Source organism: Heterodontus francisci, chromosome 14 (assembly GCF_036365525.1).
Source record: "Heterodontus francisci isolate sHetFra1 chromosome 14, sHetFra1.hap1, whole genome shotgun sequence".
NCBI classification, from domain to species: Eukaryota; Metazoa; Chordata; class Chondrichthyes; order Heterodontiformes; family Heterodontidae; genus Heterodontus; species Heterodontus francisci.
Window position 1 is genome coordinate 26,915,330 of NC_090384.1, and position 1,003,159 is coordinate 27,918,488.

Below are 1,003,159 nucleotides of genomic sequence, written 5' to 3' on the forward strand. Positions count from 1 at the left end.
ACCCAGCAACAGTGAAGGAACGGCGATATAGTTCCAAGTCAGGATGGTGTGTGGCTTGGAGGGGAACTTGCAGATGGTGGTGTTCCCATGCATTCACTGCCCTTGTACTTCTAGGTGGAGGAGGTCGCAAGTTTGGAAGGGGCTGTTCAAGGAGGTGTGGTGAGTTGCTGAAGTACATCTTGTATATGGTACACACTGCTGTCACTGTGTGTTAGTGGTGAAGGAAGTGAATGTTGAAGGTGATGGATGGGGTGCCAATCTAGCGAGCTGCTTTGTGCTGGATGGTGTCGAGCTTCTTGAGTGTTGTCAGAGCTGCACCCATCCAGGCAGGTGGAGGCAAGGCACACTCCTTACTTATGCCTTGTAGATGGTGGACAGGCTTTGGGGAGTCAGCAGGTGTGTTTCTCACCTCAGGATTCCCAGTCTCTGACCTGTTCTTTTAACCACAGTAATTATATGGCTGGTCCAGTTCAGTTTCTAGCCAATGGTAACCCCCAGGATGTTGATGGTGGGGGCTCAGCAATGGTGTCTGATGCAACATAAATGAGATGCGTGGAGTCCAATTTTGCTGAAGATCTCAAACAGGTTTATTAACAGCTAAACAAGTATATACAGTACAGAGCAAGCTATTTACAGAACCTTCCTCCAGGTTTAACTGTTGCAGAGTGACTCTGTCTTTGAGTCACATGACTACATCCTGGTACTTAGCTCATTAGCATACTGAGATCTTAAAGGGACATCTCTCTTAAGGTGATCACGCAACAGAGTCAGGAGATGAGTTACTTGCCGCAGAATTCCCTGTCTCTGACCTGCTTTTGCAGCCACAGTATTTATGTGGCTGGTCCAGTTAAGTTGCTCGCCTATGATAACCCCCAGGATGTTGATGGTGGGGGCTCAGCAATAGTAATGCTGTTGAATGTCGAGTGAAGATGGTTAGATTCTCTCTTGTTGAAGTTGGTCATTGCCTGGCACTTGTATGGCATGCAGTGAGTGGTTAGGATCTGGAATGCACTGCCTGAGGGTGTGATGGAGGCAGGTTCAATCGAGGCCTTCAGTAGGGAATGGATTATTATCTGAAAAGGAAGAATGTGCAGGGCTACGGGGAGAAGGCGGGGGAGTGGCACTAGGTGAATTTCTCCTTGAGCGAGAGAGCACAGACAGAATGGGCTAAATGGCCTCCTTCTGTGCAGTAACCATTCGATGATTCTATGAATGTTACTTGCCACTTATTAGTCATTGTCATCTCACCTGCATATCTCCTGTGCTCCACTCACTATCGTTTTTAACTTCAAGTCAGAATTAAATTTCACTCCGTATTGCTGGAAAATGGAAATTTGTAATTTCCTAAAGGTGGATGAGGAGGGGAATGGGGGCAAAGAGTGGAAGACTCTCGGGTGCCCCAGGACGGGAATTATTCCCAACCAGATTTTACCCCCATCAGAAACTCCATAATCTCACTCCCCCTGCAAAACTGACCCTTCTGAGTGTGTCAGTAATCTTTAAGAGAACTGGTGGGACCTATAACAGCAGAAGCTTCTGCTCACAGATCACACACGAGGTCACTTGGGTATCAGTATTCACAGAAAAATAAACTACTATTACAGCCCATGAGCCTAAAGCACTGATAATAATCCTGGAATCAAAGGTAATTTAACTTTTAAGGCACTATATTCAGGGATGTATGTTGTTTGTTGAGTTCATCTGTTTGTTTAGTTTTTGCACAGTTTGGTAAGTGGGCATGGGTGTGTAAGTGCTGTGTACTGACTGGAATATCTCTCCCGGACAGTCGGAGCTCCCTCACTCTCTGCTGGTTAACTGGTGCTACAAGTGTTTTTGGCTGCTGTGTGACTGAACTAGCAGAGGGAGGGTGTGCCTGATTGTGAGTGAGAGTTCTCAGTTTAATGACTGTAGTCTCACGTCACTCTCTCTGTTCCCTCCTCCCCCTCCCCCTTTAACATATTCAAACAGAATAAAACCAAGTTAAAAAAAAAACTCAACTCTCCAGGGGACAGAGGAGAGGAGCTGCCGATTGAAGAAATTACTCACACTTCAACTGCTCAGCCAGGAGAGAGGAGGAGAAGCTGCTGACAGTTAGCTACACGAGGGAAGCATGTTCCACAGGCTGTTTATTGGAGCTCTGGGATCAATACTGGTGTGCGTTCAAGGTAGGTGGCTGACTATAAATAAAAACCTTTACCTTTCTTCCAGAATATGTAGTAAGTAAAGGTGATGACTGGAAAAGTCAATGCTGTGAAGTTAACAGTGGTACCATGGTTAATGATGGGCAGACTTCAATTGACGGCACTGGACTTACTTCCAGTATGAACACTTTCTCAATTACTAATGAACTTATTGTTTAGCTGGTCATTTCCCTGCTTGTTTTACACATTCTGAAAACTGATTACTAGGGATCTATTTGTGAAGCCCTCACAGACACTGGTACTTAGAGACTGGCTGGTAATTAATCTGACAACTGCCAAGACCAATAAAACTGAATGTTTGATCTTTAGTATTTTCATGTAAGAGAATAGGGAGTAAACATCAAAGGAGAATGTGGTGATTTAAAGGATGTTCTTTGTAACAGAAAGTTCATTAACTGCACTGTGATAAATGTTTGAGAAATCTTTACCATAGAATCTGTAGAAAATTTGGCAAATTCTCAACGAAAGACTAGGATGCAATCCTGGCTTGATAGAGAGGGAAATAGCAGCCCCCAACCCGCAAACTGTATCATGGCGTGGTAGGACCTAATATGCACCCCCTCCCCCCATTGTACCATGGAATGGTAGGACTGACTCACCTCCTCCCCCCCCCCACCCCACCCCTACACAACTGTGCCATGGAGTGGGAGGACTGACTCACCCATCCCGCCCCTCCTCCACCCCCACCACTGTACCATGGAGTGCTAGGACTGAATCCCAACCCACTGGATAATGGAATGGCAGGACCTAATCCCCACCCATCCCCCCCGCCCCCCCCAAGTCTACCATGAAGTGTGTTACGACTGAGATGGGAGGAGTGCACTGTTTATTCCAGTCCCACTTCTCCACAGGTCACAACATATATTTTAAATTTTTCCACTTACTGATACAATCAATCATATACTCTATTTTTCCCAGAATAGAACACACTAACCAGGTTTCTTTAATGAACAACAAAATTATCAGTTTATTATAGGACAAGTCTTAACTAGTAATGAAGTAAAGTATAAACACAAAGATTGAAATTTTTAAAGTTCCTTTTTTACCTTAGCCCCTCACTCTCACAAAAAGCATTTGGGCATTACTTTTTAATTTTTGAAGAAAACAGCAGATGAGATATGTTGTTCCAAAACTGGCAGACAGTCTAGCCTCCGAGTACACATAGACAGGTCACAAGGATATTTTGGAACAGTTCTTTTCAGGCAGTGTTAAGAATTATTTTTAGCAAAGTTTTCTTCAAAGACAGGAGACGAGATGAATTGACACAGTGGACTTCTCAGGGTCTTTTAGAGGTGCTGGAAAGCAAGCTGGGTTGTGGTCTTTTTTCCTTTCTTCACTTCTTCTTCAGGCTAACTTTATCAACCGCTCCCTCCAGAAGGTAAAACATACTCTGACTCTACAACCGAAAGCTTGCCTGTTTTTCTGCTCTCTCAGGTGCACTCTGTTGCTGCCGGGCTTGTCCAATCAAGGGGCACTACTGACTTCTCTGTCCACATTTTCCCCTGTTACCAGGGTTCCTGTTTAACTTGAGTCATGTGACAACCAGTAAACATTGTTGCCGAATTAGTTCTTTCACTGTCCTCTTGAAAAATAACTGGTCCAACATTTATTCAGTTTGATTATGAATTCCTCAAAAAATATTTTAACTAAAAAAACAGAAGCACCTTCAAACAAGTGGTAGAACTGAATCCCCCTCCCACTGTACCATAGAGTGGTAGGACTGAATTCCACCCCCTGCCCCCCACACTGTACCATAGAGTGGTAGGACTGAATTCACCTCCCCCCCCCCCCACTGTACCATAGAGTAGTAGGACTGAATTCCAAACCCCCCACACTGTACCATAGAGTGGTAGGAGTGAATGCTCCCCCCCCCAAACACTATACCATGGATTGGTAAGACTGACTCACCACCCCCACTGTACCATAGAGTAGTCGGACTGAATTCCACCACCCCCCCACACTGTACCAGAGAGTGGAATGACTGAATTCCACCCCCCACCCCAACCACTGTATCATAGAGTGGGAGGACTGAATTCACCCCCCCCCCCCCCCCCCACTGTATCATAGAATGGTAGGACTGAATTCCACCCCCCCCCCCACACTGTACCATAGAGTGGTAGGACTGAATTCACCCCCCCCCCCCGACTGTATTATAGAATGGTAGGACTGAATTCCACCACCCCCCCACACTGTACCATAGAGTGGTAAGACTGAATTCACCCCCCCCCCCCACTGTATCGTAGAGTGGTAGGACTGAATTCCACCCCCCCCCCCCAAACACTGTACCATGGATTGGTAAGACTGACTCACCACCCCCACTGCATCATAGAGTGGTAGGACTGTATTCCCCCCCCCACTGTATCATCGAGTGGTAGGACTGAATTCACCCCCCCCCCCCGCCCCCACTGTACCATAGAGTGGTAGGACTGAATTCCACCCCCCCCCGCCCCCACTGTACCATAGAGTGGTAGGACTGAATTTTACCCCCCCCCCCCCACTGTACCATAGAGTGGTAGGACTGAATTCACCTCCCCCCCCCCCCAACTGTACCATAGAGTGGTAGGAGTGAATGCTCCCCCCCCCAAACACTGTACCATGGATTGGTAAGACTGATTCACCACCCCCACTGTTCCATAGAGTGGTAGGACTGAATTCCACCCCCCACCCCCGCCGCCCCCTCCCGCCCCCTGCACACTGTACCATAGAGTGGTAGGACTGAATTCACCCCCCCGCCCCCACTGTATCATAGAATGGTAGGACTGAATTCCACCACCCCCCCACACTGTACCATAGAGTGGTAAGACTGAATTCACCCCCCCCCCACTGTATCGTAGAGTGGTAGGACTGAATTCACCCCCCCCCCCCACTGTATCATAGAGTGGTATGACTGAATTCACCCCCCCCCCCACCCCGCACACTGTACCATAGAGTGGTAGGACTGAATTCACCCCCCCCCCCACACTGTATCATAGAGTGGTAGGACTGAATCCCCCCCTCCCGACTGTACCATAGAGTGGTAGGACTGAATTCCCCCCCCCCACTGTATCATCGAGTGGTAGGACTGAACTCCCCCACCCCCCACTGTACCATAGAGTGGTAGGACTGAATTCACCCCCCGCCCCCTCCAACTGTACAATAGAGTGGTAGGACTGAATTCACCTCCCCCCCCCCCCCCCCACTGTACCATAGAGTGGTAGGACTGAATTCCACCCCCCCCCCCCGCTCTCCCCCCCCCCTCCCCCCGCACACTGTACCATAGAGTGGTATGACTGAATTCCACCCCCCCCCCCGCACACTGTACCATAGAGTGCTCGGACTGAATTCCACCCCCCCACCACTGTATCATAGAGTGGTAGGACTGAATTTTACCCCCCCCACCCCCTGCACACTGTACCATAGAGTGGTAGGACTGAATTCACCTCCCCCCTCCCCCCCACTGTATCATAGAGTGGTAGGACTGAATTCCACCGCTCCCCCCCCACCCCCCCCCCCCCGCACACTGTACCATAGAGTGGTAGGACTGAATTCACCCCCCCCCCCCACTGTATCATAGAATGGTAGGACTGAATTCCACCACCCCCCCACACTGTACCATCGAGTGGTAGGACTGAATTCACCCCCCCCCCCCCCCCCCACTGTATCATAGAATGGTAGGACTGAATTCCACCCCCCCCCCCCCACACTGTACCATCGAGTGGTAGGACTGAATTCACCCCCCCCCCCCCCCACTGTATCATAGAATGGTAGGACTGAATTCACCACCCCCCCCCCCCCCCACACTGTACCATCGAGTGGTAGGACTGAATTCACCCCCCCCCCCACTGTATCATAGAATGGTAGGACTGAATTCCACCACCCCCCCACACTGTACCATAGAGTGGTAGGACTGAATTCCGCCACCCCCCCACACTGTACCATAGAGTGGTAGGACTGAATTCACCCCCCCCCCCCCACTGTATCATAGAATGGTAGGACTGAATTCCACCACCCCCCCACACTGTACCATAGAGTGGTAGGACTGAATTCACCCCCCCCCCCCCACTGTATCATAGAATGGTAGGACTGAATTCCACCACCCCCCACACTGTACCATAGAGTGGTAGGACTGAATTCCACCACCCCCCACACATTACCATAGAGTGGTAGGACTGAATTCACCCCCCCCCCCACTGTATCATAGAATGGTAGGACTGAATTCCACCCCCCCCCACACTGTACCATAGAGTGGTAGGACTGAATTCCACCACCCCCCCACACTGTACCATAGAGTGGTAGGACTGAATTCACCCCCCCCCCACTGTATCATAGAATGGTAGGACTGAATTCCACCACCCCCCCACACTGTACCATAGAGTGGTAGGACTGAATTCCACCACCCCCCCACACTGCATCATCGAGTGGTAGGACTGAACTCCCCCACCCCCCACTGTACCATAGAGTGGTAGGACTGAATTCCCCCCCCACTGAACCATGGAGTGATAGGACTGAATTCCTCCCCCCCCCACCCCCACCACCAACTGTCCCATCGAGTGGTAGGACTGAATTCCACCCCCCCCCCCCCCACTGTACTATAGTGGTAGGACTGAATCCTCCCCCCCACTGTGCCATAGAGTGGTAGGACTGAATCCCCCCTACTACTGCACCCTGGAGTGGTAGGACTGGATTCCCCCCTCCCCCCCCCCCACTGTACCATAGAGTGGTAGGTCTGAATCTCCCCCTCCCACTTTACTATAGAGTGGTAGGACTGAAGCCCCCCTCCTACTGTACCATGGGGTCTTAGGACTGAATCCCCCCTCCTATTGCACCATGGAGTGGTAGGGTTGAATCCCCCCCTCCCCTGTATTATAGAGTGGTAGGACTGAATCCCACCCCCTCCCACTGTACCATGGGGTCTTAGGACTGAATTCCCCCTCCTATTGTACCATGGAGTGGTAGGACTTATCTTCCTGGAGCGGAGTGGACCTGTGGGGAGGACGCCGAGTGAGAGAAGAGGATAAATTGATCCCTAGGACGAGGGCCAGTCACTTACCTTCTGGGAGTGGAGCAGAGCAGAGCGGACCTGTGGGGAGAACGCCGAGCGAGAGAAGAGGATAAATTGAGCCCGAGGATCGAAGCCCAGTCACTTACCTCCTGGGAGTGGAGCGGAGCGGAAAACAGTCCAGGCATGCTGGAGTTTGAAAAAAGATTGTCAACAATGACATTACAGGAAAGCTGCAAGGTGATTGGTTGGTGAGTAACAGCTGTCAGTGCCTGGAGATACCTTAAACAAATCAGGGGTAAGTTATTTTTTTAAACCTACCATATAAGTGATAAGGTTAGTACTGCTAAAGTGTGCTTTTTTAAAATTAGTGTAATTTATTAAGGAGTTAAGATTGTAGTGGGTAGTGTTTGGAGTAGAACAAGGCCCCTAGAGTAATTAATGCTTTTTAATTAAAGGCAGCAACTAAGTAATCTAAAGGTAAGTCATGGCAGGAGAGCTCACACCCGTGATATGCTCCTCCTACGTTTCAGGGACGCTTCCAGTCTCCCTGACGACCATGTGTGCAGGAAGTGTATCTATCTGCAGCTACTGGCTAGTTACATTACGGAGCTGGAGCTGCGGGTGGATTTACTGTGGAGCATCCGCGGTGCTGAGGACATCTTGGCTAGCACGTTTAGCCAGGTAGGCACACCGCAGGTAATGGCTGCACAGGCAGGAAAGGGATGGGTAGTAGTAGGAGTAGAAGGCATAGGCAGATAGTGCAGGAGTCCCCTATGGCCATCTCCCTCTCGAACAGATATACCGCTTTAGATATTGTTGGGGGGGATGGCCTCCCAGGAGAAAGCAGCAATAGCCAAGTTCGTGGCACCACGGATGTCTCTGCTGCACAGTAGGGGCGGAAAAGACTGGGAGAGCCATAGTGATAGGAGATTCAAGTGTAAGGGGAACAGACAGGCGTTTCTGTGGCTGAAAACGAGACTCCAAGATGGTATGTTGCCTCCCTGGTGCGAGGGTCAAGGATGTTTCTGAGCGGCTACAGGACATTCTGAAGGGAGAGGGTGAACAGCCAGTGGTCGTGGTACGTGTCGGTACCAACGACATAGGTGGAAAAAGGGATGAGGTCCTGCAAGATGAATTTAAGGAGTCAGGAGCTAAATTTAAAAAGCAGGACCTCAAAGGTAGTAATCTCAGGATTACTTCCTGTGCCAAGTGTTAGTGAGTATAGGAACAGGAGAATAGACCAGGTGAATGCGTGGCTGGAGAAATGGTGCAGGAGGAAGGGATTTAGATTCCTGGGACATTGGGACCAGTTCTGGGGAAGGTGGGACCTGTACAAGCGGGTGGGTTACACCCAGGCAGGACCAGACCCGATGCCCTCGCAGGGGTGTTTGCTAATGCTGTTGGGGAGGATCTAAACTAGAATGGCAGAGATATTACTAGGATGCAAACCTGAGCAGGGAGACTGAGGAGGAGAAAACAAAGATAGAAACGAAAGACAGGAAACAAAAAGGCTAAAGTGGAAGGGATAGAAATCGAGGGCAAGAAACAAATAGGGCCATATTGCGAAATAATGCTAAGATGACGAAGAATGTTAAAAAGACATGCCTAAAGGCATTATGTCAAGGTGCGGAGTATTCGCAATAAGGTAGGTGAATTAACCACGCAAATAGATGTAAATGGATATGATATAGTTGCGATTACGGAGACATGGCTGCAGGGTGACCAAGGATGGGTACTGAACATCCAGGGGTATTCAATATTTAGGCAAAAATGGAAAGGAGGTGGAGTAGCGTTGTTAGTAAAAGAGGAAATCAATACAATAGTGAGGAAGGATATTAGCTCAGAGAATCCTGATGTGAAATCTGTATGGGTGGAGCTAAGAAATACCAGGGGGCAGAAAACATTGGTGGTGATGCAGAGGATGGCATTGAACAGGAAATTAGAAACTCATGCAATAAGGGTGCAACTGTAATCATGGATATAGATTGGGCAAACCAAAATAGCAATAATACTGTAGAGGAGGAATTCCTGGAGTGCGTACGTGATGGTTTTTTTGGGCCAATACGTTGAAGAACCAACTAGAGAACAGGCCATCCTAGACTGGGTATTGTGTAATGAATGAGAAAGGATTAGTTAACAATCTTGTTGTGCGGGGTCCCTTGGGGAAGAGCGACCATAAAATGATGGAATTCTTCATTAAGATGTAGAGTGAAAGAGTTGATTCCGAGACGAGGGTTCTGAATCTAAATAAAGGAAACTATGAAGGTATGAGGCACAAGTTGGCTATGATAGATTGGGAAACATTACTTAAAGGGTTGACAGTGGATAGGCAATGGCTAGCATTTAAACAGCGCATGGATGAATTACAATAACTGTTCATTCCTGTCTGGTGCAAGAATAAAACAGGAAGGGTGGCTCAACTGTGGTTTACAAAAGAAATTAGGAATAGTATTCGATCCAAGGAGGAGAAATATAAAATGGCCAGAACAAGCGGCAAACTTGAGGATTGGGAGCAGTTTAGAATTCAGCAAAGGAGGACAAAGGGATTGATTAAGAAGGGGAAAATAGAATATGAGAGTAAGCTTGCAGAGAATATAAAAACTGACTGTAAAAGCTTATATAGATATGTGAAGAGAAAAAAGATTAATGAAGACAAATGTGGGTCCCTTACAGTCAGAAAAGGGGGAATTTATAATGGGAACAAAGAAATGGCAGACCAATTAAATACATACTTTGGTTCTGTCTTCACAAAGGAGGACACAAATGACCTCCCAGAAATCTTGGGGAACATAGAGTCTAGTGAGAAGGAGGAACTGTATGAAATAAGTATTAGTAGGGAAATGGTGTTTGGGGAATTGATGGGATTGAAGGCCAATAAATACCCAGGGCCTGATAATCTACATCCCAGAGTCCGTAAGGAAGTGGCCCTAGAAATAGTAGATGCATTGCTGGTCATTTTTCAAAATTCTACAGATTCTGGAACAGTTCCAATGGATTGGAGGGTAGCTAATGTAACCCCACTATTTAAAAAAGGAGCTAGAGAGAAAACAAGGAATTATAGACTGGTTAGCCTGACATCAGCAGTGGGGAAAATGCTAGAGTCCATTATAAAAGATGTAATAGTAGAGCACTTTGAAAACAATTACAGGATCGGAAAAAACAGTATGGATTTACGAAAGGGAAATCATGCTTGACATGGGCGGCGCAGTGGTTAGCACCGCAGCCTCGCAGCTCCAGCGACCCGGGTTCAATTCTGGGTACTGCCTGTGTGGAGTTTGCAAGTTCTCCCTGTGTCTGCGTGGGTTTTCTCCGGGTGCTCCGGTTTCCTCCCACCACCAAAAGACTTGCAGGTTGATAGGTAAATTGGCCATTATAAATTGCCCCTAGTATAGGTAGGTGGTAGGAAAATATAGGGACAGGTGGGGATGTGGTAGGAATATGGGATTAGTGTAGGATTAGTATAAATGGGTGGTTGATGGTCGGCACAGACTCGGTGGGCCGAAGGGCCTGTTTCAGTGCTGTATCTCTAAATAAAAAATAAATTTACTGGAATTTTTTGAGGATGTAACTGTTAGAATAGATAAGGGAGAACCAGTGGATGTGGTGTATTTGGACTTTCAGAAGGCTTTTGATAAGGTCCCACATAAGAGATTAGTGTGCAAAATGAAAACACATGGGATTGGGGGTAAGGTACTGACATGGATAGAAAACTGGTTGGCAGACAGGAAACAAAGAGTAGGATTAAACAGGTCTTTTTCCGAGTGGCAGGGAGTGACTAGTGGGGTACCACAGGGATCAGTGCTAGGACCCCAGCTTTTCACAATATATATTAATGATGTAGATGAGGGAATTAAATGTAATATATCCAAGTTTGCAGATGACACAAAGCTGGGTGGGAGTGTGAGCTGTGAGAAGGATGCAGAAAATCTCCAGTGTGATTTGGACAGGTTGAGTGAGTGGGCAAATACATGGCAAATGCAGTATAATGTGGATAAATGTGAGATTATCCACTTTGGTGGCAAAAACAGAAAGGCAGATTATTATCTGAACGGCGATAGATTGGGAAAGGGGCGGTGCAGCGAGACCTGTGTGTCCTTGTGCACCAGTCACTGAAAGTAAGCATGCAGATGCAGCAGGCAGTTAAGACAGTCACACCCCTTAGATTAACTACCTTGAATACGGCCAGTGGTCAGGGACAGGAGGGTGTGACTATGAGTGAGGCAGGTAGAGGGATCCAGGAAATAGTGTTGCAGGAGCCTCAGCCCTTGTCCTTGTCCAACAGGTTCGAGATTCTTGCTCCCTGTGTGGACGAGAGCAGGGACTGTAGGGAGGATGAGTAAACTGACCACAGCACCATGGTACAGGGAGCCATTCAAGTGGGGTAGAAAAGAGAAATGTAGTTGTAATCAGGGATAGTATAGTTAGGGGCATAGACACTGTTCTTTGTGGACAGGATCGAGAGTCCCGAAGGCTGTGTTGCCTACCTGATGGCAGGGTTCAGGATATCTCATCTGGGCTGCAGAGGAACTTGGAGTGGGAGGGGAAAGATCCAGTTGTCGTGGTCCACGTAGGCAGCAATGATATAGGTAGAACGAGGATAGAGGTTCTGCTGAGGGAATATGAGCAGCTAGGGGCTAAATTAAAAAGCAGAACCAAAAAGGTAATAATCTCTGGATTACTACCTGAGCCACGAACTAATTGGCACAGGGTCAATAAGATTAAAGGGGTAAATGCGTGGTTCAAAGATTGGTGTGGGAGAAATGGGTTCGAATTCATGGGACATTGACACCAGTACTGGGGAAGAAGGGAGCTGTTCCGATGGGACGGGCTCCAACTGAATCATGCTGGGACCAGAGTCCTGGTGAATTGCATAACTAGGGTTGTAGATAGGGCTTTAAACTAAATAGTGGGGATGGGGGGAGGGAAAGGTTCAGTTACATGAAAAATTAAGTCAAAGTTAAAGGAGAAGGTAGGAGTGCAGGTTTGTGATGAGGCAGATTGTTACCAGAAAATAAAAGGAAGGGACAGAACGTGTGAACATCATATTGTACCAAAGAATCATACAAGAGTAAGGAAATTTGATAATAGAACAAAATTAAAGGCTTTGTATCTGAATGCATGAAGCATTTGGAATAAAATAAATGAGTTAACAGCGCAAATCGAGACGAATGGGTCTGATTTAGTGGCAATTACTGAAATGTGGTTGCAGGGAAACCAGGTTTGGGAATTGAATATCCAAGGGTACTCAGTATTTCAGAAGGATAGGCAGGAAGGAAAGGGAAGTGGTGTAGCTTTGTTAGTAAAGGAAGAGATCAGTGCGCTAGTGAGAAATGATATCGGGACTGGAGATCAAGACGTAGAATCAGTCTGGATAGAAATAAGAAATAGTAAGGGAAAGAAGTCCCTGTTGGGAGTAATCTATAGGCCCCCAAATAGTAGTTTCGTAGTGGGGCGCAGTATAAACCAGGAAATACTGGGGGCTTGTAAGAAAGGTACGGCAATAATCATGGGTGATTTTAATGTGCATATAGACTAGATTAATCAAATTGGCAAGGGTAGCCTTGAGGGAGAGTTCATTGAATGTATTAGAGATTGTTTTTTGGAGCAATATGTTGTGGAACCAACCAGGGAGCAGGCTATTCTAGATATGGTATTGTGTAATGAGGTGGGATTAATTAATGATCTCATAGTTAAGGATCCTCCAGGGAAGAGTGATCATAGCATGCTAGAATTTCAAATTCAGTTTGAGGGCGAGACACTGGAGTCCCACACTAGAGTTCTGGAGTCAAACAAAGGTAGTTACACAGGCATGAGGACTGATTTGGCCCTAGTAGACGGGGCAGGAAGTCTAAATGGTAGGACAGTTGATGAGCAGTGGCAGATGTTTAAGGAGATATTCAAATCCTCCCAACTAAAATATATTCCAGAGAGGAAGTAAAATTGTAAGAGGGGGAAAAACAATGATGACTAAGCAAGGAAGTTAAGGATAACACAAAGACAAAAACTAAGGCATCCCATATTGCAAAGGCCAGTGGCAGGCTGAAAGATTGGGAAACTTTTAAAGATCAACAAAGGGTTACCAAAAAAGTCATAAAAAGAGCAAAGGTAAATTATGAAAGAAAACTAGCGCAAAATATAAAAATGGATAGCAAAAGCTTCTATAAGTATATAAAAGGGAAGAGAGTAGCTAAAGTGAATGTTGGTCCCTTGGAGGATGTGACTGGGGAGTTAATGGAGGGCAACACAGAACTGGCGGAGACAGTAAATCAGTATTTTGCCTCAGTTTGCACCGTGGAGGACACTAGTACCATCCCAATAGTAACAAGTAATGCAGAGGTTATAGAAAGGGAGGAACTTGGAACAATCATCATTACGAAGGAAAAAGTACTGAGAAAACTATTGGGATTGAAGGCAGACAAGTCCCCAGAGCCTGATGGCCTACATCCTAGGGTCTTAAAGGAAGTGGCAGTGGAGATAGTGAATCCATTGGTTATAATATTCCAAAATTCTCTGGATGCAGGGAAGGTTCCAGTTGATTGGAAAAAAGCTAATATAATGCCCTTATTCAAAAAGGAAGGTAGGCAGAAAGAAGGAAACTATAGACCAGATAGTTTAACATCTGTCATTGGGAAATTGTTAGAATCCATTAGTAAGGAAGTAATAACAGGACATTTAGAAAGTCAAAATGCAATCCACCAGAGTCAGCATGGTTTTATGAAGGGTAAATCGTGTTTGACTAATTTGCTAGAGTTCTTCGAAGATGTAACAAGCAAAGTGGATAATGGGGATCCTGTAGATGTAGTATATCTGGACTTCCAGAAGGCAGTTGATAAGGTGCCGTACAAAAGGTTAATACACAAGGTAAGATCACATGGGGTTAGGGGCAATTTATTAGCTTGGATAGAGGATTGGCTAACCAACAGAAAACAGAGAGTCGGGATAAATGGGTTTTTTTCTGGTTGGCAAGATATAACTAGTGGGGTGCCACAGGGTTCGGTCCTCGGGCTCCAACTATTTACAATCTATATTAATGACTTGGATGCATAGAAAAAAAATAGGAGCAGGAGTAGGCCATTCGGCCCTTTGAGCCTGCTCCGCCATTCATTTATGATCATGGCATGATCATGCAGGGATAGAAGGTACTATAGCCAAATTTGCTTATGACACTAAAATAGGTGGGATAGTAAGTTGCAATAAAGAAAAAAGAAATTTACAAATGGATATGGATAGGTTAGATGAATTGGCCAAAATTTGGCAGAAGGAATTTAACATGGATGAGTGTAAGGTTATCCATTTTTGGTTGGAAGAATAGAAACATAGAAACATAGAAAATAGGAGCAGGAGTAGGCCATTCGGCCCTTCGAGCCTGCTCCGCCATTCATTATGATCATGTCTGATCATCCAACTCAGTAACTTGTTCCCGCTTTCGCCCCATACCCTTTGATCCCTTTAGACCCAAGAGCTATATCTAACTCCTTCTTGAAAACATACAATGATTTGGCCTCAAATGCTTTCTGTTGTAGCAAATTCCACAGGCTCACCTCTCTCTGGGTGAAGAAATTTCTCCTCATCTCAGTCCTGAAAGGTTTACCCTGTATCCTAAGACTATGGCCCCTGGTTCTGGGATCCCCCACCATCGGAACATCCTTCCTGCATCTGCCCTGTCAAATCCTGTTAGAATGTTATAGGTTTCTACGAGAGCCCCCCTCACTCTTCTGAACTCCAGCAAATATAATCCTAACTGACTCAATCTCTCCTCATACGTCAGTCCCGCCATCCCAGGAATCAGTCTGGTAAACCTTTGCTGCACTCCCTCTAAAGCAAGAACATCCTTCCTCAGATAAGGAGACCAAAACTGCACACAGTATTCCAGGTGTGGCCTCACCAAGGCCCTGTATAATTGCAATAAGACATCCCTGCTCCTGTATTCGAATCCTCTCGCCATGAAGGCCAACATACCATTTGCATTTTTTACCGCCTCTTTCGCCTGCATGCTTACTTTCAGCGACTGGTACAGGAGAACACCCAGGTCTCGCTGCATTTTCCCCTCTCTCAGTTTATAGCTGTTCTGATAATCTGCCTTTCTGTTTTTGCTACCAAAGTGGATAACCTCACATTTATCCACATTATACTGCATCTGCCATGCAGTTGCCCACTCACTCAACTTGTCCAAATCACCCTGAAGCCTCTCTGCATTCTCCTCATAACTCACCCTCGCACCCAGTTTTGTGTCATCTGCAAATTTGGAGATATTACATTTAGTTCCCTCATCTACTTTTATACTCTATTCCTATATATATCTAATTAATATATATTGTGAATAGCTGGGCTCCTAGCACTGATCCCTGCGGTACCCCACTAGTCACTGCCTGCCATTCGGAAAAAGACCCTACTCTTTGTTTCCTGTCTGCCAACCAATTTTCTATCCATTGCAATACACTACTCCCAATCCCATGCGCTTTAATTTTCCATGCTAATCTCTTATGTGGGACTTTGTCGAAAGCCTTCTGAAAGTCCAAATAAACCACATCCACTGGTTCTGCCTCATCAACTCTACTAGTTACATCCTCGAAGAATTCTAGTACATTTGTCAAGCATGATTTTCCTTTCGTAAATCCGTGCTAACTCTGCCTGATTCTACCACTGTTCTCCAAGTGCTCTGCTATAAAGGCAAATTATTATCTAAATGGAGAGAAACTTCAGAGTGCTGCGGTGCAGAGGCATCTGGGTGTCCTCATGCATGAATCACAGAAACCTAGTATGCAGGTACAGCAGGTAATAAGGAAGGCAAATAGAATTTTGGCATTTATTGCTAAAGGAATAGAGTATAAAAGTAGGGAAGTGTTGCTGCAACTGTACAAGGCATTAGTGAGACCACACCTGGTGTATTGCGTACAGTTTTGGTCCCATGCTTGAGGAGGGATATAGTTGCATTGGAGGCAGTTCAGAGGAAGTTCACTAGATTGATTCCAGAGATGAGGAGTTTGTCTTATGTGAAAGATTGAACAGTTTAGGCCTTTACTCTCTAGAGTTTAGAGAATGGGAGGAGATCTAATTGAGTTCTATAAGATGATTCAGGGGATTGACAAAGTAGATGTAGAGAGGATGTTTTCTCTTGTGGGGCAATCTAGAATGAGAGGTCATAGTTTTAGGATAAGTGGGGGTAGCAGATTTAAAACAGAGATGAGGAGAAATTACTTCTCGCAAAGGGTGGTGAGTCTGTGGAATTCACTATCCCAGAGTACAATGGATGACGGGACATTGAGTAAATTTAAGGAGGAGATAGACAGATTTTTAATTAGTAATGGGTTGAAGGGTTATGGAGAACGGGCAGGAAAGTGGAGTTGAGGCCAAGATGGGATCATCCATGATCGTACTGAATGGCGGAGCAGGCTCGAGGGGCTGAATTGCCTCCTCCTGCTCCTAATTCTTATGTTCTTAAGAAGGCAATCAAGCAGGCTACTACGTCCTGGATGATGTCGAGCTTCTTGAGTGTTGTTGGAGCTGCACCCATCCAGGCAAGTATAGAGTATTCCATCAGACTCCTGACTTGGGCCTTATAGTTGGTGGGCAGGCTTTGGGGAGTCAGGTGTTACTTGCTGCAGAATTCCTAGCCTTTGACCTGCTCTTGTAGTCACAGTATTTATGTGGCTGCTCCAGTTCAGTTTTTGGTCAATGGTAACCCCCCCAGGATGTTGATAGTGCAAAATAGTGGTTGCTTGCCAAGCGCGAATGAGCTAACAGGACTACATAACGAGGTTTTTACTACACATTGTGAGGAGATGACGTCTCAGATTAACATGAGATTTTTGCACTTATTGATGATGAGTCCACTGATTAGGAAGTCAATTATGTGCTGCATGTTTTGATTGATTTTATGTTTGGTAAAGCCAAAGATGTGCAGTCAGGAAAGCTCACAACAGTGCTCACAGACTGCGTCCACTTAGAAGCTACTAATTACACCACAGTTTCCCAAGCAATAATCAAAACCATTTCAAAATACAGTGCATATTTTAACAAAGTGTCTGCTTTCATTAGTGACAATACTGAAAGCATTTGATACTGCAGATTTTATGGGCCTTGACAACATTCTAGCAATGAAGACATGTGCTCCAGAACTAGCCGTGCCCCTACCCAAGCTGTTCCAGTACAGCTACAACACTAGCATCTACCTGACAACGTGGAAAATTGCCCAGGTATGTCCTGTGCATAAAAAGGAGGACAAATCCAAACTGGCCAATTACCGCTCCATCAGTCTACTCTCAATCGTCAGTAAAGTGATAGAAGGTGTTGTTGACAGTGTTATCAAGTGGCACTTGCTTAGCAGTAACATGCTCAGTAACACTCAGTTTGGGTTCTGCCAAGACCACTCAGCTCCTGACCTTATTACAGCTTTGGTTCAAACATGGACAAAAGAGCTGAGTTCCAGAGGTGAGGTGAGAATGACTGCCCTTGACATCAAAGCAGCATTTGACTAAGAATGGCATCAAGGATCCCTTGCAAAACTGGAGTCAATGGGAATCAGGGGGAAAGCTCTCTGCTGGTTAGAGTCATACCTAGTTCAAAGGAAGGTGGTTGTGGTAGTTGGAGGTCAATCATCTCAGCTCCAGGACATCACTGCAGGAATTCCTCAGGGTAGTGTCCTAGGCCCAACCATCTTCAGCTGCTTCATCAATGACCTTCCTTCAATCATAAGGTCAGAAGTGGGGAAGTTCGCTGATGATTGCACAACGTTCAGCACCATTTGCGACTCCTCAGATACAGAAGCAGTCTGTGTAGAAATGCAGCAAGACCCGGACAATATCTAGGCTTGGGCTGATAAGTGGCAAGCAACATTCATGCCATACAGGTGCCAGGCAATGACCATCTCCAACAAGAGAGAATCTAACCATCTCCTCTTGACATTCATTGACATTACGATCACTGAATCCCCACGATCAACATCCTGGGGGTTACCATTAAATATAAACTGAACTGGAGTAGCCATATAAATACCATGGCTACAAGAGCAGGTCAGAGGCTAGGAATCCTGTGGCAAGTAACTCACCTCCTGACTCCCCAAAGCCTGTCCACCATCTACAAGGCACAAGTCAGGAGTGTGATGGAATACTCTCCACTTGCCTGGATGGGTGCAGCTCCAACAACAATCAAGAAGCTCGACACCATCCAGGACAAAACAGCCCACTTGATTGGCACCCCATTCACAAACATTCACTCCCTTCACCACTGATGCACAGTGGCAGCAGTCTGTACCATCTACAAGATGCACTGCAGCAACGCACCAAGGCTCCTTCGACAGCACCTTCCAAACCCGTGACCTCTACCAACTAGAAGGACAAGGGCAGCAGTTGCAAGGGAACACCACTACATGCATGTCCCCCTCCAAGCCACACACCATCCTGACTTGGAACTATATCACTGCTCCTTCACTGTCACTGGGTCAAAATCCTGGAACTCCCTTCCTAACAGCACTGTGGGTGTGCCTGCCTCACATGGACTGCAGCGGTTCAAGAAGGCAGCTCACCACCACCTTCTCAAGGGCAATTAGGGATGGGCAATAAATGCTGGCCTGGCCAGCAATGCCCAAATCCCATGAATGAATAAAAAAAAACTTGTTACACGACAAAATCTTTCAAATCTGTGCTCCAAGTGTAATGTCTAATGCCATCCATATTACATGTAATGCACATATTTCTTGTCAGTGAATTGTGCAAAAGAGAGTTTGGTAAAGTTGACAATCTGGTCAGCTACATTAAAAAGATATTCTAACACTGCCCTAGCCACAAGCTTTGATTCAGTTACACATTGCAAAGGTGGCTGAAATGGCTGAAATTGGGGAACGAAACATCCCCCTCCCTCTGAAGCCAGTAATTACACATTTGAGTTCTTGCTTTTGGGCAATACAATATCATGCACCTTACCTGAAATACTACTCAGACTTCATCACAGAAGAGTTCACACTGACACGGAAAACACAGGTTTTAACAGACATTGTAACCCTTTTAAACAATGCTCAGCTTTATGAGGAGGTTCAGTTTGTTGCCAAGAGTACTACACGACTGATGGATTTAACCACTTGAATCTTGACATGTCACAATCCATAAAGCTTACAATAAATTAATGGATGCACTGTTCTGGGCTAAAGCACAGTTAAATGAACAACACTCTGATGATGCTGAATTAAATGCCTGTGCGCAACAGATGTTTTCTTGCATGGCAAAGCAGGTCAAACAAATTACTGGTACGGGGAAGAGTCAAGCAGTGAAGAAAAAGTGTCTCAGAGGTTTCAACAACATTCCGTGGCATTCCTGAAAGCTGTGTGCATCTTTGACCCTGCACAAATACATCTCTTAATGGTGGATTTAAACTTTCGAACAGATTTAAACTTTCGACAAGAACTGCAGGCTGAAGATTCCTGCTTATAAAAGCATTGCAAAAGAAGCAGACTGTACTTTACCTGTGCTGCAGTTTTGGAATTCTGTGGAATGCAGAATCCCCCACCTTGCAAGGCTAGCACGGTGCTGTCTGACAATTCCAACAAACTTTGTGGATGCGGAGAGAGCTGTGTCTAAACATGCAGGTGTTCACAGTACAGAGACAGGGAATGAAAAAAGAGACAGTTGCAGGTTGCTCCATGCTCACATTCAACCACTGACTTCAATGAGTGAAGAATGTGATCTATTTATCGGCAGCTTTTTACAATAGTTTTTGAGTATACAATTAATGCCATTTGAAACCAGATACCTCTCGTCTATTTTTTGTTTTAAGTAAATCATTTTCATGGTTTTTGTGAAATTCATGATTCTTAAAATGCTGTGACCATGCAATTTGTTAAATTTGACCATGAATTTTGTCGGGCCCTAATGATCAGGGAATTACTGGACAGTACAATTGAGAACCAGGCTGAATATAGAAGGTTCAGATGGGAGGTGAAAAATCAAATAAGAGAAACAAAGAAAGAGTATGAGAAGAGACTCCCAGCTAACATAAAACGGAAGCTGAAAGTCTTCTGTAGGCACATAAATAGTAAAAGGGCAGTAAAAGATGGAGTGCGGCCAATTCGGGACATAAAAGGGAATTTACGCATGACAGGCAGAGGACATGGCTGAGGTACTAAATGAGTAATTTGCATCTATTTTGACCAAGGAAGAAGATGTTGCCCAAATCTGGGTGAAACAGGAGGTCGTTGAGACACTGGATAGGCTAAAAATTGATAAAAGGGAGATATTAGATAGGCTGGCTGTACTTAAAGTTGATGAGTCACTAGGACCGAATGAGATGCACTCAAGGGTACCTCGGGAAGTAAGGGCGGAAATTGCAGAGGCACTGGCCATAATCTTCCAATCCTCCTTAGGTACAAATGTGGTGACAGAGGATTGGAGAATTGCAAGAGAAATTGCAAGAGAATTGCCTTGTTCAAAAAGGGTGTAAAGACAAGCCGAACAACTACAGGCCAGTCAGTTTAACCACAGTGGTGGGAAAGCTTTTAGAAACGATAATTTGGGACAAAGTTAATAGTCACTTGGACAAATGTGGATTAGTTAAGAAAAATCAGCATCAGTTTGTTAAGAGCAAATCATGTTAAACTCATTTGATTGAGTTCTTTGATCAGGTAGCAAAGAGGGTTATGAGGGTAATGCAGTTGATGTGTTGTACATAGACTTCCAAAAGACATTTGATAAAGTGCCACATTACAGGCTTGTCAGCAAAGTTAGAGCCCATGGAATAAGTGGGACAGCAGCAGCATGCATACAAAATTGGCTGAGTGATGGGAAACAGAGAGCAGTTGTGAATGGTTGTTTTTCATACTGGAGGAAGGGGTTGGTGTTAGGACCGTTGTTTTCCTGATATATATGAATGAACTAGACTTGGGTGTACAGGGCACAATTTCATAATTGCAGATGACACAAAAATTAGAAGTATTGTTAACTGTGAGGAGAATAGTGATAAACTTCAAGAGGATATAGACTGGCTGGTGGAATCGGCGGACTAGTGACAGCGGAAATTTAATGCAGAAAAGTGTGAGGTGATTGGCAGTATTTTGGAAGGAAGAACAAGAAGAGGCATCATAAATTAAAGGGTACAATTCTAAAGGGGGTGCAGGAGCAGAGAGACCTGGGAGTATATGTGTGCAAATCATTGAAGGTTGCAAGGCAGGTTGAGAAAGTGGTGAATAAAGCATATGGGATCCTGGGCATTATAAATAGGGACATAGAGTGCAAAAACATGAAATTTATGATAGACCTGTAAAAAATACTGGTTCTGCCTCAACTGGAATACTGTGTCCAGTTTTTGGCACCACACTTTTGGAAGGACGTCAAGGCATTAGAGATGGTGCAGAAAAGAATCACGACAAAGGTTCCAGGGATGAGGAACGTCAGTTTCATGGATAAGTTGGAGAAGTAGGGGCTGCTCTCCTTGGAGAAGAGACGATTAAGAGGAGATATGATAGAGGTGTTCAAAATCATGTGGGGTCTGGATAGAGAAGATAGAGAGATACTGTTCCCATTGACCAATGGATCCAAAACCAGAGAACACTGATTTAAGGTGATTGACAAAAGATACAACAGCGACATGAGGGAAATCCTTTTTTCACAGTAAGTGGATATATCGGGAATGAACTGCCTGAGAGATTGGTGGAGGTAGAATCAATCGAGGCTTTCCAAAGGGAACGGGATAATTATCTGAAGAGAAAAAATTTGCAGGTTGCAGTGAAAAGGCAGGGCAATGGTGTGAGGTGGGTTGCTCTTGCAAGGAAACAACATAGACATGATGTGCTCAATGGGCACCATGTGTGATGCAACCATTCTATGATTCAGTGAACCAAGTCACTTTCAGCCTATTGGTGAAGGAACTACTGCCCCCAGTCATAATAAGTCTTGTGATGGACAGGGAATTATTGCCTCCAGTCACAGTTGGCCGATTGATGAAATGGAATTACTGCATCCATTTGATGTTAATCTATTGTTCAGGAAATTAATGTTCCCAGTCACTGTCAGTCTCGTGATGATCAGAGAATTACTGTCCCCAGTCAGTGTTCGTCCATTGATGATCAAAGAAGTACTGTCCGCAGTCACTGTCAGACTATTCATCCTGGAATTACTGTCCCCAGTCACTGTCAGTCTATTGATGATCAGAGAATTACTGTCCCCAGTCACTGTCAGTCCAGTGATGATCAGACAATTACTGTCTCCAGTCACTGTCAGTCTGTTGATCAGGGAATTATGGTCCCCAGTCACTGTCAGTCCATTGATGATCATGGAATTACTGTCCCCAGTCACTGTCAGTCTATTGATGATCAGAGAATTGTTGCCACCAGTCACTGTCAGTCTATTGATGATCAGAGAATTACTGTCCCCAGTCACTGTCAGTCTGTTGATGATCAGGGAATTATGGTCCCCAGTCACTGTCAGTCCATTGATGATCATGGAATTAATGTCCCCAGTCACTGTCAGTCTATTGATGATCAGGGAATTACTGTCCCCAGTCACTGTCAGTCTATTGATGATCAGGGAATTACTGTCCCCAGTCACTGTCAGTCTATTGATGATCAGGGAATTACTGTCTCCAGTCACTGTCAGTCTATTGATGATCAGGGAATTAATGCCCCCAGTGACTGTCAGTCTATTGATGATCAGAGAATTAATGCCCCCAGTGACTGTCAGTCTATTGATGATCAGAGAATTACTGTCCCCAGTCACTGTCAGTCTATTGATGATCAGGGAATTACTGTCCCCAGTCACTGTCAGTCTATTGATGATCAGGGAATTACTGTCTCCAGTCACTGTCAGTCTATTGATGATCAGGGAATTAATGCCCCCAGTGACTGTCAGTCTATTGATGATCAGAGAATTAATGCCCCCAGTGACTGTCAGTCTATTGATGATCAGAGATATACTGTCCCCAGTCACTGTCAGTCTATTGATGATCAGAGAATTGTTGCCAAAAGTCACTGTCAGTCTATTGATGATCAGGGAATTACTGTCTCCAGTCACTGTCAGTCTATTGATGATCAGGGAATTACTGTCTCCAGTCACTGTCAGTCTATTGATGATCAGAGAATTACTGTCCCCAGTCACTGTCAGTCTATTGATGATCAGGGGATTACTGTCCCCAGTCACTGTCGGTCTATTGATGATCAGAGAATTACTGTCCCCAGTCACTGTCAGTCTATTGATGATCAGAGAATTACTGCAACCAGTCACTGTCAGTCTATTGATGATCAGAGAATTACTGTCCCCAGTCACTGTCAGTCTATTGATGATCAGAGAATTACTGCAACCTGTCACTGTCAGTCTATTGATGATCAGAGAATTACTGCAACCAGTCACTGTCAGTCTATTGATGATCAGAGAATTACTGTCCCCAGTCACTGTCAGTCTATTGATGATCAGAGCATTACTGTCCCCAGTCACTGTCAGTCTATTGATGATCAGTGAATTACAGTCCCCAGTCACTGTCAGTCTATTGATGATCAGAGAATTACTGTCCCCAGTCACTGTCAGTCTATTGATGATCAGAGAATTACTGTCCCCAGTCACTGTCAGTCTATTGATGATCAGAGAATTACTGTCCCCAGTCACTGTCAGTCAACTGATGATCAGAGCATTACTGTCCCCAGTCACTGTCAGTCTATTGATGATCAGAGAATTACTGTCCCCAGTCACTGTCAGTCTATTGATGATCAGAGAATTACTGTCCCCTGTCACTGTCAGTCTATTGATGATCAGAGAATTACTGCAACCAGTCACTGTCAGTCGATTGATGATCAGGGAATTACTGCAACCAGTCACTGTCAGTCTATTGATGATCAGAGAATTACTGTCCCCAGTCACTGTCAGTCTATTGATGATCAGAGAATTACTGTCCCCAGTCACTGTCAGTCTGTTGATGATCAGAGAATTACTGTCCCCAGTCACTGTCAGTCTATTGATGATCAGAGAATTACTGCAACCTGTCACTGTCAGTCTATTGATGATCAGAGAATTATTGTCCCCAGTCACTGTCAGTCTATTGATGATCAGAGAATTACTGCAACCAGTCACTGTCAGTCGATTGATGATCAGGGAATTACTGCAACCAGTCACTGTCAGTCTATTGATGATCAGAGAATTACTGCAACCTGTCACTGTCAGTCTATTGATGATCAGGGAATTACTGCAACCAGTCACTGTCAGTCGATTGATGATCAGGGAATTACTGCAACCAGTCACTGTCAGTCTATTGATGATCAGAGAATTACTGTCCCCAGACACTGTCAGTCTATTGATGATCAGAGAATTACTGCAACCTGTCACTGTCAGTCTATTGATGATCAGAGAATTACTGCAACCAGTCACTGTCAGTCGATTGATGATCAGGGAATTACTGCAACCAGTCACTGTCAGTCTATTGATGATCAGAGAATTACTGTCCCCAGTCACTGTCAGTCTATTGATGATCAGAGAATTACTGTCCCCAGTCACTGTCAGTCTATTGATGATCAGAGAATTACTGCAACCTGTCACTGTCAGTCTATTGATGATCAGAGAATTACTGCAACCAGTCACTGTCAGTCTATTGATCATCAGAGAATTACTGCAACCAGTCACTGTCAGTCTATTGATGATCAGAGAATTACTGTCCCCAGTCACTGTCAGTCTATTGATGATCAGAGAATTACTGTCTCCAGTCACTGTCAGTCTATTGATGATCAGGGAATTACTGCAACCAGTCACTGTCGGTCGATTGATGATCAGGGAATTACTGCAACCAGTCACTGTCAGTCTATTGATGATCAGAGAATTACTGTCCCCAGTCACTGTCAGTCTATTGATGATCAGGGAATTACTGCAACCAGTCACTGTCAGTCGATTGATGATCAGGGAATTACTGTCCCCAGTCACTGTCAGTCTATTGATGATCAGAGAATTACTGTCCCCAGTCACTGTCAGTCTATTGATGATCAGGGAATTACTGCAACCAGTCACTGTCAGTCTATTGATGATCTGAGAATTACTGTCCCCAGTCACTGTCAGTCTATTGATGATCAGAGAATTACTGCAACCAGTCACTGTCAGTCTATTGATGATCTGAGAATTACTGTCCCCAGTCACTGTCAGTCTATTGATGATCAGAGAATTACTGTCCCCAGTCACTGTCAGTCTATTGATGATCAGAGAATTACTGCAACCTGTCACTGTCAGTCTATTGATGATCAGAGAATTACTGCAACCAGTCACTGTCAGTCTATTGATGATCAGAGAATTACTGTCCCCAGTCACTGTCAGTCTATTGATGATCAGAGAATTACTGCAACCAGTCACTGTCAGTCTATTGATGATCTGAGAATTACTGTCCCCAGTCACTGTCAGTCTATTGATGATCAGAGAATTTCTGTCTCCAGTCACTGTCAGTCTATTGATGATCAGAGAATTACTGTCTCCAGTCACTGTCAGTCTATTGATGATCAGGGAATTACTGCAACCAGTCACTGTCAGTCTATTGATGATCAGAGAATTACTGTCCCCAGTCACTGTCAGTCTATTGATGATCAGAGAATTACTGCAACCAGTCACTGTCAGTCTATTGATGATCTGAGAATTACTGTCCCCAGTCACTGTCAGTCTATTGATGATCAGAGAATTACTGTCCCCAGTCACTGTCAGTCTATTGATGATCAGAGAATTACTGCAACCTGTCACTGTCAGTCTATTGATGATCAGAGAATTACTGCAACCAGTCACTGTCAGTCTATTGATGATCAGAGAATTACTGACCCCAGTCACTGTCAGTCTATTGATGATCAGAGAATTACTGTCCCCAGTCACTGTCAGTCTTTTGATGATCAGAGAATTACTGTCCCCAGTCACTGTCAGTCTATTGATGATCAGAGAATTACTGCAACCAGTCACTGTCAGTCTACTGATGATCAGAGAATTACTGTCCCCAGTCACTGTCAGTCTATTGATGATCAGAGAATTACTGTCTCCAGTCACTGTCAGTCTATTGATGATCAGGGAATTACTGCAACCAGTCACTGTCAGTCTATTGATGATCAGAGAAATACTGTCCCCAGTCACTGTCAGTCTATTGATGATCAGAGAATTACTGCAACCTGTCACTTTAAGTCTATTGATGATCAGAGAATTATTGTCTCCAGTCACTGTAAGTCTATTGATGATCAGAGAATTACTGTCTCCAGTCACTGTCAGTCTATTGATGATCAGAGAATTACTGTCCCCAGTCACGATCAGTCTATTGATGATCAGAGAATTACTGTCCCCTGTCACTGTCAGTCTATTGATGATCAGAGAATTACTGTCTCCAGTCACTGTCAGTCTATTGATGATCAGAGAATTACTGTCCCCAGTCACGATCAGTCTATTGATGATCAGAGAATTACTGTCCCCTGTCACTGTCAGTCTATTGATGATCAGAGAATTACTGTCCCCAGTCACTATCAGTCTGTTGATGATCAGAGGATTAATGTCTCCAGTCACTGTCAGTCTATTGATGATCTGAGAATTACTGTCTCCAGTCACTGTCAGTCTATTGATGATCATAGAATTACTGCCCCCAGTCACTGTCACTCTATTGATGATCAGAGAATGACAGTCCCCAGTCACTATCAGTCTATTGATGATCAGAGAATTACTGTCCCCAGTCACTATCAGTCTATTGATGATAGAATTACTGTCTCCAGTCACTGTCAGTCTATTGATGATCATAGAATTACTGACCCCAGTCACTGTCACTCCATTGATGATCAGAGAATTACTGTCCCGAGTCACTGTCAGTCTATTGATGATCAGAGAATTACTGACCCCAGTCACTGTCACTCCATTGATGATCAGAGAATTACTGTCCCCAGTCACTATCAGTCTATTGATGATCAGAGAATTACTGTCCCCAGTCACTATCAGTCTATTGATGATCAGAGAATTACTGTCTCCAGTCACTGTCAGTCTATTGATGATCAGAGAATTACTGTCCGCAGTCACTGTCAGTCTATTGATGATCAGAGAATTAATGTCTCCAGTCACTGTCAGTCTATTGATGATCAGAGAATTACTGTCCCCAGTCACTGTCAGTCTATTGATGATCAGAGAATTACTGTCTCCAGTCACTGTCACTCTATTGATGATCAGAGAATTACTGTCCCCAGTCACTATCAGTCTATTGATGATCAGAGATTTACTGTCCCCAGTCACTGTCAGTCTATTGATGATCAGAGAATTACTGTCCCCAGTCACTGTCAGTCTATTGATGATCAGAGAATTACTGTCCCCAGTCATTATCAGTCTATTGATGATCAGAGAATTACTGTCCCCAGTCACTATCAGTCTATTGATGATCAGAGAATTACTGTCTCCAGTCACTGTCAGTCTATTGATGATCAGAGAATTACTGTCCCCAGTCACTGTCAGTCTATTGATGATCAGAGAATTACTGTCCCCAGTCACTATCAGTCTATTGATGATCAGAGAATTAATGTCTCCAGTCACTGTCAGTCTATTGATGATCCGAGAATTACTGTCCCCAGTCACTTTTAGTCTATTGATGATCAGAGAATTACTGTCCCCAGTCAATGTCAGTCTATTGATGATCAGAGAATTACTGTCCCCAGTCACTGTCACTCTATTGATGATCAGAGAATTACAGTCCCCAGTCACTATCAGTCTATTGATGATCAGAGATTTACTGTCCCCAGTCACTGTCAGTCTATTGATGATCAGAGAATTACTGTCCCCAGTCACTGTCAGTCTATTGATGATCAGAGAATTACTGTCCCCAGTCATTATCAGTCTATTGATGATCAGAGAATTACTGTCCCCAGTCACTATCAGTCTATTGATGATCTGAGAATTACTGTCTCCAGTCACTGTCAGTCTATTGATGATCAGAGAATTACTGTCCCCAGTCACTGTCAGTCTATTGATGATCAGAGAATTACTGTCCCCAGTCACTATCAGTCTATTGATGATCAGAGAATTACTGTCCCCAGTCACTGTCAGTCTATTGATGATCAGAGAATTACTGTCCCCAGTCACTGTCAGTCTATTGATGATCAGAGAATTACTGTCCCCAGTCATTATCAGTCTATTGATGATCAGAGAATTACTGTCCCCAGTCACTATCAGTCTATTGATGATCAGAGAATTACTGTCTCCAGTCACTGTCAGTCTATTGATGATCCGAGAATTACTGTCCCCAGTCACTTTTAGTCTATTGATGATCAGAGAATTACTGTCCCCAGTCAATGTCAGTCTATTGATGATCAGAGAATTACTGTCCCCAGTCACTGTCACTCTATTGATGATCAGAGAATTACAGTCCCCAGTCACCATCAGTCTATTGATGATCAGAGAATTACTGTCCCCAGTCACTATCTGTCTATTGATGATCAGAGAATTACTGTCCCCATTCACTATCAGTCTATTGATGATCAGAGAATTACTGTCTCCAGTCACTGTCAGTCTATTGATGATCAGAGAATTACTGTCCCCAGTCACTACCAGTCTATTGATGATCAGAGAATTACTGTCCCCAGTCACTATCAGTCTATTGATGATCTGAGAATTACTGTCTCCAGTCACTGTCAGTCTATTGATGATCAGAGAATTACTGTCCCCAGTCACTATCAATCTATTGATGATCAGAGAATTACTTTCTCCAGTCACTGTCTGTCTATTGATGATCAGAGAATTACTGTCCCCAGCCACTATCAGTCTATTGATGATCAGAGAATTACTGTTTCCAGTCACTATCAGTCTATTGATGATCAGAGAATTACTGTCCCCAGTCACTGTCACTCTATTGATGATCAGAGAATTACTGTCCCCAGTCAGTGTCGGTCTCTTGATGATCATAGAATTACTGTCCCCAGTCACTATCAGTCTATTGATGATCAGAGAATTACTGTCTCCAGTCACTGTCAGTCTATTGATGATCAGAGAATTACTGCAACCTGTCACTGTCAGTCTATTGATGATCAGAGAATTACTGTCCCCAGTCACTGTCAGTCTATTGATGATCAGAGAATTACTGCAACCAGTCACTGTCAGTCGATTGATGATCAGGGAATTACTGCAACCAGTCACTGTCAGTCTATTGATGATCAGAGAATTACTGTCCCCAGTCACTGTCAGTCTATTGATGATCAGAGAATTACTGTCCCCAGTCACTGTCAGTCTATTGATGATCAGAGAATTACTGCAACCTGTCACTGTCAGTCTATTGATGATCAGAGAATTACTGCAACCAGTCACTGTCAGTCTATTGATCATCAGAGAATTACTGCAACCAGTCACTGTCAGTCTATTGATGATCAGAGAATTACTGTCCCCAGTTACTGTCAGTCTATTGATGATCAGAGAATTACTGTCTCCAGTCACTGTCAGTCTATTGATGATCAGAGAATTACTGCAACCAGTCACTGTCAGTCTATTGATGATCAGAGAATTACTGTCCCCAGTCACTGTCAGTCTATTGATGATCAGGGAATTACTGCAACCAGTCACTGTCAGTCGATTGATGATCAGGGAATTACTGTCCCCAGTCACTGTCAGTCTATTGATGATCAGAGAATTACTGTCCCCAGTCACTGTCAGTCTATTGATGATCAGAGAATTACTGCAACCTGTCACTGTCAGTCTATTGATGATCAGGGAATTACTGCAACCAGTCACTGTCAGTCTATTGATGATCAGAGAATTACTGTCCCCAGTCACTGTCAGTCTATTGATGATCAGAGAATTACTGCAACCAGTCACTGTCAGTCTATTGATGATCTGAGAATTACTGTCCCCAGTCACTGTCAGTCTATTGATGATCAGAGAATTACTGTCCCCAGTCACTGTCAGTCTATTGATGATCAGAGAATTACTGCAACCTGTCACTGTCAGTCTATTGATGATCAGGGAATTACTGCAACCAGTCACTGTCAGTCTATTGATGATCAGAGAATTACTGTCCCCAGTCACTGTCAGTCTATTGATGATCAGAGAATTACTGCAACCAGTCACTGTCAGTCTATTGATGATCTGAGAATTACTGTCCCCAGTCACTGTCAGTCTATTGATGATCAGAGAATTACTGTCCCCAGTCACTGTCAGTCTATTGATGATCAGAGAATTACTGCAACCTGTCACTGTCAGTCTATTGATGATCAGAGAATTACTGACCCCAGTCACTGTCAGTCTATTGATGATCAGAGAATTACTGTCCCCAGTCACTGTCAGTCTATTGATGATCAGAGAATTACTGTCCCCAGTCACTGTCAGTCTATTGATGATCAGGGAATTACTGCAACCAGTCACTGTCAGTCTATTGATGATCAGAGAAATACTGTCCCCAGTCACTGTCAGTCTATTGATGATCAGAGAATTACTGCAACCTGTCACTTTAAGTCTATTGATGATCAGAGAATTACTGTCTGCAGTCACTGTAAGTCTATTGATGATCAGAGAATTACTGTCTCCAGTCACTGTCAGTCTATTATGGTCGGAAAATTACTGCAACCAGTCACTGTCAGTCTGTTGATGATCTGAGAATTACTGCAACCTGTCACTGTCAGTCTATTGATGATCAGAGAATTACTGCAACCTGTCACTGTCAGTCTATTGATGATCAGAGAATTACTGTCCCCAGTCACTGTCAGTCTATTGATGATCAGAGAATTACTGCAACCTGTCACTGTCAGTCTATTGATGATCAGAGAATTACTGACCCCAGTCACTGTCAGTCTATTGATGATCAGAGAATTACTGTCCCCAGTCACTGTCAGTCTATTGATGATCAGAGATTTACTGTCCCCTGTCACTGTCAGTCTATTGATGATCAGAGAATTACTGTCCCCAGTCACTATCAGTCTATTGATGATCAGAGGATTAATGTCTCCAGTCACTGTCAGTCTATTGATGATCTGAGAATTACTGTCCCGAGTCACTGTCAGTCTATTGATGATCAGAGAATTACTGCCCCCAGTCACTGTCACTCTATTGATGATCAGAGAATGACAATCCCCAGTCACTATCAGTCTATTGATGATCAGAGAATTACTGTCCCCAGTCACTATCAGTCTATTGATGATCAGAGAATTACTGTCTCCAGTCACTGTCAGTCTATTGATGATCATAGAATTACTGACCCCAGTCACTGTCACTCTATTGATGATCAGAGAATTACTGTCCCCAGTCACTATCAGTCTATTGATGATCAGAGATTTACTGTCCCCAGTCACTGTCAGTCTATTGATGATCAGAGAATTACTGTCCCCAGTCACTGTCAGTCTATTGATGATCAGAGAATTACTGTCCCCAGTCACTGTCAGTCTATTGATGATCAGAGAATTACTGTCCCCAGTCACTGTCAGTCTATTGATGATCAGAGAATTACTGTCCCCAGTCACTGTCAGTCTATTGATGATCAGAGAATTACTTCCCCCAGTCACTGTCACTCTATTGATGATCAGAGAATTACAGTCCCCAGTCACTATCAGTCTATTGATGATCAGAGAATTACTGTCCCCAGTCACTGTCACTCTATTGATGATCAGAGAATTACTGTCCCCAGTCACAATCAGTCTATTGATGATCAGAGAATTACTGCCTCCAGTCTCTCAGTCTATTGATGATCAGAGAATTACTGTCCCCAGTCATTATCAGTCTATTGATGATCAGAGAATTACTGTCCCCAGTCACTATCAGTCTATTGATGATCAGAGAATTACTGTCTCCAGTCACTGTCAGTCTATTGATGATCAGAGAATTACTGTCCCCAGTCACTGTCAGTCTATTGATGATCAGAGAATTACTGTCCCCAGTCACTATCAGTCTATTGATGATCAGAGAATTACTGTCTCCAGTCACTGTCAGTCTATTGATGATCAGAGAATTACTGTCCCCAGTCACTGTCAGTCTATTGATGATCAGAGAATTACTGTCCCCAGTCACTATCAGTCTATTGATGATCAGAGAATTAATGTCTCCAGTCACTGTCAGTCTATTGATGATCAGAGAATTACTGTCCCCCGTCACTGTCAGTCTATTGATGATCAGAGAATTACTGTCCCCAGTCACTTTTAGTCTATTGATGATCAGAGAATTACTGTCCCCAGTCACTGTCAGTCTATTGATGATCAGAGAATTACTGCCCCCAGTCACTGTCACTCTATTGATGATCAGAGAATTACTGTCCCCAGTCACTATCAGTCTATTGATGATCAGAGAATTACTGTCCCCAGTCACTATCAGTCTATTGATGATCAGAGAATTACTGTCTCCAGTCACTGTCAGTCTATTGATGATCTGAGAATTACTGTCCCCATTCACTACCAGTCTATTGATGATCAGAGAATTACTGTCCCCAGTCACTATCAGTTTATTGATGATCAGAGAATTAATGTCTCCAGTCACTGACAGTCTATTGTTGATCAGAGAATTACTGTCCCCAGTCACTATCAGTCTATTGATGATCAGAGAATTACTGTCCCCAGTCACTATCAGTCTATTGATGATCAGAGAATTACTGTCCCCAGTCACTATCAGTCTATTGATGATCAGAGAATTACTGTCTCCAGTCACTGTCAGTCTATTGATGATCTGAGAATTACTGTCCCCAGTCACTACCAGTCTATTGATGATCAGAGAATTACTGTCCCCAGTCACTATCAGTCTATTGATGATCAGAGAATTAATGTCTCCAGTCACTGACAGTCTATTGTTGATCAGAGAATTACTGTCCCCCTTCACTGTCAGTCTATTGATGATCATTGAATTACTGTCCCCAGTCACTGTCAGTCTATTGATCATCAGAGAATTACTGTCCCCAGTCACTGTCAGTCAATTGATGATCAGAGATTTACTGTCTCCAGTCACTGTCAGTCTATTGATGATCAGAGAATTACTGTCTCCAGTCACTGTCAGTCTATTCAAGATCAGAGAATTACTGTCCCCAGTCACTGTCAGTCTATTGATCATCAGAGAATTACTGTCCCCAGTCACTGTCAGTCAATTGATGATCAGAGATTTACTGTCTCCAGTCACTGTCAGTCTATTGATGATCAGAGAATTACTGTCTCCAGTCACTATCAGTCTATTGATGATCAGAGAATTACTGTCCCCAGTCACTGTCAGTCTATTGATGATCAGAGAATTACTGTCCCCAGTCACTATCAGTCTATTGATGATCAGATAATTAATGTCTCCAGTCACTGTCAGTCTATTGATGATCAGAGAATTACTGTCTCCAGTCACTGTCAGTCTATTACGATCGGAAAATTACTGCAACCTGTCACTGTCAGTCTGTTGATGAGCAGAGAATTACTGTCTCCAGTCACTGTCAGTCTATTGATGATCAGAGAATTACTGTCCCCAGTCACTATCAGTCAACTGATGATCAGAGAATTACTGTCCCCAGTCACTATCGTCTATTGATGATCAGAGGATTAATGTCTCCAGTCACTGTCAGTCTATTGATGATCTGAGAATTACTGTCTCCAGTCACTGTCAGTCTATTACGATCGGAAAATTACTGCAACCTGTCACTGTCAGTCTGTTGATGAGCAGAGAATTACTATTCCCAGTCACTGTCAGTGTATTGATGATCAGAGAATTATTGTCCCCAGTCACGATCAGTCTATTGATGATCAGAGGATTAATGTCTCCAGTCACTGTCAGTCTATTGATGATCTGAGAATTACTGTCTCCAGTCACTGTCAGTCTATTACGATCGGAAAATTACTGCAACCTGTCACTGTCAGTCTGTTGATGAGCAGAGAATTACTGTCTGCAGTCACTGTCAGTCTATTGATGATCAGAGAATTACAGTCCCCAGTCACTATCAGTCAATTGATGATCAGAGAATTACTATTCCCAGTCACTGTCAGTCTATTGATGATCTGAGAATTACTGTCTCCAGTCACTGTCAGTCGATGACGATCGGAAAATTACTGCAACCTGTCACTGTCAGTCTGTTGATGAGCAGAGAATTACTGTCTGCAGTCACTGTCAGTCTATTGATGATCAGAGAATTACAGTCCCCAGTCACTATCAGTCAATTGATGATCAGAGAATTACTATTCCCAGTCACTGTCAGTCTATTGATGATCTGAGAATTACTGTCTCCAGTCACTGTCAGTCGATGACGATCGGAAAATTACTGCAACCTGTCACTGTCAGTCTGTTGATGAGCAGAGAATTACTGTCTCCAGTCACCGTAAGTCTATTGATGATCAGAGAATTACTGTCTCCAGTCACTGTCAGTCTATTACGATCGGAAAATTACTGCAACCTGTCACTGTCAGTCTGTTGATGAGCAGAGAATTACTGTCTCCAGTCACTGTCAGTGTATTGATGATCAGAGAATTATTGTCCCCAGTCACGATCAGTCTATTGATGATCAGAGAATTACTGTCCCCTGTCACTGTCAGTCTATTGATGATCAGAGAATTACTGTCCCCAGTCACTGTCAGTCTATTGATGATCAGAGAATTACTGTCCCCAGTCACTGTCAGTCTATTGATGATCAGAGAATTACTGTCCCCAGTCACTATCAGTCTATTGATGATCAGAGGATTAATGTCTCCAGTCACTGTCAGTCTATTGATGATCTGAGAATTACTGTCACCATGCAGTGTCGGTCTATTGATGATCAGAGAATTACTGTCCCCAGTCACTGTCACTCTATTGATGATCAGAGAATTACAGTCCCCAGTCACTATCAGTCTATTGATGATCAGAGAATTACTGTCCCCAGTCACTATCAGTCTATTGATGATCAGAGAATTATTGTCCCCAGTCACTGTCACTCTATTGATGATCAGAGAATTACAGTCCCCAGTCACTATCAGTCTATTGATGATCAGAGAATTACTGTCCCCAGTCACTATCAGTCTATTGATGATCAGAGAATTACTGTCCCCAGTCACTGTCACTCTATTGATGATCAGAGAATTACAGTCCCCAGTCACTATCAGTCTATTGATGATCAGAGAATTACTGTCCCCAGTCACTATCAGTCTATTGATGATCAGAGAATTACTGTCCCCAGTCACTATCAGTCTATTGATGATCAGAGAATTACTGTCTCCAGTCACTGTCAGTCTATTGATGATCAGAGAATTACTGTCCCCAGTCACTACCAGTCTATTGATGATCAGAGAATTACTGTCCCCAGTCACTATCAGTCTATTGATGATCTGAGAATTACTGTCTCCAGTCACTGTCAGTCTATTGATGATCAGAGAATTACTGTCCCCAGTCACTGTCAGTCTATTGATGATCAGAGAATTGCTGTCCCCAGTCACTGTCAGTCTATTGATGATCAGAGAATTACAGTCCCCAGTCACTATCAATCTATTGATGATCAGAGAATTACTTTCTCCAGTCACTGTCAGTCTATTGATGATCAGAGAATTACTGTCCCCAGCCACTATCAGTCTATTGATGATCAGAGAATTACTTTCTCCAGTCACTGTCAGTCTATTGATGATCAGAGAATTACTGTCCCCAGTCACTGTCAGTCTATTGATGATCAGAGAATTACTTTCTCCAGTCACTGTCAGTCTATTGATGATCAGAGAATTACAGTCCCCAGTCACTATCAATCTATTGATGATCAGAGAATTACTTTCTCCAGTCACTGTCAGTCTATTGATGATCAGAGAATTACTGTCCCCATTCACTGTCAGTCTATTGATGATCAGAGAATTACTTTCTCCAGTCACTGTCAGTCTATTGATGATCAGAGAATTACAGTCCCCAGTCACTATCAATCTATTGATGATCAGAGAATTACTTTCTCCAGTCACTATCAGTCTATTGATGATCAGAGAAATACTGCCCCCAGTCACTGTCACTCTACTGATGATCAGAGAATTACAGTCCCCAGTCACTATCAATCTATTGATGATCAGAGAATTACTTTCTCCAGTCACTGTCAGTCTATTGATGATCAGAGAATTACTGTTTCCAGTCACTGTCACTCTATTGATGATCAGAGAATTACTGTCCCCAGCCACTATCAGTCTATTGATGATCAGAGAATTACTGTTTCCAGTCACTGTCACTCTATTGATGATCAGAGAATTACTGTCCCCAGTCACTGTCAGTCTATTGATGATCAGAGAATTAGTGTCCCTAGTCACTATCAGTCTATTGATGATCAGAGAATTACTGTCCCCAGTCACTATCAGTCTATTGATGATCAGAGATTTACTGTCCCCAGTCACTGTCAGTCTATTGATGATCAGAGAATTACTGTCCCCAGTCACTGTCAGTCTATTGATGATCAGAGAATTACTGTCCCTAGTCACTATCAGTCTATTGATGATCAGAGAATTACTGTCCCTAGTCACTATCAGTCTATTGATGATCAGAGAATTACTGTCCCCAGTCACTATCAGTCTATTGATGATCAGAGATTTACTGTCCCCAGTCACTGTCAGTCTATTGATGATCAGAGAATTACTTTCTCCAGTCACTGTCAGTCTATTGATGATCAGAGAATTACTGTCTCCAGTCACTGTCAGTCTATTCATGATCAGAGAATTATTGTCCCCAGTCACTGTCAGTCTATTGATGATCAGAGATTTACTGTCCCCAGTCACTGTCAGTCTATCGATGATCAGAGAATTACTGTCCCCAGTCACTGTCAGTCTATTGATGATCAGAGATTTACTGTCCCCAGTCACTATCAGTCTATTGATGATCAGAGAATTACTGTCCCCAGTCACTATCAGTCTATTGATGATCAGAGAATTACTGTCCCCAGTCACTATCAGTCTATTGATGATCAGAGATTTAGTGTCCCCAGTCACTGTCAGTCTATTGATGATCAGAGAATGACTGTCCCTAGTCACTGTCAGTCTATTGATGATCAGAGAATTACTGCCCCCAGTCACTGTCACTCTATTGATGATCAGAGAATTACTGCCCCCAGTCACTGTCAGTCTATTGATGATCAGAGAATTACTGCCCCCAGTCACTGTCACTCTATTGATGATCAGAGAATTACTGCCCCCAGTCACTGTCACTCTATTGATGATCAGAGAATTACAGTCCCCAGTCACTATCAGTCTATTGATGATCAGAGAATTACTGCCCCCAGTCACTATCAGTCTATTGATGATCAGAGAATTACTGTCCCCAGTCACTATCAGTCTATTGATGATCAGAGAATTACTGTCCCCAGTCACTGTCAGTCTATTGATGATCAGAGAATTACTGTCCCCAGTCACTGTCACTCTATTGATGATCAGAGAATTACTGCCCCCAGTCACTGTCACTCTATTGATGATCAGAGAATTACTGCCCCCAGTCACTGTCACTCTATTGATGATCAGAGAATTACAGTCCCCAGTCACTATCAGTCTATTGATGATCAGAGAATTACTGTCCCCAGTCACTGTCAGTCTATTGTTGATCAGAGAATTACTGCCCCCAGTCACTGTCACTCTATTGATGATCAGAGAATTACAGTCCCCAGTCACTATCAGTCTATTGATGATCAGAGAATTACTGTCCCCAGTCACTGTCAATCTATTGATGATCAGAGAATTACTGTCCCCAGTCACAATCAGTCTATTGATGATCAGAGAATTACTGTCCCCAGTCACTATCAGTCTATTGATGATCAGAGAATTACTGTCCCCAGTCACTGTCAGTCTATTGATGATCAGAGAATTACTGTCTCCAGTCACTGTCAGTCTATTGATGATCAGAGAATTACTGTCCCCAGTCACGATCAGTCTATTGATGATCAGAGAATTACTGTCCCCTGTCACTGTCAGTCTATTGATGATCAGAGAATTACTGTCCCCAGTCACTATCAGTCGATTGATGATCAGAGGATTAATGTCTCCAGTCACTGTCAGTCTATTGATGATCTGAGAATTACTATTCCCAGTCACTGTCAGTGTATTGATGATCAGAGAATTACTGTCCCCAGTCACGATCAGTCTATTGATGATCAGAGAATTACTGTCCCCTGTCACTGTCAGTCTATTGATGATCAGAGAATTACTGTCCCCAGTCACTATCAGTCGATTGATGATCAGAGGATTAATGTCTCCAGTCACTGTCAGTCTATTGATGATCTGAGAATTACTGTCACCATGCAGTGTCGGTCTATTGATGATCAGAGAATTACTGTCCCCAGTAACTGTCAGTCTATTGATGATCAGAGAATTACTGCCCCCAGTCACTGTCACTCTATTGATGATCAGAGAATTACAGTCCAAAGTCACTATCAGTCTATTGATGATCAGAGAATTACTGTCCCCAGTCACTATCAGTCTATTGATGATCAGAGAATTACTGCCCCCAGTCACTGTCACTCGATTGATGATCAGAGAATTACAGTCCCCAGTCACTGTCAGTCTATTGATGATCAGAGAATTACAGTCCCCAGTCACTATCTGTCTATTGATGATCAGAGAATTACTGTCTCCAGTCACTGTCAATCTATTGATGATCAGAGAATTACTGTCCCCAGTCACTATCAGTCTATTGATGATCAGAGAATTACTGTTCCCAGTCACCGTCAGTCTATTGATGATCAGAGAATTACTGTCCCCAGTCACTATCCGTCTATTGATGATCAGAGAATTACTGTCCCCAGTCACTGTCAGTCTATTGATGATCAGAGAATTACAGTCCCCAGTCACTATCAGTCTATTGATGATCAGAGAATTAATGTCTCCAGTCACTGTCAGTCTATTGATGATCTGAGAATTACTGTCCCTAGTCACTATCAGTCTATTGATGATCAGAGAATTACTGTCTCCAGTCACTGTCAGTCTATTGATGATCAGAGAATTACTGTCCCCAGTCACTGTCAGTCTATTAATGATCAGAGAATTACTGTCCCCAGTCACTATCAGTCTATTGATGATCAGAGAATTAATGTCTCCAGTCACTGTCAGTCTATTGATGATCTGAGAATTACTGTCCCCAGTCACTGTCAGTCTATTGATGATCAGAGAATTACTGTCCCCAGTCACTGTCAGTCTATTGATGATCAGAGAATTACTGTCCCCAGTCACTGTCAGTCTATTGATGATCAGAGAATTACTGTCCCCAGTGACTATCAGTCTATTGATGATCAGAGAATTACAGCCCCCAGTCACTGTCACTCGATTGATGATCAGAGAATTACAGTCCCCAGTCACTGTCAGTCTATTGATGATCAGAGAATTACAGTCCCCAGTCACTATCTGTCTATTGATGATCAGAGAATTACTGTCTCCAGTCACTGTCAATCTATTGATGATCAGAGAATTACTGTCCCCAGTCACTATCAGTCTATTGATGATCAGAGAATTACTGTCCCCAGTCACTATCAGTCTATTGATGATCAGAGAATTACAGTCCCCAGTCACTGTCACTCTATTGATGATCAGAGAATTACTGTCCCCAGTCAATGTCAGTCTATTGATGATCAGAGAATTACTGTCCCCAGTCACTGTCAGTCTATTGATGATCAGAGAATTACTGTCCCCAGTCACTATCAGTCTATTGATGATCAGAGAATTACTGTCCCCAGTCACTATCAGTCTATTGATGATCAGAGAATTACAGTCCCCAGTCACTATCAGTCTATTGATGATCAGAGAATTACTGTCCCCAGTCAATGTCAGTCTATTGATGATCAGAGAATTACTGTCCCCAGTCACTGTCAGTCTATTGATGATCAGAGAATTACTGTCCCCAGTCACTATCAGTCTATTGATGATCAGAGAATTAATGTCTCCAGTCACTGTCAGTCTATTGATGATCTGAGAATTACTGTCCCCAGTCACTATCAGTCTACTGATGATCAGAGGATTAATGTCTCCAGTCACTGTCAGTCTATTGATGGTCTGAGAATTACTGTCTCCAGTCACTGTCAGTCTATTGACGATCAGAGAATTACTGTCCCCAGTCACTGTCAGTCTATTGATGATGAGAGAATTACTGTCTCCAGTCACTGTCAGTCTATTGATGATCAGAGAATTACTGTCCCCAGTCACTGTCAATCTATTGATGATCAGAGAATTACTGTCCCCAGTCACTACCAGTCTATTGATGATCAGAGAATTACTGTCCCCAGTCACTATCAGTCTATTGATGATCAGAGAATTACTGTCTCCAGTCACTGTCAGTCTATTGATGATCAGAGAATTACTGTCCCCAGTCACTGTCAGTCTATTGATGATCAGAGAATTGCTGTCCCCAGTCACTATCAGTCTATTGATGATCAGAGAATTAATGTCTCCAGTCACTGTCAGTCTATTGTTGATCTGAGAATTACTGTCCCCCGTCACTGTCAGTCTATTGATGATCTGAGAATTACTTTGCCCAGTCACTATCAGTCTATTGATGATCAGAGAATTACTGTCCCCAGTCACTGTCAGTCTATTGATGATCAGAGAATTACTGTCCCCAGTCACTGTCAGTCTATTGATGATCAGAGAATTACTGTGCCCAGTCACTATCAGTCTATTGATGATCGGAGAATTAATGTCCCCAGTCACTGTCAATCTATTGATGATCAGAGAAATACAGTCCCCAGTCACTGTCAGTCTATTGATGATCAGAGAATTACTTTCTCCAGTCACTGTCAGTCTATTGATGATCAGAGAATTACTGTCCCCAGTCACTGTCAGTCTATTGATGATCAGAGAATTACTGTCCTCATTCACTGTCAGTCTATTGATGATCAGAGAATTACTGTCCCCAGTCAGTGTCAGTCTGTTGATGATCAGAGAATTAATGTCCCCAGTCATTGTCAATCTATTGATGATCAGAGAAATACAGTCCCCAGTCTCTGTCAGTCTATTGATGATCAGAGAATTACTGTCTCCAGTCACTGTCAGTCTATTACGATCGGAAAATTACTGCAACCTGTCACTGTCAGTCTGTTGATGATCAGAGAATTACTGTCTCCAGTCACTGTCAGTCTATTGATGATCAGAGAATTACTGTCCCCATTCACTCTCAGTCTATTGATGATCAGAGGATTACTGTCCCCAGTCAGTGTTAGTCCGTTGATGATCAGAGAATTAATGTCCCCAGTCACTGTCAGTCTATTGATGATCAGAGAATTACTGTCCCTAGTCACTATCAGTCTATTGATGATCAGAGAATTACTGTCCCCAGTCACTATCAGTCTATTGATGATCAGAGATTTACTGTCCCCAGTCACTGTCAGTCTATTGATGATCAGAGAATTACTGTCCCCAGTCACTGTCAGTCTATTGATGATCAGAGAATTACAGTCCCCAGTCACTATCAATCTATTGATGATCAGAGAATTACTTTCTCCAGTCACTGTCAGTCTATTGATGATCAGAGAATTACTGTCTCCAGTCACTGTCAGTCTATTCATGATCAGAGAATTATTGTCCCCTGTCACTGTCAGTCTATTGATGATCAGAGATTTACTGTCCCCAGTCACTGTCAGTCTATTGATGATCAGAGAATTAGTGTCCCCAGTCACTATCAGTCTATTGATGATCAGAGAATTACTGTCCCCAGTCACTATCAGTCTATTGATGATCAGAGAATTACTGCCCCCAGTCACTGTCACTCTATTGATGATCAGAGAATTACTGCCCCCAGTCACTGTCAGTCTATTGATGATCAGAGAATTACTGCCCCCAGTCACTGTCACTCTATTGATGATCAGAGAATTACTGCCCCCAGTCACTGTCACTCTATTGATGATCAGAGAATTACAGTCCCCAGTCACTATCAGTCTATTGATGATCAGAGAATTACTGTCCCCAGTCACTGTCAATCTATTGATGATCAGAGAATTACTGTCCCCAGTCACAATCAGTCTATTGATGATCAGAGAATTACTGTCCCCAGTCACTATCAGTCTATTGATGATCAGAGAATTACTGTCCCCAGTCACTGTCAGTCTATTGATGATCAGAGAATTACTGTCCCCAGTCACGATCAGTCTATTGATGATCAGAGAATTACTGTCCCCTGTCACTGTCAGTCTATTGATGATCAGAGAATTACTGTCCCCAGTCACTATCAGTCGAATGATGATCAGAGGATTAATGTCTCCAGTCACTGTCAGTCTATTGATGATCTGAGAATTACTATTCCCAGTCACTGTCAGTGTATTGATGATCAGAGAATTACTGTCCCCAGTCACGATCAGTCTATTGATGATCAGAGAATTACTGTCCCCTGTCACTGTCAGTCTATTGATGATCAGAGAATTACTGTCCCCAGTCACTATCAGTCGATTGATGATCAGAGGATTAATGTCTCCAGTCACTGTCAGTCTATTGATGATCTGAGAATTACTGTCACCATGCAGTGTCGGTCTATTGATGATCAGAGAATTACTGTCCCCAGTCACTGTCAGTCTATTGATGATCAGAGAATTACTGCCCCCAGTCACTGTCACTCTATTGATGATCAGAGAATTACAGTCCAAAGTCACTATCAGTCTATTGATGATCAGAGAATTACTGTCCCCAGTCACTATCAGTCTATTGATGATCAGAGAATTACTGCCCCCAGTCACTGTCACTCGATTGATGATCAGAGAATTACAGTCCCCAGTCACTGTCAGTCTATTGATGATCAGAGAATTACAGTCCCCAGTCACTATCTGTCTATTGATGATCAGAGAATTACTGTCTCCAGTCACTGTCAATCTATTGATGATCAGAGAATTACTGTCCCCAGTCACTATCAGTCTATTGATGATCAGAGAATTACTGTCCCCAGTCACCGTCAGTCTATTGATGATCAGAGAATTACTGTCCCCAGTCACTATCAGTCTATTGATGATCAGAGAATTACAGTCCCCAGTCACTGTCACTCTATTGATGATCAGAGAATTACTGTCCCCAGTCACTATCCGTCTATTGATGATCAGAGAATTACTGTCCCCAGTCACTGTCAGTCTATTGATGATCAGAGAATTACAGTCCCCAGTCACTGTCAGTCTATTGATGATCAGAGAATTACTGTCCCCAGTCACTATCAGTCTATTGATGATCAGAGAATTAATGTCTCCAGTCACTGTCAGTCTATTGATGATCTGAGAATTACTGTCCCCAGTCACTGTCAGTCTATTGATGATCAGAGAATTACTGTCCCCAGTCACTGTCAGTCTATTGATGATCAGAGAATTACTGTCCCCAGTCACTGTCAGTCTATTGATGATCAGAGAATTACTGTCCCCAGTGACTATCAGTCTATTGATGATCAGAGAATTACTGCCCCCAGTCACTGTCACTCGATTGATGATCAGAGAATTACAGTCCCCAGTCACTGTCAGTCTATTGATGATCAGAGAATTACAGTCCCCAGTCATTATCTGTCTATTGATGATCAGAGAATTACTGTCTCCAGTCACTGTCAATCTATTGATGATCAGAGAATTACTGTCCCCAGTCACTATCAGTCTATTGATGATCAGAGAATTACTGTCCCCAGTCACTATCAGTCTATTGATGATCAGAGAATTACAGTCCCCAGTCACTGTCACTCTATTGATGATCAGAGAATTACTGTCCCCAGTCAATGTCAGTCTATTGATGATCAGAGAATTACTGTCCCCAGTCACTGTCAGTCTATTGATGATCAGAGAATTACTGTCCCCAGTCACTATCAGTCTATTGATGATCAGAGAATTACTGTCCCCAGTCACTATCAGTCTATTGATGATCAGAGAATTACAGTCCCCAGTCACTATCAGTCTATTGATGATCAGAGAATTACTGTCCCCAGTCAATGTCAGTCTATTGATGATCAGAGAATTACTGTCCCCAGTCACTGTCAGTCTATTGATGATCAGAGAATTACTGTCCCCAGTCACTATCAGTCTATTGATGATCAGAGAATTAATGTCTCCAGTCACTGTCAGTCTATTGATGATCTGAGAATTACTGTCCCCAGTCACTATCAGTCTATTGATGATCAGAGGATTAATTTCTCCAGTCACTGTCAGTCTATTGATGATCTGAGAATTACTGTCTCCAGTCACTGTCAGTCTATTGACGATCAGAGAATTACTGTCCCCAGTCACTGTCAGTCTATTGATGATGAGAGAATTACTGTCTCCAGTCACTGTCAGTCTATTGATGATCAGAGAATTACTGTCCCCAGTCACTGTCAATCTATTGATGATCAGAGAATTACTGTCCCCAGTCACTACCAGTCTATTGATGATCAGAGAATTACTGTCCCCAGTCACTATCAGTCTATTGATGATCAGAGAATTACTGTCTCCAGTCACTGTCAGTCTATTGATGATCAGAGAATTACTGTCCCCAGTCACTGTCAGTCTATTGATGATCAGAGAATTGCTGTCCCCAGTCACTATCAGTCTATTGATGATCAGAGAATTAATGTCTCCAGTCACTGTCAGTCTATTGTTGATCTGAGAATTACTGTCCCCCGTCACTGTCAGTCTATTGATGATCAGAGATTTACTGTGCCCAGTCACTATCAGTCTATTGATGATCAGAGAATTACTGTCCCCAGTCACTGTCAGTCTATTGATGATCAGAGAATTACTGTCCCCAGTCACTGTCAGTCTATTGATGATCAGAGAATTACTGTGCCCAGTCACTATCAGTCTATTGATGATCGGAGAATTAATGTCCCCAGTCACTGTCAATCTATTGATGATCAGAGAAATACAGTCCCCAGTCACTGTCAGTCTATTGATGATCAGAGAATTACTTTCTCCAGTCACTGTCAGTCTATTGATGATCAGAGAATTACTGTCCCCAGTCACTGTCAGTCTATTGATGATCAGAGAATTACTGTCCCCATTCACTGTCAGTCTATTGATGATCAGAGAATTACTGTCCCCAGTCAGTGTCAGTCTGTTGATGATCAGAGAATTAATGTCCCCAGTCACTGTCAATCTATTGATGATCAGAGAAATACAGTCCCCAGTCTCTGTCAGTCTATTGATGATCAGAGAATTACTGTCTCCAGTCACTGTCAGTCTATTACGATCGGAAAATTACTGCAACCTGTCACTGTCAGTCTGTTGATGATCAGAGAATTACTGTCTCCAGTCACTGTCAGTCTATTGATGATCAGAGAATTACTGTCCCCATTCACTCTCAGTCTATTGATGATCAGAGGATTACTGTCCCCAGTCAGTGTTAGTCTGTTGATGATCAGAGAATTAATGTCCCCAGTCACTGTCAGTCAATTGATGATCAGAGAATTACTCTCTCCAGTCACTGTCAGTCTATTGATGATCAGAGAATTACTGTCCCCAGTCACTGTCAGTCTATTGATGATCAGAGAATTACTGTCCCCATTCACTGTCAGTCTATTGATGATCAGAGAATTACTGTCCCCAGTCAGTGTCAGTCTGTTGATGATCAGAGAATTAATGTCCCCAGTCACTGTCAGTCTATTGATGATCAGAGAATTACTCTCTCCTGTCACTGTCAGTCTATTGATGATCAGAGAATTACTGTCCCCAGTCACTGTCAGTCTATTGATGATGAGAGAATTACTGTCTCCAGTCACTGTCAGTCTATTGATGATCAGAGAATTACTGTCCCCAGTCACTGTCAATCTATTGATGATCAGAGAAATACAGTCCCCAGTCACTGTCAGTCTATTACGATCGGAAAATTACTGCAACCTGTCACTGTCAGTCTGTTGATGATCCGAGAATTAATGTCTCCAGTCACTGTCAGTCTATTGATGATCAGAGTATTACTGTCTCCAGTCACTGTAAGTCTATTGATGATCAGAGAATTACTGTCTCCAGTCACTGTCAGTGTATTGATGATCAGAGAATTACTGTCCCCAGTCACGATCAGTCTATTAATGATCAGAGAATTACTGTCCCCTGTCACTGTCAGTCTATTGATGATCAGAGAATTACTGTCCCCAGTCACTATCAGTCTATTGATGATCAGAGGATTAATGTCTCCAGTCACTGTCAGTCTATTGATGATCTGAGAATTACTGTCACCATGCAGTGTCGGTCTATTGACGATCAGAGAATTAATGTCCCCAGTCACTATCAGTCTATTGATGATCAGAGAATTACTGTCTCCAGTCACTGTCAGTCTATTGATGATCAGAGAATTACTGTCCCCAGTCACTGTCAGTCTATTGATGATCAGAGAATTGCTGTCCCCAGTCACTATCAGTCTATTGATGAACAGAGAATTAATGTCTCCAGTCACTGTCAGTCTATTGTTGATCTGAGAATTACTGTCCCCAGTCACTGTCAGTCTATTGATGATCAGAGAATTACTGTGCCCAGTCACTATCAGTCTATTGATGATCAGAGAATTACTGTCCCCAGTCACTGTCAGTCTATTGATGATCAGAGAATTACTGTCCCCAGTCACTATCAATCTAGTGATGATCAGAGAATTACTTTCTCCAGTCACTGTCAGTCTATTGATGATCAGAGAATTACTGTCCCCAGTCACTGTCAGTCTATTGATGATCAGAGAATTACTGTCCCCACTCACTGTCAGCCTATTGATGATCAGAGAATTACTGTCGCCAGTCAGTGTCAGTCTGTTGATGATCAGAGAATTAATGTCCCCAGTCACTGTCAATCTATTGATGATCAGAGAAATACAGTCCCCAGTCACTGTCAGTCTATTGATGATCAGAGAATTACTGTCTCCAGTCACTGTCAATCTATTGATGATCAGAGAAATACAGTCCCCAGTCACTATCAGTCTATTGATGATCAGAGAATTACTGTCCCCAGTCACTATCAGTCTCTTGATGATCAGAGAATTAATGTCCCCAGTCACTGTCAATCTATTGATGATCAGAGAAATACAGTCCCCAGTCACTGTCAGTCTATTGATGATCAGAGAATTACTGTCCCCATTCACTGTCAGTCTATTGATGATCAGAGAATTACTGTCCCCAGTCACTATCAGTCTCTTGATGATCAGAGAATTACTTTCTCCAGTCACTGTCAGTCTATTGTTGATCTGAGAATTACTGTCCCCAGTCACTGTCAGTCTATTGATGATCAGAGAATTACTGTCCCCATTCACTGTCAGTCTATTGATGATCAGAGAATTACTGTCCCCAGTCAGTGTCAGTCTGTTGATGATCAGAGAATTAATGTCCCCAGTCACTGTCAGTCTATTGATGATCAGAGAATTACTCTCTCCTGTCACTGTCAGTCTATTGATGATCAGAGAATTACTGTCCCCAGTCACTGTCAGTCTATTGATGATGAGAGAATTACTGTCTCCAGTCACTGTCAGTCTATTGATGATCAGAGAATTACTGTCCCCAGTCACTGTCAATCTATTGATGATCAGAGAAATACAGTCCCCAGTCACTGTCAGTCTATTACGATCGGAAAATTACTGCAACCTGTCACTGTCGGTCTGTTGATGATCCGAGAATTAATGTCTCCAGTCACTGTCAGTCTATTGATGATCAGAGTATTACTGTCTCCAGTCACTGTAAGTCTATTGATGATCAGAGAATTACTGTCTCCAGTCACTGTCAGTGTATTGATGATCAGAGAATTACTGTCCCCAGTCACGATCAGTCTATTAATGATCAGAGAATTACTGTCCCCTGTCACTGTCAGTCTATTGATGATCAGAGAATTACTGTCCCCAGTCACTATCAGTCTATTGATGATCAGAGGATTAATGTCTCCAGTCACTGTCAGTCTATTGATGATCTGAGAATTACTGTCACCATGCAGTGTCGGTCTATTGACGATCAGAGAATTAATGTCCCCAGTCACTATCAGTCTATTGATGATCAGAGAATTACTGTCTCCAGTCACTGTCAGTCTATTGATGATCAGAGAATTACTGTCCCCAGTCACTGTCAGTCTATTGATGATCAGAGAATTGCTGTCCCCAGTCACTATCAGTCTATTGATGATCAGAGAATTAATGTCTCCAGTCACTGTCAGTCTATTGTTGATCTGAGAATTACTGTCCCCAGTCACTGTCAGTCTATTGATGATCAGAGAATTACTGTGCCCAGTCACTATCAGTCTATTGATGATCAGAGAATTACTGTCCCCAGTCACTGTCAGTCTATTGATGATCAGAGAATTACTGTCCCCAGTCACTATCAATCTAGTGATGATCAGAGAATTACTTTCTCCAGTCACTGTCAGTCTATTGATGATCAGAGAATTACTGTCCCCAGTCACTGTCAGTCTATTGATGATCAGAGAATTACTGTCCCCATTCACTGTCAGCCTATTGATGATCAGAGAATTACTGTCGCCAGTCAGTGTCAGTCTGTTGATGATCAGAGAATTAATGTCCCCAGTCACTGTCAATCTATTGATGATCAGAGAAATACAGTCCCCAGTCACTGTCAGTCTATTGATGATCAGAGAATTACTGTCTCCAGTCACTGTCAATCTATTGATGATCAGAGAAATACAGTCCCCAGTCACTATCAGTCTATTGATGATCAGAGAATTACTGTCCCCAGTCACTATCAGTCTCTTGATGATCAGAGAATTAATGTCCCCAGTCACTGTCAATCTATTGATGATCAGAGAAATACAGTCCCCAGTCACTGTCAGTCTATTGATGATCAGAGAATTACTGTCCCCATTCACTGTCAGTCTATTGATGATCAGAGAATTACTGTCCCCAGTCACTATCAGTCTCTTGATGATCAGAGAATTACTTTCTCCAGTCACTGTCAGTCTATTGTTGATCTGAGAATTACTGTCCCCAGTCACTGTCAGTCTATTGATGATCAGAGAATTACTGTCCCCATTCACTGTCAGTCTATTGATGATCAGAGAATTACTGTCCCCAGTCAGTGTCAGTCTGTTGATGATCAGAGAATTAATGTCCCCAGTCACTGTCAGTCTATTGATGATCAGAGAATTACTCTCTCCTGTCACTGTCAGTCTATTGATGATCAGAGAATTACTGTCCCCAGTCACTGTCAGTCTATTGATGATGAGAGAATTACTGTCTCCAGTCACTGTCAGTCTATTGATGATCAGAGAATTACTGTCCCCAGTCACTGTCAATCTATTGATGATCAGAGAAATACAGTCCCCAGTCACTGTCAGTCTATTACGATCGGAAAATTACTGCAACCTGTCACTGTCAGTCTGTTGATGATCCGAGAATTAATGTCTCCAGTCACTGTCAGTCTATTGATGATCAGAGTATTACTGTCTCCAGTCACTGTAAGTCTATTGATGATCAGAGAATTACTGTCTCCAGTCACTGTCAGTGTATTGATGATCAGAGAATTACTGTCCCCAGTCACGATCAGTCTATTAATGATCAGAGAATTACTGTCCCCTGTCACTGTCAGTCTATTGATGATCAGAGAATTACTGTCCCCAGTCACTATCAGTCTATTGATGATCAGAGGATTAATGTCTCCAGTCACTGTCAGTCTATTGATGATCTGAGAATTACTGTCACCATGCAGTGTCGGTCTATTGATGATCAGAGAATTAATGTCCCCAGTCACTATCAGTCTATTGATGATCAGAGAATTACTGTCTCCAGTCACTGTCAGTCTATTGATGATCAGAGAATTACTGTCCCCAGTCACTGTCAGTCTATTGATGATCAGAGAATTGCTGTCCCCAGTCACTATCAGTCTATTGATGATCAGAGAATTAATGTCTCCAGTCACTGTCAGTCTATTGTTGATCTGAGAATTACTGTCCCCAGTCACTGTCAGTCTATTGATGATCAGAGAATTACTGTGCCCAGTCACTATCAGTCTATTGATGATCAGAGAATTACTGTCCCCAGTCACTGTCAGTCTATTGATGATCAGAGAATTACTGTCCCCAGTCACTATCAATCTAGTGATGATCAGAGAATTACTTTCTCCAGTCACTGTCAGTCTATTGATGATCAGAGAATTACTGTCCCCAGTCACTGTCAGTCGATTGATGATCAGAGAATTACTGTCCCCATTCACTGTCAGTCTATTGATGATCAGAGAATTACTGTCGCCAGTCAGTGTCAGTCTGTTGATGATCAGAGAATTAATGTCCCCAGTCACTGTCAATCTATTGATGATCAGAGAAATACAGTCCCCAGTCACTGTCAGTCTATTGATGATCAGAGAATTACTGTCTCCAGTCACTGTCAATCTATTGATGATCAGAGAAATACAGTCCCCAGTCACTATCAGTCTATTGATGATCAGAGAATTACTGTCCCCAGTCACTATCAGTCTCTTGATGATCAGAGAATTAATGTCCCCAGTCACTGTCAATCTATTGATGATCAGAGAAATACAGTCCCCAGTCACTGTCAGTCTATTGATGATCAGAGAATTACTGTCCCCATTCACTGTCAGTCTATTGATGATCAGAGAATTACTGTCCCCAGTCACTATCAGTCTCTTGATGATCAGAGAATTACTTTCTCCAGTCACTGTCAGTCTATTGTTGATCTGAGAATTACTGTCCCCAGTCACTGTCAGTCTATTGATGATCAGAGAATTACTGTGCCCAGTCACTATCATTCTATTGATGATCAGAGAATTACTGTCCCCAGTCACTGTCAGTCTATTGATGATCAGAGAATTACTGTCCCCAGTCACTGTCAGTCTATTGATGATCAGAGAATTACTGTGCCCAGTCACTATCAGTCTATTGATGATCAGAGAATTACTGTCCCCAGTCACTGTCAATCTATTGATGATCAGAGAAATACATTTCCCTGTCACTGTCAGTCTATTGATGATCAGAGAATTACTTTCTCCAGTCACTGTCAGTCTATTGATGATCAGAGAATTACTGTCCCCAGTCATTGTCAGTCTATTGATGATCAGAGAATTAATGTCCCCATTCACTGTCAGTCTATTGATGATCAGAGAATTACTGTCCCCAGTCAGTGTCAGTCTGTTGATGATCAGAGAATTAATGTCCCCAGTCACTGTCAATCTATTGATGATCAGAGAAATACAGTCCCCAGTCTCTGTCAGTCTATTGATGATCAGAGAATTACTGTCTCCAGTCACTGTCAGTCTATTACGATCGGAAAATTACTGCAACCTGTCACTGTCAGTCTGTTGATGATCAGAGAATTACTGTCTCCAGTCACTGTCAGTCTATTGATGATCAGAGAATTACTGTCCCCATTCACTGTCAGTCTATTGATGATCAGAGAAATACAGTCCCCAGTCACTGTCAGTCTATTGATGATCAGAGAATTACTGTCTCCAGTCACTGTCAATCTATTGATGATCAGAGAATTACTGTCCCCAGTCACTATCAGTCTATTGATGATCAGAGAATTACTGTCCCCAGTCACTGTCAATCTATTGATGATCAGAGAATTACTGTCCCCAGTCACTATCAGTCTATTGATGATCAGAGAATTACTGTCCCCAGTCACTGTCAGTCTATTGATGATCAGAGAAATACAGTCCCCAGTCACTGTCAGTCTATTGATGATCAGAGAAATACAGTCCCCTGTCACTGACAGTCTATTGATGATCAGAGAATTACTGTCTCCAGTCACTGTCAATCTATTGATGATCAGAGAATTACTGTCCCCAGTCACTATCAGTCTATTGATGATCAGAGAATTACTGTCCCCAGTCACTGTCAGTCTATTGATGATCAGAGAAATACAGTCCCCAGTCACTGTCAGTCTATTGATGATCAGAGAATTACTGTCTCCAGTCACTGTCAATCTATTGATGATCAGAGAATTACTGTCCCCAGTCACTATCAGTCTATTGATGATCAGAGAATTACTGTCCCCAGTCACTATCAGTCTCTTGATGATCAGAGAATTAATGTCCCCAGTCACTGTCAGTCTATTGATGATCAGAGAATTACTGTCTCCAGTCACTGTCAATCTATTGATGATCAGAGAAATACAGTCCCCAGTCACTATCAGTCTATTGATGATCAGAGAATTACTGTCCCCAGTCACTATCAGTCTCTTGATGATCAGAGAATTAATGTCCCCAGTCACTATCAGTCTATTGATGATCAGAGAATTACTGTCCCCAGTCACTATCAGTCTCTTGATGATCAGAGAATTACTTTCCCCAGTCACTGTCAGTCTATTGATGATCAGAGAATTACTGTCTCCAGTCACTGTCAATCTATTGATGATCAGAGAAATACAGTCCCCAGTCACTATCAGTCTATTACGATCGGAAAATTAGTGCAACCTGTCACTGTCAGTCTCTTGATGATCAGAGAATTACTGTCTCCAGTCACTGTCAGTCTATTGATGATCAGAGAATTACTGTCCCCAGTCACTGTCAGTCTATTGATGATCAGAGAATTACTGTCCCCATTCACTCTCAGTCTATTGATGATCAGAGAATTACTGTCCCCAGTCACTGTCAGTCTATTGATGATCAGAGATTTACTCTCACCAGTCACTGTCAGTCTATTGATGATCAGAGAATTACTGTCCCCAGTCACTGTCAGTCTATTGATGATCATAGAATTACTCTCTCCAGTCACTGTCAGTCTATTGATGATCAGAGAATTACTGTCCCCAGTCACTGTCAGTCTATTGATGATCAGAGAATTACTGTCCCCATTCACTGTCAGTCTATTGATGATCAGAGAATTACTGTCCCCAGTCAGTGTCAGCCTGTTGATGATCAGAGAATTACTGTCCCCAGTCACTGTCAGTCTATTGATGATCAGAGAATTACTGTCCCCAGTCACTGTCAGTCTATTGATGATCAGAGAATTACTGTCTCCAGTCACTGTCAGTCTATTGATGATCAGAGAATTACTGTCCCCAGTCACTGTCAGTCTATTGATGATCAGAGAATTACTGTCCCCATTCACTCTCAGTCTATTGATGATCAGAGAATTACTGTCCCCAGTCACTGTCAGTCTATTGATGATCAGAGAATTACTGTCCCCAGTCACTGTCAGTCTATTGATGATCAGAGAATTACTGTCTCCAGTCACTGTCAGTCTATTGATGATCAGAGAATTACTGTCCCCAGTCACTGTCAATCTATTGATGATCAGAGAAATACAGTCCCCAGTCACTGTCAGTCTATTGATGATCAGAGAATTACTGTCTCCAGTCACTGTCAGTCTATTACGATCGGAAAATTACTGCAACCTGTCACTGTCAGTCTGTTGATGATCAGAGAATTAATGTCTCCAGTCACTGTCAGTCTATTGATGATCAGAGTATTACTGTCTCCAGTCACTGTAAGTCTATTGATGATCAGAGAATTACTGTCTCCAGTCACTGTCAGTGTATTGATGATCAGAGAATTACTGTCCCCAGTCACGATCAGTCTATTGATGATCAGAGGATTAATGTCTCCAGTCACTGTCAGTCTATTGATGATCTGAAACTTACTGTCACCATGCAGTGTCGGTCTATTGATGATCAGAGAATTACTGTCCCCAGTCACTGTCAGTCTATTGATGATCAGAGAATTACTGTCGCCAGTCACTGTCACTCTATTGATGATCAGAGAATTACAGTCCCCAGTCACTATCAGTCTATTGATGATCAGAGAATTACTGTCCCCAGTCACTATCAGTCTATTGATGATCTGAGAATTACTGTCCCCAGTCACTATCAGTCTATTGATGATCAGAGAATTACTGTCTCCAGTCACTGTCAGTCTATTGATGATCAGAGAATTACTGTCCCCAGTCACTACCAGTCTATTGATGATCAGAGAATTACTGTCCCCAGTCACTCTCAGTCTATTGATGATCTGAGAATTACTGTCTCCAGTCACTGTCAGTCTATTGATGATCAGAGAATTACTGTCCCCGGTCACTATCAATCTATTGATGATCAGAGAATTACTTTCTCCAGTGACTGTCAGTCTATTGATGATCAGAGAATTACTGTCCGCAGTCACTGTCAGTCTATTGATGATCAGAGAATTCCTGTCCCCAGTCACTGTAAGTCTATTGATGATCAGAGAATTACTGTCCCCAGTCAGTGTCAGTCTATTGATGATCAGAGAATTAATGTCTCCAGTCAGTGTCAGTCTATTGATGATCTGAGAATTACTGTCCCCAGTCACTGTCAGTCTATTGATGATCTGAGAATTAATGTCTCCAGTCAGTGTCAGTCTATTGATGATCAGAGAAATACAGTCCCCAGTCACTATCAGTCTATTGATGATCAGAGAATTACTGTCCCCAGTCACTATCAGTCTCTTGATGATCAGAGAATTACTGTCCCCAGTCACTATCAGTCTATTGATGATCAGAGAATTACTGTCCCCAGTCACTATCAGTCTCTTGATGATCAGAGAATTACTTTCCCCAGTCACTGTCAGTCTATTGATGATCAGAGAATTACTGTCTCCAGTCACTGTCAATCTATTGATGATCAGAGAAATACAGTCCCCAGTCACTATCAGTCTATTACGATCGGAAAATTAGTGCAACCTGTCACTGTCAGTCTGTTGATGATCAGAGAATTACTGTCTCCAGTCACTGTCAGTCTATTGATGATCAGAGAATTACTGTCCCCAGTCACTGTCAGTCTATTGATGATCAGAGAATTACTGTCCCCATTCACTCTCAGTCTATTGATGATCAGAGAATTACTGTCCCCAGTCACTGTCAGTCTATTGATGATCAGAGATTTACTCTCACCATTCACTGTCAGTCTATTGATGATCAGAGAATTACTGTCCCCAGTCACTGTCAGTCTATTGATGATCATAGAATTACTCTCTCCAGTCACTGTCAGTCTATTGATGATCAGAGAATTACTGTCCCCAGTCACTGTCAGTCTATTGATGATCAGAGAATTACTGTCCCCATTCACTGTCAGTCTATTGATGATCAGAGAATTACTGTCCCCAGTCAGTGTCAGCCTGTTGATGATCAGAGAATTACTGTCCCCAGTCACTGTCAGTCTATTGATGATCAGAGAATTACTGTCCCCAGTCACTGTCAGTCTATTGATGATCAGAGAATTACTGTCTCCAGTCACTGTCAGTCTATTGATGATCAGAGAATTACTGTCCCCAGTCACTGTCAGTCTATTGATGATCAGAGAATTACTGTCCCCATTCACTCTCAGTCTATTGATGATCAGAGAATTAGTGTCCCCAGTCACTGTCAGTCTATTGATGATCAGAGAATTACTCTCACCAGTCACTGTCAGTCTATTGATGATCAGAGAATTACTGTCCCCAGTCACTGTCAGTCTATTGATGATCAGAGAATTACTGTCCCCATTCACTGTCAGTCTATTGATGATCAGAGAATTACTGTCCCCAGTCAGTGTCAGTCTGTTGATGATCAGAGAATTACTGTCCCCAGTCACTGTCAGTCTATTGATGATCAGAGAATTACTGTCCCCAGTCACTGTCAGTCTATTGATGATCAGAGAATTACTGTCTCCAGTCACTGTCAGTCTATTGATGATCAGAGAATTACTGTCCCCAGTCACTGTCAATCTATTGATGATCAGAGAAATACAGTCCCCAGTCACTGTCAGTCTATTGATGATCAGAGAATTACTGTCTCCAGTCACTGTCAGTCTATTACGATCGGAAAATTACTGCAACCTGTCACTGTCAGTCTGTTGATGATCAGAGAATTAATGTCTCCAGTCACTGTCAGTCTATTGATGATCAGAGTATTACTGTCTCCAGTCACTGTAAGTCTATTGATGATCAGAGAATTACTGTCTCCAGTCACTGTCAGTGTATTGATGATCAGAGAATTACTGTCCCCAGTCACGATCAGTCTATTGATGATCAGAGGATTAATGTCTCCAGTCACTGTCAGTCTATTGATGATCTGAAACTTACTGTCACCATGCAGTGTCGGTCTATTGATGATCAGAGAATTACTGTCCCCAGTCACTGTCAGTCTATTGATGATCAGAGAATTACTGTCGCCAGTCACTGTCACTCTATTGATGATCAGAGAATTACAGTCCCCAGTCACTATCAGTCTATTGATGATCAGAGAATTACTGTCCCCAGTCACTATCAGTCTATTGATGATCAGAGAATTACTGTCCCCAGTCACTATCAGTCTATTGATGATCAGAGAATTACTGTCTCCAGTCACTGTCAGTCTATTGATGATCAGAGAATTACTGTCCCCAGTCACTACCAGTCTATTGATGATCAGAGAATTACTGTCCCCAGTCACTCTCAGTCTATTGATGATCTGAGAATTACTGTCTCCAGTCACTGTCAGTCTATTGATGATCAGAGAATTACTGTCCCCGGTCACTATCAATCTATTGATGATCAGAGAATTACTTTCTCCAGTGACTGTCAGTCTATTGATGATCAGAGAATTACTGTCCCCAGTCACTGTCAGTCTATTGATGATCAGAGAATTCCTGTCCCCAGTCACTGTAAGTCTATTGATGATCAGAGAATTACTGTCCCCAGTCAGTGTTAGTCTATTGATGATCAGAGAATTACTGTCCCCAGTCACTGTCAGTCTATTGATGATCTGAGAATTAATGTCTCCAGTCAGTGTCAGTCTATTGATGATCAGAGAATTAATGTCTCCAGTCAGTGTCAGTCTATTGATGATCTGAGAATTACTGTCCCCAGTCACTGTCAGTCTATTGATGATCTGAGAATTACTGTCTCCAGTCACTGTCAGTCTATTGATGATCAGAGAATTACTGTCCCCAGTCACTGTCAGTCTATTGATGATCTGAGAATTACTGTCTCCAGTCACTGTCAGTCTATTGATGATCAGAGAATTACTGTCCCTAGTGACTATCAGTCTATTGATGATCAGAGAATTACTGCCCCCAGTCACTGTCACTCGATTGATGATCAGAGAATTACAGTCCCCAGTCACTGTCAGTCTATTGATGATCAGAGAATTACAGTCCCCAGTCACTATCTGTCTATTGATGATCAGAGAATTACTGTCTCCAGTCACTGTCAATCTATTGATGATCAGAGAATTACTGTCCCCAGTCACTATCAGTCTATTGATGATCAGAGAATTACAGTCCCCAGTCACCGTCAGTCTATTGATGATCAGAGAATTACTGTCCCCAGTCACTATCAGTCTATTGATGATCAGAGAATTACAGTCCCCAGTCACTGTCACTCTATTGATGATCAGAGAATTACTGTCCCCAGTCACTATCAGTCTATTGATGATCAGAGAATTACTGTCCCAAGTCACTGTCAGTCTACTGATGATCAGAGAATTACAGTCCCCAGTCACGATCAGTCTATTGATGATCAGAGAATTACTGTCCCCAGTCACTATCAGTCTATTGATGATCAGAGAATTACTGTCTCCAGTCACTGTCAGTCTATTGATGATCAGAGAATTACTGTCCCCAGTCACTGTCAGTCTATTAATGATCAGAGAACTACTGTCCCCAGTCACTATCAGTCTATTGATGATCAGAGAATTAATGTCTCCAGTCACTGTCAGTCTATTGATGATCTGAGAATTACTGTCCCCAGTCACTGTCAGTCTATTGATGATCAGAGAATTACTGTCCCCAGTCACTGTCAGTCTATTGATGATCAGAGAATTACTGTCCCCAGTCACTGTCAGTCTATTGATGATCAGAGAATTACTGTCCCCAGTGACTATCAGTCTCTTGATGATCAGAGAATTACTGCCCCCAGTCACTGTCACTCGATTGATGATCAGAGAATTACAGTCCCCAGTCACCGTCAGTCTATTGATGATCAGAGAATTACAGTCCCCAGTCACTATCTGTCCATTGATGATCAGAGAATTACTGTCTCCAGTCACTGTCAATCTATTGATGATCAGAGAATTACTGTCCCCAGTCACTACCAGTCTATTGATGATCAGAGAATTACTGTCCCCAGTCACTATCAGTCTATTGATGATCTGAGAATTACTGTCTCCAGTCACTGTCAGTCTATTGATGATCAGAGAATTACTGTCCCCAGTCACTATCAATCTATTGATGATCAGAGAATTACTTTCTCCAGTGACTGTCAGTCTATTGATGATCAGAGAATTACTGTCCCCAGTCACTGTCAGTCTATTGATGATCAGAGAATTACTGCCCCCAGTGACTGTCACTCTATTGATGATCAGAGAATTACAGTCCAAAGTCACTATCAGTCTATTGCTGATCAGAGAATTACTGTCCCCAGTCACTGTCAGTCTATTGATGATCAGAGAATTACTGTCCCCAGTCACTATCAGTATATTGAAGATCAGAGAATTAATGTCTCCAGTCAGTGTCAGTCTATTGATGATCTGAGAATTACTGTCCCCAGTCACTGTCAGTCTATTGATGATCTGAGAATTACTGTCTCCAGTCACTGTCAGTCTATTGATGATCAGAGAATTACTGTCCCTAGTCACTGTCAGTCTATTGATGATCAGAGAATTACTGTTCCCAGTCACTGTCAGTCTATTGATGATCAGAGAATTACTGTCCCCAGTCACTATCAGTCTATTGATGATCAGAGAAATAATGTCTCCAGTCACTGTCTGTCTATTGATGATCAGAGAATTAATGTCCCCAGTCACTGTCAGTCTATTGATGATCAGAGAATTACTGTCCCCAGTCACTGTCAGTCTATTGATGATCAGAGAATTACTGTCCCCAGTCAGTGTCAGTCTACTGATGATCAGAGAATTAATGTCCCCAGTCACTGTCAGTCTATTGATGATCAGAGAATTACTGTCTCCAGTCACTGTCAGTCTATTGATGATCAGAGAATTACTGTCCCTAGTCACTGTCAGTCTATTGATGATCAGAGAATTACTGTTCCCAGTCACTGTCAGTCTATTGATGATCAGAGAATTACTGTCCCCAGTCACTATCAGTCTATTGATGATCAGAGAAATAATGTCTCCAGTCACTGTCTGTCTATTGATGATCAGAGAATTAATGTCCCCAGTCACTGTCCGTCTATTGATGATCAGAGAATTACTGTCCCCAGTGACTATCAGTCTATTGATGATCAGAGAATTACTGCCCTCAGTCACTGTCACTCGATTGATGATCAGAGACTTACAGTCCCCAGTCACTGTCAGTCTATTGATGATCAGAGAATTACAGTCCACAGTCACTATCTGTCTATTGATGATCAGAAAATTACTGTCTTCAGTCACTGTCAATCTCTTGATGATCAGAGAATTACTGTCCCCAGTCACTATCAGTCTATTGATGATCAGAGAATTACAGTCCCCAGTCACCGTCAGTCTATTGATGATCAGAGAATTACTGTCCCCAGTCACTATCAGTCTATTGATGATCAGAGAATTACAGTCCCCAGTCTCTGTCACTCTATTGATGATCAGAGAATTACTGTCCCCAGTCACTATCAGTCTATTGATGATCAGAGAATTACTGTCCCAAGTCACTGTCAGTCTATTGATGATCAGAGAATTACAGTCCCCAGTCACGATCAGTCTATTGATGATCAGAGAATTAATGTCTCCAGTCACTGTCAGTCTATTGATGATCTGAGAATTACTGTCCCCAGTCACTATCAGTCTATTGATGATCAGAGAATTACTGTCTCCAGTCACTGTCAGTCTATTGATGATCAGAGAATTACTGTCCCCAGTCACTGTCAGTCTATTAATGATCAGAGAATTACTGTCCCCAGTCACTATCAGTCTATTGATGATCAGAGAATTAATGTCTCCAGTCACTGTCAGTCTATTGATAATCTGAGAATTACTGTCCCCAGTCACTGTCAGTCTATTAATGATCAGAGAATTACTGTCCCCAGTCACTGTCAGTCTACTGATGATCAGAGAATTACTGTCCCCAGTCACTGTCTGTCTATTGATGATCAGAGAATTGCTGTCCCCAGTGACTATCAGTCTATTGATGATCAGAGAATTACTGCCCCCAGTCACTGTCACTCGATTGATGATCAGAGAATTACAGTCCCCAGTCACCGTCAGTCTATTGATGATCAGAGAATTACAGTCCCCAGTCACTATCTGTCTATTGATGATCAGAGAATTACTGTCTCCAGTCACTGTCAATCTATTGATGATCAGAGAATTACTGTCCCCAGTCACTATCAGTCTATTGATGATCAGAGAATTACAGTCCCCAGTCACCGTCAGTCTATTGATGATCAGAGAATTACTGTCCCCAGTCACTATCAGTCTATTGATGATCAGAGAATTACAGTCCCCAGTCACTGTCACTCTATTGATGATCAGAGAATTACTGTCCCCAGTCACTATCAGTCTTTTGATGATCAGAGAATTACTGTCCCCATTCAATGTCAGTCTATTGATGATCAGAGAATTACAGTCCCCAGTCACTATCAGTCTATTGATGATCAGAGAATTAATGTCTCCAGTCACTGTCAGTCTATTGATGATCTGAGAATTACTGTCCCCAGTCACTATCAGTCTATTGATGATCAGAGAATTACTGTCTCCAGTCACTGTCAGTCTATTGATGATCAGAGAATTACTGTCCCCAGTCACTGTCAGTCTATTAATGATCAGAGAAGTACTGTCCCCAGTCACTATCAGTCTATTGATGATCAGAGAATTACTGTCCCCAGTCACTGTCAGTCTATTGATGATCAGAGAATTACTGTCCCCAGTCACTATCAGTCTATTGATGATCAGAGAATTAATGTCTCCAAACACTGTCAGTCTATTGATGATCTGAGAATTACTGTCCCCAGTCACTGTCAGTCTATTGATGATCAGAGAATTAATGTCCCTAGTCACTATCAATCTATTGAGGATCAGAGAATTACTTTCTCCAGTCACTGTCAGTCTATTGATGATCAGAGAACTACTGTCCCCAGTCACTGTCAGTCGATTGATGATCAGAGAATTACTGTCCCCAGTCACTGTCAGTCTATTGATGATCAGAGAATTACTGTCCCCAGTCACTGTCAGTCTATTAATGATCAGAGAATAACTGTCCCCAGTCACTGTCAGTCTATTGATGATCAGAGAATTACTGTCCCCAGTCACTACCAGTCTATTGATGATCAGAGAATTACTGTCCCCAGTCACTCTCAGTCTATTGATGATCTGAGAATTACTGTCTCCAGTCACTGTCAGTCTATTGATGATCAGAGAATTACTGTCCCCAGTCACTATCAATCTATTGATGATCAGAGAATTACTTTCTCCAGTGACTGTCAGTCTATTGATGATCAGAGAATTACTGTCCCCAGTCACTGTCAGTCTATTGATGATCAGAGAATTCCTGTCCCCAGTCACTGTAAGTCTATTGATGATCAGAGAATTACTGTCCCCAGTCAGTGTCAGTCTATTGATGATCAGAGAATTAATGTCTCCAGTCAGTGTCAGTCTATTGATGATCTGAGAATTACTGTCCCCAGTCACTGTCAGTCTATGGATGATCTGAGAATTAATGTCTCCAGTCAGTGTCAGTCTATTGATGATCAGAGAATTAATGTCTCCAGTCAGTGTCTGTCTATTGATGATCTGAGAATTACTGTCCCCAGTCACTGTCAGTCTATTGATGATCTGAGAATTACTGTCCCTAGTGACTATCAGTCTATTGATGATCAGAGAATTACTGCCCCCAGTCACTGTCAGTCTATTGATGATCAGAGAATTACTGTCCCCAGTCACTGTCAGTCTATTGATGATCAGAGAATTACTGTCCCCAGAGACTATCAGTCTATTGATGATCAGAGAATTACTGTCTCCAGTCACTGTCAGTCTATTGATGATCAGAGAATTACTGTCCCCAGTCAGTCTATTGATGATCTGAGAATTACTGTCTCCAGTCACTGTCAGTCTATTGATGATCAGAGAATTACTGTCCCTAGTGACTATCAGTCTATTGATGATCAGAGAATTACTGCCCCCAGTCACTGTCAGTCTATTGATGATCAGAGAATTACTGTCCCCAGTCACTGTCAGTCTATTGATGATCAGAGAATTACTGTCCCCAGTGACTATCAGTCTATTGATGATCAGAGAATTATTGCCCCCAGTCACTGTCACTCGATTGATCATCAGAGAATTACAGTCCCCAGTCACCGTCAGTCTATTGATGATCAGAGAATTACAGTCCCCAGTCACTATCTGTCTATTGATGATCAGAGAATTACTGTCTCCAGTCACTGTCAATCTATTGATGATCAGAGAATTACTGTCCCCAGTCACTACCAGTCTATTGATGATCAGAGAATTACTGTCCCCAGTCACTATCAGTCTATTGATGATCTGAGAATTACTGTCTCCAGTCACTGTCAGTCTATTGATGATCAGAGAATTACTGTCCCCAGTCACTATCAATCTATTGATGATCAGAGAATTACTTTCTCCAGTGACTGTCAGTCTATTGATGATCAGAGAATTACTGTCCCCAGTCACTGTCAGTCTATTGATGATCAGAGAATTACTGCCCCCAGTGACTGTCACTCTATTGATGATCAGAGAATTACAGTCCAAAGTCACTATCAGTCTATTGATGATCAGAGAATTACTGTCCCCAGTCACTGTCAGTCTATTGATGATCAGAGAATTACTGTCTCCAGTCACTGTCAGTCTATTGATGATCAGAGAATTACTGTCCCCAGTCACTATCAGTATATTGATGATCAGAGAATTAATGTCTCCAGTCAGTGTCAGTCTATTGATGATCTGAGAATTACTGTCCCCAGTCACTGTCAGTCTATTGATGATCTGAGAATTACTGTCTCCAGTCACTGTCAGTCTATTGATGATCAGAGAATTACTGTCCCTAGTCACTGTCAGTCTATTGATGATCAGAGAATTACTGTTCCCAGTCACTGTCAGTCTATTGATGATCAGAGAATTACTGTCCCCAGTCACTATCAGTCTATTGATGATCAGAGAAATAATGTCTCCAGTCACTGTCTGTCTATTGATGATCAGAGAATTAATGTCCCCAGTCACTGTCAGTCTATTGATGATCAGAGAATTACTGTCCCCAGTCACTGTCAGTCTATTGATGATCAGAGAATTACTGTCCCCAGTCAGTGTCAGTCTATTGATGATCAGAGAATTAATGTCCCCAGTCACTGTCACTCTATTGATGATCAGAGAATTACTGTCTCCAGTCACTGTCAGTCTATTGATGATCAGAGAATTACTGTCCCTAGTCACTGTCAGTCTATTGATGATCAGAGAATTACTGTTCCCAGTCACTGTCAGTCTATTGATGATCAGAGAATTACTGTCCCCAGTCACTATCAGTCTATTGATGATCAGAGAATTACTGCCCTCAGTCACTGTCACTCGATTGATGATCAGAGACTTACAGTCCCCAGTCACTGTCAGTCTATTGATGATCAGAGAATTACAGTCCACAGTCACTATCTGTCTATTGATGATCAGAAAATTACTGTCTTCAGTCACTGTCAATCTATTGATGATCAGAGAATTACTGTCCCCAGTCACTATCAGTCTATTGATGATCAGAGAATTACAGCCCCCAGTCACCGTCAGTCTATTGATGATCAGAGAATTACTGTCCCCAGTCACTATCAGTCTATTGATGATCAGAGAATTACAGTCCCCAGTCACTGTCACTCTATTGATGATCAGAGAATTACTGTCCCCAGTCACTATCAGTCTATTGATGATCAGAGAATTACTGTCCCAAGTCACTGTCAGTCTATTGATGATCAGAGAATTACAGTCCCCAGTCACGATCAGTCTATTGATGATCAGAGAATTAATGTCTCCAGTCACTGTCAGTCTATTGATGATCTGAGAATTACTGTCCCCAGTCACTATCAGTCTATTGATGATCAGAGAATTACTGTCTCCCGTCACTGTCAGTCTATTGATGATCAGAGAATTACTGTCCCCAGTCACTGTCAGTCTATTAATGATCAGAGAATTACTGTCCCCAGTCACTATCAGTCTATTGATGATCAGAGAATTAATGTCTCCAGTCACTGTCAGTCTATTGATAATCTGAGAATTACTGTCCCCAGTCACTGTCAGTCTATTAATGATCAGAGAATTACTGTCCCCAGTCACTGTCAGTCTACTGATGATCAGAGAATTACTGTCCCCAGTCACTGTCAGTCTATTGATGATCAGAGAATTACTGTCCCCAGTGACTATCAGTCTATTGATGATCAGAGAATTACTGCCCCCAGTCACTGTCACTTGATTGATGATCAGAGAATTACAGTCCCCAGTCACCGTCAGTCTATTGATGATCAGAGAATTACAGTCCCCAGTCACTATCTGTCTATTGATGATCAGAGAATTACTGTCTCCAGTCACTGTCAATCTATTGATGATCAGAGAATTACTGTCCCCAGTCACTATCAGTCTATTGATGATCAGAGAATTACAGTCCCCAGTCACCGTCAGTCTATTGATGATCAGAGAATTACTGTCCCCAATCACTATCAGTCTATTGATGATCAGAGAATTACAGTCCCCAGTCACTGTCACTCTATTGATGATCAGAGAATTACTGTCCCCAGTCACTATCAGTCTTTTGATGATCAGAGAATTACTGTCCCCAGTCAATGTCAGTCTATTGATGATCAGAGAATTACAGTCCCCAGTCACTATCAGTCTATTGATGATCAGAGAATTAATGTCTCCAGTCACTGTCAGTCTATTGATGATCAGAGAATTACTGTCTCCAGTCACTGTCAGTCTATTGATGATCAGAGAATTACTGTCCCCAGTCACTGTCAGTCTATTGATGATCTGAGAATTACTGTCTCCAGTCACTGTCAGTCTATTGATGATCTGAGAATTACTGTCTCCAGTCACTGTCAGTCTATTGATGATCTGAGAATTACTGTCCCCAGTCACTGTCAGTCTATTGATGATCTGAGAATTACTGTCTCCAGTCACTGTCAGTCTATTGATGATCAGAGAATTACTGTCTCCAGTCACTGTCAGTCTATTGATGATCAGAGAATTACTGTCCCCAGTCACTGTCAGTCTATTAATGATCAGAGAAGTACTGTCCCCAGTCACTATCAGTCTATTGATGATCAGAGAATTACTGTCCCCAGTCACTGTCAGTCTATTGATGATCAGAGAATTACTGTCCCCAGTCACTATCAGTCTATTGATGATCAGAGAATTAATGTCTCCAAACACTGTCAGTCTATTGATGATCTGAGAATTACTGTCCCCAGTCACTGTCAGTCTATTGATGATCAGAGAATTAATGTCTCCAGTCACTGTCAGTCTATTGATGATCTGAGAATTACTGTCCCCAGTTACTGTCAGTCTATTGATGATCAGAGAATTACTGTCCCCAGTCACTGTCAGTCTATTGATGATCAGAGAATTACTGTCCCCAGTCACTATCAGTCTATTGATGATCAGAGAATTAATGTCTCCAAACACTGTCAGTCTATTGATGATCTGAGAATTACTGTCCCCAGTCACTGTCAGTCTATTGATGATCAGAGAATTAATGTCCCTAGTCACTATCAATCTATTGATGATCAGAGAATTACTGCCCCCAGTCACTGTCACTCTATTGATGATCAGAGAATTACTGTCCCCAGTCACTACCAGTCTATTGATGATCTGAGAATTACTGTCCCCAGTCACTATCAGTCTATTGATGATCAGAGAATTACTGTCTCCAGTCACTGTCAGTCTATTGATGATCAGAGAATTACTGTCCCCAGTCACTGTCAGTCTATTGATGATCAGAGAATTACTGTCCCCAGTCACTGTCAGTCTATTGATGATCAGAGAATTACTGTGCCCAGTCACTATCAGTCTATTGATGATCAGAGAATTACTTTCTCCATTCTCTGTCAGTCTATTGATGATCAGAGAATTACTGTCCCCAGTCACTGTCAGTCTATTGATGATCAGAGAATTACTGTCCCCAGTCACTGTCAGTCTATTGATGATCAGAGAATTACTGTCTCCAGTCACTGTCAGTCTATTGATGATCAGAGATTACTGTCCCCAGTCACTGTCAATCTATTGATGATCAGAGAAATACAGTCCCCAGTCACTGTCAGTCTATTGATGATCAGAGAATTACTGTCTCCAGTCACTGTCAGTCTATTACGATCGGAAAATTACTGCAACCTGTCACTGTCAGTCTGTTGATGATCAGAGAATTACTGTCTCCAGTCACTGTCAGTGTATTGATGATCATAGAATTACTGCCACAGTCACGATCAGTCTATTGATGATCAGAGAATTACTGTCCCCTGTCACTGTCAGTCTATTGATGATCAGAGAATTACTGTCCCCAGTCACTATCAGTCTATTGATGATCAGAGGCTTAATGTCTCCAGTCACTGTCAGTCTATTGATGATCAGAGAATTACTGTCCCCAGTCACTATCAGTCTATTGATGATCAGAGAATTACTGTCTCCAGTCACTGTCAGTCTATTGATGATCAGAGAATTACTGTCCCCAGTCACTGTCAGTCTATTGATGATCAGAGAATTACTGTCTCCAGTCACTATCAGTCTATTGATGATCAGAGAATTAATGTCTCCAGTCACTGTCAGTCTATTGATGATCTGAGAATTACAGTCCCCAGTCACTGTCAGTCTATTTATGATCAGAGAATTACTGTCCCCAGTCTGTGTCAGTCTATTAATGATCAGAGAATTACTGTCTCCAGTCACTGTCAGTCTATTGATGATCAGAGAATTACGGTCCCCAGTCACTGTCAGTCTATTGATGATCAGAGAATTACTGTCCCCAGTCACTATCAGTCTATTGATGATCAGAGAATTACTGTCCCCAGTCACTATCAGTCTATTGTTGATCAGAGAATTACTGTCCCCAGTCACTGTCAGTCTGTTGATGATCAGAGAATTACTGACCCCAGTCACTGTCACTCTATTGATGATCAGAGAATTACAGTCCCCAGTCACAATCAGTCTATTGCTGATCAGAGAATTACTGTCCCCAGTCACTATCAGTCTATTGATGATCAGAGAATTACTGTCTCCAGTCACTGTCAATCTATTGATGATCAGAGAATTACTGTCCCCAGTCACTATCAGTCTATTGATGATCAGAGAATTACAGTCCCCAGTCACCGTCAGTCTATTGATGATCAGAGAATTACTGTCCCCAATCACTATCAGTCTATTGATGATCAGAGAATTACAGTCCCCAGTCACTGTCACTCTATTGATGATCAGAGAATTACTGTCCCCAGTCACTCTCAGTCTATTAATGATCAGAGAATTAATGTCCCCAGTCACTATCAGTCTATTGATGATCAGAGAATTACTGTCCCCAGTCACTCTCAGTCTATTAATGATCAGAGAATTAATGTCCCCAGTCACTATCAGTCTATTGATGATCAGAGAATTACTGTCCCCAGTCACTGTCAGTGTATTGATGATCAGAGAATTACTGCCCCAGTCACGATCAGTCTATTGATGATCAGAGAATTACTGTCCCCTGTCACTATCAGTCTATTGATGATCAGAGAATTACAGTCCCCAGTCACCGTCAGTCTATTGATGATCAGAGAATTACTGTCCCCAGTCACTATCAGTCTATTGATGATCAGAGAATTACAGTCCCCAGTCACTGTCACTCTATTGATGATCAGAGAATTACTGTCCCCAGTCACTATCAGTCTATTGATGATCAGAGAATTACTGTCCCAAGTCACTGTCAGTCTATTGATGATCAGAGAATTACAGTCCCCAGTCACGATCAGTCTATTGATGATCAGAAAATTAATGTCTCCAGTCACTGTCAGTCTATTGATGGTCTGAGAATTACTGTCCCCAGTCACTATCAGTCTATTGATGATCAGAGAATTAATGTCTCCAGTCACTGTCAGTCTATTGATGATCTGAGAATTACAGTCCCCAGTCACTGTCAGTCTATTTATGATCAGAGAATTACTGTCCCCAGTCTGTGTCAGTCTATTAATGATCAGAGAATTACTGTCTCCAGTCACTGTCAGTCTATTGATGATCAGAGAATTACGGTCCCCAGTCACTGTCAGTCTATTGATGATCAGAGAATTACTGTCCCCAGTCACTATCAGTCTATTGATGATCAGAGAATTACTGTCCCCAGTCACTATCAGTCTATTGTTGATCAGAGAATTACTGTCCCCAGTCACTGTCAGTCTGTTGATGATCAGAGAATTACTGACCCCAGTCACTGTCACTCTATTGATGATCAGAGAATTACAGTCCCCAGTCACAATCAGTCTATTGCTGATCAGAGAATTACTGTCCCCAGTCACTATCAGTCTATTGATGATCAGAGAATTACTGTCTCCAGTCACTGTCAATCTATTGATGATCAGAGAATTACTGTCCCCAGTCACTATCAGTCTATTGATGATCAGAGAATTACAGTCCCCAGTCACCGTCAGTCTATTGATGATCAGAGAATTACTGTCCCCAATCACTATCAGTCTATTGATGATCAGAGAATTACAGTCCCCAGTCACTGTCACTCTATTGATGATCAGAGAATTACTGTCCCCAGTCACTCTCAGTCTATTAATGATCAGAGAATTAATGTCCCCAGTCACTATCAGTCTATTGATGATCAGAGAATTACTGTCCCCAGTCACTCTCAGTCTATTAATGATCAGAGAATTAATGTCCCCAGTCACTATCAGTCTATTGATGATCAGAGAATTACTGTCCCCAGTCACTGTCAGTGTATTGATGATCAGAGAATTACTGCCCCAGTCACGATCAGTCTATTGATGATCAGAGAATTACTGTCCCCTGTCACTATCAGTCTATTGATGATCAGAGAATTACAGTCCCCAGTCACCGTCAGTCTATTGATGATCAGAGAATTACTGTCCCCAGTCACTATCAGTCTATTGATGATCAGAGAATTACAGTCCCCAGTCACTGTCACTCTATTGATGATCAGAGAATTACTGTCCCCAGTCACTATCAGTCTATTGATGATCAGAGAATTACTGTCCCAAGTCACTGTCAGTCTATTGATGATCAGAGAATTACAGTCCCCAGTCACGATCAGTCTATTGATGATCAGAGAATTAATGTCTCCAGTCACTGTCAGTCTATTGATGATCTGAGAATTACTGTCCCCAGTCACTATCAGTCTATTGATGATCAGAGAATTACTGTCTCCCGTCACTGTCAGTCTATTGATGATCAGAGAATTACTGTCCCCAGTCACTGTCAGTCTATTAATGATCAGAGAATTACTGTCCCCAGTCACTATCAGTCTATTGATGATCAGAGAATTAATGTCTCCAGTCACTGTCAGTCTATTGATAATCTGAGAATTACTGTCCCCAGTCACTGTCAGTCTATTAATGATCAGAGAATTACTGTCCCCAGTCACTGTCAGTCTACTGATGATCAGAGAATTACTGTCCCCAGTCACTGTCAGTCTATTGATGATCAGAGAATTACTGTCCCCAGTGACTATCAGTCTATTGATGATCAGAGAATTACTGCCCCCAGTCACTGTCACTCGATTGATGATCAGAGAATTACAGTCCCCAGTCACTGTCAGTCTATTGATGATCAGAGAATTACAGTCCCCAGTCACTATCTGTCTATTGATGATCAGAAAATTACTGTCTCCAGTCACTGTCAATCTATTGATGATCAGAGAATTACTGTCCCCAGTCACTATCAGTCTATTGATGATCAGAGAATTACAGTCCCCAGTCACCGTCAGTCTATTGATGATCAGAGAATTACTGTCCCCAATCACTATCAGTCTATTGATGATCAGAGAATTACAGTCCCCAGTCACTGTCACTCTATTGATGATCAGAGAATTACTGTCCCCAGTCACTATCAGTCTTTTGATGATCAGAGAATTACTGTCCCCAGTCAATGTCAGTCTATTGATGATCAGAGAATTACAGTCCCCAGTCACTATCAGTCTATTGATGATCAGAGAATTAATGTCTCCAGTCACTGTCAGTCTATTGATGATCAGAGAATTACTGTCTCCAGTCACTGTCAGTCTATTGATGATCAGAGAATTACTGTCCCCAGTCACTGTCAGTCTATTGATGATCTGAGAATTACTGTCTCCAGTCACTGTCAGTCTATTGATGATCTGAGAATTACTGTCTCCAGTCACTGTCAGTCTATTGATGATCTGAGAATTACTGTCCCCAGTCACTGTCAGTCTATTGATGATCTGAGAATTACTGTCTCCAGTCACTGTCAGTCTATTGATGATCAGAGAATTACTGTCTCCAGTCACTGTCAGTCTATTGATGATCAGAGAATTACTGTCCCCAGTCACTGTCAGTCTATTAATGATCAGAGAAGTACTGTCCCCAGTCACTATCAGTCTATTGATGATCAGAGAATTACTGTCCCCAGTCACTGTCAGTCTATTGATGATCAGAGAATTACTGTCCCCAGTCACTATCAGTCTATTGATGATCAGAGAATTAATGTCTCCAAACACTGTCAGTCTATTGATGATCTGAGAATTACTGTCCCCAGTCACTGTCAGTCTATTGATGATCAGAGAATTAATGTCTCCAGTCACTGTCAGTCTATTGATGATCTGAGAATTACTGTCCCCAGTTACTGTCAGTCTATTGATGATCAGAGAATTACTGTCCCCAGTCACTGTCAGTCTATTGATGATCAGAGAATTACTGTCCCCAGTCACTATCAGTCTATTGATGATCAGAGAATTAATGTCTCCAAACACTGTCAGTCTATTGATGATCTGAGAATTACTGTCCCCAGTCACTGTCAGTCTATTGATGATCAGAGAATTAATGTCCCTAGTCACTATCAATCTATTGATGATCAGAGAATTACTTTCTCCAGTCACTGTCAGTCTATTGATGATCAGAGAACTACTGTCCCCAGTCACTGTCAGTCGATTGATGATCAGAGAATTACTGTCCCCAGTCACTGTCAGTCTATTGATGATCAGAGAATTACTGTCCCCAGTCACTGTCAGTCTATTAATGATCAGAGAATAACTGTCCCCAGTCACTGTCAGTCTATTGATGATCAGAGAATTACTGTCCCCAGTCACTCTCAGTCTATTAATGATCAGAGAATTAATGTCCCCAGTCACTATCAGTCTATTGATGATCAGAGAATTACTGTCCCCAGTCACTCTCAGTCTATTAATGATCAGAGAATTAATGTCCCCAGTCACTATCAGTCTATTGATGATCAGAGAATTACTGCCCCCAGTCACTGTCACTCTATTGATGATCAGAGAATTACTGTCCCCAGTCACTACCAGTCTATTGATGATCTGAGAATTACTGTCCCCAGTCACTATCAGTCTATTGATGATCAGAGAATTACTGTCTCCAGTCACTGTCAGTCTATTGATGATCAGAGAATTACTGTCCCCAGTCACTGTCAGTCTATTGATGATCAGAGAATTACTGTCCCCAGTCACTGTCAGTCTATTGATGATCAGAGAATTACTGTGCCCAGTCACTATCAGTCTATTGATGATCAGAGAATTACTTTCTCCATTCTCTGTCAGTCTATTGATGATCAGAGAATTACTGTCCCCAGTCACTGTCAGTCTATTGATGATCAGAGAATTACTGTCCCCAGTCACTGTCAGTCTATTGATGATCAGAGAATTACTGTCTCCAGTCACTGTCAGTCTATTGATGATCAGAGATTACTGTCCCCAGTCACTGTCAATCTATTGATGATCACAGAAATACAGTCCCCAGTCACTGTCAGTCTATTGATGATCAGAGAATTACTGTCTCCAGTCACTGTCAGTCTATTACGATCGGAAAATTACTGCAACCTGTCACTGTCAGTCTGTTGATGATCAGAGAATTACTGTCTCCAGTCACTGTCAGTGTATTGATGATCATAGAATTACTGCCCCAGTCACGATCAGTCTATTGATGATCTGAGAATTACTGTCCCCTGTCACTGTCAGTCTATTGATGATCAGAGAATTACTGTCCCCAGTCACTATCAGTCTATTGATGATCAGAGAATTACTGTCTCCAGTCACTGTCAGTCTATTGATGATCAGAGAATTACTGTCCCCAGTCACTATCAGTCTATTGATGATCAGAGAATTACTGTCTCCAGTCACTGTCAGTCTATTGATGATCAGAGAATTACTGTCCCCAGTCACTGTCAGTCTATTGATGATCAGAGAATTACTGTCTCCAGTCACTATCAGTCTATTGATGATCAGAGAATTAATGTCTCCAGTCACTGTCAGTCTATTGATGATCTGAGAATTACAGTCCCCAGTCACTGTCAGTCTATTTATGATCAGAGAATTACTGTCCCCAGTCTGTGTCAGTCTATTAATGATCAGAGAATTACTGTCTCCAGTCACTGTCAGTCTATTGATGATCAGAGAATTACTGTCCCCAGTCACTGTCAGTCTATTGATGATCAGAGAATTACTGTCCCCAGTCACTATCAGTCTATTGATGATCAGAGAATTACTGTCCCCAGTCACTATCAGTCTATTGTTGATCAGAGAATTACTGTCCCCAGTCACTGTCAGTCTGTTGATGATCAGAGAATTACTGACCCCAGTCACTGTCACTCTATTGATGATCAGAGAATTACAGTCCCCAGTCACAATCAGTCTATTGCTGATCAGAGAATTACTGTCCCCAGTCACTATCAGTCTATTGATGATCAGAGAATTACTGTCTCCAGTCACTGTCAGTCTATTGATGATCAGAGAATTACTGTCCCCAGTCACTACCAGATTATTGATGATCAGAGAATTACTGTCCCCAGTCACTATCAGTCTATTGATGATCAGAGAATTACAGTCCCCAGTCACTGTCAGTCTATTGATGATCAGAGAATTGCTGTCCCCAGTCACTATCAGTCTATTGATGATCAGATAATTAATGTCTCCAGTCACTGTCAGTCTATTGTTGATCTGAGAATTACTGTCCCCAGTCACATACAGTCTATTGATGATCAGAGAATTACTGTCCCCAGTCACTATCAGTCTATTGATGATCAGAGAATTAATGTCTCCAGTCACTGTCAGTCTATTGATGATCAGAGAATTACTGTCTCCAGTCACTGTCAGTCTATTGTTGATCTGAGAATTACTGTCCCCAGTCACATACAGTCTATTGATGATCAGAGAATTACTGTCCCCAGTCACTATCAGTCTATTGATGATCAGAGAATTACTGTCCCCAGTCACTGTCAGTCTATTGATGATCAGAGAATTACTGTCCCCAGTCACTATCAGTCTATTGATGATCAGAGAATTACTGTCCCCAGTCACTATCAGTCTATTGATGATCAGAGAATTACTGTCCCCAGTCACTATCAGTCTATTGATGATCAGAGAATTACTGTCTCCAGTCACTGTCAGTCTATTGATGATCAGAGAATTACTGTCCCCAGTCATTGTCAGTCTATTGACGATCAGAGAATTACTGTCCCCAGTCACTATCAGTCTATTGATGATCAGAGAATTACTGTCTCCAGTGACTATCAGTCTATTGATGATCAGAGAATTACTGTCCCCAGTCATTGTCAGTGTATTGATGATCAGAGAATTACTGCCCCAGTCACGATCAGTCTATTGATGATCAGAGAATTACTGTCCGCTGTCACTGTCAGTCTATTGATGATCAGAGAATTACTGTCCCCTGTCACTGTCAGTCCATTGATGATCAGAGAATTACTGTCCCCAGTCACTATCAGTCTATTGATGATCAGAGGCTTAATGTCTCCAGTCACTGTCAGTCTATTGATGATCAGAGAATTACTGTCCCCAGTCACTATCAGTCTATTGATGATCAGAGAATTACTGTCTCCAGTCACTGTCAGTCTATTGATGATCAGAGAATTACTGTCCCCAGTCACTGTCAGTGTATTGATGATCAGAGAATTACTGCCCCAGTCACGATCAGTCTATTGATGATCAGAGAATTACTGTCCCCTGTCACTGTCAGTCTATTGATGATCAGAGAATTACTGTCTCCAGTCACTGTCAGTCTATTGTTGATCTGAGAATTACTGTCCCCAGTCACATACAGTCTATTGATGATCAGAGAATTACTGTCCCCAGTCACTATCAGTCTATTGATGATCAGAGAATTACTGTCTCCAGTCACTGTCAGTCTATTGATGATCTGAGAATTACTGTCCCCAGTCACTGTCATTCTATTGATGATCAGAGAATTACTGTCCCCAGTCACTATCAGTCTATTGATGATCAGAGAATTACTGTCTCCAGTCACTGTCAGTCTATTGATGATCAGAGAATTACTGTCCCCAGTCACTGTCAGTCTATTGACGATCAGAGAATTACTGTCCCCAGTCACTATCAGTCTATTGATGATCAGAGAATTAATGTCTCCAGTCACTGTCAGTCTATTGATGATCTGAGAATTACAGTCCCCAGTCACTGTCAGTCTATTGATGATCAGAGAATTACTGTCTCCAGTCACTGTCAGTCTATTGATGATCAGAGAATAACTGTCCCCAGTCACTGTCAATCTATTGATGATCAGAGAAATAGAGTCCCCAGTCACTGTCAGTCTATTGATGATCAGAGAATTACTGTCTCCAGTCACTGTCAGTCTATTACGATCGGAAAATTACTGCAACCTGTCACTGTCAGTCTGTTGATGATCAGAGAATTACTGTCTCCAGTCACTGTCAGTCTATTGATGATCAGAGAATTAATGTCCCCAGTCACTATCGTCTATTGATGATCAGAGAATTACTATTCCCAGTCACTGTCAGTGTATTGATGATCAGAGAATTACTGCCCCAGTCACGATCAGTCTATTGATGATCAGAGAATTACTGTCCCCTGTCACTGTCAGTCTATTGATGATCAGAGAATTACTGTCCCCAGTCACTATCAGTCTATTGATGATCAGAGAATTACTGTCTCCAGTCACTGTCAGTCTATTGATGATCAGAGAATTACTGTCCCCTGTCACTGTCAGTCTATTGATGATCAGAGAATTACTGTCCCCAGTCACTATCAGTCTATTGATGATCAGAGAATTACTGTCTCCCGTCACTGTCAGTGTATTGATGATCAGAGAATTACTGCCCCAGTCACGATCAGTCTATTGATGATCAGAGAATTACTGTCCCCCGTCACTGTCAGTCTATTGATGATCAGAGAATTACTGTCCCCAGTCACTATCAGTCTATTGATGATCAGAGAATTACTGTCTCCAGTCACTGTCAGTCTATTGATGATCAGAGAATTACTGTCCCCAGTCACTGTCAGTCTATTGATGATCAGAGAATTACTGTCCCCAGTCACTATCAGTCTATTGATGATCAGAGAATTACAGTCCCCAGTCACTGTCACTCTATTGATGATCAGAGAATTACTGTCCCCATTCACTATCAGTCTATTGATGATCAGAGAATTACTGTCCCCAGTCACTGTCAGTCTGTTGATGATCAGAGAATTACTGACCCCAGTCACTGTCACTCTCTTGATGATCAGAGAATTACAGTCCCCAGTCACTATCAGTCTATTGATGATCAGAGAATTACTGTCCCCAGTCACTATCAGTCTATTGATGATCAGAGAATTACTGTCTCCAGTCACTGTCAGTCTATTGATGATCAGAGAATTACTGTCCCCAGTCACTATCAGTCTATTGATGATCAGAGAATTACTGTCCCCAGTCACTATCAGTCTATTGATGATCAGAGAATTACTGTCTCCAGACACTGTCAGTCTATTGATGATCAGAGAATTACTGTCCCCACTCACTGTCAGTCTATTGATGATCAGAGAATTGCTGTCCCCAGTCACTATCAGTCTATTGATGATCAGAGAATTAATGTCTCCAGTCACTGTCAGTCTATTGTTGATCTGAGAATTACTGTCCCCAGTCACTATCAGTCTATTGATGATCAGAGAATTAATGTCTCCAGTCACTGTCAGTCTATTGATGATCTGAGAATTACTGTCCCCAGTCACTGTCAGTCTATTGATGATCAGAGAATTACTGTCCCCAGTCACTATCAGTCTATTGATGATCAGAGAATTACTTTCTCCAGTCACTGTCAGTCTATTGATGATCAGAGAATTACTGTCCCCAGTCACTGTCAGTCTATTGATGATCAGAGAATTACTGTCCCCAGTCACTATCAGTCTATTGATGATCAGAGAATTAATGTCTCCAGTCACTGTCAGTCTATTGATGACCTGAGAATTACTGTCCCCAGTCACTGTCAGTCTATTGATGATCAGAGAATTACTGTCCCCAGTCACTATCAGTCTATTGATGATCAGAGAATTAATGTCTCCAGTCACTGTCAGTCTATTGATGATCTGAGAATTACTGTCCCCAGTCACTGTTAGTCTATTGATGATCAGAGAATTACTGTCCCCAGTCACTATCAGTCTATTGATGATCAGAGAATTACTGTCTCCAGTCACTGTCAGTCTATTGATGATCAGAGAATTACTGTCCCCAGTCACTGTCAGTCTATTGATGATCAGAGAATTACTGTCCCCAGTCACTATCAGTCTATTGATGATCAGAGAATTAATGTCTCCAGTCACTGTCAGTCTATTGATGATCTGAGAATTACAGTCCCCAGTCACTGTCAGTCTATTGATGATCAGAGAATTACTGTCCCCAGTCACTGTCAGTCTATTGATGATCAGAGAATTACTGTCCCCAGTCAGTGTCAGTCTATTAATGATCAGAGAATTACTGTCTCCAGTCACTGTCAGTCTATTGATGATCAGAGAATTACTGTCCCCAGTCACTGTCAGTCTATTGATGATCAGAGAATTACTGTCCCCAGTCACTATCAGTCTATTGATGATCAGAGAATTACAGTCCCCAGTCACTGTCACTCTATTGATGATCAGAGAATTACTGATCCCCAGTCACTATCAGTCTATTGATGATCAGAGAATTACTGTCCCCAGTCACTGTCAGTCTGTTGATGATCAGAGAATTACTGTCTCCAGACACTGTCAGTCTATTGATGATCAGAGAATTACTGTCCCCAGTCACTGTCAGTCTATTGATGATCAGAGAATTGCTGTCCCCAGTCACTATCAGTCAATTGATGATCAGAGAATTAATGTCTCCAGTCACTGTCAGTCTATTGATGATCAGAGAATTACTGTCCCCCTTCACTGTCAGTCTATTGATGATCAGAGAATTACTGTCCCCAGTCACTGTCAGTCTATTGATCATCAGAGAATTACTGTCCCCAGTCACTGTCAGTCAACTGATGATCAGAGAATTACTGTCTCCAGTCACTGTCAGTCTATTGCTGATCAGAGAATTACTGTCTCCAGTCACTGTCAGTCTATTGATGATCAGAGAATTACTGTCCCCAGTCACTGTCAGTCTATTGATGATCAGAGAATTACTGTCCCCAGTCACTATCAGTCTATTGATGATCAGAGAATTAATGTCTCCAGTCACTGTCAGTCTATTGTTGATCAGAGAATTACTGTCCCCCTTCACTGTCAGTCTATTGATGATCAGAGAATTACTGTCCCCAGTCACTGTCAGTCTATTGATCATCAGAGAATTACTGTCCCCAGTCACTGTCAGTCAATTGATGATCAGAGAATTACTGTCTCCAGTCACTGTCAGTCTATTGATGATCAGAGAATTACTGTCTCCAGTCACTGTCAGTCTATTGATGATCAGAGAATTACTGTCCCCAGTCACTGTCAGTCTATTGATGATCAGAGAATTACTGTCCCCAGTCACTGTCAGTCCATCGATGATGAGAGAATTACTGTCTCCAGTCACTGTCAGTCTATTGATGATCAGGGAATTACTGTCCCCAGTCACTGTCAGTCTACTGATGATCAGAGAATTAGTGTCCCCAGTCACTGTCAGTCTATTGATGATCAGAGAATTACTTTCTCCATTCACTGTCAGTCTATTGATGATCAGAGAATTACTGTCCCCAGTCACTATCAGTCTATTGATGATCAGAGAATTACATTCTCCAGTCACTGTCAGTCTATTGATGATCAGAGAATTACTTTCTCCAGTCACTGTTAGTCTATTGATGATCAGAGAGTTACTGTCCCCAGTCACTGTCAGTCTATTGATGATCAGAGAATTACTGTCCCCATTCACTATCAGTCTATTGATGATCAGAGAATTATTGTCCCCATTCACTGTCAGTCTATTGATGATCAGAGAATTACTGTCTCCAGTCACTGTCAGTCTATTGATGATCAGAGAATTACTGTCACCAGTCACTGTCAGTCTATTGATGATCAGAGAATTACTGTCCCCAGTCACTATCAGTCTATTGATGATCAGAGAATTAATGTCTCCAGTCACTGTCAGTCTATTGATGATCTGAGAATTACAGTCCCCAGTCACTGTCAGTCTATTGATGATAAGAGAATTACTGCCCCCAGTCCCTGTCAGTCTATTAATGATCAGAGAATTACTGTCTCCAGTCACTGTCAGTCTATTGATGATCAGAGAATTACTGTCCCCAGTCACTGTCAGTCTATTGATGATCAGAGAATTACTGTCCCCAGTCACTATCAGTCTATTGATGATCAGAGAATTACAGTCCCCAGTCACTGTCACTCTATTGATGATCAGAGAATTACTGTCCCCAGTCACTATCAGTCTATTGATGATCAGAGAATTACTGTCCCCAGTCACTGTCAGTCTGTTGATGATCAGAGAATTACTGTCTCCAGTCACTGTCAGTCTATTGATGATCAGAGAATTACTGTCCCCAGTCACTGTCAGTCTATTGATGATCAGAGAATTGCTGTCCCCAGTCACGATCAGTCTATTGATGATCAGAGAATTAATGTCTCCAGTCACTGTCAGTCTATTGTTGATCTGAGAATTACTGTCCCCAGTCACTGTCAGTCTATTGATGATCAGAGAATTACTGTCCCCAGTCACTATCAGTCTATTGATGATCAGAGAATTAATGTCTCCAGTCACTGTCAGTCTATTGTTGATCTGAGAATTACTGTCCCCAGTCACTGTCAGTCTATTGATGATCAGAGAATTACTGTCCCCAGTCACTATCAGTCTATTGATGATCAGAGAATTAATGTCTCCAGTCACTGTCAGTCTATTGTTGATCTGAGAATTACTGTCCCCAGTCACTATCAGTCTATTGATGATCAGAGAATTAATGTCTCCAGTCACTGTCAGTCTATTGTTGATCTGAGAATTACTGTCCCCAGTCACTATCAGTCTATTGATTATGAGAGAATTAATGTCTCCAGTCACTGTCAGTCTATTGTTGATCTGAGAATTACTGTCCCCAGTCACAGTCAGTCTATTGATGATCTGAGAATTACTGTCCCCAGTCACTATCAGTCTATTGATGATCAGAGAATTAATGTCTCCAGTCACTGTCAGTCTATTGTTGATCTGAGAATTACTGTCCCCAGTCACTGTCAGTCTATTGATGATCAGAGAATTACTGTCCCCAGTCACTATCAGTCTATTGATGATCAGAGAATTACTGTCACCAGTCACTGTCATTCTATTGATGATCAGAGAATTACTGTCCCCAGTCACTATCAGTCTATTGATGATCAGAGAATTAATGTCTCCAGTCACTGTCAGTCTATTGATGATCTGAGAATTACAGTCCCCAGTCACTGTCAGTCTATTGATGATCAGAGAATTACTGTCCCCAGTCAGTGTCAGTCTATTAATGATCAGAGAATTACTGTCTCCAGTCACTGTCAGTCTATTGATGATCAGAGAATTACTGTCCCCAGTCACTGTCAGTCTATTGATGATCAGAGAATTACTGTCCCCAGTCACTATCAGTCTATTGATGATCAGAGAATTACAGTCCCCAGTCACTGTCACTCTATTGATGATCAGAGAATTACTGTCCCCAGTCACTATCAGTCTATTGATGATCAGAGAATTACTGTCCCCAGTCACTGTCAGCCTGTTGATGATCAGAGAATTACTGTCTCCAGTCACTGTCAGTCTATTGATGATCAGAGAATTACTGTCCCCAGTCACTGTCAGTCTATTGATGATCAGAGAATTGCTGTCCCCAGTCACTATCAGTCTATTGATGATCAGAGAATTAATGTCTCAAGTCACTGTCAGTCTATTGTTGATCTGAGAATTACTGTCCCCAGTCACTGTCAGTCTATTGATGATCAGAGAATTACTGTCCCCAGTCACTATCAGTCTATTGATGATCAGAGAATTAATGTCTCCAGTCACTGTCAGTCTATTGATGATCTGAGAATTACTGTCCCCAGTCACTGTCAGTCTATTGATGATCAGAGAATTACTGTCCCCAGTCACTATCAATCTATTGATGATCAGAGAATTACTTTCTCCAGTCACTGTCAGTCTATTGATGATCAGAGAATTACTGTCCCCAGTCACTGTCAGTCTATTGATGATCAGAGAATTACTGTCCCCAGTCACTATCAGTCTATTGATGATCAGAGAATAAATGTCTCCAGTCGCTGTCAGTCTATTGTTGATCAGAGAATTACTGTCCCCCTTCACTGTCAGTCTATTGATGATCAGAGAATTACTGTCCCCAGTCACTGTCAGTCTATTGATCATCAGAGAATTACTGTCCCCAGTCACTGTCAGTCAACTGATGATCAGAGAATTACTGTCTCCAGTCACTGTCAGTCTATTGATGATCAGAGAATTACTGTCCCCAGTCACTGTCAGTCTATTGATGATCAGAGAATTACTGTCCCCAGTCACTATCAGTCTTTTGATGATCAGAGAATTAATGTCTCCAGTCACTGTCAGTCTATTGTTGATCAGAGAATGACTGTACCCCTTCACTGTCAGTCTATTGATGATCAGAGAATTACTGTCCCCAGTCACTGTCAGTCTATTGATGATCAGAGAATTACTGTCCCCAGTCACTATCAGTCTATTGATGATCAGAGAATTACTGTCTCCAGTCACTGTCAGTCTATTGATGATCAGAGAATTACTGTCCCCAGTCACTACCAGATTATTGATGATCAGAGAATTACTGTCCCCAGTCACTATTAGTCTATTGATGATCAGAGAATTACTGTCTCCAGTCACTGTCAGTCTATTGATGATCAGAGAATTACTGTCCCCAGTCACTGTCAGTCTATTGATGATCAGAGAATTGCTGTCCCCAGTCACTATCAGTCTATTGATGATCAGAGAATTAATGTCTCCAGTCACTGTCAGTCTATTGTTGATCTGAAAATTACTGTCCCCAGTCACATTCAGTCTATTGATGATCAGAGAATTACTGTCCCCAGTCACTATCAGTCTATTGATGATCAGAGAATTAATGTCTCCAGTCACTGTCAGTCTATTGATGATCAGAGAATTGCTGTCCCCAGTCACTATCAGTCTATTGATGATCAGAGAATTAATGTCTCCAGTCACTGTCAGTCTATTGTTGATCTGAAAATTACTGTCCCCAGTCACATTCAGTCTATTGATGATCAGAGAATTACTGTTCCCAGTCACTATCAGTCTATTGATGATCAGAGAATTAATGTCTCCAGTCACTGTCAGTCTATTGATGATCTGAGAATTACTGTCCCCAGTCACTTTCAGTCTATTGATGATCAGAGAATTACTGTCTCCAGTCACTGTCAGTCTATTGATGATCAGAGAATTACTGTCCCCAGTCACTATCAGTCTATTGATGATCAGAGAATTAATGTCTCCAGTCACTGTCAGTCTATTGATGATCTGAGAATTACAGTCCCCAGTCACTGTCAGTCTATTGATGATCAGAGAATTACTGTCTCCAGTCACTGTCAGTCTATTGATGATCAGAGAATAACTGTCCCCAGTCACTGTCAATCTATTGATGATCAGAGAAATAGAGTCCCCAGTCACTGTCAGTCTATTGATGATCAGAGAATTACTGTCTCCAGTCACTGTCAGTCTATTACGATCGGAAAATTACTGCAACCTGTCACTGTCAGTCTGTTGATGATCAGAGAATTACTGTCTCCAGTCACTGTCAGTCTATTGATGATCAGAGAATTAATGTCCCCAGTCACTATCGTCTATTGATGATCAGAGAATTACTATTCCCAGTCACTGTCAGTGTATTGATGATCAGAGAATTACTGCCCCAGTCACGATCAGTCTATTGATGATCAGAGAATTACTGTCCCCTGTCACTGTCAGTCTATTGATGATCAGAGAATTACTGTCCCCAGTCACTATCAGTCTATTGATGATCAGAGGCTTAATGTCTCCAGTCACTGTCAGTCTATTGATGATCAGAGAATTACTGTCCCCAGTCACTATCAGTCTATTGATGATCAGTGAATTACTGTCTCCAGTCACTGTCAGTCTATTGATGATCAGAGAATTACTGTCCCCAGTCACTGTCAGTCTATTGATGATCAGAGAATTACTGTCCCCAGTCACTATCAATCTATTGATGATCAGAGAATTACTGTCCCCTGTCACTGTCAGTCTATTGATGATCAGAGAATTACTGTCCCCAGTCACTATCAGTCTATTGATGATCAGAGGCTTAATGTCTCCAGTCACTGTCAGTCTATTGATGATCAGAGAATTACTGTCCCCAGTCACTATCAGTCTATTGATGATCAGTGAATTACTGTCTCCAGTCACTGTCAGTCTATTGATGATCAGAGAATTACTGTCCCCAGTCACTGTCAGTCTATTGATGATCAGAGAATTACTGTCCCCAGTCACTATCAATCTATTGATGATCAGAGAATTACTGTCCCCAGTCACTATCAGTCTATTGATGATCAGAGAATTACTGTCTCCAGTCACTGTCAGTCTATTGTTGATCTGAGAATTACAGTCCCCAGTCACTATCAGTCTATTGATGATCAGAGAATTAATGTCTCCAGTCACTGTCAGTCTATTGATGATCTGAGAATTACAGTCCCCAGTCACTGTCAGTCTATTGATGATCAGAGAATTACTGTCCCCAGTCACTGTCAGTCTATTGATGATCAGAGAATTACTGTCCCCAGTCAGTATCAGTCTATTAATGATCAGAGAATTACTGTCCCCAGTCACTGTCAGTCTATAGATGATCAGAGAATTACAGTCCCCAGTCACTATCAGTCTATTGATGATCAGAGAATTAATGTCTCCAGTCACTGTCAGTCTATTGATGATCTGAGAATTACAGTCCCCAGTCACTGTCAGTCTATTGATGATCAGAGAATTACTGTCCCCAGTCACTGTCAGTCTATTGATGATCAGAGAATTACTGTCCCCAGTCACTATCAGTCTATTGATGATCAGAGAATTACAGTCCCCAGTCACTGTCACTCTATTGATGATCAGAGAATTACTGTCCCCAGTCACTATCAGTCTATTGATCATCAGAGAATTACTGTCCCCAGTCACTGTCAGTCAACTGATGATCAGAGAATTACTGTCTCCAGTCACTGTCAGTCTATTGATGATCAGAGAATTACTGTCCCCAGTCACTGTCAGTCTATTGATGATCAGAGAATTACTGTCCCCAGTCACTATCAGTCTATTGATGATCAGAGAATTAATGTCTCCAGTCACTGTCAGTCTATTGTTGATCAGAGAATGACTGTACCCCTTCACTGTCAGTCTATTGATGATCAGAGAATTACTGTCCCCAGTCACTGTCAGTCTATTGATGATCAGAGAATTACTGTCCCCAGTCACTATCAGTCTATTGATGATCAGAGAATTACTGTCTCCAGTCACTGTCAGTCTATTGATGATCAGAGAATTACTGTCCCCAGTCACTACCAGATTATTGATGATCAGAGAATTACTGTCCCCAGTCACTATTAGTCTATTGATGATCAGAGAATTACTGTCTCCAGTCACTGTCAGTCTATTGATGATCAGAGAATTACTGTCCCCAGTCACTGTCAGTCTATTGATGATCAGAGAATTGCTGTCCCCAGTCACTATCAGTCTATTGATGATCAGAGAATTAATGTCTCCAGTCACTGTCAGTCTATTGTTGATCTGAAAATTACTGTCCCCAGTCACATTCAGTCTATTGATGATCAGAGAATTACTGTCCCCAGTCACTATCAGTCTATTGATGATCAGAGAATTAATGTCTCCAGTCACTGTCAGTCTATTGATGATCAGAGAATTGCTGTCCCCAGTCACTATCAGTCTATTGATGATCAGAGAATTAATGTCTCCAGTCACTGTCAGTCTATTGTTGATCTGAAAATTACTGTCCCCAGTCACATTCAGTCTATTGATGATCAGAGAATTACTGTTCCCAGTCACTATCAGTCTATTGATGATCAGAGAATTAATGTCTCCAGTCACTGTCAGTCTATTGATGATCTGAGAATTACTGTCCCCAGTCACTATCAGTCTATTGATGATCAGAGAATTACTGTCTCCAGTCACTGTCAGTCTATTGATGATCAGAGAATTACTGTCCCCAGTCACTATCAGTCTATTGATGATCAGAGAATTAATGTCTCCAGTCACTGTCAGTCTATTGATGATCTGAGAATTACAGTCCCCAGTCACTGTCAGTCTATTGATGATCAGAGAATTACTGTCTCCAGTCACTGTCAGTCTATTGATGATCAGAGAATAACTGTCCCCAGTCACTGTCAATCTATTGATGATCAGAGAAATAGAGTCCCCAGTCACTGTCAGTCTATTGATGATCAGAGAATTACTGTCTCCAGTCACTGTCAGTCTATTACGATCGGAAAATTACTGCAACCTGTCACTGTCAGTCTGTTGATGATCAGAGAATTACTGTCTCCAGTCACTGTCAGTCTATTGATGATCAGAGAATTAATGTCCCCAGTCACTATCGTCTATTGATGATCAGAGAATTACTATTCCCAGTCACTGTCAGTGTATTGATGATCAGAGAATTACTGCCCCAGTCACGATCAGTCTATTGATGATCAGAGAATTACTGTCCCCTGTCACTGTCAGTCTATTGATGATCAGAGAATTACTGTCCCCAGTCACTATCAGTCTATTGATGATCAGAGGCTTAATGTCTCCAGTCACTGTCAGTCTATTGATGATCAGAGAATTACTGTCCCCAGTCACTATCAGTCTATTGATGATCAGTGAATTACTGTCTCCAGTCACTGTCAGTCTATTGATGATCAGAGAATTACTGTCCCCAGTCACTGTCAGTCTATTGATGATCAGAGAATTACTGTCCCCAGTCACTATCAATCTATTGATGATCAGAGAATTACTGTCCCCTGTCACTGTCAGTCTATTGATGATCAGAGAATTACTGTCCCCAGTCACTATCAGTCTATTGATGATCAGAGGCTTAATGTCTCCAGTCACTGTCAGTCTATTGATGATCAGAGAATTACTGTCCCCAGTCACTATCAGTCTATTGATGATCAGTGAATTACTGTCTCCAGTCACTGTCAGTCTATTGATGATCAGAGAATTACTGTCCCCAGTCACTGTCAGTCTATTGATGATCAGAGAATTACTGTCCCCAGTCACTATCAATCTATTGATGATCAGAGAATTACTGTCCCCAGTCACTATCAGTCTATTGATGATCAGAGAATTACTGTCTCCAGTCACTGTCAGTCTATTGTTGATCTGAGAATTACAGTCCCCAGTCACTATCAGTCTATTGATGATCAGAGAATTAATGTCTCCAGTCACTGTCAGTCTATTGATGATCTGAGAATTACAGTCCCCAGTCACTGTCAGTCTATTGATGATCAGAGAATTACTGTCCCCAGTCACTGTCAGTCTATTGATGATCAGAGAATTACTGTCCCCAGTCAGTATCAGTCTATTAATGATCAGAGAATTACTGTCCCCAGTCACTGTCAGTCTATAGATGATCAGAGAATTACAGTCCCCAGTCACTATCAGTCTATTGATGATCAGAGAATTAATGTCTCCAGTCACTGTCAGTCTATTGATGATCTGAGAATTACAGTCCCCAGTCACTGTCAGTCTATTGATGATCAGAGAATTACTGTCCCCAGTCACTGTCAGTCTATTGATGATCAGAGAATTACTGTCCCCAGTCACTATCAGTCTATTGATGATCAGAGTATTACAGTCCCCAGTCACTGTCACTCTATTGATGATCAGAGAATTACTGTCCCCAGTCACTATCAGTCTATTGATGATCAGAGAATTACTGTCCCCAGTCACTGTCAGTCTATTGATGATCAGAGAATTACTGTCCCCAGTCACTGTCAGTCTATTGATGATCAGAGAATTACTGTCCCCAGTCACTGTCACTCTATTGATGATCAGAGAATTACAGTCCCCAGTCACTGTCAGTCTATTGATGATCAGAGAATTACTGTCCCCAGTCACTATCAGTCCATTGATGATCAGAGAATTACTGTCTCCAGTCACTGTCAGTCTATTGATGATCAGAGAATTACTGTCCCCAGTCACTACCAGACTATTGATGATCAGAGAATTACTGTCCCCAGTCACTATCAGTCTATTGATGATCAGAGAATTACTGTCTCCAGACAGTGTCAGTCTATTGATGATCAGAGAATTACTGTCCCCAGTCACTGTCAGTCTATTGATGATCAGAGAATTGCTGTCCCCAGTCACTATCAGTCTATTGATGATCAGAGAATTAATGTCTCCAGTCACTGTCAGTCTATTGTTGATCTGAGAATTACTGTCCCCAGTCACTGTCAGTCTATTGATGATCAGAGAATTACTGTCCCCAGTCACTATCAGTCTATTGATGATCAGAGAATTAATGTCTCCAGTCACTGTAAGTCTATTGATGATCTGAGAATTACTGTCCCCAGTCACTATCAGTCTATTGATGATCAGAGAATTACTGTCCCCAGTCACTATCAGTCTATTGATGATCAGAGAATTACTGTCCCCAGTCACTATCAGTCTATTGATGATCAGAGAATTACTGTCCCCAGTCACTATCAGTCTATTAATGATCAGAGAATTACTGTCCCCAGTCACTGTCAGTCTATTGATGATCAGAGAATTACTGTCCCCAGTCACTATCAGTCTATTGATGATCAGAGAATTACTGTCCCCAGTCACTATCAGTCTATTGATGATCAGAGAATTACTGTCCCCAGTCACTGTCACTCTATTGATGATCAGAGAATTACTGTCCCCAGTCACTATCAGTCTATTGATGATCAGAGAATTAATGTCTCCAGTCACTGTCAGTCTATTGCTGATCAGAGAATTACTGTCCCCAGTCACGATCAGTCTATTGATGATCAGAGAATTACTGTCCCCAGTCACTGTCAGTCTGTTGATGATCAGAGAATTACTGACCCCAGTCACTGTCACTCTATTGATGATCAGAGAATTACAGTCCCCAGTCACTATCAGTCTATTGATGATCAGAGAATTACTGTCCCCAGTCACTATCAGTCTATTGATGATCAGAGAATTACTGTCTCCAGTCACTGTCAGTCTATTGATGATCAGAGAATTACTGTCCCCAGTCACTACCAGACTATTGATGATCAGAGAATTACTGTCCCCAGTCACTATCAGTCTATTGATGATCAGAGAATTACTGTCTCCAGACACTGTCAGTCTATTGATGATCAGAGAATTACTGTCCCCAGTCACTGTCAGTCTATTGATGATCAGAGAATTGCTGTCCCCAGTCACTATCAGTCTATTGATGATCAGAGAATTAATGTCTCCAGTCACTGTCAGTCTATTGTTGATCTGAGAATTACTGTCCCCAGTCACTATCAGTCTATTGATGATCAGAGAATTAATGTCTCCAGTCACTGTCAGTCTATTGATGATCTGAGAATTACTGTACCCAGTCACTGTCAGTCTATTGATGATCAGAGAATTACTGTCCCCAGTCACTATCAGTCTATTGATGATCAGAGAATTACTGTCTCCAGTCACTGTCAGTCTATTGATGATCAGAGAATTACTGTCCCCAGTCAGTGTCAGTCTATTAATGATCAGAGAATTACTGTCTCCAGTCACTGTCAGTCTATTGATGATCAGAGAATTACTGTCCCCAGTCACTACCAGACTATTGATGATCAGAGAATTACTGTCCCCAGTCACTATCAGTCTATTGATGATCAGAGAATTACTGTCTCCAGACACTGTCAGTCTATTGATGATCAGAGAATTACTGTCCCCAGTCACTGTCAGTCTATTGATGATCAGAGAATTTCTGTCCCCAGTCACTATCAGTCTATTGATGATCAGAGAATTAATGTCTCCAGTCACTGTCAGTCTATTGTTGATCTGAGAATTACTGTCCCCAGTCACTATCAGTCTATTGATGATCAGAGAATTAATGTCTCCAGTCACTGTCAGTCTATTGATGATCTGAGAATTACTGTACCCAGTCACTGTCAGTCTATTGATGATCAGAGAATTACTGTCCCCAGTCACTATCAGTCTATTGATGATCAGAGAATTACTGTCTTCAGTCACTGTCAGTCTATTGATGATCAGAGAATTACTGTCCCCAGTCAGTGTCAGTCTATTAATGATCAGAGAATTACTGTCTCCAGTCACTGTCAGTCTATTGATGATCAGATAATTACTGTCCCCAGTCACTGTCAGTCTATTGATGATCAGAGAATTACTGTCCCCAGTCACTATCAGTCTATTGATGATCAGAGAATTACAGTCCCCAGTCACTGTCACTCTATTGATGATCTGAGAATTACTGTCCCCAGTCACTATCAGTCTATTGATGATCAGAGAATTACTGTCCCCAGTCACTGTCAGTCTGTTGATGATCAGAGAATTACTGTCTCCAGTCACTGTCAGTCTATTGATGATCAGAGAATTACTGTCCCCAGTCACTGTCAGTCTATTGATGATCAGAGAATTGCTGTCCCCAGTCACTATCAGTCTATTGATGATCAGAGAATTACTGTCTCCAGTCACTGTCAGTCTATTGTTGATCTGAGAATTACTGTCCCCAGTCACTGTCAGTCTATTGATGATCAGAGAATTACTGTCCCCAGTCACTATCAGTCTATTGATGATCAGAGAATTAATGTCTCCAGTCACTGTCAGTCTATTGATGATCAGAGAATTACTGTCCCCAGTCACTGTCAGTCTATTGATGATCAGAGAATTACTGTCCCCAGTCACTATCAATCTATTGATGATCAGAGAATTACTTTCTCCAGTCACTGTCAGTCTATTGATGATCAGAGAATTAATGTCTCCAGTCACTGTCAGTCTATTGTTGATCAGAGAATTACTGTCCCCCTTCACTGTCAGTCTATTGATGATCAGAGAATTACTGTCCCCAGTCACTGTCAGTCTATTGATCATCAGAGAATTACTGTCCCCAGTCACTGTCAGTCAACTGATGATCAGAGAATTACTGTCTCCAGTCACTGTCAGTCTATTGCTGATCAGAGAATTACTGTCCCCAGTCACTATCAGTCTATTGATGATCAGAGAATTAATGTCTCCAGTCACTGTAAGTCTATTGATGATCTGAGAATTACTGTCCCCAGTCACTATCAGTCTATTGATGATCAGAGAATTACTGTCCCCAGTCACTATCAGTCTATTGATGATCAGAGAATTACTGTCCCCAGTCAGTATCAGTCTATTAATGATCAGAGAATTACTGTCCCCAGTCACTGTCAGTCTATTGATGATCAGAGAATTACTTTCCCCAGTCACTATCAGTCTATTGATGATCAGAGAATTACTGTCCCCAGTCACTATTAGTCTATTGATGATCAGAGAATTACTGTCCCCAGTCACTGTCACTCTATTGATGATCAGAGAATTACTGTCCCCAGTCACTATCAGTCTATTGATGATCAGAGAATTAATGTCTCCAGTCACTGTCAGTCTATTGCTGATCAGAGAATTACTGTCCCCAGTCACGATCAGTCTATTGATGATCAGAGAATTACTGTCCCCAGTCACTGTCAGTCTGTTGATGATCAGAGAATTACTGACCCCAGTCACTGTCACTCTATTGATGATCAGAGAATTACAGTCCCCAGTCACTATCAGTCTATTGATTATCAGAGAATTACTGTCCCCAGTCACTATCAGTCTATTGATGATCAGAGAATTACTGTCTCCAGTCACTGTCAGTCTATTGATGATCAGAGAATTACTGTCCCCAGTCACTACCAGACTATTGATGATCAGAGAATTACTGTCCCCAGTCACTATCAGTCTATTGATGATCAGAGAATTACTGTCTCCAGACACTGTCAGTCTATTGATGATCAGAGAATTACTGTCCCCAGTCACTGTCAGTCTATTGATGATCAGAGAATTGCTGTCCCCAGTCACTATCAGTCTATTGATGATCAGAGAATTACTGTCTCCAGTCACTGTCAGTCTATTGTTGATCTGAGAATTACTGTCCCCAGTCACTATCAGTCTATTGATGATCAGAGAATTAATGTCTCCAGTCACTGTCAGTCTATTGATGATCTGAGAATTACTGTACCCAGTCACTGTCAGTCTATTGATGATCAGAGAATTACTGTCCCCAGTCACTATCAGTCTATTGATGATCAGAGAATTACTGTCTCCAGTCACTGTCAGTCTATTGATGATCAGAGAATTACTGTCCCCAGTCAGTGTCAGTCTATTAATGATCAGAGAATTACTGTCTCCAGTCACTGTCAGTCTATTGATGATCAGAGAATTACTGTCCCCTGTCACTACCAGACTATTGATGATCAGAGAATTACTGTCCCCAGTCACTATCAGTCTATTGATGATCAGAGAATTACTGTCTCCAGACACTGTCAGTCTATTGATGATCAGAGAATTACTGTCCCCAGTCACTGTCAGTCTATTGATGATCAGAGAATTTCTGTCCCCAGTCACTATCAGTCTATTGATGATCAGAGAATTAATGTCTCCAGTCACTGTCAGTCTATTGTTGATCTGAGAATTACTGTCCCCAGTCACTATCAGTCTATTGATGATCAGAGAATTAATGTCTCCAGTCACTGTCAGTCTATTGATGATCTGAGAATTACTGTACCCAGTCACTGTCAGTCTATTGATGATCAGAGAATTACTGTCCCCAGTCACTATCAGTCTATTGATGATCAGAGAATTACTGTCTTCAGTCACTGTCAGTCTATTGATGATCAGAGAATTACTGTCCCCAGTCAGTGTCAGTCTATTAATGATCAGAGAATTACTGTCTCCAGTCACTGTCAGTCTATTGATGATCAGATAATTACTGTCCCCAGTCACTGTCAGTCTATTGATGATCAGAGAATTACTGTCCCCAGTCACTATCAGTCTATTGATGATCAGAGAATTACAGTCCCCAGTCACTGTCACTCTATTGATGATCAGAGAATTACTGTCCCCAGTCACTATCAGTCTATTGATGATCAGAGAATTACTGTCCCCAGTCACTGTCAGTCTGTTGATGATCAGAGAATTACTGTCTCCAGTCACTGTCAGTCTATTGATGATCAGAGAATTACTGTCCCCAGTCACTGTCAGTCTATTGATGATCAGAGAATTGCTGTCCCCAGTCACTATCAGTCTATTGATGATCAGAGAATTAATGTCTCCAGTCACTGTCAGTCTATTGTTGATCTGAGAATTACTGTCCCCAGTCACTGTCAGTCTATTGATGATCAGAGAATTACTGTCCCCAGTCACTATCAGTCTATTGATGATCAGAGAATTAATGTCTCCAGTCACTGTCAGTCTATTGATGATCAGAGAATTACTGTCCCCAGTCACTGTCAGTCTATTGATGATCAGAGAATTACTGTCCCCAGTCACTATCAATCTATTGATGATCAGAGAATTACTTTCTCCAGTCACTGTCAGTCTATTGATGATCAGAGAATTAATGTCTCCAGTCACTGTCAGTCTATTGTTGATCAGAGAATTACTGTCCCCCTTCACTGTCAGTCTATTGATGATCAGAGAATTACTGTCCCCAGTCACTGTCAGTCTATTGATCATCAGAGAATTACTGTCCCCAGTCACTGTCAGTCAACTGATGATCAGAGAATTACTGTCTCCAGTCACTGTCAGTCTATTGCTGATCAGAGAATTACTGTCTCCAGTCACTGTCAGTCTATTGATGATCAGAGAATTACTGTCCACAGTCACTGTCAGTCTATTGATGATCAGAGAATTACTGTCCCCAGTCACTATCAGTCTATTGATGATCAGAGAATTAATGTCTCCAGTCACTGTCAGTCTATTGTTGATCAGAGAATTACTGTCCCCCTTCACTGTCAGTCTATTGATGATCAGAGAATTACTGTCCCCAGTCACTGTCAGTCTATTGATCATCAGAGAATTACTGTCCCCAGTCACTGTCAGTCAATTGATGATCAGAGAATTACTGTCTCCAGTCACTGTCAGTCTATTGATGATCAGAGAATTACTGTCTCCAGTCACTGTCAGTCTATTGATGATCAGAGAATTACTGTCCCCAGTCACTGTCAGTCTATAGATGATGAGAGAATTACTGTCTCCAGTCACTGTCAGTCTATTGGTGATCAGAGAATTACTGTCCCCAGTCACTGTCAGTCTACTGATGATCAGAGAATTAGTGTCCCCAGTCACTGTCAGTCTATTGATGATCAGAGAATTACTGTCCCCAGTCACTGTCAGTCTATTGATGATCAGAGAATTACATTCTCCAGTCACTGTCAGTCTATTGATGATCAGAGAATTACTTTCTCCAGTCACTGTTAGTCTATTGATGATCAGAGAGTTACTGTCCCCAGTCACTGTCAGTCTATTGATGATCATAGAATTACTGTCCCCATTCACTATCAGTCTATTGATGATCAGAGAATTATTGTCCCCAGTCACTGTCAGTCTATTGATGATCTGAGAATTACTGTCTCCAGTCACTGTCAGTCTATTGATGATCAGAGAATTACTGTCCCCAGTCACTGTCAGTCTTATGATGATCAGAGAATTACTGTCTCCAGTCACTGTCAGTCTATTGCTGATCAGAGAATTACTGTCTCCAGTCACTGTCAGTCTATTGATGATCAGAGAATTACTGTCCCCAGTCACTGTCAGTCTATTGATGATCAGAGAATTATTGTCCCCAGTCACTATCAGTCTATTGATGATCAGAGAATTAATGTCTCCAGTCACTGTCAGTCTATTGTTGATCAGCGAATTACTGTCCCCCTTCACTGTCAGTCTATTGATGATCAGAGAATTACTGTCCCCAGTCACTGTCAGTCTTATGATGATCAGAGAATTACTGTCTCCAGTCACTGTCAGTCTATTGATCATCAGAGAATTACTGTCCCCAGTCACTGTCAGTCAATTGATGATCAGAGAATTACTGTCTCCAGTCACTGTCAGTCTATTGATGATCAGAGAATTACTGTCTCCAGTCACTGTCAGTCTATTGATGATCAGAGAATTACTGTCCCCAGTCACTACCAGTCTATTGATGATCAGAGAATTGCTGTCCCCAGTCACTATCAGTCTATTGATGTCCAGAGAATTACTGTCTCCAGTCACTGTCAGTCTATTGATGATCAGAGAATTACTGTCCCCAATCACTGTCAGTCTATTGATGATCAGAGAATTATTGTCCCCAGTCACTATCAGTCTATTGATGATCAGAGAATTGATGTCTCCAGTCACTGTCAGTCTATTGATGATCTGAGAATTACTGTCCCCAGTCACTGTGAGTCTATTGATGATCAGAGAATTACTGTCCCCAGTCACTATCAATCTATTGATGATCAGAGAATTACTGTCCCCAGTCAGTGTCAGTCTGTTGATGATCAGAGAATTACTGTCCCCAGTCAGTGTCAGTCTGTTGATGATCAGAGAATTAATGTCCCCAGTCACTGTCAGTCTATTGATGATCAGAGAATTACTGTCTCCAGTCACTGTCAGTCTATTGATGATCAGAGAATTACTGTCCCCAGTCACTGTCAGTCTGTTGATGATCAGAGAAATACAGTCCCCAGTCACTGTCAGTCTATTGATGATCAGAGAATTACTGTCTCCAGTCACTGTCAGTCTATTTCGATCGGAAAATTACTGCAACCTGTCACTGTCAGTCTGTTGATGATCAGAGAATTACTGTCTCCAGTCACTGTCAGTCTATTGATGATCAGAGAATTACTGTCGCCAGTCACTATCAGTCTATTGATGATCAGAGAATTACTGTCCCCAGTCACTATTGTCTCTTGATGATCAGAGAATTACTATTCCCAGTCACTGTCAGTGTATTGATGATCAGAGAATTACTGTCCCCAGTCACGATCAGTCTATTGATGATCAGAGAATTACTGTCCCCTGTCACTGTCAGTCTATTGATGTTCAGAGAATTACTGTCCCCAGTCACTATCAGTCTATTGATGATCAGAGGCTTAATGTCTCCAGTCACTGTCAGTCTATTGATGATCAGAGAATTACTGTCCCCAGTCACTATCTGTCTATTGATGATCAGAGAATTACTGTCTCCAGTCACTGTCAGTCTATTGATGATCAGAGAATTACTGTCCCCAGTCACTGTCAGTCTATTGATGATCAGAGAATTACTGTCCCCAGTCACGATCAGTCTATTGATGATCAGAGAATTAATGTCCCCAGTCACTGTCAGTCTATTGGTGATCTGTGAATTACAGTCCCCAGTCACTGTCAGTCTACTGATGATCAGAGAATTACTGTCCCCAGTCACTGTCAGTCTATTGATGATCAGAGAATTACTGTCCCCAGTCAGTGTCAGTCTATTAATGATCAGAGAATTACTGTCCCCAGTCACTGTCAGTCTATTGATGATCAGAGAATTACTGTCTCCAGTCACTGTCAGTCTATTGATGATCAGAGAATTACTGTCCCCAGTCACTGTCAGTCTATTGATGATCAGAGAATTACTGTCCCCGGTCACTATCTGTCTATTGATGATCAGAGAATTACAGTCCCCAATCAGTGTCACTCTATTGATGATCAGAGAATTACTGTCCCCAGTCACTGTCAGTCTATTGATGATCAGAGAATTACAGTCCCCAGTCACTGTCAGTCTATTGATGATCAGAGAATTACTGTCCCCAGTCACTATCGTCTATTGATGATCAGAGAATTACTATTCTCAGTCACTGTCAGTGTATTGATGATCAGAGAATTACTGTCCCCAGTCACGATCAGTCTATTGATGATCAGAGAATTACTGTCCCCTGTCACTGTCAGTCTATTGATGTTCAGAGAATTACTGTCCCCAGTCACTATCAGTCTATTGATGATCAGAGAATTACTGTCCCCAGTCACTGTCAGTCTATTGATGATCAGAGAATTACTGTCCCCAGTCAGTGTCAGTCTATTAATGATCAGAGAATTACTGTCCCCAGTCACTGTCAGTCTATTGATGATCAGAGAATTACTGTCTCCAGTCACTGTCAGTCTATTGATGATCAGAGAATTACTGTCCCCAGTCACTCTCAGTCTATTGATGATCAGAGAATTACTGTCCCCGGTCACTATCAGTCTATTGATGATCAGAGAATTACTGTCCCCAGTCACTATCAGTCTATTGATGATCAGAGAATTACTGTCCCCAGTCACTGTCAGTCTGTTGATGATCAGAGAATTACTGCCCCCAGTCACTGTCACTCTATTGATGATCAGAGAATTACAGTCCCCAGTCACTATCAGTCTATTGATGATCAGAGAATTAGTGTCTCCAGTCACTGTCAGTCTATTGATGATCTGAGAATTACTGTCCCCAGTCACTGTCAGTCTATTGATGATCAGAGAATTACTGTCCCCAGTCACTATCAGTCTATTGATGATCAGAGAATTACTGTCTCCAGTCACTGTCAGTCTATTGATGATCAGAGAATTACTGTCCCCAGTCAGTGTCAGTCTATTGATGATCAGAGAATTACTGTCCCCAGTCACTATCAGTCTATTGATGATCAGAGAATTAATGTCTCCAGTCACTGTCAGTCTATTGATGATCTGAGAATTACAGTCCCCAGTCACTGTCAGTCTATTGATGATCAGAGAATTACTGTCCCCAGTCACTGTCAATCTATTGATGATCAGAGAAATACAGTCCCCAGTCACTGTCAGTCTATTGATGATCAGAGAATTACTGTCTCCAGTCACTGTCAGTCTATTACGATCGGAAAATTACTGCAACCTGTCACTGTCAGTCTGTTGATGATCAGAGAATTACTGTCTCCAGTCACTGTCAGTCTATTGATGATCAGAGAATTACTGTCCCCAGTCACTATCGTCTATTGATGATCAGAGAATTACTATTCCCAGTCACTGTCAGTGTATTGATGATCAGAGAATTACAGCCCCATTCACGATCAGTCTATTGATGATCAGAGAATTACCGTCCCCTGTCACTGTCAGTCTATTGATGATCAGAGAATTACTGTCCCCAGTCACTATCAGTCTATTGATGATCAGAGAATTACTGTCTCCAGTCACTGTCAGTCTATTGATGATCAGAGAATTACAGTCCCCAGTCACTGTCAGTCTATTGATGATCAGAGAATTAATGTCTCCAGTCACTGTCAGTCTATTGATGATCTGAGAATTACAGTCCCCAGTCACTGTCAGTCTATTGATGATCAGAGAATTACTGTCCCCAGTCACTATCAGTCTATTGATGTCCAGAGAATTAATGTCTCCAGTCACTGTCAGTCTATTGATGATCAGAGAATTACAGTCCCCAGTCACTGTCAGTCTATTGATGATCAGAGAATTACTGTCCCCAGTCACTGTCAGTCTATTGATGATCAGAGAATTACTGTCCCCAGTCAGTGTCAGTCTATTAATGATCAGAGAATTACTGTCTCCAGTCACTGTCAGTCTATTGATGATCAGAGAATTACTGACCCCAGTCACTGTCACTCTATTGATAATCAGAGAATTACAGTCCCCAGTCACTATCAGTCTATTGATGATCAGAGAATTACTGTCCCCAGTCACTATCATTCTATTGATGATCAGGGAATTACTGTCTCCAGTCACTGTCAGTCTATTGATGATCAGAGAATTACTGTCCCCAGTCACTACCAGACTATTGATGATCAGAGAATTACTGTCCCCAGTCACTATCAGTCTATTGATGATCAGAGTATTACTGTCTCCAGTCACTGTCAGTCTATTGATGATCAGAGAATTGCTGTCCCCAGTCACTATCAGTCTATTGATGATCAGAGAATTAATGTCTCCAGTCACTGTCAGTCTATTGTTGATCTGAGAATTACTGTCCCCAGTCACTGTCAGTCTATTGATGATCAGAGAATTACTGTCCCCAGTCACTATCAGTCTATTGATGATCAGAGAATTAATGTCTCCAGTCACTGTCAGTCTATTGATGATCTGAGAATTACTGTCCCCAGTCACTGTCATTCTATTGATGATCAGAGAATTACTGTCCCCAGTCACTATCAGTCTATTGATGATCAGAGAATTACTGTCTCCAGTCACTGTCAGTCTATTGATGATCAGAGAATTACTGTCCCCAGTCACTGTCAGTCTATTGATAATCAGAGAATTACTGTCCACAGTCAGTATCAGTCTATTGATGATCAGAGAATTAATGTCTCCAGTCACTGTCAGTCTATTGATGATCTGAGAATTACAGTCCCCAGTCACTGTCAGTCTATTGATGATCAGAGAATTACTGTCCCCAGTCACTGTCAGTCTATTGATGATCAGAGAATTACTGCCCCCAGTCACTGTCACTCTATTGATGATCAGAGAATTACAGTCCCCAGTCACTATCAGTCTATTGATGATCAGAGAATTACTGTCCCCAGTCACTATCAGTCTATTGATGATCAGAGAATTACTGTCTCCAGTCACTGTCAGTCTATTGATGATCAGAGAATTACTGTCCCCAGTCACTACCAGTCTATTGATGATCAGAGAATTACTGTCCCCAGTCACTATCAGTCTATTGATGATCAGAGAATTACTGTCTCCAGTCACTGTCAGTCTATTGATGATCAGAGAATTACTGTCCCCAGTCACTATCAGTCTATTGATGATCAGAGAATTGCTGTCCCCAGTCACTATCAGTCTATTGATGTCCAGAGAATTAATGTCTCCAGTCACTGTCAGTCTATTGTTGATCTGAGAATTACTGTCCCCAGTCACTGTCAGTCTATTGATGATCAGAGAATTACTGTCCCCAGTCACTATCAGTCTATTGATGATCAGAGAATTGATGTTCCAGTCAGTGTCAGTCTGTTGATGATCAGAGAATTAATGTCCCCAGTCACTGTCAGTCTATTGATGATCAGAGAATTACTGTCTCCAGTCACTGTCAGTCTATTGATGATCAGAGAATTACTGTCCCCAGTCACTGTCAGTCTATTGATGATCAGAGAAATAAAGTCCCCAGTCACTGTCAGTCTATTGATGATCAGAGAATTACTGTCTCCAGTCACTGGCAGTCTATTGATGATCAGAGAATTACTGTCGCCAGTCACTATCAGTCTATTGATGATCAGAGAATTACTGTCCCCAGTCACTGTCAGTCTATTGATGATCAGAGAATTACTGTCGCCAGTCACTATCAGTCTATTGATGATCAGAGAATTACTGTCCCCAGTCACTATCGTCTATTGATGATCAGAGAATTACTATTCCCAGTCACTGTCAGTGTATTGATGATCAGAGAATTACTGTCCCCAGTCACGATCAGTCTATTGATGATCAGAGAATTACTGTCCCCTGTCACTGTCAGTCTATTGATGATCAGAGAATTGCTGTCCCCAGTCACTATCAGTCTATTGATGATCAGAGGCTTAATGTCTCCAGTCACTGTCAGTCTATTGATGATCAGAGAATTACTGTCCCCAGTCACTGTCAGTCTATTGATGATCAGAGAATTACTGTCCCCAGTCACTGTCAGTCTATTGATGATCAGAGAATTACTGTCCCCAGTCACTGTCAGTCTATTGATGATCAGAGAATTAATGTCCCCAGTCACTGTCAGTCTATTGATGATCTGAGAATTACTGTCCCCAGTCACTGTCAGTCTATTGATGATCAGAGAATTAATGTCCCCAGTCACTGTCAGTCTATTGATGATCAGAGAATTACTGTCCCCAGTCAGTGTCAGTCTATTAATGATCAGAGAATTACTGTCCCCAGTCACTGTCAGTCTATTGATGATCAGAGAATTACTGTCTCCAGTCACTGTCAGTCTATTGATGATCAGAGAATTACTGTCCCCAGTCACTGTCAGTCTATTGATGATCAGAGAATTACTGTCCCCGGTCACTATCAGTCTATTGATGATCAGAGAATTACAGTCCCCAGTCACTGTCACTCTATTGATGATCAGAGAATTACTGTCCCCAGTCACTATCAGTCTATTGATGATCAGAGAATTACTGTCCCCAGTCACTGTCAGTCTGTTGATGATCAGAGAATTACTGCCCCCAGTCACTGTCACTCTATTGATGATCAGAGAATTACAGTCCCCCGTCACTATCAGTCTATTGATGATCAGAGAATTAATGTCTCCAGTCACTGTCAGTCTTTTGATGATCTGAGAATTACTGTCCCCAGTCACTGTCAGTCTATTGATGATCAGAGAATTACTGTCTCCAGTCACTGTCAGTCTATTGATGATCAGAGAATTACTGTCCCCAGTCACTATCAGTCTATTGATGATCAGAGAATTACTGTCTCCAGTCACTGTCAGTCTATTGATGATCAGAGAATTACAGTCCCCAGTCACTATCAGTCTATTGATGATCAGAGAATTACTGTCCCCAGTCACTATCAGTCTATTGATGATCAGAGAATTACTGTCTCCAGTCACTGTCAGTCTATTGATGATCAGAGAATTACTGTCCCCAGTCACTACCAGTCTATTGATGATCAGAGAATTACTGTCCCCAGTCACTGTCAGTCTATTGATGATCAGAGAATTACTGTCTCCAGTCACTGTCAGTCTATTGATGATCAGAGAATTACTGTCCCCAGTCACTGTCAGTCTATTGATGATCAGAGAATTGCTGTCCCCAGTCACTATCAGTCTATTGATGTCCAGAGAATTAATGTCTCCAGTCACTGTCAGTCTATTGTTGATCTGAGAATTACTGTCCCCAGTCACTGTCAGTCTATTGATGATCAGAGAATTACTGTCCCCAGTCACTATCAGTCTATTGATGATCAGAGAATTGATGTTCCAGTCAGTGTCAGTCTGTTGATGATCAGAGAATTAATGTCCCCAGTCACTGTCAGTCTATTGATGATCAGAGAATTACTGTCTCCAGTCACTGTCAGTCTATTGATGATCAGAGAATTACTGTCCCCAGTCACTGTCAGTCTATTGATGATCAGAGAAATAAAGTCCCCAGTCACTGTCAGTCTATTGATGATCAGAGAATTACTGTCTCCAGTCACTGGCAGTCTATTGATGATCAGAGAATTACTGTCGCCAGTCACTATCAGTCTATTGATGATCAGAGAATTACTGTCCCCAGTCACTGTCAGTCTATTGATGATCAGAGAATTACTGTCGCCAGTCACTATCAGTCTATTGATGATCAGAGAATTACTGTCCCCAGTCACTATCGTCTATTGATGATCAGAGAATTACTATTCCCAGTCACTGTCAGTGTATTGATGATCAGAGAATTACTGTCCCCAGTCACGATCAGTCTATTGATGATCAGAGAATTACTGTCCCCTGTCACTGTCAGTCTATTGATGATCAGAGAATTGCTGTCCCCAGTCACTATCAGTCTATTGATGATCAGAGGCTTAATGTCTCCAGTCACTGTCAGTCTATTGATGATCAGAGAATTACTGTCCCCAGTCACTGTCAGTCTATTGATGATCAGAGAATTACTGTCCCCAGTCACTGTCAGTCTATTGATGATCAGAGAATTACTGTCCCCAGTCACTGTCAGTCTATTGATGATCAGAGAATTAATGTCCCCAGTCACTGTCAGTCTATTGATGATCTGAGAATTACAGTCCCCAGTCACTGTCAGTCTATTGATGATCAGAGAATTAATGTCCCCAGTCACTGTCAGTCTATTGATGATCAGAGAATTACTGTCCCCAGTCAGTGTCAGTCGATTAATGATCAGAGAATTACTGTCCCCAGTCACTGTCAGTCTATTGATGATCAGAGAATTACTGTCTCCAGTCACTGTCAGTCTATTGATGATCAGAGAATTACTGTCCCCAGTCACTGTCAGTCTATTGATGATCAGAGAATTACTGTCCCCGGTCACTATCAGTCTATTGATGATCAGAGAATTACAGTCCCCAGTCACTGTCACTCTATTGATGATCAGAGAATTACTGTCCCCAGTCACTATCAGTCTATTGATGATCAGAGAATTACTGTCCCCAGTCACTGTCAGTCTGTTGATGATCAGAGAATTACTGCCCCCAGTCACTGTCACTCTATTGATGATCAGAGAATTACAGTCCCCCGTCACTATCAGTCTATTGATGATCAGAGAATTAATGTCTCATGTCACTGTCAGTCTTTTGATGATCTGAGAATTACTGTCCCCAGTCACTGTCAGTCTATTGATGATCAGAGAATTACTGTCTCCAGTCACTGTCAGTCTATTGATGATCAGAGAATTACTGTCCCCAGTCACTATCAGTCTATTGATGATCAGAGAATTACTGTCTCCAGTCACTGTCAGTCTATTGATGATCAGAGAATTACTGTCCCCAGTCACTGTCAGTCTATTGATGATCAGAGAATTACTGTCCCCAGTCACTATCAGTCTATTGATGATCAGAGAATTAATGTCTCCAGTCACTGTCAGTCTATTGATGATCTGAGAATTACAGTCCCCAGTCACTGTCAGTCTATTGATGATCAGAGAATTACTGTCTCCAGTCACTGTCAGTCTATTGATGATCAGAGAATTACTGTCCCCAGTCACTGTCAATCTATTGATGATCAGAGAAATACAGTCCCCAGTCACTGTCAGTCTATTGATGATCAGAGAATTACTGTCTCCAGTCACTGTCAGTCTATTACGATCGGAAAATTACTGCAACCTGTTACTGTCAGTCTGTTGATGATCAGAGAATTACTGTCTCCAGTCACTGTCAGTCTATTGATGATCAGAGAATTACTGTCCCCAGTCACTATCGTCTATTGATGATCAGAGAATTACTATTCCCAGTCACTGTCAGTGTATTGATGATCAGAGAATTACTGCCCCAGTCACGATCAGTCTATTGATGATCAGAGAATTACTGTCCCCAGTCACTATCAGTCTATTGATGATCAGAGGCTTAATGTCTCCAGTCACTGTCAGTCTATTGATGATCAGAGAATTACTGTCCCCAGTCACTGTCAGTCTATTGATGATCAGAGAATTACTGTCCCCAGTCACTATCAGTCTATTGATGATCAGAGAATTACAGTCCCCAGTCACTGTCACTCTATTGATGATCAGAGAATTACTGTCCCCAGTCACTGTCAGTCTATTGATGATCAGAGAATTACTGTCCCCAGTCACTGTCAGTCTGTTGATGATCAGAGAATTACTGCCCCCAGTCACTGTCAGTCTATTGATGATCAGAGAATTACTGTCCCCAGTCACTGTCAGTCTGTTGATGATCAGAGAATTACTGACCCCAGTCACTGTCAGTCTGTTGATGATCAGAGAATTACTGCCCCCAGTCACTGTCAGTCTATTGATGATCAGAGAATTACTGTCCCCAGTCACTGTCAGTCTGTTGATGATCAGAGAATTACTGACCCCAGTCACTGTCACTCTATTGATGATCAGAGAATTACAGTCCCCAGTCACTATCAGTCTATTGATGATCAGAGAATTACTGTCCCCTGTCACTATCATTCTATTGATGTTCAGAGAATTACTGTCTCCAGTCACTGTCAGTCTATTGATGATCAGAGAATTACTGTCCCAAGTCACTACCAGACTATTGATGATCAGAGAATTACTGTCCCCAGTCACTATCAGTCTATTGATGATCAGAGAATTACTGTCTCCAGTCCCTGTCAGTCTATTGATGATCAGAGAATTACTGTCCCCAGTCACTGTCAGTCTATTGATGATCACAGAATTGCTGTCCCCAGTCACTATCAGTCTATTGATGATCAGAGAATTAATGTCTCCAGTCACTGTCAGTCTATTGTTGATCTGAGAATTACTGTCCCCAGTCACTGTCAGTCTACTGATGATCAGAGAATTACTGTCCCCAGTCACTATCAGTCTATTGATGATCAGAGAATTACTGTCTCCTGTCACTGTCAGTCTATTGATGATCAGAGAATTACTGTCCCCAGTCACTGTCAGTCTATTGATAATCAGAGAATTACTGTCCACAGTCACTATCAGTCTATTGATGATCAGAGAATTAATGTCTCCAGTCACTGTCAGTCTATTGATGATCAGAGAATTACTGTCCCCAGTCACTGTCAGTCTATTGATGATCTGAGAATTACAGTCCCCAGTCACTGTCAGTCTATTGATGATCAGAGAATTACTGTCCCCAGTCACTGTCAGTCTATTGATGATCAGAGAATTACTGTCCCCAGTCAGTGTCAGTCTATTAATGATCAGAGAATTACTGTCTCCAGTCACTGTCACTCTATTGATGATCAGAGAATTACAGTCCCCAGTCACTATCAGTCTATTGATGATCAGAGAATTACTGTCCCCAGTCACTATCAGTCTATTGATGATCAGAGAATTACTGTCTCCAGTCACTGTCAGTCTATTGATGATCAGAGAATTACTGTCCCCAGTCACTACCAGACTATTGATGATCAGAGAATTACTGTCCCCAGTCACTATCAGTCTATTGATGATCAGAGAATTACTGTCTCCAGTCTCTGTCAGTCTATTGATGATCATAGAATTGCTGTCCCCAGTCACTATCAGTCTATTGATGATCAGAGAATTAATGTCCCCAGTCACTATCAATCTATTGATGATCAGAGAATTACTTTCTCCAGTCACTGTCAGTCTATTGATGATCAGAGAATTACTGTTTCCAGTCACTGTCAGTCTATTAATGATCAGAGAATTACTGTCCCCAGTCACTATCAGTCTATTGATGATCAGAGAATTAATGTCTCCAGTCACTGTCAGTCTATTGATGATCTGAGAATTACTGTCCCCAGTCACTGTCAGTCTATTGATGATCTGAGAATTACTGTCCCCAGTCACTGTCAGTCTATTGATGATCAGAGAATTACTGTCCCCAGTCACTATCAATCTATTGATGATCAGAGAATTACTTTCTCCAGTCACTGTCAGTCTATTGATGATCAGAGAATTACTGTTTCCAGTCACTGTCACTCTATTGATGATCAGAGAATTACTGTCCCCAGTCACTGTCAGTCTATTGATGAACAGAGAATTACTGTCCCCAGTCACTACCAGTCTATTGATGATCAGAGAATTACTGTCCCCAGTCACTATCAGTCTATTGATGATCAGAGAATTACTGTTTCCAGTCACTGTCACTCTATTGATGATCAGAGAATTACTGTCCACAGTCACTGTCAGTCTATTGATGATCAGAGAATTACTGTCCCCAGTCATTGTCGGTCTCTTGATGATCAGAGAATTACTGTCCCCAGTCACTATCAGTCTATTGCTGATCAGAGAATTACTGTCTCCAGTCACTGTCAGTCTATTGATGATCAGAGAATTACTGTCCCCAGTCACTGTCAGTCTATTGATGATCAGAGAATTACTGTCCCCAGTCACTATCAGTCTATTGATGATCAGAGAATTAATGTCACCAGTCACTGTCAGTCTATTGTTGATCAGAGAATTACTGTCCCCCTTCACTGTCAGTCTATTGATGATCAGAGAATTACTGTCCCCAGTCACTGTCAGTCTATTGATCATCAGAGAATTACTGTCCCCAGTCACTGTCAGTCAACTGATGATCAGAGAATTACTGTCTCCAGTCACTGTCAGTCTATTGCTGATCAGAGAATTAAAGTCTCCAGTCACTGTCAGTCTATTGATGATCAGAGAATTACTGTCCCCAGTCACTGTCAGTCTATTGATGATCAGAGAATTACTGTCCCCAGTCACTATCAGTCTATTGATGATCAGAGAATTAATGTCTCCAGTCACTGTCAGTCTATTGTTGATCAGAGAATTACTGTCCCCCTTCACTGTCAGTCCATTGATGATCAGAGAATTACTGTCCCCAGTCACTGTCAGTCTATTGATCATCAGAGAATTACTGTCCCCAGTCACTGTCAGTCAATTGATGATCAGAGAATTACTGTCCCCAGTCAATGTCAGTCTATTGATGATCAGAGAATTACTGTCTCCAGTCACTGTCAGTCTATTGATGATCAGAGAATTACTGTCTCCAGTCACTGTCAGTCTATTGATGATCAGAGAATTACTGTCCCCAGTCACTGTCAGTCTATTGATGATCAGAGAATTACTGTCCCCAGTCACTGTCAGTCTATCGATGATGAGAGAATCACTGTCTCCAGTCACTGTCAGTCTATTGATGATCAGAGAATTACTGTCCCCAGTCACTGTCAGTCTATCGATGATGAGAGAATCACTGTCTCCAGTCACTGTCAGTCTATTGATGATCAGAGAATTACTGTCCCCAGTCACTGTCAGTCTACTGATGATCAGAGAATTAGTGTCCCCAGTCACTGTCAGTCTATTGATGATCAGAGAATTACTTTCTCCATTCACTGTCAGTCTATTAATGATCAGAGAATTACTGTCCCCAGTCACTGTCAGTCTATCGATGATCAGAGAATTACATTCTCCAGTCACTGTCAGTCTATTGATGATCAGAGAATTACTTTCTCCAGTCACTGTTATTCTATTGATGATCAGAGAATTACTGTCCCCAGTCACTGTCAGTCTATTGATGATCAGAGAATTATTGTCCCCAGTCACTGTCAGTCTATTGATGATCAGAGAATTATTGTCCCCAGTCACTGTCAGTCTATTGATGATCTGAGAATTACTGTCTCCAGTCACTGTCAGTCTATTGATGATCAGAGAATTACTGTCCCCAGTCACTGTCAGTCTTATGATGATCAGAGAATTAGTGTCTCCAGTCACTGTCAGTCTATTGATGATCAGAGAATTACTGTCCCCAGTCACTGTCAGTCTATTGGTGATCAGAAAATTACTGCAACCAGTCACGTTCAGTCTATTGATGATCAGAGAATTACTGTCTCCAGTCACTGTCATTCGATTGATGATCAGAGAATTACTGCAACCAGTCACTGTCAGTCTATTGATTATCAGAGAATTACTGTCCCCAGTCAGAGTCAGTCTATTGATGATCAGAGAATTACTGTCCCCAGTCACTGTCAGTCTATTGGTGATCAGAAAATTACTGCAACCAGTCACTGTCAGTCTATTGATGATCAGAGAATTACTGTCTCCAGTCACTGTCATTCGATTGATGATCAGAGAATTACTGCAACCAGTCACTGTCAGTCTATTGATTATCAGAGAATTACTGTCCCCAGTCAGAGTCAGTCTATTGATGATCAGAGAATTACTGTCTCCAGTCACTGTCAGTCTATTGATGATCAGAGAATTACTGCAACCATTCACTGTCAGTCTATTGATGATCAGAGAATTAATGTCTCCAGTCACAGTCAGTCTATTGATGATCAGAGAATTACTGTCCCCAGTCACTGTCAGTCTATTGGTGATCAGAAAATTACTGCAACCAGTCACTGTCAGTCTATTGATGATCAGAGAATTACTGTCTCCAGTCACTGTCATTCGATTGATGATCAGAGAATTACTGCAACCAGTCACTGTCAGTCTATTGATTATCAGAGAATTACTGTCCCCAGTCAGAGTCAGTCTATTGATGATCAGAGAATTACTGCAACCATTCACTGTCAGTCTATTGATGATCAGAGAATTACTGCAACCATTCACTGTCAGTCTATTGATGATCAGAGAATTACTGTCCCCTGTCACTATCAGTCTATTGATGATCAGAGAATTACTGTCTCCAGTCACTGTCAGTCTATTGATGATCAGCGAATTACTGTCCCCAGTCACTGTCAGTCTATTGATGATCAGAGAATTAATGTCTCCAGTCACTGTCAGTCTATTGATGATCAGAGAATTACTGCAACCAGTCACTGTCAGTCTATTGATTATCAGAGAATTACTGTCCCCAGTCAGAGTCAGTCTATTGATGATCAGAGAATTACTGTCTCCAGTCACTGTCAGTCTATTGATGATCAGAGAATTACTGCAACCATTCACTGTCAGTCTATTGATGATCAGAGAATTACTGTCCCCAGTCACTATCAGTCTATTGATGATCAGAGAATTACATTCCCCAGTCACTGTCACTCTATTGATGATCAGAGAATTACTGTCCCCAGTCACTATCAGTCTATTGATGATCAGAGAATTACTGTCCCCATTCACTGTCAGTCTGTTGATGATCAGAGAATTACTGTCCCCAGTCACTGTCAGTCTATTAATGATCAGAGAATTACTGTCTCCAGTCACTGTCAGTCTATTGATGATCAGAGAATTGCTGTCCCCAGTCACTATCAGTCTATTGATGATCAGAGAATTAATGTCTCCAATCACTGTCAGTCTATTGTTGATCTGAGAATTACTGTCCCCAGTCACTGTCAGTCTATTGATGATCAGAGAATTACTGTCCCCAGTCACTATCAGTCAATTGATGATCAGAGAATTAATGTCTCCAGTCACTGTCAGTCTATTGATGATCTGAGAATTACTGTCCCCAGTCACTGTCAGTCTAGTGATGATCAGAGAATTACTGTCCCCAGTCACTATCAGTCTATTGATGATCAGAGAATTACTGTCTCCAGTCACTGTCAGTCTATTGATGATCAGAGAATTACTGTCCCCAGTCACTGTCAGTCTATTGATGATCAGAGAATTACTGTCCCCAGTCACTATCAGTCTATTGATGATCAGAGAATTAATGTCTCCAGTCACTGTCAGTCTATTGATGATCTGAGAATTACTGTCCCCAGTCACTGTCAGTCTATTGATGATCAGAGAATTACTGTCCCCAGTCAGTGTCAGTCTATTAATGATCAGAGAATTACTGTCTCCAGTCACTGTCAGTCTATTGATGATCAGAGAATTACTGTCCCCAGTCACTGTCAGTCTATTGATGATCAGAGAATTACTGTCCCCAGTCACTATCAGTCTATTGATGATCAGAGAATTACAGTCCCCAGTCACTGTCACTCTATTGATGATCAGAGAATTACTGTCCCCAGTCACTATCAGTCTATTGATGATCAGAGAATTACTGTCCCCAGTCACTGTCAGTCTGTTGATGATCAGAGAATTACTGACCCCAGTCACTGTCACTCTATTGATGATCAGAGAATTACAGTCCCCAGTCACTATCAGTCTATTGATGATCAGAGAATTACTGTCCCCAGTCACTGTCAGTCTATTGATGATCAGAGAATTACTGTCCCCAGTCAGTGTCAGTCTATTGATGATCAGAGAATTACTGTCCCCAGTCACTGTCAGTCTATTGATGATCAGAGAATTACTGTCCCCAGTCACTATCAGTCTATTGATGATCAGAGAATTACAGTCCCCAGTCACTGTCACTCTATTGATGATCAGAGAATTACTGTCCCCAGTCACTATCAGTCTATTGATGATCAGAGAATTACTGTCCCCAGTCACTGTCAGTCTGTTGATGATCAGAGAATTACTGACCCCAGTCACTGTCACTCTATTGATGATCAGAGAATTACAGTCCCCAGTCACTATCAGTCTATTGATGATCAGAGAATTACTGTCCCCAGTCACTGTCAGTCTGTTGATGATCAGAGAATTACTGACCCCAGTCACTGTCACTCTATTGATGATCAGAGAATTACAGTCCCCAGTCACTATAAGTCTATTGATGATCAGAGAATTACTGTCCCCAGTCACTATCAGTCTATTGATGATCAGAGAATTACTGTCTCCAGTCACTGTCAGTCTATTGATGATCAGAGAATTACTGTCCCCAGTCACTGTCAGTCTATTGATGATCAGAGAATTGCTGTCCCCAGTCACTATCAGTCTATTGATGATCAGAGAATTAATGTCTCCAGTCACTGTCAGTCTATTGATGATCAGAGAATTACTGCAACCAGTCACTGTCAGTCTATTGATTATCAGAGAATTACTGTCCCCAGTCAGAGTCAGTCTATTGATGATCAGAGAATTACTGTCTCCAGTCACTGTCAGTCTATTGATGATCAGAGAATTACTGCAACCATTCACTGTCAGTCTATTGATGATCAGAGAATTACTGTCCCCAGTCACTATCAGTCTATTGATGATCAGAGAATTACAGTCCCCAGTCACTGTCACTCTATTGATGATCAGAGAATTACTGTCCCCAGTCACTATCAGTCTATTGATGATCAGAGAATTACTGTCCCCATTCACTGTCAGTCTGTTGATGATCAGAGAATTACTGTCCCCAGTCACTGTCAGTCTATTGATGATCAGAGAATTACAGTCCCCAGTCACTATCACTCTATTGATGATCAGAGATTTACTGTCCCCAGTCACTATCAGTCTATTGATGATCAGAGAATTACTGTCTCCAGTCACTGTCAGTCTATTGATGATCAGAGAATTACTGTCCCCAGTCACTACCAGACTATTGATGATCAGAGAATTACTGTCCCCAGTCAGTGTCAGTCTATTAATGATCAGAGAATTACTGTCTCCAGTCACTGTCAGTCTATTGATGATCAGAGAATTGCTGTCCCCAGTCACTATCAGTCTATTGATGATCAGAGAATTAATGTCTCCAATCACTGTCAGTCTATTGTTGATCTGAGAATTACTGTCCCCAGTCACTGTCAGTCTATTGATGATCAGAGAATTACTGTCCCCAGTCACTATCAGTCTAGTGATGATCAGAGAATTACTGTCCCCAGTCACTATCAGTCTATTGATGATCAGAGAATTACTGTCTCCAGTCACTGTCAGTCTATTGATGATCAGAGAATTACTGTCCCCAGTCACTGTCAGTCTATTGATGATCAGAGAATTACTGTCCCCGGTCACTATCAGTCTATTGATGATCAGAGAATTAATGTCTCCAGTCACTGTCAGTCTATTGATGATCTGAGAATTACTGTCCCCAGTCACTGTCAGTCTATTGATGATCAGAGAATTACTGTCCCCAGTCAGTGTCAGTCTATTAATGATCAGAGAATTACTGTCTCCAGTCAGTGTCAGTCTATTGATGATCAGAGAATTACTGTCCCCAGTCACTGTCAGTCTATTGATGATCAGAGAATTACTGTCCCCAGTCACTATCAGTCTATTGATGATCAGAGAATTACAGTCCCCAGTCACTGTCACTCTATTGATGATCAGAGAATTACTGTCCCCAGTCACTATCAGTCTATTGATGATCAGAGAATTACTGTCCCCAGTCACTGTCAGTCTGTTGATGATCAGAGAATTACTGACCCCAGTCACTGTCACTCTATTGATGATCAGAGAATTACAGTCCCCAGTCACTATCAGTCTATTGATGATCAGAGAATTACTGTCCCCAGTCACTGTCAGTCTGTTGATGATCAGAGAATTACTGACCCCAGTCACTGTCACTCTATTGATGATCAGAGAATTACAGTCCCCAGTCACTATAAGTCTATTGATGATCAGAGAATTACTGTCCCCAGTCACTATCAGTCTATTGATGATCAGAGAATTACTGTCTCCAGTCACTGTCAGTCTATTGATGATCAGAGAATTACTGTCCCCAGTCACTGTCAGTCTATTGATGATCAGAGAATTGCTGTCCCCAGTCACTATCAGTCTATTGATGATCAGAGAATTAATGTCTCCAGTCACTGTCAGTCTATTGATGATCAGAGAATTACTGCAACCAGTCACTGTCAGTCTATTGATTATCAGAGAATTACTGTCCCCAGTCAGAGTCAGTCTATTGATGATCAGAGAATTACTGTCTCCAGTCACTGTCAGTCTATTGATGATCAGAGAATTACTGCAACCATTCACTGTCAGTCTATTGATGATCAGAGAATTACTGTCCCCAGTCACTATCAGTCTATTGATGATCAGAGAATTACAGTCCCCAGTCACTGTCACTCTATTGATGATCAGAGAATTACTGTCCCCAGTCACTATCAGTCTATTGATGATCAGAGAATTACTGTCCCCATTCACTGTCAGTCTGTTGATGATCAGAGAATTACTGTCCCCAGTCACTGTCAGTCTATTGATGATCAGAGAATTACAGTCCCCAGTCACTATCACTCTATTGATGATCAGAGATTTACTGTCCCCAGTCACTATCAGTCTATTGATGATCAGAGAATTACTGTCTCCAGTCACTGTCAGTCTATTGATGATCAGAGAATTACTGTCCCCAGTCACTACCAGACTATTGATGATCAGAGAATTACTGTCCCCAGTCAGTGTCAGTCTATTAATGATCAGAGAATTACTGTCTCCAGTCACTGTCAGTCTATTGATGATCAGAGAATTGCTGTCCCCAGTCACTATCAGTCTATTGATGATCAGAGAATTAATGTCTCCAATCACTGTCAGTCTATTGTTGATCTGAGAATTACTGTCCCCAGTCACTGTCAGTCTATTGATGATCAGAGAATTACTGTCCCCAGTCACTATCAGTCAATTGATGATCAGAGAATTAATGTCTCCAGTCACTGTCAGTCTATTGATGATCTGAGAATTACTGTCCCCAGTCACTGTCAGTCTAGTGATGATCAGAGAATTACTGTCCCCAGTCACTATCAGTCTATTGATGATCAGAGAATTACTGTCTCCAGTCACTGTCAGTCTATTGATGATCAGAGAATTACTGTCCCCAGTCACTGTCAGTCTATTGATGATCAGAGAATTACTGTCCCCAGTCACTATCAGTCTATTGATGATCAGAGAATTAATGTCTCCAGTCACTGTCAGTCTATTGATGATCTGAGAATTACTGTCCCCAGTCACTGTCAGTCTATTGATGATCAGAGAATTACTGTCCCCAGTCAGTGTCAGTCTATTAATGATCAGAGAATTACTGTCTCCAGTCACTGTCAGTCTATTGATGATCAGAGAATTACTGTCCCCAGTCACTGTCAGTCTATTGATGATCATAGAATTACTGTCCCCAGTCACTATCAGTCTATTGATGATCAGAGAATTACAGTCCCCAGTCACTGTCACTCTATTGATGATCAGAGAATTACTGTCCCCAGTCACTATCAGTCTATTGATGATCAGAGAATTACTGTCCCCAGTCACTGTCAGTCTGTTGATGATCAGAGAATTACTGACCCCAGTCACTGTCACTCTATTGATGATCAGAGAATTACAGTCCCCAGTCACTATCAGTCTATTGATGATCAGAGAATTACTGTCCCCAGTCACTGTCAGTCTGTTGATGATCAGAGAATTACTGACCCCAGTCACTGTCACTCTATTGATGATCAGAGAATTACAGTCCCCAGTCACTATAAGTCTATTGATGATCAGAGAATTACTGTCCCCAGTCACTATCAGTCTATTGATGATCAGAGAATTACTGTCTCCAGTCACTGTCAGTCTATTGATGATCAGAGAATTACTGTCCCCAGTCACTGTCAGTCTATTGATGATCAGAGAATTGCTGTCCCCAGTCACTATCAGTCTATTGATGATCAGAGAATTAATGTCTCCAGTCACTGTCAGTCTATTGTTGATCTGAGAATTACTGTCCCCAGTCACTGTCAGTCTATTGATGATCAGAGAATTACTGTCCCCAGTCACTATCAGTCTATTGATGATCAGAGAATTAATGTCTCCAGTCACTGTCAGTCTATTGATGATCTGAGAATTACTGTCCCCAGTCACTGTCAGTCTATTGATGATCAGAGAATTACTGTCCCCAGTCACTATCAATCTATTGATGATCAGAGAATTACTTTCTCCAGTCACTGTCAGTCTATTGATTATCAGAGAATTACTGTTTCCAGTCACTGTCACTCTATTGATGAACAGAGAATTACTGTCCCCAGTCACTACCAGTCTATTGATGATCAGAGAATTACTGTCCCCAGTCACTGTCAGTCTATTGATGATCAGAGAATTACTGTTTCCAGTCAGTGTCGGTCTCTTGATGATCAGAGAATTACTGTCCCCAGTCACTATCAGTCTATTGCTGATCAGAGAATTACTGTCTCCAGTCACTGTCAGTCTATTGATGATCAGAGAATTACTGTCCCCAGTCACTGTCAGTCTATTGATGATCAGAGAATTACTGTCCCCAGTCACTATCAGTCTATTGATGATCAGAGAATTAATGTCTCCAGTCACGGTCAGTCTATTGTTGATCAGAGAATTACTGTCCCCCTTCACTGTCAGTCTATAGATGATCAGAGAATTACTGTCTCCAGTCACTGTCAGTCTATTGATGATCAGAGAATTACTGTCCCCAGTCACTGTCAGTATATTGATGATCAGAGAATTACTGTCCCCAGTCACTATCAGTCTATTGATGATCAGAGAATTAATGTCTCCAGTCACTGTCAGTCTATTGTTGATCAGAGAATTACTGTCCCCAGTCACTGTCACTCTATTGATGATCTGAGAATTACTGTCCCCAGTCACTATCAGTCTATTGATGATCAGAGAATTACTGTCCCCAGTCACTGTCACTCGAATGATGATCAGAGAATTACAGTCCCCAGTCACTATCAGTCTATTGATGATTAGAGAATTACTGTCCCCAGTCACTATCAGTCTATTGATGATCAGAGAATTACTGTCTCCAGTCACTGTCAGTCTATTGATGATCAGAGAATTACTGTCCCCAGTCACTACCAGTCTATTGATGATCAGAGAATTACTGTCTCCAGTCACTGTCAGTCTATTGTTGATCTGAGAATTACTGTCCCCAGTCACTGTCAGTCTATTGATGATCAGAGAATTACTGTCCCCAGTCACTGTCAGTCTATTGATGATCTGAGAATTACTGTCCCCAGTCACTGTCAGTCTATTGATGATCTGAGAATTACTGTCCCCAGTCACTGTCAGTCTATTGATGATCAGAGAATTACTGTCCCCAGTCACTATCAATCTATTGATGATCAGAGAATTACTTTCTCCAGTCACTGTCAGTCTATTGATGATCAGAGAATTACTGTTTCCAGTCACTGTCACTCGATTGATGATCAGAGAATTACTGTCCCCAGTCACTGTCAGTCTATTGATGAACAGAGAATTACTGTCCCCAGTCACTAACAGTCTATTGATGATCAGTGAATTACTGTCCCCAGTCACTATCAGTCTATTGATGATCAGAGAATTACTGTTTCCAGTCACTGTCACTCTATTGATGATCAGAGAATTACTGTCCCCAGTCACTGTCAGTCTATTGATGATCAGAGAATTACTGTCCCCAGTCAGTGTCGGTCTCTTGATGATCAGAGAATTACTGTCTCCAGTCACTGTCAGTCTATTGATGATCAGAGAATTACTGTCCCCAGTCACTATCAATCTATTGATGATCAGAGAATTACTGTCCCCAGTCACTGTCACTCTATTGATGATCAGAGAATTACTGTCCCCAGTCACTGTCAGTCTATTGATGATCAGAGAATTACTGTCCCCAGTCACGGTCACTCTATTGATGATCAGAGAATTACTGTCCCCAGTCACTATCAGTCTATTGATGATCAGAGAATTACTGTCCCCAGTCACTGTCAGTCTATTGATGATCAGAGAATTACTGTCCCCAGTCACTATCAATCTATTGATGATCAGAGAATTACTGTCCCCAGTCACTATCAGTCTATTGATGATCAGAGAATTACTGTCCCCAGTCACTATCAATCTATTGATGATCAGAGAATTACTGTCCCCAGTCACTGTCACTCTATTGATGATCAGAGAATTACTGTCCCCAGTCACTATCAGTCTATTGATGATCAGAGAATTACTGTCCCCAGTCACTGTCAGTCTAATGATGATCAGAGAATTACAGTCCCCAGTCACTATCAGTCTATTGATGATCAGAGAATTACTGTCCCCAGTCACTATCAGTCTATTGATGATCAGAGAATTACTGTCTCCAGTCACTGTCAGTCTATTGATGATCAGAGAATTACTGTCCCCAGTCACTACCAGTCTATTGATGATCAGAGAATTACTGTCCCCAGTCACTATCAGTCTATTGATGATCAGAGAATTAATGTCTCCAGTCACTGTCAGTCTATTGATGAACAGAGAATTACTGTACCCAGTCACTGTCAGTCTATTGATGATCAGAGAATTGCTGTCCCCAGTCACTATCAGTCTATTGATGATCAGAGAATTAATGTCTCCAGTCACTGTCAGTCTATTTTTGATTTGAGAATTACTGTCCCCAGTCACTATCAGTCTATTGATGATCAGAGAATTACTGTCCCCAGTCACTATCAGTCTATTGATGATCAGAGAATTACTGTCTCCAGTCACTGTCAGTCTATTGATGATCAGAGAATTACTGTCTCCAGTCACTGTCAGTCTATTGATGATCAGAGAATTACTGTCCCCAGTCACTGTCACTCTATTGATGATCAGAGAATTACTGTCCCCAGTCACTATCAGTCTATTGATGATCAGAGAATTAATGTCTCCAGTCACTGTCAGTCTATTGATGATCTGAGAATTACTGTCCCCAGTCACTGTCAGTCTATTGATGATCAGAAAATTACTGCCCCCAGTCACTGTCACTCTAATGATGATCAGAGAATTACAGTCCCCAGTCACTATCAGTCTATTGATGATCAGAGAATTACTGTCCCCAGTCACTGTCAGTCTATTGATGATCAGAGAATTACTGTCCCCAGTCACTATCAGTCTATTGATGATCAGAGAATTACTGTCCCCAGTCACTATCAGTCTATTGATGATCTGAGAATTACTGTCCCCAGTCACTGTCAGTCTATTGATGATCAGAGAATTACTGTCCCCAGTCACTGTCTGTCTATTGATGATCAGAGAATTACTGTCCCCAGTCACTGTCAGTCTATTGATGATCAGAGAATTACTGTCCCCAGTCACTGTCTGTCTATTGATGATCAGAGAATTACTGTCCCCAGTCACTACCAGTCTATTGATGATCAGAGAATTACTGTCCCCAGTCACTATCAGTCTATTGATGATCAGAGAATTACTGTCTCCAGTCACTGTCAGTCTATTGATGAACAGAGAATTACTGTACCCAGTCACTGTCAGTCTATTGATGATCAGAGAATTGCTGTCCCCAGTCACTATCAGTCTATTGATGATCAGAGAATTAATGTCTCCAGTCACTGTCAGTCTATTGTTGATTTGAGAATTACTGTCCCCAGTCACTATCAGTCTATTGATGATCAGAGAATTACTGTCCCCAGTCACTATCAGTCTATTGATGATCAGAGAATTACTGTCTCCAGTCACTGTCAGTCTATTGATGATCAGAGAATTACTGTCTCCAGTCACTGTCAGTCTATTGATGATCAGAGAATTACTGTCTCCAGTCACTGTCAGTCTATTGATGATCAGAGAATTACTGTCCCCAGTCACTATCAGTCTCTTGATGATCAGAGAATTAATGTCTCCAGTCACTGTCAGTCTACTGATGATCTGAGAATTACTGTCCCCAGTCACTGTCAGTCTATTGATGATCAGAGAATTACTGTCCCCAGTCACTATCAATCTATTGATGATCAGAGAATTACTGTCCCCAGTCACTGTCAGTCTATTGATGATCAGAGAATTACTGTCCCCAGTCACTGTCAGTCTATTGATGATCAGAGAATTACTGTCTCCAGTCACTGTCAGTCTATTGATGATCAGAGAATTACTGTCCCCAGTCACTGTCAGACTATTGATGATCAGAGAAGATTAGATTTTAGATTAGATTAGATTAGAGATACAGCACTGAAACAGGCCCTTCGGCCCACCGAGTCTGTGCCGAACATCAACCACACATTTGTACTAATCCTACACTAATCCCATATTCCTACCAAACATCCCCACCTATCCCTATATTTCCCTACCACCTACCTATACTAGTGACAATTTATAATGGCCAATTTACCTATCAACCTGCAAGTCTTTTGGCTTGTGGGAGGAAACCGGAGCACCCGGAGAAAACCCACGCAGACACAGGGAGAACTTGCAAACTCCACACAGGCAGTACCCGGAATCGAACTCGGGTCGCTGGAGCTGTGAGGCTGCGGTGCTAACCACTGCGCCACTGTGCCGCCCAGAAATACAGTCCCCAGTCACTGTCAGTCTATTGATGATCAGAGAATTACTGTCTCCAGTCACTGTCAGTCTATTACGATCGGAAAATTACTGCAACCTGTCACTGTCAGTCTGTTGATGATCAGAGAATTACTGTCTCCAGTCACTGTCAGTCTATTGATGATCAGAGAATTACTGTCGCCAGTCACTATCAGTCTATTGATGATCAGAGAATTACTGTCCCCAGTCACTATCGTCTATTGATGATCAGAGAATTACTATTCCCAGTCACTGTCAGTCTATTGATGATCAGAGAATTACTGTCCCCAGTCACTATCAGTCTATTGATGATCAGAGGCTTAATGTCTCCAGTCACTATCAGTCTATTGATGATCAGAGAATTAATGTCTCCAGTCATTGTCAGTCTATTGATGATCTGAGAATTACTGTCCCCAGTCACTGTCAGTCTATTGATGATCAGAGAATTACTGTCCCCAGTCACTTTCAATCTATTGATGATCAGAGAATTACTTTCTCCAGTCACTGTCAGACTATTGATGATCAGAGAATTACTGTCTCCAGTCACTGTCAGTCCATTGATGATCAGAGAATTACTGTCCCCAGTCACTGTCAGACTATTGATGATCAGAGAATTACTGTCCCCATTCACTGTCAGTCTATTGATGATCAGAGAATTACTGTCCCCAGTTAGTGTCAGTCTGTTGATGATCAGAGAATTACTGTCCCCAGTCACTATCAGTCTATTGATGATCAGAGAATTACTGTCCCCAGTCACTGTCAGTCTATTGATGATCAGAGAATTACTGCCCCCAGTCACTGTCACTCTATTGATGATCAGAGAATTGCTGTCCCCAGTCACTATCAGTCTATTGATGTCCAGAGAATTAATGTCTCCAGTCACTGTCAGTCTATTGTTGATCTGAGAATTACTGTCCCCAGTCACTGTCAGTCTATTGATGATCAGAGAATTACTGTCCCCAGTCACTATCAGTCTATTGATGATCAGAGAATTGATGTCTCCAGTCACTGTCAGTCTATTGATGATCTGAGAATTACTGTCCCCAGTCACTGTCAGTCTATTGATGATCAGAGAATTACTGTCCCCAGTCACTATCAATCTATTGATGATCAGAGAATTACTGTCCCCAGTCAGTGTCAGTCTGTTGATGATCAGAGAATTAATGTCCCCAGTCACTGTCAGTCTATTGATGATCAGAGAATTACTGTCTCCAGTCACTCTCAGTCTATTGATGATCAGAGAATTACTGTCCCCAGTCACTGTCAGTCTATTGATGATCAGAGAATTACTGTCTCCAGTCACTGTCAGTCTATTGATGATCAGAGAATTACTGTCCCCAGTCACTGTCAGTCTATTGATGATCAGAGAAATACAGTCCCCAGTCACTGTCAGTCTATTGATGATCAGAGAATTACTGTCTCCAGTCACTATCAGTCTATTTCGATCAGAAAATTACTGCAACCTGACACTGTCAGTCTGTTGATGATCAGAGAATTACTGTCTCCAGTCACTGTCAGTCTATTGATGATCAGAGAATTACTGTCGCCAGTCACTATCAGTCTATTGATGATCAGAGAATTACTGTCCCCAGTCACTATCGTCTATTGATGATCAGAGAATTACTATTCCCAGTCACTATCAGTCTATTGATGATCAGAGGCTTAATGTCTCCAGTCACTGTCAGTCTATTGATGATCAGAGAATTACTGTCCCCAGTCACTATCAGTCTATTGATGATCAGAGAATTACTGTCTCCAGTCACTGTCAGTCTATTGATGATCAGAGAATTACTGTCCCCAGTCAATGTCAGTCTATTGATGATCAGAGAATTACTGTCCCCAGTCACTGTCAGTCTATTGATGATCAGAGAATTACTGTCCCCAGTCACTGTCAGTCTATTGATGATCAGAGAATTACTGTCCCCAGTCAGTGTCAGTCTATTAATGATCAGAGAATTACTGTCCCCAGTCACTGTCAGTCTATTGATGATCAGAGAATTACTGTCTCCAGTCACTGTCAGTCTATTGATGATCAGAGAATTACTGTCCCCGGTCACTATCAGTCTATTGATGATCAGAGAATTACAGTCCCCAGTCACTGTCACTCTATTGATGATCAGAGAATTACTGTCCCCAGTCACTATCAGTGTATTGATGATCAGAGAATTACTGTCCCCAGTCACTGTCAGTCTGTTGATGATCAGAGAATTACTGTCTCCAGTCACTGTCACTCTATTGATGATCAGAGAATTACAGTCCCCAGTCACTATCAGTCTATTGATGATCAGAGAATTACTGTCCCCAGTCACTATCAGTCTATTGATGATCAGAGAATTACTGTCTCCAGTCACTGTCAGTCTATTGATGATCAGAGAATTACTGTCCCCAGTCACGACCAGCCTATTGATGATCAGAGAATTACTGTCCCCAGTCACTATCAGTCTATTGATGATCAGAGAATTACTGTCTCCAGTCACTGTCAGTCTATTGATGAACAGAGAATTACTGTCCCCAGTCACTGTCAGTCTATTGATGATCAGAGAATTGCTGTCCCCAGTCACTATCAGTCTATTGACGATCAGAGAATTAATGTCTCCAGTCTCTGTCAGTCTATTGTTGATCTGAGAATTACTGTCCACAGTCACTGTCAGTCTATTGATGATCAGAGAATTACTGTCCCCAGTCACTATCAGTCTATTGATGATCAGAGAATTAATGTCTCCAGTCACTGTCAGTCGATTGATGATCTGAGAATTACTGTCCCCAGTCACTGTCAGTCTATTGATGATCAGAGAATTACTGTTTCCAGTCACGACCAGTCTATTGATGATCAGAGAATTACTGTCCCCAGTCACTGTCAGTCTATTGATGATCAGAGAATTACTGTCCCCAGTCACTATCAATCTATTGATGATCAGAGAATTACTTTCTCCAGTCACTGTCAGTCTATTGATGATCAGAGAATTACTGTTTCCAGTCACTGTCAGTCTATAGATGATCAGAGAATTACTGTCCCCAGTCACTGTCAGTCTATTGATGATCAGAGAATTACTGTCCCCAGTTAGTGTCAGTCTGTTGATGATCAGAGAATTACTGTCCCTAGTCACTATCAATCTATTGATGATCAGAGAATTACTGTCCCCAGTCACTATCAGTCTATTGATGATCAGAGAATTAATGTCTCCAGTCACTGTCAGTCTATTGTTGATTTGAGAATTACTGTCCCCAGTCACTATCAGTCTATTGATGATCAGAGAATTACTGTCCCCAGTCACTATCAGTCTATTGATGATCAGAGAATTACTGTCTCCAGTCACTGTCAGTCTATTGATGATCAGAGAATTACTGTCCCCAGTCACTACCAGTCTATTGATGATCAGAGAATTACTGTCCCCAGTCACTATCAGTCTATTGATGATCAGAGAATTACTGTCTCCAGTCACTGTCAGTCTATTGATGATCAGAGAATTACTGTCCCCAGTCACTGTCAGTCTATTGATGATCAGAGAATTGCTGCCCCAGTCACTATCAGTCTTTTGATGTCCAGAGAATTAATGTCTCCAGTCACTGTCAGTCTATTGTTGATCTGAGAATTACTGTCCCCAGTTACTGTCAGTCTATTGATGATCAGAGAATTACTGTCCCCAGTCACTATCAGTCTATTGATGATCAGAGAATTAATGTCTCCAGTCACTGTCAGTCTACTGATGATCTGAGAATTACTGTCCCCAGTCACTGTCAGTCTATTGATGATCAGAGAATTACTGTCCCCAGTCACTATCAATCTATTGATGATCAGAGAATTACTGTCCCCAGTCAGTGTCAGTCTGTTGATGATCAGAGAATTAATGTCCCCAGTCACTGTCAGTCTATTGATGATCAGAGAATTACTGTCCCCAGTCACTATCAGTCTATTGATGATCAGAGAATTAATGTCTCCAGTCACTGTCAGTCTATTGTTGATTTGAGAATTACTGTCCCCAGTCACTATCAGTCTATTGATGATCAGAGAATTACTGTCCCCAGTCACTATCAGTCTATTGATGATCAGAGAATTACTGTCTCCAGTCACTGTCAGTCTATTGATGATCAGAGAATTACTGTCCCCAGTCACTACCAGTCTATTGATGATCAGAGAATTACTGTCCCCAGTCACTATCAGTCTATTGATGATCAGAGAATTACTGTCTCCAGTCACTGTCAGTCTATTGATGATCAGAGAATTACTGTCTCCAGTCACTGTCAGTCTATTGATGATCAGAGAATTACTGTCCCCAGTCACTACCAGTCTATTGATGATCAGAGAATTACTGTCCCCAGTCACTGTCAGTCTATTGATGATCAGAGAATTACTGTCCCCAGTCACTGTCAGTCTATTGATGATCAGAGAATTACTGTCCCCAGTCAGTGTCAGTCTATTAATGATCAGAGAATTACTGTCCCCAGTCACTGTCAGTCTATTGATGATCAGAGAATTACTGTCTCCAGTCACTGTCAGTCTATTGATGATCAGAGAATTACTGTCCCCGGTCACTATCAGTCTATTGATGATCAGAGAATTACAGTCCCCAGTCACTGTCAATCTATTGATGATCAGAGAATTACTGTCCCCAGTCACTATCAGTGTATTGATGATCAGAGAATTACTGTCCCCAGTCACTGTCAGTCTGTTGATGATCAGAGAATTACTGTCTCCAGTCACTGTCAGTCTATTGATGATCAGAGAATTACAGTCCCCAGTCACTGTCACTCTATTGATGATCAGAGAATTACTGTCCCCAGTCACTATCAGTGTATTGATGATCAGAGAATTACTGTCCCCAGTCACTGTCAGTCTGTTGATGATCAGAGAATTACTGTCTCCAGTCACTGTCACTCTATTGATGATCAGAGAATTACAGTCCCCAGTCACTATCAGTCTATTGATGATCAGAGAATTACTGTCCCCAGTCACTATCAGTCTATTGATGATCAGAGAATTACTGTCTCCAGTCACTGTCAGTCTATTGATGATCAGAGAATTACTGTCCCCAGTCACGACCAGCCTATTGATGATCAGAGAATTACTGTCCCCAGTCACTATCAGTCTATTGATGATCAGAGAATTACTGTCTCCAGTCACTGTCAGTCTATTGATGAACAGAGAATTACTGTCCCCAGTCACTGTCAGTCTATTGATGATCAGAGAATTGCTGTCCCCAGTCACTATCAGTCTATTGACGATCAGAGAATTAATGTCTCCAGTCTCTGTCAGTCTATTGTTGATCTGAGAATTACTGTCCACAGTCACTGTCAGTCTATTGATGATCAGAGAATTACTGTCCCCAGTCACTATCAGTCTATTGATGATCAGAGAATTAATGTCTCCAGTCACTGTCAGTCGATTGATGATCTGAGAATTACTGTCCCCAGTCACTGTCAGTCTATTGATGATCAGAGAATTACTGTTTCCAGTCACGACCAGTCTATTGATGATCAGAGAATTACTGTCCCCAGTCACTGTCAGTCTATTGATGATCAGAGAATTACTGTCCCCAGTCACTATCAATCTATTGATGATCAGAGAATTACTTTCTCCAGTCACTGTCAGTCTATTGATGATCAGAGAATTACTGTTTCCAGTCACTGTCAGTCTATAGATGATCAGAGAATTACTGTCCCCAGTCACTGTCAGTCTATTGATGATCAGAGAATTACTGTCCCCAGTTAGTGTCAGTCTGTTGATGATCAGAGAATTACTGTCCCTAGTCACTATCAGTCTATTGATGATCAGAGAATTACTGTCCCCAGTCACTATCAGTCTATTGATGATCAGAGAATTAATGTCTCCAGTCACTGTCAGTCTATTGTTGATTTGAGAATTACTGTCCCCAGTCACTATCAGTCTATTGATGATCAGAGAATTACTGTCCCCAGTCACTATCAGTCTATTGATGATCAGAGAATTACTGTCTCCAGTCACTGTCAGTCTATTGATGATCAGAGAATTACTGTCCCCAGTCACTACCAGTCTATTGATGATCAGAGAATTACTGTCCCCAGTCACTATCAGTCTATTGATGATCAGAGAATTACTGTCTCCAGTCACTGTCAGTCTATTGATGATCAGAGAATTACTGTCCCCAGTCACTGTCAGTCTATTGATGATCAGAGAATTGCTGCCCCAGTCACTATCAGTCTTTTGATGTCCAGAGAATTAATGTCTCCAGTCACTGTCAGTCTATTGTTGATCTGAGAATTACTGTCCCCAGTTACTGTCAGTCTATTGATGATCAGAGAATTACTGTCCCCAGTCACTATCAGTCTATTGATGATCAGAGAATTAATGTCTCCAGTCACTGTCAGTCTACTGATGATCTGAGAATTACTGTCCCCAGTCACTGTCAGTCTATTGATGATCAGAGAATTACTGTCCCCAGTCACTATCAATCTATTGATGATCAGAGAATTACTGTCCCCAGTCAGTGTCAGTCTGTTGATGATCAGAGAATTAATGTCCCCAGTCACTGTCAGTCTATTGATGATCAGAGAATTACTGTCCCCAGTCACTATCAGTCTATTGATGATCAGAGAATTAATGTCTCCAGTCACTGTCAGTCTATTGTTGATTTGAGAATTACTGTCCCCAGTCACTATCAGTCTATTGATGATCAGAGAATTACTGTCCCCAGTCACTATCAGTCTATTGATGATCAGAGAATTACTGTCTCCAGTCACTGTCAGTCTATTGATGATCAGAGAATTACTGTCCCCAGTCACTACCAGTCTATTGATGATCAGAGAATTACTGTCCCCAGTCACTATCAGTGTATTGATGATCAGAGAATTACTGTCTCCAGTCACTGTCAGTCTATTGATGATCAGAGAATTACTGTCTCCAGTCACTGTCAGTCTATTGATGATCAGAGAATTACTGTCCCCAGTCACTACCAGTCTATTGAGGATCAGAGAATTACTGTCCCCAGTCACTGTCAGTCTATTGATGATCAGAGAATTACTGTCCCCAGTCACTGTCAGTCTATTGATGATCAGAGAATTACTGTCCCCAGTCAGTGTCAGTCTATTAATGATCAGAGAATTACTGTCCCCAGTCACTGTCAGTCTATTGATGATCAGAGAATTACTGTCTCCAGTCACTGTCAGTCTATTGATGATCAGAGAATTACTGTCCCCGGTCACTATCAGTCTATTGATGATCAGAGAATTACAGTCCCCAGTCACTGTCAATCTATTGATGATCAGAGAATTACTGTCCCCAGTCACTATCAGTGTATTGATGATCAGAGAATTACTGTCCCCAGTCACTGTCAGTCTGTTGATGATCAGAGAATTACTGTCTCCAGTCACTGTCACTCTATTGATGATCAGAGAATTACAGTCCCCAGTCACTATCAGTCTATTGATGATCAGAGAATTACTGTCCCCAGTCACTATCAGTCTATTGATGATCAGAGAATTACTGTCTCCAGTCACTGTCAGTCTATTGATGATCAGAGAATTACTGTCCCCAGTCACGACCAGCCTATTGATGATCAGAGAATTACTGTCCCCAGTCACTATCAGTCTATTGATGATCAGAGAATTACTGTCTCCAGTCACTGTCAGTCTATTGATGAACAGAGAATTACTGTCCCCAGTCACTGTCAGTCTATTGATGATCAGAGAATTGCTGTCCCCAGTCACTATCAGTCTATTGACGATCAGAGAATTAATGTCTCCAGTCTCTGCCAGTCTATTGTTGATCTGAGAATTACTGTCCACAGTCACTGTCAGTCTATTGATGATCAGAGAATTACTGTCCCCAGTCACTATCAGTCTATTGATGATCAGAGAATTAATGTCTCCAGTCACTGTCAGTCGATTGATGATCTGAGAATTACTGTCCCCAGTCACTGTCAGTCTATTGATGATCAGAGAATTACTGTTTCCAGTCACGACCAGTCTATTGATGATCAGAGAATTACTGTCCCCAGTCACTGTCAGTCTATTGATGATCAGAGAATTACTGTCCCCAGTCACTATCAATCTATTGATGATCAGAGAATTACTTTCTCCAGTCACTGTCAGTCTATTGATGATCAGAGAATTACTGTTTCCAGTCACTGTCAGTCTATAGATGATCAGAGAATTACTGTCCCCAGTCACTGTCAGTCTATTGATGATCAGAGAATTACTGTCCCCAGTTAGTGTCAGTCTGTTGATGATCAGAGAATTACTGTCCCTAGTCACTATCAGTCTATTGATGATCAGAGAATTACTGTCCCCAGTCACTATCAGTCTATTGATGATCAGAGAATTAATGTCTCCAGTCACTGTCAGTCTATTGTTGATTTGAGAATTACTGTCCCCAGTCACTATCAGTCTATTGATGATCAGAGAATTACTGTCCCCAGTCACTATCAGTCTATTGATGATCAGAGAATTACTGTCTCCAGTCACTGTCAGTCTATTGATGATCAGAGAATTACTGTCCCCAGTCACTACCAGTCTATTGATGATCAGAGAATTACTGTCCCCAGTCACTATCAGTCTATTGATGATCAGAGAATTACTGTCTCCAGTCACTGTCAGTCTATTGATGATCAGAGAATTACTGTCCCCAGTCACTGTCAGTCTATTGATGATCAGAGAATTGCTGCCCCAGTCACTATCAGTCTTTTGATGTCCAGAGAATTAATGTCTCCAGTCACTGTCAGTCTATTGTTGATCTGAGAATTACTGTCCCCAGTTACTGTCAGTCTATTGATGATCAGAGAATTACTGTCCCCAGTCACTATCAGTCTATTGATGATCAGAGAATTAATGTCTCCAGTCACTGTCAGTCTACTGATGATCTGAGAATTACTGTCCCCAGTCACTGTCAGTCTATTGATGATCAGAGAATTACTGTCCCCAGTCACTATCAATCTATTGATGATCAGAGAATTACTGTCCCCAGTCAGTGTCAGTCTGTTGATGATCAGAGAATTAATGTCCCCAGTCACTGTCAGTCTATTGATGATCAGAGAATTACTGTCCCCAGTCACTATCAGTCTATTGATGATCAGAGAATTAATGTCTCCAGTCACTGTCAGTCTATTGTTGATTTGAGAATTACTGTCCCCAGTCACTATCAGTCTATTGATGATCAGAGAATTACTGTCCCCAGTCACTATCAGTCTATTGATGATCAGAGAATTACTGTCTCCAGTCACTGTCAGTCTATTGATGATCAGAGAATTACTGTCCCCAGTCACTACCAGTCTATTGATGATCAGAGAATTACTGTCCCCAGTCACTATCAGTCTATTGATGATCAGAGAATTACTGTCTCCAGTCACTGTCAGTCTATTGATGATCAGAGAATTACTGTCCCCAGTCACTGTCAGTCTATTGATGATCAGAGAATTGCTGCCCCAGTCACTATCAGTCTTTTGATGTCCAGAGAATTAATGTCTCCAGTCACTGTCAGTCTATTGTTGATCTGAGAATTACTGTCCCCAGTTACTGTCAGTCTATTGATGATCAGAGAATTACTGTCCCCAGTCACTATCAGTCTATTGATGATCAGAGAATTAATGTCTCCAGTCACTGTCAGTCTACTGATGATCTGAGAATTACTGTCCCCAGTCACTGTCAGTCTATTGATGATCAGAGAATTACTGTCCCCAGTCACTATCAATCTATTGATGATCAGAGAATTACTGTCCCCAGTCAGTGTCAGTCTGTTGATGATCAGAGAATTAATGTCCCCAGTCACTGTCAGTCTATTGATGATCAGAGAATTACTGTCCCCAGTCACTGTCAGTCTATTGATGATCAGAGAATTACTGTCTCCAGTCACTGTCAGTCTATTGATGATCAGAGAATTACTGTCCCCAGTCACTGTCAGACTATTGATGATCAGAGAAATACAGTCCCCAGTCACTGTCAGTCTATTGATGATCAGAGAATTACTGTCTCCAGTCACTGTCAGTCTATTACGATCGGAAAATTACTGCAACCTGTCACTGTCAGTCTGTTGATGATCAGAGAATTACTGTCTCCAGTCACTGTCAGTCTATTGATGATCAGAGAATTACTGTCGCCAGTCACTATCAGTCTATTGATGATCAGAGAATTACTGTCCCCAGTCACTATCGTCTATTGATGATCAGAGAATTAATGTCCCCAGTCACGATCAGTCTATTGATGATCATAGAATTACTGTCCCCAGTCACTATCAGTCTATTGATGATCAGAGGCTTAATGTCTCCAGTCACTGTCAGTCTATTGATGATCTGAGAATTACTGTCCCCAGTCACTGTCAGTCTATTGATGATCAGAGAATTAATGTCTCCAGTCACTATCAATCTATTGATGATCAGAGAATTACTTTCTCCAGTCACTGTCAGTCTATTGATGATCAGAGAATTACTGTCCCCAGTCACTGTCAGTCTATTGATGATCAGAGAATTACTGTCCCCAGTCACTGTCAGTCTATTGATGATCAGAGAATTACTGTCCCCATTCACTGTCAGTCTATTGATGATCAGAGAATTACTGTCCCCAGTTAGTGTCAGTCTGTTGATGATCAGAGAATTACTGTCCCCAGTCACTATCAGTCTATTGATAATCAGAGAATTACTGTCCCCAGTCACTGTCAGTCTATTGATGATCAGAGAATTACTGCCCCCAGTCACTGTCACTCTATTGATGATCAGAGAATTACAGTCCCCAGTCACTATCAGTCTATTGATGATCAGAGAATTACTGTCCCCAGTCACTATCAGTCTATTGATGATCAGAGAATTACTGTCTCCAGTCACTGTCAGTCTATTGATGATCAGAGAATTACTGTCCCCAGTCACTACCAGTCTATTGATGATCAGAGAATTACTGTCCCCAGTCACTATCAGTCTATTGATGATCAGAGAATTACTGTCTCCAATCACTGTCAGTCTATTGATGATCAGAGAATTACTGTCCCCAGTCACTGTCAGTCTATTGATGATCAGAGAATTGCTGTCCCCAGTCACTATCAGTCTATTGATGTCCAGTGAATTAATGTCTCCAGTCACTGTCAGTCTATTGTTGATCTGAGAATTACTGTCCCCAGTCACTGTCAGTCTATTGATGATCAGAGAATTACTGTCCCCAGTCACTATCAGTCTATTGATGATCAGAGAATTGATGTCTCCAGTCACTGTCAGTCTATTGATGATCAGAGAATTACTGTCCCCAGTCACTATCAATCTATTGATGATCAGAGAATTACTGTCCCCAGTCAGTGTCAGTCTGTTGATGATCAGAGAATTAATGTCCCCAGTCACTGTCAGTCTATTGATGATCAGAGAATTACTGTCTCCAGTCACTCTCAGTCTATTGATGATCAGAGAATTACTGTCCCCAGTCACTGTCAGTCTATTGATGATCAGAGAATTACTGTCTCCAGTCACTGTCAGTCTATTTCGATCGGAAAATTACTGCAACCTGTCACTGTCAGTCTGTTGATGATCAGAGAATTACTGTCTCCAGTCACTGTCAGTCTATTGATGATCAGAGAATTACTGTCGCCAGTCACTATCAGTCTATTGATGATCAGAGAATTACTGTCCCCAGTCACGATCAGTCTATTGATGATCAGAGAATTACTGTCTCCAGTCACTGTGAGTCTATTGATGATCAGAGAATTACTGTCCCCAGTCACTATCAGTCTATTGATGATCAGAGAATTACTGTCTCCAGTCACTGTCAGTCTATTGATGATCAGAGAATTACTGTCCCCAGTCACTGTCAGTCTATTGATGATCAGAGAATTACTGTCCCCAGTCACGATCAGTCTATTGATGATCAGAGAATTACTGTCTCCAGTCACTGTCAGTCTATTGATGATCAGAGAATTACTGTCCCCAGTCACTGTCAGTCCATTGATGATCTGAGAATTACAGTCCCCAGTCACTGTCAGTCTATTGATGATCAGAGAATTACTGTCCCCAGTCACTGTCAGTCTATTGATGATCAGAGAATTACTGTCCCCAGTCAGTGTCAGTCTATTAATGATCAGAGAATTACTGTCCCCCTTCACTGTCAGTCTATTGATGATCAGAGAATTACTGTCTCCAGTCACTGTCAGTCTATTGATGATCAGAGAATTACTGTCCCCGGTCACGATCAGTCTATTGATGATCAGAGAATTACAGTCCCCAGTCACTGTCACTCTATTGATGATCAGAGAATTACTGTCCCCAGTCACTATCAGTCTATTGATGATCAGAGAATTACTGTCCCCAGTCACTGTCAGTCTGTTGATGATCAGAGAATTACTGCCCCCAGTCACTGTCGCTCTATTGATGATCAGAGAATTACAGTCCCCAGTCACTATCAGTCTATTGATGATCAGAGAATTACTGTCCCCAGTCACTATCAGTCTATTGATGATCAGAGAATTACTGTCTCCAGTCACTGTCAGTCTATTGATGATCAGAGAATTACTGTCTCCAGTCACTGTCAGTCTATTGATGATCAGAGAATTATTGTCCCCAGTCACTGTCAGTCTATTGATGATCAGAGAATTACTGTCCCCAGTCACGATCAGTCTATTGATGATCAGAGAATTAATGTCTCCAGTCACTGTCAGTCTATTGATGATCTGAGAATTACAGTCCCCAGTCACTGTCAGTCTATTGATGATCAGAGAATTACTGTCCCCAGTCACTGTCAGTCTATTGATGATCAGAGAATTACTGTCCCCAGTCAGTGTCAGTCTATTAATGATCAGAGAATTACTGTCCCCCTTCACTGTCAGTCTATTGATGATCAGAGAATTACTGTCTCCAGTCACTGTCAGTCTATTGATGATCAGAGAATTACTGTCCCCGGTCACGATCAGTCTATTGATGATCAGAGAATTACAGTCCCCAGTCACTGTCACTCTATTGATGATCAGAGAATTACTGTCCCCAGTCTCTGTCAGTCTATTGATGATCAGAGAATTACTGTCCCCAGTCACTGTCAGTCTGTTGATGATCAGAGAATTACTGCCCCCAGTCACTGTCGCTCTATTGATGATCAGAGAATTACAGTCCCCAGTCACTATCAGTCTATTGATGATCAGAGAATTACTGTCCCCAGTCACTATCAGTCTATTGATGATCAGAGAATTACTGTCTCCAGTCACTGTCAGTCTATTGATGATCAGAGAATTACTGTCCCCAGTCACGACCAGCCTATTGATGATCAGAGAATTACTGTCCCCAGTCACTATCAGTCTATTGATAATCAGAGAATTACTGTCCCCAGTCACTGTCAGTCTATTGATGAACATAGAATTACTGTCCCCAGTCACTGTCAGTCTATTGATGATCAGAGAATTACTGTCCCCAGTCACTATCAGTCTATTGACGAACAGAGAATTAATGTCTCCAGTCTCTGTCAGTCTATTGTTGATCTGAGAATTACTGTCCCCAGTCACTGTCAGTCTATTGATGATCAGAGAATTACTGTCCCCAGTCACTATCAGTCTACTGATGATCAGAGAATTAATGTCTCCAGTCATTGTCAGTCTATTGATGATCTGAGAATTACTGTCCCCAGTCACTGTCAGTCTTTTGATGATCAGAGAATTACTGTCCCCAGTCACTATCAATCTATTGATGATCAGAGAATTACTTTCTCCAGTCACTGTCAGTCTATTGATGATCAGAGAATTACTGTTTCCAGTCACTGTCACTCTATTGATGATCAGAGAATTACTGTCCCCAGTCACTGTCAGTCTATTGATGAACAGAGAATTACTGTCCCCAGTCACTACCAGTCTATTGATGATCAGAGAATTACTGTCCCCAGTCACTATCAGTCTATTGATGATCAGAGAATTACTGTCTCCAGTCACTGTCAGTCTATTGATGATCAGAGAATTACTGTCTCCAGTCACTGTCAGTCTATTGATGATCAGAGAATTACTGTCCCCAGTCACTGTCAGTCTATTGATGATCAGAGAATTACTGTTCCAGTCACTGTCAGTCTATTGATGATCAGAGAATTACTGTCCCCAGTCACTGTCAGTCTTTCGATGATGAGAGAATTACTGTCTCCAGTCACTGTCAGTCTATTGATGATCAGAGAATTACTGTCCCCAGTCCCTGTCAGTCTACTGATGATCAGAGAATTAGTGTCCCCAGTCACTGTCAGTCTATTGATGATCAGAGAATTACTTTCTCCAGTCACTGTCAGTCTATTGATGATCAGAGAATTACTGTCCCCAGTCACTGTCAGTCTATTGATGATCAGAGAATTACTTTCTCCAGTCACTGTCAGTCTATTGATGATCAGAGAATTACATTCTCCAGTCACTGTCAGTCTATTGATGGTCAGAGAATTACTTTCTCCAGTCACTGTCAGTCTATTGATGATCAGAGAATTACTGTCCCCAGTCACCGTCAGTCTTCCGATGATCAGAGAATTACTGTCTCCAGTCACTGTCAGTCTATTGATGATCAGAGAATTACTGCCCCCAGTCACTGTCAGTCTATTGGTGATCAGAAAATTACTGCAACCAGTCACGTTCAGTCTATTGATGATCAGAGAATTACTGTCTCCAGTCACTGTCATTCGATTGATGATCAGAGAATTACTGCAACCAGTCACTGTCAGTCCATTGATTATCAGAGAATTACTGTCCCCAGTCAGAGTCAGTCTATTGATGATCAGAGAATTACTGTCTCCAGTCACTGTCAGTCTATTGATGATCAGAGAATTACTGTCTCCAGTCACAGTCATTCGATTGATGATCAGAGAATTACTGCAACCAGTCACTGTCAGTCTACTGATGATCAGAGAATTACTGTCTCCAGTCACAGTCAGTCTATTGATGATCAGAGAATTACTGTCTGCAGTCACTGTCAGTCTATTGGTGATCAGAGAATTACTGTCCCAGTCACTGTCAGTCTATTGATGATCATAGAATTACTGCTCCCTTTCACTGTCATTCGATTGATGATCAGCATTACTGTCCCCACTCATGGTCGTTCTATTGATGATCAGAGAATTACTGTCTCCAGTCACTGTCAGTCTATTGATGATCAGAGAATTACTGTCCCAGTCACTGTCAGTCTATTGATGATCAGAGAATTACTGTCTCCAGTCACTGTCAGTCTATTGATGATCAGGCAATTACTGCTTCCAGTCACTATCAGTCTATTGCTGATCAGAGAATTACTGTCTCCTGTCACTGTCAGTCTACAGATGATCTGGGAATTACTGTTTCCTGTCACTGTCAGTCTATTGATGATCAGAGAATTAATGTCTACAGTCACTGTCAGTCTATTGATGATCAGAGAATTACTGTCTCCAGTCACTGTTAGTCTATTGATGATCAGAGAATTACTGTCCCCATTCACTGTCAGTCTATTGATGATCAGAGAATTACTGTCCCCAGTCACTGTCAGTCTATTGATGATCAGAGAATTACTGTCCCCAGTCACTGTCACTCTATTGATGATCAGAGAATTACTGTCCCCAGTCACTATCAGTCTATTGATGATCAGAGAATTACTGTCCCCAGTCACTGTCAGTCTATTGATGATCAGAGAATTACTGTCCCCAGTCACTATCAATCTATTGATGATCAGAGAATTACTGTCCCCAGTCACTATCAGTCTATTGATGATCAGAGAATTACTGTCCCCAGTCACTATCAATCTATTGATGATCAGAGAATTACTGTCCCCAGTCACTGTCACTCTATTGATGATCAGAGAATTACTGTCCCCAGTCACTATCAGTCTATTGATGATCAGAGAATTACTGTCCCCAGTCACTGTCAGTCTAATGATGATCAGAGAATTACAGTCCCCAGTCACTATCAGTCTATTGATGATCAGAGAATTACTGTCCCCAGTCACTATCAGTCTATTGATGATCAGAGAATTACTGTCTCCAGTCACTGTCAGTCTATTGATGATCAGAGAATTACTGTCCCCAGTCACTACCAGTCTATTGATGATCAGAGAATTACTGTCCCCAGTCACTATCAGTCTATTGATGATCAGAGAATTAATGTCTCCAGTCACTGTCAGTCTATTGATGAACAGAGAATTACTGTACCCAGTCACTGTCAGTCTATTGATGATCAGAGAATTGCTGTCCCCAGTCACTATCAGTCTATTGATGATCAGAGAATTAATGTCTCCAGTCACTGTCAGTCTATTTTTGATTTGAGAATTACTGTCCCCAGTCACTATCAGTCTATTGATGATCAGAGAATTACTGTCCCCAGTCACTATCAGTCTATTGATGATCAGAGAATTACTGTCTCCAGTCACTGTCAGTCTATTGATGATCAGAGAATTACTGTCTCCAGTCACTGTCAGTCTATTGATGATCAGAGAATTACTGTCCCCAGTCACTGTCACTCTATTGATGATCAGAGAATTACTGTCCCCAGTCACTATCAGTCTATTGATGATCAGAGAATTAATGTCTCCAGTCACTGTCAGTCTATTGATGATCAGAGAATTACTGTCCCCAGTCACTGTCAGTCTATTGATGATCAGAAAATTACTGCCCCCAGTCACTGTCACTCTAATGATGATCAGAGAATTACAGTCCCCAGTCACTATCAGTCTATTGATGATCAGAGAATTACTGTCCCCAGTCACTGTCAGTCTATTGATGATCAGAGAATTACTGTCCCCAGTCACTATCAGTCTATTGATGATCAGAGAATTACTGTCCCCAGTCACTATCAGTCTATTGATGATCTGAGAATTACTGTCCCCAGTCACTGTCAGTCTATTGATGATCAGAGAATTACTGTCCCCAGTCACTGTCTGTCTATTGATGATCAGAGAATTACTGTCTCCAGTCACTGTCAGTCTATTGATGATCAGAGAATTACTGTCCCCAGTCACTACCAGTCTATTGATGATCAGAGAATTACTGTCCCCAGTCACTATCAGTCTATTGATGATCAGAGAATTACTTTCTCCAGTCACTGTCAGTCTATTGATGAACAGAGAATTAATGTCTCCAGTCACTGTCAGTCTATTGTTGATTTGAGAATTACTGTCCCCAGTCACTATCAGTCTATTGATGATCAGAGAATTACTGTCCCCAGTCACTATCAGTCTATTGATGATCAGAGAATTACTGTCTCCAGTCACTGTCAGTCTATTGATGATCAGAGAATTACTGTCTCCAGTCACTGTCAGTCTATTGATGATCAGAGAATTACTGTCTCCAGTCACTGTCAGTCTATTGATGATCAGAGAATTACTGTCCCCAGTCACTATCAGTCTATTGATGATCAGAGAATTAATGTCTCCAGTCACTGTCAGTCTACTGATGATCTGAGAATTACTGTCCCCAGTCACTGTCAGTCTATTGATGATCAGAGAATTACTGTCCCCAGTCACTATCAATCTATTGATGATCAGAGAATTACTGTCCCCAGTCACTATCAATCTATTGATGATCAGAGAATTACTGTCCCCAGTCACTGTCAGTCTATTGATGATCAGAGAATTACTGTCCCCAGTCACTGTCAGTCTATTGATGATCAGAGAATTACTGTCTCCAGTCACTGTCAGTCTATTGATGATCAGAGAATTACTGTCCCCAGTCACTGTCAGACTATTGATGATCAGAGAAGATTAGATTTTAGATTAGATTAGATTAGAGATACAGCACTGAAACAGGCCCTTCGGCCCACCGAGTCTGTGCCGAACATCAACCACCCATTTGTACTAATCCTACACTAATCCCATATTCCTACCAAACATCCCCACCTATCCCTATATTTCCCTACCACCTACCTATACTAGTGACAATTTATAATGGCCAATTTACCTATCAACCTGCAAGTCTTTTGGCTTGTGGGAGGAAACCGGAGCACCCGGAGAAAACCCACGCAGACACAGGGAGAACTTGCAAACTCCACACAGGCAGTACCCGGAATCGAACTCGGGTCGCTGGAGCTGTGAGGCTGCGGTGCTAACCACTGCGCCACTGTGCCGCCCAGAAATACAGTCCCCAGTCACTGTCAGTCTATTGATGATCAGAGAATTACTGTCTCCAGTCACTGTCAGTCTATTACGATCGGAAAATTACTGCAACCTGTCACTGTCAGTCTGTTGATGATCAGAGAATTACTGTCTCCAGTCACTGTCAGTCTATTGATGATCAGAGAATTACTGTCGCCAGTCACTATCAGTCTATTGATGATCAGAGAATTACTGTCCCCAGTCACTATCGTCTATTGATGATCAGAGAATTACTATTCCCAGTCACTATCAGTCTATTGATGATCAGAGGCTTAATGTCTCCAGTCACTATCAGTCTATTGATGATCTGAGAATTACTGTCCCCAGTCACTGTCAGTCTATTGATGATCAGAGAATTAATGTCTCCAGTCATTGTCAGTCTATTGATGATCTGAGAATTACTGTCCCCAGTCACTGTCAGTCTATTGATGATCAGAGAATTAATGTCTCCAGTCATTGTCGGTCTATTGATGATCTGAGAATTACTGTCCCCAGTCACTGTCAGTCTATTGATGATCAGAGAATTAATGTCTCCAGTCATTGTCAGTCTATTGATGATCTGAGAATTACTGTCTCCAGTCACTGTCAGTCTATTACGATCGGAAAATTACTGCAACCTGTCACTGTCAGTCTGTTGATGATCAGAGAATTACTGTCTCCAGTCACTGTCAGTCTGTTGATGATCAGAGAATTACTGTCTCCAGTCACTGTCAGTCTATTGATGATCAGAGAATTACTGTCCCCAGTCACTGTCAGTCTATTGATGATCAGAGGCTTAATGTCTCCAGTCACTATCAGTCTATTGATGATCAGAGAATTAATGTCTCCAGTCATTGTCAGTCTATTGATGATCTGAGAATTACTGTCCCCAGTCACTGTCAGTCTATTGATGATCAGAGAATTACTGTCCCCAGTCACTGTCAGTCTATTGATGATCAGAGAATTAATGTCTCCAGTCACTGTCAGTCTATTGATGATCAGAGAATTACTGTCTCCAGTCTCTGTCAGTCTGTTGATGATCAGAGAATTACTGTCTCCAGTCACTGTCAGTCTGTTGATGATCAGAGAATTACTGTCTCCAGTCACTGTCAGTCTATTGATGATCAGAGAATTACTGTCCCCAGTCACTGTCAGTCTATTGATGATCAGAGAATTACTTCCCCCAGTCACTGTCACTCTATTGATGATCAGAGAATTACTGTCTCCAGTCTCTGTCAGTCTGTTGATGATCAGAGAATTACTGTCTCCAGTCACTGTCAGTCTGTTGATGATCAGAGAATTACTTTCTCCAGTCACTGTCAGTCTATTGATGATCAGAGAATTACATTCTCCAGTCACTGTCAGTCTATTGATGGTCAGAGAATTACTTTCTCCAGTCACTGTCAGTCTATTGATGATCAGAGAATTACTGTCCCCAGTCACCGTCAGTCTTCCGATGATCAGAGAATTACTGTCTCCAGTCACTGTCAGTCTATTGATGATCAGAGAATTACTGCCCCCAGTCACTGTCAGTCTATTGGTGATCAGAAAATTACTGCAACCAGTCACGTTCAGTCTATTGATGATCAGAGAATTACTGTCTCCAGTCACTGTCATTCGATTGATGATCAGAGAATTACTGCAACCAGTCACTGTCAGTCCATTGATTATCAGAGAATTACTGTCCCCAGTCAGAGTCAGTCTATTGATGATCAGAGAATTACTGTCTCCAGTCACTGTCAGTCTATTGATGATCAGAGAATTACTGTCTCCAGTCACAGTCATTCGATTGATGATCAGAGAATTACTGCAACCAGTCACTGTCAGTCTACTGATGATCAGAGAATTACTGTCTCCAGTCACAGTCAGTCTATTGATGATCAGAGAATTACTGTCTGCAGTCACTGTCAGTCTATTGGTGATCAGAGAATTACTGTCCCAGTCACTGTCAGTCTATTGATGATCATAGAATTACTGCTCCCTTTCACTGTCATTCGATTGATGATCAGCATTACTGTCCCCACTCATGGTCGTTCTATTGATGATCAGAGAATTACTGTCTCCAGTCACTGTCAGTCTATTGATGATCAGAGAATTACTGTCCCAGTCACTGTCAGTCTATTGATGATCAGAGAATTACTGTCTCCAGTCACTGTCAGTCTATTGATGATCAGGCAATTACTGCTTCCAGTCACTATCAGTCTATTGCTGATCAGAGAATTACTGTCTCCTGTCACTGTCAGTCTACAGATGATCTGGGAATTACTGTTTCCTGTCACTGTCAGTCTATTGATGATCAGAGAATTAATGTCTACAGTCACTGTCAGTCTATTGATGATCAGAGAATTACTGTCTCCAGTCACTGTTAGTCTATTGATGATCAGAGAATTACTGTCCCCATTCACTGTCAGTCTATTGATGATCAGAGAATTACTGTCCCCAGTCACTGTCAGTCTATTGATGATCAGAGAATTACTGTCCCCAGTCACTGTCACTCTATTGATGATCAGAGAATTACTGTCCCCAGTCACTATCAGTCTATTGATGATCAGAGAATTACTGTCCCCAGTCACTGTCAGTCTATTGATGATCAGAGAATTACTGTCCCCAGTCACTATCAATCTATTGATGATCAGAGAATTACTGTCCCCAGTCACTATCAGTCTATTGATGATCAGAGAATTACTGTCCCCAGTCACTATCAATCTATTGATGATCAGAGAATTACTGTCCCCAGTCACTGTCACTCTATTGATGATCAGAGAATTACTGTCCCCAGTCACTATCAGTCTATTGATGATCAGAGAATTACTGTCCCCAGTCACTGTCAGTCTAATGATGATCAGAGAATTACAGTCCCCAGTCACTATCAGTCTATTGATGATCAGAGAATTACTGTCCCCAGTCACTATCAGTCTATTGATGATCAGAGAATTACTGTCTCCAGTCACTGTCAGTCTATTGATGATCAGAGAATTACTGTCCCCAGTCACTACCAGTCTATTGATGATCAGAGAATTACTGTCCCCAGTCACTATCAGTCTATTGATGATCAGAGAATTAATGTCTCCAGTCACTGTCAGTCTATTGATGAACAGAGAATTACTGTACCCAGTCACTGTCAGTCTATTGATGATCAGAGAATTGCTGTCCCCAGTCACTATCAGTCTATTGATGATCAGAGAATTAATGTCTCCAGTCACTGTCAGTCTATTTTTGATTTGAGAATTACTGTCCCCAGTCACTATCAGTCTATTGATGATCAGAGAATTACTGTCCCCAGTCACTATCAGTCTATTGATGATCAGAGAATTACTGTCTCCAGTCACTGTCAGTCTATTGATGATCAGAGAATTACTGTCTCCAGTCACTGTCAGTCTATTGATGATCAGAGAATTACTGTCCCCAGTCACTGTCACTCTATTGATGATCAGAGAATTACTGTCCCCAGTCACTATCAGTCTATTGATGATCAGAGAATTAATGTCTCCAGTCACTGTCAGTCTATTGATGATCAGAGAATTACTGTCCCCAGTCACTGTCAGTCTATTGATGATCAGAAAATTACTGCCCCCAGTCACTGTCACTCTAATGATGATCAGAGAATTACAGTCCCCAGTCACTATCAGTCTATTGATGATCAGAGAATTACTGTCCCCAGTCACTGTCAGTCTATTGATGATCAGAGAATTACTGTCCCCAGTCACTATCAGTCTATTGATGATCAGAGAATTACTGTCCCCAGTCACTATCAGTCTATTGATGATCTGAGAATTACTGTCCCCAGTCACTGTCAGTCTATTGATGATCAGAGAATTACTGTCCCCAGTCACTGTCTGTCTATTGATGATCAGAGAATTACTGTCTCCAGTCACTGTCAGTCTATTGATGATCAGAGAATTACTGTCCCCAGTCACTACCAGTCTATTGATGATCAGAGAATTACTGTCCCCAGTCACTATCAGTCTATTGATGATCAGAGAATTACTTTCTCCAGTCACTGTCAGTCTATTGATGAACAGAGAATTAATGTCTCCAGTCACTGTCAGTCTATTGTTGATTTGAGAATTACTGTCCCCAGTCACTATCAGTCTATTGATGATCAGAGAATTACTGTCCCCAGTCACTATCAGTCTATTGATGATCAGAGAATTACTGTCTCCAGTCACTGTCAGTCTATTGATGATCAGAGAATTACTGTCTCCAGTCACTGTCAGTCTATTGATGATCAGAGAATTACTGTCTCCAGTCACTGTCAGTCTATTGATGATCAGAGAATTACTGTCCCCAGTCACTATCAGTCTATTGATGATCAGAGAATTAATGTCTCCAGTCACTGTCAGTCTACTGATGATCTGAGAATTACTGTCCCCAGTCACTGTCAGTCTATTGATGATCAGAGAATTACTGTCCCCAGTCACTATCAATCTATTGATGATCAGAGAATTACTGTCCCCAGTCACTATCAATCTATTGATGATCAGAGAATTACTGTCCCCAGTCACTGTCAGTCTATTGATGATCAGAGAATTACTGTCCCCAGTCACTGTCAGTCTATTGATGATCAGAGAATTACTGTCTCCAGTCACTGTCAGTCTATTGATGATCAGAGAATTACTGTCCCCAGTCACTGTCAGACTATTGATGATCAGAGAAGATTAGATTTTAGATTAGATTAGATTAGAGATACAGCACTGAAACAGGCCCTTCGGCCCACCGAGTCTGTGCCGAACATCAACCACCCATTTGTACTAATCCTACACTAATCCCATATTCCTACCAAACATCCCCACCTATCCCTATATTTCCCTACCACCTACCTATACTAGTGACAATTTATAATGGCCAATTTACCTATCAACCTGCAAGTCTTTTGGCTTGTGGGAGGAAACCGGAGCACCCGGAGAAAACCCACGCAGACACAGGGAGAACTTGCAAACTCCACACAGGCAGTACCCGGAATCGAACTCGGGTCGCTGGAGCTGTGAGGCTGCGGTGCTAACCACTGCGCCACTGTGCCGCCCAGAAATACAGTCCCCAGTTACTGTCAGTCTATTGATGATCAGAGAATTACTGTCTCCAGTCACTGTCAGTCTATTACGATCGGAAAATTACTGCAACCTGTCACTGTCAGTCTGTTGATGATCAGAGAATTACTGTCTCCAGTCACTGTCAGTCTATTGATGATCAGAGAATTACTGTCGCCAGTCACTATCAGTCTATTGATGATCAGAGAATTACTGTCCCCAGTCACTATCGTCTATTGATGATCAGAGAATTACTATTCCCAGTCACTATCAGTCTATTGATGATCAGAGGCTTAATGTCTCCAGTCACTATCAGTCTATTGATGATCTGAGAATTACTGTCCCCAGTCACTGTCAGTCTATTGATGATCAGAGAATTAATGTCTCCAGTCATTGTCAGTCTATTGATCTGAGAATTACTGTCCCCAGTCACTGTCAGTCTATTGATGATCAGAGAATTAATGTCTCCAGTCATTGTCGGTCTATTGATGATCTGAGAATTACTGTCCCCAGTCACTGTCAGTCTATTGATGATCAGAGAATTAATGTCTCCAGTCATTGTCAGTCTATTGATGATCTGAGAATTACTGTCTCCAGTCACTGTCAGTCTATTACGATCGGAAAATTACTGCAACCTGTCACTGTCAGTCTGTTGATGATCAGAGAATTACTGTCTCCAGTCACTGTCAGTCTGTTGATGATCAGAGAATTACTGTCTCCAGTCACTGTCAGTCTATTGATGATCAGAGAATTACTGTCCCCAGTCACTGTCAGTCTATTGATGATCAGAGGCTTAATGTCTCCAGTCACTATCAGTCTATTGATGATCAGAGAATTAATGTCTCCAGTCATTGTCAGTCTATTGATGATCTGAGAATTACTGTCCCCAGTCACTGTCAGTCTATTGATGATCAGAGAATTACTGTCCCCAGTCACTGTCAGTCTATTGATGATCAGAGAATTAATGTCTCCAGTCACTGTCAGTCTATTGATGATCAGAGAATTACTGTCTCCAGTCTCTGTCAGTCTGTTGATGATCAGAGAATTACTGTCTCCAGTCACTGTCAGTCTGTTGATGATCAGAGAATTACTGTCTCCAGTCACTGTCAGTCTATTGATGATCAGAGAATTACTGTCCCCAGTCACTGTCAGTCTATTGATGATCAGAGAATTACTTCCCCCAGTCACTGTCACTCTATTGATGATCAGAGAATTACTGTCTCCAGTCTCTGTCAGTCTGTTGATGATCAGAGAATTACTGTCTCCAGTCACTGTCAGTCTGTTGATGATCAGAGAATTACTGTCTCCAGTCACTGTCAGTCTATTGATGATCAGAGAATTACTGTCCCCAGTCACTGTCAGTCTATTGATGATCAGAGAATTACTTCCCCCAGTCACTGTCAGTCTATTGATGATCAGAGAATTACTTCCCCCAGTCACTGTCAGTCTATTGATGATCAGAGGCTTAATGTCTCCAGTCACTATCAGTCTATTGATGATCAGAGAATTAATGTCTCCAGTCATTGTCAGTCTATTGATGATCTGAGAATTACTGTCCCCAGTCACTGTCAGTCTATTGATGATCAGAGAATTACTGTCCCCAGTCACTGTCAGTCTATTGATGATCAGAGAATTACTGTCCCCAGTCACTGTCAGTCTATTGATGATCAGAGGCTTAATGTCTCCAGTCACTGTCAGTCTATTGATGATCAGAGAATTACTGTCTCCAGTCTCTGTCAGTCTGTTGATGATCAGAGAATTACTGTCTCCAGTCACTGTCAGTCTGTTGATGATCAGAGAATTACTGTCTCCAGTCACTGTCAGTCTATTGATGATCAGAGAATTACTGTCCCCAGTCACTGTCAGTCTATTGATGATCAGAGAATTACTGTCCCCAGTCACTTTCAATCTATTGATGATCAGAGAATTACTTTCTCCAGTCACTGTCAGACTATTGATGATCAGAGAATTACTGTCCCCAGTCACTGTCAGTCTATTGATGATCAGAGAATTACTGTCCCCAGTCACTGTCACTCTATTGATGATCAGAGAATTACTGTCTCCAGTCACTGTCAGTCCATTGATGATCAGAGAATTACTGTCCCCATTCACTGTCAGTCTATTGATGATCAGAGAATTACTGTCCCCAGTTAGTGTCAGTCTGTTGATGATCAGAGAATTACTGTCCCCAGTCACTATCAGTCTATTGATGATCAGAGAATTACTGTCCCCAGTCACTGTCAGTCTATTGATGATCAGAGAATTACTGCCCCCAGTCACTGTCACTCTATTGATGATCAGAGAATTGCTGTCCCCAGTCACTATCAGTCTATTGATGTCCAGAGAATTAATGTCTCCAGTCACTGTCAGTCTATTGTTGATCTGAGAATTACTGTCCCCAGTCACTGTCAGTCTATTGATGATCAGAGAATTACTGTCCCCAGTCACTATCAGTCTATTGATGATCAGAGAATTGATGTCTCCAGTCACTGTCAGTCTATTGATGATCTGAGAATTACTGTCCCCAGTCACTGTCAGTCTATTGATGATCAGAGAATTACTGTCCCCAGTCACTATCAATCTATTGATGATCAGAGAATTACTGTCCCCAGTCAGTGTCAGTCTATTTCGATCGGAAAATTACTGCAACCTGTCACTGTCAGTCTGTTGATGATCAGAGAATTACTGTCTCCAGTCACTGTCAGTCTATTGATGATCAGAGAATTACTGTCGCCAGTCACTATCAGTCTATTGATGATCAGAGAATTACTGTCCCCAGTCACTATCGTCTATTGATGATCAGAGAATTACTATTCCCAGTCACTGTCAGTGTATTGATGATCAGAGAATTACTGTCCCCAGTCACTATCAGTCTATTGATGATCAGAGAATTACTGTCCCCTGTCACTGTTAGTCTATTGATGATCAGAGAATTACTGTCCCCAGTCACTATCAGTCTATTGATGATCAGAGGCTTAATGTCTTCAGTCACTGTCAGTCTATTGATGATCAGAGAATTACTGTCCCCAGTCACTATCAGTCTATTGATGATCAGAGAATTACTGTCTCCAGTCACTGTCAGTCTATTGATGATCAGAGAATTACTGTCCCCAGTCACTGTCAGTCTATTGATGATCAGAGAATTACTGTCCCCAGTCACTGTCAGTCTATTGATGATCAGAGAATTACTGTCCCCAGTCACTGTCAGTCTATTGATGATCAGAGAATTACTGTCCCCAGTCAGTGTCAGTCTATTAATGATCAGAGAATTACTGTCCCCAGTCACTGTCAGTCTATTGATGATCAGAGAATTACTGTCTCCAGTCACTGTCAGTCTATTGATGATCAGAGAATTACTGTCCCCGGTCACTATCAGTCTATTGATGATCAGAGAATTACAGTCCCCAGTCACTGTCACTCTATTGATGATCAGAGAATTACTGTCCCCAGTCACTATCAGTCTATTGATGATCAGAGAATTACTGTCCCCAGTCACTGTCAGTCTGTTGATGATCAGAGAATTACTGTCCCCAGTCACTGTCACTCTATTGATGATCAGAGAATTACAGTCCCCAGTCACTATCAGTCTATTGATGATCAGAGGATTACTGTCCCCAGTCACTATCAGTCTATTGATGATCAGAGAATTACTGTCTCCAGTCACTGTCAGTCTATTGATGATCAGAGAATTACTGTCCCCAGTCACGACCAGCCTATTGATGATCAGAGAATTACTGTCCCCAGTCACTATCAGTCTATTGATGATCAGAGAATTACTGTCTCCAGTCACTGTCAGTCTATTGATGAACAGAGAATTACTGTCCCCAGTCACTGTCAGTCTATTGATGATCAGAGAATTACTGTCCACAGTCACTGTCAGTCTATTGATGATCAGAGAATTACTGTCCCCAGTCACTATCAGTCTATTGATGATCAGAGAATTAATGTCTCCAGTCACTGTCAGTCTATTGATGATCTGAGAATTACTGTCCCCAGTCACTGTCAGTCTATTGATGATCAGAGAATTACTGTTTCCAGTCACGACCAGTCTATTGATGATCAGAGAATTACTGTCCCCAGTCACTGTCAGTCTATTGATGATCAGAGAATTACTGTCCCCAGTCACTATCAATCTATTGATGATCAGAGAATTACTTTCTCCAGTCACTGTCAGTCTATTGATGATCAGAGAATTACTGTTTCCAGTCACTGTCAGTCTATAGATGATCAGAGAATTACTGTCCCCAGTCACTGTCAGTCTATTGATGATCAGAGAATTACTGTCCCCAGTTAGTGTCAGTCTGTTGATGATCAGAGAATTACTGTCTCCAGTCACTATCAGTCTATTGATGATCAGAGAATTACTGTCCCCAGTCACTATCAGTCTATTGATGATCAGAGAATTAATGTCTCCAGTCACTGTCAGTCTATTGTTGATTTGAGAATTACTGTCCCCAGTCACTATCAGTCTATTGATGATCAGAGAATTACTGTCCCCAGTCACTATCAGTCTATTGATGATCAGAGAATTACTGTCTCCAGTCACTGTCAGTCTATTGATGATCAGAGAATTACTGTCCCCAGTCACTACCAGTCTATTGATGATCAGAGAATTACTGTCCCCAGTCACTATCAGTCTATTGATGATCAGAGAATTACTGTCTCCAGTCACTGTCAGTCTATTGATGATCAGAGAATTACTGTCCCCAGTCACTGTCAGTCTATTGATGATCAGAGAATTGCTGTCCCCAGTCACTATCAGTCTATTGATGTCCAGAGAATTAATGTCTCCAGTCACTGTCAGTCTATTGTTGATCTGAGAATTACTGTCCCCAGTTACTGTCAGTCTATTGATGATCAGAGAATTACTGTCCCCAGTCACTATCAGTCTATTGATGATCAGAGAATTAATGTCTCCAGTCACTGTCAGTCTACTGATGATCTGAGAATTACTGTCCCCAGTCACTGTCAGTCTATTGATGATCAGAGAATTACTGTCCCCAGTCACTATCAATCTATTGATGATCAGAGAATTACTGTCCCCAGTCAGTGTCAGTCTGTTGATGATCAGAGAATTAATGTCCCCAGTCACTGTCAGTCTATTGATGATCAGAGAATTACTGTCCCCAGTCACTGTCAGTCTATTGATGATCAGAGAATTACTGTCTCCAGTCACTGTCAGTCTATTGATGATCAGAGAATTACTGTCCCCAGTCACTGTCAGACTATTGATGATCAGAGAAATACAGTCCCCAGTCACTGTCAGTCTATTGATGATCAGAGAATTACTGTCTCCAGTCACTGTCAGTCTATTACGATCGGAAAATTACTGCAACCTGTCACTGTCAGTCTGTTGATGATCAGAGAATTACTGTCTCCAGTCACTGTCAGTCTATTGATGATCAGAGAATTACTGTCGCCAGTCACTATCAGTCTATTGATGATCAGAGAATTACTGTCCCCAGTCACGATCAGTCTATTGATGATCAGAGAATTACTGTCCCCAGTCACTATCAGTCTTTTGATGATCAGAGGCTTAATGTCTCCAGTCACTATCAGTCTATTGATGATCAGAGAATTAATGTCTCCAGTCACTGTCAGTCTATTGATGATCTGAGAATTACTGTCCCCAGTCACTGTCAGTCTATTGATGATCAGAGAATTACTGTCCCCAGTCAATATCAATCTATTGATGATCAGAGAATTACTTTCTCCAGTCACTGTCAGTCTATTGATGATCAGAGAATTACTGTCCCCAGTCACTGTCAGTCTATTGATGATCAGAGAATTACTGTCCCCAGTCACTGTCAGTCTATTGATGATCAGAGAATTACTGTCCCCATTCACTGTCAGTCTATTGATGATCAGAGAATTACTGTCCCCAGTTAGTGTCAGTCTGTTGATGATCAGAGAATTACTGTCCCCAGTCACTATCAGTCTATTGATAATCAGAGAATTACTGTCCCCAGTCACTGTCAGTCTCTTGATGATCAGAGAATTACTGCCCCCAGTCACTGTCACTCTATTGATGATCAGAGAATTACAGTCCCCAGTCACTATCAGTCTATTGATGATCAGAGAATTACTGTCCCCAGTCACTATCAGTCTATTGATGATCAGAGAATTACTGTCTCCAGTCACTGTCAGTCTATTGATGATCAGAGAATTACTGTCCCCAGTCACTACCAGTCTATTGATGATCAGAGAATTACTGTCCCCAGTCACTATCAGTCTATTGATGATCAGAGAATTACTGTCTCCAGTCACTGTCAGTCTATTGATGATCAGAGAATTACTGTCCCCAGTCACTGTCAGTCTATTGATGATCAGAGAATTGCTGTCCCCAGTCACTATCAGTCTATTGATGTCCAGAGAATTAATGTCTCCAGTCACTGTCAGTCTATTGTTGATCTGAGAATTACTGTCCCCAGTCACTGTCAGTCTATTGATGATCAGAGAATTACTGTCCCCAGTCACTATCAGTCTATTGATGATCAGAGAATTGATGTCTCCAGTCACTGTCAGTCTATTGATGATCAGAGAATTACTGTCCCCAGTCACTATCAATCTATTGATGATCAGAGAATTACTGTCCCCAGTCAGTGTCAGTCTGTTGATGATCAGAGAATTAATGTCCCCAGTCACTGTCAGTCTATTGATGATCAGAGAATTACTGTCTCCAGTCACTCTCAGTCTATTGATGATCAGAGAATTACTGTCCCCAGTCACTGTCAGTCTATTGATGATCAGAGAATTACTGTCTCCAGTCACTGTCAGTCTATTTCGATCGGAAAATTACTGCAACCTGTCACTGTCAGTCTGTTGATGATCAGAGAATTACTGTCTCCAGTCACTGTCAGTCTATTGATGATCAGAGAATTACTGTCGCCAGTCACTATCAGTCTATTGATGATCAGAGAATTACTGTCCCCAGTCACTATCGTCTATTGATGATCAGAGAATTACTATTCCCAGTCACTGTCAGTGTATTGATGATCAGAGAATTACTGTCCCCAGTCACGATCATTCTATTGATGATCAGAGAATTACTGTCCCCTGTCACTGTTAGTCTATTGATGATCAGAGAATTACTGTCCCCAGTCACTATCAGTCTATTGATGATCAGAGGCTTAATGTCTCCAGTCACTGTCAGTCTATTGATGATCAGAGAATTACTGTCCCCAGTCACTGTCAGTCTATTGATGATCAGAGAATTACTGTTTCCAGTCACGACCAGTCTATTGATGATCAGAGAATTACTGTCCCCAGTCACTGTCAGTCTATTGATGATCAGAGAATTACTGTCCCCAGTCACTATCAATCTATTGATGATCAGAGAATTACTTTCTCCAGTCACTGTCAGTCTATTGATGATCAGAGAATTACTGTTTCCAGTCACTGTCAGTCTATAGATGATCAGAGAATTACTGTCCCCAGTCACTGTCAGTCTATTGATGATCAGAGAATTACTGTCCCCAGTTAGTGTCAGTCTGTTGATGATCAGAGAATTACTGTCTCCAGTCACTATCAGTCTATTGATGATCAGAGAATTACTGTCCCCAGTCACTATCAGTCTATTGATGATCAGAGAATTAATGTCTCCAGTCACTGTCAGTCTATTGTTGATTTGAGAATTACTGTCCCCAGTCACTATCAGTCTATTGATGATCAGAGAATTACTGTCCCCAGTCACTATCAGTCTATTGATGATCAGAGAATTACTGTCTCCAGTCACTGTCAGTCTATTGATGATCAGAGAATTACTGTCCCCAGTCACTGTCAGTCTATTGATGATCAGAGAATTACTGTCCCCAGTCACTATCAGTCTATTGATGATCAGAGAATTACTGTCTCCAGTCACTGTCAGTCTATTGATGATCAGAGAATTACTGTCCCCAGTCACTGTCAGTCTATTGATGATCAGAGAATTGCTGTCCCCAGTCACTATCAGTCTATTGATGTCCAGAGAATTAATGTCTCCAGTCACTGTCAGTCTATTGTTGATCTGAGAATTACTGTCCCCAGTTACTGTCAGTCTATTGATGATCAGAGAATTACTGTCCCCAGTCACTATCAGTCTATTGATGATCAGAGAATTAATGTCTCCAGTCACTGTCAGTCTACTGATGATCTGAGAATTACTGTCCCCAGTCACTGTCAGTCTATTGATGATCAGAGAATTACTGTCCCCAGTCACTATCAATCTATTGATGATCAGAGAATTACTGTCCCCAGTCAGTGTCAGTCTGTTGATGATCAGAGAATTAATGTCCCCAGTCACTGTCAGTCTATTGATGATCAGAGAATTACTGTCCCCAGTCACTGTCAGTCTATTGATGATCAGAGAATTACTGTCTCCAGTCACTGTCAGTCTATTGATGATCAGAGAATTACTGTCCCCAGTCACTGTCAGACTATTGATGATCAGAGAAATACAGTCCCCAGTCACTGTCAGTCTATTGATGATCAGAGAATTACTGTCTCCAGTCACTGTCAGTCTATTACGATCGGAAAATTACTGCAACCTGTCACTGTCAGTCTGTTGATGATCAGAGAATTACTGTCTCCAGTCACTGTCAGTCTATTGATGATCAGAGAATTACTGTCGCCAGTCACTATCAGTCTATTGATGATCAGAGAATTACTGTCCCCAGTCACTATCGTCTATTGATGATCAGAGAATTAATGTCCCCAGTCACGATCAGTCTATTGATGATCAGAGAATTACTGTCCCCAGTCACTATCAGTCTTTTGATGATCAGAGGCTTAATGTCTCCAGTCACTATCAGTCTATTGATGATCAGAGAATTAATGTCTCCAGTCACTGTCAGTCTATTGATGATCTGAGAATTACTGTCCCCAGTCACTGTCAGTCTATTGATGATCAGAGAATTACTGTCCCCAGTCACTATCAATCTATTGATGATCAGAGAATTACTTTCTCCAGTCACTGTCAGTCTATTGATGATCAGAGAATTACTGTCCCCAGTCACTGTCAGTCTATTGATGATCAGAGAATTACTGTCCCCAGTCACTGTCAGTCTATTGATGATCAGAGAATTACTGTCCCCATTCACTGTCAGTCTATTGATGATCAGAGAATTACTGTCCCCAGTTAGTGTCAGTCTGTTGATGATCAGAGAATTACTGTCCCCAGTCACTATCAGTCTATTGATAATCAGAGAATTACTGTCCCCAGTCACTGTCAGTCTATTGATGATCAGAGAATTACTGCCCCCAGTCACTGTCACTCTATTGATGATCAGAGAATTACAGTCCCCAGTCACTATCAGTCTATTGATGATCAGAGAATTACTGTCCCCAGTCACTATCAGTCTATTGATGATCAGAGAATTACTGTCTCCAGTCACTGTCAGTCTATTGATGATCAGAGAATTACTGTCCCCAGTCACTACCAGTCTATTGATGATCAGAGAATTACTGTCCCCAGTCACTATCAGTCTATTGATGATCAGAGAATTACTGTCTCCAGTCACTGTCAGTCTATTGATGATCAGAGAATTACTGTCCCCAGTCACTGTCAGTCTATTGATGATCAGAGAATTGCTGTCCCCAGTCACTATCAGTCTATTGATGTCCAGAGAATTAATGTCTCCAGTCACTGTCAGTCTATTGTTGATCTGAGAATTACTGTCCCCAGTCACTGTCAGTCTATTGATGATCAGAGAATTACTGTCCCCAGTCACTATCAGTCTATTGATGATCAGAGAATTGATGTCTCCAGTCACTGTCAGTCTATTGATGATCAGAGAATTACTGTCCCCAGTCACTATCAATCTATTGATGATCAGAGAATTACTGTCCCCAGTCAGTGTCAGTCTGTTGATGATCAGAGAATTAATGTCCCCAGTCACTCTCAGTCTATTGATGATCAGAGAATTACTGTCCCCAGTCACTGTCAGTCTATTGATGATCAGAGAATTACTGTCTCCAGTCACTGTCAGTCTATTTCGATCGGAAAATTACTGCAACCTGTCACTGTCAGTCTGTTGATGATCAGAGAATTACTGTCTCCAGTCACTGTCAGTCTATTGATGATCAGAGAATTACTGTCGCCAGTCACTATCAGTCTATTGATGATCAGAGAATTACTGTCCCCAGTCACTATCGTCTATTGATGATCAGAGAATTACTATTCCCAGTCACTGTCAGTGTATTGATGATCAGAGAATTACTGTCCCCAGTCACGATCAGTCTATTGATGATCAGAGAATTACTGTCCCCTGTCACTGTTAGTCTATTGATGATCAGAGAATTACTGTCCCCAGTCACTATCAGTCTATTGATGATCAGAGGCTTAATGTCTCCAGTCACTGTCAGTCTATTGATGATCAGAGAATTACTGTCCCCAGTCACTATCAGTCTATTGATGATCAGAGAATTACTGTCTCCAGTCACTGTCAGTCTATTGATGATCAGAGAATTACTGTCCCCAGTCACTGTCAGTCTATTGATGATCAGAGAATTACTGTCCCCAGTCACTATCAGTCTTTTGATGATCAGAGGCTTAATGTCTCCAGTCACTATCAGTCTATTGATGATCAGAGAATTAATGTCTCCAGTCACTGTCAGTCTATTGATGATCTGAGAATTACTGTCCCCAGTCACTGTCAGTCTATTGATGATCAGAGAATTACTGTCCCCAGTCACTATCAATCTATTGATGATCAGAGAATTACTTTCTCCAGTCACTGTCAGTCTATTGATGATCAGAGAATTACTGTCCCCAGTCACTGTCAGTCTATTGATGATCAGAGAATTACTGTCCCCAGTCACTGTCAGTCTATTGATGATCAGAGAATTACTGTCCCCATTCACTGTCAGTCTATTGATGATCAGAGAATTACTGTCCCCAGTTAGTGTCAGTCTGTTGATGATCAGAGAATTACTGTCCCCAGTTACTGTCAGTCTATTGATAATCAGAGAATTACTGTCCCCAGTCACTATCAGTCTATTGATGATCAGAGAATTAATGTCTCCAGTCACTGTCAGTCTACTGATGATCTGAGAATTACTGTCCCCAGTCACTGTCAGTCTATTGATGATCAGAGAATTACTGTCCCCAGTCACTATCAATCTATTGATGATCAGAGAATTACTGTCCCCAGTCAGTGTCAGTCTGTTGATGATCAGAGAATTAATGTCCCCAGTCACTGTCAGTCTATTGATGATCAGAGAATTACTGTCCCCAGTCACTGTCAGTCTATTGATGATCAGAGAATTACTGTCTCCAGTCACTGTCAGTCTATTGATGATCAGAGAATTACTGTCCCCAGTCACTGTCAGACTATTGATGATCAGAGAAATACAGTCCCCAGTCACTGTCAGTCTATTGATGATCAGAGAATTACTGTCTCCAGTCACTGTCAGTCTATTACGATCGGAAAATTACTGCAACCTGTCACTGTCAGTCTGTTGATGATCAGAGAATTACTGTCTCCAGTCACTGTCAGTCTATTGATGATCAGAGAATTACTGTCGCCAGTCACTATCAGTCTATTGATGATCAGAGAATTACTGTCCCCAGTCACGATCAGTCTATTGATGATCAGAGAATTACTGTCCCCAGTCACTATCAGTCTTTTGATGATCAGAGGCTTAATGTCTCCAGTCACTATCAGTCTATTGATGATCAGAGAATTAATGTCTCCAGTCACTGTCAGTCTATTGATGATCTGAGAATTACTGTCCCCAGTCACTGTCAGTCTATTGATGATCAGAGAATTACTGTCCCCAGTCACTATCAATCTATTGATGATCAGAGAATTACTTTCTCCAGTCACTGTCAGTCTATTGATGATCAGAGAATTACTGTCCCCAGTCACTGTCAGTCTATTGATGATCAGAGAATTACTGTCCCCAGTCACTGTCAGTCTATTGATGATCAGAGAATTACTGTCCCCATTCACTGTCAGTCTATTGATGATCAGAGAATTACTGTCCCCAGTTAGTGTCAGTCTGTTGATGATCAGAGAATTACTGTCCCCAGTCACTATCAGTCTATTGATAATCAGAGAATTACTGTCCCCAGTCACTGTCAGTCTCTTGATGATCAGAGAATTACTGCCCCCAGTCACTGTCACTCTATTGATGATCAGAGAATTACAGTCCCCAGTCACTATCAGTCTATTGATGATCAGAGAATTACTGTCCCCAGTCACTATCAGTCTATTGATGATCAGAGAATTACTGTCTCCAGTCACTGTCAGTCTATTGATGATCAGAGAATTACTGTCCCCAGTCACTACCAGTCTATTGATGATCAGAGAATTACTGTCCCCAGTCACTATCAGTCTATTGATGATCAGAGAATTACTGTCTCCAGTCACTGTCAGTCTATTGATGATCAGAGAATTACTGTCCCCAGTCACTGTCAGTCTATTGATGATCAGAGAATTGCTGTCCCCAGTCACTATCAGTCTATTGATGTCCAGAGAATTAATGTCTCCAGTCACTGTCAGTCTATTGTTGATCTGAGAATTACTGTCCCCAGTCACTGTCAGTCTATTGATGATCAGAGAATTACTGTCCCCAGTCACTATCAGTCTATTGATGATCAGAGAATTGATGTCTCCAGTCACTGTCAGTCTATTGATGATCAGAGAATTACTGTCCCCAGTCACTATCAATCTATTGATGATCAGAGAATTACTGTCCCCAGTCAGTGTCAGTCTGTTGATGATCAGAGAATTAATGTCCCCAGTCACTGTCAGTCTATTGATGATCAGAGAATTACTGTCTCCAGTCACTCTCAGTCTATTGATGATCAGAGAATTACTGTCCCCAGTCACTGTCAGTCTATTGATGATCAGAGAATTACTGTCTCCAGTCACTGTCAGTCTATTTCGATCGGAAAATTACTGCAACCTGTCACTGTCAGTCTGTTGATGATCAGAGAATTACTGTCTCCAGTCACTGTCAGTCTATTGATGATCAGAGAATTACTGTCGCCAGTCACTATCAGTCTATTGATGATCAGAGAATTACTGTCCCCAGTCACTATCGTCTATTGATGATCAGAGAATTACTATTCCCAGTCACTGTCAGTGTATTGATGATCAGAGAATTACTGTCCCCAGTCACGATCATTCTATTGATGATCAGAGAATTACTGTCCCCTGTCACTGTTAGTCTATTGATGATCAGAGAATTACTGTCCCCAGTCACTATCAGTCTATTGATGATCAGAGGCTTAATGTCTCCAGTCACTGTCAGTCTATTGATGATCAGAGAATTACTGTCCCCAGTCACTGTCAGTCTATTGATGATCAGAGAATTACTGTTTCCAGTCACGACCAGTCTATTGATGATCAGAGAATTACTGTCCCCAGTCACTGTCAGTCTATTGATGATCAGAGAATTACTGTCCCCAGTCACTATCAATCTATTGATGATCAGAGAATTACTTTCTCCAGTCACTGTCAGTCTATTGATGATCAGAGAATTACTGTTTCCAGTCACTGTCAGTCTATAGATGATCAGAGAATTACTGTCCCCAGTCACTGTCAGTCTATTGATGATCAGAGAATTACTGTCCCCAGTTAGTGTCAGTCTGTTGATGATCAGAGAATTACTGTCTCCAGTCACTATCAGTCTATTGATGATCAGAGAATTACTGTCCCCAGTCACTATCAGTCTATTGATGATCAGAGAATTAATGTCTCCAGTCACTGTCAGTCTATTGTTGATTTGAGAATTACTGTCCCCAGTCACTATCAGTCTATTGATGATCAGAGAATTACTGTCCCCAGTCACTATCAGTCTATTGATGATCAGAGAATTACTGTCTCCAGTCACTGTCAGTCTATTGATGATCAGAGAATTACTGTCCCCAGTCACTGTCAGTCTATTGATGATCAGAGAATTACTGTCCCCAGTCACTATCAGTCTATTGATGATCAGAGAATTACTGTCTCCAGTCACTGTCAGTCTATTGATGATCAGAGAATTACTGTCCCCAGTCACTGTCAGTCTATTGATGATCAGAGAATTGCTGTCCCCAGTCACTATCAGTCTATTGATGTCCAGAGAATTAATGTCTCCAGTCACTGTCAGTCTATTGTTGATCTGAGAATTACTGTCCCCAGTTACTGTCAGTCTATTGATGATCAGAGAATTACTGTCCCCAGTCACTATCAGTCTATTGATGATCAGAGAATTAATGTCTCCAGTCACTGTCAGTCTACTGATGATCTGAGAATTACTGTCCCCAGTCACTGTCAGTCTATTGATGATCAGAGAATTACTGTCCCCAGTCACTATCAATCTATTGATGATCAGAGAATTACTGTCCCCAGTCAGTGTCAGTCTGTTGATGATCAGAGAATTAATGTCCCCAGTCACTGTCAGTCTATTGATGATCAGAGAATTACTGTCCCCAGTCACTGTCAGTCTATTGATGATCAGAGAATTACTGTCTCCAGTCACTGTCAGTCTATTGATGATCAGAGAATTACTGTCCCCAGTCACTGTCAGACTATTGATGATCAGAGAAATACAGTCCCCAGTCACTGTCAGTCTATTGATGATCAGAGAATTACTGTCTCCAGTCACTGTCAGTCTATTACGATCGGAAAATTACTGCAACCTGTCACTGTCAGTCTGTTGATGATCAGAGAATTACTGTCTCCAGTCACTGTCAGTCTATTGATGATCAGAGAATTACTGTCGCCAGTCACTATCAGTCTATTGATGATCAGAGAATTACTGTCCCCAGTCACTATCGTCTATTGATGATCAGAGAATTAATGTCCCCAGTCACGATCAGTCTATTGATGATCAGAGAATTACTGTCCCCAGTCACTATCAGTCTTTTGATGATCAGAGGCTTAATGTCTCCAGTCACTATCAGTCTATTGATGATCAGAGAATTAATGTCTCCAGTCACTGTCAGTCTATTGATGATCTGAGAATTACTGTCCCCAGTCACTGTCAGTCTATTGATGATCAGAGAATTACTGTCCCCAGTCACTATCAATCTATTGATGATCAGAGAATTACTTTCTCCAGTCACTGTCAGTCTATTGATGATCAGAGAATTACTGTCCCCAGTCACTGTCAGTCTATTGATGATCAGAGAATTACTGTCCCCAGTCACTGTCAGTCTATTGATGATCAGAGAATTACTGTCCCCATTCACTGTCAGTCTATTGATGATCAGAGAATTACTGTCCCCAGTTAGTGTCAGTCTGTTGATGATCAGAGAATTACTGTCCCCAGTCACTATCAGTCTATTGATAATCAGAGAATTACTGTCCCCAGTCACTGTCAGTCTATTGATGATCAGAGAATTACTGCCCCCAGTCACTGTCACTCTATTGATGATCAGAGAATTACAGTCCCCAGTCACTATCAGTCTATTGATGATCAGAGAATTACTGTCCCCAGTCACTATCAGTCTATTGATGATCAGAGAATTACTGTCTCCAGTCACTGTCAGTCTATTGATGATCAGAGAATTACTGTCCCCAGTCACTACCAGTCTATTGATGATCAGAGAATTACTGTCCCCAGTCACTATCAGTCTATTGATGATCAGAGAATTACTGTCTCCAGTCACTGTCAGTCTATTGATGATCAGAGAATTACTGTCCCCAGTCACTGTCAGTCTATTGATGATCAGAGAATTGCTGTCCCCAGTCACTATCAGTCTATTGATGTCCAGAGAATTAATGTCTCCAGTCACTGTCAGTCTATTGTTGATCTGAGAATTACTGTCCCCAGTCACTGTCAGTCTATTGATGATCAGAGAATTACTGTCCCCAGTCACTATCAGTCTATTGATGATCAGAGAATTGATGTCTCCAGTCACTGTCAGTCTATTGATGATCAGAGAATTACTGTCGCCAGTCACTATCAGTCTATTGATGATCAGAGAATTACTGTCCCCAGTCACTATCGTCTATTGATGATCAGAGAATTACTATTCCCAGTCACTGTCAGTGTATTGATGATCAGAGAATTACTGTCCCCAGTCACGATCAGTCTATTGATGATCAGAGAATTACTGTCCCCTGTCACTGTTAGTCTATTGATGATCAGAGAATTACTGTCCCCAGTCACTATCAGTCTATTGATGATCAGAGGCTTAATGTCTCCAGTCACTGTCAGTCTATTGATGATCAGAGAATTACTGTCCCCAGTCACTATCAGTCTATTGATGATCAGAGAATTACTGTCTCCAATCACTGTCAGTCTATTGATGATCAGAGAATTACTGTCCCCAGTCACTGTCAGTCTATTGATGATCAGAGAATTACTGTCCCCAGTCACGATCAGTCTATTGATGATCAGAGAATTAATGTCTCCAGTCACTGTCAGTCTATTGATGATCTGAGAATTACAGTCCCCAGTCACTGTCAGTCTATTGATGATCAGAGAATTACTGTCCCCAGTCACTGTCAGTCTATTGATGATCAGAGAATTACTGTCCCCAGTCAGTGTCAGTCTATTAATGATCAGAGAATTACTGTCCCCCTTCACTGTCAGTCTATTGATGATCAGAGAATTACTGTCTCCAGTCACTGTCAGTCTATTGATGATCAGAGAATTACTGTCCCCGGTCACGATCAGTCTATTGATGATCAGAGAATTACAGTCCCCAGTCACTGTCACTCTATTGATGATCAGAGAATTACTGTCCCCAGTCACTATCAGTCTATTGATGATCAGAGAATTACTGTCCCCAGTCACTGTCAGTCTGTTGATGATCAGAGAATTACTGCCCCCAGTCACTGTCACTCTATTGATGATCAGAGAATTACAGTCCCCAGTCACTATCAGTCTATTGATGATCAGAGAATTACTGTCCCCAGTCACTATCAGTCTATTGATGAACAGAGAATTACTGTCCCCAGTCACTGTCAGTCTATTGATGATCAGAGAATTACTGTCCCCAGTCACTATCAGTCTATTGACGAACAGAGAATTAATGTCTCCAGTCTCTGTCAGTCTATTGTTGATCTGAGAATTACTGTCCCCAGTCACTGTCAGTCTATTGATGATCAGAGAATTACTGTCCCCAGTCACTATCAGTCTATTGATGATCAGAGAATTAATGTCTCCAGTCACTGTCAGTCTATTGATGATCTGAGAATTACTGTCCCCAGTCACTGTCAGTCTATTGATGATCAGAGAATTACTGTCCCCAGTCACTATCAATCTATTGATGATCAGAGAATTACTTTCTCCAGTCACTGTCAGTCTATTGATGATCAGAGAATTACTGTTTCCAGTCACTGTCACTCTATTGATGATCAGAGAATTACTGTCCCCAGTCACTGTCAGTCTATTGATGAACAGAGAATTACTGTCCCCAGTCACTACCAGTCTATTGATGATCAGAGAATTACTGTCCCCAGTCACTATCAGTCTATTGATGATCAGAGAATTACTGTTTCCAGTCAATGTCACTCTATGGATGATCAGAGAATTACTGTCCCCAGTCACTGTCACTCTATTGATGATCAGAGAATTACTGTCCCCACTCACTATCAGTCTATTGATGATCAGAGAATTAATGTCTCCAGTCACTGTCAGTCTATTGTTGATCAGAGAATTACTGTCCTCCTTCACTGTCAGTCTATTGATGATCAGAGAATTACTGTCCCCAGTCACTGTCAGTCTATTGATGATCAGAGAATTACTGTCTCCAGTCACTGTCAGTCTATTGATGATCAGAGAATTACTGTCTCCAGTCACTGTCAGTCTATTGATGATCAGAGAATTACTGTCCCCGGTCACTGTCAGTCTATTGATGATCAGAGAATTACTGTTCCAGTCACTGTCAGTCTATTGATGATCAGAGAATTACTGTCCCCAGTCACTGTCAGTCTTTCGATGATGAGAGAATTACTGTCTCCAGTCACTGTCAGTCTATTGATGATCAGAGAATTACTGTCCCCAGTCCCTGTCAGTCTACTGATGATCAGAGAATTAGTGTCCCCAGTCACTGTCAGTCTATTGATGATCAGAGAATTACTTTCTCCAGTCACTGTCAGTCTATTGATGATCAGATAATTACTGTCCCCAGTCACTGTCAGTCTATTGATGATCAGAGAATTACTTTCTCCAGTCACTGTCAGTCTATTGATGATCAGAGAATTACATTCTCCAGTCACTGTCAGTCTATTGATGGTCAGAGAATTACTTTCTCCAGTCACTGTCAGTCTATTGATGATCAGAGAATTACTGTCCCCAGTCACCGTCAGTCTTCCGATGATCAGAGAATTACTGTCTCCAGTCACTGTCAGTCTATTGATGATCAGAGAATTACTGTCCCCAGTCACTGTCAGTCTATTGGTGATCAGAAAATTACTGCAACCAGTCACGTTCAGTCTATTGATGATCAGAGAATTACTGTCTCCAGTCACTGTCATTCGATTGATGATCAGAGAATTACTGCAACCAGTCACTGTCAGTCCATTGATTATCAGAGAATAACTGTCCCCAGTCAGAGTCAGTCTATTGATGATCAGAGAATTACTGTCTCCAGTCACTGTCAGTCTATTGATGATCAGAGAATTACTGTCTCCAGTCACAGTCATTCGATTGATGATCAGAGAATTACTGCAACCAGTCACTGTCAGTCTACTGATGATCAGAGAATTACTGTCTCCAGTCACAGTCAGTCTATTGATGATCAGAGAATTACTGTCTGCAGTCACTGTCAGTCTATTGGTGATCAGAGAATTACTGTCCCAGTCACTGTCAGTCTATTGATGATCATAGAATTACTGCTCCCTTTCACTGTCATTCGATTGATGATCAGCATTACTGTCCCCACTCATGGTCGTTCTATTGATGATCAGAGAATTACTGTCTCCAGTCACTGTCAGTCTATTGATGATCAGAGAATTACTGTCCCAGTCACTGTCAGTCTATTGATGATCAGAGAATTACTGTCTCCAGTCACTGTCAGTCTATTGATGATCAGGCAATTACTGCTTCCAGTCACTATCAGTCTATTGCTGATCAGAGAATTACTGTCTCCTGTCACTGTCAGTCTACAGATGATCTGGGAATTACTGTTTCCTGTCACTGTCAGTCTATTGATGATCAGAGAATTAATGTCTACAGTCACTGTCAGTCTATTGATGATCAGAGAATTACTGTCTCCAGTCACTGTTAGTCTATTGATGATCAGAGAATTACTGTCCCCATTCACTGTCAGTCTATTGATGATCAGAAAATTACTGTCCCAGTCACTGTCAGTCTATTGATGATCAGAAAATTACTGTCCCAGTCACTATCAGTCTATTGATATGCAGAGAATTACTGCTCCAGGTCTCTATCAGTCTGTTGATCATGGAATTACTGTCCCCAGTCACTGTCAGTCTGCTGATGATCATGGAATTACTGTCCCCAGTCACTGTCAGTCTATTGATGATCAGAGAATTACTGCCCCCAGTCACTGTAAGTCTATTGATGATCAGAGAATTACAGTCCCCAGTCACTAAAAGTCTATTGATGATCAGTGAATTACTGTCCCCAGTCACGATCACTCTATTGATGATGAGAGAATTACTGTCCCCAGTCACTGTCACTCTATTGATGATCAGAGATTTACTGTCTCCAGTCACTGTCTTTCGATTGATGATCAGAGAGTTACTGCAACCAGTCACTGTCAGTCTATTGATGATCAGAGAATTACTGTCTCCAGTCACTGTCAATCTATTGATGATCAGAGAATTACTGTCCCCAGTCACTGTCTGTCTATTGATGATCAGGGAATTAATGTCTCCAGTCACTGTCAGTCTATTGATGATCAGAGAATTACTGTCTCCAGTCACTGTCATTCGATTGATGATCAGAGAATTACTGCAACCAGTCACTGTCAGTCTATGGATGATCAGAGAATTACAGTCTCCAGTCACAGTCAGTCTATTGATGATCAGAGAATTACTGTCTCCAGTCACTGTCAGTCTATTGATGATCAGAGAATTACTGTCTCCAGTCACTGTCATTCGATTGATGATCAGAGAATTACTGCAACCAGTCACTGTCAGTGTATGGATGATCAGAGAATTACTGTCTCCAGTCACAGTCAGTCTATTGATGATCAGGGAATTACTGTCTCCAGTCACTGTCAGTCTATTGATGATCAGAGAATTACTGTCTCCAGTCACTGTCATTCGATTGATGATCAGAGAATTACTGCAACCAGTCACTGTCAGTCTATGGATGATCAGAGAATTACTGTCTCCAGTCACAGTCCGTCTATTGATGATCAGGGAATTACTGTCTCCAGTCACTGTCAGTCTATTGATGATCTGAGAATTACTGTCTCCAGTCACTGTTATTCGATTGATGATCAGAGAATTACTGCAACCAGTCACTGTCAGTCAATTGATGATATGTGAATTACTGTCTCCAGTCACTGTCAGTCTATTGATGATATGTGAATCACTGTCTCCAGTCACTGTCAGTCTATTGATGATCAGAGAATTACTGTCTCCAGTCACTGTCAGTCTATTGATGATATGTGAATTACTGTCTCCAGTCACTGTCAGTCTATTCATGATCAGAGAATTACTGTCTCCAGTCACTGTCAGTCTATTGATGATCAGAGAATTACTGTCTCCAGTCACTGTTAGTCAATTGATGATCAGAAAATTACTGTCCCCAGTCACTGTCAGTCTATTGAAGATCTGAAAATTACTGTCCCAGTCACTGTCAGTCTATTGATGATCAGAGAATTACTGCTCCCCGTCACTGTCAGTCTATTGATGATCAGCATTATTGTCCCCAGTCTCTGTCAGTCGATTGATATTCAGCGAATTACTGTCCCCAGTCACTGTCAGTCTGCTGATGATCAGGGAATTACGGTCCCCAGTCACTGTCAGTCTATTGATGATCATAGAATTACTGTCCCCCGTCACTGTCAGTCTATTGATGATCAGAGAATTACTGTCCCCCGTCACTGTAACTCTATCGATGATCAGAGAATTACTGTCTCCCGTCACTGTCAGTCTATTGATGATCAGAGAATTACTGTCCCCAGTCACGATCAGTCTATTGATGATCAGAGCATTACTGTCTCCAGTCACTGTCAGTCTATTGATGATCAGAGAAATACTGCAACCAGTCAATGTCAGTCTATTGATGATCAGAGAATTACTGTCCCCAGTCACAGTCAGTCTATTGATGATCAGAGAATTACTGTCTCCAGTCACTGTCAGTCTATTGATGATCAGAGAATTACTGCAACCTGTCACTGTCAGTCAACTGATGATCAGGGAATTACGGTCCCCAGTCACTGTCAGTCAAATGATGATCAGAGAATTACTGTCGCTAGTCACTGTCAGTCTATTGATGATCAGAGAATTACTGTCTCCAGTCACTGTCAGTCAAATGATGATCAGAGAATTACTGTCTCCAGTCACTGTCAGTCTATTGATGATCAGAGAATTACAGTCCCCAGTCACTGTCAGTCTATTGATGATCAGAGAATTACAGTCTCCAGTCACTGTTATTCGATTGATGATCAGAGAATTACTGCAACCAGTCACTGTCAGTCTATGGATGATCAGAGAATTACTGTCTCCAGTCACAGTCAGTCTATTGATGATCAGGGAATTACTGTCTCCAGTCACTGTCTGTCTATTGATGATCAGAGAATTACTGTCTCCAGTCACTGTTATTCGATTGATGATCAGAGAATTACTGCAACCAGTCACTGTAAGTCTATTGATGATATGTGAATTACTGTCTCCAGTCACTGTCAGTCTATTGATGATATGTGAATCACTGTCTCCAGTCACTGTCAGTCTATTGATGATCAGAGAATTACTGTCTCCAGTCACTGTCAGTCTATTGATGCTCAGAGAATTACTGCAACCAGTCACTGTAAGTCTATTGATGATATGTGAATTACTGTCTCCAGTCACTGTCAGTCTATTGATGATATGTGAATCACTTTCTCCAGTCACTGTCAGTCTATTGATGATCAGAGAATTACTGTCTCCAGTCACTGTCAGTCTATTGATGATATGTGAATTACTGTCTCCAGTCACTGTCAGTCTATTCATGATCAGAGAATTACTGTCTCCAGTCACTGTCAGTCTGTTGATGATATGTGAATTACTGTCTCCAGTCACTGTCAGTCTATTGATGATCAGAGAATTAATGTCCCCAGTCACTGTCAGTCTATTGATGATCAGAGAATTACTGTCTCCAGTCACTCTCAGTCTATTGATGATCAGAGAATTACTGTCCCCAGTCACTGTCAGTCTATTGATGATCAGAGAATTACTGTCTCCAGTCACTGTCAGTCTATTGATGATCAGAGAATTACTGTCCCCAGTCACTATCAGTCTATTGATAATCAGAGAATTACTGTCTCCAGTCACTGTCAGTCTATTGATGATCAGAGAATTACTGTCCCCAGTCACTGTCAGTCTATTGATGATCAGAGAATTACTCTTCCCAGTCACGATCAGTCTATTGATGATCAGAGAATTACTGTCCCCAGTCACTGTCAGTCTATTGATGATCAGAGAATTACTGTCCCCAGTCACGACCAGCCTATTGATGATCAGAGAATTACTGTCCCCAGTCACTATCAGTCTATTGATAATAAGAGAATTACTGTCTCCAGTCACTGTCAGTCTATTGATGATCAGAGAATTACTGTCCCCAGTCACTATCAGTCTATTGACGATCAGAGAATTAATGTCTCCAGTCTCTGTCAGTCTATTGTTGATCTGAGAATTACTGTCCCCAGTCACTGTCAGTCTATTGATGATCAGAGAATTACTGTCCCCAGTCACTATCAGTCTATTGATGATCAGAGAATTAATGTCTCCAGTCACTGTCAGTCTATTGATGATCTGAGAATTACTGTCCCCAGTCACTGTCAGTCTATTGATGATCAGAGAATTACTGTCCCCAGTCACTATCAATCTATTGATGATCAGAGAATTACTTTCTCCAGTCACTGTCAGTCTATTGATGATCAGAGAATTACTGTTTCCAGTCACTGTCACTCTATTGATGATCAGAGTATTACTGTCCCCAGTCACTACCAGTCTATTGATGATCAGAGAATTACTGTCCCCAGTCACTATCAGTCTATTGATGATCAGAGAATTACTGTTTCCAGTCAATGTCACTCTATGGATGATCAGAGAATTACTGTCCCCAGTCACTGTCAGTCTATTGATGAACAGAGAATTACTGTCCCCAGTCACTACCAGTCTATTGATGATCAGAGAATTACTGTCCCCAGTCACTATCAGTCTATTGATGATCAGAGAATTACTGTTTCCAGTCAATGTCACTCTATGGATGATCAGAGAATTACTGTCCCCAGTCACTGTCACTCTATTGATGATCAGAGAATTACTGTCCCCACTCACTATCAGTCTATTGATGATCAGAGAATTAATGTCTCCAGTCACTGTCAGTCTATTGTTGATCAGAGAATTACTGTCCCCCTTCACTGTCAGTCTATTGATGATCAGAGAATTACTGTCCCCAGTCACTGTCAGTCTATTGATGATCAGAGAATTACTGTCTCCAGTCACTGTCATCTATTGATGATCAGAGAATTACTGTCTCCAGTCACTGTCAGTCTATTGATGATCAGAGAATTACTGTCCCCAGTCACTGTCAGTCTATTGATGATCAGAGAATTACTGTTCCAGTCACTGTCAGTCTATTGATGATCAGAGAATTACTGTCCCCAGTCACTGTCAGTCTTTCGATGATGAGAGAATTACTGTCTCCAGTCACTGTCAGTCTATTGATGATCAGAGAATTACTGTCCCCAGTCACTGTCAGTCTACTGATGATAAGAGAATTACTTTCTCCAGTCACTGTCAGTCTATTGATGATCAGAGAATTACTGTCCCCAGTCACTGTCAGTTTATTGATGATCAGAGAATTACATTCTCCAGTCACTGTCAGTCTACTGATGGTCAGAGAATTACTTTCTCCAGTCACTGTCAGTCTATTGATGATCAGAGAATTACTGTCCCCAGTCACTATCAGTCTATTGATGATCAGAGAATTACTGTCTGCAGTCACTGTCAGTCTATTGATGATCAGAGAATTACTGTCCCCAGTCACCGTCAGTCTTCTGATGATCAGAGAATGACTGTCTCCAGTCACTGTCAGTCTATTGATGATCAGAGAATTACTGTCCCCAGTCACTGTCAGTCTATTGGTGATCAGAAAATTACTGCAACCAGTCACGTTCAGTCTATTGATGATCAGAGAATTACTGTCTCCTGTCACTGTCATTCGATTGATGATCAGAGAATTACTGCAACCAGTCACTGTCAGTCTATTGATTATCAGAGAATTACTGTCCCCAGTCAGAGTCAGTCTATTGATGATCAGAGAATTACTGTCTCCAGTCACTGTCAGTCTATTGATGATCAGAGAATTACTGTCTCCAGTCACAGTCATTCGATTGATGATCAGAGAATTACTGCAACCAGTCACTGTCAGTCTACTGATGATCAGAGAATTACTGTCTCCAGTCACAGTCAGTCTATTGATGATCAGAGAATTACTGTCTGCAGTCACTGTCAGTCTATTGGTGATCAGAGAATTACTGTCCCAGTCACTGTCAGTCTATTGATGATCATAGAATTACTGCTCCCTTTCACTGTCATTCGATTGATGATCAGAGAATTACTGTCCCCAGTCACTGTCAGTCTTTTGATGATCAGAAAATTACTGTCCCAGTCACTGTCAGTCTATTGATGATCAGAAAATTACTGTCCCAGTCACTATCAGTCTATTGATATGCAGAGAATTACTGCTCCAGGTCTCTATCAGTCTGTTGATCATGGAATTACTGTCCCCAGTCACTGTCAGTCTGCTGATGATCATGGAATTACTGTCCCCAGTCACTGTCAGTCTATTGATGATCAGAGAATTACTGCCCCCAGTCACTGTAAGTCTATTGATGATCAGAGAATTACTGTCCCCAGTCACTATCACTCTATTGATGATGAGAGAATTACTGTCCCCAGTCACTGTCACTCTATTGATGATCAGAGATTTACTGTCTCCAGTCACTGTCTTTCGATAGATGATCAGAGAATTACTGTCCCCAGTCACTGTCACTCTATTGATGATCAGAGAATTACTGTCTCCAGTCACTGTCAATCTATTGATGATCAGAGAATTACTGTCCCCAGTCACTGTCTGTCTATTGATGATCAGGGAATTACTGTCTCCAGTCACTGTCAGTCTATTGATGATCAGAGAATTACTGTCTCCAGTCACTGTCATTCGATTGATGATCAGAGAATTACTGCAACCAGTCACTGTCAGTCTATGGATGATCAGAGAATTACAGTCTCCAGTCACAGTCAGTCTATTGATGATCAGAGAATTACTGTCTCCAGTCACTGTCATTCGATTGATGATCAGAGAATTACTGCAACCAGTCACTGTCAGTCTATGGATGATCAGAGAATTACTGTCTCCAGTCACAGTCAGTCTATTGATGATCAGGGAATTACTGTCTCCAGTCACTGTCAGTCTATTGATGATCAGAGAATTACTGTCTCCAGTCACTGTCATTCGATTGATGATCAGAGAATTACTGCAACCAGTCACTGTCAGTCTATGGATGATCAGAGAATTACTGTCTCCAGTCACAGTCAGTCTATTGATGATCAGGGAATTACTGTCTCCAGTCACTGTCAGTCTATTGATGATCTGAGAATTACTGTCTCCAGTCACTGTTATTCGATTGATGATCAGAGAATTACTGCAACCAGTCACTGTCAGTCTATTGATGATATGTGAATTACTGTCTCCAGTCACTGTCAGTCTATTGATGATATGTGAATCACTGTCTCCAGTCACTGTCAGTCTATTGATGATCAGAGAATTACTGTCTCCAGTCACTGTCAGTCTATTGATGATATGTGAATTACTGTCTCCAGTCACTGTCAGTCTATTGATGATCAGAGAATTACTGTCCCAGTCACTGTCAGTCTATTGATGATCAGAGAATTACTGTCTCCAGTCACTGTTAGTCAATTGATGATCAGAAAATTACTGTCCCCAGTCACTGTCAGTCTATTGAAGATCTGAAAATTACTGTCCCAGTCACTGTCAGTCTATTGATGATCAGAGAATTACTGCTCCCCGTCACTGTCAGTCTATTGATGATCAGCATTATTGTCCCCAGTCTCTGTCAGTCGATTGATATTCAGCGAATTACTTTCCCCAGTCACTGTCAGTCTGCTGATGATCAGGGAATTACGGTCCCCAGTCACTGTCAGTCTATTGATGATCATAGAATTACTGTCCCACGTCACTGTCAGTCTATTGATGATCAGAGAATTACTGTCCCCCGTCACTGTCAGTCTATTGATGATCAGAGAATTACTGTCTCCAGTCACTGTCAGTCTATTGATGATCAGAGAAATACTGCAACCTGTCACTGTCAGTCAACTGATGATCAGGGAATTACGGTCCCCAGTCACTGTCAGTCTATTGATGATCAGAGCATTACTGTCTCCAGTCACTGTCAGTCTATTGATGATCAGAGAAATACTGCAACCAGTCAATGTCAGTCTATTGATGATCAGAGAATTACTGTCCCCAGTCACAGTCAGTCTATTGATGATCAGAGAATTACTGTCTCCAGTCACTGTCAGTCTATTGATGATCAGAGAATTACTGCAACCTGTCACTGTTAGTCAACTGATGATCAGGGAATTACGGTCCCCAGTCACTGTCAGTCAAATGATGATCAGAGAATTACTGTCGCCAGTCACTGTCAGTCTATTGATGATCAGAGAATTACTGTCTCCAGTCACTGTCAGTCAAATGATGATCAGAGAATTACTGTCTCCAGTCACTGTCAGTCTATTGATGATCAGAGAATTACAGTCCCCAGTCACGATCAGTCTATTGATGATCAGAGCGTTACTGTCTCCAGTCACTGTCAGTCTATTGATGATCAGAGAATTACTGTCTCCAGTCACTGTTATTCGATTGATGATCAGAGAATTACTGCAACCACTCACTGTCATTCTATGGATGATCAGAGAATTACTGTCTCCAGTCACAGTCAGTCTATTGATGATCAGGGAATTACTGTCTCCAGTCACTGTCAGTCTATTGATGATCAGCGAATTACTGTCTCCAGTCACTGTTATTCGATTGATGATCAGAGAATTACTGCAACCAGTCACTAAGTCTATTGATGATATGTGAATTACTGTCTCCAGTCACTGTCAGTCTATTGATGATATGTGAATCACTGTCTCCAGTCACTGTCAGTCTATTGATGATCAGAGAATTACTGTCTCCAGTCACTGTCAGTCTATTGATGATATGTGAATTACTGTCTCCAGTCACTGTCAGTCTATTCATGATCAGAGAATTACTGTCTCCAGTCACTGTCAGTCTATTGATGATCAGAGATTTACTGTCCCAGTCACTGTCAGTCTATTGATGATCAGAGAATTACTGTCTCCAGTCACTGTTAGTCTATTGATGATCTGAAAATTACTGTCCCCAGTCACTGTCAGTCTATTGATGATCAGAGAATTACTGCTCCCCGTCACTGTCAGTTTATTGATGATCAGCATTATTGTCCCCAGTCTCTGTCAGTCTATTGATATTCAGAGAATTACTGTCCCCAGTCACTGTCAGTCTGCTGATGATCAGGGAATTACGGTCCCCAGTCACTGTCAGTCTATTGATGATCATAGAATTACTGTCCCCCGTCACTGTCAGTCTATTGATGATCAGAGAATTAGTGTCCCCAGTCACTGTCACTCTATCGATGATCAGAGAATTACTGTCCCCCGTCACTGTCAGTCTATTGATGATCAGAGGATTACTGTCCCCAGTCACGATCAGTCAATTGATGATCAGAGCATTACTGTCTCCAGTCACTGTCAGTCTATTGATTATCAGAGAATTACTGCAACCAGTCAATGTCAGTCTATTGATGATCAGGGAATTACTGTCCCCAGTCACAGTCAGTCTATTGATGATCAGAGAATTACTGCAACCTGTCACTGTCAGTCAACTGATGATCAGGGAATTACGGTCCCCAGTCACTGTCAGTCAAATGATGATCAGAGAATTACTGTCGCCAGTCACTGTCAGTCTATTGATGATCAGAGAATTACTGTCCCCAGTCACGATCAGTCTATTGATGATCAGAGCGTTACTGTCTCCAGTCACTGTCAGTCTATTGATGATCAGAGAATTACTGTCCCCCGTCACTGTCACTCTATTGATGATCAGAGAATTACTGTCCCCCGTCACTGTCAGTCTATTGATGATCAGAGAATTTCTGTCCCCAGTCACTGTCAGTCTATTGATGATCAGAGAATTACTGTCCCCAGTCACGATCAGTCTATTGATGATCAGAGCATTACTGTCTCCAGTCACTGTCAGTCTATTGATGATCAGAGAATTACTGTCTCCAGTCACTGTCAGTCAAATGATGATCAGAGAATTACTGTCTCCAGTCACTGTCAGTCTATTGATGATGAGAGAATTACTGTCCCCAGTCACAGTCAGTCTATTGATGATCAGAGAATTACTGTCTCCAGTCACAGTCAGTCTTTTGATGATCAGAGAATTACTGCAACCAGTCACTGTCAGTCAACTGATGATAAGGGAATTTCTGTCCCCAGTCACTGTCAGTCTATTGATGATCAGAGAATTACTGTCCCCAGTCACGATCAGTCTATTGATGATCAGAGCATTACTGTCTCCAGTCACTGTCAGTCTATTGATGATCAGAGAATTACTGTCTCCAGTCACTGTCAGTCAAATGATGATCAGAGAATTACTGTCTCCAGTCACTGTCAGTCTATTGATTACCAGAGAATTACTGTCCCCAGTCACTGTCAGTCTATTGATGATCAGAGAATTACTGTCCCCCGTCACTGTCAGTCTATTGATGATCAGAGAATTACTGTCCCCCGTCACTGTCACTCTATCGATGATCAGAGAATTACTGTCCCCCGTCACTGTCAGTCTATTGATGATCAGAGAATTACTGTCCCCAGTCACTGTCAGTCTATTGATGATCAGAGAATTACTGTCCCCAGTCACGATCAGTCTATTGATGATCAGAGAATTACTGTCCCCAGTCACTGTCAGTCTATTGATGATCAGAGAATTACTGTCCCCAGTCACGATCAGTCTATTGATGATCAGAGCATTACTGTCTCCAGTCACTGTCAGTCTATTGATGATCAGAGAATTACTGCAACCAGTCACTGTCAGTCTATGGATGATCAGAGAATTACTGTCTCCAGTCACAGTCAGTCTATTGATGATCAGGGAATTACTGTCTCCAGTCACTGTCAGTCTATTGATGATCAGAGAATTACTGTCTCCAGTCACTGTCATTCGATTGATGATCAGAGAATTACTGCAACCAGTCACTGTCAGTCTATGGATGATCAGAGAATTACTGTCTCCAGTCACAGTCAGTCTATTGATGATCAGGGAATTACTGTCTCCAGTCACTGTCAGTCTATTGATGATCTGAGAATTACTGTCTCCAGTCACTGTTATTCGATTGATGATCAGAGCATTACTGTCTCCAGTCACTGTCAGTCTATTGATGATCAGAGAATTACTGCAACCAGTCAATGTCAGTCTATTGATGATCAGAGAATTACTGTCCCCAGTCACAGTCAGTCTATTGATGATCAGAGAATTACTGTCTCCAGTCACTGTCAGTCAACTGATGATCAGGGAATTACGGTCCCCAGTCACTGTCAGTCAAATGATGATCAGAGAATTACTGTCGCCAGTCACTGTCAGTCTATTGATGATCAGAGAATTACTGTCTCCAGTCACTGTCAGTCAAATGATGATCAGAGAATTACTGTCTCCAGTCACTGTCAGTCTATTGATAATCAGAGAATTACTGCCCCCAGTCACTGTCGGTCTATTGATGTTCAGAAAATTAGTGTCCCAGTCACTGTCAGTCTATTGATGATCAACATTATTGTCCCCAGTCTCTGTCAGTCTATTGATATTCAGAGAATTACTGTCCCCAGTCACTGTCAGTCTGCTGATGATCAGGGAATTACGCTCCCCAGTCACTGTCATTCCATTGATGATCAGAGAATTACTGTCGCCAGTCACTGTCAGTCTATTGATGATCAGAGAATTACTGTCCCCAGTCACGATCAGTCTATTGATGATCAGAGCGTTACTGTCTCCAGTCACTGTCAGTCTATTGGTGATCAGAGAATTACTGTCCCCCGTCACTGTCACTCTATTGATGATCAGAGAATTACTGTCCCCCGTCACTGTCAGTCTATTGATGATCAGAGAATTTCTGTCCCCAGTCACTGTCAGTCTATTGATGATCAGAGAATTACTGTCCCCAGTCACGATCAGTCTATTGATGATCAGAGCATTACTGTCTCCAGTCACTGTCAGTCTATTGATGATCAGAGAATTACTGTCTCCAGTCACTGTCAGTCAAATGATGATCAGAGAATTACTGTCTCCAGTCACTGTCAGTCTATTGATGATGAGAGAATTACTGTCCCCAGTCACAGTCAGTCTATTGATGATCAGAGAATTACTGTCTCCAGTCACAGTCAGTCTTTTGATGATCAGAGAATTACTGCAACCAGTCACTGTCAGTCAACTGATGATAATGGAATTTCTGTCCCCAGTCACTGTCAGTCTATTGATGGTCAGAGAATTACTGTCCCCAGTCACGATCAGTCTATTGATGATCAGAGCATTACTGTCTCCAGTCACTGTCAGTCTATTGATGATCAGAGAATTACTGTCTCCAGTCACTGTCAGTCAAATGATGATCAGAGAATTACTGTCTCCAGTCACTGTCAGTCTATTGATTATCAGAGAATTACTGTCCCCAGTCACTGTCAGTCTATTGATGATCAGAGAATTACTGTCCCCCGTCACTGTCAGTCTATTAATGATCAGAGAATTACTGTCCCCCGTCACTGTCACTCTATCGATGATCAGAGAATTACTGTCCCCCGTCACTGTCAGTCTATTGATGATCAGAGAATTACTGTCCCCAGTCACTGTCAGTCTATTGATGATCAGAGAATTACTGTCCCCAGTCACGATCAGTCTATTGATGATCAGAGCATTACTGTCTCCAGTCACTGTCAGTCTATTGATGATCAGAGAATTACTGCAACCAGTCAATGTCAGTCTATTGATGATCAGAGAATTACTGTCCCCAGTCACAGTCAGTCTATTGATGATCAGAGAATTACTGTCTCCAGTCACTGTCAGTCAACTGATGATCAGGGAATTACGGTCCCCAGTCACTGTCAGTCAAATGATGATCAGAGAATTACTGTCGCCAGTCACTGTCAGTCTATTGATGATCAGAGAATTACTGTCTCCAGTCACTGTCAGTCAAATGATGATCAGAGAATTACTGTCTCCAGTCACTGTCAGTCTATTGATAATCAACATTATTGTCCCCAGTCTCTGTCAGTCTATTGATATTCAGAGAATTACTGTCCTCAGTCACTGTCAGTCTGCTGATGATCAGGGAATTACGCTCCCCAGTCACTGTCATTCCATTGATGATCAGAGAATTACTGTCCCCAGTCACTGTCAGTCTAATGATGATCAGAGAATTACTGTCCCCAGTCACTGTCAGTCTGCTGATGATCAGGGAATTACTGTCCCCAGTCACTGTCATTCCATTGATGATCAGAGAATTACTGTCCCCAGTCACTGTCAGTCTAATGATGATCAGAGAATTACTGTCCCCAGTCACTGTCAGTCTGCTGATGATCAGGGAATTACTGTCCCCAGTCACTGTCATTCCATTGATGATCAGAGAATTACTGTCCCCAGTCACTGTCAGTCTATTGATGATCAGAGAATTACTGTCCCCAGTCACTGTCAGTCTGCTGATGATCAGGGAATTACGGTCCCCAGTCACTGTCAGTCTGCTGATGATCAGGGAATTAAGGTCCCCAGACACTGTCAGTCCATTGATGATCAGAGAATTACAGTCCCCAGTCACTGTCAGTCTGCTGATGATCAGGGAATTACGCTCCCCAGTCACTGTCATTCCATTGATGATCAGAGAATTACTGTCCCCAGTCACTGTCAGTCTATTGATGATCAGAGAATTACTGTCCCCAGTCACTGTCAGTCTGCTGATGATCATGGAATTACGGTCCCCAGTCACTGTCAGTCTAATGATGATCAGAGAATTACTGTCCCCAGTCACTGTCAGTCTATTGATGATCAGAGAATTACTGTCCCCAGTCACTGTCATTCCATTGATGATCAGAGAATTACTGTTCCCAGTCACTGTCAGTCTATTGATGATCAGAAAATTACTGTCCCCAGTCACTGTCAGTCTGCTGATGATCAGGGAATTACGGTCCCCAGTCACTGTCAGTCTGCTGATGATCAGGGAATTACGGTCCCCAGACACTGTCAGTCCATTGATGATCAGAGAATTACTGTCTCCAGTCACTGTCAGTCTATTGATGTTCAGAGCAATACTGTCCCCTTTCAATGTCAGTCTATTGATGATCAGAGAATTACTGTCCCCCGTCACGATCAGTCTATTGATGATCAGAGAATTACTGTCCCCAGTCACTGTCAGTCTATTGATGATCAGAGAATTACTGTATCCAGTCACTATCAGTCCATTGATGATCAGAGAATTACTCTCCCCCGTCACTGTCAGTCTATTGATGATCAGAGAATTACTGTCCCCCGTCACTGTCAGTCTATTGATGATCAGAGAATTACTGTCCCCAGTCACTGTCAGTCAAATGATGATCAGAGAATTACTGTCTCCAGTCACTGTCAGTCTATTGATAATCAGAGAATTACTGCCCCCAGTCACTGTCGGTCTATTGATGTTCAGAAAATTAGTGTCCCAGTCACTGTCAGTCTATTGATGATCAACATTATTGTCCCCAGTCTCTGTCAGTCTATTGATATTCAGAGAATTACTGTCCCCAGTCACTGTCAGTCTGCTGATGATCAGGGAATTACGCTCCCCAGTCACTGTCATTCCATTGATGATCAGAGAATTACTGTCCCCAGTCACTGTCAGTCTGCTGATGATCAGGGAATTACTGTCCCCAGTCACTGTCATTCCATTGATGATCAGAGAATTACTGTCCCCAGTCACTGTCAGTCTATTGATATTCAGAGAATTACTGTCCCCAGTCACTGTCAGTCTGCTGATGATCAGGGAATTACGCTCCCCAGTCACTGTCATTCCATTGATGATCAGAGAATTACTGTCCCCAGTCACTGTCAGTCTGCTGATGATCAGGGAATTACTGTCCCCAGTCACTGTCATTCCATTGATGATCAGAGAATTACTGTCCCCAGTCACTGTCAGTCTATTGATGATCAGAGAATTACTGTCCCCAGTCACTGTCAGTCTGCTGATGATCAGGGAATTACTGCCCCCAGTCACTGTCAGTCTATTGATGATCAGAGAATTACTGTCCCCAGTCACTGTCAGTCTATTGATGATCAGAGAATTACTGTCCCCAGTCACTGTCAGTCTGCTGATGATCAGGGAATTACGGTCCCCAGTCACTGTCAGTCTGCTGATGATCAGGGAATTACGGTCCCCAGACACTGTCAGTCCATTGATGATCAGAGAATTACAGTCCCCAGTCACTGTCAGTCTGCTGATGATCAGGGAATTACGCTCCCCAGTCACTGTCATTCCATTGATGATCAGAGAATTACTGTCCCCAGTCACTGTCAGTCTATTGATGATCAGAGAATTACTGTCCCCAGTCACTGTCAGTCTGCTGATGATCAGGGAATTACGCTCCCCAGTCACTGTCAGTCTAATGATGATCAGAGAATTACTGTCCCCAGTCACTGTCAGTCTATTGATGATCAGAGAATTACTGTCCCCAGTCACTGTCATTCCATTGATGATCAGAGAATTACTGTCCCCAGTCACTGTCAGTCTATTGATGATCAGAAAATTACTGTCCCCAGTCACTGTCAGTCTGCTGATGATCAGGGAATTACGGTCCCCAGTCACTGTCAGTCTGCTGATGATCAGGGAATTACGGTCCCCAGACACTGTCAGTCCATTGATGATCAGAGAATTACTGTCTCCAGTCACTGTCAGTCTATTGATGTTCAGAGCAATACTGTCCCCTTTCAATGTCAGTCTATTGATGATCAGAGAATTACTGTCCCCCGTCACGATCAGTCTATTGATGATCAGAGAATTACTGTATCCAGTCACTATCAGTCCATTGATGATCAGAGAATTACTCTCCCCCGTCACTGTCAGTCTATTGATGATCAGAGAATTACTGTCCCCCGTCACTGTCAGTCTATTGATGATCAGAGAATTACTGTCCCCAGTCACTGTCAGTCTATTGATGATCAGAGAATTACTGTCCCCCGTCACTGTCAGTCTATTGATGATCAGACAATTACTGTCCCCCATCACAGTCACTCTATTGATGATCAGAGAATTACTGTCCCCCGTCACTTTCAGTCTATTGATGATCAGAGAATTACTGTCCCCAGTCACTGTCAGTCTATTGATGATCAGAGAATTACTGTCCCCAGTCACGATCAGTCTATTGATGATCAGAGCGTTACTGTCTCCAGTCACTGTCAGTCTATTGATGATCAGAGAATTACTGTCCCCTGTCACTGTCACTCTATTGATGATCTGAGAATTACTGTCCCCCGTCACTGTCAGTCTATTGATGATCAGAGAATTTCTGTCCCCAGTCACTGTCAGTCCATTGATGATCAGAGAATTACTGTCCCCAGTCACGATCAGTCTATTGATGATCAGAGAATTACTGCAACCAGTCACTGTCAGTCAACTGATGATAATGGAATTACTGTCTCCAGTGACTGTCAGTCTATTGATAATCAGAGAATTACTGTCCCCAGACACAGTCAGTCTATTGATGGTCAGAGAATTACTGTCTCCAGTCACTGTCAGTCTATTGATGATCAGAGAATTACTGCAACCAGTCACTGTCAGTCAACTGATGATAAGGGAATTACTGTCTCCAGTGACAGTCAGTCTATTGATGATCAGAGAATTACTGTCCCCCGTCACAGTCACTCTATTGAGGATCAGAGAATTACTGTCCCCCGTCACTTTCAGTCTATTGATGATCAGAGAATTACTGTCCCCAGTCACTGTCAGTCTATTGATGATCAGAGAATTACTGTCCCCAGTCACGATCAGTCTATTGATGATCAGAGCGTTACTGTCTCCAGTCACTGTCAGTTTATTGATGATCAGAGAATTACTGTCCCCTGTCACTGTCACTCTATTGATGATCTGAGAATTACTGTCCCCCGTCACTGTCAGTCTATTGATGATCAGAGAATTTCTGTCCCCAGTCACTGTCAGTCCATTGATGATCAGAGAATTACTGTCTCCAGTCACTGTCAGTCTATTGATGATCAGAGAATTACTGCAACCAGTCACTGTCAGTCAACTGATGATAAGGGAATTACTGTCTCCAGTGACTGTCAGTCTATTGATTATCAGAGAATTACTGTCCCCAGTCACTGTGAGTCTATTGATGATCAGAGAATTACTGTCCCCCGTCACTGTCAGTCTATTGATGATCAGAGAATTACTGTCCCCCGTCACTGTCAGTCTATTGATGATCAGAAAATTACTGTCCCAGTCACTGTCAGTCTATTGATGATCAGAAAATTACTGTCCCAGTCACTATCAGTCTATTGATATGCAGAGAATTACTGCTCCAGGTCTCTATCAGTCTGTTGATCATGGAATTACTGTCCCCAGTCACTGTCAGTCTGCTGATGATCAGAGAATTACTGCCCCCAGTCACTGTAAGTCTATTGATGATCAGAGAATTACAGTCCCCAGTCACTAAAAGTCTATTGATGATCAGTGAATTACTGTCCCCAGTCACTATCACTCTATTGATGATGAGAGAATTACTGTCCCCAGTCACTGTCACTCTATTGATGATCAGAGATTTACTGTCTCCAGTCACTGTCTTTCGATAGATGATCAGAGAATTACTGTCCCCAGTCACTGTCAGTCTATTGATGATCAGAGAATTACTGCCCCCAGTCACTGTAAGTCTATTGATGATCAGAGAATTACAGTCCCCAGTCACTAAAAGTCTATTGATGATCAGTGAATTACTGTCCCCAGTCACTATCACTCTATTGATGATGAGAGAATTACTGTCCCCAGTCACTGTCACTCTATTGATGATCAGAGATTTACTGTCTCCAGTCACTGTCTTTCGATAGATGATCAGAGAATTACTGTCTCCAGTCACTGTCAGTCTATTGATGATCAGAGAATTACTGTCCCCAGTCACTGTCACTCTATTGATGATCAGAGAATTACTGTCTCCAGTCACTGTCAATCTATTGATGATCAGAGAATTACTGTCCCCAGTCACTGTCTGTCTATTGATGATCAGGGAATTACTGTCTCCAGTCACTGTCAGTCTATTGATGATCAGAGAATTACTGTCTCCAGTCACTGTCAGTCTATAGATGATCAGAGAATTACTGTCTCCAGTCACTGTCATTCGATTGATGATCAGAGAATTACTGCAACCAGTCACTGTCAGTCTATGGATGATCAGAGAATTACTGTCTCCAGTCACAGTCAGTCTATTGATGATCAGGGAATTACTGTCTCCAGTCACTGTCAGTCTATTGATGATCAGAGAATTACTGTCTCCAGTCACTGTCATTCGATTGATGATCAGAGAATTACTGCAACCAGTCACTGTCAGTCTATGGATGATCAGAGAATTACTGTCTCCAGTCACAGTCAGTCTATTGATGATCAGGGAATTACTGTCTCCAGTCACTGTCAGTCTATTGATGATCTGAGAATTACTGTCTCCAGTCACTGTTATTCGATTGATGATCAGAGAATTACTGCAACCAGTCACTGTCAGTCTATTGATGATATGTGAATTACTGTCTCCAGTCACTGTCAGTCTATTGATGATATGTGAATCACTGTCTCCAGTCACTGTCAGTCTATTGATGATCAGAGAATTACTGTCTCCAGTCACTGTCAGTCTATTGATGATATGTGAATTACTGTCTCCAGTCACTGTCAGTCTATTCATGATCAGAGAATTACTGTCTCCAGTCACTGTCAGTCTATTGATGATCAGAGAATTACTGTCCCAGTCACTGTCAGTCTGCTGATGATCAGAGAATTACTGTCTCCAGTCACTGTTAGTCAATTGATGATCAGAAAATTACTGTCCCCAGTCACTGTCAGTCTATTGAAGATCTGAAAATTACTGTCCCAGTCACTGTCAGTCTATTGATGATCAGAGAATTACTGCTCCCCGTCACTGTCAGTCTATTGATGATCAGCATTATTGTCCCCAGTCTCTGTCAGTCGATTGATATTCAGCGAATTACTTTCCCCAGTCACTGTCAGTCTGCTGATGATCAGGGAATTACGGTCCCCAGTCATTGTCAGTCTATTGATGATCATAGAATTACTGTCCCCCGTCACTGTCAGTCTATTGATGATCAGAGAATTACTGTCCCCCGTCACTGTAACTCTATCGATGATCAGAGAATTACTGTCTCCCGTCACTGTCAGTCTATTGATGATCAGAGAATTACTGTCCCCAGTCACGATCAGTCTATTGATGATCAGAGCATTACTGTCTCCAGTCACTGTCAGTCTATTGATGATCAGAGAAATACTGCAACCAGTCAATGTCAGTCTATTGATGATCAGAGAATTACTGTCCCCAGTCACAGTCAGTCTATTGATGATCAGAGAATTACTGTCTCCAGTCACTGTCAGTCTATTGATGATCAGAGAATTACTGCAACCTGTCACTGTCAGTCTATTGATGATCAGAGAATTACTGCAACCTGTCACTGTCAGTCAACTGATGATCAGGGAATTACGGTCCCCAGTCACTGTCAGTCAAATGATGATCAGAGAATTACTGTCGCCAGTCACTGTCAGTCTATTGATGATCAGAGAATTACTGTCTCCAGTCACTGTCAGTCAAATGATGATCAGAGAATTACTGTCTCCAGTCACTGTCAGTCTATTGATGATCAGAGAATTACAGTCTCCAGTCACGATCAGTCTATTGATGATCAGAGCGTTACTGTCTCCAGTCACTGTCACTCTATTGATGATCAGAGAATTACTGTCTCCAGTCACTGTTATTCGATTGATGATCAGAGAATTACTGCAACCAGTCACTGTCAGTCTATGGATGATCAGAGAATTACTGTCTCCAGTCACAGTCAGTCTATTGATGATCAGGGAATTACTGTCTCCAGTCACTGTCAGTCTATTGATGATCAGAGAATTACTGTCTCCAGTCACTGTTATTCGATTGATGATCAGAGAATTACTGCAACGAGTCACTGTAAGTCTATTGATGATATGTGAATTACTGTCTCCAGTCACTGTCAGTCTATTGATGATATGTGAATCACTGTCTCCAGTCACTGTCAGTCTATTGATGATCAGAGAATTACTGTCTCCAGTCACTGTCAGTCTATTGATGCTCAGAGAATTACTGCAACCAGTCACTGTAAGTCTATTGATGATATGTGAATTACTGTCTCCAGTCACTGTCAGTCTATTGATGATATGTGAATCACTGTCTCCAGTCACTGTCAGTCTATTGATGATCAGAGAATTACTGTCTCCAGTCACTGTCAGTCTATTGATGATATGTGAATTACTGTCTCCAGTCACTGTCAGTCTATTCATGATCAGAGAATTACGGTCTCCAGTCACTGTCAGTCTATTGATGATCAGAGAATTACTGTCCCAGTCACTGTCAGTCTATTGATGATCAGAGAATTACTGTCTCCAGTCACTGTCAGTCTATTGATGATCAGAGAATGACAATCCCCAGTCACTATCAGTCTATTCATGATCAGAGAATTACTGTCTCCAGTCACTGTCAGTCTATTGATGATCAGAGAATTACTGTCTCCAGTCACTGTTAGTCTATTGATGATCAGAGAATTAATGTCTCCAGTCACTGTCAGTCTATTGATGATCAGAGAATTACTGTCCCAGTCACTGTCAGTCTATTGATGATCAGAAAATTACTGTCCCCAGTCACTGTCAGTCTATTGATGATCAGAGAATTACTGCTCCCCGTCACTGTCAGTCTATTGATGATCAGCATTATTGTCCCCAGTCTCTGTCAGTCTATTGATATTCAGAGAATTACTGTCCCCAGTCACTGTCAGTCTGCTGATGATCAGGGAATTACGGTCCCCAGTCACTGTCAGTCTATTGATGATCATAGAATTACTGTCCCCCGTCACTGTCAGTCTATTGATGATCAGAGAATTACTGTCCCCCGTCACTGTCACTCTAACGATGATCAGAGAATTACTGTCCCCCGTCACTGTCAGTCTATTGATGATCAGAGAATTACTGTCCCCAGTCACGATCAGTCTATTGATGATCAGAGCATTACTGTCTCCAGTCACTGTCAGTATATTGATGATCAGGGAATTACTGTCCCCAGTCACAGTCAGTCTATTGATGATCAGAGAATTACTGCAACCAGTCAATGTCAGTCTATTGATGATCAGGGAATTACTGTCCCCAGTCACAGTCAGTCTATTGATGATCAGAGAATTACTGTCTCCAGTCACTGTCAGTCTATTGATGATCAGAGAATTACTGCAACCTGTCACTGTCAGTCAACTGATGATCAGGGAAATACGGTCCCCAGTCACTGTCAGTCAAATGATGATCAGAGAATTACTGTCGCCAGTCACTGTCAGTCTATTGATGATCAGAGAATTACTGTCCCCAGTCACGATCAGTCTATTGATGATCAGAGCGTTACTGTCTCCAGTCACTGTCAGTCTATTGATGATCAGAGAATTACTGTCCCCCGTCACTGTCACTCTTTTGATGATCAGAGAATTACTGTCCCCCGTCACTGTCAGTCTATTGATGATCAGAGAATTTCTGACCCCAGTCACTGTCAGTCTATTGATGATCAGAGCATTACTGTCTCCAGTCACTGTCAGTCTATTGATGATCAGAGAATTACTGTCTCCAGTCACTGTCAGTCAAATGATGATCAGAGAATTACTGTCTCCAGTCACTGTCAGTCTATTGATGATCAGAGAATTACTGTCCCCAGTCACGATCAGTCTATTGATGATCAGAGCATTACTGTCTCCAGTCACTGTCAGTCTATTGATGATCAGAGAATTACTGTCCCCAGTCACTGTCAGTCTATTGATGATCAGAGAATTACTGCCCCCGTCACTGTCACTCTATCGATGATCAGAGAATTACTGTCCCCAGTCACGATCAGTCTATTGATGATCAGAGCATTACTGTCTCCAGTCACTGTCAGTCTATTGATGATCAGAGAATTACTGCAACCAGTCAATGTCAGTCTATTGATGATCAGAGAATTACTGTCCCCAGTCACAGTCAGTCTATTGATGATCAGAGAATTACTGTCTCCAGTCACTGTCAGTCAACTGATGATCAGGGAATTACGGTCCCCAGTCACTGTCAGTCAAATGATGATCAGAGAATTACTGTCGCCAGTCACTGTCAGTCTATTGATGATCAGAGAATTACTGTCTCCAGTCACTGTCAGTCAAATGATGATCAGAGAATTACTGTCTCCAGTCACTGTCAGTCTATTGATAATCAGAGAATTACTGCCCCCAGTCACTGTCGGTCTATTGATGTTCAGAAAATTACTGTCCCAGTCACTGTCAGTCTATTGATGATCAACATTATTGTCCCCAGTCTCTGTCAGTCTATTGATATTCAGAGAATTACTGTCCCCAGTCACTGTCAGTCTGCTGATGATCAGGGAATTACGCTCCCCAGTCACTGTCATTCCATTGATGATCAGAGAATTACTGTCCCCAGTCACTGTCAGTCTATTGATGATCAGAGAATTACTGTCCCCAGTCACTGTCAGTCTGCTGATGATCAGGGAATTACGGTCCCCAGTCACTGTCAGTCTAATGATGATCAGAAAATTACTGTCCCCAGTCACTGTCAGTCTATTGATGATCAGAGAATTACTGTCTCCAGTCACTGTCAGTCTATTGATGTTCAGAGCAATACTGTCCCCTTTCAATGTCAGTCTATTGATGATCAGAGAATTACTGTCCCCCGTCACGATCAGTCTATTGATGATCAGAGAATTACTGTCCGCAGTCACGATCAGTCTATTGATGATCAGAGCATTACTGTCCCCTTTCAATGTCAGTCTATTGATGATCAGAGAATTACTGTCCCCCGTCACTGTCAGTCTATTGATGATCAGAGAATTACTGTCCCCAGTCACTGTCAGTCTATTGATGATCAGAGAATTACTGTCCCCCGTCACTGTCAGTCTATTGATGATCAGACAATTACTGTCCCCCATCACAGTCACTCTATTGATGATCAGAGAATTACTGTCCCCCGTCACTTTCAGTCTATTGATGATCAGAGAATTACTGTCCCCAGTCACTGTCAGTCTATTGATGATCAGAGAATTACTGTCCCCAGTCACGATCAGTCTATTGATGATCAGAGCGTTACTGTCTCCATCACTGTCAGTCTATTGATGATCAGAGAATTACTGTCCCCTGTCACTGTCACTCTATTGATGATCTGAGAATTACTGTCCCCCGTCACTGTCAGTCTATTGATGATCAGAGAATTTCTGTCCCCAGTCACTGTCAGTCCATTGATGATCAGAGAATTACTGTCCCCAGTCACGATCAGTCTATTGATGATCAGAGAATTACAGTCCCCAGTCACTATCAGTCTATTGATGATCAGAGAATTACTGTCTCCAGTCACTGTCAGTCTATTGATGATCAGAGAATTACTGCAACCAGTCACTGTCAGTCAACTGATGATAAGGGAATTACTGTCTCCAGTGACTGTCAGTCTATTGATTATCAGAGAATTACTGTCCCCCGTCACTGTCAGTTTATTGATGATCAGAGAATTACTGTCCCCCGTCACTGTCACTCTATTGATGATCAGAGAATTACTGTCCCCCGTCACTGTCAGTCTATTGATGATCAGAGAATTACTGTCCAGTCACTGTCAGTCTATTGATGATCAGAGAATTACTGTCCCCAGTCACGATCAGTCTATTGATGATCAGAGAATTACTGTCTCCAGTCACTGTCAGTCTATTGATGATCAGAGAATTACTGCAACCAGTCAATGTCAGTCTATTGATGATCAGAGAATTACTGTCCCCAGTCACAGTCAGTCTCTTGATGATCAGAGAATTACTGTCTCCAGTCACTGTCATTCTATTGATGATCAGAGAATTACTGCAACCTGTCACTGTCAGTCAACTGATGATAAGGGAATTACTGTCTCCAGTGACTGTCAGTCTATTGATTATCAGAGAATTACTGTCCCCAGTCACAGTCAGTCTATTGATGATCAGAGAATTACTGTCTCCAGTCACTGTCAGTCTATTTATTTTCAGAGAATTACTGTCTCCAGTCACTGTCAGTCTATTGATGATCAGGGAATTACTGTCTCCGGTCACTGTCAGTCTATTGATTATCAGAGAATTACTGTCTCCAGTCACTGTCAGTCTATTGATGATCGGAGAATTACTGCCCCCAGTCACTGTCAGTCTACTGATGATGAGAGAATTACTGTCCCCAGTCACTGTCAGTCTATTGATGATATGAGAATTACTGTCCCCACTCACTGCCAGTCTATTGATGATCGGAGAATTACTGCCCCATTCACTGCCAGTCTATTGATGATCGGAGAATTACTGCCCCCAGTCACTGCCAGTCTATTGATGATCAAAGAATTACTGCCCCCAGTCACTGTCAGTCTTTTGATGATCAGAGAATTACTGTCTCCAGTCACTGTCAGTCTATTGATGATCATAGAATTACTGTCCCCAGTCACTGTTAGTCTATTGATGATCAGAGAATTACTGTTCCAGTCACTGTCAGTCTATTGATGATGAGAGAATTACTGCCCCCACTAACTGTCTGTCTATTTATCAGGTAATTCCTGCCCCCAGTCACTGTCAGTCTCATTATCTGGTAATTACTGCCCCCAGTCACTGTCAGTCTCATTATCTGGTAATTACTGCCCCCAGTCACTGTCAGTCTCATTATCAGGCAATTACTTCCCCCAGTCACTGTCAGTCTATTTTTCAGGTAATTACTGCCCCCAGTCACTGTCAGTCTATTTTTCAGGTAATTACTGCCCCCAGTCACTGTCAGTCTCATTATCAGGTAATAACTGCCCCCAGTCACTGTCAGTCTCATTATCTGGTAATTACTGCCCCCAGTCACTGTCAGTCTATTTTTCAGGTAATTACTGCCCCCAGTCACTGTCAATCTCATTATCAGGTAATTACTGCCCCCAGTCACTGTCAGTCTATTTATCAGGTAATTATTGCCCCCAGTCACTGTCAGTCTATTTATCAGGTAATTACTCCCCCCAGTCACTGTCAGTCTATTTATCAGGTAACTACTGCCCCCAGTCACTGTTAGTCTATTTATCAGGAAATTACCGCCCCCAGTCACTGTCAGTCTATTTAGCAGCTAATTACCGCCCCCAGTCACTGTCAGTCTCATTATCAGGTAATTACTGCCCCCAGTCACTGTCAGTCTATTTATCAGGTAATTATTGCCCCCAGTCACTGTCAGTCTATTTATCAGGTAATTACCGCCCCCAGTCACTGTCAATCTCATTATCAGGTAATTACTGTCCCCAGTCACTGTTAGTCTATTGATGATCAGAGAATTACTGTTCCAGTCACTGTCAGTCTATTGATGATGAGAGAATTACTGCCCCCACTAACTGTCTGTCTATTTATCAGGTAATTCCTGCCCCCAGTCACTGTCAGTCTCATTATCTGGTAATTACTGCCCCCAGTCACTGTCAGTCTCATTATCTGGTAATTACTGCCCCCAGTCACTGTCAGTCTATTTATCAGGTAATTACTGCCCCCAGTCACTGTCAATCTCATTATCAGGTAATTACTGCCCCCAGTCACTGTCAGTCTATTTATCAGGTAATTACTCCCCCCAGTCACTGTCAGTCTATTTATCAGGTAATTATTGCCCCCAGTCACTGTCAGTCTATTTATCAGGTAATTACTGCCCCCAGTCACTGTTAGTCTATTTATCAGGAAATTACCGCCCCCAGTCACTGTCAGTCTATTTAGCAGGTAATTACTGCCCCCAGTCACTGTCAATCTCATTATCAGGTAATTACTGCCCCCAGTCACTGTCAGTCTATTTATCAGGTAATTACTCCCCCCAGTCACTGTCAGTCTATTTATCAGGTAATTATTGCCCCCAGTCACTGTCAGTCTATTTATCAGGTAATTACTCCCCCCAGTCACTGTCAGTCTATTTAGCAGCTAATTACCGCCCCCAGTCACTGTCAGTCTATTTATCAGGTAACTACTGCCCCCAGTCACTGTTAGTCTATTTATCAGGAAATTACCGCCCCCAGTCACTGTCAGTCTATTTAGCAGCTAATTACCGCCCCCAGTCACTGTCAGTCTATTTATCAGGTAATTACTGCCCCCAGTCACTGTCAGTCTATTTATCAGGTAATTATTGCCCCCAGTCACTGTCAGTCTATTTAGCAGCTAATTACCGCCCCCAGTCACTGTCAGTCTATTTATCAGGTAATTACTGCCCCCAGTCACTGTCAATCTCATTATCAGGTAATTACTGCCCCCAGTCACTGTCAGTCTATTTATCAGGTAATTACTCCCCCCAGTCACTGTCAGTCTATTTATCAGGTAATTATTGCCCCCAGTCACTGTCAGTCTATTTATCAGGTAATTACTCCCCCCAGTCACTGTCAGTCTATTTAGCAGCTAATTACCGCCCCCAGTCACTGTCAGTCTATTTATCAGGTAACTACTGCCCCCAGTCACTGTTAGTCTATTTATCAGGAAATTACCGCCCCCAGTCACTGTCAGTCTATTTAGCAGCTAATTACCGCCCCCAGTCACTGTCAGTCTATTTATCAGGTAATTACTGCCCCCAGTCACTGTCAGTCTATTTATCAGGTAATTATTGCCCCCAGTCACTGTCAGTCTATTTAGCAGCTAATTACCGCCCCCAGTCACTGTCAGTCTAATTATCAGGTAATTACTGCCCCCAGTCACTGTTAGTCTATTTATCAGGTAATTACTGCCCCCAGTCACTGTTAGTCTATTTATCAGGAAATTACCGCCCCCAGTCACTGTCAGTCTATTTAGCAGCTAATTACCGCCCCCAGTCACTGTCAGTCTAATTATCAGGTAATTACTGCCCCCAGTCACTGTCAGTCTATTTAGCAGCTAATTACCGCCCCCAGTCACTGTCAGTCTATTTAGCAGCTAATTACCGCCCCCAGTCACTGTCAGTCTATTTATCAGGTAATTACTGCCCCCAGTCACTGTCAGTCTATTTATCAGGTAATTATTGCCCCCAGTCACTGTCAGTCTATTTATCAGGTAATTACCGCCCCCAGTCACTGTTAGTCTATTTAGCAGCTAATTACCGCCCCCAGTCACTGTCAGTCTAATTATCAGGTAATTACTGCCCCCAGTCACTGTCAGTCTATTTAGCAGCTAATTACCGCCCCCAGTCACTGTCAGTCTAATTATCAGGTAATTACTGCCCCCAGTCACTGTCAGTCCATTTTTATCAGGTAATCACTGCCCCCAGTCACTGTCAGTCTCATTATCCAGTACTAAATTCCCCCAGTCACTGCCAGTCTCATTTTCAGGTACTTACTGCCCGCAGTCACTGTCAGTCTCATTGTCCAGTAATAACTTCCCCCAGTCACTGTCAGTCTCATTTTCAGGTAATCACTGCCCCCAGTCACTGTCAGTCTATTTATCTGGTCATTACTGCCCCCAGTCACTGTCAGTCTATCTATCAGCTAATTACTGCCCCCAGTCACTGTCAGTCTATTTATCAGGTAATTATTGCCCCCAGTCACAGTCAGTCTCATCATCAGGTAATAACTTTGCCAGTCACTGTCAGTCTATTTACAGGTAATTACTTCCCCCAGTCACTGTCAGTCTCATCATCAGGTAATAACTTTGCCAGTCACTGTCAGTCTCATCATCAGGTAATAACTTTGCCAGTCACTGTCAGTCTATTTATCAGGTAATTACTGCCCCCAGTCACTGTCAGTCTATTTATCAGGTAATTACTGCCCCCAGTCACTGTCAGCCTATTCATCAGGTAATTACTGTTCCCAGTAACTGTCAGTCTATCTATCAGCTAATTACTGCCCCCTGTCAGTGTCAGTCTCATTATCAGTTAATAACTTCGCCAGTCACCGTCAGTCGATTTATCAGGTAATCACTGCCCCCAGTCACTGTCAGTCTATTTATCAGGTAATTACTGCCCCCAGTCATCGTCAGTCTATTTATCAGGTTGTCACTGCCCCCAGTCACTGTCAGTCTATTTATCAGGTAATTACTGCCACCAGTCACTGTCAGTCTATCTATCTGATGATTACTGCCCCCAGTCACTGTCAGACTATTTATCAGGTAATTACTGCCCCCAGTCACTGTCAGTCTATTTATCAGGTAATTACTGCCCCCAGTCATCGTCAGTCTATTTATCAGGTTGTCACTGCCCCCAGTCACTGTCAGTCTATTTATCAGGTAATTACTGCCCCCAGTCATCGTCAGTCTATTTATCAGGTTGTCACTGCCCCCAGTCACTGTCAGTCTATTTATCAGGTAATTACTGCCACCAGTCACTGTCAGTCTATCTATCTGATGATTACTGCCCCCAGTCACTGTCAGACTATTTATCAGGTAATTACTGCCCCCAGTCACTGTCAGTCTGTTTCTCAGGTAATTACTGCCCCCAGTCACTGTCAGACTATTTAGCAGGTAATTACTGCCCCCAACACTCTCAGTCTATTTAGCTGGTAATTACTGCCCCCAGTCAGTGTCACTCTCATTGTCATGTAATAACTTTGCCAGTCACTGTCAGTCTATTTATCAGGTAATTACTGCCCCCAGTCACTGTCAGTCTCATCATCAGGTAATAACTTTGCCAGTCACTGTCAGTCTCATCATCAGGTAATAACTTTGCCAGTCACTGTCAGTCTATTTATCAGGTAATTACTGCCCCCAGTCACTGTCAGTCTATTTATCAGGTAATTACTGCCCCCAGTCACTGTCAGTCTATTCATCAGGTAATTACTGTTCCCAGTAACTGTCAGTCTAACTATCAGCTAATTACTGCCCCCAATCACTGTCAGTCTCATTCATCAGGTAATTACTGCCCCCAGTCACTGTCAGTCTATCTATCAGCTAATTACTGCCCCCTGTCAGTGTCAGTCTCATTATCAGTTAATAACTTCGCCAGTCACCGTCAGTCGATTTATCAGGTAATCACTGCCCCCAGTAACTGTCAGTCTCATTATCAAGTAATTACTGCCCCCAGTCACTGTCAGTCTATTTATCAGGTAATTACTGCCCCCAATCACTGTCAGTCTATCTATCATCTAATTACTGCCACCAGTCACTGTCAATCTCATTATCAGGTAACTCCTGCCCCCAGTCACTGTCAGTCTCATTATCAGGTAATAACTTCCCCCAGTCACTGTCAGTCTATTTATCAGGTAATTACTGCCCCCAGTCATCGTCAGTCTATTTATCAGGTAATTACTGCCCCCAGTCATCGTCAGTCTATTTATCAGGTTGTCACTGCCCCCAGTCACTGTCAGTCTATTTATCAGGTAATTACTGCCACCAGTCACTGTCAGTCTATCTATCTGATGATTACTGCCCCCAGTCACTGTCAGTCTGTTTCTCAGGTAATTACTGCCCCCAGTCATCGTCAGTCTATTTATCAGGTTGTCACTGCCCCCAGTCACTGTCAGTCTATTTATCAGGTAATTACTGCCCCCAGTCATCGTCAGTCTATTTATCAGGTTGTCACTGCCCCCAGTCACTGTCAGTCTATTTATCAGGTAATTACTGCCACCAGTCACTGTCAGTCTATCTATCTGATGATTACTGCCCCCAGTCACTGTCAGTCTGTTTCTCAGGTAATTACTGCCCCCAGTCATCGTCAGTCTATTTATCAGGTTGTCACTGCCCCCAGTCACTGTCAGTCTATTTATCAGGTAATTACTGCCCCCAGTCACTGTCAGTCTATTTATCAGGTAATTACTGCCCCCAGTCATCGTCAGTCTATTTATCAGGTTGTCACTGCCCCCAGTCACTGTCAGTCTATTTATCAGGTAATTACTGCCACCAGTCACTGTCAGTCTATCTATCTGATGATTACTGCCCCCAGTCACTGTCAGTCTGTTTCTCAGGTAATTACTGCCCCCAGTCATCGTCAGTCTATTTATCAGGTTGTCACTGCCCCCAGTCACTGTCAGTCTATTTATCAGGTAATTACTGCCCCCAGTCATCGTCAGTCTATTTATCAGGTTGTCACTGCCCCCAGTCACTGTCAGTCTATTTATCAGGTAATTACTGCCACCAGTCACTGTCAGTCTATCTATCTGATGATTACTGCCCCCAGTCACTGTCAGACTATTTATCAGGTAATTACTGCCCCCAGTCACTGTCAGTCTGTTTCTCAGGTAATTACTGCCCCCAACACTCTCAGTCTATTTAGCTGGTAATTTCTGCCCCCAGTCAGTGTCACTCTCATTGTCATGTAATAACTTTGCCAGTCACTGTCAGTCTATTTTTCAGGTAATTACTGCCCCCAGTCACTGTCAGTCTATTTATCAGGTAATAACTGCCCCCAGTCACTGTCAGTCTCATTGTCAGTTTATTCCTGCCCCCAGTCACCGTCAGTCTCATTATCAGATAATTCCTGACCCCAGTCACTTTCATTTTATTTATCAGCTAATTCCCACCCCAGTCACTGTCAGTCTATTTTTCAGGTAATTACTGCCCCCAGTCACTGTCAGTCTATTTATCAGGTAATAACTGCCCGCAGTCACTGTCAGTCTCATTGTCAGGTAATAACTTCCCCCTGTCGCTGTCAGTCTATTTATCAGGTCGTCACTGCCCCCAGTCCATGTCAGTCTCATTTTCAGGTAATTACTGCCCCCAGTCACTGTCAGTCTGATTATCAGGTAATAACATCCCCCAGTCACTGTCAGTCTATTTATCAGGTAATAACTGCCCGCAGTCACTGTCAGTCTCATTGTCAGGTAATAACTTCCCCCTGTCGCTGTCAGTCTATTTATCAGGTCGTCACTGCCCCCAGTCAATGTCAGTCTCATTTTCAGGTAATTACTGCCCCCAGTCACTGTCAGTCTATCTATCTGGTAATTACTGCCCCCAGTCACTGTCAGTCTCATTATCAGGTAATTACTGCCCCCAGCCACTGTCAGTCTGATTTTCAGGTAATCACTGCCCCCAGTCACTGTCAGTCTCATCATCAGGTAATAACTTTGTAAGTGACTGTCAGTCTCATTTTCAGGTAATTACTGCCCCAGTCACTGTCAGTCTCATTTTCAGGTAATTACTGCCCCCAGTCACTGTCAGTCTATTTATCAGGTAATTACTGCCCCCAGTCACTGTCAGTCTATTTATCAGGTAATTACTGCCCCCAGTCACTGTCAGTCTCATTATCAGGTAATTACTGCCCCCAGCCACTGTCAGTCTGATTTTCAGGTAATCACTGCCCCCAGTCACTGTCAGTCTCATCATCAGGTAATAACTTTGTAAGTGACTGTCAGTCTCATTTTCAGGTAATTACTGCCCCAGTCACTGTCAGTCTCATTTTCAGGTAATTACTGCCCCCAGTCACTGTCAGTCTATTTATCAGGTAATTACTGCCCCCAGTCTCTGTCAATCTATTCATCAGGTAATTACTGCCCCCAGTCACTGTCAGTCTATCTATCTGGTAATTACTGCCCCCAGTCACTGTCAGTCTCATGATCCAGTACTAAGTTCCCCCAGTCACTGTCAGTCTCATTTTCAGGTAATTACTGCCCCCAGTCACTGTCAGTCTATTTATCAGGTAATTACTGCCCCCAGTCTCTGTCAATCTATTCATCAGGTAATTACTGCCCCCAGTCACTGTTAGTCTATTTATCAGGTAATTACTGCCCCCAGTCACTGTCAGTCTATTTATCAGGTAATTACTGCCCCCAGTCACTGTCAGTCCATCTATCTGGTAATTACTGCCCCCAGTCACTGTCAGTCTCATTATCCAGTACTAAATTCCCCCAGTCACTGTCAGTTTTATTTTTCAGGTAATTACTGCCCTCAGTCACTGTCAGTATATTTTTCTGGTAATAACTTTGCCAGTCACTGTCAGTCTATTTATCAGGTAATTACTCCCCCCAGTCACTGTCAGTCTATTTATCAGGTAATTATTGCCCCCAGTCACTGTCAGTCTATTTATCAGGTAATTACTCCCCCCAGTCACTGTCAGTCTATTTATCAGGTAATTACTTCCGCCAGTCACTGTCAGTCTCATCATCAGGTAATAACTTTGCCAGTCACTGTCAGTCTATCTATCAGGTAATTACTCCCCCCAGTCACTGTCAGTCTATTTATCAGGTAATTACTGCCCCCAGTCACTGTCAGTCTATTCATCAGGTAATTACTGTCCCCAGTCACTGTCAGTCTATCTATCAGCTAATTACTGCCCCCAATCACTGTCAGTCTATCTATCAACTAATTACTGCACCCAGTCACTGTCAGTCTATCTATCAGCTAATTACTGCACCCAGTCACTGTCAGTCTATTTATCAGGTAATTACTGCCCCCAGTCACTGTCAGTCTGTCTATCAACTAATTACTGCACTCAGTCACTGTCAGTCTATCTATCAGCTAATTACTGCCCCCAGTCACTGTCAGTCTCATTATCAGTTAATAACTTCGCCAGTCACCGTCAGTCGATTTATCAGGTAATTACTGCCCCCTGTCAGTGTCAGTCTCATTATCAGTTAATAACTTCGCCAGTCACCGTCAGTCGATTTATCAGGTAATCACTGCCCCCAGTAACTGTCAGTCTCATTATCAAGTAATTACTGCCCCCAGTCACTGTCAGTCTATTTATCAGGTAATTACTGCCCCCAATCACTGTCAGTCTATCTATCAACTAATTACTGCCCCCAGTCACTGTCAGTCTATCTATCAGCTAATTACTGCACCCAGTCACTGTCAGTCTATCTATCATCTAATTACTGCCCCCAGTCACTGTCAGTCTATCTATCAGCTAATTACTGCACCCAGTCACTGTCAGTCTATCTATCATCTAATTACTGCCACCAGTCACTGTCAATCTCATTATCAGGTAATTCCTGCCCCCAGTCACTGTCAGTCTCATTATCAGGTAATAACTTCCCCCAGTCACTGTCAGTCTATCTATCTGATGATTACTGCCCCCAGTCACTGTCAGTCTGTTTCTCAGGTAATTACTGCCCCCAACACTCTCAGTCTATTTAGCTGGTAATTTCTGCCCCCAGTCAGTGTCACTCTCATTGTCATGTAATAACTTTGCCAGTCACTGTCAGTCTATTTATCAGGTAATTCCTGCCCCCAGTCACTGTCAGTCTCATTATCGTGTAATTACTGCCCCCAGTCACTGTCAGTCTGATTATCAGGTAATAACATCCCCCAGTCACTGTCAGTCTATTTATCAAGTAATAACTGCCCGCAGTCACTGTCAGTCTCATTTTCAGGTAATTACTGCCCCCAGTCACTGTCAGTCTCATTATCAGGTAATTACTGCCCCCAGTCACTGTCAGTCTATCTATCAGGTAATTACTGCCCCCAGTCACTGTCAGTCTCATTATCAGGTAATTACTGCCCCCAGTCACTGTCAGTCTATCTATCAGGTAATTACTGCCCCCAGTCACTGTCAGTCTCATTATCAGGTAATTACTGCCCCCAGTCACTGTCGGTCTATTTATCAGGTAATTACTGCCCCCAGTCACTGTCAGTCTCATTATCAGGTAATTACTGCCCCCAGTCACTGTCGGTCTATTTATCAGGTAATTACTGCCCCCAGTCACTGTCAGTCTATCTATCAGGTAATTACTGCCCCCAGTCACTGTCAGTCTCATTATCAGGTAATTACTGCCCCCAGTCACTGTCGGTCTATTTATCAGGTAATTACTGCCCCCAGTCACTGTCAGTCTCATTATCAGGTAATAACTTCGCCAGTTACTGTCAGTCTATTGATCTGGGAATTACTGCCCCCAGTCACTGTCAGTCTCATTATCAGGTAATTACTGCCCCCAGTCACTGTCAGTCTCATTATCAGGTAATTACTGCCCCCAGCCACAGTCAGTCTGATTTTCAGGTAATCACTGCCCCCAGTCACTGTCAGTCTCATCATCAGGTAATAACTTTGCAAGTGACTGTCAGTCTGATTTTCAGGTAATTACTGCCCCAGTCACAGTCAGTCTCATTATCAGGTAATTACTGCCCCTAGTCACTGTCAGTCTATCTATCTGCTATTTACTGCCCCCAGTCACTGTCAGTCTCATTATCAGGTAATTACTGCCCCCAGCCACTGTCAGTCTGATTTTCAGGTAATCACTGCCCTCAGTCACTGTCAGTCTCATCATCAGGTAATAACTTTGTAAGTGACTGTCAGTCTCATTTTCAGGTAATTACTGCCCCAGTCACTGTCAGTCTCATTTTCAGGTAATTACTGCCCCCAGTCACTGTCAGTCTATTTATCAGGTAATTACTGCCCCCAGTCTCTGTCAATCTATTCATCAGGTAATTACTGCCCCCAGTCACTGTTAGTCTATTTATCAGGTAATTACTGCCCCCAGTCACTGTCAGTCTATTTATCAGGTAATTACTGCCCCCATCCACTGTCAGTCTATCTATCTGGTAATTACTGCCCCCAGTCACTGTCAGTCTCATGATCCAGTACTAAGTTCCCCCAGTCACTGTCAGTCTCATTATCAGGTAATTACTGCCCCTAGTCACTGTCAGTCTATCTATCTGCTATTTACTGCCCCCAGTCACTGTCAGTCTCATTATCATGTAATAACTTTGCCAGTCACTGTCAGTCTATTTTTCAGGTAATTACTGCCCCCAGTCACTGTCAGTCTATTTATCAGGTAATAACTGCCCCCAGTCACTGTCAGTCTCATTGTCAGTTTATTCCTGCCCCCAGTCACCGTCAGTCTCATTATCAGATAATTCCTGACCCCAGTCACTTTCATTTTATTTATCAGCTAATTCCCACCCCAGTCACTGTCAGTCTATTTTTCAGGTAATTACTGCCCCCAGTCACTGTCAGTCTATTTATCAGGTAATAACTGCCCGCAGTCACTGTCAGTCTCATTGTCAGGTAATAACTTCCCCCTGTCGCTGTCAGTCTATTTATCAGGTCGTCACTGCCCCCAGTCAATGTCAGTCTCATTTTCAGGTAATTACTGCCCCCAGTCACTGTCAGTCTGATTATCAGGTAATAACATCCCCCAGTCACTGTCAGTCTATTTATCAGGTAATAACTGCCCGCAGTCACTGTCAGTCTCATTGTCAGGTAATAACTTCCCCCTGTCGCTGTCAGTCTATTTATCAGGTCGTCACTGCCCCCAGTCAATGTCAGTCTCATTTTCAGGTAATTACTGCCCCCAGTCACTGTCAGTCTATCTATCTGGTAATTACTGCCCCCAGTCACTGTCAGTCTCATTATCAGGTAATTACTGCCCCCAGCCACTGTCAGTCTGATTTTCAGGTAATCACTGCCCCCAGTCACTGTCAGTCTCATCATCAGGTAATAACTTTGTAAGTGACTGTCAGTCTCATTTTCAGGTAATTACTGCCCCAGTCACTGTCAGTCTCATTTTCAGGTAATTACTGCCCCCAGTCACTGTCAGTCTATTTATCAGGTAATTACTGCCCCCAGTCACTGTCAGTCTATTTATCAGGTAATTACTGCCCCCAGTCACTGTCAGTCTCATTATCAGGTAATTACTGCCCCCAGCCACTGTCAGTCTGATTTTCAGGTAATCACTGCCCCCAGTCACTGTCAGTCTCATCATCAGGTAATAACTTTGTAAGTGACTGTCAGTCTCATTTTCAGGTAATTACTGCCCCAGTCACTGTCAGTCTCATTTTCAGGTAATTACTGCCCCCAGTCACTGTCAGTCTATTTATCAGGTAATTACTGCCCCCAGTCTCTGTCAATCTATTCATCAGGTAATTACTGCCCCCAGTCACTGTCAGTCTATCTATCTGGTAATTACTGCCCCCAGTCACTGTCAGTCTCATGATCCAGTACTAAGTTCCCCCAGTCACTGTCAGTCTCATTTTCAGGTAATTACTGCCCCCAGTCACTGTCAGTCTATTTATCAGGTAATTACTGCCCCCAGTCTCTGTCAATCTATTCATCAGGTAATTACTGCCCCCAGTCACTGTTAGTCTATTTATCAGGTAATTACTGCCCCCAGTCACTGTCAGTCTATTTATCAGGTAATTACTGCCCCCAGTCACTGTCAGTCTATCTATCTGGTAATTACTGCCCCCAGTCACTGTCAGTCTCATGATCCAGTACTAAGTTCCCCCAGTCACTGTCAGTCTCATTTTCAGGGAATTACTGCCCCCAGTCACTGTCAGTTTATTTATCTGGTAATTACTGCCCCCAGTTACTGTCAGTCTATTTAGCAGCTAATTACCGCCCCCAGTCACTGTCAGTCCATTTATCAGGTAATCACTGCCCCCAGTCACTGTCAGTCCATCTATCTGGTAATTACTGCCCCCAGTCACTGTCAGTCTCATTATCCAGTACTAAATTCCCCCAGTCACTGTCAGTTTTATTTTTCAGGTAATTACTGCCCTCAGTCACTGTCAGTATATTTTTCTGGTAATAACTTTGCCAGTCACTGTCAGTCTATTTATCAGGTAATTACTCCCCCCAGTCACTGTCAGTCTATTTATCAGGTAATTATTGCCCCCAGTCACTGTCAGTCTATTTATCAGGTAATTACTCCCCCCAGTCACTGTCAGTCTATTTATCAGGTAATTACTTCCGCCAGTCACTGTCAGTCTCATCATCAGGTAATAACTTTGCCAGTCACTGTCAGTCTATCTATCAGGTAATTACTCCCCCCAGTCACTGTCAGTCTATTTATCAGGTAATTACTGCCCCCAGTCACTGTCAGTCTATTCATCAGGTAATTACTGTCCCCAGTCACTGTCAGTCTATCTATCAGCTAATTACTGCCCCCAATCACTGTCAGTCTATCTATCAACTAATTACTGCACCCAGTCACTGTCAGTCTATCTATCAGCTAATTACTGCACCCAGTCACTGTCAGTCTATTTATCAGGTAATTACTGCCCCCAGTCACTGTCAGTCTGTCTATCAACTAATTACTGCACCCAGTCACTGTCAGTCTATCTATCAGCTAATTACTGCCCCCAGTCACTGTCAGTCTCATTATCAGTTAATAACTTCGCCAGTCACCGTCAGTCGATTTATCAGGTAATTACTGCCCCCTGTCAGTGTCAGTCTCATTATCAGTTAATAACTTCGCCAGTCACCGTCAGTCGATTTATCAGGTAATCACTGCCCCCAGTAACTGTCAGTCTCATTATCAAGTAATTACTGCCCCCAGTCACTGTCAGTCTATTTATCAGGTAATTACTGCCCCCAATCACTGTCAGTCTATCTATCAACTAATTACTGCCCCCAGTCACTGTCAGTCTATCTATCAGCTAATTACTGCACCCAGTCACTGTCAGTCTATCTATCATCTAATTACTGCCCCCAGTCACTGTCAGTCTATCTATCAGCTAATTACTGCACCCAGTCACTGTCAGTCTATCTATCATCTAATTACTGCCACCAGTCACTGTCAATCTCATTATCAGGTAATTCCTGCCCCCAGTCACTGTCAGTCTCATTATCAGGTAATAACTTCCCCCAGTCACTGTCAGTCTATCTATCTGATGATTACTGCCCCCAGTCACTGTCAGTCTGTTTCTCAGGTAATTACTGCCCCCAACACTCTCAGTCTATTTAGCTGGTAATTTCTGCCCCCAGTCAGTGTCACTCTCATTGTCATGTAATAACTTTGCCAGTCACTGTCAGTCTATTTATCAGGTAATTCCTGCCCCCAGTCACTGTCAGTCTCATTATCGTGTAATTACTGCCCCCAGTCACTGTCAGTCTGATTATCAGGTAATAACATCCCCCAGTCACTGTCAGTCTATTTATCAAGTAATAACTGCCCGCAGTCACTGTCAGTCTCATTGTCAGGTAATAACTTCCCCCTGTCGCTGTCAGTCTATTTATCAGGTCGTCACTGCCCCCAGTCACTGTCAGTCTCATTATCGTGTAATTACTGCCCCCAGTCACTGTCAGTCTGATTATCAGGTAATAACATCCCCCAGTCACTGTCAGTCTATTTATCAAGTAATAACTGCCCGCAGTCACTGTCAGTCTCATTTTCAGGTAATTACTGCCCCCAGTCACTGTCAGTCTCATTATCAGGTAATTACTGCCCCCAGTCACTGTCAGTCTATCTATCAGGTAATTACTGCCCCCAGTCACTGTCAGTCTCATTATCAGGTAATTACTGCCCCCAGTCACTGTCAGTCTATCTATCAGGTAATTACTGCCCCCAGTCACTGTCAGTCTCATTATCAGGTAATTACTGCCCCCAGTCACTGTCGGTCTATTTATCAGGTAATTACTGCCCCCAGTCACTGTCAGTCTCATTATCAGGTAATTACTGCCCCCAGTCACTGTCGGTCTATTTATCAGGTAATTACTGCCCCCAGTCACTGTCAGTCTATCTATCAGGTAATTACTGCCCCCAGTCACTGTCAGTCTCATTATCAGGTAATTACTGCCCCCAGTCACTGTCGGTCTATTTATCAGGTAATTACTGCCCCCAGTCACTGTCAGTCTCATTATCAGGTAATAACTTCGCCAGTTACTGTCAGTCTATCGATCTGGGAATTACTGCCCCCAGTCACTGTCAGTCTCATTATCAGGTAATTACTGCCCCCAGTCACTGTCAGTCTCATTATCAGGTAATTACTGCCCCCAGCCACTGTCAGTCTGATTTTCAGGTAATCACTGCCCCCAGTCACTGTCAGTCTCATCATCAGGTAATAACTTTGCAAGTGACTGTCAGTCTGATTTTCAGGTAATTACTGCCCCAGTCACAGTCAGTCTCATTATCAGGTAATTACTGCCCCTAGTCACTGTCAGTCTATCTATCTGCTATTTACTGCCCCCAGTCACTGTCAGTCTCATTATCAGGTAATTACTGCCCCCAGCCACTGTCAGTCTGATTTTCAGGTAATCACTGCCCTCAGTCACTGTCAGTCTCATCATCAGGTAATAACTTTGTAAGTGACTGTCAGTCTCATTTTCAGGTAATTACTGCCCCAGTCACTGTCAGTCTCATTTTCAGGTAATTACTGCCCCCAGTCACTGTCAGTCTATTTATCAGGTAATTACTGCCCCCAGTCTCTGTCAATCTATTCATCAGGTAATTACTGCCCCCAGTCACTGTTAGTCTATTTATCAGGTAATTACTGCCCCCAGTCACTGTCAGTCTATTTATCAGGTAATTACTGCCCCCATCCACTGTCAGTCTATCTATCTGGTAATTACTGCCCCCAGTCACTGTCAGTCTCATGATCCAGTACTAAGTTCCCCCAGTCACTGTCAGTCTCATTATCAGGTAATTACTGCCCCTAGTCACTGTCAGTCTATCTATCTGCTATTTACTGCCCCCAGTCACTGTCAGTCTCATTATCAGGTAATTACTGCCCCCAGCCACTGTCAGTCTGATTTTCAGGTAATCACTGCCCCCAGTCACTGTCAGTCTCATCATCAGGTAATAACTTTGTAAGTGACTGTCAGTCTCATTTTCAGGTAATTACTGCCCCAGTCACTGTCAGTCTCATTTTCAGGTAATTACTGCCCCCAGTCACTGTCAGTCTATTTATCAGGTAATTACTGCCCCCAGTCTCTGTCAATCTATTCATCAGGTAATTACTGCCCCCAGTCTCTGTCAATCTATTCATCAGGTAATTACTGCCCCCAGTCACTGTCAGTCTATTTATCAGGTAATTACTGCCCCCAGTCACTGTCAATCTATTCATCAGGTAATTACTGCCCCCAGTCTCTGTCAATCTATTCATCAGGTAATTACTGCCCCCAGTCACTGTCAGTCTATTTATCAGGTAATTACTGCCCCCAGTCACTGTCAGTCTATCTATCTGGTAATTACTGCCCCCAGTCACTGTCAGTCTCATGATCCAGTACTAAGTTCCCCCAGTCACTGTCAGTCTCATTTTCAGGGAATTACTGCCCCCAGTTAATGTCAGTATATTTATCTGGTAATTACTGCCCGCCGTCACTGTCAGTCTCATTGTCCAGTAATTACTTCCCCCATCACTGTCAGTCTCATTTTCAGGTAATCACTGCCCCCAGTCACTGTCAGTTTATTTATCTGGTAATTACTGCCCCCAGTTACTGTCAGTCTATTTAGCAGCTAATTACCGCCCCCAGTCACTGTCAGTCTATTTATCAGGTAATTACTCCCCCCAGTCACTGTCAGTCCATTTATCAGGTAATCACTGCCCCCAGTCACTGTCAGTCCATCTATCTGGTAATTACTGCCCCCAGTCACTGTCAGTCTCATTATCCAGTACTAAAGTCCCCCAGTCACTGTCAGTTTTATTTTTCAGGTAATTACTGCCCTCAGTCACTGTCAGTATATTTATCTGGTAATAACTTTGCCAGTCACTGTCAGTCTATTTATCAGGTAATTACTCCCCCCAGTCACTGTCAGTCTATTTATCAGGTAATTATTGCCCCCAGTCACTGTCAGTCTATTTATCAGGTAATTACTCCCCCCAGTCACTGTCAGTCTATTTATCAGGTAATTACTTCCGCCAGTCACTGTCAGTCTCATCATCAGGTAATAACTTTGCCAGTCACTGTCAGTCTATCTATCAGGTAAATACTCCCCCCAGTCACTGTCAGTCTATTTATCAGGTAATTACTGCCCCCAGTCACTGTCAGTCTATTCATCAGGTAATTACTGTCCCCAGTCACTGTCAGTCTATCTATCAGCTAATTACTGCCCCCAATGACTGTCAGTCTCATTCATCAGGTAATTACTGCCCCCTGTCAGTGTCAGTCTCATTATCAGTTAATAACTTCGCCAGTCACCGCCAGTCGATTTATCAGGTAATTACTGCCCCCAGTAACTGACAGTCTATTCAGCAGGTAATTACTGCCCCCAACACTCTCAGTCTATTTAGCAGGTAATTTCTGCCCCCAGTCACTGTCAGTCTATTTATCAGGTAATTACTGCCCCCAGTCACTTTCAGTCTCATTATCAGGTAATAACTTCCCCCAGTCACTGTCAGTCCATTTGTCAGGTAATTACTGCCCCCAGTCATCGTCAGTCTATTTATCAGGTTGTCACTGCCCCCAGTCACTGTCAGTCTCATTATCGTGTAATTACTGCCCCCAGTCACTTTCAGTCTCATTATCAGGTAATAACTTCCCCCAGTCACTGTCAGTCTATTTATTAGGTAATTACTGCCCCCAGTCAGTGTCACTCTCATTGTCATGTAATAACTTTGCCAGTCACTGTCAGTCTATTTATCAGGTAATTACTGCCCCCAGTCACTGTCAGTCTCATTGTCAGGTTATTCCTGCCCCCAGTCACTGTCAGTCTCATTATCAGGTAATTACTGCCCACAGTCACTGTCAGTCTTTTTATCAGTTAATTCCTAAGCCAGTCACTGTCAGTCTCATTATCATGTAATTACTGCCCCCAGTCACTTTCAGTCTCATTATCAGGTAATAACTTCCCCCAGTCACTGTCAGTCTATTTATTAGGTAATTACTGCCCCCAGTCAGTGTCACTCTCATTGTCATGTAATAACTTTGCCAGTCACTGTCAGTCTATTTATCAGGTAATTACTGCCCCCAGTCACTGTCAGTCTCATTGTCAGGTTATTCCTGCCCCCAGTCACTGTCAGTCTCATTATCAGGTAATTACTGCCCACAGTCACTGTCAGTCTTTTTATCAGTTAATTCCTAAGCCAGTCACTGTCAGTCTCATTATCATGTAATTACTGCCCCCAGTCACTGTCAGTCTCATTATCGTGGAATTACTGCCCCAGTCACTTTCATTCTATTTATCAGCTAATTCCCACCCCAGTCACTGTCAGTCTCATTATCGTGGAATTACTGCCCCAGTCACTGTCAGTCTATTTATCAGGTAATTACTGCCCCCAGTCACTGTCAGTCTATCTATCTGGTAATTACTGCCCCCAGTCACTGTCAGTCTATCTATCTGGTAATTACTGCCCCCAGTCACTGTCAGTCTATTTATCAGGTAATTACGGCCCCCAGTCAGTGTCAGTCTCATTATCAGATAATAACTTCCCCCAGTCACTGTCAGTCTATTTGTCAGGTAATTTCTGCCCCCAGTCAGTGTCAGTCTCATTATCAGGTGATAACTTTCCCCAGTCACTGTCAGTCTCTTTAGCAGGTAATTACTGCCCCTGGTCACTGTCAGTCTCATTATCAGGTAATTCCTGCGCCCAATCACTGTCAGTCTCATTATCATGTAATTCCTGCGCCCAATCACTGTTAGTCTCATTATCATGTAATTCCTGCGCCCAATCACTGTCAGTCTCATTATCATGTAATTACTGCCCCTCAGTCACTGTCAGTCTATTTATCAGGTAATTCCTACCCCAGTCACTGTCAGTCTCATTGTCAGGTAATAACTTCCTCCAGTCACTGTCATTCTATTTATCAGGTAATTACTGCCCCTAGTCACTGTCAGTGTATTTATCACGTAATCACTTCCCCCAGTTACTGCCAGTCTATTTATCAGCTAATTACAGCCCCCAGTCATCGTCAGTCTATTCATCAGGTAATTACTGCCCCCAGTCACTGTCAGTCTCATTATCGTGGAATTACTGCCCCCAGTCACTTTCAGTCTCATTATCAGGTAATAACTTCCCCCAGTCACTGTCAGTCTATTTATTAGGTAATTACTGCCCCCAGTCAGTGTCACTCTCATTGTCATGTAATAACTTTGCCTGTCACTGTCAGTCTATTTATCAGGTAATTACTGCCCCCAGTCACTGTCAGTCTCATTGTCAGGTTATTCCTGCCCCCAGTCACTGTCAGTCTCATTATCAGGTAATTACTGCCCACAGTCACTGTCAGTCTTTTTATCAGTTAATTCCTAAGCCAGTCACTGTCAGTCTCATTATCATGTAATTACTGCCCCCAGTCACTGTCAGTCTATCTATCTGATGATTACTGCCCCCAGTCACTGTCAGTCTGTTTCTCAGGTAATTACTGCCCCCAACACTCTCAGTCTATTTAGCTGGTAATTTCTGCCCCCAGTCAGTGTCACTCTCATTGTCATGTAATAACTTTGCCAGTCACTGTCAGTCTATTTATCAGGTAATTACTGCCCCCAGTCACTGTCAGTCTATTTATCAGGTAATAACATCCCCCAGTCACTGTCAGTCTATTTATCAAGTAATAACTGCCCGCAGTCACTGTCAGTCTCATTGTCAGGTAATAACTTCCCCCTGTCGCTGTCAGTCTATTTATCAGGTCGTCACTGCCCCCAGTCACTGTCAGTCTCATTATCAGGTAACTCCTGCCCCCAGTCACTGTCAGTCTCATTATCGTGGAATTACTGCCCCAGTCACTGTCAGTCTGATTATCAGGTAATAACATCCCCCAGTCACTGTCAGTCTATTTATCAAGTAATAACTGCCCGCAGTCACTGTCAGTCTCATTTTCAGGTAATTACTGCCCCCAGTCACTGTCGGTCTATTTATCAGGTAATTACTGCCCCCAGTCACTGTCAGTCTCATTATCAGGTAATAACTTCGCCAGTTACTGTCAGTCTCATTATCAGGTAATTACTGCCCCCAGCCACTGTCAGTCTGATTTTCAGGTAATCACTGCCCCCAGTCACTGTCAGTCTCATCATCAGGTAATAACTTTGCAAGTGACTGTCAGTCTGATTTTCAGGTAATTACTGCCCCAGTCACTGTCAGTCTCATTATCAGGTAATTACTGCCCCTAGTCACTGTCAGTCTATCTATCTGCTATTTACTGCCCCCAGTCACTGTCAGTCTCATTATCAGGTAATTACTGCCCCCAGCCACTGTCAGTCTGATTTTCAGGTAATCACTGCCCTCAGTCACTGTCAGTCTCATCATCAGGTAATAACTTTGTAAGTGACTGTCAGTCTCATTTTCAGGTAATTACTGCCCCAGTCACTGTCAGTCTCATTTTCAGGTAATTACTGCCCCCAGTCACTGTCAGTCTATTTATCAGGTAATTACTGCCCCCAGTCTCTGTCAATCTATTCATCAGGTAATTACTGCCCCCAGTCACTGTTAGTCTATTTATCAGGTAATTACTGCCCCCAGTCACTGTCAGTCTATTTATCAGGTAATTACTGCCCCCATCCACTGTCAGTCTATCTATCTGGTAATTACTGCCCCCAGTCACTGTCAGTCTCATGATCCAGTACTAAGTTCCCCCAGTCACTGTCAGTCTCATTATCAGGTAATTACTGCCCCTAGTCACTGTCAGTCTATCTATCTGCTATTTACTGCCCCCAGTCACTGTCAGTCTCATTATCAGGTAATTACTGCCCCCAGCCACTGTCAGTCTGATTTTCAGGTAATCACTGCCCCCAGTCACTGTCAGTCTCATCATCAGGTAATAACTTTGTAAGTGACTGTCAGTCTCATTTTCAGGTAATTACTGCCCCAGTCACTGTCAGTCTCATTTTCAGGTAATTACTGCCCCCAGTCACTGTCAGTCTATTTATCAGGTAATTACTGCCCCCAGTCTCTGTCAATCTATTCATCAGGTAATTACTGCCCCCAGTCACTGTCAGTCTATTTATCAGGTAATTACTGCCCCCAGTCACTGTCAGTCTATCTATCTGGTAATTACTGCCCCCAGTCACTGTCAGTCTCATGATCCAGTACTAAGTTCCCCCAGTCACTGTCAGTCTCATTTTCAGGGAATTACTGCCCCCAGTTAATGTCAGTATATTTATCTGGTAATTACTGCCCGCAGTCACTGTCAGTCTCATTGTCCAGTAATTACTTCCCCCATCACTGTCAGTCTCATTTTCAGGTAATCACTGCCCCCAGTCACTGTCAGTTTATTTATCTGGTAATTACTGCCCCCAGTTACTGTCAGTCTATTTAGCAGCTAATTACCGCCCCCAGTCACTGTCAGTCCATTTATCAGGTAATCACTGCCCCCAGTCACTGTCAGTCCATCTATCTGGTAATTACTGCCCCCAGTCACTGTCAGTCTCATTATCCAGTACTAAAGTCCCCCAGTCACTGTCAGTTTTATTTTTCAGGTAATTACTGCCCTCAGTCACTGTCAGTATATTTATCTGGTAATAACTTTGCCAGTCACTGTCAGTCTATTTATCAGGTAATTACTCCCCCCAGTCACTGTCAGTCTATTTATCAGGTAATTATTGCCCCCAGTCACTGTCAGTCTATTTATCAGGTAATTACTCCCCCCAGTCACTGTCAGTCTATTTATCAGGTAATTACTTCCGCCAGTCACTGTCAGTCTCATCATCAGGTAATAACTTTGCCAGTCACTGTCAGTCTATCTATCAGGTAAATACTCCCCCCAGTCACTGTCAGTCTATTTATCAGGTAATTACTGCCCCCAGTCACTGTCAGTCTATTCATCAGGTAATTACTGTCCCCAGTCACTGTCAGTCTATCTATCAGCTAATTACTGCCCCCAATGACTGTCAGTCTCATTCATCAGGTAATTACTGCCCCCTGTCAGTGTCAGTCTCATTATCAGTTAATAACTTCGCCAGTCACCGCCAGTCGATTTATCAGGTAATTACTGCCCCCAGTAACTGACAGTCTATTCAGCAGGTAATTACTGCCCCCAACACTCTCAGTCTATTTAGCAGGTAATTTCTGCCCCCAGTCACTGTCAGTCTATTTATCAGGTAATTACTGCCCCCAGTCACTGTCAGTCTATTTTTCAGGTAATTACTGCCCCCAGTCACTTTCAGTCTCATTATCAGGTAATTCCTGCCCCCAGTCACTGTCAGTCTCATTATCGTGTAATTACTGCCCCCAGTCACTTTCAGTCTCATTATCAGGTAATAACTTCCCCCAGTCACTGTCAGTCTATTTATTAGGTAATTACTGCCCCCAGTCAGTGTCACTCTCATTGTCATGTAATAACTTTGCCTGTCACTGTCAGTCTATTTATCAGGTAATTACTGCCCCCAGTCACTGTCAGTCTCATTGTCAGGTTATTCCTGCCCCCAGTCACTGTCAGTCTCATTATCAGGTAATTACTGCCCACAGTCACTGTCAGTCTTTTTATCAGTTAATTCCTAAGCCAGTCACTGTCAGTCTCATTATCATGTAATTACTGCCCCCAGTCACTGTCAGTCTCATTATCAGGTAATTCCTGCCCCCAGTCACTTTCATTCTATTTATCAGCTAATTCCCACCCCAGTCACTGTCAGTCTCATTATCGTGGAATTACTGCCCCCAGTCACTGTCAGTCTATTTATCAGGTAATTACTGCCCCCAGTCACTGTCAGTCTATTTATCAGGTAATTACTGCCCCCAGTCACTGTCAGTCTATCTATCAGGTAATTACTGCCCCCAGTCACTGTCAGTCTATTTATCAGGTAATTACTGCCCCCAGTCAGTGTCAGTCTATCTATCTGGTAATTACTGCCCCCAGTCACTGTCAGTCTCATGATCCAGTACTAAGTTCCCCCAGTCACTGTCAGTCTCATTTTCAGGGAATTACTGCCCCCAGTTAATGTCAGTATATTTATCTGGTAATTACTGCCCGCAGTCACTGTCAGTCTCATTGTCCAGTAATTACTTCCCCCATCACTGTCAGTCTCATTTTCAGGTAATCACTGCCCCCAGTCACTGTCAGTTTATTTATCTGGTAATTACTGCCCCCAGTTACTGTCAGTCTATTTAGCAGCTAATTACCGCCCCCAGTCACTGTCAGTCCATTTATCAGGTAATCACTGCCCCCAGTCACTGTCAGTCCATCTATCTGGTAATTACTGCCCCCAGTCACTGTCAGTCTCATTATCCAGTACTAAAGTCCCCCAGTCACTGTCAGTTTTATTTTTCAGGTAATTACTGCCCTCAGTCACTGTCAGTATATTTATCTGGTAATAACTTTGCCAGTCACTGTCAGTCTATTTATCAGGTAATTACTCCCCCCAGTCACTGTCAGTCTATTTATCAGGTAATTATTGCCCCCAGTCACTGTCAGTCTATTTATCAGGTAATTACTCCCCCCAGTCACTGTCAGTCTATTTATCAGGTAATTACTTCCGCCAGTCACTGTCAGTCTCATCATCAGGTAATAACTTTGCCAGTCACTGTCAGTCTATCTATCAGGTAAATACTCCCCCCAGTCACTGTCAGTCTATTTATCAGGTAATTACTGCCCCCAGTCACTGTCAGTCTATTCATCAGGTAATTACTGTCCCCAGTCACTGTCAGTCTATCTATCAGCTAATTACTGCCCCCAATGACTGTCAGTCTCATTCATCAGGTAATTACTGCCCCCTGTCAGTGTCAGTCTCATTATCAGTTAATAACTTCGCCAGTCACCGCCAGTCGATTTATCAGGTAATTACTGCCCCCAGTAACTGACAGTCTATTCAGCAGGTAATTACTGCCCCCAACACTCTCAGTCTATTTAGCAGGTAATTTCTGCCCCCAGTCACTGTCAGTCTATTTATCAGGTAATTACTGCCCCCAGTCACTGTCAGTCTATTTTTCAGGTAATTACTGCCCCCAGTCACTTTCAGTCTCATTATCAGGTAATTCCTGCCCCCAGTCACTGTCAGTCTCATTATCGTGTAATTACTGCCCCCAGTCACTTTCAGTCTCATTATCAGGTAATAACTTCCCCCAGTCACTGTCAGTCTATTTATTAGGTAATTACTGCCCCCAGTCAGTGTCACTCTCATTGTCATGTAATAACTTTGCCTGTCACTGTCAGTCTATTTATCAGGTAATTACTGCCCCCAGTCACTGTCAGTCTCATTGTCAGGTTATTCCTGCCCCCAGTCACTGTCAGTCTCATTATCAGGTAATTACTGCCCACAGTCACTGTCAGTCTTTTTATCAGTTAATTCCTAAGCCAGTCACTGTCAGTCTCATTATCATGTAATTACTGCCCCCAGTCACTGTCAGTCTCATTATCAGGTAATTCCTGCCCCCAGTCACTTTCATTCTATTTATCAGCTAATTCCCACCCCAGTCACTGTCAGTCTCATTATCGTGGAATTACTGCCCCCAGTCACTGTCAGTCTATTTATCAGGTAATTACTGCCCCCAGTCACTGTCAGTCTATTTATCAGGTAATTACTGCCCCCAGTCACTGTCAGTCTATCTATCAGGTAATTACTGCCCCCAGTCACTGTCAGTCTATTTATCAGGTAATTACTGCCCCCAGTCAGTGTCAGTCTATTTATCTGGTAATTACTGCCCCCAGTCACTGTCAGTCTATTTATCAGGTAATTACTGCCCCCAGTCACTGTCAGTCTATCTATCTGGTAATTACTGCCCCCAGTCACTGTCAGTCTATCTATCTGGTAATTACTGCCCCCAGTCACTGTCAGTCTATCTATCTGGTAATTACTGCCCCCAGTCACTGTCAGTCTATCTATCTGGTAATTACTGCCCCCAGTCACTGTCAGTCTATTTATCAGGTAATTACGGCCCCCAGTCAGTGTCAGTCTCATTATCAGATAATAACTTCCCCCAGTCACTGTCAGTCTATTTGTCAGGTAATTTCTGCCCCCAGTCAGTGTCAGTCTCATTATCAGGTGATAACTTTCCCCAGTCACTGTCAGTCTCTTTAGCAGGTAATTACTGCCCCTGGTCACTGTCAGTCTCATTATCAGGTAATTCCTGCGCCCAATCACTGTCAGTCTCATTATCATGTAATTCCTGCGCCCAATCACTGTTAGTCTCATTATCATGTAATTCCTGCGCCCAATCACTGTCAGTCTCATTATCATGTAATTACTGTCCCCAGTCACTGTCAGTCTATTTTTCAGGTAATTACTGCCCCCAGTCACTTTCAGTCTCATTATCAGGTGATAACTTCCCCCAGTCACTGTCAGTCTATTTGTCAGGTAATTACTGCCCCCAGTCATCGTCAGTCTATTTATCAGGTTGTCACTGCCCCCAGTCACTGTCAGTCTCATTATCGTGTAATTACTGCCCCCAGTCACTTTCAGTCTCATTATCAGGTAATAACTTCCCCCAGTCACTGTCAGTCTATTTAGCTGGTAATTACTGCCCCCAGTCAGTGTCACTCTCATTGTCATGTAATAACTTTGCCAGTCACTGTCAGTCTATTTATCAGGTAATTACTGCCCCCAGTCACTGTCAGTCTATCTATCTGGTAATTACTGCCCCCAGTCACTGTCAGTCTATCTATCTGGTAATTACTGCCCCCAGTCACTGTCAGTCTATTTATCAGGTAATTACGGCCCCCAGTCAGTGTCAGTCTCATTATCAGATAATAACTTCCCCCAGTCACTGTCAGTCTCATTATCATGTAATTACTGCCCCCAGTCAGTGTCAGTCTCATTATCAGGTAATTCCTGCCCCCAGTCACTGTCAGTCTCATTATCGTGGAATTACTGCCCCCAGTCACTGTCAGTCTATTTCTCAGGTAATTACTGCCCCCAGTCACTGTCAGTCTATCTATCTGGTAATTACTGCCCCCAGTCAGTGTCAGTCTCATTATCAGGTAATTCCTGCGCCCAATCACTGTCAGTCTCATTATCATGTAATTCCTGCGCCCAATCACTGTCAGTCTCATTATCATGTAATTACTGCCCCCAGTCACTGTCAGTCTATTTATCAGGTAATTCCTACCCCAGTCACTGTCAGTCTCATTGTCAGGTAATAACTTCCTCCAGTCACTGTCATTCTATTTATCAGGTAATTACTGCCCCTAGTCACTGTCAGTGTATTTATCACGTAATCACTTCCCCCAGTTACTGCCAGTCTATTTATCAGCTAATTACAGCCCCCAGTCATCGTCAGTCTATTCATCAGGTAATCACTGCCCCCAGTCACTGTCAGTCTATTTATCTGGTCATTACTGCTCCCAGTCTCTGTCAGTCTGTTGATGAACGTAGAATTACTGCTCCCAGTCGCTGTCAGTCTATTGTTGATCCAAGAATAACTCCCCCCATTCACTATCATTCTATTAATGATCACAGAATTACGGCTTCCAGTCATTGTAAGTCGTTTAATCCCGAATTACTATTCCCAATTACTGTCTTTCCATTGGTGATCAGGGGATTCCCTTTCCCTGTCACTCTCAGTCTATTGATGTGCAGAGAATTACTGTCCTCAGTCACTGTCAATCTATTGATGACCTGAGAATTAATGATCCCAGTCACTGTCAGTCTATTTATCCGGTAATTACTGCCCCCCGTCACTGTCAGTCTATTGTTGATCAGGGGATTACTGTCCCCGGTCACTGTCAGTCTATTGATGTTCAGAGAACTACTATCCCTAGTCACTGTCAGTCGTTCGATGCTCAGAGAATCATTGTCCCCAATTACAGTCAGACAACTGATGATCATGAAATTACTGTTCCCTGTCACTGCCAACCTATTTATCAGGCAATTACTGCCCCAAGTCACTGTTCGTCTCTGGTCGAGAATTAACTAACTTGCACTTTGTAACTAGCTGAGACCCCGAAATACAAATAAAGGTAATATTTTTACTTATTCAAACCCTTCAAAACCTCACGCCACACTTATATCTTACATAGTCCTTTTTGATGGTGAAATACTTTTTGGTAACAAGTCACAAACTCCTCCCAGTTGCAATAGGTTGGATCATCCAGACTTATTAAATGTCAATATTTTCTTCACCGGCTTCTCTGAGCATTTCCAAGATGGACATCTGTGAATAATGTGATTTCCAGTGATCCTGTGGGTCCTTTATCCCTCTGCAAGCTTTAACTCTTAAAACAGGTTCATGTTTTCACCACCTTTTGCCGTATATCTTCAGATAACAGGCGTTTTCTCTCTCTCTCTCTCTCTGTCCAGCTGTCACCGCTGGGTGTCTTCACTTTCAGCTTGCATTGAGGATGTACTCTGATGGGTTCCCTTCCTGCAGCCTGTTTGCCTTCAAAATGTCTGTTAAATCTATCTGGACTCAGAATTCAATAGCTTATTGTTCAGCTCCAAAATGCAGAGACCAGAAATCTGGGTTCACAAAGCCACTCATGCCTTCCCATTGCCCCCAGGTATTCACACCTGCCCGATCCATTTGCAGTTCCCCAGTTACTGACTCTTTGTTTTACAATTCAAAGGTCTGGGAGGGCAAAACCCATTGTTCTTCAGGTGTTAGTGACAGTAGTCTCAGATTTTCAGAAGGCAGTCTTTAATCAGTGTTCTCTGTTGTCCTTGTAAACTTTCGCAGAGTGGAGGTGAGGTCACCTGACCTTCCAGACTCCATCTTGAACTTGTAAAAATCACAATTTTTAAGAGATATTCCTGTAACAAAGTCCAGCGTTCAGAATACCTTTCCCCTAAAAATAGAAACGTCATTACCGTAGAAATGATTTTTCTTACAACATAATCACATATAACATTGCAAACATTTTTATTATTATCATTTTACACTTTACACAACAAAGGTGACAACGATATTTTATATTTGTGTGATGTTTGCCTCCATTACATCTCTCATTTAATTCTGGACAGAACATCGGCAATTACATTGCTCTTTCCTGCGACGTGTACAATCTTTAAGGTAAACGGTTGTAACATTAGGCTCCATCAAAAGAATCTGGCGTTCTTGGATTTGAATCTTTCTAGAAACCTCATTGGATTATGATTGGTGTAACTGTTATTTTCCCTTTGCCGTTATTGACGTATACTTCCAAATTTTGAAACGCCTACACAAGGCCTAAAGCCTCCTTCTCAATGGTGGAATACTTCTTCTGGTGCTCATTCAGGTTTCTACAAAAATAACTGGTCATTCGATTCCGTTATTATCATCCTGCATAATACTGTTCCCACTTCTACCTCACTGGCATCAATCACCACTTTAAAAAGGCTTGCCAAAATCTGGTGCCGCTAGAATGGGTTCATTTATTAAACTGGCCTTTAACTTTTCAAATGCCACTTGACAGGATTCTCTCCATTGGATCTTCATGCCCCTTTTTTAGTAGAATTGTCAGTGGAGTTACTACTGTACTGAAGTTGGAACGGATTTCCGGTAGAACCCACACATCCCTAGGAAATGTAATATTTCCCTTTTTGTCTTGGGGACTGGAAAGTTGATTATCGCCTGAACCTCAGATTCCATAGTCAACACTTGACCTTGACCCACTACATGCCCTAAGTAGGTGGCCTTAGCCTTAGTAAACTTGCACTTTGCCAAGTTTACTACCAAATTAGCTGTCTCTAACCTGTCAGAGTCTTTGAATATTTAACATGGTCTTCCCAGTATACCAAAAGATTATCAAGGTACATAATGCAACAGTTCAGTTCAGCAATCATCTGATTGGTCAAACTCTGAAATGTGGCCAGTGATTTTTCATACCAAACGGCTTGACCTTTAAAAACTTCTGGTTTTGGTACTAGCACTGCTGGTGAACTGCAGCTACTTCGACTAGGTTCAATTATATTATTCTTTAGCATGTACTGAACCTCTTCTCTAACCTAAGCCAATTTATTAGGATTGAGTCAATAAGGGTTTAATATAGTTGTTCCCACATCAACCAGATAGTCAGACAAGTTCGACCTGGCTTGTCTGACATATGGCTTTAAACTCTTTTAACAGTTCAGCAATTAAGAAAGATAGTGCAGAATTGTATCTAGGTTTTCTAACACTTCTGTGTTTTCCAGTTTCACAGCAGGGGGCTCAATCTGAGAATGTTCAGTCTCTGCCCCTTCCTGCAATTCCTTAAAAGTAACACTATCCTTAACCTCCTCTTCTGTCACTTAACATGCATTTACTGGCTGACAAGGTGCACAGTCATGGTATCTTTTCAACATATTCACATGACACAGCCTTTGATTTTTTTTCCATCTGTCTGGGGTACTAAACAAATAGTTCACTTCACTAAGTTTCCTCTTAATGAAGTAAGGTCCACTGAACTGAGCTTTCAATGGTTCCCAGGAAAGGGCAACAAAACTAACATCTTGTCTCCAGGCTGAAAACTGCATGCCTTAGCTGTTCTATGCACTAGGGTTTTCATCACTGTTGAGAAATCTTGAGATATTTTCTGGCGATCTCACATGCTTTTGTGAGTTTCTCTTGAAATTCTGATACATAATCTAAGAGAGTAGTTACCTCTTCCGGTGCTAAAATCTCTCAATAAATTTAAGAGTACCCCTAACCTCATGCCCATGGATCAATTCAAATGGACTGAAACCAGTGGACTCATTTGGTGTGACCCTGGTGGCAAAGAATAAAAATTATAGCTCCTTGTCCCAATCATGACAATACTCAAAACAATAAGCCTTTCTTTTTAAGCTTTGATAATAGCTTTCCAAAGCAACTTGTGGCTGCAAATGATAAGTGGACAATTTGATCTGTTTCACTCCCAAATTAGTCATGATCTCTTCAAATACTCCTGAGATTAAATTTGATCCCTGGTCCAACTGAATTTCTTTTGGCAATCCATATTTAGTGAAAAACTGAATTAACTCCTCAATTACAATTCTCGCTGTGATCTTTTTCAAAGGTATTGCCTACGAACATACGAATTAGGAGCAGGAGTAGGCCACTCGGCCCTTCGTGCCTGCTCCGCCATTCAATAAGTTCATGGCTGAACTGATTACTTCACATTTCCACCTACCCCCGATAACCTTACACCCCCTTACTTATCAAGAACTCTGGAAACCTAGTGGAGAAATCCATGATGGTTAGGAGAAACTTGTGACCTGACTTAGTTGTGGATAAAGGTCCGATACAATCCACAAGAACCCTATTAAACAGTTTGTCAAAAGCAGTTATCGGTATCAATGGGGACTGGCTTAATCAAAGGCTGTGGCTTCCCAGCTACCTGGCATGTATAGCAAGTTCTGCAAAATTCAACCACATCGTTATGCAACCCTGGCCAATAAAAATGCTGACTCATTCTGGCTTGAGTCTTTTGAATACCCACATGACCTGCCACTAGGATCTCATGGGCAATTCTCAAAATCTCACTACGGTGCTTCAGGGGAACAACAACCTGATGAACTATAGCCCAATGCTTATCAGATAGCCTCTGGGGAGGTCTCCAATTTATCATTAGAATGTCATTCTTAATATAATAGCACTCAGGGACCTTTCAGCATCTGCCTCAGAGCACACCATTTGAGATAAACATCTCAAATCAGAGTCTGCCGGTTGTGCCTTAATGAAAGATGATCTGCTAAACAATTCAACATTGCTAGTCTTGGAGCCCTTTTCACCAACATCGTCATCCAAATCCTTGAAAAAGTCTCAGCCAACCAAGCACCTGAATTGTCCTCCACAACAACTGAATCTTTCTCATCTTGTTTAAACTTATGAGCTTGGGATCTCGTCACTACACAATCTGGGAATATTCCAGAAAATCCCTCCTGCAAAACTTCAATTTTAGCAACTTCAACTGGCTTTTCCAAAACTACTGGAGATGCCAATACCTTATCCCCAGCTAAATCATTCCCGAGCAACAAATCGACCTCTTCGATATGCAAATCCGGGATGATTTCACTGTTAATGGATCGGTGACTAAATCACATTGCAAATCAATCTTATGCATTGGAACAGATAAATGATCCCCCTCCATGCCCCACACCATGGCCTTTGCATTCATAGCACTATTTGGGGAAAGATCTACATCCTGATTGAGTGGTCTCTGTATCTCTAAGCAGCACAATCGGCTTGCCTGCTTCATCTGACAAATATGGGGACACAGTATCCCTGAGCACAAAGCTTTTATATCCTTTGGGACCTGACTTAAAATTCCTTATCCAGCATTGCCAAAGCCACTGGCTTGTCAACAGCCCCACCTACTGGGGCATCCTTTTCAGGACAGGCTTTTGGTAAACCCTCTAGAGCTATGGGTTTTCCCCTCAATTTCCAGCATTCTGCCTTTATATGCCCTCTTTTATTCCAGAAATAGCATGTTGGTCCTTCTGACTTAACCCTAGTCTCCTGATTATTTTTTTTACCACCCTGAGAGGTCCTGTATCCTTTCTCTCACTAAAATCTAATCTCTTCTTATTATCTATTCTTCTATCCTTCCAACTCCTTTGAAAATTCCAAAACTCGGGCCTGTAACTACTGCTTTTGTGGGTCAATCCATAGTCATCTGCCATTTCAGTGGCATTCCTTATTTTACCAACTTTATGTTGTTCTGGGTGGGACCTTATCCCTGAAGGGATGCTATTTTTAAATTCCTCCATTAGGATTACTTTTCCAAGGTTTTCAAAATCTTGTTCAATCTTCAGGGACCAGTAACAATGATCAAATATAATTTCCTTCTCTAGCAAATTCTATAAATGTCTGGCTCTGCTTCTTGAATTCCTGAAATTTTGCTTGTAAGCCTCTAGTACCAACTCATAAGCATTAAGAACTGTGGACTGTTCCTCTGAAAGTGTTGAGTATACCTATAAATTTTTTCCCACTAGCACACTTTGCAAAAAAATTGTCTAACTTTCCTTCAGTCATTGCCACTTAGTAGCAATTTTTTCAAAGGACACAAAGTACACTTCAACTTCTTCCTCACTGAATTTAGGCAATAAGTGAATAATATTCCTTGCCAAATCAAAACCACGAGTTGAATTGGCTTCATCCTCAAGCCTTCCTGTCATTCCCTGTTCGTGTAATCTGCATTTTTCTCAATCCAGTGCAAATTTCCTGGTTTCTCTTTCTTTTTGTAACTCTTTCATTTTTTTCCCTTTTGAGTTCAGGTTTTCTCATCTCAAATTGTAATTGTCTTTTTCCCTTTCCTTTTCTTTCCCTTCAAATTCAAGCTTTCTCAGTTCAAGTTGTAATTGTCTGTTCCTTTCTCTTCTCTTTTCTGTTCCCTTTCTTTTTCAAGTTCCAGTTGCCTCATTTGTGACTGAATTCTAGCTAACTCAATCTGAGCGCTACCAGGATTACCCTTTTCTTCCTCGAGGTTAAAACGCTGAGACAACACTTCAATAATTTCTGTCTTTTTGGCTTTTGAATTTAAACTAACCCCTACTTGCTCTGCTACAGCCTTTAACGCACTGTTAACTGCAATAAATCATTGAGAGTCAAATTGTCCCTTTCCACAAAGGCTTGAGCATCAAGGTAGACATGGTGACTTTTCCTTATGTGTATAACAAAAGTAATTGTGAAATCTTGCCAGTGTAAAACTCTGAAAAATTCCAGTGAACCCATTTTACAGCCTCTGAATTTGTATCCCAGCCCCCAATTTGTAACAACCTCAGAGAGATCATTAAGATGAAAATACAAGGTATGAACCCCTGGATCAATTTAATGAATTACCCAATAAGATTTCATGTTTTAAGACTTTTATTATAGAAACTAAACTAAAAGAAGTCCCCAATTAACTAAATAGTACTGCGTAAGTAGCTGAGACCCCAAGTTACAAATAAAGGTATTTTCTTTACTTATTCAAACACTTGAAAACTTCACACCATACTGATATCTTACACAATCCTTTTTGATGATGAAATACTTCGTGGTTACAAGTTACAAACTCCTCCCAGTTGCAATAGATTGGATCTCCCAGACTTTTAAAAAATCAATATTCTCTTCACTCACTTCTCTGAGCCTTTCCGACCTGGACATCCATGAATTATGTGATTTCCGGTGATCCTGTGGGTCCTTTACTTTTCCACAAGCGTGGACCATCAAAATAGATTCATGTCTTCACAACTTTTCGCTGTATATCGTCAGAGAGCAGGCGTCCTCTCTCTCTCACTCTGTCCAGCTGCCACTGCTGGGTCTTTGCTTACAACTTGCATTGAAGTCGCACTCTGATGGGTTCCCTTCTTACAGCCTGTTTGCCTTCAGAAAGTCTGTTAAATTTATCTGGTCTCGGAAGTCAATAGCTTATTGTTCTGCTCCAAAATGCAGAGACTGGAAGTCAGGGTTCACAAAGCCATTCAGGTCTATCCATTTTCCCCAGGTGTTCACACCTGCCCGTTCTATTTGCATTTTCCCAATTACTGACTCCTTGTTTTACAATTCAAAAGTCTGGGAGAGCAAAACCCGTTGTTTTTCAGGTGTTTGTGGCTGTAGTCTTTGTTTTTCAGAAGACAGTCTTTGATCAGTGTTCTCTGTTGTTCTGGTAACCTTTCACAGAGTGGAGGCGAGGTCAACTGACCTCCCAGACTCTAACTTGAACTTTTAAAAAAATCACAAATTTTAAGGCACAGCCATGTTATAAGGTCCAGAGTTCATAAACCGTCAGTTTATTGATTATCAGGGAATTACTGTCCCCAGTGACTATCAGTATATTGAGGATGAGGGAAATCGCTGCCCCAGTTACTGTCAGTCTATTGATTGGGAATTACTGCCCCCAGTTAGTGTCAGTCTATTGATCGAGAATTACTGCTCCCAGTTAGTGTCAGTTTGGTGTTGATCAGGGAATAACTGCCCCAGTCACTGTCAGTCTATTGATCAGGGAATTAGTGCCACAAGTTAGTATCAGGTTATTCAGTATCATGGAATTACACTCCCCTCGTCTTCCAGTGCAGTTGCTAACTGTTTCCTCTTGGTATAGATTAGTGCATTCTGTTTAACTCCACATTTCTCACTGAACCAGTCCTCAGTCAATATTGTTCCAAATCATTTTCTCATGTACTCCCATAATTTCTGTGAACTTTTCCTCATTTTACAGAGTGTACAATATCTCCAAAGAGGTAATGGCGGAGCTGAGCTTGAGGGCGAGATCAGGTGGGCTTGTATGAGATTAGGGTGAGGGTGGGTGGGGTGCAGGGTGTGGTACATGGCAGTGCTGGTGTGGAGTGTGGGGGTGGTCATAGAGTTTTGGGGTGGGATGGAGTGGCATAGGGATCTTTGTCTGAGGTAAGAATCTGGGGTGGGGTGTGGCTGCTGTGATGGTGGGGTTCGGGGGCTGGGCTGGGGCAGGGTAGTGGGTGGGGCTGGGCTGGGTGGTGTTAGAAGGCTGGGGCTGGGGTGCGAGTACTGGCCTGGTTTAGGGCTGGGGCTAGGGAGTTGGGTTGGGCTGTTTCAAGACAGAGAACGTTCCACCAGGCCTAGCAGGGCTAAGTGAAGTGCCTCCTGCTCCTGTGGCCCACCTCAGCTGGAGGTTTCACACCCACCTTGGAGGCCTCTTGCTTTTCCTGAGCTGATGGGAAAGGCTAAGCATTGGTTTGAAATACAATTGGGGCCATTTTGACTGAATAAGACTTCGAGTTTGATAAAGCATTGAGGCTGCTTCAGCCCCTCAGAAACTGGTGGCAGGCAGTGGGGTCACTGCTGGAACTGGGCAATAAAGCAGTCGCCTCTCAAATAAATCCCATTCCTGCCGGGCTGGGAGTGGTGCAATCAAACCCTGGCATTCCACTCACATCGTGTTCTCTGAGAGCTGAATAATAATAATAGCCGGAAATACTCTGCACAGAGAACAGGCGCGGCCCGTGCTGAGCTGACCTAATGCTGAAACCTCAGCCTCTTGCTGTGTTTTGGAGTTCAGCGCCGTGGGTCACTGAGGGTGGAAGAGATCAGGTGGTGGCAAAAAGCCAGTCTCCCACCAAAAGGCTAAAGGAAACTCTGTTTAAACATTGATACCACTTTCCTAATCCTTTGATTGGGTGGGATGGGGGTGGGAAGGATTATCTTTGATTCCAGTCAGTAATTGACTGGGCCATTGATTGTATGGAGTTGTTTTACTCACTAGCTAGTTAGCATTCCCTTGATAGTAAGGGTTAGGTCATGGTCCATCAGCTGTAATAGGGAGGGTTAGGTTTAAGATCCCATTTGCTCCGTTAATGAGGATTGGGTTCAAGGTTCATTTGTTTTAAAGGTGAATGTTAGGTTCATCCATTACATCTTAGTAGTAAGGATAGGTTCAGGTCCATTAGCTCTAGCAGCGAGGTGTGGGTTCAAGATCCATTCACTCCGATAGTGACAGTGGGGGTCAGGGTCCATTAGCTGTAATAGTGAAGGTTAAGCTAAAGGTCTATTAGCTCTCATAGTGAATGGTTGAGTTCCAAGTCCATTGAGTCTAATAGTGGATGGTTGAGTTCAGGGGCCTATTGGAGAGTTGGGGTCAGGTCCCCATTAGCTCCAATAATGCAGTGTTGAATTCTGGCAGTGTCTAGACACATACTTGAAGAACAGCTATTTGGCTGTAGAAGAGGGTGTCTGCACAACTACCTCCCACTAGTAATCAGCACAAAGAAGTGATGCTCTTTATGAGGCTGCTGGTGCAATTTCCAAGGTGTGAATGGTTTACCTGTAATTAATATGAAACAACATAACACTGGACAGTGAGCAGAAATAGGCTATTCCACCATATTGAAGTCAGTCCTTGCCAGTCCCCATCCATGCAGATGCCAATACTAGTGAGCAATGAGGAGTGGGAACTCTGTGTCCACTTTTCCCCTCCCCTAACTTGTATGGCGTTGCATGTGAGGAGGAGTCCCTTTGTACCTTTGTCAGCCACACATCCATGACAGAATGGGTGTAGACAAGGACCACTGGTCTCCCACTGCTATGCAACCCTTACATATACCTCCAAGGAGCTGGTAGTGCATATCAGCAGGCACACCCTGGGACCTCACCTCAGCTGGCGTGCTAGACTAAGTGAGGGGAACAGCAGTTTCACAAGATTCGGTATAAGGGGCGTTACCTTTTTCAAGGGCACAAAGCCTGGACTGGCAGCTGAGGCAGAAGAACTCACTATTCAGAGTCAATAGCTCAGAAGGTGCAACAGCAAAATGTGTGACACGTCTAGGGCAAAGTCATGAAGCTTAATGACAAATGGCCTTGGAAGAGTCAGGATACTCACCAAGTATTTACCCATAGTTAGTCATAGAATCTAGTTTAAGCAGTGATGTAGGCAAACCCGGGCCCCCTGTGGCGCTGTCTATTGTAAATAGGAACAGGGAAGAAGAGGACTTGCTAGGAAGTAGGAATGAGCAGATGAATGACGAGGGCAGCCCAAACTCAGAAGAATGGCTACCATCTGATGATGCTACTTTCAAACCCAGACAAGAACTCTTGAAAATCGGAACATGGAATGTCAGGACATTCGACCAGAGTGGTAAAATATACAACTGCATGAAAGATGTTAAGACTCAACATCGACATTTTAGGATTGGCAGAAGTTAGATGGACAGGATCTGGGAAAATAGACAAAGGAAAGTAGCTGATGATCTTCTCAGGTGGCAGAGAACATAAGAATGGAGTTGGAATAGTGATGACAAAGAAGGTAGCAAGAACCATGCAAGGATATTGACTAATATCAGAGAGAGTGATTATGGCAAAATTTAAAGGGAAGCCAATGAACATTAAATGTTTACAACTGTATGGGCTCACGCAGGATGAAGAAGTGGAAGTATTCTATGAGGAGGTGCAAAAAGCATTGAAGTATGTAAAGAGTGGAGACATCTTGATAGTCATGGGCGATTTGAATGCAAAGGTTGGCAAAGGGAGGCATGGAAATGTGGTAGGAGCTTATGGACTAGGAACGAAGAACAGCAGAGGTGAACGCCTGATACAGTTCTGTGAGGAAAACTACTTGGTCATATTGAATACACTCTTCAAACAACACCCAAGAAGACTGTACACCTGGAACAGTCCAGGAGATTTTTACAGAAATCCAATAGATTTTCTGATGATCAATGACAGATACAAGAAAAGCATCAAAAATGTCTTCACTTACCCAGGTGCAGACATCAATTCAGATCACTGCCTGCATGTAATGAAGATGAAGATCAGGCTGAAAATCCCAAAAAGGAATCCCATGAAAGATCAAGTCAACTTAGACAGACTGAGAGAGGAAGATGTGATGAAGATGTATGCTGCGCGGTTACTATCAAGTATGAAGCTTTACTTCAGGAAGAGACAGTGCAAGATCTTATTGAGGAGGAAACAACAGAAAAGCATTGGGAAAGGTTGAAACAGAGCATTAAATTCACAGTAACTGAGACGGTCCCTAAAAAAAAGAGGAAGAAACATCAAGAGTGGATGACTGATCAAATACTAGATATGATGGCGAAAAGGAGACAGAATAAGAACAATAAAGAAAAATATGGCAAAATAGAAAGACAGATAGGAGAGCTGGAGAAAAGGCACAATATAAGAGCATTGCATGAGAAAGTTAAAACACTGACAGACAATAAACGCCACAAATAGTGGCTGTATAAGGACCAAAGAAGGTAAACTTCTCTTTGAAAAAGCAAGGGTAGAGAAATGATGGAAAGAGTACATCAGTGAGCTGTATGACGATGAAGACAGAAGTGAATTGGTACCATCAGAGGGAAGAGAAGGACCAGTGATAATAGAGGTAGATATCAGTGCAGTGATCAAAAAGATGAAAGCAAAGAAAGCATCTGGAAGCGATAGAATGCCTAAAAGCCCTGAATGATGTTAACATTGGGAAACTGTCAGACCTCTGCAACAAAATTTACAGAGCAGGATTCATATCTGTGGATGTTATGCAGTCAGCGTTTATTAAGCTCCCAAAGAAACCAAAAGCCTAGAATGATCAGAGCACAGGAGAATAAGCCTCATGAGCCATGTGATAGAAATTATTTTGGAAAGAGATTATAGAAGCAGAGATAGATGACAGTCAGTCAGGACTCAGATCAAAGAAAGGAACAAGAGAGGGATTCTTTAACTTGAGAGTAATGATTGAAAGATATCTGAAAGTACAAGAACCAAAATAGACTATGAGAAGGCATTTGATAGAGTGTCCCATCAAAAAAGAATGGAGTGCTTAAACAAATTAGAAATTGACAGAGATGATAAAAGGATAATTCAGAATCTATATTGGAATCAACAGCAGTGATTAGACTTGATAGTGGCTTGTTAGACAGTTTCCCAATCAAAAGAGGAATGCATCAGGGATGTGTTATGTCCCCAAAACTGTTCAATCTGTATACTGAAGCTATCTTCAGAGACATAGAATATCTACCAGGTTGCAATATTGGTGGGTTGAACATTAGCAGCTTGAGATATGCAGATGACATTGCGCTGATTGCAGTCAGAAATGGTACTACAGGAAATTGAGAACAAAGTGGATGCAAGAAGTGTGTAATATGGATGAAGAATGAATGTGAAGAAAACAAAGACAATGGTGATGAGCAGGGACCTAACCCCGGAAGTGAAAACTGAAGTAAATGGACAAGTTCTGGAATAAGTGAAAAGGTTTACATATCTTGGGCAGATTATCACAGATGATGGGAGATCCAATTGTGAGATCCGAAGGAGAATTGAGATAGCCAAAACCAGCTTGTCAGAATGACAAAGAAACTGACCTAAATCTTAGGAAAAGAATGCTGAGGTGCAACATTTTGTCATCTATGTTATATGCTTCGGAGACATGGACAACCAACAGAGACTATTGATAAGCAGAATGCATTTGAGACAACGACATATTGGAGATGTTCTGCATATCCTACACAGACAGAAAGACTAATGAGGAAATGCTGGAAACAGTTGGAGAAAAGAGAAAATCAGTGCATAACATCAAAGAGAAAGATACAATACTTTGGTCAGATCATTAAAGCAGAAGGGAGTCAGACAATTATTGGAAGGAAAGATCAACGGAAAACGTAGGAGAGGGAAGCAGAGAAGAAAATGGATGACAAATATAATGGACTGGATGCAGTTGGCCTATGCAGCATGTGTAAGGACAGCACAGGACAGACAGAGGTGGAGATCCATGGCAATCAACCTTCTAGGAAGAAGATGACACCAACGAACCAATGAATGAACAAACTTGCAGTATCAATTTCATTCCCTTGTACAACAAAGAGACCAAACTTGGGCCCTTTCTGTCTGTAAGGCTCCCTATCACAACCAGATGATGCATCTTTGACTAATCATCGGCTAACAGACCTAATAGACCCTTGATCCAAACATCCAATATCAGGACTAATGGACTCTTGATCCAAACATCCACTTTCAGACCTAATAGGCCCTTGATCCAACCATCCACATTCAGAGCTAATGGATCTTTGACCAACCATCTATTTTCAGAGCTAATAGATCCTGAATCCAGACAGACATTATTCGAGCTAATGGACCTTTGACCCAACCATTCACTATTGGATCTAATGGACCTTGGACCAAAGCATCAACTATCGGAGCTAATGGATGTTTGACCAAAGCAGTCACTATTGGGGTTAATGAACTACTGACCAAACTACTCACTTTCAGAGCTAATGGACCTTGACCCAATCATTCACTTTTGGATCTAATGGACCTTTGACCCAACCATCCAAGATCAGAGCTAATGCACTGATGACCCAAACATTCACTCAGGGCTAATGGACCTTTGACCTAACCATTTACTATTGGAGCTAATGGACCTTTGACCCAATCATTCACTATTGGAGCTAATGGACCTTTGACCCAACCATTCACTATTGGAGCTAATGGACCTTTGACCTAACCATTCACAATCAGATCTAATGGATCTTTGACCCAACCATTCACTATCAGATCTAATGGACCCTTAATCCAACCATTCACTATCACAGCTAATGGACCTATGACCAACCATCGACTATTGGAGCTAATGGACCTTTGATTGAACCATCCACTGTTGGAGCCAATGGATTCTTGACCCAATGTTCATGTCAGGGCTGTTAGGCTCCTGAATCGAATACTCTTTGAGTTATCGGAGCTACAATTTTTGGGCTGCATTTGTAGGAGCATTTTTAAACTTCTTGGCACTTTCTTTTTGTAAATATGCACATTGCAAGTTCACAGTAATGGGCTAAGTGAAAATATAACAAAGGATGGGCCATTATCTAACAGCGTATCATGATCCCAAATCTCCAGACAGGGCAGTTCATGCAGTTTTATGTAAATTCTTAATTAATCTGCATAAAATTGATCACTGTCTTTAGGCCGATGTTAATCTGTGGCACAGTGAAAACACTAGTCAGGAATTTACACATCTCTTTGTTTTTAGACCCAATGATTAGAGACCAAATGATGATACTCCTTTAAACATTTCTGTTACTGTATTCGAAGGAAAACATATTGGTCCTGAATACCCACGATGTCACTTTATCACTGTATTCTAGGCCCTAGGCTCAGACCTAGGAATGCATTGTTGGAGATGCTGAGGAAATACTGTCGTTGCCTAATAGGGTAGAGACTTGACAGAAGGGATCTCCGTCCCTTTATCTATCTGACTACACCTTCTGCCCCACCACCCCCCACCTTTGGTATGTTATTTAGACAAATTGAGAACTGGCGCAATATTGAGGGGCATGGTGTCATATTTTGTTTATATTGTTGGGATCAGGTGTGGAAGTCCAGGATCTTAGTGGGAGGTGATGTGCATGGATTGCAGAATGCTCCATAATGGATGGCTCTGTAGCTGAATTACTTTATGTTAATGGAATTGAAATGAGTTATCAAAGCAAAGTGGTGCTGCATTAGGTAGAAATGAATGGGAGACCAGAATAGCGAGTCAACCTTCCTGTTCAGGTAATGTTGAAATCAAGATAGGAGGGGTGTTCGAGTACCTCACTGTCAGCTCAGCCTTCTGATGAGAGGACAGCATTTTAATTTTTGCATTGTTGTCATTGTTGTAATTTAGGAAATGCAGGAGCCAATTTGCACACAGCAAGGTCCCAGAAAGAGTAATGTGATAATGAACAGATAATCTGCACTGTTGCATTGGTTGAAGGATAAATATTGGACAGGGAGAACCCTACTCCTCACCTTCGAATAGTGCAATAGGATCTTTTATGAGAGAGCAGACAGAGCCTTGGTTTAATGCCTCATCCACCTTTGACAGTGCAGCACTCCCTTAATACTGCACGGGAGTGTCAGCCTGGATTGTGTGCTGACTCAACGCAAGCATGCTACCACTGAGCTACAGCTAGTAGATTGAGCAGAAGATGCATCTACCTCTACCCTGCCACCGGGTTGGAATTTTTGAGGCAAGTTAGATGGGGCTGAAAGCCCAGCAGATCCAGTGCCATTGCAAATTTTAACCACTGTTTGTCACCATACCTGAATTCCACCTTCCCAAGCCGTCTGGAATTTCTGGGCTGATACTCGTGCCCATGGTTGTGAGTGTTAGCTGAAGACAGATTCTGTAATTAGGAATATTGTGGTCGACACTATTTTCCAGCCTGAATTAGTAACGTTTTTCCAGCCGAACTGCAGGACTACTTCTCTACATTCTCCAGCACAAACGGTTTGTTTTTTCAAAATTTATTGAAGATAAGCTGTAGAACAAATTTCAAACAATTGATTGAGGTAATGTTTCTTTTGAATGTTTTTTTTTTCCAGAGGGGCTCTGTTTGGGTGAGTGAAGGAGAGAAACAAACCCATATCAAGCGGGTAATTTAAACCTAACCTGCCTGACAGGATCGGATCGGGTATCCATTTGATACCCTGTCCAATTTTACTCTCCAATGAAAGCAAGAAGGACTTGCATTTCTATAGCATCTTTCAGAACCTCAGGATGTTTCAAAGGGCTTCCCAGCCAGTGAAATACTTATTGAGTCCAATCACTGTTGTGATGTAATAAACACGGCAGTCAATTTTTGTGCACAGAAATGTGATAGGGACCAGGCAATCTGTTTTATTTTCGTGATGTTAGTTGATAAATAAATATTGACCAGGACATTGGGGAGAACTTCCCTGCTCCACTTTGAATAGTGTCATGGGATCTTTTTATGTCCAACTGAGAGGGCAGACAGGGCCTCAGTTTCAGAAGGACAGCAATGCAGCACTCCCTCAGTACTGCACTGGAGGGTCAGTCTGGATTCTATGCTCGAGTCTTTGGAGTGGGTCTTGAACCCAAAACCTTCCAACGCAGAAGTGAGAATGTTACCCACTGAACCATGGCTGACACAGTGGAGAGTAAAATCAGGCAAGGTGTATGTCCTGAACACACCCTGTTCTGTTGCCAGTGGGTTAGGTTAAGATGATCCTCCAAATGTGACAGTGCTGATTATACAACAGTGAACTGTATTTTATTGTCAGATTTTGACCTATCTATTAGTGGGAAAGTCAGATTGTCTCTCTCTGCAGTGTAGTCCAGACACCTTCACGATTTGCTGGCTATCTGAGATGCCTATTAGAACAGCTGAAGTCAAAGCAGAACTTCCTCCCCAATAATACAACTCAACTCCAAATCATAATCGTCATCTGACTGGGCAATGTGTCCTAACAATGTGTCCTTTAAATTCATTTTGTTTTCAATAGTTATGTCAAAATTAAGTTAAACAGCAACTGACCAGAAATGGAAACATCAGCAGACAGTAACATTATCAAAACATGTTCCTTATCTTCGGATGATTTTTCAAACATGCCCTCAGTATATTTAATATTTAATTTTTAAGCGGAGATGTTCAGCTCAGAAAGCTGACAAGAAGGGCTAGTAACAGTGACAGCTCATTTCCTCGGTAAACTTCAGGAAACATTGTACCATATGAAAGAAACATTTATAATTTTAAAAAATTCATTTCTGGGTTGTGCACAAGGCAAGGCCTACATTTATTGCCTATCCATAATTGCTGTTAAGAAGGTGGTTTTGAGCTGCTTTCTACAACCACGACAGTCCATGTGGTGTCAGTATACGCACATTACTGTTAAGGAGGCAACTCCAGGATTTTGACCCTGCAACAGTGAAGGAATGCTGATATAGTTCCAAGTCAATATAGTATGTGGCTTGGAGGGGAACTTGCAGGTGATGGTGTCCACATACATCTGCTGCCCTTGCCCTTCTAGGTAGTAGAGGTCGCGGGTTTTGGAGGTGCTATTGGGGAAGCCTTGGCGAGTTGCTGCAGTGCTTTTTGTAGATGATATAGACTGCAGCCACATTGCGCCAATGGTGGAGGGAGTGAGTGTTTAAAGTGCTGGATGGGGTGCTGATTGAACAAGCTGCTTTGCCTTGGATGGTGTTGAGCTTCTGGGTGTTGTTGCAGCTGCACTCATTCAGGCTAGTGGGGAGTATTCCATCACACTCCTCACTTCTGCCTTGTAGATGGTGTGCAGGCTTTGGGGAGACAGGAGGTGAGTTACTCGCTGCAGGATAGCTAGCTTCTGACCTGCTCTTGTAGCCATAGTATTTATATGGCTGGTCCATTTCAGTTTCTGATCAATGGTAACTCCCAGGATGTTGATGGTGGAGGAGTCAGTGATAGTAATGCCATTGAACTTCAAGGAGGGTGTTTAGATTTTCTTTTGTTAGGGATGGTCACTGCTTTGCACTCGTATTATGCACATGCTACTTGTCACTTATCAACCCAAGCCTGGTGTTGTCCAGGTCTTGCTGCATGTGGGCATGGACGGCTTCAGTATTTGAGGAGTTATGAATGGGACTGAGCACTGTGTATTCATCAGCGAATATGCCCATTTCTGGCTTTATGATGAAAAGAAGGTCATTGATAAAGCAGCTGAAGGTAGTTGGAGCTGGGGCATTGTCCCGAGGAACTCCTGCAGTGATGTCCTGGGACTGAGATGATTGACCTCTAACAACCACAACCATCTTCCTTTGTGCTAGGTATGTCTCCAACCAGTGGAGAGTTTTACCCCAATTACAATTGACTCCAGTTTTGGTAGGGTTCCTTGATGCCACACTCAGTCAAATGCTGCCTTGACATCTAAGGCAGTCACTCTCACCCCATGAGTTCAGCTCTTTTGTCCATGTCTGGAGCAAGGCTGTAATGAGATCAGGAGATGAATGGCCCTGGCAGAACATAAACTGAGCATCGGTGAGCAGGTTATTGGTAAGTGCCACTTGATAGTAATGGTGACAACAACTTCCATCATTTTATTGATGATTGAGAATAGACCGATGGGGTGGTAATTGTCCAGGTTGGATTTGTCCTGCTTTTTGTTGACTGGACATACCTGGGCAATTTTCCACTTTGTCGGAGAGATGCCAGTGTTGTAACTGTACTGGAACAACTTGGCTGGGGGTGCAACTAGTTCTGGAGCACAAGTCTTCAGTACTACAGCCGGGATGTTGTCAGGGCCCATAGCCTTTGTTGTACCCAGATTATACGGGAAAGAAGCAATGAAATGGTTATAGTAAGGGAGAGACAATTGCCTTTTACCCCTGAGTACTATTACTGTGGATGTATCAGTATAAAATAACATAGCTGTATAACTTCAAACAGTATAAACAGGTGTAGCAGCCTGAACGTCAAGTTCCTTTTGGCCTGTATGGGTCAGTTGTCTGTGATAACACTGGGTGTGGGTATGAAATGAGATTGAACAGAAGTAGTAAGACTGTGGAGGTTCCATTTTGTGTTCCCAGATGTGAAGACAGAGTGCAGGCACCATGGAGTCTTTCAGAAGGCGGCAGGTGGGCGCTACCAACTGGACTTCCAGGCTGCAAAAGATCTGTGCCAGTCCCTTGGAACCACCCTAGCAACACTGGGACAATTGAAGAGGGCCCAAACAGCAGGCTACGAAACCTGCAGGTAAAGAGAGTGAAAGCCTTACAAAGTGGAAGAAGGATGATCTTTATTACAGGACAGCAGACTGGAATAGATAGTCCACCCCCTGATGGCAGAGAAAGGCACCGTTATCAACTAGATATCTTTTCATAAAAAAGCAGGGTTCATCAGACTGAGCCAATGATTCATGACTCAGGTTGTCAACTCTGATAGGTTTCTTCGCATGACCCACATTTTCCAAAGCAGTGTAACAGGCTTTTGGCCTGCAGGAGCTCAACTGTGTACAAGTCAGGAGATAGTGCACAAACCCCATGCAGAAGGGATAATCAGCAGAATATTCTTGAGGTTGTTTTTTCTATCCCTCGTGAGCTTGCCTGCTCTGGGTTTCTCCAGTTGTAAGAAGTCTCAGTGCCCCTCTCACTGCTGATTATCTCATCCAATCAAAAAAATACTAACTACCTTTTGACAGGACCCTTTTATTACAGTAAAATCTTTTTAAAGAGGGATCTCCCCCTTCTATCAAGATCCCTTTTAAAGTGGATATACCCCACCATCAGGATCCCTTTTTAAAGAGAATCATCCCACCATCAGGATCCCTTTAAAAAGGAAGTTACCCTTTATAATGATGGGCGTTCCACCATGCCCATTGTATTAAGAAGCAGTCTCCCCATCAAAACCCTTTGAGGTCACTTCTGTCAGTGTATGGGAAGCAATATTTTCTGGGACCCCTTACTCTTGTTACAAGCACACTGGAGTGGGATAAAAGAAAAGAGTGTAGAAGTATAGAGAGAGACTATGGGCTGGATTTTACCTTAGGTGGACAGGAATTCGTCACCGACGTAAAGGTCAGTGGCGAACCTGCTTTCGCCTTGTCCGGCGATCCGTCCCACATTTTACGGGTCCCCGGGCTTTAATTGTCCCGAGGCAGGACTTCCACACACCTGAGGGAGGAAGTCCCACCTCAGTGTGCTGCTGGCCAATTAACGGGCCGGCAGTTCTCATTCCCAGCAGCGCCACCGGGAGCGGTGGCCACTGGTGGGACTGCAGCCCAGTTGATGCCATGGAGCAAGGAGAGAAGGTAAGTTGGGCATGCCTCATCAGTGAGATCGGTCATGCCCTGGTGAGGCTAGAGTGGTCGTTTGGGGGGGAGGGGGCGTCTTGGGTTCCGTGGATGAGTTGGGAGGTGGGGGCGGCCCTCAATTGGGCACTCTGTGCCCGACTGCCATGACCCCCCCACGCCTGCGCACGGAAAGTTCGGCAGCTATCGCTGGGCAGACTTTCACGTCCCCAGAATGCCCACTTGCCATGGGTAAAATACCATTAAGTGGCCACTTAAGGGCCTTGATTGGCCTCGGGTGGGCGGGCCGTTTTTCCACCCCTCCCCCTCCACCGACCGCTGTAAAGTTGATTGGAGGCAGGAGCGGGGCAGGTAGGCCTCCCGGAGCCTCCCGCTCAATTTTCTGCCACCTCCATCCTCCCCCACGCCACGATCCAACCCACTGGGCAGCATAAAATTGAGCCCAGAGAGAGAGAGAAAGTTTTCAGGCTGGTTCTGAGTGACAGCAGATGATTCCACAGGTGTACCCTCTCAGAACAAGGTTAAAACTGCCCTAAATGCATTCAGTTATATTCACTAGGCTGGGAGACTCACCACATGTGGGAAAGCTCATTTTCCCTTAGACTCTCAACCAACAGATGGAGAAGACTTTGATCACATCCATTTAGGTTCCGCTAATCTGAATGCTGAGACCTGCTGCCCTTATTGATGCTCTACTCTTTGATCTGCTTTGCATTGCTCCACAGATACGGGTGGATTCAGGGTGGTTTGATTGCCATCCCTCGAGTGCTTGCTCACCCTGTTTGTGGAAAAAACTTTCAAGGGGTCCTCACCATTCAAAAGCTGCTGACCAAAAAGTACGATGTGTTCTGTTTCAATGTGACAGGTATGTAACATTTCCTTCTAAAATGATGGATAAAATGCTCCGGGTGGGCAATTCCCTCATTATAAAGAGATCTGATGGGAATCTTCCTTGTTATAAAGAGCTGATGGAGACTCCCTAGTTATAAAGGGATCTGATGGGGACACTCCCTCTTGAAGAAGATTTCTAATGGAAACCCTGGTTATTAAGATATTTGATGGGAGTGTGCAGTTATTATCAAATACTTTTAATTGATTGATTTTTCTAACATTCAGAATATGAAAATTGTGGCTCTGAGATTTCATCAATGCAGAATCCTGCTGAGCAAAGGACAACCAGAATTAGCAACCTTCCCACCACCACAGGGAAAAGCACAAAGAGAAGTTTACAGACTATTACAGGTACCTCTGGAGTTCACTGTTCTCTCTCAGCTATTCCTGGATTCTCTGTATCGGTAACTGCATCTATTTTTACAGGAGATCCTTCTACACTGAAAACATCTCAGGAGATAACTGGAAATTTGCTTTTGATTGCACAATTGGCTGTGCTTTCCTAAAACATCTAAATCATGGAACATAATTTCTCAGTGAGTTGCAAAACTAAATTGTACAGGAGGGCAGTCACCATGGACTCACATTGATCTGCAGTGTGTGAAACAGTAATGGTCATTACAGACTCACATTGATCTGCTGTGTGTGATACAGTAGTAGTCATTACAGACTCACATTGATCTGTATGTGAAACAATAATGGTCATTACAGACTCGCATTGATCTGCATGTGAAACAGTAATGGTCATTGTTAGTGGGAATGAATCTAGAAGAATCACTCGACACTCAGGTCTGCTCCAATGTCAAACAGTTTATTTAGTTACGCCAGTGGGGGAGCAGGTCACTGGGCTGTCCAGATGCCTCTCCACTGAACAAAGGAACATCATCCATACTTATACATTTTCAAACATTTACTCAGCCCATCCCGGCCGGACATGGTCCAATCACAACGATTATCGATTATATACATTGATTATTAGAGCCAATAGAAGCGGTTACTAGGCATAGAGGGGCTGCATGACCGGCCCATACACAGATAGGGGATTACTCATGATGTTTTCACCTCATTACAGGCTAGCACCTTTGTCAGCATTCCACAAGGGTGTCTGCTTTTCATTTTAATTAGCCTTTTGTTTGAGATTGGATTACTCAGCTCCTGTGGAATGTGGTCAAGTTAACTGAGCCCCATGGTGCTTTGCAACCTCCTCACTGTTCACTAATATTATATGTTACTGGTTACTCAAATAATATTTAAACATTATGATATTTACGGCAGGTGCCTCTGCGCTTGGGAATACCCTACAACAGTCATTACAGACTCACATTGATCTGTATGTGAAACAATAATGGTCATTGCAAACTCGCATTGATCTGCGTGTGAAACAGTAATGGTCATTGCAAACTCGCATTGATCTGTGCGTGAAACAATAATCGTCATTACAGACTCGCATTGATCTGCGTGTGAAACAGTAATGGTCATTGCAAACTCGCATTGATCTGCTGTGTGTGATGAGCATTATTGGTCATTACAGACTCACGTGATCTTGCTGTATGAGTAATGGTCATAATTATTGTCCAATTTCTCCATGGCCTGATGCCTGCATTTCTTTGTAATCTCCTCCAGCCCCACAAACCTTTTAAGATATCTGCACTGCTCTAATTCTGGTCTCCTTGAGCATCCCCAATTTTAATTGCTCCACCATTGGTGGTCGTGCCTTTAGCTGCCAAGACACCAAGCTCTGCAATTCCCTCCCTAAAGCTCTCCACCTCACTAGCTCTTTTTCCTCCTTTAAGATGCGCCTTAAAATCCACCTCTTTGACCAAGCTTTTGGCCATCTGCCCTATTACCTCCTTAGGGTGTTCCGTATCAAAGTTTGTTTTATAACACTCCTGTAAAGTGCCTTGAGATGTTTTACTACTTTAAATGTCCGATATAAATGGTTACTCAGGGCTAGAAATTCAGCAAGTGGAGCAAAACTCCCATCCTCTCATGCCCAAAGCTATTGATCCCATCCCAATTGGTGGTGATGGGAGCCATTTACATGCTCAAGGTGGAGCACAAGGGCATTTCGTCAGTAGCCAGCCTTGTAAGCCAGAACAGCCCACAGCTACTCCGCCAAGTTCCCTGTAGAATAACCAGCAGTGCGTTAGTATGAAAAGAAAGTACCTCTGAAGCGATATATGAAGAAACTATCATTAATCTTACTGCAAATGTTTCGAAAGGATGGAGAATGTGAATCCTGAAAGGAGCAGAGTGGCCTTCAATGGATGAATCATGTTCACAGGCTATATTACTGACTGTAGATACAGTGAATGATATGGACATGAACCACAAGGAGCAGAAAGATCCCAGGTTTGATCCCAGGTCTGTGCTGCATTAGCTGATCTCAGCCCAGTATTTCTGTGGGCCTTGATGCCCCCAATGAGGCCAAGATCCACCAGGGTTCCCATTCCTGGTAATTATCCAGTCAGTGCCACCCCATTCCCCTCTCCCTCTGCTGGGGACTGGGTGGGGTGGGGTGGGTGGTGGCGGAGTTGTTTGGGGATCAGGCCCAGCCACTCTGCTCTCCACATACCTTGCTAACTAGGTGTCAGGCAGCAGCTGAGAACCTGGGTATGGGACAGCATTTTCAGGAGATGAGGGAAGAACAGGGTGCAGGGCAAAACAATTAATAGCCAGTAATAAAAGCAAGAAATGCTGGAAATACTCAAGCAGGTCTGGCAGCATCTGTGGAGAGAGAAGCAGAGTTAACGTTTCAGGCCAGTGACCCTTCATCAGATTCAAGTAAATAGCCAGTAACCTGCTGTCAGGGAAGATGGAACAGGCTAGGAATCTTTTCTCTGAAAAAGGGAAAATCTGATAGCTATCTCTCAAATTATGCTGGACATCATTAGAGTGAATGTGACAAAACAGATTTCACTTGTGGGCCAAATTCCATTTACCTTCCTAATTATTTGCTGCACCTGCATGCTAACCTTTTGTGTTTCATGCACAAGAACACCCAGATCCCTCTGTACTGCAGTATTTTGTAGTCTTTCTCCATCTAAATAATAGTCTGCCTTTTTATTCTTCCTACTAAAGTGGATGACCTCACACTTTCCCACATTGAACACCATCTGCCAAGTTTTTGCCCACTCACTTAACCTATCTCTATCCCTTTGCAGATTTCTTGTGTCCTCATCACAACATGCCTTCCCACCTATTTTTGTATCATCAGCAAATTTGGATACTCTACACTCTTTCCCTTCCTCTAAGTCATTAATATAGATAGTAAATAGTTGAGGCCCCAGGACTGATCCTTGTGGCAGTCCACTAGTTACAGCTTTCCAACTTGAAAAAGACCCATTGGTCCTGACTCTCTGCCTTCTGTGTGTTAGCCAGTCCTCAATCCATGCTGGGTCAATTAGAAGTTTCCAAGACAGATGTTGATAAATTGGGTAACATATATGTTATGCATGGAGCACAGGTGGCCTAAAGAAGTTGAGGTGCACATCAACCATGCTTTAACTGGATGAGACAGTGGCAAAGTGGCAATGTAACTGGGCTAGTAATCCAGAGGCCAAGGCTAATGCCATGGGGACACTGGTTCAAATTCCAGCACGGTAGCTGGTGGAATTCAATTTCAATTAATTAATAAAATTCTGGAATTGAAAGCCAGTCTCAGTAATGGTGAAACTATCATCAATTGCTGTAAAAACCCATCTGGTTCACTAATTTCATTTTAGGGAAGGAAATCTGCCATCCTTACCTGGTCTGGCCTACATGTGACTCCAGATCCACAGCAATGTGGTTGGCACTTACCTGCCCACTGAAATGGCCTACCAAGCCATTCAGTTCAAGGGCAATTAGGGATGGACAACAAATGCTAGCCTTGCCAGTGACATGAAAGAAAAAAAAGAAATTGAATGGTGGAATGGGGTACTCCTGCTCCTGTCAGGTGGATGTGAGCAATGCACTGTGAAGTGGAAATTAAATATTGCTTTTTTTAAATACATGTAGAACCTCGACTGGTCACACCAGCAAATAGCCATGACATTGTTAGTAGTGAGACGATGGCAGCAGAAAGTCAATCACCAATCCTCACATCAGAGCCTCATGAGTCTTCAACCCGCAGTTCATTGCAGTCGGACATCCAGTCAATTCCATCACCCTCGGCAGCTGTTGTATACAGGGGATTGGGATTTCCTGAAGACCAGCCAACAAGACCGGTATCCACTGCCACTCCAGGCTTCACTTTACCCACAAAGCCAGGATACGATGCAGACCGCCTGAATAAAACAACATCGACAAGTTTGAAAAAGAATATCAGTGTGGCAATGAATGGTTCTGGGTCTGTTGGTGACATGGAGCTATACACTGAGTCAATTAGAGGAATGTCATTAAACACAGATAGCCAAGATACAGAAACCAAACTGGAGTACCACTCAGGTACAGATTTAACTAGTGTGGGCAGCATTGCTCACCCTTCCCCTTCTGCAGTGTTTTCAGGCAATGCCATAGAAATTAATGCAACAATAGGCAGCACCAAGGACAACGCAAACAGATTGGACTATCAGCCCATCCTGGAAAGTTCATCAACGTTGCAAATAAATACGAAAAATGAACATGAGAGCATGTCTGGTGCAACCTCCACACGGGATTCTGAAACCACACAAAAGCCCACAATGTTTGAAATGCGTACAGGTGGGACATCCTCAAACCCAATGACTCCAAATCCAACTGACCTACCTAAGGAAAATGCCACGAGCATTGGAATGTTTAGTTCAAAACTCCTCCCAGATCAAAGAGCAGTCAGCATGCCGAATAGAAAAGAAACCTTCTCTATCTCGCCATCTCCAACTGACCTAACAGTGGAAAGTGGGAATATTCCAGAAACACTGAGCTCAGAATCTGCCAAAGTTCACTTGGATCTAATGTCGGTCACAGTATTAGATACAAAATGGATACCTTCTAGTTCACCATCTCCTGACACAAGTAGCCTACTTGTGGAAAGTGGGAGTACTCCTGAAATATTGAGCTCGGAATCTGCCAAAGTTCACTTGGATCTAATGTCGGTCACAGTATTAGATACAAAATGGATACCTTCTAGTTCACCATCTCCTGACACAAGTAGCCTACTTGTGGAAAGTGGGAGTACTCCTGAAATATTGAGCTCGGAGCCTACGGAAGCTTTTTCAGGCTACAGCACAGTCTTGGGTAATAATAAAGGGCCCTCCATCTGGTCATCTCCAGATCCACGTGTACTGTTTGTAGAAAGTGGGAGTACCCCTGAAATACTGAAGGCGGAGTCATTGGTTTCTGTTGCAGGATTGTCCCCAGACTTTACGGTAACGACTGAAGTTTCAGGCATATCTACCAACCAACAAACTGCCCCGGGTTCAAGAGGAAAGAGCGATCTTCCAGTCAGATCAACTCTGCAGGGTGTTGAGGTTAAACAGACCCTATCTGAAAGGTTCTCTGGCTACTTATCTACTACTGCCATGCCTTATCCAACCACACCCGATCGACTGACCTCTCCATTGCATCATTCACCTGATGTATCCTCAGTGGTCTTCCCAATAAATGATAATAACATGCAAGAAATAAATCCCACCACCGCTTTCTCCAAACAGACCATGGTTCAATCAAAGTTAAGCATTCCTGGACTGGCAGACACCACAAGAATCTACTCCACTCCAGACTTTAGATTGACTGCTTCATCTCGTGCAACGACCAATCGGGTCACTCAAACATCATCATTTACAGTAGGCACACAACAGAAAGGTACGATCGAGTTACAGCATTGTTTTGTATGTTGTTCTGTACTGTCTGTTCATCATTCTCTCTCTATTACTATGTTAGTCTGATATCTTGACATTTCCATTGACACAGTCTTTGTTCTCATTGTAGAATTAACCATCTCACATGTTACAGTCCTGATCTCAGTATACCTCACTATGTAATTGCACTTTTATAATTAAGCCTCTAATTGATTCATCCTGAAACTGTCTATTGCTGTACTGCCCTTCAATGCCCATATGTCCTTCTGGTCCAGAAACTGATACTCTCTTCCCTTTCTAGGCCGATGAGCCTTACATCAGTGGTAGGGAAATTATTAGAGAAGATTCTTCGGGACAGGATTTACTCCCATTTGGAAACAAATGGGCTTATTAGCGAGAGGCAGCATGGTTTTGTGTAAGGGAGGTCATGTCTCACTAATTTGATTGAGTTTTTTGAGGAAGTGATAAAGATGATTGATGAAGGAAGGGCAGTGGATGTTATCTATATAGACTTCAGTAAAGCCTTTGACAAGGTCCCTCATGGCAGACTGATACAAAAGGTGGAGTCACATGGGATCAGAGGGGAGCTGGCAAGATGGATACAGAACTGGCTCGGTCATAGAAGACAGAGGGTAGCAGTGGAAGGGTGCTTTTCTGAATGGAGGGATGTGACTAGTGGTGTTCTGCAGTGATCAGTGCTGGGACCTTTGCTGTTTGTAGTATATATAAATGATTTGGAGGAAAATGTAGCTGGTCTGATTAGTAAGTTTGAGGACGACACAAAAGTTGGTGGAGTTGCGGACAGTGATGAGGATTGTCAGAGGATACAGCAGGATATAGATCGGTTGGAGACTTGGGCGGAGAAATGGCAGATGGAATTTAATTCGGACAAATGTGAGGTAATGCATTTTGGAAGGTCTAGTACAGGTGGGAAGTATACAGTAAATGGCAGAACCCTTAGGAGTATTGACAGGCAGAGCGATCTGGGCGTACAGGTCCAAAGGTCACTGAAAGTGGCAACGCAGGTGGATAAGGTAGTCAAGAAGGCATACGGCATGCTTGCCTTCATCGGTTGGGGCATAGAGTATAAAAATAGGCAAGTCTTGCTGCAGCTGTACAGAACTTTAGTTAGGCCACACTTAGAATATTGCGTGCAATTCTGGTCGCCACACTACCAGAAGGACGTGGAGGCTTTGGAGAGGGTACAGAAGAGGTTTACCAGGATGTTGCCTGGTCTGGAGGGCATTAGCTATGAGGAGAGATTGGATAAACTCGGATTGTTTTCACTGGAACGACGGAGGTGGAGGGGCGACACGATAGAGGTTTACAAAGTTATGAGCGGCATGGACAGAGTGGATAGTCAGAAGCTTTTTCCCAGGGTGGAAGAGTCAGTTACCAGGGGACATAGGTTTAAGGTGAGAGGGGCAAAGTTTAGAGGGGATGTGCGAGGCAAGTTCTTTACACAGAGGGTGGTGAGTGCCTGGAACCTGTTGCCGGGTGAGGTGGTAGAAGCGTTAGGGTTAGGGTTAAGACGTTTAAGAGGCATCTTGACAAATACATGAATAGGATGGGAATAGAGGGTTACGGACCCCGGAAGTGCAGAATGTTTTAGTTTAGGCAGGCATCAAGATCGGCGCAGGCTTGGAGGGCCGAATGGCCTGTTCCTGTGCTGTACTGTTCTTTGTTCTTTGTTCTTCCACTTGGTTACTACTGGCACTCGCCTCCTTCATTTCTCCCTTATAGGAACATAGGGACAGGAGTAGGCCATTCAGCCCCTTGAATCTGTGCTGCCATTCAGTTAGACCATGAATGATCTGCATCTTAACTCTATTACCTGCCTTGGTTCAATCACCCTTAATGTCCTTGTCTAACAAAAAAAATCAATTGATCATCTTAAACACCTCAACTGGATCACCCCTTAATCTTCTAGATCAGGATTGTCCAACATACAGCCCGCAGGCCAGGATCCAACCCGCCAAACATTTCCATCTGGCCCACGTATGTAAACTGTTTTAAGGGCCGTCCCTCATCCTCACCTGGAGTCTGTGACTGGAGATGAGAAATTTCCCTTTGTCAGACCGGCATTTAAACTACTGTGCTGTCAGTTTCACAGCTGATAGCTGCTGACATTGGGAACAGCGGGTTCTGACGTTTTTTTAAAAGGCCCTTCGGAAAACCCCGAGAAAGTAAGTCAATAAATTAGTCTTCTCATTTAAAGCTTCTTCACAAAAATGCACATTTGTTATTTTTATTCGTAAGATAAATTTTTAATGCCTTTATCTTTCAAAATTTGCTCACCGGTCCCTGCGCCGAGCAAAAGTCGTAATACGGCCCTCTGTCTGAAAAGGTTGGACAACCCTGTTCTATACAAGCCAAGTCTATGCAACCTGGCCTCATAATTTAACCCTTTTAGGCCCAGTAACATTCTGTTGAATCTGCTCCACACTCCCTTCAAGGCCATTATCCTTCCTGAGGTGTGGTGCCCAGAACTGAAGGCATTATAAATGCAAAGCTCTGGTTGGCAAGCCAAAGCTGTTCTTTATACAGGCCTGTCGAGGAAACAAAATTGACGCAGGTGTTGAGACAGACAGTATTGCAGAGGAAAAAAGTACTCACCTGAAAAAGATACCTATAGAGGCTGACTTCCTGTATGCTTACTCTACAACACCTGGCTATTACTCGGCGAAATACAGGCAATGGTTCGTGGTTTATTCAGTCATTATGCCATGTACTGGATAGGTATGGCAAGGAACTTGAGATCATTCAGTTGCTTACCAGAGTCAACCACAAAGTGGCACTAGACTATGAATCCAACACAAATCTAGTCAGCATCAATGAAAAGAAGCAAATATCTTGCATTATTTCTATGCTCCGTGCCGATATTACATAATTTCCATCCCTTTTGTTTTCCATCTCACCTTGAGGTAAAGACTAGTTTTTCTGTACCTGCCCAATACCTTTTAGTGATTTCTGTATTTGGACTCCTAAATCGCGTTACTCTTCTACAGTTCCTGGCTTCTTGCCATTTGGAATCACTCTGATCCACCTTTCTTAGGTCCAAAAACGACAACTCACACTTCCCCACATAGATTTCAACTGCAACGGTTTTGTCCACTCAGTTAATCTATAGATATCCCATTGCAACTTTCTGCTCCGATCTACACTATTTACTATGCTACGTAACTTAGTATCATCAGCAAACGTAGATATATGGCTCTCTATTCCTTCATTCAAGCCATTTATCAATATAGGAAAAAGCAGTTTAGATCATTGGGCAACACCACTCATCACAATCCTGTCAATTTGAGTACAAACCATTATCCCTACACTCTGTCTCCTACTTCCTAACTAATTATTCCCTATCCAAACCAATAGCTTACCTTCAATTCCATATACTCATTTTTGTTAACAGTCTCTTATGTGGAACCTTGTTGAATGTCTTCTGGAAGTCCAAATAAGTAATATCCATAGACACACCCTTATCTACCATCTTAGTTACCTCCTCAAAAAATTCAACTAGATTTGTTGGTTATGACTTAATCCTTTACAAATCCATGCTTGTTCTCTCTGATCAATTCATATTTGTTCAAATGCTCAATCGCTCTGTCCCAACTAACAGATTCTAGTAACTTCCCCACAACTGACGTTAGACTAATAGGCCTCTAATTTCCTAGTTTATCTCTCCTACCTCTACCTGCCTTAAGTAATGGAGTGACATTGGCAATTTTCCAATCTAAGTGGGCAATTCCTAAGTTGAGTGTGCATTGGAAGATCAAGACTAATGCATCAATAATTTTCTCACCTACTTCTTTTAATATCCTGGGGTGGAAACCATCAGCTCCTGGAGATTTGTCAATTTTCCACCATTCTCTCCATCACCATTTTTCTTTTACATATGTTGAATCTAGTTAGTTCCTCCCCTTGATTTATTTTCAGTTCCCTTGTATGTCCGGTACTTCATCCCCATTCTGAACTGTGAAAACTGATACAATGTAATTATGTAGTAATTCCTCCATTTCCTGATTTCCAAATGCAATATCACCTGTGTCTGTCATTACTCTTAGCCACCCTCTTGGAATCATAGATTGGTTACAGCACAGAAGGAGACCATTTGGACCATTGAGTCTGTGTTGGCTCCCTGCAATTTAGCTAGTTCCACTCCCCTACCCTTTCCCCATAGCCCTGCAACTTTTTTCCTTCAGCAGTTTATCCGCCTCGACTTGAATCTGCCTCAACCACGCTCTCAGGCAGTGCATTCCAAATCCTAACCATTTGTTGCATAAAAAGGTTTTTCCTCATGCTGCCTTTGGTTTTTTTGCCAATCACTTTAAATCTCTGCCCTCTGGTTCTCTATCCTTCTGCCAATGGAAACAGTTTCTCTCTATCTACTCTATCTAGACCCCTCATGATTTTGAACACTTCTATCAAATCTCCTCTCAACTTTCTCTTCTCTAAGGAGAACAGCCCCAGCTTCTCCAATCTATCTTTCATGTAAAATATTTGTGAAAACCTTTAGTGCTTGTGTTTGATATCCTTTGCAATTCTTTTCTTGTATTCCCTTTTTCTTTGTATTCCTTTGCTTCTTTTTATATATCGCTCTCCCAGGGATCGCTACTGTTCTTTGCATTTGTATAAGTTTTTTCTTTAATTTTATATTATCTCCCACTTCCCTTGTTGACCAAGGTTATTTAATTATACAGGGAGAGCTTTTGTCCTTGGGGGTATGTGGCACATGTGAGCAAGAGAAGGCTATTTAGCCCTTCCAGCCTATTTCACCATTAAATGAGATCATGGCTGATCTGTAACTGAACTATACACCCGCCATTGCCCCATATCCCTTCATAGCTTTTGATCAAAATCTATCAATATCAGACTTAAAATTTACAATTGATTGAGCATCAATTGCCATTTGTGGAAGAGAGTTCCAAGCTTCTACCACCCTTTGCATGTAGAAATGTTTCTAATTTCACCCTTGAAGGGCTGGCCCTAATTTTTAAACTAGGCTCCATAGACACCCCAACCAGTTTCTTTCTATCTACCCTATCTGTTCCCCTTAATATCTTGAAAATTTCAAATCAAATCAGTCTTAACTTTCTCAGTTCCAGGGAATATAACCTTAGTTTGTGCAATCACAGCTCATAATTTAACCCTTGAAGTCCAGGTATCATTCTGACAAATCTATGCTGCCTCCTTCCGAGCCCACTATATCTTTCCTAAGGTGCGCTGCCCAGAACTGTTCACAGTACTCCAGGTGTGATCAATCCTGGGCTTTGCATAGCTGAAGCATAACTTCTACCTCCTTGTATTCTAATTCTTTAGATATAGAGGCCAGCATTCCAGGAGCCTTTTTGATTATTTTCTGTACTGTTCATGACATTTTATTGATTTATGCACATGGACCCCCAAGTTTCTTTGAACCTGCACTGTTTTTCACCATTTGGAAAGTACCCTGTTCAATCCTCTTTAGGTCCAAAGAAGATGGCCCCACATTTGCCGACAATAAAATCCACTTGCCAGTTTTTCCATGCACTTAATCCATCGATAGCTCTGTAATTTTATGCTTCTATTTACACGGCTTACAATGCTGCCTATCTTTGTGTTATTGAATATGTGGTTTTCTATTTCATCATCTAAGTCATTAATAAGTACAGTGAATAGTTGAGGCTCCAGCATAGATCCTTGCGGTACACCACTAGTCACATCCTGCCAGTTAGAGCACCTGTCCATTGTCGCTACTCTCTCTCTCTTGCTAATTTCCTAACCAGGCTTTCAATTCCATGAACTTCAACTTTAACTAATAGTCTCTCATGAGGGATTTTATCAAATGCCTTCCTGAAGTCCATATAAATAATCTCCATAGACATTCCCTGACCACTACTTTACTCATCTCTTAAAAAGAAATTCAATTGCTTTCATCAGACATGATCTATCTTTTACAAATCCATGCTGGCTCTTTGATCAACTCAAAATTTTCAAGGTTTTCAGTCACTTATCCTTAATTATAGATTGTAGTTATTTCCTGACAACAGATGTTAGGCTAATTAGTCAAAATTCACTCTTTCTCCTTCTTTAAAGAGTAGAGTGACATGTGTAACTTTCCAATCTAAAGGAATGGTTCCTGAACCGAGAGAATTTTGAAAGATTATAGTTAGGGTGTCTGTAATGTTCCCAATTACTTTCTTTGAAACCTTGGGATGGAAGCCTTGGGGATTTGACCCTCTTTAGTGCCATTATTTTCTTTATTACTGTGATTTTGCTTTAGTTATTTTCAGTGCGTTCCCTTCCTTGAATCAATGATTGCTTTCTTGAGATATTCAGCATGTGCTCCAATGAAAGGTCATTGACCTGAAATGTTAACTCTGTTTTTTTCTCCACAGATTCTGCCAGATTTGCTGAGTATTTCCACCATTTTCTGTTTTTATTACTGTGAACAGTCTTTGTCTCATCACATTGAAATCACCCTTACCAAAATCTAGAGTTTTGGTTGCTGTTTTGCATTGCTCCCTTACAAACTCTACATTGAACTCGATGATATTATTATCACTATTAGATAGCTGTTCATGCACCATTAGGCTGTTAACTAATCTGGCCCATTGCTGAATCGAATATGGCATGGCCCCTTGTTTCCAAGACATATTGCTGCAGACAACTAATTCTGAACATGCTCTAGAAATTTACTAGCTTTCAGACATGAGCTAGTCTATATGAAAGTTAAAATCCCCTTTAAACCACTCTGCCTTTACTGCATGCCTGGTTAATCTTCACATTTATACAAGCTACCACTTCAAGGCTACTACCAGGGGACCGATACACAACTCCCACTACAGTCTTAAATCCTTTTCTCTTTCTTAATTCTGCAGATAAAGTCTCCTCTGCCTACTTACCTCTCATTGAATCATTGAAGTGATTTCATTCTTAATCACTGAGGCTACTGCTTCCCTTTACCATTTCCCCTCTCTTTCCTGTAAACCTGATAACCTGTTATATTTAGTTTCCAGTTTAGCTATGTCTCTGTAATGGCTATCATGTCATACCCTCTAAGTTGAATGCGCTCCTGCAATTCATTCAATTTGATTCTTATACTCTGTGTGTTTGTATAAAGAATGTTTATTTGGGCCACACACTCTAACTTGTCATGCTTCTTATTTCTCTCTCCTGGTTTAATCATTTTACATCATTTAGTTTTCCCTATACCTGTAATGCCTGACACACAATTCCTGACCATTACTCTACTCTCTTCCCTTTCATTTGTTTTTGAAGTATTATTACTACTTTTTCCACTTGAAGCCTTCCCCTCATTTGTGAGTTTAAAGTCCTTGTGGCCACCCTATTTATCCTTTCCACGAGTATCCTGGTCCCAGCCCAGTTCAAGTGGAGCCTGGCCCAATGGCACAGATCCTCCCGGTCTCAGTCCTTCTCCCAGTGTCCATGAACTGGAATCCCTCTTTCCCACACCACTCCTTCAGCCGTGTGTTCACCTCCCTAATCTGCTTATCCATACAGCAATTTGCATGTGGCTTCAGTGATAATCCAGAGATTATAGCCCTTGAGGTCCTGTTCTTTCATTCATTTTCTAGTTCCTGGTACTCTCCAAATGGACCTCTTTCCTATTTTCCCTATGTTGTTGTCCCAACATGGATCACAATGACCAGATCCTCCACCTCCCTCACCCTTTCAAGCTGGTTGGAGATGTTCCTCATCTTGGCACCAGGTAGGCAACAGACCGTGTGAGACCCTCAATCCTGCTTACAAAAGGTGCTAACTGTTGCCCTGACTTTTGAATCACCTATAACTACCACATGCATCTCCTCCTCCTCCTCCCCACCTTTGGGCAGCCTCCTGTTTCTAGGTGCTATTGTCTGCATTCTAGCTGTCTGTCCGACAGTCTTTATCCTTGTCCTGACAGATAGAAATACATTATAACTGTGAGGATAGATTCAGTTTCTGCAGATCCTCCTTCTCTAACTCATATATGCTCCTTTTACTCTGTACTGGTCGCACCAACCCGTTCTGAACCTGCAACTCTCTGAGGTGTGACTAAGGTCTGGAGCAAACTGTCCAAATATTTCCCTTCTATGTTGGAGTGCCTGCAACTCACACTCCATCTCAATGACTCTGTGAGATTCGAGACAGAGACATCAACTGCACATGTCATGACAGTCTTGCTGACAACAAACTCCCACTTACTGCTGTCCAGACACATAGCCTGCTCTGCCATATCTTAGTCTAAATTATTTATATTTGTTATATCTAGCTTTTAGTTTGTAAGTTTTTATTTTCCTTTTTCTACACACAAACTTTCACCAGGCAATCAAACACTGTGCAAAATTTTAAATACCTACTGCCTCAAGCGAGCACGAACAATTACAAGTATTGAGGGCAAAAAGCAACACCTCCTGCCCACTCTGCTCTGAATTCCCACTCTCACCAAATTCCTAACATGTGTACGCTGTTTACGATGCATTCCCTTCGCATCCACTCTGCGCCTGCAAATACTCTTTACTTTGATGCAGCTTTTCCAGCCACATCCAAAGTTGTACAAAATAACTATTTGAACAGTTACCACTGCTCATCCATACTGACACTCTCCTTCCTCTTTCACTTTTGTTTAATACTGACCCTCTCGGCCCTCCCTTCACTCTTGGTGAATACTGACACCCTCCTTTCCCACTTAATTCTTGGTTAATACTGACATTCTCCTCCCTCCCTTCACTCTTGTTTAATACTGACCCTCTCCTCCCTCTCTTCACTCTTGTTTAATATTGTCCCTCTCCTCCCTCCCTTCACTCTCGGTTAATACTGATCCTCTCCTCCCTCCCTTCACTCTCGGTTAATAGTGACCCTCTCCTCCCTCCCTTCACTCTTGGTTAATACTGACCATCTCCTCCTTCCCTTCATCTCGGTTAATACTGACCCCCTCATCCATCCCTTCACTCTTATTTAATACTGACCCTCTCCTCCCTCCCTTCACTCTTGGTTAATACTGACACCCTCCTTTCCCACTTAATTCTTGGTTAATACTGACATTCTCCTCCCTCCCTTCACTCTTGTTTAATACTGACCCTCTCCTCCCTCCCTTCACTCTCGGTTAATAGTGACCCTCTCCTCGCTCCCTTCACTCTTGGTTAATACTGACCATCTCCTCCATCTCTTCATTCTCGGTTAATACTGACCCCCTCATCCATCCCTTCACTCTTATTTAATACTGACCCTCTCCTCCCTCCCTTCACTCTTGGTTAATACTGACCATCTCCTCCATCTCTTCACTCTTGGTTAATACTGACCCTCTCCTCCCTCCCTTCATTCTTGGTTAATACTGACCCTCTCATCCATCCCTTCTCTCTCGGTTAATACTGACAATCTCCTCCCTCCCTTCACTCTCGGTTAATACTGACTCTCTCATCCATCCCTTCACTCTCGGTTAATACTGACCCTCTCATCCATCCCTTCACTCTTATTTAATACTGACCCTCTCCTCCCTCCCTTCACTCTCGGTTAATACTGACCCCCTCATCCATCCCTTCACTCTTATTTAATACTGACCCTCTCCTCCCTCCCTTCACTCTTGGTTAATACTGACCATCTCCTCCATCTCTTCACTCTTGGTTAATACTGACCCTCTCCTCCCTCCCTTCATTCTTGGTTAATACTGACCCCCTCATCCATCCCTTCACTCTTTTTTAATACTGACCCTCTCCTCGCTCCCTTCACTCTTGGTTAATACTGACCATCTCCTCCATCTCTTCACTCTTGGTTAATACTGACCCTCTGCTCCCTCCCTTCATTCTTGGTTAATACTGACCCTCTCATCCATCCCTTCTCTCTCGGTTAATACTGACCATCTCCTCCCTCCCTTCACTCTCGGTTAATACTGACCCTCTCATCCATCCCTTCACGGTTAATACTGACCATCTCCTCCTTCCCTTCATTCTCAGTTAATACTGACCCTCTCCTCCCTCCCTTCACTCTTGGTTAATACTGACCATCTCCTCCTTCCCTTCATTCTCGGTTAATACTGACCCCCTCATCCATCCCTTCACTCTTATTTAATACTGACCCTCTCCTCCCTCCCTTCACTCTTGGTTAATACTGACACCCTCCTTTCCCACTTAATTCTTGGTTAATACTGACATTCTCCTCCCTCCCTTCACTCTTGTTTAATACTGACCCTCTCCTCCCTCTCTTCACTCTTGTTTAATATTGTCCCTCTCCTCCCTCCCTTCACTCTCGGTTAATACTGATCCTCTCCTCCCTCCCTTCACTCTCGGTTAATAGTGACCCTCTCCTCCCTCCCTTCACTCTTGGTTAATACTGACCATCTCCTCCTTCCCTTCATTCTCGGTTAATACTGACCCCCTCATCCATCCCTTCACTCTTATTTAATACTGACCCTCTCCTCCCTCCCTTCACTCTTGGTTAATACTGACACCCTGCTTTCCCACTTAATTCTTGGTTAATACTGACATTCTCCTCCCTCCCTTCACTCTTGTTTAATACTGACCCTCTCCTCCCTCCCTTCACTCTCGGTTAATAGTGACCCTCTCCTCGCTCCCTTTACTCTTGGTTAATACTGACCATCTCCTCCATCTCTTCATTCTTGGTTAATACTGACCCTCTCATCCATCCCTTCACTCTCGGTTAATACTGACTCTCTCATCCATCCCTTCACTCTCGGTTAATACTGACCCTCTCCTCCTTCCCTTCATTCTCGGTTAATACTGACCCCCTCATCCATCCCTTCACTCTTTTTTAATACTGACCCTCTCCTCGCTCCCTTCACTCTTGGTTAATACTGACCATCTCCTCCATCTCTTCACTCTTGGTTAATACTAACCCTCTGCTCCCTCCCTTCATTCTTGGTTAATACTGACTTTCTCATCCATCCCTTCTCTCTCGGTTAATACTGACCATCTCCTCCCTCCCTTCACTCTCGGTTAATACTGACCCTCTCATCCATCCCTTCACGGTTAATACTGACCATCTCCTCCTTCCCTTCATTCTCAGTTAATACTGACCCTCTCCTCCCTCCCTTCACTCTTGGTTAATACTGAACCTCTCCTCCCTCCCTTCACTCTTGGTTAATACTGACCCTCTCCTCCCTCCCTTCACAGTTAATACTGACCATCTCCTCCTTCCCTTCATTCTCAGTTAATACTGACCCTCTCCTCCCTCCCTTCACGGTTAATACTGACCCTCTCCTCCTTCCCTTCATTCTCAGTTAATACTGACCCTCTCCTCCATCCCTTCACTCTTGGTTAATACTGACCCTCTCCTCCCTCCCTTCACTCTTGGTTAATACTGACCCTCTCCTCCCTCCCTTCACTCTTGGTTAATACTGACTCTCTCCTCCCTCCCTTCCACTCTTGGTTAATACTGACCATCTCCTCCTTCCCTTCATTCTCAGTTAATACTGACCCTCTCCTCCCTCCCTTCACTCTTGGTTAATACTGACCCTCTCCTCCCTCCCTTTACTCTTGGTTAATACTGACCCTCTCCTCCCTCCCTTCACGGTTAATACTGACCATCTCCTCCTTCCCTTCATTCTCGGTTAATACTAACCCTTGCCTCCATCCCTTCACTCTTGGTTAATACTGGACCTCTCCTCCATCCCTTCACTCTTGGTTAATACTGGACCTCTCCTCCCTCCCTTCACTCTTGGTTAATACTGACCCCCTCATCCATCCCTTCACTCTTATTTAATACTGACACTCTCCTCCCTCCCTTCACTCTTGGTTAATACTGACCATCTCCTCCATCTCTTCACTCTTGGTTAATACTGACCCTCTCCTCCCTCCCTTCATTCTTGGTTAATACTGGACCTCTCCTCCCTCCCTTCACTCTTGGTTAATACTGACCCCCTCATCCATCCCTTCACTCTTATTTAATACTGACACTCTCCTCCCTCCCTTCACTCTTGGTTAATACTGACCATCTCCTCCATCTCTTCACTCTTGGTTAATACTGACCCTCTCCTCCCTCCCTTCATTCTTGGTTAATACTGGACCTCTCCTCCCTCCCTTCACTCTTGGTTAATACTGACCCCCTCATCCATCCCTTCACTCTTATTTAATACTGACACTCTCCTCCCTCCCTTCACTCTTGGTTAATACTGACCATCTCCTCCATCTCTTCACTCTTGGTTAATACTGACCCTCTCCTCCCTCCCTTCATTCTTGGTTAATACCGACCCTCTGCTCCCTCCCTTCATTCTTGGTTAATACTGACCCTCTCATCCATCCCTTCACTCTCAGATAATACTGACCCTCTCATCCATCCCTTCTCTCTCGGTTAATTCTGACCATCTCCTCCCTCCCTTCACTCTCGGTTAATACTGACCATCTCCTCCCTCCCTTCACTCTCGGTTAATACTGACCCTCTCATCCATCCCTTCACTCTTGGTTAATACTGACCCTCTCCTCCCTCCCTTCACGGTTAATACTGACCATCGCCTCCCTCCCTTCCTTCTCAGTTAATACTGACCCTCTCCTCCCTCCCTTCACGGTTAATACTGACCCTCTCCTCCTTCCCTTCATTCTCAGTTAATACTGACCCTCTCCTCCCTCCCTTCACTCTTGGTTAATACTGACCCTCTCCTCCCTCCCTTCACTCTTGGTTAATACTGACTCTCTCCTCCCTCCCTTCACGGTTAATACTGACCATCTCCTCCTTCCCTTCATTCTCAGTTAATACTGACCCTCTCCTCCCTCCCTTCACTATTGGTTAATACTGGACCTCTCCTCCCTCCCTTCACTCTTGGTTAATACTGGACCTCTCCTCCATCACTTCACTATTGGTTAATACTGGACCTCTCCTCCCTCCTTTCACTCTTGGTTAATACTGACCCTCTCCTCCCTCCCTTCATTCTTGGTTAATACTGACCCTCTCATCCATCCCTTCACTCTCGGTTAATACTGACCCTCTCATCCATCCCTTCTCTCTCGGTTAATACTGACCATCTCCTCCCTCCCTTCACTCTCGGTTAATACTGACACTCTCATCCATCCCTTCACTCTTGGTTAATACTGACCCTCTCCTCCCTCCCTTCACGGTTAATACTGACCATCTCCTCCCTCCCTTCATTCTCAGTTAATACTGACCCTCTCCTCCCTCCCTTCACGGTTAATACTGACACTCTCCTCCTTCCCTTCATTTTCAGTTAATACTGACCCTCTCCTCCCTCCCTTCACTCTTGGTTAATACTGACCCTCTCCTCCCTCCCTTCACTCTTGGTTAATACTGACTCTCTCCTCCCTCCCTTCACTCTTGGTTAATACTGACCATCTCCTCCTTCCCTTCATTCTCGGTTAATACTGACCCCCTCATCCATCCCTTCACTCTTATTTAATACTGACCCTCTCCTCCCTCCCTTCACTCTTGGTTAATACTGACACCCTCCTTTCCCACTTAATTCTTGGTTAATACTGACATTCTCCTCCCTCCCTTCACTTTTGTTTAATACTGACCCTCTCCTCCCTCCCTTCACTCTCGGTTAATACTGACACCCTCCTTTCCCACTTAATTCTTGGTTAATACTGACATTCTCCTCCCTCCCTTCACTCTTGTTTAATACTGACCCTCTCCTCCCTCTCTTCACTCTTGTTTAATATTGTCCCTCTCCTCCCTCCCTTCACTCTCGGTTAATACTGATCCTCTCCTCCCTCCCTTCACTCTCGGTTAATAGTGACCCTCTCCTCCCTCCCTTCACTCTTGGTTAATACTGACCATCTCCTCCTTCCCTTCATTCTCGGTTAATACTGACCCCCTCATCCATCCCTTCACTCTTATTTAATACTGACCCTCTCCTCCCTCCCTTCACTCTTGGTTAATACTGACACCCTGCTTTCCCACTTAATTCTTGGTTAATACTGACATTCTCCTCCCTCCCTTCACTCTTGTTTAATACTGACCCTCTCCTCCCTCCCTTCACTCTCGGTTAATAGTGACCCTCTCCTCGCTCCCTTTACTCTTGGTTAATACTGACCATCTCCTCCATCTCTTCATTCTTGGTTAATACTGACCCTCTCATCCATCCCTTCACTCTCGGTTAATACTGACTCTCTCATCCATCCCTTCACTCTCGGTTAATACTGACCCTCTCCTCCTTCCCTTCATTCTCGGTTAATACTGACCCCCTCATCCATCCCTTCACTCTTTTTTAATACTGACCCTCTCCTCGCTCCCTTCACTCTTGGTTAATACTGACCATCTCCTCCATCTCTTCACTCTTGGTTAATACTAACCCTCTGCTCCCTCCCTTCATTCTTGGTTAATACTGACTTTCTCATCCATCCCTTCTCTCTCGGTTAATACTGACCATCTCCTCCCTCCCTTCACTCTCGGTTAATACTGACCCTCTCATCCATCCCTTCACGGTTAATACTGACCATCTCCTCCTTCCCTTCATTCTCAGTTAATACTGACCCTCTCCTCCCTCCCTTCACTCTTGGTTAATACTGAACCTCTCCTCCCTCCCTTCACTCTTGGTTAATACTGACCCTCTCCTCCCTCCCTTCACAGTTAATACTGACCATCTCCTCCTTCCCTTCATTCTCAGTTAATACTGACCCTCTCCTCCCTCCCTTCACGGTTAATACTGACCCTCTCCTCCTTCCCTTCATTCTCAGTTAATACTGACCCTCTCCTCCATCCCTTCACTCTTGGTTAATACTGACCCTCTCCTCCCTCCCTTCACTCTTGGTTAATACTGACCCTCTCCTCCCTCCCTTCACTCTTGGTTAATACTGACTCTCTCCTCCCTCCCTTCCACTCTTGGTTAATACTGACCATCTCCTCCTTCCCTTCATTCTCAGTTAATACTGACCCTCTCCTCCCTCCCTTCACTCTTGGTTAATACTGACCCTCTCCTCCCTCCCTTTACTCTTGGTTAATACTGACCCTCTCCTCCCTCCCTTCACGGTTAATACTGACCATCTCCTCCTTCCCTTCATTCTCGGTTAATACTAACCCTTGCCTCCATCCCTTCACTCTTGGTTAATACTGGACCTCTCCTCCATCCCTTCACTCTTGGTTAATACTGGACCTCTCCTCCCTCCCTTCACTCTTGGTTAATACTGACCCCCTCATCCATCCCTTCACTCTTATTTAATACTGACACTCTCCTCCCTCCCTTCACTCTTGGTTAATACTGACCATCTCCTCCATCTCTTCACTCTTGGTTAATACTGACCCTCTCCTCCCTCCCTTCATTCTTGGTTAATACTGGACCTCTCCTCCCTCCCTTCACTCTTGGTTAATACTGACCCCCTCATCCATCCCTTCACTCTTATTTAATACTGACACTCTCCTCCCTCCCTTCACTCTTGGTTAATACTGACCATCTCCTCCATCTCTTCACTCTTGGTTAATACTGACCCTCTCCTCCCTCCCTTCATTCTTGGTTAATACTGGACCTCTCCTCCCTCCCTTCACTCTTGGTTAATACTGACCCCCTCATCCATCCCTTCACTCTTATTTAATACTGACACTCTCCTCCCTCCCTTCACTCTTGGTTAATACTGACCATCTCCTCCATCTCTTCACTCTTGGTTAATACTGACCCTCTCCTCCCTCCCTTCATTCTTGGTTAATACTGACTTTCTCATCCATCCCTTCTCTCTCGGTTAATACTGACCATCTCCTCCCTCCCTTCACTCTCGGTTAATACTGACCCTCTCATCCATCCCTTCACGGTTAATACTGACCATCTCCTCCTTCCCTTCATTCTCAGTTAATACTGACCCTCTCCTCCCTCCCTTCACTCTTGGTTAATACTGAACCTCTCCTCCCTCCCTTCACTCTTGGTTAATACTGACCCTCTCCTCCCTCCCTTCACAGTTAATACTGACCATCTCCTCCTTCCCTTCATTCTCAGTTAATACTGACCCTCTCCTCCCTCCCTTCACGGTTAATACTGACCCTCTCCTCCTTCCCTTCATTCTCAGTTAATACTGACCCTCTCCTCCATCCCTTCACTCTTGGTTAATACTGACCCTCTCCTCCCTCCCTTCACTCTTGGTTAATACTGACCCTCTCCTCCCTCCCTTCACTCTTGGTTAATACTGACTCTCTCCTCCCTCCCTTCCACTCTTGGTTAATACTGACCATCTCCTCCTTCCCTTCATTCTCAGTTAATACTGACCCTCTCCTCCCTCCCTTCACTCTTGGTTAATACTGACCCTCTCCTCCCTCCCTTTACTCTTGGTTAATACTGACCCTCTCCTCCCTCCCTTCACGGTTAATACTGACCATCTCCTCCTTCCCTTCATTCTCGGTTAATACTAACCCTTGCCTCCATCCCTTCACTCTTGGTTAATACTGGACCTCTCCTCCATCCCTTCACTCTTGGTTAATACTGGACCTCTCCTCCCTCCCTTCACTCTTGGTTAATACTGACCCCCTCATCCATCCCTTCACTCTTATTTAATACTGACACTCTCCTCCCTCCCTTCACTCTTGGTTAATACTGACCATCTCCTCCATCTCTTCACTCTTGGTTAATACTGACCCTCTCCTCCCTCCCTTCATTCTTGGTTAATACTGGACCTCTCCTCCCTCCCTTCACTCTTGGTTAATACTGACCCCCTCATCCATCCCTTCACTCTTATTTAATACTGACACTCTCCTCCCTCCCTTCACTCTTGGTTAATACTGACCATCTCCTCCATCTCTTCACTCTTGGTTAATACTGACCCTCTCCTCCCTCCCTTCATTCTTGGTTAATACTGGACCTCTCCTCCCTCCCTTCACTCTTGGTTAATACTGACCCCCTCATCCATCCCTTCACTCTTATTTAATACTGACACTCTCCTCCCTCCCTTCACTCTTGGTTAATACTGACCATCTCCTCCATCTCTTCACTCTTGGTTAATACTGACCCTCTCCTCCCTCCCTTCATTCTTGGTTAATACCGACCCTCTGCTCCCTCCCTTCATTCTTGGTTAATACTGACCCTCTCATCCATCCCTTCACTCTCAGATAATACTGACCCTCTCATCCATCCCTTCTCTCTCGGTTAATACTGACCATCTCCTCCCTCCCTTCACTCTCAGTTAATACTGACCATCTCCTCCCTCCCTTCACTCTCGGTTAATACTGACCCTCTCATCCATCCCTTCACTCTTGGTTAATACTGACCCTCTCCTCCCTCCCTTCACGGTTAATACTGACCATCGCCTCCCTCCCTTCCTTCTCAGTTAATACTGACCCTCTCCTCCCTCCCTTCACGGTTAATACTGACCCTCTCCTCCTTCCCTTCATTCTCAGTTAATACTGACCCTCTCCTCCCTCCCTTCACTCTTGGTTAATACTGACCCTCTCCTCCCTCCCTTCACTCTTGGTTAATACTGACTCTCTCCTCCCTCCCTTCACGGTTAATACTGACCATCTCCTCCTTCCCTTCATTCTCAGTTAATACTGACCCTCTCCTCCCTCCCTTCACTATTGGTTAATACTGGACCTCTCCTCCCTCCCTTCACTCTTGGTTAATACTGGACCTCTCCTCCATCACTTCACTATTGGTTAATACTGGACCTCTCCTCCCTCCTTTCACTCTTGGTTAATACTGACCCTCTCCTCCCTCCCTTCATTCTTGGTTAATACTGACCCTCTCATCCATCCCTTCACTCTCGGTTAATACTGACCCTCTCATCCATCCCTTCTCTCTCGGTTAATACTGACCATCTCCTCCCTCCCTTCACTCTCGGTTAATACTGACACTCTCATCCATCCCTTCACTCTTGGTTAATACTGCCCCTCTCCTCCCTCCCTTCACGGTTAATACTGACCATCTCCTCCCTCCCTTCATTCTCAGTTAATACTGACCCTCTCCTCCCTCCCTTCACGGTTAATACTGACACTCTCCTCCTTCCCTTCATTTTCAGTTAATACTGACCCTCTCCTCCCTCCCTTCACTCTTGGTTAATACTGACCCTCTCCTCCCTCCCTTCACTCTTGGTTAATACTGACTCTCTCCTCCCTCCCTTCACGGTTAATACTGACCATCTGCTCCTTCCCTTCATTCTCAGTTAATACTGACCCTCTCCTCCCTCCCTTCACTCTCGGTTAATAGTGACCCTCTCCTCGCTCCCTTCACTCTTGGTTAATACTGACCATCTCCTCCATCTCTTCATTCTTGGTTAATACTGACCCTCTCATCCATCCCTTCACTCTCGGTTAATACTGACTCTCTCATCCATCCCTTCACTCTCGGTTAATACTGACCCTCTCCTCCTTCCCTTCATTCTCAGTTAATACTGACCCCCTCATCCATCCCTTCACTCTTTTTTAATACTGTCCCTCTCCTCGCTCCCTTCACTCTTGGTTAATACTGACCATCTCCTCCATCTCTTCACTCTTGGTTAATACTAACCCTCTGCTCCCTCCCTTCATTCTTGGTTAATACTGACTTTCTCATCCATCCCTTCTCTCTCGGTTAATACTGACCATCTCCTCCCTCCCTTCACTCTCGGTTAATACTGACCCTCTCATCCATCCCTTCACGGTTAATACTGACCATCTCCTCCTTCCCTTCATTCTCAGTTAATACTGACCCTCTCCTCCCTCCCTTCACTCTTGGTTAATACTGAACCTCTCCTCCCTCCCTTCACTCTTGGTTAATACTGACCCTCTCCTCCCTCCCTTCACAGTTAATACTGACCATCTCCTCCTTCCCTTCATTCTCAGTTAATACTGACCCTCTCCTCCCTCCCTTCACGGTTAATACTGACCCTCTCCTCCTTCCCTTCATTCTCAGTTAATACTGACCCTCTCCTCCATCCCTTCACTCTTGGTTAATACTGACCCTCTCCTCCCTCCCTTCACTCTTGGTTAATACTGACCCTCTCCTCCCTCCCTTCACTCTTGGTTAATACTGACTCTCTCCTCCCTCCCTTCCACTCTTGGTTAATACTGACCATCTCCTCCTTCCCTTCATTCTCAGTTAATACTGACCCTCTCCTCCCTCCCTTCACTCTTGGTTAATACTGACCCTCTCCTCCCTCCCTTTACTCTTGGTTAATACTGACCCTCTCCTCCCTCCCTTCACGGTTAATACTGACCATCTCCTCCTTCCCTTCATTCTCGGTTAATACTAACCCTTGCCTCCATCCCTTCACTCTTGGTTAATACTGGACCTCTCCTCCATCCCTTCACTCTTGGTTAATACTGGACCTCTCCTCCCTCCCTTCACTCTTGGTTAATACTGACCCCCTCATCCATCCCTTCACTCTTATTTAATACTGACACTCTCCTCCCTCCCTTCACTCTTGGTTAATACTGACCATCTCCTCCATCTCTTCACTCTTGGTTAATACTGACCCTCTCCTCCCTCCCTTCATTCTTGGTTAATACCGACCCTCTGCTCCCTCCCTTCATTCTTGGTTAATACTGACCCTCTCATCCATCCCTTCACTCTCGGATAATACTGACCATCTCCTCCATCTCTTCACTCTTGGTTAATACTGACCCTCTCCTCCATCCCTTCACTCTTGGTTAATACTGGACCTCTCCTCCCTCCCTTCACTCTTGGTTAATACTGACCCCCTCATCCATCCCTTCACTCTTATTTAATACTGACACTCTCCTCCCTCCCTTCACTCTTGGTTAATACTGACCATCTACTCCATCTCTTCACTCTTGGTTAATACTGACCCTCTCCTCCCTCCCTTCATTCTTGGTTAATACCGACCCTCTCCTCCCTCCCTTCATTCTTGGTTAATACCGACCCTCTCATCCATCCCTTCACTCTCAGATAATACTGACCCTCTCATCCATCCCTTCTCTCTCGGTTAATACTGACCATCTCCTCCCTCCCTTCACTCTCGGTTAATACTGACCCTCTCATCCATCCCTTCACTCTTGGTTAATACTGACCCTCTCCTCCCTCCCTTCACGGTTAATACTGACCATCGCCTCCCTCCCTTCCTTCTCAGTTAATACTGACCCTCTCCTCCCTCCCTTCACGGTTAATACTGACCCTCTCCTCCTTCCCTTCATTCTCAGTTAATACTGACCCTCTCCTCCCTCCCTTCACTCTTGGTTAATACTGACCCTCTCCTCCCTCCCTTCACAGTTAATACTGACCATCTCCTCCTTCCCTTCATTCTCGGTTAATACTAACCCTTCCTCCATCCCTTCACTCTTGGTTAATACAGACCCTCTCCTCCCTCCCTTCACTCTTGGTTAATACTGGACCTCTCCTCCCTCCCTTCACTCTCGGTTAATACTGGACCTCTCCTCCATCCCTTCACTATTGGTTAATACTGGACCTCTCCTCCCTCCTTTCACTCTTGGTTAATACTGACCCTCTCCTCCCTCCCTTCACTCTTGGTTAATACTGACACCCTCCTTTCCCACTTAATTCTTGGTTAATACTGACATTCTCCTCCCTCCCTTCACTCTTGTTTAATACTGACCCTCTCCTCCCTCCCTTCACTCTCGGTTAATAGTGACCCTCTCCTCGCTCCCTTCACTCTTGGTTAATAATGACCATCTCCTCCATCTCTTCATTCTCGGTTAATACTGACCCCCTCATCCATCCCTTCACTCTTATTTAATACTGACCCTCTCCTCCCTCCCTTCACTCTTGGTTAATACTGACCCTCTCCTCCCTCCCTTCATTCTTGGTTAATACTGACCCTCTCATCCATCCCTTCTCTCTCGGTTAATACTGACCATCTCCTCCCTCCCTTCACTCTCGGTTAATACTGACTCTCTCATCCATCTCTTCACTCTCGGTTAATACTGACCCTCTCCTCCCTCCCTTCACTCTTGGTTAATACTGACCATCTCCTCCTTCCCTTCATTCTCGGTTAATACTGACCCCCTCATCCATCCCTTCACTCTTTTTTAATACTGTCCCTCTCCTCGCTCCCTTCACTCTTGGTTAATACTGACCATCTCCTCCATCTCTTCACTCTTGGTTAATAGTGACCCTCTCCTCCCTCCCTTCATTCTTGGTTAATACTGACCCTCTCATCCATCCCTTCTCTCTCGGTTAATACTGACCATCTCCTCCCTCCCTTCACTCTCGGTTAATACTGACCCTCTCATCCATCCCTTCACGGTTAATACTGACCATCTCCTCCTTCCCTTCATTCTCAGTTAATACTGACCCTCTCCTCCCTCCCTTCACTCTTGGTTAATACTGAACCTCTCCTCCCTCCCTTCACTCTTGGTTAATACTGACCATCTCCTCCTTCCCTTCATTCTCGGTTAATACTGACCCCCTCCTCCCTCCCTTCACTCTTGGTTAATACTGACACCCTCCTTTCCCACTTAATTCTTGGTTAATACTGACATTCTCCTCCCTCCCTTCACTTTTGTTTAATACTGACCCTCTCCTCCCTCCCTTCACTCTCGGTGAATACTGACACCCTCCTTTCCCACTTAATTCTTGGTTAATACTGACATTCTCCTCCCTCCCTTCACTCTTGTTTAATACTGACCCTCTCCTCCCTCTCTTCACTCTTGTTTAATATTGTCCCTCTCCTCCCTCCCTTCACTCTCGGTTAATAGTGACCCTCTCCTCCCTCCCTTCACTCTTGGTTAATACTGACCATCTCCTCCTTCCCTTCATTCTCGGTTAATACTGACCCCCTCATCCATCCCTTCACTCTTATTTAATACTGACCCTCTCCTCCCTCCCTTCACTCTTGGTTAATACTGACACCCTCCTTTCCCACTTAATTCTTGGTTAATACTGACATTCTCCTCCCTCCCTTCACTCTTGTTTAATACTGACCCTCTCCTCCCTCCCTTCACTCTCGGTTAATAGTGATCCTCTCCTCGCTCCCTTCACTCTTGGTTAATACTGACCATCTCCTCCATCTCTTCATTCTCGGTTAATACTGACCCCCTCATCCATCCCTTCACTCTTATTTAATACTGACCCTCTCCTCCCTCCCTTCACTCTTGGTTAATACTGACCATCTCCTCCATCTCTTCACTCTTGGTTAATACTGAGCCTCTCCTCCCTCCCTTCATTCTTGGTTAATACTGACCCTCTCATCCCTCCCTTCACTCTCGGTTAATACTGACTCTCTCATCCATCCCTTCACTCTCGGTTAATACTGACCCTCTCCTCCTTCCCTTCATTCTCGGTTAATACTGACCCCCTCATCCATCCCTTCACTCTTTTTTAATACTGACCCTCTCCTCGCTCCCTTCACTCTTGGTTAATACTGACCATCTCCTCCATCTCTTCACTCTTGGTTAATACTGACCCTCTCCTCCCTCCCTTCATTCTTGGTTAATACTGACCCTCTGCTCCCTCCCTTCATTCTTGGTTAATACTGACCCTCTCATCCATCCCTTCTCTCTCGGTTAATACTGACCATCTCCTCCCTCCCTTCACTCTCGGTTAATACTGACCCTCTGATCCATCCCTTCACGGTTAATACTGACCATCTCCTCCTTCCCTTCATTCTCAGTTAATACTGACCCTCTCCTCCCTCCCTTCACGGTTAATACTGACCCTCTCCTCCTTCCCTTCATTCTCAGTGAATACTGACCCTCTCCTCCATCCCTTCACTCTTGGTTAATACTGACCCTCTCCTCCCTCCCTTCACTCTTGGTTAATAGTGACCCTCTCCTCCCTCCCTTCACTCTTGGTTAATACTGGACCTCTCCTCCCTCCCTTCACTCTTGGTTAATACTGACCCCCTCATCCATCCTTTCACTCTTATTTAATACTGACACTCTCCTCCCTCCCTTCACTCTTGGTTAATACTGACCATCTCCTCCATCTCTTTACTCTTGGTTAATACTGACCCTCTGCTCCCTCCCTTCATTCTTGGTTAATACTGACCCTCTCATCCATCCCTTCACTCTCAGATAATACTGACCCTCTCCTCCCTCCCTTCACTCTCGGTTAATACTGACCATCTCCTCCCTCCCTTCACTCTCGGTTAATACTGACCCTCTCATCCATCCCTTCACTCTTGGTTAATACTGACCCTCTCCTCCCTCCCTTCACGGTTAATACTGACCATCGCCTCCCTCCCTTCCTTCTCAGTTAATACTGACCCTCTCCTCCCTCCCTTCACGGTTAATACTGACCCTCTCCTCCTTCCCTTCATTCTCAGTTAATACTGACCCTCTCCTCCCTCCCTTCACTCTTGGTTAATACTGACCCTCTCCTCCCTCCCTTCACTCTTGGTTAATACTGACTCTCTCCTCCCTCCCTTCACGGTTAATACTGACCATCTCCTCCTTCCCTTCATTCTCAGTTAATACTGACCCTCTCCTCCCTCCCTTCACTCTTGGTTAATACTGACCCTCTCCTCCCTCCCTTCACTCTTGGTTAATACTGACCCTCTCCTCCCTCCCTTCACGGTTAATACTGACCATCTCCTCCTTCCCTTCATTCTCGGTTAATACTAACCCTTGCCTCCATCCCTTCACTCTTGGTTAATACAGACCCTCTCCTCCCTCCCTTCACTCTTGGTTAATACTGAACCTCTCCTCCCTCCCTTCACTCTTGGTTAATACTGACCATCTCCTCCTTCCCTTCATTCTCGGTTAATACTGACCCCCTCCTCCCTCCCTTCACTCTTGGTTAATACTGACACCCTCCTTTCCCACTTAATTCTTGGTTAATACTGACATTCTCCTCCCTCCCTTCACTTTTGTTTAATACTGACCCTCTCCTCCCTCCCTTCACTCTCGGTGAATACTGACACCCTCCTTTCCCACTTAATTCTTGGTTAATACTGACATTCTCCTCCCTCCCTTCACTCTTGTTTAATACTGACCCTCTCCTCCCTCTCTTCACTCTTGTTTAATATTGTCCCTCTCCTCCCTCCCTTCACTCTCGGTTAATAGTGACCCTCTCCTCCCTCCCTTCACTCTTGGTTAATACTGACCATCTCCTCCTTCCCTTCATTCTCGGTTAATACTGACCCCCTCATCCATCCCTTCACTCTTATTTAATACTGACCCTCTCCTCCCTCCCTTCACTCTTGGTTAATACTGACACCCTCCTTTCCCACTTAATTCTTGGTTAATACTGACATTCTCCTCCCTCCCTTCACTCTTGTTTAATACTGACCCTCTCCTCCCTCCCTTCACTCTCGGTTAATAGTGATCCTCTCCTCGCTCCCTTCACTCTTGGTTAATACTGACCATCTCCTCCATCTCTTCATTCTCGGTTAATACTGACCCCCTCATCCATCCCTTCACTCTTATTTAATACTGACCCTCTCCTCCCTCCCTTCACTCTTGGTTAATACTGACCATCTCCTCCATCTCTTCACTCTTGGTTAATACTGAGCCTCTCCTCCCTCCCTTCATTCTTGGTTAATACTGACCCTCTCATCCCTCCCTTCACTCTCGGTTAATACTGACTCTCTCATCCATCCCTTCACTCTCGGTTAATACTGACCCTCTCCTCCTTCCCTTCATTCTCGGTTAATACTGACCCCCTCATCCATCCCTTCACTCTTTTTTAATACTGACCCTCTCCTCGCTCCCTTCACTCTTGGTTAATACTGACCATCTCCTCCATCTCTTCACTCTTGGTTAATACTGACCCTCTCCTCCCTCCCTTCATTCTTGGTTAATACTGACCCTCTGCTCCCTCCCTTCATTCTTGGTTAATACTGACCCTCTCATCCATCCCTTCTCTCTCGGTTAATACTGACCATCTCCTCCCTCCCTTCACTCTCGGTTAATACTGACCCTCTGATCCATCCCTTCACGGTTAATACTGACCATCTCCTCCTTCCCTTCATTCTCAGTTAATACTGACCCTCTCCTCCCTCCCTTCACGGTTAATACTGACCCTCTCCTCCTTCCCTTCATTCTCAGTGAATACTGACCCTCTCCTCCATCCCTTCACTCTTGGTTAATACTGACCCTCTCCTCCCTCCCTTCACTCTTGGTTAATAGTGACCCTCTCCTCCCTCCCTTCACTCTTGGTTAATACTGGACCTCTCCTCCCTCCCTTCACTCTTGGTTAATACTGACCCCCTCATCCATCCTTTCACTCTTATTTAATACTGACACTCTCCTCCCTCCCTTCACTCTTGGTTAATACTGACCATCTCCTCCATCTCTTTACTCTTGGTTAATACTGACCCTCTGCTCCCTCCCTTCATTCTTGGTTAATACTGACCCTCTCATCCATCCCTTCACTCTCAGATAATACTGACCCTCTCCTCCCTCCCTTCACTCTCGGTTAATACTGACCATCTCCTCCCTCCCTTCACTCTCGGTTAATACTGACCCTCTCATCCATCCCTTCACTCTTGGTTAATACTGACCCTCTCCTCCCTCCCTTCACGGTTAATACTGACCATCGCCTCCCTCCCTTCCTTCTCAGTTAATACTGACCCTCTCCTCCCTCCCTTCACGGTTAATACTGACCCTCTCCTCCTTCCCTTCATTCTCAGTTAATACTGACCCTCTCCTCCCTCCCTTCACTCTTGGTTAATACTGACCCTCTCCTCCCTCCCTTCACTCTTGGTTAATACTGACTCTCTCCTCCCTCCCTTCACGGTTAATACTGACCATCTCCTCCTTCCCTTCATTCTCAGTTAATACTGACCCTCTCCTCCCTCCCTTCACTCTTGGTTAATACTGACCCTCTCCTCCCTCCCTTCACTCTTGGTTAATACTGACCCTCTCCTCCCTCCCTTCACGGTTAATACTGACCATCTCCTCCTTCCCTTCATTCTCGGTTAATACTAACCCTTGCCTCCATCCCTTCACTCTTGGTTAATACAGACCCTCTCCTCCCTCCCTTCACTCTTGGTTAATACTGGACCTCTCCTCCCTCCCTTCACTCTTGGTTAATACTGGACCTCTCCTCCCTCCTTTCACTCTTGGTTAATACTGACCCTCTCCTCCCTCCCTTCATTCTTGGTTAATACTGACCCTCTCATCCATCCCTTCACGGTTAATACTGACCATCTCCTCCTTCCCTTCATTCTCAGTTAATACTGACCCTCTCCTCCCTCCCTTCACTCTTGGTTAATACTGACCCTCTCCTCCCTCCCTTCACAGTTAATACTGACCATCTCCTCCTTCCCTTCATTCTCAGTTAATACTGACCCTCTCCTCCCTCCCTTCACGGTTAATACTGACCCTCTCCTCCTTCCCTTCATTCTCAGTTAATACTGACCCTCTCCTCCATCCCTTCACTCTTGGTTAATACTGACCCTCTCCTCCCTCCCTTCACTCTTGGTTAATATTGACCCTCTCCTCCCTCCCTTCACTCTTGGTTAATACTGACTCTCTCCTCCCTCCCTTCCACTCTTGGTTAATACTGACCATCTTCTCCTTCCCTTCATTCTCAGTTAATACTGACCCTCTCCTCCCTCCCTTCACTCTTGGTTAATACTGACCCTCTCCTCCCTCCCTTCACTCTTGGTTAATACTGACTCTCTCCTCCCTCCCTTCCACTCTTGGTTAATACTGACCATCTTCTCCTTCCCTTCATTCTCAGTTAATACTGACCCTCTCCTCCCTCACTTCACTCTTGGTTAATACTGACCCTCTCCTCCCTCCCTTCACTCTTGGTTAATACTGACCCTCTCCTCCCTCCCTTCACGGTTAATACTGACCATCTCCTCCTTCCGTTCATTCTCGGTTAATACTAACCCTTGCCTCCATCCCTTCACTCTTGGTTAATACTGGACCTCTCCTCCATCCCTTCACTCTTGGTTAATACTGGACCTCTCCTCCCTCCCTTCACTCTTGGTTAATACTGACCATCTCCTCCATCTCTTCACTCTTGGTTAAAACTGACCCTCTGCTCCCTCCCTTCATTCTTGGTTAATACTGACCCTCTCATCCATCCCTTCACTCTCGGTTAATACTGACCATCTCCTCCCTCCCTTCACTCTCGGTTAATACTGACCATCTCCTCCCTCACTTCACTCTCGGTTAATACTGACCCTCTCATCCATCCCTTCACTCTTGGTTAATACTGACCCTCTCCTCCCTCCCTTCACGGTTAATACTGACCATTGCCTCCCTCCCTTCCTTCTCAGTTAATACTGACCCTCTCCTCCCTCCCTTCACGGTTAATACTGACCCTCTCCTCCTTCCCTTCATTCTCAGTTAATACTGACCCTCTCCTCCCTCCCTTCACTCTTGGTTAATACTGACCCTCTCCTCCCTCCCTTCACTCTTGGTTAATACTGACTCTCTCCTCCCTCCCTTCACGGTTAATACTGACCATCTCCTCCTTCCCTTCATTCTCAGTTAATACTGACCCTCTCCTCCCTCCCTTCACTCTTGGTTAATACTGACCCTCTCCTCCCTCCCTTCACTCTTGGTTAATACTGACCCTCTCCTCCCTCCCTTCACGGTTAATACTGACCATCTCCTCCTTCCCTTCATTCTCGGTTAATACTAACCCTTGCCTCCATCCCTTCACTCTTGGTTAATACAGACCCTCTCCTCCCTCCCTTCACTCTTGGTTAATACTGGACCTCTCCTCCCTCCCTTCACTCTTGGTTAATACTGGACCTCTCCTCCATCACTTCACTATTGGTTAATACTGGACCTCTCCTCCCTCCTTTCACTCTTGGTTAATACTGACCCTCTCCTCCCTCCCTTCATTCTTGGTTAATACTGACCCTCTCATCCATCCCTTCACTCTCGGTTAATACTGACCCTCTCATCCATCCCTTCTCTCTCGGTTAATACTGACCCTCTCATCCATCCCTTCACTCTTGGTTAATACTGACCCTCTCCTCCCTCCCTTCACGGTTAATACTGACCATCTCCTCCCTCCCTTCATTCTCAGTTAATACTGACCCTCTCCTCCCTCCCTTCACGGTTAATACTGACCCTCTCCTCCTTCCCTTCATTTTCAGTGAATACTGACCCTCTCCTCCCTCCCCTCACTCTTGGTTAATACTGACCCTCTCCTCCCTCCCTTCACTCTTGGTTAATACTGACTCTCTCCTCCCTCCCTTCACGGTTAATACTGACCATCTGCTCCTTCCCTTCATTCTCAGTTAATACTGACCCTCTCCTCCCTCCCTTCACTCTTGGTTAATACTGACCCTCTCCTCCCTCCCTTCACTCTTGGTTAATACTGACCCTCTCCTCCCTCCCTTCACAGTTAATACTGACCATCTCCTCCTTCCCTTCATTCTCGGTTAATACTAACCCTTCCTCCATCCCTTCACTCTTGGTTAATACAGACCCTCTCCTCCCTCCCTTCACTCTTGGTTAATACTGGACCTCTCCTCCCTCCCTTCACTCTCGGTTAATACTGGACCTCTCCTCCATCCCTTCACTATTGGTTAATACTGGACCTCTCCTCCCTCCTTTCACTCTTGGTTAATACTGACCCTCTCCTCCCTCCCTTCACTCTTGGTTAATTCTGACCCTCTCCTCCCTCCCTTCACTCTTGGTTAATACTGACCCTCTCCTCCCTCCCTTCACCCTTGGTTAATGCTGGACCTCTCCTCCCTCCCTTCACTCTTGGTTAATACTGACCCTCTCCTCCCTCCCTTCACTCTTGGTTAATACTGACACTCTCCTCCCTCCCTTCACGGTTAATACTGACCATCTCCTCCTTCCCTTCATTCTCGGTTAATACTGGACCTCTCCTCTCTCCTTTCACTCTTGGTTAATACTGACCCTCTCCTCCCTCCCTTCACTTGGTTAATACTGACCCTCTCCTCCCTCCCTTCACTTGGTTAATACTGACCCTCTCATCCATCCCTTCACTCTCGGTTAATACTGACCCTCCTCCCTCCCTTCACTCTCTGTTAATACTGAACCTCTCCTCCATCCCTTCACTCTCGTTTAATACTGACCCTCTCATCCATCCCTTCACTCTCGGTAAATCCTGACCATCTCATCCCTCCCTTCAGTCTTGGTTAATACTGACCCTCGCCTACCTCCCTTCACTCTTGGTTAATACTGGACCTCTCCTCCCTCCTTTCACTCTTGGTTAATACTGACCCTCTCCTCCCTCCCTTCACTATTGGTTAATACTGACCCTCTCATCCATCCCTTCACTCTCGGTTAATACTGACCCTCCTCCCTCCCTTCACTCTCTGTTAATACTGACCATCTCATCCCTCCCTTCACTCTTGGTTAATACTGACCCTCTCATCCATCCCTTCACTCTCGGTTAATACTGACCCTCCTCCCTCCCTTCACTCTCTGTTAATACTGACCATCTCATCCCTCCCTTCACTCTCGGTAAGTACTGACCATCTCATCCCTCCCTTCACTCTCGGTAAGTACTGACCATCTCCTCCATCCCTTCACTCTCGGTTAATACTGGCCCTCTCATCCCTCCCTTCACTCTTGGTTAATACTGACCCTCTCCTCCCTCCCTTCACTCTCGGTAAATACTGACCATCTCATCCCTCCCTTCACTCTTGGTTAATACTGACCCTCTCCTCCCTCCCTTCACTATTGGTTAATACTGACCCTCTCCCCCATCCCTTCACTCTTGGTTAATACTGACCCTCTCCTCCCTCTCTTCACTCTTGGTTAATACTGACCCTCTCCTCCCTCCCTTCACTCTTGGTTAATACTGACCCTCTCCTCCCTCCCTTCACCCTTGGTTAATACTGGACCTCTCCTCCCTCCTTTCACTCTTGGTTAATACTGACCCTCTCCTCCCTCCCTTCACTTGGTTAATACTGACCCTCTCCTCCCTCCCTTCACCCTTGGTTAATACTGGACCTCTCCTCCCTCCTTTCACTCTTGGTTAATACTGACCCTCTCCTCCCTCCTTTCACTCTTGGTTAATACTGACCATCTCCTCCCTCCTTTCACTATTGGTTAATACTGACCCTCTCATCCATCCCTTCACTCTTGGTTAATACTGGCCCTCTCCTCCCTCCCTTCACTTGGTTAATACTGACCCTCTCCCCCCTCCCTTCACTATTGGTTAATACTGACCCTCTCATCCATACCTTCACTCTCGGTTAATACTGACCCTCCTCCCTCCCTTCACTCTCTGTTAATACTGACCCTCTCCTCCCTCCCTTCACGGTTAATACTGACCATCGCCTCCCTCCCTTCCTTCTCAGTTAATACTGACCCTCTCCTCCCTCCCTTCACGGTTAATACTGACCCTCTCCTCCTTCCCTTCATTCTCAGTTAATACTGACCCTCTCCTCCCTCCCTTCACTCTTGGTTAATACTGACCCTCTCCTCCCTCCCTTCACTCTTGGTTAATACTGACTCTCTCCTCCCTCCCTTCACGGTTAATACTGACCATCTCCTCCTTCCCTTCATTCTCAGTTAATACTGACCCTCTCCTCCCTCCCTTCACTCTTGGTTAATACTGACCCTCTCCTCCCTCCCTTCACTCTTGGTTAATACTGACCCTCTCCTCCCTCCCTTCACGGTTAATACTGACCATCTCCTCCTTCCCTTCATTCTCGGTTAATACTAACCCTTGCCTCCATCCCTTCACTCTTGGTTAATACAGACCCTCTCCTCCCTCCCTTCACTCTTGGTTAATACTGGACCTCTCCTCCCTCCCTTCACTCTTGGTTAATACTGGACCTCTCCTCCATCACTTCACTATTGGTTAATACTGGACCTCTCCTCCCTCCTTTCACTCTTGGTTAATACTGACCCTCTCCTCCCTCCCTTCATTCTTGGTTAATACTGACCCTCTCATCCATCCCTTCACGGTTAATACTGACCATGTCCTCCTTCCCTTCATTCTCAGTTAATACTGACCCTCTCCTCCCTCCCTTCACTCTTGGTTAATACTGACCCTCTCCTCCCTCCCTTCACAGTTAATACTGACCATCTCCTCCTTCCCTTCATTCTCAGTTAATACTGACCCTCTCCTCCCTCCCTTCACGGTTAATACTGACCCTCTCCTCCTTCCCTTCATTCTCAGTTAATACTGACCCTCTCCTCCATCCCTTCACTCTTGGTTAATACTGACCCTCTCCTCCCTCCCTTCACTCTTGGTTAATACTGACCCTCTCCTCCCTCCCTTCACTCTTGGTTAATACTGACTCTCTCCTCCCTCCCTTCCACTCATGGTTAATACTGACCCTCTCCTCCTTCCCTTCATTCTCAGTTAATACTGACCCTCTCCTCCCTCCCTTCACTCTTGGTTAATACTGACCCTCTCCTCCCTCCCTTCACTCTTGGTTAATACTGACCCTCTCCTCCCTCCCTTCACGGTTAATACTGACCATCTCCTCCTTCCGTTCATTCTCGGTTAATACTAACCCTTGCCTCCATCCCTTCACTCTTGGTTAATACTGGACCTCTCCTCCATCCCTTCACTCTTGGTTAATACTGGACCTCTCCTCCCTCCCTTCACTCTTGGTTAATACTGACCATCTCCTCCATCTCTTCACTCTTGGTTAAAACTGACCCTCTCCTCCCTCCCTTCATTCTTGGTTAATACCGACCCTCTGCTCCCTCCCTTCATTCTTGGTTAATACTGACCCTCTCATCCATCCCTTCTCTCTCGGTTAATACTGACCATCTCCTCCCTCCCTTCACTCTCGGTTAATACTGACCCTCTCATCCATCCCTTCACTCTTGGTTAATACTGACCCTCTCCTCCCTCCCTTCACGGTTAATACTGACCATCGCCTCCCTCCCTTCCTTCTCAGTTAATACTGACTCTCTCCTCCCTCCCTTCACGGTTAATACTGACCATCTCCTCCTTCCCTTCATTCTCAGTTAATACTGACCCTCTCCTCCCTCCCTTCACTCTTGGTTAATACTGACCCTCTCCTCCCTCCCTTCACTCTTGGTTAATACTGACCCTCTCCTCCCTCCCTTCACGGTTAATACTGACCATCTCCTCCTTCCCTTCATTCTCGGTTAATACTAACCCTTGCCTCCATCCCTTCACTCTTGGTTAATACAGACCCTCTCCTCCCTCCCTTCACTCTTGGTTAATACTGGACCTCTCCTCCCTCCCTTCACTCTTGGTTAATACTGGACCTCTCCTCCATCACTTCACTATTGGTTAATACTGGACCTCTCCTCCCTCCTTTCACTCTTGGTTAATACTGACCCTCTCCTCCCTCCCTTCATTCTTGGTTAATACTGACCCTCTCATCCATCCCTTCACTCTCGGTTAATACTGACCCTCTCATCCATCCCTTCTCTCTCGGTTAATACTGACCATCTCCTCCCTCCCTTCACTCTCGGTTAATACTGACCCTCTCATCCATCCCTTCACTCTTGGTTAATACTGACCCTCTCCTCCCTCCCTTCACGGTTAATACTGACCATCTCCTCCCTCCCTTCATTCTCAGTTAATACTGACCCTCTCCTCCCTCCCTTCACGGTTAATACTGACCCTCTCCTCCTTCCCTTCATTTTCAGTGAATACTGACCCTCTCCTCCCTCCCCTCACTCTTGGTTAATACTGACCCTCTCCTCCCTCCCTTCACTCTTGGTTAATACTGACTCTCTCCTCCCTCCCTTCACGGTTAATACTGACCATCTGCTCCTTCCCTTCATTCTCAGTTAATACTGACCCTCTCCTCCCTCCCTTCACTCTTGGTTAATACTGACCCTCTCCTCCCTCCCTTCACTCTTGGTTAATACTGACCCTCTCCTCCCTCCCTTCACAGTTAATACTGACCATCTCCTCCTTCCCTTCATTCTCGGTTAATACTAACCCTTCCTCCATCCCTTCACTCTTGGTTAATACAGACCCTCTCCTCCCTCCCTTCACTCTTGGTTAATACTGGACCTCTCCTCCCTCCCTTCACTCTCGGTTAATACTGGACCTCTCCTCCATCCCTTCACTATTGGTTAATACTGGACCTCTCCTCCCTCCTTTCACTCTTGGTTAATACTGACCCTCTCCTCCCTCCCTTCACTCTTGGTTAATTCTGACCCTCTCCTCCCTCCCTTCACTCTTGGTTAATACTGACCCTCTCCTCCCTCCCTTCACCCTTGGTTAATGCTGGACCTCTCCTCCCTCCCTTCACTCTTGGTTAATACTGGACCTCTCCTCCCTCCCTTCACTCTCGGTTAATACTGGACCTCTCCTCCATCCCTTCACTATTGGTTAATACTGGACCTCTCCTCCCTCCTTTCACTCTTGGTTAATACTGACCCTCTCCTCCCTCCCTTCACTCTTGGTTAACTCTGACCCTCTCCTCCCTCCCTTCACTCTTGGTTAATACTGACCCTCTCCTCCCTCCCTTCACCCTTGGTTAATGCTGGACCTCTCCTCCCTCCCTTCACTCTTGGTTAATACTGACCCTCTCCTCCCTCCCTTCACTCTTGGTTAATACTGACACTCTCCTCCCTCCCTTCACGGTTAATACTGACCATCTCCTCCTTCCCTTCATTCTCGGTTAATACTGGACCTCTCCTCCCTCCTTTCACTCTTGGTTAATACTGACCCTCTCCTCCCTCCCTTCACTTGGTTAATACTGACCCTCTCCTCCCTCCCTTCACTATTGGTTAATACTGACCCTCTCATCCATCCCTTCACTCTCGGTTAATACTGACCCTCCTCCCTCCCTTCACTCTCTGTTAATACTGAACCTCTCCTCCATCCCTTCACTCTCGTTTAATACTGACCCTCTCATCCATCCCTTCACTCTCGGTAAATACTGACCATCTCATCCCTCCCTTCAGTCTTGGTTAATACTGACCCTCGCCTACCTCCCTTCACTCTTGGTTAATACTGGACCTCTCCTCCCTCCTTTCACTCTTGGTTAATACTGACCCTCTCCTCCCTCCCTTCACTATTGGTTAATACTGACCCTCTCCTCCCTCCCTTCACTATTGGTTAATACTGACCCTCTCCTCCCTCCCTTCACTCTTGTTTAATACTGACCCTCTCCTCCCTCCCTTCACTTGGTTAATACTGACCCTCTCCTCCCTCCCTTCACTCTTGGTTAATACTGGACCTCTCCTCCCTCCTTTCACTATTGGTTAATACTGACCCTCTCCTCCCTCCCTTCACTCTTGGTTAATACTGACCCTCTCCTCCCTCCCTTCACTCTTGGTTAATACTGACCCTTTCCTCCCTCCCTTCACTATTGGTTAATGCTGACCCTCTCATCCATCCCTTCACTCTCGGTTAATACTGACCCTCCTCCCTCCCTTCACTCTCTGTTAATACTGAACCTCTCCTCCATCCCTTCACTCTCGGTAAGTACTGACCATCTCATCCCTCCCTTCACTCTTGGTTAATACTGACCCTCTCCTCCATCCCTTCACTCTCGGTTAATACTGGCCCTCTCATCCCTCCCTTCACTCTTGGTTAATACTGACCCTCTCCTCCATCCCTTCACTCTCGGTAAGTACTGACCATCTCATCCCTCCCTTCACTCTTGGTTAATACTGACCCTCTGCTCCATCCCTTCACTCTCGGTAAGTACTGACCATCTCATCCCTCCCTTCACTCTTGTTTAATATTGTCCCTCTCCTCCCTCTCTTCACTCTTGGTTAATACTGACCCTCTCCTCCCTCCCTTCACTCTCGGTAAGTACTGACCATCTCCTCCCTCCCTTCACTCTTGGTTAATACTGACCCTCTCCTCCCTCCCTTCACTCTCGGTAAGTACTGACCATCTCATCCCTCCCTTCACTCTTGGTTAATACTGACCCTCTCATCCATCCCTTCACTCTCGGTTAATACTGACCCTCCTCCCTCCCTTCACTCTCGGTTAATACTGACCCTCTCCTCCCTCCCTTCACTCTCGGTAAGTACTGACCATCTCATCCCTCCCTTCACTCTTGGTTAATACTGACCCTCTCCTCCATCCCTTCACTCTCGGTTAATACTGGCCCTCTCATCCCTCCCTTCACTCTTGGTTAATACTGACCCTCTCCTCCCTCCCTTCACTATTGGTTAATACTGACCCTCTCCTCCATCCCTTCACTCTCGGTTAATACTGACCCTCTCCTCCCTCCCTTCACTCTCGGTAAATACTGACCATCTCATCCATCCCTTCACTCTTGGTTAATACTGACCATCTCCTCCCTCCCTTCACTCTCGGTAAGTACTGACCCTCCTCCCTCCCTTCACTCTCGGTTAATACTGGCCCTCTCCTCCCTCCCTTCACTTGGTTAATACTGACCCTCTCCCCCCTCCCTTCACTATTGGTTAATACTGACCCTCTCATCCATACCTTCACTCTCGGTTAATACTGACCCTCCTCCCTCCCTTCACTCTCTGTTAATACTGACCCTCTCCTCCCTCCCTTCACGGTTAATACTGACCATCTCCTCCCTCCCTTCATTCTCAGTTAATACTGACCCTCTCCTCCCTCCCTTCACGGTTAATACTGACCCTCTCCTCCTTCCCTTCATTCTCAGTTAATACTGACCCTCTCCTCCCTCCCTTCACTCTTGGTTAATACTGACCCTCTCCTCCCTCCCTTCACTCTTGGTTAATACTGACTCTCTCCTCCCTCCCTTCACGGTTAATACTGACCATCTCCTCCTTCCCTTCATTCTCAGTTAATACTGACCCTCTCCTCCCTCCCTTCACTCTTGGTTAATACTGACCCTCTCCTCCCTCCCTTCACTCTTGGTTAATACTGACTCTCTCCTCCCTCCCTTCACGGTTAATACTGACCATCTCCTCCTTCCCTTCATTCTCAGTTAATACTGACCCTCTCCTCCCTCCTTTCACTCTTGGTTAATACTGACCCTCTCCTCCCTCCCTTCACTCTTGGTTAATTCTGACCCTCTCCTCCCTCCCTTCACTCTTGGTTAATACTGACCCTCTCCTCCCTCCTTTCACTATTGGTTAATACTGACCCTTTCATCCATCTCTTCACTCTTGGTTAATACTGGCCCTCTCCTCCCTCCCTTCACTTGGTTAATACTGACCCTCTCCTCCCTCCCTTGACTATTGGTTAATACTGACCCTCTCATCCATCCCTTCACTCTCGGTTAATACTGACCCTCCTCCCTCCCTTCACTCTCTGTTAATACTGACCATCTCATCCATCCCTTCACTCTCGGTTAATACTGACTCTCTCCTCCCTCCCTTCACTCTCGGTAAATACTGACCATCTCATCCATCCCTTCACTCTTGGTTAATACTAACCCTCTCCTCCAGCCCTTCACTCTCGGTTAATACTAACCCTCTCCTCTCTCCCTTCACTCTTGGTTAATACTGACCCTCTCCTCCAGCCCTTCACTCTCGGTTAATACTAACCCTCTCCTCTCTCCCTTCACTCTTGGTTAATACTGACCCTCTCCTCCAGCCCTTCACTCTCGGTTAATACTAACCCTCTCCTCTCTCCCTTCACTCTTGGTTAATACTGACCATCTCATCCATCCCTTCACTCTTGGTTAATACTAACCCTCTCCTCTCTCCCTTCACTCTTGGTTAATACTGACCCTCTCCTCCAGCCCTTCACTCTCGGTTAATTCTGACCCTCTCCTCCCTACCTTCATTCTCGGTTAATACTGACTCTCTCCTCCCTCCCTTCACGGTTAATACTGGCCCTCTCATCCCTCCCTTCACTCTTGGTTAATACTGACCCTCTCCTCCAGCCCTTCACTCTTGGTTAATACTGACCCTCTCCTCCCTCCCTTCATTCTCGGTTAATTCTGACCCTCTCCTCCCTACCTTCATTCTCGGTTAATACTGACCCTCTCATCCATCCCTTCACTCTCGGTTAATACTGACCCTCTCCTCCATCCCTTCACTCTCGGTTAATACTGCCCCTCTCTTCCCTCCCTTCACTCTCGGTTAATACTGACCCTCTCCTCCATTCCTTCACTATTGGGTAATACTGACCCTCTCCTCCATCCTTTCACTATTGGTTAATACTGACCCTCTCCTCCATCCCTTCACTATTGGGTAATACTGACCCTCTCTCCACTCCTATCACTCTCAGTTAATACTGACCCTCTCCTCCATCCCTACACTCTCGGTTAATACCGACCCTCTCCTCCATCATTTCACTATTGGTTAATACTGACCCTCCTCCCTCCCTTCACTCTTGGTTAATACTGCCCCTCTCTTCCCTCCCTTCACTCTCAGTTAATACCGACCCTCTCCTCCATCCCTTCACTCTCAGTTAATACTGACCTTCTCCTCCATCCCTTCACTCTCGGTTAATACTGACCCTCTCTCCACTCCTATCACTCTCAGTTAATACTGACCCTCTCCTCCATCCCTACACTCTCGGTTAATACCGACCCTCTCCTCCATCATTTCACTATTGGTTAATACTGACCCTCCTCCCTCCCTTCACTCTTGGTTAATACTGCCCCTCTCTTCCCTCCCTTCACTCTCAGTTAATACCGACCCTCTCCTCCATCCCTTCACTCTCAGTTAATACTGACCTTCTCCTCCATCCCTTCACTCTCGGTTAATACTGACCCTCTCTCCACTCCTATCACTCTCAGTTAATACTGACATTCTTTCCACGCGACTTCACTCCCAGTTAACAGTGACACTCTCCTCCTATTGTTTCCGTGATACCTTGGATTTCCCAATCATTCAGTTCAGTACCACCATGGGTGGAGCTCAGGAGAGGCCCTTGGATGGAGCGGCCTGGCTCACTTTGATTTTTGTTTGGAAGCAGGCATGCAGGCTACACCCTAATTTGCTGAGTTTGTGCATCGAATACAGATATTTGGGATATATGTGACGTTGTGGCAAATAGCCTCGCTACCCGCCTTTGCTAAAACTGTTCTGTAGCCTGCAGGCAGCCATGCAATGAGCAGCCATGCTGATCTTCTCTCTGTCCATCTGCAGTGAAGCACATATTGGCTTTAGTGGAATGTTTCCAATCTGCCTGAGCAACTCCTTGAATTTAGTCATGTTTGTACTCGCTGTTAGAACTCAGCCATGCTTTGCTGACCTTTGGGCTGCCAAATGAAACACTTCACAGTAGCAGGAGAAGCAGTGAGGAGGCAGGAGGCCTGTCCCATTCCCATCAAGTGCAGCATTGAGAGTTGTCATGGAGACACAGGCCCACACTGGCCTGCACTCCTGGCTGAAACAGGACTGTGTAGAAGGGCAGAGAAATAAGATTGAAAAAAAAGCTGATCCAAATTCAAAAATATAAATGGATTTAAAACTAAAGGGGAAGTAAAGTCCAGGTATGTACTTTGTATTTAAGAAAGAAATGCTGATGAAATATTATGCATGAGATTTTATATAATGCTAAATTTATAAATGCCAAAGGAGGCCTGTGAGTTTAGGCTCTTTCCTTACTGCTTCACGACATCGCTAATTCCCGTTGGGTGTAGCATGATTGGTTGCATTAGAGATTGGGTATGCTACCTTTGCATAAAAAGTGTGCCCTAAATCTTGCCTTTCATTTAAACCTGGAATTTACTGGTCTTTATTTCTATTGCCTCAAGCTAAACCAACCAACACCAAAACATCAGATCTTGTTATCCTGGATAATGAGCCCAGTCGAAAATCACGGCCATCAACAGATGTGGGAGAGAAGACTCTTGAAGCCAGCTTGGGTAGGACACCATATTCTTCTTAAACTCTCCTCACTTCTACTAGTTTTCAAATGTCTGGCCATTCTTTAGACCTTTTAAGTTGCTGAATTTTCTTGAGGGTGAGATCGGACCCCGAGACTGTTGTCTGCCTTATGTTGGATACTCTGCTGAGCATAGAATGAGAGTGACAACACTGTAGGAGGTGACAACAGACATTAACTTCAAATTAGCTCATGTTAAGGGGTTTATGTCTGTGCACAGTCTACTCAGTGGTTTTTTTTGTGCTAGTAGATTCGAATTATCCACTAATTTAAATTGAGCAACATAAATATCACAGCAAAGTAGGGATTTGATTCAATAAATGATCAGATAATTTGAACTAAGTGACTTTGGACTAAGAGTAGTCTGTATTTTAATGAATTATCCTACCAACAATCTCATACCTCACACTTTGTTATCATTTATTATTTCAAATGTAAGACAAAAAATGATTTCTGTGTGCATTCGGTGACTGAGGAATGGAATACTTTTCTACAATTGGGACTCAGTGTTTGGCATCAAGCTTTCCTGAACTGGATACCACATGAGTTATAAACAAGCAAAGCTTTGCCCAACTGCTTTTCCTTAGAAGAACACTTTATTGTAGCAGCTTAGCTTGTCTATCTCCCGTCCCAACTGCCCAGCTGACCCCTCTCACAAATAGGACCTAGTCTGACGGAGACTCCATTCATATGGTACCATTGCAGATGGTGGAGGGAGGAAGCCTTATATCTCATCATCCTAGGTTACTGATCCAAACTATGTCCCACAGATTACTTTGCCTCACTGGAAAGACTGAACCATCAACTCATCAGTGTGGGCTGGGTTTGAACCCAGGCATCAGAATTAAATGGGCAGCATGCTGACATGTTGTCATTCAATCCCTAAAGTGAAAGGACTCACTTGCACTCTGGAATGACCCATACTATATATTATAACTACAATACAATGCTAATGGGGTTCAGCACACACATTTGTGCATAAGAAGCACCTTGTGTAACACTTGTATAATGCTTCTGTATCTAGCTTGATATTTAAAAGGCTTACATCCATCATGCAAAAAAACAACCAATCAAAAAGAGAGTTCTGCACTTAATCCACTCTCTCTGAGCACCAGAAGGCTGACAGCAGCACCCCTTGTTACAACAGATGCTGATTTTTGTATCTGTTTTTCTGCCAGCTATGATGGCTCCTCCTTCAGTTTATACCTTTCATCTTTTGTTTCTTCTTTTGACCTTTTGGCTGCTCCTATTTATTTTGCTTCTCGTGCCATCTATCGTGCCAACTCCCCCATTCTCCCTCTATAGTTTATTTCTTGCCATCACCTTAACCATTTATTTATTTCCAGCCTGTCCCCACTGTCCAGGCCCATGGATCCTAATCCATTCACCTCTGTCGTCCATTTTGAAAGCCTCCTCCTTTCAAAAACCTCTTACCCATTGAGACCTCGGCCTCTTGCATCCTATCCTGCAGCCAAGTCCCACTCTTGTCCTCACTGGCATCCACTGGCTCTCTGTGCCTCATGATGGCTATTCCGGGATTGTTTGGGAGTTTTCAGGAATTAAATATTAATCTCCTAGATACTGCTGTGGGTAACCCTGGAGAAAGATCACAATAGTGTCAAAAAATTGTTTTTTTTCTCATTTTCTTCGAACGCTTTTCATTTTAGTTCTAAAATTATTGGAGAAAGGGGAGAAATGGCTGCTTAACCAATTGGGGTGTTTGGAGGCAGGAGATCGCCTGATGAAATCTCCCGATCTCCCTCACCACACTGCACTGTGCTCCTGCTCTACAACCCTGCTGTCCCCAGTTTCACCTTCTGAATCTGGGTGACTGAAACATCCCTAGACCCCAGCCCACCCTACCGCAGTCTATCTAGGTTATCCAGCAGGGGCAGTCGCTGGGTGACGGGGATCTCAGAAGGGGGCAGTCACTGGGGTGATGGGGATCCCAGCAGACAGCAGTCATTGGGGTGATGGGGATCCCAGCAGGGGGCAGTAACTGGGTGATGGAAATCCCAGCAAGGGGCATTGACTGAGTGATGGGAATCCCGGCAGGTGGCATTGATTGGATGGGAATTCCAGCAGGCAGCACTGATTGGGTGATGGGGATCTCAGAAGGGACCAATGACTGCGTGATGGGAATCCCAGTAGGTGGCATTGACTGAGCGCTGCTTATCCCAGCAAGGAGCAGTCACTAGGTGATAGGACTCCCAGTAGGCGGCATTGACTGGACGATGCTTATCCCAGCAGGGAACAGTCAATAGGTGATGGGAATCCCAGCAGGTGGCATTGACTGGCTGATAGGAATCCCAGCAGGGGGCATTGACTGGGTGATGGGAATCCCAGCAGGGGGCATTGACTGGATGTTGGGTATCAGAGCAGGGGACATTTACTGGGTTATGGGAGTCTCAGCAGACAGAGGTCATGGGGGTAATGGGGACCCCAGCAGGGGGCAATCACTGGATGATGGGAATCACAGCAGGCAGCAGTCTTTGGGTTGATAAAAACAATAAAATGCTGGAAATACTCAGCAGGTCTGGCAGCATCTGTGGAGAGAGAAGGAGCATTAATGTCTCAAGTCAGTGACCTTGCATCAGAGCTCTCTACACAGATGCTGAGTATTTCCAGCATTTTTTTGTTTTAATTTCAGAGTTCCAGCATCTGTAGTATTTTGCTTTTATTTTAGCAGTCTTTGGGTGACGGGAATCCCAGCAGAGGGTATTCACTGGATGATGGGAATCCCACCAGGTGGCAGTCACTAGTTGATGGGAATCCCAGCAGGGGCTTTGACTGGGTGATAGGGATCCCAGCAAGAGGCATTGACTGGGTGATTGGGATCCCAGCAGGGAGCAGTCACTAGGTGATGGGAATCCCAGCAGGGACCAGTGACTGGGTGATGAGGAGCCAGCAGGAAGCAGTCACTGGGACGTTTATCGAAGATCTTCTAACTCAGAGACAAGATGCTACCACTGAGCCACAGATGGTACCTTGAGTGGTAAATCCACCCTGATATTTCCATGAATTGTTGCTGGTTCAAATGTTTGACATGTTCTAAATGATGGGTTTTCTGAGGTGTGATTTTCAGGTAGTGATTTTCTGTTTTTCAGACTGGCTGATTGTAGTAGCAATAGTCGTTTCACTTCTCATCATTGTGATTGGAGGATTGGTGATCATTTACAGCAAAAGGTAGGTAGGCCCCAATTCCCATCAAAATCAACCACTCGGGCAGCCCTCCCTCCATTTATTTGGTTCCATCCAGATAAACAACTTTGCTATTGTGCTAAGACTTCTCTGGGTTTGTGGTGATCTCTAAGCACCTGAGCAGGGATTCCTGCTTAGGTTTGCTCTTGGCAATCTGGACTTGTTTCTTTGCATTTTTCACATTTGCCTTTGTCCCGTTTTAAATTTCAGTCTCCACTCATGGGCCAGGTACTTGAATTTTGATGTAGACATTTCAACCTGTCCAAATATCCTATGTGTTAGGATTATGGAGCAGCCAGGGTCTGTCCAGCAAGGCAGCAGCAGAGGCACAGTGTCCACTTACATTGGTACACACAGCCTCGGACTTTGGGGGTTGGGAGGTGTGGTGTATTCGGGAAGAAGAGATGGAGACAAGGACTCACAGATTCCTTGTCAATCTAATAGATGAAAATGCTGAACTGTCTGATGAAGTTCTGTGGTGAGTGCTGGCTGGCTCAATTCTAAATGGCTATTTGAATATTGTGAACTTGGATTGACCCATCAGCTGCAAAGCAATGTCTCATAAACTAGGCTCGATGGCCTAAAAGACCCTGTCAAACACTTCCCCCTCCTGCTGCTCCAACAAGGGCAGGTAACACTGAGATCCACACACAGGCACTGCCTGCAAGGCAGGTCACTGGAAAGAAGGGGCCAATGATCCCATGCTCTTATAACTCTCCCTGATCCTATTGGAGAAAATGTGGCAAGTTCTGTGGTTCAATCTAGATAAACAACTTTGTCATTGTGCTAAGACTTCTCTGGGTTCATGGTGATTGCTAAGCACCTGAGCAGGGATTCCTGCTTAGGTTAAGTCTTGGCAATCTGGACTTGTTTCTTTGCATTTTTCATATTTGTCTTTGTCCCTACTTAAATTTCAGTCTTTACTCGTGGGCCAAGTACTTGAATTTCGATGTAGACATTTCAACCTGGCCAAATATCCTGTGTATTCGGATTGTGGAGTGTGCCTGTATTGTATTTTGATTGTGATCAATGTCTGTTTGTTTCCCTCCTGGCCCATATCTTTTGTATTTGGATTGTGATCTGTGCCTGTATTGTTCCCCTCTGCCCCCTGCCACCCACAACAGTTCCTGTGGATGTGGATTGTGGTGCATGCTTGCACTCTTCCCCCTCACCTTCTGCCAACACATCCGTCCATTTTATTGTGATAGTTATCAACTTTGTTCATCACATAGGAGATTTAGTTGTCGATGCTGGTACTGATTTTTTGATGGATTCATCCTTGAACTGCACACTTTTACCTCAGTCTTGCCTTACGCATCCACTGGAATACTCTTTCAAAAGCTGTGTGACCTGGCTTGGGCACTCTGCAATTCCTGGGCGCTCTGTGGTGCCTGGGAGCTCTGCAATGTCTGGGCGCTCTGCGATGCCTGGGCGCTCTGCGATGCCTGGGCGCTCTGCAATGTCTGGGCGCTCTGCGATGCCTGGGCGCTCTGCAATGTCTGGGAGCTCTGCAATGTCTGGGCGCTCTGCAAAGTCTGGGCGCTCTGCGATGCCTGGGCGCTCTGCGATGCCTGGGAGCTCTGCAATGTCTGGGCGCTCTGCGATGCCTGGGCGCTCTGCAATGTCTGGGTGCTCTGCGATGCCTGGGAGCGCTGCAGTGCCTGGGAGCTCTGCAATGCCTGGGCGCTCTGCGATGCCTGGGAGCTCTGCGATGCCTGGGAGCACTGCGATGCCTGGGAGCAATGTCTGGGAGCTCTCTGATGCCTGGGAGCTCTCTGATGCCTGGGAGCACTGTGATGCCTAGGTGCTCTGTGATGTCTGGGCGCTTGTGATGTCTGGGCGCTCTGCAATGCCTGGGCACTCTGCAATGCCTGGGCACTCTGTGGTGTCTGGGCACTCTGCAATGCTTGGGCAGCATGCAATGTCTGGGCGCTCACTGATGACTGGGAGCACTGTGATGCCTAGGTGCTCTCAGATGCCTGGACGCTCTTTGATGCCTGGGCACTCCATGGTGCCTGGGGACCCTGTAATGCCTGGGTGCTGGCTGATGCCTGGGCGCACTGTGATGCCAGGGCGCTCTGTATGGCCTGGACGCTCTATGATGCCTGGCTATTCTGCAATTCCGAGACGCTCTGCGAAGTGTGGGCGCTCTGTGATGCCAGGATGCTCTGTGACAATGGATGCTCTGTGATACCTGGGTGCTCTGTGATACCTGGGTGCTCTGTGATGCCTGGATGCTCTGTGATACCTCGGCGCTCTGTGATACCTGGATGCTCTGTGATACCTGAGTGCTCTGTGATGCCTGGATGCTCTGTGATACCTGGGTGCTCTGTGATACCTGGGTGCTCTGTGAGACCTGGGTGCTCTGTGAGACCTGGATGCTCTGTGATACCTGGGTGCTCTGTGATACCTGGATGCTCTGTGATGCCTGGATGCTCTGTGATGCCTGGATGCTCTGTGATACCTGGGTGCTCTGTGATGCCTGGATGCTCTGTGATACCTGGATGCTCTGTGATACCTGGATGCTCTGTGATACCTGGGTGCTCCCTGTGATGCCTGGATGCTCTGCGAAGTGTGGGCGCTCTGTGATGCCAGGATGCTCTGTGATACCTGGATGCTCTGTGATAGCTGGGTGCTCTGTGATGCCTGGATGCTCTGTGATACCTGGGTGCTCTGTGATGCCTGGATGCTCTGTGATACCTGGGTGCTCTGTGATACCTGGGTGCTCTGTGATGCCTGGGTGCTCTGTGATACCTGGATGCTCTGTGATACCTGGATGCTCTGTGATACCTGAGTGCTCTGTGATGACTGGATGCTTTGTGATACCTGGGACCTCTGTGATATCTGGATGCTCTGTGATGCCTGAATGCTCTCTGATGCCTGGATGCTCTGTGATACCTGGGTGATCTCTGATGCCTGGATGCTCTGTGATACCTGGATGCTCTGTGATACCTGGGTGCTCTGTGATGCCAGGATGCTCTGTGATACCTGGGTGCTCTGTGATACCTGGGTGCTCTGTGATACCTGGATGCTCTCTGATGCCCGGATGCTCTGTGATACCTGGATGCTCTGTGATACCTGGGTGCTCTGTGATGCCAGGATGCTCTGTGATACCTGGGTGCTCTGTGATACCTGGGTGCTCTGTGATGCCTGGATGCTCTGTGATGCCTGGGTGCTCTGTGATACCTGGGAGCTCTGTGATGCCAGGATGCTCTGTGATACCTGGATGCTCTGTGATACCTGGGCGCTCTGTGATTCCTGGGTGCTCTGTGAAACATGGGTTCTCTGTGATACCTGGGTGCTCTGTGATACCTGGGTGCACTGTGATACCTGGGAGCTCTGTGATATCTGGATGCTCTGTGATGCCTGGATGCCCTGTGATTCCTGGGTGCTCTGTGAAACATGGGTTCTCTGTGATACCTGGGTGCTCTGTGATACCTGGGTGCTCTGTGATACCTGGGTGCACTGTGATACCTGGGAGCTCTGTGATATCTGGATGCTCTGTGATGCCTGGATGCCCTGTGATACCTGGGTGCTCTGTAATGCCTGGGTGCTCTGTGATACCTGGGTGCTCTGTGATACCTGGGTGCTCTGTGATGCCAGGATGCTCTGTGATGCCTGGGTGCACTGTGATACCTGGGAGCTCTGTGATATCTGGATGCTCTGTGATGCCTGGATGCCCTGTGATACCTGGGTGCTCTGTAATGCCTGGGTGCTCTGTGATGCCTGGATGCTCTGTGATACCTGAATGCTCTGATACCTGGGTGCTCTGTGATGCCTGGATGCTCTGTGATACCTGGATGCTCTGTGATGCCTGGATGCTCTGTGATACCTGGGTGCTCTGTGATGCCCGGATGCTCTGTGTACCTGGATGCTCTGTGAAGCCTGGGTGCTCTGTGATACCTGGATGCTCTGTGATACCTGGATGCTCTGTGATACCTGGATGCTCTGTGATACCTGGGTGCTCTGTGATACCTGGGTGCTCTGTGATGCCTGGGTGCTCTGTGATGCCTGGATGCTCTGTGTACCTGGATGCTCCGTGAAGCCTGGGTGCTCTGTGATACCTGGGTGCTCTGTGATGCCTGGATGCTCTGTGATACCTGGATGCTCTGTGATGCCTGGATGCTCTGTGATACCTGGATGCTCAGTGATACCTGGGGGCTCTGTGATGCCATGATGCTCTGTGATACCTGGGTGCTCTTTGATACCTGGGTGCTCTGTGATGCCATGATGCTCTGTGATGCCTGGATGTTCTGTGATACCTGGATGCTCTGTGATACCTGGGTGCTCTGTGATACCTGGATGCTCTGTGATACCTGGGTGCTCTGTGATACCTGGGTGCTCTGTGATGCCTGGGTGCTCTGTGATACCTGGATGCTCTGTGATACCTGGGTGCTCTGTGATACCTGGGCGCTCTGTGATACCAGGGCGCTCTGTGATATCTGGATGCTCTGTGATGCCTGGGTGCTCTGTGATGCCTGGGCGCTCTGTGATACCTGGGCGCTCTGTGATGCCTGGGTGCTCTGTGATACCTGGTGCTCTGTGATGCCTGGATGCTCTGTGATACCTGGGTGCACTGTGATGCCAGGATGCTCTGTGATAACTGGGTGCTCTGTGATGCCAGGATGCTCTCTGATACCTGGGTGCTCTGTGATGCCTGGATGCTCTGTGACACCTGGGTGCTCTGTGATACCTGGGTGCTCTGTGATACCTGGATGCTCTGTGATACCTGGGTGCTCTGTGATGCCTGGATGCTCTGCGAAGTGTGGGCGCTCTGTGATGCCAGGATGCTCTGTGATACCTGGGTGTTCTGTGATACCTGGATGCTCTGTGATACCTGGGGGCTCTGTGATGCCTGGATGCTCTGTGATGCCTGGATGCTTTGTGATACCTGGGTGCTCTGTGATACCTGGATGCTCTGTGATACCTGGGTGCTCTGTGATATCTGGGTGCTCTGTGATACCTGGATGCTCTGTGATACCTGGATGCTCTGTGATACCTGGGTGCTCTGTGATACCTGGGTGCTCTGTGATGCCTGGATGCTCTGTGATACCTGGATGCTCTGTGATACCTGGGTGCTCTGTGATGCCAGGATGCTCTGTGATACCTGGATGCTCTGTGATACCTGGGTGCTCTGTGATACCTGGGTGCTCTGTGATGCCTGGATGCTCTGTGATACCTGGGTGCTCTGTGATACCTGGGTGCTCTGTGATACCTGGGAGCTCTGTGATGCCTGGATGCTCTGTGATACCTGGATGCTCTGTGATACCTGGGTGCTCTGTGATGCCTGGGTGCTCTGTGATGCCTGGATGCTCTGTGTACCTGGATGCTCCGTGAAGCCTGGGTGCTCTGTGATACCTGGGTGCTCTGTGATGCCATGATGCTCTGTGATACCTGGGTGCTCTTTGATACCTGGGTGCTCTGTGATGCCATGATGCTCTGTGATGCCTGGATGTTCTGTGATACCTGGATGCTCTGTGATACCTGGGTGCTCTGTGATACCTGGATGCTCTGTGATACCTGGGTGCTCTGTGATACCTGGATGCTCTGTGATACCTGGGTGCTCTGTGATACCTGGGTGCTCTGTGATGCCTGGGTGCTCTGTGATACCTGGATGCTCTGTGATACCTGGGTGCTCTGTGATACCTGGGCGCTCTGTGATACCAGGGCGCTCTGTGATATCTGGATGCTCTGTGATGCCTGGGTGCTCTGTGATGCCTGGATGCTCTGTGATACCTGGATGCTCAGTGATACCTGGGGGCTCTGTGATGCCATGATGCTCTGTGATACCTGGGTGCTCTTTGATACCTGGGTGCTCTGTGATGCCATGATGCTCTGTGATGCCTGGATGTTCTGTGATACCTGGATGCTCTGTGATACCTGGGTGCTCTGTGATACCTGGATGCTCTGTGATACCTGGGTGCTCTGTGATACCTGGGTGCTCTGTGATACCTGGATGCTCTGTGATACCTGGGTGCTCTGTGATGCCTGGGTGCTCTGTGATACCTGGATGCTCTGTGATACCTGGGTGCTCTGTGATACCTGGGCGCTCTGTGATACCAGGGCGCTCTGTGATATCTGGATGCTCTGTGATGCCTGGGTGCTCTGTGATGCCTGGGCGCTCTGTGATACCTGGGCGCTCTGTGATGCCTGGGTGCTCTGTGATACCTGGTGCTCTGTGATGCCTGGATGCTCTGTGATACCTGGGTGCACTGTGATGCCAGGATGCTCTGTGATGCCAGGATGCTCTGTGATAACTGGGTGCTCTGTGATGCCTGGATGCTCTGTGACACCTGGGTGCTCTGTGATACCTGGGTGCTCTGTGATACCTGGATGCTCTGTGACACCTGGGTGCTCTGTGATACCTGGGTGCTCTGTGATACCTGGATGCTCTGTGATACCTGGGTGCTCTGTGATGCCTGGATGCTCTGCGAAGTGTGGGCGCTCTGTGATGCCAGGATGCTCTGTGATACCTGGGTGTTCTGTGATACCTGGATGCTCTGTGATACCTGGGGGCTCTGTGATGCCTGGATGCTCTGTGATGCCTGGATGCTTTGTGATACCTGGGTGCTCTGTGATACCTGGATGCTCTGTGATACCTGGGTGCTCTGTGATATCTGGGTGCTCTGTGATACCTGGATGCTCTGTGATACCTGGATGCTCTGTGATACCTGGGTGCTCTGTGATACCTGGGTGCTCTGTGATGCCTGGATGCTCTGTGATACCTGGATGCTCTGTGATACCTGGGTGCTCTGTGATGCCTGGATGCTCTGTGATACCTGGGTGCTCTGTGATGCCAGGATGCTCTGTGATACCTGGATGCTCTGTGATACCTGGGTGCTCTGTGATACCTGGGTGCTCTGTGATGCCTGGATGCTCTGTGATACCTGGGTGCTCTGTGATACCTGGGTGCTCTGTGATACCTGGGTGCTCTGTGATACCTGGGAGCTCCGTGATGCCTGGATGCTCTGTGATACCTGGATGCTCTGTGATGCCAGGATGCTCTGTGATACCTGGATGCTCTGTGATACCTGGGTGCTCTGTGATGCCAGGATGCTCTGTGATACCTGGATGCTCTGTGATGCCAGGATGCTCTGTGATACCTGGATGCTCTGTGATACCTGGATGCTCTGTGATAGCTGGGTGCTCTGTGATACCTGGGTGCTCTGTGATCCCTGGATGCTCTGTGATGCCTGGATGCTCTGTGATGCCTGGATGCTCTGTGATACCTGGGTGCTCTGTGATCCTGGGTGCTCTGTGATACCTGGATGCTCTGTGATACCTGGATGCTCTGTGATACCTGGGTGCTCTGTGATACCTGGGTGCCCTGTGATGTATGGATGCTCTGTGATACCTGGGTGCTCTGTGATACCTGGATGCTCTGTGATACCTGGGTGCTCTGTGATACCTGAATGCTCTGTGATGCCTGGATGCTCTGTGATACCTGGGTGCTCTGTGATACCTGGGTGCTCTGTGATACCTGGGTTCTCTGTGATACCTGTGTGCTCTGTGATGCCTGGATGCTCTGTGATACCTGGATGCTCTGTGATGCCTGGGTGCTGTGTGATACCTGGGTGCACTGTGATGCCAGGATGCTCTGTGATACCTGGGTGCTCTTTGATACCTGGGTGCTCTGTGATGCCTGGATGCTCTGTGATACCTGGATGCTCTGTGATGCCTGGGTGCTGTGTGATACCTGGGTGCACTGTGATGCCAGGATGCTCTGTGATGCCAGGATGCTCTGTGATACCTGGGTGCTCTGTAATACCTGGGTGCTCTGTGATGCCTGGGTGCTCTGTGATGCCTGGATGCACTGTGATGCCAGGATGCTCTGTGATACCTGGGTGCTCTTTGATACCTGGGTGCTCTGTGATGCCTGGATGCTCTGTGATACCTGGATGCTCTGTGATGCCTGGGTGCTGTGTGATACCTGGGTGCACTGTGATGCCAGGATGCTCTGTGATGCCAGGATGCTCTGTGATACCTGGGTGCTCTGTAATACCTGGGTGCTCTGTGATGCCTGGGTGCTCTGTGATGCCTGGATGCTCTGTGATGCCTGGATGCTCTGTGATACCTGGGTTCTCTGTGGTACCTGGGTGATCTGTGATACCTGGATGCTCTGTGATGCCAGGATGCTCTGTGATACCTGGGTGCTCTGTGATACCCGGGTGCTCTGTGATACCCGGGTGCTCTGTGATACCCGGGTGCTCTGTGATACCTGGGTGCTCTGTGATGCCTGGATGCTCTGTGATACCTGGGTGCTCTGTGATACCTGGGAGCTCTGTGATGCCAGGATGCTCTGTGATACCTGGATGCTCTGTGATACCTGGGTGCTCTGTGATGCCTGGATGCTCTGCGAAGTGTGGGCGCTCTGTGATGCCTGGCTGCTCTGTGATGCCCGGGAGCTCTCTGATTCCTTGGTACTGTGTGATACCTGGGTGCTCTGTGAAGCCAGGATGCTCTGCAATGCTTGGGCAGTCTGCGATGGCTGGGTGGTCTGTGATGCCTGGCTGCTCTGCGATCCTCGGGAGCTCTGCGATGCCTGGGCACTCTGTGATGCCTGGATGCTCTGTGATATCTGGATGCTCTGTGATACCTGGATGCTCTGTGATACCTGGATGCTCTGTGATACCTGGGTGCTCTGTGATACCTGGTTGCTCTGTGATGCCTGGATGCTCTGTGATACCTGGGTGCTCTGTGATACCTGGGTGCTCTGTGATACTTGGATGCTCTGTGATGCATGGATGCTCTGTGATGCCTGGATGCTCTGTGATACCTGGTTGCTCTGTGATACCTGGATGCTCTGTGATACCTGGATGCTCTGTGATACCTGGGTGCTCTGTGATACCTGGGTGCTCTGTGATACTTGGATGCTCTGTGATGCATGGATGCTCTGTGATGCCTGGATGCTCTGTGATACCTGGTTGCTCTGTGATACCTGGTTGCTCTGTGATGCCTGGATGCTCTGTGATACCTGGGTGCTCTGTGATACCTGGATGCTCTGTGATGCCTGGATGCTCTGTGATACCTGGACGCTCTGTGATGCCTGGATGCTCTGTGATACCTGGGTGCTCTGTGATACCTGGGTGCTCTGTGATGCCAGGATGCTCTGTGATACCTGGGTGCTCTGTGATACCTGGGTGCTCTGTGATACCCGGGTGCTCTGTGATACCCGGGTGCTCTGTGATACCCGGGTGCTCTGTGATGCCTGGATGCTCTGTGATACCTGGACGCTCTGTGATGCCTGACTGCTCTGTGATGCCCGGGAGCTCTCTGATTCCTTGGTACTGTGTGATACCTGGGTGCTCTGTGAAGCCAGGATGCTCTGCAATGCTTGGGCAGTCTGCGATGGCTGGGTGGTCTGTGATGCCTGGCTGCTCTGCGATCCTAGGGAGCTCTGCGATGCCTGGGCACTCTGTGATGCCTGGATGCTCTGTGATACCTGGATGCTCTGTGATACCTGGATGCTCTGTGATACCTGGGTGCTCTGTGATACCTGGGTGCTCTGTGATACCTGGATGCTCTGTGATGCCTGGATGCTCTGTGATGCCTGGGTGCTCTGTGATACCTGGGTGCTCTGTGATACCTGGGTGCTCTGTGATACCTGGGTGCTCTGTGATACCTGGATGCTCTGTGATGCCTGGATGCTCTGTGATACCTGGTTGCTCTGTGATGCCTGGATGCTCTGTGATACCTGGGTGCTCTGTGATACCTGGGTGCTCTGTGATACCTGGGTGCTCTGTGATGCCTGGGTGCTCTGTGATGCCTGGATGCTCTGTGATACCTGGATGCTCTGTGATACCTGGGTGCTCTGTGATGCCCTTATGCTCTGTGATACCTGGTTGCTCTGTGATACCTGGTTGCTCTGTGATACCTGGTTGCTCTGTGATACCTGGACGCTCTGTGATACCTGGATGCACTGTGATACCTGGATGCTCTGTGATACCTGGATGCTCTGTGATACCTGGATGCTCTGTGATATCTGGGTGCTCTGTGGTAGCTGGAGGCTCTGTGATACCTGGATGCTCTGTTATACCTGGATGCTCTCTGATATCTGGGTGCTCTGTGATGCCTGGATGCTCTGTGATAACTGGATGCTCTGTGTTACCTGGGTGCTCTGTGATACCTGGATGCTCTGTGATACCTGGGTGCTCTGTGATACCTGGGTGCTCTGTGATACATGGGTGCTCTGTGATGCCTGGGAGCTCTGTGATACCTGGGTGCTCTGCGATACCTGGGTGCTCTGCGATGCCTGGGAGCTCTGTGATACCTGGGTGCTCTGTGATGCCTGGATGCTCTGTGATACCTGGGAGCTCTGTGATACCTGGGTGCACTGTGATGCCTGGATGCTCTGTGATGATAGGCTGCTCTGTGATACCTGCATGCTCTGTGATACCTGGATGCTCTGTGATACCTGCATGCTCTGTGATACCTGGATGCTCTGTGATACCTGGACGCTCTGTGATACCTGGACGCTCTATAATACCTGGATGCTCTGTGATACCTGGACGCTCTGTGATGCCTGGCTGCTCTGTGATGCCCGGGAGCTCTCTGATTCCTTGGTGCTGTGTGATACCTGGGTGCTCTGTGAAGCCAGGATGCTCTGCAATGCTTGGGCAGTCTGCGATGGCTGGGTGGTCTGTGATGCCTGGCTGCTCTGCGATCCTAAGGAGCTCTGCGATGCCTGGGCACTCTGTGATGCCTGGATGCTCTGTGATACCTGGATGCGCTGTGATACCTGGATGCTCTGTGATACCTGGGTGCTCTGTGATGCCTGGATGCTCTGTGATACCTGGGTGCTCTGTGATACCTGGATGCTCTGTGATACCTGGGTGCTCTGTGATACCTGGATGCTCTGTGATACCTGGATGCTCTGTGATACCTGGGTGCTCTGTGATGCCTGGATGCTCTGTGATACCTGGGTGCTCTGTGATACCTGGATGCTCTGTGATGCCTGGATGCTCTGTGATGCCTGGATGCTCTGTGATGCCTGGGTGCTCTGTGATACCTGGGTGCTCTGTGATACATGGGTGCTCTGTGATACCTGGATGCTCTGTGATGCCTGGAAGCTCTGTGATACCTGGATGCTCTGTGATACCTGGATGCTCTGTGATACCTGGATGCTCTGTGATGCCTGGGTGCCCTGTGACGCCTGGATGCTCTGTGACGCCTGGATGCTCTGTGACGCCTGGATGCTCTGTGACACCTGGGTGCTCTGTGACACCTGGGTGCTCTGTGACACCTGGACGCTCTGTGACACCTGGGTGCTCTGTGACACCTGGGTGCTCTGTGATACCTGGATGCTCTGTGATACCTGGGTGCTCTGTGATACCTGGGTGCTCTGTAATGCCTGGATTCTCTGTGATACCTGGATGCTCTGTGATACCTGGGTGCTCTGTGATACCTGGGTGCTCTGTGATACCTGGGCACTCTGCGATGCCTGGGAGCTCTGCGCTGCCTGGGAGCTCTGCGCTGCCTGGGGACCCTGTGATGCCTGGGCACTCTGCGATGCCTGGTAGCTCTGCGATGCCTGGGGACCCTGTGATGCCGGGGCACTCTGTGATGACTGGGCGTTCTGTGATGCCGGGGTACTCTGTGATGCCGGGGTGCTCTGTGATGCCGGGGTACTCTGTGATGCCAGGGTGCTCTGTGATGCCGGTGTACTCTGTGATGCCAGGGTACTCTGTGATGCCAGGGTACTCTGATGCCATGGTACTCTGTGATGCCGGGGTGCTTTGTGATGCCTGGATGCTCTGCAATACCAGGATGCTCTGCAATACCAGGATGCTCTGCGATGCCAGGATGCTCAGTGATGCCGGGGTACTCTGTGATGCCGGGGTACTCTGATGCCAGGGTACTCTGTGATGCCAGGATGCTCTGCAATACCAGGATGTTCTGTGATGCCAGGGTGCTCTGCAATACCAGGGTGCTCTGTGATACCTGGGAGCTCTGTGATTTCTTGGCGCTCTGTGATACCTGGGTGCTCTGTGATACCTGGGAGCTCTGTGATTTCTTGGCGCTCTGCAATGTCTGGGTGTCCTGTGATGCCTGGGTGCTCTGTGTGACCTGGGCACTCTGTGATGTCTGGGAACTCTGTGATTTCTGGGCGCTCTGCGAAGCCTGGGCACAATGCAATGCCTGGGCACAGTGCAATGCCTGGGCACTGTTCAATGTCTCGGCACCCTGCTTGGGCACTCTGTGATGCCTGGGAGATGTGTGAGGGCTGGGCTCTGTCTGATGCCTGGACGCTCTGTGATACCTGGATGCTCTGTGATACGTGGATGCTCTGTGATACGTGGACACTCAGTGATATGTGGATGCTCTGTGATACGTGGACACTCTGTGATACGTGGACGCTCTGTGACACGTGGATGCTCTGTGATGCCTAGATGCTCTGTGATGCTTGGACACTCTGTGATGCTTGGACGCTCTGTGATACGTGGATGCTCTGTGATGCCTAGATGCTCTGTGATGCTTGGACACTCTGTGATACGTGGATGCTCTGTGATACGTGGACACTCTGTGATACCTGGATGCTCTGTGATACCTGGATGCTCTGTGAGGCCTGGGAGCTCTGTGATACCTGGATGCTCTATGAGGCCTGGATGCTCTGTGATGCCTGGGGGCGCTGTCATACCTGGGTGCTCAGTGATGCCAGTGTGCTCTGTATGGCCTGGATGCTCTTTTTTTTTTCGAGATACAGCACTGATTCAGGCCCTTCGGCCCACCGAGTCTGTGCCGACCAACAACCACCCATTTATGCTAACCCTACAGTAATCCCATATTACCTACCACCTACCTGCACTAGGGGCAATTTACAATGTCCAATTTACCTATCACTTGCAAGTCTTTGGCTGTGAGAGGAAACCGGAGCACCCGGCGAAAACCCACGCAGTCACAGGGAGAATTTGCAAACTCCGCAGAGACAGTACCCAGAATCGAACCCGGGTCCCTGGAGCTGTGAGGCTGCGGTGCTAACCACTGCGCCACTGTGCCGTCCAGTAATGTGTGGCCAGGGTACTCTGTGATGTCTGGGAGCTCTGTGATGTCTGAGAGCTCTGTGTAGCCTGGGCGTTCTGTAATAACTGGGCACTCTCTTTGGCCTGGGCTCTCTGTGTTGCTCAGAAACTCTGCGATGCCTGTGTGGCCCGGGCACTCTGCGATGCCTGGGCGTTCTGTGTGGCCCGGGCACTCTGCGATGCCTGGACGTTCTGTGTGGCCCGGGCACTCTGCGATGCCTGGACGTTCTGTGTGGCCCGGGTACTCTGCGATGCCTGGACATTCTGTGTGGCCCGGGCACTCTGCGATGCCTGGATGTTCTGTGTGGCCCGGGTACTCTGCGATGCCTGGACGTTCTGTGTGGCCCGGGCACTCTGCGATGCCTGGGAGCTGCAATGCCTGGGAGCTGTGATGCCTGGATGCTCTGTGTGGCCCGGGCACTCTGCGATGCCTGGGAGCTGCGATGCCTGGGAGCTGCGACGCTTGGACGCTATGTGTGCCCTGGGCACTCTATCCCTGTTGTTGTTGACTAATCCTTGTTCACTATTGACTTGTCTCATATTCTGATTATTTCTACTTGTATCGTAATTGACTTGTTTGTTATCATAAATGCATGGTTAAAATGTCTTACTGAACTGCAGTAATTCTACACTTTTATTGTCAGATTGTGTGGAAGGAAGAAAAGCCTAACGATAACCGGTCCAGGAGAGGATAATGCAGCCATCGTGGAGAATGGGAATGGGAGAGACTTGGTGGAAGAACGTGGCCTGAAAGTCGACATAAAAAGTTCAGACGAATGGATCCAGCTGATGAATAAAGATAATGTGGAGGTTGTGTCTGAATCAGCAGAAGCTGCCAGGTTAATGAGTGGGGATGAATCAGGAGAACCAGCCAATAGAGAGATGAAGGTGGCCACCGAGGAGGAAAAGGACAAGAGTTAGGTGGAGAAGGACGTAGTGGTGAGGCTCTGCTCCCCTTGTCTCCGCACTCTTTATATGTCACTGACTCAAAGCAAGCCTACTAAATGCATCTGTCAGCACTTTGATAAGCTCTGTGTAACATCCTCCAAAGTTCTTCAAAGACTAGTGTCTAGAATGCCTGCTCAAAACACTATTGAATCTTCGTAAGGAGACGCCATTTCCCCCTCCCATCGAAACATGTCACTCTTGTGTTGAACCATGTCACTCTTGTGTCAGACCATTACACCCTCATATCCAACCATTTCATCTTTGTTTAGAACTATATTGAACATGTCACTCTCGTGTGAGACTGTTTCGCTCCCTGTTGACTGTGTTGCTCTCATGTTGGACTGCGTCGCTCTGGTGTCATTCTCATCACTCCGTGTTGGACTGTGCCACTCCTATGTCCAATCATTTTCCTCTCCTGTTTGACAATTTTCCTCTTGGGCTGGACCATTTTGTTCTCGTGTCGAACCGTGATGCTCTCATGTCGGGTTGTGTCACTCGCCTGTCGGATTATGTCACTTACATGTCAGTCCATGTTGCTTTTGTGCCAGCCCATGTCATTCTCAAGTCAGGCTGTTTCACTCTGGTGTTGGACCCTGCTGCTGGTGCCTTGATATGATGTTTTAATGTGACGTGCTTCCCCTTTTCCATCAGCTATTTGTTTCCCCTTGTTTTATTCGTTACACTCTGACAGAGGGGCTGAGTAGACAACAGCTTGTTAAACCAGCTGCAGGGAACAATGCGAAAGGCATGTGGCCATTAGCCTGCCCTTGAATTGTTCACTTCCTCCTTCAGATGGCAGAATGAGATGCTCTGAGCTGTGAGCGACAGGAGATGTGCTCGTACCATGGAGGGGAGGGTACGGGTCATGGCAGATTTCGCCATCTAGGAATGGCCATGAAGAGAACCAGTAACTTAAAAGTAGACTTCAATCAGAGCCCCACATGGGAATCAGTCCTCACAACACTTGACTCAGAGCTGGACTCTCTGCTTTTGACTGCTGCCATCTCACTACATCCCATCCATGTATACAGCAGTACTATCTCTTTCTGAAATGATGCTTGATAAGAGCAATAAAACAGACAGTTTTAATAGGGACATGATGGTACAGAGAGTTACAAAATTGCCCATTCACCTTAAGGCTTGAAACAAGACTTCTCTATATTGTCTGCAAAGACACAGTGAAATGAGTCCACTAAACTTTACTCCAGTTTGGCTGTAAAGTCACAGCACCGTAGCCTCCATGTTCTGGAACAAATTAATAATCTCCTCAGTAAGACTGCGAGGTCAGCAGTCTGGAACTGAACAAAGCAGGGAGCCCTGCTCTATAGACAGCCTAATGGAATGACGGAATGGTGTACAGAAATTTTTATTCAGAACTTGATCCGTGCTATACCAAAACGGAGAGTGTTTGATGGCTAGTACAGAAGAGACTTTACTCTGGATCTAAAATTTCCTTCATCTGACTCATAATTCTGATGTTGGTGGTTAAAATGGTAAAGTATTCCCTTCCCACAGCTGATCGGTAAAGTGTTCCATTCTCATCTTATTGAGGAACACAAAATCTATCGATAAATGTAATAAAATAGTAAAAGAATGTGTGTGAGAAGGAATTATATGTTAATAGTGGTTTAAGTACTTTTAGTTTTAATAATTGCATGTAATGTTGTGTAATGCCAGTCTAGGTGGTGATGTCTTGGAACTCTGTGGGCTACACTTTCAGCGGAATGTGGGAAATGACCATTTAATCCCATTGCCTCAGTATTGCGCACGCCAGGAGGGTGTGGCTCATGCTCTTTGCTGCTTCCTTGAGTTACAGGGGCTAGTATAGCCAGTCTGCAGGCTGTCTTTAGCCATGATTAAACCTGTTCCTTGGGCGACTGAGAGGCATAATTCAAGCAGGATGGCCTAGGTGATGTCAGCACTCACAGCCTGCTGGCCTTCCCATCCCCTCCCCAACTCCTGGCCATTCCAACATTCCCTTCCCCCACTTCCAGTCTTCCCATTCTCCCTCTCTCCCAACTGCCAGCCATCCCATGCTTCCTCTTCCAAACTGTTTGGTGTCGTTTTGTCATTTTGCATGTGATGGGCAGTTTGACGTTATTTAACAAAAGCAAAATACTGCGGATGCTGGAAATCTGAAATAAAAACAGAAAATGCTGAAAATACTCAGTAGGTCTGGCAGTATCTGTGGAGAGAGAGATAGAATTCACATTTCAGGTCTGTGACCTTTCATTAGAATGGTCTGATGAAAGGTCACAGGCCTGAAACATAACTCTTAGTTTTTCTCTTTCCACAGTTGACTTTATTGAATTCTGGTCATTCTGGTGAATCTCTGGAATGCGGGACATCATATTCCAGAGATCTACTTGCCCTGTGAGCGCTAATTACAAGCAGTGATATGATGAAAGAGGTTGCAAGATTATTGAAATGACTGGTAGAAGAGTATTGCAATAAGTTACTTTTTCTAGAGAGATGCCCACCCATTCACTGCATTATACATATTATTCAGCTCATCCCAGTCACAGGGAATCATTTTTTGAATGGCATATTTACTCAGGATCAATTCATGCTCTGTACAGTATTTGATACATAGAAATAGTTGGATAACAGAAAGCAATTCCCGCCCCACCCCTCCATCCTCTGCCACCCATTGGGGCATTTCATTCGCTCCTTTCTGCTGGAAGACTGAGGCCTTACGAGTAATTTCCTTATGCCATCTCTGGTCTTGGGAGATATTTGGACACATCGCAGAGGGGATGGTAGGTACTTGTCCTTTAGTCACTGAGCAGCCACTTGCACATGTGTGTGTGTGTGAGAGAAACAACTGAATGCTTGTATCTTTCATTTGTGTGCCTTCGCAACCCATACAAAACAAAGTACGGAGAGTTAGTTCACCAGTTTAAATGTGTGTGCTGACCCTTAACGACTTTGTGCCAACCTCCTCTCTCGCCAGTTTAACAAAGACGCAGAGCCAGTTAAAAGAAAAGTAAATAGGTTAGCACTATGCTAAAACACTGGAGAGGGGAGTCTGGTGCCGATGTGTTGTGCATTCGCATGATAATTGGCAACAGTCATTGCCAGGCGTTAGTTACTAAAACTACTACTCTTATTTAGTACTGGGTAAGTTGCGAGTTAATGTAAAGTTTGCGGTCACAAGATACAAAGATATTTATTTCGGGTTGCTGTGTATTATAAGTGGATGCTGTAAAGAACATTGATATGTCTCTGCATTTTGTGGCTATTAACATGTATTTCAAGCTCCAATGGAGTGAATAGTGTTCAGTATTTATATTAAAAACACATTATAAAAACTTGCTGCTTTTTTTTCTTAGTGAGGCTTGTGGAATTCATAGCCATAATGTGTGTGTGTCTGTCACTGAGTCTCTGTATGTGTGTTTGCCAGTGTGTGTGTTTCTGTCTGTGTGTATCTCTGTTTGTGTGTGCATCTGTGTGCGTCGTATGTGGCTGTGCATTTCTGTATGCATGTCTGTGTGTCTCTGTCTGTGTGTCCATGTATGTCTCTATGTGTCTCTGTGTTTCTGCCTATGTCCATCTGCATGTGACTGTGTGTAATTGACCCTAATATTAACTGGAATATCAGATCAAATGGTTAGATGCAGAGCAGTGGGAAGAGGCTATTATGGAGCATGAAGGCTGGCATAGACCATTTGGGCTGAATGGCTTGTTTCAGTGCTGTAGACTTGATGTAATTCACTTGAATGAATGAGATCTGATGAAGATCAATCCAAATAAACAATGTTGAAGAAAGTAGAATTTGAGAATTCTGGCCGTAATTTTACGCTCTTCCAGGACCAGGCTGGGAGCTGGCAGGGGGCACAAAATCGAGTGGGAGGTGGGGCGGGGGGGGGGGGGGGGGGGGATGTGGTTGGGGGGTGCTGTTCCCATTGTTTACTCTGCCATTTTACCATCAGCGGGGGAGGTGGCAAACTGCCTGCCTGCCCCAGGCCTATTGAGGCTCTTAAGTGGCCAATTAATCGCCGTTTAAGGACATCCTCCTGCTGCCGTGGCCGGGCACTTCATCAGTTGAGGAGGCTGCCTGGTAATACCAGGTGGCCTACTTGTGGGCACGGGCAGGGGAGGGCACTCCTGATCGGGGTACCCTGTACCTACAGAGGGCACCCCCAAGCAGCACAAGCCTTCCCTGCTGGAGCACCTCCCCCCACCTTCCTGATTGACCCGGGGACCAGCTGATTGTCCTCAGCAAGGCCTGAAACCCCACTTACCTTTTTTCGGGGCCAGCATCCCTCTTGTTCCATGTAATATCTGGGTTACAATATTCTTTGTACCGAATAAAGATGGTAGTCTATGTGTCAAGGTGGCTGGAGTTTATTTACAAATGTCTATCATCTACAGCTGCCACTACAAGACAGCTCACACTAGGCTCTGCACTATCTGTAACACCATATCCTCTAATGATGCTTACAGTTCATTTACATATCTACCGAGCAACAACCTTCATCTCATGTTGCATGCAGACCCAGCAGTGGCCACCGCTCCCGGTGGTGCTACTGGGACTGAAGAACTGCCGGCCTGCTGATTGACTGGCAGCTCTTGGAGGCAGGACTTCCTATCTCAAGGGCCTGGACCACATAAAATTGCTGTGTGACTTCCAGGCCTGGCAGAGACAGGCTCACCTGTGACATTTAAGACGGTGGAGCGGGGCCTCCACTGCCATGTAAATTTCCAGCCTTTGTATCTGAGAAGAATCAGAAGTTATTAATAGACTGTTAATGATGACCTTCGCCTTCCCTGCAGATATGGAAGGCGTCTACTTGCATGCTAGGTCAGACGGCAAGCTTTACAATCTATCAAGGCTGAAAGCGAAGATAAAAACACATCACGTCCTGATCAGAGAACTCCTCTGTGCTGATGATGCTGTGCTAGTCGCTCACATGGAAACCCAGCTACAAAGACTCATGGACTGTCTCTCCCCTGCCTGTAACTTGTTCTCCTTGACAATAAACGTCAAGAAAACTGTGGTCATGGGACAAGGTGTTGCATCTCCGCCCCGATCACACTAAATAACACCCCACTGGAAGTGGTTAGCAAATTCTGCTACTTGGGTCCATGGTGACAGACAATCTGTCCCTTGATGCAGAACTCAATATATGCATAGGGAAAGCAGCTTCCAACTTTGGCCAACTTGTAAAAGGCACATGGATAACATTGAACTGGCCCTTAGGACCAAGCTGCTGGTTTATAAGACCTGTGTTCTCAGCACCTTGCTGTATGGCTGTGAAACATGGGTGACTTACATCTACCAGGAAAAGAAGCTCAATAATTTCCATCTTCACTATCTGTGGCGCATTATGGGTACATCCTGGCAGGACAAAATCACAAATGTTGCAGTCCTCTCTAAGACAGAAGTGTGTTGGCACTGATCAAACAGGTGGCTTCAGTGGGTCGGACACATCCGCAGGATGGAAGATGGTTGCATACCCAAGGACCGTATGTATGGTGAGGTAACCGGGGCCAGATGACCAGTGGGGCACCCAAAGCTCCGCTCGCAAGCATGTGAAAGCCCTAAATGTCGACTATTGCACCTGGGAGTCTCTAGCTGGCAAAAGAGAGAAATGTGGACTGTGGACTAGTGTGCACTACCACAATAACCAGTTGCTACAGCAGCTTGGTAACAGGTGCCAAAGTCAAAAACAACAACTCACAGTGTCACCTGGCAGCTTCACGTGCAGCACTTGTGGCAGAAGCTGCCTCTTAAGGATTGACCTTCACAGCCATCAGCAAAGGTGCACCAAGAGAAGACACCCCACCTGAATGGATTGTTTGCTGCATGTCCATCATCTTTCGTAGGTGGAAGGATGCCAACCAACCTTGAGGTGTTGATTGAGGGATAAATGTTAACCCAGATATGCTCTGCTCTTTTCAAAATAATTCCATGAAATCTTTCACATCCACCCAACAAGGTAGACAGAGCCTCAGCTTAATATCTCATCAGTGCAACACTCTCAGTACTGATTTGATTTTGATGTATTGATTTAGAGATACAGCACTGAAACAGGCCCTTCGGCCCACCGAGTCTGTGCCGACCATTAACCACCCATTTATACTAATCCTACACTAATCCCATATTCCTACCACATCCTCACCTGTCCCTACATTCCCCTACCACCTACCTATACTAGGGGCAATTTATAATGGCCAATTTACCTATCAACCTGCAAGACTTTTGGCTGTGGGAGGAAACTGGAGCACCCGGAGGAAACCCACGCAGACACAGGGAGAACTTGCAAACTCCACACAGGCAGTACCCAGAATTGAACCCGGGTCGCTGGAGTTGTGAGGCTGCGGTGCTAACCACTGCGCCACTGTGTCAGCCTACATTATGAACTTAGGTCTCTGGAGTGGGGCATGAGTACGCAACCTTCTGACTCAGAGGTGAGAGTGCTACTACTAAGCTATAACTGATAGTTTCTGCTCCTTCATTCTTAATGATCTCAGCTCAGTCTGCTACTCTGTTGTCCTTAAGGCTTGCCCCAGCAGTTGCACAGTGGCGCAGTGGTTAGCACCGCAGCCTCACAGCTCCAGCAACCCGGGTTCAGTTCTGGGTACTGCCTGTGCGGAGTTTGCAAGTTCTCCCTGTGACCACATGGGTTTCCTCTGGGTGCTCTGGTTTCCTCTCAGCCAAAGACTTGCAAGTTGATAGGTAAATTGGCCATTGTAAATTGCCTCTAGTGTAGATAGGTGGTAGGAGAATGGTGGGGATGTGGTAGGGAATATGGGATTAATGTAGAATTAGTATAAATGGGTGGTTGTTGGTTGGCACAGAGTCAGTGAGCCGAAGGGCCTGTTTCAGTGCGGTATCTCTAAATAAATAAATAAAATATATAAATGCAAGTGTGAACGATGTAGGAAGGGGCCTCTGCTGTGAGATATGAGTGTGAACAAACAGAACAAGACCCTAATGCCAAAGAATTGAGTGTGAAAATGATAGGAAAGCACAGCTCACTTGGAGAAATGAGCAATAGAGAATGGGAAACCCAGCTCTATCGCCAACCCCTCCTTCCTGTGATGAAGTGGCTGTTTCCTCAGAAACACATTGCAAAGTGCAGCTGGAGAAGTCATAACATCGAAAGAACAAATAATGAAGTGCATGCTCGGAACTGAGGTACCAATAAACATTTATTAGATTTTTGTGTAAATTTATTTAACACCAAGAATACAGCACAGAGTGAAATAATCCAATGTATCACTTTCCTTCAACATACAAAGGCTGCAAGTTTGTACATGAAAATTCCAACAGCAATTCCACAAAGTACAACAATATATAAAAGATCAGAAAATCTTCCATATAAAATAGTGAAGATAAGATGTTTACCTGCATGTGGGACTTGACAGAGGAAGTCAGCTATAACCATGCATGTAACTCACAATCCCATTCATTGCATGCCATTGTTCCATGCTGGCCAATTCTGTAGGCAGGAATTGGATTGTAAATCCATCTGACCATCAGAGTCAGTCAACACTGAGACACAGCAGCCACAGCAAATTGGAGACCACTAAGTGGTAATGGGGAAACTTGGAGAGGGGAGACAAAGGGAGGATGAGAGACAAAGGGATGGGCGGTGAGAAGGTGTATCAACAGGAAGAAATTCTGAGATTGTGTGGGGTTCTCCTCATGTAATATTGGAATTTTACTGCAACCCATGTGGAGATGATGCAAATTAAGTTACGGCAGGAGATTTTTACTGGATGTTGTCTCTCAGAAAGTGAATTATCCTACTGTTTGTCTTTACTGAATTTACCCTTCAGAGGGTGGATTACCTGACCCTGTTTTATTTTTACTGTATTTACCCCTGAGAGGGCATTCACTGTAACACTGATTATTACCATATTTACCCCTCAGAAAGTGCATTACTCTCACTCTGATTTTGACATAGTTACCCTTGGATTAGGGAAATAAATCTAACCCTGATGTTTCTGCTCAGCCTGAACAGTGTGTGTGGACACACACTCATCTTCACATCAGTGATGCTCTCTGTGTGATTGGTTCCTTGTACTTTTAGTTCGTGGAAAGGTTCCCACTGAATTCGATGGGTTGTGCTCCAGGTAGGAGCGGAACTGCAATGGCATCCATTACTGCTTTACTGTATATCACAGCAATCCAATATAGGCGCAAGTAACATTAAGGAGTAACATCCAAGGGTACAAACCAAGATTAGCTATCCGAAACAAAGGCATTGAAAGGCTTGCTGGTGTGATCCCAGGCATTGTGACTTACCCACTGGTGAACTGCAGATATTAAAAAGCTGTCAGTTCTTTTAACGGAATGAGGTACATGTTACACTCAGGGCTGACTTCCTCTGTGAGCACCATGTTGGCTGTTTAAGGTATTACCATGTCACTTATATGCACAAAACACAAATGGTTACGTACCGACTGTAAAGTTACGAATCGCCTGGCAGTCCCACATAACCAGGCTGGCTGCACACAAACACACGTCAGCATTTGGGTTTGATTTACAAATGAAACAGCAAGTATTTACACTGCAAGAGGTGCCTCGGAAGAATGTGACAATCACAAGGAAAAGATGATCCAGCCTCCCCCCACCCCTACCAACTTCTTCCAAAAGACATACCTGAATCATGGGCAGCTTACTTCTTACATGAGACAACAAAAAGAAAATTCATCAGGACAGTCGCTGCATGTCACGGTTTATCCTCTACCCCTTTCCTATCCGTTCACTCACACTGTGTTTACACAGTGGCTACTGGTCAGAGCTGGGTTCTAGCGAGACAGGAGCCTGTTTACTCAGCAGCTACTGGTCAGAGCTGGGTTCTAGCGAGACAGGAGCCTGTTTACTCAGCAGCTACTGGTCTGATCTGGGTTCTGGTGAGGCTGGACACTGTTTACTCTGCAGCTACTGGTCTAATCTGGGCTCTAGAGAAACAGGACCCTGTTTACACTGCTGGGAGGGAGGTTACTGTGATGCATGACCATCTCCCTGTGCTGCTTAACTAATTTGCTTGAGTTTTTTAATGAGGTAACAGAGAGGGTCGATGAAGGTAATGCAGTTTATGTGGTGCACGCGGACTTCTAAAAGGCATTTGATAAAGTGTCACATAACAGGCTTGTGAGCAAAGTTACAGCCCATGGAATAAAAGGGACAGCAACATTGATACAAAGTTGACTGAGTGACAGAAAACAGAGAATAATGGTGAACGGCTGTTTTTCGGATTGGAGGAAGATTTATAGTGGGGCTCCCCAGGGGGCGGTGTTGGACCCCAGCTTTTCGTGATATATTTTATTGATCTAGACTTGGGTGTGCAGGGCACAATTTCAAAATCTGCAGATGACACAAAACATGGAAGTATTGTGAACTGTGAGGAGGATAGTGATAGACTTCAAGAGGACATAGACGGGCTGGTGGAATGGGTGGACAAGTGGCAGATGAAATTTAATGCAAAGAAGTGTGAAGTGATTCATTTTGGTAGGAAAAACAAGGAGAGGCAATATAAAATAAAGGAGACAATTCTAAAGGGGATACAGGAGCAGAGGGACCTGGGGGTATATGTGCCCAAATCATTGAAGATTGCAGTAATATCAAAGCAAAATACTGCTGATGCTGGAAATCTGAAATAAAACAAGAAATGCTGGAAATACTCAGCAGGTCTGGCAGCATCTGTGGAGAGAGAAACAGAGTTAACATTTCAGGTCATTGACCCATCTTCAGAACTGGCAAATATTAGAAATGTGAAAGGTGATAAGCAAGTAAAGCGGGGGTGGGGCAAGAGATAACAAAGGAGGTGTGGATAGGACAAGGTCACAGAATAGCTGACCAGAAGGTTGTGGAGCAACCTTCTAATGTACTAATGGAGCATTAGTACAGATAGGGTGTTAATGGACTGAATATTGAACAGTCGCAAGTACAAACATGAAAAAAAACACAGTGGGTAAGCAAACTGAACAAACTAAGAAGAAATAAAATAAAACAGACACAAAAAAAAATATGAAAAGGAAAAATAAAAAAATAACTAAAAATTAAAGTAAAATGGGAGGCCCGTCACGCTCTGAAATTATTGAACTCAATCTTCAGTCCGGCAGGCTGTAGCGTGCCTAATCGATAAATGAGATGCTGTTCCTCGAGCTTGCGTTGATGTTCACTGGAACACTGCAGCAATCCCAGGACAGAGATGTGAGCATGAGAGCAGGGGGGAGTTTTGAAATGGCAAGAAACCGGAAGCTCAGGGTCCTGCTTGCGGACTGAGCCGAGGTGTTCCGCAAAGCGGTCACCCAGTCTGCGTCTGGTCTCCCCAATGTACAGGAGACCACATTGTGAGCAGCGAATACAGTATACTACATTGAAAGAAGTACAAGTAAATCGCTGCTTCACCTTGTTTGAGGCCTGGGATAGTGAGGAGAGAGGAGGTAAATGGGCAGGTATTACACCTCCTGCGATTGCAGAGGAAGATGCCATGGGAAGGGGACAAGGTGGTGGGGTAATGGAGGAGTGGACCAGGGTGTCACGGAGGGAACGAACCCTTCGGAATGCTGACAGGGGAAGGGAGGGGAAGATGCGTCTGATAGTGGGTAATAATTATTATTAATGAAGATTGCAGGGCAGGTTGAGAAAGTGGTTAATAAAGCATATGGGATTCTGGGCTTTATAAATAGGGGCACAGAGTACAAAAGCAATACAAAACCTATATAAAACACTGGTTCGGCCTCAACTCGAGTATAGTGTCCAGTTCTGAGCTCCACACTTTAGGAAGGAGATAAAGGCATTACAGAGGGTGCAGAATAGTTTCACGAGAATGGTTCCAGGGATGAGGTACTTCAGTTACGTGGATAGGTTAGAGAAGCTGGGGCTGTTCTCCTTGAGAAGAGAAGATTAAGAGGAGATTTGATGGAAGTCTGGATGAGGGGTCTGGACAGAGTAGATAGGGAGAAACTATTCCTGTTGGCGGAAGCAAAGAGGTGATTGGCAAAAGAAGCAATGGTGACATGAGGAAAACTTTTTTAAGCAGTGAGTGGTTAGGATCTGGAATGCACTGCCTGAGAGTGTGGTGGAGGCAGATTCAATTGAGGCCTTCAAAAGAGAATTGGATAATTATCTGAACAGAAAAATTTGCAGGGCTACCGGGAAAAGGCAGGGGAGTGGGACTAGGTGAGTTGCTCTTGCAGAGAACTGGCATGGACACAACGGATCAAATGGCCTCCTTCTGGACTGTAACCATTCCAGGATTCTATGATAAATGTTAACCTTTCCAGTGCGTGGGTTGTCTAGGGTTGCAAAACCCTCCAGGATTATGCTGGAGTGTTCAGAGTTTGAAGACGAAAGCTCCAGGAAGTGACCTGGGATAAAAACCATAGGGACATTAAAAAAAGTGTTTACTTTTCTCTTTTGAGAGCTCTAATTTATTACTCACCAAAATTTGGAGAAGATAAGGTGGGTGAGGGGGGAGAGGGTGAATAAGTAGTTTGATCAATAAGCAGGGGTCATCCAGTCAGGCAACAAAGAGCCTGTTTGCTTTCTAACAGGTGCGGTAGGGCAGAACACCCAAGGGTGAATGAGTGGTGAGTTTGTGTGGTTGCAGGCAGGGTGGTGGGTGGTTCTGTGATAAAGCCTCCAGCAATATGTCCAACCAGAGTAGGCGGCTCTAGTGCTGTGGAACCATTTAAATGAACTTCAGCTGACTTGGGGATCCTGAGGTCTCCATCCTCCCCAAGCAAGTTTACATCCAGTCTGACACCACACTAACATTGTATTCCATGCAGTGTCTAACCAATACAGTGTAGGACTCCCCCAGTGAATCCGCACTAGGACTCCCCAGAGTCAGGTGAGGCTGAGACATCAGATTTATACAATGACTTTAGTGATTGCTGCACTGTAGCATAATCTAAAGTTGTCATATAAATGCCCCTTTTGCAAAGGGGATGGGATACTGCAGTCCAGCTACAAAATAGGACAGTGTCTCTCCACTAAGCACTTAAAGAAGGGTGGTTGAAGACAGAGAGACTTGTAGAACCTCCTTAAAGTGACACTGAGTCACAGCTCCAGCTCCTACAAGTATCAGAGCCTGGGATCCCTGCAGCAGAGAGGTCCTGTCACTGGAAACCAGCAGAAATCAACAAGGGGCTGTGATGCAAGGAAATGTGTTTACAGAGCACCCTCTGAAGCAACGTACAACAGCAATGTTTCTCCATGCCATCACATTGCATCAAGGACACTGATGGTGCCTTAAAGCATTACAAGTCCAACTTATTTTAAACAAGCATAGACATGTACCTCGGCCCCCACCAGTACTGTAGATACAGACTGTACATCGGCACCTACAAATTCATTGCCACATAGCACCGAGGCATCTCTCTGAGCTTTATTACTATTTCAGAGAGGACAAAGGAACACCCACACCTTTAGAACCAGTAGCAACGATTCTCAGCGCCTCATTTGTTTGGCAAATAAATTAGGGAATGATACGTTCTACTCACCTCGAAGAACACTGAAGCCAAGGTCGCCATGGAAACTGAGCTTGCACTGTCCTGCTGTCCAGGTGCTTTGCTGCAGATTTGATTCTGTTGGTGGAAACTCTCCGATCTGTTGTTAACGAGGGAAAAGCCAGGCCTGCAAACTAAGGGGTGAGCCATGCGCAGTTTAAACTGTGAAGTGGGAAGGATTGGCAGCTCGGGGGTTGAGGTTATCATGTTCACATGACAGGGGCCAGATCAGTATTCTAATCATTTGCAGCAAAGCTTTTGCAAACTTGTATCTCTTTTTTAAAAGGCAGTGAGATATCAGTGGGGTGTGGGGGTATATCTGTAAGGTCTGTGCCTCAGACTGGAAGGTTTCCAGAGTGCTACACGCCCCATCTTTACAGGAAGGTTTAGTTTAGTTTTAGAGATACAGCACTGAAACAGGCCCTTCGGCCCACCGAGTCTGTGCCGACCATCAACCACCCATTTATACTAATCCTACAATAATCCCATATTCCTACCACATCCCCACCTGTTCCTATATTTCCCTACCACCTACCTATACTAGGGGCAATTTATAATGGCCAATTTACCTACCAACATGCAAGTCTTTTGGCTTGTGGGAGGAAACCGGAGCACCCGGAGAAAACCCACGCAGACACAGGGAGAACTTGCAAACTCCACACAGGCAGTACCCAGAATTGAACCCGGGTCGCTGGAGCTGTGAGGCTGCGGTGCTAACCACTGTGCCACTGTGCCGCCCTGTCTGCTAGGTTGATATTCTCCCACCTGCCCCGAACATATTAACTTATATCAACTTATTCCTGGCCAGGCTGCACCAATCACCTACCCAAGCCAACAACATTCTTCATTGCTCAAGCCCAGCTGGTGGGTGGCGCCAGCCTATTCAACCATGGGGTGAGCCGCAGCTGAGTCTCACACAAACTGCCCACACGGACAGCACTCTTCAGTCGCTGGATCGAGAGGGGGAGTGAAAATAACCCCGATGTGAGCTGTTGGCCCTTTCTTCCTCCGTCCTCTTGAGTTCCAGCTAGCAGTCATTCAAATCACTTCACAACCTCCACAGTCAGCTCCTCTCATCTCCCCGGTGCACTGCATTTCTCAGTCAATTATCAGTTTTTAATCGCACACAAAAAATCTACAGCCAAAAAGTTTAGCTATCAAAAGATATATAAGGTTCTTTTAGGGGCTTGGAAAGCTGTTGTTAAGAGGTTACATTAGTGTATAAAAATTATGTCAAAACGGAAGAACAATTAACACCCATTGTTGCCCGATTGTTTCAAAGTAGTATATGCACTAAGTATCATGCAAAGTTTACGTTAGACACAAGAGTACAAGATTTAATAACAGTCCACAGTAATTCAACAGCTCAAGGAGACACTCCAAGAAAACAGAAAACCAATTAACACCAAACAACAGAGAACCAACTGGATCCTTAAAAACTCATTTGCTTCAAGGATTGATAACTGGGAATTTATTCCAATGACTCGTTTCATCTGTGAAATCTCTCAGCAGAGGGTTTTAGCAATAATTGTACAGATTGTAATATAATCTTACCTGTCACACAAGGTGGATAATAGTTTAAAAATATCACAACCCACCCCCAGCGTATGAGTGGGTACCTTTCAGTTAACCAGGACAGCATGTGTCAGGTTATAGGATCCTTGTTTTTGTATTTGCCAAAGATAACAAGGGAACACATTCCAGAGACATACACCTTCTCCCATTGCTTCATATGCAAACAGGCCTCCCCAGGACATTGGGCTTCGTGTGACACTGTAGTGATTGTTGCAGGGAGCAAAGCTCGACATAAGCCTTGTACCTGTCTGCTACGCTGAAGTCAAAGGAAGTGTCTGGGGAATGGATCATGCAGAGACAACATTTATTTAATGCTGTTCTACCCAGTAGCAGATGAACCTGACCGATAAGCTCCAACTGAAACCACTCACAGTTAGAGAATGGCATCTTGACTATCCTTTGGATCAATTGCCAGATTTTCTCACATTTGCTGCCATGTTGTTACAAGGGGTTAGGGGCTGAGTGGGACAGGTCACAGGTCACAAAGAATCCACTTCTCTCCTCAAATCATAAGTCCTGGCAAAGTAACTCATTGCTTAGTTGAACTGGATCGCAGCACATTCAGTGTTCCAGCAGCAGGTGGCTGTGCTGACACCAGTCAGGCTCTATATATGAATATAATATAAATTATCTATGTATTTGAACAGGATGTGCAAATAATATTGGCTCAGTACAGGTCTGGCACCAAAACATCTTTAATTTTGCAGGAGGCACTGTTTCATCAAAGGACTCATGGGTTCATCTGAGAACTTCCATCTCACTGGCGGCTCACTTTGAAAATTTCAGGTGATGCTAGCGATACTAAAACAACCTGCTGACACTTGCACTGAGGGCCACTTTTAACTTCACAGCCTGCCTGGTGACATTGGAGAACCCGCCTGAATTTTATCCCCTCAGAAATCAATAGTTCTGGATGATGGAGTTGAAAACGAGCCCCTGCTCCCCCATTAGGAGGGTAGTTAAGCTGGTGGGTTAAACTGGTACCAGGATATGTAGGGCTTTAAGCACCAGTAAAAGTTGGTGACCTTCCACTGCACAAGTCCATTTTGCCACACAATTGGTGTGTGGGCTCTGACCTCAGGATTGTCTAGGTGATCAAGCAGTGTGACAAGCATAAATGGATCATTATAGAAAATAAAGGTCTGGTGCAGAGAAAGGTTTTTTCAATACTCAGATCAGGAGCAACCTTTAGTTTTGCCCCCCTGCTGGAATGTTTAACTCTATCCTCGCCCCCAACCACCCCCCCCCCCCCCATCCCGTCCCCCCACCCCGGGCCCATGAAGGAAGCTATGCTGGTGTAGACTGTTCAAAAAGTTTATCCACAATGTTCTACCTTGCTGGATTTGAAATGGCAAGAGGGCATTTTCCATTCAAGATCTGCAGTAGATGACATGTGGAACTAAGCTGGTATTGGGCAAGCACCGTTAGTTATCCTCTGCTACCACCACCCCATCGATAAGCAGCCAGCTGGGGGAATTCCTCAGCAGAAGCAAGGCCTTAGCCTGTGAGGAACCTCCTTGGCCTTGCCTGTTGGCCGGTGCTGTTAGATTGCGGCACATTTCCCAGAATGTACAGTGTTATTTGAACACTACCTATCACACCACGTGACAGGTCCCGCTTGGAGTTCAATTTTGATTTCAAGGAAGGTGGGATGGGGGAGTACATGACATCATCACTGGACTAATGCACTTGTGGACTTTACTAATTGCAGTAATGTGCATAAAGCCAGATCACTTCCCTGAGAATGGCCAGTCTCAAGTATTTAGGCCAAAAGCATGTGCTTAATAATAATACTAACCATACAATTTCCAAGATCCAACACAGCAGATAGAAGTGCTCAAAGTCCTGGATGTGCAGTAAAGGTGATACAATTAGCCTGCCTTGCAAAGTGAGCAGGAACTGAACAACCCACACAATTCTCAATCAAGTCAAAGGCGAGGGGATGGCGGGGAAAGGGACCACTTTACAAGCCACATGTGGTTTGGCTGCAATCTTGTGCTTTGATTGGTGAATTTGGTTCTATCAACTGGGCTCCTTGCTCATTCCCTCTTCTTTCTCACTTGACCGTTTGCAAATCTGAAAAGTACTACACAGTAACTGGTAAAACTCAAGTTAATCCCCTTCACCAGCTCCAGTATTTACGATTCAGACCTTACGCTAACTACATTTAGATAAAAGAATAAAAGGATTTTGATGTGTTATTAATTGTTTTGTTTCCTGTCAGATGAACGATTTCAACAGAAGCGAGTTTCGGGGGAGGGTAGCGGGGGGCTCATGGGTGATGGGACTGGGTGTCCCTCTCTCCTCTGCACTCCCGGTTCCATGGTTCCTCCTCAACAATTGTGTAGTCGGCAGCTTTGCCATTTTTGGCCATAGTCACCTGGAAGCAATTATGAGGGAAATCTAACTCAAGGGTGCAAGGCACTTGAGAAAAAGAAAGAGAAATATAGAAAGTAAAAGAGTGAGAACAAACTCAAGTTGCATGCTTAAGCCCCCTTTCCTATTGAGATGATACTGTATATTCAGCCAGCATTGGAGCCTTGAGCTAAACTCGAAATGATACAGAGAGGGAACAAACCCCCTTAGTTTTTGATACGAAAACTATGGGGGTAATTTAGACTTTGTGCGACCATGTAATACAGGTGATATCGGACCAGCCACCTGTTATACATATCTCCCAATCTTCAGTTATGAATGAAAATTAGAAATGATGTATAACAGACAGCTGAATTGCTATCGTCTATATCACACTATCACCCACAGTCAAAATGATCCCTCACGTATTAAGCTCATCTCTCCTTTAATTAATCTTTTAAAGCAGCTCCTCAAAAAAACTTAAATCCACTTCACTCTGTGCTACCTTATTACTGCTGTTTCTTATCTCCGTGACGTTTTACCCTCAGGGCCTGGATTCAGGCCTTTGCTGTCAAGCACATGTGCACTCTGTTGTCAGACCTCTAATGAAGCTTGCCTCGGTCCAGGCAGGATAGCCCTGTTTGATTTTTGCTGCTTCCTCGGCTGTCTTATCCTCCAGCTGGTGCAGGTAAGATGAAGAACCAAGGGCATGAAAATGTATCTTACTCTCTGTCTCTCTCAAGCTGTGCTTGGAGTGCTGCACTGCAAACTGTAAATTATTTTCTTAGATTGTGTTAAAAATTCAAAGACATCAATTTAAATAACTTGCCTTCAAAAGATCACACACACCTGTTTCCAGCTCGATTCCAATGACGACAAACCGAACCAACCAACACTAATTCCATGAATTGGTTTCAGCTTAGGGTACAGAGCATAGTGTTCCCTCAGGTCAGTAACTACTTTAATTGGCAAGACCAAATATACCAAGTCATATTCCAGTCCCAGCTGTACTGTGGTCACTGCCTTTGTTTATCTTTGCTGAAACCCAGGTGGTTATTTGTTAAACTGTATCTCCCTCCTGTCAGAGCATGGTTAAGTCTGATGTTAACAGCAGCAGGAAGATTTGTGCCTCTGACAATGCTGACAGTGTGTTAGTTGATGCTGAAGTAGTGAGACCACCACAAGCCCATTGATCGGTGCAGCATCTTTCATATATGTTATATATTGCTTATTTTATATATAAAAAGGGTTGGCTTCTTCAGCCGTGTTTCAACAGAGGACTGGAAAGTCTTAAGTTGTCTGCTTGTAAGCCAATGATATGTTGCTGAGGAAGCAAAGGGCTGAAAATAGGGCTGATTGGACTTGCTTCCAGTTACAATTTACCAAGTAAAAATTAAGTTAAATGTTAGTGCCTCAGAGTACTTGCTGCCTGAATGAAGTCAGACATTGCATTTATGTAACACATTTATAACTTAGGACATCCCAGAGTGCTATACAGCACAGGAAGGTCCCACATACAGCGATGACCAAATAATCTGTTTAGTATGTTGGGTGAGAGATACATTTTGACCAGGATACAGGGAATTCCCTTAGTCTTCTTCCAATAGTGCTGCAGGATCTTTTACATCACTTGAGAGGACAGACAGGGTCTTGGTTTAATATCTCACTTGAAAGACAGCACCTCTGACAGTGCAGCACTCCCTCAGTCATGCACTATAGTGTCAATCTAGATTATGTGCTCATATGTCTGGATTTGAACTTGAACCCATGACCTACTGATGCAGGAGCAAGTATATTACCAACTGAGCCACCACTGACACTTTAACAAGAGCACTGTCTAACTCAAAGTACATTCTGTGGTTCAGTAAAAATATAGCATAAGGTGACCCAAATCTCATCTTGGGATTTAACATCGGAATGGGTCTTACTGGGTTGGTTCAATATATTGATATCAATCGTATATTTTGAAGATGGGGGTGGGATGTGTGGAGTTACTTCAGAGCATATGTCCCCTCAGACACGATAGAGTCGATTGCCTGCAAGGGCAAATTGAGCTGAAGTGAATTTGAGTTTTTTTTTATAAAATAAAAATGCTTTTAGTTCTTGGCTGAATATGGTACCCAAGGTCTCATCCTGTAACTCTTCCACAAAGTTCCGAAGCCCGCAGTCCAGCAAAGGAGAACTATCAAAGGGCCTGGGACTTTCAGCCCTCCCTCTCCCAAGCACATGCACAGGAACCCCAGGAGACAGAAAAAGTGAAGATATCACGGGGGAATACATGCATTATTACACCAGAAACAGTCAGTAGATGAAATGAATAGACAGGATAGACTGTAGAAATACAATCATTTACATTACAGACACATTAATTCAACAAATGCTTGTGATGTACATGACTTATACAACAGTCCCTATACCCCAAAACACCAGGCTGGCCAACAGGGCTTCATATCGGCAGGATGCACAATCACTGACTTTTACCTCTGGCATCTGTACTTGTGGGACTCATTTTGTCGGAGCTGGGAACCCCTACATTCAGATATCTGTATTGAGTGCTTCAGGGCTACAGAATTCATATGGCTCAGTTTCATTGGATTTGGTAAAAGCTTCCAGACTTTCCCCTGGGATCTGCTCATCATTCCTATGTGCCTGAGTTTTTAAAGTCAAACAATGTCCCAGTTTATTCAGGCTCGCTGCTGATTCCCAGGAAACATTACAGATTACAAATGAGTAGCTAACACTTCTCTGGTCATGTAAAACTATGTGGGAAAACTCCCTGCTCCCTTCTGGCAGTGTACGTGAGTACTATTACGATGACAATGTGTACCTCAGAGAGATAAACATCAATTTCTCACTGAATCTGACCATTTGGGTCCAGTTGGGATGTGAGATGCAAATCCTTCACTTTCAGAACACAATGTGGGAACATTTTCTCAGGTCACTGTGTTAGTGACATAAACTTAGTGGGGAAGGTCTCACATTGACTTTTTGTCAAAATGTTTGCCTTCACTAGAAGCAGTGTCCTGTGGAAATCTATCTGTGTTCACCCTGCTGCTACCACGTGGATCTCGATATTAACCCCACCTCCACATCAGGTGGGTGAAAGATGGTGGGTCGTGGGGGGCAGTTGAAGACATAAAACAGGAAACATAGCCAACATGACTATGTCCTCCGGGTGCTCCGGTTTCCTCCCACATGCCAAAGACTTGCAGGTTGATAGGTTAATTGGCCATTACAAATTGCCCCTTGTATAGGTAGGTGGTAGGGAAATATAGGGACAGGTGGAGATGTGGTAGGAATATGGGATTAGTGTAGGATTAGTATAAATGGGTGGTTGATGGTCGGCACAGACTCGGTGGGCCGAAGGGCCTGTTTCAGTGCTGTATCTCTAAACTAAACTAAACTATGACACATAGGTGCCAAATGCCTTTTATACAGTGGCAGATATTGGGGTTCCCAAGAGAGGTGGGGTACCTAATTAACATATTTAAATTGGGAAGCCACAGCATAAGATAAATGCCTTTCTCAGTACTCCTGGGACCCAGAAGGAGCTGCAATTACTCCCCCAGCCCCTCAAGGAAACCTTCCACCTCCCAACTTCTGATGGAGCGCTTTCTGCCTCCAGCCAATCACTGACACCCCCCCAATCACCAACACCTCCCCATACCCGATCACCAAAATCCGCGATCACTGACACCCCACCATACCTGATCACCAAAACCCCCAATCACTGATACCTCCCCATACCCGATCACCAAAACCCCCGATCACTGATACCTCCCCATACCCGATCACCAAAACCCCCGACCACTGACACCCCCCCACCCCCACCATACAGGATAACCAACACCCTTGATCACCGACATCTTACACACCATAACACTGACCACCCCTCCCAGCTCCAATCACTGACCCTCCCCCTTCCAGCCTATCATGGAACCTCCCCTCCAGCTCCAATCACTGACCCACCCCCAGCTCCAATCAGTGGCCACCTCACCCAGCCCCAATCACTGCCTCCCTTTCCAACCAATCACCGACCCCTCCCCCCCTTAGCTCCAACCACAGACCCCCCTCCAGCCCCCAGACCCCTCTCCAGCTTCAGTCACTGACCCCCACCTCCAGCCCCAATCACCGACCCCCCCTCCAGCCCCAATCACCGACCCCCCCCCTCCAGCCCCAATCACCGACCCCCCCTCCAGCCCAATCACTAACCCCCCCCCACCATCAATCACCGACTCCCTCCACCATCAATCACCGACCCCCCCCTCCAGCTTCAATCACTGAACCCCTCCCCTCCAATCCCAATCACTGACCTCACCTGATGTCCAATCACCGATGCCCCGCTCTGCCCCCCTGATGATTGGGGACAGGTTCTCTCCTGGGATGGGCCGCCTGCTGCTGGCCGTGGTGTCAATCGACTGGCAGCCAAGCAGTGAAGAGAACAACAAATGTCCCCCTTACCCCTTGTTCACACTGATTCTAACACCTTATTCTCTGTAAATATCTCTCCCTCCCCCATCCCCTGATCACACTGACTCTAACATCGTATTCCCTGTGGCTGCAGGAACTTCGGCTCAGAGTTTACGAGCTGGAGGCCGAGATGCAGACATTGCGACACATCAGGGATGGGGAAAGTTACTTCGACATTTTGTACCATGGTCAGGGACAGGAGGGTGTGACTGTGAATGAGGCAGGTAACGGGACCCAGAACATAGAAATGGAGGAGCCTCAGCCTTTGCAATTGCCTAAAAGGTTCGAGGTTCTCTCAACCTGTACGGATGAGAGCGAGGGCTGCAAAGTCGATGAGCAAACTGACCATGGCACCATGGTACAGGAAGCCATTCATGCTGGAGGAGTAAATAGGAATATAGTGGTAGAAGAGGACAGTATAGTCAGGAGGATAGATGCCGTTCTCTGCAGCCGAGAGCGAGAGTCCAGACGGCTGTGTTGCCTGCCCGGTGCCAGGGTTCGGGATATCTTCTCTGGAGTGGAGAGGAACTTGCAGTGGGAGGGGAAGGATCCAGTTGTTCTGGTCCATGTAGGTACCAATGACACAGGTAGAACTAGGAAAGAGGTTCTGCTGAGGGAATATGAGCAGCTAGGGTCTAAATTAAAAAGCAGAACATCAAAGGTAATAATTGCTGGATTTGGGCAATAAATGCTGGCCTGGCCAGTGATGCCCACATCCCCATAAATAAACAAAACAAAAATTACCTGAGTCATGAGCAAATTGGTATAGGGTAAATAAGATTAGAGCGTTAAACGCATGGCTCAAAGATTGGTGTGGGAAAAATGGTTTTGATTCGTGGGGCACTGGCACCAGTACAGGGGAAAGTGGGAGCTGTACCATTGGGACAGTTTTCACCTGAACCATGCTGGAACCAGTGTTCTGGCAGGTAGAATAACTAGGGCAGTAGAGAAGGCTTTAAACTAAACAGTGGGGGTGAGGAATCAGGATTGAGAAGATGTGATAAGTAGAGAAGGCAAAGCAAGAGAGCAAGGTAGCAATAAGGGAAATGATGATCAGAGTGGGGAAGGAAGGGATAGAATGTACAAACCTAAGAGAGCATCAGCAGATAAGACTAGATGTTACAAAAATAGTTAAAAGACAGAACTAAAGGCTCTATATCTGAATGCATGTAGCATTCGTAATTAAGCAGCTGAATTGATAGCACAAATAATAATAAATATGTATCATCTGATAGCCATGACAGAGATATGGCTAAAAGATGAAAAATACTGGGACTTTAATATTCAAGGGTACATGACATTTAAGGAAGGACAGCAAGCTAGGAAAAGTTGGAAGGGTAGATCTATTAATTAAGGATGAAGTTGGTACAATAGAGAGAGAGGTGACCTTAGTTCTGAAGATCAAGTTGTAGAATCAGTTTGGGTAGAGATGAGAAATAGTAAAGTTAAGAAGTCACTTGTGGGACAGGGTATACAGGATGAAATAATGGGGGCTTGTGAGAAAGGAATGGCAATAATCATGGGTGATTTTAATCTACATATAGATTGGATGAATCAGATTGGTAAAGGTAGCCTGGACGATGTATTCACAGAGTATTTTCGGGACAGTTTCATGGGGCAGCACGTTCTAGAGCCAACCAGAGAGCAGGTTATACTAGATCTGGTACGTGCAATGAGACCGGGTTAATTAATTACCTCATTAGCCCCTAAGTAGCAGTGATCATAACATGATTGAATTCCACATTCAGTTTGAGGGAGAGAAGGGCAAATCTAAGACTAGTGTTTTAAACTTGAATAAGGACAATTATGAGGGCATGAAGGCAGAGTTGGCTAAAGTAAACTGGAAAATTAGGTTCAGGGATGCAGTGGCAGACATTTAAGGAGATATTTCAGAATACTCAGAAAAGATACATTCCAATGGGAAAGAAACATTCTAAGGAAGGATGCTCGATCTGTGGCTAACTAAGGAAGCTCAAGAACATATCAAATTGATGGAAAAAACATAATTCCACAAAGATGAATGGCAGGTCATAAGATTGTCATAGAGTCATACAGCAGAGAAACAGGCCCTTCGGCCCACCGAGTCTGTGCTGACCATTCACCACCCATTTATACTAATCCTACATTAATCCCATATTCCCTACCACATCCCCACAATTCTCCTACCGCCTACCTACACAATTTATAATGGCCAATTTACTTATCAACCTGCATGTCCTTGGCTGTGGGAGGAAACTGCAGCACCCAGCAGAAACCCACACAGTCACAAGGAGAACTTGCAAACTCCACACAGGCAGTACCCAGAACCAAACCCAGGTTGCTGGAGCTGTGAGGCTACAGTGCTAACCACTGCGCCACCAATAAGACGGCAGATGAATTGAACAGATATTTTGCATCTGTCTTCACTGTGGAGGATACAAATAACATCCCAGAAATAATTGTGTATCAGGAGGTGAAAGGGAGGAAATAACTTAAAACAATTACAATCACCAGAGAAAGAGTACTGCAAAAATTACTAGAACTAAAAGCTGACAAGTTCCCAGATCCTGATGGACTTGATCCTAGGGTCTTAAAAGAAGTGGCTGCTGAGATAGTGGATGCATTGGTTTTAATTTTCCAAAATTCCCTAGATTCTGGAAAGGTCCCATCAGATTGGAAAATAGTGAATGTGACTCCTCTATTCAAGAAAGGAGGAAGACAGAAAGCAGGAAACTACAGGCCAGTTAAGCTTAACATTTGTCATAGGGAAAATGCTGTAATCTATTATTAAGGAGGTTATAGCAGGGCACTTATAAAATCTAATGTAATCAGGCAGAGTCAACATGGTTTTATGAAAGAGAAATCATGTTTGACTAATTTATTGGAATTATTTGAGGAAGTAACAAACAACGTGGATAAAGGGGAACCTGTGGATGTGGTGTACTTGGATTTCCAGAAGGCATTTGACAAAGTGCCGCATCAAAGGTTCCTGAGCAAAATCAGAGTTCATGTTGTCGGGGGTCATAAATTAGCATGGATAGAGAATTGGGTAGCTATCAGGGAACAGAGAGTAGGCATAAATGGGTCATTTTTGGGTTGGCAAAATGTGACCAGTGGAGTGCCACGGGAATCAGTGCTGGGACCTCAACTATTTACAATTTATATCAATGACTTGGATGAGGGGACTGAATGTTTGGTTGCTAAATTTGGTGATGATGCAAAGATAGGTAAGAGAGTAAGTTGTGAAGAGGACATGAGGAGTCTGCAAAGGGATATAGACAGGTTAAGCGAGTGGGCAAAAATTTAGCAAATGGAGTATAATGTGGGAAAGTGTGAACTTATCCACCTTGGCAGAATGAACAGTAAAGCAGCATATTATTTAAATGGAGAGAGATTCCATAACTCTGAGGTACAGAGGGATCTGGGTGTCCTGGTACATGAATCACAAAAGGTTGGAATGCAGGTACAGCAAGCAAATAGAATGTTGTTGTTTATTGCAAGATGAATGGAATATAAACGTGGAGATGTTTTGCTGCAGTTGTATAGGGTATTGGTGAGAGCACATCTGGAGTACTGTGTATAGTTTTGGTCTCCTTATTTTCAGAAAGGATATATAGTGGCAGAGAAGGTTCACTCGACTGATATCTGTGATGAAGGGGTTATCTTATGAGGAAAGGTTGGACAGGTTGGGTCTCTATCCATTGGAGTTTAGATGAATGAGAGGTGACCTTTTTCTTTCTTCATTCATGGGATGTGGGCATTGCTGGCTAGACCAGTATTTATTGCCCATCCCTAATTGTCCTTGAACTGCGTGGCTTGCTAGGCCATTTCAGAGGTCCTTTAAGAATCAACCACGTTGCTATGGGTCTGGAGTCACAATTAGGCCAGACCAGGAAAGGCCGGCAGATTTCCTTCCCTAAAGGACATTAGTGAACCAGATGGGTTTTTACAACAATCGACAATGGTTTCATTATTTATTGGAACATATAAGATCCTGAGGGGACTTGACAGGTTGGATGCTGAAAGGATGTTTCCCGTTGTGGAAGAGACTGGAACTGGGGGATACAGTTAAAAAATAAGGGCCTGCTCATTTGAGACAGAGATGAGGAGAATATTTTTTCTCTCAGAGGGTCGTGATTCTGTGGAACTCTCTTCCCCAGAGAGTGGTGGACGCAGGGTCATTGAATATTTTTAAGGCAGAGGTAGATAAATTCTAGATCAACAAGGATATTGGGCATAGGTGTGAATGTGGAGTCGAGGCCACAATCAGATCAGCCATGATCTTATTAAATGGTGGAGCAGGCTCGAACGGGCCAAATGGCCTACTCCTATACCTAATTCATATGTTCGTATGTTCATGAAAAACTCCCCCCATACCCTGTGTTCACACTATTTTTAACAACTTATTCCTTGTGACTATCTCCCAAACCCGGTGTTCACACTGCCTCTAATCCCTTAGACACTGTGAAAATCACCTCCCTCACTCCATGTTGACACTGTTTCAAATGCCTTATTCCCTGTGACAATCTCCCCCTCACCCCATGCTCACACTGTTTCTAACAGGCTTGTACTACATCACCACTAGTGCAGGACCTGTATTTGTGCTGCATTGTCCTAAGTTACTGCATTGGGAATAGACACTAAGTTATTGATTACAAACTGGATTCAGACCTTGTACATCTTTTGGTTCCTCACATTCTGAGTGCATCATGTTTCAAGCCCATCCCCTTCTGTCTTAACTTGAAGATTATCCTTTTGTGAGTCTGGAGGTGCTCTTTGGTTTATCTTGAAAGGTACATCCAGGCCCCAGCTTCAAAATATTCTCTTTCCTTTCTATTTCATCTCAAAATGAAGCAAGATCTGTCAATCAGCATCTTATTTAAAGAAGCACCCACAAGTGAACCTTGCTGCATCTAAAGTCTCTATCCAAAATAACTGCCCAGCTTCCAGCGGGGTGGCCTACTGCAGGCAGTCAGTACTGTTCAGGGGCCAGATTAGTTTCTTGGATGCTCAAAGAATGTAAACTGCCAACACTTCTCAGTGTGTCTCAGTTACTGTAGCTCAGTACACTGATGCCCTCAAGCTCAGGAGCAGACTGACCAGTTTCCTTCACAAGAGAGCCTGTAGAACTAGAGGTGAAAGACAGTGAGTGACTCCTGCCGCTGTGTTAAGTTAACCCAGAGGCTAGTATAGCCTATATTTACAAGCTCCTGTTAGCAATTCCATTGAATATGGCTTCTCCTTTCATTGCCATGGACTGTTAGGCAAATGCCCCGGCATTAAGAGTATAAAACATCTGGATAACTTAAGAGGTGTAATTTTTCACCATCAGTGCAAAAAAACATTATAATGAATGTATTCCACATATCAATCTACACAAGCCTTTCTTGGAAGGTTGTTAGGGATGTGGCATTAATGTCAGACAGGAGTTGTCTGGAAGAGTCTAAGTGACAGACACCATTGTAATGGAAACTGCTGCTCTCTTTGCCTCGATATGAATTTTCTGAATGTTCTAGCCACTGTGACAGTTGGGGTATACATTGACTGCTATAACTGTTAGAAATGGAGATGGCTAGAAACAGGCAGTGTTAAATGCAGGTTTCGATATCGGTATATGTGAAATGTACCTTGCTGTCTTCTGCTTGCACAGAGTTGTTGCCTGAGTAATTGCTCAAGTTTGAGTTATTCTCCTGCTGGGTCTTTGTCGCATCATGCACCAAGGGTGCCTTCAATGACGTCTCATCTGCCAGCAAGGCATGCTGGTCATCGATATTTTCCAGTTCCTTCTTTGACAGGTGGAATACAATACCCGCTCCGAATGAGTCGCCAACAACATTCACAGAGGTCCTCATCCGGTCTCTGCAACGAGACAATGAGATGAAAGACAATGACAGCTACTCTCGGGTTACCATGGCAACCAGGTCTGAGTTAACACAGCCACCTCCCGACACACGCACACACACAAACACACACAGGCTGATGAGGAGGCAGCTGGCACCTGATGCAGTGAGGTGGGTCAGGTTGCGACCCCCACCGCCCCCCCCCACCCCGCCATGTTATCAGGCGGAGGGGCACAAGTGTGTATAGTGCTCTCCTGAGCCACAACGAGCATTCAAAAAGAAGGACTTGCATTTCTATAATGCAGTTCACCGCCTCAGGACAGCCATTGAAGTACTTTTGAAGTCTAGTCACTGTTCCTGCTGATGTTATTGGATGGAACCACTGGTAGGATTCAGTTTGGGCAACTTTGTTGGGGTGGAAGGGGGAGGCGATGGCAGGTGGCAAACTCGAGATTTGGCAGGAAGGGAACTGAGCTGGGAGCTGGGAACTGGGGTAACACCAACATACCTAATCCGAATACTGAGGTGGGAACTGGGGTAACATCAACGTACCTAGTCCGAATACTGAGGTGGGAACTGGGGTAACATCAACTTACCTAGTCCGAATACTGAGGTGGGAACTGGGGTAACATCAACGTACCTAGTCCGAATACTGAGGTGGGAACTGGGGTAACACCAACATACCTAGTCCGAATACTGAGCCGGAAACTGGAGTAACACCAACGTACCTAGTCCGAATACTGAGGTGGGAACTGGGGTAACATCAACGTACCTAGTCCGAATACTGAGGTGGGAACTGGGGTAACATCAACGTACCTAGTCCGAATACTGAGGTGGGAACTGGGGTAACATCAACGTACCTAGTCCGAATACTGAGGTGGGAACTGGGGTAACATCAACGTACCTAGTCCGAATACTGAGGTGGGAACTGGGGTAACATCAACGTACCTAGTCCGAATACTGAGGTGGGAACTGGGGTAACACCAACGTACCTAGTCCGAATACTGAGGTGGGAACTGGGGTAACATCAACGTACCTAGTCCAAATACTCAGGTGGGAACTGGAGTAACACCAACATACCTAGTCCGAATACTGAGGTGGGAACTGGGGTAACACCAACATACCTAGTCCGAATACTGAGGTGGGAACTGGGGTAACATCAACGTACCTAGTCCGAATACTGAGGTGGGAACTGGGTTAACACCAACGTACCTAGTCCGAATACTGAGTCAGAAACTGGAGTAACACCAACGTACCTAGTCCGAATACTGAGGTGAGAACTGGGGTAACACCAACATACCTAGTCCAAATACTGAGGTGGGAACTGGAGTAACACCAACATACCTAGTCCGAATACTGAGCCGGAAACTGGAGTAACACCAACGTATCTAGTCCGAATACTGAGGTGGGAACTGGGGTAACACCAACATACCTAGTCCAAATACTGTGGTGGGAACTGGGGTAACACCAACGTACCTAGTCCGAATACTCAGCCAGAAACTGGAGTAACACCAACGTACCTAGTCCGAATACTGAGGTGAGAACTGGGGTAACACCAACATACCTAGTCCGAATACTGAGGTGGGAACTGGGGTAACACCAACGTATCTAGTCCGAATACTGAGGTGGGAACTGGGGTAACACCAACGTATCTAGTCCAAATACTCAGGTGGGAACTGGGGTAACACCAACGTATCTAGTCCGAATACTGAGGTGGGAACTGGGGTAACACCAACGTACCTAGTCCGAATACTGAGAGGGGAACTGGGGTAACACCAACATACCTAGTCCAAATACTGAGGTGGGAACTGGGGTAACACCAACGTATCTAGTCCAAATACTCAGGTGGGAACTGGGGTAACACCAACGTATCTAGTCCGAATACTGAGGTGGGAACTGGGGTAACACCAACGTACCTAGTCCGAATACTGAGAGGGGAACTGGGGTAACACCAACATACCTAGTCCGAATACTGAGGTGGGAACTGGGGTAACACCAACATACCTAGTCCGAATACTGAGGTGGGAACTGGGGTAACACCAACATACCTAGTCCGAATACTGAGGTGGGAACTGGGGTAACACCAACGTACCTAGTCCGAATACTGAGGTGGGAACTGGGGTAACACCAACTTACCAAGTCCGTATACTGAGCTGGGAACTGGGGTAACACCAACGTATCTAGTCCGAATACTGAGGTGGGAACTGGGGTAACACCAACGTACCTAATCCGAATACTGAGGCGGAAACTGGAGTAACACCAACGTATCTAGTCCGAATACTGAGGTGGGAACTGGGGTAACATCAACATACCTAGTCCAAATACTGAGGTGGGAACTGGGGTAACATCAACATACCTAGTCCAAATACTGAGGTGGGAACTGGGGTAACATCAACGTACCTAGTCCGAATACTGAGCTGGGAACTGGGGTAACATCAACATACCTAGTCCAAATACTGAGGTGGGAACTGGGGTAACACCAACGTACCTAATCCGAATACTGAGGCGGAAATTGGAGTAACACCAACGTATCTAGTCCAAATACTGAGGTGGGGACTGGGGTAACATCAATGTACCTAGTCCAAATACTGAGGTGGGAACTGGGGTAACATCAACGTACCTAGTCCGAATACTGAGCCGGAAACTGGAGTAACACTAACGTACCTAGTTCGAATACTGAGGTGGGAACTGGGGTAACATCAACGTACCTAATTCGAATACTGAGGTGGGAACTGGGGTAACATCAACGTACCTAGTCCGAATACTGAGCCGGAAACTGGAGTAACACCAACGTACCAAGTCCAAATACTGAACTGGAAACTGGGGGAATGTTGATACAGCAACAACAACTGCAACTTATATTTATATATCACCTTTAATGTAATAAAACATCCCAAGGTGCTTTACAGGAGCAATATAAAACAAAAGAAAATATGACATCAAGGCACAAAAGGAGCTCTTCGGTCAGATGACCAAAAGCTTGGTCAAAGAGGTAGGTTTTAAGGAGTGTCTTAAAGGAGGAAAGCATGGTGGAGAGACAGAGAGGTGGAGCGATTAATATCGGAGATGCTCAAGAGGCCAGAATTAAAGGAGTGCAGGTATCTTGGAGGGTTGTGGGGCTGGAGGAGATTACAGAGATAGGGAGGAGTGAGGCCATGGAGGGATTTGAAAATGAGGATGAGAATTTTAAAATCAAGATGTTGCTTGACTGGGAGCCAATGTAGGTCAGTGAGTATAGGGGTGATAGGTGAACAGGTCTTGGTGTGAATTAAGACATGGGCAGCAGAGTTTTGGATGACCTCAAGTTTACAGAGAGTAGAAGGTGGGAGACCAGCCAGGAGTGCACTGGAATAGTCAAGTCTGGAGGGAATGATGTCCCTGGTCCAAATACTGAGCTGGGAACAGGGGACTGTTGATGGCGACAGAAGTTCCTGGGACTGAAATACTGCTAGTTTTGCCAAAGTTGCATTGGTCAATCTCAAAATGATTGAGTGAGGGGTCATGAAACCCCACCCCCTCTTCACAATTGACCCCATCACGGAATTTGCTTTGGGTCCTCTGACAGTGGGGCAGCTGAATGCTGAATCCAATTTAAAGTGCATCTTTGAAGATAGTGAACAGCTTTTTAAGAGCGACTGGCCTTGGGTGATCCCAACCCTACACTTTGCTCACCTCCAGCAAATCATGTATATGGAGCACTGTCAAAATATGCCAATAAACTGAGCAAGGGTTGTGGGGTGTGGTCCGATCACTCGTATGGAGGTACACAGAGGGCCTGAGGAGTAGTGACCCCCAACAATGCTGCTTGGGGACCACATTGTTGGTCTGTCATCACTAAGAGGCACTAGGATTATTATGTGTTACAGCAAGCTCTGCGTACTGCTAGCTGTGCCATCTTGTACCACACATATAAAAGGCAACTTAACACTCTGAGCTAACGGAGCCATAAACCTACAGCAGTAACGTCCAGTTCATAAGTGATAGGATACCCTCCTCCAGGACCTCTGGCGCTGATTTTAAATGCCTTAAAAACAGCTTGGCCCAGACTGAGGCACAGCTGTTGCCCTTCAAGAAAAGTACTTCAATCTTTTGGGGCTAAAATTAGGAAAATCAGAAACGTATTGATTCAAATTTTCAACAGAAAGGTTTTTACTTACAGGAGCCAGTCAACAGCAACAAGCAGACTGATGTCTTGTGTGGGGAGGCCAACAGCAGTGAGAATTAGCAGCATGGTGACGAGCCCTGCACTCGGTATACTCGCAGCTCCAACACTGGCCAGGGTCGCTGTCAAACTGCGAAGCAAACATAAAGAGTCTCTTTATTGGAGAGATAGGAACATGAGCCTCTGTGGGACCAGTCAAACTTTGTCTCTGCTTTTGATCATTTTCTTTTCTGATTGCTCTCATTATCTCCTCAGTTTCTACCCTCATGTTGACTATTTTGTCATCTTAACAGTTATGGTCTAACCTAATAGTTTGATTTTTGGCATGGCCTTCAGAGCAACAAACTTGTTGCTTATGCTCCAGTGTGCAATTCCCATTTCTGCATCCTGCAATCTTAAAGCCATGGGGTGGAGTGCACTTGGTGTGAAATTGATGTAACTGTCCATAACTAGATCAGCCTTGACCGCCTCATCTAAGACTATTACTCCTACCTAACTAAATCATTTTATTACTGCAGATCACCATCCTGGAGGGTAAGGACAACTTCGAACTTCACCACAAATTTCCTCCTCCAAATCCTGTCCCTACCCTTCCAACTTCATCTCCAATGCCACGTGTGAGGAGTTCCTGGATTTTCTCATCACCAGACCTGTGACTAGCGACTCGCTGTCTCAGTCTCACCATCTCACTTATCCCTAAAGCCCCAGGCCTCCTGCTACCCTGGTTCTACAACACTCTTTTCCTCCTTCACCTCTCCACCTCTCTTCAGACTCATGCCCTCCATGAGACCCATTTCCTGTTCCCTGAATCTCCTCTTCTTCAGTCAACTTCCTCTCCTTGGTCTAATATTTGTTCACATCACGGGAAAAAAAAATCCATTTAAAGGGAAGCTAGATAAATACACGAGGGAGAAAGAACTAAAAGGTTATGTTGATAAGGTTAGGTGAAGAGGGGTGGGAGGAGGCTGAAGTGTAATTTAAACACAAGCATGAATAGTTGGCCAAATGTCTTGTTTCTACCATAAAAAGCCTATGATTGATCATTCTGTCCTCACTAATATCCCCTTTTACTCCCTAACCTTTGAACAGATTTCCACCATTCCATACTTGCCCACCTCTCCCATTACTCCCACTTTGAATCCTTCAGTTTGGTTTTGATACTGTCCACTGAGATAGCTTTACTTAATGTTGCTGGAATCCAACACAAGGGGCCACATTCTTAGAATTAGAACTAGGCCAAAAAAAAAAATGACTTGCATTTCTATAATGCAGGGAACCCCAAACTTTTTGCATAGTGGGGGGCCACATTACAATTTTTGTCGCAGGTATGAGGCCGGTGAGTCAATTTTGGAAAGATAAAGGCACTGAAAATTTATCTTACTATTAATCAAAATAACAACAAATGTTCATTTTCGTCAAGAAGCTTTAAAGGAGAAGATTAATTTATTGACTTACTTTCTCGTCACTATGTTGGACACTGAATTAATGAGATAACTGGTATTTTTTTTGCTTGCACAAGTAGTCAATGTTTTCCCGCACACTTCTTGTTGCGATGTAGAGTATTCTGAATAGATGTCCATCTGTCGGGAGTGATCTTGATCACTCTCTCCCTCTCTCTTTGTGTGTATATCTCTCTCTCTCTTGCTGTCTCCCCCCTCTCTGTGTTTCCCCCTTGTATTGTTCCTCCTCTTTTTGCGTTGTCTTCCCTTCTCTGTGCTGTCCCCGCCTCTGTGTCCTCCCTCTCTCTCGCTCTTTGTCCCCCTTTCTCTCTCTCTTTGTTCCCATCTCTCTCTGTCCCCCTTTCTTTCTCTCTCCCTCTCTTTGTCCCCCTTTCTCTCTCTCTCCCCCTTTCTCTCTCTGTCCCCCTTTCTCTCTGTCTTACTCTGTGCCCCCTTTCTGTCTCTCTCTGTTCTCCTTTCTCTCTCTGTCCCCTTTCTCTCGTTCTCTCTCTCCCTGTCCCACTTGCTCTCTCTTTCTGTCCCCCTTTCTCTCCTTCTTGCTCTCCCTGCCCCTTTCTTTCTCTCTCTGTCCTGCTTTCTCTCCCTGTCCAACTTTCTCTCTCTCTGTTCCCCTTTCTCTCTCTGCACCCCCCCTCTCTCCTGACAGTTGCAGAGAGTGTGAACATTCAGCAGATGGTCAGTCCGTTATTTTAAAAAGCACATTGAGTTTCACAGCTGTCAGTTGCTGACATTGGGAACAGCAAATTCTCAACTTTGGAAAAAAAAGGTGGAACCCGTCGGTAAACCATGAATCTGTCCCAAATTGGGAAACTGCGATTCCCGATGTCATGTCAGCTGTGAAAGTCAAAGCAATTTAAAAAAAAGTCAGTCTGCAAGAAGAAGCCGATCATCTGTGAAATTATCACGGATCCCTGGCGAGGATGAGGTACAGTTTACATCTGCGGGCCGGATGAAAACCATTGGCAGGCTGGATCCTGGCCCAAAGACTTTATGTTGGAAAACCCTGATATAGTGCCTTTCACAATATCCGGGTGCCACAACACGCATCCAGCCAATTAGGCACTTTTTTGTAGTGTAGTCACTGTTGTAATGTAGGCAGCCAATTTGCACACAGCAAGATCCCACAAACAGCAATGTGACAATGCCTAGACAATCTGTGAGGCCAGTTAGGAGTTAAATTAGGAAGCATTTTCAATGCAAAAGGCCGTGGATATTCAGTTAATTGAAATTTTCAAGACTCTATTTGCTAGTCTTTTGTCAGGTATGGGCACCACTGAGTATGAAACTAAGGCAGCTAAAATGGAGTTGAGGTACAGATCAGTAATGATCTAAATGAATGGTGGAACAGGCTCACGAGGCCGCGCCGCCACCGGCAATATTGGGCCTGGGCCTTCCCAGCGTTGAGGCCCGAGGTGGCCCTCTCCTGGAGGCATTTTTGGGTCCCCCCCCCCGCCATGACGGGTGAGGTGATGGGGGTGGGACTGTGAATTCCAGCCCCTCATTTCCCCTCTGACCCATTGGTCAATTTTCCTCTGGTTACCAATTGTTTTGCACTGGGAATACTTTTTCCTTATTTACTCTATCAAAACCATTCTTGAGTATGAACACAAATGCCTCCTCTACTGTAAAATTCTAAAACTGCTCTCTTTGCTCCCTTTATTAACTTGTGCTCAGTGTCAGTTCCCCAACTGCCCTTCAACCCCTGTGAAAGCACCATGGGATAATGAAGGTGTTATATAATTGTAAGCGATTGTGACTACACTAGGGGTTCTCAAATGGGGTCCATGCCCCCCTAGGGGTCTGCAAGAAGGTTTCAAGGTGTGTGCCAAAAATATTTTTAAAAATTTTGGTGTGATAATAGACAAATCAGATTTGGGACAAGTGGTAGCCAAGATGTCTTGGTCAATCAGGGGATGCTGTCCAATGAGAGTGAAGCAGAGCCAGGGTCTCTCTGTGTTTGCACAGGTTTCATTTCGAGTGTGGAGAGAGAGGGGAAAAAAAAAAGTCACTCCGTGTGGGAGGCAGTGACAGCAGTTGGCATTTGGACACAGAGCATGGACAGAGACCCTGGAGGGAGAGAGGGGAGTAGGGAACTTAACAAATCTTATCCTTGTTTGTAATTTTTTTTTATGTTCATAAAGCAGCAGCTGGCAAAGGTCAGGCTTGTGCTGGATTGTTACAGCCATTGCACCAAAGCCCGAAATCTGGAAAAGTCTTTGGACTCAGTGTATGTAGGTGTCATTTGAGTGGAAAAACACAAGTCAACACAGGGCTTGTTACAATTGCTTTGCAGCTGAATTAAACAAAAGAATTGATGCTGACATTGTACATGCATATTATGATTTTGGAATTGCAAGAATGAATTTACAGATTGGGAAAGTTGCAATTGAGTGACTGCTGGCTGGACCATTGGGAATTCGAATTGTGCCCAGTACATTATTTATACAGTATATGGATTGTTAAAATGCTTCTTTAAGGTACAAAGAACTAATAAATTTGAAGGATAATTATGTGAGATGTTTCTGGTCCGTCAGAGTATGGAGAAAAGAGAGAAACTCAAACTAAAAAGGTGAAAGACTGGAAGATAGCAGTCAAGTTGTAAATAATAAATGTATATGTTTTGTTGTATAACTACATTTTGAAGATAGCAGTCAAGTTGTAAATAATAAATGTATATGTTTTGTTGTATAACTATATTTTACATAGAAAAAATACTTGTGCGGTGTTACAGGTGGTCCATGGAATTTTTATTACGTAGAAGTGGGGCCTCGTAAGCAAAAAGGTTGAAAATCCCAGGTCTACACAGTGATGCTCGAACCTTCATTCAGCTTGGACATTGCAACATAGTTGGACATAGTTAGAATTCTTTTTCCTCCAGAAGCCACTTTCCACAGGTTCATACAGAAGCAGATTGAGTGGTTCTGGATGACTAGAATCTCTGGACTTTAGTGTGAATCCACAACATGGATATAGCGGTTCTAGTTAACTCACTCACAAGCCAGATCAGTTGAAGGGGGGATGAATCTAATTGGTTGAGAAGGTGTTTTGTTGTCCTATGGGGAGCAAGTTGGCAATGGTCTAGAACACACCTCACAGTCACTATCTGCCCAGCATCCAAGTGAATATTGTTCATCTGGGCAATAAATATGGCAGCCACAGCCTCGTAGAGAGCTGTTCCATCCATGTTGATAGTTGCTCCAACTGGAAGAACAAATCGGGTCACACGCTTGTCAATTCCCAGGTTTTCCTCCAGGCAGCGGAAAGTAACTGGTAGAGTCCCAGCACTGCAAAACAAAAATCATCAGCTTCATAAACATCGACCCAAAAAACCACACCATCATCTTCATAAACATCGACACAAGAAACCACACCATCAGCTTCATAAAAATCGACCCAAGAAACCACACCATCATCTTCATGAACATCGACCCATAAAACCACACCATCATATTCATAAACATCGACCCAAGAAACCACACCATCAGCTTCATAAACATCTACTAAACAAACCAAACCATCATCTTCATAAACATCAACCAGACAAACCACACCATCATCTTCATAAACATCAACCTAACAAACCAAACTATCAACTTCATAAACATCAACCCAACAAACCACACCATCATCTTCATAAACATCAACCCAACAAACTACACCATCATCTTCATAAACATCAACCTAACAAACCAAACTATCAACTTCATAAACATCAACCCAACAAACCACACCATCATCTTCATAAACATCAACCCAACAAACTACACCATCATCTTCATAAACATCAACCTAACAAACCAAACTATCATCTTCATAAACATCAACCCAACAAACCACACCATCATCTTCATAAACATCAACCCAACAAACCACAACATCATCTTCATAAACATCAACACAACAAACCACACTATCATCTTCATAAACATCAACCCAACAAACCACACCATCATCTTCATAAACATCAACCCAACAAACCACAACATCATCTTCATAAACATCAACCCAACAAACCACAACATCATCTTCATAAACATCAACACAACAAACCACACCATCATCTTCATAAACATCAATCCAACAAAGTAAACCATCATCTTCATAAACATCAACCCAACAAACCAAACCATCATCTTCATAAACATCAACCCAACAAACCAAACCATCATCTTCATAAACATCAACCCAACAAACCAAACCATCAGCTTCATAAACATCAACCGATCAAACCAAACCATCATCTTCATAAACATCAACCCAACAAACCAAACCATCAGCTTCATAAACATCAACCGATCAAACCAAACCATCATCTTCATAAACATCAACCCAACAAACCAAACCATCAGCTTCATAAACATCAACCGATCAAACCAAACCATCATCTTTATAATCATCAACCCAACAAACCACACCATCATCTTCATAAACATCAACCCAACAAACCACACCATCATCTTCATAAACATCAACCCAACAAACCACACCATCATCTTCATAAACATCAACCCAACAAACCAAACCATCAGCTTCATAAACATCAACCGATCAAACCAAACCATCATCTTCATAAACATCAACCCAACAAACCAAACCATCATCTTCATAAACATCAACCCAACAAACCAAACCATCAGCTTCATAAACATCAACCGATCAAACCAAACCATCATCTTCATAAACATCAACCCAACAAACCAAACCATCAGCTTCATAAACATCAACCGATCAAACCAAACCATCATCTTCATAAACATCAACCCAACAAACCAAACCATCAGCTTCATAAACATCAACCGATCAAACCAAACCATCATCTTTATAATCATCAACCCAACAAACCACACCATCATCTTCATAAACATCAACCCAACAAACCACACCATCATCTTCATAAACATCAACCCAACAAACCAAACCATCAGCTTCATAAACATCAACCGATCAAACCAAACCATCATCTTCATAAACATCAACCCAACAAACCAAACCATCATCTTTATAAACATCAACCCAACAAACCACACCATCATCTTCATAAACATCAACCCAACAAACCAAACCATCATCTTTATAAACATCAACCCAACAAACCACACCATCATCTTTATAAACATCAACCCAACAAACCACACTATCATCTTCATAAACATCAACCCAACAAACTACACCATCATCGTCATAAACATCAACACAACAAACCACACCATCATCTTCATAAACATCAACACAACAAACCACACCATCATCTTTATAAACATCAACCCAACAAACCACACTATCATCTTCATAAACATCAACCCAACAAACTACACCATCATCTTCATAAACATCAACCCAACAAACCACAACATCATCTTCATAAACATCAACGCAACAAACTACACCATCATCTTCATAAACATCAACCCAACAAACCACACCATCATCTTCATAAACATCAACACAACAAACTACACCATCATCTTCATAAACATCAACCCAACAAACCACACCATCATCTTCATAAACATCAACACAACAAACTACACCATCATCTTCATAAACATCAACCCAACAAACCACACCATCATCTTCATAAACATCAACCCAACAAACCACACCATCAGCTTTCTCACCACCAACCCAAGAAACCACACAGTGTCCAGGAGATTAAGCTTCAATTCCAGGACAATCTGGGAACTTTGGAAATTTTGCTTCAATGTTGCCTTGAGCCCCTTCTTCCTCCTCACTGAGGACACTGGATCTGTTCAGAAATGAGTGTGAGAGCTCACACTTAAAGTAGCCCAATAAACGTCTGGCTCATGCACACATTTTCCTTCTCCCTAAAAAAAATCCCCAAAGCAGCAAGAGTTGTGCTAATACCTGGATGCAGTCCCTAAAGCAGTGATCCAGGCCTGAAAGATGCCTGCTAAGAATGAGAAAGGATTTTTCCTGGTTATCGCAAAGTACATCAGCGGCAAGATGATACCTCCGTGGATAATGAGCCCAGTGATTACTGTCACCATGTACATGCCCAGTTGCCTAGCAACGACTTCCAAGTCTTTAATGGCCACAATCTTTCCACAAATCAGACAGGCAATACCCAGGGGAGAGTACCTTAATAACAAAAAGGAAACATCAAAGGTTAGAACTCATAGCGAAACTTCATAGATTAGCACTCTGTTGTAGCTCAGTGGGCAGAACTCTCAACTCTGATCCAAGTAATTAGGGGTTTAAGTCTCACTCCAGGGATTTAAGCACTGAATCTAGGTAGATACTCTAGTGCAGTACTGAGGGAGTGCTGCACTGTTGCAGGTGCTGTCTTTCAGAGGAGACAAACTGAGGCCCCTCCTGCCCTCTTGAGTTGGATGCTGAAGATCCCATGGTATTATTACATCAAGAGCAAAGGAGTTACTCCTGGTGTCCTGGCGAATATTTATCCCTCGTCCAGCATCTAAAACATCTGGTCTTTATCTAATTGTTATTTGTGGGACTGTTTGTGGGATGACTAGTGTATGGACCAACATTACAACTGTGAACTACATTTAAAAACAGATGTGAATGGATTTGTGGTCAGCATCTATTTTGAGATTGTCACGTTAAAGAAAGCCAGGTGCTATTGGACTGTTTATCTAACGAAAGCTTGTGATACCTGGAGACAAGTAAACTAGTTGGCATGTCAGGAAGATATCCCACTGGATGTCTGTGACACAAAGTTCCTGCCCGAGCAGTAACCTACTCCTAGTTCTTCAGTTCTTATGGGCTCATTGAGATAATGATGAATTCCGAAAGACTCTGAAGATTAAATGAACTCACACGTGAATTACTCTCTCCTCTGAGTATAAGGTTCTGCGTTCAAGTCCCACTCCAGGACTTGAGCACAACAATCTAGGCTGAAACTCCAGTGCAGTACTGGAGGCATGCTGCACTGTAGGAGGTGCTGTCTTTCAGATGAGGTGTTGAACCGAGGTCCGGCCTGTCCTTTCAGGTGAATGTAAAAGATCCCTTGGCACTATTTGAAGAAGAGCAGGGGAGTTATTCTTGGTGTCCTGGCCAATATTTATCACTCAATCATAAAACAAATTATCTGGTCGTTATCACATTGCTGTTTGTGGAAGTTTGCGGTGTGCAAATTGGCTGCTGCATTTCCTACATGACAACAGTGACTACACTTCAAAAGTACTTCATTGGCTATAAAGCACTTAAAGACGTCTGGTGGTCACGAAAAACGCTACATAAATGCAAGTGTCTCTTTTTTTATTTTATGTTACAGATGCTTGGCCAGGGTTTGTATTATATACCGAGTTAGCAAAGTGTCATGGCATTTCAGTCTTTTAGGCAGAGAAATACAAGTCAAAAGTTTTGTAATGAAGTAAAATCTGCTTTTCAGATTCTCCACTAATATCTACCCTTTATTTTTAATAAGCCTAATTCGTGGTTTATAGCACGAGTGAGGTGACTGATAGCGACTCTTCCAGTATCCAAAGATTGATCACAAGAAGGCGACAGTCAATTCAGTGAACTCAGGACAGTAATGAGACTCCTTGGTCAACCCTTGGGCGATGCACTGTGTGTGTAGAGATACACTCTGGTTCATACTGAACTCAGTCTCCCATACAAGAGTGATCTTGCTGAGCATGAGGAAAATATCTGATAAAAGCCTTTAGATTATGAGTTGCGTTATTGCTTTAATCAAGCGGCTTGTAACTGTGACGTTTTGTATGAGTCAGAGACAATTTGGGCTACAGTGAATGAGTTAGAGATCACTTGCTCATAACGCAGCTGAGATAGGGTTAGGAATGGGAGTAGGCCAGTCAGTCCCTTGAACCCACTCTGCTATTCAATCACATCATAGCTGATCTGCACCTCAGTTCCATTGACCCACCTTTGCTCCATATCCCTTGATACTCTTACCTACTAAAAATCTATCAACCTCAGTCTTGAAAATTTCAATTGACCCCAGCATCAAGAGCTTTTTGGAGAAGAGTTCCAGATTTCTACTATTTGTGTGAAAAGGTGCTTCCTTATTTCATGCCTAAATGGCCTAGCTCTAATTTTAAGATTATGGTTAAGAATATTACATCAATTTACATAGAATTTACAGCACAGTAACAGGCCATTCAGCACAACTGGTCTACGCCAGTGTTTGTGCTTCTCACAGACCTCCTCCCAGCCTGTGACAAAGGTAAATTATCTTTCCTTGTCCTTCTTGAACTATCTAGAGCGACTCTGCCCTGCCTCAGCTCATCTCTGCTGAAACCCTCATCCATGTCTTTGTTACCTCCACACTTGACTATTCCAATGCACTCCTGACCGGCCTCCCACATTCTACCCTCTGTAAACTAGAGATCATCCAAAACTCTGTTGCCCATGTCCTAACTCACACCAAGTCCCATTCACCCATCTGCCTTCTGCCCTATACGAGCTCCCGGTAGGCAACGGCTCTATTTTAAAATGTAATTTCGTATTAATTTATTTTAAGTTTTACTTCATATAATTAATTTAATACATAAAATAACATATAAAATTTAAAATTCTCATCCTTGTTTTCAAGTCCCTCTATGGCCTTGTCCCTCCCCATCTCTGTAATCTCCTCTAACCCCACAACACTACAAGATATCTGCACTCATCTAATTCTGATCTCATGTGCATCCCCAATTTTAATCACTTCACCAATGCTGCCCATGCCTTCAGCTGCCTATGCTCAGGTCTGGAATTCCCTCCCTAAACCTACCCACCTCTCTTTTCTTCTTTACGACACTCCTTAAAACTGACTTTGCCCAGGTTTTTGGTCATCTTTTATGTGGCTCGGTGTCTTATTTTGTTTTTTAATGCTCCTGTGAAACACTGTGGGACATTTTATTACCTTAAATGTGCTATATAAATACAAGTTGTTGTTGTTATATCATGTTTTCCAACCAGAAAATGAAAACAAACATCTTTTTCAAACTCATTGAATTATGTCAGATAGATGTATCTTAACACTAATATCTTGTCTTTTAAATGTCTTTTAAAAATCCATTTATTAGGCCAGTCAAAAGTATTAACTAATGCACAAGGTTGATTTCCTGTTGTACTGGTTCAGTAAATCTTTCTAGCTGGGAGAAAGGTTGCATGAGATGAAGGTTAGTTGAAGTGTTCCTCCTTAAAAGTGAATGCATGGCCTTAATTGGATGAAGATGGAAAGTGGTCTAAAGCAGGCAGATGTTGATGGTCTTTTGATGTTGTGGGAAAGGGAATCCTATAGTCAGTTGCAGTGATTATAGATTGAATGGCTGTTTAAGCAATGAGAGTGATGCTACAGCTCTTACCACATGATCATTATCACCAGCTTCATAACAATCTCATTGAGGATGTTGAAGAAATCTACCATTAACTTTGCCTTCTCCCCCATTTTCCCCATAGCGATACCAAAGGCGATGAAGAATCCAATCAGACCTGCAAGGGCGGGAATCACAAGTATGCTGAGACGAGGTGAACAAGTCATTTCCAAAGAGTCATCCCTGACCACCAATAAATAATGCAAACGCACATTTTGCACATGTACCCAATCCTGGGGGAGATTTTCAACCTGTAGTTCCAGAGTAAAACAGAGAGTCTCTAACGGGAGTTTTCAATAAGGAGAGTTTCTGTAATGGGAGTTTTCGATAACAGAAAATTCTCTTGCAGGAATTTTTGATAGTGGGAAATTCTCTAATGAGAGTATCACTAACGGGAGTATCTCTAACCGGAATATCTCTGATGGGAGATTTCGATAACAGGAGTTTTCTTTAATGAGAGATTGATGGGGAAACTACATTAAATGATACGACGGTAGACAGGCAATGGCTAACCTTTAAAGAATTAATACATGGTTTATAACATTCCTTTGAGGCACAAAAACCCAGCAGGTAAGGTGATCTAACCATGGCAAACAAAATAAGTTAAAACTTGGCTTATAAAGTTGCCAAAAAAGTAGTAAGCCTGAGGATTGGGAGCATTTTAGAATTCAGCAAAGGAGGACCAAGAAACTGATAAAGAAAGAGTAAATAGAATGTGAAAGTAAACTAGCGAGAAGGGTGCCCTTGTTCATAAATCACCGAAAGCTAACATGCATGTGCAGCAAACAATTAGGAAGGCAAATGGTATGTTGGCCTTCATTGCAAGAGGATTTGAGTTCAGGAATAAAGAAGTTTGCTGCAATTGTGTCGAGCCTTGGTGAGACTGCACCTGGAGTATCGCGTACAGTTTTGGTCCCCTTACCTAAGGAAGGATATATTTGCCATAGAGGGACTGCAACGAAGGTTTACCAGACTGATTCCTGGGATGGCAGGATTGTCCTATGAGGATAGATTGGGGAGACTGGGCATGTATTCTCTGGAGTTTAGAAGAATGAGAGGTGATTTAATTGAAGCATCCAAAATTCTTACAGGGCTCGAAAGGGCAGATGCAGGAAGGATGTTTCCCCTGGCTTGGGGTGTCTAGAACCAGGGGAAACAATCTCAGAATAAGGAGTAAGTCATTTAGGACTGAGATGAGGAGGAATTTCTTCACTCAGAGACTAGTGAAACTTTGGAATTCTCTACGCCAGAGAACTGCAGAGGCTTAGTCATTGAGTATGTTCAAGACAAAGCTTGATAGATTGCTTGATATTAAAGATATCAGGGGATATGGGGCTGGTACGGGTAAATGACATTGAGGTAGAAGATCAGCCATGATCTAGTTGAATGGCAGAGCAGGCTCGAGGGGCCGAATGGCCTTCCCCTGTTCCTATTTCCTATGTTCCTATGATGGAAATTTTACCTGACAGAAGTTTTCTCTCACGAGCGGTTGCTCTGATGGATGGTTTCTCTCGACGGGCAGTTCTCTAACAGACAGAGATGGCTGATCACCAATAGTAGATTGATGCCCGGATGGACATTCCAAGTCTAGCATCCCCATCTCTTCACTCACCACTGTCTCTGTCCTGATACTTCATGCACCACTGATGTAATGGAGAAGCACTGATTCATCAGTGAGGGAGGGCGGTAGGTGGTAATAAGCAGGAGGTTTCCCTGCCCATGTTTGACTTGTTGTCATAGACTTCCAGAGTCAATGTTGAGGACTCCCAGGGCCACTCCCTCCTGACTGTACACCACTGTGCCGCCACCTCTGGTGGGTCTGTCCTGCCGATGTGACAGGACCTACCCAGGGATGGTGATGGAGGAGTCTGGGACATTGTCTGTAAGGTATGATTTGTTGAGTATGACTATGTCAGGCTGTTGCTTGAATAGTCTGTGGGACAGCTCTCCCAATTGTGGCACAAATTTTAGATATTAGTGAGGAGGACTTGCAGGGTCAACTGGGCAGGGTATGCCTTTCTCATTTCTGGTGCCCAGCTCACTGCTGGGTGTTCTGTCTGGTTTTATTCTCAGCTGCAGAGATAGTGGATGCAGTGGTTCTGATCTTCCAAAATTCATTAGATTCTGGAGCATTCCATGTGGAATGGAAGCTAGCAAACGTAACATGGCTATTCCAGAAAAGAGGGACAGAGAACATAGGGAAGTACAGGCCAGTTAGCCTTATCTGTTGTCAGGAAAATGCTGAAATCCATTACTAAGGAATTGGTAACAGGGCACTTACAAAATCATAATATCAATAGGCAGAACAACATATTTTTATGAAAGGGGAATCATGTTTGACAGATCTGTTAGCGTTTTTGAGGATGTAACTAACAGGGTTGATAAGGGAGAACCAATGGACATACTATATACGGAATTTGAAAAGGCATTCGATAAGGTGCCTCATGAAAGTTTGTTGTACAAGATAAAGGCTCATGGAGTTTGGGGTAATATATTAGCATGGATAAATGATTAGTTAAATGAGAGAAAGAAGAGCGTAGAAATAAATTGTTCATTTTCAAATTGGCAGATGGTAACCAGTGCGATGCCACAATGATCAGTGCTGGGGCCTCAGCCATTCACAATCTATATCAGATGAAGGGATCACACAGGGAGGTCACACAGTAAAACGAGGCAACCACCCTGCGGTTTCGGTCGGGGTTGCGGGCGTGGGGGGGCCCCCCTCCGTGGGCAATCTGTGGCCCATGGAAGGCACCCACGGAAAACAACCCACCTCCCTGAACCCCCCTATCACTGCACTCAATGCCCACTCTCCCTCACCCCATTGCCAGGGCCTGCCAGACTGGACCTGGCGACCCCACCTCACTTACCTGAAATCCTGGTCTCCACGTCTCCTGCAGTGCTGGCATTGGCCACCGCTTCCAGTGGTACTGCCGATACTACTGAGCTGCCAGCCTTCTGATTGGCCAGCAGCTCTTGGAGGCGAGATCCCTGTCTTTAAAGGGACGGGGAACCTGGTGCCGGGCAGTTAATTGCCCGGGTGCTGTTAAATAGTGCCGGGGGTGGAGCGGAGTGGGGGGGGTGGGGGGTTGCATGGTGGTGGGCTCTGAATGGCACCAACTGCCTTTTCAGCATGGCGCTGGGAGCCCTGCTAGCTCCACTAAATCCAGCCCCGAGTCTGCAAAGGGTTAAAGACAGGTTAACTGAGTGGGCAAGAAGGTGGCAAATAGTGTATAATTTGGGGAAATGTGAGATTATTTACTTTGTTAGGAAGAATAGAATATCAATTTTTTTTAAATGGTGAGAAATTATTAAATGGCAGTGCTCAGGGGGATTTTTCTGTCCTTGTAGAAGAAACACAAAGTTAACATACAGGTACAACAAGTGGTTAGGAAGGCTAATGGTACGTTGGCCTCTATTGCAAAGGAATTGCTGCAATTATATATAGTTTTGGTGAGACCACATCTAGAGTACTGTGTATAGTTTTGGTCTCCTTACCTAAATAAGTATATACTTGCCTTAGAGGGGATGCAACAAAGGTTCAATAGACTGATTCCTGGGAGTAGAGAGGCTGTCCTATGAGGAGAGATTAAGTAGAATGGGCTTATACTTTCTGGAATAAAAGCAAAATACTGCAGATGCTGGAAATCTGAAATAAAAACAAGAAATGCTGGAAATACACAGCAGGTCTGGCAGCATTTGTTTCTGTTTTATATATATATATTAAAAAATTATGTTTGTGCTTGGTGTTCTTTGTGCTTTAAAGTCAATTCACACCCTCTCTGTACTAACACTTTGACTTTCAGCACACCCTCAACATACCATTTGCCTTTTCTCCATGACATACTGGTCAGTTATTCTCTGTGACCTTGTCCTATCAACACCTTCTGTTTTGTTATCTCTTGCTCCACCCCCCGCTTTACTTGCTTAAAATCTTTTACATTTCTAATATTTGTCAGTTCTGAAGAAGGGTCACTGACCTGAAACGTTAACTCTGCTTCTCTCTCCACAGATGCTGCCAGACCTGCTGAGTATTTCCAGCATTTCTTGTTTTTATCATACCTACTGGAGTTTGGAAGAATGAGAGGTGATCTCATTGAAACGTACAAGATTCTGAAGGGTCTTGATAGGGTAGACACTGAGAGGTTTCCCCACCCCCCACCCCCTCCCCTGCCGGCTGGAGAATCTAGAACACAGGGGTACATTCTCAGGATAAGAGTTTGGCCATTTCAAACTAAGATGAGGTGAAATTTCTTCACTCATTGCTATTTGAAGCTTTGGAATTCTCTACCCCAGAGAGCTGTAGGTGCTCAGTCTTTGAGCATATTCAAGGCTGAGATTGATAGATTTTTGGACTCAGTGGGATATGGGGTTTGGGCAGAAAGTTGAGTTGAAGTTGAAGACCAGCCATGATCTTATTGAATGGCAGAGCGGCTCAAGGGGCCGTATGGTCTACTCCTGCCTCTATATCTTATATTCTTATGTTTTCTGCACACGTTCTCAACCTGCAGCACACAGATCATTGGCTGGCAATTAAAGGGAAAGTACAACCACAATTGGACTCAGCATCAATAGCCTAGTGATAGAAGAGAAACAACCAGTGTTCATGTTTCTGCTGCTCTGACTGCACAGTGCTGGTGTGTGGGCCTCTGGTCAGAGGACCATTAGGTACAGCTGTGGTGCTGCTGAATAATATTCCAGTAATCACTAACTAGGCCAGACTGAAGCAGAGGGAGAACGGATATGCTGAAGCTAATATATTCCAGAAAGTAAGGGGCAAACTGGCAACAAAAAGAAAGGCGCACATTTATTTTACGAATCACTGTCTCTCAGCCCTTCCTATACAGAGATTTACAGATGTCTCTCCATTGCTGTCAACTACATGTATGTGAATTGATATCTCTTGTCTTTCCTCATATGTATGTGAGTCAGTGAGACAGGGTGTAAGTATACTGCTATTTCGCAGTCCTCTTCTGTTTTGATGGAATATAGGTATAATAGGCTTAATTAGGTCGAATTTAGGTATAGTTAATATATTATACCTTTTAGAGTTAGAGATTGAATAAATGGTCAGTTTTTAAGACTCACTGAAATTCCCCTTTAAGACGGCAAAGTTAGAAATTTCAAGGTCTTTCAAGGTCCCTGTTACAATAGAATGTGAACCAGAAACACGTTTTAAGTTGGAAAATCCATTTCAGCATTTAAGTTGCCAGGGACTTAGAGGATAAACACACATTGAAATATGCTGTGTGACATCAGTAAGAGGTAGCAATAAACTTAATTGATAGTGCTGGTTGGTGATGTAGATAGATTGACTCAAAATGCTGTTATAAGGTACCATAAAAACACAATTATAGATAATAAAACAATAAATAGAACTGTACTTACAGGAACAAGAGGTCAAGTAAACACAATTATAAACATTTTGACCAGATAAATGTTCACAACTTCAAGAGTAAGGGAATTCTAGCAAAACATTAAGTGGAGACGTTAGTTCATGATACTACCAAATATGGAAGCAGGAAAAACACACACAGAAAGGTGACACCTATGTGCTAAAAGGTCAGATGATACCTTAGAAACAGTATAAACATGAGAGTTTCTGAAGTAAAAATTAGAAGTGTTGACTCTTCATCAATACTTCTCACCCTATGGCTTACTGGGGGAATTTAAGGTAAATGTTTAATTTAAATTTTGATGGATATTCTAAAATATTTTGCTGTAACATTAGCAAGGTTAAACTTTTGGATTCTATGTTAGAAATAAGATTATGTGTTACATCTCTTAGTAATATTTGATATTGCGACACACTTAAGAAATAAACGTATATTGTATGTTAAATTTTTAAATAAATATATAAAAGTTAATCAATCGTCTCATGTAGCATTCTATATACAATGACAAGAATCCCCTCTTTGTGTCTCTTTAAGTGAAAAGATATGTATTGAAGAGAGTTTCCCAGACCCTGGGATATTTATGACTTAGCCATAATTATTTTTTTTTAAATAGGCTATCTGAAAGATGGTAATATTCTCTGTTAGTTTTCTTTCTTTGAGGGAAAACTAGTTCAATTCTTTGGACCCAAATAAGCTCCGATAAGAATTTTTCTGGCTTGAACTTAATTAAAGGGGATTCATAGGGATGTACTCCTGATTTAGTTTAGTCCCTATAAGGGGTTAAAGTCATAAATCACTTCACTGTGAGGTACGTATCAATGCTCGCACGGCAGAGCCTGAATGATACTGATGGGGAGAGTGGAAGGACTGCAGGAAGACCTAGACTATACATAGAGCTCCTGGATGAGACATGTATGCTTTTCTTCATCAAAAATTTCTTGTGCTCCATAAGATATGGAAGAATAAATGTTGAGATGACCCTACCCAACACGTTCATCCCATCCTTGAACTGCAAGGTTTTTGTCACAGTAAAACTGGATCCCTCCGACTCTGCTAATGTTTCATTCACCATTTCCAGTATGAGGCCAGTGAGGTTGGAAGTGCTTTGATCCTCAGGGGGATTCTCCACTTTCTTGGTAACCGTTTGTATCTATTGGAGGAGAGAAGGACAGTTAGGGGAGAAGTAAATAATTGTAGTCCAGATCATAAACCTCCTGGCACTGGTGGCTCCTGAGACTCAGAGACATTCAGATCAGTGTTCAGGGACCATGAATCTGTTCAGTAAATCCTGCTGTATTTACTAAGTGACAGAACATTGTTATTGCGTCACTGGTTATTCTATCGACGCCTGGCCAGTCATTGTCCTTCCTCGGACAGACATTTTGAGTGTCAGGGTTTCATTGCACAATGGTCTGATGTGACGTATCCTTCCATGGATCTTTGGAACAGGAGCAGGCTATTCATCCCCAAAAGCCTGTTTTGTCATTCAATCAAATAACGGTTGATCTGTACCTCAACACTATTTAGCTTCCTTAGCTCCATATCCCTTGATACTGCTATCCAACAAAAACCTATCAATTTTAGTCTTGAAAGCTCCAATTGACTCAGAATCCATGACATATTGGGGGAGAGATTTCCAGATGTCCACTACCCTTTGTGTGACAAAGTGCTTTCTCATTTCCAGCCTAGCTCTGATTTTATGATTGTTCTCCCTTGTTCTGGACTTCACCCCCTCCAGAGGAAATAGTTTCTCTGTATCCACCCTATCAAATCCCTTTATCATTTTAAACACCTCAAATCAGATCAACTGTCAATCTTCTATACTTAAGGGGCTACAAACCAACTTTATGCAACCTGGCCTCATAATTTAACTCGTTAAGCCCCAGGATCACTCTGCTGATGTAGTTTATGTTAATTCACTTATTTATGCTAATACATTATTATTATCTGGTATTACACAGCCAACTGCTTCAACCAGACCTGGAATGCTAACTGCTTTAGATTGCAGGGAACTTTACAGAGAGGGTTGATGAGAGGTCGCCGATCCTTACTTCGAGATGAACTCCAGCTGATTATTTTTACTCCAGGTGATCATTTTTTGGGGATAATTCATTTCCCAGGGTGCTGTCTGCAGCTGTGCTTTCCCCCAGTTTAGTTGAAAGTCAGGATTCTGGGGCAATGGGTTGTGGGAGTCTGCTGTCTGATCCATGACCAGTGCTGGGCACTTGCCAATTGTGAGCTGGAGGAGGGGGAGGGAGAGGTGCCTAGAGGATCCTCACCACCTACATCACCCCAGTGCATCAGCATTAAAACAAAATCAACTGGCTCCCTACTCCCCACTTCCAGATAGCCCCAGCTCCTCCTCTCTTCCCCCTGATGTTACCTAATTGCCCCTTCTTCACCAGATGTCCCCTGCTTTCTTCTTCCCATTCCCCACTACCCTACTGTCTACCTCCTACCTGCTCCTCCCATACCAGTGCATCACATGTAAGTGTATCAGTGTAACAGCATTTTAAATCGAATAAATCACTGATTTCATTACCTGCTGAAAACAAGCTTGTACCAAATTTTCGGGGAAGAGATTTCGGATGAGGTCCAGGAAAGCATCCAGGCTCGATACCTCTTCGGTCTTCTTCCCTTCTCCCAGCTGCTTCTTCAGCGCGGGGTTCCCAGGATGAATGGCGAGCACCAGGATCACGCCAAGTATAGCAGCGATAATGGTAGTCGACATGTAGTACACCATAGCTCTGGTTCCCAGGCGCCCACTGGCCTTAGCGTCGAGTCCAGACAGACCTTGTCAACATCAAAACCCACATTTTTGATATAGCAGGTTAAAGCTTCAGGGACATTTATTTACCCTGTGTATAATTCCCAAATACTAACTTCCAATACATAGGCCAAACCTTATTTACAATGATAGATAAGTCTCATCGAGAACAGGATGTAAATTGAGTGGTCGCATCACACAGGTTAGGTTAAAATTAGGGCAAATATCATAGAATCATAGAATGATACAGCACAGAAAGAGGGCAGTTGGCCCATCATGTCTGTGCTAGCTCTTTAGTAGAGCTATCTAATTAGTCCCACTCACCTGTTCTTTCCCCATAGCCCTGCAAAGTTTTCCCTGTCAAGTATTTATCCACTCTCCTTTAGAACATTATTAATAAATCTGCTTCCATCATCTTTTCAAACAATGCATTGCAGATCACAACAACTCACTGTGTAAAAAAAATGTTTATTCAAGTCACCTCTGGTTGTTTTGCCAACTGTCTTAAATCTGTGATCCTTCTGCCCCTGAAAAACAGTTTCTTCTTATTTACTCTGCCAAAACCTTTCATGATATTCAACAACGCTATTAAATTTCCAATTAACCTTCTCTGGTCTAAGGAGAACAACTCCAGCTTCTTCAGTCTCTCCACGTAACTGAAGTCTCACATTCCTGGTACTATTGGAGCAAATCTCTCCACATCCTCTCGAAGACATTGACCTCCTTCCTAAAGTGTGAGGCCTAGAATTGATCATAATACTCCAGATGGGGGCCAAATTTTGAAGGTTTAGCAGAACTTCCTTGCTTTTGTACTCAATGCCTCTATTTAAAAAGCCAAAGATCCCATATACTTTTAAACAGACTTTTCAACCTGTCCTCCACCTTCAGAGATTTGTGTATGTGTATCTCCAGGTCTCGCTGGTCGTGCATCCTCTTTAAGATGTTGCCACTTAGTTTATATTGCCTCTCCTCTTGCTTCCTATCAAAATGCATCACTTCACACCATGTGTCTGTCTGTTTCACCAGTCCGTGTATGTCCTCCTCACTGTTTGCTACATTTCTGAGTTTCATGCCACCTACAAACTTTGAAATTATGCTCTGTATACTCAAGTCCAGGTCAATAATATACGATAAAAAGTACAGTGGTCCTAATACTGAACAACCTCTGGGAGACTTCAACGTCTTCTGCCCTCCAATCTGAAAAACAGCCGTTCAGCACTACTCCCTGCTTCCTGTCCCTCAGCTAATATCGTATCCATGCTGCCACTGTCCCTTTAATCCCATGAGATTAATTTTGTTAACATGTCTATTATGCAATACTTTATCAAGCACTTTTGAAAGTCCATACACATATCATCAACTGCAGTACTTTCATCAACCCTCTCCATTCCTTCAGCAACGAACCAATGAGTCAAACATGGCAAATCCTTGTTGGCTGGCATTTATGAACCAATAATTTTCCAAGTGAGAATTTATTTTGTCTCAAATTATTGTCTCAAAATGTTTCCCCATCACCAGTGTTAGGCTAACCGGCCTGTAGTTGTTGGGTTTATTCCTCTCTCCTTTTTTGAACATGGATATAATATTTGCAATTTTCCAGTTATTTGTCACTGTTCCCAAGCTAAGCAGCTTTGGAAAATTGTGGACAGAACCTCAGCTAACAACACCCTTACTTCCCTCAACAACCTAAGTTGTATCGCAAATAAAAACACAAAATGCTGGTAATATTCAGCAGGTCAGGCAGCATCTGTGGAGAGTGAAAAACAGAGTTAATTGGCAGGATTTTATTCTGCCCATGGAGATGGGCAGCAGGGCGGGGGAGGGAAAACAAAATGGTAGGGGGCACATTCTTGATGTTGCCTGGGCCCCCTGCCACATTTTGTCTGGGGCGGCAAAGGCTAAGGATGGCCTTCCCACTCCAAGCCAATTAATGACACTTAAAGGCCACTTCCCGCCTCCACTCCAATTTTGTGGAGGATGGTGGGGCCCGCTGCGGTGTGGAGATGCTACCCCCCCTAGCGGGGTTGGGAAAAGGACCCTCCTTTGGGGGCAATCCAGGTCCTCTGAAGGGACCCCTGGCAGCAATGGCCACTCCCCCGGGACGACCTCTGCCGCCCCCCCCAACCTCATTACCCCCAACCCCGTAGCCGGGGCTTGGCTAAATGGCCCTGGAAATCTTGCTCCCGGTGGCGTTGCCAGTACTGCAGAGCTGCTGGCCTTCCAATTGAACAGTATAGGAAGTCGAGAACAGTAAGGTCAAAGTGGAAGTAAATGATATGACTGGAAGCTCGGGGTCATGCTTGTGGACTGAACGAAGGTGTTCCACAAAGCAGTCACCCAATCTGCGAAGTAACAGGGCAGGTGTTGCGTCTTCTTGTCTGCCCTTTATTTTATTACTTCCCACAGTCCAGGGCCCCAAGCAGTCCTTCCAAGTGAAGCCGTGATTTACTTGTTCTTCTTTCAATTTAGTATACTGTATTAGCTGCTTACGATGTCTTCAGCCCCATATTGGGGAGATCAAACGCAGATTGGGTGACCGCTTTGTGAACACCTCTGTTCAGTCCGCAAACATAACCCTGTTCTTCCGATTGTTGTATATTGTGGCTAACATTTCGGATGCTGGTTGAGCTTGGTTTACAGAGATCTTGGAGTGGTCGTAAATCTAAACAGTAACTCAGTTATTATATTTCCATGGACTAAATACACTTTCCATAACCCTGTCTAGCTTCTGCTACTCATGATGCTTCTTGCTTCTCCCAAGCCTATTACACATGCGACTCTTATGTCATCATCACAGTGGGAGGTGTTACTCGCACTGTCCCAAACATTAACCCTTTCAGACTGTTATACTACATCTCCCCCCAAGTCCATATATTTTTTTGTATATGTACATTCATTTTTACTTTATGTACTACCCCCATCTCCCCTGAAGTCTTTGACATCACAAACTCAATCAGCCAGGAGACTTCACAACTCTCCCTGATCGTGTTCTTGTCAGACTCAGATTAGTAGTCTTTTTCTAAACTCTTGGTCGTTAACTTGGATGGCCTTCATTGAAGTTTATAGTATCCAGTTTTCTCTGAACTTCAGGATCAACATCTAGTTCATGCATATGACTGATTGACGTCTTTGAAGAATAGGAATAAGGTTTCTCCTATTTCATCTTATAGTACCTTCTGACTCTCCTTGTCTTTTCATTATCTATGGAGCAGCTCTGGAGCTCTTCACAGCCTCTCCCATGAGTACTGCAGTCTTTTGGCGCTGCTGTACCAGGTTAGGCTTCTCCAAATACTGTCCCTCAAAGAAGGAAAGAACTTGCATTTATATAGCACATTTCAGAACTTCTTTACAGCCAATGAAGTGCTTTTGAAGTGTGGTTACTGTCAGAACGTAGAAAACTCAGCATCTAATTTGCTCAAAGCAAGCTCCCACAAACAGCAATGTGATAATGACTAGATAATCTATTTTGCTGATGTTGGTTGAAGAATAAATATGGGTCAGGCCACTGGGGATAACCCCCATGCTCATCTCCGAACAGTGCCATGGAATATGTTACATCCACCCGAGGGGCCTAGGTTTAACATCTCATCCAAGTAATGGCACCTCCAAGAGTGGAGAGCTCCCTTAGTAATGCACTGGAGTATCAGGCTAGATTTTGTGCTCATGTCCATGGAGTGGTTGCTAGCCTTCTGACTCAAAGGTGTGAGTGCTGCCTACTGAGCTACAAATAACACCTTAAATAACTTGTGTTAAGAATTTGAATTCAAAAATTTTATCACAGTAAAGGAGGAGATAGTGGAGAAATTGAATAGGATAAAAATAAAGAAGGGATACTTAAAAGTTTGGCAGCGCTCAAAATAGAAAAAGCACCCAGTCCAGATGGGATGCATCTTAGTCTCTTCTTCTTCTTTGGCCTCCTTATTTCGGGAGACAATGGGTAAGCGCCTGGAGGTGGTCAGTGGTTTGTGGAGCAGCGCCTGGATTGGCTAACAAGGCCAATTCTAGAGTGACAGACTCTTCCACAGGCGCTGCGGAAAAAATTGGTTGTCGGGGCTGTTGCACAGTTGGCTGTCCCCTTGCGCATCTTAGTACAAAAGCAAAATACTGCAGATGCTGGAAATCTGAAATAAAGACAGAGCATGCCAGAAATACACAGCAGGTCAGGCAGCGTCTGTGGAGAGAGAAGCAGGGTTAACGTTTCAGTTCGATGACCTTTCATCAGAAGTGGAGAAAGTTATGAACATATGAATTAGGAGCGGAAGTAGGCCATTCGGCCCCACTAGCCTGCTCTGCCATTCAATAAGTTCATGGCTGATCTGTTTGTGTTTCGAATTCCACACTCCCATCTACCCCCGATAATCTTGATTTCCTTGCCTAACAAGAATCTATCTACCACCGCCTTAAAAATATTCAATGACCCCGCCTCCATCACCTTCTGAGGCAGAGAGTTCCAAAGTCCCACAACCCTCTGAGAATTATCCTTCAACCAACATCACTAAAACAGATTATTTGGTCATCATCATATTTCTGATTTCGACATTACAATAGTGACTACACTTTAAAAGTACTTCATCAGCTGTAAGGCAGTTTGGGATGTCATGTGGTCATAAAAAGTGTTATATAAGTGCAAGTTTGTTTGTTCAAGGAAGCAAAATGGAACTGAGTGGAGCTGTCAGTTAATGCACTGCCCCTCTACATCTGGAAGCTGACATCAAACACAACCTAGACCCGATGGGCTGAATGTCTCCTATCACTGCCCAATTGAATTTGGCCAATCTTGGCACAGGCCCTGTGGCCATGTGTGTCCACTGTACAGTATTGCCTAGAAGACAGCATGCATTAGCAATCTCACACAAGGATGAATGGTGTGTAAAATTGACAATATCATATTAGGGTAGGAGGGGATGTTTGAGATAGTTTTTTTGTTTTTATTCATTCATGGGGTGTGGGCAGCGTGAGCCAGGCCAGCATTTATTGCCCATCCCTAATTGCCTTTGAGAAGGTGGTGGTGAGCTGCCTTCTTGAACCGCTGCAGTCCATGGGAGGTAGGTACACCCACAGTGCTGTTAGGAAGGGAGTTCCAGGATTTTGACCCAGCGACAGTGAAGGAATGGCAGTATAGTTCCAAGTCAGGATGGTGTGTGACTTGGAGGGGAACTTGCAGGTAGTGGTGTTCCCATGCATTTGCTGCCCTTGTCCCTCTAGTTGGTAGAGGTCGCGGGTTTGGAAGATGCTGTCTAAGGAGCCTTGGTGCATTGCTGCGGTGCATCTTATAGATGGTACACACTGCTGCCACTGTGCATCAGTGGTGAAGGGAGTGAATGTTTGTGAATAGTGTGCTAATCAAACTGGCTGCTTTGTCCTGGATGGTGTCAAGCTTCTTGAGTGTTGTTGGAGCTGCACCCATCCAGGCAAGTGGAGAGTATTCTCCTGACTTGTGCCTTGTAGATGTTGGGCAGGCTTTGGGGAGCCAGGAGGTGAGTTACTCGCTGCAAGATTCCTAGCCTCTGACCAGCTCTTGTAGCCATGGTATTTATATGGCTACTCCAGTTCAGTTTCTGGTCAATGGTAGCCCCTAGGATGTTGATAGTGGGGGATTCAGTGATGGCAATGCCATTGAATGTCAAGGGGAGATGGTTAGATTCTCTCTTGTCGGAGATGCCTGGCACTTGTGTGGCGTGAATGTTACTTGCCACTTATCAGCCCAAGCCTGGATATTGTCCAGGTCTTGTTGCATTTCTACACGGATTGCTTCAGTATTTGAGGAGTCGCGAATGGTGCTGAACATTGTGCAATCATCAGAGAACATCCCCACTTCTGACCTTATGATTGAAGGAAGGTCATTAATGAAGCAGCTGTCGATGGTTGGGCCTAGGACACTACCTTGAGGAACTTCTGCAGTGATGTCCTGGAGCTCAGATGATTGACCTCCAACAACCACAACCATCTACCTTTGCACTAGGTATGACTCCAACCAGCAGACAGTTTTCCCCCTGATTCCCATTGACGTCAGTTTTGCTAGGGCTCCTTGATGCCATACTCGGGCAAATGCTGCTTTGATGTCAAGGGCAGTCACTCTCACCTCACCTCTTGAGTTCAGCTCTTTTGTCCATGTTTGAACCAAGGCTGTAATGAGGTCAGGAGCGGAGTGGCCCTGGCAGAACCCAAACTGAGCGTCAGTTAGCAGGTTATTGCTTATCAAGTGCCGCTTGATGGCACTGTTGATGACACCTTCCATCACTTTACTGATGATTGAGAGGAGGCTGATGGGATGGTAATTGGCCGGGTTGGACTTCTCCTGCTTTTTGTGAACAGGACGTACCTGGGCAATTTTCCACATTGCGGGGTGGATGCCAGTTTTGCAGCTGTACTGGAACAGTTTGGCTAGGGGCGCAGCAAGTTCTGGAGCTCAGGTCTTCAGTACTATTGCCAGAATATTGTCAGGGCCCATAGCCTTTGCAGTATCTAGTGCGTTCAGTCGTTTCTTGATATCACGTGGAGTGAATCGAATTGGCTGAAGTCTGGCATCTGTGATGCTAGGGACTTCAGGAGGAGGCTGAGATGGATCATCAACTCGGCACTTCTGGCTGAAGATTGTTGCAAATGCTTCAGCCTTATCTTTCGCACTGATGTGCTGGGCTCCCCCATCATTGAGGATGGGGATATTTGTGGAGCCTCCTCCTCCAGTTAGTTGTTTAATTGTCCACCACTATTCATGGTTGGATGTGGCAGGACTGCAGAGCTTATATCTGATCCGTTGGTTATGGGGTCACTTAGCTCAGTCTATCGCATGCTGCTTACGCAGATAGTCCTGTGTTGTCGCTTCACCAGGTTGACACCTCATTTTGAGGTGTGCCTGGTGCTGCTCCTGGCATGCCCTCCTGCACTATTCATTGATCCAGGGTTGGGCTCCTGGCTTGATGGTAGTGGTAGAGTGGGGGATATGCCGGGCCATGAGGTTACAGATTGTGGTTGAGTAAAATTCTGCTGTTGCTGATGGCCTACAGCGTTTCTTGGATACCCACTTTTGCAATGCTAGATCTGTTCGAAATCTATCCCATTTAGCACGGTGGCAGTGTCACACAACACGATGGAGGGTTTCCTCAATGTGAAGGTGGGACTTCATCTCCACAAAGACTGTGCGGTGGTCACTCCTACCAATACAGTCATGGGAAGATCCATCTGCGGCAGGCAGATTGGTGAGGATGAGGTCAAGTATGTTTTTCCCTCTTGTTGGTTCCCTCACCACCTGCCGCAGACCCAGTCTAGCAGCTATGTCCTTTAGGACTCGGCCAGCTCGGTCAGTAGTGGTGCTACCGAGCCACTCTTGGTGATGGATATTGAAGTCCCCCACCCAGAATACATTCTGTGACCTCGCCACCCTCAGTGCTTCCTCCAAGTGGTGTTCAACATGGTGGAGTACTGATTCATCAGCTGAGGGAGGGCGGTAGGTGGTAATCAGCAGGAGGTTACCTTGCCCATGTTTGATCTGATGCTATGATACTTCATGGGTTCCATAGTCGATGTTGAGGACTCCCAGGGCAACTCCCTCCCGACTGTATACCACTGTGCCGCCACCTGTGCTGGGTCTGTCCTGCCGGTGGGACAAGACATACCCGGGGATGGTGATGGCAGTGTCTGGGACATTGTTTGTCAGGTATGATTCCGTGAGTTTGACTATGTCAGGCTATTGCTTGACTAATCTGTGGGACAGCTCTCCCAACTTTGGCACAAGCCCCCAGATGTTAGTAAGGAGGACTTTGCAGGGTTGACAGGGCTGGGTTTGCCATTGTCATTTCTGGTGCCTAGGTCGATGCCGGGTAGTCCATCCGGTTTGGGGCTTGTTATATAGAATCTATAGCCTAGGAACAAGCCTTTCAGCCCAACTAGTCTGTGCTGGTGTTTATATTCCACACAAGCCTTCATTCACTTTAACTACCTCTTCCCACCATGGCCCTGCATTCTTCTATTCTCTTCTTTCTCGTGTATGCTCCAAGATTGCCCTTAAATGCATCAATGTCAAGGTTGCATACAGGGCGATTTACTTTGCATTTGATCCTTCATAGAATCGTACAGCAGAGAAGGAGGCCATTTGGCCCACTGTGCATTTGTAATAGCCATCCAATTAGTCCCACTGCACTGCTTTTTCCCCAGAGTCATGCAAATTTTTCAACTTCAAGTATTTATCCAATTCTCTTCTGAAACTTTCAGGCAGTGAGTGGGTTCCAGATCACACTAACTTTCTGCATGAAAAGATTTCTCCTAATCTCCCCTCTGGTTCTTTTGCCAATTATCTTAAATCTGTGTCCTTTGGGGTTACTTATTCTCCTGTCACTGGGAAGAGTTTCTCATTATCTATTCTATCAAAACTCAACACAATTGTGAACACAGCTATTAAATCTCACCTTAGCCTTCTCTGTTCGAACAAGAACAAGCCCTGCTTTTATAGTCTCTTCATATAACTGAAAACCCTCATCCTTGGTACCATTCTAGTAAATCTCTTCTGTATCCTGTCCAAGACTTTGACATCTTTCCTGAAGTGTTAAGCCCAGAATTGAACACAATACTTCAGCTGAGGCCTAAACAATGTGTTATGCTCACATAAAGTGAAGCGACTGAAAATACAAGAACTCAACCTGAAGAGTTATAAAAATGGATTTTTCTTTCAAAATAAAAGTGGACAATGTGCTTCAAAATGGTCACGAAAGTTCAAACAAACTGGCCTTGTATATTCAAACCGTTTTACTGTCTTGCAAGGACAGAAGGGTACATTCCAAAGCTAAGAGGTGTCAATTACACCCATCCTGAACCCCTGAAGAGACATTTTTGAATTTAATGGGTTCTGCTGAAACAAAAAGGGAGTGAAGTAGTCACATCCTGGGCGATTGTCAGTCATCACAGGGAGAAAGATCTGTGTCTCTCAACAGAGGCGAGATGTGAGAGACTTTTAGTTTAAAAGGTAGCTCTCTGGAGAGAGAGACAGACAGACAGACAGACAGGACAAAACATCACAGAGCCTGCCCACCTGAGGGCTGGGAGAAAATTCAACAAGCCAAAAGGAAGGCACCTGCTGCGAATTCTACACTACAACTTGGGCAACAAGAATTGAAAGTGATCATCTGTCTATAGACTGAAATTTCTACCAACTGAGAAATCTACAAACACCTGCAACTAAAGAGAAATTGACTTCCGAGAGAATTCAACAGGTTTACCGTGAACCCCAAAAACCTACCTCACTTCAAACCACTTACCCCTTTTCCTCTCGACCTGTCTCTTCTTGTGTGTGTGTGTGAGGGGGAGTGAATGCGTGAGTGGGTGCAGTTGTGACAATTTCAGGATAAGGTGTATTGCTCAATAAATAATTAATCTTCTGTTTTAAACCTATAAGAAAACCTGTTACTGTTTATTTGACAAATAAAACAAAACAGGTTAAAATACAATAACAAAAACACTTGCTGTAGTCAGGTGGGAGTTGAACAGTGGGGACCACCCACACCCCTTACAACCTGGCTGCAACATGTGATTTATAAAGATTTAGCAAAACTTTTTTTTTCTACTCAATGTCACTACGTAGAATGCCCAGGAACCTGTGTGCTTTTTAAAATAGCCTTCTCAACTTGTCCAGCCACTTTCAGAAGTCCGTGTTCGTGAAAGTGATCCTTGTAATTTTTCACTTACAATTTGTGGCAGATGGTGATGAGGGAGATGGTGACTGGGGATGTGAGACAGATGGTGATGGGGGATCTGTGCCTGATGAAGACAAGGGTTGTGTGCTGATGAGGATGAGGGATGTTTTCCAGGGGTAAGCACTTATAGAGGTACCAGTAGTGTAGCTGCTAGATCTCACCTGTGATTAAACTGGAGATGATCAAAGGGAGAATCAGCATCTTCAACATCCGCATGAGGATATCACCTGGAAACGCTATGAGCATGACAATATTGGGATGGATGGGAGATGCATATCGCAACAATCCTCCACACAATGCTCCAAGTATTACACCTGTAGATAGAGAAAATAGAGATTACACAAAAATCACAACTCATATTTGCATAGAGCCCATTAAAGTAAGGAACCTGCCACAGCACTTCAATGAAAAGATAACCTTGGAAAAATGACGACAAGCTGTAGAGTGAGAGGTTAGGAGAGGTGGCCGAAGCTTGGCTAGAAAAGTGGGTTTTAACATAGGAACATAGGAACATTGGACTTAGGAGCAGGAGTAGGCCATTCAGCTCTTCGAGCCTTCTCTGCTATTCGATAAGATCATGGCTGATCTGGTTGTGGTCTCAACTCCACATTTCTGTCTGCCCCCCATAACTCTTGTCTATCAACAATCTATCTAACTCAGCCTTGAATAAATTCAATTACCCAGCCTCCACTGCTTTCTGGGGAAGTGAATTCCACAGACTAACAAAACTTTGAGAAAAAAAAATTCTCCTCATCTCTATCTTAAAAGAGAATCCTCTTAGTCTTAAACTGTATCCTCTAGTTCAAGTCTCCCCTACAAGAGGAAACATCCTCTCAGTATCCACTCCCTCAAATCCCCTCAGGATCTTATATGTTTCAATAAGGTAACACTCATTCTTCTACTAAACTCCAGTGGGTATAGGCCCAACCTGGTTAATCTTTCTTCACAAGATAAGCCTTGCATCCCCGGAATTAGTCGCGTGAACCTTCTCTCAACTGCTTCTGAACTGAAAGCAATTATATCCTTATTGAAATAAGGAGACCAAAACTGTACTCCAGATGTGGTCTCACCAAGGTCCTGTACAGCTGCAGTAAAACTTCCCTCCTTTTATACTCTATTCCCCTTGCAATAAAAGCCAATATTCAATTTGCCTTCCTAATCCCTTGCTGTACCTGCATACTAATCTTATGTGAATCATGTACCAGGGCACCCAGATCTCTCTGTACCACTGAGTTCTGAAATTTCTTTTTATATCCTTTCATGGGATGTAGGCATTGCTGGCAGGTCAGCATTTGATGCTCATCCCTAATTACCCCTGAACTGAGTGGCTTGCTCGGCCATTTCAGAGGGCAGTTAAGAGTCAACCACATTGCTGTGGGTCTGGAGTCACATCTAGGCCAGACCAGGTAAGGACAGTAGATTTCCTTCCCTAAAGGACATTAGAACATTAGGACATTAATCTCTCGCCATTTAAAGAGTATACAGTTTTTCTATTCTTCCTGCCAAGGCAGAGGGCTTTAGGGAGGGAGCTCCAGAGAATAGGGCCAAGGTTACTAATGGTTCTGCCACTTAATGGGGCCAAGGCAGCCTGAGTGTATCAGAAGACTGGTCGAAGCAAGAAGGGTTTGCAGACACAGAATCAGAATAAGGCAATAGAGGGAATTTCAAGATAGGGATTTTAAATGTAATGCAGTGTACCATCTCCATTGTAATTGTATAAACAATGCTGCCAGGACTGGAAAAATGCAGCTATGAGGAAAGATTGGATAGGCTGGGGTTGTTCTCCTTCGCAGAGGGATCAGTGACTAGGGGGCATAGATTTAAAGTGATTGGTAGAAAGATCAAAGGGGAGATGAGGAATTTTTTTTCACGCAGAGCGTGGTGAGGATCTGGAACTCACTGCCTGAAAGGGTAGTAGAGGCAGAAACCCTCAACTCATTTAAAAGGTGTCTGGATATGGAACCTCAAGTGCCGTAACCTGCCGGACTACGGACCAAATGCCGGAAGGTGGGATTAGGCTGGGTGGCTCGTTTTTTGGCTAGTGCAGACATGATGGGCCAAGTAGCCTCTTTCTATGCCGGAAACTTTAAATGATTCTATTCTATGTACTGTATCCAGTGAATTACATAGAAAATATAACACAGAAACAGGTTCTTCAACCCAACCAGTCCATGTTGGTGTTTATCCTCCATATGAGCAGTAGTACTAATCCTATGTGTCTGCTCAATTTTCCCTATTCCTCTAACCACCGAATTTTTCAAGGTAACAAAATACTGCAAGGTGCTGGAAATAAAAAACAGATGCAGAATGCTGCTGGAGCCATTCAACAAGTCAGGCAGTATCTGTACTGATAGGAAAATTTTGGTGTCAGCCATAGTCTTTCATCAGAATTGGAAGATATTTCAGATGAATAGTTTATAAGAAGGAACAGAGTGAGAGAAAGGAGGAAAGACGTATACAAACAAAAGAGAGAGTATGGAGCCCAAAATGGTACAAAGTACTCCATCATTACAGGTCAACTTTTATATTTCCTAACTTTTACCATAAAACCCAGTATCAAACCCAAAGAATAAGGCCATTTACATAATTGCTCCTTGTAATCCAATCCCTCCATCTCTCAATCATTCAATAACTGCAATAATCTTTTTATACTGTACGACCAGAACTTTACAGTGTATGTGCAGTCCAGGGACAGGCACTGACATGTTGTCATGTACATTTGACAAAAGTATTGACTCAGCCACGGACATGGGAGCAATTAAGCAGTATGTAAAGTGTATAGCCAATCTAATGCCATCAAAACGTGGTCCGATCTAAAACATACATCTCCCTATAAAGTAGCTAAGCATACAAACATCAATGGAGGGCAGCACAATGGTATTAGCTAGCTAGCAAGCAAAATAGTATGTAATGCCAATGCAAATTACTTTTGTTGACAGAATACAGCTAGCTACATCATGTCACAGGGTGGTAGATATACCTTATCGGATGACGTCTGTGGATTCACACTATGTCAGGAGTGCAAATTCATCCAATAAACCATAAAGCTCACGGACAGGATTGCTACTGTTGTCACTGAGGTCAGGCAGTAGAGAAATCAGCAATAGGAAGACAGGCCATTTCTCACTACTGTTGTCACAAGACAATTTATCTCATGATGGTCTCTATTTGTGCAACTTCTCCACCTGCTTGTGATATTTATCTCAAGACAGGGCAGCCAACAAAATGACAGTGATCTCCAAATCAGGAGAATTTTATAGGGTGAAGCAGATAGTACTTTAGAAGAGTCATGTAAAACAGAAAAGCAGAGTGTGACAGGAAGGGACAGAGAAATTAACGGTAGGTAGCCAAAACTAGTTTATTCATCTTGACAGGCTGTAAAACTAGGTCCTGAATTCTAAAATACATAAACAACAGCATCTCTCATGCACAAAAAGTCATTTGCTCACCAAAGCTAGTGACAAAATTAGATAAACACAATTACAAACAAAGAGACCCCTTCAGTTCCTCCAATAAAGTGATTCTCTTAAATTCACTTATATCTATATCTCAGTCTATCACTGTTGATTCAGATTCAGCTCTGACAAGACAATTATTTACAAAAAGCTTTTCTGCAAAATGTTGATCAGCTGTTACTGCATGTATTATTCAGTTACAAAATGTTTAGTCACTAACTATAAGATTATACTCCAGACTAACCAATTATTATGTCCAAGCCAAATATCGTACCCGTTAGCAAAGTGTATTTTTAACATAATGTGATTATATGATACAGACAACTTTCAAATTACATTGGTCATGCAGGTTATCTGCCTCATACTGTATAGTAAATGATACACATTGCGGTTACTGATCTTTGACATACTTGTAAAACTTGTCATTTAATCCAATTGGCAGTGAAAAAATGTTAATGATTGTTTCTAACATGGTCATTGCAACATAATAAATTTTTACTACGTCTTCCCTGACAGTTTTTAAAACTGCAAATGCGGCATAGATTTTGTTAAGGAATCATAGACATTTCATCATAGATTGAGGTTTATTAAAGCTATTCATTGCTTTGTATTTACTAACTGTTGTATATGGGTCAGCAGCATCCTATTTTTGCCAATCACTTAGCCCCATTACACCATACTCTTGTATTCATGAGGAATTTATAGTGCTGACCTCTAGAGATTTCTTGGATTTTCTTGACTGTTTTCCCCTCAATACAAGTTCTGAAACAATGTGATTCCAAATGAATAGCAGCAGAATTGTGACATTTATATAGAAGTAAAAGTCTAGCAACTTTCAACATATGTCCCAGGTGAAAGTAATGCATGCTAGAGTGCAGAAATGGAGACATTCCCTAAGTGGCTCTTGCCATTTTAAAATGGGTTGATATAACACAAGCCTTTAAACTTGTATTTTAAAAAACCTAGCTGCTAGGTTATTTTAAAGCACAAGGTTACAGGCTTGCAGCAGGGGCATCCAACCTTTTTGCGTGGGGGGTGGGGGGGTGGCACATTATAATTTTTATCTGACATAAGGGGCCAGTAAGATGATTTCATAAAGATAAAGGCATTATAAATTTATCTTACTATTAATCAAAACAACGACAAATATGATTCTTTGTCAAGAAGCTTTAAATGAGAAGATACATTTTTTGACTTACTTTCTCTACTATGTTGGACACTGATTTAGTGGGGTACCTGGCATTCGTTTGCTTGCACAAATAGTCAATGTTTGCCTGCACACTTGTTGTAGCAATGCAACGTATTCCGGATAGATGTCCATCTGGCAGGAGTGATCCTGATCGCTCTCTCGCTCTCCTCTCTCGCTCTATCTGTCTGTCTCTCTCTCCCCCTCCCTCTCTGTGTCCCCTTCTCTGTGTCCCCCCTCTCTGTGGTCCTCCTCTCGGTGTTGCCATCCCTCTCTGTGTCTTCTCCCCCCCTCTCTCTCTCCCACTCTGCCCACCTCTCTCTCTCTGTGCCCACCTCTCTCTCTCTCTGCCCCCCCTCTCTCTCTCTGCCCCTCTCTGCTCACCTCTCTGTTTTCCTCTCCCTCTGCCCTCTCTCTCTCTGCCACTTTCTCTCTCTGTCTCCCCCTTCTCTCCCTGTCCTTCCCTCTCTCTCTGTCTGACACCCTCTCTCTCTGTCCTACCACTCTCTCTCTGTCCCCCTGTCTGTCTCTTTCTCAGTCTGTCCTCTCTCTCTCCCACCCTCTCTTTCTCTCTCTCTGACCCCCTTTCTCTCTGTCCTCACACTCTCTCTCTCTCTCTCCCCCTTTCTCTCTCTCTCGCTTGATCCTCCCTTTCCCTCTCTTTCAGTCCCCCTCCTCTCTGTTTCCCCTCTCTCTCTGTCCCTCTCTGTGTGTTCCCCCCTCTCTTTCTCTGCCTTCTCTCTGCGTTCCCCCTCTCTTTCTCTGTACCTCTTTCTTTGACCTCTCTCTCTCTCTCTGCCCCCTCTCTCTATCTCTCAGTGTGACCCCCTCTCTCTCTGTCCTCGCATCTCTCTGTGTCCCTCTCTCTCTCTGTTTTCCTTCTCTCTCTGTCCCCTCTCTCTCTCTGCCCCCCTCTCTCTATCTCTCGGTCATGGACCTCAAAATTTTTACCACGGACAATGTTGTCCATATACGGACACATTGCTGACCCCCTGGTCAATTTTAACAGTCAACCCACCTTTGTAGAATTAAAACCAACCCAGGAAGTGAGGGGAGAGACGAGAGTGATAATGGCAGACAGTTTGGTCCCTCGTTCTAATTTAAAAATAAGTTGAATTTTAAAAGTAATAAATGCCTCTTTGCGGGAAACTGATAGGGAGAGAGGGCAGTAGGAGAAGTGAAACTGATCTTCTGGGCTCTTGACAGATCCACTGGTGGAGATTAAATGGGAATAGGGTAAATGGAGAGTAAGGAGAAGGTGAATGATAGCAGAATGCGGTGTTTAGGGGTGGGGTGGGGGGGGAGGGAGGCTGCAGGGGTTTTGTAGGTCCTTCATAGGGAAGAGGTAGGGGTAGTGATGCAACTGCAGGTCAGCAGGAAAGCGAATGGCCAGTAGGAAAGGGAAGGGGGCAGAGCACAATGGGAGCAAAGGCATGGTGGAAGCATGGGTAATGGAAATGGTGCTGCTTCTAGCCATATTTTCCCCATAACCCCGCCCCAAACACGGCCTGAAATGCCACAGGAGCTATTCAGCTATGGCAGGCACAACACCCAAACACAGTGCAACACAATCACTCACATTCTGCCCTCTATGTTTCAGAACAAGGTTGCCCACAATAGAAAGCAGCAAAATTGAACCAGTGGGTGATAGGCACACCTTCAGCCCCTGCGCCCGATAGAGGAGATGGTGCTGTACATCATGGGGTCGGCTGAGATAGAGCCCGTACCATCCAGTGTCACCGACAGCATTCAGGATGGCGATGTGTTACTGCCTTATCCTCCTTCTCAACTCCCACCGCACCCTCATGCTGTTTTCTGGCAGAATGTGCAAGTTGCAGATGGTGTGACCATGAACCTCTTGCCTTACACCGTCCGCCTCACCCCAACTTTCTCCTTATGATTTTGTATTTTCAGTTACTTGAGAACTGCTGCTTACCCAGTGACAGCAGCCCCAGGAGGAAGAGAGTGAGCAGCAGCACAGCACTGATAAAGATGCACTGTCACTTGTTCTGACTGTTCAGATACTGGCACTGCATGAACTTTAGAGGGTAGTCTAAAGTTGGGATCTGCATATGGTGAGTCACTGGAATTGAGTGAGCTGCAGCCAGGTCAGACGGGAAGATGGATCATGTGCCAACTCACCAGAGAGCAAGGTCGCAGATGAGTTCTGCTAAAGGGGACTCAGATGAGAACTTTTTTGGGGCAGCATATAAGAGAACGATAATGAGGAGGCACACTGAGATGCTCAGTGCATTGGCTGGCCTGTTAGACAGCCTCCTGTCACCGTTATGGAGCATGAAGGAGTCCAGCTCCAACGTGGCACAGGGTTTCACACAAAGCTTGGAGCCCATCCTTTCCTTTGTGGAAGTGGTGGCTAACTTCATGACAACCCTTACAGACTCAGCCATGATGCAACATCTGGTGGTGGATGTCTCAGCTTCCATTGTAGCACAAGTGGAAACCACCGAACGTCTCAGTGTTGCAGTGGAAGCTCAGATGGGGGGTGGGGTGGGGCTCATGAGATCCATGCTTGCTGCCATGCAGGCTCAGACTGCTGCCATCATGGCTGCAGATCTCAGGGCACAAAGGGGCATGCAGGCTCTCACAACAGTTCAGCAATCTATCCTCCAACAGATTACTAAACTGGCAGGATGACAGCATTCGTGCTCCCACCACTGCCACTCCAACAGTCCCCTCGCTGTTGCCTCTCAGCCAGCCAGCCCAGACTGTTGCCACCCATGCTGAGGTGATGCAGTCCGAAGCTGGGCCCTAGAGGCCCAGAGTTCCTTGAGGGGGTCCTGGGAGACCATCTGGAGTCTCCCCCAGTAAAAGTCAGCAGGCTTCCACCAGCTATGCTGCAGCAACTGGAATAGCACTGAGTAGCAGCACCAGGATAGGCAAAGGCACCATCAAGACAGGCGCTAAGGGAATGCACGAGGGTAAGTTGTTTGTTTTTGCTTGTACAATTTGATGTGATATTTGATAAAGATGTTTTAGCAACGTTTTTGTTGGTGGCTTTTATTTCAGGATTTTGGCTGAGAGGACACTGTGATGCAATGTTGTAGATGAATAGGAAGCTGGGTAATAGTGGAGCAGTGGTGGTGAAGGATGCCGTCCGAAGGCAATTGATGTCTGGGTTGATCCTCGCAGGCAACCCGTCTGGAGCAAAGGCACCTCGGCTGCCTCCTCCCCACCTCCTCCTCCTCCTCCGTCCACATAGAGCTTCCCCTCTCTGCAGCCTCTGCTCCATCATCCTGTCCTGTTGCACATCCAGGGGCACTGCAACAACAGTCCCCATACATGTTGCAGTCTTTGTGTGGACAACAGTGGGCAGCAACACTTGCTGCCGAACCTCGCAACTCACCACAACACCTCCAAAAACTCTCGACAATACTTCCACAGCCTTTGCACTGGCATAAATTAGTCTAAATTACCTTACCTGCAAATTGAATGATTGGCCCTTTAAATAGCACAAGTGGGAGCCCTCTTGCAGCTGAACGCACATTCTTTTATGTGTTGATGGTGAATGTATGTTCAGTGGACCAAGTTTCAAAAACATGCACCAATTCAGCCAGAGCAGCTGGTTGGCATCACAATCTGGCCAATTGCAACGCTTCCAGTATGTGCACAACATGCCCAATCTATTTCCCTTCCCAGCACCGGGTGCCAGATGGGCCTCTCCATAAGCAGTTGAAGTGCTGCATGTCATGTGTTCTTTGTATTATCTCAAGTAACACAATGAGATACTTGGATTCCACTGCCTTGAAGATCTCTAACAGGTTTATTAACAGCTAAACTATGATATACAATATGGCGTTACAGTTACAGAGTGATGATGGCATCTAGTCACATAACTGCGTCCTGGTACTTAGCTCATTAGCATACTGAATATTTAAAGGGACATCACTCTTGAAGCGATCATACAACAACCCCTTTCTTTCTAAAGATAAGTCTCATTTGCTATAAGTACACATTATATTGGATAACATCAAAATTAGTTCTTCAGGGATATATATTATAAAATTTACAAGTATGAGGATAGCGATTGTGAAATTTACGAGTGCAGAAGCTTAACAGTCCATATGGTAGTTTGACAACTGTTGCTCGGAGAATTTGTGTCTCATCTGCTGCTTTTTTGTCTGATGTTTCTCCCTTTCTGCATTCAGTTTCTATTGTTCTGCCTTCAACCTGCTAATATACTCTGTTGCTTTTCTCAGGATGACTACTTTTGAGGCCTCGTCATTCCTGGAAAGTTCCAGCATCTCATCTCGATGAGCCAATAGACAATGCTTCAACTCATATCTCCTCTGCAGGACATTGTGTGTCCTTCACCTCTTCTCATCCTCTGCGCCTGAAGGCTGGGCTTCAAGGTCGAGGACTTTTTGGGGGAAGAGTACTTGACCTCATGAAGATGCCTGACCATTCTGGCTTGTTTTGGTGCTGGTGGTTCTCTAGAGAGCAAAGGTGAGGGTGCGGCATAGTTGTGTTCTTGCTGTGTTTCCAGACTGCACCGTTTGTTGCTGGCCAGAATCTGCGAGTTCTGGTCCTTGGAAATTTCCCATTGGCAATGCTCCCCACTGCCAGCCTTTGCTTCTCAATGGTTACAACATCAATCTCTTCTGAGTCACTGGAGTGCGAAGAAACACTGCCTGTTGACAAAGAACTTTCACCATCTGAATTTGTTTCATCATTCTCTTGGTATGGCATCTCTGAGAAGGGCCTGTTACTCTCCAAACCAGAACCACTGAGATCCTGGAAGAACTGTGACTCAATCTTAGATATCAGGGGACTGGACACATGGAGTGCATCCTCTCTGAGGTGCAGTAGGGCATCGCCTTTGAAGTCCCCTATAGTGTCGAACCTGTCCAAGTAAATTTGTTGTAGGTTGTGGACTGGCTCAATTGGTTTCTTCTGTTGTAATGGATACCTTGATGACCTCGTGGATAGACGCAATGTTGAGGTCCGTACATGCTGGTAGTCCTGCCACTACTGGTCCAATCGTGTCTACCAGGTAAAATATTTGTAGTTTCCATGCCAACTTGCCATAGCTGCATTGCATTGTTAGTGTGCCACTGCAAGGGATTGGTGACCCAATGTATGCAGTTAGCTTTCCAGTTTTTGGTTGCATCATTAATTTTCAACAGCCCCAGTACATATCCTCAGGATTCAGATTGGTTGGATATTTGCATTAGCTTCCATGTCAATCTTAGTCCTGAGTGTACGCTCGCCAATTTTCTTTTGGTACATGATATTGATATTATCAAAAGCTTCCTGTTGTTTACCTTCATCAACACAATGTGTCAGGTTCACAATGTGAAACGCCTGATCAACTTCTGGCTGAGAATTGCTCCATTCTGAGCCTTGTCTCAGGTCTATTTTGCTGTGGAGTTTATGTATTGGCTTGTGTTTATGTAGGTATATGGCACTCGTCTTGCTGCTATTGCCCTGTTGTTTGCCTGTCTTCTGTTTGTTTGTGTCCGATTGTGACTTCGGGCTGTGTCTTTGGAGCCAGATTTCTTTCAAAGGCAGGCCAGTGTCCTTTTGCATTGGACACCTTGCACAGGTCTTGAAATGCAGGACAACTTCATGGTGAGTGGGACTAACCACACTTACCAGACAGCTTGCTTGCTTTTTGCGATCTGGTTATCGTGCCAATACTGTCGGCTGCACCTAGTGCTTGCAGATGCTGTTGTCCAGCTACAATAGCTTTGTATTTCCTGCCATCTTCTAGCAGTGCATAAATGCTGTGACCTTTCTTTTTTCCCAAGAGGTCTTTTTTAAACGCTTCAATAGTTGTTGAGACAATCACCAGCTCCATTATTCACTCTGACAACTCAGTTTCTGAAAAATTGCATTTGTTGTTCTTACTATGGCATCTACTGACAAATTAATCTGTTGATTCCTGTGGCTGTTTCTGTAGGCCATCAATTCCAGGCGATGAATTCTAAAATTCACTCTTACCTCAAGCTGATCTTCTAGCACTTTCCATATCTTTGCGGGATCTTTCTGTTCTTTTTCAGATAAGCCAGAGGTATTGATTCTGCGTAACTCCTTATTTCCAATTGCCATCAGTATTTTCACAGCCTGCCTTTCTGGTTCTACAACCGCTTGATCTGTGAAGCATAACTGTATTCTCTGTTTAAAAAGTTTGAACTCAGATTGGATATCAATGGCCTTCCAGTTCATGCTGAGAAATTTGATATCCACCTTTCTGCTGTTCTTTTGCTTTCTGCTCTGTATTTAACTTTGTTCAGCTCTGTGTGTGCCTGTAGCATTGTATTTATTATGACTTTTCTGTTTGTGGTTTGAAACTGGTTTTAAAACTTATTCTATTAACTTTGCACTGTTTCCCCTTTAAGAAATTCTCTTTTATTTAGACTGGCTGCTTTGATAGAGTGGAACAGGTGCTTGACATTGTTCTCTGTTTACTTTGCTTTTATCATTTTATTTTTAATTTATTTTTATTTAGAGATACAGCACTGAAACAGGCCCTTCGGCCCACCGAGTCTGTGCCGACCAACAACCAACCATTTATACTAACCCTACAGTAATCCCATAGTCCCTGCCACCTACCCCTACACTCGGGGCAATTTACAATGGCCAATTTACCTATCACCTGCAAGTCTTTGGCTGTGGGAGGAAACCGGAGCACCCGGCGAAAACCCACACGGTCACAGGGAGAACTTGCTTTAGCTTGTATGTTTACAGCTGCTCGATAGGCAGTTCAAGGGCTTTCCCCTTTGCTTTATATTTGCTCGAGATTATTTATGTTCTTCATGGTTGACTGGTTTAATGATTTTTGCAGCTTGATTGCTCCAATGAAGACTGCAGTGCTTGGGGTTTCCCATGCTTTTCTTCAGACGCCTCCTGCAATGGCACCAACCTTGATCAGCCTAAGAGCGGAATTGGTTTTCCCCATCTTTTCCTCTCTCCCATGGAGGCTTCAAAAAAGAATCAATTTTTAAGCACTTCAAAGCTTTGTTCTTTTAAACCATGATTCCTTGACCATCGGCACAATGACTCACCGGATCAAAGGTATCTATTTGCAGCCTGTCGTTCAGTGCTCTGTCGCCCACAGCTGGAGGTAAGTTTTTTCTTCTTTCTCATTGTTTGGGCCAGTACTTCTTCCACTCTTTTCAGGTACTTGTTTTAAAGTTTCTTCACTGGTTTGCTGTTTTTAAGTAACACAGTGAGATACGTGGATTCCAGTGCCTTGGAGATCTCTAACAGGTTTATTAACAGCTAAACTATTATGTACAATATACAGCAAACTATGTACAGAACCTTTGTCCAGGTCGCTACAGTTACAGAGTGACTGTGGCTTCTAATAACATGACTACATCCTGGTACTTAGCTCATTAGCATACTGAGTTCTTAAAGGGACATCACTCTTGAAGCAATCATATAACATTGCATGCACCATTCTGAATGCCTCCAGCTTCCATAGCACCAGCTTCAGCAGTGCTATGGAGACAAACTTGTAGTCTTTTGCATTTTGATAAAGTAAGTTATTTTTGGAATGCTATGCTGAATATTATAGAAAGCTGCATTAACATTTCACACAGCTGAAGTGAATTGGTGAGATAGACTGGAAGGAGGAACTAAGTGAATGCAGAATTATTCTCCAGAGAGGGAGCTGTCACAGAGTCAGTGGTCAGTGAATCCAGACCTGCGCGAGGCCATTTGGTTGCTCATTACGTCGATTGCTGCAGATCATGCTGGGATGAAAGTTGTTGAGAGAAATGAGAGCAATGAGCTGCTGCCTCCTAATCAGTGTCCACTGATACTCAGTGCACTCCATGGTTGTCAGAGAGAATGACACTGCAGTCTAGACACTTAGTTCAGGGCTGGATCACAGCACCTGCAAATCCTACGGATGCACAGTGCCTCCAACCTGAAAGGATCCCGGTGTCAAGCTACAGAATCCTTGCAGTGCACAAATTCATCTGTTCAAACTAAATCAGTTGTTAAATTTGAAATGATCAGATGTTCAGTGCCTGGGGATCAGAAGGTGTCTGACATGTAACATGGATCAGTGGTCTGAGAATGGAGGAGTGTTTAATACAGGATATGGAACAGGGGTCTGGGAATGGAGGAGTGTTTAAAACAGGATATGGATCACGGGACTGGGAATGGAGGAGTGTTTAATACAGGATATGGATCAGGGGTCTGGGAATGGAGGAGTGTTTAATACAGGATATGGATCAGGGGTCTGGGAATCGAGGAGTGTTTAATACAGGACAGGAATCAGGAGTCTGAAAATGGCGGAGCGATTAATACAGGATATGGATCAGAGGACTGGGAATGAAGGAGTGTTCAATACAGGATATGGATCAGGGGACTGGGAATGAAGGAGTGTTCAATACAGGATATGGATCAGGGGACTGGGAATGAAGGAATGTTCAATACAGGATATGGATCAGGGGTCTGGGAATGGAAGAGTGTTTAATACAGGACAGGAATCAGGAGTCTGAAAATGGCGGAGCGATTAATACAGGATATGGATCAGAGGACTGGGAATGAAGGAGTGTTTAATACAGGATATGGATCAGGGGACTGGGAATGAAGGAGTGTTCAATACAGGCTATGGATCAGGGGTCTGGGAATGGAGGAGTGTTTAATACAGGACAGGAATCAGGAGTCTGAAAATGGCGGAGCGATTAATACAGGATATGGATCAGAGGACTGGGAATGAAGGAGTGTTTAATACAGGATATGGATCAGGGGACTGGGAATGGAGGAGTGTTTAATACGGGATAGGGATCAGGAGTCTGGGAATGGAGGAGTGTTTAATACAGGATAGGGATCAGGGGTCTGGGAATGGAGGAGCGTTTAATACAGGATAGTGATCAGGGGTCTGGGAATGGAGGAGTGTTTAATACAGGATAGGGATTAGGAGTCTGGGAATGGAGGAGTGTTTAATACAGGATAGGGATCAGGAGTCTGGGAATGGAGGAGTGTTTAATACAGGATAGGGATCAGGGGTCTGGGAATGGAGGAGTGTTTAACACAGGATAAGGATCAGGGGTCGGGGAACGGAGGAGTGTTTAATACAGGATAGGGATCAGGGGTCTGGGAACGGAGGAGTGTTTAATACAGGATATGGATCAGTGGTCAGGGAATGGAGAAGTGTTTATTACAGGATAGGGATCAGGAGTCTGGGAATGGAGGAGTGTTTAATACAGGATAGGGATCAGGGGTCTGGGAATGGAGGAGCGTTTAATACAGTATAGGGATCAGGGGTCTGGGAATGTATGAGCGTTTAATACAGGATAGGGATCAGGGGTCTGGGAATGGAGGAGTGTTTAATACAGGATAGGGATCAGGGGTCTGGGAATGAATGAGCGTTTGATACAGGATAGTGATCAGGGGTCTGGGAATGGAGGAGTGTTTAATACAGGATAGAGATCAGGAGTCTGGGAATGGAGGAGTGTTTAATACAGGATAGGGATCAAAGGTCTGGGAATGGAGGAGTGTTTAATACAGGATAGTGATCAGGGGTCTGGGAATGAAGGAGTGTTTAATACAGGATAGGAATCAGGAGTCTGGGAATGGAGGAGTGTTTAAAACAGGATAGGGATCAGGGGTCTGGGAATGGAGGAGTGTTTAATACAGGATAGGGATTAGGAGTCTGGGAATGGAGGAGTGTTTAATACAGGATAGTGATCAGGGGTCTGGGAATGAAGGAGTGGTTAATACAGGATATTGATCAGGGGTCTGGGAATGGAGGAGTGTTTAATACAGGATAGGAATCAGGAGTCTGGGAATGGAGGAGTGTTTAATACAGGATAGGGATCAGGGGTCTGGGAATGGAGGAGTGTTTAATACAGGATAGGGATTAGGAGTCTGGGAATGGAGGAGTGTTCAATACAGGATAGTGATCAGGGGTCTGGGAATGGAGGAGTGTTTAATACAGGATAGGGATTAGGAGTCTGGGAATGGAGGAGTGTTCAATACAGGATTGGGATTTAGGGGTCTGGGAATGGAGGATTGTTTAATACGGGATAGGGATCAGGAGTCTGGGAATGGAGGAGTGTTTAATACAGGATAGGGATTAGGAGTCAGGGAATGGAGGAGTGTTTAATACAGGATAGGGATGAGGAGTCTGGGAATGGAGGATTGTTTAATACTGGAAAGGGATTAGGAGTCTGGGAATGGAGGAGTGTTTAATACAGGATATTGATCAGGGGTCTGGGAATGGAGGAGTGTTTAATACGGGATAGGGATCAGGAGTCTGGGAATGGAGGAGCGTTTAATACAGGATAGGGATCAGGGGTCTTGGAATGGAGGAGTGTTTAATACAGGATATTGATCAGGGGTCTGGGAATGGAGGAGTGTTTAATACGGGATAGGGATCAGGAGTCTGGGAATGGAGGAGCGTTTAATACAGGATAGGGATTAGGAGACAGGGAATGGAGGAGTGTTTAATACAGGATAGGGATGAGGAGTCTGGGAATGGAGGAGTGTTTAATACAGGATAGGGATCAGGGGTCTGGGAATGGAGGAGTGTTTATTACAGGATAGGGATCAGGGGTCTTGGAATGCAGGAGTGTTTAATACAGGATATTGATCAGGGGTCTGGGAATGGACGAGTGTTTAATACGGGATAGGGATCAGGGGTCTGGGAATGGAGGAGTGTTTAATACGGGATAGGGATCAGGAGTCTGGGAATTGAGGAGTGTTTAAAACTGGAAAGGGATTAGGAGTCTGGGAATGGAGGAGTGTTTAATACAGGATAGGGATCAGGGGTCTGGGAATGGAGGAGTGTTTAATACAGGATAGGGATCAGGAGTCTGGGAATTGAGGAGTGTTTAATACAGGATAGGGATCAGGACTCTGGGAATAGAGGAGCGTTTAATACAGGATAGTGATCAGGGGTCTGGGAATGGAGGAGTGTTTAATACAGGATAGGGATCAGGGGTCTGGGAACGGAGGAGTGTTTAATACAGGATATGGATCAGTGGTCAGGGAATGGAGAAGTGTTTATTACAGCAGGGATCAGGAGTCTGGGAATGGAGGAGTGTTTAATACAGGATAGGGATCAGGGGTCTGGGAATGGAGGAGCGTTTAATACAGGATAGGGATCAGGGGTCTGGGAATGGAGGAGTGTTTAATACAGGATAGGGATCAGGAGTCTGGGAATGGAGGAGTGTTCAATTCAGGATAGGGATTTAGGGGTCTGGGAATGGAGGAGTGTTCAATACAGGATAGCAATCAGGGGTCTGGGAATGGAGGAGTGTTTAATACAGGATAGGGATCAGGAGTCTGGGAATGGAGGAGTGTTCAATACAGGATAGGGATTTAGGGGTCTGGGAATGGAGGAGTGTTCAATACAGGATAGCAATCAGGGGTCTGGGAATGGAGGAGTGTTTAATACAGGATAGGGATCAAGAGTCTGGGAATGGAGGAGTGTTGTAATACAGGATAGGGATCAGGGGTCTGGGAATGGAGGAGTGTTTAATACAGGATATAGATAAGGGGTCTGGGAATGGAGGAGTGTTTAATACAGGATAGGGATTAGGAGTCTGGGAATGGAGGAGTGTTCAAAACAGGATAGGGATTTAGGGGTCTGGGAATGGAGGTGTGTTCAATACAGGATAGCAATCAGGGGTCTGGCAATGGAGGAGTGCTTAATACAGGATAGGGATCAGGGGTCTGGGAATGGATGAGCGTTTAATACAGGATAGGGATCAGGGGTCTGGGAATGGAGGAGCGTTTAATACAGGATAGGTATCAGGGGTCTGGGAATGGAGGAGTGTTTCATACAGGATAGGGATCAGGGGTCTGGGAATGGAGGAGCGTTTAATACAGGATAGGGATCAGGGGCCTGGGAATGGAGGAGTGTTTAATACAGGATAGGGATTAGGAGTCAGGGAATGGAGGAGTGTTTAATACAGGATAGGGATGAGGAGTCTGGGAATGGAGGAGTGTTTAATACAGGATAGGGATCAGGGGTCTGGGAATGGAGGAGTGTTTAATACAGGATATTGATCAGGGGTCTGGGAATGGAGGAGTGCTTAATACGGGATAGGGATCAGGAGTCTGGGAATGGAGGAGTGTTTAATACAGGATAGGGATCAGGGGTCTGGGATTGGAGGAGTGTTTAATACAGGATATGGTTCAGGAGTCTGGGAATGGAGGATTGTTAAATACTGGAAATGGATTAGGAGTCTGGGAATGGAGGAGTGTTTAATACAGGATAGGGATCAGGGGTCTGGGAATGGAGGAGTGTTTACAACAGGATAGGGATCAGGGGTCTTGGAATGGAGGAGTGTTTAATACAGGATATTGATCAGGGGTCTGGGAATGGAGGAGTGTTTAATACAGGATAGGGATTAGGAGTCAGGGAATGGAGGAGTGTTTAATACAGGATAGGGATGAGGAGTCTGGGAATGGAGGAGTGTTTAATACAGGATAGGGATCAGGGGTCTGGGAATGGAGGAGTGTTTAATACAGGATAGGGATCAGGGGTCTTGGAATGGAGGAGTGTTTAATACAGGATATTGATCAGGGGTCTTGGAATGGAGGAGTGTTTAATACGGGATAGGGATCAGGAGTCTGGGAATGGAGGAGTGTTTAATACAGGATAGGGATTAGGAGTCAGGGAATGGAGGAGTGTTTAATACAGGATAGGGATCAGGGGTCTGGGAATGGAGGAATGTTAAATACAGGATAGGGATCAGGAGTCTGGGAATGGAGGAGTGTTTAATACAGGATAGGGATCAGGGGTCTGGGAATGGAGGAATGTTTAATACAGGATATTGATCAGGGGTCTGGGAATGAAGGAGTGTTTAATACAGGATATTGATCAGGGGTCTGGGAATGGAGGAGCGTTTAATACAGTATAGGGATCAGGGGTCTGGGAATGGAGGAGCGTTTAATACAGTATAGGGATCAGGAGTCTGGGAATGGAGGAGTGGTTAATACAGGATAGGGATCAGGGGTCTGGGAATGGAGGAGCGTTTAATACAGAATAGGGATCAGGGGTCTGGGACGGAGGAGTGTTTAATACAGGATATGGATCAGTGGTCAGGGAATGGAGAAGTGTTTATTACAGGATAGGGATCAGGAGTCTGGGAATGGAGGAGTGTTTAATACAGGATAGGGATCAGGGGTCTGGGAATGGAGGAGTGTTTAATGCAGGATAGGGATTAGGAGTCTGGGAATGGAGGAGTGTTCAATACAGGATAGGGATTTAGGGGTCTGGGAATGGAGGAGTGTTCAATACAGGATAGCAATCAGGGGTCTGGGAATGGAGGAGTGCTTAATACAGGATAGGGATCAGGGGTCTGGGAATGGATGAGCGTTTAATACAGGATAGGGATCAGGGGTCTGGGAATGGAGGAGCGTTTAATACAGGATAGGTATCAGGGGTCTGGGAATGGAGGAGTGTTTAATACAGGATAGGGATCAGGGGCCTGGGAATGGAGGAGTGTTTAATACAGGATATTGATCAGGGGTCTGGGAACGGAGGAGTGTTTAATACAGGATAGGGATTAGGAGTCAGGGAATGGAGGAGTGTTTAATACAGGATAGGGATGAGGAGTCTGGGAATGGAGGAGTGTTTAATACAGGATAGGGATCAGGGGTCTGGGAATGGAGGAGTGTTTAATACAGGATATGGATCAGGGGACTGGGAATGAAGGAGTGTTCAATACAGGCTATGGATCAGGGGTCTGGGAATGGAGGAGTGTTTAATACAGGACAGGAATCAGGAGTCTGAAAATGGCGGAGCGATTAATACAGGATATGGATCAGAGGACTGGGAATGAAGGAGTGTTTAATACAGGATATGGATCAGGGGACTGGGAATGGAGGAGTGTTTAATACGGGATAGGGATCAGGAGTCTGGGAATGGAGGAGTGTTTAATACAGGATAGGGATCAGGGGTCTGGGAATGGAGGAGTGTTTAATACAGGATAGTGATCAGGGGTCTGGGAATGGAGGAGTGTTTAATACAGGATAGGGATCATGAGTCTGGGAATGGAGGAGTGTTTAATACAGGATAGGGATCAGGGGTCTGGGAATGGAGGAGTGTTTAACACAGGATAAGGATCAGGGGTCTGGGAACGGAGGAGTGTTTAATACAGGATAGGGATCAGGGGTCTGGGAACGGAGGAGTGTTTAATACAGGATATGGATCAGTGGTCAGGGAATGGAGAAGTGTTTATTACAGGATAGGGATCAGGAGTCTGGGAATGGAGGAGTGTTTAATACAGGATAGGGATCAGGGGTCTGGGAATGGAGGAGCGTTTAATACAGTATAGGGATAAGGGGTCTGGGAATGTATGAGCGTTTAATACAGGATAGGGATCAGGGGTCTGGGAATGGAGGAGTGTTTAATACAGGATAGGGATCAGGGGTCTGGGAATGGATGAGCGTTTGATACAGGATAGTGATCAGGGGTCTGGGAATGGAGGAGTGTTTAATACAGGATAGAGATCAGGAGTCTGGGAATGGAGGAGTGTTTAATACAGGATAGGGATCAAAGGTCTGGGAATGGAGGAGTGTTTAATACAGGATAGTGATCAGGGGTCTGGGAATGAAGGAGTGTTTAATACAGGATAGGAATCAGGAGTCTGGGAATGGAGGAGTGTTTAAAACAGGATAGGGATCAGGGGTCTGGGAATGGAGGAGTGTTTAATACAGGATAGGGATTAGGAGTCTGGGAATGGAGGAGTGTTTAATACAGGATAGTGATCAGGGGTCTGGGAATGAAGGAGTGGTTAATACAGGATATTGATCAGGGGTCTGGGAATGGAGGAGTGTTTAATACAGGATAGGAATCAGGAGTCTGGGAATGGAGGAGTGTTTAATACAGGATAGGGATCAGGGGTCTGGGAATGGAGGAGTGTTTAATACAGGATAGGGATTAGGAGTCTGGGAATGGAGGAGTGTTCAATACAGGATAGTGATCAGGGGTCTGGGAATGGATGAGTGTTTAATACAGGATAGGGATTAGGAGTCTGGGAATGGAGGAGTGTTCAATACAGGATTGGGATTTAGGGGTCTGGGAATGGAGGATTGTTTAATACGGGATAGGGATCAGGAGTCTGGGAATGGAGGAGTGTTTAATACAGGATAGGGATTAGGAGTCAGGGAATGGAGGAGTGTTTAATACAGGATAGGGATGAGGAGTCTGGGAATGGAGGATTGTTTAATACTGGAAAGGGATTAGGAGTCTGGGAATGGAGGAGTGTTTAATACAGGATAGGGATCAGGGGTCTTGGAATGGAGGAGTGTTTAATACAGGATATTGATCAGGGGTCTGGGAATGGAGGAGTGTTTAATACGGGATAGGGATCAGGAGTCTGGGAATGGAGGAGCGTTTAATACAGGATAGGGATTAGGAGACAGGGAATGGAGGAGTGTTTAATACAGGATAGGGATGAGGAGTCTGGGAATGGAGGAGTGTTTAATACAGGATAGGGATCAGGGGTCTGGGAATGGAGGAGTGTTTATTACAGGATAGGGATCAGGGGTCTTGGAATGCAGGAGTGTTTAATACAGGATATTGATCAGGGGTCTGGGAATGGACGAGTGTTTAATACGGGATAGGGATCAGGGGTCTGGGAATGGAGGAGTGTTTAATACGGGATAGGGATCAGGAGTCTGGGAATTGAGGAGTGTTTAAAACTGGAAAGGGATTAGGAGTCTGGGAATGGAGGAGTGTTTAATACAGGATAGGGATCAGGGGTCTGGGAATGGAGGAGTGTTTAATACAGGATAGGGATCAGGAGTCTGGGAATTGAGGAGTGTTTAATACAGGATAGGGATCAGGACTCTGGGAATAGAGGAGCGTTTAATACAGGATAGTGATCAGGGGTCTGGGAATGGAGGAGTGTTTAATACAGGATAGGGATCAGGGGTCTGGGAACGGAGGAGTGTTTAATACAGGATATGGATCAGTGGTCAGGGAATGGAGAAGTGTTTATTACAGCAGGGATCAGGAGTCTGGGAATGGAGGAGTGTTTAATACAGGATAGGGATCAGGGGTCTGGGAATGGAGGAGTGTTTAATACAGGATAGGGATCAGGGGTCTGGGAATGGATGAGCGTTTGATACAGGATAGTGATCAGGGGTCTGGGAATGGAGGAGTGTTTAATACAGGATAGAGATCAGGAGTCTGGGAATGGAGGAGTGTTTAATACAGGATAGGGATCAAAGGTCTGGGAATGGAGGAGTGTTTAATACAGGATAGTGATCAGGGGTCTGGGAATGAAGGAGTGTTTAATACAGGATAGGAATCAGGAGTCTGGGAATGGAGGAGTGTTTAAAACAGGATAGGGATCAGGGGTCTGGGAATGGAGGAGTGTTTAATACAGGATAGGGATTAGGAGTCTGGGAATGGAGGAGTGTTTAATACAGGATAGTGATCAGGGGTCTGGGAATGAAGGAGTGGTTAATACAGGATATTGATCAGGGGTCTGGGAATGGAGGAGTGTTTAATACAGGATAGGAATCAGGAGTCTGGGAATGGAGGAGTGTTTAATACAGGATAGGGATCAGGGGTCTGGGAATGGAGGAGTGTTTAATACAGGATAGGGATTAGGAGTCTGGGAATGGAGGAGTGTTCAATACAGGATAGTGATCAGGGGTCTGGGAATGGATGAGTGTTTAATACAGGATAGGGATTAGGAGTCTGGGAATGGAGGAGTGTTCAATACAGGATTGGGATTTAGGGGTCTGGGAATGGAGGATTGTTTAATACGGGATAGGGATCAGGAGTCTGGGAATGGATGAGTGTTTAATACAGGATAGGGATGAGGAGTCTGGGAATGGAGGAGTGTTTAATACAGGATAGGGATCAGGGGTCTGGGAATGGAGGAGTGTTTAATACAGGATATGGATCAGGGGACTGGGAATGAAGGAGTGTTCAATACAGGCTATGGATCAGGGGTCTGGGAATGGAGGAGTGTTTAATACAGGACAGGAATCAGGAGTCTGAAAATGGCGGAGCGATTAATACAGGATATGGATCAGAGGACTGGGAATGAAGGAGTGTTTAATACAGGATATGGATCAGGGGACTGGGAATGGAGGAGTGTTTAATACGGGATAGGGATCAGGAGTCTGGGAATGGAGGAGTGTTTAATACAGGATAGGGATCAGGGGTCTGGGAATGGAGGAGTGTTTAATACAGGATAGTGATCAGGGGTCTGGGAATGGAGGAGTGTTTAATACAGGATAGGGATCATGAGTCTGGGAATGGAGGAGTGTTTAATACAGGATAGGGATCAGGGGTCTGGGAATGGAGGAGTGTTTAACACAGGATAAGGATCAGGGGTCTGGGAACGGAGGAGTGTTTAATACAGGATAGGGATCAGGGGTCTGGGAACGGAGGAGTGTTTAATACAGGATATGGATCAGTGGTCAGGGAATGGAGAAGTGTTTATTACAGGATAGGGATCAGGAGTCTGGGAATGGAGGAGTGTTTAATACAGGATAGGGATCAGGGGTCTGGGAATGGAGGAGCGTTTAATACAGTATAGGGATCAGGGGTCTGGGAATGTATGAGCGTTTAATACAGGATAGGGATCAGGGGTCTGGGAATGGAGGAGTGTTTAATACAGGATAGGGATCAGGGGTCTGGGAATGGATGAGCGTTTGATACAGGATAGTGATCAGGGGTCTGGGAATGGAGGAGTGTTTAATACAGGATAGAGATCAGGAGTCTGGGAATGGAGGAGTGTTTAATACAGGATAGGGATCAAAGGTCTGGGAATGGAGGAGTGTTTAATACAGGATAGTGATCAGGGGTCTGGGAATGAAGGAGTGTTTAATACAGGATAGGAATCAGGAGTCTGGGAATGGAGGAGTGTTTAAAACAGGATAGGGATCAGGGGTCTGGGAATGGAGGAGTGTTTAATACAGGATAGGGATTAGGAGTCTGGGAATGGAGGAGTGTTTAATACAGGATAGTGATCAGGGGTCTGGGAATGAAGGAGTGGTTAATACAGGATATTGATCAGGGGTCTGGGAATGGAGGAGTGTTTAATACAGGATAGGAATCAGGAGTCTGGGAATGGAGGAGTGTTTAATACAGGATAGGGATCAGGGGTCTGGGAATGGAGGAGTGTTTAATACAGGATAGGGATTAGGAGTCTGGGAATGGAGGAGTGTTCAATACAGGATAGTGATCAGGGGTCTGGGAATGGATGAGTGTTTAATACAGGATAGGGATTAGGAGTCTGGGAATGGAGGAGTGTTCAATACAGGATTGGGATTTAGGGGTCTGGGAATGGAGGATTGTTTAATACGGGATAGGGATCAGGAGTCTGGGAATGGAGGAGTGTTTAATACAGGATAGGGATTAGGAGTCAGGGAATGGAGGAGTGTTTAATACAGGATAGGGATGAGGAGTCTGGGAATGGAGGATTGTTTAATACTGGAAAGGGATTAGGAGTCTGGGAATGGAGGAGTGTTTAATACAGGATAGGGATCAGGGGTCTTGGAATGGAGGAGTGTTTAATACAGGATATTGATCAGGGGTCTGGGAATGGAGGAGTGTTTAATACGGGATAGGGATCAGGAGTCTGGGAATGGAGGAGCGTTTAATACAGGATAGGGATTAGGAGACAGGGAATGGAGGAGTGTTTAATACAGGATAGGGATGAGGAGTCTGGGAATGGAGGAGTGTTTAATACAGGATAGGGATCAGGGGTCTGGGAATGGAGGAGTGTTTATTACAGGATAGGGATCAGGGGTCTTGGAATGCAGGAGTGTTTAATACAGGATATTGATCAGGGGTCTGGGAATGGACGAGTGTTTAATACGGGATAGGGATCAGGGGTCTGGGAATGGAGGAGTGTTTAATACGGGATAGGGATCAGGAGTCTGGGAATTGAGGAGTGTTTAAAACTGGAAAGGGATTAGGAGTCTGGGAATGGAGGAGTGTTTAATACAGGATAGGGATCAGGGGTCTGGGAATGGAGGAGTGTTTAATACAGGATAGGGATCAGGAGTCTGGGAATTGAGGAGTGTTTAATACAGGATAGGGATCAGGACTCTGGGAATAGAGGAGCGTTTAATACAGGATAGTGATCAGGGGTCTGGGAATGGAGGAGTGTTTAATACAGGATAGGGATCAGGGGTCTGGGAACGGAGGAGTGTTTAATACAGGATATGGATCAGTGGTCAGGGAATGGAGAAGTGTTTATTACAGCAGGGATCAGGAGTCTGGGAATGGAGGAGTGTTTAATACAGGATAGGGATCAGGGGTCTGGGAATGGAGGAGTGTTTAATACAGGATAGGGATCAGGGGTCTGGGAATGGATGAGCGTTTGATACAGGATAGTGATCAGGGGTCTGGGAATGGAGGAGTGTTTAATACAGGATAGAGATCAGGAGTCTGGGAATGGAGGAGTGTTTAATACAGGATAGGGATCAAAGGTCTGGGAATGGAGGAGTGTTTAATACAGGATAGTGATCAGGGGTCTGGGAATGAAGGAGTGTTTAATACAGGATAGGAATCAGGAGTCTGGGAATGGAGGAGTGTTTAAAACAGGATAGGGATCAGGGGTCTGGGAATGGAGGAGTGTTTAATACAGGATAGGGATTAGGAGTCTGGGAATGGAGGAGTGTTTAATACAGGATAGGGATCAGGGGTCTGGGAATGGAGGAGTGTTTAATACAGGATAGGGATTAGGAGTCTGGGAATGGAGGAGTGTTCAATACAGGATAGTGATCAGGGGTCTGGGAATGGATGAGTGTTTAATACAGGATAGGGATTAGGAGTCTGGGAATGGAGGAGTGTTCAATACAGGATTGGGATTTAGGGGTCTGGGAATGGAGGATTGTTTAATACGGGATAGGGATCAGGAGTCTGGGAATGGAGGAGTGTTTAATACAGGATAGGGATTAGGAGTCAGGGAATGGAGGAGTGTTTAATACAGGATAGGGATGAGGAGTCTGGGAATGGAGGATTGTTTAATACTGGAAAGGGATTAGGAGTCTGGGAATGGAGGAGTGTTTAATACAGGATAGGGATCAGGGGTCTTGGAATGGAGGAGTGTTTAATACAGGATATTGATCAGGGGTCTGGGAATGGAGGAGTGTTTAATGCGGGATAGGGATCAGGAGTCTGGGAATGGAGGAGCGTTTAATACAGGATAGGGATTAGGAGACAGGGAATGGAGGAGTGTTTAATACAGGATAGGGATGAGGAGTCTGGGAATGGAGGAGTGTTTAATACAGGATAGGGATCAGGGGTCTGGGAATGGAGGAGTGTTTATTACAGGATAGGGATCAGGGGTCTTGGAATGCAGGAGTGTTTAATACAGGATATTGATCAGGGGTCTGGGAATGGACGAGTGTTTAATACGGGATAGGGATCAGGGGTCTGGGAATGGAGGAGTGTTTAATACGGGATAGGGATCAGGAGTCTGGGAATTGAGGAGTGTTTAAAACTGGAAAGGGATTAGGAGTCTGGGAATGGAGGAGTGTTTAATACAGGATAGGGATCAGGGGTCTGGGAATGGAGGAGTGTTTAATACAGGATAGGGATCAGGAGTCTGGGAATTGAGGAGTGTTTAATACAGGATAGGGATCAGGACTCTGGGAATAGAGGAGCGTTTAATACAGGATAGTGATCAGGGGTCTGGGAATGGAGGAGTGTTTAATACAGGATAGGGATCAGGGGTCTGGGAACGGAGGAGTGTTTAATACAGGATATGGATCAGTGGTCAGGGAATGGAGAAGTGTTTATTACAGCAGGGATCAGGAGTCTGGGAATGGAGGAGTGTTTAATACAGGATAGGGATCAGGGGTCTGGGAATGGAGGAGCGTTTAATACAGGATAGGGATCAGGGGTCTGGGAATGGAGGAGTGTTTAATACAGGATAGGGATCAGGAGTCTGGGAATGGAGGAGTGTTCAATTCAGGATAGGGATTTACGGGTCTGGGAATGGAGGAGTGTTCAATACAGGATAGCAATCAGGGGTCTGGGATTGGAGGAGTGTTTAATACAGGATAGGGATCAGGAGTCTGGGAATGGAGGAGTGTTCAATACAGGATAGGGATTTAGGGGTCTGGGAATGGAGGAGTGTTCAATACAGGATAGCAATCAGGGGTCTGGGAATGGAGGAGTGTTTAGTACAGGATAGGGATCAAGAGTCTGGGAATGGAGGAGTGTTGTAATACAGGATAGGGATCAGGGGTCTGGGAATGGAGGAGTGTTTAATACAGGATATAGATAAGGGGTCTGGGAATGGAGGAGTGTTTAATACAGGATAGGGATTAGGAGTCTGGGAATGGAGGAGTGTTCAAAACAGGATAGGGATTTAGGGGTCTGGGAATGGAGGTGTGTTCAATACAGGATAGCAATCAGGGGTCTGGGAATGGAGGAGTGCTTAATACAGGATAGGGATCAGGGGTCTGGGAATGGATGAGCGTTTAATACAGGATAGGGATCAGGGGTCTGGGAATGGAGGAGCGTTTAATACAGGATAGGTATCAGGGGTCTGGGAATGGAGGAGTGTTTCATACAGGATAGGGATCAGGGGTCTGGGAATGGAGGAGCGTTTAATAGAGGATAGGGATCAGGGGCCTGGGAATGGAGGAGTGTTTAATACAGGATAGGGATTAGGAGTCAGGGAATGGAGGAGTGTTTAATACAGGATAGGGATGAGGAGTCTGGGAATGGAGGAGTGTTTAATACAGGATATTGATCAGGGGTCTAGGAATGGAGGAGTGTTTAATACAGGATAGGTATCAGGGGTCTGGGAATGGAGGAGTGTTTCATACAGGATAGGGATCAGGGGTCTGGGAATGGAGGAGCGTTTAATACAGGATAGGGATCAGGGGCCTGGGAATGGAGGAGTGTTTAATACAGGATAGGGATTAGGAGTCAGGGAATGGAGGAGTGTTTAATACAGGATTGGGATCAGGGGTCTGGGAATGGAGGAGTGTTTAATACAGGATATTGATCAGGGGTCTGGGAATGGAGGAGTGCTTAATACGGGATAGGGATCAGGAGTCTGGGAATGGAGGAGTGTTTAATACAGGATAGGGAATAGGTGTCAGGGAATGGAGGAGTGTTTAATACAGGATAGGGATCAGGGGTCTGGGATTGGAGGAGTGTTTAATACAGGATATGGTTCAGGAGTCTGGGAATGGAGGATTGTTTAATACAGGATAGGGATTAGGAGTCAGGGAATGGAGGAGTGTTTAATACAGGATAGGGATGAGGAGTCTGGGAATGGAGGAGTGTTTAATACAGGATAGGGATCAGGGGTCTGGGAATGGAGGAGTGTTTAATACAGGATAGGGATCAGGGGTCTTGGAATGGAGGAGTGTTTAATACAGGATATTGATCAGGGGTCTGGGAATGGAGGAGTGTTTAATACGGGATAGGGATCAGGAGTCTGGGAATGGAGGAGTGTTTAATACAGGATAGGGATTAGGAGTCAGGGAATGGAGGAGTGTTTAATACAGGATAGGGATCAGGGGTCTGGGAATGGAGGAATGTTAAATACAGGATAGGGATCAGGAGTCTGGGAATGGAGGAGTGTTTAATACAGGATAGGGATCAGGGGTCTGGGAATGGAGGAATGTTTAATACAGGATATTGATCAGGGGTCTGGGAATGAAGGAGTGTTTAATACAGGATAGGGATCAGGGGTCTGGGAATGGAGGAGCGTTTAATACAGTATAGGGATCAGGGGTCTGGGAACGGAGGAGTGTTTAATACAGGATATGGATCAGTGGTCAGGGAATGGAGAAGTGTTTATTACAGGATAGGGATCAGGAGTCTGGGAATGGAGGAGTGTTTAATACAGGATAGGGCTCAGGGGTCTGGGAATGGAGGAGTGTTTAATACAGGATAGGGATTAGGAGTCTGGGAATGGAGGAGTGTTCAATACAGGATAGGGATTTAGGGGTCTGGGAATGGAGGAGTGTTCAATACAGGATAGCAATCAGGGGTCTGGGAATGGAGGAGTGCTTAATACAGGATAGCAATCAGGGGTCTGGGAATGGAGGAGTGCTTAATACAGGATAGGGATCAGGGGTCTGGGAATGGATGAGCGTTTAATACAGGATAGGGATCAGGGGTCTGGGAATGGAGGAGCGTTTAATACAGGATAGGTATCAGGGGTCTGGGAATGGAGGAGTGTTTAATACAGGATAGGGATCAGGGGCCTGGGAATGGAGGAATGTTTAATACAGGATATTGATCAGGGGTCTGGGAACAGAGGAGTGTTTAATACAGGATAGGGATTAGGAGTCAGGGAATGGAGGAGTGTTTAATACAGGATAGGGATGAGGAGTCTGGGAATGGAGGAGTGTTTAATACAGGATAGGGATCAGGGGTCTGGGAATGGAGGAGTGTTTAATACGGGATAGGGATCAGAAGTCTGGGAATGGAGGAGTGTTTAATGCAGGATAGGGATTAGGAGTCAGGGAATGGAGGAGTGTTTAATACAGGATAGGGATGAGGAGTCTGGGAATGGAGGAGTGTTTAATACAGGATTGGGATCAGGGGTCTGGGAATGGAGGAATGTTTAATACAGGATAGGGATCAGGAGTCTGGGAATGGAGGAGTGTTTAATACAGGATAGGGATCAGGGGTCTGGGAATGGAGGAATGTTTAATACAGGATAGCAATCAGGGGTCTGGGAATGGAGGAGTGTTTAATACAGGATAGGGATCAGGAGTCTGGGAATGGAGGAGTGTTCAATACAGGATAGGGATTTAGGGGTCTGGGAATGGAGGAGTGTTCAATACAGGATAGCAATCAGGGGTCTGGGAATGGAGGAGTGTTTAATACAGGATAGGGATCAAGAGTCTGGGAATGGAGGAGTGTTGTAATACAGGATAGGGATCAGGGGTCTGGGAATGGAGGAGTGTTTAATACAGGATATAGATAAGGGGTCTGGGAATGGAGGAGTGTTTAATACAGGATAGGGATTAGGAGTCTGGGAATGGAGGAGTGTTCAAAACAGGATAGGGATTTAGGGGTCTGGGAATGGAGGTGTGTTCAATACAGGATAGCAATCAGGGGTCTGGGAATGGAGGAGTGCTTAATACAGGATAGGGATCAGGGGTCTGGGAATGGATGAGCGTTTAATACAGGATAGGGATCAGGGGTCTGGGAATGGAGGAGCGTTTAATACAGGATAGGTATCGGGGTCTGGGAATGGAGGAGTGTTTCATACAGGATAGGGATCAGGGGTCTGGGAATGGAGGAGCGTTTAATACAGGATAGGGATCAGGGGCCTGGGAATGGAGGAATGTTTAATACAGGATAGGGATTAGGAGTCAGGGAATGGAGGAGTGTTTAATACAGGATAGGGATGAGGAGTCTGGGAATGGAGGAGTGTTTAATACAGGATAGGGATCAGGGGTCTGGGAATGGAGGAGTGTTTAATACAGGATATTGATCAGGGGTCTGGGAATGGAGGAGTGCTTAATACGGGATAGGGATCAGGAGTCTGGGAATGGAGGAGTGTTTAATACAGGATAGGGAATAGGTGTCAGGGAATGGATGAGTGTTTAATACAGGATAGGGATCAGGGGTCTGGGATTGGAGGAGTGTTTAATACAGGATATGGTTCAGGAGTCTGGGAATGGAGGATTGTTAAATACTGGAAATGGATTAGGAGTCTGGGAATGGAGGAGTGTTTAATACAGGATATTGATCAGGGGTCTGGGAATGGAGGAGTGTTTAATACAGGATAGGGATTAGGAGTCAGGGAATGGAGGAGTGTTTAATACAGGATAGGGATGAGGAGTCTGGGAATGGAGGAGTGTTTAATACAGGATAGGGATCAGGGGTCTGGGAATGGAGGAGTGTTTAATACAGGATAGGGATCAGGGGTCTTGGAATGGAGGAGTGTTTAATACAGGATATTGATCAGGGGTCTGGGAATGGAGGAGTGTTTAATACGGGATAGGGATCAGGAGTCTGGGAATGGAGGAGTGTTTAATACAGGATAGGGATTAGGAGTCAGGGAATGGAGGAGTGTTTAATACAGGATAGGGATCAGGGGTCTGGGAATGGAGGAATGTTAAATACAGGATAGGGATCAGGAGTCTGGGAATGGAGGAGTGTTTAATACAGGATAGGGATCAGGGGTCTGGGAATGGAGGAATGTTTAATACAGGATATTGATCAGGGGTCTGGGAATGAAGGAGTGTTTAATACAGGATATTGATCAGGGGTCTGGGAATGGAGGAGTGTTTAATACAGGATAGGGATCAGGGGTCTGGGAATGGAGGAGCGTTTAATACAGTATAGGGATCAGGGGTCTGGGAACGGAGGAGTGTTTAATACAGGATATGGATCAGTGGTCAGGGAATGGAGAAGTGTTTATTACAGGATAGGGATCAGGAGTCTGGGAATGGAGGAGTGTTTAATACAGGATAGGGATCAGGGGTCTGGGAATGGAGGAGCGTTTAATACAGAATAGGGATCAGGGGTCTGGGACGGAGGAGTGTTTAATACAGGATATGGATCAGTGGTCAGGGAATGGAGAAGTTTTTATTACAGGATAGGGATCAGGAGTCTGGGAATGGAGGAGTGTTTAATACAGGATAGGGATCAGGGGTCTGGGAATGGAGGAGTGTTTAATACAGGATAGGGATTAGGAGTCTGGGAATGGAGGAGTGTTCAATACAGGATAGGGATTTAGGGGTCTGGGAATGGAGGAGTGTTCAATACAGGATAGCAATCAGGGGTCTGGGAATGGAGGAGTGCTTAATACAGGATAGCAATCAGGGGTCTGGGAATGGAGGAGTGCTTAATACAGGATAGGGATCAGGGGTCTGGGAATGGATGAGCGTTTAATACAGGATAGGGATCAGGGGTCTGGGAATGGAGGAGCGTTTAATACAGGATAGGTATCAGGGGTCTGGGAATGGAGGAGTGTTTAATACAGGATAGGGATCAGGGGCCTGGGAATGGAGGAGTGTTTAATACAGGATATTGATCAGGGGTCTGGGAACGGAGGAGTGTTTAATACAGGATAGGGATTAGGAGTCAGGGAATGGAGGAGTGTTTAATACAGGATAGGGATGAGGAGTCTGGGAATGGAGAAGTGTTTAATACAGGATAGGGATCAGGGGTCTGGGAATGGAGGAGTGTTTAATACGGGATAGGGATCAGAAGTCTGGGAATGGAGGAGTGTTTAATGCAGGATAGGGATTAGGAGTCAGGGAATGGAGGAGTGTTTAATACAGGATAGGGATGAGGAGTCTGGGAATGGAGGAGTGTTTAATACAGGATTGGGATCAGGGGTCTGGGAATGGAGGAATGTTTAATACAGGATAGGGATCAGGAGTCTGGGAATGGAGGAGTGTTTAATACAGGATAGGGATCAGGGGTCTGGGAATGGAGGAATGTTTAATACAGGATATTGATCAGGGGTCTGGGAATGGAGGAGTGTTTAATACGGGATAGGGATCAGGAGTCTGGGAATGGAGGAGTGTTTTATACAGGATAGGGATTAGGAGACAGGGAATGGAGGAGTGTTTAATACAGGATAGGGATGAGGAGTCTGGGAATGGAGGAGTGTTTAATACAGGATAGGGATCAGGGGTCTGGGAATGGAGGAGTGTTTAATACAGGATAGGGATCAGGGGTCTTGGAATGGAGGAGTGTTGAAAACAGGATAGGGTTCAGGAGTCTGGGAATGGAGGATTGTTTAAAACTGGAAAGGGATTAGGAGTCTGGGAATGGAGGAGTGTTTAATACAGGATAGGGATCAGGGGTCTGGGAATGGAGGAGTGTTTAATACAGGATAGGGATCAGGAGTCTTGCAATGGAGGAATGTTTAATACAGGATAGGGATCAGGAGTCTGGGAATGGAGGAGTGTTTAATACAGGATAGGGATCAGGGGTCTGGGAATGGAGGAATGTTTAATACAGGATATTGATCAGGGGTCTGGGAATGGAGGAGTGTTTAATACGGGATAGGGATCAGGAGTCTGGGAATGGAGGAGTGTTTTATACAGGATAGGGATTAGGAGACAGGGAATGGAGGAGTGTTTAATACAGGATAGGGATGAGGAGTCTGGGAATGGAGGAGTGTTTAATACAGGATAGGGATCAGGGGTCTGGGAATGGAGGAGTGTTTAATACAGGATAGGGATCAGGGGTCTTGGAATGGAGGAGTGTTGAAAACAGGATAGGGTTCAGGAGTCTGGGAATGGAGGATTGTTTAAAACTGGAAAGGGATTAGGAGTCTGGGAATGGAGGAGTGTTTAATACAGGATAGGGATCAGGGGTCTGTGAATGGAGGAGTGTTTAATACAGGATAGGGATCAGGAGTCTTGCAATGGAGGAATGTTTAATACAGGATAGGGATCAGGAGTCTGGGAATGGAGGAGTGTTTAATACAGGATAGTGATCAGGGGTCTGGGAATGGAGGAGTGTTTAATACAGGATAGGGATCAGGGGTCTGGGAATGGAGGAGCGTTTAATACAGTATAGGGATCAGGGGTCTGGGAACGGAGGAGTGTTTCATACAGGATATGGATCAGTGGTCAGGGAATGGAGAAGTGTTTATTACAGGATAGGGATCAGGAGTCTGGGAATGGAGGAGTGTTTAATACAGGATAGGGATCAGGGGTCTGGGAATGGAGGAGCGTTTAATACAGGATAGGGATCAGGGGTCTGGGAACGGAGGAGTGTTTAATACAGGATATGGATCAGTGGTCAGGGAATGGAGAAGTGTTTATTACAGGATAGGGATCAGGAGTCTGGGAATGGAGGAGTGTTTAATACAGGATAGGGATCAGGGGTCTGGGAACGGAGGAGTGTTTAATACAGGATATGGATCAGTGGTCAGGGAATGGAGGAGTGTTTATTACAGGATAGGGATCAGGGGTCTGGGAATGGAGGAGTGTTTAATACAGGATAGGGATCAGGGGTCTGGGAATGGAGGAGTGTTTAATACAGGATAGTGATCAGGGGTCTTGGAATGGAGCAGTGTTTAATACAGGATAGGGATCAGGGGTCTGGGAACGGAGGAGTGTTTAATACAGGATAGTGATCAGGGGTCTGGGAATGAAGGAGTGTTTAATACAGGATAGGGATTAGGAGTCAGGGAATGGAGGAGTGTTTAATACAGGATAGGGATCAGGGGTCTGGGAATGAAGGAGTGTTTAATACAGGATATTGATCAGGGGTCTGGGAATGTAGGAGTGTTTAATACAGGATAGGGATAAGGAGTCTGGGAATGGAGGAGTGTTTAATACAGGATAGTGATCAGGGGTCTGGGAATGAAGGAGTGTTTAATACAGGATAGGGATTAGGAGTCTGGGAATGGAGGAGTGTTCAATACAGGATAGCAATCAGGGGTCTGGGAATGAAGGAGTGTTTAATACAGGATATTGATCAGGGGTCTGGGAATGGAGGAGTGTTTAATACAGGATAGGGATCAGGAGTCTGGGAATGGAGGAGTGTTTAATACAGGATAGCAATCAGGGGTCTGGGAATGGAGGAGTGTTTAATACAGGATAGCAATCAGGGGTCTGGGAATGGAGGAGTGTTTAATCCAGGATAGTGATCAGGCGTCTGGGAATGAAGGAGTGTTTAATACAGGATAGGGATTAGGAGTCTGGGAATGGAGGAGTGTTTAATACAGGATAGTGATTAGGAGTCTGGGAATGAAGGAGTGTTTAATACAGGATAGGGATCAGGGGTCTGGGAATGAAGGAGTGTTTAATACAGGATAGGGATCAGGGGTCTTGGAATGTAGCAGTGTTTAATACAGGATAGGGATTAGGAGTCTGGGAATGGAGGAGTGTTTAATACAGGATAGGGATCAGGGGTCTGGGAATGGAGGAGTGTTTAATACAGGATAGTGATCAGGGGTCTGGGAATGGAGGAGTGTTTAATACAGGAGATTGATCAGGGGTCTGGGAATGGAGGAGTGTTTAATACAGGATAGGGATTAGGAGTCTGGGAATGGAGGAGTGTTTAATACAGGATAGTGATTAGGAGTCTGGGAATGGAGGAGTGTTTAATACAGGATAGTGATTAGGAGTCTGGGAATGAAGGAGTGTTTAATACAGGATAGGGATCAGGGGTCTGGGAATGAAGGAGTGTTTAATACAGGATAGGGATCAGGAGTCTTGGAATGTAGCAGTGTTTAATACAGGATAGGGATTAGGAGTCTGGGAATGGAGGAGTGTTTAATACAGGATAGGGATCAGGGGTCTGGGAATGAAGGAGTGTTTAATACAGGATAGGGATCAGGAGTCTTGGAATGTAGCAGTGTTTAATACAGGATAGGGATTAGGAGTCTGGGAATGGAGGAGTGTTTAATACAGGATAGTGATCAGGGGTCTGGGAATGAAGGAGTGTTTAATACAGGATAGGGATTAGGAGTCAGGGAATGGAGGAGTGTTTAATACAGGATAGGGATCAGGGGTCTGGGAATGAAGGAGTGTTTAATACAGGATATTGATCAGGGGTCTGGGAATGGAGGAGTGTTTAATACAGGATAGGGATAAGGAGTCTGGGAATGGAGGAGTGTTTAATACAGGATAGTGATCAGGGGTCTGGGAATGAAGGAGTGTTTAATACAGGATAGGGATTAGGAGTCTGGGAATGGAGGAGTGTTCAATACAGGATAGCAATCAGGGGTCTGGGAATGAAGGAGTGTTTAATACAGGATATTGATCAGGGGTCTGGGAATGGAGGAGTGTTTAATACAGGATAGGGATCAGGAGTCTGGGAATGGAGGAGTGTTTAATACAGGATAGCAATCAGGGGTCTGGGAATGGAGGAGTGTTTAATACAGGATAGCAATCAGGGGTCTGGGAATGGAGGAGTGTTTAATCCAGGATAGTGATCAGGGGTCTGGGAATGAAGGAGTGTTTAATACAGGATAGGGATTAGGAGTCTGGGAATGGAGGAGTGTTTAATACAGGATAGTGATTAGGAGTCTGGGAATGGAGGAGTGTTTAATACAGGATAGTGATTAGGAGTCTGGGAATGAAGGAGTGTTTAATACAGGATAGGGATCAGGGGTCTTGGAATGAAGGAGTGTTTAATACAGGATAGGGATCAGGAGTCTTGGAATGTAGCAGTGTTTAATACAGGATAGGGATTAGGAGTCTGGGAATGGAGGACTGTTTAATACAGGATAGGGATCAGGGGTCTGGGAATGTAGCAGTGTTTAATACAGGATAGGGATTAGGAGTCTGGGAATGGAGGAGTGTTTAATACAGGATAGGGATCAGGGGTCTGGGAATGGAGGAGTGTTTAATACAGGATAGTGATCAGGGGTCTGGGAATGGAGGAGTGTTTAATACAGGAGATTGATCAGGGGTCTGGGAATGGAGGAGTGTTTAATACAGGATAGGGATTAGGAGTCTGGGAATGGAGGAGTGTTTAATACAGGATAGTGATTAGGAGTCTGGGAATGGAGGAGTGTTTAATACAGGATAGTGATTAGGAGTCTGGGAATGAAGGAGTGTTTAATACAGGATAGGGATCAGGGGTCTGGGAATGAAGGAGTGTTTAATACAGGATAGGGATCAGGAGTCTTGGAATGTAGCAGTGTTTAATACAGGATAGGGATTAGGAGTCTGGGAATGGAGGAGTGTTTAATACAGGATAGGGATCAGGGGTCTGGGAATGGAGGAGTGCTTAATACAGGATAGGGATCAGCAGTCCGGGAATGGAGGAGTGTTTAATACAGGATATTGATCAGGGGTCTGGGAATGCAGGAGTGTTTAATACAGGATAGGGATCAGGAGTCTGGGAATGGAGGAGTGTTTAATACAGGATAGTGATTAGGAGTCTGGGAATGGAGGAGTGTTTAATACAGGATATTGATCAGGGGTCTGGGAATGGAGGAGTGTTTAATACAGGATAGGGATCAGGAGTCTGGGAATGGAGGAGTGTTTAATACAGGATAGGGATCAGGAGTCTGGGAATGGAGGAGTGTTTAATACAGGATATTGATCAGGGGTCTGGGAATGGAGGAGTGTTTAATACAGGATAGGGATCAGGAGTCTGGGAATGGAGGAGTGTTTAATACAGGATAGTGATTAGGAGTCTGGGAATGGAGGAGTGTTTAATACAGGATAGTGATTAGGAGTCTGGGAATGGAGGAGTGTTTAATACAGGATAGGGATCAGGGGTCTTGGAATGTAGCAGTGTTTAATACAGGATAGGGATTAGGAGTCTGGGAATGGAGGAGTGTTTAATACAGGATAGGGATCAGTGGTCAGGGAATGGAGAAGTGTTTATTACAGGATAGGAATCAGGAGTCTGGGAATGGAGGAGTGTTTAATACAGGATAGGGATCAGGGGTCTGGGAACGGAGGAGTGTTTAATACAGGATAGTGATTAGGAGTCTGGGAATGAAGGAGTGTTTAATACAGGATAGGGATCAGGGGTCTGGGAATGAAGGAGTGTTTAATACAGGATAGGGATCAGGGGTCTTGGAATGTAGCAGTGTTTAATACAGGATAGGGATTAGGAGTCTGGGAATGGAGGAGTGTTTAATACAGGATAGGGATCAGGGGTCTGGGAATGAAGGAGTGTTTAATACAGGATAGTGATCAGGGGTCTGGGAATGGAGGAGTGTTTAATACAGGAGATTGATCAGGGGTCTGGGAATGGAGGAGTGTTTAATACAGGATAGGGATTAGGAGTCTGGGAATGGAGGAGTGTTTAATACAGGATAGTGATTAAGAGTCTGGGAATGGAGGAGTGTTTAATACAGGATAGTGATTAGGAGTCTGGGAATGAAGGAGTGTTTAATACAGGATAGGGATCAGGGGTCTGGGAATGAAGGAGTGTTTAATACAGGATAGGGATCAGGAGTCTTGGAATGTAGCAGTGTTTAATACAGGATAGGGATTAGGAGTCTGGGAATGGAGGAGTGTTTAATACAGGATAGGGATCAGGGGTCTGGGAATGGAGGAGTGCTTAATACAGGATAGGGATCAGCAGTCCGGGAATGGAGGAGTGTTTAATACAGGATATTGATCAGGGGTCTGGGAATGCAGGAGTGTTTAATACAGGATAGGGATCAGGAGTCTGGGAATGGAGGAGTGTTTAATACAGGATAGTGATTAGGAGTCTGGGAATGGAGGAGTATTTAATACAGGATATTGATCAGGGGTCTGGGAATGGAGGAGTGTTTAATACAGGATAGGGATCAGGAGTCTGGGAATGGAGGAGTGTTTAATACAGGATAGGGATCAGGAGTCTGGGAATGGAGCAGTGTTTAATACAGGATATTGATCAGGGGTCTGGGAATGGAGGAGTGTTTAATACAGGATAGGGATCAGGAGTCTGGGAATGGAGGAGTGTTTAATACAGGATAGTGATTAGGAGTCTGGGAATGGAGGAGTGTTTAATACAGGATAGTGATTAGGAGTCTGGGAATGGAGGAGTGTTTAATACAGGATAGGGATCAGGGGTCTTGGAATGTAGCTGTGTTTAATACGGGATAGGGATTAGGAGTCTGGGAATGGAGGAGTGTTTAATACAGGATAGGGATCAGTGGTCAGGGAATGGAGAAGTGTTTATTACAGGATAGGGATCAGGAGTCTGGGAATGGAGGAGTGTTTAATACAGGATAGGGATCAGGGGTCTGGGAACGGAGGAGTGTTTAATACAGGATATGGATCAGTGGTCAGGGAATGGAGAAGTGTTTATTACAGGATAGGGATCAGGAGTCTGGGAATGGAGGAGTGTTTAATACAGGATAGGGATCAGGGGTCTGGGAATGGAGGAGTGTTTAATACAGGATAGGGATTAGGAGTCTGGGAATGGAGGAGTGTTCAATACAGGATAGCAATCAGGGGTCTGGGAATGGAGGAGTGCTTAATACAGGATAGCAATCAGGGGTCTGGGAATGGAGGAGTGTTTAATACAGGATAGGGATCAGGGGTCTGGGAATGGATGAGCGTTTAATACAGGATAGGGATCAGGGGTCTGGGATTGGAGGAGTGTTTAATACAGGATAGGGATTAGGAGACAGGGAATGGAGGAGTGTTTAATACAGGATAGGGATGAGGAGTCTGGGAATGGAGGAGTGTTTAATACAGGATAGGGATCAGGGGTCTCGGAATGGAGGAGTGTTTAATACAGGATAGGGATCAGGGGTCTTGGAATGGAGGAATGTTTAATACAGGATATTGATCAGGGGTCTGGGAATGGAGGAGTGTTTAATACGGGATAGGGATCAGGAGTCTGGGAATGGAGGAGTGTTTAATACAGGATAGGGATTAGGAGACAGGAAATGGAGGAGTGTTTAATACAGGATAGGGATGAGGAGTCTGGGAATGGAGGAGTGTTTAATACAGGATAGGGATCAGGGGTCTGGGAATGGAGGAGTGTTTAATACAGGATAGGGATCAGGGGTCTTGGAATGGAGGAGTGTTGAAAACAGGATAGGGTTCAGGAGTCTGGGAATGGAGGATTGTTTAAAACTGGAAAGGGATTAGGAGTCTGGGATTGGAGGAGTGTTTAATACAGGATAGGGATCAGGGGTCTGGGAATGGAGGAGTGTTTAATACAGGATAGGGATCAGGGGTCTTGCAATGGAGGAATGTTTAATACAGGATAGGGATCAGGAGTCTGGGAATGGAGGAGTGTTTAATACAGGATAGTGATCAGGGGTCTGGGAATGGAGGAGTGTTTAATACAGGATAGGGATCAGGGGTCTGGGAATGGAGGAGCGTTTAATACAGTATAGGGATCAGGGGTCTGGGAACGGAGGAGTGTTTCATACAGGATATGGATCAGTGGTCAGGGAATGGAGAAGTGTTTATTACAGGATAGGGATCAGGAGTCTGGGAATGGAGGAGTGTTTAATACAGGATAGGGATCAGGGGTCTGGGAATGGAGGAGCGTTTAATACAGGATAGGGATCAGGGGTCTGGGAACGGAGGAGTGTTTAATACAGGATATGGATCAGTGGTCAGGGAATGGAGAAGTGTTTATTACAGGATAGGGATCAGGAGTCTGGGAATGGAGGAGTGTTTAATACAGGATAGGGATCAGGGGTCTGGGAACGGAGGAGTGTTTAATACAGGATATGGATCAGTGGTCAGGGAATGGAGGAGTGTTTATTACAGGATAGGGATCAGGGGTCTGGGAATGGAGGAGTGTTTAATACAGGATAGGGATCAGGGGTCTGGGAATGGAGGAGTGTTTAATACAGGATAGTGATCAGGGGTCTTGGAATGGAGCAGTGTTTAATACAGGATAGGGATCAGGGGTCTGGGAACGGAGGAGTGTTTAATACAGGAGAGTGATCAGGGGTCTGGGAATGAAGGAGTGTTTAATACAGGATAGGGATTAGGAGTCAGGGAATGGAGGAGTGTTTAATACAGGATAGGGATCAGGGGTCTGGGAATGAAGGAGTGTTTAATACAGGATATTGATCAGGGGTCTGGGAATGGAGGAGTGTTTAATACAGGATAGGGATTAGGAGTCTGGGAATGAAGGAGTGTTTAATACAGGATAGGGATTAGGAGTCAGGGAATGGAGGAGTGTTTAATACAGGATAGGGATCAGGAGTCTGGGAATGGAGGAGTGTTTAATACAGGATAGGGATCAGGAGTCTGGGAATGGAGCAGTGTTTAATACAGGATATTGATCAGGGGTCTGGGAATGGAGGAGTGTTTAATACAGGATAGGGATCAGGAGTCTGGGAATGGAGGAGTGTTTAATACAGGATAGTGATTAGGAGTCTGGGAATGGAGGAGTGTTTAATACAGGATAGTGATTAGGAGTCTGGGAATGGAGGAGTGTTTAATACAGGATAGGGATCAGGGGTCTTGGAATGTAGCTGTGTTTAATACGGGATAGGGATTAGGAGTCTGGGAATGGAGGAGTGTTTAATACAGGATAGGGATCAGTGGTCAGGGAATGGAGAAGTGTTTATTACAGGATAGGGATCAGGAGTCTGGGAATGGAGGAGTGTTTAATACAGGATAGGGATCAGGGGTCTGGGAACGGAGGAGTGTTTAATACAGGATATGGATCAGTGGTCAGGGAATGGAGAAGTGTTTATTACAGGATAGGGATCAGGAGTCTGGGAATGGAGGAGTGTTTAATACAGGATAGGGATCAGGGGTCTGGGAATGGAGGAGTGTTTAATACAGGATAGGGATTAGGAGTCTGGGAATGGAGGAGTGTTCAATACAGGATAGCAATCAGGGGTCTGGGAATGGAGGAGTGCTTAATACAGGATAGCAATCAGGGGTCTGGGAATGGAGGAGTGTTTAATACAGGATAGGGATCAGGGGTCTGGGAATGGATGAGCGTTTAATACAGGATAGGGATCAGGGGTCTGGGATTGGAGGAGTGTTTAATACAGGATAGGGATTAGGAGACAGGGAATGGAGGAGTGTTTAATACAGGATAGGGATGAGGAGTCTGGGAATGGAGGAGTGTTTAATACAGGATAGGGATCAGGGGTCTCGGAATGGAGGAGTGTTTAATACAGGATAGGGATCAGGGGTCTTGGAATGGAGGAATGTTTAATACAGGATATTGATCAGGGGTCTGGGAATGGAGGAGTGTTTAATACGGGATAGGGATCAGGAGTCTGGGAATGGAGGAGTGTTTAATACAGGATAGGGATTAGGAGACAGGAAATGGAGGAGTGTTTAATACAGGATAGGGATGAGGAGTCTGGGAATGGAGGAGTGTTTAATACAGGATAGGGATCAGGGGTCTGGGAATGGAGGAGTGTTTAATACAGGATAGGGATCAGGGGTCTTGGAATGGAGGAGTGTTGAAAACAGGATAGGGTTCAGGAGTCTGGGAATGGAGGATTGTTTAAAACTGGAAAGGGATTAGGAGTCTGGGATTGGAGGAGTGTTTAATACAGGATAGGGATCAGGGGTCTGGGAATGGAGGAGTGTTTAATACAGGATAGGGATCAGGGGTCTTGCAATGGAGGAATGTTTAATACAGGATAGGGATCAGGAGTCTGGGAATGGAGGAGTGTTTAATACAGGATAGTGATCAGGGGTCTGGGAATGGAGGAGTGTTTAATACAGGATAGGGATCAGGGGTCTGGGAATGGAGGAGCGTTTAATACAGTATAGGGATCAGGGGTCTGGGAACGGAGGAGTGTTTCATACAGGATATGGATCAGTGGTCAGGGAATGGAGAAGTGTTTATTACAGGATAGGGATCAGGAGTCTGGGAATGGAGGAGTGTTTAATACAGGATAGGGATCAGGGGTCTGGGAATGGAGGAGCGTTTAATACAGGATAGGGATCAGGGGTCTGGGAACGGAGGAGTGTTTAATACAGGATATGGATCAGTGGTCAGGGAATGGAGAAGTGTTTATTACAGGATAGGGATCAGGAGTCTGGGAATGGAGGAGTGTTTAATACAGGATAGGGATCAGGGGTCTGGGAACGGAGGAGTGTTTAATACAGGATATGGATCAGTGGTCAGGGAATGGAGGAGTGTTTATTACAGGATAGGGATCAGGGGTCTGGGAATGGAGGAGTGTTTAATACAGGATAGGGATCAGGGGTCTGGGAATGGAGGAGTGTTTAATACAGGATAGTGATCAGGGGTCTTGGAATGGAGCAGTGTTTAATACAGGATAGGGATCAGGGGTCTGGGAACGGAGGAGTGTTTAATACAGGAGAGTGATCAGGGGTCTGGGAATGAAGGAGTGTTTAATACAGGATAGGGATTAGGAGTCAGGGAATGGAGGAGTGTTTAATACAGGATAGGGATCAGGGGTCTGGGAATGAAGGAGTGTTTAATACAGGATATTGATCAGGGGTCTGGGAATGGAGGAGTGTTTAATACAGGATAGGGATTAGGAGTCTGGGAATGGAGGAGTGTTTAATACAGGATAGTGATCAGGGGTCTGGGAATGAAGGAGTGTTTAATACAGGATAGGGATTAGGAGTCTGGGAATGGAGGAGTGTTCAATACAGGATAGCAATCAGGGGTGTGGGAATGAAGGAGTGTTTAATACAGGATATTGATCAGGGGTCTGGGAATGGAGGAGTGTTTAATACAGGATAGGGATCAGGAGTCTGGGAATGGAGGAGTGTTTAATACAGGATAGCAATCAGGGGTCTGGGAATGGAGGAGTGTTTAATACAGGATAGCAATCAGGGGTCTGGGAATGGAGGAGTGTTTAATCCAGGATAGCGATCAGGGGTCTGGGAATGAAGGAGTGTTTAATACAGGATAGGGATTAGGAGTCTGGGAATGGAGGAGTGTTTAATACAGGATAGTGATTAGGAGTCTGGGAATGAAGGAGTGTTTAATACAGGATAGGGATCAGGGGTCTGGGAATGAAGGAGTGTTTAATACAGGATAGGGATCAGGGGTCTTGGAATGTAGCAGTGTTTAATACAGGATAGGGATTAGGAGTCTGGGAATGGAGGAGTGTTTAATACAGGATAGGGATCAGGGGTCTGGGAATGGAGGAGTGTTTAACACAGGATAGTGATCAGGGGTCTGGGAATGGAGGAGTGTTTAATACAGGAGGTTGATCAGGGGTCTGGGAATGGAGGAGTGTTTAATACAGGATAGGGATTAGGAGTCTGGGAATGGAGGAGTGTTTAATACAGGATAGGGATCAGGAGTCTGGGAATGGAGGAGTGTTTAATACAGGAGATTGATCAGGGGTCTGGGAATGGAGGAGTGTTTAATACAGGATAGGGATTAGGAGTCTGGGAATGGAGGAGTGTTTAATACAGGATCAGGATCAGGGGTCTGGGAATGGAGGAATGTTTAATACAGGATAGGGATCAGGAGTCTGGGAATGGAGGAGTGTTTAATACAGGATAGGGATCAGGGGTCTGGGAATGGAGGAATGTTTAATACAGGATATTGATCAGGGGTCTGGGAATGGAGGAGTGTTTAATACGGGATAGGGATCAGGAGTCTGGGAATGGAGGAGTGTTTAATACAGGATAGGGATTAGGAGACAGGGAATGGAGGAGTGTTTAATACAGGATAGGGATGAGGAGCCTGGGAATGGAGGAGTGTTTAATACAGGATAGGGATCAGGGGTCTGGGAATGGAGGAGTGTTTAATACAGGATAGGGATCAGGGGTCTTGGAATGGAGGAGTGTTTAATACAGGATAGGGTTCAGGAGTCTGGGAATGGAGGATTGTTTAAAACTGGAAAGGGATTAGGAGTCTGGGAATGGAGGAGTGTTTAATACAGGATAGGGATCAGGGGTCTGGGAATGGAGGAGTGTTTAATACAGGATAGGGATAAGGAGTCTTGCAATGGAGGAATGTTTAATACAGGATAGGGATCAGGAGTCTGGGAATGGAGGAGTGTTTAATACAGGATAGTGATCAGGGGTCTGGGAATGGAGGAGTGTTTAATACAGGATAGGGATCAGGGGTCTGGTAATGGAGGAGCGTTTAATACAGTATAGGGATCAGGGGTCTGGGAACGGAGGAGTGTTTCATACAGGATATGGATCAGTGGTCAGGGAATGGAGAAGTGTTTATTACAGGATAGGGATCAGGAGTCTGGGAATGGAGGAGTGTTTAATACAGGATAGGGATCAGGGGTCTGGGAATGGAGGAGCGTTTAATACAGGATAGGGATCAGGGGTCTGGGAACGGAGGAGTGTTTAATACAGGATATGGATCAGTGGTCAGGGAATGGAGAAGTGTTTATTACAGGATAGGGATCAGGAGTCTGGGAATGGAGGAGTGTTTATTACAGGATAGGGATCAGGGGTCTGGGAATGGAGGAGTGTTTAATACAGGATAGGGATCAGGGGTCTGGGAATGGAGGAGTGTTTAATACAGGATAGTGATCAGGGGTCTGGGAATGAAGGAGTGTTTAATACGGGATATTGATCAGGGGTCTGGGAATGGAGGAGTGTTTAATACAGGATATTGATCAGGGGTCTGGGAATGGAGGAGTGTTTAATACAGGATAGGGATTAGGAGTCTGGGAATGGAGGAGTGTTTAATACAGGATAGGGATCAGGAGTCTGGGAATGGAGGAGAGTTTAATACAGGATAGCAATCAGGGGTCTGGGAATGAAGGAGTGTTTAATACAGGATAGGGATCAGGAGTCTGGGAATGGAGGAGTATTTAATACAGGATAGCAATCAGGGGTCTGGGAATGAAGGAGTGTTTAATACAGGATATTGATCAGGGGTCTGGGAATGGAGGAGTGTTTAATACAGGATAGGGATCAGGAGTCTGGGAATGGAGGAGTGTTTAATACAGGATAGCAATCAGGGGTCTGGGAATGAAGGAGTGTTTAATACAGGATATTATTCAGGGGTCTGGGAATGGAGGAGTGTTTAATACAGGATAGGGATCAGGAGTCTGGGAATGGAGGAGTGTTCAATACAGGATAGCAATCAGGGGTCTGGGAATGAAGGAGTGTTTAATACAGGATATTGATCAGGGGTCTGGGAATGGAGGAGTGTTTAATACAGGATAGGGATCAGGAGTCTGGGAATGGAGGAGTGTTTAATACAGGATAGCAATCAGGGGTCTGGGAATGAAGGAGTGTTTAATACAGGATAGCAATCAGGGGTCTGGGAATGGAGGAGTGTTTAATACAGGATAGTGATCAGGGGTCTGGGAATGAAGCAGTGTTTAATACAGGATAGGGATTAGGAGTCTGGGAATGGAGGAGTGTTTAATACAGGATAGTGATTAGGAGTCTGGGAATGAAGGAGTGTTTAATACAGGATAGGGATCAGGGGTCTTGGAATGTAGCAGTGTTTAATACAGGATAGGGATTAGGAGTCTGGGAATGGAGGAATGTTTAATACAGGATAGGGATCAGGGGTCTGGGAATGGAGGAGTGTTTAATACAGGATAGTGATCAGGGGTCTGGGAATGGAGGAGTGTTTAATACAGGATAGGGATCAGGAGTCTGGGAATGGAGGAATGTTTAATACAGGATAGGGATCAGGGGTCTGGGAATGGAGGAGTGTTTAATACAGGAGATTGATCAGGGGTCTGGGAATGGAGGAGTGTTTAATACAGGATAGGGATTAGGAGTCTGGGAATGGAGGAGTGTTTAATACAGGATAGTGATTAGGAGTCTGGGAATGGAGGAGTGTTTAATACAGGATAGTGATTAGGAGTCTGGGAATGAAGGAGTGTTTAATACAGGATAGGGATCAGGGGTCTGGGAATGTAGCAGTGTTTAATACAGGATAGGGATTAGGAGTCTGGGAATGGAGGAATGTTTAATACAGGATAGAGATCAGGGGTCTGGGAATGGAGGAGTGTTTAATACAGGATAGGGATTAGGAGTCTGGGAATGGAGGAGTGTTTAATACAGGATAGGGATTAGGAGTCTGGGAATGGAGGAGTGTTTAATACAGGATAGTGATTAGGGGTCTGGGAATGGAGGAGTGTTTAATACAGGTTAGGGATCAGGGGTCTTGGAATGTAGCAGTGTTTAATACAGGATAGGGATTAGGAGTCTGGGAATGGAGGAATGTTTAATACAGGATAGGGATCAGGGGTCTGGGAATGGAGGAGTGTTTAATACAGGAGATTGATCAGGGGTCTGGGAATGGAGGAGTGTTTAATACAGGATAGGAATTAGGAGTCTGGGAATGGAGGAGTGTTTAATACAGGATAGTGATTAGGAGTCTGGGAATGGAGGAGTGTTTAATACAGGATAGTGATTAGGAGTCTGGGAATGAAGGAGTGTTTAATACAGGATAGGGATCAGGGGTCTGGGAATGAAGGAGTGTTTAATACAGGATAGGGATCAGGGGTCTTGGAATGTAGCAGTGTTTAATACAGGATAGGGATTAGGAGTCTGGGAATGGAGGAGTGTTTAATACAGGATAGGGATCAGGGGTCTGGGAATGGAGGAGTGCTTAATACAGGATAGGGATCAGGAGTCCGGGAATGGAGGAGTGTTTAATACAGGATATTGATCAGGGGTCTGGGAATGCAGGAGTGTTTAATACAGGATAGGGATCAGGAGTCTGGGAATGGAGGAGTGTTTAATACAGGATAGTGATTAGGAGTCTGGGAATGGAGGAGTGTTTAATACAGGATATTGATCAGGGGTCTGGGAATGGAGGAGTGTTTAATACAGGATAGGGATCAGGAGTCTGGGAATGGAGGAGTGTTTAATACAGGATCGGGATCAGGGGTCTGGGAATGGAGGAGTGTTTAATACAGGATAGGGATCAGGAGTCTGGGAATGGAGGAGTGTTTAATACAGGATAGTGATTAGGAGTCTGGGAATGGAGGAGTGTTTAATACAGGATAGTGATTAGGAGTCTGGGAATGGAGGAGTGTTTAATACAGGATAGGGATCAGGGGTCTTGGAATGTAGCAGTGTTTAATACAGGATAGGGATTAGGAGTCTGGGAATGGAGGAGTGTTTAATACAGGATAGGGATCAGGGGTCTGGGAATGAAGGAGTGTTTAATACAGGATAGGGATCAGGGGTCTTGGAATGTAGCAGTGTTTAATACAGGATAGGGATCAGGGGTCTTGGAATGTAGCAGTGTTTAATACAGGATAGGGATTAGGAGTCTGGGAATGGAGGAGTGTTTAATACAGGATAGTGATCAGGGGTCTGGGAATGAAGGAGTGTTTAATACAGGATAGGGATTAGGAGTCTGGGAATGGAGGAGTGTTCAATACAGGATAGGGATCAGGGGTCTGGGAATGAAGGAGTGTTTAATACGGGATATTGATCAGGGGTCTGGGAATGGAGGAGTGCTTAATACAGGATAGGGATCAGGAGTCTGGGAATGGAGGAGAGTTTAATATAGGATATTGATCAGGGGTCTGGGAATGGAGGAGTGTTTAATACAGGATATTGATCAGGGATCTGGGAATGGAGGAGTGTTTAATACAGGATAGGGATCAGGGGTCTGGGAATGAAGGAGTGTTTAATACAGGATAGGGATTAGGAGTCTGGGAATGGAGGAGTGTTCAATACAGGATAGGGATCAGGGGTCTGGGAATGAAGGAGTGTTTAATACAGGATAGGGATCAGGAGTCTGGGAGTGGAGGAGTGTTTAACACAGGATATTGATCAGGGGTCTGGGAATGGAGGAGTGTTTAATACAGGATAGGGATCAGGAGTCTGGGAATGGAGGAGTGTTTAACACAGGATATTGATAAGGGGTCTGGGAATGGAGGAGTGTTTAATACAGGATATTGATCAGGGGTCTGGGAATGAAGGAGTGTTTAATACAGGATAGGGATTAGGAGTCTGGGAATGGAGGAGTGTTCAATACAGGATAGGGATCAGGGGTCTGGGAATGAAGGAGTGTTTAATACGGGATATTGATCAGGGGTCTGGGAATGGAGGAGTGCTTAATACAGGATAGGGATCAGGAGTCTGGGAATGGAGGAGAGTTTAATACAGGATATTGATCAGGGGTCTGGGAATGGAGGAGTGTTTAATACAGGATATTGATCAGGGATCTGGGAATGGAGGAGTGTTTAATACAGGATAGGGATCAGGGGTCTGGGAATGAAGGAGTGTTTAATACAGGATAGGGATTAGGAGTCTGGGAATGGAGGAGTGTTCAATACAGGATAGGGATCAGGGGTCTGGGAATGAAGGAGTGTTTAATACAGGATAGGGATCAGGAGTCTGGGAATGGAGGAGTGTTTAACACAGGATATTGATCAGGGGTCTGGGAATGGAGGAGTGTTTAATACAGGATAGGGATCAGGAGTCTGGGAATGGAGGAGTGTTTAACACAGGATATTGATCAGGGGTCTGGGAATGGAGGAGTGTTTAATACAGGATATTGATCAGGGATCTGGGAATGGAGGAGTGTTTAATACAGTATAGGGATCAGGAGTCTGGGAATGGAGGAGTGTTTAACACAGGATATTGATCAGGGGTCTGGGAATGGAGGAGTGTTTAATACAGGATAGGGATTAGGAGTCTGGGAATGGAGGAGTGTTCAATACAGGATATTGATCAGGGGTCTGGGAATGGAGGAGTGTTTAATACAGGATAGGGATTAGGAGTCTGGGAATGGAGGAGTGTTTAATACAGGATAGGGATTAGGAGTCTGGGAATGGAGGAGTGCTTAATACAGGATAGGGATTAGGAGTCTGGGAATGAAGGAGTGTTTGACACAGGATATTGATCAGGGGTCTGGGAATGGAGGAGTGTTTAATACAGGATAGGGATTAGGAGTCTGGGAATGGAGGAGTGTTTAATACAGGATAGTGATCAGGAGTCTGGGAATGAAGGAGTGTTTAATACAGGATAAGGATCAGGAGTCTGGGAATGGAGGAGTGTTTAATACAGGATAGGGATCAGGAGTCTGGGAATGGAGGAGTGTTTAATACAGGATAGGGATCAGGGGTCTGGGAATGAAGGAGTGTTTAATACAGGATAGGGATCAGGAGTCTGGGAATGGAGGAGTGTTTAATACAGGATAGGGATCAGGGGTCTGGGAATGGAGGAGTGTTTAATACAGGATATTGATCAGGGGTCTGGGAATGGAGGAGTGTTTAATACAGGATAGGGATTAGGAGTCTGGGAATGAAGGAGTGTTTAACACAGGATATTGATCAGGGGTCTGGGAATGGAGGAGTGTTTAACACAGGATATTGATCAGGGGTCTGGGAATGAAGGAGTGTTTAATTCAGGATAGGGATCAGGGGTCTGGGAATGAAGGAGTGTTTAATACAGGATAGGGATCAGGAGTCTGGGAATGGAGGAGTGCTTAATACAGGATAGGGATCAGGGGTCTGGGAATGGAGGAGTGTTTAATACAGGATATTGATCAGGGGTCTGGGAATGGAGGAGTGTTTAATACAGGATATTGATCAGGGGTCTGGGAATGGAGGAGTGTTTAATACAGGATAGGGATTAGGAGTCTGGGAATGAAGGAGTGTTTAACACAGGATATTGATCAGGGGTCTGGGTATGGAGGAGTGTTTAATGCAGGATAGGGATTAGGAGTCTGGGAATGGAGGAGTGTTCAATACAGGATAGGGATTTAGGGGTCTGGGAATGGAGGAGTGTTTAATACAGGATAGGGATCAGGGGTCTTGGAATGGAGGAGTGTTTAATACAGGATAGGGATTAGGAGTCTGGGAATGGAGGAGTGTTCAATACAGGATAGGGATTTCGGGGTCTGGGAATGGAGGAGTGTTCAATACAGGATATTGATCAGGGGTCTGGGAATGGAGGAGTGTTTAATACAGGATAGGGATTAGGAGTCTGGGAATGGAGGAGTGTTTAATACAGGATAGGGATCAGGGGTCTTGGAATGGAGGAGCGTTTAATACAGGATAGGGATTAGGACTCTGGGAATGGAGAAGTGTTTAATACAGGATAGGGATCAGGGGTCTTGGAATGGAGGAGCGTTTAATACAGGATAGGGATTAGGAGTCTGGGAATGGAGGAGTGTTCAATACAGGATATTGATCAGGGGTCTGGGAATGGAGGAGTGTTTAATACAGGATATTGATCAGGGGTCTGGGAATGGAGGAGTGTTTAATACAGGATAGGGATTAGGAGTCTGGGAATGAAGGAGTGTTTAATGGAGGATATTGATCAGGGGTCTGGGAATGGAGGAGTGTTTAATACAGGATAGGGATTAGGAGTCTGGGAATGGAGGAGTGTTTAATACAGGATAGTGATCAGGGGTCTGGGAATGAAGGAGTGTTTAATACAGGATAGGGATCAGGAGTCTGGGAATGGAGGAGTGTTTAATACAGGATAGGGATTAGGAGTCTGGGAATGGAGGAGTGTTTAATACAGGATAGGGATTCGGAGTTTGGGAATGAAGGAGTGTTTAACACAGGATATTGATCAGGGGTCTGGGAATGGAGGAGTGTTTAATACAGGATAGGGATTAGGAATCTGGGAATGGAGGAGTGTTTAATACAGGATAGTGATCAGGGGTCTGGGAATGAAGGAGTGTTTAATACAGGATAGGGATTAGGAGTCTGGGAATGGAGGAGTGTTTAATACAGGATAGGGATCAGGGGTCTGGGAATGAAGGAGTGTTTAATACAGGATAGGGATCAGGAGTCTGGGAATGGAGGAGTGTTTAATACAGGATAGGGATCAGGGGTCTGGGAATGGAGGAGTGTTTAATACAGGATATTGATCAGGGGTCTGGGAATGGAGGAGTGTTTAATACAGGATAGGGATTAGGAGTCTGGGAATGAAGGAGTGTTTAACACAGGATATTGATCAGGGGTCTGGGAATGGAGGAGTGTTTAATACAGGATAGGGATTAGGAGTCTGGGAATGGAGGAGTGTTCAATACAGGATAGGGATTTAGGGGTCTGGGAATGAAGGAGTGTTTAATACAGGATAGGGATCAGGGGTCTGGGAATGAAGGAGTGTGTAATACAGGATAGGGATCAGGAGTCTGGGAATGGAGGAGTGTTTAATACAGGATAGGGATCAGGGGTCTGGGAATGGAGGAGTGTTTAATACAGGATATTGATCAGGGGTCTGGGAATGGAGGAGTGTTTAATACAGGATATTGATCAGGGGTCTGGGAATGGAGGAGTGTTTAATACAGGATAGGGATTAGGAGTCTGGGAATGAAGGAGTGTTTAACACAGGATATTGATCAGGGGTCTGGGAATGGAGGAGTGTTTAATGCAGGATAGGGATTAGGAGTCTGGGAAAGGAGGAGTGTTCAATACAGGATAGGGATTTAGGGGTCTGGGAATGGAGGAGTGTTTAATACAGGATAGGAATCAGGGGTCTTGGAATGGAGGAGTGTTTAATACAGGATAGGGATTAGGAGTCTGGGAAAGGAGGAGTGTTCAATGCAGGATAGGGATTTCGGGGTCTGGGAATGGAGGAGTGTTCAATACAGGATATTGATCAGGGGTCTGGGAATGGAGGAGTGTTTAATACAGGATAGGGATTAGGAGTCTGGGAATGGAGGAGTGTTTAATACAGGATAGGGATCAGGGGTTTTGGAATGGAGGAGCGTTTAATACAGGATTGGGATCAGGAGTCTGGGAATGGAGGAGTGTTCAATACAGGATATTGATCAGGGGTCTGGGAATGGAGGAGTGTTTAATACAGGATAGGGATTAGGAGTCTGGGAATGAAGGAGTGTTTAACACAGGATATTGATCAGGGGTCTGGGAATGGAGGAGTGTTTAATACAGGATAGGGATTAGGAGTCTGGGAATGGAGGAGTGTTTAATACAGTATAGGGATCAGGGGTCTGGGAATGGAGGAGTGTTTAATACAGGGTAGGGATCAGGAGTCTGGGAATGGAGCAGTGTTCAATACAGGATAGTGATCAGGGGTCTGGGAATGGAGGAGTGTTTAATACAGGATAGGGATTAGGAGTCTGGGAATGGAGGAGTGTTTAATACAGGATAGGGATTAGGAGTCTGGGAATGGAGGAGTGTTTAATACAGGATAGGGATTAGGAGTCTGGGAATGGAGGAGTGTTTAATACAGGATAGGGATTAGGAGTCTGGGAATGATGGAGTGTTTAACACAGGATATTGATCAGGGGTCTGGGAATGGAGGAGTGTTTAATACAGGATAGGGATTAGGAGTCTGGGAATGGAGGAGTGTTTAATACAGGATAGTGATCAGGGGTCTGGGAATGAAGGAGTGTTTAATACAGGATAGGGATTAGGAGTCTGGGAATGGAGGAGTGTTCAATACAGGATAGGGATCAGGGGTCTGGGAATGAAGGAGTGTTTAATACAGGATAGGGATTAGGAGTCCGGGAATGGAGGAGTGTTCAATACAGGATAGGGATCAGGGGTCTGGGAATGGAGGAGTGTTTAATACAGGATAGGGATCAGGGGTCTGTGAATGGAGGAGTGTTTAATACAGGATAGGGATCAGGAGTCTGGGAATGGAGAAGTGTTTATTACAGGATAGGGATCAGGGGTCTGGGAATGAAGGAGTGTTTAATACAGGATAGGGATCAGGAGTCTGGGAATGGAGGAGTGTTTAATACAGGATAGTGATCAGGGGTCTGGGAATGAAGGAGTGTTTAATACAGGATAGGGATCAGGAGTCTGGGAATGGAGGAGTGTTTAATACAGGATAGCGATCAGGGGTCTGGGAATGGAGGAGTGTTTAATACAGGATATTGATCAGGGGTCTGGGAATGGAGGAGTGTTTAATACAGGATATTGATCAGGGGTCTGGGAATGGAGGAGTGTTTAATACAGGATAGGGATTAGGAGTCTGGGATTGGAGTAGTGTTCAATACAGGATAGTGATCAGGGGTCTGGGAATGAAGGAGTGTTTAATACAGGATAGGGATTAGGAGTCTGAGAATGGAGGAGTGTTCAATACAGGATAGGGATTTAGGGGTCTGGGAATGGAGGAGTGTTTAATACAGGATAGCAATCAGGGGTCTGGGAATGGAGGAGTGCTTAATGCAGGATAGGGATTAGGAGTCTGGGAATGGAGGAGTGTTCAATACAGGATAGGGATTTAGGGGTCTGGGAATGGAGGAGTGTTTAATACAGGATAGGGATCAGGGGTCTGGGAATGGATGAGCTTTTAATACAGGATAGGGATCAGGAGTCTTGGAATGGAGGAATGTTTAATACAGGATAGGGATCAGGCGTCTGGGAATGGAGGAGTGTTTAATACACGATAGGGATCAGGGGTCTGGGAATGGAGGAGCGTTTAATACAGGATAGTGATCAGGGGTCAGTGAATGGAGTAGTGTTTATTCCAGGATAGGGATCAGGAGTCTGGGAATGGAGGAGTGTTTAATACAGGATAGGGATCAGGGGTCTGGGAATGGAGGAGCGTTTAATACAGGATATGGATCAGTGGTCAGGGAATGGAGAAGTGTTTATTACAGGATAGGGATCAGGAGTCTGGGAATGGAGGAGTGTTTAATACAGGATAGGGATCAGGGGTCTGGGAATGGAGGAGCGTTTAATACAGGATAGGGATCAGGGTTCTGGGAATGGAGGAGTGTTTAATACAGGATAGGGATCAGGGGTCTGGGAATGGAGGAGCGTTTAATACAGGATATGGATCAGTGGTCAGGGAATGGAGAAGTGTTTATTCCAGGATAGGGATCAGGAGTCTGGGAATGGAGGAGTGTTTAATACAGGATATGGATCAGTGGTCAGGGAATGGAGAAGTGTTTATTACAGGATAGGGATCAGGAGTCTGGGAATGGAGGAGCGTTTAATACAGGATAGGGATCAGGGGTCTGGGAATGGAGGAGTGTTTAATACAGGATAGTGTCAGGGGTCTGGGAATGGATGAGCGTTTGATACAGGATAGGGATCAGGGGTCTGGGAATGGAGGAGTGTTTAATACAGGATAGGGATTAGGAGTCTGGGAATGGAGGAATGTTTAATACAGGATAGTGATCAGGGGTCTGGCAATGAAGGAGTGTTTAATACAGGATATTGATCAGGGGTCTGGGAATGGAGGAGTGTTTAATACAGGATAGGGATCAGGAGTCTGGGAATGGAGGAGTGTTCAATACAGGATATTGATCAGGGGTCTGGGAATGGAGGACTGTTTGATACAGAATAGTGATCAGGGGTCTGGGAATGGAGGAGTGTTTAATACAGGATAGGGATCAGGAGTCTGGGAATGGAGGAGTGTTCAATACAGGATATTGATCAGGGGTCTGGGAATGGAGGAGTGTTTAATACAGGATAGGGATTAGGAGTCTGGGAATGGAGGAGTGTTCAATACAGGATATTGATCAGGGGTCTGGGAATGGATGAGCGTTTAATACAGGATAGGGATCTGGGGTCTGGGAATGGAGGAGCGTTTAATACGGGATAGGGATCAGAGGTCTGGGAATGCAGGAGTGTTTAATAAAGGATATTGATCAGGGGTCTGGGAATGGAGGAGTGTTTAATACAGGATAGGTATCAGGGGTCTGGGAATGGAGGAGTGTTTAATACGGGACAGGGATCAGAGGTCTGGGAATGGAGGAGTGTTTAATAAAGGATATTGATCAGGGGTCTGGGAATGGAGGAGTGTTTAATACAGGATAGGGATTAGGAGTCAGGGAATGGAGGAGTGTTTAATACAGGATAGGGATGAGGAGTCTGGGAATGGAGGAGTGTTTAATACAGGATAGGGATCAGGGGTCTGGGAATGGAGGAGTGTTTAATACAGGATAGGGATCAGGAGTCTGGGAATGGAGGAGTGTTCAATACAGGATATTGATCAGGGGTCTGGGAATGGAGGAGTGTTTAATACAGGATAGGGATTAGGAGTCTGGGAATGGAGGAGTGTTCAATACAGGATATTGATCAGGGGTCTGGGAATGGATGAGCGTTTAATACAGGATAGGGATCTGGGGTCTGGGAATGGAGGAGCGTTTAATACGGGATAGGGATCAGAGGTCTGGGAATGCAGGAGTGTTTAATAAAGGATATTGATCAGGGGTCTGGGAATGGAGGAGTGTTTAATACAGGATAGGTATCAGGGGTCTGGGAATGGAGGAGTGTTTAATACGGGACAGGGATCAGAGGTCTGGGAATGGAGGAGTGTTTAATAAAGGATATTGATCAGGGGTCTGGGAATGGAGGAGTGTTTAATACAGGATAGGGATTAGGAGTCAGGGAATGGAGGAGTGTTTAATACAGGATAGGGATGAGGAGTCTGGGAATGGAGGAGTGTTTAATACAGGATAGGGATCAGGGGTCTGGGAATGGAGGAGTGTTTAATACAGGATATTGATCAGGGGTCTGGGAATGGAGGAGTGCTTAATACGGGATAGGGATCAGGAGTCTGGGAATGGAGGAGTGTTTAATACAGGATAGGGAATAGGTGTCAGGGAATGGAGGAGTGTTTAATACAGGATAGGGATCAGGGGTCTGGGATTGGAGGAGTGTTTAATACAGGATATGGTTCAGGAGTCTGGGAATGGAGGATTGTTAAATACTGGAAATGGATTAGGAGTCTGGGAATGGAGGAGTGTTTAATACAGGAGAGGGATCAGGGGTCTGGGAATGGAGGAGTGTTTACAACAGGATAGGGATCAGGGGTCTTGGAATGGAGGAGTGTTTAATACAGGATATTGATCAGGGGTCTGGGAATGGAGGAGTGTTTAATACGGGATAGGGATGAGGAGTCTGGGAATGGAGGAGTGTTTAATACAGGATAGGGATGAGGAGTCTGGGAATGGAGGAGAGTTTAATACAGGATAGGGATCAGGGGTCTGGGAATGGAGGAGTGTTTAATTAGGATAGGGATCAGGGGTCTTGGAATGGAGGAGTGTTTACTACAGGATAGGGTTCAGGAGTCTGGGAGTGGAGGATTGTTTAATACAGGATAGGGATTAGGAGTCTGGGAATGGAGGAGTGTTCAATACAGGATATTGATCAGGGGTCTGGGAATGGATGAGCGTTTAATACAGGATAGGGATCTGGGGTCTGGGAATGGAGGAGCGTTTAATACGGGATAGGGATCAGAGGTCTGGGAATGCAGGAGTGTTTAATAAAGGATATTGATCAGGGGTCTGGGAATGGAGGAGTGTTTAATACAGGATAGGTATCAGGGGTCTGGGAATGGAGGAGTGTTTAATACGGGACAGGGATCAGAGGTCTGGGAATGGAGGAGTGTTTAATAAAGGATATTGATCAGGGGTCTGGGAATGGAGGAGTGTTTAATACAGGATAGGGATTAGGAGTCAGGGAATGGAGGAGTGTTTAATACAGGATAGGGATGAGGAGTCTGGGAATGGAGGAGTGTTTAATACAGGATAGGGATCAGGGGTCTGGGAATGGAGGAGTGTTTAATACAGGATAGGGATCAGGAGTCTGGGAATGGAGGAGTGTTCAATACAGGATATTGATCAGGGGTCTGGGAATGGAGGAGTGTTTAATACAGGATAGGGATTAGGAGTCTGGGAATGGAGGAGTGTTCAATACAGGATATTGATCAGGGGTCTGGGAATGGATGAGCGTTTAATACAGGATAGGGATCTGGGGTCTGGGAATGGAGGAGCGTTTAATACGGGATAGGGATCAGAGGTCTGGGAATGCAGGAGTGTTTAATAAAGGATATTGATCAGGGGTCTGGGAATGGAGGAGTGTTTAATACAGGATAGGTATCAGGGGTCTGGGAATGGAGGAGTGTTTAATAAAGGATATTGATCAGGGGTCTGGGAATGGAGGAGTGTTTAATACAGGATAGGGATTAGGAGTCAGGGAATGGAGGAGTGTTTAATACAGGATAGGGATGAGGAGTCTGGGAATGGAGGAGTGTTTAATACAGGATAGGGATCAGGGGTCTGGGAATGGAGGAGTGTTTAATACAGGATATTGATCAGGGGTCTGGGAATGGAGGAGTGCATAATACGGGATAGGGATCAGGAGTCTGGGAATGGAGGAGTGTTTAATACAGGATAGGGAATAGGTGTCAGGGAATGGAGGAGTGTTTAATACAGGATAGGGATCAGGGGTCTGGGATTGGAGGAGTGTTTAATACAGGATATGGTTCAGGAGTCTGGGAATGGAGGATTGTTAAATACTGGAAATGGATTAGGAGTCTGGGAATGGAGGAGTGTTTAATACAGGAGAGGGATCAGGGGTCTGGGAATGGAGGAGTGTTTACAACAGGATAGGGATCAGGGGTCTTGGAATGGAGGAGTGTTTAATACAGGATATTGATCAGGGGTCTGGGAATGGAGGAGTGTTTAATACGGGATAGGGATGAGGAGTCTGGGAATGGAGGAGTGTTTAATACAGGATAGGGATGAGGAGTCTGGGAATGGAGGAGAGTTTAATACAGGATAGGGATCAGGGGTCTGGGAATGGAGGAGTGTTTAATTAGGATAGGGATCAGGGGTCTTGGAATGGAGGAGTGTTTACTACAGGATAGGGTTCAGGAGTCTGGGAGTGGAGGATTGTTTAATACTGGAAAGGGATTAGGAGTCTGGGAATGGAGGAGTGTTTAATACAGGATCGGGATCAGGGGTCTGGGAATGGAGGAGTGTTTAATACAGGATAGGGATCAGGAGTCTTGGAATGGAGGAGTGTTTAATACAGGATAGGGATCAGGGGTCTGGGAATGGAGGAGTGTTTAATACAGGATAGGGATGAGGAGTCTGGGAATGGAGGAGTGTTTAATACAGGATAGGGTTCAGGAGTCTGGGAATGGAGGTTTGTTTAATACTGGAAAGGGATTAGGAGTCTGGGAATGGAGGAGTGTTTAATACAGGATAGGGATGAGGAGTCTGGGAATGGAGGAGTGTTTAATACAGGATAGGGATCAGGGGTCTGGGAATGGAGGAGTGTTTAATACAGGATAGGGATCAGGGGTCTTGGAATGGAGGAGTGTTTAATACAGGATAGGGTTCAGGAGTCTGGGAATGGAGGAATGTTTAATACAGGATAGGGATTAGGAGTCTGGGAATGGAGGAATGTTTAATACAGGATAGGGATCAGGAGTCTGGGAATGGAGGAGTGTTTAATACAGGATAGGGATCAGGGGTCTGGGAATGGAGGAATGTTTAATACAGGATATTGATCAGGGGTCTGGGAATGGAGGAGTGTTTAATACGGGATAGGGATCAGGAGTCAGGGAATGGAGGAGTGTTTAATACAGGAGAGGGATCAGGAGTCTGGGAATGGAGGAGTGTTTAATACAGGATAGGGATCATGGGTCTGGGAATGGAGGAGTGTTTAATTAGGATAGGGATCAGGGGTCTTGGAATGGAGGAGTGTTTAATACAGGATTGGGTTCAGGAGTCTGGGAATGGAGGATTGTTTAATACTGGAAAGGGATTAGGAGTCTGGGAATGGAGGAATGTTTAATACAGGATAGGGATCAGGGGTCTGGGAATGGAGGAGTGTTTAATACAGGATAGGGATCAGGAGTCTTGGAATGAAGGAGTGTTTAATACAGGATAGGGATCAGGGGTCTGGGAATGGAGGAGTGTTTAATACAGGATAGGGATGAGGAGTCTGGGAATGGAGGAGTGTTTAATACAGGATAGGGATCAGGGGTCTGGGAATGGAGGAGTGTTTAATACAGGATAGGGATCAGGGATCTTGGAATGGAGGAGTGTTTAATACAGGATAGGGTTCAGGAGTCTGGGAATGGAGGAATGTTTAACACAGGATAGGGATCAGGTGTCTGGGAATGGAGGAATGTTTAATACAGGATAGGGATCAGGAGTCTGGGAATGGAGGAGTGTTTAATACAGGATAGGGATCAGGGGTCTGGGAATGGAGGAATGTTTAATACAGGATATTGATCAGGGGTCTGGGAATGGAGGGGTGTTTAATACGGGATATGGATCAGGAGTCTGGGAATGGAGGAGTGTTTAATACAGGATAGGGATTAGGAGTCTGGGAATGGAGGAGTGTTTAATACAGGATAGCGATGAGGAGTCTGGGAATGGAGGAGTGTTTAATACAGGATAGGGATCAGGGGTCTGGGAATGGAGGAGTGTTTAATACAGGATAGGGATCAGGGGTATTGGAATGGAGGAGTGTTTAATACAGGATAGGGTTCAGGAGTCGGGGAATGGAGGATTGTTTAATACTGGAAAAGGATTAGGAGTCTGGGAATGGAGGAGTGTTTAATACAGGATTGGGATCAGGCGTCTTGGAATGGAGGAATGTTTAATACAGGATAGGGATCAGGAGTCTGGGAATGGAGGAGTGTTTAAGACAGGATAGGGATCAGGGGACTGGAAATTGAGGAGTGTTTAATACAGGATAGGGATCAGGAGTCTGGGAATGGAGGAATGTTTAATACAGGATAGGGATCAGGACTCTGGGAATGGAGGAGTGTTTAATACAGGATAGTGATCAGGGGTCTGGCAATGGAGGAGTGTTTAAGACAGGATATGGATCAGGGGACTGGAAATTGAGGAATGTTTAATACAGGATAGGGATCAGGGGTCTGGGAATGGAGGAGCGTTTAATACAGGATAGTGATCAGGGGTCTGGCAATGGAGGAGTGTTTAAGACAGGATATGGATCAGGGGACTGGAAATTGAGGAATGTTTAATACAGGATAGGGATCAGGGGTCTGGGAATGGAGGAGTGTTTAATACAGGATAGGGATCAGGGGTCTGGGAATGGAGGAGCGTTTAATACAGGATATTGATCAGGGGTCTGGGAATGGAGGAGTGTTTAATACAGGATAGGGATCAGGGGTCTGGGAATGAAGGAGTGTTTAACACAGGATATTGATCAGGGGTCTGGGAATGGAGGAGTGTTTAATACAGGATAGGGATTAGGAGTCTGGGAATGGAGGAGTGTTCAATACAGGATAGGGATTTAGGCGTCTGGGAATGGAGGAGTGTTTAATACAGGATAGGGATCAGGGGTCTTGGAATGGAGGAGTGCTTAATACAGGATAGGGATCAGGGGTCTGGGAATGGATGAGCGTTTGATACAGGATAGGGATCTGGGGTCTGGGAATGGAGGAGCGTTTAATACAGGATAGTGATCAGGGGTCTGGGAATGGAGGAGTGTTTAATACAGGATAGGTATCAGGGGTCTGGGAATGGAGGAGTGTTTAATACGGGATAGGGATCAGGGGTCTGGGAATGGAGGAGTGTTTAATACAGGATATTGATCAGGGGTCTGGGAATGAAGGAGTGTTTAATACAGGATAGGGATTAGGAGTCTGAGAATGGAGGAGTGTTCAATACAGGATAGGGATTCAGGGGTCTGGGAATGGAGGAGTGTTTAATACAGGATAGCAATCAGGGGTCTGGGAATGGAGGAGTGCTTAATGCAGGATAGGGATTAGGAGTCTGGGAATGGAGGAGTGTTCAATACAGGATAGGGATTTAGGGGTCTGGGAATGGAGGAGTGTTTCATACAGGATAGGGATCAGGGGTCTGGGAATGGATGAGCTTTTAATACAGGATAGGGATCAGGAGTCTTGGAATGGAGGAATGTTTAATACAGGATAGGGATCAGGAGTCTGGGAATGGAGGAGTGTTTAATACACGATAGGGATCAGGGGTCTGGGAATGGAGGAGCGTTTAATACAGGATAGTGATCAGGGGTCAGGGAATGGAGAAGTGTTTATTCCAGGATAGGGATCAGGAGTCTGGGAATGGAGGAGTGTTTAATACAGGATAGGGATCAGGGGTCTGGGAATGGAGGAGCGTTTAATACAGGATATGGATCAGTGGTCAGGGAATGGAGAAGCGTTTATTACAGGATAGGGATCAGGAGTCTGGGAATGGAGGAGTGTTTAATACAGGATAGGGATCAGGGGTCTGGGAATGGAGGAGCGTTTAATACAGGATAGGGATCAGGGTTCTGGGAATGGAGGAGTGTTTAATACAGGATAGGGATCAGGGGTCTGGGAATGGAGGAGCGTTTAATACAGGATATGGATCAGTGGTCAGGGAATGGAGAAGTGTTTATTCCAGGATAGGGATCAGGAGTCTGGGAATGGAGGAGTGTTTAATATAGGATATGGATCAGTGGTCAGGGAATGGAGAAGTGTTTATTACAGGATAGGGATCAGGAGTCTGGGAATGGAGGAGTGTTTAATACAGGATAGGGATCAGTTGTCTGGGAATGGAGGAGCGTTTAATACAGGATAGGGATCAGGGGTCTGGGAATGGAGGAGTGTTTAATACAGGATAGTGTCAGGGGTCTGGGAATGGATGAGCGTTTGATACAGGATAGGGATCAGGGGTCTGGGAATGGAGGAGTGTTTAATACAGGATAGGGATTAGGAGTCTGGGAATGGAGGAATGTTTAATACAGGATAGTGATCAGGGGTCTGGCAATGAAGGAGTGTTTAATACAGGATATTGATCAGGGGTCTGGGAATGGAGGAGTGTTTAATACAGGATAGGGATCAGGAGTCTGGGAATGGAGGAGTGTTCAATACAGGATATTGATCAGGGGTCTGGGAATGGAGGACTGTTTAATACAGGATAGGGATCAGGAGTCTGGGAATGGAGGAGTGTTCAATACAGGATATTGATCAGGGGTCTGGGAATGGAGGAGTGTTTAATACAGGATAGGGATTAGGAGTCTGGGAATGGAGGAGTGTTCAATACAGGATATTGATCAGGGGTCTGGGAATGGATGAGCGTTTAATACAGGATAGGGATCTGGGGTCTGGGAATGGAGGAGCGTTTAATACGGGATAGGGATCAGAGGTCTGGGAATGCAGGAGTGTTTAATAAAGGATATTGATCAGGGGTCTGGGAATGGAGGAGTGTTTAATACAGGATAGGTATCAGGGGTCTGGGAATGGAGGAGTGTTTAATACGGGATAGGGATCAGAGGTCTGGGAATGGAGGAGTGTTTAATAAAGGATATTGATCAGGGGTCTGGGAATGGAGGAGTGTTTAATACAGGATAGGGATCAGGGGTCTGGGAATGAAGGAGTGTTTAATACAGGATAGGGATTAGGAGTCTGGGAATGGAGGAGTGTTCAATACAGGATAGGGATTTAGGCGTCTGGGAATGGAGGAGTGTTTAATACAGGATAGGGATCAGGGGTCTTGGAATGGAGGAGTGCTTAATACAGGATAGGGTTCAGGGGTCTGGGAATGGATGAGCGTTTGATACAGGATAGGGATCTGGGGTCTGGGAATGGAGGAGCGTTTAATACAGGATAGTGATCAGGGGTCTGGGAATGGAGGAGTGTTTAATACAGGATAGGTATCAGGGGTCTGGGAATGGAGGAGTGTTTAATACGGGATAGGGATCAGGGGTCTGGGAATGGAGGAGTGTTTAATACAGGATATTGATCAGGGGTCTGGGAATGAAGGAGTGTTTAATACAGGATAGGGATTAGGAGTCTGAGAATGGAGGAGTGTTCAATACAGGATAGGGATTCAGGGGTCTAGGAATGGAGGAGTGTTTAATACAGGATAGCAATCAGGGGTCTGGGAATGGAGGAGTGTTCAATACAGGATAGGGATTTAGGGGTCTGGGAATGGAGGAGTGTTTCATACAGGATAGGGATCAGGGGTCTGGGAATGGATGAGCTTTTAATACAGGATAGGGATCAGGAGTCTTGGAATGGAGGAATGTTTAATACAGGATAGGGATCAGGAGTCTGGGAATGGAGGAGTGTTTAATACACGATAGGGATCAGGGGTCTGGGAATGGAGGAGCGTTTAATACAGGATAGTGATCAGGGGTCAGGGAATGGAGAAGTGTTTATTCCAGGATAGGGATCAGGAGTCTGGGAATGGAGGAGTGTTTAATACAGGATAGGGATCAGGGGTCTGGGAATGGAGGAGCGTTTAATACAGGATATGGATCAGTGGTCAGGGAATGGAGAAGCGTTTATTACAGGATAGGGATCAGGAGTCTGGGAATGGAGGAGTGTTTAATACAGGATAGGGATCAGGGGTCTGGGAATGGAGGAGCGTTTAATACAGGATAGGGATCAGGGTTCTGGGAATGGAGGAGTGTTTAATACAGGATAGGGATCAGGGGTCTGGGAATGGAGGAGCGTTTAATACAGGATATGGATCAGTGGTCAGGGAATGGAGAAGTGTTTATTCCAGGATAGGGATCAGGAGTCTGGGAATGGAGGAGTGTTTAATATAGGATATGGATCAGTGGTCAGGGAATGGAGAAGTGTTTATTACAGGATAGGGATCAGGAGTCTGGGAATGGAGGAGTGTTTAATACAGGATAGGGATCAGTTGTCTGGGAATGGAGGAGCGTTTAATACAGGATAGGGATCAGGGGTCTGGGAATGGAGGAGTGTTTAATACAGGATAGTGTCAGGGGTCTGGGAATGGATGAGCGTTTGATACAGGATAGGGATCAGGGGTCTGGGAATGGAGGAGTGTTTAATACAGGATAGGGATTAGGAGTCTGGGAATGGAGGAATGTTTAATACAGGATAGTGATCAGGGGTCTGGCAATGAAGGAGTGTTTAATACAGGATATTGATCAGGGGTCTGGGAATGGAGGAGTGTTTAATACAGGATAGGGATCAGGAGTCTGGGAATGGAGGAGTGTTCAATACAGGATATTGATCAGGGGTCTGGGAATGGAGGACTGTTTAATACAGGATAGGGATCAGGAGTCTGGGAATGGAGGAGTGTTCAATACAGGATATTGATCAGGGGTCTGGGAATGGAGGAGTGTTTAATACAGGATAGGGATTAGGAGTCTGGGAATGGAGGAGTGTTCAATACAGGATATTGATCAGGGTTCTGGGAATGGATGAGCGTTTAATACAGGATAGGGATCTGGGGTCTGGGAATGGAGGAGCGTTTAATACGGGATAGGGATCAGAGGTCTGGGAATGCAGGAGTGTTTAATAAAGGATATTGATCAGGGGTCTGGGAATGGAGGAGTGTTTAATACAGGATAGGGATCAGAGGTCTGGGAATGGAGGAGTGTTTAATAAAGGATATTGATCAGGGGTCTGGGAATGGAGGAGTGTTTAATACAGGATAGGGATTAGGAGTCAGGGAATGGAGGAGTGTTTAATACAGGATAGGGATGAGGAGTCTGGGAATGGAGGAGTGTTTAATACAGGATAGGGATCAGGGGTCTGGGAATGGAGGAGTGTTTAATACAGGATATTGATCAGGGGTCTGGGAATGGAGGAGTGCTTAATACGGGATAGGGATCAGGAGTCTGGGAATGGAGGAGTGTTTAATACAGGATAGGGAATAGGAGTCCGGGAATGGAGGAGTGTTTAATACAGGATAGGGATCAGGGGTCTGGGATTGGAGGAGTGTTTAATACAGGATATGGTTCAGGAGTATGGGAATGGAGGATTGTTTAATACTGGAAATGGATTAGGAGTCTGGGAATGGAGGAGTGTTTAATACAGGATAGGGATCAGGGGTCTGGGAATGGAGGAGTGTTTAAAACAGGATAGGGATCAGGGGTCTTGGAATGGAGGAGTGTTTAATACAGGATATTGATCAGGGGTCTGGGAATGGAGGAGTGTTTAATACGGGATAGGGATCAGGAGTCTGGGAATGGAGGAGTGTTTAATACAGGATAGGGATGAGGAGTCTGGGAATGGAGGAGTGTTTAATACAGGATAGGGATCAGGGGTCTGGGAATGGAGGAGTGTTTAATACAGGATAGGGATCAGGGATCTTGGAATGGAGGAGTGTTTAATACAGGATAGGGTTCAGGAGTCTGGGAATGGAGGAATGTTTAACACAGGATAGGGATCAGGTGTCTGGGAATGGAGGAATGTTTAATACAGGATAGGGATCAGGAGTCTGGGAATGGAGGAGTGTTTAATACAGGATAGGGATCAGGGGTCTGGGAATGGAGGAATGTTTAATACAGGATATTGATCAGGGGTCTGGGAATGGAGGGGTGTTTAATACGGGATATGGATCAGGAGTCTGGGAATGGAGGAGTGTTTAATACAGGATAGGGATTAGGAGTCTGGGAATGGAGGAGTGTTTAATACAGGATAGCGATGAGGAGTCTGGGAATGGAGGAATGTTTAATACAGGATAGGGATCAGGACTCTGGGAATGGAGGAGTGTTTAATACAGGATAGTGATCAGGGGTCTGGCAATGGAGGAGTGTTTAAGACAGGATATGGATCAGGGGACTGGAAATTGAGGAATGTTTAATACAGGATAGGGATCAGGGGTCTGGGAATGGAGGAGCGTTTAATACAGGATAGTGATCAGGGGTCTGGCAATGGAGGAGTGTTTAAGACAGGATATGGATCAGGGGACTGGAAATTGAGGAATGTTTAATACAGGATAGGGATCAGGGGTCTGGGAATGGAGGAGTGTTTAATACAGGATAGGGATCAGGGGTCTGGGAATGGAGGAGCGTTTAATACAGGATATTGATCAGGGGTCTGGGAATGGAGGAGTGTTTAATACAGGATAGGGATCAGGGGTCTGGGAATGAAGGAGTGTTTAACACAGGATATTGATCAGGGGTCTGGGAATGGAGGAGTGTTTAATACAGGATAGGGATTAGGAGTCTGGGAATGGAGGAGTGTTCAATACAGGATAGGGATTTAGGCGTCTGGGAATGGAGGAGTGTTTAATACAGGATAGGGATCAGGGGTCTTGGAATGGAGGAGTGCTTAATACAGGATAGGGATCAGGGGTCTGGGAATGGATGAGCGTTTGATACAGGATAGGGATCTGGGGTCTGGGAATGGAGGAGCGTTTAATACAGGATAGTGATCAGGGGTCTGGGAATGGAGGAGTGTTTAATACAGGATAGGTATCAGGGGTCTGGGAATGGAGGAGTGTTTAATACGGGATAGGGATCAGGGGTCTGGGAATGGAGGAGTGTTTAATACAGGATATTGATCAGGGGTCTGGGAATGAAGGAGTGTTTAATACAGGATAGGGATTAGGAGTCTGAGAATGGAGGAGTGTTCAATACAGGATAGGGATTCAGGGGTCTGGGAATGGAGGAGTGTTTAATACAGGATAGCAATCAGGGGTCTGGGAATGGAGGAGTGCTTAATGCAGGATAGGGATTAGGAGTCTGGGAATGGAGGAGTGTTCAATACAGGATAGGGATTTAGGGGTCTGGGAATGGAGGAGTGTTTCATACAGGATAGGGATCAGGGGTCTGGGAATGGATGAGCTTTTAATACAGGATAGGGATCAGGAGTCTTGGAATGGAGGAATGTTTAATACAGGATAGGGATCAGGAGTCTGGGAATGGAGGAGTGTTTAATACACGATAGGGATCAGGGGTCTGGGAATGGAGGAGCGTTTAATACAGGATAGTGATCAGGGGTCAGGGAATGGAGAAGTGTTTATTCCAGGATAGGGATCAGGAGTCTGGGAATGGAGGAGTGTTTAATACAGGATAGGGATCAGGGGTCTGGGAATGGAGGAGCGTTTAATACAGGATATGGATCAGTGGTCAGGGAATGGAGAAGCGTTTATTACAGGATAGGGATCAGGAGTCTGGGAATGGAGGAGTGTTTAATACAGGATAGGGATCAGGGGTCTGGGAATGGAGGAGCGTTTAATACAGGATAGGGATCAGGGTTCTGGGAATGGAGGAGTGTTTAATACAGGATAGGGATCAGGGGTCTGGGAATGGAGGAGCGTTTAATACAGGATATGGATCAGTGGTCAGGGAATGGAGAAGTGTTTATTCCAGGATAGGGATCAGGAGTCTGGGAATGGAGGAGTGTTTAATATAGGATATGGATCAGTGGTCAGGGAATGGAGAAGTGTTTATTACAGGATAGGGATCAGGAGTCTGGGAATGGAGGAGTGTTTAATACAGGATAGGGATCAGTTGTCTGGGAATGGAGGAGCGTTTAATACAGGATAGGGATCAGGGGTCTGGGAATGGAGGAGTGTTTAATACAGGATAGTGTCAGGGGTCTGGGAATGGATGAGCGTTTGATACAGGATAGGGATCAGGGGTCTGGGAATGGAGGAGTGTTTAATACAGGATAGGGATTAGGAGTCTGGGAATGGAGGAATGTATAATACAGGATAGTGATCAGGGGTCTGGCAATGAAGGAGTGTTTAATACAGGATATTGATCAGGGGTCTGGGAATGGAGGAGTGTTTAATACAGGATAGGGATCAGGAGTCTGGGAATGGAGGAGTGTTCAATACAGGATATTGATCAGGGGTCTGGGAATGGAGGACTGTTTAATACAGGATAGGGATCAGGAGTCTGGGAATGGAGGAGTGTTCAATACAGGATATTGATCAGGGGTCTGGGAATGGAGGAGTGTTTAATACAGGATAGGGATTAGGAGTCTGGGAATGGAGGAGTGTTCAATACAGGATATTGATCAGGGGTCTGGGAATGGATGAGCGTTTAATACAGGATAGGGATCTGGGGTCTGGGAATGGAGGAGCGTTTAATACGGGATAGGGATCAGAGGTCTGGGAATGCAGGAGTGTTTAATAAAGGATATTGATCAGGGGTCTGGGAATGGAGGAGTGTTTAATACAGGATAGGTATCAGGGGTCTGGGAATGGAGGAGTGTTTAATACAGGATAGGGATCAGAGGTCTGGGAATGGAGGAGTGTTTAATAAAGGATATTGATCAGGGGTCTGGGAATGGAGGAGTGTTTAATACAGGATAGGGATTAGGAGTCAGGGAATGGAGGAGTGTTTAATACAGGATAGGGATGAGGAGTCTGGGAATGGAGGAGTGTTTAATACAGGATAGGGATCAGGGGTCTGGGAATGGAGGAGTGTTTAATACAGGATATTGATCAGGGGTCTGGGAATGGAGGAGTGCTTAATACGGGATAGGGATCAGGAGTCTGGGAATGGAGGAGTGTTTAATACAGGATAGGGAATAGGAGTCCGGGAATGGAGGAGTGTTTAATACAGGATAGGGATCAGGGGTCTGGGATTGGAGGAGTGTTTAATACAGGATATGGTTCAGGAGTATGGGAATGGAGGATTGTTTAATACTGGAAATGGATTAGGAGTCTGGGAATGGAGGAGTGTTTAATACAGGATAGGGATCAGGGGTCTGGGAATGGAGGAGTGTTTAAAACAGGATAGGGATCAGGGGTCTTGGAATGGAGGAGTGTTTAATACAGGATATTGATCAGGGGTCTGGGAATGGAGGAGTGTTTAGTACGGGATAGGGATCAGGAGTCTGGGAATGGAGGAGTGTTTAATACAGGATAGGGATGAGGAGTCTGGGAATGGAGGAGTGTTTAATACAGGATAGGGATCAGGGGTCTGGGAATGGAGGAGTGTTTAATACAGGATAGGGATCAGGGATCTTGGAATGGAGGAGTGTTTAATACAGGATAGGGTTCAGGAGTCTGGGAATGGAGGAATGTTTAACACAGGATAGGGATCAGGTGTCTGGGAATGGAGGAATGTTTAATACAGGATAGGGATCAGGAGTCTGGGAATGGAGGAGTGTTTAATACAGGATAGGGATCAGGGGTCTGGGAATGGAGGAATGTTTAATACAGGATATTGATCAGGGGTCTGGGAATGGAGGGGTGTTTAATACGGGATATGGATCAGGAGTCTGGGAATGGAGGAGTGTTTAATACAGGATAGGGATTAGCAGTCTGGGAATGGAGGAGTGTTTAATACAGGATAGCGATGAGGAGTCTGGGAATGGAGGAGTGTTTAATACAGGATAGGGATCAGGGGTCTGGGAATGGAGGAGTGTTTAATACAGGATTGGGATCAGGGGTCTTGGAATGGAGGAGTGTTTAATACAGGATATTGATCAGGGGTCTGGGAATGGAGGGGTGTTTAATACGGGATATGGATCAGGAGTCTGGGAATGGAGGAGTGTTTAATACAGGATAGGGATTAGGAGTCTGGGAATGGAGGAGTGTTTAATACAGGATAGCGATGAGGAGTCTGAGAATGGAGGAGTGTTTAATACAGGATAGGGATCAGGGGTCTGGGAATGGAGGAGTGTTTAATACAGGATAGGGTTCAGGAGTCTGGGAATGGAGGATTGTTTAATACTGGAAAAGGATTAGGAGTCTGGGAATGGAGGAGTGTTTAATACAGGATTGGGATCAGGAGTCTTGGAATGGAGGAATGTTTAATACAGGATAGGGATCAGGAGTCTGGGAATGGAGGAGTGTTTAATACAGGATAGGGATCAGGGGTCTGGGAATGGAGGAGCGTTTAATACAGGATAGTGATCAGGGGTCTGGCAATGGAGGAGTGTTTAAGACAGGATATGGATCAGGGGACTGGAAATTGAGGAGTGTTTAATACAGGATAGGGATCAGGAGTCTGGGAATGGAGGAATGTTTAATACAGGATAGGGATCAGGACTCTGGGAATGGAGGAGTGTTTAATACAGGATAGTGATCAGGGGTCTGGCAATGGAGGAGTGTTTAAGACATGATATGGATCAGGGGACTGGAAATTGAGGAATGTTTAATACAGGATAGGGATCAGGGGTCTGGGAATGGAGGAGCGTTTAATACAGGATAGTGATCAGGGGTCTGGCAATGGAGGAGTGTTTAAGACAGGATATGGATCAGGGGACTGGAAATTGAGGAATGTTTAATACAGGATAGGGATCAGGGGTCTGGGAATGGAGGAGTGTTTAATACAGGATAGGGATCAGGGGTCTGGGAATGGAGGAGCGTTTAATACAGGATATTGATCAGGGGTCTGGGAATGGAGGAGTGTTTAATACAGGATAGGGATCAGGGGTCTGGGAATGAAGGAGTGTTTAACACAGGATATTGATCAGGGGTCTGGGAATGGAGGAGTGTTTAATACAGGATAGGGATTAGGAGTCTGGGAATGGAGGAGTGTTCAATACAGGATAGGGATTTAGGCGTCTGGGAATGGAGGAGTGTTTAATACAGGATAGGGATCAGGGGTCTGGGAATGGATGAGCGTTTAATACAGGATAGGGATCTGGGGTCTGGGAATGGAGGAGCGTTTAATACAGGATAGGGATCTGGGGTCTGGGAATGGAGGAGCGTTTAATACAGGATAGGGATCTGGGGTCTGGGAATGGAGGAGCGTTTAATACAGGATAGGGATCTGGGGTCTGGGAATGGAGGAGCGTTTAATACAGGATAGGGATCTGGGGTCTGGGAATGGAGGAGCGTTTAATACAGGATAGCAATCAGGGGTCTTGGAATGGAGGAGTGCTTAATACAGGATAGGGATCAGGGGTCTGGGAATGGATGAGCGTTTAATACAGGATAGGGATCTGGGGTCTGGGAATGGAGGAGCGTTTAATACAGGATAGTGATCAGGGGTCTGGGAATGGAGGAGTGTTTAATACAGGATAGGTATCAGGGGTCTGGGAATGGAGGAGTGTTTAATACGGTATAGGGATCAGGGGTCTGGGAATGGAGGAGTGTTTAATACAGGATATTGATCAGGGGTCTGGGAATGGAGGAGTGCTTAATACGGGATAGGGATCAGGAGTCAGGGAATGGAGGAGTGTTTAATACAGGATAGGGATGAGGAGTCTGGGAATGGAGGAGTGTTTAATACAGGATAGGGATTCGGGGTCTGGGATTGGAGGAGTGTTTAATACAGGATATGGTTCAGGAGTCTGGGAATGGAGGATTGTTTAATACTGGAAATGGATTAGGAGTCTGGGAATGGAGGAGTGTTTAATACAGGATAGGGATCAGGGGTCTTGGAATGGAGGAGTGTTTAATACAGGATAGGGATCAGGGGTCTGGGAATGGAGGAGTGTTTAATACGGGATAGGGATCAGGAGTCTGGGAATGGAGGAGTGTTTAATACAGGATAGGGATTAGGAGTCAGGGAATGGAGGAGTGTTTAATACAGGATAGGGATGAGGAGTCTGAGAATGGAGGAGTGTTTAATTAGGATAGGGATCAGGGGTCTTGGAATGGAGGAGTGTTTAATACAGGATAGGGTTCAGGAGTCTGGGAGTGGAGGATTGTTTAATACTGGAAAGGGATTAGGAGTCTGGGAATGGAGGAGTGTTTAATACAGGATAGGGATCAGGGGTCTGGGAATGGAGGAGTGTTTAATACAGGATAGGGATCAGGAGTCTTGGAATGGAGGAGTGTTTAATACAGGATAGGGATCAGGGGTCTGGGAATGGAGGAGTGTTTAATACAGGATAGGGATGAGGAGTCTGGGAATGGAGGAGTGTTTAATACAGGATAGGGTTCAGGAGTCTGGGAAAGGAGGATTGTTCGATACTGGAAAGGGATTAGGAGTCGGGGAATGGAGGAGTGTTTAATACAGGATAGAGATGAGGAGTCTGGGAATGGAGGAGTGTTTAATACAGGATAGGGATCAGGGGTCTTGGAATGGAGGAGGGTTTAATACAGGATAGGGTTCAGGAGTCTGGGAATGGAGGAATGTTTAATACAGGATAGGGATCAGGAGTCTGGGAATGGAGGAATGTTTAATACAGGATAGGGATGAGGAGTCTGGGAATGGAGGAGTGTTTAATACAGGATAGGGATCAGGGGTCTGGGAATGGAGGAGTGTTTAATACAGGATAGGGATTAGGAGTCAGGGAATGGAGGAGTGTTTAATACAGGATAGGGATGAGGAGTCTTGGAATGGAGGAGTGTTTAATACAGGATAGGGATTCGGGGTCTGGGATTGGAGGAGTGTTTAATACAGGATATGGTTCAGGAGTCTGGGAATGGAGGATTGTTTAATACTGGAAATGGATTAGGTGTCTGGGAATGGAGGAGTGTTTAATACAGGATAGGGATCAGGGGTCTTGGAATGGAGGAGTGTTTAATACAGGATAGGGATCAGGGGTCTGGGAATGGAGGAGTGTTTAATACGGGATAGGGATCAGGAGTCTGGGAATGGAGGAGTGTTTAATACAGGATAGGGATTAGGAGTCAGGGAATGGAGGAGTGTTTAATACAGGATAGGGATGAGGAGTCTGGGAATGGAGGAGTGTTTAATTAGGATAGGGATCAGGGGTCTTGGAATGGAGGAGTGTTTAATACAGGATAGGGTTCAGGAGTCTGGGAGTGGAGGATTGTTTAATACTGGAAAGGGATTAGGAGTCTGGGAATGGAGGAGTGTTTAATACAGGATAGGGATCAGGGGTCTGGGAATGGAGGAGTGTTTAATACAGGATAGGGATCAGGAGTCTTGGAATGGAGGAGTGTTTAATACAGGATAGGGATCAGGGGTCTGGGAATGGAGGAGTGTTTAATACAGGATAGGGATGAGGAGTCTGGGAATGGAGGAGTGTTTAATACAGGATAGGGTTCAGGAGTCTGGGAATGGAGGATTGTTCGATACTGGAAAGGGATTAGGAGTCGGGGAATGGAGGAGTGTTTAATACAGGATAGGGATGAGGAGTCTGGGAATGGAGGAGTGTTTAATACAGGATAGGGATCAGGGGTCTTGGAATGGAGGAGGGTTTAATACAGGATAGGGTTCAGGAGTCTGGGAATGGAGGAATGTTTAATACAGGATAGGGATCAGGAGTCTGGGAATGGAGGAATGTTTAATACAGGATAGGGATCAGGAGTCTGGGAATGGAGGAGTGTTTAATACAGGATAGGGATCAGGGGTCTGGGAATGGAGGAATGTTTAATACAGGATATTGATCAGGGGTCTGGGAATGGAGGAGTGTTTAATACGGGATAGGGATCAGGAGTCAGGGAATGGAGGAGTGTTTAATACAGGATAGGGATTAGGAGTCAGGGAATGGAGGAGTGTTTAATACAGGATAGCGATGAGGAGTCTGGGAATGGAGGAGTGTTTAATACAGGATAGGGATCAGGGGTCTGGGAATGGAGGAGTGTTTAATACAGGATAGGGATCAGGCGTCTTGGAATGAAGGAGTGTTTAATACAGGATAGGGATCAGGGGTCTGGGAATGGAGGAGTGTTTAATACAGGATAGGGATGAGGAGTCTGGGAATGGAGGAGTGTTTAATACAGGATAGGGATCAGGGGTCTGGGAATGGAGGAGTGTTTAATACAGGATAGGGATCAGGAGTCTCGGAATAGAGGAATGTTTAATACAGGATAGGGATCAGGAGTCTGGGAATGGAGGAATGTTTAATTCAGGATAGGGATCAGGAGTCTGGGAATGGAGGAATGTTTAATTCAGGATAGGGATCAGGAGTCTGGGAATGGAGGAGTGTTTAATACAGGATAGGGATCAGGGGTCTGGGAATGGAGGAATGTTTAATACAGTATATTGATCAGGGGTCTGGGAATGGAGGAGTGTTTAATACGGGATAGGGATCAGGAGTCTGGGAATGGAGTAGTGTTTAATACAGGATAGGGATTAGGAGTCAGGGAATGGAGGAGTGTTTAATACAGGATAGCGATGAGGTGTCTGGGAATGGAGGAGTGTTTAATACAGGATAGGGATCAGGGGTCTGGGAATGGAGGAGTGTTTAATACAGGATAGGGATCAGGGGTCTTGGAATGGAGGAGTGTTTAATACAGGATAGGGTTCAGGAGTCTGGGAATGGAGGATTGTTTAATACTGGAAAGGGATTAGGAGTCTGGGAATGGAGGAGTGTTTAATACAGGATAGGGATCAGGAGTCTTGGAATGGAGGAATGTTTAATACAGGATAGGGATCAGGAGTCTGGGAATGGAGGAGTGTTTAATACAGGATAGGGATCAGGGGTCTGGCAATGGAGGAGTGTTTAAGACAGGATATGGATCAGGGGTCTGGGAATGGAGGAGCGTTTAATACAGGATAGTGATCAGGGGTCTGGCAATGGAGGAGTGTTTAAGACAGGATATGGATCAGGGGACTGGAAATTGAGGAGTGTTTAATACAGGATAGGGATCAGGAGTCTGGGAATGGAGGAATGTTTAATACAGGATAGGGATCAGGACTCTGGGAATTGAGGAGTGTTTAATACAGTATAGGGATCAGGGGTCTGGGAATGGAGGAGCGTTTAATACAGGATATTGATCAGGGGTCTGGGAATGGAGGAGTGTTTAATACAGGATAGGGATTAGGAGTCTGGGAATGGAGGAGTGTTTAATACAGGATAGGGATTTAGGGGTCTGGGAATGGAGGAGTGTTTAATACAGGGTAGGGATCAGAAGGCTTGGAATGGATGGGCGTCTAATACAGGATAGGGATCAGGGGTCTGGGAATGGAGGAGTGTTTAATACAGGATAGGGATCAGGGGTCTGGGAATGGAGGAGTGTTTAATACAGGATAGGGATCAGGGGTCTTGGAATGGAGGAGTGTTTAATACAGGATAGGGATTAGGAGTCTGGGAATGGAGGAGTGTTTAATACAGGATAGCAATCAGGGGTCTGGGAATGGAGGAGAGTTTAATACAGGATAGGGATCAGAAGGCTTGGAATGGATGGGCGTTTAATACAGGATAGGGATCAGGGGTCTGGGAATGGAGGAGTGTTTAATACAGGATAGGGATCCGGGGTCTGGGAATGGAGGAGTGTTTAATACAGGATAGGGATCAGGAGGCTGGGAATGGAGGAGTGTTTAATACAGGATAAGGATCAGGGGTCTGGGAATGGAGGAGTGCTTAATACAGGACAGGGATCAGGAGGCTTGGAACGGATGGGCGTTTAATACAGGATAGGGATCAGGGGTCTGGGAATGGAGGAGTGTTTAATACAGGATAGGGATCAGGAGTCTTGGAATGAAGGAGTGTTTAATACAGGATAGGGATCAGGGGTCTGGAAATGGAGGAGTGTTTAATACAGGATAGGGATCAGGAGTCTTGGAATGGAGGAGTGTTTAATACAGGATAGGGTTCAGGAGTCTGGGAATGGAGGATTGTTTAATACTGGAAAGGGATTAGGAGTCTGGGAATGGAGGAGTGTTTAATACAGGATAGGGATCAGGGGTCTGGGAATGGAGGAGTGTTTAATACAGGATAGGGATCAGGAGTCTTGGAATGGAGGAGTGTTTAATACTGGAAAGGGATTAGGAGTCTGGGAATGGAGGAGTGTTTAATACAGGATAGGGATCAGGGGTCTGGGAATGGAGGAGTGTTTAATACAGGATAGGGTTCAGGAGTCTGGGAATGGAGGATTGTTTAATACTGGAAAGGGATTAGGAGTCTGGGAATGGAGGAGTGTTTAATACAGGATAGGGATCAGGGGTCTGGGAATGGAGGAGTGTTTAATACAGGATAGGGATCAGGAGTCTGGGAATGGAGGAGTGTTTAATACAGGATAGGGATCAGGGGTCTTGGAATGGAGGAGTGTTTAATACAGGATAGGGATTAGGAGTCTGGGAATGGAGGAGTGTTCAATACAGGATAGTGATCAGGGGTCTGGGAATGGAGGAGTGTTTAATACAGGATAGGGTTCAGGAGTCTGGGAGTGGAGGATTGTTTAATACTGGAAAGGGATTAGGAGTCTGGGAATGGATGAGCGTTTAATACAGGATAGGGATCAGGGGTCTGGGAATGGAGGAGTGTTTAATGCAGGATAGGGATCAGGGGTCTGGGAATGGAGGAGTGTTTAATACAGGATAGGGATCAGGGGTCTGGGAATGGAGGAGTGTTTAATACAGGATAGGGATCAGGGGTCTGCAAATGGAGGAGTGTTTAATACAGGATCGGGATCATGAGTCTGGGAATGGAGGAATGTTTAATACAGGATAGGGATCAGGGGTCTGGGAATGGAGGTGTGTTTAATACAGGATAGGTATCGCGGGTCTGGGAATGGAGTAGTGTTTAATACAGGATAGGGATCAGGGGTCTGGGAATGGAGGAGTGTTTAATACAGGATAGGGATCAGGGGTCTGGGAATGGAGGAGTGTTTAATACGGGATAGGAATCAGGGATCTGGGAATGGAGGAGTGTTTAATACAGGTTAGGGATCTGGCGTCTGGAAATGGAGGAGTGTTTAAGACAGGATAGGGATCATGAGTCTGGGAATGGAGGAATGTTTAATACAGGATAGGGATCAGGGGTCTGGGAATGGAGGAGTGTTTAATACTGGATAGGTATCAGGGGTCTGGGAATGGAGTAGTGTTTAATACAGGATAGGGATCAGGGGTCTGGGAATGGAGGAGTGTTTAATACAGGATAGGAATCAGGGATCTGGGAATGGAGGAGTGTTTAATACAGGTTAGGGATCTGGGGTCTGGAAATGGAGGAGTGTTTAATACAGGATAGGGATCATGAGTCTGGGAATGGAGGAATGTTTAATACAGGATAGGGATCAGGGGTATGGGAATGGAGGAGTGTTTAATACAGGATATGGATCAGGAGGCTTGGATTGGATGAGCGTTTAATACAGGATAGGGATCAGGGTTCTGGGAATGGAGGAGTTTTTAATACAGGATAGGGATCAGGGGTCTGGGAATGGATGAGCGTTTAATACAGGAAAGGGATCAGGGTTCTGGGAATGGAGGAGTTTTTAATACAGGATAGGGATCAGGGGTCTGGGAATGGATGAGCGTTTAATACAGGATATGGATCAGGAGGCTTGGAATGGAGGAGCGTTTAATACAGGATGGGGATCAGGGGTCTGGGAATGGAGGAGTGTTTTATACAGGATATGGATCAGGAGGCTTGGAATGGAGGAGTTTTTAATACAGGATAGGGATCAGGGGTCTGGGAATGGATGAGCGTTTAATACAGGATATGGATCAGGGGTCTGGGAATGGAGGAGTGTTTTATACAGGATATGGATCAGGAGGCTTGGAATGGAGGAGTGTTTAATACAGGATAGGGATCAGGGGTCTGGGAATGGAGGAGTGTTTGATACAGGATAGGAATCAGGGGTCTGGGAATGGAGGTGTGTTTAATATAGGATAAGAATCAGGGTTCTGGGAATGGAGGAGTGTTTAATACAGGATAGGGATCAGGGGTCTGGGAATGGAGGAGTGTTTAATACAGGATAGGGATCAGGGTTCTGGGAATGGAGGAGTTTTTAATACAGGATAGGGATCAGGGGTCTGGGAATGGAGGAGTATTTAATACAGGATAGGGATCAGGGGTCTTGGAATGGAGATGTGTTTAATACAGGATATTGATCAGGGGTCTGGGAATTGAGTAGTGTTTAACACAGGATAAGGATCAGGAGTCTGGGAATGGAGGATTGTTTAATACAGGATAGGGATCAGGGGTCTTGGAATGGAGGTGTGTTTAATACAGGATAAGTATCAGGGGTCTGGGAATTGAGTAGTGTTTAACACAGGATAAGGATCAGGAGTCTGGGAATGGAGGAGTGTTTAATACAGGATAGGGATCAGGGTTCTGGGAATGGAGGAGTGTTTAGTACAGGATAGGGATCAGGGGTCTGGGAATGGAGGAGTGTTTAATACAGGATAGGGATCAGGGTTCTGGGAATGGAGGAGTTTTTAATACAGGATAGGGATCAGGGGTCTGGGAATGGAGGAGTGTTTAATACAGGAAATGGATCAGGGGTCTTGGAATGGAGGTGTGTTTAATACAGGATAAGGATCAGGGGTCTGGGAATGGAGTAGTGTTTAACACAGGATAAGGATCAGGAGTCTGGGAACGGAGGAATGTTTAATACAGGATAGGGATAAGGAGTCTGGGAATGGAGGAGTTTTTAATGCAGGATAGGGATCAGTGGTCTGGAAATTGAGGAGTCTTTAATATAGGATAGGCGTCAGGGGTCTGGGAATGGAGGATTGTTTCATCCAGTATTGGGATCATGCGTCTGGAAATGGAGGAGTGTTTAATACAGGATAGGGATCAGGGACAAAAACAAGAAATGCTGGAATCACTCAGCTGGTCTGGCAGCATCTGTGGAAAGAGAAGCAGAGTTAACGTTTCGGGTCAGTGACCCTTCTTCGGAACTGACAAATATTAGAAAAGTCACAGATTATAAACAAGTGAGGTGGGGGTGGGGCAAGAGATAACAAAGGAGAAGGTGCAGATTGGACCGGGCCACATAGCTGACCAAAAGGTCACGGAGAAAAGGCAAACAATATGTTAATGGTGTGTTGAAAGCCAAAGCATTAGTACAGATTAGGTGTGAATACACTGAATATTGAACAGCAGCAAGTGCAAACCTGAAGAAAAACAACCTGAAAAAAACAGTGGGTAAGCAAACTGAACAAACTAAGATGAAATGAAATAAATGCAAAAAAAGATTGTAAAAAATGTAAAAAGGAATGTTAAAAAAAGGATGAAAAAATAACTAAAAATGAAAGTAAAATGGGGGGCTGTCATGCTCTGAAATTATTGAACTCAATGTTCAGTCCGGCAGGCTGTAGTGTGCCTAATCGGTAGATGAGATGCTGTTCCTCGAGCTTGCGTTGATGTTCACTGGAACACTGCAGCAATCCCAGGACAGAGATGTGAGCATGAGAGCAGGGGGGAGTGTTTAAATGGCAAGCAACCGGAAGCTCAGGGTCCTGCATGCGGACTGAGCGGAGATGTTCCGCAAAGCGGTCACCCAGTCTGCGCTTGGTCTCCCCAATGTAGAGGAGACCACACTGTGAGCAGCGAATACAGTATACTACATTGAAAGAAGTAGGGATCAGGGGTCTGGGAATGGAGGAGCGTTCAATGCAAGATCGCGATCAGGAGTCTGTGAATGGTGGAGTGTTTAATACAGGATAGGGATCAGGAGTCTGGGACTGGAGGAGCGTTTAATACAGGATATGGATCCGGGGTCTGGGAATGGAGGAGCATTTAATACAGGATAGGGATCGGTGGTCTGGGAATGGTGGAGCGTTTAATACAGGATAGGGATCCGGAGTCTGGGAAGGGGGGAGTGTTTAATACAGGATAGGGATCAGGGTACTGGGAATGGAGGAGTGTTTAATATAGGATAGGGATCAGGAGTCTGGGAATGGAGGAGTGTTTAATACAGGATAGGGATCTGGGGTCTGGGAATGGTGGCATGTTCTATACTGGATAGGGATCCGGAGTCTGGGAATGGAGGAGTGTTTAATACAGGACAGTGATCAGGGTCTGGGAATGGGGGAACATTTAATAGAGGATAGGGATCAGGGGTCTGGGAATGGAGGAGTGTTTAATACAGGATAGGGATCAGGAATCCAAGGGTGCAGTAGCTGATAAATATATTATCATAACTTTCCTAATTAAGGTGAGAAAGAAGGAGAGACAATAAAATGTACTGAGAAAATGTAAGAAGGGAAGAGCAGAAAGATGGAGAGTTACAGATACGAGGATAAAGAAAGGTGGAGGATAACATTTATTGGGGCAGAATAATTGAATAAAATCAAAGATACTTGGAGAATCCCATACACTGGGGAGAGTAAACGTGCAAGAGGTAAACACAGAAATAAAGAAGGGAAACATAAGAAGAACTGATGGTACCTGGTGGCAAATTTTATACAACAATAAAAGCGGTCGACCTGCAGGACAAAGAATTTCCATTGGGGTCAGGATTGATTTTTGCCAGTTGGAAACATCCATGAGTTTTATTGAATGGATTTTATCTGTTGTGATAATGTGTGATGAACATTACATTGTTACTTCATTAGTTGCAACATTCAGTGTGACAGGAAAGTCTGACTGTTATTCTTTCAAAACACTCCCTGCGCATCTTCCATCCACCCACTCCCGCAAACAACCCTCACTGGTGGGGTTGGGGGCTGGTAACCGATTAGCCTTGCACTCACCAAACACTGTGAGAGTCAGCAGCAGGTTCTTCATCAGATTCTTTCCTAGCCGTTTCCACAATGGGAGTGCGCTCTTAAGTTTCCCGGGATCCAGGTTACACTCATCCATTCGTACTTCCACATGTTTGGGCATCTTGGTGGCACTGGGTGAGAAAGGAAATGGATTCTTGGTCACAATTAGAAGAAACACCACCCAAAGCTGCCAATGCTCATTGATGTTCCAGGGAAACTGCTCATGTATAGGATAGGCAGACCATTGATGTACTGGTGTGCCCCAAGATATTGTAACTGCAGGTTCCTCATTCGAAGTCCAACTGCTCCTGTTTTCAAAAGCCAATGCTCTGTTACATTAAGAATATCGTTTACCCTGTCTGTGGTATAAGTGCAGACATCAGTCAGCCTTATCGAACCAGGCGCTGGCAAACACCTGACCACACTGTGGAATATTGCTCCCATATCATTTCTAATTTAATATTTGTGATTATGTTTTATTAACAAGCAAAAGAATAAAAACCTAGATAATTCCTGCTATCATATTCATATATGGGGGATGTTTGATTGTTTACTGCTGTTTGATGTGTGTCTACTGGATCGTGCAGTTCCCCTCACAGTATTTGATAACTGTACAGATCAGGGGCAGTGAACTGACAGCACTGAAAAGTAAGAACTGTCAATGATGATGATGGACAACCACTAGACCTGTACTGTCAGGCTGTTCAATACTGGAAAAGTGATGCCAGACAGGCTACTCTGTACTGAGACACTGAGGCCAGACAGACTGCTCTGTACTGAGACACTGAGACCAGACAGACTGCTCTGTACTGAGACACTGAGACCAGACAGACTGATCTGTACTGAGACACTGAGACCAGACAGACTGCTCTGTACTGAGACACTGAGACCAGACAGACTGCTCTGTACTGAGACACTGAGACCAGACAGACTGCTCTGTACTGAGACACTGAGACTAGACAGACTGCTCTGTACTGAGATCAGACAGACTGCTCTGTACTGAGACACTGAGACCAGACAGACTGCTCTGTACTGAGACACTGAGGCCAGACAGACTGCTCTGTACTGAGACACTGAGACCAGACAGACTTCTCTGCACTGAGACGCTGAGACCAGACAGACTGATCTGTACTTTGACACTGAGACTAGACGGACTGATCTGCACTGAGACACTGAGACCAGACAGACTGATCTGTACTGTGACACTGAGACCAGACAGACTGCTCTGTACTGAAACAATGAGACCAGACAGACTGATCAGTACTTTGACACTGAGACCAGACAGACTTCTCTGTACTGAGACAATGAGACCAGACAGACTGCTCTGCACTGAGACACTGCGACCAGACAGACTGATCTGTACTTTGACACTGAGACTAGACAGACTTCTCTGCACTGAGACACTGAGACAAGACAGACTTCTCTGCACTGAGACACTGAGACAAGACAGACTGCTCTGCACTGAGACACTGAGACCAGACAGACTGATCTGTACTGTGACACAGAGACTAGACAGACTGCTCTGCACTGAGACACTGAGACCAGACAGACTTCTCTACTGAGACAATGAGACCTGACAGACTGATCTGTTAGGAGAATGTGTGCTGCTGGAGGGCACAGAGTATGAAGAAAGGAGTTTGGTAAGTAAGTGAATTTTAAGGGTTAACCTCTCAAGACTAGTTTTTGTTTAGTTTACATCTAGCAATTAATAGAAACTCCTGTTTCAGTTAAGAGGTAGGTTAGGTTTCTTGCAGTTTTAAACAGGGATATACCAACACTCTGAGAGTAACTGTAGCAAGTTAATTAGGTAGCTAGCTTAAACTGGTTTCTGAGATTTTGCAGAGCTCTAGCGGAGCTGACACAGCATCATGTTCAGAGTATAAATTCAGGGAACTCTCAGTACTGCTTGTCTGCATTTAGTGCTGCTGGAGGGCACAGAGTGTGAAGAAGGGAGTTTGGTAAGTGAGGGAGTTCGATAAGGAGAATAACTAAAAATTAAGAAGAAAATAAATTTGAGTGCACAGAATGTAAAGTGGGAATTTGGTGCGTGAGGGAGGGCCCCCTTGTTTCTTTCTTTCTTCTACCTTTGTTCAGCCTCCAGTAGCTGCCTCTCTCTTCAATACAGGGGAAGAGGTTGATTGGTGAGTAATTGACAAGTTATTTTACTTCTCATTATAACAAAACGTTTTTCAAGTTACATTATGACAGGTCAGCTCAGCCAAGTGGAATGTATGTCCTGCGGTATGTGGGAAGTCATGGATGCATCACGTGTCCTAGATGAACACATCTGCAGGAAGTGTCACCGGCTGCAGAAGCTTGAGCTCTGGGTTTTGGAACTCGAGCAACAGCTGGAGTCACTGTTGTGCATCTGCGAGGCAGAGGACTACGTGGATAGCACATTTAGGGAGATGGTCACACGCAGGTTAGGAGCATGCAGGCAGAGAGGGAATGGGTGACCACCAGGCAATCTAAGAGAACCAGACAGGCAGTGCAGGAGTCCCCTGAGTCTATCTTGCTTGCTAATTGGTTTTCCATTTTGGATGCTGGTGAGAGCGATGGTTCCATTTGGGAGTGCAGCCAGAGCAAAGTCCATGGCACTACTGGTGGCTCAGCTGCACAGGAGGGGAGGAAGAAGACTGGAAGAGCTATAGTGATAGGGGATCAGACAGGCTTTTCTGCAGCAGTAAATGTGACTCCAGGATGGTGTATTGCCTCCCTGGCGCCAGGATCAAGGATGTCATGGAACGGCTGCAGGACATCCTTCTGGGGGAGGGTGAACAGCCAGAGATCGTGGTCCACATTGGTACCAATGACATAGGTTGGAAGAGGGATGAGGTGCTGAAAGCAGAAGGAAATTAAAAAGCAGGACCTCTAAAGCAGTAATCTCAGGCTTATTCCCAGTGCCACATGCTAGTAAGCATAGGGATAGGAGGATTGATCGATTGAACACGTGGCTGGAGAGTTGGTGTAGGTGGGAGGGCATCAAATTTCTGAGGCATTGGGACCGGTTCTAGGGCAGGTAGGACCTGTACACGATGGAACAGTATGTTGAGGAACCGACTCGAGAACAGGCTATTTTAGATCTAATATTATGTAGTGAGAAAGGGCTAATTAATAATCTTGTTGTTAAAGAAGCTTTAGGGATGAGTGGCCATAATATGATAGAATTTTACATTATGTCTGAAAGTGAGGTAGTTCAATCTGAAGCCAGGGTGTTAAATTTGAACAAAGGAAATTATGAAGGTATGAGGGGCAAATTGGCTGAGGTGGATGACAGTACATAGGCAATGGATAGTCTTTAAAGAAATATTACATAGTTTACAGCAACTTCAAGGCACAAAAACCCCAAAGGTCAAGGCAGTCAACTGTGGATAAAAAAGGAAGTTAAGGATTGTATAAGATTAAAAGAAAAGGCCTATAAAGTTGCCAGAAATAGAAGTAAACCTGAGAATTGGGAGGATTTTAGAATACAGCAAAGGAGAACAAGAAACTGATAAAGAAAGGAAGAATAGAAAATGAATTACAGGCTTGGAAAAAATATAAAAACGGACTGTAAAAGCTTCTATAGGTATGTAAAAAGGAAACGTTTGGCTAAGACAAATGTGGGTCCATTACAGGCAAAGTCAGGAGAATTTATAATGGGGAATAGAGAAATGGCAGAGAAGCTAAATGATTACTTTGTGTCTGTCTTCACTGCGGAAGATACAAGAAATCTCCCAGAATTAAAGATCCAAGGGATTAGGGGGAATGAGGAATTGAAGGAAATTAGTATTAGTAAGAAGGTTGTATTGGAGAAATTAATGTGGCTGAAGGTTGATAAGTCCCCAGGACCTGATATTCTACATCCCAGTGTTTTACATTACAGTGTTTTTATTTTTATTTAGAGATACAGCACTGAAACAGGCCCTTCGGCCCACCGAGTCTGTGCCGACCAACAACCACCCATCTATACTAACCCCACAGTAATCCCATATTCCCTACCACCTACCTACACTAGGGGCAATTTATAACAGCCAATTTACCTATCACCTGCAAGTCTTTGGCGGTGGGAGGAAACCAGAGCACCCGGAGGAAACCCACGCAGACACAGGGAGAACTTGCAAACTCCACACAGACAGTACCCAGAATTGAACCCAGGTCCCTGGAGCTGTGAGGCTGCGGTGCTAACCACTGTGCCGCTGTGAAAGAGGTAGCTATGGAGATAGTGAATGTATTGGTGATCACCTTCCAAAATTCTATAGATTCTGGAGCGGTTCCTGCAGATTGGAAGGTCGCAAATGTCACCCCACTATTTAAGAAGGGAGGGAGAGAGAAAACAGGGAATTACAGACCTGTTAGCCTTACATCAGTCTTTGGGAAAATGCTAGAATCTATTCTAAAGGATGTGATAAATTGGCATTTTGATAATAATGATCTGATTGAATACAGTCAACATGGATTAATGAGTGGGAAATCACGTTTGACAACCCTGTTGGTGTTTTTTGAGGATGTTATGAATAGAGTTGAATAAGGGGAGTCGGTGGGCGTGGTATACTTATATTTTCAAAAGGCCTTTGATAAAGTCCCCCATAGGAGGTTGGTTAGCAAAATTAAAGCACATGGCATAGGAGGTAGTGTACTGGCATGGATTGAGAATTGGTTAAGAGGCAGAAAACAGAGAGTAGGAATAAATGGATCATTCTCGCGTTGGCAGGCTGTGGGGTACCGCAGGGATCAATACTTGGGCCCAAGCTGTTCACAGTATATATCAATGTTTTGGCTGTGGGAACCAGCTGTATTATTTACAAGTTTGTGGATGACACAAAACTAGATAGGAATGTATGTTGTGAGGAAGATGCAAAGCAACTTCAAGGGGATTTGGAAAGACTTAGTGAGTGGGCAAGAATGTGGCAGATGGGATATAATGTGGAAAAATGTGAGGTTATCCACTCTGGTAGGAGGAATAGATGTGCAGAGTATTTCCTAAATGGTAAGAGATTAGAAAGTGTAGATGTACAAAGGGACCTGGGTGTCCTTGTCAATAAGTCGCTGAAAGCTAACATGCAGGTGCAGCAAGCAATTAAGAAGGCTAATCGTATGTTAACCTTTATCGCAAGAGAATTTGAGTACAGGAGTAGTGAAGTTTTGCTTCAATTGTATAGAACCTTGGTTGGACCGCACCTGGAATACTGTGTCCAGTTTTGGTCCCCTTACCTTAGGGTGGATATTATTGCCATAGAGGGAGTGCAACGAAGGTTCACCAGACTTGTTCCCGGGATGGCGGGACTGTCCTATGAAGAGAGATTGGGGAAACTGGGCCTGTATGCTCTAGAGTTTCGAAGAATGAGAGGTGATCTCATTGAAACCTACAAAATACTTAAAGGGATAGACAGGGTAGATGCAGGTAAGATGTTTCCACTGGTTGGGGAGTCTAGAACCAGGAGACACAATTTCAAAATAAGGGGGAAGCCACTTAATACAGAGATGAGGAGACATTTCTTTACTCAGAGGGTTGTGAATCTTTGGAATTCTCTACCCCAGAGGGTTGTGGAAGCTCAGTCATTGAGTAGGTTGAAAGCACTGATTGACAGATTTCTAAATACTAATGACATAAGGTGATATGAGGATAGTGTGGGAAAAAGGCATTGAAGTGGATGATCAGCCATGATCGTATTGAATGATGGGGCAGGCTCAATGGGCTGATTGGCCTACTCCTGTTCTTATGTTCCTATGAGACACAGAAAATGGACAGACAGCTTTGTACTGAGACACTGAAACCAGATAGACTGATTGGTACTGAGGCACTAAGACCAGACAGATAGCTCTGTACTGCGACACTGAGACCAGACAGACGGCTCTGTACAGAGACACTGAGAGCTGACAGACAGATCTGTACTGAGACACTAAGAACAGACAGATGACTCTGTACAGGGACACTGAGACCAGACAGACAGATCTGTCCTGAGGCCAGACAGACTGCTGAGTACTGATAAAATGAGACCAGACAGTTTGATCAGTACTGGGATGCTGAGACCAGGCAGCCTTATCTGTACTGAGACCAGACAGACTGCTGTGTACTGCAGCAATGAGACCAGACAGAATAATCTGTGAGGGACTCTGAATACAGACAGACTGCTCTGTACTGAGACATTGAGACCAGATGGATTGAGCTGTACTGAGACAATGAGACCAGACAGAATAATCTGTGTGGGACACTGAGACAGACAGACTTCTCCGTACTGAGACACTGAGAGTCTGAGACCAGACAGACTGATGTTTCTTGAGACAATGAGAACAGACAGACTGCCCTCTTAGGAGACACAGGGATTGGACAGAATGCTCTTTACTGAGACACTGAGACAAGTCAAATTGCTTTGTACTGAGACACTGAGACAAGTCAAATTGCTTTGTACTGAGACACTGAGACCAGATGGATTGATCTATACTGAGACACTGAGACCAGACAGACTGCTCTGTACAGAGGCAATGAGACCAGACAGAATAATCTGTGAGGGACTCTGAATACAGACAGACTGCTCTGTACTGAGACATTGAGACCAGATGGATTGAGCTGTACTGAGACAATGAGACCAGACAGAATAATCTGTGTGGGACACTGAGACAGACAGACTTCTCCGTACTGAGACACTGAGAGTCTGAGACCAGACAGACTGATGTTTCTTGAGACAATGAGAACAGACAGACTGCCCTCTTAGGAGACACAGGGATTGGACAGAATGCTCTTTACTGAGACACTGAGACAAGTCAAATTGCTTTGTACTGAGACACTGAGACAAGTCAAATTGCTTTGTACTGAGACACTGAGACCAGATGGATTGATCTATACTGAGACACTGAGACCAGACAGACTGCTCTGTACAGAGGCAATGAGACCAGACAGAATAATCTGTGAGGGACTCTGAATACAGACAGACTGCTCTGTACTGAGACATTGAGACCAGATGGATTGAGCTGTACTGAGACAATGAGACCAGACAGAATAATCTGTGTGGGACACTGAGACAGACAGACTTCTCCGTACTGAGACACTGAGAGTCTGAGACCAGACAGACTGATGTTTCTTGAGACAATGAGAACAGACAGACTGCCCTCTTAGGAGACACAGGGATTGGACAGAATGCTCTTTACTGAGACACTGAGACAAGTCAAATTGCTTTGTACTGAGACACTGAGACAAGTCAAATTGCTTTGTACTGAGACACTGAGACCAGACGGATTGATCTATACTGAGACACTGAGACCAGACAGACTGCTCTGTACAGAGGCAATGAGACCAGACAGACTGATCTGTACTGAGACACTGAGACCAGACAGACTGCTCTGTACTGAGACACTGAGACCAAACAGACTGCTCTGTACTGAGACACTGAGACCAAACAGACTGCTCTGTACTGAGACACTGAGACCAGACAGACTGATCTGTACTGAGACACTGAGACCAGAATGACTGCTCTGTACTGAGACACTGAGACTGGACAGACTGATCTGTACTGAGACACTGAGACCAGACAGACTACTCTGTACTGAGACACTGAGACCAAACAGACTGCTCTGTACTGGGACACTGAGACCAGACAGACTGATTGTACTGAGACACGGGGACATGACGAACTGATCTGTACTGAGACACTGTGACCAGACAGACTGATCTTTACTGAGACACTGAGACCAGACAGACTGATCTGTACTGAGACACTCAGACCAGACAGACTGATCTGTACTGAGACACTGAGACCAAACAGACTGCTCTGTACTGGGACACTGAGACCAGACAGACTGATTGTACTGAGACACGGAGACCAGACGGACTTGATCTGTACTGAGACACTGAGACCAGACGGACTGATCTGTACTGAGACACTGTGACCAGACAGACTGATCTTTACTGAGACACTGAGACCAGACAGACTGATTGTACTGAGACACGGAGACCAGACGGACTGATCTGTACTGAGACACTGAGACCAGACGGACTGATCTGTACTGAGACACTGTGACCAGACAGACTGATCTTTACTGAGACACTGAGACCAGACAGACTAATCTGTACTGAGCCATTGAGACCAGACAGATTGCACTGTACAGAGACTGAGGTTGCCAACTAGTTCCTGGGCTAATTGTTTCTTTATCCTGTGTATGATGTGGGCTGTCTGATGAGGTGGTGCCTTTGTCTGCATTTGAAAATGAAAACTATACATAGCGTCTGACAGTAATGAAGTGGGGAAGAAAGTAAGGCACTGAACAGCAGGTAACAAAGATAGTCATTAATGCAACCAGACTAACTGCACAGGAAATCTTGGTGGCACTCTATAAGTACACAGCTTTCGTTCACTCATGCACTGTCATTCTCTGCAAATGGGAACATTGTAAATGAGCTCAGGAGCTCACAATGATCTCACCAACACCAACTGCACTCGTTTCCTCTCCTGCCTGACAACTATTCTAACATACTCTCTGCTAATGTTAGATCGGACTCCATTACCTCAGTAGATCCTCCCACCTAAATAGCAAACATTTGAAAATAGAGTCTTGGAAACTGCAGTTCTTAATTTTCCAATATGTAAGATTTCGAATCGATGCTGTGGTTAATGCTAGGTGACCTCATGAAGACCGATGCGAGGGTTTATGCCTGCAATTCAATTTACAGTATGATTACAGGAATGCACCAGCACTATACATTTTTCTCCTGGACATGCTCTGTACTGTTGCCATGCCCTGCTCCCTCAGGCTGATTTTAGCCAGGGCAATCCAGAAAAGAATTTTCTGTTTTTATCTCCCTCAGTTTGAACTTTATCGCAGTACAGCTTATAAGTTGCCCAGTTTGTGGGGAATGAATGTGCTGCCCAGCCATCCCACCTCCCCCATTCTGCAAGGGGTTTCTGTAACCCTGCACTTGGGAGACCTGTACTCCAGTGAAAGAGGCTGTGTAATCCTGGACTGACGGGCACCTGACAAGTGGTGAAGGCCAAGGATCGGAGAAGAGTGCACAGAATGAAGGCACCACACCATCACATCACAAGTGGGCACACATTCTCACAGCCATTGAAACTCACACTCCACCTGGCAGGCCTGTTAAAGGGGCACTGTACTGATAAGGTCGGGCTCCCAGCATTATAAACAGCTCATTGCTGTCCACTCAAAACACTGCTACATCAATCCATATCAGCCCTATATTATCAAATGATTTCTGTTACCAGCTAACCAATCAGCAGGATTCCCATTTTAGTTGCACTCGCTAACGTTTTCCAGTTGCTTTAACAGCCCTGTTCTGCTCCTTTCTTTCCTAATTCCATGCCCACTAACATTCCCTATCACTGATACCTCCTGCCAGGAAATGTGGCTAAACTCCTTGTCATTTCAGGCCTAGTTCAACATATTTTTAGGAGCTACAAGTTCAGCTACGTGAAGGGCCCGTCAAAAAACTTATCACAAAGGTTAAAGATCATAGAAGCTGGAGTAAAAAGCATGCCCACAGAACGGGTACCTGGTAAGGATTGGAGAGTTTGGGAATGAGTGTGTGAACATCTTGATGCTTGCAGTAAATTAGTGCGGAAGTCTTTTTCATCCAGAGTCTAGCTACTAAAATCTGCCAGTCAAACTGTCAGGGCAGTGCATTCAAAACAGATTATTGAAGCATGGGATGCAGTGTCTGTGATGGGGAATGTCAGTGGCAAGGAATAAGGAAAGGTAGGAGAAAAACCAGGATGCTAAAACAACTGGAAAAAATTAATGAGGGCAACTAAATACAAATTTGGCCAAAAAGTTAGCTGCTAATAGAAATAGTTGGGTCATATCGGGCTGATGTGGATTAATGTAATGTTGCTCTGAATGGAAGACACTGAGTTGTAGCAAGCAGCAACACGGTAGTTGTAATTCATCTTTAACTGCAGCATGCAACAGGTGATAGTGAATCAGCTGCCCAGTTTACACTCTGGGTGATTTCCTTTCCATTGAAGTCAATGGAGAAAGAAAATCGAGTATAGTGCAAGATTGGCCAGCGATTCACGATCAGCCATATTGCATTACCACTCAAAATCAAATTCTACACCAATGAATCATTCTTCCTGTGCAGGGATAGGCACCGACATGTTGCACCATGGACACCTGACAAAATTATTGACTCAGCCACGGACATGGGGGCAATTAAACTGTACATAAAGTATGTAGCCCATCTAATGTCAACAAAACACAGTCAGATTTAAAATATATTTCTCCCGACAAATAAAGTAACTAAGCATACAAACATCAGTGGAGAACAGCACAACTGTATTAGCTAGCGAACACGCAAAATCGTATGCAATGCCAATACGAATTACTTTTGTTGACAGAATAGCTACACCATGTCACGGAACGGTAGAGGGATATTATCGGATGACCTCTGTGGATTCACACTGTTTCAAGAGCGCAAATTCATCCAATAAACCATTAGACTCAAGGAGAGGACTGTTATTGTGGTTATTGAAGTGAGACAATAGAAAATAAGCAATAGGAAGATGAAATATTTCCCATTACTGACTAAGCTGGCCGAGTCCTAAAGGACATAGCTGCTAGAATGGGTCTATGGCAGGTGGTGAAAGAACCAACAAGAGGGAAAAATATACTTGACCTCGTCGTCCCCAATATGCCTGCCACAGATGCATCTGTCCATGACATTATTAGTAGGAGTAACCACTGCACAGTCCTAGAGGGACAAAGTTCCATCTTCACATTGAGGATACCCCCTATCGTATTGTGTGGTACTACCACCATGCTAAATGGGATAGATTTCAAACAGATCTGGAAATGCAAAAGTGGGTATCCATGAGGCGCTGTGGGCCATCAGCAACAGCAGAATTGTACTCAACCACAATCTGTAACCTCATGACCCGGCATATCCCCCACTCAACCACTACCATCAAGCCGGAGGACCAACCCTGGTTCAATGAATGGTGCAGGAGGGCATGCAAGCACCAGGCATACCACAAAATGAGGTGTCAACCTGGTGAAGCTACAACCCAGGACTACTTGGGTGCTAAGCAGTGTAAGCAGCATGCGATAGACAATGCTCAGTGATCCCATAACCAACGGATCAGATCTAAGCTCTGCAGTCCTGCCACATCCAACAATGAATGGTGGTGGACAATTCAACAACTAATTGAAGGAGGTGGCTCGACAAATATCCCCATCCTCAATGATGGGAGAGCCCAGCACATCAGTGCGAAAGATAAGGCTGAAGTATTTGCAACAATCTTCAGGTTGAAGTGCAGAGTGGATGATCCATCTCGGCCTCCTCCTGAAGTCCCCAGCATCACAGATGCCAGTCTTCAGCCAATTCAAATGGCTCTGCATGATATCAAGAAACAACTGAAGGCACTGGATACTGCAAAGGCTATGGGCCCTGAAAATATTCTGGCAATAGTACTGAAGACCTGTGCTCCAGAACTTGCCATGCCCTTAGCCAAGCTGTTCCAGTACAGAAACAACATTGGCATCTACCCGGCAATGTGGAAAATTGCCCATGTATGTCCTGTAAAACAAAAAGCAGGACAAGTCCAACCCAGCCCCATCAGTCTACTCTCAATCATCAGTAAAGTGATGGAAGGTGTCATCGACAGTGCCATCAAGCGGCACTTGCTTAGTAATAACCTGCTCACTGATGCTCAGTTTGGGTTCCGCCACGGCCACTCAGCTCCTGACCTCATTACAGCCTTGGTTCAAAGATGGACAAAAGAGTCGAACTCAAGAGGTGAAGTGAGAGTGACTGCCCTTGACATCAGGGCAGCATTTGACCGAGTACGGGATCAAGGAGCGCTAGCAAAACAGGAGTCAATGGGAATCAGGGGGAAAACCCTCCGTTGGTTGAAGTCCTTCCTAGCACAATGGAAGATGGTTGTGGCTGTTGGAGGTCAATCATCTCAGTTCCAGGACATCACTGCAGGAGTTCCTCAGGGTACTGTCCTAGGCCCAACCATCTTCAGCTGCTTCATCAATGTCTTTCCTTCAATCATAAGGTCAGAAGTGGGGATGTTTGTTGATGATTGGACAATATTCAGCACCATTCGCGACTCCTCAGATACTGAAGCAGTCTATGTAGTAATGCAGCAAGACCTGGACAATATCCAGCTTGGGCTGATAAGTGGCAATATTAGTGCCAGGCAATGACCATCTCCAACAAGAGAGAATCTAACCATCTCCCCTTGACATTCAATGGCATTACGATCGCTGATCACTGTCAACATCCTGGGGGTCACCATCGACCAGAAACAGAATTGGAGTGGCCGTATAAATACTGTGGCTGCAAGACAGGCCAGAGGCTAGGATTCTGCAGCAAGTAACTCACTTTCTGACTCCCCAAAGCCTGTCTACCATCTACCAGGCCCAAGTCAGGAGTGTGATGACATACTCTCCATTTGCCTGGATGGGTGCAGCTCCAACAACACTCAAGAAGCTTGACATCATCCAGGACAAAGCAGCCTGCTTGATTGACACCCCATGAACAACATTCACTCCCTCCTCCAGCGATGCACAGTGGCAGCAGTGTGTACCATCTATAAGATGCACTGCAGCAACGCACCAAGGCTGCTTAGATAGCACCTTCCAAACCCACGACGTCTGCCACCTAGAAGGCCAAGGGCAGCATGCCCTTGCCACTGCAAGTTCCCCTCCAAGCCACACATCATCCTGACTTGGAACTGTAACATTGTTCATTCACTGTCTCTGGATCAAAATCCTGGAACTCCCTTCCTAAGAGCACTGTAGGTGTACCTACCCCACATGGACTGCAGTGTTTCAAGAAGGCATCTCACCACCATTCGCTCAAGGGCAATTAGGGAAGGGCAGTGTAGATTACAGCTCCCTTTTGTAATATATTCTGATATAACCTTATGGCGTACAGCTTTTTCTATAAAACTGACTGATATTAAAGCATCGAATACAATGTCTTCTGATACACTCTCTGATGTAAATGCATGGATTACAGCTCCCTCTGCAGCATACTCTGATATAACTATATATCACAGCTCCCTATGTACCAAGCTAAAACAAAACAGCATGGATTATAGCACCTTTTGGAATGTACTTTGAGATAAAGCACATCTTTTGCCTCTGCATCAGCATGTTTTGGGTTCATGTCTCACTCCAGGACTTGAGCATAAACATCAAGGCCATTGCTCTAGTGCAGTGCCGAGAGAGTGCTACACTGTCAGAGGTGCTATCTTTCAGGTGAGATGTTAAACCAAGGTCCCTTGTGCCCTCTCAGCTGGATGTAAAAGATCCCATAACACTATTCTGAAGATGAACAGGGAAGTTAGACCCATTGCCTGGACCAATATTTATCCCTCAATCAACATTACAAAGCCAAATTATGAGCTTGTGAACAATGTTGTTTAAGGGAGCTAGCTGTGTGCGAATTGGCTGCTGTTAATTCGACATTAAAAGCAGTGAGTACACGTCAAACATATGTCAAGACTGTAAAGTGTTTTGGGGCGCTCGGTGGTTGTGAAAGGCACTATATAAATGCAGGGGTTTTTTTTAAGAGTAAAGATTACAGCTCCCGCTGTAACACTCACTGATATCACAGTATGGATTACAGCTCCCTCTATAACACGAACTGATATCACAGTATGGATTACAGCTCCCTCTATAACACGAACTGATATCACAGTATGGATTACAGCTCCCTCTGTAACACTCACTGATATCACAGTATGGATTACAGCTCCCTCTGTAACACTCACTGATATCACAGTATGGATTACAGCTCCCTCTATAACACGAACTGATATCACAGTATGGATTACAGCTCCCTCTGTAACACGAACTGATATCACAGTATGGATTACAGCTCCCTCTATAACACAAACTGATATCACAGTATGGATTACAGCTCCCTCTGTAACACGAACTGATATCACAGTATGGATTACAGCTCCCTCCGTAACACTCACTGATATAACACAATGGATTACAGCTCCCTCTGTAACACTCACTGATATAACACAATGGATTACAGCTCCCTCTGTAACACTCACTGATATAACAGTATGGATTACAGCTCCCTCTGTAACAGTCACTGATATAACATTATGAATTACAGCTCCCACTGTAATACTCACTGATAATACAATATGGATTACCACTCCCTCTGTAACACGCACTGATATAACAGCATGGATTACAGTTCCCTCTATAATTGGTATAATATAACAGTCTAGTTAACAGCTTCATCTTTAACAATACGATAATACAATGGGCTTTGCAGTGCACTTTCTAACAGTCATTGCTGTAACAATATTGATTACAGATTCCTGCATGCAAAACACTGATGTAGCATTCTGGATCTCAGTTAGCAATGTGAGATACTCTTGATTGAACTGTGTATATTACCTCTCTCTCTAATGAGATATAACAGTATGGATTACAGTTCCCTCTGTAACACACACTGATAATATGGATTACTGCTCCCTGTCTACCACTCACTGATATAACAGTATGGATTACTGCTCCCTCTGTAACACTCATTCATATAACAGTATGTATGACAGCTTTCTCTGTAAGATGCACTGATATAACAGTATGGATTACAGCTCCCAATGTATATTTCACTGATGTATCAGTATGGATTACAGCTCCCTCTATAACACTCACTGAAAAAGGAGTATGGATTACGGCTCCCTGTGCAACTCTCACTGATATAACAGTATGGAAAACAGCTCCCCCTTTAACACTCACTGATATACAATATGAATTACAGCTCCCCCTTTGACACTCACTGATTGAACAGTATGGATTACAGCTCCCTCTGTAACACTCACCAATGTGCTTTGTTGAGTGATAATTTTCTTTAATCCACTGACTGTAGATCTGAATTTATATTTTTGTAAAGCCATTGGTAAAAGAAAACCTACAAGGATGACTTTGCTAGGAGTTTAGGATGGTCACTTAATTTGCAACACTGTATTCTGCATTGCAATGCTTGTGAGGAGGGAGAGAAAATGTCTGCTCGTGCCCCAGAAAAAAACAAGACCCAGCAACTTTAAAGGAACTACCTGTTTATTTAGCAGGAGACAATTACTGCTAACTGCTATGTTTGAATGACTGAGTGACTTTCATGTGACAAACCCCTCCCCATCTGTGATTTTAAGCTTGTGTCTTTCTGCAGCATGGAAAGGAGAAGCAACTGGACTCTGACATGTGAAGACCCAAGTGGGGGTCTCTCTTTCTCTCCATTCCAACTTGAAAGCTTTTAAATCCTGTCTGTTGACTGACCACCTTTGCATACTCTGGCTACAATCAGAAATTCTGTTGGAGGAAGTCATCCGCATCGCTGTTTCCAAGAGACCAACTGAACTAGTCACTTACCACTTCAAACTAAAATCCTCAGGACCACCAAATTCAGCTAGAAGCCGGCTGAATCACCAAACTTCACAAACTGTATATCCCTTTTTTCTATGGACCCTAACTCCAACAATCTACCTTTCCCCACAGTGTAACCTATTTGTGTGAATGTAAAACTATAGAGTGTGCATGTGTGTGTGAGTGAAAGTTGGCGCATAGTTTATTATTTTCATTAGTTCGATTTAGGTACAATAAAATTAACTTCTATCTTTGTTATTTATGAAAACCTGTCCGATTGGTTGTTGTTATGATCATAGCAAGTAAGTAATCAAACAGCTACTGAATTGACCAGTATATTCACTTTAAGAAAGAATTATACCTGTTGTGGTCAAACAAGGAGAGTGAAAGGAGGGAAGCCCTTCAACCCCTCCTCACGTGACTGTGACATAAGAGTATGGATTTCAGCTCTCTCTGTAACATTCACTGATTTAACATTACGGATTATGGCTCTCTCTTTAACACTTACTGATAAAACAGTATGGATTATAGCTCCTCCTGTAACACTCACTGATATAACAGTGTGGATTACAGCTCCTTCTTTAACTCTCGCTGATATAACCATACAGATTACAGCTCCCTCTGTAACACTCTGATATAACCATATGGATTACATCACTCTTTGTAACACTCATTGATATAACACTGTGGATTACACAACCCCAGTTGCACTGAGTGCTGCAACAGCATAGATTACAGCTCACTCTGGAACACCTCACTGATATAATAGTATGGATTACATCTCCCTTTGTAATGCTCATTGATATAACAGTATGAATTACATCTCCCTTTGTAACACTCACTGATATAACAGTATGGATTACATCTCCCTTTGTAACACTCACTGATATAACAGTATGAATTACAGCTCCCTCTGTAACAATCACTGAAAGAAGAGTATGGATTTGAGCTCCCCCTTTTGACATTAACTGATATAACAGTATGGATTACAGCTTCCACTCTGACACTGACATGGTACTATGGATTACAGATGCTGCTGTAAAACTTACTGTTATAACATTATGGATTGCAGCTCCCTCTGTAACTCTCTAATATAATACAGTGGACTGCAGGTCCCTCTAAAACACTGATACAGCTGTATGGATTACAGATTCCTCAGTATCATACCCTGACCTAACCGTATGGATTACAGTGCCCACTGTATCACACATTGATATAAGAGCATTGATTACAGCTCCCCCTGTAACACTCACTGATATCGCAGTAGGGATTACAGCTCCCCCGAAACACTAACTGATATAGTAGTATGGATTACACCTCCCTCTGTAACATACCTTGATGTAACTGTACGGATTAAAGTGACTGCTGTAATACTCATGGATATAACAGTACAGATTACAGCTCCCATTGTAACACTCACTGATATAACAGTATGGATGACAGCTCCACCTGTAGCACTCATTGATGTAACTGTATGGATTACAAGTCCTGCTGTAACAATCACTCCTATAAGAGTATGTACTACAGCTCTCTCTGTAACAATCACTGATATAACTGTATGAATTACAGCAACCCTCTGTAAGACTTACTGATACAAGAGTATGGAATTGAGCTCCCCCCTTTAACACTGACTCATATAACAGTATGGATTACAGCTTCGGCTGTAGCACTCGCTGATAAAACAGCATGGATTACTGCTCCGTCCGTAACGCTTACTGATATAACACTATGGACTACAGCTCCCTCTCTGACAATCACTGACATAATACTATGGATTTCAGATGATGCTGTAAAAGTCACTGATATAACATTATAGAAAAATAGAAACATAGAAAATAGGAGCAGGAGTAGGCCATTTGGCCCTTCGAGCCTACACCGCCATTCATTATGATCATGGCTGATCATCCAACTCAGTAGCCTGTTCCCGCTTTCGCCCCATATCCTTTGATCCCTTTAAACCCAAGAGCTATATCTAACTCCTTCTTGAAAACATATAATGTTTTGGCCTCAACTGCTTTCTGTGGTAGCGAATTCCACAGGTTCACCACTCTCTGGGTGAAGAAATTTCTCCTCATCTCAGTCCTGAAAGGTTTACCCCGTATCCATTAGACTATGACCCCTGGTTCTGGACTCCCCCACCATCGGGAACATCCTTCCTGCATCTACCCTGTCAAGTCCTGTTAGAATTTTAGAGGTTTCTATAAGATTGCATTGTATGGATTGCAGCTCCCTCTGTAATTCTCCAATATAACACTATGGATTACAGCTTCCTCTGCAACACTCACTTATAAAGCAGCATGGAATACAGCTCCATCTTTAATATTCATGGATATAAGGGTATGGATTACAGCTCCTTCTGTAACATACCCTGACATTCCCGTATGGTTTACAGGGTGAGCTGTAACACCCACAGATATAAGAGTATGGATGACAGCACCCCTGTAACAGTGACCAATATAGCAATACAGGTTACATCTCCCTCTGTAACAATCACTGATATAACAGTATGGACAAGACAAGACAAGGCTGAAGCATTTGCATCCATTTCCAGCCAGAAGTGCTGAATGAATGATCCATCTCACCCTCCTGCTATAACACTTTACTGATATAACATAATGGATTACAACTCCCCCTGTAACACTCATTGATATAACAGTATGGATTACAGCTCCCTTTGTAACATACCCTGACATACCCATATGGTTTACAGGGCAAGCTGTAACACTCACAGATATAAGAGCATGGATTACAGCTCCCCTTGTAACAGTGACTGATACAGCAATACCGGTTACAGCTCCATCTTTAACAATCACTGATCTAAAATATGGATTACAGCTCCCTCTGTAGCACTCTCTGATATAACAGTATGGATTACTGCACCCTCTGTAACTGGCTAGGAGATCACAGCATAGTTAACAGCTTCCTCTATAACACCCTGATACTACAGCCAGCTTCAGAGCTTCCTTTGGAAGCTGTAACAATATCAATTGCAGATCCCTGCATTCTACAGTTGGACGTAGCAATATGGATTTCCAGTATACTCTGATTTAACTGTATACATTCTGTTACGACCGCATTGTACAGCGGGCTCGTCACTGGTATCAGACCCACCGGTCATCCTTATCTCCGCTTTAAAGACATCTGCAAACGCGACAGGAAGTCCTGTGACACTGACCACAAGTCGTGGGAGTCGGTTGCCAATGATCGCCAGAGCTGGCGGACAGCCATAAAGGCGGGACTAAAGAGTGGCGAGTCGAAGAGACTTAGCAGTTGGCAAAAAAAAAAGACAGAAGTGCAAGGAGAGAGCCAACTGTGTAACAGACCGATGACCGATTTTATCTGCAGCGCCTGTGGAAGAGTCTGTCACTCTAGAATTGGCCTTTATAGCCACTCCAGGCGCTGCTCCACAAACCACTGACCACCTCCAGGCGCTTGCCCATTGTCTCTCGAGACAAGAAGGCCAAAGAAGAAGAAAGAAGGTGAGAGGGGTCACGGGGTTCCCTCTCAACCTTTGCCTGATTTAACCATAACTGGGTTTAATTTTTTTTAAAACACTGTGTTTTAGCTTCCCCTGTAATGAATCCTTGTTCACCGCTTTCCAACTGTAAGGCAAAGAAATCAATTCAGACAGGTTTTCTTAGATTTTGAAAAGAAAGGTAGAAGTTTATATATCTTAAACTGTAATCTGGTTCACGACGACAAATATGCGACGCAACCACACCAATATGCATATGTCATAAACACACATGCAGATAGAAACAGAAAAAGTAGAAGGAATGAAGGGGAAAAGTTTGAGGCAATATCTGGTAGCTACAGTACTTTAAGTTCAATGTGGAGTCTTTGGTTGCCAGTAAGTCTTGCAATTTCCATTAAGGACCAAAGTGGCAATCTGTGTGTGGAGCCAGAGGACGTAGGTGAGATTTTAAGTGATTACTTTTCATCTGTGTTCACTATGGAGAAGGATGATGTAGGTGAAGAGATCAGTGAGGGGATTGTGATATACTTGAACAAATTAGCATTGAAAGGAAGGAAGTATTCGCTGTTTTAGCAGGCTTAAAAGTGGATAAATCCCCAGGCCCAGATGAGATGTATCCCAGGCTGCTATGTGAAGCAAGGGAGGAGATTGCAGGGACTCTGACACAAATTTTCAAATCCTCTCTGGCCACAGAAGAGGTGCCAAAGGACTGGAGAACAGTGAATGTGGTACCATTATTCAGTAAGGGTGGTAGGGATAAACCAGGTAATTACAGGCCAGTGAGTGTAACATCAGTGGTAGGGAAAATATTGGAAAAAATTCTGAGGGACAGGATTAATCTCCACTTGGAGAGGCAGGGATTAATCAAGGACAGTCAGCATGGCTTTGTCAGGGGAAGATCATGTCTAACAAATTTGATTGAATTTTTCGAGGAGGTGACTAGATGTGTAGATGAGGGTAAAGCAGTTGATGTAGTCTGCATGGACTTTAGTAAGGCTTTTAATCAGGTCCCGCATGGGAGATTGGTCAAGAATTGCCCATGGGATCCAGGGCAATTTGGCAAATTGGATCCAAAATTGGCTTATTGGCAGGAGGCAGAGCGTGATGGTCGAGGGTTGTTTTTGTGAATGGAGGACTGTGACCAGTGGGGTACCACAGGGATGGGTGCTGGGACCCTTACTGTCTGTAGTGTACGTTAATAATTTAGAGTAGTGAATATAGGAGGTATGATCAGTAAGTTCGCAGATGACACGAAAATTGGTGGTGTTGTAAAGAATGAGGAAAGCCTTAGATTACAGGACGATATAGATGGGCTGGTAAGATGGGCAGAGCTGTGGCAAATGGAATTTAATCCTGAGAAGTGTGAGGTGATGCATTTTGAGAGGACTAACAAGCCAAGGGAATATAAAATGGATGGTAGGACCATAGGAAGTACAGAGGGTCAGAGGGACCTTGGTGTACTTGTCCATAGATCACTGAGGGCAGCATAAGGTAGATAGAAAGGCATATGGGATACTTGCCTTTATTAGCCGAGGCATAGAATATAAGAGTAGTGAGGTTATGATGGAGCTGTATAAAACGCTAGTTAGGCCGCAGCTGGAGTACTGTGTACAGTTCTGGTTGCCACACTATAGGAAGGATGTGATTGCACTGGAGAGGGTGCAGAGGAGATTCACCAGGATGTTGCCTGGGCTGGAGCATTTCAGCTATGAAGAGAGACTGGATAGGCTAGGGTTGTTTTCCTTAGAGCAGAGAAGACTGAGGGGGGTCATGATTGAGGTATACAAAATTATGAGGGGCATAGATAGGGTAGATAGGAAGAAACATTTTCCCTTAGCAGAGGGGTCAATAACCAGGGGGCATAGATTTAAGGTAAGGAGCAGGAGGTTTAGAGGGGATTTGAGGAAAATCTTTTTCAACCGGGGGTGGTTGGAATCTGGAACACACTGCCTGAAGAGGCGGTAGAGGCAGGAACCCTCACAACAATTAAATGCCATAACATACAAGGCTATGGGCCAAGTGCTGGAAAATGGGACTAGAGTAGATAGGTTTGATGGCCGGCGCAGACACGGTGGGCCGAAGGGCCTGTTTCTGTGCTGTATGACTCTATGACTAATTCGTTGGGGCCCAGTTCACGCTTCAGTTTGTTCCAATGTAGGAGTCTTGACTCTCTTATGGTTTACGTGTCTTCCGTGGGTCCGGTGGCTTGGGAGAAAGCGAGAGAGAGAGACAGCCAAGCAAAAGACTTGCTTGTTCCAGCTTCCAATTCAAACTGCCTTCTGAATTCAAACTGTCCTGCGGCTAGTTCAAAAAATCTGGACCAGCCAGTTAGTCATGTAACCAGCTGATTTAACCAGTCCTGGCTCTGTGGATTGTATCATCTTAGCAGGGCCTGGAATGCGCTTCCTTGCTTTCACTGTCTGATGATCAAAATTCATTTGGGTTAATTGGAGCAGGGAATAGTCCTTTGTCTCCACAAGCAGCGTTTCTTGGTATGCAAATGTCCTCCCAGCCCAGTGTCTGGTGATCTACAAACGAGCCATTTCTTCACTCCAGCAACAGTTAAAAAATCAATGTTCATATGACAAAATTAATATGCCTCATTCTTGGCAGGTCGGGATCTGCGAGACACCCCCACATCCAGTGGAATGAAATGAGATTTTTTTTTAAAAGAGCATTTCATTAAAAGGGACTGGAGAGAAGATAAGGACAGGAAAACACACATGCATCTTTCTTATTCATTCAGAACCCTAACAACTGTTCCAGCCTGTCTTTTCTTGGTATCAGTGCTGCTCTAAATTGCCCTTTTTGGCATCCCAATAAACATGTGGTTTTTGGGGAAGTTTTTTCAGTTTGCTCATTTCCATGACTGCCTAAGTGGTCTTTGTTCTTGTTGAGGTCTGCAGGGGGAGGGTTACGTTTAATTAGCCCTGGGTAGGAATTCTGCTCAGGGGCAGCGGCAATGGGCGGTTCCACTCTGAAAACTCTTTCAGTGCTTTGATGAATCATGCAAGGGATTTTCACCTCAGGGATGGTTAGTTCCCCTTTTTCTTGACTGTGGGGGCGGATTCTTTGCTAATCTTCCCTTTGTCCTCTGGGACACTCCTGCTTGCAGGTATTTGTCCAGATTCTACTGTACACGCCTGTGGCACTTTGACTATGTGAGGCATCACCCTCATGGTTTCTCTGCCCTCTTGAGGACTTTCTTTATCTCTGCAGGTGCCGATAATTGTTGTTAGCAACTTTGTGGGGTGCTTCTAGTGTCTGCATTTACATAGGAGGATGTGGAGTCTAACATTTCTAACAGTTATAGGGATGTAGTGACACCTAAGTTACAGGATAAAGGTAGCTGGGTGACCATCAGGGGAGGGAAAAAGAATAGGCGCACAGTGCAGGGATCCCCTGTGGCCGTTCCCCTCAATAATAAGTACACCGTTTTGGATACAGTTGTGGGGGGGGGACCTACCGGGGGAAAGCCACAGCGGCCAGGTCTCTGGCACTGAGCCTGGCTCAGTGGCTCAGAAGGGAAGGCGGGAGAATAGGAGAGCGATAGGGGGAGGGGGAGCAGACAGAGGTCATGGTACACATCGGTACCAATGACATAACTAGGAAAAGGGATGAGGACCTGAAAAGCGAATTTAGGGAGTTAGGTTGGAAGCTAAAAGGCAGGACGAGCAGAGTAGTAATCTCAGGATTGATACCGGTGCCACGTGCTAGTGAGGCTAGAAACAGGGAGCGAGCGCAGCTGAACACGTGGCTACAGAGCTGGTGTAGGAGGGAGGGCTTCAGATATGTGGATCGTTGGGATACCTTCTGGGGAAGGTGGGACCTGTACAAGAGGGACGGGTTGCATCTGAACTGGAGGGGCACCAATATCCTGGGCGGGAGGTTTGCTAGAGCTCTTCAGGAGGGTTTAAACTAGTTTGGCAGGGAGATGGGAACCGGAGCTACGGATCAGTGGATGGGGTAGCTGTCGAACAGGCAGATACCGAGTGCAGAGAGTCTGTGAGGAAGGTTAGACAATTGACACGACAAAGTTGCAGCCAGTATGATGCGTTGAATTTTGTCTATTTTAACGCAAGAAGTGTCAGGAATAAGGGTGATGAACTTAGAGCATGGATCAGTACTTGGAGCTACGATGTTGTGGCCATTACGGAGACGTGAATATCACAGGGGCAGGAATGGATGTTGGATGTTCCGGGGTTTAGATGTTTCAAAAGGAATAGGGAGGGAGGTAAAAGAGGTGGAGGAGTGGCATTGCTAATCAGGGACAGTATCACAGCTGCAGAAAGGGAGGTCGTCGAGGAGGGTTTGTCTACTGAGTCATTATGGGTGGAAGTCAAAAACAGGAAAGAAGCAGTCACTTTGTTGGGAGTTTTCTATAGACCCCCCAATAGCAACAGAGACACGGAGGAACAGATTGGGAGGCAGATTTTGGAAAGGTGCAGAAGTAAGAGGGTTGTTGTCATGGGTGACTTCAACTTCCCTAATATTGATTGGAACCTCCTTAGTGCAAATAGTTTGGATGGAGCAGTTTTTGTCAGGTGTGTCCAGGACTTGGTGCTTGGCAACGAACCAGGCCAGGTGGCAGATCTCTCGGTGGGAGAGCATTTCGGTGATAGTGATCACAACTCCCTGACCTTTACTATAGTCATGGAGAGGGACAGGAGCAGACGGGATGGGAAAATATTTAATTGGGGGAGGGGGAATTACAATGCTATTAGGCAGGAACTGGGGAGCATAAATTGGGAACAGATGTTCTCACGGAAATGCACGACAGAAATGTGGAGGTTGTTTAGGGAGCACTTGCTGCGACTGCTGGATAGGTTTGTCCCGATGAGGCAAGGAAGGGATGGTAGGGTGAAGGAACCTTGGATGACAAGAGATGTGGAACAGCTAGTCAAGAGGAAGAAGGAAGCTTACTTAAGGTTGAGGAAGCAAGGATCAGACAGGGCTCTAGAGGGTTACAAGGTAGCCAGGAAGGTACTGAAGAATAGACTTAGGAGAGCTAGAAGGGGACATGAAAAAGTCTTGGCAGGTAGGATTAAATAAAATCCCAAGGCGTTCTACACTTATGTGAGGAACAAGAGGATGGCCAGAGTGAGGGTAGGGCCTATCAGGGATAGTGGAGGGAACTTGTGCCTGGAGTCGGAGGAGGTAGGGGAGGTCCTGAATGAATACTTTGCTTCAGTATTCACTAGTGAGAGGGACCTGGTCATTTGTGAGGACAGCGTGGAACGGGCTGATATGCTCGAACAGGTTGATGTTAAGAGGGAGGATGTGCTGGAAATTTTGAATGATATGAGGACAGATAAGTCCCCGGGGCCAGACGGGATATACCCAAGGATATTACGGGAAGCGAGGGAAGAGATTGCCGCGCCTTTGGCGATGATCTTTGCGTCCTCACTGTCCACTGGAGTAGTACCAGATGATTGGAGGGTGGCAAATGTTATTCCCTTGTTCAAGAAAGGGAATAGGGATAACCCTGGGAATTATAGACCAGTCAGTCTTACGTCGGTAGTGGGCAAATTATTGGAGAGGATTCTGAAAGACAGGATTTATGATTATTTGGAAAAGCATGGTTTGATTACAGATAGTCAGCATGGCTTTGTGAGGGGCAGGTCATGCCTCACAAGCCTTATTGAATTCTTTGAGGATGTGACAAAACACTTGATGAAGGAAGAGCAGTGGATGTGGTGTATATGGATTTTAGCAAGGCGTTTGATAAGGTTCCCCATGGTAGGCTCATTCAGAAAGTAGGGAGGCATGGGATACAGGGAAAGTTGGCTGTCTGGATACAAAATTAGCTGGCCCATAGAAGACAGAGGGTGGTAGTAGATGGAAAGTATTCAGCATGGAGCTCGGTGACCAGTAGTGTTCCGCAGGGATCTGTTCTGGGACCTATGCTCTTTGTGATTTTTATAAATGACTTGGATGAGGAAGTGGAAGGCTGGGTTAGCAAGTTTGCCGATGACACGAAGATTGCTGGAGTTGTGGATAGTGTGGAAGGCTGCTGTAGGTTGCAATGGGACATTGACAGGATGCAGAGCTGGGCTGAGAGGTGGCAGATGGAGCTCAACCTGGAAAAGTGTGAAGTGATTCATTTTGGAAGGTCGAATTTGAATGCAGAATACAGGCTTAAAGACAGGATTCTTGGTAGTGTGGAGGAACAGAGGGATCTTGGGGTCTATGTCCATAGATCGCTCAAAGTTGCCACCCAAGTTGATAGGGTTGTTAAGAAGGCGTATGGTGTGTTGGCTTTCATTAACAGGGGGATTGAGTTTAAGAGCCGCGAGGTTATGCTGCAGCTCTGTAAAGCCCTGGTTAGACCACACTTGGAATATTGTGTTCAGTTCTGGTCACCTCATTATAGGAAGGATGTGGAAGCTTTAGAGAGGGTGCAGAGGAGATTTACCAGGATGCTGCCTGGACTGGAGGGCATGTCTTACGAAGAAAGATTGAGGGAGCTAGGGCTTTTCTCATTGGGGCGAAGAAGGATGAGAGGTGACTTGATAGAGGGGTACAAGATGATGAGAGGCATAGATAGAGTAGATAGACAGAGACTTTTTCCTAGGGCGGAAAGGGCTATCACCAGGGGGCATAATTTTAAGGTGATTGGAGGAAGGTTTCGGGGAGATGTCAGAGGTAGGTTCTTTACACAGAGAGTGGTGGGTGCGTGGAATGCGCTGCCAGCGGTGGTAGTAGAAGCAGATACATTACGGACATTTAAGCGACTCTTGGATAGGTACATGGATGATAGTAGAATGAAGGGTAGGTAGGTAGTTTGATCTTAGAGTAGGTTAAAGGTTCGGCACAACATTGTGGGTCGAAGGGCCTGTACTGTGCTGTACTGTTCTATGTTCTATGTTCTATTTCAAATACTTCAGGGTTGGCTGACCAGACAGTAGGGGTTTCCATTTGGGATTCTCCTGGATTTCCTTTAACTTGCCCTCTTGGTTCCTTTTTCCCCTTCCTTTCTAACATGTTGCCAGCCTTGTGCTTACCTGTCCCTGTTGTTCTCAGCAGGGGTCCCTTACAGTTCACCAGCCCTCTGATCGAGGGTCCTCCAAACACCTATACAGCACTTAGGGCTGCAGTTTTCACTGTAGATTGGGGTTTCCCCCTCAACCTGGCACATGTGGCAACTCCTACAGTACTCCATCACATCTTTGTGGAGTTTTGGCCAGTCAAACTGCTGTCTTATACGGTTTTCCGTATACCGACATGTACTGCCACTGCAATCTCATGGGCCATTCTTACTATTTCTAACCGGTAGCTCTGCGGAACCACTAACTGGTTGACCACTGTCCATTCCTTGCTCTCAGGTCTGTGAGGAGAACTCCAGTTCCTCATTAGTATTCTTTATTCTTTATTCTTATTCTTTATTCTAACCTTATTCTTTAAATAGTAGCAATCAGGTACTACCTCTGCTTCAATTTCAGATTGGGCAGCCTGTGCTAACTTTTTCAATACTGGGTTAGCTTGCTGAGCCTCAGCTAGGGAAGATCCATTTAATTCATTCCCTGGGTTTTCTAACTTTGCAAAGAAAATCTCAGATAGACAGACCTCATGGTCATCTGCCTGCAGTGCCAATGCAGTCGCCTCTGGGGGTGCTGGTTTGATCATGGACTTATTCATTACACATTCAGGGAAACTGCAGGGGACCGTCTCCTGCCACTGCCCTGTTTCTCTGATCTCCTGCTGTCTCTCTTTCGCTACTGGGGAAGCTGCCACCTTCATCCCCACCAGATCATTACCTGGGAGCAGGTCAACCCGTCCACAGGCAAACTAGGGACAATTTTTACGGTCACCGGTCCCGAAACTAGGCCGCACTCCAAGTGCACCCGGTGTAAAGGTACAGGCATACACTGCCCTCCAATACCATTCTGGTGTTTACTGCACTCTCTGGGGTCATGCCTTTTCCCAGTAAAAGGGAAATAGAGACCCCTGTGTCCCTGAGGATTACTATGGGCTTGCTTGTCCCACTCGAGGTGTATGGGGTTACTCTCCCTTCAGACACAAAACCCTGATAACCTTCAGGAATCCTATTACATTTTCCTGCACTTGCAGCGGTAGACTTCCTGGATCTCACTCTTACTACAGTTAAAGCCGCAGCTTGTTCTGCTGTGCTTTCCATCAGGGGCCCTTCTCCTTCACTGAGTGGGTGTGCCTTGATTAACCCTACAGGTTTTCCCTTTAGTTTCTAGCAGTAAGCTCTTAAATGCCCTGCTTTATTACAATGGAAGCTCTGGGTCTCACTCCTGCTTATATCACCTTCCTTTGTGGCTGGAGGAGGGCCCCCTGTCTGTTCTGTTTTCCATCCCTTCGAGGACTGCTTGGGCTTCTATCACCTTCCCATCCTCTGTCCTTTTCGGATTTGTGGGGATGATTAAGAAAGGTTTTTCTCTGGGAAACTGACTTATGAATGAGAGCAAGCTCATCGGCCAGGAGAGCTGCCTGCCGGGCTTTATGAGCCTTCTGTTCCTCTACATGTGTCTTTCTGGAGAGTTGGAGAGAGTTTTTAAACTCCTCTAGCAAAATTACTTCTCTGAGATTTTCATAGCCGAGCTGTACTTTAAGAGCCCTCAGCCACTGGTCAAAAGCAGCTGCTTATTTCTCTCAAACTCCAGGTAAGTTTGATCAGCTTGCTTCTTAGCATTTGGCGATAGGCTTCTGGTACTAACTCACATGCCCCAAGGATAGCATTTTTTGTCAGTTCATAATTCGATGAACTCTCATCTGGCAACATGGAATAAACCTCATGGGCTTTTCCTAATAATTTGCTCTGTAACAGCAGAGTCCAAGCCTCAGCTGGCCACTTTAACTGCCTTGCCAGTTTTTCAAAAGACACAAAAAATGGTTCCACATCTCCCTCATTGAATTTTGGGATCAGTTGAGTAAACTTTAACAATGTTGTACCCAGACCTGAATTACATTCCTCCATATTGGCCATGCTTTCACTGGGTTTACTCTGTCGCCTCCCCTAGTTAACTCAAGCTGCTTAAACTCTGTCTTTGCATTCTTTCTGGAAGGTTCTTTCTCTTTCTCTCTCCTGTCTTCCTCTTTCTTTCTCCTCTCTTGCTTTCTCTCTCTCCTCTCTCTTTTTCTTCACATTCCTTCTGGAAGGCTTTTTCTTTCTCTCTCACCTGTCTGTCTCTTTTTCTTTCTCGTTCCCTGTCTTCTAATTCAAGTTTCCTCTGTTCCAATACTATCTTTGCTAGCAATACCCTGCCAGTCTATCTCTAACCCTGTTTCTGTTTCTTCAGATTCCAGGGAAAAATGGTTGGCCACTAGCCTGAGGAGTTCAGACTTCCTAGCCTTGCCACGTACACGGCTCAGCCATTTTTCTTAACTCCTCCATAGACAGTGCTTTTAACTTATCCCAAGTTACTTCACCCTGGCTTGGGGAGCTACTAGCTTCAGTCGCAGACATGTTAGTATTCAATCACACACAACCACAAGAAAACCTGTATTGAAATTCTTTCTCTTTTATTGATTGGGAACAATTTGTCGACCCAATTCCAATTTCTCGTTTGTCTGTGGGCCAAATCCAGGATGCTAGCCCCCAAATTTCTGCTACGACCAGGTGAGAAAGGGGTCTAGGGGTTCCCTCTCAGCCTTTGCCTGGTTTAACCGTAACAGGGTTTAATTTTTTAAAGTAAATTTTTTTTAAAAACGCTTTCCAATTGTATGGCAAAGAAATTAATTCAAACAGGTTTTCTTAGATTTTAAACAAGAAAGGCAGAGGTTTATTCATCTTAAACTCTACTCCAGTTAATGACTACGAATATGTGACATCAGCATGCATACGCGATAAACACACACGCAGATAGAGACAGAAAAAGTAGAAGGAATAAAGGGGAAAGGTTTGAGGCAATATCTGGTAGTTACAGTCCTTTAAGTTCAAAGTGGAGTCTTTGGTTGCCAGTAAGTCTTGCAATTCGTTGGAGCCCAGTTCAAGCTTTAACTTGTTCTGATGTAGGAGACTTTTCTCTCTTGAGGTTTACGTGTCTTCCGTGGGTCCAGTGTCTTGGGAGAAAGTGAGAGAGAGAGACAGCTAGGTGAGAAACCTGCTTGTTTCAGCTTCCAATTCAAACTGCCTTCTGAATTCAAACTGTCCTGTGGCTAGTTCAAAAAACCTGGACCAGCCAGTTAGTCATGTGACCAGCTGGTTTAACTGGTCCTGGCTCTGTGGATTGTATCATCTTAGCAGGGCCTGGAATGTGCTTCCAATCCTTCAATGGCTGGTGATCAAAATCCATTTGGGTTAATGGGAGCAGGGAATAGCCCTTTGTCTCCACAAGCAGCGTCTCTTCGTATGCAAAAGTCCTTCCAGCCCAGTGTCTGGTGATCTTCAAACAAGTCATTTCTTCACTCCAGCAACAGTTAAAAATCAATGTTCATATGACAAAATTAATATGCCTCATTCTTGGCAGGTGGGGGTCTGCATGGCAATTACATCTCTCTCTTTGACATTGTATGAAGTAACAGTGTGGATTACAGTTCCCTCTGGAACACTGATTGCTGCAACAGTATGGATTACAGGTCCTTCTGTAATACATACTGATATAGCTGTACGGATTGCAGCTCTATCTTTAACACTCACTGAAATAACAGTATGGATTACCACTCCCTCTGTAACTTACCCTGTTATCACAGTATGGCTTACAATGCCCCCTGTAACATGCACTGATACAAAAGAATGGATCAAATCTCCCTCTGTAACACTCACTGATATAAAAGTATGCATTACATCTCCATCTGTAACAATCTCTGATATAACGGTATAGATTACATCTCCGTCTGTAATACCCACTGATATAACTGCATGGATTACGGCTCTGTCTGTAACACTCTTTGATGTAAAAGCAGGGTTTACAGATCCCCTGCAACTGGCTATGATATAACAGCACAGTTAACGGCTTCCTCTATAATACTCTGATATTACAGCCTGTTTTACAGCTGCCTTTGGAACATTCACTGCTGTAACAATATCAATTGCAGATCCTTACCTGCTACTTAAAGATGTAACATTATGGACTTCATGCACACTCTGATTTAACTGTATATATTACATCTTTATTAGGGATGGGCAATAAATGCTGACCTAGCCAGCGATGCCCACATCCCATGAATGAATAAAAAAAACTCTCACTAACAGTGGGGCGGCACAGTGGCGCAGTGGTTAGCACTGCAGCCTCACAGCTCCAGGGACCCGGGTTCGATTCTGGGTACTGCCTGTGCGGAGTTTGCAGGTTCTCCCTGTGTCTGCGTGGGTTTCCTCCGGGTGCTCCGGTTTCCTCCCACATGCCAAAGACTTGCAGGTTGATAGGTTAATTGGCCATTATAAATTGCCCCTAGTATAGGTAGGTGGTAGGGAAATATATAGGGACAGATGGGGATGTGATAGGAATATGGGACTAGTGTAGGATTAGTATAAATGGGTGGTTGATGGTCGGCACAGACTCGGTGGGCCGAAGGGCCTGTTTCAGTGCTGTATCTCTAAACTAAACTAAACTAAAAACATGGCGTGAGGTAACAGTGTTGATTAGATCTTCCTCTGGAATACTGCTTGATACAACAGTATGGATTACAGGTCCTTCTGCAATATCTACAAATATAGCAGTATAGATCACTGTTCCATCTTTAACAGTCACTGATATAACAATATAGATTATAACTCCCTGTGTAACATACCCTGACCTAACTGTATGGATTACAATTCCACTCTGACAACTCACTAATATAACAGTATGGATTACAGCTCCCCATCTAACACTCACTGATATCACAGTATGGATTACAGCTCCCCATTTAATACTCATTGATATAACAGTATGGATTACAGCTCCCCATCTAACACTCACTGATATCACAGTATGGATTACAGCTCCCCATTTAATACTCATTGATATAACAGTATGGATTACAGCTCCCCCAGTAACAGTCACTGATATCACAGTACGGATTACAGATCCATCTGTAACACATACTAATATAACAGTATGGATTACAGATTTGTCTGTAACATTATCTGATATAACATTATGGATTGCAGCTCCCCCTGTAACACCCAGATATAGCAGTACGGATTACAGCTCCATCTGTAACACTCACTGAGATAATAGTATGGATTGCAGCTCCCTCGGTAACATCCCCTGAGATAATATATGGTTTACAGGTCCTGCTGTAACACTTGCTGATATAAGAGTACAGATAACAACTCTCGCTGTGACACTCGATGATAAAGCAGTATGGATTGCAGCTCCCCCTGTGAGACTGACTGATATTGCAGTATGGATTACAGCTCCATTTTCAATATTTGCTGGTATAACAGTACGGATTATAGCTTCCTCTGTAACATTTGCTGATATAACATTACAGATTACAGCTCACACTGTAACAATCACAGATGTAACAGTATGAACTTCAAGTCCTGCTGTAACACTCACTGATATAACAGTATGGATTACAAGTCCTGCTGTAACACTCACTGATATAACATTATGGATTACAGTTCCCGCTGTAACATACCCTGACATACCCATATGGCTTACAGGACGAGCTGTAACACTCACAGATATAACAGTATGGATTACAGCTCCCCTGTAACACTCTCTGATACAGCAGCATGGATTACAGCACCCTCTGTAACTGGTTAGGAGATAACAGCATAGTTAACAGCTTCTTCTAAAACACTCTGATACTACAGCCTGCTTTAGAGATTCCTTTGGAACACTCACTGCTGTAACAATATCAATTGCAGACCCCTGCATTCCACAGTAAGACATAACAATATGGATTTCATACATACTCTTATTTAATTGTATACATTACATCTCTCTGACATCATATGATGTAACAGTGTGGATTACTGCTCCCTCTGTAATAAATGCTGATATAGCTGTACGGATTGCAGCTCCATCTTTAACACTCACTGAAATAACAGTATGGATTACAGCTCCCTCTGTAACTTACCCTGATGTAACAGTATGGATTACACTGCCCACTCTTATGCTCAATGATGTAGAAGAATGGATTACTGCTCCCTCTGTAACACTTGCTGATATAGCAGTATGGATTACAGCTTTATTTTCAACACTCACTGGCATAACATTATGGATTGCAGCTCCCTCAGCAACAGTCACTGTTATAACAGTATGGATTATGGGTCCCCCTGTAACACTCACTGGTCAAGAATGGATTACAGTTCCTGCTGTAACACTGCCTGATATAGCCGTATGGATTACTGCTCCATCTTTAACACTCACTTATATAAATGTATGGATGACAGCTCCCTCTGTAACGTACCCTGATATCACTGTATGGCTTACAGTGCCCCCTGTAACATGCACAGATATAAAAGTATGGATCAAATCACGCTCTGTAACACTCACTGATATAACAGTATGGGATACAGCTACCCATTTAACACTCATTACTATAACATTATGGAACATAGCTCCCTCTGTAAATCTCACTGATATAACAATATGTATTATAGTTCCGTCTGTAACATTCATTGATATAAAACCATGGATTACAGCTCCCGCTGTAGCACTCACTGATATAACATTATGGATGACAGCTCCTGCTGCAACACTCACTGATATAACAGTATGCATTACAGCTCCCTCTGTAACATACCCTGACATACCCATATGGCTTACAGGGTGAGCTGTAACATTCACAGATATAAGAGTATGGATGACAGCTCCCCTGTAACAGTGACCGATATAGCAATACAGTTTACAGCTCCATCTTTAACACTCACTGATCTAACAGTATGGATTACAGCTCCCTCTGTGGCACTCTTTGATACAACAGCATGGATTAACTTCTTCAAACCTGGGACAGTGTAGATGAGGGGATAGAGGGATCTTGATACTGTATAAACCTGGGACAGTGTAGCTGAGGGGATAGAGGAATCTTGATACTGTATAAACCTGGGACAGTGTAGCTGAGGGGAGAGAGATAGAGGGACCCTGATACTGTAAAAGCTTGTTATTGTGTAAACCTGGGATATTGTGCAGTAGTGTTGGTAGTTGGATTTCCCCAGCAAGATGCACCTTGTGTACAGGTTTGGTGTTTGCAAAATCGTCAAATTCTTTGCCAAAAGTGTCAGAACAGTGTTAAAGAATGTAATAAATGTCAACAACAGGAAAATCCATTACATCCAAAAAGCCCATCCTCATCTGAAACTGGCATCGTAATATTGACTGATGAGAATTCAATCACACATTAATGCAGACTGCCATCCACCGCTATGAAGACAGATTGTCCTTTACTACCTCGAGCTCATCTCAGCTCTGGCAGGCTTCCAACAGGCATTTACTACGCTAATCTGACTGCTATAGATAGTCGAGTGACCAGGGCATGCCCTAGAGCTGACCTGTGAGGACACTGCCCACAATATCCCTGACACATCAGGTTCAACAACAACAACTCCTATTCATATAGCACCTTTGAGGTGGTAAAATGTTTCAAGTCACTTCATAAGAGCATTATAAAGCAAATGTGTGCAGTTTGAAGAGGGCCTTGGGAGCAATGAAGAATGCATCATGAGGGAGCTGCTGTCCTTATAGAGAGCCTAACTAGATACTCAGTTCTGTTGATCTATGAGTGGGACTCCAAAACTGAGAGGGTGATTCTAACGGAATCTGCCTGGAGGCAAATTGGCAGGATCAGACTGGCCACCTGTTTTAGTTCAGTGGAAGGTTAAATCAGGCGGAGTGTAGAAGAGATTGCTGATCTCCTGGGAGGGTTTGGTTAAAATGGGGCAATTTCCATTCACTAATGCACCATTCATCTGGACTGTGAATAGAATACAGAAGTTTACAGCACAGGGGGAGGCCATTTGCCCCATTGTCTCTGATCTGTTTCCTTGCTACAGCAATTTAAAACTAATCCCACTGCCTAACTCTCCCCATAGCCCTGTGTCTTTCTCTGTTTCGATTATTTGTCCAACTTCTTTTTGATGGACTCAATGGTCTCTGTAACAACCACTCCCTATGGCAAAGTGTTCCACAGTTCAACTAAGATATTTCTACTAACTGCTCACCTCACTCTCAGTAATAAATTTAAATTGATGAAAAAGACTTTCTTACTATAGCACCTTTCACAACCTCAAAATGTCCCAAAGCTCTTTACAGCAATTAAATACTTTTGAAGTGTAGTTACTGTTGTAATGTAGAAAACACAGCAACCAATTTTCACACATCAAGCTCCCATAAACAGCAATGTGCTAATGAGTAGACAATAAGAACATAAGAAGTAGGAGCGTGAGTAGGCCATATCACAAACTGTTTAAGAAAAGTTGGTTGAAGGTTAAATATTGGAAAAGACACCAGGGAGAACATCCCCACTCTTCTTCCAAATACTGTCATGGGATCTTTTATGTCCACCCAAGAGAGCGGAAAAGGCCTCAGTTTAACATCTCATCTGAAAGCTGATACCTCCGATAGTGCAGCACTCCCTTAGCACTGTACAGAAGTGTCAGTCTATATTATGAGTTCAAGTCTCTGGAATGAGACTGGAACTCACGACTTTCTGATCCAGAGGTTAGTATACTACCACTGAACCATCGCCAACCTGTTGATGGCCCCTTGCCACTGACTCCTCAACCAGGGGACACAATCTTTCCTTATTCACTTTATTAGAGCTCTTCATAACATTAACAACCTTTATTAAATCTCCTCTTAGTCTTTTTCTTTTCCAGTGGAAATCTTCCCAGTTTCTCAGGCCCCTTTCCAATCCCCGGAATGGTCCTGATGAATCTCTGCTGTAATCTCCAGAATGAGCTTCCTCCAATTAATACCTGCAAGGGAAGCTGTCATCTAACTCAGCTCAGTATAACAGCTCAGCCCCCACACATCCCATGTCACAGGATAGCTCCTCCTCAGAGAGGTACCAGCCCTCTTTCAAAAAGTTGTCATTCCTGATGATGTAATTGCCGTGGCAACTCACATCCAGTTTTCTTTAACAGTTTTAATTGGCCCTTCTCATGCGAAGCACTGTGCAGTCTGTGTTCTGTTCCAAACCTGAATACCTGCCAGGAGGGGTATTGCATTGCACTCTGACCTTGTTACCTGTAGGTGTACTACCTGGCTATTCTTCTACTTTCAGTCACATTGTTCATAAAGAACAGCTGATTGATTGCAATGGTCAGTTGCTTCCATCTCCTTTCTGGACAACTTTATCAATGGGAATTTCTTCAGAGCTACAGCAGATTTCCATGTAAATTTTATGAATTATGTCAGAGCCCCTTGCCATCCATCAATAAGGGTTTCACTGCAGTTATGGCGGCAGAAACTCCAAGCGTTTCACCCCGATGTTATCTATTGAACTTGGGTGAAGCAACAGAATGCTAAAGAAGAGGGTCATTACAGTTCTCACCCTAATGCCCCACTGCCATACTGTGCCAGGACTGCCCATGCCAATTGGCCACAAGGCCAAGGTAGAGAGGAGGCATCTTGTGCGCATGGGAGTACATTACAGCAGGGAGTTAATAGCTGCTGTGTGAGAAGAGATGGGAAAAACACATTGAAAGGGGGAAAAAAGTAACAAAATCCTCAGGGACCTTGAAAGGGGGCAAGTGAGTTGCTTTTCTTAAATACATTGCAGCTACATACAGTAAACACAAGAAGAGGAGAAAACACAGCTTTTATTGTTTATGGCCCAGTAGGAACTAAACGGCAGTGGAGCCAAGCCAGTCACAAGCTGTGTGGAAATGTCGCCTCATCCTCTCTTTGTTCTGATGGTTGAATGCGACTCAAAGCTGGTATTGTTGCTCTGTCTTGGCGCTGGCTCAGATGGGCACTGAAGCTGGCAATTAATGGGCTCACTCTGCTGAATGAGTTATGGGAGCGACAGGTCTGATGGGGAAGTGGAGGCCCTGACTTTCCCAGGAACTGAATGAATCCGTGCTCTGACTGAGTTACAAACCTCATGCAAATGGGTGCAGGGAAGCTTTGCACGTGACAGCATTTAGAAGTCGGAAAAAATCTTATAAATGGTGGTGAAAAAAACCCTGGTTACCCTGATGAAAGTGCTTCAGATATGTTTCCATGGAGACTAGGCACTTTTGACTGGATTCAAGGGGATTTTCTTTGGGGCGTGAGACTTCCGTTCTCTTCCTGTCACAAGCACTGATCAAGTTGTGATTTCCCAGTCCTGATTGATTTATATAATTCCAGGCCTCGGAAACTGGATGGAGCGGGGCATTGTGGACTGAGTTTTATGATGTTCAAGGCACTATGCAAATACAATTTGTTCTTGAGTTGCAGGTAAAGGCCCGAATTCAAGCCTTCAAGTTTCCTTTGGATGCATCAATGTAACTTCATTTAAAAAATGTTGGAGAAGATTGTTGCAGGGCATGGATCTTTCAGCTTTGCAGATTCTGATGTTACAGAAAGAAAGGACATGCACTCAACTACTGCCTTTACCAACCTCAAGATGTTCCAGAGCACTTTACAGCCAATTAAATACTTTTGAAATGTAGTCACGACTGTAATGTAGGAAAAGTGACAGTGAACCTGCACACAACAATGAAATATTGACCAGCTAATATGCTTCAGTGATATTGCTTGAGAGATAAATGTTGGTCAGGATACAGGGTAGAACTCCCCTGTTCTTCTTTGAAAAGTGCAACAGGATATTTTATGACCACCTGAGAAAAGAGACGGGGTCTCAGTTTAACATCTCACCCAAAAGATTGGTGTTCCAACACTCTACATACATATGCAGTAGTGTCATGGCAATGTTATTGGATTAGTGATACAAAGAACTGGAGAAAGTGAGTTCAAATAACACCATGGCAATTTGAGAATTTGAATTCATACTGTCAGCGTAAAGGAGGAGATAGTAGAGGAATTGAACAGGGTTAAAAATAAAGAGGAGGTACTTAAAAGGTTGGCAGTGCTCAAAGCAGGCAAGCTGAGAATACTGTTAAAAAAAGATATGGGATTCTTGGCTTTATAAACAAGCATAGAGTACAAAAGCAAGGAAGTCACAGTAAATGTAAATATCAAATAGGATAGAGAACAGGATAAAAAAGGAAGGGGGTAGAAATATTGGTTAAACAAACAATTACAACTGTAAGGTGGAATGATATGCGAGAAAGAGCATCAAATGAGGTAATGTGGGCTGAACTGAACAACAAAAAATGGGTAATCACACTGCTGGAAGTATGCTATAACCCCAAAGAGTTGGAGGGAGAGAAAAGAGCAAATATGTAGGCAAATTTATGAGAAGTGCCAAAACAACAGGGCAGTAATAGTGGGGGATTTCAATTATTAACTGGGATGGAATCAATGTATAAGGTACAGACAGGATAGAATTCTTAAATGCATTCAGGGGAACCTTTTTAGGCAGAACGCAAGCTCAACAAGAGAAAGAGCAGTTCTGGATTTAGGATTAGGGAATTAAGTTGGGAGGATGGAAGGGGTATCAGTGAGAGAGTATTTTGGTGGTAGTGATCATAATTTAGTTGGCTTTAGTGTAGTTGTGGAAAAGGACAAAGATAGACCAAGAGTAAAAGTTCTCAACTGGGGCAAGGTCAATTTTACTAAACTAAGATGTGATTTAGCAAAAGTGGACTAGAAACGGCTACTTGAAGGTAAATCAGTGTAAGAACCATGGGAGTCATTCAAGGAGAGGGTTCAGAACAAATGTGTTTCCACAAAGAAAAATGGTGGGACTCCCAAATCTCGAGCCCCCTATATGCCAAGGAGAATATTGGATAGGATAAGGCATAAGGGAAGCTTACATCAGGTGCAAAGAGCTCAATACTGCAGAAAACCTAGAGGGGTATAAAAAGTAAAAACCCAAATATGTTTTATCGATACATAAAGAGCAGGAGCATAACTAGGGAAAGAGGAGGTCCAATTAGCGACCAGTAAAGGTTGCTTGTGTCTGGAGGCAGAAGACGCGGGCATGGTTCTGAATGAATACTTTGCATCTGTCTTCACAAAAGAAAGGGACAAAGCAGACATTGTAGTTAAGAATAAACATAGTGAGAGAGGGAGTATTAGGGGGTTTAGCATCTTTGGAAGTAGATAAATTGTCAGGTCTGGATAAGTTGTACCCCAAGCTGCTAAGAAAAGGGAGGAAATAATGAAGGCTCTGACCATCATTTTCCAATCCTCTCTGGATACAGGCATGGTGCCAAAGGAGTGGAAGATTGTTAACATTGTACCAGTTATTTAAAAACAAAGATAGGAATGGGCCAAGCAATTATAGGACAGACAGCCTAACCTTGGTGGTGAACAAACTATTAGAAAAAATTCGAAGGGACAATATTAATCATTAATTAATGATTTAGAAAGGCATGGATTAATCAAGGACAGTGAGCATGGATTTCTTAAGGGAAGGTCCTGTCTGACTGACTTGATTGAATTTTTTGAAGAGGTAACAATGAGGGTTGATGAGAGCAGTACATTTTTAAAAATTCTTTCATGGGATGTGAACATTGCTGGCCTTCTCATTGCAAAAACATCCTTTTTTAAAATTTGTTTCATGGGTTGTGGGCATCGCTGGCCAGGCCAACATTTGTTGCCTATCCCTAATTGCCCTTGCGAAGGTGATGATGTGCTGCCTTGTGAGCCGATGCAGTGGATCTGGTGTAGGTGTTAGGAAGGGAGTTCCAGGATTTTGACTCAGTGACAGTGAAGGAATGGTGATATATTTCCAAGTCAGGATGGTATGTGGCATGGGGGGAGGGGGCGGGGAGGTGAGGATCTTGCAGGTGGTGGTGTTCCCATGAATCTGCTGTCCTTGTCCTTCTAGGTGGTAGCAGGCGCAGGCTTGGATGGTGCTGTCGAAGGAGGCTTTGCGAGTTGCTGCAGTGCATCTTGTAGATGGTACACAATGCTGCCACTGTGCGGCGGTGGTGGAGGGAGTGAATATTGAAGGTGGTGGAGAGGGTGCCAATCAAGCGGGCTGCTTTGTCCTGGATGGTGTTGAGCTTCTTGAGTGTTGTTGGAGCTGCACCCATCCAGGCAAGTGGAGGGTGTTCCATCACACTCCTGACTTGTGCCTTGTAGGTGGTGGACAGTGGTAGTGCCACACAACACGATGGATGGTCTCCTCCACATAAAAACAGGACTTTGTCTCCACAAGGACTGTGCGGTTGCCACTCCAACCAATACTGTCATGGACAGTTGTATTTGTGATGGATAGATTAGTGAGGACGAGGTCAAGCTCTTGTTGGTTCTGAAGAAGGGTCGCTGACTTGAACGTTAACTCTGCTTCTCTCTGCACAGATGCTGCCAGACCGGCTGAGTATTTCCAGCATTTCTTGTTTTTATTTCAGATTTCCAGCATCCACAGTATTTTGCTTTTATCTTGTTGGTTCCTTCTTCTTGGTTTCTTCACTACCTGCTGCAGGCTCAGTTTGGCAAATAGGTCCTTCAGGACTCAGTCAGCTGGCTCAAAAGTGGTGCTACCAAGCCACTCTTGTTGATGGACATTGAAGTCCGCCACCTAGAGTACATTCTGCACCCTTGCTACCCTTAATGCTTCTTCCAAATGGTGTTCAACATGGAGAAGTATTGATTCAACAGCTGAGGGAGGGCAGTAGGTGGTATTCAGCAGAAGGTTTCCTTGCTCATGTGTGACCTGATACTATGAGACTGCATGGAGTCTGGCATCAATGTTGAAGACACCTAGGGCAACTCCTTCCCGATGATACACCACTATGCTGCTGCCTCTGCTGGGTCTGTCCTGCTGATGGGACAGGACTTACCCAGGAATGGTGAGGGAGGAGTCTGGAACATTGTCTGTAAGGTATGATTCTGTGAGTATGACTATGTCAGGCTGTTGCTTGACTAGTCTGTGAGACAGCCCTCCCAAATTTGCATAAGTCCCCAGATGTTAGTGTGGAGGGCTTTGCAGGATCGACTGGGCAGGATGTGCCTTTGTCATTTCTGGTGCCTAGCTTGATGCAGGGTGGTCCGTCAGGTTTAATTCTTTATTGATTTTTCCTTGGTAGTTTGTTACCACTGAGACTGCAGTTAAGAGTATCCATGGATTTTAGCAAGACATTTGACAAGGTCCCACATGGTAGACTGGTCAGACAAGGGAAAGTGGCAAGTTGAATTCAAAATTGGGTCAGTGACAGGATGCAAAGGGTAACGATCAATGAAGAGTGCAGGAGGGCATGCCAGGAGCAGCACCAGGCATACCTCAAAATGAGGTGTCAACCTGGTGAAGCTACAAACCAGGACTACCTGCATGCCAAACAGCGTAAGCAGCATGTGACAGAGCTAAGCGATCCCACAACCAACAGATCAGATATAAGCTCTGCAGTCCTGTCACATCCCGTCAAAAATGGTGGTGGACAATTAAACAACTAACTGGAGGAAGAGGCTCCACAAATAGCCCCATTCTCAATGATGGGGGAGCCCAGCACATCAGTGCGAAAGTTAAGGCTAAAGCATTTGCAACAATCTTCAGCCAGAAGTGCCAAGTTGATGATCCATCTCGGCCTCCTCCTGAAGTCCCCAGCATCACAGATGCCAGACTTCAGCCAATTCGATTCACTCTGCGTGATATCAAGAAAAGACTGAAGGCACTGGATACTGCAAAAGCCATGGGCCCTGACAATATTCCGGCAATAGTACTGACGACATGTGCTCCAGAACTTGCTGTGCCCTTAGCTAAGCTGTTTCAGTACAGATACAACACTGGCATCTACCCGGCAATGTGAAAAATTGCCCAGGTATGTCCTGTGCACAAAAAGCAGGACAAATCCAACCCAGCCAATTACTGCCCCATCAGTCTCCTCTTGATCATGAGTAAAGTGATAGATGGTGTCATTGACAATGCTATCAAGTGGCACTTCCTTAGCAATAACCTTCTCAGTGATGCTCAGTTTGGGTTCCGCCAGGGCCACTCAGCTCCTGACCTCGTTACAGCCTTGGTTCAAACATGGACAAAAGAGCTGAACTCAAGGGGTGAGTTGAGAATGACTGCCCTTCACATCAAGGCAGCATTTGACCAAGTATGGCATCAAGGAGCCCTAGCAAAACTGGAGTCAATGGGAATCAGTGGGAAAACTCTCTGCTGGTTGGAATCGTACCTAGCACAATGGAAGATGGTTGTAGTTGTTGGCGGTCAATCATCCTAGCGCCAGGACATCACTGCAGGAGTTCCTCAGGGTAGTGTCCTAGGCCTAACCATCTTCAGCTGCTTCATCAAAGACCTTCTTTCAATCATAAGGTCAGAAGTGGGGATATTTGCTGATGAATGCACAATGTTCAGCACCATTCGCGACTCCTCAGATACTGAAGCAGTCCGTGTAGAAATGCAGCAAGACCTAGACAATATCCAGGCTTGTGCTGGTAAGTGGCAAGTAACATTCATGCCACACAAGTGCCAGGCAATGGCCATCTCCAACAAGAGAGAATCTAACCATCTGCCCTTGACATTCAGTGACATTATGATTGCTGAATCCCCACTATTAACAACCTGGGGGTCACCATTGACCAGAAACTGAAATGGAGTAGCCATATAAATACCGTGGCTACAAGAACAGGTCAGAGGCTAGGAATCTTGTGGCAAGTAACTCACCTCCTGTCTCCCTAAATCCTGTCCACCATCTACAAGGCACAAGTCAGGAGTGTGATGGAATACTCTCCACTTGCCTGGATGGGTGCAGTTCCAACAACACTCAAGAAGCTCAACACTATCCAGGACAAAGTAGCCTACTTGATTGGCACACCATCTACAAACATTCACTCCCTCCACCACCGACACACAGTGGCAGCAGAGTGTACCATCTGCAAGATGCACTGCAGCAACGCATCAAGGCTCCTCAGGCAGCACCTTCCACACCCGCAACCTCTGCCACTTAGAAGGACAAGGGCAGCAGATGCATGGGAACACCACCACCTGCAAGTTCCCCTCCAAGCCACACACCATCCTGACTTGGAACTACATCACTGTTCCTTCACTGTCGCTGGGTCAAAGTCCTGGAACTCCTTTCCTAATAGCATTGTTGGTGTACCTATCCAACATGGAGTGCAGCGGTACAAGTAGGCAGCTCACCACCACCTTCTCATGGGCAATTAGGGATGGGCAATAAATGTTGGCCTGGCCAACGGCGCCCACATCCCATGAAACAAATAAAAAAAGGATGTTTTTGCGACTAGAGGCTGCTTCCAGTGGAGTTCTTCAGAACTCAGCACTAGATCTTTTTCTTTATCATGGTACATAACGATGGTTGAGATTGAAATACAGGGGACATGATTCAGAAGTTTGCAGATCATACAAAAATTGGCCATGTGATTGAGAGCGAGCAAGGAAGCTGTAGACGATAGGAAATTATCAATGGAATGGACAAGTGGGCGGAAAAGTGGCAAATGGAGTTCAATCCAGAGAAGTGTGAGATGATGGATTTTGGGAGGGCAAAGCAGGCAAGGAATGACACAACAAGTGGTAAACCACTGAGAAACATAGAGGAACAGGAGGACCTTGGAGTGCATGTGCAAAGATCCCTGAAGGTCGCAGGAGAGGTAGATAAGGTGGTTAAGAAGGGATACGGGATAATTTCCTGTATTAGCCGAGGCATTAAAAATATGAGAGCAGGGAGGTTTTGCTAGAACTGTATAAAACACAAGTTAGGCCACAGCTGGAGTACTGCATACAGTTCCAGTCAACATATTACAGGAAGGATGTGATTGTACTAGAAACGTACAGACGATATTTATGAGGATGTTGCCAAGACTGGAAATGTTTAGCTATGAGGATAGATTGGATAGGCTAGGGTTGTTTTCTTTGGAACAGAGGAGGCTGAAGGGAGATTTAATTGAGGTGTAAAAAATTAAGATGGGCCTAGATAGAACGGATAGGAAGGACATAAAACCCTTAGCAGAGAGGTCAATTACCCAGCGTTAAAGTAATTGGTAGAAGGATTACAGGGGAGTTGAGAAGTAATTTGTTTTCACCCAGAAGATGGTGGGGGTCTGGAACTCAACTCTGCCTGAAAGGGTGGTAGAGGCAGAGTCCTTCATCACATATATAAAACGCTTGGATATGCACGAGGTGTGTAACCTACAGGACTACGGACCAAGAGGTAGAAGTGTGATTTGCAGGATAGCTCTTTTTCAGCCAGCACAGACACAATGTGCCCAGTGGGCCCTCCTCTGTGCCATAAACTTCCATGATTCTATGATTAAACCTTTGTAAATCACTGGCTAAGCCTCATCTGGAATTGTGTGTCCAGTTCTGGGCACCACACATTAGGAAGATTGCCAAGGCCTTAAAGAGGGGGCAGAGGAAATATACGGGGATGATACCAGGGATAAGGGACTTCAGTTACCTGGAGAGACTGGAGAAGCTGGGGCTGTTTTCCTTAGAGAAAAGAATATAATGGCAGATTTAACAGAGGTGTTCACAGTCAAGGGTTTCAATAGATTAAATGAGAAGACACTGTTTCCGGCAGCAGAAGGGTTGGTAACCAGGGGACACAGATTTAAGGTGATTGGCAAAAAAGAACTAGAGGCGAGATGAAGAGAGTTTTTATGCAATAAGTTTGTTTTGATCTGGAATGCACTGCCTGAAAGGGTTGTGGAATCAGATTCAATAATAACTTTCGAAAGGAAGTTAGATAAATACTTGGAAGGGCTTTAGGGAATCGGTTGGGAAATGGGAATAATTGAATAGATATTTCAGAGAGCTGGCTTAGGCACGATGGGCCAAAAGGCCTCTTGCTGTGCTGTTTCATGCTATGATTCTAGTGCAGCACTCCCTCAGTATTACACTGGAGGCTGAATTATGTACTCAAGTATCTGGAGTGGGTTGGAACCCTGGACCATTGAATCAAGGCTGACACTAAATTTAGATCCAGGAAGGAGCCTTCTATGAAGAGCTACAGCAGCTAGACGAAAGAAGGTGGCCAAGCCAGTCGGTGGCTAATTCTACCATTCTACACACAGCCATATATTGCTTCACAAAGTTTAATGACCTTACCAGGTCTGGCATGGTAAGAGGAGCCAGAGGCACAGTTCAAGGATGTGTTTTACTAAAAGCTGGAACTATTTTCTGAGCGTGCACTGTCGGTGGCCACAGTCACCTGTGCAAACTGGGACAAACCCTACTCATGTCCCAATGCACACAGCAAGGAGGCAAGTCTCCCCACCAGTGTCGTGCACTCAGGAAACCAGCCCTGGCATATCTGCCATTTACAATCACCACCCCCTCACTATGTTGAAATGCCTGGTTTGTTCACTACCAATACCTGTGAGCTGGCACAGGGCCCTTCACAGCTCCAGCCTTCACCTTCCAGTGTTCCGTCCAATTGCTGCCTCCCATACTCCCACCTAACAATGTATCTCACCTGAAGTGTAAGGGGAGTTTTACTGGGGCACTCTAAACACACCTTGGGAAATCGCACAGCCTCAGCTCATAGCTTCCTGTCCTTGGGATGCACAGTTTCTCAATATCTACTGTCTAACTGCTTGCTGCCCATGCCAATCATCATGCCCATTGTGGGTTGCTTGCTGGCACCTGGATTTGATGAACATTGTGCAAAAACAATAGGGCAATAATGGTTGGGGATTTTAACTACTTTAATATCTACTGGGATACAAACAGTGTGAAGGGCACAGAGGGCACAAAATTCTTGAATTGCATTCAAGAGAACTTTATTCGCCAGCATGTAGCAAGCCCAATGAGAGGGGGTGCAATTCTAGATTTAGTCTTAGGTCATGAAGCTGGGTGAATGGATGAAGTAGCAGTGGGTGACCATTTTGGAGATAGTAAGCATAATACAGTTAGATTTAGCATTATTGTGAAAAAAGGCAGGAGTAAAATTTCTAAATTGGGGGAAGGCAAATTTTACAAAGCTGACAGTTGATCTGGCTAAAGTGGACTGGATACAGCTATATGGCTGCTGAAGCTGGACCTGAGCCCGGACTACCATCTTGCACGGAAAAGCACATTTCCTTGGATGCTGGCTGGCATCATGAATTAATTTCAAAACTGTGGGCTCCACCTTAACTCCCAGCAAGGTTTGTGTGGATGGGGCACAGGGTGAGTGCCAAATGCACTTGATGGCTTAATTTTGAGGGACGGAGTACTTTAAAGCCTGAGCTTCAGATGCCCGTCCACAGGTTAAGAACACAGGCAGTGGGAAAAAGGCAATTTCTGACTGAGTAACTAACTTGCCCGATTTTAATTGACCTCACTCGCTTTTCACTTGTGGGAGTCGAGAAGAATGGTTAATTAACCCCTACATTTCTGTATGTGCCCTGGGCTGTGTGCTGCATTTAAGGAATTGGTTAACATGAACACAGAGATGCTGCATTGCCCAGGAGCAATAGAACACCTCAACTAGATCTTCTGGCCCCTGCCCCATGGACTTCATTTCTCATAGAGTCATAGAGTTATACAGCAGGGAAACAGGCCCTTCGGCCCATCGTGTCTGTACCAGCCATCAAGCACCAAACTATTCTAATCCCATTTTCCAGCATTTGGCCTGTAGCCTTGTATGCTCTGGCATTTCAAGTGCTCATCTAAATACTTCTTAAATGTTGTGAGCATTCCTGCCTCTACCACCTCTTCAGGCAGTGCATTCCAGATTCCAACCACCCTCTGGGTGAAAAACAATTTCCTCAAATCCACTCTAAACCTCCTGCACCTTTCTTTAAATCTATGCCCCTTGGTTATTGATTCCTCCGCTAAGGGAAAACATTTCTTCTTATCTATCCTATCAATGCCCCTCATCATTTTGTATACCTCATTCATATCTCCCCTCAGCCTTCTCTGTTCTAAGGAAAACAACCCTAGCCTTTTCAGTCTCTCTTCATAGCTGAAATGCTCCAGCCCAGGCAACATCCTGGTGAATTTCCTTTGCACCCTCTCCAGTGCAATCACATCCTTCCTATTGTGTGGTGCCCAGAACTGTACACAGTACTCCAGCTGTGGCCTAACTAGCATTTTATACAGCTCCATCATAACCTCCCTGCTCTTATATTCTAAGCCTCGGCTAATAAAGGTAAGGATCCCATATGCTTTCCTAACCACCTTATCTACCTGTGCTGCTGCCTTCAGTGATCTATGGACAAGTAGACCAAGGTCCCACTGACCCTCTGTACTTCCTAGGGTCCTACCATCCATTGTATATTCCCTTGCCTTGTTAGTCCTCCCAAAATGCATCATGTCACACTTCTCAGGATTAAATTCCATTTGCCACAGCTCCACTCGTTTCACCAGCCTATCTATATCATCCTGTAATCTAAAGCTTTCCTCCTCACTATTTACGACACCACCAATTTTCGTGTCATCTGCAAACTTACTGGTCATACCTCCTACATTCACGTCTAAATCATTAATGTACACTACTTTATACGCACCTGCACGTGACAGAAAGTGAAAAAGCGGTGTAAAACCCCTTTGCTCTATCACACTCATAGACTGGTTATCCAGGAATGAATCAAACCCGCTGATTTACTCCTGACACACAGCTGACCTTAGCTCCTAAGCCTTGTGGGGTTCTACAGATTAATATTTATTTATAGTAAAACTGTTACTGTTAAGAAGGGGCTAATCCCAATCGGGCTGCAGGCTGAGCTTGCCTGATATTTGCAGTGCTTTAGCTTTAATGGTGGATAGGAGACTGCCAAGCTCTTTATCAACATGATAAAAATAACGTGAACCTTTAATGAACCTTTCAAGTAATAAAACATCCAAAGGCACTTTACAGGGGCTCAGGAGACTTTAACAGGAAGATAGATAGAAGTTAGGGAGGTGACCGACTCCAGTGCAGTACTGAGGGATTGCTGCACTGTCAGAGGTGCCAAATTCGGATGAGATAGTAAACCAAGGCTGCGTCTGCCCTTTCAGGTGGATGTAAAAGATTTCATGGCACTATTGAAAGATGAGCAGGTGGTTCTGCCAGGTAGCTGGACAAATATTTAGTCCTCAACCAACATCTAGTCATTATCACATTGTTGTTTGTGGGATCTTGCTGTGCATAGATTGGCTGCTGTGTTTTGCACATTACAACAGTGATTACGCTTCAAAAGTATTTACTTTCTTTCTTTGGTCTATGAGGAAGGGTCTGAGGAAACTTTTGAAAGTAGGGATAGATGAAGCAAAGTGGAATTTTAAAAAAAAATTCATTCTTGGGATATGGGCACTGCTGCCCATCTTTAGTTGCACTTGAAATGGTGGTGGTGAGCCACCCTCTTGGACCTCAGCAGTCCACGTGCTGAAGCTGTTAGACTCAGAGTTTCACCCAATGACAATGAAGGAAAGGCAAAATATTTCCAAGTCAGGGTGGTGTGAATTGGAGGAGAACTTGGAGATGAGATCAATCGCATGTGCTTTCTGGCACCGAGGTTTTGATGTGTGATTGTCTGTGGAGTGTGTGTGTGTGGGTGTGTGTGTGTGTGTGTGTGTGGGTGTGTGTGTGTGTGTCTATCTGTAGAGTCTGTGCATCAGTCTGTCTGTGGAGTAGGTGTGTGTCTGTCTGTGGTGTAGGTGTGTGTCTGTCTGTGCTACATCTGTGTATGCCTCCTGTCTGTGGATTGCCTGTGTATGTCTGCCTATCTGTGGAGTGTGTGTGTGCCTGTGTGTATGTGTTTGTGTGTGTGTCTGTCTGTCTGTGGAGTATATGCATCTGTCTCTGTGTGGAGTAGGTATGCGTCTGTCTGTGCTGTGTGGCTGTATGTCTCCTGTCTGTGGAATGAGCCTGTGTGTGCGTGTGTATGTGTTTGTGTGTGTGTCTGTCTGTCTGTGGAGTATATGCATCTGTCTCTGTGTGGAGTAGGTATGCGTCTGTCTGTGCTATGTGGCTGTATGTCTCCTGTCTGTGGAATGAGCCTGTGTGTGCGTGTGTATGTGTTTGTGTGTGTGTGTCTGTCTGTGGAGTATGTGGGTATGTGCGCCTGTCTGGGGGGATGGGTGTGTGTGTGTGCTTGTGTGTGCGTGTGCGGAGTGCGTGGTGTGCGTGTGTATATGTGTGAGCATATGTGTGTCTATGTGGTGTGCCCGTGAGCGTGTGCGCCTCTCTGTGGAGTATGGTTTTGTCTCTGGAGTGTCTATGTGGTTACATGTAGAGTGTGTGTGCCTGCCTGTGGAGTCTGTGTGTCTGCCTCTGGACTGTGTTTGTATGTGTATGTGCAGCGTGCTTCTGTGTGTCTGTGGAGCATGTGTGCCTCCTTATCTGTGGAGTGTGTGTGATTGCCTGTATGAAGAGAGTGTGTGCCTGCTTGTCTGTAGAATGTGCCTGTCTGCACAGTGTGTTTGTCAGTCTGTCTGTGGAGTGTGTGTTTGTGTTGTTTGCCTGAGGAAGGTGTCTGTCTGTGCGTCATGTAAAGCAGTCTGTGGAGTGTATATGTGTCAGTCTGTGGAGTGTGTGTGTGTCAGTCTGTGGAGTGTGTGTGTCGGTCTATCTGTGGATTATATATGTGTCTGCCTGCCTTTGGAGTGTGTGCTTGTGCTGTCTATTTGTGGAAGGTTCCTGTCTGTGCATTATGTATACCAGTCTGTAGAGTGTGTGTGTGTCAGTCTGGGAGTGTATGTGTGTGTGGTTGTCTGTTGAGAGTGTGTGATTATGGAGTTTGTGTCCTCACTGTAGAATGTGTGCTTGTCTGTGGAGTGTGTGTGTGTGCCTGCCCATTTGAAGGTATATGTGCCTGCCTGTAAGCGGAGTGCGCTTGTCTGTGTGTCTGCGGAATGTGTTTGTGTCTGTGTGTTCGCATGTGTGTGCCTGTGTTTGTATGTGGTGTGTGTGTGTGTTTGTATACGAAGTGCAAGTGTGTGCATATGTGTCTGAATGTGGAATGTGTGTCTGCCGGTCTTTGGACTGTGCCTGTATATGGAGTGAATGTGTCTGTCTGAGAATGTATCTGGAGTGTGTATGAAGGTGTGGTGTGCCTGTGTGTGGAGTATGTGCGTGTGCCTGGCTGAGAAGTGTATGTGTACACCTGCAGAGTGTGTGTACGTGTGTCTATCTGGGGGGGTGTACCTGTCTGTGTATCTGTGTGTGTCTCTGTACGTAGAGTGTGAGTGTCTGTTGAGTGTGTCTGTCTGTGGAGTGTGTGATTGTGGAGTGTGTAAGTGTACCTGTATGTGGAGTGTGCCGTCTGTGGATTATGTGTGCTGTCAGTGGATTATGTGTGCTGTCTGTGGATTATGTGTGCTAGTCTGTGGATTATGTGTGCTGTCTGTGGATTATGTGTGCTAGTCTGTGGATTATGTGTGCTAGTCTGTGGATTATGTGTGCTGTCTGTGGATTATGTGTGCTAGTCTGTGGATTATGTGTGCTAGTCTGTGGATTATGTGTGCTAGTCTGTGGATTATGTGTGCTGTCTGTGGATTATGTGTGCTAGTCTGTGGATTATGTGTGCTGTCTGTGGATTATGTGTGCTGTCAGTGGATTATGTGTGCTAGTCTGTGGATTATGTGTGCTAGTCTGTGTATTATGTGTGCTAGTCTGTGGATTATGTGTGCTAGTCTGTGGATTATGTGTGCTAGTCTGTGGATTATGTGTGCTGTCTGTGGATTATGTGTGCTGTCTGCGGATTATGTGTGCTAGTCTGTGGATTATGTGAACTAGTCTGTGGATTATGTGTGCTAGTCTGTGGATTATGTGAACTAGTCTGTGGATTATGTGTGCTAGTCTGTGTATTATGTGTGCTAGTCTGTGGATTATGTGAACTAGTCTGTGGACTATGTGTGCTAGTCTGTGGATTATGTGTGCTGTCTGTGGATTATGTGTGTGAGTCTGTGTATTATGTGTGCTAGTCTGTGGATTATGTGAACTAGTCTGTGGATTATGTGTGCTAGTCTGTGGTTTATGTGTGCTGTCTGTGGATTATGTGTGCTAGTCTGTGGATTATGTGTGCTGTCTGTGGATTATGTGTGCTAGTCTGTGTATTATGTGTGCTAGTCTGTGGATTATGTGTGCTAGTCTGTGGATTATGTGTGCTGTCTGTGGATTATGTGTGCTAGTCTGTGGATTATGTGTGCTCGTCTGTGTATTATGTGTGCTAGTTCTGTGTATTATGTGTGCTAGTCTGTGGATTATGTGAACTAGTCTGTGGATTATGTGTGCTAGTCTGTGGATTATGTGTGCTGTCTGTGGATTATGTGTGTGAGTCTGTGTATTATGTGTGCTAGTCTGTGGATTATGTGAACTAGTCTGTGGATTATGTGTGCTAGTCTGTGGATTATGTGTGCTGTCTGTGGATTATGTGTGCTAGTCTGTGTATTATGTGTGCTAGTCTGTGGATTATGTGAACTAGTCTGTGGATTATGTGTGCTAGTTCTGTGGTTTATGTGTGCTGTCTGTGGATTATGTGTGCGAGTTCTGTGGTTTATGAGTGCTGTCTGTGGATTATGTGTGCTAGTTCTGTGGTTTATGTGTGCTGTCTGTGGATTATGTGTGCGAGTTCTGTGTTTTATGAGTGCTGTCTGTGGATTATGTGTGCTAGTTCTGTGGTTTATGTGTGCTGTCTGTGGATTATGTGTGCTAGTTCTGTGGTTTATGAGTGCTGTCTGTGGATTATGTGTGCTAGTTCTGTGGTTTATGTGTGCTGTCTGTGGATTATGTGTGCGAGTTCTGTGGTTTATGAGTGCTGTCTGTGGATTATGTGTGCTAGTCTGTGTATTATGTGTGCTAGTCTGTGGATTATGTGAACTAGTCTGTGGATTATGTGTGCTTGTTCTGTGGTTTATGTGTGCTGTCTGTGGATTATGTGTGCTGTCTGTGTATTATGTGTGCTGTCTGTGTATTATGTGACTGTCAGTGGATTATGTGTGCTAGTCTGTGGATCATGTGTGCTAGTCTGTGGATCATGTGTGCTGTCTGTGTATTATGTGACTGTCAGTGGATTATGTGTGCTGTCAGTGGATTATGTGTGCTAGTCTGTGGATCATGTGTGCTAGTCTGTGGATTATGTGTGTTAGTCTGTGGGTTATGTATGCTAGTCTGTGGATTATGTGTGCTGTCTGTGGATTATGTGTGCTAGTCTGTGGATCATGTGTGCTGTCAGAGGATTATGTGTGCTGTCTGTGGATTATGTGTGCTTGTTCTGTGGTTTATGTGTGCTGTCAGAGGATTATGTGTGCTGTCTGTGGATTATGTGTGCTAGTTCTGTGGTTTATGTGTGCTGTCTGTGGATTATGTTTGCTGTCTGTGGATTATGTTTGCTGTCTGTGGATTATGTGTGCTAGTCTGTGGTTTATGTGTGCTGTCTGTGGATTATGTGTGCTGTCTGTGGATTATGTGTGCTGTCTGTGGTTTATGTGTGCTGTCTGTGGATTATGTGTGCTAGTTCTGTGGTTTATGTGTGCTGTCTGTGGATTATGTGTGCTAGTTCTGTGGATTATGTGTGCTGTCTGTGGATTATGTGTGCTGTCTGTGGATTATGTGTGCTGTCTGTGGATTATGTGTGCTGTCTGTGGATTATGTGTGCTGTCTGTGGTTTATGTGTGCTGTCTGTGGATTTTGTGTGCTAGTTCTGTGGATTATGTGTGCTAGTCTGTGGATTATGTGTGCTAGTTCTGTGGATTATGTGTGCTAGTTCTGTGGATTATGTGTGCTGTCTGTGGATTATGTGTGCTAGTCTGTGGATTATGTGTGCTGTCTGTGGATTATGTGTGCTGTCTGTGGATTATGTGTGCTGTCTGTGGATTATGTGTGCTAGTTCTGTGGATTATGTGTGCTAGTCTGTGGATTATGTGTGCTAGTTCTGTGGATTATGTGTGCTAGTTCTGTGGATTATGTGTGCTGTCTGTGGATTATGTGTGCTAGTTCTGTGGTTTATGTGTGCTGTCAGAGGATTATGTGTGCTGTCTGTGGATTATGTGTGCCAGTTCTGTGGTTTATGTGTGCTAGTCTGTGGATTATGTGTGCTGTCTGTGGATTATGTGTGCTGTCTGTGGATTATGTGTGCTAGTTCTGTGGATTATGTGTGCTAGTTCTGTGGATTATGTGTGCTGTCTGTGGATTATGTGTGCTGTCTGTGGATTATGTGTGCTAGTCTGTGGATTATGTGTGCTAGTTCTGTGGATTATGTGTGCTAGTTCTGTGGATTATGTGTGCTGTCTGTGGATTATGTGTGCTAGTTCTGTGGCTTATGTGTGCTGTCAGAGGATTATGTGTGCTGTCTGTGGATTATGTGAGCTAGTTCTGTGGTTTATGTGTGCTGTCTGTGGATTATGTGTGCTAGTTCTGTGGTTTATGTGTGCTAGTCTGTGGATTATGTGTGCTAGTTCTGTGGTTTATGTGTGCTGTCAGAGGATTATGTGTGCTGTCTGTGGATTATGTGTGCTGTCTGTGGATTATGTGACTGTCAGTGGATTATGTGTGCTAGTTCTGTGGTTTATGTGTGCTGTCAGTGGATTATGTGTGCTGTCTGTGGATTATGTGTGCTAGTTCTGTGGATTATGTGTGCTGTCTGTGGATTATGTGTGCTAGTTCTGTGGTTTATGTGTGCTAGTCTGTGGATTATGTGTGCTAGTTCTGTGGTTTATGTGTGCTGTCAGAGGATTATGTGTGCTGTCTGTGGATTATGTGACTGTCAGTGGATTATTTGTGCTGTCTGTGGATTATGTGTGCTAGTTCTGTGGTTTATGTGTGCTAGTTCTGTGGTTTATGTGTGCTGTCAGAGGATTATGTATGCTGTCTGTGGATTATGTGTGCTGTCTGTGGAGTATGTGTGCTAGTTCTGTGGATTATGTGTGCTGTCAGAGGATTATGTGTGCTGTCTGTGGATTATGTGTGCTGTCTGTGGATTATGTGACTGTCAGTGGATTATGTGTGCTGTCTGTGGATTATGTGTGCTAGTTCTGTGGTTTATGTGTGCTAGTCTGTGGATTATGTGTGCTGTCTGTGGATTATGTGTGCTAGTTCTGTGGATTATGTGTGCCAGTTCTGTGGATTATGTGTGCTAGTCTTTGGATTATGTGTGCTAGTCTGTGGATTATGTGTGCTAGTTCTGTGGATTATGTGTGCAAGTCTGTGGATTATGTGTGCTAGTCTGTGGATTATCTGTGCTAGCTCTGTGGATTATGTGTGCTAGTTCTTTGGATTATGTGTGCTAGTCTGTGGATTACGTGTGCTAGTTCTGTGGATTATGTGTGCTAGTCTGTGGATTATGTGTGCTTGTTCTGTGGATTATGTGTGCTAGTCTGTGGATTATGTGTGCTAGTTCTGTGGTTTATGTGTGCAGTCTGTGGATTATGTGTGCTAGTTCTGTGGTTTATGTGTGCTGTCTGTGGATTATGTGTGCTAGTTCTGTGGTTTATGTGTGCTGTCAGAGGATTATGTGTGCTAGTTCTGTGGATTATGTGTGCTAGTTCTGTGGTTTATGTGTGCTGTCAGTGGATTATGTGTGCTAGTTCTGTGGTTTATGTGTGCTGTCTGTGGATTATGTGTGCTAGTTCTGTGGTTTATGTGTGCTGTCTGTGGATTATGTGTGCTGTCTGTGGATTATGTGTGCTGTCTGTGGATTATGTGTGCTGTCTGTGGTTTATGTGTGCTGTCTGTGGATTATGTGTGCTAGTTCTGTGGTTTATGTGTGCTGTCTGTGGATTATGTGTGCTGTCTGTGGATTATGTGTGCTGTCTGTGGTTTATGTGTGCTGTCTGTGGATTATGTGTGCTAGTTCTGTGGTTTATGTGTGCTAGTTCTGTGGATTATGTGTGCTGTCTGTGGATTATGTGTGCTAGTTCTGTGGTTTATGTGTGCTGTCAGAGGATTATGTGTGCTGTCTGTGGATTATGTGTGCTAGTTCTGTGGTTTATGTGTGCTGTCTGTGGATTATGTGTGCTGTCTGTGGATTATGTGTGCTGTCTGTGGATTATGTGTGCTAGTTCTGTGGATTATGTGTGCTAGTCTGTGGATTATGTGTGCTAGTTCTGTGGATTATGTGTGCTAGTTCTGTGGATTATGTGTGCTGTCTGTGGATTATGTGTGCTAGTCTGTGGATTATGCATGCTGTCTGTGGATTATGTGTGCTGTCTGTGGATTATGTGTGCTAGTTCTGTGGATTATGTGTGCTAGTCTGTGGATTATGTGTGCTAGTTCTGTGGATTATGTGTGCTAGTTCTGTGGATTATGTGTGCTGTCTGTGGATTATGTGTGCTAGTTCTGTGGCTTATGTGTGCTGTCAGAGGATTATGTGTGCTGTCTGTGGATTATGTGTGCTAGTTCTGTGGTTTATGTGTGCTGTCTGTGGATTATGTGTGCTAGTTCTGTGGCTTATGTGTGCTGTCAGAGGATTATGTGTGCTGTCAGTAGATTATGTGTGCTAGTTCTGTGGCTTATGTGTGCTGTCTGTGGATTATGTGTGCTAGTTCTGTGGTTTATGTGTGCTAGTCTGTGGATTATGTGTGCTAGTTCTGTGGTTTATGTGTGCTGTCAGAGGATTATGTGTGCTGTCTGTGGATTATGTGTGCTAGTTCTGTGGTTTATGTGTGCTAGTCTGTGGATTATGTGTGCTGTCTGTGGATAATGTGACTGTCAGTGGATTATGTGTGCTAGTTCTGTGGCTTATGTGTGCTGTCAGTGGATTATGTGTGCTGTCTGTGGATTATGTGTGCTAGTTCTGTGGATTATGTGTGCTGTCTGTGGATTATGTGTGCTAGTTCTGTGGTTTATGTGTGCTGTCAGTGGATTATGTGTGCTGTCTGTGGATTATGTGTGCTAGTTCTGTGGTTTATGTGTGCTAGTCTGTGGATTATGTGTGCTAGTTCTGTGGTTTATGTGTGCTGTCAGAGGATTATGTGTGCTGTCTGTGGATTATGTGTGCTAGTTCTGTGGTTTATGTGTGCTAGTCTGTGGATTATGTGTGCTGTCTGTGGATTATGTGACTGTCAGTGGATTATGTGTGCTAGTTCTGTGGCTTATGTATGCTGTCAGTGGATTATGTGTGCTGTCTGTGGATTATGTGTGCTAGTTCTGTGGATTATGTGTGCTGTCTGTGGATTATGTGTGCTAGTTCTGTGGTTTATGTGTGCTAGTCTGTGGATTATGTGTGCTAGTTCTGTGGTTTATGTGTGCTGTCAGAGGATTATGTGTGCTGTCTGTGGATTATGTGACTGTCAGTGGATTATGTGTGCTGTCTGTGGATTATGTGTGCTGTCTGTGGATTATGTGTGCTAGTTCTGTGGATTATGTGTGCTGTCAGAGGATTATGTGTGCTGTCTGTGGATTATGTGTGCTGTCTGTGGATTATGTGACTGTCAGTGGATTATGTGTGCTGTCTGTGGATTATGTGTGCTGTCTGTGGATTATGTGTGCTAGTTCTGTGGTTTATGTGTGCTAGTCTGTGGATTATGTGTGCTGTCTGTGGATTATGTGTGCTAGTTCTGTGGATTATGTGTGCTAGTCAGTGGATTATGTGTGCTGTCTGTGGATTATGTGTGCTGTCTGTGGATTATGTGTGCTAGTTCTGTGGTTTATGTGTGCTAGTCTGTGGATTATGTGTGCTGTCTGTGGATTATGTGTGCTAGTCTGTGGATTATGTGTGCTAGTTCTGTGGTTTATGTGTGCTAGTCTGTGGATTATGTGTGCTGTCTGTGGATTATGTGTGCTAGTTCTGTGGATTATGTGTGCTGTCTGTGGATTATGTGTGCTAGTTCTGTGGATTATGTGTGCTAGTTCTGTGGATTATGTGTGCCAGTTCTGTGGATTATGTGTGCTAGTCTTTGGATTATGTGTGCTAGTCTGTGGATTATGTGTGCTAGTTCTGTGGATTATGTGTGCTAGTCTTTGGATTATGTGTGCTAGTCTGTGGATTATGTGTGCTAGTTCTGTGGATTATGTGTGCAAGTCTGTGGATTATGTGTGCTAGTCTGTGGATTATCTGTGCTAGCTCTGTGGATTATGTGTGCTAGTTCTTTGGATTATGTGTGCTAGTCTGTGGATTATGTGTGCTAGTTCTGTGGATTATGTGTGCTGTCAGAGGATTATGTGTGCTGTCTGTGGATTATGTGTGCTAGTCTGTGGATTATGTGTGCTAGTTCTGTGGATTATGTGTGCTGTCAGAGGATTATGTGTGCTGTCTGTGGATTATGTGTGCTGTCTGTGGATTATGTGACTGTCAGTGGATTATGTGTGCTGTCTGTGGATTATGTGTGCTGTCTGTGGATTATGTGTGCTAGTTCTGTGGTTTATGTGTGCTAGTTCTGTGGATTATGTGTGCTAGTCTTTGGATTATGTGTGCTAGTCTGTGGATTATGTGTGCTAGTTCTGTGGATTATGTGTGCTAGTCTTTGGATTATGTGTGCTAGTCTGTGGATTATGTGTGCTAGTCTGTGGATTACGTGTGCTAGTTCTGTGTATTATGTGTGCTGTCTGTGTATTATGTGTGCTGTCTGTGTATTATGTGTGCTCGTCTAAGGATTATGTGTGCTGTCTTTGGATTATGTGTGCTGTCTTTGAATTATGTGTGCTAGTCTGTGGATTATGTGTGCTGTCTGTGTATTATGTGTGCTGTCTGTGTATTATGTGTTTTCGTCTAAGGATTATGTGTGCTGACTTTGGATTATGTGTGCTGTCTTTGGATTATGTGTGCTAGTCTGTGTATTATGTGTGCTGTCTGTGTATTATGTGTGCTCGTCTAAGGATTATGTGTGCTGTCTTTGGATTATGTGTGCTGTCTGTGGATTATGTGTGCTAGTCTGTGGATTATGTGTGCTAGTCTGTGCATTATGTGTGCTAGTCTGTGGATTATGTGTGCTAGTCTGAGGATTATGTGTGCTGTCTGTGTATTATGTGTGCTGTCTGTGTATTATGTGTGCTAGCCTGTGGATTATGTGTGCTAGTCTGTGGATTATGTGTGCTAGTCTGAGGATTATGTGTGCTGTCTTTGGATTATGTGTGCTAGTCTGTGGATTATGTGTGCTGTCTGTGTATTATGTGTGCTGTCTGTGGATTATGTGTGCTAGTCTGTGGATTATGTGTGCTAGTCTGAGGATTATGTGTGCTGTCTTTGGATTATGTGTGCTAGTCTGTGGATTATGTGTGCGAGTCTGAGGATTATGTGTGCTGTCTTTGGATTATGTGTGCTAGTCTGTGGATTATGTGTGCTGTCTGTGTATTATGTGTGCTGTCTGTGGATTATGTGTGCTAGTCTGTGGATTATGTGTGCTCGTCTGTGGATTATGTGTGCTGTCTTTGGATTATGTGTGCTAGTCTGTGGATTATGTGTGCTGTCTGTGTATTATGTGTGCTAGTCTGTGGATTATGTGTGCTAGTCTGAGGATTATGTGTGCTAGTCTGTGGATTATGTGTGCTGTCTGTGGATTATGTGTGCTGTCTGTGGATTATGTGCGCTAGTCTGTGGATTATGTGTTCTGTCTGTGTATTATGTGTGCTAGTCTGTGGATTATGTGTGCTGTCTGTGTATTATGTGTGCTGTCTGTGTATTATGTGTGCTGTCTGTGTATTATGTTTGCTGTCTTTGGATTATGTGTGCTGTCTGTGTATTATGTTTGCTGTCTTTGGATTATGTTTGCTGTCTTTGGATTATGTGTGCTGTCTGTGTATTATGTGTGCTGTCTGTGTATTATGTGTGCTAGTCTGTGGATTATGTGTGCTAGTCTGTGTATTATGTGTGCTGTCTGTGTATTATGTTTGCTGTCTTTGGATTATGTGTGCTGTCTGTGTATTATGTGTGCTGTCTGTGTATTATGTTTGCTGTCTTTGGATTATGTGTGCTAGTCTGTGTATTATGTGTGCTGTCTGTGTATTATGTGTGCTGTCTGTGTATTATGTTTGCTGTCTTTGGATTATGTGTGCTGTCTGTGTATTATGTTTGCTGTCTTTGGATTATGTGTGCTGTCTGTGTATTATGTTTGCTGTCTTTGGATCATGTTTGCTGTTATTGGATTATGTGTGCTGTCTGTGTATTATGTGTGCTGTCTTTGGATTATGTGTGCTAGTCTGTGGATTATGTGTGCTAGTCTGTGGATTATGTGTGCTGTCTGTGTATTATGTGTGCTGTCTGTGGATTATGTGTGCTGTCTGTGTATTATGTGTGCTGTCTGTGTATTATGTGTGCTCGTCTAAGGATTATGTGTGCTGTCTTTGGATTATGTGTGCTGTCTTTGAATTATGTGTGCTAGTCTGTGGATTATGTGTGCTAGTCTGTGGATTATGTGTGCTGTCTGTGTATTATGTGTGCTGTCTGTGGATTATGTGTGCTGTCTGTGTATTATGTGTGCTGTCTGTGTATTAGGTGTGCTCGTCTAAGGATTATGTGTGCTGTCTTTGGATTATGTGTGCTGTCTTTGAATTATGTGTGCTAGTCTGTGGATTATGTGTGCTAGTCTGTGGATTATGTGTGCTGTCTTTGGATTATGTGTGCTAGTCTGTGGATTATGTGTGCTGTCTGTGTATTATGTGTGCTGTCTGTGTATTATGTGTTTTCGTCTAAGGATTATGTGTGCTGACTTTGGATTATGTGTGCTGTCTTTGGATTATGTGTGCTAGTCTGTGTATTATGTGTGCTGTCTGTGTATTATGTGTGCTCGTCTAAGGATTATGTGTGCTGACTTTGGATTATGTGTGCTGTCTGTGGATTATGTGTGCTGTTTTTGGATTATGTGTGCTAGTCTGTGTATTATGTTTGCTGTCAGTGGATTATGTGTGCTGTCTTTGGATTATGTGTGCTAGTCTGTGGATTATGTGTGCTGTCTGTGTATTATGTGTGCTGTCTGTGGATTATGTGTGCTAGTCTGTGGATTATGTGTGCTAGTCTGTGGATTATGTGTGCTAGTCTGAGGATTATGTGTGCTGTCTTTGGATTATGTGTGCTAGTCTGAGGATTATGTGTGCTAGTCTGTGGATTATGTGTGCTGTCTGTGGATTATGTGTGCTAGTCTGTGGATTATGTGTGCTGTCTGTGGATTATGTGTGCTAGTCTGTGGATTATGTGTTCTGTCTGTGTATTATGTGTGCTAGTCTGTGGATTATGTGTGCTGTCTGTGTATTATGTGTGCTGTCTGTGTATTATGTGTGCTAGTCTGTGGATTATGTGTGCTAGTCTGAGGATTATGTGTGCTGTTTTTGGATTATGTGTGCTCCTCTAAGGATTATGTGTGCTGTTTTTGGATTATGTGTGCTGTCTGTGGATTATGTGTGCTGACTGTGGATTATGTGTGCTAGTCTGTGGATTATGTGTGCTGTCTGTGGATTATGTGTGCTAGTCTGTGGATTATGTGTGCTATTCTGTGGATTATGTGTGCTGTCTGTGGATTATGTGTGCTAGTCTGAGGATTATGTGTGCTGTCTGTGGATTATGTGTGCTGTCTGTGTATTATGTGTGCTAGTCTGTGGATTATGTGTGCTAGTCTGTGGATTATGTGTGCTGTCTGTGGATTATGTGTGCTAGTCTGAGGATTATGTGTGCTGTCTGTGGATTATGTGAGCTGTCTGTGTATTATGTGTGCTAGTCTGTGTATTATGTGTGCTGTCTGTGTATTATGTGTGCTCCTCTAAGGATTATGTGTGCTGTCTTTGGATTATGTGTGCTGTCTGTGGATTATGTGTGCTCTCTGTGGATTATGTGTGCTAGTCTGTGGATTATGTGTGCTGTCTGTGGATTATGTGTGCTAGTCTGAGGATTATGTGTGCTGTCTGTGGATTATGTGTGCTGTCTGTGTATTATGTGTGCTAGCCTGTGGATTATGTTTGCTAGTCTGTGGATTATGTGTGCTGTCTGTGTATTATGTGTGCTGTCTGTGTATTATGTGTGCTAGCCTGTGGATTATGTGTGCTAGTCTGAGGATTATGTGTGCTGTCTTTGTATTATGTGTGCTAGTCTGTGGATTATGTGTGCTAGTCTGAGGATTATGTGTGCTGTCTTTGGATTATGTGTGCTAGTCTGTGGATTATGTGTGCTAGTCTGTGGATTATGTTTGCTGTCTGTGGATTATGTGTGCTGTCTGTGTATTATGTGTGCTGTCTGTGTATTATGTGTGCTAGCCTGTGGATTATGTGTGCTAGTCTGAGGATTATGTGTGCTAGTCTGAGGATTATGTGTGCTGTCTTTGTATTATGTGTGCTAGTCTGTGGATTATGTGTGCTAGTCTGAGGATTATGTGTGCTGTCTTTGGATTATGTGTGCTAGTCTGAGGATTATGTGTGCTGTCTTTGGATTATGTGTGCTAGTCTGTGTATTATGTTTGCTGTCAGTGGATTATGTGTGCTGTCTTTGGATTATGTGTGCTAGTCTGTGGATTATGTGTGCTGTCTGTGTATTATGTGTGCTGTCTGTGGATTATGTGTGCTAGTCTGTGGATTATGTGTGCTAGTCTGTGGATTATGTGTGCTAGTCTGAGGATTATGTGTGCTGTCTTTGGATTATGTGTGCTAGTCTGAGGATTATGTGTGCTAGTCTGTGGATTATGTGTGCTGTCTGTGGATTATGTGTGCTAGTCTGTGGATTATGTGTGCTGTCTGTGGATAATGTGTGCTAGTCTGTGGATTATGTGTTCTGTCTGTGTATTATGTGTGCTAGTCTGTGGATTATGTGTGCTGTCTGTGTATTATGTGTGCTGTCTGTGTATTATGTGTGCTAGTCTGTGGATTATGTGTGCTAGTCTGAGGATTATGTGTGCTGTCTGTGGATTATGTGTGCTGTCTGTGGATTATGTGTGCTAGTCTGAGGATTATGTGTGCTGTCTGTGTATTATGTGTGCTGTCTTTGGATTATGTGTGCTCCTCTAAGGATTATGTGTGCTGTCTTTGGATTATGTGTGCTGTCTGTGGATTATGTGTGCTGTCTGTGGATTATGTGTGCTAGTCTGTGGATTATGTGTGCTGTCTGTGGATTATGTGTGCTAGTCTGAGGATTATGTGTGCTGTCTGTGGATTATGTGTGCTGTCTGTGTATTATGTGTGCTAGTTCTTTGGATTATGTGTGCTAGTCTGTGGATTATGTGTGCTGTCTGTGGATTATGTGTGCTAGTCTGAGGATTATGTGAGCTGTCTGTGTATTATGTGTGCTAGTCTGTGGATTATGTGTGCTAGTCTGTGGATTATGTGTGCTGTCTGTGGATTATGTGTGCTAGTCTGAGGATTATGTGTGCTGTCTGTGGATTATGTGTGCTAGTCTGAGGATTATGTGTGCTGTCTGTGGATTATGTGAGCTGTCTGTGTATTATGTGTGCTAGTCTGTGTATTATGTGTGCTGTCTGTGTATTATGTGTGCTCCTCTAAGGATTATGTGTGCTGTCTTTGGATTATGTGTGCTGTCTGTGGATTATGTGTGCTGTCTGTGGATTATGTGTGCTAGTCTGTGGATTATGTGTGCTGTCTGTGGATTATGTGTGCTAGTCTGAGGATTATGTGTGCTGTCTGTGGATTATGTGTGCTGTCTGTGTATTATGTGTGCTAGTCTGTGTATTATGTGTGCTGTCTGTGTATTATGTGTGCTCGTCTAAGGATTATGTGTGCTGTCTTTGGATTATGTGTGCTGTCTGTGTATTATGTGTGCTCGTCTAAGGATTATGTGTGCTGTCTTTGGATTATGTGTGCTAGTCTGTGGATTATGTGTGCTGTCTGTGGATTATGTGTGCTGTCTGTGTATTATGTGTGCTAGTCTGTGGATTATGTGTGCTGTCTGTGTATTATGTGTGCTGTCTGTGTATTATGTGTGCTAGTCTGTGGATTATGTGTGCTGTCAGTGGATTATGTGTGCTGTCAGTGGATTATGTGTGCTGTCTGTGGATTTTGTGTGCTGTCTGTGTATTATGTGTGCTGTCAGTGGATTATGTGTGCTGTCAGTGGATTATGTCTGCTGTCTGTAGATTCTGTGTGCTAGTCTCTGGATTATGTGTGCTGTCTTTGGATTGTGGGCTGCATTTTTCCAGCAGCGAGCTTCAAAAATGTCAGGGCACACCTGCATGAATTACTCCGTGGAGCACCGCGATATTTCACGCAGCGGCTCATTTACATGGCTGAGATGGCCGGCTGGCCCCCCCACCCCTGATGATGTACACTGGGCGGGTGCTCCTTCCCCGGCAACGGTGTGCGGCACCACTGCGCAGTTGCCACTGCCATTTTTAAAGGGCTTCAAGCCCTTGCTTGAATTTTTAAAGTGCAATTTTTAAAGTTATAGACATGTTAAAATTAAAGTGAAACATTTAATTAAAGATTCAAGCCCCTTCAATGACTAAACAATTTGTTAATTGCCCTCTCCCCCCAAAATCCTACCTTGTGATCCCGACCTTCCCCCCAAAGTTTATAACCTTTTACCTTCAACCTCTTCCCACCATCCCCTCCACCAATCGCAATAGTTTTCCCTGCTCCCCACCACCTTGAAAACCTACCTCCTCCTCCCTCCTAACCAGTGTTCCACCTTAGATCTCTAAACGGAGATCCGACGGCAAGGAATTCCGGCAACCGACTGGAATAATATATTTACATTTTGAGACCGCCACTGAGAGGTGGGAGAAGCTGCCTCGAGGCATCGCCGCTGCCCATAATATGGCGTCCATTGAGGCCCGCGGCGGGTCTCTCCGGAGGTATTTTCCGAGCCCCCTGCCACGACCTCCAACATCGGCAGCCAGTAAAATTCAGCCCTCTGTGTGGCTGCTTGTCTCTGGAGAGACTGTGGACTGGATTTTAACTTGTTAATGTGCTGGCAGTGGGTCAGCTCTGTCGGGGATGGGGAACCCGAATGAATGAATTTGTCAGGGGCTTTTTAACACAGCCACTCGTTTGCAGGTGATTTCTTGGTTTCCTGATCAATTAGTGCAAACGGGCATGATGACGATCTGCATGAGTCAATTTCAGCTAAAATATTTAAAGGGATCCTGCTAGAATGAAACTTGAAGGATTTCCAGGTTTTTCAACAGAGCAAGAAAGTGCAGCAATGGACTCACAGCATTTCAAGGTAGCACCTCACTGCACTGCTGCCTCTCTCAGGCTGATGCTTCAGTTATAAGAGTTCGCAGGGAAATACTCTTCCCTGGTGACAAGAGGCAGAAGTTTGCCACAGAGAACAGGAAGGAATGGTTGGAAATCGCTGAGGTGGTGCGCAGCAGGAGAGTGGTGCCATGCTCCTGAATACAGTGCCAGAGAGATTTACTGATCTAATCAGATCTGGAAAAGTGTGTGACCTAGCACATGTAAGTATATCCTGATGTGCATCCAACCCCAACAGTCCTCACTCTGCTTTCCCACATCTACTCCTGCACATCACTCCACATACCAGCTTACCTTGCACGTGCACCCATCCCTCTGTCTAAACACCTCTGCAATTCCCCATCTGACCATCCACCACTGACACTCAATCTCATCTTTATACAATGTCACCAGTATCCCTCACTGTGACCCTCCACAAATGTTACTCATCCATCCACTCAACACACACCATTACTCTCACTCATCAGTCTTTTATTTCCCTCCTTGCAGTAGAAGGAGCGCATGGGACATCCGGGAGAGACAGAAAACCAGAGGTAGCCCTCCAGTGATCTCCAAAGTAACTCCAGCAGAGGAGGATGTACCAGAGATAAGTCATGTCTCATTGTGCCTGGCCAGGGGAGATGTGGCTCTCCCAGCTGTCTGGTGACAGCCACATGATAGACAACACTAACTCACGCTGACTTGATGTCAGCAGTCACTGAAAGATGTTTTGTGCACAATGATGACTTAGCACCCTCTTACCTTGATAGTTCTAATTCATGTCTTTTACCTCCCACAGGCACTTCAAATGTCCCAGAGGAGTCGGTGCAGGAGGAGGATGAAGATTCCTCAGAGGAGGTCACTCACTCTGAGGATACACCATCACAGGACTCATGCACACGGTCCACCAGTTCAGATACACACACCTCAATGGGACCTCCAAGACAGGTAGCTGGGTTATCACATGGTGTCTCACACAGCCACAATCTGTATAAATGATTTGGATGTGGGGACAAAATGTAATATTTACAAAATGAGGTGGAATGTAAGTTGTGAGAAGGATGCAAGGCGACTTCAAGGGGACCTGGACAGCCTAAGTGATTGGGCAAGAATACGGCAGATGGAATATAATGTGAAAAAAATGTGAAATGATCCACTTTGGTCGAAAAACAGAAAGGCAGAGTATTTCTTAAATGGTGAGAGGTTGGGAAGTGTTCATGTCCAAAGGGACCTGGATGTCCTTGTTCATGAGTCACTGAAAGTTAGCGTGCAGTTGCAGCAAACAATTAAGAAGGCAAATGGTATTGCAAGGGGTTTTGAGTACAAAGTAAAGAAGTCTTGCTGTAATTGTATAGAGCCTTGGTGAGACTGCACCGGGAGTATTATGCACAGTTTTGGTCTCCTTACCTAAGGGAGAATATATTTGCCACGGAGGGAGTGCAAAGGAGGTTCACCAAACTAATCCCTAGGATGGCAGGATTGTCTTATGAGGAGAGATTGCAGAAACTGGGCCTGTATTCTTTAGAGTTTCAAAGAATGAGAGGTGATCTTACAGGGCATGACAAGGTGGATGTAGATAGGATGTTTCCCCTGGCTCGTGAGTATAGAACCAGAGGACACAGGCTCAGAATAAGGGGTAGGCCATGTAAGACTGAGATGAGGAGGAATTTCTTCACTCAGAGGGTGGTGAATCGTTGAAATTCTCTACCCAGAGGGCTGTGGAAGTTCGTTCATTGAACATGTTCAAGACAGAAATTGATAGATTTCTGAATACTAGTAACATCAAGTGATATGTGGATAGTGCGGGAAAGTGGTGTGGAGGTAGATGATCAGCCATGATCTAATTGAATGGTGGAGCAGGCTCGATGGGTTGAATGACCTCGTCCTGCTCCTATGTTCCTACATCACAAGTGAGCAAGAGCGGGTGGTGGAGACAGGAAAAGAAGTGGAGAGTTCCCGTTGGAGGACGTTCCAAGATCTGTTTATCTGGACACAGAAGCTGAACCTCAGGGGCTGTCAAGGTACAGGATAATTCTGGAGTAGCAGCAAAAAATATGTGAGGTGCTGTCAGCCTTTCCAGCTGCACCCTTGGAGGGAGATTGGAGAGGTCAGTCTCTAACATGGGCACAATGATGTTGCAGGTCTTCACACTGATGTCTACATCGATGGAAAGAGTGGCCATCTGCATGCAGCATCAGGCATAACAGGCAACCTAGTGCATGCTGATCCTCACCAATGGCCTGCACACTCCAAATACCACGTGAAACAGAATTACAGAGACGTGCATAAACCATAAAGTGGCGATAATGGGGTCTTCAATTATCCTAATATAGACTGAGATAGTAATAATATAAAGGACATAGCGGGGAAAGAGTTTTAAAAGTTCAGGAAAAATGTTCTTGATCAGTATATTTCGAGCCCAATGAGGAAGGAGGCATTGCTGGATCTTGTTCTGGAGAATGAGGTGGGTCAAGTGGATCATGTATCAGTTGGGGAACTTTTAGGGAACAGTGATCATAGTATCATAAGGTTTAGGTGGGCTATGTAAAAGGAGAAGGAGCGATCTAGAGTGAAAATACGAAAGTGAAGGAGGGCCAATTTCAGTGGGGTGAGAACAGATCTGACCCAGATAAACTGGAATCAAACATTGGCCACCAAAACTGTACCGGAATAATGGGCTGCCTTTAAAGAGGAGATAATGCAGGTACAGTCAAGGTGCATTCCCACGAGGGGGAAAAGGATGACGGGAGAGATAGCGAATAAGATGAAGCAGCAAAAGGGTGCATATCACAGATGTCAGTTGGATAATACAAGTGAGAACAGGCTGAATGCAGAAAGTGGTCCTAAAGGAAGAGTGCTAAATTGGGGGAAGGCCAACTATACCAAAATTCGGCAGGAGCTGGGGAATGTAGATTGGGAGCAGCTGTTTGAAGGTAAATCCACATTTGATATGTGGGAGGCTTTTAAAGAGAGGTTGATTAGCGTGCAGGAGAGACATGTTCCTGTGAAAATGAGGGGTAGAAATGGCAAGATTAGGGAACCATGGATGCCAGGTGAAATTGTGAGACTAGCTAAGAGGAAAAAGGAAGCATACATAAGGTCTAGGCGGCTGAAGAAAGACGAAGCTTTGAAAGAATATCGGGATTGTAGGCGCAATCTGAAATGAGGAATTAAGAGGGCTAAAAGGTGTCATGAAATATCTTTAGCAAACAGGGTTAAGGAAAATCCCAAAGCCTTTTATTCATATATAAGGAGCAAGAGGGTAACTGGAGAAAGGATTGGCCCACTCAAGGACAAAGGAGGAAAGTTATGCGTGGAGTCAGAGAAAATGGGTGAGATTCTAAATGAGTACTTTGCATCGGTATTCACCGAGGAGAGGGACATGACGGATGTTGAGGTTAGGGACAGATGTTTGATTACTCTAGGTCAAGTCGGCATAAGGAGGGAGGAAGTGTTGGGTATTCTAAAAGGCATTAAGGTCCGGATGGGATCTATCCCAGGTTACTGTGGGAAGCGAGAGAGGAAATAGTTGGGGCCTTAACAGATATCTTTGCAACATCCTTAAACACGGGTGAGGTCCCGGAGGACTGGAGAATTGCTCATGTTGTCCCCTTGTTTAAGAAGGGTAGCAGGGATAATCCAGGTAATTATAGACCGGCGAGCCTGACGTCAGTGGCAGGGAAGCTGCTGGAGAAGATACTGAGGGATAGGATCTATTCCCATCTGGAAGAAAATGGGCTTATCAGTGATAGGCAACATGGTTTTGTGCAGGGAAGGTCATGTCTTACCAACTTAATAGAATTCTTTGAGGAAGTCACAAAGTTGATTGATGAGGGAAGGGCTGTAGATGTCGTATACATGGACTTCAGTAAGGCATTTGATAAGGTTCCCCATGGTAGGCTGATGGAGAAAGTGAAGGCGCATGGGGTCCAAGGTGCACTAGCTAGATGGATAAAGAACTGGCTGGGCAACAGGAGACAGAGGGTAGCAGTGGATGGGAGTTTCTCAAAATGGAGACGTGTGACCAGTGGTGTTCCACAGGGATCCGTGCTGGGACCACTGTTGTTTGTGATATACATAAATGATTTGGAGGAAAGTATAGGTGGTCTGATTAGCAAGTTTGCAGACGACACTAAGATTGGTGGAGTAGCAGATAGTGAAGGGGACTGTCAGAGAATACAGCAGAATATAGATAGACTGGAGAGTTGGGCAGAGAAATGGCAGATGGAGTTCAATCAGGGCAAATGCGAGGTGATGCATTTTGGAAGATCCAATTCAAGAGTGAACTATACAGTAAATGGAAAAGTCCTGGGGAAAATTGATGTACAGAGAGATTTGGGTGTTCAGGTCCATTGTTCCCTGAAGGTGGCAACGCAGGTCAATAGAGTGGTCAAGAAGGCAGACGGCATGCTTTCCTTCATCGTACGGGGTATTGAGTACAAGAGTTGGCAGGTCATGTTACAGTTGTATAGGACTTTGGTTCGGCCACATTTGGAATACTGCGTGCAGTTCTGGTTGCCACATTACCAAAAGGATGTGGATGCTTTGGAGAGGGTGCAGAGGAGGTTCACCAGGATGTTGCCTGGTATGGAGGGCGCTAGCTATGAAGAGAGGTTGAGTAGATTAGGATTATTTTCATTAGAAAGACGGAGGTTGAGGGGGGACCTGATTGAGGTGTACAAAATCATGAGAGGTATAGACAGGGTGGATAGCAAGAAGCCTTTTCCCAGAGTGGGGGATTCAATTACTAGGGGTCACGAGTTCAAAGTGAAAGGGGAAAAGTTTAGGGGGGATATGCGTGGAAAGTTCTTTACGCAGAGGGTGGTGGGTGCATGGAATGCATTGCCAGCGGAGGTGGTAGACGCGGGCATGATAGCGTCTTTTAAGATGTATCTAGACAGATACATGAATGGGCAGGAAGTAAAGAGATACAGACCCTTCGAAAATAGGCGACAGGTTTAGATAGAGGATTTGGATGGGCGTAGGCTTGGCGGGCCGAAGGGCCTGTTCCTGTGCTGTAATTTTCTTTGTTCTTTGTTCAGACAGGAAATAAAAACGGAAATAAGAGAAACCAAGAGAGAGTATGAGAAGATACTGGCAGTTAACATAAAAGGGAATCTAAAAGTCTTCTATAGGGATATATATAGTAAAAAGGTAGTAAAATGAGGTGGGACCGTTTAGGGGCCCAAAAGAGGATCTATGTATCGACGTAGAGGGTATAGCTGACGTACTAAATGAGTTCTTTACATCTGCCTTTACCAAGAAAGAAGATGCTGCCAAAATCATAGTGAAAGAGGAGGTAGTTGAGATGCTCGAAGGGGTAAAAGTTGATCAAGAGGAGGTATTAGAATGGCTGGCTGTACTTAAAATTGATGTCACCAGGACCAGGTGAAATACATCCATGGATACTGAGGGAAGTAAGGGAGGAAATTGTGGAGGCACTGGCCATAATCTTCCAATCCTCTTTAGGTACAGGAGTGGTGCCAGAGAACTGGAGATTTACAAATGTTACACCCTTGTTCAAAAAAGTGTGTAAAGATAAACTACAGTTACTTGTACATGAATTACAAAAAAGTTAGCATGCAGGGACAGTAAGTTAGTAGGAAGGCAAATGGAATGGTGGCCTTTATTGCAAGGGGATGGAGTATAAAAGTAGGGAAGTCTTGCTACAACTGTACAGGGAATTGGTGAGACCACATCTCGAGTACTTTGTACAGTTTTGGTCTCCTTATTTAAGGAGATATATATTTGCTTTGGAGGTAGTCAACAGAAGGTTCACTAGGTTGGTTCCTTGGATGAAGGGGTTTCCTTATGAGGAAAGGTTGAGCAGGTTGGGCCTATACTCATTAGAGTTTAGAATAATGAGAGGCGATCTTATTGAAACATATAAGATTCTGAGGGGCTTGAAAGAGTAAATGCTGGGAGGATGGTTCCCCTCATGGGGGAATCTAGAATTAGAGGGCACAATTTCAAAATAAGGGATCTCCCATTAAGATGGAGATGAGGAGGAATTTCTTCTCTTTTGAATTCTCTACCCCTGAGAGCAGTGAAGGCTGGATCATTGAATATATTCAAGGCTGAGCTAGACAGGTTTTTGATCTACCAGGGAGTAAAGGGTCATTGGGGCGGCGGGGCGGGGGTGGTGGCAGGCAGGAAAGTGGAGTTAAGGCCACAATCAGATCAGCCATGATCTTCTTGAATGGCAGCAGAGCAGGTCTGAGGGGCCAAATGGCCTACTCTTGCTCTTATTTCTTATGTTCTTATGTTCTTCAGTAGGACAGACTATTTAAGCTTCGTGTTGGAAATGATAATCCCGACAGAATTAGCAGTCACTTGGACAAGTGTTGATTCATTAAGAAAAGACAGCACATGCTTGTTAAAGGCAAAATATGTTTAACTAACTTGATTAAGTTTTTTGATGAGGTAACAGAGAGGGTTGATGAGGGTAATGCAGTTAGTGTGGTGTACATGGACTTCCAAAAGGCATTTGATAAATTCCCACAGAATAGGCTTGTCAGCAAAGTTGAAGCCAATGGAATTAAAGGGACAGTGGCAGCATGGATACGAAGTTGACTGAGTGACAGGAAACAGAGAGTAGTGGTGAATGGTTGATTTTTGGACTGATGGAAGGTATACATGGGGTTTCCCAGGGATGGTACAGGGATCACTACTTTTCTTGATCTATATTCATGACCTAGATTTTGGTGTACAGGGCAAATTTCAAAATTTGCAGATGCCACAAAACTTAGAACTATTGTGAAGTGTGAGGATGCACTGAATAGACTTGAAGACGACATAGACAGGCTGGTGGAATGGGCGGATGAGATTTAACGCAGAGAAGTGTGAAGTGATACATGTTGGAAGGAAGAATGAGGAGAGGCAATATAATTTAAAGGGTGCAGTTCTGAAGTCGGTGTAGGAACAGAGAGACTGGCGGTTATATGTGCACAAATTGTTGAAGGTGGCAGGGCAGGTTGAGAAAGTGGTGAATAAAGCATATGGGATCCTGGGCTTTATAAATAGAGGCATAGCGTACAAAGGCAAAGAAGTTATGGTGAACCTTTACAAAACACTGGCTCGACCTCAACTGAAGTATTGTGTCCAATTCTAGGAACCACACTTGAGGAAGGATGTTAAGGCTTTAGAGAGGGTGCAGAAAAGATTGATGAGAATATTTCCAGCGATGAATGACTTCACTTACGAAGATAGATTGGAGAAGCTAGGATTATTCTCCTTAGAGAAGAGAAGGTTGAAAGGAGATTTGATAAAAATGTTCAAAATCAGGAAGGGTCTAGACAGAGTGGATAGAGAGAAATTGTTCCCATTAGCAGAAGGATCGAGACCCAGAGAACACTAATATAAGGAGAATCTAAAAAAAAAACAAGGGCGAAATGAGGGAAAATCTTTTTATGCAGCGAGGGTTAGGATCTGGAATGTACTGCCTGAGAGTGTGGTGGAGACAGGTTCAATCATGGCTTTCAAAAGGGAATTGGATAAGCACCGGTGGAGACCCAACTTGCTCTGGGGAAAGGGCGAGGGATTCAGATTAGCTTTGTTGCTCTTGCAGCCAGCCAGCACGGATACAATGGGCTGAATTGCCTCCTGCGCTGTAAACATTCTATGATTCTGTGATGCTATGATAAAAACCTAACCTTAGCTGTTCAGTGCCTCATTAGAGTGCAGCTTATTGCTAGCAGGGAAGTGCAGGTGGGCCATGAGAGGGAAGCTGGAGAAAGGAGACAAAGAAGTGGGGACTCCACTCAAAACATTTCCAGCTCTCACCCGTTGTACCCCACACCCCCAGTCCATGTCCCACATGCTGCCACCTGGCCCAATGGCCAAGTCTGTCCCGGCACAGGTGCAGGTGGAGCAATATTTGGTGGGGCTTTGCTAAAACCATAGGGGTTCCACCACGTAGGAATAGTAGAAAGAGGGAGATTAAAGGTATGTTGTTGTACAAGTATATGTATATGGGTGTTTAACACAATGTTAGGTTGTTAAATTTATGTTTAATTTTTCTGCAAGAATAAAATTATTTATTTGGCCCATTTGCTCGTATTGCCTATTTTTGACTGTTGCATGGAAAGTGGCTTTTTCATTTGTTATGAATGGTAAGACAGAAGTTAAAGATGACAATGGGTGTCGGTGACAGGATGGCTTTGTGGATTGTAGGACTGCTCAGTGTTGGGAGATGGGCATGGGGGCAGGTGGGTTCACTGCTTCGGTCTAACTGACCCATATCAAAATTAGGTGGCCCCTGGCATCCTGGGCAGCTATGCCACTGCTGGTGTCCTCGCCACATCACTTCTCCTTCACCTGCTCTTCATGTTTGCACCTCCTCCTCTGAAGAGGCAGTGCACTCAGGAACTGATTCCTCTTGCAGCTCCAGTCCTCACTGCTATGCTATGTTGGGCAAGGCACTATCACTCCAGGTATCCGGGCTGGTGCATACTAAAGGGCATTGCCACATCTATCCAGATACCCTGAAGCACATCTTCAGCATCCCAATTGCTTGCTCGATGACAGCAGTCATGGTCAGGTGGCTTCAATTGTCTCCTGGACATCACTGTTGCTCCAAATGGGTGTCATCATCCAGGACTTCAGTGGGGAGCCCGCAACTCCTCGGATCTATCCGCTAACTCTGCATCTAGGTATGAAGAGTTCTGGGAAGCTTCTCTGACACAAGATGAAAGAATCATGGCAGCTCCCTGGCATCTTGCAGAAAGATAAATGAAGATCTTTTTGTGTACATCGATGATGTGGAATCTCTGGCAGTTGCTGAAGATTCCAGGGTGATCTGGGGCACCTTGTTTGTCACATGTGTGCAGTTTATGACTCCCTGGACTTGCGGGAAGCCCGAGCCTGAGCCACTAAGCTGAGTGTCTGCTCATTCTGACAGGCCTCATTGGTGGCAAAGTGAACATATGTCTCAGCCCTGGCAAACATGGAGATGCACCTGTGGCAGCAGATTGCGAGATTCTGCAAAGATCACCCACAGTTCCCTGGAAGGAACCAGAGGTGAAGAAATTAAAGGGTGTGATGACTTTGACATCCACTGGCAATGCTTTCCAACCTGGTCCATTTGGCAGGAAGTCTTCTTCCAGGAGGCTGCAAATGTCTGTGGCCACCTGACGTGAAGTCCTGAGCCTCCTGAGGCATTGGTACTCGGTCATGTCCAGGAAGCTGATCCTCTGCCTGTAAACCCTGTGTTGGGGGAATCACCTCCTGTGAGCTGGAGCTCTGTGTTCCTCCCCTCTCTCCTGTCGAGTAGCAGGTCATTGAGGAGAAGGCAGCTGCTGCTCTTGCTGGTGCTGCTCCTGTTGCTGTTGCTGCTCAGCTTGTTCCTTTTCTGAGGTCCAAGGTAGAGCTGCACAAGCAGCAGCCATGCTGCAGTGATGTTTGAGAGTGGGGAAGCATTGATCAGACACACTAAACTGCAAGAAAGTAGAAATTGGAAATCACCTCCAAAGCAGTGAAAGCACACTTTCAGAACAGGTCCTGTGAACACTTTCACCGAGGCAAGGAAGCAACTGTGAGGTTTCAGCTCTTAAAGGGTGTTTTGCCTGTCACTTGTTCAGCCTCCTCAAATCTCCCTATCCTCTTGCCTAAATTCACTACAAGTTCCACAAAGCCCAGGAAATCCGTGCACACAAGATTAAAGTTCAAATCCATAGTTAAAACAGCTCTTAATGACCTCCTTAGATGTAATAATTGGTGATCTGCCACAATCACGTTGGAGTTAAATGGCAGAAATCGGCAGGTTGCTGACAGCTTGCTGACGTGCGAACAATTTCACCCCATCCAACCAGCTGCCTACTCCCAAACCCACTCACTTTTTCAGGTTAAACACCACCAATCGCACCCGCCACTACACCACCACTACCCCCCCCCCCCCCCCCCACCCTGATGTGTGTATGTGTATGTGTATGTGTGTGCACTTACCTATGCATTGTGTGTGCCTATCTGTGGATTGTGTATGTTTGTGTGTATGTGGGGGTGTAAAAGAGAGAGAGAGAGCGTGTCTCCTCTCAGTGGGATGTAGAATCATAGAATGGTTACAGTATAGAAGGAGGCCATTCGGCCTGTTTTCTCCATGCTGGCTCTCTGCAAAAGCAACTCACCAAGTCCCATTCCCCCACCTTTTCCCGATAGCTCTGAAAATTTTTTCTCCAGATAATTGTCTCTGGAGTGTGTGTACATGAAAAGGAGTTTGCGTCCCTGTGCGAGGAGTTTGTGTTTTGTGTTTGGGTAAGAAGTGTACATGCCTGTATATGAAGTGTGTGTACCTGAAAGAGGAGTGTGCATGCCTGAATGAAGAGTTTGTGTACCTGAGTGAGGAGTTTGTGTACTTGACTAAGCAGTGTGCATACCTGATGAGGAGAAAGTGTAACTGAATAAGGAGTGTATGTACCTGTATATGAAGTGTGTGTACCTGAATGCGGATTGTGTATACTTTATGTGAAGTGTGTGTAACTGTATGTGAAGTGTGCGGACTTGACTGTGGAGCGTGTGTCTGTGCCTCTATAATAAGTGCTTGTGGACCTGCACATGAGTCAGGATGAACCAAGTACAGTTGAGTGAAAATATCCAGGCCAGTGTGGAGTAGATGCAAGTCGCCACCAGGTGGACAACTGGTGAACGTAGCATCTCCAGGAATATGGATAAAGAGATACCCAAACAAACCATAAACCCTGAGATACACAGTAATGAAATTGTGCCAATCACTTCACTTTGGCTTCATGTAAGCAGTGTGCATTTTACATTTTAAAAGCCCCAAGTTGGTTCACTGCACTACCTTGAAAGCATTAAAGTGAGTTCGCAACCACCAGTGCAGTCAGCCGTATAATATTGATGTGGGTTCAAAATGGCCTCCAGATTGATTCACACTAGCCTGTTGGTGAGAACTGGTTGAATAGAACGATTCCTGCAAGGAGACGGGTAGGCCCGAAACACACCTGACATTGGGCCTCAGGCTTCATCTAAAGAAGACTGTCAAGCTGCAGGCGCTGAGCATCCCCCATGCAGATGGACTATCATTTGGCATTAAGAGAGACCCTGAAGTGACTCCTGTGATGGGATGTGTGGAGAATGCCGGAAATTATCTTTGGCACTGCAGTGCAGCCGGGAAAACCATTCCTGTTTCTCCAGCACCATATTCAGATAATTTCTAAGGACGACTGATTAAGCTGCATGTAGACAATTTTTTCCTAAATGGAGTCACCAGAGCATCAACTACAGTCAGGGGACAACAATTTTGCAAAGGGACTGCCACATATAACCCATGCCAGGACAGACATCCTCCAAATAACCCATCCCAATACAATCCACATCCAAATAGCCCATCCCAGCACAGCCCACCTCCAAATAATCTAGCCTAATACAGTGACCCTCCACATAATTCCCCCAGTATATTTCCACTCTACATAATCTATGCAGTACAGTGACCCTCCACATAATCACCTTAGTGCAGTGACTTTCCACTTGAGCTATCCAGGAACCTTCTACATTATCCCCCCAGTACAGACACATCAAATAACATACCCCAGTGCAAACACCTTCCAAATAATCCATCCCAGAACAGACATTACAAATAATCCATCCTGATACAGACATTGTAGATAATTCATCTCAGCACAGATCTATGCCACGTGATCAATCCTAGTGAAGGGCATCTTCAAGTAATCCTTCCCAGTATTGAGAATCCCAGTCGAGAGAAACACCACATTTTCCACCCGAGCAGGGATGCCGTGAAAATAATCCATCGCTATATGGAAACCTGCCGCACAGTCCACTTGTAGGGCTGAATTTTACCAGCCTTTCAATGCCGCGGGTCGGGGCACGGGGGCCGGTAAAATGTTGCGGGGAGAGGCCCGCCTTGAACCGTAACGTCGAGAGGGGCCCGCCTCATATTACCGCTGGTGGTGGGACCTCGGTGCGGCCCCCCTGCCACATGGCAGCAGCACCACAAACAACATATGGTAATACTAACTTATCTATGCTGATTCTGCAGCCTGCTGCCTCTCCACCGACACTGCCGGATTTTCTGTTGAACAGGCGGCTGTCCCGTTTACGATCTGAAAAGCCGGCGGGTCCTCACTCTGCATTACGGAATAGAGGAGGAGGGGGAATACACAGGGGTCTAATTCTGCATTCTGGGAGGGAGGAGGGATACACAAAGGTCTAATTCTGCATTCTGGGAGGGAGGAGGGATACACAGGGGTCTAATTCTGCATTCTGGGAGGGAGGGGGGATACACAGAGGTCTAATTCTGCATTCTGGGAGGGAGGAGGGATACACAGGGGTCTAATTCTGCATTCTGGGAGGGAGGAGGGATACACAGGGGTCTAATTCTGCATTCTGGGAGGGAGGGGGGATACACAGAGGTCTAATTCTGCATTCTGGGAGGGAGGAGGGATACACAGGGGTCTAATTCTGCATTCTGGGAGGGAGGGGGGATACACAGGGGTCTAATTCTGCATTCTGGCAGGGAGGGAGGGGATCTGCAGGGAACTAACTCTGCATTCTTAAAGGAAGGAGGGGGAGATACTCAGGGGTCTCACTCGGCATTCTGAAAGGGAGGGGATCTAGGATTACTGGAGAGAAAGCTGTGCTGGCATGAAGGGAGGTACCGTGTTCCATCCCTCCATTAACAGTGTACACTCTGTGTCTGTGAGGGGGCAATGGCATACTAGGTACCCTGTGTGTGGGGAGGGTGCCAGAAAGGTTTTATGGATGGTGGGGGAAATCGATTCAGCTGGTAGGATCTTGATGTGGTCATGCTGTGCCACTCTGAGTGTTGGCCAAGATGGGCAATGCCATGACACGCCACATAGCTGATCCAGGTTGATGTACCCATCAGCACAAATCCCTGACCTGTAAGGAACCTTTGAATACATGCAGGGTTCAACTTTATTTATCACATGGAAATAGGTATGGCTTATCCTACATTGTGTGATCCTCTGCTCGTGAGGATCTGTATGTGCCAGAGGCAATACCAACAGGCAGGTGCGATCCAACTGGAGGCCCCCAGTTGTGAGCAGCAGCCCCAAGGAGAGCCTGCCATTACAGTTGCAGTGCCCACATGACATGCCATTGGATGTCAGAGCACCAGTGTCAGAGGCGATTGCGCATATAGAGAGGGTGGTTACACGTTAAGGCCTGCTCAGGTCAGGAAAAAGAACCCGACCCGAACCCGACCAAACCACAGCGGACCCGAGCTCGACCCGGCCTGAGTCCTTCCGATTTTGCCCCGAGCCCAACCCCAACTCGATCCGACCCGAGCCCGACCCGACCATCCCTTTACTTACCTTCCTGACACCGAACCCGCAGGAAGCTACAGCGCATGCGTGATGCTGTCATAGTGATGTCACTCGCTCACTGCGCAGACTCAGCTTCGTTCCGGACTCCCAGCTCAGTTAAGTTTTTTAATTTCAATGCATACTAGCAGAGCGCTTACCGTGTGTGTCCGGCCTGACCCAGACCTGGCCCAACCTGGACTCGGCCTGACCCGACCTGAGCCCGAAAGCCAGACCCAGGAGAGGGGCCCGACCTAACCCGAACCCGACACGTCATCGGGTCCTATCGGGTTCGTGTCGGGTAGCAGGCCTTTATTGACACGTCTCTGTGCCCTGCTCAAGGATGACCTGCAGCTCATGGGCTTTGTTTGTCATGGTGGCAGTGGTTCTCAAGCCTGACGCCTCTGCAGCCTTTCAGAGGCCCACCAGAGACCTTTGCAGGGTCACACAGTCAGCAGTGCACTGCTGCATCAGGGAGGTCACCAATACCCTGCACCGGAGGGCCAATAAGGATGTCCGTTTCAGGACGGACTCTCACAGCCAGGCCCAGAGAGCCATTGGTTCTGGCACCATTGCTGGAGAACCATATGTTGTAATGTTCATAGTCTGCGCTCATGTGGACATCAGGCCTACTGCCCAGCTACCACCTGCAGACGTCACCATTAAAGGAGCCTTCACAATCTAGGTGAAGCTGGAATGTGAACACCACAGATGCTTGCAGTGAATGTGTGACTGCTTCTGAGGTAGTTGCCATGACACCTGGGTCTTGCACCAGTCCCAGCTGCCACCACTGTTCACTGAACTGGCTCAGATGGAGGGGTGGCTTCTTGGAGATAAGGGCTATCCTTTGCAGACATGGCTCCCGACACCAGTGAGAGACTCCCCAACTGCTGCAGAGGAGAGATACAATGCCAGCCACTGAGCTACGTGAGCCACCATCGAGCAGGAGATCAGCATGCTGAAAGAACGCCTCCAATGCCTGGATGGATAGGGTGATGCCCTGTACTACAGGACGAAAAGGCCAACTCCTTTCTTTGCTGCTCCGCACCCAATAGGGGTCAGGCCTGGCTTGATGAGGGGAGACGTCAACAGGATTCCTCCTCAGACTATGAGTATGAAGACCTGCAATATGAAAGACGCATGGGAGGGCAGATGGCACCCAGGCTCTGCACACAGGGCTTGCAGTGAGCTAGGGATGTACGGAACTGGCTTATCAGACAAAAGCTGTCTGCTCCATAGGAACCGACATGAGATCTGCAAGCTACACATCACCCTCGCTCACCTGCTGTGCACCAGTCCACATCTGTAACATCCCTGTGTAAACCATTAGATGCAGCAGCTGACTGAGCCAATGTCCATGTCACTGAGTCCGTGGAGACGCTCATGTGTAATGGTGGCATGGCAATGATGTTATTGCATATGTTGACTCTCCTGAAGGGCCAACGGTGCAAAGGGATGTGACATTGGCACTACATGCTGACACACATCATTCACAGGGAAAAGGATACACATGTTAGTGAGGAACATTTAGTGAAAGATATATTTACATTGCTGTGACATCCGTGCATTCCCATTTATGTCAGTGTGTTCTCTGTAAACCTCTGTAATACCTTTTATGGTCTATTTAAGTCTCAAGTCCTGGAATGTGCGAAATTAAGATTATTCACCCAGGTGCAGCACGCTGACAAGAAGGAATGTTACACTTGAGTGGGAGAAGAGGATCGCAACTTCACAGGACACTGGGACACAGCAGGGTAAGTATGTGGCAGCAAAGTGGAAAGTGCTGGGGTCACTCAGCAGGTCAAGCAGCATCTGTGGAGAGAGAAGCAGAGTTAACTTTCAGGTCTGTGAACTTGGTCAAGTTAACTCTGCTTCTCTCTCCACAGATGCTGCCTGACCTGCTGGATTTCTGCAGGACTTTCTGCTTTGCTGCCAGATTGACAGCAGCCCCACTCTTCAGCAGTCAGGTAAGTATTTCTTTGACAGCTGTCAAGAAGCAGGTGCTGGGGCGCTTAAAATAGGACCCCAGCACCTGCTGCACAACTGTCAAAAACTCTCTCCTGCCTCTCCCCACGTAATATAGGGGAGGAGGCTCAGCGCAGTGATGCTAATGAGCGTAATATCATGGGGGTTCTGCAACGACCGCTAAATGCGGGCGCACTGCTGAGTTGAAAGGGCGCCGCCACGCAGCGCGTGCCCGAATAAAATTCAGTCCATATAGTGTGAACCTCCAAAAAATCAATCCCAGTACAGAAACTCTCTACACACAATCTATAGAAACCAATTCAGTACAGTGACCCTCCAAATAATCCAATTTACAACAGGGACCCTCCTCATAATCCAGCTCAGTATAGGAACCCTCCTCATAATCCACTTTAGTACTGGCGCCTTCTTCATAATCCACCTCAGCATAGGAACCCTCCTCATAGTCCACTACAGCACAGGGAAACTTCACAGAATCCAGTCCAGTCCTCATAATTCAAACCAGATTAGACCGCCCAAACAATTCACTACTGAGAACGTCCAAATAATCCATCCCTGTACAGGCTCACCGTACAATACACCACAGTACAGGAACCCTCATACCTCCTAACGTTGACCTTCAAAATATTTCATCCCATTTTGTGTCTAAAAAAGGGCGGCACAGTGGCGAAGTGGTTAGCACCGCAGCCTCACAGCTGCAGCGACCCGGGTTCAACCCTGGGTACTGCCTGTGTGGAATTTACAAATTCTCCCTGTGTCTGCGTGGGTTTCCTCCGGGTGCTCCGGTTTCCTCCGACATGCCAAAGACTTGCAGGTTGATAGTTAAATTGGCCATTAGCAATTGCCCCTAGTATAGGTAGGTGGTAGGGAAAAATGTAGGTGACAGGTGGGGATGTGGTAGGAATATGGAATTAGTGTGGGATTAGTATAGATGGGTGGTTTATGGTCGGCACAGACTCGGTGGGCCGAAGGGCCTGTTTCAGTGCTGTATCTCTAAACTAAACTAAACTAAATTACAGACCTTCGAAATAATCCATCCCAGTATGGACCTTCCAAATAATCCATCCGAATCCAGGCCTACAAAATAATCCATACCAACACAGATCTTCCAAATAATCCATCCCAGCACAGACCTTCCAAATAATCCATCCCAGTACAGACCTTCCAAATAATCCATCCCAGTACAGACCTTCCAAATAATCCATCCCAGTACAGACCTTCCACATAATCCATCCCAGTACAGACCTTCCAAATAATCCATCCCAGTACAGACCTTCCAAATAATCCATCCCAGTACAGACATTCCAAATAATCCATTCCAGTACAGACCTTCCAAAAGATCCATCCCAGTACAGACCTTCCAAATAATCCATTCCAGCACAGACCTTCCAAATAATCCATCCCAGTACAGACCTTCCAAAAGATCCATCCCAGTACAGACCTTCCAAATAATCCATTCCAGCACAGACCTTCCAAATAATCCATCCCAGTCCAGACATTCCAAATAATCCATTCCAGTACACATTTCCAAAAGATCCATCCCAGTACAGACCTTCCAAATAATCCATCCCAGTACAGACCTTCCAAATAATCCATTCCAATACAGACCTTCCAAATAATCCATCCCAGTACAGACCTTCCAAATAATCCATCCAGGACAGACCTTCCAAATAATCCATTCCAGTACAGACCTTCCAAATAATCCATTCCAGTACAGACCTTCCAAATAATCCATTCCAATACAGACCTTCCAAATAATCCATTCCAGTACAGACCTTCCAAATAATCCATTCCAATACAGACCTTCCAAATAATCCATTCCAATACAGACCTTCCAAATAATCCATTCCAGTACAGACCTTCCAAATAATCCATTCCAATACAGACCTTCCAAATAATCCATTCCAGTACAGACCTTCCAAATAATCCATCACAGTACAGACATTCCAAATAATCCATTCCAGTACACATTTCCAAAAGATCCATCCCAGTACAGACCTTCCAAATAATCCATTCCAGTACAGACCTTCCAAATAATCCATTCCAGTACAGACCTTCCAAATAATCCATCCCAGTACAGACCTTCCAAATAATCCATTCCAGTACAGACCTTCCAAATAATCCATTCCAGTACAGACCTTCCAAATAATCCATTCCAGTACAGATCTTCCAAATAATGCATCCCAGTACAGACCTTCCAAATAATCCATCCCAGTACAGACCTTCCAAATAATCCATTCCAGTACAGACCTTCCAAATAATCCATTCCAGTACAGATCTTCCAAATAATCCATCCCAGTACAGACCTTCCATATAATCCATTCCAGTACACACTTTCCAAAGGATCAATCCCAGTACAGACCTTCCAAATAATCCATCCCAGTACAGACCTTCCAAATAATCCATCCCAGTCCAGACATTCCAAATAATCCATCCCAGTACAGACCTTCCAAATAATCCATTCCAGTACACATTTCCAAAAGATCCATCCCAGTACAGACCTTCCAAATAATCCATCACAGTACAGACCTTCCAAATAGTCCATCCCAGTACAGACCTTCCAAATAATCCATTCCAGTACCGACCTTCCAAATAATCCATTCCAGTACAGACCTTCCAAATAATCCATCCCAGCACAGACCTTCCAAATAATGCATTCCAGTACACACTTTCCAAAGGATCCATCCCAGTACAGACCTTCCAAATAATCCATCCCAGTACAGACCTTCCAAATAATCCATCCCAGTACAGACCTTCCAAATAATCCATTCCAGTACGCACCTTCCAAATAATCTATTCCAGTACAGACCTTCCAAATAATCCATCCCAGTACAGACCTTCCAAATAATCCATTCCAGTACGCACCTTCCAAATAATCCATCCCAGTACAGACCTTCCAAATAATCCATTCCAGTACAGACCTTCCAAATAATCTATTCCAGTACAGACCTTCCAAATAATCCAGTCCAGTACAGACCTTCCAAATAATCCATTCCAGTACAGACCTTCCAAATAATCTATTCCAGTACAGACCTTCCAAATAATCCATCCCAGTACAGACCTTCCAAATAATCCATTCCAGTACAGACCTTCCAAATAATCTATTCCAGTACAGACCTTCCAAATAATCCATTCCAGTACAGACCTTCCAAATAATCCATCCCAGTACAGACCTTCCAAATAATCCATTCCAGTACACACTTTCCAAAGGATTCATCCCAGTACAGACCTTCCAAATAATCCATCACAGTACAGAACTTCCAAATAATCTATTCCAGTACAGACCTTCAAAATAATCCATCCCAGTACAGACCTTCCAAATAATATATTACAGTACAGACCTTCCAAATAATCTATTCCAGTACAGACCTTCCAAATAATCCATTCCAGTACAGACCTTCCAAATAATCCATCCCAGTACAGACCTTCCAAATAATCCATTCCAGTACACACTTTCCAAAGGATCCATCCCAGTACAGACCTTCCAAATAATCCAACCGAGTACAGGCTTTCCAAATAATCAATCCCATTGCAGACCTTCCAAATAATCAATCCCATTGCAGACCTTTCAAATAATCCAGTCCACTACAGAACTTCCAAATAATCCATTCCAGTGCAGACCTTCCAAATAATCCATCCCAGAATAAACCTTCCAAATAATCCATTCCAGTGCAGACCTTCCAAATAATCCATCCCAGAACAAACCTTCCAAATAAACCATTCCAGTACAGACCTTACTAATAATCCATTCCAGTACAGACCTTCCAAATAATCCATCCCAGTACAGACCTTCCAAATAATCCATTCCAGTACACACTTTCCAAAGGATCCATCCCAGTACAGACCTTCCAAATAATCCAACCGAGTACAGGCTTTCCAAATAATCAATCCCATTGCAGACCTTCCAAATAATCAATCCCATTGCAGACCTTTCAAATAATCCAGTCCAGTACAGAACTTCCAAATAATCCATTCCAGTGCAGACCTTCCAAATAATCCATCCCAGAACAAACCTTCCAAATAATCCATTCCAGTACAGACCTTCCAAATAATCCATGGAAATACACACCTTCCAAATAATCCATTCCAGAACAAACCTTCCAAATAATCCATTCCAGTACAGACCTTCCAAATAATCCATGGAAATACACACCTTCCAAATAATCCATTCCAGAACAAACCTTCCATATAATTCATTCCAGTACAGACCTTACGAATAATCCATTCCAGTACAGACCTTACTAATAATCCATTCCAGTACAGACCTTCCAAATAATCCATTCCAGTACAGACCTTCCAAATACTCCATTCCAGTACAGAAGTTCCAAATAAGCCATTCCAGTACAGACCTTCCAAATAATCCATTCCAGTACAGACCTTCCAAAAAATCCATTCCAGTACAGACCTTCCAAATACTCCATTCCAGTACAGACCTTCCAAATAATCCATTCCAGTACAGACCTTCCAAATACTCCATTCCAGTACAGACCTTCCAAATAATCCATTCCAGTGCAAACCTTCCAAATAATCCATTCCAATACAGACCTTCCAAATAATCCATTCCAGTACAGACCTTCCAAATACTCCATTCCAGTACAGACCTTCCAAATAATCCACTCCAGTACAGACCTTCCAAATAATCCATTCCAGTGCAAACCTTCCAAATACTCCATGGAAATACAGACCTTCCAAATACTCCATTCCAGAACAAACCTTCCAAATAAACGATCCCAGTACAGACCTTCCAAATAATCTATTCCAGTCCAGACCTTCCAAATACTCCATTCCAGAACAAACCTTCCAAATAAACGATCCCAGTACAGACCTTCCAAATAATCTATTCTGGTACAGACCTTCCAAATACTCCATTCCAGAACAAACCTTCCAAATAAACGATCCCAGTACAGACCTTCCAAATAATCTATTCTGGTACAGACCTTCAAAATAATCAATTTCAGTACAGACGTTCCAAATATTCCATCCCAGTACAAACCTTCCAAATAATCCATTCCAGTACAGACCTTCCAAATAATCCATTCCAGTACAGACCTTCCAAATAATCCATTCCAGTACAGACCTTCCAAATAATCCACCCCAGTGCAAAACTTCCAAATAATCCATTCCAGATCAGACCTTCCAAAAATCCATTCCAGTACACACCTTCCAAATAATCCATTCCAGTACAGACCTTCCAAATAATCCACCCCAGTGCAAAACTTCCAAATAATCCATTACAGCACATACCTTCCAAATAATCCATTCCAGATCAGACCTTCCAAAAATCCATTCCAGTACACACCTTCCAAATAATTCACTCCAGCACAGACCTTCCAAATAATCCATTCCAGTACAGACCTTCCAAATAATCCATTCGAGTACAGCCCTTCCAAATAATCCATTCCAGTACAGAACTTGCAAATAATCCATTCCAGCACAGACCTTCCAAATAATCCATTCCAGTACAGAACTTGCAAATAATCCATTCCAGTACAGACCTTCCAAATAATCCATTCCAGTACAGAACTTGCAAATAACCCATTCCAGTACAGACCTTCCAAATAATCCATTCCAGTACAGACCTTCCAAATAATCCATTCCAGTACAGACCTTTCAAATAATCCATTCCAGTACAGACCTTCCAAATAATCCATTCCAGCACAGACCTTCCAAATAATCCATTCCAGTACAGACCTTCCAAATAATCCATTCCAGTACAGAACTTGCAAATAATCCATTCCAGTACAGACCTTCCAAATAATCCATTCCAGCACAGACCTTCCAAATAATCCATTCCAGTACAGACCTTACAAAGAATTCATTCCAGTACAGACCTTTCAAATAATCCAGTCCAGTACAGAACTTGCAAATAATCCATTCCAGTACAGACATTCCAAATAATCCATTCTAGCAAAGACCTTTCAAATAATCCAGTCCAGTACAGAACTTGCAAATAATCCATTCCAGCACAGCCCTTCCAAATAATTCATTCCAGTACAGACCTTCCAAATGATCCATTCTAGTACAGCCCTTCCAAATAATCCATTCCAGTACAGACCTTCCAAATAATCCATTCCAGTACAGACCTTCCAAATGATCCAGTCCAGTACAGACCTTCCAAAGAATTCATTCCAGTACAGCCCTTCCAAATAATCCATTCCAGTACAGACCTTCCAAATAATCCAGTCCAGTACAGACCTTCCAAAGAATTCATTCTAGTACATCCCTTCCAAATAATCCATTCCAGCACAGCCCTTCCAAATAATCCAGTCCAGTACAGACCTTCCAAAGAATTCATTCCAGTACAGCCCTTCCAAATAATTCATTCCAGTACAGAACTTCCAAATAATCCATTCCAGCACAGACCTTTCAAATAATCCAGTCCAGTACAGAACTTCCAAATAATCCATTCCAGCACAGACCTTTCAAATAATCCATTCCAGTACAGACCTTCCAAATGATCCATTCTAGTACAGCCCTTCCAAATAATTCATTCCAGTACAGAACTTCCAAATAATCCATTCCAGCACAGACCTTTCAAATAATCCATTCCAGTACAGACCTTCCAAATGATCCATTCTAGTACAGCCCTTCCAAATAATTCATTCCAGTACAGAACTTCCAAATAATGCATTCCAGCACAGACCTTTCAAATAATCCAGTCCAGTACAGAACTTCCAAATAATCCATTCCAGCACAGACCTTTCAAATAATCCATTCCAGTACAGACCTTCCAAATGATCCATTCTGGTACAGCCCTTCCAAATAATCCATTCCAGTACAGACCTTCCAAATAATCCATTCCAGCACAGAACTTCCAAATAATCCAGTCCAGTACAGAACTTCCAAATAATCCATTCCAGTACACACCTTCCAAATAATCCATTCCAGTACAGACCTTTCAAATGATCCATTCTAGTACAGCCCTTTCAAATAATCCATTCCAGTACAGACCTTCCAAATAATCCATTCCAGTACAGACCTTCCAAATAATCCATTCCAGCACACACCTTCCAAATAATCCATTCCAGTACAGACCTTTCAAATAATCCATTCCAGTACAGAACTTCCAAATAATCCATTCCAGTACAGACCTTCCAAATGATCCATTCTAGTACAGCCCTTCCAAATAATCCATTCCAGTACAGACCTTCCAAATAATCCATTCCAGTACAGACCTTTCAAATAATCCATTCCAGTACAGAACTTCCAAATAATCCATTCCAGTACAGACCTTCCAAATGATCCATTCTAGTACAGCCCTTCCAAATAATTCATTCCAGTACAGAACTTCCAAATAATGCATTCCAGCACAGACCTTTCAAATAATCCAGTCCAGTACAGAACTTCCAAATAATCCATTCCAGTACAGACCTTTCAAATGATCCATTCTAGTACAGCCCTTCCAAATAATCCATTCCAGTACAGACCTTCCAAATAATCCATTCCAGTACAGACCTTCCAAATAATCCATTCCAGCACACACCTTCCAAATAATCCATTCCAGTACAGACCTTCCAAATAATCCATTCCAGTACACACCTTCCAAATGATCCATTCTAGTACAGCCCTTCCAAATAATCCATTCCAGTACAGACCTTTCAAATAATCCAGTCCAGTACAGACCTTCCAAATGATCCATTCTAGTACAGCCCTTCCAAATAATTCATTCCAGTACAGACCTTCCAAATAATCCATTCCAGTACACACCTTCCAAATGATCCATTCTAGTACAGCCCTTCCAAATAATTCATTCCAGTACAGACCTTCCAAATAATCCATTCCAGTACAGACCTTCCAAATGATCCATTCTAGTACAGCCCTTCCAAATAGTTCATTCCAGTACAGAACTTCCAAATAATGCATTCCAGTACAGAACTTCCAAATGATCCATTCTAGTACAGAACTTCCAAATAATGCATTCCAGTACAGAACTTCCAAATAATTCATTCCAGTACAGAACTTCCAAATAATGCATTCCAGTACAGAACTTCCAAATGATCCATTCTAGTACAGAACCTCCAAATAATGCATTCCAGTACAGAACTTCCAAATGATCCATTCTAGTACAGCCCTTCCAAATAATTCATTCCAGTACAGACCTTCCAAATAATCCATTCCAGTACAGACCTTCCAAATGATCCATTCTAGTACAGCCCTTCCAAATAATTCATTCCAGTACAGAACTTCCAAATAATGCATTCCAGTACAGAACTTCCAAATGATCCATTCTAGTACAGAACTTCCAAATAATGCATTCCAGTACAGAACTTCCAAATAATCCATTCCAGTACAGAACTTCCAAATGATCCATTCTAGTACAGCCCTTCCAAATAATTCATTCCAGTACAGAACTTCCAAATAATCCATTCCAGTACAGACCTTCCAAATAATCCATCCCAGTACAGACCTTCCAAATAATCCATTCCAGTACACACTTTCCAAAGGATCCATCCCAGTACAGACCTTCCAAATAATCCAACCGAGTACAGGCTTTCCAAATAATCAATCCCATTGCAGACCTTCCAAATAATCAATCCCATTGCAGACCTTTCAAATAATCCAGTCCACTACAGAACTTCCAAATAATCCATTCCAGTGCAGACCTTCCAAATAATCCATCCCAGAATAAACCTTCCAAATAATCCATTCCAGTGCAGACCTTCCAAATAATCCATCCCAGAACAAACCTTCCAAATAAACCATTCCAGTACAGACCTTACTAATAATCCATTCCAGTACAGACCTTCCAAATAATCCATCCCAGTACAGACCTTCCAAATAATCCATTCCAGTACACACTTTCCAAAGGATCCATCCCAGTACAGACCTTCCAAATAATCCAACCGAGTACAGGCTTTCCAAATAATCAATCCCATTGCAGACCTTCCAAATAATCAATCCCATTGCAGACCTTTCAAATAATCCAGTCCAGTACAGAACTTCCAAATAATCCATTCCAGTGCAGACCTTCCAAATAATCCATCCCAGAACAAACCTTCCAAATAATCCATTCCAGTACAGACCTTCCAAATAATCCATGGAAATACACACCTTCCAAATAATCCATTCCAGAACAAACCTTCCAAATAATCCATTCCAGTACAGACCTTCCAAATAATCCATGGAAATACACACCTTCCAAATAATCCATTCCAGAACAAACCTTCCATATAATTCATTCCAGTACAGACCTTACGAATAATCCATTCCAGTACAGACCTTACTAATAATCCATTCCAGTACAGACCTTCCAAATAATCCATTCCAGTACAGACCTTCCAAATACTCCATTCCAGTACAGAAGTTCCAAATAAGCCATTCCAGTACAGACCTTCCAAATAATCCATTCCAGTACAGACCTTCCAAAAAATCCATTCCAGTACAGACCTTCCAAATACTCCATTCCAGTACAGACCTTCCAAATAATCCATTCCAGTACAGACCTTCCAAATACTCCATTCCAGTACAGACCTTCCAAATAATCCATTCCAGTGCAAACCTTCCAAATAATCCATTCCAATACAGACCTTCCAAATAATCCATTCCAGTACAGACCTTCCAAATACTCCATTCCAGTACAGACCTTCCAAATAATCCACTCCAGTACAGACCTTCCAAATAATCCATTCCAGTGCAAACCTTCCAAATACTCCATGGAAATACAGACCTTCCAAATACTCCATTCCAGAACAAACCTTCCAAATAAACGATCCCAGTACAGACCTTCCAAATAATCTATTCCAGTCCAGACCTTCCAAATACTCCATTCCAGAACAAACCTTCCAAATAAACGATCCCAGTACAGACCTTCCAAATAATCTATTCTGGTACAGACCTTCCAAATACTCCATTCCAGAACAAACCTTCCAAATAAACGATCCCAGTACAGACCTTCCAAATAATCTATTCTGGTACAGACCTTCAAAATAATCAATTTCAGTACAGACGTTCCAAATATTCCATCCCAGTACAAACCTTCCAAATAATCCATTCCAGTACAGACCTTCCAAATAATCCATTCCAGTACAGACCTTCCAAATAATCCATTCCAGTACAGACCTTCCAAATAATCCACCCCAGTGCAAAACTTCCAAATAATCCATTCCAGATCAGACCTTCCAAAAATCCATTCCAGTACACACCTTCCAAATAATCCATTCCAGTACAGACCTTCCAAATAATCCACCCCAGTGCAAAACTTCCAAATAATCCATTACAGCACATACCTTCCAAATAATCCATTCCAGATCAGACCTTCCAAAAATCCATTCCAGTACACACCTTCCAAATAATTCACTCCAGCACAGACCTTCCAAATAATCCATTCCAGTACAGACCTTCCAAATAATCCATTCGAGTACAGCCCTTCCAAATAATCCATTCCAGTACAGAACTTGCAAATAATCCATTCCAGCACAGACCTTCCAAATAATCCATTCCAGTACAGAACTTGCAAATAATCCATTCCAGTACAGACCTTCCAAATAATCCATTCCAGTACAGAACTTGCAAATAACCCATTCCAGTACAGACCTTCCAAATAATCCATTCCAGTACAGACCTTCCAAATAATCCATTCCAGTACAGACCTTTCAAATAATCCATTCCAGTACAGACCTTCCAAATAATCCATTCCAGCACAGACCTTCCAAATAATCCATTCCAGTACAGACCTTCCAACTAATCCATTCCAGCACAGACCTTCCAAATAATCCATTCCAGCACAGACCTTCCAAATAATCCATTCCAGTACAGAACTTGCAAATAATCCATTCCAGTACAGACCTTCCAAATAATCCATTCCAGCACAGACCTTCCAAATAATCCATTCCAGTACAGACCTTACAAAGAATTCATTCCAGTACAGACCTTTCAAATAATCCAGTCCAGTACAGAACTTGCAAATAATCCATTCCAGTACAGACATTCCAAATAATCCATTCTAGCAAAGACCTTTCAAATAATCCAGTCCAGTACAGAACTTGCAAATAATCCATTCCAGCACAGCCCTTCCAAATAATTCATTCCAGTACAGACCTTCCAAATGATCCATTCTAGTACAGCCCTTCCAAATAATCCATTCCAGTACAGACCTTCCAAATAATCCATTCCAGTACAGACCTTCCAAATGATCCAGTCCAGTACAGACCTTCCAAAGAATTCATTCCAGTACAGCCCTTCCAAATAATCCATTCCAGTACAGACCTTCCAAATAATCCAGTCCAGTACAGACCTTCCAAAGAATTCATTCTAGTACATCCCTTCCAAATAATCCATTCCAGCACAGCCCTTCCAAATAATCCAGTCCAGTACAGACCTTCCAAAGAATTCATTCCAGTACAGCCCTTCCAAATAATTCATTCCAGTACAGAACTTCCAAATAATCCATTCCAGCACAGACCTTTCAAATAATCCAGTCCAGTACAGAACTTCCAAATAATCCATTCCAGCACAGACCTTTCAAATAATCCATTCCAGTACAGACCTTCCAAATGATCCATTCTAGTACAGCCCTTCCAAATAATTCATTCCAGTACAGAACTTCCAAATAATCCATTCCAGCACAGACCTTTCAAATAATCCATTCCAGTACAGACCTTCCAAATGATCCATTCTAGTACAGCCCTTCCAAATAATTCATTCCAGTACAGAACTTCCAAATAATGCATTCCAGCACAGACCTTTCAAATAATCCACTCCAGTACAGAACTTCCAAATAATCCATTCCAGCACAGACCTTTCAAATAATCCATTCCAGTACAGACCTTCCAAATGATCCATTCTGGTACAGCCCTTCCAAATAATCCATTCCAGTACAGACCTTCCAAATAATCCATTCCAGCACAGAACTTCCAAATAATCCAGTCCAGTACAGAACTTCCAAATAATCCATTCCAGTACACACCTTCCAAATAATCCATTCCAGTACAGACCTTTCAAATGATCCATTCTAGTACAGCCCTTTCAAATAATCCATTCCAGTACAGACCTTCCAAATAATCCATTCCAGTACAGACCTTCCAAATAATCCATTCCAGCACACACCTTCCAAATAATCCATTCCAGTACAGACCTTTCAAATAATCCATTCCAGTACAGAACTTCCAAATAATCCATTCCAGTACAGACCTTCCAAATGATCCATTCTAGTACAGCCCTTCCAAATAATCCATTCCAGTACAGACCTTCCAAATAATCCATTCCAGTACAGACCTTTCAAATAATCCATTCCAGTACAGAACTTCCAAATAATCCATTCCAGTACAGACCTTCCAAATGATCCATTCTAGTACAGCCCTTCCAAATAATTCATTCCAGTACAGAACTTCCAAATAATGCATTCCAGCACAGACCTTTCAAATAATCCAGTCCAGTACAGAACTTCCAAATAATCCATTCCAGTACACACCTTCCAAATAATCCATTCCAGTACAGACCTTTCAAATGATCCATTCTAGTACAGCCCTTCCAAATAATCCATTCCAGTACAGACCTTCCAAATAATCCATTCCAGTACAGACCTTCCAAATAATCCATTCCAGCACACACCTTCCAAATAATCCATTCCAGTACAGACCTTCCAAATAATCCATTCCAGTACACACCTTCCAAATGATCCATTCTAGTACAGCCCTTCCAAATAATCCATTCCAGTACAGACCTTTCAAATAATCCAGTCCAGTACAGACCTTCCAAATGATCCATTCTAGTACAGCCCTTCCAAATAATTCATTCCAGTACAGACCTTCCAAATAATCCATTCCAGTACACACCTTCCAAATGATCCATTCTAGTACAGCCCTTCCAAAAAATCCATTCCAGTACAGACCTTCCAAATACTCCATTCCAGTACAGACCTTCCAAATACTCCATTCCAGTACAGACCTTCCAAATAATCCATTCCAGTACAGACCTTCCAAATACTCCATTCCAGTACAGACCTTCCAAATAATCCATTCCAGTGCAAACCTTCCAAATAATCCATTCCAATACAGACCTTCCAAATAATCCATTCCAGTACAGACCTTCCAAATACTCCATTCCAGTACAGACCTTCCAAATAATCCACTCCAGTACAGACCTTCCAAATAATCCATTCCAGTGCAAACCTTCCAAATACTCCATGGAAATACAGACCTTCCAAATACTCCATTCCAGAACAAACCTTCCAAATAAACGATCCCAGTACAGACCTTCCAAATAATCTATTCCAGTCCAGACCTTCCAAATACTCCATTCCAGAACAAACCTTCCAAATAAACGATCCCAGTACAGACCTTCCAAATAATCTATTCTGGTACAGACCTTCCAAATACTCCATTCCAGAACAAACCTTCCAAATAAACGATCCCAGTACAGACCTTCCAAATAATCTATTCTGGTACAGACCTTCAAAATAATCAATTTCAGTACAGACGTTCCAAATATTCCATCCCAGTACAAACCTTCCAAATAATCCATTCCAGTACAGACCTTCCAAATAATCCATTCCAGTACAGACCTTCCAAATAATCCATTCCAGTACAGACCTTCCAAATAATCCACCCCAGTGCAAAACTTCCAAATAATCCATTCCAGATCAGACCTTCCAAAAATCCATTCCAGTACACACCTTCCAAATAATCCATTCCAGTACAGACCTTCCAAATAATCCACCCCAGTGCAAAACTTCCAAATAATCCATTACAGCACATACCTTCCAAATAATCCATTCCAGATCAGACCTTCCAAAAATCCATTCCAGTACACACCTTCCAAATAATTCACTCCAGCACAGACCTTCCAAATAATCCATTCCAGTACAGACCTTCCAAATAATCCATTCGAGTACAGCCCTTCCAAATAATCCATTCCAGTACAGAACTTGCAAATAATCCATTCCAGCACAGACCTTCCAAATAATCCATTCCAGTACAGAACTTGCAAATAATCCATTCCAGTACAGACCTTCCAAATAATCCATTCCAGTACAGAACTTGCAAATAACCCATTCCAGTACAGACCTTCCAAATAATCCATTCCAGTACAGACCTTCCAAATAATCCATTCCAGTACAGACCTTTCAAATAATCCATTCCAGTACAGACCTTCCAAATAATCCATTCCAGCACAGACCTTCCAAATAATCCATTCCAGTACAGACCTTCCAACTAATCCATTCCAGCACAGACCTTCCAAATAATCCATTCCAGCACAGACCTTCCAAATAATCCATTCCAGTACAGAACTTGCAAATAATCCATTCCAGTACAGACCTTCCAAATAATCCATTCCAGCACAGACCTTCCAAATAATCCATTCCAGTACAGACCTTACAAAGAATTCATTCCAGTACAGACCTTTCAAATAATCCAGTCCAGTACAGAACTTGCAAATAATCCATTCCAGTACAGACATTCCAAATAATCCATTCTAGCAAAGACCTTTCAAATAATCCAGTCCAGTACAGAACTTGCAAATAATCCATTCCAGCACAGCCCTTCCAAATAATTCATTCCAGTACAGACCTTCCAAATGATCCATTCTAGTACAGCCCTTCCAAATAATCCATTCCAGTACAGACCTTCCAAATAATCCATTCCAGTACAGACCTTCCAAATGATCCAGTCCAGTACAGACCTTCCAAAGAATTCATTCCAGTACAGCCCTTCCAAATAATCCATTCCAGTACAGACCTTCCAAATAATCCAGTCCAGTACAGACCTTCCAAAGAATTCATTCTAGTACATCCCTTCCAAATAATCCATTCCAGCACAGCCCTTCCAAATAATCCAGTCCAGTACAGACCTTCCAAAGAATTCATTCCAGTACAGCCCTTCCAAATAATTCATTCCAGTACAGAACTTCCAAATAATCCATTCCAGCACAGACCTTTCAAATAATCCAGTCCAGTACAGAACTTCCAAATAATCCATTCCAGCACAGACCTTTCAAATAATCCATTCCAGTACAGACCTTCCAAATGATCCATTCTAGTACAGCCCTTCCAAATAATTCATTCCAGTACAGAACTTCCAAATAATCCATTCCAGCACAGACCTTTCAAATAATCCATTCCAGTACAGACCTTCCAAATGATCCATTCTAGTACAGCCCTTCCAAATAATTCATTCCAGTACAGAACTTCCAAATAATGCATTCCAGCACAGACCTTTCAAATAATCCACTCCAGTACAGAACTTCCAAATAATCCATTCCAGCACAGACCTTTCAAATAATCCATTCCAGTACAGACCTTCCAAATGATCCATTCTGGTACAGCCCTTCCAAATAATCCATTCCAGTACAGACCTTCCAAATAATCCATTCCAGCACAGAACTTCCAAATAATCCAGTCCAGTACAGAACTTCCAAATAATCCATTCCAGTACACACCTTCCAAATAATCCATTCCAGTACAGACCTTTCAAATGATCCATTCTAGTACAGCCCTTTCAAATAATCCATTCCAGTACAGACCTTCCAAATAATCCATTCCAGTACAGACCTTCCAAATAATCCATTCCAGCACACACCTTCCAAATAATCCATTCCAGTACAGACCTTTCAAATAATCCATTCCAGTACAGAACTTCCAAATAATCCATTCCAGTACAGACCTTCCAAATGATCCATTCTAGTACAGCCCTTCCAAATAATCCATTCCAGTACAGACCTTCCAAATAATCCATTCCAGTACAGACCTTTCAAATAATCCATTCCAGTACAGAACTTCCAAATAATCCATTCCAGTACAGACCTTCCAAATGATCCATTCTAGTACAGCCCTTCCAAATAATTCATTCCAGTACAGAACTTCCAAATAATGCATTCCAGCACAGACCTTTCAAATAATCCAGTCCAGTACAGAACTTCCAAATAATCCATTCCAGTACACACCTTCCAAATAATCCATTCCAGTACAGACCTTTCAAATGATCCATTCTAGTACAGCCCTTCCAAATAATCCATTCCAGTACAGACCTTCCAAATAATCCATTCCAGTACAGACCTTCCAAATAATCCATTCCAGCACACACCTTCCAAATAATCCATTCCAGTACAGACCTTCCAAATAATCCATTCCAGTACACACCTTCCAAATGATCCATTCTAGTACAGCCCTTCCAAATAATCCATTCCAGTACAGACCTTTCAAATAATCCAGTCCAGTACAGACCTTCCAAATGATCCATTCTAGTACAGCCCTTCCAAATAATTCATTCCAGTACAGACCTTCCAAATAATCCATTCCAGTACACACCTTCCAAATGATCCATTCTAGTACAGCCCTTCCAAATAATTCATTCCAGTACAGACCTTCCAAATAATCCATTCCAGTACAGACCTTCCAAATGATCCATTCTAGTACAGCCCTTCCAAATAGTTCATTCCAGTACAGAACTTCCAAATGATCCATTCTAGTACAGAACTTCCAAATAATGCATTCCAGTACAGAACTTCCAAATAATTCATTCCAGTACAGAACTTCCAAATAATGCATTCCAGTACAGAACTTCCAAATGATCCATTCTAGTACAGAACCTCCAAATAATGCATTCCAGTACAGAACTTCCAAATGATCCATTCTAGTACAGCCCTTCCAAATAATTCATTCCAGTACAGACCTTCCAAATAATCCATTCCAGTACAGACCTTCCAAATGATCCATTCTAGTACAGCCCTTCCAAATAATTCATTCCAGTACAGAACTTCCAAATAATGCATTCCAGTACAGAACTTCCAAATGATCCATTCTAGTACAGAACTTCCAAATAATGCATTCCAGTACAGAACTTCCAAATAATCCATTCCAGTACAGAACTTCCAAATGATCCATTCTAGTACAGCCCTTCCAAATAATTCATTCCAGTACAGAACTTCCAAATAATCCATTCCAGCACAGACCTTTCAAATAATCCAGTCCAGTACAGACCTTCCAAATGATCCATTCTAGTACAGCCCTTCCAAATAATTCATTCCAGTACCGAACTTCCAAATAATCCATTCCAGCACAGACCTTTCAAATAATCCACTCCAGTACAGAACTTCCAAATAATCCATTCCAGTACAGAACTTCCAAATGATCCATTCTAGTACAGCCCTTCCAAATAATTCATTCCAGTACAGAACTTCCAAATAATCCATTCCAGCACAGACCTTTCAAATAATCCAGTCCAGTACAGACCTTCCAAATGATCCATTCTAGTACAGCCCTTCCAAATAATTCATTCCAGTACCGAACTTCCAAATAATCCATTCCAGCACAGACCTTTCAAATAATCCACTCCAGCACAGACCTTTCAAATAATCCACTCCAGTACAGACCTTTCAAATAATCCATTCCAGCACAGACCTTTCAAATAATCCAGTCCAGTACAGACCTTCCAAATGATCCATTCTAGTACAGCCCTTCCAAATAATTCATTCCAGTACAGAACTTCCAAATAATCCATTCCAGCACAGACCTTTCAAATAATCCATTCCAGTACAGACCTTCCAAATGATCCATTCTAGTACAGCCCTTCCAAATAATTCATTTCAGTACAGAACTTGCAAATAATCCATTCCAGTACAGACCTTCCAAATGATCCATTCTAGTACAGCCCTTCCAAATAATTCATTCCAGTACAGAACTTCCAAATAATCCATTCCAGTACAGCCCTTTCAAATAATCCATTCCAGTACAGACCTTCCAAATGATCCATTCTAGTACAGCCCTTCCAAATAATTCATTCCAGTACAGAACTTCCAAATAATCCATTCCAGCACAGACCTTTCAAATAATCCACTCCAGTACAGACCTTTCAAATAATCCATTCCAGTACAGACCTTCCAAATGATCCATTCTAGTACAGCCCTTCCAAATAATTCATTCCAGTACAGACCTTTCAAATAATCCATTCCAGTACAGACCTTCCAAATGATCCATTCTAGTACAGCCCTTCCAAATAATTCATTCCAGTACAGACCTTTCAAATAATCCATTCCAGTACAGACCTTCCAAATGATCCATTCTAGTCCAGCCCTTCCAAATAATTCATTTCAGAACAGAACTTGCAAATAATCCATTCCAGCACAGACCTTTCAAATAATCCAGTCCAGTACAGACCTTTCAAATAATCCAGTCCAGTACAGAACTTCCAAATAATCCATTCCAGCACAGACCTTTCAAATAATCCATTCCAGTACAGACCTTCCAAATGATCCATTCTAGTACAGCCCTTCCAAATAATTCATTCCAGTACAGAACTTCCAAATAATCCATTCCAGCACAGACATTTCAAATAATCCAGTCCAGTACAGAACTTCCAAATAATCCATTCCAGCACAGACCTTTCAAATAATCCATTCCAGTACAGACCTTCCAAATGATCCATTCTGGTACAACCCTTCCAAATAATCCATTCCAGTACAGACCTTCCAAATAATCCATTCCAGCACAGACCTTTCAAATAATCCAGTCCAGTACAGAACATCCAAATAATCCAGTCCAGTACAGAACTTCCAAATAATCCATTCTAGTACAGCCCTTCCAAATAATCCATTCCAGTACAGACCTTCCAAATAATCCATTCCAGCACAGACCTTCCAAATAATCCATTACAGTACACACCTTCCAAATAATCCATTCCAGTACAGACCTTCCAAATAATCCATTCCAGCACAGACCTTCCAAATAATCCATTCCAGTACACACCTTCCAAATAATCCATTCCAGCACAGACCTTCCAAATAATCCATTGCAGTACACACCTTCCAAATAATCCATTCCAGTCCAGACCTTCCAAATAATCCATTCCAGCACAGACCTTTCAAATAATCCAGTCCAGTACAGAACTTCCAAATAATCCATTCTAGTACAGCCCTTCCAAATAATCCATTCCAGTACACACCTTCCAAATAATCCATTCCAGTACAGACCTTCCAAATGATCCATTCTAGTACAGCCCTTCCAAATAATCCATTCTAGTACAGCCCTTCCAAATAATCCATTCCAGTACAGACCTTCCAAATAATCCATTCCAGCACAGACCTTCCAAATAATCCATTCCAGTACACACCTTCCAAATAATCCATTCCAGTACAGACCTTCCAAATAATCCATTCCAGCACAGATCTTTCAAATAATCCAGTCCAGTACAGACCTTCCAAATAATCCATTCCAGTACAGACCTTCCAAATAATCCATTCCAGTACAGACCTTCCAAATAATCCATTCCAGCACAGAACTTCCAAATAATCCATTCCAGTACAGACCTTCCAAATAATCCATTCCAGTACAGACCTTTCAAATAATCCAGTCCAGTACAGACCTTCCAAATAATCCATTCCACTACAGACCTTTCAAATAATCCAGTCCAGTACAGACCTTCCAAATAATCCATTCCAGTACTCACCTTCCAAATAATCCATTCCAGTACAGACCTTCCAAATAATCCATTACAGTACAGATCTTTCAAATAATCTAGTCCAGTACAGACCTTCCAAATAATCCATTCCAGTACAGACCTTCCAAATAATCCATTCCAGTACACACCTTCCAAATAATCCATTCCAGTACACACCTTCCAAATAATCCATTCCAGTACAGACCTTCCAAATAATCCATTCCAGTACAGACCTTCCAAATAATCCATTCCAGTACAGACCTTCCAAATAATCCATTCCAGTCCACACCTTCCAAATAATCCATTCCAGTACAGACCTTCCAAATAATCCATTCCAGTACAGACCTTCCAAATAATCCATTCTAGTACAGACCTTCCAAATAATCCATTCCAGTACACACCTTCCAAATAATCCATTCCGGCACAGACCTTTCAAATAATCCAGTCCAGTACAGACCTTCCAAATAATTCATTCCAGTACAGAACTTCCAAATAATCCATTCCAGCACAGACCTTCCAAATAATTCATTCCAGTACAGAACTTCCAAATAATCCATTCCAGCACAGACCTTTCAAATAATCCATTGCAGTACAGCCCTTCCAAATAATTCATTCCAGTACAGAACTTCCAAATAATTCATTCCAGCACAGACCTTTCAAATAATCCACTCCAGTACAGACCTTTCAAATAATCCATTCCAGTACAGACCTTCCAAATGATCCATTCTAGTACAGCCCTTCCAAATAATTCATTCCAGTACAGAACTTCCAAATAATCCATTCCAGCACAGACCTTTCAAATAATCCATTCCAGTACAGACCTTCCAAATGATCCATTCTAGTCCAGCCCTTCCAAATAATTCATTTCAGAACAGAACTTGCAAATAATCCATTCCAGCACAGACCTTTCAAATAATCCAGTCCAGTACAGACCTTTCAAATAATCCAGTCCAGTACAGAACTTCCAAATAATCCATTCCAGCACAGACCTTTCAAATAATCCATTCCAGTACAGACCTTCCAAATAATTCATTCCAGTACAGAACTTCCAAATAATCCATTCCAGCACAGACATTTCAAATAATCCAGTCCAGTACAGAACTTCCAAATAATCCATTCCAGCACAGACCTTTCAAATAATCCATTCCAGTACAGACCTTCCAAATGATCCATTCTGGTACAACCCTTCCAAATAATCCATTCCAGTACAGACCTTCCAAATAATCCATTCCAGCACAGACCTTTCAAATAATCCAGTCCAGTACAGAACATCCAAATAATCCAGTCCAGTACAGAACTTCCAAATAATCCATTCTAGTACAGCCCTTCCAAATAATCCATTCCAGTACAGACCTTCCAAATAATCCATTCCAGCACAGACCTTCCAAATAATCCATTACAGTACACACCTTCCAAATAATCCATTCCAGTACAGACCTTCCAAATAATCCATTCCAGCACAGACCTTCCAAATAATCCATTCCAGTACACACCTTCCAAATAATCCATTCCAGCACAGACCTTCCAAATAATCCATTGCAGTACAGACCTTCCAAATAATCCATTCCAGCACAGACCTTTCAAATAATCTAGTCCAGTACAGAACTTCCAAATAATCCAGTCCAGTACAGAACTTCCAAATAATCCATTCTAGTACAGCCCTTCCAAATAATCCATTCCAGTACACACCTTCCAAATAATCCATTCCAGTACAGACCTTCCAAATGATCCATTCTAGTACAGCCCTTCCAAATAATCCATTCTAGTACAGCCCTTCCAAATAATCCATTCCAGTACAGACCTTCCAAATAATCCATTCCAGCACAGACCTTCCAAATAATCCATTCCAGTACACACCTTCCAAATAATCCATTCCAGTACAGACCTTCCAAATAATCCATTCCAGCACAGATCTTTCAAATAATCCAGTCCAGTACAGACCTTCCAAATAATCCATTCCAGTACAGACCTTCCAAATAATCCATTCCAGTACAGACCTTCCAAATAATCCATTCCAGCACAGAACTTCCAAATAATCCATTCCAGTACAGACCTTCCAAATAATCCATTCCAGTACAGACCTTTCAAATAATCCAGTCCAGTACAGACCTTCCAAATAATCCATTCCACTACAGACCTTTCAAATAATCCAGTCCAGTACAGACCTTCCAAATAATCCATTCCAGTACTCACCTTCCAAATAATCCATTCCAGTACAGACCTTCCAAATAATCCATTACAGTACAGATCTTTCAAATAATCTAGTCCAGTACAGACCTTCCAAATAATCCATTCCAGTACAGACCTTCCAAATAATCCATTCCAGTACACACCTTCCAAATAATCCATTCCAGTACACACCTTCCAAATAATCCATTCCAGTACAGACCTTCCAAATAATCCATTCCAGTACAGACCTTCCAAATAATCCATTCCAGTACAGACCTTCCAAATAATCCATTCCAGTCCACACCTTCCAAATAATCCATTCCAGTACAGACCTTCCAAATAATCCATTCCAGTACAGACCTTCCAAATAATCCATTCCAGTACAGACCTTCCAAATAATCCATTCCAGTACACACCTTCCAAATAATCCATTCCGGCACAGACCTTTCAAATAATCCAGTCCAGTACAGACCTTCCAAATAATTCATTCCAGTACAGAACTTCCAAACAATCCATTCCAGCACAGACCTTCCAAATAATTCATTCCAGTACAGAACTTCCAAATAATCCATTCCAGCACAGACCTTTCAAATAATCCATTGCAGTACAGACCTTCCAAATAATTCATTCCAGTACAGACCTTCCAAATAATCCATTCCAGTACAGACCTTCCAAATAATTCATTCCAGTACAGACCTTCCAAATAATCCATTCCAGTCCACACCTTCCAAATAATCCATTCCAGCACAGACCTTTCAAATAATCCATTCCAGTACAGAACTTCCAAATAATCCATTCCAGTACAGCCCTTCCAAATAATTCATTCCAGTACAGAACTTCCAAATAATCCATTCCAGTACAGTCCTTCCAAATGATCCATTGCAGTACAGCCCTTCCAAATAATTCATTCCAGTACAGAACTTCCAAATAATCCATTCCAGACAGACCTTTCAAATAATCCATTCCAGTACAGACCTTCCAAATGATCCATTCTAGTACAGCCCTTCCAAATAATCCAGTCCAGTACAGACCTTTCAAATACTCCAGTCCAGTACAGAACTTCCAAATAATTCATACCAGCACAGACCTTTCAAATAATCCATTCCGGTACAGACCTTCCAAATGATCCATTCTAGTACAGCCCTTCCAAATAATTCATTCCAGTACAGAATTTCCAAATAATCCATTCCAGCACAGAACTTGCAAATAATCCAGTCCCGTACAGAACTTCCAAATAATCCATTCCAGCACAGACCTTCCAAATAATCCAGTCCAGTACAGAACTTCCAAATAATCCATTCCAGCACAGACCTTCCAAATAGTCCATTCCAGCACAGACCTTTCAAATAATCCAGTCCAGTACAGAACTTCCAAATAATCCAGTCCAGTACAGAACTTGCAAATAATCCATTCCAGTACAGACCTTCAAATGATCCATTCCAGTACAGACCTTCCAAATAATCCATTCCAGCACAGACCTTCCAAATAATCCATTCCAGTACACACCTTCCAAATAATCCATTCCAGTACAGACCTTTCAAATAATCCAGTCCAGCACAGACCTTCCAAATAATCCAGTCCAGTACAGAACTTCCAAATAATCCATTCCAGTACAGACCTTCCAAATAATCCATTCCAGTACAGACCTTCCAAATAATCCATTCCAGCACAGACCTTTCAAATAATCCAGTCCAGTACAGACCTTCCAAATAATCCATTCCAGTACAGACCTTCCAAATAATCCATTCCAGTACAGACCTTCCAAATAATCCATTCCAGCACAGAACTTCCAAATAATCCATTCCAGTACAGACCTTCCAAATAATCCATTCCAGTACAGACCTTTCAAATAATCCAGTCCAGTACAGACCTTCCAAATAATCCATTCCACTACTGACCTTTCAAATAATCCAGTCCAGTACAGACCTTCCAAATAATCCATTCCAGTGCAGACCTTCCAAATAATCCATTACAATACAGATCTTTCAAATAATCCAGTCCAGTACAGACCTTCCAAATAATCCATTCCAGTACAGACCTTCCAAATAATCCATTCCAGTACACACCTTCCAAATAATCCATTCCAGTACAGACCTTCCAAATAATCCATTCCAGTACAGACCTTCCAAATAATCCATTCCAGTACAGACCTTCCAAATAATCCATTCCAGTACAGACCTTCCAAATAATCCATTCCAGTCCACACCTTCCAAATAATCCATTCCAGTGCAGACCTTCCAAATAATCCATTCCAGTACACACCTTCCAAATAATCCATTCCAGTACAGACCTTTCAAATAATCCAGTCCAGTACAGACCTTCCAAATAATCCAGTCCAGTACAGAACTTCCAAATAATCCATTCCAGTACAGACCTTCCAAATAATCCATTCCAGTACAGACCTTCCAAATAATCCATTCCAGTCCACACCTTCCAAATAATCCATTCCAGTACAGACCTTCCAAATAATCCATTCCAGTACACACCTTCCAAATAATCCATTCCAGTACAGACCTTTCAAATAATCCAGTCCAGTACAGACCTTCCAAATAATCCAGTCCAGTCCAGAACTTCCAAATAATCCATTCTAGTACAGCCCTTCCAAATAATCCATTCCAGTACACACATTCCAAATAATCCATTCCAGTACAGACCTTCCAAATGATCCATTCTAGTACATTCCTTCCAAATAATCCATTCTAGTACAGCCCTTCCAAATAATCCATTCCAGTACAGACCTTCCAAATAATCCATTCCAGCACAGACCTTCCAAATAATCCATTCCAGTACACACCTTCCAAATAATCCATTCCAGTACAGACCTTCCAAATAATCCATTCCAGCACAGACCTTTCAAATAATCCAGTCCAGTACAGACCTTCCAAATAATCCATTCCAGTACAGACCTTCCAAATGATCCATTCTAGTACATTCCTTCCAAATAATCCATTCTAGTACAGCCCTTCCAAATAATCCATTCCAGTACAGACCTTCCAAATAATCCATTCCAGCACAGACCTTCCAAATAATCCATTCCAGTACAGACCTTCCAAATAATCCATTCCAGTACAGACCTTCCAAATAATCCATTCCAGCACAGAACTTCCAAATAATCCATTCCAGTACAGACCTTCCAAATAATCCATTCCAGTACAGACCTTCCAAATAATCCATTCCAGTACAGACCTTCCAAATAATTCATTCCAGTACAGACCTTCCAAATAATCCATTCCAGTCCACACCTTCCAAGTAATCCAGTCCAGTACAGAACTTGCAAATAATCCATTCCAGCACAGACCTTTCAGATAATCCATTATAGTACACACCTTCCAAATAATCCATTCCAGCACAGACCTTTCAAATAATCCATTCCAGTACAGAACTTCCAAATAATCCATTCCAGTACAGCCCTTCCAAATAATTCATTCCAGTACAGAACTTCCAAATAATCCATTCCAGTACAGACCTTCCAAATGATCCATTGCAGTACAGCCCTTCCAAATAATTCATTCCAGTACAGAACTTCCAAATAATCCATTCCAGACAGACCTTTCAAATAATCCATTCCAGTACAGACCTTCCAAATGATCCATTCTAGTACAGCCCTTCCAAATAATCCAGTCCAGTACAGACCTTTCAAATAATCCAGTCCAGTACAGAACTTCCAAATAATCCATACCAGCACAGACCTTTCAAATAATCCATTCCGGTACAGACCTTCCAAATGATCCATTCTAGTACAGCCCTTCCAAATAATTCATTCCAGTCCAGAATTTCCAAATAATCCATTCCAGCACAGAACTTTCAAATAATCCAGTCCCGTACAGAACTTCCAAATAATCCATTCCAGCACAGACCTTCCAAATAATCCAGTCCAGTACAGAACTTCCAAATAATCCATTCCAGCACAGACCTTCCAAATAGTCCATTCCAGCACAGACCTTTCAAATAATCCAGTCCAGTACAGAACTTCCAAATAATCAAGTCCAGTACACAACTTGCAAATAATCCATTCCAGTACAGACCTTCCAAATGATCCATTCCAGTACAGACCTTCCAATTAATCCATTCCAGCACAGACCTTCCAAATAATCCATTCCAGTACACACCTTCCAAATAATCCATTCCAGTACAGACCTTTCAAATAATCCAGTCCAGCACAGACCTTCCAAATAATCCAGTCCAGTACAGAACTTCCAAATAATCCATTCCAGTACAGACCTTCCAAATAATCCATTCCAGTACAGACCTTCCAAATAATCCATTCCAGCACAGACCTTTCAAATAATCCAGTCCAGTACAGACCTTCCAAATAATCCATTCCAGTACAGACCTTCCAAATAATCCATTCCAGTACAGACCTTCCAAATAATCCATTCCAGCACAGAACTTCCAAATAATCCATTCCAGTACAGACCTTCCAAATAATCCATTCCAGTACAGACCTTTCAAATAATCCAGTCCAGTACAGACCTTCCAAATAATCCATTCCACTACAGACCTTTCAAATAATCCAGTCCAGTACAGACCTTCCAAATAATCCATTCCAGTGCAGACCTTCCAAATAATCCATTACAATACAGATCTTTCAAATAATCCAGTCCAGGACAGACCTTCCAAATAATCCATTCCAGTACAGACCTTCCAAATAATCCATTCCAGTACACACCTTCCAAATAATCCATTCCAGTACAGACCTTCCAAATAATCCATTCCAGTCCACACCTTCCAAATAATCCATTCCAGTACAGACCTTCCAAATAATCCATTCCAGTACAGACCCTCCAAATAATCCATTCCAGTACAGACCTTCCAAATAATCCATTCCAGTACAGAACTTTCAAATAATCCAGTCCCGTACAGAACTTCCAAATAATCAAGTCCAGTACACAACTTGCAATTAATCCATTCCAGTACAGACCTTCCAAATGATCCATTCCAGTACAGACCTTCCAAATAATCCATTCCAGCACAGAAATTCCAAATAATCCATTCCAGTACACACCTTCCAAATAATCCATTCCAGTACAGACCTTTCAAATAATCCAGTCCAGCACAGACCTTCCAAATAATCCATTCCAGTACAGAACTTCCAAATAATCCATTCCAGTACAGACCTTCCAAATAATCCATTCCAGTACAGACCTTCCAAATAATCCATTCCAGTACAGACCTTCCAAATAATCCATTCCAGTACAGAACTTTCAAATAATCCAGTCCCGTACAGAACTTCCAAATAATCAAGTCCAGTACACAACTTGCAAATAATCCATTCCAGTACAGACCTTCCAAATGATCCATTCCAGTACAGACCTTCCAAATAATCCATTCCAGCACAGACCTTCCAAATAATCCATTCCAGTACACACCTTCCAAATAATCCATTCCAGTACAGACCTTTCAAATAATCCAGTCCAGCACAGACCTTCCAAATAATCCAGTCCAGTACAGAACTTCCAAATAATCCATTCCAGTACAGACCTTCCAAATAATCCATTCCAGTACAGACCTTCCAAATAATCCATTCCAGCACAGACCTTTCAAATAATCCAGTCCAGTACAGACCTTCCAAATAATCCATTCCAGTACAGACCTTCCAAATAATCCATTCCAGTACAGACCTTCCAAATAATCCATTCCAGCACAGAACTTCCAAATAATCCATTCCAGTACAGACCTTCCAAATAATCCATTCCAGTACAGACCTTTCAAATAATCCAGTCCAGTACAGACCTTCCAAATAATCCATTCCACTACAGACCTTTCAAATAATCCAGTCCAGTACAGACCTTCCAAATAATCCATTCCAGTGCAGACCTTCCAAATAATCCATTACAATACAGATCTTTCAAATAATCCAGTCCAGGACAGACCTTCCAAATAATCCATTCCAGTACAGACCTTCCAAATAATCCATTCCAGTACACACCTTCCAAATAATCCATTCCAGTACAGACCTTCCAAATAATCCTTTCCAGTCCACACCTTCCAAATAATCCATTCCAGTACAGACCTTCCAAATAATCCATTCCAGTACAGACCTTCCAAATAATCCATTCCAGTACAGACCTTCCAAATAATCCATTCCAGTACAGACCTTCCAAATAATCCATTCCAGTCCACACCTTCCAAATAATCCATTCCAGTGCAGACCTTCCAAATAATCTATTCCAGTACACACCTTCCAAATAATCCATTCCAGTACAGACCTTTCAAAGAATCCAGTCCAGTACAGACCTTCCAAATAATCCAGTCCAGTACAGAACTTCCAAATAATCCATTCCAGTACAGACCTTCCAAATAATCCATTCCAGTACAGACCTTCCAAATAATCCATTCCAGTACAGACCTTCCAAATAATCCATTCCAGTACACACCTTCCAAATAATCCATTCCAGTACAGACCTTTCAAATAATCCAGTCCAGTACAGACCTTCCAAATAATCCAGTCCAGTCCAGAACTTCCAAATAATCCATTCTAGTACAGCCCTTCCAAATAATCCATTCCAGTACACACATTCCAAATAATCCATTCCAGTACAGACCTTCCAAATGATCCATTCTAGTACATTCCTTCCAAATAATCCATTCTAGTACAGCCCTTCCAAATAATCCATTCCAGTACAGACCTTCCAAATAATTCATTCCAGCACAGACCTTCCAAATAATCCATTCCAGTACACACCTTCCAAATAATCCATTCCAGTACAGACCTTTCAAATAATCCAGTCCAGTACAGACCTTCCAAATAATCCAGTCCAGTACAGAACTTCCAAATAATCCATTCCAGTACAGACCTTCCAAATAATCCATTCCAGTACAGACCTTCCAAATAATCCATTCCAGTCCACACCTTCCAAATAATCCATTCCAGTACAGACCTTCCAAATAATCCATTCCAGTACACACCTTCCAAATAATCCATTCCAGTACAGACCTTTCAAATAATCCAGTCCAGTACAGACCTTCCAAATAATCCAGTCCAGTCCAGAACTTCCAAATAATCCATTCTAGTACAGCCCTTCCAAATAATCCATTCCAGTACACACATTCCAAATAATCCATTCCAGTACAGACCTTCCAAATGATCCATTCTAGTACATTCCTTCCAAATAATCCATTCTAGTACAGCCCTTCCAAATAATCCATTCCAGTACAGACCTTCCAAATAATCCATTCCAGCACAGACCTTCCAAATAATCCATTCCAGTACACACCTTCCAAATAATCCATTCCAGTACAGACCTTCCAAATAATCCATTCCAGCACAGACCTTTCAAATAATCCAGTCCAGTACAGACCTTCCAAATAATCCATTCCAGTACAGACCTTCCAAATGATCCATTCTAGTACATTCCTTCCAAATAATCCATTCTAGTACAGCCCTTCCAAATAATCCATTCCAGTACAGACCTTCCAAATAATCCATTCCAGCACAGACCTTCCAAATAATCCATTCCAGTACAGACCTTCCAAATAATCCATTCCAGTACAGACCTTCCAAATAATCCATTCCAGCACAGAACTTCCAAATAATCCATTCCAGTACAGACCTTCCAAATAATCCATTCCAGTACAGACCTTCCAAATAATCCATTCCAGTACAGACCTTCCAAATAATTCATTCCAGTACAGACCTTCCAAATAATCCATTCCAGTCCACACCTTCCAAGTAATCCAGTCCAGTACAGAACTTGCAAATAATCCATTCCAGCACAGACCTTTCAGATAATCCATTATAGTACACACCTTCCAAATAATCCATTCCAGCACAGACCTTTCAAATAATCCATTCCAGTACAGAACTTCCAAATAATCCATTCCAGTACAGCCCTTCCAAATAATTCATTCCAGTACAGAACTTCCAAATAATCCATTCCAGTACAGACCTTCCAAATGATCCATTGCAGTACAGCCCTTCCAAATAATTCATTCCAGTACAGAACTTCCAAATAATCCATTCCAGACAGACCTTTCAAATAATCCATTCCAGTACAGACCTTCCAAATGATCCATTCTAGTACAGCCCTTCCAAATAATCCAGTCCAGTACAGACCTTTCAAATAATCCAGTCCAGTACAGAACTTCCAAATAATCCATACCAGCACAGACCTTTCAAATAATCCATTCCGGTACAGACCTTCCAAATGATCCATTCTAGTACAGCCCTTCCAAATAATTCATTCCAGTCCAGAATTTCCAAATAATCCATTCCAGCACAGAACTTTCAAATAATCCAGTCCCGTACAGAACTTCCAAATAATCCATTCCAGCACAGACCTTCCAAATAATCCAGTCCAGTACAGAACTTCCAAATAATCCATTCCAGCACAGACCTTCCAAATAGTCCATTCCAGCACAGACCTTTCAAATAATCCAGTCCAGTACAGAACTTCCAAATAATCAAGTCCAGTACACAACTTGCAAATAATCCATTCCAGTACAGACCTTCCAAATGATCCATTCCAGTACAGACCTTCCAATTAATCCATTCCAGCACAGACCTTCCAAATAATCCATTCCAGTACACACCTTCCAAATAATCCATTCCAGTACAGACCTTTCAAATAATCCAGTCCAGCACAGACCTTCCAAATAATCCAGTCCAGTACAGAACTTCCAAATAATCCATTCCAGTACAGACCTTCCAAATAATCCATTCCAGTACAGACCTTCCAAATAATCCATTCCAGCACAGACCTTTCAAATAATCCAGTCCAGTACAGACCTTCCAAATAATCCATTCCAGTACAGACCTTCCAAATAATCCATTCCAGTACAGACCTTCCAAATAATCCATTCCAGCACAGAACTTCCAAATAATCCATTCCAGTACAGACCTTCCAAATAATCCATTCCAGTACAGACCTTTCAAATAATCCAGTCCAGTACAGACCTTCCAAATAATCCATTCCACTACAGACCTTTCAAATAATCCAGTCCAGTACAGACCTTCCAAATAATCCATTCCAGTGCAGACCTTCCAAATAATCCATTACAATACAGATCTTTCAAATAATCCAGTCCAGGACAGACCTTCCAAATAATCCATTCCAGTACAGACCTTCCAAATAATCCATTCCAGTACACACCTTCCAAATAATCCATTCCAGTACAGACCTTCCAAATAATCCATTCCAGTCCACACCTTCCAAATAATCCATTCCAGTACAGACCTTCCAAATAATCCATTCCAGTACAGACCCTCCAAATAATCCATTCCAGTACAGACCTTCCAAATAATCCATTCCAGTACAGAACTTTCAAATAATCCAGTCCCGTACAGAACTTCCAAATAATCAAGTCCAGTACACAACTTGCAATTAATCCATTCCAGTACAGACCTTCCAAATGATCCATTCCAGTACAGACCTTCCAAATAATCCATTCCAGCACAGAAATTCCAAATAATCCATTCCAGTACACACCTTCCAAATAATCCATTCCAGTACAGACCTTTCAAATAATCCAGTCCAGCACAGACCTTCCAAATAATCCATTCCAGTACAGAACTTCCAAATAATCCATTCCAGTACAGACCTTCCAAATAATCCATTCCAGTACAGACCTTCCAAATAATCCATTCCAGTACAGACCTTCCAAATAATCCATTCCAGTACAGAACTTTCAAATAATCCAGTCCCGTACAGAACTTCCAAATAATCAAGTCCAGTACACAACTTGCAAATAATCCATTCCAGTACAGACCTTCCAAATGATCCATTCCAGTACAGACCTTCCAAATAATCCATTCCAGCACAGACCTTCCAAATAATCCATTCCAGTACACACCTTCCAAATAATCCATTCCAGTACAGACCTTTCAAATAATCCAGTCCAGCACAGACCTTCCAAATAATCCAGTCCAGTACAGAACTTCCAAATAATCCATTCCAGTACAGACCTTCCAAATAATCCATTCCAGTACAGACCTTCCAAATAATCCATTCCAGCACAGACCTTTCAAATAATCCAGTCCAGTACAGACCTTCCAAATAATCCATTCCAGTACAGACCTTCCAAATAATCCATTCCAGTACAGACCTTCCAAATAATCCATTCCAGCACAGAACTTCCAAATAATCCATTCCAGTACAGACCTTCCAAATAATCCATTCCAGTACAGACCTTTCAAATAATCCAGTCCAGTACAGACCTTCCAAATAATCCATTCCACTACAGACCTTTCAAATAATCCAGTCCAGTACAGACCTTCCAAATAATCCATTCCAGTGCAGACCTTCCAAATAATCCATTACAATACAGATCTTTCAAATAATCCAGTCCAGGACAGACCTTCCAAATAATCCATTCCAGTACAGACCTTCCAAATAATCCATTCCAGTACACACCTTCCAAATAATCCATTCCAGTACAGACCTTCCAAATAATCCTTTCCAGTCCACACCTTCCAAATAATCCATTCCAGTACAGACCTTCCAAATAATCCATTCCAGTACAGACCTTCCAAATAATCCATTCCAGTACAGACCTTCCAAATAATCCATTCCAGTACAGACCTTCCAAATAATCCATTCCAGTCCACACCTTCCAAATAATCCATTCCAGTGCAGACCTTCCAAATAATCTATTCCAGTACACACCTTCCAAATAATCCATTCCAGTACAGACCTTTCAAAGAATCCAGTCCAGTACAGACCTTCCAAATAATCCAGTCCAGTACAGAACTTCCAAATAATCCATTCCAGTACAGACCTTCCAAATAATCCATTCCAGTACAGACCTTCCAAATAATCCATTCCAGTACAGACCTTCCAAATAATCCATTCCAGTACACACCTTCCAAATAATCCATTCCAGTACAGACCTTTCAAATAATCCAGTCCAGTACAGACCTTCCAAATAATCCAGTCCAGTCCAGAACTTCCAAATAATCCATTCTAGTACAGCCCTTCCAAATAATCCATTCCAGTACACACATTCCAAATAATCCATTCCAGTACAGACCTTCCAAATGATCCATTCTAGTACATTCCTTCCAAATAATCCATTCTAGTACAGCCCTTCCAAATAATCCATTCCAGTACAGACCTTCCAAATAATTCATTCCAGCACAGACCTTCCAAATAATCCATTCCAGTACACACCTTCCAAATAATCCATTCCAGTACAGACCTTCCAAATAATCCATTCCAGCACAGACCTTTCAAATAATCCAGTCCAGTACAGACCTTCCAAATAATCCATTCCAGTACAGACCTTCCAAATGATCCATTCTAGTACATTCCTTCCAAATAATCCATTCTAGTACAGCCCTTCCAAATAATCCATTCCAGTACAGACCTTCCAAATAATCCATTCCAGTACAGACCTTCCAAATAATCCATTCCAGTACAGACCTTCCAAATAATCCATTCCAGCACAGAACTTCCAAATAATCCATTCCAGTACAGACCTTCCAAATAATCCATTCCAGTACAGACCTTTCAAATAATCCAGTCCAGTACAGACCTTCCAAATAATCCATTCCGCTACAGACCTTTCAAATAATCCAGTCCAGTACAGACCTTCCAAATAATCCATTCCAGTACACACCTTCCAAATAATCCATTCCAGTACACACCTTCCAAATAATCCATTCCAGTACAGACCTTCCAAATAATCCATTCCAGTACAGACCTTCCAAATAACCCATTCCAGTCCACACCTTCCAAATAATCCATTCCAGTACAGACCTTCCAAATAATCCATTCCAGTACAGACCTTCCAAATAATCCATTCCAGTACAGACCTTCCAAATAATCCATTCCAGTACAGACCTTCCAAATAATCCATTCCAGTACACACCTTGCAAATAATCCATTCCAGTACAGACCTTCCAAATAATCCATTCCAGTACAGACCTTCCAAATAACCCATTCCAGTCCACACCTTCCAAATAATCCGGTCCAGTACAGACCTTCCAAATAATTCATTCCAGTACAGAACTTCCAAATAATCCATTCCAGCACAGACCTTCCAAATAATCCATTCCAGTACAGACCTTCCAAATAATCCATTCCAGTACAGACCTTCCAAATAATTCATTCCAGTACAGAACTTCCAAATAATCCATTCCAGCACAGACCTTTCAAATAATCCATTCCAGTACAGACCTTCCAAATAATTCATTCCAGTACAGACCTTCCAAATAATCCATTCCAGTACAGACCTTCCAAATAATCCATTCCAGTACACACCTTCCAAATAATCCATTCCAGTCCACACCTTCCAAATAATCCAGTCCAGTACAGAACTTGCAAATAATCCATTCCAGTACAGACCTTCCAAATAATCCATTCCAGTACAGACCTTCCAAATAATTCATTCCAGTCCACACCTTCCAAATAATCCATTCCAGTACACACCTTCCAAATAATCCATTCCGGCACAGACCTTTCAAATAATCCGGTCCAGTACAGACCTTCCAAATAATTCATTCCAGTACAGAACTTCCAAATAATCCATTCCAGCACAGACCTTCCAAATAATCCATTCCAGTACAGACCTTCCAAATAATCCATTCCAGTACAGACCTTCCAAATAATTCATTCCAGTACAGAACTTCCAAATAATCCATTCCAGCACAGACCTTCCAAATAATTCATTCCAGTACAGACCTTCCAAATAATCCATTCCAGTACAGACCTTCCAAATAATCCATTCCAGTACACACCTTCCAAATAATCCATTCCAGTCCACACCTTCCAAATAATCCAGTCCAGTACAGAACTTGCAAATAATCCATTCCAGTACAGACCTTCCAAATAATCCATTCCAGTCCACACCTTCCAAATAATCCATTCCAGTACAGACCTTCCAAATAATCCATTCCAGTACACACCTTCCAAATAATCCATTCCAGTACAGACCTTTCAAATAATCCAGTCCAGTACAGACCTTCCAAATAATCCAGTCCAGTCCAGAACTTCCAAATAATCCATTCTAGTACAGCCCTTCCAAATAATCCATTCCAGTACACACATTCCAAATAATCTATTCCAGTACAGACCTTCCAAATGATCCATTCTAGTACATTCCTTCCAAATAATCCATTCTAGTACAGCCCTTCCAAATAATCCATTCCAGTACAGACCTTCCAAATAATTCATTCCAGCACAGACCTTCCAAATAATCCATTCCAGTACACACCTTCCAAATAATCTATTCCAGTACAGACCTTCCAAATGATCCATTCTAGTACATTCCTTCCAAATAATCCATTCTAGTACAGCCCTTCCAAATAATCCATTCCAGTACAGACCTTCCAAATAATTCATTCCAGCACAGACCTTCCAAATAATCCATTCTAGTACAGCCCTTCCAAATAATCCATTCCAGTACAGACCTTCCAAATAATTCATTCCAGCACAGACCTTCCAAATAATCCATTCCAGCACAGACCTTTCAAATAATCCAGTCCAGTACAGACCTTCCAAATAATCCATTCCAGTACAGACCTTCCAAATGATCCATTCTAGTACATTCCTTCCAAATAATCCATTCTAGTACAGCCCTTCCAAATAATCCATTCCAGTACAGACCTTCCAAATAATCCATTCCAGTACAGACCTTCCAAATAATCCATTCCAGTACAGACCTTCCAAATAATCCATTCCAGCACAGAACTTCCAAATAATCCATTCCAGTACAGCCCTTCCAAATAATCCATTCCAGTACAGACCTTCCAAATAATCCATTCCAGTACAGACCTTCCAAATAATCCATTCCAGTACAGACCTTCCAAATAATCCATTCCAGCACAGAACTTCCAAATAATCCATTCCAGTACAGACCTTCCAAATAATCCATTCCAGTACAGACCTTCCAAATAATCCATTCCAGTACAGACCTTCCAAATAATCCATTCCAGTACAGAACTTCCAAATAATCCATTCCAGCACAGACCTTCCAAATAATCCATTCCAGTACAGACCTTCCAAATAATCCATTCCAGTACAGACCTTCCAAATAATTCATTCCAGTACAGAACTTCCAAATAATCCATTCCAGCACAGACCTTTCAAATAATCCATTCCAGTACAGACCTTCCAAATAATTCATTCCAGTACAGACCTTCCAAATAATCCATTCCAGTACAGACCTTCCAAATAATCCATTCCAGTACACACCTTCCAAATAATCCATTCCAGTCCACACCTTCCAAATAATCCAGTCCAGTACAGAACTTGCAAATAATCCATTCCAGTACAGACCTTCCAAATAATCCATTCCAGTCCACACCTTCCAAATAATCCATTCCAGTACAGACCTTCCAAATAATCCATTCCAGTACACACCTTCCAAATAATCCATTCCAGTACAGACCTTTCAAATAATCCAGTCCAGTACAGACCTTCCAAATAATCCAGTCCAGTCCAGAACTTCCAAATAATCCATTCTAGTACAGCCCTTCCAAATAATCCATTCCAGTACACACATTCCAAATAATCTATTCCAGTACAGACCTTCCAAATGATCCATTCTAGTACATTCCTTCCAAATAATCCATTCTAGTACAGCCCTTCCAAATAATCCATTCCAGTACAGACCTTCCAAATAATTCATTCCAGCACAGACCTTCCAAATAATCCATTCCAGTACACACCTTCCAAATAATCTATTCCAGTACAGACCTTCCAAATGATCCATTCTAGTACATTCCTTCCAAATAATCCATTCTAGTACAGCCCTTCCAAATAATCCATTCCAGTACAGACCTTCCAAATAATTCATTCCAGCACAGACCTTCCAAATAATCCATTCTAGTACAGCCCTTCCAAATAATCCATTCCAGTACAGACCTTCCAAATAATTCATTCCAGCACAGACCTTCCAAATAATCCATTCCAGCACAGACCTTTCAAATAATCCAGTCCAGTACAGACCTTCCAAATAATCCATTCCAGTACAGACCTTCCAAATGATCCATTCTAGTACATTCCTTCCAAATAATCCATTCTAGTACAGCCCTTCCAAATAATCCATTCCAGTACAGACCTTCCAAATAATCCATTCCAGTACAGACCTTCCAAATAATCCATTCCAGTACAGACCTTCCAAATAATCCATTCCAGCACAGAACTTCCAAATAATCCATTCCAGTACAGACCTTCCAAATAATCCATTCCAGTACAGACCTTCCAAATAATCCATTCCAGTACAGACCTTCCAAATAATCCATTCCAGTACAGACCTTCCAAATAATTCATTCCAGCACAGACCTTCCAAATAATCCATTCTAGTACAGCCCTTCCAAATAATCCATTCCAGTACAGACCTTCCAAATAATTCATCCAGCACAGACCTTCCAAATAATCCATTCCAGCACAGACCTTTCAAATAATCCAGTCCAGTACAGACCTTCCAAATAATCCATTCCAGTACAGACCTTCCAAATGATCCATTCTAGTACATTCCTTCCAAATAATCCATTCTAGTACAGCCCTTCCAAATAATCCATTCCAGTACAGACCTTCCAAATAATCCATTCCAGTACAGACCTTCCAAATAATCCATTCCAGTACAGACCTTCCAAATAATCCATTCCAGCACAGAACTTCCAAATAATCCATTCCAGTACAGACCTTCCAAATAATCCATTCCAGTACAGACCTTCCAAATAATCCATTCCAGTACAGACCTTCCAAATAATCCATTCCAGTACAGACCTTCCAAATAACCCATTCCAGTCCACACCTTCCAAATAATCCATTCCAGTACAGACCTTCCAAATAATCCATTCCAGTACAGACCTTCCAAATAATCCATTCCAGTACAGACCTTCCAAATAATTCATTCCAGTCCACACCTTCCAAATAATCCATTCCAGTACACACCTTCCAAATAATCCATTCCGGCACAGACCTTTCAAATAATCCGGTCCAGTACAGACCTTCCAAATAATTCATTCCAGTACAGAACTTCCAAATAATCCATTCCAGCACAGACCTTCCAAATAATTCATTCCAGTACAGACCTTCCAAATAATCCATTCCAGTACAGACCTTCCAAATAATCCATTCCAGTACACACCTTCCAAATAATCCATTCCAGTCCACACCTTCCAAATAATCCATTCCAGTCCACACCTTCCAAATAATCCAGTCCAGTACAGAACTTGCAAATAATCCATTCCAGTACAGACCTTCCAAATAATCCATTCCAGTACAGACCTTCCAAATAATTCATTCCAGTCCACACCTTCCAAATAATCCATTCCAGTACACACCTTCCAAATAATCCATTCCGGCACAGACCTTTCAAATAATCCGGTCCAGTACAGACCTTCCAAATAATTCATTCCAGTACAGAACTTCCAAATAATCCATTCCAGCACAGACCTTCCAAATAATCCATTCCAGTACAGACCTTCCAAATAATCCATTCCAGTACAGACCTTCCAAATAATTCATTCCAGTACAGAACTTGCAAATAATCCATTCCAGCACAGACCTTTCAAATAATCCATTATAGTACACACCTTCCAAATAATCCATTCCAGCACAGACCTTCCAAATAATCCATTCCAGTACAGCCCTTCCAAATAATTCATTCCAGTACAGAACTTCCAAATGATCCATTCTAGTACAGCCCGTCCAAATAATTCATTACAGTACAGAACTTCCAAATAATCCATTCCAGCACAGACCTTTCAAATAATCCATTCCAGTACAGACCTTCCAAATGATCCATTCTAGTACAGCCCTTCCAAATAATCCAGTCCAGTCCAGACCTTTCAAATAATCCAGTCCAGTACAGAACTTCCAAATAATCCATTCCAGCACAGACCTTTCAAATACTCCATTCCGGTACAGACCTTCCAAATGATCCATTCTAGTACAGACCTTCCAAATAATTCATTCCAGTACAGAACTTCCAAATAATCCATTCCAGCACAGAACTTTCAAATAATCCAGTCCAGTACAGAACTTCCAAATAATCCATTCCAGCACAGACCTTCCAAATAATCCAGTCCAGTACAGAACTTCCAAATAATCCATTCCAGCACAGACCTTCCAAATAATCCATTCCAGCACAGACCTTTCAAATAATCCAGTCCAGTACAGAACTTCCAAATAATCCAGTCCAGTACAGAACTTGCAAATAATCCATTCCAGTACAGACCTTCCAAATGATCCATTCCAGTACAGACCTTCCAAATAATCCATTCCAGCACAGACCTTCCAAATAATCCATTCCAGTACAGACCTTCCAAATAATCCATTCCAGTACAGACCTTTCAAATAATCCAGTCCAGTACAGACCTTCCAAATAATCCAGTCCAGTACAGAACTTCCAAATAATCCATTCCAGTACAGACCTTCCAAATAATCCATTCCAGTACAGACCTTCCAAATAATCCATTCCAGCACAGACCTTTCAAATAATCCAGTCCAGTACAGACCTTCCAAATAATCCATTCCAGTACAGACCTTCCAAATAATCCATTCCAGTACAGACCTTCCAAATAATCCATTCGAGCACAGAACTTCCAAATAATCCATTCCAGTACAGACCTTCCAAATAATCCATTCCAGTACAGACATTTCAAATAATCCAGTCCAGTACAGACCTTCCAAATAATCCATTCCACTACAGACCTTTCAAATAATCCAGTCCAGTACAGACCTTCCAAATAATCCATTCCAGTACAGACCTTCCAAATAATCCATTACAATACAGATCTTTCAAATAATCCAGTCCAGTACAGACCTTCCAAATAATCCATTCCAGTACGGACCTTCCAAATAATCCATTCCAGTACACACCTTCCAAATAATCCATTCCAGTACAGACCTTCCAAATAATCCATTCCAGTCCACACCTTCCAAATAATCCATTCCAGTACAGACCTTCCAAATAATCCATTCCAGTACAGACCTTCCAAATAATCCATTCCAGTACACACCTTCCAAATAATCCATTCCAGTCCACACCTTCCAAATAATCCATTCCAGTACAGACCTTCCAAATAATCCATTCCAGTACACACCTTCCAAATAATCCATTCCAGTACAGATCTTTCAAATAATCCAGTCCAGTACAGACCTTCCAAATAATCCAGTCCAGTACAGAACTTCCAAATAATCCATTCCAGTACAGACCTTCCAAATAATCCATTCCAGTACAGACCTTCCAAATAATCCATTCCAGCACAGACCTTTCAAATAATCCAGTCCAGTACAGACCTTCCAAATAATCCATTCCAGTACAGACCTTCCAAATAATCCATTCCAGTACAGGCCTTCCAAATAATCCATTCCAGCACAGAACTTCCAAATAATCCATTCCAGTACAGACCTTCCAAATAATCCATTCCAGTACAGACCTTTCAAATAATCCAGTCCAGTACAGACCTTCCAAATAATCCATTCCACTACAGACCTTTCAAATAATCCAGTCCAGTATAGACCTTCCAAATAATCCATTCCAGTACACACCTTCCAAATAATCCATTCCAGTCCACACCTTCCAAATAATCCATTCCAGTACACACCTTCCAAATAATCCATTCTAGTACAGACCTTCCAAATAATTCATTCCAGTACAGAACTTCCAAATGATCCATTCTAGTACAGCCCGTCCAAATAATTCATTCCAGTACAGAACTTCCAAATAATCCATTCCAGCACAGACCTTCCAAATAATTCATTCCAGTACAGAACTTCCAAATGATCCATTCTAGTACAGCCCGTCCAAATAATTCATTCCAGTACAGAACTTGCAAATAATCCATTCCAGCACAGATCTTTCAAATAATCCATTATAGAACACACCTTCCAAATAATCCATTCCAGCACAGACCTTCCAAATAATCCATTCCAGTACAGCCCTTCCAAATAATTCATTCCAGTACAGAACTTCCAAATGATCCATTCTAGTACAGCCCGTCCAAATAATTCATTCCAGTACAGAACTTCCAAATAATCCATTCCAGCACAGACCTTTCAAATAATCCATTCCAGTACAGACCTTCCAAATAATCCATTCCAGCACAGACCTTTCAAATAATCCAGTCCAGTACAGAACTTCCAAATAATCCATTCCAGCACAGACCTTTCAAATACTCCATTCCGGTACAGACCTTCCAAATGATCCATTCTAGTACAGACCTTCCAAATAATTCATTCCAGTACAGAACTTCCAAATAATCCATTCCAGCACAGACCTTCCATATAATCCAGTCCAGTACAGAACTTCCAAATAATCCATTCCAGCACAGACCTTTCAAATACTCCATTCCGGTACAGACCTTCCAAATGATCCATTCTAGTACAGACCTTCCAAATAATTCATTCCAGTACAGAACTTCCAAATAATCCATTCCAGCACAGACCTTCCATATAATCCAGTCCAGTACAGAACTTTCAAATAATCCAGTCCAGTACAGAACTTCCAAATAATCCATTCCAGCACAGACCTTCCAAATAATCCAGTCCAGTACAGAACTTCCAAATAATCCATTCCAGCACAGAACTTTCAAATAATCCAGTCCAGTACAGACCTTCCAAATAATCCATTCCAGCACAGACCTTTCAAATAATCCAGTCCAGTACAGAACTTCCAAATAATCCAGTCCAGTACAGAACTTGCAAATAATCCATTCCAGTACAGACCTTCCAAATGATCCATTCCAGTACAGACCTTCCAAATAATCCATTCCAGCACAGACCTTCCAAATAATCCATTCCAGTACAGACCTTCCAAATAATCCATTCCAGTACAGACCTTCCAAATAATCCATTCCAGCACAGACCTTTCAAATAATCCAGTCCAGTACAGACCTTCCAAATAATCCATTCCAGTACAGACCTTCCAAATAATTCATTCCAGTACAGAACTTCCAAATAATCCATTCCAGCACAGAACTTTCAAATAATCCAGTCCAGTACAGAACTTCCAAATAATCCATTCCAGCACAGACCTTCCAAATAATCCAGTCCAGTACAGAACTTCCAAATAATCCTTTCCAGCACAGAACTTTCAAATAATCCAGTCCAGTACAGACCTTCCAAATAATCCATTCCAGCACAGACCTTTCAAATAATCCAGTCCAGTACAGAACTTCCAAATAATCCAGTCCAGTACAGAACTTGCAAATAATCCATTCCAGTACTGACCTTCCAAATGATCCATTCCAGTACAGACCTTCCAAATAATCCATTCCAGCACAGACCTTCCAAATAATCCATTCCAGTACAGACCTTCCAAATAATCCATTCCAGTACAGACCTTCCAAATAATCCATTCCAGCACAGACCTTTCAAATAATCCAGTCCAGTACAGACCTTCCAAATAATCCATTCCAGTACAGACCTTCCAAATAATCCATTCCAGTACAGACCTTCCAAATAATCCATTCGAGCACAGAACTTCCAAATAATCCATTCCAGTACAGACCTTCCAAATAATCCATTCCAGTACAGACATTTCAAATAATCCATTCCAGTACAGACCTTCCAAATAATCCATTCCACTACAGACCTTTCAAATAATCCAGTCCAGTACAGACCTTCCAAATAATCCATTCCAGTACAGACCTTCCAAATAATCCATTACAATACAGATCTTTCAAATAATCCAGTCCAGTACAGACCTTCCAAATAATCCATTCCAGTACGGACCTTCCAAATAATCCATTCCAGTACACACCTTCCAAATAATCCATTCCAGTACAGACCTTCCAAATAATCCATTCCAGTCCACACCTTCCAAATAATCCATTCCAGTACAGACCTTCCAAATAATCCATTCCAGTACAGACCTTCCAAATAATCCATTCCAGTACAGACCTTCCAAATAATCCATTCCAGTACACACCTTCCAAATAATCCATTCCAGTCCACACCTTCCAAATAATCCATTCCAGTACAGACCTTCCAAATAATCCATTCCAGTACACACCTTCCAAATAATCCATTCCAGTACAGATCTTTCAAATAATCCAGTCCAGTACAGACCTTCCAAATAATCCAGTCCAGTACAGAACTTCCAAATAATCCATTCCAGTACAGACCTTCCAAATAATCCATTCCAGTACAGACCTTCCAAATAATCCATTCCAGCACAGACCTTTCAAATAATCCAGTCCAGTACAGACCTTCCAAATAATCCATTCCAGTACAGACCTTCCAAATAATCCATTCCAGTACAGGCCTTCCAAATAATCCATTCCAGCACAGAACTTCCAAATAATCCATTCCAGTACAGACCTTCCAAATAATCCATTCCAGTACAGACCTTTCAAATAATCCAGTCCAGTACAGACCTTCCAAATAATCCATTCCACTAAAGACCTTTCAAATAATCCAGTCCAGTACAGACCTTCCAAATAATCCATTCCAGTACAGACCTTCCAAATAATCCATTACAGTACAGATCTTTCAAATAATCCAGTCCAGTACAGACCTTCCAAATAATCCATTCCAGTACAGACCTTCCAAATAATCCATTCCAGTACACACCTTCCAAATAATCCATTCCAGTACAGACCTTCCAAATAATCCATTCCAGTCCACACCTTCCAAATAATCCATTCCAAAACAGACCTTCCAAATAATCCATTCCAGTACAGACCTTCCAAATAATCCATTCCAGTACAGACCTTCCAAATAATCCATTCCAGTACAGACCTTCCAAATAATCCATTCCAGTCCACACCTTCCAAATAATCCATTCCAGTACAGACCTTCCAAATAATCCATTCCAGTACACACCTTCCAAATAATCCATTCCAGTACAGACCTTCCAAATAATCCATTCCAGCACAGACCTTCCAAATAATCCATCCCAGTACAGACCTTCCAAATAATCCATTCCAGTACAGACCTTCCAAATAATTCATTCCAGTACAGACCTTCCAAATAATCCATTCCAGTACAGACCTTCCAAATAATCCATTCCAGTACAGACCTTCCAAATAATCCATTCCAGTCCACACCTTCCAAATAATCCATTCCAGTACAGACCTTCCAAATAATCCATTCCAGCACAGACCTTCCAAATAATCCATTCCAGTACAGACCTTCCAAATAATCAATTCCAGTACAGACCTTCCAAATAATCTATTCCAGTACAGACCTTCCAAATAATCCATTCCAGTACAGACCTTCCAAATAATCCATTCCAGTACAGACCTTCCAAATAATCCATTCCAGTACAGACCTTCCAAATAATCAATTCCAGTACAGACCTTCCAAATAATCCATTCCAGTACAGACCTTTCAGATAATCCAGTCCAGTACAGACCTTCCAAATAATCCATTCCAGTACAGACCTTTCAAATAATCCAGTCCAGTACAGACCTTCCAAATAATCCATTCCAGTACAGACCTTTCAGATAATCCAGTCCAGTACAGACCTTCCAAATAATCCATTCCATTACAGACCTTCCAAATAATCCATTCCAGTACAGACCATCCAAATAATCCATTCCAGTACAGACCTTCCAAATAATCCAGTCCAGTACAGACCTTTCAAATAATCCAGTCCAGTACAGACCTTCCAAATAATCCATTCCAGTACAGACCTTTCAGATAATCCAGTCCAGTACAGACCTTCCAAATAATCCATTCCATTACAGACCTTCCAAATAATCTAGTCCTGTACAGACCTTCCAAATAATCCATTCCATTACAGACCTTCCAAATAATCCATTCCAGTACAGACCTTTCAAATAATCCAGTCCAGTACAGACCTTCCAAATAATCCATTCCAGTACAGACCTTTCAGATAATCCAGTCCAGTACAGACCTTCCAAATAATCCATTCCATTACAGACCTTCCAAATAATCCAGTCCAGTACAGACCTTCCAAATAATCCATCCCAGTACAGACCTTTCAGATAATCTAGTCCAGTACAGACCTTCCAAATAATCCATTCCAGTACAGACCTTCCAAATAATCCATTCCATTACAGACCTTCCAAATAATCCATTCCAGTACAGACCTTCCAAATAATCCATTCCAGTACAGACCTTTCAGATAATCCAGTCCAGTACAGACCTTCCAAATAATCCATTCCAGTACAGACCTTCCAAATAATCCAGTCCAGTACAGACCTTTCAGATAATCCAGTCCAGTACAAACCTTCCAAATAATCCATTCCATTACAGACCTTCCAAATAATCCATTCCAGCACAGAACTTTCAAATAATCCAGTCCAGTACAGAACTTCCAAATAATCCATTCCAGCACAGACCTTCCAAATAATCCAGTCCAGTACAGAACTTCCAAATAATCCATTCGAGCACAGACCTTCCAAATAATCCATTCCAGCACAGACCTTTCAAATAATCCAGTCCAGTACAGAACTTCCAAATAATCCAGTCCAGTACAGAACTTGCAAATAATCCATTCCAGTACAGACCTTCCAAATGATCCATTCCAGTACAGACCTTCCAAATAATCCATTCCAGCACAGACCTTCCAAATAATCCATTCCAGTACAGACCTTCCAAATAATCCATTCCAGTACAGACCTTTCAAATAATCCAGTCCAGTACAGACCTTCCAAATAATCCAGTCCAGTACAGAACTTCCAAATAATCCATTCCAGTACAGACCTTCCAAATAATCCATTCCAGTACAGACCTTCCAAATAATCCATTCCAGCACAGACCTTTCAAATAATCCAGTCCAGTACAGACCTTCCAAATAATCCATTCCAGTACAGACCTTCCAAATAATCCATTCCAGTACAGACCTTCCAAATAATCCATTCGAGCACAGAACTTCCAAATAATCCATTCCAGTACAGACCTTCCAAATAATCCATTCCAGTACAGACATTTCAAATAATCCAGTCCAGTACAGACCTTCCAAATAATCCATTCCACTACAGACCTTTCAAATAATCCAGTCCAGTACAGACATTCCAAATAATCCATTCCAGTACAGACCTTCCAAATAATCCATTACAATACAGATCCTTCAAATAATCCAGTCCAGTACAGACCTTCCAAATAATCCATTCCAGTACGGACCTTCCAAATAATCCATTCCAGTACACACCTTCCAAATAATCCATTCCAGTACAGACCTTCCAAATAATCCATTCCAGTCCACACCTTCCAAATAATCCATTCCAGTACAGACCTTCCAAATAATCCATTCCAGTACAGACCTTCCAAATAATCCATTCCAGTACACACCTTCCAAATAATCCATTCCAGTCCACACCTTCCAAATAATCCATTCCAGTACAGAACTTCCAAATAATCCATTCCAGTACACACCTTCCAAATAATCCATTCCTGTACAGATCTTTCAAATAATCCAGTCCAGTACAGACCTTCCAAATAATCCAGTCCAGTACAGAACTTCCAAATAATCCATTCCAGTACAGACCTTCCAAATAATCCATTCCAGTACAGACCTTCCAAATAATCCATTCCAGCACAGACCTTTCAAATAATCCAGTCCAGTACAGACCTTCCAAATAATCCATTCCAGTACAGACCTTCCAAATAATCCATTCCAGTACAGGCCTTCCAAATAATCCATTCCAGCACAGAACTTCCAAATAATCCATTCCAGTACAGACCTTCCAAATAATCCATTCCAGTACAGACCTTTCAAATAATCCAGTCCAGTACAGACCTTCCAAATAATCCATTCCACTACAGACCTTTCAAATAATCCAGTCCAGTATAGACCTTCCAAATAATCCATTCCAGTACACACCTTCCAAATAATCCATTCCAGTCCACACCTTCCAAATAATCCAGTCCAGTACAGAACTTGCAAATAATCCATTCCAGCACAGATCTTTCAAATAATCCATTATAGTACACACCTTCCAAATAATCCATTCCAGCACAGACCTTCCAAATAATCCATTCCAGTACAGCCCTTCCAAATAATTCATTCCAGTACAGAACTTCCAAATGATCCATTCTAGTACAGCCCGTCCAAATAATTCATTCCAGTACAGAACTTCCAAATAATCCATTCCAGCACAGACCTTTCAAATAATCCATTCCAGTACAGACCTTCCAAATAATCCATTCCAGCACAGACCTTTCAAATAATCCAGTCCAGTACAGAACATCCAAATAATCCATTCCAGCACAGACCTTTCAAATACTCCATTCCGGTACAGACCTTCCAAATGATCCATTCTAGTACAGACCTTCCAAATAATTCATTCCAGTACAGAACTTCCAAATAATCCATTCCAGCACAGAACTTTCAAATAATCCAGTCCAGTACAGAACTTCCAAATAATCCATTCCAGCACAGACCTTCCAAATAATCCAGTCCAGTACAGAACTTCCAAATAATCCATTCCAGCACAGAACTTTCAAATAATCCAGTCCAGTACAGACCTTCCAAATAATCCATTCCAGCACAGAAGTTTCAAATAATCCAGTCCAGTACAGAACTTCCAAATAATCCAGTCCAGTACAGAACTTGCAAATAATCCATTCCAGTACAGACCTTCCAAATGATCCATTCCAGTACAGACCTTCCAAATAATCCATTCCAGCACAGACCTTCCAAATAATCCATTCCAGTACAGACCTTCCAAATAATCCATTCCAGTACAGACCTTTCAAATAATCCAGTCCAGTACAGACCTTCCAAATAATCCAGTCCAGTACAGAACTTCCAAATAATCCATTCCAGTACAGACCTTCCAAATAATCCATTCCAGTACAGACCTTCCAAATAATCCATTCCAGCACAGACCTTTCAAATAATCCAGTCCAGTACAGACCTTCCAAATAATCCATTCCAGTACAGACCTTCCAAATAATCCATTCCAGTACAGACCTTCCAAATAATCCATTCGAGCACAGAACTTCCAAATAATCCATTCCAGTACAGACCTTCCAAATAATCCATTCCAGTACAGACATTTCAAATAATCCATTCCAGTACAGACCTTCCAAATAATCCATTCCACTACAGACCTTTCAAATAATCCAGTCCAGTACAGACCTTCCAAATAATCCATTCCAGTACAGACCTTCCAAATAATCCATTACAATACAGATCTTTCAAATAATCCAGTCCAGTACAGACCTTCCAAATAATCCATTCCAGTACGGACCTTCCAAATAATCCATTCCAGTACACACCTTCCAAATAATCCATTCCAGTACAGACCTTCCAAATAATCCATTCCAGTCCACACCTTCCAAATAATCCATTCCAGTACAGACCTTCCAAATAATCCATTCCAGTACAGACCTTCCAAATAATCCATTCCAGTACAGACCTTCCAAATAATCCATTCCAGTACACACCTTCCAAATAATCTATTCCAGTCCACACCTTCCAAATAATCCATTCCAGTACAGACCTTCCAAATAATCCATTCCAGTACACACCTTCCAAATAATCCATTCTAGTACAGCCCGTCCAAATAATTCATTCCAGTACAGAACTTCCAAATAATCCATTCCAGCACAGACCTTTCAAATAATCCATTCCAGTACAGACCTTCCAAATAATCCATTCCAGCACAGACCTTTCAAATAATCCAGTCCAGTACAGAACTTCCAAATAATCCATTCCAGCACAGACCTTTCAAATACTCCATTCCGGTACAGACCTTCCAAATGATCCATTCTAGTACAGACCTTCCAAATAATTCATTCCAGTACAGAACTTCCAAATAATCCATTCCAGCACAGAACTTTCAAATAATCCAGTCCAGTACAGAACTTCCAAATAATCCATTCCAGCACAGACCTTCCAAATAATCCAGTCCAGTACAGAACTTCCAAATAATCCATTCCAGCACAGAACTTTCAAATAATCCAGTCCAGTACAGACCTTCCAAATAATCCATTCCAGCACAGAAGTTTCAAATAATCCAGTCCAGTACAGAACTTCCAAATAATCCAGTCCAGTACAGAACTTGCAAATAATCCATTCCAGTACAGACCTTCCAAATGATCCATTCCAGTACAGACCTTCCAAATAATCCATTCCAGCACAGACCTTCCAAATAATCCATTCCAGTACAGACCTTCCAAATAATCCATTCCAGTACAGACCTTTCAAATAATCCAGTCCAGTACAGACCTTCCAAATAATCCAGTCCAGTACAGAACTTCCAAATAATCCATTCCAGTACAGACCTTCCAAATAATCCATTCCAGTACAGACCTTCCAAATAATCCATTCCAGCACAGACCTTTCAAATAATCCAGTCCAGTACAGACCTTCCAAATAATCCATTCCAGTACAGACCTTCCAAATAATCCATTCCAGTACAGACCTTCCAAATAATCCATTCGAGCACAGAACTTCCAAATAATCCATTCCAGTACAGACCTTCCAAATAATCCATTCCAGTACAGACATTTCAAATAATCCATTCCAGTACAGACCTTCCAAATAATCCATTCCACTACAGACCTTTCAAATAATCCAGTCCAGTACAGACCTTCCAAATAATCCATTCCAGTACAGACCTTCCAAATAATCCATTACAATACAGATCTTTCAAATAATCCAGTCCAGTACAGACCTTCCAAATAATCCATTCCAGTACGGACCTTCCAAATAATCCATTCCAGTACACACCTTCCAAATAATCCATTCCAGTACAGACCTTCCAAATAATCCATTCCAGTCCACACCTTCCAAATAATCCATTCCAGTACAGACCTTCCAAATAATCCATTCCAGTACAGACCTTCCAAATAATCCATTCCAGTACAGACCTTCCAAATAATCCATTCCAGTACACACCTTCCAAATAATCTATTCCAGTCCACACCTTCCAAATAATCCATTCCAGTACAGACCTTCCAAATAATCCATTCCAGTACACACCTTCCAAATAATCCATTCCAGTACAGATCTTTCAAATAATCCAGTCCAGTACAGACCTTCCAAATAATCCAGTCCAGTACAGAACTTCCAAATAATCCATTCCAGTACAGACCTTCCAAATAATCCATTCCAGTACAGACCTTCCAAATAATCCATTCCAGCACAGACCTTTCAAATAATCCAGTCCAGTACAGACCTTCCAAATAATCCATTCCAGTACAGACCTTCCAAATAATCCATTCCAGTACAGGCCTTCCAAATAATCCATTCCAGCACAGAACTTCCAAATAATCCATTCCAGTACAGACCTTCCAAATAATCCATTCCAGTACAGACCTTTCAAATAATCCAGTCCAGTACAGACCTTCCAAATAATACATTCCACTAAAGACCTTTCAAATAATCCAGTCCAGTACAGACCTTCCAAATAATCCATTCCAGTACAGACCTTCCAAATAATCCATTACAGTACAGATCTTTCAAATAATCCAGTCCAGTACAGACCTTCCAAATAATCCATTCCAGTACAGACCTTCCAAATAATCCAGTCCAGTACAGAACTTCCAAATAATCCATTCCAGCACAGAACTTTCAAATAATCCAGTCCAGTACAGACCTTCCAAATAATCCATTCCAGCACAGAAGTTTCAAATAATCCAGTCCAGTACAGAACTTCCAAATAATCCAGTCCAGTACAGAACTTGCAAATAATCCATTCCAGTACAGACCTTCCAAATGATCCATTCCAGTACAGACCTTCCAAATAATCCATTCCAGCACAGACCTTCCAAATAATCCATTCCAGTACAGACCTTCCAAATAATCCATTCCAGTACAGACCTTTCAAATAATCCAGTCCAGTACAGACCTTCCAAATAATCCAGTCCAGTACAGAACTTCCAAATAATCCATTCCAGTACAGACCTTCCAAATAATCCATTCCAGTACAGACCTTCCAAATAATCCATTCCAGCACAGACCTTTCAAATAATCCAGTCCAGTACAGACCTTCCAAATAATCCATTCCAGTACAGACCTTCCAAATAATCCATTCCAGTACAGACCTTCCAAATAATCCATTCGAGCACAGAACTTCCAAATAATCCATTCCAGTACAGACCTTCCAAATAATCCATTCCAGTACAGACATTTCAAATAATCCATTCCAGTACAGACCTTCCAAATAATCCATTCCACTACAGACCTTTCAAATAATCCAGTCCAGTACAGACCTTCCAAATAATCCATTCCAGTACAGACCTTCCAAATAATCCATTACAATACAGATCTTTCAAATAATCCAGTCCAGTACAGACCTTCCAAATAATCCATTCCAGTACGGACCTTCCAAATAATCCATTCCAGTACACACCTTCCAAATAATCCATTCCAGTACAGACCTTCCAAATAATCCATTCCAGTCCACACCTTCCAAATAATCCATTCCAGTACAGACCTTCCAAATAATCCATTCCAGTACAGACCTTCCAAATAATCCATTCCAGTACAGACCTTCCAAATAATCCATTCCAGTACACACCTTCCAAATAATCCATTCCAGTCCACACCTTCCAAATAATCCATTCCAGTACAGACCTTCCAAATAATCCATTCCAGTACACACCTTCCAAATAATCCATTCCAGTACAGATCTTTCAAATAATCCAGTCCAGTACAGACCTTCCAAATAATCCAGTCCAGTACAGAACTTCCAAATAATCCATTCCAGTACAGACCTTCCAAATAATCCATTCCAGTACAGACCTTCCAAATAATCCATTCCAGCACAGACCTTTCAAATAATCCAGTCCAGTACAGACCTTCCAAATAATCCATTCCAGTACAGACCTTCCAAATAATCCATTCCAGTACAGGCCTTCCAAATAATCCATTCCAGCACAGAACTTCCAAATAATCCATTCCAGTACAGACCTTCCAAATAATCCATTCCAGTACAGACCTTTCAAATAATCCAGTCCAGTACAGACCTTCCAAATAATACATTCCACTAAAGACCTTTCAAATAATCCAGTCCAGTACAGACCTTCCAAATAATCCATTCCAGTACAGACCTTCCAAATAATCCATTAAAGTACAGATCTTTCAAATAATCCAGTCCAGTACAGACCTTCCAAATAATCCATTCCAGTACAGACCTTCCAAATAATCCATTCCAGTACACACCTTCCAAATAATCCATTCCAGTACAGACCTTCCAAATAATCGATTCCAGTCCACACCTTCCAAATAATCCATTCCAAAACAGACCTTCCAAATAATCCATTCCAGTACAGACCTTCCAAATAATCCATTCCAGTACAGACCTTCCAAATAATCCATTCCAGCACAGACCTTCCAAATAATCCATCCCAGTACAGACCTTCCAAATAATCCATTCCAGTACAGACCTTCCAAATAATCCATTCCAGCACAGACCTTTCAAATAATCCAGTCCAGTACAGACCTTCCAAATAATCCATTCCAGTACAGACCTTCCAAATAATCCATTCCAGTACAGACCTTCCAAATAATCCATTCGAGCACAGAACTTCCAAATAATCCATTCCAGTACAGACCTTCCAAATAATCCATTCCAGTACAGACATTTCAAATAATCCATTCCAGTACAGACCTTCCAAATAATCCATTCCACTACAGACCTTTCAAATAATCCAGTCCAGTACAGACCTTCCAAATAATCCATTCCAGTACAGACCTTCCAAATAATCCATTACAATACAGATCTTTCAAATAATCCAGTCCAGTACAGACCTTCCAAATAATCCATTCCAGTACGGACCTTCCAAATAATCCATTCCAGTACACACCTTCCAAATAATCCATTCCAGTACAGACCTTCCAAATAATCCATTCCAGTCCACACCTTCCAAATAATCCATTCCAGTACAGACCTTCCAAATAATCCATTCCAGTACAGACCTTCCAAATAATCCATTCCAGTACAGACCTTCCAAATAATCCATTCCAGTACACACCTTCCAAATAATCCATTCCAGTCCACACCTTCCAAATAATCCATTCCAGTACAGACCTTCCAAATAATCCATTCCAGTACACACCTTCCAAATAATCCATTCCAGTACAGATCTTTCAAATAATCCAGTCCAGTACAGACCTTCCAAATAATCCAGTCCAGTACAGAACTTCCAAATAATCCATTCCAGTACAGACCTTCCAAATAATCCATTCCAGTACAGACCTTCCAAATAATCCATTCCAGCACAGACCTTTCAAATAATCCAGTCCAGTACAGACCTTCCAAATAATCCATTCCAGTACAGACCTTCCAAATAATCCATTCCAGTACAGGCCTTCCAAATAATCCATTCCAGCACAGAACTTCCAAATAATCCATTCCAGTACAGACCTTCCAAATAATCCATTCCAGTACAGACCTTTCAAATAATCCAGTCCAGTACAGACCTTCCAAATAATACATTCCACTAAAGACCTTTCAAATAATCCAGTCCAGTACAGACCTTCCAAATAATCCATTCCAGTACAGACCTTCCAAATAATCCATTCCAGTACACACCTTCCAAATAATCCATTCCAGTACAGACCTTCCAAATAATCGATTCCAGTCCACACCTTCCAAATAATCCATTCCAAAACAGACCTTCCAAATAATCCATTCCAGTACAGACCTTCCAAATAATCCATTCCAGTACAGACCTTCCAAATAATCCATTCCAGCACAGACCTTCCAAATAATCCATCCCAGTACAGACCTTCCAAATAATCCATTCCAGTACAGACCTTCCAAATAATTCATTCCAGTACAGACCTTCCAAATAATCCATTCCAGTACAGACCTTCCAAATAATCCATTCCAGTACAGACCTTCCAAATAATCCATTCCAGTCCACACCTTCCAAATAATCCATTCCAGTACAGACCTTCCAAATAATCCATTCCAGCACAGACCTTCCAAATAATCCATTCCAGTACAGACCTTCCAAATAATCAATTCCAGTACAGACCTTCCAAATAATCTATTCCAGTACAGACCTTCCAAATAATCCATTCCAGTACAGACCTTCCAAATAATCCATTCCAGTACAGACCTTCCAAATAATCCATTCCAGTACAGACCTTCCAAATAATCAATTCCAGTACAGACCTTCCAAATAATCCATTCCAGTACAGACCTTTCAGATAATCCAGTCCAGTACAGACCTTCCAAATAATCCATTCCAGTACAGACCTTTCAAATAATCCAGTCCAGTACAGACCTTCCAAATAATCCATTCCAGTACAGACCTTTCAGATAATCCAGTCCAGTACAGACCTTCCAAATAATCCATTCCATTACAGACCTTCCAAATAATCCATTCCAGTACAGACCATCCAAATAATCCATTCCAGTACAGACCTTCCAAATAATCCAGTCCAGTACAGACCTTTCAAATAATCCAGTCCAGTACAGACCTTCCAAATAATCCATTCCAGTACAGACCTTTCAGATAATCCAGTCCAGTACAGACCTTCCAAATAATCCATTCCATTACAGACCTTCCAAATAATCCAGTCCAGTACAGACCTTCCAAATAATCCATTCCATTACAGACCTTCCAAATAATCCATTCCAGTACAGACCTTTCAAATAATCCAGTCCAGTACAGACCTTCCAAATAATCCATTCCAGTACAGACCTTTCAGATAATCCAGTCCAGTACAGACCTTCCAAATAATCCATTCCATTACAGACCTTCCAAATAATCCAGTCCAGTACAGACCTTCCAAATAATCCATCCCAGTACAGACCTTTCAGATAATCTAGTCCAGTACAGACCTTCCAAATAATCCATTCCAGTACAGACCTTCCAAATAATCCATTCCATTACAGACCTTCCAAATAATCCATTCCAGTACAGACCTTCCAAATAATCCATTCCAGTACAGACCTTTCAGATAATCCAGTCCAGTACAGACCTTCCAAATAATCCATTCCAGTACAGACCTTCCAAATAATCCAGTCCAGTACAGACCTTTCAGATAATCCAGTCCAGTACAAACCTTCCAAATAATCCATTCCATTACAGACCTTCCAAATAATCCATTCCAGTACAGACCTTCCAAATAATCCATTCCAGTACAGACCTTTCAAATAATCCAGTCCAGTACAGACCTTCCAAATAATCCATTCCAGTACAGACCTTCCAAAATAATCCATTCCAGTACACACCTTCCAAATAATCCATTCCAGTACAGACCTTCCAAATAATCCATTCCAGTCCACACCTTCCAAATAATTCATTCCAGTACAGACCTTCCAAATAATCCATTCCAGTACAGACCTTCCAAATAATCCATTCCAGTCCACACCTTCCAAATAATCCATTCCAGTACAGACCTTCCAAATAATTCATTCCAGTACAGACCTTCCAAATAATCCATTCCAGTACAGACCTTCCAAATAATCCATTCCAGTCCACACCTTCCAAATAATTCATTCCAGTACAGACCTTCCAAATAATCCAGTCCAGTACAGACCTTCCAAATAATCCAGTCCAGTACAGAACTTCCAAATAATCCATTCCAGTACAGACCTTCCAAATAATCCATTCCAGTACAGACCTTCCAAATAATCCATTCCAGCACAGACCTTTCAAATAATCCAGTCCAGTACAGACCTTCCAAATAATCCATTCCAGTACAGACCTTCCAAATAATCCATTCCAGTACAGGCCTTCCAAATAATCCATTCCAGCACAGAACTTCCAAATAATCCATTCCAGTACAGACCTTCCAAATAATCCATTCCAGTACAGACCTTTCAAATAATCCAGTCCAGTACAGACCTTCCAAATAATACATTCCACTAAAGACCTTTCAAATAATCCAGTCCAGTACAGACCTTCCAAATAATCCATTCCAGTACAGACCTTCCAAATAATCCATTAAAGTACAGATCTTTCAAATAATCCAGTCCAGTACAGACCTTCCAAATAATCCATTCCAGTACAGACCTTCCAAATAATCCATTCCAGTACACACCTTCCAAATAATCCATTCCAGTACAGACCTTCCAAATAATCGATTCCAGTCCACACCTTCCAAATAATCCATTCCAAAACAGACCTTCCAAATAATCCATTCCAGTACAGACCTTCCAAATAATCCATTCCAGTACAGACCTTCCAAATAATCCATTCCAGCACAGACCTTCCAAATAATCCATCCCAGTACAGACCTTCCAAATAATCCATTCCAGTACAGACCTTCCAAATAATCCATTCCAGCACAGACCTTTCAAATAATCCAGTCCAGTACAGACCTTCCAAATAATCCATTCCAGTACAGACCTTCCAAATAATCCATTCCAGTACAGACCTTCCAAATAATCCATTCGAGCACAGAACTTCCAAATAATCCATTCCAGTACAGACCTTCCAAATAATCCATTCCAGTACAGACATTTCAAATAATCCATTCCAGTACAGACCTTCCAAATAATCCATTCCACTACAGACCTTTCAAATAATCCAGTCCAGTACAGACCTTCCAAATAATCCATTCCAGTACAGACCTTCCAAATAATCCATTACAATACAGATCTTTCAAATAATCCAGTCCAGTACAGACCTTCCAAATAATCCATTCCAGTACGGACCTTCCAAATAATCCATTCCAGTACACACCTTCCAAATAATCCATTCCAGTACAGACCTTCCAAATAATCCATTCCAGTCCACACCTTCCAAATAATCCATTCCAGTACAGACCTTCCAAATAATCCATTCCAGTACAGACCTTCCAAATAATCCATTCCAGTACAGACCTTCCAAATAATCCATTCCAGTACACACCTTCCAAATAAGCCATTCCAGTCCACACCTTCCAAATAATCCATTCCAGTACAGACCTTCCAAATAATCCATTCCAGTACACACCTTCCAAATAATCCATTCCAGTACAGATCTTTCAAATAATCCAGTCCAGTACAGACCTTCCAAATAATCCAGTCCAGTACAGAACTTCCAAATAATCCATTCCAGTACAGACCTTCCAAATAATCCATTCCAGTACAGACCTTCCAAATAATCCATTCCAGCACAGACCTTTCAAATAATCCAGTCCAGTACAGACCTTCCAAATAATCCATTCCAGTACAGACCTTCCAAATAATCCATTCCAGTACAGGCCTTCCAAATAATCCATTCCAGCACAGAACTTCCAAATAATCCATTCCAGTACAGACCTTCCAAATAATCCATTCCAGTACAGACCTTTCAAATAATCCAGTCCAGTACAGACCTTCCAAATAATACATTCCACTAAAGACCTTTCAAATAATCCAGTCCAGTACAGACCTTCCAAATAATCCATTCCAGTACAGACCTTCCAAATAATCCATTCCAGTACACACCTTCCAAATAATCCATTCCAGTACAGACCTTCCAAATAATCGATTCCAGTCCACACCTTCCAAATAATCCATTCCAAAACAGACCTTCCAAATAATCCATTCCAGTACAGACCTTCCAAATAATCAATTCCAGTACAGACCTTCCAAATAATCCATTCCAGTACAGACCTTTCAGATAATCCAGTCCAGTACAGACCTTCCAAATAATCCATTCCAGTACAGACCTTTCAAATAATCCAGTCCAGTACAGACCTTCCAAATAATCCATTCCAGTACAGACCTTTCAGATAATCCAGTCCAGTACAGACCTTCCAAATAATCCATTCCATTACAGACCTTCCAAATAATCCATTCCAGTACAGACCATCCAAATAATCCATTCCAGTACAGACCTTCCAAATAATCCAGTCCAGTACAGACCTTTCAAATAATCCAGTCCAGTACAGACCTTCCAAATAATCCATTCCAGTACAGACCTTTCAGATAATCCAGTCCAGTACAGACCTTCCAAATAATCCATTCCATTACAGACCTTCCAAATAATCCAGTCCAGTACAGACCTTCCAAATAATCCATTCCATTACAGACCTTCCAAATAATCCATTCCAGTACAGACCTTTCAAATAATCCAGTCCAGTACAGACCTTCCAAATAATCCATTCCAGTACAGACCTTTCAGATAATCCAGTCCAGTACAGACCTTCCAAATAATCCATTCCATTACAGACCTTCCAAATAATCCAGTCCAGTACAGACCTTCCAAATAATCCATCCCAGTACAGACCTTTCAGATAATCTAGTCCAGTACAGACCTTCCAAATAATCCATTCCAGTACAGACCTTCCAAATAATCCATTCCATTACAGACCTTCCAAATAATCCATTCCAGTACAGACCTTCCAAATAATCCATTCCAGTACAGACCTTTCAGATAATCCAGTCCAGTACAGACCTTCCAAATAATCCATTCCAGTACAGACCTTCCAAATAATCCAGTCCAGTACAGACCTTTCAGATAATCCAGTCCAGTACAAACCTTCCAAATAATCCATTCCATTACAGACCTTCCAAATAATCCATTCCAGTACAGACCTTCCAAATAATCCATTCCAGTACAGACCTTTCAAATAATCCAGTCCAGTACAGACCTTCCAAATAATCCATTCCAGTACAGACCTTCCAAAATAATCCATTCCAGTACACACCTTCCAAATAATCCATTCCAGTACAGACCTTCCAAATAATCCATTCCAGTCCACACCTTCCAAATAATTCATTCCAGTACAGACCTTCCAAATAATCCATTCCAGTACAGACCTTCCAAATAATCCATTCCAGTCCACACCTTCCAAATAATCCATTCCAGTACAGACCTTCCAAATAATTCATTCCAGTACAGACCTTCCAAATAATCCATTCCAGTACAGACCTTCCAAATAATCCATTCCAGTACAGACCTTCCAAACAATCCATTCCAGTACAGACCTTCCAAATAATCCATTTCAGTACAGACCTTCCAAATAATTCATTCCAGTCCACACCTTCCAAATAATCCATTCCAGTACAGACCTTCCAAATAACCCATCCCAGTACAGACCTTCCAAATAATCCATTCCAGTACAGACCTTCCAAATAATCCATTCCAGTACAGACCTTCCAAATAATCCATTCCAGTCCACACCTTCCAAATAATCCATTCCAGTACAGACCTTCCAAATAATCCATTCCAGCACAGACCTTCCAAATAATCCATTCCAGTACAGACCTTCCAAATAATCCATTCCAGTACACACCTTCCAAATAATCCATTCCAGTACAGAACTTCCAAATAATCCATTCCAGTACAGACCTTCCAAATAATCCATTCCAGTACAGACCTTCCAAATGATCCATTCCAGTACAAACCTTCCAAATAATCCATTCCAGTACAGACCTTCCACAGAATCCATTCCAGTACAGACCTTCCAAATAATCCATTCCAGTACAGATCTTCCAAATAATCCATTCCAATACAGACCTTCCAAATAATCCATTCCAGTACAGACCTTCCAAATAATCCATTCCAGTACAGACCTTCCAAATAATCCATTCCAATACAGACCTTCCAAATAATCCATTCCAGTACAGACCTTCCAAATAATCCATTCCAGTCCACACCTTCCAAATAATTCATTCCAGTACAGACCTTCCAAATAATCCATTCCAGCACAGACCTTCCAAATAATCCATTCCAGTACAGACCTTCCAAATAATCCATTCCAGTACACACCTTCCAAATAATCCATTCCAGTACAGAACTTCCAAATAATCCATTCCAGTACAGACCTTCCAAATAATCCATTCCAGTACAGACCTTCCAAATGATCCATTCCAGTACAAACCTTCCAAATAATCCATTCCAGTACAGACCTTCCACATACTCCATTCCAGTACAGACCTTCCAAATAATCCATTCCAGTACAGACCTTCCAAATAATCCGTTCCAATACAGACCTTCAAATAATCCATTCCAGTACAGACCTTCCAAATAATCCATTCCAGTACAGACCTTCCAAATAATCCATTCCAATACAGACCTTCCAAATAATCGATTCCAGTACAGACCTTCCAAATAATCCATTCCAGTACAGACCTTCCAAATAATCCATTCCAGTACAGACCTTACTAATAATCCATTCCAGCACAGACCTTCCAAATAATCCATTCCAGTACAGACCTTCCAAATAATGTATTAAAGTAAACACCTTCCAAATGATCCATTCTGGTACACACCTTCCAAATGATCCATCCCAGTACAGACCTTCCAAATAATGTATTAAAGTAAACACCTTCCAAATGATCCATTCTGGTACACACCTTCCAAATGATCCATCCCAGTACAGACCTTCCAAATAATGTATTAAAGTAAACACCTTCCAAATGATCTATTCTGGTACACACCTTCCAAATGATCCATCCCAGTACAGACCTTCCAAATAATGTATTAAAGTAAACACCTTCCAAATGATCCATTCTGGTACACACCTTCCAAATGATCCATCCCAGTACAGACCTTCCAAATAATGTATTAAAGTAAACACCTTCCAAATGATCCATTCTGGTACACACCTTCCAAATGATCCATCCCAGTACAGACCTTCCAAATAATGTATTAAAGTAAACACCTTCCAAATGATCCATTCTGGTACACACCTTCCAAATGATCCATCCCAGTACAGACCTTCCAAATAATGTATTAAAGTAAACACCTTCCAAATAATCCATTCTAGTACACACCTTCCAAATAATCAATTTCAGTAGATACCTTCAAAATTATCCACCCCAGTACAGACCTTCCAAATAATCCATTCCAGAACAAAACTTCCAAATAATTCATTCCAGCACAGACCTTCCAAATAATCCATTCCAGTACAGAACTTCCAAATACTCCATTCCAGAACAAACCTTCCAAATAATCCATTCCAATGCAGACATTCTAAATAATCCATGGAAATACTGACCTTCCAAATAATCCATTCCAGTACAGACCTTCCAAATACTCCAATCCAGTACAGACCTTCCAAATAATCCATTCCAGTGCAAACCTTCCAAATAATCCATGGAAATACAGACCTTCCAAATATTCCAATCCAGTACAGACCTTCCAAATACTCCATTCCAGAACAAACCTTCCAAATAAACGATCCCAGTACAGACCTTCCAAATAATCTATTCTGGTACAGACCTTCAAAATAATCAATTTCAGTACAGACGTTCCAAATAATCCACCCCAGTGCAAAACTTCCAAATAATCCATTCCAGTACAGAAGTTCCAAATAATCTATTCCATAACTGATCTTCCAAACAATCAATTTCAGTACATACCTTCCAAATTATCCACCCCTTTACAGACCTTCCACATATTCCATCCCAGTACAAACCTTCCAAATAATCCACCCCAGTGCAAAACTTCCAAATAATCTATTCCATAACTGATCTTCCAAATAATTCATTCCCGTACAGACCTTCCAAATAATTCATTCCAGTACAGACCTTACTAATAATCCATTCCAGTACAGACCTTACTAATAATCCATTCCAGTACAGACCTTCCATATAATTCATTCCAGTACAGACCCTCCATATAATTCATTCCATTACAGACCTTCCAAATAATCCATTCCAGTACAGACCCTACTAATAATCCATTCCAGTACAGACCTTACTAATAATTCATTCCCGTACAGACCTTCCAAATAATTCATTCCAGTACAGACCTTCCAAATAATTCATTCCAGTGCAGACCTTACTAATAATTCATTCCAGTACAGACCTTCCAAATAATTCATTCCAGTACAGACCATAGTAATAATTCATTCCAGTACAGACCTTCCAAATAATTCATTCCAGTAGAGACCTTCCAAATAATTCATTCCAGTACAGACCTTCCAAATAATTCATTCCAGTACAGACCTTCCAAATAATTCATTCCAGTAGAGACCTTCCAAATAATTCATTCCAGTACAGACCTTCCAAATAATTCATTCCAGTAGAGACCTTCCAAATAATTCATTCCAGTACAGACCTTCCAAATAATTCATTCCAGTACAGACCTTCCAAATAATTCATTCCAGTACAGACCTTCCAAATAATTAATTCCAGTAGAGACCTTCCAAATAATCCAGTCCAGTACAGACCTTCCAAATAATCCATTCCATTACAGACCTTCCAAATAATCCATTCCAGTACAGACCATCCAAATAATCCATTCCAGTACAGACCTTCCAAATAATCCAGTCCGGTACAGACCTTTCAAATAATCCAGTCCAGTACAGACCTTCCAAATAATCCATTCCAGTACAGACCTTTCAGATAATCCAGTCCAGTACAGACCTTCCAAATAATCCATTCCATTACAGACCTTCCAAATAATCCAGTCCAGTACAGACCTTCCAAATAATCCATTCCATTACAGACCTTCCAAATAATCCATTCCAGTACAGACCTTTCAAATAATCCAGTCCAGTACAGACCTTCCAAATAATCCATTCCAGTACAGACCTTTCAGATAATCCAGTCCAGTACAGACCTTCCAAATAATCCACTCCATTACAGACCTTCCAAATAATCCAGTCCAGTACAGACCTTCCAAATAATCCATCCCAGTACAGACCTTTCAGATAATCTAGTCCAGTACAGACCTTCCAAATAATCCATTCCAGTACAGACCTTCCAGATAATCCATTCCATTACAGACCTTCCAAATAATCCATTCCAGTACAGACCTTCCAAATAATCCATTCCAGTACAGACCTTTCAGATAATCCAGTCCAGTACAGACCTTCCAAATAATCCATTCCAGTACAGACCTTCCAAATAATCCAGTCCAGTACAGACCTTTCAGATAATCCAGTCCAGTACAAACCTTCCAAATAATCCATTCCATTACAGACCTTCCAAATAATCCATTCCAGTACAGACCTTCCAAATAATCCATTCCAGTACAGACCTTTCAAATAATCCAGTCCAGTACAGACCTTCCAAATAATCCATTCCAGTACAGACCTTCCAAAATAATCCATTCCAATACACACCTTCCAAATAATCCATTCCAGTACAGACCTTCCAAATAATCCATTCCAGTCCACACCTTCCAAATAATCCATTCCAGTACAGACCTTCCAAATAATCCATTCCAGTACAGACCTTCCAAATAATCCATTCCAGTCCACACCTTCCAAATAATCCATTCCAGTACAGACCTTCCAAATAATGCATTCCAGTACAGACCTTCCAAATAATCCATTCCAGTACAGACCTTCCAAATAATCCATTCCAGTACAGACCTTCCAAACAATCCATTCCAGTACAGACCTTCCAAAGAATCCATTCCAGTACAGACCTTCCAAATAATTCATTCCAGTCCACACCTTCCAAATAATCCATTCCAGTACAGACCTTCCAAATAACCCATCCCAGTACAGACCTTCCAAATAATCCATTCCAGTACAGACCTTCCAAATAATCCATTCCAGTACAGACCTTCCAAATAATCCATTCCAGTCCACACCTTCCAAATAATCCATTCCAGTACAGACCTTCCAAATAATCCATTCCAGCACAGACCTTCCAAATAATCCATTCCAGTACAGACCTTCCAAATAATCCATTCCAGTACAGACCTTCCAAATAATCCATTCCAGTACAGACCTTCCAAATAATCCATTCCAGTACAGACCTTCCAAATAATCCATTCCAGCACAGACCTTCCAAATAATCCATTCCAGTACAGACCTTCCAAATAATCCATTCCAGTACAGACCTTCCAAATAATCCATTCCAGTACAGACCTTCCAAATAATCCATTCCAGTACAGACCTTACTAATAATTCATTCCAGTACAGACCTTCCAAATAATCCATTCCAGTACAGACCTTCCAAATAATTCATTCCAGTACAGACCTTCCAAATAATCCATTCCAGTACACACCTTCCAAATAATCCATTCCAGTACAGAACTTCCAAATAATCCATTCCAGTACAGACCTTCCAAATAATCCATTCCAGTACAGACCTTCCAAATGATCCATTCCAGTACAAACCTTCCAAATAATCCATTCCAGTACAGACCTTCCACATAATCCATTCCAGTACAGACCTTCCAAATAATCCATTCCAGTACAGATCTTCCAAATAATCCATTCCAATACAGACCTTCCAAATAATCCATTCCAGTACAGACCTTCCAAATAATCCATTCCAGTACAGACCTTCCAAATAATCCATTCCAATACAGACCTTCCAAATAATCCATTCCAGTACAGACCTTCCAAATAATCCATTCCAGTCCACACCTTCCAAATAATTCATTCCAGTACAGACCTTCCAAATAATCCATTCCAGCACAGACCTTCCAAATAATCCATTCCAGTACAGACCTTCCAAATAATCCATTCCAGTACACACCTTCCAAATAATCCATTCCAGTACAGAACTTCCAAATAATCCATTCCAGTACAGACCTTCCAAATAATCCATTCCAGTACAGACCTTCCAAATGATGCATTCCAGTACAAACCTTCCAAATAATCCATTCCAGTACAGACCTTCCACATACTCCATTCCAATACAGACCTTCCAAATAATCGATTCCAGTACAGACCTTCCAAATAATCCATTCCAGTACAGACCTTCCAAATAATCCATTCCAGTACAGACCTTACTAATAATCCATTCCAGCACAGACCTTCCAAATAATCCATTCCAGTACAGACCTTCCAAATAATGTATTAAAGTAAACACCTTCCAAATGATCCATTCTGGTACACACCTTCCAAATGAGCCATCCCAGTACAGACCTTCCAAATAATGTATTTAAGTAAACACCTTCCAAATGATCCATTCTGGTACACACCTTCCAAATGATCCATCCCAGTACAGACCTTCCAAATAATGTATTAAAGTAAACACCTTCCAAATGATCCATTCTGGTACACACCTTCCAAATGATCCATCCCAGTACAGACCTTCCAAATAATGTATTAAAGTAAACACCTTCCAAATGATCCATTCTGGTACACACCTTCCAAATGATCCATCCCAGTACAGACCTTCCAAATAATGTATTAAAGTAAACACCTTCCAAATGATCCATTCTGGTACACACCTTCCAAATGATCCATCCCAGTACAGACCTTCCAAATAATGTATTAAAGTAAACACCTTCCAAATAATCCATTCTAGTACACACCTTCCAAATAATCAATTTCAGTAGATACCTTCAAAATTATCCACCCCAGTACAGACCTTCCAAATAATCCATTCCAGAACAAAACTTCCAAATAATTCATTCCAGCACAGACCTTCCAAATAATCCATTCCAGTACAGAACTTCCAAATACTCCATTCCAGAACAAACCTTCCAAATAATCCATTCCAATGCAGACATTCTAAATAATCCATGGAAATACTGACCTTCCAAATAATCCATTCCAGTACAGACCTTCCAAATACTCCAATCCAGTACAGACCTTCCAAATAATCCATTCCAGTGCAAACCTTCCAAATAATCCATGGAAATACAGACCTTCCAAATATTCCAATCCAGTACAGACCTTCCAAATACTCCATTCCAGAACAAACCTTCCAAATAAACGATCCCAGTACAGACCTTCCAAATAATCTATTCTGGTACAGACCTTCAAAATAATCAATTTCAGTACAGACGTTCCAAATAATCCACCCCAGTGCAAAACTTCCAAATAATCCATTCCAGTACAGAAGTTCCAAATAATCTATTCCATAACTGATCTTCCAAACAATCAATTTCAGTACATACCTTCCAAATTATCCACCCCTTTACAGACCTTCCACATATTCCATCCCAGTACAAACCTTCCAAATAATCCACCCCAGTGCAAAACTTCCAAATAATCTATTCCATAACTGATCTTCCAAATAATTCATTCCCGTACAGACCTTCCAAATAATTCATTCCAGTACAGACCTTACTAATAATCCATTCCAGTACAGACCTTACTAATAATCCATTCCAGTACAGACCTTCCATATAATTCATTCCAGTACAGACCCTCCATATAATTCATTCCATTACAGACCTTCCAAATAATCCATTCCAGTACAGACCCTACTAATAATCCATTCCAGTACAGACCTTACTAATAATTCATTCCCGTACAGACCTTCCAAATAATTCATTCCAGTACAGACCTTCCAAATAATTCATTCCAGTGCAGACCTTACTAATAATTCATTCCAGTACAGACCTTCCAAATAATTCATTCCAGTACAGACCATAGTAATAATTCATTCCAGTACAGACCTTCCAAATAATTCATTCCAGTAGAGACCTTCCAAATAATTCATTCCAGTACAGACCTTCCAAATAATTCATTCCAGTACAGACCTTCCAAATAATTCATTCCAGTAGAGACCTTCCAAATAATTCATTCCAGTACAGACCTTCCAAATAATTCATTCCAGTAGAGACCTTCCAAATAATTCATTCCAGTACAGACCTTCCAAATAATTCATTCCAGTACAGACCTTCCAAATAATTCATTCCAGTACAGACCTTCCAAATAATTAATTCCAGTAGAGACCTTCCAAATAATCCAGTCCAGTACAGACCTTCCAAATAATCCATTCCATTACAGACCTTCCAAATAATCCATTCCAGTACAGACCATCCAAATAATCCATTCCAGTACAGACCTTCCAAATAATCCAGTCCGGTACAGACCTTTCAAATAATCCAGTCCAGTACAGACCTTCCAAATAATCCATTCCAGTACAGACCTTTCAGATAATCCAGTCCAGTACAGACCTTCCAAATAATCCATTCCATTACAGACCTTCCAAATAATCCAGTCCAGTACAGACCTTCCAAATAATCCATTCCATTACAGACCTTCCAAATAATCCATTCCAGTACAGACGTTTCAAATAATCCAGTCCAGTACAGACCTTCCAAATAATCCATTCCAGTACAGACCTTTCAGATAATCCAGTCCAGTACAGACCTTCCAAATAATCCACTCCATTACAGACCTTCCAAATAATCCAGTCCAGTACAGACCTTCCAAATAATCCATCCCAGTACAGACCTTTCAGATAATCTAGTCCAGTACAGACCTTCCAAATAATCCATTCCAGTACAGACCTTCCAGATAATCCATTCCATTACAGACCTTCCAAATAATCCATTCCAGTACAGACCTTCCAAATAATCCATTCCAGTACAGACCTTTCAGATAATCCAGTCCAGTACAGACCTTCCAAATAATCCATTCCAGTACAGACCTTCCAAATAATCCAGTCCAGTACAGACCTTTCAGATAATCCAGTCCAGTACAAACCTTCCAAATAATCCATTCCATTACAGACCTTCCAAATAATCCATTCCAGTACAGACCTTCCAAATAATCCATTCCAGTACAGACCTTTCAAATAATCCAGTCCAGTACAGACCTTCCAAATAATCCATTCCAGTACAGACCTTCCAAAATAATCCATTCCAATACACACCTTCCAAATAATCCATTCCAGTACAGACCTTCCAAATAATCCATTCCAGTCCACACCTTCCAAATAATCCATTCCAGTACAGACCTTCCAAATAATCCATTCCAGTACAGACCTTCCAAATAATCCATTCCAGTCCACACCTTCCAAATAATCCATTCCAGTACAGACCTTCCAAATAATTCATTCCAGTACAGACCTTCCAAATAATCCATTCCAGTACAGACCTTCCAAATAATCCATTCCAGTACAGACCTTCCAAACAATCCATTCCAGTACAGACCTTCCAAAGAATCCATTCCAGTACAGACCTTCCAAATAATTCATTCCAGTCCACACCTTCCAAATAATCCATTCCAGTACAGACCTTCCAAATAACCCATCCCAGTACAGACCTTCCAAATAATCCATTCCAGTACAGACCTTCCAAATAATCCATTCCAGTACAGACCTTCCAAATAATCCATTCCAGTCCACACCTTCCAAATAATCCATTCCAGTACAGACCTTCCAAATAATCCATTCCAGCACAGACCTTCCAAATAATCCATTCCAGTACAGACCTTCCAAATAATCCATTCCAGTACACACCTTCCAAATAATCCATTCCAGTACAGAACTTCCAAATAATCCATTCCAGTACAGACCTTCCAAATAATCCATTCCAGTACACACCTTCCAAATAATCCATTCCAGTACAGAACTTCCAAATAATCCATTCCAGTACAGACCTTCCAAATGATCCATTCCAGTACAAACCTTCCAAATAATCCATTCCAGTACAGACCTTCCACATAATCCATTCCAGTACAGACCTTCCAAATAATCCATTCCAGTACAGATCTTCCAAATAATCCATTCCAATACAGACCTTCCAAATAATCCATTCCAGTACAGACCTTCCAAATAATCCATTCCAGTACAGACCTTCCGAATAATCCATTCCAATACAGACCTTCCAAATAATCCATTCCAGTACAGACCTTCCAAATAATCTATTCCAGTCCACACCTTCCAAATAATTCATTCCAGTACAGACCTTCCAAATAATCCATTCCAGCACAGACCTTCCAAATAATCCATTCCAGTACAGACCTTCCAAATAATCCATTCCAGTACACACCTTCCAAATAATCCATTCCAGTACAGAACTTCCAAATAATCCATTCCAGTACAAACCTTCCAAATAATCCATTCCAGTACAGAACTTCCAAATAATCCATTCCAGCACAGACCTTCCAAATAATCCATTCCAGTACAGACCTTCCAAATAATCCATTCCAGTACACACCTTCCAAATAATCCATTCCAGTACAGAACTTCCAAATAATCCATTCCAGTACAAACCTTCCAAATAATCCATTCCAGTACAGACCTTCCACATACTCCATTCCAGTACAGACCTTCCAAATAATCCATTCCAGTACAGAACTTCCAAATAATCCATTCCAGTACAAACCTTCCAAATAATCCATTCCAGTACAGACCTTCCACATACTCCATTCCAGTACAGACCTTCCAAATAATCCATTCCAGTACAGACCTTCCAAATAATCCGTTCCAATACAGACCTTCCAAATAATCCATTCCAGTACAGACCTTCCAAATAATCCATTCCAGTACAGACCTTCCAAATAATCCATTCCAATACAGACCTTCCAAATAATCGATTCCAGTACAGACCTTCCAAATAATCCATTCCAGTACAGACCTTCCAAATAATCCATTCCAGTACAGACCTTACTAATAATCCATTCCAGCACAGACCTTCCAAATAATCCATTCCAGTACAGACCTTCCAAATAATGTATTAAAGTAAACACCTTCCAAATGATCCATTCTGGTACACACCTTCCAAATGATCCATCCCAGTACAGACCTTCCAAATAATGTATTAAAGTAAACACCTTCCAAATGATCCATTCTGGTACACACCTTCCAAATGATCCATCCCAGTACAGACCTTCCAAATAATGTATTAAAGTAAACACCTTCCAAATGATCCATTCTGGTACACACCTTCCAAATGATCCATCCCAGTACAGACCTTCCAAATAATGTATTAAAGTAAACACCTTCCAAATGATCCATTCTGGTACACACCTTCCAAATGATCCATCCCAGTACAGACCTTCCAAATAATGTATTAAAGTAAACACCTTCCAAATGATCCATTCTGGTACACACCTTCCAAATGATCCATCCCAGTACAGACCTTCCAAATAATGTATTAAAGTAAACACCTTCCAAATAATCCATTCTAGTACACACCTTCCAAATAATCAATTTCAGTAGATACCTTCAAAATTATCCACCCCAGTACAGACCTTCCAAATAATCCATTCCAGAACAAAACTTCCAAATAATTCATTCCAGCACAGACCTTCCAAATAATCCATTCCAGTACAGAACTTCCAAATACTCCATTCCAGAACAAACCTTCCAAATAATCCATTCCAATGCAGACATTCTAAATAATCCATGGAAATACTGACCTTCCAAATAATCCATTCCAGTACAGACCTTCCAAATACTCCAATCCAGTACAGACCTTCCAAATAATCCATTCCAGTGCAAACCTTCCAAATAATCCATGGAAATACAGACCTTCCAAATATTCCAATCCAGTACAGACCTTCCAAATACTCCATTCCAGAACAAACCTTCCAAATAAACGATCCCAGTACAGACCTTCCAAATAATCTATTCTGGTACAGACCTTCAAAATAATCAATTTCAGTACAGACGTTCCAAATAATCCACCCCAGTGCAAAACTTCCAAATAATCCATTCCAGTACAGAAGTTCCAAATAATCTATTCCATAACTGATCTTCCAAATAATCAATTTCAGTACATACCTTCCAAATTATCCACCCCTTTACAGACCTTCCACATATTCCATCCCAGTACAAACCTTCCAAATAATCCACCCCAGTGCAAAACTTCCAAATAATCTATTCCATAACTGATCTTCCAAATAATTCATTCCCGTACAGACCTTCCAAATAATTCATTCCAGTACAGACCTTACTAATAATCCATTCCAGTACAGACCTTACTAATAATCCATTCCAGTACAGACCTTCCATATAATTCATTCCAGTACAGACCCTCCATATAATTCATTCCATTACAGACCTTCCAAATAATCCATTCCAGTACAGACCCTACTAATAATCCATTCCAGTACAGACCTTACTAATAATTCATTCCCGTACAGACCTTCCAAATAATTCATTCCAGTACAGACCTTCCAAATAATTCATTCCAGTGCAGACCTTACTAATAATTCATTCCAGTACAGACCTTCCAAATACTTCATTCCAGTACAGACCATAGTAATAATTCATTCCAGTACAGACCTTCCAAATAATTCATTCCAGTAGAGACCTTCCAAATAATTCATTCCAGTACAGACCTTCCAAATAATTCATTCCAGTACAGACCTTCCAAATAATTCATTCCAGTAGAGACCTTCCAAATAATTCATTCCAGTACAGACCTTCCAAATAATTCATTCCAGTAGAGACCTTCCAAATAATTCATTCCAGTACAGACCTTCCAAATAATTCATTCCAGTACAGACCTTCCAAATAATTCATTCCAGTACAGACCTTCCAAATAATTAATTCCAGTAGAGACCTTCCAAATAATTCATTCCAGTACAGACCTTCCAAATAATTCATTCCAGGACAGACCTTCCAAATAATTCATTCCTGTAAAGACCTTCCAAATAATCCATTCCAGTACAGACCTTACTAATAATTCATTCCAGTACAGACCTTCCAAATAATTCATTCCAGTACAGACCTTCCAAATAATTCATTCCAGGACAGACCTTCCAAATAATTCATTCCAGTAAAGACCTTCCAAATAATCCATTCCAGTACAGACCTTACTAATAATTCATTCCAGTACAGACCTTCCAAATAATTCATTCCAGGACAGACCTTCCAAATAATTCATTCCAGTACAGACCTTCCAAATAATTCATTCCAGTACAGACCTTCCAAATAATTCATTCCAGGACAGACCTTCCAAATAATTCATTCCAGTAAAGACCTTCCAAATAATCCATTCCAGTACAGACCTTACTAATAATTCATTCCAGTACAGACCTTCCAAATAATCCATTCCAGTACAGACCTTCCAAATAATCCATTCCAGTGCAGACCTTACTAATAATTCATTCCAGTACAGACCTTCCAAATAATTCATTCCAGTACAGACCTTACTAATAATTCATTCCAGTACAGACCTTCCAAATAATTCATTCCAGTACAGACCTTCCAAATAATTCATTCCAGTACAGACATTCCAAATAATTCATTCCAGTACATACCTTCCAAATAATCCATTCCAGTACAGACCTTCCAAATAATCCATTCCAGTACAGACCTTACTAATAATTCATTCCAGTACAGACCTTCCAAATAATTCATTCCAGTACAGACCTTCCAAATAATTCATTCCAGTACAGACCTTACTAATAATCCATTCCAGTACAGACCTTCCAAATAAGTCATTCCAGTACAGACCTTACTAATAATTCATTCCAGTACAGACCTTCCAAATAATTCATTCCAGTACAGACCTTCCAAATAATTCATTCCAGTACAGACCTTCCAAATAATTCATTCCAGTACAGACCTTCCAAATAATTCATTCCAGTGCAGACCTTCCAAATAATTCATTCCAGTACAGACCTTCCAAATAATTCATTCCAGTACAGACCTTCCAAATAATCCATTCCAGTACAGACCTTCCAAATAATTCATTCCAGTACAGACCTTCCAAATAATCCATTCCAGTACAGACCTTCCAAATAATCCATTCCAGTACAGACCTTCCAAATAATTCATTCCAGTACAGCCCTTCCAAATAATTCATCCCAGTACAGACCTTCCAAATAATTCATTCCAGTACAGACCTTCCAAATAATTCATTCCAGTACAGACCTTTCAAATAATCCATTCCAGTACAGACCTTTCAAATAATCCATTCCAGTACAGACCTTCCAAATAATTCATTCCAGTACAGACCTTTCAAATAATCAATTCCAGCACAGACCTTTCAAATAATCCATTCCAGTACAGACCTTCCAAATAATTCATTCCAATACAGACCTTCCAAATAATCCATTCCAGCACAGACCTTCCAAATAATTCATTCCAGTACAGACCTTCCAAATAATCCATTCCAATACAGATCTTCCAAAGAATTCATTCCAGTACAGACCTTTCAAATAATCCAGTCCAGTACAGAACTTGCAAATAATCCTTTCCAGTACAGACCTTCCAAATAATCCATTCCAGCACAGACCTTTCAAATAATCCAGTCCAGTACAGAACTTGCAAATAATCCATTCCAGCACAGCCCTTCTAAATGATCCATTCCAGTACAGACCATCCAAAGAATTCATTCCAGTACACACCTTCCAAATAATCCATTCCAGTACAGACCTTCCAAATGATCCATTCTAGTACAGCCCTTCCAAATAATCCATTCCAGTTCAGACCTTTCAAATAATTCAGTCCAGTACAGAACTTCCAAATAATCCATTCCAGTACAGACCTTTCAAATAATCCATTCCAGTACAGACCTTCCAAATGATCCATTCTAGTACAGCCCTTACAAATAATTCATTCCAGTACAGAACTTCCAAATAATCCATTCCAGAACAGACCTTTCAAATGATCCATTCTAGTACAGCCCTTCCAAATAATTCACTCCAGTACAGCCCTTCCAAATAATCCATTCCAGCACAGACCTTTCAAATAATCCATTCCAGTACAGACCTTCCAAATGATCCATTCTAGTACAGCCCTTCCAAATAATTCATTCCAGTACAGCCCTTCCAAATAATCCATTCCAGTACAGACCTCCCAAATAATCCATTCCAGCACAGACCTTTCAAATAATCCAGTCCAGTACAGAATTTCCAAATAATCCAGTCCAGTACAGAACTTCCAAATAATCCATTCCAGTACAGACCTTTCAAATAATCCATTCTAGTACAGCCCTTCCAAATAATCCATTCCAGTACAGACCTTCCAAATAATCCATTCCAGCACAGACCTTTCAAATAATCCAGTCCAGTACACACCTTCCAAATAATCCATTCCAGTACACACCTTCCAAATAATCCATTCCAGTACACACCTTCCAAATAATCCATTCCAGTACAGAACTTCCAAATAATCCATTCCAGTACACACCTTCCAAATAATCCATTCCAGTACAGACATTTCAAATAATCCAGTCCAGTACAGACCTTCCAAATAATCCATTCCAGCACAGACCTTTCAAATAATTCAGTCCAGTACAGAACTTCCAAATAATCCAGTCCAGTACCGAACTTCCAAATAATCCATTCCAGTACACACCTTCCAAATAATCCATTCCAGTACACACCTTCCAAATAATCCATTCCAGTACAGACCTTCCAAATAATCCATTCCAGCACAGACCTTTCAAATAATTCAGTCCAGTACAGAACTTCCAAATAATCCAGTCCAGTACAGAACTTCCAAATAATCCATTCCAGTACAGACCTTCCAAATAATCCATTCCAGCACAGACCTTTCAAATAATCCAGTCCAGTACCGAACTTCCAAATAATCCATTCCAGTACACACCTTCCAAATAATCCATTCCAGTACACACCTTCCAAATGATCCATTCCAGTACACACCTTCCAAATAATCCATTCCAGTACACACCTTCCAAATAATCCATTCCAGTGCAGACATTCAAAATAATCCATTCCAGTACAGACCTTCCAAATAATCCATTCCAGTACAGACTTTCCAAATAATCCATTCCATTACAGACCTTCCAAATAATCCATTCCAGTGCAGACATTCAAAATAATCCATTCCAGTACAGACCTTCCAAATAATCCATTCCAGTACAGACCTTCCAAATAATCCAGTCCAGTACACACCTTCCAAATAATCCATTCCAGTACAGACCTTCCAAATAATCCATTCCAGTACAGACCTTCCAAATAATCCATTCCAGTACAGACCTTTCAAATAATCCAGTCCAGTACAGACCTTCCAAATAATCCAGTCCAGTACAGAACTTCCAAATAATCCATTCCAGTACAGACCTTCCAAATAATCCATTCCAGTACAGACCTTCCAAATAATCCATTCCAGCACAGACCTTTCAAATAATCCAGTCCAGTACAGACCTTCCAAATAATCCATTCCAGTACAGACCTTCCAAATAATCCATTCCAAAACAGACCTTCCAAATAATCCATTCCAGCACAGAACTTCCAAATAATCCATTCCAGTACAGACCTTCCAAATAATTTTTTCCAGTACAGACCTTCCAAATAATCCATTCCAGTACAGAACTTCCAAATAATCCATTCCAGTACAGACCTTTCAAATAATTCATTCCAGTACAGACCTTTCAAATAATCCAGTCCAGTACAGACCTTCCAAATAATCCATTCCAGTACAGACCTTCCAAATAATCCATTCCAGTACAGACCTTCCAAATAATCCATTACAGTACAGATCTTTCAAATACTCCAGTCCAGTACAGACCTTCCAAATAATCCATTCCAGCACAGACCTTCCAAATAATCCATTCCAGTCCACACCTTCCAAATAATCCATTCCAGTACAGACCTTCCAAATAATCCATTCCAGTACAGACCTTCCAAATAATCCATTCCAGTACAGACCTTCCAAATAATCCATTCCAGTACAGACCTTCCAAATAATCCATTCCAGTCCACACCTTCCAAATAATCCATTCCAGTACAGACCTTCCAAATAATCCATTCCAGTCCACACCTTCCAAATAATCCATTCCAGTACAGACCTTCCAAATAATCCATTCCAGTACAGACCTTCCAAATAATCCATTCCAGTACAGACCTTCCAAATAATCCATTCCAGTACAGACCTTCCAAATAATCCATTCCAGTCCACACCTTCCAAATAATCCATTCCAGTACAGACCTTCCAAATAATCCATTCCAGTACACACCTTCCAAATAATCCATTCCAGTACAGACCTTCCAAATAATCCATTCCAGCACAGACCTTCCAAATAATCCATCCCAGTACAGACCTTCCAAATAATCCATTCCAGTACAGACCTTCCAAATAATCCATTCCAGTACAGACCTTCCAAATAATCCATTCCAGTACAGACCTTCCAAATAATCCATTCCAGTACAGACCTTCCAAATAATCCATTCCAGTCCACACCTTCCAAATAATCCATTCCAGTACAGAGCTTCCAAATAATCCATTCCAGTACAGACCTTTCAAATAATCCAGTCCAGTACAGACCTTCCAAATAATCCATTCCAGTACAGACCTTTCAGATAATCCAGTCCAGTACACACCTTCCAAATAATCCATTCCAGTACAGACCTTCCAAATAATCCATTCCAATACAGACCTTCCAAATAATCCATTCCAGTACAGAACTTCCAAATAATCCATTCCAGTACAGACCTTTCAGATAATCCAGTCCAGTACAGACCTTCCAAATAATCCATTCCAGTGCAGACTTTCCAAATAATCCATTCCAGTACAGACCTTCCAAATAATCCATTCCAGTACAGACCTTCCAAATAATCCATTCCAGTACAGACCTTCCAAATAATCCATTCCAGTACAGACCTTTCAGATACTCCACTCCAGTACAGACCTTCCAAATAATCCATTCCAGTACAGACCTTTCAAATAATCCAGTCCAGTACAGACCTTCCAAATAATCCATTCCAGTACAGACCTTTCAGATAATCCAGTCCAGTACAGACCTTCCAAATAATCCATTCCATTACAGACCTTCCAAATAATCCATTCCAGTACAGACCTTCCAAATAATCCATTCCAGTACAGACGTTTCAAATAATCCAGTCCAGTACAGACCTTCCAAATAATCCATTCCAGTACAGACCTTCCAAATAATCCATTCCAGTACACACCTTCCAAATAATCCATTCCAGTACAGACCTTCCAAATAATCTATTCCAGTCCACACCTTCCAAATAATCCATTCCAGTACAGACCTTCCAAATAATCCATTCCAGTACAGACCTTTCAGATAATCCAGTCCAGTACAGACCTTCCAAATAATCCATTCCAGTCCACACCTTCCAAATAGTCCATTCCAGTACAGACCTTCCAAATAATCCATTCCAGTACAGACCTTCCAACTAATCCATTCCAGTACAGACCTTCCAAATAATCCATTCCAGTACAGACCTTCCAAATAATCCATTCCAGTACAGACCTTCCAAATAATCCATTCCAGTACAGACCTTCCAAATATTCCATTCCAGTACAGACCTTCCAAATAATCCATTCCAGTACAGACCTTCCAAATAATCCATCCCAGTCCACACCTTCCAAATAATCCATTCCAGTACAGACCTTCCAAATAATCCATCCCAGTACAGACCTTCCAAATAATCCATTCCAGTGCAGACCTTCCAAATAATCCATTCCAGTACAGACCTTCCAAATAATCCATTCCAGTCCACACCTTCCAAATAATCCATTCCAGTACAGACCTTCCAAATAATCCATTCCAGCACAGACCTTCCAAATAATCCATTCCAGTACAGACCTTCCAAATAATCCATTCCAGTACACACCTTCCAAATAATCCATTCCAGTACAGACCTTCCAAATAATCCATTCCAGTACAGACCTTCCAAATAATCCATTACAGCACAGACCTTCCAAATAATCCATTCCAGTACAGACCTTCCAAATAATCCATTCCAGTACACACCTTACAAATAATCCATTCCAGTACAGACCTTCCAAATAATCCATTCCAGTACAGACCTTCCAAATAATCCATTCCAGTACAGACCTTCCAAATTATCCATTCCAGTACAGACCTTCCAAATAATCCATTCCAGCACAGACCTTCCAAATAATCCATTCCAGTACAGACCTTCCAAATAATCCATTCCAGTACACACCTTCCAAATAATCCATTCCAGTACAGACCTTCCAATAATCCATTCCAGTACAGACCTTCCAAATAATCCATTCCAGTACAGACCTTCCAAATAATCCATTCCAGTACAGACCTTCCAAATAATCCATTCCAGTACAGACCTTCCAAATAATCCATTCCAGTACAGACCTTCCAAATAATCCATTCCAGTACAGACCTTCCAAATAATCCATTTCAGCACAGACCTTCCAAATAATCCATTCCAGTACAGACATTCCAAATAATCCATTCCAGTACAGACCTTCCAAATAATCCATTCCAGTACAGACCTTCCAAATAATCCATTCCAGTACAGACCTTCCAAATAATCCATTCCAGTCCACACCTTCCAAATAATCCATTCCAGTACAGACCTTCCAAATAATCCATTCCAGTACAGACCTTCCAAATAATCCATTCCAGTACAGACCTTCCACATAATCCATTCCAGTACAGACCTTCCAAATAATCCATTCCAGTACAGACCTTCCAAATAATCCATTCCAGTCCACACCTTCCAAATAATCCATTCCAGTACAGACCTTCCACATAATCCATTCCAGTACAGACCTTCCAAATAATCCATTCCAGTACAGACCTTCCAAATAATCCATTCCAGTCCACACCTTCCAAATAATCCATTCCAGTACAGACCTTCCACATAATCCATTCCAGTACAGACCTTCCAAATAATCCATTCCAGTACAGACCTTCCAAATAATCCACCCCAGTGCAAAATTTCCAAATAATCCATTCCAGTACAGAACTTCCAAATACTCCATTCCAGAACAAACCTTCCAAATAATCCACCCCAGTGCAAAATTTCCAAATAATCCATTCCAGTACAGAACTTCCAAATACTCCATTCCAGAACAAACCTTCCAAATAATCCATTCCAGTACAGACCTTCCAAATAATCCATGGAAATACACACCTCCCAAATAATCCATTCCAGTGCAGACCTTCTAAATAATCCATGGAAATACTGACCTTCCAAATAATCCATTCCAGTACAGACCTTCCAAATAGTCCAATCCAGTACAGACCTTCCAAGTAATCCATTCCAGTGCAAACCTTCCAAATAATCCATGGAAATACAGACCTTCCAAATAATCCATTCCAGTACAGACCTTCCAAATACTCCATTCCAGAACAAACCTTCCAAATAAACGATCCCAGTACAGACCTTCCAAATAATCTATTCTGGTACAGACCTTCAAAATAATCAATTTCAGTACAGACCTTCCAAATATTCCATCCCAGTACAAACCTTCCAAATAATCCATTCCAGTACAGACCTTCCAAATAATCCATTCCAGTCCACACCTTCCAAATAATCCATTCCAGTACAGACCTTCCAAATAATCCATTCCAGTACAGACCTTCCAAATAATCCATTCCAGTCCACATGTTCCAAATAATCCATTCCAGTCCAGACCTTCCAAATAATCCATTCCAGTACAGACCTTCCAAATAATCCATTCCAGTACAGACCTTCCAAATAATCCATTCCAGTACAGACCTTCCAAATAATCCATTCCAGTACAGACGTTCCAAATAATCCATTCCAGTACAGACCTTCCAAATAATCCATTCCAGTACAGACCTTCCAAATAGTCCAATCCAGTACAGACCTTCCAAGTAATCCATTCCAGTGCAAACCTTCCAAATAATACATGGAAATACACACCTTCCAAATAATCCATTCCAGTACAGACCTTCCAAATACTCCATTCCAGAACAAACCTTCCAAATAAACGATCCCAGTACAGACCTTCCAAATAATCTATTCTGGTACAGACCTTCAAAATAATCAATTTCAGTACAGACCTTCCAAATATTCCATCCCAGTACAAACCTTCCAAATAATCCATTCCAGTACAGACCTTCCAAATAATCCATTCCAGTCCACACCTACCAAATAATCCATTCCAGTACAGACCTTCCAAATAATCCATTCCAGTACAGACCTTCCAAATCATCCATTCCAGTCCACACCTTCCAAATAATCCATTCCAGTACAGACCTTCCAAATAATCCATTCCAGTACAGACCTTCCAAATAATCCATTCCAGTACAGACCTTCCAAATAATCCATTCCAGTACAGACCTTCCAAATAATCCATTCCAGTACAGACCTTCCAAATAATCCATTCCAGTACAGACCTTCCAAATAATCCATTCCAGTACAGACCTTCCAAATATTCCATTCCAGTACAGACCTTCCAACTAATCCATTCCAGTACAGACCTTCCAAATAATCCATCCCAGTCCACACCTTCCAAATAATCCATTCCAGTACAGACCTTCCAAATAATCCATCCCAGTACAGACCTTCCAAATAATCCATTCCAGTGCAGACCTTCCAAATAATCCATTCCAGTACAGACCTTCCAAATAATCCATTCCAGTCCACACCTTCCAAATAATCCATTCCAGTACAGACCTTCCAAATAATCCATTCCAGCACAGACCTTCCAAATAATCCATTCCAGTACAGACCTTCCAAATAATCCATTCCAGTACACACCTTACAAATAATCCATTCCAGTACAGACCTTCCAAATAATCCATTCCAGTACAGACCTTCCAAATAATCCATTACAGCACAGACCTTCCAAATAATCCATTCCAGTACAGACCTTCCAAATAATCCACTCCAGTACACACCTTCCAAATAATCCATTCCAGTACAGACCTTCCAAATAATCCATTCCAGTACAGACCTTCCAAATAATCCATTCCAGTACAGACCTTCCAAATTATCCATTCCAGTACAGACCTTCCAAATAATCCATTCCAGCACAGACCTTCCAAATAATCCATTCCAATACAGACCTTCCAAATAATCCATTCCAGTACACACCTTCCAAATAATCCATTCCAGTACAGACCTTCCAAATAATCCATTCCAGTACAGACCTTCCAAATAATCCATTCCAGTACAGACCTTCCAAATAATCCATTCCAGTACAGACCTTCCAAATAATCCATTCCAGTACAGACCTTCCAAATAATCCATTCCAGTACAGACCTTCCAAATAATCCATTCCAGTACAGACCTTCCAAATAATCCATTCCAGTACAGACCTTCCAAATAATCCATTCCAGTCCACACCTTCCAAATAATCCATTCCAGTACAGACCTTCCACATAATCCATTCCAGTACAGACCTTCCAAATAATCCATTCCAGTACAGACCTTCCTAATAATCCACCCCAGTGCAAAATTTCCAAATAATCCATTCCAGTACAGAACTTCCAAATACTCCATTCCAGAACAAACCTTCCAAATAATCCACCCCAGTGCAAAATTTCCAAATACTCCATTCCAGAACAAACCTTCCAAATAATCCATTCCAGTACAGACCTTCCAAATAATCCATGGAAATACACACCTCCCAAATAATCCATTCCAGTGCAGACCTTCTAAATAATCCATGGAAATACTGACCTTCCAAATAATCCATTCCAGTACAGACCTTCCAAATACTCCAATCCAGTACAGACCTTCCAAGTAATCCATTCCAGTGCAAACCTTCCAAATAATCCATGGAAATACAGACCTTCCAAATAATCCATTCCAGTACAGACCTTCCAAATACTCCATTCCAGAACAAACCTTCCAAATAAACGATCCCAGTACAGACCTTCCAAATAATCTATTCTGGTACAGACCTTCAAAATAATCAATTTCAGTACAGACGTTCCAAATATTCCATCCCAGTACAAACCTTCCAAATAATCCATTCCAGTACAGACCTTCCAAATAATCCATTCCAGTACACACCTTCCAAATAATCCATTCCAGTACAGACCTTCCAAATAATCCATTCCAGTACAGACCTTCCAAATAATCCATTCCAGTACAGACCTTCCAAATAATCCATTCCAGTCCACACCTTCCAAATAATCCATTCCAGTACAGACCTTCCAAATAATCCATTCCAGTACAGACCTTCCAAATAATCCATTCCAGTACAGACCTTCCAAATAATCCATTCCAATTCAGACCTTCCAAATAATCCATTCCAGTACAGACCTTCCAAATAATCCATTCCAGTACACACCTTCCAAATAATCCATTCCAGTACAGACCTTCCAAATCATCCATTCCAGCACAGACCTTCCAAATAATCCATTCCAGTACACACCTTCCAAATAATCCATTCCAGTACACACCTTCCAAATAATCCATTCCAGTACAGACCTTCGAAATGATCCATCCCAGTACAGACCTTCCAAATAATGTATTAAAGTTAACACCTTCCAAATGATCCATTCTGGTACACACCTTCCAAATGGTCCATCCCAGTACAGACCTTCCAAATAATGTATTAAAGTAAACACCTTCCAAATGATCCATTCTGGTACACACCTTCGAAATGATCCATCCCAGTACAGACCTTCCAAATAATGTATTAAAGTAAACACCTTCCAAATGATCCATTCTGGTACACACCTTCGAAATGATCCATCCCAGTACAGACCTTCCAAATAATGTATTAAAGTAAACACCTTCCAAATGATCCATTCTGGTACACACCTTCGAAATGATCCATCCCAGTACAGACCTTCCAAATAATGTATTAAAGTAAACACCTTCCAAATGATCCATTCTGGTACACACCTTCCAAATGGTCCATCCCAGTACAGACCTTCCAAATAATGTATTAAAGTAAACACCTTCCAAATGATCCATTCTGGTACACACCTTCCAAATGGTCCATCCCAGTACAGACCTTCCAAATAATGTATTAAAGTAAACACCTTCCAAATGATCCATTCTGGTACACACCTTCCAAATGATCCATCCCAGTACAGACCTTCCAAATAATGTATTAAAGTAAAGACCTTCCAAATAATCCATTCCAGTGCAAAACTTCCAAATAATCCATTCCAGTACAGAACTTCCAAATACTCCATTCCAGAACAAACTTTCCAAATAATCCACCCCAGTGCAAAACTTCCAAATAATCCATTCCAGTACAAAACTTCCAAATAATCCATTCCAGTACAAAACTTCCAAATAATCCATTCCAGTACAAAACTTCCAAATAATCCATTCCAGAACAAACCTTCCAAATAATCCATTCCAGTGCAGACCTTCCAAATAATCCATTCCAGTACAGACCTTCCAAATAATCCATTCCAGTAAAGACCTTCCAAATACTCCAATCCAGTACAGACCTTCCAAATAATCCATTCCAGTGCAAACCTTCCAAATTATCCATGGAAATACAGACCTTCCAAATAATTCATTCCAGTACAGACCTTCCAAATACTCCAATCCAGTACAGACCTTCCAAATAATCCATTCCAGTGCAAAGCTTCCAAATAATCCATTCCAGTACAGACCTTCCAAATACTCCATTCCAGAACAAACCTTCCAAATAAACAATCCCAGTACAGACCTTCCAAATAATCCATTCCAGTACAGACCTTCCAAATATTTCATTCCAGTACAGACCTTACTAATAATTAATTCCAGTACAGACCTTACTAATAATCCATGCCAGTACAGACCTTCAAAATAATTCATTCCAGTACAGACCTTACTAATAATCCATTCCAGTACAGACCTTCCAAATAATTCATTCCAGTACAGACCTTCCAAATAATTCATTCCAGTACAGACCTTCCATATAATTCATTCCAGTACAGACTTTCCAAATAATTCATTCCAGTACAGACCTTCCATATAATTCATTCCAGTACAGACCTTACTAATAATCCATTCCAGTACAGACCTTCCAAATAATTCATTCCAGTACAGACCTTCCATATAATTCATTCCAGTACAGACCTTCCAAATAATTCATTCCAGTACAGACCTTCCATATAATTCATTCCAGTACACACCTTCCAAATAATTCATTACAGTACAGACCTTCCATATAATTCATTCCAGTACAGACCTTACTAATAATCTATTCCAGTACAGACCTTCCAAATAATTCATTCCAGTACAGACCTTCCAAATAATTCATTCCAGTACAGACCTTCCATATAATTCATTCCAGTACACACCTTCCAAATAATTCATTCCAGTACAGACCTTGAAAATAATTCATTCCAGTACAGACCTTCCATATAATTCATTCCAGTACAGACCTTCCATATAATTCATTCCAGTACAGACCTTCCATATAATTCATTCCAGTACAGACTTTCCAAATAATTCATTCCAGTACAGACCTTCCATATAATTCATTCCAGTACAGACCTTACTAATAATTCATTCCAGTACAGACCTTCCATATAATTCATTCCAGTACAGACCTTACTAATAATTCATTCCAGTGCAGACCTTACTAATAATCCATGCCAGTACAGACCTTCAAAATAATTCATTCCAGTACAGACCTTACTAATAATCCATTCCAGTACAGACCTTCCAAATAATTCATTCCAGTACAGACCTTCCAAATAATTCATTCCAGTACAGACCTTCCATATAATTCATTCCAGTACAGACTTTCCAAATAATTCATTCCAGTACAGACCTTCCATATAATTCATTTTAGTACAGACCTTACTAATAATCCATTCCAGTACAGACCTTCCAATTAATTCATTCCAGTACAGACCTTCCATATAATTCATTCCAGTACAGACCTTCCAAATAATTCATTCCAGTACAGACCTTCCATATAATTCATTCCAGTACACACCTTCCAAATAATTCATTACAGTACAGACCTTCCATATAATTCATTCCAGTACAGACCTTACTAATAATCCATTCCAGTACAGACCTTCCAAATAATTCATTCCAGTACTGACCTTCCAAATAATTCATTCCAGTACAGACCTTCCATATAATTCATTCCAGTACACAACTTCCAAATAATTCATTCCAGTACAGACCTTGAAAATAATTCATTCCAGTACACACCTTCCATATAATTCATTCCAGTACAGACCTTCCATATAATTCATTCCAGCACAGACCTTCCATATAATTCATTCCAGTACAGACATTCCATATAATTCATTCCAGTACAGACTTTCCAAATAATTCATTCCAGTACAGACCTTCCATATAATTCATTCCAGTACAGACCTTACTAATAATTCATTCCAGTACAGACCTTCCATATAATTCATTCCAGTACAGACCTTACTAATAATCCATTCCAGTACAGACCTTCCAAATAATTCATTCCAGTACAGACCTTCCAAATAATTCATTCCAGTACAGACCTTCCATATAATTCATTCCAGTACAGACCTTACTAATAATCCATTCCAGTACAGACCTTCCAAATAATTCATTCCAGTAGAGACATTCCAAATAATTCATTCCAGTACAGACCTTCCAAATACTCCATTCCAGAACAAACCTTCCAAATAATCCATTCCAGTACAGACCTTCCAAATAATCCATGGAAATACACACCTCCCAAATAATCCATTCCAGTGCAGACCTTCTAAATAATCCATGGAAATACTGACCTTCCAAATAATCCATTCCAGTACAGACCTTCCAAATACTCCAATCCAGTACAGACCTTCCAAGTAATCCATTCCAGTGCAAACCTTCCAAATAATCCATGGAAATACAGACCTTCCAAATAATCCATTCCAGTACAGACCTTCCAAATACTCCATTCCAGAACAAACCTTCCAAATAAACGATCCCAGTACAGACCTTCCAAATAATCTATTCTGGTACAGACCTTCAAAATAATCAATTTCAGTACAGACGTTCCAAATATTCCATCCCAGTACAAACCTTCCAAATAATCCATTCCAGTACAGACCTTCCAAATAATCCATTCCAGTACACACCTTCCAAATAATCCATTCCAGTACAGACCTTCCAAATAATCCATTCCAGTACAGACCTTCCAAATAATCCATTCCAGTACAGACCTTCCAAATAATCCATTCCAGTCCACACCTTCCAAATAATCCATTCCAGTACAGACCTTCCAAATAATCCATTCCAATACAGACCTTCCAAATAATCCATTCCAGTACAGACCTTCCAAATAATCCATTCCAATTCAGACCTTCCAAATAATCCATTCCAGTACAGACCTTCCAAATAATCCATTCCAGTACACACCTTCCAAATAATCCATTCCAGTACAGACCTTCCAAATCATCCATTCCAGCACAGACCTTCCAAATAATCCATTCCAGTACACACCTTCCAAATAATCCATTCCAGTACACACCTTCCAAATAATCCATTCCAGTACAGACCTTCGAAATGATCCATCCCAGTACAGACCTTCCAAATAATGTATTAAAGTTAACACCTTCCAAATGATCCATTCTGGTACACACCTTCCAAATGGTCCATCCCAGTACAGACCTTCCAAATAATGTATTAAAGTAAACACCTTCCAAATGATCCATTCTGGTACACACCTTCGAAATGATCCATCCCAGTACAGACCTTCCAAATAATGTATTAAAGTAAACACCTTCCAAATGATCCATTCTGGTACACACCTTCGAAATGATCCATCCCAGTACAGACCTTCCAAATAATGTATTAAAGTAAACACCTTCCAAATGATCCATTCTGGTACACACCTTCGAAATGATCCATCCCAGTACAGACCTTCCAAATAATGTATTAAAGTAAACACCTTCCAAATGATCCATTCTGGTACACACCTTCCAAATGGTCCATCCCAGTACAGACCTTCCAAATAATGTATTAAAGTAAACACCTTCCAAATGATCCATTCTGGTACACACCTTCCAAATGGTCCATCCCAGTACAGACCTTCCAAATAATGTATTAAAGTAAACACCTTCCAAATGATCCATTCTGGTACACACCTTCCAAATGATCCATCCCAGTACAGACCTTCCAAATAATGTATTAAAGTAAAGACCTTCCAAATAATCCATTCCAGTGCAAAACTTCCAAATAATCCATTCCAGTACAGAACTTCCAAATACTCCATTCCAGAACAAACTTTCCAAATAATCCACCCCAGTGCAAAACTTCCAAATAATCCATTCCAGTACAAAACTTCCAAATAATCCATTCCAGTACAAAACTTCCAAATAATCCATTCCAGAACAAACCTTCCAAATAATCCATTCCAGTGCAGACCTTCCAAATAATCCATTCCAGTACAGACCTTCCAAATAATCCATTCCAGTAAAGACCTTCCAAATACTCCAATCCAGTACAGACCTTCCAAATAATCCATTCCAGTGCAAACCTTCCAAATTATCCATGGAAATACAGACCTTCCAAATAATTCATTCCAGTACAGACCTTCCAAATACTCCAATCCAGTACAGACCTTCCAAATAATCCATTCCAGTGCAAAGCTTCCAAATAATCCATTCCAGTACAGACCTTCCAAATACTCCATTCCAGAACAAACCTTCCAAATAAACAATCCCAGTACAGACCTTCCAAATAATCCATTCCAGTACAGACCTTCCAAATATTTCATTCCAGTACAGACCTTACTAATAATTAATTCCAGTACAGACCTTACTAATAATCCATGCCAGTACAGACCTTCAAAATAATTCATTCCAGTACAGACCTTACTAATAATCCATTCCAGTACAGACCTTCCAAATAATTCATTCCAGTACAGACCTTCCATATAATTCATTCCAGTACAGACCTTCCAAATAATTCATTCCAGTACAGACCTTCCATATAATTCATTCCAGTACACACCTTCCAAATAATTCATTACAGTACAGACCTTCCATATAATTCATTCCAGTACAGACCTTACTAATAATCCATTCCAGTACAGACCTTCCAAATAATTCATTCCAGTACAGACCTTCCAAATAATTCATTCCAGTACAGACCTTCCATATAATTCATTCCAGTACACACCTTCCAAATAATTCATTCCAGTACAGACCTTGAAAATAATTCATTCCAGTACAGACCTTCCATATAATTCATTCCAGTACAGACCTTCCATATAATTCATTCCAGTACAGACCTTCCATATAATTCATTCCAGTACAGACTTTCCAAATAATTCATTCCAGTACAGACCTTCCATATAATTCATTCCAGTACAGACCTTACTAATAATTCATTCCAGTACAGACCTTCCATATAATTCATTCCAGTACAGACCTTACTAATAATCCATTCCAGTACAGACCTTCCAAATAATTCATTCCAGTACAGACCTTCCAAATAATTCATTCCAGTACAGACCTTCCATATAATTCATTCCAGTACAGACCTTACTAATAATCCATTCCAGTACAGACCTTCCAAATAATTCATTCCAGTAGAGACATTCCAAATAATTCATTCCAGTACAGACCTTCCAAATAATCCATTCCAGTACAGACCTTACTAATAATTCATTCCAGTACAGACCTTCCATATAATTCATTCCAGTATAGACCTTCCAAATAATTCATTCCAGTACAGACCTTACTAATAATTCATTCCAGTACAGACCTTCCATATAATTCATTCCAGTACAGACCTTCCAAATAACTCATTCCAGTACAGACCTTCCATATAATTCATTCCAGTACAGACCTTCCAAATAACTCATTCCAGTACAGACCTTCCATATAATTTATTCCAGTATAGACCTTACAAATAATTCATTCCAGTACAGACCTTACTAATAATTCATTCCAGTACAGACCTTACTAATAATTCATTCCAGTACAGACCTTCCATATAATTCATTCCAGTATAGACATTCCAAATAATTCATTCCAGTACAGACCTTACTAATAATTCATTCCAGTACAGACCTTCCATATAATTGATTCCAGTACAGACCTTCCAAATAATTCATTCCAGTACAGACCTTCCATGTAATTCATTCCAGTACAGACCTTCCAAATAATTCATTCCAGTACAGACCTTCCATGTAATTCATTCCAGTACAGACCTTCCAAATAATCCATTCCAGTACAGACCTTCCAAATATTTCATTCCAGTACAGACCTTACTAATAATTCATTCCAGTGCAGACCTTACTAATAATCCATGCCAGTACAGACCTTCAAAATAATTCATTCCAGTACAGACCTTACTAATAATCCATTCCAGTACAGACCTTCCAAATAATTCATTCCAGTACAGACCTTCCAAATAATTCATTCCAGTACAGACCTTCCATATAATTCATTCCAGTACAGACTTTCCAAATAATTCATTCCAGTACAGACCTTCCATATAATTCATTCCAGTACAGACCTTACTAATAATCCATTCCAGTACAGACCTTCCAAATAATTCATTCCAGTACAGACCTTCCATATAATTCATTCCAGTACAGACCTTCCAAATAATTCATTCCAGTACAGACCTTCCATATAATTCATTCCAGTACACACCTTCCAAATAATTCATTACAGTACAGACCTTCCATATAATTCATTCCAGTACAGACCTTACTAATAATCCATTCCAGTACAGACCTTCCAAATAATTCATTCCAGTACAGACCTTCCAAATAATTCATTCCAGTACAGACCTTCCATATAATTCATTCCAGTACACACCTTCCAAATAATTCATTCCAGTACAGACCTTGAAAATAATTCATTCCAGTACAGACCTTCCATATAATTCATTCCAGTACAGACCTTCCATATAATTCATTCCAGTACAGACCTTCCATATAATTCATTCCAGTACAGACATTCCATATAATTCATTCCAGTACAGACTTTCCAAATAATTCATTCCAGTACAGACCTTCCATATAATTCATTCCAGTACAGACCTTACTAATAATTCATTCCAGTACAGACCTTCCATATAATTCATTCCAGTACAGACCTTACTAATAATCCATTCCAGTACAGACCTTCCAAATAATTCATTCCAGTACAGACCTTCCAAATAATTCATTCCAGTACAGACCTTCCATATAATTCATTCCAGTACAGACCTTACTAATAATCCATTCCAGTACAGACCTTCCAAATAATTCATTCCAGTAGAGACATTCCAAATAATTCATTCCAGTACAGACCTTCCAAATAATCCATTCCAGTACAGACCTTACTAATAATTCATTCCAGTACAGACCTTCCATATAATTCATTCCAGTATAGACCTTCCAAATAATTCATTCCAGTACAGACCTTACTAATAATTCATTCCAGTACAGACCTTCCATATAATTCATTCCAGTACAGACCTTCCAAATAACTCATTCCAGTACAGACCTTCCATATAATTCATTCCAGTACAGACCTTCCAAATAACTCATTCCAGTACAGACCTTCCATATAATTCATTCCAGTATAGACCTTCCAAATAATTCATTCCAGTACAGACCTTACTAATAATTCATTCCAGTACAGACCTTACTAATAATTCATTCCAGTACAGACCTTCCATATAATTCATTCCAGTATAGACATTCCAAATAATTCATTCCAGTACAGACCTTACTAATAATTCATTCCAGTACAGACCTTCCATATAATTGATTCCAGTACAGATCTTCCAAATAATTCATTCCAGTACAGACCTTCCATGTAATTCATTCCAGTACAGACCTTCCAAATAATTCATTCCAGTACAGACCTTCCATATAATTCATTCCAGTACAGACCTTCCATATAATTCATTCCAGTACAGACCTTCCATATAATTCATTCCAGGACAGACCTTCCATATAATTCATTCCAGTACAGACCTTCCAAATAATTCATTCCAGTGCAGACCTTCCATATAATTCATTCCAGTACAGACCTTCCAAATAATTCATTCCAGTACAGACCTTACTAATAATCCATTCCAGTACAGACCTTCCATATAATTCATTCCAGTACAGACATTCCAAATAATTCATTCCAGTACAGACCTTACTAATAATCCATTCCAGTACAGATCTTCCAAATACTTCATTCCAGTACAGACCTTCCATATAATTCATTCCAGTACAGACCTTCCAAATAATCCATTCCAGTACAGACCTTACTAATAATTCATTCCAGTACAGACCTTCCATATAATTCATTCCAGTACAGACCTTACTAATAATCCATTCCAGTACAGAACTTCCAAATAATCCATTCCAGTACAGACCTTCCATATAATTCATTCCAGTACAGACCTTCCAAATAATTCATTCCAGTACAGACCTTCCAAATAATCCATTCCAGTACAGACCTTACTAATAATTCATTCCAGTACAGACCTTCCATATAATTCATTCCAGTACAGACCTTACTAATAATCCATTCCAGTACAGAACTTCCAAATAATTCATTCCAGTACAGACCTTCCAAATAATCCATTCCAGTACAGACCTTCCAAATAATCCATTCCAGTACAGACCTTTCAAATAATTCATTCCAGTACAGACCTTCCAAATAATTCATTCCAGTACAGACCTTCCAAATAATTCATTCCAGTACAGACCTTCCAAATAATCCATTCCAGTACAGACCTTACTAATAATTCATTCCAGTACAGACCTTTCAAATAATTCATTCCAGTACAGACTTTACTAATAATTCATTCCAGTACAGACCTTCCAAATAATTCATTCCAGTACAGACCTTCCAAATAATCCATTCCAGTACAGACTTTACTAATAATTCATTCCCGTACAGACCATCCATATAATTCATTCCAGTACAGACCTTCCAAATAATTCATTCCAGTACAGACCTTTCAAATAATTCATTCCAGTACAGACTTTACTAATAATTCATTCCCGTACAGACCATCCATATAATTCATTCCAGTACAGACCTTCCAAATAATCCATACCAGTACAGACCTTCCATATAATTCATTCCAGTACAGACCTTACTAATAATCCATTCCAGTACAGACCTTACGAATAATTCATTCCAGTACAGACCTTCCATATAATTCATTCCAGTACAGACATTCCAAATAATTCATTCCAGTACAGACCTTACTAATAATCCATTCCAGTACACACCTTCCAAATACTTCATTCCAGTACAGACCTTACGAATAATTCATTCCAGTACAGACCTTCCATATAATTCATTCCAGTACAGACCTTACTAATAATTCATTCAAGTACAGAACTTCCAAATAATCCATTCCAGTACCGACCATCCAAATAATTCATTCCAGTACAGACCTTACTAATAATTCATTCCAGTACAGACCTTCCATACAATTCATTCCAGTACAGACCTTCCAAATAATTCATTCCAGTACCGACCTTCCAAATAATTCATTCCAGTACAGACCTTCCAAATAATTCATTCCAGTACAGACCTTCCAAATAATCCATTCCAGTACAGACCTTACTAATAATTCATTCCAGTACAGACCTTCCAAATAATTCATTCCAGTACTGACCTTCCAAATAATTCATTCCAGTACAGACCTTCCAAATAATTCATTCCAGTACAGACCTTTCAAATAATTCATTCCAGTACAGACTTTACTAATAATTCATTCCAGTACAGACCTTCCAAATAATTCATTCCAGTACAGACCTTCCAAATAATCCATTCCAGTACAGACCTTCCAAATAATCCATTCCAGTACAGACCTTACTAATAATTCATTCCAGTACAGACCTTCCAAATAATCCATTCCAGTACAGACCTTCCAAATAATTCATTCCAGTACAGACCTTCCAAATAATCCATTCCAGTACAGACCTTCCAAATAATCCATTCCAGTACAGACCTTCCAAATAATTCATTCCAGTACAGACCTTCCAAATAATCCATTCCAGTACAGACCTTACTCATAATCCATTCCAGTACAGACCTTCCAAATAATTCATTCCAGTACAGACCTTCCATATAATTCATTCCAGTACAGACCTTCCAAATAATCCATTCCAGTACAGACCTTACTAATAATTCATTCCAGTACAGACCTTCCATATAATTCATTCCAGTACAGACCTTCCAAATAATCCATTCCAGTACAGACCTTACCAATAATTCATTCCAGTACAGACCATCCATATAATTCATTCCAGTACAGACCTTCCAAATAATCCATACCAGTACAGACCTTCCATATAATTCATTCCAGTACAGACCTTACTAATAATCCATTCCAGTACAGACCTTACGAATAATTCATTCCAGTACAGACCTTCCATATAATTCATTCCAGTACAGACCTTCCAAATAATCCATTCCAGTACAGACCTTACTAATAATTCATTCCAGTACAGACCTTCCATATAATTCATTCCAGTACAGACCTTACTAATAATCCATTCCAGTACAGACCTTACCAATAATTCATTCCAGTACAGACCTTCCATATAATTCATTCCAGTACAGACCTTCCAAATAATCCATTCCAGTACAGACCTTACTAATAATTCATTCCAGTACAGACCTTCCATATAATTCATTCCAGTACAGACCTTACTAATAATTCATTCCAGTACAGACCTTCCATATAATTCATTCCACTACAGACCTTCCAAATAATCCATTCCAGTACAGACCTTACTAATAATTCATTCCAGTACAGACCTTCCATATAATTCATTCCAGTACAGACCTTCCAAATAATCCATTCCAGTACAGACCTTACTAATAATTCATTCCAGTACAGACCTTCCATATAATTCATTCCAGTACAGACCTTCCAAATAATCCATACCAGTACAGACCTTCCATATAATTCATTCCAGTACAGACCTTACTAATAATCCATTCCAGTACACACCTTCCAAATACTTCATTCCAGTACAGACCTTACGAATAATTCATTCCAGTACAGACCTTACTAATAATCCATTCCAGTACAGACCTTACCAATAATTCATTCCAGTACAGACCTTCCAAATAATCCATACCAGTACAGACCTTCCATATAATTCATTCCAGTACAGACCTTACTAATAATCCATTCCAGTACACACCTTCCAAATACTTCATTCCAGTACAGACCTTACGAATAATTCATTCCAGTACAGACCTTCCATATAATTCATTCCAGTACAGACCTTACTAATAATTCATTCAAGTACAGAACTTCCAAATAATCCATTCCAGTACCGACCATCCAAATAATTCATTCCAGTACAGACCTTACTAATAATTCATTCCAGTACAGACCTTCCATACAATTCATTCCAGTACAGACCTTCCAAATAATTCATTCCAGTACCGACCTTCCAAATAATTCATTCCAGTACAGACCTTCCAAATAATCCATTCCAGCACAGACCTTCCAAATAATTCATTGCAGTACAGACCTTACTAATAATTCATTCCAGTACAGACCTTCCATACAATTCATTCCAGTACAGAACTTCCAAATAATCCATTCCAGTACTGACCTTCCAAATAATTCATTCCAGTACAGACCTTACTAATAATCCATTCCAGTACAGACCTTCCAAATAATTCATTCCAGTACAGACCTTACTAATAATTCATTCCAGTACAGACCTTCCATACAATTCATTCCAGTACAGAACTTCCAAATAATCCATTCCAGTACCGACCTTCCAAATAATTCATTCCAGTACAGACCTTACTAATAATCCATTCCAGTACAGACCTTCCATATAATTCATTCCAGTACAGACCTTCCAAATAATTCATTCCAGTACAGACCTTCCATATAATTCATTCCAGTATAGACCTTCCAAATAATTCATTCCAGTACAGACCTTACTAATAATTCATTCCAGTACAGACCTTACTAATAATTCATTCCAGTACAGACCTTCCATATAATTCATTCCAGTATAGACATTCCAAATAATTCATTCCAGTACAGACCTTACTAATAATTCATTCCAGTACAGACCTTCCATATAATTGATTCCAGTACAGACCTTCCAAATAATTCATTCCAGTACAGACCTTCCATGTAATTCATTCCAGTACAGACCTTCCAAATAATTCATTCCAGTACAGACCTTCCATATAATTCATTCCAGTACAGACCTTCCATATAATTCATTCCAGTACAGACCTTCCATATAATTCATTCCAGGACAAACCTTCCATATAATTCATTCCAGTACAGACCTTCCAAATAATTCATTCCAGTACAGACCTTCCATATAATTCATTCCAGTACAGACCTTCCAAATAATTCATTCTAGTACAGACCTTACTAATAATCCATTCCAGTACAGACCTTCCATATAATTCATTCCAGTACAGACATTCCAAATAATTCATTCCAGTACAGACCTTACTAATAATCCATTCCAGTACAGATCTTCCAAATACTTCATTCCAGTACAGACCTTCCATATAATTCATTCCAGTACAGACCTTCCAAATAATCCATTCCAGTACAGACCTTACTAATAATTCATTCCAGTACAGACCTTCCATATAATTCATTCCAGTACAGACCTTACTAATAATCCATTCGAATACAGAACTTCCAAATAATCCATTCCAGTACAGACCTTCCAAATAATTCATTCCAGTACAGACCTTCCAAAAAATCCATTCCAGTACAGACCTTACTAATAATTCATTCCAGTACAGACCTTCCATATAATCCATTCCAGTACAGACCTTACTAATAATTCATTCCAGTACAGACCTTCCATATAATCCATTCCAGTACAGACCTTACTAATAATTCATTCCAGTACAGACCTTCCATATAATTCATTCCAGTACAGACCTTACTAATAATCCATTCCAGTACAGACCTTCCAAATAATTCATTCCAGTACAGACCTTCCAAATAATCCATTCCAGTACAGACCTTACTAATAATTGATTCCAGTACAGACCTTCCATATAATTCATTCCAGTACAGACCTTACTAATAATCCATTCGAGTACAGAACTTCCAAATAATCCATTCCAGTACAGACCTTCCAAATGATTCATTCCAGTACAGAACTTCCAAATAATTCATTCCAGTACAGACCTTCCAAATAATCCATTCCAGTACAGACCTTACTAATAATTCATTCCAGTACAGACCTTCCATATAATTCATTCCAGTACAGACCTTACTAATAATCCATTCCAGTACAGAACTTCCAAATAATTCATTCCAGTCCAGACCTTCCAAATAATCCATTCCAGTACAGACCTTCCAAATAATCCATTCCAGTACAGACCTTTCAAATAATTCATTCCAGTACAGACCTTCCAAATAATTCATTCCAGTACAGACCTTCCAAATAATTCATTCCAGTACAGACCTTCCAAATAATCCATTCCAGTACAGACCTTACTAACAATTCATTCCAGTACAGACCTTTCAATTAATTCATTCCAGTACAGACTTTACTAATAATTCATTCCAGTACAGACCTTCCAAATAATTCATTCCAGTACAGACCTTCCAAATAATCCATTCCAGTACAGACCTTCCAAATAATCCATTCCAGTACAGACCTTACTAATAATTCATTCCAGTACAGACCTTCCAAATAATCCATTCCAGTACAGACCTTCCAAATAATCCATTCCAGTACAGACCTTACTAATAATTCATTCCAGTACAGACCTTCCAAATAATCCATTCCAGTACAGACCTTCCAAATAATTCATTCCAGTACAGACCTTCCAAATAATCCATTCCAGTACAGACCTTCCAAATAATTCATTCCAGTACAGACCTTCCAAATAATCCATTCCAGTACAGACCTTACTCATAATCCATTCCAGTACAGACCTTCCAAATAATTCATTCCAGTACAGACCTTCCAAATAATCCATTCCAGTACAGACCTTTCAAATAATCCATTCCAGTACAGACCTTCCAAATAATTCATTCCAATACAGACCTTCCAAATAATCCATTCCAGTACAGACCTTACTAATAATTCATTCCAGTACAGACCTTCCAAATAATCCATTCCAGTACAGACCTTCCAAATAATTCATTCCAGTACAGACCTTCCAAATAATCCATTCCAGTACAGACCTTCCAAATAATTCATTCCAGTACAGACCTTCCAAATAATCCATTCCAGTACAGACCTTACTCATAATCCATTCCAGTACAGACCTTCCAAATAATTCATTCCAGTACAGACCTTCCAAATAATCCATTCCAGTACAGACCTTTCAAATAATCCATTCCAGTACAGACCTTCCAAATAATTCATTCCAATACAGACCTTCCAAATAATCCATTCCAGTACAGACCTTACTAATAATTCATTCCAGTACAGACCTTCCATATAATTCATTCCAGTACAGACCTTCCATATAATTCATTCCAATACAGACCTTCCAAATAATCCATTCCAGTACAGACCTTACTAATAATTCATTCCAGTACAGACCTTCCATATAATTCATTCCAGTACAGACCTTACTAATAATCCATTCCAGTACAGACCTTACTAATAATTCATTCCAGTACAGACCTTACCAATAATTCATTCCAGTACAGACCATCCATATAATTCATTCCAGTACAGACCTTCCAAATAATCCATACCAGTACAGACCTTCCATATAATTCATTCCAGTACAGACCTTACTAATAATCCATTCCAGTACAGACCTTACGAATAATTCATTCCAGTACAGACCTTCCATATAATTCATTCCAGTACAGACATTCCAAATAATTCATTCCAGTACAGACCTTACAAATAATCCATTCCAGTACACACCTTCCAAATACTTCATTCCGGTACAGACCTTACGAATAATTCATTCCAGTACAGACCTTCCATATAATTCATTCCAGTACAGACCTTACTAATAATTCATTCAAGTACAGAACTTCCAAATAATCCATTCCAGTACCGACCATCCAAATAATTCATTCCAGTACAGACCTTACTAATAATTCATTCCAGTACAGACCTTCCATACAATTCATTCCAGTACAGACCTTCCAAATAATTCATTCCAGTACCGACCTTCCAAATAATTCATTCCAGTACAGACCTTCCAAATAATCCATTCCAGCACAGACCTTCCAAATAATTCATTCCAGTACAGACCTTACTAATAATTTATTCCAGTACAGACCTTCCATACAATTCATTCCAGTACAGAACTTCCAAATAATCCATTCCAGTACCGACCTTCCAAATAATTCATTCCAGTACAGACCTTACTAATAATCCATTCCAGTACAGACCTTCCAAATAATTCATTCCAGTACAGACCTTACTAATAATCCATTCCAGTACCGACCTTCCAAATAATTCATTCCAGTACAGACCTTACAAATAATTCATTCCAGTACAGACCTTCCAAATAATCCATTCCAGTACAGACCTTCCAAATAATTCATTCCAGTAGAGAACTTCCATATAATTCATTCCAGTACAGACCTTCAAAATAATGCATTCCAGTACAGACCTTCCATATAATCCATTCCAGTACCGACCTTCCATTTAATTCATTACAGTACAGACATTCCAAATAATTCATTCCAGTACAGACCTTATTAATAATCCATTCCAGTACAGACCTTCCAAATACTTCATTCCAGTACAGACCTTCCATATAATCCATTCCAGTACAGACCTTCCATATAATTCATTCCAGTACAGACCTTCAAAATAATTCATTCCAGTACAGACCTTCCATATAATCCATTCCAGTACCGACCTTACTAATAATCCATTCCAGTACAGACCTTCCAAATACTTCATTCCAGTACAGACCTTCCATATAATCCATTCCAGTACAGACCTTCCAAATAATGTATTAAAGTAAAGACCTTCCAAATGATCCATTCTGGTACACACCTTCCAAATGATCCATCCCAGTACAGAACTTCCAAATAATGTATTAAAGTAAAGACCTTCCAAATAATCCATTCCAGTGCAAAACTTCCAAATAATCCATTCCAGTACAGAACTTCCAAATACTCCATTCCAGAACAAACCTTCCAAATAATCCACCCCAGTGCAAAACTTCCAAATAATCCATTCCAGTACAAAACTTCCAAATAATCCATTCCAGTACAAAACTTCCAAATAATCCATTCCAGAACTAACCTTCCAAATAATCCATTCCAGTGCAGACCTTCCAAATAATCCATTCCAGTACAGACCTTCCAAATAATTCATTCCAGTACAGACCTTCCAAATAATGTATTAAAGTAAACACCTTCCAAATGATCCATTCTGGTACACACCTTCCAAATGATCCATCCCAGTACAGACCTTCCAAATAATGTATTAAAGTAAACACCTTCCAAATGATCCATTCTGGTACACACCTTCGAAATGATCCATCCCAGTACAGACCTTCCAAATAATGTATTAAAGTAAAGACCTTCCAAATAATCCATTCCAGTGCAAAACTTCCAAATAATCCATTCCAGTACAAAACTTCCAAATAATCCATTCCAGTACAAAACTTCCAAATAATCCATTCCAGAACAAACCTTCCAAATAATCCATTCCAGTGCAGACCTTCCAAATAATCCATTCCAGTACAGACCTTCCAAATAATCCATTCCAGTAAAGACCTTCCAAATACTCCAATCCAGTACAGACCTTCCAAATAATCCATTCCAGTGCAAACCTTCCAAATAATCCATGGAAATACAGACCTTCCAAATAATTCATTCCAGTACAGACCTTCCAAATACTCCAATCCAGTACAGACCTTCCAAATAATCCATTCCAGTGCAAAGCTTCCAAATAATCCATGGAAATACAGACCTTCCAAATACTCCATTCCAGAACAAACCTTCCAAATAAACAATCCCAGTACAGACCTTCCAAATAATCCATTCCAGTACAGACCTTCCAAATATTTCATTCCAGTACAGACCTTACTAATAATTCAATCCAGTACAGACCTTCAAAATAATTCATTCCAGTACAGACCTTACTAATAATCCATGCCAGTACAGACCTTCAAAATAATTCATTCCAGTACAGACCTTACTAATAATCCATTCCAGTACAAACCTTCCAAATAATTCATTCCAGTACAGACCTTACTAATAATCCATGCCAGTACAGACCTTCAAAATAATTCATTCCAGTACAGACCTTACTAATAATCCATTCCAGTACAGACCTTCCAAATAATCCATGCCAGTACAGACCTTCAAAATAATTCATTCCAGTACAGACCTTACTAATAATCCATTCCAGTACAGACCTTCCAAATAATTCATTCCAGTACAGACATCCATATAATTCATTCCAGTACAGACTTTCCAAATAATTCATTCCAGTACAGACCTTCCATATAATTCATTCCAGTACAGACCTTACTAATAATCCATTCCAGTACAGACCTTCCAAATAATTCATTCCAGTACAGACCTTCCATATAATTCATTCCAGTACAGACCTTCCAAATAATTCATTCCAGTACAGACCTTCCAAATAATTCATTCCAGTACAGACCTTCCATATAATTCATTCCAGTACACACCTTCCAAATAATTCATGACAGTACAGACCTTCCATATAATTCATTCCAGTACAGACCTTACTAATAATCCATTCCAGTACAGACCTTACTAATAATTCATTCCAGTACAGACCTTCCATATAATTCATTCCAGTACAGACCTTACTAATAATTCATTCAAGTACAGAACTTCCAAATAATCCATTCCAGTACCGACCATCCAAATAATTCATTCCAGTACAGACCTTACTAATAATTCATTCCAGTACAGACCTTCCATACAATTCATTCCAGTACAGACCTTCCAAATAATTCATTCCAGTACCGACCTTCTAAATAATTCATTCCAGTACAGACCTTCCAAATAATCCATTCCAGTACAGACCTTCCAAATAATTCATTCCAGTACAGACCTTACTAATAATTCATTCCAGTACAGACCTTCCATACAATTCATTCCAGTACAGAACTTCCAAATAATCCATTCCAGTACCGACCTTCCAAATAATTCATTCCAGTACAGACCTTACTAATAATCCATTCCAGTACAGAACTTCCAAATAATTCATTCCAGTACAGACCTTACTAATAATCCATTCCAGTACCGACCTTCCAAATAATTCATTCCAGTACAGACCTTACAAATAATTCATTCCAGTACAGACCTTCCAAATAATTCATTCCAGTACAGACCTTCCATATAATTCATTCCAGTACAGACCTTCAAAATAATTCATTCCAGTACAGACCTTCCATATAATCCATTCCAGTACCGACCTTACTAATAATCCATTCCAGTACAGACCTTCCAAATACTTCATTCCAGTACAGACCTTCCATATAATCCATTCCAGTACAGACCTTCCAAATAATATATTAAAGTAAACACCTTCCAAATGATCCATTCTGGTACACACCTTCCAAATGATCCATCCCAGTACAGACCTTCCAAATAATGTATTAAAGTAAACACCTTCCAAATGATCCATTCTGGTACACACCTTCGAAATGATCCATCCCAGTACAGACCTTCCAAATAATGTATTAAAGTAAACACCTTCCAAATGATCCATTCGAGTACACACCTTCCAAATGGTCCATCCCAGTACAGACCTTCCAAATAATGTATTAAAGTAAACACCTTCCAAATGATCCATTCTGGTACACACCTTCCAAATGATCCATCCCAGTACAGACCTTCCAAATAATGTATTAAAGTAAAGACCTTCCAAATAATCCACCCCAGTGCAAAACTTCCAAATAATCCATTCCAGTACAAAACTTCCAAATAATCCATTCCAGTGCAGACCTTCCAAATAATCCATTCCAGTACAGACCTTCCAAATAATCCATTCCAGTAAAGACCTTCCAAATACTCCAATCCAGTACAGACCTTCCAAATAATCCATTCCAGTGCAAACCTTCCAAATAATCCATGGAAATACAGACCTTCCAAATAATTCATTCCAGTACAGACCTTCCAAATACTCCAATCCAGTACAGACCTTCCAAATAATCCATTCCAGTGCAAAGCTTCCAAATAATCCATGGAAATACAGACCTTCCAAATACTCCATTCCATGAACAAACCTTCCAAATATTTCATTCCAGTACAGACCTTACTAATAATTCATTCCAGTACAGACCTTACTAATAATCCATTCCAGTACAGACCTTCCAAATACTCCAATCCAGTACAGACCTTCCAAATAATCCATTCCAGTGCAAACCTTCCAAATAATCCATGGAAATACAGACCTTCCAAATAATTCATTCCAGTACAGACCTTCCAAATACTCCAATCCAGTACAGACCTTCCAAATAATCCATTCCAGTGCAAAGCTTCCAAATAATCCATGGAAATACAGACCTTCCAAATACTCCATTCCAGAACAAACCTTCCAAATAAACAATCCCAGTACAGACCTTCCAAATAATCCATTCCAGTACAGACCTTCCAAATATTTCATTCCAGTACAGACCTTACTAATAATTCAATCCAGTACAGACCTTCAAAATAATTCATTCCAGTACAGACCTTACTAATAATCCATGCCAGTACAGACCTTCAAAATAATTCATTCCAGTACAGACCTTACTAATAATCCATTCCAGTACAAACCTTCCAAATAATTCATTCCAGTACAGACCTTACTAATAATCCATGCCAGTACAGACCTTCAAAATAATTCATTCCAGTACAGACCTTACTAATAATCCATTCCAGTACAGACCTTCCAAATAATCCATGCCAGTACAGACCTTCAAAATAATTCATTCCAGTACAGACCTTACTAATAATCCATTCCAGTACAGACCTTCCAAATAATTCATTCCAGTACAGACATCCATATAATTCATTCCAGTACAGACTTTCCAAATAATTCATTCCAGTACAGACCTTCCATATAATTCATTCCAGTACAGACCTTACTAATAATCCATTCCAGTACAGACCTTCCAAATAATTCATTCCAGTACAGACCTTCCATATAATTCATTCCAGTACAGACCTTCCAAATAATTCATTCCAGTACAGACCTTCCAAATAATTCATTCCAGTACAGACCTTCCATATAATTCATTCCAGTACACACCTTCCAAATAATTCATGACAGTACAGACCTTCCATATAATTCATTCCAGTACAGACCTTACTAATAATCCATTCCAGTACAGACCTTACTAATAATTCATTCCAGTACAGACCTTCCATATAATTCATTCCAGTACAGACCTTACTAATAATTCATTCAAGTACAGAACTTCCAAATAATCCATTCCAGTACCGACCATCCAAATAATTCATTCCAGTACAGACCTTACTAATAATTCATTCCAGTACAGACCTTCCATACAATTCATTCCAGTACAGACCTTCCAAATAATTCATTCCAGTACCGACCTTCCAAATAATTCATTCCAGTACAGACCTTCCAAATAATCCATTCCAGTACAGACCTTCCAAATAATTCATTCCAGTACAGACCTTACTAATAATTCATTCCAGTACAGACCTTCCATACAATTCATTCCAGTACAGAACTTCCAAATAATCCATTCCAGTACCGACCTTCCAAATAATTCATTCCAGTACAGACCTTACTAATAATCCATTCCAGTACAGAACTTCCAAATAATTCATTCCAGTACAGACCTTACTAATAATCCATTCCAGTACCGACCTTCCAAATAATTCATTCCAGTACAGACCTTACAAATAATTCATTCCAGTACAGACCTTCCAAATAATTCATTCCAGTACAGACCTTCCATATAATTCATTCCAGTACAGACCTTCAAAATAATTCATTCCAGTACAGACCTTCCATATAATCCATTCCAGTACCGACCTTACTAATAATCCATTCCAGTACAGACCTTCCAAATACTTCATTCCAGTACAGACCTTCCATATAATCCATTCCAGTACAGACCTTCCAAATAATATATTAAAGTAAACACCTTCCAAATGATCCATTCTGGTACACACCTTCCAAATGATCCATCCCAGTACAGACCTTCCAAATAATGTATTAAAGTAAACACCTTCCAAATGATCCATTCGAGTACACACCTTCCAAATGGTCCATCCCAGTACAGACCTTCCAAATAATGTATTAAAGTAAACACCTTCCAAATGATCCATTCTGGTACACACCTTCCAAATGATCCATCCCAGTACAGACCTTCCAAATAATGTATTAAAGTAAAGACCTTCCAAATGATCCATTCTGGTACACACCTTCCAAATGATCCATCCCAGTACAGACCTTCCAAATAATGTATTAAAGTAAACACCTTCCAAATGATCCATTCTGGTACACACCTTCGAAATGATCCATCCCAGTACAGACCTTCCAAATAATGTATTAAAGTAAACACCTTCCAAATGATCCATTCTGGTACACACCTTCGAAATGATCCATCCCAGTACAGACCTTCCAAATAATGTATTAAAGTAAACACCTTCCAAATGATCCATTCGAGTACACACCTTCCAAATGGTCCATCCCAGTACAGACCTTCCAAATAATGTATTAAAGTAAAGACCTTCCAAATAATCCATTCCAGTGCAAAACTTCCAAATAATCCATTCCAGTACAGAACTTCCAAATACTCCATTCCAGAACAAACCTTCCAAATAATCCACCCCAGTGCAAAACTTCCAAATAATCCATTCCAGTACAAAACTTCCAAATAATCCATTCCAGTACAAAACTTCCAAATAATCCATTCCAGTGCAGACCTTCCAAATAATCCATTCCAGTACAGACCTTCCAAATAATCCATTCCAGTAAAGACCTTCCAAATACTCCAATCCAGTACAGACCTTCCAAATAATCCATTCCAGTGCAAACCTTCCAAATAATCCATGGAAATACAGACCTTCCAAATAATTCATTCCAGTACAGACCTTCCAAATACTCCAATCCAGTACAGACCTTCCAAATAATCCATTCCAGTGCAAAGCTTCCAAATAATCCATGGAAATACAGACCTTCCAAATACTCCATTCCAGAACAAACCTTCCAAATATTTCATTCCAGTACAGACCTTACTAATAATTCATTCCAGTACAGACCTTACTAATAATCCATTCCAGTACAAACCTTCCAAATAATTCATTCCAGTACAGACCTTCCAAATATTTCATTCCAGTACAGACCTTACTAATAATTCATTCCAGTACAGACCTTACTAATAATCCATTCCAGTACAAACCTTCCAAATAATTCATTCCAGTACAGACCTTACTAATAATCCATGCCAGTACAGACCTTCAAAATAATTCATTCCAGTACAGACCTTCCAAATAATTCATTCCAGTACAGACCTTCCATATAATTCATTCCAGTACAGACTTTCCAAATAATTCATTCCAGTACAGACCTTCCAAATAATCCATTCCAGTACAGACCTTACTAATAATCCATTCCAGTACAGACCTTCCAAATAATTCATTCCAGTACAGACCTTCCATATAATTCATTCCAGTACAGACCTTCCAAATAATTCATTCCAGTACAGACCTTCCAAATAATTCATTCCAGTGCACACCTTCCAAATAATTCATTCCAGTACAGACCTTCCATATAATTCATTCCAGTACAGACCTTACTAATAATCCATTCCAGTACAGACCTTCCAAATAATTCATTCCAGTACAGACCTTCCAAATAATTCATTCCAGTACAGACCTTCCATATAATTCATTCCAGGACACACCTTCCAAATAATTCATTCCAGTACAGACCTTCCAAATAATTCATTCCAGTACAGACCTTCCATATAATTCATTCCAGTACAGACCTTCCATATAATTCATTCCAGTACAGACCTTCCATATAATTCATTCCAGTACAGACCTTCCATCTAATTCATTCCAGTACAGACTTTCCAAATAATTCATTCCAGTACAGACCTTCCATATAATTCATTCCAGTACAGACCTTACTAATAATTCATTCCAGTGCAGACCTTCCATATAATTCATTCCAGTACAGACCTTACTAATAATCCATTCCAGTACAGACCTTCCAAATAATTCATTCCAGTACAGACCTTCCAAATAAATCATTCCAGTACAGACCTTCCATATAATTCATTCCAGTACAGACCTTACTAATAATCCATTCCAGTACAGACCTTCCAAATAATTCATTCCAGTAGAGACATTCCAAATAATTCATTCCAGTACAGACCTTCCAAATAATCCATTCCAGTACAGACCTTACTAATAATTCATTCCAGTACAGACCTTCCATATAATTCATTCCAGTATAGACCTTCCAAATAATTCATTCCAGTACAGACCTTACTAATAATTCATTCCAGTACAGACCTTCCATATAATTCATTCCAGTACAGACCTTCCAAATAACTCATTCCAGTACAGACCTTCCATATAATTCATTCCAGTGCAGACCTTCCAAATAACTCATTCCAGTACAGACCTTCCATATAATTCATTCCAGTATAGACCTTCCAAATAATTCATTCCAGTACAGACCTTACTAATAATTCATTCCAGTACAGACCTTACTAATAATTCATTCCAGTACAGACCTTCCATATAATTCATTCCAGTATAGACCTTCCAAATAATTCATTCCAATACTGACCTTACTAATAATTCATTCCAGTACAGACCTTCCATATAATTGATTCCAGTACAGACCTTCCAAATAATTCATTCCAGTACAGACCTTCCATGTAATTCATTCCAGTACAGACCTTCCAAATAATTCATTCCAGTACAGACCTTCCATATAATTCATTCCAGTACAGACCTTCCATATAATTCATTCCAGTACAGACCTTACTAATAATTCATTCCAGTACAGACCTTCCATATAATTCATTCCAGTGCAGACCTTACTAATAATCCATTCCAGTACAGACCTTACTAATAATTCATTCCAGTACAGACCTTCCATATAATTCATTCCAGTACAGACCTTCCAAATAATTCATTCCAGTACAGACCTTCCATATAATTCATTCCAGTACAGACCTTCCAAATAATTCATTCCAGTACAGACCTTCCATATAATTCATTCCAGTACAGACCTTCCAAATAATTCATTCCAGTACAGACCTTCCAAATAATTCATTCCAGTACAGACCTTCCAAATAATTCATTCCAGTACAGACCTTACTAATAATCCATTCCAGTACAGATCTTCCAAATACTTCATTCCAGTACAGACCTTCCATATAATTCATTCCAGTACAGACCTTCCAAATAATCCATTCCAGTACAGACCTTACTAATAATTCATTCCAGTACAGACCTTCCAAATAATCCATTCCAGTACAGACCTTCCAAATAATTCATTCCAGTACAGACCTTCCAAATAATCCATTCCAGTACAGACCTTCCAAATAATCCATTCCAGTACAGACCTTCCAAATAATTCATTCCAGTACAGACCTTCCAAATAATCCATTCCAGTACAGACCTTACTCATAATCCATTCCAGTACAGACCTTCCAAATAATTCATTCCAGTACAGACCTTCCATATAATTCATTCCAGTACAGACCTTCCAAATAATCCATTCCAGTACAGACCTTACTAATAATTCATTCCAGTACAGACCTTCCATATAATTCATTCCAGTACAGACCTTAATAATAATCCATTCCAGTACAGACCTTACTAATAATTCATTCCAGTACAGACCTTCCATATAATTCATTCCAGTACAGACCTTCCAAATAATCCATACCAGTACAGACCTTCCATATAATTCATTCCAGTACAGACCTTACTAATAATCCATTCCAGTACAGACCTTACGAATAATTCATTCCAGTACAGACCTTCCATATAATTCATTCCAGTACAGACATTCCAAATAATTCATTCCAGTACAGACCTTACGAATAATCCATTCCAGTACACACCTTCCAAATACTTCATTCCAGTACAGACCTTACTAATAATTCATACCAGTACAGACCTTCCATATAATTCATTCCAGTACAGACCTTACTAATAATTCATTCAAGTACAGAACTTACAAATAATCCATTCCAGTACCGACCATCCAAATAATTCATTCCAGTACAGACCTTACTAATAATTCATTCCAGTACAGACCTTCCACACAATTCATTCCAGTACAGACCTTCCAAATAATTCATTCCAGTACCGACCTTCCAAATAATTCATTCCAGTACAGACCTTCCAAATAATCCATTCCAGTACAGACCTTCCAAATAATTCATTCCAGTACAGACCTTACTAATAATTCATTCCAGTACAGACCTTCCATACAATTCATTCCAGTACAGAACTTCCAAATAATCCATTCCAGTACCGACCTTCCAAATAATTCATTCCAGTACAGACCTTACTAATAATCCATTCCAGTACAGACCTTCCAAATAATTCATTCCAGTACAGACCTTACTAATAATCCATTCCAGTACCGACCTTCCAAATAATTCATTCCAGTACAGACCTTACAAATAATTCATTCCAGTACAGACCTTCCAAATAATTCATTCCAGTACAGACCTTCCAAATAATTCATTCCAGTACAGACCTTCCATATAATTCATTCCAGTACAGACCTTAATAATAATTCATTCCAGTACAGACCTTCCATATAATTCATTCCAGTACAGACCTTACTAATAATCCATTCCAGTACAGACCTTACTAATAATTCATTCCAGTACAGACCTTCCATATAATTCATTCCAGTACAGACCTTCCAAATAATTCATTCCAGTACAGACCTTCCATATAATTCATTCCAGTACAGACCTTCCAAATAATTCATTCCAGTACAGACCTTCCATATAATTCATTCCAGTACAGACCTTCCAAATAATTCATTCCAGTACAGACCTTACTAATAATCCATTCCAGTACAGACCTTCCATACAATTCATTCCAGTACAGACATTCCAAATAATTCATTCCAGTACAGACCTTACTAATAATCCATTCCAGTACAGATCTTCCAAATACTTCATTCCAGTACAGACCTTCCATATAATTCAGTCCAGTACAGACCTTCCAAATAATCCATTCCAGTACAGACATTACTAATAATTCATTCCAGTACAGACCTTCCATATAATTCATTCCAGTACAGACCATACTAATAATTCATTCGAGTACAGACCTTCCATATAATTCATTCCAGTACAGACCTTACTAATAATCCATTCCAGTACAGACCTTCCAAATAATCCATTCCAGTACAGACCTTACTAATAATTCATTCCAGTACAGACCTTCCATATAATTCATTCCAGTACAGACCTTACTAATAATCCATTCGAGTACAGAACTTCCAAATAATCCATTCCAGTACAGACCTTCCAAATAATTCATTCCAGTACAGACCTTCCAAATAATTCATTCCAGTACAGACCTTCCAAATAATCCATTCCAGTACAGACCTTCCATATAATTCATTCCAGTACAGACCTTACTAATAATCCATTCGAGTACAGAACTTCCAAATAATCCATTCCAGTTCCAGACCTTCCAAATAATCCATTCCAGTACAGACCTTTCAAATAATTCATTCCAGTACAGACCTTCCAAATAATTCATTCCAGTACAGACCTTCCAAATAATTCATTCCAGTACAGACCTTCCAAATAATCCATTCCAGTACAGACCTTACTAATAATTCATTCCAGTACAGACCTTCCAAATAATTCATTCCAGTACAGACCTTCCAAATAATCCATTCCAGTACAGACCTTCCAAATAATCCATTCCAGTACAGACCTTACTAATAATTCATTCCAGTACAGACCTTCCAAATAATCCATTCCAGTACAGACCTTCCAAATAATTCATTCCAGTACAGACCTTCCAAATAATCCATTCCAGTACAGACCTTCCAAATAATCCATTCCAGTACAGACCTTCCAAATAATTCATTCCAGTACAGACCTTCCAAATAATCCATTGCAGTACAGACCTTACTAATAATCCATTCCAGTACAGACCTTCCAAATAATTCATTCCAGTACAGACCTTCCATATGATTCATTCCAGTACAGACCTTCCAAATAATCCATTCCAGTACAGACCTTACTAATAATTCATTCCAGTACAGACCTTCCATATAATTCATTCCAGTACAGACCTTACTAATAATCCATTCCAGTACAGACCTTACTAATAATTCATTCCAGTACAGACCTTACCAATAATTCATTCCAGTACAGACCTTCCATATAATTCATTCCAGTACAGACCTTCCAAATAATCCATACCAGTACAGACCTTCCATATAATTCATTCCAGTACAGACCTTACTAATAATCCATTCCAGTACAGACCTTACGAATAATTCATTCCAGTACAGACATTCCATATAATTCATTCCAGTACAGACATTCCAAATAATTCATTCCAGTCCAGACATTACTAATAATCCATTCCAGTACACACCTTCCAAATACTTCATTCCAGTACAGACCTTACTAATAATTCATTCCAGTACAGACCTTCCATATAATTCATTCCAGTACAGACCTTACTAATAATTCATTCAAGTACAGAACTTCCAAATAATCCATTCCAGTACCGACCATCCAAATAATTCATTCCAGTACAGACCTTACTAATAATTCATTCCAGTACAGACCTTCCATACAATTCATTCCAGTACAGACCTTCCAAATAATTCATTCCAGTACCGACCTTCCAAATAATTCATTCCAGTACAGACCTTCCAAATAATCCATTCCAGTACAGAACTTACTAATAATTCATTCCAGTACAGACCTTACTAATAATTCATTCCAGTACAGACCTTCCAAATAATTCATTCCAGTACAGACCTTACTAATAATTCATTCCAGTACAGACCTTCCAAATAATTCATTCCAGTGCAGACCTTCCAAATAATTCATTCCAGTACAGACCTTACTAATAATTCATTCCAGTACAGACCTTCCATACAATTCATTCCAGTACAGAACTTCCAAATAATCCATTCCAGTACCGACCTTCCAAATAATTCATTCCAGTACAGACCTTACTAATAATCCATTCCAGTACAGACCTTCCAAATAATTCATTCCAGTACAGACCTTACTAATAATCCATGCCAGTACCGACCTTCCAAATAATTCATTCCAGTACAGACCTTACAAATAATTCATTCCAGTACAGACCTTCCAAATAATTCATTCCAGTACAGACATTCCAAATAATCCATTCCAGTACAGACCTTACTAATAATCCATACCAGTACAGACCTTCCATATAATTCATTCCAGTACAGATCTTACTAATAATCATTCCAGTACAGACCTTCCATATAATTCATTCCAGTACAGATCTTACTAATAATCCATTCCAGTACAGACCTTCCATATAATTCATTCCAGTACAGACCTTACTAATAATCCATACCAGTACAGACCTTCCATATAATTCATTCCAGTACAGATCTTACTAATAATCCATTCCAGTACAGACCTTCCATATAATTCATTCCAGTACAGATCTTACTAATAATCCATTCCAGTACAGACCTTCCATATAATTCATTCCAGTACAGATCTTACTAATAATCCATTCCAGTGCAGACCTTCCATATAATTCATTCCAGTACAGACCTTACGAATAATTCATTCCAGTACAGACCTTCCAAATAATCCATTCCAGTACAGACCTTACTAATAATTCATTCCAGTACAGACCTTCCAAATAATTCATTCCAGTACAGACCTTGCTAATAATTCACTCCAGTACAGAACTTCCAAATAATTCATTCCAGTACAGACCTTCCAAGTAATTCATTCCAGTACACACCTTCCAAATAATTCATTCCAGTACAGATCCAACAAATTATTCATTCCAGTACAGACCTTCCAAATAATTCATTCCAGTACAGAACTTACTAATAATTCATTCCAGTACAAACCTTCCATATAATTCATTCCAGTACAGACCTTCCAAATTATTCATTCCAGTACAGACCTTCCAAATAATTCATTCCAGTACAGACCTTCCATATAATTCATTCCAGTACAGACCTTCCATATAATTCATTCCAGTACAGACCTTCCAAATAATTCATTCCAGTACAGAACTTAATAATCATCCATTCCAGTACAGACCTTCAAAATAATTCATTCCAGTACAGACCTTCCATATAATTCATTCGAGTACATACCTTACTAATAATCCATTCCAGTACAGACCTTACTAATAATCCATTCCAGTACAGACCTTCCATATAATTCATTCCAGTACAGATCTTACTAATAATCCATTCCAGTACAGACCTTCCATGTAATTCATTCCAGTACAGATCTTACTAATAATCCATTCCAGTGCAGACCTTCCATATAATTCATTCCAGTACAGACCTTACGAATAATTCATTCCAGTACAGACCTGACTAATAATCCATTCCAGTACAGACCTTCCAAATAATCCATTCCAGTACAGACCTTACTAATAATTCATTCCAGTACAGACCTTCCAAATAATTCATTCCAGTACAGACCTTACTAATAATCCATTCCAGAAGAGACCTTCCAAATAATTCATTCCAGTACAGACCTTCCAAATAATTCATTCCAGCACAGACCTTGCTAATAATTCATTCCAGTACAGAACTTCCAAATAATTCATTCCAGTACAGACCTTACTAATAATCCATTCCAGTACAGACCTTCCAAATAATTCATTCCAGTACAGACCTTCCAAATAATTCATTCCAGTACACACCTTCCAAATAATTCATTCCAGTGCAGATCCAACAAATTATTCATTCCAGTACAGACCTTCCAAATAATTCATTCCAGTCCAGAACTTACTAATAATTCATTCCAGTACAGACCTTCCAAATTATTCATTCCAGTACAGACCTTCCATATAATTCATTCCAGTACAGACATTACTAATAATCCATTCCAGTACAGACCTTCCATATAATTCATTCCAGTACAGACATTACTAATAATTCATTCCAGTAAAGACCTTCCAAATAATTCATTCCAGTACAGAGATTACTAATAATCCATTCCAGTACAGACCTTCCATATAATTCATTCCAGTACAGACCTTCCATATAATTCAATCCAGTACAGACCTTACTAATAATCGATTCCAGTACAGACCTTCCATATAATTCATTCCAGTACAGACCTTACTAATTATTCATTCCAGTACAGACCTTACTAATAATCGATTCCAGTACAGACCTTCCATATAATTCATTCCAGTACAGACCTTACTAATAATTGATTCCAGTACAGACCTTACTAATAATTCATTCCAGTACAGACCTTACTAATAATTCATTCCAGTGCAGACATTACTAATAATTCATTCCAGTACAGACCTTCCAAATAAATCATTCCAGTACAGACCTTACTCATAATTCATTCCAGTACAGACCTTCCAAATAGTTCATCCAGTACAGACCTTCCAAATAATTCATTCCAGTACACACCTTCCAAATAATTCATTCCAGTGCAGATCCAACAAATTATTCATTCCAGTACAGACCTTCCAAATAATTCATTCCAGTCCAGAACTTACTAATAATTCATTCCAGTACAGACCTTCCATATAATTCATTCCAGTACAGACCTTCCAAATTATTCATTCCAGTACAGACATTCCATATAATTCATTCCAGTACAGACATTACTAATAATCCATTCCAGTACAGACCTTCCATATAATTCATTCCAGTACAGACATTACTAATAATTCATTCCAGTAAAGACCTTCCAAATAATTCATTCCAGTACAGACCTTCCATATAATTCAATCCAGTCCAGACCTTACTAATAATCGATTCCAGTGCAGACCTTCCATATAATTCATTCCAGTACAGACATTACTAATAATCCATTCCAGTACAGACCTTCCATATAATTCATTCCAGTACAGACCTTCCATATAATTCAATCCAGTCCAGACCTTACTAATAATCGATTCCAGTACAGACCTTCCAAATAATTCATTCCAGTACAGACCTTACTAATAATTCATTCCAGTACAGACCTTACTAATAATCGATTCCAGTACAGACCTTCCATATAATTCATTCCAGTACAGACCTTACTAATAATTCATTCCAGTACAGACCTTACTGATAATTCATTCCAGTGCAGACCTTACTAATAATTCATTCCAGTACAGACCTTCCAAATAATTCATTCCAGTACAGACCTTACTCATAATTCATTCCAGTACAGACCTTCCAAATAATTCATCCAGTACAGACCTTACATATAATTCATTCCAGTACAGACCTTACTAATAATTCATTCCAGTACAGACCTTACTAATAATTCATTCCAGTACAGAACTTACTAATAATTCATTCCAGTACAGACCTTCCATATAATTCATTCCAGTACAGACCTTACAAATAATTTATTCCAGTACAGACCTTACTAATAATTCATTCCAGTACAGACCTTCCATATAATTCATTCCAGTACAGACCTTCCATATTCTTCATTCCAGTACAGACCTTCCAAATAATTCATTCCAGTACAGAACTTACTAATCATCCATTCCAGTACAGACCTTCAAAATAATTCATTCCAGTACAGACCTTCCATGTAATTCATTCCAGTACAGATCTTACTAATAATCCATTCCAGTGCAGACCTTCCATATAATTCATTCCAGTACAGACCTTACGAATAATTCATTCCAGTACAGACCTTACTAATAATCCATTCCAGTACAGACCTTCCAAATAATCCATTCCAGTACAGACCTTACTAATAATTCATTCCAGTACAGACCTTCCAAATAATTCATTCCAGTACAGACCTTACCAAATAATTCATTCCAGTACAGACCTTACTAATAATCCATTCCAGAAGAGACCTTCCAAATAATTCATTCCAGTACAGACCTTCCAAATAATTCATTCCAGCACAGACCTTGCTAATAATTCATTCCAGTACAGAACTTCCAAATAATTCATTCCAGTACAGACCTTACTAATAATCCATTCCAGTACAGACCTTCCAAATAATTCATTCCAGTACAGACCTTCCAAATAATTCATTCCAGTACAGACCTTCCAAATAATTCATTCCAGTACACACCTTCCAAATAATTCATTCCAGTGCAGATCCAACAAATTATTCATTCCAGTACAGACCTTCCAAATAATTCATTCCAGTCCAGAACTTACTAATAATTCATTCCAGTACAGACCTTCCATATAATTCATTCAAGTACAGACCTTCCAAATTATTCATTCCAGTACAGACCTTCCATATAATTCATTCCAGTACAGACATTACTAATAATCCATTCCAGTACAGACCTTCCATATAATTCATTCCAGTACAGACATTACTAATAATTCATTCCAGTAAAGACCTTCCAAATAATTCATTCCAGTACAGACCTTACTAATAATCGATTCCAGTGCAGACCTTCCATATAATTCATTCCAGTACAGACATTACTAATAATCCATTCCAGTACAGACCTTCCATATAATTCATTCCAGTACAGACCTTCCATATAATTCAATCCAGTACAGACCTTACTAATAATCGATTCCAGTACAGACCTTCCATATAATTCATTCCAGTACAGACCTTACTAATTATTCATTCCAGTACAGACCTTACTAATAATCGATTCCAGTACAGACCTTCCATATAATTCATTCCAGTACAGACCTTACTAATAATTCATTCCAGTACAGACCTTACTAATAATTCATTCCAGTACAGACCTTACTAATAATTCATTCCAGTGCAGACCTTACTAATAATTCATTCCAGTACAGACCTTCCAAATAAATCATTCCAGTACAGACCTTACTCATAATTCATTCCAGTACAGACCTTCCAAATAATTCATTCAGTACAGACCTTCCATATAATTCATTCCAGTACAGACCTTCCAAATAATTCATTCCAGTACAGACCTTACTAAAAATTCATTCCAGTACAGAACTTACTAATAATTCATTCCAGTACAGACCTTCCAAATAATTCATTCCAGTACAGACCTTCCATATAATTCATTCCAGTACAGACCTTACTAATAATTTATTCCAGTACAGACCTTACTAATAATTCATTCCAGTACAGACCTTCCAAATAATTCATTCCAGTACAGACCTTACTAATAATTCATTCCAGTACAGACCTTCCAAATAATTCATCCAGTACAGACCTTCCATATAATTCATTCCAGTACAGACCTTACTAATAATTCATTCCAGTACAGACCTTACTAATAATTCATTCCAGTACAGAACTTACTAATAATTCATTCCAGTACAGACCTTCCATATAATTCATTCCAGTACAGACCTTACTAATAATTTATTCCAGTACAGACCTTACTAATAATTCATTCCAGTACAGACCTTCCATATAATTCATTCCAGTACAGACCTTCCATATTCTTCATTCCAGTACAGACCTTCCAAATAATTCATTCCAGTACAGAACTTACTAATCATCCATTCCAGTACAGACCTTCAAAATAATTCATTCCAGTACAGACCTTCCATGTAATTCATTCCAGTACAGATCTTACTAATAATCCATTCCAGTGCAGACCTTCCATATAATTCATTCCAGTACAGACCTTACGAATAATTCATTCCAGTACAGACCTTACTAATAATCCATTCCAGTACAGACCTTCCAAATAATCCATTCCAGTACAGACCTTACTAATAATTCATTCCAGTACAGACCTTCCAAATAATTCATTCCAGTACAGACCTTACCAAATAATTCATTCCAGTACAGACCTTACTAATAATCCATTCCAGAAGAGACCTTCCAAATAATTCATTCCAGTACAGACCTTCCAAATAATTCATTCCAGCACAGACCTTCCAAATAATTCATTCCAGTACAGACCTTACTAATAATCCATTCCAGAAGAGACCTTCCAAATAATTCATTCCAGTACAGACCTTCCAAATAATTCATTCCAGCACAGACCTTCCAAATAATTCATTCCAGTACAGACCTTGCTAATAATTCATTCCAGTACAGAACTTCCAAATAATTCATTCCAGTACAGACCTTACTAATAATCCATTCCAGTACAGACCTTCCAAATAATTCATTCCAGTACAGACCTTCCAAATAATTCATTCCAGTACAGACCTTCCAAATAATTCATTCCAGTACACACCTTCCAAATAATTCATTCCAGTGCAGATCCAACAAATTATTCATTCCAGTACAGACCTTCCAAATAATTCATTCCAGTCCAGAACTTACTAATAATTCATTCCAGTACAGACCTTCCATATAATTCATTCAAGTACAGACCTTCCAAATTATTCATTCCAGTACAGACCTTCCATATAATTCATTCCAGTACAGACATTACTAATAATCCATTCCAGTACAGACCTTCCATATAATTCATTCCAGTACAGACATTACTAATAATTCATTCCAGTAAAGACCTTCCAAATAATTCATTCCAGTACAGACCTTACTAATAATCGATTCCAGTGCAGACCTTCCATATAATTCATTCCAGTACAGACATTACTAATAATCCATTCCAGTACAGACCTTCCATATAATTCATTCCAGTACAGACCTTCCATATAATTCAATCCAGTACAGACCTTACTAATAATCGATTCCAGTACAGACCTTCCATATAATTCATTCCAGTACAGACCTTACTAATTATTCATTCCAGTACAGACCTTACTAATAATCGATTCCAGTACAGACCTTCCATATAATTCATTCCAGTACAGACCTTACTAATAATTCATTCCAGTACAGACCTTACTAATAATTCATTCCAGTACAGACCTTACTAATAATTCATTCCAGTGCAGACCTTACTAATAATTCATTCCAGTACAGACCTTCCAAATAAATCATTCCAGTACAGACCTTACTCATAATTCATTCCAGTACAGACCTTCCAAATAATTCATTCAGTACAGACCTTCCAAATAATTCATTCCAGTACAGACCTTACTAAAAATTCATTCCAGTACAGAACTTACTAATAATTCATTCCAGTACAGACCTTCCAAATAATTCATTCCAGTACAGACCTTCCATATAATTCATTCCAGTACAGACCTTACTAATAATTTATTCCAGTACAGACCTTACTAATAATTCATTCCAGTACAGACCTTCCAAATAATTCATTCCAGTACAGAACTTACTAATAATTCATTCCAGTACAGACCTTCCAAATAATTCATTCCAGTACAGAGCTTACTAATAATCCATTCCAGTACAGACCTTCCATATAATTCATTCCAGTACAGACCTTACTAATACTCCATTCCAGTACAGACCTTCCAAATAATTCATTCCAGTACAGACCTTACTAATAATCCATTCCAGTACAGACCTTCCATATAATCCATTCCAGTACAGACCTTCCATATAATTCATTCCAGTACAGACCTTACTAATAATTCATTCCAGTACAGACCTTCCAAATAATCCATTCCAGTACAGACCTTACTAATAATTCATTCCAGTACAGACCTTCCAAATAATTCATTCCCGTACAGACCTTACTAATAATCCATTCCAGTACAGACCTTCCATATAATTCATTCCAGTACAGACCTTCCAAATAATTCATTCCAGTACAGACCTTACTAATAATCCATTCCAGTACAGTCCTTCCATATAATTCATTCCAGTACAGACCTTACTAATAATTCATTCCAGTACAGAACTTCCATATAATTCATTCCAGTACAGACCTTCCATATAATTCATTCCAGTACAGACCTTACTAATAATCCATTCCAGTACAGACCTTCCATATAATGCATTCCAGTACAGACCTTCCATATAATTCATTCCAGTACAGACCTTACTAATAATCCATTCCAGTACAGACCTTACTAATAATCCATTCCAGTACAGACCTTCCATATAATTCATTCCAGTACAGATCTTACTAATAATCCATTCCAGTACAGACCTTCCATATAATTCATTCCAGTACAGACCTTACGAATAATTCATTCCAGTACAGACCTTACTAATAATCCATTCCAGTACAGACCTTCCATATATTCCATTCCAGTACAGACCTTCCATATAATTCATTCCAGTACAGACCTTACTAATAATTCATTCCAGTACAGACCTTCCAAATAATCCATTCCAGTACAGACCTTACTAATAATTCATTCCAGTACAGACCTTCCAAATAATTCATTCCCGTACAGACCTTACTAATAATCCATTCCAGTAGAGACCTTCCATATAATTCATTCCAGTACAGACCTTCCAAATAATTCATTCCAGTACAGACCTTACTAATAATCCATTCCAGTACAGACCTTCCATATAATTCATTCCAGTACAGACCTTACTAATAATTCATTCCAGTACAGACCTTCCATATAATTCATTCCAGTACAGACCTTCCATATAATTCATTCCAGTACAGACCTTACTAATAATCCATTCCAGTACAGACCTTCCAAATAATTCATTCCAGTACAGACCTTCCATATAATTCATTCCAGTACAGACCTTCCATATAATTCATTCCAGTACAGACCTTACTAATAATCCATTCCAGTACAGACCTTACTAATAATCCATTTGAGTACAGATCTTACTAATAATCCATTCCAGTACAGACCTTCCATATAATTCATTCCAGTACAGATCTTACTAATAATCCATTCCAGTACAGACCTTCCAAATAATTCATTCCCGTACAGACCTTACTAATAATCCATTCCAGTAGAAACCTTCCATATAATTCATTCCAGTACAGACCTTCCAAATAATTCATTCCAGTACAGATCTTACTAATAATCCATTCCAGTACAGTCCTTCCATATAATTCATTCCAGTACAGATCTTACTAATAATCCATTCCAGTACAGACCTTCCATATAATTCATTCCAGTACAGATCTTACTAATAATCCATTCCAGTACAGACCTTCCATATAATTCATTCCAGTACAGATCTTACTAATAATCCATTCTAGTACAGACCTTCCATATAATTCATTCCAGTACAGACCTTCCAAATAATTCATTCCCGTACAGACCTTACTAATAATCCATTCCAGTAGAGACCTTCCATATAATTCATTCCAGTACAGACCTTCCATATAATTCATTCCAGTACAGACCTTACGAATAATTCATTCCAGTACAGACCTTACTAATAATCCATTCCAGTACAGACCTTCCAAATAATCCATTCCAGTACAGACCTTACTAATAATTCATTCCAGTACAGACCTTCCAAATAATTCATTCCAGTACAGAGCATCCAAATAATTCATTCCAGTACAGACCTTACTAATAATCCATTCCAGAAGAGACCTTCCAAATAATTCATTCCAGTACAGACCTTCCAAATAATTCATTCCAGTACAGACCTTGCTAATAATTCATTCCAGAACAGAACTTCCAAATAATTCATTCCAGTACAGACCTTACTAATAATCCATTCCAGTACAGACCTTCCAAATACTTCATTCCAGTACACACCTTCCAAATAATTCATTCCAGTACAGACCTTCCAAATAATTCATTCCAGTACACACCTTCCAAATAATTCATTCCAGTACAGATCCAACAAATTATTCATTCCAGTACAGACCTTCCAAATAATTCATTCCAGTACAGAACTTACTAATAATTCATTCCAGTACAAACCTTCCATATAATTCATTCCAGTACAGACCTTCCATGTAATTCATTCCAGTACAGACCTTCCAAATAATTCATTCCAGTACAGACCTTCCAAATAATTCATTCCAGTACAGACCTTCCAAATAATTCATTCCAGTACAGATCCAACAAATTATTCATTCCAGTACAGACCTTCCAAATAATTCATTCCAGTACAGAACTTACTAATAATTCATTCCAGTACAAACCTTCCATATAATTCATTCCAGTACAGACCTTCCATATAATTCATTCGAGTACAGACCTTACTAATAATTCATTCCAGTACAGACCTTCCATATAATTCATTGCAGTACAGACCTTCCAAATGATTCATTCCAGTACAGACCTTACTAATAATTCATTCCAGTACAGACCTTCCATATAATTCATTCCAAAACAGACCTTCCATATAATTCATTCCAGTACAGACCTTACTAATAATTCATTCCAGTACAGACCTTCCATATAATTCATTCCAGTACAGACCTTCCAAATTATTCATTCCAGTACAGACCTTACTAATAATTCATTCCAGTACAGACCTTCCATATAATTCATTCCGGTACAGACATTCCAAATTATTCATTCCAGTACAGACCTTACTAATAATTCATTGCAGTACAAACCTTCCATATAATTCATTCCAGTACAGACCTTCCATATAATTCATTCCAGTACAGACCTTGCTAATAATTCATTCCAGTACAGAACTTCCAAATTATTCATTCCAGTGCAGACCTTACTAATAATTCATTCATGTACAGACCTTCCATATAATTCATTCCATTGCAGATCTTACTAATAATCCATTCCAGTGCAGTCCTTACTAATAATTCATTCCAGTAAAGACCTTCCATATAATTCATTCCAGTACAGACCTTCCTAATAATTCATTCCAGTACAGACCTTCCATATAATTCATTCCAGTACAGACCTTCCAAATTATTCATTCCAATACAGATCTTACTAATAATTCATTCCAGTACAGACCTTCCATATAATTCATTCCAGTACAGACCTTCCATATAATTCATTCCAGTACAGACCTTACTAATAATTCATTCCAGTACAGACCTTCCATATAATTCATTCCAGTACAGACCTTCCAAATTATTCATTCCAGTACAGACCTTACTAATAATTCATTCATGTACAGACCTTACTAATAATCCATTCCAGTACAGACCTTACTAATAATTCATTCCAGTACAGACCTTCCATATAATTCATTCCAGTACAGACCTTCCTAATAATTCATTCCAGTACAGACCTTCCATATAATTCATTCCAGTACAGACCTTCCAAATTATTCATTCCAGTACAGACCTTACTAATAATCCATTCCAGTACAGACCTTCCATATAATTCATTCCAGTGCAGACCTTTCTAATAATCCATTCCAGTACAGACCTTACTAATAATCCATTCCAGTACAGACCTTCCATATAATTCATTCCAGTGCAGACCTTACTAATAATACATTCCAGTACAGACCTTACTAATAATCCATTCCAGTACAGACCTTACTAATAATCCATTCCAGTACAGTCCTTACTAATAATTCATTCCAGTACAGACCTTCCATATAATTCATTCCAGTACAGACCTTACTAATAATTCATTCCAGTACAGACCTTCCATATAATTCATTCCAGTACAGACCTCCCAAATTATTCATTCCAGTACAGACATTCCATATAATTCATTCCAGTGCAGACCTTACTAATAATCCATTCCAGTACAGACATTACTAATAATTCATTCCAGTACAGACCTTCCATATAATTCATTCCAGTACAGACCTTACTAATAATTCATTCCAGTACAGACCTTCCATATAATTCATTTCAGTGCAGACCTTCCAAATTATTCATTCCAGTACAGACCTTACTAATAATTCATTCCAGTACAAACCTTCTATATAATTCATTCCAGTACAGACCTTCCAAATTATTCATTCCAGTACAGACCTTACTAATAATTCATTCCAGTACAGACCTTCCATATAATTCATTCCAGTACAGACCTTACTAATAATTCATTCCAGTGCAGACCTTCCATATAATTCATTCCAGTACAGACCTTCCAAGTAATTCATTCCAGTACAGAACTTACTAATAATTCATTCCAGTACAAACCTTCCATATAATTCATTCCAGTACAGACCTTCCAAATTATTCATTCCAGTACAGACCTTACTAATAATTCATTCCAGTACAGACCTTCCATATAATTCATTCCAGTACAGACCTTCCATATAATTCATTCCAGTGCAGACCTTCCATATAATTCATTCCAGTACAGACCTTCCATATAATTCATTCCAGTACAGACCTTCCAAATAATTCATTCCAGTACAGACCTTCCATATAATTCATTCCAGTACAGACCTTCCATATAATTCATTCCAGTACAGACCTTCCAAATTATTCATTCCAGTACAGACCTTCCATAAAATTCATTCCAGTACAGACCTTCCATATAATTCATTCCAGTACAGACCTTCCAAATTATTCATTCCAGTACAGACCTTCCAAATAATTCATTCCAGTACAGAACTTACTAATAATCTATTCCAGTACAGACCTTCAAAATAATTCATTCCAGTACAGACCTTCCATATAATTCATTCCAGTACAGACCTTACTAATAATCCATTCCAGTACAGACCTTACTAATAATCCATACCAGTACAGACCTTCCATATAATTCATTCCAGTACAGATCTTACTAATAATTCATTCCAGTAGAGACCTTCCATATAATTCATTCCAGTACAGACCTTACTAATAATCCATTCCAGTACAGACCTTCCAAATAATCCATTCCAGTACAGACCTTACTAATAATTCGTTCCAGTACAGACCTTACTAATAATCCATTCCAGTACAGACCTTCCAAATAATTCATTCCAGTACAGACCTTGCTGATTATTCATTCCAGTACAGAACTTCCAAATAATTCATTCCAGTACAGACCTTCCACATAATCCATTCCAGTACAGACCTTCCAAATAATTCATTCCAGTACAGACCTTCCACATAATTCATTCCAGTACAGACCTTCCAAATAATTCATTCCAGTACACACCTTCCAAATAATTCATTCCAGTACAGATCCAACAAATTATTCATTCCAGTACAGAACTCACTAATAATTCATTCCAGTACAAACCTTCCATATAATTCATTCCAGTACAGACCTTCCAAATTATTCATTCCAGTACAGACCTTCCAAATAATTCATTCCAGTACAGACCTTCCATATAATTCATTCCAGTACAGACCTTCCATATAATTCATTCCAATACAGACCTTCCATATAATTCATTCCAGTACAGACCTTCCAAATTATTCATTACAGTACAGACCTTCCAAATAATTCATTCCAGTACAGACCTTCCATATAATTCATTCCAGTACAGACCTTCCATATAATTCATTCCAGTACAGACCTTCCATATTATTCATTCCAGTACAGACCTTCCAAATAATTCATTCCAGTACAGAACTTACTAATAATCCATTGCAGTACAGACCTTCAAAATAATTCATTCCAGTACAGACCTTCCATATAATTCATTCCAGTACAGACCTTACTAATAATCCATTCCAGTACAGACCTTACTAATAATCCATTCCAGTACAGACCTTCCATATAATTCATTCCAGTACAGATCTTACTAATAATCCATTCCAGTACAGACCTTCCATATAATTCATTCCAGTACAGATCTTACTAATAATCCATTCCAGTACAGACCTTCCATATAATTCATTCCAGTACAGACCTTACGAATAATTCATTCCAGTGCAGACCTGACTAATAATCCATTCCAGTACAGACCTTCCAAATAATCCATTCCAGTACAGACCTTACTAATAATTCATTCCAGTACAGACCTTCCAAATAATTCATTCCAGTACAGACCTTACCAAATAATTCATTCCAGTACAGACCTTACTAATAATCCATTCCAGAAGAGACCTTCCAAATAATTCATTCCAGGACAGACCTTCCAAATAATTCATTCCAGCACAGACCTTGCTAATAATTCATTCCAGTACAGAACTTCCAAATAATTCATTCCAGTACAGACCTTACTAATAATCCATTCAAGTACAGACCTTCCAAATAATTCATTCCAGTACAGACCTTCCAAATAATTCATTCCAGTACAGACCTTCCAAATAATTCATTCCAGTACACAAATTCCAAATAATTCATTCCAGTACAGATCCAACAAATTATTCATTCCAGTACAGACCTTCCAAGTAATCCATTCCAGTACAGACCTTACTAATAATTCATTCCAGAAGAGACCTTCCAAATAATTCATTCCAGTACAGTCCTTCCAAATAATTCATTCCAGTAAACACCTTCCAAATAATTCATTCCAGTACAGATCCAACAAATTATTCATTCCAGTACAGACCTTCCAAATAATTCATTCCAGTCCAGAACTTACTAATAATTCATTCCAGTACAGACCTTCCATATAATTCATTCAAGTACAGGCCTTCCAAATTATTCATTCCAGTACAGACCTTCCAAATAATTCATTCCAGTACAGACCTTCCATATAATTCATTCCAGTACAGACCTTCCATATAATTCATTCCAGTACAGACCTTACTAATAATTCATTCCAGTACAGACCTTCCATATAATTCATTCCAGTACTGACCTTCCATATAATTCATTCCAGTACAGACCTTCCATATAATTCATTCCAGTACAGACCTTACTAATAATTCATTCCAGTACAGACCTTCCATATAATTCATTCCAGTACAGACCTTACTAATAATTCATTCCAGTACAGACCTTCCATATAATTCATTCCAGTACAGACCTTCCATATAATTCATTCCAGTACTGACCTTCCATATAATTCATTTCTGTACAGACCTTCCATATAATTCATTCAAGTACAGGCCTTCCAAATTATTCATTCCAGTACAGACCTTCCAAATAATTCATTCCAGTACAGACCTTCCACAAAATTCATTCCAGTACAGACCTTCCATATAATTCATTCAAGTACAGGCCTTCCAAATTATTCATTCCAGTACAGACCTTCCAAATAATTCATTCCAGTACAGACCTTCCATATAATTCATTCCAGTACAGACCTTCCATATAATTCATTCCAGTACAGACCTTACTAATAATTCATTCCAGTACAGACCTTCCATATAATTCATTCCAGTGCAGACCTTACTAATAATCCATTCCAGTACAGACCTTACTAATAATTCATTCCAGTACAGACCTTCCATATAATTCATTCCAGTACAGACCTTACTAATAATTCATTCCAGTACAGACCTTCCATATAATTCATTCCAGTACAGACCTTACTAATAATTCATTCCAGTACAGAACTTCCATATAATTCATTCCAGTACAGACCTTCCAAATTATTCATTCCAATACAGACCTTACTAATAATTCATTCCAGTACAGACCTTCCATATAATTCATTTCAGTGCAGACCTTCCAAATTATTCATTCCAGTACAGACCTTACTAATAATTCATTCCAGTACAGACCTTCCATATAATTCATTCCAGTACAGACCTTACTAATAATTCATTCCAGTGCAGACCTTCCATATAATTCATTCCAGTACAGACCTTCCAAGTAATTCATTCCAGTACAGAACTTACTAATAATTCATTCCAGTACAAACCTTCCATATAATCCATTCCAGTACAGACCTTCCAAATAATTCATTCCAGTACAGACCTTCCATATAATTCATTCCAGTCCAGACCTTCCATATAATTCATTCCAGTGCAGACCTTACTAATAATCCATTCCAGTACAGACCTTACTAATAATCCATTCCAGTACAGACCTTCCATATAATTCATTCCAGTGCAGACCTTACTAATAATCCATTCCAGTACAGTCCTTACTAATAATTCATTCCAGTACAGACCTTCCATATAATTCATTCCAGTACAGACCTTACTAATAATTCATTCCAGTACAGACCTTCCATATAATTCATTCCAGTACAGACCTCCCAAATTATTCATTCCAGTACAGACCTTCCATATAATTCATTCCAGTGCAGACCTTACTAATAATCCATTCCAGTACAGACCTTCCATATAATTCATTTCAGTGCAGACCTTCCAAATTATTCATTCCAGTACAGACCTTACTAATAATTCATTCCAGTACAAACCTTCCATATAATTCATTCCAGTACAGACCTTCCAAATTATTCATTCCAGTACAGACCTTACTAATAATTCATTCCAGTACAGACCTTCCAAGTAATTCATTCCAGTACAGAACTTACTAATAATTCATTCCAGTACAGACCTTCCATATAATTCATTTCAGTGCAGACCTTCCAAATTATTCATTCCAGTACAGACCTTACTAATAATTCATTCCAGTACAGACCTTCCATATAATTCATTCCAGTACAGACCTTACTAATAATTCATTCCAGTGCAGACCTTCCATATAATTCATTCCAGTACAGACCTTCCAAGTAATTCATTCCAGTACAGAACTTACTAATAATTCATTCCAGTACAGACCTTCCATATAATTCATTCCAGTACAGACCTTCCATATAATTCATTCCAGTACAGACCTTCCAAATTATTCATTCCAGTACAGACCTTCCATAAAATTCATTCCAGTACAGACCTTCCATATAATTCATTCCAGTACAGACCTTCCAAATTATTGATTCCAGTACAGACCTTCCAAATAATTCAATCCAGTACAGAACTTACTACTAATCTATTCCAGTACAGACCTTCAAAATAATTCATTCCAGTACAGACCTTCCATATAATTCATTCCAGTACAGACCTTCCATATAATTCATTCCAGTGCAGACCTTATTAATAATCCATTCCAGTACAGACCTTCCATATAATTCATTCCAGTGCAGACCTTCCATATAATTCATTCCAGTACAGACCTTCCATATAATTCATTCCAGTGCAGACCTTACTAATAATTCATTCCAGTACAGACCTTCCATATAATTCATTCCAGTACACACCTTACTAATAATTCATTCCAGTACAGACCTTCCATATAATTCATTCCAGTACAGACCTCCCAAATTATTCATTCCAGTACAGACCTTCCATATAATTCATTCCAGTGCAGACCTTACTAATAATCCATTCCAGTACAGACCTTACTAATAATTCATTCCAGTACAGACCTTCCATATAATTCATTTCAGTGCAGACCTTCCAAATTATTCATTCCAGTACAGACCTTACTAATAATTCATTCCAGTACAAACCTTCCAAATTATTCATTCCAGTACAGACCTTACTAATAATTCATTCCATTGCAGACCTTCCATATAATTCATTCCAGTACAGACCTTCCAGGTAATTCATTCCAGTACAGAACTTACTAATAACTCATTCCAGTACAGACCTTCCATATAGTTCATTCCAGTACAGACCTTCCATATAATTCATTCCAGTACAGACCTTCCATATAATTCATTCCAGTACAGACCTTCCAAATAATTCATTCCAGTACAGACCTTCCATATAATTCATTCCAGTACAGACCATCCATATAATTCATTCCAGTACAGACCTTCCATATAATTCATTCCAGTACAGACCTTCCAAATAATTCATTCCAGTACAGACCTTCCAAATAATTCATTCCAGTACAGACCTTCCATATAATTCATTCCAGTACAGACCTTCCAAATAATTCATTCCAGTACAGACCTTCCATATAATTCATTCCAGTACAGACCTTCCAAATAATTCATTCCAGTACAGACCTTACTAATAATCCATTCCAGTACAGACCTTACTAATAATCCATACCAGTACAGACATTCCATATAATTCATTCCAGTACAGATCTTACTAATAATTCATTCCAGTACAGACCTTCCATATAATTCATTCCAGTACAGATCTTACTAATAACTCATTCCAGTACAGACCTTCCATATAATTCATTCCAGTACAGACCTTCCATATAATTCATTCCAGTACAGACCTTCCATATAATTCATTCCAGTACAGACCTTCCAAATAATTCATTCCAGTACAGACCTTCCATATAATTCATTCCAGTACAGACCTTCCATATAATTCATTCCAGTACAGACCTTCCAAATTATTGATTCCAGTACAGACCTTCCAAATAATTCATTCCAGTACAGAACTTACTAATAATCTATTCCAGTACAGACCTTCAAAATAATTCATTCCAGTACATACCTTCCATATAATTCATTCCAGTACAGACCTTACTAATAATCCATTCCAGTACAGACATTACTAATAATCCATACCAGTACAGACCTTCCATATAATTCATTCCAGTACAGACCTTCCATATAATTCATTCCAGTACAGACCTTCCAAATTATTGATTCCAGTACAGACCTTCCAAATAATTCATTCCAGTACAGAACTTACTAATAATCCATACCAGTACAGACCTTCCATATAATTCATTCCAGTACAGACCTTCCATATAATTCATTCCAGTACAGATCTTACTAATAATTCATTCCAGTACAGACCTTCCATATAATTCATTCCAGTACAGACCTTCCATATAATTCATTCCAGTACAGACCTTCCATATAATTCATTCCAGTACAGACCTTACTAATAATCCATTCCAGTACAGACCTTACTAATAATCCATACCAGTACAGACCTTCCATATAATTCATTCCAGTACAGATCTTACTAATAATTCATTCCAGTACAGACCTTCCATATAATTCATTCCAGTACAGATCTTACTAATAACTCATTCCAGTACAGACCTTCCATATAATTCATTCCAGTACAGACCTTCCATATAATTCATTCCAGTACAGACCTTCCAAATAATTCATTCCAGTACAGACCTTCCATATAATTCATTCCAGTAGAGACCTTCCATATAATTCATTCCAGTACAGACCTTCCAAATTATTGATTCCAGTACAGACCTTGTAAATAATTCATTCCAGTACAGAACTTACTAATAATCTATTCCAGTACAGACCTTCAAAATAATTCATTCCAGTACATACCTTCCATATAATTCATTCCAGTACAGACCTTACTAATAATCCATTCCAGTACAGACCTTACTAATAATCCATACCAGTACAGACCTTCCATATAATTCATTCCAGTACAGATCTTACTAATAATCCATTCCAGTACAGACCTTACTAATAATCCATACCAGTACAGACCTTCCATATAATTCATTCCAGTACAGATCTTACTAATAATTCATTCCAGTACAGACCTTCCATATAATCCATTCCGGTACAGACCTTCCATATAATTCATTCCAGTACAGACCTTACGAATAATTCATTCCAGTACAGACCTTACTAATAATCCATTCCAGTACAGACCTTCCAAATAATCCATTCCAGTACAGACCTTACTAATAATTCATTCCAGTACAGACCTTCCAAATAATTCATTCCAGTACAGACCTTGCTAATAATTCATTCCAGTACAGAACTTCCAAATAATTCATTCCAGTACAGACCTTCCACATAATCCATTCCAGTACAGACCTTCCAAATAATTCATTCCAGTACAGACCTTCCACATAATTCATTCCAGTACAGACCTTCCAAATAATTCATTCCAGTACACACCTTCCAAATAATTCATTCCAGTACAGATCCAACAAATTATTCATTCCAGTACAGACCTTCCAAATAATTCATTCCAGTACAGAACTTACTAATAATTCATTCCAGTACAAACCTTCCATATAATTCATTCCAGTACAGACCTTCCAAATTATTCATTCCAGTACAGACCTTCCAAATAATTCATTCCAGTACAGACCTTCCATATAATTCATTCCAGTACAGACCTTCCATATAATTCATTCCAGTACAGACCTTACTAATAATTCATTCCAGTACAGAACTTACTAATAATTCATTCCAGTACAAACCTTCCATATAATTCATTCCAGTACAGACCTTCCAAATTATTCATTCCAGTACAGACCTTCCAAATTATTCATTCCAGTACAGACCTTCCAAATTATTCATTCCAGTACAGACCTTCCAAATAATTCATTCCAGTACAGACCTTCCATATAATTCATTCCAGTACAGACCTTCCATATAATTCATTCCAGTACAGACCTTCCATATTATTCATTCCAGTACAGACCTTCCAAATAATTCATTCCAGTACAGAACTTACTAATAATCCATTCCAGTACAGACCTTCAAAATAATTCATTCCAGTACAGACCTTCCATATAATTCATTCCAGTACAGACCTTACTAATAATCCATTCCAGTACAGACCTTCCATATAATTCATTCCAGTACAGATCTTACTAATAATCCATTCCAGTGCAGACCTTCCATATAATTCATTCCAGTACAGATCTTACTAATAATCCATTCCAGTACAGACCTTCCATATAATTCATTCTAGTACAGACCTTCCAAATAATCCATTCCAGTACAGACCTTACTAATAATTCATTCCAGAAGAGACCTTCCAAATAATTCATTCCAGTACAGACCTTCCAAATAATTCATTCCAGTACAGACCTTCCAAATAATTCATTCCAGTCCAGAACTTACTAATAATTCATTCCAGTACAGACCTTCCAAATAATTCATTCCAGTACAGACCTTCCATATAATTCATTCAAGTACAGGCCTTCCAAATAATTCATTCCAGTACAGACCTTACCAATAATTCATTCCAGTACAGACATTCCATAAAATTCATTCCAGTACAGACCTTCCAAAATATTCATTCCAGTACAGACCTTACTAATAATTCATTCCAGTACAGACCTTCCATATAATTCATTCCAGTGCAGACCTTCCAAATTATTCATTCCAGTACAGACCTTACTAATAATCCATTCCAGTACAGACCTTCCATATAATTCATTCCAGTACAGACCTTACTAATAATTCATTCCAGTACAGAACTTCCATATAATTCATTCCAGTGCAGACCTTCCAAATTATTCATTCCAATACAGACCTTACTAATAATTCATTCCAGTACAGACCTTCCATATAATTCATTTCAGTGCAGACCTTCCAAATTATTCATTCCAGTACAGACCTTACTAATAATTCATTCCAGTGCAGACCTTCCATATAATTCATTCCAGTACAGACCTTCCAAGTAATTCATTCCAGTACAGAACTTACTAATAATTCATTCCAGTACAAACCTTCCATATAATCCATTCCAGTACAGACCTTCCAAATATTTCATTCCAGTACAGACCTTCCATATAATTCATTCCAGTACAGACCTTCCATATAATTCATTCCAGTGCAGACCTTACTAATAATCCATTCCAGTACAGACCTTACTAATAATCCATTCCAGTACAGACCTTCCATATAATTCATTCCAGTGCAGACCTTACTAATAATCCATTCCAGTACAGTCCTTACTAATAATTCATTCCAGTACAGACCTTCCATATAATTCATTCCAGTACAGACCTTACTAATAATTCATTCCAGTACAGACCTTCCATATAATTCATTCCAGTACAGACCTTACAAATAATTCATTCCAGTACAGACCTTCCATATAATTCATTCCAGTACAGACCTTCCAAATTATTCATTACAATACAGACCTTACTAATAATTCATTCCAGTACAGACCTTCCATATAATTCATTTCAGTGCAGACCTTCCAAATTATTCATTCCAGTACAGACCTTACTAATAATTCATTCCAGTACAAACCTTCCATATAATTCATTCCAGTACAGACCTTCCAAGTAATTCATTCCAGTACAGAACTTACTAATAATTCATTCCAGTACAAACCTTCCATATAATTCATTCCAGTACAAACCTTCCATATAATTCATTCCAGTACAGACCTTCCAAATTATTCATTCCAGTACAGACCTTACTAATAATTCATTCCAGTACAAACCTTCCATATAATTCATTCCAGTACAAACCTTCCATATAATTCATTCCAGTACAGACCTTCCAAATTATTCATTCCAGTACAGACCTTACTAATAATTCATTCCAGTACAGACCTTCCAAGTAATTCATTCCAGTACAGAACTTACTAATAATTCATTCCAGTACAGACCTTCCATATAATTCATTTCAGCGCAGACCTTCCAAATTATTCATTCCAGTACAGACCTTACTAATAATTCATTCCAGTACAAACCTTCCATATAATTCATTCCAGTACAGACCTTCCAAATTATTCATTCCAGTACAGACCTTACTAATAATTCATTCCAGTACAGACCTTCCATATAATTCATTCCAGTACAGACCTTACTAATAATTCATTCCAGTGCAGACCTTCCATATAATTCATTCCAGTACAGACCTTCCAAGTAATTCATTCCAGTACAGAACTTACTAATAATTCATTCCAGTACAAACCTTCCATATAATCCATTCCAGTACAGACCTTCCAAATATTTCATTCCAGTACAGACCTTCCATATAATTCATTCCAGTACAGACCTTCCATATAATCCATTCCAGTACAGACCTTACTAATAATCCATTCCAGTACAGACCTTCCATATAATTCATTCCAGTGCAGACCTTACTAATAATCCATTCCAGTACAGTCCTTACTAATAATTCATTCCAGTACAGACCTTCCATATAATTCATTCCAGTACAGACCTTACTAATAATTCATTCCAGTACAGACCTTCCATATAATTCATTCCAGTACAGACCTTACAAATAATTCATTCCAGTACAGACCTTCCATATAATTCATTCCAGTACAGACCTTCCAAATTATTCATTACAATACAGACCTTACTAATAATTCATTCCAGTACAGACCTTCCATATAATTCATTTCAGTGCAGACCTTCCAAATTATTCATTCCAGTACAGACCTTACTAATAATTCATTCCAGTACAAACCTTCCATATAATTCATTCCAGTACAGACCTTCCAAATTATTCATTCCAGTACAGACCTTACTAATAATTCATTCCAGTACAGACCTTCCAAGTAATTCATTCCAGTACAGAACTTACTAATAATTCATTCCAGTACAGACCTTCCATATAATTCATTTCAGTGCAGACCTTCCAAATTATTCATTCCAGTACAGACCTTACTAATAATTCATTCCAGTACAAACCTTCCATATAATTCATTCCAGTACAGACCTTCCAAATTATTCATTCCAGTACAGACCTTACTAATAATTCATTCCAGTACAGACCTTCCATATAATTCATTCCAGTACAGACCTTACTAATAATTCATTCCAGTGCAGACCTTCCATATAATTCATTCCAGTACAGACCTTCCAAGTAATTCATTACAGTACAGAACTTACTAATAATTCATTCCAGTACAGACCTTCCATATAATTCATTCCAGTACAGACCTTCCATATAATTCATTCCAGTACAGACCTTCCATATAATTCATTCCAGTACAGACCTTCCAAATTATTCATTCCAGTACAGAACTTCCATAAAATTCATTCCAGTACAGACCTTCCATATAATTCATTCCAGTACAGACCTTCCAAATTATTGATTCCAGTACAGACCTTCCAAATAATTCATTCCAGTACAGAACTTACTAATAATCTATTCCAGTACAGACCTTCAAAATAATTCATTCCAGTACAGACCTTCCATATAATTCATTCCAGTACAGACCTTACTAATAATCCATACCAGTCCAGACCTTCCATATAATTCATTCCAGTACAGATCTTACTAATAATTCATTCCAGTACAGACCTTCCATATAATTCATTCCAGTACTGATCTTACTAATAATCCATTCCAGTACAGACCTTCCATATAATTCATTCCAGTACAGACCTTACGAATAATTCATTCCAGTACAGACCTTACTAATAATCCATTCCAGTACAGACCTTCCAAATAATCCATTCCAGTACAGACCTTACTAATAATTCATTCCAGTACAGACCTTCCAAATAATTCATTCCAGTACAGACCTTGCTAATAATTCATTCCAGTACAGAACTTCCAAATAATTCATTCCAGTACAGACCTTCCACATAATCCATTCCAGTACAGACCTTCCACATAATTCATTCCAGTACAGACCTTCCAAATTATTCATTCCAGTACAGACCTTCCAAATAATTCATTCCAGTACAGACCTTCCATATAATTCATTCCAGTACAGACCTTCCATATAATTCATTCCAGTACAGACCTTACTAATAATTCATTCCAGTACAGACCTTCCATATAATTCATTCCAGTACTGACCTTCCATATAATTCATTCCAGTACTGACCTTCCATATAATTCATTCCAGTACAGACCTTCCATAAAATTCATTCCAGTACAGACCTTCCAAATTATTCATTCCAGTACAGACCTTACTAATAATTCATTTCAGTACAGACCTTCCATAAAATTCATTCCAGTACAGACCTTCCATAAAATTCATTCCAGTACAGACCTTCCATAAAATTCATTCCAGTACAGACCTTCCATATAATTCATTCCAGTACAGACCTTACTAATAATTCATTCCAGTAGAGACCTTCCATATAATCCATTCCAGTACAGACCTTACTAATAATTCATTCCAGTAGAGACCTTCCATATAATTCATTCCAGTACAGACCTTTCAAATTATTCATTCCAATACATACCTTACTAATAATTCATTCCAGTACAGACTTTCCATATAATTCATTTCAGTGCAGACCTTCCATATAATTCATTTCAGTGCAGACCTTACTAATAATTCATTCCAGTACAGACCTTCCATATAATTCATTCCAGTACAGACCTTACTAATAATTCATTCCAGTGCAGACCTTCCATATAATTCATTCCAGTACAGACCTTCCAAGTAATTCATTCCAGTACAGAACTTACTAATAATTCATTCCAGTACAAACCTTCCATATAATCCATTCCAGTACAGACCTTCAAAATAATTCATTCCAGTACAGACCTTCCATATAATTCATTCCAGTACAGACCTTCCATATAATTCATTCCAGTGCAGACCTTACTAATAATCCATTCCAGTACAGACCTTACTAATAATCCATTCCAGTACAGACCTTCCAAGTAATTATTTCCAGTACAGAACTTACTAATAATTCATTCCAGTACAAACCTTCCATATAATCCATTCCAGTACAGACCTTCAAAATAATTCATTCCAGTACAGACCTTCCATATAATTCATTCCAGTACAGACCTTCCATATAATTCATTCCAGTGCAGACCTTACTAATAATCCATTCCAGTACAGTCCTTACTAATAATTCATTCCAGTACAGACCTTCCAAATACTTCATTCCAGTACAGACCTTCCAAATAATTCATTCCAGTACAGACCTCCCAAATTATTCATTCCAGTACAGACCTTCCATATAATTCATTCCAGTGCAGACCTTACTAATAATCCATTCCAGTACAGTCCTTACTAATAATTCATTCCAGTACAGACCTTCCAAATACTTCATTCCAGTACAGACCTTCCAAATAATTCATTCCAGTACAGACCTCCCAAATTATTCATTCCAGTACAGACCTTCCATATAATCCATTCCAGTACAGTCCTTACTAATAATTCATTCCAGTACAGACCATCCATATAATTCATTCCAGTACAGACCTCCCAAATTATTCATTCCAGTACAGACCTTCCATATAATTCATTCCAGTGCAGACCTTACTAATAATCCATTCCAGTACAGACCTTACTAATAATTCATTCCAGTACAGACCTTCCATATAATTCATTCCAGTACAGACCTTCCATATAATTCATTTCAGTGCAGACCTTCCAAATTATTCATTCCAGTACAGACCTTCCATATAATTCATTCCAGTACAGACCTTCCATATAATTCATTCCAGTACAGACCTTCCAAATAATTCATTCCAGTACAGGCCTTCCAAATTATTCATTCCAGTACAGACCTTCCAAATAATTCATTCCAGTACAGACCTTCCATATAATTCATTCCAGTACAGACCTTACTAATAATTCATTCCAGTACAGACCTTCCATATAATTCATTCCAGTACTGACCTTCCATATAATTCATTTCAGTACAGACCTTCCAAATAATTCATTCCAGTACAGACCTTCCATATAATTCATTCCAGTACAGACCTTCCATAAAATTCATTCCAGTACAGACCTTACTAATAATTCATTCCAGTACAGACCTTCCATATAATTCATTCCAGTGCAGACCTTACTAATAATCCATTCCAGTACAGACCTTACTAATAATTCATTCCAGTACAGACCTTCCATATAATTCATTCCAGTACAGACCTTACTAATAATTCATTCCAGTACAGACCTTCCATATAATTCATTCCAGTACAGACCTTACTAATAATTCATTCCAGTACAGACCTTCCATATAATTCATTCCAGTACAGACCTTACTAATAATTCATTCCAGTAGAGACCTTCCATATAATTCATTCCAGTACAGACCTTCCAAATTATTCATTCCAATACAGACCTTACAAATAATTCATTCCAGTACAGACCTTACTAATAATTCATTCCAGTAGAGACCTTCCATATAATTCATTCCAGTACAGACCTTCCATATAATTCATTCCAGTACAGACCTTCCTAATAATTCATTCCAGTACAGACCTTCCAAATTATTCATTCCAATACAGACCTTACTAATAATTCATTCCAGTACAGACCTTCCATATAATTCATTTCAGTGCAGACCTTCCAAATTATTCATTCCAGTACAGACCTTACTAATAATTCATTCCAGTACAAACCTTCCATATAATTCATTCCAGTACAGACCTTACTAATAATTCATTCCAGTGCAGACCTTCCATATAATTCATTCCAGTACAGACCTTCCAAGTAATTCATTCCAGTACAGAACTTACTAATAACTCATTCCAGTACAGACCTTCCATATAATTCATTCCAGTACAGACCTTCCATATAATTCATTCCAGTACAGACCTTCCAAATAATTCATTCCAGTACAGACCTTCCATATAATTCATTCCAGTACAGACCTTCCATATAATTCATTCCAGTACAGACCTTCCAAATAATTCATTCCAGTACAGACCTTCCATATAATTCATTCCAGTACAGACCTTCCATATAATTCATTCCAGTACAGACCTTCCAAATAATTCATTCCAGTACAGACCTTCCGTATAATTCATTCCAGTACAGACCTTCCAAATAATTCATTCCAGTACAGACCTTACTAATAATCCATTCCAGTACAGACCTTACTAATAATCCATACCATTACAGACCTTCCATATAATTCATTCCAGTACAGATCTTACTAATAATTCATTCCAGTACAGACCTTCCATATAATTCATTCCAGTACAGATCTTACTAATAACTCATTCCAGTACAGACCTTCCATATAATTCATTCCAGTACAGACCTTCCATATAATTCATTCCAGTACAGACCTTACTAATAATCCATTCCAGTACAGACCTTACTAATAATCCATACCAGTACAGACCTTCCATATAATTCATTCCAGTACAGATCTTACTAATAACTCATTCCAGTACAGACCTTCCATATAATTCATTCCAGTACAGATCTTACTAATAACTCATTCCAGTACAGACCTTCCATATAATTCATTCCAGTACAGACCTTACTAATAATCCATTCCAGTACAGACCTTACTAATAATCCATACCAGTACAGACCTTCCATATAATTCTTTCCAGTACAGATCTTACTAATAACTCATTCCAGTACAGACCTTCCATATAATTCATTCCAGTACAGATCTTACTAATAATTCATTCCAGTACAGACCTTCCATATAATTCATTCCAGTACAGATCTTACTAATAACTCATTCCAGTACAGACCTTCCATATAATTCATTCCAGTACAGACCTTCCATATAATTCATTCCAGTACAGACCTTCCAAATTATTGATTCCAGTACAGACCTTCCAAATAATTCATTCCAGTACAGAACTTACTAATAATCTATTCCAGTACAGACCTTCAAAATAATTCATTCCAGTACAGACCTTACTAATAATCCATTCCAGTACAGACCTTACTAATAATCCATACCAGTACAGACCTTCCATATAATTCATTCCAGTACAGATCTTACTAATAATTCATTCCAGTACAGACCTTCCATATAGTCCATTCCAGTACAGACCTTCCATATAATTCATTCCAGTACAGACCTTACGAATAATTCATTCCAGTACAGACCTTACTAATAATCCATTCCAGTACAGACCTTCCAAATAATCCATTCCAGTACAGACCTTACTAATAATTCATTCCAGTACAGACCTTCCAAATAATTCATTCCAGTACAGACCTTGCTAATAATTCATTCCAGTACAGAACTTCCAAATAATTCATTCAAGTACAGACCTTCCACATAAACCATTCCAGTACAGACCTTCCAAATAATTCATTCCAGTACAGACCTTCCACATAATTCATTCCAGTACAGACCTTCCAAATAATTCATTACAGTACACACCTTCCAAATAATTCATTCCAGTACAGATCCAACAAATTATTCATTCCAGTACAGACCTTCCAAATAATTCATTCCAGTACAGAACTTACTAATAATTCATTCCAGTACAAACCTTCCATATAATTCATTCCAGTACAGACCTTCCAAATTATTCATTCCAGTACAGACCTTCCAAATAATTCATTCCAGTACAGACCTTCCATATAATTCATTCCAGTACAGACCTTCCATATAATTCATTCCAGTACAGACCTTCCAAATTATTCATTCCAGTACAGACCTTCCAAATAATTCATTCCAGTACAGACCTTCCATATAATTCATTCCAGTACAGACCTTCCATATTATTCATTCCAGTACAGACCTTCTAAATAATTCATTCCAGTACAGAACTTACTAATAATCCATTCCAGTACAGACCTTCAAAATAATTCATTCCAGTACAGACCTTCCATATAATTCATTCCAGTACAGACCTTACTAATAATCCATTCCAGTACAGACCTTCCATATAATTTATTCCAGTACAGATCTTACTAATAATCCATTCCAGTGCAGACCTTCCATATAATTCATTCCAGTACAGATCTTACTAATAATCCATTCCAGTACAGACCTTCCATATAATTCATTCCAGTACAGACCTTACGAATAATTCATTCCAGTGCAGACCTTACTAATAATCCATTCCAGTACAGACCTTCCAAATAATCCATTCCAGTACAGACCTTACTAATAATTCATTCCAGTACAGACCTTCCAAATAATTCATTCCAGTACAGACCTTACCAAATAATTCATTCCAGTACAGACCTTACTAATAATCCATTCCAGAAGAGACCTTCCAAATAATTCATTCCAGGACAGACCTTCCAAATAATTCATTCCAGCACAGACCTTGCTAATAATTCATTCCAGTGCAGAACTTCCAAATAATTCATTCCAGTACAGACCTTACTAATAATCCATTCAAGTACAGACCTTCCAAATAATTCATTCCAGTACAGACCTTCCAAATAATTCATTCCAGTACAGACCTTCCAAATAATTCATTCCAGTACAGATCCAACAAATTATTCATTCCAGTACAGACCTTCCAAATAATCCATTCCAGTGCAGACCTTACTAATAATTCATTCCAGTACAGACCTTCCAAATAATTCATTCCAGTACAGACCTTGCTAATAATTCATTCCAGTACAGAACTTACAAATAATTCATTCCAGTACAGACCTTACTAATAATCCATACCAGTACAGACCTTCCATATAATTCATTCCAGTACAGATCTTACTAATAATTCATTCCAGTACAGACCTTCCATATAGTCCATTCCAGTACAGACCTTCCATATAATTCATTCCAGTACAGACCTTACGAATAATTCATTCCAGTACAGACCTTACTAATAATCCATTCCAGTACAGACCTTCCAAATAATCCATTCCAGTACAGACCTTACTAATAATTCATTCCAGTACAGACCTTCCAAATAATTCATTCCAGTACAGACCTTGCTAATAATTCATTCCAGTACAGAACTTCCAAATAATTCATTCCAGTACAGACCTTCCACATAAACCATTCCAGTACAGACCTTCCAAATAATTCATTCCAGTACAGACCTTCCACATAATTCATTCCAGTACAGACCTTCCAAATAATTCATTACAGTACACACCTTCCAAATAATTCATTCCAGTACAGATCCAACAAATTATTCATTCCAGTACAGACCTTCCAAATAATTCATTCCAGTACAGAACTTACTAATAATTCATTCCAGTACAAACCTTCCATATAATTCATTCCAGTACAGACCTTCCAAATTATTCATTCCAGTACAGACCTTCCAAATAATTCATTCCAGTACAGACCTTCCATATAATTCATTCCAGTACAGACCTTCCATATAATTCATTCCAGTACAGACCTTCCAAATTATTCATTCCAGTACAGACCTTCCAAATAATTCATTCCAGTACAGACCTTCCATATAATTCATTCCAGTACAGACCTTCCATATTATTCATTCCAGTACAGACCTTCTAAATAATTCATTCCAGTACAGAACTTACTAATAATCCATTCCAGTACAGACCTTCAAAATAATTCATTCCAGTACAGACCTTCCATATAATTCATTCCAGTACAGACCTTACTAATAATCCATTCCAGTACAGACCTTCCATATAATTTATTCCAGTACAGATCTTACTAATAATCCATTCCAGTGCAGACCTTCCATATAATTCATTCCAGTACAGATCTTACTAATAATCCATTCCAGTACAGACCTTCCATATAATTCATTCCAGTACAGACCTTACGAATAATTCATTCCAGTGCAGACCTTACTAATAATCCATTCCAGTACAGACCTTCCAAATAATCCATTCCAGTACAGACCTTACTAATAATTCATTCCAGTACAGACCTTCCAAATAATTCATTCCAGTACAGACCTTACCAAATAATTCATTCCAGTACAGACCTTACTAATAATCCATTCCAGAAGAGACCTTCCAAATAATTCATTCCAGGACAGACCTTCCAAATAATTCATTCCAGCACAGACCTTGCTAATAATTCATTCCAGTGCAGAACTTCCAAATAATTCATTCCAGTACAGACCTTACTAATAATCCATTCAAGTACAGACCTTCCAAATAATTCATTCCAGTACAGACCTTCCAAATAATTCATTCCAGTACAGACCTTCCAAATAATTCATTCCAGTACAGATCCAACAAATTATTCATTCCAGTTCAGACCTTCCAAATAATCCATTCCAGTGCAGACCTTACTAATAATTCATTCCAGTACAGACCTTCCAAATAATTCATTCCAGTACAGACCTTGCTAATAATTCATTCCAGTACAGAACTTACAAATAATTCATTCCAGTACAGACCTTACTAATAATCCATTCCAGTACAGACCTTCCAAATAATTCATTCCAGTGCAGACCTTCCACATAATTCATTCCAGTACAGACCTTCCAAATAATTCATTCCAGTACACACCTTCCAAATAATTCATTCCAGTACAGATCCAACAAATTATTCATTCCAGTACAGACCTTACTAATAATTCATTCCAGTACAAACCTTCCATATAATTCATTCCAGTACAGACCTTCCAAATTATTCATTCCAGTACAGACCTTCCAAATAATTCATTCCAGTACAGTCCTTCCATATAATTCATTCCAGTACAGACCTTCCATATAATTCATTCCAGTACAGACCTTTCTAATTATTCATTCCAGTACAGACCTTCCAAATAATTCATTCCAGTACAGACCTTCCATATAATTCATTCCAGTACAGACCTTCCATATAATTCATTCCAGTACAGACCTTACTAATTATTCATTCCAGTACAGACCTTCCAAATAATTCATTCCAGTACAGACCTTCCATATAATTCATTCCAGTACAGACCTTCCAAATAATTCATTCCAGTACAGACCTTCCAAATAATTCATTCCAGTACAGACCTTCCAAATAATTCATTCCAGTACAGACCTTCCGTATAATTCATTCCAGTACAGACCTTCCATATAATTCATTCCAGTACAGACCTTACTAATTATTCATTCCAGTACAGACCTTCCAAATAATTCATTCCAGTACAGACCTTCCATATAATTCATTCCAGTACAGACCTTCCATATTATTCATTCCAGTACAGACATTCCAAATAATTCATTCCAGTACAGAACTTACTAATAATCCATTCCAGTACAGACCTTCAAAATAATTCATTCCAGTACAGACCTTCCATATAATTCATTCCAGTACAGACCTTACTAATAATCCATTCCAGTACAGACCTTACTAATAATCCATTCCAGTACAGACCTTCCATATAATTCATTCCAGTACAGATCTTACTAATAATCCATTCCAGTACAGACCTTCCATATAATTCATTCCAGTACAGACCTTACGAATAATTCATTCCAGTACAGACCTTACTAATAATCCATTCCAGTACAGACCTTCCAAATAATCCATTCCAGTACAGACCTTACTAATAATTCATTCCAGTACAGACCTTCCAAATAATTCATTCCAGTACAGACCTTACCAAATAATTCATTCCAGTACAGACCTTACTAATAATCCATTCCAGAAGAGACCTTCCAAATAATTCATTCCAGTACAGACCTTCCAAATAATTCATTCCAGCACAGACCTTGCTAATAATTCATTCCAGTACAGAACTTCCAAATAATTCATTCCAGTACAGACCTTACTAATAATCCATTCAAGTACAGACCTTCCAAATAATTCATTCCAGTACAGACCTTCCAAATAATTCATTCCAGTACAGACCTTCCAAATAATTCATTCCAGTACACACCTTCCAAATAATTCATTCCAGTACAGATCCAACAAATTATTCATTCCAGTACAGACCTTCCAAATAATTCATTCCAGCACAGACCTTGCTAATAATTCATTCCAGTACAGAACTTCCAAATAATTCATTCCAGTACAGACCTTACTAATAATCCATTCAAGTACAGACCTTCCAAATAATTCATTCCAGTACAGACCTTCCAAATAATTCATTCCAGTACAGACCTTCCATAAAATTCATTCCAGTACAGACCTTCCAAATTATTCATTCCAGTACAGACCTTACTAATAATTCATTCCAGTACAGACCTTCCATATAATTCATTCCAGTGCAGACCTTACTAATAATCCATTCCAGTACAGACCTTACTAATAATTCATTCCAGTACAGACCTTCCATATAATTCATTCCAGTACAGACCTTACTAATAATTCATTCCAGTACAGACCTTCCATATAATTCATTCCAGTACAGACCTTACTAATAATTCATTCCAGTACAGACCTTCCATAAAATTCATTCCAGTACAGACCTTCCAAATTATTCATTCCAGTACAGACCTTACTAATAATTCATTCCAGTACAGACCTTCCATATAATTCATTCCAGTACAGACCTTACTAATAATTCATTCCAGTACAGACCTTCCATATAATTCATTCCAGTACAGACCTTCCATATAATTCATTCCAATACAGACCTTACTAATAATTCATTCCAGTACAGACCTTCCATATAATTCATTTCAGTGCAGACCTTCCAAATTATTCATTCCAGTACAGACCTTACTAATAATTCATTCCAGTACAGACCTTCCATATAATTCATTCCAGTACAGACCTTACAAATAATTCATTCCAGTGCAGACCTTCCATATAATTCATTCCAGTACAGACCTTCCAAGTAATTCATTCCAGTACAGAACTTACTAATAATTCATTCCAGTACAGACCTTCCATATAATTCATTCCAGTACAGACCTTCCATATAATTCATTCCAGTACAGACCTTCCATATAATTCATTCCAGTACAGACCTTCCAAATAATTCATTCCAGTACAGACCTTCCATATAATTCATTCCAGTGCAGACCTTCCATATAATTCATTCCAGTACAGACCTTCCAAATTATTCATTCCAGTACAGACCTTCCATATAATTCATTCCAGTACAGACCTTCCAAATTATTCATTCCAGTACAGACCTTCCAAATAATTCATTCCAGTGCAGACCTTCCATATAATTCATTCCAGTACAGACCTTCCATATAATTCATTCCAGTACAGACCTTCCATATAATTCATTCCAGTACAGACCTTCCAAATTATTCATTCCAGTACAGACCTTCCATATAATTCATTCCAGTACAGACCTTCAAAATAATTCATTCCAGTACAGACCTTCCATATAATTCATTCCAGTACAGACCTTACTAATAATCCATTCCAGTACAGACCTTACTAATAATCCATACCAGTACAGACCTTCCATATAATTCATTCCAGTACAGATCTTACTAATAATTCATTCCAGTACAGACCTTCCATATAATTCATTCCAGTACAGATCTTACTAATAATCCATTCCAGTACAGACCTTCCATATAATTCATTCCAGTACAGACCTTACGAATAATTCATTCCAGTACAGACCTTACTAATAATTCATTCCAGTACAGACCTTCCAAATAATCCATTCCAGTACAGACCTTACTAATAATTCATTCCAGTACAGACCTTCCAAATAATTCATTCCAGTACAGACCTTGCTAATAATTCATTCCAGTACAGAACTTCCACATAATTCATTCCACTACAGACCTTCCAAATAATTCATTCCAGTACACATGTTCCAAATAATTCATTCCAGTACAGATCCAACAAATTATTCATTCCAGTACAGACCTTCCAAATAATTCATTCCAGTACAGAACTTACTAATAATTCATTCCAGTACAAACATTCCATATAATTCATTCCAGTACAGACCTTCCAAATTATTCATTCCAGTACAGACCTTCCAAATAATTCATTCCAGTACAGACCTTCCATATAATTCATTCCAGTACAGACCTTCCATATAATTCATTCCAGTACAGACCTTCCATATAATTCATTCCAGTACAGACCTTCCAAATTATTCATTCCAGTACAGACCTTCCAAATAATTCATTCCAGTACAGACCTTCCATATAATTCATTCCAGTACAGACCTTCCATATAATTCATTCCAGTAAAGACCTTCCATATTATTCATTCCAGTACAGACCTTCCAAATAATTCATTCCAGTACAGACCTTCCATATAATTCATTCCAGTACAGACCTTACTAATAATCAATTCCAGTACAGACCTGACTAATAATCCATTCCAGTACAGACCTTCCATATAATTCATTCCAGTACATATCTTACTAATAATCCATTCCAGTACAGACCTTCCATATAATTCATTCCAGTACAGATCTTACTAATAATCCATTCCAGTACAGACCTTCCATATAATTCATTCCAGTACAGACCTTACGAATAATTCATTCCAGTACAGACCTTACTAATAATCCATTCCAGTACAGACCTTCCAAATAATCCATTCCAGGACAGACCTTACTAATAATTCATTCCAGTACAGAACTTACTAATAATCCATTCCAGTACAGACCTTCAAAATAATTCATTCCAGTACAGACCTTCCATATAATTCATTCCAGTACAGACCTTACTAATAATCAATTCCAGTACAGACCTTACTAATAATCCATTCCAGTACAGACCTTCCATATAATTCATTCCAGTACATATCTTACTAATAATCCATTCCAGTACAGACCTTCCATATAATTCATTCCAGTACAGATCTTACTAATAATCCATTCCAGTACAGACCTTCCATATAATTCATTCCAGTACAGACCTTACGAATAATTCATTCCAGTACAGACCTTACTAATAATCCATTCCAGTACAGACCTTCCAAATAATCCATTCCAGGACAGACCTTACTAATAATTCATTCCAGTACAGACCTTACTAATAATCCATTCCAGGTCGGACCTTCCAAATAATCCATTCCAGGACAGACCTTACTAATAATTCATTCCAGTACAGACCTTCCATATAATTCATTCCAGTACAGACCTTCCAAATAATCCATTCCAGGACAGACCTTACTAATAATCCATTCCAGTACAGACCTTACTAATAATTCATTCCAGTACAGACCTTCCATATAATTCATTCCAGTACAGACCTTCCAAATTATTCATTCCAATACAGACCTTACTAATAATTCATTCCAGTACAGACCTTCCATATGATTCATTCCAGTGCAGACCTTACTAATAATCCATTCCAGTACAGACCTTACTAATAATCCATTCCAGTACAGACCTTCCATATAATTCATTCCAGTACAGATCTTACTAATAGTCCATTCCAGTTCAGACCTTCCATATAATTCATTCCAGTACAGACCTTACTAATAATTCATTCCAGCACAGACCATCCAAATAATTCATTCCAGTACAGACCTTCCAAATAATTCATTCCAGTACAGACCTTACCAAATAATTCACTCCAGTACAGACCTTACTAATAATCCATTCCAGAAGAGACCTTCCAAATAATTCATTCCAGTACAGACCTTCCAAATAATTCATTCCAGTACAGACCTTGCTAATAATTCATTCCAGTACAGAACTTCCAAAAAATTCATTCCAGTACAGACCTTACTAATAATCCATTCCAGTACAGACCTTCCAAATAATTCATTCCAGTACAGACCTTCCAAAGAATTCATTCCAGTACAGACCTTCCAAATAATTCATTCCAGTACACACCTTCCAAATCATTCATTCCAGTACAGATCCAACAAATTATTCATTCCAGTACAGACCTTCCAAATAATTCATTCCAGTACAGAACTTACTAATAATTCATTCCAGTACAGAACTTCCATATAATTCATTCAAGTACAGACCTTCCAAATTATTCATTCCAGTACAGACCTTCCAAATAATTTATTCCAGTACAGACCTTCCATATAATTCATTCCAGTACAGACCTACCATATAATTCATTCCAGTACAGACCTTACTAATAATTCATTCCAGTACAGACCTTCCATATAATTCATTCCAGTACTGACCTTCTATATAATTCATTTCAGTACAGACCTTACCAATAATTCATTCCAGTACAGACCTTCCATATAATTCATTCCAGTACAGACCTTTCAAATTATTCATTCCAGTACAGACCTTACTAATAATTCATTCCAGTACAGACCTTCCATATAATTCATTCCAGTGCAGACCTTCCATATAATTCATTCCAGTACTGACCTTCTATATAATTCATTTCAGTACAGACCTTACCAATAATTCATTCCAGTACAGACCTTACTAATAATTCATTCCAGTACAGACCTTCCATATAATTCATTCCAGTACAGACCTTCCAAATTATTCATTCCAGTACAGACCTTCCATATAATTCATTCCAGTACAGACCTTCCAAATTATTCATTCCAGTACAGACCTTACTAATAATTCATTCCAGTACAGACCTTCCATATAATTCATTCCAGTACAGACCTTCCAAATTATTCATTCCAGTACAGACCTTACTAATAATTCATTCCAGTACAGACCTTCCAAATTATTCATTCCAGTACAGACCTTCCATATAATTCATTCCAGTACAGACCTTCCAAATTATTCATTCCAGTACAGACCTTACTAATAATTCATTCCAGTACAGACCTTCCATATAATTCATTCCAGTACAGACCTTCCAAATTATTCATTCCAGTACAGACCTTACTAATAATTCATTCCAGTACAGACCTTCCATATAATTCATTCCAGTACAGACCTTCCATATAATTCATTCCAGTACAGACCTTACTAATAATTCATTCCAGTGCAGACCTTCCATATAATTCATTCCAGTACAGACCTTCCAAGTAATTCATTCCAGTACAGAACTTACTAATAATTCATTCCAGTACAGACCTTCCATATAATTCATTCCAGTACAGACCTTCCATATAATTCATTCCAGTACAGACCTTCCAAATTATTCATTCCAGTACAGACCTTCCATATAATTCATTCCAGTACAGACCTTCCAAATAATTCATTCCAGTACAGACCTTCCAAATAATTCATTCCAGTACAGACCTTCCAAATTATTCATTCCAGTACAGAACTTACTAATAATCCATTCCAGTACAGACCTTCAAAATAATTCATTCCAGTACAGACCTTCCATATAATTCATTCCAGTACAGACCTTCCATATAATTCATTCCAGTACAGACCTTCCAAATTATTCATTCCAGTGCAGACCTTCCAAATAATTCATTCCAGTACAGAACTTACTAATAATCCATTCCAGTACAGACCTTCAAAATAATTCATTCCAGTACAGACCTTCCATATAATTCATTCCAGTACAGACCTTCCAAATTATTCATTCCAGTACAGGCCTTCCATATAATTCATTCCAGTACAGACCTTCCAAATAATTCATTCCAGTATAGACCTTACTAATAATTCATTCCAGTACAGACCTGACTAATAATCCTTTCCAGTACAGATCTTCCAAATAATCCATTCCAGTATAGACCTTCCAAATAATTCATTCCAGTACAGACATTACTCATAATTCATTCCAGTACAGACCTTACTAATAATCCATTCCAGTACAGACCTTACTAATAATTCATTCCAGTACAGACCCTACTAATAATTCATTCCAGTACAGAACTTACTAATAATCCTTTCCAGTACAGACCTTACTAATAATTCATTCCAGTACAGACCATACGAATAATCCTTTCCAGTACAGACCTTCCAAATAATCCTTTCCAGTATAGACCTTCCAAATAATTCATTCCAGTACAGACATTACTAATAATTCATTCCAGTACAGACCTTACAAATAATCCATTCCAGGACAGACCTTACTAATAATTCATTCCAGTACAGACCTTCCAAATAATCCTTTCCAGTTCAGACCTTCCAAATAATCCATTCCAGTATAGACCTTCCAAATAATTCATTCCAGTACAGACATTACTAATAATTCATTCCAGTACAGACCTTACTAATAATCCATTCCAGTACAGACCTTACTAATAATTCATTCCAGTACAGACCTTACTAATAATCCATTCCAGTACAGACCTTACTAATAATTCATTCCAGTACAGACCTTACTAATAATTCATTCCAGTACAGACCTTCCAAATAATTCATTCCAGGACAGACCTTCCAAATAATTCATTCCAGTACAGACCTTACTAATAATTCATTCAAGTGCAGACCTTCCAAATAATTCATTCCAGTACAGACCTTCCATATAATTCATTCCAGTACAGACCTTCCAAATTATTCATTCCAGTACAGACCTTCCATATAATTCATTCCAGTACAGACCTTCCAAATAATTCATTCCAGTACAGACCTTACTAATAATTCATTCCAGTACAGAACTTCCATATAATTCATTCCAGTACAGACCTTCCAAATAATTCATTCCAGTACAGACCTTCCAAATTATTCATTCCAGTACAGACCTTCCATATAATTCATTCCAGTACAGACCTTCCAAATAATTCATTCCAGTACAGACCTTACTAATAATTCATTCCAGTGCAGACCTTCCATATAATTCATTCCAGTACAGACCTTCCAAATTATTCATTCCAGTACAGACCTTCCATATAATTCATTCCAGTACAGACCTTCCAAATAATTCATTCCAGTACAGACCTTACTAATAATTCATTCCAGTACAGACCTTCCATATAATTCATTCCAGTACAGACCTTCCAAATAATCCATTCCAGTACAGACATTACTAATAATTCATTCCAGTACAGACCTTCCATATAATTCATTCCAGTACAGACCATCCAAATAATTCATTCCAGTACAGACCTACCATATAATTCATTCGAGTACAGACCCTACTAATAATTCATTCCAGTACAGACATTACTAATAATCCTTTCCAGTACAGACCTTACTAGTAATTCATTCCAGTACAGACCTTCCAAATAATCCATTCCAGTATAGACCTTCCAAATAATTCATTCCAGTACAGACATTACTAATAATTCATTCCAGTACAGACCTTACTAATAATCCATTCCAGTACAGACCTTCCAAATAATTCATTCCAGGACAGACCTTCCAAATAATTCATTCCAGTACAGACCTTCCAAATAATTCATTCCAGTACAGACCTTCCATATAATTCATTCCAGTACAGACCTTCCATATAATTCATTCAAGTGCAGACCTTCCAAATAATTCATTCCAGTACAGACCTTCCATATATTTAATTCCAGTGCAGACCTTCCAAATTATTCATTCCAGTACAGACCTTCCATATATTTAATTCCAGTGCAGACCTTCCAAATTATTCATTCCAGTACAGACCTTCCATATAATTCATTCAAGTGCAGACCTTCCAAATAATTCATTCCAGTACAGACCTTCCATATATTTAATTCCAGTACAGACCTTCCAAATTATTCATTCCAGTACAGACCTTCCATATAATTCATTCAAGTGCAGACCTTCCAAATAATTCATTCCAGTACAGACCTTCCATATATTTAATTCCAGTGCAGACCTTCCAAATTATTCATTCCAGTACAGACCTTCCATATAATTCATTCCAGTACAGACCTTCCAAATAATTCATTCCAGTACAGACCTTACTAATAATCCATTCCAGTACAGAACTTCCATATAATTCATTCCAGTACAGACCTTCCAAATAATTCATTCCAGTACAGACCTTACTAATAATTCATTCCAGTACAGTCCTTCCAAATTATTCATTCCAGTACAGACCTTACTAATAATTCATTCCAGTACAGACCTTCCATATGATTCATTCCAGTGCAGACCTTCCAAATTATTCATTCCAGTACAGACCTTACTAATAATTCATTCCAGTACAGTCCTTCCAAATTATTCATTCCAGTACAGACCTTACTAATAATTCATTCCAGTACAGACCTTCCATATAATTCATTCCAGTACAGACCTTACTAATAACTCATTCCAGTGCAGACCTTCCATATAATTCATTCCAGTACAGACCTTCCAAGTAATTCATTCCAGTACAGACCTTACTAATAATTCATTCCAGTACAGACCTTCCAAATAATTCATTCCAGGACAGACCTTCCAAATAATTCATTCCAGTACAGACCTTCCAAATAATTCATTCCAGTACAGACCTTCCATATAATTCATTCCAGTACAGACCTTCCAAATTATTCATTCCAGTACAGACCTTCCATATAATTCATTCCAGTACAGACCTTCCAAATTATTCATTCCAGTACAGACCTTCCATATAATTCATTCCAGTACAGACCTTCCAAATAATTCATTCCAGTACAGAACTTACTAATAATTCATTCCAGCACAGAACTTCCATATAATTCATTCCAGTACAGACCTTCCAAATAATTCATTCCAGTACAGACCTTCCAAATTATTCATTCCAGTAGAGACCTTCCATATAATTCATTCCAGTACAGACCTTCCAAATTATTCATTCCAGTGCAGACCTTCCATATAATTCATTCCAGTACAGACCTTCCAAATTATTCATTCCAGTACAGAACTTCCAAATAATTCATTCCAGTACAGACCTTCCAAATAATTCATTCCAGTACAGACCTTCCAAATTATTCATTCCAGTAGAGACCTTCCATATAATTCATTCCAGTACAGACCTTCCAAATTATTCATTCCAGTGCAGACCTTCCATATAATTCATTCCAGTACAGACCTTCCAAATTATTCATTCCAGTACAGACCTTCCATATAATTCATTCCAGTACAGACCTTCCAAATAATTCATTCCAGTACAGAACTTACTAATAATTCATTCCAGCACAGAACTTCCATATAATTCATTCCAGTACAGACCTTCCAAATAATTCATTCCAGTACAGACCTTCCAAATTATTCATTCCAGTAGAGACCTTCCATATAATTCATTCCAGTACAGACCTTCCAAATTATTCATTCCAGTGCAGACCTTCCATATAATTCATTCCAGTACAGACCTTCCAAATAATTCATTCCAGTACAGACCTTCCAAATTATTCATTCCAGTAGAGACCTTCCATATAATTCATTCCAGTACAGACCTTCCAAATTATTCATTCCAGTGCAGACCTTCCATATAATTCATTCCAGTACAGAACTTCCAAATAATTCATTCCAGTACAGACCTTACTAATAATTCATTCCAGTACAGACCTTCCATATAATTCATTCCAGTACAGACCTTCCAAATAATCCATTCCAGTACAGACATTACCAATAATTCATTCCAGTACAGACCTTCCATATAATTCATTCCAGTACAGACCTTCCAAATAATCCATTCCAGTACAGACCTTCCATATAATTCATTCCAGTACAGACCCTACTAATAATTCATTCCAGTACAGACCTTACTAATAATCCTTTCCAGTACAGACCTTCCATATAATTCATTCCAGTACAGACCTACCATATAATTCATTCCAGTACAGACCCGACTAATAATTCATTCCAGTACAGACCTTACTAATAATCCTTTCCAGTACAGACCTTCCAAATAATCCATTCCAGTATAGACCTTCCATGTAATTCATTCCAGCACAGACCTTCCATATAATTCATTCCAGTACAGACCTTCAAAATAATTCATTCCAGTACAGAACTTACTAATAATTCATTCCAGTACATACCTTCCATATAATTCATTCCAGTACAGACCTTACTCATAATTCATTCCAGTACAGACCTTCCATATAATTCACTCCAGTACAGACATTCCATATAATTCATTCCAGTGCAGACCTTACTAATAATCCATTCCAGTACAGACCTTCCGAATAATTCATTCCAGTACAGACCTTACTAATAATCCATTCCAGTACAGACCTTCCAAATAATTCATTCCAGGACAGACCTTCCAAATAATGCATTCCAGTACAGACCTTCCATATAATTCATTCCAGTACAGACCTTCCAAATAATTCATTCCAGTACAGACCTTCCATATAATTCATTCCAGTGCAGACCTTCCTAATAATCCATTCCAGTACAGACCTTCCAAATAATTCATTCCAGTACAGACCTTCCAAATAATTCATTCCAGTACAGACCTTCCAAATAATTCATTCCAGTACAGACCTTCCAAATAATTCATTCCAGTACAGACCTTACTAATAATTCATTCCAGTACAGACCTTCCATATAATTCATTCCAGTACAGACCTTACTAATAATCCATTCCAGTACAGACCTTCCAAATAATTCATTCCAGTACAGACCTTCCATATAATTCATTCCAGTACAGACCTTACTAATAATCCATTCCAGTCCAGACCTTCCAAATAATTCATTCCAGTACAGACCTTACTAATAATCCATTCCAGTACAGACCTTACTAATAATCCATTCCAGTCCAGACCTTCCAAATAATTCATTCCAGTACAGACCTTACTAATAATCCATTCCAGTACAGACCTTACTAATAATCCATTCCAGTACAGACCTTACTAATAATTCATTCCAGTACAGACCTTACTAATAATCCATTCCAGTACAGACCTTACTAATAATTCATTCGAGTACAGACCTTCCAAATAATTCATTCCAGTACAGACGTTACTAATAATTCATTCAAGTACAGACCTTCCAAATAATTCATTCCAGTACAGACCTTCCATATAATTCATTCCAGTACAGACCTTCCAAATTATTCATTCCAGTACAGACCTTCCAAATAATTCATTCCAGGACAGACCTTCCAAATAATTCATTCCAGTACAGACCTTCCATATAATTCATTCCAGTACAGACCTTCCAAATAATTCATTCCAGTACAGACCTTCCATTTAATTCATTCCAGTACAGACCTTACTAATAATCCATTCCAGTACAGACCTTCCAAATAATCCATTCCAGTACAGACATTACTAATAATTCATTCCAGTACAGACCTTCCATATAATTCATTCAAGTACAGACCTTCCAAATTATTCATTCCGGTACAGACCTTCCAAATAATTCATTCCAGTACAGACCTTCCATATAATTCATTCCAGTACAGACCTTACTAATAATTCATTCCAGTACAGACCTTCCATATAATTCATTCCAGTACTGACCTTCCATATAATTCATTCCAGTACAGACCTTCCAAATAATTCATTCCAGTACAGACCTTCCAAATTATTCATTCCAGTACAGACCTTCCATATAATTCATTCCAGTACAGACCTTCCAAATAATTCATTCCAGTACAGACCTTCCATATAATTCATTCAAGTACAGACCTTCCAAATTATTCATTCCGGTACAGACCTTCCAAATAATTCATTCCAGTACAGACCTTCCATATAATTCATTCCAGTACAGACCTTACTAATAATTCATTCCAGTACAGACCTTCCATATAATTCATTCCAGTACTGACCTTCCATATAATTCATTCCAGTACAGACCTTCCAAATAATTCATTCCAGTACAGACCTTCCAAATTATTCATTCCAGTACAGACCTTCCATATAATTCATTCCAGTACTGACCTTCCATATAATTCATTCCAGTACAGACCTTCCAAATAATTCATTCCAGTACAGACCTTCCAAATTATTCATTCCAGTACAGACCTTCCATATAATTCATTCCAGTACAGACCTTCCATATAATTCATTCCAGTACAGAGCTTCCAAATTATTCATTCCAGTACAGACCTTCCAAATTATTCATTCCAGTACAGACCTTCCATATAATTCATTCCAGTACTGACCTTCCATATAATTCATTCCAGTACAGACCTTCCAAATAATTCATTCCAGTACAGACCTTCCAAATTATTCATTCCAGTACAGACCTTCCAAATAATTCATTCCAGTACAGACCTTACGAATAATCCATTCCAGTACAGACCTTCCATATAATTCATTCCAGTACAGACGATCCAAATAATTCATTCCAGTACAGACCTACCATATAATTCATTCCAGTACAGACCCTACTAATAATTCATTCCAGTACAGACCTTACTAATAATCCTTTCCAGTACAGACCTTCCAAATAATTCATTCCAGTACAGACCTTCCATATAATTCATTCCAGTACAGTCCTTCCAAATAATTCATTCCAGTACAGACCTTACGAATAATCCATTCCAGTACAGACCTTCCATATAATTCATTCCAGTACAGACGATCCAAATAATTCATTCCAGTACAGACCTACCATATAATTCATTCCAGTACAGACCCTACTAATAATTCATTCCAGTACAGACCTTACTAATAATCCTTTCCAGTACAGACCTTCCAAATAATCCATTCCAGTATAGACCTTCCATATAATTCATTCCAGTACAGACCTTCCATATAATTCATTCCAGTACAGACCTTCAAAATAATTCATTCCAGTACAGAACTTACTAATAATTCATTCCAGTACATACCTTCCATATAATTCATTCCAGTACAGACCTTACTCATAATTCATTCCAGTACAGACCTTCCATATAATTCACTCCAGTACAGACATTCCATATAATTCATTCCAGTACAGACCCTACTAATAATTCATTCCAGTACAGACCTTACTAATAATCCTTTCCAGTACAGACCTTCCAAATAATCCATTCCAGTATAGACCTTCCATATAATTCATTCCAGTACAGACCTTCCATATAATTCATTCCAGTACAGACCTTCAAAATAATTCATTCCAGTACAGACCCTACTAATAATTCATTCCAGTACAGACCTTACTAATAATCCTTTCCAGTACAGACCTTCCAAATAATCCATTCCAGTATAGACCTTCCATATAATTCATTCCAGTACAGACCTTACTCATAATTCATTCCAGTACAGACCTTCCATATAATTCACTCCAGTACAGACATTCCATATAATTCATTCCAGTACATACCTTCCATATAATTCATTCCAGTACAGACCTTACTCATAATTCATTCCAGTACAGACCTTCCATATAATTCACTCCAGTACAGACATTCCATATAATTCATTCCAGTACAGACCCTACTAATAATTCATTCCAGTACATACCTTCCATATAATTCATTCCAGTACAGACCTTACTCATAATTCATTCCAGTACAGACCTTCCATATAATTCACTCCAGTACAGACATTCCATATAATTCATTCCAGTACAGACCCTACTAATAAATCATTCCAGTACAGACCTTACTAATAATCCTTTCCAGTACAGACCTTCCAAGTAATCCATTCCAGTATAGACCTTCCATATAATTCATTCCAGTACAGACCTTCCATATAATTCATTCCAGTACAGACCTTCAAAATAATTCATTCCAGTACAGACCCTACTAATAATTCATTCCAGTACAGACCTTACTAATAATCCTTTCCAGTACAGACCTTCCAAATAATCCATTCCAGTATAGACCTTCCATATAATCCTTTCCAGTACAGACCTTCCAAATAATCCATTCCAGTATAGACCTACCATATAATTCATTCCAGTACAGACCCTACTAATAATTCATTCCAGTACAGACCTTACTAATAATCCTTTCCAGTACAGACCTTCCAAATAATCCATTCCAGTATAGACCTTCCATATAATTCATTCCAGTACAGACCTTCCATATAATTCATTCCAGTACAGACCTTCAAAATAATTCATTCCAGTACAGAACTTACTAATAATTCATTCCAGTACATACCTTCCATATAATTCATTCCAGTACAGACCTTCCAAATAATTCATTCCAGTACAGACCTTACGAATAATCCATTCCAGTACAGACCTTCCATATAATTCATTCCAGTACAGACGATCCAAATAATTCATTCCAGTACAGACCTACCATATAATTCATTCCAGTACAGACCCTACTAATAATTCATTCCAGTACAGACCTTACTAATAATCCTTTCCAGTACAGACCTTCCAAATAATTCATTCCAGTACAGACCTTCCATATAATTCATTCCAGTACAGTCCTTCCAAATAATTCATTCCAGTACAGACCTTACGAATAATCCATTCCAGTACAGACCTTCCATATAATTCATTCCAGTACAGACGATCCAAATAATTCATTCCAGTACAGACCTACCATATAATTCATTCCAGTACAGACCCTACTAATAATTCATTCCAGTACAGACCTTACTAATAATCCTTTCCAGTACAGACCTTCCAAATAATCCATTCCAGTATAGACCTTCCATATAATTCATTCCAGTACAGACCTTCCATATAATTCATTCCAGTACAGACCTTCAAAATAATTCATTCCAGTACAGAACTTACTAATAATTCATTCCAGTACATACCTTCCATATAATTCATTCCAGTACAGACCTTACTCATAATTCATTCCAGTACAGACCTTCCATATAATTCACTCCAGTACAGACATTCCATATAATTCATTCCAGTGCAGACCTTACTAATAATCCATTCCAGTACAGACCTTCCGAACAATTCATTCCAGTACAGACCTTACTAATAATCCATTCCAGTACAGACCTTCCAAATAATGCATTCCAGTACAGACCTTCCATATAATTCATTCCAGTACAGACCTTCCAAATAATTCATTCCAGTACAGACCTTCCATATAATTCATTCCAGTGCAGACCTTCCTAATAATCCATTCCAGTACAGACCTTCCAAATAATTCATTCCAGTACAGACCTTACTAATAATTCATTCCAGTACAGACCTTCCAAATAATTCATTCCAGTACAGTCCTTCCATATAATTCATTAAAGTACAGACCTTACTAATAATCCATTCGAGTCCAGACCTTCCAAATAATTCATTCCAGTACAGACCTTACTAATAATCCATTCCAGTACAGACCTTACTAATAATTCATTCGAGTACAGACCTTCCAAATAATTCATTCCAGGACAGACATTCCAAATAATTCATTCCAGTACAGACGTTACTAATAATTCATTCAAGTACAGACCTTCCAAATAATTCATTCCAGTACAGACCTTCCATATAATTCATTCCAGTACAGACCTTCCAAATTATTCATTCCAGTACAGACCTTCCAAATAATTCATTCAAGTACAGACCTTCCAAATAATTCATTCCAGTACAGACCTTCCAAATAATTCATTCCAGGACAGACATTCCAAATAATTCATTCCAGTACAGACGTTACTAATAATTCATTCAAGTACAGACCTTCCAAATTATTCATTCCAGTACAGACCTTCCAAATAATTCATTCCAGGACAGACCTTCCAAATAATTCATTCCAGTACAGACCTTCCATTTAATTCATTCCATGTACAGACCTTACTAATAATCCATTCCAGTACAGACCTTCCAAATAATCCATTCCAGTACAGACATTACTAATAATTCATTCCAGGACAGACCTTCCATATAATTCATTCAAGTACAGACCTTCCAAATTATTCATTCCAGTACAGACCTTCCAAATAATTCATTCCAGTACAGACCTTCCATATAATTCATTCCAGTACAGACCTTACTAATAATTCATTCCAGTACAGACCTTCCATATAATTCATTCCAGTACTGACCTTCCATATAATTCATTCAAGTACAGACCTTCCAAATAATTCATTCCAGTACAGATCTTCCATATAATTCATTCCAGTACAGACCTTACTAATAATTCATTCCAGTACAGACCTTCCATATAATTCATTCCAGTACAGACCTTCCATTTAATTCATTCCATGTACAGACCTTACTAATAATCCATTCCAGTACAGACCTTCCAAATAATCCATTCCAGTACAGACATTACTAATAATTCATTCCAGGACAGACCTTCCATATAATTCATTCAAGTACAGACCTTCCAAATTATTCATTCCAGTACAGACCTTCCAAATAATTCATTCCAGTACAGACCTTCCATATAATTCATTCCAGTACAGACCTTCCATATAATTCATTCCAGTACAGACCTTACCAATAATTCATTCCAGTACAGACATTCCATATAACTCATTCCAGTACAGACCTTACTAATAATTCATTCCAGTACAGACCTTACTAATAATTCATTCCAGTACAGACCTTACTAATAATTCATTCCAGTACAGACCTTCCATATAATTCATTCCAGTACAGACCTTACTAATAATTCATTCCAGTACAGACCTTCCATATAATTCATTCCAGTGCAGACCTTACTAATAATCCATTCCAGTACAGACCTTCCATATAATTCATTCCAGTACAGACCTTACTAATAATTCATTCCAGTACAGACTTTACTAATAATTCATTCCAGTACAGACCTTCCATATAATTCATTCCAGTACAGACCTTACTAATAATCCATTCCAGTACAGACTTTACTAATAATTCATTCCAGTACAGACCTTCCATATAATTCATTCCAGTACAGACCTTACTAATAATTCATTCCAGTACAGACCTTCCATATAATTCATTCCAGTACAGACCTTCCAAATTATTCATTCCAATACAGACCTTACTAATAATCCATTCCAGTACAGACCTTACTAATAATTCATTCCAGTACAGACCTTCCATATAATTCATTCCAGTACAGACCTTACTAATAATTCATTCCAGTACAGACCTTCCATATAATTCATTCCAGTGCAGTCCTTACTAATAATCCATTCCAGTACAGACATTACTAATAATTCATTCCAGTACAGACCTTCCATATAATTCATTCCAGTACAGACCTTACTAATAATTCATTCCAGTACAGACGTTCCATATAATTCATTCCAGTACAGACCTTCCAAATTATTCATTCCAATACAGACCTTACTAATAATCCATTCCAGTACAGACCTTACTAATAATTCATTCCAGTACAGACCTTCCATATAATTCATTCCAGTACAGACCTTACTAATAATTCATTCCAGTACAGACCTTCCATATAATTCATTCCAGTGCAGACCTTCCAAATTATTCATTCCAGTACAGACCTTACTAATAACATTCCAGTACAGACCTTCCATATAATTCATTCCAGTACAGACCTTCCAAATTATTCATTCCAATACAGACCTTACTAATAATTCATTCCAGTACAGACCTTACTAATAATTCATTCCAGTACAGACCTTCCATATGATTCATTCCAGTGCAGACCTTCCAAATTATTCATTCCAGTACAGACCTTACTAATAATTCATTCCAGTACAGTCCTTCCAAATTATTCATTCCAGTACAGACCTTACTAATAATTCATTCCAGTACAGACCTTCCATATAATTCATTCCAGTACAGACCTTACTAATAATTCATTCCAGTGCAGACCTTCCAAATAATTCATTCCAGTACAGAACTTACTAATAATTCATTCCAGTACAGACCTTCCAAGTAATTCATTCCAGTACAGAACTTACTAATAATTCATTCCAGTACAGACCTTCCATATAATTCATTCCAGTACAGACCTTACTAATAATTCATTCCAGTACAGACCTTCCAAGTAATTCATTCCAGTACAGAACTTACTAATAATTCATTCCAGTACAGACCTTCCATATAATTCATTCCAGTACAGACCTTCCATATAATTCATTCCAGTACAGACCTTCCAAATAATTCATTCCAGTACAGACCTTACTAATAATCCATTCCAGTACAGACCTTCAAAATAATTCATTCCAGTACAGACCTTCCATATAATTCATTCCAGTACAGACCTTCAATATAATTCATTCCAGTACAGACCTTCCAAATTATTCATTCCAGTACAGACCTTCCAAATAATTCATTCCAGTACAGAACTTACGAATAATCCATTCCAGTACAGACCTTCAAAATAATCCATTCCAGTACAGACCTTCCATATAATTCATTCCAGTACAGACCTTCCAAATTATTCATTCCAGTACAGGCCTTCCATATAATTCATTCCAGTACAGACCTTCAAAATAATTCATTCCAGTATAGACCTTACTAATAATTCATTCCAGTACAGACCTTCAAAATAATTCATTCCAGTATAGACCTTACTAATAATTCATTCCATTACAGGCCTTCCATATAATTCATTCCAGTACAGACCTTCAAAATACTTCATTCCAGTATAGACCTTACTAATAATCCTTTCCAGTACAGACATTACTAATAATCCTTTCCAGTACAGACATTACTAATAATCCATTCCAGTCCAGACCTTCCAAATAATTCATTCCAGTACAGACCTTACTAATAATTCATTCGAGTACAGACCTTCCAAATAATTCATTCCAGGACAGACATTCCAAATAATTCATTCCAGTACAGACGTTACTAATAATTCATTCAAGTACAGACCTTCCAAATAATTCATTCCAGTACAGACCTTCCATATAATTCATTCCAGTATAGACCTTCCAAATTATTCATTCCAGTACAGACCTTCCAAATAATTCATTCCAGGACAGACCTTCCAAATAATTCATTCCAGTACAGACCTTCCATATAATTCATTCCAGTACAGACCTTCCATTTAATTCATTCCAGTACAGACCTTCCAAATAATTCATTCCAGTGCAGACCTTCCATATAATTCATTCCAGTACAGACCTTCCAAATAATTCATTCCAGTACAGAACTTACTAATAATTCATTCCAGTACAGACCTTCAAAATAATTCATTCCAGTACAGACCTTCCATATAATTCATTCCTGTACAGACCTTCAATATAATTCATTCCAGTACAGACCTTCCAAATTATTCATTCCAGTACAGACCTTCCAAATAATTCATTCCAGTACAGAACTTACGAATAATCCATTCCAGTACAGACCTTCAAAATAATCCATTCCAGTACAGACCTTCCATATAATTCATTCCAGTACAGACCTTCCAAATTATTCATTCCAGTACAGGCCTTCCATATAATTCATTCCAGTACAGACCTTCAAAATAATTCATTCCAGTATAGACCTTACTAATAATTCATTCCAGTACAGACCTTCAAAATAATTCATTCCAGTATAGACCTTACTAATAATTCATTCCAGTACAGGCCTTCCATATAATTCATTCCAGTACAGACCTTCAAAATACTTCATTCCAGTATAGACCTTACTAATAATCCTTTCCAGTACAGATCTTCCAAATAATCCATTCCAGTATAGACCTTCCAAATAATTCATTCCAGTACAGACATTACTAATAATTCATTCCAGTACAGACCTTACTCATAATCCATTCCAGTACAGACCTTACTAGTAATTCATTCCAGTACAGACCATACGAATAATCCTTTCCAGTACAGACCTTCCAAATAATCCTTTCCAGTACAGACCTTCCAAATAATCCATTCCAGTATAGACCTTCCAAATAATTCATTCCAGTACAGACATTACTAATAATTCATTCCAGTACAGACCTTCCAAATAATTCATTCCATGACAGACCTTCCAAATAATTCATTCCAGTACAGACCTTACTAATAATTCATTCCAGTACAGACCTTCCATATAATTCATTCGAGTACAGACCTTCCAAATAATCCATTCCAGTACAGACATTACTAATAATTCATTCCAGTACAGACCTTCCAAATAATCCATTCCAGTACAGACATTACTAATAATTCATTCCAGTACAGACCTTACTAATAATCCATTCCAGCACAGACCTTACTAATAATTCATTCCAGTACAGACCTTACTAATAATCCTTTCCAGTACAGACCTTACTAGTAATTCATTCCAGTATAGACCTTCCAAATAATCCTTTCCAGTACAGACCTTCCAAATAATCCATTCCAGTATAGACCTTCCAAATAATTCATTCCAGTACAGACCTTACTAATAATTCATTCCAGTACAGAACTTACTAATAATCCATTCCAGTACAGACCTTAATAATAATTCATTCCAGTACAGACCTTCCAAATAATTCATTCCATGTCAGACCTTCCAAATAATTCATTCCAGGACAGACCTTACTAATAATTCATTCAAGTACAGACCTTCCAAATAATTCATTCCAGTACAGACCTTCCATATAATTCATTCCAGTACAGACCTTCCAAATTATTCATTCCAGTACAGACCTTCCATATAATTCATTCCAGTACAGACTTTCCAAATAATTCATTCCAGTACAAACCTTACTAATAATTCATTCCTGTACAGAACTTCCATATAATTCATTCCAGTACAGACCTTCCAAATAATTCATTCCAGTACAGACCTTCCAAATTATTCATTCCAGTACAGACCTTCCATATAATTCATTCCAGTACAGACCTTCCAAATAATTCATTCCAGTACAGACCTTACTAATAATTCATTCCAGTGCAGACATTCCATATAATTCATTCCAGTACAGACCTTCCAAATTATTCATTCCAGTACAGACCTTCCATATAATTCATTCCAGTACAGACCTTCCAAATAATTCATTCCAGTACAGACCTTACTAATAATTCATTCCAGTACAGACCTTCCATATAATTCATTCGAGTACAGACCTTCCAAATAATCCATTCCAGTACAGACATTACTAATAATTCATTCCAGTATAGACCTTCCATATAATTCATTCCAGTACAGACCATCCAAATAATTCATTCCAGTACAGACCTACCATATAATTCATTCCAGTACAGACCCTACTAATAATTCATTCCAGTACAGACCTTACTAATAATCCTTTCCAGTACAGACCTTCCAAATAATCCATTCCAGTATAGACCTTCCATATAATTCATTCCAGTACAGACCTTCCATATAATTCATTCCAGTACAGACCATCCAAATAATTCATTCCAGTACAGACCTACCATATAATTCATTCCAGTACAGACCCTACTAATAATTCATTCCAGTACAGACCTTACTAATAATCCTTTCCAGTACAGACCTTACTAATAATCCATTCCAGTACAGACCTTCCAAATAATTCATTCCAGGACAGACCTTCCAAATAATGCATTCCAGTACAGACCTTCCATATAATTCATTCCAGTACAGACCTTCCAAATAATTCATTCCAGTACAGACCTTCCATATAATTCATTCCAGTGCAGACCTTCCTAATAATCCATTCCAGTACAGACCTTCCAAATAATTCATTCCAGTACAGACCTTCCAAATAATTCATTCCAGTACAGACCTTACTAATAATTCATTCCAGTACAGACCTTCCAAATAATTCATTCCAGTACAGACCTTCCATATAATTCATTAAAGTACAGACCTTACTAATAATCCATTCCAGTCCAGACCTTCCAAATAATTCATTCCAGTACAGACCTTACTAATAATCCATTCCAGTACAGACCTTACTAATAATTCATTCGAGTACAGACCTTCCAAATAATTCATTCCAGGACAGACATTCCAAATAATTCATTCCAGTACAGACATTCCAAATAATTCATTCCAGTACAGACCTTCCAAATAATTCATTCCAGTACAGACGTTACTAATAATTCATTCAAGTACAGACCTTCCAAATAATTCATTCCAGTACAGACCTTCCATATAATTCATTCCAGTACAGACCTTCCAAATTATTCATTCCAGTACAGACCTTCCAAATAATTCATTCCAGGACAGACCTTCCAAATAATTCATTCCAGTACAGACCTTCCATATAATTCATTCCAGTACAGACCTTCCATTTAATTCATTCCAGTACAGACCTTACTAATAATCCATTCCAGTACAGACCTTCCAAATAATCCATTCCAGTACAGACATTACTAATAATTCATTCCAGGACAGACCTTCCATATAATTCATTCAAGTACAGACCTTCCAAATTATTCATTCCAGTACAGACCTTCCAAATAATTCATTCCAGTACAGACCTTCCATATAATTCATTCCAGTACTGACCTTCCATATAATTCATTTCAGTACAGACATTCCATATTATTCATTCCAGTACAGACCTTACTAATAATTCATTCCAGTACAGACCTTCCAAATTATTCATTCCAGTACAGACCTTACCAATAATTCATTCCAGTACAGACATTACTAATAATTCATTCCAGGACAGACCTTCCATATAATTCATTCAAGTACAGACCTTCCAAATTATTCATTCCAGTACAGACCTTCCAAATAATTCATTCCAGTACAGACCTTCCAAATAATTCATTCCAGTACAGACCTTCCATATAATTCATTCCAGTACAGACCTTCCATATAATTCATTCCAGTACAGACCTTACTAATAATTCATTCCAGTACAGACCTTCCATATAATTCATTCCAGTACTGACCTTCCATATAATTCATTTCAGTACAGACATTCCATATTATTCATTCCAGTACAGACCTTACCAATAATTCATTCCAGTACAGACCTTACCAATAATTCATTCCAGTACAGACATTCCATATTATTCATTCCAGTACAGACCTTACCAATAATTCATTCCAGTACAGACATTCCATATTATTCATTCCAGTACAGACCTTACCAATAATTCATTCCAGTACAGACCTTCCAAATTATTCATTCCAGTACAGACCTTACCAATAATTCATTCCAGTACAGACATTCCATATTATTCATTCCAGTACAGACCTTACCAATAATTCATTCCAGTACAGACATTCCATATTATTCATTCCAGTACAGACCTTCCATATAATTCATTCCAGTACAGACCTTACCAATAATTCATTCCAGTACAGACCTTACCAATAATTCATTCCAGTACAGACATTCCATATTATTCATTCCAGTACAGACCTTACCAATAATTCATTCCAGTACAGACCTTACCAATAATTCATTCCAGTACAGACATTCCATATTATTCATTCCAGTACAGACCTTACCAATAATTCATTCCAGTACAGACATTCCATATTATTCATTCCAGTACAGACCTTACCAATAATTCATTCCAGTACAGACATTCCATATTATTCATTCCAGTACAGACCTTCCATATAATTCATTCCAGTACAGACCTTACCAATAATTCATTCCAGTACAGACATTCCATATTATTCATTCCAGTACAGACCTTACCAATAATTCATTCCAGTACAGACATTCCATATTATTCATTCCAGTACAGACCTTACCAATAATTCATTCCAGTACAGACCTTACCAATAATTCATTCCAGTACAGACATTCCATATTATTCATTCCAGTACAGACCTTACCAATAATTCATTCCAGTACAGACCTTACCAATAATTCATTCCAGTACAGACATTCCATATTATTCATTCCAGTACAGACCTTACCAATAATTCATTCCAGTACAGACCTTACCAATAATTCATTCCAGTACAGACATTCCATATTATTCATTCCAGTACAGACCTTACCAATAATTCATTCCAGTACAGACATTCCATATTATTCATTCCAGTACAGACCTTACCAATAATTCATTCCAGTACAGACATTCCATATTATTCATTCCAGTACAGACCTTCCATATAATTCATTCCAGTACAGACCTTACCAATAATTCATTCCAGTACAGACCTTACCAATTATTCATTCCAGTACAGACCTTCCATATAATTCATTCCAGTACAGACCTTACCAATAATTCATTCCAGTACAGACCTTACCAATAATTCATTCCAGTACAGACCTTACCAATAATTCATTCCAGTACAGACATTCCATATTATTCATTCCAGTACAGACCTTACCAATAATTCATTCCAGTACAGACATTCCATATTATTCATTCCAGTACAGACCTTCCATATAATTCATTCCAGTACAGACCTTACCAATAATTCATTCCAGTACAGACCTTCCATATAATTCATTCCAGTACAGACCTTACTAATAATTCATTCCAGTACAGACCTTCCATATAATTCATTCCAGTACAGACCTTACTAATAATTCATTCCAGTACAGACCTTCCATATAATTCATTCCAGTACAGACCTTACTAATAATTCATTCCAGTACAGACCTTCCATATTATTCATTCCAGTACAGACCTTCCAAATTATTCATTCCAGTACAGACCTTCCATATAATTCATTCCAGTACAGACCTTACTAATAATTCATTCCAGTACAGACCTTCCATATAATTCATTCCAGTACAGACCTTCCATATAATTCATTCCAGTACAGACCTTCCATATAATTCATTCCAGTACAGACATTCCATATAATTCATTCCAGTACAGACCTTACTAATAATTCATTCCAGTACAGACCTTCCATATAATTCATTCCAGTACAGACCTTCCATATAATTCATTCCAGTACAGACCTTCCAAATTATTCATTCCAGTACAGACCTTACTAATAATTCATTCCAGTACAGACCTTACTAATAATTCATTCCAGTACAGACCTTCCATATAATTCATTCCAGTGCAGACCTTACTAATAATCCATTCCAGTACAGACCTTCCAAATAATTCATTCCAGTACAGACCTTACTAATAATCCATTCCAGGACAGACCTTACAAATAATCCATTCCAGTACAGACCTTACAAATAATCCATTCCAGTACAGACCTTCCATATAATTCATTCCAGTGCAGACCTTACTAATAATCCATTCCAGTACAGACCTTCCATATAATTCATTCCAGTACAGACCTTACTAATAATTCATTCCAGTACAGACCTTCCATATAATTCATTCCAGTACAGACCTTACTAATAATTCATTCCAGTACAGACCTTCCATATAATTCATTCCAGTGCAGACCTTACTAATAATCCATTCCAGTACAGACCTTCCATATAATTCATTCCAGTACAGACCTTACTAATAATCCATTCCAGTACAGACCTTCCATATAATTCATTCCAGTACAGACCTTACTAATAATTCATTCCAGTACAGACCTTCCATATAATTCATTCCAGTGCAGACCTTACTAATAATCCATTCCAGTACAGACCTTCCATATAATTCATTCCAGTACAGACCTTACTAATAATCCATTCCAGTACAGACCTTCCATATAATTCATTCCACTGCAGACCTTACTAATAATCCATTCCAGTACAGACCTTACTAATAATTCATTCCAGTACAGACCTTCCATATAATTCATTCCAGTACAGACCTTACTAATAATTCATTCCAGTACAGGCCTTCCATATAATTCATTCCAGTACAGACCTTACCAATAATACATTCCAGTACAGACCTTCCATATAATTCATTCCACTGCAGACCTTACTAATAATCCATTCCAGTACAGACCTTACTAATAATTCATTCCAGTACAGACCTTCCATATAATTCATTCCAGTACAGACCTTACTAAAAATTCATTCCAGTACAGGCCTTCCATATAATTCATTCCAGTACAGACCTTCAAAATACTTCATTCCAGTATAGACCTTACTAATAATCCTTTCCAGTACAGATCTTCCAAATAATCCATTCCAGTATAGACCTTCCAAATAATTCATTCCAGTACAGACATTACTAATAATTCATTCCAGTACAGACCTTACTCATAATCCATTCCAGTACAGACCTTACTAATAATTCATTCCAGTACAGACCCTACTAATAATTCATTCCAGTACAGACCTTACTAATAATCCATTCCAGTACAGACCTTACTAGTAATTCATTCCAGTACAGACCATACGAATAATCCTTTCCAGTACAGACCTTCCAAATAATCCTTTCCAGTACAGACCTTCCAAATAATCCATTCCAGTATAGACCTTCCAAATAATTCATTCCAGTACAGACATTACTAATAATTCATTCCAGTACAGACCTTCCAAATAATTCATTCCATGACAGACCTTCCAAATAATTCATTCCAGTACAGACCTTACTAATAATTCATTCCAGTACAGACCTTCCATATAATTCATTCGAGTACAGACCTTCCAAATAATCCATTCCAGTACAGACATTACTAATAATTCATTCCAGTACAGACCTTCCAAATAATCCATTCCAGTACAGACATTACTAATAATTCATTCCAGTACAGACCTTACTAATAATCCATTCCAGTACAGACCTTACTAATAATTCATTCCAGTACAGACCTTACTAATAATCCTTTCCAGTACAGACCTTACTAGTAATTCATTCCAGTATAGACCTTCCAAATAATCCTTTCCAGTACAGACCTTCCAAATAATCCATTCCAGTACAGACCTTCCATATAATTCATTCCAGTACAGACCTTACTAATAATTCATTCCAGGACAGACCTTACTAATAATCCTTTGCAGTACAGACCTTCCAAATAATCCTTTCCAGTACAGACCTTCCAAATAATCCATTCCAGTACAGACATTACTAATAATTCATTCCAGTACAGACCTTCCATATAATCCATCCCAGTACAGACCTTCCAAATAATCCATCCCAGTACAGACCTTCCAAATAATCCATTCCAGTACAGACCTTCCAAATTATTCATTCCGGTACAGACCTTCCATATAATTCATTCCAGTACAGACCTTCCAAATAATTCATTCCAGTCCAGACCTTACTAATAATTCATTCCAGTACAGAACTTCCAAATAATTCATTCCAGTACAGACCTTCCAAATAATTCATTCCAGTACAGACCTTACTAATAATTCATTCCAGTACAGAACTTCCATATAATTCATTCCAGTACAGACCTTCCAAATATTTCATTCCAGTACAGACCTTCCATATAATTCATTCCAGTACAGACCTTACTAATAATTCATTCCAGGACAGACCTTACTAATAATCCTTTGCAGTACAGACCTTCCAAATAATCCTTTCCAGTACAGACCTTCCAAATAATCCATTCCAGTACAGACATTACTAATAATTCATTCCAGTACAGACCTTCCATATAATTCATTCCAGTACAGACCTTACTAATAATTCATTCCAGTACAGACCTTCCAAATAATTCATTCCAGTACAGACCTTCCATATAATTCATTCCAGTACAGACCTTACTAATAATTCATTCCAGTACAGACCTTCCAAATAATTCATTCCAGTACAGACCTTACTAATAATTCATTCCAGGACAGACCTTACTAATAACCCTTTCCAGTACAGACCTTCCAAATAATCCATTCCAGTATAGACCTTCCAAATAATTCATTCCAGTACAGACATTACTAATAATTCATTCCAGTACAGACCTTCCAAATAATCCATTCCAGTACAGACCTTCCAAATAATCCATTCCAGTACAGACCTTACTAATAATTAATTCCAGTACAGACCTTACTAATAATCCATTCCAGTACAGACCTTACTAATAATCCATTCCAGTACAGAACTTCCAAATAATCCATTCCAGTACAGACCTTCCAAATTATTCATTCCAGTACAGACCTTCCAAATAATTCATTCCAGTACAGACCTTCCAAATAATTCATTCCAGTACAGACCTTCCAAATAATTCATTCCAGTACAGACCTTCCATATAATTCATTCCAGTACAGACCTTCCAAATAATCCATTCCAGTATAGACCTTCCAAATAATTCATTCCAGTACAGACATTACGAATAATTCATTCCAGTACAAACCTTCCAAATAATCCATTCCAGTACAGACCTCCCTAATAATTCATTCCAGTACAGACCTTCCAAATAATTCATTCCAGTGCAGACCTTACTAATAATCCATTCCAGTACAGACATTACTAATAATTCATTCCAGTACAGACCTTCCATATAATTCATTCCAGTACAGACCTTACTAATAATTCATTCCAGGACAGACCTTACTAATAATCCTTTCCAGTACAGACCTTCCAAATAATCCATTCCAGTATAGACCTTCCAAATAATTCATTCCAGTACAGACATTACGAATAATTCATTCCAGTACAGACCTTCCAAATATTTCATTCCAGTACAGACCTTCCATATAATTCAATCCAGTACAGACCTTACTAATAATTCATTCCAGGACAGACCTTACTAATAATCCTTTGCAGTACAGACCTTCCAAATACTCCTTTCCAGTACAGACCTTCCAAATAATTCATTCCAGTACAGACCTTCCATATAATTCATTCCAGTACAGACCTTACTAATAATTCATTCCAGGACAGACCTTACTAATAATCCTTTCCAGTACAGACCTTCCAAATAATCCATTCCAGTATAGACCTTCCAAATAATTCATTCCAGTACAGACATTACGAATAATTCATTCCAGTACAGACCTTCCAAATAATCCATTCCAGTACAGACCTCCCTAATAATTCATTCCAGTACAGACCTTCCAAATAATTCATTCCAGTGCAGACCTTACTAATAATCCATTCCTGTACAGAACTTCCAAATAATCCATTCCAGTACAGACCTTACTAATAATCCATTCCAGTACAGACCTTCCATATAATTCATTCCAGTACAGACCTTACTAATAATTCATTCCAGTACAGACCTTCCAAATAATCCATTCCAATAAAGACCTTACTAATAATTCATTCCAGTACAGACCTTCCAAATAATTCATTCCAGTACAGACCTTACTAATAATTCATTCCAGGACAGACCTTACTAATAACCCTTTCCAGTACAGACCTTCCAAATAATCCATTCCAGTATAGACCTTCCAAATAATTCATTCCAGTACAGACATTACTAATAATTCATTCCAGTACAGACCTTCCAAATAATCCATTCCAGTACAGACCTTACTAATAATCCATTCCAGTACAGACCTTCCAAATAATCCATTCCAGTACAGACCTTACTAATAATTAATTCCAGTACAGACCTTACTAATAATCCATTCCAGTACAGACCTTACTAATAATCCATTCCAGTACAGAACTTCCAAATAATCCATTCCAGTACAGACCTTCCAAATTATTCATTCCAGTACAGACCTTCCAAATAATTCATTCCAGTACAGACCTTCCAAATAATTCATTCCAGTACAGACCTTCCAAATAATTCATTCCAGTACAGACCTTCCATATAATTCATTCCAGTACAGACCTTCCAAATAATTCATTCCAGTACAGACCTTCCAAATAATTCATTCCAGTACAGACCTTCCAAATAATTCATTCCAGTACAGACCTTCCATATAATTCATTCCAGTACAGACCTTCCATATAATTCATTCCAGTACAGACCTTACTAATAATCCATTCCAGTACAGACCTTCCATATAATTCATTCCAGGACAGACATTCCAAATAATTCATTCCAGTACAGACCTTACTAATAATCCATTCCAGTACAGACCTTCCAAATACTTAATTCCAGTACAGACCTTCCATATAATTCATTCCAGTACAGACATTCCAAATAATTCATTCCAGTACAGACCTTACTAATAATCCATTCCAGTACAGACCTTCCAAATACTTAATTCCAGTACAGAACTTCCATATAATTCATTCCAGTACCGACATTCCAAATAATTCATTCCAGTACAGAACTTACTAATAATCGATTCCAGTACAGACCTTACTAATAATCCATTACAGTACAGACCTTCCATATAATTCATTCCAGTACAGACCTTCCAAATAATTCATTCCAGTAAAGACCTTCCAAATACTTAATTCCAGTACAGACCTTCCAAATACTTAATTCCAGTACAGACCTTCCAAATAATTCATTCCAGTACAGACCTTACTAATAATCCATTCCAGTACAGACATTCCATATAATTCATTCCAGTACAGACATTCCAAATAATTCATTCCAGTTCAGACCTTACTAATAATCCATTCCAGTACAGACCTTCCATATAATTCATTCCAGTACAGACATTCCAAATAATTCATTCCAGTACAGACCTTCCAAATAATTCATTCCAGTACGGACCTTACTAATAATCCTTTCCAGTACAGACCTTCCAAATAATCCATTCCAGTACAGACCTTCCAAATAATTCATTCCAGTACAGACCTTACTAATAATCCATTCCAGTACTGACCTTCCAAATAAGTCATTCCAGTACAGACCTTCCAAATAATTCATTCCAGTATAGACCTTACTAATAATCCTTTCCAGTACAGACCTTCCAAATAATCCATTCCAGTACAGACCTTCCAAATAAGTCATTCCAGTACAGACCTTCCAAATAATCCATTCCAGTACAGACCTTACTAATAATTCATTCCAGTACAGACCTTCCAAATAATTCATTCCAGTACAGACCTTCCAAATAATTCATTCCAGTACAGACCTTACTAATAATCCATTCCAGTACTGACCTTCCAAATAATTCATTCCAGTACAGACCTTCCAAATAATTCATTCCAGTACAGACCTTCCAAATAATTCATTCCAGTACAGACCTTACTAATAATCCATTCCAGTACTGACCTTCCAAATAATTCATTCCAGTACAGACCTTACTAATAATTCATTCCAGTACTGACCTTCCAAATAATTCATTCCAGTACAGACCTTACTAATAATTCATTCCAGTACTGACCTTCCAAATAAGTCATTCCAGTACAGACCTTCCAAATAATCCATTCCAGTACAGACCTTACTAATAATTCATTCCAGTACAGACCTTCCAAATAATTCATTCCAGTACAGACCTTCCAAATAATTCATTCCAGTACAGACCTTACTAATAATCCATTCCAGTACTGACCTTCCAAATAATTCATTCCAGTACAGACCTTCCAAATAATTCATTCCAGTACAGACCTTCCAAATAATTCATTCCAGTACAGACCTTACTAATAATTCATTCCAGTACTGATCTTCCAAATAATTCATTCCAGTACAGACCTTACTAATAATTCATTCCAGTACAGACCTTACTAATAATTCATTCCAGTACAGACCTTCCATATAATTCATTCCAGTACAGACCTTACTAATAATTCATTCCAGTACAGACCTTCCTAATAATTCATTCCAGTACAGACCTTCCATATAATTCATTCCAGTACAGACCTTCCAAATAATTCATTCAAGTACAGACCTTCCTAATAATTCATTCCAGTACAGACCTTCCAAATAATTCATTCCAGTACAGACCTTCCATATAATTCATTCCAGTACAGACCATCCAAATAATTCATTCCAGTACAGACCTTACTAATAATTCATTTCAGTACAGACCTTCCATATAATTCATTCCAGTACAGACCATCCAAATAATTCATTCCAGTACAGACCTTACTAATAATTCATTTCAGTACAGACCTTCCATATAATTCATTCCAGTACAGACCATCCAAATAATTCATTCCAGTACAGATCTTACTAATAATTCATTCCAGTACAGACCTTGCTAATAATTCATTCCAGTACAGACCTTCCAAATAATTCATTCCAGTACAGACCTTCCATATAATTCATTCCAGTACAGACCTTACTAATAATTCATTCCAGTACAGACATCCCAAATAATTCATTCCAGTACAGACCTTACTAATAATTCATTCCAGTACAGACCTTCCATATAATTCATTCCAGTACAGACCTTCCATATAATTCATTCCAGTACAGACCTTCCAAATAATTCATTCCAGTACAGACCTTACTAATAATTCATTCCAGGACAGACCTTACTAATAACCCTTTCCAGTACAGACCTTCCAAATAATCCATTCCAGTATAGACCTTCCAATTAATTCATTCCAGTACAGACATTACTAATAATTCATTCCAGTACAGACCTTCCAAATAATCCATTCCAGTACAGACCTTATTAATAATTCATTCCAGGACAGACCTTACTAATAACCCTTTCCAGTACAGACCTTCCAAATAATCCATTCCAGTACAGACCTTCCAAATAATTCATTCCAGTACAGACCTTCCATATAATTCATTCCAGTACAGACATTCCAAATAATTCATTCCAGTACAGAACTTACTAATAATCGATTCCAATACAGACCTTACTAATAATTCATTCCAGTACAGACCTTCCATATAATTCATTCCAGTACAGACCTTCCAAATAATTCATTCCAGTACAGACCTTCCAAATACTTAATTCCAGTACAGACCTTCCAAATAATTCATTCCAGTACAGACCTTCCATATAATTCATTCCAGTACAGACATTCCAAATAATTCATTCCAGTACAGACCTTACTAATAATTCATTCCAGTACAGACCTTCCATATAATTCATTCCAGTACAGACCTTCCATATAATTCATTCCAGTACAGACCTTCCAAATAATTCATTCCAGTACAGACCTTACTAATAATTCATTCCAGTACAGTCCTTCCAAATTATTCATTCCAGTACAGACCTTCCAAATACTTAATTACAGTACAGACCTTCCATATAATTCATTCCAGTACAGACATTCCAAATAATTCATTCCAGTACAGAACTTACTAATAATCGATTCCAATACAGACCTTACTAATAATTCATTCCAGTACAGACCTTCCATATAATTCATTCCAGTACAGACCTTCCAAATAATTCATTCCAGTACAGACCTTCCAAATACTTAATTCCAGTACAGACCTTCCAAATAATCCATTCCAGTACAGACCTTCCAAATAATTCATTCCAGTACAGACCTTCCAAATAATTCATTCCAGTACAGACCTTCCAAATACTTAATTCCAGTACAGACCTTCCAAATAATCCATTCCAGTACAGACCTTCCAAATAATTCATTCCAGTACAGACCTTCCATATAATTCATTCCAGTACAGACATTCCAAATAATTCATTCCAGTACAGAACTTACTAATAATCGATTCCAATACAGACCTTACTAATAATTCATTCCAGTACAGACCTTCCATATAATTCATTCCAGTACAGACCTTCCAAATAATTCATTCCAGTACAGACCTTCCAAATACTTAATTCCAGTACAGACCTTCCAAATAATTCATTCCAGTACAGACCTTCCATATAATTCATTCCAGTACAGACATTCCAAATAATTCATTCCAGTACAGACCTTACTAATAATTCATTCCAGTACAGACCTTCCATATAATTCATTCCAGTACAGACCTTCCAAATAATTCATTCCAGTACAGACCTTACTAATAATTCATTCCAGTACGGACCTTACTAATAATCCTTTCCAGTACAGACCTTCCAAATAATCCATTCCAGTATAGACCTTCCAAATAATTCATTCCAGTACAGACATTACTAATAATTCATTCCAGTACAGACCTTCCAAATAATTCATTCCAGTACAGACCTTCCAAATAATTCATTCCAGTACAGACCTTACTAATAATCCATTCCAGTACAGACCTTACTAATAATCCATTCCAGTACAGACCTTACTAATAATTCATTCCAGTACAGACCTTCCAAATAATTCATTCCAGTACAGACCTTCCAAATAATTCATTCCAGTACAGACCTTACTAATAATCCATTCCAGTACAGACCTTACTAATAATCCATTCCAGTACAGACCTTCCAAATAATTCATTCCAGTACAGACCTTCCAAATAATTCATTCAAGTACAGACCTTCCTAATAATTCATTCCAGTACAGACCTTCCATATAATTCATTCCAGTACAGACCTTTTAAATAATTCATTCCAGTGCAGACCTTCCATATAATTCATTCCAGTACAGACCATCCAAATAATTCATTCCAGTACAGACCTTACTAATAATTCATTTCAGTACAGACCTTCCATATAATTCATTCCAGTACAGACCATCCAAATAATTCATTCCAGTACAGATCTTACTAATAATTCATTCCAGTGCAGACCTTACTAATAATTCATTCCAGTACAGACCTTCCATATAATTCATTCCAGTACAGACCTTCCAAATAATTCATTCCAGTACAGACCTTACTAATAATTCATTCCAGTACAGACCTTACTAATAATTCATTCCAGTACAGACCTTCCAAATAATTCATTCCAGTACAGACATTACTAATAAATCATTCCAGTACAGACCTTACTAATAATTCATTCCAGTACAGACCTTACTAATAATTCATTCCAGTACAGACCTTCCATATAATTCATTCCAGTACAGACCTTCCATATAATTCATTCCAGTACAGACCTTCCAAATAATTCATTCCAGTACAGACCTTACTAATAATCCATTCCGGTACAGACCTCCCAAATACTTAATTCCAGTACAGAACTTCCAAATAATCCATTCCAGTACAGAATTTACTAATAATCCATTCCAGTACAGACCTTCCAAATAATTCATTCCAGTACAGACCTTCCAAATAATTCATTCCAGTACGGACCTTACTAATAATCCTTTCCAGTACAGACCTTCCAAATAATTCATTCCAGTACAGACCTTCCATATAATTAATTCCAGTACAGACCTTACTAATAATCCATTCCAGTACAGACCTTCCATATAATTCATTCCAGTACAGACATTCCAAATAATTCATTCCAGTACAGACCTTACTAATAATCCATTCCAGTACAGACCTTCCAAATAATTCATTCCAGTACAGACCTTCCAAATAATCCATTCCAGTATAGACCTTCCAAATAATTCATTCCAGTACAGACATTACTCATAATTCATTCCAGTACACACCTTACTAATAATCCATTCCAGTACAGACCTTACTAATAATTCATTCCAGTACGGACCTTACTAATAATCCTTTCCAGTACAGACCTTCCAAATAATCCATTCCAGTATAGACCTTCCAAATAATTCATTCCAGTACAGACATTACTCATAATTCATTCCAGTACACACCTTACTAATAATCCATTCCAGTACAGACCTTACTAATAATTCATTCCAGTACAGACCTTCCAAATAATTCATTCCAGTACAGACCTTCCAAATAATTCATTCCAGTACAGACCTTACTAATAATTCATTCAAGTACAGACCTTCCAAATAATTCATTCCAGTACAGACCTTCCATATAATTCATTCCAGTACAGACCTTCCAAATAATTCATTCCAGTACAGACCTTCCAAATAATTCATTCCAGTACAGACCTTACTAATAATTCATTCAAGTACAGACCTTCCAAATAATTCATTCCAGTACAGACCTTCCAAATAATTCATTCCTGTACAGACCTTCCAAATAATTCATTCCAGTACAGACCTTCCAAATAATTCATTCCAGTACAGACCTTACTAATAATTCATTCAAGTACAGACCTTCCAAATAATTCATTCCAGTACAGACCTTCCATATAATTCATTCCAGTACAGACCTTCCAAATAATTCATTCCAGTACAGACCTTCCAAATAATTCATTCCAGTACAGACCTTACTAATAATTCATTCAAGTACAGACCTTCCAAATTATTCATTCCAGTACAGACCTTCCAAATAATTCATTCCAGTACAGACCTTCCATATAATTCATTCCAGTACAGACCTTCCAAATAATTCATTCCAGTACAGACCTTCCAAATAATTCATTCCAGTACAGACCTTCCATATAATTCATTCCAGTACAGACCATTCAAATAATTCATTCCAATACAGACCTTACTAATAATTCATTCCAGTACAGACCATCCAAATAATTCATTCCAGTACAGATCTTACTAATAATTCATTCCAGTACAGACCTTACTAATAATTCATTCCAGTACAGACCTTCCATATAATTCATTCCAGTACAGACCTTCCAAATAATTCATTCCAGTACAGACCTTACTAATAATTCATTCCAGTACAGACCTTACTAATAATTCATTCCAGTACAGACCTTCCAAATAATTCATTCCAGTACAGACATTACTAATAAATCATTTCAGTACAGACCTTACTAATAATTCATTCCAGTACAGACATCCCAAATAATTCATTCCAGTACAGACCTTACTAATAATTCATTCCAGTACAGACCTTCCAAATAATTCATTCCAGTACAGACCTTACATATAATTCATTCCAGTACAGACCTTCCAAATAATCCATTCCAGTACACAACTTACTAATAATCCATTCCAGTACAGACCTTCCAAATAATTCATTCCAGTACAGACCTTCCAAATAATTCATTCCAGTACGGACCTTACTAATAATCCTTTCCAGTACAGACCTTCCATATAATTCATTCCAGTACAGACCTTCCATATAATTCATTCCAGTACAGACCTTCCATATAATTCATTCCAGTACAGACCTTCCAAATAATTCATTCCAGTACAGACCTTCCAAATAATTCATTCCAGTACAGACCTTCCATATAATTCATTCCCGTACAGACCTTCCAAATAATTCATTCCAGTACAGAACTTCCAAATAATTCATTCCAGTACAGACCTTCCAAATAATTCATTCCAGTACAGACCTTCCATATAATTCATTCCAGTACAGACCTTCCATATAATTCATTCCAGTACAGACCTTCCAAATAATTCATTCCAGTACAGACCTTCCAAATAATTCATTCCAGTACAGACCTTCCAAATAATTCATTCCAGTACAGACCTTCCATATAATTCATTCCCGTACAGACCTTCCAAATAATACATTCCAGTACAGACCTTACTAATGATCCATTCCAGTACAGACCTTCCAAATAATTAATTCCAGTACAGACCTTCCAAATAATTTATTCCAGTACAGACCTTCCAAATAATCCATTCCAGTACAGATCTTCCAAATTATTCATTCCAGTACAGACCTTCCATATAATTAATTCCAGTACAGACCTTCCAAATAATCCATTCCAGTACAGATCTTCCAAATTATTCATTCCAGTACAGACCTTCCATATAATTCATTCCCGTACAGACCTTCCAAATAATACATTCCAGTACAGACCTTACTAATGATCCATTCCAGTACAGACCTTCCAAATAATTAATTCCAGTACAGACCTTCCAAATAATTTATTCCAGTACAGACCTTCCAAATAATCCATTCCAGTACAGATCTTCCAAATTATTCATTCCAGTACAGACCTTCCATATAATTAATTCCAGTACAGACCTTCCATATAATTCATTCCCGTACAGACCTTCCAAATAATACATTCCAGTACAGACCTTACTAATGATCCATTCCAGTACAGACCTTCCAAATAATTAATTCCAGTACAGACCTTCCAAATAATTTATTCCAGTACAGACCTTCCAAATAATCCATTCCAGTACAGATCTTCCAAATTATTCATTCCAGTACAGACCTTCCATATAATTAATTCCAGTACAGACCTTCCAAATAATTTATTCCAGTACAGACCTTCCAAATAATCCATTCCAGTACAGATCTTCCAAATTATTCATTCCAGTACAGACCTTCCATATAATTAATTCCAGTACAGACCTTCCAAATAATACATTCCAGTACAGACCTTACTAATAATCCATTCCAGTACAGACCTTCCAAATAATTCATTCCAGTACAGACCTTCCAAATAATCCATCCCAGTACAGACCTTCCAAATAATTAATTCCAGTACAGACCTTCCAAATAATACATTCCAGTACAGACCTTACTAATAATCCATTTCAGTACAGACCTTCCAAATAATCCATTCCAGTACAGACCTTCCAAATTATTCATTCCGGTACAGACCTTCCATATAATTCATTCCAGTACAGACCTTCCAAATAATTCATTCCAGTACAGACCTTCCAAATATTTCATTCCAGTACAGACCTTCCATATAATTCATTCCAGTACAGACCTTACTAATAATTCATTCCAGTACAGAACTTCCATATAATTCATTCCAGTCCAGACCTTCCAAATATTTCATTCCAGTACAGACCTTCCATATAATTCATTCCAGTACAGACCTTCCATATAATTCATTCCAGTACAGACCTTACTAATAATTCATTCAAGGACAGACCTTACTAATAATCCTTTGCAGTACAGACCTTCCAAATAATCCTTTCCAGTACAGACCTTCCAAATAATCCTTTCCAGTACAGACCTTCCAAATAATTCATTCCAGTACAGACCTTCCAAATATTTCATTCCAGTACAGACCTTCCATATAATTCATTCCAGTACAGACCTTACTAATAATTCATTCAAGGACAGACCTTACTAATAATCCTTTGCAGTACAGACCTTCCAAATAATCCTTTCCAGTACAGACCTTCCAAATAATCCATTCCAGTACAGACCTTACTAATAATTCATTCCAGGACAGACCTTCCAAATAATCCTTTCCAGTACAGACCTTCCAAATAATTCATTCCAGTCCAGACCTTCCAAATATTTCATTCCAGTACAGACCTTCCATATAATTCATTCCAGTACAGACCTTACTAATAATTCATTCAAGGACAGACCTTACTAATAATCCTTTGCAGTACAGACCTTCCAAATAATCCTTTCCAGTACAGACCTTCCAAATAATCCATTCCAGTACAGACCTTCCAAATATTTCATTCCAGTACAGACCTTCCATATAATTCATTCCAGTACAGACCTTACTAATAATTCATTCAAGGACAGACCTTACTAATAATCCTTTGCAGTACAGACCTTCCAAATAATCCTTTCCAGTACAGACCTTCCAAATAATCCATTCCAGTACAGACCTTACTAATAATTCATTCCAGTACAGACCTTCCATATAATTCATTCCAGTACAGACCTTACTAATAATTCATTCCAGGACAGACCTTACTAATAATCCTTTCCAGTACAGACCTTCCAAATAATCCATTCCAGTACAGACCTTCCAAATAATTCATTCCAGTACAGACATTACTAATAATTCATTCCAGTACAGACCTTCCAAATAATCCATTCCAGTACAGACCTTACTAATAATTCATTCCAGTACAGAACTTCCAAATAATTCATTCCAGTGCAGACATTACTAATAATCCATTCCAGTACAGAACTTCCAAATAATCCATTCCAGTACAGACCTTACTAATAATCCATTCCAGTACAGACCTTCCAAATAATTCATTCCAGTACAGACCTTACTAATAATCCATTCCTGTACAGACCTTCCAAATAATCCATTCCAGTACAGAACTTCCAAATAATCCATTCCAGTACAGACCTTACTAATAATCCATTCCAGTACAGACCTTCCAAATAATTCATTCCAGTACAGACCTTACTAATAATTCATTCCAGGACAGACCTTACTAATAACCCTTTCCAGTACAGACCTTCCAAATAATCCATTCCAGTCTAGACCTTCCAAATAATTCATTCCAGTACAGACATTACTAATAATTCATTCCAGTACAGACCTTCCAAATAATCCATTCCAGTACAGACCTTACTAATAATCCATTCCAGTACAGACCTTCCAAATAATCCATTCCAGTACAGACCTTACTAATAATCCATTCCAGTACAGAACTTCCAAATAATTCATTCCAGGACAGACCTTACTAATAACCCTTTCCAGTACAGACCTTCCAAATAATCCATTCCAGTCTAGACCTTCCAAATAATTCATTCCAATACAGACATTACTAATAATTCATTCCAGTACAGACCTTCCAAATAATCCATTCCAGTACAGACCTTACTAATAATTCATTCCAGTACAGACCTTCCAAATAATCCATTCCAGTACAGACCTTACTCATAATTAATTCCAGTACAGAACTTCCAAATAATCCATTCCAGTACAGACCTTACTAATAATCCATTCCAGTACAGAACTTCCAAATAATTCATTCCAGTACAGAACTTCCAAATAATCCATTCCAGTACAGACCTTACTCATAATTAATTCCAGTACAGAACTTCCAAATAATCCATTCCAGTACAGACCTTACTAATAATCCATTCCAGTACAGAACTTCCAAATAATTCATTCCAGTACAGACCTTCCATATAATTCATTCGAGTACAGACCTTACTAATAATTCATTCCAGGACAGACCTTACTAAAAATCCTTTCCAGTACAGACCTTCCAAACAATCCATTCCAGTATAGACCTTCCAAATAATTCATTCCAGTACAGACATTACTAATAATTCATTCCAGTACAGACCTTCCAAATAATCCATTCCAGTAGAGACCTTACTAATAATTCATTCCAGTACAGACCTTCCAAATAATTCATTCCAGTGCAGACCTTACTAATAATCCATTCCAGTACAGAACTTCCAAATAATCCATTCCAGTACAGACCTTACTAATAATCCATTCCAGTACAGACCTTCCAAATAATTCATTCCAGTAAAGACCTTACTAATAATTCATTCCAGTACAGACCTTCCAAATAACCCATTCCAGTAAAGACCTTACTAATAATCCATTCCAGTACAGACCTTCCAAATAATTCATTCCAGTACAGACCTTACTAATAATTCATTCCAGGACAGACCTTACTAATAACCCTTTCCAGTACAGACCTTCCAAATAATCCATTCCAGTATAGACCTTCCAAATAATTCATTCCAGTACAGACATTACTAATAATTCATTCCAGTACAGACCTTCCAAATAATCCATTCCAGTACAGACCTTACTAATAATCCATTCCAGTACAGACCTTCCAAATAATCCATTCCAGTACAGACCTTACTCATAATTAATTCCAGTACAGACCTTCCAAATAATCCATTCCAGTACAGAACTTCCAAATATTCCATTCCAGTACAGACATTCCAAATTATTCATTCCAGTACAGACCTTCCAAATAATTCATTCCAGTACAGACCTTCCATATAATTCATTCCAGTACAGACCTTCCAAATAATTCATTCCAGTACAGACCTTCCAAATAATTCATTCCAGTACAGACCTTCCATATAATTCATTCCAGTACAGACATTCCAAACAATCCATTCCAGTACAGACCTTCCATATAATTCATTCCAGTACAGACCTTCCATATAATTCATTCCAGTACAGACCTTACTAATAATCCATTCCAGTACAGACCTTGCATATAATTCATTCCAGTACAGACATTCCAAATAATTCATTCCAGTACAGACCTTACTAATAATCCATTCCAGTACAGACCTTCCAAATACTTAATTCCAGTACAGACCTTCCATATATTTCATTCCAGTACAGACATTCCAAATAATTCATTCCAGTACAGACCTTCCATATAATTCATTCCAGTACAGACATTCCTAATAATTCATTCCAGTACAGAACTTACTAATAATCCATTCCAGTACAGACCTTCCAAATACTTAATTCCAGTACAGACCTTCCATATAATTCATTCCAGTACAGACGTTCCAAATAATTCATTCCAGTACAGACCTTCCAAATACTTAATTCCAGTACAGACCTTCCAAATAATCCATTCCAGTACAGACCTTCCAAATAATTCATTCCAGTACAGACCTTCCATATAATTGATTCCAGTACAGACCTTACTAATAATCCATTCCAGTACAGACCTTCCATATAATTCATTCCAGTACAGACATTCCAAATAATTCATTCCAGTACAGACCTTACTAATAATCCATTCCAGTACAGACCTTCCAAATAATTAATTCCAGTACAGACCTTACTAATAATTCATTCCAGTACGGACCTTACTAATAATCCTTTCCAGTACAGACCTTCCAAATAATCCATTCCAGTATAGACCTTCCAAATAATTCATTCCAGTACAGACATTACTAATAATTCATTCCAGTACAGACCTTACTAATAATCCATTCCAGTACAGACCTTACTAATAATTCATTCCAGTACAGACCTTCCAAATAATTCATTCCAGTACAGACCTTCCAAATAATTCATTCAAGTACAGACCTTCCAAATAATTCATTCCAGTACAGACCTTCCATATAATTCATTCCAGTACAGACCTTCCAAATAATTCATTCCAGTACAGACCTTCCATATAATTCATTCCAGTACAGACCATCCAAATAATTCATTCCAGTACAGATCTTACTAATAATTCATTCCAGTACAGACCTTACTAATAATTCATTCCAGTACAGACCTTCCATATAATTCATTCCAGTACAGACCTTCCAAATAATTCATTCCAGTACAGACCTTACTAATAATTCATTCCAGTACAGACCTTCCAAATAATTCATTCCAGTACAGACATTACTAATAAATCATTCCAGTACAGACCTTACTAATAATTCATTCCAGTACAGACATCCCAAATAATTCATTCCAGTACAGACCTTACTAATAATTCATTCCAGTACAGACCTTCCATATAATTCATTCCAGTACAGACCTTCCATATAATTCATTCCAGTACAGACCTTCCAAATAATTCATTCCAGTACAGACCTTACTAATAATTCATTCCAGTACAGACCTTCCAAATAATTCATTCCAGTACAGACATTACTAATAAATCATTCCAGTACAGACCTTACTAATAATTCATTCCAGTACAGACATCCCAAATAATTCATTCCAGTACAGACCTTACTAATAATTCATTCCAGTACAGACATCCCAAATAATTCATTCCAGTACAGACCTTACTAATAATTCATTCCAGTACAGACCTTCCATATAATTCATTCCAGTACAGACCTTCCATATAATTCATTCCAGTACAGACCTTCCAAATAATTCATTCCAGTACAGACCTTACTAATAATTCATTCCAGTACAGACCTTCCAAATAATTCATTCCAGTACAGACATTACTAATAAATCATTCCAGTACAGACCTTACTAATAATTCATTCCAGTACAGACATCCCAAATAATTCATTCCAGTACAGACCTTACTAATAATTCATTCCAGTACAGACCTTCCATATAATTCATTCCAGTACAGACCTTCCAAATAATCCATTCCAGTACAGAATTTACTAATAATCCATTCCAGTACAGACCTTCCAAATAATTCATTCCAGTGCAGACCTTCCAAATAATTCATTCCAGTACGGACCTTACTAATAATCCTTTCCAGTACAGACCTTCCATATAATTCATTCCAGTACAGACCTTCCATATAATTCATTCCAGTACAGACCTTCTAAATAATTCATTCCAGTACAGACCTTCCAAATAATTCATTCCAGTACAGACCTTCCAAATAATTCATTCCAGTACAGACCTTCCATATAATTCATTCCAGTACAGACCTTCCATATAATTCATTCCAGTACAGACCTTCCAAATAATTCATTCCAGTACAGACCTTCCATATAATTCATTCCAGTACAGACCTTCCATATAATCCATTCCAGTACAGACCTTCAAAATAATTCATTCCAGTACAGAACTTAGTAATAATTCATTCCAGTACAAACCTTCCATATAATTCATTCCAGTGCAGATCTTCCATATAATTCATTCCAGTACAGACCTTACTAATAATTCATTCCAGTACAGACCTTACTAATAATCCATTCCAGTACAGACCTTCCAAATCATTCATTCCAGTACAGACCTTCCAAATAATTCATTCCAGTACAGACCTTACTAATAATCCATTCCAGTACAGACCTTCCAAATACTTAATTCCAGTACAGACCTTCCATATAATTCATTCCAGTACAGACCTTACTAATAATTCATTCCAGTACAAACCTTCCATATAATTCATTCCAGTACAGACCTTACTAATAATTCATTCCAGTACAGACCTTACTAATAATCCTTTCCAGTACAGACCTTCCAAATAATTCATTCCAGTACAGACCTTACTAATAATCCATTCCAGTACAGAACTTCCATATAATTCATTCCAGTATAGACCTTCAAAATAATTCATTCCAGTACAGAACTTAGTAATAATTCATTCCAGTACAGACCTTCCATATAATTCATTCCAGTACAGACCTTCCAAATAATTTATTCCAGTCCAGACCTTCCAAATAATTCATTCCAGTAGAGACCTTACTCATAATTCATTCCAGTACAGACCTTCCATATAATTCATTCCAGTCCAGACCTTCCATATAATTCATTCCATTACAGACCTTACTCATAATTCATTCCAGTACAGACCTTCCATATAATTCATTCCAGTACAGACCTTCCATATAATTCATTCCAGTACAGACCTTCCAAATAATTCATTCCAGTCCAGACCTTCCAAATAATTCATTCCAGTAGAGACCTTCCAAATAATTCATTCCAGTACAGACCTTACTAATAATTCATTCCAGTACAGACCTTCCAAATAATTCATTCCAGTACAGACCTTCCAAATAATTCATTCCAGTACAGACCTTACAAATAATTCATTCAAGTCCAGACCTTCCAAATAATTCATTCCAGTCCAGACCTTACTAATAATTAATTCCAGTACAGACCTTCCAAATAATCCATTCCAGTACAGACCTTACTAATAATTCATTCCAGTACAGACCTTCCAAATAATTCATTCCAGTTCAGACCTTCCAAATAATTCATTCCAGTACAGACCTTACTAATAATTCATTCCAGTACAGACCTTCCAAATAATTCATTCCAGTACAGACCTTACTAATAATTCATTCCAGTACAGACCTTACTAATAATTCATTCCAGTACAGACATTACTGATAATTCATTCCAGTACAGACCTTCTAAATAATTCATTCCAGTACAGACCTTACTAATAATTCATTCCAGTACAGACCTTACTAATAATCCATTCCAGTACAGAGCTTCCAAATAATTCATTCCAGTACAGACCTTCCAAATAATTCATTCCAGTACAGACCTTACTAATAATTCATTCCAGTACAGACCTTCCAAATAATTCATTCCAGTACAGACCTTACTAATAATTCATTCCAGTACAGACCTTCCAAATAATTCATTCCAGTACAGACCTTACTAATAATTCATTCCAGTACAGACCTTCCAAATAATTCATTCCAGTACAGACCTTCCAAATAATCCATTCCAGTACAGACCTACCAAATAATTAATTCCAGTACAGACCTTACTCATAATTCATTCCAGTACAGACCTTACTAATAATTCATTCCAGTACAGACCTTCCAAATAATTCATTCCAGTACAGACATTCCAAATAATTCATTCCAGTACAGACCTTACTAATAATTCATTCCAGTACAGACCTTCCAAATAATCCATTCCAGGACACACCTTCCAAATAATTCCTTCCAGTACAGACCTTCCAAATAATTCATTCCAGTATAGGCATTCCAAATAATTCATTCCAGTACAGACATTCCAAATAATTCATTCCAGTACAGACCTTACTAATAATTCATTCCAGTACAGACCTTACTAATAATCCATTCCAGTACAGACCTTACTAATAATTCATTCCAGTACAGACCTTCCAAATAATTCATTCCAGTACAGACATTCCAAATAATCCATTCCAGTACAGACCTTCCAAATAATTCATTCCAGTACAGACATTCCAAATAATCCATTCCAGTACAGACCTTACTAATAATTCATTCCAGTACAGACCTTCCAAATAATTCATTCCAGTACAGACATTCCAAATAATTCATTCCAGTACAGACCTTACTAATAATTCATTCCAGTACAGACCTTACTAATAATCCATTCCAGTACAGATCTTCCAAATAATTCATTCCAGTACAGACCTTACTAATAATTCATTCCAGTACAGACCTTCCAAATAATTCATTCCAGTACAGACCTTACTAATAATTCATTCCAGTACAGACCTTACTAATAATTCATTCCAGTACAGACATTACTGATAATTCATTCCAGTACAGACCTTCTAAATAATTCATTCCAGTACAGACCTTACTAATAATTCATTCCAGTACAGACCTTACTAATAATCCATTCCAGTACAGAGCTTCCAAATAATTCATTCCAGTACAGACCTTCCAAATAATTCATTCCAGTACAGACCTTACTAATAATTCATTCCAGTACAGACCTTCCAAATAATTCATTCCAGTACAGACCTTACTAATAATTCATTCCAGTACAGACCTTCCAAATAATTCATTCCAGTACAGACCTTACTAATAATTCATTCCAGTACAGACCTTCCAAATAATTCATTCCAGTACAGACCTTCCAAATAATCCATTCCAGTACAGACCTACCAAATAATTAATTCCAGTACAGACCTTACTCATAATTCATTCCAGTACAGACCTTACTAATAATTCATTCCAGTACAGACCTTCCAAATAATTCATTCCAGTACAGACATTCCAAATAATTCATTCCAGTACAGACCTTACTAATAATTCATTCCAGTACAGACCTTCCAAATAATCCATTCCAGGACACACCTTCCAAATAATTCCTTCCAGTACAGACCTTCCAAATAATTCATTCCAGTATAGGCATTCCAAATAATTCATTCCAGTACAGACATTCCAAATAATTCATTCCAGTACAGACCTTACTAATAATTCATTCCAGTACAGACCTTACTAATAATCCATTCCAGTACAGACCTTACTAATAATTCATTCCAGTACAGACCTTCCAAATAATTCATTCCAGTACAGACATTCCAAATAATCCATTCCAGTACAGACCTTCCAAATAATTCATTCCAGTACAGACATTCCAAATAATCCATTCCAGTACAGACCTTACTAATAATTCATTCCAGTACAGACCTTCCAAATAATTCATTCCAGTACAGACATTCCAAATAATTCATTCCAGTACAGACCTTACTAATAATTCATTCCAGTACAGACCTTACTAATAATCCATTCCAGTACAGATCTTCCAAATAATTCATTCCAGTACAGACCTTACTAATAATTCATTCCAGTACAGACCTTCCAAATAATTCATTCCAGTACAGACCTTCCAAATAATTCATTCCAGTACAGACATTCCAAATAATTCATTCCAGTACAGACCTTACTAATAATTAATTCCAGTACAGACCTTACTAATAATCCATTCCAGTACAGACCTTCCAAATAATTCATTCCAGTACAGACATTCCAAATAATCCATTCCAGTACAGACCTTCCAAATAATTCATTCCAGTACAGACCTTACTAATAATTCATTCCAGTCCAGACCTTCCAAATAATTCATTCCAGTACAGACCTTCCAAATAATTCATTCCAGTACAGACCTTACTAATAATTCATTCCAGTCCAGACCTTCCAAATAATCCATTCCAGTACAGATCTTCCAAATAATTCATTCCAGTACAGACCTTACTAATAATTCATTCCAGTCCAGACCTTCCAAATAATTCATTCCAGTACAGACCTTCCAAATAATTCATTCCAGTACAGACATTCCAAATAATCCATTCCAGTACAGACCTTCCAAATAATTCATTCCAGTACAGACCTTCCAAATAATCCATTCCAGTACAGACCTTACTACTAATTCATTCCAGTACAGACCTTCCAAATAATTCATTCCAGTACAGACCTTCCAAATAATCCATTCCAGTACAGACCTTACTACTAATTCATTCCAGTACAGACCTTACTAATAATTCATTCCAGTACAGACCTTCCAAATAATTCATTCCAGTTCAGACCTTCCAAATAATTCATTCCAGTACAGACCTTACTAATAATTCATTCCAGTACAGACCTTCCAAATAATTCATTCCAGTACAGACCTTACTAATAATTCATTCCAGTACAGACCTTACTAATAATTCATTCCAGTACAGACATTACTAATAATTCATTCCAGTACAGACCTTCTAAATAATTCATTCCAGTACAGACCTTACTAATAATTCATTCCAGTACAGACCTTACTAATAATCCATTCCAGTACAGAGCTTCCAAATAATTCATTCCAGTACAGACCTTCCAAATAATTCATTCCAGTACAGACCTTACTAATAATTCATTCCAGTACAGACCTTCCAAATAATTCATTCCAGTACAGACCTTCCATATAATTCATTCCAGTACAGACCTTCCAAATAATTCATTCCAGTACAGACCTTCCAAATAATCCATTCCAGTACAGACCTACCAAATAATTAATTCCAGTACAGACCTTACTCATAATTCATTCCAGTACAGACCTTACTAATAATTCATTCCAGTACAGACCTTCCAAATAATCCATTCCAGGACACACCTTCCAAATAATTCATTCCAGTACAGACCTTCCAAATAATTCATTCCAGTACTGACCTTCCAAATAATTCATTCCAGTACAGACATTCCAAATAATTCATTCCAGTACAGACCTTACTAATAATTCATTCCAGTACAGACCTTACTAATAATCCATTCCAGTACAGACCTTACTAATAATTCATTCCAGTACAGACCTTCCAAATAATTCATTCCAGTACAGACATTCCAAATAATCCATTCCAGTACAGACCTTCCAAATAATTCATTCCAGTACAGACATTCCAAATAATCCATTCCAGTACAGACCTTACTAATAATTCATTCCAGTACAGACCTTCCAAATAATTCATTCCAGTACAGACATTCCAAATAATTCATTCCAGTACAGACCTTACTAATAATTCATTCCAGTACAGACCTTACTAATAATCCATTCCAGTACAGATCTTCCAAATAATTCATTCCAGTACAGACCTTACTAATAATTCATTCCAGTACAGACCTTCCAAATAATTCATTCCAGTAGAGACCTTCCAAATAATTCATTCCAGTACAGACATTCCAAATAATTCATTCCAGTACAGACCTTCCAAATAATTCATTCCAGTACAGACATTCCAAATAATTCATTCCAGTACAGACCTTACTAATAATTCATTCCAGTACAGACCTTCCAAATAATCCATTCCAGGACACACCTTCCAAATAATTCCTTCCAGTACAGACCTTCCAAATAATTCATTCCAGTACTGACCTTCCAAATAATTCATTCCAGTATAGGCATTCCAAATAATTCATTCCAGTACAGACCTTACTAATAATTCATTCCAGTACAGACCTTACTAATAATCCATTCCAGTACAGACCTTACTAATAATTCATTCCAGTACAGACCTTCCAAATAATTCATTCCAGTACAGACATTCCAAATAATCCATTCCAGTACAGACCTTCCAAATAATTCATTCCAGTACAGACATTCCAAATAATCCATTCCAGTACAGACCTTACTAATAATTCATTCCAGTACAGACCTTCCAAATAATTCATTCCAGTACAGACATTCCAAATAATTCATTCCAGTACAGACCTTACTAATAATTCATTCCAGTACAGACCTTACTAATAATCCATTCCAGTACAGATCTTCCAAATAATTCATTCCAGTACAGACCTTACTAATAATTCATTCCAGTACAGACCTTCCAAATAATTCATTCCAGTACAGACCTTCCAAATAATTCATTCCAGTACAGACATTCCAAATAATTCATTCCAGTACAGACCTTACTAATAATTAATTCCAGTACAGACCTTACTAATAATCCATTCCAGTACAGACCTTCCAAATAATTCATTCCAGTACAGACATTCCAAATAATCCATTCCAGTACAGACCTTCCAAATAATTCATTCCAGTACAGACCTTACTAATAATTCATTCCAGTCCAGACCTTCCAAATAATTCATTCCAGTACAGACCTTCCAAATAATTCATTCCAGTACAGACATTCCAAATAATCCATTCCAGTACAGACCTTCCAAATAATTCATTCCAGTACAGACCTTCCAAATAATCCATTCCAGTACAGACCTTACTACTAATTCATTCCAGTACAGACCTTCCAAATAATTCATTCCAGTACACACCTTCCAAATAATTCATTCCAGTACAGACCTTCCAAATAATTCATTCCAGTCCAGACCTTACTAATAATCCATTCCAGTACAGACCTTACTAATAATTCATTCCAGTACAGACCTTCCAAATAATTCATTCCAGTACACACCTTCCAAATAATTCATTCCAGTACAGACCTTCCAAATAATTCAGTCCAGAACAGACCTTCCAAATAATCCATTCCAGTACAGAACTTACTAATAATCCATTCCAGTACAGACCTTACTAATAATCCATTCCAGTACAGACCTTCCAAATAATCCATTCCAGTACAGACCTTCCAAATAATTCATTCCAGTACAGACCTTCCAAATAATCCATTCCAGTACAGAACTTACTAATAATCCATTCCAGTACAGACCTTACTAATAATCCATTCCAGTACAGACCTTCCAAATAATCCATTCCAGTACAGACCTTCCAAATAATTCATTCCAGTACAGACCTTCCAAATAATTCATTCCAGTACAGACCTTCCAAATAATTCATTCCAGTACAGACCTTTCAAATAATCCATTCCAGTACAGACCTTCCAAATAATTCATTCCAGTACAGACCTTCCAAATAATTCATTCCAGTACAGACCTTTCAAATAATCCATTCCAGTACAGACCTTCCAAATAATTCATTCCAGTACAGACCTTACTAATAATCCATTCCAGTACAGACCTTCCATATAATTCATTCCAGTACAGACCTTCCAAATAATTCATTCCTGTACAGACCTTCCAAATACTTCATTCCAGTACAGACCTTACTAATAATTCATTCCAGTACAGACCTTCCAAATAATCCATTCCAGGACACACCTTCCAAATAATTCATTCCAGTACAGAACTTCCAAATAATCCATTCCAGTACAGACGTTCCAAATAATTCATTCCAGTACAGACCTTCCAAATACTTCATTCCAGTACAGACCTTACTAATAATTCATTCCAGTACAGACCTTCCAAATAATCCATTCCAGGACACACCTTCCAAATAATTCATTCCAGTACAGACCTTCCAAATAATTCATTCCAGTACACACCTTCCAAATACTTCATTCCAGTACAGACCTTACTAAGAATTCATTCCAGTACAGACCTTCCAAATACTTCATTCCAGTACAGACCTTACTAATAATTCATTCCAGTACAGACCTTCCAAATAATCCATTCCAGTACAGACCTTCCAAATAATCCATTCCAGTACAGACCTTCCAAATAATCCATTCCAGTACAGACCTGACTAATAATACATTCCAGTACAGACCTTACTAATAATCCATTCCAGTACAGACCTTCCAAATAATCCATTCCAGTACAGACCTTACTAATAATCCATTCCAGTACAGACCTTCCAAATAATTCATTCTAGTACAGACCTTACTAATAATTCATTCCAGTACAGACCTTCCAAATAATTCATTCCAGTACAGACCTTCCAAATAGTTCATTCCAGTACAGACCTTCCAAATAATCCATTCCAGTACAGACCTTCCAAATAATTCATTCCAGTACAGACCTTCCAAATAATCCATTCCAGTACAGACCTTACTAATAATCCATTCCAGTACAGACCTTACTAATAATCCATTCCAGTACAGACCTTCCAAATAATTCATTCCAGCACAGACCTTCCAAATAATTCATTCCAGGACAGACCTTCCAAATAATTCATTCCAGTACAGACCTTCCAAATAATTCATTCCAGTACAGACCTTCCATATAATTCATTATAGTACAGACCTTACTAATAATCCATTCCAGTACAGACCTTCCAAATATTTCATTCCAGTGCAGACCTTACTAATAATTCATTCCAGTACAGACCTTCCAAATAATTCATTCCAGTACAGACATTCCAAATAATTCATTCCAGTACAGACCTTACTAATAATTCATTCCAGTACAGACCTTACTAATAATCCATTCCAGTACAGACCTTCCAAATAATTCATTCCAGTACAGACATTCCAAATAATCCATTCCAGTACAGACCTTCCAAATAATCCATTCCAGTACAGACCTTACTAATAATCCATTCCAGTACAGACCTTCCAAATATTTCATTCCAGTGCAGACCTTACTAATAATTCATTCCAGTACAGACCTTCCAAATAATTCATTCCAGTACAGACATTCCAAATAATTCATTCCAGTACAGACCTTACTAATAATTCATTCCAGTACAGACCTTACTAATAATCCATTCCAGTACAGACCTTCCAAATAATTCATTCCAGTACAGACATTCCAAATAATCCATTCCAGTACAGACCTTCCAAATAATCCATTCCAGTACAGACCTGACTAATAATCCATTCCAGTACTGACCTTCCAAATACTTCATTCCAGTACAGACCTTACTAATAATTCATTCCAGTACAGACCTTCCAAATACTTAATTCCAGTACAGACCTTACTAATAATTCATTCCAGTACAGACCTTCCAAATAATTCATTCCAGTACAGACCTTACTAATAATTCATTCCAGTACAGACCTTACTAATAATCCATTCCAGTACAGACCTTCCAAATAATTCATTCCAGCACAGACATTCCAAATAATCCATTCCAGTACAGACCTTCCAAATAATCCATTCCAGTACAGACCTGACTAATAATCCATTCCAGTACAGACCTTCCAAATACTTCATTCCAGTACAGACGTTACTAATAATTCATTCCAGTACAGACCTTCCAAATACTTCATTCCAGTACAGACCTTCCAAATACTTCATTCCAGTACAGACCTTACTAATAATTCATTCCAGTACAGACCTTCCAAATACTTCATTCCAGTACAGACCTTACTAATAATTCATTCCAGTACAGACCTTCCAAATACTTCATTCCAGTACAGACCTTACTAATAATTCATTCCAGTACAGACCTTCCAAATAATTCATTCCAGTACAGAACTTCCAAATAATCCATTCCAGTACACACCTTCCAAATACTTCATTCCAGTACAGACCTTACTAATAATTCATTCCAGTACAGACCTTCCAAATAATCCATTCCAGGACACACCTTCCAAATAATTCATTCCAGTACAGAACTTCCAAATAATCCATTCCAGTACAGACCTTCCAAATAATCCATTCCAGTACAGACCTTCCAAATAATTCATTCTAGTACAGACCTTACTAATAATTCATTCCAGTACAGAACTTCCAAATAATTCATTCCAGTTCAGACCTTCCAAATAATTCATTCCAGTACAGACCTTCCAAATAATTCATTCCAGTACAGACCTTCCAAATAATCCATTCCAGTACAGACCTTACTAATAATCCATTCCAGTACAGACCTTACTAATAATCCATTCCAGTACAGACCTTCCAAATAATCCATTCCAGTACAGACCTTACTAATAATTCATTCCAGAACAGACCTTACTAATAATCCATTCCAGTACAGACCTTCCAAATAATTCATTCCAGTACAGACCTTCCAAATAATCCATTCCAGTACAGACCTTACTAATAATCCATTCCAGTACAGACCTTACTAATAATCCATTCCAGTACAGACCTTCCAAATAATTCATTCCAGTACAGACCTTCAAAATAATTCATTCCAGTAGAGACCTTCCAAATAATTCATTCCAGTACAGACCTTCCATATAATTCAATTTCGGACAGACCTTACTAATAATCCATTCCAGTACAGACCTTCCAAATATTTCATTCCAGTACAGACCTTACTAATAATTCATTCCAGTACAGACCTTCCAAATAATTCATTCCAGTACAGACCTTACAAATAATCCATTCCAGTACAGACCTTCCAAATATTTCATTCCAGTACTGACCTTACTAATAATCCATTCCAGTACAGACCTTCCAAATAATCCATTCCAGTACAGACCTTCCAAATAATTCATTCCAGTACAGACCTTCCAAATAATTCATTCCAGTACAGACCTTCCAAATAATTCATTCCAGTACAGACCTTCCAAATAGTTCATTCCAGTACAGACCTTCCAAATAATCCATTCCAGTACAGACCTTCCAAATAATTCATTCCAGTACAGACCTTCCAAATAATTCATTCCAGTACAGACCTTCCAAATAGTTCATTCCAGTACAGACCTTCCAAATAATCCATTCCAGTACAGACCTTCAAAATAATTCATTCCAGTACAGACCTTCCAAATAGTTCATTCCAGTACAGACCTTCCAAATAATCCATTCCAGTAGAGACCTTACTAATAATCCATTCCAGTACAGACCTTACTAATAATCCATTCCAGTACAGACCTTCCAAATAATTCATTCCAGCACAGACCTTCCAAATAATTCATTCCAGTACAGACCTTCCAAATAATTCATTCCAGTACAGACCTTCCAAATAATTCATTCCAGTACAGACCTTCCATATAATTCATTATAGTACAGACCTTACTAATAATCCATTCCAGTACAGACCTTCCAAATATTTCATTCCAGTACAGACCTTACTAATAATTCATTCCAGTACAGACCTTCCAAATAATTCATTCCAGTACAGACATTCCAAATAATTCATTCCAGTACAGACCTTACTAATAATTCATTCCAGTACAGACCTTACTAATAATCCATTCCAGTACAGACCTTCCAAATAATTCATTCCAGTACAGACATTCCAAATAATCCATTCCAGTACAGACCTTCCAAATAATTCATTCCAGTACAGACCTTACTAATAATTCATTCCAGTACAGACCTTCCAAATAATTCATTCCAGTACAGACCTTCCAAATAATTCATTCCAGTACAGACATTCCAAATAATCCATTCCAGTACAGATCTTCCAAATAATTCATTCCAGTACAGACCTTCCAAATAATTCATTCCAGTCCAGACCTTACTAATAATCCATTCCAGTACAGACCTTACTAATAATTCATTCCAGTCCAGACCTTACTAATAATCCATTCCAGTACAGACCTTACTAATAATTCATTCCAGTACAGACCTTCCAAATAATTCATTCCAGTACACACCTTCCAAATAATTCAGTCCAGAACAGACCTTCCAAATAATCCATTCCAGTACAGAACTTACTAATAATCCATTCCAGTACAGACCTTACTAATAATCCATTCCAGTACAGACCTTCCAAATAATTCATTCCAGTACAGACCTTCCAAATAATCCATTCCAGTACAGAACTTACTAATAATCCATTCCAGTACAGACCTTACTAATAATCCATTCCAGTACAGACCTTCCAAATAATCCATTCCAGTACAGACCTTCCAAATAATTCATTCCAGTACAGACCTTCCAAATAATTCATTCCAGTACAGACCTTTCAAATAATCCATTCCAGTACAGACCTTCCAAATAATTCATTCCAGTACAGACCTTCCAAATAATTCATTCCAGTACAGACCTTTCAAATAATCCATTCCAGTACAGACCTTCCAAATACTTCATTCCAGTACAGACCTTACTAATAATTCATTCCAGTACAGTCCTTCCAAATAATCCATTCCAGGACACACCTTCCAAATAATTCATTCCAGTACAGAACTTCCAAATAATCCATTCCAGTACACACCTTCCAAATACTTCATTCCAGTACAGACCTTACTAATAATTCATTCCAGTTCAGACCTTCCAAATAATCCATTCCAGGACACCCCTTCCAAATAATGTATTCCAGTACAGAACTTCCAAATAATCCATTCCAGTACAGACCTTCCAAATAATTCATTCCAGTACAGACCTTCCAAATACTTCATTCCAGTACAGACCTTACTAATAATTCATTCCAGTACAGACCTTCCAAATAATCCATTCCAGTACAGACCTTCCAAATAATCCATTCCAGTACAGACCTTCCAAATAATCCATTCCAGTACAGACCTGACTAATAATCCATTCCAGTACAGACCTTACTAATAATCCATTCCAGTACAGACCTTCCAAATAATCCATTCCAGTACAGACCTTACTAATAATCCATTCCAGTACAGACCTTCCAAATAATTCATTCTAGTACAGATCTTACTAATAATTCATTCCAGTACAGACCTTCCAAATAATTCATTTCAGTTCAGACCTTCCAAATAATTCATTTCAGTACAGACCTTACTAATAATTCATTCCAGAACAGACCTTACTAATAATCCATTCCAGTACAGACCTTCCAAATACTTCATTCCAGTACAGACCTTCCAAATAATCCATTCCAGTACAGACCTTACTAATAATCCATTCCAGTACAGACCTTACTAATAATCCATTCCAGTACAGACCTTCCAAATAATTCATTCCAGTACAGACCTTCAAAATAATTCATTCCAGTACAGACCTTCCAAATAATTCATTCCAGTACAGACCTTCCATACAATTCAATATAGGACAGACCTTACTAATAATCCATTCCAGTACAGACCTTCCAAATATTTCATTCCAGTACAGACCTTACTAATAATTCATTCCAGTACAGACCTTCCAAATAATTCATTCCAGTACAGACCTTCCAAATAATCCATTCCAGTACAGACCTTACTAATAATCCATTCCAGTACAGACCTTACTAATAATCCATTCCAGTACAGACCTTCCAAATAATTCATTCCAGCACAGACCTTCCAAATAATTCATTCCAGTACAGACGTTCCAAATAATTCATTCCAGTACAGACCTTCCAAATAATTCATTCCAGTACAGACCTTCCATATAATTCATTATAGTACAGACCTTACTAATAATCCATTCCAGTACAGACCTTCCAAATATTTCATTCCAGTACAGACCTTACTAATAATTCATTCCAGTACAGACCTTCCAAATAATTCATTCCAGTACAGACCTTACTAATAATCCATTCCAGTACAGACCTTCCAAACAATTCATTCCAGTACAGACCTTCCAAATAATTCATTCCAGTACAGACCTTACAAATAATCCATTCCAGTACAGACCTTCCAAATAATTCATTCCAGTACAGACCTTCCAAATAATGCATTCCAGTACAGACCTTACAAATAATTCATTCCAGAACAGACATTCCAAATAATTCATTCCAGTACAGACCTTCCAAATAATTCATTCCAGTACAGACCTTCCAAATAATTCATTCCAGTACAGACCTTCCAAATAATTCATTCCAGTACAGACCTTCCAAATAATTCATTCCAGTACAGACCTTCCAAATAATTCATTCCAGTACAGACCTTACAAATAATTCATTCCAGTACAGACCTTCCAAATAATCCATTCCAGGACACACCTTCCAAATAATTCATTCCAGTACAGACCTTCCAAATAATTCATTCCAGAACAGACCTTCCAAATAATTCATTCCAATACAGACCTTACTAATAATCCATTCCAGTACAGACCTTCCAAATAATTCATTCCAGTACAGACTTTACTAATAATTCATTCCAGTACAGACCTTACTAATAATCCATTCCAGTACAGACCTTCCAAATAATTCATTCCAGTACAGACCTTCCAAATATTTCAATCCTGTACAGACCTTACTAATAATCCATTCCAGTACAGACCTTCCAAATAATTCATTCCAGTACAGACCTTCCAAATAATTCATTCCAGTACAGACCTTCCAAATAATTCATTCCAGTACAGACTTTACTAATAATCCATTCCAGTACAGACCTTACTAATAATCCATTCCAGTACAGACCTTCCAAATAATTCATTCCAGTACAGACCTTCCAAATAATTCATTCCAGTACAGACCTTCCAAATAATTCATTCCAGTACAGAACTTCCAAATAATCCATTCCAGGACAGACCTTACTAATAATCCATTCCAGTACAGACCTTCCAAATAATTCATTCCAGTACAGACCTTCCAAGTACTTCATTCCAGTACAGACCTTACTAATAATTCATTCCAGTACAGACCTTCCAAATAATCCATGCCAGTACAGACCTTCCAAATAATCCATTCCAGTACAGACCTTCCAAATAATCAATTCCAGTGCAGACCTTCCAAATAATCCATTCCAGTACAGACCTTACTAATAATCCATTCCAGTACAGACCTTACTGATAATCCATTCCAGTACAGACCTTCCAAATAATCCATTCCAGTACAGACCTTACGAAAAATCCATTCCAGTCCAGACCTTCCAAATAATTCATTCCAGTACAGACCTTCCAAGTACTTCATTCCAGTACAGACCTTACTAATAATTCATTCCAGTACAGACCTTCCAAATAATCCATGCCAGTACAGACCTTCCAAATAATCCATTCCAGTACAGACCTTCCAAATAATCAATTCCAGTGCAGACCTTCCAAATAATCCATTCCAGTACAGACCTTACTAATAATCCATTCCAGTACAGACCTTACTGATAATCCATTCCAGTACAGACCTTCCAAATAATTCATTCCAGTACAGACCTTCCAAATAATTCATTCCAGTACAGACCTTTCTAATAATTCATTCCAGTACAGACCTTACTAATAATCCATTCCAGTACAGACCTTCCAAATAATTCATTCCAGTACAGACCTTCCAAATAATCCATTCCAGTACAGACCTTACTAATAATCCATTCCAGTACAGACCTTACTAATAATCCATTCCAGTACAGACCTTGCAAATAATTCATTCCAGTACAGACCTTACTAATAATCCATTCCAGTACAGACCTTCCATATAATTCATTCCAGTACAGACCTTCCAAATAATTCATTCCAGTACAGACCTTCCATATAATTCATTCCAGTACAGGCCTTACTGATAATCCATTCCAGTACAGACCTTCCAAATAATTCATTCCAGTACAGACCTTCCATATAATTCATTCCAGTACAGACCTTACTAATAATCCATTCCAGGACAGACCTTCCATATAATTCATTCCAGTACAGACCTTCCAAATAATCCATTCCAGTACAGACCTTACTAATAATTCATTCCAGTACAGACCTTACTAATAATCCATTCCAGTACAGACCTTACTAATAATTCATTCCAGTACAGACCTTCCAAATAATTCATTCCAGTACAGACCTTCCATATAATTCATTCCAGTACAGACCTTACTAATAATCCATTCCAGTACAGACCTTCCAAATAATTCATTCCAGTACAGACCTTCCAAATAATCCATTCCAGTACAGACCTTACTAATAATCCATTCCAGTACAGACCTTACTAATAATCCATTCCAGTACAGACCTTCCAAATAATCCATTCCAGCACAGACCTTACTAATAATCCATTCCAGTAGAGACCTTACTAATAATCCATTCCAGTACAGACCTTCCAAATAATTCATTCCAGTACAGGCCTTCCGAATAATCCATTCCAGTACAGACCTTACTAATAATCCATTCCAGTACAGACCTTACTAATAATCCATTCCAGTACAGACCTTCCAAATAATCCATTCCAGTACAGACCTTCCAAATAATTCATTCCAGTACAGACCTTACTAATAATCCATTCCAGTACAGACCTTCCAAATAATCCATTCCAGTACAGACCTTCCAAATAATCCATTCCAGTACAGACCTTCCATATAACTCATTCCAGTACAGACCTTACTAATAATTCATTCCAGTACAGACCTTCCATATAATTCTTTCCAGTACAAACCTTCCATATAATTCATTCCAGTACAGACCTTCCATATAACTCATTCCAGTACAGACCTTAGTAATAATTCATTCCAGTACAGACCTTCCATATAATTCATTCCAGTACAAACCTTCCATATAATTCATTCCAGTACAGACCTTACTAATAATCCATTCCAGTACAGACCTTCCAAACAATTCATTCCAGTACAGACCTTCCAAATAATTCATTCCAGTACAGACCTTACAAATAATCCATTCCAGTACAGACCTTCCAAATAATTCATTCCAGTACAGACCTTACAAATAATCCATTCCAGTACAGACCTTCCAAATAATGCATTCCAGTACAGACCTTACAAATAATTCATTCCAGAACAGACCTTCCAAATAATTCATTCCAGTACAGACCTTCCAAATAATTCATTCCAGTACAGACCTTCCAAATAATTCATTCCAGTACAGACCTTACAAATAATCCATTCCAGTACAGACCTTCCAAATAATGCATTCCAGTACAGACCTTACAAATAATTCATTCCAGAACAGACCTTCCAAATAATTCATTCCAGTACAGACCTTCCAAATAATTCATTCCAGTACAGACCTTCCAAATAATTCATTCCAGTACAGACCTTCCAAATAATTCATTCCAGTACAGACCTTCCAAATAATTCATTCCAGTACAGACCTTCCAAATAATTCATTCCAGTACAGACCTTACAAATAATTCATTCCAGTACAGACCTTCCAAATAATCCATTCCAGGACACACCTTCCAAATAATTCATTCCAGTACAGACCTTCCAAATAATTCATTCCAGAACAGACCTTCCAAATAATTCATTCCAATACAGACCTTACTAATAATCCATTCCAGTACAGACCTTCCAAATAATTCATTCCAGTACAGACTTTACTAATAATTCATTCCAGTACAGACCTTACTAATAATCCATTCCAGTACAGACCTTCCAAATAATTCATTCCAGTACAGACCTTCCAAATATTTCAATCCTGTACAGACCTTACTAATAATCCATTCCAGTACAGACCTTCCAAATAATTCATTCCAGTACAGACCTTCCAAATAATTCATTCCAGTACAGACCTTCCAAATAATTCATTCCAGTACAGACCTTACTAATAATCCATTCCAGTACAGACCTTCCAAATAATTCATTCCAGTACAGACCTTCCAAATAATTCATTCCAGTACAGAACTTCCAAATAATCCATTCCAGGACAGACCTTACTAATAATCCATTCCAGTACAGACCTTCCAAATAATTCATTCCAGTACAGACCTTCCAAGTACTTCATTCCAGTACAGACCTTACTAATAATTCATTCCAGTACAGACCTTCCAAATAATCCATGCCAGTACAGACCTTCCAAATAATCCATTCCAGTACAGACCTTCCAAATAATCAATTCCAGTGCAGACCTTCCAAATAATCCATTCCAGTACAGACCTTACTAATAATCCATTCCAGTACAGACCTTACTGATAATCCATTCCAGTACAGACCTTCCAAATAATCCATTCCAGTACAGACCTTCCAAATAATCCATTCCAGTCCAGACCTTCCAAATAATTCATTCTAGTACAGACCTTACTCATAATTCATTCCAGTACAGACCTTCCAAATAATTCATTCCAGTACAGACCTTACTAATAATTCATTCCAGTACAGACCTTACTAATAATCCATTCCAGTACAGACCTTCCAAATAATTCATTCCAGTACAGACCTTCCAAATAATCCATTCCAGTACAGACCTTACTAATAATCCATTCCAGTACAGACCTTACTAATAATCCATTCCAGTACAGACCTTGCAAATAATTCATTCCAGTACAGACCTTACTAATAATCCATTCCAGTACAGACCTTCCATATAATTCATTCCAGTACAGACCTTCCAAATAATTCATTCCAGTACAGACCTTCCATATAATTCATTCCAGTACAGGCCTTACTGATAATCCATTCCAGTACAGACCTTCCAAATAATTCATTCCAGTACAGACCTTCCATATAATTCATTCCAGTACAGACCTTACTAATAATCCATTCCAGGACAGACCTTCCATATAATTCATTCCAGTACAGACCTTCCAAATAATCCATTCCAGTACAGACCTTACTAATAATTCATTCCAGTACAGACCTTACTAATAATCCATTCCAGTACAGACCTTACTAATAATTCATTCCAGTACAGACCTTCCAAATAATTCATTCCAGTACAGACCTTCCATATAATTCATTCCAGTACAGACCTTACTAATAATCCATTCCAGTACAGACCTTCCAAATAATTCATTCCAGTACAGACCTTCCAAATAATCCATTCCAGTACAGACCTTACTAATAATCCATTCCAGTACAGACCTTACTAATAATCCATTCCAGTACAGACCTTCCAAATAATTCATTCCAGTCCAGACCTTCCAAATAATCCATTCCAGTACAGACCTTACTAATAATCCATTCCAGTACAGACCTTCCAAATAATCCATTCCAGCACAGACCTTACTAATAATCCATTCCAGTAGAGACCTTACTAATAATCCATTCCAGTACAGACCTTCCAAATAATTCATTCCAGTACAGGCCTTCCAAATAATCCATTCCAGTACAGACCTTACTAATAATCCATTCCAGTACAGACCTTACTAATAATCCATTCCAGTACAGACCTTCCAAATAATCCATTCCAGTACAGACCTTCCAAATAATTCATTCCAGTACAGACCTTACTAATAATCCATTCCAGTACAGACCTTCCAAATAATCCATTCCAGTACAGACCTTCCAAATAATCCATTCCAGTACAGACCTTCCATATAACTCATTCCAGTACAGACCTTACTAATAATTCATTCCAGTACAGACCTTCCATATAATTCTTTCCAGTACAAACCTTCCATATAATTCATTCCAGTACAGACCTTCCATATAACTCATTCCAGTACAGACCTTAGTAATAATTCATTCCAGTACAGACCTTCCATATAATTCATTCCAGTACAAACCTTCCATATAATCCATTCCAGTACAGACCTTACTAATAATCCATTCCAGTACAGACCTTCCAAATAATCCATTCCAGTACAGACCTTACTAATAATCCATTCCAGTACAGACCTTACCAATAATCCATTCCAGTACAGACCTTACTAATAATTCATTCCAGTACAGACCTTCCAAATAATTCATTCCAGTACAGACCTTACTAATATTCCATTCCAGTACAGACCTTACTAATAATTCATTCCAGTACAGACCTTCCAAATAATTCATTCCAGTACAGAACTTACTAATAATCCATTCCAGTACAGACTTTCCGAATAATCCATTCCAGTACAGACCTTACTAATAATCCATTCCAGTACAGACCTTACTAATAATCCATTCCAGTACAGACCTTACTAATAATCCATTCCAGTACAGACCTTACTAATAATTCATTCCAGTACGGACCTTCCAAATAATTCATTCCAGTACAGACCTTACTAATAATCCATTCCAGTACAGACCTTACTAATAATCCATTCCAGTACAGACCTTCCAAATAATCCATTCCAGTACAGACCGTACTAATAAATCATTCCAGTACAGACCTTCCAAATAATCCATTCCAGTACAGACCTTACTAATAATCCATTCCAGTACAGACCTTAGTAATAATCCATTCCAGTACAGACCTTACTAATAATTCATTCCAGTACAGACCTTCCAAATAATCCATTCCAGTACAGACCTTACTAATAATCCATTCCAGTACAGACCTTACTGATAATCCATTCCAGTACAGACCTTCCAAATAATTCATTCCAGTACAGACCTTCCAAATAATCCATTCCAGTACAGACCTTACTAATAATCCATTCCAGTACAGACCTTACTAATAATCCATTCCAGTACAGACCTTCCAAATAATCCATTCCAGTACAGACCTTACTAATAATCCATTCCAGTACAGACCTTCCATATAATTCATTCCAGTACAGACCTTCCAAATAATTCATTCCAGTACAGACCTTCCATATAATTCATTCCAGTACAGACCTTACTAATAATCCATTCCAGTACAGACCTTGCAAATAATTCATTCCAGTACAGACCTTACTAATAAACCATTCCAGTACAGACCTTCCATATAATTCATTCCAGTACAGACCTTCCAAATAATTCATTCCAGTACAGACCTTCCATATAATTCATTCCAGTACAGACCTTACTGATAATCCATTCCAGTACAGACCTTCCAAATAATTCATTCCAGTACAGACCTTCCATATAAGTCATTCCAGTACAGACCTTACTAATAATCCATTCCAGTACAGACCTTCCATATAATTCATTCCAGTACAGACCTTCCAAATAATCCATTCCAGTACAGACCTTACTAATAATCCATTCCAGTACAGACCTTACTAATAATTCATTCCAATACAGACCTTCCAAATAATTCATTCCAGTACAGACCTTCCAAATAATTCATTCCAGTACAGACCTTACTAATAATTCATTCCAGTACAGACCTTACTAATAATCCATTCCAGTACAGACCTTCCAAATAATTCATTCCAGTACAGACCTTCCAAATAATCCATTCCAGTACAGACCTTACTAATAATCCATTCCAGTACAGACCTTACTAATAATCCATTCCAGTACAGACCTTCCAAATAATTCATTCCAGTACAGACCTTCCAAATAATCCATTCCAGTACAGACCTTACTAATAATCCATTCCAGTACAGACCTTCCAAATAATTCATTCCAGTACAGGCCTTCCAAGTAATCCATTCCAGTACAGACCTTACTAATAATCCATTCCAGTACAGACCTTACTAATAATCCATTCCAGTACAGACCTTCCAAATAATCCATTCCAGTACAGACCTGCCAAATAATTCATTCCAGTACAGACCTTACTAATAATTCATTCCAGTACAGACCTTCCAAATAATTCATTCCAGTGCAGACCTTACTAATAATCCATTCCAGTACAGACCTTACTAATAATTTATTCCAGTACAAACCTTCCATATTATTCATTCCAGTACAGACCTTCCATATAACTCATTCCAGTACAGACCTTAGTAATAATTCATTCCAGTACAGACCTTCCATATAATTCATTCCAGTACAAACCTTCCATATAATCCATTCCAGTCCAGACCTTACTAATAATTCATTCCAGTACAGACCTTCCATATAATTCATTCCAGTACAAACCTTCCAGAAAATTCATTGCAGTACAGACCTTCCATATAATTCATTCCAGTACAGACCTTCCAAAGAATGCATTCCAGTACAGACCTTCCATATAATTCATTCCAGTACACACCTTCCAAATAATTCATTCCAGTACAGACCCGACAAATAATTCATTCCAGTACAGACCTTACAAATAATTCATTCCAGTACAGAACTTACTAATAATCCATTCCAGTACAGACCTTCCAAATAATCCATTCCAGTACAGACCTTACTAATAATCCATTCCAGTACAGACCTTACTAATAATCCATTCCAGTACAGACCTTCCAAATAATTCAATCCAGTACAGACCTTAACAATATTCCATTCCAGTACAGACCTTACTAATAATTCATTCCAGTACAGAACTTACTAATAATCCATTCCAGTACAGACTTTCCAAATAATCCATTCCAGTACAGACCTTACTAATAATCCATTCCAGTACAGACCTTACTAATAATCCATTCCAGTACAGACCTTACTAATAATTCATTCCAGTACGGACCTTCCAAATAATTCATTCCAGTACAGACCTTACTAATAATCCATTCCGGTACAGACCTTACTAATAATCCATTCCAGTACAGACCTTCCATATAATCCATTCCAGTACAGACCTTACTAATAATCCATTCCAGTACAGACCTTACTAATAATTCATTCCAGTACAGACCTTCCAAATAATCCATTCCAGTACAGACCTTACTAATAATCCATACCAGTACAGACCTTCCAAATAATCCATTCCAGTACAGACCTTACTAATAATACATTCCAGTACAGACCTTCCATATAATCCATTCCAGTACAGACCTTACTAATAATCCATTCCAGTACAGACCTTTCTAATAATTCATTCCAGTACAGACCTTACTAATAATCCATTCCAGTACAGACCTTACTAATAATTCATTCCAGTACAGACCTTCCAAATAATCCATTCCAGTACAGACTTTCCAAATAATCCATTCCAGTACAGACCTTACTAATAATCCATTCCAGTACAGACCTTACTAATAATCCATTCCAGTACAGACCTTACTAATAATCCATTCCAGTACAGACCTTACTAATAATTCATTCCAGTACGGACCTTCCAAATAATTCATTCCAGTACAGACCTTACTAATAATCCATTCCAGTACAGACCTTACTAATAATCCATTCCAGTACAGACCTTCCAAATAATCCATTTCAGTACAGACCGTACTAATAAATCATTCCAGTACAGACCTTCCAAATAATCCATTCCAGTACAGACCTTACTAATAATCCATTCCAGTACAGACCTTAGTAATAATCCATTCCAGTACAGACCTTACTAATAATTCATTCCAGTACAGACCTTCCAAATAATCCATTCCAGTACAGACTTTACTAATAATCCATTCCAGTACAGACCTTACTAATAAACCATTCCAGTACAGACCTTCCATATAATTCATTGCAGTACAGACCTTCCAAATAATTCATTCCAGTACAGACCTTCCATATAATTCATTCCAGTACAGACCTTACTGATAATCCATTCCAGTACAGACCTTCCAAATAATTCATTCCAGTACAGACCTTCCATATAAGTCATTCCAGTACAGACCTTACTAATAATCCATTCCAGTACAGACCTTCCATATAATTCATTCCAGTACAGACCTTCCAAATAATCCATTCCAGTACAGACCTTACTAATAATTCATTCCAGTACAGACCTTACTAATAATTCATTCCAGTACAGACCTTCCAAATAATTCATTCCAGTACAGACCTTACTAATAATTCATTCCAGTACAGACCTTACTAATAATCCATTCCAGTACAGACCTTCCAAATAATTCATTCCAGTACAGACCTTCCAAATAATCCATTCCAGTACAGACCTTACTAATAATCCATTCCAGTACAGACCTTACTAATAATCCATTCCAGTACAGACCTTCCAAATAATTCATTCCAGTACAGACCTTCCAAATAATCCATTCCAGTACAGACCTTACTAATAATCCATTCCAGTACAGACCTTCCAAATAATCCATTCCAGCACAGACCTTACTAATAATCCATTCCAGTACAGACCTTACTAATAATCCATTCCAGTACAGACCTTCCAAATAATTCATTCCAGTACAGGCCTTCCAAGTAATCCATTCCAGTACAGACCTTACTAATAATCCATTCCAGTACAGACCTTACTAATAATCCATTCCAGTACAGACCTTCCAAATAATCCATTCCAGTACAGACCTTCCAAATAATTCATTCCAGTACAGACCTTACTAATAATTCATTCCAGTACAGACCTTCCAAATAATTCATTCCAGTACAGACCTTACTAATAATCCATTCCAGTACAGACCTTACTAATAATTTATTCCAGTACAAACCTTCCATATAATTCATTCCAGTACAGACCTTCCATATAACTCATTCCAGTACAGACCTTAGTAATAATTCATTCCAGTACAGACCTTCCATATAATTCATTCCAGTACAAACCTTCCATATAATCCATTCCAGTCCAGACCTTACTAATAATTCATTCCAGTACAGACCTTCCATATAATTCATTCCAGTACAAACCTTCCAGAAAATTCATTGCAGTACAGACCTTCCATATAATTCATTCCAGTACAGACCTTCCAAAGAATGCATTCCAGTACAGACCTTCCATATAATTCATTCCAGTACACACCTTCCAAATAATTCATTCCAGTACAGACCTTCCATATAATTCATTCCAGTACAGACCTTACTGATAATCCATTCCAGTACAGACCTTCCAAATAATTCATTCCAGTACAGACCTTCCATATAAGTCATTCCAGTACAGACCTTACTAATAATCCATTCCAGTACAGACCTTCCATATAATTCATTCCAGTACAGACCTTCCAAATAATCCATTCCAGTACAGACCTTACTAATAATCCATTCCAGTACAGACCTTACTAATAATTCATTCCAGTACAGACCTTCCAAATAATTCATTCCAGTACAGACCTTCCAAATAATTCATTCCAGTACAGACCTTACTAATAATTCATTCCAGTACAGACCTTACTAATAATCCATTCCAGTACAGACCTTCCAAATAATTCATTCCAGTACAGACCTTCCAAATAATCCATTCCAGTACAGACCTTACTAATAATCCATTCCAGTACAGACCTTACTAATAATCCATTCCAGTACAGACCTTCCAAATAATTCATTCCAGTACAGACCTTCCAAATAATCCATTCCAGTACAGACCTTACTAATAATCCATTCCAGTACAGACCTTCCAAATAATTCATTCCAGTACAGGCCTTCCAAGTAATCCATTCCAGTACAGACCTTACTAATAATCCATTCCAGTACAGACCTTACTAATAATCCATTCCAGTACAGACCCGACAAATAATTCATTCCAGTACAGACCTTACAAATAATTCATTCCAGTACAGACCTTACTAATAATTCATTCCAGTACAGACCTTCCAAATAATTCATTCCAGTGCAGACCTTACTAATAATCCATTCCAGTACAGACCTTACTAATAATTTATTCCAGTACAAACCTTCCATATTATTCATTCCAGTACAGACCTTCCATATAACTCATTCCAGTACAGACCTTAGTAATAATTCATTCCAGTACAGACCTTCCATATAATTCATTCCAGTACAAACCTTCCATATAATCCATTCCAGTCCAGACCTTACTAATAATTCATTCCAGTACAGACCTTCCATATAATTCATTCCAGTACAAACCTTCCAGAAAATTCATTGCAGTACAGACCTTCCATATAATTCATTCCAGTACAGACCTTCCAAAGAATGCATTCCAGTACAGACCTTCCATATAATTCATTCCAGTACACACCTTCCAAATAATTCATTCCAGTACAGACCCGACAAATAATTCATTCCAGTACAGACCTTACAAATAATTCATTCCAGTACAGAACTTACTAATAATCCATTCCAGTTCAGACCTTCCAAATAATCCATTCCAGTACAGACCTTACTAATAATCCATTCCAGTACAGACCTTACTAATAATCCATTCCAGTACAGACCTTCCAAATAATTCAATCCAGTACAGACCTTAACAATATTCCATTCCAGTACAGACCTTACTAATAATTCATTCCAGTACAGAACTTACTAATAATCCATTCCAGTACAGACTTTCCAAATAATCCATTCCAGTACAGACCTTACTAATAATCCATTCCAGTACAGACCTTACTAATAATCCATTCCAGTACAGACCTTACTAATAATTCATTCCAGTACGGACCTTCCAAATAATTCATTCCAGTACAGACCTTACTAATAATCCATTCCGGTACAGACCTTACTAATAATCCATTCCAGTACAGACCTTCCATATAATCCATTCCAGTACAGACCTTACTAATAATCCATTCCAGTACAGACCTTACTAATAATTCATTCCAGTACAGACCTTCCAAATAATCCATTCCAGTACAGACCTTACTAATAATCCATACCAGTACAGACCTTCCAAATAATCCATTCCAGTACAGACCTTACTAATAATACATTCCAGTACAGACCTTCCATATAATCCATTCCAGTACAGACCTTACTAATAATCCATTCCAGTACAGACCTTTCTAAGAATTCATTCCAGTACAGACCTTACTAATAATCCATTCCAGTACAGACCTTACTAATAATTCATTCCAGTACAGACCTTCCAAATAATTCATTCCAGTACAGAACTTACTAATAATCCATTCCAGTACAGACTTTCCAAATAATCCATTCCAGTACAGACCTTACTAATAATCCATTCCAGTACAGACCTTACTAATAATCCATTCCAGTACAGACCTTACTAATAATCCATTCCAGTACAGACCTTACTAATAATTCATTCCAGTACGGACCTTCCAAATAATTCATTCCAGTACAGACCTTACTAATAATCCATTCCAGTACAGACCTTACTAATAATCCATTCCAGTACAGACCTTCCAAATAATCCATTTCAGTACAGACCGTACTAATAAATCATTCCAGTACAGACCTTCCAAATAATCCATTCCAGTACAGACCTTACTAATAATCCATTCCAGTACAGACCTTAGTAATAATCCATTCCAGTACAGACCTTACTAATAATTCATTCCAGTACAGACCTTCCAAATAATCCATTCCAGTACAGACTTTACTAATAATCCATTCCAGTACAGACCTTACTAATAAACCATTCCAGTACAGACCTTCCATATAATTCATTGCAGTACAGACCTTCCAAATAATTCATTCCAGTACAGACCTTCCATATAATTCATTCCAGTACAGACCTTACTGATAATCCATTCCAGTACAGACCTTCCAAATAATTCATTCCAGTACAGACCTTCCATATAAGTCATTCCAGTACAGACCTTACTAATAATCCATTCCAGTACAGACCTTCCATATAATTCATTCCAGTACAGACCTTCCAAATAATCCATTCCAGTACAGACCTTACTAATAATTCATTCCAGTACAGACCTTACTAATAATTCATTCCAGTACAGACCTTCCAAATAATTCATTCCAGTACAGACCTTCCAAATAATTCATTCCAGTACAGACCTTACTAATAATTCATTCCAGTACAGACCTTACTAATAATCCATTCCAGTACAGACCTTCCAAATAATTCATTCCAGTACAGACCTTCCAAATAATCCATTCCAGTACAGACCTTACTAATAATCCATTCCAGTACAGACCTTACTAATAATCCATTCCAGTACAGACCTTCCAAATAATTCATTCCAGTACAGACCTTCCAAATAATCCATTCCAGTACAGACCTTACTAATAATCCATTCCAGTACAGACCTTCCAAATAATCCATTCCAGCACAGACCTTACTAATAATCCATTCCAGTACAGACCTTACTAATAATCCATTCCAGTACAGACCTTCCAAATAATTCATTCCAGTACAGGCCTTCCAAGTAATCCATTCCAGTACAGACCTTACTAATAATCCATTCCAGTACAGACCTTACTAATAATCCATTCCAGTACAGACCTTCCAAATAATCCATTCCAGTACAGACCTTCCAAATAATTCATTCCAGTACAGACCTTACTAATAATTCATTCCAGTACAGACCTTCCAAATAATTCATTCCAGTACAGACCTTACTAATAATCCATTCCAGTACAGACCTTACTAATAATTTATTCCAGTACAAACCTTCCATATAATTCATTCCAGTACAGACCTTCCATATAACTCATTCCAGTACAGACCTTAGTAATAATTCATTCCAGTACAGACCTTCCATATAATTCATTCCAGTACAAACCTTCCATATAATCCATTCCAGTCCAGACCTTACTAATAATTCATTCCAGTACAGACCTTCCATATAATTCATTCCAGTACAAACCTTCCAGAAAATTCATTGCAGTACAGACCTTCCATATAATTCATTCCAGTACAGACCTTCCAAAGAATGCATTCCAGTACAGACCTTCCATATAATTCATTCCAGTACACACCTTCCAAATAATTCATTCCAGTACAGACCCGACAAATAATTCATTCCAGTACAGACCTTACAAATAATTCATTCCAGTACAGAACTTACTAATAATCCATTCCAGTACAGACCTTCCAAATAATCCATTCCAGTACAGACCTTACTAATAATCCATTCCAGTACAGACCTTACTAATAATCCATTCCAGTACAGACCTTCCAAATAATTCATTCCAGTACAGACCTTACCAATATTCCATTCCAGTACAGACCTTACTAATAATTCATTCCAGTACAGAACTTACTAATAATCCATTCCAGTACAGACTTTCCAAATAATCCATTCCAGTACAGACCTTACTAATAATTCATTCCAGTACGGACCTTCCAAATAATTCATTCCAGTACAGACCTTACTAATAATCCATTCCAGTACAGACCTTACTAATAATCCATTCCAGTACAGACCTTCCATATAATCCATTCCAGTACAGACCTTACTAATAATCCATTCCAGTACAGACCTTACTAATAATTCATTCCAGTACAGACCTTCCAAATAATCCATTCCAGTACAGACCTTACTAATAATCCATTCCAGTACAGACCTTCCAAATAATCCATTCCAGTACAGACCTTACTAATAATCCATTCCAGTACAGACCTTCCATATAATCCATTCCAGTACAGACCTTACTAATAATCCATTCCAGTACAGACCTTACTAATAATTCATTCCAGTACAGACCTTACGAATAATCCATTCCAGTACAGACCTTACTAATAATCCATTCCAGTACAGACCTTCCATATAATCCATTCCAGTACAGACCTTACTAATAATCCATTCCAGTACAGACCTTACTAATAATTCATTCCAGTACAGACCTTCCAAATAATCCATTCCAGTACAGACCTTACTAATAATCCATTCCAGTACAGACCTTACAAATAATTCATTCCAGTACAGACCTTCCAAATAATCCATTCCAGTACAGACCTTACTAATAATCCATTCCAGTACAGACCTTACTAATAATCCATTCCAGTACAGACCTTCCAAATAATTCATTCCAGTACAGACCTTCCAAATAATCCATTCCAGTACAGACCTTACTAATAATCCATTCCAGTACAGACCTTCCATATAATTCATTCCAGTACAGACCTTCCAAATAATTCATTCCAGTACAGACCTTCCATATAATTCATTCCAGTACAGACTTTACTAATAATCCATTCCAGTACAGACCTTGCAAATAATTGATTCCAGTACAGACCTTACTAATAATCCATTCCAGTACAGACCTTCCATATAATTCATTCCAGTACAGACCTTCCAAATAATTCATTCCAGTACAGACCTTCCATATAATTCATTCCAGTACAGACCTTACTGATAATCCATTCCAGTACAGACCTTCCAAATAATTCAATCCAGTACAGAACTTCCATATAATTCATTTCAGTACAAACCTTCCAGAAAATTCATTGCAGTACAGACCTTCCATATAACTCACTCCAGTACAGACCTTACTAATAATCCATTCCAGTACAGACCTTCCATATAATTCATTCCAGTACAGACCTTCCAAATAATGCATTCCAGTACAGACCTTCCATATAATTCATTCCAGTACACACCTTCCAAATAATTCATTCCAGTACAGACCCGACAAATAATTCATTCCAGTACAGACCTTCCAAATAATTCATTCCAGTAGAGACCTTACAAATAATTCATTCCAGTACAGAACTTACAAATAATCCATTCCAGTACAGACGTTCCAAATAATCCATTCCAGTACAGTCCTTACTAATAATCCATTCCAGTACAGACCTTACTAATAATCCATTCCAGTACAGAACTTACTAATAATCCATTCCAGTACAGACCTTACCAATAATCCATTCCAGTACAGACCTTACTAATAATTCATTCCAGTACAGACCTTCCAAATAATTCATTCCAGTACAGAACTTACTAATAATCCATTCCAGTACAGACCTTACTAATAATCCATTCCAGTACAGACCTTACCAATAATCCATTCCAGTACAGACCTTACTAATATTCCATTCCAGTACAGACCTTACTAATAATTCATTCCAGTACAGACCTTCCTAATAATCCATTCCAGTACAGACCTTACTAATAATCCATTCCAGTACAGACCTTACCAATAATCCATTCCAGTACAGACCTTACTAATATTCCATTCCAGTACAGACCTTACTAATAATTCATTCCAGTACAGACCTTCCAAATAATTCATTCCAGTACAGAACTTACTAATAATCCATTCCAGTACAGACTTTCCAAATAATCCATTCCAGTACAGACCTTACTAATAATCCATTCCAGTACAGACCTTACTAATAATCCATTCCAGTACAGACCTTACTAATAATTCATTCCAGTACGGACCTTCCAAATAATTCATTCCAGTACAGACCTTACTAATAATCCATTCCAGTACAGACCTTACTAATAATCCATTCCAGTACAGACCTTCCAAATAATCCATTCCAGTACAGACCTTACTAATAATCCATTCCAGTACAGACCTTACTAATAATTCATTCCAGTACAGACCTTCCAAATAATCCATTCCAGTACAGACCTTACTAATAATCCATTCCAGTACAGACCTTACTAATAATCCATTCCAGTACAGACCTTACAAATAATTCATTCCAGTACAGACCTTCCAAATAATCCATTCCAGTACAGACCTTACTAATAATCCATTCCAGTACAGACCTTACTAATAAACCATTCCAGTACAGACCTTACTAATAATTCATTCCAGTACAGACCTTCCAAATAATCCATTCCAGTACAGACCTTACTAATAATCCATTCCAGTACAGACCTTCCATATAATTCATTCCAGTACAGACCTTCCAAATAATTCATTCCAGTACAGACCTTCCAAATAATCCATTCCAGTACAGACCTTACTAATAATCCATTCCAGTACAGACCTTCCATATAATTCATTCCAGTACAGACCTTCCAAATAATTCATTCCAGTACGGACCTTCCAAATAATTCATTCCAGTACAGACCTTACTAATAATCCATTCCAGTACAGACCTTACTAATAATCCATTCCAGTACAGACCTTCCAAATAATCCATTCCAGTACAGACCTTACTAATAATCCATTCCAGTACAGACCTTGCAAATAATTCATTCCAGTACAGACCTTACTAATAATCCATTCCAGTACAGACCTTCCATATAATTCATTCCAGTACAGACCTTCCAAATAATTCATTCCAGTACAGACCTTCCATATAATTCATTCCAGTACAGACCTTACTGATAATCCATTCCAGTACAGACCTTCCAAATAATTCATTCCAGTACAGACCTTCCATATAATTCATTCCAGTACAGACCTTACTAATAATCCATTCCAGTACAGACCTTCCATATAATTCATTCCAGTACAGACCTTCCAAATAATCCATTCCAGTACAGACCTTACTAATAATCCATTCCAGTACAGACCTTACTAATAATTCATTCCAGTACAGACCTTCCAATTAATTCATTCCAGTACAGACCTTCCAAATAATCCATTCCAGTACAGACCTTACTAATAATCCATTCCAGTACAGACCTTACTAATAATCCATTCCAGTACAGACCTTACTAATAATTCATTCCAGTACAGACATTCCAAATAATCCATTCCAGTACAGACCTTACTAATAATCCATTCCAGTACAGACCTTCCATATAATTCATTCCAGTACAGACCTTCCAAATAATTCATTCCAGTACATACCTTCCATATAATTCATTCCAGTACAGACCTTACTAATAATCCATTCCAGTACAGACCTTGCAAATAATTCATTCCAGTACAGACCTTACAAATAATCCATTCCAGTACAGACCTTCCATATAATTCATTCCATTACAGACCTTCCAAATAATTCATTCCAGTACAGACCTTCCATATAATTCATTCCAGTACAGACCTTACTAATAATCCATTCCAGTACAGACCTTCCAAATAATTCATTCCAGTACAGACCTTACTAATAATCCATTCCAGTACAGACCTTCCATATAATTCATTCCAGTACAGACCTTCCAAACAATTCATTCCAGTACAGACCTTCCATATAATTCATTCCAGTACAGACCTTACTAATAATCCATTCCAGTACAGACATTACTAATAATCCATTCCAGTACAGACCTTCCAAATACTTCATTCCAGTACAGACCATCCAAATAATCCATTCCAGTACAGACCTTACTAATAATCCATTCCAATACAGACCTTACTAATAATCCATTCCAGTACGGACCTTCCAAACAATCCATTCCAGTACAGACCTTACTAATAATCCATTCCAGTCCAGACCTTACTAATAATCCATTCCAGTACAGACCTTCCAAATAATCCATTCCAGTACAGACCTTCCAAATAATCCATTCCAGTACAGACCTTACTAATAATCCATTCCAGCACAGACCTTCCAAATACTCAATTCCAGTACAGACCTACAAAATAATCCATTCCAGTACAGACCTTCCAAATAATCCATTCCAGTACAGACCTTCCAAATAATTCATTCCAGTACAGACCTTCAAACAATCCATTCCAGTACAGACCTTCCAAACAATCCATTCCAGTACAGACCTTACTAATAATCCATTCCAGTACAGACCTTACTAATAATCCATTCCAGTACAGATCTTACTAATAATCCATTCCAGTACAGACCTTCCAAACAATCCATTCCAGTACAGACCTTACTAATAATCCATTCCAGTACAGACCTTACTCATAATCCATTCCAGTACAGACCTTCCATATAATTCATTCCAGTACAGACCTTCCAAATAATTCATTCCAGTACAGACCTTCCATATAATTCATTCCAGTACAGACCTTCCAAATAATTCATTCCAGTACAGACCTTCCAAATAATTCATTCCAGTTCAGACCTTCCATATAATTCATTCCAGTACAGACCTTCCAAATAATCCATTCCAGTACAGACCTTACTAATAATCCATTACAGTACAGACCTTCCATATAATTCATTCCAGTACAGACCTTCCAAATAATTCATTCCAGTACAGACCTTCCATATAATTCATTCCAGTACAGAACTTACTAATAATCCATTCCAGTACAGACCTTCCAAATAATCCATTCCAGTACAGACCTTACTAATAATCCATTCCAGTACAGACCTTACTAATAATTCATTCCAGTACAGACCTTCCAAATAATTCATTCCAGTACAGACCTTACTAATAATCCATTCCAGTACAGACCTTACTAATAATCCATTCCAGTACAGACCTTCCAAATAATCCATTCCAGTACAGACCTTACTAATAATCCATTCCAGTACAGACCTTACTAATAATTCATTCCAGTACAGACCTTCCAAATAATCCATTCCAGTACAGACCTTACAAATAATCCATTCCCGTACAGACCTTACTAATAATCCATTCCAGTACAGACTTTCCAAATGATTCATTCCAGTACAGACCTTCCAAATAATCCATTCCAGTACAGACCTTACTAATAATCCATTCCAGTACAGACCTTACTAATAGTTCATTCCAGTACAGACCTTCCAAATAATCCATTCCAGTACAGACCTTACTAATAATCCATTCCAGTACAGACCTTCCATATAATTCATTCCAGTACAGACCTTCCAAATAATTCATTCCAGTACAGACCTTCCATATAATCCATTCCAGTACAGACCTTACTAATAATCCATTCCAGTACAGACATTGCAAATAATTCATTCCAGTACAGACCTTACTAATAATCCATTCCAGTACAGACCTTCCATCTAATTCATTCCAGTACAGACCTTCCAAATAATTCATTCCAGTACAGACCTTCCATATAATTCATTCCAGTACAGACCTTACTAATAATCCATTCCAGTGCAGACCTTCCAAATAATTCATTCCAGTACAGACCTTCCATATAATTCATTCCAGTACAGACCTTACTAATAATCCATTCCAGTACAGACCTTCCATATAATTCATTCCAGTACAGACCTTCCAAATAATCCATTCCAGTACAGACCTTACTAATAATCCATTCCAGTACAGACCTTACTAATAATTCATTCCAGTACAGACCTTCCAAATAATCCATTCCAGTACAGACCTTACTAATAATCCATTCCAGTACAGACCTTCCAAATAATCCATTCCAGTACAGACCTTACTAATAATTCATTCCAGTACAGACCTTCCAAATAATCCATTCCAGTATAGACCTTACTAATAATCCATTCCAGTACAGACCTTACTAATAATTCATTCCAGTACAGACCTTCCAAATAATCCATTCCAGTACAGACCTTCCAAATAATTCATTCCAGTACAGACCTTACTAATAATCCATTCCAGTACAGACCTTCCAAATAATCCATTCCAGTACAGACCTTACTAATAATTCATTCCAGTACAGACCTTCCAAATAATCCATTCCAGTACAGACCTTCCATATAATTCATTCCAGTACAGACCTTACGAATAATTCATTCCAGTACAGACCTTCCAAATAATTCATTCCAGTACAGACCTTACTAATAATCCATTCCAGTACAGACCTTCCATATAATTCATTCCAGTACAGACCTTCCAAATAATTCATTCCAGTACAGACCTTCCATATAATTCATTCCAGTACAGACCCTACTAATAATCCATTCCAGTACAGACCTTCCATATAATCCATTCCAGTACAGACCTTCCAAATAATTCATTCCAGTACAGACCTTCCACATAATTCATTCCAGTACAGACCTTCCAAATAATTCATTCCAGTACAGACCTTACAAATAATTCATTCCAGTACAGACCTTCCATATAATTCATTCCAGTACAGACCTTACTAATAATCCATTCCAGTACAGACCTTCCAAATAATTCATTCCAGTACACACCTTCCATATAATTCATTCCAGTACAGACCTTACTAATAATTCATTCCAGTACAGACCTTCCATATAATTCATTCCAGTACAGACCTTACTAATAATCCATTCCAGTACAGACCTTCCAAATAATTAATTCCAGTACAGACCTTCCATATAATTCATTCCAGTACAGACCTTACTAATAATCCATTCCAGTACAGACCTTACATATAATTCATTCCAGTACAGACCTTACTAATAATCCATTCCAGTACAGACCTTCCAAATAATCCATTCCAGTACAGACCTTCCAAATAATTCATTCCAGTACAGACCATCCAAATAATCCATTCCAGTACAGACCTTACTAATAATCCATTCCAGTACAGACCTTACTAATAATCCATTCCAGTACAGACCTTCCAAATAATCCATTCCAGTACAGACCTTCCAAATAATCCATTCCAGTACAGACCTTCCAAATAATTCATTCCAGTACAGACCTTCAAACAATCCATTCCAGTACAGACCTTCCAAAGAATCCATTCCAGTACAGACCTTCCAAACAATCCATTCCAGTGCAGACCTTACTAATAATCCATTCCAGTACAGACCTTACTAATAATCCATTCCAGTACAGACCTTACTAATAATCCATTCCAGTACAGACCTTCCAAACAATCCATTCCAGTGCAGACCTCACTAATAATCCATTCCAGTACTGACCTTACTAATAATCCATTCCAGTACAGACCTTACTAATAATCCATTCCAGTACAGACCTTCCAAATAATTCATTCCAGTACAGACCTTCAAACAATCCATTCCAGTACAGACCTTACTAATAATCCATTCCAGTACAGACCTTACTAATAATCCATTCCAGTACAGACCTTCCAAATAATCAATTCCAGTACAGACCTTCCAAATAATCCATTCCAGTACAGACCTTCCAAATACTCCATTCCAGTACAGACCTTACTAATAATCCATTCCAGTACAGACCTTCCAAATAATTCATTCCAGTACAGACCTTCCATATAATTCATTCCAGTACAGACCTTACTAATAATCCATTCCAGTACAGACATTGCAAATAATTCATTCCAGTACAGACCTTACTAATAATCCATTCCAGTACAGACCTTCCATATAATCCATTCCAGTACAGACCTTCCAAATAATTCATTCCAGTACAGACCTTCCATATAATTCATTCCAGTACAGACCTTACTAATAATCCATTCCAGTACAGACATTGCAAATAATTCATTCCAGTACAGACCTTACTAATAATCCATTCCAGTACAGACCTTCCAAATAATCCATTCCAGTACAGACCTTCCAAATAATTCATTCCAGTACAGACCTTCAAACAATCCATTCCAGTACAGACCTTCCAAACAATCCATTCCAGTACAGACCTTACTAATAATCCATTCCAGTACAGACCTTACTAATAATCCATTCCAGTACAGATCTTACTAATAATCCATTCCAGTACAGACCTTCCAAACAATCCATTCCAGTACAGACCTTACTAATAATCCATTCCAGTACAGACCTTACTCATAATCCATTCCAGTACAGACCTTCCATATAATTCATTCCAGTACAGACCTTCCAAATAATTCATTCCAGTACAGACCTTCCATATAATTCATTCCAGTACAGACCTTCCAAATAATTCATTCCAGTACAGACCTTCCAAATAATTCATTCCAGTTCAGACCTTCCATATAATTCATTCCAGTACAGACCTTCCAAATAATCCATTCCAGTACAGACCTTACTAATAATCCATTACAGTACAGACCTTCCATATAATTTATTCCAGTACAGACCTTCCAAATAATTCATTCCAGTACAGACCTTCCATATAATTCATTCCAGTACAGAACTTACTAATAATCCATTCCAGTACAGACCTTCCAAATAATCCATTCCAGTACAGACCTTACCAATAATCCATTCCAGTACAGACCTTACTAATAATTCATTCCAGTACAGACCTTCCAAATAATTCATTCCAGTACAGTCCTTACTAATAATCCATTCCAGTACAGACCTTACTAATAATCCATTCCAGTACAGACCTTCCAAATAATCCATTCCAGTACAGACCTTACTAATAATCCATTCCAGTACAGACCTTACTAATAATTCATTCCAGTACAGACCTTCCAAATAATCCATTCCAGTACAGACCTTACAAATAATCCATTCCAGTACAGACCTTACTAATTATCCATTCCAGTACAGACTTTCCAAATGATTCATTCCAGTACAGACCTTCCAAATAATCCATTCCAGTACAGATCTTACTAATAATCCATTCCAGTACAGACCTTACTAATAATTCATTCCAGTACAGACCTTCCAAATAATCCATTCCAGTACAGACCTTACTAATAATCCATTCCAGTACAGACCTTCCATATAATTCATTCCAGTACAGACCTTCCAAATAATTCATTCCAGTACAGACCTTCCATATAATTCATTCCAGTACAGACCTTACTAATAATCCATTCCAGTACAGACATTGCAAATAATTCATTCCAGTACAGACCTTACTAATAATCCATTCCAGTACAGACCTTCCATCTAATTCATTCCAGTACAGACCTTCCAAATAATTCATTCCAGTACAGACCTTCCATATAATTCATTCCAGTACAGACCTTACTAATAATCCATTCCAGTGCAGACCTTCCAAATAATTCATTCCAGTACAGACCTTCCATATAATTCATTCCAGTACAGACCTTACTAATAATCCATTCCAGTACAGACCTTCCATATAATTCATTCCAGTACAGACCTTCCAAATAATCCATTCCAGTACAGACCTTACTAATAATCCATTCCAGTACAGACCTTACTAATAATTCATTCCAGTACAGACCTTCCAAATAATCCATTCCAGTACAGACCTTACTAATAATCCATTCCAGTACAGACCTTACTAATAATCCATTCCAGTACAGACCTTCCATATAATTCATTCCAGTACAGACCTTACGAATAATTCATTCCAGTACAGACCTTCCAAATAATTCATTCCAGTACAGACCTTACTAATAATCCATTCCAGTACAGACCTTCCATATAATTAATTCCAGTACAGACCTTCCAAATAATTCATTCCAGTACAGACCTTCCATATAATTCATTCCAGTACAGACCCTACTAATAATCCATTCCAGTACAGACCTTCCATATAATCCATTCCAGTACAGACCTTCCAAATAATTCATTCCAGTACAGACCTTCCACATAATTCATTCCAGTACAGACCTTCCAAATAATTCATTCCAGTACAGACCTTACAAATAATTCATTCCAGTACAGACCTTCCATATAATTCATTCCAGTACAGACCTTACTAATAATCCATTCCAGTACAGACCTTCCATATAATTCATTCCAGTACAGACCTTCCAAATAATTCATTCCAGTACAGACCTTACTAATAATCCATTCCAGTACAGACCTTCCAAATAATTCATTCCAGTACAGACCTTCCATATAATTCATTCCAGTACAGACCTTACTAATAATCCATTCCAGTACAGACCTTCCAAATAATTCATTCCAGTACAGACCTTCCATATAATTCATTCCAGTACAGACCTTACTAATAATCCATTCCAGTACAGACCTTACATATAATTCATTCCAGTACAGACCTTACTAATAATCCATTCCAGTACAGACCTTCCATATAATTCATTCCAGTACAGACCTTACTAATAATCCATTCCAGTACAGACCTTCCAAATAATTCATTCCAGTACAGACCTTCCAAATAATTCATTCCAGTACAGACCTTACTAATAATCCATTCCAGTACAGACCTTCCAAATAATTCATTCCAGTACAGACCTTCAAACAATCCATTCCAGTACAGACCTTCCAAACAATCCATTCCAGTACAGACCTTACTAATAATCCATTCCAGTACAGACCTTACTAATAATCCATTCCAGTACAGATCTTACTAATAATCCATTCCAGTACAGACCTTCCAAACAATCCATTCCAGTACAGACCTTACTAATAATCCATTCCAGTACAGACCTTACTCATAATCCATTCCAGTACAGACCTTCCATATAATTCATTCCAGTACAGACCTTCCAAATAATTCATTCCAGTACAGACCTTCCATATAATTCATTCCAGTACAGACCTTCCAAATAATTCATTCCAGTACAGACCTTCCAAATAATTCATTCCAGTTCAGACCTTCCATATAATTCATTCCAGTACAGACCTTCCAAATAATCCATTCCAGTACAGACCTTACTAATAATCCATTACAGTACAGACCTTCCATATAATTTATTCCAGTACAGACCTTCCAAATAATTCATTCCAGTACAGACCTTCCATATAATTCATTCCAGTACAGAACTTACTAATAATCCATTCCAGTACAGACCTTCCAAATAATCCATTCCAGTACAGACCTTACCAATAATCCATTCCAGTACAGACCTTACTAATAATTCATTCCAGTACAGACCTTCCAAATAATTCATTCCAGTACAGTCCTTACTAATAATCCATTCCAGTACAGACCTTACTAATAATCCATTCCAGTACAGACCTTCCAAATAATCCATTCCAGTACAGACCTTACTAATAATCCATTCCAGTACAGACCTTACTAATAATTCATTCCAGTACAGACCTTCCAAATAATCCATTCCAGTACAGACCTTACAAATAATCCATTCCAGTACAGACCTTACTAATTATCCATTCCAGTACAGACTTTCCAAATGATTCATTCCAGTACAGACCTTCCAAATAATCCATTCCAGTACAGACCTTACTAATAATCCATTCCAGTACAGACCTTACTAATAATTCATTCCAGTACAGACCTTCCAAATAATCCATTCCAGTACAGACCTTACTAATAATCCATTCCAGTACAGACCTTCCATATAATTCATTCCAGTACAGACCTTCCAAATAATTCATTCCAGTACAGACCTTCCATATAATTCATTCCAGTACAGACCTTACTAATAATCCATTCCAGTACAGACATTGCAAATAATTCATTCCAGTACAGACCTTACTAATAATCCATTCCAGTACAGACCTTCCATCTAATTCATTCCAGTACAGACCTTCCAAATAATTCATTCCAGTACAGACCTTCCATATAATTCATTCCAGTACAGACCTTACTAATAATCCATTCCAGTGCAGACCTTCCAAATAATTCATTCCAGTACAGACCTTCCATATAATTCATTCCAGTACAGACCTTACTAATAATCCATTCCAGTACAGACCTTCCATATAATTCATTCCAGTACAGACCTTCCAAATAATCCATTCCAGTACAGACCTTACTAATAATCCATTCCAGTACAGACCTTACTAATAATTCATTCCAGTACAGACCTTCCAAATAATCCATTCCAGTACAGACCTTACTAATAATCCATTCCAGTACAGACCTTACTAATAATCCATTCCAGTACAGACCTTCCATATAATTCATTCCAGTACAGACCTTACGAATAATTCATTCCAGTACAGACCTTCCAAATAATTCATTCCAGTACAGACCTTACTAATAATCCATTCCAGTACAGACCTTCCATATAATTCATTCCAGTACAGACCTTCCAAATAATTCATTCCAGTACAGACCTTCCATATAATTCATTCCAGTACAGACCCTACTAATAATCCATTCCAGTACAGACCTTCCATATAATCCATTCCAGTACAGACCTTCCAAATAATTCATTCCAGTACAGACCTTCCACATAATTCATTCCAGTACAGACCTTCCAAATAATTCATTCCAGTACAGACCTTACAAATAATTCATTCCAGTACAGACCTTCCATATAATTCATTCCAGTACAGACCTTACTAATAATCCATTCCAGTACAGACCTTCCATATAATTCATTCCAGTACAGACCTTCCAAATAATTCATTCCAGTACAGACCTTACTAATAATCCATTCCAGTACAGACCTTCCAAATAATTCATTCCAGTACAGACCTTCCATATAATTCATTCCAGTACAGACCTTACTAATAATCCATTCCAGTACAGACCTTCCAAATAATTCATTCCAGTACAGACCTTCCATATAATTCATTCCAGTACAGACCTTACTAATAATCCATTCCAGTACAGACCTTACATATAATTCATTCCAGTACAGACCTTACTAATAATCCATTCCAGTACAGACCTTCCAAATAATCCATTCCAGTACAGACCTTCCAAATAATTCATTCCAGTACAGACCTTCCAAATAATCCATTCCAGTACAGACCTTACTAATAATCCATTCCAGTACAGACCTTACTAATAATCCATTCCAGTACAGACCTTCCAAATAATCCATTCCAGTACAGACCTTCCAAATAATCCATTCCAGTACAGACCTTCCAAATAATTCATTCCAGTACAGACCTTCAAACAATCCATTCCAGTACAGACCTTCCAAACAATCCATTCCAGTACAGACCTTCCAAACAATCCATTCCAGTGCAGACCTTACTAATAATCCATTCCAGTACAGACCTTACCAATAATCCATTCCAGTACAGACCTTACTAATAATCCATTCCAGTACAGACCTTCCAAACAATCCATTCCAGTACAGACCTTCAAACAATCCCTCCCAGTACAGACCTTACTAATAATCCATTCCAGTACAGACCTTACTAATAATCCATTCCAGTACAGACCTTCCAAATAATTCATTCCAGTACAGACCTTCAAACAATCCATTCCAGTACAGACCTTACTAATAATCCATTCCAGTACAGACCTTACTAATAATCCATTCCAGTACAGACCTTCCAAATAATCAATTCCAGTACAGACCTTCCAAATAATCCATTCCAGTACAGACCTTCTAAATAATCCATTCCAGTACAGACCTTACTAATAATCCATTCCAGTACAGACCTTCCAAATAATTCATTCCAGTACAGACCTTCCATATAATTCATTCCAGTACAGACCTTACTAATAATCCATTCCAGTACAGACATTGCAAATAATTCATTCCAGTACAGACCTTACTAATAATCCATTCCAGTACAGACCTTCCATATAATTCATTCCAGTACAGACCTTCCAAATAATCCATTCCAGTACAGACCTTACTAATAATCCATTCCAGTACAGACCTTACTAATAATTCATTCCAGTACAGACCTTCCAAATAATCCATTCCAGTACAGACCTTACTAATAATCCATTCCAGTACAGACCTTCCATATAATTCATTCCAGTACAGACCTTCCAAATAATTCATTCCAGTACAGACCTTCCATATAATTCATTCCAGTACAGACCTTACTAATAATCCATTCCAGTACAGACCTTCCATATAATTCATTCCAGTACAGACCTTCCAAATAATCCATTCCAGTACAGACCTTACTAATAATCCATTCCAGTACAGACCTTACTAATAATTCATTCCAGTACAGACCTTCCAAATAATCCATTCCAGTACAGACCTTACTAATAGTCCATTCCAGTACAGACCTTACTAATAATCCATTCCAGTACAGACCTTCCAAATAATCCATTCCAGTACAGACCTTACTAATAATCCATTCCAGTACAGACCTTCCAAATAATCCATTCCAGTACAGACCTTACTAATAATTCATTCCAGTACAGACCTTCCAAATAATCCATTCCAGTACAGACCTTACTAATAATCCATTCCAGTACAGACCTTCCATATAATTCATTCCAGTACAGACCTTCCAAATAATTCATTCCAGTACAGACCTTCCATATAATTCATTCCAGTACAGACCTTACTAATAATCCATTCCAGTACAGACCTTCCATATAATTCATTCCAGTACAGACCTTCCAAATAATTCATTCCAGTACAGACCTTCCATATAATTCATTCCAGTACAGACCTTACTAATAATCCATTCCAGTTCAGACCTTCCAAATAATTCATTCCAGTACAGAGCTTCCAAATAATCCATTCCAGTACAGACCTTACTAATAATCCATTCCACTACAGACCTTACTAATAATCCATTCCAGTACAGACCTTCCAAATACTTCATTCCAGTACAGACCATCCAAATAATCCATTCCAGTACAGACCTTACTAATAATTCATTCCAGTACAGACCTTCCAAATAATTCATTCCAGTACAGACCTTCCAAATAATCCATTCCAGTACAGACCTTACTAATAATCCATTCCAGTACAGACCTTACTAATAATCCATTCCAGTACAGACCTTCCAAATAATTCATTCCAGTACAGACCTTACTAATAATCCATTCCAGTACAGACCTTACTAATAATCCATTCCAGGACAGACCTTCCAAATAATCAATTCCAGTACAGACCTTCCAAATAATCCATTCCAGTACATACCTTCCAAATAATCCATTCCAGTACAGACCTTACTAATAATCCATTCCAGTACAGACCTTCCAAATAATCCATTCCAGTACATACCTTCCAAATAATCCATTCCAGTACAGACCTTACTAATAATCCATTCCAGTACAGACCTTCCAAATAATCCATTCCAGTACAGACCTTCCAAATAATCCATTCCAGCACAGACCTTACTAATACTCCATTCCAGTACAGACCTTCAAATAATCCATTCCAGTACAGACCTTCGAAATAATTCATTCCAGTACAGACCTTCAAACAATCCATTCCAGTACAGACCTTCCAAACAATCCATTCCAGTACAGACATTACTAATAATCCATTCCAGTACAGACCTTACTAATAATCCATTCCAGTACAGACCTTCCAAACAATCCATTCCAGTACAGACCTTACTAATAATCCATTCCAGTACAGACCTTACTAATAATCAATTCCAGTACAGTCTTCCATATAATTCATTCCAGTGCAGACCTTCCAAATAATTCATTCCAGTACAGACCTTCCATATAATTCATTCCAGTACAGACCTTCCAAATAATTCATTCCAGTACAGACCATCCAAATAATTCATTCCAGTACCGACCTTCCATATAATTCATTCCAGTACAGACCTTCCAAATAATCCATTCCAGTACAGACCTTACTAATAATCCATTCCAGGACAGACCTTACTAATAATTCATTCCAGTACAGACCTTCCAAATAATTCATTTCAGTACAGACCTTCCATATAATTCATTCCAGTACAGACCTTCCAAATAATTCATTCCAGTACAAACCTTCCATATAATTCATTCCAGTACAGACCTTCCAAATAATCCATTCCAGTACAGACCTTACTAATAATTCATTCCAGTACAGACCTTCCAAATAATTCATTCCAGTACAGACCTTCCATATAATTCATTCCAGTACAGACCTTCCAAATAATTCATTCCAGTACAGACCTTCCATATAATTCATTATAGTACAGACCTTACTAATAATCCATTCCAGTACAGACCTTCCGAATATTTCGTTCCAGTACAGACATTACTAATAATTCATTCCAGTACAGACCTTCCAAATACTTCATTCCAGTACAGACCTTCCATATAATTCATTATAGTACAGACCTTACTAATAATCGATTCCAGTACAGACCTTCCAAATATTTCATTCCAGTACAGACCTTACTAATAATTCATTCCAGTACAGACCTTCCAAATAATTAATTCCAGTACAGAAATTACTAATAATTCATTCCAGTACAGACCTTCCAAATAATTCATTCCATTACAGACCTTACTAATAATCCATTCCAGTACAGACCTTACAAATAATCCATTCCAGTACAGACCTTACAAATAATCCATTACAGTACAGACCTTCCATATAATTCATTCCAGTACAGACCTTCCAAATAATTCATTCCAGTACAGACCTTCCATATAATTCATTCCAGTACAGACCTTCCAAATAATTCATTCCAGTACAGACCTTCCATATAATTCATTCCAGTACAGACCTTCCAAATAATTCATTCCAGTACAGACCTTCCAAATAATTCATTCCAGTACAGACCTTCCATATAATTCATTCCAGTACAGACCTTACAAATAATTCCTTCCAGTACAGACCTTCCATATAATTCATTCCAGTACAGACCTTCCAAATAATTCATTCCAGTACAGACCTTCCATATAATTCATTCCAGTACAGACCTTACTAATAATTCATTCCAGTACAGACCTTCCAAATAATCCATTCCAGTACAGACCTTACTAATAATCCATTCCAGGACAGACCTTACTAATAATTCATTCCAGTACAGACCTTCCAAATAATTCATTCCAGTACAGACCTTCCATATAATTCATTCCAGTACAGACCTTCCAAATAATTCATTCCAGTACAAACCTTCCATATAATTCATTCCAGTACAGACCTTCCAAATAATCCATTCCAGTACAGACCTTACTAATAATTCATTCCAGTACAGACCTTCCAAATAATTCATTCCAGTACAGACCTTCCATATAATTCATTCCAGTACAGACCTTCCAAATAATTCATTCCAGTACAGACCTTCCATATAATTCATTATAGTACAGACCTTACTAATAATCCATTCCAGTACAGACCTTCCGAATATTTCGTTCCAGTACAGACCTTACTAATAATTCATTCCAGTACAGACCTTCCAAATAATTCATTCCAGTACAGACCTTCCATATAATTCATTAGAGTACAGACCTTACTAATAATCGATTCCAGTACAGACCTTCCAAATATTTCATTCCAGTACAGACCTTACTAATAATTCATTCCAGTACAGACCTTCCAAATAATTAATTCCAGTACAGAAATTACTAATAATTCATTCCAGTACAGACCTTCCAAATAATTCATTCCAGTACAGACCTTACAAATAATCCATTCCAGTACAGACCTTACAAATAATCCATTCCAGTACAGACCTTACAAATAATCCATTACAGTACAGACCTTCCATATAATTCATTCCAGTACAGACCTTCCAAATAATTCATTCCAGTACAGACCTTCCATATAATTCATTCCAGTACAGACCTTCCAAATAATTCATTCCTTACAGACCTTCCATATAATTCATTCCAGTACAGACCTTCCAAATAATTCATTCCAGTACAGACCTTCCAAATAATTCATTCCAGTACAGACCTTCCATATAATTCATTCCAGTACAGACCTTCCAAATAATTCCTTCCAGTACAGACCTTCCATATAATTCATTCCAGTACAGACCTTCCAAATAATTCATTCCAGTACAGACCTTCCATATAATTCATTCCAGTACAGACCTTCCAAATAATTCATTCCAGTACAGACCTTCCAAATAATTCATTCCAGTACAGACCTTCCATATAATTCATTCCAGTACAGACCTTCCAAATAATTCATTCCAGGACAGACCTTCCAAATAATTCATTCCAGTACAGACCTTCCATAAAATTCATTCCAGTACAGACCTTACTAATAATCCATTCCAGTACAGACCTTACTAATAATTCATTCCAGTACAGACCTTCCAAATAATTCATTCCAGTACAGACCTTCCATATAATTCATTCCAGTACAGACCTTACCAATAATTCATTCCAGTACAGACCTTCCAAATAATTCATTCCAGTACAGACCTTCCAAATAATTCATTCCAGTACAGACCTTCCAAATAATTCATTCCAATACAGACCTTCCAAATAATTCATTCCAGTACAGACCTTCCAAATAATCCATTCCAGTACAGACCTTACTAATAATCCATTCCAGTACAGACCTTACTAATAATTCATTCCAGTACAGACCTTCCAAATAATCCATTCCAGTACAGACCTTACTAATAGTCCATTCCAGTACAGACCTTACTAATAATCCATTCCAGTACAGACCTTCCAAATAATCCATTCCAGTACAGACCTTACTAATAATCCATTCCAGTACAGACCTTCCAAATAATCCATTCCAGTACAGACCTTACTAATAATTCATTCCAGTACAGACCTTCCAAATAATCCATTCCAGTACAGACCTTACTAATAATCCATTCCAGTACAGACCTTCCATATAATTCATTCCAGTACAGACCTTCCAAATAATTCATTCCAGTACAGACCTTCCATATAATTCATTCCAGTACAGACCTTACTAATAATCCATTCCAGTACAGACCTTCCATATAATTCATTCCAGTACAGACCTTCCAAATAATTCATTCCAGTACAGACCTTCCATATAATTCATTCCAGTACAGACCTTACTAATAATCCATTCCAGTACAGACCTTCCAAATAATTCATTCCAGTACAGAGCTTCCAAATAATCCATTCCAGTACAGACCTTACTAATAATCCATTCCAGTACAGACCTTACTAATAATCCATTCCAGTACAGACCTTCCAAATACTTCATTCCAGTACAGACCATCCAAATAATCCATTCCAGTACAGACCTTACTAATAATTCATTCCAGTACAGACCTTCCAAATAATTCATTCCAGTACAGACCTTCCAAATAATCCATTCCAGTACAGACCTTACTAATAATCCATTCCAGTACAGACCTTACTAATAATCCATTCCAGTACAGACCTTCCAAATAATTCATTCCAGTACAGACCTTACTAATAATCCATTCCAGTACAGACCTTACTAATAATCCATTCCAGGACAGACCTTCCAAATAATCAATTCCAGTACAGACCTTCCAAATAATCCATTCCAGTACATACCTTCCAAATAATCCATTCCAGTACAGACCTTACTAATAATCCATTCCAGTACAGACCTTCCAAATAATCCATTCCAGTACATACCTTCCAAATAATCCATTCCAGTACAGACCTTACTAATAATCCATTCCAGTACAGACCTTCCAAATAATCCATTCCAGTACAGACCTTCCAAATAATCCATTCCAGCACAGACCTTACTAATACTCCATTCCAGTACAGACCTTCAAATAATCCATTCCAGTACAGACCTTCCAAATAATTCATTCCAGTATAGACCTTCAAACAATCCATTCCAGTACAGACCTTCCAAACAATCCATTCCAGTACAGACATTACTAATAATCCATTCCAGTACAGACCTTACTAATAATCCATTCCAGTACAGACCTTCCAAACAATCCATTCCAGTACAGACCTTACTAATAATCCATTCCAGTACAGACCTTACTAATAATCAATTCCAGTACAGTCTTCCATATAATTCATTCCAGTGCAGACCTTCCAAATAATTCATTCCAGTACAGACCATCCAAATAATTCATTCCAGTACAGACCTTCCATATAATTCATTCCAGTACAGACCTTCCAAATAATTCATTCCAGTACAGACCATCCAAATAATTCATTCCAGTACAGACCTTCCATATAATTCATTCCAGTACAGACCTTCCAAATAATCCATTCCAGTACAGACCTTACTAATAATCCATTCCAGGACAGACCTTACTAATAATTCATTCCAGTACAGACCTTCCAAATAATTCATTCCAGTACAGACCTTCCATATAATTCATTCCAGTACAGACCTTCCAAATAATTCATTCCAGTACAAACCTTCCATATAATTCATTCCAGTACAGACCTTCCAAATAATCCATTCCAGTACAGACCTTACTAATAATTCATTCCAGTACAGACCTTCCAAATAATTCATTCCAGTACAGACCTTCCATATAATTCATTCCAGTACAGACCTTCCAAATAATTCATTCCAGTACAGACCTTCCATATAATTCATTATAGTACAGACCTTACTAATAATCCATTCCAGTACAGACCTTCCGAATATTTCGTTCCAGTACAGACCTTACTAATAATTCATTCCAGTACAGACCTTCCAAATAATTCATTCCAGTACAGACCTTCCATATAATTCATTATAGTACAGACCTTACTAATAATCGATTCCAGTACAGACCTTCCAAATATTTCATTCCAGTACAGACCTTACTAATAATTCATTCCAGTACAGACCTTCCAACTAATTAATTCCAGTACAGAAATTACTAATAATTCATTCCAGTACAGACCTTCCAAATAATTCATTCCAGTACAGACCTTACTAATAATCCATTCCAGTACAGACCTTACAAATAATCCATTCCAGTACAGACCTTACAAATAATCCATTACAGTACAGACCTTCCATATAATTCATTCCAGTACAGACCTTCCAAATAATTCATTCCAGTACAGACCTTCCATATAATTCATTCCAGTACAGACCTTCCAAATAATTCATTCCAGTACAGACCTTCCATATAATTCATTCCAGTACAGACCTTCCAAATAATTCATTCCAGTACAGACCTTCCAAATAATTCATTCCAGTACAGACCTTCCATATAATTCATTCCAGTACAGACCTTACAAATAATTCCTTCCAGTACAGACCTTCCATATAATTCATTCCAGTACAGACCTTCCAAATAATTCATTCCAGTACAGACCTTCCATATAATTCATTCCAGTACAGACCTTCCAAATAATTCATTCCAGTACAGACCTTCCATAAAATTCATTCCAGTACAGACCTTACTAATAATCCATTCCAGTACAGACCTTACTAATAATTCATTCCAGTACAGACCTTCCAAATAATTCATTCCAGTACAGACCTTCCATATAATTCAATCCAGTACAGACCTTCCAAATAATCCATTCCAGTACAGACCTTACTAATAATCCATTCCAGGACAGACCTTACTAATAATTCATTCCAGTACAGACCTTCCAAATAATTCATTCCAGTACAGACCTTCCATATAATTCATTCCAGTACAGACCTTCCAAATAATTCATTCCAGAACAAACCTTCCATATAATTCATTCCAGTACAGACCTTCCAAATAATCCATTCCAGTACAGACCTTACTAATAATTCATTCCAGTACAGACCTTCCAAATAATTCATTCCAGTACAGACCTTCCATATAATTCATTCCAGTACAGACCTTCCAAATAATTCATTCCAGTACAGACCTTCCATATAATTCATTATAGTACAGACCTTACTAATAATCCATTCCAGTACAGACCTTCCGAATATTTCGTTCCAGTACAGACCTTACTAATAATTCATTCCAGTACAGACCTTCCAAATAATTAATTCCAGTACAGAAATTACTAATAATTCATTCCAGTACAGACCTTCCAAATAATTCATTCCAGTACAGACCTTACTAATAATCCATTCCAGTACAGACCTTACAAATAATCCATTCCAGTACAGACCTTACAAATAATCCATTACAGTACAGACCTTCCATATAATTCAATCCAGTACAGACCTTCCAAATAATTCATTCCAGTACAGACCTTCCATATAATTCATTCCAGTACAGACCTTCCAAATAATTCATTCCAGTACAGACCTTCCATATAATTCATTCCAGTACAGACCTTCCAAATAATTCATTCCAGTACAGACCTTCCAAATAATTCATTCCAGTACAGACCTTCCATATAATTCCTTCCAGTACAGACCTTCCAAATAATTCCTTCCAGTACAGACCTTCCATATAATTCATTCCAGTACAGACCTTCCAAATAATTCATTCCAGTACAGACCTTCCATATAATTCATTCCAGTACAGACCTTCCAAATAATTCATTCCAGTACAGACCTTCCATAAAATTCATTCCAGTACAGACCTTACTAATAATCCATTCCAGTACAGACCTTACTAATAATTCATTCCAGTACAGACCTTCCAAATAATTCATTCCAGTACAGACCTTCCATATAATTCATTCCAGTACAGACCTTACTAATAATTCATTCCAGTACAGACATTCCAAATAATTCATTCCAGTACAGACCTTCCAAATAATTCATTCCAGTACAGACCTTCCAAATAATTCATTCCAATACAGACCTTCCAAATAATTCATTCCAGTACAGACCTTCCAAATAATCCATTCCAGTACAGACCTACCAAATAATTAATTCCAGTACAGACCTTCCATATAATTCATTCCAGTACAGACCTTACTAATAATCCATTCCAGTACAGACCTTCCATATAATTCATTCCAGTACAACCTTACTAATAATTCATTCCAGTACAGACCTTCCAAATAATTCATTCCAGTACAGACCTTACTAATAATCCATTCCAGTACAGACCTTACTAATAATTCATTCCAGTACAGACCTTCCAAATAATTCATTCCAGTACAGACCTTCCATATAATTCATTCCAGTACAGACCTTACTAATAATTCATTCCAGTACAGACATTCCAAATAATTCATTCCAGTACAGACCTTCCAAATAATTCATTCCAGTACAGAGCTTCCAAATAATTCATTCCAATACAGACCTTCCAAATAATTCATTCCAGTACAGACCTTCCATATAATTCATTCCAGTACAGACCTTACTAATAATCCATTCCAGTACAGACCTTCCATATAATTCATTCCAGTACAGACCTTACTAATAATTCATTCCAGTACAGACCTTCCAAATAATTCATTCCAGTACAGACCTTACTAATAATTCATTCCAGTACAGACCTTACTAATAATTCATTCCAGTACAGACCTTCCAAATAATTCATTCCAGTACAGACCTTCCATATAATTCATTCCAGTACAGACCTTCCAAATAATTCATTCCAGTTCAGACCTTCCAAATAATTCATTCCAGTACAGACCTTCCATATAATTCATTCCAGTACAGACCTTACTAATAATCCATTCCAGTACAGACCTTCCATATAATTCATTCCAGTACAGACCTTACTAATAATCCATTCCAGTACAGACCTTCCATATAATTCATTCCAGTACAGACCTTACTAATAATTCATTCCAGTACAGACCTTCCAAATAATTCATTCCAGTACAGACCTTACTAATAATTCATTCCAGTACAGACCTTACTAATAATTCATTCCAGTACAGACCTTCCAAATAATTCATTCCAGTACAGACCTTCCATATAATTCATTCCAGTACAGACCTTCCAAATAATTCATTCCAGTTCAGACCTTCCAAATAATTCATTCCAGTACAGACCTTCCATATAATTCATTCCAGTACAGACCTTCCAAATAATCCATTCCAGTACAGACCTTACTAATAATCCATTCCAGGACAGACCTTACTAATAATTCATTCTAGTACAGACCTTCCAAATAATTCATTCCAGTACAGACCTTCCAAATAATTCATTCCAGTACAGAACATACTAATAATTCATTCCAGTACAGACCTTCCAAATAATTCATTCCAGTACAGACCTTCCAAATAATTAATTCCAGTACAGACCTTACTAATAATCCATTCCAGGACAGACCTTACAAATAATCCATTCCAGTACAGACCTTACAAATAATCCATTACAGTACAGACCTTCCATATAATTCATTCCAGTACAGACCTTCCAAATAATTCATTCCAGTACAGACCTTCCATATAATTCATTCCAGTACAGACCTTCCAAATAATTCATTCCAGTACAGACCTTCCATATAATTCATTCCAGTACAGACCTTCCAAATAATTCATTCCAGTACAGACCTTCCAAATAATTCATTCCAGTACAGACCTTCCATATAATTCATTCCAGTACAGACCTTCCAAATAATTCCTTCCAGGACAGACCTTCCATTTAATTCATTCCAGTACAGACCTTCCAATTAATTCCTTCCAGGACAGACCTTCCATTTAATTCATTCCAGTACAGACCTTCCAATTAATTCATTCCAGTACAGACCTTCCATAAAATTTATTCCAGTACAGACCTTACTAATAATCCATTCCAGTACAGACCTTACTAATAATTCATTCCAGTACAGACCTTCCAAATAATTCATTCCAGTACAGACCTTCCATATAATTCATTCCAGTACAGACCTTACTAATAATTCATTCCAGTACAGACCTTCCAAATAATTCATTCCAGTATAGACCTTCCAAATAATTCATTCCAGTACAGACCTTCCAAATAATTCATTCCAGTACAGACCTTCCAAATAATCCATTCCAGTACAGACCTTCCAAATAATCCATTCCAGTACAGACCTTCCAAATAATTCATTCCAGTACAGACCTACCAAATAATTCATTCCAGTACAGACCTTCCAAATAATGCATTCCAGTACAGACCTTCCATATAATTCATTCCAGTACAGACCTTCCAAATAATTCATTCCAGTACAGACTTTCCAAATAATTCATTCCAGTACAGACCTTCCATATAATTCATTCCAGTGCAGACCTTCCAAATAATCCATTCCAGTACAGACCTAACCAATAATCCATTCCAGGACAGACCTTACTAATAATTCATTCCAGTACAGACCTTCCAAATAATTCATTCCAGTACAGACCTTCCATATAATTCATTCAAGTACAGACCTTACTAATAATTCATTCCAGTACAGACCTTCCATATAATTCATTCAAGTACAGACCTTACTAATAATTCATTCCAGTACAGACCTTCCAAATAATTCATTCCAATACAAACCTTCCATATAATCCATTCCGTTACAGACCTTCCAAATAATTCATTCCAGTGCAGACCTTCCAAATTATTCATTCCAGTACAGACCTTCCATATAATTCATTCCAGTACAGACCTTACTAATAATTCATTCCAGTACAGACCTTCCAAATAATTCATTCCAGTACAAACCTTCCATATAATCGATTCCAGTACAGACCTTCCAAATAATTCATTCCAGTACAGACCTTCCAAATTATTCATTCCAGTACAGACCTTCCAAATAATCCATTCCAGTACAGACCTTCCAAATAATCGATTCCAGTACAGACCTACCAAATAATTAATTCCAGTACAGACCTTCCATATAATTCATTATAGTACAGACCTTACTAATAATTCATTCCAGTACAGACCTTACTAATAATCCATTCCAGTACAGACCTTCCGAATATTTCGTTCCAGTACAGACCTTACTAATAATCCATTCCAGTACAGACCTTCCGAATATTTCGTTCCAGTACAGACCTTACTAATAATCCATTCCAGTACTGACCTTCCAAATATTTCATTCCAGTACAGACCTTACTAATAATTCATTCCAGTACAGACCTTCCAAATAATTCATTCCAGTACAGAACTTACTAATAATTCATTCCAGTACAGACCTTCCAAATAATTCATTCCAGTACAGACCTTCCAAATAATTCATTCCAGTACAGACCTTACTAATAATCCATTCCAGTACAGACCTTACAAATAATCCATTCCAGTACAGACCTTACAAATAATCCATTACAGTACAGACCTTCCATATAATTCATTCCAGTACAGACCTTCCAAATAATTCATTCCAGTACAGACCTTCCATATAATTCATTCCAGTACAGACCTTCCAAATAATTCATTCCAGTACAGACCTTCCATATAATTCATTCCAGTACAGACCTTCCAAATAATTCATTCCAGTACAGACCTTCCAAATAATTCATTCCAGTACAGACCTTCCATATAATTCATTCCAGTACAGACCTTCCAAATAATTCCTTCCAGTCCAGACCTTCCATATAATTCATTCCAGTACAGACCTTCCAAATAATTCATTCCAGTACAGACCTTCCATATAATTCATTCCAGTACAGACCTTCCAAATAATTCATTCCAGTACAGACCTTGCTAATAATCCATTCCAGAACAGACCTTACTAATAATTCATTCCAGTACAGACCTTCCAAATAATTCATTCCAGTACAGACCTTCCATATAATTCATTCCAGTACAGACCTTACTAATAATTCATTCCAGTACAGACCTTCCAAATAATTCATTCCAGTACAGACCTTCCATATAATTCATTCCAGTACAGACCTTACTAATAATTCATTCCAGTCCAGACCTTCCATATAATTCATTCCAGTACAGACCTTCCAAATAATTCATTCCAGTACAGACCTTCCATATAATTCATTCCAGTACAGACCTTCCAAATAATTCATTCCAGTACAGACCTTGCTAATAATCCATTCCAGAACAGACCTTACTAATAATTCATTCCAGTACAGACCTTCCAAATAATTCATTCCAGTACAGACCTTCCATATAATTCATTCCAGTACAGACCTTACTAATAATTCATTCCAGTACAGACCTTCCAAATAATCCATTCCAGTACAGACCTACCAAATAATTAATTCCAGTACAGACCTTCCATATAATTCATTATAGTACAGACCTTACTAATAATCCATTCCAGTACAGACCTTCCAAATAATTCATTCCAGTACAGACCTTCCATAAAATTCATTATAGTACAGACCTTACTAATAATCCATTCCCGTACAGACCTTCCAAATATTTCATTCCAGTACAGACCTTACTAATAATTCATTCCAGTACAGACCTTACTAATAATCCATTCCAGTACAGACGTACCAAATAATTAATTCCAGTACAGACCTTCCATATAATTCATTCCAGTACAGACCTTACTAATAATCCATTCCAGTACAGACCTTCCATATAATTCATTCCAGTACAGACCTTACTAATAATTCATTCCAGTACAGACCTTCCAAATAATTCATTCCAGTACAGACCTTACTAATAATCCATTCCAGTACAGACCTTCCAAATAATTCATTCAAGTACAGACCTTACTAATAATTCATTCCAGTACAGACCTTCCAAATAATTCATTCCAATACAAACCTTCCATATAATCCATTCCGGTACAGACCTTCCAAATAATTCATTCCAGTGCAGACCTTCCAAATTATTCATTCCAGTACAGACCTTCCATATAATTCATTCCAGTACAGACCTTACTAATAATTCATTCCAGTACAGACCTTCCAAATAATTCATTCCAGTACAAACCTTCCATATAATCCATTCCAGTACAGACCTTCCAAATAATTCATTCCAGTACAGACCTTCCAAATTATTCATTCCAGTACAGACCTTCCAAATAATCCATTCCGGTACAGACCTTCCAAATAATTCATTCCAGTGCAGACCTTCCAAATTATTCATTCCAGTACAGACCTTCCATATAATTCATTCCAGTACAGACCTTACTAATAATTCATTCCAGTACAGACCTTCCAAATAATTCATTCCAGTACAAACCTTCCATATAATCCATTCCAGTACAGACCTTCCAAATAATTCATTCCAGTACAGACCTTCCAAATTATTCATTCCAGTACAGACCTTCCAAATAATCGATTCCAGTACAGACCTACCAAATAATTAATTCCAGTACAGACCTTCCATATAATTCATTATAGTACAGACCTTACTAATAATTCATTCCAGTACAGACCTTACTAATAATCCATTCCAGTACAGACCTTCCGAATATTTCGTTCCAGTACAGACCTTACTAATAATCCATTCCAGTACAGACCTTCCGAATATTTCGTTCCAGTACAGACCTTACTAATAATCCATTCCAGTACTGACCTTCCAAATATTTCATTCCAGTACAGACCTTACTAATAATTCATTCCAGTACAGACCTTCCAAATAATTCATTCCAGTACAGAACTTACTAATAATTCATTCCAGTACCGACCTTCCAAATAATTCATTCCAGTACAGACCTTCCAAATAATTCATTCCAGTACAGACCTTACTAATAATCCATTCCAGTACAGACCTTACAAATAATCCATTCCAGTACAGACCTTACAAATAATCCATTACAGTACAGACCTTCCATATAATTCATTCCAGTACAGACCTTCCAAATAATTCATTCCAGTACAGACCTTCCATATAATTCATTCCAGTACAGACCTTCCAAATAATTCATTCCAGTACAGACCTTCCATATAATTCATTCCAGTACAGACCTTCCAAATAATTCATTCCAGTACAGACCTTCCAAATAATTCATTCCAGTACAGACCTTCCATATAATTAATTCCAGTACAGACCTTCCAAATAATTCCTTCCAGTCCAGACCTTCCATATAATTCATTCCAGTACAGACCTTCCAAATAATTCATTCCAGTACAGACCTTCCATATAATTCATTCCAGTACAGACCTTCCAAATAATTCATTCCAGTACAGACCTTGCTAATAATCCATTCCAGTACAGACCTTACTAATAATTCATTCCAGTACAGACCTTCCAAATAATTCATTCCAGTACAGACCTTCCATATAATTCATTCCAGTACAGACCTTACTAATAATTCATTCCAGTACAGACCTTCCAAATAATTCATTCCAGTACAGACCTTCCAAATAATTCATTCCAGTACAGACCTTCCAAATAATCCATTCCAGTACAGACCTTCCAAATAATCCATTCCAGTACAGACCTACCAAATAATTAATTCCAGTACAGACCTTCCATATAATTCATTATAGTACAGACCTTACTAATAATCCATTCCAGTACAGACCTTCCAAATAATTCATTCCAGTACAGACCTTCCATAAAATTCATTATAGTATAGACCTTACTAATAATCCATTCCCGTACAGACATTCCAAATATTTCATTCCAGTACAGACCTTACTAATAATTCATTCCAGTACAGACCTTACTAATAATCCATTCCAGTACAGACGTACCAAATAATTAATTCCAGTACAGACCTTCCATATAATTCATTCCAGTACAGATCTTACTCATAATCCATTCCAGTACAGACCTTCCATATAATTCATTCCAGTACAGACCTTACTAATAATTCATTCCAGTACAGACCTTCCAAATAATTCATTCCAGTACAGACCTTACTAATAATCCATTCCAGTACAGACCTTCCAAATAATTCATTCCAGTACAGACCTTCCATATAATTCATTACAGTACAGACCTTCCAAATAATTCATTCCAGTTCAGACCTTCCAAATAATTCATTCCAGTACAGACCTTCCATATAATTCATTCCAGTACAGACCTTCCAAATAATCCATTCCAGTACAGACCTTACTAATAATCCATTCCAGGACAGACCTTACTAATAATTCATACCAGTACAGACCTTCCAAATAATTCATTCCAGTACAGACCTTCCAAATAATTCATTCCAGTACAGAACTTACTAATAATGCATTCCAGTACAGACCTTCCAAATAATTCATTCCAGTACAGACCTTCCAAATAATTAATTCCAGTACAGACCTTACTAATAATCCATTCCAGGACAGACCTTACAAATAATCCATTCCAGTACAGACCTTACAAATAATCCATTACAGTACAGACCTTCCATATAATTCATTCCAGTACAGACCTTCCAAATAATTCATTCCAGTACAGACCTTCCATATAATTCATTCCAGTACAGACCTTCCAAATAATTCATTCCAGTACAGACCTTCCATATAATTCATTCCAGTACAGACCTTCCAAATAATTCATTCCAGTACAGACCTTCCAAATAATTCATTCCAGTACAGACCTTCCATATAATTCATTCCAGTACAGACCTTCCAAATAATTCCTTCCAGTACAGACCTTCCATATAATTCATTCCAGTACAGACCTTCCAAATAATTCATTCCAGTACAGACCTTCCATATAATTCATTCCAGTACAGACCTTCCAAATAATTCATTCCAGTACAGACCTTCCATAAAATTCATTCCAGTACAGACCTTACTAATAATCCATTCCAGTACAGACCCTACTAATAATTCATTCCAGTACAGACCTTCCAAATAATTCATTCCAGTACAGACCTTCCATATAATTCATTCCAGTACAGACCTTACTAATAATTCATTCCAGTACAGACCTTCCAAATAATTCATTCCAGTAGCGACCTTCCAAATAATTCATTCCAGTACAGACCTTCCAAATAATCCATTCCAGTACAGACCTTCCAAATAATCCATTCCAGTACAGACCTACCAAATAATTAATTCCAGTACAGACCTTCCATATAATTCATTATAGTACAGACCTTACTAATAATCCATTCCAGTACAGACCTTCCAAATAATTCATTCCAGTACAGACCTTCCATATAATTCATTATAGTACAGACCTTACTAATAATTCATTCCAGTACAGACCTTACTAATAATTCATTCCAGTACAGACCTTACTAATAATCCATTCCAGTACAGACCTTCCAAATAATCCATTCCAGTACAGACCTACCAAATAATTAATTCCAGTACAGACCTTCCATATAATTCATTATAGTACAGACCTTACTAATAATCCATTCCAGTACAGACCTACCAAATAATTAATTCCAGTACAGACCTTCCATATAATTCATTCCAGTACAGACCTTCCAAATAATCCATTCCAGTACAGACCTACCAAATAATTAATTCCAGTACAGACCTTCCATATAATTCATTATAGTACAGACCTTACTAATAATCCATTCCAGTACAGACCTTCCAAATAATACATTCCAGTACAGACCTTCCAAATAATCCATTCCAGTACAGACCTACCAAATAATTAATTCCAGTACAGACCTTCCATATAATTCATTATAGTACAGACCTTCCAAATATTTCGTTCCAGTACAGAACTTACTAATAATCCATTCCCGTACAGACCTTCCAAATATTTCATTCCAGTACAGACCTTACTAATAATTCATTCCAGTACAGACCTTACTAATAATCCATTCCAGTACAGACCTACCAAATAATTAATTCCAGTACAGACCTTCCATATAATTAATTCCAGTACAGACCTTACTAATAATCCATTCCAGTACAGACCTTCCATATAATTCATTCCAGTACAGACCTTACTAATAATTCATTCCAGTACAGACCTTCCAAATAATTCATTCCAGCACAAACCTTCCATATAATCCATTCCAGTACAGACCTTCCAAATAATTCATTCCAGTACAGACCTTCCAAATTATTCATTCCAGTACAGACCTTCCAAATAATCCATTCCAGTACAGACCTTCCAAATAATCGATTCCAGTACAGACCTACCAAATAATCGATTCCAGTACAGACCTACCAAATAATTAATTCCAGTACAGACCTTCCATATAATTCATTCCAGTACAGACCTTACTAATAATTCATTCCAGTACAGACCTTCCAAATAATTCATTCCAGCACAAACCTTCCATATAATCCATTCCAGTACAGACCTTCCAAATAATTCATTCCAGTACAGACCTTCCAAATTATTCATTCCAGTACAGACCTTCCAAATAATCCATTCCAGTACAGACCTTCCAAATAATCGATTCCAGTACAGACCTACCAAATAATTAATTCCAGTACAGACCTTCCATATAATTCATTCCAGTACAGACCTTACTAATAATTCATTCCAGTACAGACCTTCCAAATAATTCATTCCAGCACAAACCTTCCATATAATCCATTCCAGTACAGACCTTCCAAATAATTCATTCCAGTACAGACCTTCCAAATTATTCATTCCAGTACAGACCTTCCAAATAATCCATTCCAGTACAGACCTTCCAAATAATCGATTCCAGTACAGACCTACCAAATAATTAATTCCAGTACAGACCTTCCATATAATTAATTCCAGTACAGACCTTCCATATAATTCATTCCAGTACAGACCTTACTAATAATCAATTCCAGTACAGACCTTCCGAATATTTCGTTCCAGTACAGACCTTACTAATAATTCATTCCAGTACAGACCTTACTAATAATCCATTCCAGTACAGACCTTCCGAATATTTCGTTCCAGTACAGACCTTACTAATAATCCATTCCAGTACAGACCTTCCGAATATTTCGTTCCAGTACAGACCTTACTAATAATCCATTCCAGTACAGACCTTCCAAATATTTCATTCCAGTACAGACCTTACTAATAATTCATTCCAGTACAGACCTTCCAAATAATTCATTCCAGTACAGACCTTCCAAATAATTCATTCCAGTACAGACCTTCCAAATAATTCATTCCAGTACAGACCTTACTAATAATCCATTCCAGTACAGACCTTACAAATAATCCATTCCAGTACAGACCTTACAAATAATCCATTACAGTACAGACCTTCCATATAATTCATTCCAGTACAGACCTTCCAAATAATTCATTCCAGTACAGACCTTCCATATAATTCATTCCAGTACAGACCTTCCAAATAATTCATTCCAGTACAGACCTTCCATATAATTCATTCCAGTACAGACCTTCCAAATAATTCATTCCAGTACAGACCTTCCAAATAATTCATTCCAGTACAGACCTTCCATATAATTCATTCCAGTACAGACCTTCCAAATAATTCCTTCCAGTACAGACCTTCCATATAATTCATTCCAGTACAGACCTTCCAAATAATTCATTCCAGTACAGACCTTCCATATAATTCATTCCAGTACAGACCTTCCAAATAATTCATTCCAGTACAGACCTTACTAATAATCCATTCCAGTACAGACCTTACTAATAATTCATTCCAGTACAGACCTTCCAAATAATTCATTCCAGTACAGACCTTCCATATAATTCATTCCAGTACAGACCTTACTAATAATTCATTCCAGTACAGACCTTCCAAATAATTCATTCCAGTACAGACCTTCCAAATAATTCATTCCAGTACAGACCTTCCAAATAATTCATTCCAGTACAGACCTTCCAAATAATCCATTCCAGTACAGACCTTCCAAATAATCCATTCCAGTACAGACCTACCAAATAATTAATTCCAGTACAGACCTTCCATATAATTCATTATAGTACAGACCTTACTAATAATCCATTCCAGTACAGACCTTCCAAATAATTCATTCCAGTACAGAACTTCCATAAAATTCATTATAGTACAGACCTTACTAATAATCCATTCCCGTACAGACCTTCCAAATATTTCATTCCAGTACAGACCTTCCAAATAATTCATTCCAGTACAGACCTTCCATATAATTCATTACAGTACAGACCTTCCAAATAATTCATTCCAGTTCAGACCTTCCAAATAATTCATTCCAGTACAGACCTTCCATATAATTCATTCCAGTACAGACCTTCCAAATAATCCATTCCAGTACAGACCTTACTAATAATCCATTCCAGGACAGACCTTACTAATAATTCATACCAGTACAGACCTTCCAAATAATTCATTCCAGTACAGACCTTCCAAATAATTCATTCCAGTACAGAACTTACTAATAATGCATTCCAGTACAGACCTTCCAAATAATTCATTCCAGTACAGACCTTCCAAATAATTAATTCCAGTACAGACCTTACTAATAATCCATTCCAGGACAGACCTTACAAATAATCCATTCCAGTACAGACCTTACAAATAATCCATTACAGTACAGACCTTCCATATAATTCATTCCAGTACAGACCTTCCAAATAATTCATTCCAGTACAGACCTTCCATATAATTCATTCCAGTACAGACCTTCCAAATAATTCATTCCAGTACAGACCTTCCATATAATTCATTCCAGTACAGACCTTCCAAATAATTCATTCCAGTACAGACCTTCCAAATAATTCATTCCAGTACAGACCTTCCATATAATTCATTCCAGTACAGACCTTCCAAATAATTCCTTCCAGTACAGACCTTCCATATAATTCATTCCAGTACAGACCTTCCAAATAATTCATTCCAGTACAGACCTTCCATATAATTCATTCCAGTACAGACCTTCCAAATAATTCATTCCAGTACAGACCTTCCATAAAATTCATTCCAGTACAGACCTTACTAATAATCCATTCCAGTACAGACCCTACTAATAATTCATTCCAGTACAGACCTTCCAAATAATTCATTCCAGTACAGACCTTCCATATAATTCATTCCAGTACAGACCTTACTAATAATTCATTCCAGTACAGACCTTCCAAATAATTCATTCCAGTAGCGACCTTCCAAATAATTCATTCCAGTACAGACCTTCCAAATAATCCATTCCAGTACAGACCTTCCAAATAATCCATTCCAGTACAGACCTACCAAATAATTAATTCCAGTACAGACCTTCCATATAATTCATTATAGTACAGACCTTACTAATAATCCATTCCAGTACAGACCTTCCAAATAATTCATTCCAGTACAGACCTTCCATATAATTCATTATAGTACAGACCTTACTAATAATTCATTCCAGTACAGACCTTACTAATAATTCATTCCAGTACAGACCTTACTAATAATCCATTCCAGTACAGACCTTCCAAATAATCCATTCCAGTACAGACCTACCAAATAATTAATTCCAGTACAGACCTTCCATATAATTCATTATAGTACAGACCTTACTAATAATCCATTCCAGTACAGACCTACCAAATAATTAATTCCAGTACAGACCTTCCATATAATTCATTCCAGTACAGACCTTCCAAATAATCCATTCCAGTACAGACCTACCAAATAATTAATTCCAGTACAGACCTTCCATATAATTCATTATAGTACAGACCTTACTAATAATCCATTCCAGTACAGACCTTCCAAATAATACATTCCAGTACAGACCTTCCAAATAATCCATTCCAGTACAGACCTACCAAATAATTAATTCCAGTACAGACCTTCCATATAATTCATTATAGTACAGACCTTCCAAATATTTCGTTCCAGTACAGAACTTACTAATAATCCATTCCCGTACAGACCTTCCAAATATTTCATTCCAGTACAGACCTTACTAATAATTCATTCCAGTACAGACCTTACTAATAATCCATTCCAGTACAGACCTACCAAATAATTAATTCCAGTACAGACCTTCCATATAATTAATTCCAGTACAGACCTTACTAATAATCCATTCCAGCACAAACCTTCCATATAATCCATTCCAGTACAGACCTTCCAAATAATTCATTCCAGTACAGACCTTCCAAATTATTCATTCCAGTACAGACCTTCCAAATAATCCATTCCAGTACAGACCTTCCAAATAATCGATTCCAGTACAGACCTACCAAATAATTAATTCCAGTACAGACCTTCCATATAATTCATTATAGTACAGACCTTACTAATAATCAATTCCAGTACAGACCTTCCGAATATTTCGTTCCAGTACAGACCTTACTAATAATTCATTCCAGTACAGACCTTACTAATAATCCATTCCAGTACAGACCTTCCGAATATTTCGTTCCAGTACAGACCTTACTAATAATCCATTCCAGTACAGACCTTCCGAATATTTCGTTCCAGTACAGACCTTACTAATAATCCATTCCAGTACAGACCTTCCAAATATTTCATTCCAGTACAGACCTTACTAATAATTCATTCCAGTACAGACCTTCCAAATAATTCATTCCAGTACAGACCTTCCAAATAATTCATTCCAGTACAGACCTTCCAAATAATTCATTCCAGTACAGACCTTACTAATAATCCATTCCAGTACAGACCTTACAAATAATCCATTCCAGTACAGACCTTACAAATAATCCATTACAGTACAGACCTTCCATATAATTCATTCCAGTACAGACCTTCCAAATAATTCATTCCAGTACAGACCTTCCATATAATTCATTCCAGTACAGACCTTCCAAATAATTCATTCCAGTACAGACCTTCCATATAATTCATTCCAGTACAGACCTTCCAAATAATTCATTCCAGTACAGACCTTCCAAATAATTCATTCCAGTACAGACCTTCCATATAATTCATTCCAGTACAGACCTTCCAAATAATTCCTTCCAGTACAGACCTTCCATATAATTCATTCCAGTACAGACCTTCCAAATAATTCATTCCAGTACAGACCTTCCATATAATTCATTCCAGTACAGACCTTCCAAATAATTCATTCCAGTACAGACCTTACTAATAATCCATTCCAGTACAGACCTTACTAATAATTCATTCCAGTACAGACCTTCCAAATAATTCATTCCAGTACAGACCTTCCATATAATTCATTCCAGTACAGACCTTCCAAATAATTCATTCCAGTACAGACCTTACTAATAATCCATTCCAGTACAGACCTTACTAATAATCCATTCCAGTACAGACCTTACTAATAATTCATTCCAGTACAGACCTTACTAATAATTCATTCCAGTACAGACCTTCCAAATAATTCATTCCAGTACAGACCTTCCAAATAATTCATTCCAGTACAGACCTTCCAAATAATTCATTCCAGTACAGACCTTCCAAATAATCCATTCCAGTACAGACCTTCCAAATAATCCATTCCAGTACAGACCTACCAAATAATTAATTCCAGTACAGACCTTCCATATAATTCATTATAGTACAGACCTTACTAATAATCCATTCCAGTACAGACCTTCCAAATAATTCATTCCAGTACAGAACTTCCATAAAATTCATTATAGTACAGACCTTACTAATAATCCATTCCCGTACAGACCTTCCAAATATTTCATTCCAGTACAGACCTTACTAATAATTCATTCCAGTACAGACCTTACTAATAATCCATTCCAGTACAGACCTACCAAATAATTAATTCCAGTACAGACCTTCCATATAATTCATTCCAGTACAGACCTTACTAATAATCCATTCCAGTACAGACCTTCCATATAATTCATTCCAGTACAGACCTTACTAATAATTCATTCCAGTACAGACCTTCCAAATAATTCATTCCAGTACAGACCTTACTAATAATCCATTCCAGTACAGACCTTCCAAATAATTCATTCCAGTACAGACCTTCCATATAATTCATTCCAGTACAGACCTTCCAAATAATTCATTCCAGTTCAGACCTTCCAAATAATTCATTCCAGTACAGACCTTCCATATAATTCATTCCAGTACAGACCTTCCAAATAATCCATTCCAGTACAGACCTTACTAATAATCCATTCCAGGACAGACCTTACTAATAATTCATTCCAGTACAGACCTTCCAAATAATTCATTCCAGTACAGACCTTCCAAATAATTCATTCCAGTACAGAACTTACTAATAATGCATTCCAGTACAGACCTTCCAAATAATTCATTCCAGTACAGACCTTCCAAATAATTAATTCCAGTACAGACCTTACTAATAATCCATTCCAGGACAGACCTTACAAATAATCCATTCCAGTACAGACCTTACAAATAATCCATTACAGTACAGACCTTCCATATAATTCATTCCAGTACAGACCTTCCAAATAATTCATTCCAGTACAGACCTTCCATATAATTCATTCCAGTACTGACCTTCCAAATAATTCATTCCAGTACAGACCTTCCAAATAATTCATTCCAGTACAGACCTTCCATATAATTCATTCCAGTACAGACCTTCCAAATAATTCCTTCCAGTACAGACCTTCCATATAATTCATTCCAGTACAGACCTTCCAAATAATTCATTCCAGTACAGACCTTCCATATAATTCATTCCAGTACAGACCTTCCAAATAATTCATTCCAGTACAGACCTTCCATAAAATTCATTCCAGTACAGACCTTACTAATAATCCATTCCAGTACAGACCTTACTAATAATTCATTCCAGTACAGACCTTCCAAATAATTCATTCCAGTACAGACCATCCATATAATTCATTCCAGTACAGACCTTACTAATAATTCATTCCAGTACAGACCTTCCAAATAATTCATTCCAGTATCGACCTTCCAAATAATTCATTCCAGTACAGACCTTCCAAATAATTCATTCCAGTACAGACCTTCCAAATAATCCATTCCAGTACAGACCTTCCAAATAATCCATTCCAGTACAGACCTACCAAATAATTCCTTCCAGTACAGACCTTCCATATAATTCATTCCAGTACAGACCTTCCAAATAATTCATTCCAGTACAGACCTTCCATATAATTCATTCCAGTACAGACCTTCCAAATGATTCATTCCAGTACAGACCTTCCAAATAATTCATTCCAGTACAGACCTTCCATATAATTCATTCCAGTACAGACCTTCCAAATAATTCCTTCCAGTACAGACCTTCCATATAATTCATTCCAGTACAGACCTTCCAAATAATTCATTCCAGTACAGACCTTCCATATAATTCATTCCAGTACAGACCTTCCAAATAACTCATTCCAGTACAGACCTTCCATAAAATTCATTCCAGTACAGACCTTACTAATAATCCATTCCAGTACAGACCTTACTAATAATTCATTCCAGTACAGACCTTCCAAATAATTCATTCCAGTACAGACCTTCCATATAATGCATTCCAGTGCAGACCTTACTAATAATTCATTCCAGTATCGCCCTTCCAAATAATTCATTCCAGTACAGACCTTCCAAATAATTCATTCCAGTACAGACCTTCCAAATAATCCATTCCAGTACAGACCTTCCAAATAATCCATTCCAGTACAGACCTACCAAATAATTAATTCCAGTACAGACCTTCCATATAATTCATTATAGTACAGACCTTACTAATAATCCATTCCAGTACAGACCTTCCAAATAATTCATTCCAGTACAGACCTTCCAAATAATCCATTCCAGTACAGACCTTCCAAATAATCCATTCCAGTACAGACCTACCAAATAATTAATTCCAGTACAGACCTTCCATATAATTCATTATAGTACAGACCTTACTAATAATCCATTCCAGTACAGACCTTCCAAATAATTCATTCCAGTATCGACCTTCCAAATAATTCATTCCAGTACAGACCTTCCAAATAATTCATTCCAGTACAGACCTTCCAAATAATCCATTCCAGTACAGACCTTCCAAATAATCCATTCCAGTACAGACCTACCAAATAATTAATTCCAGTACAGACCTTCCATATAATTCATTATAGTACAGACCTTACTAATAATCCATTCCAGTACAGACCTTCCAAATAATTCATTCCAGTACAGACCTTCCAAATAATCCATTCCAGTACAGACCTTCCAAATAATCCATTCCAGTACAGACCTACCAAATAATTAATTCCAGTACAGACCTTCCATATAATTCATTATAGTACAGACCTTACTAATAATCCATTCCAGTACAGACCTTCCAAATAATTCATTCCAGTACAGACCTTCCATAAAATTCATTATAGTACAGACCTTACTAATAATCCATTCCCGTACAGACCTTCCAAATATTTCATTCCAGTACAGACCTTACTAATAATCCATTCCAGTACAGACCTTCCAAATAATCCATTCCAGTACAGACCTACCAAATAATTAATTCCAGTACAGACCTTCCATATAATTCATTATAGTACAGACCTTACTAATAATCCATTCCAGTACAGACCTACCAAATAATTAATTCCAGTACAGACCTTCCATATAATTCATTCCAGTACAGACCTTCCAAATAATCCATTCCAGTACAGACCTACCAAATAATTAATTCCAGTACAGACCTTCCATATAATTCATTATAGTACAGACATTACTAATAATCCATTCCAGTACAGACCTTCCAAATAATCCATTCCAGTACAGACCTTCCAAATAATCCATTCCAGTACAGACCTACCAAATAATTAATTCCAGTACAGACCTTCCATATAATTCATTATAGTACAGACCTTCCAAATATTTCGTTCCAGTACAGAACTTACTAATAATCCATTCCCGTACAGACCTTCCAAATATTTCATTCCAGTACAGACCTTACTAATAATTCATTCCAGTACAGACCTTACTAATAATCCATTCCAGTACAGACCTACCAAATAATTAATTCCAGTACAGACCTTCCATATAATTCATTCCAGTACAGACCTTACTAATAATCCATTCCAGTACAGACCTTCCATATAATTCATTCCAGTACAGACCTTACTAATAATTCATTCCAGTACAGACCTTCCAAATAATTCATTCCAGTACAAACCTTCCATATAATCCATTCCAGTACAGACCTTCCAAATAATTCATTCCAGTACAGACCTTCCATATAATTCATTATAGTACAGACCTTACTAATAATCAATTCCAGTACAGACCTTCCGAATATTTTGTTCCAGTACAGACCTTACTAATAATTCATTCCAGTACAGACCTTACTAATAATCCATTCCAGTACAGACCTTCCGAATATTTCGTTCCAGTACAGACCTTACTAATAATCCATTCCAGTACAGACCTTCCGAATATTTCGTTCCAGTACAGACCTTACTAATAATCCATTCCAGTACAGACCTTCCAAATATTTCATTCCAGTACAGACCTTACTAATAATTCATTCCAGTACAGACCTTCCAAATAATTCATTCCAGTACAGAACTTACTAATAATTCATTCCAGTACAGACCTTCCAAATAATTCATTCCAGTACAGACCTTCCAAATAATTCATTCCAGTACAGACCTTACTAATAATCCATTCCAGTACAGACCTTACAAATAATCCATTCCAGTACAGACCTTACAAATAATCCATTACAGTACAGACCTTCCAAATAATTCATTCCAGTACAGACCTTCCATATAATTCATTCCAGTACAGACCTTCCAAATAATTCATTCCAGTACAGACCTTCCATATAATTCATTCCAGTACAGACCTTCCAAATAATTCATTCCAGTACAGACCTTCCAAATAATTCATTCCAGTACAGACCTTCCATATAATTCATTCCAGTACAGACCTTCCAAATAATTCCTTCCAGTACAGACCTTCCATATAATTCATTCCAGTACAGACCTTCCAAATAATTCATTCCAGTACAGACCTTCCATATAATTCATTCCAGTACAGACCTTCCAAATAATTCATTCCAGTACAGACCTTACTAATAATCCATTCCAGTACAGACCTTACTAATAATTCATTCCAGTACAGACCTTCCAAATAATTCATTCCAGTACAGACCTTACATATAATTCATTCCAGTACAGACCTTACTAATAATTCATTCCAGTACAGACCTTCCAAATAATTCATTCCAGTACAGACCTTCCAAATAATTCATTCCAGTACAGACGTTCCAAATAATCCATTCCAGTACAGACCTTCCAAATAATCCATTCCAGTACAGACCTACCAAATAATTAATTCCAGTACAGACCTTCCATATAATTCATTATAGTACAGACCTTACTAATAATCCATTCCAGTACAGACCTTCCAAATAATTCATTCCAGTACAGACCTTCCATAAAATTCATTATAGTACAGACCTTACTAATAATCCATTCCCGTACAGACCTTCCAAATATTTAATTCCAGTACAGACCTTACTAATAATTCATTCCAGTACAGACCTTACTAATAATCCATTCCAGTACAGACCTACCAAATAATTAATTCCAGTACAGACCTTCCATATAATTCATTCCAGTACAGACCTTACTAATAATCCATTCCAGTACAGACCTTCCATATAATTCATTCCAGTACAGACCTTACTAATAATTCATTCCAGTACAGACCTTCCAAATAATTCATTCCAGTACAGACCTTACTAATAATCCATTCCAGTACAGACATTCCAAATAATTCATTCCAGTACAGACCTTCCATATAATTCATTCCAGTACAGACCTTCCAAATAATTCATTCCAGTTCAGACCTTCCAAATAATTCATTCCAGTACAGACCTTCCAAATAATTCATTCCAGTTCAGACCTTCCAAATAATTCATTCCAGTACAGACCTTCCATATAATTCATTCCAGTACAGACCTTACTAATAATCCATTCCAGTACAGACATTCCAAATAATTCATTCCAGTACAGACCTTCCATATAATTCATTCCAGTACAGACCTTCCAAATAATTCATTCCAGTACAGACCTTCCAAATAATCCATTCCAGTACAGACCTTACTAATAATCCATTCCAGGACAGACCTTACTAATAATTCATTCCAGTACAGACCTTCCAAATAATTCATTCCAGTACAGACCTTCCAAATAATTCATTCCAGTACAGAACTTACTAATAATGCATTCCAGTACAGACCTTCCAAATAATTCATTCCAGTACAGACCTTCCAAATAATTAATTCCAGTACAGACCTTACTAATAATCCATTCCAGGACAGACCTTACAAATAATCCATTCCAGTACAGACCTTACAAATAATCCATTACAGTACAGACCTTCCATATAATTCATTCCAGTACAGACCTTCCAAATAATTCATTCCAGTACAGACCTTCCATATAATTCATTCCAGTACAGACCTTCCAAATAATTCATTCCAGTACAGACCTTCCATATAATTCATTCCAGTACAGACCTTCCAAATAATTCATTCCAGTACAGACCTTCCAAATAATTCATTCCAGTACAGACCTTCCATATAATTCATTCCAGTACAGACCTTCCAAATAATTCCTTCCAGTACAGACCTTCCATATAATTCATTCCAGTACAGACCTTCCAAATAATTCATTCCAGTACAGACCTTCCATATAATTCATTCCAGTACAGACCTTCCAAATAATTCATTCCAGTACAGACCTTCCATAAAATTCATTCCAGTACAGACCTTACTAATAATCCATTCCAGTACAGACCTTACTAATAATTCATTCCAGTACAGACCTTCCAAATAATTCATTCCAGTACAGACCTTCCATATAATTCATTCCAGTACAGACCTTACTAATAATTCATTCCAGTACAGACCTTCCAAATAATTCATTCCAGTATCGACCTTCCAAATAATTCATTCCAGTACAGACCTTCCAAATAATTCATTCCAGTACAGACCTTCCAAATAATCCATTCCAGTACAGACCTTCCAAATAATCCATTCCAGTACAGACCTACCAAATAATTAATTCCAGTACAGACCTTCCATATAATTCATTATAGTACAGACCTTACTAATAATCCATTCCAGTACAGACCTTCCAAATAATTCATTCCAGTACAGACCTTCCAAATAATCCATTCCAGTACAGACCTTCCAAATAATCCATTCCAGTACAGACCTACCAAATAATTAATTCCAGTACAGACCTTCCATATAATTCATTATAGTACAGACCTTACTAATAATCCATTCCAGTACAGACCTTCCAAATAATTCATTCCAGTACAGACCTTCCATATAATTCATTATAGTACAGACCTTACTAATAATCCATTCCCGTACAGACCTTCCAAATATTTCATTCCAGTACAGACCTTACTAATAATTCATTCCAGTACAGACCTTACTAATAATCCATTCCAGTACAGACCTTCCAAATAATCCATTCCAGTACAGACCTACCAAATAATTAATTCCAGTACAGACCTTCCATATAATTCATTATAGTACAGACCTTACTAATAATCCATTCCAGTACAGACCTACCAAATAATTAATTCCAGTACAGACCTTCCATATAATTCATTCCAGTACAGACCTTCCAAATAATCCATTCCAGTACAGACCTACCAAATAATTAATTCCAGTACAGACCTTCCATATAATTCATTATAGTACAGACCTTACTAATAATCCATTCCAGTACAGACCTTCCAAATAATCCATTCCAGTACAGACCTTCCAAATAATCCATTCCAGTACAGACCTACCAAATAATTAATTCCAGTACAGACCTTCCATATAATTCATTATAGTACAGACCTTCCAAATATTTCGTTCCAGTACAGAACTTACTAATAATCCATTCCCTTACAGACCTTCCAAATATTTCATTCCAGTACAGACCTTACTAATAATTCATTCCAGTACAGACCTTACTAATAATCCATTCCAGTACAGACCTACCAAATAATTAATTCCAGTACAGACCTTCCATATAATTCATTCCAGTACAGACCTTACTAATAATCCATTCCAGTACAGACCTTCCATATAATTCAATCCAGTACAGACCTTACTAATAATTCATTCCAGTACAGACCTTCCAAATAATTCATTCCAGTACAGACCTTACTAATAATCCATTCCAGTACAGACCTTCCAAATAATTCATTCCAGTACAGACCTTCCATATAATTCATTCCAGTACAGATCTTCCAAATAATTCATTCCAGTTCAGACCTTCCAAATAATTCATTCCAGTACAGACCTTCCATATAATTCATTCCAGTACAGACCTTCCAAATAAACCATTCCAGTACAGACCTTACTAATAATCCATTCCAGGACAGACCTTACTAATAATTCATTCCAGTACAGACCTTCCAAATAATTCATTCCAGTACAGACCTTCCAAATAATTCATTCCAGTACAGAACTTACTAATAATTCATTCCAGTACAGACCTTCCAAATAATTCATTCCAGTACAGACCTTCCAAATAATTAATTCCAGTACAGACCTTACTAATAATCCATTCCAGGACAGACCTTACAAATAATCCATTCCAGTACAGACCTTACAAATAATCCATTACAGTACAGACCTTCCATATAATTCATTCCAGTACAGACCTTCCAAATAATTCATTCCAGTACAGACCTTCCATATAATTCATTCCAGTACAGACCTTCCAAATAATTCATTCCAGTACAGACCTTCCATATAATTCATTCCAGTACAGACCTTCCAAATAATTCATTCCAGTACAGACCTTCCAAATAATTCATTCCAGTACAGACCTTCCAAATAATTCATTCCAGTACAGAACTTACTAATAATTCATTCCAGTACAGACCTTCCAAATAATTCATTCCAGTACAGACCTTCCAAATAATTCATTCCAGTACAGAACTTACTAATAATCCATTCCAGTACAGACCTTACTAATAATCCATTCCAGGACAGACCTTACTAATAATTCATTCCAGTACAGACCTTCCAAATAATTCATTCCAGTACAGACCTTCCAAATAATTCATTCCAGTACAGAACTTACTAATAATTCATTCCAGTACAGACCTTCCAAATAATTCATTCCAGTACAGACCTTCCAAATAATTAATTCCAGTACAGACCTTACTAATAATCCATTCCAGGACAGACCTTACAAATAATCCATTCCAGTACAGACCTTACAAATAATCCATTACAGTACAGACCTTCCATATAATTCATTCCAGTACAGACCTTCCAAATAATTCATTCCAGTACAGACCTTCCATATAATTCATTCCAGTACAGACCTTCCAAATAATTCATTCCAGTACAGACCTTCCATATAATTCATTCCAGTACAGACCTTCCAAATAATTCATTCCAGTACAGACCTTCCATATAATTCATTCCAGTACAGACCTTCCACATAATTCCTTCCAGTACAGACCTTCCATATAATTCATTCCAGTACAGACCTTCCAAATAATTCATTCCAGTCCAGACCTTCCATATAATTCATTCCAGTACAGACCTTCCAAATAATTCATTCCAGTACAGACCTTCCATATAATTCATTCCAGTGCAGACCTTCCAAATAATCCATTCCAGTACAGACCTAACTAATAATCCATTCCAGGACAGACCTTACTAATAATTCATTCCAGTACAGACCTTCCAAATAATTCATTCCAATACAAACCTTCCATATAATCCATTCCAGTACAGACCTTCCAAATAATTCATTCCAGTACAGACCTTCCAAATTATTCATTCCAGTACAGACCTTCCATATAATTCATTCCAGTACAGACCTTACTAATAATTCATTCCAGTACAGACCTTCCAAATAATTCATTCCAGTACAAACCTTCCATATAATCCATTCCAGTACAGACCTTCCAAATAATTCATTCCAGTACAGACCTTCCAAATAATCGATTCCAGTACAGACCTACCAAATAATTAATTCCAGTACAGACCTTCCATATAATCGATTCCAGTACAGACCTACCAAATAATTAATTCCAGTACAGACCTTCCATATAATTCATTATAGTACAGACCTTACTAATAATCCATTCCAGTACAGACCTTCCGAATATTTCGTTCCAGTACAGACCTTACTAATAATTCATTCCAGTACAGACCTTACTAATAATCCATTCCAGAACAGACCTTCCGAATATTTCGTTCCAATACAGACCTGACTAATAATCCATTCCAGTACAGACCTTCCGAATATTTCGTTCCAGTACAGACATTACTAATAATCCATTCCAGTACAGACCTTCCAAATATTTCATTCCAGTACAGACCTTACTAATAATTCATTCCAGTACAGACCTTCCAAATAATTCATTCCAGTACAGAACTTACTAATAATTCATTCCAGTACAGACCTTCCAAATAATTCATTCCAGTACAGACCTTCCAAATAATTCATTCCAGTACAGACCTTACTAATAATCCATTCCAGTACAGACCTTACAAATAATCCATTCCAGTACAGACCTTCCATATAATTCATTCCAGTACAGACCTTCCAAATAATTCATTCCAGTACAGACCTTCCATATAATTCATTCCAGTACAGACCTTCCAAATAATTCATTCCAGTACAGACCTTCCATATAATTCATTCCAGTACAGACCTTCCAAATAATTCATTCCAGTACAGACCTTCCAAATAATTCATTCCAGTACAGACCTTCCATATAATTCATTCCAGTACAGACCTTCCAAATAATTCATTCCAGTACAGACCTTCCATATAATTCATTCCAGTACAGACCTTCCAAATAATTCATTCCAGTACAGACCTTCCAAATAATTCATTCCAGTACAGACCTTCCATATAATTCATTCCAGTACAGACCTTACTAATAATTCATTCCAGTACAGACCTTCCAAATAATTCATTCCAGTACAGACCTTCCAAATAATTCATTCCAGTACAGACCTTCCAAATAATTCATTCCAGTACAGACCTTCCAAATAATCCATTCCAGTACAGACCTTCCAAATAATCCATTCCAGTACAGACCTACCAAGTAATTCATTCCAGTACAGACCTTCCATAAAATTCATTCCAGTACAGACCTTACTAATAATCCATTCCAGTACAGACCTTCCATATAATTCATTCCAGTACAGACCTTACTAATAATTCATTCCAGTACAGACCTTCCATATAATTCATTCCAGTACAGACCTTACTAATAATTCATTCCAGTACAGACCTTCCAAATAATTCATTCCAGTACAGACCTTCCAAATAATTCATTCCAGTACAGACCTTCCAAATAATTCATTCCAGTACAGACCTTCCAAATAATCCATTCCAGTACAGACCTTCCAAATAATCCATTCCAGTACAGACCTACCAAATAATTAATTCCAGTACAGACCTTCCATATAATTCATTATAGTACAGACCTTACTAATAATCCATTCCAGTACAGACCTTCCAAATATTTCGTTCCAGTACAGAACTTACTAATAATTCATTCCAGTACAGACCTTCCAAATAATTCATTCCAGTACAGACCTTCCATATAATTCATTATAGTACAGACCTTACTAATAATCCATTCCCGTACAGGCCTTCCAAATATTTCATTCCAGTACAGACCTTACTAATAATTCATTCCAGTACAGACCTTACTAATAATCCATTCCAGTACAGACCTTACTAATAATTCATTCCAGTACAGACCTTGCAAATAATTCATTCCAGTACAGACCTTCCATATAATTCATTCCAGTACAGACCTTACTAATAATCCATTCCTGTACAGACCTTACATATGATTCATTCCAGTACAGACCTTCCAAATAATCCATTCCAATACAGACCTTACTAATAATCCATTCCAGTACAGACCTTACTAATAATTCATTCCAGTACAGACCTTCCAAATAATCCATTCCAGTACAGATCTTACTAAGAATCCATTCCAGTACAGACCTTACTAATAATCCATTCCAGTACAGACCTTCCAAATAATCCATTCCAGTACAGACCTTACTAATAATCCATTCCAGTACAGACCTTACTAATAATCCATTCCAGTACAGACCTTACTAATAATTCATTCCAGTACAGACCTTCCAAATAATCCATTCCAGTACAGACCTTACTAATAATCCATTCCAGTACAGACCTTCCATATAATTCATTCCAGTACACACCTTCCAAATAATTCATTCCAGTACAGACCTTCCATATAATTCATTCCAGTACAGACCTTACTAATAATCCATTCCAGTACAGACCTTGCAAATAATTCATTCCAGTACAGACCTTACTAATAATCCATTCCAGTACAGACCTTCCAAATAATTCATTCCAGTACAGACCTTCCATATAATTCATTCCAGTACAGACCTTACTAATAATCCATTCCAGTACAGACCTTGCAAATAATTCATTCCAGTACAGACCTTCCAAATAATTCATTCCAGTACAGACCTTCCATATAATTCATTCCAGTACAGACCTTACGAATAATCCATTCCAGTACAGACCTTCCAAATAATTCATTCCAGTACAGACCTTCCAAATAATTCATTCCAGTACAGACCTTCCAAATAATTAATTCCAGTACAGACCTTACTAATAATCCATTCCAGGACAGACCTTACAAATAATCCATTCCAGTACAGACCTTACAAATAATCCATTACAGTACAGACCTTCCATATAATTCATTCCAGTACAGACCTTCCAAATAATTCATTCCAGTACAGACCTTCCATATAATTCATTCCAGTACAGACCTTCCAAATAATTCATTCCAGTACAGACCTTCCATATAATTCATTCCAGTACAGACCTTCCAAATAATTCATTCCAGTACAGACCTTCCATATAATTCATTCCAGTACAGACCTTCCACATAATTCCTTCCAGTACAGACCTTCCATATAATTCATTCCAGTACAGACCTTCCAAATAATTCATTCCAGTCCAGACCTTCCATATAATTCATTCCAGTACAGACCTTCCAAATAATTCATTCCAGTACAGACCTTCCATATAATTCATTCCAGTGCAGACCTTCCAAATAATCCATTCCAGTACAGACCTAACTAATAATCCATTCCAGGACAGACCTTACTAATAATTCATTCCAGTACAGACCTTCCAAATAATTCATTCCAATACAAACCTTCCATATAATCCATTCCAGTACAGACCTTCCAAATAATTCATTCCAGTACAGACCTTCCAAATTATTCATTCCAGTACAGACCTTCCATATAATTCATTCCAGTACAGACCTTACTAATAATTCATTCCAGTACAGACCTTCCAAATAATTCATTCCAGTACAAACCTTCCATATAATCCATTCCAGTACAGACCTTCCAAATAATTCATTCCAGTACAGACCTTCCAAATAATCGATTCCAGTACAGACCTACCAAATAATTAATTCCAGTACAGACCTTCCATATAATCGATTCCAGTACAGACCTACCAAATAATTAATTCCAGTACAGACCTTCCATATAATTCATTATAGTACAGACCTTACTAATAATCCATTCCAGTACAGACCTTCCGAATATTTCGTTCCAGTACAGACCTTACTAATAATTCATTCCAGTACAGACCTTACTAATAATCCATTCCAGAACAGACCTTCCGAATATTTCGTTCCAATACAGACCTGACTAATAATCCATTCCAGTACAGACCTTCCGAATATTTCGTTCCAGTACAGACATTACTAATAATCCATTCCAGTACAGACCTTCCAAATATTTCATTCCAGTACAGACCTTACTAATAATTCATTCCAGTACAGACCTTCCAAATAATTCATTCCAGTACAGAACTTACTAATAATTCATTCCAGTACAGACCTTCCAAATAATTCATTCCAGTACAGACCTTCCAAATAATTCATTCCAGTACAGACCTTACTAATAATCCATTCCAGTACAGACCTTACAAATAATCCATTCCAGTACAGACCTTCCATATAATTCATTCCAGTACAGACCTTCCAAATAATTCATTCCAGTACAGACCTTCCATATAATTCATTCCAGTACAGACCTTCCAAATAATTCATTCCAGTACAGACCTTCCATATAATTCATTCCAGTACAGACCTTCCAAATAATTCATTCCAGTACAGACCTTCCAAATAATTCATTCCAGTACAGACCTTCCATATAATTCATTCCAGTACAGACCTTCCAAATAATTCATTCCAGTACAGACCTTCCATATAATTCATTCCAGTACAGACCTTCCAAATAATTCATTCCAGTACAGACCTTCCAAATAATTCATTCCAGTACAGACCTTCCATATAATTCATTCCAGTACAGACCTTACTAATAATTCATTCCAGTACAGACCTTCCAAATAATTCATTCCAGTACAGACCTTCCAAATAATTCATTCCAGTACAGACCTTCCAAATAATTCATTCCAGTACAGACCTTCCAAATAATCCATTCCAGTACAGACCTTCCAAATAATCCATTCCAGTACAGACCTACCAAGTAATTCATTCCAGTACAGACCTTCCATAAAATTCATTCCAGTACAGACCTTACTAATAATCCATTCCAGTACAGACCTTCCATATAATTCATTCCAGTACAGACCTTACTAATAATTCATTCCAGTACAGACCTTCCATATAATTCATTCCAGTACAGACCTTACTAATAATTCATTCCAGTACAGACCTTCCAAATAATTCATTCCAGTACAGACCTTCCAAATAATTCATTCCAGTACAGACCTTCCAAATAATTCATTCCAGTACAGACCTTCCAAATAATCCATTCCAGTACAGACCTTCCAAATAATCCATTCCAGTACAGACCTACCAAATAATTAATTCCAGTACAGACCTTCCATATAATTCATTATAGTACAGACCTTACTAATAATCCATTCCAGTACAGACCTTCCAAATATTTCGTTCCAGTACAGAACTTACTAATAATTCATTCCAGTACAGACCTTCCAAATAATTCATTCCAGTACAGACCTTCCATATAATTCATTATAGTACAGACCTTACTAATAATCCATTCCCGTACAGGCCTTCCAAATATTTCATTCCAGTACAGACCTTACTAATAATTCATTCCAGTACAGACCTTACTAATAATCCATTCCAGTACAGACCTTACTAATAATTCATTCCAGTACAGACCTTGCAAATAATTCATTCCAGTACAGACCTTCCATATAATTCATTCCAGTACAGACCTTACTAATAATCCATTCCTGTACAGACCTTACATATGATTCATTCCAGTACAGACCTTCCAAATAATCCATTCCAATACAGACCTTACTAATAATCCATTCCAGTACAGACCTTACTAATAATTCATTCCAGTACAGACCTTCCAAATAATCCATTCCAGTACAGATCTTACTAAGAATCCATTCCAGTACAGACCTTACTAATAATCCATTCCAGTACAGACCTTCCAAATAATCCATTCCAGTACAGACCTTACTAATAATCCATTCCAGTACAGACCTTACTAATAATCCATTCCAGTACAGACCTTACTAATAATTCATTCCAGTACAGACCTTCCAAATAATCCATTCCAGTACAGACCTTACTAATAATCCATTCCAGTACAGACCTTCCATATAATTCATTCCAGTACACACCTTCCAAATAATTCATTCCAGTACAGACCTTCCATATAATTCATTCCAGTACAGACCTTACTAATAATCCATTCCAGTACAGACCTTGCAAATAATTCATTCCAGTACAGACCTTACTAATAATCCATTCCAGTACAGACCTTCCAAATAATTCATTCCAGTACAGACCTTCCATATAATTCATTCCAGTACAGACCTTACTAATAATCCATTCCAGTACAGACCTTGCAAATAATTCATTCCAGTACAGACCTTCCAAATAATTCATTCCAGTACAGACCTTCCATATAATTCATTCCAGTACAGACCTTACGAATAATCCATTCCAGTACAGACCTTGCATATAATTCATTCCAGTACAGACCTTCCAAATAATTCATTCCAGTACAGACCTTCCAAATAATCAATTCCAGTACAGACCTTACTAATAATCCATTCCAGTACAGACCTTCCAAATAATCCATTCCAGTACAGACCTTACTAATAATCCATTCCAGTACAGACCTTACTAATAATCCATTCCAGTACAGACCTTACTAATAATCCATTCCAGTACAGACCTTCCATATAATTCATTCCAGTACAGACCTTCCAAATAATTCATTCCAGTACAGACCTTCCATATAATTCATTCCAGTACAGACCTTCCAAATAATTCATTCCAGTACAGACCTTCCATATAATTCATTCCAGTACAGACCTTCCAAATAATTCATTCCACTACAGACCTTCCAAATAATCAATTCCAGTACAGATCTTACTAATAATCCATTCCAGTACAGACCTTCCAAATAATCCATTCCAGTACAGACCTTACTAATAATCCATTCCAGTACAGACCTTACTAATAATCCATTCCAGTACAGACCTTACTAATAATCCATTCCAGTACAGACCTTCCATATAATTCATTCCAGTACAGACCTTCCAAATAATTCATTCCAGTACAGACCTTCCATATAATTCATTCCAGTACAGACCTTACTAATAATCCATTCCAGTACAGACCTTCCAAATAATTCATTCCAGTACAGACCTTCCAAATAATTCATTCCAGTACAGACCTTCCATATAATTCATTCCAGTACAGACCTTCCAAATAATTCATTCCAGTACAGACCTTCCATATAATTCATTCCAGTACAGACCTTACTAATAATCCATTCCAGTACAGACCTTACTAATAATCCATTCCAGTACAGACCTTCCAAATACTTCATTCCAGTACAGATCATCCAAATAATTCATTCCAGTACAGACCTTCCAAATAATTCATTCCAGTACAGACCTTCCATATAATTCATTCCAGTACAGACCTTACTAATAATCCATTCCAGTACAGACCTTACTAATAATCCATTCCAGTACAGACCTTCCAAATACTTCAATCCAGTACAGACCTTCCAAATAATCCATTCCAGTACAGACCTTACTAATAATCCATTCCAGTACAGTCCTTACTGATAATCCATTCCAGTACAGACCTTACTAATAATCCATTCCAGTACAGACCTTCCAAATACTTCAATCCAGTACAGACCTTCCAAATAATCCATTCCAGTACAGACCTTACTAATAATCCATTCCAGTACAGTCCTTACTGATAATCCATTCCAGTACAGACCTTCCAAATAATCCATTCCAGTACAGACCTTACTAATAATCCATTCCAGTAAAGACCTTCCAAATAATCAATTCCAGTACAGACCTTCCAAATAATCCATTCAAGTACAGACCTTCCAAATAATCCATTCCAGTACAGACCTTACGAATAATCCATTCCAGTGCAGACCTTCCAAATAATCAATTCCAGTACAGACCTTCCAAATAATCCATTCCAGTACAGACCTTCCAAATAATTCATTCCAGTACAGACCTTCAAACAATCCATTCCAGTACAGACCTTCCAAACAATCCATTCCAGTACAGACCTTACTAATAATCCATTCCAGTACAGACCTTACTAATAATCCATTCCAGTTCAGACCTTACTAATAATCCATTCCAGTACAGACCTTCGAAACAATCCATTCCAGTACAGACCTTACTAATAATCCATTCCAGTACAGACCTTCCAAATAATTCATTCCATTACAGACCTTCCATATAATTCATTCCAGTACAGACCTTACTAATAATTCATTCCAGTACAGACCTTCCAAATAATTCATTCCAGCACAGACCTTCCAAATAATTCATTCCAGTACAGACCTTCCAAATAATCCATTCCAGTACAGACCTTCCGAATATTTCGTTCCAGTACAGACCTTACTAATAATCCATTCCAGTACAGACCTTCCAAATAATTCATTCCAGTACAGACCTTCCAAATAATCCATTCCAGTACAGACCTTACTAATAATCCATTCCAGTACAGACCTTCCAAATAATCCATTCCAGTACAGACCTTCCGAATATTTCGTTCCAGTACAGACCTTACTAATAATTCATTCCAGTACAGACCTTCCAAATAATCCATTCCAGTACAGACCTTACTAATAATCCATTCCAGTACAGACCTTCCAAATATTTCATTCCAGTACAGACCTTACTAACAATACATTCCAGTGTAGACCTTCCAAATAATACATTCCAGTACAGAACTTACTAATAATTCATTCCAGTACAGACCTTCCAAATAATTCATTCCAGTACAGACCTTCCAAATAATTCATTCCAGTACAGACCTTCCAAAAAATTCATTCCAGTACAGACCATCCAAATAATCCATTCCAGTACAGACCTTCCAAATAATTCATTCCAGTACAGACCTTCCAAATAATTCATTCCAGTACAGACCTTACTAATAATCCATTCCAGTACAGACCTTACAAATAATCCATTACAGTACAGACCTTCCATATAATTCATTCCAGTACAGACCTTCCAAATAATTCATTCCAGTACAGACCGTCCATATAATTCATTCCAGTACAGACCTTCCAAATAATTCATTCCAGTACAGACCTTCCAAATAATTCATTCCAGTACAGACCTTACTAATAATCCATTCCAGTACAGACCTTCCAAATAATTCATTCCAGTACAGAACTTACTAATAATCCATTCCAGTACAGACCTTACAAATAATCCATTACAGTACCGACCTTCCATATAATTCATTCCAGTACAGACCTTCCAAATAATTCATTCCAGTACAGACCGTCCATATAATTCATTCCAGTACAGACCTTCCAAATAATTCATTCCAGTACAGACCTTACTAATAATTCATTCCAGTACAGACCTTCCAAATAATTCATTCCAGTACAGACCTTCCATAAAATTCATTCCAGTACAGACTTTCCAAATAATCCATTCCAGTACAGACCTTACTAATAATCCATTCCAGTACAGACCTTACTAATAATTCATTCCAGTACAGACCTTCCAAATAAATCATTCCAGTGCAGACCTTCCATATAATTCATTCCAGTACTGACCTTACTAATAATTCATTCCAGTACAGACCTTCCAAATTATTCATTCCAGTACAGACCTTCCAAATAATTCATTCCAGTACAGACCTTCCAAATTATTCATTCCAGTACAGACCTTCCAAATAATTCATTCCATTACAGACTTTCCAAATAATCCATTCCAGTACAGACCTTACTAATAATCCATTCCAGTACAGACCTTACTAATAATTCATTCCAGTACAGACCTTCCAAATAATTCATTCCAGTACAGACCTTCCAAATAATTCATTCCAGTACAGACCTTCCAAATAATTCATTCCAGTACAGACCTTCCAAATAATCCATTCCAGTACAGACCTTCCAAATAATCCATTCCAGTACAGACCTACCAAATAATTCATTCCAGTACAGACCTTCCATAAAATTCATTCCAGTACAGACCTTACTAATAATCCATTCCAGTACAGACCTTCCATATAATTCATTCCAGTACAGACCTTACTAATAATTCATTCCAGTACAGACCTTCCATATAATTCATTCCAGTACAGACCTTACTAATAATTCATTCCAGTACAGACCTTCCAAATAATTCATTCCAGTACAGACCTTCCAAATAATTCATTCCAGTACAGACCTTCCAAATAATTCATTCCAGTACAGACCTTCCAAATAATCCATTCCAGTACAGACCTTACTAATAATCCATTCCAGTACAGACCTTCCAAATATATCGTTCCAGTACAGAACTTACTAATAATTCATTCCAGTACAGACCTTCCAAATAATTCATTCCAGTACAGACCTTCCATATAATTCATTATAGTACAGACCTTACTAATAATCCATTCCCGTACAGGCCTTCCAAATATTTCATTCCAGTACAGACCTTACTAATAATTCATTCCAGTACAGACCTTACTAATAATCCATTCCAGTACAGACCTTACTAATAATTCATTCCAGTACAGACCTTGCAAATAATCCATTCCAGTACAGACCTTCCATATGATTCATTCCAGTACAGACCTTCCAAATAATCCATTCCAGTACAGACCTTACTAATAATCCATTCCAGTACAGACCTTACTAATAATTCATTCCAGTACAGACCTTCCAAATAATCCATTCCAGTACAGATCTTACTAAGAATCCATTCCAGTACAGACCTTACTAATAATCCATTCCAGTACAGACCTTCCAAATAATCCATTCCAGTACAGACCTTACTAATAATCCATTCCAGTACAGACCTTACTAATAATCCATTCCAGTACAGACCTTACTAATAATTCATTCCAGTACAGACCTTCCAAATAATCCATTCCAGTACAGACCTTACTAATAATCCATTCCAGTACAGACCTTCCATATAATTCATTCCAGTACACACCTTCCAAATAATTCATTCCAGTACAGACCTTCCATATAATTCATTCCAGTACAGACCTTACTAATAATCCATTCCAGTACAGACCTTGCAAATAATTCATTCCAGTACAGACCTTACTAATAATCCATTCCAGTACAGACCTTCCATATAATTCATTCCAGTACAGACCTTCCAAATAATTCATTCCAGTACAGACCTTCCATATAATTCATTCCAGTACAGACCTTACTAATAATCCATTCCAGTACAGACCTTGCAAATAATTCATTCCAGTACAGACCTTCCAAATAATTCATTCCAGTACAGACCTTCCATATAATTCATTCCAGTACAGACCTTACGAATAATCCATTCCAGTACAGACCTTGCATATAATTCATTCCAGTACAGACCTTCCAAATAATTCATTCCAGTACAGACCTTCCAAATAATCAATTCCAGTACAGACCTTACTAATAATCCATTCCAGTACAGACCTTCCAAATAATCCATTCCAGTACAGACCTTACTAATAATCCATTCCAGTACAGACCTTACTAATAATCCATTCCAGTACAGACCTTACTAATAATCCATTCCAGTACAGACCTTCCATATAATTCATTCCAGTACAGACCTTCCAAATAATTCATTCCAGTACAGACCTTCCATATAATTCATTCCAGTACAGACCTTCCAAATAATTCATTCCAGTACAGACCTTTCATATAATTCATTCCAGTACAGACCTTCCAAATAATTCATTCCAGTACAGACCTTCCAAATAATCAATTCCAGTACAGATCTTACTAATAATCCATTCCAGTACAGACCTTCCAAATAATCCATTCCAGTACAGACCTTACTAATAATCCATTCCACTACAGACCTTACTAATAATCCATTCCAGTACAGACCTTACTAATAATCCATTCCAGTACAGACCTTCCATATAATTCATTCCAGTACAGACCTTCCAAATAATTCATTCCAGTACAGACCTTCCATATAATTCATTCCAGTACAGACCTTACTAATAATCCATTCCAGTACAGACCTTCCAAATAATTCATTCCAGTACAGACCTTCCAAATAATTCATTCCAGTACAGACCTTCCATATAATTCATTCCAGTACAGACCTTCCAAATAATTCATTCCAGTACAGACCTTCCATATAATTCATTCCAGTACAGACCTTACTAATAATCCATTCCAGTACAGACCTTACTAATAATCCATTCCAGTACAGACCTTCCAAATACTTCATTCCAGTACAGATCATCCAAATAATTCATTCCAGTACAGACCTTCCAAATAATTCATTCCAGTACAGACCTTCCATATAATTCATTCCAGTACAGACCTTTCTAATAATCCATTCCAGTACAGACCTTACTAATAATCCATTCCAGTACAGACCTTCCAAATACTTCAATCCAGTACAGACCTTCCAAATAATCCATTCCAGTACAGACCTTACTAATAATCCATTCCAGTACAGTCCTTACTGATAATCCATTCCAGTACAGACCTTCCAAATAATCCATTCCGGTACAGACCTTACTAATAATCCATTCCAGTAAAGACCTTCCAAATAATCAATTCCAGTACAGACCTTCCAAATAATCCATTCAAGTACAGACCTTCCAAATAATCCATTCCAGTACAGACCTTACGAATAATCCATTCCAGTACAGACCTTCCAAATAATCAATTCCAGTACAGACCTTCCAAATAATCCATTCCAGTACAGACCTTCCAAATAATTCATTCCAGTACAGACCTTCAAACAATCCATTCCAGTACAGACCTTCCAAACAATCCATTCCAGTACAGACCTTACTAATAATCCATTCCAGTACAGACCTTACTAATAATCCATTCCAGTTCAGACCTTACTAATAATCCATTCCAGTACAGACCTTCGAAACAATCCATTCCAGTACAGACCTTACTAATAATCCATTCCAGTACAGACCTTCCAAATAATTCATTCCAGTACAGACCTTCCATATAATTCATTCCAGTACAGACCTTACTCATAATTCATTCCAGTACAGACCTTCCAAATAATTCATTCCAGCACAGACCTTCCAAATAATTCATTCCAGTACAGACCTTCCAAATAATCCATTCCAGTACAGACCTTCCGAATATTTCGTTCCAGTACAGACCTTACTAATAATCCATTCCAGTACAGACCTTCCAAATAATTCATTCCAGTACAGACCTTCCAAATAATCCATTCCAGTACAGACCTTACTAATAATCCATTCCAGTACAGACCTTCCAAATAATCCATTCCAGTACAGACCTTCCGAATATTTCGTTCCAGTACAGACCTTACTAATAATTCATTCCAGTACAGACCTTCCAAATAATCCATTCCAGTACAGACCTTACTAATAATCCATTCCAGTACAGACCTTCCAAATATTTCATTCCAGTACAGACCTTACTAACAATACATTCCAGTGTAGACCTTCCAAATAATACATTCCAGTACAGAACTTACTAATAATTCATTCCAGTACAGACCTTCCAAATAATTCATTCCAGTACAGACCTTCCAAATAATTCATTCCAGTACAGACCTTCCAAAAAATTCATTCCAGTACAGACCATCCAAATAATCCATTCCAGTACAGACCTTCCAAATAATTCATTCCAGTACAGACCTTCCAAATAATTCATTCCAGTACAGACCTTACTAATAATCCATTCCAGTACAGACCTTACAAATAATCCATTACAGTACAGACCTTCCATATAATTCATTCCAGTACAGACCTTCCAAATAATTCATTCCAGTACAGACCGTCCATATAATTCATTCCAGTACAGACCTTCCAAATAATTCATTCCAGTACAGACCTTCCAAATAATTCATTCCAGTACAGACCTTACTAATAATCCATTCCAGTACAGACCTTCCAAATAATTCATTCCAGTACAGACCTTACTAATAATCCATTCCAGTACAGACCTTACAAATAATCCATTACAGTACCGACCTTCCATATAATTCATTCCAGTACAGACCTTCCAAATAATTCATTCCAGTACAGACCGTCCATATAATTCATTCCAGTACAGACCTTCCAAATAATTCATTCCAGTACAGACCTTACTAATAATTCATTCCAGTACAGACCTTCCAAATAATTCATTCCAGTACAGACCTTCCATAAAATTCATTCCAGTACAGACTTTCCAAATAATCCATTCCAGTACAGACCTTACTAATAATCCATTCCAGTACAGACCTTACTAATAATTCATTCCAGTACAGACCTTCCAAATAAATCATTCCAGTGCAGACCTTCCATATAATTCATTCCAGTACTGACCTTACTAATAATTCATTCCAGTACAGACCTTCCAAATTATTCATTCCAGTACAGACCTTCCAAATAATTCATTCCAGTACAGACTTTCCAAATAATCCATTCCAGTACAGACCTTACTAATAATCCATTCCAGTACAGACCTTACTAATAATTCATTCCAGTACAGACCTTCCAAATTATTCATTCCAGTACAGACCTTCCAAATAATTCATTCCAGTACAGACCTTCCATATAATTCATTCCAGTGCAGACCTTACTAATAATTCATTCCAGTACAGACCTTCCAAATTATTCATTCCAGTACAGACCTTCCAAATAATTCATTCCAGTACAGACCTTCCAAATAATTCATTCCAGTACAGACCTTCCAAATAATCCATTCCAGTACAGACATTCCAAATAATTAATTCCAGTACAGACCTTCCATATAATTCATTCCAGTACAGACCTTACTAATAATTCATTCCAGTACAGACCTTCCAAATTATTCATTCCAGTACAGACCTTCCAAATAATTCATTCCAGTACAGACATTCCAAATAATTCATTCCAGTACAGACATTCCAAATAATTAATTCCAGTACAGACCTTCCAAATAATTCATTCCAGTACAGACATTCCAAATAATTAATTCCAGTACAGACCTTCCATATAATTCATTCCTGTACAGACCTTACTAATAATTCATTCCAGTACAGACCTTCCAAATTATTCATTCCAGTACAGACCTTCCAAATAATCCATTCCAGTACAGACATTCCAAATAATTAATTCCAGTACAGACCTTCCATATAATTCATTCCAGTACAGACCTTCCATATAATTCATTATAGTACAGACCTTACTAATAATCCATTCCAGTACAGACCTTGAAAATATTTCGTTCCAGTACAGTCCTTACTAATAATTCATTCCAGTACAGACCTTCCAAATATTTCATTCCAGTAAAGACCTTACTAATAATTTATTCCAGTGCAGACCTTCCAAATAATTCATTCCAGTACAGAACTTACTAATAATTCATTCCAGTACAGACTTTCCAAATACTTCATTCCAGTATAGACCTTCCAAATAATTCATTCCAGTACAGACCTTACTAATAATCCATTCCAGTACAGACCTTACAAATAATTCATTCCAGTACAGACCTTCGAAATAATTCATTCCAGGACATACCTTCCAAATAATTTATTCCAGTGCAGACCTTCCAAATAATTCATTCCAGTACAGAACTTACTAATAATTCATTCCAGTACAGACTTTCCAAATACTTCATTCCAGTACAGACCTTCCAAATAATTCATTCCAGTACAGACCTTACTAATAATCCATTCCAGTACAGACCTTACTAATAATTCATTCCAGTACAGACCCGACAAATAATTCATTCCAGTACAGGCCTTCCAAATAATTCATTCCAGTACAGACCCGACAAATAATTCATTCCAGTACAGACCTTCCAAATAATTCATTCCAGTACAGACCTTCCAAATAATTCAGTCAAGAACAGACCTTACTAATAATCCATTCCAGTACAGACCTTCCAAATAATTCATTCCAGTACAGATCTTCCAAATAATCCATTCCAGTCCAGAACTTACTAATAATCCATTCCAGCACAGACCTTACTAATAATTCATTCCAGTACAGACCTTACTAATAATCCATTCCAGCTCAGACCTTACTAATAATTCATTCCAGTACAGACCTTACTAATAATTCATTCCAGTACAGACCTTACTAATAATTCATTCCAGTACAGACCTTACTAATAATCCATTCCAGTACAGACCTTACTAATAATTCATTCCAGTACAGACCTTACTAATAATTCATTCCAGTACAGACCTTACTAATAATCCATTCCAGTACAGACCTTCCATATAATTCATTCCAGTACAGACCTTCCATATAATTCATTCCGGTACAGACCTTACTAATAATCCATTCCAGTAAAGACCTTCCAAATAATTCATTCCAGTACAGACCTTCCATATAATTCATTCCGGTACAGACCTTACTAATAATCCATTCCAGTAAAGACCTTCCAAATAATTCATTCCAGTACAGACCTTCCAAATAATTCATTCCGGTAGAGACCTTACTAATAATTCATTCCAGTCCAGACCTTCCAAATATTTCATTCCAGTACAGACCTTACTAATAATTCATTCCAGTACAGACCTTCCACATAATTCATTATAGTACAGACCTTACTAATAATTCATTCCAGTACAGACCTTCCAAATAATTCATTCCAGCACAGACCTTACTAATAATCCATTCCAGTACAGACCTTCCAAATAATTCATTCCAGTACAGACCTTCCAAATAATTCATTCCAGTACAGACCTTACGAATAATCCATTCCAGTACAGACCTTCCAAATAATTCATTCCAGTACAGGCCTTCCAAATAATCCATTCCAGTACAGACCTTCCAAATAATTCATTCCAGTACAGACCTTACTAATAATCCATTCCAGTACAGAACTTCCAAATAATTCATTCTAGTACAGACCTTACTAATAATTCATTCCAGTGCAGACCTTCCAAATAATTCATTCCAGTACAGACCTTCCAAATAATTCATTCCAGTACAGACCTTCCAAATAATTCATTCCAGTACAGACCTTCCAAATAATCCATTCCAGTACAGAACTTACTAATAATCCATTCCAGTACAGACCTTACTAATAATTCATTCCAGTACAGACCTTACTAATAATCCATTCCAGTACAGACCTTCCAAATAATTCATTCCAGTACAGGCCTTCCAAATAATCCATTCCAGTACAGACCTTACTAATAATCCATTCCAGTACAGACCTTCCAAATAATTCGTTCCAGTACAGGCCTTCCAAATAATCCATTCCAGTACAGACCTTCCAAATAATTCGTTCCAGTACAGGCCTTCCAAATAATCCATTCCAGTACAGACCTTACTAATAATTCATTCCAGTACAGACCTTCCAAATAATTCATTCCAGTACAGACCTTCCAAATAATTCATTCCAGTACAGACCTTCCATATAATTCATTCCAGTACAGACCTTCCAAATAATTCATTCCAGTACAGACCTTCCATATAATTCATTCCAGTACAGACCTTCCAAATAATTCATTCCAGTACAGACCTTCCAAATAATTCATTCCAGTACAGACCTTCCATATAATTCATTCCAGTACAGACCTTCCAAATAATTCCTTCCAGTACAGACCTTCCATATAATTCATTCCAGTACAGACCTTCCAAATAATTCATTCCAGTACAGACCTTCCAAATAATTCATTCCAGTACAGACCTTCCATATAATTCATTCCAGTACAGACCTTCCAAATAATTCCTTCCAGTACAGACCTTCCATATAATTCATTCCAGTACAGACCTTCCATAAAATTCATTCCAGTACAGACCTTCCAAATAATTCATTCCAGTACAGACCTTCCATAAAATTCATTCCAGTACAGACCTTCCAAATAATTCATTCCAGTACAGACCTTCCATGTAATTCATTCCAGTACAGACCTTACTAATAATTCATTCCAGTACAGACCTTCCAAATAATTCATTCCAGTACAGACCTTCCAAATAATCCATTCCAGTACAGACCTTCCAAATAATCCATTCCAGTACAGACCTTTCAAATAATTCATTCCAGTACAGACCTTCCATATAATTCATTATAGTACAGACCTTACTAATAATCCATTCCCGTACAGAGCTTCCAAATATTTCATTCCAGTACAGACCTTACTAATAATTCATTCCAGTACAGACCTTACTAATAATCCATTCCAGTACAGACCTTACTAATAATTCATTCCAGTACAGACCTTCCAAATAATTCATTCCAGTACAGACCTTCCATATAATTCATTCCAGTACAGACCTTACTAATAATCCATTCCAGTACTGACCTTACTAATAATCCATTCCAGTACAGACCTTACTAATAATCCATTCCAGTACAGACCTTACTAATAATTCATTCCAGTACAGACCTTCCAAATAATCCATTCCAGTACAGATCTTACTAATAATCCATTCCAGTACAGACCTTACTAATAATCCATTCCAGTACAGACCTTCCAAATAATCCATTCCAGTACAGTCCTTACTAATAATCCATTCCAGTACAGACCTTACTAATAATCCATTCCAGTACAGACCTTACTAATAATTCATTCCAGTACAGACCTTCCAAATAATCCATTCCAGTACAGACCTTACTAATAATCCATTCCAGTACAGACCTTCCATATAATTCATTCCAGTACAGACCTTCCAAATAATTCATTCCAGTACAGACCTTCCATATAATTCATTCCAGTACAGACCTTACTAATAATCCATTCCAGTACAGACCTTGCAAATAATTCATTCCAGTACAGACCTTACTAATAATCCATTCCAGTACAGACCTTCCATATAATTCATTCCAGTACAGACCTTCCAAATAATTCATTCCAGTACAGACCTTCCATATAATTCATTCCAGTACAGACCTTACTAATTTTCCATTCCAGTACAGACCTTCCAAATAATTCATTCCAGTACAGACCTTCCATATAATTCATTCCAGTACAGACCTTACGAATAATCCATTCCAGTACAGACCTTGCATATAATCCATTCCAGTACAGACCTTACTAATAATCCATTCCAGTACAGACCTTCCATATAATTCATTCCAGTACAGACCTTCCAAATAATTCATTCCAGTACAGACCTTCCATATAATTCATTCCAGTACAGACCTTACTAATAATCCATTCCAGTACAGACCTTGCAAATAATTCATTCCAGTACAGACCTTACTAATAATCCATTCCTGTACAGACCTTCCATATAATTCATTCCAGTACAGACCTTACTAATAATCCATTCCAGTACAGACCTTGCAAATAATTCATTCCAGTACAGACCTTACTAATAATCCATTCCAGTACAGACCTTGCATATAATCCATTCCAGTACAGACCTTACTAATAATCCATTCCAGTACAGACCTTCCATATAATTCATTCCAGTACAGACCTTCCAAATAATTCATTCCAGTACAGACCTTCCATATAATTCATTCCAGTACAGACCTTACTAATAATCCATTCCAGTACAGACCTTGCAAATAATTCATTCCAGTACAGACCTTGCAAATAATTCATTCCAGTACAGACCTTACTAATAATCCATTCCAGTACAGACCTTCCAAATAATTCATTCCAGTACAGACCTTCCATATAATTCATTCCAGTACAGACCTTACTAATAATCCATTCCAGTACAGACCTTGCAAATAATTCATTCCAGTACAGACCTTACTAATAATTCATTCCAGTACAGACCTTCCAAATAATTCATTCCAGTACAGACCTTCCATATAATTCATTCCAGTACAGACCTTACTAATAATCCATTCCAGTACAGACCTTCCAAATAATTCATTCCAGTACAGACCTTCCATATAAATCATTCCAGTACAGACCTTCCATATAATTCATTCCAGTACAGACCTTACTAATAATCCATTCCAGTACAGACCTTCCAAATAATTCATTCCAGTCCAGACCTTCCAAATAATTCATTCCAGTACAGACCTTCCATATAATTCATTCCAGTACAGACCTTCCAAATAATTCATTCCAGTACAGACCTTCCATATAATTCATTCCAGTACAGACCTTACTAATAATCCATTCCAGTACAGACCTTACTAATAATCCATTCCAGTACAGACCTTCCAAATACTTCATTCCAGTACAGACCTTACGAATAATCCATTCCAGTACAGACCTTCCAAATAATCCATTCCAGTACAGACCTTACGAATAATCCATTCCAGTACAGACCTTCCAAATAATCAATTCCGTAAAGACCTTCCAAATAATTCATTCCAGTACAGACCTTACTAATAATCCATTCCAGTACAGACCTTACTAATAATCCATTCCAGTACAGACCTTCCATATAATTCATTCCAGTACAGACCTTACTAATAATTCATTCCAGTACAGACCTTCCAAATAATTCATTCCAGCACAGACCTTCCAAATAATTCATTCCAGTACAGACCTTCCAAATAATCCATTCCAGTACAGACGTTCCAAATAATTCATTCCAGTACAGACCTTCCAAATAATTCATTCCAGTACAGACCTTCCAAATAATTAATTCCAGTACAGACCTTCCAAATAATTCATTCCAGTACAGACCTTACTAATAATCCATTCCAGTACAGACCTTACTAATAATCCATTCCAGTACAGACCTTCCATATAATTCATTCCAGTACAGACCTTACTAATAATTCATTCCAGTACAGACCTTCCAAATAATTCATTCCAGTACAGACCTTCCATATAATTCATTATAGTACAGACCTTACTAATAATCCATTCCAGTACAGACCTTCCAAATATTTCATTCCAGTACAGACCTTACTAATAATACATTCCAGTGTAGACCTACCAAATAATACATTCCAGTACAGACCTTCCAAATAATTCATTCCAGTACAGACCTTCCAAATAATTCATTCCAGTACAGACCTTCCAAATAATTCATTCCAGTACAGACCTTCCAAAAAATTCATTCCAGTACAGACCTTCCAAATAATTCATTCCAGTACAGACCTTAATTATAATCCATTCCAGTACAGACCTTACAAATAATTCATTCCAGTACAGACCTTCCATATAATTCATTCCAGTACAGACCTTCCAAATAATTCATTCCAGTACAGACCTTACTAATAATCCATTCCAGTACAGACCTCACAAATAATCCATTACAGTACAGACCTTCCATATAATTCATTCCAGTACAGACCTTCCAAATAATTCATTCCAGTCCAGACCGTCCATATAATTCATTCCAGTACAGACCTTCCAAATAATTCATTCCAGTACAGACCTTACTAATAATTCATTCCAGTACAGACCTTCCAAATAATTCATTCCAGTACAGACCTTCCATAAAATTCATTCCAGTACAGACCTTCCAAATAATCCATTCCAGTACAGACCTTACTAATAATCCATTCCAGTACAGACCTTACTAATAATTCATTCCAGTACAGAACTTCCAAATAAATCATTCCAGTACAGACCTTCCATATAATTCATTCCAGTACTGACCTTACTAATAATTCATTCCAGTACAGACCTTCCAAATTATTCATTCCAGTACAGACCTTCCAAATAATTCATTCCAGTACAGACCTTCCAAATAATTCATTCCAGTACAGACCTTCCAAATAATCCATTCCAGTACAGACCTTACTAATAATCCATTCCAGTACAGACCTTCCATATAATTCATTCCAGTACAGACCTTCCAAATAATTCATTCCAGTACAGACCTTCCATATAATTCATTCCAGTACAGACCTTACTAATAATCCATTCCAGTACAGACCTTCCATATAATTCATTCCAGTACAGACCTTCCAAATAATTCATTCCAGTACAGACCTTCCATATAATTCATTCCAGTACAGACCTTACGAATAATCCATTCCAGTACAGACCTTCCAAATAATTCATTCCAGTACAGACCTTCCATATAATTCATTCCAGTACAGACCTTCCAAATAATTCATTCCAGTACAGACCATCCATATAATTCATTCCAGTACAGACCTTACGAATAATCCATTCCAGTACAGACCTTCCAAATAATTCATTCCAGTACAGACCTTCCATATAATTCATTCCAGTACAGACCTTACTAATAATCCATTCCAGTACAGACCTTCCATATAATTCATTCCAGTACAGACCTTCCATATAATTCATTCCAGTACAGACCTTACGAATAATCCATTCCAGTACAGACCTTCCAAATAATTCATTCCAGTACAGACCTTCCATATAATTCATTCCAGTACAGACCTTCCAAATAATTCATTCCAGTACAGACCTTCCATATAATTCATTCCAGTACAGACCTTCCAAATAATTCATTCCAGTACAGACCATCCATATAATTCATTCCAGTACAGACCTTACTAATAATCCATTCCAGTACAGACCTTCCAGATAATTCATTCCAGTCCAGACCTTCCAAATAATCCATTCCAGTACAGACCTTCCAAATAATTCATTCCAGTACAGACCTTCCATATAATTCATTCCAGTACAGACCTTCCAAATAATTCATTCCAGTACAGACCTTCCATATAATTCATTCCAGTACAGACCTTACTCATAACCCATTCCAGTACAGACCTTACTAATAATCCATTCCAGTACAGACCTTCCAAATACTTCATTCCAGTACAGACCATCCAAATAATCCATTCCAGTACAGACCTTACTAATAATCCATTCCAGTACAGACCTTACTAATAATCCATCCCAGTACAGACCTTCCAAATAATTCATTCCAGTACAGACCTTCCAAATAATCCATTCCAGTACAGACCTTACTAATAATCCATTCCAGTACAGTCCTTACTGATAATCCATTCCAGTACAGACCTTCCAAATAATTCATTCCAGTACAGACCTTCAAACAATCCATTCCAGTACAGACCTTACTAATAATCCATTCCAGTACAGACCTTACTAATAATCCATTCCAGTAAAGACCTTCCAAATAATCAATTCCAGTACACACCTTCCAAATAATCCATTCCAGTACAGACCTTCCAAATAATCCATTCCAGTACAGACCTTACGAATAATCCATTCCAGTACAGACCTTCCAAATAATCAATTCCAGTACAGACCTTCCAAATAATCCATTCCAGTACAGACCTTCCAAATAATTCATTCCAGTACAGACCTTCAAACAATCCATTCCAGTGCAGACCTTCCAAACAATCCATTCCAGTACAGACCTTACTAATAATCCATTCCAGTACAGACCTTACTAATAATCCATTCCAGTACAGACCTTCCAAATATTTCGTTCCAGTACAGACCTTACTAATAATTCATTCCAGTACAGACCTTCCAAATAATTCATTCCAGTACAGACCTTCCATATAATTCATCATAGTACAGACCTTACTAATAATCCATTCCAGTACAGACCTTCCAAATATTTCATTCCAGTAAAGACCTTACTAATAATTCATTCCAGTACAGACTTTCCAAATACTTCATTCCAGTACAGACCTTCCAAATAATTCATTCCAGTACAGACCTTACTAATAATCCATTCCAGTACAGACCTTACTAATAATTCATTCCAGTACAGACCCGACAAATAATTCATTCCAGTACAGACCTTCGAAATAATTCATTCCAGGACATACCTTCCAAATAATTTATTCCAGTGCAGACCTTCCAAATAATTCATTCCAGTACAGAACTTACTAATAATTCATTCCAGTACAGACTTTCCAAATACTTCATTCCAGTACAGACCTTCCAAATAATTCATTCCAGTACAGACCTTACTAATAATCCATTCCAGTACAGACCTTCCAAATAATTCAGTCCAGAACAGACCTTACTAATAATCCATTCCAGTACAGACCTTCCAAATAATTCATTCCAGTACAGACCTTCCAAATAATCTATTCCAGTCCAGAACTTACTAATAATTCATTCCAGTACAGACCTTACTAATAATCCATTCCAGTACAGACCTTCCATTTAATTCATTCCAGTACAGACCTTCCATATAATTCATTCCAGTACAGACCTTCCAAATAATTCATTCCAGTACAGACCTTCCATATAATTCATTCCAGTACAGACCTTACTAATAATCCATTCCAGTACAGACCTTCCATTTAATTCATTCCAGTACAGACCTTCCATATAATTCATTCCGGTACAGACCTTACTAATAAGCCATTCCAGTAAAGACCTTCCAAATAATTCATTCCAGTACAGACCTTCCAAATAATTCATTCCGGTAGAGACCTTACTAATAATCCATTCCAGTCCAGACCTTCCAAATATTTCATTCCAGTACAGACCTTACTAGTAATCCATTCCAGTACAGACCTTCCAAATAATTCATTCCAGTACAGACCTTCCAAATAAGTCATTCCAGTACAGACCTTACGAATAATCCATTCCAGTACAGACCTTCCAAATAATTCATTCCAGGACAGACCTTCCAAATAATTCATTCCAGTACAGACCTTACAAATAATCCATTCCAGTACAGACCTTCCAAATAATTCATTCCAGTACAGACCTTCCAAATAATTCATTCCAGTACACACCTTCCAAATAATTCATTCCAGTACAGACCTTCCAAATAATTCATTCCAGTACAGACCTTCCATATAATTCATTCCAGTACACACCTTCCAAATAATTCATTCCAGTACAGACCTTCCAGATAATTCATTCCAGTACAGACCTTCCATATAATTCATTCCGGTACAGACCTAACTAAAAATCCATTCCAGTACAGACCTTCCAAATAATCCATTCCAGTACAGACCTTACTAAAAATCCATTCCAGTACAGACCTTCCAAATAATTCATTCCAGTACCGACCTTACTAAAAATCCATTCCAGTACAGACCTTCCAAATAATTCATTCCAGGACAGACCTTCCAAATAATTCATTCCAGTACAGACCTTCCAAATAATCCATTCCAGTACAGACCTACCAAATAATTAATTCCAGGACAGACCTTACTAAAAATCCATTCCAGTAGAGACCTTCCACATAATCCATTCCAGTAGAGACCTACCAAATAATTCATTCCAGTACAGACCTTACTAATAATCCATTCCAGTACAGACCTTCCAAATATTTCATTCCAGTACAGACCTTACTTATAATTCATTCCAGTACAGACCTTCCATATAATTCATTATAGTACAGACCTGACTAATAATTCATTCCAGTACAGACCTTCCAAATAATTCATTCCAGTACAGACCTTCCAAATAATTCATTCCAGTACAGACCTTCCAAATAATTCATTCCAGTACAGACCTTACTAAAAATCCATTCCAGTACAGACCTTCCAAATAATCCATTCCAGTACAGACCTTCCAAATACTTCATTCCAGTACAGACCATCCAAATAATCCATTCCAGTACAGACCTTACTAATAATCCATTCCAGTACAGACCTTACTAATAATCCATCCCAGTACAGACCTTCCAAATAATTCATTCCAGTACAGACCTTCCAAATAATCCATTCCAGTACAGAGCTTACTAATAATCCATTCCAGTACAGTCCTTACTGATAATCCATTCCAGTACAGACCTTCCAAATAATTCATTCCAGTACAGACCTTCAAACAATCCATTCCAGTACAGACCTTACTAATAATCCATTCCAGTACAGACCTTACTAATAATCCATTCCAGTAAAGACCTTCCAAACAATCAATTCCAGTACAGACCTTCCAAATAATCCATTCCAGTACAGACCTTCCAAATAATCCATTCCAGTACAGACCTTACGAATAATCCATTCCAGTACAGACCTTCCAAATAATCAATTCCAGTACAGACCTTCCAAATAATCCATTCCAGTACAGACCTTCCAAATAATTCATTCCAGTACAGACCTTCAAACAATCCATTCCAGTGCAGACCTTCCAAACAATCCATTCCAGTACAGACCTTACTAATAATCCATTCCAGTACAGACCTTACTAATAATCCATTCCAGTACAGACCTTCCAAATATTTCGTTCCAGTACAGACCTTACTAATAATTCATTCCAGTACAGACCTTCCAAATAATTCATTCCAGTACAGACCTTCCATATAATTCATCATAGTACAGACCTTACTAATAATCCATTCCAGTACAGACCTTCCAAATATTTCATTCCAGTAAAGACCTTACTAATAATTTATTCCAGTGCAGACCTTCCAAATAATTCATTCCAGTACAGAACTTACTAATAATTCATTCCAGTACAGACTTTCCAAATACTTGATTCCAGTACAGACCTTCCAAATAATTCATTCCAGTACAGACCTTACTAATAATCCATCCAGTACAGACCTTCCAAATAATTCAGTCCAGAACAGACCTTCCAAATAATCTATTCCAGTCCAGAACTTACTAATAATCCGTTCCAGCACAGACCTTACTAATACTTCATTCCAGTACAGACCTTACTAATAATCCATTCCAGTACAGACCTTCCATTTAATTCATTCCAGTACAGACCTTCCATATAATTCATTCCAGTACAGACCTTCCAAATAATTCATTCCAGTACAGACCTTCCATATAATTCATTCCGGTACAGACCTTACTAATAAGCCATTCCAGTAAAGACCTTCCAAATAATTCATTCCAGTACAGACCTTCCAAATAATTCATTCCGGTAGAGACCTTACTAATAATCCATTCCAGTACAGACCTTCCAAATAATCCATTCCAGTACAGACCTTCCAAATAATTCATTCCAGTACAGACCTTCCAAATAAGTCATTCCAGTACAGACCTTACGAATAATCCATTCCAGTACAGACCTTCCAAATAATTCATTCCAGGACAGACCTTCCAAATAATTCATTCCAGTACAGACCTTACAAATAATCCATTCCAGTACAGACCTTCCAAATAATTCATTCCAGTACAGACCTTCCAAATAATTCATTCCAGTACACACCTTCCAAATAATTCATTCCAGTACAGACCTTCCAAATAATTCATTCCAGTACAGACCTTCCATATAATTCATTCCGGTACAGACCTTACTAATAATCCATTCCAGTACAGACCTTCCATATAATTCATTCCAGTACACACCTTCCAAATAATTCATTCCAGTACAGACCTTCCAGATAATTCATTCCAGTACAGACCTTCCATATAATTCATTCCGGTACAGACCTAACTAAAAATCCATTCCAGTACAGACCTTCCAAATAATTCATTCCAGTCCAGACCTTACTAAAAGTCCATTCCAGTACAGACCTTCCAAATAATCCATTCCAGTACAGACCTTACTAAAAATCCATTCCAGTACAGACCTTCCAAATAATTCATTCCAGTACAGACCTTACTAAAAATCCATTCCAGTACAGACCTTCCAAATAATTCATTCCAGGACAGACCTTCCAAATAATTCATTCCAGTACAGACCTTCCAAATAATCCATTCCAGTACAGACCTACCAAATAATTAATTCCAGTACAGACCTTACTAAAAATCCATTCCAGTACAGACCTTCCACATAATCCATTCCAGTAGAGACCTACCAAATAATTCATTCCAGTACAGACCTTACTAATAATCCATTCCAGTACAGACCTTCCAAATATTTCATTCCAGTACAGACCTTACTAATAATTCATTCCAGTACAGACCTTCCATATAATTCATTATAGTACAGACCTGACTAATAATTCATTCCAGTACAGACCTTCCAAATAATTCATTCCAGTACAGACCTTCCAAATAATTCATTCCAGTACAGACCTTACTAATAATCCATTCCAGTACAGACCTTACTAATAATCCATTCCAGTACAGACCTTCCAAATACTTCATTCCAGTACAGACCATCCAAATAATCCATTCCAGTACAGACCTTACTAATAATCCATTCCAGTACAGACCTTACTAATAATCCATCCCAGTACAGACCTTCCAAATAATTCATTCCAGTACAGACCTTCCAAATAATCCATTCCAGTACAGAGCTTACTAATAATCCATTCCAGTACAGTCCTTACTGATAATCCATTCCAGTACAGACCTTCCAAATAATTCATTCCAGTACAGACCTTCAAACAATCCATTCCAGTACAGACCTTACTAATAATCCATTCCAGTACAGACTTTACTAATAATCCATTCCAGTAAAGACCTTCCAAATAATCAATTCCAGTACAGACCTTCCAAATAATCCATTCCAGTACAGACCTTCCAAATAATCCATTCCAGTACAGACCTTACGAATAATCCATTCCAGTACAGACCTTCCAAATAATCAATTCCAGTACAGACCTTCCAAATAATCCATTCCAGTACAGACCTTCCAAATAATTCATTCCAGTACAGACCTTCAAACAATCCATTCCAGTGCAGACCTTCCAAACAATCCATTCCAGTACAGACCTTACTAATAATCCATTCCAGTACAGACCTTACTAATAATCCATTCCAGTACAGACCTTCCAAATATTTCGTTCCAGTACAGACCTTACTAATAATTCATTCCAGTACAGACCTTCCAAATAATTCATTCCAGTACAGACCTTCCATATAATTCATCATAGTACAGACCTTACTAATAATCCATTCCAGTACAGACCTTCCAAATATTTCATTCCAGTAAAGACCTTACTAATAATTTATTCCAGTGCAGACCTTCCAAATAATTCATTCCAGTACAGAACTTACTAATAATTCATTCCAGTACAGACTTTCCAAATACTTGATTCCAGTACAGACCTTCCAAATAATTCATTCCAGTACAGACCTTACTAATAATCCATCCAGTACAGACCTTCCAAATAATTCAGTCCAGAACAGACCTTCCAAATAATCTATTCCAGTCCAGAACTTACTAATAATCCGTTCCAGCACAGACCTTACTAATAATTCATTCCAGTACAGACCTTACTAATAATCCATTCCAGTACAGACCTTCCATTTAATTCATTCCAGTACAGACCTTCCATATAATTCATTCCGGTACAGACCTTACTAATAAGCCATTCCAGTAAAGACCTTCCAAATAATTCATTCCAGTACAGACCTTCCAAATAATTCATTCCGGTAGAGACCTTACAAATAATCCATTCCAGTACAGACCTTCCAAATAATCCATTCCAGTACAGACCTACCAAATAATTAATTCCAGTACAGACCTTACTAATAATTCATTCCAGTCCAGACCTTCCAAATATTTCATTCCAGTACAGACCTTACTAATAATTCATTCCAGTACAGACCTTCCAAATAATTCATTCCAGTACAGACCTTACTAATAATCCATTCCAGTACAGACCTTCCAAATAATTCATTCCAGTACAGACCTTCCAAATAAGTCATTCCAGTACAGACCTTACGAATAATCCATTCCAGTACAGACCTTCCAAATAATTCATTCCAGGACAGACCTTCCAAATAATTCATTCCAGTACAGACCTTACAAATAATCCATTCCAGTACAGACCTTCCAAATAATTCATTCCAGTACAGACCTTCCAAATAATTCATTCCAGTACAGACCTTCCAAATAATTCATTCCAGTACACACCTTCCAAATAATTCATTCCAGTACAGACCTTCCAAATAATTCATTCCAGTACAGACCTTCCATATAATTCATTCCGGTACAGACCTTACTAATAATCCATTCCAGTACAGACCTTACTAATAATTCATTCCAGTACACACCTTCCAAATAATTCATTCCAGTACAGACCTTCCAAATAATTCATTCCAGTACAGACCTTCCATATAATTCATTCCGGTACAGACCTAACTAAAAATCCATTCCAGTACAGACCTTCCAAATAATTCATTCCAGTCCAGACCTTACTAAAAATCCATTCCAGTACAGACCTTCCAAATAATCCATTCCAGTACAGACCTTACTAAAAATCCATTCCAGTACAGACCTTCCAAATAATTCATTCCAGTACAGACCTTACTAAAAATCCATTCCAGTACAGACCTTCCAAATAATTCATTCCAGGACAGACCTTCCAAATAATTCATTCCAGTACAGACCTTCCAAATAATCCATTCCAGTACAGACCTACCAAATAATTAATTCCAGTACAGACCTTAATAAAAATCCATTCCAGTACAGACCTTCCACATAATCCATTCCAGTAGAGACCTACCAAATAATTCATTCCAGTACAGACCTTACTAATCATCCATTCCAGTACAGACCTTCCAAATATTTCATTCCACTACAGACCTTACTAATAATTCATTCCAGTACAGACCTTCCATATAATTCATTATAGTACAGACCTGACTAATAATTCATTCCAGTACAGACCTTCCAAATAATTCATTCCAGTACAGACCTTCCAAATAATTCATTCCAGTACAGACCTTACGAATAATCCATTCCAGTACAGACCTTACTAATAAGCCATTCCAGTACAGACCTTCCAAATACTTCATTCCAGTACAGACCATCCAAATAATCCATTCCAGTACAGACCTTACTAATAATCCATTCCAGTACAGACCTTACTAATAATCCATCCCAGTACAGACCTTCCAAATAATTCATTCCAGTACAGACCTTCCAAATAATCCATTCCAGTACAGACCTTACTAATAATCCATTCCAGTACAGTCCTTACTGATAATCCATTCCAGTACAGACCTTCCAAATAATTCATTCCAGTACAGACCTTCAAACAATCCATTCCAGTACAGACCTTACTAATAATCCATTCCAGTACAGACCTTACTAATAATCCATTCCAGTAGAGACCTTCCAAATAATCAATTCCAGTACAGACCTTCCAAATAATCCATTCCAGTACAGACCTTCCAAATAATCCATTCCAGTACAGACCTTACGAATAATCCATTCCAGTACAGACCTTCCAAATAATCAATTCCAGTACAGACCTTCCAAATAATTCATTCCAGTACAGACCTTCAAACAATCCATTCCAGTGCAGACCTTCCAAACAATCCATTCCAGTACAGACCTTACTAATAATCCATTCCAGTACAGACCTTACTAATAATCCATTCCAGTACAGACCTTCCAAATATTTCGTTCCAGTACAGACCTTACTAATAATTCATTCCAGTAGAGACCTTCCAAATAATTCATTCCAGTACAGACCTTCCATATAATTCATCATAGTACAGACCTTACTAATAATCCATTCCAGTACAGACCTTCCAAATATTTCATTCCAGTAAAGACCTTACTAATAATTTATTCCAGTGCAGACCTTCCAAATAATTCATTCCAGTACAGAACTTACTAATAATTCATTCCAGTACAGACTTTCCAAATACTTCATTCCAGTACAGACCTTCCAAATAATTCATTCCAGTACAGACCTTACTAATAATCCATTCCAGTACAGACCCTACAAATAATTCATTCCAGTACAGACCTTCGAAATAATTCATTCCAGGACATACCTTCCAAATAATTTATTCCAGTGCAGACCTTCAAAATAATTCATTCCAGTACAGAACTTACTAATAATTCATTCCAGTACAGACTTTCCAAATACTTCATTCCAGTACAGACCTTACTAATAATCCATTCCAGTACAGACCTTACTAATAATTCATTCCAGTACAGACCCGACAAATAATTCATTCCAGTACAGACCTTCGAAATAATTCATTCCAGGACATACCTTCCAAATAATTTATTCCAGTGCAGACCTTCCAAATAATTCATTCCAGTACAGAACTTACTAATAATTCATTCCAGTACAGACTTTCCAAATACTTGATTCCAGTACAGACCTTCCAAATAATTCATTCCAGTACAGACCTTACTAATAATCCATTCCAGTACAGACCTTACTAATAATTCATTCCAGTACAGACCTTACTAATAATTCATTCCAGTACAGACCTTCCAAATAATTCATTCCAGTACAGACCCGACAAATAATTCATTCCAGTACAGACCTTCCAAATAATTCATTCCAGTACAGACCTTCCAAATAATTCAGTCCAGAACAGACCTTACTAATAATCCATTCCACTACAGACCTTCCAAATAATTCATTCCAGTACAGACCTTCCAAATAATCTATTCCAGTCCAGAACTTACTAATAATCCGTTCCAGCACAGACCTTACTAATAATTCATTCCAGTACAGACGTTACTAATAATCCATTCCAGTACAGACCTTCCATATAATTCATTCCAGTACAGACCTTCCAAATAATTCATTCCAGTACAGACCTTCCATATAATTCATTCCGGTACAGACCTTACTAATAATCCATTCCAGTAAAGACCTTCCAAATAATTCATTCCAGTACAGACCTTCCAAATAATTCATTCCGGTAGAGACCTTACTAATAATCCATTCCAGTACAGACCTTACTAATAATTTATTCCAGTACAGACCTTCCATATAATTCATTATAGTACAGACCTTACTAATAATTCATTCCAGTACAGACCTTCCAAATAATTCATTAAAGTACAGACCTTACTAATAATCCATTCCAGTACAGACCTTCCAAATAATTCATTCCAGTACAGACCTTCCAAATAATTCATTCCAGTACAGACCTTACGAATAATCCATTCCAGTACAGACCTTCCAAATAATTCATTCCAGTACAGACCTTGCTAATAATCCATTCCAGTACAGACCTTACTAATAATCCATTCCAGTACAGACCTTCCATATAATTCATTCCAGTACAGACCTTACTAATAATTCATTCCAGTACAGACCATCCAAATAATTCATTCCAGTCCAGACCTTCCATATAATTCATTATAGTACAGACCTTACTAATAATCCATTCCAGTACAGACCTTCCAAATATTTCATTCCAGTACAGACCTTACTAATAATACATTCCAGTGTAGACCTACCAAATAATACATTCCAGTACAGAACTTACTAATAATTCATTCCAGTACAGACCTTCCAAATAATTCATTCCAGTACAGACCTTCCAAAAAATGCATTCCAGTACAGACCTTCCAAATAATTCATTCCAGTACAGACCTTAATTATAATCCATTCCAGTACAGACCTTACAAATAATTCATTCCAGTACAGACCTTCCATATAATTCATTCCAGTACAGACCTTCCAAATAATTCATTCCAGTACAGACCTTACTAATAATCCCTTCCAGTACAGACCTCACAAATAATCCATTACAGTACAGACCTTCCATATAATTCATTCCAGTACAGACCTTCCAAATAATTCATTCCAGTCCAGACCGTCCATATAATTCATTCCAGTACAGACCTTCCAAATAATTCATTCCAGTACAGACCTTACTAATAATTCATTCCAGTACAGACCTTCCAAATAATCCATTCCAGTACAGACCTTACTAATAATCCATTCCAGTACAGACCTTACTAATAATCCATCCCAGTACAGACCTTCCAAATAATTCATTCCAGTACAGACCTTCCAAATAATCCATTCCAGTACAGAGCTTACTAATAATCCATTCCAGTACAGTCCTTACTGATAATCCATTCCAGTACAGACCTTCCAAATAATTCATTCCAGTACAGACCTTCAAACAATCCATTCCAGTACAGACCTTACTAATAATCCATTCCAGTACAGACCTTACTAATAATCCATTCCAGTAAAGACCTTCCAAATAATCAATTCCAGTACAGACCTTCCAAATAATCCATTCCAGTACAGACCTTCCAAATAATCCATTCCAGTACAGACCTTACGAATAACCCATTCCAGTACAGACCTTCCAAATAATCAATTCCAGTACAGACCTTCCAAATAATCCATTCCAGTACAGACCTTCCAAATAATTCATTCCAGTACAGACCTTCAAACAATCCATTCCAGTGCAGACCTTCCAAACAATCCATTCCAGTACAGACCTTACTAATAATCCATTCCAGTACAGACCTTACTAATAATCCATTCCAGTACAGACCTTCCAAATATTTCGTTCCAGTACAGACCTTACTAATAATTCATTCCAGTACAGACCTTCCAAATAATTCATTCCAGTACAGACCTTCCATATAATTCATCATAGTACAGACCTTACTAATAATCCATTCCAGTACAGACCTTCCAAATATTTCATTCCAGTACAGAACTTACTAATAATTCATTCCAGTACAGACTTTCCAAATACTTGATTCCAGTACAGACCTTCCAAATAATTCATTCCAGTACAGACCTTACTAATAATCCATCCAGTACAGACCTTCCAAATAATTCAGTCCAGAACAGACCTTCCAAATAATCTATTCCAGTCCAGAACTTACTAATAATCCGTTCCAGCACAGACCTTACTAATAATTCATTCCAGTACAGACCTTACTAATAATCCATTCCAGTACAGACCTTCCATTTAATTCATTCCAGTACAGACCTTCCATATAATTCATTCCAGTACAGACCTTCCAAATAATTCATTCCAGTACAGACCTTCCATATAATTCATTCCGGTACAGACCTTACTAATAAGCCATTCCAGTAAAGACCTTCCAAATAATTCATTCCAGTACAGACCTTCCAAATAATTCATTCCGGTAGAGACCTTACTAATAATCCATTCCAGTACAGACCTTCCAAATAATCCATTCCAGTACAGACCTACCAAATAATTAATTCCAGTACAGACCTTCCAAATATTTCATTCCAGTACAGACCTTACTAATAATTCATTCCAGTACAGACCTTCCAAATAATTCATTCCAGTACAGACCTTACTAATAATCCATTCCAGTACAGACCTTCCAAATAATTCATTCCAGTACAGACCTTCCAAATAAGTCATTCCAGTACAGACCTTACGAATAATCCATTCCAGTACAGACCTTCCAAATAATTCATTCCAGGACAGACCTTCCAAATAATTCATTCCAGTACAGACCTTACAAATAATCCATTCCAGTACAGACCTTCCAAATAATTCATTCCAGTACAGACCTTCCAAATAATTCATTCCAGTACAGACCTTCCAAATAATTCATTCCAGTACACACCTTCCAAATAATTCATTCCAGTACAGACCTTCCAAATAATTCATTCCAGTACAGACCTTCCATATAATTCATTCCGGTACAGACCTTACTAATAATCCATTCCAGTACAGACCTTACTAATAATTCATTCCAGTACACACCTTCCAAATAATTCATTCCAGTACAGACCTTCCAAATAATTCATTCCAGTACAGACCTTCCATATAATTCATTCCGGTACAGACCTAACTAAAAATCCATTCCAGTACAGACCTTCCAAATAATTCATTCCAGTCCAGACCTTACTAAAAATCCATTCCAGTACAGACCTTCCAAATAATCCATTCCAGTACAGACCTTACTAAAAATCCATTCCAGTACAGACCTTCCAAATAATTCATTCCAGTACAGACCTTACTAAAAATCCATTCCAGTACAGACCTTCCAAATAATTCATTCCAGGACAGACCTTCCAAATAATTCATTCCAGTACAGACCTTCCAAATAATCCATTCCAGTACAGACCTACCAAATAATTAATTCCAGTACAGACCTTAATAAAAATCCATTCCAGTACAGACCTTCCACATAATCCATTCCAGTAGAGACCTACCAAATAATTCATTCCAGTACAGACCTTACTAATAATCCATTCCAGTACAGACCTTCCAAATATTTCATTCCAGTACAGACCTTACTAATAATTCATTCCAGTACAGACCTTCCATATAATTCATTATAGTACAGACCTGACTAATAATTCATTCCAGTACAGACCTTCCAAATAATTCATTCCAGTACAGACCTTCCAAATAATTCATTCCAGTACAGACCTTACGAATAATCCATTCCAGTACAGACCTTACTAATAATCCATTCCAGTACAGACCTTCCAAATACTTCATTCCAGTACAGACCATCCAAATAATCCATTCCAGTACAGACCTTACTAATAATCCATTCCAGTACAGACCTTACTAATAATCCATCCCAGTACAGACCTTCCAAATAATTCATTCCAGTACAGACCTTCCAAATAATCCATTCCAGTACAGACCTTACTAATAATCCATTCCAGTACAGTCCTTACTGATAATCCATTCCAGTACAGACCTTCCAAATAATTCATTCCAGTACAGACCTTCAAACAATCCATTCCAGTACAGACCTTACTAATAATCCATTCCAGTACAGACCTTACTAATAATCCATTCCAGTAAAGACCTTCCAAATAATCAATTCCAGTACAGACCTTCCAAATAATCCATTCCAGTACAGACCTTCCAAATAATCCATTCCAGTACAGACCTTACGAATAATCCATTCCAGTACAGACCTTCCAGATAATCAATTCCAGTACAGACCTTCCAAATAATTCATTCCAGTACAGACCTTCAAACAATCCATTCCAGTGCAGACCTTCCAAACAATCCATTCCAGTACAGACCTTACTAATAATCCATTCCAGTACAGACCTTCCAAATAATCCATTCCAGTACAGACCTTACGAATAATCCATTCCAGTACAGACCTTCCAGATAATCAATTCCAGTACAGACCTTCCAAATAATTCATTCCAGTACAGACCTTCAAACAATCCATTCCAGTGCAGACCTTCCAAACAATCCATTCCAGTACAGACCTTACTAATAATCCATTCCAGTACAGACCTTCCAAATATTTCGTTCCAGTACAGACCTTACTAATAATTCATTCCAGTAGAGACCTTCCAAATAATTCATTCCAGTACAGACCTTCCATATAATTCATCATAGTACAGACCTTACTAATAATCCATTCCAGTACAGACCTTCCAAATATTTCATTCCAGTAAAGACCTTACTAATAATTTATTCCAGTGCAGACCTTCCAAATAATTCATTCCAGTACAGAACTTACTAATAATTCATTCCAGTACAGACTTTCCAAATACTTCATTCCAGTACAGACCTTCCAAATAATTCATTCCAGTACAGACCTTACTAATAATCCATTCCAGTACAGACCCTACAAATAATTCATTCCAGTACAGACCTTCGAAATAATTCATTCCAGGACATACCTTCCAAATAATTTATTCCAGTGCAGACCTTCAAAATAATTCATTCCAGTACAGAACTTACTAATAATTCATTCCAGTACAGACTTTCCAAATACTTCATTCCAGTACAGACCTTACTAATAATCCATTCCAGTACAGACCTTACTAATAATTCATTCCAGTACAGACCCGACAAATAATTCATTCCAGTACAGACCTTCGAAATAATTCATTCCAGGACATACCTTCCAAATAATTTATTCCAGTGCAGACCTTCCAAATAATTCATTCCAGTACAGACCTTCCATATAATTCATTCCAGTACAGACCTTACTAATAATTCATTCCAGTACAGACCTTCCAAATACTTGATTCCAGTACAGACCTTCCAAATAATTCATTCCAGTACAGACCTTACTAATAATCCATTCCAGTACAGACCTTACTAATAATTCATTCCAGTACAGACCTTACTAATAATCCATTCCAGTGCAGACCTTCCATATAATTCATTCCAGTACAGACCTTACTAATAATTCATTCCAGTACAGACCTTCCAAATACTTGATTCCAGTACAGACCTTCCAAATAATTCATTCCAGTACAGACCTTACTAATAATCCATTCCAGTGCAGACCTTACTAATAATCCATTCCAGTACAGACCTTACTAATAATTCATTCCAGTACAGACCTTACTAATAATTCATTCCAGTACAGACCTTCCAAATACTTGATTCCAGTACAGACCTTCCAAATAATTCATTCCAGTACAGACCTTACTAATAATCCATTCCAGTACAGACCTTACTAATAATTCATTCCAGTACAGACCTTACTAATAATTCATTCCAGTACAGACCTTCCAAATAATTCATTCCAGTACAGACCCGACAAATAATTCATTCCAGTACAGACCTTCCAAATAATTCATTCCAGTACAGACCTTCCAAATAATTCAGTCCAGAACAGACCTTACTAATAATCCATTCCAGTACAGACCTTCCAAATAATTCATTCCAGTACAGACCTTCCAAATAATCTATTCCAGTCCAGAACTTACTAATAATCCGTTCCAGCACAGACCTTACTAATAATTCATTCCAGTACAGACCTTACTAATAATCCATTCCAGTACAGACCTTCCATATAATTCATTCCAGTACAGACCTTCCAAATAATTCATTCCAGTACAGACCTTCCATATAATTCATTCCGGTACAGACCTTACTAGTAATCCATTCCAGTAAAGACCTTCCAAATAATTCATTCCAGTACAGACCTTCCAAATAATTCATTCCGGTAGAGACCTTACTAATAATCCATTCCAGTACAGACCTTACTAATAATTTATTCCAGTACAGACCTTCCATATAATTCATTATAGTACAGACCTTACTAATAATTCATTCCAGTACAGACCTTCCAAATAATTCATTAAAGTACAGACCTTACTAATAATCCATTCCAGTACAGACCTTCCAAATAATTCATTCCAGTACAGACCTTCCAAATAATTCATTCCAGTACAGACCTTACGAATAATCCATTCCAGTACAGACCTTCCAAATAATTCATTCCAGTACAGACCTTGCTAATAATCCATTCCAGTACAGACCTTACTAATAATCCATTCCAGTACAGACCTTCCATATAATTCATTCCAGTACAGACCTTACTAATAATTCATTCCAGTACAGACCTTCCAAATAATTCATTCCAGTACAGACCTTCCATATAATTCATTATAGTACAGACCTTACTAATAATCCATTCCAGTACAGACCTTCCAAATATTTCATTCCAGTACAGACCTTACTAATAATACATTCCAGTGTAGACCTACCAAATAATACATTCCAGTACAGAACTTACTAATAATTCATTCCAGTACAGACCTTCCAAATAATTCATTCCAGTACAGACCTTCCAAAAAATGCATTCCAGTACAGACCTTCCAAATAATTCATTCCAGTACAGACCTTAATTATAATCCATTCCAGTACAGACCTTACAAATAATTCATTCCAGTACAGACCTTCCATATAATTCATTCCAGTACAGACCTTCCAAATAATTCATTCCAGTACAGACCTTACTAATAATCCCTTCCAGTACAGACCTCACAAATAATCCATTACAGTACAGACCTTCCATATAATTCATTCCAGTACAGACCTTCCAAATAATTCATTCCAGTCCAGACCGTCCATATAATTCATTCCAGTACAGACCTTCCAAATAATTCATTCCAGTACAGACCTTACTAATAATTCATTCCAGTACAGACCTTCCAAATAATTCATTCCAGTACAGACCTTCCATAAAATTCATTCCAGTACAGACCTTCCAAATAATCCATTCCAGTACAGACCTTACTAATAATCCATTCGAGTACAGACCTTACTAATAATTCATTCCAGTACAGAACTTCCAAATAAATCATTCCAGTACAGACCTTCCATATAATTCATTCCAGTACTGACCTTACTAATAATTCATTCCAGTACAGACCTTCCAAATTATTCATTCCAGTACAGACCTTCCAAATAATTCATTCCAGTACAGACCTTCCAAATAATTCATTCCAGTACAGACCTTCCAAATAATCCATTCCAGTACAGACCTTACTAATAATCCATTCCAGTACAGACCTTCCAAATAATTCATTCCAGTACAGACCTTCCAAATAATCCATTCCAGTACAGACCTTACTAATAATCCATTCCAGTACAGACCTTCCAAATAATTCATTCCAGTACAGACCTTCCAAATAATTCATTCCAGTACAGACCTTCCAAATTATTCATTCCAGTACAGACCTTCCAAATAATTCATTCCAGTACAGACCTTCCAAATAATTCATTCCAGTACAGACCTTCCATATAATTCATTCCAGTACAGACCTTACTAATAATCCATTCCAGTACAGACCTTCCATATAATTCATTACAGTACAGACCTTCCAAATAATTCATTCCAGTACAGACCTTCCATATAATTCATTCCAGTACAGACCTTACTAATAATCCATTCCAGTACAGACCTTCCAAATAATTCATTCCAGTACAGACCTTCCATATAATTCATTCCAGTACAGACCTTACGAATAATCCATTCCAGTACAGACCTTGCATATAATTCATTCCAGTGCAGACCTTCCAAATAATTCATTCCAGTACAGACCTTCCATATAATTCATTCCAGTACAGACCTTACTAATAATCCATTCCAGTACAGACCTTCCAAATAATTCATTCCAGTCCAGACCTTCCAAATAATCCATTCCAGTACAGACCTTACTAATAATCCATTCCAGTACAGACCTTCCAAATACTTCATTCCAGTACAGACCATCCAAATAATCCATTCCAGTACAGACCTTACTAATAATCCATTCCAGTACAGACCTTACTAATAATCCATCCCAGTACAGACCTTCCAAATAATTCATTCCAGTACAGACCTTCCAAATAATCCATTCCAGTACAGACCTTACTAATAATCCATTCCAGTACAGTCCTTACTGATAATCCATTCCAGTACAGACCTTCCAAATAATTCATTCCAGTACAGACCTTCAAACAATCCATTCCAGTACAGACCTTACTAATAATCCATTCCAGTACAGACCTTACTAATAATCCATTCCAGTAAAGACCTTCCAAATAATCAATTCCAGTACAGACCTTCCAAATAATCCATTCCAGTACAGACCTTCCAAATAATCCATTCCAGTACAGACCTTACGAATAATCCATTCCAGTACAGACCTTCCAAATAATCAATTCCAGTACAGACCTTCCAAATAATCCAGTCCAGTACAGACCTTCCAAATAATTCATTCCAGTACAGACCTTCAAACAATCCATTCCAGTGCAGACCTTCCAAACAATCCATTCCAGTACAGACCTTACTAATAATCCATTCCAGTACAGACCTTACTAATAATCCATTCCAGTACAGACCTTCCAAATATTTCGTTCCAGTACAGACCTTACTAATAATTCATTCCAGTACAGACCTTCCAAATAATTCATTCCAGTACAGACCTTCCATATAATTCATCATAGTACAGACCTTACTAATAATCCATTCCAGTACAGACCTTCCAAATATTTCATTCCAGTAAAGACCTTACTAATAATTTATTCCAGTGCAGACCTTCCAAATAATTCATTCCAGAACAGAACTTACTAATAATTCATTCCAGTACAGACTTTCCAAATACTTCATTCCAGTACAGACCTTCCATATAATTCATTCCAGTACAGACCTTACTAATAATCCATTCCAGTACAGACCTTACTAATAATCCATTCCAGTACAGACCTTCCAAATACTTCATTCCAGTACAGACCATCCAAATAATCCATTCCAGTACAGACCTTACTAATAATCCATTCCAGTACAGACCTTACTAATAATCCATCCCAGTACAGACCTTCCAAATAATTCATTCCAGTACAGACCTTCCAAATAATCCATTCCAGTACAGACCTTACTAATAATCCATTCCAGTACAGTCCTTACTGATAATCCATTCCAGTACAGACCTTCCAAATAATTCATTCCAGTACAGACCTTCAAACAATCCATTCCAGTACAGACCTTACTAATAATCCATTCCAGTACAGACCTTACTAATAATCCATTCCAGTAAAGACCTTCCAAATAATCAATTCCAGTACAGACCTTCCAAATAATCCATTCCAGTACAGACCTTCCAAATAATCCATTCCAGTACAGACCTTACGAATAATCCATTCCAGTACAGACCTTCCAAATAATCAATTCCAGTACAGACCTTCCAAATAATCCAGTCCAGTACAGACCTTCCAAATAATTCATTCCAGTACAGACCTTCAAACAATCCATTCCAGTGCAGACCTTCCAAACAATCCATTCCAGTACAGACCTTACTAATAATCCATTCCAGTACAGACCTTACTAATAATCCATTCCAGTACAGACCTTCCAAATATTTCGTTCCAGTACAGACCTTACTAATAATTCATTCCAGTACAGACCTTCCAAATAATTCATTCCAGTACAGACCTTCCATATAATTCATCATAGTACAGACCTTACTAATAATCCATTCCAGTACAGACCTTCCAAATATTTCATTCCAGTAAAGACCTTACTAATAATTTATTCCAGTGCAGACCTTCCAAATAATTCATTCCAGAACAGAACTTACTAATAATTCATTCCAGTACAGACTTTCCAAATAATCCATTCCAGTACAGACCTTCCAAATAATTCATTCCAGTACAGACCTTACTAATAATCCATTCCAGTACAGACCCTACAAATAATTCATTCCAGTACAGACCTTCGAAATAATTCATTCCAGGACATACCTTCCAAATAATTTATTCCAGTGCAGACCTTCCAAATAATTCATTCCAGTACAGAACTTACTAATAATTCATTCCAGTACAGACTTTCCAAATACTTCATTCCAGTACAGACCTTACTAATAATCCATTCCAGTACAGACCTTACTAATAATTCATTCCAGTACAGACCTTACTAATAATTCATTCCAGTACAGACCCGACAAATAATTCATTCCAGTACAGACCTTCGAAATAATTCATTCCAGGACATACCTTCCAAATAATTTATTCCAGTGCAGACCTTCCAAATAATTCATTCCAGTACAGAACTTACTAATAATTCATTCCAGTACAGACTTTCCAAATACTTCATTCCAGTACAGACCTTCCAAATAATTCATTCCAGTACAGACCTTAGTAATAATCCATTCCAGTACAGACCTTACTAATAATTCATTCCAGTACAGACCTTACTAATAATTCATTCCAGTACAGACCTTCCAAATAATTCATTCCAGTACAGACCCGACAAATAATTCATTCCAGTACAGACCTTCCAAATAATTCATTCCAGTACAGACCTTCCAAATAATTCAGTCCAGAACAGACCTTACTAATAATCCATTCCAGTACAGACCTTCCAAATAATTCATTCCAGTACAGACCTTCCAAATAATCTATTCCAGTCCAGAACTTACTAATAATCCGTTCCAGCACAGACCTTACTAATAATTCATTCCAGTACAGACCTTACTAATAATCCATTCCAGTACAGACCTTCCATTTAATTCATTCCAGTACAGACCTTCCATATAATTCATTCCAGTACAGACCTTCCATATAATTCATTCCGGTACAGACCTTACTAATAATCCATTCCAGTAAAGACCTTCCAAATAATTCATTCCAGTACAGACCTTCCAAATAATTCATTCCGGTAGAGACCTTACTAATAATCCATTCCAGTACAGACCTTCCAAATAATCCATTCCAGTACAGACCTACCAAATAATTAATTCCAGTACAGACCTTACTAATAATTCATTCCAGTCCAGACCTTCCAAATATTTCATTCCATTACAGACCTTACTAATAATTCATTCCAGTACAGACCTTCCATATAATTCATTATAGTACAGACCTTACTAATAATTCATTCCAGTACAGACCTTCCAAATAATTCATTCCAGTACAGACCTTACTAATAATCCATTCCAGTACAGACCTTCCAAATAATTCATTCCAGTACAGACCTTCCAAATAAGTCATTCCAGTACAGACCTTACGAATAATCCATTCCAGTACAGACCTTCCAAATAATTCATTCCAGGACAGACCTTCCAAATAATTCATTCCAGTACAGACCTTACAAATAATCCATTCCAGTACAGACCTTCCAAATAATTCATTCCAGTACAGACCTTCCAAATAATTCATTCCAGTACAGACCTTCCAAATAATTCATTCCAGTACACACCTTCCAAATAATTCATTCCAGTACAGACCTTCCAAATAATTCATTCCAGTACAGACCTTACTAATAATCCATTCCAGTACAGACCTTACTAATCATCCATTCCAGTACAGACCTTCCAAATATTTCGTTCCAGTACAGACCTTACTAATAATTCATTCCAGTACAGACCTTCCAAATAATTCATTCCAGTACAGACCTTCCATATAATTCATCATAGTACAGACCTTACTAATAATCCATTCCAGTACAGACCTTCCAAATATTTCATTCCAGTAAAGACCTTACTAATAATTTATTCCAGTGCAGACCTTCCAAATAATTCATTCCAGTACAGAACTTACTAATAATTCATTCCAGTACAGACTTTCCAAATACTTCATTCCAGTACAGACCTTCCAAATAATTCATTCCAGTACAGACCTTACTAATAATCCATTCCAGTACAGACCCTACAAATAATTCATTCCAGTACAGACCTTCGAAATAATTCATTCCAGGACATACCTTCCAAATAATTTATTCCAGTGCAGACCTTCCAAATAATTCATTCCAGTACAGAACTTACTAATAATTCATTCCAGTACAGACTTTCCAAATACTTCATTCCAGTACAGACCTTCCAAATAATTCATTCCAGTACAGACCTTACTAATAATCCATTCCAGTACAGACCTTACTAATAATTCATTCCAGTACAGACCTTACTAATAATTCATTCCAGTACAGACCCGACAAATAATTCATTCCAGTACAGACCTTCGAAATAATTCATTCCAGTACAGACCTTACTAATAATCCATTCCAGTACAGACCCTACAAATAATTCATTCCAGTACAGACCTTCGAAATAATTCATTCCAGTACAGACCTTACTAATAATTCATTCCAGTACAGACCCGACAAATAATTTATTCCAGTGCAGACCTTCCAAATAATTCATTCCAGTACAGAACTTACTAATAATTCATTCCAGTACAGACTTTCCAAATACTTCATTCCAGTACAGACCTTCCAAATAATCCATTCCAGTACAGACCCTACAAATAATTCATTCCAGTACAGACCTTCGAAATAATTCATTCCAGGACATACCTTCCAAATAATTTATTCCAGTGCAGACCTTCCAAATAATTCATTCCAGTACAGAACTTACTAATAATTCATTCCAGTACAGACCTTCCAAATACTTTATTCCAGTGCAGACCTTCCAAATAATTCATTCCAGTACAGAACTTACTAATAATTCATTCCAGTACAGACTTTCCAAATACTTCATTCCAGTACAGACCTTCCAAATAATTCATTCCAGTACAGACCTTACTAATAATCCATTCCAGTACAGACCTTACTAATAATTCATTCCAGTACAGACCTTACTAATAATTCATTCCAGTACAGACCTTCCAAATAATTCATTCCAGTACAGACCCGACAAATAATTCATTCCAGTACAGACCTTCCAAATAATTCATTCCAGTACAGACCTTCCAAATAATTCAGTCCAGAACAGACCTTACTAATAATCCATTCCAGTACAGACCTTCCAAATAATTCATTCCAGTACAGACCTTCCAAATAATCTATTCCAGTCCAGAACTTACTAATAATCCGTTCCAGCACAGACCTTACTAATAATTCATTCCAGTACAGACCTTACTAATAATCCATTCCAGTACAGACCTTCCATTTAATTCATTCCAGTACAGACCTTCCATATAATTCATTCCAGTACAGACCTTCCAAATAATTCATTCCAGTACAGACCTTCCATATAATTCATTCCGGTACAGACCTTACTAATAATCCATTCCAGTAAAGACCTTCCAAATAATTCATTCCAGTACAGACCTTCCAAATAATTCATTCCGGTAGAGACCTTACTAATAATCCATTCCAGTACAGACCTTCCAAATAATCCATTCCAGTACAGACCTACCAAATAATTAATTCCAGTACAGACCTTACTAATAATTCATTCCAGTCCAGACCTTCCAAATATTTCATTCCATTACAGACCTTACTAATAATTCATTCCAGTACAGACCTTCCATATAATTCATTATAGTACAGACCTTACTAATAATTCATTCCAGTACAGACCTTCCAAATAATTCATTTCAGTACAGACCTTACTAATAATCCATTCCAGTACAGACCTTCCAAATAATTCATTCCAGTACAGACCTTCCAAATAAGTCATTCCAGTACAGACCTTACGAATAATCCATTCCAGTACAGACCTTCCAAATAATTCATTCCAGGACAGACCTTCCAAATAATTCATTCCAGTACAGACCTTACAAATAATCCATTCCAGTACAGACCTTCCAAATAATTCATTCCAGTACAGACCTTCCAAATAATTCATTCCAGTACAGACCTTCCAAATAATTCATTCCAGTACACACCTTCCAAATAATTCATTCCAGTACAGACCTTCCAAATAATTCATTCCAGTACAGACCTTCCATATAATTCATTCCAGTACACACCTTCCAAATAATTCATTCCAGTACAGACCTTCCAGATAATTCATTCCAGTACAGACCTTCCATATAATTCATTCCGGTACAGACCTTACTAAAAATCCATTCCAGTACAGACCTTCCAAATAATTCATTCCAGTCCAGACCTTACTAAAAATCCATTCCAGTACAGACCTTCCAAACAATCCATTCCAGTACAGACCTTACTAAAAATCCATTCCAGTACAGACCTTCCAAATAATTCATTCCAGTACAGACCTTACTAAAAATCCATTCCAGTACAGACCTTCCAAATAATTCATTCCAGGACAGACCTTCCAAATAATTCATTCCAGTACAGACCTTCCAAATAATCCATTCCAGTACAGACCTACCAAATAATTAATTCCAGTACAGACCTTACTAAAAATCCATTCCAGTACAGACCTTCCACATAATCCATTCCAGTAGAGACCTACCAAATAATTCATTCCAGTACAGACCTTACTAATAATCCATTCCAGTACAGACCTTCCAAATATTTCATTCCAGTACAGACCTTACTAATAATTCATTCCAGTACAGACCTTCCATATAATTCATTATAGTACAGACCTGACTAATAATTCATTCCAGTACCGACCTTCCAAATAATTCATTCCAGTACAGACCTTCCAAATAATTCATTCCAGTACAGACCTTCCAAATAAGTCATTCCAGTACAGACCTTACGAATAATCCATTCCAGTACAGACCTTCCAAATAATTCATTCCAGGACAGACCTTCCAAATAATTCATTCCAGTACAGACCTTACAAATAATCCATTCCAGTACAGACCTTCCAAATAATTCATTCCAGTACAGACCTTCCAAATAATTCATTCCAGTACAGACCTTCCAAATAATTCATTCCAGTACACACCTTCCAAATAATTCATTCCAGTACAGACCTTCCAAATAATTCATTCCAGTACAGACCTTCCATATAATTCATTCCGGTACAGACCTTACTAATAATCCATTCCAGTACAGACCTTCCATATAATTCATTCCAGTACACACCTTCCAAATAATTCATTCCAGTACAGACCTTCCAGATAATTCATTCCAGTACAGACCTTCCATATCATTCATTCCGGTACAGACCTAACTAAAAATCCATTCCAGTACAGACCTTCCAAATAATTCATTCCAGTCCAGACCTTACTAAAAATCCATTCCAGTACAGACCTTCCAAACAATCCATTCCAGTACAGACCTTACTAAAAATCCATTCCAGTACAGACCTTCCAAATAATTCATTCCAGTACAGACCTTACTAAAAATCCATTCCATTCCAGACCTTCCAAATAATTCATTCCAGTACAGACCTTCCAAATAATTCATTCCAGTACAGACCTTCCAAAAAATCCATTCCAGTACAGACCTACCAAATAATTAATTCCAGTACAGACCTTACTAAAAATCCATTCCAGTACAGACCTTCCACATAATCCATTCCAGTAGAGACCTACCAAATAATTCATTCCAGTACAGACCTTACTAATAATCCATTCCAGTACAGACCTTCCAAATATTTCATTCCAGTACAGACCTTACTAATAATTCATTCCAGTACAGACCTTCCATATAATTCATTATAGTACAGACCTGACTAATAATTCATTCCAGTACAGACCTTCCAAATAATTCATTCCAGTACAGACCTTCCAAATAATTCATTCCAGTACAGACCTTACCAATAATCCATTCCAGTACAGACCTTACTAATAATCCATTCCAGTACAGACCTTCCAAATACTTCATTCCAGTACAGACCATCCAAATAATCCATTCCAGTACAGACCTTACTAATAATCCATTCCAGTACAGACCTTACTAATAATCCATCCCAGTACAGACCTTCCAAATAATTCATTCCAGTACAGACCTTCCAAATAATCCATTCCAGTACAGACCTTACTAATAATCCATTCCAGTACAGTCCTTACTGATAATCCATTCCAGTACAGACCTTCCAAATAATTCATTCCAGTACAGACCTTCAAACAATCCATTCCAGTACAGACCTTACTAATAATCCATTCCAGTAAAGACCTTGCAAATAATCAATTCCAGTACAGACCTTCCAAATAATCCATTCCAGTACAGACCTTCCAAATAATCCATTCCAGTACAGACCTTACGAATAATCCATTCCAGTACAGACCTTCCAAATAATCAATTCCAGTACAGACCTTCCAAATAATCCATTCCAGTACAGACCTTCCAAATAATTCATTCCAGTACAGACCTTCAAACAATCCATTCCAGTGCAGACCTTCCAAACAATCCATTCCAGTACAGACCTTACTAATAATCCATTCCAGTACAGACCTTACTAATAATCCATTCCAGTACAGACCTTCCAAATATTTCGTTCCAGTACAGACCTTACTAATAATTCATTCCAGTACAGACCTTCCAAATAATTCATTCCAGTACAGACCTTCCATATAATTCATCATAGTACAGACCTTACTAATAATCCATTCCAGTACAGACCTTCCAAATATTTCATTCCAGTAAAGACCTTACTAATAATTTATTGCAGTGCAGACCTTCCAAATAATTCATTCCAGTACAGAACTTACTAATAATTCATTCCAGTACAGACTTTCCAAATACTTCATTCCAGTACAGACCTTCCAAATAATTCATTCCAGTACAGACCTTACTAATAATCCATTCCAGTACAGACCTTACTAATAATTCATTCCAGTACAGACCTTCCAAATAATTCATTCCAGTACAGACCTTCCATATAATTCATCATAGTACAGACCTTACTAATAATCCATTCCAGTACAGACCTTCCAAATATTTCATTCCAGTAAAGACCTTACTAATAATTTATTGCAGTGCAGACCTTCCAAATAATTCATTCCAGTACAGAACTTACTAATAATTCATTCCAGTACAGACTTTCCAAATACTTCATTCCAGTACAGACCTTCCAAATAATTCATTCCAGTACAGACCTTACTAATAATCCATTCCAGTACAGACCTTACTAATAATTCATTCCAGTACAGACCTTCCAAATACTTCATTCCAGTACAGACCTTCCAAATAATTCATTCCAGTACAGACCTTCCAAATAATTCATTCCAGTACAGACCTTCCAAATAATTCATTCCAGTACAGACCTTACTAATAATCCATTCCAGTACAGACCTTACTAATAATTCATTCCAGTACAGACCTTCCAAATAATCCATTCCAGTACAGACCTTCCAAATATTTCATTCCAGTAAAGACCTTACTAATAATTTATTGCAGTGCAGACCTTCCAAATAATTCATTCCAGTACAGAACTTACTAATAATTCATTCCAGTACAGACTTTCCAAATACTTCATTCCAGTACAGACCTTCCAAATAATTCATTCCAGTACAGACCTTACTAATAATCCATTCCAGTACAGACCTTACTAATAATTCATTCCAGTACAGACCTTCCAAATAATTCATTCCAGTACAGACCCGACAAATAATTCATTCCAGTACAGACCTTCGAAATAATTCATTCCAGGACATACCTTCCAAATAATTTATTCCAGTGCAGACCTTCCAAATAATTCATTCCAGTACAGAACTTACTAATAATTCATTCCAGTACAGACTTTCCAAATACTTGATTCCAGTACAGACCTTCCAAATAATTCATTCCAGTACAGACCTTACTAATAATCCATTCCAGTACAGACCTTACTAATAATTCATTCCAGTACAGACCTTACTAATAATTCATTCCAGTACAGACCTTCCAAATAATTCATTCCAGTACAGACCTTCCAAATAATTCAGTCCAGAACAGACCTTACTAATAATTCATTCCAGTACAGACCTTCCAAATAATTCATTCCAGTACAGACCTTCCAAATAATCTATTCCAGTCCAGAACTTACTAATAATCCGTTCCAGCACAGACCTTACTAATAATTCATTCCAGTACAGACCTTACTAATAATCCATTCCAGTACAGACCTTCCATTTAATTCATTCCAGTACAGACCTTCCATATAATTCATTCCAGTACAGACCTTCCAAATAATTCATTCCAGTACAGACCTTCCATATAATTCATTCCGGTACAGACCTTACTAATAATCCATTCCAGTAAAGACCTTCCAAATAATTCATTCCAGTACAGACCTTCCAAATAATTCATTCCGGTAGAGACCTTACTAATAATCCATTCCAGTACAGACCTTACTAATAATTTATTCCAGTACAGACCTTCCATATAATTCATTATAGTACAGACCTTACTAATAATTCATTCCAGTACAGACCTTCCAAATAATTCATTAAAGTACAGACCTTACTAATAATCCATTCCAGTACAGACCTTCCAAATAATTCATTCCAGTACAGACCTTCCAAATAATTCATTAAAGTACAGACCTTACTAATAATCCATTCCAGTACAGACCTTCCAAATAATTCATTCCAGTACAGACCTTCCAAATAATCCATTCCAGTACAGACCTTCCAAATAATTCATTCCAGGACAGACCTTCCAAATAATTCATTCCAGTACAGACCTTACAAATAATCCATTCCAGTACAGACCTTCAAATTAATTCATTCCTATACAGACCTTCCAAATAATTCATTCCAGTACAGACCTTCCAAATAATTCATTCCAATACAGACATTCCAAATAACCCATTCCAGTACAGACCTTACTAATAATTCATTCCAGTACACACCTTCCAAATAATTCATTCCAGTACAGACCTTCCAAATAATTCATTCCAGTACAGATCTTCCATATAATTCATTCTGGTACAGACCTTACTAATAATCCATTCCAGTACAGACCTTCCATATAATTCATTCCAGTACACACCTTCCAAATAATTCATTCCAGTACAGACCTTCCAGATAATTCATTCCAGTACAGACCTTCCATATAATTCATTCCGGTACAGACCTAACTAAAAATCCATTCCAGTACAGACCTTCCAAATAATTCATTCCAGTCCAGACCTTACTAAAAATCCATTCCAGTACAGACCTTCCAAATAATCCATTCCAGTACAGACCTTACTAAAAATCCATTCCAGTACAGACCTTCCAAATAATTGATTCCAGTACAGACCTTACTAAAAATCCATTCCAGTACAGACCTTCCAAATAATTCATTCCAGGACAGACCTTCCAAATAATTCATTCCAGTACAGACCTTCCAAATAATCCATTCCAGTACAGACCTACTAAATAATTAATTCCAGTACAGACCTTACTAAAAATCCATTCCAGTACAGACCTTCCACATAATCCATTCCAGTAGAGACCTACCAAATAATTCATTCCAGTACAGACCTTACTAATAATCCATTCCAGTACAGACCTTCCAAATATTTCATTCCAGTACAGACCTTACTAATAATTCATTCCAGTACAGACCTTCCATATAATTCATTATAGTACAGACCTGACTAATAATTCATTCCAGTACAGACCTTCCAAATAATTCATTCCAGTACAGACCTTACTAATAATCCATTCAAGTACAGACCTTACTAATAATCCATTCCAGTACAGACCTTCCAAATAATTCATTCCAGTACAGACCTTCCAAATAATCCATTCCAGTACAGACCTTCCAAATGCTCCATTCCAGTACAGACCTTCCAAATAATTCATTCCAGTACAGACCTTACTAATAATCCATTCAAGTACAGACCTTACTAATAATCCATTCCAGTACAGACCTTCCAAATAATCCATTCCAGTACAGACCTTACTAATAATCCATTCCAGTACAGACCTTCCAAATAATTCATTCCAGTACAGACCTTCCAAATAATCCATTCCAGTACAGACCTTACTAATAATCCATTCCAGTACAGACCTTCCAAATAATTCATTCCAGTACAGACCTTCCAAATAGTTCATTCCAGTACAGACCTTACAAATAATTCATTCCAGTACAGACCTTCCAAATAATCCATTCCAGTACAGACCTTCCAAATAATCCATTCCAGTACAGACCTTACTAATAATCCATTCCAGTACAGAACTTCCAAATAATCCATTCCAGTACAGACCTTCCAAATAATTCATTCCAGTACAGACCTTCCAAATAATCCATTCCAGTACAGACCTTCCAAATAATCCATTCCAGTACAGACCTTACTAATAATCCATTCCAGTACAGAACTTCCAAATAATCCATTCCAGTACAGAACTTCCAAATAATTCATTCTAGTACAGACCTTACTAATAATTCATTCCAGTGCAGACCTTCCAAATAATTCATTCCAGTACAGACCTTCCAAATAATTCATTCCAGTAAAGACCTTCCAAATAATTCATTCCAGTACAGACCTTCCAAATAATCCATTCCAGTACAGAACTTACTAATAATCCATTCCAGTACAGACCTTCCAAATAATTCATTCCAGTAAAGACCTTCCAAATAATTCATTCCAGTAAAGACCTTCCAAATAATTCATTCCAGTACAGACCTTCCAAATAATCCATTCCAGTACAGAACTTACTAATAATCCATTCCAGCACAGACCTTACTAATAATTCATTCCAGTGCAGACCTTCCAAATAATTCATTCCAGTACAGACCTTCCAAATAATTCATTCCAGTAAAGACCTTCCAAATAATTCATTCCAGTACAGACCTTCCAAATAATCCATTCCAGTACAGAACTTACTAATAATCCATTCCAGCACAGACCTTACTAATAATTCATTCCAGTACAGACCTTACTAATAATCCATTCCAGTACAGACCTTCCAAATAATTCGTTCCAGTACAGACCTTACTAATAATCCATTCCAGTACAGACCTTCCAAATAATCCATTCCAGTACAGACCTTACTAATAATCCATTCCAGTACAGACCTTCCAAATAATTCGTTCCAGTACAGACCTTACTAATAATCCATTCCAGTACAGACCTTCCAAATAATCCATTCCAGTACAGACCTTACTAATAATCCATTCCAGTACAGACCTTCCAAATAATTCGTTCCAGTACAGACCTTACTAATAATCCATTCCAGTACAGACCTTCCAAATAATTCATTCCAGTACAGACCTTACTAATAATCCATTCCAGTACAGACCTTCCAAATAATTCGTTCCAGTACAGGCCTTCCAAATAATCCACTCCAGTACAGACCTTACTAATAATTCATTCCAGTACAGACCTTACTAATAATTCATTCCAGTACAGACCTTACTAATAATTCATTCCAGTACAGGCCTTCCAAATAATCCACTCCAGTACAGACCTTACTAATAATTCGTTCCAGTACAGGCCTTCCAAATAATCCATTCCAGTACAGACCTTCCAAATAATTCATTCCAGTACAGGCCTTCCAAATAATCCATTCCAGTACAGACCTTCCAAATAATTCGTTCCAGTACAGGCCTTCCAAATAATCCACTCCAGTACAGACCTTACTAATAATTCATTCCAGTACAGACCTTACTAATAATTCGTTCCAGTACAGACCTTCCAAATAATCCATTCCAGTACAGACCTTCCAAATAATTCATTCCAGTACAGGCCTTCCAAATAATCCATTCCAGTACAGACCTTCCAAATAATTCGTTCCAGTACAGGCCTTCCAAATAATCCACTCCAGTACAGACCTTACTAATAATTCATTCCAGTACAGACCTTACTAATAATTCATTCCAGTACAGACCTTACTAATAATTCATTCCAGTACAGGCCTTCCAAATAATCCATTCCAGTACAGACCTTACTAATAATTCATTCCAGTACAGACCTTCCAAATAATTCATTCCAGTACAGACCTTCCAAATAATCCATTCCAGTACAGACCTTACTAATAATTCATTCCAGTACAGACCTTCCAAATAATTCATTCCAGTGCAGACCTTCCATATAATTCATTCCAGTACAGACCTTACAAATAATTCATTCCAGTACAGACCTTCCAAATAATCCATTCCAGTACAGACCTTACTAATAATTCATTCCAGTACAGACCTTCCAAATAATTCATTCCAGTACAGACCTTACCAATAATTCATTCCAGTACAGACCTTCCAAATAATTCATTCCAGTACAGACCTTCCAAATAATCCATTCCAGTACAGACCTTACTAATAATTCATTCCAGTACAGACCTTCCAAATAATTCATTCCAGTGCAGACCTTCCATATAATTCATTCCAGTACAGACCTTACAAATAATTCATTCCAGTGCAGACCTTCCATATAATTCATTCCAGTACAGACCTTACTAATAATTCATTCCAGTACAGACCTTCCAAATAATTCATTCCAGTACAGACCTTCCAAATAATCCATTCCAGTACAGACCTTTCAAATAATTCATTCCAGTACAGACCTTCGAAATAATTCATTCCAGGACATACCTTCCAAATAATTTATTCCATTGCAGACCTTCCAAATAATTCATTCCAGTACAGAACTTACTAATAATTCATTCCAGTACAGACTTTCCAAATACTTGATTCCAGTACAGACCTTCCAAATAATTCATTCCAGTACAGACCTTACTAATAATCCATTCCAGTACAGACCTTACTAATAATTCATTCCAGTACAGACCTTACTAATAATTCATTCCAGTACAGACCTTCCAAATAATTCAGTCCAGAACAGACCTTACTAATAATTCATTCCAGTACAGACCTTCCAAATAATTCATTCCAGTACAGACCTTCCAAATAATCTATTCCAGTCCAGAACTTACTAATAATCCGTTCCAGCACAGACCTTACTAATAATTCATTCCAGTACAGACCTTACTAATAATCCATTCCAGTACAGACCTTCCATTTAATTCATTCCAGTACAGACCTTCCATATAATTCATTCCAGTACAGACCTTCCAAATAATTCATTCCAGTACAGACCTTCCATATAATTCATTCCGGTACAGACCTTACTAATAATCCATTCCAGTAAAGACCTTCCAAATAATTCATTCCAGTACAGACCTTCCAAATAATTCATTCCGGTAGAGACCTTACTAATAATCCATTCCAGTACAGACCTTACTAATAATTTATTCCAGTACAGACCTTCCATATAATTCATTATAGTACAGACCTTACTAATAATTCATTCCAGTACAGACCTTCCAAATAATTCATTAAAGTACAGACCTTACTAATAATCCATTCCAGTACAGACCTTCCAAATAATTCATTCCAGTACAGACCTTCCAAATAATTCATTAAAGTACAGACCTTACTAATAATCCATTCCAGTACAGACCTTCCAAATAATTCATTCCAGTACAGACCTTCCAAATAATCCATTCCAGTACAGACCTTCCAAATAATTCATTCCAGGACAGACCTTCCAAATAATTCATTCCAGTACAGACCTTACAAATAATCCATTCCAGTACAGACCTTCCAAATAATTCATTCCAGTACAGACCTTCCAAATAATTCATTCCAATACAGACATTCCAAATAACCCATTCCAGTACAGACCTTACTAATAATTCATTCCAGTACACACCTTCCAAATAATTCATTCCAGTACAGACCTTCCAAATAATTCATTCCAGTACAGATCTTCCATATAATTCATTCTGGTACAGACCTTACTAATAATCCATTCCAGTACAGACCTTCCATATAATTCATTCCAGTACACACCTTCCAAATAATTCATTCCAGTACAGACCTTCCAGATAATTCATTCCAGTACAGACCTTCCATATAATTCATTCCGGTACAGACCTTACTAATAATCCATTCCAGTACAGACCTTCCATATAATTCATTCCAGTACACACCTTCCAAATAATTCATTCCAGTACAGACCTTCCAAATAATTCATTCCAGTCCAGACCTTACTAAAAATCCATTCCAGTACAGACCTTCCAAATAATCCATTCCAGTACAGACCTTACTAAAAATCCATTCCAGTACAGACCTTCCAAATAATTGATTCCAGTACAGACCTTACTAAAAATCCATTCCAGTACAGACCTTCCAAATAATTCATTCCAGGACAGACCTTCCAAATAATTCATTCCAGTACAGACCTTCCAAATAATCCATTCCAGTACAGACCTACTAAATAATTAATTCCAGTACAGACCTTACTAAAAATCCATTCCAGTACAGACCTTCCACATAATCCATTCCAGTAGAGACCTACCAAATAATTCATTCCAGTACAGACCTTACTAATAATCCATTCCAGTACAGACCTTCCAAATATTTCATTCCAGTACAGACCTTACTAATAATTCATTCCAGTACAGACCTTCCATATAATTCATTATAGTACAGACCTGACTAATAATTCATTCCAGTACAGACCTTCCAAATAATTCATTCCAGTACAGACCTTACTAATAATCCATTCAAGTACAGACCTTACTAATAATCCATTCCAGTACAGACCTTCCAAATAATTCATTCCAGTACAGACCTTCCAAATAATCCATTCCAGTACAGACCTTCCAAATGCTCCATTCCAGTACAGACCTTCCAAATAATTCATTCCAGTACAGACCTTACTAATAATCCATTCAAGTACAGACCTTACTAATAATCCATTCCAGTACAGACCTTCCAAATAATCCATTCCAGTACAGACCTTACTAATAATCCATTCCAGTACAGACCTTCCAAATAATTCATTCCAGTACAGACCTTCCAAATAATCCATTCCAGTACAGACCTTACTAATAATCCATTCCAGTACAGACCTTCCAAATAATTCATTCCAGTACAGACCTTCCAAATAGTTCATTCCAGTACAGACCTTACAAATAATTCATTCCAGTACAGACCTTCCAAATAATCCATTCCAGTACAGACCTTCCAAATAATCCATTCCAGTACAGACCTTACTAATAATCCATTCCAGTACAGAACTTCCAAATAATCCATTCCAGTACAGACCTTCCAAATAATTCATTCCAGTACAGACCTTACTAATAATCCATTCCAGTACAGAACTTCCAAATAATTCATTCTAGTACAGACCTTACTAATAATTCATTCCAGTGCAGACCTTCCAAATAATTCATTCCAGTACAGACCTTCCAAATAATTCATTCCAGTAAAGACCTTCCAAATAATTCATTCCAGTACAGACCTTCCAAATAATCCATTCCAGTACAGAACTTACTAATAATTCATTCCAGTACAGACCTTACTAATAATCCATTCCAGTACAGACCTTCCAAATAATTCATTCCAGTACAGGCCTTCCAAATAATCCATTCCAGTACAGACCTTACTAATAATCCATTCCAGCACAGACCTTACTAATAATTCATTCCAGTACAGACCTTACTAATAATCCATTCCAGTACAGACCTTCCAAATAATTCATTCCAGTACAGGCCTTCCAAATAATCCATTCCAGTACAGACCTTACTAATAATCCATTCCAGTACAGACCTTCCAAATAATTCGTTCCAGTACAGGCCTTCCAAATAATCCACTCCAGTACAGACCTTACTAATAATTCATTCCAGTACAGACCTTCCAAATAATCCATTCCAGTACAGACCTTCCAAATAATTCATTCCAGTACAGACCTTACTAATAATCCATTCCAGTACAGAACTTCCAAATAATTCATTCTAGTACAGACCTTACTAATAATTCATTCCAGTGCAGACCTTCCAAATAATTCATTCCAGTACAGACCTTCCAAATAATTCATTCCAGTAAAGACCTTCCAAATAATTCATTCCAGTACAGACCTTCCAAATAATCCATTCCAGTACAGAACTTACTAATAATCCATTCCAGCACAGACCTTACTAATAATTCATTCCAGTACAGACCTTACTAATAATCCATTCCAGTACAGACCTTCCAAATAATTCATTCCAGTACAGGCCTTCCAAATAATCCATTCCAGTACAGACCTTACTAATAATCCATTCCAGTACAGACCTTCCAAATAATTCGTTCCAGTACAGGCCTTCCAAATAATCCACTCCAGTACAGACCTTCCAAATAATCCATTCCAGTACAGAACTTACTAATAATCCATTCCAGCACAGACCTTACTAATAATCCATTCCAGTACAGACCTTACTAATAATTCATTCCAGTACAGACCTTACTAATAATTCATTCCAGTACAGGCCTTCCAAATAATCCACTCCAGTACAGACCTTACTAATAATTCATTCCAGTACAGACCTTACTAATAATTCATTCCAGTACAGACCTTACTAATAATTCATTCCAGTACAGACCTTCCAAATAATTCGTTCCAGTACAGGCCTTCCAAATAATCCATTCCAGTACAGACCTTACTAATAATTCATTCCAGTACAGGCCTTCCAAATAATCCATTCCAGTACAGACCTTACTAATAATTCATTCCAGTACAGACCTTCCAAATAATTCATTCCAGTACAGACCTTCCAAATAATCCATTCCAGTACAGACCTTACTAATAATTCATTCCAGTACAGACCTTCCAAATAATTCATTCCAGTGCAGACCTTCCATATAATTCATTCCAGTACAGACCTTACAAATAATTCATTCCAGTACAGACCTTCCAAATAATCCATTCCAGTACAGACCTTACTAATAATTCATTCCAGTACAGACCTTACAAATAATTCATTCCAGTACAGACCTTCCAAATAATTCATTCCAGTACAGACCTTCCAAATAATCCATTCCAGTACAGACCTTACTAATAATTCATTCCAGTACAGACCTTCCAAATAATTCATTCCAGTACAGACCTTACCAATAATTCATTCCAGTACAGACCTTCCAAATAATTCATTCCAGTACAGACCTTCCAAATAATCCATTCCAGTACAGACCTTACTAATAATTCATTCCAGTACAGACCTTCCAAATAATTCATTCCAGTACAGACCTTCCAAATAATCCATTCCAGTACAGACCTTACTAATAATTCATTCCAGTACAGGCCTTCCAAATAATCCATTCCAGTACAGACCTTACTAATAATTCATTCCAGTACAGACCTTCCAAATAATTCATTCCAGTACAGACCTTCCAAATAATCCATTCCAGTACAGACCTTCCAAATAATTCATTCCAGTACAGACCTTCCAAATAATTCATTCCAGTACAGACCTTCCATATAATCCATTCCAGTACAGACCTTACTAATAATTCATTCCAGTACAGACCTTCCAAATAATTCATTCCAGTACAGACCTTCCAAATAATCCATTCCAGTACAGACCTTACTAATAATTCATTCCAGTACAGACCTTCCAAATAATTCATTCCAGTACAGACCTTCCAAATAATCCATTCCAGTACAGACCTTACTAATAATTCATTCCAGTACAGGCCTTCCAAATAATCCATTCCAGTACAGACCTTACTAATAATTCATTCCAGTACAGACCTTCCAAATAATTCATTCCAGTACAGACCTTCCAAATAATCCATTCCAGTACAGACCTTACTAATAATTCATTCCAGTACAGACCTTCCAAATAATTCATTCCAGTACAGACCTTCCAAATAATTCATTCCAGTACAGACCTTCCATATAATCCATTCCAGTACAGACCTTACTAATAATTCATTCCAGTACAGACCTTCCAAATAATTCATTCCAGTACAGACCTTCCAAATAATTCATTCCAGTACAGACCTTCCATATAATCCATTCCAGTACAGACCTTACTAATAATTCATTCCAGTACAGACCTTCCAAATAATTCATTCCAGTACAGACCTTCCAAATAATTCATTCCAGTACAGACCTTACTAATAATTCATTCCAGTACAGACCTTCCAAATAATTCATTCCAGTACAGACCTTCCAAATAATCCATTCCATTACAGACCTTACTAATAATTCATTCCAGTACAGGCCTTCCAAATAATCCATTCCAGTACAGACCTTACTAATAATTCATTCCAGTACAGACCTTCCAAATAATTCATTCCAGTACAGACCTTCCAAATAATCCATTCCAGTACAGACCTTACTAATAATTCATTCCAGTACAGACCTTCCAAATAATTCATTCCAGTACAGACCTTCCAAATAATCCATTCCAGTACAGACCTTACTAATAATTCATTCCAGTACAGACCTTCCAAATAATTCATTCCAGTACAGACCTTCCAAATAATCCATTCCAGTACAGACCTTACTAATAATCCATTCCAGTACAGACCTTACTAATAATTCATTCCAGTACAGACCTTACCAATAATTCATTCCAGTACAGACCTTCCAAATAATTCATTCCAGTACAGACCTTCCAAATAATCCATTCCAGTACAGACCTTACTAATAATTCATTCCAGTACAGACCTTCCAAATAATTCATTCCAGTACAGACCTTCCAAATAATCCATTCCAGTACAGACCTTACTAATAATTCATTCCAGTACAGACCTTCCAAATAATTCATTCCAGTACAGACCTTCCATATAATTCATTCCAGTACAGACCTTCCAAATAATCCATTCCAGTACAGACCTTCCATATAATTCATTCCAGTACAGACCTTCCAAATAATTCATTCCAGTACAGACCTTCCATATAATTCATTCCAGTACAGACCTTCCAAATAATTCATTCCAGTACAGACCTTCCAAATAATTCATTCCAGTACAGACCTTCCATATAATTCATTCCAGTACAGACCTTCCAAATAATTCATTCCAGTACAGACCTTCCAAATAATCCATTCCAGTACAGACCTTACTAATAATTCATTCCAGTACAGACCTTCCAAATAATTCATTCCAGTACAGACCTTCCATATAATCCATTCCAGTACAGAACTTACTAATAATTCATTCCAGTACAGACCTTCCAAATAATTCATTCCAGTACAGACCTTCCAAATAATCCATTCCAGTACAGACCTTACTAATAATTCATTCCAGTACAGACCTTCCAAATAATTCATTCCAGTACAGACCTTCCAAATAATCCATTCCAGTACAGACCTTACTAATAATTCATTCCAGTACAGGCCTTCCAAATAATCCATTCCAGTACAGACCTTACTAATAATTCATTCCAGTACAGGCCTTCCAAATAATCCATTCCAGTACAGACCTTCCAAATAATTCATTCCAGTACAGACCTTCCAAATAATCCATTCCAGTACAGACCTTACTAATAATTCATTCCAGTACAGACCTTCCAAATAATTCATTCCAGTACAGACCTTCCAAATAATTCATTCCAGTACAGACCTTCCAAATAATCCATTCCAGTACAGACCTTACTAATAATTCATTCCAGTACAGACCTTCCAAATAATCCATTCCAGTACAGACCTTACTAATAATTCATTCCAGTACAGACCTTACCAATAATTCATTCCAGTACAGACCTTCCAAATAATTCATTCCAGTACAGACCTTCCAAATAATTCATTCCAGTACAGACCTTCCAAATAATTCATTCCAGTACAGACCTTCCAAATAATCCATTCCAGTACAGACCTTACTAATAATTCATTCCAGTACAGACCTTCCAAATAATCCATTCCAGTACAGACCTTACTAATAATTCATTCCAGTACAGACCTTCCAAATAATTCATTCCAGTACAGACCTTCCAAATAATCCATTCCAGTACAGACCTTACTAATAATTCATTCCAGTACAGACCTTCCAAATAATCCATTCCAGTACAGACCTTACTAATAATCCATTCCAGTACAGACCTTACTAATAATTCATTCCAGTACAGGCCTTCCAAATAATCCATTCCAGTACAGACCTTACTAATAATTCATTCCAGTACAGACCTTCCAAATAATTCATTCCAGTACAGACCTTCCAAATAATTCATTCCAGTACAGACCTTCCAAATAATCCATTCCAGTACAGACCTTACTAATAATTCATTCCAGTACAGGCCTTCCAAATAATCCATTCCAGTACAGACCTTACTAATAATTCATTCCAGTACAGACCTTCCAAATAATTCATTCCAGTACAGACCTTACTAATAATTCATTCCAGTACAGACCTTACTAATAATTCATTCCAGTACAGACCTTCCAAATAATCCATTCCAGTACAGACCTTACCAATAATTCATTCCAGTACAGACCTTCCATATAATTCATTCCAGTACAGACCTTACTAATAATTCATTCCAGTACAGACCTTACTAATAATTCATTCCAGTACAGACCTTACTAATAATTCATTCCAGTACAGACCTTACTAATAATTCATTCCAGTACAGACCTTCCAAATAATTCATTCCAGTACAGACCTTACTAATAATTCATTCCAGTACAGACCTTACTAATAATTCATTCCAGTACAGACCTTACTAATAATTCATTCCAGTACAGACCTTCCAAATAATTCATTCCAGTACAGACCTTACTAATAATTCATTCCAGTACAGACCTTACTAATAATTCATTCCAGTACAGACCTTCCAAATAATCCATTCCAGTACAGACCTTACTAATAATTCATTCCAGTACAGACCTTCCAAATAATCCATTCCAGTACAGACCTTACCAATAATTCATTCCAGTACAGACCTTCCAAATAATTCATTCCAGTACAGACCTTCCAAATAATTCATTCCAGTACAGACCTTCCAAATAATTCATTCCAGTACAGACCTTCCAAATAATTCATTCCAGTACAGACCTTCCATATAATTCATTCCAGTACAGACCTTCCAAATAATTCATTCCAGTACAGACCTTCCAAATAATTCATTCCAGTACAGACCTTCCAAATAATTCATTCCAGTACAGACCTTCCAAATAATTCATTCCAGTACAGACCTTCCAAATAATTCATTCCAGTACAGACCTTACTAATAATTCATTCCAGTACAGACCTTCCAAATAATTCATTCCAGTACAGACCTTACTAATAATCCATTCCAGTACAGACCTTACTAATAATTCATTCCAGTACAGACCTTCCAAATAATCCATTCCAGTACAGACCTTACTAATAATTCATTCCAGTACAGACCTTCCAAATAATCCATTCCAGTACAGACCTTACTAATAATTCATTCCAGTACAGACCTTCCAAATAATCCATTCCAGTACAGACCTTACTAATAATTCATTCCAGTACAGACCTTCCAAATAATTCATTCCAGTACAGACCTTCCAAATAATCCATTCCAGTACAGACCTTACTAATAATTCATTCCAGTACAGACCTTCCAAATAATCCATTCCAGTACAGACCTTACTAATAATTCATTCCAGTACAGACCTTACTAATAATTCATTCCAGTACAGACCTTCCAAATAATCCATTCCAGTACAGACCTTACTAATAATTCATTCCAGTACAGACCTTCCAAATAATCCATTCCAGTACAGACCTTACTAATAATTCATTCCAGTACAGACCTTCCAAATAATCCATTCCAGTACAGACCTTACTAATAATTCATTCCAGTACAGACCTTCCAAATAATTCATTCCAGTACAGACCTTCCAAATAATTCATTCCAGTACAGACCTTCCAAATAATTCAATCCAGTACAGACCTTACTAATAATTCATTCCAGTACAGACCTTCCAAATAATTCATTCCAGTACAGACCTTCCAAATAATCCATTCCAGTACAGACCTTACTAATAATTCATTCCAGTACAGGCCTTCCAAATAATCCATTCCAGTACAGACCTTACTAATAATTCATTCCAGTACAGACCTTCCAAATAATCCATTCCAGTACAGACCTTACTAATAATTCATTCCAGTACAGACCTTCCAAATAATTCATTCCAGTACAGACCTTCCAAATAATCCATTCCAGTACAGACCTTACTAATAATTCATTCCAGTACAGGCCTTCCAAATAATTCATTCCAGTACAGACCTTACCAATAATTCATTCCAGTACAGACCTTCCAAATAATTCATTCCAGTACAGACCTTCCAAATAATCCATTCCAGTACAGACCTTACTAATAATTCATTCCAGTACAGACCTTCCATATAATTCATTCCAGTACAGACCTTTCAAATAATTCATTCCAGTACAAACCTTCCATATAATTCATTCCAGTACAGACCTTCCAAATAATTCATTCCAGTACAGACCTTCCAAATAATCCATTCCTGTACAGACCTACCAAATAATCCATTCCAGTACAGACCTTCCAAATAATTCATTCCAGTACAGACCTTACTAATAATTCATTCCAGTACAGACCTTCCAAATAATTCATTCCAGTGCAGACCTTCCAAATAATTCATTCCAGTACAGACCTTCCAAATAATCCATTCCAGTACAGACCTACCAAATAATCCATTCCAGTACAGAACTTCCAAATAATCCATTGAAGTACAGACCTTACTAATAATTCATTCCAGTACAGACCTTCCAAATAATTCATTCCAGTACAGACCTTCCAAATAATCTATTCCAGTACAGACCTTACTAATAAATCATTCCAGTACAGACCTTCCATAGAATTCATTCCAGTACAGACCTTCCAAATAATTCATTCCAGTACAGACCTTCCAAATAATTCATTCCAGTACAGACCTTCCAAATAATCCATTCCAGTACAGACCTTACTAATAATTCATTCCAGTACAGACCTTCCATATAATTCATTCCACTACAGACCTTCCAAATAATTCATTCCAGTACAAACCTTCCATATAATTCATTCCAGTACAGAACTTCCAAATAATCCATTCCAGTACAGACCTTACTAATAATTCATTCCAGTACAGACCTTCCAAATAATTCATTCCAGTACAAACCTTCCATATAATTCATTCCAGTGCAGACCTTCCAAATAGTCCATTCCAGTACAGACCTTCCAAATAATCCATTCCAGTACAGACCTTCCAAATAATTCATTCCAGTACAGGCCTTCCAAATAATCCATTCCAGGACAGACGTTCCAAATAATTCATTCCAGTACAGACCTTCCATATAATTCATTCCAGTACAGACCTTCCAAATAATTCATTCCAGTACAAACCTTCCATATAATTCATTCCAGTACAGACCTGCCAAATAATTCATTCCAGTACAGACCTTCCAAATAATCCATTCCAGTACAGACCTACCAAATAATTCATTCCAGTACAAACCTTCCATATAATTCATTCCAGTACAGACCTTCCAAATAATTCATTCCAGTACAGACCTTCCAAATAATTCATTCCAGTACAGGCCTTCCAAATAATCCATTCCAGTACAGACGTTCCAAATAATTCATTCCAGTACAGACCTTCCATATAATTCATTCCAGTACAGACCTTCCAAATAATTCATTCCAGTACAAACCTTCCATATAATTCATTCCAGTACAGACCTTCCAAATAATTCATTCCAGTACAGACCTTCCAAATAATCCATTCCAGTACAGACCTACCAAATAATTCATTCCAGTACAGACCTTACTAATAATCCATTCCAGTACAGACCTTACTAATAATCCATTCCAGTACAGACCTTCCAAATAATCCATTCCAGTGCAGACCTTCCAAATGCTCCATTCCAGTACAGACCTTACTAATAATCCATTCCAGTACAGACCTTACTAATAATCCATTCCAGTACAGACCTTCCAAATAATTCATTCCAGTACAGACCTTCCAAATAATCCATTCCAGTACAGACCTTCCAAATAATCCATTCCAGTACAGACCTTACTAATAATCCATTCCAGTACAGACCTTACTAATAATCCATTCCAGTACAGACCTTCCAAATAATCCATTCCAGTACAGACCTTCCAAATAATTCATTCCAGTACAGACCTTACTAATAATCCATTCCAGTACAGACCTTCCATATAATTCATTCTAGTACAGACCTTACTAATAATTCATTCCAGTACAGACCTTCCAAATAATTCATTCCAGTACAGACCTTCCAAATAATTCATTCCAGTACAGACCTTACTAATAATTCATTCCAGTACAGACCTTACTAATGATCCATTCCAGTACAGACCTTCCAAATAATTCATTCCAGTACAGACCTTCCAAATAATCCATTCCAGTACAGACCTTACTAATAATCCATTCCAGTACAGACCTTCCAAATAATCCATTCCAGTACAGACCTTACTAATAATTCATTCCAGTACAGACCTTCCAAATAATCCATTCCAGTACAGACCTTACTAATAATCCATTCCAGTACAGACCTTCCAAATAATTCATTCCAGTACAGACCTTCCAAATAATCCATTCCAGTACAGACCTTACTAATAATTCATTCCAGTACAGACCTTACTAATAATCCATTCCAGTACAGACCTTCCAAATAATCCATTCCAGTACAGACCTTACTAATAATCCATTCCAGTACAAACCTTCCATATAATTCATTCCAGTACAGACCTTCCAAATAATCCATTCCAGTACAGACCTTACTAATAATTCATTCCAGTACAGACCTTCCAAATAATTCATTCCAGTACAGACCTTCCAAATAATCCATTCCAGTACCGACATTACAAAAAATTCATTCCAGTACAGACCTTCCATATAATTCATTCCAGTACAGACCTTCCAAATAATTCATTCCAGTACAGACCTTCCAAATCATTCATTCCAGTACAGACCTTCCAAATAATTCATTCCAGTACAGACCTTACTAATAATTCATTCCAGTACAGACCTTCCAAATAATTCATTCCAGTACAGACCTTCCAAATCATTCATTCCAGTACAGACCTTCCAAATAATTCATTCCAGTACAGACCTTACTAATAATTCATTCCAGTACAGACCTTACTAATGATCCATTCCAGTACAGACCTTCCAAATAATTCATTCCAGTACAGACCTTCCAAATAATCCATTCCAGTACAGACCTTACTAATAATCCATTCCAGTACAGACCTTCCAAATAATCCATTCCAGTACAGACCTTACTAATAATTCATTCCAGTACAGACCTTCCAAATAATCCATTCCAGTACAGACCTTACTAATAATCCATTCCAGTACAGACCTTCCAAATAATTCATTCCAGTACAGACCTTCCAAATAATCCATTCCAGTACAGACCTTACTAATAATTCATTCCAGTACAGACCTTACTAATAATCCATTCCAGTACAGACCTTCCAAATAATCCATTCCAGTACAGACCTTACTAATAATCCATTCCAGTACAGACCTTCCAAATAATTCATTCCAGTACAGACCTTCCAAATAATCCATTCCAGTACAGACCTTACTAATAATTCATTCCAGTACAGACCTTACTAATAATCCATTCCAGTACAGACCTTCCAAATAATCCATTCCAGTACAGACCTTCCAAATAATTCATTCCAGTACAGACCTTCCAAATAATCCATTCCAGTACAGACCTTACTAATAATCCATTCCAGTACAGACCTTCCAAATAATTCATTCCAGTACAGACCTTCCAAATAATCCATTCCAGTACAGACCTTACTAATAATTCATTCCAGTACAGACCTTACTAATAATCCATTCCAGTACAGACCTTCCAAATAATCCATTCCAGTACAGACCTTACTAATAATCCATTCCAGTACAGACCTTCCAAATAATCCATTCCAGTACAGACCTTACTAATAATCCATTCCAGTACAGGCCTTCCAAATAATCCATTCCAGTACAGACCTTACTAATAATTCATTCCAGTACAGACCTTCCAAATAATCCATTCCAGTACAGACCTTACTAATAATCCATTCCAGTACAGACCTTCCAAATAATCCATTCCAGTACAGACCTTACTAATAATCCATTCCAGTACAGGCCTTCCAAATAATCCATTCCAGTACAGACCTTCCAAATAATTCATTCCACTACAGGCCTTCCAAATAATTCATTCCAGTACAGACCTTCCATATAATTCATTCCAGTACAGACCTTCCAAATAACTCATTCCAGTACAGACCTTCCATATAATTCATTCCAGTACAGACCTTACTAATAATCCATTCCAGTACAGACCTTCCAAATAATCCATTCCAGTACACATCTTCCAAATAATTCATTCCAGTACAGACCTTACTAATAATTCATTCCAGTACAGACCTTACTAATAATCCATTCCAGTACAGACCTTCCAAATAATCCATTCCAGTACAGACCTTCCAAATAATTCATTCCAGTACAGACCTTCCAAATAATCCATTCCAGTACAGACCTTACTAATAATCCATTCCAGTACAGACCTTCCAAATAATTCATTCCAGTACAGACCTTCCAAATAATCCATTCCAGTACAGACCTTACTAATAATTCATTCCAGTACAGACCTTACTAATAATCCATTCCAGTACAGACCTTCCAAATAATCCATTCCAGTACAGACCTTACTAATAATCCATTCCAGTACAGACCTTCCAAATAATCCATTCCAGTACAGACCTTACTAATAATCCATTCCAGTACAGGCCTTCCAAATAATCCATTCCAGTACAGACCTTCCAAATAATTCATTCCAGTACAGGCCTTCCAAATAATCCATTCCAGTACAGACGTTCCAAATAATTCATTCCAGTACAGACCTTCCATATAATTCATTCCAGTACAGACCTTCCAAATAATTCATTCCAGTACAAACCTTCCATATAATTCATTCCAGTACAGACCTGCCAAATAATTCATTCCAGTACAGACCTTCCAAATAATCCATTCCAGTACAGACCTACCAAATAATTCATTCCAGTACAAACCTTCCATATAATTCATTCCAGTACAGACCTTCCAAATAATTCATTCCAGTACAGACCTTCCAAATAATTCATTCCAGTACAGACCTTCCATATAATTCATTCCAGTACAGACCTTCCAAATAATTCATTCCAGTACAGGCCTTCCAAATAATCCATTCCAGTACAGACGTTCCAAATAATTCATTCCAGTACAGACCTTCCATATAATTCATTCCAGTACAGACCTTCCAAATAATTCATTCCAGTACAAACCTTCCATATAATTCATTCCAGTACAGACCTTCCAAATAATTCATTCCAGTACAGACCTTCCAAATAATCCATTCCAGTACAGACCTACCAAATAATTCATTCCAGTACAGACCTTACTAATAATCCATTCCAGTACAGACCTTACTAATAATCCATTCCAGTACAGACCTTCCAAATAATCCATTCCAGTGCAGACCTTCCAAATGCTCCATTCCAGTACAGACCTTACTAATAATCCATTCCAGTACAGACCTTACTAATAATCCATTCCAGTACAGACCTTCCAAATAATTCATTCCAGTACAGACCTTCCAAATAATCCATTCCAGTACAGACCTTCCAAATAATCCATTCCAGTACAGACCTTACTAATAATCCATTCCAGTACAGACCTTACTAATAATCCATTCCAGTACAGACCTTCCAAATAATCCATTCCAGTACAGACCTTCCAAATAATTCATTCCAGTACAGACCTTACTAATAATCCATTCCAGTACAGACCTTCCATATAATTCATTCTAGTACAGACCTTACTAATAATTCATTCCAGTACAGACCTTCCAAATAATTCATTCCAGTACAGACCATCCAAATAATTCATTCCAGTACAGACCTTACTAATAATTCATTCCAGTACAGACCTTACTAATGATCCATTCCAGTACAGACCTTCAAAATAATTCATTCCAGTACAGACCTTCCAAATAATCCATTCCAGTACAGACCTTACTAATAATCCATTCCAGTACAGACCTTCCAAATAATCCATTCCAGTACAGACCTTACTAATAATTCATTCCAGTACAGACCTTCCAAATAATCCATTCCAGTACAGACCTTACTAATAATCCATTCCAGTACAGACCTTCCAAATAATTCATTCCAGTACAGACCTTCCAAATAATCCATTCCAGTACAGACCTTACTAATAATTCATTCCAGTACAGACCTTACTAATAATCCATTCCAGTACAGACCTTCCAAATAATCCATTCCAGTACAGACCTTACTAATAATCCATTCCAGTACAAACCTTCCATATAATTCATTCCAGTACAGACCTTCCAAATAATCCATTCCAGTACAGACCTTACTAATAATTCATTCCAGTACAGACCTTCCAAATAATTCATTCCAGTACAGACCTTCCAAATAATCCATTCCAGTACCGACATTACAAAAAATTCATTCCAGTACAGACCTTCCATATAATTCATTCCAGTACAGACCTTCCAAATAATTCATTCCAGTACAGACCTTCCAAATCATTCATTCCAGTACAGACCTTCCAAATAATTCATTCCAGTACAGACCTTACTAATAATTCATTCCAGTACAGACCTTCCAAATAATTCATTCCAGTACAGACCTTCCAAATCATTCATTCCAGTACAGACCTTCCAAATAATTCATTCCAGTACAGACCTTACTAATAATTCATTCCAGTACAGACCTTACTAATGATCCATTCCAGTACAGACCTTCCAAATAATTCATTCCAGTACAGACCTTCCAAATAATCCATTCCAGTACAGACCTTACTAATAATCCATTCCAGTACAGACCTTCCAAATAATCCATTCCAGTACAGACCTTACTAATAATTCATTCCAGTACAGACCTTCCAAATAATCCATTCCAGTACAGACCTTACTAATAATCCATTCCAGTACAGACCTTCCAAATAATTCATTCCAGTACAGACCTTCCAAATAATCCATTCCAGTACAGACCTTACTAATAATTCATTCCAGTACAGACCTTACTAATAATCCATTCCAGTACAGACCTTCCAAATAATCCATTCCAGTACAGACCTTACTAATAATCCATTCCAGTACAGACCTTCCAAATAATTCATTCCAGTACAGACCTTCCAAATAATCCATTCCAGTACAGACCTTACTAATAATTCATTCCAGTACAGACCTTACTAATAATCCATTCCTGTACAGACCTTCCAAATAATCCATTCCAGTACAGACCTTCCAAATAATTCATTCCAGTACAGACCTTCCAAATAATCCATTCCAGTACAGACCTTACTAATAATCCATTCCAGTACAGACCTTCCAAATAATTCATTCCAGTACAGACCTTCCAAATAATCCATTCCAGTACAGACCTTACTAATAATTCATTCCAGTACAGACCTTACTAACAATCCATTCCAGTACAGACCTTCCAAATAATCCATTCCAGTACAGACCTTACTAATAATCCATTCCAGTACAGACCTTCCAAATAATCCATTCCAGTACAGACCTTACTAATAATCCATTCCAGTACAGGCCTTCCAAATAATCCATTCCAGTACAGACCTTACTAATAATTCATTCCAGTACAGACCTTCCAAATAATCCATTCCAGTACAGACCTTACTAACAATCCATTCCAGTACAGACCTTCCAAATAATCCATTCCAGTACAGACCTTACTAATAATCCATTCCAGTACAGGCCTTCCAAATAATCCATTCCAGTACAGACCTTCCAAATAATTCATTCCACTACAGGCCTTCCAAATAATTCATTCCAGTACAGACCTTCCATATAATTCATTCCAGTACAGACCTTCCAAATAACTCATTCCAGTACAGACCTTCCATATAATTCATTCCAGTACAGACCTTACTAATAATCCATTCCAGTACAGACCTTCCAAATAATCCATTCCAGTACACATCTTCCAAATAATTCATTCCAGTACAGACCTTACTAATAATTCATTCCAGTACAGACCTTACTAATAATCCATTCCAGTACAGACCTTCCAAATAATCCATTCCAGTACAGACCTTCCAAATAATTCATTCCAGTACAGACCTTCCAAATAATCCATTCCAGTACAGACCTTACTAATAATCCATTCCAGTACAGACCTTCCAAATAATTCATTCCAGTACAGACCTTCCAAATAATCCATTCCAGTACAGACCTTACTAATAATTCATTCCAGTACAGACCTTACTAATAATCCATTCCAGTGCAGACCTTCCAAATAATCCATTCCAGTACAGACCTTACTAATAATCCATTCCAGTACAGACCTTCCAAATAATCCATTCCAGTACAGACCTTCCTAATAATCCATTCCAGTACAGGCCTTCCAAATAATCCATTCCAGTACAGACCTTACTAATAATTCATTCCAGTACAGACCTTCCAAATAATCCATTCCAGTACAGACCTTACTAATAATCCATTCCAGTACAGACCTTCCAAATAATCCATTCCAGTACAGACCTTACTAATAATCCATTCCAGTACAGGCCTTCCAAATAATCCATTCCAGTACAGACCTTCCAAATAATTCATTCCACTACAGGCCTTCCAAATAATTCATTCCAGTACAGACCTTCCATATAATTCATTCCAGTACAGACCTTCCAAATAACTCATTCCAGTACAGACCTTCCATATAATTCATTCCAGTACAGACCTTACTAATAATCCATTCCAGTACAGACCTTCCAAATAATCCATTCCAGTGCACATCTTCCAAATAATTCATTCCAGTACAGACCTTACTAATAATTCATTCCAGTACAGACCTTACTAATTATTCATTCCAGTACAGACCTTCCAAATAATTCATTCCAGTACAGACCTTACTAATAATTCATTCCAGTACAGACCTTCCAAATAATTCATTCCAGTACAGACCTTACTAATAATTCATTGCAGTACAGACCTTACTAATAATCCATTCCAGTACAGACCTTCCAAATAATTCATTCCAGTACAGGCCTTCCAAATAATCCATTCCAGTACAGACCTTCCAAATAATTCATTCCAGTACAGACCTTCCAAATAATTCATTCCAGTACAGACCTTACTAATAATTCATTCCAGTACAGACCTTACTAATAATTCATTCCAGTACAGACCTTCCAAATAATTCGTTCCAGGACAGGCCTTCCAAATAATCCATTCCAGTACAGACCTTACTAATAATTCATTCCAGTACAGACCTTCCTAATAATTCATTCCAGTACAGACCTTCCAAATAATTCATTCCAGTACAGACCTTCCAAATAATCCATTCCAGTACAGACCTTCCAAATAATTCATTCCAGTACAGACCTTACTAATAATTCATTCCAGTACAGACCTTCCAAATAATTCATTCCAGTGCAGACCTTCCATATAATTCATTCCAGAACAGACCTTCCAAATAATCCATTCCAGTACAGACCTTACTAATAATTCATTCCAGTACAGACCTTCCATATAATTCATTCCAGTACAGACCTTCCAAATAATTCATTCCAGTACAAACCTTCCATATAATTCATTCCAGTACAGACCTTCCATATAATTCATTCCAGTACAGACCTTCCAAATAATTCATTCCAGTACAAACCTTCCATATAATTCATTCCAGTACAGACCTTACTAATAATTCATTCCAGTACAGACCTTCCATATAATTCATTCCAGTACAGACCTTCCATATAATTCATTCCAGTACAGACCTTCCAAATAATTCATTCCAGTACAAACCTTCCATATAATTCATTCCAGTACAGACCTTACTAATAATTCATACCAGTACAGACCTTCCATATAATTCATTCCAGTACACACCTTCCAAATAATTCATTCCATTACAGACATTCCAAATAATTCATTCCAGTACAGACCTTCCAAATACTTCATTCCAGTACAGACCTTCCAAATAATTCATTCCATTACAGACCTTCCAAATACTTCATTCCAGTACAGACCTTCCAAATAATTCATTCCAGTACAGACCTTCCAAATAATTCATTCCAGTACAGACATTCCAAATAATTCATTCCAATACAGACCTTCCAAATCATTCATTCCAGTACAGACCTTCCAAATAATTCATTCCAGTACAGACCTTCCAAATAATTCATTCCAGTACAGACCTTCCAAATAATTCATTCCAGTACAGACCTTCCAAATAATCCATTCCAGTACAGACCTTACTAATAATTCATTCCAGTACAGACCTTCCAAATAATTCATTCCAGTACAGACCTTCCAAATAATCCATTCCAGTACCGACATTACAAAAAATTCATTCCAGTACAGACCTTCCATATAATTCATTCCAGTACAGACCTTCCAAATAATTCATTCCAGTACAGACCTTCCAAATCATTCATTCCAGTACAGACCTTCCAAATAATTCATTCCAGTACAGACCTTACTAATAATTCATTCCAGTACAGACCTTCCAAATAATTCATTCCAGTACAGACCTTCCAAATCATTCATTCCAGTACAGACCTTCCAAATAATTCATTCCAGTACAGACCTTACTAATAATTCATTCCAGTACAGACCTTCCAAATAATTCATTCCAGTACAGACCTTCCAAATAATTCATTCCAGTACAGACCTTACTAATAATTCATTCCAGTACAAAACTTCCAAATAATTCATTCCAGTACAGACGTTCCAAATAATTCATTCCAGTACAGACCTTCCAAATAATCCATTCCAGTACAGACCTTACTAATAATTCATTCCAGTACAGACCTTCCAAATAATTCATTCCAGTACAGTCCTTACTAATAATTCATTCCAGTATAGACCTTCCAAATAATTCATTCCAGTACAGACCTTCCAAATAATCCATTCCAGTACAGACCTTACAAATAATTCATTCCAGTACAGACCTTACAAATAATTCATTCCAGTACAGACCTTACTAATAATCCATTACAGTACAGACCTTCCAAATAATTCATTCCAGTACAGACCTTCCAAATAATCCATTCCAGTACAGACCTTACAAATAATTCATTCCAGTACAGACCTTACTAATAATTCATTCCAGTACAGACCTTACTAATAATCCATTCCAGTTCAGACCTTCCAAATAATTCATTCCAGTACAGACCTTCCAAATAATTAATTCCAGTACAGACCTTACAAATAATTCATTCCAGTACAGACCTTACTAATAATCCATTCCAGTTCAGACCTTCCAAATAATTCATTCCAGTACAGACCTTCCAAATAATTCATTCCAGTACAGACCTTCCAAATAATTCATTCCAGTACAGACCTTACTAATAATTCATTCCAGTACAGAACTTCCAAATAATTCGTTCCAGTACAGACCTTCCAAATAATTCATTCCAGTACAGACCTTACAAATAATCCATTCCAGTACAGACCTTACTAATAATTCATTCCAGTACAGACCTTCCAAATAATTGATTCCAGTACAGTCCTTACTAATAATTCATTCCAGTACAGACCTTCCAAATAATTCATTCCAGTACAGACCTTCCAAATAATCCATTCCAGTACAGACCTTACAAATAATTCATTCCAGTACAGACCTTACTAATAATTCATTCCAGTACAGACCTTATTAATAATCCATTCCAGTACAGACCTTCCATATAATTCATTCCAGTACAGACCTTACTAATAATCCATTCCAGTACAGACCTTCCAAATAATTCATTCCAGTACAGACCTTCCAAATAATCCATTCCAGTACAGACCTTACAAATAATTCATTCCAGTACAGACCTTACAAATAATTCATTCCAGTACAGACCTTACTAATAATCCATTCCAGTTCAGACCTTCCAAATAATTCATTCCAGTACAGACCTTCCAAATAATTCATTCCAGTACAGACCTTACAAATAATTCATTCCAGTACAGACCTTCCAAATAATTCATTCCAAAACACACCTTCCAAATAATCCATTCCAGTACAGACCTTACTAATAATCCATTCCAGTACAGACCTTACTAATAATTCATTCCAGTACAGACCTTCCAAATAATCCATTCCAGTACAGACCTTATTAATAATTCATTCCAGTACAGACCTTCCAAATAATTCATTCCAGTACAAACCTTCCATATAATTCATTCCAGTACAGACCTTCCATATAATTCATTCCAGTACAGACCTTCCAAATAATTCATTCCAGTACAGACCTTCCAAATTATTCATTCCAGTACAGACCTTCCATATAATTCATTCCAGTACAGACCTTCCAAATAATTCATTCCAGTACAGACCTTCCAAATAATCCATTCCAATACAGACCTTCCATATAATTCATTCCAGTACAGACCTTCCAAATAATCCATTCCAGTACAGACCTTCCAAATAATTCATTCCAATACAGACCTTCCATATAATTCATTCCAGTACAGACCTTCCAAATAATTCATTCCAATACAGACCTTCCATATAATTCATTCCAGTACAGACCTTCCAAATAATCCATTCCAGTACAGACCTTACTAATAATCCATTCCAGTACAGACCTTACTAATAATTCATTCCAGTACAGACCTTCCAAATAATCCATTCCAGTACAGACCTTATTAATAATTCATTCCAGTACAGACCTTCCAAATAATTCATTCCAGTACAAACCTTCCATATAATTCATTCCAGTACAGACCTTCCATATAATTCGTTCCAGTACAGACCTTCCAAATAATCCATTCCAGTACAGACCTTACTAATAATCCATTCCAGTACAGACCTTACTAATAATTCATTCCAGTACAGACCTTCCAAATAATCCATTCCAGTACAGACCTTATTAATAATTCATTCCAGTACAGACCTTCCAAATAATTCATTCCAGTAAAAACCTTCCATATAATCCATTCCAGTTCAGACCTTCCAAATAATTCATTCCAATACAGACCTTCCATATAATTCATTCCAGTACAGACCTTCCAAATAATCCATTCCAGTACAGACCTGATTAATAATTCATTCCAGTACAGACCTTCCAAATAATTCATTCCAGTACAAACCTTCCATATAATCCATTCCAGTTCAGACATTCCAAATAATTCATTCCAATACAGACCTTCCATATAATTCATTCCAGTACAGACCTTCCAAATAATCCATTCCAGTACAGACCTTACTAATAATTCATTCCAGTACAGACCTTCCAAATAATCCATTCCAGTACAGACCTTATTAATAATCCATTCCAGTACAGACCTTCCAAATAATTCATTCCAGTACAAACCTTCCATATAATTCATTCCAGTACAGACCTTCCATATAATTCATTCCAGTACAGACCTTCCAAATAATTCATTCCAGTACAGACCTTCCAAATTATTCATTCCAGTACAGACCTTCCATATAATTCATTCCAGTACAGACCTTACTCATAATTCATCCCAGTACAGACCTTCCAAATAATCCATCACAGTACAGACCTTCCAAATAATCCATCCCAGTACAGACCTTCCAAATAATCCATCACAGTACAGACCTTCCAAATAATCCATTCCAGTACAGACCTTCCAAATAATCCATCACAGTACAGACCTTCCAAATAATCCATCACAGTACAGACCTTCCAAATAATCCATCCCAGTACAGACCTTCCAAATAATCCATCACAGTACAGACCTTCCAAATAATCCATCACAGTACAGACCTTCCAAATAATCCATCACAGTACAGACCTTCCAAATAATCCATCCCAGTACGGACCTTCCAAATAATCCAACACAGTACAGACCTTCCAAATAATCCATCACAGTACAGACCTTCCAAATAATCCATCACAGTACAGACCTTCCACATAATTCATTCCAGTACAGACCTTCCAAATAATTCATTCCAGTACAGACCTTCCAAATAATTCATTCCAGTACAGACCTTCCAAATAATCCATTCCAGTACAGACCTTACTAATAATTCATTCCAGTACAGACCTTCCAAATAATTCATTCCAGTACAGACCTTCTAAATAATCCATTCCAGTACCGACATTACAAAAAATTCATTCCAGTACAGACCTTCCAAATAATTCATTCCAGTACAGACCTTCCAAATCATTCATTCCAGTACAGACCTTCCAAATAATTCATTCCAGTACTGACCTTCCAAATAATTCATTCCAGGACAGACTTTCCAAATAATCCATTCCAGTACCGAGATTACAAAAAATTCATTCCAGTACAGACCTTCCAAATAATTCATTCCAGTACAGACCTTACTAATAATTCATTCCAGTACAGACCTTCCAAATAATTCATTCCAGTACAGACCTTCCAAATAATTCATTCCAGTACAGACCTTACTAATAATTCATTCCAGTACAGAACTTCCAAATAATTCATTCCAGTACAGACCTTCCAAATAATCCATTCCAGTACAGACCTTCCAAATAATTCATTCCAGTACAGACCTTCCAAATAATCCATTCCAGTACAGACCTTACTAATAATTCATTCCAGTACAGACCTTCCAAATAATTCATTCCAGGACAGTCCTTACTAATAATTCATTCCAGTACAGACCTTCCAAATAATTCATTCCAGTACAGACCTTCCAAATAATCCATTCCAGTACAGACCTTACAAATAATTCATTCCAGTACAGACCTTTCAAATAATTCATTCCAGTACAGACCTTACTAATAATCCATTCCAGTACAGACCTTCCATATAATTCATTCCAGTACAGACCTTACTAATAATCCATTCCAGTACAGACCTTCCAAATAATTCATTCCAGTACAGACCTTCCAAATAATCCATTCCAGTACAGACCTTACAAATAATTCATTCCAGTACAGACCTTACAAATAATTCATTCCAGTACAGACCTTACTAATAATCCATTCCAGTTCAGACCTTCCAAATAATTCATTCCAGTGCAGACCTTCCAAATAATTGATTCCAGTACAGACCTTACAAATAATACATTCCAGTACAGACGTTACTAATAATTCATTCCAGTACAGACCTTCCAAATAATTCATTCCAGTACAGACCTTACTAATAATTCATTCCAGTACAGACCTTACTAATAATTCATTCCAGTACAGGCCTTCCAAATAATCCATTCCAGTACAGACCTTCCAAATAATTCGTTCCAGGACAGGCCTTCCAAATAATCCATTCCAGTACAGACCTTACTAATAATTCATTCCAGTACAGACCTTACTAATAATTCATTCCAGTACAGACCTTCCTAATAATTCATTCCAGTACAGACCTTCCAAATAATTCATTCCAGTACAGACCTTCCAAATAATCCATTCCAGTACAGACCTTCCAAATAATTCATTCCAGTACAGACCTTACTAATAATTCATTCCTGTACAGACCTTCCAAATAATTCATTCCAGTGCAGACCTTCCATATAATTCATTCCAGTACAGACCTTCCAAATAATCCATTCCAGTACAGACCTTACTAATAATTCATTCCAGTACAGACCTTCCATATAATTCATTCCAGTACGGACCTTCCAAATAATTCATTCCAGTACAAACCTTCCATATAATTCATTCCAGTACAGACCTTCCATATAATTCATTCCAGTACAGACCTTCCAAATAATTCATTCCAGTACAAACCTTCCATATAATTCATTCCAGTACAGACCTTACTAATAATTCATTCCAGTACAGACCTTCCATATAATTCATTCCAGTACAGACCTTCCAAATAATCCATTCCAGTAAAGACCTTCCAAATAATTCATTCCAGTACAGACCTTCCAAATACTTCATTCCAGTACAGACCTTCCAAATAATTCATTCCAGTACAGACCTTCCAAATACTTCATTCCAGTACAGACCTTCCAAATAATTCATTCCATTACAGACCTTCCAAATACTTCATTCCAGTGCAGACCTTCCAAATAATTCATTCCAGTACAGACCTTCCAAATAATTCATTCCAGTACAGACATTCCAAATAATTCATTCCAATACAGACCTTCCAAATCATTCATTCCAGTACAGACCTTCCAAATAATTCATTCCAGTACAGACCTTCCAAATAATTCATTCCAGTACAGAACTTCCAAATAATTCATTCCAGTACAGACCTTCCAAATAATCCATTCCAGTACAGACCTTACTAATAATTCATTCCAGTACAGACCTTCCAAATAATTCATTCCAGGACAGTCCTTACTAATAATTCATTCCAGTACAGACCTTCCAAATAATTCATTCCAGTACAGACCTTCCAAATAATCCATTCCAGTACAGACCTTACAAATAATTCATTCCAGTACAGACCTTACAAATAATTCATTCCAGTACAGACCTTACTAATAATCCATTCCAGTACAGACCTTCCATATAATTCATTCCAGTACAGACCTTACTAATAATCCATTCCAGTACAGACCTTCCAAATAATTCATTCCAGTACAGACCTTCCAAATAATCCATTCCAGTACAGACCTTACAAATAATTCATTCCAGTACAGACCTTACAAATAATTCATTCCAGTACAGACCTTACTAATAATCCATTCCAGTTCAGACCTTCCAAATAATTCATTCCAGTGCAGACCTTCCAAATAATTCATTCCAGTACAGACCTTACAAATAATTCATTCCAGTACAGACCTTACTAATAATTCATTCCAGTACAGACCTTCCAAATAATTCATTCCAGTACAGACCTTACTAATAATTCATTCCAGTACAGACCTTACTAATAATTCATTCCAGTACAGGCCTTCCAAATAATCCATTCCAGTACAGACCTTCCAAATAATTCGTTCCAGGACAGGCCTTCCAAATAATCCATTCCAGTACAGACCTTACTAATAATTCATTCCAGTACAGACCTTACTAATAATTCATTCCAGTACAGACCTTCCTAATAATTCATTCCAGTACAGACCTTCCAAATAATTCATTCCAGTACAGACCTTCCAAATAATCCATTCCAGTACAGACCTTCCAAATAATTCATTCCAGTACAGACCTTACTAATAATTCATTCCTGTACAGACCTTCCAAATAATTCATTCCAGTGCAGACCTTCCATATAATTCATTCCAGTACAGACCTTCCAAATAATCCATTCCAGTACAGACCTTACTAATAATTCATTCCAGTACAGACCTTCCATATAATTCATTCCAGTACGGACCTTCCAAATAATTCATTCCAGTACAAACCTTCCATATAATTCATTCCAGTACAGACTTTCCATATAATTCATTCCAGTACTGACCTTCCAAATAATTCATTCCAGTACAAACCTTCCATATAATTCATTCCAGTACAGACCTTACTAATAATTCATTCCAGTACAGACCTTCCATATAATTCATTCCAGTACAGACCTTCCAAATAATCCATTCCAGTAAAGACCTTCCAAATAATTCATTCCAGTACAGACCTTCCAAATACTTCATTCCAGTACAGACCTTCCAAATAATTCATTCCAGTACAGACCTTCCAAATACTTCATTCCAGTACAGACCTTCCAAATAATTCATTCCATTACAGACCTTCCAAATACTTCATTCCAGTACAGACCTTCCAAATAATTCATTCCAGTACAGACCTTCCAAATAATTCATTCCAGTACAGACATTCCAAATAATTCATTCCAATACAGACCTTCCAAATCATTCATTCCAGTACAGACCTTCCAAATAATTCATTCCAGTACAGACCTTCCAAATAATTCATTCCAGTACAGACCTTCCAAATAATTCATTCCAGTACAGACCTTCCAAATAATCCATTCCAGTACAGACCTTACTAATAATTCATTCCAGTACAGACCTTCCAAATAATTCATTCCAGTACAGACCTTCCAAATAATCCATTCCAGTACCGACATTACAAAAAATTCATTCCAGTACAGACCTTCCAAATAATTCATTCCAGTACAGACCTTCCAAATCATTCATTCCAGTACAGACCTTCCAAATAATTCATTCCAGTACAGACCTTCCAAATAATTCATTCCAGTACAGACCTTCCAAATAATTCATTCCAGGACAGACCTTCCAAATAATCCATTCCAGTACCGAGATTACAAAAAATTCATTCCAGTACAGACCTTCCAAATAATTCATTCCAGTACAGACCTTACTAATAATCCATTCCAGTACAGACCTTCCAAATAATTCATTCCAGTACAGACCTTCCAAATAATTCATTCCAGTACAGACCTTACTAATAATTCATTCCAGTACAGAACTTCCAAATAATTCATTCCAGTACAGACCTTCCAAATAATTCATTCCAGTACAGACCTTCCAAATAATCCATTCCAGTACAGACCTTACTAATAATTCATTCCAGTACAGACCTTCCAAATAATTCATTCCAGTACAGTCCTTACTAATAATTCATTCCAGTACAGACCTTCCAAATAATTCATTCCAGTACAGACCTTCCAAATAATCCATTCCAGTACAGACCTTACAAATAATTCATTCCAGTACAGACCTTACAAATAATTCATTCCAGTACAGACCTTACTAATAATCCATTCCAGTACAGACCTTCCATATAATTCATTCCAGTACAGACCTTACTAATAATCCATTCCAGTACAGACCTTCCAAATAATTCATTCCAGTACAGACCTTCCAAATAATCCATTCCAGTACAGACCTTACAAATAATTCATTCCAGTACAGACCTTACAAATAATTCATTCCAGTACAGACCTTACTAATAATCCATTCCAGTTCAGACCTTCCAAATAATTCATTCCAGTACAGACCTTCCAAATAATTCATTCCAGTACAGACCTTACAAATAATTCATTCCAGTACAGACCTTACTAATAATCCATTCCAGTTCAGACCTTCCAAATAATTCATTCCAGTACAGACCTTCCATATAATTCATTCCAGTACAGACCTTACAAATAATTCATTCCAGTACAGACCTTACTAATAATCCATTCCAGTTCAGACCTTCCAAATAATTCATTCCAATACAGACCTTCCATATAATTCATTCCAGTACAGACCTTCCAAATAATCCATTCCAGTACAGACCTTACTAATAATCCATTCCAGTACAGACCTTACTAATAATTCATTCCAGTACAGACCTTCCAAATAATCCATTCCAGTACAGACCTTATTAATAATTCATTCCAGTACAGACCTTCCAAATAATTCATTCCAGTACAAACCTTCCATATAATTCATTCCAGTACAGACCTTCCATATAATTCATTCCAGTACAGACCTTCCAAATAATTCATTCCAGTACAGACCTTCCAAATTATTCATTCCAGTACAGACCTTCCATATAATTCATTCCAGTACAGACCTTCCAAATAATTCATTCCAGTACAGACCTTCCAAATAATCCATTCCAATACAGACCTTCCATATAATTCATTCCAGTACAGACCTTCCAAATAATCCATTCCAGTACAGACCTTCCAAATAATTCATTCCAATACAGACCTTCCATATAATTCATTCCAGTACAGACCTTCCAAATAATTCATTCCAATACAGACCTTCCATATAATTCATTCCAGTACAGACCTTCCAAATAATCCATTCCAGTACAGACCTTACTAATAATCCATTCCAGCACAGACCTTACTAATAATTCATTCCAGTACAGACCTTCCAAATAATCCATTCCAGTACAGACCTTATTAATAATTCATTCCAGAACAGACCTTCCAAATAATTCATTCCAGTACAAACCTTCCTTATAATTCATTCCAGTACAGACCTTCCATATAATTCGTTCCAGTACAGACCTTCCAAATAATCCATTCCAGTACAGACCTTACTAATAATCCATTCCAGTACAGACCTTACTAATAATTCATTCCAGTACAGACCTTCCAAATAATCCATTCCAGTACAGACCTTCCAAATAATTCATTCCAGTACAAACCTTCCATATAATTCATTCCAGTCCAGACCTTCCATATAATCCATTCCAGTTCAGACCTTCCAAATAATTCATTCCAATACAGACCTTCCATATAATTCATTCCAGTACAGACCTTCCATATAATCCATTCCAGTTCAGACCTTCCAAATAATTCATTCCAATACAGACCTTCCATATAATTCATTCCAGTACAGACCTTCCAAATAATCCATTCCAGTACAGACCTTATTAATAATTCATTCCAGTACAGACCTTCCAAATAATTCATTCCAGTACAGACCTTCCAAATAATTCATTCCAGTACAGACCTTCCAAATTATTCATTCCAGTACAGACCTTCCATATAATTCATTCCAGTACAGACCTTACTCATAATTCATCCCAGTACAGACCTTCCAAATAATCCATCACAGTACAGACCTTCCAAATAATCCATCCCAGTACAGACATTCCAAATAATCCATCACAGTACAGACCTTCCAAATAATCCATTCCAGTACAGACCTTCCAAATAATCCATCACAGTACAGACCTTCCAAATAATCCATCCCAGTACAGACCTTCCAAATAATCCATCACAGTACAGACCTTCCAAATAATCCATCACAGTACAGACCTTCCAAATAATCTATCACAGTACAGACCTTCCAAATAATCCATCCCAGTACAGACCTTCCAAATAATCCAACACAGTACAGACCTTCCAAATAATCCATCACAGTACAGACCTTCCAAATAATCCATCACAGTACAGACCTTCCACATAATTCATTCCAGTACAGACCTTCCAAATAATTCATTCCAGTACAGACCTTCCAAATAATTCATTCCAGTACAGACCTTCCAAATAATCCATTCCAGTACAGACCTTACTAATAATTCATTCCAGTACAGACCTTCCAAATAATTCATTCCAGTACAGACCTTCCAAATAATCCATTCCAGTACCGACATTACAACAAATTCATTCCAGTACAGACCTTCCAAATAATTCATTCCAGTACAGACCTTCCAAATAATTCATTCCAGGACAGACCTTCCAAATAATCCATTCCAGTACCGAGATTACAAAAAATTCATTCCAGTACAGACCTTCCAAATAATTCATTCCAGTACAGACCTTACTAATAATTCATTCCAGTACAGACCTTCCAAATAATTCATTCCAGTACAGACCTTCCAAATAATTCATTCCAGTACAGACCTTACTAATAATTCATTCCAGTACAGAACTTCCAAATAATTGATTCCAGTACAGACCTTCCAAATAATTCATTCCAGTACAGACCTTCCAAATAATCCATTCCAGTACAGACCTTACTAATAATTCATTCCAGTACAGACCTTCCAAATAATTCATTCCAGTCCAGTCCTTACTAATAATTCATTCCAGTACAGACCTTCCAAATAATTCATTCCAGTACAGACCTTCCAAATAATCCATTCCAGTACAGACCTTACAAATAATTCATTCCAGTACAGACCTTACAAATAATTCATTCCAGTACAGACCTTACTAATAATCCATTCCAATACAGACCTTCCATATAATTCATTCCAGTACAGACCTTACTAATAATCCATTCCAGTACAGACCTTCCAAATAATTCATTCCAGTACAGACCTTCCAAATAGTCCATTCCCGTACAGACCTTACAAATAATTCATTCCAGTACAGACCTTACAAATAATTCATTCCAGTACAGACCTTACTAATAATCCATTCCAGTTCAGACCTTCCAAATAATTCATTCCAGTACAGACCTTCCAAATAATTCATTCCAGTACAGACCTTACAAATAATTCATTCCAGTACAGACCTTACTAATTATCCATTCCAGTTCAGACCTTCCAAATAATCCATTCCAGTACAGACCTTATTAATAATTCATTCCAGTACAGACCTTCCAAATAATTCATTCCAGTACAAACCTTCCATATAATTCATTCCAGTACAGACCTTTCATATATAACATTCCAGTACAGACCTTCCAAATAATTCATTCCAGTACAGACCTTCCAAATTATTCATTCCAGTACAGACCTTCCATATAATTCATTCCAGTACAGACCTTCCAAATAATTCATTCCAGTACAGACCTTCCAAATAATCCATCCCAATACAGACCTTCCATATAATTCATTCCAGTACAGACCTTCCAAATAATCCATTCCAGTACAGACCTTCCAAATAATTCATTCCAATACAGACCTTCCATATAATTCATTCCAGTACAGACCTTCCAAATAATTCATTCCAATACAGACCTTCCATATAATTCATTCCAGTACAGACCTTCCAAATAATCCATTCCAGTACAGACCTTACTAATAATCCATTCCAGTACAGACCTTACTAATAATTCATTCCAGTACAGACCTTCCAAATAATCCATTCCAGTACAGACCTTATTAATAATTCATTCCAGAACAGACCTTCCAAATAATTCATTCCAGTACAAACCTTCCTTATAATTCATTCCAGTACAGACCTTCCATATAATTCGTTCCAGTACAGACCTTCCAAATAATCCATTCCAGTACAGACCTTACTAATAATCCATTCCAGTACAGACCTTACTAATAATTCATTCCAGTACAGACCTTCCAAATAATCCATTCCAGTACAGACCTTCCAAATAATTCATTCCAGTACAAACCTTCCATATAATTCATTCCAGTCCAGACCTTCCATATCATCCATTCCAGTTCAGACCTTCCAAATAATTCATTCCAATACAGACCTTCCATATAATTCATTCCAGTACAGGCCTTCCATATAATCCATTCCAGTTCAGACCTACCAAATAATTCATTCCAATACAGACCTTCCATATAATTCATTCCAGTACAGACCTTCCAAATAATCCATTCCAGTACAGACCTTATTAATAATTCATTCCAGTACAGACCTTCCAAATAATTCATTCCAGTACAAACCTTCCATATAATTCATTCCAGTACAGACCTTACTAATAATTCATTCCAGTACAGACCTTATTAATAATTCATTCCAGTACAGACCTTCCAAATAATCCATTCCAGTACAGACCTTCCAAGTAATTCATTCCAGTACAGACCTTCCATATAATTCATTCCAGTACAGACCTTCCAAATAATTCATTCCAGTACAGACCTTCCAAATTATTCATTCCAGTACAGACCTTCCATATAATTCATTCCAGTACAGACCTTACTCATAATTCATCCCAGTACAGACCTTCCAAATAATCCATCACAGTACAGACCTTCCAAATAATCCATCCCAGTACAGACATTCCAAATAATCCATCACAGTACAGACCTTCCAAATAATCCATTCCAGTACAGACCTTCCAAATAATCCATCACAGTACAGACCTTCCAAATAATCCATCACAGTACAGACCTTCCAAATAATCCATCCCAGTACAGACCTTCCAAATAATCCATCACAGTACAGACCTTCCAAATAATCCATCACAGTACAGACCTTCCAAATAATCTATCACAGTACAGACCTTCCAAATAATCCATCCCAGTACAGACCTTCCAAATAATCCAACACAGTACAGACCTTCCAAATAATCCATCACAGTACAGACCTTCCAAATAATCCATCACAGTACAGACCTTCCACATAATTCATTCCAGTACAGACCTTCCAAATAATTCATTCCAGTACAGACCTTCCAAATAATTCATTCCAGTACAGACCTTCCAAATAATCCATTCCAGTACAGACCTTACTAATAATTCATTCCAGTACAGACCTTCCAAATAATTCATTCCAGTACAGACCTTCCAAATAATCCATTCCAGTACCGACATTACAAAAAATTCATTCCAGTACAGACCTTCCAAATAATTCATTCCAGTACAGACCTTCCAAATAATTCATTCCAGGACAGACCTTCCAAATAATCCATTCCAGTACCGAGATTACAAAAAATTCATTCCAGTACAGACCTTCCAAATAATTCATTCCAGTACAGACCTTCCAAATAATTCATTCCAGGACAGACCTTCCAAATAATCCATTCCAGTACCGAGATTACAAATAATTCATTCCAGTACAGACCTTCCAAATAATTCATTCCAGGACAGACCTTCCAAATAATCCATTCCAGTACCGAGATTACAAAAAATTCATTCCAGTACAGACCTTCCAAATAATTCATTCCAGTACAGACCTTACTAATAATTCATTCCAGTACAGACCTTCCAAATAATTCATTCCAGTACAGACCTTCCAAATAATTCATTCCAGTACAGACCTTACTAATAATTCATTCCAGTACAGACCTTCCAAATAATTCATTCCAGTACAGACCTTCCAAATAATTCATTCCAGTACAGACCTTCCAAATAATCCATTCCAGTACAGACCTTCCAAATAATTCATTCCAGTACAGACCTTCCAAATAATTCATTCCAGTACAGACCTTCCAAATAATTCATTCCAGTACAGACCTTACTAATAATTCATTCCAGTACAGAACTTCCAAATAATTCATTCCAGTACAGACCTTACTAATAATTCATTCCAGTACAGACCTTCCAAATAATTCATTCCAGTACAGACCTTCCAAATAATTCATTCCAGTACAGACCTTCCAAATAATCCATTCCAGTACAGACCTTACTAATAATTCATTCCAGTACAGACCTTCCAAATAATTCATTCCAGTCCAGTCCTTACTAATAATTCATTCCAGTACAGACCTTCCAAATAATTCATTCCAGTACAGACCTTCCAAATAATCCATTCCAGTACAGACCTTACAAATAATTCATTCCAGTACAGACCTTACAAATAATTCATTCCAGTACAGACCTTACTAATAATCCATTCCAGTACAGACCTTCCATATAATTCATTCCAGTACAGACCTTACTAATAATCCATTCCAGTACAGACCTTCCAAATAATTCATTCCAGTACAGACCTTCCAAATAATCCATTCCAGTACAGACCTTACAAATAATTCATTCCAGTACAGACCTTACAAATAATTCATTCCAGTACAGACCTTACTAATAATCCATTCCAGTACAGACCTTACTAATAATTCATTCCAGTACAGACCTTCCAAATAATCCATTCCAGTACAGACCTTATTAATAATTCATTCCAGAACAGACCTTCCAAATAATTCATTCCAGTACAAACCTTCCTTATAATTCATTCCAGTACAGACCTTCCATATAATTCGTTCCAGTACAGACCTTCCAAATAATCCATTCCAGTACAGACCTTACTAATAATCCATTCCAGTACAGACCTTACTAATAATTCATTCCAGTACAGACCTTCCAAATAATCCATTCCAGTACAGACCTTCCAAATAATTCATTCCAGTACAAACCTTCCATATAATTCATTCCAGTCCAGACCTTCCATATAATCCATTCCAGTTCAGACCTTCCAAATAATTCATTCCAATACAGACCTTCCATATAATTCATTCCAGTACAGACCTTCCATATAATCCATTCCAGTTCAGACCTTCCAAATAATTCATTCCAATACAGACCTTCCATATAATTCATTCCAGTACAGACCTTCCAAATAATCCATTCCAGTACAGACCTTATTAATAATTCATTCCAGTACAGACCTTCCAAATAATTCATTCCAGTACAGACCTTCCAAATAATTCATTCCAGTACACACCTTCCATATAATTCATTCCAGTACAGACCTTCCAAATAATTCATTCCAGTACAGACCTTCCAAATTATTCATTCCAGTACAGACCTTCCATATAATTCATTCCAGTACAGACCTTACTCATAATTCATCCCAGTACAGACCTTCCAAATAATCCATCACAGTACAGACCTTCCAAATAATCCATCCCAGTACAGACATTCCAAATAATCCATCACAGTACAGACCTTCCAAATAATCCATTCCAGTACAGACCTTCCAAATAATCCATCACAGTACAGACCTTCCAAATAATCCATCCCAGTACAGACCTTCCAAATAATCCATCACAGTACAGACCTTCCAAATAATCCATCACAGTACAGACCTTCCAAATAATCTATCACAGTACAGACCTTCCAAATAATCCATCCCAGTACAGACCTTCCAAATAATCCAACACAGTACAGACCTTCCAAATAATCCATCACAGTACAGACCTTCCAAATAATCCATCACAGTACAGACCTTCCACATAATTCATTCCAGTACAGACCTTCCAAATAATTCATTCCAGTACAGACCTTCCAAATAATTCATTCCAGTACAGACCTTCCAAATAATCCATTCCAGTACAGACCTTACTAATAATTCATTCCAGTACAGACCTTCCAAATAATTCATTCCAGTACAGACCTTCCAAATAATCCATTCCAGTACCGACATTACAAAAAATTCATTCCAGTACAGACCTTCCAAATAATTCATTCCAGTACAGACCTTCCAAATAATTCATTCCAGGACAGACCTTCCAAATAATCCATTCCAGTACCGAGATTACAAAAAATTCATTCCAGTACAGACCTTCCAAATAATTCATTCCAGTACAGACCTTACTAATAATTCATTCCAGTACAGACCTTCCAAATAATTCATTCCAGTACAGACCTTCCAAATAATTCATTCCAGTACAGACCTTACTAATAATTCATTCCAGTACAGAACTTCCAAATAATTCATTCCAGTACAGACCTTCCAAATAATTCATTCCAGTACAGACCTTCCAAATAATCCATTCCAGTACAGACCTTACTAATAATTCATTCCAGTACAGACCTTCCAAATAATTCATTCCAGTCCAGTCCTTACTAATAATTCATTCCAGTACAGACCTTCCAAATAATTCATTCCAGTACAGACCTTCCAAATAATCCATTCCAGTACAGACCTTACAAATAATTCATTCCAGTACAGACCTTACAAATAATTCATTCCAGTACAGACCTTACTAATAATCCATTCCAATACAGACCTTCCATATAATTCATTCCAGTACAGACCTTACTAATAATCCATTCCAGTACAGACCTTCCAAATAATTCATTCCAGTACAGACCTTCCAAATAGTCCATTCCAGTACAGACCTTACAAATAATTCATTCCAGTACAGACCTTACAAATAATTCATTCCAGTACAGACCTTACTAATAATCCATTCCAGTTCAGACCTTCCAAATAATTCATTCCAGTACAGACCTTCCAAATAATTCATTCCAGTACAGACCTTACAAATAATTCATTCCAGTACAGACCTTACTAATTATCCATTCCAGTTCAGACCTTCCAAATAATCCATTCCAGTACAGACCTTATTAATAATTCATTCCAGTACAGACCTTCCAAATAATTCATTCCAGTACAAACCTTCCATATAATTCATTCCAGTACAGACCTTTCATATATAACATTCCAGTACAGACCTTCCAAATAATTCATTCCAGTACAGACCTTCCAAATTATTCATTCCAGTACAGACCTTCCATATAATTCATACCAGTACAGACCTTCCAAATAATTCATTCCAGTACAGACCTTCCAAATAATCCATTCCAATACAGACCTTCCATATAATTCATTCCAGTACAGACCTTCCAAATAATCCATTCCAGTACAGACCTTCCAAATAATTCATTCCAATACAGACCTTCCATATAATTCATTCCAGTACAGACCTTCCAAATAATCCATTCCAGTACAGACCTTACTAATAATCCATTCCAGTACAGACCTTACTAATAATTCATTCCAGTACAGACCTTCCAAATAATCCATTCCAGTACAGACCTTATTAATAATTCATTCCAGAACAGACCTTCCAAATAATTCATTCCAGTACAAACCTTCCTTATAATTCATTCCAGTACAGACCTTCCATATAATTCGTTCCAGTACAGACCTACCAAATAATCCATTCCAGTACAGACCTTACTAATAATCCATTCCAGTACAGACCTTACTAATAATTCATTCCAGTACAGACCTTCCAAATAATCCATTCCAGTACAGACCTTCCAAATAATTCATTCCAGTACAAACCTTCCATATAATTCATTCCAGTCCAGACCTTCCATATCATCCATTCCAGTTCAGACCTTCCAAATAATTCATTCCAATACAGACCTTCCATATAATTCATTCCAGTACAGGCCTTCCATATAATCCATTCCAGTTCAGACCTTCCAAATAATTCATTCCAATACAGACCTTCCATATAATTCATTCCAGTACAGACCTTCCAAATAATCCATTCCAGTACAGACCTTCCAAATAATCCAACACAGTACAGACCTTCCAAATAATCCATCACAGTACAGACCTTCCAAATAATCCATCACAGTACAGACCTTCCACATAATTCATTCCAGTACAGACCTTACAAATAATTCATTCCAGTACAGACCTTACTAATAATCCATTCCAGTACAGACCTTCCAAATAATTCATTCCAATACAGACCTTCCAAATAATTCATTCCAGTACAGACCTTCCATATAATTCATTCCAGTACAGACCTTACAAATAATTCATTCCAGTACAGACCTTACTAATAATCCATTCCAGTTCAGACCTTCCAAATAATTCATTCCAATACAGACCTTCCATATAATTCATTCCAGTACAGACCTTCCAAATAATCCATTCCAGTACAGACCTTACTAATAATCCATTCCAGTGCAGACCTTACTAATAATCCATTCCAGTACAGACCTTCCAAATAATTCATTCCAATACAGACCTTACTAATAATCCATTCCAGTACAGACCTTCCAAATAATTCATTCCAATACAGACCTTCCATATAATTCATTCCAGTACAGACCTTCCAAATAATCCATTCCAGTACAGACCTTACTAATAATTCATTCCAGTACAGACCTTCCAAATAATCCATTCCAGTACAGACCTTATTAACAATTCATTCCAGTACAGACCTTCCAAATAATTCATTCCAGTACAAACCTTCCATATAATTCATTCCAGTACAGACCTTCCATATAATTCATTCCAGAACAGACCTTCCAAATAATTCATTCCAGTACAGACCTTCCAAATTATTCATTCCAGTACAGACCTTCCATATAATTCATTCCAGTACAGACCTTCCAAATAATTCATTCCAGTACAGACCTTCCAAATAATCCATTCCAATACAGACCTTCCATATAATTCATTCCAGTACAGACCTTCCAAATAATCCATTCCAGTACAGACCTTCCAAATAATTCATTCCAATACAGACCTTCCATATAATTCATTCCAGTACAGACCTTCCAAATAATTCATTCCAATACAGACCTTCCATATAATCCATTCCAGTACAGACCTTCCAAATAATCCATTCCAGTAAAGACCTTACTAATAATCCATTCCAGTACAGACCTTACTAATAATTCATTCCAGTACAGACCTTCCAAATAATCCATTCCAGTACAGACCTTATTAATAATTCATTCCAGAACAGACCTTCCAAATAATTCATTCCAGTACAAACCTTCCTTATAATTCATTCCAGTACAGACCTTCCATATAATTCGTTCCAGTACAGACCTTCCAAATAATCCATTCCAGTACAGACCTTACTAATAATCCATTCCAGTACAGACCTTACTAATAATTCATTCCAGTACAGACCTTCCAAATAATCCATTCCAGTACAGACCTTCCAAATAATTCATTCCAGTACAAACCTTCCATATAATTCATTCCAGTCCAGACCTTCCATATAATCCATTCCAGTTCAGACCTTCCAAATAATTCATTCCAATACAGACCTTCCATATAATTCATTCCAGTACAGACCTTCCATATAATCCATTCCAGTTCAGACCTTCCAAATAATTCATTCCAATACAGACCTTCCATATAATTCATTCCAGTACAGACCTTCCAAATAATCCATTCCTGTACAGACCTTATTAATAATTCATTCCAGTACAGACCTTCCAAATAATTCATTCCAGTACAAACCTTCCATATAATTCATTCCAGTACAGACCTTCCATATAATTCATTCCAGTACAGACCTTCCAAATAATTCATTCCAGTACAGACCTTCCAAATTATTCATTCCAGTACAGACCTTCCATATAATTCATTCCAGTACAAACCTTCCATATAATTCATTCCAGTACAGACCTTCCATATAATTCATTCCAGTACAGACCTTCCAAATTATTCATTCCAGTACAGACCTTCCATATAATTCATTCCAGTACAGACCTTACTCATAATTCATTCCAGTACAGACCTTCCAAATAATCCATCCCAGTACAGACATTCCAAATAATCCATCACAGTACAGACCTTCCAAATAATCCATTCCAGTACAGACCTTCCAAATAATCCATCACAGTACAGACCTTCCAAATAATCCATCCCAGTACAGACCTTCCAAATAATCCATCACAGTACAGACCTTCCAAATAATCCATCACAGTACACACCTTCCAAATAATCTATCACAGTACAGACCTTCCAAATAATCCATCCCAGTACAGACCTTCCAAATAATCCAACACAGTACAGACCTTCCAAATAATCCATCACAGTACAGACCTTCCAAATAATCCATCACAGTACAGACCTTCCACATAATCCATTCCAGTACAGACCTTCCAAATAATTCATTCCAGTACAGACCTTCCAAATAATCCATTCCAGTACAGACCTTACTAATAATTCATTCCAGTACAGACCTTCCAAATAATTCATTCCAGTACAGACCTTCCAAATAATCCATTACAGTACCGACATTACAAAAAATTCATTCCAGTACAGACCTTCCAAATAATTCATTCCAGTACAGACCTTCCAAATAATTCATTCGAGGACAGACCTTCCAAATAATCCATTCCAGTACCGAGATTACAAAAAATTCATTCCAGTACAGACCTTCCAAATAATTCATTCCAGTACAGACCTTACTAATAATCCATTCCAGTTCAGACCTTCCAAATAATTCATTCCAATACAGACCTTCCATATAATTCATTCCAGTACAGACCTTCCAAATAATCCATTCCAGTACAGACCTTACTAATAATCCATTCCAGTGCAGACCTTACTAATAATTCATTCCAGTACAGACCTTCCAAATAATCCATTCCAGTACAGACCTTCCATATAATTCATTCCAGTACAGACCTTCCAAATAATTCATTCCAGTACAAACCTTCCATATAATTCATTCCAGTACAGACCTTCCATATAATTCATTCCAGAACAGACCTTCCAAATAATTCATTCCAGTACAGACCTTCCAAATTATTCATTCCAGTACAGACCTTCCATATAATTCATTCCAGTACAGACCTTCCAAATAATTCATTCCAGTACAGACCTTCCAAATAATCCATTCCAATACAGACCTTCCATATAATTCATTCCAGTACAGACCTTCCAAATAATCCATTCCAGTACAGACCTTCCAAATAATTCATTCCAATACAGACCTTCCATATAATTCATTCCAGTACAGACCTTCCAAATAATTCATTCCAATACAGACCTTCCATATAATCCATTCCAGTACAGACCTTCCAAATAATCCATTCCAGTAAAGACCTTACTAATAATCCATTCCAGTACAGACCTTACTAATAATTCATTCCAGTACAGACCTTCCAAATAATCCATTCCAGTACAGACCTTATTAATAATTCATTCCAGAACAGACCTTCCAAATAATTCATTCCAGTACAAACCTTCCTTATAATTCATTCCAGTACAGACCTTCCATATAATTCGTTCCAGTACAGACCTTCCAAATAATCCATTCCAGTACAGACCTTACTAATAATCCATTCCAGTACAGACCTTACTAATAATTCATTCCAGTACAGACCTTCCAAATAATCCATTCCAGTACAGACCTTCCAAATAATTCATTCCAGTACAAACCTTCCATATAATTCATTCCAGTCCAGACCTTCCATATAATCCATTCCAGTTCAGACCTTCCAAATAATTCATTCCAATACAGACCTTCCATATAATTCATTCCAGTACAGACCTTCCATATAATCCATTCCAGTTCAGACCTTCCAAATAATTCATTCCAATACAGACCTTCCATATAATTCATTCCAGTACAGACCTTCCAAATAATCCATTCCAGTACAGACCTTATTAATAATTAATTCCAGTACAGACCTTCCAAATAATTCATTCCAGTACAAACCTTCCATATAATTCATTCCAGTACAGACCTTCCATATAATTCATTCCAGTACAGACCTTCCAAATAATTCATTCCAGTACAGACCTTCCAAATTATTCATTCCAGTACAGACCTTCCATATAATTCATTCCAGTACAGACCTTACTCATAATTCATCCCAGTACAGACCTTCCAAATAATCCATCACAGTACAGACCTTCCAAATAATCCATCCCAGTACAGACATTCCAAATAATCCATCACAGTACAGACCTTCCAAATAATCCATTCCAGTACAGACCTTCCAAATAATCCATCACAGTACAGACCTTCCAAATAATCCATCACAGTACAGACCTTCCAAATAATCCATCCCAGTACAGACCTTCCAAATAATCCATCACAGTACAGACCTTCCAAATAATCCATCACAGTACACACCTTCCAAATAATCTATCACAGTACAGACCTTCCAAATAATCCATCCCAGTACAGACCTTCCAAATAATCCAACACAGTACAGACCTTCCAAATAATCCATCACAGTACAGACCTTCCAAATAATCCATCACAGTACAGACCTTCCACATAATTCATTCCAGTACAGACCTTCCAAATAATTCATTCCAGTACAGACCTTCCAAATAATTCATTCCAGTACAGACCTTCCAAATAATCCATTCCAGTACAGACCTTACTAATAATTCATTCCAGTACAGACCTTCCAAATAATTCATTCCAGTACAGACCTTCCAAATAATCCATTACAGTACCGACATTACAAAAAATTCATTCCAGTACAGACCTTCCAAATAATTCATTCCAGTACAGACCTTCCAAATAATTCATTCGAGGACAGACCTTCCAAATAATCCATTCCAGTACCGAGATTACAAAAAATTCATTCCAGTACAGACCTTCCAAATAATTCATTCCAGTACAGACCTTACTAATAATTCATTCCAGTACAGACCTTCCAAATAATTCATTCCAGTACAGACCTTACTAATAATTCATTCCAGTACAGAACTTCCAAATAATTCATTCCAGTACAGACCTTCCAAATAATTCATTCCAGTACAGACCTTCCAAATAATCCATTCCAGTACAGACCTTACTAATAATTCATTCCAGTACAGACCTTCCAAATAATTCATTCCAGTCCAGTCCTTACTAATAATTCATTCCAGTACAGACCTTCCAAATAATTCATTCCAGTACAGACCTTCCAAATAATCCATTCCAGTACAGACCTTACAAATAATTCATTCCAGTACAGACCTTACAAATAATTCATTCCAGTACAGACCTTACTAATAATCCATCACAGTACAGACCTTCCATATAATTCATTCCAGTACAGACCTTACTAATAATCCATTCCAGTACAGACCTTCCAAATAATTCATTCCAGTACAGACCTTCCAAATAATCCATTCCAGTACAGACCTTACAAATAATTCATTCCAGTACAGACCTTACAAATAATTCATTCCAGTACAGACCTTACTAATAATCCATTCCAGTTCAGACCTTCCAAATAATTCATTCCAGTACAGACCTTCCAAATAATTCATTCCAGTACAGACCTTACAAATAATTCATTCCAGTACAGACCTTACTAATTATCCATTCCAGTTCAGACCTTCCAAATAATTCATTCCAGTACAGACCTTCCATATAATTCATTCCAGTACAGACATTACAAATAATTCATTCCAGTACAGACCTTACTAATAATCCATTCCAGTTCAGACCTTCCAAATAATTCATTCCAATACAGACCTTCCATATAATTCATTCCAGTACAGACCTTCCAAATAATCCATTCCAGTACAGACCTTACTAATAATCCATTCCAGTACAGACCTTACTAATAATTCATTCCAGTACAGACCTTCCAAATAATCCATTCCAGTACAGACCTTATTAATAATTCATTCCAGTACAGACCTTCCAAATAATTCATTCCAGTACAGACCTTCCATATAATTCATTCCAGTACAGACCTTACAAATAATTCATTCCAGTACAGACCTTACTAATAATCCATTCCAGTTCAGACCTTCCAAATAATTCATTCCAATACAGACCTTCCATATAATTCATTCCAGTACAGACCTTCCAAATAATCCATTCCAGTACAGACCTTACTAATAATCCATTCCAGTACAGACCTTACTAATAATTCATTCCAGTACAGACCTTCCAAATAATCCATTCCAGTACAGACCTTATTAATAATTCATTCCAGTACAGACCTTCCAAATAATCCATTCCAGTACAGACCATATTAATAATTCATTCCAGTACAGACCTTCCAAACAATTCATTCCAGTACAAACCTTCCATATAATTCATTCCAGTACAAACCTTCCATATAATTCATTCCAGTACAGACCTTCCATATAATTCATTCCAGTACAGACCTTCCAAATAATTCATTCCAGTACAGACCTTCCAAATAATTCATTCCAGTACAGACCTTCCAAATAATCCATTCCAATACAGACCTTCCATATAATTCATTCCAGTACAAACCTTCCATATAATTCATTCCAGTACAGACCTTCCATATAATTCGTTCCAGTACAGACCTTACTAATAATCCATTCCAGTACAGACCTTCCAAATAATTCATTCCAGTACAGACCTTCCAAATAATCCATTCCAGTACAGACCTTACAAATAATTCATTCCAGTACAGACCTTACTAATAATCCATTCCAGTTCAGACCTTCCAAATAATTCATTCCAGTACAGACCTTCCAAATAATTCATTCCAGTACAGACCTTACAAATAATTCATTCCAGTACAGACCTTACTAATTATCCATTCCAGTTCAGACCTTCCAAATAATTCATTCCAGTACATACCTTCCATATAATTCATTCCAGTACAGACCTTACAAATAATTCATTCCAGTACAGACCTTACTAATAATCCATTCCAGTTCAGACCTTCCAAATAATTCATTCCAATACAGACCTTCCATATAATTCATTCCAGTACAGACCTTCCAAATAATCCATTCCAGTACAGACCTTACTAATAATCCATTCCAGTACAGACCTTCCAAATAATCCATTCCAGTACAGACCTTACTAATAATTCATTCCAGTACAGACCTTCCAAATAATCCATTCCAGTACAGACCTTATTAATAATTCATTCCAGTACAGACCTTCCAAATAATTCATTCCAGTGCAGACCTTCCATATAATTCATTCCAGTACAGACCTTACAAATAATTCATTCCAGTACAGACCTTACTAATAATCCATTCCAGTTCAGACCTTCCAAATAATTCATTCCAATACAGACCTTCCATATAATTCATTCCAGTACAGACCTTCCAAATAATCCATTCCAGTACAGACCTTACTAATAATCCATTCCAGTACAGACCTTACTAATAATTCATTCCAGTAAAGACCTTCCAAATAATCCATTCCAGTACAGACCTTATTAATAATCCATTCCAGTACAGGCCTTATTAATAATTCATTCCCGTACAGACCTTCCAAACAATTCATTCCAGTACAAACCTTCCATATAATTCATTCCAGTACAGACCTTCCATATAATTCATTCCAGTACAGACCTTCCAAATAATCCATTCCAGTACAGACCTTACTAATAATCCATTCCAGTACAGACCTTATTAATAATTCATTCCAGTACAGACCTTCCAAATAATCCATTCCAGTACAGACCTTACTAATAATCCATTCCAATACAGACCTTCCAAATAATCCATTCCAGTACAGACCTTATTAATAATTCATTCCAGTACAGACCTTCCAAATAATCCATTCCAGTACAGACCTTATTAATAATTCATTCCAGTACAGACCTTCCAAACAATTCATTCCAGTACAAACCTTCCATATAATTCATTCCAGTACAGACCTTCCATATATTTCATTCCAGTACAGACCTTCCAAATTATTCATTCCAGTACAGACCTTCCATATAATTCATTCCAGTACAGACCTTCCATATAATTCGTTCCAGTACAGACCTTCCAAATAATCCATTCCAGTACAGACCTTACTAATAATCCATTCCAGTACAGACCTTACTAATAATTCATTCCAGTACAGACCTTCCAAATAATCCATTCCAGTACAGACCTTATTAATAATTCATTCCAGTACAGACCTTCCAAATAATTCATTCCAGTACAGACCTTCCAAATAATCCATTCCAGTACAGACCTTATTAATAATTCATTCCAGTACAGACCTTCCAAACAATTCATTCCAGTACAGACCTTCCAAATAATCCATTCCAGTACAGACCTTATTAATAATTCATTCCAGTACAGACCTTCCAAACAATTCATTCCAGTACAAACCTTCCATATAATTCATTCCAGTACAGACCTTCCATATATTTCATTCCAGTACAGACCTTCCAAATTATTCATTCCAGTACAGACCTTCCATATAATTCATTCCAGTACAGACCTTCCATATAATTCGTTCCAGTACAGACCTTACTAATAATCCATTCCAGTACAGACCTTATTAATAATTCATTCCAGTACAAACCTTCCATATAATTCATTCCAGTCCAGACCTTCCATATAATCCATTCCAGTTCAGACCTTCAATATAATTCATTCCAGTACAGACCTTCCAAATAATCCATTCCAGTACAGACCTTATTAATAATTCATTCCAGTACAGACCTTCCAAATAATTCATTCCAGTACAAACCTTCCATACAATCCATTCCAGTTCAGACCTTCCAAATAATTCATTCCAATACAGACCTTCCATATAATTCATTCCAGTACAGACCTTCCAAATAATCCATTCCAGTACAGACCTTACTAATAATTCATTCCAGTACAGACCTTCCAAATAATCCATTCCAGTACAGACCTTATTAATAATTCATTCCAGTACAGACCTTCCAAATAATTCATTCCAATACAGACCTTCCATATAATTCATTCCAGTACAGACCTTCCAAATAATCCATTCCAGTACAGACCTTACTAATAATTCATTCCAGTACAGACCTTCCAAATAATCCATTCCAGTACAGACCTTATTAATAATTCATTCCAGTACAGACCTTCCAAATAATCCATTCCAGTACAGACCTTACTAATAATTCATTCCAGTACAGACCTTCCAAATAATCCATTCCAGTACAGACCTTATTAATAATTCATTCCAGTACAGACCTTCCAAATAATCCATTCCAGTACAGACCTTCCAAATAATCCATTCCAGTACAGACCTTATTAATAATTCATTCCAGTTCAGACCTTCCAAATAATTCATTCCAATACAGACCTTCCATATAATTCATTCCAGTACAGACCTTCCAAATAATCCATTCCAGTACAGACCTTATTCATAATTCATTCCAGTACAGACCTTCCAAATAATTCATTCCAGTACAAACCTTCCATATAATCCATTCCAGTTCAGACCTTCCAAATAATTCATTCCAATACAAACCTTCCATATAATTCATTCCAGTACAGACCTTCCATATAATTCATTCCAGTACAGACCTTCCAAATAATTCATTCCAGTACAGACCTTCCAAATTATTCATTCCAGTACAGACCTTCCATATAATTCATTCCAGTACAGACCTTACTAATAATTCATTCCAGTACAGACCTTCCAAATTATTCATTCCAGTACAGACCTTACTAATAATTCATTCCAGTACAGACCTTACTAATAATTCATTCCAGTACAGACCTTCCAAATAATTCATTCCAGTACAGACCTTACTAATAATTAATTCCAGTACAGAACTTCCAAATAATTCATTCCAGTACAGACCTTCCAAATAATTCATTCCAGTACAGATCTTCCAAATAATCCATTCCAGTACAGACCTTACTAATAATTCATTCCAGTACAGACCTTCCAAATAATTCATTCCAGTCCAGTCCTTACTAATAATTCATTCCAGTACAGACCTTCCAAATAATTCATTCCAGTACAGACCTTCCAAATAATCCATTCCAGTACAGACCTTACAAATAATTCATTCCAGTACAGACCTTACAAATAATTCATTCCAGTACAGACCTTACTAATAATCCATCACAGTACAGACCTTCCATATAATTCATTCCAGTACAGACCTTACTAATAATCCATTCCAGTACAGACCTTCCAAATAATTCATTCCAGTACAGACCTTCCAAATAATCCATTCCAGTACAGACCTTACAAATAATTCATTCCAGTACAGACCTTCCAAATAATCCATTCCAGTACAGACCTTACTAATAATTCATTCCAGTACAGACCTTCCAAATAATCCATTCCAGTACAGACCTTACTAATAATTCATTCCAGTACAGACCTTATTCATAATTCATTCCAGTACAGACCTTCCAAATAATTCATTCCAGTACAAACCTTCCATATAATCCATTCCAGTTCAGACCTTCCAAATAATTCATTCCAATACAAACCTTCCATATAATTCATTCCAGTACAGACCTTCCATATAATTCATTCCAGTACAGACCTTCCATATAATTCGTTCCAGTACAGACCTTACTAATAATCCATTCCAGTACAGACCTTCCAAATAATTCATTCCAGTACAGACCTTCCAAATAATCCATTCCAGTACAGACCTTACAAATAATTCATTCCAGTACAGACCTTACTAATAATCCATTCCAGTTCAGACCTTCCAAATAATTCATTCCAGTACAGACCTTCCAAATAATTCATTCCAGTACAGACCTTACTAATTATCCATTCCAGTTCAGACCTTCCAAATAATTCATTCCAGTACATACCTTCCATATAATTCATTCCAGTACAGACCTTACAAATAATTCATTCCAGTACAGACCTTACTAATAATCCATTCCAGTTCAGACCTTCCAAATAATTCATTCCAATACAGACCTTCCATATAATTCATTCCAGTACAGACCTTCCAAATAATCCATTCCAGTACAGACCTTACTAATAATCCATTCCAGTACAGACCTTCCAAATAATCCATTCCAGTACAGACCTTACTAATAATTCATTCCAGTACAGACCTTCCAAATAATCCATTCCAGTACAGACCTTATTAATAATTCATTCCAGTACAGACCTTCCAAATAATTCATTCCAGTGCAGACCTTCCATATAATTCATTCCAGTACAGACCTTACAAATAATTCATTCCAGTACAGACCTTACTAATAATCCATTCCAGTTCAGACCTTCCAAATAATTCATTCCAGTACATACCTTCCATATAATTCATTCCAGTACAGACCTTACAAATAATTCATTCCAGTACAGACCTTACTAATAATCCATTCCAGTTCAGACCTTCCAAATAATTCATTCCAATACAGACCTTCCATATAATTCATTCCAGTACAGACCTTCCAAATAATCCATTCCAGTACAGACCTTACTAATAATCCATTCCAGTACAGACCTTCCAAATAATCCATTCCAGTACAGACCTTACTAATAATTCATTCCAGTACAGACCTTCCAAATAATCCATTCCAGTACAGACCTTATTAATAATTCATTCCAGTACAGACCTTCCAAATAATTCATTCCAGTGCAGACCTTCCATATAATTCATTCCAGTACAGACCTTACAAATAATTCATTCCAGTACAGACCTTACTAATAATCCATTCCAGTTCAGACCTTCCAAATAATTCATTCCAATACAGACCTTCCATATAATTCATTCCAGTACAGACCTTCCAAATAATCCATTCCAGTACAGACCTTACTAATAATCCATTCCAGTACAGACCTTACTAATAATTCATTCCAGTAAAGACCTTCCAAATAATCCATTCCAGTACAGACCTTATTAATAATCCATTCCAGTACAGGCCTTATTAATAATTCATTCCCGTACAGACCTTCCAAACAATTCATTCCAGTACAAACCTTCCATATAATTCATTCCAGTACAGACCTTCCATATAATTCATTCCAGTACAGACCTTCCAAATAATCCATTCCAGTACAGACCTTACTAATAATCCATTCCAGTACAGACCTTATTAATAATTCATTCCAGTACAGACCTTCCAAATAATCCATTCCAGTACAGACCTTACTAATAATCCATTCCAGTACAGACCTTCCAAATAATCCATTCCAGTACAGACCTTATTAATAATTCATTCCAGTACAGACCTTCCAAATAATCCATTCCAGTACAGACCTTATTAATAATTCATTCCAGTACAGACCTTCCAAACAATTCATTCCAGTACAAACCTTCCATATAATTCATTCCAGTACAGACCTTCCATATATTTCATTCCAGTACAGACCTTCCAAATTATTCATTCCAGTACAGACCTTCCATATAATTCATTCCAGTACAGACCTTCCATATAATTCGTTCCAGTACAGACCTTCCAAATAATCCATTCCAGTACAGACCTTACTAATAATCCATTCCAGTACAGACCTTACTAATAATTCATTCCAGTACAGACCTTCCAAATAATCCATTCCAGTACAGACCTTATTAATAATTCATTCCAGTACAGACCTTCCAAATAATTCATTCCAGTACAGACCTTCCAAATAATCCATTCCAGTACAGACCTTATTAATAATTCATTCCAGTACAGACCTTCCAAACAATTCATTCCAGTACAGACCTTCCAAATAATCCATTCCAGTACAGACCTTATTAATAATTCATTCCAGTACAGACCTTCCAAACAATTCATTCCAGTACAAACCTTCCATATAATTCATTCCAGTACAGACCTTCCATATATTTCATTCCAGTACAGACCTTCCAAATTATTCATTCCAGTACAGACCTTCCATATAATTCATTCCAGTACAGACCTTCCATATAATTCGTTCCAGTACAGACCTTACTAATAATCCATTCCAGTACAGACCTTATTAATAATTCATTCCAGTACAAACCTTCCATATAATTCATTCCAGTCCAGACCTTCCATATAATCCATTCCAGTTCAGACCTTCAATATAATTCATTCCAGTACAGACCTTCCAAATAATCCATTCCAGTACAGACCTTATTAATAATTCATTCCAGTACAGACCTTCCAAATAATTCATTCCAGTACAAACCTTCCATACAATCCATTCCAGTTCAGACCTTCCAAATAATTCATTCCAATACAGACCTTCCATATAATTCATTCCAGTACAGACCTTCCAAATAATCCATTCCAGTACAGACCTTACTAATAATTCATTCCAGTACAGACCTTCCAAATAATCCATTCCAGTACAGACCTTATTAATAATTCATTCCAGTACAGACCTTCCAAATAATTCATTCCAATACAGACCTTCCATATAATTCATTCCAGTACAGACCTTCCAAATAATCCATTCCAGTACAGACCTTACTAATAATTCATTCCAGTACAGACCTTCCAAATAATCCATTCCAGTACAGACCTTATTAATAATTCATTCCAGTACAGACCTTCCAAATAATCCATTCCAGTACAGACCTTACTAATAATTCATTCCAGTACAGACCTTCCAAATAATCCATTCCAGTACAGACCTTATTAATAATTCATTCCAGTACAGACCTTCCAAATAATCCATTCCAGTACAGACCTTACTAATAATTCATTCCAGTACAGACCTTCCAAATAATCCATTCCAGTACAGACCTTATTAATAATTCATTCCAGTTCAGACCTTCCAAATAATTCATTCCAATACAGACCTTCCATATAATTCATTCCAGTACAGACCTTCCAAATAATCCATTCCAGTACAGACCTTATTCATAATTCATTCCAGTACAGACCTTCCAAATAATTCATTCCAGTACAAACCTTCCATATAATCCATTCCAGTTCAGACCTTCCAAATAATTCATTCCAATACAAACCTTCCATATAATTCATTCCAGTACAGACCTTCCATATAATTCATTCCAGTACAGACCTTCCAAATAATTCATTCCAGTACAGACCTTCCAAATTATTCATTCCAGTACAGACCTTCCATATAATTCATTCCAGTACAGACCTTACTAATAATTCATTCCAGTACAGACCTTCCAAATTATTCATTCCAGTACAGACCTTACTAATAATTCATTCCAGTACAGACCTTACTAATAATTCATTCCAGTACAGACCTTCCAAATAATTCATTCCAGTACAGACCTTACTAATAATTAATTCCAGTACAGAACTTCCAAATAATTCATTCCAGTACAGACCTTCCAAATAATTCATTCCAGTACAGATCTTCCAAATAATCCATTCCAGTACAGACCTTACTAATAATTCATTCCAGTACAGACCTTCCAAATAATTCATTCCAGTCCAGTCCTTACTAATAATTCATTCCAGTACAGACCTTCCAAATAATTCATTCCAGTACAGACCTTCCAAATAATCCATTCCAGTACAGACCTTACAAATAATTCATTCCAGTACAGACCTTACAAATAATTCATTCCAGTACAGACCTTACTAATAATCCATCACAGTACAGACCTTCCATATAATTCATTCCAGTACAGACCTTACTAATAATCCATTCCAGTACAGACCTTCCAAATAATTCATTCCAGTACAGACCTTCCAAATAATCCATTCCAGTACAGACCTTACAAATAATTCATTCCAGTACAGACCTTACAAATAATTCATTCCAGTACAGACCTTACTAATAATCCATTCCAGTTCAGACCTTCCAAATAATTCATTCCAGTACAGACCTTCCAAATAATTCATTCCAGTACAGACCTTACAAATAATTCATTCCAGTACAGACCTTACTAATTATCCATTCCAGTTCAGACCTTCCAAATAATTCATTCCAGTACAGACCTTCCATATAATTCATTCCAGTACAGACATTACAAATAATTCATTCCAGTACAGACCTTACTAATAATCCATTCCAGTTCAGACCTTCCAAATAATTCATTCCAATACAGACCTTCCATATAATTCATTCCAGTACAGACCTTCCAAATAATCCATTCCAGTACAGACCTTACTAATAATTCATTCCAGTACAGACCTTCCAAATAATCCATTCCAGTACAGACCTTATTAATAATTCATTCCAGTACAGACCTTCCAAATAATTCATTCCAGTACAGACCTTCCATATAATTCATTCCAGTACAGACCTTACAAATAATTCATTCCAGTACAGACCTTACTAATAATCCATTCCAGTTCAGACCTTCCAAATAATTCATTCCAATACAGACCTTCCATATAATTCATTCCAGTACAGACCTTCCAAATAATCCATTCCAGTACAGACCTTACTAATAATCCATTCCAGTACAGACCTTACTAATAATTCATTCCAGTACAGACCTTCCAAATAATCCATTCCAGTACAGACCTTATTAATAATTCATTCCAGTACAGACCTTCCAAATAATCCATTCCAGTACAGACCATATTAATAATTCATTCCAGTACAGACCTTCCAAACAATTCATTCCAGTACAAACCTTCCATATAATTCATTCCAGTACAAACCTTCCATATAATTCATTCCAGTACAGACCTTCCATATAATTCATTCCAGTACAGACCTTCCAAATAATTCATTCCAGTACAGACCTTCCAAATAATTCATTCCAGTACAGACCTTCCAAATAATCCATTCCAATACAGACCTTCCATATAATTCATTCCAGTACAAACCTTCCATATAATTCATTCCAGTACAGACCTTCCATATAATTCGTTCCAGTACAGACCTTACTAATAATCCATTCCAGTACAGACCTTCCAAATAATTCATTCCAGTACAGACCTTCCAAATAATCCATTCCAGTACAGACCTTACAAATAATTCATTCCAGTACAGACCTTACAAATAATTCATTCCAGTACAGACCTTACTAATAATCCATTCCAGTTCAGACCTTCCAAATAATTCATTCCAGTACAGACCTTCCAAATAATTCATTCCAGTACAGACCTTACAAATAATTCATTCCAGTACAGACCTTACTAATTATCCATTCCAGTTCAGACCTTCCAAATAATTCATTCCAGTACATACCTTCCATATAATTCATTCCAGTACAGACCTTACAAATAATTCATTCCAGTACAGACCTTACTAATAATCCATTCCAGTTCAGACCTTCCAAATAATTCATTCCAATACAGACCTTCCATATAATTCATTCCAGTACAGACCTTCCAAATAATCCATTCCAGTACAGACCTTACTAATAATCCATTCCAGTACAGACCTTCCAAATAATCCATTCCAGTACAGACCTTACTAATAATTCATTCCAGTACAGACCTTCCAAATAATCCATTCCAGTACAGACCTTATTAATAATTCATTCCAGTACAGACCTTCCAAATAATTCATTCCAGTGCAGACCTTCCATATAATTCATTCCAGTACAGACCTTACAAATAATTCATTCCAGTACAGACCTTACTAATAATCCATTCCAGTTCAGACCTTCCAAATAATTCATTCCAATACAGACCTTCCATATAATTCATTCCAGTACAGACCTTCCAAATAATCCATTCCAGTACAGACCTTACTAATAATCCATTCCAGTACAGACCTTACTAATAATTCATTCCAGTACAGACCTTCCAAATAATCCATTCCAGTACAGACCTTATTAATAATTCATTCCAGTACAGACCTTCCAAATAATTCATTCCAGTACAGACCTTCCATATAATTCGTTCCAGTCCAGACCTTCCAAATAATCCATTCCAGTACAGACCTTACTAATAATCCATTCCAGTACAGACCTTACTAATAATTCATTCCAGTACAGACCTTCCAAATAATCCATTCCAGTACAGACCTTATTAATAATTCATTCCAGTACAGACCTTCCAAATAATTCATTCCAGTACAAACCTTCCATATAATTCATTCCAGTACAGACCTTCCATATAATCCATTCCAGTTCAGACCTTCCAAATAATTCATTCCAGTACAAACCTTCCATATAATTCATTCCAGTACAGACCTTCCATATAATCCATTCCAGTACAGACCTTCCAAATAATTCATTCCAATACAGACCTTCCATATAATTCATTCCAGTACAGACCTTCCAAATAATCCATTCCAGTACAGACCTTACTAATAATCCATTCCAGTACAGACCTTACTAATAATTCATTCCAGTACAGACCTTCCAAATAATCCATTCCAGTACAGACCTTATTAATAATTCATTCCAGTACAGACCTTCCAAATAATTCATTCCAGTACAGACCTTCCATATAATTCGTTCCAGTACAGACCTTCCAAATAATCCATTCCAGTACAGACCTTACTAATAATCCATTCCAGTACAGACCTTACTAATAATTCATTCCAGTACAGACCTTCCAAATAATCCATTCCAGTACAGACCTTATTAATAATTCATTCCAGTACAGACCTTCCAAATAATTCATTCCAGTACAAACCTTCCATATAATTCATTCCAGTACAGACCTTCCATATAATCCATTCCAGTTCAGACCTTCCAAATAATTCATTCCAGTACAAACCTTCCATATAATTCATTCCAGTACAGACCTTCCATATAATCCATTCCAGTACAGACCTTCCATATAATTCATTCCAGTACAAACCTTCCAAATAATCCATTCCAGTACAGACCTTATTAATAATTCATTCCAGTACAGACCTTCCAAATAATCCATTCCAGTACAGACCTTATTAATAATTCATTCCAGTACAGACTTTCCAAATAATTCATTCCAGTACAGACCTTCCAAATAATACATTCCAGTACAGACCTTATTAATAATCCATTCCAGTACAGACCTTATTAATAATTCATTCCAGTACAGACCTTCCAAATAATTCATTCCAGTACAAACCTTCCAAATAATCCATTCCAGTACAGACCTTATTAATAATCCATTCCAGTACAGACCTTATTAATAATTCATTCCAGTACAGACCTTCCAAATAATTCATTCCAGTACAAACCTTCCAAATAATCCATTCCAGTACAGACCTTATTAATAATTCATTCCAGTACAGACCTTCCAAATAATCCATTCCAGTACAGACCTTATTAATAATTCATTCCAGTACAGACTTTCCAAATAATTCATTCCAGTACAAACCTTCCATATAATTCATTCCAGTACAGACCTTCCATATAATCCATTCCAGTACAGACCTTATTAATAATTCATTCCAGTACAGACTTTCCAAATAATTCATTCCAGTACAAACCTTCCATATAATTCATTCCAGTACAGACCTTCCAAATAATTCATTCCAGTACAGACCTTCCAAATTATTCATTCCAGTACAGACCTTACTAATAATTCATCCCAGTACAGACCTTCCAAATAATCCATCACAGTACAGACCTTCCAAATAATCCATTCCAGTACAGACCTTCCAAATAATCCATCACAGTACAGACCTTCCAAATAATCCATCACAGTACAGACCTTCCAAATAATCCATCCCAGTACAGACCTTCCAAATAATCCATCACAGTACAGACCTTCCAAATAATCCATCACAGTACAGACCTTTCAAATAATCCATCACAGTACAGACCTTCCAAATAATCCATCACAGTACAGACCTTCCAAATAATCCATCCCAGTACAGACCTTCCAAATAATCCATCCCAGTACAGACCTTCCAAATAATCCATCACAGTACAGACCTTCCAAATAATCCATCACAGTACAGACCTTTCAAATAATCCATCACAGTACAGACCTTCCAAATAATCCAACACAGTACAGACCTTCCAAATAATCCATCACAGTGCAGACCTTCCAAATAATCCATCACAGTACAGACCTTCCAAATAATCCATCACAGTACAGACCTTCCAAATAATTCATTCCAGTACAGACCTTCCACATAATCCATTCCAGTACAGACCTTCCAAATAATCCATTCCAGTACAGACCTTCCAAATAATCCATTCCAGTACAGCCCTTCCAAATAATTCATTCCAGTACAGACCTTCCACATAATCCATTCCAGTACAGACCTTACTAATAATCCATTCCAGTACAGACCTTCCAAATAATTCATTCCAGTACAGACCTTCCACATAATCCATTCCAGTACAGACCTTCCAAATAATCCATCACAGTGCAGACCTTCCAAATAATCCATCACAGTACAGACCTTCCAAATAATCCATCACAGTACAGACCTTCCAAATAATTCATTCCAGTACAGACCTTCCACATAATCCATTCCAGTACAGACCTTCCAAATAATCCATTCCAGTACAGACCTTCCAAATAATTCATTCCAGTACAGACCTTCCAAATAATCCATCACAGTACAGACCTTCCAAATAATCCATCACAGTACAGACCTTCCAAATAATTCATTCCAGTACAGACCTTCCACATAATCCATTCCAGTACAGACCTTCCAAATAATCCATTCCAGTACAGACCTTCCAAATAATTCATTCCAGTACAGACCTTCCAAATAATTCATTCCAGTACAGACCTTCCAAATAATCCATCACAGTACAGACCTTCCAAATAATTCATTCCAGTACAGACCTTCCAAATAATCCATCACAGTACAGACCTTCCAAATAATTCATTCCAGTACAGACCTTCCACATAATCCATTCCAGTACAGACCTTCCAAATAATCCATCACAGTACAGACCTTCCAAATAATTCATTCCAGTACAGACCTTCCACATAATCCATTCCAGTACAGACCTTCCAAATAATCCATCACAGTACAGACCTTCCAAATAATTCATTCCAGTACAGACCTTCCAAATAATCCATCACAGTACAGACCTTCCAAATAATTCATTCCAGTACAGACCTTCCACATAATCCATTCCAGTACAGACCTTCCAAATAATCCATCACAGTACAGACCTTCCAAATAATTCATTCCAGTACAGACCTTCCACATAATCCATTCCAGTACAGACCTTCCAAATAATCCATTCCAGTACAGACCTTCCAAATAATCCATTCCAGTACAGCCCTTCCAAATAATCCATCACAGTCCAGACCTTCCAAATAATCCATTCCAGTACAGACCTTCCAAATAATTCATTCCAGTACAGCCCTTCCAAATAATCCATCACAGTCCAGACCTTCCAAATAATCCATTCCAGTACAGACCTTCCAAATAATTCATTCCAGTACAGACCTTCCACATAATCCATTCCAGTACAGACCTTCCAAATAATTCATTCCAGTACAGACCTTCCAAATAATCCATCACAGTACAGACCTTCCAAATAATTCATTCCAGTACAGACCTTCCACATAATCCATTCCAGTACAGACCTTCCAAATAATCCATTCCAGTACAGACCTTCCAAATAATCCATTCCAGTACAGACCTTCCAAATAATCCATTCCAGTACAGCCCTTCCAAATAATCCATCACAGTGCAGACCTTCCAAATAATCCATCACAGTACAGACCTTCCAAATAATCCATCACAGTACAGACCTTCCAAATAATTCATTCCAGTACAGACCTTCCACATAATCCATTCCAGTACAGACCTTCCAAATAATCCATTCCAGTACAGACCTTCCAAATAATCCATTCCAGTACAGACCTTCCAAATAATCCATCACATTCCAGACCTTCCAAATAATCCATTCCAGTGCAGACCTTCCAAATAATCCATCACATTCCAGACCTTCCAAATAATCCATTCCAGTACAGACCTTCCAAATAATCCATCACAGTCCAGACCTTCCAAATAATCCATTCCAGTACAGACCTTCCAAATAATCCATCACATTCCAGACCTTCCAAATAATCCATCACATTCCAGACCTTCCAAATAATCCATTCCAGTACAGACCTTCCAAATAATCCATCACATTCCAGACCTTCCAAATAATCCATTCCAGTGCAGACCTTCCAATGAATCCATCCCAGTAGAAACCTTAGAACTGATCCATCAGATGGAGTTCAACCTGGAAATGTGTGAAGTGATTCATTTTGCAAGGTCGAATTTTAATGCAGAATACAGGCTTAAAGACAGGATTCTTGGTAGTGTGGAGGAACAGAGGGATCTTGGGGTCCATGTCCATAGATCACTTAAAGTTGCCACCCAAGTTGATAGGTTTGTTAAGAAGGCGTATGGTGTGTTGGCTTTCATTAACAGCGGGATTGAGTTTAAGAGCCGTGAGGTTATGCTGCAGCTCTATGAAGCCCTGGTTAGACCACACTTGGAATATTGTGTTCAGTTCTGGTCGCCTCATTATAGGAAGGATGTGGAAGCTTTAGAGAGGGTGCAGAGGAGATTTTCCAGGATGCTGCCTGGACTGGAGGGCATGTCTTACGAAGAAAGGTTGAGGGAGCTATGGCTTTTCTCATTGGAGCGATGAAGGATGAGAGGTGACTTGATAGAGGGGTACAAGATGGTGAGAGGCACAGAGAGAGTGGATTGCCAGAGACTTTTTCCCAGGGTGGAAAGGGCTATCACCAGGGGGCATAATTTTAAGGTGATTGGCGGAAGGTTTCGGGGAGATTGCAGAGGTAGGTTCTTTTCACAGAGAGTGGTGGGTGCGTGGAATGCACTGCCAGCGGTGGTAGTAGAAGCAGATACATTAGGGACATTTAAGCGACTCTTGGATAGGTACATGGATGATAGTAGTATGAAGGGTATGTAGGTAGTTTGATCCTAGAGTAGGTTAAAGGTTCGGCACAACATTGTGGGCCGAAGGGCCTGTACTGTGCTGTACTGTTCTATGTTCTAGGTTCTATGTTCTGGACCTTCCAAATAATCCATTCCAGTACAGACCTTTAAAAATATAATTCCCAGTACAGACTTTCCAAATAATCCACCCTGTAGAATTTGTGAAATAATCCATCCCACTACAGACCATTCAAATAATCCATCCCTGTACCGTCCTTCAAAATATTACATCCCGGTACAGCGTTTCCAATTAATCCATCCCAACACAGACATTCCAAATAACCCATCCCAGTACAGACTTTACAAATAATCCATCCCAGTAGAGACCTTACAAATAAGCCATCCCAGTACAGACTTTACAAATAATTCGTCCCAGTACAGACGTTACAAATAATCCATCCCAGTACAGACTTGAAAAAAGAATCCATCCCAGTACAGACCATCCAAGTTTTAATGCCAGTATAAACATTCCAAATGAACCATCCCAGTACAGACCATCCAAATAATCTATCCCAGCACAGACCTTCCAAATGATCCATTCCAGTATGGACCTTCTAAATGTTACATCCCAGTACAGGCATTCCATATAATCCATCCCAGCACAAACGTTCCAAATAGTCCATGCCTGTACAGACAGTCCAAATAATTCCACCAGGCACAGATGTTCCAAATAATCCATCCCAGCAAAGACCTTCCAAATAATCCATCCCAGTGCGGACCTTCCAAATAATCCATCCCAGCAAAGACCTTCCAAGTAATTCATTCAACTACAGACTTTCCAAATAATCTATCCCAGCAAAGATGCTCCAAATAATCCATGCCTGTACAGTCGTTCTAAATAATCCATCCCAGCACAGGATTTCCAAATAATACATCGCAACACAGACCTTCCAAATAATCCATCCGAGTTCTGACCTTCCAAATAACACATCCAGCTACAGACCTTCCAAATAGTTCACTCCAGTACAGACCTTTCAAATAATCCAGCACAGTACTGTACTTGGAAATAATCTATCCCAAGACAGACGTTCCAAATGATCTATCCCAGTACAGACATTGCAAATCATCCATCCCAGTACGGACCTTTCAAATAATTGATCCCAGTACAGATTGTCCAAATAATCCATCCCTATATGGACCTTCCAAATAATCTATCCCACTACACACCTTCCAAGCAATCCATTCTAGTACAGACTCACAAATAATTAATCCCATTACAGTCCTTCAAAATAATTCATCCCAGTACAGACCTTCCAAATGATCCATCCCAGTATGGACCTTCTAAATGTTCCATCCCAGTACAGACATTCCATATAATCCATCCCAGCACAGACGTTCCAAATAGTCCATGCCTGTACAGACAGTCCAAATAATTCCTCCAGGCACAGACGTTCCAAATAATCCGTCCCAACACAGACCTTCCAAAGATCCATCCCAGTACAGAGCTTCCAAATATTTCAGCCCAGTAACAGACCCTCCAAATAATAATAAAAACAAGAAATGCTGGAACCACTCAGCAGTTCTGGCAGCATCTGTGGAATGAGAAGCAGAGTTAACGTTTCGGGTCAGTGACCCTTTTCCTTCAAATAATACATCACAGTACAGACCTTGGAATTACTCCATCCCAGTACAGACCTTGCAAATAATCCATCCCAGTACAGACCTTCCAAATGATCCATCCCAGTACAGACCTTCTAATTAATCCATCCCAGTACAGACCTTGCAAATAATCCAGCCCAGTACAGACCTTGCAAATAATCCATCCCAGTACAGACCTTCCAAATGATCCATCCCAGTACAGACCTTCTAATTAATCCATCCCAGTACAGACCTTGCAAATAATCCATCCCAGTACAGACCTTGCAAATTATCCATCCTAGTACAGACTTTCGAATTAATCCATCCCAGTACAGACCTTCCAAATAACCCATCCCAGTACAGACCTTAAAAAATATAATTCCCAGTACAGACTTTCCAAATAATCCACACTGTAAAATTTGTGAAATAATCGATCCCATTACAGACCATCCAAATAACCCATCCCAGTACAGACCTTTAAAAATATCATTCCCAGTACAGACTTTCCAAATAATCCACACTGTAAAATTTGTGAAATAATCCATCCCACTACAGACCTTCAAAATATTACATCCCAGTACAGCGTTTCCAAATAATGCATCCCAATACAGACATTCCAAATAACCCATCCCAGTACAGACTTTACAGATAATTCATCCCAGTACAGACCTGAAAAAAGAATCCATCCCAGGACAGACCATCCAAGTTTTAATGCCAGTCCAGATCTTCCAAATAATCCATCGCATTTACAGACATTCCAAATACTTCATCCCAGTCAGGACATTACAAATAATCCATCCCAGTACAGATCTTACAAATAATCCATCCCATTAAGGACTTTCCAAATAACCCATTCCAGTACACTTTCCAAATAATCTATCCCAGTACAGAATTTATAAATAATCCTTCCGACTACAGAACTTCCCAATAAACCAAACCCAGTACTGTCCTTACAAATAATCCATCCCAGTACAGACGTAACAAATAATCCATCCCAGTTCAGGCCTCCCAAATAATCCATCCCGGTAAAGACGTTACAAATAACCCATCACAGTAGAGATCTTCCAAATAATCCATCCCAGTACAGACATTCCAAATAATTCATCCCAGCACAGACGTTCCAAATAATCCAGCCTCGCAGAGACCTTCCAAATAACCCATCGCGGATTGACCTTCCAAACATTCGATCCCAGTACAGACACTTCAAATAATCCATCCCAGTACAGACCTTCTGTTGTAGCGTATTCCCAAGCGCAGAGGCACCTGCAGTAAATATCATACTGTTTAAATGTTATTTGAGTAACCAGCAACGTATAATCTTAGTGAACAATGAAGAGGTTGCAAGGCATCATGGGGCTTAGCCAACTTGACCACATTCCACACAGGAGCTGAGTAAATGGAAAGCAGATGTCCTTGTGGAATGCTGACAAAGGTACCAGCCTGTAACAAGGTCAAGATAAGATGGTATGCGTACATGAGAACCAAGGATAATGGATAAGAGGGAATGGAAAACATCATGAGTAATCCCCTATCTGTCTATGGGCCGGTTGTGCAGTCCTTCCATGCCTAGTAACCACTTCTATTGGCACTAATAATCAATGTATATGATCTATAATCGTTGTGATTGGACCATGTCCAGCCAGGATGGGCTGAGTAACTGTTTGAAAATGTATAAGTATTGATGATTTTCCTTTGTTCGGTGGAGAGGCATCTGGACAGCCCAGTGATCTGCTCCCCGCTGGCGTAACTCAATAAACTGTTTGACATTGGAGCAGACCTGAGTGTCGAGTGATTCTTCTCGATTCATTCCCACTAACAATTGGCGTAGTTGGCAGGACATGGTGTAAGTCAGCTCTTCTGTAACCCTGATATCCCAATCACCCAGCCTGAGCCTGAATTAAGAGGACTTAGTCCCACGTGATGGCCAGGATCAAGTGGGCGAAGGGAACAAAGGGGCCAAGGGGAAGTTGGCTGGAGCCTGATCCCGAACTTGAGAACAGGATTCGGCGCTCGTTTGATGCCATCGGGAATACCGGGTGAGTATCTTTAAAGCTTATCCCGGGGCCGGGTGGTGTTTCGCGACCGACGAATGCCAAGTTTGTGAACAGGATCTGACCAATGGTCAAACGGTGGTAGGTAGTTCATTAAGATACGTAGGGCACTGTCAAGAAGGTTTTGGAATATATATATGCGTATATATATCATAAGCTTGTTGTGTGAAATACTGACAGACTCGTGACCCGACAGTTAGCCAGGAGACAGTCTACTACAAGTTGCGTTAGGTTGAAAGCGGACCTCTGAGGGTAGATTCTAACGGTTCTAATCCTACCCAAGCATGGCCAGTGAAAAGATGGAGCTCGAGTGGGTACCGGAGGGGTCCCTTACCTGCCACCTGGCAGAGAAACACAAAAAGTTAATAGGAAAGATAATTGACTCCGTTTGGAATCCCCACGACCCTGTCGCATAACAAAGGGAGCGGTGACAAAAAGAAGAAAAGCATTCACTAAGTTTATGGCAGAGTGACATAAAAGACTATGTTTTAGAGTAAAAACAAGTTATTGTGTCTTTGATTCGAATGTGTGAATGTTGGAAGCGTCCATGAATTAATTGAATGTCCGGGATGTACAGCTTGTGTTCTGTACAGCTTGTGTTCTGTAGAACTGACTGTCGTTAACGCTTTGTTGTCTGGCTTTAATGTTGAAAGCATGAGTTTATTAAGTTGTTTGGAATTGAATGAGTGTGAAAAGTGATTGTTGACTGTGTTCATTTCAATTTAAGATTGTGCACCCAGGAATGGGATATAAACTTGAATTATATTTTAAGTTAAAGTTTTATTTTTTTAAAGTTGGTTTTGCAACTGTGAAAAGGCAATGAACAATTTTCTAAGAGATAAGCTTCAGCCTTGAAAGTCTGAAGATGTCTGGCAGAAATCTAATTTGAAGTTTAAAACATTGCTTTAATTGGAAACTCTGGTATCACTTTATTTTGCAGTCTAAACTTGAAGACATGTTTTACTGACTGTTTTTAAGTAGCAAATGTCAAAAGATTGAATATTGTTTTAAGGGAGAGAAGGATAAGCAAAGGAGATAATGTGAAAGATTAAAGTTTGTGTAAAGAGCTGGTGTTAAGTCTTTTGTTGTAAGAATGTTAAATAACTTTTTCTTTAGTTTTTGGTTTTATTACAGTCATTTGAAAAGGCGCCTGAAGAAAGAAGAAAAATGACGTAATTTACCTATCTCTAAAAAAAACGCACGTGCTATTCTGTTCTTTTCTTTTGGGCCTCCTTATCTCGAGAGACAATGGATACGCGCCTGGAGGTGGTCAGTGGTGACAATTTAGCCCTGTCTTTATGGCTGCCCGCCAGCTCTGGCGAATGCTGGCAACTGACTCCCACGACTTGTGATCAATGTCACACGATTTCATGTCGCGTTTGCAGACGTCTTTATAACGTATGTAGCTAATAAGTATTATAAGTTAATCAGTCTGAATTAAATTAATACTGTTAAGGTTAACTAACCTGTTAAGATGAGGAAAACTTCAAATGTTCATTGACGTGAACTGGAATTTGGAATCATCTTGGTCATATAAAATCCTTGGACTAGAAATCTCTTACAAAAGATGCTAAAAGTTTGGAAACAATTGGAGTTTAATCTAAAATGCTGTCTTTCCTGATGGAGATGGTTTCCTTTGAAGTTGATAATGTTACTAAAGATTTTGTTGTTTGAAAATCCGAAGGATACCAAAAACACATTTAAAATGGAGTTTAGTTCTTTTCAATAAGGAAAAAAAAGGGTTCCGTAAAGCGACGCAGCGGAGAATGCTTTGCTCCACCCCCTTGGAGACAAGAAAAGAAATTAACCTTGCTGCAGCTATCTTTATCAATGAGACAAAGTGCTTGAGAAGGAGAAATAGTTGCAAGCACTTCTGTCTTTAATTTAAAAAATGCAATCTCACCAAGTCTGGGCATAAGAAATTGGAATCGATAAACAAAATTAAATTGATATGAATGGTTATTTAAAGTATTCAAAGGGAATGTTTTTACTGTTATTTGAATTTGGAATAATCTGAGATGTCGAAAATCCAGTTTAATTTGGCAAGTTATTTAAGGAATTAAAATGTCATCTAAGGTTAAAAAAAAACACAAACAATATACACTAATGTCTGGAATCAAACGGAAATGTTTGATTTCTGTTTGAAGGAATTATGAATATTAATTGTAAAGGTTCTCCAGGGCTCAAAATGAAATAGAATTATAATTAATGGGAATTGGCAATTAGATCTGGCTGATGCAAGAGCTAATAAAGGAATTCTGGGGATAAACAAATGGTGAAATTAGAATTCAAACAGTTAATTTCCAAGAAGCCTCGAATTTTCCAGTGAAAATCAGGAAAGTGTAGATAAGACTGGCAATTGATAGTTTTCTCTTGGAGATATGAGTTTTTAAGAGAGCTACATTTGAAAGTCTGGCCATAACCAGGACCCTGCAGGGGGAGGTAAGCAAAAATCTCAGACAGACACCACCAGTAACCCCTCTTCCCACTGCTGACATTTGATCTTTTGATAAGATCACCTGAGAGTTGCGAATATGTGGCATGACATTAGAATACCAGTGTAAGTGTGCAGATGTGATTTGTTACATGTAGAGCAACTGAACTAATGACAGGAAGGGTGATGAGACTGCCAAGGTATGTCGTAGTAGGTAGTGAGGAATTAGGACCCACGAGAGAAAGGGTTAAAAGATTTGTGAAGGAGCTGTGCAGACAACTGCATGAGCTGAGGCAGGAGATTCTATAGACACAGACATGAAAGAGGAACAGACAAAGGTGCCTGTTGTGGGAGACAAAGTAATGGTAAAGGGAAGGGCCGATGGAAATACATGGTCCCAACTGAAAAAATATAATCAAGGGAATGATGGCTGAGCCTGAGATAGTGCCTATCATGGAGACCACCTGGTATGCCATATGATACCAGGAGTGGCGAAACACATTAGAGAATGGATTGTTCGGGGGACTGGGAGTGGTGATGATGTTAACTGGAGTCTGGGTGGTATTCAAATCAACACTCAGGCACGAGTGCAGCGTGCTCAGGTGCAAATCCGACAGCAGTACAGACACAGACTTGACGAGATAGAAATGGTACGATTATAAAAGACACAGCTGTTAGCCCATAAACAATAGAACGTTTTCGGCCCACACAGGTCAGGAAATGAGTAGACCAGGAACTAACACCTGGTGATGACCAGGTCATTTTGTTTAAATCCCCAGATTAAAACACCTGAAGCGATGAAACCACAGTGGGCACTTCGACTCTGGGAACTCATGATACTGGGAACTCTGAGATTAATACAAGCACAAGAGAATGCTGATGCACCACTGGAACTACAACAAACACAGGAGGAATGTAACTACATGAACTATGGGGCTTTGTATTATTTCACTGATGGTATATGTATCCCAACAGCCAAGGACTGGAGTAGAGATAAAACTTATTTTAATGCATGGTTACAAGTCCACTCGGGAAAAGATAAAGTATGCATACAGTGCTCCACTGATGCAACAAGAGTCAGCTGCATCCGATGAAGTGAAACAAAAAGAAACCTGATGGGTGCACTTTTGGAATATTGTGTGCACCACTTGTCGGACCTCAACCCATGACTACCTATAGAAAGGGGGTGGGATTATGTGGGTATTATGAGGAGGTGGGTGATGTTTTCCTCCCCCTCCGAGACCACGCCCCGTATTAAACACCACCCAACCCGAGAAATTGCCATGTCCCACAATCCCTAAAGGACCAGAGAATGGAATTGTGCTTTTTAACGAAGGTGAAATATTATATGATAATGTTAAACATGAAATTGTGCCTGTCCTGATCAATATCTCCAGAATACAAATGCCGGGATATTGTACAGAACAGGTGAGAAATATGTATAGTGCATTAAGTCAGGTTGTAATGCAGCAGGCTGCCGATGCCATGGGTGCCACTAGATTTCGAGGCCAGGATCAGCTTTATAGAACAAAAAGGGGGTAGTTAACGATGTTGCTACCGGAGTCAATACTGGGACTTCCGTCATAATCTCATTGGACATGCAAGGTCTAAATGAAAAAGTAGAACGACTTAAAGGAGTAATGAAAGAACTCTTAGAGAGAGCCGAGGAAAATCAGGCGGATCAGGCCAATCTAGGAGAAGAGGGCATGGGAATACAATTAGATGGAATTACGATATTCGAAGCCCATGCCAAGACCATCAATCACCTCATAGATAGAGAAAAGGAAGATGCCGGAAAGCTAAGGCAGGGACAACTCTGCCACGCTTATGGCTTATGGATGGTGGGACAGATACGACACAATCTCGATCAGATGCAAAGGGGTGAGGTGCCCGATTGGATAAACAGCTCACATTTAGCTTGATTAGCAGAGAGGAAAGGGACACTGGACAATTGTACACTGAAAGGACTCACCAGAGTATATCCAGTGATCCCAGACAGCGAATTGGGCAAAGATACCGGAGTGGGGGTAGTCCTGATGATCCCCACAGTAACATGGGACTCAGGGCCATTTCCCCACTACCAATTGGAAAATATTGGGGTTGTACGGGGTAACACCTCCCTCCGTTACTATTTAACTGAAACCTCTGCCATACTCAGGAACAATACACTATATGGAATTTCCCTTATGGGATGCAAGCAGAGGGGCAGACATTACAGTATGTCCACACCCAGTGGGACAGGGAGAATTGGATGAATGTGGGTTTAATCGAACAGACGGTTGTGTCGTAGAAATCATACCTGCCCCCATGCATTTTGCAAGAACAGGATACGGAGGTAAAGGGAAATATTGCGTTTCCACGACAGAAAGTTCCTACCGCTACAATAATCCACAATGCCCTATCCCGTTTCCTAATTTTTGCTTTACGCCCTGACGGCCCGTCCCGATAGGGCAAGACCAAATTATCCAGGTTCGGCGTAGAGGTACCGAGACCATCAACATCACTGATTACCTCCATGACCACCTATAGGATTACGAGGAACCAGAACCAGTCCCCATCCCACACCTGGCCGAGGTACTAAAGGAATTAAGGCTCAGGGTGTGCCAATCCATAAAACTCGAGCACCAACTGCAGGCAAAAATCAAAAAGCTGGAGAAAGATACGGACACAGAACTGCAGAACCGGAGCTGGTGGGAGAAGATTTGGGATTGGGGAATGAATGTGAACATCCACCCCTGGATTCGGATAATTTCTCATGTGCTAGTTGGAATACAGTTGATACTGGCCATAACATGGGGCATACTGGCCTGCTGATCATACAGACGATATGTGCGGCGAAGGCAGGTAAAATCCAGATCAAAAGCAAGAGAGACAATTTGTCTATCTGGGGGGGCTAAGCCATTTGGATCACATTAATATGATATAATACGACCGGAATTCCTGAAATCATGTGACTGGCCAGCACGGTTGAGGCAGGGAATACCGGGCGAGTTTAAAGGGTTAAAAAAAAACAATAAATGGTGTCGGTTAAGGAGACTGGGGTTAGCCTCCCTACCGAAAGGGTGGATTGTTGTAGGGTATTCCCAAGCGCAGAGGCACCTGCAGTAAATATCATACTGTTTAAATGTTATTTGAGTAACCAGTAATGTATAATCTTAGTGAACAATGAAGAGGTTGCAAGGCATCATGGGGCTCAGCCAACTTGACCACATTCCACACAGGAGCTGAGTAAATGGAAAGCAGATGTCCTTGTGGAATGCTGACAAAGGTACCAGCCTGTAACAAGGTCAAGATAAGATGGTATGCGTACATGAGAACCAAGGATAATGGATAAGAGGGAATGGAAAACATCATGAGTAATCCCCTATCTGTCTATGGGCCGGTTGTGCAGTCCCTCCATGCCTAGTAACCACTTCTATTGGCTCTAATAATCAATGTATATGATCTATAATCGTTGTGATTGGACCATGTCCAGCCAGGATGGGCTGAGTAACTGTTTGAAAATGTATAAGTATTGATGATTTTCCTTTGTTCGGTGGAGAGGCATCTGGACAGCCCAGTGATCTGCTCCCCACTGGCGTAACTCAATAAACTGTTTGACATTGGAGCAGACCTGAGTGTCGAGTGAGTCTTCTAGATTCATTCCCACTAACACCTTCCAAATAATCCATCCCCGTGCAGTCCTTCCAAATTACCCATCCCAGTACAGACCTTCCAAATAATCCATCCCAGTACAGACCTTCCAAATAATCCATCCCAGTACAAACCTTCCAAATAGTCCATCCCAGTACAGACCTTCCAAATAATCCATCCCAGTACAGACCTTCCAAATAATCCATCCCAGTACAAACCTTCCAAATAGTCCATCCCAGTACAGACCATCCAAATAATCCATCCCAGTACAGACTATCCAAATTATCAATGCCAGTACAGACCTTCAAAATATTACATCCCAGTACAGCGTTTCCAAATAATCCATCCCAATACAGACATTCCAAATAACCCATCCCAGTACAGACTTTACAAATAATCCATTGCAGTTCAGACCTTACAAATAACCCATCCCAGTACAGACCTTCCAAGTTTTAATGCCAGTACAGATCTTCCAAATAATCCATCGCATTTACAGACATTCCAAATAATCCATTCCAGTACAAACCTTTGAAATACTCCATCCCAGTACAGACCTCCCAAATATTCCTATCCAGTACAGGACTACCAAATAATCCATCCCAGTACAGACTTTCCTAATACTCCATCGCAGCATGGATGTTCTAAATAATCCATCCCATTAGAGACCTTCCAAATAACCCATCCCAGGACAGACCTTCCAAGTAATTTATCCCAGTACGGACATTCTAAATAACTCATCCCAGTACAGACCTTCCAAATAATTCATCCCATTACAGACATTCCAAATAACTCATCCCAGCACAGACGATCCAAATAATCCAGCCCAGCAGAGACCTTCCAAATAATCCATCTCCAGTACTGACCTTCCAAATATTCGATCCCAGTTCAGGTCATCCAAATTATCCATCCCAGCATGGACCTTACAAATAATCCTCAACAGCACAGACGTTCCAAATAATCCAGCTCTGTACAGACCTTCCATATAGTCCATCCAATTTGAGACCATCCAAATTATTATTTTAGAGATACAGAACTGAAACAGGCTCTTCAGCCCACCAAGAATGTGCCATCAACCACCCATTTATACTAATCCTACATTAATCCCATGTTCCCACCACATCCCCACCTTCCCTTAATTCCCCTATCTATACTAGGGGCAATTTACAATGGCCAATTTACCTATCAACCTGCAAGTCTTTTTTGGCTGTGGGAGGAAACCGGAGCACCCGGCGAAAACCCACGCGGTCACAGGGAGAACTTGCAAACTTCGCACTGGCAGCATGCAGAATCGGGCACGGGTTGCTGGAGCTGTGAGGCTGTGGTGCTGACCACTGCGCCACTGTGCCATACAAATAATCCATCCCAGTACAGACATTCCAAATAATCCATTCCAGTACAGACCTTATAAATATTTCATACCAGTACAGAAATTACAAATATACATCAATGTACAGAGCTTCCAAATAATCCATCCCAGTACAAACATTTCACATATTCCATCCAGTACAGAGCTTCCAAATAATTCATCCCAGCACAGATGTTCCAAATAATCCAACCCACCACAGACTTTCCAGGTAATCAATCCCAGTACAGACTTTCCAAATAATCCATCCCAGTACAGACTTTCGAAATAATCCTTCCCAGTACAGACCATCATAATAATCCATCCCAATACGGACTTTAAAAATAATCCTTCCCATTACAGACTGTCCAAATAATCCATCCCAGTACAGACCTTCCAAATAATCCATCCCAGTACAGACCTTCCAAATAATCCATCCCAGTACAGACCTTCCAAATAATCCATTCCAGTACAGACCTTCCAAATAACCCATCCCAGTACAAACCCTCCAAATAATCCATCCCAGTGCAGCCCTTCCAAGTAATCCATCCTAGTACAGACTTTCCAAATAATCCATCCCAGGGCAGACTTTCCAAATAATCCATCTCAGTACATAGTTTACAGGAATTCCAACCCAGTACAGACCTTCCAAATAATCCATCCCAGTACAGGCCCACCAAATAACCGATCTCAGTGCAGACATTCTAAGTAATCGATCCCAGTACAGAATTTCCAAGTAATCCATCCTCGTACAGAGCTTCCAAATAATTCATCCCAGCACAGATGTTCCAAATAATCCAACCCACCACAGACTTTCCAGGTAATCAATCCCAGTACAGACTTTCCAAATAATCCATCCCAGTACAGACTTTCGAAATAATCCTTCCCAGTACAGACCATCATAATAATCCATCCCAATACGGACTTTAAAAATAATCCTTCCCATTACAGACTGTCCAAATAATCCATCCCAGTACAGATGTTCCAAATGATCTATCCCAATATGTAATTTACAAATCATCCATCCCAGTCCAGACATTCCAAATAATCCATCCCAGTACAGAATTCCCAAATAATCCATCCCAGTACAGACGTTCCAAATAATCCAACACAGTCCAGACTTTCCAAATAATCCATTCCAGTACAGACCTTCCAAATAATCCAACCCAGTACAGAATTTCCAAATAATCCATCCCAGTACAGACGTTCCAAATGATCTATCCCAAAGTGTAATTTACAAATAATCCATCCCAGTCCAGAATATCCAAATAATCCATCCCAGTACAGAATTTCCAAATAATCCATCCCAGTACAGGCATTTCAAATAATCCAACCCAGTACAGACCTTCCAAATAACCCATCCCAGTACAGACCTTCCAAATAACCCATCCCAGTACAAACCTTCCAAATAAACCATCCCAGTACAGAACTTCCAAATAATTGATCCCAGTACAGACCTTCCAAATAATCCATCCCAGTCCAGAATATCCAAATAATCCATCCCAGTACAGAATTTCCAAATAATCCATCCCAGTACAGGCATTCCAAATAACCCATCCCAGTACAAACCTTCCAAATAAACCATCCCAGTACAGAACTTCCAAATAATTGATCCCAGTACAGACCTTCCAAATAATCCATCCCAGTCCAGAATATCCAAATAATCCATCCCAGTACAGAATTTCCAAATAATCCAACCCAGTACAGACCTTCCAAATAACCCATCCCAGTACAAACCTTCCAAATAAACCATCCCAGTACAGAACTTCCAAATAATTGATCCCAGTACAGACCTTCCAAATAATCCATTCCAGTACAGACCTTCCAAATAACCCATCCCAGTACAAACCCTCCAAATAATCCATCCCAGTGCAGCCCTTCCAAGTAATCCATCCTAGTACAGACTTTCCAAATAATCCATCCCAGTGCAGCCCTTCCAAGTAATCCATCCTAGTACAGACTTTCCAAATAATCCATCCCAGGGCAGACTTTCCAAATAATCCATCTCAGTACATACTTTACAGGAATTCCAACCCAGTACAGACATTCCAAATAATCCATCCCAGTACAGAATTTCCAAATAATCCATTCCAGTACAGACGTTCCAAATAATCCAACACAGTCCAGACTTTCCAAATAATCCATTCCAGTACAGAATTTCCAAATAATCCATTCCAGTACAGACTTTCCAAATAATCCATCCCAGTACAGAATTTACAAATAATCCATCCCAGTCCAGAATATCCAAATAATCCATCCCAGTACAGAATATCCAAATAATCCATCCCAGTACAAACCTTCCAAATAAACCATCCCAGTACAGAACTTCCAAATAATTGATCCCAGTACAGACCTTCCAAATAATCCATTCCAGTACAAACCTTCCAAATAAACCATCCCAGTACAGACCTTCCAAATAATCCATTCCAGTACAAACCTTCCAAATAAACCATCCCAGTACAGACCTTCCAAATAACCCATCCCAGTACAAACCTTCCAAATAAACCATCCCAGTACAGACCTTCCAAATAACCCATCCCAGTACAAACCCTCCAAATAATCCATCCCAGTGCAGCCCTTCCAAGTAATCCATCCTAGTACAGACTTTCCAAATAATCCATCCCAGGGCTGACTTTCCAAATAATCCATCTCAGTACATACTTTACAGGAATTCCAACCCAGTACAGACCTTCCAAATAATCCATCCCAGTACAGGCCCACCAAATAACCGATCTCAGTGCAGACATTCTAAGTAATCGATCCCAGTACAGATTTTCCAAGTAATCCATCCTCGTACATAGTTTCCAAATAATTCATTCCAGTACAGACATTCGAAATACTTCATCCCAGTAGAGACCTTCCCAATAATCCATCCCAGTATCGACTTTCCAAATGATCCATCGCAGCACAGACATTCCAAAAAAACATCCCTGTACAAAACTTCCAAATAATCCATCCCGGTACGGACACTCCAAATAGTCCTTTCCAGTACAGACCTTACAAATAATCCATCCCAGTACGGACACTCCAAATAGTCCGTTCCAGTACGGACCTTACAAGTAATCCATCCTAGTTCAGACTTTACAAATAATACATCACGGTACAGATCTTTAAAATAATTCATCCCAATACAGACGTTCCAAATAATGCATCCCAGTACAGACTTTCCAAATCATCAATCCCAATACGTAATTTACAAATAATCCATCCCAGTCCAGAATTTCCAAATAATCCATCCCAGTACAGACTTTCCAAATCATCAATCCCAATATGTAACCTACAAATAATCCATCCCAATTCGTAACTTACAAAAAATCCATCCCAGTACAGAATTTCCAAATAATCCATCCCAGTACAGACTTTCGAAATAATCCATCCCAGTCCAGAATTTCCAAATAATCCATCCCAGTACAGACTTTCGAAATAATCCATCCCAGTCCAGAATTTCCAAATCATCCATCCCAATTCGTAACTTACAAAAAATCCATCCCAGTACAGACGTTCCAAATAATCCATCCCAGTCCAGAATTTCCAAATAATCCATCCCAGTACAGAATTTCCAAATCATCCATCCCAATTCGTAATTTACAAAAAATCCATCCCAGTACAGACGTTCCAAATAATCCATCCCAGTCCAGAATTTCCAAATAATCCATCCCAGTATAGACGTTCCAAATAATCCATCCCAGTATAGACGTTCCAAATAATCCATTCCACGACAGACTTTCCAAATCTTCCATCCCAATAAATAATTTCCAAATAATCCATCCCTGTCCAGAATTTCCAAATAATCCATCCCAGTACAGACGTTCCAAATAATCCAAACCAGTCCAGAATTTCCAAATAATCCATCCCAGTACAGACGTTCCAAATAATCCAAACCAGTCCAGAATTTCCAAATAATCCATCCCAGTACAGACGTTCCAAATAATCCAAACCAGTCCAGAATTTCCAAATAATCCATCCCAGTACAGACATTCCAAATAATCCAAACCAGTCCAGAATTTCCAAATAATCCATCCCAGTACAGACGTTCCAAATAATCCAAACCAGTCCAGAATTTCCAAATAATCCATCCCAGTACAGACGTTCCAAATAATCCATCCCAGTACAGACGTTCCAAATAATCCAAACCAGTCCAGAATTTCCAAATAATACATCCCAGTACAGACTTTCCAAATAATCCATCCCAGTACAGAATTTCCACATCATCCATCCCAATATGTAATTTCCAAATAATCCATCCAAGTACAGACTTTCCAAATCATCTATCCCAATACGTAACTTACAAAAATTCCATCCCAGTTCAGACGTTCCAAATAATCCATGCAAGTCCAGAATTTCCAAATCATCTATCCCAATACGTAACTTACAAAAATTCCATCCCAGTTCAGACGTTCCAAATAATCCATCACAGTCCAGAATTTCCAAATAATCCATCCCCGTACAGAATTTCCAAATAATCCATCCCAATATGTAATTAACAAATAATCCATCCCTGTACAGACCTTCCAAATAATTCATCCCGGTCCAGACATTCCAAATAATCCATCCCAGTACACACTTTCCAAATAATTCATCCCGGTCCAGACATTCCAAATAATCCATCCCAGTACACACTTTCCAAATAATTCATCCCGGTCCAGACATTCCAAATAATTCATCCCAGTACACACTTTCCAAATAATTCATCCCGGTCCAGACATTCCAAATAATCCATCCCAGTACACACTTTCCAAATAATTCATCCAGGTACCGAATGTCCAAATAGTCTTTCCCAGATCGGACCTTCCAAATAATCCATCCCAGTACAGATCCTCCGTACAATCAATCCCAGTAGAGACCTGGCAAATAACTCATCCCATTACAGATTTTCCTAAAAATCCATGACAGTGCAGACGTTTGAAATATTCATTCCCAGTATAGACCTTCCAAATAATCCATCCCAGTAGTGGCCTTCCAAATAATCCATCCCAGTACAGACCTTTAAAATAATCCATCCCAGTGCAGACCTTACAAATAATCCATTCCAGTAGAGACCTTGCAAATAATCCATGCCAGTACAGATCTGATGTGCAATCCATCCCAGTGGAGACCTGCCAAATAATTCATCTCATTACAGACATTACAAATAATCCATGCCAGTACAGACTTTACAAATAATCCATCTCAGTACAGACCTTGCAAATAATCCATCCCAGTACAGACTTTACAAATAATCTATCCTAGTACAGACCTTCCAAATAATGCTTCCCAGTACAGGCCTAAGAAATAACCAATCCCAGTACAGACATTCCAATAATCGATCCCAGTACAGAATTTCCAAATAATCCATCCAAGTACAGATCTTCCAAGTCATTAACCCCAGTGCTGACCTTGCAAATAATCCATTCCAGAATAGACCTTGCAAATAATGCATCACAGTACAGACATTATAAATAATCTATCAAAGTGCAAACATTGCAAATAATTCACCCTTCACAGACCTTCCAAATAATTCATCCAAGTATTAGACCTTCCAAATAATCGATCCCCATACAGTCCTTCCAAATAATCCATCCCAGTACAGACCTTCCAAATAATCCATCCCAGTACAGTCCTTCCAAATAATCCATCCCAGCACAGAACCTCCAGATAATCCGTCCATTCAAAAACCTTTCTAATAATCTATCTCAGTACAGACCTTCCAATTAATCATCCCAGTACAGACCTCACAAATATTCCATCCCAATCTTCTTCTTCTTTGGCCTCCTTGTCTCGAGAGACAATGGGTAAGTGCCTGGAGCTGGTCAGTGGTTTGTGGAGCAGCACCTGAAGTGGCTATAAAGGCCAATTCTTGAGTGAAAGACTCTTCCACAGGTGCTGCAGATAAAATTGGTTGTCGGAGCTGTTACACAGTTGGCTCTCTCCTTGCGCTTCTGTCTTTTTTCCTGCCAACTGCTAAGTCTCTTCGACTCGCCACACTTTAGCCCCGCCTTTATGGTTGCCCGCCAGCTCTGGCGAACGCTGGCAACTGACTCCCACGACTTGTGATCAATGTCACAGGACTTCATGTCGCGTTTGCAGACGTCTTTAAAGCGGAGACATGGAGGCCGGTGGGTCTGATACCAGTGACGAGCTCACTGTACAATGTGTCTTTGGGGATCCTGCCATCTTCCATGCGGCTTACATGGCCAAGCCATCTCAAGCGCTGCTGGCTTAGTAGGGTGTATATGCTGGGGATGTTGGCCGCCTCAAGGACTTCTGTGTTAGAGATACGGTCCTGTCACCTGATGCCAAGGATTCTCCGGAGGCAGCGAAGATGGAATGAATTGAGACGTCGCTCTTGTCCAAGCTTCGCTGCTGTAGAGCAAGGTACTGAGGACACAGGCCTGATACACTCGGACTTTTGTGTTCTGTGTCAGTGCGCCATTTTCCCACACTCTCCTGGCCAGGCTGGACATAGCAGAGGAAGCCTTTCCCATGCGCTTGTTGATTTCTGCATCTAGAGACAGGTTACTGGTGATAGTTGAGCCTAGGTAGGTGAACTCTTGAACCACTTCCAGAGCGTGATCACCGATATTGATAGATGGAGCATTTCTGACATCCTGCCCCATGATGTTCGTTTTCTTGAGGCTGATGGTGAGGCCAAATTCATTGCAGGCAGCCGCAAACCTGTCGATGAGACTCTGCAGGCACTCTTCAGTGTGAGATGTTAATGCAGCATCGTCAGCAAAGAGGAGTTCCCTGATCAGGACTTTTCGTACTTTGGTCTTCGCTTTTAGACGGGCAAGGTTGAACAACCTGCCACCTGATCTTGAGTGGAGGAAAATTCCTTCTTCTGAAGACATGGACGCATGTGAAAGCAGCAGGGAGAAGAAAATCCCAAAAAGTGCAGGTGCGAGAACACAGCCCTGTTTCACGCCACTCAGGATGGGAAAGGGGTCTGATGAGGCGCCGCTATGCTGAATTGTGCCTTTCATATTGTCATGGAATGAGGTGATGATACTTAGTAGCTTTGGTGGGCATCCAATCTTTTCTAGTAGTCTGAAGAGACCACTTCTGCTGACGAGGTCAAAGGCTTTGATGAGATCAATGAAAGCAACGTAGAGGGGCATCTGTTGTTCACGGCATTTCTCCTGTAGCTGGCGAAGGGAGAACAGCATGTCAATGGTGGATCTCTCTGCTCGAAAGCCACACTGTGCCTCAGGGTAGACACGCTTGGCCAGCTTCTGGAGCCTGTTTAAAGCGACACGAGTGAAGACCTTCCCCACTATGCTGAGCAGGGAGATTCCACGGTAGTTGTTGCAGTCACCGCGGTCACCCTTGTTCTTATAGAGGGTGATGATATTGGCATCGTGCATGTCCTGTGGTACTGCTCCCTCGTCCCAGCACAGGCATAGCAGTTCATGTAGTGCTGAAAGTATAGCAGGCTTGGCACTCTTGATGATTTCAGGGGTAATGCCGTCCTTCCCAGGGGCTTTTCCCACACAGACTTTAAAAATACTCCATTCTAGTACAGGCGTTCCAAATAATCCATCCGAGTACAGACCTTACAGAAAATCCATCCCAGTACAGACCTTCCCATAAATCAATTCCAGTAGACTAGTTTTAAATAATCCATCAGAGGACAGACCTACCAAATAAGCCATCCCTGTATGGACCTTACAAATCATCCATTCCACGCAGGCCTTCCAATGAAACCATCCCAGTACAGACCTTCCAAATAATCCATCCCTGTATGGACCTACCAAATCATGCATCCCAATACACATCTTCCAAATAATCAATCCCAGCATAGAGCTTCAAAATAATCCATCACAGTACAGACATTCCAAATAAACCATCCCAGCACAAACCTAGCAAATCATCCATCCCAGTAGTGGCCTTCCAAATAATCCATCCCAGTTCAGACCTTCCAAATAATCCATCCCAGTTCAGACCTTCCAAATAATCCATCTCTGTACAGACCTTCCAAATAATCCATCCCAGTTCAGACCTTCCAAATAATCCATCTCTGTACAGACCTTCCAAATAATCCATCCCAGTTCAGACCTTCCAAATAATCCATCCCAGTTCAGACCTTCCAAATAATCCATCCCAGTTCAGACCTTCCAAATAATCCATCCCAGTAGTGACCTTCCAAATAATCCATCCCAGTTCAGACCTTCCAAATAATCCATCCCAGTACAGACCTTCCAAATAATCCATCCCAGTAGTGGCCTTCCAAATAATCCATCCCAGTTCAGACCTTCCAAATAATCCATCCCAGTACAGACCTTCCAAATAATCCATCCCAGTACAGACCTTCCAAATAATCCATCCCAGTTCAGACCTTCCAAATAATCCATCCCAGTACAGACCTTCCAAATAATCCATTCCAGTACAGACATTCCAAATAATCCATCCCAGTGCAGACCTTCCAAATAATCCATCCCAGTTCAGACCTTCCAAATAATCCATCCCAGTACAGACCTTCCAAATAATCCATCCCAGTTCAGACCTTCCAAATAATCCATCTCTGTACAGACCTTCCAAATAATCCATCCCAGTTCAGACCTTCCAAATAATCCATTCCAGTTCAGACCTTCCAAATAATCCATCCCAGTTCAGACCTTCCAAATAATCCATCCCAGTAGTGGCCTTCCAAATAATCCATCCCAGTTCAGACCTTCCAAATAATCCATCTCTGTACAGACCTTCCAAATAATCCATCCCAGTTCAGACCTTCCAAATAATCCATTCCAGTTCAGACCTTCCAAATAATCCATCCCAGTTCAGACCTTCCAAATAATCCATCCCAGTAGTGGCCTTCCAAATAATCCATCCCAGTTCAGACCTTCCAAATAATCCATCCCAGTACAGACCTTCCAAATAATCCATTCCAGTACAGACCTTCCAAATAATCCATCCCAGTTCAGACCTTCCAAATAATCCATCCCAGTACAGACCTTCCAAATAATCCATCCCAGTACAGACCTTCCAAATAATCCATTCCAGTACAGACCTTCCAAATAATCCATCCCAGTAGTGGCCTTCCAAATAATCCATCCCAGTTCAGACCTTCCAAATAATCCATCCCAGTTCAGACCTTCCAAATAATCCATCCCAGTACAGACCTTCCAAATAATCCATTCCAGTATAGACCTTCCAAATAATCCATCTCTGTACAGACCTTCCAAATATTGCATCCCAGTACAGCCCTTCCAAATAAACCATCCCTGGACAGACCTTCCAAATAATTCATCCCGGGACAGACATTCCAAATAATCCAACACACTACAGCCCTTCCAAATAAACCATCCCAGCACAAACCTTCCAAATATTCTATGTCTGTACAGACCTTCCAAATAATTCATCCGGGTACCGAATTTCCAAATAATCCACCCCAGTACAAACCTTCCAAATAATCCATCTTGGTACAGACCTACAAAATCATCCATCCCAGTACAGACCTTCCAATGAATCCATCCCAGCACACAGCTTAGAAATGATCCATCAGAATACAGACATTGCAAATAATCCATCGCTGTCCAGACTTTAAAATTAATCCATTCCAGTACAGTGGCGCAGTGGTTAGCACCGCAGCATCACAGCTCCAGCGACCCGGGTTCAATTCTGGGTCCTGCCTGTGTGGAGTTTGCAAGTTCTCCCTGTGTCTGCGTGGGTTTCCTCCGGGTGCTCCGGTTTCCTCCCACAAGCCAAAGACTTGCAGGTTGATAGGTTAATTGGTCATTATAAATTGCCCCTAGTATAGGTAGGTGGTAGGGAAATATAGGGACAGGTGGGGATGTGGTAAGAATATGGAATTAGAGTAGGATTAGTATAACTGGGTGGTTGATGGTCGGCACAGACTCGGTGGGCCGAAGGGCCTGTTTCAGTGCTGTATCTCTAAACTAAACTAAACTAAAGATTTTCCAAATAATCTGTCCCAGTACAGACGTTGCAAATAACCCATCCCAGTACAAACATTCCAAATAATCCATAGTGGTACAGACCTTCATAATATTTCATCCAAGCACATACCTTCCCAATAATCCATCCCAGTACAGAGATTCCAAATAATTCATCACAGTACAGACATTACAAATAATCAATCTCAGTACAGACCCTCCTAATAATTCATCCCAGTACAGAATTTCCCAAAAAAACAGCTCAGGACAGACGTTCAATTAATCTATCCAATCAAAGACATTCCAAAAAATTCATCGCAGTTCAGCCCGGCCAAATAATGCATCACAGTACAGACATTCCAAATAAACTATCCCAGCACAAAACTTTACAAATCATCCTTCCCTGTACAGACCTTCCAAATAATCCATCCCAGTGCAGACCATCAAAATAATTCATCCCGGTACAGACTTTCCAAATAATTCATCCAGGTTCTGAAATTCCAAATAATTCATCCCAGTACAAACCTTCCAAATAATCCATCCCAGTGCAGACCATCAAAATCATCCATCCCAGTACAGTCCTTCCAATTAATCCATCCCAGCACACAGCTTAGAAATGATGCATCAGAATACAGACATTGCAAATAATCCATCACTGTCCAGACTTTAAAATTAATCCATTCCAGTACAGATTTTCCAAATAATCTTTCCCAGTACAGACCTTCTAAATAATTCATCCCAGTGCAGAGCTTCCAAATAATCCATCCCAGTACAGATCCTCCGTACAATCAATCCCAGTAGAGACCTGGCAAATAACTCATCCCATTACAGACTTTCCTAAAAATCCATGACTGTGCAGACGTTTGAAATATTCATTCTCAGTATAGACCATAGAAATAATCCATCCCAGTACAGACCTTTAAAATAATCCATCCCATTGCAGACATTCCAAACGATCCATCCCAGGACGGACTTTGCAAATAATCCATCCCAGTACAGTCCTTCCAATTAATCCATCCCAGCACACAGCTTAGAAATGATGCATCAGAATACAGACATTGCAAATAATCCATCACTGTCCAGACTTTAAAATTAATCCATTCCAGTACAGATTTTCCAAATAATCCATCCCAGTACAGACTGTCCAATAATTATCCCCGTTCAGACTTTATAGATAATCTATCAGAGTACGCACCTAACAAATAATCCATCCCAGTACAGACCTTCCAAATAATCCATCCCATTAAAAACCTTCCAAAGAATCCATCCCATTAAAAACCTTCCAAATAATCCATCCCAGTACAGACCTTCCAAATAATCCATCCCATTAAAAACCTTCCAAAGAATCCATCCCATTAAAAACCTTCCAAAGAATCCATCCCAGTACAGACCTTTTAAATAATCCATCCCAAGGCAGACATTCAAAATACTTCATCCCAGTAGAGATCTTCCAAATAATCTATCTCAATACAGACATGGGTAGGCGGTGGCGTAGTGGTGTTATCACTGGACTAGTAACCCAGAGATCCAGGGTATTTCTCTGGGGATATGGGTTCGAATCCCACCACAGCAGAAGGTGGAATTTGAATTTAATTAATAAATCTGGAATTATAATCTAGTCCAATGATGGCCATGAAACCATTGTCGATTGTTGTAAAAACCCATCTGGTTCACTAATGTCCTTTAGGGAAGGAAATCTGCTGTCCTTACCTGGTCTGGCCTACATGTGACTCCAGACCCACAGCAATGTGGTTAATTCTTACATGCCCTCTGAAATGGCCTAGCAAGCCACTCAGTTGTACCTAACCGCTACGAAGTCTATAAAAAGGAATGAAACCGGACAGACCACCCGGCATCGATCGAGGCAGCGGAAATGACAACGGCAAACCCAGCCCTGTCGACCCTGCAAAGTCCTCCTTACTAACATCTGGGGGCTTGTGCCAAAGTTGGGAGAGCTGTTCCACAGACTAGACAAGCAACAGCCTGACATAGTCATACTCACGGAATCATACCTTACAATGTCCCAGACACTGCAATCACTATCCCTGGGTATGTCCTGTCCCACCGGCAGGACAGACCCACCAGAGGTGGTGGCACAGTGGTATACAGTAGGGAGGGAGTTTCCCTGGGAGTCCTCAACATCGACTCTGGACCTCAAGAAGTCTCATGGCATCAGGTCAAACATGGGCAAGGTAACTTCCTACTGATTACCACCTACCACCCTCCCTCAGCTGATGGCTCAGTACTCCACCATGTTGAACACCACTTGGAGGAAGCACTGAAGGTGGCAAGGGCACAAAATGTACTCTGGGTGGGGGACTTCAGTGTCCATCACCAAGAGTGGCTCAGTAGGACCACTACTGACCGAGCAGGCCAAGTCCTAAAGGACATAGCTGCTAGACTGGGTCTGCGGCAGGTGGTGGGGGAACCAACACGAGGGAAAAACATACTTGACCTTGGCGTCACCAATCTGCCTGCTGCAGATGCTTCTGTCCATGACAGTATTGGTAGGAGTGACCACCGCACAGTCCTTGTGGGGACGACGTCCTGCCTTCACATTGAGGATACCCTCCATCGTGTTGTGTGGCACTATCACCGTGCTAAATGGGATAGGTTTTGAACAGATCTAGCAATGCAAATCTGGGCATCCATGATGCGCTGTGGGCCATCAGCAGCAGTAGAATCGTACTCAACCACAATCTGTAACCTCATGGCCCGGCAAATCCCCACTCTACCATTACCATCAAGCCAGGAGTCCAACCATGGTTCAATGAAGAGTGCAGGAGGGCATGCCAGGAGCAGCACCAGGCATACCACAAAATGAGGTGTCAACCTGGTGAAGCTACAACACAGGACTGTCTGCGTGACAAACTGCGTAAGCAGTATGAATTAGAATTAGAATTAGAATTAGAATTAGAATTAGAATTAGAACATTACAGCGCAGTACAGGCCCTTCGGCCCTCGATGTTGCGCCAACCTGTGAAACCATCTGACCTACACTATTCCATTTTCATCCATATGTCTATCCAATGACCACTTAAATGCCCTTAAAGTTGGCGAGTCTACTACTGTTGCAGGCAGGGCGTTCCACGCCCCTACTACTCTCTGAGTAAAGAAACTACCTCTGACATCTGTCCTATATCTATCACCCCTCAACTTAAAGCTATGTCCCCTCGTGTTTGCCATCACCATCCGCGGAAAAAGACTCTCACTATCCACCCTATCAAACCCTCTGATTATCTTATATGTCTCTATTAAGTCACCTCTCCTCCTCCTTCTCTCCAACGAAAACAACCTCAAGTCCCTCAGCCTTTCCTCGTAAGACCTTCCCTCCATACCAGGCAACATCCTAGTAAATCTCCTCTGCACCCTTTCCATAGCTTCCACATCCTTCCTATAATGCGGTGACCAGAACTGCACGCAATACTCCAGGTGCGGTCTCACCAGAGTTTTGTACAGCTGCAGCATGACCTCGTGGCTCCGAAACTCGATCCCCCTACTAATAAAAGCTAACACACCATATGCCTTTTTAACAGCCCTATTAACCTGGGTAGCAACATTCAGGGATTTATGCACCTGGACACCAAGATCTCTCTGTTCATCTACACTACCAAGAATCTTCCCATTAGCCCAGTACTCTGCATTCCTGTTACTCCTTCCAAAGTGAATCACCTCGCACTTTTCCGCATTAAACTCCATTTGCCATCTCTCAGCACAGCTCTGCAGCTTATCTATGTCCCTCTGTACCTTACAACATCCTTCGGCACTATCCACAACTCCACCGACCTTAGTGTCATCCGCAAATTTACTAACCCACCCTTCTACACCCTCTTCCAGGTCATTTATAAAAATGACAAACAGCAGTGGCCCCAAAACAGATCCTTGCGGTACACCACTAGTAACTAAACTCCAGGATGAACATTTGCCATCAACCACCACCCTCTGTCTTCTTTCAGCTAGCCAATTTCTGATCCAAAGCTCTAAATCACCTTCAACCCCATACTTCCGTATTTTCTGCAATAGCCTACCATGGGGAACCTTATCAAACGCCTTACTGAAATCCATATACACCACATCCACTGCTTTACCCTCATCCACCTGTTTGGTCACCTTCTCGAAAAACTCAATAAGGTTTGTGAGGCACGACCTACCCGTCACAAAACCGTGCTGACTATCGCTAATGAACTTATTCTTTTCAAGATGATTATAAATCCTGTCTCTTATAACCTTTTCCAACATTTTACCCACAACCGAAGTAAGGCTCACAGGTCTATAATTACCAGGGCTGTCTCTACTCCCCTTCTTGAACAAGGGGACAACATTTGCTATCCTCCAGTCTTCCGGCACTATTCCTGTCGACAATGACGACATAAAGATCAAGGACAAAGGCTCTGCAATCTCCTCCCTAGCTTCCCAGAGAATCCTAGGATAAATCCCATCTGGCCCAGGGGACTTATCTATTTTCACACTTTCCAAAATTGCTAACACCTCCTCCTTGTGAACCTCAATCCCATCTAGCCTAGTAGCCTGAATCTCAGTATTCTCCTCGACAACATTTTCTTTCTCTACTGTAAATACTGACGCTAAATATTCATTTAACACTTCCCCGACCTCCTCTGATTCCACACACAACTTCCCACTACTATCCTTGATTGGCCCCAATCTAACTCTAGTCATTCTTTTATTCCTGATATACCGATAGAAAGCCTTAGGGTTTTCCCTGATCCTATCCGCCAATGACTTCTCGTGTCCTCTCCTTGCTCTTCTTAGCTCTCCCTTTAGATCCTTCCTGGCTAGCTTGTAACTCTCAAGCGCCCTAACTGAGCCTTCACGTCTCATCCTAACATAAGCCTTCTTCTTTCTCTTGACAAGCGCTTCAACTTCTTTAGTAAACCACGGCTCCCTCGTTCGACAACTTCCTCCCTGCCTGACAGGTACATACTTATCAAGGACACGCAGTAGCTGCTCCTTGAATAAGCTCCACATATCGATTGTTCCCATCCCCAGCAGTTTCCTTCCCCATCCTACGCATCCTAAATCTTGCCTAATCGCATCATAATTTCCTTTCCCCCAGCTATAATTTTTGCCCTGCGGTATATACCTGTCCCTGCCCATCGCTAAGGTAAACCTAACCGAATTGTGGTCACTATCACCAAAGTGCTCACCTACATCTAAATCTAACACCTGGCCGGGTTCATTACCCAGTACCAAATCCAATGTGGCATCGCCCCTGGTTGGCCTGTCTACATACTGTGTCAGAAAACCCTCCTGCACACACTGGACAAAAACTGACCCATCTAAAGTACTCGAACTATAGTATTTCCAGTCGATATTTGGAAAGTTAAAGTCCCCCAAAACAACTACCCTGTTACTCTCGCCCCTGTCGAGAATCATCTTCGCTATCCTTTCCTCTACATCTCTGGAACTATTTGGAGGTCTATAAAAGACTCCCAACAGGGTTACCTCACCTCTCCTGTTTCTAACCTCGACCCATACTACCTCCGTAGACGAGTCCTCAAATGTCCTTTCTGTCACTGTAATACTCTCCTTGATTAACAATGCCACCCCCCCACCCCTTTTACCATCTTCTCTGTTCTTACTGAAACATCTAAATCCCGGAACCTGCAACATCCATTCCTGCCCCTGCTCTACCCATGTCTCCGAAATGGCCACTACATCGAGATCCCAGGTACCAACTATGCGATAGACAGAGCTAGGTGATCCCACAACCAACGGATCAGATCGAAGCTCTGCAGTTTTGCCACATCCAGCCGTGAATGGTGGACAATTAAACAACTAACTGGAGGAGGTGGCTCCATAAATATCCCTATCCTCAATGATGGGGGAGCCCAGCACATCAGTGCGAAAGATAAGGCTGAAGCATTTGCAACAATCTTCAGCCAAAAGTGCCGAGTAAATGATCCATCTCGGCCTCCTCCTGAAGTCCCCAGCATCACAGATGCCGGACTTCAGCCAATTTGATTAACGCGGCGTGATATCAAGAAATGACTGAAGGCACTGGATACTGCAAAAGCTATGAGCCCTGACAATATTCCGGCAATAGTACTGAAGACCTGTGCTCCAGAACTTGCCATGCCCCCAGCCAAGCTGTTCCAGTAGAGCTACAACACTGGCATCTACACTGCAATGTGGAAAATTGCCCAGGTATGTCCTGTACCCAAAAAGCAGGACAAATCCAACCCGGCCAATTACCACCCCATCAGCCTATACTGTATCATCAGTAAAGTGATGGAAGGTGTCATCAACAGTGCCATCAAGCGGCACTTGTTTAGCAATAACCTGCTCAGTGATGCTCAGTTTGGGTTCCGCCAGGGCCACACAGGTCCTGACCTCATTACAGCCTTGGTTCAAACATGAACAAAAGGGCTGAACTCAAGCGGTGAGTTGAGAGTGACTGTCCCTGACATCAAGGCAGCATTTGACCGAGTATGGCATCAAGGAGCCCTAGCAAAACTGAGGTTAATGGGAATCGGGGGGGAAACCCTCCGCTGGCTGGAGTCATACCTAGCGCAAAGGAAGATGGTTGTGGTTCTTGGAGGTCAATCATCTGAGCTCCAGGACATCACTGCAGGAGTTCCTCAGGGTAGTGTCCTAGGCCCAACCATCTTCAGCTGCTTCATCAATGACCTTCCTTCAATCATAAGGTCAGAAGTGGGGATGTTCACTGATGATTGCACAATGTTCAGCACCATTTGCGACTCCTCAGATACTGAAGCAGTCTGTGTAGAAATGCAGCAAGACCTGGACAATATCCAGGCTTGGGCTGATAAGTGGCAAGTAACATTCGCGCCACACAAGTGCCAGGCAATGACCATCTCCAACAAGAAAGAATCTAATCATCTCCCCTTGACATTCAACGGCATTACCATCGCTGAATCCCCCACTATCAACATCCTAGAGGCTACCATTGACCAGAAACTGAACTGGAGTAGCCATATAAATACCGTGGCTACAAGAGCAAGTCAGAGGCTTGGAATCCTGAGGCGAGTAACTCACCTCCTGACTCCCCAAAGCCTGTCCACCATCTACAAGGCACAAGTCAGGATTGTGATGGAATACTCTCCACTTGCCTGGATGGGTGCAGCTCCAACAACACTCAAGAAGCTCGACACCATCCAGGACAAAGCAGCCCGCTTGATTAGCACCTCATCTACAAACATTCACTCCCTCCACCACCGAGGCACATTGGCAGCAGTGTGTACCATCTACAAGATGCACTGCAGCAATGCACCAAGGCTCCTCAGACAGCACCTTCCAAACCCGCGACCTCTACCACCTAGAAGGACAAGGGCAGCAAATACATGGGAACATCACCACCTGCAAGTTCCCCTCCAGGTCACACACCATCCTGACTTGGAACTATATCACCATTCCTTCACTGTTGCTGTGTCAAAATCCTGGAACTCCCTTCCTAACAGCACTGTGGGTATACCTACCCCAAATGGACTGCAGCAGTTCAAGAAGGCAGCTCACCACCACCTTCTCAAGGGCAATTAGGGATGGGCAATAAATGCTGGCCTGGCCAGCGTCACCCACATCCCATGAATGAATTTTAAAAAAGGCATTCCAAACAATCCATCCCAGTACAGATCTTCCGCACAATCCATACCAGTAGAGACCTGCCAAATAATTCACCCGATTACAGACATTCCTAATAATCCACGCCAGTACAGACGTTTGAAATAATCAATCCCAGTACAAACTTTCCAAATAATCCATTCTAGTATGGACCTTCCATTTATTCCATCCCAGTACACACCTTCCAAATAATCCATCCCAGTAGAGACATCCAAATAATTTATCCTAGTACAGACCTTCCAAATAACTAATCCCAGTGCAGACTGTTCTAATAATTCATCCCAGTACAGAATTTCCCCAAAAAAGCATCCCAGGACAGAAGTTCAAATAATCCCATTAAAGTCATTCGAAATAATTCATCCCAGTTCAGACCTTCCAAATAATGCATCGCAGTACAGACATTAAAAAGAATCCATCCCAGTACATTCCGTCCTAATAATCATCCCCGTTCAGACTTTATAGATAATCTATCAGAGTACGCACCTAACAAATAATCCATCCTTGTTCAGTCCTTCCAAATAATTCATTCCAGTACAGACCTTACAAATAATCCATCCCAGTTCAGTCCTTCCAAATAATTCATCCCAGTACAGACCTTCCAAATAATCCATCCCAGTTCAGTCCTTCCAAATAATTCATCCCAGTACAGACCTAACAAATAATCCATCCCAGTTCAGTCCTTCCAAATAATTCATCCCAGTACAGACCTTACAAATAATCCATCCCAGTACAGACCTTCCAAATATTCCATCCCATTACAGACATTCGAAATACTCCTTCCCAGTAGAGATCTTCCTAATAATCCATTTTATTACAGACCTAACAAATAATCCATCCCGGTAGAGACTTGCCAAATAATCCATCCCAGTACACACCTTCTAAATAATCCACACCCTTACAGACCTTCCAAATAATTCAGCCCAGTACAGAATTTCCAAATAATTCATCCCTTTACAGACCTTCCAAATAATCCATCCCAGTACAAACTATCCAAATAGTTCATTCCATTACAGACCTTCCAACTACTTCATCCAAGTACAGACTTTCCAAAAAATCCATCCCGGTACAGACCTTCCAAATAATTCATCCCAGTGCAGAACTTCCAAATAATCCACGAAATGCTGGAAACCCTCAGCAGGTCGGGCAGCATCTGTGGAAAGGGAAGCAGGGTTAACGTTTCAGGTCAGTGACCCTTCAGTGACCTGAAACGTTAACTCTGCTTCTCTCTCCAGCGATGCTGCCGGACCTGCTGAGGGTTTCCAGCATTTCTTGTTTTTATTTCAGATTTCCAGCATCTGCAGTATTTTGCTGAAAATTCCAAATAATCCATCCCAGTTACAGACATCCCAAATAATCCATCGCAATGCATTCTTTCTAAATAATCTAACCCAGTACAGCCCTTCCAAATAATCCATACCAGTACAGACCTTCCAAATGATCCATCCCAGTACAGATTTTCCAAATAATTCATCCCAGTACAGACCTTCCAAATAATTCATCCCAGTACAGACTTTCCAAAAAATCCAACCCAGTACAGACCTTCCAAACAATCCATCCCAGTACAGACCATCCAAATAATCCATCCCTGTACAGAGCTTCCAATTAATTTATCCCAGTACAGACTTTCCAAATAATCCATCCCTGTACAGAGCTTCCAATTAATTTATCCCAGTACAGACTTTCCAAATAATTCATCCCGGTATAAATACCTTCGAAATAATCCATCCCTGTACAGAGATGCTGAAAATAATTGATCCCAATGCAGAAACATTGCAAAAATACATCGCAGCATGGAGATCCACCACATAATCCACCTCAGTACAGTGACCTTCCACTTAGTAGCACAAGTTCCAATTCTACAGAGTATTGTTGTTATAGAGTACCAAACTTGGGGAAATTGGAAAGTGAGGGAATTTTAAGGATTTTAAGAGTTGATCTCTTTCCAACATTTAGATAAGTTTTGCATTTAGGATTTAACTTACCATTAACCTTAAGCTGTAATTTCTTTCACAGTGTTGGTCAGTGGTGAACAAACTGTTTGCTCGTGGATATGCACAGTGAGTTAATTGGGTGGTGAATTAGAACTGGTAATTACTGTCAGCAGGGCTGACTCAGGTCTTCGGAATTTATGCGAGTGTAAATACAGGAAGCTTTTACTAATGCACAGAGAAAGAAGCACAGAGCCCAGTTCTATGAAGTACTGCTTCTACAGAGTACTAAACTTGGGGAATTTGGTATAGTGTGGGAAGAGGCACTGTTCTGGTATTTTTAAAAAACAAGCATCAGTCCAAGAGAGAGAACTGAGACAGCAAGACCAGAGAGCTGAGGTCCAGAGACATTAATTAAAATTAACAGTTTAAACAAGGAACAAACTAGATTCTAAAAGAGGAAATAAAGCTTTTTTTTAGATCATGAATGGGCAGCTGAGACCCATTGCTTGCAATTCCAGCACTATGTAGGGCACATGAAGTCAGGACACTTCATGTGTCTTGGGGGAACCATGTTTGTAGGAACTGTCTCCAACTGCTTGAGTTTGAGCTCAGGATTTCTGAGCTTGAGGGGCAGCTGGAGTCACTGCGGAGCATCAGGGAGTCTGAGAGTTTCCTGGATTGTATGTTCTAGGAAGTGGCCCACCCACAGGCAGAGAGAGTTCAGGATAGTAGTTGGGTGGTGATTGGAAGAGTAGGAAGAGGCAGGAAATGCAGGAATCTTCGGGGTCTATGCCCCTCAGCATTGGAGAATGCTGGGAGTGACAACACCTTGAAGGAATGCAGTCCAGACCATGGCATCAATGGGAAAGAGACTGCAGGGTGGGGAACAACAAAGTATACAAATGCAATTGTTACATAAGATTCTATAGTTAATTGGACAGGCAGACATTTCGGTAACCGTCATCCTGAGTACTGCATGATGTGTTGCTTCCCTGGTGCCAGGGTAAAGGACATCACAAAGAAGGTGCAGAATATTCTGCAGGGGGAAGGGCGTGAGCCAGAAGTTATGGTACACAGTGGTACCAATGACATAGATAGGGCAGGTATTGAGGTTCTACAGTCAAACTTTCAGGAGCTCGCAGTAAGTTAAAAACTAGGACCTCGATGTTTGTAATCTTTGGATTACTCCCAGTGCCACATGCCAGCAAGAGTAGAAATAGGAAGATAGAGAGGATCAATGTCTGGCTTGAAGCATGGTGCAGGAGGGTGGGCTGCAGATTCTTGTGGCATTGGGATCAGTTCTGGGGCAGGAGGCACCTATTCAAAAAGGACGGATTACACTGGGACCAATGTCCTCGTGAGGAGGTTCACTAGTGTGGTTGGGGAGGGTTTAAACTAAATTGGCAGGGGGGTTGGCACCAGCATATAGAGGTAGAAAAGAGGAATATGATGCATAAAGGAGTGAGAGTGTTGGATAGTGCTAAAGAAGGAAGTAGTGCATATTCGATAGGAGCAGACTAAGAAGCATGAAGAAGAGTACAACCACGGTTTACAATGCAGATATGTAAATGCACAAAGTGTACTGAATCAAGTTGGTGAGCTACAAGCACAACGAGCTGTGTGGGAATATGATGCAGTGGCAACAACGGAAACATGGCTTAAAAATGGTGAGGACTGGGTGCTTAATATAAGCAGATACAAAGTATTCAGAAAAAATAGGGAAGGAAAAAAGGGAGGCTGGGGGGTGCAGTATTGATTAGGGAAGACATTGTAGTGATGGAGAGAGAGGATGTCCTTCAGGGGAACCTCCACATAATCCAGCTCAGTACACATAACCTCCTCATAATCCTCACCAGTACAGTGACCCTTCACATCATCGACCCCAGTAACGGGACCCTCCACAAAATCCACCACAGTGCAGTCTAAATAATCCATCCCAGTACAGAGAACCTTAAAATAGTCCATCCAAGCATAAACCCTACAAGTAATTCATCCCAGTACAGAGGAGCTCCAAGTGACCAGCTCCAGCATAGAAAGCCTCCAAATAATCCACCCAGTACAGAGACATTCCAAATGATCTACTCTTGCAAAGAAAACTTCCAAATGATGCAAACCAGTGCACAATCCTTCTAAATAATTGTCCCAGTGTAGAAAGCCAGCAATTAATCCACTCTAGTACACATACATAATAAATAATCAGCAATTAATTATTAGTTCATTTGATATTAAATTAATCCATCAACTATTTAATCATAGACCCAACGTGATTCTGTTAGCTCTAAACTACTGCTTGTGATAATTAAATAAATAAAGGTTAGAAATGGCAGCATAGGCAGTGTGACAGGGCTGCAGGATGTAGAAATTGTGGACATCAGGACTGTCCCAGACCATTACATCTGCAGGGAATCTCTCTGGCTTGAGTCATTCTGGCTTACAGTCATTGACCTGAAATGGGAGTTCGAAACACTCTGGGCCAGATTTTCAAAGTGGAGGCGGGAACAGGAACTTGGTCTGGATTTTGGTCTGAAAGCTGCCACATCTGGGAAGCTGATTCAGATTGTAATTTTCGTGGGAAAGCTTAGTTGGTATGGAGATGGGGTGCCTGTCCTCTGAGAGCCACTGTGTTTGAAAATGGCACTGGGTCAGATCAAGTCTGGGGTTCATGTAGACTTCCACAGCAGCCCTGAGGCTGCTGGTTGTCCTGAGGGAGAGATCTGCCTTCCACAGAACCACAGGCAAATGCATTGTCACAGGGGAGCTGGAGGCCTGGCACCAGGCACAGGCCAGACCCTGACTTCACTGATGCCCACCTGGATCTAATGCTGGAGGCCGTGAAGGAGAGGAGGGAGGTCCTCTTCCCAGAGGGTGGCAGGAAGATGCACCTCATCGTGCAGCAGGGGGACCTCTCTATTCAGTGTTATCCCCCTCCTCCCACTCTTTCTCCTCCTCTCTTCCCTCCTTCTCCTCCCCTGTCTCCTTCCAGGGCCTCACTGTCCTCAAGGTCCACACTTCTCTGGAGGGCCATGTTATGGAGAGCGCAGGAGACCACCATAATGACCAAGTCCCTTGCAGGAGAGCAGTGAAGGGTGCCGCCCGACTGATGCAGGCACCAGTATCGCATCTTCAGAAACCCTGCTGAGCAGGTAGCATTGATTGTTTCGCCTCTGTGCCTCTGCCTGGGGCTCCTGTAAAGGGTCAGTAGCCATTTCTTCAAGGGATTTCCTTTGACCCCTTAGAGCAGCCATGTACTTTGGGGGATGGAATGAAGGACAGATGCAGCTTGGACTGGTGGAGGATGATGAAATCATGGCAGCTGCCAGGAAAGCGAGCGCAAACATGGAGGACGCTCTTGTGATGGTCGCGGACCATCAATGGCCGGTTGCTGGGTGCCTTGATGGTCACATGGATACAATTGATGATGCCCTGCACCTGAAGGAATCCATTGATGGTGTCAAAACCCTGTGCCAGCACAGGCTCATCTATGTCAAAGTGGATGTAGTCTCCTGCCCTCCTGAAAAGGTATCCATCACCTGCCTGATGGCCTAATGAGATGCCAACTGTGAGATACCACCTAGGTCCACAGCTGATCACTGGAATGACCATGTTGCATAGAAATACAGGGCGATGGATGATGGCTAGGTAGGCGACTGCCATGGAGGCTGTGAGGCTTCAGCACATTGTAGATCAGAGCACACAGGGCCAAGACCATCTGCCTGGATAGGCGCAGGCTCCTACAGCTCTGACACTCTGTCATTTGCAGGTAGTAGCTGACATTTGGGCTGTGCACCCAATGTCTTGGGTAGTCCCTTCTTCTCCTTGCAGCCCCCGCTGTGCTCCTCTGGCCTCCTGCTGTCCAGGAGGTTGCATTTGCTGCTGCACATCCTGGCTGCTCTGTCCAATGACAGAGTCACCTGTTCCAATCTGAACTCCCTCAGCTGGGCATTGAATGCTCACCAGACCTTCCCATGCCAACTCCAGGTGCCACATTAATGCCAGTGGGCTCACTTCCCTATCCGGTTTCATGGCACTCTCCAATGTAACATTTAACTCATCCATCTTCAAGAATATCCACATGGAGACACAGCTGAGGCAGCTATGCTTTATTTGCTGTCCCTGCTTTAAATGAAAAAGCCATTTCCATTGCCCTTATCTTCCTCCACAACCCTCACATCCTTACTTCCCTGCTGTGCTTCCCGCATGGCGTTTCCCCCATTCCCAGCCTTTAAAAATAGCTTCCAACTCCCAACAAGCCTGATAATGAACTCTTTAATGAGCAATTAGTTGGACGCGAGTGCCTGACCTGTTCCCTCCCTACTGGCTGCAGTTTAAAAATAGCATCACGTTCCGGAGGCGACAGGACCCAATGCCAACCTCCGAGAACATGATCTTCAAATCACGCTTGCTGCCATCCCCACTCTCAGCAGGGATTGAAAATCCAGCTCTCTGACTCATAATAGAGTGGGAGGAATATCTGGATAGTTTGCTCCAGTGTACAGTCACACCTCCGAGGAAGGAACAGGTGCAAGAAGGAGAGAGTTTGACCATCATTTAGCAGGTTAGGGGGAACTGAGGGAAGGCAGAGAAGGAAAATAGAAAAGTTGTAGTCATAGGGAATTTGGGAATTTGGTAATCAGGATGATTGATAGCATCTTCTGCAGTCTTGAGCGAGAGTCCAGAAGGGTGTGTTGCCTACCTGTTGCATGCATGAATGATAGCGGAGCCATTTGAGAGGAACTTGGAAAGGGAGGGAAGAGTCAGTTGTTGTGATCTATGTTGGGACCAATTCCAAATGGAAGAACAAGGAGGGGGTCCTGCTAAGGAAATATCCGAAGCTAGGAACTAAATTATAAATAAAAGCAAAATACTGCAGATGCTGGAAATCTGAAATAAAAACAAGAAATGCTGGAAATACTCAGCAGGTCTGGCAGCATAAGTGGAGAGAAAAGCAGAGTTAACATTTCAGGTCAGTGACCTTTCATCAGAACTGGCAGAGCCAGAAATGTAATAGGCTTTAAGCAAGTAAAGCAGGGGTGGGGCAAGAGCTTACAAAAGAGAAGGTATTGATAGGACAAGGTCACAGAGAATAACTGACCAGAAGGTCATGCAGCATAGGCAAATGGTATGCTAATGGTGTGCTGAAAGACAAAGCATTAGTACAGAGCGGGTGTTAATTGATAGAAAACTGAACAGCCTGGCCCGAAGCACAAACATGAAAAAAAAGTGGGTAGGCACAGTAGAAACAAACTAAAATAAAATGAACACATAAAAAAGAAAAAAGAACCAGAAATAAAAATAAAAAGGAGGGGGGCCTGTCATGCTCTGAAATTATTGAACTCAATGTTCAGTCTGGCAGGCTGTAGTGTGCCGAATCAGTAAATGAGATGCTGTTCCTCGAGCTTGCGTTGATGTTCACTGGAACACTGCAGCAATCCCAGGAAAGAGTTGTGGGCATGAGAGCAGGGGGGAGTGTTGAAATGGCCAGCAACCAGAAGCTCAGGGTCATGCTTTCGGACTGAGCGGAGGTGTTCCTCAAAGCAGTCACCCAGTCTGCATTTGGTCTCCCCAATGCAGAGGAGATCACGTTGCGAGCAGCAAATACAGTTTACTAAATGGAAAGAAGTACAAGTAAATCGCTGCTTCACCTGAAAGGAGTGTTTGGGGCCTTGGATAGTGAGGAGAGAGGAGGTAAATAGGCAGGTATCACACCTCCTGCGATTGCAGGGGAAGGTGCATTGGGAAGGGGCCGAGGTGGTGGGAATAATGGAGGAGTGGACTAGGGTGTCACGGAGGGAACGATCCCTTCGGAATGCTGACAGGGGACGGGAGGGGAAGATGTGTTTGGAAGTGGCATCACGCTGGAGGTGGTGGAAATGGCGGAGGATGATCCTTTGGATGTGGAGGCTGGTGGAGTGGAAAGTGAGGACAAGGGGAACCCTGTAGTGGTTCTGGGAGGGAAGGGAAGGGGTGAGGGTGGAGGTGTGGGAAATGGGCCGGACACGGTTGAGGGCCCTGTCAACCACGGTGGGGGGGGAATCCTCGGTTGAGGAAAAAGGAAGACATATTGGAAGCACCGTCATGGAAGGTAGCATCATCAGAGCAGATGCCTCGGAGATGGAGAAACTGGGAGAATGGAATGGAGTCCTTACAGGAGGCAGGTTGTGAAGAAGTGTAGTCGAGGTAGCTGTGGGAGTCGGTGGGCTTATAATGGATATTAGTAGACAGCCTATCCCCAGAGATGGAGACAGAGAAGTCGAGGAAGGGAAGGGAAGTGTTGGAGATGGACCATGTAAAGGTGAGAGAAGGGTGGAAATTAGAAGCAAAGTTGATAAAGTTTTCCAGTTTGGGGCGGGAGCAGGAAACGGCACCAATACAGTCATCAATGTACTGGAAAAAGAGCTGGGGGAGGGGGCCTGAGTAGGACTGGAACAAGGAATGTTCGACATATCCCACAAAAAGACAGGCATAACTAGGACCCATGTGGGTACCTTTTACTTGAAGGAAGTGAGTGGAGTTGAAGGAGAGGTTGTTCAATGTGAGAACAAGTTCAGCCAGGCGGAGGAGGGTGGTGGTGGATGGGGACTGGTTGGGCCCCTGTTCAAGGAAGAAGCGGAGAGCCCTCAAACCGTCCTGGTGGGGGATGGAGGTGGAGAGAGATTGGATGTCCATAGTGAAGAATATAAACTAAATTATAAATCCAGACACCAAGTGTGGCAATTTTGGGATTATTACTTGAGCCACGTGCTGAATGCTAGCTGAAAGTGTGGCATGAGAAGGAGGGATTCTATTTCATGGGACACTGCCACCAGTACTGGGAAAGGAAGGAGCGTATTGCTGGGCTGCGATTGACTTGAAGCAGAATCCTAGTGGAAGGGATAAATAGGGCTGTGGATAAGATTTGAAACGAGATAGACATGGAGGGAGGGATCTAGTGAAAATAACATAAACGTGAAGATAAAAGATATAGGAAATGAGATTATAGGTCAGACTAAGGTAAGGAATAGGGTAATATGAACAGTCAGGTAACAGATAGAGTTGTAGAACATAATTATAAATGAGTATTAAAAGTAATCATATGAACAGGAGTAGGCCATTTAGCTCCTCGAGCCTGTTTCACAATTCAATGAGATCATGGCTGATCTTTGACCTAACACCCTGCACCCAGCTTTGCCTAATATCCCTTAACACCTTTGGTATCATTCTCAGATTTAAAATTAACAAATGGCCTCGTATCAACAAGAATTTGTGGAAGAGAGTTCCAAACTTATACCACCCTTTTCATGTAGAAGTGTCTTCTAACTTCATTCCAGAAAGATCTGGCTCTAATTTTTAGGCTATGTCTCCTAGTCTTAGACTCTCCAGACAGCGGAAATAGTTTTTCTCTACCCTGGACAATGGGGTGGGGGGTGGTGGGGGTGGGGGGGGTTGCGGTTGGTTAGCTCAGTTGGCTAGACAGCTAGTGTATGATGCAGAAAAATGTCAACAGTGCAAGTTCAATCCCTGTACCGGCTGTTTACTTCATGGAGATCTGCCTCCTCGCCTTGCCCCTGCTTGAGGAGTGGTGACCCTCAAGCTATACATCACCAACTGTCTCTCTAATGGGGAGAGATGCCTATAGTCCTTTGGGACCATGGCCCGAACAACAACCCTGGAAGATGGTTGTGGTTGCTGGAGGCAAATCATCTCAGTCCTAGGACATTACTGCAGGAGTTCCTCAGGGTAGTGTCCTAGGCCCAAGCATCTTCAGCTGCTTCATCAATGACCATCTCTCCATCATCAGGTCAGAGGTGGAGATGTTCGCTGATGATTGCACAGTGTTTAGTACTGTTCACAACTCCCCCGATAAAGAAGCAGTCCTTTCCCTCATTCAACAGGACCTAGATCATATTCTGGCTTGGGCTGTTAAGTGGCAAGTAACATTCACACGGCATAAGTGCCCGGCAATGACCTTCTCCAACAAGCAAGAATATAACAAGCTCCCCTCAGAATCAACAACCTGGGGTTTACCATTGACCAGAAACTTAACTGGACCAGTACATAAATACTGTGCCTACAAGAACAGGTCAGAGGCTGGGACTTCTGCAGTGAGTAACTCACCTCCTGACTCCCCAAAGCCTTTCCACCATCTACAAGGGACAAGTCAAGCGTGTGATGGAATACTCTCCACTTGCCTGGATGAATCCAGCTCCAACAACGCTCAACACCATCCAGGACACAGTAGCCCACTTGACTGGCACCCCATTTACCACCTGCAATGTTCACTCCCTCCACCACTGGCACACAGTGGCAGCAGTGTGTACCATCCACAGAATGCACTGCAGCAATTCAGCAAGGCTCCATTGACAGCACTTTCTAGACTCACGACCTCTGACAATTCGAAGAAAAAGGGCAGCCAATGCATGGGAACTCCACCACCTGCAAGTTCCCCGACAAGTCACACACCATCCTGACTTGGAAATATACTGCCATTCCATCACCGTCACTGGGCCAAAATCCTGCAACTCCCTTCCTAACAGCACTGTGGGTGTACCTGCACCCCAAGGACTGCAGCGGTTCAAGAAGGCAGCTCACCACCATCTTCTCAAGGGCAATTAGGGATGGGCGATAAATGCTGGCCTGGCCAGTGATGCCCACTTCCTATGAACGAATAAAAAAACTCTTATCAGCTCCCCTTAATATCTTGAAATGGTAGATCCAATCACCCCGTAACCTTCTAAATTCCTAGGAATACTCTCCTAGGGCTGGATTTTACCAGGCTCCCGACGTCGGGCTCCATGGCAGGCGGGGCCGGAAGATCTTTCCGGCAGAGGCCCGCCATGGACCCCTACGCCAGGGGGGCCAGGTCCGATCTTCCTGGCGGTGGTGAGGCTCCTTGGCCACCACCACCACCCCACCACCCCCCCACCACCACCCACCGCTGGGTGACAGACCTCAATTTCAATATTTAAGTCAGTAAAATAAATGCATTTAAATATACTTACCCTCAATCTTCCAGGCCGGCCACGATCTTCAGTGCAGCGGCCAGCACTCCCGCATCTTCACTTCCCCGTCTGGGGAAAGCAGGCGTGACACTGGTGGGGCAGGAGGGTGGGGGTGTTTGGGAAGAGTTAAGATTGTCAGTGCGGTGTGGGGGTGAATGAGGTCAAATCAATGCACTGAGTGTAGGGAATGGTGGGAAGGGGTGAACTTTAAACTTTGTGCAGTCTAGTGGGGGGAGGGTCAGATTTAAAAGGTGAGTGTTTTGGAGGGGGGGGGGTAAAGGGCAAATCGTTAATGTAATGGTTATTGGGGGGTGGGAAAGGGGCATTAGAATTTTATTTGATAAATTTTGGGGTGGTGGGGGTGGTGTGTATCTTTCACAATTTAAATATGCTGGCACAGCTGACTGCCCTTTAAAAATGGAGCCAGCGCCTGCGCACAGGCAGCTGACGCCATTGCCGGGGACAGACAGTCTGTGCCCTCCATGTGATTGGGGGAGGGGAGGGCAGGCCGCCCTGGCTATTTAAATGAGCCACCCCATGGGAGATCGTGGCAGCCATTCTTTTTGCCTGCCACCAAGAGCGGCAGCGAGCTCTCAGAATCCAGCCCTTAGTTTGTGTAGTCTCTCCTCGTAATTTAATCCTTGGAGTCTAGGTATCATTCTGGTAAATTGACGCAGCACTCCCTCCAAGGTCAAAATATCCTTCTTAGATTATGGTGCCCAGAATTGCTCACAGTACTCCAGGTGTGATCGAATCAGACTTTGTCTCGCTGTATGATAGCTTCTACCCTTTCACTCAGACCAGCATTCCATTAGTCTATTTGATTATTTTCTGTACCTGTCTATAACATTTTAAAGATCGATGTACCTACACCCCCAAATCTCCTTGGATCTACACTGTTTCGAGCTTTTCACCATTTCGGTCCTTTTTAGGTCCAAAGTGGAAGAATGTAAACTTGCCTACACTGAACTCCAATTGTCAAAGTTTTACCCAATCACTTAATCTATTAACATCTCTGCAATTTTATGCCCCCATCAATGCTGCTTAAAATGCCACTCGTGCCATCAGCAAACTTGGATCAGTGGCTTTCGATCCTATCATCTAAGTCACAAACAAAAACGGTGAATTGCTGAGGCCCACGAGTTACATCCTGCCAGTTAGAATACCTACTCTTTACCCGTATTCTCTGGCTCCTACCACTCAGCAAATTTCCTAACCACGTCAATAACTTTCCTTCAATTCCACGAGCTTCAACTTTGGCGAACAGTCACTGAGAAACTTTATTGACTACCTTCTGGAAATCTATATAAATAAGATCCATAGACATTCCCCTGCCCACTACTTTTGTCGCCTCCAGATAAAAATTAAGAAAAATTAAGTCAGGTTCGTCAAGCATGACCTAACCTTTGCAAATCCATGCTGGCTCTCTCTGATTAACTGAAAACGTTCAAGCTGTTTAGTCGCCATATCCTTAATTAAAGGTTCCATTAACTTCCTGACAACAGAGGTAGGGCTAACTGGTCTATAATTCCCTGGTCTCCCTCTTTCACCTTTCTTAACTAGCAGAGTGACATTAGCAATTTTCCAATCTTAAGGAATGGTTCCTGAATCACGAGAACTTAATAAATTATAGTTAAGGTACCTGCAATTTTCTCACCTACTCCTTTAAGCTCCTGGTAGGAAAACTATCTGGTCCTGGGGATTTGTCATTATTTAACGCCATTATTTTCTTCATTACTGTTGTTCTGCTTACACTAATTTTGTTGAGTCCCATCCCTGATTCAATATTAGTTTTGTTGATATATCTGGCATGCTAATCTCTTCCTTTACTACAAATACTGACATGGATTAATTATTCAACATGTCTGCCATTTCCTTATTTTCATTTGCAATATCACCATTAGCAGTTTTCAAGGTCCACTTTGCTCCTGACCACCGTCTTTTTCCTAATATAATTGGAAAATACTTTTGACTTTCAGGTTTCTTTTCATATTCCCTTTTTGTACTTCTTACTATTTGTTTTTGTCGACTTTTGCTGTTCTTTGCATCTCTCCTAGTTCCCAGGATCTGTCCTTTTTTTATATTTTGTATGCTTTTTCTTTTAGTTTTATTTTGTCTCTTACCTCTTTTGTCATCAATGGCTTTTTATTTGGCGAGTTCAGCTCTAGTTTCTTAGGGGTATATAAACTGGTTTTGTATCACATTGAATTATTTTTTAAACATCTCCCACTGCTCTTCTGTTGATTTATCCATGAATAGATTTTCCCAGATTTACTGTGGACAATCTCTGGCTCATCCTGTTCAAGTCAGCCTTACCTAAACCTAGAATCTCAGTAGCCATCTCACATATCTCCCTTTCAAGCGCAACATTGAACTTGATCATATGATCGTGCTTAGATAAATGTTTGATGAACCATTTGGCACTTAACTAAATCTGGCTCATTACCCATTACCAAATCTAACAATTTTTTTTTATTCTTTCAGAGATGTGAGCATCATTGACAAGGCCAGCATTTATTGTCCATCTCTAACTGCCCCTGAGAAAGTGGTGGTGAGCTGCCTTCTTGAACTGCTTCAGTCTATGTGGTGCGGGTACGCCCACAGTGCTGTTAGGAAGGGAGTTCCAGGATTTTGACCCAGCGACAGAGAAGGAACGACAATATAGTTCCAAGTCAGGATGATGTGCGGCTTGGATGGGAACTTGCAGATGGTGGTGTTCCCACGCGTCTACTGCCTTTGTCCTTCTAGGTGGTAGAGGTCTCGGATTTGGAAGATCCTGTCGAAGGAGTCTTGATAAGTTTCTGCAGTGAATCCTGTAGATGATACACACTTCTGCCACTGTGCACCGGTGGTGGAGGGAGTGAATGTTGAAGGTGGTGGATGGGGTGCCAATCAAGCAGGCTGCTTTGTTGTGGATAGTGTCAAACTTCTGGAGTGTTCTTGGAACTGCAGCCATCCAGGCAAGTGGAGAGCATTCCATCACACTCCTGACTTCTGCCATGTGGACAGGCGTTGGGGAGTCAGAAGGTGAGTTACTCACAGCAGAATTCCCAACCTCTGACCTGCTGTTGTAGCCACAGCATGTTTATGGCTGATCCAGTTAAGTTTCTGGTCAATGGTATCCCCTAGGATATTGATGGTAGGGGAATCAGCGATGGTAATGTCATTGGATGTCAAGGGGAGATGGTTTTGGTCTCCTGATTTAAGGAAGGATGCGAATGCATTGGAGGCAGTTCAGTGGAGGTTTACTAGATTGATACCTGGAATGAGCGGGTTGTCTTATGAGGAAAGGTTGGACAGACTGGGCTTGTTTTCATTGGAGTTTAGAAGAGTGAGGGGAGATTTGATTGAAGTATATAAGATCCTGAATGGCCTTGACAAGTTGAATGTGGAAAGGATGTTTCCTCTTGTGGGTGAGTCCTGAACTAGGGGCCACTATTTGAGAATTAGGGGTCGCCCTTTTCGGACAGAGACAAGGAGAATTTTTTTCTCTCAGAGGGTTGTGCGACTTTGGAATTGTCTACCGCAGAAGGTGATGGAGGCGGGATCATTGAATATTTTTAAGGCGGAGGTCAATAGATTCTTGTTAGATAAGGGAATCAAAGATTATTGGGGGTAGATAGGAGTGTGGAATTCAAGACAGAAACAGATCAGCCATGATCTTATTAAATGGCAGAGCAGGCTCGATGGACTGAATGGTCTACTTCTGTTCCTAATTCGTATGGTCTTATGGCTAGATTCTCCCTTGCTGGAGATGGTCATTGCTTGGCACTTGTGTGGAATGAATGTAACTTGCCACTTATCAACCCAAGCCTGAATGTTGTTCAGGTCTTGCTGCATGTGGGCATGGGCTGCTTCAGTATCTGAGGAGTTGTGAATGGAATGGAACGCTGTGCAATCATCAGATAACATCCTCACTTCTGATCTTAAATTGGAGGGAAGGTCGTGATGAAACAGCTGAAGATGGTTGGGGCCTAGGACACTACCCTAAGGAACTCCTGGGACTGAGAAAATTAGCCTCCAACAACCACAACCATCTTCTTTTGTACTATGTATGACTCTAACCAGTCGAGAGTTTTTCCCCTGATTCCTATTGACTTCAATTTAGCAAGTACTCCTTGATACCACTCTATCTAATGCCAACTTAATTTCAAGGGCAGTCACTTCCACCTCACCTCTGGAATTCAGCTCTTTTGTCCATGTTTAGACCAAGGCTGTAATGAGGTCTGGAGCAAAGTGCCCCTGGCGGAACCCAAACCGAGTGTCGGTGAGCAGGTTATTGCTGAGTAAATGCCGCTTGAAGCACTGTCAAAAACATCTTCCATCACTTTGCTGATGATTGAGAGTAGACTGATGGGGCAGTAATTGGCCAGATTGAATTTGTCCTGCTTTTTGTGTACAGGACATACCTGGGCAATTTTTCACATTGTCAGGTAGATGTCAGTGTTGCAGCTCCACAGGGACAGCTTGGCTAAAGGTGTGGTTAGTTCTGCAGAGCAAGTCTTCAGTACTATTGCTGGAATATTGTCAGGGTCCATTGCCTTTGCAGTATCCAGTGCCTTCATCCCTTTCTTGATATCATGTGGAGTGAATTGAATTGGCATCTATGTTGATGTGGACCTTCTGGCTGAAGACGGTTGCAAATGCTTCAGCCTTGTACTTTGAACTGATGTGCTGGGCTCCACCATCATTGAGGATGGGGATGTTTGTGGAGTCTCCTCCTCCACTTAATTGTTTAATTGTCCACCACCATTCACAACTGGGTGTGGCAGGACTGTAAAACTTTGACCTGATCCATTGGTTGTAGCATTGCTTAGCTCTGTCTATCACATGCTGCTTCTGCTGTTCAGTATGCATGTAGTCATGTTGTAGCTTCACCAGGTTGGCACCTCACTTTTAGGTATGCCTGGTGCTACTCCTAGCGTGCTTTCCTACACTCCTCATTGAACCAGGGTTGGTTCCCTAGCTTCAAGGTTATGGTAGAGTGAGGGACATGAGGTTACAGTTTGTGGTCGAATACAATTCTGCTGCTGCTGATGGCCTACAGCACTTCATTGATGGCTAGTTTTAAGCTATTAGATCTATTCTGAGTCTATCCCTTTTAGCACAGTGGTACTGCCATACAACATGATGGAGAGTGTTCTCAATGTGCAGACAGGACTTCATCTCCATCAGCACTGTGCATGGTCACTCCTCCCAATACTGTCATGGACAGATGCATCTGTGACAGGTAGATTGGTGAGGATGAGGTCAAGTAGGTGTTTCCCTCATGTTGGTTCTCTCACCATCTCTCACAAGCCCAGTCTGGTAGATGTGTCTTTCAGGAGGAGGCCAGCTCGGTCAGTAGTGGTGCTACCGAGACACTCTTGGTGATGAACATTGAAGACCCCCACCCAGAGTACATTCAGTGCCCTTGGTACCCCTCAGTGCTTCTTCCAATTGGTACTCATGGTGAGGTACTCATTCATCAGCTGAGGGAGGGCAGTAGGTGAGAATCTGCAGGAGGCTTCCTGGCCTGTGTTTGACCTGGTGCCATGAGATTTCATGGAGTCCGGAGTCAATGTTGATGACTCCCAGGACCATTCCTTCTCGACTGTATACCACTGTATGGTCACCTGCGGTGCGTCTGTCCTGTCGTTGGAACAAGACATACACAGGAATGGTGATGGTGGAGTCTGGGACATTGGCTGTAAGGTATGATTCGCTGAGTTTGAGTATGTCAAGCAGTTGCTTGACTCGTCTGTGGGACAGCTCTCCCAATTTTGGCAAAATTCCCCAGCTGTTAGTGAGAGGACTTTGCAGGGTCGACTAGTCAGGGTGCACCGTTGTTGATTCCCGTACCTAGGTCAATGACAGGCAGTCCATCCAGTTTTATTCTTATTCAACTCTTCCACAACAGTTTGATACAACTGACTGGTTTGCTAGGCTATTTCAGAGGGCAGTTAAAAAACAACCACATTGCTGTGTGTCTGGAGTCACATGTAGTCCAGACTGGGTAAGGACAGCAGATTTCCTCCCCTGAAGGAGTGAACCAGATGTGTTTTTACAATAATTCAGTAGTTTCAAGATCAAGAGCATTATAAATGAAACTAGCTTTTTATTCCAGGTTTATTAATTAATTGAATTAACATTCCCCCAGCTGTCAAGGTGGAATTTGAACTCATGTCTCCGGACCATTGGTCCAGGCTTGCTGGGTTACTAGTCCAGTAACATCCTCACTATGTTACCATCCCCGTCCCCTTAGGCCACCCAACATCGACTGACGCACCAAAAAGGACAAGGACACAGCCTGCCCAGTTGATCTGCAGTGCCCTGCCCCCTTGTTGGTTCTCAGACATATTGTTGCAGAAATTTGCTGCCTTTCTGATAAGTGCTGGTGTCCTTATCCCAATATATATGAAAGTTGAAATTCTCCATTACAATCACTCTGCCTTTGCTACATCCTTGATGAACGTCTGGATTTATGCAATCTGCCATTTCACAGCTGCTACCAGGGGGCCTATACACAACTCACATTGCAGTCTGAAATCCTTGCTATTCCTTAATTCTACACATTAAGTCTCCACTGCCTGCTATCTCTTCAAGCACCTTGGGATGTTTTATTATGTTAAAGGCAATATATAAATACAACTTCTTTTTCTTGTTACATCCTCTCTTATCATTAAAGTAATTTCCTTAATCACTGAGTCGACTCCTCTCCCTCGAGCAGATACCCCATCCTTCCTGTAGACCTAATAACAATAATAAAAAGAATTAAATGACCTGCACATGTGCACAGCATTTGAAACAAAATGGGGGAACTGCAGTAACATCTGTTACATGGCTAAAGGAACTGCCAATTAAACATTGCAGTTTATAACATATTTTGAAAAGATAGTGAAACAAGTGTGAGGAGGGTTCACTGCACTAATTGAGAACAATATTAGTTATATCCCTTTTTGCTACTGTTATTAAGATAGAAACAGAATCAATTTCGATTGAGATAAAGGATACAAATGAATTGATCACTTTAAAAAGGTTATTCTACACACCACCTAATAGTGGAAGGGAAATGGAGGTTGAAATATGCAAGGGAATTTCTAAAATGAGTAGAAGAAATTGTATGATAATCATGGGAGATTTCAACTAGCCCAAAATAAACTGGCAAGAGGGAGGGAAAAGGGTAAAGGGAATAGAGGTTTTGCAATGTATAAAGGACTTCTTTTTACCCAGAATGTCAAAAGCCCAACTAAAGAGGAATCAGTGCTAAATCTAATAATGGGAAATGAACCAGAGCAGCTAAGAGAAGTAAGCATATGGGAACATAAGGGAACTAAGCAAAAATAATCAGCACAATAAGGTTTAAAATAATGATTGTGAAAGACATAAGTAAAACTAAGCCAAAAGCAATAGATTTGGAACAAAGTTAATTTTGATGGGATCAGAAAGGAAAGTACTGTTGACAAAGAGATTGAACAGCAGTGGAAAATATTTAAAAAGGAGATCAAAAGAGTCCTAGAGTCATTTACGGCAGAGAAGGAGGTCATTTGGCCCATCGAGTCCATGTTGACTCTCTGCCGAGCAATCCAATCAGTTCCACTCTCCCGTTCGATTCCCGTAGCCCTGCAAGTTTATTTCCTTCAAGTGCCCATCCAATTTCCTTTTGAAATCATTGATTGATTTCAGGAGAAATTTATTCCGCTACTAAGCAATGACAATCCAGTCACGAAAGAAACACCGTGGATGAATTAAGAGATGAGGGTAAAATTGGAACTAAAGTAAAAGGCATACACAAAGTACATAGTTAATGAAGGAAAGAATGGCAAAAGAAAATACGAAAAGTTCAGGAAGGAAGTCAAAAAGGTAATAAGGAAGGTAAGGAAGAACAACAAATTTAAATTATCAAGCAATTTAGGAAGAAATAGGAAAATATTCCTCAGACACATTATTCATAAAAGAAAATCAGGATCGGGATAGGACCACGAAGGGAGGCACAAGATAAACTGAGGTAATAACAGCGAAATAGCGGAAATATTCAATAATTACTTTGCCTCAGTATTACCTGGGAGACTTAAGAGGGTGGACATGATTAAACTTATTGGTATCACTCAGTACTGGTACAGAACTCCCAGTTTTTCCCTTTGTTAGAATCCATTAACAGAATCTGCCAAAACCCATTTGGTGAGGCCCAGGGTGAACAAGAAGTTGGCATTTCCCAGCTGTCAATAGCTCATCTCCCCTGGGCATAGGGTAAGCGTCAAACTTGGATGCATCATTTAATTTTGTAAAACCATTACAGAATCTTGATTTTAAAAAAGCAAAATACTGCAGATGCTGGAAATCTGAAATAAAAACAGAAAGTGCTGGAAGATACTCAGCAGGTCAGGCAGCATCTGTGGAGAGAGAAGCAAAGTTAACGGTTCAAGTCAGTGACCTTTCATCAGAACTGGCAAAGATTAGAAATGTAATAGGTTTTAAGCAAATAAAAGTGGGTGGGGCAAAAGAGAACAAAAGGGAAGGTGTTGATAGGACATAGGGTCACAGAGAATAACTGACAAGGAGGTCATGGGGCAAAGACAACGGCAAAGAATGTGTTAATAGTGTGATGAAAGACAAAGCATTAGTGCAGAGAGGGTGTTAACTGACAGAATAATGAAAGTCAAAAGCACAAACATGAAAAAAACCAGTGGCAGGCACATGATAAAAAAAAATTGAATGATGAAACAAGCTAAAATAAAATGAAATAAAAATTAAAAATAAAAAGTAAAACTAAAAATAAAAAGGGGGGGTTGCCAGTCATGCTCTGAAATTATTGAACTCAATGTTCAGTCTGGCAGGTTGTAGCGTGTCTAATCAGTAAATGAGATGCTGTTCCTCAAGATTGCATTGATGTTCACTGGAACACTGCAGCAAGCCCAGGACAGAGGTGTGGGCATGAGAGCAGGGGGTGTGTTGAAATGGCAAGCGACAGGAAGCTCAGGGTCATGTTTTCGGACTGTGCGGGCACCCAATCTGCGTTTGGTCTTCCCAATGTAGAGGAGATCACATGGTGAGCATCGAATACAGTATAATAAACTGAAAGAAATACAAGTAAATCACTGCTTCACCTGAAAGGAGTGTTTGGGGCCTTGGATAGTGAGGAGAGAGGAGGTAAAAGGGCAGGTATTATATCTCCTGCAATTGCATGGGAAGGTGCTGTGGGAAGGGGACGAGGTGGTGGGGGTAATGGAAGAGTGGACCAGAGTGTCGCAGAGGGAACAATCACTTGGGAATGCTGACAGGGGAAGGGAGGGGAAGATGCCTTTGGTAGTGGTATCACGCTAGAGGTGGCAGAAATGGCGGAGGATGATCCTTTGGATGTGGAGGCTGGTGGGGTGGAAAGTGAGGCCAAGGGGAACCCTGTGGCAGTTCTGGGAGGGAGGGGAAGGGGTGAGGGTGGAGGTGCGGGAGATGGGCCGGACACGGTTGAGGGCCCTGTCAACAACAGTAGGGGGGAATCCTCGGTTGAGGATAAAGGAAGACATATCAGAAGCGCTGTTTTGGAAGGTTGCATCATCAGAGCAGATGTATCGGAGACGGAGAAACTGGGAGAATGGAATGGAGTCCTTACAGCAGGCAGGGTGTGAAGAAGTGTAGTTGAGGTAGCTGTGGGAGTCGGTGGGCTTATAATGGATATTAGTAGACAGCCGATCCCCAGAGATGGAGACAGAGAAGTCGAGGAAGGGAAGGGAAGTGTCGGAGATGGACCATGTAAAGGTGAGAAAAGGCTGGAAATTGGAAACAAAGTTGATAAAGTTTTCCAGTTCGAGGCGGGAGCAGGAACCAGCACCGATACAGTCATCAATGTACCGGAAAAAGAGTTGGGGGAGGGGGCCTGAGTAGGACTGGAACAAGGAATGTTCAACATATCCCACAAAAAGCCAGGCATTACTAGGACCTTGACCCACCGGGGTTTGGTACCATATCGTTGTTTTGGCATCCTAGCCGTGGCTTAGTTGGTAGCTTTCTTGCTTCTGGGTCAGATAGCTCAGGGTTCAAGTTCCACTCTAAGGCTGGAGTATAAAGGTCAAGATTGTCATTGCAGTGCAATACTTAGGGGGTGCTGCACTGTGGGAGGTGCTGTCTTTTTGGGTGCGATGTTAATCTGAAGCCCCATTTGGCTATGTGGGTGGATGTAAAAGATTCCATGCCACTATTCTGAAGAAGAATAGAAGGGTTATCCCCAATGACTTGGCCAATATTTATCTCTCAATCATCATCACAAAAACAGATTATCTTGTCATTAGCACATTGCTGTTTGTGGGATCTTGTTGTTCACAATTGGCTGTTGTGTTTACAACATTACAACCATGACTACACTTCAAAAAGTACTTCATGGCTGTAAAATGCTTTGAGATGTCTGATGCTTGTGAAAAACACTTGGTAAATACAGGTTTTTTTTCCATCTTTTCCCAGCTGACTAACTTCATCCTACTAACGTCCTACTTGTTCCACAATCTTGGATAGGTTCTCAATTGAGCCACTAGTTTGCTCCGGGTGTCAGAATCAAAAGCAAAGCCGTTGCTCTGATGAAACTGCCTCTTCTCAGCCTGCTTAATGCAGTAGATCCGGAGTTTTTGTTGGACCTTTTCCAGGTGTTGTCTTACTATAGGCATGACTGTCTCCACCCTCTTCCTCATTTTCAGAATGAAAATCCAGTACTGGACGAGCAGAAATTTCCTCCAATTAAATATTGGGAAGACTGAAGCCATTGCTTTCGGTTCGCACTCCAAACTCCGTTCCCTAGCTACAGACTCCATCCCTTTCCCTGGCATCAAACCAGTTCACATCCTTGGTGTTTGACTCCGAGATGAGCTTCCAATCACATATTCGTGCCCTCACTAAGACTGCTGATTTCCATTTCTGTAACATCATCCAACTTCACCCCTGTCTCAGCTCATTGGCTGCTGAAACCCTCATCCATTCCTTCATTACCTTTGGACCTGACTATTCCAATGCACTCCAAACTGGCCTCCCACATTCTACCCTTCATAAACCTGTGGCCATTCAAAGCTGTGCTGCCCGACTCTTAACTTGCACCAAGTCCCTTTTACCTATCAACCCTGGGCTCGATGACCTACTTTGACATCTGGTCAACCAATATCTTGATTTTAAAATTCGCATCCTTGTTTTCAATCCCTCCATTGCCTCACCCCTCCCTATCTCTGTAATCTCCTCCAGCCCCACAACCCTCCGAGATATCTGTGCTCATCGAATTCTGGCCTCTTAAGCGTCCCCGATTTTAATGCTCCACCACTGGTAACCGTGCCTTCAGTTGCCTAGGCCCTAAGCTCTGAATACCGTCCCTAAAGCTCTCCACCTCTCCACCTCGCTTTCCTCCTATAAGACACTGCTTAAAACCTCCTCTTTGATCAAGCTTTTGGTCATCTAACCAAAAATCTCCTTCTGTGACTCAGTGTCATAATTTGTTTTATAATGCACCTGAAAAGTACCTTGGGACATTTTACGACATTAATGGCACTATAAAATATAAGTTGTTGCTGTTGTTGTTGTGTTATCCCACATTCGAAGAAAGACAACTCTGTTCTGCCCTGATAATAGTTAGAAATCTCTCATAGTGAAGTTTGAAAGGTGGCAACAGAAAGGAGACCTGGGAAACTTCTGTAATTGTAAAGATTACGCATGATAACAAGGCATTCCAGTTCTTGCCATCCCTGTCTACTACTTTCTTTAACATTCTACGGAAAGTTTCATAGAAGCACTCTATCACCATCAGTCTGGGGATGACATACCGAAGTTCATAGAGCCGAGGGTGGTTACATGTTTGGTCTCTAATCGGCCCAACCCTTTCCCTAGTTATCCTCTTAATCTTTATGTATTTATAAAACATGTTTTAGTTTCCTTGATTTTACTTGTCTATATCTTTAATGCCCTCTCTTCGTTTTCCTAATTTCCTTTTTTATTTCACCCCTGCAGTCTCTATACTCCTCCAGGTTTTCTACAGTATTGAGCTCTTGGTATCTGATATAATCTTCCTTTATTTGCATTGTCCTACCCAATATGCTCTTGGACATCAAGAGTGCATTGGATTTGGGCAAACAACTTTTTTTCTTTATGGGAACACATTTGCTCTGAACCATCTTTATCTCCTCCTTGAATACCTCCCACTGTTCTGACACTCATTTACCTTCAAGGAGTTGTTTCCAGTCCACTCTTGCTAAATCACATCTCAGCTTAGTAAAATTGGCCTTTCCCCAGTTGAGAACTTTTACACTTGGCCTATCTTTGTCGATTCCATAACTACACAAAATACAACTGAACTATGATCAGCACCACCAAAATATTCTCTCTCTGAAACCCCTTTCACCTGCCCAGGTTCATTCCCTAAAATTAAATCTAGAACTGCTCCTTCTGTGAGGGAGCAGTGAGTGAGGGTTTAAAAGTGGTGAGGCTGTGAGGGAGCAGCGAGTGAGGGTTTAAAAGTGGTGAGGCTGTGAGGGAGCAGTGAGGGAGGGTTTAAAAATGGTGAGGCTGTGAGGGAGCAGGGAGTGAGTGTTTAAAAGTGGTGAGGCTGTGAGGGAGCAGTGAGGGAGGGTTTAAAAGTGATGAGGCTGTGAGGGAGCAGTGAGCGAGGGTGTAAAAGCAGTGAGGCTGTAAGGGAGCAGCGAGTGAGGGTTTAAAAGTGGTGAGGCTGTGAGGGAGCAGTGAGGGAGGGTTTAAAAATGGTGAGGCTGTGAGGGAGCAGGGAGTGAGTGTTTAAAAGTGGTGAGGCTGTGAGGGAGCAGGGAGTGAGTGTTTAAAAGTGGTGAGGCTGTGAGGGAGCAGTGAGGGAGGGTTTAAAAGCGGTGAGGCTGTGAGGGAGCAGGGAGTGAGTGTTTAAAAGTGGTGAGGCTGTGAGGGAGCAGCAACGAGGGCTTCAAAGTGGTGAGGCCATGAGGGAGCAGTGACTATGAGTTTAAAAGTGGTGAGGCTGTGAGGGAGCAGTGAGTGAGGGTTTAAAAGTGATGAGGCTGTGAGGGAGCAGTGAGCGAGGGTGTAAAAGCAGTGAGGCTGTAAGGGAGCAGCGAGTGAGGGTTTAAAAGCGGTGAGGCTGTGAGGGAGCCCTGAGTGAGGGTGTAAAAGCGAAGAGGCTGTGAGGGAGCAACGAGCGAGGGTCTAAAAGTGGTGAGGCAGTGAGGGAACAGCGAGTGAGTGTTTAAAAGAGGTGAGGCTGTGAGGGAGCAGTGAGTGAGGATTTAAAAGGGTTGAGGCTATGAGGGAGCAGTGAGTGAGGATTTAAAAGGGTTGAGGCTGTGATGGAGCAACGAGCGATGGTTTAAATGTGGTGAGGCTGTGAGGGAGCAGTGAGTGAGGGTTTAAAAGTGGTGAGGCTGTGAGGGAGCAGCGAGTGAGGGTTTGAAAGGGTTGAGGCTGTGATGGAGCAACGAGCGAGGGTTTAAAAGTGGTGAGGCTGTGAGGGAGCAGTGAGTGAGGGTTTAAAAGCGGTGAGGCTGTGAGGGAACAGTGAGTGAGTGTTTAAAAGTGATGAGACTGTGAGGGTGCAGCGAGTGAGGGTTGAAAAGTGGTGAGGCTGTGAGGGAGGAGTGAGTGAGTGTTTAAAAGTGGGGAGGCTGTGAGGGTGCAGCGAGTGAGGGTTTAAAAGTGATGAGGCTGTGAGGGAGGAGTGAGTGAGTGTTTAAAAGTGGTGAGGCTGTGAGGGTGCAGCGAGTGAGGGTTTAAAAGTGGTGAGGCTGTGAGGGAGGAGTGAGTGAGTGTTTAAAAGTGGTGAGGCTGTGAGGGAGCAGTGAGTGAGTGTTTAAAAGTGATGAGGCTGTGATGGTGCAGCGAGTGAGGGTTTAAAAGTGATGAGGCTGTGAGGGTGCAGTGAGTGAGGGTTTAAAAGTGGTGAGGCTGTGAGGGAGGAGTGAGTGAGTGTTTAAAAGTGGTGAGGCTGTGAGGGAGCAGTGAGTGAGGGTTTAAATGTGGTGAGGCTGTGAGGGAGGAGTGAGTGAGTGTTTAAATGTGGTGAGGCTGTGAGGGAGGAGTGAGTGAGTGTTTAAATGTGGTGAGGCTGTGAGGGAGCAGTGAGTGAGGGTTTAAAAGCGGTGAGGCTGTGAGGGAGCAGCGAGTGAGGGTTTAAATGTGATGAGGCTGTGAGGGAGCAGTGAGTGAGTGTTTAAATGTGATGAGGCTGTGAGGGAGCAGCGAGTGAGGGTTTAAATGTGATGAGGCTGTGAGGGAGCAGCGAGTGAGGGTTTAAAAGTGGTGAGGCTGTGAGGGAGCAGCGAGTGAGGGTTTAAATGTGATGAGGCTGTGAGGGAGCAGCGAGTGAGGGTTTAAATGTGATGAGGCTGTGAGGGAGCAGCGAGTGAGGGTTTAAAAGTGGTGAGGCTGTGAGGGAGCAGTGAGTGAGTGTTTAAATGTGATGAGGCGGTGAGGGAGCAGTGAGTGAGTGTTTAAATGTGATGAGGCTGTGAGGGAGCAGTGAGTGAGTGTTTAAATGTGATGAGGCTGTGAGGGAGCAGCGAGTGAGGGTTTAAATGTGATGAGGCTGTGAGGGAGCAGCGAGTGAGTGTTTAAAGGTGATGAGGCTGTGAGGGAGCAGTGAGTGAGGGTTTAAAAGTGGTGAGGCTGTGAGGGAGGACTGAGTGAGTGTTTAAAAGTGGTGAGGCTGTGAGGGAGGAGTGAGTGAGTGTTTAAAAGTGGTGAGGCTGTGAGGGAGGAGTGAGTGAGGATTTTAAAGTGGTGAGGCTGTGAGGGAGGAGTGAGTGAGGATTTTAAAGTGGTGAGGCTGTGAGGGAGGAGTGAGTGAGTGTTTAAAAGCGGTGAGGCTGTGAGGGAGGAGTGAGTGATGATTTTAAAGTTGCGAGACTGTGAGGGAGGAGTGAGTGAGTGTTTAAAAGTGGTGAGGCTGTGAGGGAACAGTGAGTGAGGGTGTAAAAGCGGTGAGGCTGTGAGGGAGCAGCGAGTGAGGGTTTAAAAGCAGTGAGGCTGTGAGGGAGCAGCGAGTGAGGGTTTAAAAGCAGTGAAACTGTGAGGGAACAGCGAGTGAGGATTTAAAAGCAGTGAGGCTGTGAGGGAACAGCGAGTGAGGGTTTAGAAGTGTTGAGGCTGTGAGGGAGCAGCGAGTGAGGATTTTAAAGTGGTGAGGCTGTGAGGGAGCAGTGAGTGAGGATTTTAAAGTGGTGAGGCTGTGAGGGAGGTGAGTGAGGATTTTAAAGTAGTGAGGCTGACAGGGAACAGCGAGTGAGTGTTTAAAAGTGGTGAGGCTGTGAGGGAGCAGTGATTTAAGGTTTAAAAGCATTGAGGCTGTGAGTGAACAGCGAGTGAGGATGTAAAAGCAGTGAGGCTGTGAAGGAACATCGAGTGAGGATTTAAAAGCAGTGAGGCTGTGAGGGAACAGCGAGTGAGGATTTAAAAGCAGTGAGGCTGTGAGGGAACAGCGAGTGAGGGATTAAAAGCAGTGAGGCTGTGAGGGAACAGCGAGTGAGGATTTAAAAGCAGTGAGGCTGTGAGGGAACAGCGAGTGAGGATTTAAAAGCAGTGAGGCTGTGAGGGAACAGCGAGTGAGGATTTAAAAGCAGTGAGGCTGTGAGGGAACAGCGAGTGAGGGATTAAAAGCAGTGAGGCTGTGAGGGAGCAGTGAGTGAGGGATTAAAAGCAGTGAGGCTGTGAGGGAGCAGCGAGTGAGGCATTAAAAGCAGTGAGGCTGTGAGGGAGCAGTGAGTGAGGGATTAAAAGCAGTGAGGCTGTGAGGGAGCAGCGAGTGAGGGATTAAAAGCAGTGAGGCTGTGAGGGAACAGCGAGTGAGCATTTAAAAGCAGTGAGGCTGTGAGGGAGCAGTGAGTGAGGGATTAAAAGCAGTGAGGCTGTGAGGGAGCAGCGAGTGAGGCATTAAAAGCAGTGAGGCTGTGAGGGAACAGCGAGTGAGGATTTTAAAGCAGTGAGGCTGTGAGGGAGCAGCGGCGAGGGATTAAAAGCAGTGAGGCTGTGAGGGAACAGCGAGTGAGGGATTAAAAGCAGTGAGGCTGTGAGGGAACAGCGAGTGAGGGATTAAAAGCAGTGAGGCTGTGAGGGAACAGCGAGTGAGGATTTAAAAGCAGTGAGGCTGTGAGGGAACAGCGAGTGAGGATTTAAAAGCAGTGAGGCTGTTGGGGAACAGCGAGTGAGGATTTAAAAGCAGTGAGGCTGTGAGGGAGCAGCGAGTGAGGGATTAAAAGCAGTGAGGCTGTGAGGGAGTAGCGAGTGAGGGATTAAAAGCAGTGAGGCTGTGAGGGAACAGCGAGTGAGGATTTAAAAGCAGTGAGGCTGTGAGGGAACAGCGAGTGAGGATTTAAAAGCAGTGAGGCTGTGAGGGAGCAGCGAGTGAGGGATTAAAAGCAGTGAGGCTGTGAGGGAACAGCGAGTGAGGATTTAAAAGCAGTGAGGCTGTGAGGGAACAGCGAGTGAGGATTTAAAAGCAGTGAGGCTGTGAGAGAGCAGCGAGTGAGGGATTAAAAGCATTGAGGCTGTGAGGAAACAGCGAGTGAGGATTTAAAAGCAGTGAGGCTGTGAGGGAGCAGCGAGTGAGGGATTAAAAGCAGTGAGGCTGTGAGGGAACAGCGAGTGAGGATTTAAAAGCAGTGAGGCTGTGAGGGAGCAGTGAGTGAGGGATTAAAAGCAGTGCGGCTGTGAGGGAGCAGCGAGTGAGGCATTAAAAGCAGTGACGCTGTGAGGGAACAGCGAGTGAGGATTTAAAAGCAGTGAGGCTGTGAGGGAGCAGCGAGTGAGCGATTAAAAGCAGTGAGGCTGTGAGGGAACAGCGAGTGAGGGATTAAAAGCAGTGAGGCTGTGAGGGAACAGCGAGTGAGGATTTAAAAGCAGTGAGGCTGTGAGGGAACAGCGAGTGAGGATTTAAAAGCAGTGAGGCTGTGAGGGAGCAGCGAGTGAGGATTTAAAAGCAGTGAGGCTGTGAGGGAGCAGCGAGTGAGGGATTAAAAGCAGTGAGGCTGTGAGGGAACAGCGAGTGAGGATTTAAAAGCAGTGAGGCTGTGAGGGAACAGCGAGTGAGGATTTAAAAGCAGTAGGCTGTGAGGGAGCAGCGAGTGAGGGATTAAAAGCAGTGAGGCTGTGAGGGAACAGCGAGTGAGGGATTAAAAGCAGTGAGGCTGTGAGGGAACAGCAAGTGAGGATTTAAAATTGGTGAGGCTGTGAGGCTGTGAGGGAGCAGCGAGTGAGGGTTTAAAATCAGTGAGGCTGTGAGGGAACAGCGAGTGAGTGTTTAAAAGTGGTGAGGCTGTGAGGGAACAGCGAGTGAGGGTTTAAAAGTGGTGAGGCTGTGAGGGAACAGCGAGTGAGGGTGTAAAAGTGATGAGGCTGTGAGGGAGCAGTGAGTGAGGGTTTAAAAGTGGTGAGGCTGTGAGGATGTGAGGGAGCAGCGAGTGAGGGTTTAAAAGCAGTGAGGCTGTGAGGGAACAGCGAGTGAGTGTTTAAAAGTGGTGAGGCTGTGAGGGAGCAGCGAGTGAGGGTTTAACAGTGGTGAGGCTGTGAGGGAGCAGCGAGTGAGTGTTTAAAAGCAGTGAGGCTGTGAGGGAACAGCGAGTGAGGGTTTAAAAGCAGTGAGGCTGTGAGGGAACAGCGAGTGAGGGTTTAACAGTGGTGAGGCTGTGAGGGAGCAGCGAGTGAGTGTTTAAAAGCAGTGAGGCTGTGAGGGAACAGCGAGTGAGGGTTTAAAAGCAGTGAGGCTGTGAGGGAACAGCGAGTGAGTGTTTAAAAGCACTGAGGCTGTGAGGGAGCAGCGAGTGAGGGATTAAAAGTGGTGAGGCTGTGAGGGAACAGCGAGTGACGGTTTAAAAGTGGTGAGGCTGTGAGGGAACAGCGAGTGAGGATTTAAAAGCACTGAGGCTGTGAGGGAGCAGCGAGTGAGGGATTAAAAGTGGTGAGGCTGTGAGGGAACTGCGAGTAACGGTTTAAAAGTGGTGAGGCTGTGAGGGAGCAGCGAATGAGTGTTTAAAAGTGATGAGGCTCTGAGGGAGCAACGAGCGAGGGTTTTAAAGTGGTGAGGCTGTGAGGGAACAGTGAGTGAGGGTGTAAAAGCGGTGAGGCTGTGAGGGAGCAGCGAGTGAGGGTTTAAAAACAGTGAGGCTGTGAGGGAGCAGCGAGTGAGGGTTTAAGAGCAGTGAAACTGTGAGGGAGCAACGAGCGAGGGTTTAAAAGTGGTGAGGCTGTGAGGGAACAGCGAGTGAGGGTTTAAAAGTGTTGAGGCTGTGAGGGAGAAGTGAGTGAGGATGTAAAACCAGTGAGGCTGTGAGGGAACAGCGAGTGAGGGTTTAAAAGCAGTGAGGCTGTGAGGGAACAGCGAGTGAGGGTTTAACAGTGGTGAGGCTGTGAGGGAGCAGCGAGTGAGTGTTTAAAAGCAGTGAGGCTGTGAGGGAACAGCGAGTGAGGGTTTAAAAGCAGTGAGGCTGTGAGGGAACAGCGAGTGAGTGTTTAAAAGCAGTGAGGCTGTGAGGGATCAGCGAGTGAGGATGTAAAAGCAGTGAGGCTGTGAGGGAACAGCGAGTGAGGATTTAAAAGCAGTGAGGCTGTGAGGGAACAGCGAGTGAGGATTTAAAAGCAGTGAGGCTGTGAGGGAGCAGCGAGTGAGGGATTAAAAGCAGTGAGGCTGTGAGGGAACAGCGAGTGAGGATTTAAAAGCAGTGAGGCTGTGAGGGAACAGCGAGTGAGGATTTAAAGCAGTGAGGCTGTGAGGGAACAGCGAGTGAGGATTTAAAAGCACTGAGGCTGTGAGGGAGCAGCGAGTGAGGGATTAAAAGCAGTGAGGCTGTGAGGGAGCAGCGAGTGAGCGATTAAAAGCAGTGAGGCTGTGAGGGAACAGCGAGTGAGGATTTAAAAGCAGTGAGGCTGTGAGGGAACAGCGAGTGAGGATTTAAAAGCAGTAGGCTGTGAGGGAGCAGCGAGTGAGGGATTAAAAGCAGTGAGGCTGTGAGGGAACAGCGAGTGAGGGATTAAAAGCAGTGAGGCTGTGAGGGAACAGCGAGTGAGGATTTAAAATTGGTGAGGCTGTGAGGCTGTGAGGGAGCAGCGAGTGAGGGTTTAAAATCAGTGAGGCTGTGAGGGAACAGCGAGTGAGTGTTTAAAAGTGGTGAGGCTGTGAGGGAACAGCGAGTGAGGGTTTAAAAGTGGTGAGGCTGTGAGGGAACAGCGAGTGAGGGTGTAAAAGTGATGAGGCTGTGAGGGAGCAGTGAATGAGGGTTTAAAAGTGGTGAGGCTGTGAGGATGTGAGGGAGCAGCGAGTGAGGGTTTAAAAGCAGTGAGGCTGTGAGGGAACAGCGAGTGAGTGTTTAAAAGTGGTGAGGCTGTGAGGGAGCAGTGAGTGAGGGTTTAAAAGTGATGAGGCTGTGAGGGAGCAGCGAGTGAGGGTTTAACAGTGGTGAGGCTGTGAGGGAACAGCGAGTGAGGGTTTAAAAGCAGTGAGGCTGTGAGGGAACAGCGAGTGAGGGTTTAAAAGCAGTGAGGCTGTGAGGGAACAGCGAGTGAGTGTTTAAAAGCACTGAGGCTGTGAGGGAGCAGCGAGTGAGGGATTAAAAGTGGTGAGGCTGTGAGGGAACAGCGAGTGACGGTTTAAAAGTGGTGAGGCTGTGAGGGAACAGCGAGTGAGGATTTAAAAGCACTGCGGCTGTGAGGGAGCAGCGAGTGAGGGATTAAAAGTGGTGAGGCTGTGAGGGAACTGCGAGTGACTGTTTGAAAGTGGTGAGGCTGTGAGGGAACAGCGAGTGAGTGTTTAAAAGTGATGAGGCTCTGAGGGAGGAGTGAGTGAGGATTTTAAAGTGGTGAGGCTGTGAGGGAACAGTGAGTGAGGGTGTAAAAGCGGTGAGGCTGTGAGGGAGCAGCGAATGAGGGTTTAAAAACAGTGAGGCTGTGAGGGAGCAGCGAGTGAGGGTTTAAAAGCAGTGAAACTGTGAGGGAGCAACGAGCGAGGGTTTAAAAGTGGTGAGGCTGTGAGGGAACAGCGAGTGAGGGTTTAAAAGTGTTGAGGCTGTGAGGGAGGAGTGAGTGAGGATTTTAAAGTGGTGAGGCTGTGAGGGAGCAGTGAGTGAGGGTGTAAAAGTGGTGAGGCTGTGAGGGAGGAGTGAGTGAGGATTTTAAAGTGGTGAGGCTGTGAGGGAGGAGTGAGTGAGGATTTTAAAGTAGTGAGGCTGACAGGGAACAGCGAGTGAGTGTTTAAAAGTGGTGAGGCTGTGAGGGAACAGCGAGTGAGGGATTAAAAGCAGTAAGGCTGTGAGGGAACAGCGAGTGAGTGTTTAAAAGTGGTGAGGCTGTGAGGGAACAGCGAGTGAGGGTTTAAAAGTGGTGAGGCTGTGAGGGAACAGCGAGTGAGGGTGTAAAAGTGATGAGGCTGTGAGGGAGCAGTGAGTGAGGGTTTAAAAGTGGTGAGGCTGTGAGGATGTGAGGGAGCAGCGAGTGAGGGTTTAAAAGCAGTGAGGCTGTGAGGGAACAGCGAGTGAGTGTTTAAAAGTGGTGAGGCTGTGAGGGAGCAGCGAGTGAGGGTTTAACAGTGGTGAGGCTGTGAGGGAGCAGCGAGTGAGTGTTTAAAAGCAGTGAGGCTGTGAGGGAGCAGCGAATGAGTGTTTAAAAGTGATGAGGCTCTGAGGGAGCAACGAGCGAGGGTTTTAAAGTGGTGAGGCTGTGAGGGAACAGTGAGTGAGGGTGTAAAAGCGGTGAGGCTGTGAGGGAGCAGCGAGTGAGGGTTTAAAAACAGTGAGGCTGTGAGGGAGCAGCGAGTGAGGGTTTAAGAGCAGTGAAACTGTGAGGGAGCAACGAGCGAGGGTTTAAAAGTGGTGAGGCTGTGAGGGAACAGCGAGTGAGGGTTTAAAAGTGTTGAGGCTGTGAGGGAGGAGTGAGTGAGGATGTAAAAGCAGTGAGGCTGTGAGGGAACAGCGAGTGAGGGTTTAAAAGCAGTGAGGCTGTGAGGGAACAGCGAGTGAGGGTTTAACAGTGGTGAGGCTGTGAGGGAGCAGCGAGTGAGTGTTTAAAAGCAGTGAGGCTGTGAGGGAACAGCGAGTGAGGGTTTAAAAGCAGTGAGGCTGTGAGGGAACAGCGAGTGAGTGTTTAAAAGCAGTGAGGCTGTGAGGGATCAGCGAGTGAGGATGTAAAAGCAGTGAGGCTGTGAGGGAACAGCGAGTGAGGATTTAAAAGCAGTGAGGCTGTGAGGGAACAGCGAGTGAGGATTTAAAAGCAGTGAGGCTGTGAGGGAGCAGCGAGTGAGGGATTAAAAGCAGTGAGGCTGTGAGGGAACAGCGAGTGAGGATTTAAAAGCAGTGAGGCTGTGAGGGAACAGCGAGTGAGGATTTAAAGTAGTGAGGCTGTGAGGGAACAGCGAGTGAGGATTTAAAAGCACTGAGGCTGTGAGGGAGCAGCGAGTGAGGGATTAAAAGCAGTGAGGCTGTGAGGGAGCAGCGAGTGAGCGATTAAAAGCAGTGAGGCTGTGAGGGAACAGCGAGTGAGGATTTAAAAGCAGTGAGGCTGTGAGGGAACAGCGAGTGAGGATTTAAAAGCAGTAGGCTGTGAGGGAGCAGCGAGTGAGGGATTAAAAGCAGTGAGGCTGTGAGGGAACAGCGAGTGAGGGATTAAAAGCAGTGAGGCTGTGAGGGAACAGCGAGTGAGGATTTAAAATTGGTGAGGCTGTGAGGCTGTGAGGGAGCAGCGAGTGAGGGTTTAAAATCAGTGAGGCTGTGAGGGAACAGCGAGTGAGTGTTTAAAAGTGGTGAGGCTGTGAGGGAACAGCGAGTGAGGGTTTAAAAGTGGTGAGGCTGTGAGGGAACAGCGAGTGAGGGTGTAAAAGTGATGAGGCTGTGAGGGAGCAGTGAATGAGGGTTTAAAAGTGGTGAGGCTGTGAGGATGTGAGGGAGCAGCGAGTGAGGGTTTAAAAGCAGTGAGGCTGTGAGGGAACAGCGAGTGAGTGTTTAAAAGTGGTGAGGCTGTGAGGGAGCAGTGAGTGAGGGTTTAAAAGTGATGAGGCTGTGAGGGAGCAGCGAGTGAGGGTTTAACAGTGGTGAGGCTGTGAGGGAACAGCGAGTGAGGGTTTAAAAGCAGTGAGGCTGTGAGGGAACAGCGAGTGAGGGTTTAAAAGCAGTGAGGCTGTGAGGGAACAGCGAGTGAGTGTTTAAAAGCACTGAGGCTGTGAGGGAGCAGCGAGTGAGGGATTAAAAGTGGTGAGGCTGTGAGGGAACAGCGAGTGACGGTTTAAAAGTGGTGAGGCTGTGAGGGAACAGCGAGTGAGGATTTAAAAGCACTGCGGCTGTGAGGGAGCAGCGAGTGAGGGATTAAAAGTGGTGAGGCTGTGAGGGAACTGCGAGTGACTGTTTGAAAGTGGTGAGGCTGTGAGGGAACAGCGAGTGAGTGTTTAAAAGTGATGAGGCTCTGAGGGAGGAGTGAGTGAGGATTTTAAAGTGGTGAGGCTGTGAGGGAACAGTGAGTGAGGGTGTAAAAGCGGTGAGGCTGTGAGGGAGCAGCGAATGAGGGTTTAAAAACAGTGAGGCTGTGAGGGAGCAGCGAGTGAGGGTTTAAAAGCAGTGAAACTGTGAGGGAGCAACGAGCGAGGGTTTAAAAGTGGTGAGGCTGTGAGGGAACAGCGAGTGAGGGTTTAAAAGTGATGAGGCTCTGAGGGAGGAGTGAGTGAGGATTTTAAAGTGGTGAGGCTGTGAGGGAACAGTGAGTGAGGGTGTAAAAGCGGTGAGGCTGTGAGGGAGCAGCGAATGAGGGTTTAAAAACAGTGAGGCTGTGAGGGAGCAGCGAGTGAGGGTTTAAAAGCAGTGAAACTGTGAGGGAGCAACGAGCGAGGGTTTAAAAGTGGTGAGGCTGTGAGGGAACAGCGAGTGAGGGTTTAAAAGTGTTGAGGCTGTGAGGGAGGAGTGAGTGAGGATTTTAAAGTGGTGAGGCTGTGAGGGAGCAGTGAGTGAGGGTGTAAAAGTGGTGAGGCTGTGAGGGAGGAGTGAGTGAGGATTTTAAAGTGGTGAGGCTGTGAGGGAGGAGTGAGTGAGGATTTTAAAGTAGTGAGGCTGACAGGGAACAGCGAGTGAGTGTTTAAAAGTGGTGAGGCTGTGAGGGAACAGCGAGTGAGGGATTAAAAGCAGTAAGGCTGTGAGGGAACAGCGAGTGAGTGTTTAAAAGTGGTGAGGCTGTGAGGGAACAGCGAGTGAGGGTTTAAAAGTGGTGAGGCTGTGAGGGAACAGCGAGTGAGGGTGTAAAAGTGATGAGGCTGTGAGGGAGCAGTGAGTGAGGGTTTAAAAGTGGTGAGGCTGTGAGGATGTGAGGGAGCAGCGAGTGAGGGTTTAAAAGCAGTGAGGCTGTGAGGGAACAGCGAGTGAGTGTTTAAAAGTGGTGAGGCTGTGAGGGAGCAGCGAGTGAGGGTTTAACAGTGGTGAGGCTGTGAGGGAGCAGCGAGTGAGTGTTTAAAAGCAGTGAGGCTGTGAGGGAGCAGCGAATGAGTGTTTAAAAGTGATGAGGCTCTGAGGGAGCAACGAGCGAGGGTTTTAAAGTGGTGAGGCTGTGAGGGAACAGTGAGTGAGGGTGTAAAAGCGGTGAGGCTGTGAGGGAGCAGCGAGTGAGGGTTTAAAAACAGTGAGGCTGTGAGGGAGCAGCGAGTGAGGGTTTAAGAGCAGTGAAACTGTGAGGGAGCAACGAGCGAGGGTTTAAAAGTGGTGAGGCTGTGAGGGAACAGCGAGTGAGGGATTAAAAGTGTTGAGGCTGTGAGGGAGGAGTGAGTGAGGATGTAAAAGCAGTGAGGCTGTGAGGGAACAGCGAGTGAGGGTTTAAAAGCAGTGAGGCTGTGAGGGAACAGCGAGTGAGGGTTTAACAGTGGTGAGGCTGTGAGGGAGCAGCGAGTGAGTGTTTAAAAGCAGTGAGGCTGTGAGGGAACAGCGAGTGAGGGTTTAAAAGCAGTGAGGCTGTGAGGGAACAGCGAGTGAGTGTTTAAAAGCAGTGAGGCTGTGAGGGATCAGCGAGTGAGGATGTAAAAGCAGTGAGGCTGTGAGGGAACAGCGAGTGAGGATTTAAAAGCAGTGAGGCTGTGAGGGAACAGCGAGTGAGGATTTAAAAGCAGTGAGGCTGTGAGGGAGCAGCGAGTGAGGGATTAAAAGCAGTGAGGCTGTGAGGGAACAGCGAGTGAGGATTTAAAAGCAGTGAGGCTGTGAGGGAACAGCGAGTGAGGATTTAAAGCAGTGAGGCTGTGAGGGAACAGCGAGTGAGGATTTAAAAGCACTGAGGCTGTGAGGGAGCAGCGAGTGAGGGATTAAAAGCAGTGAGGCTGTGAGGGAGCAGCGAGTGAGCGATTAAAAGCAGTGAGGCTGTGAGGGAACAGCGAGTGAGGATTTAAAAGCAGTGAGGCTGTGAGGGAACAGCGAGTGAGGATTTAAAAGCAGTAGGCTGTGAGGGAGCAGCGAGTGAGGGATTAAAAGCAGTGAGGCTGTGAGGGAACAGCGAGTGAGGGATTAAAAGCAGTGAGGCTGTGAGGGAACAGCGAGTGAGGATTTAAAATTGGTGAGGCTGTGAGGCTGTGAGGGAGCAGCGAGTGAGGGTTTAAAATCAGTGAGGCTGTGAGGGAACAGCGAGTGAGTGTTTAAAAGTGGTGAGGCTGTGAGGGAACAGCGAGTGAGGGTTTAAAAGTGGTGAGGCTGTGAGGGAACAGCGAGTGAGGGTGTAAAAGTGATGAGGCTGTGAGGGAGCAGTGAATGAGGGTTTAAAAGTGGTGAGGCTGTGAGGATGTGAGGGAGCAGCGAGTGAGGGTTTAAAAGCAGTGAGGCTGTGAGGGAACAGCGAGTGAGTGTTTAAAAGTGGTGAGGCTGTGAGGGAGCAGTGAGTGAGGGTTTAAAAGTGATGAGGCTGTGAGGGAGCAGCGAGTGAGGGTTTAACAGTGGTGAGGCTGTGAGGGAACAGCGAGTGAGGGTTTAAAAGCAGTGAGGCTGTGAGGGAACAGCGAGTGAGGGTTTAAAAGCAGTGAGGCTGTGAGGGAACAGCGAGTGAGTGTTTAAAAGCACTGAGGCTGTGAGGGAGCAGCGAGTGAGGGATTAAAAGTGGTGAGGCTGTGAGGGAACAGCGAGTGACGGTTTAAAAGTGGTGAGGCTGTGAGGGAACAGCGAGTGAGGATTTAAAAGCACTGCGGCTGTGAGGGAGCAGCGAGTGAGGGATTAAAAGTGGTGAGGCTGTGAGGGAACTGCGAGTGACTGTTTGAAAGTGGTGAGGCTGTGAGGGAACAGCGAGTGAGTGTTTAAAAGTGATGAGGCTCTGAGGGAGGAGTGAGTGAGGATTTTAAAGTGGTGAGGCTGTGAGGGAACAGTGAGTGAGGGTGTAAAAGCGGTGAGGCTGTGAGGGAGCAGCGAATGAGGGTTTAAAAACAGTGAGGCTGTGAGGGAGCAGCGAGTGAGGGTTTAAAAGCAGTGAAACTGTGAGGGAGCAACGAGCGAGGGTTTAAAAGTGGTGAGGCTGTGAGGGAACAGCGAGTGAGGGTTTAAAAGTGTTGAGGCTGTGAGGGAGGAGTGAGTGAGGATTTTAAAGTGGTGAGGCTGTGAGGGAGCAGTGAGTGAGGGTGTAAAAGTGGTGAGGCTGTGAGGGAGGAGTGAGTGAGGATTTTAAAGTGGTGAGGCTGTGAGGGAGGAGTGAGTGAGGATTTTAAAGTAGTGAGGCTGACAGGGAACAGCGAGTGAGTGTTTAAAAGTGGTGAGGCTGTGAGGGAACAGCGAGTGAGGGATTAAAAGCAGTAAGGCTGTGAGGGAACAGCGAGTGAGTGTTTAAAAGTGGTGAGGCTGTGAGGGAACAGCGAGTGAGGGTTTAAAAGTGGTGAGGCTGTGAGGGAACAGCGAGTGAGGGTGTAAAAGTGATGAGGCTGTGAGGGAGCAGTGAGTGAGGGTTTAAAAGTGGTGAGGCTGTGAGGATGTGAGGGAGCAGCGAGTGAGGGTTTAAAAGCAGTGAGGCTGTGAGGGAACAGCGAGTGAGTGTTTAAAAGTGGTGAGGCTGTGAGGGAGCAGCGAGTGAGGGTTTAACAGTGGTGAGGCTGTGAGGGAGCAGCGAGTGAGTGTTTAAAAGCAGTGAGGCTGTGAGGGAACAGCGAGTGAGGGTTTAAAAGCAGTGAGGCTGTGAGGGAACAGCGAGTGAGGGTTTAACAGTGGTGAGGCTGTGAGGGAGCAGCGAGTGAGTGTTTAAAAGCAGTGAGGCTGTGAGGGAACAGCGAGTGAGGGTTTAAAAGCAGTGAGGCTGTGAGGGAACAGCGAGTGAGTGTTTAAAAGCACTGAGGCTGTGAGGGAGCAGCGAGTGAGGGATTAAAAGTGGTGAGGCTGTGAGGGAACAGCGAGTGACGGTTTAAAAGTGGTGAGGCTGTGAGGGAACAGCGAGTGAGGATTTAAAAGCACTGAGGCTGTGAGGGAGCAGCGAGTGAGGGATTAAAAGTGGTGAGGCTGTGAGGGAACTGCGAGTAACGGTTTAAAAGTGGTGAGGCTGTGAGGGAGCAGCGAATGAGTGTTTAAAAGTGATGAGGCTCTGAGGGAGCAACGAGCGAGGGTTTTAAAGTGGTGAGGCTGTGAGGGAACAGTGAGTGAGGGTGTAAAAGCGGTGAGGCTGTGAGGGAGCAGCGAGTGAGGGTTTAAAAACAGTGAGGCTGTGAGGGAGCAGCGAGTGAGGGTTTAAGAGCAGTGAAACTGTGAGGGAGCAACGAGCGAGGGTTTAAAAGTGGTGAGGCTGTGAGGGAACAGCGAGTGAGGGTTTAAAAGTGTTGAGGCTGTGAGGGAGGAGTGAGTGAGGATGTAAAAGCAGTGAGGCTGTGAGGGAACAGCGAGTGAGGGTTTAAAAGCAGTGAGGCTGTGAGGGAACAGCGAGTGAGGGTTTAACAGTGGTGAGGCTGTGAGGGAGCAGCGAGTGAGTGTTTAAAAGCAGTGAGGCTGTGAGGGAACAGCGAGTGAGGGTTTAAAAGCAGTGAGGCTGTGAGGGAACAGCGAGTGAGTGTTTAAAAGCAGTGAGGCTGTGAGGGATCAGCGAGTGAGGATGTAAAAGCAGTGAGGCTGTGAGGGAACAGCGAGTGAGGATTTAAAAGCAGTGAGGCTGTGAGGGAACAGCGAGTGAGGATTTAAAAGCAGTGAGGCTGTGAGGGAGCAGCGAGTGAGGGATTAAAAGCAGTGAGGCTGTGAGGGAACAGCGAGTGAGGATTTAAAAGCAGTGAGGCTGTGAGGGAACAGCGAGTGAGGATTTAAAGCAGTGAGGCTGTGAGGGAACAGCGAGTGAGGATTTAAAAGCACTGAGGCTGTGAGGGAGCAGCGAGTGAGGGATTAAAAGCAGTGAGGCTGTGAGGGAGCAGCGAGTGAGCGATTAAAAGCAGTGAGGCTGTGAGGGAACAGCGAGTGAGGATTTAAAAGCAGTGAGGCTGTGAGGGAACAGCGAGTGAGGATTTAAAAGCAGTAGGCTGTGAGGGAGCAGCGAGTGAGGGATTAAAAGCAGTGAGGCTGTGAGGGAACAGCGAGTGAGGGATTAAAAGCAGTGAGGCTGTGAGGGAACAGCGAGTGAGGATTTAAAATTGGTGAGGCTGTGAGGCTGTGAGGGAGCAGCGAGTGAGGGTTTAAAATCAGTGAGGCTGTGAGGGAACAGCGAGTGAGTGTTTAAAAGTGGTGAGGCTGTGAGGGAACAGCGAGTGAGGGTTTAAAAGTGGTGAGGCTGTGAGGGAACAGCGAGTGAGGGTGTAAAAGTGATGAGGCTGTGAGGGAGCAGTGAATGAGGGTTTAAAGGTGGTGAGGCTGTGAGGATGTGAGGGAGCAGCGAGTGAGGGTTTAAAAGCAGTGAGGCTGTGAGGGAACAGCGAGTGAGTGTTTAAAAGTGGTGAGTCTGTGAGGGAGCAGTGAGTGAGGGTTTAAAAGTGATGAGGCTGTGAGGGAGCAGCGAGTGAGGGTTTAACAGTGGTGAGGCTGTGAGGGAACAGCGAGTGAGGGTTTAAAAGCAGTGAGGCTGTGAGGGAACAGCGAGTGAGGGTTTAAAAGCAGTGAGGCTGTGAGGGAACAGCGAGTGAGTGTTTAAAAGCACTGAGGCTGTGAGGGAGCAGCGAGTGAGGGATTAAAAGTGGTGAGGCTGTGAGGGAACAGCGAGTGACGGTTTAAAAGTGGTGAGACTGTGAGGGAACAGCGAGTGAGGATTTAAAAGCACTGCGGCTGTGAGGGAGCAGCGAGTGAGGGATTAAAAGTGGTGAGGCTGTGAGGGAACTGCGAGTGACTGTTTGAAAGTGGTGAGGCTGTGAGGGAACAGCGAGTGAGTGTTTAAAAGTGATGAGGCTCTGAGGGAGGAGTGAGTGAGGATTTTAAAGTGGTGAGGCTGTGAGGGAACAGTGAGTGAGGGTGTAAAAGCGGTGAGGCTGTGAGGGAGCAGCGAATGAGGGTTTAAAAACAGTGAGGCTGTGAGGGAGCAGCGAGTGAGGGTTTAAAAGCAGTGAAACTGTGAGGGAGCAACGAGCGAGGGTTTAAAAGTGGTGAGGCTGTGAGGGAACAGCGAGTGAGGGTTTAAAAGTGTTGAGGCTGTGAGGGAGGAGTGAGTGAGGATTTTAAAGTGGTGAGGCTGTGAGGGAGCAGTGAGTGAGGGTGTAAAAGTGGTGAGGCTGTGAGGGAGGAGTGAGTGAGGATTTTAAAGTGGTGAGGCTGTGAGGGAGGAGTGAGTGAGGATTTTAAAGTAGTGAGGCTGACAGGGAACAGCGAGTGAGTGTTTAAAAGTGGTGAGGCTGTGAGGGAACAGCGAGTGAGGGATTAAAAGCAGTAAGGCTGTGAGGGAGCAGCGAGTGAGGGATTAAAAGCAGTGAGGCTGTGAGGGAACAGCGAGTGAAGATTTAAAAGCAGTGAGGCTGTGAGGGAACAGCGAGTGAGGGTTTAAAAGCAGTGAGGCTGTGAGGGAACAGCGAGTGAGGATTTAAAAGCAGTGAGGCTGTGAGGGAGCAGCGAGTGAGGGATTAAAAGCAGTGAGGCTGTGAGGGATCAGCGAGTGAGGATGTAAAAGCAGTGAGGCTGTGAGGGAACAGCGAGTGAGGATTTAAAAGCAGTGAGGCTGTGAGGGAACAGCGAGTGAGGATTTAAAAGCAGTGAGGCTGTGAGGGAGCAGCGAGAGAGGGATTAAAAGCAGTGAGGCTGTGAGGGAACAGCGAGTGAGGATTTAAAAGCAGTGAGGCTGTGAGGGAACAGCGAGTGAGGATTTAAAAGCAGTGAGGCTGTGAGGGAGCAGCGAGTGAGGGATTAAAAGCAGTGAGGCTGTGAGGGAACAGCGAGTGAGGATTTAAAAGCAGTGAGGCTGTGAGGGAACAGCGAGTGAGGATTTAAAAGCAGTGAGGCTGTGAGGGAGCAGCGAGTGAGCGATTAAAAGCAGTGAGGCTGTGAGGGAACAGCGAGTGAGGATTTAAAAGCAGTGAGGCTGTGAGGGAACAGCGAGTGAGGATTTAAAAGCAGTAGGCTGTGAGGGAGCAGCGAGTGAGGGATTAAAAGCAGTGAGGCTGTGAGGGAACAGCGAGTGAGGGATTAAAAGCAGTGAGGCTGTGAGGGAACAGCGAGTGAGGATTTAAAATTGGTGAGGCTGTGAGGCTGTGAGGGAGCAGCGAGTGAGGGTTTAAAATCAGTGAGGCTGTGAGGGAACAGCGAGTGAGTGTTTAAAAGTGGTGAGGCTGTGAGGGAACAGCGAGTGAGGGTTTAAAAGTGGTGAGGCTGTGAGGGAACAGCGAGTGAGGGTGTAAAAGTGATGAGGCTGTGAGGGAGCAGTGAATGAGGGTTTAAAAGTGGTGAGGCTGTGAGGATGTGAGGGAGCAGCGAGTGAGGGTTTAAAAGCAGTGAGGCTGTGAGGGAACAGCGAGTGAGTGTTTAAAAGTAGTGAGGCTGTGAGGGAACAGCGAGTGAGGGTTTATAAGTGGTGAGGCTGTGAGGGAGCAGTGAGTGAGGGTTTAAAAGTGATGAGGCTGTGAGGGAGCAGCGAGTGAGGGTTTAACAGTGGTGAGGCTGTGAGGGAATAGCGAGTGAGGGTTTAAAAGCAGTGAGGCTGTGAGGGAACAGCGAGTGAGGGTTTAAAAGCAGTGAGGCTGTGAGGGAGCAGCGAGTGAGGGATTAAAAGTGGTGAGGCTGTGAGGGAACAGCGAGTGAGGATTTAAAAGCACTGCGGCTGTGAGGGAGCAGCGAGTGAGGGATTAAAAGTGGTGAGGCTGTGAGGGAACTGCGAGTGACTGTTTGAAAGTGGTGAGGCTGTGAGGGAGCAGCGAATGAGTGTTTAAAAGTGATGAGGCTCTGAGGGAGGAGTGAGTGAGGATTTTAAAGTGGTGAGGCTGTAAGGGAACAGTGAGTGAGGGTGTAAAAGCGGTGAGGCTGTGAGGGAGCAGCGAGTGAGGGTTTAAAAGCAATGAGACTGTGAGGGAGCAACGAGCGAGGGTTTAAAAGTGGTGAGGCTGTGAGGGAACAGTGAGTGAGGGTGTAAAAGCGGTGAGGCTGTGAGGGAGCAGCGAGTGAGGGTATAAAAACAGTGAGGCTGTGAGGGAGCAGCGAGTGAGGGTTTAAAAGCAGTGAAACTGTGAGGGAGCAACGAGCGAGGGTTTAAAAGTGGTGAGGCTGTGAGGGAACAGCGAGTGAGGGTTTAAAAGTGTTGAGGCTGTGAGGGAGGAGTGAGTGAGGATTTTAAAGTGGTGAGGCTGTGAGGGAGCAGTGAGTGAGGGTGTAAAAGTGGTGAGGCTGTGAGGGAGGAGTGAGTGAGGATTTTAAAGTGGTGAGGCTGTGAGGGAGGAGTGAGTGAGGATTTTAAAGTAGTGAGGCTGACAGGGAACAGCGAGTGAGTGTTTAAAAGTGGTGAGGCTGTGAGGGAACAGCGAGTGAGGGATTAAAAGCAGTAAGGCTGTGAGGGAGCAGCGAGTGAGGGATTAAAAGCAGTGAGGCAGTGAGGGAACAGCGAGTGAAGATTTAAAAGCAGTGAGGCTGTGAGGGAACAGCGAGTGAGGATTTAAAAGCAGTGAGGCTGTGAGGGAACAGCGAGTGAGGATTTAAAAGCAGTGAGGCTGTGAGGGAGCAGCGAGTGAGGGATTAAAAGCAGTGAGGCTGTGAGGGATCAGCGAGTGAGGATGTAAAAGCAGTGAGGCTGTGAGGGAACAGCGAGTGAGGATTTAAAAGCAGTGAGGCTGTGAGGGAACAGCGAGTGAGGATTTAAAAGCAGTGAGGCTGTGAGGGAGCAGCAAGAGAGGGATTAAAAGCAGTGAGGCTGTGAGGGAACAGCGAGTGAGGATTTAAAAGCAGTGAGGCTGTGAGGGAACAGCGAGTGAGGATTTAAAAGCAGTGAGGATGTGAGGGAGCAGCGAGTGAGGGATTAAAAGCAGTGAGGCTGTGAGGGAACAGCGAGTGAGGATTTAAAAGCAGTGAGGCTGTGAGGGAGCAGTGAGTGAGGGTTTAATAGCAGTGAAACTGTGAGGGAGCAACGAGCGAGGGTTTAAAAGTGGTGAGGCTGTGAGGGAACAGCGAGTGAGGGTTTAAAAGTGTTGAGGCTGTGAGGGAGGAGTGAGTGAGGATTTTAAAGTGGTGAGGCTGTGAGGGAGCAGTGAGTGAGGGTGTAAAAGTGGTGAGGCTGTGAGGGAGGAGTGAGTGAGGATTTTAAAGTGGTGAGGCTGTGAGGGAGGAGTGAGTGAGGATTTTAAAGTAGTGAGGCTGACAGGGAACAGCGAGTGAGTGTTTAAAAGTGGTGAGGCTGTGAGGGAACAGCGAGTGAGGGATTAAAAGCAGTAAGGCTGTGAGGGAGCAGCGAGTGAGGGATTAAAAGCAGTGAGGCTGTGAGGGAACAGCGAGTGAAGATTTAAAAGCAGTGAGGCTGTGAGGGAACAGCGAGTGATGATTTAAAAGCAGTGAGGCTGTGAGGGAACAGCGAGTGAGGATTTAAAAGCAGTGAGGCTGTGAGGGAGCAGCGAGTGAGGGATTAAAAGCAGTGAGGCTGTGAGGGATCAGCGAGTGAGGATGTAAAAGCAGTGAGGCTGTGAGGGAACAGCGAGTGAGGATTTAAAAGCAGTGAGGCTGTGAGGGAACAGCGAGTGAGGATTTAAAAGCAGTGAGGCTGTGAGGGAGCAGCGAGAGAGGGATTAAAAGCAGTGAGGCTGTGAGGGAACAGCGAGTGAGGATTTAAAAGCAGTGAGGCTGTGAGGGAACAGCGAGTGAGGATTTAAAAGCAGTGAGGCTGTGAGGGAGCAGCGAGTGAGGGATTAAAAGCAGTGAGGCTGTGAGGGAACAGCGAGTGAGGATTTAAAAGCAGTGAGGCTGTGAGGGAGCAGTGAGTGAGGGTTTAATAGCAGTGAGGCTGTGAGGGAACAGCGAGTGAGGATTTAAAGCAGTGAGGCTGTGAGGGAACAGCGAGTGAGGATTTAAAAGCACTGAGGCTGTGAGGGAGCAGCGAGTGAGGGATTAAAAGCAGTGAGGCTGTGAGGGAACAGCGAGTGAGGATTTAAAAGCAGTGAGGCTGTGAGGGAGCAGCGAGTGAGCGATTAAAAGCAGTGAGGCTGTGAGGGAACAGCGAGTGAGGATTTAAAAGCAGTGAGGCTGTGAGGGAACAGCGAGTGAGGATTTAAAAGCAGTAGGCTGTGAGGGAGCAGCGAGTGAGGGATTAAAAGCAGTGAGGCTGTGAGGGAACAGCGAGTGAGGATTTAAAATTGGTGAGGCTGTGAGGGAGCAGCGAGTGAGGGTTTAATATCAGTGAGGCTGTGAGGGAACAGCGAGTGAGTGTTTAAAAGTGGTGAGGCTGTGAGGGAACAGCGAGTGAGGGTTTAAAAGTGGTGAGGCTGTGAGGGAACAGCGAGTGAGGGTGTAAAAGTGATGAGGCTGTGAGGGAGCAGTGAGTGAGGGTTTAAAGGTGGTGAGGCTGTGAGGATGTGAGGGAGCAGCGAGTGAGTGTTTAAAAGCAGTGAGGCTGTGAGGGAACAGCGAGTGAGTGTTTAAAAGTGGTGAGGCTGTGAGGGAACAGCGAGTGAGGGTTTATAAGTGGTGAGGCTGTGAGGGAGCAGTGAGTGAGGGTTTAAAAGTGATGAGGCTGTGAGGGAGCAGCGAGTGAGGGTTTAACAGTGGTGAGGCTGTGAGGGAACAGCGAGTGACGGTTTAAAAGCAGTGAGGCTGTGAGGGAACAGCGAGTGAGGGTTTAAAAGCAGTGAGGCTGTGAGGGAACAGCGAGTGAGTGTTTAAAAGCACTGAGGCTGTGAGGGAGCAGCGAGTGAGGGATTAAAAGTGGTGAGGCTGTGAGGGAACAGCGAGTGACGGTTTAAAAGTGGTGAGGCTGTGAGGGAGCAGCGAGTGAGGATTTAAAAGCACTGAGGCTGTGAGGGAGCAGCGAGTGAGGGATTAAAAGTGGTGAGGCTGTGAGGGAACTGCGAGTGACGGTTTAAAAGTGTTGAGGCTGTGAGGGAGCAGCGAATGAGTGTTTAAAAGTGATGAGGCTCTGAGGGAGGAATGAGTGAGGATTTTAAAGTGGTGAGGCTGTGAGGGAACAGTGAGTGAGGGTGTAAAAGCGGTGAGGCTGTGAGGGAGCAACGAGCGAGGGTTTAAAAGTGGTGAGGCTGTGAGGGAACAGTGAGTGAGGGTGTAAAAGCGGTGAGGCTGTGAGGGAGCAGCGAGTGAGGGTTTAAAAACAGTGAGGCTGTGAGGGAGCAGCGAGTGAGGGTTTAAAAGCAGTGAAACTGTGAGGGAGCAACGAGCGAGGGTTTAAAAGTGGTGAGGCTGTGAGGGAGGAGTGAGTGAGGATTTTAAAGTGGTGAGGCTGTGAGGGAGCAGTGAGTAAGGGTGTAAAAGTGGTGAGGCTGTGAGGGAGGAGTGAGTGAGGATTCTAAAGTGGTGAGGCTGTGAGGGAGGAGTGAGTGAGGATTTTAAAGTAGTGAGGCTGACAGGGAACAGCGAGTGAGAGTTTAAAAGTGGTGAGGCTGACAGGGAACAGCGAGTGAGTGTTTGAAAGTGGTGAGGCTGTGAGGGAACAGCGAGTGAGGGATTAAAAGCAGTAAGGCTGTGAGGGAGCAGCGAGTGAGGGATTAAAAGCAGTGAGGCTGTGAGGGAACAGCGAGTGAAGATTTAAAAGCAGTGAGGCTGTGAGGGAACAGCGAGTGAGGATTTAAAAGCAGTGAGGCTGTGAGGGAACAGCGAGTGAGGATTTAAAAGCAGTGAGGCTGTGAGGGAGCAGCGAGTGAGGGATTAAAAGCAGTGAGGCTGTGAGGGATCAGCGAGTGAGGATGTAAAAGCAGTGAGGCTGTGAGGGAACAGCGAGTGAGGATTTAAAAGCAGTGAGGCTGTGAGGGAACAGCGAGTGAGGATTTAAAAGCAGTGAGGCTGTGAGGGAGCAGCGAGAGAGGGATTAAAAGCAGTGAGGCTGTGAGGGAACAGCGAGTGAGGATTTAAAAGCAGTGAGGCTGTGAGGGAACAGCGAGTGAGGATTTAAAAGCAGTGAGGCTGTGAGGGAGCAGCGAGTGAGGGATTAAAAGCAGTGAGGCTGTGAGGGAACAGCGAGTGAGGATTTAAAAGCAGTGAGGCTGTGAGGGAGCAGTGAGTGAGGGTTTAATAGCAGTGAGGCTGTGAGGGTACAGCGAGTGAGGATTTAAAGCAGTGAGGCTGTGAGGGAACAGCGAGTGAGGATGTAAAAGCACTGAGGCTGTGAGGGAGCAGCGAGTGAGGGATTAAAAGCAGTGAGGCTGTGAGGGAACAGCGAGTGAGGATTTAAAAGCAGTGAGGCTGTGAGAGAGCAGCGAGTGAGCGATTAAAAGCAGTGAGGCTGTGAGGGAACAGCGTGTGAGGATTTAAAAGCAGTGAGGCTGTGAGGGAACAGCGAGTGAGGATTTAAAAGCAGTAGGCTGTGAGGGAGCAGCGAGTGAGGGATTAAAAGCAGTAGGCTGTGAGGGAGCAGCGAGTGAGGGATTAAAAGCAGTGAGGCTGTGAGGGAACAGCGAGTGAGGGTTTAAAAGTGGTGAGGCTGTGAGGCTGTGAGGGAACAGCGAGTGAGGGTTTAAAGGTGGTGAGGCTGTGAGGCTGTGAGGGAGCAGCGAGTGAGGGTTTAAAAGCAGTGAGGCTGTGAGGGAACAGCGAGTGAGTGTTTAAAAGTGGTGAGCCTGTGAGGGAACAGCGAGTGAGGGTGTAAAAGTGATGAGGCTGTGAGGGAGCAGTGAGTGAGGGTTTAAAAGTGGTGAGGCTGTGAGGATGTGAGGGAGCAGCGAGTGAGGGTTTAAAAGCAGTGAGGCTGTGAGGGAACAGCGAGTGAGGGTTTAACAGTGGTGAGGCTGTGAGGGAGCAGTGAGTGAGGGTTTAAAAGTGATGAGGCTGTGAGGGAGCAACGAGTGAGGGTTTAACAGTGGTGAGGCTGTGAGGGAGCAGTGAGTGAGGGTTTAAAAGTGGTGAGGCTGTGAGGGAACAGCGAGTGAGGGTTTAAAAGTGGTGAGGCTGTGAGGGAGCAGCGAGTGAGTGTTTAAAAGTGGTGAGGCTGTGAGGGAACAGCGAGTGAGGGATTAAAAGTGGTGAGGCTGTGAGGGAGCAGCGAGTGAGTGTTTAAAAGTGGTGAGGCTGTGAGGGAACAGCGAGTGAGGGATTAAAAGCAGTGAGGCTGTGAGGGAACAGCGAGTGAGGGTTTAAAAGTGGTGAGGCTGTGAGGGAGCAGCGAGTGAGTGTTTAAAAGTGGTGAGGCTGTGAGGGAACAGCGAGTGAGGGATTAAAAGTGGTGAGGCTGTGAGGGAGCAGCGAGTGAGTGTTTAAAAGTGGTGAGGCTGTGAGGGAACAGCGAGTGAGGGATTAAACGCAGTGAGGCTGTGAGGGAGCAGCGAGTGAGGGTTTAAAAGTGGTGAGGCTGTGAGGGAACAGCGAGTGAGGGTTTAAAAGTGGTGAGGCTGTGAGGGAGCAGCGAGTGAGTGTTTAAAAGTGGTGAGGCTGTGAGGGAACAGCGAGTGAGGGTTTAAAAGTGGTGAGGCTGTGAGGGAGCAGCGAGTGAGTGTTTAAAAGTGGTGAGGCTGTGAGGGAACAGCGAGTGAGGGATTAAAAGTGGTGAGGCTGTGAGGGAGCAGCGAGTGAGTGTTTAAAAGTGGTGAGGCTGTGAGGGAACAACGAGTGAGGGATTAAAAGCAGTAGTAACAGGGTTATTTAGTTGTAACAGGGTAATTTAGTCGTAACAGGGTTACTTAGTAGTAGCAAGGTTTATTAGTAGTAACAGGGTTATTTAGTAGTAACAGGGTAATTTAGTCATAACGGGGTTATTTAGTAGTAGCAAGGTTTATTAGTAGTAACAGGGTTATTTAGTAGTAGAAAGGTTTATTAGTAGTAACAGGGTTATTTATTAGTAGCAAGGTTTATTAGTAGTAACAGGGTTATTTAGTAGTAACAGGGTAATTTAGTCGTAACAGGGTTACTTCGTAGTTGCAAGGTTTATTAGTAGTAACAGGGTTATTTAGTAGTAGCAAGGTTTATTTAGTAGTAACAGGGTTATTTAGTAGTAACAGGGTAATTTAGTCGTAACAGGGTAATTTCGTCGTAACAGGGTTACTTAGTAGTAGCAAGGTTTATTTAGTCGTAACAGGGTTATTTAGTAGTAACAGGGTAATTTAGTCGTAACAGGGTAATTTAGTCGTTACAGGGTTACTTAGTAGTCGCAAGGTTTATTAGTAGTAACAGGGTTATTTAGTAGTAGCAAGGTTTATTTAGTAGTAACAGGGTTATTTAGTAGTAACAGGGTAATTTAGTCGTAACAGAGTTACTTAGTAGTAGCAAGGTTTATTTAGTCGTAACAGGGTTATTTAGTAGTAGCAGGGTATTTTAGAAGTAACAGGGTTATTTAGTAGTAACAGGGTTATTTAGTAGTAGCAGGGTAATTTAGTCGTAACAGGGTAATTTAGTCGTAACAGGGTTACTTAGTAGTAGCAAGGTTTATTTAGTAGTAACAGGGTTATTTAGTAGTAACAGGGTAATTTAGTCGTAACAGGGTAATTTAGTCGTTACAGGGTTACTTAGTAGTCGCAAGGTTTATTAGTAGTAACAGGGTTATTTAGTAGTAGCAAGGTTTATTTAGTAGTAACAGGGTTATTTAGTAGTAACAGGGTAATTTAGTCGTAACAGGGTTACTTAGTAGTAGCAAGGTTTATTTAGTCGTAACAGGGTTATTTAGTAGTAGCAGGGTATTTTAGAAGTAACAGGGTTATTTAGTAGTAACAGGGTTATTTAGTAGTAGCAGGGTAATTTAGTCGTAACAGGGTTATTTAGTAGTAACAGGGTTATTTAGTAGTAGCAGGGTAATTTAGTAGTAACAGGGTTATTTAGTAGTAACAGGGTTATTTAGTAGTAGCAATGTTTATTAGTAGTAAAAGGATATTTGGTAATAGCAGGGTAATTTAGTAGTAACAGGGTTATTTAGTAGTAGCAGGGTGTTTTAGAAGTAACAGGGTTATTTAGTAGTAACAGGGTTATTTAGTAATAGCAGGGTAATTTAGTCGTAACAGGGTTATTTAGTAGTAGCAATGTTTATTAGTAGTAAAAGGATATTTGGTAATAGCAGGGTAATTTAGTAGTAGCAGGGTTTATTAGTGGTAACAGGGTTATTTAGTAGTAGCAAGGTTTACTAGTAGTAGCAGGGTTTATTACTAGTAGCAGGGTTTATTAGTAGTAGCATGGTTATTTAGTCGTAACACGGTTATTTAGTGGTAGCAAGGTTTATTAGTAGTAGCAGGGTTTATTAGTAGTAGCAAGGTTTATTAGTAGTAACAGGGTTATTTAGTAGTAGCAAGGTTTATTAGTAGTAGCAAGGTTTATTAGGAGTAACAGGGTTATTTAGTAGTAGCAAGGTTTATTAGTAGTAACAGGGTTATTTAGTAGTAACAGGGTAATTTAGTCGTAACAGGGTTACTTAGTAGTAGCAAGGTTTACTAGTAGTAGTAGGGTTTATTAGTAGTAGCAGGGTTTATTAGTAGTAGCAAGGTTTATTAGTGGTAACAGGGTTATTTAGTAGTAGCAAGGTTTACTAGTAGTAGCAGGGTTTATTACTAGTAGCAGGGTTTATTAGTAGTAGCATGGTTATTTAGTCGTAACACGGTTATTTAGTGGTAGCAAGGTTTATTAGTAGTAGCAGGGTTTATTAGTGGTAACAGGGTTATTTAGTAGTAGCAAGGTTTACTAGTAGTAGCAGGGTTTATTACTAGTAGCAGGGTTTATTAGTAGTAGCATGGTTATTTAGTCGTAACACGGTTATTTAGTGGTAGCAAGGTTTATTAGTAGTAGCAGGGTTTATTAGTAGTAGCAAGGTTTATTAGTAGTAACAGGGTTATTTGGTAATAGCAGGGTAATTTAGTAGTAACAGGGTTATTTAGTAGTAGCAAGGTTTATTAGTAGTAGCAGGGTTTATTACTAGTAGCAGGGTTTATTAGTAGTAGCATGGTTATTTAGTCGTAACACGGTTATTTAGTGGTAGCAAGGTTTATTAGTAGTAGCAGGGTTTATTAGTAGGTGCAAGGTTTATTAGTAGTAACAGGGTTATTTAGTAGTAGCAAGGTTTATTAGTAGTAGCAAGGTTTATTAGTAGTAACAGGGTTATTTAGTAGTAGCAAGGTTTATTAGTAGTAGCAAGGTTTATTAGTAGTAACAGGGTTATTTGGTAATAGCAGGGTAATTTAGTCGTAACAGGGTTATTTCGTAGTTGCAAGGTTTATTATTAGTAGCAAGGTTTATTAGTAGTAACAGGGTTATTTGGTAATAGCAGGGTAATTTAGTCGTAACAGGGTTATTTCGTAGTTGCAAGGTTTATTAGTAGTAGCAGGGTCTATTAGTAGTAGCAGGGTAATTTAGTGGTAGCAAGGTTTATTAGTAGTAGCAGGGTTTATTAGTAGTAGCATGGTTATTTAGTCGTAACAGGGCTATTTAGTAGTAGCGGGGTAATTTAGTCATAACAGGGTTATTTAGTAGTAGCAAGGCTTATTAGTAGTAGCAGGGTAATTTAGTAGTAGCAAGGTTTATTAGTAATAGCATGGTTATTTAGTAGTAGCAAGGCTATTTAGTAGTAACAGGGTTATTTAGTAGTAGCAGGGTTCATTTGGTTTAAAATTTAATAGATAGAGCAAAGGCAGGGCTGCTCCCACCTCTGGAGTTCTCATTCTGTGCTATGTGGGAACTCCAAGACACTTCTTGTGTCCTGGATAACGATATGTACAGAAAGTGTCATCTATTGCAGCAGCTTGAGCTCTGGGTTTTGAAACTTGAGCATCAGCTGGCATCACTGTGGAGCGTCTATAAGATTGAGCGCTTTGTGGATAGCACGTTTATAGATCTGTTCATCCCGCAGCTTAAGAGTATGCTAGTAGAGAGGGAATGGGTGACCACCAGACAGTCAAGAAGAAACAAGCAGGTAGTGCAGGAGACCCATGATTGCATCTCACTTTCCAACCGGTAGTCCATTCTGAATACTGTGGAAAGTGGTGGCTGATCTGGGGACGCAGCCAGAGCCAAGGCCATGGCACGACGGGTGGCCCTGCAGCACAGGGGGACACAAGCAATTCTGCAAGAGCAGTAGTGATAGGAGATTTGATAGTCAGGGGAACAGGCAGGCGTTTCTGTAGCTGCAGAAGTGAATCCAGGATGGTGTGTTGCCTCCCTGGATGTCACCGAATGGCTGCAGAACAGCCTGAGGGAGGAGGGTGAACAGACAGCAGTCATGGTCCACATTGGTACCAACAACAAAGATAGGAAGAGGGATGTGGTCCTGCAGAAAGAGTTTAGTGAGAGTCATGCTAGGCCCCCACCTGCCAAGAATGAGACACATTAATTTTGTCAAGAACATTGATTTTAAACTGTTATTGGAGTGAAGTAAAATAGATCAGCTGTGGCTGGAAAATACATTTGCATATTAACAGTGTTTGGAAGGACAAAACAGCCATTCCCTGACACATTCAACACACAATGGACTTTTGATCACCAAATGTTGAAGGTGGAGAAGCTCGCATTCCAGGTTGACTGCTAAGATGGGCAAGTACACAAATGGACGTTGTAAAGCCAGCTAGACTAACCTGCTGGGCAACGTGAGTTTTTTAAATTTGTACAAACAGTTTGGGCAGAAAGACTGTTTGCTCCTGGACTGAGAAGATCTCTCCTGTCTGCTCCCATCTCTTTCTCACAAGCCTCTGAATCCACTGAAGACACATAAACCCCAAGAGAGAAAAGTCTCCTATAGCGAACAAGGTTTAAAAAGAATACTGGGCCCCAACGTAAAGCAAGATCTACCTACAATCATGGACCCTACAGTGATCTCAAAGAACCGTAACAAAAACTCTTCAGATATTGCCTCAAACATTTCCACTTTATTTTTCTTCTGCTCTTTTCTGTCTCTATTTGCATGTGTGTATTGCATATGCATGCTAGCGTGGGCACGTCGTGTATCCGTAGGTGTCAACCGAAGTAGAGTATAAGATAAATTTAATAAATTTCAACTTTTCTTCTTTAAACCTGAGAAAGCCTGTTTGTGCTGGTTTCTTTGCCTTATAATTGGAAAGCGGTGAACAAGGATTCACCAAGGGGGAGCTAAAAAACAAGGTATGTGTAAAATTAAACCCTGTTACAGTAAGACCTGGTGAAGGCTGAGAGGGACCCATAGACACCTTTCTCACCTGGTCGTAACAGAAATTTGGGAGCTACCGTCCTGGATTTTATTCACAGACAAATGAGAGAAATCGGAAGTGGGAAGCCAAATTGTTTCCAATCAAAAAAGAGCAAGATGTCAATACAGGTTTTCTTGTGGTTGTGTGTGCTGGAATACTAACATGTCTGTAACTGAAGTCAGTAACTCCCCAAGCCAGTGTGAAGTAACTTGGGATAAGTTAAAGCACTGTCTGTGGAGGAGTTGAGGAAAATGGCTGAGCAGTGTGGGATCACTGTACATGGTAAGGCTAGGAAGTCTGAACTCCTAAGGCTAGTGGCCAACCATTTTTCCCTGGAATCTGAAGAAGTAGAAACAGGGATAGAAGCAGACTCTGACAGGGGATTGTTAGCAAAGATATAATTGGAACAGAAGAAACTGGAATTTGAGGAGAGGGAGATAGAAAGAATATTCAGGAAGGAATGAGAAGAGAGAGAGTTGAAGCAGCTTGAGTTAACTAGGGGGCAACAGAGTAACCCCAGTGAGAGCATGACCAATATGGAGGAACATAATTCAGGGATGGGTACAAAATTGTTAAAACTAGCTCAACTAATTCCAAAATTCAATGAGGAGGATGAAGAAGAGTTTTTTGTGTCCTTTGAGAAACTGGCAAGGCAGCTAAAATGGCCAGCTGAGACCTGGCCTCTTTTACTACAAAGCAAGCTAATTGGAAAAGCCCATGAGGTTTATTTCCTGTTGCTAGATGAGAGTTCATCAAATTATGAACAGACCAAAAATTCTATCCTTGGGGCATATGAATTGGTACCTGAAGTCTATCACCAAAAGTTTAGAACCCTCAAGAAGCAAGCAAATCAAACTTATCTGGAGTTTGAAAGAAGTAAGCAGCTGGCTTTTTACCAGTGGCTGAGGGCTCTTAAAGTACAGCTCAGCTATGAGACTCTCAGAGAAGTAATTCTGTTAGAGGAATTTAAACACTCTCTCCCACTCTCCATAAAGACCCATCTGCAGGAGCAGTGGGTCCAGAGAGCCCGGCAAGCGGCCGTTCTGGCCGATGAGTTTGCTTTAATTTATAAGTTGGTTTCCCGGGGAGAACCTTTCCTCGTCACCCCCACAAATTCAAAAGGGACAAAGGGTGGGAAGGTGATAGGAGCCCAAGCAGTCCTGGGACAGAAAGGAAGGAAGGAGACACAGGGGCCCTCCTTTAGCCAAAAAGGAAGGTGCTGTGAGCTAGAGTGAGACCCGGAGACCTGTGTGCTTCCATTGTAATAAAGCAGGGCATTTAAGAGGTGACTGCTGGAAACTAAAGGGAAAACCTATAGGGTTAATCAGGGCACACCCGCTCATTGAAGACGGGGACCTGATGGAAAGCACAGCGGAACAAGCTGTGGCTTCAACAGCAGTAAGAGTGAGACCCAGAAAGTTTACTACTGCATTGCAGGAACATTTAGTAGGGTTCTTGAGGGTTTTGTGTCTGAAGGGAGAGTAACCCCATTCCCCTCGAGTGAGGCAAGCAAGCCCATAGTGAGTCTCAGAGACACAGGGGCCACTAGATCCCTTTTACAGGGAAAAGGCCTGACCTCTCCCCCAGGGAGTGCAGTGAACACCAAAATGGTGGTAAATGGTATTGGAGGGCAGTGTATGCCTGTCCTGTACACAGGATGCATCTGGAATGCGACCTAGTTTCGGGACTGGTGACTGGAGGGATTGTCCCTAGCTTGCCTGTGGAAGGGGTTGACCTGCTCCGAGGTAATGATCCGGTGGGGATGAAGGTGGTAGCCATCCCCCACCCCCCCCCTTCCCAGTAGTGAAAGACTTCAGGAGGTCAGAGAAACAGGGCAGTGGCAGGAGATGGATCTCTGCAGTTTCCCTGAATGTGTAGTGGGTCAGGCCATGATCAAACCAGCTCCCCCAGAGGAGACTGCACTGGCACTGCAGGCAGATGACCATGAGGTCTGCCTGTCCGAGACTTTCTTTGGAAAGTTAGGAGACCCAGGGAATGAATTAAATGGATTTTCCCTAGCTGAGGCTCAGTGAGCCGACCCAGTATTACAAGAGTTAGCACAGGCTGCTCAATCTGAAAGTGAAGCAGAGGGAGTCCCTGATTGCTGCGATTTAAAGAATGAGGTACTGATGAGGAAATGGAATCCTCCCCACAGACCTGGGGGCAAGGAGTGGACAGTAGTTCACCAGTTAGTGGTGCCACAGAGGTACCAGAGAGAAATATTAAGAAGGGCCCAAGAGACTACAGTGTCTGTACATGTCGGTGTATGAAAGACCAAAGCCTGCACAAGACAGCAGTTTGACTGGCCAAAACTCCACAAAGATGTGGTGGAGTACTTCTGGAGTTGCCGCATGTGCCAGGTTGAGGGGAAACCACAACCTAGAGTGAAACCTGCACCCCTAAGTCCTGTACCAGTGTTAGGAGGACCCTCCAGCAGAGGGTTGGTGAACTGTAAGGGACCCCCGCCGAGAACAAAAAGGGACAGTCAGGCACAAGGCTGGCAAAAGGTTAGACAGAGAAAGGGAAAAAAATGACCAAGAGAGCAGGTTAAAGGAAGTCAGGGATAAATCCCAGATGAAAACCCCTACTGTCCGGTCAGCCAACCTCGAAAAATGCGAAACGTTAGACCCCCACATCCTCTTATGTAAACGCAGACACTAGAAGCACGCCATCAGAGTTGCTAACAGCATTTACAGGAACCTGGAGAGACAAATAAAGACCTCTCGAGGGCAGAGAAACCTCACCTAGTCAAGGTGCCACAGGAGCATGCAGTAGAGTCTGCACAAATACCTGCAGGCAGGAAAGTGGCATCGGGAACAAAGGGAAGATTAGCAAAGAATTCTCTCCCACAGTCAGAAAAAAAGTGAACCACTCTTCCTCTGAAGTCAAAAGCCTTTGCATGACTCAGTCAAGCACTGAAAGAGAGTTCAGGATAGACCCGCCCACTACTCACTCTTTTCAAAAAAAATTACTTCAGCAGGACCAAAGACCTAGGCAGCCATGGAAATGGGCAAATGGAAAAGAAACTTCCCAATGTTTATTGGGATGCCAAAAAACGTGGCAATTAAAGCAGCATTGGCACCAAGAGAAGACAGACAGTAATATGTTTTAGGATTTATGAATGAATGAATGAGAGAAATGCATGGTTTTTCTGTATCTTACATTTTTTTCTCGACCCTTTTAATTAAATGCGCCTTTTCTCAAATCACATTTCATTCCATTGGGTGTGAACGTGTTATGCTAGGCCATAACCTACCAAGAATGAGGCACATTAATTTTGTCATGAACATTGATTTTAAACTGCTACTGGAGTGAAGAAAGGACTTGTTAAACATGTCTGGAAAAGACATTTGCATATTAACAGATGGTGTTTGGAAGGACAAAGCAGCCATTCCCTGACACATTCAACCCACAATGGATTATTGATCACCAGACGTTGAAGGTGGGGGTCCTCACATTCCAGGTTGACTGCTACAATGGCCAAATACACAAATGGACATGGTCAAACCAGCTAGTCACATGACTAACTTGCTGGGCAACCTGAGTTATTTGAATTTGTATAAACAGTTTGGGCAGAAAGCAGAATGCTCCTGGACTGAGAAGATCTCTCCTGGCTGGCTCGCCACAACCTTGCCTGTCTGTCTACTCCCATCTCTTTCTCACAAGCCTCTGAATCCACTGAAGATGTATTAACCCCAAGAGAGAAAAGTCTCCTACAGCGAACAAGGTTTAAAAAGACTATTGAGCCCCAACGAAAAGCAAGATCTACCTTCAATCAAAGACTCTACAGTGAGCTCAAAGACCCATAACAAAAACTCTTCAGATATTGCCTCAAAATTTTTCGCTTTATTTCTTCTGCTCTTTTCTGTCTCTATTTGCATGTGTGCATCACATATGCATGCTAGTGTAGGTGCATCTTGTATCCATAGGCGTCAACCAAATTAGAGTTTAAGTTTGATAAAATTTCACCTTTCTTCTTTATACCTAAGAAAGCCTGTTTGTGCTCATTTCTTTGCCTTATAATTGGAAAGCGGTGAACAAGGATTCACCAAGGGGGAGCTAAAACACAATGTGTTTAAAATTAAACCCTGTTTCAGTAAGACTAGGTGAAAGCTGAAAGGGAACCCTAGACCTCTTTCTCACCTGCTCACCAAAATGTATCACTTCACACTTCTCTGCATTAATTTTCATCTGCTGTTTCGCCAGACTGCATCCTCCTGAAGTCTCAAACTGACTGAAATTCATGTCTGTTCCATTGTGCATATTAAATCCTCAATGTTAACTATATTTCAAATTTCATATCATCTGCAAATTTTGAAATTATACCCCACTTATCCCAGTTCATGTCATTAATGTATATACAAAAAAGCAATGATTCCAACAACTACCCCTGGGAACACTGCTGTATACTTCCTCCCAGTCTGAAAGACAACCGTTCACCACTGTCCCCTGAGTCAATTTTGTCTCCACAATGCAACCTTCCCTTTAATCACATAGGATTCAATTTTGCTAACAAGTCTTTGTGGGACTTTGTCAATGGCCTTTTGAAAGTCCATATACCCAACATTACCCTCGTCAACCCATACGAACTTAATCAAAGAACTTAATCTGTGCTGACTGTGATTGGTAAAAGAGGCAACAGGGACATGAGGAAAAACTTTTGTATGTAGCAAATGGTTAGGATCTGGAATACATAGCCTGAGAGTGTGGTGGAGGCAGATTCAATCAATGCCTTCAAAAGAGAACGGGATAATTATCTGAAGTGAAAAATATTGCAGGGCTACAGGGAAAATGAAGGGAAGAGGGACTAGGTATGTTGCTCTTGCAGAGAGGGCAACGGACACGACGGGCCGAATGGCCTCCTTCTCTGCTATAATCATTCTAATGATGCTATTATTCTTTAATAACTAGCTCATACTTTTCCAAATGCCAATTAATTTTGTCCTGAACTATTTTTCTAAAATTTTCCCCATCACTGACGTTAGGCTGACAGGCCGAGTTTATCCCTCTCCCCTTTTCAAACAAGATACAACATTTGCAAACAGAGTTTCAGCGTGAAGATTCCAGTCACTGTGTTACAGTACTTCAGTGCTCGAATTTCAACAAGCAAGTGCCTTCTTTCTCTCTCCTTCTCTCACATATGTACACACACTAATTCACCAATAGGTACTGCCATTGATTTATGGCAATCAATTAAGTTGAATTGGGTTTTTAATGACGTTTTTGCTTGGGGAGATGCTGTTACCCAGAGGTGGTGCTAACAGCCCATCGATACCTGACCTCTGCAAGGGCAGTGCCCCCGATGTGTTGAATGTCGAAACACAACAGTATTCTCCCATTAAACCCCAGTGACTGATTAAATGGAACACGGTCATCGGTGCTGAAACTCTTCATCTGTCATTTACTGTACAGTGTAAATCATTTTCTCACAATCGGGCGCAATGGGGGGGGGGATTGAAAACCCAAAGGTAGCTGAGAATGTCACCTTGTGACATTAATCTGCTGAGTCTAACTGCAGTACATTCGCATTCATTTCCCAATCCGATCATTCACTCGGGGTCCCAATCTCCAGGTTAGCCCAAGTCTCACTGAGTTAATGATCAATCTGTGCGAATGTTTGCATTCAACTATAGTTTCAGTGCACAATCCCCTCTCCCCTACTGACCGTGCCTGTGGCTGTCTCTCCCTTTATGTTGCCCGGGTGCCTCTTATCTGAGTCTCCTCTCCGTCCCTGTCCTACTCAGTTTGCTGATTTCCCTCCACATCCCCCTAACCCAGTGTGCTTTTCATTCTTCGCACGTCTGCAGGATAGAATGATTTTAAAAAGAGATTTCTTCTCTCGACTGCTTGGGAGCGCACAAGGAACCCAAACTAGCTCTGGGCCACGGAAAGCTCTTTGCAATGGGCTGGGTAAGGGGATTGCAGGCTTTGTCTGTGTCTAACCTGGGGGGTGGGCGGGTGGGCAATTCATCACAAAAGCAGAGATAGGGGAGCAGGTGGCTAAAGCATCTGACAGTAACCTAACCCTGTTTTAGTAGGGCACCCCGGAGGAAAGAGACATAGTAAGATTTGAGGTGGAAAGGGAGCCCCAGACACATTGTAGACACCTTAGAGTTATCAAATTGTAACACTGTGGGTGAAACCCAGAAAACAGACGGGGCAAGGGGTCGCTGTCAAATCGGAGCCATGTAACCATTTGCCACCATCGAACAGGCAGGAGAGCTCAGCTCGCAGAAGCACAGTTCTGTCATATCTGCTACCGTGGCCAGAGGTAACAAGCCAACAAGAAACATCAAACGCCTTCGATAAGCTAGAATCAGTGGAACGTTAAACAAATATCCAGGATATGGACTGTTGATTACAGAAATCGCGCCCAGGGTCTCTATCGCTCTGCTTTGATCCTTTCTCTTAAGCTGTCTCAGATCCTTGTCTCTTCCATGGTGCATATTAAATAAGGCTCCGAAACCGTTCAGCCCTGTCCATTAGGGCTCGGAAGCAAACTTTAAATGAATTCATATCAACCTTCCACTGTACACAAGTACATCAGTGAGACATGTCTGCACGACACTGGATTTAATGTACATATGTAATCTATCTACATATCAAAACATTGATATTCGACATAATGTGGAATGGTTTTTAAACTCACCTTTTACTCTTCCTCCTTTTTCTTTGTTGTCAATTCAAACAATTTTCTGAGGTTTAAATCACCAAATCCTGTTCCTTTGGGACTAGACTTCCTTTGTGTCTCTGTGTGTGTGTGGTGTTGCTTGGCGCGGGGTATGTATAGTGCAATATAATCCTCTCGGCAGCCAAGCCTCAGGATCGCCTTGCACCGATTCCTCTCGCTACCGTCCGTTCAAGGTGTCTGCTGCACCGATTCCCTATCTCGATGCTGTGCTGGAATTCTCCAGCTGGTCTCTTGGATAGACTGAGGGTGATAACTGTGATTAACTGTGTGCTGCTACCGCCTGGCTGGGAGTCGACTTGCGCCTGCTGAATGTTGGGATGGCACTAATCAGCCTGTATGCGAGCCGGCTGAGCTTTACACAGCGAGACTCGCTCTCTCTCTCTCTCTCTCTCACTGCTGTAGTGCTGACATCACATCGCTGTTTCCCTTACATCCCTCTCCAAAAGACAGCTCGAAATGGTTCACAGCATTAGGAGCCAAACTTGCTCTTGGCATTGAAAGCTGCCCTCTTTATTCATTAAGTTTCTAGTTTTATTTATTTCATTGTATCGCTGGCTGGCTTTACTTTAATATACTTTGTCTTTTCCAAGATGTTTGATTGTATTTACACGTTTCTTTCTGCATGTTTTACCGACACTGTTTCCTATTTCGTGCTTCCAGCCGGATCCCCCAAATGTGTATTTCTCGACCTAGCCAGGTAGGGCTCCGATTCTATTGCCCACTCTGGGATTGGAATCTGCTGATGTATACCGAGCTGTCTCTTTATCCGGATACTTACTTTGATAACAGATAAACGTCATGTGGAGTAATCTCCTATTTACATATCTGGTGAATCCCGAAAGTGAGCATGATTTGGGAACAAAGTCAATTTAAAAAGGCCCAGAATGTGTTGAAGCAGGGACACCTGTTCGGTAGATTTTTTTCCCCACACAATTCAGGTGCAAATTGCGCTGCCTCCTTCTGGAAGTGGCCTCCAGAGCATTAGGGTTGGGCAATAAATTCCTGGCCGACCCGGCGACACCTACACCAACAGGAATGATTCGTTAAAAAAAGGCATGAGGGAACTTGCTGAACACTAGTTAACTTCATTAACTCATGAGATTTAAGGTTTGAGAAAGAAACTGAAGAATGATAGGGGCGGCACAGTGGCTAGCACTGTAGCCTCACAGCTCTAGCGACCCAGATTCGGTTCTGCGTACTGCCTGTGCGGAGTTTGCCCTGTGACTGCATGGGTTTCTGCTGGGTGTTCCGGTTTCCTCCCCCAGCCAAAGACTTGCAGGTGGATAGGTAAATTGGCCATTGTAAATTGCCCCTAGTGGTAGGAAAATTGAGGGAAGGTGGGGATGTGGTAGGGAATAGGGGTTAATGTAGGATTAGTATAAATGGGTGGTTGTTGATCGGCACAGACTCGGTGGGCCAAAGGGCCTGTTTCAGTGCTGTATCTCTCTATGACTCTGATGATAAAAGTAATCGAGTGAATTAGAGTCAAATCAGATATAGAAAGAAAATAAACAAAGGAAAGAGAGAGCAAAATACTGCGGATGCTGGAACTCTGAGGAAAGGTCACAGAGCTGAAACGTTAACTCTGTTTCTCTCTACACAGATGCTGCCAGACCTGCTGAGTATTTCCAGCACTTGTTCTCATTTCAGAGCAAAGGAATGATTGGATTGAAACAGAACGGCAAAGTCAGAACATTTTAATTTAAAAATTACATTATTTTAAATTAAATAATGCATACATATGTTACATACTTAAATACATGCATACTTCCATACATGATTACATTTATTCATACTTGCACACGTGATTACATAGACATATCACATATTCTTGCATATGTTACACATGAAAGCAAAATACTGCAGGTGCTGGAAATCTGAAATCAAAACAGAAAATACTCGAAACTCTCAGGATCTGTGGAGAGAGAAACAGACTTAATGTTTAAGGTCTGTGACCTTTCATCAGAACATACATACATCTATGTTTACATGCAGACTTACGTACATATTTACATACACACATATATTTGGCTACATTACATACTTACATAATCTCATGCATACTTAGATGTACTCTTACTTACATACATAATTTCATGCATACTTTGTCACAAGAACACAAGAAATAGGAGCAGGAGTAAACCACATGGCCCATTGAGCCTGCTCTGCCATTCAATACAATCAGGGTTGATCTTAGGATTCAACTCCACTTTCCTGCCTACTTACCATACCCCTTGATTCCCTGAGAGACCAAAAATCTATCTATCCCAGCCTTAAATGTATTGAATGATGGAGCATCCACAACCCTCTGGGTAGAGAATTCCAAAGATTCACAACCCTGTGAGTGAAGTAATTTCTCCTCATCTCAGTCCTAAATGATCGGCCCCTTATCCTGAGACTGTGCCCCCAGGTTTTAGATTCCCCAACCAACGGAAACAATCTGTCAGTGTCTATCCTATCCAGCCCCTTCAGAATCTTGTATGTTTCATCATTCACTCTTCAATATTGAAGAAGACAGTCAGAATATTATTTCATATTTTGCAGTGAGTTTATAGAATTTTTTGCCATGCTTTCTTTTCTTGAGCAAGTTGTTCCCACATATAGATGTTTATTTTGTACTGTTTTAGAGTCATTTTAAAGCAGTCTTTATACCTCTTTTACAGCCTACCACAGAATCATTTAACAGCTCACAATGCTCTATCTTCTTTGTGGTTTATTCAGAAGACCTTATGCTGATGCAGTGCCTATCAGTCCTGAATCTGATGAATGCATCCTCACCTCACACCATTTGTAATGGGGAAGAAGATGGAATTGTCCCTCAAGCCATCATGGAGTTATTTGACCATTTCAATCAGTTTGTCTAGGCACCCAAACTTCGAGATGATTTTCCAGAGACCTTCCTACTGACCATTTTGAATCCCGTTGTCGGGTCAACAAAGACACAATAGAGGTTTATATTTTGTTCTCTACATTTTTCTTGGAGCAGTCTGGCTGCAACGATCATATCGGTTGTGCCTCATAGCTTTCTAAATCCAAATTGACTGTAGGGTAGGGCTCTTTTCAGCAAAGTGTTAAATTGTTGAATAAAGTGATTGAACATCACTCTCGCAAGAATCTTTCAGAAATGTTAAGTAAAGAGATACCAGCGTACATTGTTACATACTTATTTACATTCATACATAGTTGCACACCTGTTTTCACATGTAGACTTACATGCTATTCATGTATGTGCATGCATACTTACAAACATAAGGTAGGAAATATAGAAATGTCAGCTACACCTTAGAAAATAAAAAAACTAGGGGAGAAAAGCAAAGGGATCTAGGGATACAGATGAACAAATCATTAAAAACAACATCGCAGGTCAGCAAGGCAATTAAAAATGCTAACAAAGTACTGGGATTTTTTTCTTGGGGTATAGAATTCAAAAGTAATGAAGTTAGAGTCCCAGAAAGATACAGCACCGAAACAGGCCCTTCGGACCAACGAGTCCACGCTGACCATCAACCACCCATTTATACTAATCCGACATTAATCCAATTTTTTTCCCTCTCACATCCCCACCTTCCCTCAATTCTCCTACCACCTACCTACACTAGGGGCAATTTTTTTTTTTACAATGACCAATTTTACCTATCAACCCGCAAGTCTTCGGCACACGGGAGGAAACCAGAGCGCCCGGAGGAAACACACGCAGCCACAGGGAGAAATTGCAAACTCCGCATAGGCTGTACCCAGAACCAAACCCGGGTCATTGGAGCTGTGAGGCTGCGGTGCTAGCCACTGCACCACTGTGCTGCACCACTGTTATGAGGCATTAATTAAAATTAATAGTTTAAAAGGGTACTAACTAGGTTCTAAAAGAGGGACTAGAGATTTTTTGAACATGGATGGTAAACTGAGACCTATTGCTTGCAATTCCTGCACCATGTGGGAAATTCAGGACACTTCATGTATCTTGGGGGAGCACATGTGTAGGAAGTGTCTACAGCTTCTTGAGCTTTAGCTCTGGGTTTCTGAGCTTGAGGAGCAGCTGGAGTCACTGCGGAGAATCAGGGACATTGAGAGTTTCCTGAAACGTATGTTCCAGGAGGCAGTCACCCCACAGACAGTCAGTGTTCATGATAGTAGGTGGGTGGCCATCTGGAAGAGTAGGAAGAGGCAGGAAGTTTGAGTCTGTGGGATGAATGCCACTCTCAAACCCATACTCAGCTTTGGAGACTGCTGGAAGTGAAAACCCCTTGAAAAAGTGCAGTCCAGACCATGGCACCAATGGGTAAGGGGTTGCACAGGAGGAACAGCAAAGGGTGGAAATGCTATCATAAAAGGAGATTCCATAGTTAGGGAGATAGGCAGGCATTTCTGCAATGCATGGGGTGCTGCCTTCCTGCTGCCAGGGTAAAGGACATCACAAGAGGGTGCAGAATGCTCTTCAGGGGGAAGGGAGTGAGAAGATATGGTACACATTGATATTAATGACATAGAGAGGGCAGGTATCGAGGTCCTACAGTCAGACTTTCAGGAGCCAGGGAGGAAGTTAACAAGTAGAACCTCAAAGGTAGTAATCTCTGGATTATTCCCAGTGCCACATACCAAAGGGAGTAGAAATAGGAAGGTAGGGAGGATCAATGCATGGCTTGAAGCGTAGTGCAGGAGGGAGGGCTTCAGATTCTTGGGGTATTGGGACCAGTTCTGGTGCAGAAGGGACCTATTCAAGAGGTCTGGGAACAATGTCCTTGTGGGGAGATTCACGAATGTGTTTGGGGAGGGTTTAAAGTAAATTGGCAGGGGGATGGGCAGCAGCATATAGAAGTAGAAAAGATGATTAGGGTGCATGTTACGACCAGGTGAGAAAAGGGTCAAGGGGTCCCTCTCAGCCTTCACCTGGTCTTACCGTAACAGGGTTTAATTTTAAACACACCATGTTTTTAGCTCCCCCTTGGTGAATCCTTGTTCACTGCTTTCCAATTGTAAGGCAAAGAAACCGGCACAAACAGGTTTTCTTATGTTTGAAGAAGAAAGGTTGAAATTTATTAAACTCTAATTCGGTTAATGCCTAAAGATACACGACGGCCCACGCTAGCATGCATGTGCGATACACAATGCAGATAGAGACAGAAAAGAGCAGAAGAAAATAAAGTGGAAAAGTTTGAGGCAATTTCTGGAGAGGGTTTTTGTTACAGTTCTTCGAGCTTACTGTAGAGTCCATTATAGTAAGTAGATCTTGCTCTTCATTGGGGGCCAGTATTCTTCTTAAACCTTGTGCACTGTAGGAAAATTTTCCCTCTTGGGTTTCATGTGTCTTCAGTAGATTTGGAGTTCCGTGAGAAAGAGATGGGAGCCAGACAGGAGATCAATCCAGGAACATACAGCAGCCTCTCAGTTCAAACTGTTAGTACAATTCAGAAAAAACAGATTGCCAAGCAGTCTAATCACATGACCAGATGGTCTGACCACGTCTGTTTGTGGATTCAGCCAGCCCAGCAATCATCCTGAAATTTGAGCTCCCGCACCTTCAATGTCTGGTGCTCATTGTGGGTTGAATTGGATAAGGGAAGTAACCCCTTTGTCTCCACAAGCACTGTCTGTTAATATGCAAATATCCTTCCAACCAAGGGCCTGGTGATTTTTTTTTTTAAACAAGTCCTTTCTTAACTTCAGCAACAGTTTTCAAATCAATGTTCATATGACAAAATTAATGTGTCTCATTCTTGGCAGGTAGGGGGGGGTGATCTGCATGACAGTGCATAAAGGAGTGAGAGTGTTGGATAGTACTAGAGAAGGGAGTAGCACCAAATTAGATTGGGGCAGACTAAGAAGGACTACGAGGAATACAAGGACAGGTTTAGAATGCATGTATGTAAATGCAATAAGTGTGGTGAATAATGTTGGTGAGCTACAAGTGCAAGTAGCCATGTGGGAATATGATAACGGAAATAACGGAAATGTGGGTTCAAAATGGTGAGGATTGAGTGCTTAATATTTAAGGATACAAAATGAAAAGATAGAGAAGTAAAAAAGGGAGATGGGGTGGCAGTATTGATTAGGAAAGACAATGCAGAGTTGTAAAGAGAGGATATCCTTGAGAGGGAAAGGACTGAATCCATTTGGTTAGAGTTGAGAAGCAAAAAGGGTATGATCACACTACTGAGGGCATTCTATAGGCATTCAAATAGTGATAGAGTGAGAGAGAGAGGACAAATCTGCAGGGAAATGACAGAGATGTGCAAGAACTATAGAGTGGTGATATTGGGGTGTTGTATGATTGCCTTAAGAGTGATGTTCCTTTAAGATCTCAGTTTGATAATGAACTAAGTACCAGGATGTAGTCATGTGACTACAACCTTAGGGACTCTGCAACTTTAATACCCAGATGAAGGATCTGTAAATAGTTTGCTCTGTACTATATATAATAGTTTAGCTGTTAATAAACCTGTTTGAGATCTTCAGCATAACTGGACTCCATGCATCTCATTTATGTTGCATCAGACAACTAAATAACCCATTACGTGGTGGCAGCTGTGGTGAAAAACCAAGATCTAAGATTGAAGACTACAGGTAAAACAGCTTTGAAAACTACCCTTCCTACAGCTAAAAGAGAGCAAGTTCAAAAGAAATACTGGCCCAAACAGTGGAAATCAAAAAGAACTTCCCTCCAGCTGTAGAAGACAGAACTCAGAATGACATGCTGCAAGTAAATTCCTGCAACCGGGTGAATCATTGAGCTGACGGTTGAGGAATCCCAGTTAAAAAGAAAAAGCTCTGAAGTGCTTAAAAATTGATTGTTTTTCAAAGTCTCCCTGGGAGGAAAAAAAATGGGGAAGACCTGACTCCTCTCCCAGGCTGATTGAGTTCGGCGCCACTACAGGAGGCGCCGGATAGCAAAAAGCATGGGAATCCTCTGAACACTGCAGAGTCTCCATCCATGCAGCCAAAGATTTAAAAAATCATTAAACCACTCTAGCATGAAGAAGAGTTTCCATTCATGCAGACACAGCTAAAAAAAACATTAAACCATTTGAGCGTGAAGAAGAGTTTCAATTCAGGCAGCCACAGCTATAAAAAAAATTAACCACTCGAGCATGAAGAACATAAACAAACAGTAAAAAAAGCAATTGCACTACCTATTGAACAGCTGTGTAAACAGACAAGCTTAAGTGCTGTAAGATAAACAGAGAATACTATCAAACAGCTGTTACCCTCCATCCAAGCCGCTAGTCTAAACAACAGAGGATTTCTGAAAGAGCAAACAGCATGGAGTGAATAGAAAATGTTAAATAAAGACCAGAAAGAAAAAGAACAGCAGAAAGATGGATACCAAATTTCCCAGCATGAACTGGAAGGCCTTTGATATCCTATGCAAGTTTAAACTTTTTAAACAAAGAATGCAGTTATGATTCACAGACCAAGTGATTGTAGAACAAGAGAAGCAGACTGTAAAAATACTGATAGCAGTTGGAAATGAGGGGGTTACACAGAATCAATACCTCTGGCTTGCCTGAAGAGGACCAGAAAGATCCCACAAAGATATGGAAAGTGCTAGAAGTTCAACTCTGATTAAGAGTGAATTTTAAGAATTCATCACCTAGAATTGATGTCCTACAGGCAAACGCAGCCACAGGAATCAACACATCAGTTCATTAGTAAATGCCAGAGCAAGGGCAATGAATGCAATTTTTCAGAAACTAAGCTGTCGGAGTGACTAATGGTGCTGGTGATTGTCTAAACACCCATTGAAGCATTTCAGAAAGACCTCTTGGGAAAAAGAAAGGTCACAGAATTGATGCACTGCGAGAAGATGGCAGGAAATACGAAGGCATTTTAGCTGGACAACAGCATCTGCAAGCACGAGGTGCAGCCAGCACTATCAGCACAATAACCAGGTCAAAAATAGCAAGAAAGCTGTGTCGTAGGTCTGGTTTGTCCCACTCACAGTGAAGTTGTCCTGCATTTCAAGATGTGTGGTGCAAAAGGACACTGGGCCCACCTATGCAGGAAATCTAGCTCCAGAGATGCAGCCAGAAGTCACAGTAGGACACAAGCAAGCAGAAGGCAGGCACAGCAACAGGGCAACAGCAGCAAGGAGACCACCAGAGATCTGCGTAAACGCAAGCTGATACATGAATTCCACAATGAAACAGACCTGAGACAAAACTCAGAGAAAAGCAATTCTCAGCCATAAGATGAGAAGATGTTTTACATTGTAAACCTGACACATCATGTTGATGAAGTTAAACAACTGGAAGCTTTTGCTACCCTTAACATCACGTGCCCAAAGAAAATTGGCAAACATACACTCAGGGTTAAGATTATTACTGGGATTAATGCAAATATCCTACCAGTCCGAATCCTGAAGTATATATACCGGAGTCATTGGAAATCAATAATACAGCCAATAACTGCCAAGTTATCTGCATACAATGGGTCACCCATCCCTTTCAGGGGCACACTAACAATGCAAAGCAAGTCGGCATGGAAATCGCAAATATTTTACCTGGTAGACACGATCGGACCACCAGTGGCAGGACTACTAGCGTGGAGGGACCTCAACATCATAACTATCCACAAAGTTACCGACGCACCCATTACAGCAGAAGAGACAAAAAGTACCCACGCTGAGTCAGTCCACGACCTACAACAAATGTACCTGGACCGGTTCGACACCACAGGAGATTTCAAAGGCGATGCGGTACTGCACCTCAGAGAGGATTCAATTCTCCCAGAAAGTGCAGAGTGCACATACAAGAAAAGCTTAAGCGCGAGTTAGATGACATGGAATGCAATGGCATCATCTGTCGTGTGCATCATCACACAGACTGCTGCAGCTCAATAAAATGTGTTCTGTTGAAGGATGGAGCAATCAGGGTATGTCTAGATCCAAGGCCTCTAAACCTCTCCCTAAAGAGATGCCCCCACAAGATTCCGACATGAGAGGAATTGAATCCCAAGTTTATAGGAGCTAAATTCTTCTCCAAGTTGGATACTAAACATGGATATTGGTCGGTGCACCTAGCTAAGGAATCTCAAGAAGTCACCACCTTCAGGACACCAATTGGAAGATATTGCTTCCAGAGACAATCTTCGACTTATCTGCCAGTCAAGAACTGTTTCAGCAGCATATGGACAGAATTATAGAAAACGTGCCTGGCTGCATATTCATTGCCTATGATATTGCAGTAATGGGCAAAACCAGAGAAGAGCATGATCGAAATCTTCATTCATTGATGGCAGTAGCTCGTCGCGAAGGGCTCATTTTTAACAGAAGTGCCAGGTGAATGTAAGTCAGATCAATTTCTATGGCTCCATCTATTCAGGTTGCGGATCCGTCCTGACCCAGGCAAAATCAAAGATGTAAGGCATATGCCTACCCCACAAGGCAAAGAAGATCTACAGAGATGTCTTGGATTTTCTCAGCTTCTTGGCACCAAACATTCCACATTTTTCTGACAAAGCATCATCACTGAGAGAGCTCATAAAGAAACATGTACCATTTGTATGGCAGGAGGACCATCAGGATATGTCTGAGTCTCTCAAACAAGCATTGTCAGCAGAATCCTGTACTCTGCAGTGCTATAATCCAAGGAAAAGACAATCCTAGAAGTCGATGCCTCACAGAAAGGGCTAGGAGCGTGCATCCTGCAGGATGGCAAACCAATTGCATTCAGATCCAAGTGTTTAGCCTCAGCACAGTCCAATTACACAAACATAGAGTGTGAAACAATTGCTCTGGTGTTTGGGATCACAGGGTTTCACACCTACCTGCTCAGTAAGCAGTTCAATGTGGAAACTGACCACAAACCACTGGAGATGATCAGGTGCAAACCATTGACAAACACACTACCTTGACTACAGCAACTCTTAGTGAAAGTACAGGGGTACGACTTCAACGTCTGCTACAAATCGGATAACAAAATGGTCACCTCGGATACGCTGAGCAGATTTCCAAATCCGAACAAGAATGAAGAAGTTCCATTGGATCTACAAGTAGACAGCATGGACATCGAGGTGGAAGATGTGTTCAAAATCAATTTATTGCATTTTGGTCAGCATAAATGTGACCAACTACAACCCAAAACAGCCAATGACCCACAACTGAAGGCACTGTGGAGAGTCATCTTAGAAAGTTGGCCTGATATGGTAAAAGAGGTGCCAGAAACTCTCAGATGCTTTTGGCCTTATAGAGATGAACTCGGTATCTCGAGAGGCATCACCTTCAAGGGAAAACAAGTAATTGCGCCCAAAGCTCTACAACAGGACATCTTGTCACAACTTTGCCAAGGCCATATGGGTATAGAACGAACAAGATGACTGGCATGAGACACTGTTTATTGGCCAGGGATCAACAGTGACATCAAAGGGTTAGTGAGGATGGGTGACGTATGCCAGAACCACCAGCCACAACAACGTAAAGAACCTCTACACCCTCACGAGATTCCGTCAGTCCTTTGGTCCAAAATCGCCACTGATGTATTTTCTGTTAATGGAGACAACTTTATCTTAGTCACTGATTATTTCTCCAAATTTCCAATTGTCAGACAGGTAAAAGACACTTCAAGCGCGATCATCGCAGACACATTGAGTGTCATATAGTCTGTTTGGTGCACCTGAAAAAAATTATTTCTGACAATGGGCTACAGTATATGGGGATATGTGTGTCAAATGGGGCATAAACCATGTGATATCCTCACCACATTACCCTAGATTTAATGGTCTTGCCGAGCAAATGGTCCTCACAGTCAAATCACTTATTCTGAAGTATAGGAGAACGAAACAAGATTTTCGTGTTGCCATGCTCCACCTCAGAGCTACACCTATGGATATGGGTTTACCGTCACCAGGAGAGATCATGTTTAGCAGACAAGTGCGAACAATTCTGCCAAACCATCATCTGTCCAAATCTTCCGAGATACAGGAGATACTGCTTGAAAAACAGGGGAGAATGAAGATGGTGCATGACGGACATGCAGGGGCGGAACTACCTCAACTACACGTAGGGCAAAAGGTCAGGGTCATATACCCCACATGGAGAACATGGTTACCCGCAGAGGTATCCAAAGTGTGCAGTGAGCCTTGGCATGATGAGATTACAACATCTAGCAGAGCAGTGTTGAGAAGGAACCAGAGCCAACTAAGAGAAGTGTGCAGTACTTCAATTGCGCACAGCGGACTTGAAAGAACACACTCCGACGATGAGGGCATGATGGAACAGGGTAACAGCCAACACATTGACAACATGCCTGCAAACCAAAAACAGCCACGGGTGAAATCCACATCCCCAGAAGGTTATACCAGATCTGGAAGAGTTGTCAAACCACTGAAACGATATATGGTATATGATATATAATATCAAGCTTCTATACTGGTAAATTTTATAATCTATATCCCGTATAACCAATTATGATGTTATTTAATTTTATGTTTTTTTACTTGTAGCATGCGAGACTTATCTTTGGAAAGAAAGGGTATGTTGTATGATGGCCCTTTAAGATCTCAGTCTGCTAATTAGCTAAGTGCCAGGATGCAGGGATGTGACTACAAGCCACTCTGCAACTGTAATACCCAGATGAAGGTTCTGTAAGTAGTTTTCTCTGTACTATATATAATAGTTTAGCAGTTAATAAACCTGTTTGAGATCACCAGCATAACTGAACTCCACGCATCTTATTTATGTTGCATCAGACAACATAAAGAACCCATCACATGGGGAACTTTAATTACCCAAATATCAATTGGGATAATTTTAGAGTAAAGGGTAATGAGGGGGAGGAATTTCTGAATTGTGTTTATGAGAACTTCCCTGTCGAGTATGTTCTTGGTCCAACTAGGAAGGAGGCATTGCTGGATCTGATGCTGAGGAATGAGGTGTGCCAAGTGGGCTAAATGTCTGTGAGGGAAGTCTTGGGTAAGAGTGATCATTGTATCATAAGGTTTAGATTAGCAATGGAGAAGAGCAAGGAACAATCTAAAGTAGAACATCTAAATTGGCAGAGGGCTAACTTCAATGGAATGAGAGGGGATCTAGCCAGGGTAAAATGGAACTAAAGACTCACAGGAGAAACAGTAACGGAACAATGGGTGATCTTTAAGAAGTGTAATGAGAGAGGAATAATTGACAATCTAGTGGTGCGAGACCCCTTGGGGATAAGCGACCATAGTATGATAGAATTCTTCATCAAGATGGAGAGTGACATAGTTGATTCTGAGACAAGGGTCCTGAATCTTAGCAAAGGAAACTACGAAGGTATGAGGCGCAAGTTGGCCATGACGGATCGGGAAACGTTACTTAAAGGGATGATGGTGGATAGGCAATGCCAAACATTTAAAGAGCGCATGGATGAACTGCAACAATTATTTATCCCTGTCTGGTGCAAAAGTAAAGCGGGAAAGGTAGCCAAACCATGGCTTACAAGGGAAATTAGAGAAAGCATTAGATCCAAAGAAGAGGCATATAAATTTGCCAGGAAAAACAACAGACCTGAGGATTGGGAGCAGTTTAGAATTCAGCAAAGGAGGACCAAGGGATTGATTAAGAAGGGGAAAATAGAATGCGAGAGCAAGCTTGCGCGGAACATAAAAACTGACTGTAAAAGTTTCTATAGGTATGTGCAGAGAAAAAGATTGGTGAAGACAACTATAGGCCCCTTACAGTCAAAGAGGGGAATTTATTGTGGGGAATAAAGAAATGGCTGACCAACTAAATGTTCTGTCTTCACAAAGGAGGACACAAATATCATACCAGAAATGTTGGGGAACACAGGGCTTAGTGAGAGAGAGGAACTGAAAGAAATCAGTATTAGTAGAGAAATAGTGTTGGGGAAATTGATGGGATTGAAGGCTGATAAATCCCCAGGACCTGATAATCTACATCCCAGAGTACTTAAGGAAGTAGCCCAAGAAATAGTGGGTGCATTGGTGGTCATCTTCCAAGATTCTATAGACTCTGGAACAGTTCCGACAGATTGGAGGGTAGCTAATGCAACCCCACTATTTAAAAAGGGAGGTAGAAAGAAAACAGGGAATTATACACCAGTCAGCCTGACATCGGTAGTGGAGAAAATTCTAGAGTCCATGATCAAAAATTTTATAGCAGAGTACTTGGACAACAGTGGTAGAATCAGATAGAGTCAGCATGGATTTATGAAAGGGAAATCATGCTTGACAAATCTACTAGAATTCTTCGAGGATGTAACTAGTAGAGTTGATGAGAGGGACCCAGTGGATGTGGTTTATTTGGACTTTCAGAAGGCTTTCGACAAAGTCCCACAGAAGAGATTAGCATGGAAAATTAAAGCGCATGGGATTGGGGGTAGTGTATTGCGGTGGATAGAAAATTGGTTGGCGGACAGGATTAAGAGTCGGGATAAATGGGTCTTTTTCCGAATGGCAGGCAGTGACAAGTGGGGTACCGCAGGGATTGGTGCAAGGACCCCAGCTATTCACAATATACATTAATGATTTGGATAAGGGAACTAAATGTAATATCTCCAAATTTGCAGATGACACAAAACTGGGTGGGAGGATGAGTTGTGAGGAGGATGCAGAGAGGCTTCAGGGTGATTTGGACAAGTTGAGTGAGTGGGTTAATGCATGGCAGGTGCAGTATAATGTGGATAAATGTGAGGTTATCCACTTTGGTAGCAAAAACAGGAAGGCAGATTATTATCTGAATGGCTATAAACTGAGAGAGGGGAATGTGCAGCGAGACCTGGGTGTTCTCATACACCTGTCGCTGAAGGTAAGCATGCAGGTGCAAAAGGCAGTAAAAAAGGCAAATGGCATGTTGGCCTTCATAATGAGAGGATTCGAGTACAGAAGCAGGGATGTCTTGCTGCAATTATACACGGCCTTGGTGAGGCCACACCTGGAATATTGTGTGCAGTTTTGGTCTCCTTATCTGAGGAAGGATGTTCTTGCTATAGAGGGAGTGCAGCGAAGGTTTACCAGACTGATTCCTGGGATGGTGGGACTGACGTATGAAGAGAGATTGAGTTGGTTAGGGTTATATTCGCTCGAGTTCAGAAGAGTGGGGGGGGGATCTCATAGAAACCTATAGAATTCTAACAGGACTTGACAGGGTAGATGCAGGAAGGATGTTCCCGATGGTGGGGGAGTCCAGAACCAAGGGTCATAGTCTAAGGATACGGGGTAAACCTTTCAGGACTGAGATGAGGAGAAATTTCTTCACCCAGAGAGTGGTGAGCCTGTGGAATTCACTACCACAGAAAGCAGTTGAGGCCAAAACATTGAATGTTTTCAAAAAGGAGTTAGATATAGCTCTTGGGGCGAAAGGGATCAAAGGGTATGGGACGAAAGTGGGAACAGGCTACGGAGTTGGATGATCAGCCATGATCATAATGAATGGCGGAACAGGCTGGAAGGGCTAAATGGCCTACTCCTGCTCTTATTTTCTATGTTTCTATGTAAGAAGATGCTTCAGGTACAGGCTCGGTACATTCCAATAAGGGCAAAAGGTGGGGAACCAAAGCCAGGGCTCCTTGGATGATGAGGGAGATAGAGAATATGATGAAACAAAAAAAGAGGGTGTATGATACATGTCAGGAGAATTCTTCAAGTAAGAACCAGACTAAATACAATAAGTTGAGAGGGGTAGTGAAGAGGAAAATAAGACTGGCAAAGCGAGAATATGAGAATAGAATGGCATCCAAAAATTTTCTATCAGCATGTAAATAGAAAGTGGGTAGTAAGAGGCAGGGTGGGGTCTACTAGGGGCAAGGAGGATGATATATGCTGAATGATGTCTCCGCACATCTTCCAGTGACTGACCAGGTCGCAATGCTATGGCTGCAGCAGCAATGTCTTCATGGGCTCTGACGCTAATGCCTTTTCTGACTCTGGTCCCTTAACACATGAGGTAAAATCCCAAATCAGGTCATCCAATTAGGTTTTGGTACCTCAGTAATTCAATCATGGCACCTCAACATCCCCCCCAAGACCATCTTACATATAGTCATTTCCCGCTCCCAGCGAGGGGTTGTGGGGCGGGTGGTGGGGGGGGGGGGGGGGCGCTCCAGGTGCACACCAGCAATGGGAGTCTTTTGTTTGTGATTCCTCTACTCTGATAAGGCAGGAAGAAAGTCATTTACATATTTCCAAAGAAGCCATTGTCTATAAGGGTTGTTGCGGACAGAGTGTCTGGTGGTGTAGTTGGTCTGGGCCACCACCTTGATGACATATCGTGACATGTCAGTGTGAATCCTTGTTCAATTAAAACAGTCCTTATTCCAAAACCCCAAAGTATGAGCCCCATCAATGATGTCTTCGGTCAGAATTCTTCTCCCCTTGTCCCAATGTTCTCCACACTCCCTGTCCCTACCACCCAATGCACTCTGCCCGCAGGATCTACAGCACAACAGGTTACATTCTTCTACAGTCAGAAATACCAAAAAGCATTAACACAGGAATAGGTGTAGCAGACAATTCATAAGGTACATAAACTGTTTAGAGAACACACAAACCACATTACAATACTAAGGAAGAGGATGCTTATTAAGGGCGGCACAGTGGCGCAGTGGTTAGCACCGCAGCTTCACAGCTCCAGTGACCCGGGTTCGATTCTGGGTACTGCCTGTGTGGAGTTTGCAAGTTCTCCCTATGACCGCGTGGGTTTTCGCCGGGTGCTCCAGTTTCCTCCCACAGCCAAAAAAGACTTGCAGGTTGATAGGTAAATTGGCCATTGTAAATTGCCCCTAGTGTAGGTAGGTGATAGGGAATATGGGATTACTGCAGGGTTAGCATAAATGGGTGGTTGGTGGTCGGCACAGACTCGGTGTGCCGAAGGGCCTGTTTCAGTGCTGTATCTCTAAATAAAGATAAAAATAAAATAACAGTAGAAGCAGAGATGGTAGAGGTAATGGATGGGGTGAAAATTGATAGACAGGATGTACTGGAAAGGCTGGCTATGCTTACTGGATAAGTCACCTGGTCCAGATGCCTTGCATCCCAGGTTGCTAATGAAGTGGGAGTGGAGATCGCAGAATTTTCCAATCTTACATAGATATGGGAGAGGTGCCAGAAGATTGGAGAGTGGCAAATGTGACACCCTTATTCAAGAAAGAGTGTAAAGACAGCCCTAGCAAATACAGGCCAGTCAGTTTAACATCAGTGGTGGTAATGTTTTAGAAACAATTGTTAAGAGATAAGGTGAGGCTGGGTTGTAAGGTTCCCCTTTACTTCTCCTTGTTTGACTGCAATAGGGTTTATCCTTTTTAAACAGTGGATGTGCTTACCAATTCAGTGAGTGTTTAACCCTTAACCTTTGTTGTGATCTAAAAGAACCAACCAGACAGGTTTTCTTGAGTTTAAACAAGAATGCGGTTAGTTTATTATACTTAAAATATAAACCCAATCTAATAAAATAACAAAACTACACTCCAACTTCTACACACACATGAATCACACACACACAAATAGTTAACAGAGTGATGAGGATTAGTTTGGTTTGGATTAGAGTCCAGAACAAGTAAAAATAATATACAGTCTGTGGGGTCTGGTCTATCCTGGATAAGGTTCATCTTGGAGACAGTGATTAGATTAGAGATACAGCACTGAAACAGGCCCTTCGGCCCACCGAGTCTGTGCCGACCATCAACCCCCCCATTTATATTAATCCTACACTAATCCCATATTCCTACCAAACATCCCCACCTGTCCCTATACTTCCCTACCACCTACCTATACTAGTGACAATTTATAATGGTCAATTTACCTACCAACCTGCAAGTCTTTTGACTTGTGGGAGGAAACCAGAGCACCCGGAGAAAACCCACGCAGACACAGGGAGAACTTGCAAACTCCACACAGGCAGTACCCAGAATCTCTGTCTGTAGCAATGGTAGACTCGGATGTTCCACAGGCAGACAGATTTTGAAATTGCGATGTTATCTGGACAGAAAGAGAGAGAGACAGCCCCACTGGTGTCCTGTCTGCTTAGCACTCGAAGCTTATCTGTCTGCTATGTGTAACAAAACTCCAAGTTTTACACAGCCTGGAGAGACTGTCGCATGGTTCTCTCAATACCCTTTTTTTTTAATGAGGTCCACAGTCTAAAACCCAAATCTGTCTCAGATTGCATTGTCAGTGTTCACCCACTGGAGGTATGTCTCCAATAGTGAATGCTTCAAGATGGCTTTGAATGTCCCACTAATGAGGATAATATTGGATAATCTATTCAGCTATCCAAGCCATTGTCCTGGATGGGAGCCTTCTTAGACATGCGTCTACAATTCGATGTCCTGGAAGGTGAGGTATTTCAATGTAAATTGTGGTGGCCATCTTGGCTGCCAGCTTTTTAAAAGTTTAATGTAGGTTTCCAACTGATGAATTAAAAAATCCTCATTCAGCATAGCATGTTTTCTTGACACAATAATCAGGGGAAAAATCAACAGGCACGTGGAGAGATTTGAGTTAATTTAGCAGAGCTGGCACAGATTTGTAAAAGGCAGAGTGTGCTTGACTAATCCAATTGAATTTTTTGATGAAGTAGCAGAGAAGGTTGATGAAAAGAATGCAATGCATGTCGTCTAAATGGATTTTAAGAAAGCATTTGCCAAAGTACCACATAAGAGGCTGGTTAACAAAATTGTGGCTCATGGAATAGGAAGTTCAGTGTCAGCTTGGATAAAATATTGGCTTAAGGGCAGAAAACAGCGAGTTGTTGTTTTTCAGACTGAAGGATGGTGGACAGTGGTGTTCCCCAAGGGTCAGTGCTAGGACTACTGCTTTTTCAATAGATATATGGAATACAAAGTAAAATACATTTGTCTATGGAATACAAAGTAAAATTTCAAAATTTGCCAAGGATACCAACTTGGAGGTGCAGCAAACAGTGACGATGATACAAATCAATTGCAGCAAAACATATAGGCTGGCAGAATGGACAGACACATGACAGATGGAATTTAATACAGAGAAGTGTTAGGTGGTGCATTTTGGCAGAAGGGATAGGGACAGGCAATCTATACTTAATGGTGCAGTTCTAAAGAGTGTGCAGGGGCAGAGGGACCTAAGGGTTAATGTACACAGAGCCTTGCAGGTGATAGGACATATTGAGAGACTAATTAGCAAAGCATATGGGATCTTGGACTTCATAAATAGAGATATTGAGTACGAAAGTAGGAAAGTTGTGCAAATCTTTATAAAGCTCTGGTTAGTCCACGACTAGAGTACTGTGTCCAGTTCTGGTCATCACACTTTAGGAAGGATGTGAGGGTCCTTGAGAAGGTGCAGAGGAGATTTACCAGAATGGCTGCAGGAGTGGGGGATTTTAGTTACAAGGTTAGTTTGAAGAAGCTGGGGTTGTTCTCCTTGGAGCAAAGGAGATTGTGAGGATATTTGATAGAGGTGTACAAGGTTATGCCATGTTGAGATAAGGTAGACAAAGAAAAGCTGTTCCCATTAGTTGATGGTACAAGAACTAGGGGGAATAGATTTAAGGTTTTGGGCAAGAGATGCAGGGGGAATATGAGGAAGAACTATTTTACGCAGCAAGCGGTAATGACCCGGAACTCACTGCCTACAAGGGCGATGGAAGTGGATTGGTGAATGATTTCAAAAGGAAATTAGATAAGCAGTTGAGGGATATAAATTTTCAGGGCTACAGGAGTAGAGTGAGGGAATGGGAATGACTGGATTGCTTTACAGAGAGCCAGCATGGATTCGGTGGGCCAAATGGCCTCTTTCTGTGCTGTAATGACTCTATGACTTCATGTTAAACTTGTATAGAATGCTGGCCAGGCTCCACTTACAGTCCTGTGCACAGTCCAGTCTCCAAACTATAAAAAGGACATTAAAATTCTGAAGAAAAAGCATGGTACCAGAACTGAGGAATTATAGGCATTGGGAAAGATTGAACAGGTTGGGGATCTTTTTTTTACAAAAGAGAAGACTGAGAGGTGATCTGTGCTCTTAAAATTATCAGTGTTTTGGGCATGGTAGATATGGAGAGAGCATTTCCACTTGTCAGAGAATGCAAAACTAGAGGTCATGAATATATGATAGTTACCAATAAATCCAATAGAGAAATAAGCAGAAATTTCTGTATTAAGGGGGCGGTTAGAATACGGAATTCACTACCACTGCAAGTGGCTGAGATAGATGTTTTCAAAAGGAAATGAGATGAATATGTAAGAGAAAATGGAATAGAAAGGTACACTCAAAGGATAAGATGAGAAAGGTGGAATGGAAAACATTTCTGTAGAGTATAAACAAGGCTAGTTTGGTCAAATGGCCTGTTTCTGTACTGGATAGTCTATGTAATTCCATGTAATAAATACACTTACATATGAGCACACATAGTGACACCTTAACAGTGATCGAGGAAGAAACACCTGAAGTCTACTGTATATGGTCGGACAGACCTGACGATGGAGACTGAGACAAGATGCCACTGGTGCTGATGACGTTCTTGCAGCACCACGAACTGTCCAAGAACATTCCCTTTGAAAGATATGACAGCAGCAGAATGCAAGGAACTGAGAAACAAATTACCTGTCTTGCATGCGTTACAAAATCTCGCCAAAGGGTGTGATTTCCACTCTATAACGCAAAAAGAGATACTTCAATACTGTCTTGTGTTTGGGATTGTGGATACAAAGATATGAGAGAGACTGCTTCAAGAGGCTAATCTAACCTTATTGAAGATAGGCTAGGTTTGCCATGCACCTGAAAGCATGATGGTGCAACTCAAAGCCATGGTGGATTCGAGTGTGCATAACGTGATTGTGACACATAGAGCCAGGGAAACTCAAGGCACAACAGAGGTAAGTTTCAGGACAATGCCAGCGGCCCATCAAAGACGTGTGAGTCCTGGAACTGTGGGAAAAGATATGAGTGCCACAAAAGTGTTCTGCCTTTGGGAAAATGTGCAATAAGTATGGCAAAGGCAACCATTTTGATGTGGTAAATATTAAAACGGATCACTACTCGTTGAAATCAATGGTGCTCAAGCCACTAAACAATGTGCCGAAACAGCTTCAAAGGGTGCTGTTAAGACTCCAAAAACACAGCCTAAGAGTTTTATATAAGAAAGGAGAGAAGATGGCCCTAGCTGATGCACTCAGCAACCTGCCAAAAGTTAACATCTGCGATTGGACACATGAGTTCAAAGCAATCAATCATTGTGAATAACTTCTGATTGGAGACTTACTGCAGCAACAATTCAATCATGTTGCAGCGGATGACACAGATCAGGAGGTACTGCATGTAATTACTCAGCAAAACTGGCCTGGGATCCAGCCAGAGGTACCTGAATGCCTGAACCCTACCCTGACTTTTGAGGTAAATTAACAGTCCAAGATGAATTGATATTCCAGGGTCATTAACTCAGAGTGACAGTTGCAATATGTAAGGAACTAATATCGGCCACACATTCAGTGCACATCGGCATAGAAAATTGTATCCGTAGAGTCGATAACAGCCTATATTGGCCCAGACTATCAACAAAGCTTAAACAATACATAGCAAAGTTTGGCTTAACACAGCTCTCCAAGTAAGGAACCACTACCATAGAATGAGATTGGGGCTGACGTCTGTGAGCTGTATGGCTGGACCCTACGTGTTGTGTGTGACCAATACTGTAAATTCTTTGAAGTAACCAACCTCACTTCACACAGTGCTCTGAAAGAACTCAAGGAAATATTTGTGAAATTTGGACATCCGAGTAATGGATAATGGTCCACAACTTGCATCATCAGAATTTGCAGTGTTTGCCAAGAGATGGGGATTTAAGCACCTGTAGTCCAATGGTAAAGATGAGAATGCCGTCAAGACCGTCAAATGACTCTTCACAAACTGCAGGAGTCCTGTCAATCAGATTTTATAGCTCCATTAGATTGGTGCAACACACCAAGTGGAGATATAGGCACAAGCTCTGCACAGAGACGAATGGGTCATAGGTGCAAGACACTACTTCTTATAGTTAGAACACTCCTGCAGCCTAGATATTCCATTGAGGCAGATACTTGTGTGCTTGTCATCTTGAAAAACTTCAGTAACATTACTACAATATACATGCTGAACCACTTCAAGCAATACATCCTGATACAGCATGGATGAAACTCCCTGACCAGAGTTCATGGAGTGCTGGTACGTGCACAAGTGTGGTGGGATCCTGGTAGCCATGATATGCAAGTTGGAGATTCATCATGCTGCAGGAATTGCCATCATCTGATTTATGCTGATGAGCTCGCTGTAAGCAACACTCCTGAGATTGAAGTATTTTCGACAAAGCCAGCCACCAGCATTCCTATCAACTGTCCACAAGTCAAAGCAAGTAACAGCAACCACAACAGCAGAAACTCCTGATATTCAGGCACCAATTGTTATTCGCAGATCTGGAAGACAGCATCAGTTTCCATCTTGATTGAAGGACTGTGTGTTTTTATGGTGCCTGCCTGTGATTATGTGTTTAGTTTGATTATGCCTTTTTCTTAACTCTGAAACAGTTGGATAGTATGGGCTAAAAATTTGGTATAGCCCATTAGCGGATGTGGGATTCAAAACACATAATTACCCCAAGCCCGGTCGTGGTGATGCAAGTGGCATGCAAATTTCGTGGTTTCTGTTTATTTAAATGATTGTGGGATGCAGCCCAGCACTGAATGCAGTACTGACTGGCTGCACACTCAGCTGGGGCCCCAGGTGCATGTGTAGCCAGCATGAGTCACAGCTAGTCTGCCCTTCGTAAAGAGAAAGTGCATTCAGGCTATAGCAGCTGCTGGAACTTTCTCCAGAATTGTTTCAGAGAAGGAATAAAACTATCAGTGGAGCAGAAGGCCAGAAAGAGGTCTCCCAAGTTCAGTGCTGGAGGCCTTAGTCCAGGAGGTGGAAAGAAAGAGAGAGGTCATGTTGTCACAGGGGGCCAGGAGACCCTCCAGGAACACACTGCAAAGGGAATGAGAGAAGGTAGCCATTGAGTTTAATTCAAGGAGGCTGCCACTGAGGACCTGCCTGCATTGCCGCAAAATGTTCAATGACTTCAGTAGTTAAGGTCAGTGAATGCATCTTCAAATGCCATTTCCCACCCACCGTACCACCAATCTCACACACTGCCCAGTAGTAGTAGTAGTAGTAAGCATCTGTCCATCTTGGAAGACAATAGACTGCCCCCAGGGTGTATGTCACTTCTGAGTTAAACATTGTCTGTTGTGGCTGCAGAGGCTGACTTGTGAGTGGAAATCCCGTCCACAGCTGGCACAGATGAATATCGTTGGCCAAGGTCGACTGATGTTTTTATCATTCTGCCAGGTTCTCTTTACCACTATCTGGTGTTATGACTGAGGAATGAGGAGTGCACTGTTAATTCAGTCCCACTTCTTCACTGGTCACAACATATCAATAAATTTTCCAACTTATCGAAACAGTCAGTTAGATACCGTATTTGTCTTCAGAATAAACAACAAAATTATCCATTTATTATAAAACAAGTTTTAACCAGTAATAAAGTAAACATATACACAAATTGAAATATTAAAGCCCCTTATTTATCCTAGCCCTCACACACACACACACAGACACATGCAACCAGTTAAACGGGATAAAAAGAAGGTATGGAAAGATGTCCGCTGTTTTGGTCAGGTGTCCCAAATGCAAATAGGCGGCTGTCATTAGGATCTTCCCAGAACATTTCCTTCCAGGCGACGTTGAAGATCAGTTTGGGTAGGCTTTCCAAGAGATGCAGCACCAGAAGCCAAATAGGGCTTACAGCAGAAAATGCAGCAACAAGGTTTTAGTTCCACACATTCAAAGCACGTCATTAAAGATGGCAGGACAGGTGAGAGAGCAGTTAATAAAGCATACAGTATCCTGGGCTTTATTAATAGGGGCAGAGAATAAAACAGCAAAGAAGTTATGTTGAACTCATAAATTCGGCCTCAGCTGGAATGTTGTGTCCAATTATGGGTGCCACACTTTAGGAAAGATGTGAGGGCATTGGAGAGAGTAAAGAAAAGATTCACGAGAATGGTTCCAGGGATGAGGAATTTCAGTTATGAAGATAGATTGGAGAAGTTAGGACTGTTTTCCTTGGAGAAGAGAAGACTGAGAGGTGATTTGATAGAGGTATTCAAAATCATGAGGGGTCTGGACAGAGTAGTTAGAGAGAAACTGTTCCCACTCATGAAAGGATCGAGAATGAGAGGGCACAGATTTAAAGTATTTGGTAAGAGAAGCAAAAGTGACATGAGGAAAAACTGTTTCACACAGCAAGTGGTTAAGGTCTGGAATGCGCTGCCTGAGAACATGGTGGAGGCAGGTTCAATTGAAGCATTCAAAAGGGAATTAGACAGTTATATGAAAAGGAAGAATGTGCAAGGTTATGGGGAGAAGGCAGGATTATGGGGAAAAGGCAGGGGAATGGAACTGAGGGAGTTGCACTTTCAGAGAGCCAGTGCAATCACAATGGGCTGAATGGCCTCCTTCTGCGCTGTAACAATTCTGTGATTCTGTGATTGGGGAGGGTGAACAACCAGAGGTTGTGGTCCATATCGGTAGCAACAACATAGAAAGAGGGATGAGGTAAGGCAAGAAGATTTTAGGGAGCGAGGAAAGCAAGCAGAACCTCAAAGGTAGTAATTTCTGGATTACTCCTGGTGCCCCGCACTAGTGATTATAGAAAGAGGAGGATACAGCAGACAACAGAAAGGGAAATCCAAAAAACTTCTAAAGTCATATAAATAGTGAAAGGTAGCAAGAGAAGTATGTAGGTAGAAAGGTAGCAGCTCATGATTGAGTGCAGCTCAAGACAGAGTGTGAGATTGGGAATTGGGTAAGTGTGGGAATTTTAAGGGTTAATTTTTAAGTATTAATCTCGTTCTAAAAGCTAACCAAGTTTGTATTTAGCATTTAACTACTATTTATTGTTAAAGTTAAGTTCTTTCAATCTTGGTGAGGGATAAACAAGCTCCCTGCTGGAGAGATAGCTACAGTTAGTTAATTAGGTAGCTAGTTAGAACTAATTTGTCTAACCAGCAGTGCATGACTCAGCTCAGTAGAATTTCAGCGAGTATAAATACAGATGGTCTTGCTAAGCGCATGAAGTAAGCAGGCATGAAGGTAGCAGCTCATGACTGAGTGCAGCTCAAGACAGGGTGTGACCGTGGGCATTTGGTAGTGTGGGAATTTGGTGAGGTGAAGGAGAAGTGGTCTCAGAAAGGGAGTTGCAGACAAACAGCGAGGTGTGAGAGCTGAAGCCTGGAAGCATTAATTAGGTGAGCAAACAGGTGAGTGGTTGGTGAGTTTTATGTTCTTTTTCTCTCTAAAAGGGGGCCGTAGTTTAACTGGTACTGGGGTGATATAAGTATTGCCTTAAAACTTTAGCTTAACTAGTTAAGCCAATTAATATAACTAGGGATAATTGTTGAGTCATATTTCTATACCTAATTTGTTAAATAAAACACAGTAAAGCTGTCAGCGCAGGTGATGTCTTGCAGCTGAAGCATGTGGGAACTGGTGGATGCCTGGGTGATCCACAGCAACAACATCTGCAGTAAGTGTCTGCAGCTTGAGGAACTTCGGCTTAGAGTTGACGGGCTGGAGTCCAAGCTTCAGACACTGAGGCATCAGGGAGGTATTTCTGATTTGGTCTGTGGTCAGAAACAGGATGGTATGACTGCAAGGGAGGCAGGTAAGGGGATCCAAAAAGTTGCACTGGAGGAGCCTCAGCCCTTGCAATTGTCCAACAGGTTCGATATTCTTACAGCTTGTGTGGTTGAGAGCAGGGACTGCAAGGAGAATGAACAAACTGACCATTCAAGTGGGGGGAGTTAAAAAGAATATATAGTTGTAGTAGGGGACAGTATAGTTAGTAGGATAGATACGGTTCTCTGCAGCCGTGAGCATGAGTCGCAAGGGCTGTGCTCCCTGCACGGTGCCAGGGTTAAGGACATCTACTCAGGACTGGAGAGGAACTTGGAGTGGGAGAGGAAGGACCCAGTTGTCATGGTCCACGTGAGTACCAACAACATAGGTAGGAGGTTCTGCTGAGGGAGTATGGGCAGTTAGGGGCTAAATTAAGAAGCAGAAGCACAAAGGTAATAATCTCTGGATTACTACCTGAGCCATGAACAAATTGACATAGGGTCAATAAGATCAGAGAGTTGAATGCATGGCTCAATGATTGGTGTGGGAGAAGTGCATTTTGATTCATGGGGCACAGGTACCAGTACTGGGGAAACAGGCCTTCACCTGAACCGTGCTGGGACCAGTGTCTTGGTGAGTGATATAACTAAGGTTGTAGACAGGGCTTTAAACTAAATAGTGGGGGGAGGTGGGTTCATGTGAGGAGAGATTTGGAAAGTTAGAGAGAAAGGACAAAGAAACAGTGCAAGGTAACGATACGGGTTATTAGAACCAGAGGGTGACAGGAAGGGACAGAAAGTATAAACATAAGCGTGCACCAGCAAGTAAGGTCAGAGTAGGAAAAAATGGTAAGAAGACGGAATTAAAGGCTCTTTATCTGAATGCTCGCAGCATGCGTAACAAGATTATAAGACTCTTAAACAAGGGTTTTCTCTTCCCTCTAAGCTCTGGACCCCATACTAAGTATCAATGGCATGAAAACAAACTCTTCTTACAATTTCCACTTTATGTGGAAAACCTTTAGTAACACACTAAGCAATAGTATATACTTACGACACCAGTTGCTTAGTTAGACATGCGTACAGGAGCTTGTTCCCGGCTGGTCAGTCTGCTGAACTAATTCTTCCACACAACTTCCTGTAACTGATCATGTCACACTTCCCTGGCTGCAGCAACAATGTCTTTGTGAGCTGTGGCTTTATACCCCTTTCTGACCCTGGTCCCTTGACATATAAGGTAATGTCTCGAATTGAGTCATCCGATTGGGTTTCAGTGCCTTATCAGTCCCATCATGGTTATGCAAGACCACCTGCATGTGGTTATTTCCTGCTCTCAGCAGAGGGGTCTTAGGTGCATACCAGCAATGGATTTGATATCTGTATCTTGATAGGGCAGGAAGAAAACTATTCACGCATATTCCAAGAGGCCATTGTCTACGAAAGTTGTTGCAGTCAGAGCGTCTGGTGTTATTGTCTGGGCCACTATTTTACTGTCATGTCCTGACACATCTGTGTCTGTGTGTGTCCCTGTGCAGTTAAACTGTCTTTATTTTGAGAAAGTCCAATATGGGTCCCAGCGATGATGTCTTTGGTCAGAATTCTTCCCCCTTCATCCCAATGTCCTCCGCACCCCTTGGGCTGGATTTTATAAGCAGTTCGCCAAGATCGGTGACGAGCTTCAAAAACGGTGGCCCGCGTGCCAAAGAGCTGCCGCGATTACAAGCTCATGTAAATAGCTGGGGTGTGCCCCCCACGCCCCCCATCTCTGATCACGTAGAGGGGGCAGACTGTCTGCCCCGGCAATGGCGTCAGCTGTTGGCCCTACTGGCTAATTTTAATATTTAAAGATAGAATGAATTAAATTAAGTAAAAACATTTCTTTTGCCCCTCTCCCAACCTCCCAATAACAATTAAATTAATTATTTTCCCTTTCCCCCCCAAAAATACTTACCTTTACCACCTAACCTTTGTCCCCCTCCAAGCTGCATAAACTTTAAACTACAACCCTTCCCACCATCCCCTACACCAAAAAGAACAAAGAACAAAGAACAAAGAACGGTACAGCACAGGAACAGGCCATTCGGCCCTCCAAGCCTGCGCCAATCTTGATGCCTGCCTAAACTAACACCTTCTGCACTTCCAGGGCCCATATCCCTCTATTCCCTTCCTATTCATACATTTGTCAAGATGTCTCTTAAACGTCGCTATCGTATCTGCTTCCACCACCTCCCCCGGCAGCACGTTCCAGGCACTCACCACCCTCTGTGTAAAGAACTTGCCTCGCACATCCCCTCTAAACTTTGCCCCTCGCACCTTAAACCTATGTCCCCTAGTAACTGACTCTTCCACCCTGGGAAAAAGCTTCTGAAAATCCACTCTGTCCATGCTTTGTAAACCTCTATCATGTCGCCCCTCCACCTCCGTCATTCCAGTGAAAACAATCCGAATTTTTCCAACCTCTCCTCATAGCTAATGCCCTCCAGACCAGGCAACATCCTGGTAAACCTCCTCTGTACCCTCTCCAAAGCCTCCACGTCCTTCTGGTAGTGTGGCGAACAGAATTGCACGCAATATTCTAAGTGTGGCCGAACTAAGGTTCTGTACAGCTGCAGCATGACTTGCCAATTTTTATACTCTATGCCCCGACCGATGAAGGCAAGCATGCCGTATGCCTTCTTGACTACCTTATCCACCTGCGTTGCCACTTTCAGTGACCTGTGGACCTGTACGCCCAGATCTCTCTGCCTGTCAATACTCCTAAGGGTTCTGCCATTTACTGTATACTTCCCACCTGCATTAGACCTTCCAAAATGTATTATCTCACATTTGTCCAGATTAAACTCCATCTGCCATTTCTCCGCCCAAGTCTCCAACCGATCTATATCCTGCTGTATCCTCTGACAATCCTCATCATTATCCGCAACTCCACCAACCTTTGTGTCGTCCGCAAACTTACTAATCAGACCAGCTACATTTTCCTCCAAATCATTTATATATACTACAAACAGCAAAGGTCCCAGCACTGATCCCTGCGGAACACCACTAGTCACATCCCTCCATTCAGAAAAACACCCATCCACTGTTACCCTCTGTCTTCTGTGACCGAGCCAGTTCTGTATCCATCTTGCCAGCTCACCTCTGATCCCGTGTGACTTTACCTTTTGCACCAGTCTGCCATGCGGGACCTTGTCAAAGGCTTTACTGAAGTCCATATAGACAACATCCACTGCCCTTCCCTCATCAATCATCTTCGTCACTTCCTCAAAAAACTCAATCAAATTAGTAAGACACGACCTCCCCTTCACAAAACCATGCTGCCTCTCACTAATAAGTTCGTTTGTTTCCAAATGGGAGTAAATCCTGTCCCGAAGAATCCTCTCTAATAGTTTCCCTACCACTGACGTAAGGCTCACCGGCTTATAATTTCCTGGATTATCCTTGCCACCCTTCTTAAACAAAGGAACAACGTTGGCTATTCTCCAGTCCTCTGGGACCTCACCTGTAGCCAATGAGGATGCAAAGATTTCTGTCACGGCCCCAGCAATTTCTTCCCTTGCCTCCCTCAGTATTCTAGGGTAGATCCCATCAGGCCCTGGGGACTTATCAACCTTAATGCTTTGCAAGACACCCAACACCTCCTCCTTTTTAATAATGAGATGACTGAGACTATCTGCACTCCCTTCCCCAGGCTCATCATCCACCAAGTCCTTCTCCTTGGTGAATACTGATGCAAAGTACTCATTTAGCACCTCGCCCATTTCCTCTGGTTCCACACATAGATTCCCATCTCTGTCCTTGAGTGGGCCAACCCTTTCCCTGGTTACCCTCTTGCTCTTTATATATGTATAAAAAGCCTTGGGATTTTCCTTAATCCTGTTTGCCAATGACTTTTCATGACCCCTTTTAGCCCTCCTAATTCCTTGCTTAAGTTCCTTCCTACTGTCTTTATATTCCTCAAGTGCTTCATCTGTTCCTAGCCTTCCAGCCCTTACAAATGCTTCCTTTTTCTTTTTGACTAGGCACACAATATCCCGTGTTATCCAAGCTTCCCAAAACTTGCCAAACTTGTCTTTCTTCCTCACAGGAACATGCTGGTCCTGGATTCTAATCAGCTGACGTTTGAAAGACTCCCACATGTCAGATGTTGATTTACCCTCAAACAGCCGCCCCCAATCTAAATTCTTCAGTTCCTGCCTAATATTGTTATAATTAGCCTTCCCCCAATTTAGCACCTTCACCCGAGGACTACTCTTATCCTTATCCACAAGTACCTTAAAATTTATGGAATTATGGTCACTGCTCCCGAAATGCTCCCCTACTGAAATTTCAACCACCTGGCCGGGCTCATTCCCCAATACCAGGTCCAGAATGGCCCCATCCCTAGTTGTACTATCTACATATTGTTTCAAGAAGCCCTCCTGGATGCTCCTCACAAATTCTGCCCCATCCAAGCCCCTGGCACTAAGTGAGTCCCAGTCAATATTGGGGAAGTTAAAATCACCCACCACTACAACCCTGTTACCTTTACATCTTTCCAAAATCTGTCTACATATCTGCTCCTCTACCTCCCGCTGGCTGTTGGGAGGCCTGTAGTAAAGCCCCAACATCGTGACTGCACCCTTCCTATTCATGAGCTCCACCCATATTGCCTCGCTGCATGACCCCTCTGAGGTGTCCTCCCGCAGTACAGCTGTGATATTCTCCTTAACCAGTAATGCAACTCCCCCACCCCTTTTACATCCCCCTCTATCCCGCCTGAAGCCTCTAAAGCCTGGAACATTTAGCTGCCAATCCTGCCCTTCCCTCAACCAAGTCTCTGTAATAGCAACAACATCATATTTCCAAGTACTAATCCAAGCTCTAAGTTCATCTGCCTTACCTGTTATACTTCTCGCATTGAAACAAATGCACTTCAGACCACCAGTCCAGCTGTGCTCAGCAACATCTCCCTGCCTGCTCTTCCTCTTAGTCCTACTGGCCTTATTTACTATGTCCTCCTCATTTATTTCACCAGCTGTCCTACTGCTCTGGTTCCCACCCCCCTGCCACACTAGTTTAAACCCTCCCGAGTGACGCTAGCAAACCTTGCAGCCAGGATATTAGTGCCCTTTCAGTTTAGATGCAACCCGTCCTTCTTGTACAGGTCCCATCTGTCCCTGAAGAGAGCCCAATGGTCCAGATATCTGAAACCCTCCCTTCTACACCAGCTGCTCAGCCACGTGTTTAGCTGCACTATCTTCCTATTTCTAGCCTCACTGGCACGTGGCACAGGGAGTAATCCAGAGATTACAACCCTCGAGGTCCTGATTTTTAACTTACTACCTAACTCCCTAAACTACCCCTGCAGGACCTCATCACTCTTCCTGCCTATGCCATTGGTACCGATGTGTACTACAACCTCTGGCTGTTCACCCTCCCCCTTCAGAATGCCCCCTGTCCGTTCAGAGACATCCTTGACCCTGGCACCAGGGAGGCAACGTACCATCCTGGAATCTCTTTCACTTCCACAGAAGCGCCTATCTGTGCCCCTGACTATAGAGTCCCCTATAACTATTGCTCTTCTGCACTTTGTCCCTCCCCGCTGAACAACAGTGCCAACCGTGGTGCCACTGCTCTGGCTGCTGCTGTTTTCTCCTGATAGGCCATCCCCCCCAACAGTATCCAAAACGGTATACTTGTTAGAGAGGGGGATAGCCACAGGGGATTCCTGCACTGACTGCCTGCCCCTCTAGCGGTCACCCATCTATCTGCCTGCACTTTGGGTGTAACCACTTCTCTAAAACTCCTGTCTGTGACGCTTTCTGCCACCTGCATGCTCCTAAGTGCATCCAGTTGCCGCTCCAACCGATCCATGCGGTACACCCATGATGTTAATTTGACCCTGCTCCCCCCGCTCCCTCTGCACAGATAACCTTACCTCCTCCCTCCCCACCAGTGTTGCATCTCGTTTTCCCGAACAGGGATCCGAAGGCACGGGAATGCCAGCTGCTGGGTTGAAGACTGCAGCGAGACATCAGGAGGCAATGTAAGTTTATTGAAACTAATTATTTTAATTGATTTAAATATTCAAATTGTGGTCCCGTCACCCAGCGGTGTGGAGGCCACCACGGTGCCTCGTTGCCACAGGGTGGATCAGGCTGGGCCCTGCCGGTGCCGAGGTCCATGGTGGACCTCTTCCAGGACTAATTTCAGGCACCCCCCCCCCCCCCACCCCACCGCCCCACCATGGATCCCATGTTGAGGTCTCCTTAAAATCCAGCCCCTTGTTCCTACCACCTAGTGAGCTCCACATGCTGGTCCACATCACATCTGGTTACATTTTACTTATAAACAGAAATGCAAGAGATATTAAAATGCCTTACAAGATGGATTAATTGATAGCACAAATAGAAATAAATGAGTATGATATGACAGCCATTACATAGACATGGTTGTACGGCTCGGGCCTGAATATTCAAGGGAATTTGCCATTTCTGCAGGACAGGAGGAAAGGAAAAGGAGGTGAGGTAGCTCTGTTAATAAAGGATGAAATCAATACAAAGTGAGAAATGATCTTGTCTCAAAAGATCAAGATGTCGAATCAATTTGAGTAGAGATAAGAAATAGCAAAGGAAAGAAGTCACTGGTGGGAGTATTTTATAGGCCCCCTAACAGTAGCTACAAAGTAGGACAGAGTTTACATCAAGAAATAATGGGGGCTTGCAGGAAAGCTACGGCAATAATGGTGGGTGATTTTAATCTTCACATAGATTGGACAAATCAAATTGACAAAGGTAGCCTGGAGGATGAGTTCATAGTGTATTCAGGACAGTTTCTCAGAACAATACATTCTAGAACCTACCAGGGGCCAGGCTATTTTGCGCCTGGTAATGAGACGGGATGAATTAAAGACCTCATAGTAAAGGATCCTTTAGGCAAGAGTGATCATAACATGATAGAATTTCACATTCAGTTTGTGGGAGAGAAATGTGGGTATGAAGACAGAGTTGGCTAAAGTGGACTGGGGGAAAAGGTTAAAAGCTAAGACAGTAGAGAAGCAGTGGCAGACATTTGAGGAGGTATTTCATAACTCTCAACAAAGATATATTCCATTGAGGAAGAAAGACTCTTCCAGAAGGAAGCACCACCTGTGGCTAGCTAAATAGTTAAGGGTGTGAACAAATTGAAAGAAAAGGCATACAATACTGCGAAGATTAGTGGTAGGCCTGAAGATTAGGAAATTCTAGAAACCAGCAAAGGATGACCAACAAAAAGGGACAAATTAGAGTATGAGAGAAAACTAGCAAGAAATGGAAAAACAGGCAGTAAAAGCTTCTACAAAGATATAAAAAGAAAAGAGTAGCTCAAGGGAGCACGACGTTTGGCACTAGTATGGCTGTAGGAACTGCCGAAAACATGCCAAAGGTGACACATGACCGCCTGTGGGGTTCCGCTCCGGATTTTCTGTTAGGGTTTACTTCCTTAGCCTTGGTCTCTCCCGAGACGCCCACAAGGCAGTGGGGTTGTTAGGGCCCCTACACAGGGGTAGGAGAATGCCGGTGGGAGGAGGGGGTACGAGGGGGAGGAGTGGAGGGAAGGGGGTGCAAGGGGGAGCTGGGAAGGGGGCTGTAAGGGGGTAGGGGGGGTGCAGGGGAAGGTGGTGCAGGGGGAAGATGGTGCGAGGGGGGAGCTGGGAAGGGGTTGCAAGGGGGGAGGGGGTGGGGGAGGGGTGTGCGTGGGGGGGGTGAGTTGGGAGGGTGGAGCTGGGAAGGGGAAGGGGGGGGGGAAGGGGAAGGTGGGGAAAGGGGAAGTGGGGAAAGGGGGTGCAGGTAGTAAACCATTTCATCAGTTCCCACCATCGACGCCGGGAAAGCTCATCCGCTTCCTCCGGGAGGTGAGTGACAGCGTCGGGCGTCGGTACCAGCAGGAATTCGCCGACATTGCGCTGCAGATTCTCTCCGAGCCATCTCCCATGGGCGCTTTGAAGTTGTGGCCGAGGAGCCGTTCGCGGGTGGAAGAGTCTGTCACTCTAGAATTGGCCTTTATAGCCATTCCAGGCGCTGCTCCACAAACCACTGACCACCTCCAGGTGCTTACCCATTGTCTCTCGAGACAAGGAGGCCAAAGAAGAAGAGCTAAAGGGAGCATTTATCCCTTAGAGGATGAAACTGGGGAATTAATAATGGGAAACAAGGAAATGGCAAAGACTTTGAACAAGTATTTTGATTCTGTCCTCACAGTAGATGACACAAAAAGCATCCCAAGAATAGTGAAAACCAGGAGGCAAAAGGAAGGGAGGAACTTAAAATTATCATTATTACTGGTGGAAAAGTAATGGGAATACTAATAAGACTAAAGGCTGACAAGTCCCCTGGACCTAATGGTCTGCATCTGAGGGTCTTGAAAGGAAGTGGCTGCCGATGCATTGATTGTAATCTTCCAAAATTCCCTGGATCTGGAAAAGTCCCAGAGGATTGGAAAACTGCACATGTAATACCTCTGTTCAAGAAAGGAGAGAGACAGAAAGATGGAAACTGTAGGCCAATTAGCCTAACGTCTGTCATTGAAAAAATGTTAGAATCCATTATTAAAGAGGTTGGAAAATCACAATATGATCAGGCAGAGTCAACATTGTTTTGCGAAAGAGAAATCGTGTTTGATAAATTTATTAGAGTTCTTTGAGGATGTATCAAGCAGGATAGATAAAAGGAAACCAGTACTTGGGATTTCCAAAAGGCATTTGATAAGGTGCCACATAAAAGGTTACTACACAAGATAAGAGCTCAGGGTGTTGGGGTGATATATTAGCATGGATAGAGGACTGGCTAATTAACAGGAAACAGAGTTGGAATAAGTGGGTAATTTTCAGGATGAAAAATTGTAACTAGTGAAGTGTCGCAGGGATCGGTGCTGGGGCCTCAACTATTTACGATCTATGGATAAAGGGACTGACTGTATTGTAGCCAAATTTGTGGATGATACAAATAGGTAGGAAAGCAATTGTGAGGAGGATACAAAGAATCTGCAAAGGGATATAGATAGGTTAAGTGAGTGGGCAAAAATATGGCAGATGGAACATTATGTGGGAAAATGTGAGGTTGTCCAATTTGGCAGGAGGAATAGAAGAGCAGAATATTATTTAAATGGAGTGAGACTGCAGAATGCTGCAGTACAGAGGATCCTGGGTGTCCTCGTACATGAATGACAAGTCAACATGCAGGCACAGCAAATAATTAGGAAGGCAAAAGGAACGTTGGCCTTTATTGCAAGAGGGTTGGAGTATAGAAGTAGGGAAATCTTGCTACAACTGTACAGGGCATTGGTGCGACCACCCCGAGAGTACTGTGTACAGTTTTGGTCACCTTATTTAAGGAGGGACATACTTGCATTGGAAACAGTTCACAGAAGGTTCACTAGGCTGACACCTGGGATGAGGGAACAAAAACAAGAAATGCTGGAATCACTCTGCAGGTCTGGCAGCATCTGTGGAAAGAGAAGCAGAGTTAACGTTTCGGGTCAGTGACCCTTCTTCGGAACTGACAAATATTAGAAAAGTCACAGATTATAAACAAGTGAGGTGGGGGTGGGGCAAGAGATAACAAAGGAGAAGGTGCAGATTGGACCAGGCCACATAGCTGACCAAAAGGTCACGGAGCAAAGGCAAACAATATGTTGATGGTGTGTTGAAAGACAAAGCATTAGTACAGATTAGGTGTGAATACATTGAATATTGAACAGCAGCAAGTGCAAACCTGAAGAAAAACAACCTGAAAAAAACAGTGGGTAAGCAAACTGAACAAACTAAGATGAAATGAAATAAATGCAAAAAAAGATTGTAAAAAATGTAAAAAGGAATGGAAAAAAAAGAAGAAAAAATAACTAAAAATGAAAGTAAAATGGGGGGCTGTCATGCTCTGAAATTATTGAACTCAAATGTTCAGTCCAGCAGGCTGTAGTGTGCCTAATCGGTAGATGAGATGCTGTTCCTCGAGCTTGCGTTGATGTTCACTGGAACACTGCAGCAATCCCAGGACAGAGATGTGAGCATGAGAGCAGGGGGGAGTGTTGAAATGGCAAGCAACTGGAAGCTCAGGGTCCTGCTTGCGGACTGAGCGGAGATGTTCCGCAAAGCGGTCACCCAGTCTGCGCTTGGTCTCCCCAATGTAGAGGAGACCACACTGTGAGCAGCGAATACAGTATACTACATTGAAAGAAGTACAAGTAAATCGCTGCTTCACCTGAAAGGAGTGTTTGGGGCCTGGGATAGTGAGGAGAGAGGAGGTAAATGGTCAGGTATTACACCTCCTGCGATTGCAGGGGAAGGTGCCCTGGGACGGGGACGAGGTGGTGGGGGTAATGGAGGAGTGGACCAGGGTGTCGCGGAGGGAACGATCCCTTCGGAATGCTGACAGGGGAAGGGAGGGGAAGATGCGACTGGTAGTGGCATCACGCTGGAGGTGGTGAAAATGGCGGAGGATGATCCTTTGGATATGGAGGCTGGTGGGATGAAAAGTGAGGACAAGGGGAACCCTGTCACGGTTCTGGGAGGGAGGGGAAGGGGTGGGGGTAGAGGTGCGGGGAATGGGTCGGACACGGTTGAGGGCCCTGTCAACCATAGCGGGGGGAAATCCTCGGTTGAGGAAAAAGGATGAAGGATGAGGGGTTTGTCTTAACAGGTTGAACAGGTTGGGCCTATACTCATTGGAGTTTAGAAGATTGAGAGGTGATCTTATTGAAACATATAAGATTCTGGGGGTGCGGGGGAGGTGGGGGGGGTGGGGGCGGGAACTTGCCAGTAGTTGCTGAGAGGATGTTTCCCCTCTTGGGGGAATCTAGAACTAAAAGACACAGTTTCAAAATAAGGAGTCTCCCATTTAAGATGGAGATGAGGAGGAATTTCTTCTCTCAGAGGGTTGTTAGTGTTGGGATTTCTCTTCCGCAGTGAGCAGTGGAGGCTGAGTAATTGAATATATTCAAGACTGAGTTAAACAGATTTTTGATTGACAATGGAGTCAAAGGTTATGGGGAGCAGGCAGGAAAATGGAGTTAAGGCCACAATCAGATCAGCCATGATCTTATTGAATGGCTGAGCAAGCTCAATGGTCTACTCCTTCTCCTATTTCTTAAGAGGAGGGATAGGGCCGATTAGGGACCAAAAATTAGGGAGGCAGAGGGCTTGCCAAGGAAGAAGATGCTGCCGCAGCCGTAATGAAAGAAGAAGTAGCTGAGATAGTGGATGGGCTAAAAATTGATAAAGAGGTATTAGATAGGCTGACTGTATTTAAAGTTGATAAGTCACTACATCCAAGGATACTGAGGGAAGTAAGGGTGGAAATTGCAGAGGCACTGGCCACAATCTTCCAATTCTCCTTAGTTACGGGGTGGTGCCAGAGGACTGGAGAATTGCAAATGTTACACCCTTGTTCAATAAAAGGGTGTAAAGATAAACCCAGCAATTATAGGCCAGTCAGTTTAACTCGGTGGTGGGAAAGCTTTTAGAAATGATAATCTGGGACAAAATTCACAGTCACTTGGAAAAATGTGGATTAATTAATGAAAGCTAACATGGATTTGTTAAGGGCAAATCGTGTTTAGCTAACCTGATTGAGTTTTTTGATGAGGTAACAGAGACGATGATGAGGGTAATGCAGTTGCTATGGTTTATATAGTCTTCCGAAAGGTGTTTGATAAAGTGCCACATAATAGGCTTGCCAGCAAAGATCAAGCTCATGGAATAAAAGGGACAGGAGCAGCATAGATACGAAGTTGACTGAATGACAGGGAAGAGAGTAGTGATGAATGGTTGTTTTTCAGACTGAAGGAAGGTATACAGTGGGGTTCTCCAGGGATCAGTACTAGGAATGCTACTTTTCTTGATATATATTAATGACATAGACTTGGGTGTACAGGGCATAATTTCAAAATTTGCAGATGACATAAAACTTGGAAGTATTGTGAACTGTGAGGAGGATAGTGATAGACTCCAAAAGGACATAGGCATGTGGAATGGGCGGACAATTGACAGATGAAATTTAATGCAGAGAAGTGTGAAGTGTTACATTTTGGTAGAAAGAATGAGGAGAGACAATATAAAGGGTGAAATTTTAAAGGGTTTGCAGGAACAGCGAGACCTGGGAGTGTATGTGCACAAATAGTTGAAAGTGGCAGGGTAGGTTGAGAAAATGGTTAAAAAGGTAAATGGGATCCTGGGTTTTATAAATAGAGCATAGAGTACAAAAACAAGGAAGTTATGATGAACATTTATAAAACACTGGTTCAGAATTGTGCCCCATTCTGGGAACCACACTATAGGAAGGACTTGAAAGATTTAGAGCGGGTGCAGAAAAGGTTTATGAAAATAGTTCCAGGGATGAGGAGCTTCATTTACGTAGATAGATTGGAGAAGCTGGGGTTGTTTTCCTTCAATAAGAGAAGGTTGAGAGGAGGTTTGCTAGAGGTTTTCAAAATCATGAAGGTCTAGACGGAGTAGACAGAGAGAAACTGTTCCCATTGACAGAGGATTGAGAACCAGAGGACACTGATATAAGGTGAATGGCAAAAGAACCAACAACATGAGGAAATTTGTTTTACACAGCGAGTGGTTAGGATCTGGAATGCACTGCCTGAGAGTGTGTAGGAGGCAGATTCAATTGGGGCTTTCAAGAGGGAATTGGATAATTATCTGAATAGGTTTGAATGGCTACAGGGAAAGGGAGGGGAAATGGGACTAGCTGAGTTGCTCTTGCAGAAATCTGGCACGGACACAATTGGATGAATGGCCTCCTTCCGTGGTGCACCAACTTGCTATCCTCTCTCAGGAGGACAGTATTCGTGCTCCCACCACTGCCACTGGCCTCGCAGTTGCCTCTCAGCTAGCCAACCCAGAGTGCTGCCACCCATGCCAAGGTGGGGCAAAGTGAAGCCGTGTTTGAGTTGCTTGAGATAATCCTGCAAGGCCATTTGCATTCTCCCTCAGTGAAAGTTAGCAGCTTTCATGCTGCAGCCACTGGGGTAGCACTGCATAAGAGCACTAGGCCAGAGAAAGGCACCCGCGAGACAGGCGCAGGGAGTGCACCAGCGTGAATAGTTCAGTCTTGCATGCAGTATTGGAAGTGTTGTTGGATAAAGTTGTTATGAAATGGGTTCTTTTTTCGGGTGTCTTTTATTTCAGGGTTTTGGTCATGAGGACACTGATGGTCTGTGGTGGGGGCATGGATAGGTGGGGAATTATGGGGCAGCTGTGATGCAGGTGTGGATTTAGGGGAACTGAAGTATGATTAACTGTTGATCGACAGCCTGTCTTCAGTGATGGGGTCCCATATGCCTCCTCCCTAGGTCCTCGCTAAAGGCCTGTTGACAAGGGCTGTGGCCTCATGAGAGCAGGGTGTTCACAACACAGAAGACCACCACATTTTGGGAGACACACTCTGGTAAGTATTGTAGGGCTCCCCCTGACCAGTCCGGGTGGCAGAGCAGTTGTTTCAGAATGCTGATTGTTTGCTTCACAATGTTCCTAGTGGCAGCATGGTCTCGTACA

General features: G+C 41.5%; 3 protein-coding genes across 4 annotated transcripts; 1 reads left to right on the forward strand and 2 right to left on the reverse strand.

Moving 5' to 3' along the window:
- The first annotated feature begins 2,008 nt into the window (after nucleotides 1-2,008).
- Nucleotides 2,009-293,360, forward strand: LOC137377271 (CD44 antigen-like). Of its 2 annotated transcripts, XM_068046813.1 has the most exons (8): nucleotides 2,009-2,165; nucleotides 226,614-226,779; nucleotides 228,559-228,698; nucleotides 228,950-229,075; nucleotides 232,724-234,487; nucleotides 272,751-272,861; nucleotides 275,989-276,067; nucleotides 289,746-293,360. In XM_068046813.1, exons 1-8 carry the CDS (start codon nucleotides 2,111-2,113, stop codon nucleotides 290,020-290,022), a joined length of 2,718 nt encoding a protein of 905 aa, XP_067902914.1. In that variant the 5' UTR covers nucleotides 2,009-2,110; the 3' UTR covers nucleotides 290,023-293,360. The 2 variants fall into 2 exon arrangements, with proteins under 2 accessions (XP_067902914.1, XP_067902915.1); XM_068046814.1 differs by lacking the exon at nucleotides 275,989-276,067 and having other exon boundaries at nucleotides 289,746-289,866.
- Nucleotides 281,235-288,839, reverse strand: LOC137377233 (streptococcal hemagglutinin-like; the record flags this gene model as incomplete). The annotated part of the gene is made up of 9 exons (XM_068046777.1): nucleotides 288,720-288,839; nucleotides 287,783-288,202; nucleotides 287,181-287,729; nucleotides 286,569-286,811; nucleotides 285,165-285,569; nucleotides 283,581-284,705; nucleotides 282,059-282,508; nucleotides 281,576-281,623; nucleotides 281,235-281,282 (listed from the first exon to the last, which is right to left on the reverse strand). Coding segments are annotated over exons 1-9 (3,408 nt in total), but the record flags the coding sequence as incomplete, so codon positions are not given.
- Nucleotides 293,361-305,370: 12,010 nt separating the features above from the next.
- LOC137376948 (excitatory amino acid transporter 2-like) lies at nucleotides 305,371-965,752 on the reverse strand. Its single transcript, XM_068045924.1, has 11 exons — nucleotides 965,009-965,752; nucleotides 427,962-428,104; nucleotides 349,677-349,829; nucleotides 339,605-339,855; nucleotides 338,047-338,212; nucleotides 331,658-331,784; nucleotides 328,230-328,463; nucleotides 325,454-325,648; nucleotides 320,900-321,034; nucleotides 316,530-316,761; nucleotides 305,371-306,478 (listed from the first exon to the last, which is right to left on the reverse strand). The coding sequence occupies exons 2-11, from the start codon at nucleotides 428,092-428,094 to the stop codon at nucleotides 306,371-306,373; spliced, it is 1,734 nt and encodes a 577-aa protein (XP_067902025.1). The 5' UTR covers nucleotides 428,095-428,104; nucleotides 965,009-965,752; the 3' UTR covers nucleotides 305,371-306,370.
- Nucleotides 965,753-1,003,159: the final 37,407 nt, after the last annotated feature.

Coding starts and splice junctions, on each gene's coding strand:
- LOC137377271 (XM_068046813.1), top strand. CDS start 2,111: ATGTTCCACAGGCTGTTTATTGGAGCTCTGGGATCAATACTGGTGTGC. Junction 228,699..228,949: donor GTTCTGTTTCAATGTGACAG/GTATGTAACATT, acceptor TCTAACATTCAG/AATATGAAAATTGTGGCTCT. Junction 272,862..275,988: donor GACTCTTGAAGCCAGCTTGG/GTAGGACACCAT, acceptor TCTGTTTTTCAG/ACTGGCTGATTGTAGTAGCA.
- LOC137376948 (XM_068045924.1), bottom strand. CDS start 428,094: ATGCCCAAACATGTGGAAGTACGAATGGATGAGTGTAACCTGGATCCC. Junction 339,856..349,676: donor CATCTCCAGTTTAATCACAG/GTGAGATCTAGC, acceptor GATGTTGACAAG/GTCTGTCTGGACTCGACGCT. Junction 338,213..339,604: donor TACAAGCTTGTTTTCAGCAG/GTAATGAAATCA, acceptor CTCCTCCAATAG/ATACAAACGGTTACCAAGAA.